We start from the raw sequence: 1,153,433 nt of genomic DNA, 5'->3' as shown, positions 1-1,153,433 counted from the left end.
TTCCAACATGCCTTGCCTGACGGTAAACTCAGGGAATCATTCATACACTTCCCAGATTCAGAGCTCTCCCCTTACCATGCTAAATAAGAATGACCTAAAGTCAAACATTCCAAAAAGTTTCTCTCTAGTGTTAAGGGTCAGGGTTGACTTGGAGGTCTAGGGACACTATTTTTCAGATTGTTTTAAGGACTGACTGGCTAATGGGTAGAGGAAGCCTGGCCATGACTGTCAGACACACAGAGCCAAATTTCATACAGTGAAGAGGGGACAGAGAATGAGAAGGAGGCAGCCCCACATACTTCTTACTTAGAGCCATGGCCAGCTTGTCCTCTCTGGGGCTGGATGTGGATATCCTGGTTGGCTTCTAATTCAGTTCCAAGACGAGGCCATCTCAAATACTGTAGATGAGGCTTTTGCCTGAACAAGGAGGACCAACATTATGGGTTTCAGTTTTTCAGATTATCGATGATCTAGGAGCCTGTGGATCTGAACTGTTCCAGATGGCCCTTTAAAAGAAAGACGATCCTTCCTGGACTCATGGCCAGCTAAGGAGCTAGGGACAGGCCATGGAAACACACTCCCATCTCTGCCCAGAGCTTTGAAGCCTCTATGCAAAGCAGCTGCTCTCCCGCACTACTCCGTGTAGGTTTAGCCGTGTCCCGTCGTGTAGCTGCACACTTGTCCTTGACCCAGTCCTGGTCTGTATGTGTCTGAAATTGCACTCTTACAGACCAGCTAGTGCACAAGACACCCTGACAGGCCAGATGGCCAAACACAATAGGGGAGGCTGAGGGTGTGCGCATGGTGCTTTTGTAGACACAGACAAGGCCAATGAACTAAATCTGGGGAGCCCACGAAGTGTGGCAGATTCTGGGCATGATGGAATCAACAGGAACACAAATAATTCAAAAGGTGCCCTGCTGGGAGCTCCAAAGTTGCTGCTGCTTCTATTGCTGCTGCTGCTCCTTCTCCTTTTTCCCCAAAGCTTCTAATAGAAGGCTCCTTGACTTTACCCAAATTCCTGGAAGCCAAGGGCATACTTCCTAAGGTGATGGCCAGTGGCTGGGCAGAGGGAGAAAGACATGGAAGCCCAAGGACTCAGATGCTTTGGCTGGGCCACTTCTAGATCATTTATGGAAGCAGGTAGTTTGGCGGTAACTAACCAAATAGCCACGAATTACTTAGTTGTTCAACCAGATAAATCCCTGGGTAGGTATGGGGCTCCCCCAGGACTTTTTGAGAGGCTGGGGGAGGGGCACTGACATTGTGCAACGCTCAGCCCGTGTGTCACATGTCAGCACAGAGACCCCTGACATCTGGGGGCAGAAAATACCAGTGTGACCTGAGCAAGGAGAAGACTCTGCAGGGGCTTCTGAGAACCAGGAGCAGAGCTCCCTTCCAGCAGCGCCCAGGCAGGCACGGAATCGATGGGGGGCTCTCAGATACGCAGAACTTCCCCGGGAAAGGCAATTCCAGAAGAAGGCAGGCCTGATTAATGCGCTTGCAGGCTTTGAGAAGATTAATGTGTGGACAAGGGGAAACCAATGAATGTAATTTATTTAGACTTTCCAAAAGGCTCCACACTAACGGCTATTTTTAAAAGTCACCGTGCAATCTGGGTTTTAAAGGACTAGCTTTTGGAGGTCAATGCCAACGAAGACACCCACATTTTCCTGCTGCCACTGCCACAAAATGTGGATGACATGTGACTTGTACCCAGTGTAGTGGTTTCTGAGCAAATTCCCACCACTTCTCGCCCCTCAAGCAATGAACTCCCACTCTCTCCCTTCTGAAGACCCAGCGTGTTCCTCTCTCACCTAACACTTCCTACCTTGTGTGTCATTTTATGTGTGTAGTGCATTCCCTAATAGATTGGAACCCACCAGGACAGGGACAGTGTCTTAGCCATGATTGTATCCTATCCAGTACTCTGACCAGGATTCCCTGACTCTAAGTCAGAGAACACAGGTGACTTCAGACCCAGGAATCTTAACCACTACAGTTTACTCCTGGGAATATTGCACAAGTATCTCTGGTTCGGCCTGGCCTCCTCTGCAGCTGTCACCCCCCACTCCCATCACACCCGGCTGCTCTCCCCGTGCCCCGCGCTTGGTTATGGCACCACCTGGAAGTGCGACTTCTCTTCCTCCCCACTGCACCTGCCTTAGCTTGGGCCCTCATGCTGCACCTGTATTACAACACCTCGCCACGGGTCAAATCCTTCCAAGGCCCCAGGCCAGGTGGAGGGCTCCTCACATCCCCTCCTGCTTTCCCCTCCAGCCTCATCCTTTGTGCCTCCCTTTGTCCTGCCTGCCCTGATCTAGAGCCACTGCCAGATGGGAGCCCCTGCAGGTGCTTCATAGCTATTGCTAACACTCCTATTATCTCCCACTCTTTCCCTCACTTCTTCCAGCTTCTTCCTGTAGTGAAATCCTGCTTGTCCTTTATATCTCAAGTGCTGTCTCCTCTGAGAAAATTTTTTTTGAATCCTCAGTCTGGATTTATTGCTTTTCCTATGTGCTCATTCATTCATTCCACAAATACTTTGTGAGCAGCTACTATGTGGCAGGTGTTGTGTTAGCCAAGGGTGATATAATGGTGACCAAGACGGACATAGTCTCTGTTCTCACAGAGCTCAGCATCTAAGGAGGGTCACAGACAATTTTACAAGGAACTGTAAAATAGATAGTAAGCATTAAAATAAATGCTCCCTTCTGCCACGGGGCCTTTGCATATGCTATTCACCCACTCCCCTCCCCAGAACTCTCTCTCCCCTTTGTCTAGCACTCCTTCAGATTTAAACTCAATTAGTTGCTAAATCAAATCCCCCACCTTTATGCTTTTTTTCCACGTGATGCACTTCTCTGTCAAAGCATTTAATACAATTATAATTTCATATTTATTTGTATCATAACCGATTAATGACTATTAACTCCTCTAGACTGTAAGCTTCATAAATTCAAGGCCATGTCCATTCTGCTCACCTGGATAAACCTGGAATAAGCGAAACTCAACAGGTATTAGTTGTATGAAGAAGCGCTAGGGAAATAAATAGAAGTACCCAACCTGGTTTAACTGGGGGTTAGACAAAGCTGCCCAGAAGGTGTGGTAAATTGGAGACCTTGAAGGGAGTATAGAAATTAGGCCATGAGTAAGTGGGCAGCAAAAGTGTTTCCGGGCAGCAAAAGTGTTTCCAGGCAGCAAAGACAGCTTTGGGAAGACTGTAGCTAGATGGCCTGATGCTTGGAAGCACAGGTTTCTAAAGTTAGGGTGCTTATTCCTGAAGGGGTGCATAAAATAATCCATGATGAAGCAGGAAGAAAGAATGGTCACCTATTATGCTGAATTTTTAACAGAATAAGAAATTAAGTTCTATTATTATCTAATAAACAGGCTGAAACCAGCAACTCCCTTAGTGTCAGAGGGTCACATGCCGTGGGAAGTACATGATGTATTCTGGAAGCAGAACGGCCATGCCCTAATGTGCAGCTCATAATGTGTCTATTACATGAACTCAAAGATTATATTGCTTAGTCTAAACCTACATAGTATACACTGCAGTTTAAAGAGGTTTCTGCAAAGAAGCCACAGATTGAAAGTATGTAAGTAGAAGTGAGCAAGAATTTTCTTTTGACCACTAACTTTCTTACACTGTACACAAAAATTAACTCAAAATAGATTAAAGACTTGAATGTAAGGCCCAAGGGCATAAATCTCCTAGAAGAAAATACGAGTGGTAAGCTATTTGACATTGATCTTGGCAATGAATTTTTGGATCTGACTTCAAAAGCAAAAATAAACAAGTGGGACCATGTCAAACTAAAAAGCTTCTGCATGGCAAAGGAAACCATCCACAAAATGAAAAGACAACTTACTGGATGGGAGACAATAATGATATATTGATGATATATTCAAGATCCAAAATATACAACAACTCATGAAACACAATCGCAAAAAACAAACAATCCAATTAAAAAATGGGCAGAGGATCTGAATAGACATTTTTCCAAAGAAGACATACAGATGGCCAATAGGCACATGAAAAGATGGGATGCTCAAAATCACTCATCATCAGAGAAATGCAAATTAAAACCACAATGAGATATCAGATTATACTGGTTAGAATGGCTATTAATAAAAAAACCCTAAGAAAGCATTGAAGATGTGGATAAAAGGATACCCTTGTATGTCATTAGTGGGAATGTAAGTTGCTGCAACCACTTGGAAAACAGTATGAAGATTCCTCAAAATATTAAAAGTAGAACACCTTATGATCCAACAATTCCTTTTCTGGGTATTTATCCAAAGAAAACAAAAACAATTTACAAAGATATATGTACCCCTATGTTCATCATAGCATTACTTACAATAGCCAAAATATGGAAACAACCTAAGTGCCCATCAGCGGGTGAATGGATGAAGAAGATGTGGTGTTTATATATAATGGAATACTATATGGCCATAAAGAAGAATGAAATCTTGACAATGTGGATGGATCTTAAAGGAATTCTGCTAAGTGAAATAAATCAAAGACAAATACCGTATGATTTTATTTATATGTGGAATCTAAAAAAACAAAACTAGTGAACAAGCAAAATAAAACAAAACAAAATCATAGATACAAAGAACAGAATGGTGGTTGCCAGAGGGGAGGCATGTTGGAAAATGGATAAAATAGATGAAGAAGGTCAAAAGGTGCAAACTTCCAGCTGTAAAATAAATAAGCCATGGGGATGTAATGTACAGCATGGTGACTACAGTCAGTAATATTCTTGAGTATACTTGGAACTTACCAAGAGAGAAAATCCTAAAAGCTAACTTTGTATGATGATGAATGGTAACTAGACTTGTGATCATTTTGCAATATATACAAATATCGGATCATTATGTTGTACACCTGGAACCGATATAATGTCATCTGTCGAGTATACCTCAATTAAATTTTTTTAAGATTTATTTATTTGTGTGTGAGAGAGAGAGAGGACAAATGGGAGAGGGAGAGAGAATCTCAAGCAGACTCTGCTGTGAGCGCAGAACCCAGTGTAGGGCTCGATCCCACGACCCTGAGATCATGACCTGAGCTGAAACCAAGAGTCTGATGCTTAACCAACTGTGCCATCCAGGTGCCCCTATACCTCAGTTAAACATTTTTTTAAAAGAATTTGCTTCTGAACTGACACTACCTCATACAAGTTCTTTGTCAGCCACATTATGAGATAAAAACAATTATTTAATCAGACCTGACAAGAAGTGTGCCAAAAGAATACAAAATTATCACCACGGCTTTTTGAGATATGTATTTGCGACCTCTGTTGTCAGTGTCAACTCTTACCCTATTTACAGTTCTCCTTGTCTCGATATATTAGTTAATGGTGGTAATATATGTCTGCAATTTATAAATTAATATACAAGTCTTGGAGTGTGTGCGTGTGTGTATGAATCTGGAAGGTTTTTGCTTATTTATCTGTTGTATTCTAATTCTGGTGAACAACCAAGACTTTGGAAACTGTTTCATTTAAGAAGGAAAGGTCAATATAGTAGAACTGGAGAGTAAGGGAGGACGGTGTTGAGAAATTGGACTGGAGAGGAAAATAGGGAACAAATGTCTATATGGTATTTACCATACTATCTATAATTATTTATTTTGGGGGTTCCTGACCTGATGTATGGGGTTAAATTATATTCAATAACTTATGTGTATGAGTATTTTGTGGAGATGATTCATAACCTTCTTACAATTCTCTAAAGGTTTATATCTTAGTGAATGTTAAGCACTATTGATTTAGTTAATGGTCTGCCCTCCCCCGCTAAACTGTGCTCTGTTGTCAAAGACTCTCCTCTTTAGGATCATCATCATGATAGATATGAAACAGGGCCTCAATAATTATTAAATGAATCAGTAACTTACCGAATGCTTTCTCTTCCAGCAATGTAAGACAAAGCAACCAGAAAACCACATGCAGCTCAACGTTGATTCTTTCATGAAAAGAGAATTTTATACATTCTATTCGACATACACTTACATGACACCAACTGTGTGCAGATAGAGTCTAAGTCTTCTAGCGATGTAAACTCATTCAGTCCTCGTAATACATCTAGGAGGAAGGTACTGTCCCTGTCCTATTTTGGGGATGGCAAAGCTGGGATACAGAGAGGTTAAGTGGCCTGCCAAGGGTATACAGCTGGTAAGTGGCAGAGGCAGGGATCAAACCCAGACAATCTGTCTGCAGAGTCTGTGCTTGTGACCATTATCCCCTGGCATGACCTGCATGTCAGCCCACATGATGAAAGGGTCAGTGTCATCAGAAGATGCTCAGTGTAACCTGACAGCAAAGACACCTGCCGTAACCTCCCTCACAACTTGGCAAAGAATGCCCTTCAAAAGCAAAATAGGGAAAAGCAGAGTTAGATCTAAAGGGCTTGAATTCATACAGCTACAAATGTAAGTCTTGAGTGGATAGCTCTGCTTTTTAAGACAGCAAAGTGCTCACAAAGGTGTGAGATTTCACTGTGAAAATCCTCAGACATACCCAGAAGTGTAGAGAAAAATGCAATGAGCTTCCATTTATCTGTTACCCAGCCCCAACAATTATCAATACATGACCAATCATGTTTCATCCATACTCTCACCCGTTCCCCCATTTTATTCTTTTTAAGTAAATTCCTCATACGTGATTTCACAATGGGACTTTAAAATACCGTATTACTCACTTAGGAACTGTCTAAGATTGAAATCAGGGAACCCGAGTTTGAGTCTTGCCTCTATAATTTTCCAGCTGTCCTTGGGCAGTAACTTCTCTGAGCCTCAGTTGCAACTTCTGTAAATTATGGATGATAAGCAAAACAAAGGCAAAAATAAACTATTAGGACTTCATCAAGATAAAAAGCCTTTGCACAGCAAAGGAAGCAGTAGACAAAACTGAAAGACAGCCAATAGAGTGGGAGGAGATATTTGCAAATGTCTTATCAGATAAAGGGCTAGTATCCAAAATCTATAAAGAACTTATCAAACTGGAACAAATAATCCAGGCAAGAAATGGGCAGAAGACTTGAACAGACATTTCTCCTAAGAAGACGTACAAATGGCCAACAGACACATGAAAAAGTGCTTCACATCACTCGGCATCAGGGAAATACAAATCAAAACCACAATGAGATACCACCTCACACTAATGGCTAAAATTAATAAGTCTGGTAACAAAAGATGTTAGCGAGGATGTGGAGAAGGAGGAACCTGCCTACACTGTCGGTGGGAATGTAAGCTGGTGCAGCCACTCTAGAAAACAGTGTGGAGGTTCCTCAAAAAGTTGAAAATAGAGCTACCCTACGACCCAGCAATTACACTACTAGAGATTTACCCCAAAGATACAAATTGTACTGATCTGAAGGGCACCTGCACCCCAATATTTATAGCAGCAATGTCCACAATAGCCAAACTATGCAAAGAGTTCAGATGTCCATCAACAGATGAATGGATAAAGAAGAGGTGGTATATACATACAATGGAATACTACTCAGCCATCAAAAAAATGAAATCCTGCCATTTGCAACGACATGGTTGGAACTAGAGGGTATTATGCTAAGTGAAATAAGTCAATCAGAGAAAGAATTATCATATGATCTCACTCATGTGAAATTTAAGAAACAAAACAGAGGATCATAGTAGAAGGGAGGGGAAAATAAAACAAGATGAAATCAGAGAGGGAGACAAACAATATGAGACTCTTAATCATGGAAAACAAACAGAGGATTGCGGGAGGGGGTGGGGGAGTGGGGAGATGGGATAATTGGATGATGGACATTAAGGAGGGCACAGGATGTAATGAGTATTGGGTATTATATAAGACTGATGAATCACTGAACTCTACCTCCAAAACTAATCCAATACATGTTAATTAATTGAATTTAAAGAAAAAAATTAAAAAAATAAAAATAAAAAAATAAAGTTTGGGTAAAACAGTGAATAAACAACAACAACAAAAATTATAGATAATAATGCCTGTTTCACCATATGGTTTTGAGGATTAGAGAAGTCAACATGTGTGAGTAATTTTTCAACTGTAAGCTTCCTGATTGAACCTCAGGCTAACTCTGGTTTCCTCTTGCTATACCACAAGGAGTGTGATGGTTAATTTTAAGTGTCAGCTGGACAAGACTACAGTATCCGATATTTTGGCCAACACCAGTCTAGAGAAGGAGGAACCTGCCTACACTGTCGGTGGGAATGTAAGCTGGTGCAGCCACTCTAGAAAACAGTGTGGAGGTTCCTCAAAAAGTTGAAAATAGAGCTACCCTACGACCCAGCAATTACACTACTAGAGATTTACCCCAAAGATACAAATTGTACTGATCTGAAGGGCACCTGCACCCCAATATTTATAGCAGCAATGTCCACAATAGCCAAACTATGCATTTTTGTAAACGTATTTTTCAAATGTGATTAACATTCACTGTCAATTGGCTTTGAATAAAGCAGATTACCCTCTGTAATTGGGTGAGCCCCACCCAATCAGTTGAAGATCTTCAGAGCAAAAATTGATGTTTCCCGAAAAGAAAAACATTCTGCCTCCAGACTGTAGCATGGAGACGCTGCCTGAGTTTTCTGCCTTTGGACTCAAGACTGCAACATCAACTCTTACTCAAATTTTCAGCCTGCCAGTTGCCTTAATTTGGACTTGCCAGCCACATAGTCCTGTCTGGCTTCAAACTGGGATAAACCAATGGGTCTCAGCAGCAGGTGATTGGCGGGTGAAGGGCGACAGGGGTCGGGGTATTTATTTCCATGGCTCTCTCCTGGTAGCTGCTGTACGTCTCTACCTCAGTGGTCCTCTCCCCACTGCCCAGGTTCAGTACTGCTTCCTTCGGTCGCCTCCAGATGATGGGGTGATGATGCGCTCCCTGCATTGTTCGCAGCCCTGAGCGCTCTCTCTTGTGGTTCCTCACACTGCCCACGCCTTAGCAGTCTCTTTATTAAGCTCTCCTGAGTTCCCCAGTGTGAGTGCTCCATCTGTTTCCTTATGGGACTCCAAGTGATACAGATGCCAGAGAAAGCAATCTAACAGAGACTCCATGCTAGGTATGTGGATTAAACATTTCACTAAGAATTCTATTACGAAAACTTCAAGTGCTCATCAGTATCCCTTTTCCCAAGTCCCCAAACTGTCATGTTCTAAGCTGTCCCGCTCTCTGGGAGACTCCACTAACGCAGGCTTCCTCCACGTCTCCATCCTCTTCCCTTACAAAGGCTTCCCCAGCTGGGGGCTGGACTCACTGAGGTCCCTCAAGTCTGCCCCTTGACCTTCGATGGTATCTGAGCAGGGGGGAAGCCAACGTCTCCCCTTTCCCATAGTATCACTTCATCTCCTTCCTTCCACAACACCCACTCCTCTTTCCTGTCCTCTGAGCCTTGCTCGCTCTGGCAACCACTAACCCACAGCCTCTGAAGCCAGCTCAGTCAAGGCCCATGGTTCCCCCATCTGCCCTAATGATCTGTATGGACCCACCTCACAGGCGCATGCAAAATACTTTGGTTATTTAAATTACTATTGTCACTTTTCTTTCAGCTGTGGTGGATTCACCACCTCAGCCCTTTCTGCGGCTCTGCACTTAATTTCCACCCAGAGTTCATTGGATAGGCTTTCATTTCCTCCACGAGTCTCCCAGTGGGCTCCCCACCTCTGCCCCGTAAATACTTACAACTGCACTCCAAATATTAGCGGTATGTTTTAAAAAACACGTCCAATTTTACCAGGAATCTAATATTATATTCAAAGCCAGTGACGGCCTTTCCTTCCTTGGCAGCTTACTTTGGAAGCAGGAAAACAACCTTTCTTGTTTTTACATATATTTATAAAAAAAGAAATAAAAATAAAACTTGACCTCTATTTACCAATGCACAGAGCATGGAAATTTCGCTTTAAATAATTAAAAACACTGATAAACTACAAAGCAGCCCTTCTCCCCTGCTATAGCAAGAGATGTCCATTTTAATGAGGCATTGATATGAGATAGCCATTCTGATGCTTCCCCTGATTCCATTAAAATAGGATTATGTATGGGTGGCTGTGTGTAACCATAAGAACAAACTCAAAGACCAAAAAGTACAAAAGCCGTTTGAAAGCTAATTAAAATGGCCTTCCGGATTCAGGGGCAGGGATAAAGTAAACACCATCTCCCTGCCAACTACCCTCTCTGTCACGAACATACAGTGTGTAGTCAGCCAGCCTTTCTGCTTTTGGAGTTCATAACTCAGCTGGTTAATGGCCCGTGGACGTGAATATTACCCACCCCGGAGTCATCAGTCAGCTGGGACCTCATTGACATCCCTCGTCACCCAAAACCCCGTTAGAGGCCATGGCGCCTGGCAATGGGGGACCTTCCCCAGACAAATCCATCCAGCTTATGCAGGGAGGAGAGGATTTGTACTCAGTAGTGAGATGTAGCCTGGGACAAAGCTGAGAGTCTCTGGGAGTCAGGCCTCTTGGGGACCACAGCCGAGATCTGGGCATCTGGGCCAGCCTGACCCCGCCCTGGGCCTCACTGCCCACCCAGAAGAGGAGACAGCAACTGAAAGGCCCACACGATTCACAGCTTCTAAGAGGAAAGTGGCTTTCTATTGTCCTTGTTAGTCACTAGCCTCCCTACCATGGGAACCTCTTAAGTACCGTAGGCGAGGAGAAAGCAATCTGCCCAAATTTGCCTCTTCTGACACATTTCACGACCCTGCTCTCTACACCTTTCCTTCCTTCACTCCACCGTTCCCCCCAAACCCACTCAGAGGGGAAGGAAAAAAGTTTTACATGGAAATGTTGGTCTTTCATATTTTGTCTCTGGAATTAAACAGCAAGGCTGTGTGGAAGCACATCCACTGAGATGTTCACTACTTACTAGGTTGTGTTCACATACCTAGGGAAGGAACTAGGCTCCAGGGTCAGGTAGACCTGGTTGCTATTTTTTCCTGGATGACTCCGGGATGATATTTGATCTCTCTGGGTCCACAGTTCCTCATCGGTCAATAGGAACAATTGTAAGGCCTGATAAAGGGACAGTTATGAGGATAACGATAGTTAATGAATGTAAAGGAACTTTGGGTAGAACTTGCCATGTATCGGGTCTTCAAGACACCGTGCTATCTGCCCAAATCATTACAGGAGCACAGAATTCACATTTTCTTGGGAACCAGCAGTTAAGGCTCATTCTGTATGTAGAAATCATGACAATTACCAAGGGGGAAACCCTAGCCTGGGAACTTTGAGGGACAGTCAGAGTAGTTGCACCAAAATACTAGGCTTCCAACAACTCTCATGAGAATTAAATTCTTCCCCCACGTTTCCTTTCTCCCAGCTGCACTGGGAGCCAATCCGTTCTTTTAAATGGACCAGAAGCTCAGATGAGGACATGATCCTGTTTCTGGGTCTAGCTATGACACTTCTCACCAACTCTGCAGGACTTAATTTGGGTCTTCTGGTTCCATTCTTCCTCCCATTACAGTCTATTCTTCTTGCAAAAGTGAGAGGAATTTTCTTAAAAATACATCAGGCAGCATCACTCCTCTGCTCACAATCTCCCAAGGGCTCCTCAACTCATTCAGGGTAAAATCCCAATTCTTCATGGTGCCCAGTAAGGTGCTCTATGACATGTCCTTTCTCCCACCCCATCTCTACTGTCTCTTCAAGCTCATCTACTCCAGGCATACTGCCATCAAACACACTAAACATATGTCAGCCACAGGACCTTTGCACTTGCTTCCCTTGACCTGAAAAGTTTTTTTTTCCTTCTAGAAGTCTAAATGACTTGCTCTGTAATGTCTTTTAAGACTTTTTAAACATGACCTCATCAGTGAGGTCATCCCTAACTACCTAAAAAATAAAATAGTTTGCACCCTTACTTCTATACCTGCTTTATTTTTCTTCATAGTACACATCATCATCCAACATACTATGCACTTTTAAATAAATAGACATTAATCTAGAGCAGTTTCAGGTACACAGAAAAATTGTGCAGAAAGTGCAGAGAGTTCCATATGCCCCTCCCCACCCAGTGTCCCTATTACTAACATCTTGCATTAATATGGTACATCCATTACAATTGATGAACCAATACTGATACATTATGATTAACTGAAGTCCACAGTTTACATTAGGGTTCACTCTGTTGTGCAGTTCTTCGGATTTTGACAAATACATAATGTCAGGTATCTACCATGACAGTATCATACAGAATAGTTCCAGTGCCCTAAAAACCTTGGGCTCCACTCACTTTTTCTCCTTCCCTGAAAACCCCTGGCAAACACGGATCTTTTTACTGACCCCCTCGTTTTGCCTTTTTCAGAATGTCCTATAGTTGGAATCCTACAGTAGTTAGCCTTTTCAGACCGGCTTCTTTCATTTGGCAATACGCATTTCACTTCCTCCCCTCCTGTCTTTTGCAGCTTAATTGTTCATTTCTTTTTTTTTTTTATCACTGAATAATATTCCATCATATGAAGGTATCACAGTTTATTTACCCATTCGCCTGTGGAAGGATGTAATGGTTGCTTCCAATTTTTGGCAATTATTAACAAAGCTGCTATGAACATTCATCTGCTGATTTTTATGTGGATATAAGCTTCCAACTCATTTGGGTAAATGCTAAGAAGCGCGATTAGTGGATCATGTCGTAAGAATATGATTAGCTGTGTAAGACACCGCCGAACTCTAAGTTGCTGTATCATTTTGCATTCCCACCAGCAATGAATGAGAATTCCTATCGCTCCCCATCCTCACCAGCATTGGGTATTGTTAGCGTTTGAGTTCTTAGCATTCTGATAGGTGTGGAATCTTGTTGTTGTTTTAATTTGCAGTTCCCTAACTCATATAGGATGTTGAACATGCCTTTACATTTTTATCCTAGTTCATCAGCCCTACGGTACCTTTAAGTGTTTGCTAAACAAATGAACGCCTTCATCTTAAGAAGAGCAGGTTTTAGGATTTTTAGTTTTCAGTCTCACCTCATGTCCAAGATAACCCCCAATGTCTTGTGGAGTCTGGGCTTCCAGCCACAGATCATCGCAGACTGACATCGTGAGGCTAAACACAGCTCCAGAAAGGGCAGGGTGACAAAGGCATGTTCTTGTATCTTGGGGACTATAGTGAGCTGAATAATAACCCCCTAAAGGAGCCCACATCCTCATCCCCAGAACCTGTGAGTATGTTGCCTTACACGATAGAAGGGATTTTGCAGGTGTGATTAAATTAAGCCTCGTGAGGTGGGGAGAGCAGCCTGACTCAGCCAGGTGGGTTCAATATAATCACAAGCGTCCTTATAAGAGGGAAGCAGGAGGGTCAGACTCCGGAAGAGGGTTTTGTGATGATGGAAGCAGTAGTTGGAGTCTTGCAGAAACAAGCCAAAAAATATTGGCAGCCTCTAGAAGCTGGAAAAGGCAAACAAATGGATGCTCCCCGAGAGCCTCCAGAAGGAACACAGCCTTGCTGGCTCATTTTCAACTCCCGACCTCCAGAACTGTAAGAGAATACATTTATATTGCTGTAAGCCACTAAGTTAGTAGTAATTTGTTTCAATAGCGATAGTAAACAAGGAGCAACAGCATATAAGAAAATATGAAAATGTATGTGGAATGCTAGAATTGAGACTAATCTCTCTGAAGGACTAATTGCAAAGACAAGGAAAAGCCTGCGTCCCAGCAGTGTGCTCAGAAGGCAGGGAGAAATAAGGGGTCAGTGCCCTGGAGCCCAGTCCACCAGTGGTGCAGAGAAGGAAGCATTCTGTTCCCATAGATGGTGTGTTGGTTATCTCTCTGTGCCCAGAGCCTGGTGAAGCATCAGGCACGGAGTTGGTGGTCAGCAAGTGTGTGCGGGATGACTGGTGTGGCGTGGAAGGGAGTGGAGGAGAGAACTGGGACAGAGGCAGAGGTCCTCCTAGAAACTGCAGAGATTTGCGTATCGGCAGCTGTCAGGGTGCTGAGGCTCCTCCTTGAAGAGGGAAGGAAATGGTACTTCGAAGATGGTCAGAGGAGGTGGTCGCTGGGGTCCATTTCCAGTAGTTTCTAAGCTGCCTCTACCCTGGGCTACAGACCTACCTGAGCTCACTTCAGCCCTGATGGGCACAGCTACCTGAGCTTCATTTGCATAATCAAGGACCAGGTGGGCTGCATAGGTCGATTTCAAAGACAAGAAACCTGGTCTGTCTCCCCTTCTTTTATCTGTGTCTGTGATCTCTGTTTTGCCCACAGTGGGCATTTACACCTGCACCCCTATTCACTGCTTTCCCTAAGAAATCCAATCGAACCAAGTATTTGATGGTTTTTAATAATATTGGTAAAGATGAATCCCGCTGTGCAACACGTGGTCTCCACCACCCACCTTAGTCTTCCTCTGTTTTATTTTCCTCTTTCCCTTCTCCAAGACAAAATAAAAACATAAATCACTTTCTTATGCAGAATAATCTTGGCTCTTTCTCCAAAACCTTGTCACCATAGAATAGCTATGCTTCAGAAGAATTGACTACAAGTGAGCTTATCAAGGGATTTTTCTCAAAAAGGCAATTCTCTTCCTAAGATAAATTCTTGTCCTAGCTAGTAAGTGGATGACATTTCCCCCATCTCATTGTGCCTCGGAACTGTAGCTGAGGACAGTAGGCATCTGTCACACAGACCCTCTCCTGGCCTGGACCCCAGGTGCTCATGGGTGAGTTTGGCCATAAAAGAGCAAATCAAATCTCAGCTTTTTCATCATCATCTCCACGGCACTCTGAGAACTCAAGATGCCGCCATATTGGATCCGGCAGCTCTGCGCTGGTGGGAGACAGAGGCTTCGGAAGTGCTCCAGGACAACTCCCTTGCTTGGCTATCTAGGCCTTCACATCATATCCCAGCTTGTGGTGGCTGCGGTGGTGAGCGAGGTGGAGAATGCACGCCCAAGTGTTGCTTTTGGAGTTGGCCCAATCTGGTGTCCTCCAATTAACAGGCAAAGGAAAACTAAGTGCCACTGTGTAGCCAGGATAACTAATGCACAGAATTCACACGAGACCCCCTCACCTCAGGGTGTCTTGGATGCTCCGAGAGGAAGTTGAGCACTAAAAAGATTAACTGCCATGGGTTCTCAGCAGGGCTGACCTATCAGGGGCCTCTCTGTCAGATTTCTGTAACAAATGGGAAATAATCCATGAAACAAAACACGTGCTTTGTGAATTTGTCTTCCACGGCACATAGCAGTGTGACTTGCCTTGCTCAAGGTTATTTAAGAATAACTTCAAAGTGTGGAGGAAAGCGAGCTTGGCTGACCCTCCTTCTTTCTTCACTGTTCTCCAGTCTCTCTCTCTCCTTTCTCTCTGAGGGACACGAGTATGGAGACAGTGGTTCTTCTGGCTAATTCAGGAAAGGACAGAGACAGTTCCATCTCTAAACATGAGAATCTTCGAATTTCCATAACAATGTCCTCATCCCTTCACATTGCCCAGATCTCCCAGGTGACTCAGTTTTGATACATGTGAGCTGAGATCTTGGTGCCTACGGATAAGCGAGGCTGAAGCTACTTCTGTTAGGCTAGACCTCCTGTTCCCTTAAATCCAGATCGAGCCAGTGGCTTTACAGCTTGCTCAATCCTATCATCTTTTTCCAGAGTTGAGGTGGAGCCCTTTCTCCATCTGCTCCACACCCTTGTGTTTTCATCAATATCCTTCTCAGCTCTTTAAGATGTAAATAGATGAGCCACAAATTGGGGAAGATAAGAAATACACTGGAAGGGACTTGACGGTTCAGTGCTGTTGCAAGCTTTACTTGGTGTCAATACTAATTAGTTTCATCCAATGATCTGCATGGGAAGAAGCATAGAGGACAATAAAGTTGTGCTCATGGTTATAATTCTTGTACTTGAGTTCATAGGTACCAGCAGCGTCAGTGGAGACCCTTTTGTGCCCTTTTCTGCCAGTGCTCAGGGCCATTTAAGCAATTCCCCTGTGCAGCATTGCCTCCAAATAGAGGTCACCCAGGGGCGGCAGCACCCTCCGACCTCATGCCATCTTCCTCCCCCCCCCCCCCCCCACAACTGCTGCTTTCTCCCTGGCACACAGGAATGGGGCTCTGATAGGCTTCTCAAAGCCTGGATGTTTGGGCATCCGTATCCTTTCTTTCCCCTAAAGCTGATTTTCGAGTATTTTCTGGACCATCCGCTCCACCTGCCTTCTCTTCTTTCCATCAAACTTCTGTGGGTTTTCTGTTCTGTGGGTCTGTGGTATTTTTAACCAGCTCCCAATATCTGTAGTTTCCCCTCATACTGTGCATCATTTAATTTTTAATATTTTTATTTTTATTTATTTTTTTTAGAGAGAGAAAGAATGTGTGCCGGGGGCGGGGGGCAGAGGGAGAGGATCTTAAGCAGGTTCCCGATGCAGGGCTCAATCTCATGACCCTGAGATCATGACCTGAGCTGAAATCTAGGGTCAGACACTTACCTGACTGAGCCACCCAGGTGCCCCTAATATTTTTTGTTCTTATTTCTCTGCCTTACACACACGTGCACACAGAAAGCCTATACCCAGTACTTCATCTCTTAGAGTTCCTTTTACCTACACAGTTACGCACTCCCCATCTCACTTTCTACTCCCTGTGATGAGAACCTTAGACTTACAAGGGCCACAGTCTTTTATATCAAGTAAAATTAGCTATTATCTGTTGATCTGTGTAATCCCTGAACTAGAGATGAGGACCTTGGGAGTCAGAACGTTTGAGAAACCTGTCTAGCAGGCGATGAAGCTGGGACTTACGTCAAGGTCTTTTTGACTCTAGAACGTGTTGTCTTCATCCATGGCCTGGTTCTGGTACTGAGTATTTGAAATCAGTACTGACACTAACATCTGATTGCTATACTACTCCCCGTGTATTTCCAGACTCCCCATACTTTATATCATACCTGTATGTTTGGAAGCATTGAGGTGGGGGGAATCCTTGTGCATTCCATTCCAGCTTGACTTTGCCAGCTCCAGGTGTCCTGGGCTTAATCCCACCCAACAATCCCCCCAGGCCATGCTCCCATCACCAAATCTCCTATCCTTTCATTCTCAGGCCAGATGAAGCAATTTCCTTTATTTCTAGACCCTAGGACCCTTATTTAGGATCATTCTAGCAGCCACTTTGAAATTGTTTATAAGTGGCAGTGTTTCTCCTTGACCAACAAAGTTAAAATTTGAACATGACCTTCCCAAACTTCCCATCCTGAAAGTGAGGAAAACTTACGGGCTGAAAATAATTAATAGGATTTATAATGGCTCATGCATGCCAAATTCCTTTTGTGATTAAAGTAGATAGTTTTGAAATGAATAACAAAATTCACTAAATACACATCCCATCTGAATAACATCCAAAGATGTTTTTGTTTTAGGGTTTCACTGGTTTTCTCAGTTTGTATATAGGGGCAAAAGAGCAATTTGTTTTCAACCTGTCTTTCTGTGAATTGATGTAGAGGTCTGTGCATCAAAGAGGCAAAAGTATCTGGAGCTGGTACTGAATAGATGTGAACTCCAGACTGAGGGCAATTAGTATTTCAAGAAAGTACCAGGTTGACGAAGGCTCTCTTTATACTGATGTCTGTCTGCTCTCAGAATAACTTCTAATCTAGATTGTTTGGATGAATTTAATATTATTAGAATGTTTTCAAAATGTTCTTAGCTATTCTCACATGTTCCAAATGAGCCTTGTCATTACACCTCTGATTTCTAAAAAATAGTCCCATCAGAATGTTGATTGGGTTTTTAATAAATGGATACACTAAATTGGGAAGAATAAACATTTTTTTACAGTATTCAGCCTTATTATCTAGAAGTATGTGTATGTTTGCATCTTTAAAACATTTTTAAAATCAGTCTTTTATTTCAATCATTTTAAACAGGCAGCAATCTTCCAAATTTGAACAAGTATCATTTAAAGAAAATTGAAGACAAATTTGACAAATAACAGCTAATACTAAAACATGGTGCTTTGTACGGACAGACATTGTTGCAACCACTTCACATATAGTATTTGGTTCAACCCACACAGTAACGTCAGAAATTAGAAATCATTAATGTCCGCATTGTAGAAGTGAGACATGGGAGGCAGAGGGAGGTTAAGAAATTTGTCTGATGTCACACAGTTACTAACGAAGAGGTATTGGCAGGATTCGAACACAGGGAACGTGGTTGTTATTCCTTCTCTGTGGGGAGCAATGAAAGGGAGAGGATAGTGCAAGAGGGGAAAAATTTTTGTTCAAGGAAATCCTCTCGCTGTAGAAATCCAGAGTTGTCTCCACCTTTTTAAAACTTCAACTTATAAGTGGTGAGCGTATTTCGCTGTTTTACCTCCCAAATTATAATAATTTCCTGCTTTTACCGCTGCCATTTTATGCCTTCTATTTTCTTAAGATTTGTTTTATTCTTACTATTCTCTTGTTTCCCCTCCAAATAAGAACCTTGTTTGCATCCATGAGTTTTCCTATTAGCAGAGCTTTGGCTGCTTTCCATTAGATGTCCTAGGTGACCGACACAATTTCCCCTTGTTTTGTAATCATAGTTTTAATCTTCTGCTTGATTCAACAGTAGTCTAAGAATGTTTTATTTTATCTTAACTAATCAGGAGTTTAGGTTAGTTTCCTTAAACTTTTACTATTTGGGGTAAAAGAAGATGTGACCAGAAAATAACACTTAGTAAGGATACCAATAGCGAACCTGTACGGAGTGGTTATTATGTGCCAGCCCCTATAATAAGCTCTGTAGAAACTCATTTACTCCTCACAATACCCACAGAAGTTAGCTATTAATATTCACATTTTACAGATTAAGGAACCAAGGTTAATAAGCCAGAATGTGACCCCAGAGTTTCTGCATTGTATTTTCAATCCTCATAATAATTTTCACTCATTTGAATTTGTCAGTGTTATTAGGCTTGGATAGCTCCCCATGGGGCCTCTCCTCATTGTCCTCTTACTGCTGTAGTGTCTCCATCACACTGAGCTGCAAGAAGGCAGAGAGGTCTGGCCCGTTGCGTCTTCTGCATCCAGCACAGTGACCAGGAGCAGGGAGGACATTAGTTGCCCTGAGGGGTAGAGGAGTCTAGGAGATGCCTTTATGGGTGGGATCCTGCCATGTATGCAGGAAGGAAGAGAACAGAGCTGCTTTGTGAGAATGAGTTGGAAAGTTCCAAAAATTCCACCTCCTTCAAATGTCTCCCAGACTCCTTTGCCACTGTGTTTGAAAATTTCCACTGTAGTGCCTTTTGTTAGAAGTACTGGTTCTAGAAGGCTAAAGTTGAACTGCATTCGTGTTTTTTGGCATAGAGAACCTATTAGCACACATTATTATAATGACACAGATACAAACAATTACAAATAGGTGTCTTTTACATTTGCAGAGCATTTTGACTTATAAATGATGTAAGTTCCTCGAGGGTTTGAACTGTCTTTAGATATATTTTTGGTGTTTTGCATCCCAGCAAATTTCCTGAACATAACAAGTGCTCAATAAAAGTATGTTGAGTAAATGAATGACTTTCAAACATGTTATCTCCTTAAATGCTCACCTACAATTCCAAATCCAGGAGAGACCCTGACTGCAAACCTCCAATGTCATTTACTGCAAGGAATGGGCTGTTGAGAACCAGAGAGGCGATGACCCAAGAGGTCTGATGGGTATGCATGTTCACTCACAAGCTGGGGCTGGCAGGAATAAACTTGGTGAAGAGGAAGGACAATGCTGGATTTACCCAAAATAGCCCCAAATAGGTGCTGAGATACCTCTTCTGAATCCTGCCGATTCAGCAAGGGGTTAATGGGAGCTCTCAAGCAAGCTAGATAATTAACGGGATTAAATCTCTACCTGTCAATTAAGCCAATATATTTGAGTATAATGCTATTTAATTCCGTACCAGGAACAGTGCAATAAATCAAAGTTTACAGATGTCTTCAGCAAGCCCTTGATGGATGAAACACTGTAACTCAGAGGTGCATAGAAAATCTCAAATAAGATAACCTCCCATGTGATTAATATAGCTGTCTGCATTGGCATTGGCTCCAGAAGGTTCTAATCCAAACATGTTTAACATCACATACTTTATTGTGACAGATTTAGACACCTGAACTAACTAACCAGGCAAATGGTGCTTAATTATACTGACTCATTATGGACCTCAGCAATAAAGCTGGGACACAGAATTATGTGTTAATTCCCATCTCACACAGTCACATACAACACAAGCAGCCCAGTGTCCAGAGGGCTTTACAGGTCTGGTGCACAAAGCACAGGATAGAGGAGCAATCTGATTCCTCCAAAGGACACTTTCCTTCTCTCTCTGTTCAGTGGCGCTTGTCCGTATGCATTGTTCAGACGGGCCAGCAAATGCGGATCACTGATCACAGGAGGAAAGAGGCAATGTCTCTATGAACATCTCCCCACTTAAGAACCAAAGAATTGAGATTCAAGTCTTTTTGCATACGCAAAGGACGGTACCTACAGAATACACGTGCATGACTGGAACTCTCATTTAAGAGGCCCAACCAACTACCTATCGACCTCATGACCTTCAAACAGACACACAGATTTTTACATTATCAGAAGTGAGCTCAAAACTCCCAGATACAAAATTCAACACTTTCAGTAGGATCAAGTTGTTTGACTCCATCTGTGCTAATGTCACAGTGGAACCATGGGGAGTGGGTCTGTGCCATTGCTTGCTGATTGACTGAAAGATCGATAAAGTGTGCCAAATGTGTAAAGACGGTGTTGGACAGAAATGAAGCGTAACAGTAGTCTCTACTCTCAAAACCTACCACATTTACTTGGAAAGAGCAGCTTAACACATACTGGGGAGTACAATTACGGTGTTGGCTATACATGAAATAAGAATTCACTGAAGAGAGACCCACCTAGGCTGAGTTAGCAGGAAAGCCTTCATGAGGAAGGTGAGTTTGAGACAAACGTTCAAGGGCTTTGGACAGCCAGAGAAGATGGAGTAGAACATTCAAGATGGGAGAAGCGACACAAAAGTATGGAAGCAGGAGTTGACATATTGGGTGAGCAAGGCGGTGAAGGGAGCTATTTAAAGAGTGCCGGCTGCCTAGGAGAGGTGGATGGGATTAGCATAACAAAAACACCTCTGGAAAAACACCCAGAGACGTCTGAACTGAAGACCAATGATGAGAGAGACATTAAACATAATTGTATAAAGATGTGACAACATGAGGAGGATTTTAAGAAACTTCATCGGGCAGAGGCCTATGCATTGTGGACTGGAGAAAAACGAGATGAGTTGGAGGAAGCAGATGAGAGGTTATTGCAAAATCGATGAATAAAATCGTAGCACCTCAAGCATCTGTAACACAGTAACGTTGGTAGTGCTAGAAGAACTAAGACAAAAGGAATCAACTCAGCAGAACCAGAAGGGAGGAAATGCCCCAGAATGTCTATTTCTTTGACCGTAGATTAGAAATAGAGCTAATGTCTGTGATAGACTCCCCAACATCCATTCTGTTCAAACACTCATCGTCCATTTTATCCAAACACTCATCATCTTACACCTGCTTGCATGGTTCTAAGTCAATCCTGACAATTCTGTCCTTCTCACTAGTGATGGTTTCAGGATTGGGCAGATGAGCTTCTGGCCTGTGAGAAATAGTTCCTCTCTTTAAGTGAGAAACACAGGATGAGATGATCTATCTTCTCCCTTTGAACATTGCCCCATGGGCATGTGATGTCTGGAACGGCTACACTGCCTATCAGCTTTGGAAAATAATCTGAATCCTTGACAATATAACTGAGCTGCTGAATGAGCTAACCCTGAACCCCACAAGATCTCCAGACTTTTGATAATGTGAGATAATTCATGTCCTTACTGTTGCAACTAGTTTAGGTTGGGGGCTTTTGCTATTTGTAGCCAGAAACATCCTAACCAATCCATAGTTGTATCTTCTCAATAGAAAGTCTTTGTAACACACTATACGATGAAAAGGTAGGGAAGAAAGGAGGGGGGAGTAATAATTCAAAAGTTATAACACAATTTAAGCTGAAACTTGTTTTTAAGTTTATTTCATGAGTCTATTGCTAAACAAAACAAAAATTTTAAATTATGGCCCAAGAGACTGAAACTCTTCTTCAGATTTGCCAAAATTGTTTTTTTTTTCTATTTCCATCAATAAAAATGCCACCAACTCAAATGGGGATTAGTGTCTTCCTCCTTACCTTACATGAACAGTTGTTAATGATGGCAATAGATATTCCTTAAGAATGTTGCGGAACAGTGGCTGGACATTTAACTTCTAGTATGTTGTGTGATTCCAGTTTGTTCGGAGCATTGACAAAAGCTATAGTCAGCTAAAAGCACGCAGTGTACCAGTTAGGATAAGCTAGATGATGCTGTAGGAACAGCACCAATATCTCAGGGGCTTAACAATAAATGGTTCGCTTTGGATCTGGAAAACTCTCCAGGCAGCTGTTCTCCAAGTGGTAGCTCAATGGTACCAGGTACTTTGCCCTTGTGACCTTCTCAACACAGGATTCCACGATTACCATGGCAGGAGAAAAGAGGGCTGGAGGTTCTCACCCCAGCAAGTAAACATTCAGCCCTGGTAGGACACCCTACTTGCAGCCCATTGGCCAACAGTCATTATGCATGGTCAGCCTAACGGCAAGGATTATGGGGACGCACAGCCCATCCTCATGTCCTAGGTACTGGTGAGCGCCAGAGTCTCTGCCACACAGACTGACATGTTGTAAACTCCTGAAGGGCATTACCCAGTCCTGCTGGTTAGAGTCTGATGAGAAATGCAAAACCTTAAAGGGTCGTTAAATAAAATAAACATAAATTGGCAATCAGAACCACTCAAACAAGTGGGTTCTTGGCGGACTTGCAAAAAACTGCCTTTCCATTAAGTCCCCTAGCTTGAACTATTGTCCACCTTGACCATTGTCTTCCCTGTGGCTCCTAATTCCTTGAGCTCAGTACCTTGTAAGGAATATAGAATCAGGGAAATAATAAAGTTAAGACAGAACTGGATCTACTATGAGTAGGGGGGAGATTGGGAATAAATATCCAAGGACATCAGATGTCCCAGAATTTAAAAAGCTGTACGACGTGGAAAATGTCCTAGTCTAGGCAGGCACTGCTCCAGATTCTCCCACTGACAAACTGTAAAACACTGTCCATTGCTTTATGAATGGATGTAATATAATGTGGTAGATTCCTCACCAAATTGCTCAGTATTTGGAGAAAAGGAGCTGCTCAGAAAAAGTCAGCTTCTAGTCCAATGGGCTTCACACTAGCCAGCAAGCTTCTCTAACCAAATTCTTGCAACACAGCCCTCAAAAGTATCATTTCCACTTGGTATTTACCAGCATCACATTTTACCTAAATCTTTGCATTTCCCTGGCAATCTTTCCTTTACATTGTTAATAAAAATATAGAATAATCTCAGCTCTCTGAGAGTTGGAAGATTTCACTTTTTAAAAAAAGATTTTGTCAGAGCACAAGCAAGGGGAGCAGCAGGCAGAGGGAGAAGCAGGCTCCCTGCTGAGCAAGGATCCCGGTGCCGGGCTGCATCCCAGTATCATGACCTGAACTGAAGGCAGACGCTTAACCGACTGAGCCACCCAGGCATCCCTGGGAGATTTCGCTTTTGATGCTCCCACTAGAGTCCAAGGGAGATGTTGCTCAGCTAGGAGTGTGTGAATGGGCAGTATGGGAAAGGTAGGGGAGATTTCTCTGCCCATCCTCACACCGCATTTCCACCTCTGATCTCTTTTTGCTTTTCTTACTAGCTCCTCCTCCCCAAGGGTTGGTTGATCAGAGAATAGGACATTCATTGAGTGCATATTGGCAGAGGTTAAGATCTCTGCATCTACAGTCAGTAACCTGGGCTCCACTTTCTCTCCTGATTCTTGGGGGCTTAGCCCACCATCAATGAAGTGAAAAGTGGGCGGAAAGAGACCGAGAGTGATCTCTTCTCCCACTGCAAGCAGCTAGTGTCTGCAGAACAGGAAGTAGACCGAAAAACTCCCGAGACAAACTCCAAGAGGCAACGATTCCATATTTAAGGGAAGCTCACCTGCTGGCTATGTCACAAGGATCTAAAGTTCCCTGGCACTTAATAGATGCTCACTAAACATTTTTGAACAAATAACTGAGTAGATTAATTGGGTTTGCATCTGGTAATTGTTTTTCTTTCACAATTGAAACAGGCCTTCTGTGAATCCCAGCAGCTCTCCAACTTGCTTTGAGGCCCGGGGCAAGTTAGTGAGCCTCTCTGAGATTAGTCTTCTCATTTATCAAATGGAAATTATAATGATAGTAATAATACCCCACAGTGTTGAGAGGACCGAGTGAGATGAAGTATATAAAATGCCTGATAACCATAATAATAATAATTCTATGATAATAATGATAATAAACCTTAAATGCTCTCTCCATCCTCTTTCCATAATTAGTGGATTTGACTGAAGCATTTATTTGGTAACTCATTTCAAAGTTCCCAGTAACAGCAGAGCACAATTACTATACCAGCAACTGTGAGATTTCCCCAAGGCCCTTTGTCACTAGAATTTCAGTGCTATAATGATAGTCACCTATATATAGTCATCTGGTAAACTGAGTCAGCTGCCATCTCCAAGCCATATTTTCCAGTTTGGGGCCCTCTCTGTAATTATTTTTATTATTTTCTTATATATTCAGTTTGTTCCTTACCATATACTAAAAGTAGTGTGCTTTATAAAGTGCTCTGAATTTTGCTTTTTTCACCTAACCATGCACCCGAGGCCTCTTCTATATTAAAACATACGGACTTACTAGGTACTCGCCTGCTTGCTTATTTCTTTTCCTTCCTTTTTCATTCTTGTCTTTCCTTCCTTCCCTTCCTTTCTTTCTTCTGCATAGGATTCCACTGATGGGTGTACCATGGTTTAATTAACCAAATACGCTATTGTAAACACTTAGGCTGTTTCCAAACTTTTGTTATTACTAATAATCCTGCAATGAAGAATTTCATACTTACATATTTCCTGTGTGTGGAGATGGTAAATTCTCAGAAGTGGTTTTGCTAGCCCAAAGGGTGAGTGGACTTAGCGTTTTGATAGATATTGCCAATGTGGTCTTTACACGAGTCCTGCTGTTTTCCACTCCCAGTAGTAATGTCTAAAAGGGTGAAACAAGCATGCTTGAACCAATTTAACAAAGGATAGGTGAAGATAAATAATGAAAGCAAGCAGAACTGTGGGTAAAGAGCCCCAGGAGTGGTGGTGCCCTCAGGGACTCGGGAGCCTAGCTACTTCTCTTTCTCTGAGAGACAAAACTAGCTTCGAGAATCAAAAGAAATAAAGCTCCATGGGATTTGCACATGGTGCAAATACTTCTGTGGAGCAAAAAATGAAGAATCAGTGGAGAGCCGTGCTTCGTGGCCTGCAAGTTCCACTTCCCCTGCCCTTGAACACCTTCTTCTCTTTCTCTTAGGGCTTTGCTCCAGTCCCCGCACCAGTGGGACTTGGTGAGCAAGTGGGCTCAACCTGGATTGCATCTCGACACACACCAGTTTGTGAATGAATGATGCGTGGTTTTTAATGCCTGAGTGTGGAGTTCAGGTGAGCCCCAGGAGAACTCCCCTCTCCCTCCCCACCCTGATAACTTCCTCAGTGAAAGAGAATGGGGTGGTCCTTGGCCAGCTTGCCCTGGCCGCAATCCAGAGTGAGCAGCCAGCTGGCGGACGGTTGGAACTGACGAGGGCATCTGGAGTTAGCACGGGGCTCCGCTGGATGACCAGTGTCAGGGCATTTCTTCAAAATCTGAGCCTGCCCGGGGGAATATTTGAAAATAAATCTTTCCCATTTGGCTTGACTGAGGGCCAGGGGCTGTATCCGGTGTTAGGGTACAGTGGTGACTGCTCCAACAAGAAAACCAATGGAGTTAATTGTGAAAGAGTGTGTTTCTTTGGGACTACGGGGTCCAGGGTGGGCTGTCCTGGAGGGAGGGGCAGCTCTGTTCCATCCACTTCCTCCCTGCTTGCTGTCCCACCATGCTGCCAAGCACTGGGTCTTGATGGCCAAAGCTGAGTGATCTCACCCACCTCCCTGCAGAAATTTAGGAAAAGTAATTTTCTTTTAAGCAACTGTCGCAAATTGGGGGGGGGGGCGCAGATTGCGGTCTCTGCACCCACCTTAGCCAATTACTCCCCAATCCCTTCTTGGTAGTTCCACACCAAGGGTCAGAGCTACTGGTCCAAGAATGTCAGGAAGCCAGAGGACCTGGGGGGCAGGTACACTCCCATAAATGTGGAGTTTAGCATCCACGATGACCTCCTATTTTCAATGTGCCAGTGAAAACAGAACGTAAAATACAGACTTAAAACTCAGTACAGAGATGCACGATTGATAGAAGAAGGAGCTGTCGTAGAGAAGGAGTTAAAACACACAAGCTGCGACACCGGGAACGACTCTAGAATCCTCTTTCCTGCAGGCCTTCAAAACGTGATCATTTCTGCCTGGAAACCAGAAGCCGGGAAAGGAGAACCCTTGAACTCCCTCTAGATTTATGATTCTTATTATTACAGCCCCTAACAGGCTTGTCATCTCCCCCCTCCCCACACCAAGAAGGGGGGAGGAATCAACTTAAAAAATAGTCTTTGTAAAGAGAAATGCTATCTGAGGGGAAAAAATCAATTCCTAGATAATTCTCCTTTCATGTTAAGGGATTCTGTTCCTTTCCTTTTTCTGACTTAGACTATTTGCATGGAAAGGGAATCACAGATCAGCTCCTTTGCTGGAGCCATTTCTCTGGCTGTTCATAGTCTTGTCTGCTCTGTGACATGACAATCAGTCACTGTGGAGATGACTACATGTGTCAAGAATAGAGAATTTCATAATTTCAGGGGCAGGATGACTGCTCCATCCTTGGCTGATGGTTTCTGTGATCATTTCGGCTTCTCTGCTGCTCTTGTAAGAGCAGGAAAGATCTGTTGAAAAGAATTCTGCTGGCTAATCTTTTAAAAAACTTATTTTCTTACTCTGGACTCCCAGAGTGGTACCCAGCCAAAGTCGCTGTCACTTTTTGTGGCAATTCCAGATGTCAGCAAAAGACTGTCCCCTGGCTTTGTGTCTTGCGGAAAACAAGACGAGGAAATGCGTTCAGGAACAAAACATCATAGTGTCCCAGGGGCTGTGAGTTAGCGGGCATCTGGCAGAAGCCTAGAAGGTACCTCATTTCAAGGCTCTGGGTAGATCTCTGTCTCTCCCAAAACACATTTCTCAATCAGATGAAATTTCATAATTAGCAATTTCTTCCTTGGATACCTGCTGAAAGGCAAATGCTGCCTTTGAGCTCCTGCCCCCCCACCCAATTACCTGGAAAGTCTACAAAGAGTAGGGACTCTAGGGAGGTGGAATGGATAGGGAAATGCATGAAGCACAGGAAGAGGGAGAAGGGGGAAGCCGAGCGTGCAGGAACCAGCATCCCTTTCTTAGAGTTTTTCCTAAAGGCAAGAAGAACAAATGGCAGAAGCTGATGGCACCCGCCCATCTCTCCTCTGCGCGCCTGAGGTCACCTGTGCAGCTCACTGGGAAGTTCCCATACAGGATGATGGCTAAGCCCGTCAAGCACCCGTTTCTCCTGCGGATTTTCTCCCGCCTCATACTAGGAGCACACAAAGCTTACTTGTGCGGAGGCCAGAAGTGCCCCAGAGTTAAAGCCCGGGAGCAAACCTCAAGTCAGTAAGACAGAGTTGGATGAACCAAACCCTGGCTTCCTAATGCCTGAAGTCTTACTCATGGCTGCATCGCTATTCATTGTCAGCCTTCATTGGAATGCTTTATTTTCTTTGATAAATGCAGGGTTTTTTCCCCAGCTTTGTTTTTAGATGCTTACTTGTTTGGGCAGTGAGGTCTCACTTTGGACTGAACTTTCTCATGCTTAATCTCAGGTGATGTAAGTATATTTGTGAAGTTTGAATAAAATTCCGATACTCATTTTCAGTTAAGCATGAAGAAAAAATGTTTAAAAACAAAATTGTTCATTTTGTGATAAATGATCAATTCCAAGAAAAAACACTTGGGTGTTCCTCAAGTCTGAGGACCCCATGGGCCCAAGTGCCATTTGCCCATGGTGCCAATCCTCTCATTAAAGCACCTGCATTGGCTTTCCCTCCACCCATCCCACTTTTCCACTTGCTCACCATGGTTCCTGAGATCACTTCCTGAATAAAGTACTTGTACCCAATTCCTCACTCAAGTTGTGCTTTGGATGGAACTTAAACCACGACAGCATGTCTTCTCAAACCATAGAAACTCATTCATATCCCAGCATGCCACCCACCAGCCTACATCTCACCCTCACAAGTCCCTGCAGAGGAACATCTGTGCCAGACACACCCTTTCCCTGCTGTTCCCTGATGACCCTCTGGACCCACGTCCACATCTTTCATCACACTCTTGGCTTTCTTGGAAGAACGTTTCCTAGCCTTTCTTCCTAACTCCTTCCAGAATCCATGACACCAGCCCTTGACGTGTCTGACAAAGTGATTTGCCACACGTTGTAAATTCCTGATGGGTTCATGTTGTCTACTTTTCCTTGTGACCATTTCTCTGTTTAATTACCTCATTAGATATAAGTCTATGCCAATGATCCTACTAGTAGTTGCAAGAAAGAAATCCACCCTTGGCTTAACCTGATGACCAATGGCCCCTCTGTACCCTCAAATGACAGAGACACCTTCACAGATAAGCATGATTAAGACGAGGGGATCATGCAAAGGGGGTGCATGACTCTGTGAGAGGAGGCACTAGTGGGCTCTTATTTTCTATCTTAACGAACAACTGTAAATTTCACAGTCTTGCAGAACAAATAGAACTGTGACTTAGGCTTCAAAATTTATGTAATTGATTACTTGGATTTTTGACAGTTCTATCATGCTTTCAACAAATACCCCTTTCCTCCCTAGGAAGCTGGTCATATGGTGGTGGGAGGGGGTGGTTCGGGGAGCTCTGATTTTTTTCCTTTCTTTCAACTGCAAGGCAATTACTGCCTAAATCATTTGTTTGGCACTTAGCAGAAGCCACCTTGCATTTTTAATTCCTTCTTCTACTCACAAAAGCCCAGCTTCCCCAGGAAGAGATCTTGCCTTGTACTTCTCCTAGGATCTGATAACTGCCAAGCATCTAAAAATAGAAAAATAAAATTTTCTCATTATTGATGAGTATGTTGACACTTTTCTGAAATGTATTATAAAATTGCCTTCTTGAAGAGAGATGCCCGCAGAACTGGATCTCAGCAATGGCACCATGTCCTAAGACGGTTCTACCCTGAGTTTTGATTTTCTGCCTTCTTCCTCAGCATCAGGCCATGAGCCAGCTCTCCCACCCCAGAGCACCCATCTCAGGCACCTCCCCCTTTCTGCACTACAGGCCCCTTCCCAGTTCCCAGATTATAATCTGCAGCAATTTAGGAATCCAGTGTCCCAGGTGGGATTTGGCATGGAGGAGAGAAGGCACCAGGCATCTGCCCTTTGCTCAGCAGCTCTGTATGTCCATACAGATGGGCACATCCAGTGCTTGCAGCTCATTCCCTTCCTGTTTTCAGGCTGGGGCTGTCAGCCGCAGAAAGCCAACATTCCCGTGTACACGGGGTCTTGGACAAGTGTGAGCAGTGCCTGGTCAATGTTAAGTAACACAGACAAAGGAATCATTGATGCCCTAAAAGCCAGCATGAAAACCTCCTGTACATAGCTGTGACTCATGCAATTCCACTCCCAGCCTTGGTTTCTAGAACTGGAAAAATAGACGAGATCTCACGTTCTCAGAATTCGGAAACACTTGTGAACAGCATCAGCGTTGCCCACACAGCATAACCTTCCTCAGCGCTCCCCTCTGTCAACTTTGCTTTGGCCTGTGGCCTGAAAACCTTGCCCCTTGCAGGCAACCTCAGGCGGACACCTGGATCCGCCATGGAAACTAACTGCCACCCGTGTCCTCCTCAAGGTGATATAATAGTGTTAAAATGTACATTCCAGTGGGAAACAATAACAGCAACATAAAATGCATTTTAAAAATGTTCACTAGGCGTGCTTGGGTGATGCATTGGTTGAGTGTTCAACTCTTGGTTTTGGCTCAGCTTATGATCTCAGGGTCGTGGGAGAGCCCTGCATCAGGCTCCACACTCAACGTGAAGTCTGCTTGAGATTCTCTTTCCCTCTCCTTCTGCCCCTTTGCTCATGTTCTCTCTTTCTAAAATAAATCTCCAAAAAAAATTGTTTGCTATTTGTCTTTTCACAATATTTGTTTTAGGCAACCTGCCACTGCACGCCAATAAAGAGACCGATCTAACTGAACAAATGATCGCGTTTGTAATACAAGATCTTGGAAAATTTGAGTTAGATCATTGGCAGACATGGGGCTTCTCAGTTTTAATGGTCGTAGTCATCACAACACTGGATACACACGTCCCCTCCTGCAGCATTGAATCCCTACCGGAAAAGCTTGCTCTGGTAGAAAGAGGACCGAGCAGCAGCTTTTGTCTACTTTGATGGAAAATCCCGGAAAGTTCCATTTTCATGGCTATTTTGAGTGTTGTGATGCCCGATCAGATAACCAGAGGAGTCTGTGCTGCTTGTGTGCTGGTAGTGAGTGTCAGTGGAAAGTTTCTGCAGTTGAATCAAGCCAGCTAAAGAATGTTCCATGTCAATAATGGCTCAGCTGTTGTTGGAAAATAGCAGTGAAACCAGAAATTCTTGGAAAAAAAATCGCTAGCTTTTTGGTAGTCAAAAAGGCCATGTATGCAGGTGTAATGAATTCAGTATTACACCAAGGTTTACCTGGAGGTCCCATGACTACAAGGCTAGCCAACAAGCAATATGTATACACTTTGTATAGACAAAGATGAGGCCAACCACATCTCATGACCTGTGTAGGTTCCAGGGTAGGTGTTTCTTTTTTTTTTTTTTAAGATTTTATTTATTTGACAGAGACAGAGACAGCCAGCGAGAGAGGGAACACAAGCAGGGGGAGTGGGAGAGGAAGAAGCAGGCTCATAGCGGAAGAGCCTGATGTGGGGCTCGATCCCATAACGCCAGGATCACGCCCTGAGCTGAAGGCAGATGCTTAACCGCTGTGCCACCCAGGCGCCCCAGGGTAGGTGTTTCTTATTTGCATTTTATAAATGCATCTCAGAAGATTAAAACAATCTGCCTAACGTCATCCAGCTAGTAATTGGGGCCAACATTAAAGCCCATGATTTTTCCACCAAAACCACTACAGCTTCTGAAGAAGAGGGCTATTCAGAAATGAATCTTCTGGTGATGCAAATTCTTCTCCTGGGGTGATATTCAAAATACAGAGCCAAGTGTATGCCAGGGCGTTGACCAATTGGAAGGAAAGGTCTGTCCGCGAAATATCTGCCCCTCCAAATCAGCCATGAATGAGACTCAGAAAAGTGCATGGAAAGTCATTGTTATCAAAATATTTTACTTCAAATAATGTTTTTGATGCTAAATGTAGGTTACATAAAATTATAAAATATTTAAAAGTATAAAGGAAAAAATAAAAATTTCATGTAATTCACACACACACACACACACACACACACCCGCAGTAGGTAGGATCTTGCCTTTTTCACTTATAAACATGTTTTCATGTCATTAAGAAAATCTCTGGTGACTTCATATTGATAGCTGTTTACTATTTAATTTTAGAGGTAACTGATTGAATCCTCTTATTGCAAATTTCAAGGATTTCAAAGTTTCCACTTATATAAATAATGTGTTGGTAAATATCTTTGTGCCCCTGAATTTCTGTTTGCCTCTAAGTTTATGTCCTCGGGGAAATTCCTAGAACAGTTACTGGTAAAGATGATCACAGAACCACCTTCCATTCAAGAGAGCTACCACCAATACCAATAATTATCATCCTCATTATTATGGTTATTACCTTTATGTGATCTCTCACCTGGGACCCCAGCACATTGTATCCTGTCCCTGCCGGCTCCCTCTTCCTGGTTCCCCCACTGCTGTTAGGATAAGATTTGGTCCCCTTAATGTAGTTTACAAGACCACGCGTGAGCTAACCTTGTCTTGCCCTCTCTGTCTCATCTCTTGCTATTTTACCCTTAACTTCATGTCCTAGCAACATTATACTACTTGCCATTTCCTGAATATACAGGAAGGTCTCCAAGATTTTGTGTATGTGGTTTTCTTGCCTGAGCCACTTTCTTCACCACCAGCCCCCAAATTTCCCCCTTCGTTCTTGCTAATCTCTCCAATTTATGCTTTGATATTTTCTTTAGTAAAGAAGCCGAGCCACCCCACTGCACCCCATCCCAGGACTGGGCTACCCGCCCCTCCTAATGCCCCATTGCACTGTAGTGTCCATCCTATCACTCGTCACCCTGCAGTGTAACTGACTGTCTTCCCCATCAGACACTAAGCTCTGTGAGAACAGGGACTGTGTCATGCGGGCTGTTTTATCCTCAGTGCTTTTAGCAGGTCTGACCTCTGGTAGGCAGGGAAGAGATATTTGCTGAGTGAACAGAACACAATCTGTGTGTAACGTTTTGGTTTGCTGCTCTGATTGAATGAAAAAGTACTCAAGAGCTGAAAGCTGTGGACCCTGAGGAGGTGCCATTTTTTTGAAGGATTTTTTTCTGATTAGAAAATAATGCACCTCAGCAGAAATGGCAAGAAAGTCAAACCAAATGTGTAAGGCTCTGGTTAGTGAGAAGGCACGGAGAGAGGAGGGAAGTGCATCCATCTGTCATCGCACAGTAAGTTTCGATGGTAGGTCTAAATGCTAAGTTCAAATAGGAAATTCCCATTCTCATGGATTGGCAGTGCAGGAATGGATGGATAATTCCTACTTTCAAAAGCCCACAATATGGAGATCATCATCCCATCGTGGCCTGAGGATCCCCCCCCCCAAAAAAAAGCCGTGTCCAGGGAGGTGGCCTCTCACACTTGGCATACCTGCTTTCCAGATACAAAAAGGAAATGTCTTCTCATGTGTATCCAACACTTACTTACAGATCAGCTACCAGAATGAGCTACCAGATTCCAGCACTTTCTAGAATCTTCAGAGGAGATGGGCTTGCGGTGACTCAACCCTCCATGATCTGCCATCTCTTCTCACTCTTGAGCTGATGTGTCAGTGCAAATACTCCAGGGCTGGCCAGCCTCCAAGCTATCAGAAAGCTGGACAGCACAGTGGAAGAATACAGAATTGGACATCAAGTGACCTGAATTCTGGTCCAAGGTTTGTAAGTTCCTTGACTGTGTCTATTTCTGTATGTGTCTGTTTCCTCACCTGGAAATAGAGGTGTTCGGGAGTAGGGCCCTCCTAAGATCACCTTTTAACTCACAGGTTTTTCTAATTTGACTCCTACACAGCCCTGTGCTTGGCATTGTTGGGAATCATTTAAATATACAACATGATTTCAGTCCCTAGACAAATTTGTAGGGGGAGAGAAGACAATCTGGAGTGGTTCACACATTCTTCCATCTCAGTAAAGGCCAAATAAAGGGTTATTATCACACCGTTGGAGATAAAGGAAAGGCTTCGGGGATGGACGGAATTTGAGCCTGTCCTTAAAGTAAGCCACTTAGCAAAGGCCCTTGGCAAGAAACAGTGCCTGCTGTAAGCCACAGCCAAAGGATAGTCCTTATGTAATAAAATTTACCCTCTACCAGGATCCTAGAGGATCCCTAAGAGGGTGGGTGCTCAGTAAATCTTGTGGGACGCACTGAGACAGGCGTACTCAGGTCCAGTCTATGCTTTACCACCATACTTGGCTGTAATACCTTAACCAGAGAATGGGTTTCTGTGACACCACTATGAATACTTTTAAAATTTGTTCTAGCTCAGCATCGTGTGGCATGTCTATATTTCCGAGAGGTGTTGCCATTAGTCCACGAAAATGGAGTCTTCATCTCTGACCCTTCACCTGAAGGAAAGAGGGGTTGAGAACAAAAGCTGGGCAGGCCCTGAGTCAGGATTAGACCCCCTGGCCCCTCCGCGACTTGTACCTCCCCCACCTCTCTCCCCATCTGGGCCTCCTGTTATCCAAATGAGTCATCTGCTTGCCGCATCTGGTAGGTTAGCTGCTCCGTGAACCACGGAGCTTCGAAGGCTGGGAAATTTTCCAGTGGTTCACCGTGTACACCTATCACATGACATTGTGCTTCCCCTCCTGTGTTCACTTTGGATTTTAAAAGGGAAAAGAACGGGTAGGGGGGTGGGCACATAGAAATGGAAGAAAAGGGAAACAAGGAAAGAAAGGGGGCAGAAGCGGTGTTCTGGAATTGTTTCTCTGGCTTGGAAGTAGGGGACGGACATGAAGCCAGTGGAGGACCATCCCTGTGCCACTCCAGCTGGCCCCGTGTCCCACTGAAGGCTTCAAGCCTCCACTGTGCACACGGTCACTGGAGAAGCAGCAGGGTAATCTGGAAATCGTGCAGTGTGGATTCACTTTCTTAACTGCATTTTTCATATGCTATTAAAATGAATTTGGACTTGACCTTATTAAACAACAGGGAATTCTCACAGGTTCTTAGTCAAGGGAAATACTTGAATACAGCAGCTTACATTTTGTATCTGCCAGAATCATGGCAGGAAACAAAGGGCACATTCCAAAGGGGTGTTTGAAGAAAGCTCACCAAAGAGTCGATGTTCGATGATGTGGGTGGGTGTAGGGAATCCAGCAAAGGAGAACACAGGAGACCTGGCAGGGCCACCGCAACTGCTTCGAGCTCTAGCTTTGGGAGACAGACAGCGGCCTGCCAGAAGCTGCGGGTAGAGGATCACAGTGTGGCTGGAAGGGAGGGAGCTGGTGAGATAGCTCTGATCTCCCTTCCCTCTCACCTTCTAGTCCTGCATGAAAGCCTCCCATTGGCTGAACACACTGAGGTCCACTGAGAGAGCAAGAGACCCCTGCACACTGTCCCTTCAAGCCAGCTTCCCAGCATCACAACAGGGTGGGGATGTGAGGTGCTGGGTCCGCAGAGGCAAACAGAGCACACCTCGCCTACTAGTCTATTATGACATCCAGAGATAGACATCTGTAGATAAGATCTATTTTGTAATCTCATTTGGTCCTCACAACAATCCTATAGGGTTTTCTCATTTTTCAAACAAGGTCAGTTTGGCTCTCGGAGATCAAATCATTGACCCAACCAGAAAAGGTGGCAAAGTGAGGGCATCAATCCAGGTTTTGACTCTTTGAGATGTCACTCCCTGCCTGTCTTTTCTCATATCCTACTGTCCCCCTTCTCTTCCCCTACCCAGGATTGACCTGTGCTTCTTGTTTAATTCAAACCTACTTGGGGCGCCTGGGTGGCTCAGTCGTTAAGCATCTGCCTTCGGCTCAGGGCGTGATCCCGGCGTTCTGGGATCGAGCCCCATGTCGGGCTCCTCCGCTATGAGCCTGCTTCTTCCTCTCCCACTCCCCCTGCTTGTGTCCCCTCTCTTGCTGGCTGTCTCTCCATCAAACAAATAAATAAAATCTTAAAAAAAAAATAATTCAAACCTACTTGAACGAGGTCACTGCATCGATCCCACGGCTTCTGATTGCCGAGAGCCCTGGGTGGCGTTCGACACCACAGAACGCGGCAACTCTTTGTGTTGCTCTGAGGTGTTGGTCCCTGAGTTCCAGCGTCTGTTTTCTTAAGATCAATAGGAGATTCCTTTGGATGGCAACCTCCACCAGCACTCAGCACATCCTACCTCTCTGCAAATGATCAGTAAATACTGCCGGAGTTTAGATAAGCAGCATGGGAAGGCAGTCAGGACACTGCGTGGGAGTGAACGGTCATGTGTCGGGCAGGGTTCAGGGCAGGACTTGAACCGCTCTCGCCGAAGGGGACTGACTACCAGGAATCAGGCACTCTCATAATTATTGGGTGGGCGGAAGGAAGGGGCCACCCTCGGGCGATTGGTTTCAAGATCGAATTACTCTAGCTGTGTCCACAGGTCAGGGAGCTGTGCCGGTAGGCTTGGCACAGTAGATTATTCTGAGGTGTTTTAGATTGAGGGCTTTTCTTCCAGCCTGTGAGATCTGACGGGGCCTTCAAGATCAGCCTTGGAAGGGAAGTACTGTCAAAGAATCTGTAACAGGAGGGAGTGTGTGGAGAGGAAAGGCAACTGGCCTTTCCCTGGAGCCAGCAGGGGTGTGGAGGGGTGAGGCCGGCACGCCTGGTGCTTTTAGGAATATGAACCCGAGTCTCTTCAGCACCATCAGCTCATTAAATTTCCCTCTGGAGCCCTCTGCTCCCCTCACCAGCCAAACACAGCCCAGCGGGGTTTTCTGTCTTGGGCCTTTCTTGAGCAACAGGGCCCCCTCGTGGTGTAGCAAAAACACCGTGTTTTCTGCAGTGTCGCAGCAGATTAGCTCAGTTTGAACTCAACTTTTAGATGGAAAAAAACATAAATCTAAACGCGACAGTGAGCAAGTTGGAGCTGGAGCTCATAACACTCAGCTCACGGTAACTGGGGCAGTCTCCACCTCTCCTCCTGATGTGCCAGGCTGACGTTAGCTCGTCATGACTTCCACAGTGGTTTTCAGCGGGGGCTGTGCTGCCCCCCAAAAGCACATTTAGCAAAGCCTGGAGACACTTGATTGTCACTACTCAGGAGAGGGTGCTACTGACATCCAGCGGGGAGAGACCAAGGACGCTGCTTAAACACCCTACAGTGCACAGGGCAAGAAAGAAGCATCCAGTCAAAATGCCAATAGTCCCTCAGTGGAGAAATTCTGCCTTGAAAGAGGACGGTTTTCCCCCTCAGGATGTCACCAGGCTCAAACCCTCTGCATTGCTTACAGTCCTCCTCAAACCCGGGACACCGAGAGAAATGCAAAAAGAAAAGGGTTAAAACCCACGAACTTCACAGCCTTAGGATGGTAGGACGGCTATCATTTAAACAAAAAAAGGGGGGGGGCAGAGACAAGCGTTGGTGAGGACACTGGTGGGAATGTAAATGGCGCAGCCGCTGTGGAAAACGGATATGGTGTTTCCTCCGAAAGTGAAGCATAGAATCACAGGCTACGATCCAGGAATCAGCAGACACCCCAACGCACTGAAAGCAGGGACTCAAGCAGATCCTTGTGCAACCACTGTTTGTGAAAGCATTACTCACGATGACCCAACGGGGGATACAACCCAAATGTCCATCAACAGGGGAACAGGTAAACAAGATGGGATCTACGCAGACAGTGGCATCTCATCCAGCTGTAGGAAGTCACGAAATTCTGAGATCCACTATTGCAGATGAAATCTGAAACAGTAGGTGAACCAAGCCAGACACAAAAGGAGATATTGTGGGAACCCCCCTCATATGAGGCACCAGGAATAGGCAGATTCATAAACACAGAAAGTGGAACAGTGTTTGCAGGGGCTGAGAGCTAGAGGAATAGGGAGTTCTTATTTAATGGGTACGGAGTTTCTGTTTGGGAAGATGAGATAGTTCTGGAAATGGATAGTGGCATCGCTCACGCAACATGGTGAGTGTACTTAATGCCACTGAGTTGTACACTTGAAAATGTTGAAATAGGAACTTTTATATAATGCATATTTTATCACACACCCCCAACTTGGGGTTCACAGCTCTTCTCGCTCAAACGGCAGCCGAGGTCAGCAGGGCCTCGTGCTTGCTAAGACCCTCAGCTTGCCCCACAAAGGCCCGAGCGTGTGTTTGCCAGGACCTCTGCCAGGACACGACATACTAGCTGAGGATTTGCTGCACGTGGCTTTGATTGCCCGGGGCTCAGACTGGATTTCCTCGGACCGGGGACAGCTGGCAGCCATGAGGCCACCCCTTCAGTCACGAGGAGGACATCACAAGTCTGCAATGGACTGCACGAGGGAGCTTCCTGGAAGGCCTCTTGGCTTCTGTTGCGGATTCAGTGGGACTGTCTTTCTGTGGGGAAGAAGATAAGAGACGGGGCTGGAATGAGGACGGTGCCAAGTCCTTCTGGCTGCCCCACTGATTCTCTGCTGCACCCGTGGGAGGTCAGCTCTGCTCAAGACAAAGCTGCTTCGCCTCCCTTAGTCCATTTCATGGGGGCATCCCACACTTTGTGCGTGTGCGTGCGTGCACACCTGGGTGGTTTAGTTACCATCGTCCTCTGAGTTAGCGATCTCAGTCTTCAGAACACAGGGAGGAAGAATCCAAGGCTGTTGGTTCAATTCCAATTACAAACCAGTTAACATTACACAGTGAAAACTGCTTTGGGTCTCAGCACCCTGATCTCAGCTGGCCAGCTGCCACAGGGAGATCAGTAAAGGAACAGGGATGAGTCCACACAGGCTGTCTACACCCAGCCTTGCCCCAGCCCTGCAGGAAACGGAAGCCTTTGTACAGCAGTGAGTAGTGCTGAGGGATATCGGTAACTGGCAGAGGGCACACGCTGATTCTCGCCCAGAGGAAGCTGCAGACCCCAGGGATACCCTGTTAGTGAATCTCATCCCTTTCAGCAACTGAGTTAACTTCAGGATTCTCTTTTTGAAGTTGCAGGCAGGATATGCTCTGTATACCCCCAACCTTTTCCCAATAACCCTTTGGGTTCCCCATTGAGAGGAGTCCGTAGCCAGTGAGGGTGGTAGCTGGGCGAATGTGGGTCCTCAGCTGCCAGGACTGGGGATATCGATATATCCAGCCCCTGCAGAATCCGCAGGCCATCAGGCCACTCTCCTGGTGGAGACCTTGACCACCAGTGCTGGCACAGTGGTGGGATTCTCCGCAGACCCCCAAAGAAAAGCACTGAGTATAGGGTCACAAAAGCCATGATTCTCTAAAGCCTAGATGGTAGGGGTGAGGCCACACCCTGGTGCATCCATCAAGCATGTCCCTGTCCATTGCCTACTTGTGCAAAGTTTATGGCAATATGAGAAACAACAAATCTCTTGAATCTCTTTACTATACCTCTCCACCCAAAATTCAGTGTAATAATTCCCATCCCTGTGTTGTGTTCACGTTATTCTCCCTGAACAGGTGGCTTTCCCCTTCTCACTCATTTATTCGATTTCTCCTAGTTTCTACCCATCTTTGTCCATCCTGTTATTTAAGCAAGTTAACTTTAAGCAAGCCATCATATGCAACGGGTTTCTTCTGGAGCCGATTATCTGCAACCCCAAACTCTGCCGCCAGGTGGCGGTAGCATGCTGCGCTTTGCTCTCCCGGGTCCCACCGGGAACTAACGTTTGGTGGGAACCCACCATGGGTCAGGCACTCACTTTACCCTACAATGACCCTGGGTATTACCATCCCCATTTTACAGATGAGGAGATTGAAATTCTGAGAGGCTAAATAACCGGCCCAAGATCGCGCCACTCATCAAAAGTAGCGCGGGAGTTTTGAGCCCAGGTCTGCCTGCTTTAAAAGCCCACGGTATTTACATTGAGTCGTTCCCTCCAGGCAGAGTTTCCTGGACAAGCTCCTACTACAGGCGGCCTTTCTTCTCATCGTATGTGCTGCACGCTTAGCAGTACAGGCAAGGCTCGCTCTGTTCCCGTCTGGCGGGCGCCTGGGAACTAGATGGCCACTTCCAGACTACGTGGGACCCCGGAAAAGGGTTCAACGCCTTGTAGGGGCTTGACTGGCGTGACTTTCAGAGTGGCTGGGGGCAGTGCTTACTAAACTTTAACTCTAGGGGGTGGGGCTGCCAGTGCTCCCGGGGGCACAGCCTGGGGGAGGGACGCTATATCAGCTGAAGGGAAGGGAAATGGGAGAACCCAAGAGCAGAGGGAGGCGTGGCTCGTAAGAGCCCGCCCCGGATGCATAGGAAAGAGCAAGGCTTCTGGTCGGTATCCTGGGCCCTAAGGACAGGGCGAGTGCGGCCTCCTCTCATTCCCATGCCGGTGATCCTCTCAGGCTGAGGCTCCCTTTTTACTTCCCAGGGTCCTTCCCACCAGGAATGATCCCGACCTAGTACCACTGATTCAAATGCTCCCCATCCCCAGAGGAGGGGCAGAGGCCGTCAGCACCCTAGGGGCTCCTGCCAGGAGGCTGGTGTGGGACGCTCTTCACAAAATATCTGGGTGATAACAAAAGCAGAAGAGCAGATGGAGCCAAGAGCCAAGTTCTGAGCAGAGCGTAAAAATGCAGGAGGTGGAAGGGGAAGCTTACAGGCTTGGACGCAAAGGGCAAGAAGCAGAAAGAGAACACAGCGATGGAACCAGGAATCCGCGGTGGAAGAGGCAGGAGCAGGGTGCTAGTGGGAAATAAGGAGAGACCCACCTTCCAGGAGGTGCTGTCGGCCTCACCTCCCTCTAATGTGGCTCCGGGGGGACTGTTGACGGGGAGGGTCAGCGAAGCACAGGAGACGTGTTGGACCCCACAAATGGAAAACGAGGGTCTGGAGGTTGGCTTCTAACAGCAGCCTCCGATCCTAGGAAGAAACTCTCAGAGCGGGCCCCCCCAGATGTCAGGGCCCCCAAATCCTACCTGAGACAACCCATAGCTCACGGTGTGCTTTCATTTAAAGTGGTACGTGATGTGGGGCGGCAATCCCACCAAATGATGCTGCTGTGGTTGGACTGGGATTTAGCTGGAATTTGATGGCGGTGTAAATAGCAACTTCTTTCTTTCTTTCTTTTTTTTTTTTTTTAAGATTTATTGATTTATTTGAGAGGGAGAGAGAGAAGGAGAAGCAGGTTCCCCACTGAGGGTGGGGCCCGATGCCAGGACTCGAACCCAGGACTCTGAGATCATGACCTGAGCCAAAACCGGGAAGCCAAGGGGAAGGCACTAGAAAGGAGAATACAAACATCAAACAGGACAGATGAATGCCAGCTTGCTCCCACCTTCTGCCACCATTGCTGTCAGCAAAGGGGACAGCCCTCCGTGACCCCCAAAACCCACCAGCCAGAGCGTCCCGCTCCTGCAGCTCCTTTAGCAGTCAAACCACCCCGTTGGCAGAGAATATTTACCCCCCCCCCAAGAAGAATCTCTGATAAGAACCCATATTGTTTGAGCAGCCAAACCATCTTTCTAATATCATTTCAATATTTTTAGGAAGTGGAGAAAATCAACTGTGCCTCGCAGCCCTGTGTTACTGTGGGGCTATGTTTGGCCCACAGGCTCCAGAGTCTGGGTGTGGCTGCCGTCTGCCTGTCTCCTGACAACTCACGAAGCCCTTGCCCATGTGGAGTCTTGCTTGCGGCTCACAGCAGTGGTGGAGTAAACTGAGGCCGAGGGACCGGAGGTGACTCACCCCAAGCCACGGAGCCAATGGGTGAGTTGGGACTTGAACCCAGCTCCTTTAATTCCAAATATCACCCCCACCTCATTTTCTCCTCCTCCTTTTTTTTTTTTTTTAATAGGTTGGGGACAAGTGATACAAAATAAGATCAATCTGGGGAGTTTTTAAAATGCTAAAATTTTCATTCACAGATTGTCCTATATTCTGTGACGATTTCCTTCCTGCTTTTTTTGGCACTGAAATGTCCTTTCTTTACAAAATGATGCTGATTGTGGATGGTAGATTAACACTTTTTTAATTCAAGCCCTACTTGTCATGATTTAAAAATGACAGCCCTATGTTAGCCTCCAAAATTTATATTGGGCACTTCTCTGGTGTTTGACATCTGAGAGCCCGGGGACAGTAGCCTGCGGTACACAGTGGTCTCAGACTGCCAGGAGCTTTCAACAGCTGGGAACCCTGCCAAGCCCAAGGCTTCAGACTGTCCCCGCTCTAGTCCATGTCAGGGACGCTGCTGCTTTGCTGAGGGAGTGACAGCCCTTCTGCTCCGTGACTGCTGCCGATCTTAGCCCCGTCACCACCTCGTGGGTGTCAGTGGGGATGGGAGAGACTCCACTCAGGTCAAACAGGTGGGGGATTCCTCCAGGGGCTGGAGAGGCTTGCTGTCTCTTGCGAGAGAAAAAGACCTTGCCATATGTCTTGAGTAACTTTGTTATTTCAAATATTATGTTATGCAAAATGGATTCAGTGCTGCACCATTCGGAAGAGAGGTTTGCGAACTGCTAGATCTCAGCTGTGTACTAGCTTGGGCCGTAACCTTCCAATGCCTCCTCTATGCCTGCACGTTAAAATGCAAAATTGTAAACTTGGGTCAAGCCCATGCACAGGCTGGCCCCATTGCCCTTTCCAGGAAACCCGAGCCCCCCTGCCCGAGCCCCCCCCATACCACAGTATTCATGGAAGCCATTCTATTCTCCAGCACCCCCCACATTCTGCCCCATTTCACCCCTCACCTGTCATCACAAAATTTTTATTTTTTTAGAGAGGGAGGGAGAGAGATGGGGGAGGAGTAGAGGAAGAGAGAGAATCTTAAGTAGGCTCCAAGCCCAGTGTGGAGCCCAACGCAGGGCTTAATCTCATGACCCTGAGAGCATGACCTGAGCCGAGACCAAGAGTCAGACACTTAACTGACCGAGCCACCCAGGCACCCCCAAACTTTTCTTTAAAGTAAGCTTTAGGGGCAACAGGGTGGCTCAGTCATTAAGTGTCTGCCTTTGGCTCAGGTCATGGTCCCAGCGTTCTGGGATCCAGCCCTGCATCGGGCTCCCTGCTCAGCGGGAAGCCTGCTTCTCCCTCTCCCACTCCCCCTGCTTGTGTTCTCTCTCGTTGCCTCTCTCTGTCAAATAAATAAATAAATAAATAAAATTTTTTTTAAAAAAATAAAGTAAGCTTTACACCCAATGTGGGGCTTGAATCCACGACGCCACAATCAAGGGTCCCATGCTCAACCGACAAGCCCGCCAGGCCCCTCTGCCTTCACGATTTTATGCTGAGTGGGGAGAGTGGATGGAACTGCGGCTCAGTTCCCCATTATCCGAGGAAGTCTGCCGTATTCGCGATGTGCTTAACATCTCCCGATTGTGATGCTTGCTATCCAAACTGTTGTCTGTCTTTTTTTTTTTTTTTAATGACTAAAGCTCCATCAAACTACCCCCAATCAGAAGTCAGCATTTCCAGGGACCATTACTAAGAGAGCTGAAGAGAGAATATTTGTGAATGGAATATGACGTGATTTGCTTTATGTCTGATATAAAAGCTGGATGTTGTGTGGGTTCCAGAACTCCCGGGCAATCCACTCTGTCCCTTAATGAGTGACACATGCTCATCGAACCTTGGGGTTTTGTGGGCAACGCCCTTGGCTGAAGTCCCTCCCACTGAGAAGGAGACAGGAGCTGTGCATCTTATATGGCTCCTTGGTCAGAAGATTTCACCTTCCTGAGTCCTTTTGTGCAGTGCCACCCCCCCACCCCCACCCAGGAGGACTGTGTTGGAAGGATGTCTGTCCTCTAGACTCTTGGTGATCACCAAGAAGTGATTACCTTGAAGACAAGGCTCTTCAGAACCACTAACCTGCTCACCCAAGCTCTGATGCCTCACTGGACCCATCTGGTCCCCCCTATAGCCAGAGCACCGTCCTTGCTGAACGGTCAAAGCCACCAAGCTCTGTCTTTGGTTTATACCTACTGTGACTGGCCCACCACTTCCTCCTGTGGCCAGGGCAATGGCCTCACCAGCCCCACGGCTAGGGGAGCACACTTCCCGCCTCCCACCTCTGCTTGAGAACGTGCTGTCCGCCAAAGCTGGCCCACCGCTGTCTTACTTGAGGGTGGAGAGACCCCAGTGGGGATCTTGTTTTTCCTATCTCAGGCAGATGGAAGAATAGACCTTGAAATGCTATGTCCCCCAGGACTAGACCTGACTTGGGAGTCAAAACAACATTGTCTGTCGTTCTGAGAACCTCAGAATGTTGTCCCATGTTTTCAATGTCTCCCATAGGAAAACATGAGCCAGGGCCTCTCCGTAGGGAGCCGAGGGAGCAATCAACTCCATCCACCTGAAATGGGCTTCCTCAACCCCACACATAGCAGCTGAGCTGAGGTATCTCTCCTCCATAGAAGTGTGTACAGATGTCCCTTTCTGATACCCACTCCCCGTGATGTGGCATAGAGAACAATGTCCTCTAAAACTACACTCAAGGTTAAGGGCGCAGGACTCCAAGATGCCAAGTAAGTCTGCCCAAGATTTCTGGCACCGACTGGAAGCTTGGGCTTTTCCCAAAATCATCCTCAGTTTTGATCATTCACTAGAATGACTCACAGAACTCAGCAAGTGCTGTTTTTATGCTTACAGTCTTTTTTTCATAGCACAGAGAAACAAAGCAGAGCCAACCAGAGAAAGATACACAGGGCAAAATCTGGGAGAGTCCCAAATGGGAAGCTCTTGTGTCTTCAGGGACACGTTACCCTCCTGTCATCAATGTGTGACAATATGGAGTCTTGCCAGCAAGCTCACCCAGGCTCCAGTGGCCATGGTTTCTCTCCTGCAGGCATGACTGATTGAATCTGTTGCTGGTGGTGGCCCCGAGCTCCAACCCTCTACTTGCATGGCTGGTCTCTTTGCAGGGCTGGCCTCACCCTGATTCACCCGGTTAGTGTAAACTATCCAGTGAGACCCAAGGGGCCACCATAAATAACAAGACATGCCTATCACTCAAGAAACGCCAAGGATTTTAGCAGGTACCTCCCAGGAGCCTGGACAAAGGCCAGACCTCCGTGTGGGTAAAGCGAGAGCTCCACTACGCGCATCTCCGGGACATAACAAAGTCTCCTAGGGTTGTTCGATCTAACGTTCCACAATGTCTCATAGACCAATGGCATAACACTAAGCACAGGTCAGAAAAGTCATCACACTGAGCATAGTCCAAAGTCATGTGGCCAAAGTGTGAGGCTCTTTTCATCTGTCTCAAATCAGGGGTAAATTAGAGTGTTGAATAGGATATCTTCATTGCACTCCCTATGCCCTAGTGGAAAACTTCCAAAAATAGAATTTCTCTCAGCTGAGCTTTTGAGAGCTGTTGAGTCAATTTACACTCCCCAAACCATTGGAGAGCCCGTATTTTATGCTATGGCTAAGCGTCAAACCATGTGTCTTAAGAGTCTGCCCAGTGAGGTATGGGAATGACATCCTCGGATGAAGGTAGAAAAACTAATAAGGATACGTGCCTACCTACAGACACTCTCCCCACCCCCATTGTGACAAACTTTGGAGTAACCCTAGCACCTGAATGGATTAAAAATATATCTCACTTTCTAAAATGTATGGGTATATATCAAATTAGCAGCATTCTTTCTGCCAAAAGAACTTTCCAGGTCTATTTTTAAGTGTAACACTTTGGCAAGTAAAGGTATTCGAAAGTCTGAAGCTCAAGGAAACCTTGCAACTGTGAATAAAGTAACTTTTTAAAAAGTTTCAGCAATCAAAACAATATATTTTAATGAATCTCTGAAAGTATCACTATGCATTTGACAGTGGGGAGACATAGTTACCGTTGAATCCATTTTTAAACAATTGTGTCTATTCCCTGCCATGTCTGATGCTCATTTAATTGGAACCCATTGATTGTGTACAGTCTAAATGGCCCATGGAAAATGGTGTGCAAGTGTCACCACAGAACAGGCTTTGTCAAGCTGGAATCAGAAGACCTCGGTCTGCCTCACCAAATCTGTTCTTTGGGGAAGTTTCTATCAACTTTACTGATTAGATCAGCATCCTCTCCTTTTAAGGGTAGAGAAGAGCTGATCCATGTAGTAACATGACTTTCAAGAGTAGATATCATGCAGTCAATGACAAGAAAAACTGGCAAAAACTAACACCCTTCTACGAAGCAGAATTTATCAAGATAATAACTGCTCGGGGACCCCTACAAAAGCCAAGGGCCAAAATCATCACTTCACCCTTCTTCCCTGTGCAGACGGCTTCACAGCAAGGTGGCCACAGTACCCTCCTGACAACTTGTCTTGTCCTAAGTCTTCATCAGCAGCAGACTTACCTTTTTGTCTTAAGCTTCCCACAGTCAAGAAAAGAAACGCTCAGGCCACACTGCTTTATGGCAAATCAAGAAGCAATGTGCACCAAAGGAGTCTTTCTGGACCCCGCACTGCTTTTGTGTTTCTGTGATAACAGAAACATTGCTAAACGTCATGGTGCCACTTTCCAAACCACTCTGGGCATGTCATCGGCAAAGTGCAAGATTCTTTTTATAAATGATCCTCAGTTCACTTTGTGTGAATATTTACGTATATCTGGGCTTGGTTACCTTGGAAAAGGGTAATTATGTGTATTCAACATTCCATAGGACCCAGCACTGTGCCTTATGCCAAGCAGGTGCAAAATAAATGATTCATTAAATCGTGGAGGGGTTTTAAATCAGCACATTATAGACTCCCCCCCCCCCCGGGGGCGGACTTGCTAAGAGAATTTCTTGTGATGTTAGAGTTTGGATATGTATGAGAAATACTACTGATGCAATGCACCTGAACTCCATCTAAGAGTAATTTTGAAGGAGATCAAAGGAGATTTGTAATGGTGGAAGAAATGAAATCGTTTGAATTCCACTTGGCAGTTCCGGAAATACAAGTTACTCACAGAGTAAGGATAGCCCTAGAAGGTTCTAGTCCAACACACCCTAGCACAAGTCAGTGGATTCTGGTTTCAGGGTGAATCCAGAACAGCTATAGCCCCAAGCCCGTAAATTATCATGTACCTATCAGTTTCTGTGCATGCTCCAATTTTTTTTTTTCTATTATGATCAGCCATTGCTGAAAATTGTTGCCGGTAGCCTAGAGAAGAAATAATATCTTCATGGTTCACAGTTTACAAAACACTTTCACGTACATTATCTCATCAGATCCCTTCTAATAGCCAGGTAAAGTAGATACTCTTTTCAGAAAAGGATGGTTTAGAAATGTTGCACCTTGCCCAAGCTGGATGGGAAAACTGTGTCTCAAAACCAGGATTTCAACTTCGGAGCTAGCTCTCCCCACTGTGCCATGGCTTTAGATCACCTGACCCTAAGAAAAATACTTAAATGGATCAAAAGGACAACGTGGACACAAACCCAATTTGACTAAAAATTATCTTGCATGTTAGTCATTTCAGTGGGTTGTAGGGTTGTTTTGTACCCTTTACTGCATGTTTAGGGAATTCTGTCCAGTTTTCCAAGTTCTTTGGGGGAGGGTTCAATCCTTTTATTCTTATAATTCATTCTCAATCAGTGCTTCTGGTCTGCCTCATTTGTAGCTGCAAGATAGTGGAACAAACAAAATCCAACCACAGAGGACGTATTAGATCAACCTCGGTATGTTGGCTTCTCTGCTAGAATTTGGAGAACCTCTCTCCCTTTTCTGTTCAGTCGCCTGTGACACTCTGGAAGCTAAGTTCCCATGCCCTTCTGGTCTCTGTGTCCCCCTTGGCCCACCAGGCTCGGGCAGGAGTCCAGGGGCCGTGTGACCACGGGAGTGACAAACCCTCGGCTCGGAAATGCACCTCCTCACTGACGAATGGGGAAGCAGCCCCTCGGCAGCGTGTGTCACTAACACCAAATATTAAGTGCCACACCGTGATGTGCTACTATAAAAATTAAATTATAAAACTGAGAAAAATCCACCCTCTTTACTAACTTCGACTGTAGATCAAGGCAATCTTTTTATCCTAATCAAGATTTCATATACTTTTCCTTTGCTCCTCTCCTACCCCCACCCTACTGTATGTATGTATTGCACGCACACACACCCACACACGCACACACACACACATGCATGCACTCATTTCGGAGGTCCAGTCCTCACATGACAAGAAGGATGTAAGATGAGAAAAGCGGAGGGGGGTGGGTGGTAGAGGAAAAGAAACAAGCTAGCTAGATCGACATGCCTCCGAGTCTCGGGGGGCCTGGCTAATGTTCGTGCAGCTTGGAGACTGCCTAGTCATTTAACGAAACACAGGGAGGAGAGAGATGCATTTGCTATTCTAAAAAGCCCCAAGTCAGTGAATGCAAATGTGCCCTATTCAAGAAAACCAAATTAAAGGAGCTGCTGGGAATTCTCTGCATAGTTAAGCAGAACAATTTTTCCCCCTTTAAGGCCATGTTTACCCTTCAGAAATCACATACCCTTAAGCACAGAGACCTAGAAATGCATCATTTTCAGGAAGGATGTGTTGCATTCGCCCAGACTTGTCCTTCAGAGGAAGAAAGGAAAAATCCATCATGGCCCTGGACATCTTCTGCCGCGCTGCAAAGAGAGAGAATGGGCCCCAGGGCTCCCATCTGACTCGGAGGTGACAGGTGTCTGGGGCGGTCAGAACCTTGGCCTTGCCCTAGCCTACGGACACACTCCAGCGTGAAGACAGGTCCAGAGATTGTAGACCAGGGGAGCGCCTTCCAAAGCCAGAGACAAGAAATAGGCAAATAAACAGGTATGTGGAGAGCTCGCACCCCAGTTCCTGAAATTTGTCACTGGGTCACTTGCAATGATTGATTCGAGATGCATATGCTTTGCTTAAATGGCTAAGAGAACTTTCTTCCAATTGTTCTGTCGTCATCTCCAACCAGCTCATGTTGGTTTCAGGTTATGGAAATGTACTCAACCTAGGCCAAAGCTCAGAGGGGCTGATGGGAGGACTCAGAGATCTATCTCATAAGGAAGAACAAAAACAAACCCAGTGTGGGCAGGGGCATCTCTGCCTCTCTCTGGGTCTCTGTGGGTCTGTGTCTCTCTATCTCTCCATCACTGTGTCTGTGTCTCTTCTCTTGCAAGCGTTTTTCCTCTTGCTTTCTCCACATCGTCTTCTCTGGTAGGAAGGTCCTTCCCACAAGTTCCCGGAGGACTTGTCTGCAGTGCAGGCAACCAGCAAAGACTGATACCAGTTCTGATTCTCAATTCCAGACTCCTAGCAAATAGAAATTTGTGAGCACAAAGAACATACCCCTTGTCTTTATGGAACTGCAATTGATAGAAGAGGACCCTACCAAAAATAGGCACGGAAATTTCGAAGTTACTAAGTGAGAGGAAGTCATATGCAGAAGTACAGATTGCTGGGGTGGAGAAGAATGGTTGGGGGAGGCTAGACACTGAATGTTTGTGTTTCCCAGAATTCACGTGTTGAAACTTAATCCCCAAGGTGAGGGTATTTGGTGGTGGGGCCTTTGGGAGGTGCTTAGGTTATGAGGGTGAAGTCCTCAGGAATGGGATTGGTGTTCTTATAAAAGAGACCCCAGAGAGCTCCCCTTGCCCCCTTCCACCATGTGAGGATACAGCAAGAGGGCATCTATGAACCAGAAAGTGAGCTCTCACGAGACACAGGATCTGCCGGCACCTAGGACCCGGACTTCCCAGCCTCTAGAGCCGTGAGAAGTGAATCTCTGTTGCATATAAGCCACCGAGTCTATGGTTTTGTTATAGCAGCCAGAATGGACTATGACAGGGGGGATTGCATAGATTGGGGGTACCAGAAATTTCTATCCTGAGGGAGTGACATTTAAGCCAAAAAAAAAAAAAAAAAGTAGGAATTAGCCATTCGAGGGGAAGGGGACGAGGGGACGAAGAACATTCCAGGCCAGGGAACCACATGAACAAAGCCCCAGGGGCATGGAAGAGCTGAGCTTATCTGAGGACCTTAAATGCCAGTGTGGCCAGAGATGAATGAGGTAGAGCGTAAATTGGAATGAACTACAGAGATCTCAGAGGCTCCGCCATGCTAGGGCTCACGGCCACGTTATGAGATTTTACAGGAAGTACAGTGGGAAGCAATGAAAGAATTTTCAGCAGAGGCATCACTGTCCTGTTTGTTTTAAAAGACCGTTCTGGTGACAGCATGAACTGGTAACTGGAAAGCAGCAGTGGAAGCAGGGAGGCCAGCTAGGAGCCCATTTGAAGGGTCCAGAGGAGAAACTATGCTGGCTTGTTAGGTCAAGGTAATGCCAATAGAGACAGAAGAGAAGGATTTGGGATAAATTTGGGAAATAGAAATGACAGGTGTTGGGGATGTATTTTATATGTGTGGGGTGGGGGGCAGCTGACATAAAGGGTAGAACTAAGAATGCTCCCCCAGACTTCTCATCTGAGCACCTGGGTGAATGCAGGTGCCGGTACTGAGACCAGAGGCCCTGGAGCAGGAGCAGATGGGGCAGGAGGGGAAACCATTCTGTTTTGGACACATTGTACTTCAGCTGCCTCCCAGACATCAAAGTACATTTGAAGAGTAGGTAATTGTGTATATGTATATAATGGTACCCATGAATCAAGAGAAAGATCTGACCAAGAACGGTAGATGTGAGAGCCATCAGGATCAAGAGGGTTTTTAAATCATGGGAATGGGTGAGGTCACCCAAGGACAGAGTGCAGAGTGAAATGAGAACAGGGCCTAGGACCAAGTCTGGATAACTCCAACATCAGGAGCTTAGGGAGAGGAAAATCAACTAGGAAGTCTGAGGGGAAATAGCTGGAAAGGAATGAGGAAAACTGGGCAAGCTGGCTGTCACAGAGCAAGGAAGGAGAGGGGATTGTCTCCCCTCTTCTACCCAGTGCCCCAGAAGGTGTTAATTAGCTATTATACATAGCTAATGATGATTCTATCCTGTTTTCCTTCCAGCCCCTTCCTGTTTTACAACTATTCCAAGTAACCTTTTTACTCTAAATTATAAGCGTCCAGTCAGCCTTCTATTCACCTTTTCATCCATCCATCCATCCATCCATCCATCCATCCATCATCCATCCATCATCCATCCATCCAAATGCAACTTCCCACTAAGGTGCGGGGCACACAAGAGTCCACAAGGAGGAGCCCTCAGTCCTCTTTGCTTTCACGGTTCCTTTTCCTTCTCCACCGGTTTTTGTTTTCTGGCTCTGAAGGAATTGTGCAAAATTTGCTGCACGTACATATAATGATATCCATTCTGGTAGTTGGTCTTGGGAAAGTGCCTCAGATCTCAGTTTAATTATATGGAGTTAGTAGTAGTAATAATAGCATTAATAGTAACACCGTGATTGGAACAATCTTCCTTTTAATGAAGACAAGGAATATTTCAGCGTCCATGTTTCCCTCACTGTGTTTTCATACAGTCTAGATTGCTTCTAATGCGTTTGTGCCCACTTTCCCTCCGTTCACTCAGTTTCTTTCGACAGTTCCTTTTATTTTCAGCCTGTCAGCGTGAAAAACCGTCACGTAGTCATGTGGTAAAGGCCAGCATTGTACCTTCACAAGGGCTGAGAGGCTCTTTCCTGTTGTGCTGCCTCATTCTCTCCCCCCAGCAGAGGCCCATCCTGGTTCAGCCAGCATCCCTGCCCGGCGGCCGGTGCCCTCGCTAACTTCCGCCACCACTAGAACCACACGTGTTCCCATTTTAGTGGGTCCCATCTTCCTGCCACCACCCAAGTTTGCCTTATTATCATGCCTCCATCAGCTCTAGAACGGTGGCGGCTTTCTCCCAAGCTCCCCCACGTGGAGTCACCCATGCCTTAAGGACCCTTTGTGACACAGATGATGCCCTAAGGCACTACCAGCCTATCATCAAATCTTCGACGGTGTCAGCATTTGCTTTTTGCCAGTTTTCTTCTTTCTCTGTCCAGACTGTTTCGAGGCAGCTTGCAGACGGGGCTCTCCCTGGGGCTCTCAGCCTCTCCACTCACTGCCACTTGGCTCGTTCCAACGAGGCCAAGTCCAGCCTGGAGTTTCCCGCACGGAAGCCCTCCTGGGTCTTTCTTTAGGACAGCATATCACATAGCATTCGGCTCTTTTACATTCTCTTTTCCCTAAACTCTGAGCCAGCCCCATCAGCCGGTTGCCTCACACCCATTTGGGAAGCAGGTAGGGGCGTAAATCCTTAGAAAAATAGATAGACTCCATCAGCTTGTGTTTGCCGAGGCGGGTGATGAATTAGGGGGATTAAATTTCCCGCAAGTGAGAGCCGTTAACACTGTAATGGCTCCTCCAAAAAGAGGTTTTTGAGTGTCTTTCCCTGGGGGTCTTTCAAAATAAAATGAACCTGCTTCAGATGACTTAGGGGCCCAGACTGGATGACTCGTCAAAATTCCTTCCAGTGCTGAGTTTCCATTTGTCACTCCCAGACTCTGCCTATGATTTCGGAAGGAAATCATGAGCGTTACACTGGGATGGACTGCACCTGCCCTCCCCACCTGTGTTTTCTGTGGCCCCAGTCTTATTGATGGAGTGAGGGAACTTCTTGGAAATCCATCAAAAAACATATCTGAAGTGTGCTCTGGGGGCACATATGAAATCTAGAAATCTGGTGTCCTTTCCTTTCTGTCTCCGAGTAATAATTAGGCATCCATTCCCACACTTGGCCATGTCTTGGATTTGCCAGTCTGATGGTTTTCTTTGCCCATGTTCATCTTACCGAGTTTTGAGTGAATGGGCCCTTCTCCAAGCCAATGAAAGTCTCCTGAGAAATAGCTTAAAATGTGGAATTCTTCACTTAATAGGTTAACTGTGAGCCCGGATGTGTACTCCTGTGAAGCCTTTTAAATTTAAAGGCCAAAGAGGATTGATTCTCGCCATCTTGCTCTGCCCAGGTGCCTTGTTTGGACTCACTGGGTAGCTCTTACCCCAACAATTCACTTGCTCTACACACATGCCTGAGCACCTATTATGCGCTGCGCCCAGGGCTAGGGAGACTTCCAAAGACACAGCACAGTGAGCCTGGCTGCCTTCCAAAAACACAGCACATCCTGCAGCAGAGGACGATGGAGAGAGCAGGGAAGAGGAGGAGAGCCTGGACTCTGGAGCCAGACCCACCCGAGCGTCTAACCAACCCCAGCGACAGCACTCCACAGCTGTGTGACTTTGCCGAATCTGCTGGTACCTTGATCTTAGACTTGCCAGCCTCCAGAACTATGAGAAATAAATGCTTGTTGTTTAATTTTTTAAAAGTCCTGCTAAGTCTTGGTTTCTCACTCTGAAATGGGACTAAATGTAAGATTACTGCAAGGGTTAGGTGAGCAAATGAACGTGAAGTGTTCAACCAGTATAACCCGTGTGCAGAGCCCATCAAACATGTAAGGACTACTCCCAGCCCCTGAAATTAGCTGGGCTGTTTGATTGAAGGCATGTCTCAGCCCAGGGCTATACTCAGAAGAAATACAAATTCTCCCACAGAAGGTTTTCAAAGGTAATATATGCCTTCCCTGAAAGTGTCTCAAGGAGGCAGAGAGAGAATTGTGTTACACAATTGAGGGACAGCTGGGCTCCCCAACAAGGATCATTATACCTCTCCCCCAAATCCCACCCCTCATCCGCGACCACCTCTTTACGTTCCATAATCTTCCTTACCCTCTCCCAGTCTCCTGGCTCTCATGCGCTCCTTCTTACTCCCAAACCACCCCGAGTACACCCCCATTCCACCTTCCTGACACCAAAAAACCTCCTCCTGGAGCATCCTGAGTTGGGTTCAAGCCATGCCAAGCATTTATTGGCGTCTCTAAGGACTGCGGAAGCTGTTAGCTCAAGGGAAGTGATTTTTCCCACTTATGTTAAACAAAACTGGATTTTAAAGAGAAAATCTCTAGGAGAATCTGAAAGGATGGAGGAGAAAGAAGGAGAAAGAGGAAGGCAAAGGTTTCCCCCTGCTTTGCAAGACAGAACAGGCACTTGTCCTTCCAAAGCATGGAGGGAATAACGATACATCCATCCTGGGAGGAAAGCAGGCTCACCAGCCACGCTGAGATGTGAGTGGCAGGCATTTCACAGGCTCCACAGAGCCTCTGGTTACTCCCCACCATCACTTCGAGAGCAGGGAGTTCTGCAGAAACTCTGAGAATGCAGTGAAAACCCCTCATCTCTCCCCGGGAACCCAGGAGAACGTGCACATTCCCCACCTAGGAAAAAAGCCCAGAAGACACGTGTGTATGGTGGGACCACCAGTCATCCAGCTCCACTCTCCCAGGCCAAGCTGGCTTCCCCTAGGTCACACCCTGTCTCCAAAGAGGAACAAGGCATTAAAAGATCTGAATTCAAAACAAAGTTGGTATGCATTGAACAGCTGCCCAAAGCCCCTCAAGGGGCCCCAAAGCCTCATGTGGCTCGGGGTGTGATCCGGCCACTGTGACAGCGGGTATCTGGAGACACACTTCACAACAGCTCTTTCACACATTAACAGAGCCTTCTCCGTTCACCTTGGCTCTGCATTTAATCGGATGCATGTTAAGGCAGATGGATGGTAAAGAGAGACTGAAATTCACTGAGTACATTCCATGTGCCCGGAGCTTTACTATGGGATTCTACTGAATTCTTGTTATAATAGGTAGGTGCTATTCTTCCCTTTTATAGATGAAAAACTGAAGCTGCAGGGTTTTGGCCAACTTGCATGAGGTCACAACCCCTACTAAGAAGCAGAGTCAGGATTTGACGCCAGATACACCTGATTCCAAAATAGCTACTTTTCCTGTAACTCCACATGGGTTCCCTTCCTTCAGTGTTTTACGTTAAAATGAAAGCCCCTTCAGTTGTACGGATCAACTTACATGTTCGCAAATTAGAGCTTGATGAAGACACCCTCAAAAGAATCATTTTCGCAGAAACTAATCACACATGCCGAGCTCTATTAAAATCATCAATCCACCCATGACTCCGAACAGACAATGGACTGTGCCCTTTCCATCCTTGGATTTACTTATTTCCTGGGCGTGTTCAGAATGGACAAATGACCATGATATCTGGCATGCAGATCAAATAGTATTTCTCTGCAAATGGAGGAGGAAATTCTCTTTTTGAGAACATTAGGGTCCGGGTCTCAGCCCAACACAGGTTCCGCTCCAAGCGGTTAAGATCATTCAGGATAGTCAGAATACCCAAATCACGCTGAACAATTAGGCTTTCAGTGCTACCGTTCACCATTGCAGGAGCCAAAAACAAACCTGTGTAATTTTTTTTTCCAGAAAATGTAGAGTCAAACAGCAAATGAACCTAATTCCTTCCCTTCGAAAGCACATTGCCCAAATGGGCTCCCTTTGTTCACCCAGTTAATGAACTCCCCTCTCACTGCCAGGTGAAAGACCAAAAGGAAGAAAAAAAAATCTTTGATTAAAAAGAAGAAGAGGAGTCCCTTAATCATTACCCACCTAGTCTGGAAAGTCTGCTGAGTGTCTGAGGGGGCTCTATTAACACTTTCTTACTACTGAACTGGCACCTGGCTTTTTTGTTCTTACAATCTAATTTGACCTTCCCAAATGACATCTGGGTCTCTAAGGAGATGGGGTGTGGTGTCTCAGAAGAATTAAGGGAAGTCATGGGCTTCTGAATCTTTGTTCTTTTATCATTTCTCTGCCTCTCAGAAGTAGGAGCAAGAGGTCTGACCTGACTTGCGAAGCAGCTGGGCAGAGAGAAACCTACAAAAATGAAGCAAGGCGTGAACACTTTGAATACTCAAGGAGATGGGAAGGGGAAAGCCAAGCCCAAGTGTTCTCTCTGGCACACAGCCTCACAGTACGTCCCTGGAAGTCTTGTGTCTGTAGCTGGTTCACCCTGGATTGCCCTTTGGCCAGGTGATCCCCCCTGAGATCCCTGCTAGGGAAAAAGTGGTTTCAGCGGCTTCCCACACAGTGAATAGCACAGGATGGCCTCATTCCCCAAGACAACGACCGTTGTTGCTTGCTGTTCAGCTTAAAGCTCCTGTGAAACCCACTTGTGAGGCTCTGCCAAGGACTGGGGCTGCCCCCCTTCCGGCCCCCATATTGCTATCTGGTGCGTTGTTGACTTTGTATTAATGACAAAAATAAAATTGTAGGTTGAGGACACTCTTTGAAAACTTGGGTTGGAAAACACATTACTAGCCATGTAGGCGGCCATTAAGAATCCTAACCAGATGGGGAGCAGAGAAAGCACAGCAGTGAAGCCCCTCTCCCACTCTCTCAGCTGCTTGGAGTGGCAAAGCGCACAACAGGTGGAATTATATATTGTGCAAACGCTGCGTGCCAGAGACTTCAGGCACCTGTAATTAGCGGCAGAGGGGAGTTGGCCCGGATTTATAGATTTCCCTATAATGAGATCATTACTTTCTACACTGATCCAATTCCGTGGAAAGAGTTTCTTTGTAATCTCTTTGCGACTTTCTAAAAGTTTATGCAATGCAGGAGGCAAGGAGCTTATGGACGTAAAACTTGGACTCTGGCAGGAGATACTCAAGGACCCCCAAGAACGGTCCGAAAACTCGGGAGCTCTGGATTTAGACTGGCCTCCTGCGGTGTGAAGGTGTCTCAGGTTGCGATGTTGTACCTCAGTTTCCCCATCTGTAAATCGGAGAGAAGACCACTAGTGGATCCCATAGGACTATTGAAAGGATGAGAATTTTAAGAGATTAAAAACACGCCGCAGACATACAGCACACATGCAATTTGTAAGGTTCCCTTAATCTGAGACCACCGAGGCCCATCAATTAAACTCACTTAGGTAACATTTACCGAACCTCTGCTGTGGGGGCCAGGAAGCAATCTGGGTGCCGCGGGTGATGCAGGCGTGAATAGAACAGCTAAGTCCCTGTCCTTAAGAAGCTTACATGCTCATCAGAGGAGACAGAAAATAAACTATAATAGAATGTAATGTAACGTAATATGTAATAATGTCAGGTACTGACAGGCAGGCTTTAAAAATAAAGAGTAAGGGGCTGGAGGGGGATGCGGTGGGGAGGGTGCTATTTTAGGGTGGCCAGACACAGTCTCTCTCACAATTTGGCACTGAAGCAGAAACCTGAATGAATGGGAGCACCGCGGACGCTTGAGAAAGGAGCACTCTAAGCCAGGGGGAGCGCGGAATGCAAAACTCACCCATTGCTCCGTATCACGGTCAGAAAAGAGACAAAGGTTTGCCTCTTCACATAGAGGCTGAGCAGGTGAGCTCCAGGGAGAGGCGGAGACCCCGCCGACTCCAGAAGCCCTCGCATCCAGACAAGGAGCAGGTGAAGACGTGGGAGGGCTGGCCGCAGTCCGGGGGACTCCAGCAAGTAGGTGACGACCCGCGACTGTGTGAAGAGGTCAGCTGGAGCAGCCTTCCGTGGTTTTCTGAGACCCATCTTTCTCTGACTGTGAAGATCCTTCTATTTTTTTATTTTTTTAATGGGGGTTGAATTGTGTGTGCCCGTGAGCACGCAGCGGGAGGCTTTGTCACCGGCCTGACTTACACAAAGCAAGACCGGTCCCCAACTCCACGACGGCTGGAAGGGGGCGGCCAGGCGAGCCGAGCGAGGCTCCTGATCTTTTAGCCACCAAGTGCCCATTACCCTCTCACTAAATATTATTTTTGCAAGGGCTTTAGCGAAATTACAAGCCACTTCGCAGTCTGAATACAGCCCACTGTAGTGCGTATATTATTCTCAGCCATAAAATGTTTTGAGGTTTCCTGGAATGGGAATGGGTATAAAATTACAGTCCATTATTATTATATATTTCTTTTCATTACTCTTTGTTATATTTCTTAGGTCTCACCAAAATAATTCTCGCTCTGCTGACTGTTTACAACCTCCCGATGTACGTGGATGGTCCCCAAGTTCCCCCCAGAACATCATTTCTGGAGGTCTTCTTATTCAGCTCTTTTAATCTCTCTTCATAAATCCAGCTGTCCTCCTCCATCACTCCCGTTGCTTTTCCCCCAACTTTCACCCCATTTGTCTGTACCTGGCTGGTAATTAGGGGCTCAGGGTTGAGCACGGCTTTCCAGGTGGGGTCTCGGCAGGGTCGTCTGTTACGCCAAGCGTTGCCTAGCAGACCTATCTCTCTCTCCTCCTGGGCCCCACATTTCACCCCAGACAGGATAACACAAAGGGAGCACAAAGGAGAACAACACAAATATTACCCCGACCCAGAAAATGGGTCCTGGGAGGAAGATTACAAAGCTGGGCCCTGTTCTATTCAGAGCCCAGAAGCAGTCCCCGGAAGACGGTATAAAGAGAGCAGGGATTCATTTCCTCCTTCATCTTCAGTAACAAGAGAGCAGGTTTTACTCCACAGTGGAGACATTTTGTCTTAAATGTTATTAAAACCTACACGGGGCTGAGCTTTCTGGGGTTTCTCTCCTTCCAGAAGTCACTAGAAGGTTCCTCTTGAGTGAGATGAGTCACAGGGAGGAGCGTCCTGTCCTGGGAGCCTCCTGAGGGCACAAGTCAGCATGCTCCTCCTCTCTTCTCCACACTCTGTCCCTTCTCCCCAGGCTCCTTCCTCTCCCCAGTCACAGGGCAGTTTCCTAGCGGCTCAGGGACCGTGACCTGGGACCAATGCATTTTCTTATCGGCACTTTTAGGTTTAGAGAAGGGGAGAAAACCACATGGGCAGACAGCTTGCATGAGCTCACATGAGTGGGTCACACCTCTCTGGCAATTTTGTCAGCACACCCCCGCCCTGGAGAACACATGTCATAGAGTAGGGATCTGACGGGGGCTGGGAAGATGGCCTCAAGCAGTGGATTAGAACATGTTTTTGTTGTTGGTGGTGGCTGGTTGGTTTTTTAGAGAGAGAGAGAGAGAGCATGCATGTGTGTGCAAGTGGTGGGGGGCAAAGTGAGAGGGAAAGAGAGAATCTCAGGCAGAACCCCTGCTGACCATGAAGCCCGACGTGGGGCTCTATCTCATGACCCTGAGGTCATGACCGGAACCGAAATCCAGAGTCTGACGCTTAACTAACTGAGCCACCCAGGCACCCTAGAATGTGTTTTTAAACCGGACTGCCTTGGGCATGTGGCCTCATTCTCCTGTCGGCTGTGTGCTTTAGGGCAGGCAACCTAATCAACCTGGCCTCGGTTTCCTCATATGTAAGACAGGAGCATCTCACTGGGGGTTTGTGAAATGGAAGGGAGAGGGGCATAAGGAAGACTCCTGATACTTAACAGGCATTTATTCAATGTTAGTGTTTCTTCCCTGGGAGGGAACCCTGTAATAGGGGGCTGGCTGTGGTAGAACTCAAGACATTTCATGCTGACAAAATTTCTGTAATTATCTCTACTTAGGGGAAGTTAGTGTTTGGAGGGGAAAAAATTCCAAGAATACAGTTAGTCAATGCATTAGCAAGACAACCTAGTTCATAACCTAGCTTTGATCTGCAGTTTAGAGGAAGGAGTTTCCAAATACTTGAGGGATCATTTTTCCCCCTTGATGTGATGTTGGAATTTAACTCCCATTAACCGTTAGAGATATAATGAGTTGGCATCCAGGGGAAACATACCCTCTAGTGCTCAATGAACACAAAATAAAACATTTCCTTTTATCTTCCACATCCACCAGAGTAATCTGAATGATGATATTCATATTCATGATGCGTAAGACCTTCCCTCAGCTCCGTATTGTCGCTAAGACTCCTACGGAATGCCAATAAGCATGCTGAGATCTTTTTTGATGATATCGTGGTCTGGAAGGTGCCACCGCAGATGGATCATGGGGTTCCAGGTCAACAGAAAGTAAGAACATTCCACAGTAACTGTGTCTTTCCAGTCGAACCAATGGATGTTGGTGGCCTTGAAGTAAGCAGTCACTTCCGAATAGAGCATAAATGGCCTTTAATAGAGCAGGGCCCCTCTACCACCTGATGGGATGAAAACAGGGCTGTGGCAATAATGAAGACCATTCTAGTCTCCCAAGCATGAGGTTCTGCAGTTTTCCCAGCTAGGACTAGAAAAGGCAGACTTGGGAGTTTGAAAAGGACCCAGGGCTAGGGAGGAAGGCTGTCAGGCTGTGCTCTTGTCTCATATTGAACATGAGAAAATCTGCAGTGAAGCTGACTCTCTCCCTCATTGTCTCTGTAGCTCTTTCATGTCTTTATTTTCCCCACCTTAGCACAGAGCACGTGCTAAGTGGCTAACAGTTTTGAAGCCTTCATTGTGCGCCAGGCCCCGTGTTAAGCATTTTACATCGTATCATCTTACCTGTTTCTCATTACAAGTCTAGGAGAGAAAAAGATGGTATTATCATTACCTTTTTATAGATGAAGAAACTGAGGTCCATTTAGAGAATTCTAAAAACTTGTTCAAGGTCACCCAGTAAGTGTCAGAGCTGAGACTTCAATCCAGGTCTGTATGATGCCAGAATCATCTGTGGTCAGAGCTACACACTCAGGTACTCAGCGAAATGTTTGCTGAACAGCACTGGAGTCAGTAATGGGGCCGGCATGTGCCAAGGCTGTGTGCCCTTTACGCGTAAGTCTGGATACAAACAGTAGTTCCAGTATGGGATAAGTCTGGTAGAGGTGTATAACGTTCTGTAAGGGGCCATATGGTTAACGTATTTTAGGCTTTATTATAACTACTCAACTTCGCTGCTGCAGCAGGGCCGAGGTGCAATAAAACTTTATTGACAAAAACAGGCAGTGAATGGATCTGCATGGCCCCCCCATCTGGGATTTGCCAACTCTTGGTCTTGCCAACAAAACCAATGGCTACATTAAGTTGGGAGACAGGTAGACACCAAAGAAGATGAAGCAGAATTTGAAGCTATCTCTTTCAGGATCCCAGAAGGAAACATATAACACACTCAAAGAGTTAATTAAATAGAGTTTTATGGAAGGACTGCCCACAGAGATGTGCACCGAGATAAGAGAACCAATGAAAGATGGTGAAATGTCCAGGGACCAGCAACACTGGGAAGCTGTTGCCAACCCTAGGCCTAAAGGGACAGAGGAAGAACATTATTACTGGAACATGGCATGAGCTATAGTCATGGGAAAGGAGCCCTCTGTCAGGGATTGTGGCTCTAGATAGAAAGATGGAGCCCTTGCTTGAAACATGGCCTAAGGGACGAGGGGCAAGGGGAATAAAGACCCAACCTCTCTCTCTTCCTTCTCTCTGATCTCCTGGCCTTCTACTTGCCAAACTCAACTGGAAACCAGTGAGCAAGGGAGCCTGGGTGATGTGTTCCAGTTGCAGCACAGTTCCCAGGGCCCAAAGCAGGACAGAAGAGTAGAAAAGGGACCTGGAAGGATAATGGAGCATGACCACCACGGTTTTCTATGATAAAGTTAAGCGCTGTTCTTCCACTGAGATGCTAACTAGTTTTCATCAGTCAACCAATATTCTTCTAAACTTCCCTGTCTCCATATCTTTTTGGGTCAAGAAACTGGGAAAGGGTATTTTCTGGACAGACTAGTAGTGTCCTACAGAACGTAGCTCTTTTTGGGGAATAACCTTGCAGTTCCCTCTCCAGATTTGTTGGAAAAGGTCCCTACATGTACAGTTGCCCTGTGTCCCATCTGCTGAGTGCAAATGTGAAACCAGGTAAAAACCAAACAACACATACTGGATCAATGAATACCAAGGGAGAGTTAAGAACATGATGAAAAAAGAAGATGCTGGAAGGTTGTGATCTCTGGGTTTTTTTTTTTTTTCTTGATATTTTTCTGTATTTTCCTTTTATTCTATGGTAAACAGGAAAAAAAAAAACCACCCCGAAAAATAAAGAAGGAAGGAGAAGAAAGAGAGGGAGATCTGGTCTAATCACACCCTTTATTGTTCAGAAAACTGTCAAGGTTTACCACTCCGGACTCTCCCAAGGATGTATTACTGCTACCTACATAGAGTCACTAATCCATTCATTCATTCATTTCAGAAGTATTTATTGAGCATCTACTATGAACCAATTAGAATGCTAAGCACTAGGTTTCCAGTGCTGAAAAAGATTAGCACAGCCCTGCTTATATGGAGGCACCTGAAAAAGATGAATAAGGAGCAGGGTCCTTGCCCTCGGGATCGCCCCAATTTAGATACATTGAGGGCCCAAGAGAGTAAGTGCTATGAGCCTGGTAGGCAGAGGAAGCTATAAGCACCCAAAAGGGGCACTTACCCCAGTCAGGATTAATGGAAAACCCCTGGAGGATATAATGCCTGAACTTCTATTGGGAGATACACAAAATTTATGCAGAAGAATAAGGATGGCAAGCAGTCCAAGCAGAAGGACCGGCACAGGCAAAATGATGCAAAAAGTGGGGGTGGATGGTTCTAGAACAGTGCTGTCCCACAGAACTTTCTGTGATGATGGAAATGTTTTATGAATCTCTTCAAAATGACAGCTACAGTCGCCAGTTTCTTTTGAGTGGCTAATCTGACTAAAGAAAGAAATATTTCATGTTATTTCATTTTAAATACTTTGAACTTAAATAGCCACATAGTCCTGGTAGCTACCAAGTCGGATGGACGATGCAGTTCTAGAAGAAAAGGTTGGGGTAGGTAGTGGTTCACAGCAAGAGGGCCATCAACTGGACCATGTTCGACGGGCAATGGGAAGCCACTGAAGAGTGTTAGTCTGGAAATGACCCATGGTCGCAGTTGTGTTCATGGCAAACTGCAGCGTGTGGAGGATGAAACACAGGGTGCTACAGAAGCTCTAGATGGGGCCCCCACTCAGGATGAGGGAGGGGAGAGCATCACAGAAGAGGAGGCCGCTCCTGGGCAGACCTGAAGCCGTGAACAGATATTTGCCAGGCCGCCCTAAAGGCTCCAGAGACCTCGACAGATGCAAAGCGACAAAGGTCGTCATGCTCATGCTCAAGGAGTCCCAGGCCATTCTCTTAACCCAGGTTCTGCTGCAAGTGGCGGTGGGCTTCAGATGAGGCTGGGAAGATGGGGTGTGGAAGGCCCTGGAAGGAAGTTTGGGCTTTTTCCTGTGAAGAGATAGGGATCAATGAAGGCTCTTAAGCAAAGAGGCAGATCTTAGGTGTGACCTTGAATTAACTATCAACATGTCTGAACTTCAACTGCATGTTTGGGGAGCTGCGAAGCGCTGATAATGAGGCCCCCCCTGCATGGGTCTGCATGAAGGGGGGGCAGCTTTCCCGCAGCAGAGGAGCTGCCCGGCCTCCGCCCGCCCCCCAGCTGCCCCATCACCACGTGACATCTCAGGGTGTGTTGCGGCTTCCCCCTTCTCAGCTGTCACTGCCACAGGCTTGACGCTGAGCCATCTGGAAACTCCTTTTCAAATCCACTCCCCCCCATAACACCCCTACACTGTTCCAGGAAATTATGGGTGTTGGAGGCGTGGAGGAGGAAACCAAAGCTGACTCTGGAGGAACGACAAAAAGCATCTTTATTGTTAGAGGGTCTGTTAATAAAGAAATGCCAAAACTTTTCTTGGTAACAAAAACCCAGGCCGCCTCCTTGGTGCCTCATGGGAAACAAAGTTGGTGTTAATTCTGAGTTGTTTTGATTTTGCACCAACAAACTGCCTTCCCTCGCCCCTTCCCCCAAATCCAAGCTCGAGTGAATGGGGTAGGCTTGTTAGAGGTGGAATCTCCCAGGTCCACGTTCGAAGTATGATTATTCTCCAGCCGGAGACCAGGGAAGTGGCTCTACTTGGCGAGGGCATGATGCAATGTCCAGCAATCAGAGCCGTGCTCGTAAGGCTGCTTGCAAAAACTACACTTGAAAAAACAAAAAACACCTGTTGCCACATCCCTGAAAACTTTGGAAAGCCTTCTGTGTAGGAAGGAGCTTTCCCTGTGTCAGAGAGGTGGACAGCAACACCAAAGCTTCCCTGCCATGGAGCTGCTCAGACCACGCTCCTTGTTACTGTGTGCCGAGTTCTTTCTTTCAGAGCGTTCTGTCGTGGCTGAAAAAAAAAAAGCTGGGGGATCTGAAGCATCCTGGAGGAAACCTGGTCCTGGATAAACAGCTGCCCCGTGATCTGACCCTTGTGAGGTTGTGCTGTGGGTGTGAGGCCAGAGCTTGGAAAGCCCCCTGGTCGGTTCTTCTTCTCTGTCTGTTAGAACTTGTTGAAGTACCGTCAGAGCAAGATGAAAGAGAGAGTACCGTCTGCTAAAGGCTTTGCAGATACGTAGTCTGCAAGGAAACTAAGCCCTGGGACAATGTGCTCTCCAGAGCGGGAAAGAGCACATCCAGATCCTGGCTCAGCCAAGGAGCCCAGGAGCACCTTGTTCCATTTCTCTGAACTTTGGAGTTCCTTTCTGTGTCTGTAAAATGAGAAGAAAATGATCTACTCTCATCAGGGTGTGACAAAGTCACCTATGACATGGTGTAATGTAAAACATCTGGCAAAATGCCTGGCACAGAGCTGCTGTTCAATACTTATCAATTATCTTAAAGATAATTGCCATATAATAAAGTAATTTATTCATTTGGCAGGTATATATTGAGTGCTGCTATGTGCCAGGCATTGTTTTAGTTGCTGGAGGAACAAACCAAGCCCTTGGTTTTCTGGAGTCTACTATCTAGTGGAGGACACAGAAATTAAAAGTAAATCTATAAAAAGATAGCTAATATCATGTTAGCTAATGGTAAAATAGAGAAAATAAAGCAGGATACATCCTGAAGGAATGTCAGAGGATGTTATTTCAGAGATGGTGGTCAGGAAAGGTCTCTCTGAGGAAGTAATTTAAGCACAGAAGTTAATGAAATGAGCGAGATTGCCATAGATAAAGCTGGAGGACGAGTCTTCCAGGCAGAAAGAACAGCAAGTGCAAAGGCCCTGGGGCAGGAATGTGCTCAGCATACTGCAGGAACAGCAAAGAACTCAGTGTGGCTGGAGAGCAGGTTCACAGGGAAGAGCGGTGGGTGAGTGGAAGAGAAGTACCAAGGACTGGGTCATAAGCTGGAGTGTTTTGAGAAGTGCTGGTAGTTTCGTGTGTGTTTATCGTGTCTCTCTGCTGAAACTGAAAAACTCTTGGGTCTGTGGAGCAGAGCAGTTATGACTCTGGTCTCTAGTATCAGATGGATCTGGGTGTTAGCCAGGCTCACAACTTTATATCACTTTGAAAAGGTCTCTTAATCTCTCTAAGCCCCAATTTCCTCCTCTGTAAAATGGAGATAGTAATAGTGCCTGCCCCACTGGATTTTTATGAAGATTAAGTGAGATAATTTTAGTAAAGTGCCCGGCATTAAGTGCTCCATATGTTAGCTATTATTATTGAGGGCAGCAGAACCATTCCCTTCACTTTTCCTTTATCAATCAACAGATACATATTAAGCTCTTACCTTTGCAAGCTTCGTGATCTATAATCCCGTACCTCCCACGTGTGTGTTGAGCACATAACTTGACTCTTAATTAATTTTTATAGCCTTACAAGACAGCAATAACTTCCTAACCTAGCAGTCAGCTGACTGATAACTCTATGCAGAACCCAAGAACCAGAAAGAAAATAAAATATGTCTTGGAATTCCCAAAACACCTGTCAGAAGGATTAGGCACTAAAGCTGTACACTTGAATCACGGAGAGCTCTTCATTCCTTACACGCTTTTAAACTCAATCACATGCTCAGTCAGTCAGGTGTCTCAGGTTACAGAGGGTTGGAAGGGATGGTGGCCAGAGGCCAACACGCTGAATGTACAGAGAGCAAATTACCTAAGACAATTAAAACTAAAAAGCGGAAAGAATTCAAACTATTCACTCACTCCTTTATTTATTCAATAATTCATTCACTTAACAAAGATTTAGGGCTGACTGTTGTAAGTGAGGCACTGTTGTTGGGAGCTGGGTACACAAATGTACCGAGAACATTATCCTTGCCCTCACGGGGCTTAGTGCTGGGCTAGGGTGAGTACCAGACAGCAGAGGGCGCTGGAGGAGCACCGATCAGTCTTGGGGCGTCAGAGACCACTTCCTGGAGGAAATGGGGGGCCATTTAGTATCAGGACGCTCAGGCCCTGGTTCATCCAGTGACTCGGTACGAATCATCACACTGCAACAATGGATGCTAGAAACCATGATGCTGCGTGCACGAGATAAGGGTAACCAATGTTCACTGTGTTACATTTGATAAGGTGGGGAATTACAGGAAGACATCTGTTCAAAATTATTTCAGTACAATTTTCAGTTCGCTTTCAGTTCTAAAGTTCACATTACCTGGAAATCTTGGCTTAATTACCAGGTTGAAATCTCGCCCGTGTGGTGGTAACATTTATTTCCCCGGTGATAGTAGTTCTCTGAGGAATTATTGTTAGGCTGTAGTTGTCAGACAATGTATGAGGCATACTATATGATATCTTGTATTGTTCATAAGTATTAAATTAAATATCTACTTTGGTCTTTTTTTTTTTTTTAACTATCTGGTTATAGGGAAAATTCAGGAGGAAGCATTCTTAACTACAGAAGTCCTATGAAAGCTTGGTACTACCAAGCTTGGTACTTGGTACGATTTTGAATCAGTTAACTTGACTATGATTCATAACTAAGTAATGGCCAGTTGTCCACTTGTTTGGTTTACTCAGAAATACATGCCGTCGATATTCAACGCAATGCTGTTTGTTGGAGCAGAAGTTTGAGAACAATCTAAAGGACCAACAACAGAGGACTGGTTAAATTAAAGATGGCAGATCCATAAATGGACTATTATGCGGTTGCTAAAAAAAGAACAAGATCATGCTAATATGGAACATTCTCCAAGATATATTGTTAAGGAAAAAAAATAGCATCTAAACTTTCTTTTTTTTAACCTATTTTGTAATAAATGGGAGGATGCACAAAACATTAGTGACAATGGTAGTCTCAAAGTAGGGATGCTGGGTGACTGGCGTTTAGGAGAGGAAAGCAAATTATTTTACACTGGTAAATTTTTATGTATTACAAATTCAAAAACAAATCTGCAAACAAAATTTTAAATGAAGAAAAATTAAAAAAAAAAAAAAGTATCACCAATCCCAAAGGGCACATGTTGGGGCAAGATGGTGGTACAAACTGAGCAGGGGTCAAGTGAGGGCTGCCTCCTTCTTGTCCTGGCACTGTCATTTGGGGTGTGATCAGCGGTCATAAGCCAGCTGTCTGCGGAGAGAATCTGTCTCAAAAATGGGTGTGATCCATGCTTTAAAAATGTGGATTCAAAGTCTTCGAGTACATGTTTCTCCAAAGAAGACATACAAGTGGCCAATAAGCACATGAAAAGATGTTCAACATCACTAATCATTAGGGAGATGCAAATCAAAACCATAATGAGACACTGCCTCACATCCTCTACGATTGCTACATTAAACAAACAAAACCCCAGAAAATCACAAGCGTTGGGGAGATAAATGGAGAAAAGGAACTCTTGTGCACTGTTGCTGGAAATACAAAATGGTGTGGTTGCTGTGGAAACAGTATGATATTCCTCAAAAAACTAAATAGAGAATGACCATGATCCAGTGGAATGATCTAGCAATAAGTGGGTAGGGACCCAAAAGTATTCAAAACAGAGTCTCAAAGAGATATTTGTGCACCCAGGTTCACAGCATGATTCCCAATAGCCAGAAGGTGAGAGCAACCCAAATGTCCATCAGTGGATAATTGGATAAACAAAATATGGTAGATACATACAATGGAATATTATCCAGCCTTCAAGAGGAAGGAAATTCTGACACAGGGATGAACCTGGAGGATATTATGCTCAGTGAAATAAGCCAGTCACAAAGAGACAAGGACTGTATGATTCTACTTAAATGAAGTACCTAACAGTCAAATTTATAGAGCCAAAAAAATAGGATGGTTGCTAAGGGCTGGGGGTAGAGAAGAATAGGGAGTTATTGTTCAATGGATACTGAGTTTCAGTTTCGCAGATGAAAAGAGCTCTGGGGGTGGATGATGGTGATGGTTGTACAACCATGTAAATGTATTTAATACCACTGGACTGTACACTTAGAAAGGATTAAAATGGTGAATTTTATGTTATATGTACTTCAATTAAAAATTTTTGTAAAAGATTTTATTTATATATTCGAGAGATCGAGAGCGAGTGAGCGAGAGAGCACGAGCAGGGGGAGGGGCAGGCAGAGGGACAAGCAGGCTTCCCACTGAGCAGGGAGCCCAACACGGGGCTCCATCCCAGGACCCTGAGATCATGACCTGAGCTGAAGGCAGCCGCTTAACCAACTGAGCCACCCAGGAGCCCCTAAAAAAAAATTTTTTTTTTAAAGATTTTATTTATTTATTCGATAGAGACAGAGACAGCCAGCGAGAGAGGGAACACAAGCAGGGGGAGTGGGAGAGGAAGAAGCAGGCTCATAGCGGAGGAGCCTGATGTGGGGCTCGATCCCAGAACGCCGGGATCACGCCCTGAGCCGAAGGCAGACGCTTAACCGCTGTGCCACCCAGGCGCCCCCTAAAAAATTTTTTTAATGTGAATTTGAATGTATCCAGACAGACTTTCTAATTCCTCAACAAAATTCTTATGTTTTGCAGCCCGTTTCACACATTTCCCTGAAAAATCAGTTTGGCACATGGTGCTTACCTGCCTGGCCCCACATGCATTGAAATTTGTGAGCCCTAGAAAATATATTTAACCTTCTTAACCCTCACATTTTCTCGCAGGAATAATAATCCCTATCTACCTTACATCACGGACGAAGGGGCAGATGAGTTACGTGCGGAAGCTGAAATTGTCAGACACGGTGATGTATTGTCGCCCCCCCCCTCCCCCGCCCCGGAACAGATCAAAGCATGTTTCAGTACATGGGTTAGCGACAGCTTCACACGCGCTTAATACCTGAGTTGGGCAAAAGGTGACAGAACCAGCGTAGGGAAATTGAAATTAAATGATCCCATGGGTTTGTTTTTTCCCTTAAAATCTTCTCAGTCATTCGGGTTGGGCGGGGAGAGGGGGAAGCACGGGATGTAACTTTGAGACATGTCACACCATGTAGAAAACTTGGTTCTCTGCTATCATTTTTACCAGAAGTGGTATAACAGTGTCTTTTCCTCAAAGATTTTCAGCCTCAATTCAATAATACAATTTTAACGAATATCAATTTATTTATTTTTTTACATGTTTTTTATTTATTTTTATTTTTTTAAGAATTTTGTATTATGTTATGTTAGTCACTATACAGTACACAAATATCAGTTTAAACAGAAATGAAGGAGGCAACTGCAAGCCCCCTAGGTCGTAGGTTGTCAAGGACACAGGATTCCTGCCATTCGAGAGCCGGCCCACAGCCCCAGGCACTAAGGACTGGCGCTTAGTGGCACTTAGGCCCTTCAGGTGATGATTCTTAGTAGTTTCTCCCATGGCAGGTAACACTTTCAACCCCTTTCCTGTTTGTGTGTAGGAGTTCCCTAAAGGGACGCCTGGGTGTCTCAGTCAGTTAAGCATCTGCCTTCTGTGCAGGCCCTGATCCAAGGGTCCTGAGATCAAGTCCCTCGTGGAGTTCCTCATGGAGTCCCTGTTCAGTGGGGAGCCTGCTTCTCCCTCTGCCTGCCACCCCCCCCCCCGCTTGTGCTCTCTCTCTGACAAATAAATTTTTTTAAAAAGTCCTAAAAAAAAAAAGAGTTCCCTAAAAAGGAGCTGTCCCTCCCTCCCTCCATTCCTTTTTTTTCTTTCCTCCTATCTTCCCTCTTTCCTACCATCCAACCATTACTAACTGAACATCTGCTCCAAGCCAGACATATCTAGATGTAGAAGATAAGACAATGTCCTCGACCTTTGCCACTAACATTCTGGTAGGGAAGATTGCCTTCCTAGCCCAAACCCCAAAACTCTATGTGTCTTCATGTAGTGCTCTGAAAAAGAAAATCTGTCCTTGAGTAATGTCCTTGAAGAAGCTAGCGCGCATATATCTATCAGTATGCTGGGGCATTGCTTGAATCTGACCTCTGAGACAAGCAACAGAAATATCTTGACTTTATAAATAATACCTTAAGTATATTTATAGTGTGTCTTTCCAGGACACAGCTCCAAGCACCTCGAGATTTATGTGATATAGAGAGAAGAAAATCATCCTTGTGTGGTACATATGGAAAATAGGTTTTTAAAAAAAAATCAAGTGACAAATCTCTGTAGGATTATCAACTTGAGGACACTTGTCAAGCAGTATCCCACAGGAGTCCTCTTACTTAATTTTTTTGTCAACGACTTGGTTAAGTGGATTTTATAAATGATTCAAAATATGTCTGAGTGGCTGCAACTAGAAGCAAAAATAGTTTTTAAAACAACCTTGACAGTGTTTCCTGCTGACAAACAAGGGGGCAGAGATGATGAACGTTCCCAAAGTGATAGGTCCTCCTTCACCAGGGAAGAGGGTTGTACGAAGGTTGAACACATTGAGCCCGGCTGCTGTCTAAGAAATTCTATTCATTCAAGGATGCTACTAGAATTTTGAACCCAGGGGAAAAAGTGGACAAAGTCTGGGAGATGAAGCTTTGCCTATACCGCATAACTTTGGTTTTATGATGAAACAATGAAAACACTGTTGTTGAAATGACCCCTAAAAACCTCCTGGGGTGTCCCAGTTGTTGATTTGGCCTCTAAGCTCCAAATTCACTCTTCATGGCTTTGCACGTGGGGCTGGAGCTGGATCCTGTGGACATCTGTCCTCTGCCAGGTGACCCGTTGTGGAGTTTTGTCACAGGGGTGCTATGGGAACAGAGTGGGAGGGCATGGTTTGTCTTTCTGGTTCTGGAGTTGTCCCCTCTCTTGTTGTTCCTGCAGCCCCAAGGGATACCCCGTGGCCCTCATCTCAGTGAAGTCAGCAGTATCCTTACAGATAGTTACTAGAGGGTTCTGCCAGAGCCCCAGCCAGCTTCCTAGAAAGTGCAATACCCCCAAGCAGTTTCCTGATGAGTTGGCCAGTGACCCAGCTGGACCCCAGAAGGTGGCTCACAGGGAGTTCGATCAGCTGCTCTCTGAACCTCTCTGCTAGCCAGAGGCCCATAACCACACCCGTTTCAGTAAGGCCTGAATCTCAGTTTGGCTCTCAGGAAGGTCCTCTTCTAAATTTGTTCCTTCCTTGGGTTTTCTGCCTTGGTCCTAGGTAATAGCTGCTCCTTGTATCTGCTATTTGTATAATTTTGGGAGTTTCTTAACTCTTTATAGTAATGAATTCTCTGTGACTGTTTGTGATGCTTTATATTAAACTTTCCCCATTCATGACTGCGTGATTTCCGTTTCCTGACTAGACCTTGATGAATATACACATACCCAACAGAAATGTGTGTGTAAGAGTTCACTAGAAGCTATGTACAACTAATTCCATAGTAGCACTATTCGTAATAGCCAAAATGCCCATTACCAGCAGAAAAGAGAAATAATTTGTGGTATATTCACGGAAAGGAATGCTGGAGAATGATGAGAATAAATGAGCTACAAATACATGCAACAACAAAACAAACAGAAACAGAATGTTGAGTGAAAGAAGCAGAAACAAAAGAAAATATGCTGTATGGTTCCATTTATGTGAAGTCCCAAAACAGGCAAAGCAAATTCTGGTGCTAGAAAGTGAGAAACATGGTTATTCCTAGAGGAGATTAGTGATGGGGAGGGGGGAGCAAGGAGCTTCTGGGATGCTGGTAATATTCTGTTTCTTGGCCGGAGTCTTCGTTATATAGATCTTCCTTTATGCAAATTACTGCGTGGTGCATCCTTGATGTTGACATTTTTGATGTTTAAAAATTAGTCATGCTGAAAATATGTAATATTTAATAAAAATATTTAATAAAAATATACATATTTATCGAATTTATGAGGTATAAATTATTTGACTCAAATAATAAAGCAAAGCTCATTCATTCAACAAAAATATATGTACATAGTATTTATCAGTCAGTGTATATGATGGTAAGGATCAAGAGATGAATTAGTTATTCTTGGTTCTATCCACAAAGGGGCACGGTCTACAGGGGAGACAGACGTGAAAATGACAACTACAATACAACATGCTTCGTGGATTCGCTCAGGTGGTATGGATGGAGTGCTACAGATAGAATGGTGCATTGAAACGCTACACACAGAAAGGTGGTGTCTGAGAAGGAAACTTCCCTCCACACAGTGCAGTAGTATCTACTCGCTCTACCGTCCTCCACCGCCATAAAAGGATGAGTAGGAGGTGACCAATAGAAAGGTGGTATTCTGAGTGGGCAGAACGGCCTGTGTAGAGATGCGAATTTTGAAAGTCACTGTACACTTAGAAAACAGAGAGCGTTTAATGTGGCAAGAGTCTGAGTAGCACTGGGAAGAATGGCAGGAGATGAAACTACAGAGGTAAACTGAGGCTTGATTGTGACATGCTTGTCCACCTTCTACAAGTGTGCATTTTACACAAGGAGCCAAGAAGTGCTGCGTAGCTAGTCTTCAGAGATGCCCTCCTGGCCCACACCCAAGCAATGCCTTTGTTACTCCTCTCCCACAGTGAATCTGGGTTGGCCAATGAAACCAATAGAATTTGGTACAAGTGACACTGTGTGACTTCTGAGGCCACTGTGGCTTCTGCTTTGATTTCTTGAAAAACTTGTTCTAGGGGTGTCAGTCATCATATAAGAAGTCGAGCTAGCCTGAGTCCACAGTATGGAGAGGGCTGTTTCTCAACCCAGTCAGTTTCCAAGTGACTCCAACCTCAACTGACATCTGACCACAACTGCATCAGAAACCCCATTGGAGAATGGACTAGCTGTGTGTTGAACGCGTAGAACATAGAGAACTCTAAGAATGAATTTTTTTGGATCTACACTGTATTTTGAATCATTACACTTCAGGGTGGCTTATTACACAGTACTAGACAACTGAAACAGACATTTTGGAATAGCAGTGTGACATAGAGAGTTTGAGTTTTTAGAAACACAATCCGGAGACAGCATGGAGGATGGCTTGAAGAAGGCAGAGGTTGAAGGTACCAAGACATGTTCAGAGGCTTTTACAGGAGGGTATGTGGATGGAGAGGCTGGCATTTAGAGATACTTGTGAGGCATACTTGACAGGATGTAGAGGTCAAATAACTGTGCGGTAGGAAGAAGAGGAAGACTGTGAAAATCTTTCAGGTTTCTGCCCAGAGAGAATAGGTGGTGGATATGTCCTTAAGAGAAATAAGGGCCTATCGGGGCGCCTGGGTGGCTCAGTCAGTTAAGCTACTGCCTTTGGCTCAAGTCATGATCTCAGGGTCCTGGGATTGAGCCCTGCATCGGGCTCCCTGCCCAGCAGTGAGTTTGCTTCTCCCTCTCCCACTGTCCCTCTCCCTGCTCATGCTCTCTCTCTCAAATAAATAAATAAATAAATAAATAAATAAATAAATAATTAAAAAAAAAGAAATAAGGGCCTATATGGAAGGGTAGATGAGCTGAGTATGTGGTTAAGCTGAAGGGTTTGCAAGGATATATTGCTGAAGAAATTAAATAAGCAGTTGTAGAGTTTTACTTAAGACACACAGGAAATTGGGGCTGTACATGTACATATATACACACATGGCTCACAGTTACATATAATGATGGTTGAAGTTACAGAGATGAGATCAGCAATAGAAAGGGTTTAGGGCAGTAAGAGATGGGACAAATAATGGAACTTCAGTAGACTTGGGGCAGAGGTGGAAAAGTCCATAAACAAAACAAAGCAATACAGAAAAAATAAGACTGAGAAGTAGAAAGAGAAACAGGAGACTCGAATCTTATAAGCGGATGGACAAGAGAATGTCAAGAGGATGGAGCTTTCACTGTCAAAAGCCACTGCAAGATAAAGTAAGGTGAGAATGTGGTGTGTGGTTTTGACAATTAAGAGGTCATTAGGAGTCTGAATGAGACTACTTTCAATAATCTGGCTTTGATCAGAGTAAAAAGCAAAGACTATGAATTTAGATTGCTCTTTAAAGATACCTGGTGGCCAAATGAAAAACAAAGATAAATTTGTTTGAGCAGGATCATAGGCTATGAGGAAGCAAGAGACTAAGGGCAGGTTGGCTGGCACAAAGTCCATGCACCAATAGGAGGGGTGGGATAGAGAAGTCTCCAGAGTTACCTGTTTTATAGGCATCTTTTCTTCAAACTGTGGTCTGCAGACCAGTAGCATCAGCGTCACCTGAGAATATTCTAGAAAGGCAGAATCACGGGACACACCACGGTTGTAGTAAATCATAACCTGCATTTAAACAAGATCCACAGAACCAGGGAAGATAGGCATTACTGTTTTCATCTTTACCTAGGATGAGACTCAGGCTCGAAGAAGTTGCCTGACATAGCAGAGCTGATTAGGGACTGAGCCAAGATTCTGTCCCAGAGTTTAATGTTCTTTTAGAGAGGTAGATAAGCAAGTTCACATGGATTTCTACTTTCACTCAATTCAGAATTGTTTCAGATGGTAACACCTCCGACAATCAATCACAGGTCTGTAGTTCTAGTGCCGTCAGCTGTGAGATTGTTTTTACAGCGATGGACGATGGACGAATCCCTTTCTAAGCGCTCGGCTGCCTCGCAAGAAACCACGTTGACAGCGTTGGAACTTCACTTCCCAGCAAGCCCAGCGGCCCCTTTCCGCGCGAGGCATGACGGGCACCTCGGCCAGCTCTCCTCTCTGGCGGAAGAACCTCGAGGCGGGACTCCACACAGCCTTACGTGAGGGCGCGCAGCATCCTGGGATGTGTAGTCTGGCTCCGACCGGGACGCCCCCTCGGATGAATGGGGCCCAGGCTGACTGCGAACTACAGCTCCTCGGCCGGCTGCGTTGGTGGCGGCCGCGGGGGAAGGGGAGCCGGCGGCGGCGCCGAAGGAGAGCCCCGCTACGGCACGGTGGGCATGTGCTGTGCCGCGGCGGACGCAGCAGCCCGGCTTCCTGGGGTGGCCGTATAAGCGGGCGCGTCTTCTACGCGCTCGCTCTCCTTTCCCCGCTCCGGCCATGCGCCCGGCTTTCGCGGTGGGCCTGGTGTTCGCAGGCTGCTGCAGTAATGTGATCTTCCTAGAGCTCCTGGCCCGGTGAGTGACCTTCGCGGGCCGCACCTCCGCTCGCAGCGCGCGGGGGCCGGGGTAGGACAGCCTTGGGACCTGGCGGCGACGCTTGCTCCTTGGTCTTGCGCGCTGCCCGCTATCCCGCCCACCAGTTTGCATCCCTCTGAGGGGAGCGCCGGGGGTGCTGCTGTCCTCACCCCTTTTCCACACACTGGGGGATTGAAGCCTGCAGAGTTTTTCTCGTGACGGTCCAAGGTCGGCGGAACCCAGGGCCCCTCCAGCTCCTCTCGCGATCCTGTTAATGCCACACATTTGACTTGCGCAAAGCTCCCTGACTCCTAATGCAGTCGGATTTTGTACTCGCAGCAAAGAAAGTTTCATTAAGGTGGCCTCCAAAGCGTTTGTTTTATCGGCCTTAGAGATGGTTATGAGTACTTGACCCAAACAGACCTCCCAGTGATGTAGTCGAATGGATTCTTACTCAGAAGCCCGGTCCACTTGACCAGAGAGAGGAATTCCAGCTTTTAAGATGTTAAACCGTTTTTAGATTGAGAAGCAGGCATTTCGAGGCGTAACTTTATAAATTAAGAATGATTAGGACGCTTTCCCAAAGGGAAACTAGGTTAGCTTTATTTGAGGTGGCACTCAAATAATGTTGAGTAATGTGCAAAGTTCAGTGGATAGAAGATGTGGTTAGAGAAAAGACAACAGGTAGACCAGAAAAGTCTCAGGGCTAAAAATCTCAAGTCTTGATTCGGTCCTCCTTTTCATTGAGCCGCTCTGGGCCTCTCCCTTTTCTGGCTGAAAAATGAACTATGTGTGGCATCCTGTAGTGCGGTATATCTGAGTCTACCCATCTCCACTGACCATCAGGGCAATCTTGTGTACCAGATAGGTCAGGAGTTATCATCTATTTAACTGAAAGTGAAACAGGTCCCAAATTAGATGGTCTTTACTACTTGTAGGTGGCAGAGCCAGAACTAGAATCCAAGATACCTGTACCCTAGTCCAGTACCTTTTGCAACCTCCCTGTTACTTTTGAACTTACGCAGCGCACAGAATTTTGGTCCGTGCCTCACCTGGAGCCTATTATTTTGTTTTCATGATCCCATTGATTAGTCATTCTGAAGCAACCCGTTTACTTAAGGCGTGGGTTGATTTTTGCTATTACAGAGCTTGAAATCTTACGCAGAAAGTGTTGATGAAGATCTGTCACTTATTTTGGGAGTAGGTGGAGAGAGGTTTAAAAATTTAAAAAATGTATCCAGTTGTCAGTCTGGTATACTTCAAAGGAAGGTCACTTTGGAAATTGATTTAAAAATGTTTAAAAAGTGAGACAATCAGGTCAGCTATGGAAATGAAGGTTAGAGAATTATATACTATATTATAAATATATGTATAAATATAATAAATACTTGTGTCGAAGATGCCAGTAAATTAAATCCTGCCAAAGGCCTATGACGTCATAATATGCTGGCACCTGAAGGCCCTCATTACTAAGTGTGAGCTCTTGGCTAAATTTATCTCCTGAGTCTGTTGTTTGAATTGTAAAAGGCTGGTGGTTGCTCTACCGGCCTCACAGGGTTTTGAAGGGTTCATGAAATGCACATGCGAAGCAGGTGAAGTACACTGACTTCTCTCTAACAACTTCGGTTTCAGTACGGGTAAACCTTGTTTTATGAGCCACTCCTGAACAGTGGTGGATAAATCTAACTTCACGGAATGTTTCTGTGAATTGTAGAAGCTTCTATTTAGAACGCTTCCAAGAATTTATACATAAATCCTCGTTATTTATCTTTTTTGTAAATCTGTTTTTTTGCATACAGCAGTGGGTTTTCATAAATCGGTGAGGGGTACATTTATTAATTTCATGAGTGGTGTATGCCAGACCGAATAGCAGCTTTTTCCTGATTTGCTTGGGCAGCTCACAACTTACCCTGTTAAAGATCAATAAAATAAGAGCAGGGACTAGATGGTCTTGAAGGTTCTTTGTAGATTCGGCCTCCTCATAAGTTTTGACTTTATCTTGGGACATCACAGTGGAAAGCTCATAAATTTTTATAGAGCAGGAACTGGGCTCTTATATGGCTTCCTTGGAACCATTATGTGCCCTCGTAAGTGCCAGGTATAGAACACTAAGTATAAATGGAAATGCTAGAGTGACTTGGAGGGAGAAGGAAACATCTTTATCCATTTTCCCCAAATTGGAAAACAAATAGATGTTTCTTCTTTTTGATTTTTGTATCTATCATTGGGACTAGAATAAAATAAAAAGCACCCTGCAGTGTGCAGAACAGACGCGAAGCCATGAATGGATGCCTTGATCTCTGTCCTGAAAGAGCTTGCAAACAGGGTGTGCCCACATGAGCTAACTAGCCAAGGTAGTGCGTGTCTTACGTCAGGAAAACAACCTGAAACATTTTCTTTTTCCTGTTTTATTTTACAATCAAGTGCATCATGTTGACCCAAGTAAGGAAGTTTCCTAAATCTGGAAGAAGAAATGCAAAAGGCATACACTTCTTTCTCTTCAGAGTTGCTTGTCTTTGAAGTAAGAATTTGAATGCTTGCCAAAGAGAATTCGAAGTAAGAGAAACTGCAGTTTGGTGATTATAATTTCTAAGGAGTAAAGTTCAAGAAAACAAAGGATTTAGGGAAAAAGATCCAAGTTTTTACACTGAAGTTTTAAAATGAATTATTCAAGTTAAAACAAATCGTTCCATTGGTAGCCATACAACAGTGTGTTCCCCAAAAAGCGAAGTTGATTTTTTAAAAATTTAACTATTGAGTGCATTAGGGAGATTTTAAAATCCTATGGAAATGGAGACAAAGTAGAATAGGGTTCTCAAGGGATGGGGGAGGGGGCAATGGAGAGGGACACTAATGGGTATGAGATTTCTTTGGGAGGTACCCTAAAATGGTAATAGCTACACAACTCTCTAGTAAAAACCACTGGATTGTAGACAGTACTATAAGGGAGCCTGCAGACATCACTTATTTGCCCTGTGGCTCTGGGAGGCTTCCTTGAGTCACTGCCATGCGGCCCTCAGTATCTTCAGCAATGAAATGGGCATGATAATAACTACCTCTGTAAAATAAAGATAAAAATTGTTATGCCTTTTTAAAAATCCTGTGAGGAATACACTTGTCAAGGGAATCATTTTTAGAAATGGTTTCTTTTTATCTTTCATACACTGTTTTAGGTCATGTTTACTTCAGATGAGGCACCCTCACATACATTCAGCCGTTTGAGTGCGGGCCTGAGACTGTGCCCAGACAGCGGGGCACGAAGATGATTTGGACACGGTTGGTCCTCTGACCTTCCCTGTGTGGCGCTGGGTTCTTACTGCTTCCTACTCCCATGGTTGCCTCCCTCATTACATGGTCATCTCCTTAAGGGCTCAGGGATCAGGACTCCTTCCCATCCGGAGCTCCCCAGCACCGGGCTTTACATGTAATGGGTTCTCCGCAGTTCTTTAATTGAATTGGCCTAATCCTTTGGTAAAGAGAAAATGGGTGGGAAGCAGGGAAGTTTGATGAACCCCAGTTGGGCTAAGTCTTGTGCTTGGCACTTTACATTTTCTCATTGAATCCTTACTACAAAATTAAAAATTTATCACTTGCACTTTTATAGGTGAGAAAAATTGGTCAAGATAAATGTCTTTAAAAGGATGACTGTCCTTTAATTGAAGACCTTCCAGTGTGCGAGATCCTAACATTCAGTCTTTGCCTTTTTCCCCTCTGTGGCACACTATTAAGCGCTTTTCAGGGACTGGCCTGTTTACTCTGCAATAAACCGGTGAGACAGGCACTAATACCGTTCCCGTTTTAAAGATAAGGAAACAAGACTTAGATAGGGTAATGAACCTCCACGCCAGGGAACTGCATCCTGCCTGTCCGTGTGTGATCGTAACCACGGTTGTGAACCTTGGCTGCCTCTCAGCCCTGTGACAGCACGTGGGAATCACCTGCACATCTGACGTAGGTGCTTACACACACTCCCACACACATCTTCCAGCACTTTCCCCAGACCTACACTAGCGGTTCTCAGCTCTGGCTTTTCAAGTACAGGTTCCAGGGCCCTACCCCACAGCAGTCCGAGCAGAGCTGGGAGGGGGAGGCTCTTCAGGCACGTGGGTTTCTAAAGAGCGGCCCAGTCAGAGTTGAGAAGCACCGTGCCAGGAACTAGTTAGGGCGAAAGTACCTTCTCCTGTCACTCATAATTAGGCTAATGGTTTTAATTAGCTCTTTGAGGTCAGTGCCTTACGCGATTGTTTATGGCTTCTTGCAATGTTTATCCCTGTATCCCTGGAACATAAATGCTAAAAGAAATTTGAACATGAAGCGGGAGTTTTCGAGAACACCTTCATAGGCAGGAGAGCCCGAGAGGAGCCAGAGTGGTGTTGCAGATGGTAAGCCTAGCTCTGCACGAGAGTGGCTTATGTTCAGAGTTATCTATTTTACGCCTCATGGGTGTATTTAAGAACTTGAATACTTGACATTACTATTTAATAATAATACCACAAGTAGAGAACGGGGTTGTTTTTAATAAATAGCATTATATTAAATGTGATAGTACATTTATAATATAGTAATAATCCCTCTAATCATTAGCCTCTGGTAAATAAATATCCTTGATCAAGATGAGAAGACAGAATATGAAGGCTGAGAAATCTGGAAGCTTCAGGGAAACAAAGACAGCTATCACTTTGTACTCCTTCCAGTGGCTGAGCAGAACCCGATGGAGGACAAACTCAGAACCACAAACATTTTAAGTAACCAGTTTTCGCAGAGTGGTTCAAGAGGGAGGTCAGAGGGACTTTTTCTGCCTTACGGTTATATTCCTAACCGTCACTGTGGAAGATTCCCCAACCCTTACGTGGATTGCGGAAGAGATTCGATTCAGTTCCACCCTTTGTGGAGTATCTAATACGCTCGTGTTCAGGGCGGTGGGCAGTGTTCTTCAGCCTTTTCTCCTTATTGCTCCTTATCTCTCCCTACCCCTGCCAAAGACCCTTTGTCTGTCGACACTTTTTTCCTAATCACCCCTCCACAGATACATTATATACTGGTTCATGTGCTGCACGTCTGTCTGTGTTCGATAACTTTGAAAAAGAGTACGAATCTCCTCACCCCATGAACCAGTCATTGCCCCCGTAGGGGACCTTCTCTAAGGTGATGTCCCCGTCACCAACAATGGGTGCGTGTCTCCTATTGACAATAGTCTTGGTGGTCAGGAGGCTAGGTAAGCATTCCAGGAGACCCGAGCATATTTCTGTGCTGGGGGTTTGCTGCTGAAGCTGACTAGGATTCTGACTAAAGCCCTTTCGATGAAGTGAGTATCCCAAGAATCTACGACCCACTTCCCACAGTTTACTAGAAAAGTTGTATCGTAGTTCTGAGAATGAGTGTTATCAGAATTCTTACTCATGGCCTGCTACACCTAGGGAACAGTGAAATCAGCAAGCTTGACATTCTCTGCCAGCTCTGTTGATCGTCGTGTGTGATCCATGGGATATGAAATCTGAGATGAAGGACAGTGAGTAATAGAAATCGGTCCCCCGGTTATTTCGAACTATCAATATAGCAAGTCTTGGTGCCCTTTATTTCAGTTTTTTGTACCTGATTTGCCTTTTTGTTTTTTACTATACAGGAAGCATCCAGGATGCGGGAACATTGTGACATTTGCACAATTTTTATTTATTGCTGTGGAAGGCTTCCTCTTTGAAGCCGATTTGGGAAGGAAGCGGCCAGCTATCCCAATAAGGTATGGCACATTGAAATCTCTAAGCCCCCCCCCCCCTTTTTTTTTTAAGTTCAGGAGTTTTCTGGTCCCTAGATAGAAGGAAGAGTATGAGACATCCTTTTATAAGATGTTTCAAAGATATAAGTAGAATAATGTATTTCATTTTCTGATTTTAATATATTGTGAAACTCCAGGGAGCCTATTTTTAGAATAAAATTCCCACCGCAACACAAAATAGTTGTGATGGAGACAACAACGTGTATATGTGTGTAATGTATGGTTGGTTAAAGGCTTAGTGTGACCACAATGTTTTTTAATAGTTATGTATGCTAGCCTCATGTTGGTAAAGTTATCAAATACACTAAGAGTGGTATTGTTCCTTTTTAAAAATGAGTGGGTTTGGGGAATAAACAGAAGTGGTGCTTATGCAGCTTCATGATACACTAAATGCCACTGAATTGTTCACTTTAAAATGGCTGCTTTTATGTTACGCGCACTTCCTCTCAATTAAAAGGACGTGAATGGCCAGCTAAGGCAAAATTGTTGATTCTAGACCTCGACCCATTAGTCCAGATTTGCATAACTGTACTCAGGGGACCAAATAGAAAACAAGACAGTTCTTCTAATAGCGTATTGAAAATTCATCATTCTTGTTGGGAGGGACTGGAAATAAAAGTGTAACGCATCCAGTTGTGAGTGTGGAGTAAGGTACGTCGTGTAATCCCATTGATAGGAATTTTCCTGCTGTGAACGTATCCAGGGACTGGCTAAGGCTCATGGTGGTTGGTGTTCTATTGCCACATTCCCGAGTAGCCCGCTATAGGAAATGTGGTTGAATTTTGTTAATATCGTGCTTTTAAATTTCCCTACGTGATGCTAAGTATTCTGAGTCGGTGGTTTTTCATTGGCTTCAGTATCTACATAAAACTTTCCATTCCCTAGACCAGCATTTACATCATGGTAGGAGCCCCCACATTTTTTTTTTTAAATCACTCTATTGTTTTATTTTCTCTTATTTTCAAATTTTTATTTAAATTTTAGTCAACGTACAGTGTAATATTGGTTTCAGGAGTAGAGTCAGTGATTCATCACTTGCATGAAACACCCGGTGTCATCACAAGTGCCCTCCTTAATACCCATCACCCATCCACACATCCCCCACTCATCTCCCTTCGACACCCCTCAGTTTGTTCTCTATTGTTAAGAGTCTCCTCTGGTTTGTTTCCCTCTTTCCTTTCCCCCCCCTTTCCCATATGTTCATCTGTTTTGTTTTATTAAATTCCATGTATGAGTGAGATCATATAATATTTGTATTTCTTCGACTGACTTAATTCACTCAGTATAATACACCAGCTCCGTCCACGTGGTTGCAAATGGTAAGATTTCATTCTTTTGGATGGCTGAGTAATATTCCAGTGTGTGTGTGTGTGTGTGTGTGTGTGTGTGTACCACATCTTCTTTATTATTTATAAGTCGGTGGACATTTGGGCTCTCTCATGGTTTGGCTGTTGTTGATAATGCTGCTGTAAACATTGGGTGCATGTACTGCTTCAAATGTGGATTTATTTATCCTTTGGGTAAATACCTTTAGTGCAATTGCTGGATAGTAGGGTAGTTCTATTTTTAAGTTTTTGAGGAACCTCCATACTGTTCTCCAGAGTGGCTGCACCAGTTTGCACTTCCACCAACAGTGCAAGAGGCTTCCCTTTCTCCACATCCTCTCCAACACCTGTTGTTTCTTGCATTGTTAATTTTAGCCATTCTGACAGGTGTGAGATGGTATCTCATCGCGGTTTTGATTGGTATTTCCCTGATTGAGTGATGGTGAGCATCTTCTCATGTGTCTGTTGGCCATTTGGATGTCTTCTTTGGAAAAGTGTCTATTCATGTCTTCTGCCCATTTCTTAACTGGATTATTTGGGGTTTTTTTTGTGCGTTGAGTTTGATAAGTTCTTTATAGATTTGGAATACTAAGTCTTTATCAGATATGTCACTTGCAAATATCTTCTCCCATTCTGTGGGTTGCCTTTTAGTTTTGCTGAATGTTTCCTTTGCTGTGCAGAAGCGTTTTATCTTGATGAAGTCCCAGTAGTTCATTTTTGCTTTTGTTTCCCTTGCGTCCAGCGATGTGTCTAGTAAGAAGTTGCTGTGGCCAACATCAGAGAGGTTGCTGCCTATGTTCTCCTCTAGATTTTGATGTTTTCCTGTCTCACATTTAGGTCTTTTGTCCACTTGGAATTTATTTTTGTGTATGGTGTAAGAAAGTGGTCCAGTTTCATGCTTTTGCATATTGCTGTCCAGTTTTCCCAACATCATTTGTGGAAGAGACTGTCTTTTTTTCCATTGGATAGTCTTTCCTGCTTTGTCAAAGATTAGTTGACCATAGAGTTGTGGATCCATTTCTGGGTTCTCTGTTCCATTGATCTATGTGTCCCGAATAGCCCAAGGAATCCTGAAAAAAGAGAAACAAAACTGGAGGCATCACAATTCCAGATTTCAGGCTATTTTACAAAACCGTGGTCATCAAGACAGTATGATGAGAACAAGGATCCCCCACATTTTTTATTCCTCTGACCCTCCCCCCTCCAATTTTCTGTTTCCATTCAGGCTGCCACTAGCGCAGTTCAGCAATGCATTCACTCTCACCATGAACTTTTATAATGGTGTCCTAGCTGGCTGGCGTCTTGCCTCCTACCCCTCCGTCCCTGTATTTCGACTTCCTACCATTGTATTGTGACATCCCCCCTCACGGGCTCTCAGGGGTCACCAGTAGGTTCAGAGGGAAGCCCAGCTCCCTAACCTGCCCTTTGAGGCTCCCCGGGATCTTGCCCTAAGAGTCATACCTCCATGTGTGTCCTATAGAGCTGGCTGTCTTAGTTTCTATCTGTGAAGCTGAGTCTAAATCTTGACATCATAGGGATGTCATTTATCCCCAGGAGCAATTTCTAGGCCAAGGTGTGTAGACAGCAATGTGGAATAGTTGGAATTCATTGTCCTGAAAGGCCTCGATGAGCTCTATCTCCAAATGGCATTGTTTTAAGATAAGACTAAGAAAATTTGGCAAGAAACCTTGCGAAGTCACCAACAGTATTTTAGAAACCGTGAAATAGCTGTTCTCAGTGTTAAAATAAAAAAAAAAATCAGCTGAGTAAATTTGAAGATCTAATTGGTTTTATTAAATGATTCATGAATCAGGCAGTATCCCGTCTAGCAAGAAGAGGGGAGCTCCACTGAGCTAAAGAAGGGAAAGGCTTTTAAAGGCAGAGGGCATTAAAAAAAGAAGAAAGGAATTTATTAGCAAGATATGCACTGTTTAGGCAAGGTTGCCTCGAAAGGAGAGGAGAAGGGTGGGGTGGGGGGGCGTGTATCAGAAAATTCCCTAGTATTGACCAGCGGATTCTATGTTGAGTGGTTAAAGGTGACATTCCGGGGAGAGGGGATTGGTTGAAATTGCACTTGGGTGAGGAATTAAGTCTTGGTTTGCTGACTTGGGTCCTTAACCTAAGTGGCACCATTTTGGGTATGAGATTTTCTTTTGAACAATTACCCCCTTTTGATCAGACTCTCAGCTTAACTGGGAGAGGTGATGAACATTGAAGGCCTTAGCATCCCTCTTGTTACTGCTCTGAAGTTCTTGAAGTTTTTGTTGTTCCTTCGTGTGGTATCCATAGGTCATGACCTTTTGCCTAACCTCTGTGATATTCATAGGCCGCAGCCTCAGAGTCACACTCCTTAGGTGGGTTATTTTCTTTGTTCCTTAGATGTTCCAATCCTAGGGGGTCATTTGCTTGATGTATTGTTACATGTATTTCAAGCTTTCGAAAGAGTACAACGTACCAGGAAGATTATCATTACATAAGTAGGATAAATCCAATATTTGGAGTGCGGTTTAGACCCATGGTCCCCAAGACCCAAACCAATCAAAATCAAATAAGTCAAAGAAAGACCCGGTGGAAGGAGTCACCTTTTTAAGCCAAGCGACTTGTTCTGTGATCTTACGTGGGTTTCAGCATCCCGACAAGTGTCAGGAACAGGCTTAGCAGGGGGTGTTGGCCACAGCAGACACCTCCTTCCTCAGCTAATAGATGGTTAAGAGCTATTCCGTTATCAAGGACAACTTTGGCTAGAGAGTTCAAGGATATTTGTTGGGCTGCTATTGCTTAACAGGTTTTTGCAGTAATTTTAAGAATTAAGGAGTTCTTGATCCTAGCCTCATTTACATTTATTCCTAATCAGGGAAATAGGCACCTGTGGAAAGGAGTGAATTCTGAATCATGAATGTCTTCCAGTAGGCCCTTTAAGAAAAAAAAATTTATTTTAGGGTGGCGTGCAGAGGGAGAGGGATAGAAAGAATCTCAGGCCGACTCCCCACTGAGTGTGGAGCCTAATGTGGGACTCGATCTCAGATCCTGAGCCAAAATTAAGAGTTCAACTTTGCTTAACTGACTGAGCCATCCAGGTGCCCCTGGTAGGCCCTTTTTAACTCAACAATGTAAATTTAGGGGAGTTGACCAATGAGATGTCTTATTTCTGTCTGTGAAAAGTTAGGGGCACAGTTAGGTGGTTTTCTATCCTGAAATAAAAGGTTGTTTCAATTTCAGAGGTTGCCATGTTACAAGGACATTAGGATGACAGAAGTCTGGCAGTGAGGGGCTATTTTTGCAGAAGCAGAATGGACTTTATCTGCATGTGCCACAGTCTTACAAGTACAATATAAAGGCTTAGTGTTACTTTTTTTGACAATGTTTTTCATGTAATTTACATATCACATAAGCCTAATTCATTTAACAAGTCCTTCGGAATATGTTAGGTCAAAAAGACTTCACTTAGAATTTGGTTTTAGGAAGTTAGTCAAAAATATTTTTTTAAGGGGTGCCTGGGTGGTACAGCGGTTAAGCGTCTGCCTTCGGCTCAGGGCGTGATCCTGGCGTTATGGGATCGAGCCCCACATCAGGCTCCTCCGCTATGAGCCTGCTGCTTCCTCTTCCACTCCCCCTGCTTGTGTTCCCTCTCTCGCTGGCTGTCTCTATCTCTGTCGAATAAATAAATAAAATCTTTAAAAAAAATTTTTTTTTAAAGATGTTATTTCTTAGTGCAGGAGCAGAAGGAAGGGCAGAGGGAAAAAGGAGAAGCAGACTCCCCACTGAGCAGGGGGCCTGATGCAGAGCTCAGTCCCAGGACCCAGGGATCAGGGCTTGAGCCGAAGGTAGCCACTTAACTGCCTGAGCCACACAGGCACCCCAGTCAAAAATCTTTTTAGGGTGCCTGGGTGGCTTAGTCGGTTAAGGGTCTGCCTTCAGCTCATGTCATGATCCCAGGGTTCTGGGATCAAGTCCCACATAGGGCCCCCTGCTCAACAGAGAGTCTGCTTCTCACTCTCCCTCTGCTGCTCCCCCTGCTTGTGTTCTCTCTCTCTCTCTCTCTGTCAAATAAATAAATAAAACTTTAAAAAAAATTTTTAAGAGGTTTTAAAGGATTTGCCTAGATAGGATCACAGATTACTACAAAATCTAATTATTTTAAAAGTAAAAGAGATTTTTACAGTCTTACCCAAATGACACCAAAAGCCCAAGAAAACTTTGTCCTTTAGCAGAGAGAAAACCAAATTCTAATTTTGCACAAGCTTTTGATATTAAAACCCATTTTTAAAAATAAATTGAATCTTAACCAGCTTGACTTGAAAGTTCCTGTTTAAAGATTATTTTTCCACAAACCTACAAGTTTTTTCCCTTACATTCCAATTTTGTCCTATGTTTTTTCCCTTTAAACAACCAGACTCATTTTAGGACAAAATTACTTTTTCTTCCCTTCACAAAAAATGTATTGAAAGAGGACTGTGGCTACCTCCATTTTGACCTCAGACTTTCTAGTTGGGTTCTTCTTTTCAGCTTGTCTCTTGGCTCAGGCTGAAGACCCTGTGGGCAAAGCATCCCATGATGGGAACCGAAACTACACCTTAAGCAATAGGGACTGCCCTGAGCCAGCGAGGTCCCGCCCATGATTGACTTCAAGACAGTGGTTCATTTTTTTTTTTTTAAAGATTTTATTTATTTATTCGACAGAGATAGAGACAGCCAGTGAGAGAGGGAACACAAGCAGGGGGAGTGGGAGAGGAAGAAGCAGGCTCATAGCGGAGGAGCCCGATGCGGGGCTCGATCCCACAACGCTGGGATCGCGCCCTGAGCCGAAGGCAGACGCTTAACTGCTGTGCCACCCAGGCGCCCCGACAGTGGTTAATTTGACTTTCACTGCCCACCTGTACATATCCGCCCACCTTTGCTCCACATTTTCTTGTATATAAACCTGGAAGTATTTTCTGGGTCTCCCAGATGCTAGTCCTCTGTCTTCTGGGTGTTGGCCTCACTGAAATAAATTCCTTGTTTCTCCACCACTCCTTTCTCTGACTTTGGATTTTGTGAGCGGCCAGTGGCCAGATCTGGTCAGTTTGGGGACCCCCCCCCCGAGCCAGGTGTTCTTGCGCCCCTGTGCCCCGGCTACACCATCTCCATTTCTCACACCTTTTTCTCCTGAAAACACTTCCTACTTTCCTGCCATATGGAGATCTTTTCCTTATTATTTTTAGTGGCTTTAATTAGATATGCTTGAGTTCTTAACCCTGAGAAACCTTATTTTCTAGTAAAAACTAAGAAGTAAGCAATTGTGAGCTGTTGGTTTTACCAGGATTTTTTTGAATTTGAATTTTAGGAACGCATTTCAAAAACTTTAAAAGCATATGCCTTTTTAAATTTGTCAATGAGTATTTTTTTTTTAAGATTTTATTTATTTATTTGACAGAGAGACAGCCAGCTAGAGAGGGAACACAAGCAGGGGGAGTGGGAGAGGAAGAAGCAGGCTCCCAGCAGAGGAGCCTGATGCGGGGCTTGATCCCAGAACACCGGGATCATGCCCTGAGCCGAAGGCAGACGCTTAACGACTGAGCCACCCAGGTGCCCCTGTCAATGAGTATTAACATATCCAAGTATCTTTTAGTTTCTCTGGAATAAGAGGCCAAAAGTAGACGAACTTAGGTTTAGTAGTTAATGTTTTAGTATCTTGTCTTTTTTGGAAATGATCTAGATTTTTTCAAAGTTTTTATTTTACTTCCACTTAGTTAACATACAGTGTTATTTTAGTTTTACTTGTGTGATATAGTGATTCAGCACTTGGATACGTCATCCTGTGCTCATCGTGACAAGTGCACTCCTTATGCCCTATCACCGAGGTCACTCATCCTCCCACCCCCACCCCTCTGGTAACCATTAGTTTGTTCTCTATAGTGAAGAGTCTGTTTCTTGGTTTGTCTCTTTTTCTTTTTCCCCTTGCTCATTTATTTTGTTTCTTAAATTCCACATATGAGTGAAATCATATGGTATTTCTTTCTCTGACTTACTTCACTTTGCGTTATACTCTCTAGCTCCATCCATGTCATTGCAAATGGCAAGACGTCATTCTTTATGGCTGAATAATATTCTGTTGTATATATATATATATATATATATGTATACACCACATCTTCTTTATCCATTCATCAGTCAGTGGACGCTTGGGCTGCTTCCATATCTTAGCTATTGTAAATAATGCTGCTTTAAACATCAGGGTGCATGTAACTGTTTGAATTAGTGTTTTTTGTATTCTTTGGGTAAATACCCAGTAATGTGATTACTGGATCATAGGGTAATTCTGTTTTTAACTTTTTGAGGAACCTCCAGACTGTTTTTCACAGTGGCTGCACCAGTTTGCGTTCCCCAACCGTGCAAGAGGGTTCCTTTTTCTCTACATGCTCACCAACACCTGTTGTTTCTCATGTTGTTGATTTTAGCCTTTCTGACAGGTGGGAGGTGGTACCTCATTGTAGTTTTGATTTGCATTTCCCGATGATCAGTGATAATGAGCATCTTTTCATTGTCTCTTGGCCATCTGTATGTCTTCTTTGGGAAAATGTTCATGTCCTCTGCCCATTTTTAAATTGGATTATTTGTTTTTTTGGGTGTCGAGTTTTATGAGTTCTTTATGTATTGGAATACTAACCCTTTATCAGATATCTCAGTTGCTAATATCTTCTCTCATTCCATAGGCTGCCTTTTAGTTTTGTTGATTGTTTCCTTTGCTGTGCAGAAGCTTTTTATTTTAATGTAGTCCCAATAGTTTATTTTTGCTTTTGTTTCCCTTACCTCAGGGAACCTGTCTAGAAAAAGTTGTACAGCCAATGTCAGAGAAGTTACTGCCTGTGCTCTCTTTTAGGATTTTTAGGTTTCATATGTCACATTTTGGTCCTTAATCCATTTTGAATTTATTTTTGCATATGGTTTAAGAAAGTGGTCTAGTTTCATTCTTTTGCATGTTGCTGTCCAGTTTTCCCAACACCATTTGTTGAAGAGACTGTCTTTCCCGTTGGATGTCTTTCCTGCTTTGTCAAATATTAATTGACCATATTAATTGTGGGTTTATTTCTGGATTTTCTATTCTGTTCCATTGATCTATGTGTCTCTTTTGTGCCAGTACAATACTGTTTTGATTACTACAGCTTTGTAATATAATTTGAAGTCTGGAATTGTGATGCCTGCAGCTTTACCCCCACCCCCAAATTTGTCTTGACTATTTGGGGTCTTCTGTGGTTCCATAAAAATTTCAGGATTGGTTGTTGTAGTTTTTGGAAAATGTTCATGTTATTTTAATAAGTATTGCATTGAAGGTGTAGATTGCTTTGGGTAGTACAGACATTTTAATAATATATGTTTTTCCAATCCATGAGCATGGACTGTCTTTCTGTTTCTTCGTATCGTCTTCAAATTTCTTTCATTAGTGTTTTCTAGTTTTCACAGTACAGGTCTTTCACCGCTTCGATTAGGTTTATCCCTAGGTATCTTATTACTTTTATTGCAATTGTAAGTGGAATTGTTTTCTTAATTTCTCTTTCTGTTGCTGCTTCATTATTGGTGTATAGAAATGCAACAGATTTCTGTACGTCGATTTTGTATCCTGCGACTTCACTGAATTCGTGTGTCAGTTCTAGCAGTTTTTTTATAGTCTTTAGGGTAGTCTGTAGGGTGTGGTGGTCTTTAGGGTTTTCTATACGTAGTATCATGTCACCTGCAAATAGTGAAAGTTCTACTTCCTCCTTACCAATTAGGATGCCTTGTATTTCTTTTTGTTGTCTGATTGCTATGGCTAGGACTTATAATACTATGTTGAATAAAAGTGTTGAGAGTAGACATTCTTTTTTTTTTTAAAGATTTTATTTATTTATTTATTTGACAGAGATAGAGACAGCCAGCGAGAGAGGGAACACAAGCAGGGGGAGTGGGAGAGGAAGAAGCAGGCTCCTAGCGGAGGAGCCCGATGTGGGGCTCGATCCCATAATGCCAGGATCACGCCCTGAGCTGAAGGCAGACGCTTAACGACTGCGCCACCCAGGCGCCCCTAGAGTAGACATTCTTGTTTTGTTCCTGACCTTAGGGGAAAAGCTCTGTTTTTCCCAATTAAGGATCATGTTAGCTGTGGGTTTTTTATAGATGGTCTTTATTATGTTGAGCTATGTTTCCTCTAAACCTACTTTGTTGAGGGTTTTTTAATTATGAATGGATGTTGTACTTTGACAAATGCTTTTTCTATCCATTGAAATGATCATATGGTTCTCATCCTTTCTCTTATTGATGTGATGTGTCACGATTGATTTGCAAATATTGAACTACCCTTGCAACCCAGGAATAAATCCTACTTGATCTTGGTGAATGATTTTTTAAATTTATTGTTGGATTTGGTCTGCTAGTTTTTGTTGAGGATTTCTGCATCTGTGTTCATTAGAGATATTGGCGTGTGATTTTTTTTTTTTTGTGGTATCTTTGTCTGGTTTTGGTATCAGGGTAATACTGTCCTCATAGAATGCATTTGGAACTTTTCCTTCCTTTACTGTTTTATGGAATAGTTTGAGAAGAGTAGGTGTTAACTCTTCTTTAAATGTGTGGTGGAATTCGTGAAGCCATCTGGTTCTGGACTTTGTTGGGAGTTTTTTGATTACTGACTCAGTTTCTTTGCTGACACTGGTCTGTTCAAGTTTTTCTATTCCTGTTCCAGTTTTCGTAATTTATAGGTTTCTAGGAATTTATCCATTTCTTCTAGGTTGTCCAATTTGTTGGCGTATAGTTTTTCATAATATTCTCTTATAATTGTTTGTATTTCTGTGGTGGTGATTGTTATTTCTCCTCTTATTTGTGATTTTATTTATTCGGTTCCTTTCTCTTTTTGATAAGTCTGGCTAGAGATTTATCAATTTATTGTTTCAAAGAACCAGCTTTTGGCTTCATCGATTTGTTCTTTCATCTTTTTAGTTTCTATATCATTTGTTTCTGCTCTAATCTTTATTGTTTCCCTCCTTCTGCTGGCTTTAGACTTCATTTGTTCTTTTTTTCAGCTCCTTTAGGTGCAAGGGAAGCTTGTTCATTTGAGATTTCTTTTGCTTCTTGAGGCAGGCCTGTATTGCTATAAGCTTCCCTCTTGAAACTGCTTTTGTTGCATACCAAACGTTTTAAACCATTGTGTTTTCATTTGCACTTGTTTTTGTGTACTTTTTAGTTTCCTTCTCTCTCTCTCTCTCTTTCTTTCTTTCTTTTTTTTTTTTTTTGAGTTTCTTTATTTGAGAGAGAGGGCATGCAACAGAGAGAGCATGAGCAGGGAGAAGGAGAAGCAGACTTCCAGCTGAGCAGGGAGCCTAACATGGGACTCGATCCCAGGACTCTGAGATCATGACCTGAGCTGAAGGCAGACGCTTAACCAATTGAGCCACCCAGGCACCCTTTAATTTCTTCTATTTCCTAATTGACTCATTCATTGTTTAGTAGCATGGTATTGAACAGCCATGTATTTGCGATCTTTACAGATTTTTCCTTGTAGTTGACTTACAGTATCATAGCATTATGGTAAGAAAAGATGCATGATATGACTTCAATCTTTTTTAATTTAAGGCTTGTTTTGTGGCCTAATATGTGATCCATTCTGGAGAATGTTCCATGGGCACTTAAAAAGAACATGTATCCTCTGTTTTAGGATGGAATGTTCTGGATACATCTGTTAAATCCATCTGTTCCAGTGTGTCATTGAAAGACATTGTTTCCTTGTTGATTTTCTGTTTAGATGATCTGTCTATTGATGTAACTGGGGTGTTAAAGTCCCCTACTATTACTGTATTATCAGTTAGTTCCTTTATATTTGCTATCAACTGTTTTATGTATTTGGGTTCTCCCATGTTGGGTGCATAAATATTTACAGTTGTTATGTCTTCTTGTTGGATTGTCTCTATTATTTATTATTATTATTTATTATTATTTAGTGTCTTTGTCTCTTGTTATAGTCTTTTATTTATTTTTTACAGTCTTTGTTTTAAAGTCTAGTTTGTGCGATTTAAGTGTTATTACTCCAGCTTTCTTTTGACATCCATTTGCATAAATGTTTCTCCATCCCGTCACTTCAATCTGTGGATGTCTTTAGGTCTAAAATGAGCCTCTTGTAGGCAGCATAAATGATGGGTCTGTTTTTATATCCATTTTGTCAACCTGTCTTTTGAGTGGAGTGTTTAGTCCATTTAAATTCAGAGTAATTATTGATATGTATTTATTGCTCTTTTATTACTTGTTTTCTGGTTGTTTCTGAAGATTTTCTCTGATCCTTGTCTTTATTTCATGGTTTGCTGGTTTTCTTTAGTGATAATTTGGATTTCTTTCTCTTTATTCTTTGTGTATTTATTAGTGGATTTTGATTTGTGGTTATTATTAGGTTTGTATATATAACATTTTCCGCATATAGCAGTCCATATTAAGTTGATGGTTGTTTAAATTTGAAGTTATTCTTTAGTCCTCTCCTCCCCACATTTTAGGTACATGGTGTCATATTTCATATCCTTTTATTTTGTGTTTCTTGACTGATGTTTTACAAAAATATTAGTTTTTACTGCCTTTGTGTTTCCTACCTTCATATAGTCATTTTTGGTCTTTCCTTTCCACTCAGAGTCCCCATTAATATTTTTTTGCAGGGCTGGTTTAGTGGTCACAAACTCCTTTATTTTTTGTTCATCTGAGAAACTCTCTCTCTCCTTCTATTCTGAGTGATAGTCTTACTGGATAGAGTATTCTTGGCTGCAGATTTTTCCCATTCAGTACTTTGAATATACCATGCTGCTGCTTTCTGGCTTGCAAGTTTCTGCTGAAAAGTCCTCTGATAGCCTTATGGGGTTTCCCTTCTATGTAACTGTCCCCTCTTGTCTTACTGCTTTTAAATTTTTTCTTTATCTTTGTTTTGCCATTTTAATTACAGTATGTGTTGGTGTGGATCTCCTTTTGTTGATGTTGTTGGGGAATTTCTGTGCCTCCTGGATCTGGATATCTGTTTCCTTCTTCAGATTAGAGAACTTTTCAGTTATTATCTGTGCAAATAAATTTTCTGCCCCCTTTTTTGTCTCTTTGTGGAACTCCTATAATGCAAATGTTATTACATTTGATGGAGTCACTGAGTTCCCTAAGTCTGTTCTCATTTTGCATAATTCTTTTGTCTTTTATTCAGCTTGATTACTTTCCATTACTCTATCCTCTAGGTCATTAATTCATTCCTCTGCTTCTTCCAGCCTGCTGTTCATTGCATCAAGCATGTTTCTCATTTGATTTATTGAGCCCTTTATCTCTGCTGTGTTGTTATCTCTTCAAGGGTCTCACTTATGTCCTCCAATCTTTTCCTCAAGTCCACTGGGTATCTTTATGATCATTACTTTAAATTCTCTATCAGGCATGTTACTTTTATCTGTTTCACATAGATCTCTGTCCATGGCCTTTTTCTGTTCTGTCATTTGGGTCAGATTCCTCTGCCTTCTCATTTTATCTAAGTCTCTGTGTGTTAGGAAAGTCAGCTACATCTCCTGTTCTTGAGGGTAATGGCCTTATGAAGAAGAGGTCCTGTGGTGCCCTGTAGTGTCCCCTGTTACCCAGGCCCTGCCACTTCAGGGAGTATCTGATGTATGCGGCATGTGGTCTGTTGTCGTGTCCTGGCCACTTTATCCTTCAGGCCAGTCGTCTACAGAGGCTTTCTTTGCCTCGTGTGGGCAGTGTTTGGTGTCTGGCCCGAATGTGGTGCATTTTAACAAGCTGTGCTCTGGTCTGCCTGTGAAGTGAGACCTTTCACCACTGCTGCTGGAACCAAGGCCCTGCAAAACTCCCAGTTCAGGAGGTGTGCTGTGGGCAGGGGTTTGGGCTGGTCTTCTGGGGGAGGGGACCTGCCTTGTTGGGTCTGAGGTAAGCATGACTGGGAGGGGCAGTTCCAGCAGTGTAAGCAGTTTAGGTGGCAAGTGTCAGTGCTGGGCTAGTTCCTGGAGGTGGTTCTGTGTTTATGCTAAGGAGCAGGGGAGGGAAGTGGCTCCGCCAGTTCCTTTGTTGTTCCTGGAGGGGTCTCTCTGTGAGCTGTCTGTCTGGGACAGGTCTGAGATGAGCAGCTAACCTCTTCACTGTGTGCCCCAAGCACTCCTCAAATCACTGTTTCTGTGCTGTCTGTTGTCGGACTGTCTGCCCTGCCTTCTCTCCAAGAGCAGCCCCAGTGCCTTGGGGCACTATCTGAACCAAACCCACTGACCTTCAGAACTCCAGACTTTAAGCCCCACTGGTTGCAAGAACTCACAAAATTCAGCCCCTCTCATTTTCCAAGCCAATTGCTATGGGGATTTGTTTTCTTTGTGGGTCCCACGTGTATTAGTCTGTCTCTCACCCTTCTCTGCAACAGCAGCTCCTGGAGTCCTTTCCCAAACCACACATCCACACTTCCTACCTTCTTCGATGTGGCCTCTTCCCTCCCTTTAGTTGTGGAGTCTGTTCTGCTAGTCTTCAGGTCGATTTCTGGGGTATTTAGGATGATTTGATAGTTATCTAGTATGAGGTGAGCCTAGGGTCCTCCTACTACTAAAAATGATCTAGATATTTAATGAATTTAACTTAATTCATTATTTAACCTAACTCAGCAAAACTTTAAGGTTTTAGGTTACTAAAAAAAAATTGGGAAAGCTATTTAAGTAGACATAAATATTGTTGAAAAGTTCATTTATAAACTTTTATCTTGTCTATATCTAATTTACTTGTCCTTAATAACTGTGTTTAGATGACCTATAAAAACTGTATTAAGCATTAGACAAAGTCAGCCATTATCCTAAGCTATTAATTTTTGTTGACAGATCTTGTAAAGGACAACATGAACTTATTTGGGGGCTAGTAAACTGAAGTAGAATACAGGTTTTATATTTAGTGTTGGTAACTCTAAAGACATGTCTGTTTTAATTAAGCCATCAACCTTAAACTAGCTTTTATATCAAATATTTTTTTCAAACCATGTGACCTTGAAAAATATTTGGTTAGTTTTTTCTTTTTGAGAGTTTTAGAATGCCTAATCCTTACAAGTGCTTGCCTTCAAAACAACTAGAGCTCTTTTACAAATTAATTGTAGCAATACCACCCAGAAGTGGAAAATACCACAGAATTACAACACATAAATATAGACCCACATGAACATATGGACAGAGAGCCCTTATAGCTTCAGGTTTTAAATTACTGCCATGAGGTAGGTACAGAATTTACCAGTTATAGTTATAAAAGTTAAATCTCAGTTGTTTTTCTTTTTTTTTTTTAAAGATTTTATTTATTTATTTGATAGAGATAGAGACAGCCAGCAAGAGAGGGAACAGAAGCAGGGGGAGTGGGAGAGGAAGAAGCAGGCTCATAGTGGAAGAGCCTGATGTGGGGCTCGATCCCATAACGCCGGGATCACGCCCTGAGCCGAAGGCAGATGCTTAACCGCTGCGCCACCCAGGCGCCCCCTCAGTTGTTTTTCTGGTAGATGGAATAAGGTTATCAGTCTAGATGGCTAAAGCTTTTTTAGTATTTGTGAAGATACTTAAGATTTGAATTTTTCCTTGGTAAGTCAAGGTCCCATGCCCTCTCCCCCTTATGTTTTTTCTTGATAAGAATTGCCACTCTGAAATTTCTATTTTAAAGAGATGGACTAGAAAGGACTTTCTAGAGAAGAGCAGTGGAATGTCGAACATTTACATCTTGAAGACACAGGGAAAGAATGCAAGCTAGAAGGACTCTTGTGCCCTTAAAGTCAGAATTTTTATACTTACAAGTCTTTTGAGATAGGGGAGGTTGGGGGGATTGGTAAAAAGGATTGGTAGTCTTTGAATTGTTTTTGGAATTACACCTCTGATCCTGTAGAGACTAGATTTGTGAGACAGGGATAGCTATTTTTAATTTCTTTAAGAATGTCTTCCTTCAGGGTGCCTGTGGTAGGTAGAGTATACAGCTCTTGACCTCGGGGTTGTGAGTTTGAGTCCCATGTGAGGTGTAGTGATTACTTAAAAAAAAAAAAGTCTTCTTTCTCTCTGGGTTCATATAGCTTAGGGGAGAAGGCCTTAAAAAAAATTCCTATCAGGCTCTGAATACCAGTTTCCAATTTGACCAAATTCCTGATGATAAAATTATTAAATTCTTTCAAATAAAAAAAAATCCTTTCAAATATTTTCTCAGGGCAAACAGTAAATAATTCTGGCAGTATTAAATAATGGATCCAAGAGGTGCCCTCAAAGAGGGTGTAAAAGATACGCTCCTCAGAGGATTTAGAGTCACTCCCAATGATCGCCAAAGAAAGAACCAACAACCTGCCTACCCCAGACAGGCAGAAAGCCAAGCCAAGTTCTTAGGATATGTGGACTGGATTTGTGATGCAGGATTTCTTTTCCTTTAGTGCCCATGGCTCTTGGTTATGCTGCTTCAAAGAATGAAGAAGTAGACCAGCTGAAGAGTGGTGGACAGCAAAGCATAGTTTATTAAGTGATAGTACAAGGCTCCCGAAGAGGGAGGTGGACCCAAGAGGTTTGCTGCCAGAGTTTCTAAGGCTGGGGCTTTTTATGAAAATGTTGGCGGGTTGCTTTAATCTGATTAACCCTCCATGTGCCTGTCACCCTGTCAGGTTTTTGTCCACACGCTCACCTACCTATTGGGTAGTTGTTCCCTTAGGAAAGGGTGGAGGGCTCCTTCCAGAGTGGTGTATAATCCTTTTAAGGGTAGTTTCCTCTTAGGGCAGGGGTGGGAGTGAGGGGGCTTGGGGCCTTGTCCCTGCCTGCCTTTCTTCCGAGTAGCTTTCATTATTTGTAAAGGAAGGGACAATGTGAAGTTTTATTTTCCTCTCTCATCTGGGCTCAGGAAGTAACATATTTACAAAGACTCTTGAGGATCCTCTCCAGGCTTAAGAAATTATTCAGCTTTTGGACTTCAGTTTGGCGTTTGACCAAGGAGTGAAGCCTCAACTGGTCTTATTCTAAAAATAACTGTTTATCTCTTGAGAGTGAAAGGCCGTTCATAAGAGGCTGGCTAGGATGTGTATGCAGGGGACGGAGGGGAACAGCAGTCATGTCGGTTCTACAGTCTTGTTTTAGGCCCCTTTTCTCACTTTCATTGGCTGTTTACCGTGAGTCTTTCAGTGAGACTCTTCTGGAATTTCGAACCTTTTGGAGGCTTCTGCTTGCCATTTAAAACTGACATCCCATTCTATCAGTAAATTCCCTAGTATTGACCAGGAAATTCTATATCGACTGGTGAAAGATGACATTCCCGGGTGGGGGGCAGGTTGGTTGAAATTGCACTTGGGTGAGGAATTACGTCTTGGTTTGCTGACTTGCGTCCGTAACCTCAGCGGCACCACTGTGGATCTGTGGGTTTCTTTGGAACAGCAGTAATTTTGCATGTCTGTAATACTGTGTCCTGTTTGAGGCTCCTCAGACTTGACTGACTGTGGTAATTTAGCCCCGGCGTGGCTGCTGGTTAGGGCATGTCGGTCCATATCCAACCCGCAATATCAGGCGGGTTCTTGTCAAGGAAGGTAACTGGAATCTCAGTGCTGTCATTCTTCAGATGTGCCAAGGTGAAAATGTGGGGATCTGTGCCCAAAGACTTTCAACGTTTCCTGAAGGTTGTAGAACCGCTTATTTTCCCTTGCCCTGCATTCTTTAGCTATTTACTTCAGAGATTTTTCTCATTTTGAATGTATTAGTTTGAATCATGTGAAATTGCTGCTTTTCAACTCTTTTGATTGACCTACCAAAAAGATGGCAGTTTTATAGGGATTAACCTAATATATATGAAAGGCATTTAAAATATTTTCTAGATAAAAATGGGACATACAAGTGCAAAATTATTTAATTCGTTTATTCATAGTTGTTCATTTATATTTATCCTTTCCTCTAAGTTATTAGGGTTACTGTATTTTATTTTTTAGTTTTTGCTTTTATTATTATTTTAAAGACCTATAAACTGTTGAAAACAGGGGCCCTGATTTTAAATACAAATCTGTAGCTGTCACATAATATCCTCAATTCAGAGGTCACCAGTTCAGAATGTGAGATAATTTTAACAGTTGCTAGATTGAAAGTCACCCTTAATTTAGCACATCTTTTCTTTAGAAAGGAATTGTGAAAATTAATAGTAGAAACAAGTATATAGAGGAAATGGTTGGGAGAATTAACGATTACATACAAAGATGTGATAATGATAATAAATATTATCCATTCACTGAAAAACCTATTGATGTCTATCAGACACCGTTTTTTGTTTTTGTTATTTTTTTATAATAATTTTTTATGTTATGTTAGTCACCATACAGTATATCCTTAGTTTTTGATGTAGTGTTCCATGATTCATTGTTTGCGTATAACACCCAGTGCACCATGCAATACGTGCCCTCCTTAATACCCATCACCGGCCTATCCCAGTCCCTCACCACCCGCCCCTCTGAAGCCCTCAGTTTGTTTCCCAGAGTCCATAGTCTCTCGTGGTTCATTCCCCCTTCTGTTTACCCCCCTTCATTCTTCCCTTCCTTCTTCTACCGATCTTCCTATTTCTTATGTTCCATAAATGGGTGAAACCATATGGTAATTGTCTTTCTCTGCTTGACTTATTTCACTTAGTATAATCTCCTCCAGTCCCATCCATGTTGCTGCAAATGTTGTGTAATCGTTCTTTCTGATGGCTGAGTAATATTCCATTGTATATATGGACCACATCTTAATCCAGTCATCTGTTGAAGGGCATCTCAGCTCCTTCCACAATTTAGCAATTGTGGACAATGCTGCTTTGAACATTGAGGTGCATATGGCCCTTCTCTTCACTACGTCTGTATCTTTGGGGTAAATACCCAGTAGTGCAATGGCTGGATCATAGGGCAACTCAATTTTTAACTTTTTGAGGGCCCTCCATACTGTTTTCCAAAGAGGCTGTACCAACTCGCATTCCCACCAACAGTGTAAGATGGATCCCCTTTCTCCACATCCTCTCCAACATTTGTTGTTTCCTGCCTTGTCAATTTTTGCCCTTCTAACTGGTGTAAGGTGGTATCTCAATGTGGTTTTGATTTGAATTTCCCTGATGGCTAACGATTTTGAACATTTTTTCATGTGTCTGTATGCCATTTGTATGTCTTCATTGGAAAAGTGTCTGTTCATATCTGCCCATTTTTTTGATTTATTTGTTTCTCGTGTATTGAATTTGAGAAGTTCTTTGTAGATGTTGGATACTAGTCTCTTATCTGTAGTGTCATTTGCAAATATCCTCTCCCTTTCTGTGGGCTGCCTCTTAGTTTTTTTGACTGTTTCCTTGGCTGTGCAGAAGCTTTTTATCTTGATGAAGTCCCACAAGTTCATTTGTTCTTTTGTTCCTCTTGCCTTTAGAGATGTGTCATGAAAAAGGTTGCTGTGGCCGATGTCGTAGAGGTTGCTGCCTATGAGAACATAGGCAGAGAGATTCCTGTCTCACATCGAGGTCTTTCATCCATTTGGAGTTTATCTTTGTGTATGGTGTGAGAGAGTGGTCAAGTTTCATTCTTTTGCATATAGCTGTCCAATTTTCTCAGCACCATTTATTGAAGAGACTGTCATTTTTCCACTGCATGTTTTTTCCTGCTTTGTCAAAGATTAGTTGCCCAAAGAGCCGAGGGTCCATTTCTGGGTTTTGTATTCTGTTCCATTGGTCTGTGTGTCTGTTTTTGTGTCAGTACTATGCTGTCTTTGTGATCACAGCTTCGTAGTATAGCTTGAAATCCGGCAACGTGATGCCCCCACATCCTCTCCAACATTTGTTGTGTCCTGCCTTGCCAGTTGTTGCCATTCTAACTGGCATAAGGTGATTCCTTTTTAACAATTCCTTGGCGATTCTGGGCCTTTTCTGGTTTCACACAAATTTGAGGGCTGTTTGTTCCAGTTCTTTGAAAAATGTCATTGGTATTTCGATCAGGATGGCATTGAAAGTGTAGATTGCTCTGGGTAGCATAGACATTTTAACTATGTTTATTCTTCCGATCCATGAGCATGGAATATTTTTCCATCTTTTTGTGTCATCTTCAATGTCTTTCAAGAGTGATTTGTAGTTTCTAGAACATAGATCCTTTACGTCTCTGGTTAAGTTAATTCTGAGATAACGTATGATTTTTGGTGCTATTGTAAATGAAATGGATTCCCTAATTTCTCTTTCTTCAGTCTCATTGTTCGTGTATAGAAATACCACTGATTTCTGAGCATTGATTTTGTATCCCGCCACGTTACTGAATTGCTCTATATGTTCTAGTAGTTTGGGGGTGGAGTCTTTTGGGTTTTCCATATAGAGTATCATGTCATCTGCGAAGAGAGACAGTTTGACTTCTTCTTTGCCGATTTGGAGACCTTTTATCCCTTTTTGTTGTCTGATTACTGTTGCAAGGACTTCTAGTACTATGTTGAATAAGTGGGCATCCTTGTCGTGTTCCTGATCTTACGGGAAAGGCTTTCAATTTTCCCCATTGAGAATGATATTTGCTGTAGGCTTTTCATAGATGGCTTTTATGAAATTGAGGAATGTACCCTCTATCCCTACACTCTGAAGGGTTTTAATCGGGAAAGGATGCTGTATTTTGTCAAATGCTTTTTCTGCATCAGTTGAGAGGATCCATATGGTTCTTGACTCTTTTCTTGTTGATATGATCTATTACACTGATTGATTTGTGAATGTTGAACCACCTTGCATCCCATCCCAGGGATGAATCCCACTTGGTCTTGATGGATAATCCTTTTAATGTACTGTTGGATCCTATTAGCCAGGATCTTGTTGAGAATTTTGGCATCCAAATTCATCAGGGATATCAGTCTGTAATTCTCCTTTTAGATGGGGTCTTTGCCTGGTTTGGGGATCAAGGTAATAGTGGCCTCATAGAATGAGTTTGGTAGTTTTTCTTCTGTTTCTATTTTTTGAAACAGCTTCAGGAGAATAGGTATTATTTCTTCTTTGAATGTTTGGTAGAATTCCCTGGGGAATCCGTCAGGCCCTGGACTCTTGTTTTTGGGAAGGTTTTTGATCATTGCTTCAATCTTCATAAATAATCAGTCTGTTGAAATGGGTATTAAGGAGGGCACGTATTGCATGGTGCACTGGGTGTTATACGCAAGTAATGAATCATGGAACTTTACATCAAAAACTAGGGATGTACTGTATGGTGACTGACATAATAAAAAAATATTATTATAAAAAAATAATCAATTTCTTCCTGTTTAGTCTTGGTAGTTTATAGGTTTCCAGGAAGGCATCCATTTTTTCCAGTTTGTTTAATTTATTGGCATAAAGTTGTTGATAAAAGTTTCTAATAATCCTTCCTATTTCATTGGTGTTGGTCGCGATCTCTCCCTTTTCATTCATAATTTTATTAATTTGGATTCTTTCTCTATTCTTTTGAATAAGTCTGGCCAGTGGCTTATCGATCTTATTTATTCTTTCAAGGAACCAGCTTCTAGTTCTTTGATCTGCTCTACTGTGCTCCTGGTTTCTAATTCATTGATCTCTGCTCTAATCTTGATCACCTGCCTTCTCGTGCGTGGATTAGGCCTGTTCTTCTGTTCCAGCTCCAGCTTCTTGAGGTGAGAATATAAAAACTGCATTTTAGATTTTTCTATTCTTTTGAGTGAGGCTTGGATGGCTATGTATTTTCCCCTTAGGACTACCTTTACAGTGTCCCATAGGTTTTGGACCGATGTGTTTTCATTCTCGTTGGTCTCCATAAATTGTTTAAATTGATTTTTAATTTCCTGGTTTGCTCAATCATTCTTGAGCTGGATGGTTCTTAGTTTACAAGTGTTTGAGTTTCTTCCAAATTTTTCCTTGTGATTGAGTTCCAGTTTCAAAGCATTGTGGTCTGAGAATATGCAGGGAATAATCTCAGTCTTTTGGTATCTGTTGAGACCTCTTTTGTGACCCAGTATATGGTCTATTCTGGAGAAAGTTCCATGTGTATTCGAAAAGAATGAGTATTCTGTTGTTCTGGGGTGTAGTGTTTTATATATATCTATGAGGTCCATCTGGTCCAGTATGTCATTCAAAGCCCTTGTTTCTTTGTTGATTTTCTGCTTACGTGATCTATTGCTGAGAGCGAAGTGTTGAGGTCCCCTACTATTAACGTATTATTATCTATATGTCTCTTTATTCTGGTTAAGAGTTGGCTGTGTATCTAGCTGCTCCCCTGTTAGGGGCATAGATATTTATAATTGTCATATCCACTTGTTGGATACATCCTTTAGGAATAATATAGTGTCCTTCTGTATCTCTAACAACAGTCTTTAGTTTAAAATCTAATCTGTCTGATATGAGATTTGCTACCCCAGCTTTCTTTTGAGGTCCATTGGCATGAAAAATGGTTTTCCATCCCTTCATTTTCAGTCTGGATATATCTTTAGGTTCAAAATGAGTCTCTTGTAGACAGCAAATGGATGGGTTGTCTTTTTTATCCAATCTGCCACCCTGTGGCGTTTTATGGGAGCATTTAGGCCATTCACGTTGAGAGTGATTATTGAGAGAGATGATTTTAATGATGTCATGTTGCCTGTGAAGTCTTTGTTTCTATAGATTGTAAATTTCTGTTCTGTATCACTCTTGGGGCCTTTTTACTTTTATAGAACCTCCCCCTTAATATCTCATGTAGGGCTGGATTGGTGGTTACGAATTCCTTCAGTTTCTGCCAATCCTGGAAAGTCCTTATCTCCATCAATTCTGAATGACAGCCTTGCTGGATAAAGGATCCTTGGCTGCATGTTCTTCTCAGATAGAGCTTTGAAAATACCCTGCCAACCCTTTCTAGCCTGCCAGGTCTCTGGAGACAGGTCTGACATTATTCTGATATTTTTCCCACTGTACGTAAGGATTTTCTTCCCCCTGGCTGCTTTCAATACTGTATCCTTGGATCTAATATTTGCAAATTGCACTATGACGTGACATGGTGTAGGTCTGTTCTCATTGACCTTGGGAGGGGTCCTCTCTGCCTCTTGGACACGAATGCTTGTTTCCTTTGCCAGATTAGGGAAGTTCTCAGCTACATTTTGTTCAGATATCTCTTCTAGACCTCTCTCTTTCTCTACCCCCTCAGGGATGCCGATGATTCTGACATTGGAATATTTTATTGAGTCAGTAATCTCCCATATTCTACATTCTTGAGATTGGATTTTTTTGAGCCAAGTTTCTGTTTTCAATTTCTCTCTACCATCCCATCCTCTAATTCACTAATTCATTCTTCTGCCTCATTCACCCTGGCAGTCAGCATCTAGTTTTGACTGCATTTGATTCATAGCATTTTTAATTTCTGCCAGATTCGCTCTCATTTCTGCCCTTAGAGATTCTATATTCTCGTTAATTTTTTCATTAATATTTTTTTTCAAGTCTACACATCATCTTGACCATTGTTACTCTGAACTCCATTTCTGACAGTTTGGTTATATCCATATCCATCAGTTCTGTGGCAGAGGCCACTGACTCATTATCTTTTCTTTGCTGGGGGGGATTTCTCCTTCTCGTCATTCTGATGAGGAGAGGTTGCGGGATTGCCCAGAGCCCAAATTATTGACCAGGACCCAGGCAGTGTGCACTTGTTTTATAGGGACCTTAGGGATGTGGGCTTCTTGATTTTTCAGCCTGCCTTCTGGGGGAGGGGCCTGCTGCACTTGATACTCAGGCAACCTGGGTAGAGTCGCCCTGTCCCCTGCAAGGGGGGATGGGGATGGGCACAATGTGAACCACTAATTCCGGGCTTTTATTCCCTGGTGGCTTTCCCTGGTGGTTTTCTGTGATACTTCTGAGAGTCAGAGCAGCAGTGGCCGTATCCTAGCCTCTGTCTCAGAACAGAGAGGTCACAGTCCGCTCTCCACCGAGCTCTCTTGATCACCTTAACTCTGTTTCTGTCGGTGCTGCCAAAAACCCTGCAGTGTCCCGGGCTGTGCACCCCCCAGCTGGTCTCCCAGCCCTCACTTCCAGGGCTGGCACGTCTCTGCCCTTTGTGCTTCTAACACCTCCAGCCGCCCCCGAGCTCCCTGTTTCACTGTGGTTCGCATGTGCTCCAGAGCGCTGTTTTTCTGTCTGGTCTCGCATGTGCTCCCGAGCTCCCAGTCTCAGTCCGGTTCCAATGAGCGCTCCAGAGCTCCGCTTTTCGGTCTGGTTGCGCGCACTCCCAGGCTCAGTCTGCTCTCTCGAGGGTGCTAGTCCCCAAGTCCCCCCGCTCCCCCGTGCAGGTGGCTACCGCTTCCGGCGCCCAAACGTGGCGGCTCTCTCCCCCTTCCGTTTGTCTTATGTCTGTGCGCGGTTTCACGGCTCCCCGCTTCGTACCTCAATACTCAGCGCTGGAGATGTTCATTTGTAGAGATCCAGATGTATCTTCCTGCGTCTCAGGCTGATTCCGTGGTTGTTTAGGCTGGTCTGGTACCTATCCAGCTCGACTCAGGGGACCGGCCGAAAAAGGGGTCCCCTACTCCTCAGCCATCTTTTCCTCTCCTCTGTTTTTTTATTGTTTTTTTAAAGATTTTATTTATTTGAAAGAGAGCATGGGCATGAGTGCACAAGCAAGGGGAGCGGGAGAGGGAGAGAGAGAAGCAGACTCCCTCCTGAGCAAGGAGTCCGACATGGGGCTCGATCCCAAGACTCCAGGATCTCATGCCTGAGCCGAAGGCAGACGCTTAAACGACTGAGCCACCCAGGCGCCCCCTCAGATAATGTTTTTTGAAGCCTACTTTTAAATTGCTTGAAAAATACTAAGAGTATACTGGAAAAAGATTAAAAATAGTGTTTCTTAAAACATATTCTATAATTCATACTTTTTCCACGTAAGTCTGGCTTTGGATGTATTTTTCTATGTGCTTAGTATTGACTTTATGTTGTAGTAGTGATACACTCTTTTAATCTAGAGGAACTAAAACAAAATACTTTTCTAAGCAAAAATATTTCCTCCTGTACGTGATGTTCTTGAAATAGTGGATTTTGTGTGACGTGCTGTGATCTCTGCATTTCAGGTACTACGCTGTGATGGTCACCATGTTCTTCACCGTCAGCGTGGTGAACAACTATGCCCTGAATCTCAACATCGCCATGCCCCTGCATATGATATTTAGATCTGTAAGTGCTGCCGGCTTGTGTGTGTTCCTCTGGGAAATCTAAGTGGGTCGATGGAACACTTGACAGCAGTAGAAAGGTCTTATAACAAGTAAAGTCTAGTGTGTAAGAATAGGTCTCCTGGATGCGTGAGCAAAGGCTGGCTTTCATCTGTGCAGTAAGGCAGAGTGTGACGGTTGACTTTCATCCCTCTGAAGTCTTATGGTTGATCAATATAAAAGGAGCTAAAATTTCCTTGGGAAACAGATTTTATGTTTAATTTCCCTCATCTGGTTGATTTTATATTCAGACTTGCTATGACTGTTATTTAACTTAATTTCTCATCACTTTTGGTTTCTTTCATAAAATTACATTTACTTCTAGTACATAAAATTGATACTTCCCTTTTCTGATTTTTTTTTAAAGCAAGAAACTTTTGAGACCATTAAGTAAAGGGAAATTCTTTTTTTAAAAAATATTTATTTTAGACAGAGCATGCACACGCACAGGTACAGTGAGGAGCAGAGGGAGAGAATCTCAAGGAGACTCCCCGCTGAGTGTGAAGCCTGATGCAGGGCTTGATCTCATGACCTGGGCCGAAACCAAGAGTGGGACGCTTAACCAACTGAGCCACCCAGGCGCTCTAAAGGGAAATTCTTAAAGATTTATCTATCTATCTATCTATCTATCTATCTATCTATCTATCTATCATCTATCATTTATCTATCTAAGAGAGAGAGCATGAGCTGGGGGGTGGGGGCAGAAGCAGAGGGAGAAGCAGACTCTGTGGAGCAGGGAGCCCGACGTGGTACTCGATCCCAGGACCCTGAGATCATGACCTGAGCCGAAGGCAGACGCTTCACTGACTGAGCCACCCAGGCGCCCCAAAGAAGGGAAATTCTTGATGAAGGTGGGGTTTCTCCCAGAGCAGCAGAGGTTTTTTTTCTTCCTCTCACGAGCAGGAAAGACTTCAGGGGGAATGTAGTTAGGATTGCAGGAGAATGCAAAATTGGAGACCATTGGAATGATAACATTTCTGCGTAGTTTGAGATTTCTGGGAGATTAAAGTGCTATCGTCGAAGGGACTTTTCAGAGCTGATTATAATTACAAAGATGACTTTCAAAGTAGTGAGCATATAATAGACTTTCCATAAACTCTTGCTGATTGAGCGCCAGCTTTCCAGAGAAGAGAAAGATCCCAGCATGCCTTCTTTCATTAATTAATTTGCTTGTTGGCGAAAGCTCTCATAAATTAGATGGAAAATTTAACAAAATTAAGTCTATAATATCTGCTAGCTTTAGTTTTAGCTCTGACCAATATTTAGAGAATTGATCATTTTCATTCTCGTTGTTGTCTTCAGAAGGTTTTATTAATTTACTTAACAGATTTATATAGTTTGTACTTTTTGCCATTATAAGAACAAGTGAAACTTACTAATTATTCATCGTAACGTCCTCCTTTCTGGCTCTTTTTCCTGTTTGTCCGTGTTCTTATTTATCTTGAATTATTTGCTGGTGCACTAAAACTCTGTTACGGTTGTCTCCTCTTACAGGGGTCTCTAATTGCCAACATGATCCTAGGAATTATCATTTTGAAGAAAAGGTAAACGATACACTTTCGTATTTTATGTATAGAAGGATCTCCTGAGCCCCATCCATGCGCTGGGCTCCTTTTCTCTAGTGGTGATAAGTTTGCTCTTGATCATCCGGCTGGTTTCTGGGTTCTGTCTGTGACGGTGCGTGTATCCCGAGGCAGTGGACCAGGGAGGGGCCCCGCCCCCAGCCCTCCGTGGCTTTGGAGCAGCATGTTCTCTGTGTAGAACAAAGTAGCCCTTGTCATCATTGGCTCTTTACTGCCATAGTAACCCCCAAAGCCAGTTGGTCTAGAACTTCGCTGTCCCATGTGGTCTCCACCAGCTACGTGGGACTCTTTACGTTTAAGTTACTTAAAATAAATATTTAGTTTCTCACATTTTAAGTGCTTAGTAGCCACACGTGGCTAGTGGCAACCATGTTGGAGAACCCAGATATGGAACATTTGCAACTTCACGGAGGTTCTTGGACAGCGCTGTCAAAGAAGGTGTTTATCGGTACAACGCGATGGACTAACGATACCCATAGTTAGAAAGGAAATTCCTAACAAAGACCCAAAGGGCCAAGAGATGAAATGAAAACTTTCAGGACTGTTCTCTGTGGCTGTCACCAGTGCCTCTGTCTGGGATACGGTTGGGAAATACCAGAAATACCTGGGATACTTTCTCAAAGTATTTGTCTCCCACCTTCCTTCTGAGCCTTACCCTCCTTGCCCCAGGGAGGAAGGGCACTGGGGAGAGTCCGCACATTCAGTCTGGAGCATTTCTCAGGGGAAGTGCACCCTCACTGTTAAGATCACAGTCGTACAAGCTCGCGCCAGCTTTTCTCTGTATTCAGTATCTAGCCCCAGTGTTAGAACTCTACACCAGCTTAGAAAGTGCTGTCAATTAAAAGTGTGTGAACCTAGAGTTTTTAAGTAGTAAGGGCTGTGCCCGAGGAAGGACAGTTGTCCTGTCCTGCTAGGCTCCTTATCATGAACCCGTTATCTTTGGAGGCTTATGGATTCCCCAGATAAGTACAGCTGTAGTTGATTTCTTTTCCAGGTCTCTCCACGTAAGCGTTCATATGTAATGGGTGGGTTTGTTACATCGAAGTGATTGCCGCACTTCTCGGTAGTGTAGACTTGACGTTGGGACAGACCTGCAGGCCTTCTAACCTTTGATTTTGCTCATAATAGGGCTACAAAAGAACATATTTTAAAAGGACTGTATTCTCCTGATAGTGCTCCAAAATGTCAGGGGCCTTTCTTAAACATCTGTGTTTCCCTGGAGAACTTGTTTTGGATCTGTCATCTTGAATCTATCCAAGGAAGCCTTTTTGACTCTCCTTGGTGTGTATCACCCAGAGAGCAGAAATTTCCCTAAGGTGTCCATCTAAGATCAGGAATTAGTAAGTTATTATCTCCTTTTGTGTTATCTTGAGTAGAGCCCCTTAGGTTCATAGTGTGTTCCTCATTCTGGAATTTGAAGACCAAGTCTATGCTTACTTTAACCTGCCCTTTGTTAATTTTTAGGCCCGAATTACAAACTCTCCCTGTCTTAATCTTTCCAGACTGAAGAGTTCCCTTACTTTTTCTATCTGCCTCTGCGGGGCCTGTTACTCACCCTGCCTCTCTCCGCCGGCGGGATGCTCTTGGCCCCTGATCTGCTGCTTAGCCAGTCCTGTTGGCCTTTTATGAGGTCATGTGACCAGAACTGTAGAAAGTATTTGACTAGAAAACCTCGGATGGTTCATCCTGTAATTTTAATTCCTTTTCACTCTTGCCTGAGGCCTTCCGCTTTATCAGTGAGAGCCCGAGAGGGATGTTAACATGATGTTGTTTTAGTTAATATGAAACGCCACTGTTCTTACTGCCAGTAGTCCTGTTATAGCCAACTGTGCCGACATTTAAAAACATTTAAGTCATTCAGAGGTGTTAAAAAAAAAAAAAGTCCTCTCCTGACAATGGACAGTTGATTTGTGTGTGTGTGTGTGCACTGAATCCTGCTACTTGTCCCGATACTCCGTTCTTCCTCTTGCGTGGGGTGTCTCTGACACTCAGGTTTGGGCCCTTAAAGACCGGAAGAGCCCCAGGCGGCCGTTAAGATGTGTCTGGCTTTCACTGGGACTGGAGCATAATGGAGTGTCATGTCTGGTCTATGTCTTTTTTTGTTTTTGCTTTCCGGTGAAACAATCTCTCGGTCCACCAACTAACTGAAACTATTTTAAGCAACACGAAGGCTGTTTAGTCATCAGGCAGCATCCTGGTGCTTTTTCACGCCAGACGTCCACGTGTGACCCCCTCAGCTGTATTTTGGTGGTTTGTGCTGTGACGCAACATCTGGCCGCACACAGCATGTGGAAGTTCGTATCCGTGCTTTTCCCTTCCTGAGGTGCTCTTGTGCTTGTTTTTGCAGATACAGCGTGTTCAAATATACCTCCATCGCCCTGGTGTCTGTGGGGATATTTATTTGCACTTTCATGTCAGCAAAGCAGGTGGTAAGAATCGCTTCCACAAATCATTTCTATTCAGTACTTGCCATGGGGGGCCCGGTGTTTTTTTATTGATGCAGTACGTCTACAGGTTTGTGCAATAGAAGGATCGGGTCTCTGCAAGAGAAGAGCACAGGGGAATGGGTAACACAGACCGTTCCTTTGTGCCCAGGCACCTTGCTTGTGGTTCTGGTCTCTCTACCTGGTCTTTTTCTTTCTTCCCTAGACTTCCCAGTCCAGCTCGGGTGAGAATGACGGATTCCAGGCGTTTTTAAGGTGGCTACTAGGCAAGTACAGTAATTACAAGAAAGCTCGTTGCCTCTGCAGTTCTGTTTGCGGAGTTTTGTCCTGAGGGACAGGTTTCTTGGCAAGAAACTCTGGCTAAAGAGATTATGCCACAGAAGAGAGACGCACCTGGGATCCCCCGTCTCTGAACTTTGGGGTTCAGAACATGAAAACATGAAAGTGTCCCTGCTCAGGGAGGTGTGTTCCACAACAGCGATCCACGATCTCCTTGGCTGCCGCTGGTATAGAAAGAAACGAGCACGTCCGGTCGCCAGTCACTCTCTCTGGGAGCGAGTGCTTAGAGTGTCCTCCATTCCTTCATGATCTGTCTCCTGCGTAGAAGCAGTAAATTTCCAAGGGACTCATTTTGAAATCTTAGATTCATTTTCTTCGTAAGTTAGCTCTTCCATAATGAGTGTTCCCAAACCTGACTGATCATCGGAGTCTCCTAGGGAATTTTTAAAAATGAGTATCTCTTTGTGGAATTAATTAGACAGCTCCTCTAGAGCTTTGGCCTCATGTTGGAGGATGTGGAGGTGAAACTCTTTCCAAGTGCGGTCAGCGGCAGCAGTAACAGATTGAGACTGAGCAGAAGAGAAACAGCAATGAAAGAACTCGGTTCTCCCTGCTGCTTGGCTTTGAAACTTTATCCCTTTAGGTGGTTCTCCTTCACATAGAAAAATCTTTATGAGCTGTTAGAAAACCCTTTATCCAATAAGAAAAATTTGCAGAGGATATGAACATATAATTCGTGGGGAAAAATTAATGTCTGATTATTGTATGTTCAGCCTCAGTACTCTTGGAATCAGAGAGATGCAAATTGAAACCAAAATGCAGTACCTTTTTATTTTTGGAGTCTTAAAATGGCAAGATAGTAAACAATTATGCTCATTGCTGCTGAGGGTGCCATAAGACAACCATTTTTGTATAGACTGTTTATGGTAGAAATTAACACAGCCTTTCTGGAAAAATCTATGTAGTGAGTTTTAAAAATGTCTACAACTTTTGACTCCGTAATTTCATTTAGGAAAGTTTATCCTAAGGATAATCCTAAGGGAAATCATCAACATTTTGTTTAAAGATTTATGTACAAGGATGTACACTGATTTTAGTGGTGAAATAATTGGAAGTAATCTAATCATTCTCATGTTGTAAGACATTTAATATGGTCCTGCCACGTGATGGAGCCATGAATTTTAATGAATGAAGAAATTTTAATGAATGACTTGAAGGAAAATCCAAGAAAAAGATTATGAAAAAAGCAAGATGTACAATTGTATATTCATTACGATCCTATTTTAGTATAAAATATATACATATAGAGAGTAAACTGTCAAAGAGTAGGTAGTGATACTGTGGTTGATTTTTATTTCTTTTAAAAATTTTGTACACGTTCTGCACCTGGCTTGTAATAAATGTAGAACAGTCAGTGTTCTTTAGGAAAATACCTGGAAATGAGCAAATCTAGTATCTTGTAACCTGATTTTTTTTTTTTTTTTTTTTTTTTAGGTATTGGGGCACTGACGTTTGCACTTCTGATGTCAGCGAGGATGGGTATTTTCCAGGAAACCCTATACAAACAATTTGGGAAACACTCCAAGGAGGCTTTGTTTTATAATGTAAGCAGTTTCTTGAACCTGAGGAAGATACAAAGCACTAAGTTGTAATCTGTTATTTCAAATGAAATATGCATTGTTTTCTGATGTAGTTGAAGGACCAAGTATTTTTAATAGGCTACTACTGTGTATTCTGAGCCACGGTTCTCTACATGAGGTGATCGTGAACAGTCAGTGTGAACCTAGCGTGTCTGCTAACCAGGAACAACGTCTGGGGATGAGGACCTTCGCCCTCCTTGTTCCCAGAGATGAAATCAAGTTAAATCCAGTATGGAAACTTGGAGCAGGAAAATAAGTTTCAGAAACAACATGCCGAGGGGGACATTGGCAGGCAGGCAGGCAGGCATTTGGGGGGGGGAATGAGGGGTGAGAGCAGTCCCTCTGGGGAGCTCTCTATACCCAACAAGAGAGCTTCATTAGCTAATTCTGTGTGTTTCTGCTTTTTTTGGAAACTGCCGAGCCAGAGCCACCTCCTGTAACTGCTCTTCCTCCAACCTCTCTCCCGTGGAGAGAACATCCGAAGCACAGCCCCTCAAGGTTCCAGATGCTAGAGATGCCTTCAGGGCTGGCTTTTTGTACCGAAGTTGCAGACAATCGGGTTGAGATATTTAACCGGAGCTGGAGTATATGGCCGGGAATTTTAAAAAAGAAGGAACGGTTTATCTGGTTCACACCTTTCTTTTAGAGCAGTAGCTGGCCCAGAGTAGCTGGCCCGTAACATCAGCTGCGATTCCATCCCGTGGTGCTGGGGGGTTGTCATCAGGCGCGTTCACCTGCACTTACCTGTCCTTTCCTCTTCATCCTCTTTTCATTCTTGGCTTCATTTCATTACCCTTGACCTCGTATTGTCCTCAGATTTCTTTTTCCCATGAGTTCCTAAACTCCCTGAAATCCGCCTTTGCCTTCTTGGTAGTTTTTAAGTCCTTTACATTTGCTAAGCCATTTTCAAAAGCAGCAAAATGTAGCAAATCCTATGGGCCCAATGACTGTGAGTTTAAACTTTCCCTTTGTTGCGGGAAGGATGCTGGCTCCATTGTTTCTGTCGAGTGTGTGGTGATCATGGGACTCCACTCCGTAAGGGCAAGAGCTGCCGTGTGGGGTCGGTCGCACGCTGGACAGTGTCAACGTGGTCCGAAGCCCTGCATACGTTTAACCTAACAAGTCCAAATTGCTTTTCTTGATCCTGCTTGTCGAACAACTTGTAAAACTGGAAGTCATTGTAAAGCTGCTCTACGTATCCCGTAATGTGTCTGTCAATTTACGTGGAATCTTTCTTCCCGTAGCATGCCCTTCCACTTCCTGGCTTCATCTTCCTGGCTTCCGATATCTATGACCACGCCGTTCTGTTCAATAAGTCTGGTGAGTTTGGGTTATCCGGTGGAATTGCCTGACAGGTTCTGAGGCCAGCTCTCAGTTTTGCTGTTGACTTGACCGCTGCTTTTTTCATGATCTTATCCAAATCACCGTCCTATCGGAAGCGATCCCCGTTCCGCGCCCCGGGGATCTAGTGCTGTCCGTCAGCAGTTGCAGCGACAAAAGCTTTTATAGGTGCTTCTCAGTTATCTGCAAACGATGTAAGAGAGTATCTCAATTTTTCCCTTTCGCTTTGGAATCGGTGTGTTTGCGCTTGCGCGTGGGGCATTTGGATGTTTGGAGAATGCAAAAGCAACACACTGCAGAGGGGGGGCCGTGCGCACCTGGGCAGCCATGCAGCTCTGTCTGCTCGGGCTCGTCCTCTGCTGGTGCGGGAGGCAGCCCCGCTCGCACGCCCCGTCCTAGCTCGTTTGGAGCGAGGGGGAAATAAACACCATGAGGGGGCTTTTTTCCAAGGTGTCCAGGGTAGGTAGGCAGCAGGAATAAGCAAAATAGTTCAGAGGTCCACAGGGTAAGTTAGCAATTACTTGTTAAAGGGGCTGTTTAGTCAACTAGCTAAAAATTGCCAATTAACTTGAATTACTTACCTGATGCAATTATCAACTAAAAGACATAGTGGTTACACAGACCAGTGAACACACAGGAACAAAGAAACGTGTAAAATTAAGGCTTTACGTTGCTCACATCTAAAAGGGCGAGTGTATTTTGCGGAACGGCGGTATGTGGCCTGTAAGCCTGCCGGCCGTCAGGACCTGCGCTGGGAAGTGGTGAATGCTTTCTGTTGGAGTCCGTGGTGTGGACTGTCCCCTTTACCCACCAAAAATGTGTAGTGAAGGTCATGTGTGTCGGAAGGTTTTTAAGGCTCTCAATTATTCAGTCATTTCTGACTTTTTTTTTTTTGGAAGGTACAATTGACACATTTTTGACACAAAGATTTTTAAGGTCTCTTGAGAGTCCCCGCGTAGAGAAGGGCTACTGACATAAACATATTAGATTCCTTGGGACTGATTTTTGATTTAATTACTAGAACGCTGCTTCTAAAAGTCACGGAGATGGGTATTTATATAAAATCTTTTTTAGAATCTGCCTTCAACGTCTTCAGAATCATCCCTGAGTTAAGTGTATGCTTTTTTTTTTTTGGTCTTGCTTGCCTTGGGTTATCTCAGATGAACCTGTTCTCCTTGAGTTTGTTAAGAGAACTGAATACCCACCTGAATATTTTGAGTCCTACTGATTGACTCTTGCCCAGCAAATTGATACAATGGATCTGAGGTTATTCAACAGTAATAATACTTGTTAACTCTCTTTTCATTTCAGTACACGCTGACTACAGCAGACAATAGAGTACCAGATTATGGGGATTTCCCCCTAGTCCAGACAGTTATATTACCTTTATATATATGGCTTTTTATTTTTTGCAAAAGAAAAGTAACGTTCATTTACTAACCGGATCTCACTGTCACTGTTAGAATTTCCTAAGTTATACTGTATAATTCAACCCCCCGAACAACCTTAGGAATTCTTAAAAACTGATCTTTGAGGATTTGTGTCCTTACTCTCTTTGATCTCGAATATTTTATTTCCTCCCTAATATTTAACCATACAAGCCTCATTTTATAAAACTAACATAAGAATGTATATAAAGGAAGGAACGTTACAGTTCCATTGTCTTAGACATCAGCTAATTTCATTTTACCAGTTCTTTCCAGATACTGTTTACATATATTCTTACATAGTTGTCATCCTTGTATAATTTTATACTTTTTCACTTGCCGCCTTTTTTAAGTGAGTCTGTATAATCTTCATGATTCTTTTTAAATCAAATGTGTCCTGCCTCATTTAGTGAACATTCCTTTGCTTACACAGCCATTGCTCTAAGATTAGCCATTGAGATTGATTCGATTTTTCCTCATTATAAATAGTACTCCCATCAATGGAGAATATTTTTCTTCTTTTGAATTAATGAGGATTAATTCCTTAGAATGAATATAAATACTTGTATTGCCCCTTAATGTAAGCATTATGAAATTGATTTAAAAAACCCAAACAACACACCAGTTGGTACTACTACCAACCCAGTGGCTGCCAATTCCACTACCACGTTTCCAGATTAGGATTTTTTAAGTTTTTAATTGCTGTTTTCATAGAGTATAAAAAGTAGAGCCTTGTTTAGCTTTGAATTCTTCAACTGGGATTGAAGATATTTCCAAATGGCATTTAGTTGTCTTTACTCTTGTGTCAATTATCAGTTAAGACCATGTCATTTTTAACTTCTGTCTGTGTCCGTTTCTTTGTTAAGTGGGGTCCTATTCAGGTGGATGGTGAAGAGTTTACTTTACAGCTTAAGTAAATAATTTAAGAGATCAATGTAATGACTCTTGAGACCGATGCAGCCTAGAATCAAGGCAAGTAAAGTGCTGTCCGTACGGTCCAGATCTACTTGCAAGGGAAGTAACGTTGAGGCCTCTAATTATGTTCAGTCTCCATTAAGCTGTCAAAAATATGACTGTCTCCCCTCTTCATGTTTGCAGAGTTATATCAAGTCCCAGTCGTTGGTGTGGCCGTGCCCATCATGTGGTTCTACCTCCTCATGAACGTCATCACTCAGTATCCTTTGTGCTCCTCTGCCGTGGGGTCTGCTCCGTGATATTTTGACATAGGAATGTTCATTCTTCTCATGGCACGGTGCCCTGAGTTTCGTTTCTGCCTTCATCTCTTCTGTGCTTCCGGAGCCAGAGCTGCCCACCCCGTTAGTGCCTTCGTGGGGGGCCAGAGAGATGTTAGTGCTGCCGGAGGCCAGTAAGTCACTGGGCAGCATGAATTGCTCTGGGCGGAGGTGTAGAAATCAATGGGTGACTATTAGTATGTGACACGAACGCTCTGTGATTTCTACTGGAGTTTTTCAGTAGCCTAGGCTATGTCACAAGCTGCCACCAAATTCTGCAAGAAATTTCAAAGTAACTAAAACCTAATTTTTTAAATGTTTCTTTTGAACGACCTTAAGTACGTTATAAAAATCATTAAGGCTTTGAAACCATGAAACAGATCGAGATTGGTCTCATTCCTCTGATATAATAGACTTGCCCGCAGAGTTCCTTTTTAGATGAGGAGGTGAGCCCTGGGTCCTGTAAAGGAGGTTTGCTGATCTTTATTGCAAGTGTTACCTACCTTCTGTCACTACTTGAGAGGGAACCCTCACCGGAAACCGTGTGAAGAATTCAGAACAAGGGTAATGGGAGGCCTGCCGGCGGTTTCAAGTTAGGGTCCACAAATGAATGGCAGGACATTCATTCTGCAGGGTCTTCTACTAAGGAAGAGCCTCAGAGCAGCCATAACCCACCCCCATGTTTTCTGGTTCTTCGAATATGAACATTTAAACCAAGAGTGTTGCCAGAATGTTCTCCCTGGGGTTCTCTCTGTAGTCTACCGAAAACCACCTTAACCCCACCACTCCAGGTACGTGTGCATCCGGGGCGTCTTCATTCTCACCACAGAATGCGCCTCCCTTACCGTCACCCTTGTCGTGACTCTCCGCAAGTTTGTCAGCCTCATCTTTTCCATCTTGTACTTCCAGAACCCTTTCACTCTGTGGCACTGGCTGGGTACCTTGTTTGTCTTCATTGGGACCCTGATGTACACAGAAGTGTGGAACAATCTAGGGAGCACAAAAAGCCAGCTTCAGAAGGACAAGAAAAACTGAGGTCGGTCTGGAGCAGCGAGAGCAGTGTCCTAACGCGCCAGGGTCTGGTGAAGGTCTGGCCGCCATTTCACGTTCGTTAGTGCTTAAGTATTGAACCAACCATGTACCCGAGAATCCTCAGAAGGGGGGATGTCTCAGATTCCTTAAGGCTATACAGACCCACGTTTGTGGACTCTAAATGGAAACCCCTCAACCATGAAATAGGAACAAGAACTGTTCTCTGCTGTCGAACAGCCCGTTCGTTTGTTACTTGTTTTGTTTACCAAAATATTTAGTACTGTTACTTGCTTATCGAATTCTGAGTCCCCACAGCTACTAGTTTTATATCCGTGGTCTCAGACAAGCTGATCTCTTCTTGCCATTCTGATGATTCTCTTCCACACGGTCATTATCATCCTGTGGTCTCGCCCCTTTTTTCTCCTCCCCCCCCCTCCCCCACCCCAACAGCACGGTCAGCCAGTGAGGTGTTCCAGGCATCATCATCAGGAAACAACTGAGTGGCCCTGTGAACCGAGACCCCGGTGACATCGGGACTGGAAAAGCTGCGGTTGTCCCTGTGAGCCGAGCCGTTGTTGCACTGGAGCATGACTGGTGGGAATCCTTTCCCGCATCTTGCTTTGGTTTTGTTTTCCTGTGCAGAAGTCGTCTGCTGTCTGTGCTTAGAACAGCCCTTCAGCGCATCCCCGTGGCACCGAGTTCCTAAGACCGAAAGATCGTGTATGACTCGGTTCTCCCCCCGTCTTCTACGAGAAGCCCTTCAGCCCGGAGCGGAGACGGGGCTGCGGCGTGGCCGGGAGCGGCTGGCTCTCGTCGGGGCCGGCGCGCGCGGGGCTGGCTCCCAGTGGGAGCGTGAGGTGTTCGGAGGGCGTCTTCGCCGGGGGTGCGGCTGCCTGTCCGTCTGAGAGTCCCGGTCGGTCGGGCTGCGGTGGAGGCTCGTCCGCGCTGGGTGTGCTGCGTGAATCGGGTGCGGTCACCACGGAAATGGAGGTGGTTCTTCTTTCCTGTGAGGTATCTTGGGGTTCTTGACGGGTGGTTACAGGTGGTGGGGACGGAGTGTGTGTGACTCTGTGGAGACATGATGCCCCTTGCGGCCGATCGTTTCGGAGGCGGGCTTTTCCTCCCGGCGTGATTTTGAGGAGGAGGAACGTGTCAGCACGGCGCGTGTAGGGGTGTGTACGCGCCTTCGCGTAGCTTCGGTGGTAATGTGGGAGGCGAAAAGAGCACGAAAGTCTGTTCTTGTATTTCCTCGTTCTTCGCTCAGCCGCGGGCCTTCATGAACCTCACACCAGTCCATGCTCTTCCCCCTTCTGCACGCAAAGGCCTTTTTTCTTTGGGCACAGGTCGCGTTCTTCAGTTGTGGGTCCCTTGCGGGCGCTTCTCCAGCTGTCGCTCTGTGGCTGCGGCCGTCCTCTCACGGGGCCTGACAGACGTGTCCGGGAACCGCTGGGTCGCTCTGGGGAAGTAACTTAAGCTGCCTCATTGTTTCTCCATGTCCGTCGCGGGGTTGCCGGACTAATCTGTTCTGGACGCGGACAGCTTTCCGGAGCCGGTCATCCGTCTCCCGTAAAAGATGCCGAGGTTGCTGTGAACCCGTTCATGGAATCAGAAGGCATTTTCTTTGACATAGGAGAGTTCCGCAGACTGGTGGTGCTATAAATAGCACGTGTTAAATATCCTCTTAAAAACAAAAGCTACTTTTTTATTCAATCACTTAATGGAAGAACCTGTCCCTAGGGGCGGTCGGATTGCTATGTATCCGGGGTCTTAACAGGCTTACATAACGTACTGTCATCCTTTGGATGTTGATGGAAGTTCTTAGTAATTTCAACGTGTCGGTTATACAGACAGCATTTAACTGGGTCTGTGAGGTTTTAGATTCTGGTTTTAGAAAGTCCATGTTCCTCTCAGTCTGAACACCTCTACTGGTTTTATTAACAGGAGGTGAAATATGGACAGATGATGGCACTTAAACAAAAAATGAACCTGTGTGAGACCAGAATGTCTGAAATGCCCTGTGAGTTGATTTTCTCTCTAGTGGCCAGATGTAAGAAAATATGTCTAATGGACACTAGTACTTTCACAAACTTTTTTTTGGACCATTTATTTCCATAGGATAAATGATTTTTCAATCCAGGTTGAAACTAATTTTAACTTTTATTAAAGAGGCAAATAAACTGTTTTGTAGAGGACCAGAAACCATGCAACTGAAGGAAAATGTCTATTAAAATGCTTCTTCTCTTTCTCTGGGTCAAGACTAGGTAACTGCGTACCCCAGAGATAGACTTTGTTTACAAGAGATTGGCGTTTAAGACAGCCAAAACTCTGCCCTTAGAGCAAAGATCAAATAAATAGCAGAGGACACTTGCCAGAAAGTATACTGTGTGTGTACATACCTGTGTTCCCACTTAACAGCTTGACTGATGTCCTAAAGTGACAGGAGAAAATGGTGGCTATTTGAATTATTAATGTAATACTTACATAGCCTTTACCACGATTCTGTTGTCACATTATACGTGCTCTTTTTCATTTTTTTTCTTGATCTTTTTTATTTTCCTTTTCATCTAAAACAATCGTTAACGTACTTGGTAAGTGTCAAGTTTTAAAGTATTTAGACACAATCTAGTTTTTCCCCCCTTCTTCCTGCCCAGTGATCCAATTATGAAATACTATAGTACCTTATTCTTGGAAGATTACATGACATTTTTAAAGGATTCTAATAACTTGGGGTCATTTCTCGAGCACCTTTTCTTCCTTCTGCCCTATTTTGTTTCCCTCCTGAGCCCCACCTCCTGTGTCCTCACTGCAGTCTCTGTTCACTTGTGTACTTTTCCACTGAAAATTTGTAGAGTTTCCCACACCTGTAATCTTGTATCTGTTTATGCCTCTATTCTCTGGGGCCTCTCAGATGTTTTTGTGGATTTTTATAAGGTATTATATCTGTGTAGCACGTATTTTGTTAGACATTGTTATAAGCGTCGATACTTGGAGTGTGAGAAGATCTGGCCCATATGTGAATATACATATAGATAAGTATGAACAGGAGGGTTAACGTAAAAATGTTTATATATTTCGTTACCTGAACCTGGGGCTGAGCAGCTTAACCACCCTGTCCTTGTTTGCTCTTGTCACCCCACCTTGAGCTCACTTTACTCAGCAGTGCCAGACGCCTGTGGAGAGGGGAGGTGGAAAGCCTCAGGCATTATTCAAAGCCAGTGATTTAGCTCTGGGCTGGTGGACCAACTGGCATGCCAGAGTGAAGGGGAGGAAGAAATTTTCCTGTCCAAGTTTCTTCCAACTGGACTAGGAATTAAATTTACATGAGACAGATTAACAGGAGGAAAAAAAAATCAAAGTTTTATTTTGTGCACCCGGAGTCCCAGTAATGAAACTGAAACCTAAAGAAGACCAAAGCAGGCATTTTTAAAATATACATTTTAGACAGTAAACCTGTCAGGAATGGACAGGATAAAGAAAACAGCTGTTTGGGAGCTTTAGTGAGGAATTCAGGCTGTGGTAGTAGATTAGTAAAAATTTAACAAGCTTTGTTTCTACAGCTTTCTTAGTGCAGGGAGGGTACCTTTCACATGGGAGATTGATTTTCTTCTTTCAGGAGGATGGAGAAGGGTCTGAGTGTCCTTGTACCTGCTGTTCTCCACATAGTTTCAATTTAAAAGAATGCGTATGCCGTTGTGGTACATTCTGGATGGCCTGCTCTTGGCCCCTGCAGTTCCCTCCTATGAAACTTCCCTGGAAGGGTCACCCATTAAAAATGACAGATTATTCCATTGCAGTGAACCAGTCTGGGTTCTGACGATAGGTCGGTTGAGTTAAACTCATTTCAGAAGGTGGTGATGTGTTCTCAGAGTTAGTCCAATGGTTCAAATCAGGAATGAATAAGCCATTTCCGTGGAAACAAAAGCAATGGTTAATGATCGGATCAAATTATAAACCAGTTTCTGAGGGTAGCCAGTCAAATGGATTTCTGGACGTCAGGCCGTGGCAATCTGATGTATTTTCTTGGTTTGTAATTCGAGTTTCTGTGGTGATCTTCTGGAGTAGCCCGTAGAGCAACGGGCATAGAGACTGAGTTGTTGTGATTTCTCTGAAGTAGTTTATATGCAGTTTGTAGGGCTTCAGGAAAGAGAGCAGTTTTTAGTTATCAAGCCAAGTAAAAAGGATGGGGGAGAAAAAACCAAAAATGTTAGGGGAGTTGTAGCCAGGCATTGGAGAAAACCAGAAGAAATCAGGATTTTGTCTAGTTTATAATGAAATGTATTATAATATAGTATTCAAACAGTTTTTCTCTCTAGAATCACCCTCATTTTTACCAAAGATAGCCCATTGAGACTGGTTTGCGAAATAAGTCTAAGTGCAGCAAGGATAGTGATTGATCTTACAGACTCTTTTTATAAGGACTCTCAAGGTTGGAAGCCAAGCCAAATACTTGCCACAGACTTTACCTGTAACACCTGTAGATTTGGATTCTTTCTCAAGGTCCCAAAAGTATCCTGAGGTTCTTAGACCTGCCAGGAAGTGACCTTCTCTCTCCACATGGTCAGTCAGTCTGCTGGGAATGCTGTCAACAAGATATTAGGCTATTTTTCCAAGGGGCTTTATTGGTTCCCTATAGTCCACCTTAGTTCATTAAGCTCTCTGGTAATTGAGTTTATGCAGGCCTCCCTCAAATATGACATTCCAGTCAAAGCCTTGGTACCACACCCAGTGTTTCCAGTTGTGCCCTGTTACTCTTGTTGAACTTATGCAAGTAAATATATTATGAAAATCTAAGAATAGAGTTTTTTTGAATTCTGATCAGGTAAAGAGAAATGTTTTATTCACAGAGGTATATTTTATCAAATTGCTGTAAGTTACAGTTAATTTCTTTAAATCTGGAAAAACAATGTTTCAACAAAAGAAAGTCATAAAAATTATAATCATCCTCAATTCATTCAGTCCCATGTTGTTTTGCTTAAATCTAATTCTTGCATTAGTTCTGGAAATTCTTACCGAGTTCAGTTGCTTACTCAGATTTCTTTCCAGGAGTCTCAGTGCAGATGAAACCCCTTTGCAGGAGGGTTTGTAAAAGCATAACTGTTGGGAAATAACAAAAGACTTAAAAGTGGCTGTGGTTAAAGATCTAATTAGAGTTCACGACAATGCAGTTGACAAGGAAATTGGGTTATTCCTGAGACACACACCACTTCAAGGTAACCTACTAGGACATACCTGATTTCTGAGAGTTTCATATCGTTTTTAATGACATTTCTATATAAATATAATCTGAGAGGGTTCAGTATCATTCAGTTGGCACAGCATCCCTTGTTAACAAGCCTAATTAATGTAATCTTTTTATCAGGAGACAAATATTTTGAACTATGCCATGGGCCCTCTGGAATATTAGATTATGATGAAAAGACTTTTTAGAATTTGATTTTGGAAAGTTTGTCAATAACCTTCAAAATGTTTGAACATTTTATTAAATAGGATCGCTGATCATTTGGAAATATTTAACCAAAGTGACAAAGATTTTAAAGGCAAATACTGAGGGTTATGTAATTGTGAGCAAAACTTGGCTCTTTTAATATTGAAGACTCAGTTTTCCTGAATGATCAAAGATCTGGTGAAGGCATAGAATCTTAGATTATTGGTTTGCTTTTCATAAACAAAACTAATGTTAAAACTTAATCTTAGCCATTACTGACCATATAGAAAACTTTTTTTCTATAAACCTAAAACTTTTTTACATTCAGATTTTGTTCTACGTTTTCCCTCAACAAAAATGTCTTTCCATTCCTCATACCTTTCTCTTACTGAAAGCATTTTCCTTGTATACAGAGTTGTTTCCTGTAGTTGGGGTAGCTTTAACCCATTTAATTTGAATTCTGAAGTAGAAAAACCCTGATCTCCCCTTCGGTGTGGACACAGTGAATGTCTGTCTACATCGACAGCAAGCAGCTTCTGCACCACAGAGGATGGAGGGACCCCCAGAGAGAACAGCAAAAGAGACCTGGTAACAACTGGGAACCCCCAGCCCAGCACTGTAAAGGGCAGTGGGAGGGCTAGAATTGAGTGACTGAACATATCTATCTGTCCTGGGGTGCGGATAAAATGCTAATTGCCCTTTTAAGCAAAGGCTTTTTAAGGATCTGACTCTCTACCATGCAGTAGGGGGCCTGCTGGAACCCGCTTGGGTCGGAGAGGCGGCAGCGTGCCCCTGTTTACCCTCCTCCACCTTGATGCAGATAGGGGTAGGATCCAGGCTCCCGGGCCTGTCACCAAGGTGACACGGGGCAAAGCCTCCCGGGACACTCCAGATGACTTGGCCGGGTGGCCCCTGTACGTATCGCTGGGGGACTTTCTGCCCAGGCCTCCTGTGGCTCCAGCGGTCTTACCAGTATGTCCCTTGCAGAAGAAGTCCCAGGAGCCCCCAGCTGTCCTGCTGGAGTGCTCTCTGCAGAGCCCTAGGATCCCCAGTCCACACACCTGCTCCAGCTCCGCAGTCTACGCCAGACATCCTTCCACGAGACCGTTTCTTCACACCTAGAAAGGAGGTGGCTGTTCCACCTACCTCACAGAAATAAGCACAAACCAAATGAAGAACGTGCTCTAAACAGAAGCCCGAAACTTCAGGAAAAGAACCAAATGAAATGGAGACCAACAAACAATCTACCCGACAGACACAGGCTAGATGAACTCAGAACTCCAGCAAAGAGCCAGAGTGAAAGAAGGAGGGAGAGGAGTGGATCAGTGATCTGGAAGACCGGCTGATGGAAAGCCTAGAACCTGAAGAGCAAAAGACATTTTTAATGAGGAGGGTTACGAGTTCTCTGGGACAACATCCAGCATACTGACATTCACATTTTAGGGCTCCCAGAGAGAAAGGGGCAAAAACTTATCTAAACTGGGGAAGGAAACATCCATCCCGGTCTGGGGGGTACAGAGAGCCCCAAACAAGATGAACCAAAGGCGGTCCACAACAAGACACATAATTAAAATGTCAGAGAATCTTAAAAGGAGCCGGCGAGAAGCAACTAGTTATGCATGTACAAGGAAACCCCCATAAGGCTATAGTATTTTTCAGCCGAAAGTCTGCAGGCCAGAAAGGAGAGGCATGACACAAAGTGCTGAAAAGAAAAGAAAAAAAACAACATAACCGAGAGCACTTTACTGAGCAAGACGGTCATTCAGAATTGGAGAGAGAAGGAATTTCCCAAACCAAAGGTAAAGGAGTTTATTGCCACTAAACTGGTCTTACAAGAAATGTTACAAGGAATTCTTTAAGTGGAAAAGGAAAAAAATTCACAAGTAAAAGCAAATAATCACTTCAAAGGTAATAAGATTAAAAGACAAAAGTAGTAAAATCAATATAGTTATATCTAAATAGGGACTCAAAAAGATGTAAAATATATATATAAAATATGGAGAGGGTGTAAAACTGAAGTTCTTTTGAACTTAAGCAACAATCAATACAGACTTACATACTTAGGATGTTATATATGAGCCTCGTGGTAATCAATCACAGACCAGAAATCTATAACAGATACACAAAAATAAAAAGGAAGCCACACACCATGCTAAAGAAAATCATCAATTACAAAACTATAACCAGAAATCAATGAACAAAATGGCCCTAAATACATGCTTATTAGTAATTAATTACCCTAAATATAAATGCTCCAATCAAAAGACATAGGGTTCCCTTTCCCTCTCTCATAAAGTCTTTAAAAAAAAAAGGGGGGGGGCACCTGGGTGGCTCAGTCACTTAAGTATCTGCCTTCAGCTCAGGTCATGGTCTCAGGGTCTGCAGAGTCTGTCCCTCTCCTTCCCCCTTGCGCTCTCTCTTAAAGGACATGGGGTATAAAACCACCAGACCCATCTATACGCTGCCTACAAGAGACTTACTTCAGACCACTTACAGAGTAAAAGTGAAGGGATGGAAAAAGATATTTCAAGTAAATGAAAGGGAAAAAAATGGGGTAGCAATATGAACATAAAATAGACTTTAAAAGAAAGGCATTATATAATGATAATGGGATCAATCTAATAAGAGGATATAACTATAAATATCCATTTATCCACCATTGGAGCACCTAAATCCATAAAGCAAATATTAATAGAGGGAGAAATTGACAATAATAGCAGGGACTTTAACATCCCACTTACATCAATAGATAGATCATCCAGACAGAAAATAACAGAGACGTTGATGGATTTTACAAGTACATACAGAACATTCCAGCCAAAAACAACAGAATACACATTGTTTTTAAGTACACCTAAACATTCTCCAGAATGGATCACATGTTAGGCCACCAAAGTAGTCTCAACAAATTTAAGATTGAAATCCTATCAAGCATCTTTTCTGACCACAAAACTAGAAATTATAAGAATGGAAAAAAAAAAAAACCACATAAGCACATGAAGCCTAAACATGTTACTAATTAACCAGTGGGTCAATGAAGAAATGAAAAATGAAATGAGAAAATGGAGACATAATAGTCCAAAATCTTTGGGACACAATGAAAACATTTCTAAGAGGGAAGTTTTATGGCACTAGAGGCCTACCTCAAGAGAAAATATGTAAAGGAACTAGAAAAAAACGTTAACAAAGCCCAAAGTTGGAAATAATGAGTGGAAATAAGCAAAACTGAGAGTAAAAAAAAAATACAAAAGATCAAGGAAACCAAGAGCTGGTTCTTTAAAAAGATAAACATAATTCATAAATCAAGAAAAAGACTGAAATTAAAATCAGAAATAAAGAATAAACAACTGACATCACAAAATTACAAAGGATTTTAAGAGACTATATGCCAACAAATGGATAAATTCCTCAAAGTATACAGTCTTCCAAAAGTGGATCAGGAAGAAATTGAAAATCTGAACAGAGCAGTTACTAGTAATGAAATGGAATGGGTAATCAAAAAATTCTCAAAAGTCTAGGAACTGATGCTTCTCAGATGAGTTCTGCCAAACATTTAAAGAAGAGTTAAGGGACACCTGAATGGCTTGGTCAATTAAGTGTCCAAATCTTGGTTTCAGCTCAGGTCATGATCTTGGGATAGTGAGGTCAAGCCCTGCATTGGGCTTCCCCCAAACCCCGCAGTGGGGAGTCTGCTTCGCTCCCTCTCCCTTTAAATAACTCCTAAAAAAAATAAGTAAATAAAGAAGAGTTAATTCCTGTTTTCCTCAAACTATTCCAAAAAATAGAAGTGGAAGGAAAGCGTCCAAATTCATTTTACAAGGCCAGCATTACCCTCATACCCAAATTAGACAAAGACAGTGTAAGAAAATTACAGGCTAATGTCCCTGATAAACACAGATTCAGAAATCCTCAAGAAAATATTAACAAACTGAATCCAACAATACATTAAAAGCAGCATTCGTTATCATGTGTGATTTATTTCAGGGATGCAAGTATGGTTCAGTATTTGCAAATCGACCAACGTGATACATTACGTCAACAAAATGAAGGATAGGGGCACCTGGGTGGCTCAGTCAGTTTAGTGTCCCACCTCTTGACTTTGCCTCAGGTCATGATCGGGGTCCTGCGATCGAGCACTGTGTTGGGCTTCATGCTCAGCAGTGAGTCTGTGTGGGGATTCTCTCTCTCTTCCTCTGCCCCTCCCACTGCTAGCATTCTCTCTCTCAAATTAAAAAAAAAAAAAGGATAAAAACCATATATGACCATCTCCAGAGATGCAGAAAAAGCATTTGACAAGATTTAACAAAGTGGGTTTAGAGGAAACCTATCTCAGCATAACAAAGGCCATCATGACAAACACATACTCAATGAGGAAAACTTTCAGTTACCAGCTTTTCCTGTACGATCTGAAACAAGACAAGGATGTCAATCTACTCTAGCCACTTTTACTCAACATAGTGCTGGAAGGCGTAGCCACAGCAATCAGATAAGACATAAAAGGCATCCAAATTGGTAAGGAAGAAGTAAAACTTTTCACTATTTGCGGAAGACAATACTATATACAGAAAACCCTAAAGACTTCACCAAAAAACTATTAGAACTGATAAATGAATTCAGTAATGTCTCAGGATATTAAATCAATACACAGAAATCTTTCATTTCTGTACACTAAAAATAGCAGAAAGAGAAATTAAGAAAACAATCCTATTTATAACTGTACCAAAAGGACTAAAATACCTAGGATTACACCCAACTGAGGAGGTGAAAGATTGGTACTCTGATGAAAAAAATTAAAGATGACATAACAAATGGAAAGATATCCCATGCTCATAGAATGGAAGAGCCACTATTGTTAAAATGTCCATACTACCTCAAGCAATATATTGATTTAATGCAATCCTCATCAAAATACCAGTAGCATTTTTCACAGAACTAGAACAAATAATAGTAAAAAACTGTATGGAACCACACAAAACCCCGAATAGCCCCAGCAATCTTGAGAAAAAACAATACGGCTGGCGGTATCACAATCCCAGATTCCAAGATACACTACAAAGCGGTAGTAATCAAAGCAGTGTGCTACTGACACAAAAGCAGATCCTAGATCACTGGACCAGAATAGAGAGGCCAGAAATAAACCCATGCTCATGTGGTCAGAACAGAGGAGGCAAGGATATACAATGGGACAATGACAGTCTCTACAGTAAATGGTGTTGGGAAAACGGGACAGGTACATACAAAAGAATTAAACTAGAGCACTTTCTTATACCACACACAAAAATAAACTCAAAGTGGTTTGGAGTCTTAATTATGAGACCCAAAGCAGTAAAACTCCTTAAAACGTAGACAGTAATCTCTTGATGTTGAATTTAGCAACATTTTTCTAGATCTTTCTCCTCAGGCAAAGGAAACAAAAGCAAAATTAAACTATTGGACTACACCAAAATACAAAGCTTTTGTACAGTGAAGGAAACCATCAACAAAACAAAATCAGCCTACTGGAATGGGAGAAGATATTTACAAATGATATACCTGATAAGGGATTAATATCCAAAATATATAAAGAGCTTATTATTTAACACTACACCCTCCCCAAATAATCTGATTTAGGAACAGGCAGAGGACCTGAACAGACATTTTTCCAAAGAAGACATTCAGATGGCCAACAGACCTACGAAAAGATGCTCGCCACCACTAATCATCAGGAAATTGCAAATCAAAACTGCAATGAGATACCACCTTACACTTGCCAGAATGGCTAAAATCAAAAAGACAAGAAATAAAAAGTGTTAGTGAAGATGTGGAGAAAAGGGAACTCTCATGCACTGTTGGTGGGAATGTAAATTGTTGCAGCCACTGTGGAAAACAGTGACAATCTCTTAGAGGAAATGGATCAGTAAAACCAAGAGTACGCACTGATTTTTTACGAAGCGTAGCTAAGCCCAAGGAAACTAGTTTGTCAATATTTTCTCCTGCTAAGCTAAATTTAGAAAGAAAGCTTCTCCCCACTCTCATCCCATCGAACTCTGTAGACAGAGGTTCTGGGAGGCTGATGTAAGAAATCTTACCTTCCGCCAGCTGTCAGATGTCCTAAGATCTCAAAGCTGCAGAATCTTTACGGCAAATACCCAGTGGAAGTTTATCCTGCCAACGATGCCAATTCAAGAGGAGGAAGATATTTTCTTCTGTCGAAGATTCTTCTAGCTGGACTAAGAAATTTATAGGAGACAGATGAACAGGAAAAAAACACCATTTTATTTTGTGCACACAGAGACCCAATAATGAAACTGAGAAATAAATGAGCGAGGCAGGCAGTTTTTATACAATTCAAACAAAGAGATAATAAATCTGTGAGAAATTGACAGGATAAAGAAAATAGATACTTGGGAGCTGTAGTAGGGAATTCTTAGTGGAATTTGGGCTGAGGTAGTAGGTTAGTAAAAAAGTAACAAGGTTTGTTTCTACAGATTTCTTGGCTTCCAAGTCCCTATCTCCGGTAATAAGGATCTTTTTAGTTCTTAGTGTAGGGAGACTACCTTTCATTTGGGGATTTATTTTCTGCTTTCAGGAGGACAGAGGAGGGTGTGAGTGTCCTTGTACCTGCGGTCCCCCAAGTAGCTTCAATTCAAAAGCATGAGGTTGCCATTGTGGTACATCATGGGGCCTGCCCTTGGCCCCTGCAAGGGAACACGGCAAAGACCTGGGCAGAAGCACAAATGCCCAGTGAGAAGATCCCTACCACAGAGATCAGAAATCAAGACCCTACATTTGTTGTCGTTTGTTTCTCTTCTGCTTGGAGTCAATAGAATTAGGAGTAACTCTGCCCTTAGACAAAGTGTTTTGGTCTCAATAGCTTTACTCTGAAAAACAGGAGATCTTACCTGTGACCGTGCATTCTTGCGTTGAAACAACTGTCAATAAAATCCGTTACTATATTATTACTGATTGATGTTTCAAAGTGAGTATAAACAATATTTGTGAGTAAAAAGTAGTCATAAGCGTCGGGGTATGTTCCGTACGTACCAAGCTAGGGTGGAGACTTTGTGGTGTGCTCTCTTTCCAGCAGCTTCTTGCCAGTAGACACTGCAGAGAAGGGAAGGACCGGGGATCGCATCTTCGTTGTTTCTGTAGCCCCAGCCCCAGCCCAGTGTCTGACTCGTGTTAAGGGAATAAGTGAACGCTTGCCAAGGTTTCTCATTCCATCAAGTTTCCGAGAAAACTTTTATTGATTCCTGATACCTGTTCCCGCTCTTCATTAGCTGGTTGGCAAGAAAGCAACCAAGAGGAAACCTTTCTGAGACCCATTTTAAGATTTCTAACATTTCTAAGGAGGAATGGAGGACATGCACAAGGGATTGCTCTCCGATCGTGGGTGGCGCTGGGGGGTGGGGGGAGAGCATTCTGTACTGTGTCATTTGGTGATCAATGCAAGGAGAGGCCTCTCAGGGTAGCATTAAAGGTTCTCCAGCTTTTGAAGCAGACTGCCCGGGGTGAAGCGTACATCTTCCAGGCTGGTACTGGCTGATGCCTGGAGCTCCTTGTCTCTGTCTATTCTCAGTACCATTTGGAGACACCTCCCCTGGGCTTTACCTACTTAAACGGCTAACCATTCTACCAAATATCCTCAATTTGAACCAAGTATGGCCGCCTGCAAGGGTACCAGAGATTGGCGGGAGGGGCAGGCTTGGTCTACATTTAAAAGACATAAGATCCATCCATACCTTTTAAGAAAAAAAGGTGGTACTAATTTGTTGGCCTTCTGAATTATTTCTGTCTTTTGAGATGGGAGAAGGTGCTGCTGAACCAGGGAGAGCAGCAGGGTGGTTCCCCAGCACAAGGAACATGTCCACGCGCCACTGGCCATCCCGGGCCACTTCCATGCCGGTCCTGCCATCCAGGGAATGGCCCCATCCTCCCAGACGCAGGATGGTGTTTCAAGTGGGATTTCTGAACCGCTTCTGCAGAGGACGGGTGGGAAGGGACTGCGGGGATTTGATTTACCCGGGCTCTCAGCTCCTCACTCAGTCTCATGCTCTAAGAACGAAGCTGGGGGAGGAGAGGCTGCACAGCCGCAGGGAGCGGGGAACAGCTAAGAGACATTAGTTCATAGTCCGGTTTTGAGCTTGTCAATATCAAACGCCGGCTTCCAGCCTTCTGAGTGATCTGAGCACAGAGTTAGGGAGGAAAGGGAAATTTTGCAGAATAAAATGTTTTGCCAAACTGAATGGGTCTTTTTTACCATGATTTCTTATAAAGAGTCATTTTCTACCTTCCGAAACAACTTACCAGACACCTGTTTTTTATCTTGAATTTGTACGTTGTTTCTTAATAAAAGTGATAAATTTCTTGCAGGTGTTTCCCATCACCATTACCTTTCAAGTGCTTGTGTGCTGTTTCATAAGCTCTCCAATTTTTGCCGTGTCTAGTGGTAGTGGTACATTTGACTACAAACGATCGTAAGCAACCTGTCTTCCTAATGCCTTGCAGCTGGGTCGGTCATAAACCACTTCGCAGGTCAGGTCCGTGTCTACTTTAGAAATTTAAGGAAGATCAGTCTACTTTTGGAGGTTTTAGAGGCTCATGGCAGCAAGTTGCCGTAGGCACTCTCTCAAATCCTCTTTAATAGGAACACATGGATTTTTGTAAGGCTGCAATGGCCAGTTCTCTTTATCGCCAATCTGTTGCTTTTAAATAAATCTTAACCTGAAAGCGACTTTCCAAGCAGTTGGCCATACCTAATCTATTTTTAACGTTATTCAGGAGCCCCCCGCTCCAGAACATGGAAAGAAAAAACAAACGGGAGAATTTTGCATTAAATATAGCATGAATAAAATTCATCTCTTTAAAAATCACAGCACAACTGTATCAGAAGGAGGGGGCTTGATGTTCCCAACTGGCCCTGAGCCTAGGATGCAATGCTGGCCCGGCCTGGGCTGCTTCTGAAGCCCCTTCATGCTCAAGCCATACAGGCATACAGGATGGGGAATTCTAACACAGGAGGAACTGCAAGCCTACCGAAAGTAACGAACCCGCTGGGAGACGAAATCATGGTTTAGTTCAATGCCTTAGCAAATTACGTATCTTACCCGTGGAGCCGTCTTCTACAGCAGAGCGTGTAATCCCGGGGCCAGCAGCGAAGTGCGATGGCAGAGAGCACAGCCGTGTCTTGGCCTGAGATTTCTCTCATTCCTAAGGGCTCAAGCACATAGGTGGATGTCAGGAAAGTTCCAATGTCTTTGTCCCTGTCTTCTGTGGGGCGTTCGAGCAACCATCAAAAAAAGCACAGATCAATGAATTGAGTGTGTATTAATGTTAAAACTTCTTAAAAGAGAAAGCCCATCTGGCCAGACAAGTATCTCTGAATAGTCAAAGCTTTTCAGTGATGTTCTTTATCTGCAAATTAACTTAATAAAATCATCCCATCATTAAAATTAAGTTATGTTCATGTCTGATTGTTTCTTAATCAGCACGTCAAGAATTTCACATCTGGCTTCATTATTGCACGCGACTCTGGTTCACAGATGTGTTTTGAAGCTATGGGAGCTTCTGATGATAATTATTGGAGTTTTATTATTTCCTGTAATAGCTTCAAATGAAGTTTACTGCATGAACATATCCCTTTCATGAAGGCCACACATCTGTGTCAATTTCCCAGAGTCTTTAACATGGTTGTAAGAATGGATTTCATGCCAGCATTTAATGGAGGGACACGGTACTGAGAGTATACATATATTTACCATGTGTCAGGCACTTCGCTCCGCCTCACCCTCATGACAAATCATGGAAGTTAGAAAAGTACCCTAGTTTCACAGGTTAGGAAACTGAGGCACAGAGGAGCTAATACCTCAGTTAATCGTGTTGGAGCTGGGATTTGAACCCATGAAGACTGATTCCAGAATCGATGCTCTTAATCACAGCACTATGCCTACCCTAAAATCTTACTAAGAGATCTCTCTATGCTGAAAGTCAGCAATTAGTCTTGAATTGGTTTTCTCGCAATGATGTCGGAACATGTGTCTTTGAATTCAGAGCTTATTCTCTACCTTTCCTCTGAGAGCTTATGATCTGTAATGCAAGCAAGAAAATAAAAACCTGGGGCGCCTGGGTGGCGCAGTCGTTAAGCGTCTGCCTTCGGCTCAGGGCGTGATCCCGGCGTTCTGGGATCGAGCCCCACATCAGGCTTCTCCCGCTGGGAGCCTGCTTCTTCCTCTCCCACTCCCCCTGCTTGTGTTCCCTCTCTCGCTGGCTGTCTCTCTGTCAAATAAATAAATAGAATCTTAAAAAAAAAAACAAAACGAAAGAAAATAAAAACCAGACAGTTGGTAGCAAAACAGCACTCTGAAATGGTTCTGGTTCTTAAATGTTCACATCAGAATATACCCAGTATTCCTGGTATCTGAATCACGTGGCTTTCAGGTTAATCAATAATATCAAAATTGCAATATGGAAACTTAGGTAATTAAATCACAAAGCCTTTATCAACAATTTGCTTTAGTAGCTATAATTTACAGAATGTTTAATGTACGCATTAACCATTCTTCTAGTTTCTCCAAGTCCTGTCTCAGGAAGCATTTAAATTATGTTATCTACCTGGATACATGCCATCCCTGAATTATACTTCGATAATAAACCTTCAACCATTATACAAGGATCATTGCAAGAGTTTTCATTTTCAGTGATTCACTGTCTTTGGCACAAATGCAGTTTAATATGCTATCCATTATCTGCTGGATTGTCTAATATCCCCCTTTCGCACAAGAAATCAATGTTACAGTATTGCTCAAATTTTGAGTCTAGAAAACATTGGTCTCTGCAGAAATGTTCGCATATGTAATTTTATCAGAAAATCAAAATCCGACTGTCATCCTTTTTGTACAAATATTATCAGGATTAACTGCGTGTAATAGAGACCCAAACCACAGTAAACTTAACCTAATGGCTTATTTAGGCACATTGGGGCTAGTTCGGTCCCTCGAAGTCCTCAACGAAAGCAAGGAACCTGCCGTACGACGGTGCACCTGCAAAAGCGTGCCTGTCTGCCCACTGTGGCCAGAGTCGGTTACAAGCCTCTCATTTCTGCCTCCCGCATCACCAAGTACATGTTGTTGGGGAATCTATCCCCCAACACTGCTGGCGAATATTCTGGGGAATATAGATTCCAAGACTCCCCAACCTTTTATTACAGTGGGGAGATTAGAATTAGAGGGGCAATCCAGCACAGTCAGCCCCGTGGCTGGACTATTAAAGAATAATATTTAAGGTCCAAACAATGGAGTGAAGCACATGCTTGTGCCTACCATGATGCCGTCTCATCCAAACGCACCACCAAGGTCAACTGCAATTCCCTTTGAGATCCTGCAACCTGAAACTAAAATTTAAGCCAACCATCACATGTCTTGTGTAAAATGAAAAGGGGGAGGGGCTGGTCACTGATCATAAAATTAATTTGCTAATGTTAATGCACTAATAATACATTCCTAACAATGCAAGGAGCGAAACAGGCAGGCTTGTGACGGTCTTCATTTTCGCAGCTGTTTTTGAGCACATAGTTGGCGTCTCCAGCTTTCTTGTTCTGATTGTCGTGCTATGTTCCCTCTGCCCTCTGCCCGCTCCCTGGCTTCTCAAGGGTCTTTAGCTTGTGGAATGACCCAGACCTTCAATCCTGAAGTGCGGGGAGCCTGTTCTTGCTGTACCGGTGGGGTTGTCTTCCATTAACTTGAACCTCTGGACGTTAAATACCAGGAAAGGTTCGGAGGGAGTGCCCTGACTTGCAAACATTTCTTCTCCTTCCGGTATGGCCGGACCCTTGTTTCCCCTTCATAATCAGGACCCAAATTCCCCCGAATGATGGCCGCAATCCTTTTCTTTGCCTATTGCTCCAGTGACATAAGCCACAAATGACCAGGGGACAGTCTCAACTTCTTCCCCACCCGAATCTCTGTAGTATCCTTTGGAGTCTCAGACTTCTAGACCAGCAGCCCTTAAAAGTTGTGGGACACAACAAACAAACGTTTTGCAAGTGGGTTTTGCGAGGGGTAAGGGTGTGAATCTACTTCACATCTCTCCCAATTCTTGGTCCTGTGTTTTCTCCCTGGGTGTAAAAAGGGACCGTGTGTGTATAGGTCGTTGTTCCAGCAGAGATGGCATCTTGCAGGCCCTCAAGTTTTAGTTGCTTCTTCAGTGCGTCAAGACTGAACCAGGATGTGTCCGCTTACCTAGAAGCTTCTCTTCCGGCTGCCACACAAGAGGCCCGTCTCAGGTGTTGGTTACGGCTCTAGGCCAACTTGAGTGACTGCGTTGTCCTGGCTCCGTCCGTCTGTCTCCGGCATCTTCGTCAAACACTGCTTAGACACATGCAAATGAACACACACATTTGCAGGGTTTCTGGTGTGAATCCCGAAAGCTACATTTTCTCTGTTTCTCTTGAAGGCTCCCCGCCCCCCGCCCCCCACTCTCTTTCTTTGGTGGGCGCATTTTAAACGTGTTAAATCTAGGAAAAGATGTCATCAAAGGGAGAAAAACAGGTGGGGAAGAAAGAGATGAAAACACTCTTTGACAGTTCACTTCTGTTTTGCAGCTGCGAGGAGAACCGCAGATCTGAATTGCGTTATCTCCCACACCAGGCTAATTAATTCCCCTTTTAAAACAAAACAAAAAATGTCTCCTTCCTTCAATCAGTGTCAACAGCCAATTACAATCTTTCATCACCCAGTGTAATAACACAAATGTTATCAAGGAAGAAAACAGTTGGACTGACAAGATTAGCGATTCACTCCTTCTTTCTTAATCTTGTAATCACACGGGATGCGGCAGTTTACGATAATATACACCCAAGTTTGCCAGTAAATTACCCCATAAAGGCCACGTGTAAATTCCCCATCATGTCATGTCTACTTTTGGCACAGAAGCACGTGTCTTCCTGTAGGAGACATGGGATAAATTAAGATCGACTCCTTAGAGAGCTTTTCCCTCAACCATTAACCACTGCCGAAGGCTGTTAATTATGTAAAGCGGGGCAGACTTGCTAGAATATATAACCAGAGATGGCATTTAGGGGCAAGAGAAAACGGAGGCAGCTGACAGTGACAGAAGGTATTTTGCCAGTGATAAGATCAGCACTTTGCTGGCATGTGCTGGAAGACAAAAGGCTTCTTGCCTTGTTGCGATCAAATATTTGTTGATATGATTTGGGTTTTCTCCCTGACATCTTTGGAAGGCCTGACTTGGTTATCAGGGCTGAAAAACCACACTCCCTACAACTCTAGCAGTTGTGAGTGTAATGGGTATGAATTTTAAACCACAAACTGGTTTGTGAAAGCAATGTCATGTAGAATTGATAGAAAGAAACTGACTTAAGGAACTGATTCCCAGCCCCCACCCTGTCGGGTTGGTGGGGGTCTCATTCTCCATGTTGGCTATGGCTACCCCATCTCCCTGGAGTTGAACAAAGACCCAGGAAGCATATGTGATGTTTAGAGAATGAATGGGGGTTCTCATTTCTGTTCGTCCTTGGGTGTTGGGGTTCCTGAAGCCTGGTGACCCTGCAGCTCCAGAGCGTGCCCTGGTGACACTGTCTTGGTTTCCCCTTGGCTGTGTTGCTGTCAGTATTTCCCTGGTCCAAATGCCCGGCTTACCTCGGGTGGGGGCGGACCGGGCCTGGGCAAGTAACTGAAACCACGCAAAGGCTTTAGCGAAGGAAAAGAATGGGGAGGCAGAGGCAGAGGGGGCTTGGTTCAGAGACTTCTGTGTGCCTGGTATTCTCCTAACTCCCAAGAGGACTCACCCCGACCCCCACTTCAGTCAGAGCAGGGTGCAGCTGCTGCCCAGAGTGGTCTGGGGGCCCCTCGGCTTCTGCTGCTACATCCATACTTGACTCTGACCCCTGAAGGAGGCTTTCTCCTTCCTGGGAGCTATAGGAATTTTAGATCTTTTCTGAGAGCCATCACACTTCGTTCAGATCCCCCTCTGTTGAGGAAACTGGAGTACATTTCCTACTTTCCCAAAGTCCTCCTCATTTCTGCCAGGAGAACCTGTGACCTCTAACCGAAAAGCCCGGGAAGGCACAAAGAAGCAGACCCCACAACTAGCCGCCACTGAGAGTCACACTCTTGCCACATAGGATCAGATCTGAGCAGGGTGAAAGAAACCTCAAAATGGAGTCGGTATTGCTAAGAGAGTGATTTGAAATGGAGCCATTAAGGAAGCAGAGCTTATGCACATCCCACCTGAAAGATAAACTTTAAAATAAAGATCGCTGCCAAACCACAAACATCCCAGAGCACCAGTGGCGAGGCTGCCACGTCAAGAAATGAACTTTTTTCTTCTACTTAGAAACCGACTTTTTGCTTAGTGATAGCCCTTAGCAACCAACCACGTGCCGATAAGAATAGCTTCGGCTTGTCAACACCAATCACAATTCTTGAAAACAATTTACGTGGCTTTACTGGAAGTCTCCTCTTTGCCTCTGTAAGCCCGCCTCATCTCTCCCTGCTTTTGGAACAGATTTCTGATTCCTGCTCCTCTGTGTCTCCCAGACTGCAAATCTCAGACCCCAGATAAAAGCCTTTCTTTGGTTTGCCTTCCGGTCTTGCTGCGTTCCTTGTTCAACAGCAGTCAACTGCGTAATACGACAAGATCAGAATATCTCTTAATGAAAACATATGTTCCAAATCTCCAAATCATCCTTAAGTAGCCAAAACACAAGCACCGTAGATAATTTATGGAAGCCGTTGCGGAGCTCGGCATGCTTAGTGCCTCGTGTTTGACAACCTCCCACCAGAAGGGAATGGAAATACATCTATTTCAAATCAAAGATGCACACACCCTGCATGCAGAGTTCATTTCGCACAACGAAGGCATAAATTCCGCAAAAACCCTTTGTCGTGGCAGCCCGCGGGCGTTCAAAGGCTGGCCAAGAGCCTCTGCCATTTCCCGGACCCGGGATGCCTGCGGCGGATGTGGCTGGCCTGGCCCACCACCTGCCTGTCTGCAAGCAGAAAGAGAGGAGGATAAATGAAATTTTCGAATACACGATCAATGACAAGTGGTTGATAATGGGCTATCAAGGATTAAGAATTTTTACTGTTTTTTAAGTGCATTTTCTAATTAATTGTTGAGTGCCACAATTCACAAGGGCAGTGCTAAAGTACAGCAATACAAAGCTAAGAAAAAACTGGGTACTAATTTTAAGGTGTTTGCAGTCTCATGCAGTAGTCATACGTACCGGTGATTCCCACCACCCAAAGGCAGCTACCGAAAACTACTGGGATATTTCTTTCCAGTGTTCTCTATGCCTGCATATCATATACCAAAATTAGCATCACACTGCATATTCAGTTCTGTGTTCTGTGTTATTTACTTAACACTGTTTTGTATGTGTTTTTCATATTCTTTGGAAACATGAGCTTTAATGACATCATGACATTCTTCTGTGGATGTCCCATAACTATTTGAGCAAATTCATTATTGTGAAACACTTTGCATTTATGTTTCCAAAGTTACTTATCCATAGTGACTGCATGAACATCCTTGTATATAAACCCACCTGTGGACAGTTTTAGATTCTTAAAGATATATGGCCAAATTTTTGTGGATCTATACTTCACATAATTCATTAAGCAGATATCTTATAAACAAGCTACTATGTGTCAGGTATGGTGGTCCAGGACAAGGAACACATTGGTGAGCAAAATCAACAGTGTCTCGCTCCTTAGAGAATTCATAACCCACTGAAAGAGAGTTTAGATATAACCTGAGAAGTGAAAACAAGAATCTTTGTAGATTTAATGTTACATTTCATGCAGAATTAAGAGCTTTGGGGAGGGAAAAACTAAGAGCAAAAGGCAAATTTTTGCAAATAACTTAGGCAAATAATTCTAACAAATGTTAAAATTTTCTAAGCATCGTAACAGCTGTCAAGTTGCCCATAAATGATGCAATTACCCATAACTTATGTGTTCAGTCAGTTAAGGTTATAGAGGAATATTAGAAATTGGTTTAGTCCCAAATGGTACTCAGTGGGAAAAACAAAAAATAATTTTATTTCTACAACTTAAAAATGAAAATGAATAACTCACGTGTCAAGTGAGTTGTCTATTTTTCCAAAAAGTTATCTAGGAAAAACTGCCAAAAATGCTAGGAATGGGAAAATTTAAGAGGCAGAGTCTACCAGGAATTTCTGTATAACGTGATGGGTTGAGCTGACATGGATAGAGCCGCCTCTTGTTCCAAACAAGATATTTGAGGGGGGAAGTAACAAGGAAGGGAAGGAGGGAGGAAAAAGGAAAGGAGAAGAAGTAGGGTACAAATGAGAACATATTTGTAATATATATAACTGATAATGGATTAATATCCAGCATTTATAAAGAACTCTTAAAATCAGTAAGGAAAAGACAAACAACTGAAAAGAAGAACAGATGATATGAATAGTATTTCACAGAATTAAAAATACCCAATGGCCCCTAGACACGAAAGGATGGTCAATCTCATTCCTAATTAGGGTAATACATCCTAAAAGTAGAGTGATAGATCATGTTACTGACTGACACTGAAAAGTCAGAAAATAGCAAGTGTGGACAAGGGGTATATCAACAGGAACTGCAAATTGGTATAGCCGACTTGGAAGATAATTTGGCATGACCTTTTAAAGCTGAAAACGTGTCTATACTGGGACCAGAAATCACTCCTGGCTATACCTATAGAGAAACAGAATGCCTTTCCTTGCCTTTGCTGTTCTTTTTCTTTATCTGGCTTTCTCAGTCACATACTGATTGGGATTTTAAGCACTTGCCCCAATTACAAGCAAGTGGAGTTATTATTTAGGTAAAATTAGTGGCCCAAGCAAAATCTTTATTTAGCAGAACTTATGGTTAGATCAAGGGTTTTGCTCACAATTGGACGCCTGGGTGGCTCAGTCAGTTAAGCATCTGCTTTCGGCTCAGGTCATGATCCCAGGGTCCTGGGATCAAGCCCTGCATTGGGCTCCCTGCTCAGTGGGGAGGCTGCTTCTCACTATCCCTCTGCTGCTCCCCCTGCTTGTGCTCTTTCTGTCAAATAAATAAAATCTAAAAAAAAAAAAGAAAAAAAATTGCCACAATTTACAAGTACTGCAATTTCAGGGAATATTAGAGATTTTATTTATTTATTTGACAGAGAGAGAGAAGGAGCAGGGGGAGGAGCAGAGGGAGAGGGACAAGTAGACTCCGTGCTGAGCTTGGACCCCAATGTGGGCCTCAATCCCGTGATCCTGAGATCATGACCTGAGTAGAAACTAAGAGTCGGATGCTCAACTGACCGAGCCACCCAGGTGCCCCTCAGGAAATGCTAGATTGGATCTCTACACCTAATCTTAAAGTTCCAGTAAATAAAGAACTTAAATATTCCACAGTGCGCATTTGGTAGGAATTACTATTTCCTATAGGAGTTAGAGAATTTGAGATATGCATTAGGATAATAGAATTTTCAAGAGAACCTTATAAACTAGGGTGAAATTAGATTTGGGGCTTTAGTGTCTAGGATTCTAATTTAACATGCTATGGAATTCACCTCATCAAATTGCTGCACTAATCTCTCATGCCAACAACTGCTTGGGTTCATAAAAAACTGGGAGCTTTTCACATGTTAATAAATACGAGAAAATATAAAACCACAAACCTTTCTCTTCCTCCTTAAATGCAAGCAAGTGGTACGTGACCTTAGCTGAGCCATTGTGAATTGATGGAGGCATTCTAATTAGTGGATCAAATTGCTCTCATTTTTCACAGTTCTTGTTCAACAAAACTTGCTGCATATGCTTTTTGAAAAGGCAGTGATACCGTAGATTCTGGCTGGTGCTAGGCTGATTATTATACTAAGGACTTGTTCTGTATGTGTCAATTTCATCTTCTTTGTAAACAACTTCATTATCAACAGTTTGGGATTGGAGTGCTTTCATTAATCAGATACTTTAGGTTTTTATGCATGACCACTTTTCAGAAAAGTCTGAAAACAATACCATAGAATGCCTACGCATTTGGAGATCAAAGCAGCATATATTCAACTATGCAGTGTCTCTCCAACACTGTTATGAGAAATCTTTAAGGAGTTTAATGGGGTTTGGGAGAAGAGGATGTAGACAGTTTGATTCATGTCAAGCCAGGGAATTTTATCCTGCTGACTATGCCAACTGTCGAGGAGGAAGAAGTTCCTCTGCCCTTCAAGGTCCTTCCAGCTGGACTAAGAATCAGATTGACATGAGACAGATTAATAGGTGAAAATCAAATTTAATTTCTTAAGTATGGGCAATCCACACAGACATGTGATTCCAAAGGCAGTCAGGCAGAATGAGGTATATAGGGCATCCTGAACTAAGGAGAAGGGGTTGGGATCTGAGACTTTAAAGGCAAGGAATGCAATACATACACAGAAAGATGATAAAGAATGTTTGGTAAACACAGGTTTGCTGGGCCACTCAGAAACAATGGGACATAGAGGACTTCGACCACACCGGCCTTGTTATGTCCCTCCCTGTCTGCCACACCTAGTTCATATGACAATGTCCTTCTCTATCTGAAGCTCTCTTTCTGAAGCAGATCCTTTATCTAAATGATTTTTAGGCAGCTGAGGGAGAACTAAAGAGTTTTTCCTGAATCGGCTGGGGTTTAATTGCTTTTAATTTAAAAATACTCTTCATGCCAAAGTGGTCTATCTTGGGGTAGCCTTTTCTTGGCCCCTACAGGAGCAGATTATTCCCTAGGTACCCTCACATGCCTTCTCCCCCACCAGGGATTCTGCTTTACCCCTCCACTGTGAGAAAGGGCCCTGACCACAGAACAGTTGCTATTCACTGGCTTCCCGTCATGCCCTGGTTTTCGCTTTTCCCCCCATTCTCTTTTAGTCTTCAGGTTGTTTTAGTAAGGAGATAAATATGATGTGTATGTATAAATATATTATAAATATAAATATATATATTATATACAGAGATATGTCCTGTTTTTGTGGGTTTTTCCAGATCTATTTTTATTATTTTATTTTCTATTTATATTCTTATCCTGTTTTACAACTTATTTAATCTTTGGATATTTTGCCTTTTAAGATTTATCACTGCATGTTTTAATGTAACACTTTAAAAACACTTATTCTGAAATTTTATTTAAAAATTATTCTTTTAGGGATGCCTGGGTAGCTCAGTCATTTAAGCATCTAACTCTTGGTTTCAGCTCAGGTCAGGGTTGTGACCTGATCTCAGGGTTGTGAGACTGAGCCCTGCATCAGGCTCTGCACTAAGTGCAGAGTCTGTCTGAGATTCTTTCCCTCTCCCTCTCCTTCCCCTTCTGTCCCTCCTCCCACTGCCACATGTGTGCACACTCTAAAATAAATAAATAAAATCTTTAGGGATGCCTGGGTAGCTCAGTCATTGAGCATCTGCCTTCGGCTCATGTCATGGTTCCAGGGTTCTGGGATCGAGTCCCGCATTGGGCTCCTTGCTCAGCAGGGAGCCTTCTGCTCCCCCTGCTTGTGCTCTCTTGCTCGCTCACTCTCTGACAAATGAATAAATACAATCTTTAAAAAAAAAACTTTAAAAATTGTTCTTTTAATATCTCAAATGCTTTTCATTTAACAAGTCCAATATGGAAATTTGTCCACTATGGTATTTCTTATTTACTCTTCTTTTCCATTTGAGTTTTTATTTAATCTTGATTTCCTGGTTTTGAAATTCTTGTTCTTAAACTTTTAAGTATCTCACTAATTCAATTTTATATCCTTCTATATTTAAATTATTTTAGTACATTGTGTGAATAGAAATGGAAAAATTGACCCCACATGACCCACATGTAGAGTGATTATATAAATTAGTATCTACACTAGGATGCTTTTGAAAAGGAAAGTGTGCCCATTTATAATTTTGCTGGGACAACAGGCAAAGAGTGGGACAGCCCCAAACTAACTGGGACACTAGATCACTGAACCCACAGGACCAATTTTTAGGTGTTCCCTTACCCTAGCACTCCCAGGCACCATGAAACAGAGTAGTATAAGAGATCTTCCAAAATGGTTTTGCTAAAAATACTAATAAAAGTGAAAATAGCTATGTTTACAGAACATTTATCATTTGACAGATACTTTATGTAGACAATTCTGGAGGGAACAGAGTGCAAACTTCCCCTGAGGGAAGACGCAGCCTCTTTCCAAACCAAGACGGTACAGCTATTCAGTCTGCCCTTCCCATGCAGGGTGGGTGTTTGTGCGCAAACACGGTAGGCCCGGATGTCCTTGCCAACAACGTGCTACCACATCGTGCGCCACCACACCAGAGGGCAAGGTCAGAGGGAGGGTCTACTGGCAAGGATTTCTCAATAGCCCCAGCTGATTTGGCCAAAAAAAACAAAAACAAAACAAACAAAACACCCAAAAAACAAAAAACCCAAACATAACCATAGGGAAATGACATTAGAGGGGACCTGGGCATGCTGTCCTCTTGCTCTCTACCTTCCTCTAATCATATATTCTTATGTTTATTTGTGGTTTAACTCTTTTCTCCTATTGAAAAAAAGGAGTTTTCTGGTACATGCAATTCCTTCATTATGAGGAACCTGGAAAAGATGGATAATGCAAGAGTTAGCCCTAGCAGGGCTTCTTCATAAAATGGGAGAGCCCTATCTCTGACGGAACCCTAACTGCACAGCTGGGGCCCACTTAGATTGCCAGAAGTGTAGAGGGATCCATTCTATCTCCCCAAACAGACCTTGCCTGCCTCTGAGGAAAAGCTGGTCTCTTAAAATAATTATCACCACCATGTTTTATTGAATCTAAGATATTACAAATTGTAATATATAGCATCATTTTATATTCCACCAAGAAAGAAAAATAATGCTGCCAATTCAACTATGGCATGCCATCAATTTTAAAATGTGCCTTGATTTAAAGACATTAAAATGCAAAGAATGTGCCTCCTAGAATCAATATGTTTTTCCTTCGGTTTTCCATCACCTGATTATTAATTTTCTTTGAAGACCCGCCACAGGGGATTGGGGACTTGAGGCTGGAGACCTGCAGGCTACTGTACAGCCTGATTCATTACATCCCTTCACCCTGCCCCCACACCACTCCCAGTTCTGTGAAGTGAGATCTCCACCAGTCCCTCCATGACTGAGCCTGGCAGTTGAAGAAACAGAGTTGAGTAAATTGCCTAAGGTCAGGATGGCTTCACAGGTGAATTCTACCAAACGTTTAAAGAAGAGTAAATACCTTTTCTTCTAAAATTATTCCAAAAAAATAGAAAAGGTAGGAAAGCTTCCAAATTCATTCTATGAGGCCAGTATTACCCTGATACCAAAACCAGACAAAGACTCCACAAAAAAAGAAAACTACAGGCTGATATCTCTGAATCTAAACATAGATACAAAAATCCTCAAAAAAATATTAGTGAACTCAATCCAACAATACATTTAAAAAAATCATTCACCATAATCAAGTGGGATTTATCCCAGGGTTGCAACGGTGGTTCAATATTCACAAATCAATCAGCATGCTACATCACATTAACAAGAAAAAGGATAAAAACCATATGATCATCTCAATAGATGCAGAGAAAACAGCTGACAAGTTACAACATCCATTCATGATAGAAACTCTCAACAAAGTAGCTTAGAGGAAACATATCTCAACATAATAAAGGCCACATGTGACAAACCCACAGCTGACATCATTACATGGTGAAAACTGAGAGCTTTTCCCTAAGGTCAGGAACAAGACAAGGACGTGCACTCTCACCACTTTTATTCAGCATAGTACTGCAAGTCCTAACCACAGTGATCAGACAACAAAAAGAGAAGTCATCTAGATTGGTAAGGAAGAAGTGAACGTTTCACTACTTGCAGATGACATGATACTATACATAGAAAACCCTAAGAACTTTACCAAAAAACTACTAGAATAAATGAATTCAGTGAAGTAGGATACAAAATTAATATACATAAATCTATTGCATTTCTATACAGTAATAATGAAATAGCAAAAATTAAGAAAACAATCCCAATTACATTTGAACCAAAAATAATAAAATACCTAAGAATAAACAAGGAGGTGGAAGACCTGTACTCCCAAAACTAGAAAACATTGGTGAAAGAAATTGAAAATGACACAGACAATTGGATATTCCACATTCATGATTTTTAAGAATATTGTTAAAATGTCCATACTACCCAAAGCAATATACAGATTTAATGCAATCTCTACCAAAATACCAATAACATTTTTCACAGAACTAGAACAAATAATAGTAAAATTTGTATGGAAACACAAAAGACACCAATTAGCCAAAGCAATCTTGAGAAAGGAGAACAAAGCTGGAGGTATCATAATCCCAAATTTCAAGATATCCTACAAATCTGTAGTAATCAAAAACAGTACGGTACTGGCACAAAAACAGACACATAGATCAATGGAACAGAAAGTCTACAAATAAACCCATGCTTTTATGGTCAATTCATCTACGACCATGGAGGCAAGAATATGCAATGGGGAAAAGACAGTCTCTTTAACAAATAGTGTTGGGAAAAGTGGACAGCTACATGCAAAAGAATGAAACTGGACCACTTGCTTACACCATACACAAAAAGAAACTCAAGATGATTACAGAGGGCGCCTGGGTGGCTCAGCCTGTTAAGCGTCTGCCTTCGGCTCAGGTCATGATCCCAGGGTCCTGGGATTGAGCCCCGCATCGGGCTCCCTGCTCAGCAGGGAGTCTGCTTCTCCCCCTCCCTCTGCCCCTCCCTGCTTGTGCATGTGCTCTTTCTCTCAAATAAATAATAAATAAAATCTTTTAAAAAATGGATTATCAATCTAAGCATGAGACCTGAAACCATTAAACTCCTAGAAGAAAATATAGGCAGTGATCTCTTTGACATTAGCCAGAGAAACATTTTTCTACAAATGTCTCCTTAGGCAAGGGAAACAAAAGCAAAATTAAACTATTAAGACTCCACCAAAATAAAAAGCTTTTGCACAGTGAAGGAAACAATTAACAACATAAAAAGGCAACCTAGTGAATGGGAGAAGATACTTTCAAATGATGTATCTGACAAGGGGTAAATATTCAAAATATATAAAGAATTTATACAACTCAACACCAAAAAGACAACCTGCTTAAAAATGGGCAGAGGACCTGAATAGACATTTTTCCAAGGAACACATACGGATGGCCAACAGACACATGAAAAGATGCTCAACATCACTAATCATTAGGGAAATGCAAATCAAAATTGCAACGAGATATCACTTTACACCTGCCAGAAAGGCTAGAATCAAAAAGACAAGAAATACAAGTATTGGCGAGGATGTGGAGAAAAAGGAACCTACATGCACTGTTCGTGGGAACGCAAACTGGTGCGGCCACTGCGGAAAACAGTATGGAGGCTCCTCAGAAAGTTAAAAATAGAATCACCATATGATCTAGTAATTCCGCTACTCGGTATTTACTCAAAGAAAATGAAAACACTAAGTCAAAAAGACACATGCAACGTGTTTACTACAGCATTATTTACAATAGCCAAGCCACGGGAGGAGCCCAAGTGTCCATCGGTAGTGAAGGGATAAAGCAAATGTGGTGTATACACAATGGAATATTAGTCATAAAAAGAATGAGATTTTGCAATTCTCCAATAACATGGATGGATCTAGAGGGTATAATGCTAAGTGAAATAAGTCAGAGAAGGATAAATACCATATGATTTCCCTCATGTGGAATTTAAGAAACAAAGGAACAAAGAAAAAAAGAGACAAACAAAAAAACCAGACTCAAATACAGAGAACAAACTGGTGGTTGCCGGAGCGGAGCTGGGTCAGGCGATGGTGAAATAAATAAAGGAGATTAAAAGTGCACTTATCATGAGGAGCACTGAGAAATGTACAGAACTGGTGAATAATTATATTGTACACCTGAAACTAATGTAACACTGTATGTTAATTATAATTCAGTAAAAATATCGACTAAGGTCAGACTCCGAGCAAACGGCTGAATCAGCATTTGAACTCAGGAATTCTGACCGTAGTCTCACATTGCTATGCTATGGTGCCTTCCTAGTACTTAGAGCCTCTAAAAAAGTTGCTTTTGTTTGAGGGGGAGGGTGGCATGCAGGGATGGTGATTGGCTATTACACAGTCGACGCTGGAGGCCGTTACAAGAAATGGCTGTGTCAAACTCAAGACGATTTCATGCCTGTAAGGTGAAGAGCATGTGGTCCACGTTTACATGGTGCCCCCCCCACTTTGGGAGAACTAGGAACGAAAAGTCTCTGAAGTCTCACTCTACAGAAAAGCTGTACTGTTCCTGGGTAACCATTTGACTTCATCTTAAGGTCATTGTGAATCTCGAAACTGCTTCCTTCTTTACTGTGACCAACCAGGAAGCCTACTTTTGTGGCCACCTCTTAGAATTAGGGCTTGCCCTTGATATAGTAACCAGTCTTTTTTCTCTTTGCCCTAATATCCTTACTTTTTCATGTTCTGTCCACTTGAATTGCATGTACCCAAACTTCACGTCCTCAAACCTTTTTGGAACTCGGTGGTGTATGATACAGACATACATCTTCATGAGCTCTTGAAAATTTAATGCCTTCTAGAAATTGAAATGTAGGTTAATATGATGGCATATGAGCAACTACCTATCCTAACTTCCCATTCAATGAATTCTGAAAGATGCCCCCCCCTTAGAAAATCCAAACAAAACAACAATAACTAAAGTTAATTGGCCCTAGGAATAAAATCTAAATGTCAGCCCATATGCCCAAGTCCTGTTCTTATCCACTGAACGCGGCATCCTAGGAGAGCAGAAAGAAAAGAACAGAGAATATACCCTGGGTATAGAATAAATGTTAGAAAAATGTTAACAAGTTCAGTCACCTGTCACCTCTCATTTCTTCTACTGGAATACAGAAATCAAGCAGATTTCTTCCATTACTATGCACAACCATTTCTGAAATATTCTCCTTCCCTCACTTTCCCTTTGTGCCTTTAGATTAAGAACGTGACAGTGAGAAAATCATCATACACAACAATTGGTCATAAATACTGAAACTCCTGAAAAATCCAGAAAGAAATAAAAGAACCTAAATACTTAATATAAGGCCAAAGCAGCTCTTGAAGATTTATTTGGCAAAAAGAGGGGTAAGTTCCTATAAACTGAGTCCTAATTAAATTTATAATTACAGAGATGGGAAAGGATGGGGGAGGGGAATAAAAACATTTTAAACTCTATGATTACATAACAGAGTAGAGAAAAATATACCTTCCAAATCGCTAAAAGTGAAAAGAGCAAAATACGTAGCCAAAGACAAAAGCCAATAAGAGACACAGAAAAAAAAAAGTCTCAAACTCATCATAAAACATAAACCAAAGTGACGTAAGTAGGACCGAACTCATCGGTATTGAAAAGAAAATTATTTTGCTTCATAATTGAAGGAAAAGGCAGAGACTCTGAATGAGTTAAAGAACGTCCAACTGTATGCTTCTTACAACAGTGAAGCCAACATCAAATTACATAGAAAAAACATAAGAGAATAAAATGAATCAGGCAAATAAAAGCAAGAGGTGGTGCTGATACTATCAAAGGAAAGTTCAAAACAAAAAGGATTCAATGAAACAGAAAGGAGCCTTGCGCATCGAATAAGCCAAAATCCATAATTATAAATCGTTCTGAGCATCTATGCGTTGATTTACATACCCTCAACATTTATGTAGCAAATAACTAACTAGTATATAAGAAGAAAGAGATACACAAGTGCAGTGACGTACTAAAATGCCAGTGTCATCTGTGACAGAGCAAGTTGATAAAGAGGTCATATCCAGGTAGCTTAAATAATGTAAGTAGTAAAACTGAATGAGTAAATGTAGCAAAATTTTATACCACAGGCTTCCTTTTCAATTCCATGGATGATTTTTTAAAATTGAGCACATGCCAGGGCATAAAAAACAGGAATAAAGTTTACAAAATATAATGACATAAAACATATTTTCATTTCTTCATTATAATTCATTGAAACTAGAACTTAGAAGAAAAAAAAAACCTCTCAAAATAACTGTCAGGCCAATAAAACTCCAAACTGTGACGATAAACCCTTTAGAATTGCACTGTTCCATACAAGAGCCACTAGATACATGTGATTATTTATTCTAAATTAACTAAAACTAAAAATTCAGTTCCTTAATCACACTTTAGTCTTTAACCACATCTTAGTCACACCACAGCCACAGGGAGCTTGTGGCTGCCACCCTGGACAACGTAGATATTTCTATGTGTTTCCATCATCATAGAAAGCTCCAATGAACAACGTGACTTTTAGAAAATAGGATTATGATAATAAATGGGGACCAAATAGTTAATACCCAGTAGATATAGCTCTCACAAGAATGTAAGAGAAAACACTAACATTCCAGGATAAAAATGTAACAAAGACATGAATTAATAATTCATAAGAAGAAAATGTTAACCAAAAATAAGCCTATGAACATTAAACATAATAACATCGCTTTGCAACTCTCAAATTAGCAGTGATAAAAAATTATACTTTATACTGATTAGAGTGTGGTGAGTCACTCATAAACTGATGAAGGTAAATAATGAAAACTTTTGACAAAATCATTCTAGAAAGCCCCCACTCATTAGTCATTCTAGAAACCCCCAGTCCAGGAGCAGTGGTTCTGACACCTGGATATACACTGGAATCACTTGGGGGCCTTTAAGAAATACAATGTCTGAGCCTCCATACCCACAGATCCTTATTTCACCGGCCTGAGATGGAGCCTGGGCAGGGGTACTTTTCAAGCTTATGGAGAGTCCGATGCGCAGACCATGTTGAGAAGCATTAGTCTAGAGTTACAGAGATAGAGCTTCAGGGTCTGGGGCACAATAGAAACCTCATGTGAGTGTGGGGCTTTAAGAGCAGGGGCACTGAGGCCAACTGTTCGGCCTCCCATATAGAGCTACACCAGGCAGCCAGTCCCCGGAGTTCCCCATGTGCCCACGTGGAGGGAACTCATCAGGGAAAGAAGACTGTGTGGAGGTTAAAGCAGAGAGGGGCTCAGACAGTCCCCTGGCCCCAGAATGACACAAGGGAGAAGTTAGCTCATTATGTACTTTCATGAAGAGAACCGAAGTTACATAAACAAGAGGGTCGGCATACCTGGAGCGGCCAGAATGCTGGGGACGCAGCAGCAGCTGTATCGTGGAGCCTGGACAGTAGACAAGAAGGAAGGCTTTCATGTTAACGCAGAAAACAGATGCGCCCCCCCTCCACCCCCCACTCCATGTCTTGAAACTCTGTAACCCTCTGGAAGTTGGATGCAGTCCCAGGTGAAAAAGCAAGTGAGGAAAGATGGGATTGATTGAGACTGTCCTGAATTGACTGAGATTAAGATAAAGTTTCTTGCACTTTGGATTTGAGCTTAAAATTAAGAGTTTAAGGTCTGAGGTATTCTTACTTGCTACACATTCATGACCTATGTACTCACTGCAAGAATCCCAGACAGTGCTCCTGTTGTCATCCTGCTTTTACAGATGGTAATGCTTTGATTCAATTGAAAATAATTTGCATTTCTAACACTTTTTGCTTTACATACTTTGATATTATAGGACTCAATTCATAAGGGCTCATGACTGTTATATCTTAGTAATGAGATGCACCTGGTTTAACGTAAAGGGTGTTTTATGTATCATTTAATGATTTTTGTCCTGACTTCTTAGATTATATTATATATTCAACTTGTGTTATTTGTGTGATGTTACTTTTGATGCTTCTATAAGCATTTCTTTTATGTACCACTAATTTTTTTTTTTTTTTTTTTTTTTTTACAGTCAGCAGGTAATCCAGGAAGGGAAGGAGGGAGGGAAGAAAGGGAAGCAACAGAAACTCAATTGTTTGAATATTATAATTAATATGATTAAATTAATACATACCTCAATTTTTTGTACCCTACGGAGAAAACCCCTTCTTTTCTGTACTCACTAATGGTAAAATTCATAGTAAACTGGGAATTAAATGAAACATTTTTTTCTAAAGAAGTTTATCTGCCAAAAATCTATAGCAAATCTCACATCTATGAGTAAAGGATTATACGTATTTTTTTAAAAATCAGAAGTGAGATTAGAATGTCCACTATCAATTTCTTCTATTCAACATTATGTTGGAGGTTCTCTCCAGGGCAGTTTTTTGAAAGAAAAAACATGAGAATGAAAAAAGAGAATAATAACAGGAATAGAAAGAGGAAAAAATGGCATTTTTGATATTACCTGGATGGAAATCCTGAAATAATCTACAAGTATATTATTAGAATAAGTACCCATGATTTCTATATTCTAGTCGCAGAAAATATAATCAAAGAATATTCCATTTATAAGAACCAAAAAAAAAGTACCTAGGAATAAATCTCAATCTTGCTAACGATCCGTACGCTCTTTACGAGAAAATTATACAACTTAAAGAAAACCTACACAAACAGAGCATGTTTACAGACAGAGGTATCCAATATCATAAAGAAGACAAGCCTCCTCAAATTTATGAATTCAGTGCAATTTTAATCAACTGCAAGCAAGGGCATTTGTAGGGTTTGAAAAACAAATAATTCTAAAATTACTTGGAAAAGCAAATGGCAAAGAAGAGCCAAGATAATTTTAAAGAATATGGAAGTACACAACTTGTCCTACTATGTTGTAAGTCTTATTACAAATATGTTAAATGCTAACTAATGAATCATTGGACACTACATCAAAAACTAATGATGTACTGTATGTTGGCTAATTGAATTAAAATTTAAAAAATATTGGCAATAACATAAGTAAAGGGCACATGGTCAAGGTAACTATTGTTATGTGGCAAGTACACGTACCTCGCTTTAAGGAGCTGATGGAATGGAGAGCAGACTCTGGATTAGGAATGGAGAGACCTGGATTCAAATCCTGACAGTGCTGATCATTTGTTAAGCAATAAAAATTATTTTTCTTTCAAAAACAAAACAAATATATAGTAAATAAAAGAGTGAGTTAGAGGAAAGAGCCCAGAAAGAGCCCCAAGCATTTATGAAAACAATTTATGAAAGAAATGGATTTATGGATTAGAGAGAAAAAGGGATGGGACAACTGGAAAAAAATTCATTCCTACCTCATGTCATATACAAAAATCCAAAAAAGCAAAATTAAAAAACAAAATTTTTTTGTTTGAATTTAGAAGAATATCTAGGAGATTTTATTTATGACTAGGGGATAGGGAGGGAATTCATAAGACATAAAAATAAAAGGTACCGGTCATAAAAAAAAACACTGACAAATTTAGCCATATTAAAAACTTTTATTCATTCAAAGATACAATTTTAATAAAAAGTGTAAAGACAAGACACAGCCTTGGAAAATACATCTGTAATACACATAGTTAACAATGAATTAACTACCAGAATTCTGAAATAAATCCCACAAATTGATAAGAAAAATAGAGTAATCCAACATAAAACTAGGCGAAACATATAAATAGGCAATTCACAGAAGAGCCATACGTGCCAATAAACTTATAAAAAATGTTCAACTTTACTAATTGGAGAAATTCAAATTAAATACAAAAATGAATTTATATTAGCAGCCATTGGATTAGCAATTAAAAAGATTGTCAATTCCAACCCCAAGATGCAGGAAAATGGGGACTTTCTTAGATGTTGGTGAAGGCATATTAGAGTAACCGATGTGGGACTATCTGGTTAAGTTAAAGATTTGCATAAACACAGCAGTTCAACGCCTGGACATGAATGTTTTTGGTTTTTTTTTTAGACAAGAATGTTTTTAGCTGCATACTTTGTAATAGAAAAAAAAGGAAGCAAATTCAGCATTCATCAACAGGGAAATCGTTAAACTGTGGATAGTCTTACTGTGAGATATTACATGATAGTGAAAAAATTAAAACTAAAACAACACTATCTACATGGATTAATTCCACACACGTAATGTGGAGAACAAAGTTAATTGCTGAATATATACAGTATAATATGAAGTTTAAATCATGAACAAAAGTATATACTGTTCAGGATAAATACGTATGTACAGAAGTCTTTCTCAAGTTGAGGAAATCCTCCTCTGTTCCCAGATTTTTTTTTTTAAGATTTTATTTATTCATTTGACAGAGAGACAGCCAGCAAGAGAGGGAACACAAGCAGGGGGAGTGGGAGAGGAAGAAGCATGCTCCCAGCGGAGAGCAGGGAGCCCGATGTGGGGCTCGATGTCAGGACTCTGGGATCACGCCCTGAGCCGAAGGCAGACGCTTAACGACTGAGCCACCCAGGCGCCCCTGTTCCCAGAATTTTATCATGAGAAGGTGCTGGACTTTGTCAAATACTTTTTCTGCATCACCTGATGTGATCATTGATTTTTCTTATTTAGCCCGTTATTAGAGTGGATTACATTGGCTGCTTTCAACTACTGAACCAAGCTTGCATTCCTGGGATAAACCCCACTTGGTCCTAGTGTGTAATTCTTTTTATGTATTGAATTTTATTTGTTAATATTTGTTAAGGATTTTTGCAGCTATTCATAAGCGATATTAGTTTGCAGTTTTCTTTCTTTGTATGGCCTGTCTGATTTGGTATCAGGATAACATTAGCCTCATAAAATAAGCTGGAAACCTACCTTCCTTTTCTCTTTTCTGGAAGAGACTGTATAGCATTGGTATGAATTCTTCTGTAAACCTTTGGTGGAATTCTCCAATGAAAGCATCTGGGCCTGGAGGTTTCTTTTTCAAAATTCAATTATCAATTCAATTCAGCTTAATTCTTCAGTTTCTTTAATATATTTATGGGGTTACTCAAATAATCTATCCCATAGTGTGTGAGCTGTGTTTTATTTTGAGGTATTGGTCCATTTACGTTGTGAAATATTTGTCTGTAGAGTTGTTTGGAGTATTTTCTTACTGCCCTTTGATGTCTGTAGAGTCTGTGGTCTCATCCCATTTCACTTCCAATATTGGTAATTTATGTCTTCTCTTTTTTGTCAGTTTTACAAGAGAGGGGTTGGCAATTTTACCGATCTTTTTGAAGGACCACCTTTTTGTTTAATTTTTCTCTATTGTTTTTCTGTTTTCATTTTCAATGATTTCTGTTCTTATCTTCATTATTTGCTCCTGCTTACTTTGGGTTTATTTTGCTCTTTTTCTAGATTCTTGAGGTAGGAGCTTCTTGATTTAAAAATCCTCTGCTTTTCTAACGTATGCAGTTAGTGCCATACATTTCCCTTTCAGCACTGACTTGGCTGCATCTCACAAATTGATGTGGTGTATTTCACTTTCATTTAGTTTGATGTATTTTTAAATTTCCTTGAGAGTTTCTCATAGACCCATGGGTTATATAGGAGTAGGCCGCTTGTTTCCAGATGTCTAGAGATTTTTCTGTTATCTTCTCATTATTCTAGTTTGGTTCTATTCAATGTGGTCAGAGAACATACATTGTATGATTTCATCTCTGTAAATTTGTTAAAGTTTCTCTCCTCATATGTAATACACCTCTCTGTCTCTGGTAAAAATTTCCGCGCTGAAGCCTACTTTATGTGATGCTAATCACCACTCCTGCTTTCTTTTGACTAACGTTTGCATGATATATGCAAACATGTTTCTATCCTTTTACTTTTGGCCAGCCTGCCTTGTTAAATTTCAAGTGAGTTTCTTGTAGATAGCATATAATTGGGTCACATTTTAAAATCTACTCTGCCAACATCTGCCTTAATTGGTGTATTTAGACCATTTACTCTAATGTTAATTGCTATTACATAAGGGCTTAAGGCTGATTTTGGTTTTTTACTTTTCAGTTCTTTGTTTTCTTTTTCCTGCCTTCTCATGTGTCACTGAAATGTTTTTAAAACTCTATTTTTATTTATCTATAGTATTTCTTGTATCTCACAAAGTAGCCTTGTTAGTAGTGTTCTAGGTATTACATTACTCATAGGATTTATCACACAGTCTACCAGTGTTAACATTTTAACAGTTCGAGAGAAATGTAGAAAGCTTACCTCCCTTTAAGTCTTTTCATTCCTGCATAATTGCCTTAAATTATACATAATTTCTACACATATTGAGAATCACAGTAGATGATATCATTTTTCCTCAATCATCAAATCTAAGAAATTCAAGATGAAAAAGAACTTCTTTTATATTAATCCATATTTTTACTTTATTGTTCCTTTTCCTTCCTGTTGTTCCAAATTTCCTTCTTTTATCATTTTCATTCTGTTTCAAAAATGTTCCTTAGCCATTCCTTTAGGATATAGGTCTGCTGGCAACATAGTCTCTTTGTTTTCCTTCCACCTGAGAATGTCTTGATTTCCCCTTCCTGCCTAAAGGACACTTTCAATGAATACAGAATTCTAGATTAACAGGTTTTTTTTTTTTTCTTTTAGCACTTGAAAATGTTGATCTACTTCCATGGTTTCTGGTGGTACCATGATTTCTGATAAGAAATCCACTATCATTTGGTTTGTTATTTCCCATAATTACGATGTTTTCTCTTTCATTGCTTTAGGATATTTTTCTTTGTCCTTAGTTTTCAAAAGTTTGATTATGCTATGTCTTGTTGAAAATTTATTTGTGTTTATCCCTGTCTGGGTTTCATCATCTTCTTGAATTTATAGATTTTTGGTTTTTGCCAAATTTGGGGAATTTTCAGTCATTATTTGTTTGAATACTTTTTCAGTTGCATACTCTTTTTTGCTTTCCTGGATCACTAATGACATAAACATTAGATTTTTCATATAGTCCTACATGTCTCTAGAGATCATTTTGTCTTTCAGTCTATTTTCTTTCTGTTGTTCAGATTGGGTAATTTCAAGCTCTGTCTTCAAGCTCTTTGGCTTTTCCCCCTGTCCTATCCATTTTACTATTGAGTCCATCCAGTGAGTTGTTCAGGTATAAAATTTCCATTTGGTTCTTCTTTACATCTTCTATTTATTTGCTAAATTTTTTCTTTTCTTTTTTTTGGGCTGAGATTGTCTGCCTTTTTCATTTTTTTCAATTGTGTTTATAATTGCTTCTTGAAGCAGTTTTATGATAGCTGCTTTAAAATCCATCAGATCACTCCAGCATCTGTTTCACCTTGGCATTGGCATATGTTGATTATCTTTTCTCATTCAAGGTGAAGTTTTCCTGATTCTTGATGAGTTTTGTTTTTCTTTTTTTTAACTGTATCTTGGACATTTGGGAGAGTATATTGTGAAAGTCTGGGTCTTATTTAAATCTTCTTAGCGTACCTTCTCTGACACCATGCTAGTGGGGAAGGGGACACTGACTCATTCTTGCCAGGTAGAAGTGGAAATCTAAACCCTCCACTTGGCCTCTCTCGACACTTGGGGTAGGAAAAGGCGGAATGATGCCTTACTGATACTGGGTGGGGTAGAAGTTTAGGGTCCCCACTAGGCCTTCACCAACATCATCTTGGCTCAGATGTTGATTATCTTTTCTTATTCAAATTGAAGTTTTCCTGATTCTTGATGAATTCATTCTTTCTTTCTTTTCTCTTTCTTTTCTTTTCTTTCTTTTTCACCTATATCTTGAACATTTGGGGTAGTATGTTATGAGAATATGGATCTTATTTAAATTTTCTGTTCCCCACATGGCCTCCACTGACACTGGAAGAAGGCAGGTCAGTGGTGAAAGTCCTGGATCTCCACAAGACCTTCTCTGACACCACCCTGATGGGAAGGGAAAGAAGTGCCTCATTACTGTCGGGTAGGGAATGGAAGTCCAGGTCCCTACGTAGCCTTCAATGACACTGTGGGAGGGGGTTCTCATTAATATTGGGGAGCGTTGCAGATCCTGGCTCTCCACAAGAACTTCTCTGACACTATCCCTGCAGGGAGGAGGAAGGAAACCTCATTATAGCCAGAAAAGTCTTTGCTGACAGTGTAGGGAAAAAACGTAGGGCCACAGTTTCACCTATGGTGTTTGACTAAAGTAAGGCAGTTATTGTCTAAAAGTTTTCTGTCTTGCTAGGCTGCCCCTTTCCTAGTCCTTTAGCTAGAGAGAGCAGGCTTTCTGCTGAGATCTGTGGTCTTTACTGTTAATGTTTTGGGATTATAGCTTTCAAGCACCCAGTTTAGGATATTTGAGCTAAAAAAGAAACGCAGGGAACTCACCTCGGTGTTGTTACTCAGGTCCCAAGGTCCCCAGCTGGCTTGCCTTCTTCCTTCCACTTCTCAATCTTATGTTTGTTTTAGATACAATTTCTAGGATTTGACTGTATTTCGTGGAAGAAATAGGAAGAAGTGCATCTGCTCCATGTTGTCTGAAATTGGAACTCTTATTTTTATATCTTCTGGTGTTTCTAAAATATTTCATAATAACTTTTTAAAAGATTAGTTGATGCTGGTGAATGTTAAAGTATCCCACTCTCAGCCTCCTCACTGGTCTAGAGAGAACCAACTCTCTTTTCCTGCTCAGCCTTGTCCTTTTCTTCAGGTTCCCCCCTTCCATCCCCTCCCACCAGCCCCAAGAAAAGAACTTTAAGCAGCTTCTGTTGAGAACAGGGCTAGTGGCAGACAGAAGCCAATAGCAAATCAGGTAACATCCAAATTTGATCATGAGAAAAAGGGTTATTAAAGGGGGTTTTAATATTTTTAAAAGGGAAGTCATTACAGGGTTTTGGTATTTTAAATATTTAACAATTAGTACAGTACTACATGAAGGCTCTTGCTCCCATGAATCATCCTGCACAGAGGATTCAGAGAAGAGACCATCTACCAATCCAAAGAGATGTGTCTCAATATTTCAAGAACCAGGATAGTCTTACTGGCACATATCAGCTGAATACCAGCCTTACCTGTAACTACCCAATGTTTTTTTCTGCCAATAGTAGACAGTGAAGCTATAAAGATGAAGAAAGTTGTTTAGAAATATTTCTAAGACAAGCAGTACATAATCAGAGTCAGGAAAGGGTGAACTAAAAGAAATATCTGATAATTCCTATTCCTTCATATTGCTAAAGCAACTCAAAAACCATGAAAAAATACATTAATTAATTCCCTTTGAGAGATGCAGTTGAGATCCTGCTGGTCACAAGTTAAATGGAAATCTACAAGCCTTTCATAAGCAGAAGAACAAAATATTTCAATCCCCTAGGGTACACACTAATGTTATAAATGGATGCACTGAAATTTCAAAAGCAGAATCCCAGTTGGATATATCCAGAAATCACTATGCACACAGCAATGCAGAGATCTTGGGAGAGTTTGCCATCTGATATTTCAGAGCAGGAAGCAGCTGGAAAAATCATTAAGAGATACAAGAAAAACTGAAATTGCATTTCTAAAAGCTAAGAATAATTTACATTCAAAAAAGACACTATTCGAGAATCACAAAAGAAATTGATTGAGAGAATTAAGGCATATAGAACATTCTTTTGTAGGTAGTTGGTTGAGTGGGCGACAGGATCCATAAACAGGTAAGACAAAGGGATGGGACATGATCAGAACAAGTTTTGTGTGTTAAGACCAAATGTCAACTACTGGTCTACTTGCGGCCCTGAGGGATTGGAGGGAGGATGAGTTTGGTGTTGAAACCTGGGTGGCTGATGACCGAGACCGTGTGTCTTCTGTGTTGGACAGACCCTCTGTCACATGGAAGTGACTGTTCACATAGCTCTGTAAAAGATTAAGAAAAAAAAAAAGAGTACATAGAGTTAACCTCTTGGTACACAAGAGATTTGTTTACAAAGAAAATAAACATTGCAATACTGTAAGCCCCAGAATATCATTTAGAATTAATTCATAACAAACTAAATGGAACAAAAGACACCACAACAAGAAAAATAGGGGATGAGTTTCAAAATACATCATGTGCAGATTTGGATAAGCCTTAGGTTGTTTAGACTTGCCCCATGATCAGAGGGTTGCAACCCCAAGTAATTCCCATGTTACTTTTCTATCCTGCTCATACCCTCTGTAACAATGCCTGGGACCATACCTAACCAGACTTAGCACAGACATACACACAGACGTGCGCCCATATATATCCTAAAGTCCTTCCTAGAAAAGCCTCACCCACTGTGCTCTAAGGTTGGTCTGTTCATCAAGGATGAAGACACCAAGGATGGACGATGGAGCTAGGTTCCACTGGGGGCTGTGGGAGGCAAGAAGAGTTTGAAAGATAGAAACTGAAGGGAGAGCGTGGTGGCCGCAGAGGAAGCCGAATTCTCACTGGGGAGAAGCAGTATAGCAGGATTGAGAAAGTGAGGCAGAGGAGTCTACAGAGAAGGAGAAAAATGGAGTGACCTATACCATCAGATCAGGAAGACGCCATCTATCGGGCAAACAGAAGCAATCCGAACCACTGAAGGGAAAATGGGCCTTTTTAAGGTATATTCAGAGCAAGAAGGGCACAGTCCCTGAGATGATGATATGTTAACAGAGGACGAAAAAAAAAAAAAAAAGAGAGAGAGAGAGAGATAATAGAGAGACAAAAGACAGAAGAGGAAAACGTCCTCCTTGTTTGCTGCTGCTGCTGCTGTTTTTCCCCCCATACCACTGAGATGCTTTTTCAACTGGATAGAGTAACGAAAACATCTTAAGAGAAGTAAGGCTCTGAAGAAGAAAGGAGACAGTGGAAGAGCAGACCTCCTTTCTAAATCAGATCAAGTTTCCACACTCAGGCAAGCTGTATCCCGGGGTGCCGGAGTGACTACAGAAGTGCTCTCAGAGTTTGGTCTTGGAGAGTTCATTGTCGGTGAGAAAAGTACTGGAAACAAATAATACTGCAGTTTTTAACATGGGAACAAAGATTTACAAACCAGTGCACTTAACCTCAAACTTAGCAAATTCAAGTTTGTGAAAGAAATAGTTTATCCATTTATAAAACATCATAGTGAGTGGTGAGTGTTGAAAGGAGTTCGCAAATTATGTCAAATTAATTATTTCAAATTACCTTCATTTCCCTTTTACTTGGGCAGGGGTCAACAAATTTATAGCCCATAGGCCAGATATGGTCTGCAGTATGTTTCAGTAAATAAAGTTATTGGACCCCAGGCTATGACCATTAATTTACATATTGTCTATGGCTGCTCTCACACCACAATGGGAGGGTTGAGTCATTGCAGAAGGGTCTAACCCTTTACAGAAAACTTGCTGACCTCTGAGAAAACACCACTGATATAGTCTTGTCTCGATTCCTGCAGGGCACGCATCGAAGTTTCTCACATAAAGACACTACAGAGATGTGAGGAGGAATCACACGGCAAGTAGACTCTCCCTGGAACTGAGTCTCCAAAGACTTGTCACAGGACACGACTCTTGGCCAAGTCCTGGAGCCTATCCTTGGCAGGGACCATGACAAAGGCCTAGGTGGCATGCTTGCTGGTTTTACAGAAACTTAGAAAACTGTAAATATGGAGGATGAGTCAACACCCAGGATGATCGGATTAAACTAGAATGTGGGGCTGAAACCAAAATAATAAAAAGAGGAAAATAAAAGTTGCCTTCATGTAAGAAGAAAATCAAGGGCCTATGTGTTAGATGACGGGAACCTGGTTTGGCAGTTCGTGTGCAAAAGACAGGTCTGCTTAACTGACCCGGAGCCGGTCGTGTGATCTTTGCTAAGAAAACCACCCCTGAGAGACACCGGCAAGACGGCAGCCTAGGAAGCTCCGGGCCCTTGCTCCCCTGTGCAAACACTGAACAGTGAGACTAACTCAAATAACCTGGTAGGAGCTCTGGAAACCAGCGGAAGAGCCTAGCGACCATGCGAATGCCCAACCAAGAAAAAGGCACATTAAAAACAGTAGGAAATGTCAAGGCTTTTTCCCCTCACCTCTGCCATCTAGAGAGAGTAGAGCAATGTGCTAACCCGCCTGGGGGCTGCCGGATAGGTGTCTGTGTGCCCTAACTCGGGTTTCAGAGGGCCACAAGTGGCACAGCAGGGACCCACACGGCCGAAGCTGCAGGAAGCAGTGGGCACGGCTAGCGAGGACCCAGAGCCAAGGCATTACTAACTGGAGAGGACAAATGAACGTCTTCATAAGGCCCCAGGAAGCTGGGGGAAGACTGTTACGTTAGTGGGGACTTTAAAAAGCGGCTGTGTATGCTGGGGAATTGGGAAAAAGCGGACGCACAGGTCCAGGAGAAGTACATGCCCAGAGAAGGACTGGAAAGACCTTAAGCCTTCACACTGGACTGATCCGGCGCTCAGGACAAGCCCCGCACCCGGGGCAGCCTGCGCGCTTGGAGACGTGGCTGCTTTTTCAAATGCTCCGTTTTCAACAAAACATCACGTGCAGGGGCGCCTGGGTGGCACAGCGGTTAAGCGTCTGCCTTCAGCTCAGGGCGTGATCCCGGCGTTATGGGATCGAGCCCCACATCAGGCTCCTCCGCTGTGAGCCTGCTTCTTCCTCTCCCACTCCCCCTGCTTGTGTTCCCTCTCTCGCTGGCTGTCTCTATCCTGTCGAATAAATAAATAAATAATCTTAAAAAAAAAAAATCACGTGGCACATAAAGAAACAGGAAAACATGGCCCATTCAAAGGAACAAAATCAATCTCCAGAAACCACCCCTGCAGAAAACTACCGCAGTCTTCTGCTTATGTGTATCCAAATGTATAATCGTAATACCTAGTAGGTATCTAGCCCCTGACTTCTTTCTTACACCATGCTCCATCCTGTTGGTTCTAGATTGTTATACCATATATTACAATATACATATATAATATATAATATGGTGGTATAGGAGGTTGCTGTATTATTATAGGACAGATGCCGTTCTCAAGGCTCGGACATTATCTGATTTGCCCGACACTATGCAGTCAGACAACAGTAGAAATGGAGCCAGAACCAGGTCTTCTGATTTCGAATCCAATATTCATTTCATGGGTAATAGCCCCACTTCCTCTCTGATCAGACTGTTTGGAATGCAGTTTTTGCCTCTAAGTATCCCATTGAAGGAAGGGTACAAAAGGACAGAAAATAAAATGGGAAAGGTCTGGAAACACTGTCGTATGGGACACCAGAAACATGATGGGCCTTGGTGACATTTGGTCCAAGGCTCCTGGAGTTTTGTCCTCAGGCCCCGGAGTGGCAGGTCAGAGTCTTAAGGGGTTCCTAGAACACAACCTGTGAGATGACAAGAAAGTGTCTACTTCAGAATCTGGGATGACTTCCTGGAACTTTGGTCTTGGGACTCTAATCCTTACTGTCTGTGTCCACCCTCACAAGTAAAATCCTTGAAAATACCTTATCTCAGCCTGCTGTCCTGAGCGTCAGTTCAGCTGGAGAGAGAGTCCTCCACGCTTGAGTTGGTTAGAAGCTGCCTGTTTAGGAACCCTGCCTTCTGGACATGCCAACCACTGTGTCCTCTTGTCCCTGGCAAACTAACAAGTCTTTATTCTCTTTCTGGTTCCCCCGGTCACCTGAGCATGCAGGGGGTCCTCATGTCCCCTCTGGGCTCAGGCAGAATTTCGCCACCTACCCAGGCTACAAATGGTGGCTCCCTGCTAGCCTGCAGGTCCGACAGAATCCTCCAGGTTACTCGTTGTTCTAGTCATTGCTCACAGAACCTCACCATCTATTCCAACACAGGGTTACTTTCTCCCTTTCTCACTTCACTTCTAGCCCTTCAGTCTCTCCAACACCGTTCAGGGACTTTACTCGCGGTCATTTGTGAACACTGCTACTATGCCCAGAAACAAAAATGCAGCGCCCCTCTTGTTGGGGCCTGGAGATACGCATCCACTTGTATGCTGAGGAGCAAGGGGCACGAAGGGGGTGACGTGCCTAGGCTGGGCCAGATCCTTTAAATCTAAAACCGATGGGATTCTGCGAGACTCCCAGAACAGAAGATGGGCCAGAAATCTGAAACCTTGCACACTTCCCTTCACCCTCACTGAATGGAGCCCAAGTCATCAGGGACCCCGTGCAGAGAGCACCTGCCGGACCCCAGAAGACCCCTGCAGGCAGAGTGGCTCAGTGGGCAAAACAGCAGCCTATTCTAAGCCCATTCTAAGGGGCCCACGTAAGTGACCTTGGGGCACATTCCCGACCTTTCTGAACTTTGTTTCTCATCTCTAAACAATGGAAGACGAAAAAAACCCACCCAACCTCAGAGGAGGGATTCTAACTTACAACGTTCATTTAATTAAACAAAATCAGGAAACAATGGGAAATAGATGTAATAAGATTGACATTTCTACGAGAACTGTATGTAAAATGACACATACCTGTTAGGGCCCGATCTGCCTCGCCATCACTGACTCCTGATCCCGGGCGGGAATAAATGCTGCCCTCTGGAGGCTGAAAGGACATTTCTTTTGACCACGGATAAGAATGAAATACTGTAGAATAGTTCCTGGTAAGGTGGGAATCCTTGTCACTGAAAAATGAAAAGTGAATGAGACCGTTGAGATGAAAAGCTACCAAGCGCCATATAGTCTACGCCTGTGACTCCACTGGGTCACCTTTCCAGAGTCATGTCAGCGGCTTGGGCACGTCGCTGTTGAGCCCAAGTGTTCAGTGGTTTCTGCGGCAGGAGTTACATAGCACCGGGCATTGGACAAGCTGTACCTATGAGCACAAGCCTCTCCTCCAATCGACAAAACACAGCTGAACGCCTACGACGAGCAAAGCATCGTGATGGATACTGGAGCGCACGCAAAGTGAGTGAGGCACAGATACGAATTCCTAGGACTTGAGAATCGAGTGCAATTTACATATGGCAGTTCCTGCTATTTCTAGACAGACGATATGAAAGCGTGTTAGGACCACACACGGGCATACCCAGAGAGAGTTTTTGGGACTGTGATTTTGTTCCCCTTTTAGGATAAGGCTGGGGTGTGATTAGGGCGCCCGACCTCCCTTTGGTTCGCCCAGTGCACTTTCCGCCACCTGGTTACTCTCCTTTGGGATTCACCTGCTTCTCGGCTTCCTCCCAGGGAGGCAGCTCCACGGAGCGGAAGGGAGAGGCTCATTCTGCAGAGCGCTGTGGAGGAAGTGAGCTTTGTTGCTTTGTTCACAGCCGGATTAAACATTATTTCTTAATTTTTAAGTTTATTTATTAATTAACTTTTCTCCTGTCATTCGTAAACGGTCTTTTCCTCATTTACCTTCGGCCGGGTCTGTCTTCCAGTTTGCCCTAGCAGTCTGTGTGAACTATTTACAGATTGAATGTTGACTCTTTTGCTATATTTTAAATAGCCTGCTGTTTTTCCTTTTACATTTGTTTTGGACCTAGAGAAACTTAGGATGTTTATATAGTCAAAATGTACTCACCTTCCCCTCTGTGATTTTTCTTAGTTCTCCAAAAATATTTCATTAACATTTTAAGCAACTTACTAGGGTTGACCCTTGAACCATGTGAGGGAGGGTTAGGCGTGCTGACCCTCCCTGCAGCCAAAAATCCACATGTAACTTTTGACTCCACGAAAACTTAACTACTCCCAGCTTATTGGTGACTGGGAGCCTTACCGAGAACGTAAACACTTGATTGACACACATCTTGTATGTTACATGTATTAGATACTGTATTCTTACTCTTGCAATAAAGGAACATAGAGTAAAGGCTACTAAGAAAATCATAAGAGAAAATACATTGATGGTACAGTAGTACATTGTACTGCAAATAAGCCATAAATAAATGGACCCATGCCATTCCAACCTGTTGTTCAAGGGTCAACTGTCTACACATATAATTAAAACTAAGTTCTATTATACAAAGAGCTTATAATAAAAAGCAGCAATCCAAGCCCTGCCTCTCCCCAAACCACTTTCACTCTCCTGAGAGGCAACCATCTTTAACCACGTCTGTTTTTAGATATTCTGACAATAATCGGATTTGTAAATGTTTTAAACCAATCTTTGGTAGATACGGATGTCTGCTATAATCAGAAAGGATTCAGCTCACTTAGTAACACTCCCCCTGGGTTTTCTCCCCCGAAGAGCTCTAGCACTGTTTCCAGTTCCCCCACCTGTCAGATCTACGTCTTCACATATAGGATTTCGATCCTGCATTTCTTGTTCCGTCAACAACAGATGATGTCAACTGTGTCATTAGAGCTCTACTTTTCACTGCCAGTGTTAATTACAGTGAGTTTTGTCATCAGAGTGTTGTCTTTTCATGATTTAGCCCAAGATTAATCTCAAATGTTGAAAATTAAGAGGTAATTGTTTACTGCAGAGCCTGGTGGTCGGCCGTGACTATACTTTCTTCTCTGTAGTTCCGATACGATGACTACTGTCTCAGCACAGAAGTACATTTCTGGGATCAAATGTCAAATTCAGGTTGACCTCCACGTGTTCACACTCCACATTTACCTTAAGTTCATATCTTGGCAGTAGCAAAGGCTGATGCAAATTGGGGCTATTCAGGGCTAAGCTTGTCATTTAATGAGGGTGTCTCTGTCTACCAGGATGATATTATGACTGTAGCAGAGATGAAAAGGGTAGAAGCAAGTTTTAATGAGGTGTCCCCAGGAGTTCAAGGCCCCATTACTGGGAAACACAGTCCAGTTAGCTCTCTGGGCTTGTCCTTGACCCAGGAGGAAATGTAGTGGGTGATGTAGGCATACTGAGGGGACACGTCCAGTGTGAGGACATTCATGCTGTGTTATGTCTGAATGGCAAGCAGAGGCTGCAGTACTTGCTTGGTAGTCTGTGGCTGGAATCCAGAATCAGCTCTCCTGGAAAGCTCCCACACTGGGCATGGACACCTACCTTCCGCTCAACCTATCAGCTACAGCTGGGGCTAGATGGCACCAACGTTCCCAGGCAGAGACAGTCCAGGATGCAACAATCTCCCTGCAGCTAGGGTTCTGCTTAGAAGATGTGAGTACCTGTAGGGGGCGCCTGGGCGGCTCAGTCAGTTAAGTGTCTACCTTCAGCTCAGGTCATGATCCCAGGGTCCTGGGATCTAGCCCTGTGTCAGGCTTCCTGCTCAGTGGGGAGTCTGCTGCTCCTGCTCAGTGGGGAGTCTGCTGCTCCCCCCCCCTTGCTCTCTTTCTCTCTCTTAAATAAATAAATAAATAAATAAATAAATAAATAAATAAATAAAATCTTTAAAAAAAGGTTTTGTGTACTTATTATCAACGGATAGAAAAACTGAATTGCTCGTTGGAAGGAGGGGATCCCTCTTACCAGGCTGGACTGGGTTCTTGGGTTTGTCTTTTTTTGTTAGACAACAATTTTTGGAATCCCTTCACAGAATATTAGCCTCCCTTCAGGGAGACTACCTTGATCCTAGAAGCCTCTTACTCCCACATAAGGTAACTGAACTTGTCTAAGAAGCATTTCCTAAAGAACTGAGACCAATATGGCCAACTTCTGGATTTCTCAGTGACTGAACAGCTCTTTCCTCTTGCAGTGGGCAAGTGCCACTAGCAACCCTGCTTAGGAGCTTCTCTCCCGAAGTATACTAGACTGACACTTGTTCTGCTAAATACAACGTAAGATGCATTTAGGTTTTATGGGCCAGATCTTCTATTCCAAACTATGGAAGTATAAAGTTTTCTTCCTTAAGTAAAACAACAACGACAACAACAACAACAACACAATAATCCATAGATCTTGTGACCAAATGTCTAAACTAATACCAATACAGTATGTTGAAGGGAGCACAGAAAGAAAATAGCAAGAAAAAGGTCACTGGGTTTTTAATACATATCTTATTAGTTTGTTAAGGTTGGTGTAACAGAGTGAACTGAGTGGCTGAAATTTAATGTCTCACAGTCCTGGAGTCTACAAGTCCAAGATCAAGGTGTCAGCAGGGTTGGTTCCTTCGGAAGGCTGTGACAGAGAAGCTATTCTAGGCCTCTCCTCTAGCTTCTGGGGTTGCTGGCAGCCTGGTTCTCCTTGGCTTCTACGTCACCCCAAGCCCTCTTCCGGTGCGTGAGTCTGTGTCCAAATTTCCCCTTTTTATGTGGACACCAATCGTGTTGGTTTAGGGGTCTACCTTACAATCTTACTCCAGTACGACCTATCTTAACCAATTAACATCTGCAACAACCTTATTTCCAAATAAGGTCACATTCTGAGGGGATAGGACTCCAGCATGTGAATTTGGCAGGGGGTGGAGTAGGGAGGGGGACACAACTCAACCTATAACACATGTTTTGCTCTCTTATTTTTGAAAAAGAGTAGGTCTAGGGGCACCTGGGTGGCTCAGTCTGTTAGGCTCTGCCTTTGGCTCAGGTCATGATCCCAGGGTCCTGAGACTGAGTTCCGCATCAGGCTCCCGGCTCAGCGGGAAACCTGCTTCTCCCTCTACCTGCCACTCCCCCTGCTTGTGCTGTCAAATGAAATGAAATGAAATGAAATGAAATGAAATGAAATGAAATGAAATGAAATAAAATAAAATAAAGAAAAAGTAGGTCTTCATTTAAAACACACACCCAAAAAAGCGGGGGGGGGGGTCACAGAGCAAGGGCTTTCAACAATTGCTTTTCCTTTCTATCAAAGAAAGTATTAAATGAAAATGCTTTGAAAAACACATATAAAAAAGTGGTGGCGTTGAAAGACACTCCTATGTTACCACCTGTGAATGGTACGACTTGAGGGTCGGTCTGACCCACCCTTTTCACCATGGGGACAGATGATGTGTAAGCCTGGTTAAGCATTCTTTTTCTCTCTCTGTTATGGTCTGAATGTGTCTACTCTTCTTCCTTCAATTAATATCGAATATTAATACTAATTAGAATACTAACAAGAGTACTAGGGTCTCTAGTAGCTAGTGAAATGTGTAGGCTTGAAGGAACCACTTGGAAGGGATGGTTATTTTACATCATCAAGTTTATGGGAGGAAATCCAAGTGTTACAGCAATAAAACTCAGAAATAAAGGAAAACATCACTCATTTTTTAAACTCTCATTCTTATCATGAACATGCCCTCAAAAAATATCCCTTTGCTGTGACAGACTTTTAAAAAATAACTTTTTAAAGTTACATTAACCCTTCAAAAATTATTAAATGTTCACCTTGAAAATATGGGAGAAGAACAAAGAAATAAAAATTGGTCATAATCTCATCACTACAAGATAATAACTGATAACTATTTTGGTGTACTTTCAGTATTTTTTTCTATAAATACATACACACGAGTACTTTTAAACCTAATTACGTTGGATATACATATGTATCGCAATTTCCACACATTATTGTATTATAGGCATTGATTTGTATTTAACTCCTTATAACTTTAACATTTGCTTTAACATGTAGAGTGACGTGAGAAACTTAATTGTATCTAAAGAGCCGATTTTTTCCATTTATTAAATATTTCATCAAACCATCAAAGATTCTTAATGGGTTTTTTTAGAATATAAAAATAAAATATTTATCCTGTGAAGACACTTTAGAAGTTACAAAAAAAAAGGATAACGGAGAAAATAAAAATAACTGATATTTCTAGAGACATCTCCCCTATTAATATTCTAGGGCGCTTCATTCCAGTCCCAGTTCTTGTCTATTACGTTGCCATGTATTCAGACACTGCAGAGACTCTGCCAAACCCACACAACCTCTTCTGAAGAATTCTCTACTTGGTTCTCTGTCACTGGTCTGGCCACAGATAAGTGGATAAAGGATGGGTGCTTGATATAGGTGCAACCAGTCCACAGACCTTCCTGTTTCCTATGAGGGCTCTGGCTACAGATCTCCATTCAAGAGTGGCACCCCTCGTAGATGGTCATTGACCCGACCAGGCAGATCTGTGCTTGGGAAGTTTAGATTCAAGACCTGTGTATGGAGGGATGGTCAACTGTAGAAGGAAACACAGCGCAAGCAGAAACGGAATGTAGTAGAATGCCTGCAAGGGCCAAGCACTAAATTCAGTGGTGGAGTGCTAGCTGTGGTCTGTATGTGGTCTTCAGCTTAACACATACTCAGCTTTTGAACCACACTTTGACATAGTAAGCACTGGAACCCTGAAATGCCCTTTTGTATATTAGACACCAGACGGTAAACATTTAGAAACACAGCGCTATGCTAATCAGAGATGTTAATTGCAGATTACAAACACCAGCTCTGGCTCATTTTAATACCCGAAAGGGAGTTACTGAAAAGGTATTGTGTAGATTATAGACTAATGGAAAACTGAAGAATCAGACCTGAAGACTGGGCAGGAACCAAGGTAAGCTAGGTGCCAAGAACACAGCCAAGTCTCAATATGGGAAGAGACTGGGAGATCAGCACTGCTTACTCTCCACAATGGATTCTTGATCTTCCACTACCGGTTTCTTGATCAATCTCTAACTGCCCTTGCGTCCTTGTGTCACCCCCCTCAAGACTCAAAATCCCAGAGAGAAGACTTTAATTGTATGAACCCAGGCTATATGCCTGTGTCCTCCCTAGAGGGCCAGGATCTACTCCCTTCAAATTCCATGGTGGAAGGTGGGACCCCGTTCCCCAGTTTTAGGATTTCTCTGAAGCTTAGGGAGGAGTGCCGTGATCTTAACTAATCAGCAGAAAATAACTGACTTTATTCAACAAAACTCAACTCACCTCTTCTCAGAATACAGTCCAATGGGAGCTTTAAAATAATCTTCACAAAGCTCAAAACTTTTCTGTAGTTCTAAAGCTGCAAAATTATGTAGACCATTGATAATAGGTGCTGGCACTGGACCCCTGAAATCAGAAAAACAAAAAACAAAGAGCTTTGGGGGCGCCTGGGTGGCACAGTGGTTAAGCGTCTGCCTTCAGCTCAGGGCGTGATCCCGGCGTTATGGGATTGGGCCCCACATCAGGCTCCTCCATTATGAGCCTGCTTCTTCCTCTCCCACTCCCCCTGCTTGTGTTCCCTCTCTTGCTGGCTGTCTCTATCTCTGTCAAATAAATAAATAAAATCTTAAAAAAAAAAAAAAACAAAGAGCTTTGTAATGATACCAAGCATATACACAGGTAATACCTAAATACTGACCGATGTACCCACGTAAGGGTAAATGCCAATAAAATCTATTTGGAATAATGTAATATATCCCCTCAAACATTCACTCCAGAGCTTGTCTTAAAACACTAGCATTATTACATTTTAAGTTGTAGATTAGGCGAATTTGTATTGTTTTGAATCTTCCTTCTCCATTAAGTCGCTAATACAGGCAAATTATCTTCCCGCTGATTAGCATGTATTCTATTATAAACCCTAGTCCATTTGTTATGTGAGTCCAGCAAAATATCCACCGCTATAAAAATTGAAATATTTTTGAATTTTGTTTCTAATCCAATGCTTTGAAATGATACCAGAATAAAATAATTCTAAAAATTCTAATATTATATTCTCAACTGAACTCCGGTGTAAAATATTCTTTTTTCATTTCTACTAGCCTGTTTCCCCAGAGTGACTTGGAAGAATGGTTAACCGTTTTAGTGAAAGAAATCCTGTTCCTATTCACCTCAGACCTGCTGAATAGAGCTGCTGTGTGCAAAGTCGCCCAATCGCATATAAATGCACGCAAATTCGAAGCATCTATCTGTCCTGGTATGACCCATTTGGAGATCATATTTAAAACTGCTTCGTTTCTCTGTCGCCAGCGTTTTAACAAGCCTGGCTCTGCTGCTGGTCGGAGGTCACACAGACCCCAGCTCTGCTGCTGTGGAAGACACTGCCTACCTCCCGGCCATCACCTTCCTGGCCCTTCAGAATTCTCTGGATACCACAGCCTATCTTCTGAATCAGACTAACCAAAGATAGCCTATCAATATGGACAAAATTCATCACACTTTTTGGATAGGTAACAAATAGACAAAACTTGGTTTCATTTAAATTGGTTGAAGATTTTCAACAGATAGCTTAAAATTACAGACAATAAAAAGAACTGAAATTGAAAAAAAAATTTAAATGGGTTCTTTATTCTGCTTCCTTGAATCACTGCATTCTAAAAAGCTTTTTAAAATGCTATAATTAAGGTCTTGTCATGTTCTTACTTCCTGAAAACAGGGACTTCACTTTATTGCTCAAATTTTCTAAAATGTGACATAGGAAAGAGAATTCAGAATATCAAAGCCTGTAACATTAATGAGAAAATAAAATGCAAACATTCTATAGCTATCGTATGACCTAGCTGTTCATCTTGAGTAAATATTAAAGCCTAAATGTGCCTCTCGATAAGCAATAATTAATAGTAATTATTATAGCCACTAACATCACGAAACCTTTACTATGCAAAAGGAATAAAACCTTTCATATTAAGAATAGAGAATTCATAGATTAATAAAGATACGATTCCCACCCTCATGGAATTTACAGTTCAAGATGGAAAAGAGGCATTAAAAAAAATGACTCTGCACATAATTAATTACTATTGTTTTGAGAGTCATGACAGACAAGAGCAAGATATTCAATAGGATATTGTTAACCTTCAGTCATGAACAGCTTTGGTGAAGGCTGATATATATATATTCAAATTCCACCAGAAATATCATTCTTCATAGTCTTCAAAGAATGCAAAAAAAAAAAAAAAAGCCACCAGTTTCTAGTAGCTATGAACACATTGTATCTTTTAAAAATATATATAAATGAAAGGAAAATACAACTTCGAGAACTAGGTTTACTATTGAGTCACTGGGTCCACTTTAGCACAGAGGTCCCTGTCTACGTCGCTGATTTAGGATTCGTTTGGTATATCTGGATACTAGAGAATCAATCTAAAGATACCCAGGTTTAAATAAATGTGATTTATCACTACCTTTGAAACAGGAGTGTGTGATGAGGAGGTATCCTTCCCATCAAGGCCTGCCGGGCTGTCTCATATTGTCTCTCTAGAGAATCTCTTTCCTAGGCAAGAAATATGATCAGAAAATTATACTGATGTTAAAAATATGCCCGATGGTGAAAGCAGCTATAATCATTACCTTCTTATTAGAGATTGCTAAATATGTGGAAAGAAAAATGGGGGAAAGGCCTAAAAAAACAACTGGTATTGGTTTAGTGGAAAGAAAAAAAAACTTCGTAAATGAAATATTTTTATGAAGACCACAATTTAATATGTCAACTTTGACATCTAAATAATGTGGCAATTCCTTATTAATGTTTATATATATATTTTATCTTTCCAGTGAGATTCTCTCTCAAGGATATATATTATTGTCTTTTTGTCTTCCCAGATCTTTGCACACAGAGTAGTCAACTGATTGATTATATCCAACAATGTTTCAGTACGACCCGGAAATATCTCCCACTTTTCACCAGCATGTCACCATCACTACATACTTAGTAAACATTTGATGGGGTTACAAAGACATAAAAGACACAGACACTGCCTTCGAAAGGTTTATAATCTGGTGGCAAAAGGGGATTTAAAAAGACAGAGAAAAAACCAACATAGCACATGCTGCTTTATAAAGAGTACAATGTGTGTCTATTCACTGGTTATGTAAAGAAGTGCGATCTGTTGAGCAACTGTCCAAGTGCTGCATTTCCTCCCTTTAAGCAAAGCTGACATAAAAAATTCTCAGTTTACAGAAAAGATAAATCAGCAAGTGCTTATTTTTTTTTTTACCTAAAAGACTCATTTATAAAGGGATTTATAATAACATTTATTTAAACAGCAATCTTTGCTTGCAGTAATTGAATCTGAAATAAACCTCTTTTGATTTTAATGTCACTACCAGGTTCGTCTATGAGTTGATATTCAGTTAAAACCACATAAGAAATGACGACAAACAAGTATGCCAGGGGAAGAACACACACGAAGCTACGGTTGTGAGCCCACAACCCCAGCTGACCACTTGTCTTAGCCTTGGGAGCTAGCATAGTTTCAAGTGGTTGCATGTGTTTCGGGGAAATTTTTCAAGAATCAATTTTTAGAGGTTAAGTTGATGTGATTCTAGAGACATTTTTGCATTACAGAACCAATCCGCAGGAGGGGCTCTGCTCTGTGGTGACGCCAAGGTTGGCGCAGTGAACATCCTGGGAAACAAGCGGCATCCTGGAGACCAGAAGCCCCTTCGGTCACTCCTGTGTTCCCCTGTACACAGCACACACACCTGAGCATGAGCGGGAGCTCAATCTTTAATGTACAACAGTGTAAATCTGGGGAGATGATATAAAGCGTGAATAATGTATGATCTGGAATAGAATTTGCTGTCAACGGTTGCTAGCTTGGGAGATTCTGGGTCAAGCTTTTGAAATTGTTCCTTAGACACCATGACACACGAGAGCTAATATGTAAACTCACTGAACACAGGCTCTCGGGTGTCTATTTGGTCGCCAAGACCATTTAACCGTGTTCCTGACCATTAGCTCTGTGATTGTGTCTAAGCAGGACAAGGAGAAAATATCTGTCAGGCTGGAGGGATGGGGTCTGTAATGGGACAAGAAAGGAAGAAAGAAACTCTATTTAAATCTCATCATTTAAAACTGTTTAAATAACTCCATAAATACACCTAAATTATTTCATATTACTACAAAACTACTATATATTGATGAACTCTGCTGTCCTATCCACTCTCAGGGTAATGTGTTGTTATTTTTCCTCAGTTACTAGATAGCAGTACATCTATTTTCTATTGTGATTTTACTATATGCCACCTTTTTTCGTTTTAATCATTTGCCTCTGAGTTTTGTCATTCAGCATTTGAGAAACATTTACATGGTTTTATGCATGTCTAATTCATCATTTAAAAATTCTTCATGGGGGCGCCTGGGTGGCACAGCGGTTAAGCGTCTGCCTTCGGCTCAGGTCGTGATCCCGGCGTTATGGGATCGAGCCCCACATCAGGCTCTTCCGCTATGAGCCTGCTTCTTCCTCTCCCGCTCTCCCTGCTTGTGTTCCCTCTCTCGCTGGCTGTCTCTATCTCTGTCGAATAAATAAATAAAATCTTTAAAAAAAATAAAATAATAAATAAAAATTCTTCATGAATATATCAATTTATTTTTGTCTCTATGGATGGACACGTCGATTGTTTACAGGTTTTTGCTTTTACACATAACTGCATTGAGTTTGCTGCACAAATCCCCGATTGCACACATGCTGGAGCTTCTTTAGAGTATAAGCCCAGAGACGGAACTGCTGGCTAATGAACGAGTTAATGTGTATTCGGTTTCTTAGATGACCAAATTGCTCTCCAGAGTACCTGTGCTTGCAGGAGGTATGAGGGTGCCATATTCCCCCACACAAAGTTCAGGTGACATACTGGGAGAAGACAGGTGCAAAGGATCAGTAAACATAATACATAACACGCAGCTATAAGTCAGTAGAAAAAAGACAACTGATAAATGGATAAAGGATGTTCACAAGCAGTTTGCAGAAGAAATAACCCAAATGTCCGAGAAACATATGAGAAGATGCTCACATGCATTACTCATCAGGGAACAGACAACTTAAGCTGATGATGAGATAACCCCTTTCACACATCAGACTGACCAAAATTAGGAAGCTGATGATACCAAGCATCTTTATTTTTTTCTATATTGGTCCTTGATTTCAATTATATCATGACTGGGAAGATGACAGTAATCGTGAAAGCGTAGTCTGGGTCTTTCAGAATTCCCACACAAAAATAGTTCAAGCAAGCAAATAGCAAAATAAAAAACATATCGAAACATCACCAAGAAAACTAGGTGAACAGATATCCCCTCAAATCCTAAAATACAGGTGATAATAGTGACACCACCACACGGCACCGGTGTGTATGTGAGAGGAAGGCAAAGGAAGCAACAGGGGGACTAACAGACCTGAGAACAGGAGAACCTCAGCATAGTTAAAAAGTACTCATTGGGAAGAAAAGCAGCATAATTGGGCACCACAAGCACCCAACAGGAATCCAGGGGGACTTGTTCCTACCCCAATAGTGGGTAAGAATAAGGGGTCCACAGTAAGTTCTGAAACTGACCCACTGTGGCTCTCCTCTAAGACAAGGCCCCACACTAAAGAAAAGCTGGTGGGAGTGGAATCAGAATTAATTAGGACAGAGTCAACAGAGACAAAGAGAAAGTCTAGACCAAAGCGGTGGAGGGGAACAGCCCGGAAACCCCCAAAAGAAAACTGCTGTATATTTCAATACAATTCAAAAGAACCATGCTTTCTTATAAAAGTTTGAAAAAACTAATTTCACATAAAAATGAGAAATTTCCTAGTAAAACCCCAAAGCTATTATTTTTTAAGAAGAGAAAAAGGAGAATAACTCCTTTACACACAGCGAAACTGTGCTCATAAAACAGATAAAATCTGTCATCTACTATTTCAAAATTAACCAAAGACATCAAGGAAATAGCACAAAGCATTAAGGAACAAATAAATTACAATTTTTTTTTCCCAGAGGGAGAGAGCACATGAGTTGGGGGAGGAGCAGAGAGAGACGGAGAGAATCTCAAGCAGGCTCCATGCCTAGTGCAGAGCCCCACAGGGGGCTCGATCTCACAACCCTGAAATCATGACCTGAGCTGAAATCAAGAGTTGGATGCTTGACCAACTGAGCCACTCAGGCGCCCCAATAAATTACAATTTTTAAAACTCCTAAGTGAGGTGGCAGAACTCAGGAAAGAATTAGAAATACAAGGGGGAAAAAAGTCACTTCAGAAATGAAAACTAAGCCAGAAGGAAGAGAAGAGTGAATAAAATCAATAAATAACGCCTTCAGGGGAACAGAAAGTGAATGGAGGAAATTTTTTAAACTCAAAAAGAAAGAAAGAGGTAACAAAATTTGAGAGACAATGACAAATATTTTAGATGGACAAAGAAGATCCAACAGGCAAACAACAGAGCCCTTGATTAAGAAACCAAAACAAGCAAACAGGATAGGTCACAAAAACTGCAATTCGAGTCTCAAGTATGACAGACTGTCATCAGCAGGCAAGAACTCAGGAAATGCTGCCCCCGTAGCCCTTCTTGGATCTGGTAGAGAATATGTCTAGACAACAAAACTACTAGACGTTGGTCTGAGACCTAATGATGAGCATCAAGTATGTACATATTTGAGAACTAAGACAAAATGAGAGTTAAAAGGGAGCGAGCATATGACTATGGGTTGAGAGTGTAGCAGTAACACAGTCGCAAATAACCTGGGCTGGGGGTGGGTGGAAAACATGTACAAACAAAATTTTTAACTGTTCTGTGTTTCTACTGGGCACTAGTCGTACTGGTATTGTTACTGTTTTCAGAGACTCTTCTGTACGCGATCTGAATAAAACACATGAGTTTAGTGACACTGTACTTCCGTCATCTCCCATGTCTTTCAGAATCAGCATGCTCAGTGTGAAAGACAGAGAGCAAGACAGCTACTCAAGTTGACATGGGTCATATTGACACAGGAGCCACCCTGAAGAGGCTCTCACTGGCCGAAGGTAGGACAACTGAGTTTCAATAAGGTTACAAAAATGCAGTGGGTAGATACCATTCAATACACACAAATCAAGAACATAATGATCATAAATGATATTTAAAAATTCATTGGTCACTGTCAGAGAATAGGAAACCATTATCTTGAGAAAAGCACTTAGACGGCAGACCCTATATGATCTGTGCCACCTGGTAGCCAGGTGGTAGATGAGAAGAGCGTCTCTTTAGAGTATTACGCCAGCTAATAAATCCGGTGAAGGCTGTGCCCTGAAAAATACATCTGAGTAGAAGAAAGCACTTTTCTTTCGGAGTCAAAATTGACATCGCTAAGCTGTGTGATCTTGGACAAGCTCCCTGAGCTGAGCGTCCTCACAGTATTTTTTTTTTTTCTAAAGATTTTATTTATTTATTTGACAGAGAGAGAGACAGCCAGAGAGAGAGGGAACACAAGCAGGGGGAGTGGGAGAGGAAGAAGCAGGCTCATAGCAGAGGAGCCTGATGTGGGGCTCGATCCCGTAACGCCGGGATCACGCCCTGAGCCGAAGGCAGACGGCTAACCGCTGTGCCACCCAGGCGCCCCGAGCGTCCTCACAGTATTGAAAGGAAGTGGTGCTTAGTGGATGTAGGTGCCCAATATTTTGTCACCACAGATCCACCTTCTCACTGGCCTTCACACATTCATGTACTTCATGGGAATGGACTGGACTAATCTCATACACACACACACACACACACACACACACACACACACACACACACTTGCTAAAGTGGCTTTGAATGAATCGGCCATTCAGCAATTTTTCTGGAGAATGGGCTTTCAGTAAGCTGTCTGCCCCAGGACTGAGGGTGTCCTCTGCGGAAGCCAGAAGACCTGGCTGAAGAAACAGATAAAACTGAAGTTCAAGTGAAGGTTGAAAATCAAGCTTCTTCTGGAAAGCAAGGATGTAGTCATAGTTCCAGAGCAGAAAATCTTCACTAAGCCATCATAGCCTTCATGCATGCCTTCCAGGGAGCCAACCATGCAAAAGGGAGTTGCTACCAGTAAGGGAAACTAAAATATAGTGATATCTGACAAACAGGTAAGGCTGATCAAAATTATATTTACAGTTCTCCAGAAATCTTTCAGAGATGTTCAGATTAATAAGCTCTTGGAGTCGTTCAGAAAAGTAAGTACCATTTAAGCTAAGAAGAGAGAAGAAATCAAACGAGGATTGTATAAGCAAGGAATGAGGAAATACACGGAATATTTTATTACTATTTATACTCATATTAAATTATGGTCATATTCGTGGAAAGCATTTAATATTGATAAACTATTAGAGTCACAAGCAAGAAAAGTGATGTTAGCAGATGTTTTTCCAGATTTGAAGAACAAAGAATAATACCCTTGGACATTTCTTCCTAACAGAGACAAGACTTATGGGTCCCGGTGACCCCAAAGATGAGAAACAAAACACAGCTGTCGGTATATTAGGTGTCGGTAACCCTGAGGACATCGCTATGTTCCTTTAGCCCATTATCTACTCAAAGAAAGAAGGTGGTGGTAGAAGGGCTAGAGATACACTGACCTCATCCACTGATGAGAGGAGACCAGAGGCGTCTCTACCAGACTATTCCATTCAATAAGGGCAGAGATCAGCTCCACTTCGTTCTAGTGTCCAGAACAGGGTTCAGTAAGCAAATACCTGATTATGTACTGAAAAGCAAATCTAATCCTTATACATGGTAGGAATTCCAACAAATTCAAGATGTGTGAGAAGAAGGGAAGATGAATGAGTGAGAAGAAAGGAAGGGAAAGAGTTAGGGAAGGAAAGGGGAGGGAAGGGGAGCCTTCTGCATATGGGAATGGACAGGACGGCTATGACAGCAAAGACTCTTCCCAGGATTGCTAAACTAGCAATGACAGAATGAACGCATCCTCTAACAAACCATCACACAGAGTATTGACACTACTTTCCCACACAGCCACACCTCCCGTAGCTCATTATTTCCCTTTTCCCAGATTTATATCCAGGGGGACAGGAAGCTAAGTCTTAGCCCTTAGCAAGCTCTCACCCTAACGTGGTCTACTGCTGTGGTCTGGATTCCTCACTCTCTTCAAATCCTTCAGATTGATCATGAAATTGCACCTCTGTCTGGTTTTGGTTTCAGGATCACCCTTGGACTAAAACCCTAGAGACTGCCCTTGATTTTTCAAGCTGCAGGAAATTCTACTCAACCCAAGAGGTTAAGTAGCTCATGGAGGCTTGTCCAGCTAACGAAGAGACAAATGGCGCTCATTCCTCCGCACCAGGGGCCCTCCTAAACCCTCAAGTGCCAGCAACCCTGGCGTCCTTTTCAACCTTTACCACCTCCTTCCCTCTCCCGAGATAAGCACTCTCCTGACTGATATGGTAACCACTTCTTTGTTATACTTGTATCACCTAAACACACATCCCTAAGTATATGGTTTAATATTGCCAATTTTTAAATTATATTTAATAGAATCATATAGTGTGTATTCTTTAGAGTCAGGAATTCTTCGGTTCAAAGGAATGTTGGAGAGAGACGTCCACGGAGCAAAGTTTGTTCATTTTCATTACTGTACATATTTCACTACGTTGAGTATTCAAAATTTTACTTGGCCAGTCTACTGCTAGTGGACACTTGAGTTTCCAGTTTAGGACCACCATACACAAGGCTACTGCGAACATTCTTGCACATTCCTTTTGGTGCACATGGCCACACAATTCCATTGGAATCCCCCTGTTGAGGCATAGCTATGTGTATGCTCGACTTTAATGGATAACATCCACCTATTTCCTAAAGTGTACAAATTGAACCTCCCACCAGTTGTCTCATAAGAATTTCCACCGTTCCACATCTTAACAGTCGGCTCAGAATTTTAGCGCTTCTAGTGTATGCACAGCGGTATCTCACTGTGGCTATAATTTGCATTTCCTGATAACGACGTTGACTATCTCTTCACGTGATTATTGGCCATCTGGATATTATCCTTTGTAAAGAGGTTTTTCTGGGAGTTATTTTTTTCTTCATAATTTATAAAAGTTCTTTAGATATTCTAAATAAAAGCATTTTGTTAGTTTCATTTATTGCAAATATCGATCCCCCTCTGTGTGGCTTATCTTTTTTCTTCTTTAATACTGTTTTTTTTTCAAACCGACATGTTACTAATTTTAATGTTCCTCAATGTTTTAAACTTTTCCTGTGTCATTAGTGCTTTTTGTATTACATTTAAGGAATCTATACCTGCGTCAAAGTCATAAAAGTCTTCCTTTACATTATCTTCTAGAAGGATTCTTGCTTTGTCTTTCACATTTGTATAGATAATCCACCTTAAATTGTGTAATCACATCTTGACATACGTAGTTAGAAACTATGCACAAGGAAAGGGTGGGATATTTGACTATAGGGATGAGACAGAAAGACCTCACGTGCACAGGGAGTTTGGGGTAGATTTGAGCAGAGAGGAAGAACACCATCTTCAACTAGGTGGGAAGGCACCCCAGAGAAACAGAACCCAAAAAGCCTAGATGATGGAAATTTCCACCTATCCATTACTGTCAAATGGCTCTCTTGATAGTTTCTAAAGGTAAGCATAAATACATGAAATCTACAGTGAAGACACCAAAAAAAGCACAAAAATTTCTACTTTTTTGGGGGGGAATAATTTAAGATACAGGTTTCGACAGAGGAAGTTGCAATTCCTTTCTTCAATCTGCTAAAAGGTTTCAAAAATACATGGAAATTTATGTTAGGAAAAGTGAAATGAGCAAAATAACATCTTCTCCAAAGGGTTGCCGTGAAAGGTACACGAGATAATTTACATGAAAGCCCTTTCCAAATTACAAATGTTGTGTAAAGGCTATTTGTGTTCTCTAACATAACATGATAACGTCTCTCTAAAGCTTCTGCTGTCATGTTGCTCATTTTTGCATTGTTAACAACTACGTGAAAGGTTAATAACCTAAAATCTGAAAGGTACTTAAAATTTAAAAATAGTACTGAATCCATCATCTTTAAGAGGAAATGAGGCACTAAAAATAACCTCACGCACACTCCACCCCACATATATGACAGCAGCAGCTTAGTGTTTTGCCCCTATTTCTGAAGAACGCATCTGTTAGTTGTTGGGGGATTTGATCTGCCTCTCTGTGAAACTGTCGTTACATTGTAGCTCTACGAGCGCTGACCCGTGAAGACACCAGAACCTCAAGGCTGCAAGGAGTTTGAGCATTGCTACCACCAGGGATCAGTCACTGCTAACACTCTAACAGGGGACCCAAGAGATGTTCTAGACAAGGCTATGGATGCCCTGGATCATGGGGCTGAACAGTGTCTCAGGGAGGTGACTGCAGGGAAGGAGAGACCTGGGGAAAATTCATGAGACTACTTTTTGACCACAAGTGGCCTGCAATACCCATGCCCCTTCCCTGTCTACCACCACCAAGGTGGCCCCTGATACCATCACACTGCCTTTTTATCATACCCTTCCCTCTCCAGTTTCTCCAAACTCTTCATTAATCTTATACTGAAATGTTGGTTATGAATTATAGCGAAGAACACATTGTGTGTATCTGGGTTTTTTTCCCCCTCATCTCTGTTCCTCTTATCCTTTGTTCTCGCTCCTAAATATCTGAGTGCCCTTGACCAGACAAAAGCTGTCCTTAATTAAGCCTGGAGGTTCTCTAACAGGTAAAATTCAGATTGGTCTTGTTTAAATAAATCATGAATACCCACTAACGGGCAGAGGGATGTGTGTGAGGTTGTGCGGCAGGACGGCAGAAGTGGGATGTGAGGGGTTCTGGGTGTCAGGACACAGACTTCATCATGAAGGAATAAATGTGGCTGAGGATTTGTTCTTGAGTTTACGCTATGGACATGCCATATCCTGAGGACGTAAAGAAGAACCTATATTTGCAAGTCGAAGCCCCAACAAGCATAACGCCATACTACCCAAGGACAGGATAACAAGTATAGAGAGAAAGAGGTAGACTGACCCGTAAAGAACTGAGGTTTCCCAGGATGGAAAGACAGAGGCTGAGAGGCTCCTCGTGGAGAGGGAGCCCCATAGGGGTCGGTATTAGGCAAGGGTACTGGTAGCAAAGGATATGGAGAATACCACCACCACTGGCTCAGAGTGGAACTCAGGCTCTTAGACTAGGGGCATCTCCATGGTAACCGTGGTGGTCTGGAGGCCAGGGGCTCTCCCCCAATCTTCCAGGATGCTGTAGCCCTCAGGGTTCTTGAACTTGATCCAAAGAATGGGAGTGAGCCCAACTCCTCATGACTGATATTTGACTTCCCACAGATCCTGGTGGATGGCAACAATTCCAGAATTGATTTATTTTGGATAAATCAATATGATGTTTCCTGCGCTTAAGTATCATGGTACAAATTCATATTATTTATAAATGTTTACAGCGCACTCACCCTCTGTTCCTCCTGAGCCCTGATCTGTACCCATGCCTTTTGCCCTTCCACAGGTGCCCGGACAAGCAGTCTCACATGATCTCTGTGCAATGGCTTGAAAAGTTCAGCTGGGCCAATTAGATACTCTCGCCTCCCACCATATGAATGACAGAAACAGAGAGAAGTGGCCAGGAATTGTGAGCACAGAGCCAAGAGGCCATGGAGAGTCAGGGCTGGCGTGCATGAGAATGAGCTCAAATTATGCGGGAGGGAAGGCTGTGTGAGTGGAGGAGGCTGGCCAGGAGAGAGAGGACAACAGAACACTCGAGAATTAGGAGCAGAGAGGAGAGGACCTTGATGCCTCTGGAAGGGAGAGGAGCTCTATCACCTCACTCGTTCATTCCGGCACCTGGCAGTTCCTGTGGGTCTCGACTTCATCCCTGTTCGTGATGCACTGTGAGTCCACTCGTTACATTTCTTCTATGGAACTACCTCTTCCTTAAGCTCACTTGAACGGGCATCTGTTTCTTGCACCTTGAATCCTGGCATCCTAGGACTTAATCCGAGTAGATTGCAGAGCTATGCCTGGATATACTGCAGCCCAAGGCTTTTCATCTGAAGTCACCAGTCTGGTTCTTTCGACCACTGCCTACGGTTCTGACTTTAGAGCATGACGTGATTATGTGCTGACAGCAGCCTCGCCTTAAGGAAACAACCAACTGGGAGCTAACAACCAAAAGGCAAGTCCTGTCGAATCTGTGGCAACGGCCGTGGCCGTGAGTTAGGCCTCTTCATATTCCCAGATCATCCTATGAAACCATTACAAAGGGAAAACGAGCACAACCTAATCTGTATGCAGAGCCAACTCTGCGCTCAGTATGCTCGCACAGACCGATTTTTCTGGGTGGTCCAAGAACTGGATGCGGACCAAGTCATAGGACTGGCTTGAGTGCTGTGAAGTTATAGAACAGAACCTCTGGGTGGACCCGCTTTGAAGGCTCAGCACAAGGACGCTCAACGCTTTACGCCAACAAAAAAGCCAGTTTTCTCTTGAAATACCTATTTTACCACCTTAGGTCTGTTAAGTCCTTTTGCAGTCTTGCTAAGGAGCCAAGTGTCTGAGTTTTGACTAAGGGTAACCGGGGAAGTTACTCACAAAAGTTACACTGAATATTCTTTGTAGAACCCGCGTCTATTCCTACGGGCGTAGAAAGAGGCTAAAGATTTGTCGTCAGCTTATACCAAAGAAGAGTTTTGGCAAAACTTAAGTCTCAAAATACCAAATCCCCTTTCGGTCTGAGCCCTGCGAGGCTCAGCTGCAGCTCCGCCCCTCCCCCCCTCCTTACCACTGGGGTTTTTTTGGCTGAAAGTTTGGCCCATAATTTCACAAAGTAGTTTCTGTCTGTAGAATCCAGGAAATCACACGAATTCAAAGTGGAGAGCTTGTTAGAAGGCTCTTCGGATTTCAGTGGCAGGATCTTAATACCTGGTAGGGGAAAAACCAAAGTTTACTAAAAAACAGGCATGAAATAGGATAAGGGAACTTTCTGAAGTGAGGGACATGCTTTGTACCTGGACTGTCCCAAACACAGCAAATGAAATCCTTAAAGTCTGTGCATTTCAACTTGAGAGTAAGATAATTAAAAACATGTTTTAGGGGTGCCTGGGTGGCTCATTTGGTTAAGTGTCTGCCTTCGGCTCGGGTCATGATCTCAGGGTCCTGGGATCGAGCCCTGCATTGGACTCCCTGCTCAGGGGGGAGCCTGCTTCTCCCTCTGCCTGCCGCTCTGCCTGACATTCTGCCTACTTGTGCTCTAATAAACTCTTTAAAAAAATAAAATAAAAGTATGTCTTAGAAAACAAGGTAATAATTACTATTGATTACAATAAAATCAGGCCACAGCACCTAGGAGATGTGTCCCGGGAATATACTTGGTGCTCATGAACACAGGCTTATAAAGAGAACTAAAGTAAATCTTGGCACATACAATACCTTCCAGATACTTAAAAGTCACACTGATAATTACTTTCCGCTTGACAAAATTCTCCTAAAAGGCTAGAAAGAAAATAAAACATGCAATGCTGAGAAGAAACTTTAAAAAATAATGGAATGGATGATGAGGTCACTGTTTGACAGAATTTATTCATAAATAATGCTGAAAGTTTCCTTTAAAACATTAGAATGTCCAGAGACCTAGAATATAAAGAATCTAAATTTCTATTACTGCTCAGCCATAGAGAGCCCTGGTGTAAGTAAGTGCTTTTGGATATATACAACCATCAATGGAATATTGCTTTAAAACTGCTAAAATAAAAAATTTAAAAATGCCAAAATAAATGATTTCCACATGTCCCACCAGTCAATATGGCTGACCGAGCAGAGATGGGAAGCTCTCCTCACCCAAAGACAAGAAAACACTAGATAATATATAATAGAAATTTGTTTTGCATACATAAAGCTGAGAAACGAGGAAAGAAAAATTTCCAGGTGCTGGGAGTGAAGTTTCCAAGTCAGAAGAGTGGGAATCGATGCCAAGAAGTCCGAGTGCTTCTGGGGGCTGAGGTTTCTGGACTGAGAGGGGCCAGGCCCTGTGTTCTTGATGCAGAAGCCCTGGGCTCTTTGATAAGGTGAGAAGCCGCAAAGGGGGAGGAGGGTCTGGAAATCTCAGCTCACAGACTGAGGAACTGTGCCTGGACACAGAGTCTCGCCTGGACTGAGGGTGGAAACACCTGTGGGAAATCGGGCCTCTGATCCTGTGTTGCGTGCTGGTATGGAAACCGAACCCAAACTCCCACCAGATTGTGTGGCAATCCCAGGCCAGTAAGATTAGGAAAAAACTTGTAGGCAAGTCAAAGTATTTAATCATGTCAGAAAGTCTAAAGCTCTACAACCCGACACCTGCCTTGAGAGACAGAGACTCAGAAGATACAACAAATGAGCGAGTCCAAACCCGAAGAATTCCAGGCAACAGAGCAATCTGAGGAGCACTGAGGTAACAACAGTTGTAACAGTCACAGAGATAATTAGGGTTAGTCGCATGTGGAAACCTTCTTTGTTAAATCTTCATGATGGAAAAGCCATTCAGTCCATACTTGTTGAGCACCTGCTATGTGCCAGCCGGGGCTCTGGATGCTGGAGATACGGCAGTAGATAAAAAGTCCTGAGCTGTGGGAATCACATTCTCATGATGGAGACAGACAGACAACACATCAGATGCCGTAGGCAGCGATATGTGCACTGAAGCAACGGGAAGCCAGATAAGGGGACAGAGCGAGAGAGGGCATGATGGCCAGAGGAGTCCTCTCTAAGGGGATGACATCCCGACAGGCAACTAAAATCACAAGAAAAGCTTTCAAATATCTGGGACAAAAGCATTAACATGCAGAAGAAGGTGCCTTGTGGAAGGACCCGGAAGCACGCTTAACTGAATTACAGTAAAGAATGGACATGGCTGAAGCAAGGAGGGAAAGGGGTGAGATGGAGACGATGAAGCCTGTGCTCAAGAAAAAGAGAGAGAACGCTTGTCCTCCTGATGGGACTCTAAGAACCGAGAGCATCGTGAAAAAGACGAGATGAATTTGAGAAAAGTTAAGAGAAAAATTGAAGAAATAGAAGCTATATTCATTGAGAGAATTTCCACAAAAATTTCCAGTCTATGTGTCAGGGTTCCTTTTTCTACCTTTCTGAGACATAAGCAATTTGCACCATGGTGTGAACAACTCAAGTTCAATCTGATGATACAATGGAGGTATAATGCCAACAATTTTATGTCTTTATGGTTTCTCAACAATAAAACATTTTGGGTAAAGATAATGCGTTTACATTACTATTAAACTACCTTGAAATGCCACCACTTTAATGCCTTGGACTCCTATAAGGAAGAGTTTCATACAGTTCTTAAAGCAGTCTCTAATGTCTTACTACATCAACAGACAAGGGATCCTGCTTCCCAATTAAAAAAAATATACATATATACATACAATTACCACGGTTATTTTTTTTTTTTTTTATTTGACAGAGATAGAGACAGCCAGCGAGAGAGGGAACACAAGCAGGGGGAGCGGGAGAGGAAGAAGCAGGCTCATAGCTGAAGAGCCTGATGTGGGGCTTGATCCCGGATCGCCGGGATCACGCCCTGAGCTGAAGGCAGGCGCTTAACCGCTGTGCCACCCAGGCGCCCCAATTACCACGGTTATAATACCCTGCAAAAAAAGTTTCTTAACATAATCTTATTCAAAGTATCTAAAGACAACCTTGAGGCAACATTAAAAAATACATATAAATTACAGTCCACAAAACGACCAAGTTCTTCAGTATACAGGCTAGTTAAATTTATTTAAACACCCACAATGAAGCACAAATGAATTTAATGATGCATGATAGATTTTAAAGTTATTTTATGGACTCGTATCATTATTAAATGCAAGAAAATATAAATGAATTACCTGGAACAAGGGGAAGTACAGCTCAAATTAATTCTAAGTAGCTTAGACCTTTTATTTCGACTTCTATCCCTTTGCAGTCAAGTGAATTAAAATAATTTGCATAAAACATTTGAAAAGCAGCAGCATAGAATCCAGCCTAAGTAACAAATGCAGTACGAGCCACGTACCTAAGAATAAAACACGTTGAGCATGTATTTACTAGCATACCATCACACGGACAAAACAAGGCCTCTTCCTGCACAGAGGAGGAAATACAAAATGTTGATCTGACACTACTGGCACGCAGCCACAGAGTCACGTCAGCAACTAGTAATAAAATTAGAATTTGGGAATCAGACTGTGAATATTTTGAGAAATAAAAATCCCTACTTTAATAACCAATTTTTCTACATTGATAAGCTTAGTATTTATATGGCAAAGCAAGCAAGTCGTTTTCCTGTTCGAAACTGTGAGACCAAACACTTGTAAATATACATTTTTTAACATTTAAATAAAACCCTGGGGAAAGAATGAATCAACTGGAATTTGTCTCTCTTTGAAAACCAGTTGGAAATACATGACTTGGAAACAGGCTTTAATTTTCAAACAAAAGTTCTCAGATAACCGGATGGTTTCAGAATCGTTCATTTTCTCCCCCCATTCAAATGGGGTTTAAAAAAACACCCACATGTTTATTCAGGTAATAGTTTTGTTTGTTTGTTTGTTTTAGCTAAAGGGAGTAATTTGTCCCTGCCATGATTAAACCCATAGACATATAAAATAAATACTTGTAAAATCTCTGTAAAGGAGCCAATACTGAAATATGTAACCATAAAAAAGGCCAAAACCAAATTAATACACAATAATCTGTGATACAGTATTTATTTTTAATGAGAATTACATAATTTTAGTGGAAAATTAAAGGAAAGCTCAGTTCATTGGGAAGTATTATTACAAAAACCTATTTCTCTAGGACAGAATAAAATCTTGAAAGTCTTGTCTATCTGTGCTTCCAAGTAAGGAAAAAAAGCAACTAAAATTTCACACATTATCCATAACAATTTTCCACAGCAAAATAAGCTTTCATAGTGGAAAGCTACCAAGTCCAAGGAAACAGAGTAATAATGTTCATGTCATACATGATAAAATGAATACACTTATTAAATCACTCTAACAGTAAAGTGCTCTATTCTTGAGTTTTCAGTCAAAGGAATAATCAGCTACTTAAATAGAGAACAGAGTCTATATCAGGACAAAGGAAAGCATGCGAATGTATATTCTCACACAGACAGAATGAGGCACAAAAAAAAAATGTTTCTTTCCATTGAACTTCACACTGAAACCTTCTCAGTACAGCTGAACTAATGGGCTCAATATTGGTACCTGCACTTAGAATGTCCTAATTAGAACATACAACAGGGGTGCCTGGTTGGCTTAGTCGGTAGAACATGTAACTCTTGATCTCAGGGTTGTGAGTTCGAGCCCCACACTGGGTGTAGAGCTTATTTAAAAATAGATACATAAATAAACTTAAAAATAAAATAAAGCATATAACAATAGTACCCTGAATTTCTTCTTTTTTTTTTTTAATGGATGAGTTTATCATGAAGTAGTTAATTGACACTTTGAAGGAGATAAGATATAGGACAGGCAAATTTCAAGACTGGAAACTTGATACATAAGATCTGCATATGTACAACACTTGGGCAAGAGAACGGAGAAGCAAGAAATAGGAAAGAAACGTTCAGGGAGTTTGGATACACATGAAAGCCTTCTTCTCCTTTAAAGAGTATGTTTGATAATGAGCCTGGTGATGAGACTTCCACCCAATCCCACACTCCCACCTCCGGCAAGCGCAAGGGGCTTCCTAAGGGCTCATCCTTCCAGAACAGCTTTTTCAAAGATGTTACTTCATTGGTCAATTCCTCTAGGAAAGACTTTTCTTTTGGGGGGGGGGGTGTCTTTTTTCACTTTTCCTTTTCTGTGAAAACTGAGCGTCTTTAGGATTGGGTAGCTTGTAGAAGTCGGTCTTGGTCTCTCCCCACCGCAAAAGGAAAACAGAACGCCCACTATCCGGTAGTCGATTTCTCAGTTAAAGAACTTGACAGCACTTACTATCTAAACAATTTGAAATGCAGACTATAAATAGCTTTGACTTTATCAATAAAGAAATACCAATAGTAAAAACAATAGCTAGCATTTATTGAGCATGTACTATGTGCCAGGTGCCATGACAAGCCTTTCGTGTGTGTATCACAAGTAAACGTCATATTAACCCTAGAGCTGACGTTTCCCCAACTCCCTCGTCCAAGCCGCGACGCCGCGCGTGAATGCCCATGAAACAATCTCTTGAACTCAGTAACATGTTGTTCAGCCACAACTCCTTCCAACATTACTCTAATTCTGTTTAAGCTCCTTAATTCGATCAAGGTTGTGAAAGCTTTTAAAAGGATTTTCAGAGAAGACCATCCTATTTGCCAAATATTTCTACCTAGTTTGAACAGTTGTTAAATCCAATTAATGATAAAATGCTACGTTTAAATTTTTTTTTTTGCTGCTTACACTAACACTCATATACACACTTCCTGTGTGCCAGACACTGTCTTTCAATTTATTGACTCAAACTCATTTACTCCTCACAGTAATCTTGAGGTAGGTTATTGTCTCTACGTGAGAACTCTGTAACTTGCCCAAGGTCACACAGCTAGACTGTACTAGTACTGGAATTTCCAGTGATTATTTTGACTGTTAGTGTTATTTGAAATTATGAATTTCTCAGGTTACAAACTTAAAAAAAAAAAAAAAGCTCCGGCTTTTGCTAATCGTGCCCGCACTCTCGTAATCACCTCGGAGATGAAAGATTGGCTGGTCTGACATTATTTACCTATCATCAACACAAAGAAATAGTGAGGCTCTTCTTATCCTCTTTTCTGAACGCCTGGTCAATTAAAAAAAAAAAAAGCGATTTCTAGAATTATGTCTTTCAGATTGAACTAAGCACTTAATTAAATTCCTTTATGATCATATTGCGCTAGACACTATATGAATAGCGTAATTATCGAAAGTGGAATTTGGAGGATATTTATGTTAACAAGATGATTTCAGGGTTGTCATGGAGCAAAAGGAAAGCGAGTCAGCTAAGTACTTAGTGCTGAAAACACTACAGATCAAGATACTTTTCGAAGTGGTTTTTTTTTTCCTCTACATAAGAACTTATTTTTATGCCTAAGAATTTTAGACATATCTTCTCTGGAGCCCTAATACTGACAAAGAGCATAAGTGCCAATCCATCGGATCCTCACTATTGTCCCAGAGAGGAATTCAGCATAAATCATGTCAACCCATCGCATTTCACACGAAGCCGCCAGGGCAGGGACACATCCAGTAAGCAGGCCTCTAGGAACAGCACCAGAGCAAAGCTCCAGAGAGCTCAGCGCAGGGGTTTTCAAACTGCAGGCTGCAAACTCAACTGTGGAACCCATTTAGTAGGTTATAACCAGCACTTTTAAAAATTAGGATTAAGCAGAACAGAAAACATCAGGGTGTCTCACTGTAGTAAGGTGGTTTTCTATTTCTGTCTCCTACGTGCGTCTGTGTGTAGGTCATGATATTGTAAAATGTATTCCTAGTTATGGATTTTGGGTCTGCAAGTTTGAAAGCCACTGTTCTAATGAGTCCTAAGTGATGCGATTTTCTGGTACTGAGCTCTATTTTCAATAAAATAGACTGCTGGATTCTTCATAAGTAGGCCAGGAGAGCCAGCGGTAATAAATGGGTCATATCATAAAAGGAACGTTAAATTTTATCCAGCCCAACTAATCGCCCGGCATACGGAGGCTTCTTGTAAGATTCCCAGTACAGAGCCTGTTTGTTCCTTTGTACATGACTTCCAACTTTTAGAAAGTTCCTCACTAAGCCAAATTGAAATAGAGCATAAGGCTGCCCTTTCACAGGACAGATTTTCATACATGTGAATTTGATTCTATGTAACCTCTTCCAAATAAACACAGGTCCGTTGTAGAAAACTTGGAAAATACTAAAAAGCATAAATGAGAAAAATTATTCATAACCCGACAACCCAGAACTCACAACTGGAACCATACTGGCTCTACCTCCTTAGCCTGTTTTCTCCTTAATACGTAACAAATATTTTCCTCTTCCCTATATTCTTCTACAACGTGATTGTCATGGCAACATAGCATTCTAGCAGATGGCTATACCATAACTTTTCCATAACTTATTTTTAAAACCCCCTTGGGTTGGCTATATTATTTCCAGATTTTATTATAAAGATATTAATGGGAACATCCTTCTATGTCGAATACTTGTGATAAGCGTAGATTAGAATTACTAGGTTAAAGATAGGCAAAGTTTAAAGGCTCTGACAAGTATTGTACAACTGTCCCCCCAAAAGTTGTGCCAGCTTACTTTCTCAATGATGGCACAGAAAGTGTGTTTACCCTTAACTTCACCAAGAATAGGCATTAATTTGCTTTCCATCTTTGCCAGTTTGGTACCCCCACAATCTAATCCATTTTAGCTTATAGAAGTAGTGAAAGCTAAATCCTTTTTGACCTATATTTTGGTCATTTTTCTCTCCTCTTTTGTGAATTACCTGATCATGTCCTTTGTCCAATTCTCTTTTGAGGCTTGAAAATAACCGATTTAGCTCTTTAAATATTTGAAGAAGGCTCTTATGCCCAGTGGAACTATTATCTCTGTTGATTTCAATACTAGCTGCCAGACTTCCTTTAAAAAGCTAAAGATCATATTAGCTAATAGAGGGACTAAAGCCTGCGATGTTTTTTGCTTTCCCATAAGATCGCTTTGCTGAGGAATACAGCAAATGGAAGTGATATGAACTTTGTAAACATAGATGGAAAATGACAATTCTTATAAAGCTAAACAGCAGAAGTTCCTATTACACCGAGAAAATCAATAATAGCAGTAAAATCCTCCCACCACAGAGGAGTCAATGATCTTTGCTACTCCCTTCCTTGGACTACAAACAAAATTTTGCCCAGTTGCACTGAACCTAGGACATTTTTATCAAAACACAAACTTTATACCATCACGAACCCCCAGGAAGGGAGAGAGAGCTTCCTCTAAGTCAAACAAACGGATTACTTACTTCCCTTTAAAGCCCTAATAAAAATGCAACCCCGAATGCCTTAAGGAGCCTCAGAACCAGTTGAAAGAGGAGGAAACCAAGTATTTTTTTAAAGTTCTCACCTAAGTGAGATATCGGCACCTCTGAAATGCCCCATTCACAGCTCATAAAACAAGGGGTGGTTATCCTTATTTTCTTCCTTTCCTTCACATCTGTCCTTCCCCCCTCACCGCGTCCAATCCAGATGCTTTCTGAATCTGTCCATTCCTGCCACAGTGCCTTATTTCAGGCCCTTACCATCTTGCTAGGACTATTGCAATAGCTTCCCAACCATCCTTCCTACCCCCTGTACTACCTTAAATTCATCCTCCATACCAACTCTAGACACGTGCCTCTAATAAAAATTTATTCAATGGCTCCCCATTGTTAGAAGATCAAGTTTCCAAACTCATTGTTAGCACAGCACAAAACGCCCTTTGGATCTACTGATACCTACGGCTCTCCTGACATTTGGGTCCTTAGAAGAAATGCTGTGTCTGCTCATACTGCCGCACTTCAGTATATGCAGTTCCCTCTTCGAAGAAACCTTCCCTCTCTCCCATCATTCTGATGTTGCAACCTGGATGACTTGGCTGAAAGAGGACCTCCTCTTGGAAGTGTTTTCTGATCAATTCTCCTATCCCAGGCTGGATTCAGTGCCCTTCCTTGGTATCCTTAGGACATTCTGGAAAAGTTAGTAAATGGGTTTGCCTATTTGATGTTACACCTGGCCCAGGGTGCTCTAGGGCTTCCAGCTGCCCAGTCACATGGTGTGGTAATGAACTGTCTTACCGGGCTCCCTGGATAAAAGAGAGAGCTCCTGGCGTGTCCTCATCATCTCGCTACGTACGTCTAGCAACCAGCACAGTGCCTGGCACATAGGAGACACTCAATTGCTGCTAGCTGGATGACTGAACTAACTCCATAAAAGTTATGATGTGTTAAAAAAGATTCACCTTATTACCGTCATCTTTGACAAACCAGATAAATCAAAGGGTAATTACTGGCATAACATAGGCTCTTCATTTTACAAGAGGATTCCTGCATCCTGGATTTTAAAAATGTCCATTTCTTTTACTGAACTTGAAATAACATTTGCCATACATACAATTTCACGGACGCATACCTTTCGTATATGATAAAAATCCATTTATACAGGCATTTAGTCCTCAGCTTCTGATACTGCTATATAAATAGTAAGCATTCAATAAATACCTGTAACTTTTTAAGAGCCAAATCTTGGGTTGGCTGCTTTGCTCACAATTGCTGCCTTCCGGGAATGCGGTCGCCGTATACTCGAGGAGGGGGCCCAATGGTTACGTGTATGGGATCCTGTCCCTGGCCAGAGTAGATTAGTTTAAGAATGAGCACTTGACCCAAGCCAGGCCAATCAGTATCTTTCCCCCAATTTTTTTTTTTTATTTTAGGATTAAGGAACATATAAATTAATCCCTTTCTAGTAGTGGCAACTGCCAGATGTAAAACCAGATGTTAAGACTTGAGAGGTATTGGTGGCCATGTTCCCTGCCATGTGCAGAAACTTCTATGTAGTCCCTCTGAACCAAAGAGAAAGAGCCACCATGGAGAAAGAAACAGAGAAATGACCAGAGTCCAGTTGATGACAGAAGATACTGGGGATGATGAGAGTCTGGGTTATGTTCACTAACTGGTCCCCTGTCTGAGGCTCTGCTGCACCTTTGCCCTCCCCACAGTTTGAGCGTGGGAGATAGCCCACTCCCTTCTTGTAGATTCCCGGAAGCGGGCTCAGGTTGGACCCCGGTAACTTGCCAGCAAAGGAAATCCTGATGGCGTGAATCGATAAAGGAAAACTGATTCCCCTCAATCTTCTCCCCACTAAGCCTTTTCACTCGTTCAGCCAGGTGGTTTGGCAAAATGAAGGCATGGGCTAATTTACATTAGGCCCCTATTCAGAGAGAGAAGGAAGGTATTCACTTTGAAATACATTTTGAGCAAAAGTAAGTTTCAGGTCATACGTGCCAACGCAAATCCCAAGCACTCATCAATCACAGCGTCACGTGTGCAAGGAACTTATCCTCTGCCCTTCAAAAGACTCCCATGAATTAACTGTGGGTCTGGAACCTTTGTGGGAGTGACCAAGACCCAGAAACTGCAAAGGCTCCTTTCTCAGAGTTCTCCTTCTGGATCCCTCGATAAGGCGAGAGGTGTGCGAGAATTTTCTCATCTAGAAGTGAGTTTTCCTAATGAATTCAACAAAAACAATGGCAACGTGACAGTGCTTCAGCCAGATTTCGAACGCATACAAAATACATACAAGTCGAGACACAGAGGATCCCTGCTGACACCAATCTTTCAGACCAGCTCTAGAGCTGGCAGCGGGAGCTCTGCTTGCTGGTGTCTCCCCCTCGAGGGGCTGCTCCTCCAGGCTACAATGGCAAACCACAAGAATGTGCACAGACTAGCTGCCTTCTAAGAACCCAATGGCTGGTGCCCACCCCTCCCCATGCTTACGTGGGGTGGCAGAAGGAAGCTGGTATATAGACTCATAGGGCCCTGGCCATCGCTTTCCTTTCTGTGACAGCACTGCCTCCAAGGGGCACAGACGTTAAAGACCCGGTGCTCCAGGGGGGCCTTAAACCTTGGTGCTCTGACTGCCCCTAGCTCGCAGTCTTCCTTTCCAGCTGCCCCGCGCCTCAGCAGACACCTGATTCTGGGGTGTGGCAGAGCTTTTGGCTTTTGGCGCTCCGCCGTGGTTCCGGCTGTGTTTGTCTCTGGCTTGCTGCCTGGAAGCACTGTCCCTTTGGACAGAGCTCTCTCTGCTCTGACTGGTCCCCTTCCGGGCTTGGGTCTCTCTGACAGGCTGCTGGGTGGAGACCTGCTCTGGGGAATCCAAAGCAGTCTCTCTCTTCTGAAATCTTCCCCTTTTATGAGCCTCTTCTCTTCTCCTCAGATGCTCCCTAGGAGCAGAATCATCTGGTCTTGACTCCGCAGAGGACACCTCACTCTGGGGAGGTCTCCTGTGCAGGGGCTGACCCTCCTGAGTTGGGTGATCGCCACTGAGGGTAGCTTTATTTTCTTGAGACAATCTTCCAGAATTCTCTCTTTTCAAGGATGGTCCTTTTTTGGACACAGCTACCTTCTGAACCAGGTCATCTGAGGGACAGTTGGCACGGGCCTTTTTTCTGGAAGAATGTACCTTTTCCTGTTTCCCTTCTTGTAACTGGGGATCCTTAGGCAATGGCTCAGCGTGGGGTGGCTCAAGAATTTCTGGTGCGTGGACTTTTCTCTGGTTCCCCTGAGGACTCTGAGGCGGGCTGAGGTTAGGGTGATCGGGTACCTTTGGGGGAGTCAGCTTACTCTGGGATTCTGGCTGCAAGGCTGTCTGATGGCTTCTAGGCTGTGCCTTTTTCAGATGCCCTGGTCCTTTAGTTGTCTCTCTTTGGATAGGGAGTTTTTTTTTCCTAGCTCCTGTCTGCTGCACCGGCTCTTGGTTTTGGGGTAAGGCCCGCATATCTGAAATCTTCTTGCTGGAGGAGTGGCCTGCTTTTGGAGCTTGCCTTTCCTTTGCAGGCCTCGAATCATGGCGAGGCCCTGTATTCTGAGGCAGCTGCTGTTCAGAGAAGGGAGTGGGAATTTGTGGGCGCTTAACCACCTGAGCCTCCTCTTCCTGGGGCAGATCGGGGGCGGGCTGTGGCATGGGCTCCTGGATGGGGGGACTGATAAGAGGGAGTTTCACTTCCCTGACCTTTTCTTCCTGGACTTCCTGAGGACTGTGGTCCAGATGGGGGCTCAGATTTTGTGGTGGTTTGGAATGGGGAGGGCTGATGGGAGGAAGTTTACTGGGGTCTCCTTCCTGAGCTAGTGGAGGTCTGGGGGAGGGAGTCACAGTTTGATCTGAGGCTGTTCCTAAAGCTTCCTCCTTGCTGGGTGAGAGGAGTTTGGGCGTGGGCCTCCGACTCTGGAGTGGAGCGAGGACTTGAGGCTGGGGCAGCCTGGTGGGAGCCAGGCGACTTCTGGGAAGCAAAGTCATTGGGTCTTTCCTGTCCTGGGTCTGTTTGAGATCTGTTGAATCCCGAGGATGTGGCAATTCTGGGTAAGGAGTGCTAACCCGAACAAATTCGGCTTTGGGGGTTCCCTCCTCTAGAGGTTGTTGAGAATCTTCTGGAGATGGTCCCGGTGTTTTGGCCCCATTAGGGCGGGAAGGATCTCTTGGAGGCTCCAAGTGGGTACTGTTGGGTGGCAGATCAGCTGACTCAGTTTCCTCATCTTGGGTTCTCTGGGGGCTGAGGGATGTTGGGCCAGACTCCTGCGGAGCCTCAGATGGGGGAGGACCAGTGGAGGTTACCTTGGCCTCCCCTGATTCCTCATCCTGGTCTGGCTGAGGGCTGTGAGCTGGAGGTGGGTCAGGGTGCTGAAAAGGCCCTTGGGAAGGAACGGTGGAAGGCTGCCCTATTTTACCTGCTTTCGCCTCAGATGTCTGGGACTCATTTTCAGGGAGGTCTGTCGTTATTATTTTTGAAGAAAGATCTGATAGTTGAACGTCCCCTTCCTTCTGGTTTGGGGATAAGTCTTGGGCCTGCTGGGAAATACCGAATGCTGATGAGTTGGGCTGTGGAGGAGGCTCAGCATTGACATGGCTACTGGGAGAAAGTTCTTGATGGGTTGCTCCCTCCTGAGTCAGCTCTTGGTTCTGGGAGGGGACTAGGTTCTGATGTTCGGGGACCGGTGCAGGAATCTGTATTCCAGAGAGATGCTCTGTTATCTGGCCATCTGCTTGCAGTTTCGCCAAGCGCCTTGGGGATGGGACCAGGTGTGCTGGCACCCCAGAGGGGGTCTTCTTGCTAGAGGGAGCTCCTGCTTTAATATAAAAAGAAGTTAGCAAAAAACATCTTAACACATACTATGTAACTAAGTAACTTTAGAAATAACAAAAAAATACCTTTTCCTTTCCTGATGCACACAGGCCCTTGAAAAGAATAAAATTACACACAGAGAAGAACTGTAACCACTCCTTCCCCTTGGGGACACTAGGTGCCTAAACTGTCTTATTTAGTAGAATGTGAAACAATCTTAGTCAACTGAAACCATGAACTTCAGTAAATAATCATACAGAGACTTATTCACAGAACCAAAATGTACATCCATGTCTGAGTGTGGCAAGAACAATTTTTAAGTGAATGAGATTTGAAATTTCCACAGCTTAGAGAGGTCAGTGCTGCTTTTGATGGTAGAAACTAGAGGATGGACACCTAAGACCGGGGAAGTCCCACTTGTTTAATGACAGTCCCCTTCAAGAAACTGGGAGCTCTATGAGGAATAATCAGCTTATCAAGGGAAGGGAAGGTACGGGAAATTCAACAGGCACTCACTAAGTCAGTAGGGAATGGAAGGAGGCAAAGAACGGATCCCACGGAAGCATGAGGTGCCATGGCTCAGAAGAGCTGCTCCTAAGGATCCCTCCCCCACCCCACCCCCCGGGTCTCTTTCTCTTTTCCCTCCGAGTCTACCCTGGTTTCAGCAATGGCTCTCAGAGGCCACTAGCACGTTAATGCTGCAGAGGGGGACACGTCCTTCGATCACCATGGAGCAAATTCTCCGTCTGATTCTGGTCTCGTGGACCAACCATGGACACAATCAACTTGACAGGCACTTGTTTATGAGAAAGGCCCACACATACTCTGGTGGCCCATATAATATCTTAATCTAGTCCTAAGGACATGGCTCTGAAATGCTGTGGTCACGGATGGCACACCAGTGTGGAAGAGCCTTGAAGAAACTAGTCTCAGCCCACTTTGGGGGAGACCTGATGCTCAGAGACTGCAAACCAAGTCAGACCTCCCAGGTGACCCCAGGGTGGTCCATCCCAGAAGCGAACCAGGCTCCTGGCCACTACTGTCCGTTCTCCACAAAGCAGCATGAGCTTGGGCTACTCTGAGTCTTCCCTGAACCTCCCTGTCTGGACAGGTACCCTGTGCCTCCAGCTGAACCAGACGTCTCTGGGGAGAGGGTGGGGAGGCATGGGGACGAGGAAAAGCTTGTCCCCTGGTGGGGTTTCTGAGGGAATGGCCCTGCTCATCATTCCTATCTCCCTAGTTCGTGACAGTTACAAATACAAATTTAGTCAAGAAACAAGGTTAAATTAAAATATAAGAACAGTAAAAAGGTCTAGAATAGGCAAATTCATAGAGACAAAAAGCAGATTAGAGGTGACCAGGGGCTAAAGGGGAGTTCTTGCTTAATGGGAGTAGAGTTTCTTTGTGGGAGGGATGAAAAGTTTTGGAAACAAGTAGTAGGAATGGTTATGCAACACTCTGAATGTAGTTAATTCCATTAACTACAATGGCATGTAGTTAACGCCATTAAGTTGTACGCTTAAAATGGCTAAAATGGCTAATTTTATGTTTTTTTTTTAATCATACAAAAAAAGAAATTTAAAAAAATAGAAAGGCATAAGAACAGTGAAACCCAATGCTGAAGGCTCTTTCTATTTGTAAACCCCTGGTTTCTTAGAATCAGACACACAAAGATTTTTTCCCCACTTTTAGAATTCAACAACTTATCATTTGGCAAATGATATCCTGCCCTTTATTAGAGATAAAGGCACCACGTGGGGACAGTTAATTGCTCCATTTCTCCCTATTTGACTCATCATCACCATCATCATTTTCCTCTATCATTAGTCAGATCTAAATAATGATTTGCAAATATAATTTTATTTTATGATTTCTATAGCAGGAACTCAGGGTGGTAGTTGGACCAGCTTTTTAAAAGCTTTCTTGGGAGCACCAGATAAGTATTCCAGAAGTAGGCTGTAAGAAACACATGGAGGGTAAGGACATCCCTTACACTGAGTTGCGAATAGAGTGAGTTTTTTTCTTATTTCATAAAAACTGCATTGTTTGCTCAGGATTTTTTTAGTCTTTATGCTTTAGAAATGAATACGACCTGCATTGCTATAGGGAAAAAAAAAATAAGATCATCCGTACCATGGTTGATAAACATTTTTAATTATTGGTACATCTCAGTATTTTGAGGTTTTATAATCACTCGGTACCTAAAGTTATTATTTCGTATGTGCATTTAATGGAAATTCAATTAGTTTCTCCTCTGGTAAAGGTTTGCGTTTCTGGGTGCAGGCTGATGGGGCTGCTATACTCAGCTGACAGACTTCAGGCTTACTTTTATGACTTTGTTCTACTTTCATCATTAAGAGTAGAAATTAAAAACTCATTCTCAGTTACAAATTAGCAACATGAAATTACTAAAGATAAAGCTATGTATTATTACTTTAAATATCTAGGAGTTCTTCTCAGTTGGCATTGGTACAGGATTCCTGCTTCTGTGAAAACAATGCCATTGGCCACCAGGTTTCGGTTCATACTGGAGCCTACCTTACAGGCAGTCTAATCTAATGGGGAAATCCTCAGCAAATTCTAGAATGTTCCATAATATGTCACTGCCTTTGTTTTTTAGAAGTGGAAGTTCAAAGTGATTTCTCTAATCAAATTAGTGATTATCGGTGAAATTTGGAATAAAAAACTAAGGCTTCCTATTTCCAGCTCAATTTTTTAATTGCTCAGACTGTCTTTCATAGACTCTTAAATATTTTTTACTTCAATTTCTTACCTTGGACAGCTCCATTAAAGGTTCAAACTATTCCGCTATGCTGAAATTACACTGGCCTTCTCTTCTAGGGGTCTCATTTATATTTACATATGTAAGATAAGTCTTTATGTAAACATACCTGAACTACAGAACTTAAAATCAGAGGGAGCCCAGCTCAGAGTGGAAGCAAAAATTTAAGAGCCAGGCAGGCCTGGGGCGGTGACCCTGCTGGGGCTCTGGTCCCTTTCCGGGGAGTCATGACGCTCATTTTGAGGTGGTTATGGGTGGGCCCTGCTCGCCTGCAGTGAACCTGTGAACATCTGGGCCTGCCCTCCTTGGCATACACTTCACCGCCCTGAAACACCAAGAGGCCACTGGCTCTTGAGTGGCCCTAGGGCCCACAAGCCCCTCGAGATCCTTTAAAAGCTTTATTAGTAAGGACTATGCTCGTTAGAATTTTTAAATACTCACTTGAATCATGTCTGGCCTCCGCAAAGCCTCATGGGCAAGTTTATCCTGAAACCGTCAACTGAAGACAGTAACGTCCTCCACAGATTGACTACTTAAATAAAATGAGGTGGTTTGGCTTCTTAAGGAAACGCATTATTTTCCCAAACACTAAACCTGCCAGGAAAATGGGGGTCTACGGAGGCCAGTGAATTGATGTATTAATTATAAACCCTCCCCTCTCCTTTTTAAAGCTGAGGCTCTATTAGTCAATAACTGGATGACCCAGTTTCAGTTATTCGATGTATCTGAGAGGGATAACCCTTTAACAAATTCTATAACTCATACTTTCCATTAAGTAGACAGGCCTAACCTAATGGGTCCAAATAAATGAAGCTTTATTATACCCTTTAAAACGGGGGTCTGTTTTCCCAGGCACACATTATCTGGTCTATTAATTTGCCAAATGGCAACTGCACCCAATAGTCAGCGTCCTCACGGTCACAGAATGTGGAAGGATGGAGAGCTGGAGCCCGGCTGGCTTAGAGGCAGCGTCCTCCTCAAGCGCCATAGCTAAGGACTGACAAACATGCTTCTCTCCCTTCCTCAGACCTGGTCAGGCTCGGGGGACTGACTCACGCTCATCTAACTCCACAAGGGGCTGATTTAAAAGCCAGAACGCCCACTTACTAATTTACAGCGGGAGACGGGCCTGGCTCAGGGATCAGAGCAGGCTGTGCTAACGTAGGAGAGCGCCCCCCACGGGACAGCTCCGCCCGGGGGACCGAATTAGAGATCAGAAGTTGCTGGGTTAGCAAAGACTGAAAGCAAAGAGTCAGATTTCCTCACGAGAGACTTCCACCCAGCTACCAAAGCCTCGTGAGATACACTGCGCAGCCTGCCAGGCACGGCTTTCTAAGGACGGATGCCTGACGTGGGGGACGGGAGCAGTGCTGGATAAACACACGGGCACGCTCCTCACGGAATGTCCCTCCCGTGTAGACTGGGCACAGTCCTCCAGTCCTCCATGAACACCTGTGTGCGCACAGGGCACACTGTCTTCCGGTCGTCTGCAGGCAGTAAGTCATACCCTGGTCACCTGTCTCCTAGAAGACACACATGGGACAGGCTCACTCCGATATCTGTGGGCTGTGAACCAGTTTCACACTGACCTCGTTCCAGAATTCCAAGGGTGCCTGACCTGAAAAAAGTGCAAAAGGGCACCAGCAGTTTGAAATCTGGCAAAATCGTGGCTGGGCCTGCCTCAACCTAGCCAGGATCCAACCCGGCCGGCGAACTCCTAATTGGGCCAAGAGTCACAAAGGCTGAAGCACACGAACACGCAGCGAGCCAGGGTCTCACGGCAACATTTTACAACATGCACTATGTGAAAGCACTTCAGCCCACTGGGGGCTGGGGGGGGGGGCTTCTTTTTCGTCATTAGGGTGGTAAAAATACACAACATAAAGTTTGCCATCTTAGCCATTTTTAAGTGTACAGTTCAGTTGTGCTATGTATAGTCACATGGTGTGCCACGAAGCCCACCAAGCCCACGGTTCTTTTCGTCGTGTAATCGTGAAACTCTGTAGTTGTTAAGCAACAACACTCCGTTCCTCTCCCTCCCCCAGCCTCTGGCAACCATTCCATTCTTCGCTCCTTATGAATTTGACTACTCTAGGTTCCTCATAGAAGAGGCATCAGAACAGTATTTGTGTTTTTGTGCCTGGCTTCTTTCCCTTAGCAGAATGTTCTCAAGGCTCATCCACGTTGTAGCGTGTGTCGGAATTCCCTTCCTGTTTAGGGCTGAATAATGTTCCATTGTATTTACAAACCACATTTAGTTTATTCATTTGTTTGTTGACGAACATTCGGGTTGCTTCCAGCTCTCAGCTACTGTGAATCGTGCTGCATTCACTGGTGTTCAAGCATCTATGCAGGTCCCTGCTTTCAGTTCTTCTGGGTAGAGACCCTGAGGTAGAATTGCTAGATCACATGGTAATTCTACTTCTAATTTTCTGAGGAATATTATATTGTTTTCTACCGGAGCTCTACCGTTTTACCTTCCCAGGTGGATTTGGGGTGAGGTGGATTGGGGAGAACCTTCTCAACCTATCTCAAAATACTCATGTACCCAAATTCTAAGTTAGGGCTTTAGAATTCCTGGATTCCAAGGAGATGCACTGCTCTGCAGCCTATGTCGTTTGCTGCACATGCCCCATGAGGCATTAACTCTTCATTAATGGAGGACATAAACTCCATCTAGCAAGACAGTCAACTGAAGCTCCGAACAGTGAAGCAGCTTGCCCAAGGGAGCGGGAGGGCCACAGCCTGGCTCACACCCTCTGACCGTGCTCTTCCACTATCCTCTTTAGTACCCATTTGGAGGACTGTGGCAATGCAAAGAACAGGAGAAAGAAATCTATTGGATTAAAACAGTGCTACATACAAACCTGCCGAGCAGAACGCCACCTCAGCTCCCTAAGGGAGCCAGACTTCTGGAAGGCTGAGTTCTGAACCGGGAGGCTGGCCTTTATTTACCGTAAACCTCCAAGGAGGCACTGGCCAGCATGTCCCTGAAAGACAGTCCTGTGAGTGCCACTAAGGCCACCCAGACAAGGAGAGGGACGGGTCCAGGGGGCTGATTCACGCAGCTCATTTGTGGGGACCATCACACCGGAGGAAGGAGGGGGATTAAAGAGTTAGAACCAGCTTGAGCCTGGTCGATGAGTACCCAAGTAGCAATTCACAGACTTGTTTTCCTGGCACGAAAGGGAGATGGTAGTACCTGCAATTGGAGCCAGATTCTTGGATGTTTCCTCAGACAGTCCGAGGTATTCTCTGATGAGATGACTCAGCTTTTGGTAGGCAACCTCCAGATCATCTACAGTAAATGAGAGAAGGTACTTTAAAGAAACAGAATCATACCAAAATACAATTCGCAACCGTAGGTGATAATTGTTTGAGCTACATCTAATGTTATGACTATTGTGGTAGGCAGAATTCTAAGACCCTAATGACCCTTCACCCTCACGTAACTGCCTCTCTTCAGTGTGGGCAGAACCTGTGAACGGGAGGGGGTGTTACTCCTGTGATTATGTCACATTAAATGGCGAAAGGGATTTTTGCAAATGTAATGAAGGTCACTCATCAGTTGCGTTTGGGCCACTCAGAAGGGAGACTACCCAGGTGGGCCTTACACTTGATCGCCTGAGCCCCATAAAGGAAGAGAGTTTTCCGGTAGCACAAGAGGAAAGCAGAGACTTGAAGCATGAGGAGAATGCGATATGCGGTCACCAGCTTGAAGACAGAAGGGCCCCATGCACAGGACCCGGGAGCAGCCTCTAGGACAGAGGGCAACCCCTGGCAGAGAGCCAACAAAAGAAGCAGGGAGACCCCACTCCTACAACCACAAGGAACTGCAGTCAGCCAACAGTTAAGAATGTACATTAGAGCAGATTTCCCCCCGGTGCCCTTAGGCTTCAAAAGTAAAACTTCACTGAAAGTTACAGACCTGCATTGATGATTGCATCAAAATATCCTGGAAATTTCTGATTGGTTTCAACATAAAGGTCCACTCTGGAGACAGCAAATTCAATCTCTACCCGACTGAATAATCCTTTTCTCCGCAAATATCCCTCATATTTTTCTTTGTTCATGGGCACCACCAGGATATATCGAGGCTCAAAATAAGAAAATTTCAAACTTCTTACACCCTGTTTGTTAAAGAAAAGGTAATAAATTAGAAACAGAGACACAACTTCGAAATCATGTTGGAGACCTCTGACAACATCGGGGTAATAAGTAGTCTTGTATTAAAAGATTTATTTAGCTAAGTAGCTATTATTTTCCTGTAAATATCTCCAAGTTGGATTACTTCCCTTTGTTCATCAAATACTGTTACTGGAAATAAAAGAACTACCTGGTTATCTGCTAACCAATTACTCTAATTAACAAGATGGTTAAAAAAGAAAATTGCTGGGGGCGCCTGGGCGGCTCAGTCAGTGAGGCGTCTGACTCTTGATGTCGGCTCAGGTCATGATCTCAGGGTCATGAGATCGAGCCCAGTGTCAGGCTCCACACTGGGCATGGGGCCCGCTTGAGATTCTCTCTCCCTCTCCCTCTCTCCCCACTCACGCTCTCTAAAAATTAAAAAAAAAAAAAATTGTTAGATACCAACAGGTACATTCACAGTAGTGCTGCATCTTTAGTACTGACAATTTCTTTTTTTTTCTTTTCTCAGATTTTATTTTTAAGCAATCTCTATACCCAATGTGGGGCTCGACCTTATAATGCGGAGATCAAGAGTTGCGTGCTCTACAGACCCAGGCAGCCAGGCGCCCCACTGAGAATTTCAAGTCTACATTTCAAAAAGCACCCTTGCAGCTCTAGGAGATAAAAGATGTTACCAGAGAATTAAGGCTCCTCTGCTACCCCTCTGTCATTTCCTTGGGACTAGTCCTATTCCTAAACCAGCGACCTGGTGGGCTGGTTCCTATTACATCTCCCAGCTTCTACCCAGAGCAAGGGACAGCCAGGCTCTGGACAGCCTGCTGCCAGGAGCTCAGGCCGAGAAGCAGGGCTGGGTGGCGGTCTGCGGATCAGGAGGGCTGGCTGGTGACTGCCTGCGGCGCCCCAGCAACCGCAGACCGCGAGCAAATCCCAGAACTGCTCCACGAGCACCAAGTTCCTCATCGCTGAAACGCAAGAGCCCTTCCAAATGAACTCTAAAGCTCCTTCCACCTCGATCCCACCATCAGTAGTTTAGCTCAACATTCAAAATCTTTGTGTTAAACGTTTGGGGGGAGGGGGCAGGGATGAAATATGGGATCTTTTAAAAAATAATTTCTAAAACTGTCAATGACTAGAGCAGTTTGGAAAAATGCTTTCACTTGGGAGAATCAGGGACATCAGGCCTGGTTTATAGTCAACCTCTAGGAAATGAGTGGGAGAAAGTTCTCGGGGAGGAAGAAGAAGAAGACAGGAACCAGCCCTCAGAGAACCAGTGGACAGGAAAAAAGTTAAGCACCAGGAGCTGGAGAGTCTGTGCCTTGTCTGAGAAAGATATTTTTTGGGAAAAGGCCCCTTTTTTTTGCTTATTAGCGTAGAAACGCAGAAAACCTCCTTAGAGAAGGAAATGCAATCAATTGCAGAGAGATGAGAATTGCAGGATTTTGAAGTTAGAAAGATGACAGAGCTGGAAGAAATGTGACCAGTTTCACTGAAGTGAGGCAACACTCCGATCTAAGAAGCCAAAAAGGAATCAGTCTCCTGCTCGGCCCAGTTAGACAGGAGACAGTTTTAAAGAAGTTTCAGAGTCAACAGTAAAGGAATATCCAACCAGTCCAAATTTTCTTTTCTGTAAGTTTGATCTAACAGAATCATTTTTCTAACTTCTTTTTCTGACTACAAAACTGTTAGACCGCTCAGTGAAGCTACCTTAAAAACACGATCAATTGTCTTTAGAGATTTCACATACTTAATAAAGCTATATATTTTTGAAACAAATAAGTAGGATAGTCATGGTTTTGCTCTGGATCTGCATTGGAGAGAAACTTCTGCATATTCTAATTATAGAAGATCACTGGGGGAGATGGGATATGGGGGCAGAGAGGGATATCTCCTAAAATCTCCAAGTCTAAATTGCTCAAAGCAATGGCAACCAGCGAGCAAGGGGAGTCAATGACAGCACAGACCACAGGCCTCCCCTGAAAAATCAGAGAACAAGGCTGCCGCACTGAGCTGCCAGGCAGGTCCCCAGGGGCCAGCGCGCCAGCTCCACTGCCTGTGAGAAGGACCTTTACCTAATATCACTTTATATAAAGAGAGACCATGCCCTAAAAGAAAGGGGATAATTTAGTGAGGAAATTAACTTAGAAAGTAAATCCTGAGGAGCACTTTCTTTTCCTAGTATATGAGCGACCAATGTCTTGTATAGTAACTCCTGTCGTTGAATTGTTCATGTCTGCCCCCCCATAGGAACTAGAAGCTTCCCCCTGTGCCTGGCAGTGTGCCACCTGCATTCATAGCTCCCTCCTCAACCCCAAATATATATACACACACGCACACACATACACACACACACACACACACACACACAGAGACTCACACAAACACACACACGCATTAAAAATAAATTGATTGAATGAAAAAACACTTACTTCTATTTCCATGTGAATACAGCTTGCTAAGCCGTCTCTTGCGATACCTTCTATGGTGTCCCTGTTTAATCCATAACTGTGATTACCATAATTAAATGTTAGAATGAATTTCCCCTGAAATTTGAGAAGTACAGAGATTTTCATATAACAGCTGCCATAATGAAATTTAATGTAAATAAAATTATTTGATGTCTTACTTTTATATTTTCCCATAAAACTTACAAATATAATAAGGCTGATGACGGGTTTATGAAACTTAGTATCAAAATGTGGTAGAGAAATTTATTCAGAAATCTCAGCTGGCCAAAAAAATGAAGTTTTTGGAGATCTGGTAATCGGCTGACAAAACACGTGAGGAGAGCGAAGGCACGGAAGCTTCTGGGAGAACAGATTGTTTTGCTTATTTACCCGCTTCCTTGCCAAACCTGCAGCATCAACTGGCATCACTGAGAAAGCCAAACTGATAGCTCGCCCTTTGCCTCGGCCATGTTGGCTATGCTGGCAGACCAGGTACCCCAGAAAAAGCGCCCATTCTCGAAAGCCTTGCTTTCCAAGATAAGCCTGAAGGCCATGAATTACAGGGACATCCGAAAACCTTTGCATCCTGAGATAAGCCATGAAAAACAGACCCAATTCTATTTTTCCTTATAAAACCCAGCTTTTTATTGACACTGCCCCAAGTGTTTTTCCACAGAATTGCTGTGTGCCCTATCGTCACTGGAGGTTTAAATACTGCCTTCTATCTACGTTCTGGAAGCCCAGTTCTTCCCAAAGCTGTACTCCCTTGCAAAATGGTCCAAGTAAAATATGCCTCTCAAAATTGACCTTTGCTTTGACAATGTTATATTTATTAAGCTACTAGGTCTCATCTACACTGGAAAGCTGATGACAAAAGAAGGAATAAAAATACGGACGGTCTTGGCAACTGGGGCTCCTCATGCAGGGGATTTTGAAAGAAATGATGAAATGAAAACTTGCACCGCTGAATCCCATCGGAGGGCGGCATCATCATTAAGAACAGTGGCTGTCAGGAGTCCTTTATGCTACCTCTGCCTGCTGGCCCCAGACGTTCTGGAGATTTGGGAACGGGGGACAGGCTATTTGTTGGGGGAGGGGGCGTGTTGGAAGTCCATGAGACACGGAATATCTGTTGTGGTGGCGTGGGTCTCTAGTGAACGTGTCTGCTGTGAGTGATGAGGAAAAGCCACACACCTCATAATCCAAAGAAGTGTATTTCATGCATTCGAAAAGTTCAAAACTCAACAATAAATATCCTAATATTTTACGCCTTCAATGCCATACCTTCTTTGTTCTTTGTAGCAAATACTAGGACATCTACTCTTCAGATCTATATTGCATCTGTATAAGTAGATAAGATACTGAATCTCCCATCAGGTATATACTTTATCTTGTTTACTGTGACTCATCCTGTTTTCAAAATGGATTTTTTTTTTTTTGGAGGTAGGGGAGGGGCAGAGGGCAAGAAAGAATCTTAAGCAGGCTCCATGCCCAGTGTGGAGCCTGACACAGAGCTCAATCTCACAACCCAGAGATCATGACCTAAGTCGAAATCAGAGTTGAACATTTAACCAAGCCAACCATGTAGGCGCCCCTCAAAATGTACTCTTGACTCATGTTTCAGATATATACTATGCATTTGTTTACTTGCGTGTACAAGGGCCTCCCTCTGTGGATCCCAAAAATATTTTCTGGAAGACTGCAGAGCTGGGAGGAATGTGGCATTGTACTTTTATATATAACACAGGATTTGTTAACTTTTTTTTTTTTTTTTTTGAGAATTGAGATTAAGTGGTCCTCCAGCTTTTGGCTGGGGATATACTCCTTTCACGTCTTCCTGGCTTGCAGATTTCTTAGTAAACAGCAATAATCATATTTCAGAAGCCTCCAGGTCTGTGATCTTATTTCCATAAGAGACGAAAAATATCTTCAGGGAAGTGACTGCATTTATGTCCTTAAAAAAGGTTCGTGTGTCTGTAGGCATGCGGTGGGGTGGTGATGAGGGGGTGGAGGAGTGGATGGTTGTGACTGTCCACAGGAGGTGTCCAGGGCCTGGGTATGCCAGGGTAGTCTGACAAGGTGGGGTGGCAGGCTGTCTGGGTGGGTGTTCCGGGGAGGGGGGTTGTATATACAGAAGGCTGAGTGTGTTGGTGTGACTGGCAAAGCTGACAATGTGTCATGAATTATAACCTCTAGGTCTGCCTCTTCGTGAAACAGTCTCAAGCTTGCTTTAAGGAAAGGAGCTCAGAAGCAACATTCAAGTTGAAGAAAATGACATTATACTGAAGTAATATACATTAGCAAAAGCAGTAAAAACTAGTCCTACTCTTTTTTTGTAGAGGGAGTCAAACTGTAGAACCAAATATGGTGTTAAGTACAGCGATTTCTTAGACTAGGAATTGAACCAGACTTAGTTACTACCAGTACGATAAGGTATGGAACGTCAGGGGAGCATATGGGATACTGAGAACAGATGAACCGAACCAAGAAAAAATGCCTCAGACTCTAACAAGAGAAATTAACATGAAATTTGGGAACTAGCTATCTTTCAACCCAAAGTGTCCTAAAGGAATCCTTCTTACTAATATCAAGATAATGCTTCTTATCTTTATTAAGGCTTTTAGGAATATAAAATCCCAAAGTACTCTTGATACATTCAAATGAACTACCAAAACACAGCCCTAGGAGAAAAGATTATCAAGAATCTCCAAGATGTTCTTTTGACAAGGTTAGAGGGGAAACAGCCTAGGGATTACAGGACTCTCTCACTTGGGTTTCTCTGTGAATGCAAGAGAAAACATGCACTGTGTATAAAGTTGGCCATTCAAAATTAAGCTCGTAGAAACTGCAGATCCCATGCTTAACTGTATGACAGTTACCTGCACTGCTGTATAACGTGGAAGGTTAAGGCTATGTATGTGTCCGGGACACGCCAACTGAATGAGACACACCATGATGGAATGATGCCTAGGGCCACAACAGTTAGAAAGCACCAGTGATGGGGCACCTGGCTGGCTCTGTCGGTGGAGCACCCAACTCTTGGTTTCAGCTCAGGTCATGAACTCGGGGTCCTGAGATTGAGCCCCACATCAGGCTCTGCACCCAGCATGGAGTCTGTTTGTCCCTCTCCCTCTGCTCCTCCCCCTGCTCACTCTCTCTCCCTCTGTCTCTCTCATAAATAAAATCTTAAAAAAGAAGAAGAAGAAAGCACCAGTGATAGCAAACAGGAGTGCTTTCTGGACAGAACACTCAAACACCAAGGGAGACTCAATCCATAAGCTTCGCACGTCAGACCTGGTCTGTGAGAACTGCCTGTCTTGAGTAAAGTCTGATTAATAACAGCGGCACGTGATAAACACGGATCACGAGAACTCTTGGTACTTCCATTTTCTTAAAACGTCTATTCATTCAGCTTTACTGAAAATTCATAATATTCTCTCCAAGATCCTAAAATAAAGCTGCGTGTCAGCAAGGATGTATACATGGCTTAAGGAAAAAACCACCCAAGAAGAACATTTCTCTCGCAACAAACACAACATTTTTTTCTCTTTGTTATCACTAGCTCCTAATACTGCTACCAGAGAGCGTGGATTCCTTGTGTAATGCAAACAAAGGAGAACGTTCTTACCATGTTTAGCATTTCGTCAAACACTTCCTGAGAGATAAAATGATAATCGACTCGATCCCCTTCTCCAAAGTAAGGCGGTCTTGTGGTGTGGCAGGCCCTGAAAACACAGTAGGTAACTGGTCTACTTCCAGCAGCTTGAGATTCAAAATGGAAAAGGTAAAAGTAGGTTTTGAAGAAGCTGAAACTGATCCATGAGTCATGAACTAAGAAGTACCATCGTTGTGAAAACGCTGTGGCTTTGAGGTGCTAGACTACATTCAGCTGCTATACTCTACCGGGATTATACCAATTCGGGATTATCCACACCGAATCTCGACACACTGCTGTTGATCACCTCTGAGCCACCTCCCCCGCTGTCACACGCGACTACTTCAGTTCATTACTCATGTATTTCCACCCCAGAGTTTTCGTGTCCTCTCTGCTCTGTGGGCATTTCCCCACGCCCCTCCTCATCCCTCACCTGGCTGGCCCACCTGTCTTCCAGGACTCAAGTTAAGTGACCCCACTCTCCTCCTCCTTGCCCAAAAAGCCCCTCTTGACCCGCTACCGCTGATTATGCACCTCTTCTTTACATGCTCATAGCCTCAGTGCCTACCATTGATTGCATCCCAGTGCCTTGCTCAGGACCTCATCTCCCCAGCGCTGCCAGTGCTTATCAACACCAGGCATGAGCCTCCCATGGGAAACCATGAATGGAGTTCTCAGCTCAACCAGAGAGGCCCTTGCGGATCACTGTCTGCGATGACACCCCCTCCCCTCCCCACACCCCCACTTACTCTATATCACCAAAACTACCTTGCTTTATTCACATATCTGGTTTCTCCCTGTCTTCCCCAGCAGGACATAGGACTCTTGAGGAGAGGACTTTATCTTGTTCATCTTACTTGCGATTGCATTCCCCACGCCTGGCCCCCATGTAGGCAGTCGCTAGTTATCCGTAACATGAACCAGTAAATGACAACTGTGAGGGGGATAACAGGCGTGACCAACTCCATTTGGTGGAGGACAATGAACATGGCTAGTCTAAGGCCACACAGCAGACCGGTGTCAGTCCCAGAAATAGCCAATGGGGCCCCAACTAGCCCACGACTCTCGATTTCATACCATTCTGACTTCCTAGTGTTAAGTTCTGGAAATGCAATGCAAACTGATCTTTGTGTTTCCTGTGGTTTTAAAGGAGAAGATGAGAACAGCTAGAGACATCTGACATGTTATTTCATTCCTTCCTCACAAAAAACCATGAGGCGAGTATTGCCGTTTCCCTTTTCCAGATGATGAAACTGAGGCAGAGCAACTAAGAAAGGTGACTAAGTAGCAAAGCCAGGACGCCTCCGCGTCAGGTCCTTTACTGTCGCACCAAGAGCGTAGAGTCGCAACCTCGAAAGCCTCTCCGTTAGAGTCCAGTTTTTATAATTCATACCGCTGTTCCCCTTCCATTATCATCAGGAATTAATTAGACTAGTAAATTTTAAGGTCTTAACATTACATTTAAATTACAGACCCAGGAAGGAGAGTATATTCTAAGAAAAGACTGTCAAAACACTGTGCTATTTGTTTTGTTGTGTGAATACACTGGCATTTCTTCACACACCTTGGCAGGGCCCTGGGACCCTCTGTCTACTGGTGTCCTTGACAGGTGGGAAAGATAAATGGGCGACTTGGCATCCTGTGGTGTACGCCCTTAGCCTAGCCTTTACGCGGGGGGCTGGATTTGCATTTTTCAACAAAGGAATTGAGCAGCAGGAATTTTTTCAGAATTTCTAAAAGGAAGACAAAGGAAAGAAGTAATTTGAAGCTTCTAGGCAGGTAAATAAAGAGAAGGCTTCAGTGAGGTGGAGAATGAGGATGACAGCCTGTATCCACTGCAGAACCTTCTATTATGAAGGACCTAAGATGACCCGTGGGTTTTTGAATCCTGTCATCCAATTCCCACATGCAGAAATGTTCACTATGGAGCATGATGCCCAAATGCAAACATCTTCAAAAGGAAATACTGCACGGTGAAAGCAGGGTTTCACTAAACTCAGCAAAAAAATGACGCCAAATTTTAGACAAAGAAACCAGCTTGGGCCATTATCTGCGGTGTCCTTCTCCCCGGTCTCAAGATGATTCCATTTGTAATAAGCTTTCCACGAGTTTATATATTTACTAATTAATTTACTAGTTAAGTCATGGTGGATTAGTTAAGTCATGGTTTGCAATGGGAGCCACACCAGAGAAGTGAGTGAGAGATGAACGCCAGACTACAACACGGGGCCTGAGAGTCTGAGAGTGAGCTTAGACATTCGAAAGGCCCGTTCCTGGGCCAGCTGTCCTGGAGGATCCTAACCGAGTCCTTGGAGAAGAGATGATCAGGCAGGGAAGGAATCCGTAAGGTCAGACCAAACAATGGAAGGGCAACATATTCAGGGAAATAGGAAGAAGAGATGTCTGAGAAGAGCTAGCAGTAGAAATCTTTTCAGTTTGATTCAGAAGCATGCAGGTTTAGAAGCTCAGTTCTGGACCAGATTCCCTCAGGAAATAACAAACTTTTTGTTCCTGCAAATATTTAGGCAGAGGTTTGGCTGTGAGCACATCTAAATTCAAGCACGTGTTGGGATGAGCACTGAGTGTTATACGCAACTAATGAACCGTTGACCATTACATCCAAAACTAATGATGTACTGTATGCTGGCTGACTGAACATAATAAAAAAAATTCAATCACATGGGGAAAAAAATAAATAAAAATAAAATAAATAAAAAATAAATTCATGCACATGATAGCACGCCATATTGGTCAGTAAGCGAACTCTTTCAAAGGCTAGCCCCAAAAGCCCAGGTCTTCCTAGGGCATTCGGTAGGAAAATTAAATTGGTCCTAACCCTCAATGCAAATAGTTGTCAATTAACTGCTGGGCCTTTAAAGAGATTCAACACATAAGATTCCAGCACCAGGTCTGAGTATCCCATTCCAGGAAGCCACTGTCCTGTCCACTTTCCAGTAATGACACCCTGCTTTCTAACTCATGCCATCGTGAGCAGTGACTGTACCCCAGCTGGTCCCCCTGTCTCCAGTCTTCCCTCCCCCACCCTCTGCCGAGCAGCCCACAGGGCGCACTTTCTGGAACACAGCCGTCACAGGAGTGCTTACAAATCCCTTATGCTCAGACTCCTGTCTATGTCTCTGGTCTTATCTTCTGCCATCTCCCTGCACACTTCAAGTACTCCAGGCTGTCCTTGCACCTCATCAAACGTGCCTGTCCTCCTTCCCGCTCAAGTTCCTCATCCCACGTGTCTCCCACATCTTCTATCCCAGAGGCTCTTTACTCCCCTCATCACAGCACCCATCAAACTATCCTGTTAGCCAGCACTGACCTGCCTGAATCCCATACTAGATGGTAAGCTCCCAGGACAAGCCCCACATCTGTTCTACAGTCCTCGCTAGCACGTGGCCAGTGCTCAGTGAACACTGATGAGATGAATAAAGGAACCGCTTTACTGGTTTGTCGCATCTGGATAACAGACATTAGATTAGGCAGCATTAAGGTAGGTGGAGCTCATCTATCTCTTTTAGCTCAAGAGCTGTGGTCTTTTACTTTACTGTACTATCATACTACAAGTAAAGATGTTTAGTTGTCAATATCAAGAAAAAGGTTACAAAAATAGAGACTGCTGTAAAATGGAGATCTCAGAAAGAAGAATCAAGTTTTTCTTTCATGACTATTCAGATCACCCTCAAGGCCTTAAATCTGGAAGGCGGACAGGTATACTGGCATTGTTTTATGTTTCTCTCCTTAGTCATTACTCTGCTGGCGAGCCACTGATTTGTGGGGTAATATTAAGGTTGGAAATAGATTTTGAAGGCAATAAATTCCTACCTCCACGTAGAACGAATACAGGTAAAGAAAGAACCACCAACCTATTTCTTAAAACCAAGAACAAATAGAAAAATCAAAACCTAAAACAAGAACAATGTCTCAGCCATCCCAATACTTGTTCGACCACTATGTTATGCTTTTAATACAGATATAACTGGATATACAACTTAGTGTGTGAGAAGTCCATCGAATGTCTCAGTTGTGGGTCAACGTCATTTAAAAAAGAAGAGAGAATACCAGGAGAAAATGAAACAGATGGGAAAGACAAGATGCAAGCAAATGGCAGAGAAAGTGCCTTTGTAAATACTTGTATGTTTCATGATGAAACTGTTTTCATGCCTTTTTTCCCCCACTTAATTAAAAATCAATAAAAATTATTTTGGATAAAGAATTAAAAAATCCAAACTAGACCAATGACTGGTCTCTGAGGACGTGCTTTGGTTTTATCATTTGTTTTAATTAGAAAGTTGCTGCCTGGCTGTCTCTATCTCTGTCAAATAAATAAATAAAATCTTTAAAAAAAAGAAAAAGAAAGTTGCTACATATAAAGTAGTACTTTCTTAGCTTCTCCACAGATGAAATTACTAGCTATCTAATATCTTTTTTTTATCCAATGATATGATCTTTGATCCACGCATTGATGGAATTTTTAGAATAATGTGCCAGTGAGCAAGTCCTGATCTCTGCTTCCATGAGGATGCCATTGACCGGAGGGACAATGCTTCGGAGCCTGCAAGGGTGAGCGAGTGTGCACTTGGTAGCAAGGCAGTGAGGGAGCGTCTTTCCACACTTGCCATTAATTCCATCCGGAGAAGAAAGAAAGCAGTGGCAGCAGTAACACTGTAGGCACGAAGCTAGTTTTAAGGTTTTGTTTTGCTGCCTTATGCCTCCACATAAACTATACACGACACTAATTAATTAATCTGAATTCCCCCACTAGATTACAAATTTCATTAAGGCAAGGACATTATCAATCTTGTTCTCACTGTATCTTCAGGGCTTAGCACATGGGAGGAATTCAACAAATATTTATTGAACGAATTGGTAAACAAATGAATGAATCCATCCATCTCTCCATATATCCATCAGTGGCAGTTGTGGGGAATCACCTTTGTTTCTTATCACAGTGATTTCCCACGAAATGTGGCATATAATACCCTTAATTCATTCATCCCGTCCTCTCACTCAATCTGTCACTGGGTTAAGAAGTATTTCTTATGTAGGTATTAAGTGGCTGGTCATCTGCTGAACACCGAGAACTGGATGGTGAGCAAAGCTGACATTGGTCCATACCCTCCTTGGGCTTAGATGAGTAGGGAAAACAAACATTAAATAAATCAATCACAAGCGAGGTGGATAAGCATTCTAATAGAGGGAAAGCAGGATTTAATAAAAATGAATGACTGGAAGGCCCATCCAGGTGAGGAGAGAGAGGCAGACTGGATCACGATTTTGGTGATGAGTTGTTAAACACCTCTGAGAACACACCTGATCCCACGTGCCTCTGTAACGTGGATCACAAACACATATGAAGGACCTGGCTCTCAACCTTTACAACATAATTAAAAGGAATTCTAATCAGAGAAAGCGTTGGTTCCTGGCATTCTGGTTTGCTAAAAGGTTCCGGGTTTACATATTGGCACAATAGTCGGAATACACCTCTCTGTCCGACTTTGACCTTCGAAATTCATTGCGTTCCACTTATCTTTTAAAACAGGTTCCGCACCCCTATATACAAGCATAATGGCACTCTATACTTTTTTATTCTAATGTTAGGTTTTAATTTATTTTTGTTACTTCAGGGTGCTTAAAATATATTAGTAAATAAATCATTCTATATATTTGAATCCCAGAGTTGTTCGAATGAGGGATGTAATTTTAGATATCTAAATAAATGGACCTGTTTCAAATAGTATTTACATTGTTTGAACATGTATAGCTTAAGGGAAGGAAAGGCATTAGAAAATAATTTGCATTTATTTTTCTCGCTGTCCGAAATATCTTCGCAGTCCCCTCCTCCGGTCACCGACAGACATTACTAATCTAGAAGTAATTGCTTCGCCCTAGGTAAAAATTAAGAGGAAACCAGTTTAAAAGACCACAGTGAGGACTCTAACTCTGACTTCCAGAAACCTTTAAAAAGTCTGTAAGTCCGACTGAAGATTTTTTTTTGAATGGTCCTCATTTTTTTTGACAGTCTCCTTGGTTTCAACTGGACAGTGAGGGAATCACACAGCAAAACGTTTGCTCCAGAAAACTGGAGTGCAGTGAATGCTAGCCCAAGGGAAGGGGAAGGGCTTCGAAGGAAAGGAAAGAGGAAAGAGGAAAGAGGAAAGAGGAAAAAGGAAAGAGGAAAGGAAAGGAAAGGAAAGGAAAGGAAAGGAAAGGAAAGGAAAGGAAAGGAAAGGCGTCTGCTGTGACTTCTCTTTCCTTCCTCCTGAAATATGCCTCAGAGGACGACGCCCCGTGTGGAGATGAGGAAGCGAGGTACAGTCGGCATGAGCTCACTGGAGGCGAGGAGAGGTGCTCCCGGGTCCTCCGAGCACCATGCCCGCCCCTCGTCACCGCGCCCGTCCGTGCTGTCGCATCCCGTGGCCACCACGCTTCACTATAAACACGTGGGTTTTCAACCCTCGGAGAGTGATGTCAGCTGTCAGTGAATGGAAGGCAACATTGGGAGGATTAAAGTGCAACACAATGCAGGGTATCTATCACCGTGTGACGAATGGCAGAGAAGCCGACGAGCCTTTTCTGTACCTTGTTGAGCTTGCTTCAGATGGACAGCCGCAAGGAGCCACAGCCGACATTTCTACAGCCTTCCCGGCCAATGAGCACTTACCCGTATCTGAAGTACGTGCTGTACTGTCTGCAGAGGCGGTGGGCGAGTTCTCGCTTCCCGCAGGCTTCAGGCCCGGCTAGCACCAGCATGGGGTACGGGGCGTCCAGGCGGGGAAGAGTGCTGCAACACAGGGCAGGCGGCGACGGCTCTAGTCACAGTCCCACCTAAGTCAGTGGCTGAGCACCTGCCACCCACAGGCCCTGGAGAGGAGGCTGGTCCTACCTTCCCGGGCAAGTTGCTGATGAGAGGCCAAAAATAATATTCAAAGAGTAGATAACAAGTCCAGTCCAAATGTATGTAAATTTACTTTAACGACATTTGTAAAAGGAAAAATATGGTAAGATGTGTTAGTTCTTGGTTGATAAAGTATTTCCCCAAGAACTTCAAAACGAAAGAAGGAAGAGAGCATTCCGAGAGGTAAGCTTTAACATCCATACCCACTGAAGTAGAACACAGACAGGCAATGAAAATGGTAATAATTAAAATTTACCTGAGCAATCACTATGTGCCAGGCACCATTCTAGGGGTCTGACGGGCATGACCTCATTTAATGACCACAGGAAGCAGATGAAGGTGTTTCTATCATTATCTATCATTATCCCCACTGCATACACAGAAAGGTCTAATAACTTGCTCAAAGGAACAGCTAAGAGCTAATATAGGAACCTAGGCATGGCTTCTGGGCCTGAAAGACTGGACTGAGGAGTGAAAACATGCTGGCTCAAGTGTGTGAATTCTACTCGTGCTACAACTACAGAAATACAGAATAAAAGATATTTTAAAAATCCATGCTAAGGTATAGACTCTGTGAAGAAGAATGGAGGTGGTGGTGGCATCCACAGAAAAACCAGAAAAAGGAGCAAAAGCCCACGGATAACATGTATAAGAAAACCAGATGAGAAAGTATCCCCATGAACCATAAACCCAGAAGCCTTGCACAGTGCTGGAATGTGTGTAGGGGGGAAGCAATGGGGCAGCAGCTGACAGACCCGAGGACAAGGGAACCCCGGCAGAGCCAAGGGGTAGCCGCTGGAAAGCAAGCAGGCTGAAACTGTACACGAGCGGAACTCTGTGGGTCAATATTCATAACAGCTGGATTTGTAATAACCTCCAAATGGAACCGGCTCAGAAGTCTTTCAAGAGATGAATAAACTAATTGTGGTGCATCCATACAAGGAATACTATTCGGCAATAAAAAGGAAGGAACCGTTGCTATTTCCAACAACTTGGATGCATCTCCAGGGAATAAGGCTAAGTTAAAAAAAAAAAAAGCCAATCCGCAAAGGTTATACACTATAGGATTCCATTTGTATAATATTCTTGAAATGGCAACACTGTAGAGATGAGCCTAGACCACCGGTTGCCAGGGATTAGGGGAGCTGAAGAGAAAGGCGATGGCTGTGGCTCTAAAGGGAAGTGCAGGGATCCTTGTGGCAGAACTCTTCTGTAGTGGTGCTCACAGGACCTACACGTGTGACACAACTGCACAGAACTAACCGCACACATGAGTGCATGCAAAGCTGGTGAAATCTGAGCAGGTTGGTGGGTTGTATCAGAGTCAATTTCCCGGTTTTGATATTCTACTATAGTTAGGCAAGGTATCACCACTGGAGGAAACATCTAGAATTTCTCTGTCTTATCTCTTACAACTGCATGTGAATCTAAAATTAACCTCAAAGTTAGACGCAACTAATGAATCCTTGAACACTACGCCAAAAACTAATGATGTACTATATGTGGGTTAATTGAATTTAAATACAAATTTAAAAATAAAACAAAATTACCTGAAAGTAAAGTTTTTTAAATGACTAAAGAGAAAAAAATTGAAAGTGACAAATATTGAATATAGGCAAAGGAGATCATCTTTCTGAAGGAGAAAACCAAAGCAAAAGAACAGAACAAATATTAAAGACTGTAATTCAAGAAAACTTTCCTAAAATGAAAAAACAAAACCATGCATTGAAAGAATACACAGCATACCTGAGAGTATTAGCCCAGATTGACTAATATTAAGACACAGTCTAGTAAAATGACTGGACTTTAAAGAAAAAAAAAAATCATTCAGCTAGAAAAAGAGAACACATGACTTATAAGGGAAAGAAAACTGTCTATCAGATTTTGATAGGTGTTTTGCACCCCCCCAAAAAGAGAGTAACATCTTTTATATATTCAAGGAAAAAAGTGTGAGCAATGGATTTCAAATATAACAAAAATGACTTTCAAGTACAAAGGACAGAGACTTTTACCAACATGCAGGAGTTCAAGGGATACTGATCCCATAGGCCATCCTCAGGAGTCTACTAGGAGTCCACACCCAGTTAACTCAGGAGACATCAATACAAGGCTGGTGGTGAGCCATAAACGTGCAGTTATCCATAGAACTAAGACCAAATGACAGCAAAGGAGAAAGTACGGTGTGTGATGGATACACGTTCTGACAATATAAATCCAGTACACTATTTTTAAGGTGGGTGATTGACACTTACATAAAATACATACAATAGGCAAATTCACAGGGATAGGAAGGAGATACGAAGTCTCCAGGGGCGAGGAGTAGTGGGCGGTGGGCAGTTACTGCTTAGGGTTACAGCTTTTGTTTTGGGGGCGGGGGATGAAAAATTTTGGAAGCAGGTGGTGCTGATGGTTGCCACAACAGTGGAAATGTAATTAATGCCACTCAACCGTACACTCTAAAATGGTTAAAATGGCAAATTTTATGTTATATATACTTTATCACATAAAAAATGGTGGGGGGCGATGGGAAGAACATAGGCGAAATAAGATTTCAGTGTTTTCGGTAATCATGTCGGTGGTAGTATTAGCACTGATACTGTTGTGCTGCAATATGGGATTTTAAAAAATTATGGGATATTCGAAATCCATCTTCCTCTGTGTCTTTGATGTGGGAGGAAGGGAGGACACAGATATAATAGAAAGGAAGATAAGTAAAAGCTCAACTATCGTCTTGAAATTGAATTTTAAGTATCAATATGAATTCAGGAGATACTTTATCATCTACCTATAAAGAGATATAGATCTATCCATAGACTAGATATAAGCAGATTGAATAAATGTAGATAGAGATATATAAATAAACAGGAGAGACAGAATAGACCAAGGGGAGGATGGATGGATGGATGGATGGATGGATGGAAGGAAGGAAGGAAGGAAGGAAGGAAGGAAGGAAATACATTCCTAGCTGTGTCCACTAAAAAGCCTAACAACAATGACCAACTCAGTCAAAGGATAACCTCTAGCACCCAGATTGTGACTGGGAAGTACCATTTCTCACTAAAACAAACCAGGGCTTCTTGGAGAAGTAGTTGATTCCAGACTTTGCACAGGGCTTGTAGAAGATGAACCTGGAGGACCTTGTCATACAGGAGAGCGAGAAAGCTATCCATGACGACCAGGCCAGAGTCAAGATTCCGCCATGTAATTTTAGTATTGTATGATCACCTTAGTCGCACCAGGGGAAGGGACAGTGCTCCCCAATAATGCAGCATAAGAGTGCCAACGTCAAGGGTTAGTTAGGGTTCCCTACTGGCCCAGCCTGGGAAGGGCAATGGTAGGCTTGCCCCTGTCTCCATGAGTTTCTCTAACGAACACTGCTCCATTCTGAAGCGTCTGGGCTGTTTGGCCATTTTGCTCTTGTCTACTCGAGAGCCACAAATGATGATGAAATACGTGTTTTTCAGACAGTGCTGTAAATTTCTTTGATACATATTTTTATATAAATGTACCCTAAAGCATGAAACAACTAGCAATCTCATAAACTAGGAAAGAAATACAATGAGGACATAAATGCCCTTCTTTTAAATCAAATGTGCTTTTCCAGATGTATGCAAATAAATGATAAATCATTTCACCCAAAGGGCGGCCATAAATATATAAAACTGTCAATGTCTATATTATTAAATTACATGTAAAAAATCATGTCCTGGATGCAAAAGAAAACATTGTGCTCCCTATGGGAAACCAACCATGTGAAGTACAGAAGCAAATACCACATAAAGAAGGGAAGCCATTTATAACGAAGAGATTCTACAAGTATTTTTAAAATGGCTTTGGGTATTGATAGAATTTCTGCAATATACTTATAGCATAAACGGCCATCTGCTCCAACAGATTGTTTAAAAAGAAACGGAGAAACTGTGGTGAATCTGTCTTTGAACTTAGAAGTGAGAGACTCTGTTCATGTGCTCAACTAAGCTGGGTGACTCATGGGCTCGGTGCGATCAGTGTAAAGACTATTTCAGGGTTCCCTCGGGCTAGCTGGGCTTCCTTCTAAGGACTCTCTCATAATCTGCATTCATGCTCTCTGGCAGGGCTATTGAGCATTCACTCACCGCTAAGGAAAGATTTACAGTGGACAGAAATCATCACAATTCTCTGTTAATGAGGCAAAGGTCTGTGGTTCTGTCCTACAGCAGGGAAGTTGCACTGTCCTATGTCACCGGCTAGCTGCCGTTTAAGGGACCGGATGAAAAGGGGGACGATGAACCCACTCATCTCCACACCTGGGAAACCACCAATGAGTGAACCCCACACGCAAGCATGGGACGATAATCGCTAACACTGCGACAGCCAAATGAAGACCCTTGTCTCAGGGAAGGAGAGGAAGGGCTGAGTCACAAAACAGAGGGCTAGTGCCAACGAGGAGGTCGCCCCATGCTTGCCAGCCTGAGTTCTACCCTGGGGATCCCTCACGAATACCTGTCAAAGATCCTCTGTGGCTGCATCACGCTGTTGACGACATGGGTCAGGTGATCCTGGGCTGCGACCACTTCTGGGGGAGGGTCGTATTTATTCACAGCCGTAACCTATTCCCGAATGAGAAACGCAAGAGGAAGACATGTGTCATTTCTTAAAAGAAGACAAGTCTTAGATTTTCTTTAGTGAAACATTTTAGACAGGCAACCAGGTATGGAAAATAATTTAACGCATGCTCACGGACCTTGTGCTCAGTCTCTGTGTCTGCTCTAACTGTCCTAAAACATAAATAAGGATGATTATCTTAAAATATGGAGCTGGAGTCCCTGGGTCCCCTACTTCGTTATGCTCCCTGGTTTGGGAGGGAAGAAGCAAACACAAAACCTCTAACGCCCAAGATTACTTTGAATAAACATTCCCACCTTGCGTATGAGAGGAAGGAATAAAATACACAGCTCTAGATTCTAGGTCGTTGATACCATGGGGATGTGTACCTCATGCCGGCTCACCAGGAGCTATTCCAATGATCTCAAATTCTACCCAAATCTCCTCCTCTTTCAGCAGAGCTTCCTGTGTCCAAAGATAGGGGATCTTTCCCTCGTGACCTAGAATTCTCTATCCGCGTGTCCTTGTCACCCCTCTACATACATGATCCTCGTGTACCACACCTTTACTTAATGCAGGCTTTTGAATTGCCTTCCCTTCACAAAACGTTAAAGAGAAAGAAATCTAGCAAGTGCCTCTGAGTTTGAGAATAACAACACACTGACATCTGTAACTATTTTTAACCACGATTTCCAAAACGCACGTATGAAATGGAATATCTGCCCCTCTACATACTTATACCTGTTTTCATGCTCATCTCAAATTTGCATCTAGTGTAAGAAATCCCCATTAGTGGAGATTTCAGCTGTCACCAGTCACTAAAGCAAGACAAAGTACCACCCCTGGTATGGTGGCAGGGAGGCAGGAGCTAGCGTGTCAGGTCCGGTTATTCTGGAACTGTGTGTCCAGGGGGATCATGATTTTAAAGGGCAGAATTAAGGGTTTAAAATACCAGGAGAATGATTTGAGTACCTTTTGATTATATGTAGAATGACATAATAAATTTCATTATTAAATGAATGTTTAGAGCACCACAGAACCACACACCCTCCAACTATGATAGTGACCCAAGCTAACAGACTGCCATCATGCTGCCGCCCGTACCCATGGAGCATGGCTTCCGTCCCCACTGCCAGCCTGTTGACTGTGCAAGAGCAGTGCCTTTGCTGCATTCGTGCCGATGCTCAGCTTTGCAGGGGGTTAAACCACAGAGTAACGAAACACTCCCTAAATAAGTAGTTAATTCCCATATTGTCACATGTGCCATTTATTGATTACATTGGTCCTGTGGCAGGCAGCAAAGCCTTTGAGCACAGTCACTCACAAACACATGGAATAATATGATTACATACCTTCTCTTCCACTTTAAGTTTCTTCTGATCTAATTCTGTTAATCGTAGGAGCATAAAAATCACGAAGAACCAATACTCAGATTTTTCCTATTTAAAATAGCAAGAGGAATATTCAGTTGCCTTCCTCTCCCACATGAGCAAGCACTAGCATGCTACTCTCACCAGTAGGTGTTCCAGCTTCTACCCTGTCCACACACACACGCGCACACACACACGCACATCCCCTCAAGGTGTCTGCAGTTTCATGCTTACCAGTCCCTTCATATGAACTCCCATGCAGACTGTGCCTTGCAGCTTACAAAGCTCTTTAGATGTGTGATCTAACCGGGGATGTACTGTATGATGACTAACATAATATAATAAAAAATCATTATTAAAAAAAAAATAGATGTGTGATCTTGTTAATCTCCCTGTGACATAAGCAGGACGGGTACGATTATCTTCATTTCCAAAGAGAAACTAACTAAGCCTCAGAATGGCGAAGCATTTCACCTAAGATTCCGTGGCCGGTGATTCAAATCCTATCTTCTAACTCCAAAGAGTTTCATTACCGTAAATAATGAACATTATTTCCGACGACTCTGTCATTTGTTTAGTATTATTTTGTATTAGTTTGAATTTGTACTGTTTTGAATTTATCCTACAATAATAAATAATATTCATTTATAGAACAAATTCCTTATTACTCCCAGCCATCTGTTATGTTAGGATTATCTGGCTTTTAGAAATATAATTAAAGTTTTGTATTAAGAAGCAACATCTTTGAAGAGAAAGGTATTAGTGGGTGATGCATTTCATGGAGAGGAATGCACACGAAATGAATATACAAAGGTATCTTTTTTGTCCTTTGACGTGCGAGTTGGGGGGGTTGTGTATATAAGTGAGTTAATGTGTGGGAAAGGATTTGCAGTATTTGTTTGTGCTCAAGTGCAAACACTCCCCATGGCTCTAAAACTGGGGGTTGACGGCCGCATCGTAAGCCCTGCTCTTTTCTTATCAGAGATGCTTTTAAGTTGTTGGCCACTATCCCCATACCGAGGACTGGATTTTTTAATCTTGGGTTTTTTTGTGGTTTTTTTTGTTTTTTTTGCTTTTGCTTTTTCTTTCTTTTGCTTGTCCAGACATGTTCAGGAGACACACACCAAAAAAAGTACTCAGAGATACATTTAAATTCAAGAGTCTCCGCAAGGGAAGGGAAGGGTATAGGTAGCAAAGTGGAATGAAGGACAAATGGAAAAAGAGGGAGGGACAGAAGCCCGGAGAGAGGATCATCCATCAACGGTAGGAAAGAGAGAGGCTTGAAACACAGTGGATTTTTGAATACCAGAGGTGAAGAATCCACAGGAAATAGAGTCCTACTTTCCATAATTGTTTTACGCCACCACCAACCTCACAACTATATCTAGACAAATTACTATAGGTATCTGACCGAGACCTTCTTTCCCCTATTATACAACAGGAACCAGAGTCTGTCTCCACCTCCAGCATCGCACGTTCTAGAATGGAAAAGGACGATGCTCCGGTCTCAGTGCTGTGTCATGTGATCTTTATTACCCTCCACGATGAGTCACATGTGACCACCCGGAGGCGGGAACTCCCGCGCTCCACTCAGCCCTGCACAGCTGCTCCATTGCCTAAACCTCCTAATTGTTTCCTTAGAGATGGAGAAAGAAGCTAAACACAGGTATTCACATCCCCGATGCTCCTTATCAAAGGTACTTCTTGAAGAATTCCAAGAAGGTCCTTACTCCCTGTCCCCACATAAATCTCTCTCACCTGAATTGGATTTGTTAGAAGATTGAGAACCCGGAGGAGAGGTAGATTTTCAATGTATTCTATTTCACCCAGCTCAGCAATCTGTTTAATCAAAGAAACAAAGTATTATCAATAGACTGTACAACCAATAATATAAAACACTGTAAGGGGAGCGAGTATGGATCCTCTAACTTCAGCTTATTTTAGAAACTGCTCTGTTGCATACCCAGCCTTCTAATGAGTATTCCAAATGCAGAACAAGGGGAGTACTGCGTACCCCTGCAGGAAATGTGAACACACACAGCCACATTTTCTTTTTTCCTCTCTGGCTAAAGAACAGTGAGCTGTTCCTCATCTCAGCCGTATTTATTTTAAGGCAGAAATAACTTAGTATGCAGAATCAGAGAAATAGGACCAAAAAATGCATGTGGGGGTTCCCTGGTTCTCCTCACCCTTAATCCTTCCTAGCCCTCCGGTTCCCCAGTCTCCCTCCCCAACACTGCCCCTGCTAGCCTGGCTATTTGTGACCTGTGAAGACTTCTTACTACGTGTGCATGTCTAGCTCTATTGTTTTTTCACTAAGAGATAATTATTTTAAGGAAAGATAAGAACGGAAATGATAACGACACATTTCTTGACATGGGTGTTCATCTTAAGATTTTTTTGTTTAAACTGCATACCTCTGTTTTATACTCTTTTCTGTGTAGGTTGTGTTTCACAACTTTAAAAAAGTGAGGGTTAAAAAGACTGCTTGCAGTTCCTTAATTCAACCAAGGAGAGAGCTTGGGTTGCAGAAATGCCTGCATTTCCCACTAAAGACAAACAGTTTTACTTAAATTTCCTGTAGTTAGCATAATCGTAATTTTATTTCAAATGAGGATATTAAACTTTCGCAAAAAAAAATTAATCATCACTTTTTCATTTCTATTTCTCCCCGGGTCATTTCTGTGTGTGTCGTGAAAGAAAGCTTTACAAAGGTAGTCACCAATAATTTGTCAGTTATCCAAGCGCAAAGTTCAGCTAAACTCAAACTACTCCCATAGCTGAGTCAGGGGAAGAATATATACACCGTGTTCAAGGGATGCCATTTTCAAAGACATAATAAAAAAGGTAAATTCTGAGTCACCGTATAGAGCCTGCGTTAGTTCTATATGCTTATTAATAAGCACGAATTTGCTGACAGCCATGCTATGCTTTAGACACAGCTCTTCCCACACAATGACTAGATCTGTTAGAGGGACATTTCGATCCTCTGCAAGATAAAAGGATCATGTTTTAAACATTGTGTGATTCGGAAAGGTGGAAAAGTCAACTTGGTTCACGCTGCTCAGTCAGAACGGTGGATCGATTTTCCTCTAGCATACAGCTCCTGTGCTTGGACCCGGCACGGATATGAGAAGGGGAGGTTTTCCTGCGGTGAACATGTCTCACCACCAGGTCCTGGCCGCGTGCACTGGCGCGCACTGCTGGGGAGGGCGGAAGCTGGCATGTTCTTCCTAAAGGGCGAGCTGATGTGTTACGTGTGCATAGGCTATGAACCAGCTACCCCACCGCAAGAAGTTTACACCGAACGCCGGCATCAGAGTGGCAAACATTACATACAGGAAACGTTCAGCCTAACATTTTTAGTAACAGTTTAAAAATTTCTAAATTCCAAAAAACCCCAACACTATGTGATTGAGTCATAGCCCAGTCCCATAATAGGAACGCTTTAGAAGATGGTCACACCAATGGTAACTGACATGGAAAGATCTTGAAATGTTGCAAACAACATGAATAGCCCGATCACGGACTATCAGCTGGGTCTGTGTCAGCTGGGATCACCTGGTCTTTTGAGAGTCACTTGAGAGGGATCCAGCTCCCTTCCTTACTAGTCCTTCCAAAGGTAGGAAGAGGTTGTAAAGGGCAGAGCAAAGCAAGTATGGGGTAGCCCGGCTTCCAGATCCCACGCCTGCTGAATTAGCCACATTCCGCAGATACTGGCTGTCCCACATGTGCCCTCCCTCCCTCTCCGAAGGCCTCACCCCAAAGCAGACCCACTCTCCTGTCTTCTTCCCAGATGCCAAACCCAAGGCTGTGTGCATCACAGACCATTACAGTAGGTGTAGGGGTACAGCACCCCAAATGACTTAAAGTGAGACATTGCAGAAGGGTTCTATTCTTGAAGGAATGTCAGCCGTCTGCTGCTAAGAATGTCACAGCAGCACAGCTGATCCCGATTCCAGGATGCCCCTCTCCTCAAACGTCCTCTGCCCCCGTGGGTTACTCCCGACCCCAAGCCGCTTATCAACTTCAAATTCCTAGGGGGAACAGTTGACTCTCTTTTTGCCATTTCCTCTTGGGCTATGCTCTTCAAACCCCAGCATCCACACCTAAAGCAGCCTGTGAAGGCTTTTTCTTTGATTGATTGATTGGCTGATTGATTTGTGAAATGACGACACTAAAAGAAAGAAAACATTGTTCTCTAAGTAACTCCCCAACCAATGTCTTGCTTCTAGAAGAAAGGACTGAGGTTATAACAGACTTAACATTTTAACTCTGATAAGTTTTAAATGCTAGAAATGACATCCGCTCCAACAAGGACGATAGAGAGTGATAAGGGCCCCCGAATCACCCGCTGATGGGAAACATTTCCAAAGGAACTGCAAAGAGATGCTGAAATGACCGTGTGAGGGTACAGCAACGTGCCAGCAGCTACACCAAGTAAATAACACTGTGAAACTGCTACTGATAAAACATCAAATTCATCATAGGAGGAGCAACAGCGAAGTTATGTTTCTGTTAAATGACAAATTTTCCATCCCTGACACGGTAGTCTCAGTAGGACTGGGGAGCTCTCTGAGGAAATCTTTGGAAGGCACAAAGAACGTTTCAAAGTACTGCCGGTTGCTCCCCAGCCTGCCCAGGGGGGAGCCAGGGAATTTTGTTATTGTTATGGACTCAATTGCTCCCAAAGGATTCCCTGCTTTGGGACACACGGCCACTTTTTCTTTAATGGAGTCTCATGAACATTTGAAAACGATTAACTCCTTTACTCACTTCATGATATTCCCCCCTTTTTTTTTTCCTTAAAAATTTTCAAATGTAACTTGAAGTGAATGTCTCTTGAAATGGAAGAGAACGATGTATTTATTCCTAGGTCTTTCTAGAGCAGCGGTATCCACTATGGTAGTTACTAGCCACGTGTGGCTGCTTAACATTTGGAATATGGCTAGGATGAACTGAAATGTACTTAAGTATAAAATACACACCCGATGTCAAAAACTCAGTCCCGGCAAGAGGTTATAAAGCGCCTCATCAATGATGTTTTGTGCAGATTACATGCTGACACGACGATATTTTGGATGTACTGGGCTAAACATAAGATATTACTACAATTACTTTTACCTGTTTCTTTTTACTTTTTTATTGTGGCTACTAGAAAACTTAAAATTGCACATATGGCTCACATTGATGGCTTGCATTACATTTCTACCAGAAAGCACTCTTCCAGAGCGTTACACTATATGCTTTTCTGAAGGAAGGGTCATTAGCATTTCATTTACTGTATTATCCTTCAGCATTGAGAACACTGAGTCTGGATGCAAACCATCCTGTATTTGCATCCTGGCTCTGCTATTTGCTAGACGTAGAACTTTGGGCATGTTACACTTAAACTTTCTGTGTCCCAGTTTCTTCATCTGTAAAATATGACAATAGTAGGGATATAATGAGAATTAAGTGGGACAACAGATGTGAAGTGCTTAGAACAGTGCCTTGTACACAGGCAACAAATGTCTCCAGACGATCTTATGACTGCAATTATTACTAATGTTACCATTAAACATTATTCCTTTTCCTGAATTCTGAGATGCATTCAGTTGGGATTCGATGAATGCACTCGACCTTTCCAACACTTCGTGGCTATACCTGAGAACCATTTTCACGGCGATTTCATGAAAGGACACAAAAACCGTATGAAACAGAGATTGTGCTGACTTCATTAGGCACGTGGCACAGGGAACAAAAGTTAAATGAACTTTAGAAGTTGACAAAACAATTTAATATACAAATTAAGTAAAAATAAGGATGAACAGTTTTGTCTGTGATTAAAAGTCTACTTTTCCCCAGACCTAAAGATGGCCTTTTCTTGATGTTTAGACAAACAGGTGATGCAAATTCATTGGTGAAAGAGTCATCGGACATAAGCACCATGACACCTGAACAGAGAAATGTCGCCACCGCGCCACAGCTCACCACCGGTAAGACCAATGTCTCTTTCAGGGCCTCCAAAGTTTGCATTTTCAACAGTCAACTTCCTTATGAAGTCTTTCCCAAAAATGGGATAGAGAACTCAGTAAGAATACAATTGTTTTGTAGACATTACTGCTTAAGTATTCAGATATACTGTGATTAGGAGCACAAATGCTTCACTGAAAATAAAGTATAATTAAGAGTGAATGCCAATTTATATAATTTGTGAAACAAAGTGTGTATTAAGCCAGATATGGAAATTGGAGTCAGTGCAATCCCCAACTCCTACAAATTAGGAACATACGCTATTGTTACCAACAGAATATAGGAACTCACTCCCTGTACCTCTTCTGCTTTCATGATAGGCATGGGCCACGCCAGCCTGAGGCTCTTCTCATGTCTCCCATTTCCCTGCTCTGACATTTCAGACACTCTCAAGGTCACCTTTCTACACAAAATTTTACACGAACACATCTCCTTCAGAAAGTCACGTCAGGGGCGCCTGGGTGGCACAGCGGTTAAGCGTCTGCCTTCGGCTCAGGGCGTGATCCCGGCGTTATGGGATCGAGCCCCACATCAGGCTCCTCCGCTATGAGCCTGCTTCTTCCTCTCCCGCTCCCCCTGCTTGTGTTCCCTCTCTCGCTGGCTGTCTCTATCTCTGTCAAATAAATAAATAAAAATCTTTAAAAAAAAAAAGAAAAAAAGAAAGTCACGTCCACTTGGTTGCAATTTAAACCCTTAAAACAATGTAATTAGGAATCATCAGATTTTTAAAAATTAAGGATCATATTAATTATAAACAAACAAACAAAACAGTCCTTCTGCAACGACTGTTCCAGGAGATTTTGTGGAATAACTTTCTAAGCTGGCATTTCACGTGACAGCCCTTGAGAAACCAATAATGGGTCCTAATATGTCCTCTTATGCAGACACTGAAACCAGGACAGATGACGTGTGATGTTACCTTATTATCCTCCAGGTTGATCACTTCCAGGAAGTCATGGTTCTCTAAGCCCTGGAGGCTGCTGATCTGATTATGGGACAGATCCACGATCTGCAAGGCTCTTAGGTCCTCCAAACCCGTGATCTTCTCAATCTGGTTATTGCTCTACAATTGGTAAAATACATCCAAAGTCTTAAAAGCTTCTAGTAGGAAAAAGTACAAGGCCAAGTTTTCATTCTGGATACTGCCCAAATCTTCTAATATCAGCAAGCCATTCTTGTTGCCCTGCCCCCTCCCATTTCCACCAATCGCCTCCCTAAACACATATACATACACCCCAGAAAGAAATCCCAGTTGTTCAGCTGAAAGATTCAGAACGTCATATTTTCACTAAAGGTCACGCAAGATGAATGTTCGAATCAGTCGGACAGAGGCTAGTGTAAGCTTTTAACATTGTTTACCTAAAGCCTAATGACAGCATAACTCCATGTTTATCTTCAGAAACTACATTTAATGCAGTTCTTTCGTTGCCATCATGTTAAACCACTTGAATAGTGTAATTCCCACATGTACCTGGTTTTCAGGAATGATCTTAGATCATTCCATAAACAGCAAATCACTTCATATCACAAGGGCCATGGTAGTCTGATCCATGGCATGAATTATTCATGTTCTTGTGCAGGTCCCTCCTCTTGAATCTAGGCCAGACCTACGACTTGCCTTAAGCAAAAGAATATGGCAGAAGTGTGCCAGTTCCAAGTCTAAGAATTAAGAAGGCCTGGCAGCTTCCCTCCTTGTGTCCTGGAACCCTGAGGTGCCATGTAAGGACTCTAGCTACTCTGTTGGGAGAGGATTTATGGAGCGGTCACATGGAGAAGAAGAGGCCACATGGAAAGGGGCCCTGACGCTAAGACAGAGGAAAAATCCAGCCATTCCAGCACCCTCACTGAGGTCAGCCCCCAGCCAGTCTGCCAGCAGAATGAGGCAAGAGCAGCAGGTGAACCGCCCTGCTGAACCCAGCTCAGATTGCAGAACTGCTAGCTAATAACATGGTTAGCGTGTAAAATTTCTCCATGCCACCCACTCGGGGTGGCTTATTATTCAATAGTAGAACACGGAGTTCTTCAATAACTCACACAGAAGCATCTTCTCAGACAATGAGCATAAAACAAAGATTCAGAGATCCTCTTTCCCATCCCCCATGGACCCATAACAACATATTACGGTGGCAACAATAATCTGCATTTTCTTGTGCGTCTTCCAACATACAACAGCTTGGGTTTCTTAGCCTTGAAGTGTAAGAACATGCCGCAGTAAAGTTACACTTTTAGTTGAAGTTGGGAATCATAAAGACAATTTTGAGGTTTCAATTAATGACATAAAATGCCTATCTTTAAACTTTTAATACTTTTAATAAGCACTTCACTGAAAAATTAAATTATAGCATGCTCTTCCATCTACAATATTTTTCCTGATATATGTTTCCTGGTACATTTTAATAGCAAGAGCTCATTTTCATCCAATCTTTCATAAGATTTCACTTCAATAATGAGCAAGATTTGCAGTCATTAGTTTAATTCTATGGCTTTTTAAAATATATTAATAGAATGTTGATAATCTACAAAGCTGGGTGATAATACATGGGGACTCATTAAACTACTCCCTTTTTTTAATGTATGTTTGAACAATTCCATAATCAGAAGGGAAAAATACTCATAACCCCCATTTGCTTAAGTTAAGTCAAATTTCCTACTATTCAGAGTTCAAAAAAGTTCTAAAAAGTGTAATAGAAAAAGAAAAAACTGCACTACAGTTAACATAATATCCATACTAATTTAATTTCTTGAAATAAGACTTCAATATCCTATTTAAAATATGCCAACATATAACATTTATATACAATACAGTTCTTCCCAAAGGACTTTGAAGTGCTAGAACTGTGGAAGATAGACTGTAATAAATCTTTACAGCGTCTCTGATGGCTCTGATGGCTTTCAAAGTGGGAGCTGCTTAAGCCTAGAGTGAGGCATAGAAACGTTTAATTAGCTAGCCTATGGTCATAAAGCAGAATGGGGAAATATTCAGAATCACAGCATTTCTGAGTTGAAAGTCATCTAGTCAAACCCTTTATCCGATGCTGAAAAATGGATACGTTGCCCCTCAAAGTGGACGTCCAGTATCAGCATGAATAGTTCTGCTTTTTTTTTCTTTTTTGTAAAATCGTGATTGGCAGGGAAAAGGGGGCCTTTAGAGAGAAGCTATTTTCTTAAACAGATGAAATGAGAAATAGTCTTTATCTCCCCAATTTGGAAAGGAAGAAATAAATGGCTCTTATTAAGATAAAACGAATTTTAAAGTGTGGAATGCACTGTCCTTACTTGCCCAGAGAAGTGGTTGACAGAACAGCCCATGAGTGACCCACATTATCCCCTTACATTTATTGTAAAAGCTGATGGCAGAGAATTAACTGGTTTGTATAGCGAATTATTCTCTTTTCTCTACAAAAATGTGAAATGAATTATTTGCAGTAGTAAAGCAATTGGTTTTCTAATTCCACAAATTAAAACCTAAAAGCGTTAACTGTTCAAACAAATGTGTATCACTTTATCTTATACATTTCATTAACATTTGTGAAAGAAACCCTTACCATTCTCGAAAATTTTAAGGGGAAATGAATGATGGCATGGTCGGTATTTTCTGATTCATCTTGGGTAATGGGGGCAGGGACTGGGAACAATCCCCGATTTATTTGTAGAAAAAAATAAGTCTTTAATGCTTTTTCTAAAAGCTGCTTGAGATGGAACTGTCAACATGGATTACTTGTTTAGTTATTGAAATAAACTCTTAGGATAAAAGTGCTATGTGTTAATCATCTTAATCATGAGTTCAGTTCTTCTCCCCCTAAGCACACCCCCATATCTCTTTCCACGTACCATGCTCCACTTAGTTAATGGGAATGTCAATACGAAGTGATGTAAAGAAAAGGATAAGGTTCTAACAAGGTACCAACTGAGTAGTACATACTGCCAGTTCTCTAAATTACCATAATTTTTAGAATGTGACTTTTTAAAATAATTTTTAAATTAGCCAACCAACTTAACAAATCCATTTTCTTTTATGCTTTGCTAACACGTCTCAGTGGGCAGAAAACAGGAGTCCTCAGGGCCATTACTAGACCTCTCCATGCCTCCCGTCCATCCTTGGTACTGCAACCAGTACTCTGACCTCACCTAACTCGCCGTGAGGGAGCGAAGTCTCTTGGAAAAGCACTTTGAGCTCCAAGCTCAGGGAAAGAAAAATTAACACTAGCCAACCTTCAGCTATCTGTAGTTAAATAAGACAGGGATAGTATATTATAAATGTCATAAATCTGCAGATAACCCAAGATGTCATTTCAAATAGCAGTTCAACACTCTCCTGTGGGATAGTTCACATAAGAAATTAATAAGCTATCAGCCTCGTGGCTTAAAATCCTCCCTGCCCACCTTGTGACAGATATAATTAAAAAACAGCAAAGCCATCCAAGGGTAAGACGTAGGAGAAAGGAGGAAAGGAAGAAGAATCCTGAATAATCCACAAACTGTATTATCAGCTTTTAAATTAGTGAGCTGTACTGTTATTTCAAAAACACTCTATATATCTTTGGAACTATTGTAATTCTGCTGACTTTTTAATAAATCATCTGCATGTTTATTCACAGTCACAACACACGTCATAGAACTTAAGAAAAGTTCTCTATGGGAAAAAAATTTAGAAATTTCAAGTTTCTGATTGGAATTGTTTCTTTATTCTCAGCACCAATTCTGGTTTTCTAGAGTGGGAAACTAGCATATATGAATATAAAATTCAGTGCCCAGAGAACATCTTATGGTTCATTTGAGAACAATAAAGGGTAAACAGCAATAAATATTATGCTTAAATATGCTTAAATGTTATTTCATCAGTGAGACATTATGAAATGTATTTTTAATAGTTGTTAAAAGTATTCCTTTCTTTCTCGGTGTAAAATGTCAATCTTTTAAAAAATTGAATTTGGATGCCAATAGAAAATCACTTTACTGCAGCATGAAATATCATTCCTACACACATAGGGCACCAAAAGGAGCAAACAAAACAGAAAACAGTAACTTTCATGGAGAAATCAGCTCTTCGTCAACTTGAAAAATCCTGATTATCATTCATACACTTGCTAAAACATTAACTAGTACTTTCCATCGAGAATAAGTTTTGGTTAGACTCACCAGACAAAGGATTTTGATTGGCAGCATGCCTAAGCCGTTAATTGACGTGATCTTGTTCTTGGCCAGACTCAGGTGTGTTAGGGCACTACACAGCTCTAGCCCTCCGACCTCCTCTATCTCGTTGCCTATGCACCATGACTATGTTCAAGGAAAATGTCGTGAGAAACATTTTGAAGAGGGGCACCCAGGCGGCTCAGTCGGTGAAGTGTCCGACTCTTGATTTCGGGTCTGGTCATGATCTCAGGGTTGTGAGACCAAGCCCCAAGTCTGCTTGTCCCTCTCCCTCCACCCCCTCTTGCATGCGCACACTGTCTCTCTCTCAAATAAAAATCTTAAGACAAATTTTTTTTGAAGAAAAAAAGAATCAGTGTCAGATCACCATTAGAAGAATCAGATAACAGCATTAATAAAGCACTAACACGTGCCCAATACAGGATGAACACTAAATCCTGAAACATATTTTTTTCATTATAGAAGTTAATACTGGCACTGCTTACATTTTTTTAAAGACATAGCTTTTGAGTATGCCCAGTTGCATTTTGCATTCATAGGTGACTCCTTTAATCAGTGAGGAGAAACATTTCAGGGTGCTTCGAAGCTGCCTCCTTGGCAGTGTTTTCCCTTGGTTCCTTAACGGTCTCCACAAGAAACTCACGTGCTTTCCCACAGGCGGGACTTCGGAATACAGGGTCACCGTGCAGGCAACACGTGCCAAGGTTTATCGCCTGGGGGATGTCACCTGTGGCAAAGAGGTGGTAAAGAACCAATACCCTGATAGAGAGAGGAATGGCCTTTTCTGTCTACACTGGTTTCTCTTCTCCCTTTAAAATAAATGAGGCCTAAACTCCGTCTTCGTTTCCTCATATTGAGTTTCTAGTCGTTTTAAAATTTAAATTTCTTCTGTGTTTCATCCTTGCAGTCACCTAAAATTGCAGTCCCAACGTCACCAATTCTATTTCCCTCTCTCTGGTCTTGCTTTCTTTGGCAAATTTTTGGGATTTAATATCATTTGCCCACCACAGGTCAGTTTTTCCTCCCTAGTAGCTGAAGACATCGAGGTTCTCTCGGCCACTTGTAATCTTCAGGGCATCCAATCAATCAGCAAGAGTTGGCATTTTTTGCTTTAAAACACTTCTTTAATTATTCCCTTCCTTTCCGTTCACTCCCCTGCCAACTTAATTCAGCTTTGGCACCGATGGGTACCCCTAACATCCATTTCCTCCTGCCTCAAATCACCTGACACACTGTAGTCAGGTTAATTTTTTCAAAATATTGATTGGATATCATGTTTCAATCAAAAAATTCTCACAGGGCGAATTCCAAATTCCTCACTCCTGCATCTGAAGCCCCTGACTTTAAGCAAAGCCTACGTCTCCGGTTTCATCTCCATTATAACCCAGTGAGAATGCCCTAATTCTGCCAGGTCAGTCTTCTCAGCAGTTCTGGAATGTACCAAGGACTTTCTTACATATTAGCAGTGTATCTTTTTTCATATTGCTTTCCTACCCTTCCTAAACCCTACCCATTCCTCAGGACTTAATTTCAAATTCCATTTCTTTTCTTTAACATTTCCGTTAAACCAACTTCTTACTTCTTTTTCAAAGATAACCTCATGGTCTTATTCCTGTTGCTCTTAATTACTTAAGTACATATAAACAATAGGCTGGGGGCAGATCTGCAACAGAAATAGATGAAGGATTACTGTCTAGAATACATAGAGAATGACGATAACTTAATAAAGAATAAAGACAGAACCACCCAATAGAAAAGGAGAAAGAATACATGGAGAAAATTCCCACAAGAGCAAGTGCAAGTGGCCAACAAACATATGGAAAGACTCCATCACCCTTAATCAGGACAATGCAAATCAAGACGCCATTCCTCACCTATCAGTTTAGCAAGCATTTTAAAGGTTCTGAAAAATGGATTGTTTCATATGACTGAGGCTTCTTTATGCTGGAGCCACTTTGGAAGCAACTTGGCAGGGCCTACTGTAACTGTAAATTTGTCACAGCAACATCAGTTCTTGAGATCTACTCTGGACAGACCATTTCTTCCTCGCAGCCTTTTCCGGTCAACTTCCAACCCCCCACCTATCTCCTTCCATTAATCGTAAAATCAAAGAATTTTTTAAAGGGGAGGGATGGGGTCATTAATTTATCACGAAAACAGGTATTTTCCCTCATAATTCTTTGTAGTTCTCCTAACTCCACTAACAACTCGTTACGTGACTTAACTTCTCTGCTCAGATTTTTCACCTGTCAAGTGGGAATAACAGCAGGTTGCCATGAAAACTGAGTTTGATCATGGAAAAAAAAATCATCGGAATGAGGTTCACGAACCATAAAGTTCCTCACAATTATAAGGCAGCTATCATTACCACATTGCAAGCACGTGAGGCCAAGGGATCACATCCACTCCCCGCTGGCCAACAAGCACAAAATGGAAGCTTGAAGGCCAGCATCTATTCCGAAAAGATGTAGGCCACAGAAAGAGGTAAATTAGGAAACTAGAAGCAATGAGGAGAAAATATTGCCAAATGAACCAGACATTCCTAAATTGTCTTCATTGGTTCCAGATTTGATCCTTGGGCTGAAGCATAGTTTCGCTTGTCATCAAATATGCATTTTCAACTGTGCTGCTATAAAGCTTCCTGCCAGAAGAGCTCTACAAAGAAACCTTTACACTCACAAACGCCATGCTCTTTCTGCTTCCATTTCCTCGGGGCTGTTTAAATAATCATTCTCGAACGAGAACGAAGACCAGATCTTTGCAGATATGGATTGTAACGAAGTACATGAAACATGGGAAACAGAGATTAAACTCCCACACAGCTACAGATGAACTAAAATGTCCTTGGAGTGGCAATCTTTGGCAAGAAAAATTAGGCAAGGGAAACTTCAAATGGCTGTCTGTCTCAGTTTAGCAGAGGAAGCAATAGTCTTTAAGTCCTATGTCGGGGGCACTAGTGTCCTGGTAGTTCTGCTCCAACCGAAATGAAGATACTCATGGGGAAGAGTAGAACAAATGCTTGTGGGAGCTGAGTCAGGAAGCCTTCCCAGGGGAAGGGGGCAAGAATCAGAAAACGACGAAACAGGAATCCTGAAACTGTCAAGAGCTAGTGGGTGGGAATTGAAAAGGCAAGCTTGTTTATGGTGTATGCAGTAATTTTCCAAGACATCAGAGGCTAACCCCAGTTTTCTCGGTATATCCTGGCTCACTCTCCAGCTTTGACTAATACAGCAGGTCAGGTTTCATGAAATTAGCATTGCAAGGGCCCAAAGGAGGAGGAATACGGATGCCTCACTGCAAAGCTAGTCCTGGCTTCCGAAGCTACCTCTGTGGTCACTCACAGCCCTGGGGGCAAAGGCTTGAGGATCTGACTGCACATCTCTGCTGAGAAATAAGTTCATTTCAGAAAAATTGTCTATTTCCTAACTCTTCACCCCCCGCCTTAAATTTCGAGGAATTTCAACACTATAATCAGGTTCCTGAGTGAAGAGTACTTTTTATAGTAGCTTAACACCTCCCCTACCCCCTACCCCACCCCCCCCCGCCCCCCGCCACCTCCATACTCCCAAGGTCACATCATCTGTGACCACCAGCAGTGATAATGGTCAATATGGAGGACTGGTCCATACAGAGCTCTGAGTTCTCAGCTCGCTTTCAGGAATACCTTTATCTCCCTAACCTCTCATTTTCTTATTTTAAGAAACTGCACGAAATGTTACTTGTCCTTCCTCTGAACATTATTCTTTTGCGTTCTTTCATATAGGTTTGGGACTTTCCAATAAGAAGAAATACAATCTAAGTCACTAAGCCATTACAATGAATTAGCTTCCTGGGTTAACCCTCTTAGGTACGTTTTAATTTTCAAAGGCCACTATCAGAAGAAGGAGACTCAAAGAACTTAAAATCATCATACTGCATTCCAGCTCTGAAGTTTTACATTTCTGCGAATAAACTTTTCCCTTGGAATTTTAGATCCTCAGAAACGAAGCGAAGGAACCCAAAGGCCCATAAGCGTAATTTTACAGTGAGGGAAAAGCCCCGTGACATATTTTTACATTTTGGTGATGCTGTCAGCACTTTGCAGAGCTTGCCATGAATTATTCACTAGTTCAGTATTCGCTCTTATTCATTTGTCTGCAATCATAAAATATGCTTCGGGTGTATAGAAAACAGTTACTGAGAAATAAGTAGGAAATCCATCACAATTCTCTTAGTAGAGAGAACCGCAATGATAGCTTTAATCAAAACCAATCCTGAAAGATCTAGATCACCTTACCAGTGAAAAATGTTCTTCGCTATAGGAGTGAATCTCTAAGAAATGAAACACACATACACTTTAAATGGCTAGGTGATGAAAGTAGTAATTGCTCAATGAATTGCAGCATGGGGAAAACAATGGAATTGGTTGAACTAATCTCAGTTCAACCACTGACCAAATGATCTTGGACAAGTTACTGAGCCTCCCTGGGTCTTAGGCTCCTCTTCCATAAAAGAAGAGTTAGTAGTAGATAATCTCTAAAATTCTGTGAATCACTTTTTAGAAACTCCACGATTCTATAATCATAAAACAAATTCCAATGAACAATCAACCTGTCAATATTTACAGGCAAAGAATACACAGCATTCTTTCTTAAGAAATACTTGACTTATCCTTGACAAAGTTTATCAGCTTGTGATTTAGGATGATTATCAATTGATCATCAATTATCCACAAATGGAATGACAAAATAGCATAAGATAAACTAAAAACTTGATTTCTCATAGTTAACCAGTCCATTTTGAGGCACTAATATAATCTACAATCACAATGTCAGCATTACCAGGTTGATTAACTGACTTGTGTTTATTTTAAAGAAGTGCTTTTTAATGTTGATAATTACAATTTTATTTTATTTTAAATAGAAGTGCACTTGATCCCCTCAAATAGAAAAGACACACTCGCCCACTAAGGAAAGCCTGAACAAATATAAAAAGCAAAAAAAGATAACAACCAAACCCCTAAAAAGGACACACGGAAATGGCATCAGATTAGGAAAGCATGCCCTGCAAGGTAGAACAGAGAGGGCTGGCTAGCTTAAAGCTGGGGATCTTCAAGTGCACTCCTCAGACCAGCAATCAGCATCACCTGCAAACTTGTTGAAAATGCAGTCTCAGGTTCCACCCCGGAACCACTCCCCCGGAAGTTCTAAGGGTGGAGGCCAGCAAGAGATGTTTCAACAAACCTGCCAGGGGATTCTGATACAAGCTCAAGTTTGAAATTTGGTAAATAACTATTTTCAAAGAAATGAATAATTTTTAGATTTAAAACATTTTTAATGGACACAGGTACAGCATTTGCCCATACCTCGCCTATCTAATGAACACTCTTGAAATGACCCCCACTTCCAGCCCAAGAAGAAGAGGAGCAGTAACTTACATCTACCCCTGCACGTCCCTCCTGTTGCACCCAATGCCTCCCGCTTGGAGATGACCACTATGCTGAATTGCCCACTTCCTCTTCCCTTTCCCTTTTGGTGTGATACTAAAATTATATTTAGTTTTATTAACTAGCATTCCTACTGCTGCATGGAGATATATTTCATTCATTTTCACTACTGTATGATATGCTATTATGAGTATAACGTAATTTGTGTTTTCTCTTATCAATGAGCATATGGTCTATTTCAATTTTTTGCTATGACAAGCAGTGTTGCTACGAGCATTCTTCTACAAGCCTCCAGATACACGAATGCTAAACTTCCCATATGTAGTAATAAAAGTGCTCGGCCACAGGGAATTTGAATGTTCAGCTTTATAAAAGAGCATAAAATTGCTCTCCAAAGTGGTTGAACTAATTTCATACCCAAAGGAAGAAAAAAAGACATCCTCTTGACCTACACGCTCTCCAACACTTGGTATTATAGATTTCTTAAATTTTGTCAATTGAATGGATGTAATATAGTATCTCGTGTGGTCTTGGGTTGCATTTCTCCGAATACAAATGAGGCTGACATCTAGTTATATGTTTATTAGCCTTATCTGACTCATTTTCTGTAAAACTCTTTCTATTTTCTCCCGTCTTCCTATCTGGGAACATGGAATATATTTCTCTTTGGTTCGGTCTTTAATGCTCTTCAATAAAGTTTTATTATATTCCTCCCACAGGTCTTATCGTTAATAAGATCCATTTTTATTGCTCTCGTAAATGGGGGTCTCTGTTTTAAGTTGTGCTTTCTAATTGCTTGTTTGTGATGTAGAAAAATGCAACTGATTTCTGTTTATTGAAGTCATATCCAACTACTTTGCTAAACTCCCAAAACTATCATTTCTAGTAGTTTATTGCAAGTTATGTTTGATATTCCCTATGGATAATATCATTTGCAAAAAAAAAAAAAAGACTTTTATCTTCTACTTTCAATCTTTATACTTTCAATTTTTTTTTCCTCTTATTTTATAGTGCTGGCTAAAACCTCCAAAACAATGATGGATAGAAGGGGCAACGGTAGAGATCTTTATCTTGTTCCCAATTTTAAAGAATGCTTAGAACATGTCCCCAGTTAGGAAAAATTCTGCTTCAAATATTTTTATAGACCTTATCAAGTTGAGGAAATTCCCTATTACTAGCTTACTCATAGTTTTTATTGTAAATTAGATTTTATTAAATTCTATCTATTGAGTTTCTAAACCTACTGCTCATATGGTTTATTTCTCTTAATCTATTAACATAGTTAAAGACATGTATTGACTCTCTGATATTAAACTATCCTTATAGTCATGAGATAAACTAAACTTGGTCATGGTGTATTATCTTTTTTCAAACAATCAGATTCAGGTTGCCAATAGCTGTTTAGGATTTTTACATCTAGATCATGAGTGAAAAGTGTCTGTCATTTTCCTTTCTCTTATTGTTCCTTATCTGCTTTGGGATATCAAAATAGTCTCATTAGAATGGATTGTGAATATGCCTTCTATTCTTAATCTTTGAAAGATTTTGTTCATTATTGGAAGATCTGTTCTTAGCAGTTTGGATCTGGTGGGGTTTTTCTTTAATATGAGTATTTTAATTTAATTAACTTTATATGAACTGCATTTATAATTACAGGACTACTCAGGGTTTCTATTTCCAAATCAGCATTTTGGTGCATATTTTTCTGGGAATTTATCCATTTCATCTAAGTTTTCAAATGTACTGGCATAAAAAAATGTTGCTTAAAAATTCTTTTTTATTGCAAAGTTTTTTAGTCTTTTCAAAAATCTTATCTAATAACATAATTATACACAGTATGTGACACTCTTGAACAAGAGGCATATTCAGTACTGTTTAAAAACCAGCGTACTATCTTTTGAAAATGGTAAGCTAAGAAGTTATTTAAGAGTTTATGAAGGGTAGCTTGTTTTGGCTACTCGTGTTTGCAGTTTAAAGACACAGGTGAGGAATGCCGCCATGTTACATTTGAATTATGTGTCTATGTCCTGAATTGCAACTGGGGCTGCTAACGTGTACTACTTTTAGTTTGCCATCGGAGCATCTCATTCGGATCATTTTCTCATTAGGCTGCATTTAGGAGAGAGAACTTGATTGCTTCGAGCGCACCATCTAAATGTCCACTAAGGGCACATTTTCACACACCGGTTCTAAAGAGCGTGGCGCTATGTTCAAAGTCTCCCATCATATTGGTTTTCTCCCCAATAAAATATGTCTTCAAGACAATAGACCTTCTGTTCTCCCCACATCTCAGTCTCATTACAGGTGTAGTGTTCTAACTGCTGCCCTGTCCCTGGAATGAGGCACCCAAGGGCAATCAATTCATTCCCCACTCTGCCCTGAAGAATCCCCAGGTGGGTAGAGAGGTACTGAGAAAGACAAGATGCTGCTCCCTTATCACCCAGAAAACATCAGTCTCTGGTGTAAAGAGACTCAAGCTCATTAAACTCACAGATCCCCAATTAACCCGTTAGGCTCCCGAAGCTGGAGCGTGCGGACTTCAAGGTAAATGCTCTGCGTGGGAGCCTGACTCCTGCAGTAGGTATGTTTCTGAAGCTGGTTACTCATCAAAAGGCGTAGGTTTTGCTTTTTTGAGAAAACGAAAGTACATTTTAAATATGCCAGAGAAGCTTGCTATTTAAAGGGAGGTTACTATAGGGGCGCCTGGGTGGCACAGCGGTTAAGCGTCTGCCTTCGGCTCAGGGCGTGATCCTGGCGTTATGGGATCGAGCCCCACATCAGGCTCCTCCGCTATGAGCCTGCTTCTTCCTCTCCCGCTCCCCCTGCTTGTGTTCCCTCTCTCGCTGGCTGTCTCTATCCTGTCGAATAAATAAATAAAATCTTTAAAAAAAAAAAAAAAAAAAAGGGAGGTTACTATAATTTCTTTTATAAAATTAAAAAATAAATCATTTATTCTCCTTTGGTCATATCTGGATTTCCAGATACTGACTTAAGGGCACAAGTTTAAGTAAATTTGAAGAGAGGAGTCAATTAAAACAGAACTTACCTGGTTCTAGAATTAAAAATAAGCCTATGTTTATCAGAAGAATGATGGTCTCATGTAGCTTTCTCAGGTGTAAGAGGCTCTTCGCAAGCTCTGACTTACAATCTTACTCCTTGGTAAATAAAATCTCTTTCTTCATTTTGTGAATATCAATTCTTCATCATTCAAATTAGTCACACATCTCCAGTAAACTGCTGATCTGGTACCACTCCAAGTTATCCAGTACACACTTAGTAAGGGGCCTATTACCCAAACTTCCCCTTTACTCATTCAAAGGATACTGTCCAAAATGAGTTTAGTGAGAGCCTGATATGCCGACAAATCACCCATTTCAGAAATTTGATTGTAGGAAAAATCCACCTTCTGATGAGAAAAAGAGAACAACAGTCAAAGTTTATTTTTCATTCACTTAACCACAATAATTCCTTGCACGAGAAAGTCTTTCTGGCTGTGGGGTTAGAATTCATTACTGAAAATACGCCAAGGCCAACTCAGCTACCCGTATCCACTCCTGTTCTGCCTGGACCCTTGTCTGTTCAGTCTGAGCGAGACTGGGGATGAGGCCTCTGCCCTCCGGCCGTGCGGACACCCCCTCCACCTGAACGCTTTCCATTCCTGCCCTTCCTCCTTCTGTTTCCGGCAATCACTTCAGACTTTCTTCGTCTTCCCGCAGAATTCACCTCAATTCTGCTCTTACCACCATTTCTTTCATTTTCTCTCCTCTCCTTTCATTCACTTAGTTCACGTGCTCATCTCTTCTCTGCCTTTTCTCCTCTCTCTCAATATATTCTTCCGCGTCACCTCCCGAGTGCCAGAAAAATCTTTCTTATTCATCCCTCAGGCTACATCTCATCCACTTCACACCCTTTCTCAAAACAGACTATTCTAGGAAACCCTTTTCAGCAACAACATCAGTTGTTCTTACTCAAAAATAGGAGACCAAAGAAAAACAACATTCAATAACTTCAAATATTCACCCAGGAGCAAAAGATGAACAAAAAATATTAAAAAAAAAAAAACAAACTTTTTTAAAACACTGCATTGATAACTTGCTGGGCACATATAATAATTTTCTGGAAAACTATCAAACAATGATCTAATGAGCACTATTCTTATTTCTTGTGCCCTTTAAAACAGTAATTCCACCCCAAAAATATTTTATCAATGTAGTAAATACTAAAAACTTTAAATACTAAAACTTTAAATACTGAATATTAAAAAACATATTGAAAACTCAAGCGGAAAGATAAGAAAACGGATTACAAGACAGCAACAGGACCACACTGTCAGTAAAGCCAAGTGTGTGAACCATGTGAACCAACAGTAATGTGCAAACAAAATACTGTTAATCCAAAATAAACCAAACAATGGAACACAAACCTGGACGTCTATATAAACCGCAACTATGGCAAACACAGACCATGGCTGACCTAAGAAGTCAGTCGGGCATGACGGAATGAGGTTTCATACTCACTTTTGTCTTCTATGTAATAATATGCCCCAGAAGTCTACACAGTGATCTAGGCTTACTTATAATTGACACTTTTTCATCAACACCTCTCATTCTTGTGCCACAGCTGTGTCTGCTCCTCTCTGTCTAACTCTACCCCTCTCTGGGCCACATGCCCATCCTGTGCCCTCTGGGCCCTGTGATACCAGCTTTGTTGAGAGCACGGAAGGGTTCTGATGGTGCTCTGACTTCCCCTGGGAGTTTCACTGGACCTGAAGCCTTGCAGGGAGTCCCATCCATCAAATGAATCTGCTGGGCCTACTAAGAGCAGAGCATTCTGGGAAATACAAAGCATGGATAAGAACGAGCCCCTGTGCTTTAGGAAATGTAGGCCTTCTCTGGCTGGTGGCACAAGGCTCACAGATAATAAGGGAACAGGATGCACGGCTTTTCGAGAGGGTGGGATGGTGTACACAGTCCGGGTTTACTGCGAAGACACAGGCTGTGCTGGGCAGACACTGGGTTCCAGCTCAGCCCTGCTACCTTCCAGCAGAGATGACATAATGTCATTTGCCCTTTCTATACTCTGGAGTCATCATCTGTGAAACCAGACCGTCCCAGCTGCCTCACAGATTTACGGGGAGAACTGCTTAAGATAATGCACTAAAGGGGTGCGTGGGTGGCTCAGTCATTAAGCGTCTGCCTTCGGCTCAGGGCGTGATGCCAGAGTCCTGGGATCGAGCCCCACATCAGGCTCCTCCGCTAGGAGCCTGCTTCTTCCTCTCCCACTCCCCCTCCTGTGTTTCCTCTCTCGCTGGCTGTCTCTCTGTCAAATAAATAAAGAAAATCTTAAAAAAAAAAAAAAAAAGATAATGCACTGAAAACACCAGCGGTCCTGGGTCACTGCCCCCAGGCTGACGCAGAGTTCCCACGGGCTTGGAGCAGATTATCAGGGGTGGTTTGGCACTTTGCAGGCACTTCTCTACAGTGACCGATATATTTGCTCTTAACTTTCTGGGAATTCGGAACCTTAAAGATGGGGTATCTGCGTTGTTTTTGTTCATTGGTGAAGCCTTCTTGGGGGAGGGGAAGGGGAGGGTGAATGGAAGAAATCCCAAGGAAGTTCTTCCCAGGGAAGGGGTCATACGGTTGCCACTACTCATTTCCCTGGGGCTTAGGACAAAGCAGAATGGGACAGCAACTGGGAGAAAGGAAACAGCTCCGCCAGTACAATCCCTCATCACCTGGAGACCACGTGGCCCCATACCATGTACAAACAGGCACCTCGTGTGGCTTATCTGGGCAAAGGCATGTCGCCTTGGCAATAAGTATAATTTCAAAGGAGAAAACATTTCATCCCACTACTAAGAAAAAAATGGGGTGAACAGAAGGAAAATTAAGAAGGGCATCTCACTAGCAGTATGGGTGATGTCAGATTCTTGATTTCAAACAAACTTTCTCATTTGTGTGAACCCCAATAGAATACGTGGGATCTAAGTTCATTTGGTTTGTAAACAAAACAAAATAGACACAAGGCAATAACTGATGTCCAATCCTAAAAATATGTAATGAAACATATTAGTGACCAGAACACTAATCCCAAGCTCACACCAACGGTTCCCAAATTTGTCAGCACTCCAGAGCCACCTGCGGGTCTTTTAAAAATTCCACGCCCGGGCCTTACCTGGACCACTTGAATCAGACTCTCTGGCAGTGAGACCCAGGCGTGAGTAGTTTTTGAAAGTCCCCAGGGGACTGCAATGTGCAGAAGAGTCTGGGAACCACGAATCTATAACCTCGCTGCTCCGGTGTGGCCTGTGGACCACCAGCAGTGGCATCCCCTGGGAAGCTGTTAGAAATCAGTCTCAGGGGGCGCCTGGGTGGCACAGCGGTTAAGCGTCTGCCTTCGGCTCAGGGCGTGATCCCGGCGTTATGGGATCGAGCCCCACATCAGGCTCCTCCGCTGGGAGCCTGCTTCTTCCTCTCCCACTCCCCCTGCTTGTGTTCCCTCTCTCGCTGGCTGTCTCTGTCTCTGTCAAGTAAATAAATAAAATCTTTAAAAAAAAGAAATCAGTCTCAGGCCTGACTTCAGACCTCCTGGGCCACACCCCTATTTTCCCAAGAACCCCAGGTGATCTGCACGCACATTAAAGCACGAGACGCAGCCCAGAGCGAGCTGCTCCACCGACTACTGCTCACAGCGTTTAGTTCTGCGCCAAATGCAAAAGCAACTTCAGAGAAGCAAGATCGGAAACCATTGTTGAGGAAAAAGAAGGTAAAGGTTGGATAAATGAGGAGGGCAAAATTTGAGCCCCCAAAGAAATTTTTACAGGTTTTCCAGGTATAAAATTGTTGTACACTAAAAATATGTAAATAATAGCTAGTATTCAGCTGTGGGAGAGGAGGATGTTAGTTCCTCAGTCTGAACACTATTAGCAAAGCTTCCTAAAAAGATTATCTGCAGACAGACCATCTTCCTTTTTCACAAATGATACCCAAATTCCTTTTCATTTCGTTTCAGACATTTGTACTATGTGCTCCCATATCTTAGGCTGTCTGAATTCTCTATTTGAACACTGTTTTGCATGTTAATGTACTTTGCGGGCCAGCTCATGAATGGATGTATTGATCAAGTCTACCTTGAGATTTTTGGGCGGCTTGAAATTGAAGAATGTCGTCAGTTTATTGTGAGAAGCATTAAGTTCTAGAAGGTAAGGCATATAACTCACACAAGACAGATCTGGGGGGAGAAACAAATACAGAAGAAGGTAAGCCAATAAAATCAAAATTAGACAAAGTCATTAAAAACAGCTTATGTTACATCAGAGCATTTTCTCATTATGCCAGTTGCAAGCACTTCTTGATTATTCCAAGCAAGTGAAATGAATAAAAATAGGAATGCATGAAACACAGTATGGAGAACTCTCCATGAGCTCCTAACTTCACCTTCTTCCCCACGGCTACCCCTTCACTTCCATCCCTTTTCAAGCAACTGGTGCCCCCTCCAGGTCCCAGCTCACTCTCCCAAGAGCCTCAAAAAAAAAAAAAAAAAAAAAACCACCCCCAAAAAACAACCTCCCCCCCAAAAAAACCCAGCCTTGGAGGAAAGGACGAGAAACTAAAGCCATAGATAATCCCCTTGATAATTAGCCCCTAAGTGACTGAATTAAGTCTTTTCAGAAAGACTCAAAATGCCACTATTAGAGAAGTTTCTTTGTTATAAATTAAATTTTGTTTTAGTTCGCCTTAGTCCTAAATCTCATTAATTATTTGAAGTGATTTAAATTATTGCTATTATTTTACTTCGGCTCTGGATTGGTTCAGAAATAGGTCTGAGTTTTGCACTTTATCCCAAGCAAATATTCTAAACCTCGAATACTAAGGACAGGACGGCTGTGCTCTAACGACAGTACGCATAGAACATAAAAATGGTGAAGTACCATGCTGCCTTCCTCTGCCCCTTTGCAGGAGAGGCACACTGCGGGGCAGCAGGATAAATTAGACTTGGGAAGAATCTTAGGAAGAGGATTTACAGTCCTGTCTCCAGCAGGAACTCAAATCTCCACCTGAAAACAGTAATCATAATAGCTTCGCCCTCTCTTTCCATTCTAGGTCACAGAACCAGCTATTACGCACGCTTCCCAACCCAAGAGGAAGGCCCGTAGTCAGAGAATGGAGCCTCCATACCCGCAGCCAAGAGGACCACTGTGACCTGTCCCCAGTGGCAGACACACCCAGCCTAGGAGAAGGGATCAAGGCCAGCAGCTGGGACCTTCCCTGGAGTACATGGAGTAGGCACCCTGAGCATCCCTCTCCGCTCACCTCCCCCCATCTTTCCTTCTCACAATCCCACCAAATTCGGTATCATTTCTCTGGTCTAAATCACACCCTTCCTTAGCCTGTCTTTATGGAATTGTTCTAGGGCGGACAATACACGGGGACTTTAACACGTTGGTGGGACTTAATGAGTGAATCAAGGAAGGCCGCCTGGAAAAGGAAACCTAAGGTGAAATTATCATGACTTTACAAGTCTTGCCTATTTGTCCTTTCTGAGCGCAGCTCCGTCTATCAGTCAGTCAACTCGACTAACGACGACTGGCCCCCATGCCTCCTTGGAGCTGATCTTTCTGTGGGCAGGTAAGTGCTGTACCATGGAGCTGTCTTGAAGCAGAAGCAGCTGCTACCACTGAGATGGAGCTAAGGAAATGGCGAGTACATCCCAACCTTGCAGATGACCAATCCTTTCAAATCACTCGGACAGAGAAAAAAAAATACATGGTCTATGTTGCTGGGCTTCTAACTATGACCGGCCCACTAATCCCTACTTGGTGCAGTGACCTGCAGGTCCACCAGATGGCAGGAGCTCCTCGCGTCTACAAGGGTGGTTCTCAAAGTGTGGCCCCGGATCGGGCACATCCGCTTCCCAGGGGACCTAATTAGAAATGCAAATTCTCAAGTCCCACCCCAGAGCTACAGAATCCGAAACTCTGAGGGTGGGGCACAGCCGGCAGGGTTTTAACAGGCCCCCCAGGTGAGTCTGATGCAAGTTGAAATCTGGTCTACGTCAGAACGTGAATAAAGCTGACTTCACACACACACACACACACACACACACACACACACACGAACGAAAGAAAAGAGAAAGAAAAATATACCGTGCGTTACACGTAGTTCTCAAACATTGGATGAACTAAGAAAATGGGCCCTAAGAGATCAAAGAATACTGATTGAGGAAAACTCCATTCGCAACTGTGGCGTCCCAGCTCAAGCTGCCAGGATATGAGGCCGCCACCCAGCACTGCTGCCTCCTCCCATCACCGGGCAGTTCCGTATCCAGGGGAGGAAACCAACCTGGGAGTGGTGGCGTGCGGGGCAGCTCCTGCCAGGGACACAGAAAAACCCCTTCCGATGATAGGGTATCTGGGATTTGCTTTAAAATAACCCTGGCGGGGGCACCTGCCTGACTCAGTTCTAAGTGTCTGCCTTCGGCTCAGGGGCTCAGGTCATGCTTTCCCGGTCTGGGGGATCGATCTCCCTGCTCAGCGGGGAGTCTGCTTCTCCCTCGCCTTCTGCCCCTCCCCCTGCTTGGGCTTGCTTTAAAATCTTTAAAATAACCCTGGGGAAGTTGGGCAGGGAGGTTATAGGTGAAACCAGATGGGCCATGGGCCGATAAATGTTGAACCTGAATGTTCATTACAATAGTCTCTTGTGCACATGTTTTAATCTTCCATAAAAAAAGAAAGATTTATAAAACTAAAAAAAAAAAAATTACAGCATTAGAGGAATAAACTATGCTGGAATATTTCTTAGCCACTGAAAAGCAAGGCTGGGTTTTAATTATTGCTCTCATAGGAGGGGAAGAAATCAGAAAGGAGCCAGAGAAAACCGTATCAGCAACATTTCACCGTCATAAAAAAGACAGGCTCAAGAAGCCCGTGGAAAGATGATCAGCAAAGAGAGCAGGTCGGAAATAACTGCTGACTTCCTCCAAGTCTAAAGAAGAGAAATTGGACACTTGAATTTCAAATAAGATCAGAAAATTAGCAACAAGAATCAAGCTTTGAAGACAATGTGACTAATTTCATTAAATGTAGGCAGGATGTCACAACAAATACATTACAGAGAACTACAAATGGTGGAGTGGAAAGAATCCGCTACCTGTAGAGAGACAGGAAAAAAAGGAGGAAAAATAATGTGTGAATCCCTGGCACTCAAGTAAGAGGAAAAGAAGTAGCTGGCCAGACTTAAAATGTAGACACAGAAGCAAAATAAAGAAAAGCATCCAGGAAAAAGGAAAAAAAGGGGGGGGAAGGGAGGACCAATTCATCTGTACTGAATAAACTAATAGGGAGAAAGACAGGGAATCATCAAATTTTCCGGAAGCATTAAAGAAGTACTGAGCCGTGTCTTACAAAGAAAAAACCAAGCAAACATTCCATGGGACACTCTTCAACACCACGGAGCACATTTTAACCACAGCGTAATGCTGCGTGTTTGCTGACTTGACGCATCACCCACGGTGCCTTTTTTACACGCGAAGTAGAGCGTCGGTATGCGAATGGATCCACAGTAGCGCTTATGTCAAGTCTGGTAGTATTAACCCGTATTACATACTGCAAAGCTTACATTGTGAAATAGCTGAGTGAATGGTCCATCAATCTACTAGAACGAGAATTACATACCTTCGATTTTATTTACTGAAAGATCCAACTTCTGTAGGTGAACATATTCACAGAGAATGCTAATGTCAATTAAATCACAACCCTGAGAAAATAAAAGGTAGAAAGACTTTAATGCCGCTTTCACAGGTTAGTACTCAGCCATCTCCTGACACCTGGAAATAAGTTGACAGAAAGAAATCCAGAATTTCTGGAAGTATAGGAAGTATAGTATACTTACAGTGGACTCTACTTACAATAAAAGTATAATAAAAAGTAGACTTACTTATAGTAAAAGTATAGCAGTTACGTGAGAACTAAATCTGAAGCCTACTACTAACAGGATCTCAAAGCAGACGACAAACCTATTTTAAAAAAATGCATTCCTCTGAAGAAGAAAATAGCTTGGAAAATTAGTGCCATTAGCAAGAACAAATACAACATGAAAAGGCAAATTAAAGCAGTGCATGGTAGACCTTTAAAGCAGAGTTTTGTTATTTAAAAAGAAGAAGAAAGAAGAAAACTCCACATAATAGCAGTAATGCCAAAGCCTTTCTCTAGTAGAAGAAAAGGGAGATGCCTAGAATTTAAATGAAATGCTAAAGAGATCTCAGGCGTCATCAGGAGATCCTTAATGACACTGTCACCTACACTTTCACATCGAAAAAGGGTCCTGTTCAAAGCTCCTTCACAGTAATCTCATCTCATCAGGTAAAACTGAGATCCATAGCGTGGACTATTCCCAATTTGGAGATGAGGAAGAGGAGGGACAGAGAGGGATGAAAATAACCTAAAATCACACGGCAAATCAGCAACGGAGAACCAGATCCAAGTCTCCTGTATCCTTCTCCAAGATTCTTTCCATGAAATCTTGCTTCTAGAGAACTTTGGGATGGGGTGGAGGGGAATTTGGTCCCTTGGAACAGACTCTTATCACTGGTTTATGATGCAATGTCAGAACTGGAAAAAGCCAACCAATGAAGTATCACGATGAGCAAGTTCTCAAATAAAATGATGATAAGAATGTTTAACGAAGGCCGCAAGAATAGGGTAATAAATAGGAAAGAAACCCTTCCATGTACGAGGCATTGTGCATGAGGAGAAACAGTGCAATGATGGGGTAGAGCTGTACTGTGCCCTTAAGAAACTTAGGACTTTGGTAGGAGAGAGGCTATGTACATAAGTAATAAGTAAAAGTAAAAAATAACGTGTAAACATAAGATATAAGGGGGGGAAATCACCAAACCAGGCAACCCTAAGAAAGTGTACGCAGTAAGACAGGTTATAAAGGCAAAGTAATTCAATATGTATCTCAAATGTAAGGAGGTCAGGGGCTAGGTAAGTTAAGCATCAGTCCATCTAGCTGAAATAAGATTTAAAGGTTTTTTTTTTTTTTTTTTTTTTTCAGATCAATTTAAGGCACAGCACTCCATACGTAAGCAGAAGATTGATTGAAATGGACTTGTGCGGGGATGTATTGGATGCTGGAATTATCCACCATTCCAATGCCTAACATAGGGCAGTGCACACTGGATGCTCCCTGTAAGTTACTGCTTAACTGGCTGAGTCATCCATAAAATGTTATAAAGTGAAAACGGTAAAAGATCACAGCTTTAATATGCTGTCCTCAAAGGATACGCCATGGAACCAGCATGGGTGAAAAGAGCTTAACGTTTCTTGGATAGTTTACCAGCTCAAATCCAAGATGGACCAAGATCATGAGTCATACATGCTTCGCTTGCTGTGAGTTATATATACCTTAGCCAAATTATAGAACAAGAGCAAAAATTCAGCGTGCTTTTTTTCACCTACGTATCTGTGTTTACTGTGTGGATCTCCAAGGAATATTTAATACTTTTACAGTATAAGGAAGCAAAAAGTTAATTTTTCTAGGATACAGAGAAAAGGAAGAAAGAATCTGAAATGCGATGAGTACTTTGCTCTTACAGCTTCCCTTAAAAAGTGAAGCCAAGATTATGTGTTAGTATTGATATCTTGAAAACTGATGAACAACACGTTTTTTTAATAATGGGGATCTTTTAGAAAGTGAGCTGTGGCTCAAAGCTACTTATTTCTTGACATACTTGGGGAGGAGGGAGTCAATACTAAAATACTTTGTTCCCTTGGATTTAGATACTAATTTTAGTCCTGGCACTGATCAGAGAGAAAATTCTCAAAGAGTTTTTGATTGGTTTCAGAGAGTCAAATTCAACTTCTGGAAAGAAAGCATTGATTACTATAATATAGACTAAAGATGAAAGAAACAGACTGATGGGAATGAAAACAAAGGAATTCAGGGGCCAATTACTGGACTGCCCAGAGGTCTTTGATGCCTCACTTAACATAAATAACTCTTATCACCAGTCTCCATCAAATGAAAGACTCTGAGATCTGGGGCCACCACGAAAGCTATGAGTGGCAGAAAAAACAGATACAGTCCAACCACTATCGAGATGTAGCCTAGTCAGCCCATAGTGATCTTGTCATACTCACTGATAAAGCTAGATTGAGATAGACCTGCTCAGTCCCGGAGCCTGAGCGCCCCAACTGGTGAAGGGCGTTGGCCACGACCTCCTCTCTCAGGACTCCATCAAATTCCTCCTGGAAAACAAACAAACAACATAAACAAACAAAAAACCCAAATAGGTGGACAAAGGACTCCCATTAGAAAAGAAATGGTCCAGGGGCACCTGGGGGGCTCAGTGGGTTAATTGTTGACTCTTGATTTCGGTTCAGGTCATGATCTCCAGGTCATGACATCAAGCCCCATATCAGGTTCCACACTCAGTGGGGAGTCTGTTTGAGGCTCTGTCTCTCCCTCTCCCTCTGCCCTGACCCCTGCTCTAGCTCGCTCATGCTCTCTCTCTCAAATGAACAAATCTTAAAAAAGAAGGAAGGAAGGAAGGAGGGAAGGAGGGAGGGAGGGAAGGAGGGAGGGAAGGAAGGAAGGAAAAGAAAGCAAGGAAAGAAAGCAGGCAAAGAAAGCAGGCAAACCAAGCAAAAGAAAGCAGAAGAAACAGTCCACCTCCTCATAGCCAGCACTTGGTATATTACATACTCAGGAGCTGACCCTTCTAGAATTTTTCAGCTCTAAAGAAAATTCTGTGTTGAAGACACATACATAGGACATATAATCAAGTATCTATCAAATCGGTGTTTTTATTTCCACTGAATTTTGGGGGGTCCCTTGCATTAGGTATTCAAAGTGAAATCAACGCAACAGCAGTGGAGGCATCACCATCAGTGGTGAGAGCTACACTGATTGTTTCTCTGTTCCAGGAACTCAGAGCTCTCAACGAACAACTCATCGAATCCTCCCGACCACCCTGGGGTAGGTACTCTTAGATCCATTCAACAGATGAAGAAACTAAGGCTTACAGGGATTAACTTGCCTGAAACCACATAGCTAGTAAGTGACAGAAACAGAATACACAAACTTGAATCTGTCTGAACCCAGGGCAATTCTAACCACTACACCAGACTGCTAGCCTCCACCCAAAAGAATGGTCACACCCAGATTAAGGCAATTACTTTGCTAAATCTGGTATTCTTTTTTTTTTTTTAAAGATTTTATTTATTTATTTGACAGAGATAGAGACAGCCAGCGAGAGAGGGAACACAGGCAGGGGGAGTGGGAGAGGAAGAAGCAGGCTCATAGCGGAGGAGCCTGATGTGGGGCCCGATCCCATAACACTGGGATCACGCCCTGAGCCGAAGTCAGACGCTTAACCGCTGTGCCACCCAGGCGCCCCTAAATCTGGTATTCTTGCTGGAAAAAAATTAGGTTCTCGGTTTGCTTCCTACTAGCTACTTTTACCGGATTCATACAATTTACAAGATTTATTAAAAGGGTAATGATCACTGCTGTAAGAAGGCTGGCCTTTGGTCTGCAGAAAGCCACGAGCCAGTGAGGAGTCAACATGCCCTCTCCCCAAAAATAACAAACAGAAGAGACAACAGGTAGATCCATGTGAGGTTTGTCCTGCCTTCAACTCTAGGATGACCCACACATTAACACGAACCTCAGCACGAGGACGCGAAATCCAGTAACCCCATCAGTCACACCAATATAACTAACCATGACTAGCATGTGGACAGTGATGGCGAAATACTCTTCCCAGTTCTATATTAATTCAGGAACCAACAGTGCGGCTCCGGCTGCTGGTACTGAGGCTGTAAGTGCATAGGCTTGTGCTACTAGGAAGTTTCTCTGTGCGCCCCGCGCCCCCCCCCCACTAGCCCAGGGAAGCAAATATCGCTCATGGATCGAGTGGAGACAGGGCACACGCTGTGGGGCTGGACAGGCTTGGCCTGAAGCCCAGACCTGCCATTTTGAGTTTATGACTTTGGGGAGATAACGTTTTCTCTGAACCTCACATTCTTCATCTGTAAATAGGAAATGTTATTACCTTTCCTTAATGTTTTAGGGAGAATGAAAAAAAAAAGTGTATACAAAGCTTAGTGCCTTGCCTAGAACCACAGCAAGTGTTCCCAATAAATGACAGTTGTTTCCACTAATTGATGGAGTTGGAAATTCCGCATCGTAATGTTTCATTCTTCCATACCAATCAACCTGTTTACAAATGGAGCAAAGACACTCACTTTTCTAAATATAATTCCAACCTCTTATACAAGACCTGGGAAGGATTCGAGGTAGGGGTATTACCTTCCCTCCAAAACTTTCCATCGAAACCTCTGAAGTTTACCTGACCCACCCCCTCTATTTCCTGGATGTGAGAAGATATGGCACCCGACTGATAGTAGGTAAATGTTTTTCAACACAGCCACTGTGACGGAGGCCGGCACAACGGTCAGCATTTCCCAGATGCCCAAGGCAAGCCTCCCCACGGCAACCCCCTCACACCTCCGGTGAGGTTCTTACCATGTATCAGAATCATGCCTTTCCCTTCTGATTTTCGGTCATTTTCATACCTTTACAAGCCCTGCTTAATCTCTGGTGGCTTCAGAGCCCAAGGATGGCCCTTCCATAACCCCCCCCATTCCCATGCGCATGCGCACGCGCACACATTTCTTCCTCAACTGCAGACACTTTAAATTGATCTCTACTCAGCTTCAGCCACTCACCTCCGTGGCCACGCCCTTAGCCGAGTCGTCATGCTGAACTGTTCCACCTGAGAAACCTCAGACCCTAGAATTCTCCTCTGTGATCCTACCACCTTTCAACCCCTACTGACCCTGTTCTGTGATGACAACAAAATCTCCAGCCTGTTCATCCTTTCCTTTCTCAGAGTCCATCTGTCCCCTCTCACCGCCTTCCCTGCTTGGTATCCCCTGGGCCATTCCAAGGTCTCTCTAGCCTTAAGTCTCTGACTCCTCCTCCCCCGACGCAAACTACCGCACACACCCAAACCTGAATCAAGTTCACAATCAACTACCGCGCTGAGGCAGGGATTGTGTCGTGCTCACCATTCATTTGGGATAAAAATCTTTGTAGCAGGCCAGCCAGTATGCTAGGCTCAGCGGCTAGAACTATGAATAAGACATGGTGCCTATCCTCAAGGGATTTACAATTCAGTCTGGGAGACAGACAAGTACACAAGCAATTTCAGTAGATGGATAAATATTACAAGTAAGCAGGGTGCTTTGACGATAAGCAGGGCGTCCATTTTATGTCAGTTCTAGGGGGAATTAGGAGGTTGGCAAAGACTTGCTGGGGGAGAACTCAGTGAAGTTGAAACACAAGTAACAGTTATTCGGGCAAAGGAGAAGAGGACCAGGAAGGGTACTGCAGACAAAAGGACAACAGGTACAAAATTCCAAAGGCAAAGGTGAGCAAGCCCACTGGGGAAAGTAGAGTTCAAAAGAGCTAAAGCATAAAGTAGGAGGGGGAACACGGTGCCTGGTACACGGTAGGCGCTCAAACACGGCCGAGTCAATTAGAAAGTGCTCCTGCCCTTGAGCTGCTGAGTGGACTGGGAGGGGCCCCACAACCATGCATCCTGGTACCGCTCCACGGTGAACTGTTAGCCGGGCGGCTGCTGTTCCAGTCCCTCGTTCTTCCTCAGCTGCCTTTCTGCTCCTACCTTGGCTGCCAGACCTTCATCCTCTCCTCAAGCCTCAGGTGCCTCCACTCCTTTGTCCTCACTCTCAGCAAATGCATTGCTCCTCCACTTCCCAGGCAAAGTAGAAGCGATCAGACGTCAACCCTGTCCGTGTTCCGCACCTGTCCGGATGCCCTTCATTCAGGTCTCAGAGGCAGACTGCTTCTTTTCCACACTCAGGGCCCCCACTTCCTGGTTCCTCAGACACCTAGCTTAGGAACCATCTTTGCCTGGGATTTCAGCCAGTCACTCTCCGCCATCATTCTGCACCCTGTCAGTTCTCCAGCGGTACAAGTCTGAGTCCCTTCGGTCCCACATGTTCTCGAGCTACAGCTAAGGTTTCCCTAAATAACTGAGCTACTGCAGAGCTGCTTTTCCATCCTTTAGTGCCCCCCTGCTCACCTCCCATTCACTCTTCAACACACTTCAGTTAGGTTTCTGCCTTTGCCACATCACAAAACCACATGGGCCAAGGTCTCCAAGCACCCTCAAATGGGCAAAGCTAATGAGCACTTTTTAGGGCCCTTCTCATTTAACCTACTGACAGCACAACTCATTTCCACGTTCTTGACTCTTTCTTGCCTTGGCTTCCCCTCACATAGCCCTTCTTTCTTCCCCTCCTTCACTTACCATTCTTCTGATTCCTCTTCATCTGCTGGACCCCCTGGGTTCTTCCCTTGGCCCTCCTCTTCTCTTCCTGGATGATCCCAGGCCCCTCCCCTGATTTCCAGAGTCATGTGATTCATATATCTGACCCTTTCGTGTACAGCTGCACCTGTCCAATTCTCTGTGGTGAATGGCCTTAATATGTCCCCAGGCCAACAAGCCAGAGACCTAGCGATCATCCTAGACTTCCAATATTTACTTAGTAACTGTCCCATCTTAAATATTTTAAATGTCTTGTCTTTAGCTTCCTGTCCATTCCCACTTCCACTGCCTTAATCCAGACTCTTGTCTCCTCTGTAGACATTGCTAGAGTCTTCTCATTGATCTCTCTGTCTCCAGTCTTACCTAATCCTCTAATCTAACCCCAGTGGGCCATCAGGGCAGTTCCCCACTGCGTGGAGACCCCAGTGCACGGTCTGTAGAACAGCGTAAAACCCTCCACACTCTGGCCCCCACCTCAGCTGCTTTCTCTGCTCTCACCTATAAGCCATCAGTAGGAACAGCTGCCGTGTGCCTGCCCGCACACCCCCTCTCCACCCAGACAAGGGTCTGCCTCCCTCGAAGTCCGCCATGATCCTTCCTCGTAGTCTGCCCTATAATCCAGCTGTCATCTGCATACACCTGTGTATAATGCTTCAGATGCTCAATAGCTGTGATTTACTCACATCCTTATCTGACCTTGAGCGCAGGGGACACCTATGTCCTCAACCACGTTCTTATCTTCTTCTATCATTACTATAGCTATTATGCATTACCTCTATAACTTTTAGGAACCTACTCTGTATCAGACACTATATCAAGAACTTCAACAGACTTTCTTATCCAATTTGATGTTTATAACTATCCCATGAGTAGACATTATTACCCACATTAAGTTACTGGCAGAGTAGTTTCCCTGCACCAGACACATGTCATGGGCCTGTAGGTAGTCAGAGTGTGGCTCCCACATAGCAGTCATTCAATGAATGTTTGCTCAAAGTCAGCAAAATTAACCAAATCACTTAATGAGCTGTAGTTAGCAGATAAAAAACATGTGCGTTATTACTTCTATCGGTAACAGTAAAAATAATATATTACGCTAAGCATTTTATGTATAGGGTCTCATCTAATTCTCACAACTCTCCTATGAGATAGGTATCATTCGAATTCCCAGATTACAGAGGAGACATGGAAGTGAAATAACTTGCTCAAATCTCAAAACTAACCACAGCCAATATTCTGAACAGCTGGTCTGTTCTACCTTCCTTAAGTTCACCAGGGGCTTCTGAGACTAATAACATGATAGGCACTCAATACCCACTGTGACCACAATAGCATTATAAACCTTAGCCAGGCTAGGAGGACACTGAATCTCTGAACGTGAAAGAATAAATCTTTCCTTTTAAAAGTTTTCGGCTTATTCAGCATATTAAAACTTACTAGATACCCTAAAAAGCTAAAATAGGATGTAAGAACACAAAACAAATATTAATATTTAGAACATAAGTGGAAGAAAAAATAAACTTTTACACACAGCCTACAAGCCAGGGATAACCCCTTATGGTTTGTTAATGACATACTGAAGACAGATTAATACCAGCACTAATGAAGCCCATAGCCCAAGAGCGTGCGTTAATTAGAATAATAAAGTAAACTGGTGATTCATCTGTGAATTCCTTTGGGGTGGAAGCTGGTAGAAACCATACAAACACCCCAAAGTTGTAAAAACACTGCTGCAGTTTTGCATCTGCCACTGTTAAGGGTAGGAAAGAAAATCAACAAAAGACAAATAACATAAGTAATAATTTTCTATCGTCCACTTTAAGAAAAACTAATGTGTAACTAGCCTGTATAGGAGGTAGAAGAAGAGGAAAGTCAAAATGGGAGAGCAGGGTAGAAAAATGGGCCAAATATTGAAAATGGACAAAAGAATGTTACGAAAGAAGGGAACCTAAGTGGGAAACGTAGGTGGTTAATGGTAGAATCAGAGGAACATAAAACAGTGCAAATTACAGACAGGTGAATATGAAGAAACAGGACAAATGAGGAAAGGAGTGAAAGAGAACAGGAATAACAAAGGAAAACATATTTGGCCTCAAGGAGGAGAGCGGACTAGGAAAATGAGCAAAGATGCAGAGCAGGGAAGCCAGAATATCACAGAAGGGGGGTACTGGAAACATTCTATTTCTCTGTATTACATCTACTTCAGAGAAGATTTTGCAGCAGTTTATACGACGAAGGAAGAGGAAAGGGGAGAGAAAACCCTAGAGAAAAACTATTAAAATGAAGAAAAATATTCATTCTGAGTTTCCTGGCAGCCAAGACAAAGAGGAAAATCCAACAGTTTATTGAAAGGCAGCAAATCAACTTATGTTTTTGAAGGAAAGCAAACAATACATTAGAAGCCAAGGGAAGGAAGTGATAAAGAGGTAGAAAGGGACCCAGACCACCCCCACCCCCACCAAAACAACAACAAAAAGGAACAACCAGGCAGTGGGGTAAAAAGAACACGATGAGGATTAGTGTAGAAGAGAAGTGGAATTGGGTGATGTTTAGAAGAGGTATTGTAGACAAGAGAATTTATAGTAATGTGAAGACAAAGCCACACCTCAGGCAATACAGTTGGGAAGATACAAGCCATTCTCCACCTCCGAAAACACTACCACAGTGAGCCAGCTGTTTGAACACTGTCAGGGGATGTGTGTGTTGCTTGTATAATGCATTATATACCCCTGGCAGAAGTAATACTTTCAAGTCACTTGGTCTTTGAGTTAGCCCTTATCAGATTATTTCAGGAGAGTAATTTTTTTTTCCTCGAGAAAGGAGGATGAAGGCACTGGAAGTGGGGGAGAGTGTTGGAGTACTTCACAATCACGGAAAAAGGTGCAGGTGATGCCAAAGCCGAACTCTGCCCGTTCACAATACCGTCGAAGCACAATTTTTAAAAGCTAAAGCTGTAACTCCCCATACAAATAGGTGGAAACTTTTTCATCAGGACGCTGTGTAACTTGACTCTTAAGACACCAAATGTGAGAGTGACAAAAAAAAAAAAAAAAGGAGATACTTGGAAATACGGCAGGCAAAGGGTGAGGAAACGGGAAGAAAGGAGCAGGAGCCTAGGAACGGTCAGGGAGAGGTGCTCCCGGCGGCGAGAGCCCGGGGGCTCTTGGGGGTGCGGTGCGTGAGGAAGCGGCCGCCGAAGTAGGGGGGTCCGACGGCTGGAGAAGGGAGCGAGGGGGTGGGGGGGAAGGCACACCTCCAAATTCAGCATCTCGGACTCTGAGGACTCCTCGGATTCCACTTCTCCCTCGCCCTCGTCTTCCTCTCCGTCCGCGTCCGACTCCTGAGAGCGGTGAATGAGCTGCTGGAGCAGGTAGGAGGAGGCTTTGTGGAAAGTACCTTTCGGTCGCTGCCCCATGGGGAAAGAAGACCAGCAAGACTGACGCTCTTTTTCTGAGTGCGGCAGTATCCACTGGGCTCCAGTTCGTGAACTGCTCTGGAGAGAAGACATTAACCACTGGGGATCGCTCCCGGCGGTCGCCATCGTGTTTACCGGCGTTGCCTAGGAGACTGACGCTTGGGGAGGAGGCGCCGCAAGGGATTCTGGGCTGCAATCTCCGCCCCTCCGCGCGCCTTGGGTTACTGTCTGAGCCACCGCGGGCTCTCGACTTTTTCTTTCTCTTCGTCTGACTCGTCTGGGTGGTTTTTGTTTTGTTTTTCCCCTCTCTTTCAGTTCTTTCAATCACTGGCTTTCTTTTCACTTGTCTTTCTCATTTTTACCTGTCTTCGCATCCCTTTTGTCTCCAACTGGTTTCTCCCGACCTGGAGGTCCCTCTTGGAGATTTTGCATCCCACCCTAACCAACATCACCTGTGAGCCTCCTACATTCACCTGCTTTATTCAGAGGACCTTGACGCAGAGTGGTACTTTGAAAGTGTTAGATATCTCTAATGCTCGCTGTCGGAAAGCTAGTTAACACTGAAACTAAGCGGACCGCGCGGTGTTAGGAGACCACAGAGAAACTACCCGACTACGACTGAGAGCTGATTTGCAATTAATTTACATTCCCCCTCCCCCCAAATGATAAGCCATGTCCTTGGGGAGCAAAACGGGCAGTGGTCTAACAATCCAAACAGAAAAACAAAACCAAAAAACCCAAAAACGATTGTCAGATTGACACCGTATCTGAAAGCCTCCGAAAAGCTATTAGCATCCCATAAATAATTGTATTAGTCAAGTGACCTGCATTGGTAATTATTTTTATCTTGTTGCATAGGTTCTCTGTGCAGTTTCATAAAATACTCTTGCAAGATTACAAAGCATGATTTTATGCTAGTGTGATTTGATGTTACCCAAATCCCATAGCCTTGAGCTCCATAAAGTAGACTATGGAAAAGCAGAATGAAAATTATAGTAACTATTATTGCCATAGTGATGACAATAGACATCCTTGCAGGGAAGTTGCTCTCATCCTCCTGGTCTCACAGGCTCTTTTCTCCATGCTTCAGTGATAGCAGTTGCAAATACAAAATGATCCTGTCAATGGCTGTCAGGGGAGAAGAAGAAAAAATCCTTATGGACACCATCCATTGACTATTATCTTTCTCAGTGCTTGAGGGACCGTTAAAACTGACATAAAGCTTTCAGAATTACCTTCCTTTATTATCTTGCTAGTCATAAATGTAAAGGCCACAATGAAAGTATCTGTTTTTGCTTGGCTCATCTTGCTGCTTGCTTATTTCTTTTTCCAGTGGGTAGAGACTCTTCCAAGGGGTTTTTCCTCATCATCACACCCATAGGACCTGGCCCTTGCTAACTGACATAGGAAAGAAGGGGGCAGAAAGTCTGAAAATGGACTCCCAATGTGGTTTTGGTTTCTTAACATAACTTAATCGGTATTTCTAGCAAAGCAAGATTTGCCAATGTCCGTCTATTGAGGACAGTGTCTTAAGACAGAGTTAGTTAGGACCTGTCAAGGAATAATTGTCAAAAAGTTAAAAACATGATTCTCATACAAAAATGGAATAAAACACTTGTGAGAGATTTTATTCAACTTATTCATGAATGAGAAAACCAGTAAGATGGTAACAGAGTATTCATAGTCCATAAAGAAAGGCAACCTGAAATAAGTTCACTAAGTTAAAGGAAAAAATCTGGTTGATACCCTACAGGACATTAAACTATAGCCTCTGGAGTTATGTATTTCCTTTTTAAAAAAAAAAAATTAATTAATTAATTTGAGAGAGCCAGCATGCGTGAGCAGGGACAGGGGCAGAGGGAAAGGGAGAGAAGCAGACTCCCCACTGAGAGCAGAGCCAGACACAGGCTCAGTTCCACCACCCTGAGATCATGTCCTGAGCCGAAATCAAAAGTCCGACCCTTGGGGCGCCTGGGTGGCACAGTTGTTAAGCGTCTGCCTTCGGCTCAGGGTGTGATCCTGGCGTTATGGGATCGAGCCCCACATCAGGCTCCTCCACTATGAGCCTGCTTCTTCCTCTCCCACTCCCCCTGCTTGTGTTCCCTCTCTCGCTGGCTGTCTCTATCTTTGTCAAATAAATAAATAAAATCTTAAAAAAAAAAAAAAGTCCGATCCTTAACCAACAGACCCACCCAGGCGCCCCTGGAGTTATGTATTTCTAAGTGCTTTCTTTTCACCTTCACATTTAACCCGTGTCTATCCCCATTTGACAGATAAGGTAACTGAGGCCCAGGAAGTTAAATAACTGGCCCAAATTCGAGTGGTGGCGCTGAAATCCAAACCCAGAATGACCAATTTCACAGTCTGCCTTCAACTACCGTTTTTGCAGATCGAAAACGTGAGTCAAGATAAAGGTACACGAGAGGTCTCAGGAGAGAACACATGTATCAGTTAATGTTCTTAAGTAGAAATAAGAGAATTCACTCAGAGAATGACCCTTTCATATAGAATCATAGCATGTCAGAACTAGAAAGTACTTAAAAGCTTATGTTACCGAATTTTCCCTTTTATAGGAGAAGAAACTGATGGTCCACCAGAGACAATAACTTGCCCCAAATCACCTGACTGGTTAGCAGCTCAGCAGGGATTAAGAGTTTGGACCTCTTGTTGCTCAATCTTTGCTCTTGCTAGTTCACCAAAATGCTCCTGAGGCTGGAATCGTATGAAAAGAATACTTTGGGATTCTGGGCATCAAAATAGAAGGCATTGCCTCCATAAAAGTTATGTTACCAGGCAGGGAAGATAATTAGGCACAGGGAGAAGAAGAGGGGAGGGAATGTTTTGTCTAAACTCTTACTAGCATAAAACATCACCAATTGCTTCCATTTATGTCCAGCTTACTGTAAACAAGGCTTACCCTAAGTGCCACCTACATACCTCAATGAGTTATTCCAATTGCTCTCTGAAATAGGAATTGATATTCCCATTTTACAAAGGGGAAGAATGCTGCTCCAAAATGCTAAGCAAATTGCCCAGTCACACCGTTTGTGTCCATACCAAAATTCCAACTCGAGGCTTACTGGCTCCAAAGCCTCTGATCTTAACCATTAGTACTCTGTCTTCTCCAGAAGTACTTCCTGAGAAAGTAATTGTGAGGCACAAAGAGCATGGCCCTGGTGAGATCCTGAAAACGTGGTGTATGCGTGTGCATGCATGTGTTGGGGGCCAGGCAGGAGGACCTCAGGATTCTGGGACCAGGGAAATAGAGTTAGGGTGGTCTGGCAGTGGGATATGATAATCCAGGAGAGCAGGGGTTTCTGGAATAGCCCTGGACCCTTTCCACTGTGGATGAGGGGAAGGAGAAAGTGGAATAGTATCACCGTGAGGCTGAGAGCACCTCTCTTGAGAGGACAAACAGAATAGGCTACTGGGAGGGGAGGGTCAAAGGGGTCAAGAGCTGTAGTTTGAAAGAAGGTGCTAGTTACCAGCTTTAGTGACTAGGTAGCTTGGCCTCTGTAATATTATTTATCTTTAGTCTTGACTTTTTGTGTGGAACAGGGGTCTCCCCCAATCCAGAGCCAGCACTCTAATGTAATTGACAATGAAAAGAAAAGGCAGGGACCAACCCTCTATTTCCTGGATTTGGGGAGAGTATCTTCCCAGGAGTTTGGACCTTGGGTAAAGCAAGGAATGTGTGCCTCTGTCCCCTTCATGTACCCCTGCCCCAATTTTGTGCAAGGAAAAACAGGTGGGACAATGCTTCACAGGTATGTTGAGATGGCAGCACCTTGAACTTGTGTTTTATATGGAATATTTAAATTTTTACAGAATATCATGAAATGGGAGTAAAGATAGGCCATAGAAGGCACCACTGATAAAATAATAACAATGAAAACATAACCACTACTAATGTCTGTGGGTACTTACTATGTGCCAGGCACCCTTATAAGTAATTTACATATATTAATTCATTTTATCCTTATAAGGGCCCTACAAAATAGAGATTAAAATTATTATAGATGAGCAATTTAGGCATAGAGAGGTGATAACCCACTCAACTTTGTCACACAGTGGCAAAGCAAGGTCTCAAATGGAGAGAGCTTGGTTTCCCAGCTCATATCCTTAATCAAAACACTGTACTTCATGGGGCGCCTGGCTGGTTCAGTTGGAAGAGCGTGTGACTCTTGATCTCAGGGTTGTGAGTTCAAGCCCCATATTGGGTGTAGAGATCACTCAAATAAATAAACTGAAGAAACAGAACAAAAAACTGTACTTCCATTCGACCACTTTAGTAAAAGCTGATGAGGTTGTTATGGACTGAATTTTTGTGTCCCCCTCTCCCCAAATTCCTATGTTGAAATCTAATGCCCACTGTGATGGTATAAGGAGGTGGGGCCTCCCGGGAGTGATTAGGTCATAAGAGTGGAATTCTCCTGAATGGGTTTACAGCAGGCCAGAGAGCTAGATCCCTCTTTCTGCCCTGGGAGGATACAAAGGGAAGGGGACAGTTTGCAAGCTGGAAGTTCTTCCCCAGAACCTGAACCTGGCACCAAGATCTTGGACTTCCAGCCTCCAGAACTGGGAGAAGTAAATTTCTGTTGTCTGTAAATCACCCAGTTTACAGTGTTCTGTTATAGCAGCCCAAACTGACTAAAAGAGGGGAGACCCTTACAGTTGAGATGATTTAATCCACTAACATCATACCTTGTTTGCTTTGTTATCCCTTTTTCTGAAGAAGAGATGATTCTTCATAAGCAAGTTCATTGTCTAATAACAGCCTAGTGGGACTATAGACATTAAGCAAATAGTTATACAAATAATCATTTAATTTCAACTGCCATAAAGGCTAACAAGGGAAAATATAAGAGCCATGAGAACATAACCTAGGGCCTTGATACAATAGGGTGTGGGAGGATCCTTCAAACAGTCTGTTAAGACAGACACTTTGAGCCTCACAATTATTATCAAACAGGTTGGGGAAAGACAATGCAACAAATGAGGGACTTCATTTGTTATCTGTGCAGAAATCAATTGCATCCAGATTATGGTGGGAGTAATTAATTGGGCTGGTAGAGCCTGGTAAAGTCCAGGCAGGACTTGACTGAGCCAAATAATATGTGTTCTAAGTAGGGGCGCCTGGATGGCTCTGTTGGTTAAGCATCTATCTGCCTTGGGCCCAGGTCATGATCCCAGGGTCCTGGGATCGAGCCCCGAGGTGGGCTCCCTGCTCAGCGGAAGTCTGCTTCTCCCTCTGCTCCTTCCCCTGCTCATGCTCTCTCTCTTTCTCTCTCTCTCAAATAAATAAATAAGTAAAATCTTTTAAAAATATGTGTTCTCAGTAGATATCAAAGGGATTTTGGGGGGTGCCCCACTAATGGGTACTCTGTATCAAATACTGGTATTGAGATCAAAGATAAAAATTGCCGTCTAGGAGGAGGTCATCTCAAAAGCTCACAGGCAAAGGCAGAAAAATCAAGCCAATGAAAAACTGTTTGAAAAGGAATTGCAAGCATCAGGTCATGAATAAAATCTGAACAGAGGACCAGGCAAGGATCACCGAGAATTTCTAGCTCAGATTACCTTCGCAGACAGAGCGGTGGATTTCATCAGAGCAGTCACAGCCACTTAAGATCAAAATGATCAAAATGTGAAAATGACGAGAAGGGACAGTATGAAATCTTTTGGAAGAAGACACGAGGACTTGAGGATGGTATTCTAGGGACGCTCAGAACAAGATCAAAGGAGGCCAAGAGGAAGTCAGGAAGGAATCAACTCAGGAGGTAGTAGAAAGGAAAGAGAGTTGAGGGACCTGAGGTTTAATAACCAAAGCGTCTTAATGGCGCTGAATAATAAAACAGAAGACAGGTGAATGAACTGGGCAAGAAATCCCGCCATGGGCCATACACTGCAAAACTCGCAATACACCTCATCTAGTTAAGAACCAGTTTGAAACAGCGGTGCTCTGTGAAAAAGCAAATCAGGCAGGCTCTGATGGAAAGAGCAGGAAAAACCCAGGTAACCGATATCACTGACCCATCTCACAACCTATGGAGGAGGGGCCAGTCTCAGGCACTGGATACAAAACAGGTAAACTCTTTGGGATACATGAGTGGCTCAGTCGGTTAAGCGTCTGCCTTTGGATCAGGTCATGATCACATCAGGCTCCTTGCTCAGCAGGGAGCCTGCTTCTCCCTCTGCCTGCTTCTCTCCCTGCTTGTGCTCTCTCTCTCTCTGACAAATAAGATCTTAAAAAAAAAAAAAAGGGGGGCGCCTGGGTGGCACAGCGGTTAAGCGTCTGCCTTCAGCTCAGGGCGTGATCCCGGCGTTATGGGATCGAGCCCCACATCAGGCTCTTCCACTATGAGCCTGCTTCTTCCTCTCCCACTCCCCCTGCTTGTGTTCCCTCTCTCGCTGGCTGTCTCTCTCTCTGTCGAATAAATAAATAAATAAAATCTTAAAAAAAAAAAAAAAGGTAAACTCTTGATCTTTTGAGTCAAGAGATTTGCATTATGGTTGGGCAGCAGCATACAGAGGTTTTAAAAAGGAATTAAAAGCATACAAGACAAGGTAAGTTCCACCTGGCAGGTCTGGACCCAGAGGGTTTCAGGCCCTCAGGGAGGCACTGAGCAGGAGGCAGGTGCAAACCCCTCCAGGTAGATACAGCAGGCCAGTCCACGGGAGTTCCCGGTGGAGATGCATCTGTGTTCCCAGACAGGGAGGCTCAGAAGCTTCGTGAATGAGGTCAGAAGTGAACAAGGCCTTCAAGGAGAAGGAGACACACAGGAGGAGGAGAGGGGGGAGTCAAGCAACGGGAAGTGGCATAAATCGAGGCAAGGAGGCTGGCCTGGATGTTTTCTAGGAAGAGGCTCTCAGAAGTAATGGATATAGAAATAAAGCCTGCTCCCAGGAAGTTGGGAAGAAGGGAGGGTGCTGCCTTCCTCGAAGAAGAGGGGCGTGCGTGAAGGAGAAGATGAAATTCCCTCGTGTCAAAATATCTTAGAATCTAGGGGATGACAGTAAAGAAAAAGCGAAGAGATGGGCCTCGTAAGAGGTTCTGACAGCCACGAGGAGAAGGCAGGAGCCATAAAATTCTTGTAAGGGACGAAGTCCCTTACACGCAGATGATGCTTTCCCATGCGAGTAAGAGGGGGCTCTGTTGGTCTCTGACATACCGTATATTTTAGGCACTGAACACAATTCACATCTACACCTTGTGGCCAGACTTCGTCAGTTACCTTTCTCCACAGAGGGTCCCTCCCTTCCTTGCAAAGGCGCTTGTACATAAGCTCTATAAAACGTGCTTTATGAACATGTATCGACTGCTCAAAAGCTTAGCTCTGTGGTGATTATACCGAATACAGCTGCTGCTTCATTCCTCCTGAGTGAGCTGACAGCTGTGCAGATGAGTGTTCAGAATTAGCAGGATGCCTGTCCCAGAAAGGAGTCCCCCTGGACCCTGAAGCTGCCCAAGAAATCCAAAGACACAAACCAGAATTCACGAATTCAAAGGATCCAACAGGGCTCCTTTAGAGTTAGACTTGGGATCTAATCCAAGCCAATCCTAATGCCTGCCTCCCAAGGTTACAGGTGGAGTTCGGTCAGAGGAATGTAAACCTAGAGGCTTCAGTGTGGAGATGGCAAATACAGCCGCGGATTCTTCTCGTCCCTGTACGCACACCTCTTGCAATGTGACTTGAGCCCCTCCCGTGAAGAGGTGGGGCCCATTTCTCCACTCTGCGTGAGACTCGCTTGGTCCACAGAACAGTCCCAAATGTGACAACAGCAGACACCTGGAAATGCTTGGGCACTGGGCTATTCTTTCTTGCTGCTCCTAAGAAGACCACATCACCCTGTGAAGAAGCTAGGACCAGCCAGCGGGATGATGAGAGGCAGTGAGTGGGTCTGGTTCCCTGGGCTTTGGCCAGCTGCCTCCCATTACCAGGCACATCAGTGAAGCCAGCCTAGCTCGTCCAACACCAGCCGACCTGCCAACCGACCCAAGATTTCTGAGGGAACCCAGCAAAAACCAGACGAGAAGAACTGTTCAGTCAGCCTAAAGAAGCATGAGCTAAATAAATGGTTGTTTTAAGCCACTAAGATCTGGGATGGTCTGAAAGGCAGCAAAAGTGAATTCATACATATAGTGTCTGGACTGCCTACAGTCTCACCTCACTGGTTAGTGACACACTGATGTTAGAATCTTTATCTTCTGACTCATTCAAGATATTCTTCTTTTCTTTTTTCTTTTCAAGATTTTATTTATTTGTCAGAGAGAGAGAGAGAGAGAGCACAAGCAGGGGGAGCAGCAGGCAGAGGCAGAGGGAGAAGCAGGCTCCCCGCTGAGCAGAGAGCCCAATGTGGGCTGGATCCCAAGATCCCGGGATCATGATCTGAGCCGAAGGCAGACGCTTAAACAGCTGAGCCATCCAGGCGCCCCTCAAGTGATGATTTTCCTATTGGCCTTTGCTACTGTCAGTATTAGGTTCCATCATAAATAAATCTTTGCTGCCATAAAGGCCAAAAAAGAAGCTGCAAATCTTTCCAACAATGCAAGTATATTAGTCAGGATTTTCCAAAGAAACAGAACCAAGAGGAGATAATAGGAGATAAATTTATGCAAAATAAGAAATTGACTTACATGATTACGGAGGCTAGAAGTCCCAAGATTTGACGTTGGCAAGCTGGAGACCTGAGAGAGCCCATGGTGTAAGTTCTGGGCCAAGAGCAGAGGAAGACAGATGTCTGAGCTCAGCAGTCAGACAAGCAGAGTTCCCTCTTACTTGGCCTTTTTGTTCTATTCAGGTCTTCAATTTTTTTTTTAAAGATTTTATTTATTTATTTTGAGAGAGAGAGTGAGGGAGAGAGATTACAAGCAGGGAGAAGTGTGGAGGGAGAAGCAGACACCCCACTGAGCAGGGATCCTGACGTAGCACTCTATCCCAGGACCCTGGGATCATGACCTGAGCTAAAGGCAGACGCTTCACTGACTGTGCCACCCAGGTGCCCAAGGTCTTCAATTTTGATCGCAGGAGGCCCCCCCTATATTAGGGAGGGCAGTTTGCTTTACTCAGTCTACTGATTCAAATGTTAATCTCACTCAGAAACCCTCTCACAAATGCACCCAGAATAATGTTTGACTGAATGTGTGGGCACCTTGCGGCCCAGTCAGGTTGACGCATAAAATTAACCATCACAGGAGGTAACACTTATAAGTGGTTTCTAAGTAAGGGACAGAAACAAAGTCCTCTGGGGGCACCTGGGTGGCTCAGTCGTTAAGCGTCTGCCTTCGGCTCAGGGCGTGATCCCAGGGTCCTGGGATCGAGCCCCACATCGGGCTCCTCCGCTGGAAGCCTGCTTCTTCCTCTCCCACTCCTGCTGCCTGTGTTCCCTCTCTCACCGGCTGTCTCTCTCTCTGTCAAATAAATAAATAAAATCTTTAAAAAAAAAAAAAAGAAAAAAAAAGAAACAAAGTCCTCTGGGATCTGTGAAAGGGAAAGAACAAATCTCACACCTTTTCCCGTCAGTGCACCAGTGGCCTCGTCCAGCCGAGGGAGCATTCTCGCGTTCCTTAGGTCTGAGATGATGCAAGCCACTGAGAGTATTAACAAGTCCAGGGGGTACACAGGAATAATAGTAATAATAATGATGATTAAAAACTGGAAAGAGCCACACTTACCTGAGAAATACAAGTAGACAAGAGATAGCCCTAGAATTTTATTCCCTTCAAATGAAACATTCCATATTCAAAAGTGGGAAGAGGATGATAAGGAGAGAAATCATACCTGGAGTCATGTCACAGGGCCTTTTCAGAGTCACAGGACACTGGCAACGTACATATCTGGAGAACAAAAATCAATAACCATCAGAAAAATAGGACAGGATCCTTCCCTTTGGCCTCTTACTGCCCTTAGATACCCAGGTGAGCAAATCTGTGTTTGAATTATTTATCTGCTTTGTAAAGAGTCTTGCAGATACAAACAGCTCTGAATATGCACAGTATTTTCATGATAAATAAATAGAGGCTTAGGCTATTTTTCTAAGTTCATTAATTATTGAGGTCCCCTCAAGCAGCTCTTACTCCGTCTTGTTTCGATTTTTGTTCCTGACCAAATCAAGTTACTAAAGAGTCCATCTTGATTGGGAATTCATTCAGGAAGTGATTCATGGCTTTTATAAAATTCCTTTGCATAAAAATCATGTTGGAGAAACTTGATTTTGACTATTTCGGTTCTGAGTTGTTCTTCATTCTACAGCTTTTTAAAAATGTGGCAAAATACACATAAAATTCACCATCATAACCATGTATAAGTGTACATGCAATTCAATGACATTAAGTATATTCACATCGCTGTGCAACTGTCACCACCATCCAACCCCAGAATTCTTTTCATTGTGCAAAACTGACTCTATACCCATCAAACAATAACTCCCCATTTGCCCTTCGCCCCTGGAAACCACCATTCTATCTTCTGTCTCTATGAATTTCACGAGTTCGTGTACTTCACGGAAGTAGAATCATAGAATATATGTCTTTTGGTGACCGGCTTATTTCATTTAGCATAACATCCTCAAGGTTTATCCATGTTGTAGCATGTGTAAAAATTTTCTTCTCAAGTCTGAATAATATTCCATTATATATATATATATATACATATATATGTATATATATATATATACCACATTATGCTTATCCATTTATCTATCAGTGGACAGTTGGGTTACTTCCATCTTTTGGCTGTTATGAATAATGCTGCTATGAACGTGGATGTGTGGAAACCCTGCTTTCATTTCTTTTGTGTATATACCTAGAAGAGGAATCACTGGATCAGATGATAATTCTATTTTTAAATTTTTAATGAACTGCCATACTGTTTTCTATAGCAGCTGCACCATTTTACGTTCCTACTAACAGTGCATAAGAGCTTCTATTTCTCCACATCCTTGCTAACACTTGCTACTTTCTGGTTTTTGTTTGTTTGTTTTGCTTTGTTTTTGGATAACAGTCATCCCAGTGGGTGTGAAGTTATATCTCCTTGTAGTTTGGGTTTGCATTTCTCTAATGGTTAGTGATGTTACACATCTTTCCATGTGTTTATTGGCCATTTGTAGATCTTCTTTGGGGAAAGTTCTATCAGTCCTTTGCCTATTTTAAAATCAGGTTGCTTGGGTTTTGTTGTTGAGTTGTAGAAGTTCTTTATATATGCTGGATACTAATCTTTTTATCAGATATATGATCTGCAAATATTTCACTCATTCCATGGGTTGTGTTTTCACTCTATTGATTATGTTCTTTGAGGCACTGTTTTAAATTTTTATTTAGTCCAGTTTATGAATTTGTACTTCTGTTGCCTGTGCCTTTGGTACCACATCTGAGAAATGACTGTCACAGTCAATGTCCAGAAGATTTTCTCCTATGTCTTTTTGTGACAGTTTTATAAACTTACCTCTTATGCTTAGGTCCCGATCCATTTTGAGTTAACTTCTACATATGGTGTAAGGCAAGGTCCAACTTCATTCTTTTGCATGTGGACATCCAGTTTCCTCAACATTATTTGTTGAAAAGAACCTCCTATTTTTTTGAACATTTAAAATTATCTAAAGAAACAAGGATTGTCTCTTCAGGCAGGGAGTATTACCACTGTACAAGACGGGACTAATTATAGGGCAGGCATTACCAAGCATATGACCAGTACTAATTTAATAATCTGTGAGGCATAGGCACTGGTTAGTCTCCATTTCTTCCCTCCCCCCTCTGTTCCCTTCTAGTCTCTGTATCCCTGGAAGGGCTGACTGCTGCAGATGATATCATCTGGCTCCTTTGCATTTTGCCTTTGAATTGATTTTGGCCAATGGGAGGACAGGTGAGAGAATGGTCAGAGTTTCCCTTGCACCTCCTGCATTCCTCTGTGACTATTGTTCCTGTCTGGAGGCCCCCTTCCATAGCTTCAGTTCTCATTGGGCTCAGTTAGAGTACTGTTTGCTTCCCTTGATCCTTCAGGTCCTGCTTCAGCTGGGCCTTGGTATCTCAACATCCTTTGGTGGTTTCTTTAACTCTACCCATAGTCTCTTTATTAACTTCTCTTCAGAAGCCTAAGCAACTAGGCCTAATATTTCCTGCCGAGTCCCTCACAGATATGAATGGTGAGTGAACATGAAGACGGCCTTTTAAAAAAATATTTATTTATTTATTTGAGAGAGAAAGAGAGAGCACACATGCATGCACACAGAGGGAAGGGGCAGAAGGAGAGTCTTAAGCAGACTCTGGGCTTGGCATAGAGCCTGACCTGGGGCTTGATCTCAAGATCCTGAGCCAAAACCAAGAGTTAGTTGGTTGCCCAACCAACTGTGCCACCAAGGCACTCTGAAGACAGCTTTTTTTAAGGAGCTAGTGAAGCTAATCAGTCTAGTGAGATATTCACCATGGTATTTACAACCTGTTTAGAAGTTGAATGTTGAGCGAGAGAGGCCAGGAGTCCTCTCTCTTGCTCTTTTCTTTTCCTTTCTTTTTTTTGGATGCAAGATAAGTCTAGGGCTATACCACCCTGAACGTGCCCAGTTTCATCTGGATGCAAGGGAATTAGGGAGGAAGGAAAGGGAAATTATGGAGTTTGTTAGTTTTTTTTTTTAAGTTAAGATTTCAAAGGGAAAACAAGGCAAAAGACCAACGCGCCTGCCAAGTATCAAGATAGCTATTATAAGCAGACTAGTAGTAGGATTTTATACTACTAGCAAATTAGAGCAGCCAGAAGGGTTTCTCCAGTCTCCTCAAACACAGTCAGGAAGTTAAACGTTGTTTATATACCACTCAGCCATGAAGATACGTTTACTATTTGGGCATAAGAAGTAAACCCAGGGCTGAATTACATTAAGCCATAATTTATTTCAGAAGTTAATGAGGGAGCTGGCTTGAATCTGGAAGTACCCAAGTATTCTGTTTCTTTTAATCTTGATCCTTTTGTCACATCTCAAAGGAATTGTCTCTTCTCTTGGCTTATTTCTCTTCTATGCATTTGAACCTAACTAAAGGGCAAACTCAGTCCACATCCAGACCTGCCTCACTTACTAAACTAATCTGTGTCTGGAAAGGACCTCTGTCATGTAGCTGGACTTAAATGGAATCATTCTGTATACTACACCCAGAATGTTGTACCCTAGGGGTGAATCCTGGGAACGGTACACTTCCTACACCTTCTGGCTATCCCCATGCTGATTCAGTCCATAAGAAAATGCTTCTGTGCTTATAAATATCCCCAACTACCTCCTGGCAGCAGCTTTCAGAATGGCAGGCTTATACCACAGAAGGAAATAATCCAGTACACTACCTGTGGGATGTTTATAAACTCAACCTCTTCTGATGATGACAACATCACAATTTAGAAGGTTCCATGGCTAATTCCTAATCCTCTGCCATCTCAAAAATTACCCTTTACCTTAAAATTTAAAAGAAGTAAATGGATATGGATCACAGTTAAAAATAGAGAGAGAGATCTTCTCCATGTCCAATCAGCTCTTACTTATTCAAATAATGACTAGGAGTCTGGGACAGAGGGCTTCCAAATTTGATTCATAGCTCCCCATTCAACCATTTCTCAAAGAAACTGCCAAGTCTTCTTAGATAAATCCTAAACAATATTTTATATTTTCATTATGCTTGTTTTTAAAAATGAAAGTAAAAAGACAAAGTATTTTTCACCCTGGCAATAAACCTGCACAGGCAGAGAATTAGATGTCAGAATCTTTAGTAGCAGCCACATTATTTAGCTGACGAATTAATATGAATTTGTGGAAGAGGAGGTAGGATTTAAAGTCAAAGCTGAATAACAATTAGGTCTTACAGTCATTAAAATTCTACTTTCAGCTGCTACTAATTTTCTTTCTGACCACAAAAGACATTAGTTTTTCTGAGTAAGGAGGAAAAAGATCTATGTTTTACAACACTACCCACTGAAGAGGCTGCCACTGTAGGAAGAGGTTGCCATTTAAACTGCAAAGACAGGAATAGATGAACAGAAGAGGGGAAGATTAGGGAAGAAAAGAATGCACTGGGGTGCATGTGAGGACCTTGAAAGCATGAGCAAATTCAGTGGTAGGAAAACAGATGAGGGAGTGTAAGAAGAAACAGCAGAGGCCAGCATCTGGACCTCTGCCTCGACACAGGGGGCAGAGAGCACTGGACACCAGGTGTCCATTATTGCGAAAAAGATCAGGTGCTTTGAAAGGGAAGGTTGGGGGTGTCATGCAAGGCCAAAGACAAGTCAATGTGACTCCAAACGACAGTGCCGCCATTGGTTTTAACCCTTTAGCAAATTTTCATCATTGAGATATTGGTTGGTATTTGGAACTCACTTGGGGGGAAAGCACTTAGATTCACAGCATGATTATGCCATACCTCCCTCTCCCACCCCAAACGAATGTTGGTCTACTATCAGCATCACGGAGTATCCACCCACCTGATTCCTGGTTAGAGGCAATTAATATAGAATCTGAATGCATATCTCTATGAAGCAGGTCCCTCCATGTATTAACTGAGAGCTAAAGAGCACCGACCTTTTGATTATGTGATAAACTGTGGAATCTGAGCTGTAGACTGTTAAGACTACAATTCTGAGCCCAACCATTCAAAAACTGAATCATCAAAGGTGAGGAAACATTGCAGCATGAGAAACATGTGGAAATTCAAAATAGGAAGGAGGCCCTCATTGCCAAACCTCAAGACTGTAGAGCAAATCTGATAAACACACAGCCCCTGGAGAAGAGCAGCAAATCAAAGAAGGGGGAAAAAAGGCTAATTTCATATGTTTTGAGCTACTCTTACTAGAATGGAGGAACACGAATTCTCTCTCAAAGAGCAGCAGTTAAAAAGACAGCTACCAAGAGAGGTTGAGATAAGAAAGGAATGACTCAGCAAGAAGATGACAGCCCTTGAAACCTGAAATGTGGGTCAGAGCCTCAGCCCTTCTTAGCCTTCCTAATGGCTCCTCCGAGGACCATTCTGTTAACTTCTCAGCCATCCCTTAAAGATGAAAATGAACATCCAATGACCTCATCACAGCACTAAAAGGGGTCACATTTTAGTTAGCAAATGGCAGGCTCTCTTTAGAATTTACATACTAAACAGAAGCTTCTAGGTTTCTGGAATTTCCCTTCGGGGAGACAAAGTAAATAAGAAAAGGTGCCTGTGATAACACATTGTCTAGTGGGAGAAACTGAACTAAGTACAGATGATTCCTAAAGATGGGTGACTTTTGTAATACAAGCTGAGAGATGCTAATGATGGAGCAGGACCACTGCTAAGGGACAGCAGAGGAAGCTTGGCTAACAGAGCCCATTTGGAACCCATTGTTCCATTGTAGAGGGTTCCATTTGGAACTCTTTCTCCTCATCGTAGGCTAGGGAACAAGTGCAGGATCGAGTCCTAGTGAAGAGGGAAAGGGCATGCCAATGTTTTCCCTTTTGTTTGGGCCCCTTAATTTGCTAGACTGGCTCTAGGTGCCTCCTGTCCTCGATATCTATGAAAAATACCTTATTGTACTTATTTCCTCAGAAGACTCTGTGGCATTGTAAATTATTTCATATGTTTCCCCTGGAAACAACTCTAGGATGTCAATCCTCCAGCAAATTAATAAACAGTTGGCCTACCTGGTGTTGCTACCATTTCTAATACAGATGAAGGGATTTCATAATAAAGGCACCTGGTATGTGACAGGCACTATGCTGGTTTTTTTTTTTTTTTTCCTCTTTCTTAATATTTGCAACAGTAGGAACTATTATACCATTTTGTAAGCCAGAAGACAAGAATTAGGGGGTTAGGTGACTTGCCTAAGAGTACATGAGCCAATAGGTAGGTGGTCCAGCAAAAAACCAAAACAGAATGTAAACCCAGGTCTTCTTGATGTAGGAAACAAAGGCAAAGGAAAAGTTAGATTTCCTTCCTACTTACAGCCCACTCACAGGTCCTTAAAACAGGCAGCGTGACATCCCTCTTAGAACTCAGCTCCCTTGATGTTAATACTTTGCTAAGGGCAAAAGGCAATCTTAGCTCAACCCTAGGATCTTGTAAGTCTACTTTAACATATAAAGATTCCTTTGGAAACTTCCTTTATCTCTACCCCTCCCCCCTCCTAGATATATGTTGGCCATCAGCCTTTAAGATTATGACCCACCAATAGACATCTGAAGGGTCTCATGACTGAGTTTTTATTAATCAGTAATAAGTGACCTTTTCCTAACAATAACTAGCCCCTTAAGGATCCTGGAAACCTTGCTCCCCAAAATACCTGGGAGGCTTGTGCTATTCCAAACCCCCTCCCAACTTGAAAGTATATAATGGGGCCACTCCTCAGGACCCCCATGGGTGCAGCTCTTTCTGCCCATGGGTCCTGTCCCTGTGCTTCAAAAAGAACCCCCTTTTTGCACCAAAGACATCTCGAGAATTCTTTCTTGGCTGTTGGCTGCAAGACATCTTTCTAACATCTTTCCTGTATCATTCTGATCCCAAAGCCTATATGCTCTTTCTATCATATTCTGTGCATCCCCCTTTCACCGGTACCGGTGAAATCTCTTAGAAGAAAAAAGCTGAGGTTTCGCCAGTTTAACAAGTAGAATTAAAACACTGGGTCATGAAAGAGCCAGGCTGGAGCACTGTCACTAACATCTTAGACCTAACATCTATTACCCCCAACCTCCACTCCACCCCTCCTTCCTTGCAGACCCTGGACCTCCTCAGGAACTCTGCCTACAAGCAGACAGGTGCTGCTTCCTGGAGCCTGGCCCCGCCCAGTGAAGGCCCTGCTGTGGCCTTGACTGATTTCAGTCAAGCAAAGCGCCCCATTCCTTGCTGGCCCTTGGCTTAGGATGTTCGCATGGAACTCATCTGGCCAGTGGTACGTCTCCACTGAAGGAGCTTCTGGGAAGGGTTCCCACTTAAAAAAAAAAAAAATTTCAGAGGCAGAGATGGTCTCTTCTTGCATGGTTTGGGGACACCCCCACATAAGCCTCTTGGAACTGGGTCAGCATAAAATCATCAGCCTTTGTAGTCAGGGACAGAGGGAGGCTGTTTTCTGAAAAATGGCCGCCTTCGGCCCAGGTCAGGGACCGTCTTGGGTCTTTCATTATTTGCTTTCATCATGGGAATCATTCTTGGATGTTTCCAATGGTTAACTGGTTATTTGAGTTAGTTTGCCTTTTTTTTTTTTTTTTAAAGAATCTGGAGCAGTTAATCACTTCACATTCATTTCTTTTGTAATTTAGAGAGCTTTCTCTGTGAAATGCAGAGCAATTTCACAGAAGCCATAGGAAACTTCTCTCCCCATGGTCCCTTATAAGATCAAACAGGTATCTGTCAACAAAGGGCAGTCGTCCCTGCTAGAGCTCTTTAATGTGATAATGAGATAATGCCGGTCTCTGATTTCTCCTGGGCTTCTCAAGGGTCTGCAGACTGCACCCCACCTGCACCTCTTCTCCCAATTCATCCCCTCTCAGCATCCTCCTCCCACCTCTCTCTTAAATGCAAATGAATTTCTCGATATCTTCTCTGTTCTGTACACTCCTTAACCCTTTCTCTTTACGACTGTATGCTTACAGGGCACCCCAGATCTTTATTTTCTACATTCAGTTCAACCAAGGCTTATGGAGCCTTTCCTACTAGGAGCAAAGCGCTGTGGTAAACAAAAGTGCAGGACAGAAACCTGTCCCGGGGGGCGCCTTGGTGGCGCAGTCGTTAAGCATCTGCCTTCGGCTCAGGGCGTGATCCCAGCATTCTGGGATCGAGCCCCACATCAGGCTTCTCCGCTGGGAGCCTGCTTCTTCCTCTCCCACTCCCCCTGCTGTGTTCCCTCTCTCGCTGGCTGTCTCTCTCTGTCAAATAAATAAATAAGATCTTGAAAGAAAGAAAGAAAGAAAGAAAGAAAGAAAGAAAGAAAGAAAGAAAGAAAGAAAGAAAGAAAGAAACCTGTCCCGGCTCCCACTTAGTTTAGACTCTAGTGGGAGAACTAAGTCTGGGTAAAGTAAGCAGAAACTACACATTAGGCTCCCATTTTTGACCAGCGGCTGCAGAAAGGGCAGGTGGGACCGGGGGAAAGAGCAGACAGGAGGCACTGGGTAAAAGAGAGCTCGTCAGCTCGGCCTGCCTCACATTCAGTGTGCGGGGCAGCTACAGGACTGATTACAGATGAAAGATGCTTCACCCGCATCTTCCACCTCACCCTTTCTGTGATCTTTCTTACCCTGCCTGTTGACCCTTTCTGTGCCTCTCTACCTTCCCTCTCAAATGAGGAGTTCTCTTCAACTACTTTAAAAAAAAATGGACTGTTACGATTGCCATTACCTTTAGCTCCTTTTTTTCCTAAGTTGGATATTTTCTGGCATCTTCTGAGACCGGGTGTGAGGCAGAGTCAGCTCCAAGATGTCAAGTAAGGTCCCATCCCTCAGCCTGTGGGGACAAGACGTCAGTAGGAGAGGAAGGACTAAGGCGTTCCAGGGTAACGGGCAGCTGGCTTAGCCCCCTTCTATGCATCATGTTCCCTGCCCGGCTTCACTGCTGTGCTCGGTGGGACAGGATGAGGGGAGGTTGGTAGGCAGGTCCAATGACCCGCGTGCCTCCATCAGAATGTGAGACGGTCTTGGCGCATCATGTGGGCTGCCTCTGTATAACTTGTTCCGTGCGAAAGCTAAGGAACCCCATGAAGTACCACAATTTGTAGGGTTGGCCTCTGTCCTTGTGTTACTCAGAACGAAAAGTACCATTAGTACTGAAAAGTAGGATTTCTTACTGGTCACACCTAACTAGCTGTTCCTGGTAACATGTATGTGAACGAGATACTTAGCTTCTTTTATCTCCAGTTTTCTCATTGAAGGCTGGGAGCAATGAACACATTGCCCAGGCTCGGCGTGAGGATGACATGGGCCAATGCAGATTTAGCCCCTGCCACAGTACGCAGCACAGTGACAGCCCCCTGTGAGTGGTAGTTCTCATCCGCCCCCCCAAAGCCCTTTCCATAAACATTTACTTGAGATTCTACTTTGGCCTTAGTACAAAATACTATTTGTGAACTGAGTCCTGTGGCCAACCTTTCAACAAGAGGAGATACCACAGAATTTTGAAGAAATATCTAGCAAATTCATCGGTCAAAAATTTTGAAGTAAAGAAAAATCATCTATTTTGAAAATCAGGTGATGTGGATGAGCAGCTTAGCAAGGATGAAGTCCCCCTGGTTCAGAAGAGGCGGTGAGACACTCTCAGATAAGGTGGCCCCTTGTGGCTGCTGAGCCCTTGAAATGTGGTCGGTGTGAAATCAGATGTACTGTGAGCATAAACAGACACTGGATTTTGAAGACTTCATACAAAAAAAAAAAAAACCCACCTCAAAACTTTAAATATTAATTATATGTTGAAATGGATTAATATTTTGGACATATTGGGTTACAGAAGATATTTTATTAAAATATGATGAGATTTTATTAAAATCAACTTCACCTGTTTCTTTTTACCTTGTTTAATGTGGCTGTTAGCAATTATTTAATTACTTGTGGCTCACATTAGACGTTTACTTGGATGCGGATGAGGCAGTAAGTGGTTTTGGCGACAAGCCACCCTGTGGGGGTCTTTTATTTGACTTAGTAAGTTTGGGTGACCAGACTGTAGGAGATGTTATTCACTTTGGCCTGGCTTAATAAACACGTCAGCACAGAGAGAGTTAAGTGTGGTTTGTACTCTTCTACTACCCTTCACTGCTGAACTTAACCACAGCTTGTTTTACTCTGCTTTAAAAAAAGTACTTTCTCTCATTCTGTTGCAAAAAGCATCCAAGGTCTTCTTTCCAGATGCTGCTTCTTTTGTCTCTGTCTCCCGATGCATCAATTAAGAAGACTTTGATGACCGGAGTTTCCTCTGTCAGAGCTCAGTGCTCACCAACTAATTAACTCTCCAAAGAAAGCTGAGCTCTTTGCTTTCTCACTCCCTCGATGTCTCCACTTCCGCTTCCTGCTACGGCCAGGAAAGCAAGGCTGGGAGCTCACTCTCTGGGGCTGCAGGGCCTCCGGCTGGAGTTCTTGCTTTTGTTTTTCCAGGTGGAAGAGATTTTCCCTGACAAACGGCACATTTATTTCATTACTTCATCCTCTCACACAGAGACATGACTTGGTCAAAAATAAGGTTCAAGCCATTTTGCCGCTGACCAAATATTTTCTTTGTTGACAGTACTTAAACAACAACAACAATAACAAAACAACCACATTTGAATAGGTTAGAACAGTCTTTAAATGGATTGCCAGACTTCCCCGCCCCCATTTCATTTCTGGTATGCTAGAACAGTTATTTTACAGTTGGCTTCAACATTTCAGTTCTCATGTCAAGGGGAATGATGTCCTATTTTCTCTCAAGTTCATTTTCTTCCAAGTTCAACGCCTGCCCCACAGACAACCCCAAGGTGGATGTGTGTGAAGGAACGCCTCGACTCCCTCCACATGGTCCTGTCCTCATAAATCAGTCAGTGGCACTACAGTCCTCCTAGTCAGCAGGATCAAAACACTGACGTGTAGTCCAACTCCTCTCTCCCTCTTCCTCTTCACTCACAGACATTTGCCACATCAACATATAGTTTCATTGCTCGTCTTCATCCCCTCTTCTCTGTTCTGTTGCCATTTTCCTACTGCAGTCCTCCCTAGCTTCTTCCTCAGGGGCCCGTGGCAGCTTCTTAGGCTGCTTCCTGTCTCTCATTTCTCTCAGTAGATGTGTCCAAGTTCATCTTCCTGTAGACACTCTGATCAAGTCACTTCTTAGAACATAACCTGGTTCCCCATGACTTACAGACTGAAGTTGGACACCTCAAATCACTTCTTGTCAAAGTGGATATAAATAAACATAAAACAACTGAGAAGCAGAATCCCCCAGATAAAAAAATTTCCTGCCAGCCAAAGCTCTGTATCGCCTGTCCCCAAAATACCTTCCCATGGCTCTTCTTCTGACTCGTGGTTCCTACAAAACTGGACCACTGAATGTTCCCAAGATCCAAGTCCAATTCTTTTATTTTTTTTTATAATTTATTTGCAAAAGAGAGAGAGAGAGAGAGAGAGGAGGGCAGAGGGAAAGATTTTTAAGCAGACTCCTTGTTAAGCCTGGAGCCCATATGGGGCTCTACTCGGGGCTCAATCTCAGGACCCTGAGATCACGACCTGAGCCCATATCAAGAGTCAGACGCATGACTGACTGAGCCACCCAGGTGCCCTGCAAGCCCAATGTTTAACTCAAGAAGCTGGTGCTCTTACCTTCACCCAAGGCTCTCTTTTCCCCTGCCTAAAAATATAGTCCTACAAATCCCTTGTAGTTTGCTGGGGCCGCCATAACGAAGCACCACAAACTGGGGGGCTTAGAACGATATAAACGTATTGCCTTGCAGTCCTGGAGGCCAGTGAGAAATCAAGGTGTCAGCAGGACCACGCCCGCTCTGAAGGCATGAGGGAAGGATCTGTTCCAGGCCTCTCTGACAGCTTCTAGTTTCTTGGCTTGGAGCAGCGTAATTCCAATCTTTATCTGGCATCTCTGAGTGTGTGTGTGTGTGTGTGCGCGCGTGCATATGTATCTAAGTTTCCCTTTTTTATAAGGATGTCATTCACATTGGATTAGGGCTCACCCTACTCCAGTCTAACTTTATCTTAACCAATTATATCTACAATGACCCTATTTCCAAATAAAGTCACAATTCTGTAGTACTAGGGTTAGGACTTCAACAAACGAATTTTGAGGGAACACAACTCACTCCACAATACCATCCTTATGGCCAAGCTCAAATGTCACCTCCTTCTGGAAACATCCCAGACCTGCTCTCCTTCTCCCTGCCCCAAACACGTTAGGATCACTCTCCCTCTCTTCACCACCTCTGGCCTAAGTAACCCCTATGACTTTTCTGCATTTTATGACCCAAGCACTGGCTTTGCATCTGGTTCAAGCATTGAGTTGTCACCAGGCTGCTTTTTGAAAGGAACGTTGACCCTGCCTACAGAAACTCTTAACTTGTACACCCATCCCTCATCCTAGAAGATGGAGAAGAAGCTAAATGCTTCGGAGGGCTCTCCTTGGCCCTTGAAACCTGCTGCGTGTGATAAGGAGATGTCCCAGTGGCAGTTCCGTGCCAGGACAGTTGTCCCCAGAACAAGAGCTGCAGTTCTGAAGACACCTCTGTGGACTCCTTCACCTCCAATGGCTAGAGGCTGTGCTTCCAATTGCAACCATGGAAAGAAGTGAAGTTGCTTTGAGCCATCCCCACCCCTGCCAGCAGCTCTCCCTTCCAGAGCAGTTAATCTGCTATTTAAGATGCAGATCTTGATTTCTTTTCGCAGCTTGCTCAGCCACATTTGGAGGTTTTGATTAGGAGACAGCACCCTGTGTGCAAGAATTGGGTCGGGTCACATCATTTAATAAAGCTATCATGACTGATGTGAGCACGACACGCAAAAGGGAACAGGAGTCATACAGCTGTACTCCTTGTGGCATGAAATCGTGCAGCTTCCACTTGGGTAGGGACCTTTCTGATGTCACAGGGTGAGGGAGTAAGTCATAATTATGTAGATCCCAATTACCTTCCAGCAAACCCACTGGCGGGTCTTCATTAACATCACAGCAGGCTTTAATTCCGGCGTAAGACTGATCACCTTCAGCTGCCCGACATCCAGCCTGCAGAATATGGAATTAAGCAGGGACTTTGGTGAAAAGAACAAGTGCCATTTCTCTACCTTGTCTCAGACTCGATTTTGATTAGTAAATGCATGTCCTCCTTTCATGATATTGCTTGGATGTGTGCTTGCTGGTTCCACACATTTGACCTCACTACCCAAAGCTCATGGCATGAAATGTGAGAACCTAGTAGTGATTAGGGACCTGGGATATCATGGATCATCTGAGTTTTCAGCAGAAGGCAGTACAACTCCAAGTCAGATTTCTTCCAGAACCTTTTACAACTAAGGTGGCCCACTGATTGGAACATGAACCTTTGCCAGGACCAAATTAGATTTAGAGCCATGACATCTTACTGTTTTTTTCTGGAAACACTGAGATAATGAGGGGGAGAGGTTTAGGGACAAAAGGAATCTGCTAGGAACTTGGATGTTTCCATCCATATCACATCGTAGAGGTTGATCCCTGGTCAATGTGCAGGATGCCTTATGATCAGTGAGTTGACTCCTGTTCTGGATCACCCAGGAACTTGTCTCAGCAAGGATGTCTATGAGCCACAACCATCTCCTCCGTCTTCCACTGGAGTAAACCAGGGAAGCTGTCTCCTGATGTTAGCTGAGATAAAACAGCCTTGCTTTAGCGGACTATGCTGCAAACAATAGACAGTGAGATCTACTTCTCTCCATTAAGGAGGGAGATAGGCTTTCTCATACTCATCTTCTGGGATTGGTTACCCATAGACTTTTTATTTTATTTTTTTTCTCTCTGTAATAAGGAATGTTCTTCAGTTAAATCAGGTAGGGGCGCCTGGGCGGCTCAGTCAGTTAAGCACCAGCCTTTGGCTCAGGTCATGACTTTGGGGTCCTGGGGTTGAGCCCCGAGTTGGACTCCCTGCTCAGTGGGGAGTCTGCTTCTCCCTCTCCCTCTGCCTCCCTCTTTGTGCTATCTCGCTCACGTGCGCATGTGCACTCTCTCTCTCAAATAAATAAAGCCTTAAAAAAAAATCAGGTAATGTTTAGCCCCTGACAAAAGCACAGATTTGGGAGGGATAATCCAGGCCAGTGATTCTCTAACCAGAATTAGCTAGTGGGCTGAAGAAAAGGAAGATATTGTCAGGTCTCACTATAGGGGTAGGATGTCAACATCTCCAGTGATGGGGAGTGGAATTTTTTTCTTAAGCTGCCATGAAGCTTAATTTTAATTCTAGCAACTCTTCTAATTCTTCTGCATGGTTTCTGGCCTCTGTTATTTTTTATCTTAGCTTGTTTATGGATGCATCATAATTCTAGACTACTTCAGATTCTTTCTGGAAAACAGATGGTAGTGATAATGGTGGGTGTGAAATTATAAGTAAATTTGAACACAGAGGTCATCTGGAAAAATCCTGTACTCACTAGAGAAGGAAACCACAGTCATCATCTGTGATAAATGGCCATTGATCTCTGGTTGAAAGTTTTTAATGACAGCAATGAACCACTTCAAAATGTGACTTATTCCACTATAGGCTTCTCTCGTATAAAGTTCTCCCTCATATTGAAACAAAAGTAGCTTCCCGGTAACATTTCTCTACTGATCTTAATTCTTTCCTTTGATTATTTTAAAAGATTTTTGCCTCTCAGCATTTATTAGTTACTGTTGCTGCATGACAAATTATCCCCAAACTTAGCAGCTTACACAACAGACACAGATGGTGTGAGATACACAGCTTCTGAGAGTCAGAAATCCAAGAGCAAATTACCTGGATGATTCTAGCTCGGGGGTTCTCTTGAAGCAATGACTGAGATGTCAGCTGGTGGGGCTACCTTCATCTGAAGGCTTGCCTCAAGCTGGAGGATTGGCTTTCAAGGTGACCCAACCACATGGTTGCTGGTGGGAGGTTTCAGTTCCTTGCCACGTGGCTCTCTCCATAGGGCTGCTCAAGCGGCCTCATGACAAAGCAGCTGGCTACCCCCAGAGCAAATCATCTAAGAGAGTAAGGAGAAGCATCAGTCTACTTAGTACCTATATGGTCACCACCGTCATTCCTGCCATATGCTACTCAGTAGAATTAAGTTGCTAACTGCAGCCCAACTTAAGGGGTGCAAAATTAAGCTCTGTCTCTTTAAAACAAATAATCTCTATTGATATTCTCTATTTGGTGGGACATTATTCTTATGCTTCCATTTAATTCTTTAGATATGGTTTCCTTTAGTTCTTTAAACATATTTATAATAACCAACTGAAAGTCTTTATATAGTAAGCCCAACATCTAGGCTTCTTCAGGGATGATTTCTATTGACTGTTTCCTTTCCTGTGTATGGGCCATACTGCTGTTTCTTTGTGTGTCTCATAATTTTTATTGAAAATTAGACATTAAAAAATTTTACTGAGATATGTCACATACTAACCATAGTAATTCACACTTTTAAACTGTACAATGCAGTAGATTTTTAGTATATTCACAAGGTTGTATAACCATCACCACTATCTAATTCCAGAACATTATCACCACCCCAAAAAGGAAGTCCATACCCATTGAAAACTCGACATTTGAAATAATATAATGTGGCAGTTCTGGAAATCAGATTACCTTCCTCCCCCAGGGTTCTTTTTACTGTCCTTATTTCATTTTGTTTGTTTGTTTTGGGGGACGAGGAGGGAGGAGCAGAGAGAGAGCGAGAGAAAATCTTAAGCAGGCTCCATGCTGAGTGCAGAGCCCGACACAGAGCTCAGTCTCACAATCCTGAGATCACGACCTGAGCCGAAATCAAGAGTTAGACACTCAACTGACTGAGCCACCCAGGCCCCCAGTTGTTGTTTTGTTATTGTTGGTTTGGTTTGTAACTTTCCTGGACAGATATGGATATGTATTCCCTGTCATGTGTGAAAGACTGTGTTCAGTTAACTTAATGGTCAGATAATGACTGAACAGAAATTTCCATAAATGATTTGAACCAATTAGTCTCCAGCCTTTCCCAAGAGGCACTGCGTGTGTGGGTATGTGTGTGTGTGCATGTATGCATATGTGCTGGGCCACACTTCCAACACTCCTGAAGTATACAACTTCCTGCTTGTTTAAATTCTCAAGGTCAGCCAGTGATGAGAAGTTGTGAAGTTCGGTCCCTCTTATGTCTTTCCGGAGTGTTCTGAGAGTCCTGCACATGTGTGTGTGGACTTCCAGATCCTGTGATAATGTTGGAACTTTTCAAAGCCCCCTATGAACAACTCATTTCTGAGAACTCCCTCTTAAATTTTTGGCCAGGCTCTTGTTGGCCCCAACTGGTGTCCAGCCTCAGACACTCAATGCAAAACAATTGCTGTTTATTGTTTTTGACAAATGCCCTAGGGATTAGGTTCCCCCCTCCCTCCCTGCTCCCACTGAGCTCTGAATCAGGTCAAATAATGACAATGTCCTATGAATCGGGCTTTCCACGGAGCTGTAAGACAGGTAAAATAATGACAACTCTATGCAAAAGGGGCTTTTTGAGGGCCTCCAAACTCAATCCACCCCTCCAATGGTCGTAAGCCTGCTCATTCTCACAGCTACCATGATTTTGAAGCTGCTGGTTTTCACGACGGCAGAGCCAGGGTGAGGAGCACTGGAATAGAGCAAGTTAAAAATGCTATGACATTTGCTGTTCGTATGGAGATTTAACAGTTTTTCTTGAATACGTGCTCTTTGGGTTGTTGGAAGCTTTGGTTAATTTCCAGTGTTTGGAAGTGTTGCTTTTGACGATTTTTACAAGTATTCTTACTGCTTTTATGGAAGAATAAATCTTCAGGAGTTCTTAACTCCACCATTTTGGAAGTCTCCAAGGTCCACCTCTCGAAGGGAAGAGTACCAGAGAATCTGTGGACATATTTAAAACCACCGCACAGCATCTGTCCTCAAAACTCAAATCCAAACTCTCACCTGCCAACCTGGCACAGAGGGGCCATTAGCAGTTATGAGATGTGGCAGCAGAATTCAAGGGTGAGGAGGCCTGTCCTTTTGGTGAATACGTTTCTTAGAGTTGAAACAGATGCTTTCCCAGTGTAGCTTATCTTCTCTTTGACCTCTTGGAAAGCTTGTTTCCTCTGTAACCACCTGCCAGCCTTGAAAGGTAGGGAGGCATCTACATTCAAAGAAGCCTGCTGGAGCTCTCCTGATACAAAGATAATCCAAGGGCAGCCCAGGTATTCATCTGTGATAAGAAGATCTGCCAGCCTCTCGGGACCTTCTCTCTGATCAGCTTTCCTGGTGAGGTCACTCACTGTGCCTGGTAGCTCTTCTTCTTGCCTGGATGCTGCCCTCTGATTGGCAGCCATGTTCTCACTTTTGGCCAACCCCTCTGGCACTTTTTATGTAGTCCATGGTGTCCTGATAAGAGGTTTTAATACTGTCTTTTATGCTGTCTTGAACACTAACAAGAGACAAGTCTCTTCGCTATTGGACAAATAAGGACGTAACCATGGCTTCCATGGGAGTATTTTCAAATTATAACTTAGGCCTGTACAATTGGCTCCTAAGTAGCTGCCCTCCCAGTGGCCATTTATACATGGTGCTCAGAGTAAGAGCTAATCGGTAGAAACTCCACCCTCGTGGCTGAGCCATGTTTCCAGAAATGAACAGCCAACACTGTTTCCAACTCTTTCACAGTGAAGGGCCTTCCCGAGGAGAGCCAGGATAGCTATTCGCAGGAGCCACACAGCCTTGGTTTGCCTCACGTCTAGGTATCAGAATGGCATTACGGGGGTTCTTTTTTGTTTATTATTATAAGCCCAGTTTTCTGTGGAGAAGGAAGCTGAGAGATTTTCACTTTGCAATACACTTACAGGGAGGAACGAGCCCACATAGTAGAGGAGTGGAAGGAGAATAACCAGTATGTACATGCTAGACCTTGCCTTCTTGGTGACCCGGAATTAAGAAGTCAGTTAAGCGTCTGCCTTCGGCTGAGGTCATGATCCCAGGGTCCTGGGACTGAGCCCCGCATCGGGCTCCCTGCTCAGTAGGGAACCTGCTTCTTCCTCTCCCGCTCCCCCTGCTTGTGCTCTCTCTCTGTCAAACAAATAAATAAAATCTTAAAAAAAAAAGATATGTGACAGATTAAAGATGGCTAAAAATTCTTTGATATGCCTCCTATTGAGAGCTGGGATCTATTACAAGCCCATTACCTTTTGACCTTTGGAGTACGGCAAAAGTGATGCAAAGCTAGTCTCAGGGCTAGCGTTCCAATGCACTGGCAGCTTCCATCTGGGTGTCTTAGTGTCCCAAGCCACCATGAAGAAGTGCAGCTACCCTGCTGGAGAGCCCACATGTGGAGACTCTGAGACAACGCAGGGCGGGAAGAGGACCCTCAGAGCCATTCCTGCCAACGTGCTGGTCATGTGAGTAAAACCATCTTGAATGCTCCAGAACACTGGTCATGTGAGTAAAACCATCTTGAATGCTCCAGAACAGCCCAGCCGCCAACTCAACACCACAGGGTGACACTGGTAGATGCCACATGGAACAGAATTGCCCAGCTAATCTCTGTTCAAATTCTGGATTCAAAGCCCATGAGATAGAATAAAATGATTAGTTTCAACTATGAGATCGGGTTAGTGTGTTACACAGCAGCATGTAACCGGAACTGGGAGCCAGTGCCCTTCTTTGAGAGTATGCCTTAGGCTAAGCAAAGGACTAGCGCCAGACCCTGACTTTTCCGCAGCTGCATCTAGATGGGGCCCTCACAGACCTTCTTAGGGTGCCAGGACTAAGGGGCCTGCCCTGTGCAGCACCGGGTGGGGTTCCTAGTTGCTTGTCAGTGTGCAAGCTGGCCATGCTGAAGTAGGAGCCTCTCGGCATACAGCGTGTCTTGTGCTTATGATTAGCAAATAAATATCTAGAAGAGAAACTGTTGAGTCACCAACATGTCCATTCCTAAGCTTTTTGATACATACTGCCAAGTTGTGTTCTGAAAAGTTCCTACCAATTTCTAGTTCCTTCTACAGTCTGTGAAGAGTACTGGATCTTTGCCCCCTCAGTAACATGAGCTATTATCAACTGTGGTGGTAACTGTATTATCATCCTTTTGCCTGACCTCACTTTGCTCCTCGTGGTATCCATTGCGCCTGGCAGAGTGTCTGGAACAAAATAGGTACACAATAAAGATATTTTGACTGAATAAAAGCTCAAAAGGCTGCAAAGTCTATTCCTCCAACCCAAAGCCCTCTCCTGTCTACTCTTTTTTCTCTAGATGTCCCACGGTTGCTTCAAATTTATCCACTCACTCCTTCGCCTCCAACCCTGCTTCTCCTCTCCCACATGGTGTTCCTGGTCTCACTGACTGGCATCTCACCCCCTCAGGTAACCTACCCAGAAACCTGGGAGCCTTCCTTTGCTCCTTTACCACTTCCTCGCACCTCCTCCCAGCCAACCAATGATCATGTCCTGCAATTCTATTCATTCTTCACCCCTACATTCATTCTAAAAATATTTCTTGATCATCTAGTATGTTCCAGGGACTGGTCTGGGTGTTGGAAATCCAGAGAACAAAAGATATAAATACCTCAGCGCTCATAAAATGTGTATTTTAGATGGCAAAGAAAAAAAAATTAACAACTAAATTCTATGGGATGTCAGATGGTGATCAATGCTGTGGAGAAAAATCAAGCAGAGAAGGGTGACAGGGCATGGGAGAGGAATTGTTGTGTTAAACAGGTAGTCAATGAAAGACTCACTTAGATAAAATCCAAGCAGAGACCAGAAGGAAGTGAGGGAGCCATCACACTCCTTACCTCCCGAATCTATCCACTTCTGTCCATCTCCACAGCCACTGCCCTAGCTCAAGCTACCACCGTCTTTCTCCTGAATTATTACTAGTCTCCCTGCCATCCACCTTCTAATTTATTAACCATCTTCCTCCAGGGTGATATTTCTCAAGTCAAAACCTGATCCCAATTCTCTTGCTTAAAACCCCTAGTGATCACCCTAAACTCCTTGAGGTAAAAACTAAAAATTCATTCATATCTCCTATAAGCCCCCAAGACCTTCTCCAACTTTTCGTCCCCCAAGTGGCCCTTGACAGCCATAGCTACTTTTAGTTCCTTCGATAAGCATGGTGCTGAACTTTAAAAAACCTTCTTAAGATCTTTTCTCATTCCATAAAGAGAATAGCAGGCCTCTTTTTGTTGTTGCTGTTGATTCGTTTTTATTTGGAGATGCATTTCAGAGAGCCTGGCTCCTTTAAAAGAGGCATTCATTCAGAAATGTAGGTTTTGGGGCAGGATGAAACATTCTAATCAGTAAGGTGAGAGCTGGTCATGCAAATGAAGGATGTCTGTAGCTTAACTAAGTCAGGGGCTGCAGCTCTACATTATTAAAAAGCTATGGGCTGCTGGCATGGCCCTGGATATCAATAGCATAAGGTAGATGGTGTGATAAGAGTACAAAGCTCTGTACCCTTGGAGAGGGAGCCAGTTTGCAGCAGCAACAGGGGATTAGGTCTGGGGGCTCTGTGTACCAGTTCATGGAGGCTCTGGACCAGACTTCGTGACTGTGGCTGAGTGGGGTAGAGTGCTCAGGGGGTTGGAGAAGTGCCACATGACTGGGGCTGGGCCTGGCTTTGTTTTGGGGGGACCTAGTCAGTGCCTTTGTGCTCTGAGGCAGGCTGGGACTGACGAATTCAAGTTGTAGGTTCCACAGTCGTGTGGACCACTCACTGCAAAGCCATGTCCACAACTAGGAAGAAGACCATTAGTAGATGTCCTAATGTGTGGCCTTAGAGGAACGGACACTCTATCCGAAGGGTGGGAGGTTAATGGGGGGCAGGATAGCCCAAGGATGAGAGGGGTCAGACATGGGTGGTGAGATGTGTTCAAGATATGCGCTTGGCTGATAAGACTTTATAGGCTCTTCCACCTTTTCACGAATGAATTTCAAAATAAGTAAAGCCAGTACCTACAGCTGTGGAACCAACTCCAGGACCCAGATCCCCCCTAATTAACACAGAACTCTGTCTCCAGGTCTGACTAAACAGTGAGTCTGATCCTGCTGACAAAACATTGTGTGTTTGCCTTGGAATGAATGTTCCAGTAACAGTGGTGGTCAGAAAGCAGGGACAGAGGGGGAATTCACTGAGCTTTCAGAGTGTGTTGAAAGATGACTTTCATTCTTGCTAATGAGGTTGCTAATAAGTGTTGTCTGTGGCCTGCTTACTTCGTCACATGCTACCTGCTAGCAAAGTTGTGGGGAACAGGTAGACTGCTCCTCTTTACTTCTTACGGGGGAAGGCTACTGACGTTTACCAAAGGAACCTGGCAAATATCAATGTCACACTGGCTTAGATCCATGCTATGGTCTGAATGGTTGTGTTCTCCCAAAGTTTGTATGTTAAGGGGTGCCTGGGTGGCTCAGTTGTTAAGTGTCTGCTCAGGTCATGATCCCAGGGTCCTGGGATCGAGCCCCGCATTGGGCTGCCTGCTCAGCGGGAAGCCTGCTTCTCCCTCTCCCAATCCCCCTGCTGGTGTTCCCTCTCTTGCTGCCTGTCAAATAAATACATAAAATCTTAAAAAAAAAAAAAGTTTATATGTTAAAATCCTAACCCCCTATGTGATGGTGTTAGGAGGTGAGGCCTTTGGGATGCATTTAGGTCATGAGGGTGGAGCTCTCATGAATGGGATTAGTGCCCTTAAAAAAGAGACCCCAGACGGGCGCCTGGGTGGCTCTGGTGGTGAAGCCTCTGCCTGCAGCTCAGGTCGTGATCCCAGGGTCCTCGCATTGAGCCCTGTATCAGGCTCCCTGCTTCTCCCTCTCCCTCTGCCTCTCCCCCAGCTCATGCTCTCTCTCTTTCTCTCAAATAAATAAATAAAATCTTAAAAAAGAGAGAGAGAGAGACCCCAGAGAGCTTCCTGACTCCTTCCACCACGTGTGGACATGGTGAGAAGTTGCCATCTGTGAACCAGAAAGCGGGCTCTCTCACTAGACACCAAATCCGCCAGTGCATTGATCTTGGACTTCCCAGAACTGTGGGAAATACATTTCTATTGCTTATAACCTACCTAGTTTTTGGTATTTTATTATAGGCCAGAATGGACTAAGACAGTCAGTCCCCAGTGTGGGGGGGGGATGTGGGGCAAATTACATAGAGAGCTCTGAGTAGGGTCTGGGGCAGTGTGCAACCATCTCAGGGACTGTTGGGGCAGGACCTGTGCCATGACTAACTGTATCTAGGAACATGGGAATAAAAATTCGAGCAAATGATAATAGTTAATAAACCTGCAAAACTTAAGAATTTCTATAGCCTCTGTGAAAACACTTTAATGCTTCCTATCTTGCAGATGAGTGAACTGTAGCTCTTTAAGTATCAAAAGATCTAGCACCTCGTGCTTTATAAGTATCTTAAAATTAGCTGAGTTAACAGCATTTCAGTGTTATGTTTCCTCGTTTTAAAATTGCAACTTCACATCTCCTTCACAACCATAACATTTACTTCCATTGGGACACCAGAGAAATACAAAGAACTCTGAGCTGTTGAAGAAGATGGTAGAAAAACAGGAAATTGATTTCTCTGCCAGTCTTTTTCATGTTTTTGTGAGTGGACCTAGGTTATCAGAAGATAAAAACTCAATTCTAGGGACTGGTATTGAATGGCTCTGTGATGGAAAGCTTCCAAAGTAAAAAGGGTTGGTCCAGTGAGATGATTAGACCTCAGAGAAAATTCAGGAGCTGAGATGTGTGGCCTCTTGGTTAGGTATTTTCAAGCTTTAAAACAGATAATTGTAATGCTCTATTTTTCTCTGTATGTAGTGGGTGTCTCTAGAAGTTTTCCTATGAATACTCAGAAATACTGAACTAAGGCCTGTGTAGATGGCCCACTAATACCAGAAGTATCAGGAGTTCGAGGAAGGAGGCAGAAACATTAAAAGACATAAATAAAGTGGGGGGCTCAGGGTCACTCCTTGAGTGAACAACACATTGGTTGCTTCTATCTCTAACATAAATGTGCTGACCGAGCACTTGATACTGGGAAAGCACCATCTCTTCTCCCTTGGGTCTCTAAATTTGGCTTCTGTTCCCATCACTCCACTCAAACAGTTTTCTTTGATGCTAATAATTTCATCCTTTTAAAAAAAAGTCCCTTGCTCTTTCTGCTCTCATCAAGGTCAGTCTCTTTTTTGTACATATTGGTCAGGACAAGCGAGGTTATGCTGCTGGAACAAACAACCCCCGAATTTCAGCAGCTCACAACACAGATTCATTTCATTCTTACATCACATGTCTGCTGCACGTCAGCTGGGGCTCTGCTCTGCGTTGTCCCCCTTCTGGCACCCGAGCACACTGAACGGTCGCTGTCTGGCACATTGCTGATGTTGTGGCAGGGGAGGGCAGTGAGCTCTGGAGGGTTGCACACGGTAATTAAATGCTTTGGGAAATGGCACACTTCTACCCACAACTCATTGGCCACCTAGTCTCATCGTTCCACTGAAACACAAAGGAGCCAGGAAGGAAATACAATCCTACTATATTCCTGGAAGGTGGAGAGCATGAAATCAGGTATGTTGCCCTGTTCTTTCCATGCGAACATGTCATGTCTTTGAAGGCAGGGCCTTGCCTTCTACTACTCTACTTGGTAGCTTACCAGCGTGGGGCACATGTAGGCTCCCAAATGCAGGGTCCCTGGGATTGGCAGTCAAGAGATCTGGATGCTGGTCCCACCTCAGTCACTAGGTGTCCCCGCTCTCTTCTCTTGGAGCTTCTTACTTGATCACTCAGAAAAGTGAAATGCTGGGGACGAATGCTCTCCGAAGTTTGATCCCGCTCTTATGAATCCACAACAGATATGTTAGTGGGAAATTGACGTCATCGCTCCACCCCAAATTAGAATAAAAAGGACATCCCCCCCCCCTCAGCAACCTTACAGGAAGATTATTTGGGGACTCCTCCTGAAGCCCAGGCTCCCTTTACCCCCCAGGTGTCTGGTTAATAAACTTCCTGTTTCAGGGCAGAAAAAGAAGAAAGGGAGGGGATGGGAGAGAGTCATTTGGGAAACTCCCTTAAGCAGGCTAGTGTCTTGGGGCGCCTGGGTGGCACAGCGGTTAAGCCTCTGCCTTGGGCTCAGGGCGTGATCCCGGCGTTATGGGATTGAGCCCCACGTCAGGCTCCTCCGCTAGGAGCCTGCTTCTTCCTCTCCCACTCCTCCTGCTTGTGTTCCCTCTCTCGCTGGCTGTCTCTATCTCTGTTGAATAAATAAATAAAATCTTAAAAAAAAAAAAAAAAAAAAGCAGGCTAGTGTCTTGAAAGGTCCGGGACCTCCCGGTGGTGGAAAGGAAAACACACTTTGGCATCTGGAGCAAAGAAGCTCCTGTCCCACCTGGAGTGTTGGTCCCCAAAGCTGGGAAGAGACAGGCTGGGGGTTCCAGGCAGCTCGGACCTGCGCCTAGCTCACAGTGCCCCCAGCAGGCAGGACCTTGCATGGGGGTGACTGTGGGGCATGCCTGTGGAGGCCGGACACTGTGGCCGGGAAGCCCCTTCTGGATGAAGCCTGGAGACCCGAGACAGGACTTCCACATCTGGGGCAGCAGAGGGCGTCCGGAGCAGGGGTGGTGAAGCGCTGAGGACTCACAGATGATGATTCAGTCTTCGCCGCCATTTTCCGGCCGTGCTTTAGCAGTGGAACGCTGACACCCCCCACAGGAAGGGCAGCCTCTTCCCTACCTCCCTACCAGGAAACCACAAAAATTACTGCTGTTAAGGCGTTTGCTGAGAATAGTAAGTGGGAGCTCAGAGCCAGATTTGATTTAGAGGAAAAAAAAAAGCCATTTTTCTCACCTCAGTTTCATAGATCAATTTATGAACTTCGTTTACAGATCCCTGATCTGACCTTGCTCAGCACAGGCAGGAAGGGTAACAGCAAACTCAAGCTCTGGGGCAGGAGGCCACTCTGTCTGTTAAGGCCTGGTCCCTAACGGGTCCTGGAGCCTTCAGAGATTAATGAGATGCGCATAAAACATGGGCAGGCAGTGAGATGCAAACTCACTACCAGCTAAAGTGGAAGCAGACACTGGAGGGCAGGGGTCCTGTGCTGGAGAGGGGGCTCGAACAATGCGGTGCTGCTGTATGGCGGCTTCAGGCTTCAAGCACAAGCAGCATCCTGGACCCCACCCGGCAGATCTCAGGCCTTTCTGACAAGGAGCCCTGTCAAGGTGGCTGAGCTCCTATGCCACATCCACAGAGTAGGTTTTCTAGATATTGGGTCAGCAGCTCCTCAAAGAAACAGACAAAATAATATTAGAGTACTATTCATAATGCATATGTCATATTTGTTATAGGGCAGGTGCTGAATACCTCTTTTACTTTATACAGCAACTGTGGGATAGGAGTTGTTATTATTATTATTATCATCCCATTTCACAGATGAGGAAACTGAAGCTTAGGGCATTTAATGTTTATACAACAGCAAACCACTTCCATAAGGCTGAAGTGACATTCTGAGCCAGGGTACAGAGGATTCTTGTTTTTAATTTTTTCCCAAGATTTTATTAAATTCAAGTTCAATTCCAGTTACCATATAGTGTATTATTAGTGTCAGGGGAAGAATTTAGTGATTCATCAGTTGCATATAACACCCGGCGCTCACGACATCAAGTGTCCTCCTTAATGCCCATCACCCAGTTACCCCATTCCCCCCACCCGGGGTACAGAGGATTCTAAAACCTGAGTATTTAGTCCCCACTCCCCCAGTGCTCCAGCCGTTGGTCCAGGTATGGGTCATCGTCAACCTCCAGCTGGCTGCGCCCAGCCCCTGGACCGAAGGTTCTTGCGTCCAAGAATTTTGTAGATAGTTGGCCACAGGGAGCTGAGGAGCAGAGGAGAGTAGGAAAGGCAGTCTTAAATTCAGTCTGGGAGTGGCTCCCTCTGGGGGCTGGAAGAGGACACAGCAGATGAGAATGTCACCCGGAGCCCAGATATAGCATGTGAGGGTCTCTCCTTTGCCCCAAGGGATAAGAGAGGGGTGCCAAGTCTGAACTCTGGCGTCGGCATTGTCTGGCCACGTCGTAATGTGAGCCTTGGTTTCTTCTGCAAAGTAGGGATTTATTGAGGATCCAATGGAATAATGTGGTAAAGCATTCAGCACAGCATCTGACACATATTAAGTGTTCAGTAAGTGATATCTAAAATAACATACTAGCAATCATAAAAATAACAGCAAAAGCCAGGTGCTGTTTTCCTGATCGCTTGCAGTAAATACACTTGTGAAAAAAAGCTCGGCCTGGCAGGTAAGTTTGGAATGAAGAGATGGCCAGTTTTTCTCCCCTTCTGGGATGTATTGCAGTCAGCAGGAATGTGAGGCCACATTTCTAAAAGGGACTGAATATAATGGGAGCTGCACTCACCCAACAGCCCCTAACCTCTTTTTTTTTTCATGTGTATGTACACACACAAGCTGTATATACATTAAAAAAAAAAATACAAGTGCAGCTTTTACAGGTCCCCCTGCATTCCCAGGCTCCCAGGGGCTCCCACTCCAGGTGTGTGACTGTCCCAGCAATATTTTTAATTACAGACACGAGTCTTTGGCAGGGATGTCGAAGCGACCGCTCAGCCCAGGCACCTTTCCTCAGACTCACACCTAGCCCCATTAGCAGAACCTTCTCTTGTGTTTGCCTCTGAGTTCCCTTTTAGAGAGGCTTCCAGCTTGATTCCAGTGGCTTTTGCATCTCATTACACTCGTGATAATTAGCTATATCTCATTACAGCCCAGCCCAGCTGGAAAAGGATTAGCTGTTTTCAGGTGTAAAGCCGGGGTGGGCCTCTTACTCCACCTCTTCAAAATTCCAGGCAGGCTGCCTGCCTCAGCCAAATTAGGACAACTCCTTCCAGCTGTGCACACTCCATTACAACTTCCATTTCAGGCAAAGACTCTGCTGTATTCCACATCTGGTCACACGCTTATTAATTATGCGCTTCTTAGAACAACCAGGCCTAATTAGGACAGAGCCGAGACCTTTGCTGAGCCAAGTCTTTCTTTGTTTTCTTCTCCTTGGTACCTCATTACCCTCCCTCCAAATTAGGCCCAATTTGTTTTACGTCCCTGCCCCATTAAGACAATTGCTCTCAGGTGTGTGTGTATTTCGGCACAAACTCTGCTTTTCAAGCACAATCTGGTTGATTGGGACACTCCTTGTTTTCCTATCACCTCCTGCTCCAAGGACAGCCTCTTTCCCGGGCTTCTCATCACATTTTGCCTTCAGTGGAGTGGAGACCGGCTAGGGCTCATCGAAGCCTAATAGCTTCTGTTGTTTACGGTGAAATTTCTGTGCCCCGGTGCTGGGAGGCAGCCACAGCTCTGCTCCAGGGTGAGAATCCGGAACCCAATGGCCTCAGGCCGTTCATGGAACCTGGGAGGCAGGAATCCTGTTCCATCAACAAATGGTAAAGGGGGAACTTCCAGGCTCTGGCTAGCCAGGGAGGGCACAGTGAACAGTGAGATACAGTCCCGAACTTCCAGAAGGGCAAAGCTCAAAAGAAAGCAGCAGTTAGGCTGAAGATGTCAGTCCTCAATCCCAGGAGATGTCTTCCTAGATGAAAGGGTGGTCTTGGTGGACTGAGTGGTAAATAAAAACCCTGGGGAGGGCGAGATCGGGGTGGAAGTTGGGTAACTCTTTGTCAGACTGGAAGTATAAGCTCCATGTCCTAAGAGACTGCTTCTCTTGCTTGTCGCTACAGAAATCCCATATCACCTGAGCTGTGTAACAGGCAATTATATCTTCGTGACCAAATGAATGCAGTAGCACTAAGACATTCATGGATATGACTTGACAGGAAGATCATTGGGTTTGGTTGCCAATTCAATTTGGCTATATTTGAGTTTTTCTCCCCAAGTATTTGAAACAAATTAATGATGGTCAGGCTGAGAAAATATTCAGGCAAGAATGAAGCCCTGGAAAGGGGCTGGGCTTCTGTGAATGAAGTCCTTCCATCTGTATCGATTCGACCATCCACTGAATAGTACACTGGCTGTCCTTGACCTGTTAAAAAAATGAGTGATGCGCCATCCTACAAAGAAATCTGGGCCTTGAATGTCTTGGACAGAGAGGCACAGATCACTTTTTCTGCGCAGAACTGACATTTTTCAATCCTATCATTATTATAAGCAAAGCAGGGATTCTACTTTTCTAAACGCTCCCCCGCAGCAGCCCATCTGCCATTTTCCTGCTGGTTCTCAGTGTTCTTGGCATTCTACTCACTCCAAATCCATGTCCCTCTCCACATCCAATAAAACTATCTTAAGCACTCAACAATTCCACCCCTAGATCTTCTGGTATCCTTGTAACCACCCCAGGGTTCTATACCTAGAGAGGAAGGAAAGAGAAGAAAAGGCACAGAAGCTATGCTGGGAAGCCATGGCCACCAACCAAGAGGAGGCCTCCAAACCGAAGGGGTTGGCTCGAAGTTCCCTCATCTCCCTTCTCTCACCCCCACTTCTTGGGTAGACTACTTTCCTACAATGTTGTTTCTACGGTTTTCTCCTACGTGGATTCAACTTCTTTCCGACCAGGACTCTGAAGCACATAGATTTACAGTATTCCTTCCAGAACCCTCTGGAAGACCATCTTTCAGTTGCCTGCTGAATTCCCACCGTAGGTCCTGATTTCTAACTCAGCCCCGAGCGTACACCCTTTAGGGTTTTGCTTAGAATCCAGTGTCCATACTCTGTCTTAAAGGGAGATAATGAGGTGTCCTCCCTCACTGTCTAGTATCTGCCCCTATGCCTAGCAGCATTTGGCACACATTAGGCCCTCAGGGAATGTTTGCTGAATAAGGAACACAAGAAAAACAACACACAACATTTCAGCTTCTCAAAACATTTTTTAATTTTCTGCTTTTCCCACCAAGACCAAAGCTGTACAAATAGGTATACAATTTTGGACCATCACAATGTGAGGCAAGGTCGTGTATGGTCAAGTGTCCTTCCTGTTCTCCTCTCCACGTGTTTCCAAGGTGTGTTCTGGTCACTGCCTTGCTTTCTCCTGTGACTTATCAACCATGGGTAGCAGGAGTGCTTGGAGACTTGGGGGGCTGTGGCAGGGTCCAATGTGCCAGGAGAGGTGAGCACCCGGAACACTTTAGAAATGGCCTCAGCTGGTGGGTGCACAGAGGTTGAATGTCACGCTGTCCCATCTTCCGTGCACTCAGCTGAGTGGACCAGGGCAACTTCCTAAGGCGAGAAAGACCTAGGGGCTTATATCGAGAGCAAGTAAGCATCTAAGAATCACTCACATCCAAACAATGTTTAACTGAGAATAAAAGTTTACTACCCATTATTTTCTCTTGGAAAGTAGACATTAAAAAATCAAGAAGAGGGTTTCATTGCCTTTCATTCTTCCATTTTTGTGATTAATTTGAAGGCTTTTGGTTTGGATGCAGCAGAAGTAAAGACAAAAAGGCAATACACCGACTATAAACTGTGTACGAGCTACCGCACACAAAACTCAGCCAGGGACTGAGGTGAAAGGATCCTTCGCCCTAGCCCCAGAGGTCCTGTTTTGGTTAGGAAAACTTATTGAAAATTACAGCCACCCGAGAAGTCACTAATTTGATGTTGGCAACAGAGACAGAAAGCACTGCACATATGCTTATTTCACTGAATTGGAAACTGACAGGGTCAAGGGAGTAAAAATCTACTGTTTGTGTAAGAGAAGCCTATGAAGTGTTTTAGGAAGGGACTAAAACTGACAGAGCAGTCTGCTTTCCAAAGATTGCTGGGTAGTTGTAATTTGTGCATTCATTTTTCCAGAGTCCAATTTGATACAACCTTCCTCCCATCCCACCCTAGTCACTCAACCCTTTGGAGCTGACTGCATTAGAGTAGACGTTAAATCTAAACATTCTGTACTGCAAACCCCCTTTAGAGTTTAGAGGAGAAGCCCAAAGTAAAGAGACAAAACAACAACAACAACAAAATCCTCACGTCTTCTCTCCACTAAAGCATCAGTGTGGAGAAAAGCAAGTCTGCTCCGAATATACCAAATAACATACCAGAGAAAGAAGCAAGTATGACTGAGTAAACAAAAATGGCGCCCCCCATCCCCCCACCCCCAGCAGTGTGCCTGATTAAACTGTAGTTATTTTCTTATCCTTGGTGGCTTGCTTGATGGCAGCCTGCTCGCAAATGATCTCCTTGAGCCGCTGCAGCCTCATGTTCTGGGTGGTCTGGTCTCCCACCCCGGTCTGACTGCGGTGCAGCAAGGTCAGGGCGTGGATGTACTCTAGCTCCGTGTACTTCACACCCTGGTCTACCACCAGGTTCAGGAGTTCGTCGGCCGTGTTGTATAACATCTCGTAATACTGCCTGAGGAAGCAAGAGGGGACACTGTTCACCATCTCCATTGTCAGCCATTTCTGTGGTTTCAGTGGGAACGAACAGGCTGTTCATAAATTACTTATTCCATAAGCATTTGTCGACCACTGGACATTGTTCTAGGTCCTATGAATATAATTGGGAACAAGACAAACATGATCTCTGTCTTCTTGGAGCTCACTGCAGCTTTCTTCATGAGAATAAGTTTAAATGAAGACTCAGGGAGACCTCACATCTTTCAGGGTCTTCGTTCATTTGAGATTTGCCCTAATGTTATATTTACCTAGGAGGTTCCAAAGAAAAAGAAGTAGGGGCAGAACCAGGAGGGAGAGAATCATCTGGCAGGCACTGCAAAAGCTGTTTTTGTCTTATCAATCCCTCATTCATTTACTTATTTGTTGGAGGCTCTGTGAAATGTGTGGTTTTCTCCTCCGTAAGGTGGGCTAATAATAGTACCTACCTCTTAGGGTTATTGGAAGAATCAATTCATCCATATAAAGCACTTGGAGTGGTGCCCGACAAACATACATGCTCCGTAAGTATTAGCTATTATTATTTGAAATAACAATTATGTATTCTAGTCATGATAATAATGTAACTATGTAATGATGAACAAGGCATGACCTCTCTCCTCAAATAGCTCAGAGATCAGTTGGAAAGATAATGAAATAGGGAAATAATGATTGTGTTTCTGTTGACAAAGTTCTTTTCCACGTATTGTGTCATTTAACCCTCACTCCACCTAGGGAGCTACTAGTCACTTTTTTCAGATAAGGAAACTGAAGCACAGCCAAGTTACAGGACTTGTTTAGTGTCCCAAAGAAGTGAGGGGCTGTGGCAGGGTATGCACCCAAGTTTCTGACTCTCAGTCCAATGCTCCTTCCTCATGGATACAGATAAGAACAATGCTCCATGTGCCATGAAGGAAGTATAAATGTTATAAATTTATAGCAGAGGAAGGAGAAATCCCACCATGCGGAGGGGAAGGTGAAGAATCAAGGAAGACTTCATATGGGGTACAATATTGTCAGGCAGGGCTTCAAGGAAGGAAATTCTAGACTAGGGGGAAAGAGAAGAGCGAAGCAGACTCCTCCTGGGAAGAGGAATCTGGTTGGTCTGGGGACTGTAGCTGAACAGCAGAGTTGTGGGAAAAGGCAGTTGAGGCCAGAAGGCGGACTGTTTGACATCAGGTTAGCTAAATTAATAAAGAACCTTGGACTTATAAAGGACTTCCTTCCCTCACCCCCCAAGGTTCTGTTGAGAACAGAAGCACCATCCAGGTTGTGCTTCTGGAAGATTAAGGTGACAGTGGTACACAGAACGGTCTGGGAGGGGAGTAGCTATAATTCTGCAAAAAGCTGCAGACTTGAGATCCATTTGGCTGCAAGGCCATTGGCCTAGGTGGAGGAGAGAAGAGTAGTACATGTAAGAGAAACATGCATTACAGTGAGTCTCTAATGCAGAGCCAAGATGGGGGAGGTGGGAGTCAGGAACGAAGAAGGCAGCCACTTGCCCTTCTTAAAACCAATATTATGCCACCATTATCCCTCACGGAGTCTACACTGAGGCTCAGACTTGCATGTTTACTACAAATTACCCAGGAGGTAAAGTTGAGTATGGGCTCTGAGCCGAGCGATGGTATCACAGCTGGTTAGGCAAAGAACAGAAGAAACCTTCCCAGGCACAGTTTACTCCCTTCTGTCTTCCTGACAGGAAAGGCAGCTTGCCCTGGCGGGGCAGACCAAGGCAGAGAGCCCAAAGCAACTCCAGAGATGAAGGGATCTTGCAGATCTACCAGGATCACTGGACTTGAGTCTTGAATTTGTTTCTTGTTCATCAGGAACATCTTCATAAAAAGAACACCCTCTGGAAGAAGTAAGCTATCCTTGTAGTGAGGAATATATTCTGGGAGCTCATAATTTCAAGAGTATTTTATAAATTGTTGTTACAATGGGAATATGGTCAGTAAGGGCATTGGTGTCTTTTCACATGGCTAGTTCCTTTTCCTGCTCCGCTAAACCTCCTTTTCTAATTAACATACTCTTAAAAAAAAATACACTTTCACAAATAGTGTCTAAATTGTGGCAGGAATAAGAAGTTCTCATCTTATATTGGCAAGTTTATGAATGACGCCAGGCAGCAAAAGGGTCAACATCCTGTGTAGAGGGTCCTCTCGGGGCTAGTTTTCTGTAAATGAGTGTTCACTTTAACTTCCTGGAACCACATATTTAGAAATCACTGGTCAAAGGTAACCTTGACTGTAGACAGAGGTATTTCTAATAGAAGAGGCAAATTAACTCCAGCCTGCAGACTTCTGGGAGCCCAGTATCAGATACGGTCAGGAACTTTTCTGAAGCTTCATGTTCAGCATAAAACCCATGTGAACTACCCATACTCCACAATACATCTGTTGTAACTTAAAAATACAAATTTTAAGAAAAACTTGATGCTGTAGGAAGATGCATCATATTCACCTGATGGCTCTGCGTGTCCCTTGGCACACCATGACTTCCTCTTTTTTTTTTTTTAAATTTTTTTAAAGATTTTATTTATTTATTCGACAGAGATAGAGACAGCCAGCAAGAGAGGGAACACAAGCAGGGGGAGTGGGAGAGGAAGAAGCAGGCTCACAGCAGAAGAGCCTGACGTGGGGCTTGATCCCATAATGCCAGGATCACGCCCTGAGCCGAAGGCAGACGCTTAACTGCTGTGCCACCCAGGCGCCCCCATGACTTCCTCTCTGATATCAGCCCCTGTTTTGAGAAATGAGGCCCTGCATCATCTAATTTGGTTTCCCTTGGATGCACAGGTGAGGGAGAGAGCTGCCCATTTCGGGAACTACCTAAGAACACCTTTTAAAACTTGCTCGAAAAGAACACATATTCAAATCTAGACTTACCAAATGGAATGAGAGAGAATTTGGGGCTCATGATTCTTTCGAAGCTAGAAGGGACATGATGGCTGCAGTTCTTCAGCTAGAAAGTGCCTGGGGGGCTTATGAAAAGTGCAGATTCCTCAGGACCCACCCCAGCTACTGTGATTCCCAAAGGTCCCGGACCAGCTGGGACTCTGAATCTCTCTGGTATGGGAAGAGTTACAGAACCATTCCCATCTCCTTGAGCCAAGGAACTAAAAGCATTAGGGAAGGAGACAGAAGCAATAAGTGGATGGTGATGCTTTTCACTGAGATTAAACCAAAAGAATTGGGTTTCTTTGTATTATGATGTTGATATTTTCATCATTTATCTTAAGAAGTAACATTGAGCCCATCTAACCAGATGAAATTGGATTTCTTTTGAAAAATCTGATGAATCGTTTCCAGGGATACTGGCTGGTTTTCTGCAGAGGCCACTGTTACAGGCTGGCAGCAAACAACAAAACAAAGATGCCCGGATTTCTAGTCCTGGATCCTCCAAGTGTGATAAGTGATAAAGGGTGAGCCACTTAAGTCCTTAATGTTTCAATATCCTCTGTGCAATGAAGACCTTTGTAAATCCCAGAATGACACTCTGAAGTGGCCTCAGAGACTAAAAGAGTCCTCAAGAGCCTCAGATGAACAGTGTCCCAGAATTGCAAAGCTGGGTTATGAAACAAAATCGACAGGTAACTGATGGGGTATTTTCTGTAGTTAGGGAAAAAAAGTACCCATAACCACGATGATATATTAGGTTATAAAGAAACATAAATATTTAAAGATGGAATGAAATTCATTCATCTTGCAGAATAGTACCCAGTAGCAAAGACGACACTAAATCAGCAGAGCAACAGTTGCAATTGGAAAGGGAAAGGGTGCTACAAGGTGCCCCACGGAGAAAATAGGAAAATGCCCCAGACCGTACAATTAGAATGGGCTTCCATGATAAACACTGACACGCGAAAATGAAATCATGTAACCCGATTGGGATAAATAATTTATCGGCACTTATTGATGCTCTTATCGTCAAGCATTACAACAGCGGCCATGGCTCCCAGGCAGCACGTTTTGTATGAGATAGCACTTAGCTGCCGGGATGGGATCAGTGAACACACATTTGATTCAGGCCATTGCTGGCTCATGACTTGTACGGCAAGTCTCTTCAAAGCCCGTAACATTCGGAGGCCAACTGCCAGACGTAGACCAAAGATCCTATTCTGGAAACCAGAGTTCCAGGTCACCCTGATGGGTGGAGCAGTCTATGAGGAGGGGAGGTGGTTTCCTCCCCGTGGTTTCTCTTTCTTTTTGCTGTGCACCTTTGCACAACAGTTCCCAAAGTGGCCCGAGTGGAAAGGGAGGCAGGTGGAGGGATAGGAGAGCAGTGGGGTGATGTCACCTAGACTGGTCTCCTGCACCCAGCCCAGAATACGACAATGTTCATACTTTGCTCTGGTGCAGACAGATTATTTTTCTCATACCTTCCTCATGTTCCCCTTTTCAATGGGCTATTCTTCCCTGTGTTTTTTTCTTCTTATTTTAACGGTATTGAACTGCAACTCTTTCTCCCCATTGATTGCACTGGCAAATATTTACCCAAGGGAGGCTATGAAGGGCATGTTGGTAAGCTGCACAGGGCTCCTTTTTAAAGTTTTCAAATGGAGTTTATTTTATCTTTCTCTGATTGGGGAATTAATACACATGTCATATAGACTATATGGACTCAACACAAAGATTAAGCAGAAAAAAAGATTACTCCTATAAAGTCCGTCACAAAGACATACCACATTTTTGCATTTCCTTCTAGTTTTTGTTTTCCATATGTGATGCTCTACCAATTTCTCTATTACAGTTGAAATACTTGGGTTGATAATATTGGACATTTTGTTTCCAATTTTACTTATTTATTTATATTTTAAAAATATTTTATTTATTTTGAGAGAGAGAGAGCGAGCGCATGAGTGAGGGAGAGGCGCAAAGGGAGAGGGAGAAGCAGGCTCCCCGCTGAGCAGGGAGCCTGTATGGACATAGGGCTCAATCCCAGGACCTCGGGATCATGACCTGAGCCGAAGGCAGATGATTCACCGACGGAGCCACCCAGGTGACCCTTCGTTTCCAATTTTAAACACCTTCTTTCCTGAGGATAGATTTCCAAAGCAGATTTAGTCAAGGTAAGTGTAGTATTTAGGACTTTGGCAAATGCTGCCAAACTGCTTTCTAAAAAAGTTGCATCAATTTATCGTCCTACCAACAACATATGACAGCACCTACCTCCTCATATTCTTGTAACATACATGAAGCTAAATCATTTTTCACCTACTTATTGGTTTTTAATGTACATAGGTCTGTACGTACGTTTAAGCAAATTGTTGATACCTTTGTATATCGTGAGTACGAGTGCTCTTCGTACTTAGGAGCTCTTCCGAAATTTCCATGAACAAGAAGGAACATTCTAGTCTCTCATCCATGTTCTACCTCCCACTCTGCCATACTCCTCATAAAAGTTATCACTGCATCTCTGAAAGCTATTGCAAACAGTTTCAGCTCTCTTCTTTGTCAATTGAGGAAAGCAAGCCCCAGTAAAACCAGCCATTCCCACACAGCAACTGTCATTCGTGGACCCGCAGGCGGTCCCGAGAGTCTGGGGGGGGTGGAAAGGGGGTGCTAACTGGGGGCTGTCCACAGTCCCTGGGGGAAGCCTTTGCCATCTGCCTCTCTTTACGGGGTGGGGTCTAGAGCTAAATCCCTGAACGAAAACTGTATTTTCCATGGCTACCTAGTTATGTCTTAGGCTGGGTATGAGAATTGGTTCTTAACTGAGGTACCATTGATAATAACGTCTAAATTTTAGGTGCACTGGCATATTCAACCCTTTGACGTGACCGCTGCAATCATCCACGCTGCACAGATGAGCAAACTGAGCTATCTGTCTAAGGCCTTTGAACCCTGAACTCATTCCAAAGCCACCATTAATATGGACACAATGGAAGTGCTAAAAAGCAAAAGTACTAATTGCAAAGAAAAGTTGTATGGCAAATTTTAGTCACAATTCAGGTAATAGGGACAAAATAAAATTCACACACTAACTCAGCTCTCTGCCTTCCACTGTAATGGAACAAGCCAGAATTTCGGATATTCAAAATTCGTTTACCCACTCTGTAGTTCTATTTGAACAGCACTGGATTTGATCTGGGAAGTCAGCCCTCTAAAACAAATAATGAAGTCATGCTGCCGAGTCAGCATTCAAAAGTTACAGAAATGAGTTTTGGCTTTTTCATTCTGTCACCTATTTCTTGCTTTTTGCCCCTCTGAATGGGTAATGGACAAAGTGACCTTTCTTTCCAAAAGTTGGCTGCCCTTCTGATTACTTTCTTGAGGAAGAGGGATAATTAAGTAATGTAATGGTGAAGCCTTTCTCATCTAGTCCTTCCTGAGATAATGAAAGTAATAATGTCAACAAGAGAACTGGGCTCTGAAGTGGACTTCTTAAATTTAAGTTTTGAAGGAGGAAAATGTGACCTGAATGTAACTTAGTATTGACAGTAGCCCCCCACCTTCTTTTTAGCCAATAGTTGCAGCATTTTGAGAACTTTAATAAAAAACCCAGTAGTAGATGGGTCACTAAATTGTTGGGTAGAACATTCAACTCTTGTTTTTCTCTGTTCACTCAGTGGCATACATGGTAATAAGCAGGGAAATGGAGAAAGAGAAAAGAAAGGAACTGAATAATCCATAAACTAGATAATCATCCCATAAATAATTAAGAGGTAGTTAGAGCAGAAAGACTTAGAGAGAAGTAAATACTCAAGAGATCAACTCAGCTCAGATTCTGGTTAAGTCTTTCACTCCCCGCTAACTAGTTGTGTGACCTCGGACAAAGGCTGTCGGCTCTTTGGACTTCTGCTTCCCATACGGAAAACAAAGAGGTCAGAGCAGATGCTACTTAAGCATTTCTGGATTTTAAAACCTTTATAGCATCCTCCGCTTGCTCCTTTAAAACCATGGGCTTCCATCGGAATTAGCTGATGCTGATTTTCCCTGAACCCAGTAGGCGAGACGCTGCAGTGACTGATTTGGGGACATTCTGAGCAAGTGTGTACTTTCCAGACCAATAATAAAATGGATGGTAATCCTGTGTGTCAGAAGAATAAATTAGTTTATTAAAAAATATAATATAATTGCTCTCATTTGTCTTCCCCTTCAAAGAGCTTCGAGTTTATTACAGACATGATTGAAAATTCTAATTTGAAATCGTGGAAGTTATTTCCATTTTGGGAATGAGAAAACTCAGGTAGAGAAGAGCTAAATAATTTTCAGAGAGCTAGTGGCAGAATTAGATTTATGTTCTATAGGGATAGTTTCAAACATTCCAGGTTTCTGTTCTGATCAGGGCATTCCAGAAGATAAGTGCGGTCTTTAGAAAAGACCGTGTAGAAATTCCCGCAGCTGGTGGCAGTAGAAAATCGTTCAAGAGGTAGTCAGAGCGTGAGAATCTGCTGCACTAAGGCTTGCACGGGCTTGACAGGTCATCTACCTACATTTTCTTCATGCACACTGCCTTCATCGACAGCACCACACTTAAACCGCAGTTACGTGCTGGCCGCGTCCTGAAAACCAGCACCCTTCAGTAGTACTTGGGGGGGGGGGGTAATCTCTCCCAAGGAGATGTTAAAAGCTAAAGTTGGCTGTGTTCATCCTTCTCGGGAACGTACCCTGGTATTTTTGATAGCAACCCCCAGAGCCTTGCTTTGTATCAGAAAACACAATCACTCAAAACAAAGGAATTCCTTGGAGATCCATCGCTTTTGAGCTGATGACCCTCTCCCAAGCTCACTTATAGTCCCTGAAATGGGAAGAAAATTTCTTCTTGTTCCCTCAGCTAGAAATCTTGCTCCCCACCTTCGCAACACCTTCTAAATTTATAATATCTGTGGCTGAAATTTCTTCCTCAACAACTTAAGGATTCATATGTCACTCTCTGCTCCATCAGATAATTTTTTAAATTAAGTTTTCTACAGCGGGGCTAGAGGAAGATCTGCATTTTAAATTCAGTACAATTAAAACTGGGTCTCTTTGGTCTGGCACTGCCTTCGGTCAAACCCCATTTGTGTGAATAATTATTCAGTCCATTAAGAAGTCTGCTCAACTCCTTCTCCCATTTTGAAGGTTTTAATAAATATTGATCAGGCACATTTCTGTTTGCACTTGCCAAAGCAATTCTGATGGATTCATCTTCTGATGTTATCAAATAATGAAATATGAAAGAGTGAATAGAATTACCCTCTTGTTCTGTGATTTTTTATTTAGGTCCTTCATTTTACTTTCATAATTGTGTTTGTCTCATACTCCTGTAAACGCTCTTTTGATTATCAAAAGGTGAATCCAGGTTAAGGAGAGTTATGCTGTGCTGAATATCACTTTAGAGAGTTTTTTCAATTAAAAAAAATAATTTATCGAATACCGTAGGTTGATAAAAGGAGATGGTATTAGGTACTTTGGGGATCTCAAAGCTACATACTGTTTACCAATTAGCACAAGGTCCTTATACCGTATATTATCTGTATTTCCCAGATTGGCCAACCAACTGGGAAACAGCTGCTGACATACGCAGCACAAAAATAATTCAGAGGCCCTATGGCTTTTTCAGTTTTAAGCATTTATCAACTTTTCAATAAATAATGCAAAGGATTTCTTCAAAGGAAAATCTAGTATTATTATCACTAGTATTTAGGAAGCTCTAATAACATCTTAAAAGTTAATACAGTAGTGCCCCCTTATCCACAGTCTTGCTATCTGCGGTTTCAGTTACCGGTGGTCAACAATGGGCCACAAGCAGATGACTCTCCTCTTGACGTATCACTAATAGCAGCCTCATGCTACGTCACACACCTACGTCATCCACCTCACTTCATCTCATCACATGGGCATTTCATCATCTCCCCTCATCACAAGAAGGATGAGTACAAGGTATTCTGAGGAAGACCACATAACTTTTCTTACAGTAGATTGTTATAATTGTTCTGTTTGTTATTAGTTCCTGTTATTGATCTCTTACTGTGCCTAATTTACAAATTAAACTTTGCCAAAGGTATTATGTATCGGAAAAAGATAGTATATACAGGGTTGAGCGCTATCCGTGGTTTCAGGCATCCGTGGTGGAGTCTTGGAAGTTATTCCTTGCACATAAGGGGGGACTACTGTGTAACAGAAAATTACAGAGGTACAGTCAGTCCTTGGCTTCAAGAAGTTTCTTTTAGCTACACTTAAAAAAATACAACTCAGACCCAGATCAAAGGTATCTAGGACACTAGGTAAATACTTCAAAGTAAAATAAATCTGGGCTTGCCAGCCTGCCCATTACGTTCCTCTCTCTTGGTATGTGGGAAAGAAGAGAGGAGCTGGAGGGTGCTAGACAAGGAACAGAAGCCAAGCATAGGATTCTGCCCCTGACGACCAGTTAGTGATGCGATGGAGCTGGCGTTGGGTTTCCATATTTATAATATGGAGATCCTTCTCTACCTGTAAGTGTTTGGGGAGAAAGGTCAGTGAGAACAGGCATGGACTACATGGCTTCGATGGAAAAACCTGCCATCAGAATATTAAGCCAATGAGGCCAAGGTAATGGATTTATTCCGGGAGCTGCCAGTTAGTTCTGTTCTTTAGCCATTGACTCTGCTCCTAGCCAGCTACCTCACATGTGTGTTTAGACAAGGTTTAGACAAGGCTGAATGGAGAGTTCACTGCACGCCATTATCACTGCTGGGGAGCCCAGATGCAAGAACTGCTATTCAGCCATCAGTTGGCAAAGTTACTCAAACCCTTACTAATGATTTTTGGTCCTAGTTAGGGACCCCAGCACGCTTCTCAGTATTGTTATGGGGGATTTCTCTACTTTGCTGAGACAAAACAAAACAAAACAAAAAAAAAACAAACAAACCAAAAAACCAAAAACCCACAAACAAACAAACAAACAAAACCTCCGTATCTTTTAGGACTGAAGGGCCAGAAAGAAAAAACAGGTTTGGCAGAGGAATAAAAAAATCAGCAGATTATTTGAAAAGCGTGAGCATATGCAAATCAGCAGGTCCCAATGGCAAATAGTCCAGGGCGTTATTTACTAAACCCTCAGGTTATTTACAGAAGCGAGAAAACCTAAATAAACCAAAGCTACAAAATGGGCCACCTGAGATTCAAGGACATGTGACTCAGAACGGTTGTCAATTAGAAAAATGATAGACTAAATCGGAAAGAGCTAATGGAAATATGTACACTATCCAGCAGGGTTTAATTAAAAACCCAAATACTCTGACAAATGTGACGGATAGCCTTGGGTAGCAATGTGAATTTGGTGGATGAAAAGACCACTGTGGCTGATACATGTTTGGATGTCAGTGAACCATTTTATACGGTGCCTCAAAAAAAAACCCCCCCCAAAAAACAAAAAAAAAACCCTAGCAAAATGAATTTATTTTGAATGGCTACCCCTGATGGACACAGGCTGAAGAACAAACAAAGGGTAATGATACAGGCAAATCAACAGATTCAGAAAGCATCTAGTGAATGCTGAGGACAGTGGCTTATAATGGATCTCACTTAATACCTTAATTAACGTGAGAGCACAGGCAAGTGCCACAAAGGGCAAATGTTACTAAATGGGGAAGGGCGTGAACAGCAACAAAGAAAGAGAAAGAATGTAAAGGGCTCCAGAGAATTCAGAGTTAGGGGCAGAAAAACAACGAAATGAGACACATGTTGGAAAAACCCAAGTGAATCTCTCTGGAAGAAATTCTACCTTTCTGTATTTCATAGTGGGGAGAAACCTTAGAACAGCACTGGTAAAAATGGTTCATGAGGTTATGTGTGGGGAGGAAGGTGGCGGGGTGGGGAGGAAGGTGGCGGGGTGGGGGGGAAGGGCATGGAACCAGAGAATTTTCTTACTACCTAAAAAAAAAAAAAGTACCAGTTATAGGGCAAGGAGGTGACGATAACCCCTCCTTTGTTATGCTTCATGGTTCTGTATTGCTTTATACTCTAAGCCAATTGAAAGAAAATCGGAAAAGAGCATCACATGGGATTAAAGGAACAGAAGGCTGGAGGAAAATAGAGGATTAGAAGAAATTCAGTTCAATGTTTGCTCCAATGTCAGCTTATCAATGAGTGAGGTTTTCCCTGACCACCTTCTCAAAAATACCTGCCCCCCTTATCAGGCTTTGTCCTTTGAGCTTCACTTCTGTCTAGGATCGATCTTCATCTAAACATAAATATATATTAAAAATGTTTTCTGGGCACCATTACATTTTTATATTATACATATTTAAAAAAATGTACGTACATATAAAATTAGAGACACAGCATCTTTTAGTGTTTAAGATGATGGACTCAGGAGCCAGCGACCTACGTTCGAATCCTAGTTCCATCTCTTACTATTTCTACGCTCTTGGGCAATTTACTAATCTCTCTGTGACTTCTTTCCTTCATGTGAGAAAGGAAATAGTAATATTGGGCTGTTACAAGGATCAAATGATGAGGAAGAGTGGCTGGAACGGAGTAAGTGTTGTTTAAGTGTTTACTACATAAATGTCTGCCGCCCCCTTCCAGAACACAGGGGCTGTGACAGCAGGGTGGGATTCTGTCTCACTCCTTGTTACCCCCTGGCCCGAGAATAAGACATCTAGTGGGTGTGGAATCAATGAAAAAGAATGAATGAATGAGAGAGCCAACAGTCATTAAGTGACAGAGGACAAAGTAAAAAGCAGCCTGTGATTCTTCAACGCTGAGCGGGGAGCAACTATGAATAAAATAGTTGCTTCGTGCAAAAGGCAGAGAGGTCTTCTGACACAGCTCTGGGAGGGAGACGTGGAGCACCTCTGTGTGGGACAAGTGGCTGCAGATAAAAAAGGGGAGGACAGAGGGAAGAGACCCATTTCGGCTAATGGTGTGCAATCTTCCATCTTTTGTTTCATTCTCTGGTGGAATTAGACACAAATCCCACAACTTTTACCTGAGGCGTATGACCTTGGACATTTCTTGGTTTGTCTGAACTTCCAGTATCTTCATTTATACATGGGGTAAGTAATATAACATCACAAGTTAAGTTTGAGGATTAAATCAAATGGCATGGTAGGACACGTGCCGTGTAAAAACGGGAGCAACAGCAGCTAACTTTACTGAACACTTACTACCTACTCTGTACCGGCCCTGTAGATGGTATGTCTTTGGATCCTCAGGACTGTCTGAGGTACCATATTCTCCTCACTGAAATGTTTTTTTTTACTAATCCTTTCCCTGTGCCTCAGAAGAGGGGTTTCTTTTCTTTCTTTTTCTAAGATAAACCGTATGCCTTTGATCCCAACGCCTTTAGGACCCTGCTAGGGTTTGGTTTGGTTTTGAACGCCTGTATCTAGTATCTACCCCTTTCCCTGGTTCTTTTATGTCTGCCTTCAAACATCCTTATGTTTCTCCTCTTTTGAAAACAAAAAACAAAACAAAAAAACAAATCCAAACAACAATCCCCAAGTCCTCCATGCAATTCTTCTGTCCACTCTCTCTCTCGTTTTTTCTCCTTTTCATTGTTCAGTTTCTTGAACAAATCATTTGTATTCACTGTTTCTCCTTCTAAAGCGTCCATTTTGTCTGAAACTACATTTAAAAAAGTCACCAATGAGATCCTAGTAGATCAGCACAATGGCTTTTACTTAGTACTCTTCCCCTTGATGATTTTCCATCCTGAACTCAACTCTCTTTGAGCCACGTTACTAGATCCTTCTCCAGCTCCCTCAGAGTCTTCCATTTCTTCCCTGGCTCCTCCTCTGTCTGTTTGCGGCAAGCATTCCTCACAGGCAGGCCTTGGCCCTTCCTTCTCCTCTCTCTGCTTCCCAAAGTCTTACCTGTACATGAGATGTTTTTCCTCAAGATCTGGTCTCTCAACAGCTCATAGCTTCATTTTCATGGATTTCCAGACATTTCTACCACATGCCCTTCTCAGGTGCCTAACTTCCAAAGTTTGCAAAACCTCAAAATATCAATGTCACTTTTGACTCTTGTCTGATTGTCACCATGTCTATCAGTGTAACATCTGTTATGCTCCTTGCTTATTTCCAGTCTCATTACTGCAGATCGGAGTCTCTTCTCAGTAGGCCATGACAACTATCTCCTATTGGAGTCTCTCGCGCTTACTCACTCGCCCAGACTAATCTCTGGTTCCAACCAGATCAGATTACTATTCTGAAAAATACAAACAAACCAGCCCAAAACAAACAAGCAAGCAAGCAAACAAACAAACAAACAAACAAATCTTGTGTGTTCACTGGGTCAACAGGACCAGGTCCCCCAACTTGAAACACTGACATCCGAGGTGGCCCCCATTCCACCTTTTCTTCCAACTTCCCCTGGCATCAACCTTCTACTTAAGCCAAACTGAGCTGGTCAATGTCCCTAGAACATACTTTGCCCTTTTTGGCACTGGACTTGTGTCTCAAAGCCTAAATACCCCTCACGATTGATGAAATCTCTCTCCACCGTGCAGCTTCTCCCTGAACAACTTCTTCCTTCTCTGTTAGCTGCATGGGTCCCCATTTAACGTGTGACTTTCCGAGCAGTATCTGCTTTTGCAAGAGGTTATTAAGATTCTTTATGAACTGGTGATACAATAAAAAAAGTTACTAGGGTCTAACAGGAGGATATGATAGTACCTGCCACACAGGGTGTTAGGAGGATTTATTGAGCTAATACCTGTAAAGTGCTTAAAACAGTGCCTGGAACCTAATATACAAGTGTTCGTTAAATGAGCGAAATACAAGGTACAAAAACGCCTATAGTACAAAGCCTCGTTTCCCACTCCTGTCTCCTAGCTATCCACCCTGTTTCCCTTCCTAGAGACCATCACCGTTACTAGTTTTCTGGGTATCCTTCCAAATACACTTTACACATACACCAGCGTGGTTTTGTGTGTGTGTGTGCACGTACGTGCACATAGATTTAAAGAGAAATGGTGTTTACATGCTCTTCTGCACTTGGCTTTTCCCACTTAACAATATATCTTGGAGATGGTTCCACTTCAGTACATATCGACCTGCCTCATTCTTCTTAATGGCTGCAGAGGACTCAATTGTTTGGAGGTATCATAATATATATTTATTATCTTCTCCCAGAATGCAGGCTTCCTGATGACAAAGACGATGTCTTACGACTCTCCGTAGCTTCCTCAGCGCTTATATAGTGCCTTTCAAAACCATTCTTTGTCTATTTGCTCAACAAACATTTGAGCATCAATTACGCATCAGGTAGTCTCTAATAGGTTCCGGGGCTGCCGAAGTGAGTAAAACTCTGCTCTCTGGAGAGGACAGTAGCCACGTGATTACAGCAGTATGACAGCAGCTGTAATAAAGGTACACATGAGACTCCCCAAGATCGCAGACGGGGGGACTGTACACTTCTTAGAGCAGTCAGGGCAGGCTGTTTGGAGGTGGCGTCGTCGGTGGAGGGGCAAACATGAGGGGAAGAAAGTGCTTCATGCAATGGAATGTGTGAACTGGTTAGGGAAGTGGGAAGAATAGGTCATTTGGGGGGGAGGGGGTTTCAGATGGTTTAGTCCTCACTGGGGCGCAAGGGATTTGTGGAGGGGGAGGGAGGGGCAGGAGGTCAACAAGGTAAGCTGGGGCCAGGTGAACACGGACCTTGTGTGTCATGCCACAGACCTTGGACCTTCATGGGAAGGTAGAATGAGGGGACGAGGGTGAGACTGACTTAGAGTTGTTAACCTTTTATCTTGTCTATGTTGTTACAACTAAACGATCATCTATCATTACCAGCATTTTTTATTTTAAAGATTTATTTATTTGAGAGAGAGCGAGTGAGTGTAAACACAAGTAGGGGGAGGGGCAGAGGGAGAGAATCCTCAAGCAGACTCCCTGCTGAGTGCAGGGCCCCATGTGGGGCTCGATCCCATGACCCATGAGTTCTCAACTGAGCAGAAACCAGGAGTCAGACGCTTAACCGACTGAGCCACCCAGGCACCCTTATTGCCAGGATATAATAAAAAAAAGGCATTTTAATACTCCTCAAGTAGGAAGGTAATTCTTTCAGAACAAAAAATTACGTTTTCTTTGATGAGAAACTCACTATGTGATCATTATTTTTCTCATTGTCCTAAAGTGAGGACACTTTTGCTTCAGTGTACACGTGGCACTGGGGAGCCAGCGCTGCCGTTGATGGGAAGGCATCTCAAGACAGACGGTTTGAGAAACAAGTTAGACATGAGGACAGCTGGGTTGTAGGAAGATCTCTCGGGCTGCAGGGTATAGGCGGCCCCTCTGAGAAGCAAGGGAGCTTCCGAATGTCGATTACCCAGCTTCTCCCTGGTTTGCTCAATTTCTCCTGGTCAGACCGTATCAGTGTTCTAGGGGTCCTCACCACGTCCCCAAGCATGTAGCTGCACAAAATCGGCCTCACAGACAGAGCTGGATGCCAACACCTCAGGAGAAAAACACAGCCTGTTGTCACCTCTAGTGCCTTCTGTTCAGCTCAACACTGACATGGGACCACGACAACACACTCAGCCAGCCAGATGGAGAAGAGGCAGAGAGGGAAGGGCGGGCGGCAGCAGGAACAGAAGACCGCAGGAGGGACACCTTTTACGAAAAGGTACCTTCTATCTCTACTCCTCCACCGGGCTGCTCGAAGAAACGAGGCAGGGAGGACTAAGATGTATGTGGTCATAGATAAAATTCTAAATTAGGAGTGCGACCATCACCTTATTTCATCTCTCGACAACCGCACACAACAGGGTTGATAACCTTAGCCTGGCAGATAAAGAGAGAATCTGAGAGAAAGGTCACAAGTCTTCATGGACTGACACGGGATTCCAAGCCTGGTCCGTGGGAGTCTCTCCTACGGTCCTGGGGATGCTGGGAGCACTGGTAACTCAGAGCGTCCTATGGCAGAGGAAGAATTTACACCAGATTCTTCGCTTCCAATCGGGATTTGAGTCTGGGGAGGGGGTCTGGAGGGATATGAGGTATAACAGGATATAATTAACCACGGGGAAATTCATTCTGAGGGTCTGCAGAGAACATCCCGCGTGGAGGGACAGAATAGCAATTTTTTAAAAACTGGCCCTTTCCGTATAAAAGATGAATGCGAGACTGTTCAACAACGCCGTTCTCCTAAGTCTATAAATAAAGAGAGCGGTGTTTGATGGGGAAAATATATATAGCATTTGCATTCTTTTTGTAGGAAGAAAAAAGTATCAGATTTGAAAAACCTCCCAGAAAGGGCACCTCATGAGAGGAAGGTCTTTGAGCGCGGTTAATACCTCTATTTAAATGCTAATGATAATCTATAGCTCCGGACCACACAAAAACGAAAGTTTTTCAAAGACCGTAAAATGAATTTAAGATGAAAACTTAATTTCCTGAATAAAAGATTTTTTATTTCGGCAAAGAAGCGAATACATGGAATTGCACGAGAGGAAAACCCTGCTGACCAGGGCACAAATCAGCGGGCAAAAACACAGCGGGCCAGGCTAATGGCAGGGCCAGGGGGCTGCCCTGTCACAAATCGGGGTCTCCCCTCCAAAGACTTTCCTTTGGAGCTCAGCGTTTGCCCCAGATTGTACCTGATGGAGGGTGCGGCTTCCCAGCCTGACCCCCGTACCGGCCGCTGTGCAGGGAGCGCTGGTGTTTGGAAGGAAAGCTGGAGCCCCAGGCAAGGAGGAGGCACAAGGCCAGAGGGTCACTGGACCCAGAAGAGGGAGGAGGACAGAGTGCACAGCACGGGGCTCCTGGGAGGTTTAGTGCTGCTTTATTTCCCATGGGAACCAACACACATGAATGCAGTGACCGAGGCCGGGAGGTAGCCGGAAAACGTCTGTTGTGTAATCCGAATACCGCAGAGCCTGCAAGGCCACGCGCTCCTTGTGGCTGCGCAGGGACAGCCACTCAGAAGAGTGACATTCAACACAATCAGGAAGTACCTGGGGGCGGGGGTAATGACTACGAAGGGGGCGCACAAGGAGGCCTCTGGGCTGTTTTGTTCTTTTTTTTTTTTTTTTAAAGATTTTATTAATTCATTTGGGAGCCCACGCAGGAGCCTGCGAAGAGGCAGAAGCAGGCTTCCCGCTGAGCAGGGAGCCTGAGGTGGGACTCGATCCCAGCGTCCTGGGATCATGACTTGAGCCGAAGGCAGGCGTTTAACGCTTAACGACTGAGCCACCCAGGCGCCCCAATGGATACGTATTTTTAACTCAGCCTTGCATCCTAACATTACAACAAACGCTGATTTTATGAACTTTGAAAACATTACGGGGGTAAAAGAAGCTAGTCACAAAAGACCATGTGTTCTGTGATTCTGTTGAAATGGACTAGCCAGAAGAGGCAAATCCACAGAGATGGAAAGGAGATGAGTGGCTGCCGGGGAGGCAGTCGGGAAACGAGGAGTGCCTGCTAATGGATACAGGGTTTCCTTCTGGGGTGATGAAAATGCTCTCAAATTATCTGGTGATGATGGCTGCCTAACCCTAGACCATACAAAAAACCCCAAATGAACCGCACACTTTAAAAGGGTTAATGTTTATGGTATGTAAATTATATCTCAAGCTGTTATAAAAATGCTAATTTTATGAACTACAGCCCTGACTTCTTTAACTATACCGACAATGTACACCCACAGCCAGTAGTGTGAAGACTGATCCATTAATCAAGACATGTGCTGCAGCTCAATGTTTGCCTGGGACATCTGCAGAAAAGATTTTGTCTGCTGACAGATATGGAAACATTGTCACCAGCTCCCATTTCCCCCAAGTTCCCCTGAAATGTACTGAAGCCATTTCTCAGGGCTCCATACTGTCGCAGGTCCTCCCGTGACCCCTCCTCCAACGTCTTTGCCCAGAATGCCTTTGAACTCCCTCTGTTTGTGTATGCTATTCTCAAGAAACGTTTATGACAACTAATAATGAATAACCCCTGCTGGAAAAATAGGTTAGAATTGGGAACAGTTTTCTGCACATGATTACGGGGTAACAGAAATATAACTGAGCTGAAGATTCATAATTGATTATATTAAGTGTTGTTAAGGGGAACAATTAATATTTATTTAACGCTATGTGCCAGATGCCTTCCTGGTCTCATCTCCTGGATTTCATCCTCACGGCCGGAGCTCACAAAGGCTAAATACCTAAGGTCACCTGGTTGGTTAACAACAGCCTGGCCGAATTTTGCCTGCATGATAATACACGACCCTCCATCATTCCAGAAAAACTCTGAAATGGGATGTGAGAAAATAGTTTATACTCAGGAGCAAGCCTGGGGAGACAAAAATGTTTATTCATAATGGAAAGACCCACTGAGATCCTATTTGGGACAGCCCTGTGTAAAGTGCTATGCAAGTACACCTATCTGGCAAAAACATATTATTATTAATCTTATTATTATTATTTTAGCCTGGGTGTTGGATGGGGGAAAATTAGAAGCTGGGGTGCAGACAACTCCTCACTGTTTGTTGTGCTAGCTTATGCTAAGTCAAAGCAAAAGAGACTTGTTGCAATGATCTGCTCTCCACAGCTGCCCTTCGGGTCTTTATTCATTGTAATGAGGGACTTTGCAAGGGTGAGTGGAGGCTGTGTCAGAGAGGAAGGTGCAGGGCAGGATGGCCTGTGATCCTGGAAACTTGAACCCAGTGTTTCACACATATTGACGGTTGCAGGGAAGAGCGGAAGGACGTATTCCATTCCCTTCACGTTTGCAACCTTCAGAATCAGTGTCTCGTAATTTCCGGTGCTTTCAAAAATTGAATGAACCTCCACGAGCTTCACATATGGTCTCGTGGGCTCTGGCAGCAAGCAGGATGTGGTCTACTGGTTATTCGGTGGCCCCGGGGAAATGCTGCTCTCGTGACATGAGGAGCCGTGGAGGAAACTCAACGAGAGGAAGATGGCACAGGGGATTGCCTGGGGTTACCCGTGAGTCAGGAGAGTTACGAGCAAGGCCCACTCTGCCCGGACCCCCAAGTTGCTGGTCTAGTCACTAGACTCCAGGCAGCTGGCAGTGTCCTTCCCAATGCAGGTTTATACCTCCGCTGAGAATCTGCTTTACTGGGAAACATTTCCAGTGTTTTCGAAGAGAAACATTTCAAGTGCAGTGGTGAAACACACATTGGTTTGTGACCCAACTGTTTCTGCAAATGTTTTCTCAGGCTGGGGGTGGGGGGCGGGGGGTTAACATGTTTGTAATTATAAACCATTTGAGCAGCAGACCTGCAGGGATGTTTCAGGAATACTTGCTTGGGGGGAAAAATCGCAATGCTATCAAGTGCAGCCAGGATGTCACTGAGAAAATGCCTCTGTGTTCCTTTATACTCCCTGTGACAGTGTAGACGTGACATCTCATGTGCATCTATTCCAGTCCTTGCCCTGTCACTAGCTATCGAGCGATCGCGATCATAGCACTTGATGCCACCGTACCTCAGTCTCCCTATCTGGAAGCATACACAGGTTAGACGATAATAGATGGTATCTGAACGCCATCCCAGCCCACGAGGGAGGCTGAAGTGGGAGGAGGGGCGGCATCACTGTTATTATTTCCATTTTCTAGGAAACGAAATTTATGCTTTGGAGAGATGAGCCCCCAGGTCATCCAGCTCATCAACAGGAGAGCTTCCAATTTGTATCTCCTAAGCCCCAACGCCTGTAACTTTTCAATCACACCACACAGGCTCGTGACCATTTTCCTGGCTTCCTGGGTGCCTCTGTACTGAACCACAGTGTGCCTGGCCATAGATGGCCTACATTTATTATTTGCCCTCTTAACTTTCATTTCTTCCCCACCATGCATTGTGTCACTCAATCTGCGCTGGAAAAAAAAATGTGCTTTTGACAAGAGCACTGAGCACCCCGGGAACGCAGGAGCTGCAGCTTGATTTCAGTGCATATTCAACTGAAAGTAAGAGTGGCTCCATTGTAATAAAAAAGCTTTATTGTGCTTTGTAATGAAGACACAAAGCACTTAGTTGAAATCATATCTTTTAAGCTAATCTGCTTTATACTCTACTGCAGAGATGCAGATATGAGGGGATTCAAAGGGAATTCTACAAAACGATTCCCTCGCAGTAGCCATACCTCTGAGTGGGAACCTCGGCTTTGCCCCGGAGACTACCTCTTGGGTCAGTGTTTCTCATCTTTTCTCTTTTCCTCACCGTGTTTACGGCAGGCACTCTCTGATCTTTCTCGATGCTTATTCTACTTGGGAGGACTGACAGGCTTCCCCAAAAGCTCCATTACACATTACATGATCTCTCTCAATCATCCCACCTACCGCTATACACACACACACACACACACACACACACACACACACACACAGTCACATGTGCACACCAGAACAGGAGATCACTCGCTCAGTGGGAGGAGAGGAAATGAGGATTTGCAAGCCTTTAAATAAAGATTATAACTGTTGTTGGGCTGTACGAAGATACAGAGTAATTAAAAAGCTCTTCAAAGAATGGAATAAGTACATTAAATCCAGTTAAATAATTTTTCAGAAACACTGCAAGACACCCTGCTTGCCGTTTCATTCTCTTACAATGAACCGAAGGAAGAATATCTCATTCTCCAAATGGAACTTTATGGAGTTTCAATAAGCCCCCTCAGCACTTATCTGAATCTTTAATTAGTTCTATAATATACTGATGATATCAAGCCTAATTAAATTTATATAGATAAGGAGCAATGAAATTCTAACCAAGTGAGCTGGAAAGCATATATTAAATAGTAAATTTAATGGTTCAAGCTGATAACTACAATTTTCTATCAAAAAATTAAATTCAATTTACATGTTGTATTCAAATTGATTTTGAGTGTGCAAATTATTGGAAAAATCTCTTGAATATATCAGTAAAATTGCTAATCCAGTCTGTTTAAATATCAGTTATTAATGTCTGCATTTGCAAATAAGCCACACACATTTGCATTTTTACTGCATATAGTAAAAAATTATCTAAACCTTATGCCATTTTATTAAGAACACTAAGTGATTTTTCTTTTAGCTTCATGCATAAATTAAGGAGCCAAAGAAATGACTATTGGATCTAAAGAAGAGAGAGTCAGCAATTCAATATATAGCAAGGCAAAGATGATACATATTTTTTGCTGACTAAAGCAGTTCACGTTACTCTTTGGGAACGGCAATTGTGATGGGAAAATCCTTCCTTATTTAGAATTCACTGGAATGGAACCATACACAAGGATCTGATGCCATAATCACAGGGAGAGGTAGACATACACACATTTGGTGGTGTTTGCCATCAGTTTTGGGAGGGGGAGGGAAATGCATTGTTATGCTTCTCAGAGAGTAAAGGTACACACCAGATGATCCCATTTCAGCCAAGAAATACGCTTGCGAAGCACCAGTAAATACTCACTTGATTAGTCAAAGAGAAGGCCCAACCACCTATATACCATGTTAGGTGATCCATACTACTGCCACTCTTGTTTTCACGGGTGGCTGGCTACCATTTAGAAGCATCGGCATCGAACATGCATCTTTGCTGACGTACAAGAACACTGAGGATGTTACAAATATTGTTAATTGAGCTTCAGTGACCTCAGAATTAAGTGCATAGTTGTAAAAATTTGTGCAATGATTACTTGGGACCAGCCATTATCTGCTTTCCCCAAAACATACCTTATTACTCCTGGATTCCACTGGTTAGAAAGCTATCTTTGAAATGACCAAGTATTTATTAAACATCTATTATATGTCCTGTGCTTGCATTACGGAAGATACTAATAATATGCCAATGATGTCAGAGAACAGAAAAATGCGTGTTGAGTAGTTGAACATTCCAGAAAAGGGGTAGTAGGCAGTGCGACACATTTTGAAGAATGGGAAGTTTAAGAATAAGAACAGGCAGAATGAAGGCTTGGAGTCACATGAAAGGAGCACTGTGAGATCAGCGGGAACAGAAGTTTCTGGAATAAACAATGAGAGAAGAAGCTGGCTAGTTAAGAAAGGAGAATAGGATAGTTTTTATTCAAGCCTATAAAGTTTGGGCTGGATAATTTATAATAAAGTTGCTGTAAGGATTGAGCAACAAATTAATTTAAGGGAAACAGTATCACAAAGGATGGCTGACACTGGAAAGATGTAAATACCAGCTGAAGGATTGTTGCTTTATTCCAAATGTGGGAGGGCAGTGATGGTGGAAACATCAGGCAGTGGAACTTAGAACCTTCCGGAGGAAGAAAGTGTCAAAAAGTCCGCGTTTAACTGGATGTTAGTGGTTAACAAGACTGACGAATGAGCCACAGAGGGTGTTAGAAATTTCTATAATGTAAAATCTAAGGTTAGGGAACTAAGGTGCAGCTCTGGCAGACCTTGAGCCTATTTTTACAGAGAACCAAAACCGGAGTGAATGAACCTGTTAGTCTGTGACTCATATCTGAAAACTTAGAGGAAGAATTGCTTGCACCTGAAAGAGACGACGAAAGAGAATCGGAAGCCAACGATTATCCAGATTTCCCTCCTGAATGGAGAATGCTCTTAAGTTTAGAAATGGGAACTTGCTTTATGAGAGAATAAGATGAACTCTTTTCCAATGTAAACTCTTCGACAAAGTGAAAGCCTGTGCATTCGGACATTGTCGTCCCCTTCCCCCACCCCCGCGGCTGTTCGTTTTGTTGGGGCGGCGAAGCACAAAAGTCTGAATAGCTGGGGAGTGGTGGTCGGCTCTGAATGGGGAACTAAGATGAAGGGCAGCGAACAAGGAAACGCTCAGGCCTGGCAAGATTATATCATTTCGGCATTAGTATGATGGCCTGTCCTCATCCCTAACTTTTGTTCAGAATGTTCCAAGGATGAGAGAGCAAATACAGAGGGTCAAAGAAAAGGGACAGGGACTCTTACAGCACCTTTGGAAAATTTAGTAAAATCATGGACTGCCTTGCCAGAAAACAATAAAACTGACATCAACACACAGATTTCGCATATAGTTTTGCGGTTTATGGACCCCCTGAAGCTCCGTTATGCACTCCATGTGAGGATTACACGGATTAGACTCTAAATATCACACACAGACCCCCCCATACATACAAATAGTTAAATCTTCATAGAGAGACTCCTCTTTTCTACACCAGGCTTGTGAGTGAGTGTGTGTGTGAGTGTGTGTGTGTGCGCGCGCACACCTATCTACTAATCAAGCTGCTCTCAGCTCTCTTTCACCCACTTGTAATTCTGACTAATCAGGATCTCTGTTCAGACCAGATGGAAGCAGGAGAGTGGGGCAATCTAAGGTGGGTGGATCTTTCCATGTTGCAGCCAGGAAATGGCAGCAGAAACCTCCGAATCACCATACGTAGGAATACAGGTTTTGGGATTTACTGGTACAGACACACACAGGCGTATCTTTACATGGGCACTTTGAGTGCTTTGAGACGCTGTGTAAGCAAATGTTCATTCACCTTCATTCTCGGGGCCCTCACCCAGAGCCAGTCAAGCTCGAGGGCCGTGTTGGTTCGAACTTACAGCCCAGGGAGCTGACAAGAGCCCCTCGTTATTCCAGTGATGGCAAGCAGCCTGCGGCGTGCCTGCTCCGCTTGGTATAGGCCTTCTCCCTCTACTACCTGCAAAGATGAGGGCACGGGGGCCATGGAGGGCAGCGAAGGAACATAAGGCAAGAAACAGGAAAAGAAGTATAACAGAGATGAGAATAAACTAGAAGGAAGAGATGGGGAGAGCCGAGGAATCAGAAGGAAGTACTAGAGAATAATGTTTTGCAAGTGACTTCTCAAAAATAGATGAATTTACCCACCTATTCAGCTCAGCACTCTACGACGATTTAAAAGACACGTAAGACAAACCAGAGAGGCCAACGACTTCTGAACAGCTGACTCCGTACGCTCCAAAGGGCGTCAGTGTAAACTTAGGCGCCGAGAGTATCAACACAGCACTTGGGGAAAATAGTTTTATTCTGCAACGTGTTGGAGGCCCTGGAATTAATAAAGGCTTAAATCTTTTTATGTGTTCACTGGCTCACCACAGGGGAGTCTCAGGCTGCTGCAACTCGGGGCTGCATGTTGAAACCCTAAACCCGCCGTGCGAGAGCTCAGCAATGCCCATCGGCCCGGGGCAGACGACTCTCAGCTCCATGAGTTCAGACAGTCCCGTCTGCCAGATATGCGGATTCTTACATAATCCACACTGACTCCTGAGCCTGGTGCTTCCCAGACCTGCCTCAGAGACCGTGATGTCTGTCCCACCACATGGGCCACAGAGGGGGAAGGAGGCAGATGCCGCACCGGATTTTGTTCTCGTCTTGACCTTTCAGAGGGAAGTAGTGGAAAGACAAGCTACCTATTTCATATTTTCGTTCCGTTATGCAGAGCGCTAGGCATTTTGAAACGAACTCCCTACGTTCAGAATCAGTTGGTCAGTAGTAAGATGCTGAGGATGACTATTTTATAACTGGAAGGCTGGCATGAGAAACACGTGCTTTTGCAAGAACTTCTGTGCTACGGTTGGGGAATAACCACTCGGAAAAAGTCCCAGAAAGTCTGCAGTTTATCGTGTCATGGCATTCTGCTCAACGGACTGTGGGAGCTAGAACAACTGCTCCGAGGGCATGCAGAAGAGAAACAGAGGAGAAGCTAGCAAGTGATGTCTCCACTCAGGACTGAAAAAGCCCACGAGGAGGAATGGGGACAGCTCACTTCTAAATCGTGCCTAAAACATTCAAGTCAAAGCGCATGAAGCCACGGATGCTAGAGCCACGGGAAGACTCCTGGGTCCCACTGTCTTCGTGAAGGATGTGAAGGGTGCAAAGCCTAACACTGGGCCCTCATCTTGACGGATGGGTGTTGGAACTAACTGAGATGATACGATTGAACTCTCTGAGTCTCTCTGCTAGAGAAATTCAATTATTACTGAATTATAATCCTCTAGCGTATTTTATCCATCATCTCATGCTTTTTGATTATCTGAGCCTGATTTCTTTTTATAATTCAAAGTGTTTCAGTGAAGAAATAAAGTTACCATGGTCTCCTTCTGTGAGGAATCCATTCCACTGAAATTCCCTTCAACGGAGCTCCGTAGGATTCAGCTCAGGGCGCTGTGGGAGCAGCTTGCAGTCTTTGATTGAGAAAACTTGGTCAAAAGCACAGATATCTTCACCCTTTGGTCTTTACCCTTGCTGCTTTTCATCTCTCCTCGTTACTATATTCATGCTTCAAATGAGAATCAAATTCTTCTGCCTTGCCTAATCTGACTCACTTTTCCATCATGTTGGCTGACTATCAAACACATAAAAAGTGGGGAACCAAGAGCTACACCCCTCTTGCATGTTACCTAGGAAGAGTTAGCAACTGCTGACATTCTCCTTATATTTTTACCATTTGCAGTTTTATTTAAGCCCTGAAACCACCCTAAAATTTAAGCAAAGCACCTCCATTTTTAGAAATAAGGAAAGCACAGAAAGGTTTGGGAACTACTGGAGGTCACACAGCTACTAGTAAGTGGGAGGGTTGGGATCTAAATCCGATTTGCATTTTGCTTCCACTTTGCCAAGTTGCAAAACAAGGAAGTTTTGAGAAGAGGCACAGAATCCTTCTCCCTATATACAATCCGTATATTATCACAAAGCTATAGATTATCTAAAGAGAGGAAGGATCTTTTAGGACCTGTGAATTAAACAAAGCTATTTAATCGAAGAAAAAAATTTACTTAGCAGTTCTGAGGATCCCGATTTGATACACAGCCAGAAAGAAGAAACCTGTATTTCCAAATCTCAAGGGAGAATTCCTGAACAAGGTCACTAGACAGTCGCTGTGGTCTTTCTCCTTCTGCATTATGTCTATAATTGAACTACAGAGACAACAACTTTTCCTTGGTAGGTTTATTGGTATGAAATCTTCTCAATTAAGAGAGCGATGAGGTAACAGTTGTCATGCCTATTAGGTTCATGCTAGAGTACAGGTCGCCATTTCCAGGGACCTTCCGCCAAGTCAAGTCAGTTGAGGAGCTGTAAGAAGGCAGCGTTCCATTTCTGTTGCCAGTGTCTGGTTTAGCGGAGGGTGTGTGATACAATTTGGGCCAGTAAGACATGAGAGGAAGTCTGTTAGCGAGACTGTTGGAAAATGTTTCCTTGAGACAAAACGAAAGCACAGGGAGAGAAACTGTCTTTTTCCACTGGATGTTTCTGTGATGTTTGGAAGTGTAGGAGCCAGCCTGGGACCACAGAGGGGGCTGAGGAGCATGAAGCCAACAGACCTTGAGGAAGGAACAGCAAAGAGCGGGCAAGATATAACACATACACAATGGAGTATTATTCAGCCATAAAAAAGAACAAAATCTCACCATCTGCAATAACATGGATGGAGCTAGAGAGGATAATGCTAAGTGAAATAAGTCAGTCAGAGAAAGAAAAATACCATACGATTTCACTCATACATGGAACTTAAGAACAAAGCAAATGAACAAAGGGAAACAAAGGAGAGAGACAAACCAAGAAACAGACTCTAGAGAACCAACTGATGGTTACCAGAGGGGAGGTGGGTGGGGGGATGCATGACATAAGTGACGGGGATTAAGGAGTGCACTTGTCACGATGAGTACTGAGTTATGTATAGAGTTGCTGAATGTTTTAAGTGTTTTAAGTCACTAAGTCCCTTACCTCTACTGTATGGAGCCAAAAGTATCCTAATAGATACACCTGGTGTGAAAGACAAAAGTACAGCTCACCTGCAATACGTCTCTCCTCTTTCTAGTATTTTATTACTTCTGTGTTAAAATGCTGCCCTCTATAATTTAAATAATTAACTACCTAGACCACTATGTTTACTTCCACTCATCTCCTATCTGCCCCCACTTTTTAAGAGGAAGCTATTAATGACCCTTTTGTAAACTTTTCTTCCTCTCTCTATGGTCCACACGCCACCTTCCACTGGGCCCCTGGCTTCCATTTTCTCTTGACTGCATTTTTACTTTTTCCTGTGTTATCCTACAAATACAACTGGGTCTCTCATGCTTTGCTGCATGACAACTGATGAAAACCACAGAGGGCATTTACATCATTGTACGCACCACGTTTGGCTCGGTGCCAGACCAGGTATTGTGTAAGGAGTACATCTCCCTCTCTATCATACAGTCACAACTGTTGGGCCTCTTCCAGAGCATGCTTCTGGAAGTCTGCTTTGTATTCAGACCATGAATTTCTTGTACAGTTTTTTTTCCCATCAAGTTTTCAGATTGGCTTTTCTTTTTCTTGCGTGTTTATATTTATCATAGTTTAAGGTTTTTTGTTTTTTTTTAATTCTTAATCATACCATCCATCTTCTTGAGTCTTTCCGTTCCCAGAGCCCTCTCCCCGGGGGTGCTGTATCCTTTCACCACAATCTGGACTGTTTCTTCTTCAAGCCCGCTTCAGGGCTTCCCTTTCGTTGTTTCTCTGAGTGGGATCAAGCATGTTTTCTAGACATCATGTTTTCTAATTTTTTGGTTTATTTACTTGCTTTGCTTGAATACATCCTTAGTTAGTTCCCCAGGAAGAAGGGCATGAGAAGTAAACTCTCTGAATCCTCAAAATTCTAACAGCGTCTTCATCTCGCCCTCAGCATGGCGGATACACCCTTCGGATACACGTTTCTAGGTTGGAATCATTCCTGCTCAGAGCTGAGCAGGTATCAGTTCATTACTTCCTAGCTCTCAGTGCTATTGATCACAAGTCTGACGCTGGCTGACTTGTTTTTCTCCCTCTCTCGCTGAAGCTTTTAGAAACTTAACTTTCAGCATTCTGATAATTCACGAGACTATTTTTTTCATTCACCGCACTGGGCAGCCAGTAGACTCTTCTAGTGTAAAGACATGTGCTCTTAGTTTTAGAAAAGCGTTTCTACCGATTTCGGCAGCACTTTCCCTTCCCTTTCTTTTCTCATCTCTTCTCCTGCGACTCCGATTAGTGGGATGCTAGGCCTCTAAACAGGTTGGATCATGTTCCTTAGAAGCCTCTCCTCTTGGTGGGAGAGAGTTCTGCCTGTGAGTGTTATGTGGGTGGTACTGAAAGTGCGAACAGGTATGTTTGTTTCTCTTGAGGGTTAGTGGGTGGGGTGCCAACTGTCAGGGGGGAAACCTCTTTCTCTGATGGCACATGAAGAGGGTTTGTTCTGGGGCTGCAAGAGCCACCACAACAGATGCCCTGACTTTCCCCAAATATTTCCCAAGACGGCTCTTTCAGGAATAAATTCTGGATGCCGGCATTTTTAAATGGGTGAATAAAACAGTGCTATAATGACATTTTCATATTTATAAAATTTTCATTAATCCCTCTGTTTTCAGTTTCTCTTGGCATTCCCATTTTTAACTGTGGATTATGAACCTGGAGCTTCTCCAAAGTATCCCGTCTGTATCCCGTCTTCTTTCCATCTTCCAGAGACTGTTGACCACTTTCATTCACTGGTAAATCCCCTCCTAGTCTTTCTCAGCTGTGGATTGAGTCTTGTTTATTTCTCTGCAAAAGTACAGTCGTAAGGGCTGCCTTCTTGAATTCTACATATTATTTAAACATCACAAGCTTTGAAAAATATTGGAGATGATGCAAAATGTTTTAACATTTAACGTACGGCACTGAAATTCAGCGTGTGGTCAGGGAGAGCACAGCATTGCTTATTGTGGGCACCTAAGCAGGCACACGGCGAGGAGGAAGTGGACGAAGCTGTCCATTGGGCTTGGAGCAGCTTCAAATTGCTATCAACTCCCGAGAAACAAGTAAAGAAGAGAGATGCTGGGCCCTAATGTGCTGACTCTTAAAGATGCAGGATTCCTGGAGTCCCCAGGTGGAGTCTCACTGAGAGGCCCAGCTGCTTCCGCAGGGAGCGAGGTGACTATCACACTCTCTCCACCAGCGAAGCCACCCAGCTCCGGGCTGGGCTGGTCCCAGCTGGCGCCATCGCTACGAGGGTGGTAACGAGCAGTGGCAGTAAAGGGTGTCAGATGGCTCGGAGCCTGGGGTGGGGAACAGCTTCTGCACCTTGATGTGGCATGGAGAGGTGCCAATCAGTCCCATTAGGAGCAGGAAGACAGTGGCAGAGGCAACAGCTTGTGCGTGATGGTGATGACAGCAGCCATAGTGACGACAGGCTGGCAGCTGCCACTGATACCAGAGTGGCAGCCACTGGACAGTGACAGCAGCTACAACTGCCGGAGAAAGTGGTGACAGGCTTACGGTGACACTCACCTACCACTTTGTTATGACAGACTGCACATCACTTTCAATATACAGAATACTGCTTTCTAGGTAACGTGGTTGTAAGAAAAGACCGCATGATGCTTAAAGATGCCTATAACAAGGTGGCCTCCTTCTAACACCAAGGTCAGAGAACCTTCTAGAGACTTTGTCACCATCTCTGTATCACTGATTTTGCATTTCAGCTTGCAAGGGGTTCATCTGTTTCTAAAAGGGCCAGCATTTCTAGAAGGGCTGTACTCTCTGTTGTCATCAGGTGGCAATAACGAGTCATAATTTATAATCCCAGATGGCTTGGGTTACTAGGGAGTTCAGACATTTAGAATTTTAAATTATGACTTTGTAACTCATCTCACTGTCTGCTTATTAAAACAGGCTAAGCTGAGAGATTCACGAACAAATGAAAACTCAGCAAAGAAAAATCTTTCTTGCACATACAAAACAAAAGAAGTCCTTACATCTCTTTAGCTATTCTTAACTTAATGGATCCATAATGGAGTCTCAGATCCTTTCTCTTTCATTAGATGCATCTATTTTAACTTTGGGGTTGCTTTTTCTTGAACAGCTTTCTGCAGCATCGCTCCTTTCCTGTAATAAGAAAGGCTTCCTCCAGCTGGGATGAAGTGTTTGTCAGATTTTGAACTAGTAATACCTATCTCTACCCTCCCAAGTGCAATTTTCTCTTTGTCTAGCTGGAAGTTCTGTAGTCCTAATTAGCGCCATAATCAACTCTTAATAATGATTTTTAAAAAAATCATCAGGAGTGCTAAAAGCATTCCCTTACTTCCAGAGGCAGTGTCTGTCCTCAACCACAGACAGTGATTCCCTTTTGAGGCGGGAGAGGGAGAGAGGGAAGGGAGGAGGAAAGGAAGGAGAGAGAGAGAGAGAAAAAGAGAAGAGAGGGGGCAGGGAAGGAGGAAGGGGAAGAGAGAGCCGTTCCCTGTCATTCTTTACCACAAGTCTCAATTTTAGTTCTTATTCATTTTTTAAAAACAGCTTTATTGAGGTGTAATTCACATACCATATAATTCACCCACTTCAAGTATACAATTCAATGGCTTTTATCATCTTTATAGATAATGTGCAACCATCACCACAGCTGAATTTAGAACACTTTCATCACCTCAAAAAAAAAACCCTGTACCTTTCGGCTACCACGCCACTGTCCCCCCTGCTCCCTACCCAGCCCTGGGCGACTACTAACCTACTTTCTGTTTCTATGGATTTCTCTATTCTGGACTTTTATATGAATGGGATCATATAGTATATATTCTTTTGTGACTGTCTTTTTTCACCGAGCATAGTGTTTTTAGGATTCACTCATGTATTTCAATCTTTTATAGCCCAATAATGATGCATTGTGTGGACAGACCACATTTGTTTATCCATTCATCCAGGGATGGACATATGGGTTGTTTCCACCTTGTGGTTATTATACATAACAATGCTATTTATGTACATGTTTCTGTGTGGACATATGTTTTCATTTCTTTTGGGTAGATACCCAGGAGTGAATCTTATGAGGTTTTAATATTCTTTCTTGTCTTTTTTTTTTTTTTTAAGATTTTATTTATTTATTTGACAGAGAGAGAGAGAGCCAGCGAGAGAGGGAACACAAGCAGTGGGAGTGGGAGAGGAAGAAGCAGGCTTCCAAGGGAGGAGCCCGATGTGGGGCTCGATCCCAGAATGCCGGGATCATGCCCTGAGCCAAAGGCAGACGCTTAACAACTGAGCCACCCAGGTGCTCCTAATACCCTTCCTTATCTTAATCCTCTCCCTCTTAATTGTTATCACACTGTATCGTTCTCATTACTGAGCCCACCCTGCTCCACCATGTATAAGCAGGAACCGGATCTTCATCTTTGAAGTTCCAGTAATGGTTAGCTCTCAAGTATGTTCAGTAACCATTTGATGTATGAATGGATGACCTCTTGCCAATCTGTCATAACCACCTCGAGTAACTGACTTCTTTAGGAAATGCTTCAGATATTGAAATAGTTTAAATTATATGCTTTTGTGCTTATACGTGGCTTTATTCACCGAGGAAATTAGTGGTAAGGAGCTCCCAATGATCCATGGTTTCAAAGATGTATAAGAGCCTAAGAAGAGGCTGTTTTAAAAGGTCCACCAAGGTGCTAATGTGAAACAGAAGCTTAATGTACAATGAACACAGGAGCTATCAAGCCACGTATTTGGGATAATGAGACTATGTTATCCCTGAACATAAGAAAATAACCCATTGGATGATCGTGTCTTGGTCTGTTCCGATGATCAAACTAAGGAAACCATCCCAGTAGGCAGCCTACGTTTGAGTTCTCTTTCCTCCCTCCTAACAGCTTAGAAAAACCACTTTGGGGTCTAAGGGTCCACTTCTCATGTCCACTCACTACAGACGGCGAGGTAGATGAGAATGTTCTTTCAAGGCGACAGCAGATGTCTAAATCAGACTAGATTCCCCTCAGGGAGAAAGTAAGAATCTGAAGGTTTCTGTAAGTGACCCCAACACTAAACCTCCGTTCTCCTTCAAATTGGTCACAGATACCCAGACTCTCCCTGTCTACCCAGCATTTTAAGGGTGTTTCTCTAAGCTACTATCGCGAACTCGGGCTCAGGAAAAGAACCCACTGACCCAGTGGAAAAACGTTCATTGGAGGCGGAAGATTAGTACCCGAGTTAGCATTTAACAAGCCAGTGACAACATGGGCAACCTCCCATCCTGGGCAACCGCACTGTGTCTACTGGTACGGGAGTCCGGCCACCCTCCAAACTGGGGCGGACCTAAGATCTCCTGGTTCTCCTGCGAAGCATCTGACTTCTGGCTCCTTAGCAGCAGGAGTCTCCCCGCTCCAGTCTCTCCCTCTCACATAATCACAGTTCTTATATTTTGTTTTGACTTAGAGTTTAGTAGAATTCAGATGGTAATTGTGTTATCATTTCTACTTTAATTTGCTTAAGAAAAAAAGATTCAAATTGATGTGGGCAGAGCAGATATTTATAGCTAAGAGAGAACATGGCAATATCAATATCAAAAGCTAGTAAAACGAATCGTCTTTCTGTATTTACTTAATAACAAGGATATGAGTGTGTGCAGATAGTGAACAGAAGTCATAATTATCACATAGTAATTTCTGTTTGTAAAGAAGTGTCTAGCAGCAATATTATTCTAGTTTTAGAGAAGGCAAACATTATGGGGAGTGGGGTTAACAAGACACCCCTAGACTTGTAAAAGAAACAGGAGGGAGGGGTTCAAATCATACAAAGATGATGTTCCTTTTCCCAAGATTGCCCACCACCGCCCGAGGACAGCACTGCTTCCAGTGGGAATGTGAACACTGGTAAAGTTGACATCAGCCTACAGGAGGCCCTGAGTCCTGAGGAGTGGGGTGTGGAAGGGGGAGTCCTGACCAAGGAGTCAGGAAATCTGAGTTCTAGTCCTACCAGAATCCCTCCCTGGCCAGTTTCTCCAACTCCCTGAGCCGGTTTCCTGCCTGTTAAAGGAAGGGGACAGATGACACCACCTCAAAGTCCTCGCTAATGAAGACTTCCTAGGTTTCTATGAAGAAAGTATGTAATAAGTAATCTGAGAGCCAACTGGGACTCTTCTTAACCAAATTCTAAACCCATTTCTGCCTTCTACTGCTTCCTGCTTTTGCCAATCTCAAGGAAACTATAGTTAGTTTAGCCAGGTCAGTTTTTGTTCTTTCTCTCCTCAAACTCCTCCCACCCCCCTCCCCACTCACTGGTTTTCAGAGAGGGCATGGGGAGGGAGCTGGGCCTGCTTTCCTTTCCTCCTTAGTGCACCAGAGAAGAGCTAATTAATTTACATTCGTGGAAACCTTCCCCCTCACAGGCGGGCTATAAATACAGAAATGCAGATTACTATTATTTCTGGTAATCCAGCGTCTATTGGTAATCAAAGTGACAGAGGACAAGTGAATATATTATTTTCAAAAGGCTTTTCTCTTAACCCTTTGATAACAGTCACCTTGGAACTTTATTTCTGTAGGAGCCCCTTAAACACTTGAGACACCCAGCTCTCACATTCAGGGCTACAAAACAATTCTTCCTCTTCCTCCTTTCCAACTAAATTGGGACCTAAATGGTACAACACACTGTAGTAACGAAGCCCCTGATTTTCTTAAAGGTAGAGTTTAAGGAGAGCAGCTGCATCCAAAAATGAGACTTTGGAAACTTCTCTATCTTTAATTGCTTTTGGTTCCGGAGAAAGTGACCTTTTCTCTGTCTATAATATCCTCCTCTTTCTAATCTCCCCTCTCTCAAAGTACCGCTCAAAACTGCATTTTTTCTCTATTTCAACCCACTCTGAATAGTGTCCTAACAGCACTTCCATCTAGCTCTTTCCATAAAATAATTGTTAAGTGTCCATCTCCTTTGGCGCATAATAAACTCAGTACTTTACCGCCTGTGCCACTCACTCAGTAAATTTTATTCATTCAGCACACTGTTACTGGGTGTAGTAATTGTATCTTGTTTTTGTTTTTCCAGGATCCATCCCACTTCTCTTGGTAACAGAAGCTTTCCTTTTCTCTGGAATACTTTCTGTGACGTCCGGGTCGGACCCATGAACCCTTCATAACAGGTGTGGACACGTGATGTGGACTGTCCCATCAGAACGTCCCTACTTCCCGGCCACAGCAACTGGCTTGTAGATGGACGGCGCTGGCAGAGTCCCTACATGAAATCTGCCCTATGGATTTTAGAAGCGAGAGGGTTTCTTTCTCTAACATTTCCGGCTACAAGTCTGACACTAGTTTGGGGCTACTATTTTGGCTACACGGGGAGATAGGCTATATCATAATAAAGCCAAGCAGATGCAAACAGAAGCAAGAGTCTGATGGATAAACAAACAAACAAACAAACAAACAAACAAACAAAAAGACTGAGTCCTGTTGATACGGTTAGAACCCTTGCACAAGGGGCGCCTGGGTGGCTCAGTCGTTAAGCGTCTGCCTTCGGCTCAGGGCGTGATCCTGGCGTTATGGGATCGAGCCCCATATCAGGCTCCTCCGCTGGGAGCCTGCTTCTTCCTCTCCCACTCCCCCTGCTTGTGTTCCCTCTCTCGCTGGCTGTCTCTCTCTCTGTCAAATAAATAAATAAAATCTTTAAAAAAAAAAAAAAAAAAAGAACCCTTGCACAAAACTATGCCTAAAACCAATCACCCCTTGAATATCCCAGTTTCATGATTCAACAAATTCTCTTTTTTGGCATAAGCTAGTTTGGATTTGGTTTCTGCACCTTGCAATTGAAGTAACTCTGACAAATACGCTGGATGCCTATTGTACCTGGCACTGAACATTTAATCTGCAGTCTGAAGTTTCGATGTAGTGGTAGCTAAATCCCCAAGGTAACCCCTATGAGCCATGCCTTCCATTATTCATGCCTTTATGTGGTCCCCTCCTACACTAAATGTGGGCTAGCCCAGTGACTTGCTTTAACTAATATAATGTAGCAGAAGGGATACTGTGCTAGCCCTGTGTCCAAGCCGTAAAAAAGCCCTGGAAGCTTCTACTTTCATGCTTTTGGGAGCCCTAGGTCACCATGTAAGAAGTATGACTACTGTGATGGAGAAACCACATGGAAGAGTTGTGTGGAAGGTAGACTCTCTGAGACTAAATGAAGAGAGAAAGAGAGGAAGCTAGTCATCCCAACATCCCAGCTGAGCCCAGGCTTCCAGAAATCCCCACCAGTCACATGTAGACAAGGCAGCTTGGATGTTCCAGGTCAAGCTGCCATCATCTTACAGCCATGGGAGACATCCCAAGGCAATGCAGCAGGAGAACTGCCCAGCTGAGCCCCAGCCCATCTGCTAAATCACTAGAACTAATGTCATGGTGGTTGTACCTGGTACTAAGTTTGGGGGTGATTCATTATATAGCAATAGATAATGGAAACAAATGTATAGAACTGATAATTAAGTTTTCTCAGCTACGGGAGCCAAGCCTCAGGGCATGCAAACCAGCCAATTTTGCTTTCTCTTTAAAAAATTAAAATATCTTGATGGATATTTAAGTATACACTACAGAATTAGCCAAGATAAAGAGATACTGTATAACTTCATATAAAAACTTGAATAGCAATGAGTAATAACCAAATCAAAGGTGACATTAAAACTTGAATAGTAATGAGTAATAATGTCAAACTGAGCTTTGCTGAGGACTGAAAGAATTAAAAGCTAAAATTTACTATTCACTAGATTTTACCATGTATATGTACATAACAAAGTTGTAAGTTGCAGAGAAGGAATTATTAAAAGGATGCTGGATAATTCATAGGTGAGCCAAGGAGAAAGGAGAATCAGACTTGGAAAGTGAGCAGGAATAAACAAAGCATCGGACTGGCTGGTATAGGTTGGGTTCCCATACAGGAAGCAAGACTGGACGTGGTGTTTTTATGATGGAAGATGGGCTCTGCCTCCCTCCAAGGCCATGCTGTGGAGAATTCTCTAAACACAGGAGGAGATTTAGAAGCTAACTGGTCAAAAAAAAATGATGAATGTCAATCACTCCTTTCATTTTTCTTTTAAAATGACTAGGTTTGGGGCACCTGGTGGCTCAGTCGGTTGGGAGTCTGACCCTTGATTTTGGCTCCAGTGGTGGGATCGAGCCCCACGTTGGGATCTGCACCTGCTTGGGATTCTCTCTCCCTTTGCTCCTCCCCTCCTACTCGTGCTTGTTCTCTCTAAATAAATAAATGAAATCTTTAAAATGACTGGGTTTTCTACTGATAGAACAAAAACACATATCTTCTTGCTTTCCCTCCTTTCTGAATATGTAAAATTCATTGAAAAACTGTAATTGCTTCTTACAAGCTGTTTAAGACAATTTCATTTCATTAGTCATCGTTATTACCACCGCATGTTGGTGTTCTGATACTTGGGGAATTAGGGTTTGCACTTGACAGTGACCCTCCTCTCCCTGTGCTGTCTGGTCTTGCCTTCCTCCCTGACCTGGGCACTCTCTAATGCTACTGCGTGCCAGCTCTCAGAGGTCCTCCACCCCTTCCTGCCTCTGTTGGGCCCAACAGTAACTGTGATCATTCCTAGACAGGCATTAGGTGCTGTGCCAAAATCCTTTCTCATAATCTTTTTGGCCTCCTTTTGTTTATTCCTGCAGACCTACAAAACAACATCTCCTTTCAATTTCTTGCAGGGAAGATAAAAAATTGTTACCCCTCCTTGAAGCCCTTTCAACGAAGAACACCCCGTCATCACCATCTAATAGAGTCTATAAAATCACTGAGGCTGTGGTATATCTTCTTGAAATACTAACGCATTACATTGTCATGAGCTGTGTAGAACGATAGCTAAAATGCAGGCAGATCTGCCTTTGAATCATGATTCTGTCGGTTGCTAGTTGGGTAGACTGTGGGTTACTTAATCTCTCAGACTCAATTTTCCCATTTGTAAAATGAAAATGCTAATACCTAAGCACCCTGGGTTATTATAAGGATTGCATAAGATAATGTGTGTACATCACATAAGTAGATAACAATAATAAAATGAAATAAGTTTTTAAGCAGTTTGTTGTGACTACCTCACCTTACTTACATGTGGAAAACTGAAATGCTATGACAGAATTATAGTGCTTTAAAAACTCCACGATGCAGCATGGGAAGAAAATAAGGGGTTACAGTTGAAATCAGAGATTCTGGCTTAAACTGAAATACCATACTGCCACCAGTTTTTAACAGACAGAATACAGTAAAATAGACATAATGTTAAAACTACACTAAACACAGTAGTATTCTTTGACGATGGATGGGATCTTTCACTCTCAGGGGCAAACGTCATGAACACGAATGATCATTGCAATGAAAAAGCTCTGAAGTCCCAGGAAGTATGATTTTCCATACAGGAGAATTATCCAATAGACAGCCGATTAATAAATAAGATAAATAATGAGACAACCAATTCTTACTGCTCTTCTCTTTGATTCTAAATATAAATAAACGATAGTTTGAAGAGAGAGATTAATATTGGAGAGGGAAACACTTATTGTTCTAAGTAAGGGATGGCTTGATCCAGGAGATTTAGCAAACCTTTGAAGTTAGGATTTATGATGGCTCACTGGTCATGAATGGACAAGACAGATTCGACAGAATAGAAAAACTTAATATTATAGGAGTTAAAAAGAGATATGAACACGTATAGTTCACATTTTTAGGGGTGGCCAGCCTTAGAGCTAACAGTAAGATACCTACCTGTGATAATATGTCATGCTGGCCACGATATAGTCCTCACTACTTATGTCTGCTTGGGGAAGGACCTTTTATAAGACAGTTGTCAAAAGGAAGGCCCGATGGAAGAAAGGAACCCCAGGAAAGGAGCTGCAGATTTTATTGGAAACTTTTCTTTTTTCTTTTCTTCTTCTTCTCCTTTTTTAATTTAAAAAAAGGAAAAGAGCTATTAGAGGCTCTTTGGCTTCAGGGCCCGTAATTTAAACAGATGCTATTGGTGAGAAGGAAGCTCAGAATGCCCGAGAGCACATTCTTTCCCTCTGCACCGCAAACAGTAAATATTTAAGGCTCATTAGAGAAACTGGCAAATAGCTAATAGCCAATAGCTACAAAACTTAACTAAGGCAATCAGCTCCCTGGCAGACATATGCTTCCCTTGTTCAAATGTTAGTTATGTGTCATTATCATTTCAATACTTTCATCCCCGGAGAACTAGGAAACCAAGAAAAGAAAAAGCGAAAATTTCTGAAAACTGAAAAATAAAAATGCTCCTATGCTATATAATTAAAGTTAACAAAAGAAACAGACCCACTGCCACGTACGCGGAGCGGGGAGAAGCTGAAACTTCAGATGACTGATTTATCACAGCAAGTAATTACTTTATGTTTTTCACAAACATTTGAAACCTATTATTACTTTCACAGCAGCACACATCAACAGAAGACTGTCACCTAAGGGAGAAGTGGGGGAACTGGGCTGTAATTAATTTCTGCTCGAACATATCCATGAAGCCTTTAATGTTGTCCATAAAATGCTCCAGCCTCTAAAAATCCAACTGCTCCCTCCTCTGTCCCCAGTACCCCCAAAATGTTTCATCACTGTCTTTGTGAAAGAGACTGCCGCAAGGAGGAGATGGGGTACCACTGCTTGCAGGACAGTGGAGCCACGGATCCACTCCTTCCCCTGACCCAGGTATAGAGAGAGAGAGAGAGAGAGAGAGAGAGAGGGGGAAAGAGTGAGAGAGAGAGAGAGAAGTCGATCAAGAGCTGGCCTCTTCTACCCCCACTCGTTCTCTCTCCTCATTAGACTCCATTTGCAATTGAACAAAATCGGAGGTGGGTAATTCTTTGGAGGAATTTATACGTGTAGATGCCAGGCAATGGAAATCATTACAGCCGCAACCGCAACCGCAGCCTAGATCTTTAAAGGTTAGAACACAAAGATTAACAGTGCCTCCAGGAAAAAGTGAAATGGCTGATCTGAATAAAACCTTTCCATCAACTGGAAAACCACGGCATGGCAAAGGAGTTGAAGAGCTACAGCAGATGTGACATTTATATTTTTAAGTACCTACATGTTTATTTTTTGAATTACCGTTTAGAGCCTTATAGGACCTTTATAGGTCATGCAAAAGCAGCAGTCAGCTTCTGTCTGTCTTACTCTCCAGGAGGTGTGGTGAGCAAGCGCCACAACCACCAGCTTGACTGGAAGAAACCGGCCTCGGCTCCTTCTGTCTTCGTTCATAGACACACACGCATTAACTTGTCCATCCAGTCATCAGATGTTAAAAATGCCTGTGATGTACTGTGTATCTGAGAAACCTTTACAGTACCTTTATGGATTTAGATTGAAGTGAATTTGCTTCCTTTCAAAAACCTTTCCTGTGATAGTGTCTTCTGAGAGCTGGTGGTCGAGGTGGCGCTCTGGACCTCTGAGCCCCATCTCTGGCTCTACCTTGTGCAACTCTGGGTGAGGCATATCTTGAGCTGATCTTCCACTCAGAGCCTTATTTTTAAATAAGGAAACTTCAGCTAAGACAGCTGAAGTGACTTGCCCAAGTTTACGCCACAATCACAGACTGAATCTGTTTATTGGCCATCTACCACATCAGTGAAGTACCAGTTAGTTCACTCCCAAACTTCCAAGAACACACACCGTCTGGGCACCTGGGTGACATCGGTTAAGTGTCTGCCTTCGGCTCGGGTCCTGATCTCAGGGTCTTGGGATCAAGTCCCGCATCCGGCTCCCCGCTCAGTGGGGAGTCTCCTTCTCCCTGAGCCTCTGCTCCTTCTGCTCTGCCTACGTGCACTCTCTCTCTCTCTGTCAAATAAATAAAATCTTAAAAAAAAAAAAATCGTCGTCATTATCATCATCATCTTCATGGTGACTGCCCTGAGGGGTGATGCTAATGGCTCGCTTAGTCCAGAAAAGGGCTCTCAGGCAAGTTTTACTTTTACTGCCTGCAGCAGGAGGAAGAAGGAATCTGGGGGACTAAAGGAGAATAAGGGGCTGAGAAAGAAATGGCCTATTGTGAGTCTCAAAGAACACAGGGTAGGCCAGTATTTCCCCGAGTGTCCAAGAGCTACCCGCATCAGGCTCTCCTGGGCACTTGCTAAGTAAACTGCAGATTCCTGCTCTCCATGCCCCACCCCCCTGCCCCAGCCTTCGAGATTTGAGTTTTTAGGGTTGGAGTCAAAGAATCCACTTAAAAGAAGTCCCCTACAAAATTCTTGTACCGTCTTGCCTCTGAGAAGCACTTGGTTAATCTGCTCGGTGCTTTAAGAGTACAGAGAGATGTACTTGGGATCCGTGATAGAGTTTACCCATGACACGATCATGTGCTAGTTCCAATTTGTGGTATGGTTCTGAGAGAGAGTTCTTTTTTTTTTTTTTTTTTTTTTAAAGATTTATTTTAGAGAGGGAGTGTGCGAGCGAGCATACGTGTTGGGGGGAGAGGGAGAAGGAGAGAATCTCAAGCAGACTCCCCACTGAGCACAGAGCCTGACGAAATAGTGGAGCTCCACCTCGCGGCCCTGAGATCATGACCTGAGCTGAAGTCGAGAGTCTGACACTTAACCGACTGAGCCATTCAGGTGCCCCATGAGAGAGTGTTCTTGAATGTCAAGTCCTATTGCTCCAGGACAGTTACTTGGAAGGGGGACAGACCAATAACGCAGTACTGAGTCCCGAATGGCTAAGCAAAACCAGTCCTCCCCCACGCGTTCCAGCGCAGAAGGGGTTTGCAGAGCCCTCTACAGTGAAACCGCTAATTAAAGCTAATTAAAAGTGCCAGAGACCAGAGCTTGATGGAAATCAAGCGGGAAAGAGAACCAGAAAAAATAAAGGAAAAGAAACCGTTTGAGAGCTAAGAGCCTAATTGAAAAATGAAATCATAGTTTAATTAAACAAAGCAAACAGAGACCCAATATTTACCAAATGAGAACCCTGATTTCACATGGCTAAGAACATACAGAGACTCTGGTGTTGGACTGACCTAAGTTTGAATCCAAAAACTCTTATTATGTAAACTGAGAATCTGCTTAGCCTCTTTAAGCTTTAGTTTTGTTCATCTAGAAAATGAGCTCATAATAGTTACATATAGAGTTTCAGGGAGGATTCAGTGAACCAGTACAGGCAAAGTACTTCTTACGGTTCATCTATGTACTGAGTTCAATGATGTAATAGCAATAATACTCGCTCTTATATCATCACTGCAAGAAAGAAATTTGGGCCTGAAGTCGGTTGTCTTCTAGAAGCTGTCCTTGTTTCAGTGAAAGCAGTGTGGAGTCAGAGGTCTGGAAGGCTAGGCACATGTTTACTTCTTGGTATGTACTTCCATTGAGCTAAGGATGCTCTCTGAAGCATACATGGGAATTCATATTTATCAGACACCCTGAAACGCAAATCATATTCATAAACATCTCAGATTGCTGTTACAGAGCCATGAGGAGAAAAAACCCCACCCAGAAACCAAAACCAAAACACAGTTATGGTAACTAGTCATAAGAATTGTCTAATGAGAAAGGCGCTGGGGAGGAAGTCAGGCCTTGATATGGCTGAAATGGGGCTGGAGCTCTGCTTTCATAGCTATAGCATACGCCCCTGTTTCCTCCGTTTAAGCCCCCAAATTAAACACTGATTCTTCATTTAGAAAACAAGAACGGTCAGCGTCCAGCCTCAAGTTTTTCAGTAAGAATTCTAATAAAGTCAGTAAATGACCATTTTTGGGCTTGAGTCAAGAACAAGCTTCATATCTTCTTAGTACATATCTTTTTAGCACAATCATTTCCTGGCAGAAAAATGGCCTCGCTGGGAGAATTAATTTAATTTCCTAAGTGTGACGACTGCAAAGGTAGTGCAGGGTATATAAACAGCACAATTTGATGAGAGATTTTGGGCAAGTCACTTCTGATTTCCAGTCCTTGGGATCTTTATTGGAAATAATACCGCCTGCCATCTATGCTAATCTCTGAATCATTCCAATTCTAGCACATGTGCTACAAAGGGAAGACTACAACTATCAGCCAATAATCTTGAGGAACCCTAAATTATACATTGACATTCTATGTGTACAAGGTACGGTGACATTAATTGAGCATAATCAAAAGAATTCTTACTTAATCGAAGCCTCATACATAAGATATGACCAATCAAACATCACCACGGGCAGGTATTTTTTTTGAGAGCTTTATAAATACTCATTTTTGGGGGTACTCTATGGGTGATAAAGAGCCCTCATTAAACAATTAATTAGAGATAACTTAATTGCTAGAAGGTATGGAACCTTCTATGAGTGCAATAAAAGTAAATCAGTAGAAAAAGGGATGGTCAGAAACAGCGTAGCAAGGTCAAGTGAAGTTTAATTAGGGAGATGTAATATTATTTAAGTCTACTTATACAAATTTTTAAAGAAAATCTTCTCAGAGATCAAGCCATACAAATTTTGTTTTATTATTAAATTTTACTAATGGGTATATTTCCTCTTACCAGGCAGCAAAAGCTATTTAACCCATCATATTTCCCAATTTACTCTGGCCCCCAGGAAAGTCAGGGCTAGCTTTGTATCACCATTAAATTCAAGACATATAACAGAATTTCTAGAGTGTACCACCATTAAAAGAATTTTGGTAGCAGACTAATCTCTCCTATAAAATTTATCACAAATCCACATGATTAATAATCCTGAGTCGAAAATTGAGAGTTTTATAGGTAAAGGTTTGAAAAGGGATAGGTTATTCCAGAACTGGAGAGGCAGCTAAGACCAATGGCAGAATAAAGGTGGGGAAAAAATAAGCAGAGAAGAGAATATGAAAGATATATACATATGTAATTTTTCAGAAACAAAACTGCTCTCTGGCAATCAGATAACGTTCTATTTAATAGGTGGGGGCACTGCATACTTTCAGCCAAATCACCTCCAAAGCCTTCTTCAGAGGCAGTACCACCACTCTTGATTCCCGGGAGTGATGGGGATTTAGGGGACCAGAGATATTCATCTGTCTGGATGTCTGTGGGTGTTTCCAGTAGATGGCAGCATGTCATTGCTAATTCCTGTCAGGCTACACCCTGGTCAGTCCAAGGAGAAAAACCCATACCTTTCCTGCAGAAAACCAAATGGCTGTTCCTGGTACAAGAGGTTTGTGGGAAGGACGTCGGCCTAAACAGCCGCCTTGGAAGAAAATTCAACATTCTCAGCCATGCCAGAGATCCTGGCTTTAGATACAGCACAAGGTCAAGGACAAAGCAGGGGTCCGAAGTGATATATATTCAGCTTCTGGGCTGAATCTAGTCACTGAGTCTGTCACCTGGAGGAAGACACCTGAACAGTTTGTCTCAAAGAGGAGTCAGAGAGGTTAAAGTGGGAAGATACTTCAATTTACTGGGAAGAAGGTGCTACGTCAATTCATGGGGAAAGGACCATTTCTGTGCAGGCAGCACGTTCATGACCTGTCCTTTTCTGCTCTTGTCCTCAGGGCCATCCCTTCCCTATCACCTTCTCATGCCCTTTATGTGCTGGCGTTCCCCAGGGCGCGGTCCTCTGTCCACAGTGCTGATTTCCTCAAATGGTTTCAAACTACAGGCCTAGGCTGATGACTCCCCACACCCGTCTGTTCAGTGCATCTCCTCCCACCCCCAGCTTCTAGCTCACATGTCCGGTTACATGTTAGACATCTCCACTTGGAAATCTCACAAGCAGTTTACACGCGTCACATCCACTGATGATCTCCATCAAACCTCCCTCTCCCTCCTCCTGGAGGCTTATCTTTAAAAAAAAAAAAAAACAAAAACAACCAACTAATCAGCTTTACTCAATGATTTCTGAATTGGGCAACATCCCATCTAGCAAATGGAAGGGTGCTCCTGGGGTCCACTTGGATACCCATGTCAGAAAGTGCCCTGATTCCTTCTTTATTCTCAAGGTTCTGTCACTCCCTAAATCCTGCCAACTTTAGCTCCTATGTACCTCTCAACTCCGTGTCCTCCATCTCCCCCAACGCAGGCGTGGTTCAGGCCCTACACTCTCTTGACAATCACCTTTCACTTGGTCTGCAAGGCCTGCGGTTTTATCGTCCTTCTATCCATTTCCCACCTCCCTGCCCAAGTAATCTACTTAGAATACAGATCTGACCATCTTGCTCTTCCGTTGACTCCACTTACCCTATAGGATAAAGTCCGAACACCTTAACATTTTCCCCCTTCCTCAGGCATCCGCCTCAGTCACCCTGAACTTCCCTCTCTGTTCCAAATGGTTCCCTCCCCACCCTGGATAACTCTGCTTCAGAATAATATGAAGCATCCCCTCCTCCGAAAATTCTGCCTTGTTTCTCCTACCTCCCTGATGGATTGGGGAAACTCAAAAAGTCAGATATTTCCAATACAAAGTCCCCCCAGAGATGTAAGTATAAAACATGGGCTACTTATTTCCTGTGACAGGAAGCTTTCAAGCTTTAAAGTTCAACCTCTTTTTTTAACAGCCTTATTGAGATATAATTCACATACCATACAATTCACTCATGTAAAGTGTACATTTTCTATGTTCTTTTGTATATTCACAGGGTTGTACATCCATCAGCACAATATATTTTAAAACATTTTCATTATCCCCAAAGGAAACCCATGTTCCCATTTTCTGCTGACCCTCCAGCTCTAAGTAACTGCTACTCTATTTTCTGTCTCTAGAACTTTGCCTACTTTGGACATTTCATATGAATGGAGTCATATACTATATGTTCTTTCACGACCAGCTTCTTTCATTTAATGTAATGTTTCCGAGGTTCATGCACGTTGTTATTATGGATGGGTACTTTTCTTTTTTATGGCTGAAAAATACCCATTGTGTGGGTTTATCACATTTTATTTCTCTATTGGTTGATGGATATATCTGGGTTATTTCCACTTTTTGGCGGTTATGAAAACTTGTATACAGATCTTTGTGTAGATCTGTTTTCATTTCTCTTGGGTAATACCTAGAAGAGGAACTGCCTGGTCATAGGGCAAGTCTATGGTAAGTCTAATTTTGAGGACCTGATGAACTGCTTTCCAAAGCAGCTGTGCCATTTTACATTCTGGCCAGCAACGGATGAGGGTTCCGGTTTCTCCACATCCTCTCTAACACTTGTTGGAATTGGACTGTCTGTCTTTTGGATGACAGCGATCCTAGTGGGTGTAATGTGATGATCTCATTGTGGTTTTGATTTGCATTTCCCTAATAACATCTTTTCATGTGTGTAACGAGCATCTTTTCATGTGTGCATTAGCCATCTATATATCTTCTTTGGAGAAATGGTCTTTTATATATCACACCAGGAACACACTAATTGCATTTTTGTTTGTTATGAATGCATCAGACCCTACCACAGAACTGAGCGGTGAGAAGCCTGTTCCCAAAGCTTGTTTCTGCACTAGGTAAGCTGTGTAGAGAAGATTAAGGAGTGCAAACCAAAGCATTTCAGCTCTCTTGTCAGGTCTACCAGTGCCCCAATTCTCTGTCCTGAGCTAATTTAATCTACCAGCACCACTGACAGAGATAAAGACACTCTCCTCTTAAAACACTTGCTTCTGGGACACAGAGCTCTCTCCTGCTATCTTCCCTGCTCCTTCTCAGGTTCATTTGCTGGTTTGTCCTCAGCACGCCAACATCTCAACAGTAGAGTACCTACCCAAGGCCCAATTCTTCGATGGCTTCTCTTTTTTCTCTGCTTCTGTTCTCAATAAGATCTCATCTCTCACTCCATCGCATGGCTTTAAATCCCATCTACACGCTGATGATTCCCAAACTCCTATTTCCAGCCCAGACCGCTTTCCTGAATACAGATTTGTACATTCAGCTCTCTCTTCATGATTTCTATTCAGATGTCTAGTGTGCATCTCAAACTTAGTATTTCCAAACCCAAACTCTTGATACTCCCTTTCTATCTGCCCTATGGCTACCTCCCCAGACGCCAACTCTCTTTCCCAGTGTATGGCTCATTTTCATTTCAGTAAATCAAAACTCCATCCTTTGAACTGCTCAGAACAAAAACCTTGGAGTTACTGGTTTACTTCCAATCCCTCAGCAAATCCTGTCAGCTCTACTTGTAAAATATACTCTAATCTGACCACTTCTCATCTTCTGCAGTGCCGCCATCTTGGTCTGAATCACTACCATCTTTCACCTAGGTTATTGCAGTAGTTTCCTGTCAGCTCCTTCTGCTTTTGCTCTTGCCTGCAACCTCCCCTCCCCAAATGTCTACTTACAACATAGTACCCAGGAATGACTCTTTTACAATGTAAGTCACATTATGGCAGTCTTCTGTTCCAAACCATCTGATAGCTTCCTACCTCACTTCAAGTAAAAGCCAATGTTATTCTAAGTCTTCAAGATCTGAGCTTCTTAGATGAAACCTATGACCTCATCTCTGACCCTTCCCTTTGCTCATTTACTTCAGCCACACATACTGGCCTCTCTGCTGTTCTTTAAATGCCAAGCGTACTTCTCCCTCTGGCTCTTTCCTCTTGCATGTCTTTTCCTGGTATGCTCTTCCCCTAGATATTCACATGGTTTGTTCCTGGTCTTCCTTTAGGTCTTTCCTCAAATGTTACCATATCATTAAGGGCTTCCATGACCACTCTAAAACTGTGGGTTACCTTCGTTATCCCCTGGCATACTCTCTTCCCCTTCCCATGCCTGATTTTTCACCATAGCATATATTACCATCTGAGATACTGTATATTTTACTTATTTAGTAGTCTGTCTTAATTGCTTGAATTACAATACTGTAAATTCCATAAGGGCAGGACCTAAAGAGAATACACACTCGATAAATATCAGTTGAATGAATGAATGAATGAGTAAAAGGGTGAGGAAGCTTTCTTATGTGTTAGAACTTCTCTCCTTAACACTTCCTGATTCTAAGCTTTCATTTCCTTATCTTTGTCGGATTTAAGTATGAGAGATGCCAGTCTGAAGAAAATCAAAATGAGAAAAAAAATTGAGAAGTGATGAAGCCTTGAAGAAGGGAAGCTAGAACTAGAAGTGGCAGGAGAGATGGAGGAGAAAGAGAACTGTAATGGGAGAGACAGATACAAGAGGGAAAATGTGGGGAGAGCGGGAAGAACTAGGAAGAAAACTCTGGACTCATCTACTTGAATAATGGCTTCCCTTACACTACAAAGATTGTCAGATCCACTTTGGGGACTTCAGTGCCCAGCCAGACTTCTCCCATGATGCAGTGCCTGGACTCCTGAGTTGTTTCAGAGACTCAGTTCTGGAGAAATGCATGGAAGCACAGGAGAAGATGATTTCTGATGAAAGGAACTGAAAAAGCACACTCATGAAGCCCTTCCATTTTCTAGTTAATCTGCAGTCATTTTCCAGGACAAAGTATCATCTTGAGTCTGAAAACATACAGTGGGGTCAAAAGGGTCAAAACCACAGCAGAGATCATTATCACGGGGGACAGGGTTTCTCTAATTCTGGTGATTATACAGGTGATGCTGATCCTTTGCTCACCTGAGATTTATCCTCCTATTGGAGATGAGAGTAAAGGTGTGTAGAAAAAGAGATCGACAGCAGTGTCGCAAGTAGAAGATTCAACATAAACGGAATCACTCCTGATTCCTCTGTATTACAGAAAGGGTGTTGTATTTTCCACTGGCCAGGGAGGCTATGGAGGTGAAAAACTACGAGAGCCTTGCAACTTCTTGTTAAGTAAGTTTTCTGACACAGGGCAACTAGTGATTAATTACTGTGTTAGAAGATAACATTCCTATCGAGATTTGCTGGAAATACAGATGCTGCCCATGCTTGATTAGACACTGCTTAAGGAACGCTGAGGCACACTGCTGCAGTCTATTATTTCTGGCTATTTTGGTATCACTGTTATATTTATTTTACATAGCTTCAAATTCAGTGGAATTGATGGAGCCCATTTCATGAAACCCGTCACTACTAAAAACAGGAACAGAAAAAAATAAGGCCATAAAGTGTGTCTATGCATGTTGTATGTATGAGAGCAAGAGCAAATGAAGGAGAAAGAAACAATGAATAGTAGGGAATATATGGTTCCTTTTGGAAAATGCTTTCTGCTCTAGGGAGATGCTGTTCCTTGTAAGCCCGTGAGAACACTGACCCATGTCAGCGAGTTAAAACTTTAAGGGCATTAAAGACAGATGAAACTTTGTCATTATCCAAGCCCTTCACCAACACCAAGAGAAGTCTTGATTGGATACTTATCCATTCATCCAATACCATGATGAGCACTTACTCTGGTCCAGGCACTGAGAAAACAGAAAGAGTCTCGGTGTCTTGGGACATACAGGTCTAATAAGGAGAGGTCTTCTGAGGGGCACCTGGGTGGCTCAGTTGGTTAAGCGGCCGACTCTTGGTTTCGGCTCAGGTCATAATCTCAGGGTCATGAGATCGAGCCCCACATCGGGCTCCTGCCTCAGTGAGGAGTCTGCTTGGGATTCTCTCTCTCTTTCCCTCTGTCCCTCCCTGCTGTACGAGCGCTCTCTCTAAAATAAATGAATAAATCTTAAAAAAAAAAGGGGGGGGGAGGTCTTCTAAACCAAGATTGGATGGACAGAATCATCCAATGTTACATATTTATGCTGCCTATTTCCTTTCATAATCCATTAAGAGTAAAGAGCAATAGTAGCAGTACCTCCCCCACGCAGTCACATTTCAGCCCACGCCCACTGACTTGGACATCATTCACAAATCCAACTATGAAAGGCATGGCTCACTTGCCATTCAATTATTTCCTGAAGAAACACTGTTGGCACACAGCCCACTGATGCCAACCTCAATACCGCCCAGTCAGCATTTCATTATTGAGATGCTAGTTTTTTTAGTATGTGTTCAGGCCCCATACTGTCTGCCAAAACCTGTTAATTTACTTATTTCAGCTAAATAAAAAAAATCATTTAAAAAAGGATGATTGAATTTAAGAATTATATTCCTCAGAGAATTAGTAATGCTTTTCTGTATCCCTCAGGCCTCCATGTTCTTAACTTCCCCTTGTCAATGTTATTATGAATAGACTAATTCAATAATGAGATCATTCCCCATAAGAGCCACCAAATAAATGCAGCATTCAGTCACACCTGGCTTCCCTAATCTGAGCATAGAAGGCTTTCTACCAAATTTAGCCTAAAATAGGGAATTTAATGAACATACAACACACCCACACATGCACAAAGGAAGAACAAGACTGGGAAGGAGGACAGAGAAACAGAGGAACAGGGTAGCAATGGAACGAATGGAGGGATATATTAGAGAAGAAAAGTTAAAAATGAAGATATGTGGTTATATGCTTTCAAAACAAAGATCCTATCATATATATCTTGATAACTGTCAACCTAATGTAATTTTCATCATTTCCTGAAATGTCTTAAAAATTGTTTCAAATTTTCTGGAACTTTTTGAGGAATCCAAAAATCAAATGAAATGATACAGATGTTAGGCAGGAGAATTCTGGACGACTAAAAACAAATGACAAATGACTTCCTAGCCATAAAGGCGTTTATGAAATAATTCACCTATGTACAAACAGCAATAAAACACCAAGATACCATAATCATCGTCTATCCTCTTCAAAACTGTTTTGGCTTTCATTGAAGTACCAAAGGTCTGATGATTTAAGTAAGGTATACAGTGTTGAGACCACATGAAGAGAGAATAAAACCACCTCTCAAATTTGAAAAAGTGCATTATAAAGAAACATTAAACACTGAGATCAGCAAACTAGGAAAGAGAAAGAGCGCTCTTTAAAAAAAGAGCCTTCAAGGACACGAATGGTGAGCATGGTTGATGACGAGTAACCACTGCCCCCACAGTGAAAACAAGAAGAGAAGAGGAGTTCAACTGGGAAAGAGAGAAGAGATGAGGAAAAGATTCACGGAAACATACACTCAACACATGTTATTTATGAGAGAAAAAAGGGGAAAAAATGCTAATGTTTACAAATTTGCAAATGATTAAATAATGTCTAATTTATACCATGGAATCTTTTTTCAGGTATTAAAAGTAATATAGTGGACTCTTGAACAACATGGGAAGGTAGGGGTGCCAACCTCCCACACAGTCACAAATCTGTATATAACTTCTGACTCCCCAAAACTTAACTATGAATAGCTTACTGTTGGCCAGATGCGGTAATGATAACACCGACAGCTGACGAATACACGTTTTGTATGTTATATGTATTATACACTGTACTCTCGCAAGAAAGTAAGCTAGAGAAAAGAAGATGTTGTTAAGAAAATAAGGAAGAGAAAATACATTAATAGTGATGTTCAAAAAAAATCTGCATAGACGCGGACCTGCACCATTCAAACCCATGTTATTCAAGGATCAACTGTACTTTCAAGGAGTTATTAGTGGCTTTGGGAAAAGTATGTTTTCCAAGAACGTTACTGATATGGGAAAATGCAATTAAACAAATATAAAATTACATTAACACAGTTCCAATTTTGTACAAAGAGAAATTAAATGCATGCATAGTATGAAAACTCACTTCTATCCATGGCACAGGTACAAGGCCAGGAGAAGTTACACCAGATGTCCTAGTCTCCAGATGAATGGCTTATGAGTCATGTTTATTGATTTTTTTGTATTTTATGCGACATATGCAACGAGCAAATATTGCTTTTAGAACAAGAAAGTTACTGAAGTTTTGAAGTAAGAAGAACTTAGGTTAGAGAACAGGAAAACTCTCTGCCTAAGGGAGGTTAAATAGCCAATAGAATTGTAGAGAATTACCTTCTCTACGATGAATGAACATCTAATTGTTTCATTTTTTTCTTAAATTAACTTCTTAAGTACCAAGAATCCATTTTTCTAAGTGATTTTGATAGACAATGGGATCTCGGCTTTGGCTTTGTCCTACCTTGCGAAGTCCAGGTCTGCCTCCCGCGACATGGTGATGTTGGTCAGATTCTGCTGCAGGACAAAGATGTTCCTACACATCTTCTTGATGCCGGACTCACTGATGCGCCTGAAGTACTGGGCACCATTAATGAGGATGCAGGAGATCAGGTGACCCAGGCCTGGGGGGCAGCACAGATCAGTGGGGGGAAAAGAGAAGACAGATTAGTACCACCTTGCACGAACTTACACATGAATTTGGAAGGATTTCTCTCTTCACTTCCTCCACAAATTTATATGACCAAAGAAAACATCTCTCTGAGGGCTGCTGCACCCACCGATCCTACACTAGTTTTGGTGTATTTATACATTGTCCTAATAGTTACAAATGGAGCTCCAGCACCGCCATATATATACTTCAAGCCACCATGTCAAGGGCTTAGAAGATATGCCAGGTTGTTATAAACTACTGAAGGGCATTGGAACCCTTATTTTTCTGTGCAGAGGTTCTAGAAGCAGACAACACATGGAAATACAATGATCTGTTTGGTTTCTTCTTCCTCCCACACACACACAAAAAAGACAGGGGTGTACCTTTGGCTCAAAAGTTGATTTGGAACCTGATTAGCAAAAATATGGCGGTAAGAAATTGATGCATGTGGGTTACCATTCTTCACAGCTTCCCCTGGAACTAGCTTGTCACAAGCAGCTCACTATCCTCATGATGTCCCTCTTCTAAAGTCATAGTGCCTCCTTGGTGAAGGTTCAGGGGGAGCTCAGGGCACCTCTTCAGGTTCCATGACTCCCTCTGTCTGCAAAATGAGTTTCCCTTGACTGGGATGAAGGGACAGAAGGGAGAGGAGGAGAATTCTCTCTTGCCTCAGCTACACTCGTGCAGTGTTGCTTCCAGACCACAAACTCACTTGTACATGCAACTACTTGAAAGGGAAGTAAAAGGCTTTTTACTCAAAGAAAAAGAAACACACACATGGATTTTATATCTAAAGCCACAGACTGACGAGAAAAATCTCTGTAGGTCAAGTTTGTGTGTGATTTTACTGAGCCCATAACTCTGGGTTTAATTTTGTTCTGCCATGGTAACATGCAATCGGCCGAAGTGGAGGCAATGAGGGGGTGCAGTGTTCGTAGAGAACAGTAAATAATAATAAATATATTAAATAAGTAAATTTAGGGGCGCCTGGGTGGCTCAGTTGGTTAAGAGTCCTTCTCTTGATCTCAGCTCAGGTCTTGATCTTAGGGTTGGGAGTTCAAGCCCCGTGTTGAGCTCCACGCTGGGCATGGAGCCCACTTAAAAAAAAAGTAAATTTATATGATAAATACACATAATAAATTATAATAATAAGTAAAAATAAAACCCAGTAGAAGTTGTCTGTTTTATATTATTACTATACACTGGCAACTTCAAGTAATATCTGTGATAAAATGCTCCTTTCTGCCACACCGAAGAAGACTGAGACCCTGTCACCCCCATTCCCCACCCTTGGGAAATTCTGATTTATGCCTTTTGAATTTAGAAAGTGATATCACAGAGAAATAGCTAGAGCGTTTTAAACAGAAGGCCTCCAATTTATGATGTCTTCATCTCTATTCCGCGTCAGTGTTACACCCATATTTCAAAAAGATGTTGCTACTCATCAGGATTAGACGTTAAGAAATGTGTGGGCAAAATGGGAGGGGAAGTCTGGGAGCTGTGAATGTTGATACACAAGAAGAGCCATAGTCAAGAGCAAGGAGGAAACTGTAGTGAGCAAGGAGTGACTTCTCAGATGGGCACTATGGTTCCAAGCTCCAGAGGACTGTTGTGGCCCCCAAATTCTCAGTATCATGGAGAGAACAGCTAACCTTTTCATCACTAATACTTTTTGGCTCAAGTCTCTTAGGGATAGTTCCTTTCAGAACATATCTCCATCTTTATGACATAATTTAATGGGAAAATAGGATTTTCAGTTTTTTGGTCCAAATTTGCTGGGACATAACTGTTTCATAAAGCAAGCAATGGCCAAGCATTTCTTTCCAATCTCCAGGTTCTACAATCCTTTGCACAATGCACTTTCTTAATTGTTTTAAATAACATTGGCTTAATTCTGACAGACACCATAGATACTTCTGGCACCCAGGCCTACATACAAATAAACCAAAATAAGAAAGAAGGGAATATAGTGTGAAGACCTAAAAGTCCTCCCCATGGGAGGAATTCAGCATGAAAAATTATTTGGCTTGTATCGCATACCTCAAAATGTTGAAGGTAACTATCTTTAGATGGAACTGTCTTTCATGTCCTTTCTTGCCTGCCTGCCCCACGGCATTTATGGATGCGGCCTTCCTAAAATCTCCGCTGATCAGAGGTTTCTGTTCTTTTCAGACAATGGTGCACTCTTTGAGAGAAAACGTCCCTTTCCACTGATAATTTTGGTCAATGAGAGGTCTTTTTTGGAGTCCTCTTCTCATTCTATGGGCGCTTCTTTTTCTTTTATGAGCTTCTCTTGAGCTAACTCATGGTCCACTCTACATGTTTACCCAACTCTCATGAGTGGCATGTCAGGGAGGCAGCCAGGCTGCCATCTGCCTTATGCTGGATTAAATCTTATCAAGCAGGAGCAGATGGCAGCCATATTGTTGTCTACCTAGCCATATGCAGAGAGATTAGGTATTGCAGCTTTAATCCAAAAACAAAAAACCAAACCAAACCAAAACTCAAACAACTACAAATTGTAAACTTCAATAGTAGAGGAAAAACAAAAAAAACCCCCAAAACCCCTTCACCCTTCCTTCCTCCCCCAGTCCTAGGGACACAGGCAGGGTCTGACCTTCAAATATATACTGGAACTTGTGCTGCTGAAGGCTGGCACTCATGGCCTCTTCGATGGCGCTGATGTCTTTGTTGAGCTTGACCACCAGAGGGTCATAATCCATACTTTCCACATTAGCCACTATGGCATAGTTCCCCTCCTTTGCAAGGGGGATGAGATAGTGGAAACAGTGAACCCTGAAAAAGGTAAAGATGCAGAGAGCAGTTAGTAATACATTTTCTTGATGAAAACAATAATCTTCTTGGGACAGACCACCCAAATATTTAAGGCAGGAGTGGCCCTATAAATATTTACGTCCCCCTCTGCTTGTTCACTGGAAAGCCATCTAAAGAAGAAGTGAGTGCTCTGGAGGAAGTCGGCTGCTGTGATCCTCGCTTGCTTAATCCAAACATTGGGGGTGAAGAATAAATGAGCTCTAACATTCCCTTCAAAGACCGGATTATATGCCTAGTGTGAAAAGCATTCTATCTTTCAACAGATACAGCTGTAGCAAAAATGAGAGGCGCAGGTCACAGAGCTCGAAAGAGTTGGCTTTGGAACGAGACTACTTTGGTTTCAGTTCCCAATCCCAACATCTGCTGGCTGTGTGACTTGAGGCGAGTTACTTTCTCTACGTTTCGGTTTCCTTATCTGTGCACCTGGGATGACAACGCTTACCTCATCAGGCGCTCTGGGGAGCTCCTGAACATCAAGCACGCGGCACAGGCCCGACACCGAGCAAGTGCTCAGCAGGTGCCGGCTATCATCACCATTACTACAATTGATCTGTTACTTAAAACACTAAAATACATTTACTTATTTATTTAAAAATAAAATTGTCCGGGGCCTTGGGAATGTGAGACATGATTTGTGCCCTGAAAGACTCCACAGCTTAGTGGGGCAGACCAAGGGAAAAAAAAAAGACCAAAAGAAGGCAGTGTCTCCCTCAGAAGCCCATGTACCAGAGCACCATGGAGTCTGCCAGGGGGTGTCAGGAAAGGTTCACAACATAGAGTGACACTTAAATAAGATGATCGGAGTAAGCTTGAGGAAGGAGGACATTGCTGTGTTGACATGGCCCGAGTCATTCTGACCATGCATACTTCCTAGGTTCTTTTTCGGAGTTATTGGTAACTGCCAAAGACGTCTGAGATGGGGAAGGATTGGCTACTCCATAACCTTGGTGTAAAGTCATAACAAAAATAAGTCTCAGTCCAAATAATTCTACCACACATACAGGCATTTCTAAAAAACGAAAACAAAATCCTCCATCCACTGGCAGACACAGCTCACACAGGCTGTACCATAAACTCAGCGAAGTCTTAATTATTGTTTTTAGTGCTCTGTCTGATTGTGCCACGGAAATTCACTAGAGGTAGACAGGAAGACATTCAGAGTCAAAACTCTGTTACCCTTATAGTCTGCATGAGGTAATAGGAAATATTCCTAACAAAAGGCTGCAAAAGCCCTGGGCATTATCCCTAATGATGTATCTTCAGGCTTGACCATCATCTTTCTTTTTTTAAGTAAGGTTCATGGAGAAATAATTTATAAACAGTAAAATTCACCCAGTGTACAGTTCTATGAGCTTTGACAAATCCACACAGTTGTATAACCATCACTATAATCAAGTTATAGGACAACAGCATCACCCCCAGAATGCCCGTGAGCCCCCTTGCAGTCAACCTCTACCCCCACCCCAAGGATCTGGCAACCACTGATCTATAGATGCTTCCTATAGTTTTGTCTTGTCCGGAGTACCATATAAATGGAATCATAGAATATGTGGCTTTTGGAGTTTGGCTTCTTTCGCTCTGCTTAAAGCATTTGTGATTTATTCATGTTGTGTTTGTTCCTTGTTACTGCTGAGCACATTCCCGCTCTATGGAGATACTACAATGGAACCATTCACCAGTTGACATCTGGGTTGTTTCTAGTTTTGGGTGATTATAAATAAAGCTGCTTCATGTATAGGTTTTTGTGTAAATATAAATTTTCATTTGTCATGGGTAAATACTAGAAGTGGAATTGATGGGTCATATAGTAAGTACTTTTTAATTTTATGAGAAAACTGTCAAACTGTTTTCCAAAGGAGCTATGCCATTTTGTTTTCCTATCTGCAACGTACAAGAGTTCTGGTTGCTCCGCATCCTCACCAGCACTTACTGTTGTCAGTTTTTTTTAAAGGTTTTTTTTAAAATTCATTTTTAGAGAGAGAGAGAGAGCGAGGGGAGAAGCTGAGGGGGAAGGAGAGGTATAAACAGACTCCAAGCTGAGCATGGAGCCTGATGCAGGGCTCGATCTCATGACCCTGAGATCACAATCTGAGCGGAAATCAAGAGTTGGATGCTTAACTGACTGAGCCACACAGGTGCCCCCAAACCGTAAGACATCTTAAGCACACATCATGATTTGACTTGATACACATATATCTTATGGAAAGATTCCCCCAATCTGTTAATTAACACATCCGTCACATATTTATCCTTTTTTTAAAAAATGAGAACATTTAAGTTCTATTCTTAGCATCTCAGCAAATTTCAGTGATATGATATAGTGTTACCAACCGGTCACCATGTTTTACATTAGATTCTGAGGCCTTACTCAAATCTTAAAGCTCAAAGTTTGTACCCTTATCAACCTCTGTTTCTCTCAACCACCAGCAACTACTTTTCTATTCTGTGTTTCTATGATTTTTACTATTTTTTTAATATTCTGCATATAAGTAATATCATGTAGTTTTCCTTTGTCAGACTGACTTCGCTTAGCACAAAGCCTTCAAGTGTTGCTTGTCTTTTCATCTTAGTGATGTCTTTTAAAGAATGGTTTTTAATTTTGATGAACTTCAATTTATCAGATTTTTCTTTTATGGATGGTGTTCTTGGGGTCATATGTAAGAAATCTTGGCTGAAATGAAGTCACAAAGATTTTTTTCTCTAAGTTTTCTCATAGAAGTTTTATAGTTTTAGGTTTTATATTTAGATTGATGATCGATTTTCTTAAATCTTCTTTTTTTTTAAGATTTTATTTATTTGTTTGAGAGAAAGAGGCAGTAGAGAGGGGCAGACTCTTTGCTGAGCAGGGAGCCTGACTCAGAGCTTGATCCAGGACCCTGAGATCATGACCTGAGCTGAAGGCAGACACTTATCCGACTGAGCCACCCAGGTGCCCTGATCCATTTTGAGCTAAGTTTTGTATAGGATGTGTTATATTCTTACAACCTGCTTATGCAGGGGTATCTAAAGATCTTGACTACCAGCTCTTTTTCATTATGGGTGATCATCTAACAGCTGCATCAATTAATGACTAATTTTGCCAATAAAAATTCATACTGGCATTCCTGTGCTAATTGGCAAGGTGTACACTGTTAATCAAGATACCGGTAACTGCGCTGGTGGCAGCCCCCTCTGCAATGTGACCTTTCTGATATGAAAACTGACTAATCCTGGAGTGGGATTCACGACTAGGGAAACTGATTGCTACTGCGGTTGAAATTTAAACTGAGTAGCTCTTAGCTGAAAATAAAATCAAGCCATCAATGCTGAAGTATTTTCACAGTAAATTACAGATGACATAACTCCAGACAATGGGAAGACCATGTACAAAGGCATGAGGGTGTGAATGAAGACTGGTTTTCAGGAATGACAAGTGGTTCCTTTTGGTACACAGATCACGTGTGAAGACAGAGGTGTGAGGTGAGCTTGGGGAGATGGGCAGGAGGCAGGTCATCATCAGCTTTGGAGGCCATCTACGGACTCTGGATTTTTTTTTTATTTTATACTTTTAAAAAAATTTTTTTTATCATATTATGTTAGTCACCATACAGTACATCCCTGGTTTCTGATGTAAAGTTCGATGATTCATTAGTTGCGTATAACACCCAGTGCACCATGCAATACGTGCCCTCCTCACTACCCATCACCAGCCTATCCCATTCCCCCACTCCCCTCCCCTCTGAAGCCCTCAGTTTGTTTCTCAGAGTCCATAGTCTCTCATGCTTCATTCCCCCTTCTGATTACCCCCCCCCCTTTCTTTATCCCTTTCTTCTCCTACCGATCTTTGCGGACTCTGGATTTTATCTGAGAAGCCACAGAAAGCCCTAGGAGGATCTTAAGAGGTGAAATGATAGAATCAGATACGAGCTTTGGCATGATCACTCTGGCACAGTATAAAGGGTGGACTGATGGTGAAGAATGGAGCAATTCAAAGTAGAGAGACTACTTGGGACATTCTCAGGAGTTGGAGGCGAGAGCTTATGAGATCCTGACGTGAGCGGCACAGAAGAGAAGGAAGACTGCTTTAAGGTACTGTCTTCCTCTCCCAAAATGGTGAGAGATGAAAAAGAAATTAAAAAAGTCACTGGCAAATGTCAAATTCAAAAAGTGTTTTCTTTTCTTCAGATTCTGGCATGTTGTTGCTGACCTTAACACGACTTTGGCGTTAAGGGTTTCTGCAAATATTGCTGATTACACAGGTACTGTCTTCCTCTCCCAAAATGGTGAGAGATGAAAAAGAAATTAAAAAAGTCACTGGCAAATGTCAAATTCAAAAAGTGTTTTCTTTTCTTCAGATTCTGGCATGTTGTTGCTGACCTTAACACGACTTTGGCGTTAAGGGTTTCTGCAAATATTGCTGATTACACAGCAAAAAATGGGTGATTTTCAGAAAGTGCACACTTCGGATCCCAACGGTGACAGGCGGTTGCTGTGGAACCCACTTAGAGCCCTCCCGATGGTGAGAGAAATCAGCTGATAAAGGTGACATTCCTGGCATCTTGGACTCAAATGGTAACTTAATTTTCTTCTTCTAAAGTTCAAATAGGGAAAAAAAAAAAAAAACAACCCTCAACAGTTTTTAATGGTCTCACCATGTCTTTCATCTCTTGGGAGTGTCATTTGCCTTATGCTTCAAATGTGCAAAGGGGTTACACGTTGGTGACCTACAGTGACATGGGTAAAATGTCAAATACTCTTTGGATTGGTCCTTCGACATAGAACCTACTGGATTTGAGAACACTTTCTGGTTTGAACTTTAACAACGTCACAGAAAAATATGGGCTACGGATATGATGGTGTTTCGATGAATAAGATAAATTTTTGTCATTTGAAGTTGTTCTGGACTTCTTGCTAGCATTTCCCACTACTTTTTCCCCATTCCTTTCTTTGTCTGTCTGTGCCATCTTATTCCAGTGGCTTCTGGGATAAAAGCACCAGAGACAGTACCTAACCAGCCACTTCTTCATGGCACCTGCTCCTAAATGACAGGGCCTAAGTTCTAATGCTCTTTTATGGCAGGATGGGAATAAAACAACCACTAGGAGATTATGGTGACAAGGATGCTTGTCCTCGTCAAGGAGGCCACGCAAGCCTCCGTACTTACCTACACGTAGCGGATCACTGGGTGAAAACAGTCTCCAAGCCCATTTATTTCCTTTATAGAGCAACAGGTTTTGTTTGGACAGACGGCACTTATTTTGTCCGGGGTTGATTTCAAACCAGCTAATTCTCAAGAAGAATTCAGGTTTTTATTGAGCACCTACACTGGAGCAGGACCGTTCCAGGTTCTGGGGCCAGAGGAGTAAACAAGGCACGCCTGATTCCTGCCTTCCAGGGGCCAACAGTCTCCTCCACCATCCCCCACTGCGGACACGGGGTGCACGGCACTCTCCTGCCTTTAGCATTATTATAGTACGGTGCACTGATAGGCTAGTGATGCGCTTTGTTCATTTTGCATTATCAACCGTACGAACACACACACACACACACGTGCTTGTTACTGTGCCAAGGAATGAATGAAGTATGTCAATATTCATTTCCCGAGCCATCCATGGAGGTCTCCGCCTCGTTTTATCTACCATACTTTAAAGGGAACAAAGACAGTACGCAGCATATTCATAAGAAAGCAACCTGAATGTTCAAACCGCGTGATATGAGAAGGTGAGGGAATTTAATTTAGAAACAATAAACATGTTTGGTGCTTTTAGCAAAAGTCAAGGGAAGAAAATTCTGCATCCAGGACTCTAAAACTCAGTCAGAGCTCTTTGTTACTCATTCTTACCACGACCTTCTTCTGTTTTTAAATGATTCTTGAAGGAGATACAGCAATGGGTGTTATCACAGTGAATGGTTTTTCCTGAAGTTAATAAATAATGACTAAAGTACATTGAGCATTAAGAACAGTACTGTCATGACATACACAAATAAAAAGGGCAGAATAGAGGTTAAGGATTTAAAAGACTTACTCAAACGTGCTGAAAATCTCCCATTGGGAATTAACTACACTACAAGAGGCTACTTCTGAATGTGGAACACTCTGTGTTCCCAACACAATCAATAGCGTAAATTCCAGGAGCTGTGATAGTAATTAATTTGATGTTCCTTTGCTTTTCTGTGCAACCCGGGTAACAGAGGCATCAGAATGTTACCGATTTTCGTTTTTGTTTCTGTCTATTGCATTTATCTATTCAGAGAAACCACCTGATTTATTTCACTGTCAGCTTGTAAGTAAATAGAAAACAAATCTAAAAATTATCGTAAAACAAATCAGAACACACAGAGGAAGAGGCTTTCTTTCTGGACAGCGCATGTAAGAAATATGGTCAGAAACGAGGCTGGGTAAAATATTTCAAACCTGCAATACTTCTTCTCGTACTGCACTCACAAGGTGCTCACAAGCAATTAAGAAATAACGCATTGGACAAGATAATGAAGAATGAAAAGAACACGAGGCATTCACGAGAAACGACATCCACAATACATTACCAATTACGCTTTGCCTGAGCTCACCTGAAAGATACCCAAGCTCTAACTGGAGTCCAGACATATGAACCAAAATCCCATTTACATTTTTAAAACCTCAATGTAGTAAAGACTCCAAACGAAACAACAAAATGCTCTATGAACTCTAATAATGGCTCATGGTAATACAGAAGATGTGTTACTAGACACTTTCTGATCTCGAATTTTCTGATCGTGAAGTTCCGAAAGTCTGTATCTGTCTGACATTGCTACCTAGAGGTCTAGTAAGCACCACAAACGAACTGTCTCCAAGATGGAAGTCTTGATTTTCACCCCTCTCCCAAGCGTTCTCCTCCCTCAGACTTTCTCCCCCCAGTTAATTGCCCTGGCACCCACAGAGTTACGGTGGCCCCAAAGCTGGTAGTTTTCCCCGAGCATTTTCTTTCGCTGCCACCAGCCCCTGCACCCAATCCAACTGGTTACACCTTTCATCAGCTCTACCTTGGGAACACACCTCGAACCAACGCTTCTCTCGCCTCTGCCACTCTGGTGCTCACAACTGGTCTCAATGGTCACTAGGCTTCCGTTCATCTGCCTTCTTACAATTCCTTTTCCAAACAACAGCTAAAGTGCTCTTATAAAAATGAAAATGAGGAGCGTCTGGGTGGCTCAGTTGGTTAAGCATCTGCCTTCGACGCAGGTCATGATCCCAGGGTCCTGGGATGGAGCCCAGCATCGGGCAGCTAAGCAGGGAGTCTGCATCTCCCTCTCCCTCTGCCTGCCGCTCCCCCTGCTTGTGCTCTCTTTCTCTCTGTCAAATAAATGAATAAAATCTTAAAAAAAATGAATAAGAATGAATGAATGAATGAAGGGATGAAGCTCTCTCCCTTGCTTAAAAACTTTCTATGTCTTCTCGATGCCCTTAGAATGAAATCCGAACCAGTCACTTGGTCTGCAGGACACGATAACATGCCAGGCTTTGCGAGCACACACGGTCAAGTCCCAGCCTGCCTCTTCCCATATCCTTGCACGCCTCACCTCCTTGTTCACAGTGCTCCAGGCACCCTGACTCTTCATTCCTCAACACTGCTAAGCTCGACTGTCTCGGGACCTTGGAATGTTGCCCTCTCTGAAATTCTCTTCTCCTAGGTCTTTGTACACACGGTTCCTTTTTGCTACCATGTTACATTTTCTTTGACCACACTATCTAAAAACCAAAAAAGCCGATACCCCTTTGTAGTCAACCCCAGCTACTCTTTGCCATGTCCAGAATGACAGCACTAGCCACGTGTGGCTATGGAGCACTTGACATGTGACCAGTCTGAATTTCAATGTGCTGTAAGTGTAAAATATGCATTTTTTTAATTAAAGATTTTATTTATTTATTTGACAGAGAGAGACACAGCGAGAGAGGGAACACAAGCAGGGGGAGTGGGAGAGGGAGAAGCAGGCTTCCCGCTGAGCAGGGAGCCCGATGAGGGGCTCGATCTCAGAACGCTAGGATGATGACAGAGCCGAAGGCAGACGTTTAACGACTGAGCCACCCAGGCACCCCTAAAATATGCAGATTTGAAAGGCTTAGTACACAAAAAATGCAAAATAGCTCATCAATGATTTTTACATTAGTTACATGCTAAAATGATAATATTTTGGCTATACTGGGTTAGATAAAATATATCATAATTATGAGTGATTTTTTCATTGCTGTATCCCAATTCCTAGCGCACTGCCTGGTACAAAGAGGGCACTCAGTAAATGTTTATTAAGTGAACAAATGATTGAAAACTTCCCAGTCTTTTCTTTCTACCATTTCCATAGGTGTGATAAGAGAGGCCACCAAAGCTAAGAATGTTCTACACTGCTGGGGAAGGAACAAGAGTCCAAGAGTATGGCATCTTTGCAACTGTTGTCCTGAATTATTTAACGTAATCTCTTCTTGGGTCTTAAGTTCTTGGGTCAAGGCTCTTGCATCTGTGTATCCCCTTACTGATTAGCAGAGGACGTTCGTAAAAATGTCAGTAACAATAAAGTCATCATAATCACAAAACTACCACACTTTGACCATTTATTTTGTGGCAGGCACTGTACTAATTATTATTTCATTTACAAACTCTGTAAGTTAGGAATTATTGTTTTATTTTTACGATGAGAAGGCAGGATCAGTGAAGGTGGATTAACTGACTTAGGGTGGCCTAGCTAGCTGGTAGAGACATTCAAATCCAGATCATTCTGTTGTCACAGGCCATGCAAACTCTGAATCACCATATTTATGACACAGTGCGTGCTGAAAACCTTTTACAGGGGTTGATTAACACTAAAAATCACACTCAGTGTAAAAAAGGACATCAGTAATAAGAATCAAAAGTTACAGTGTTACTCTCCAGAAAGAAGCAAGTGATAGATGACTCACGGTGCATTTCAAGTGCAGTCTTGGGCTGGGGCTGTGTCATACCTGACTTCCAGATGCAGGACCAGCAAGCAGCGGTCAGCCATATCCTGGAAAGATCTGGCAAGTTCACTCAGCGTCTGCATGATCTGCTCTGACACTGGGGGCAGATCCACGTTCACGTGGCCCTCCTGGGCAGGAGACAGCACTGAAAGGAAGAGAAGAAAACACCAGTCACTGGACTGGATGCCTACAGATTTGTCTGAAATGACATCTTATTTTGTGGTTCATCATGTTTTTACCAATTTGGTTAACGCTGGTGTGGGCAGCATTAGACGTCCACGACACGAAAGACTAATTCTGTACTTGATTCAACACCGATTGTCTTCAACCCATTCATAGATTAATAGAACAGAACCCCAGCGTTGGAAGTGACCGTAATCGGCATCCGGCCTAACCATGTGCTCGAGGCTTGTGTCTCTAGTACATCTTCTAGCGGCCGTTGTGCGCCTGCTTGTACACTCACACAAATGTTTGTGAAAGCAAACTCAATAGCTTTGAAGGCAGCCTGTTCCATCTCTGAAAGAGGTGACCGTCTATATCTACTGATATCTGTTGCCATTAGTTTCTAATCACTGGCTCTGATTCTAGTAAATTTGCCATCATTCTCACATGTGTTAGCACTTCAAGTATTGAAGATATCATGTCTTCTGGCTTCCTTGAAGTCTTCCCTTTTCCAGGCTAACTATCCCCAGTTTTTCAGCTATTCTTTATATAATCAGAGTGAATTATTTTACAAATCTCATAATTTGCCAACAAACCATTGCAACTGTTCTTTTTCTCCCTTGAAATGGGGCACTCAGGACCAAACATCATAAATACTCCAGAGTAGGTCTAGAGAGAATTACCAACTCCCTGTTCTAGATGCTATTCTGCTTGCACGTAAGCCTGCAGTGTTCTTGGGGGGGGGGGTAGGAAGAGGGTGCTGTCTTCTACTTTAACTCCCATAGAGCTCACAGTCAGCTAAAAGCCCCAAAAGGTCTTTTTGGAAAATTTGATAGAGCTACCTTCTGTATCTCTATCAAGTAAATGATTAAATATTTAAGGTACTTGGATATTTTCTTCAGGAAAATACTGAATAGCAAAAATGTGAACTATATTTATGTCTAGACTTTGGCTGCATACCCAGTTCCCCACAATTTCTCAAAGATCACCAAAAATTACTTTGGCAATGTCATTCGAACGTTCTTTAAGTACTCTAGAGTTTCCAAGACTGGCTTTGAATCCTGTTTCCACTTATTATGTGACCAAGAGCTAAATACTTAAATAATGCCTGCCTCAGTTTCTCACTGTGAGATGGAGATAACACTACCTACAACATAGGGTTTGGGGGGGGCATTAAATAGGTTAATGTGGGTAAAACACATAGAATAATAGTATATCAACCTCACTTAATATCCATCTTGAGATTCCGTTATCAGTATTTTTTGCTTTTCCACCTGAGAATTCTGTCAGAGGATGTGGTGTGTCTTTTGGAAGAAGGGCACTTAGGGTACGTGAGATCTGGCAAAGCCTCACTGACTAGCTCAGGAGGGGTTCGCCTTACAGGGTAGAGAGTCACAGGTGGCTGCAGCAGGGTCTACAGCCATAGGCTTTCAGAGCTGCATCTGTTTCTGGACTTTGCTAAGCCCAGAGAAGGGCCCAGAAAGACAGTTCAGCCTTATAAGGCCAAGTTCTCCTCTGGGAAACCAGACTTAAATAAATTAAGATTTATGGCAAAGATTAAACAGCAACAACAACAACAACAACAACAACAACAACAACAACAAACAAATTCAGGCCAAGGGAACTATTTGTAAGGAAGAATGAAATGTAACGATGTTGATTTAAAATTCCTACCAGCCTTCGCATCCTTTCAAGACGCTCACTAACTCCACCCGCAGGAGAGTGGCTACGTGGCATGGTGCCCCTGCTCCATGGTTAACATTGCCTGGCTTGTAGGACTGCAAGGCCAGATCACTGCCATCATAATGTTTTCATCTGGCAGGCTGATGAAAGCAACTATAAGTAACGCTATTCTAATATTTCAAAGCATGTTAGGGCTTTTGAGCCCTGGACTCTGCTGTTGAACGACACTAACTGTGGTCTGAGAGCTCTCTATGTGCCAATGATAAGGGGCAGGAATCAGACCCCAAAGAGATCAGACTCAGTGACTTAAGGTCCAAAGTTCTGCCAATCTCCTAAACTCTAGCAAAGACATTCTGGACAAATTCTACCGAGAAAGTTAAATAAAAAAAAAAAATCCAAGTAGACTAAGTTAATGGAAGATAAACACTCAAGATAAAACTTGGAATGAGTGAGGTAAAAGTAGTTTAGAAAAGCAGCACATTGCACATTTCGCTCAACTGTAATCTACAACAAAAACGTAACATTTTAGTAAAGCAACATGAAAAATCATGTCCAGAGTTCTATTGAAAAGCAGGCCTGTGAATTCCTGAGGCCTCGCTGAAATTTACAAAGTTTTCTTAACAAGAAGGAATATACTGAGCAAAAAAGAGTTGAGCACGGCAAGCCAATACAACACAAAACAATGAACTCTCTCTTGAATGTCAAATGGAAACCTACAAAAAATGCAATGCTGACAGAATTGGCCTGGAATATAGTCGAGATAGGAGGTTAATGGACACACACATGTGCAGATACCCTTTTAGAGGCTACGTGGTTGTATATCTCAGGGATTCCTCTTCATATCGGCAAAGCTTACATATATTGGACTCGAAAAATGTTAGTACTTGATCATTTTATTAAGATACACACTTTGAGCTGTTTTGCCAATACTAGAGATGGGTCACATGAGATCCTTCATAATATCCTGTTCCTCCTATAACCACTGTATAAAAGCAGGCATCTTTGAGACTCCAGGCTAACTAACTGTGGCACCGGAAACTGTGGCTTTCTGTACTAAATTGACTGTCTCGATGAGGATGCTGAAGCTTCCTCTCCAGGGCAGGCACTGCTTGTTAGGTGAACCAACACATATGTCCAGTTCTCCCTTGCTCACTCTGCTATAGACTCCAGAAAGCTAAATGTTTGCATTTCCAGCCTTGCTTGTAGCGAGAGGAGGCCACGTGTCCCCATCTGCCCAATGACCTTTTAAATAGATTCTTCCATGGCCACTTGATCTAACCCTGGCTAGTTCCACAACTCATCTTTTGAAAGGTAAACAAAAGTATGAATTGTTGCCGCTAAAATTTTCTGGATTTTAATCTCCAAAATGCCCTGTCACTTGTCCATTCTTCCCTAGTGCTTGGCTAGCTCCTTTCCCCCTTCTCAGCAATTTTCTCCAAATCACGCTGCTTAGTCCTTCCTACTCACTTGTCACTCCTGTCTTAAGGACCTCAGATTCTCATTAAGACTTCAAAGGAATTGTCAACACTTGCTTTCTCTGTAGTCTTTGCCTTCTATGTACTTTGCCACGTGCCATAATCCTTCTGCCTTCACCTTCTTATTCCAGCCTCATTCTGATCATCACCAATGATATCTTAACCGCCAAATCCAGTGGGTGCTTTACCATCCTAATGTCAGGCCCTCTAATACATTCAACATGACTGGCCATTTCCCTCTCAAAATTCCATTTTCTTTTCGCTTAGATGGCACCCTACTTCTCTGGGTGTCCTTTTATCTCTCTGACATTGATTTCATCATTTCTTCCCCTGGATCCTCTTCTTCTAGCCCACCCGTAAGTGCTGGGGTTCCCAGGACTTCTTTCTCTATTGGTCTCCCTTACTTGTCATTCTGTATGTTCTCTTTGAGTGAGCTCATCCATTTTCATGGTTTTTGCTATTATCTAGGGATTGAGGACTCCTCAACTTCATTTGATCAACTGTGCAAGCCAGCCTTACCTGTAGATCCCACAGGCATCTCAAACGCAATGTGTTCTAAACTAAACTCATTATCTGTCTTCAGCATCTGCTCTTTATCCTGAATCCCTTCTGCGTCTGCGGTGCAGCAATCTAGGAATCTCAGCCGCAAACTCGAGAGTAATTTTTGAGCCTCTCTACTCCCTCCCTCTCCTTGGCAAGGACTAATTTCTGCCAATTTCATTTTCTAAATGTCTCTTAATATCTTTTGGCTTTTCTGTATCTGCTGTGACTTTCTTGGTTTCGCCCTCATCTCCGGCATGAACTACCGCAAGAGGCGGCCTCGTGCCTGGCCCCCACCTTAATTCAATCCTCCGTATTTAGCTCATTAAATGAGTTAGAGAAGCAGAGTTATTTATCAAAAACACAAATGAGACTTTGTTAATTTCTCGTAAAAATAACATCAGTGTTTCCCATTGCTTATGCGCTGAAGTCCAAGCTCCTTAGCAAGGCTTTCCACGATTTTTGGTTTCTATCCAACACTTCAGTTTTTCTCCATTTCTCACCATTTTCTCCTTCCTCTCCAACTTCTCTCCTTTCCCTCCCTGGCCCATTAATCTGACACCTTTTTAAAACAGAGTCCCTAAACAGTCTGCTGTTTCAGGATTCTATACCTTGGGTGGTTCTTAATCCTCTTTCTAAACTATTCATGCTTTCTGGCTCAGGAGTGTTTCCTGATTCTCCAGGCCGGGTCACTGGCTCCTCCGGGTATTTTTTTTTTTTTTTTCCACACAACAGTAGTTACCATATTCCACTGTCATCTGTTTATCAGTATGTCTTCCTACAGATCATTAACTCCTTCAGGGCAGGGATTATCTATATATCTATATCCGTCTATACCCGTTGGAGCTCAGGAGCTCAATCAATGCTTTTTTATTAAACAGAACAAATGATTTAATTGACCAATGGGACAGGACAAATAATTCACATAATAACAGACTGATGAAAATCAGGAAAGAGAAGGCACAGCTTGCCATTTACAACTGTAACTTTTTCCTTGGTTTGTTGAGTACATTCTGGGGACAGAGTGGGGGATACAGAAGTAGCTCATGATAGATGGTTTTCTGGGCTATTCAGGAATCTTGCAGAAGTACAGTCTAAAGGAATTCTGGTCAATCTCTATGGCCCAAGCACTTTCCCTGTTAATTGTGTTGCCTTTAGAAGCCACTCTAATTTCATGAGTCCACCTTGTGGCAGCCAAGCCTTGGGGGTCCTCTCTTTTCCACGGACATAAAAATCCCTGGCATATCAAATAACCAGTATCTTTCAAGGAAAGCCAACATACTGTCATGGAGAAGCAATCAGTCTAGGACATTAGGATGTCTCAAGTGGTTCCACATCCTAATATTAACGAGACTGAAATGTGTTTAAGTCTTAAAATTAGTCAAAATTGGACTCATTCAGACCCAGAAGAGCATCTGTTTTCAAGGATGCAGCTGCTACACTTGCAATGGCAACTTACTGTGACTTCTTTAATTGATTCATATGAGGATGTCCTTGTGCATCTGCAATATTATCTAAAATTGTTACAATATTAGCTTAGACTGGTATCAGCTGTCATCAAAGTGATAAATTGAAAAGGGAAAGCTGTTTATCACAGCAGGAAAAAAGAGGTTAACTCCGTGAATTCAAACTTTTCAGAAGATGGAAAAAAGACAATGAAGAATGATCCCATGAGATTTTCTCACTTGAAAACATTTTAGAAGATCAAATTTTGGTACAATCATTATTTCTGACTCTTCTTGCTATTTGTACAGAGAAATGACAGGCACCACATAATGATGTCTGCTTGAACCCAGGATAAATTTATTTAATTTCCAATCTTCAGTTTTCCTATTTAGAAAATTGGGGTAATAGCATCTTCCTAACTCCCAGAGCAGTGTGTTATTAGGTTCTGCAAATAATTTCGAGATCCTTTGATGTTGTTACCTGGCTGACATTTTTTAAAAATAAAAATAGGAATGCTGATTAGGCCTGTGACATTAAGAACTCGAGGGGCTTACAGAGACCGAGGGGGCTGGGGCAGGAGGTCCTCCCCCTAACTCTCTCTTCTCCCTACATGCCTGTGGGATGTGCTACTATAGAGCCTAACACTGGGGAAGGATTGAAGGGTGTCAGACACTCTAAGGCTGTGGTTCCAAGTTGGAACCGGCTGCTCTGTCCTCGGTCTTCTCAATTTCTCTGGACTACCAGCCCTACCTTTTATTCATGCTCTGGCATTACCTGCAAACCTATACAAGCTAACCGGCCCTGACCCCAGTGCTTTGTACATAGTAGTCACCTTTTAAGTGTTTGTTAAATAAATCACTTATCTATTTATGAAATCGACTGGCTTCTGGAAGCAGAGGTGATCTTTACATGCTAAAGGCTCTACTATCTTCATAGCATCGAATTTGAATTTTTTAAAGACTTTATTTATTTATTTGACAGAGAGAGAGTGTGTGCACAAGCAGGCACAGTGGGAGGCGGAGGGAGAGGGAGAAGCAGACTCCCCTGCTGAGTAGGGAACCTGACTTGGGGCTTGATCCCTGGACCCTGGGATCATGACCTAAGCCGGAGGCAGACACTTAATTGACTGAGCCCCAAATTTGAATTTTCTTAGAAGTGTCCTTTCCTTTTTATCTGTCAATTACTCCAGACTAACGTTTCATGGTGACTCTTTTTGATCATTCTTTCTTTTTCCCGAGACATATTTTTAACCCCTTGCTATTCTCTGCCAGCAGTCCTAGCTTTTGGCACTGTCATTTACTTATTTAGCAAGTCATTTATTTTGTCACTCTCTTCCCACTCATCCCATAATCCAGCACCTAGTCTACGGTTCTTTTGATACGTTTCCATATAAGGACTGGCCTTACATAAGAAACACGTCTGGTAGGTTCTATTCATTTGGCTTCCTATTTCAGAAGCAGTTGTTCTTCTGCCCCTAAATAATACCAAGTTCTTTTCAGTCCAGAGTTCCCTAGAAATTTGGGGTTTGAACTAGTGAAATCACTTGATTTTGAAAACCAGGATGCTGACTCAGATTGTTCCTTGACCTAAGGAATTACGAGGCAAAGGATGAGGACATACTGGACATTATTCCGATTAGACCTTGTACAGGCATATTGAGTACAGCCAGCTCTGGAAATAGAGCCCCCTCTAGGAGGCCTAGCACCCACCCGATCCTCTTAGAGCTAATGGCTGTGTGGCAAGAATGCCAAGCCTTTTCACCGCTGCTTCTGGAAGGAAGCTCTCTTTTGTCGACTCTTACAGGGAAAAACGACAAACGGAAGGGATTAAAAAAAAAAAAAGTCATTACCAGGAAGGACAAAAGAGATTAGGAATGGAGGAAATGGAGCACAAAGTGCATGTGTCTTATTTATATTTGCCTTTTTTAGGGTCTAATCAACTAATTGATAGTATGATTTAAAAAATGTTTCCAGTGGGTACAGGAGGCAAGGACCTACTTTCTTTTCTGTGCTACCGTCTGCTATATAAATGTTTTCCCTGTTAGTCACAGACTTATGGGCAATATAACTTCGTGTCCTTTGGAACATCCCTCTCTCACCCCCCCACCCTCTCCTCCGAAATGTCTTATATTACCCTAAGTGCAGGCAGTGATGCTCGGGGGGAGAAAAGGTGTGCTTGTCCCACTCACTGTCCAGCCTAATGACATGGATGTTCAATAACATGTTTTATTTTAAGGCAAAAAAGCCCCCAAAAAACTAAAGACCTAAGATCAAACCTTTATAGAGAACTTAGTTTTAAGGATGCTGCTTAAGAGTAATTTTCATCTCTCTGAAACCGCACTCTTTCCTGCTGCTTCCCAGAGGAACAGAACTTATTCTCTCACTTTTTATTACCTCTAGAGCACAGTTCTTAACAACTGTCAGCCTCATTGTCCTCACGTGTCCCCTCCGAGAGTTGTTGTGAGGACCAAATGGGGAGCACGGCCCCTCCCGCGGTGCCTGCCACAAGGCTGGAACCATCCTTTGAACTCCAGTGACACTAGGCCTCCCTCTTCCTTTTTCAGTCTTGGCACGGCTCACCTCATGCTGTAGAGAGTCCCCGGTAGCTTGTGAGGGCTGTGAGAACAAAAGCCATAACCCACTCTTCCTGGCATCTCTCACAGTCTAGCTCTTCCTTACGCTCAGCAGTAATGCCTGTTGCATTCTATCTGCAGGTTAAGGACAAATCAAAGAATTTCGTATCTTTTTCTTTTCATTATAGCGCCACAGTGTCTTTAACCGCATGTCTTCCAAATAGCTTATTAGCTTGGAACATTATTCTGTTTCAGGGTGAGAAACTGAACCTCCAGAAAGGCCATGAGAGAAATGGAAGAGTTATTCCAAATATTGACCTATATAGAGAAAACAAGGGAGATCCGTGTAAGGCTCACGGTGAAGGGCAAAACAAAAATAAGAACCAAGATGAAAAAAAAGAAAAAAAGGACTGTTGTTCCCTTAGGCTACCCCAGGATGAGAGCCAACAGGATAAACGGCACACTCCAGCGCCGTAGAGGGAAGATTACACCCAGTTACTCACGCAACAGTGCTTGACGGCCACAAGCCCGAGCAAGCCCCGGGTCCTCCAAGACCGTGAGCTTTAGACTCGACTTCCACGCAGCGTAAGCCGGTGCAGACACACTGGTTTTTACACTTGTGAGTGACAATACCGATCTCAGTCCCCTTCGGTCCTGGGGAGAAGCATTAAGATTGATTTTTCCTTTATTCCGAATAATCCTCCCCGAGGCCTGGTAAAAACCTAATCATCTACTGAAAAGGCGTGTGGTGTGGCCAATTCAGCTCCTGCCGGATATGAAAGAGAAATGCAGGAAAAGCTAATGAACAGCTCCTGTCCTTGTGCTGAAAGGCACTATTGTGGGACCCTATTAGATTTCCGTGGACTTTGCAAGCCTTTTGTGTTTCTGTAAAACCCTGCATCGAAAAGCATCTTAAGGTGTTAACAAATACTTAGCCAGATATTTTACGTGAATAAGCGACACAGATTTAAGTTTCAAGAGAATTTCGGAGGCAAAAATATTATGTGGCAAAGAGATAACATTTATTCATGTGTCAACAGGATCCTTCCAGCTTTAGGATTTGTAAATCTTCCAAAGAGCCTTCAGGGATGGCTCGTTCACCGTGTAAATTCGAAACATTAGGTCCATTTGCAAACGGTGAGGGTGAACCACGCAGAAATAAAGCACGCTTCCCGACAGGACACGGCACACTGCTCCCACACACCGAGACAGAGCTGAGGGAGTTCAGCGGAAAGCCCTGTCTGGGGTCGCTCTTGCACGGGACTTCTCCCAGGGGCCTTTTCTCCCCCCATGACTTTCCTCTCCATGCAGCTGTATCGTTCATACATTTGGACTTGAGGGAGAAAATAGTCATCACCTCCTTGACCTAGAGCAGGACAACTTTCACTTTTATCTCCGTATCGCCACAGAGGGTCATCATACCTACACCTCACGGGAGTCTGATGGCTCGATGAGAAAACACACAAAGGCTCAGAACAGTGTTTGACACATAAGCCCTTAATATGTGGCCACTACTATTACCATCACAACTACTATTATTTATTCAATAATGATGAACTGAAGGAATAAAAAGCAAACCCCAGGATCCCTCCCCTCCACCCACCGCTTTGACCAGGCTTTGGAACAATCAGACTGGCTTTATACAGGGAACGGCAAAACGTGATGAGCTATTATTAGTGTAGAACAGAACAGGCAGAGTCCTAGAAGCCTCAGTCCCTCTGATCCTATTGCTGGGAGGACACCAGACAACTGACTTATCAGGAAGCCAGAGCTGACCCTGCCACCGAGCACACAGACCAGCGCCGAGACTAGCTGTGTCGCTGGTGACCGTTCCCTCGGAAGCATGTTGGAAGTAAGATACAGAGAGGATGAGCTTGCTGACACACGGTGCAGGATCTGCAGGGGTAAATCTGGCCGAGAGAATTTCTCCTCAATGAGGACAAGGGGGGCCACTTCTCCAGTGGGCAGCAAAGATAACAGTTAACGAAGTGCCTCCCCTCTCACCTCGCTCGTGTCCGGTATCGCCTCCACAGGCTGAAATGGATGAGCGGGCCACGCACACTGACTAATGCCTTATGAAGGCTGATAATATACAGCCATATTTCCGTCTTTATACATTAGTAACACATGAATACTGTTCTCGCACGCATTCCAGCCTTGCCACAGAAGCCCTAGGATAATTAACAGTCATATAGATGCTTCCAGAATCAACTGTCCTAAATATCTAAAGATTCATAATCTGTTTGCCAGTTAAGGGTAAGTTACGGAGAGAAGCAATCATTTATCTACCAAGTGATTATATAATCTGAGGATACGCATTAACCTCACGCAAAATCTAAGTAACTTTCTTTCCCTAAGTAAAATAACATGAGTGTTCTCATAATAATTATGAACCCCACTTTTTCTACCATTATAGATAACATTTCTCTTGGATTGACCACGTTTAGACTCAGAAAGTGGTGGCTACATGCTGACTTGACCACATACTAACTGAATAACCTTGGGCAAAATTGCAAAGACTTTTGAACTGGGGTGATATCAGTTTCAGCCTCAGAGGGTCATCGAAAGGACTCAGGGTACAGACAGCAAATCATCTAGAACAATGCATGGCATATAGTAAGTGCTCAGTAAATCTCAGTTACTATCGCCAGACCCCTTGCTGGGAACCCTGGAAGACTGGGACGCCTAGACTCATCTCCTTACTCCTCAAAACACCTTGCAAAATACTGGAGAGCTGTGGGCTTAGTTGTTCACGCAGCTAATGGACAAAAAGAAACCGATGTATTAAGACATTTACATGCATAAACTCCTGACATTCCGACCTTAAGATAAGGAATCACAAGAGTAAGAGAACACTACAGAATTCTGGCAATGTTCGAAGCAGTGGAGGCAAACAGGAGCAAACGGGCCTAGAAGTGACAGGTTTAAATTTTACCTTTTCACCTACAAAGCGAGGAGAAGGGCTTTCTCTTGAGTTGTCGACTCAATAAAAGAGGTGGCATTTCAGGCAGGCTCGAGGAAGTGGAGCTTGGCGGGAAAGCAAGGAAGGACACTGGGAAGCAGCTTGGAAGGAGATACAGCAGTGTTTCTCACGTTATTTTGAGGGAGGAATGACAGGGATGTTTCTTTTCAAGGGAAAGATGTCTGTAGTGCTCGGTTCTTGAGCGAAGTGAACTTAGGCGTTATCTTTGGAATGCCAAAGGAAATTCCACAAAGCTGGAAAACTGCGCTTTTGAGAGATCAGGTCTGCCTTACACAGGGCTTGGAAGGCTGGATTTGTATTCTGAATCAGCATTTACTACACAGTCACAAATTCCTTTCCCGTGGCCAAAGGCTCCATGAGGAGACAGGAGACGAAATGCACATGGGTGTGTGTCCACGTGGTACAGCTAAAGTGAGAGGTGATCAGGAATGGATCGAGCCCTAACATGCTGACCTGAAGCGATCAAAACTGTTATTTTCACCTGAAGAGCCAGACACCGTGTAATAAATTATTTCCATATGCACATAAAGACACTGACAAGTCAGCTCTTCTAGTGAGGCTTAAAACAGCTGAACTGGGCTTCTTTTGGAAAGATGTTTTTTATATTTACTACCAGAGGGAGACTTGGCATTTTATTTTTTCTTGGGAATATGTTTCCCTTGATATTACCCTAGACTACATCTATTGTAGACAGTGAGCTGAGAAAATACACTTGTGCCCTGGTCCGTGGTCAACTTGGCATCATCCCCAGGCCTTTTTCTGGAAGCTCAGGAACTAACTGTATTTTCCAACTGCTTGCCGGCAGGGTTTTGGGTTTAGATCCTGCCAGCAAGAGACACTCCCAAAAGATGTGGAAGGCAAAGAGAGAGGGAAGGCGGGCTCCTCGTCTCGGAGCGGCAGGAAGACGCTCAGGCAAATAAGAGGGCTGCAGCTGCTTGCAGGGGAGCTGGGCGACAGCTGCTTCCTCCCAGCAGGTGGTGAGACCTCTGGTGCCTTCCCTCTACGTCCTGCAAGCCGGCAGCTACTTTCCTTGCTCTTTGCTTCCTTCCAACTGTTTTCTAAGCTTTTAAAGCCCTTTTAAAAACACCCAATTCCTTGTGTTAAATTCCCTCTTGCTTGAAATACCTGAAATGGGTTCTGTTTTCCCGACTGAGTCTAGCTGAAGAAATACAACCTTCTATGCACGAGATATTCCTGAGAACATCTGGAGCGGGATGAAGAGTCGCTAAGAATCCATCCCTGGGCTCCCCTTTCATGGAAGCTTGTGACCTCTAAGACCAGCATGTGCAGAACGTGCTCAGCAGAGCTGCTAGTCTCCCCATCTCCGTTCTCTTGGTTTCCCCCAGTTCCCTTGGTCAGAAAAGCTCCACTTGTATTTGTTACCTATTAAGATTTGGCAGTAAAAATCTGCTGAAAGAGCCATTTACGAACTGCCCTTGAAGAGGAGGGATTTGGTCACAAGCAAACCACCTCCCATTGCACTCCAGCCTCCGGATACCAGGAAAGTCTATATAAATATTTACTTGGAAACAAGTGACCAGCTTTCTCTTTATTATTTTAGCCACATGAATTCTAGTATCTTTTTTAAAAAAATGTATTTACTGAGTACTGAACAAATTATAAATTGTTCTCATTTTGAACAACACCTGCCAAGACTCCCTTGCAAGGTAGATCCGACCTTTCCTTTGGAAAATGTTTCACAGAACCAATAAGCTGTCCAGTTTTTCAGAAAAGCGTACCATGGGCTTCTCTACTATTTTCTAACGGAATCCCAGATTAAAGACGCAGACTTCCACAAAGCTGACTTCTTAGAGAGGTCACTCCATTTGGAGCTGCTTTCAACAATCACATAAAAAACTTCAGGTTAATACTGAATGTTTTTTTTAAAGAGAAAGAGAGTATGCACACGTGCATGCATGTGCCCATGAATGGGGAGCGGGGAAGGGCAGAGGGACAGAGAGAGAGAGAATCTTAAGCAGGCTCCACGTCCAGCATGGAGCCCCCGTGTGGGGCTCGATCTCACCAACCTGAGATTATGATCTGAGCCGAAATCAAGAGTCAGACGCTTAACCAAAAGAGCCACCCAGGTACCCCAACACTGAATTCATCTTCCAAAACAACTCCAAGTTTGTGAGCATACTAAACATGTAACAACTTCCAGGCTCCACCGTTTGGATCACTGGCCCTTAGACAGGTTACATAACGTCATGAAATTTAGAAGGAACCACCTAGTGACCCCTAAAAGTTTGGATCTCTTTGTTCTCAGGTTCATTCATCAGAATGTTTAGTTTTAAAAAGTGGGTAGTCATCAATTTTTACATCTTTCTCTGCTGGACTAAGTAGAATTTTATTTTCAGAGAAACAGTAAGATGACATTGGTAAATCTTGGTTTGATAAGACACAAGCTAAACTAAAAGTATATTCACGTTCATTTGGACATTAAACATATACATTGAGATTATAGCAAAACTTCGTCTCCGTCCACGAAATTTATGGATACAAGCACAGTGTTCCCTCCACTACACATCCTGTTCAGTCTCTTCTGGGGGCCCTTGGGCAGTGAGGACCCTTTTCTTTTCCTCTTGTGAACCCACGCTGGCTCCTGCCTCTCCCCACATTCCTCTCTGGGTGCCAATAATCATGTTGGTTCTTGGGACCATGGCCAAACTTTGGTCTACAGTTTCTAGAATTTCTTCAGATTTCATTGTTTTGAGAATACGAACATATGCCGTAATCTGGTGTTAAGTCATCTTTTCCATGTTCTACATTTTCTCAAATTCAGCAAATATCCTGAATACCCCAAGATAATCTATTTGAATTCTACTTTAAAACAGCCACAGGGCATCTGATGTTTTCCTCACATTTGTTTCTTACTATGACTTGTCTTCTACCTTTTCATCTGAAAAATAGTCCTCTTTCTAAATAAAACAGAAACAAAAGTAGAGTGGTTCTGCCTTCTACTAGTATAACCTTTACCATTTTGCCAATTGTGGACCCATCCATTTCCTGTTCTTTGTCTAAATACAGCTAAAGTTTATTATCTTCAGCATCTCTAATGACCATCAGGTGATTCTGGGTATTTGCCACCCTGACACTTTACCTAAGGCTCCCCTTACATCTTCTGTGCTTACTCTGCATTCATTCTTTCATTCTTTTTTTTTTTTTTTAAGGTTTTATTTATTTGACAAAGAGAGACAGCCAGCGAGAGAGGGAACACAAGCAGGGGGAGTGGGAGAGGAAGAAGCAGGCTCCCAGGGGAGGAGCCTGCTTGATCCCAGAACGCCGGGATCACGCCCTGAGCCGAAGGCAGACCTTAATGACTGAGCCACCCAGGCGCCCCTCATTCTTTCATTCTTGTGTCCTTCTATGTGCGGGCTCATCAGAGAGCTCTCTGGAGGCGAGACCGTAGTGTGGTGATTAAAAGTCCAGACTGGGGGGCGCCTGGGTGGCACAGTGGTTAAGCGTCTGCCTTCGGCTCAGGGCGTGATCCCGGCGATCTGGGATCGAGCCCCACATCAGGCTCTTCTGCTATGAGCCTGCTTCTTCCTCTCCCACTCCCCCTGCTTGTGTTCCCTCTCTCGCTGGCTGTCTCTATCTGTCGAATAAATAAAAATAAAATCTTTATAAAAGTCCAGACTGGAAGCAAACTGGGTAAGTTCAAATTCTGGCTCCCCCACTGACTGCTTAATAGCTATGTGCCCTTGGGTAAGTTATTTTACCTCTCTGTACCTCAGTTTCCCAGTATGCAAAAGTAGAGATAATCATGGCATTTGCTTCATGGGAGTATTGTAAAGACTAAATGAGAGAGAGTGTGTGTTTAATAATATACCCTAGCATAGATTGTGTTTGATATTATTTCTTGTTGAAATGATTAAGCCTTTTATGGTGCAAATTTTATGCTGTATCATTTCCCACAAATATGAACTACATTCTCTTTGATAGGTTCTAACCATGGGATCACAGCAACATTTTTTCTAAATGTCTGCAAATTTTAACTTTGTGGAAATGATACATCCCACCATGCCTGGTGTTTACTTTGCTATGTCAACTCCAATATGATATGGTAACATTCTCCAAAGACTATTATAATTTTCACTTTCCCACTGAATTCTTCCTTTTGGTCAGAACTGCATACAGAATATTCAGTCTCCACGTTTTTTCCCTCTTGGGAAGAAAAGTCATTCAAAAGACAACTCGAGAACTTATTCTACTTTAGCTGAATTAACTTTTGGAAACGACTTAAAACCTCCCATCACTGCTGCCACCAGGTCAGTTTCATCATCATATCAAGAAAGCACCACTCAGAGCCTATAGTTCACTGAGCGGTCTGTAGTATACTTTCATGACAGTATCAATTACTTCTACAGAACCCAAAATAAACATACAGCATTGTCTACAGAGTTTTAATTTCCTTCAGTATTACAAATGTTCCATTTTGTACTCTGCCATTATTTTAGGTGAAAGCATCGTATATGTAACAAAGATGTTGATAAGTAATTAGCAAAATCAGTAGTACAGTTAATTCTCAATAAAATTTGTACAGGATTTTGTATTTTATTTTTTTTCAAGCTCTCATAGTTTAATTTTAGTTTTTGGCATCATCCTCTTTCTCCATGAAACCACTCACAAGAACTATTATTAAGTTGAGTTACTTTAGGGGCATTCAGATGCTTACTGCCCAGCGTGGGCATTACCTCCGAGTCCTTCTTGGCTATTTATCTTGTAATTATTATAACATGTTTATAATTCCATATGCTAACCCATAAGCAGGATTCCTGGTTCGCTCCATCTCCCAACGTGGGACAAATGCCGGGTGGGAAACAAATGACATTTGAATGAGTCCATTTTGCTACTTCTAGACTAATACCTAAGGTTAGATTTGTGGATTAGAGATCAAATACCGTTAATATAATTGTCTCTATACTGAAAAGAATGTCTATGAATCAGTCAACTGAGTATATTTCCCAAGGAGAATTTTTTTTACAATAATGTTCTAGTTCAACTACAAAATTTGGATAGTTTCCTTTATTTGCTCATATTTATGTCTGAGCTGCACTACACATCTGTGATGTGCAGGTACCGTTTCATTTTAATGAGTGTCATTTCAGCATATGGCGCTATTGGCAGAGCTAATTCCTTATCCCAGCACAGGGCCTGGCACAGGCACAGTCCACCGGTTGCACAGACAAGGAATCTGGGAAGGCTTTTGATGTCTGTATCCTGCACTGCCTATATCGAATTAGGAATGAATGTCTGCTGATCATTCTTCCCTAATATCTCTGAAACCATCCCCACTGCCTCCACCTTGGTGCGGTCCTCCACCAATTCATCACCCGTGTTAGCGTAGCAGGTTTCTAACTAAACTCTTTGCCTCAAGAATTACTCCTCTCCGATGTATCCTTCTAGAGTCCTGCTGAAGGAATCACTCCAAAACACCATCTGATCATGTTTCTCTTATGTCTAAAAATCTTTCGAGGGCTTGACCTTACCTTTCAAATAACATCTCAACTGGTCCTTGCCCCCATCTCCAACTTCACTGCTTGCTGCTCCCTACCGTGAACCTTATGTTCCAGCCCCACTGGACATATGAATTACCCTGAACTCACCCTCTTTTCTTTCACTTCATAGCTTTTTCTTCTTCCCTTCCCTTTTTGGTTTCTCTTCCATAAAATGCCCTTCTATCCTCTCTTTGCCTGGTGAATTACTCTTTATCTTTAAGATCCAGATCAGCCGCCTCCTTCTCCAGAAAGTCTTCTCTGATACTTATATTCTCCTTAAAACATGCTTCCTGCATTCCTGTTGTATGTTGTGCTTACTCCATAGTTGCCCAATCACAATATGGTGTAATTACTTTCATGCCTGTCTTTTCCATGTCCTAGAAATCCCCTGCAGGCAGAAGGTGGGTCTTGCTTACTCATGGCCCTGAGGCCAAGCACATAGCTGGTACTGTGTTATTTGTTAAGCCGAGCTGATCCACAAATATTTACTGAAGGAGTATCTTCTCTGATGGCCTCATGAGACAGTGCTGCACTCATCTAGCTTAATTTCTATTGGATAAATTCAACAGAACACGTGATTTATGAATTCCTCTCTATGCCTATAACCAGTGTGGCTCTCCAGCCGATTGACCATGTGTCTTTTTGTCTCCTCAGTAGGGGATGTCTACTGGAGAAGATGAACGGAGAGGAAAGCAGCTGGCCAAGCTGGGAAGTAGAACAGGACAGTCAGAGGACAAAGGCAAAAACAGAGGAAAGCCGAATTGACTTTTCTAGTACCACTTTCAGCACTTCCTCATTCTCTGCAACTCACAGAAAATTACCCCAAAAACCCCTTCAGACAGTAAAAATCTCTGTTTCTGCATTTGGAGTGTTCATCTGAGTTGCTTTATTTAAACATAAAGACATGAAAATAATGCTCCCTCCACACGTCCTACCACAGTATGCTTTCCAACATGCTTTGAACTTAATGAAGCAATTCTGGTATTTCAAAGTTTGTTAAAATGTCGCATCTGTTTTTATTAGATAAGGAAGCAACTTGAATGATAAGGAAGAGAAGTAAAGGACTTTCTAATCCAGGAAAGAGGAAGCATGCCCAAGAATCGCCCAAACAGATTTTCAGAAAGAAAGAAACAAAGCCACTCACATGAACAGCTGGTAAAAACTGCCAAATGAGAAAGTAGAAATCATCGTTAGACTGGACAGACGAATCATTGACAGTGAGGGGTGCTGCAAGAATGTATGAGAAGGAAAAAGCTGAGTAACATTTCTTTTCAGTTTAACGAAAAGTCATGTGGCTCCCAGATCACTGTCCCAGTTCTGCCACTGGCTAAGCCGACATCATACTTCAATGCTTCAGTTTTTCCATCTGTGAAATGGGAATAAAGATGCTAGCTTTATTATTATTTTTTATTTCGTAATTATTTATTTATTTAGATAAGTGTGGACCATGGCTGTGGGGATTAACCAAAGGATGACTACAGTCGGAGTATACAGATACATAGTGCGAGAGCGTTTCTGCCAGGGATGCGACAGGAAAGAGGGAAGGGAAGTAAATACAAAATGGATGGTATGACGTCTTGGGTAAGCCTGGAGCGCTTGTTTCAGTGAAGAGAGGAGAGATGCCCAATGAAGCTTGGAAAGGGATGTCAACCCATCTGAGATGAGCTGTGATTAGCGGGCCTGACTACGTCCCCCCATCAGCTCAGTAAACACTAATGATGAAGAGAGTGCAGACTGCCACCGGTGATAGAGAGCCAGCTAAACACTCTATTAGTTTTTCATTTTGTGAATTAATGTCCTTCATGGAGTGTGGACAGTAACCAGTAATGAAATGGCTCCTTAGAACTGCCTGGGGTACTCCTCTCTGCCTCTGCAAGAAGGCATAAATTTCACGTGGAAATCAGCACTTTTAAGGAGGCAATAACTCCTTTAAAAGAAGTTTGTTTTCAATTAGTTTCTACACACATCCTGCTTTAAGAAAATTTGCCTCCTTTCAACCAACCTTCCATCCTCCCCTATAAAGATTAAAGAAAAAAGAGGCCAATCGGTCTTCCGTAAGCTTTTAGAGATAAATAGATCACTCCGATTTACCTAAGAGCGCACATATAAGCTGGGAATATTTAAGAAAACCCACAACTCTGAAGCCCTATTAGTCTTCCATAACAATAAAGTGAAATCAATCTCTTCTTAGTCAAGTCTTGCACATTAAGCCCGATGATTAGGTTTCCTCCATTCACCAAGGCCCTGTGAACCTTATCTACCCTGCAGAACTAGAAAGTCAGGCCCGGGCCTCTGAGACACATAATCGTGTTTCATCTTCCTGGGTTTAAAACCGCTATAGCTCACGAAGGACTATGTGGTGAGGGCGGAGGTTCTCTTTCCAGCCTTTAACCAGCCTCTCTGTGAGTTTTTCAACTAGAAGACATTTCTTGAAAGCGAAGGGTCTGGGGAAGGTCCCTGGAACCTTGTCGTGGTGGGTGTGTGCGCTCTGTGGTCGACAATCCTGACCCAGTGAAGCGTATACTCGTACAACAAAACTGAGTAAAAGCCTGAGAGGAAAATATAGTTGTTTCTTCCACTTAGTTGGTTTTCTTTTTAATATAAAAAGTTAATTTCAGGGAGATTGCATACTGACATAAACAACTAGATGAGGAGCCAGGAGGTCCAAGTTCCATGACTGGTTCTTTTGCTGATTGTCTAAAAAGGGCTTTGGATTTATTTTCTTCTCTGAGATTTATATACTTCTTATTTTCCTAAGAACTTGAAGTTCCTTCTCATATATTACTTTATATATTAGTCTTACAGATTTTCATTAAAAAGATATATTACATACATAATAAAAACCTCCTAAAATATATACCACTATTTCTAAACTAACATTCTTAACATTCATCCCTTCAAGTCGAACCTACGGCTTTGTTCTTTTCTCCACAATCTTCAATATTTCCTCGATAACTGAGTTAAAGCAGAAACCCCTGCACTGATCTGACCTGGCGTCTATATTCATGTTCGATGTAGATAATGGTCCCACTAGGCTATAAGGCCCCAAGTGACCTGGGCCTTGTATCTTCTATTCACCACTGAATCAGCTTGCCTATCCCAGTCCTGGGCACAGAGCAGGTTCAATGAGTGAAGTGACAGAATGAATGAAAGACACATAACCTTGTTTGCTTGGTGTCAATTTCATCCTCCTCTTTCCCTTCATGGGAGCTCTCATCTCTTCCTTTTTTGTTGTTTAGTATTATGGATTCCTCTCTAATAATTTAAGTATAAAACCAGTCCTTTCCTCAAATCCTTGACAGCAGTCATCCCACAGTTTGGAGCCCACGATATTTATTATTTGTCCCCCTCCTTTTTTTTTGCACCCCTTACTTGTCAGACAACCCTCCTGAGCTCTGGCATTTGTTTTGCCCCTGGACTGTCTCTAGTCTGAAAAGAAGTTCCTAAAAGCTCACAATTCCTGTGTTCTCCTATGGAGTGTATTTTGTAGTTTATCGTATCACAACAGTACTTAAGTGAAGTTGATGATTTTTCTTGTTGCAATTTCAATTAGCATTTATAAAAACCTAGAGTATACTCTAAAATGTCCTCTAAAACTAAAAGGCATTGGTTTAAAAAAAAAAAATCTGAGCTTTTCAAAGGGCTGAGCCCTTTAAATATGGCAGTCAGTCCCCTACAAAAAAATGGGAGCCCCATGCCAGCCTTTCTGTGATAGCTGATAGAGAGTGAGTACAACCTCAGGGAGTGACCAGCTGGGGCCACAGGGTGCTGCTTGCCTCCCCCTGGGAGCTGGTTCCTTGTTTTTCTAATGCCTGCCACCCTAGCATCTCAGAGCCATCCCTACACGGACAGCATGTGAAAACATATTGAAATCCTCCTCAGATCACAATACATCTGTTCTAAGAGGCTGGATGAGAGATGCCAGGGGAACATTAACTCAGAATTTCCTAACTCAAGTGCAATTAAAATCTCAGCCACAGTGAAGAATTAATGTAGCCCTTTGCATTTTAAATACATATTTTAATTAAATGACACCCATCTGCAGACTATGAGACTGCATTTTTACTGAGGATTTCAAATGATATAATCTGTTCCTATGAAGCATAAATGGCTTGGTTCATGTTTCCAGAAACCTCAGAAGAATTATATAGATCTGGCATCAGCACATGTGGTGACACTCAATTTTGCTTAAATTTAAATCTGTTTAACTTGCATGGTAAGTGTTGTTTGTGTGGTAAGATTTAGATTGTGTATAAAAGTGACAGAAAATAAGAGCACAGCCCTTTAAATGTCTTGGATCATTTCTGCAGCGAATCTGTCCCAGGGAACGCCAGGGTCAAGGGCAGTGCATCCCTGCCCTGGCTAGAGCTCTGTGGCCAAGGTGATAAGCTTTTAACTCATTTCGCCTAATGAAAAGCTTCCTCTAAGGTGAAAGATATGCTAATGGGCCTAACGACTGAAAAACAGACAGGGCAGCTACCTGAGCACGGCACAATTCCATGCCCCGGGAATGACTTCGGCACAATTCCATGCCCCGGGAATGACTTCGGGCTGGTGTCAACTTTCAGGAGACCGAACTACCCTCACAGGGAGTAGACAGCAAATGCTTCCCTTTCTCTTCAGTGCGGTTATTCAGTATCTCTGCTCTGTGTGGCTGTTTCACCTGTATTTCGACATTAACCATGGTCTACAAGATAAGCCCCTGAGAGGGCAGGATGGGACCCGGATTCTGGACCTGGCTGCGGCACCCCCTGATGTGGAGAGTCAGACGTCTGGCTCTCAGTTTTCCTGTCCTCCCACCTGGCTGGTGTGCAATCAATGCCAGCTGTTACTGCAGGTGAGAGTCAGGTCTGGGACTCACACCGTCCCAAGTTCTGGTCCTGGCTTTGCCACTTACTACCTGCATGATTTTATGGAAGTTGCTCCATCTTTTGAACCTTACTTTTGTCAACTAAAAATTGAGATAAGATGATGCTTATTGCATTAGTTTCCTATCGCTGCTCTGACCGATTACTACAGATGCAGTAGTTTAGAACAACACACATTTATTGTCTTACAGTTCTGGAGATTCGAAGTCTGATACGGGTCTCACTGGGCTAAAATAAAACTGAGGTGTCAGAGGCTGTGGGTGACTTCATTTCTTGGTCAGTGCTAGCTCCTAGAGGCTGTCCACATTCTGTGGTTTGTGGCCCCATCCTCCATCTTTAAAGCCAACAACGGAAGGGTGAGTCCTCAAAGGGCATCACTCTGACCTCTCATCTGTCTCCCCTTCACTTTTAAGAACGCTTGTAGTGACACTCGGCCCACCTGGATTATGCAGGATAATTTTCCTATCGCAAACTGAGCTGAGTAGCAATTTTAATCCCCGTTTGCTGAACATATTCTGGGGGCTAAGACATCAACACCTTTTGGGGGCTACATTCTGCCTACGTACTTACCTTCAAAGCATTATAATAATTAGAGATAATGTTCTAAAACTCCCAGTTTAGTGTCATGTGCATAGTAAGTTCTCAGTAAATGGCAGTGTTCGTCATTGGAGCTGCCTAGTTTGACTAAGGTCCTGCCAATCTTGGAAGCTCTGTTATCTTATAAGACAGTGAAATGTTTCGCTAATAGCTTTATGTTTTGATCATAAAGAAGTAGGTTCCAAGTTCTGATCATATATTTGTAAACATTTGTTAATGGCCAGAATATTGTAATAGCATAATATCTGACTTTCTAGTTAATCTGTTGGTAGAAATTTAAGGCAAGTTAAATCTTCTGCTGTGATTATTATCCTCCTAGGGGGATTTGCCTCAAAAACTCTGTCAGATAGCTTGTGGAAATATCTTAAGAGTGAACTGCTTATATTATTACTTAGGGGGGTATACTCTTGTAGCTCTAAATATTAAACACGCTTGAATTATTTTACCAGTTTTCCTCATGTGTATTTATTTATGCATGCACATATAATATAAAGGCTTAATATTTCATTATATCTAAAGCTTAGTAAATTGTCAAGGTTCTACAATTTCTTATGGAAGTAGCTGAGAAGCAGAACCCAGTTCTGTCTACTCTGTGTTAGACATCCCGTTGGTTGTAGTAATCTGATAGTCATTAAGAAACCAGAAAACATCTTGACTAAGATAGTGTGTCCATAAGCAAGGCCAAATATAGGGAGGCCACCTGAGATCTTATTAAATATTAGATAGGAGAGTGCTTATTAAATATTAGATAGGAGAGCTCTTATTATCTCATCCAAACATGAGCAAATAAATTATGCTGGTATGATTTGGGGTTGGTGGGCAGTACTGGGAATGAGGACAGACTACAGTTAACTCTTGTCATCAGTTTCACAGGAGAAACTGAAGGTCCAGATTCCAACAGACATTTGGAAAGTCTGTTTTTGTCTAGTTCCTGGATGTCAGGAAGACTGGAACTTTAGGGACAACGGGCTCTTCCTTGACAGGGTCTACCGAACGTTTTCATGCAGGACTGTAAATTATTCATTACAACTGATCATGAATTTAGAAGTGAAGACCCAGGGAGGACTTCTACTGTAATTGCTTTTTAGTTCACTTTTTAATTGTAATCAAAGCTAGAGATGCCAATAAAGTCATTTTTATAAGCTTTTCCAGGAGGTAAACACTTTTAACTCTTCCAGTTAATTTCCACGGTTCTCAGCCTTCCATAGTTAAGGAATTTGTCCGCTTTGCTGCTCCTTGATTTTCCACTTCTCGGTGTTTGTTGCCCTCCCACCAGCAAGATGAGGACTTAGCTCCCTCCACGTATGTGACTCTTCCCACTGCTTTCTTCCTACCCTTGCGTCTTAACTTTGGTGAGACCTATATGTCATGTTGATGTTTTTCTAAGTGCCCCTGACATCTGAGGCTGTGTGGTATTTAGTTTCCCCCCACTGGACCACACATTTGTTTCCTCTGGTGCTAATAATAGCTTTGTTACTTAGTCGTTTGCTTAGTTTCTTATGTATGCAGGGATCATTCAGCCCCAAACACTTCCCTGATCAAACAATTTCTTCTCTCCATAAATCCAAACACACCGGGTATTCTGTCAGGATCATCCTCCTGAACAGGTCTTCTGAGACCTTCTGAACGTCGCATCTCTGGGCCACTTACTCCCTATGCCTGTCGCATAGCCGCCCTCCTTGGCATCTCCTGTCATTACCACGCTCAAGTTCTTTCTCTGTGTTAACAATCTCCGTTTCTTCTCATCAGGTCTTCCTATTTTTATGTAAACTCTTTAAGTTTTTGTTCTTCCCTCACACCGAACTGACAATTTGGTTAGGTACAGGATTTGAGGTTGGAAATAATTTTTCTTAGAACCGAAATGGTATTTTTCTACTGTCTTCCAGCTACCAGTGTTACTTCTGACGAGTCATTGCTTTTCTGCTTCTTGATTTTTTCTAGAAACCACTCCCCTAGCCCCCCCCCCCCTTTTTTTCCTGGACGGTGTAGGGTTTTCTCTTTATTCTGAGGGTTCTGCAGTTTTGTGATGACTGCTTTGGTAGGAGGAACCTCATCCATTAAGAGACTCTGGTCTCACTCAATTTGAAAATCAATGTTTTTTGCTTTGGGAGGTTTTCTTCATTTTTCTTTGATGTTTCTCTTTATTTCTCTCCTCTCTCTGTGGCCCTATTATTCAGCTGTTGGACATACTGGACTGCTCCTTGGGTCCTTTTTATTTTTGCCTACTTTTTATTTGTCTTTATGTTGTCCTTTTTGGGGGGATATTTCTTCAATTCTACCTTCTAATTTCTGGTTAGGGACTGTAATTTTCACAAGTTCTTTTGTGTTCTCTGAATGTTCCTTTTATATAGGATACTACTTTGTTGTGGATGCAGTATCTTCTCTTCCTTCTTCTTCTGGGATACTAACTCTAAGGGGTGTTTTAATGTGCTTCCCCCCACCCCCGGATAATCCTTGTTTCCTCTGAGTTATGTTTTCTGTTTATTTTGGTCTCTGTGTTTCATATTATCTGGTTTCCTCAAATGTCTCCTGTCACTGGCTATCTGATCATATTTAAGTGGGACTAACTGAAGTTTTGTGTCTATGGAGATAGTACTTGTGGACTGCGGTCATCATGGTAGTTGATGTGGTTGGTCTGTTTCATCGGGGAACTACAGTCGTCAGTGTTTTTGGGTTTTGTTCTTGTTTTTCTTCTCTTGGGCCACTCAGATTCTTCAAAGACTTTCCAGTCTCTTGTCTGAAGTTATATACCTGGCTGCCAGCCACTCGGGGAAGGAGGCAGGTCTCAGCAGTCATTAATGTGAACTGTGAATTAGCTGCCCTAATTTCAAGATGGTAGCCCCACATTCAACTATGACTTATGTCTCGCAGTCCAAGGAATCTCTATTTTACCATTTTTAGAAAACAAACCGCCAGTGCTCTGTCATGATTTGATAGGCGCAGTGCCACAGCTATGTCAAAGAGGGGAGAGAATCTGAGAGTGAATGTCTTACAAACAGCTTCCAACAAGTCTTCCTGTCTTCAGCCCCATCTTCATTCTTTCTTTCAGAGGTAGTTAGCTATGCCAATTTTTTTTTTTTAAACGTAAGTTGTATAACTTCTTACTCACTACGGGTTCAGAAATTAGCTTTCTTGGATTTTCTCTTCTCCTGTTGTCTTTGTTCCTGTAGACAGGAATTTTATTTTCCCCTTTGCTTTGTATCAGTGTGGTTAATGGAGGAAGGACAGATAAATTTGTATGTTCATGCATTACTTTTTTTTTTCCAATTATTTAAGGTTCATACTAAGTGACAATTATTAACTTTATCATTGGTTGGACCTGGGGTGTATTTTACTCAGAATGGCGTTCTTCCTCTTCCCCCAATCTATAGATCCATCAAATTTGCTGAATGTCCCTCCTAAATTCTAATTCTATGCCAGTGTCTTCCTTGGCAAACTGCATGCCTGGGTGCATCAAAGCGATATTTTATGTAAGAAACAGGCAGACCTCAGGCATCACAATTGATCACTGTTATCCTTCCTACCTCAATGTCTTGAGAAGAAATCTGCTAGGAACAACATAAAAAATAGACGTGGCAGCTTGCCTCTTCACAGCCTCTGAGTCCCTGGACATGAAAGACTCATAGCTAAGTCTACGAGTTGAGTTCAACACTAATCTCCAGTTGCGGCGTCAAGTCTAGAAGGTGCTCTGGTTAGAGTAGAAGGTGGAGAGCTTAGAACTCTGCTTGCCAGAAACCATTGCTCTATGGCCAAAAAATTGGGGTGCCTAAATCGACAATTTATTAGTCTATGGAGTAAACTTAGAATTGTTTTCTGAGGAGGAGTTTGACTCGGTCTATAGCTTCTCTTTTAGCCCAACTCCAGACAGGCTTTTTTCATTGGCTTTCACAAATGTTTACTGGGTCTATGCCACAATATTACCCTAGTGAGAGAGGCTATTCGTGTCTATACTATAGCACTAAATACAGTCCTATCACATTATCTTAGACATACACTCAGGGTAAGTAAATGTTAGAAATAAAAACTAGAAAGTTATTGGTATTGTAGGGGTAGTAGGTGGGGAAGAAAGTTCTCTCTCAGACTGCTGCATAGGGGATTGTGTTCTTGGAGTCATCCAGATAGAAATATATACTTCTCCACCAGAATAATAATATTAATGGAGGTTAAGGTCAATTTTTTGGTCCATTTATGCTAATTGAAACAATCCACATTTTTTCAGCCCCTTCTATGTACTGGTACTATATTAGTTAGTATAAACAGGAAAGGAGCCAAGTCCATACTTCCAAAATGCTTACAATCTGTTTGATAAGGCTGATATAGAAACAGATAAATGGCAGGATACAGTGTGTAAAGTGCTAGAGATAGCTCTTGGGTATGAGAGAGCTCAGATGAAGGTTACTTAACTCAGTCTGAAAGGACCCACAAAAATTTGCTGTAAGTGGTGATGCTTAAGCTGAATTTTAAAAGAGGAATGGGTGAAGGAGAATGGGAAGAGGTAGGAGAATGGGCATTAAGTGTGGGGGAGACAGCTTGAATAAAGATAAGGGGCTGAGAAATGGCATGACATTGCAGGAAGACTAAGGGCAGTTTGGTGTGGACACAGACTGTGATACAGAGATACAGATTGTGATGAACATTCTAGGTCATGTTAAGGATCTTGGACCTTGCCCACAGGATGAAGAGAAGCCACTGTAGCAAGTTGTATGGTCAGATTTGCCTTTAGATAGATCACTCTGGTATAGCAGTTGTGTAATAGGAGGAGAAGAATGGAAGCAGGCTACTGAGAGGATTCGGGTGAGAAACAATGGAGGTGTAAATTAGGGCAATGGCAGTAGGGATGAAGAAGAAATGACAGATGTCGAAATATTTAGGAAGTAAAATCAGCAGATCTTCACAGCAACTATCAAAAACAGGCATTATTATTGTACCTAATTTAGAGATGAGATAATTGAAACTCATAGAAATTAAAAATCATGTCGCATATCCCATAACCAGAAATAACAATGTTTCTATGGGAGAAGTGCATTCAGACTTTTAAAAAAGAACTTCTGGGGGCACCTGGGTGGCACAGCGGTTAAGCGTCTGCCTTCGGCTCAGGGTGTGATCCCGGCGTTATGGGTTTGAGCCCCACATCAGGCTCCTTCGCTATGAGCCTGCTTCTTCCTCTCCCACTCCCCCTGCTTGTGTTCCCTCTCTCGCTGGCTGTCTCTGTCTCTGTCGAATAAATAAATAAAATCTTTAAAAAAAAAAAAAAAAGAACTTCTGGATCGCAACACATCAGTTGGTGAGTGAATATTTGTGCCAAAACAGGTACTGAAGGAAAGATTAAGGAAAGACCAGTCAAAGTAAAAGGTCAGAAGGAACATTTTCAGTAAGTAAAATCCACATTTAGCAAGGGATAAAATAGGTATGTAATTAAATATATTGCTTTAAATAAGGGCATTAGAGGCTAAAAATACTATGAAAATCCAAAGGTAATTGTACTGTTTCATCTTAGGAGAAATTCTTAATGGAGATAAATAGATGACTTGAAGGGAACCTTCCTATGCTCTGTGAGATAATTGTGTTACTGTCAGTGCTTGAAATGAAAGGAAGAAGAAAGGCAATGGGAGTACCTGCAGATGTAAGACAAAGGGCCAGCTCATCTGCAGACACAGATTTACCAGGTGGTTCAGCAAATAGAAAGGTAGCAGATTTCCGGCTCTTACTCAAGTGCTTTGCTAATTTAATTTAATGTGATGAAATATTTACTGAGTACCCGCTATGCTCAAGGAGCTATGCCTGAACCAGTTCTATTATTGATACCGATAATTATACCAGCCTTGTCAATACCTGTATCAGCATGAGGAACTCACCGGGCCCTGTGTAGCACACCCAGGTTGGCTGTGGTTTCTACACAGTGCTTTGGTTCACAATCCGAGCCGATGTGGAGTGTTGATGAGGGAAAGCAGTCTTAGTGCGAGCTCATTTGGCAGTGGTGGCCGGGTTGTTAACTAATTCACATAACTAATTCAGTGTGGAAAGTAGGAAATTAAGTGAATTGCAACATGGGTAATTGACCCCTAATGAATTCAAGCTAAATAGCTATTTTCACTATTCTTGTTTCTCAGTATATTACTGGGATGCATTTTTCAACCATTTAGATGTTTCAAATGGCTCTGCTAAAACTAAAAGAAGCTCTGTGATAATGAAGCCTTCTTGTAGTTTCATGGTGTATGTGAAACCTTAAGTGATCCTCGGTAAAAGACTGGTACACAAAGAAAGTCAGGGAATAATCAATTAACCAAATAGTCGCTGCAGAAAATATCATATTAGCACTTAAAAATCTTAATCTCCTAATGGAAAGACCAGAGTGGCTTGAACTCTTTGCACTCTTTTATTTAAAAAAAAATTTTTTTTTATTATGTTCAGTTAGCCAGCATATAGTACATCGGAAGTTTTCGAGACTAAAGTTATACTTTGCCATCAGGATTTTATTGAAGACTGAAGACTATAGTGAATAAAAATCGAGTACTTTAAAGTTATGGTAGATATTTTAAATTAATGCATATATGCATTTATTTATTTTTAAAATTTCTCTCTATATAGCATTTATGAAGTGTAGGTATCCTGTACACCATCCTAAGGATATTCAGGACTACTCAGACATTTAACAGTCTATAGTTATTCTGCTTTTAAAAAATAAAAGTTTATAAGACATCTAACTAAAAAAAAATTCATATGCACAATCAACTCAATGAGACATGTTATAATTCCCAATGAGAAAGAGAATGCAGTTGAACACAGACAGGAGCCCTTGATGCCAAAAGGACTCTGGGCTTGGATGGCCTGTCATTTTTGTTACAGTTTTTACTAAAACCACCATACAGCAGCTTCTTCATTCCTATGTCTCCTGACACACTCAAGTGCACGTTTACAGAGAAAGTCACTTAATGAGAGCTGAGGTTTAACCTGAAGTTTTGCTTGCTCTGAACCTGAATAAATACCCCCTTACCCTATGCCTGCCTGAGTTCTATGACCATATGGCTTTTGGGAAGCTGTGAAATGTAAGGGCTCAAAGCCTAATTTCAAAATGCAACGCACCAAAGACCCCGTGACAGTGAAATTAAACTCAGGCAGAATGGCCTGGTTAATAAGAGGTAGGACAGGAGAAGGGGGGAGACAACTGGACACAGACCTGGGCATTTCACACTGAGTACCACTCTGGGAAAATAATGGCAGCAAAATGAAAGAGTCAGAAATAAAATATCTTCAGGATGACCAAGAATGGGGGAAACAAGCTTTAAAGAGAAGCAGCAGCAGGGAAAAAACCCTACCACCGACGAGCGATCACTGCTTGCTAGGCACTGCGTCAGGTGTTATGCATACGTGAGCTGACTTGATCCCATGAGCAACTGGTCACATAAACAATCCCACGGATGATAGTGAAAGTGCCTTGTCCAAGGCCAAGCTCATGCTTGTCTGTCGAGTTACCCTGGTGCTGAGGAACAGTAGTAAGGCAGGCGTAAAACATCAGATGTAGGTCTTGCCTCAATATTCCATGGGTAGGGCAGGGTCAAGAGAAGAGAAAATCTGGGTAGCGTGTTGAAGAGAAGCAGTGCTCCCACTTGTTTGTAGGCGGAGTTTCCGGCCACTGGTGGTGCGTGTGGCAGCCATCTGTCCGTCAGTGACCCATGCTCTGCTTCCCGGAGCGAGGCAGATACGGCAGCATATGCAACAGTCTTCTGTGGGGGCGTTTCTCTAGCACACTTCCAAGATTTCTGTGAAAAGCCCCAAGGCTGCTGGCTTGAGAAATGTGGTAATTGGGCTGTGGTACCTTTAAACAAATAGCACGAAGGAGTTTTCCTCACGCTCCCTCTTTCAGAAGCAGGCATGACAGAAGCTCCGAACATCTCTCTCTGAGTAAAGTTTGAGCAAATATTTTTCTTCATAAAGCTGACCCTAAAGGATGGCCTTCATGATTCCTGTATGAAGAGAGACTCTGATGCTACTTCTTGTTTTGATGCTTACAATAGTAATCCATAAATCTTGAAATTAATATTTTGGTAAGGATTTCTCTTGTGCTTTCGCAGTATCCTGGTATCACTCTTTAAAAGACTGTACCGTAAAAAGTCAAAGCCTTGTCATCGCAGTCCTTGAGTGAAGTTCTATATTGCCCTAAAAACTGTGAAAGAGACTCTCTTGGAAGAAATGGACAGGTCCTCACTAGACCCACAGAGTTTCCAACGAAGGAAGAGGACATGTGACCACTTTATTCTGATCCTTTGTTCAGCCTGCCTCACCTAAATCTCCCAGAGATTCCTCACTAGAAAGAGAAGATGCTTAGTTTGAGTAGAAAACAGCCCTATTACATGACAGTGTCCAACACAGAATCTGGAGTAAAAGGTAAACAACTAAAACACTGTATTACAGATCAGTTCCAAAGCTTGGAGAAAGTAGATGCTTCTTTTAAAAATAGTTCACTAAGAACCACAGAGAACTGAATATTTTTCAGACTTAGAACATTAAGATTCTCAATAATGAGCTATATAGAGAAAGCGATATTGTTTGAATTTGCATTTCTCCCCGAGGTATTAGGCTAATGACTTTATCATTTTCCTTTCAGGAAGTTGCTCACATGAAGACGATCTTTATATAGAGAGACCCACTTACGTAGCTTATCACCACCTTTACTGAGGTTCCATAATATAATAATTCTGATAATACCTTGGCTTGTCTTCTAACAACATCAGGCTTCATAATACCTCATCTTTGCCATATGCTGTGTGTTTGAGAAGAATGAGGCTCCAAAGAGATACAGAATACACATATTATAAAATAAAAAGAATAAAAAGAGGAAACCCTCAATTGCAATTAAAATGCAGTAGTCCTCCACGACATGTCCCAACGCTAGTTAATACAGACATTTCCAATAACTTTAATCTTTAAGTGGCGATTGTCAAAAAAAAAAAAAATCAAGTTTGCGTTTCTTAAAAGACAAGAGGGAAGAAAATGACTTGTCATATCTGACTGGTTCGGAAATATAAAATCCAATTCTGAAGAAGCAGAGATAAGGAAAGTGCAGCGGAAGTGCCATCAGCTTAGCAAACACTAAATAATGAACAATGCAGAGACTGTCCAGCATGATAAAATACTCTATTAGAGGGACTGTTTTTAAATGAGTGATAATTGGGGCCCATCCACAGTGAAAGGTTATTGAATTTTTATCTGTAGCAAGAAGCTTTTGACAGACTTGCTGAAAAGTCACCTACAAATAGTACCTCCTTTAGATGAATTTGACCAAAGGGGTTTTCCAGCATGTGACATCTTTCTGACATTTACAGGATTTTTGCTTCCTTGAAGAATCTGATCAGATATTCTTACTTTCTAGAAAGACACTTAGGTTTTTCATCAGTCGTACAGAAAAGTCCTCATTATTCTTCCTTTCATAAAAATTGGATTAAGTTGTTAGTTAAGGATTCCAGTCAAATCCACCCAGGATTCAATGAGCAGAGCTCACAGACGTCAGTACACAGAATTAACTGCTGTTAGTAAACAACACTGTGCCTTGGAAACCTACACCTGATATGTACCTGTATCTCCTATGAAGGAGGAGGTCTTTTACATTTTTATTCTATGATTTATAATACTGGACATACATTTAGAGTATTGAATTTAAGAAAAGTAAGAGAACCTTTCCCTAAATAAATGACTACAGAATTGGGTTCCAAAATAGATGCTCATTGCGGATTGGGGTGGGGAGGGGGTACAGCTTTGAAGCTTCAGCTTCTTAAAATGGGTGGAGTGTCAAGATCACTTACCCCCACGTCCCCATTTATATATTTTATTTATTTATTACTATTATTATTTTTAAATTTAAGTAGACTCTACACCCAGCATGGAGCCCAATGTGGGGCTTGAACTCACGACACTGAGATCCAGACCTGAGATGAGATCAAGAGTCAGAGGCTCAAACGACTGAGCCACCCGGGCGCTCCGACCCACGCGCCCTTTTAAAGCTCACCCGGTGCCATTCGCGCCGGGAGCGCAGCATCACATTCATCTTGTTGTAATTTTGGGAGGCAGCTAAGAGGAGCATTACCCCCGTGCGGAAACAGAGGCACTGAGTTGTGGTTTCTGAGGCACACCAGTAACAGGTGATTATGTTGCTTTCCTAGACACTGTGGTCTGCACTCTGACAAAGATTCTGTCACTGTCCCATTTTGACCTTGGGCAAAATGGTCAAATTTCTGTTTCATGATCATGCTTTGTAAAACTGAGAGAATGAAGGCTGGCCTGTCGACTACAGCTTGAGGCAGGGATAAGGGATTAAGAATTAATGATTACAAAGGACCTTGAAAGTATGAAATGCAGTCTAAACACTGAGTCCATTATCAGCACGGTGACGCCCTTTGGGACTGTTGCCTGCACACACGATTTGCACAGAGCGCCCCACTGCCACACTTTACTGGGGCTGGCAGTCTGGAAAGGGTCCTTATGCACTACTGATTAATAAGTAAGCTGTCTGAAAAAGCCTATCCAGTTTACATTTAGAGCATTTTTCTAAATTCAATCTCCACCGATGGTGATTTCTTCCATTAAATCTGGGCCAGCCCTCTACCCTCTTCGTTTTCCCTGTCAGGATTCGTCTCTCCTACCCGCTGCACTTTGCGGCATCCCTCGACTTAGTTTCATGGCTGAAGAAATTAAAAGACACTCTCTTTTTCTAGCGAGGCGTTCATTAAGTCATGGTTAGTGGGCTTATTTCAAGTTTTAAAGCACCCAACTATCTCAGGGCTTCTCTAGATAAGAGCTTAGATTTAATAGTACAATCCATGCCTTCAGGTACAATCTTTCACTCGATTCTCATTGTAAGAGGCTTCTGCATTTGGCAGCTAAATCACTCCCCTTAGATTTTTTGCTCAACTCCTACTGCCCTAAGCATGGTGTTGGCTCAGGTAATCCTGCAGCTGCACTGTTCTCTGCAGTCTGACTCCTCAGCACGCCATTTTAGAGCCCTCTCGTTTCCCAACATCTTCTGGCTTCCCCACTTTCCTCAAGATTTTCAATTTTATTTCTTCTTCCTGTTGCCATTTTATAGTTTTGTTTGAAGACACAATTGTTCAGTTGGAAGCTCCCAGCCACCATACTTAAGAATCCATGATATTTCCATATTTTAATAAAATATTTCCCTTCTGGATACAAACGGCGTTTTCAGAGAAACAGCCCCATAATTCTTTATGGACAGGTACTTAGAGCTCCACAATTACACTGAAATGCCCACAGCACTAGGCTTCCGTAGCTTCACAATTGATAATCACCTCTTTGCCGAGGGAGGTTGGGCACTGCTTTCTAATCAGTCCTCAGGACAGGGCAATGAACTCTACAGATGACCAGCTGACTGACAGGAAGGGCACTGTTTTCGGTTCTGTCTTTAAATAACAACTGAGCCTTCTTTTCATAGTTTTGAAGAATAAAAAGGGTATCTTTCGGCGATTCAACTTTGGCTTCTCAGATGGGCACTTGTAGACAGAGGTGACTCTCAGATGCAGGTCCATTCTCAGACACATTCCCATGACCTCTGAAACACTGGGGAACTCTGTGCAGTGAGAGCCATGACTGACTAGAACTGATTCAGGAGCACAGATGTTAGAGTTTGAAAAGCAACCACAGGACTTGAGATCACAGAGAAGCCCAAAGGGGCGAGAGGAAGGTCAACACCCAGCACTAAGGGAGGAGAGCGATGAGAGAGAGAGCTCTCGTGAGAGAGTTGAGAGTAGGAACCCCAGGAACCCCATACTGAGTCCCCGTGCTGTGTAGCACACACTGCTAACAACTCCCAAGTTCATCATCTCACTTAATGGTTACAGCACGCTGATGAGATTGTGTCATTGTTCCTATTTAACAGGTAAAGAGACCTGTTTAGCTCGGAAAGGCTAAATAACTTCCCTACGGTGACACAGTAACTTGCCTCACGTGTCTCTAAGTGGATCTGACTTCAAAGTCACATATGTGCTATAGGCCTCCTAGACGAGGAGAAGTATGGGAGACAGTCTATAGCTTAAAAGAGCATCACAGATGTTCAGGGAGAGGCAAAAACAGTCCTGCTTTAGGAGCCGTGTGAGGGCACTCAATGAGAGGAGAGGGAAAAAACAGGGCAGAAAGGTTTAAGAAGAGGACTAACCATTGTGAATCAGTATTTAAAAATGTACTCAAAGCAAAGCAACATGGGTCAGCCTGAAGCTGGGACGATAATCAGCAATGATAGTGCATAACGCACCAGTATGGAGAAGGAGCTAGAGGGGTCCAGATGGTCTTCCTTGTAAAACGAGAGAACCCCCAGCATCTCTACTGTTCGTAACAACAGGGTTTCAAGAGAGTCCTAGGAATCAGGTGAATACCCTAAGCACAGGAACTTTCCACGCAATTCCTTCCTAAGATGAATTTCAATCAGTTTATAAATAACAGAGTACAATTAAGACTGAAAAGGAACAAAATGGAATCATCATAAGACTATCATTTGGTGTTTTTTACTCCTACAAAACATATGATTAGTTGTGAAATTGGGTACAACACGGAAACATACTTGGACATTATTCTAAAAAGTGATAAAAGCTCATACAAAAGTAGAAGTAGCGTCAATTAAATAAGATCAAAATAAATTTAGACTTGGACAGTGCACAGGAAACTCATGACGGAGTTATAAGACCAATGGTAATTTAATTTTTTCAGTAAAAAGCATGATCATGAGGGGCACCTGGTGGCTCAGCCGGTTAAGCAGCCAACTCCTGATTTCGGCTCGGGTCACAATCTCACAGTTGTGGGTTCAAGCCCCACATCGGGCTCCACGCTCAGCGTGCTGTCTGCTTGAGATGCTCTCTCTGTCACTCTCCCTGCTCACATATTCTTTCTCTCTCAAAATCAATAAATAAAATCTTTAAAAAAGAAAAAAAAAAGCACGCTTACGAAATTAACCAAGGCAGTGAACGTGGACGGTATCACCAACAGAGGAAGGAGGATGGAAAGAGTGAAGCCACAGAAGGAGATTCAAGAAAATGACAACTAATAAGACCAAAAACTGACGATGGCTTGGAAAGCCTAACCTCGGAAAGATGATCAGAGCAACTGAACATGTAGAGTCGTGCTAAGCAATGCCTGACGGGGAGCTGTCTGATAACAGTCTACAAATATTTGAAACTTGTAAATACTGCAGCAAGAGAGGAATTACCATGTGTGGAGTTTTAATTAAAAATAATCAGATGAAATTATGACAGGGAAAACTCTGGCTTAATAGTTTGACAAATGTAAAGCTGAAACAGGACAGTGTCCCATGAGCTCTTGCCTAGGGACATTTTTATTCACACTTGTGTCAAGGCAGAAAAACATACAGCAGTAGGTATGTGTGTGTGGAGGGGTCTGCATTTTATCTTTCATTTACCAGTAAGGCAGAAAAAGCCCTTGACAGTGAGCTCTAGCATGGGAGAATTCATATTCCGTCTTCTAGAAAACGATAAATTATAGTAGGCAACGCATAAAGGCCTCCCGGTATGCCACAAAACCATGGACGTGAGGGATGGGAGCATACAGACACCTGGAGCTTTTCCATCCTTAATTTCAGTTATACAATTGACTTGTACACAATTCCGCATTCATTTGATCGGTTTGGCGATTGCAGCCTTTTGTATTAAGGGAGACAAGGATTCCTTGTGCCCTTCTCATTTGGCTGGCTTGAGAAGGGTAAGAAGAATGTTTTTTATTTTTACCCAAATTTGAGACACAGTTTGACTAGCTCTAAAAAACTGCGAAGCAGAAGTGGGCTGTTGTCCTGACTCTGGCACAGACTCAAAGTATAACATTTTGTGCCCGGTGCTCTTGTCCAGAAAATGGGAAGCTATGTTAATCCCAAGCTTTTGAGAATAGAAGAGCTGGCAAAATAACTACAAATAATTTCCCCAATAGAGATATGAAGAGAAATTAAAGAAGACACTAGGGGGGCTCTCAATCTGTGGTTCTCCATCCTGGCTATTTGTTGAATCACCTGGGGAGATGATCAAAAGCACAGTGGTCTGGGCCTCCCCCCGCCACCCCGCCGAGGAGCGGGGAAAGCTCCACAGGTGATTCTAATAGAAGCCAAGGTTGCGAACCAATCCTTTAAAACAGTGGTTCTCAGCCTCTGATCTGATTGGCTCAGGGATGCCCAGGACACATGTTGGAACAATGAAATGGAAATGACAGTGGGGCCCAGCATCAGGATTATAAAAGCTCCCAATTGATTACCATTGGTGGGTAGCCAACTTTGAAAACTGCTACTCTGCATTTCCCAGGAAGCAAGTCTCACTCATATACAGGCTTGGAGTCAACACTGCATGTTGACTTTTTTAGGAAAGAAAATTCAGATAGCTCTTTTCATCTCAGCATGGCTTTGTCTGAAATACGGTTGCGTACGTTTATTCAGGAGTGTTTGGCACATATGGCAACTAAGAAGTAGCTGTAGGCCCTAATCTGGTGGCTCAGGGTAGGAAAAAACAGCTCCTCCCACACAGAGACTCTCAAGACCCATAAGATTATAGAATCCAAATCAACTGTATAACTGTTTAAGGTAGACAACTACTTTCTTTAGCAGCTATTCAACTTGTCCAAACACTGGGCTTATAAGAGATGCATTCATCCTGTTAAAAAATAGTCACTAGAAGGATAAAACACACAAAGCCATTTGTGGTGGAAAAGTGGAAAGTCGTTCCAGAATTCAGAAGGAACTGTCTGGAGAGGGCTACATGAATTGGAGGCAAAGAAATCAATCCCGGAACATCATCAGTGATAAGTCACATTGATAGGAGTTATTCCTGAAACAATTTGATGAGAATAGCCTTTATCTCTGTGGTTTTCCTTCCCAAAACCCATAAGCCCAATCTAATCATGGAAAGAGATTAGGTAAACCCATATTGAAGGACAATTCTGCAAAATACCCAACCAGTTTTCCTCCAAATAGTCAAGGTCATCAAAGAGAAAGTAAGTCTAGGAAGCTGTCACAGCCTAGATGAACTTAAAGAGATATAATGACTAAATACATTATGATATCCTAGATGGGATCCTGGAACAGAAAAAGGACATTGGGTAGAAATGAAGAAAATTCTAATAAAGACATTAGTTAATAGTAAGGTGTCAATATTGGTTCATTAGTAGTGATGAATGTACCATATTAATATAAGATGTTAACAGTACGGGGACACTGAGGGTGATATGCATGGAAACTCTGTACCATTTCTGCAACTTACTCTGAATCTACAACTATTCCAAAATAAAAATTCTAATAAAATCAATCCCTGGACCCCCACGATGGACATATTAGCATTTGACAATGAACTGAGGTGCGGAATTCTATTAGAGTCTTTGCGAACCATGAGGAAGGTGCACAGTCACTGGAGAAGTGTCAGTATCGCAGCCCAGTTTGAAACAAGCAAAAAGGAAACCACAGTCATTTTATATTGATGCGAACATTTCTAAAAATGATTGAACAAATCAAATAATCAACCAAATTGCAACAGAAATCATCTGATGGTGTGCACATTTGCCAATTATATGAAATTACATTCCTGCAATAGTAAAACATCTGTCCTGGCCTGACTGTGTGGGGAGAAATCAAAGATTCTGAACAAATTATATAAATATAGCATAGGACAGTGTTTCCCAAAAGTCGTTCCACGGAAGCAAAGTCCTGTGAGATGTTCTTCGGAGAGAGAATTCACTGCTAAGTTTGGGAAACACTGCATTGCTGTCAATGTGGCTAGCATGACTGAGGAGCTGAATTTTTAGTTTTATTTAATTTAAATTTAAATAACCACCCAAGGGTAGTGGCTACTGTACAGGAGAGCGCAGTGTCTAGAATTTATTATACAACATGGCAACAAGACAGGTGGAGTTTCTAAGTTAGCAAATACTTGTAGAACAAAAACAGAGTGACAAATGTGAGAAATGTGCTATTCTCAACGATGATGAAATCTGAAAGGGATATGTGCACTAATCCTGTAAATCTAAGGAATAGAAATCCTGGTTATACACTGGCAATGATGATGAGAAATGATCACAGGTTAAATGTTGGCATTAAAGCGCTTGCATTAAAACATATGATGACCCTCCTGGGCGGTTTAATAGAAATACGGCATGAATGGCCCTGCCAGCCCCGCCAGTACTGACACTTGGTTCTGGTCAAGACAGCGATGTAGTGGAGAGAAAACTAAACTGGGAATCTGAAGACTTGCTTCCATCCCAGCTCAGGCACAGACATGCAGTGTGGCCATTCTGAAGCCTTAATTTCCTCATGTGCAAAATAACAGAGTTGGACTAGATGATTTCTAAGATCACGAGCCATAATTCCATTTCAAGAAAGCAGTATAATTTGCACACGCATATTCATGGCAGCACTCTTCACAATAGCCAAGAAGTGGAAACAACCCAAATGTCCACTGCAGACCGACAGATTAAAAAAAGGTGGTAGATACACACAATGCAATATTATTCAGCCATAAAAAAGAAGGAAATCCTGTCACATGTTACAACATGGATGAACCTTGAAGACATTATGCTAAATGAAATAAGCCAGTTGCTAGAAGATAAATACTGTTTGAGTCCACATATATAAGGGTATCTAAAGTCAAACTCCTAGAAAGAGGAAGTAGAAAGTGGTTACCCAGCACTGAAATGGAGAATTATTCAACGGGTATAGAGTTTCAGTTGTGCAAGATGAAAAAGTTCTAGAGACCTGCTGCACAATATTTAATACTACACTACTGTACACTCAAAAATGGTTAAGATGGGGGCGCCTGAGTGGCTCAGTTGGTTAGGCATCTGATTCTTGGTTTTGGCTCAGGTCATGATCCCATGGGTTGTGGGATGGAGCCCCCCCTGCTTTGGGCTCCATACTCAGAATGGAGTCAGCTTGAAGATTCTTTCTCTCTAACCCTATCCCCACTGGTGCATGCTCTCTCTCTCTTTCAAATAAATAAATCTTAAAAAAATGGTTAAGATGGTATATTTAATATTATGTATTTTTTTACAATAAAAAACAGATAAATAATTGTAAAACTAATACTACAATTCCTGAACCAACTCCAGAAACCAAAATTATGACATTTACTCACGCTGGAGGTTAGAGGGATGTTTTAACCTTTCGGTTGTTCAGCGTGGAAAAGACGAGGGTATTATATTTTATTGCTTATCATCCACGCACGTGGGCTCAGCAAGAAATTCAGCCATGGGAACTATGAGTAGAGGTGGGTAGCCTGGGTCAAAGGAACCTACGGTAGGGCCCACATTCACAAACAGCTAAGTTCACCAACCAAGAGAGTGTGAGTGAACTTGGGCCTGCTCTGGGCTCCTAATTCTGCCATGTTTGAAGTTGCCCTTGAGTCAGAGACTGGGATTTTCAGGCCAGAAGTCTTTAATACCTAGAGATGGGCAGATAGCGGCCAGGGAAGTATTTTCAGATACACGTAGTATTTTATGGAGAAAATATTCAACATCTAATTTCTGAAGAATAGGCAGAAGAGGGTTAGACTGAAGCAAAGGGACTTTTCAAAAAAAAGAAAGAAAAAAAAAAATGACCTCCCAGATGGTAAGGTTAAAGAGTTGAATATGTAATCAAGGAAGTTTTAGGATCTCTAATCCTAGAGATTTTTTACAGAATCCAAGACAGAGAGGAGGCCCCCTGAGGAAGCAATGCAGACAAAATAAGCCCTTGAGCCCCTCCAGTTCTCCATAGCCTGTTTTTAAAAGCCACACATCTCTAAAACAAAAGGATACACTACAAAAGAAAACCATTAATGTTCAAACTGAATACACTCCAACAATTTTTATGTAGGTCACATTTGCTGAGAATTTTCTGAACCGGAGCAGTTCATCTCAGAGTCTTTGTTTAGGATTCTTACACATAGCAGATAGGACAAAGGGCAGATGTTATCTTGAGTCTGTACTACAAGGTTGAACTTGTGATCCATGGGGGAAAATATGTATAAACCGAGATCCTGAACTCCCAATGCTAAATATGATCCTGCTCAACTTCTTTGCACTGAAACCATGTTCTGAACATAAAAGGAGTTCTAAAACAGGGAGTGGGAGACAGAGACTGGGTTGCAGATGGGGAGAAAAGCAGAGGCAGAAAACAGGCTTATACAAAGAGAATCAGGGAGAGCCCATGAGAGAAGGGCAAGCTAGGTCATCCAAGGCCTTTCTGGAACTGCTTCTGGAGCTCTTGGAAAAATGCTTTTTTTGTCTGGGATCAAATAATCCTGGGGCTGCTGGTGGCCAAGTGGCCAAGGATGTTGCCATACAGAAAGTGCTTGACTGAGATGGAAAGCAATAAAGAGAAAATACCAAGAGACAGAGGAAGGGAGACAGAAAGGTAGGGAGAGAGAGAGAGAGAGTGCACAAGAGAGCACGGGCAGGTGTATAAGCATGTCTGTGACAGGATGCTATCTTGTAAACCTGGATCCAGCCATACCTGAAGCCTTCGGTGTACCAGTTTTATGCATCAATGCATTATTTTTCCTTTAATTTGTCTCCTTCTTTCAATGGAAAGAATTCTAAGTAGAATAGGTATGAGGAAGATGAGGGTGGTGGGGGATACCAGAAAAAAAGGAGCAGGAACCAAGGACTGCAGTAGGATGAAAGTAAGAGCAGTGCCTCTGATGTAGTCAGGACCTCTCTGAGGCGAGGAGACCCTTTTAAGTGCAAAGAGACAGAATGACATTTAAACAAACACTAAAAGACACAGCAAAATCACCTTTGAAGAAATGGTCAGCTTTCACCTCTTGGACAAATGGGCAACCATGCCCTGCCACGGAAGTGCAGTACTCTCTTCTGCGTGACATGAGATGTCCTGATGGATGACAGGCCTGCTGTAATGTTTGGAGAGATCTTCTCCTACGAAAATCATTTCCTGCAAATTTCCTCTACTCCATCAACATTAATAGCTTCGTCATGATAGCAAAGCCACGTATTTACCAAATAGTTAATAGAATGTGGAGCAAGAAATAAGCCTAAAATCTTCTTTTCTGGATTTCTTCCCATCCTGCTGAGTATCCCTGAGTGCTAGATAAAAGGCTGCCATTTTCTTCATGTTACCTACTCTCCAGATTTGGAAACACTTTTGCTGAGGTAATCATTTGGTTCACTTTTCAAAGGAATAATAAAGAGCAATCCCTTATTCCCTTTCTAGAGTCACACGGACATGGGGCAATCAAAGTAACCCATTATCAGAGAATTCCCTGCTTTGCTCAAATTATAAACATCAACGGGCATCTCTCCTGGGAATTCAAAGAACCGCTGAGTGTGGGTGAGCCAGGCTTGTTGTTAGCAGAATGAACCAGGTTCGCTCAATGCTTTGTTTTAGCAAAGACAACATAAGTAGTGATTACAGTTCACTTGGGTTTTGTACTGATCGTCAAGATGCTGGCAGTCACTTAAACCACTCACTGGGTGGAATGATCGCCCAGAAAAGAACTGAGAGAGTTCAACTTACATTATAAAATGCAACTGAACACAGGAGACAAAGTATTAACGGGTGTGGTAGAAGAGATCTTTGTCAGAATAACAGAGATGATTAAAGGCAAGAATTAGACATCAAGTGTATGGGGCACTCTCAGTGACATGAACACAACAGGTAAATCGTGCAATTACAAAGTTGAGCATAACTCAGAGAACATCTTTCTCTTTCTGAAAACAGCTGATGTCAGGTTACCCTGTGTGAATCACTCAGGGGCTTGCTGTAGAGGTTATGGACTGTTTTGCTTTGCAAAACCCTTTTCAAATGGACAGAAGAGAAATCTGGAATGCTGAGCCACTGTTAATAAGAGACTGCATTATTATTTTTTTTAAGAGACTGCATTATTAAATATTAGATGTTGTAGCCTACCAAACAAGAGGACCCCTTCCAAATGTCACTAGTCAACTGACCCCAAGCAGCCCTGCATTTGTAGGGGTCAAAGGAAACTGGGGAAAGAAGCGTGTGATCCTTTTACAGAACTGATTATTTGGCAATTAGCAAAAGGGAAGTTAGCTCTGACTTTCATTTTTGGTGGAGTGAGGTGGGGCTGGGAGAAAAACTGGATAATTTAGACTACTGCTTGTGACAGACTGCCTGATACTCACAGGACTAGAAAGTTGAGGGCCTTTTAAGGGTATCTCCTGACGCGGATCTGCTCAGACCCCACACTGAGCCCAAACCATCCTATCCCCCAAACTATCCTTACAGACGCTGAGACCACGTATATGTAATTTTAGACTCAGATAAAAAGTAATGTTAAATAATTAGCATAAAAATAAAAGTATAAATGAAAAGCAGTATTTCAAGAAGACTTCTAAAGCAGAGATATAACCTTGCTCAAAAGCCCCCTTCCTTCTGTTCGTTTTCCCCCACCCACCACTGAGCTTCAGGGTAGGTACGTAAGTAGCACAAGGGGGGTTCAGCAGTGAGCACTGAAGGGATTCTGAGCCTCCAGGGGCACGTATTTCAGGGAAGAATTTACCCCTGTGAGCTTCATCCCCACCTCTTCCATCTCGAGCTGGAAGCCGTGGTTAACCAAAGCATGACTTTTCAAGAGACAATGATAATAAATAACTTACTCTGAAGTTCACAGTCCAAACAATGAGGGCTTTTCCCTTCTAATTATCTCCTAACAGTTAACTCTAATATTAAGTTCAAAGCTGATTCTGGTTCTTTCATGTTATTGCTGTTATTTTACTTTTTCCTGCTGTTTATTTATGCATTCCAATCTGTCAGCATAAACATTTTTTAATAAGCTTTATTCCTTCTTCCTATCGTTGTTTCTTTGCTTCTATTTTAACGACCTAACACATACTTCTGAACTCATGCTTTTAAAGTGCCCTAAAGCATTTATTTTATCGCTAGTGAATAGAGTGTATGTGCCCTAAAGTTTTCAAAACTATTTTTCTCGGAGTCATTGGTCCTCAATAGAAAAAAATTTCCCATTTTTATTTCATATCCTATGCCTTCCATTCCTTGAATTCTGTAAGTTATCTCTCAGCCATCCCTTTTCGGGAATCACTGCTTTTCTCATAGTCTCTATTTTCTAGCACCTTCAGTCACTTCTATTATTCTCTTGTTAGAAACCCTTTCATTAGCTTTACGGCCGTTAGAGTGAAAACAGCAGCCGTGTGCTCAGCTCTGAGGCAGTTTCTATCCTTGAGAAGTTGTAAGGAGGACAAAGGTACTGTTTTCTGCTCTGGAGACACAGTGGTGCGTTCTCCCAGGATTTTATGTTTTGAAGGTTTAATATCAAGCTATGTGAACGTGAACCTTGTTTGGCTTTCCATGCTCCGCACAGGAAGCCGAGATTACTTTCTTTAGCAGAATCACAAAGTATGAGAGGTGCAGCCAAAGCAGAATTCTTGCACAGGTCTAGCACGGCCCTTCTGACAACTTGGACGTGTATACACACCTGCGTTTCAAAGGAAACTACTCAGTCTAGTTCCTTCCACTGTCCCCACAACCGCCGCCATCATAGATACTTACTCTGGGATGTAGAAAGATTGGAGAAAGCCGACTTTGTTCGACCGGCTAGCCACTCCAGGCTTTCATGCATGTTGGCCAAAGCTTTGAGGTCACTGACATCACGGAGGATGTCTTGCGGAGGGATTAACTTATCACCGAGGTTCCCAATAAGAACTTCCGACTCCTTGCCAAAGGCTGCCCTGAGAAACAAAGCAGAAACATACTTCACCTACAGCACGGAAAAGAGAGGCGTGGGCAATACTGTTTCAGGCAGGGCTAGCACATGGTTGTTATCTGGCAGTATTTCGTAGCATGCTATCTTTCCTAGGTTTACTGTTGTGAGAAAACTATCATATACCTGCTTAAAATTATTCCAGCAGGAGAAACATTGTTCTTAGAAGAATGAAGTTTCCCTGATGTTCATACTTTCAACAGGAACCAGCATGGGCCTCACCTGGAGAGTGATGGTCCCTGGGGATGGCTTTGATGCACGCCCTCTTGTGGGGTTTTTTCTTGCCTCTTCTGCTATGGACGTTGCCCAACAGCTTAGGGCGTGAAAAATGCACATGTTTTGAAGGTTATTGTAATAAATAAAACCACCAGGTTAATCGGCTGGAAAATTTTGTTAAATGTTCAAAAGCAAAGAGGGTTCAGTCTCTTTAAGAGAGCAGATTATAGTTGAGGTCGATGACAGGCCTCACTCATTCACTCACTGACTTGGTGTAAAAGGGACCCGAAGCAAACTACAGGCTAAGTTAAGGTATGTACTATTCGAAAAGAGAGACCAATAAAAATCAATGCTGGATACCTTTACTGACTGGAAAAATACAGTCAGGTGGTCTTTGCACAAAGCCCAGTATGTTCATAATGTTCGGGGGGGGGGGAGGGCTGAAAAATCAGATTCTGTGGGGTAACAGGAGGAGGGAGTCGGAAGTGCCCCTAGAGACCATATGGTGCCTCCACTGCCCAGAGGCAGAAACGGAGACTCAGAGAGTGAACCGTGGTGCCCACATGACACACGAGTGGCAGAGCTGGGACTCTAATTCCCACAGCGCCCTTTCTTTCAGAAAGACAGAGGGCTGAAATGACAGAAGACGCCTGAGGATGCTGGGGAGAAAAATCCTGTCTTTTAGGGAAAGTCCCACGCAGGTGGGGACGCAGAGCCACTGCCAGTGAAGGTTGGAACAGGCACCTGGAGAGTTCTCTGTAAGTCCCAAAGCTTTTTAAAACTCAGAACACCTTAAGTGAGCAGAAGCAAAGGCTTTAGTTAATAGCTTCCAAGCCAGCGGTGATCAGTAACAGGGGACACGGAGTCAGGACGATGCTACACAGCGGTGTGTAGTGCCCCGCACGATGTCAGATGCTCCATGTGGAAAGAAACAACTGCTGTGAATGAAAAGCTTATTAAAAAATGTTTATGCTACCAAGGAGTGACTCACCACGAGGCTTCTTATTTCAACGGAGGGTTACGTTGTTTTAAGGGAAAGTCATACTTGATTGACTGAGTTGGGTAAGCGGTGGTCACGGAGCCAAGAGAGACTGAGCGCAGGAACCGGAGTGTGCATACAAACCTTACTTAGGGGACTCGTAACGGGTCTTGGGGTGGGACCCAAAAGTCTGCATCTCCAACTAGTTTCAGGCTACTGTCTGGGAAGCACGCTTTCTTTGCATACTCAGAGTTAGAGCACAGGCTTCAAAGTCACACAAACCTGGTGCTGAATCCTAACTCTGCCATTTACTGTGGGACTCGGTTTCACTTTTCTGAGCATCGTCTGCTAGGGGTGAGAGTGCTGACCTCAGATGAAGTGATGTAAACATTGCAGGGGACCTGAGAAACCTTTACTGGGGCGCCTGGGTGGCTCAGTCGGTTAAGCCTCTGTCTTTAGCTCAGGTCATGATCCCAGGGTCCTGGGATCGAGTCCTGCATCAGGCTCCCTGCTTACTGGGGAGTCTGCTTCCCCCTTTACGCCTCCTCCCTGCTTGTGCTCTCTCTCCCTCTCTCAAATAAATAAATTCTTTAAAAAACAAACCAACCATTACTGGGACAATTTCAATAATTCCAAAAGTAGAGAGAAGGGTACCATAATCCCCCACGGGTGAGCCTTCTTTTATCTGTCTTTATCCATGCCCCATCCCACTTGGAGGATTTTGAAACAATCATTCAGGTGATATGAGGTGCATGACCCAGTGCGTGGAACTTGGTGAAAGCTAACAAGCTATAGTTATGATCACTCTACAGTCTGTTGAGATGGCAGGTTTATTTGGCGTCAACCTGGAGTAATGCTATGATGAATTAATTGAAGTAGATGAGTGATCAGAAGTCAGTCAATTAGATCTCAAGGACCAGTTTTACAAATGGAACCTTGTAACATCATAGCAAATGTCACCATGTCTCAGAGTCCAGACTTCCCAGAATCTTCAAGAGGTAAATTACTGTGATAGAAACCACCAGTTGCCTGGCCAGTACCCATCCTCCCATGCCTTCTTAGGCAAAGGACCCTGGGATTGTTGGGGTCAGCCTTGTGTTTAACTTCAAAACAAAACAAAACAAAAAAACCCACTCAATTTCCCAGCCCTTCTTGCAGATGTGGCGGTCAATGAGCTATAAACCAAAATCAGTAAGTGGGCTTCCAAGAAAGCCCTTTTAAGCAGTCTCAGCTGGCAGGGGCCTCTTTTGCCCCTTGCCTTTTTGGAACGCTAGAGTGCTTCCTCAAACATCAGGTGACCTTGAGTATGAAAATAATGCTGAGAATACTGGAGTCAAAGATTAGGAGGGCCTGGGTGCCCCAGTGCCAGCATGGAGCTGCCATGCATTCCCAGACAATGCGCTTCTGGGCTTCATGTCACAGGAGGGACAATAAAACCCTATTTGTTTCAGCCACTGCGATTCGAAGTTTCTGCTACCAGCAGCTAAATGCAATTTCTAACTGACACAATGATCGAATTAGCATAAATGATGTCACCCTCAGAAAACTTTCCCTGAATTTAGATATCCCTAAAATCAAGTTACTGGGAAAAGCAAAACAATGTCTCCTCCTTGATTTGTGCCCAGCAGACAGTTCTAGCATCTTCTCTGTGGCTGTCATTCAGTCAAGCTGTAAATATTTCGTTTTCTTAATGTGTCCTTATATATCAACTCTCCCAGCCCCTTAATCATCTTTGATAGATATAACACAAAAAATGCCTCTGAGCCGAGTGGTTAAAACGCAACAGGGGAGGCAAACAGCTTTGAAAAACAGGCTCCGAGGCGTTTTCATGCATGTAGGTGTAACCCTGGGTGGAATGTGACAATCAAGACAAATGTATTTATGTAGAAGTCTAATCTGCTTGTGTGGGGGTCTCTGGGCCTCGGGCATGTCTGCGGTGTGCTTTCAGCCCTGGATGCCTATCCCATCTCCCTTTGGCTCACTCAGATTTGCTTAACCTCCTGCGACGGGAGAGCAACAGACTGAGGAAAATACAAACTGCCTCATGTTGAATACATAGTACACATCTCATTTGACAGGAATCCATAATCACCCCCTAACAACCTGGAGAGAGCACAGAAACCATGACATCGGGAATAAGTGATTGACAGCTATAACCATTTCACACAAAAAAATCATTCCTTCGAGGATTTGTGTGTGTCAAAGAGCTTGGTGGACGGTTTTTATGTGTTACAACAATCCTGAAGGGATGGCTTTAGCTGCTCGACTACAGATCTTTTTCTAAACCTTCTAATTTCTTAAATAAATTATGGTATATCCACACTATGGAAAACTATGCAGGCATTAGAAATTACATTGGAGAAAACACTTGATACCATAGAAAAATGTTGGCTATGGCTTATTTTTAGCCATGATCCCCAGCTGAGTAAAATAAGCTGTTATAAAACTGTATGTACTGTATGATATTTAAAAAGAAAACGATTATATGTCTATCTAAACTAAAAAAGACTGGATGTCTACATACCAGAAAGCTAACTGGACCTGGACCATGCCCGGTGCTTCTCTGTATTTTCCACATTCTCTCCCCCAAGACTGTGTTTACTTTTTAATTAAAAACAAAACTTGGAAACCCTACCGCCAATGAGAAAATCTTTCGAAGGGACACGTCAAGAATTGTGGCAGGGAAAGTTGGAGGACGTGGACGTTAGAGTTACTTAAGCCGAACTGGGAGGCCATGGGCGGCTGGCTGGTCTGACGGCTGGTTCGGACCGAGGCTCCGGGCCTGCTCGAGATGCGGACACTGTCTACAACTGAGGATCTCGCTGCCACAGTGACGACCACCCAGCATCTGGGCCAATACTGTTTCCTCTTTCTAGATCTGAATTTCTATTTACCCTTCATCTTCGGCTCCTTCTGCGAGCCCATTAATGAAGGAAGACATCACATGTATTTGGCTGAAGTGGGCAGCAGAACCATCATTACCCTGAGAAGGTGGAGTAACAGAAATTTGGAAGTAAGAGGCACTCGTTCATGGCCCACAGATCATCGGACAGAGCCGGGGACAGGAATCAGAACTCAAAGCCTGTGTGTTCTCGCTACCGAGGCCCGCGTGAGGAGCCGCCTTCATCAGCGGTAGGCCGACAGGCTCACGGAGACGCCTATGAAACTACGGAAGTGTCAAACCTGTGAGGCTTAATTTTAGCACACAATTATAATCTTTAAAGAGCTTGATCTGACAAGAATTCATTTAAGACATTTTTGCCAAGAGTGTAAAACCCGTTTAATTTAATTTTACCACACAATTATAATCTTGAAGGAGATCTATCCGATGAGAACTCATTTAAAGGAATTTTGCCAAAGATGCTGAAAATTGTCTCCGTTTAGTCTTTAAATAGTTCTGTTATCAGCTGAAATCTTAGAAAGAACAAAAAAAAAGAAAAAGAAAAAACCCCAAAAAGCCCCCAAAACCTGCATCTTCAGCAGACTAAATGCACTTACAAAAGAAACATCACAAAGAGTTTCAAAATGATTGATCTGCAGATCTGGGCTCTGTTTGGTCACATGACGCATACACGCCAACTCACTGCTTACTCTCCCCGTAAATCTCCCCCAGTCTTCCCTGTGGCTTCCTATCGCCCAGGAGCCTCGGAAACCTACAGAAGCGCACTCCTCTCCGATTTGGGACAGAGCAGGGAAGAGCGAGGACTGGCTCCAAGAGGAACCGGACTCCCACACACTTCTTGCCTCTTGGAAAGGGCAGTGTTGTACCCACGCCGTCCCAGCCTTTTAAAGTACGGAACTGCTTGCCTTGCCTGAAATGTCTACTAGCACCACTGTCGGATTTCCTCAAGGTCTTACAATCACGATAGCCCACTCAACAATGTTTCTGGCCAGGAAGCTTCTTTTACAGCCAAAGAAGTGTAAGGCAGGGCTGATGTTCCTGGAATGCCCTTCTCGTTGCATACCCCATCCCCAGGGAGGAGCTGGCCTGAGAGGGGTGCCATGGCCTATGCAGGATTCAGCTAAGGGCCCAGCTAGAAGACAACACTTACGAGGCTGGAGTGCTGGAGGGCCTGACTCAGTGCTTCCCCCCCTCCCATAACAAGAAAATACAGGCCTGGGAACTAAGGAATAAAAGCAGGAATGGTCCCTTGTCTCATGATTACAAACACCTACAGAGGTTCTACTCTTGCCCCCTCCCCCAGCTTTGGGCTAGGTGGGGTTTCAGGTATTCAGGAAGGAATGTCTCCCCCGGAAGCTACAACTTTAATGACTGCATTAAAACTGGTGGCAGAGGGGCGCCCGGTGGCTCAGTCGGTTGGACGTCTGCCTTTGGCTCAGGTCATGATCCCAGGGTCCTGGGATGGAGCCCCGCATCGAGCTCTCTGTTCAGCGGGGAGCCTGCTTCTCCCTCTCCCGTTCCCCCTGCTTGTGCTCTCTCTTTGTCAAATAAATAAATAAAAAATCTTAAAAAAAAACCCAAACAAACCCAAACTGGTAGCAGAGACTGTCAACTGGCCTTTTGGGATTCTCACCACTGAACCAACAGGCCGAGAGGGCCAACTGTGATGCCAAGGGGGAAGTGGTTGCTTGTACCCTGTAAGGGCAGGCAGACTGCATCAGGTTCACTGGGACCCATCCTCGTGTTTCCACATCCATAGTGAAATTAAGGGAAAACCCAGGGCAACCTGATAAAGGCAGGAATGCTAAGAACTCAGCTCTTCTAGGAACAAGGTTCAACACGTACAGGTGGCGACTCTGACGAGCTGAGGTGCTGGCGGAGGGCAAGAGCGCCCGGTGGGATGGGCGGGCAGAAGAAGGAAGGAGGCAATACCGCCCGCTGCCTGTGAGCGATCGGGCGTATCTATGCAGGTACCAGTCAACGGTTTCTTTTTGCACTTTCCCTACTACTTCTTATTTGTAGTAAAATCTACATAACATGAAACTGACCATTTTCACTATTTTTAAGTATACGGTTCCAACGGCATTACGTACGTTCACAATGTGCGATCATCATCACTATCCCTTTCCAGAATTTTTCCATCATCCCAAACAGACTCTGTGCCCATGAAACAGCAGCTTTCCATTCCCTCTTGCCCCCCCAGTCCCTGATAACCATTAGTCGAGTTTGTGCTTAGGAATTTGTCTGTTCTGAATATTTCATAGACATGGAATCATACAATATGTGTCCTTCTGTGTCTGGCTTATTACACGTTTTCAAGGTTCACCCATGGCGTAGTATCAGAGTCTCATTCCTTTCTTAAGGCTGAATAATATTTTACTGTTACGTACATGCCACATATTGTTTATGTACATCTGTTAATTGGCTGGTGGGCATTTAGGTTGATTTTAGCTTTCGGCTGCTGTCCATACTGCTTCCATCATGCTGGTGTACGAGCACCTGCGTCTCTGCTTCCGATTCTTTTGGGTACAGAGAAGTGGAATTGCTGGGGCATATGGTAACTCTGTTTTACTTTCTAAGGAACTACCAAACTGTTTTCCACAGTGGCTGCACCATTTTACATTCCTACCAGCAATGCACAGGGGTTCCAATTATTCCACATCCTTGCCAAAATTTACTATTTTCTGGTTTTAAAAATTTTAATTAAATTTTTTAAATAATAGCCATCCTAATGTATCTATTCCACTATTTTATATGAGGAGCTGGTAATGATCAACTTTGCAATTTTTCTTTTCTTCTTCTTCTTTTTTTTTTTTTTTTTTTAAGAGAGGGAGAGAGAGGATCGTAAGCAGGCTCCACATCCAGTGCAGAGCCTGACGCAGGGCTTGATTTCACCACCTTGATATCACGACCTGAGCTGAAATCAAGAATCGGACGCTTAACTGACTGAGCCACTCAGGTGCCCTGAACTTTCCAATTTCATTCAGAGGTCACCAGCTATGAGGAGTCACATCTGAGACATGACCACGGAAGACACTGGAAATCCTAGACTTGAGATGAATACAATAAGTGATGAGCCAGACTCTCCCTTGTTGGGGAGAGAGGGATGGTGAATAGCACCTGGTATTAAGCCGAAGTATCAAGTTCTAAAATATGGGCATAAGGGTGAGAATGGATACAGAGTAACAAAAGGCATAAAACTCTAAAAGTCCTAGGCCTGTCTGCCCTAAGAGCCACTCCTCACCTTGCCCTTGCTCTGATCTGTACTAGGGGGCCGGGGGGAGGCAGGGGCTGACCCTTGCAGGCTGTTTTCCAGGTTCCCAGCTGGGCACTGACACTGGGAGGGCCTAGGTGGGGGGGGGGCACTGAGGGCAAAGGGAAAGGAGACGGCAGGGCATTTATCCCCCACCCTCTCTGCCTTTTGGGTGATGTCTCCAGCAACAGGTGCATCTCCTTGGTTCCAGCTCCTACCAAGCTGTGGTCTAATGAATTCCTCTCTCCTTTGGCATTCCAGCTAGTGGCTGGTAGTGGCTTCTTGCTGTTGCTAATCTATGGGTTATCTTAATGTTCCTGTTCGATAGATTCTCATTAAAATGTATAACCAATTCCCTGCATTAAATTCTCTCGGAGGTAAACAGTTGATGTCGTTTCTATTTTCCATGTTAGACCTTAATTTATATGTTAGATCTAATAACAATGTCTGGCCATATTCAGTGTTACTGGGGATTGAGTCAATTATTTGGCATGGGAATTAATTAGTCCTGTTGTAAAGGCAGAGAAACTGAGACATGTTAAGGTGACCTGTAGACATCACTTAGCCATTATCTGTCAGAGCCTAAACTGATGAAGGTTATAAAAAGGTCAGGTCACCTACCTAGATTCCTAATAATACCGACTGATTCTATTGAGATGTGACAATGACACATCCATTTATCACTTCTGCTTTTTACAACTGCTCAATCTTCAACCCTTTCAAAACTTAATTTGTCTGTGTCAAAAATAATGGGGGTAGTACCATTCTGATGGGTTCTTTAATCAGGTTTTCAAAAACTGTTTTTCTAAAATGATCTTGGCTAAACCCTCATAAATAAGAATAAAATAGGCCAGTTATCTTGATTACAATATTATTTCTTTCCTCCTAGAAACTGCTAAAACTCATGACTAAGTCTATCCTTCACTCGTTTTCATGCATGTGCATTTCATCACACACTCCCATGTGAACAGCTATTTTTCACATTTAATAAGTAATTGCTCCTCTTTAGAAATTTGTCTCTGTCAATAATCAAAATCAAGGTTTTTTTTCATTTGCTTTCTTTGCCTGCTGTTCCTCCGCCATGTAAAAACTTGCAGTGCTCTGGCCTGGCTAGATGAGGCTGAGCCCACAATTCTGTGCAGACTGGGAATGAGTCTGGGAGGGGTCCCAGGGTGTTCTCTGCGATCACGGTGAATATATAAAATATCAGCAATTTCTCCTACCTGGTCCTGCTTGGGGCTTAGAACAATATTAATTTATTGTTCTTTTTTCCTGGGTGCAGGGAAATTGTAGTTTCTGGGTTTCTACTCACAGATGACAGCCAGAAAAATTAATCATGACCATCATGGGGGTAGGGGTTTGACCATCAGCTCTTTCTCTTGTTTCTTTAAATCAGCCGACTCACCATGACAGGGACAAAACACTCGCCTCATGGATTTATGCTATTCTGGTCCTGAGAGGGATCTTGATGGTTAGTGTAAACCAGTGGTTCTCACTCTGGCAATACATTAAAAGCTGAACTAGAAAAGCGTAAACAAAATTCCCCATGCCAAACTCCATCTGTAAAAATTGATGTAACCGGTTGTGGGTGGGACTCAGGCATGGGCATTTTTAAAAATAATGGCTTTATTGTGATATATTTCCTATGTCATAAAATTTGCCCATTTAATATGTACAGTTCAATAGTTTTCAGTACAATCACAGTTATGTGACCAAACCACAATTTAGAACATTTTCTTTTTCTTTTTTTAAATATTTTATTTATTTATTTGACAGAGAGAGACAGCCAGCGAGAGAGGGAACACAAGCAGGGGGAGTGGGAGAGGAAGAAGCAGGCTCCCAGCAGAGGAGCCTGATGTGGGGCTCGATCCCAGGACTCCAGGATCCCGCCCTGAGCTGAAGGCAGACGCTTAACGACTGAGCCACCCAGGCGCCCCTAGAACATTTTCATTACCTCAAAAAGAAACCCTGTACCCATTAGACTTCACACTTATTCCTGAACCCTACCCTCCAGCCCTAAGTAAATGCTAATCTACTTTCTGCTCTACAGATCTCCCTATTTTGGACATTCATCTACAATTATACTCATATAAACGGAATCACACAATATGTCATCTTTTGTGACTGGTTTCTTTTATTTAACATGCTTTCAAGGTTCATCCGTTCAAGCCTATAGTAGTACTTCACTTCTTTTATTACCAAATAATATCCCAATGTATGGATATACCACATTTTATTTAACCATTCATCAGTTGAGGGACATTAGGATTGGTTTCCATTTCTAGGCTATTATGAGTTTTGCTGCTATGAACTTTCATGTATAAATCTTTGCGTTGGTATGTGTTTTCATTTCTCTCAGGTATATATACCTATGAGTGCAACTAGTGGGTCGCAGGTTAACTATCTTTAACCTTTCAAGGAACTGCCACATTGTTTTCCAAAATGGAAAATTTCCATTTTCCATTTTCTACTAGCATATGTGGATTCCAATTTCTCTACAACCTTGCCAACTCTTGCTATTATCTCTTTTTAAAAATTTCAGTCACCTTAGTGGACATGAAGAAGTGTATACATATATTTTTAAGAGAGAGAGCATGTGTGCACAAGCAGTGGGGGGAGGGGCAGAGGGAGAAGGAGAGAGAAAATCTTAAGCAGACTCCATGCCCAGTGCAGAACCTGACATGGAAGCTCAATCTCACAACCCATGAGATCAAGACCTGAGCCGAAATGAAGAGTTGGACGCTTAATCAACTGTGCCATCCAGGCACCCCGAAGAAGTATTTATCTCATTGTGGTTTTGATTTGCATTTCCTTGATGGCTAACAATATTTAGCATCTTTTCACATGTGTTTATTGACTGTTTTATGTCTTCTTCAGAGAAATGTCATTTCTGACCCTTTGTTCATTTGTCTTTTTATTATTGAGTCGTCCATTCTTTACCAGATAAATACTAGGGATCCATGCCATTACCCAGTCTCTGTCCTAGATCCTGTGGGGATCTAGAGGGGCAAAAGCCACAAGAATGATTTCCTAGTCTGCTGATATGCCGTAACCCAGAGTTTGAAAAACATGGTGTTAAAGCCTGCCTCGCTCTGTGAATGGGTTCCTTGAGGGTCTCCCAAAGATGGTGAACGTTGACCAAGCGTTTTATAGAGAAACTAAAGCACACAGAGGACGACGTGCCCATTCGCACACTGTAGCAAAGGTGGGAACAGAGCCAGCTTCTGTCCTTAGTATACCAATCAGGGCCACTGCCACCACTGTCCCTCACAAGTTACAGCAGCTTTAGGGTTGCCCAGGGATTCCACAGGCCTCAGTCTTGCTGCCTCAAAGAATTAGACTGTCTTGAGCATTCCACTCTCACGTAGTGCTAAAGGAAGGGAGACATACATACATCTGTCAAATCTCAGAGTACAGTCCTTAATAATAACAGGCACCCTTCTATTTTTAAAAACCAAGTCTAATCCCAGGAGTCCTTAAAAGTGAAGAACCCTCCTTGCCTCTGGTCAGGGAGAGAGATGTGATGATGGAAGAAGGTCAGAGAGATGCTATGTAGTTGTCTTTGAAGGTGGAGGAAGGAGACGAAGAAATGAGGGCAGCCTCTAAAAGCTGGAAACGGCGAGGAAATGGATTCTTTCTTAGAACCTCCAGAAAGGAGAGCAGCCCTGCCGACACCTTGACTGTAGCTCCTTGAGGCCCGTGTTAGACTTCTAACCTATAGAACTGTAGGAGAACGAATCTGTGTTGTTTTAAGCCACTAAGTTTCTGATAATCTGTTATGGTAGCAACAACAACAACAAATGAATATATCTGGTAATGATGTGCGTGTGTAGGAGAGAATGCCCTTGTTGTCGGGAGATGCACACTCATGTGTTTAAGAATGAAAGGTCACCATGTCGGTAGCCTACTTTTGATGGTTTGGCAAGAGACAAGTATGTGCATTTATTTGGTGAGAACAGAGTGGGTATGGCAAGATATTAGTAGTCAGTAAATCTAAACCGAGGTATACATGCATTCATTGGACTGTTATTTCAATTTTTCTGTGAATTTATCATTAAAAAAAAGTTTAAGTTAAAAAAAAAAGAAGCGAGGAATAGAGAATTGTTGTGCTTTTCAAAATCACTGCCCAAAACAGTTCCTGGGATAGCAGTAGCCCAAGAATCACTTTTTAAGTTTCTTCCCAGCACACTGAGTTTCTGAGAATGAAGGCTGAGTACAAGGTATAACATAACATGTACGATGACACTTTAATGCGCCAAATTAAAAACTTGAACAATATTGCGAAAGCAATCAGAACTCTCACAAACTGTCTTTGCCACTCTCGTTTCAGATCCGGAGAGAGAAAATTTAGAATGACAGTCAGTTATGTTTTGACATGTTTAATCCACGCAGGCATGAATGCATAATTTCTTCTGTCAGTCCATCTTTCTGTCCTTGTATAAGAATTCTGGAATAGTTTATGTGTTGTATTCTTATGGGTGAGCACAGAAAAACTATTATGCTCAAATAACCTTCTTCTCGAAGAAAAGGGCCTAGAGCCACCCGGGTGATGGCAGGGCAAAGACAGCATTCTGCTAACGGCTATTTTACCTCTACCCGGGTTCCCTGTCCAAAAGAGAGACACGGGGGCGCCTGGGTGGCACAGCGGTTAAGCGTCTGCCTTCGGCTCAGGGAGTGATCCCGGCGTTATGGGATCGAGCCCCACATCGGGCTCCTCTGCTGTGAGCCTGCTTCTTCCTCTCCCACTCCCCCTGCTTGTGTTCCCTCTCTCGCTGGCTGTCTCTATCTCTGTCGAATAAATAAATAAAATCTAAAAAAAAAAAACAAAAACAAAAACCAAACAAACAAACAAACAAAAAAACAAAAGAGAGACATGAAAGAATCACTTTTTTCATCCTGAATGGCCTGGTAGCAAAACACCAGGGTTCAAATAGCGAGTCTCCAATTAGAGGCCAAGATTCTAATCACAGGTCAATATAAGTGACTGGGTGTTAAGTCCAAACACACAATGGGAGATTCATTATGTTAAAACACAACACAACACAACAAGACTCTGTTTCTATTTGACTCAGAACTGCATAGGTCATGTGACAAACAATTCTTTAAATTTTTTCTACAATTATAGTTTCATCATTTTCTTCACCGGCAACATGACGTTTCTTCTTTTGCCTGTATTACTAACGATATATTCTATACGTTAAACAGTTAGCTTTTTTATTTCTGGCTCATTTCTAATCACTAATGTCAAATTACAACTCAGACGGTAGGCAAACAGCCAAGTATCTTCACCCTGCTATGGAATGAAATGTATTCCCCACTCCTGAAATTCATGTGGTGAGGTCCTAAACCCCAAAGTGATGGTATTAAGAGGTGGGATCTTTGGGAGGTAATTAAGTTATGAAAGTGCAAGTCTCATGATGGGTTAATACCCTTATACAAAGGGGTGCCTGGGTGGCTCAATCGGTTAAGTGGCTGCCTTCAGTTCAGGTCATGATCTCAAGGTCATGGGATCGAGTCCCATGTTGGACTCTCCACTAAGCAGCAAATCTGCTTCTCCCTCTGCCTCTGTGATCGCTTTTGCTCTCTCAAATGAATTAACAAAATCTTTAAAAAAAAAAGACCCTTACACAAAGGGACATGAAAGAGAGCTCTCTTTCTCTTTCTGACATGTGAGGATATAGAGCTTATGCAAGCCAGGAGGAGAGCTCTTATCAGGAACCGAATTGGCCGACACCTCGATCTTGGACTTCACAGCTTCTAGGGCTGTGAGAAAGAAATTTCTGTTGTTTAAGCCACCCAGTCTATGGTGTTTCGTTATAGCAGCCTGAGCTGACTAATACATACCCATGCTCTAAGACTCCTTCTATGCTACCCTTTCTATTACTGTTTATCAAGTAATACATGAGTACAGACATACATTCATGCCACAAATATTCACTGAGCAACCACTGTGTGACTCATGCTAGGTCTGGCATTCAATACCCAAATTCTAGAGCAATGATACTAGGTAAGTACTCTGGTCATTAACCCTATGCCTTTGATATCAAGTGTCGAATCCTAACTTGATTGGGACTTGATTTAAAAGCCCTTCAGGTACCCTGTGCTTTTACGACAACGTTTTTCTGGAAAACAATGGTCACTGAAGAACTGACCAAATCTTCTTGTAATATCCGCTTAATAATTGAAGGTTGTGATTCGGAGACATCAAATGAATGATGAATGTTTGCAAAAAATATGCCATAAACGTAAACATACTAAAACCAGAACCCTGAGTAGTAGCTAAAACATAGTAAAATTATACTAAAATTCTACAAAACAGACAGAATGTACTAGGTGTATGATTACAAAAGGGCTCCATCTACTCTAAAATGTAAACACCCAACATAAAAATACAACTCTACTGGACATTAAACATTAAACACACACATACACACACACACACACACACACACACACACACACACATCGCAGTGTGTAAGTTCTAGAATTAAAGATTGTCATTTACAGAGGAGGGACAGAGGTGCAAAGAAGTGAGGGGAGCTGGCTAAAGACACGGAAAATTAGGGGCAGGGTGAGGCAGAAGCCCAAAGCTCAGTCTCAGGGTTTTCTCCACATTTTGTACTCCCTTTCGGAACCAAGTAGATGAGTACACTGATGTATCAGTGGGTAAGGAGAGAATTCCATGGAAACTGATACTAGGTTAGGGCACCTGGGTGGCTCAGTGGGTTAAGCCTCTGACTCTTGGTTTTGGCTCACTCAGGTCATGATCTCAGGGTCATGAGATCTAGACCCGTGTTGGGCTCCTCACTCAGCAGGGAGTCTGCTTGAGATTCTCTTTCTCTTTCCCTCTCCCCCTCTGCTCGTTCCCTGCTCTCGCACGCACCCATGCTCGCTCACTCTCTCTCTCTCTCTCTCAAATTAACAAATCTTAAAAAAAAAATTGATACTAGGTTACAACAAGCAAAGAGCTAATTGCAAACAGCTAATTGTGAATAGTACATTATTTTAAGCTGAGGGCACCTGCTCAGAGTTTTGATACAGAATCCACTTGGAATAAAATTGCATCGAAGTGCTCTGATAGCGTGGGACATGCTTTCTTTAGCCAAGCTACTCAAATAAGCCTGGCTACTAAGTTTTCTTTGTAGGATGTTGTCAAGCAACACTGGATATAAACAATAAGGTACAAGTTCGTTCTATAGGTGCTAGGACTTCTGAGGTATACAATTTTTCACTGTGAGCGATCGTAAGTTAACGCATTTATACAAATAGCCATAGTTTTCCATAAAAAACATTTATTAAGCTTCAAAACAGATTATCAAATGTAGGATTAAAATAGCCAATAATTATAAGTTGAACACATACTTTGGTTTTTCAACTACCAAGAATGACTGCAGATTTAAAAGTCAAAATTCGTATATCACTGAGCCTCTCACTGGAGTATTCCAGCTCACTGATCATTCTGATTATTTCTCAAATTATAATACAATCTCCTTTTGAATAATCTAAATCTACTCAGAGCAGAGACACTAAACAACTGATCTCAAGCAAAGGCAATGACTCCCAAACTAAGCAACTAAGTGGCCTGTCCTCAAGGTAGCTTTCTCGACAGAGAAGGGGAAGGAACTGATGAACGGGTGAGGTGCAGGGGTTATAGGAAGAAGACAAAGAAAGAGATGGGAGCCTCTGGGACTAAGCGAGATAATACAGAGAAGAGTAGATGCTTTGCATAAAATTGGCAGAAAAGTGAAGATGGCTTAAGATTAAGACTTTTTTGCAGGGGATAAAAAAATGTTAGAATGACTATGTATTTGCAGAGAATTAATGAACTGGCAGTGAACAGTAACAGGGTTTCAGGATATGTGGAATTTTTTTTGGGGGGGGGACAAAAAATTAAAACCTATGTAATAATTACTCATGGTTAAATAACTTATAATGCTGAGCAGTAACTCTTGTACGACCTCTACTCACCCTTAGCCTTGAGCCCCTGAAAAAAACACCCACAGCTTCCAAAAACAATCTATTTCTGTTCCTAATTCTTCCAGTGGCTACATCCACATGGCAACTGCTACTTGTTGATGTATTAATTTTAGATATTTTGATTCTGAATGCCCTTCTTCCCTCCTCCCAGTTATATCCAATTCCCCTTCCTCATGTAGTTATATTATTATTTGTAGTTTATCTATTGGTCTTTCAGATTTTTATACATGTCTTTACCTCTAACAGACTCCCCACACTATAAATTGCTTATTTAGTTACCCTCCTAGACTCTGAGCTCCTAAGGCAGGAGCGACGCAGGGAGGGGGGCAGAGTTTTGGGGAGGAAGTGCTGGTACCTTCCAAGTGGAACAGGCCCGGGGTGAGAGGTGGGGAGACAGGAGGCAGGGGTGGGATGAGCAGAGGGCATTCCAGGTAAAGGAATGGGCATGGCAAACTCATAGAGGGAAGAAAGAGCATGGTAGATGGGGAACGGGAAAAAGTTCAATAGGGAAAAAAAGACGTGGGTGAGAAGGGTCTTCACCTCTGGCAGGGACATCAGCCTGCAGTAGACAGCAGCCATCAAGAGAGACAAGAGCTCGGACAACACAACAGGAGGCACAGGGCTTCCCGGCGGTGGTTTTGACTGTCTCATTGCTGGCTGTTGTCTTACGAACACCTCTTCCTGCTCCAGCCCAGGCTAGGTAACAGGTACCCCTCCCTCCACAATGGCACAGAACATCATTCTCAGCCTCCTTCTGAAGGGCTGAGTGGGACTAAATTAGGGAGATCATTATCTTTTCTTTGATTAAGATTCCAAATGAGAGAAAGAAGAATGGTGTTAAATGACGTAAAATCTAAGTTTAAAAAGCTAAATAATTCCATGATCTGAAATGATACAAAAACCACAATGTAGAAAACACTCTTACCGGTGACTTTTTAATAATACTATTGAATAATTATAATCCTCCAATAACTGTCTAAATAGATTAGCATTTATGCAATATATAGGAGAGATTGTAAGGTTTTCTCATTTACTGCCAATCTTATCCTAAAAAGAGTGATATCATTTTAATGTAATAACAAAGTGCCTAATGCAATCATCTTGAACAGTAATTGATATGTTTTGTAGCGGAGTCTCCGGTTAATTACCTGTCTTTTTTGTTTAATTTTGAGATTTAAGTCTGCTTCTCATCTAGTCTTGCCTGGCAGTGCCCTACATCCATCTAGGACCTTCATCTTGTTTAATCGAGGGGGAAAAAGCATTTTAGCAAAGCATTTTCTACCCTTGTACTTACTTAATATATTCATATTTTCTGATTCATCTTTCCTTTTATAATTATATTTTTAAAGTCATATTAAGCCTGCAGAGATAGTGGAATATATGTCTCCATTCTAATGAACATTTTGTTCACGCAAGCTAGCCTATTTTTCCGGCACTGGATCTTTTACTTTTTTCTTCAAATTCATCTAAAGATTCTTCAATAGCTGTAGTTATTGGTAACCTTTTTTTAAAATAAAGATTTTATTTATTTATTTGAGAGAGTGCGCAAGAGAGCAGGAGCAGGGGGAGGGGCAGAGGGAGAAGCAGACACCCCGCTGAGCAGGAGGATGGACCCTGAGCCAAAGGCAGACACTTAACCGACTGAGCCACACAGACAACACCCCCCCCCCTTTTTTAAAGTAGGCTCCACACCCAGTGCGGAGCCCAATGTGGGCCTTGGACTCAACCCTGAGATCAAGACCTGAGCTAAGATCAAGAGTCATACGCTTAACCGACTGAGCCGCCCAGGTGCCCCATTATTGGGACCCTTTTAACAGCTGTTGCTTATACTGTTTGGAGAACTTTTTAAATTTCAAAATGGAATTTTTAAGAAAATTATTTATGCTCTACTTTATTCATACCATGTTTCATCTAAACATATTTCTAAGCCCACTAGATTTCTGCCTTGTCTAATCTGAGCTGGTTGAAGAAACCAAACATGTGTAAAGACCCACCAAAGGCAAAACCGAAATAAAGCAGACTAATTAATGGCCATGCCAAGGACTAGAAGCTGGGCCTGGGAGCTTCCAAAAGGAACATGTTCCTACATGTGTAACTTTTAGAGAGGCCACTGAAGGCATTTACTTCCAATTAAGACACTGGCTCACCATTCTTTACATTTTATTCTTTTCATTTGAAGAGTGGGTGATTCTTCCTATTTTTAAATTCAGTTTCATTCATCCAACATTTACTGAGGATCTATGATGTACTATTAGGATTTCACAGAAGGAAGGTGAATGTGCAAAACTTTCTGCTTTCACTCTCTTTTTGTCATTAACCATTTAATACAGAACTCATACCAAATAAAATCTCAGGAATGGCCTTGCTCTTTGAAAATAATATTTTGCCGTTATTTAATCACACTGAGTTCCTAATGTCATAAGACAACAACAAGCAGCCTTAATAAACACAGCACTCACTTGATTCTCCAGATAAAATGAAAAGTCATCTTCTAAAAAAACCTCTAAAAATAGCTAAAATATCCCTACTCTCTCTTCCCTATTCAGGACTGCATTACACTCTATCCGAAACCTACATAATTTCTTTTATATCATCTTTTTATTTTCACCCCCTTTGTGTCATCTTTCTTTTTCCAACAATGATTCTTTTTCTTTTTTCTTTTCTTTGATTAGGCAAACATGAAACTCAGAGATTTCATAACAATGTAATACAGTGAATACTAATAATTGCAAACTAAATCTAGACACCTATATGACAAATGTCTGACATTAGCATAAAATGATTAGAAAACCAGTCAAGATTATAATGATTTCAATGAAATGAAGGAATAACTCCAAAGTCCAGAACTGTAAATTTCTGATCTATTTTTAGGCTGCTGGATCATGGTGGGTAGTTCTTAGAGGTAGACCACCTGGGCTCCAATTTTAGCTTTCACTCAGTAGGTCTGTGAATCTGGGGAAGTTACTTAATTTCTCCACCCCTCTGTTTTCTCACCTGAATGGGAGTAACATACCTGGAAACTCATAATGTGGCTGTATAGTGCCAGGCACCATCAACTCTGATTGTTGTAATTGCTGAAACAGATTGAACGATTTTTTATTGCTCATCTTTCTGCCTGCTATAATTCAAGACCAATTTGTAGGTTTATATATTCTTTGACATCTATCACCTGAAAAGTCTGGTCCTGGTCTCACCAATCATATCTGTCTACTTAAGGATTTTCAAACGTGGCTCTAGAGAAATGATTCTTATTTTTGAAATCCTGGGTCACTGAGTGAAATGGGGGCCACAGATTTTTGGGGACAGCCCAATACAGATGGCCTCCCCAACTCTTAGACAATCCCTCCTCACCCCTGTTACTTGTCCTAACACCTTACCTCTTCTGTTAATTACATCTCCAGAAAGCGGGACTGCTTTTATCAGTGGATATTCATGATCTCAAAAGGATAAATATATACATATATATGACTGGTGCAAAGACAATGGGCTAGAAAGCCTGCTTTCAGCTTCTTGGGGGAACAAAAGGATATTTGCTATTTTTCCTTTTTCTATTAAAGCCTTGGCTTGACCTATTTTTTCCCCCTCTATTCAAAGTTAAGCCTGGAAATAACACACTTTATTTTTTAGTTAAGAAACTAGAATAGGAAAGGGCCTCATTTAGTAATGAAGGGAACATAACCTTTATTCAATGCAAAGGGCACTGGATTCTATATTCATCCGTGCGCCAAATAGCCCTCTGAGCTTTAAAAACTAATTATAGGAGGGGAGTGTGACTTTTCAGTCTTTTTGGCTCCTGCCATGCTCTATAGTACTCTAATGTGCTAGACCAAGGCTCTGTCAACTCTGCCACATTGGAATATCAATAAAAGGTGTTCTCTCCTACTTACCTTCGCTTTCAACGTCTAATCAGTAGAGAGAACATGAAAGATTAAGAGGAAAGAATCACAAACAAAATGAAACAGATTGAAAAATTATTTTTCTATTGTTAAAGTAAATATAATTTGCCTTCAAACTATGTCTACATGCAAAAGCATGGACGAATCTCTAGGGCATAATGTTCAGCAAAATACACCCCATACTATGATTAAACTTACATAAATTTTGGGGGCATTCAAATCTGATCGACGGTGATCAAAGTCAGAATAGTGGTTACCTTGAGGGCAGGCCATCCGGGTGCTAGGAAAGTTCTATATTTTGATCTGGGAGGTGATTCCTTGGGTATAATCATATGTAACATTTCACTGAGTTATATACCTAAGGTTACACGCAACTTCATGTCTATTGTAACTCACTAAAAATTTTTAAAAATGTATGTGTAAGTTGTTTTGCCTTCAAATTTAAGATGGAAGATGATACGACTCGTGAGCAGAGCAGGAATAAGAAAGCCAGGGCCCTAATCTAGCTTTTCTGTATCCGAAGCATGAGGTGACACACAGACATGCAGCTCTTCGGATTGGCATTCTCTTTTCTGGAATAGGGCTAGAAGCCCATCCCTTTAAGCTACTGGATATACTAATAAAACTAATTGAAAATCTCTTTGCAAGCACAGAAGACAATTAAAGAGTTACATAATAATAAGCCAAGGAAACAGGAAGATTTACATTCATTTAAAGTAACCTGAAAAGTTGGGAAAAAATAATTTATCTTCTTTATTAGACTTGCTTCTAATAAAACTATTCAGGTTATAGATATGATTAAATGGATACACTTAAAGAGAAAAGCAGAACAGAATATCCAAGAACTGTAGGAACAATTTAAAAAGGTGTAATATATGGACAATGGGAATACCAGAAGGGGAAGAAAGAGAAAAAGGAACAGAAGAAATATTTGAAGAAATAATGACTGTGAATTTCCCAAAACCAATGACAGACATCAAATCACAGACCTAGGAAGCTCAGAGAATACCAAGCATGAAACACACAGATAACACACACACCCTTATACCCAGGCATATAATATTCAAATGGCACAAAATCAAAAAGAAAGAATAAAATCTTGAAAGAAGCCTGAGGCAAAAAAATGACCTTACCTATGAAGAACAAAGGTAAAAGTTACATTAGACTTCTCTTCAAAAACCAAGGAAGCAAGAATAATGGAGTGAAATATTTAAAGTATTAAAAGAAGACAATCACCAAACTAGAATTTTGTATCCTACAAAATTATTTTTCAAAAGTGAAGGAGAAATAAAGACTTTTTCTGGCAAACAAAAATTGAGGAAATTTGGGAGCTCCCCACTACTTGCTAGATAGGATGCTGCCCAAATTTTGAATCACTTAATAAAGCCAATTAAATAAATGGGGGGAATTTGTCAGTAGTGAACCTGCCTTACAGAAGATGTTAAAAGACGTTCTTTAGGGCCAAAGAAAATAATTTAGTTCAGAAATCTGGATCTATATTAGGCAAAGAAGAGCATTAGAGGAGGAATAATAAAATCTTTTATTTCTCTAACTCGCAATTGATCTATCAGATAACAATTTGTTCAAAATAATATTAGCAACATTATACACAGTGACTGATTACAGCTTATGGATAAAGGAAATACATGAATGACAGCAATGTTATAAGGAATAGAAGGGGGCGTTAGGAATACTTTGTTACAAGGTACTTGCATTCTCTGTTTTATTGGTCCAGTGCTAAGTGGACTTGAATTAGTTATAAATGTGTATTAGAAACTCAAGGGAAACCACTAAAAAAGGTAAAAGAAAAGTATAATTTATATGCTAAGGGAGGGGAGAAAGTGGAATCATACAAAATATTCAATTAAAATCAGAAAGCAGAAAAGCGTGACCCATAAAAGAAAAAATACAGTAAGTTGGACTTCATTAAAATGTAAAATGTCTGTTCTACAAAAGAAGCTGTGAAAAGAATGAAAAGATAAGGCACAGACTGGGAGAAAATCTTTGCAAAACACGTATCAGATAAAGGACAGTATCCAAAACATACAAAGAACTCTTAAAACTCAACAATAAGAAAATACAACCCAATTAAAAAACGAGCAGTCTCTCAATGAAAATACATATACAAATATCAAATAAGCACATGAAAAGATGCTGTTCAACATCATATGCCATTAGGGAAATACAAATGAAAACAACGAGGTATCACTACACACCTGTTAGAATGTACCAGCTCCAGAACCTCGGCGCCAAATGCTAGAGAGGATGTGGAGCAACAGGGACTCTTATTCCTTGCTGGCGGGAACGCAAACTAGAACCACTTTGGAAAATGGTGACAATTCCTTACAAAATGACAGATACTCTCACTACACGGTCTAGCAGTCGTATTCTGTAGTATTTACCCAAATGAATCAAATACTTACATCCACATAAAAACCTATACACAAGTGTTTATATAGCACCTTTATCATTGCCAGAACTTGGAGGCAATCAAAATGTCCTTCAACTGGTGAATGGAGAAACAAAGGACAGGACATCCATACGATGGAGCAATAGTCAGGGATTAAAAACACAGAGTCATCAGGCCACAAAAAGACATGGAGGAATCTTAACTGTGTATCGTTAAGCACAAGAAGCAATCTGAAAAGGCTACACATGATTCCAACTCTTAACGATATTCTGGAAAAGGCAAAACTATGGAGATGGTAAAAAAAAATGAGCAGTTGGCAGGGCTTTGGGGAAAGGAAGGCAGGGATGAATATGAGGAACGCCCAACAGTTTTAGGGCAGTGCAACTATGACTCTGAATGCGACTGAGACGATACATCCGTTTTATATTTGTCAAGACCCATAGAATGTACAACAGGAAGAGTAAATCCTAATGTAAATTATAGACTTCAGTTGAAAACAATGTATCAGTATCAGCTCATCAAGCATAACATACGTACCACACGTACTGCAGGCTGTAAAAACAGGAAACTGAAGGTGGTGGGTAAGGGTATACATGGGAACTCTATACTTTTGGCTCAATGCTTTCTGTAAACTAAAACTCCTCCCCCCCAAATAAAGTCTATTAATCTAAAAAGTATACTATATACAATAGTTAAATTACAGGTGAATTTTTGAGTCTCATGATTTTGACAGTTTTAAATGGTACTGTAACAAATTTTCATAATAAAAGGTTGGTAAAAATGGGGCACCATCATTCATGCATGAATAACAGGTAACTTTGTGAGCAGTAAAAACCTATTTGTCTGCAGCTGCAAACCCACATTCTGAGGAAAAGATGAGCCCACAGTTCTATGATGAGTTCAAAGTCAAATAGTGGCCATTACTTCCTGTATTCTTTTTCTGGTCTTTACTTCTTTAAAGTGCTTTGATTTTTATTTTTACTCTTTATTCATTCACTTGGATAGGCAAAAAACAGTAAGAATAAACCTAATTTTAATGTGACAAAGTATTACTTCATTTTCCCCCCTACTTTACACAGCTCTACAGTGATAGAAGTGGCAATATTTCACTGTGGCATGCCAGCCGTGTGAAAGTGAGTAGCTTCATTGAATGAGGCCACAGTGTCATGGCTACGTAAATAATTTAAGTTGTACAAAGGTAAGCTGAGTGATAAAGTTGAGACCTTACTCTTCTTAAAGTAAGTAGGAAACAATCAGGGATAATACAATGTATTTGAACAAACCATGAGAAGCTCATTTATATTTCCAGAAAGTTCAACGAACGGTTCTAGGAACTGAAGAGCATGCTAAGAACAATTTTAAAAGACTCTGCATGGGCAAGAACTTTACGTCGTTAACGGTCATCTTTCCAAGGTACGGCACATAATAAATAATGATGAATAAATAAATGCATTCATGAGTAAATTACATGCTTCCTTCCCCTCAGAGGGAAAAAGGACCTACAAATTAAAAGATATTTTAACTTGATTTAACAATTCTCCAAATTTCATTCACATCAATCCCTTCTAAAATTTTGAGTACAAGACATATTGCCATGGGAAATGAGGTGTGTTATTATAGAAACAGACTTTACTAAGTTCAGTTCATTGCTGCTTGATATTTAGAATTGCCCCAAATTTCATGTAAGGAAGAGTTAGTGAAACAGATGTTTTTACTCCCAATGTTTAATACAAATAAATCTGTTACCTTATGAAATCTTCTTCCTCTTCTCTCTTCGGCCTCAGCTGTTTGGGTTGAGCCATGTTAATCCAGTTTGGTAGAGATTTCAAGAGTCTGCTGATATCATCATCTTTTGCCCAAGATGCACTGATGACAAGTTTCTCTTCTGACTGGACAATGCCCCTGAACACAATCAGTGGAAAAGAGATACTTCAGCACGTTGCCTGGTATCAGTTGCATTTTTCATCTACCTTTGCTGTAGGGAAAAAAATACCATAGCCACCTCTCTTATTAACATAATCCATTATCTAAGTTGGGAGTCGTGACATCCATTAACAGGTCACGTTACTGGGAAACCATTTCTAGATTTTGTTCTTAGTTTCTTCACTGCTGAGTAATTGTGAAAGGTCATAATAATACTAATTCGTCACCCTTATCATAGTTAATCCCTTAGGATAAATAAAAACCTATAGTAGGTTTTGGGTGGGAATCTTTCAAGAAAGACGTTGAACAAGTAAGAATGTTATGAAGTAACAACGTAAATGGTATCGTCAAGGTGACGAAGTGTTACAAAAGGTTGTTCTCTGACTCCTTGGCTTACACCACCAATTAGTTCTACGTGAAGGTACTTTTTCAACTACGGACACCCCTCTATTCAAAGTAAATCTACCATCATAGAGAAACCTTCTGCCCCTCATGTCAGGCACGAAAAGTCTTTGATTATTGCTCGCTCCAGTGGGCTTTGACTGGTGACCTAGAGTGACAGGCTTCAAGTCCTTTAATAGGGCCCATGGGTTAGCTATTAACACTGCGCTTACCAGAAAGTACCTGTAAATTTATCTTAAATGTTCAATTTCAACTAAATTAAAAAGCTTCTCCTTCTGATCAACGTTTCTGTCACTATAACTAATTTCAATGGTCTAAAAATCATCAGCAACTCTACGTGACAGGAATGACATTTATTTATGAAGGGAGTGCTACTTAGCTGGCTACCCCCTCTCAAGGTGACCCAGACTCCAGGAGGTTCCCTCCACCCCCGGCAGGAATTTATGTTGGTGTCAGAATCATAACTAGGGGACATTTTGCATTTCTTAATATACAACATATGTACGGCGGGTATGCATGATAAAAGCTCTTTAAGGAACAATTTAATGTTTGTCAACAAAAGAAGCTGAAGCCTAAAAACTTTGACTCATGACAATCTAACTCGAAGTAATAGGATTTCAGGTTGTAGGGAGCAGTATCGTTCTGGTTCTCTAAAAATAAGCTAGAATTACTAAGAGAACCATAGCTGACTTCTAGCATTCTTCGAACTCACTATAAGCGGAAGTTTTCTAACAGTAACTAAGGTCAGCAATACAGATATGAGACTACAGAACCTTCTTTCTTTGGGTCTCTCAAATTACTCTCCCTGGTACCTTCTATTCTCTTTTTTCTCTTATTTTCTTGCATCTTTTCTGCGGTATTTATGGATTAGTCCCACAATCTTTTACCCATACATATGTGGGGTGCTGGGTACCATCTCACACTCATGACGTCATATGCCAGGTGGGCCCTCGATGTTCTTTGGCCTTCCTTTTACCTGCCTCTGCTCAACTTCCCCTCCCATCCTCTCAATGCTATTTTTTAAACCTTCGCCCTTTATCTCCTCATTGCTTCTCCCCTATATTCTTCCTATCTGACACAGAAAGGAAGGTTCTTAATTACACACTTTCAAACATTCCACTTCTATCCCCCACAGAAATATCTTCAAATCTGACTCATCCTCATTCACTTCCAGTTAATCCCTCTACCTAGGCTCTTAGGAATCCTCCCTACTGCCCCCCAAATCCCCTTTTCCATATCTAGTATCTCCCTCAACATATTCCCCAACCCCGTTATTTATTTATTTTTTTAAAGAATGAATCAATCCCTTCCTTGATCCAGCATTTCTCTCCAGTTAAGCTCCTCCCTACCCTTCACAGACACTGTCACCTGGTCAGTGGCTTCACTCACTGACTTCTCTTTCTCACCTTGCACTCATTTTATCAATTTATGACTCTCTCTCCAGGATCTACTCTAGGATTTAACCCACCTATTGCTTTTTTGAAAAGTTAAAAGTCTTCAATTATTGTATTTTTTCCTTTCTAGATTTTCTCTTTAGCTCTTTTAGAAATCTACTGGCTTTCCTCCTCCAAAATGACCTGCCCTTGAATTATGGATTCTTTTCTTTACCTTTTTGAATATTTTAAAAGCAGCAATTTTAAAGTTCCTTTCATGTGGCTTTACATTTTTTGGTAGTTCGCTGGATGTCAAATGTCCTTTTAGCTGCGTTTTCCTTCTTTTCTCATGTGCTCTGCTATTGGTCGGTAAGCTCCACGCAGTGGGACTTGCCCTCTGTGGGAATCCTACATTTGCCCTGAGTTTTAAAGATATCACTATTAGGTGGTTTGCATTCCCCTCTTCTGGATCATATAGGTTTCACTAGTTCCAAGTAAGGTTTAAAGTTTTTTTTTCTTTCCTTTTTTTGGCTTAAAACATTCTCTCCCAACACGGGAAGTGCAAATTGAGGTCCTTACTTGCACCTGTGTGGGATTCTGATTTCTTCTAGAGGCCACTCTTCTATCTTCAAGTTGGGTGGTTCATTCCTATGTCTAGAGCTTTCCTGGTTCCACTCAAAGGTGGAAAAGTCCCTTGTGTAACTTCTGCACAGATAAAACTCCCTGCCATGCAGGTGTTCAAATGCCAGCCCCTACTTGGGTCTGAACTCCACCATGATCTGAATGTATGTGTCTGTCCAAATCTCACATGTTGGAATCCTACTACCAATGTTACAGTGTTAGGAAGTGGGGCCTTTAGGATGTGATTAGGTCATAAGGGTAGAACCTTCATGAGTGGGATTAGTGCCCTTATAAAGGAATCCCACAGAGCTCCCTAGCCCCTTTCACCATGTGATAAAGCAAGAGAAGTCTCCGACTTGGAAGAGGGCCTCACCTGACCCTTCTGGCATCCTAATCTTGAACGTCCACCCTCCAGAATGGTGAGAAATAAATTTCTATTGTTTATAAGTCATCCTATCTGTGCCACTTTGTTACACCAGCTCAAACAGACAAAGACAACTGCTATATGAAGTCCTGATACTTTTGTGGGCCACTCAACTTCAGTATTTGCTTACTGCTATGGCTTTTAGGTCTTCTTCCATTTGACTCTTCTGGAGAATCGTTTTTCTTCCTTTTGAAATTGGCTACATATTTAATTTTTTTTAAAGATTTTATGCATTTATTTGACAGAGATAGAGAGAGCCAGCGAGAGAGGGAACACAAGCAGGGGGAGTGGGAGAGGAAGAAGCAGGCTCACAGCGGAGAAGCCTGATGTGGGGCTGGATCCCAGAACTCCAGGATCACGCCCTGAGCTGAAGGCAGACGCTTAACGACTGCACCACCCAGGCACCCCTACATATTTAATTTTTTAAAAAAGTTACATATATATGTGTGTGTGTGTATATATATAAAGATTTTATTTGAGAGAAAGCATGCGACAGAGCATGAGTTGGGGGGAGGGGCAGTGGGAGAGAGAGCGGCAGACTCCCCACTGAGCAGGGAGCCCGACTCAGGGCTCTGTCCCAGGACCCCGAGATCATGACCTGAGCTGAAGGCAGATGCTTAACCAACTGAGCCACCCAGGTGCCCCTAAAGTTACATATTTTTAACTGGACTTTGTATGTGTTAGGAGTAGGAAAAGGGTTTCCTAAATCTATCAACTCCACACTTTTGACTGAAGTCAAAATTCAGTCTTAAATCAACTGCAGTCAGCGTTCTAGAACCACCATTTCTGTGAAACTGTTCCACTGACCCATGGGTGTATTTTATTCTTCACACTCTTTGATTATTCTAAAGCACCTGACACATAACTCCCTGAAATATTGCTCCTTGGGTTTCCACATCATCATCTTCTCCTGGTTCTACTCCTGCTATCCTAATCTCTTTCTCAGACAAACTGATGGCTCGTTTCCTCTACCCATTTTCTCAATATTGGTATTCCACTCTGCATTTCTCACTCGGGAAATTTCATCTTCTTGCCAGACTCAACTGACCTATATTCTGATAACTCTCAAATTGATATCTTCATGGCTGTCTTCTCGTCTGAGTCTTGGACCTGCACATCCAAAGGCTTCCTGAAGAGTTCTATTTGAAAGTCCTACCAGCATTTCAAATGAAAATGAGTCAAAGGAACTTACTTATTATTCACCTTTCCCTCTCCCGCTAAATATCTAGTATTCCTTGTTTTGGTCAACAGTCCAACCATCCATCCTGTTATTCAGTCACAAGTAAGAGTCTTAGTCATGAACTAAGAGTCATCCTATTCACCCACTGTCACAACATCCTGCCAATTCGACCTCCTTAGTATCTTACTACTCTGCTGTTTTCCTGTTTAGTCCAGTGCCATTAACCTTTACTTAGATCCTCATTATTTGTCACTTGGATTTGGCAGTAACTGGGCATCTTGCTTGGAACTTCTAGACCATTAGTCCAACTTACCACACTAGTTGGAAGAGTTATTTCCCTAAAACTGTTCAAATACAGTCATGTTGTTCTCCTTAGAACTCCACTGATTCCTAATTCTAAGACCAAGTCCAGAGTTAGCAAGGTAAGAATGAACATCCATGTTTTCAGCTTCATCTCCTGCTATTGTTTTCCTCCTCTGTCTGTGTTCACTATTCCCAGCCAAACCCTTGCCTGTGTTGGCTAAACACCCTATACATAATTAGTAGTCTAGAGCTTTTTCAATGGGGGAGGGTACTGTTTCCTACTTCTGTATATTGTCTCTGTCTGGAAAGCCTTTTCCTCATCCTCCTTGTTTGATTCTACTGATTAAGCTTTACTTCCATTCCTCCCTTAGGACAGCTGAGTCCTCTTCTTCTGTGCCACCTCACCCTTGTGTCAGAGATGTCCAACCTTGACGGCACATTGGAATCACATGGGGAGCTTTTAAAAACCTAGATACCAAGTTCACACCCAAGACCAAGTAAATCAATCTCTGGGAGGGAAACTCAGGCATTCGAGTTTTCACAAGTCTCCCAGGTGATTCCACTGTGCATTCAAAGGTGAGACTCACCACCTTACACACACTTCCACTCTCACTGGTCCTGCTGCACTTCTTTACAAGTTGGGATCTCACACTGGATGAGGAGTTCTTTGAGGGTAGAGTGAATTTCTCTTTGGTTTTTGTGTCCCCAGTGTCTAGTACAATAGCTGGTATTTGGAAAATAAATAACTGAACTGGAACTAAAAATAAGCTCTCTTCAGTTATAGGAGTCTAGGTAACTTATTAAACTAAAACCATCTTAGTGGTTTTCCTTTACTTCTTCTCTTTACTAAATGACTTAGGTGAGCTCTCAAGTCATTTGATATTTTAGTCAAATTAGAGATCACTCTGCCAGGCTCTCACCATACCTCTCTGAATTCAGCACAAATCAGAATCAGGATTACAGGTGTGTCTCCCTCTGAAAAAACGCCAACATAAAAAAAGTCCTGACCCACAAAACAAATAAATTACGGAATGATTACTGACATACTTCCCCCTTCTACTCCACTTGTTTCTTGGTGGCACGTTCTTGCAAAGTTTCCTCAAAGTCTCACCTTCTCTGTGAAGGATTTGTTGACTATGTCAGCCTACAATAATCTCTCCCTTTGGAAAGCAAATGAACAAAACCCCTCCTTTATACTGATCACTTAGACTTCAAAATTAGAACTTTATCCTATGTACTGGGTTGCATAAACTATCACCAATGGGTCAAATCTGCCCCATCAGCTGAGTTGGTATGTCCTGTAAGCTATGAACAGGGCTGACATTTTAAAATGCTTTTAAAAAAAAAAAATCAAAAGAAGAATATTTTGTGAGATGTGATATAAAGTGTAAATTTTAGCATCTGTATCTAGAAAGAACTTTGGCTGGGTGGTTCAGTTCCTCCTAGACCCATACCACAGGTGAAATTCTGCTCCACAGAGTTAGAACCTGAATTAGCTTTCCAGCATCTAAATCTTTGAGCCCATGGATGCTGCCCTAGGATTTAGGAAATAGCCTGGGTGTGTAGATGTGAGATGGTATTGTACATTTTAGACATCTAGAATTTTTCATTTTAGCACTAGCTGAAATGAAAAAAAAATAGCTGAGTGAAATACTACCTTAAAAGTACCCACATTGTTCACTTACAATATATTTTTTAAAGACTGGCTTAATTCAATAATATTTTATTACTGGCTTCACTAATATTCATAGATCCTATTTTAGTAAAAAAACAGTAATCAAAATGAACTAAGATGCTACCTATATACTTCCCTCAACAATAAATTATTAATTCATACTGGAATGAAGATCAATCCTGAATGTCATGCCAAGCATTCTAATTTGAAATATCGGCATTGATTAGCAATGTACAATTACCCTAAAGGGAATTTTTCATTCAAATGGCAAAGTCTCCATCCTCACCAACTGCATTTATTAGTTTATCATTTTGTGATATGCTGAACTGTGTGGGCTACAAAATTCTAGGACATATCCAAACAGCCTCAAAAAAGAAGAGCTAAATTTCCAACAATTATTCCACAAGAGGAGTAGGGTTAATCACCACTACCAGAACCATAATCTACTAATTAATTCACAGCTCAATGGGCCACAGACAGAGCCATCTGTGTAACTATTTGTACCCGTTCCCAGGAGGAGGAGGAAACTAGGTATACCTCTTGGAGCAGGTGATAAGGCTGCCATGAGAAGGGTCTACCCTCTAGACACAGCTGAGTGAATTTCATTCAGAAAACATCTGCTGGTGCTGACTGGTTCTGGTGTGCCCTGCTTCCGCCCCAGAGCAGTTGGGAAGTGCGAGTGTGCCTGGTCCCCGGACACAGCTGGGGTGCGGACTCTTTCATTAGGTAAACAACCAGGGGCAGGTGGGGCTAATTGGATTCAACTGTTTGGTGACAGCCAGGGCATGATGTTTACTTTCCGGGACTGAATCTTTCAGATGCTTCAAAAACTAGGAGCCAAGATAGACAGATGAACCCCAGACACGGATGGTTCAGAGGAAGCTACTGTAGTGGGTTTTCAACTGTGAATGACTGGACCTACAGCAGGCCAAACCGCCGAGCAACGTCCACGGACACAGTGACAATGACAATGAGGGCTGCAAAAGTAAGAGGTAGCGCGAGGCTGCTCATTGAAACAAACACAAAAACAAAACCCCCAAATCCCTTAAGATAAGATGGAGCAGAGTAAGTAGGAGAAGAGCAGAGAAACATTAGGCTCTTTTTGTATCACCCTCAGGCTGGTCAAAGAGCTTGATGACGGTCTAGATTTTTACCTAAGAATCACAGCTTCAGAAACATCGGATTACTCTGGAGATGACGCACGGGAAACAGTTCAAGAGGACCCGTGGAAAAGGATCTGAAATTTGAGAGTTTGTATAAGGTACCTCTTGGGCATAATTTAATAACAACCTTTAAATAGACACGTTCTCATAAGAACGGTTACACTAACTGATATTTAAAAAACAAGAAGGAAAGAATTGTAACTGAGGACCACAAATTAATATAAAATTTGTCGTTAAGTGTCAATCTTCAGATTCTTATTACAAGCAAACTGAAGATCTTTATGGAAAGACATCAGACCAGGTAACTGCCCTGTTTCAACCCTAAATGCATGCCTTCTTATTGCACTTAGAATAAAACTCATATTCCCTGGCCTTGAGGTCCTTTGTCAATGGTCCTTAATTCTGGCACACATTAAAACACTTGGGGGGGGGGAAGCATTTTAAAAGTGTATCAATTACACATTCTGAAGTGGGGCTCACGTTGATTCTAACACGTAGCGAGAAATAACCCGAATGATCTGCCCCTTGCACCTGTCCATCCTTACTCAATATGCACTTCTCCCTCCTTCTCTCTCCCTCTGTTCCAGTTACACTAAGCTTAATGCACTTAAGCTTTGAGCCTCTTGCCATCTTCATACCTCTCCCTCCTCTGCCTGGAATGTTCTTCCCATATTGCCATATGGCTCCATCTCAACTTTCAGAATTTAGCTCAAACATCAGGTCCTCTCTGAGGTCTTTCCTGATGCTGTCCCTCACCTTGAGCCTTTTTTTTTTTTTAACCACATCACCCTTATTCCTGAGAAATTTATTATTTGTTACTTGATTGTATTCTGTGTCCCTCATTAGGGTGTCAAGTCCGTGAAGGCAGGATGCCTAGTGTATTCACTTTTATACTCTTCCATCTAGAATAACGCTGGCCCCAGAAGTGCTTCATAACTAACTGCGGAATAAATAATGATGAGTGAATGACAGCAGTGAAGCACAAAGCACCAGGGAAATAACAGAGGTTACAAAAATAGCTTTCTTTTGCCATCGTATTAGTGAATAACAATATTATCAATGAATTAATTTAAAAATAAATAATAAATACCAGCAGCAATAACTATCAGCTGACAGCATTTAGTAGGCATTGATCTCAACACTTCACATGTATTAACTCTTGCAATCCTGGTAACAATCCTGTGTGCTAAGCACGGCAATTTTTCCCATTTGATAGACGAAATACCAAGGCCTGCTCAGGGTCGGAGAGGCTGAGGAGGGCAGAGCCGGACCTGAGTCTGTACCAACTGCTCTGGACTCCGTGGTCCTGTGAGAACGTGTCTGAACCATCTGCAACATTCAGGTTCCCTGTTCCCTCTTTAATTGCACTGCCTCTTCTCTGGGCTTTCGAGCCACACACGCTTGGCCTGAAGCCACACAACCACCCCCGCGCCCTGTGACCCTAGCCAGGTTCTGGACCTTTCTGCACCTCCGTTTTCTTACTGGTGAGCTCGAGGGAGTCTTGTCTTCAGGACAGTTGGAGCTGAAGAGATAGGTTAATGACTGACAGTCCCCTGCACAGTGGCTGAGTGCTTTTCTGACTGTGACCCCATTCCAGTCCAGGTCGTTATTACTTTTCTGTGACCCCATTCCAGTCCAGGTCGTTATTACTTTGTAGCGAAGTTACAAGAGACTCCATCTGATACTGTGGTCGGCTGAGTTGCGGGGGAGAAATTAAGACTGGCTGCTTGCTATGGAATCTGTGGGACCTGTGGCTGCGTGGGCAGCACCTGTGTCAGCTGACGTGCACTCGAAAGGTGGAGGGAAGCTACTCATTTGATCAATAAACATGGGGGAGAGGCCTCTACATGGACATCATGCTAAAAGCTGGAGATGAGTATGTGGGAAAAGACACGAGAATTTCCTTCTAGATTTTCAAAGTTTAGATCAGTAACACCCATGAGAATCACTTTTGGGACATTTTAAACTACTCTTGCCCAGCCCCAAGGCTCAGTGGGCCCAGTGCGGGAAATCCAGGATGGGTGCTTTGAAATCTCCCCAAATAAGTCCGATGTGAATCCACAGCTAAAAAACAATGTTTTGGGGAGAGAATGACATGTAAACCAATAATTGATCAGATCATGCATATGAAAAAAATTTTTAAATTGCAATAAAATGGGATGCCAGAATAGAGTTATGCATAATAAATTATAGGAGCAAATAAAAACTCTCATTTGCTGAGTGCTCTCTATGAACCAGACAGTGTACATATTTTATAAGTGTTCTTTTGTATCTCCTCAATATTTAATAAAAATGAATATATCAGTGCCATGTAAGCCAAGGGGGTAAGGGATAGAACATAGTTTCAAGAGGCAACCAGAACACAGGCTTGCATGGAGCTTGCAGAGAGTTGCCTTGGCTATTTTTCTGATTCTTTTTTTTTTTCCTTTTTTAAGATTTTATTTATTTATTTATTTATTTATTTGAGAGAGAGAGAAAGAGAGAGAGAGAGACCATGCACATATGAGTCGGGGGAGGGGGAGAGGGAAAGAGAATCTTGGGCAGATTCTGCACTGAGTGCAGGCCTGATGGGGGGGCGTGGAGGGGAACGACTTGATTTCATGACCCCGAGATCACGACCTGAGCTGAAACCAAAAGTCAGACCTCAACCAACTGCACAACCCAGCGCCCCTCCGTGGCTCTTCAGAGGTTCAAAGTTAGTTTAGACTTTTGGTTTGGCTCAGGTTGTGATCTCAGGGTCCTGGGATTGAGTCCTGTGTTGGGCTCCGCGCTGAATGGATAGTTTGTTTAAGATTCTCTCTCCCCATCTCCCTCTGCCCCCCCCCCGCCCTCCCCCTTGCTCACGTGCTCTCTTTCTCAAATAAATAAATAAATCTAAAAAAAAAACTTAGTTTAGGTTTTGCAACTTTTCATCTTTGATGCTATTGATCCTTTTTGGGCTTTAGAGCCAGACAGACTTAGCTTCTGGCGCATGTCCTCCCACTCCCACTCGCAACCCCTGTCACCTTAGCTGGGTTACGAACTTGGCAAGGCAAGCTCAACTATCAACCAGGCTCTCATTCCTGCAGGATTCTGGCCTCTGGCTACTCAGGAAACCCTAGGGCTTCAAGACCCATCACAGGTCCTGGTCTCTCGTTCCTGCTATTTTACACAATGAGGCCACTGAGATCTTAGAACACTGCTTTGATCGTGGAGAAGGCAGGTCATCCTCCTTAGCAAAACCCACGATAGTATTCCCTCACTTCATATGGGAAGTTTTCAGAACCTATTCTGCCCATTCCTACCCAGCCACACTGTCTACACAGTCATTTTGATTTCTCAACCTCTCCCCCGCACATCGCATCTACACATGCTACCCCACTGCTTGCTCACCCTGTTCGGTCCGTTAGGAATTTCCTTATTCATTCAGCAAACACACCGAGGGCCAATGAGTTGCCTAGCCCTGGACAGACGTGGTTTCTGTCATCAGCAATGGCAAGTTTATCCCCATGTCACTCTTTCTTCATGCTCTGGCATGAGTGTTTGGTCCTCTCTGAACCCTGAGGATGGTTATACTTTCTCCTAATAAAGACATGCTGGTGTTTTCTATCAGTTGAGACACAAAGATTAGAAGATGTTTTATTTGTATTCTCTACCAGGCCCAACCAGTGCAGAAAGACCACAAAAAAAATTAATGGACTGATGCTGATTTGGAAGAGGCAGAAACTTTAAAAAACTGTGGTTTCCAATCTTTTAATGACTATTTTGGGACACCTAAGCTGCTGGTAGTACCCCAGGACAGAGAGGACGAGCAGAGGCAGCGACGCACTCAGCGTGGAAGTAGCAGGCTAATGGACCAACTGCCTGATTGCTAATGCAGCACAGTGGAGAATCCACAGCTGAATTTGCCTCTAAGCCCCAAGGGGTGTGACTAATTAAGGAAAAGACTTCTAGTCCTCATTACCCTTTTAGGAAACCTCTCTTGATCCAAAGCATGTAACATGACATCATTAGACAGTACAGTCTTTCTCTCCAGAGTGAGGTGCTCACGGAAAGGTGAGACGTTCCTGACCTTCCCTCAGATCTCTTAACTCCCAATGGATGCTCCGGTTCTCGTGGTAAACTTAGAAAACAAGCCAGCTCTCAGCAGAGGGCATTGTGAGCTTGTGGATTTGATCATTTCTCTAAAAGATATCTGCTGAGAAAGAATCAGATTGCAATGTTTCCCTGCTCCCCTTCCTCCTTCCCCAATGTTATATCATTTTGGATCATTTGAATTGTATATGGCTTTCTATTTAAGTCAGTCATTTGCTGGCAGCAAAACTAGAACATTTCCTGTTTTTCCTCTCACTGTAATCAGGATTTGGCTGTCCAAATTAGGACTGCCCTAATTACTCCCCAGCAGGTGCCAGTCTGGGGGAGGGCAATAAACGGGAAGGGAGAAAGTAAGGACACTCTGCATCCTCAGAGCCATACAATAAGAAAACACTTTCTAGCTTGAAAAACCTGATTAAGAAATAGGCAACAGGCTCCGTGGGGTTATATATGGTTGTGTGTGTGTGTGTGTGTGTGTGTGTGTGTGTGTGTGTGTGCGCGCGCGCGCGCGCGAAGGAGAGTGTGTGTTGTTTTATAACGGCCATATAAACGATTTTCTATTTTTTCTCCTTCAAAGCTTCACAGAATTACTTTTCCCATCCCTGAGATAATTCATCCCAGGCCTACAATTCAGCAACTGTGGTAGATCGCTACAGATATTACCTTGAGTATGAAATGATCTGATAATGGACACCAATAAGTGGACACCATTGCAGACAGTTGGGCCAGGAGGGATACCACGGTGGTATGGACTCCTGGGGGAAAGAATCAAGATAACTCTTCATGACTACAATACATCAGGAGCCAAACCAAAAGCAATAGCTGTGTTCCAAGAAGAAGTAATAGAACGGGATACAGTTGCGTTGTTTGGACAAAATGGCGAAATGTAAATGACAGAGAAAGAATTCAATCCCTAGAAGGACAGACCACAGCAAACAAAACTCTCCATGTTCCTGTCTAGAGCCAGTCACTCCCCCTGTGTATTACATCCCGCTCCTACTCACTCGCCAAAACCCAATTTCAGCAATTTGCCCCTTTCTCTCCTACATCAGCAATCTTCCCTTTCTCCTAAGTAATACCCTTCAAATACAAACACACAGATTTCTTCTATTTAAAAGAACATATAAAATGACAAAAGACCCTTCGTGTGACCTCATCTCTCCAGCTACAACCTCATTTCTCTGTCCCTCATGGCAGCAAAACTCACTGTATGGGTTTCACCTATACTTACAAGCTCCCCGCTCTCTGTTTCTTCCTTCGGCCCAGGTCCGTACAGGTTTCGGTCCTACTGGTCCACAAAAACCGCTCCGGTGATGGTCACCAATGCCCTCTGTGTGGTCAAACCTGTCCCTGCATCAGTTCGAACGCTGACCCGATGCTGACCCTCCCTCCACCCTGCTACTTGGTCTCCGGACACCGCACTCTGAATCTGCCCCCTACTTCACTGACTGCTGCTTCTTGCTGCCTTTGCTGGTTTCTTCTCGTCTGGCAAACTTCTTCAAGTCCACAGTCCTCTTCTGTCATGTTTACACTCACTCCCGTGAGGTTTCATCTCACCATGGTTTATTTATTTATTTATTCTCTCGCCATGGTTTTAAATACTGTTTACACATACTATTTGTATGTCGATGGCCAGACCCCTCTCCTTTGGATGCCTGCTCCCTACCTCCATGTGGATGCCTCAGAGACCCCCCCCCCCGCTGCCCCAAATTTAAGTCCTCACCTGCTTGCTCTGCGGCGTCCTTCCTCTCAATAGCTGGCAAGTCCATCTTTTCATCACTCAAATGAAAAATCCCAGGAGTCACCTTCGACACCTTTCTTTCTCTTACACTCAAACTAATCAGACAGGGAATTTCAAAAATATTCAGAATTCAACCGGTCCTCACCATTGCTGCTGCCACCAAGCAGTATGAGCGGTCTTCGTCCTCACCCGGATCACCACAACAACCCTTAACTGCGCTCCCCGCTGCCACCCTTGACCCCTACAGCTGACTCTCAATAGGGTGTAAGTCAGATCATGCTGCCCCCAGGCACGATTCCTACAGCGGCTCCCCACTTCACTCGGAGTAGAAGCCAGCATCCCTACTGTGACCTACAAGGCCCTGCCTGGTCTGGCCCTCTGATCTCTTTGGGACGTCCTCCTAATACCCTCTTTGCTCACTTTACCCCAACCACACTGGCCTCCAGGCTGTGGCTCCTGAAAATTGTCATGCAGAGCCCTGCCTTAGGGCCTTTGCCTTCTTCAGGGTACTCTTTCCAGATACTTTAGCTAACTCCCCAAATTCCTTTGAGCCTCTTCTCAAACCTCGACTTGAGTGGCCCTCTGGAACACCCTATGTAAAACGGCAGGCTCCTTGTCCTATTCTCTAGTCTATCCGCCCTATGCCATTCCCTCCCCCACCCCACAGTACTTATTATTTTAAAATTCTTTGTGTTTATGCATTCTATTTATTGTCTGTCTTCTCTCTTCCATCTCCAACAGAATGTAAACTCCATGAAAGCAACATCTTGTCTTTTGGTTCATCGCTGTACCTACTAACTGTTACACAAGTACTCTATAAACACCTGCTGACTGAATGAAAGCCTAGAAACCAGTATGTAGTTTTAGGGATGGGGAAACCGACTGTGTCAACAGTTACTGAAATCAAAGAATATTTCAACAGGTTTAATACATTTAGGCAAGGACCTTGGGGCACAGAAGTAATTCAGAGCAGAGAATCACGGAACCATTCCCGATAATCTTAGACGTATCCTGGCAAACAGTGAAAAATGCCCGAGAGCAAAGATGTTCATAAAAGAAAAGAAAGTAAATGACAGAAATCGGGTGAGTTTGGAGTTACAGGCAAAATTCTAGAACAGATTACTCAAGATGGTTTGTGAACAATTGGGAAGTGGTCCTCACGCGGAGCCAGGAAGACCTCCCTACGCACAAGTCACATGCCTTCGTTCCTATCTTAAATCGGGACTCATTGCTTTGACAGAAGAAATGGTAAATCTGTCTCAAGGTCAAGAGTCCTGGTTTCCAGGGGTAATTTGTAAGCTGCCCAAGATGAGCGAGAGCTCTTAACAAAGGTTCAGCAGAGCAGGGAACAGTGGGTCCTGAAAGTGGAAGGATACCTCGTGCTGTCGTTTGCACGTCAGTATGTGCTCACCCTGGGGAGACCTGAGGGAGGGGGACTGCATTACAAAGATTAGGACTGGACAGACACCAGCAAGAAATCTAACAAGTCTCTTACAGGGGCAGATGGTAAAGTACAGGGGGTCCTATCATGAATGGTGGTAAAGTTCATCTTTGTCATTAGAATCACAGCTAATCATTTTGGGGGACACTTACTAGTTTGTTAAGAACAGTTCTAGAAGACTAACATTTTCAAAACAACCCTACAAGAGAAGATCTATTATTATCCCTTTTTGCAGATGAGAAAGTTAAGGCACAGGGCGGCTGAGTAACTGTTCAAGGTCATATAACTAATAGGGGGTAAAGCGGGCATTCAAATGTAGGTTCCAGAGTCTGCTCTTGAGGCACAGTTTAGAAAACCCCATGAACTCCTGAGGTACTGAGTAATACAGGAATGAGAATCTCAAAGGAAGTCTCGAGAGGTATGCCCCCCAAATTCTCAACTTAGCCCTGTCCTGTTGAACATTTTTTTTCAAATAACATACATAAAGAAACTAAAAGATTGCTTATAAAATCAAGAATGACAAGGAATTTGGGGAAGAGCTAAGATTTCCTGATGACAGAATGAGGATTCAAAAATATCTCAAAAGACTGAAATGATGAGCTAAAAATAACATTAAATTTAATGGGTAAATGTGAGATCTTGAATTCAAGTGAAAAAAATTCTCTACAAATACAGCATAGAAAAGACAGGGCTCATTTCAACCAGTATTTCTTCATATATTTCCTTACCCCCTAGAGCCAACCAGTGGCCACGTCCTACAAATCTGCCTCCTAGTGTCTCCTGATCCGTCCCTTCCCCACCACCTCCTCTGCCTCTTCTCCAATTCAGGAACTCGTTGCCTCTCTTCCTCTCCCTCCCCCTCCACACTCTCGCCTTTCCCGTCCATCATACACAAAGCTCAGAAAAGTCTCCCTGCTGCACAAGTCTGTGCCTGAACTTCCCACTGATTCTTCCTCAGTGGTTCCCCACCACCGATCTTACAAGGCCAAGTTCCATGAGCCTGGTATTCAAGATCCTCCACTGTGGCTCAGCCTGCCTTTCCCAAACCCAAACATTCATCATTTGTTCTTTCTTTTCTGACTCTTCCCACCTCCTTGACATTGCTCTTGTTCCTTCTGCCAGCTCCTTTAGCCCAAATCCTGTCTAACTCCTCCTCACCCTTCACAAGGCCAACTTCCTACCCTTCACGGAGGCGCTCGCTCCTGTCCTCAAGTCGTTTCTTCCTCCTAGAGCCTGCCCACCTATCTTATATTTTCCATCACAAATTGACACTGTGGACATACGTGTCTTGGTCTCTGATTTCCTTTTCTAGTCTCCACCGAGAAGGCAAACTCATTAAAGGTATAATCTCTGACTGACTGACTGCTTTATCCTCACATCCTCACATCGCCTCGGATCTGGTAAATGCTCAACAGGCCTCTGACAAAAGCGAAGACAGGATGTAACAGGAAGCACCGAGTGCAGCACGGCGTCCTACACAAGGAGGTAATGGTGTTGCTGAACACTCAGGCGACTCTACTCGTGCTTCTCCTGCGTCCCCGCAATGGCCTTTATCTGTCAGCCTCCCTACAACCCATCCGTCTTTCGAAGGCCAGCACACATCTCACCTATGAAATCTGTTCTGACTCGTCTCCCCTTCTTTTTCTCTCTCATCTCTCATTCCTTCTGCTCTTTTGTCACATATTGTGCAAGTAGCACCTGATTACGTACTGTACTTTCGTACCTATGCTTAATTATATATCACATAAAATCTAGTATTTTATTATATACTCTTTTCTTCCCTAATTGTTTCAGGTCTTGTCAACCAGACCATAATTTGTTCCTATTATTAGCTTATTACCAGAAGTGCTATGATCTTTTCCACAGCTCAGTGAGATTTCTGAGCCCAGAGAAAAGAAATCGGAGGGAAAGCTAAAGGTTTTCAAGTTCATAACAACGGTTTTGCAGTTCTGCGGATGCCGGAAACAGGTGTAACTGTCCTGTCATGCCAGGAGGAAGGCTAGAGATTAAGCATCTGGAGAAGCACATTTTAAGAACTAAAAAGAAATCATATTGCAGGTTATTAAGGGATCCTAAGAATTTGACATTGCTTTCCTTTAAAGACCTTTTAGGATCACAAGATGAACTAACCACGATCTGGCATTTCCTCGAAGACAAATCTTAATGATTCTAGGCCTTCCTGGAAATCCAGGCTGACACCTTGTCTATGCCACTCAATGGCAGTCCTGAGTGGCTCTGTCCCTTGGTCCCTGGCATCCCCTCCGTTGGTGTGACAACACTTGCATCTAGGGGGCTATTTTTGTGCCACGTGCTCTCGTCAAGCCCCTTGACAAATGCAAAACTGGTCCTTTTCTAGAATGGTGGAAAAACAGTATCCCCTAGCAGGGCACTGGTCAGGCTGGCGACCGAAGCTCTACCTGCAGGCCGCGGCACAGGTGTCCTTGTACTCCTGGAGCTTCACGCACACCATGTTGAGGAACTGATCCGAGTACGCGCTCAGGTCATGCATCAGGTTCATGAGGTCCTGCACCGTCTTCTCCACAATGATCGTGCTCTGCGAGAGGACACACAAATTCATGAGTTGTTTTTTTTTTAACTCAAGTCGTGTATAGGACAAGGAAGGAAAACTGAAAGGATGCCATCATTTAAGACATGGGGTTTCCTGGGGGGATGCAACACTGACAAATATCGATTAAAAACAATCAAATAGGTCTCTTACATGACGCCAGTCTTCCAAAGGCCTGAGAAAGTACTTTCTATGGGAGGACGCACGACAGGGGTTTACGGATTGGTTTCATGGAATTCTTAGCATCCATGAGATATGGCTGCGGCTTTTAAGAAAGAAAATGCATATTCGGTTGGAGACTGGGTTACTGCCTCCAGGACTGTACTTTAAGTTTAGGGACCTAGGAAAGGCAGCTCAAGGAAAATGCCCCCCAGGATCCGTTTTACAAGTGTCAAAACCATGCACCTTTTCAGAACAACAGCTAACATTTCTATTGGGCCTCACAGCTCGTAGCAGGTTTTCACGCTCACAGCACAGGTCTCTTAGTTGGGACTCACATTCATCACGGTACTCACGAACATTCTTACAAGTGCAGCGTGCAGGGCTAGGCACGCTACAGACTTCAGCTCATTCCATCCTCTCAGCGTGCCTACCTGTCAGGTGAGTCCCACAATCATCCCCAGTTTCAAGATGAAGGAACAGCCTCAGAAAAGGACGTAAGCAGAGCAAGGACTGCAGGCTTCGCTCTTTTAACTACACCACTCTGCCTCGGAGCTAGCCCGGAGTTCCCTTGCCTGTAGCCCCACCATTTTCTCATTAGATCAGAGTATTTCCTATTGTTGCTGCTGTCACAGAAGCACTGTCCAAAGGGACTCAGCCATATTTTAAAAACAGAATTAGAGAAATATCCCACGGAAACAATAATAAGCCCGTCTTGCACCTAGGGCCTGATCGTACAGTGCAGCAGATCACCGTTCTATCTGCAAAGAGCCATATTCAATCAACTCTAAATCTTGGATTAAGACAAGACTGGGTTGTTGAAACCATTAGTTCATGCCTCTTTCAAAAGGAGCAGAATTATACTGGAGTAAATATTAATCACATGTCTAGCATCTTGGAATCCTTTGATCAATAACCAGTTTGTTGAAGATGGACTTATTTACATAGAATTACAGAAACTATGGAAGACTTGGCCATAAAAGTAAACAAAAAAAATCTTTTTTTCCTACGCTGACAGTGACCTGTGGGAAAAAATCAAAGGCCTTTTATTCTGCTTAAATGCAGACTATGGGGGTACAGGGTCTTGGTTAATTTTTTTTTCATTCTAAAAATAAAAAGAACGGATGAAACCGTACGGCTTTTCTCGACACAATGGAGGATCAGCTTGAGTTAAGCGTCCCACGTGCGTGCTTATTCAGGACTATTTAGCCGTGGAGGTTTCTTACCTTCTGTCCTGCTTCCCCACTACCTCCCCCCTCCTGAAGTAAAATAATCAGAAGGTGAAAAGGAAGGAACCGTTAGATTCTGTTAGGCAAACCTCATAGGAAACCAAATTACAGTCTCTGTAGAATCCCCACAAGTTCAACTTCCTTTTCTGTATTGATTTTCAGAATAAAGCTCTGCAGCTTCAACTCGATCCATAATCCCGCTCCTCTGTATTCGTGTGTGAGTGACAGGAATCGATTCTGCTTGGCTACATGTCCCCACGCTGCTCAGAAGAATCTACGACCCTCATCCTGACTCCGAACACGGGCTATCCTGTAACATGTGGACAGCAATTAACAAAGGAGAGTGGAGTTCGGCCGTCCTACCAAAGCCCCCTCAAAATCTAAACCACCACAGGGAAGAGGAGCACAGGGAGATTGCTCGGGGTTTACTGAGAGAAAGGGCTTGGTTCCATTTCCAATTAAGCTATTGATAATTAACTCTGGGCAGGTCTGGGTAACCTCTTCCTTTCTTATGACTCAATTTAGTCTTTTAATAACCAGGGATGCTTTGGTGGCTCCTCGACTGGCCTTCATCGCTCTGGGATTCCATCAGGGGGCTGGTGCTTTTACACAGAGGGGAAGATGTCTAATTGTTCTCAGGTCATCTCAGGTGTGTTTGGTCTTCCGGATTAGATGATCAAGTTCTCAAAAAAGCAAGAATGGCATTCTTCATTTCCTTTTGCCCATCTCCCATCATTCCCCTCCCCCAGTGGTTCACGATTTCTCAGGACCTTTAGGACAATGCAACTAATAAGAGAAGTAGTACTAATAATGTTAGCACACATAAATAAACCTCTCCTAGTGTCACATATGTCAGGGATGCTAGACACTGGCCTCTCTGCATCCTGCAGTCTCGCTGGGTGGGTTCAGGGTGGTCTGTGTTTATTCCTGTGATTGTCAGAGGGGAAGGGGAAAATGCAAGCATATGGGAACATCCCCTGGAGATAAAGGCTTTGGGGGAAGTACCTACAGGGAATGATCAGAATGCCATAGTTTAATTCTAATGATCGTGCTCAACAAAAAGCCTGTGTGATGCTCTATGATTACATACAATTTTCCAGCTATTTGGTTGGTTTACCTTGTCATGGTAGCACTCTGGATAATCAATCACTACATTCTCTTCAAGGAAAATGACACTGTAGTTTGCCAAATGATGGGTATTTTTACAGGGGGAAAAAGTTCCCATTTTCCAAGAATTTATTACAATTTCCAAATCAGTGGCTCTGACAGATAAGTGTTGCAAATCTCGAATTTCTAACAAGGTCAATTCTGTTTTTATTTATTTGATCTCTTTGGCATCTCAAATGATGTATTGACTCGTTATTAATTTTGGGATTTGCCAATGTTGAATATAATGATTTTATAATAAGTAAAACCCTGATTATATTCATTATAATTTCTACTAAACATATCACAAGTGATTGATATTTGTTTAGAAACAACTCAATTCTCATTTCTTGCAACTTATTACCAGGTAATAAAGTCTGGGCATGACATGAAAAATGAGAAAAGGAAAAAAAAAATCCCAAGATAGTGGATGCAATAAAAAAGCCATTGCTATGAAAAATAACTCAAGTTTCTTACAGAGATGCACCAGCAGGCTAAAATAGGAAGACGGTGTATAAGGACCAGCTCTTTGGTTCTGCGCTTTAAAAAAATTTTAACGAATGAAGATGATTGGACCTTTAAGACCTTGTCCATGGTTTGCCAAAATGGGGCTCTGCAGCCTGATACTAATAGTAAAATTATAGAAAATGGACTCTGAGTTCAAGTAATTTGGAAAATGCTGAGTTAAAGGAAATTGAAGTGGTTTCTTCACTGGAGGACTTTGGAAACTTTTACTATGCTAATGTCATTGTGAATCTGAAAGAGGCAAAGGTTGTATTCAATCTTTCCCTAATTATTTAAGAAAACATTTTTCATAGCACAGCATAGATCTTTTCACATCTTCTGGAACGGTGTTTCCAGAACATGGTTTGGGAATGACTCCCTAGTTTCCCGGTCATACTGATGAGGACCCTATGCCCAGTGACATGCTTGAGGACTCACAGGGAGTCCAGCAAGAACAGTATGAGAATCTGAGCCTCTTCCTCCGAGGTCCGCATCCTTTTCTACATGCCCAGCCTTTTAAGTTCTGGTCCCTTCCCACCTCTCTAACCTTCTCTCCAGCTCCACTGAGCGTTCTAACCCTATGCTCCAATCACACTCAACCACTAGTTATGCCTTGACTGCATCAAGCTACTTCCTGCCTGTGTGTCTTTGAGCTTCCTAATCTCTGGGCCTGGAATGCCCTTCCTAGCACATGTCTGTCATCCTTGAAAAGTCAGCTCACAGGCTACCTGCTCTGATTTAAATGCCCCCACCCCCCAGTGCTGCCAGAACACCCTAGGTACAATTAGCCCAAGCCCTCAGTGGAGTACGGTACCCACTGGTTCACCCGACTCTCTCTTTCGCTAGACCATCAATTCCTTTGAGCAGTGACTACACCTTCATATCTCTACTACCTAGTAGCAACTATATGCTGGCTAACTGAACATCAAAAAAAAAAGTGTCTGGCATATTGTAGGTGTTCAAGAAATGGTTACTAATGAAAACGCACGGCACATTCAGAACCATGAAAAGACAGATTTAGAGCAGAACTATGATGCAAAATAGTGAGTCAAAAGCCTCACGTGTGACGTGGAATCAGACCCAGAGCCTCTTTATTACTATATTACTGTATCTTAATTCCCATGGTTCTAATGACTGAACACTTATTGTGACTACAGACTTTAGACTTTTCTACAAAACTCTTCTGAATTTCACCTGACTATATGATTTTCTGCAATGTCAACCCATGACACATACAGCTAAATGTGCTAATTTTAAAGTTTTAAGAAATATAAATAAATTCACAATTCAGGAAAAACAAAACCAAAAACCTCGAGTTTGGAGAATGCAGTCTCTGTATGTGTGCCCTTTTAGTCCCCGGAGCCGGGATGGTTCAGAGATGCTACAAAGAACCCAAGGTTCTTGAAAACTGCTTTAGGAGGCATTTGAGAGAAAACAGTCAATTCAGACGCACCCCCATACTACCACACCCCCACACTACCACACACACACCAGCAACTGTGGAAGGAGGGGGTTTCACAAATGTTAGATGAGGACAATAATCTGTTTATTGGGACATATTCAATTACAAGTCAGTAAAGCCTGTCATACCATACCATCCTTCCAATTATTATCCGCTCTACATGCTAGCTTGCTGTGAACAATAATAGCTCCAGTTATGACAGTAATGCTGGAAGTGAAAAGGAAGTCTGCTTTTCATTTTTTAATCTATATTTTGATTTCTGTGATGTTTAAAATGTTCTGAATGGGTCTGCTCCTTTAATAAGCTATCTGGTAAAAGTCTATGCATCCAGGAGCTGGCACCTGAGAAAATGCCCTTCTACTCCCTTCCCCATCATCCTCCACCTCACCAGCAGAGGGATCTGTTAAAAACTTCTATCTCCTACAGAAATGAGTGCTTATGTCCATCAAAAGCCATGAACACAAGAAGTCATAGCAGTTTTACTTATAATAGCAAAAAAAAAAAAAAAAGGGCGATTGTCCCGTGCGTCAGTAGCTGAAGGAGCAGATGCTGTGTGGTATAGTCACACAACGGAATACTACAGAGCAATGAAAAAGGATGAGCCCCTACTGCACGTGACAACATGGATGGATCTCACACACCGTGTGCTGAGTAAAGCATTAAGACACAAAGGGAAACAACTGTTATTACCGTAGTTCAAAAACAAGCAGAAGTCGTCTCTGGTGGTAGAAGTCGGAAGAGTGGCCGTCCTGGAAGGGGGTGGGTCCTGACTGAGAAGGTGAGAACCTTCCAGGTGTTGGAAACATCTTGATGGGACAGCTGTTCCATGAGTAAACACATTACACATTTGTAAAAACACAGTTTTTACAAATATGTAAAAACTCTTCACACTTAAGATTTGTACGCTCTATAGAGTTTGTAAGTTTAATGTCAAAAGAAAACATTTGAAGTGATATCTGATTATGTCTCTTACCAACTTAAAGCTCTTGAATGCACGAGGCCCTGCATTCTTCAGATAACCCGCAAGGCCCTTCATGACAGGCTTCTGTCTACTCCTCCAGCCTCATCGGCTACCATTGCCCCTTGCTTCTCTGAGACCCGGCTACCTGGGGCTTCTTCAGTTCTTCGTTCCCATTTCAGGGCCCTGCACTTGCCTCTAAAGTTCTGTCCCCCATCTTCCTTTCTTAGAGTACTTTTCCTTATCTTTCAGATCTCAGCTAAAACCTCCTTTCTGTAGAAAAACTCTTCCCGACCCCCATTAGGTCCTCTGGTTAAAAACATCTAGAACAGCTCTCTCCTGTGCCTTTGGTTCTACTTCTCTGGAGAACTCCGATGGATATACCTTTGCTAGGGAAGGGGGAGATCGTGACTGGGAGGGACATCTGGTTGGTGGTTATGTACATGCATTTTAGACGTCAGTCGTAAACAATTCTGTCCAACCATTACACAAATGAAGAGGTACCCTTCCACAACTTGTCCGAGTACCATCTGTAAGTGCGTAAGTACTCGAGTACAGTGGTTTCCACTCACGGGGTATGTATGCACTGTGAAGATGTAGCAGTATTGCTGGCAACACTACTACAGACCACTGGATGCCAACTGTTGGGAAGGATCAGAAGCTGTCTGGGGACAGGGCAGGGGACTTAACTATTAAAGAGATACATATTTATTACGTACGTATTTCCTCTGGGCCAAATATTAGGCTCACTGCAGAAGATCAAAAGCCAGCTGAGACAAGGTCCCACCCTCCAGCAGTCTTAGATGTTAGTAGGAGGAGACCAACGAGTTCACAAAGACAATAAAGTCCCACAGGTGCTATCCTGGGCAACTGTATATTGTAAGCAGAGGCAGAGAGAAGGTAAGTTAACTGCACTGGGGTGGGGTTGGGGAGTGGTGGGAAAGAGGAAGTTATCACCGAATTGATTTCTGAAGGATCAATAGTGACTTACAGATTGACAAAACTGGGGGAAAGACACTGCAGTTAGAGCAGCATGAATGTGAAACAGCGTAGGATTTAGGGACGCGCAAGTGGTTCTTCACAGCTGTGATGAAGGGTACGTGTGCATGCGTGTGTGTGTGTGTGTGTGTGTGTGTATAGATCGGGGAGGCTGTGACAAGATGTCAGAGCTAGATGCTGGAGGTCCTTGCATAACAAATACATACTTGATACCTAAATATTTGGAATATCCCTCTTTTACCCTCTCCAAGCAAGAAAGTACAACGAAGTAATCCTGATGTCACTGATTAGATGATCCACTCCGAGTGTAGGAAGGTGATTTCCAAAGGTTCTACTCTTGAGAAAAGACAGACTTCTAGAGCCAACAGGGAAATACATTCTGAAGCTCCATTTGGCAGGCTGAAGAGAATTATAGTTTATAAATAGGCTTAAACAAAGAAAATATGAGGTCAAATTTTGGGCAACCAGCAATGGTCTATCTCTTTCTAATTCACATAAGTGATTATAAAATTTACCTGCCAGTTAATAACTTGGCAAATGTATACCATGTAAACTACGGATAATGTTTTCTTTTTTTTTTTTTTTTTTTTTTTTTTATTTTAATGATTTTTTATTATATTATGTTAGTCACCATACAGTACATCCCCGGTTTCCGATGCAAGGCTCGATGATTCATTAGTTGTGTATAACACCCAGTGCACCATGCAATACGTGCCCTCCTTACCACCCATCACCGGTCTATCCCATTCCCCCACCCCCCTCCCCTCTGAAGTCCTCAGTTTGTTTCTCATAGTCCATAGTCTCTCATGTTTCATTCCCCCTTCTGATTACCCCCCCTTTCTTTATCCCTTTCTTCCCCTACCGATCATCCTAGTTCTTATGTTCCATAGATGAGAGAAATCATATGATAGTTGTCTTTCTCTGCTTGACTTATTTCACTTAGCATTATCTCCTCCAGTGCTGTCCATGTTGTAGCAAATGTTGAGAACTCGTTCTTTCTGATAGCTGAGTAATATTCCATTGTATATATGGACCACAACTTCTTAATCCAGTCATCTGTTGAAGGGCATCTCGGCTCCTTCCACAATTTAGCTATTGTGGACATTGCTGCTATAAACATTGGGGTGCATATGGCCCTTCTCTTCACTACGTCTGTATCTTTGGGGTAAATACCCAGTAGTGCAATGGCTGGATCATAGGGTAGCTCAATTTTTAACTTTTTAAGGGACCTCCACACTGTTTTCCAGAGTGGCTGTACCAACTTGCATTCCCACCAACAATGTAGGAGGGATCCCCTTTCTCCACATCCTCTCCAACAATTGCTGTTTCTTGCCTTGTCTATTTTTGCCATTCTAACTGGCGTAAGGTGGTATCTCAGTGTGGTTTTGATTTGAATTTCCTTGATGGCTAATGATTTTGAACATTTTTTCATGTGTCTGTTAGCCATTTGTATGTCTTCATTGGAAAAGTGTCTGTTCATATCTTCTGCCCATTTTTTGATTTGTTTATTTGTTTCTCGTGTATTGAGTTTGAGAAGTTCTTTGTAGATCTTGGATACCAGTCCTTTATCTGTAGTGTCATTTGCAAATATATTCTCCCATTCCGTGGGCTGCCTCTTAGTTTTTCTGACTGTTTCCTTGGATGTGCAGAAACTTTTAATCTTGATGAAGTCCCATAAGTTCATTTTATCTTTTGTTTCTCTTGCCTTTGGGGATGTGTCATGAAAAAGGTTGCTTTGGCCGATGTCGTAGAGGTTGTTGCCTATGTTCTCCTCTAGAATTTTGATGGATTCCTGTCTCACATCGAGGTCTTTCATCCATTTGGAGTTTATTTTTGTGTATGGTGTGAGATAGTGGTCTAGTTTCATTCTCTTGCATGTAGCTGTCCAATTTTCCCAGCACCATTTATTGAAGAGACTGTCTTTTTCCCACCGGATGTTTTTTCCTGCTTTATCAAATATTAGTTGCCCAAAGAGCCGAGGGTCCATTTCTGGGCTCTCTATTCTGTTCCATTGGTCTATGTGTCTGTTTTTGTGCCAGTACCATGCTGTCTTTGTGATCACAGCTTTGTAGTACAGCTCGAAATCCGGCATTGTGATGCCCCCAGCTTTGTTTTTCCTTTTCAACAGTTCCTTGGAGATTCGGGGCCTTTTCTGTTTCCATACAAATTTAAGGACTGTTTGTTCCAGTTCTTTGAAAAATGTCCTTGGTATTTTGATCGGGATAGCATTGAAAGTGTAGATTGCTCTGGGTAGCATGGACATTTTAACTATGTTAATTCTTCCGATCCATGAGCATGGAATATCTTTCCATCTTTTTATGTCTTCCTCAATGTCTTTCAAGAGTGATATATAGTTTCTAGAATATAGGTCCTTTACGTCTCTGGTTAAGTTAATTCCAAGGTAACGTATGGTTTTTGGTGCTATTGTAAATGGGATGGATTCCCTAATTTCTCTTTCTTCGGTCTCGTTATTCGTGTATAGAAATGCAACTGATTTCTGAGCATTTATTTTGTATCCTGCCACGTTACTGAATTGCTCTATAACTTCTAATAGTTTGGGAGTGGCTTCTTTTGGGTTTTCCATATAGAGTATCATGTCGTCTGCAAAGAGAGACATTTTGACTTCTTCTTTGCCAATTTGAATACCTTTGATCCCTTTTTGTCATCTGATTGCTGTTGCAAGGACTTCTAGTACTATGTTGAATAATAGTGGCGAGAGTGGGCATCCTTGTCGAGTTCCTGATCTTAAGGGAAAGGCTTCCAGCTTTTCCCCATTGAGAATAATATTTGCAGTAGGCTTTTCATAGATGGCTTTTATGAGATTGAGAAATGTACCTTCTATTCCTACACTCTGAAGGGTTTTAATCAGGAAAGGATGCTGTATTTTGTCAAATGCTTTTTCTGCATCGATTGAGAGGATCATATGGTTCCTGAGTCTTTTCTTGTTGATATGATGTATCACGCTGATTGATTTGCGAATATTGAACCACGCTTGCATCCCAGGTATGAATCCCACTTGATCGTGATGGATAATCCTTTTAATGAACTGTTGGATTCTATTAGCAAGTATCTTGTTGAGGATTTTGGCGTCCATATTCATTAGGGAAATCGGTCTGTAATTCTCCTTTTTAAGGGGGTCTTTGCCTGGTTTGGGGATCAAGGTAATATTGGCCTCATAAAATGAGTTTGGTAGCTTCCTTCTGTTTCTATTTTTTGAAATAGCTTTAGGAGAATAGGTATTATTTCTTCTTTGAATGTTTGGTAGAATTCCCCAGGAAAACCGTCCGGGCCTGGAGTTTTGTTATTTGGAAGGTTGTTTATCACTGACTCAATTTCTTCATAATTAATTGGCCTGTTTAAGGAATCAATTTCTTCCGGTTTCAATCTTGGTAGTTTATAGGTTTCCAGGAAGGATTCCATCTCTTCCAGATTGCTTAGTTTATTGGCATATAGCTGTTGATAAAAATTTCTAATAATCCTTCCAATTTCAATGGTGCTCGTCGTGACCTCTCCTTTTTCATTCATAATTTTAATAATCTGGGTCCTTTCTCTTTTCTTTTGGATAAGTCTTGCCAGTGGTCTGTCAATTTTATTGATTCTCTCAAAGAACCAGCTTCTAGTCCTGTTGATCTGCTCTACTGTACTTCTGGTTTCTGCTTGATTGATTTCAGCTCTAATTTTGGTCAACTGCTTCCTCATGTGTGGATTAGGCCTGTCCCTCTGTTGCTGTTCCAGCTTCTTGAGGTGAGAATATAAAAACTGCATTTTAGATTTTTCTCTTCTTTTGAGTGAGGCTTGGATGGCTATGTATTTCCCCCTTAGGACTGCCTTTGCAGTATCCCATAGGTTTTGGACTGTTGTATTTTCATTCTCATTGGTCTCCATAAATTGTTTAATTTGATTTTTGATTTCCTGGTTTATCGAGTCATTCCTGAGCAGTATGGTTCTTAGTCTCCAAGTGTTTGAGTTTCTTCCAAATTTTTCCTTGTGGTTGAGTTCCAATTTCAGAGCGTTGTGGTCTGAGAATATGCAGGGGATAATTTCAATCTTTTGGTATCGGTTGAGACCTGTTCTGTGTCCCAGAACATGGTCTATTCTTGAGAATGTTCCATGGGCATTAGAATAGAATGAGTATTCTTTGGTTCTGGGGTGTAGTGTTCTATATATATCTATGAGGTCCAACTCGTCGAGTATGGCATTCAAAGCCTTTGATTCTTTGCTTAGTCTTTGCCAGGGTGTTCTGTCTATTTCTGATAGTGGAGTGTTGAGGTCCCCTACTATTAATGTATTTTTATTTATATGTCTCTTTATTCTGGTTAAGAGTTGGCTTGTGTATCTTGCTGCTCCCCTGTTGGGGGCATATATATTTATAATTGTCATATCCACTTGTTGAATACTTCCCTTAAGAATAATATAGTGCCCTTCTGTGTCTCTAACTATAGTCTGTAGTTTAAAATCCAGTTTATCTGATATGAGAATTGCTACCCCAGCTTTCTTTTGAGGTCCATTTGCGTGAAAGATGGTACTCCATCCCCTTACTCTCAGTCTGAATGCATCTTTGGGCTTGAAATGAGTCTCTTGTAGACAGCAAATGGATGGGTCATTTCTTTTTATCCAATCTGCAACCCTGTGGCGCTTTATGGGATGGTTTAAACCATTTACATTAAGACTGATTACTGAGAGATATGATTTTAATGTTGCCATGTTGCCAGTAAAGTCTTTGTTTGTATTGGCTGTGACTTTCTGTTCTGTATCACTCTTGGGGCCTTTTTACTTTTATAGAACCCCCCGTAATATCTCCTGTAGGGCTGGTTTCGTGGTTACAAAATTGGTTAGTGACTGGCGATTCTGAAATGTCTTTATTTCTCCATCAATTCTGAATGACAGCCTTGCTGGATAAAGGATCCTTGGCTGCATGTTTTTCTCTGACAGAGCTTTAAATATGCTCCCCCAACCCTTTCTCTCATTCCAGGTCTGTGTAGACAGGTCTGACGTAATTCTGATGCTTTTGCCTTGGTACGTGAGAAATTTCTTTGCCCTGGCCGCTTTTAATAATGTATCCTTGCATCTAATATTTGCGAAATGCACTATGACGTGACGTGGCGTAGGTTTGTCATGGTTGAGCTTGGGAGGGGTCCTCTCTGCCTCTTGGACACGAATGTTTGTTTCCCTTGCTAGATTAGGGAAGTTTTCAGCTACAATTTGTTCAAATATCTCTTCTAGACCTCTGTTTTTCTCCACCCCCTCGGGGATGCCGATGATTCTAACATTGGATCGTTTCATTGAGTCAGTAATCTCCCGTAACCTACATTCGTGGGCGTGGATTTTTTTAAGACCATCTTCTATTTTCATTTTTTCCTCTATTAACCCATCCTCCAATTCACTAACCCGTTCCTCTGCTTCTGCGACCCTGGCTGTCAGAGCCTCTAGTTTTGCCTGCATTTGGCTCATAGAATTTTTAATTTCTGTCAGATTCGCTCTCATTTCTGTCCTTAGGGATTCTATATTCTCAGTAACCTTTTCGTTAATAGTTTTTTCAATTCTACTCATCATTTTGACCATCGTTACTCTGAATTCCATTTCTGATAATTTGGTTACATCCATATCCATTATTTCTGTGGCAGAGGCCACAGACTCACTGTCTTTTCTTTGCTGGGGGGGGCTTCTCCTTCTTGTCATTCTGATGAAGAGAGGTTGCGGGGTTTCCAGAGCCCAAATTATTGACTGGGTCCCAGGCCGTGCCCCTTGTTTTATAGGGATCTTAGGGATGTGGGCTTCTTCTTTAAAGATTTTATTTATTTATTTATGTGGCAGCCAACCAGCGAGAGAGGGAACAGAAGCAGGGGAGTGGGAGAGGAAGAAGCAGGCTCCCAGCGGAGGAGCCCGATGAGGGACTCCTTTCCGGAACGCCGGGATCACGCCCTGAGCCGAAGGCAGGCGCTCAATGACTGCGCCACCCAGGCGCCCGGGTTGTGGGCTTCTTGATTTTTCAGCCTGCCTTCTGTGTTCTGGGGGAGGGGCCTGCCGCGCCGATACTCAGGCAGCCATGTTTGGGTAGAGTCTCCGCGTCCCCTGTGAGGGGGGATGGGGATGGGCACTCTCTGAGCCGGTATTTCCAGGCTTTTGTTCTCTGGCGGCTTTCCCTGGTGGTTTGCTGTGCCTCTTCTGAGAGTCAGAGCAGCAGCGGCCAAATTTCAGCCTCTGTCACAGAAGAGAAGGATTGCGGCCCGTTCTCTACTAATGTTCTGGCCACTTTAACTCTGTTTCTGTTGGTGCTGCTCAACCCTGCAGCGTCCCGGGATGTGCGCCCCACACCCGGCGTCCCAGCCCTCACTTCCAGGGCCGGCGCGTCTCTGTCCTTTGTGTTTCTAATGCCGCCAGCCGCCCGCCGCCCCGTGCGCTCCCGGATCTCCCGGATCTCCCGGTCTCAGTCTGGATCCAGTGAGCGCACCGGGATTCCGGTGATCCGCGAGATGCCTGGTGGCGCGCGCACCCGGCTCACGGTCTCAGTCTGCTGTTTTGCGGGTGCCGACCGTGAGCCCCGCCCGCTCTCCCGTGCAAGTGGCTACCGCTTCCCGGTGCCCAAACGCGGCGGCTCCCTCCCCCTTCCGTTTATCTTCCGATATCTGTGCACAGTTTCATGGCTCCCCGCTTCGTACCTCAATACTCAGCGCTGGAGATGTTCATTTGTAGAGATCCAGATGCGTCTTCCTGCGTCTCAGGCTGGTTCCGTGGTTGTTCAGGATGGTCTGGTACCTATCCAGCTCGACTCGTGGGACCGGCTGAAAACGGTGTCTCCTACTCCTCCGCCATCTTAACTCCTCCCCACGGATAATGTTTTCTTAACATTTTGGCTAGAGGAACACTTGTGCTTGAATAAACTCTGTGCCTAACATATCTTATAAGCACAGCTGGCTCTTCATGAGGTTTATTTAGGGGCTTGTGATTTCATACTCAAAACAATGTAGCAGCAAAGGGGAAAGAAGTATGCAACAGTTGTGCTTGATTAGACTGCGAGATCCCAGGGGGTATCTTTGTTTCCTTACATGCTTCAGATCAATATGACTGTATGTCCACGTTATCAATTCCCCTGGATAGGTCACGGAACCCAGGGAGTGGAAATATATCAACGAAGAGGTGAACATTGGCACCTCTAAGAGATATCGTCAACTCTAGCCCCCCAACACACACACACACTTCCAAAGCACCTTAAGGTTGCTATTCAGCAAAATACACAGTGCTACAGAAGACACAGAAGTTTAACAACCACAGCAGCTATAGCATTTCTCTTGTGCCAAGCAATGCTCTCGGAACAAGTGATATTCCAAGAGAAGATGCCAGTTAAGTGCAAAAAAACCCACAAAAAACAAAAAACAAAAAAACACTGTGGGGGAATAGCAGTGAAAAGGTGGGAAAGACTGAAGTGGGATCTGGAAGATGGGTGAGGTTCAGGATACTGGGGAGGAAGAAGCAAGGCATTTCAGACCAGGGAAAAGCTGGTCCTGTGTAGCAAACAGGAGACAAGTGTGGCTGGAGGGGGAGATTCCTAAGGAGGAACAGGGGGAGAAAGGGTTGCCTGGCCAGGGGGAGCCCACCTGTGGAAGGAAGGTCTGGATAGCAGGCTGAGGGCTTCCTCCTGTGGGGACAGAAGCAGGGCAGTGGGCGAGCAGGTGGATGGAGCTCCGAAACCCAACCCTAGAGCCGGAAGCAACCTTTGCTATCCACAGTCTAATTCTCTGGCTTTAAAAAAGAAAACCAAAACAAATATTAAAGGGCCTGTCAAAGGTATATAGCTAGCTCACTTTCAAATCTAGAATCCAGGTCTCTGAGCTCCCTGTGGCCAAAGCTGATGATTAGAGCACCAAATGGAATAAATTATTGTAGTTGACGATTTTTATTGAAAAACATGAAAAATCAATACGGGGAGAAAGTCAGAAAAAAACTCATTTGTCACCCTTTGAGGTGACTATTGAATCAGATTCTTCTTTGAAAACTGATAAAGGGAAGAATTATGCATTTACTCTGTCTTTTCTGTAGGAACCATATCTATTTTAGGATTATCAAACAGGGAAAGCTCTCCTTTAATGAAGAATGCCAACTAGGAAATGATAGAAGAAATAACAGAATTAGAAAATAATTTTATAGCCTCTAATAAAACAATTGATACAGGTAAAGATTAGAAAGTACAGGGTAAGTGAACGTTTTTGTAGTGGCAAAGATACACCCCCGCAGATTACTTTCTGGTCACACGAGGAAAACCATAATTGCACGATGGAGGGACCAGATGGTCACAGCTCTGATCCAGGGGTCAACCTTCACATCACTAATGTGAGGAAGCCAGCTCTTCCAGGTCTGCAGATGTGACGGAACATGAAATCTAACATTATCTATTATATATTCTTACTAACACTGTTTAACTTCAATCTAATCACACTTTTAGATCTAACATCGAGTAAGAGGAAACAGAGGAAGCTACGAGACGTATACAGAACATGGGATATTGTAGAGCACAGGTGGCTGGGTCTGTCTGATACATTAGCGTTGGGGGAAAAAAAGGACTGTTCTAGATTAAGAGAGCCACATCACCATTACAGTCCTGGATGGAATCCTAGTTTGGACAAAGTAGTTGTGAAGAACATTTTTGCAAAATGCAGAAAATTTCAAATTTCTAGGTATTAGAAGATATTAGGAACTTACTGCTCATGCTCATAACTGTGACAACTAATTGTGATGATGAAGAAAATGCTCTTACTGTGTAGAGAAGTAATACTAAAGTATTTCGGTACAAAATAGCTTGAAGCCTTGCTTCAAACATGAGAAAACCAGATGAGATATATGAAGCACTAGCTCTCAGATGCTGGAAAAGGAAAGTAGCTGAGGTGAGCCCTGCGAATACCCCAGCTGGAGTCTCCAGACCACAGTGCAGGAAAGGGGGGACCCGTACAGAGCCTGGGAGTCGTATTGAGTGGAGGAGACAGGATCTGGAGCTTTGGAAGGTTAAGGCAAGTAGGGCTTTGTGCGGTGAAATACTTGAGGGGAGGGAGGTGCAGAGAGAGCAAGGGAGTGGGAGAGATCGAGATCTTTCTGGAGGTCTTTAGAAGAGTCTCCTCAAATCTTTGGCTGAGTACTGATCTGTGCCTGCGGGGCAGGAATTACAAATGCTGGTGAAAGAACTACCTGGAAAAGGCAGGTCGAATTCCCAGACTCCACACAGGGCCAGGAATGGTTCCCATTAGCTAGAGTGGATGAGCCACGTCATAGACACGGCATCGGGTTGAGTCCTCAGGAAGGTACTAGCTGGGTCAGATTAGCCTGAGACTAAAGGTAGCCCTGGACTTGTCTCACAAAGCCTGGAAGCAAACCTCAAAATGATCAGTGTCATTCTATCCCTAAGGTGTGTCCTAAAACAAAGCTCAGTAATATTTAAAGCACTATAACAAAAATCCAGCACCCAAAGATGTAAAAATAAATAAATAAATCACCACGTCCGGCATTCAACAAAAGGTGACCTGGCATGCAAAGACGTGGGAGAATACACAAGGAAAAGGAAAAGCAGTTGAGAACAGTCCCAGAAACGACACAGATGAGAGAGTTAGTAGACAAGGAGGTTAGAACCGCCATGATAAATATGCTCCGATGTTCAAGAACAGAAAGCAAAATGTGAACGTGACAAGGAGAGGAATGGAAGACACAGCCATAGAAACTATCCAAATAAAACACAGAGGAAAAAAATGACAATGATGAAACAGAGAGTCAGTGAACTGTCCGTGGGACAATATCAAACAACCTAACATACGTAACTAAAGTTCCCAAAGGAGGTAGAAGATGGAAAAAAATATAATGGCCGAACCTTTTCCACACCTGATGAAAACTATATGCCCACAGATGGAAGAAGCTCAACAAACCTCGAACGGACGATGACAAAGACTACAGCACGACACGTTATCGCCAAACAGTGAGATTAACAGAAAAGAATCTTAAAAACAGCAAGAAAAAAGGAAATGAAGTCTGAAAGGAAAAATGAAGAATTCAGGCCTTTCGACACTCTCTTCAATGTTCTCTCTAGTGCCCCCCACTAGGCCCAGTCCTGGGGAAGGTGGTGTGAGATGGAGGGGGGACCAGGCTGACGGGGGTGGGTGGGCGATGCGGGCCACCACAGCAAGCAGACGGCCCAGGGCCCCGGCAGGAGTTTAGGGTGGCTTGGCCAGCAGTGACGGGGGGAGAAGAAGATCCAAGAAAGAAAAGAACAGGGGTAAAGACCAAAAAAGGGAGGAAAACAAAGTATGCAAAAAGCCAAGAAAGAAGAGTTTCAAGGAAAAGGGGTCGTGTAAGGGCCTCTGAATTTTATGAACAGACAAAACACTCACAAAATCCTCCATGGAGAAGGAAGAACCCCCAGTGTTAGACGGACTCCAGGTAACAGTGAGCCCTGGAATTTCATGTCCCAGTTGTGTATTTCTAAATATTCTCTTTCTGCTTAAAGGGCCCATATTATTCCATGCTCTACTAATTATATACATGTTAAAAAATACCAAAAAACAAAAACCCATCCTTCATTCTTTTCCTTAGCCCAACCAACACAAATTGTTTTTTTTTAAAAAGGTAATTTGTGGGGCGCCTGAGTGGCTCAGTCAGTTAAGAGTCAGCCTTCAGCTCAGGTCATGATCCCAGCGTCCTGGGATCGAGCCCCGCATGGGCCTGCTTGCTCAGGGGGAGCGTGCTTCTTCCTCTCCCTCTGCCTGCTGCTCCCTGCTCCTGGTGCTCTCTCTTCCTGTCAAATAAATAAATAAAATCTTAAAAAAAAATTAAAAAGTTAATTTACACAAAGAAAAATTTAATAACAAGAAGCAGCATAAAAGTAAAAAGGCATGAAAAAGAACAAATATAGATGAACTTACATGAAACATATATTCAAAGATAACCAAATTCTAGCCCCTAGTTGACTTGACTGATGAAGGTAAAATACTCAAGTACCCTTGTTTCCTTTCCTTTTTTTTTTTTTGTTTCCTTTCTCTTATTTTAGATATACCCGTAAAAGTAAACACCATTTATAGAATATAAACACGAATGTGAGAACAAACTACCTACCTGTCTATCTGTGAATCTATGCAATATTTACTGAACCCCTACTATGGGCCAGACATCACCAGTATGCTACATTCTGGGAATAAAACAATTATAAAGAAAGTGTGTCATATGTAGGTCTAAGAGCTTTATAGACATTACCTCATTTAACTCCTTATAAATTCTATTTAACTATAAGATGGGTATTATCCCCATTTTATAGATGAGGAAACTGAAATACTAAGAGATCACAGGGTTGTCCAAAGACACGCAACTAGAAGACTGTAGCTTCAGTCAGGATATGAACCCAGGCAGCCTGAACCTTTTACTGCTTCTAGTAAAAACAGAAACAGTGAATGACGAGTTAATCCTTCCAGGCAGTCCACGATGCCAGGTGCAGCCTGGTCAAGGTGAATAAGGACTGACTACGGAAGGATGTCACCATGACCTTCAGATGACGGTTTCAGTGCTGCCGCTGGTGGAACCAGAACCAGATTTATGGGAAGCTGTGAAGGCAGCATGTGGTGAGGGGACAGAGACGCTCGTCTGAGACATCTGTCAGTGAAAGTAACTCAGCAAGCAGACAGGACAGAGTCAGGGTAGGAAATGGAGACTGAACTCTCCTGCTGGTCACTAAGCTATTCCGTATGACCAGCCTTCTAGAGGCAGAGGCCGCTCCAATGCCAGCAGCTCAGCCAAGAGACTCTTCAGTGACAGTCTTGAGGCAGCAAGGGCTCTAGGCTCTATCTGTTCACAGTTTCCGATACCTGGACTCTTCAGTTCACCCAGAATGGGTATCTTCTGCGGAAGCACCGTACTACGGACCTAAGGCTGCCATGTAGGCTCAGGCTAATAACCCGAACTATCTTAAAGTTAGCTTTCTGAAATTATGTTTTTGCATAATTTTCCATGCCCTGCTAACATCACCATAGCGATTTCTAACACCCCTCTTCCTGAGAACTCAGAGTACTTCGCAAATATCTCAATCAATATCCCAACAGATTGTGAGAAAGTAGAGCAGTCATTATCATCCCTATTTTTTAGCAAGTCTAACACTTAAAGCAGTTTCAAGGAACAAGTATAACACTTACGAAGATGTTTTTAAAGAACTCCAGAACATCAAGCTGCCACCAAAGGTGGTCTTAAGTGTTAGCATTTCTTGATATTTCTCAAATTCTCATTCCCCTCTGACTCATTTCCGTCATGTCACAAAGCGTCTGCATTCACAGAAACCCTTCTCTTGAGGTAGAAGTATTATTCAAGCATTTTATGTGATTATTTTGTCCTTTTAAAGATTTCGCATCCTTAGCCACTCCATTTAGTGCCAACAAACAAAGCTGGAAATTCACAGAGCAGGACCTTTACGTTTCTCCTTTTCGCAGGCAAAGGCAAGGGCTCTCCGGCAGGAGGCTCAGTGACCCACAGGGGGGCACGAGTCATTAGGGAAGAGTTACGAATATATAAATCAACGTGTCAGAGGAGGAAGTCCGGCCGGCCCAGCGGGAGACGCATACTATGCACACATTTGTTCCACTCCGTGCGGGCTCACCTGTCTTCAGTGGCTCATTCCATCTAACAATCAATTATGCTGACAAGTTTCCCTACACACTGTTTCAGCCTCAGTTACTCATGTACCTCAGAGGTGAGATCCGGAGCCCTCTTAGGAGAAGAATGAGCAGGGAGCTTGGCTTGCAGGAAAATGGAACATATGGAACTGTTTGGGGGAGACAGCATTCGAGCAAGCGTGCAAGCATGCACACACAAGGGAAAATTTGTTCAAGGGTAGAGACAGAACTCAGATATGCCTCATCCTGGGAGAGACAATAAAATTGGTGAAGAGCGAATACATTTTTTAAATGCAGGTCTTGTTTTTGACAAAACTGGCTGTTGCAAACCCAGCATTCCAGCCCATTCTAGGAATAAAGTTAATGGCTCCATACGATCGCTGCATGTTGAGCAAACCAGCATGCACCATGGGGCAAAAGTCAAATGACTAGGACACAGGAGACCTGGACTCTGAATATGGTTTTCACACTAACTCTGAGATATTGAACAAGTTATTCTTCTTCATTCGCAAGGAGTGTAACATTCTTCGTGAACCACGGTGACATCTCCAGACTGCCCACCAACTTGGCCTTTAACTCATTTTCCCAAGATTAGGAGATGAGTCATTTGCCATTTATTCTTCCTGGATTTTCATCATCAAAGCACATTACCGATGAAGAGAGAGACCTCTGTGAGATCAGAAATTACCACAACAGATCCTGATGAACTAAACTCAACGACATCCCGCTGAAGTTTGTATGAAAGGAACGATAAGAGAACCACCCACATACTGCCCACGGAAGCAGCCTTGCTCCTGAATCCAAGAACGGTTAGTGGTTAAAAAATCCGAATACTGAAGCTTTGATGTATTTCCTTCTAAGACAATCTCTTCACACAGCAAACACCCACGCCACTAGGAAGGATATAGCCAACACATGTACAATAACTTCCAGACTTTAGGATTTCACCAACCAGGAAAAATAAATGAACCAACACAGATTCAGCTCTTTATTTTGCGAAGTTATGATGCTTAAAATAAGACAAAACAAAAACAGATCACTTATAATACCACTGTTTTTTTTTATAAAAGTATGATAAAAACATGAATATTTTAACACTAAGAAAATGGAGGAGAGTATCAGAAAAAAGTCCTTCCCAAGAAAGTCACCTGGGAAACACACACACACACACACACACACGCACACACACATCCCCACTACACTGACCTTAGTGTTCCCACTTCCTGTGCATCCCATGTTAGGCTGGCTGGCCCGGGTTGGACTGGACTGGGGACCACTGCACTAGGATGGAGGGGTTAGGGATCACTAACAGAGTACATGCTTTCCAGATCACTATGCCTAATGAGACACAAATGCCAAAGGACAATGTTCAACCGCTGTGATTGTGCTCAACTTTGGGGTGGGGTGGGGTGGGATCTGATTTTAGTGGGAAGTCATCATTCTGCCAAACCGGGGCTTCATATTTATTCTAGAGTCTCTTATTAGACCAGGGATGAGAACATGAGACAGGCTCGTATGTTTTTAAAGCAAGAGAAATTAAGTACACAAAAATTCAGCTGTCACAATGTTATCTTTGGATTTTAAGTATAAATTTGTTTAAAACACAAAATTAATAAAAAACTCAAAAGTATTAAATGGAATAATAAAATTGTTCAAAGTCTCTTCCTGTCGGTAACTTAGAAGGCACTTTAAGAGCATGCGGATACAATTTGGAAAGAAAACTCTAATGATTCATAAAATTACCACAGTTCCCATGTAACTGAAAACAATAGAGCCTACTGCAAAATACAGACAGAGCATTCAATTCATTTTAATGGTTTCTCATTTTTTCTTTTAAACTCTCTGCTCCTTTTATCACTAAGATTTTTTTTTAAATGAAAAGTAGAGTGTCCCTGCTGCCCATTTTCTTCTTGTATTGTTTCCCTTTTGTTCTAAAAATGAGGGTAAAATTAAGTGCTTAGATCACTAGAGATTTCCAGATGGTCAGACAAATGGGTCCTGAGGCTCCCGGGCTTGCGTTTTTCATAGACACAGAGAGACATCTCTCACTCGGTCTCCATGGCTCTTGTTTAATACAAATTTGATTTAGCCTAAGTACCCTCAGTGTGTGACAACCACATTTCTGCCTAGAATGAGGATCTAAATTGGCTTAATTGCTTCAATCAAAATGGGAATTTTCTATGTATTTCTAAAGCATCCCTTTATTTTCCAAGTACCTATATTTGCAATAAAACAGAAAAGGTTTATCTTACATATATTTGAATCTTTGCAGATTATTTGGAAATGTGACATTTTTCTTTTTATTTGTTGTCTCCCTTCCTGCTCATATCCCCTCCTCTGGTTTAATTTCTTAACCCTTTCCCTGGTTCCCTAGAGCTACTGTTCCTGTGTCACCACCCTGAGGCCAGACCTTCTTTTCCTTCTTTTCATGTGTTTCTTTTGCTATCCTAGAATACAGAACTTCAATTCTCTACCACACAGCAAGTCTGCAGGTCGGAGCTGGGTAAGAGCTGGAAGTGTAGATTTTGGCAAGTAAGTAAGCGTATGTTGCCTACTGCACGCCATGCATTATTCCAGGTGCTCTTAAACTGTTAACTCATTTATTTAAGATGCAGATACAATTCTCTCCACTTGCCAGATGATAAAACTGAGGCATACAAAGTTGGGGAACAAGCCTGAGCTCACACAGTAACGTGAATGGTGTGGTCTGAGGAAAAGCCCGTCGGTCTGGCTCCAGAGTCCTCGCTTTTAAGAAGAATGAAGAGAAGGAGGAGGGAGAAAACATGGGGACAAAGAGAGAATTAATGACTGATTCACTGAGGAGGAGCGGGATGGAGGGAAGGGCGGCCTAGGAGTAGCCATGGATCTACTGTAAAAATCTGGGCTTGGCATTCATGAGGGCTCTGGGCAAAGAAAAGGAGGGCAGGCATGGTCACACTGGAGGAAGAGTCTTGTCACCTTGAAGATAAATGGTAATTGATGTGGCTACAGGTCATTAGTGATGGTCATATTGGCAGCAGAAGAAGAGAGTCATGTGACTGGCAATGTGCTGGGAAATGTCTGACCACTGGCTCTCCAGGGAGACGGGGGAGTCCCGATTCGTAGTGTTTGCCGGTTTCCATATGGATACACTCCCAGCATGGCCGATTTCACTACCAATGTGATGTCATTGAACTTCGAGCTGGGGAGAGATGCCCAGTAACACCCAGAATAATAGAGTATTTCTGGCATTAGCTCCATAGATGCAAAAACCCAAGAACATAGATAATAGTAAAATGTGGTAAAATAATCAAGAAGTGATGAGTTTGAGTATTTATTCCCTTTGTTTTTAGTATTTCAGGACTTCCTTTTTGTTTAAAAAGTTTTTTAAAAGATTATTTATTTGAGAGAGAGAGAGCAAGCGAGAGAGAGAGAGCACACGAGCAGGGGGAGGGGCAGAGGGAGAGGGAGAAGCTGACTCCCCAGCGAGCAGAGCACCTGATGTGGGACTCGATCCCAGGACCCTGGGATCACGACCTGAGCTGAAGGCAGACGCTTAACAGACTGAGCCACCTAGGTGCCCTAGAACTTACTTTTTAATAATGGCTATGTTTAATAGCTGGATTACAACATTTCTGAAAATATCACAACCAGCTCTTAGAAGCCTGTAGGAGCCAGCAGCCACAAACCACTGGGGGTGACTCACCGAATACATCTACTCTCAGATAAGTGGATGGGAAGGGGTCTGGAGACTTGAACCTCATAAAGTCCCAGATTCGCCACAACAAGGAAACAAATGCAGGAAGGGGGAGACAAACAAAAGTGACAGAGCTAATGAAAAACAGAATATCCACTCTAATCTGAGGAACAAAGAAAGAGGTCCAGTGTGAAAAAGAGAATTTGAGAAGGTAAGTCTGGAGAAGGCCCGAGTCTGTGTTCTCGAAGATGCTACAGACCATGAGTGGTAAACCAAAGAGCTCTGCGGAATGGTGCCACCCATCCTCATGCTCCCTAAGTGAGGTCTTGCATCTTCATTCTCTGTTTTATGTACACTCTTTATTTCCGGATATGGACAGGGGTCAAGCCGGAGACAGAGGACATTTCGTGAACCGGCAAGCTTTAGGTGAACATTAACGATAAACTGTGCAAAAAGAACGTAAGATCGGGAACTCGACAAATACTGTTTGTACGCCCATCTAGATAATGCATGGAGGAAAATGTTCACGCAAAGCTCTGAACCACGTAGAAGAAAAGCTCAACTATCACAGGGAGCTGGCAATCTGTGGAGAAAGCCAGTCTGTCTCACTCAGCGAGGCTTCCCCCGAGTCAAGCGCAATCATATTCAGTAAATGTATTTTTCACTAAATGAATTTCCATTATATCTGTTCCATAAGGAAACTGTCTTTGAAATTTTTGTCACTTGAATACAAAGGGACACTGTGTGTCTATGACTGAGAACTATTTTTTTTATGGAAAACTTTCTGCCTTTTTCTTTGTTGCTCAAGATTCTAGTAATATTTGAGAATTCATGAGCTCACAAAGGAATGCACATTTAAAATTTCTGACCTCTAGCTCTTCATAAAACCTTACTAGGTGCAGCACGATACAGAATTTTTATGTATATAGCACTCATCAAATGCTTGTTGAATTCAAAGATTAGTGCAAGATTCATCTCATTACTCCAAACTGCCAAATAATGGACTATTTTGCTAATTGACACCTGAACATATAATTATAACTGGCAACCCTACACAGCAGAGCACCTTAGGTCAAAAAATCAGCTAGCTTCCAGATCCCAAGTGGCAGAGTGTGGATTGAATTGGAAGTTAGTTAACAAAGTTCTCACTTTTATAATTGCAAAGAGGAAGCACAGCTGCAAGCCTCAGGATGGCTTTGGTAAAGCCAATACTGAGATTGCGGTCCTTTCGGTTTTATTGAATATTGTGTTCCTGCTCCCCTGGTCTCCCCTCACTTGAGCGGTAAGGATTTCCTGCCATAAAACTCTGGCTGATGTGGTACAACTTGGATACAGAAAACTATAATGTCTAATGAAGAATAATGTCTAACCTTTGTCAACTTCTTTTTTCCAGAACAATCGCTTGGTGAATATTCTTGAGCATTTACTATAAGCATCTACTACAGTGCTAAGGAGATGTAAATACAGAAGTAGGGGTGGAGGGAACTGAGCTTCATTAAATACTTTCTGTGTGCCTGGGATTATGCCAAGCACTGCCACACGTGTCATCTCATTTAGTCCTCACATAACTCATCCGACAGAGAAGACAGGGAGCTTCAGAAAAGTTAAAGTCCCTGTCCAGGATAACACGGTAGGCGGTGAGGCCCGGAGCTGCCCTCAGACTGACCCTACTCCAAACGCATGCTCTTTCCACTATTTCCCTTGGCAACTTTAATCCCAAATTCTCAGGCCAGGTGGGGCATTAGAGACGAGAGTCTAGTTTTGGTCTTCTTGGAGAGGCTACAAAAGATGTACACACAGAAATTCAGCTGCCCACATATGGTATATATGTGTGCTTTTCATCATGGCCTGAGATACTCTCGAAGGTTTTATAAACAAGTTACAATCTGAGTTGGGGCCTTCAGGGAAGGTGGGTAGAAAAGATGGACCTTAATGGCATGGGGAGGTAGAAAAGAAAGGGGACAGGTATTTCACATTCCTCCAGCTACCTGAGAGGAGAGGCAGGGCAGGGTCTTCTGAGTAAAGACACAGTTAGCAGGACAGAACGATATACCTAGGGGAGAATTTACTTCTGGGTAAGGAAAACAGATTTAACAAACACATCTATTCTCTCTTGCTCCCCAAATATCTGAAGTGACAGATAAGAGATTATTTTTGTCCAAGACATAAACCTGTAAGGATTTAGAAGAACGGGGAGGCGGGGGGAGACAAAGGGAACACAACTCTGGAAGCTGGAAAGCCCATCAGAGTGGTCAATGGCTCTAAAAGACTCAAGAGAGTGCAATCCTGGGTCAGAAAGTGGAAGGCTGAAAAGCAAACCAATCTCTACTGTGAATTGCTGACAGCTCTAGGCACATCTGGATGTGGGGGCAAAAAGGGAAAGGATGGTTATGTAAGGATCAGTTGAAAGTATTTAGGAGGTAGTCAGTTTCTCAGCTCCCTTCCCCCACTGGAAAACGGGGTGGTCTTACCTCCACCCTGGTAAAAACCTGAAGGCTTATTCTTTGTAAAACAGAGGATCTCTGGACTAGGAGACAGGATAAACAATTAAGAATGGGGAAAAAAACAACAGGAGAATTAAGTGAATTTATGCATATCGGAAGCCAAGAACCCCCCAGCCCTCTCTCCCATCCTCTTCCCATTTGGGTTTCCGGGATGCTGGCAGGGAGGCCTTCAATCTCCAGAGAGCAGATCAGAAAATCCTTCTCTGCGGAGCCTGGTCCAAGAATGACCTAACGATACTCACATTGGAGGTTTCCCAAACAAATAGCCCAATCAAATCTTCATGGTTCTGTGACCTCAGCCCAAGCCAGGAAATGAGATCAGAAAAATAAATAAAAGCTAAAGAACTCTTGCCTTTAATATTTGAAAAATAGGATCTCTTTGAACCAAACTCCATCTAGAATTATTCCAAAAGACAGTTTAAAGTATTATTATTTACCTACAAGAGCAAATCCTTCTGATTTTTTTACCTTCTGTGTTCTTGGCAATTATTTGATTACCAAATTGATGAAATAACCTCAAATTCATGCTGGTTTAAATGAGAAGGCCATTAACACACATGCTTTAAAGATCCCTCGGAATCATATGGTGAGATAACTCACTGAGTGCTGTGCACACGCTATCATCTTCCTTTAATTAAGTTAATCAATACACATTTGCTCACGGTTCTAGCGAGAGGACCTGGTGTCTTTCAATATGCACACCTACCTCTGAGGCTTCTAAAAATTAGTCTTTGGGAGGTTTAAGTAAGTGATTAGAGTTTTCCACTGTTACCCTACAGGTCATACCATGTATCACATTTAAGTGGATGTGGCAGGATAATCTTCTGAGACACTAAATTGTGGTCTGCCACAGGAAATGCAGGGGGGCAGGTGGGAGGGGGGAGATGGACTCAAAAGAGATTCTTCTCCTTCCCTGCTCCCACTTGGAAAAAAAGAACCAAATTTTTGTTTCTCCAGGGAAAGGATTAAGAGCTTCCTTTTGCCTCAAGGAGCTCCCCAAAAGAAAATCTACCACCCAGGTCTCTGGGAAAGGAAGAAGCTGGACAGCAGGCGGTCTGCATGCTTCAAAAGGATGATAGCAGTGATTGTGATGATGGCAACACCGAGCTTCTCCTGAGTGCTGACCATGTGTTAGGAAGTGTGCATAGTAATTTGCAAGTTAGAAATTTACACGTTAATTTACTTAATTCTTGCAACAGCCCTGTGAAGAAGGTACTGTTATTGCTATTTTGTTTCAGAGAGAGAGTGAGAGACAGAGATCGAACAAGCATGGGAGGAGGAGCAGAGAGAGGATCCCAAGCAGACCCCCGCCCTCCCTCCCCATGAGCATAGAGCCCGATGCGGGGCTCAATTTAGGACCCTGACATCATGACTTGAGTTGAAATCAAGAGTCAGATGCTTAACTGACTGCACCACCTAAATGACCCTGTTATTGCCATTTTACATATACAATAATTCTTCACTATTCACGTTCATTCCTCAGACCATGATTTCTCAAATAAAATCAGGTGGTTTACTTATTTCAAAATAATATTTAATAAAACAAAATTCCAGTACAACCACACATGTTATATAATTTCTTATACTCCCATCTTTGATTTTTCTAAAATATATTCAAATATGGGAAAAAGTGAATAAAGACACAAACGTTCACCTAACACAGAAATTCACTTAAAGTAGTTCATATACTTAAATGTAAATGCAAAGCTATAAAAATCCTATTAAAAACATAGGGGAGAAACAGGCTCCTGCTGAGCAGGGAGCCCATTGCGGGGCTTGATTCCAGGACCCTGAGATCATGACCTGAGCCGAAGGCAGACACTTAACCAGCTAAGCCACACAGTAATCAGAGAGGGAGACAACCCATGAGGGACTCTTAACTCACTGAGGGAAACAAACTGAGGGCTGCTGGAGGGGAGGCTGGGTAGAGGGATGGGGTAATTAGGTGATGGGCATTAAGGAGGGCACGTGATGTGATGAACACTGATTATTATATGCAACTGATGGATTACTGAACTCTACATCTGAAACTAATGATATACTGTATACTGGCTAACTGAATTAAAATAAAAAAATACATAGGGAAAAATCAACGTGAATTTTGGTTTGTGATATAGATACACATCAAAAACTTAAACCCTGAGAAAAATAATGTGGAGTTCATGAGATTTTGCCATTTGCAACAACATGGATGAACCTAAAGGGTATTATGCTAAGTGAAATAAGTCCAAGAAAGACACATACCATACGATTTCACTCATATGTGGAATCTAAAAGCAAAACAAACAAAAAGCAGAAACAGACCCATACACACAGACAACTGGTGGCTGCCACTTGTTTTATTAAAGAGGGGAGGGAAGTTGGAAGATGGGCAAAATGGGTGATGGGGTGGTGACATACAGGCTTCCAGGTACGGAATGAATAAGTCATGGGGACAGAAGGCACAGCATAGGGAAGACAGTCAATGATACTGTGATGGCACTGTATGGTGACAGATGGTAGCTATACTTGCGGTGAATACAGCATAAGGTGTAGACTTATCGAATTACTATGTTGTATACCTGAAACTAATGTAATGTTGTGTGGCAACTATACTTCAATTAAAAGTGAGTAAATAAATAAGTTCATACTTTCCTGCCTTTGGAATAGGATCCACAGATCTTAATGTAACCACAGATCTTAATGTAACCTCATAATGACTCATTACAAATTAATGATTCACCATTATTAACATCGACCTTTCTGTTTAGCAATAAGCCATGCCTTTAAAGGCTATCACGGCAGGTAGAGCAGTTTGCAACCCACTCAAATGGCTCCAGACCAGCATGTTATTTTATGATTTTATATAGTTTTTCTTATAGAGACTAGCAGCTATTAAACCTCAGTGCTTTGAATAAAAAGTAGCAGATTCATTATTGTCAATTTCTGTAATTGCTAATCTGCTGCTTAAAATCTTGTGAACCAAAAAATCAGACACACTTTTCTAGAATAGGCTTTGACTAAGGGTCTGTGGGTAAAGCATATGGGCTCTGGTACCTAGGTTTATTAGGACCACTATTTATGAAACTCAGAAGCTTTCAATTTTGCTTATGCTAATCAACTTTTGGCATTTATTTTCTTAATCCAGCAGAGGCAGTAAAATCAAAGGACATCTCTAGCCTCTCGAACAACCAGGTGTGCAAAAGCCAGGTGTGCAAAAAGTACTATGAATATTTTGATGAATGAGAGCGGATTCATGATATAGATGTATTTTTCATATCCCTGTGTTAAAATTCAAATTTATTGAAAGGGAAGTCCAGTCTAACTCATTTCTATGTACCTCAGAGCACCTAGTATGGTGCCCTATACACAGTTAGCTATCGATTATTATTTATTTCTTGAGATAACCATTGCCTTATGAAAGAGGTGACAGTTGAGCTGGTAACATTTAGATATTTGAAAATGGGTGGAAAGGCATCCCAGTAGAGAAAAGTGAAGGAATAAGAACATAAAAGAATGTTCTCAGCATGTCAAGGGAACAGGGAATAGCTGAGTTTGGCTGAGGTGCTTGAATTATTTCTAGTGATACATAGAGAAAAAAATGTATACATGCTGACACCATGTATGGCTTACATACAATGCATTTAGGTAGATGATGAGATTGTATGTATGTGGAGGCTCTTGTAAAAGTTTAAGTTGCTTGCACAGGGTATTAGTACTCTTTCAGGACATAAGATTTTTTTTTTTGAGAGGGACAGAAAGAACATGTGCCCAGCAGAGCCTGATGCAGGACTCGATCTCATGACCCTGAGATCATGACCTGAGCCAAGATCAAGAGTCCGGTGTTCAATGGACTGAGTCACCCAGGTGTGCCCCTCAGGACCTAAAGAATTTAAATTTCATGCCTAAAACTTGGAAATAAAAGAGGAAAAATAGAAATAACATCCATTAAGCACTTATGTGTCTTGACTATATAGTAGATAATTTACTATTTGATCTTCAGTTCACCAACATTTCTCTGAAATATTACTTTCCTTAGTATGAAACCCAAACTATTAGACTTTAAGATATTTATCCCAAGTCACACGGCAGCTTATATGGGGGGGAGGAGTTTCACTTTTTAATTTGTTTTGCAGGGTTCCTTCTTCCCTCTCACAAACGGTCAAACACCTCTCCAGAGACCCCAACATTTTTCACTGTAAGTGGTCCTTTTTAGGAAGGAGGAATTGGTGGCTCGTTTCCTTTCTTCCTCAGAACCTCTAGTTTGATGGTCTCTCCTGCTCCGTTAGCTTGACCGCAGGATGCAGCACCATGGAAAGCGAGGCTGAGCGAGGGGCCGTCAGCTGGCCCACGTCAACCGGGCTCCGTGACCAGCTGTTCCCCAAGCACTGCGATGCTGAGGCCTATTTTTGACTCACGCAGTTTACAGCTTAGAGTAGGGCTCCTCTCAAGGACATATGGGCACTGGCCGATAGGCTTTGCAGTTTTTCAAAGGGGAAAACATATCTATGGCGTGGCTGGGCCGTCAGAATTGTGTCTAAAAAGCCAGCATAGTATAGCTTGGACTACGTGAAACTGCCAATATTTGACCTTGTTCGACCTCTAAAAGGAGCCACTTTATAACTTTACAGAAGCGTTCCAGACAGGTTCTAAGGAATCTGCAGATGGCTTCTGGCTCTGCTTTCTAGATGACGATACAACTACTTGTTACAGAATTTCCTGCATCTTAAAAAGCTTTAGCAGACAAAACAATGACAACTACACTTCAGAACGCTCGGAGCATTTTCCAGCCCGCGCCTTGTTTTAGCTTCAGATTTGGCTTCCGAATCCGGTACACTGAACACACACAAGAATTCCCTGCTTTCTCAACTCTTAAAGCTCCAAGACGAACCTCTTATGTTAGGTCATTTGTTCTATCTCGAGAAAGATTTTGTGACTTCGCTCTCTTAAAAAAAACCCAACCACACTGTCCTGACTGATCAAGGATGACACGAAGGCGGCTCTCCGCTCCTCTTCGTCAATCTGATTTCCTTCCAGTGCTAATGACTGTAAGCCACTACCCTGTGAATAAACCCATTTAGGTCTCCTAACGCCAGCTGCAAGTAGGAAATTGAAGCAAATGGGAAGGCAGGCGCGGCGGCAGTTTCAGTGTGGGAACCCAGATCCAAGAGCCGCTCATCCATTAACCAAACAGCAGCACTTGCAACCCCAGCGGGAACCAGGGGCTCCCTGCTGAGAAACAGAAATTAACTTTGTGAGGAGATAATTTGTCTTTAGATGGTTGTCATATTCAGAAAAGCTCTCTCAGGATGAGGTGGTGGGAAGAGTGGAAGGGAAGCTCCTGACAATACAGCCACATATAAAACAAAAGCTTATCGGGGAGCCAGGTGGCACGGAAGACTGATGTTCTGCCATGCTACCTCTGGGACATGTGCTTGAAACGGAGCAGGCGCTGTGGTGACTTCTAATGGCTGCTTGGAAAGACGAAGACTGCACAAACAACGGTGGCGGACTAAGCTCAAGCAGAAAGGACCAATGAGACAAGTGGACTATGGTATTGGAAAAACAAACTGGTGCCAATGAGTGGGGTTTTGCAAGGTTTTGGGGAGAAGAGTCAAATGGCCAGAGGGTACCAAAGATGGCGGCAGAGAGCCCTGCTGGGGTGGAAGGCTGTCACAGAGGAAGCAATTAGAATTTGAAATGCACCCTGGGATCGGAGAGCAAGCGGCAACAAGATGCCACTTGCTGTTCCAAACAGATGAAGCAGAAGAGATGCCTAAGAAGGTGACACTGTTTTGATTTATTTGCAAAGAGTTTAATACTACAGGGTTTGGATTAACTGCCATGGGGGCAGAGCCCAGGAAAACTCTGGGGTCTGTGAACTGAAAAGAGCCCCATTTAATTTCAGAATCAACATTTCTTGAGCACCTGTAAGATGCCAAATCCCTACCCTCAAGGAGTTTCTAAGATGTATTCCATGAGGCACTTAGAGCATCTTCATCAGAGCACCTGGCAGATAAAAGATGTCTGTTTAGTCTCAGGGGATTAGAAGGCAATCATCCAGGTAGATCAAGTGCAGGTATTACTTTCAAAAACGTTCTACTTCTCTCTTGCATTTCTGGCTTGAGATAAGAACCTACCAAGCAAGGACCTTGAATCCAGAGGCCTTGAATGCAGGAAGGAAGCAGGTAGGTTTCATACCTGAACTGGCCACTGCCCTGCCAGTTCCAACCGATGGTTGGTCCTCCTTGCGAACCAAAGTGACACCTGTGAGGTACTACAGTACAAAAGAAAGAGCAGATATAAAAAACCATGTATGTGTTTATTTAATAGACCTTTCCTGAGCACCTCTACATGGCAGACAGGCCACTAAGGACAAGCATACGCAGTGAGACTACAGTCTCTCCAGCCTCAAGTGATTCCCACACTTGTGGGTGACAGAGGAGAAGATAAGCAATTACAAAAGAGGTGATGTCACACGTTGGTAAGGGGCAGGGCCAGGGATAAGGCCTGGGCAGTATGTCCCAGGTGCTTAGCCAACTTCAGTCCCTACTAGACCACACACATATGTTCCCATTAAGACTGCACAGAACTTGCACTCATAATGTATTCTTTTATGCATTACTTATTTATTCCCCATACTGATGCTGTAAGGGTCAAATCAGTATTACAGTTGACCTTGGAACAGTACGGGTTTGAACTATGTGGATCCACTTATACGTGGATTTTTTAAAATATGGTACAGTACCGTAAATGTATTTTCCTCTTCCATATGATGTTCTTAACATTTTCGTTTCTCTAGCTTACTTTAATGTAAGAATACATTATATAATATACAACACGTAAGATATGTTAATTAGTTGTTTATGTTACATGTAAGGCTTCCTGTGAACAGTAGGCTGTCAGTAGTTATGTTTTGGGAGAGTCAAAACTTTACGTGGATTTGCTGCACAGGGGGCAGGTCAGCGCCCTTGACCCCGCACTGCTCAAGGGTCAACTGTATAGGCTCAAGGAAGTTTGGCTTCCTGTGCAAGGCCATGCAGCTAGTGCGTAGCAGGGGGTGGATCCATCCCCATGTCTAATTTCAAAGGCCTTGCCCTTTTTAAAAAAGATTTTATTTTCTTATTTATTTGAGAGAAAGGGGGGGAGGAAGCAAGTGTGGGGGGAGGAACAGAGGAAGAGGAACAAGCAGACTCCACGCTGAGCAAGGAGCCCCACTTCAGGTTCGATCTCACGACCCTGAGATCATGACCTGAGCCAAAATCAAGAGACAGACGCTTAACCAACTGGGCCACCCGGGTGCCCCAAAGGCCATGCTTTTTTAACTATACAGGCCGGCCTCTTAAAATCAATATTCACTTAGGGTTTCACTTTACCAAGTGCTTTGTCATGTCCCAGGTCATTTAATCTTCCAGACAAGGCTATAAGGTAAATATCTCAGATTACGGGTAAGGAAATTGAGGCTCAGTGGTGTTAAGGGATAGTATCCACTTACAGGGCTAAAAAGTGGTAAAGCTAAAGGCTTACAACCGGGTGCCAGACTCTGAATTGAAGCTTGTCCCACTACCGTATACAGATGTAATAATCGTTCACCAACGTTCTCAAGTGTGAAGGGGAAAGCAAGGTTAACTAGTTTGACTTGCAGATGAAACACAGTGATGTCTACTTTCCTATCACTGGTTGCTTCTACCCTTTCCCCAAAGAAAAAGGTAGACATTATGCTTTTTAGAATCGTTCATCATTCTATGTCAAGAGTATTATTATGTCACTGTTTCGGCACTTAGCGCAGAGAACATTAATTTGGAGATTTGAAGGTTATAGGCTAAACTATGGATCTCAAGGCCCTACACTCAAAACCATGTACCTCCAAATGCAATTGTGCTGGTATCTTGAGAACAGAGATCAAGAAGCAATCCTGTACACCCAGCAAGGGAGGACATACGGACATGGGAAGTCTTATATCTTCTTTTCATAACTTATTGGACGGGAGAGATCTTTCCACTGTAGTAGAGAGTAGCAATTAAAATTCACAGGTGAAACTAAGTTGGTTTTCTGGTTCAGATTATTAGATCATTCCAGAAAGGGTAATGAGTTAAGAGGGGTTGAGAAAGGAGTAGGAAGTGGCAAAATTACTCTCTATTAATAATGCCTGGGAAAAGCTCGCAACACATGAGGAGCAACTGTCCAGTTCTCTTGGGGGCTAAAAACAGCTGGTTTGGCAGTACCCTAGGAATGGGGGGGGGGCATTTACAATACCATGGTCAGCTGGAGGGTAGTGCTGTGTTACCTACTTCCTGCAAATAAGACATGGGGCCACTAGTGACTCACAAAAAATAGGGGCCCTATGCCACATGAGTCTCTAGCTGATGGTCTAGATCATAGGGCTCCTTCTTTAATTAATGCCAAAAGACAAGTTCTTTTTTTTTTTTTTAAATTGGTTTCTAGGCAGTAAAGAGATAGTGGGGAGGATACCCCCCAAAAGAAGTGGCTGAGAGGGACTATTTGAAGGTAGGGATGGGGTGAGTTTAAGAGGCTCCAAAGTTTAAAGTGCTTCGGGGCCCCACAGAGTCTCTCAATTTTGCTGATGGCTGTGCTTGTGTTTTAAAATAAAATATCTGCTGAGTGGATTAAAAGAGTGAATTGAATTCCTGAGGCTCCGATTACCTTTCCCTTTGCCAGTTTTTATCGGCAACGATCAGTAAGACTGTCAGGTCTGATGTAAACTTCTTCCCTCTTGCCCTCTTTTTAGCTTCAGAGCATATGAAGTACAGGATTAATTTTTTTTTCTCTTTTGAACAGTTGAGCCTAGGAGGAGAATGAGCTAGAAAGATACCCAGTAACCAGGATACCAATAAGAGAGGGCATGCACATGTGAGGGGATGCTGTGCTCAGGGTCTTCGAGGCCCTTCCCTGCAACAGTCCCCGGGGCCCCCACAACCCTGTGTCTCACAGCTCCACCCCCACTCACCCTGAGAACCAGGAAGCCAGATGGTCAGTGTCTGGAGAGGCAAGTGTACAATGACACCACTAGTCTGTCATCGTGAGTCCTCTCCCCAGAGTCAAATGGGACGGACTGTTTCACGCACACCCTCTCCCAGGAGCGCTGCCCCTCTCCGATGAGGCTGCTGCTTACCAGCTCCGGGGGAGGGCTGCTGCTTCTGTGCGCAGCCCATCTCGAGGGTTCGACACTCTACCACCACAGGGCAAACGTAAACACAGTGTACCCACCAGGGACTGTGAACTGCCAGAACCTGCTAACCAGGGCCTCTGGGCTCACAGACAAGCCAGGGAGGGAACACACCTGGAGTGGAGCTCTCGAAGAGGCGGAAGGAGCAAAGCTGGGGTAGGGAACCGTGCAGTACAGATGACATTCAGCCAACATGAGCCGATGGTTCATCTGAGGTGAAACCTGACCTGAAGCAGGAATGGTCTCTAGAGCAGGATCTCTGTGCCCCCAGAGACGAATATGAACATGAGCCCATGGGAGGGGCTGAATAAACACTTGCTGAACTGGACCAAACGGATTCGAGATGTCAGAGTGACAACACTTGTGAATGGTTTGCGGGGCCTCGAGGGTGTCTAAGCCTCGTGCTAAGCAACTCAGATGTTAAGGCAAAGAAAGATTTTCTTTTCCCGTAAAACAGAGGTGACGATTACCAAAACAACAGATGAGATCTCGCCAGTAACGAGGTTAAGGAGTGGATGGCCAAAGAACCCAGCCAGCTCTACGAAGCAGGTGTCCTGCTGGTGACTAAGCACCTAGTTAGCTTCGTGTCATGCTGAAGAACGGCACTGTTCCCAAGAAGACTGAGGCCACCGCGACTGCCTAACACCTGGCCAGACTGCGCTTAATGTCAGGCTAGAACCGTCTACTGGATTCTGAGAGGAGCGAAAAGACAGGTTAATTGACTAAACCTAGCTTCCACGAACTTAGCCCTCCTCAGAGCTCCTCGGCCTAGAAGGGGGGGCACTTCAAAGCCAAGACACTGATAGTCTTGTGTTTACTTATTATTATGTTTTGTGTTCTTAACAAATTATCAGCCCGATAAGAGAGGGCACTGTGACAGGGCTCCACAAATACAAACTTGTTTGGGGCGAACTGATGTGAGGCAAGGGTGTGAAGTGACAGATGTTGCTGCCCCTCTCTCTTAGAGACAATACTTTTATCAAAGACGACTCCGTGAGTTTTGCTTACTCCCTCATCTCCAGCCTGACTGGAGTCAGGAAGATGCTGTGATTATTTATTCATTTTTTAAAATGGGAGGGACTGCATTTTAGAAAGACTTGATTAAATTGCCATCATTTTTTGGGTTATGAGCATTTAGAAAAGCAAATGTGATCTAAGAGGTCTCAAATTCACGAAGGTGCTCTGTTAATTTTCTTTCCTTATAGGATTAGTAGACTAAGTCATCTGCAGGTCTTCATGTATCTTGAGGGCTATCCTTATGGTACAAATATGGGGTAGATGACAGCTCATGGAGTCAAGTATTATCAGGCAGTGGAGAAACTATATACTAAGAAAGGGCTGTTACTGGGTTCTTTAAACCTGAAAGGACATTCACAGTAGACTATAGTCCTTGGAAATAACCTATACAACAATTTTATTGACAATTTTGGATAAGGACATATAAGATTTATTAGATTTCAAAACCCAGACAGCTGAGACTACTGCAATCAGTACTGCATGATAAAGCCAGGGTTCAGCATTATCCTGATAAGCAGGAAATCAGAATTATGGAATTTAAGAGCAACAAATACTTTTCCCTTAAATTCTAAACTACTGGCTTTGTCAAGAGCATAAAAAAAAAGAAAAAGGCTGGGGATTTTAATTTCTCAAAAATCAATAGGATTTAGAATTTGATCAGGTTTAGAAAAATAACAGCAACGACCAAAACTTCTGGCCTGAATTACCAATAGTAGAATATTCTATCAAATGTAGATCACTGTCCTATCAATGGAGATCAAAGCAACTGGAATTACCCTTTAGAAGTTCATTTCTCTCTCTGTTTCTCTTAGTATGCTACGCCCCACCACGCAGTCCTTCTTTCTCGTGACACCACTACCCACAGATGCTCACTCTTGGTTCCCTTGTATCATTCAAGAACAGTTCAAACATCACCTCCTGAGAGTCCTTCCCTCACCACTGATGGAAAACAAGCCACTTCCTTCCGAAACACTTTCCGGCATAACAGACATTCCTGTTTTATTGCCCTTATAACAGTTTGGACTACTCGATATCATCTTCTTTATTTACTCATTTTCTGGTTTCTTTTTCCACCACTAGACTGTAAGCTCCATGAAAACTCTGACCCTGCCTCTTATTGCCTGCTGTTTTCCCACTGCCTAGCATGGTGCCCGAAGTGGGAGAGGGGCTCCAGAAGTATTTGCTGAATGAAAAGTTAAATGTCTGTGCTTGGCAGACCACAGCCGCCTGTGTTCAGTGTTAGGTCTCTCACTGGTAGAGGGCAATATAGATTATCCAGAGGGCGGTAATTAGGATGGGAAACTTTCTCGTGAGGAAGAGATGAATAAACTGGGAATGTTCCATTTAAAGAAGAAAAGGCTACTGGGAAACATGATAATTATTTTGAAGAAACGGAAGCAAACTTGTTTTGCTAATATTCCAGGTGGCAAAACTAGAAGTAATGGATAAGGTACAGAGAAACAGATTTTTGGTTCAATTACAAGGAAGAACTTTGTTTAAAAAAGAAAAAACAAAAACAAAAAGCACAGGAGTCCAGCGATGGAGTGGACTGCTTTGGGAGTGCCAAGTTTCCTGCTAAGGTGGGTATTCGGCAAAGGCTGGAGGGCCATCTGCCAGAGGTGAAATAAAACAGATTCCAACAGGTGGGGCAAGTGGGGAGGTGACCTAGGTAACCTCTAAGGCCTTTCAATTCTAAACATTACATGATTCTGAAGTCTGTTCATATACGAGTGTGATACCTCTCAAACATCGTGTGCTACTCTTCTGAAAACAAATTCATTGGGAGACAGTGTATACTGTGTCCCCTTCTGGAATGTGGTACTGTAAAAATACCTGTTTAAGGTTAAAGTAGTTTTTTCCCAGCTCATTTTTACCTTGAAACTGGTTCTCATGCGGTATCATTAACATCCCATTGAACTGGATCCTGTGGAACGCATTTTCGGAAACGTTAGCCTATGCTATGGGAAGAATATTCTTTTTTCCTTAAAATGCCTTAAGTGCAAAGATGCTAGAACTTCTAATTCTGGTCAGTGACAAAGCTTTAGGCTGAAAACATGGGAGTTCTGCAGGACCCAGAGAAAATGTAAAACATTTTTGCAATTTTATAAAGACAAGTAATTTACATATCACAGGAATTGGTAGTGTTTTGTTGGTTTAGAAGAACACAAACAGATCAAAGAAATTGACATTCTATTGAAAAATAGTTCCTGAACATATTTATATTATATGAGTTGTTTCTTTGAACACAATGCCCATGAATAACTCACATATCTTTAGTTGCACAATATTGAAAACATTAATATTTCATATGCTGAAGTGCTGAGAGATGAACATTCATAGGAAGTATATTGTCAGACCTGACCAAAACCAAGAAAATAAAATGTAGTTTTTAGGGAAAGAAACTCTCATCTTTTGTTTCACAGTGTGTTAATTTGGTGAGAATGCAAAAGATTGCAATGATTCATTCAGTCAACAAATACTGGAGTACCTACTATGTGCTAGGCATTAGAGAGGCAAGGGTGAGTAAATCAAGACACTGTACGTGCTTCCAGGAAGCTCATTATTTAGAAAAGGAGGCGAACAATTAAATTAGCCACTATAATACACTGTGATAAGGGTACTGATGTGCTGGAGCTGGCCCCTATTGGCTCAGAAGAGTGAACTGTTCCATTTTTAAGACTCGGTGAACCACAGACATTATTAAATGCACATATTATTATGATTATTATCCATGCTCCTGAGGTCATTTAGTCTACTGTATCTGTATGGTGAGAATTCTATATAATGGTGTGATACTGTGCACCTCTTCTCAGCATTCAGTACCGTGCTGTAAGATTAAAATTGGCCATGGTAGGAGTAGTTACACCACAGAGATTCGCAAACACTATAAACCAGGGTTTGATTTATTGACCTCCTCCCCTGCCCCCTGCTCTTTTCCCCCAGACAGCAGGTTGTTGAACATTTACCAGAACACCCCTGGATTACAAACTACTTTCAAGGCCCTAAGCTTCAGGTTAAAATAGATGAGATCTTCATTGAAGGGTTAAAGCTACCCAATAAAATTTTTGTACCCTGGTATTCTTGGCTTCTGAAAGGCTCTCCCACATCAAAAAATGTCTTTACTTCTGACTAAACATATTTTCACTCAAGAAACATATATTACAAATACGATATGCAAGACTTGAAGGGGTCAAGAAAATGCCACGTAAGTAAGCCTTTGAAGACAGCGATCAGACCAATTAGAAACTACGTTATACAGGATACTTCATTCTATGTAGATAAAATTATCTTCAACCGCTGTCCCTTAAGAAACGTGTTGATGAGCCAGCTTCACTGGTGTTAAAAATGTGGAAACTGGGAACATTTCAGCATGATGTCCCTTGAGAATACCAAATCCTTCCTCGCAAGTTTAAAATTTTCACATGGGAACATTTAGATGGGAAGGAGACTATCCATTATAGCGATCCTGCTGTTGACTCTCTAATCTTCCTGAAGCTGTGTACTCTGGCAAAAAGGGCCATTTCTGATTTCTTCCCTTTGCTATGTGATATGTTGTTAGGATTTCAAATTAGGATCATATGCATATGAACCTTCCAGGAACAGCCTATCTCCCAGCGTGGGGCTCCTGAGTTCCAAGATACTCTGATAGAGTTGTGGGAAATTAGAAGCGAATACTGTTTACGGAGGACCTCCTAGTGGGTAAGTCTTATTCACCCATATTCTCCCACTTTCTACGGGAGGCATGACAAGCGCTGTTACTGTAAATTTTACGAATAAATACACAAGTGATGAGACCCACTAAAGACCACGTTGTGACGATGTGGGTTTTAAAGTCCATGTGAAAATCCAGCTCAAAATTCAGCAATCTTACCATGATACCAGGGGTCAGTGGTCTCACCACGGTCTGTGAGCCAAATCTGCCTGCTACCTATTTTTGTAAATGAAGTTTAATTGGAACAGTCACGTGCATTCATTAACGTACCTTCCCATTAAAAAGGCAGAACTGAATAGTTGCAAAAGAGACCGTGTGACCTACAAAGGCTAAAATATTTACCATCTGGGCCTTTCAGAAAAAGTTTGCTGACCCTCACATTGCAGTTGAGTGGTCCTAAACTTCCATCAGCAACATGAGCGACTCTTTCAGTCTAATATGTAGTGGGGCAATCTACAGATACTGGGTACTGAGAAGGGGCTCGCTAGGCCCTGACCACCACCAGGGCGATGCACGTCACCCACAGAGAACCACAGCTCAGCTAAGGGTAGGCAAGGGGCTATGCTTACAAGGTATTCAGCTAACATCGGGTTGATGGCCTATGATTTCCATTATCGGCATTTTGAGGTTGACAAGAAGCTGCAGGAAACGAACTGAGTAGAAGACAGAACTGAAGTCTCTAAAGATGAACTGAAAGCCTAAGGTAATGAAGCAGGCAGCTGACAGGGCTGGAAATGGATTTGATGAAATTCCAGGCTCAGCTTACTTCTTGCATTGTCTTTCCTCCAATTTCCTCTCATTCTATCCTTTCTCCTTTGCTTGACTGAAGCTCAGCTATGGGGATATAAAATAAGCATCATGTTTTATTATTTTTTGCTATAAATTAAAATTTTCCCCAGTGTGTGTGTGTGTGTGTGCGTGTGTGCACGCATGTACATGTAGGTGCACGTGCATGTGTGTATATGGGGGGAGTGAGGAGTTGAAAGCAGTCATCAGAGAATTCATTGCAAAGTCTCTTGGTTTATTATGGTGAACAAATGCCTGCCTTTTACGTTCTTTTAAATCCTCTAAGACTGACAAGTTTAGCCAGTCAACCAGAGACACTTCATTTCCCCCCGAAAAACAAGAGTGCCCGCCCCATCAGCACTCTGACACCACTGCGGCAGAGACCAGATTACTGTGACCTGTGTTCATGACATGATTCTAAAATGAACCTTTAATCTGTTAAAGTAAGCGGAGCCTCCTTTAACTCACTGCATGGCAACAAGAAGTGTAGCGTTTTGTTTCAACCAAGCTCCCAAGTGGTATCAAGACAGATGTGATCTGCCGGGTGAGAGGAAAATGGCATGGCTGGGACAGGTGGCAGGAGCTGTGTGCTGGAAAGCTGCCACACGAGAAGTGTTTCTGTCAGGGAGAAAGCCCACCAAGCCCCACGAAAAGGTTTTCTGACTTTTCTGGGAGAACCAGATTCCAGATGGTTCGGGTGGAGTCTAACCCATAGATGTCCCACTCAGTACCATGGCTAGAGGTTCTGTTACCAACCCCGCTGTCTCTGCTAGTTGGCCATACCTCTGCTAGTTGGCCCCACTCAATACATTTCCACTGAATGGAATGTTCCCTCACCTCTCGCAGACGGCGCAGGACACAGGATGTGAGTGAACGCCGCGACTGCACTCTTGCACTAGGGAAACCACATAAAGCATGAGCCCACCTAGTCAGAGGAGGCCTCCATATCATCTTCCTAAATAGATAACAGCTTATTCACTCAATTTCATAGAAAGAGAAAACATACAGCATTACAAACCGAAGTTCCCATGATGTCGAACTTACACACTTACACACACCAATCTCAATTTCAAGACATACGCTTGGACTTCCAGGTTTGAGTTAAGGAAAAGCCCTTTTAAATCAAAAACAACAAAAAAATCCGTATGAGAAAGATCAAAATCTATCACAATCAAAGTAGAAAATTTAGTGTGTGTTTTCAAGTAAAATGTAGACATTTTCGGGAGGTAGTGTAGACCGTCTTTTCAGTCAGGAATGGCCTTATGAAGGGGATTTTAGGTTTGGTTATAAAACTGGGGTGAAATCTGAGGGAAAGGATAAAGCAATGCTGTTCCCTTTATGGAAGCATGGCACAGACGTATGGCCAAGGACAGGGAAAGAAGACAGAGCAGGAAAGACTGCGTATGTCAGACTGGTAAGAACAAAATGTGTGGTGGAGTAAACACTCAGGGAAATTAAATTGGGTAAAAAAGTAAAAACAGAGTATGTATAGTTTGAGGTGCTTTTAAAGAGTGGGAAGATGGGCAACTGTGTGATTTTCCTGAAAGGACTGTGGGGGGGGAAATGGTGGTAATTTATACTCATCTGAAGAAGTAGGTATGAATAATTACCTTTGGGTAGAAAGAGAATGGGCCTGACAGGAGTGAGAGCTATAGCAGAAAAGGCCTCGCCTGGTATGGAGACAACATTCCTGGTCTCAACAAATGCCATCTTTCTAGCCGACGAATTAAAAACCTGCGTCCATCGTAGACCCTGGCTTTCCATACCCAACGGAAGCAGTGGCCATGTGATTCTACGGCCTGACCCGTTTCATGACCACTCTTGCATTTCCCACTGCCTATTTCAGGTTTTCACCTTCAAGAAAAAAATGTCTTTTATTGTGAAATATAACCCACATATTTCACAGGAACATACATATGAAAAGATTTATGATAATATATATTTATGTTAATCATGAAGCAAACACCAACGTGGTAAGGAGACACAACCTTCCAGCATTCCAAGTACTCCCCGCCCCAGGCAAAACCTTCTCTCTTCTCACCTGCGGTAACCTTTGTACTACTCCTTTTTCTGTTATTCCATATGATCTTACCACTTGGATATGTGTCCCTCAACTATAAAGTATAATTTGCTTCTTATGAATGGAATCATATTTTACATATTCTTTTGTATCTTGCTTCTTGTTTTGAATGTTATTTGGTTAGATTCATCCTGATGATGTAGGGTCGTTCACTTCCGTTGCTGTATGGAATTCCATCGCAGCGATACAGACTATGTATGTGCTATGCTATTTCGTGCCTCTGTATTTTGTTCACGTCTCTTCCTCTACTTTGAATATGTCCCACCTTTCTGGACTTAGCTGAAGTATCATCTCCTTTCAGAAACCTTTCTTGAATGACCAGTCCCCGTCCCGAACTCCCAATGTGCCGAGTACAAATGTGGACAGATCATGGCAGGCCCAACACCAATTAGTTGATATGTCTGCCACTCTCTTCTCAACAATAAACTTGACAGAAGGACTCAGGTCGTTTTCATCTCTGTGGCTCCCTATCTTACACCATGCTGTGTTTTGAGTATACAAAGTATCCAGGCTGGAGACTTAGATAACTTTCAAGTTTCATACTCGAAACCTCAAAGAAATAAAGTACACGTGACCTGTATCAACAGACAGATTTAAAAGCTAAACGTGCTATGCTGGCCTGAGGTTCACAAGTTTGGATTTCCATCTTCCCACATAGTACCTGTCGCTGTAAGATGTGGGTCCTGAGTGCACAAGCCCTCCATGGCTGATATCCTACAGCTCAATATTCTTACATCATTACCACCTTTGGTCTTCACTCTTTGATCACCAGCTCACATGCCCATTCCTCGGCTGCCGGCAGACGGGCAAATGCTAAACAACCTCGCCGAGGAAAATACAGTGAAAATGAATTTATTAAGAGTGTACATTCTTCACCGGAGCACAATCTTCAAAGCAATATGCTGCACTGTCATTATCTCATTACAGTAATTTCAACACTTGCTCCTGTTAACTTATTAAAAAACATTTTAAATCATTTTCTTCATTGCAGGCACAACAAACTCTCTCATTACCCAAATATGGATTGGTGCCAAATGATATGGCAAGGGATGTGATCAAAGAAACGCACACAGGCAGGAAAGAATCAGGGTTCGGAGACAGAGATGCCTATAACAATATGTAACTGTAAACCACTGCTTGCCAAACAGGAAGCGGGTTTTCAAGTCGTTGTCACTTTATGCCACAACAGCACTACGACACGATGCTTCTCACCTTCTTTTACGTCCTCTAGAAAGCAAAGATATCTTGTTTCTTGGACTGCATTTTTGTCTTGCACCGTATCTTGGTAGGGCACAAATAAACCTTTACCCGCTTTATATACATGCCTGACATTGTAAAACCATCTCTCGTAAACATTTGGATGAAAACCTTCAAGTTTAAAAAATACATCATTTCAAACACATTGTCTAAAGCAGGGGTTGGCAAACGTGTGGCCTGCCAGCCACATCCAGCTGCTGCACTGTTTTTTGTTAAGTAAAGTTTTATTGGAACACGGCCATGCTCATTCACTGACACACTATCCATGGTTGCTTTTCCACCACGATGGCCCAACTGTTCAGAGGCCATATGGCTCGCACAAGCGCATGGAAATATTTGCTCTCTGGCCCTTTACAGAGAAAGCTTGTTGGCCCGTGGGGTACAGCCTTCTATTCAAAGGACAGCTCACGGACCAGCAGCTTCAGCATGACTGGAGGGCTGGTTCAAAATGTAGAAACTTGGGACCCAACCAGACTGACAGACTCCAAATATGCACTGGAAAAGGACTCCCCTGGTGATGAATGTGCATATTAAAATTTTAGAAGCACGGGTCTAAGGAACACAGCACTAGAGATAAATAAAAGGACACAAACGAGGAGGGCCTACTACTAGACTGACAATATTTTATTACTGGACAATAGTGGAGAGGGTTGCTTGCAAAGATTTGCACAAAGACGAAGAACAAAAAAGAGGTAGATTGAAAATTACAGAGAGCATTAAGATTGTATATGAAGGGGAGAGATTTCTAGCATCCATTTATAACCCTACAGAGGATGGGACATGCGGAAGCTACTTTACCCCAGACGGCTAGAGGTTTTTGGTAAAAGAAACATTACTGCTGAAAGCAGGTCTAAGCCCGGTATCACTCTCCCCAGTGCAAAAACAACAGGTAAATAAGAAACAAATTTGCCCATTTCAACCAAGTCCATTTGGTTGTCATATTCATTTCCTTTTTAAATACTCCATTTTCCCTGTGTAACAGGAAAATTGTTTTTCCAATAAGGCAAATGGGTTATGATTTGCTCCCTGAAATAAACACATTACAAGGCCCACTCTAAAACTCTGTTTTATTATGTGTTATTTGTGTTCCATTTGTAACAGGCTACATGCTGTCATTTGGGGCTTGCTTTATCCAACACCGGAAGGCCCTGACGGAGATGAATACTGTTTCCTCTCAAGGCTACAAAGCCTGACCTATCATTAGGTTTATATTTCCGATCGTCACGTTTTCTAAGTTCCTAGGTTGGCAAGTTTCACTATATCCAAACTAGACCCTCCAAAGAGAAAAATAACAGTATCTGAAGAAGCACGAGAACCATTTTGTGACCTTCCTTCCACCCACTGGACAGCGCAATTCAGCCCTGTGAAAAACACGTTAGAATCCAAGTTCTCATTGGGAAAACGGCTTCATGAGTAGAAAAAGGATGTCAGGCAGTGATTTGAGAGGAAAAGTTATTGCTCCTGTGATGACAACTTGTAGCTGCTCAGAGACTGTCACCTTCTGCTCCCAAACACACCCTGAGCTGGGCACGCCGGACCCACCAGGTAGAAAATACATTCAGGAAAAGGCAATCCTTTGTTTAAGAGCTTTCAGACTGGACCGTCTTTGATTTCAGAGGTGACAAACTGACTTCTCTCACAGAAAATGGATTTTTTTTTTACCACCCCCCACTCTTCGAATTAGATCTGACAAAGAAGGAATGTGGCTGATACTTGATGGTCTTCCTTCAGAACATCAGGGAATGTTACAGCTGGAAGGACATTCTGAAGAGGACCAGCATCCTTTGTTCAGAGATGAGAAATGCTGGCCCAGAGAGGGGAAGGGCACTGCCCAAAGTTTTGTCACGGGTGGATAGCAGATCATCGACATATGCAATCCTGGAGGACAGTTTCCTCTTTTCTTTTAAATTTTGCATTTTAAAAAAGATTTATTTATTTATTTATTTATTTATTTATTTATTTAAGAGTGAGAGAGAGAGTGAGCACAAGTAGGGGGAGCAGCAGGTAGAGGGAGAGGCAAAAGCAGACTCCCCGCTGAGCAGGGAGCCTGAGGTGGGACTCGATCCCAGGACCCTGGGATCATGACCTGACTGAGCCACCCAGGAGCCCCTAAATTTGCACCTCCTCATGCTCAGTCCAGTGCCCGGTACAAGCAGGCATTCAGAACTTGTTTGTTCAGCTGCAAAGAGATCCCTGAATTCTAGTCCAAAGTTTCTTCCATTGTACCATGCTTGTTCATGTTGAACAATGGATTAATCTCTCTTTTATCTTCCAAAAGAATCAGAAGTCATATTTCAAATTATGCTTTTACACAGGTATAATTAAATCTTTAAAAGGTGGGATGGCAAAGAAATTAGAGGCTAGAGCATAACAGACATTTTACAACCTGCAGATGGGAACAGCAGGCAGCCCACCCTACTCCGCCCCCCTCCCCCCACAGTATAACGGCAATTATATTCCAGGGTGAATAATATAATTATCTAAATGAAACCAGGAAGGAAAAAAAAAAGGATGCAACATAAAAGGATTAGCTGCTCAAGGACTTGTGGCTGGGGGAGGGAGGAGGATGGATCTAGGCTGACAATTTCATAAAGTAGCCATCAATTATTTAAATCACTGTGACTTTTCAGACAGCATTCTGGACAGCAAGGGAAAAAACAGTCTAAAACTTTGAAAACCATAAATTAGGAGAGAGATGCTTGTTATTTGGTTTTGGAGTGAAACGTGCTCTGCCTTTAGAGAGAGGAGCGAAATAGAAAGCAAAGTCACCCCAAGCAGGAGGGGGTGCAAGATGTTACTTTTTTTTGGCAGTTCAGCAGAACAAAATAGTTTCCTTATAGGACAAGCGGCAGGGCTGCTAAAATCCAATGTAAATAAATTACTCAGTACATGAAAGGGTAGCAGGCTTTCAACAATACTGCAGGTAGGACAGAAAGTGAACTGGGTCAGCAAAAGAGGGGCCTGGATGCTACTACTGGAACTGTCATTTATCAGATATGTCACCTTAGAGCAGACACTTAACTAGCTAAGCTTGACTCCAGTCACAGAGCTGGGTTAAAATCCTAGCTCAACAGTTCTTTGGAAGTCTATGATTGAAAATACCAACACTAACTGGGGAAAATGTATACCTCACCATGCCCAATCTTCTTCTAAACAAAGTGAGAACGTACACAGAATATTTGTTTCATGTATATAAGTTCGGTTACAACGTTCCTTGTCTACGAAGTTTTATGTCTGTTATATAAGCAAACCAGCATGTGCCTCTGTGCTCAGGAGCTGAAAGGAGTAAGGAGGTAGAATTAAAATAAATCTAAAATCTGGGCCAATACTTTAAATATTTGTATTTGCTAAGCTGGCTTGACAGCGATTGGCTATTTCTACCCAGATACAAGGTCTGCAGTTGGGTTAGAACTCAGGAGGTCAATCTGGTCCATAGTTTCATGAGCCAATTAGCTTGGTTTTCCCTAGATACAGTTAGTTGGGCAAAAGCAAAAATAGCTTTCGATCCAGTCACTTATGATTTTCTCTGTAAAACTACTCCATAAAAAAAGCAGACATTATAAATATATAACTAGTCACATAAATATTTAACTAACGCGTTTTAGACAAATATATGAACTACAGCAAGATTTTAAAAAATATAGTTACCCAGGGATTAATTAAAAACACCAACTAAATTGTAACATTACAAATTACAACTTAGCTCTGAATTCTTTTGTCTTTCACTTAAAGGGAGATCTTTAATTTTCTCTTATTTATGTTCTGTACATCAAAAAGTTTCTGATCACTGGCAGCTTACAAATTTCTTGTCATGCTGGGTGTTGGAGAAAGTTCTCTCTTCACTTAAAGTTTGGTCCCTCTGTCTATACTCCTTCCACCCTTTTAATTCCTCTACAAACAAAGAGGACTTACTAACCAAATCAAGCCTCCGAGCTTGTGCTGTATTTTGCTATTATCAGGCCGCTGGACATTCGGGAGGCATGTACGCGAACCACCTCTTGTCCATTCCACCTCCCAGGCTGTACACTCGTTTTTCCTCTGGATCCACCTACTTCACCACTGACTGGTACACAAATCAGGCTCCAGATTGCCCAGCTGACCCTGCCATCCAACATTTAGAGGTGTGCAAGCAGAAAACAAGAGGCCCCTTAACAGACCCCTGGCATCTCTCCTTGGACGTTTAGCACAAACGCTCTTCTTCAAAGACACAAGCTTAGCTCTTGACAAAACAAGGGTTCATTCCCATGTGGCTAGTTCCTTTGGGTTTAGTTCCTTCTATAAGAAATTCCTAGAGGAGGAACCCCAAGTCCAATTTAACTTATTGTTGGTACTGAATGACTTGGTCAAATAATTTTATTTGCTCTTTTGGCCTATAAATTTCATGTTTCCAGAGAACAAAAAAATCCCTAGTCATTTTATCCCCCCTTCTAATGGGCAGGAGCTGGTTTTTCACCCTTACATGGAATCTCTCTCCTACCATTTGAGTTTGAAGAAGACAAAGGATTAAGTTCTGAAGGTGTCTGTCACTAGTGAATTCCTAGGACTATCTCTGCAGACAGAAAATTTTTATGCCACTGGACTCACTGTCTTTCCTGTGGCTGTAGCAGCAGGTCCTTGGGGGGGGCGGCGGTTGGAGGGAGAGTGTTTTTCCTGGAAAGGAATGCTAAGTATTTTTTTAAAAATAAAACCTAAGAGTAAGTTTTAAAATAGTACTTAAGAGTAAATTTAAGTATTTTTACTTTTGCCTTTTTCTTATATTCAAGTTTACTCATCATGTTTATACTTTTATTAAAGCACTTACCACTGTGATATATTTGCTTATTTATGTCTGTCCTCAGCACTTTTGCAACCCCATGTATCCTCACAACTTCTAGAAACAGCGAAAAACAATATCCAACAGTTCTGAAAACTTAGGATCACACGCACACCTACAGGTGGATGTCGACAGCAGCTTTATCCATAGCCATCCTAAATGGAAGCAAGCAGGATGTGCTTTAATAGGTGAATGGAGAAATAAACTGGTACATCTGTACCGCACCCATATCCGTGACCCATACCATGGGGTATCATTCAGTGATGAAAAGAAACGAGGTTCTTCTGTGCTTTTCTCAAGCCCAGCTGTCAAGCCACGAAAAGCTATGAATGAACCCTATGCATATTGCTAACTGAAGACTCCAGTCTGAAAAAAGCTAACTACTGCATGATTTTAATTACGTGAATTCTGGAAAAGGCAAAACTGTAGTTACCATAAAAAGATTAGTGACTGCCAGAGATGTAGGCAAAGGGGAGACGGGTTGAAAAGACCACGTACAGAGATTTCTGGAGTGAGGGAGAGGGGTGATAAAAGCCATTTTGTGTGATGCTGTCATGGCACCCATATGATGTTACATATTTGTCAAAACCCATGGAACTTTAAAGCACAGAGAATGAACCTTAATGTATGCAAATTAAAAAAATCATTTAAGGAGGTTAAGGGATCCCAGGATGGAGTGCAGAATGTGACAAAACATCTAACTGTATTACGAAATGTGTAAAACAATCTTGAAAGGAGTAGGAGAAAAGGGCGCTGAACCAAGCAATTTCAGAAATCAGTAAGTAAAACTAAAGGCAAAAGAAATTGTTTGTAAGAACAACGCATGAATTGATAAAGCTGCTTCCCGTAAGGGCACAAGTTAATAATTCTGACAGTGCTACACATGTTTGCTGGGCTAGAATGGTCAAGCAAGTGGGTGGCGGATGGTGGGGGCTAGAAATGTTTTACTGTTGGAGAAGAAAGTTACAGATAAATAAGGCTAGAACGATCCATACAGTAATACATTAGAGTTGGAGACATCAGTATGAACTCATTTTCAGCTTAGTATGTAAATACCCGTAGGGGTTCCTGAGTGGCTCTGTCTGTTGAGTGTCCAGTTTGGCTCAGGTTGTGATCTCGGGTTTGTGGGACCGAGCCCTGCGCTGGGCTCTGGCGCTCCGCAGGGAGTCAGCTTGAGATTCTTTCTCCTTCTCCCTCTGCCCCTCCCCCCCCAAATAAATAAATCAATTTTCTAAAAAATATGTAAATACAAGTAGCTACATGTGTAAATATGTATGGATGAGAATACATACGAGGGTTAGTACAAACGCAGATATTTCTTTTCTCTACCAGCTGAGAGGACCCAGAAGTAACGATGCTTAAGTACAACAGTCTTACCAGGCCCCCAGATGGTGGTCACCGATACTATTCTCCAATAACAGGAACTGGGGCTCCTCGGGGAAAATGGCGGATTCTAGGACTGGGGCAGAAAACGTACAGATGGAGCTTGGAGTATCTTGTGCCAGAAAACAAGGAATGCTTAAAAAAAAAAAGGTCACAAAGATGGGGACACAGGAGACACGGGTGCCAACTGAAAGAGATCCCAATGGTCAACGCTGGAACAATCTGAGCAAGAAAAATAAAGCAGTATTGCATTATAAACCTGCTGTCTCCAATAAAAATCCATGAGTCCATACTGACATAAATTAGCGACTAAAGAAATCTAAAACTAGGAGACAAGAGACACATCTCTCATGCAGAAGCATTCCAAATAACTTACACAAATACTCTACCCTCCAGGGAGTGGGGCATAACTCCCTACTCCCTGAGTGTATGGGCTGCACAGCGACTTCCTTCCATAGCATATGGAAAGGAGGGAGGAACAGTAACTTTCTCGTGGAGAAACCTGACGAACACTGCCTCAGCCAGGCGCTCAAGGTTAACTTTGACAGTGATACATCTTGTTGATAGCACGTCTATCTGATATGATCTGGTGAGAGTGACACTTGACCTGTGGGATCTTCCTCCCCAAAACACATATCCTTCTTGTCAAATCATAAGAAAAACATCAGACAAACCCATATTGCTGGACTTTCTACACCATACCTACCCATCGTCAAGGCCACTAAAAAAAGGGAAAGTCTGAGAACATGCTACATCCAAGAGGAACCCAAGAAGGTAAGACAACTAAATATAATGTGCTATCCTGGATGGGATACTGGTACAGAAGAGAGACAGGAGGTAAAAACCAAGGCACATTAATAAGAATGTATCAATACTGTTTGGTTAAATGTAGCAAATGCACCAGACCAATATAAGATACTAATAACAGGGGAAACGAGGTATGGAGTGTAGGAGAACTCTGTAATATCTTGGCAACTTTTCTGTAAACCTCAAACTTTTTGAAATAAAAAGCTTTTTTAAAAAACCAAATACTTAATGCTACCTTCCTTGGTAAACAACACAGCTTTGCTTCTACAGAGCATATCCCTAACTAGGTAAGCCAGAGGCCACCCTTTAACATAACTGTTGGCAATATCCATTTTACTCATTCACCAAATGAACACTTACTATGTGTCAGAGAATCCTTTTGGCTCTAAACCTCAAGCCCTGAGAAGATGGATGAAAAGGAGATACTTCTTGTTCGAGAGGGAAGAAATGAACTGATAGCTCGGCCCTCTCTACACAGGCAGGCTCTTCATTCTGGCAAAGCCTTGGAAGCCAGGGGCAAATGTGGCATGCAAGGTCACCAGAGCACTTCTGTGAGCACCTGATAGGCAGCCTTGACCTTGGAATGACCAAGGGGAGAACAAATTAAAACATGCTTTGTGGAATCAAAAGGAAGAAGCAATTAAGCTCCTGTGGCTGAAACGGGGCAAGAAGTCATACATGTCCAGTGAAGAGAGGCAGAGAGAGCCTTTCATTTAAGTGCAGTCATCTGAATTTGACTTTGTAGCGATTTGCAAGTGAATATACTCAGGGTATTCTGGGCTCCGAAGATATGACCATCCATCATGGGAATAGCCGTAACTATGGAGGGAAGAGAAGCAGATAAAAATGAGGAAGAAAAAGAAAGGGAAACCAGAAGCCTAGATGAATTTTTTTTTCCTTCTCAAAGGAAAATGCACAATCCAAAAGGACATGATGACAAAGATAACCTGTTAATGAGCTAGCTGCGTGTTGCCTTTTCCCCAAAGCAGGACTTTAACTGACAGAGCTCCTGCGTGTCTAAAAAGGTAACACACGAGAAATATACAGCTTAATCTTTAAACACACATGAACATGCTACAACCAATGGCTGCTCCTGTGGACAGAGGTGATGAAGAATGCCATCCAGTCACTCCCTGTCTGCGCGGGCTTGAAGAAAAACCTGACAGAGCACAATACTTGTCCCAGAGAGTCAGCCTGTTCGACCAATTACGACGAGCAATCAAAAGAATGACTTCAAATGCTGAGCTGAGCGAAATGTGGGGGCAGCCAGGAGGTCACTACCTGAGGCTTCGGTCTGGAGAGCAACACTCAGAGGAAACTTTGTCTTCCCTTCTGGGCTGGACTCCTAGATCCCCGCCTTGGATGGCCTCTCTGACCCCAGGTTTGCTACCCTCTCATCCTGTCCGTGAACCGCCAAAGCCCACTCTCCCTTATCAGTCATTCATCCATTAGGCAAGATCGAATCAGACAGGAGCCAATGAGCCCCTTCACAAGAACCTTTCATGACTGCACCTCTTCCCACTTTAAACATAAACTGTTCTGCTCCAAGTTCAAGACCTTCTTAAGAGTTTTGTGCCTCCTGTCAACCTGATTTCTCACTCCCCATTCATCCCTTCATTCAGGTGGTCTAACCTCATTGTCTCGTGAACATACCTTTTGTGTCTCTACTTATGTTACATCCCTTGTTTGGGTTACTTTCTCCTCCATCATCTCTATTTCTACACAGCCTGTGATGCCCAGTTCGGGACCCACAGCTCGCCTAAAGTCTCCCGAATTTCCTAGCCCTCGGTGCTCTCAACTCTCAGACCACAAGCCTTCCGGAGCTCCACGCTCAGTGCTAAATTACAAGCTCTCCCCCACTGCTGTCGGGTCTGCAGGCATGAGGAATTTCGATTCCCTAACTACACCGGAAGCTGTGACACGGGATCCCCGCACTTCCTTTTCTAGTGATGGCATCAAGCAGGTGTTTCATCAAGAGTTATCATTTAGTGGTATCCAGAATTTCAACAGTAGAAATTATTCAACTGCATGAGCTATATCACTCATCACAGTCGATGTGTCAGATTTTTACCAGCCCATCTTACAGCGTCTAAGGGAACACAAACACGTGCAAGTTTGTGAGTAGGACAGGATGGTCGAAAAGCCAGAGTTTTGTTTGAACGGTTACTCTTGAAGGCCCAATTACCTTTCAAGCTCAGATACTCTGCTTTCTCCCTCCTCATTTTCTCCCTAGAACATCTTCAAGGCAGAGCCGCAACATTCAGACAGGGCAAAAATGACTTAGGATAAGAACCTCAACGATTCCCCAAGAGCGGCAGTTCTGTCTACACTCATCTGCTCCTATCGGTAATCACCAGATCAGCAACTGTGCTGCTCCCAAGAATGATAACTATCATTTGCCTGGGCTGTTGAGCCAGCCTTTTTCTCCTGGTATCTCTTGATGGGATGTTCTTCTTCTTCTCTAGCATTTAAGGAAAAGAAATACATCTGAAGATGCCTTTGTTAGCAAGTAAAGTCAAATATACGTTGGGCAAAGGCAGCTCTCTACAGATCTGAGCAACAGCCTGTTAATGTAGTTTGGTCCCTGTCAGCAGACCTGCCATAAGTCATCACCTTCTCTTCTGCTTACACACCAGGAGTGGGCAGAGGCAAGATCAAAGCAAACAGCAGCCAGTCAACGTCTCAAATACCCCAAATGAGCCCTGTTTCATGGGGCAGCCCAAGTGACGAATGAGACGGCAATCCGTGGGCCTACCTTGACTTAGAAAAGACATTCTTAATCATCGTTTAAAACCCAGGGCTTATCCCTATATTGATGTCACTCTGAAACAACCTCGTGCTCGGACAAGTTTCTTAGTACCAAGCAAAGCTGGTAAGCAAGTGTCACTAAGTGTAATTACTGTCTCAGTCAGCAGTCCCTCATGACTTCTCTATCCATGTGGATAAAGCCTTCCTTCCAGCCCGCTTTTTTAAAACTGACCTCATACCCCAGATATAATAAATTCTTGAAAAGTTGAATCTGAATTAAAAGCTGTTCCAAACACATTAAGAGGGATGATAGATTATTGAAAAAAACATTTGTAATCATAACTGACTTGTAGAAATAAACCCGGAAATTGTTAATAATTCTTATAGCATGCATAGGGCTGGTTGCAAAGATTTTCTACACACATACAAAAAAAAAAATCTTCATCTTTAGCTGCTCTCTCTCCTTGCTTTGCAGAAAGCTATTTATAGAAGTCTAGTTAAGGAGGAACTTTCTAAGAAAACCATCTCCTTCAGAGATAAGACTATAAAGATATTTGTAAAAAGTCAAGTTGACCATATTACATGCCTGTTGTCTGCATCTAAAACTCACCTCTCATTTGCTGACTTTTCCATCAATAGTTATGACGACAAATTCCCTCGTAGTATCATATCAACAAAGCCAGTACTTACAGATTAATCAATTAAGCATAAGCTGGTCCATTCACTGTTCCAGGACACTATTTAAAGGAAAGCTCTTAGAAACTGAGTACTTTTAGCAATTGAACAAAGCAACGACCTTCCCACTTAATTTATTTCTCTTTATGTTCAGATTTTTCTAAGATACTGAAAGCCTGTGAATGACACCACGGTGAAGTGCTTAGGGAGAGACTGGGAATTCACTTCTGGGACGGCTGAAGAATTAAAACGACCGGGTTTGGTTAAGCTATGAAACACATACAGCATAAAGAGTTAACTGCAGAATCTGGATGGTGAGGGTGTGGGTGTTTGATCGCACAAGTTTTTTCAGCCTTTTCAGGAATTTAAAATATTCATGATACACTGTGGAAAAAATATTGCCAGGTTCTTACACGGGTTGTCTAATCATGCATAAGACACACTGTTGGTAAGAACTCCTGAAGCTTTTCACTTAATAGGAAACATTTTTCATTCCTGTAGGTTTTTTCTTAACACCATTCCCTTTAATGCTAACGGATTTTTCTGAATGCACTGATCAGATGCGCATGTGGACCGATAATAGTAAGTTAAGCATCACCAAGTCAAGATGGAGAGCCGTTCCCAGAGCCCTGCTGAATACATGAGCCCGTACGCACTTCTCACCTTAGTTTTATGAGGTAGCTTGAGCATTCTTCCCACTTTACAGATGAGGGAAGGGAGGGGTGCCAGGGAAGAGAAGCGGCTTGGGCTCATCTAAAGTCACTGAGCTGACAAGGAGACTAGATCCACATTTTAGATGCTTTTCCCACATGCCATGATAAAATTTACATTAGTCATGTTCCCGAATGGCTATGAAGCAACACAACAAAAAGTCCACAAAAAGAGAATGTATTAAGCTAGTAACAGAATTAATACTACAAAAATAACACAGATACGACAACAGGAAGGCACAAATGACTGTTCTAAGATCCCGTAAGTCCCCATTGGTACGGAAAGATTTCACTCGCTCGGCTGTCTCCGAAGTGAACAGGTGAGTGTTGAAAGCCACAGTGACAACATAAACAACCAAAGACAAGAATAAAGGCCTCTTCTGCTCCATCTTCCAGGCCAAAGTCTGGTGCGGTTACTAGTGGCTGGTTATCTGAAGCCCCCACTTGACATAAAGAGACCAAATAATATTGCTAGTGAATAAAATAATAAGAGTAAAATCCGAAGAAAATCAACACTACCAACTGTGGTCAATTATTATGTCTTTCAGTCTAGATAGACAATGAAGAATCAGATTAGACCCCACAGCATTCTGGTTCTGAGGCTTATTTTAACACAGTGTGACCATTAGCACCACCTCTCAGAGCGAATGGGGGGGAAAATCAATTGATCAGCTCTCTTTTCAACTTAATGATTTTCATGAGGACTTCCAGCAGACCTTAAATGGCACTAATCTATTTACGCTAATAAAAGCTGAATCTATTCCGGACCCCAGAGTGGATGGTAACAACTGGCCGTGATGTACCTATCACTCAAAAGCAATATTCTTCAAATTAACATAATTTGATACGATGAAGACGCTTTGCTATTGCTTCTGGCTGCACTTCCTTGGGAAACCAGCAAGGGGTTACTGGCAGTACCTTGGCTTTGGGCATCAGTGTAATTATCTCTAGCAAATCACTCTACCACAGGCAGCTGTGTCTACCCGCCTTTGGCGAGACTCACTCGGAGCTCCAGCAATCACTCAGCCTACCACCAACTGTCATTGGGAAACTTGTTGACACCAGGATCTAGACCATCCCGGCCCATCGCCCGAATAGCACTACTTCTACACTGCTTCCCGTCAGAGGGTTTTCAAGGAACATATAGCAAATTAAATACACTGCAATCCATGTAACTTGTTTCTAATGATCAGCTATAGTGGGTTGAACAGTGTTACCCCCCAGATTCTACACAGAACCTCAGAATGTGATCTTACTTGATAATAGGGTCTTTGCAGATGTAATTACAGTCAGGACTGAGATGGGACCAGGCTGGATTAGGGTGGGCCCTAAATTCTAAGAAGACTATCCTTCTAAGACCCAGAAAAGGACACCTGGAGACACAGGGAAGAAAGCCATGTCAGGATGGAGGCAGAGACCAGAGTTATGCTGCCAGAAGCCAAGAAACGCCAGGCCCACCAGAAGCTGGAAGAGGCAAGGGAGGGTCCTCCTCTAGACCCTCTGGAGGGTATGTGGCCCCTGGCTTCCAGAACTGTGACAGAGTATGTTTCTGCTTTTTAAAGCCAACAAGGTGTGGTCATTTGTTACAGTGGCCCTAGGAAATGGACACACTAGCTTTAATGGTAATGAACACTGGCTGCTACTTCTGCTGCTGACAAAGTGGACAAAATCCAGGAAAAAGAGAAAGAGGTTAAATAGTAGCATCACTTGCTGTCACGCTATGGTAGGGGGAGACAGGAAACAGAGGTTACTAGGTGGGTGCTGGAGTACAGAGGACAGGAGCGGGTAAACACAAATCAGTGAGGACAGGAGACGCAGGGGTTTCTGAAATCTAGACAGACGGCAGGTGGAGGGGTCAGCAGAAGTCAGAAGTCTGTAAAGGCGAGAGTGAATCAACGCTAAAATCCACACGTATGTGACATGGGGGTAGGGAAGGAGACACGTTTCCTAAACATTACTCCACCTAATCATTAGAAATAATTCCTGTGTTCCTATGACACCTCTTTTATTATTCTCGTTTTACAGAGGAGGAAAAAAATGGTCCAGAGAAATTAACAATTTGGTCCCGGCCACAAAGTTATCAGATGAAATGGCTGCGATGTAAAATCATTTGTATCTGATTCCAAGGCTTATGTATCAAAATTGGTTCAAAGTATCAAAGGCAGCCCTCTGTCATAAGCCTGCCTGAATTCAAGCATGTCGCAACTGTAATTTTGGATACACTTCCTCTCAGGGCAATAATTGATTCTAGGGAATTGAAAGATCCAGACCAGTGGCACTAATTCTGGCCGCATGCTGGGATCATCTGAACATCTTACAGAGAGCACTGATGCCCAGGCCCCACTCCTGATCAACTGAACTGAATCTCTGGGATGCGACCTGGGGAGTTGGTGTTTTCAGAAAACACCTGGGTGAGTCTAACGGGTATCGCTACCACTGCCCTACATGCAGAGGTAAGGGCGGCAAGGGCAGCGGGCCGAGAAAGAGATGGGCATGGTGTTAGCTGGCAACTCTAGCCACGTCACATCTCAGAAGTAGTCTGACAAATACTGGGGCACTGAAGAAAATGAAAAAAATGCTTTAAATGTTTCAAGAATGCCTACATTTTTATTTGCACAGCTTATGCTTTTTTCCCTCCAATGATGCGGGAATTTGAGCCTAAGCATTAGGAAAGCTGCCTCTCCCTCTCATTCTTGCACGAGCCAGAAAATGTAGGCTCATCCTGTGTTTGGAAAGAACTCTGTAAAATTCAGCAATGTGCTAGACTAGGAAGCAGCTTCTGCTGCCACTGCAAATATTGTTTTTACAATTTCTGGGCCTGCATGAAACAAAGCTGGATAGTTTTCTTTTCTTTCTTTCTTTTTTTTTTGAAGTGACTTCTCTTGTTCACTGCCATGCTAAGAGCTCACAGCGTCAGATCCCATTTGCTAACCTCCAGCTGGGCACGGTGGTGTGATATATCGCAATACTTCTAAAACTTCAGTCTCTACCAAAATTACGGGGGGGGGGGGCGGGGAGCTGGGTTAGAACAATGATTCTTTTTTTTTTTTTTTTAAAGATTTTTTATTTATTTATTCGACAGAGATAGAGACAGCCAGCGAGAGAGGGAACACAAGCAGGGGGAGTGGGAGAGGAAGAAGCAGGCTCATAGCAGAAGAGCCTGATGTGGGGCTCGATCCCATAACGCCGGGATCACGCCCTGAGCCGAAGGCAGACGCCCAACCGCTGTGCCACCCAGGCGCCCCTAGAACAATGATTCTTGCAGGAATTTGCACTTCTTACCTGCTCAGGTGATGCTGACACTGACAAACCACGGACCACACTCCGTGTTGCACTGGTACGAAGTAGTACTTCCCAAACTCTGAATGTGCCTGGAAATCACACGCTGATACTATACAGATGCAGAGTCTGACTCGGAGTGCTGGGGTTCCTTCCAACAGACCACTCTCTACATAGCAAGGGTGTAGCCTATTCCATTGGGGGTGGGGGAGAAAACTTTCCTTGCACCTTTGTTCACATGGTCGGATGCCCATTCAGCAGCTTAACAGGTAAAGGACAAAACCCTTGAGCGTTAGCCTCCTAACCCTTTTTTTGGGTGGAGACACTAAGGGAGAAATGAATTAAATGACCTCCCCCAAAAGTGAGTGGGTGTTTCCTCATGTCTAAGGAATAAAAACTTTGTAGATTCCTATAGATGTATAAAGGTAGTTGAAAGGATATCCACTTCAACTGACCATTTCCATAGCTCCATGTCCAGAATGCCAGAATGCTCATTTCCCTCCTCCTAAGAGATTTCCTTAATTTGCATCAGCATGCTTTGCCTTGAAGCAGGTGGAAGCCATTTTGAAAACAAAAGGGGGGGAGGGGATGGCAACAGAGGACTGAGACAATAAGACCTTAAGGTATATTCAATCCTGCGTTCGTGTAGATAGCATCAGAGGAATAAGAACGCTACCATTTTATTTTAAGCATTGCCAACAATCTTAAACCCACAGCCATGAATCCTGGGGGGAAAACATGCACACACGTGTCCTTGTACTAAGGAAGCCATCATTAATTCATTCACTTTCAATCACACAACCATTCATCCATTTATTTAATACTGAGTGCCTCCTCTATAGTAGACACTCTTTAAGGAGCTGAGGATTTGGGAGACAACCCCCTGCGAGAAATATTCAAGCTCTTTCATCTATTGGAAAGTGCCTTGGGCACCAAGGTGAGATGATTGCTTCTGTGCTTCACTTCTTTCTCTCGGAGGCAATATAAAGGAGTAAGAAATTTAGGGCAGTGTGTCCCTAACTACAGTGAGAGCCCACCCCCCCATCTGTTGTACATTGATACTGTTATAAAATACATCAGAAATCGATTCATTAAAAAAATTACAACCACAAAGATATACAAAGCACCAGTCCCGCCCCCCCCCACCTTTGGTTAGTTTCAACAGGCAATGTCAAATTCTTTAAAAGGAGGGAGGGCGTCTAAATGCTTACTCTCAAATTCTGTCCATCTCACAGCAGACTGGTAAAAAATAGCTTGCAGACAAACATACTCCTCAGGCTACATTTTGAGTGGAACTCATTTAGACACTGGACTCCAGGGTGAGGTTGCCCGGGTTTGAATTATAGCTCCAGTACTTGCCAGCTATGTGACTGTGGGCAAGTTGTTTAATTTCACTATTTCTCAGTTTCCTCCCTGTAATAAGAACGCCGCCCTCACAAAGCTGTTGGCAATACAAAACACAAGTCAACACAGACCAAACAATCAGAATCGTGTCTGGCTTGTAGTAAATGCTATTAAAAGTGTTAGCTGCTATCATTACTACTATCTACTAATAGGAATACAATTGTTACTATTATTACTATCAGTATGATGTGTATCATTTGGGGCCGATACCTGCACAGTTGTTTCACCTATAAGATGGTGTTTGTCATCTCCTCCTTCCTATTTACTTCCTTCCCTTCTGTGGATTCTGTGCCTAGACAGTGAAATTATGGATTCGAAAGCATGTTTTCACCCATGGAAATGCCCCCTTGTAACAGACTGTCTATACTGCCCAGATGCCATTTCAGAGAGGTGAGGGCAGAGCGCCCTGGGCTTCTCTGCACATCATCAAACAGATCAAAGCAGCGCTGAGACAGCTGTCCCCCCCCCCCCCCCCCCCCGAGAATCCAGTTGTGTGGATGCTCTGTGACAAGGGCGCTGCCTCAGGGCAAAGGGGCGATCCTTTCTTCTCGGAGACCCAACGACAGGCCAGCAGTGGGAATGACTTTAAAGGACATTTTTTAAACTTCAAGTAATTGACTATTGCATCTTTTATACATATATGTATTTCTCTAAGCTCCCTTCTTAACAGTGATTCTCGGCAAAAATTTTTGAGAATTGCTTATTTTTTCTTCAGATCAGTCACCTACAATTAGCTGGGAATAAAAATGTTACGGTGGCCAAAAAAAATGTTAAGTTAACATTTAAGGAACATTGAAACTTGACCATGGAAAATTATGTTTGAAAACAACTCTCAATGATTATAAAGCGAGAGAATGTCTCAAGATGTGAGAGGAAAAGAACCATCTCATTACTATTTCAATCTCATTACTCTGAGAATATTAAATGTATTGAGATGGTCTAACTAATTTGCAGTCTCAGAAAATAAAAATTTTTTGAAGAAAAAAAGGGCAACAAAATAAATAAGAAAGCAGGTGTTTTGGTTGTGACAACAAATTTGGAGATTAATAAACTGAATGACCTTAGTTTAAAGATTTACTCACACAGAATTCTATCTTGACTCGCTCAAAGAGAAGACAGGTGAAGTTGGTGTTCTCATCTATCCCTCAGAATGGAGTAATCGATTTAGACAACAGGAGGCATAGTAACATTGTGGCTGGTGTTGAGGCTGGGAGTGATTTAATAAGACGGCAGTAGGCTGCCTGAGGTGTCATTTAGCTGGCAAAGTGTGGCCCTGACATGGGCCAGATTCTAGTCAACTAGTTATGAGTTTTCTTGTGCTTTTGCTCCTCAAGCTGAAAATTATCACAGACAATGAGCCAGCACCTTTAGTACACAGATTCGCTCTACAGACCACTGCTGCCTTTGTTTTCTCTGGAATTCAGTACACTAAGCATATTAGGGTTGCTTGGCACAGCAGGGAGCATGACACTGCGGGCACACAAATACTGAAAGGTTTCCTGAATGAGAGGAAGTTAATGATATGTTCAGACCAGAGCTAGATACAAACAAGGTTTTGTCACTCTCTATTTCTGGTCTTCCCATGCCAGCTCTGCAGTTATTTCTGACTCTCAAAACTTATCCACTGTGTCTATCCATCCACCCATCCGCCTATTCATGCATGTATGCATTCGTTCAATAAATTATTTATCAAACACCTCCCTGCTGCCTGGTACTGTACTATGCTTTTGGAACTTGCATTCTGTTGGGGAAAGACAGGTAATGAACAAGTTAGAAAATCCACAAACTAATAAATATGGTGATGGTGTTAAGATGAAAGAAGAACTGAAGTGTTCAAACAGGACTAACTGGAGAGATCTTTTCAGGATCCAGAGAGAAAAAGAGAACTCCATGCAGATGATTCAAATGAGGAAACATTAATGCAGAGATGGAATTACAGATATGGGCAGAACTGAAAGAAGCAACGAAGGATGGTGAGGTACCCAGAGACTAGGAAGAGCCGAACGCTGGCATCAAGGGGAAGGGGGAGAAATGACGTCACCAGAGCCCAGTGAGGGCTGGAGCTCAGGAGCAGGTGTCACCTGGCAGGACCTGTGGTTACAGAGGGAGGGATGCACCCACAGCCAGAACAACGATCCAGAGTGGAGAGGGAGGAGATAAGAAACAGCCCTAATCTCTTTCTTCTCTTACCTCTTCCAATCTGCTGCTAGCGCTGCCTGTTGGCAGGACAGGATCTTAAGTCACCTGGCAAGGGAGCTTTGGTGATGCTGTCCAGGGAGTTCGGCTTCAGTGTTGGACTGGACTGGGGTGTCGGAGGGAGGGAAGAATGTAGAATAATCAGGGAAGGGGACCTATTTAGGTAGGATAGTCAGGAAAAGCTGCCCTGCGGAGATGACATCTGATCTGAGCCTCTGCGAGAAGAAGGCCCCAGCCATGCAAAGAGCCAACGATAGAGTGATCCAGCGGACGGACAAGTGAGCGCGTGCCTTTGCCTCTCTCCCTTCCCCGCAGCGCGTACTCGGTACAGATCCCTCACAAGGAGCACATCTCGCACAGACCCAGATGATCCAAATGAACCCTTTCCTCGACGCCATGCTATCATTCAAGCTCTGGGAGAGGCGAATGCCTCTATTCTGCTTTCTCAATACCACAGAAGGTTTGCTCATAAAAAAGAACTGCTGTAACTAGAGCACTTGCCTGTGAAAGGCCTAGCATTTGTATTAACTCTAAGGTACAAAGAAGGAAAAACCAAGGAACACACATATCAAGGCAGGTAAGGGCAAGCAACTAAAGTAACTATAACTCTTTTCCACGCACACAATTTTTCTTTGACGAGCTCAAGCCTTCCACACTTTGAGATATCCTCGTATCGTGCACCTTATGTAAAAATATACTATTGTGCCCATCATTCTCTCAAAGAAGAAACACGATAAAGATACAGTAACAGTGTAATAGAAGTTAATGTACATATATAATTTAAACTCATACTAATGTTCTTTTAGTTTTAGATTTACCTCCAAGTCACTGACTAACGTGGATATAAAATAAATATCTCAAGCCTATAAATCCAAATATCTACTAACAAATTACTTCATTTCTGTTGCCTGGAAACCATTTCTTTATATAATCAAAGTAAAATTTTCAGTAGTAACAAGATCTTGGATTAAATGATCTGACTTTCAAAGGCCAGTTTGCTCGTGGGTTCAAATTCACTGTGAGCGAGCCACGCTCTTTACACAAGTCTGTTCTAAAATGGCACCACAAGGGTTTCCTTGTTGGTAGCTGAGGTTTGGCACAATAACTTCCTTCCCTAAAGTCCCTCATACTCCTGGTACATTCGCCAGCGGAATAAGAATTCCCTTCAGAGACAAGTTCCAGGCAAATAATGAGGAGTTGCCTGCATGTTAATGAGACCCACCATCTTCCACATGCAAAGCCAACCACTTTTTCCTTAAAGATCTGAAGGAATTTCCATTATCTCTACATTAGTTCTAAATTTCCCCAGTGCCAGTTTAATTTATTTCCTCTTGTTTTGTCTCTGATGAATATGGAAACAGATGGTAATTCTTCTTTCTGTAATTTGTGCCTCTTGCCAAGTCAATGAAAAGTGCTGATAAAAAGAGTAAGTTCGAAGTGTATTATTACCTGTAGGAGAGGCCGCTGCACTCCCATCACCTTCATGGTGTCCGCATTAGCTAGGATCTTCAAGGGGTCAGATGTTTTGGTGACTCCTTCAATCTCCTTGTTGATCTCTGCCAAGACCTGATTGAGGAAGATGTTTTTGATGTACACAGTGAGGAAGTCTCGAAGAGGGCACTGTTTGGCTGGGCCAAGTCCCAGGGCATGCTCGATCTCTTGAATAAATCTGGAGGCCAAAGAAGAAAATGGTTCTCAAAGATCTCAGAAAAATAGTTCTGGAAATATCACAAAACCCATACGGGTATTTCTAGCCGCCTCTCTTTCCGTGGAGAGATGAGGAGAGATTCCCAGAATTCTTAATGAGAACAGGCCATCACTTTATTATTCATCTCTATATTAGTTGTTTCTATTTTTCTAAGTTATTTCACTAATGGAATAAAAATAGGACAAAATAGAAAACATGACTTCCAAACTAGGGAAAAAATGGAAGACATCAAAAGATACTTCCTTCAAGAAGGAAAGAAGAATATAAGAAGCAAAGGAAGCCATGATGAACAGAAAACAAATTGCAATGTAAATTTAAAAGCACACCCCCAAATACTGCATATTTCTCACTGAGATCTTTATATATATAGAAAGAAATGTTTTTTAAAAAAGGGAGATTTGTATTTCCCTGATGATTAGTGATGTTGAGCATCTTTTCATGTGTCTGTTGGTCATCTGCGTGTCTTTGCAGAAGTGTTTATTCAGGTCCTCTGCCCATTTAATAGGATTGTTTGTTTTTTTGATGCTGAGTTGTATAGGTTCTCTATACATTTTGGATACTAACCTTTTATTGGATACATCATTTGCAAACATCTTCTCCCATTCAGTAGGCCGGGTTTTTTTTCTTAAGAGTTTCCTTTGCTGTGCAAAAGCCTTTTATTTTTATATAATCCCAATAGTTTACTTTGCTTTTGTTTCCCTTGCCTCAGGAGACGTTTCTAAAAAAATGTTGCTACAGCCGATGTCAGAGAAATTACTGCCTGTGTCCTCTTTTAGGATTTTTATGGTTTCAGGTGTCATGTTTAGGTCTTTAATCCTTTTTATTTTTTAAAGATTTTATTTATTTATTTGACAGAGATAGAGACAGCCAGCAAGAGAGGGAACACAAGCAGGGGGAGTGGGAGAGGAAGAAGCAGGCTCATAGCGGAGGAGCCCGATGTGGGGCTCGATCCCATAACGCCGGGATCACACCCTGAGCCGAAGGCAGACGCTTAACCGCTATGCCACCCAGGCGCCCCAGTTCTTTAATCCATTTTGAGTTTATTTTTGTGTATGGTGTTAGAAAGTAGTCCAGTTTCATTCTTTTACATGAAACCACAATGATATATCACCTCACACCTGTTAGAATGGCTAAAATCAAGAAGAAAAGAAACAACAAGTGCTGTCAAGGATGTGAAGAAAAAGGAACACTTGTGCACTGTTGGTGGGAATGTAAATTGTACAGCCGCTCTGAAAAACAGTGTGGAGTTTCTTCACAAAATTCAAAACAGTGATACCATACGATCAATAATCCCCCTCCTGGGTTTTTTACTCGGGAAAATGAAAACACTAACTCAAAAAGATATATGTACCCCTATGTTTATTGCAGCATTATTTATAATAGTCAAGACATGGAAGCAACCCAAGTGTCTGTCAACAGACAAATGGGTAAAGAAAATGTTCTATATGTATACAATGGAATATTTTTTAAAGAAGATTTTATTTATTTATTTGAGAGAGAGAGTGAGCGAGAGATAGCATGAGCGGGGGGGAGAGGCAGAAGGAGAGGAAGAAGCAGACTCCCCTGTAGGGAGCTCACAGGGCTCAATCCCCAGGACCCCAAGATCATGACCTGAGCCAAAGGCAGACACTTAACCACCTGAGCCACCCAGATGCCCTTATATATAGGATGGAAAATTACACGGCCATTAAAGGAGGATGAGATCATGCCATGTGAGACAACATGCATGGGCCTGGAAGGTATGATGCTAAGTGAAATAAGTCAGACTGAGAAAGATAAATACCATATGATCCACTCATAAATGGAATCTAAAGAAGATGAATAAACAAATCAGAATGGGAACTAAAAATACAGAGCACAAACTGATGGTTGCTGGGGAGGTGGGGGAGCGGGCAATTGGGGGGAGGTGCAAAATACGCGAAGGGGAGAGGGAAATACACGCCTCCAGTTATGGAATGAGTAAGTCACAGGAATAAAAAACAGAGTGTAAGGAATACAGTCAATGATACTGCGATAGTGATATAATGGGACAGACAGTAGCTGAACTTGTGGTGAGCACAGTATAATGTATAAACTTGTCAAATCGCTAAGTTGTACACCTGAAACTAATGTGACATTGTGTGTCAACTATACTCAAATTAAAGAAAAGGGCAGAGGAGAGACAGAGAATAAATGATACTCTTTTAATTCATGATGATAAGTCGGGAGGTAAAGAAAGGGAATAGGAGGGGCGCCTGGGTGGCACAGTGGTTAAGCGCCTGCCTTCGGCTCAGGGCGTGATCCCGGCGTTCTGGGATCGAGCCCCACATCGGGCTCCTCCGCTATGAGCCTGCTTCTTCCTCTCCCACTCCCCCTGCTTGTGTTCCCTCTCTCGCTGGCTGTCTCTATCTCTGTCAAATAAATAAATAAAATCTTTAAGAAAAAAAAAGAAAGGGAATAGGAAGGGAGGTGAGGACAAAGGAGAACTTCAACCTGATTTGTAATGATCTGTTTCCTTTATGGAGAACACTTAAAGCATAGAGAGCAGAATGTTAGTAACTGTCCAAACTCACAGACGAGGATGCAGATGTTTGTTCTTCTTTGTACTTTTTTATACCGGCACTTCCTGCTTTGCACGGTTTTAATGCACAGATTTAAGTTACTATCTCTTAGTTAATAATACCAGTCCCCCCAAAACAAAGTTTACATTCCAGTTACTACGTATATTAACTGTGAGTAATGGCATAAAATGAAAACTTTGCTGCTATGTCTTCAGTCCAGAAAACTCTCTGTAAATAACCGATGTTTAGCACGATCAATGGATCAATCATGCCACTTCTTTCAAAGTCTGACAGTGGCTGATAACTGCACATCTGTTATTCAGTTCATGTTCAGGCAGCAAAGCGTGTAGTTGTGTTGTTTCCTTGACTCCCAGTGATAAGCCCACGTGGCATTTTACAAAAATGGATAATTAAAAGAGGGAACTGGCCGAAAAAGAAGTACAGACAAAACTAACAGTGATAACACTGGGGTGAAGTCTGAAAGGAATGTAAGTGGGTTTACAGAAGAAACAGCTGGGAACGTTGACACTGCCCCCCTTCAAGAGGCAAGCCCAACCAGAGGGAAGGTGAACTTATCCACGTCACCAAGGAAAGTCTTTGCGGTGAAAGGGATGAGGGCATCCCAGAGGAAGTGAGGTGGCTCAAACTGCACACTAAAGGAACTCTTGAAGATATTTCATGAAACTGAAAATCAAAGAATAAAATGCTGGCAGATCCACACTTAAAGCAAGTATGATATTTCACCAACAGCTAGAAAAGATGCTCACTGTGTATCGTAAGTACGTGACGAAAAGAAGGCGGCAAGCACTGTTCAAACTACTCTGATGAAGATTTTAACAAATTAAACACTTTATTTCTTCATGTTTCTAATGTCACAGAGTGCTAAGTACGTATTAGTCTTCTTAGTTTTTCAGTTTTGGACATATTTATAACTGACAGCAAGGGAGTTTTTCATGTTTTGGCAAAAACTTGCTAAAGTTGAGAAACAACTGTGATTTTCCCCAGTGATTAAGATTGCTTTGCATGATGATTTTTACATTTCCAGAATGCTATGCAAAGCAAGGACTGAGCTGTATTTTAAGTTTTCTTCAAAAAAAAAAATGTAGAAGGGAAATGAAATGAAATCAAATCAAATGAAATAAAGACAAAAACTGAATGATTAACTGGGAAGATATATTTGCAACTTTTATCACAGATGAGTTAGGAAAAAACCAAACAATTTAGTAGGAAAAAATGATCAAAGGACAAGAAAAGACAATTTACAGTAAAAAGAATACAATGGCCATTAAACACAAGAAAAAATTCTTAACTCTGGTCATAATGAAAAAAATGAAAAGTAAAGTATATCGAGTTGCCATTTTTTATATCCATGTGCTGACCAGATTCCAAAAATTTGAAAACACTCCTTTGACATAAGTGTGGGAAGAAGCATTCTCATGCATTGCTGATGGGAATGAAAAATGGTACGACCCTTATGAAGAGCAAGTCAGCATCATCATTCAAAATTACAAATGCATTTCCTTTTGACCCAGAAATCCCACACTTGTGGGAAATTCTTCTGACAGCTGTATCTAAATATGATTACACAGCTCAGTGTAGCATTGTTTTTACAGCAAACACAAAACAACTAAAAAAATCCATCATTTAGGGATTAATCAAAGCAACTGTGGTGTATCTACAAATTGGAATACTGTCCCTAACCTCAACCCCCAAATGTGGAAACTTTCGATGCACTAACGTGAACAGATCTCCAAGATAAATTCTTCAGTGAGAAATGCAAGCTGCAGATCAATGTGTATTCGGTGGTACTCATCACACTGACCTTTCTGTAAAAATTATATATCCTCATTTGTTTACTTTCTTATAAAGACACCCTGGGAAGACTCACAAAAAAACTAATCAAAGGGAGTTCCTGCAGTAAGAAGGGATGGGGTAGGGTCTGGAAGAGAAGTGGAAATTCGACTTTTCAATTATAACTTTTAATAATCATCTTTGATTTTTCTGAAGATCAAATTGGCTTTATTCCACATTTTATGAATCAGACAGCACCCCAGCTAGCAAACAGAAAAGAGCTCTTATAATCACTGGAATTTTAAAGACTGTGAATATATTAGCTACTCAAATAAAATTAAATTAGAAATTATAAAAAATTACCTACACATACCAAAGAATGTATTTCATAAATTGCTTTCTAATTAGACCACATTTAAAGTTTGGTGTATAAATGTTCTTTAAGTTTAACTGTTTGACCTAATAAAGAGCTTCCTTTACTTAATAAATAAATACATCATGGTTAATCTTGCATATCAGCAGCTTAACACTCCATTAACCTTTGGGTCTGGGTGTGTGTGTATGTGCCTGCGCGTGTTTGCGTGTGTGTGCACACTTGTGAGGTGAGGTGGAGGGAAGGGAGGGCTTATACATATAGGATTATCATGATGACAAAGTAAGCTAAAGAATGTAGGAAAGAAAGCAGACATTGAAAAGCCAAGAGAAACCTCAATGAGGCTTCTTAACTGACTTCATCAACATGAAAAGGGAGTAAAGGTGTGACCACCAAACAAGATATAATAAATCTTTAAGAAGGGAGTGAGTGGAAGAAGGTGGGGAAAAATCAATAAAGGGGGATAGTTAACCATAATTTAAAAATCTCCAAATCCCACATGCTGCAACTTTGATCCTTTCTGAAGCATCTCTCAGCGAAATCTCTGCCCCTCCAAGATGTATCTTGTTCTCCTTAGTCTGCCTCTAAAAGAAAACCACTGTGTTTAATTTGCTTATGAGTAACCACACCAAAGACCTTTTCATTTTATAATTTTCTAATACTATGGGACTCAATCGATTATCGGAATCCTTCCTTATTCTTTTCAGTGGAACTTCAAAAAAGAGTTTTCTGAGAAGTACTTCCTACATTTTCAAATTCATTATCATTTGTTAGAAACATATTTTTACTAGTTAACCTGATCCTAAACAGTGGCAGAAGGCTCTAAATAATCCACATTTTCTTTTTTATAGTCCTTTATTTGCCTTTGGTGTCCCCAAAATATGAAACCACTCTGAGCTGTGCCAATGGAGGGGCGGGGCTCCCATCACTTTCACCTGCATGACTTCTTCCCAATACAAATCTCTTATTCCCTACAGCACGCGCATCAGTCTAGAAGGACACATCCAGGTTGACGTTGTCAATTCTAACTCGAGGGGACCCATTCAACACATGTCCAACTCTGCGTTCGGAGCTGTGAGGGCCCCCACTGTGCAGAAAGCATGAAACATGTGCGAGAAAAGGAAAGAAAGAGAAAGAATTCGGCTGTCTGATCAGCCCGTTTTTATTCTCACCAAAAAGGAAAAATACGTGAAATGGGAAAACTAAGCAGCCAGAAGGTAAATGAGACTCAGAGTCGCTGTCAAGAGGAGTAACTAAGGGAAGCAGAGGGGCCCCAGCAGAACACTTAAGAGTAGGTATTCCTGAGACTGAATCTTGACTAGACAGCGTTGGGTGGGTTATTTAGCCTCTTTTGATCTTTCTGTTGTATTCTGTAAAATGATCTGATAACACAGACGATCGTTTTGATGATTCAAGGAGGAAATAAAAGTTAAGCACTCAGCACAGAGGTTGGCATATAGTAACTGCTGGGTAAATGGTAGCGACTATTTTTGTGATTATCAGGACATGAACCCTGCCCGATGAGGTTGGAGAGTAGAGACAAGTGGGACATATTTGATGTGTTTGGTTTTTTTTTTTTTCATCTTGCTCCTTCCTTTTCCAATGCTTGCCCACAGTTGGCAATTTGGACCACTAGATTAATACTACATTTCAGGAACAAAGTGCTGTAGGAATGACCAAAAGCCCCATGTGGCCAGGGGTCAAGTGTAAATCATCCACTTCTGTATCCTCAGAGCCTTGTGCTACTTACTCTATGGCTAGCACATAGTAGGCTCTCAGGAAATATTTGGTAAAGGGAGTAGTGAATAAAATTAACAGGTCCCTTAATTTCAACCCACAGTTCCTGAAACTAAGGTACAACCTCTGTGACAAATAATGTCCTCCTCTCAAGAATTGGGACTAGAGGTCCAAATAAAATATTTTAAAAAGAAAGAAAAATTATCCCATATCTCCACCACCCCAATGTTAACAGTTGCCTCTTATTGAAAGAATGTTCTTGAGTCCTTGACCACATTCCCAGCATTGTTTTTTTATTTTGTACAATATGGTTATTCACATGACTATATTCTGTTCTTTTTCAGAGTATTATAAACTCATTCCACCACATTAATGAACAAACATTATCAAACCAAACATCTGTTAGGGAGTATTAATGCCACCATCTGGTTTTATTATAGATAATCCTACAGTGAACATCTTCATTTTTGCTTCTGTTGAATTATTCCCCCAAGTTATCAGCAGTCGCTCCTCATCATTTTTCATGGGCGACTCTACATTTTATTTCCCCCAGATTCCCACTATGTACTGCATGGCTCGCTTCACCAAGGAAGTACTTGAAAACTGATCTGTTGAATGCGAGACAGGAGAGGAAGAGTCAACGGTGTGCAGGCAAATCATCAAAAGGCTCAGTTTTTCCAACAATGCTCCTAATCAGCTCTATGGAAGTAAGAAAGCACTGAATTTTTAACAGTGGAAAGAATCTCATTAGGAAAGAAAACACTTCAAAGTTAAGCTGGAACACAGATGGAACCCTGTCAGAAGGGTATTATCTAATCTGGTGAAGTGCTTTCCCACTAGGGATTCCCATCCTGGGAACGATGAGAAGGCAAACACAAAGCCCAGGTACTTCTGTGTGTATGGAAAGGAAGAGAAGGGGACTCAAAGAAAAGGAGCCACATAATGCCACACACAGAGCATCTCAGCACAGGATTCTGAGGAACCTTATTCAGATCAGCCTCCTAATCCTAAGGCTGTGAAGTAGGATAAACCAAAAAATGAACGTAGGCAATAGATTCTCATGGCACCTGAATGTCTAAAGCATGGATCTCATTTCCTAAATTCTAAACTGCTATTCATAAATATTTAACCAAGGTTTTCTTTTCAGAATACCATCAACGACCTCCTAAAACATGTCCCTAGTCTGTACCTATAGTATAAACTTGCTCTTTCTTACAGCAAGTGTGTGGCCTTTGGGATGCATACAGGAGCACAATACCTATAGGCGACCTAGCATTTTCAAAATTTTTATCTTGATTTGATTTCTATCCAGGGAAATCATAAACTAATTAAAATTTCACTCAAGCTTCCCAAGCTCTGTGGATAACCCAGTATCCTCACCACAAATTCTGTTTCATTGTGAAGCTTCATTTCTTTCATTTTATCTCAGCCAAGAATTATGGCTGCTACCAGCTGGAGATACCCTTGAACATGGAGGGCCTATATTATATTTTAGAAGTTGCAATGGGAGCAATGGTATTTATTCATTTGAATAAAAATAGTTACTCATAGTAAATATGTATTCCTAACATTCACACCCTAGTGAGTTTTAAAAATTCTGTGGCCAACATTTTCGGCAATGGGACAAGCTGATATGTACGTCCTGATAAGAGAGCACAGTACAGCATCACTTCTGATATTCTTGCCAAAAATGCATAACTTGAACCAAGTCATAGGGAAGCATCATCTTTCCATAAAACCAAAGCACAAAATCAGAGGTGGAAATTTCAGAAAATTGACATTCATCTGGCTTTTGGTGCACAGGAAATTCGGTCATGTCTCTCCCATGAACAGTATGTCAGTTTATTGCTAATTACATTTTTAATGTATACATTTGTATATAGTCTGTATCATACAATATACAATATATTAATTCTTTTCCCTTTGATACTTCCTAACTTTGCTGTATATTATCACATGTGTGTTTTGGCATCTTTGGCTGCATAATGCACATAAAACATTCATCTGAAAGGCTTGAGGATTTTTCTGCTAGTCCCAAGTATTGGAACCAGTAGAAATGTGTAGAGGGACTTATCCCGCTGACCACCTACATTCTTCAGCATCCCTCAGCATTATCAGTTCTACTAATGTACCTTCCAAACTAGACTCTCTGCAGAGATACACCAGGCTTGCCTCCACCAAGAAGTTCTGAATCTCTTCCACTAGAAAATAGCTTTAAAGCCATTTAAAAAAATCCGAACCATCTTCTTCCCTTCATTTTAGTCCAAGGTTTCGATGTGAAAAGTTGCATGATATTTGCAGGCCTGCAGAGGGTCTGTGAAAGTAGTCAAGCATACTCAAAGGTAAGTCCCCATGGCACCATACTGACTGTGCGATACCCTACTGTCCCATGTCATAATGCCATGTGACACAGATATTTATAAATGCATAAATTAAAAACTCAGTTAGCAATCAATAGTGACGCACCATTCATGACAGAGACATGGAATGAGTTACTTGTGCTTTAAAAGTGATAATTCTGAATTTGAATTTCCTGAAATCTGCACCTTGGATTTTGTGTTTTGGTTTTAGGCACAAATGCAAACAAAAGCAGTAACAACAACCTTACCGCATGAATGACACAGGCATGACAAAGAGAAAATAAAACTACAGTTCCCCCCAAACACAGTAAATAGAATCTTCTGACACAGAGAGAACGGAACGCTGAGGGCCAAATGCAGAACTTTTCTGCAGAAATCTGGGTCCGTGGGAAATGACACCAAGCAGCGCTGATAACAGAGTCCTGCATACTGATGACACTTTGCTGCACTTGCCTCTAAGAGAAATAGTAGACTTTTACAAGAGCACAGCATACTCAAAAATCCCTGCCACGCTTGATTTGTATGAAAAACAGCAATGTATGTAACCTGTAAAAAAATCCATTCCCAGGCATGAGCCTATCCTTGCACAAAGAACTGTAACCGGTTAGATGGGGTACACCAAGGTAAATGGGCCTTCGGAATCAAACCCGAGTTGAGGCCACGCAAAAGGCCAGAAATAGCTCAGTGTGCACAAAGAAGCTGCCTGGCAAGCATGGCTCCTTTAAGACATGTTTCTTATGCAATCACATATTCTCAGATGTGACATTTAAGGCACAGAACGAACTAAGACAATCTGGCGGAGGGGGAGAGAGAACGAGGAAGGAAGGAAGGAAGGAAGGAAGGAAGGAAGGAAGGAAGGAAGATAGAGGAAGGAAAGGAAGGGAAGGAAGGAGGGAAAGGGAAGGGAAGGGAAGGGAAGAGAAGAGAAGAGAAAGGAAGGGAAGGGAAGGGAAGGGAAGGGAAGGGAAGGGAAAGGAAGGAGGGGAGGGGAGGGGAAGGGAGGGGAAGGGAGGGGAAGGGAGGGGAAGGGAAGGGAAGGGAAGGGAAGGGAAGAGAAGAGAAGAGAAAGGAAGGGAAGGGAAGGGAAGGGAAGGGAAAGGAAGGAGGGGAGGGGAGGGGAAGGGAGGGGAAGGGAAGGGAAGGGAGGGGAAGGGAAAGGAAGGAGGGGAGGGGAGGGGAAGGGAGGGGAGGGGAAGGGAAGGGAAGAGAAGGGAACGGAAGGGAAGGGAAGGGAAGGGAAGGGAAGGGAAGGGAAGGGAGGAAGGAAGGAAGGAAAGGGGGAAGGAGGGAAGGGAAGGGGAAAGAAGGAAGGAAGAACAGGAGAAAGAGAGAGAAAGAGAGAAAGATAAAGAGAGAAAGAAAGGAAGGGAAGGAAGGAAAGGAAGAAAGGAAGAGAGAAAGAAAACCCTCACAGGAATTGACTGGAGATACATTCAACCTACTTGGATTATCTGACTCAAAAAAAGATCATTTAGAAATGATTTACAGGGGACTCATTCAGAAACAGCAGCAACAGGCATATTTCAGACCATAAATCAGTGGAACATGAAAACCGAAGAAAAATCCATAAAGGTTAATGCACTTTGGAGCGCATTTGCCTCTTAATTCATGGGAGTAAGTCATCGGCACATCAGGAAGAGGCTCCCCCAACAGTCTGTAATTGTTCATGCTGAGTGTAACCACTATCTGTGCCTTTTGTATATAAAGATTTTCTGGGTAAAAGTGCAAAATAAGCTCATCATTGCAGAGCCCAATCATGTCCTCAGCCCATACCCCTAGGAGACAATTTGCTGAACTAATGAAATAAAAAGGGATTTGGGCGCACTTATTTGTAATGAATAAAATTCATGCCTAGCACTAGAGGAAAAAAAGAGGTAAAAATCATTAAGTAAAGGGAGAAAAGAATATTATCTGCAAAATTTGAACTCCGCAGGCTTGTAAACAAATTTAACTTTAAAAAATTGTACCGTGAGTACACTGCAAGTGATTTGCGGCTGCATTTAAGTGTTCCCTCCAGACTGAAAAGCACTTTAGGTAAAATGAAGTAAGCCTCTTTAAAATGACAGCTGTTTAAATTTTTTAAGCATATAATTTGGAAATTGAAGTAATTCAAACTCTAACCCTTAATATCAGGCAATCTTCTTTTTCAATGAAAAAAAATGCATATAAATAAATCAGTAAGGGCTACTGATCTAAGACCCCGAGGCAAAATGATAACCCCGCTTTTCCAACAGGCCTGGAATTCTGTTTTTAATCCCCTCTACTTATTTATAGTCAAGAAACTTCTCCTTTGTGTGTATATATATATTTTACAAAAGATAAGGCTGTCTGAAAAATTTTCAAGGAAAACAGCAACTTATTACAAAATGTCTATCCTATCACCTGGAAACTTACGTGTCATCTATTAAACATGTTATATTTCAGGGGTTCCGTATCAGTTTGGCCTTAGATATTCTAATGCAAGACACAGGGGAATCTGGCAACTCTTTTACCTATTGCTGTCAGTAGGAGCTCTATTAATAACAGCTTACATCCATTCAGCTCTTACCACGTCCTGATTGAAGAGCTTTATATGGATTCTTTTATGCAATGACTCTATGAGGTCTGCACTACTGCTGTCTGCATTTTACGTACAATGAAACCGAGCAAGTGAAAAAAATATTAGCAGCTGACAGTTACATTGTGCTTATAATATGTCCGAACTGTTTGAAGCAATCACCACGCTTTGCTTCACTTATTCCTTACAAGGCTACAAAGAGTCCTTCTATAATTGCTATTTGGAAGAAGAAATGAAGGCACATAAAGATTAAGGACTTTCCCAAGGTCACACAGCTACTAAGTGATGGGGCCAAAATTTGGACTTGGGCGTTTTGGCTCCAGAGGCCATGCAGCACTTAACCTGCACTCTATACGATGTACTCTTCTAACACTGCTGTGTCCCAAATGTTCACCTTTAGGGTTAGGACCCTTGAAGGGAGCTGGTAAGGGGATGAGCATGAAGAGAAGTCCATGTGAAAAGCCCTAGAATGTGCTGATACAGTGGAAGCTTGGGTGGATTGAGAGAACCTAAAGGTTACTAAATACAAATATTTGGATATACATACCAAAGACCAAATTAAGTCTTATCTCCAGCCCTGACTTCCTCCCCCAAGATCCTGATCTGTATTTTTAATCTGTTAGATATTTCAACTGGATGTCCTTTTGACAATTCAAACTATCTCTAGAATGGAACTCTTCAGAGCTGCCCTGCCACTCTTATTTCATTTCTCTCCCTCTATTCTCTATTTTTGTACCATCCTCGTTCCGGTTACCCTGGCGCAAACTTAATCATTTTTCACTTCTTCCTTTCTTATTTTCAGCCTTGCTGCTCCGGAAAGCAGCTTCCAGAATCAGAGGCATTCTCTTTATATGCTCTCTTATGGTCATGCATTTAGTCCTGTGTTCATTTCTTCGTTTATTTAAGCAAGTATCTGTGGAGTGCCTACCTTATGCCAGGTAGTGTTCTAGGTCCTAAAGCATCCACAGTGAAAGACTCATGCCCTGGGGGCTATCGCTGACCCAGCTAGGACAGGAACGGTGCCACCTCAAGTAGTTTCGTGCTGGCGCCTGGACAGACATTCCTGTGTCTCCATTTGTAACATTCAGCACCATAATTCAGGCTTTTATTAGGCGATGTAGATGGATGGACAGAACTTAATATAAGGCCATTTCTTTTCTAGGCCTTCCTAAAACAATTTCCCAACTGGTGTCTCCATCTTTCGTCCCTTCTTCATGCAGTTGATCTAATGTATAGTTGTTACAGTAGTCTCACTAAGGCACAGAGTATCTAAGTGCTTGCAGCTTCGTCAGAGTGCCCTACTCCCTTTTGCCTCCCCAGGTCTTTGCCCATGCTGGTCCATCTGCTAGAACACTCCCCTCTGGATCCTTTTCCCCCACAGTCCCCTGGCCTACAGCCACTAGCTCGGATACTACCTCTTCCAGGAGGCCTTGTCCTTTGAGGCTATGCTGAATGCCCTTTCACTTTGCCCCCACGGTACTGTAGGTCCACAGAATATTCCTGCTGAGGTGTCTGTATTTCCTGCTAGTTTCTAAGCATCTTGAGGAGAGGGAATGTGTCTTGTTTATTGCAGTCAGTGTTTGGTGCCCAGGAGGTATCAAGAAATAAGTCCAATGTATTTGTACTTCTACTCACCAGCAAGCTTTGCTTTCTGTGTATTCTTTGCATTAAAAAAAAAAAAAATTTCATGCCTTTTCTCATGATGTCTATGTGGTCTACTTTTACTGTAATCCATTTTCTAAACTGTGGCATATAAGCTAGAGTGGAGGCTTGAGAAGCTGTCATTTTTGCTACAACCTTCCTTCAAGGGCCAATTCAAAGCTCACTCACTCAGAAAGTTTTCCCTGATCTCTGTATTACTTTTTTAAAGCAATCTCTATGCCCAGTGTGGGGCTTGAACTCACCATCCTGAGATCAAGAGCTGCGTGCTCTACTGACTGAACCAGCCAGGCCCTCCCCCACCCCCAATCTCTTTCACCTACTTTATTAATTTGAAATAGTTTACTTCATTATATAGTATTAGCACATTTTTCCCTATTTATTTTCTCTCTCCTACTAGAATTAAGCTCCTTCAGAGTAGCAACTGTGCTTTGTACATTTCTGAATCATACTTGAAGCACTTAACCCTATGTCAAGTACAGTGGACACAGTTAATGTTTTAAGATACGGAAAGATTATGTTTCTAACGCAACTTACTTGGGCTTTAACTTGAAGGCCAGTGCTTTTTTTTTTTTCTCTTAAAATTTTATTTATTTTGAGAGAAAGAGTACGCGTAGGGGGAGGGGCAGAGAGAGAGAGAATCTCAAGCTGACTCCACACTGAGTGTGGAGTCTGACATGGGGTTCAGTCTCACAACTGTGAGATCATGACCTGAGTTGAAATCAAGAGTTGGATGCTTAACCAACTGAGCAATCCAGGCGCCTCTAAGGGCCAGTGCTTTTTAAAAGGATTACAACACAGAGATTATTATAAGGCTATGTTCTGGGGAATAAATATGGCTAGCCAAAAAAGATTAAAAAAAAAAAAAGAACAGATAAAGTGAAAGAAAAAAAGAGAAGATTGTGAAGATAAATGATGCATGCATTATGTTAAATTATCATTTTTTAAGGCATTTTAAGGCAACCTGTTAGCAAATCAAAACCTGCTCATATCCCTGGTAACAGGAAATTTAGTGAATCTGGCCTAATTTAGTGAATACCGCTTGGGCACCACTGACAGAGGTCAGAGACTGAAAGCATTTCACGTGTCAAAAACATGAACTGTGAGCCTGCTGCGATAAAATTACACTATCTCTTTGCTGGGAGAGACAGGCTGGCCACTTGGTTCTCTCCTTTGCTGTTCCTGAAAAGGATGATTTCATTACATTTAATAAATGAATGCTTTGGAAAACTCAGTTTGAATTATCTCTAATGAGCCTATTTGGCAGCTAAGCTTGTTCTTGAACTTAGCTTATGATGATTTCTTATCTCACTCTTGTTGTTTATTATCACTTGATTAACTGCCACCCTGAATGCAAAGTGCTCTAAGAAAAAGTACCTGGAAAACAGTGAACGAACCCCTAGTCAATGATTTGGATATCTACAGATACAGACATCTCTTGTTCCCTAAACTTTTTTACTTTTATCTCCTTTGTTCACATATTTGATTATTTCAAAGAAGCCACAATGGTCTTCTCATTGGTTCCCTTTTCTGCATCCACACTTTCCCAGACCTGTATCTATAATGATCTTGCAACAATACTCACAAAGTTATTTTCCATAATGGCTCAAAGTTCTCCACAAATTTACCTCCTACAGAGCTCTTTCCTATTTGAAAGAGATTTTCTGCTTTCTGGAGTCTCCTTTTGGCCATCTATTGTCCTATCACACTCTCGAGAGTTTCAACATTACACAATGGGTTGGAGTAACAGCAATTTAACCCTGATCACTTTGAAGCCGTCTCAGCTCCCATTATATTACAGTCCTACTCTCCCTCCAGCAGCCTCAGACCCATGTCCTTCTTTATAGTTAACTTCATAAATAGGTCCACTTACCAGAAAGGAATTAAAGACTTTATAATTCCTACCATTCTGTTTCATTCAAGTTTTTATATCCTCTGGAAGGCTAAATCAGTGTTAAAAATTCTGCTAAGAAATCTGAGCAGCAGAAAAGCATAGATAATTACATTTGTACGTGGAATAATACAGAAAAAAAATAGCCTCCTGTCTAGCTGATTACTTGTAGGTGACTATCTATCAGTCATACAGGCATTAAAATGATGGAATACAAAACATTTCCAAAGAAAAACTAGACCCTATTGAAGAATTTCGATTACAATATAACTGATATTCCTCTAGATTCTGTTGATGACAAATACCTAAAACACACAGAAGACAAAACAACTGTCCACCAGTCAGTGTTTGCAATCAGGACACTCTGCTCATGGGTTTACACTCTTGGGCTGACTGTTGCTACTAACTACAGCTGAATATGCAAGAGACAGAAAAAGCCTACAGAAGTAATTCAAACATAAAAAAAAAAAAGAAAAGTCCAATGTAATCTTGGCTTCATCTGAGAAGTGTTTCTGCTTTTCAAAGCAATAGGGGGGAAAGGTAAAGGAATATATGCTTTATCATAGCATACATAGTAAGTAATCTTTTTTTTTTTTTTAGTAAGTACATCTTAATGGGAAAAATTATTTCAGAAAACTATTTGGTCTCATATAAAACCTGTGAAAAAATTTCTAGCTCATCAGACTGACAGCCAGTTTTTTTCTGAGTTTATTTTCAATATGGTAGTATACACAAAACTGCTCATTTTTATGAGGTCAACAATGTACAATTATGGCCACAGGGATGACAGCCACAGGCACAAGAGTTAGTTTTGCATTTAGCAACCATATATTCAGGTTTTACTGTGCACCGTCCTACTTATTAATACCCTTAAGTGTTTTTATGTCATTTTCCCCACATGCACATTTTGTTTGATCAGCTATATATGTAACAAGCTCCTTTTTCACTGTATTCTCTCTTCTTTTCAAAAGTATGCAGCTGGGGCTCCTGGGTGGCTCAGTCCTTAGGTGTCTGCCTTCGGCTCCTGCCCTGATCCCAGGCTCCTGGGATCGAGCCCCATGCTGGGCTCCCCGCTCAGCGGGAAGTCTGCTTCTCCCTCTCCCACTCCTCCTGCTTGTGTTCCCCCCCTCTCTCTCTCTGTCAAATAAATAAATAAATAAATAAAATCTTAAAAAAAAAAAGTATGCAGCAGCATACCTTTTAATCTTTGTTTTTGACAAATTTTTGGCAATAATCATTCATATAAGTTCCCAGCAACAACCTGAAATATGATGGTAAAATCTCCCAAACATTTAACTAATTAATTAATTCAACTAACATTTACTGACCATGTATAAGCCATGCCCTACCAGTTAGGGATGCCAAGTCCTATAAGTCAAGAGGAAAGAGATGATCTCTCTTATCTACAGCACATGTTAGCACTTACAAAGAACTTTCATGTACTTGACCCTCACTCCGCTTTGGGGGCTGTTTTGACAGTGATAATTATTTCTGTTTTACAAATGAAGAAATTGCAGTTCAGACAAGATAAGTAACTTGCTGAAGGTCACACTGCTATCAAGTTTTAAGACTGTGTCTTGGGGGTGCCTGGGTGGCTCAGTCATTAAGCATCTGCCTTCGGCTCAGGGCATGATCCTGGAGTCCTAGGATCGAGCCCCACATCGGGCTCCTCCGCTGGGAGCCTGCTTCTTCCTCTCCCACTCCCCCCTGCTTGTGCTCCCTCTCTCACTGCCTGTCTCTCTGTCAAATAAGTAAATAAAATCTTTAAAAAAAAATTATAAGACTGTGTCTTGAACCTAGATCTGGCTCCTAATTAGTTCACCATTCTTTCCTCTGTACCATATCCCAAACTGGCAGAGTGAGCCCATATGCACAGAAATTCAGAAGAAAGCAAAATAAATGGTCACAGATTCAATGATTATAGAAAATTTCCCAATGTGCTCATTTCCAAAGATGGAAAGGCATATTTTTCATAACTAAGTTTTAGATATTTTGGTAGTTCAAAAAAACATCGGGAAAGTCAAATGCATATGACGATGTTGGAAAAATGAGTGGGCAAAATGCATGCATAAAAAAGAGTGACACGTCAGCCCTTCCTTACTGGTGTGTCTGCCTCTACAGGAAGGATCACAGAGTGTATGACCTGACACCAATGCCATACACAGGCCCGAGCAGCTGGGAGATCTGGAATTTTATAAGACTTAATCACAATGTTAGGCCAAGCACCAAATCTGCATCTTTTGCCTCTTAGTTCAACATTCTATTCTTCAATGACAAAAGTGAAAGAGTAATTAGACTACGTGGGTTTCTCTTTAACCTGGTTGGCCATTTCTTCTAACAGCACAATTACCCTGCTAATGAGATTACATTTGGTTTAACTAGAGGATTATTTCACAGCACAGCCCTGCTGACTCCAGTTCCCAGAGGCCCCATCGTTCTGTAGATGCGCCCATCTAACATTCGTTTGTCTTAATGAAAGCCAGACGTAAAAATTGGGCCTGCGCAGTTGTGAAAAACACAAGAGCTTTTGTTTATATTGAAAAAGAGCCTCATTTAGTCCATCTGAATCTTCCTAATACCCAGTGAAATATTTATTAATGAGTATCAGCACAGCAAGCCAGACAGTCTTATCTGCATTAATTTAAACCATAAATAATTGAAGGTAGATTTCGTTCCTTAAGTCACGGATTCAGAAAAAATCTGCAATTGCATGCTGAAGAAAAAGAGACCATTAGCAAAGTAAAATGTATTAGAAGTTGAGGGTGGTAGATATTTTGCCTACCCTTGGACTACATGGATCATTCCTCAGCATAGAATTCAATATCCTGCTTTTAGTTACTTTTGTAGAGGTGACAGGACGGGACAGTGGGTTTTCTAATTTCTATCAGTCAGGATGGTAAGGAGCTTATCTATGCTATCCATCATGTTGGACCAAAAACGAGGTGAGTGTATCTGGGTATCTATGCATTCACTCACCCAACTAACATTAGCGTGCTAACTATCCGTCAGGTACCGCTCGGTAAGAATAAAAAACAGACAAAACACAGTACTTGCTCTTAAGAGAGCTCAGGCTAAAGCCACGCTGAATCCAAACCACAATCCACGCCCTATTAGTGGTCATGACGCAAATTAAAAAGTTGCAGTCAGCACTGAGAGAGACACGGGGGTGGAAGGGGACTGAACGGGACAGAAATATCAGCTGTATTAGATATATTAGTGGCAAATACTGATTTGTGTAATCTTCATTATATATAAGTAGACGTGTGTGTATCTATCTGTGTGTATGTATGCATGTAAGTATTTGTGTGTGTGTTTAATATACACATACAGAAGTGTGCCAGATCCTGGTATCAGATCTAATTTTACTGTTGAAAGAGTAAGTATGCAAGTGACTGATCCGGAAAGGAAAGAATGAAACTCTAGACAGGCTGACAGCACTAATGGTACAGACTGCTAGGTAATTTGTTTACATACCTTATCCCCCGACATGACTTAAATTCTTTGAGGGTAGGATACTGGTCAGCTTTATCAGGGCCCTCCCCTCAGCGCCTAGCACAAGCTCAATGCAAGTCTCCTGCATAAAGTGTAAGGCAGCTTTGAAAATGGCCATGATGTACACCAGCTACCTGAGGGCTACGTTCAGCTGAGCCTATGTGAGGAAAACGTGCATTCGTTTGCTCTTGGCCAGTGTTTATGGTCATTTATACTTTCATCTTCGCCGTCCATGACAATTAGAGCTCACTTCACTTGTGCAAGCTTTAATCACCTCACAATTCAAAGTCTCTACCTTTAGGAAGTATTGAGAAATTACAAAGAATATTGCCACTAAGACAAATGGTGCCTCTTGTTGGCTGGGCATACACTGGTGTAGCGGGAGGGAAGTAGGCTGTTGATTATTCATGAAGAACGAGTATAACACACTCAACCAACAAGAGAACATCAGCATGAGGGGATGCTAGTAAATAATGTCTAGCTCGCAGCCAACAAGAAGAAAATCACTGCCAAATACAGTTCATGCCTCTCATCTCATTGCTTCCCTTGGAAATGAGCACAGGGGTAAATAGTATTGTTAAGAAAGTGATAATGAGTGAAGAGAGAGTCACCTTCCTGCTCTCAAGTCACCCCAGCCCCACATGCCAAGTCTTCATCCTCCACCCTCACTGAGGTACGGTATCTGGTGCGTGTCTACCACACAGGTTGTGGTTCTTGGCCATTGGCGAGCGACAGTTCTTGTTTACATCTGAAGAAACATGGGCTTGATCAACTTTGACAAAAAGGCCAAGGCATTCTATTTCCCAAGGTAATTTATGTAAGTTTCAATACTGGAAAGGAACAAAAGCATATGATGCTCTTAAAATTTGTGTATCTTGCTCTCTGACTTGAGAAGTTACCCATGCTTGACACTCTGTAGAACTGTTACCAGAGAATAGAAGACACCTGCCTGTGAGCTGTCTACACTGGGAAAGTTTAATCAGACGTTAACACTGTCGGTTACTTGGGCCACCAAAACCTTTTGGAAAGCAATGACCAGGGGATGTTGGTGAAATGTTTTCATGAACAAACTTCTTCTGACTATTGTTTTAAGACTGTCTAAACTTTTGAAACAAAAGATAGAAAACCGTATCATCAGAGGATTGAAAATTCGGTGCAAGAAGATTACTTAATAGGATGACTATTACTTAATACTCTCTTATGAGGAAAATAAAAGGAACATTATTAAAGCGAATCAGCACAACTTTTCTTCTTCGAGTTGTGACTTTTTCATTCATGGCATCAAAAAGACAAAGTGATTACTTTGGATCTTGGGAGGGAGCAGCAAGAGCCCCCCCCCCTTTGGTCAACTCTCTAGGAGAAGGGGTTGAGGGGTTGTCATAAAAATGCAGAAAGAATCATAATAATTGGAAACTGGATCTTTGAAGGATATATTTATTTTCAAATGCACAAGCTATCTATACATCTACCTACCTAACCTAAATACGATTTTAAGAGACTCTCAAAGGGATGAAAAAAATAATAGTCATAATGTTTCCAATTTGTCTTCAGAATGAGTCACTTTCATATCCATTACCTAATTTAATGCCACCAACATCTTACAATGCTACACTGGGACTGTTATCTGGGGGAAATAATGTGTTTGACTGCAAGTATAAATTTAGAGAGGGAGGAAAGAATACAGGATGGGTGGATGGATGGAGATAAAGTACACTGCAAAAGCTATAGCTAGCCTATTCGCTAGTTTCTTGATATTTAATCTGTTCCTTTGGATGTGCATTATTCCCTTTAAATTACTTTAATGGGATCAAGTAAAGTGAAAAGGCAAAAGAATCATCTCCAAACAAGTCCCATCTCTATGACTGGTCTAGAATTCTGGTCTAAACCCTCTTCTTCTAGATTATTCTGTGTCTTGACTGGTTTTTCTCATTCACACCTGTCATTTCACCACCAGATTCATCTACACCAAATATCTCTTTTGCAGTGCTATTCCATTTTTTAAACACCTTCAATGGCTTCTACTTTCATCACATGAAGCTAAAATTCCCTCTCCCAGGGTCTGGCTCCATTTCTTTCCCACGCTTCTGCGGGAGGCTCATTTGTTAGCGTTCATACACATTATCGGACTTTCCCAACTTGCAAACACTAAATGCTGGGGGCCTTTACCAGGCAAAGGAACCTGGCAACACGGAGTGTCTTGATGGTGATGACAAAAATACTTCAAGTGTGCTCTGGGTCTCTGAATGTGCTGGTCTCTCTGCCTGGGCTGCTCTCCCTCCAGTCATGCCACTCACCCTGTCCCTGCGCCCACGTACGTCGTTCATCTCCTGAAGATGTTCAAGCGGGGCCTGACATCGAAAATAGCTCTCTAATCATTATCTCCTTTAATTGCCTCTTTTACTTTGTAGAACTCATCATCATCTAATGCCATATTTACTTGCTTATTTTCCACTGTAAAGCCCGTGAAGACAGGGATGTAGGCTGGTTCACAGCTGTACACCTAGGACCTAGAAAAGTACATAACACATGGCAGCAGCTCTAGAGACACTTCATGAATAAATATAAGCTTGCTGGACTCCTGTCTACTTCTCTCTGGGAACTCCAAGGACTGGGAACTCCAGGAGGTTATGAGTGTCACCAAACCAATGAGCAATGAATGGAAGCAATGTCTGTTTCTACTGATTCTCCCCCACCACATCCATCCTGGAGTTGTCTGGAGAAGACTAAAGCTCCAGAGCCTAGTTCTGCTCCCAAATGGTCATATTTAACCCATCCAATGTGCCCCCTGACCTCCGGTGATGCCAGGTGGTAACATCGGAATCAGTGAAAGAAAAAGAATACGCTTATGCAACACAGACCTAGACCTTGTCCCCTTTCTCTGATGCCTCATTAAGACTATCATTTGATGATCACACCTGAAAAGTAAGAAACAAGTATGAGTCTAATGACATTACTTGGGCAGAATAGCTTAAATTATTTTTTGAATTATCACCAGTAGCACATTCTTGCATGTTCAAATCCTGCAGCTCTCAATCTGGCCCCCTGTAAAAAGTAACATATGCTCACAATAAATCTTTAAAATGGCTCTATTAATAGAGTGGCTGCAGTGACAGTTTTATAAATGGGCCCCATCTTTATGCAAACTGTGTTTTATTAGATTGCATTATAATGATTTGTAATAAGAATACAGAGATGGGTTCTGAAAGAAGGAACTCCAAACGTTCCCAAGGCGGTCAGGGGTTTCGGAGCCCATGAATTCTGTGTGGCAGACTGTGCATTCCGGGAACAACAGACATCATCAGATTAGTTTTGCTACAGTTGTATGCTTCTCTGCCTGCTTTTTCCAATCAGATAATAACAGTCTAATAACTGGCTTTGTGTCTGTCAATCCAATTACTTCCTATTTGGGATGTGCTGACACTCCATTAAATCAGCAGACAGATGGCAGGGTCTTTCATTACCCTCCGACTGAATAATTAGCTTCCTGGGCACATAACTAGGGAAGGAGCCCATCTATAAAGTCAGGTGTCTTCCAAACAGAACCAAAGACACAGATCACTAAAAATAATCTTGTTAGCCTAACGTTATGTCAATGCCATGCCTGTAATAGGCAAAGCCGTCTAGTTATCCTTCAGTCAACTGGGACGCCTTTTTCTGGGCAGTCTTATCAGGAGGAGTGGCCCTCTGGCCTCATTTCCACTAGAGTCCTCTCCCCCATAAGTCTGACTGGTAGCTGCTCCAGGAAAAACACAACCGTAGTCTGGGATCCAAATCATGTCAACTTGGGGAAGTAAAACTGTTCTTTCATCTGACCTGATCACACTAAAAAAGGAAAGGCGCACCCCACTCATTAAATAAACCGCCATAGAAAAAGTTAGGTAGAATTTAACCAGAAACGTTTAAGACTAGAGGACTAGATGCCTATAGTAAATTAAAGTGCAATTATAAGAATTTTAATAAAATTATCTTATGACTATAAGTCTTCATGGGATGTATACAATACAGTTAAGGAAAGGAGAATTTAAGAGAAAGCACCGTCGTGTGTCTTCCATATTTCCCACTCTATTTACCATATTCAAGTGCATTGAACAGGTGTTCCATCAACTCTCTGTGAATCACCTTAGAAACGCTTTACGTAAGTTATTAAAATCATGATGCTAACTGTTAAAGGGAAAAATTGTGATATAGTTGTTGAAATTAGTGCCCCCAAATATAATGAGAGTTTACTTCTAAGAAATGACATGGTTGGCAAGAGATCCTTTTCTATTCCTCTGCCCTCCTTGAGTAGCTTTGTCACAAATGTCTCAACATCGTGGTTCAATTCTAATAAGACATTTGGCATTTCATCTTTCAATGGCCAGAATCTCAGATGGAAAAGATTAATTAATATGGAGACAGCATGCTGATATGAAAAGAATATGGCCTGAGAAGGGAAAGAACTAGATCCCAACCTGCCTGCCCTTCTCAGTTTACTCACTAGATGAACTTCACAGATCCTTTGGTCACAGCTCTCCCGTTTCATGACTCACTATGGGGTGCTGGCATGATTTGGCCCAACTTCTCAGCTTTCCTCGTTGCTAAGAGTAGTTCCCTTGGGGCCCTAAAAGGGACCTGGAGTATCACTGCTATCTCATTATGAATATTGATGCTCAAAGGCCACAAAGACTAATAAACTCCCAGCTGCAGGGAACAGAGGGTCAACATACTAGAACAGTGCTAAAGCAAGGATGCATTAGTGTGTCGAAGCACTAAAGCAGATAACTTTATAGCCCTTTAATGAGGATTACATTTTCTCATGGTAGTGGTTAAAGGGAGAGAAAAACAAAACAAAACAAAAAACCAGGCCCGTTAACCATGGTTCTTTCTTTTCTAAGGGTCTTCATTTCTTACTTGTTGAGGGTACTAGTTATAATTCAACAATAGTTATATGTGAACTTGGTTGTGTAAAGCCTGATTCTTTGACCACCCAGTCTCTTGATTCCACAACTAAGAAAGCACCAGAGTGCTTACCTGGGGGAGGCTCAGTCAGTGGAGCCACAGAATGGGGCTCTAGTCGAGGAGCAAGCGACCCGTGGCAGCGGTCTGGACACGTCTGGGCTGCTGTCCACAGGAAACTGACATAATAATGGAAGGAACCCTTGGGCTCAAAGAATTGAAACCTGAATGAACTGAATTGAAGGGTAATGACTCTCAGGTGCTATGAGAAGAGATGGAGCAGCCTGGTAACTGAAGTTCAGAATCAGGAAAAACTTGATTTAATTTTGAGATTGACCAATCATTGAACATGAAGTAAGAATTCCAAAGCAGAAGAGGCAGGCTCTACAGCCGGGCTTGCTAAGGAGGCCAAGGAGTTTCCGTGTCACTGGGACAGATGACAAGGGGCTAGGCTGCCTGTGGCTTTCTGAAGTAATTCACCATTTCAAATGGGAGGGAGACATAGAGCCCATGACTCATCTGGACAGCAAAGATGAAAATACCACCCTAATTACCGAAGTCACCTGAGTGTGTATGACGTCAGATCTTTAAAGAGTCAATTTTCCAACTCAGAGTCAACCCATTAGAAGCCCTCTAAGGAGTCAAAGTCAATTACAGAAACCGGAAAACAGGGAAGGGAAAAGCCCACTCTGGAGCAAATGATGGGCCAGATAATGGTTTCCCATACTCAAGGACCTCAAATCTCATTTCTCAATCAGTCTCCTGCTGTATCAGGAGAACCAAGAAGGGAAAGGATGTACAAGATGCAAGGGAGAGATTTTCATTGTGGTGAGGAGGGCAGAGCTGCAAATCCCCTAGCAGTTGCGTGTTTGAGACCCCCAGTTCGAGAGTTATGTAAGGTACCTGAGAAATGCAGTCAAGCTCAACCGAGTACTACTGCCTTTGTTAGAGTCTCTTTAAATCACTAGAATTAAAATCGTCAGCGAAGATGATAAAATGGGCTTCCCGCTCAAGCTCCTCTTTGAGGATTTCAAGGCCCCACTTTTATTAGACTTCTTCATTTGTCAATTGAACATGTTGTGCTTGCTTTCCTAGTTACGGAGTATTTTCAGAGGTAAAGAAGAAAAAGGGTGGAGTGTGGGGTGGGGGAGAGGATGCCTCAAAAAAGGGAAATGAATGTGTGCCTTCCCCTTTCTTGTACAGTCCTGCTGATGCTCCAAGTCGAGAAGAACACGCAAAATCCGCTCACACCACCCGAAGCTGACTTCCTTTTGGTACCTCCTCTTGAAAAACTATAAATGCATACCACTTGTAGACACTTTTTTCAGGGCATCAAAATTGTCTCCGTTTTTACAGTTCCAATTCGGAATAAAAATGCATCTTCTACAATAGCTCCACTTACAGCTTCATCATAGCACGGTAATTTAGAATTTTGCTCCTGTGAACAATTTTCTTCTACATCAGTTTTTTTCTTTTCATTTCCCATATTTTTTAAAAATGAAGATGCCTTGGTTGTAAATAATCACTTTCAATGGACAATGCAGAAAGTACCTGTCGGGGGATTTTAAATGATGAAATATTATGGGTTGTTTAATTTTGATCTGAGTAGAAGCAAACGTAAAAGCACTCAAGAGAACATCCCAAACCATGAGAGAGACAAAACGAATGGCAACACAGTCGCTAAACCAGTGTCCTTAACCTGAGCTCCGTCAATTGCCTGATACTGTGTGTAAAACTCCGTGGGTCTGGGCATTCGAGTATTTCTCCGGGATCCATGGGTGTCACCAGATCCTCAAAGGTAGTGGTACACCCTCCCCCCCTGCAAATACCCTAAACCACACAAAATTCCTCTGAATAGTCTCATCTGAATGTGAAAAAACAATGTTCCATTCAGTTTCTGTATGTCATACATAATAATAAAAGTAAAGGAGGCAACGATAGAGGGAAGTTTTACGTCGAGCCACAGGTGTTTGATTTCTAAAGCTTAGGTAACATCTTTATTTCACAAAGATTAAAAACATAAAGAAACATGACCTGTTTTAGATAATACAGCTTGTAGTGGGAAGACTGTGAATCAACCGCTCTACATTCTCATCTGTATTCTGCTACCACCTTGCTGCTCAAGCTGGAGCAAGCTAATTAACTTCTCTGGACCCTAGTTCAGAAGCGTTGAACGTAGTTTACACATCTAGAACGTACTTTACTCGTTTGCTATCACTGAGATTTTGTTTTGAAATATTTTTACTAATTCGACTGCATTTATTAAATCATCAATTTCTCCTTTAATAAATCAATTCAAGGGGCGCCTGGGTGGCTCAGTCGTTAAGCGTCTGCCTTCGGCTCAGGGCACGATCCCAGGATCCTGGGATCGAGCTCCACATTGGGCTCCTTGCTCCGTGGGGAGTCTACTCCCTCTCCCACTCCCCCGCTTGTGTTCCTTCTCTCGCTGTCTCACTCTCTGTCAAATAAATAAATAAAATCTTAAAAAAAAAATAAATAAAAATCAATTCAAGTTTATATAACTGCCAAAAGAACTGCTGGTCAGTTCTTCTTCTACCTATTTGTCCAACCATCAAACCAATAAATAATAAGTTCCTAGACATGTGTGAGGCCACATTCTGGGAACCAAGGATGCATAACTGGATTAGGCAGACCCAGCCCCCACAGTCGGTGTGCTATACCTTGAGCTGATATAACTCCAGCCAGAACAGAAATAAACCTATCTGTAATTTTGCGACCAAATCGTAAGCACATCCATACTCATGAGTATACCAAGACGAAATCATGAAGCTTATCACCAGCTTCACAGATTCTAGGAAGTGGGAATCCTGGACAGTCAGCTGCTAGTGAGATCAGCTGTCAGATTTCTCCTAGTTCGAAAACATTAGGATCTCACCTCTCTACGTGGGCAAGACGGCTCCACAGTTCAATACAAGTCCCTGATATCCAGCCCTAATAATAATACTTCAATGATTACAACACTCCCCCATCTCCCCAACCCACATAAATGTCTTCTTTCACTAAAACCTAATTATGTCTATAACTAAAGTAGATATTTATACTGATAATTCAATTTCTGTAATGTACCTCTTCGTCCATGCTTCAGAGAGTTGAGTTTAAATGCCTTTTTTGATTACTAATTATTTTCTAAGTGAGTTTAATGCTTGTGAAAGCTACGGGGACCACACGCCTAAGGACGTATGTTCTGTTTGACAAGTGGATTCCACAGAGCCCCCAGCAGTGTGCCGCATGAACCTCTCTCTACCTGCAAAGCTCATTCTAGCAAAGGCTTGATCTGTGAAGCTGAAGAATGTTTCAGTCATGAGACCCTCCCCTCAGTTACTGGCTAGTTGTAAATCTTAAAGAAGAGCAGAACCTAGCTCTAGCGATAGGGGATGCATCACATGAAGAATTTGCCTAACCGTTTATTTCAGGTGGAATGCTCGTAGCCACACACGGAATTAAAAACTATGTGAAATCGGGCAAATATGTGAACTTGTGATGAAAGCAAATAGCTTCGACGTGTTTTCTACCAATCATGTCTCAGTTCTATCGCTTTGGTGCAACGTGAAGCTTTGCGGTTATCACCCCCAGAGTTCCAGGAAATCGAGTCACGGCTTTGCGTCATTTGCTTCAGCCTACTCAGCGCTCAGTAACGTGTAAGTGCCCCCAGTGGGGTGGGCAAAGGCTCCTTAGCAGCTTAAGGCTTTAGGACTATCAAGCGGTCTCAGGTAAAGACATCTCTCAGACTTTTCCAGTGAAAATCAATTCATCAAATGCCTTTCCTGTCTACATTCTTATTGCATGCTCTGCTGCTCCTAAAAAAGCTGGTCTCTCTTCCAGCTGGGGTAACTGCAGCTCACTCAGCAACCACGGATTCATTGACCACATTGCGGACTGTGCAGTAGGCTGACTGTCATTTCTGCTGGGAAGATCACGTTGTGTTAGTTATGTGCTCATTAGTTACCGGGCTGGAGGCAGCTTCTGACTCCCTTAGGAACTGCCTAACACCAATGGCGTCAGGTTTGTTACACGAGAATATATATTTCATCTAATTATGTGGTCAAGGGGCTGGTGATCTTGCTCTCCAGAAAAAAAGGGCGAGTCCTTGGACACTTTACACTAGGTGATCAATAGCATGACTGCAGCTAAGATGAACAGCTGGGAACTAAATCAGTATAATACGGCTGGGATGGTTAAAATGGACAACTCACATATAAAGTCACTCTCAACTTTAAACAAGTGTGTTCTTAGAAAATGAAATGAAAAGGACAAAGTCTTCTTCTGTCATCTCCCACTGTCAATACCACAGTAACATTCTGCCTCTGAAATAAAGAAGACTTAGACTGATTAGTAAACCTGCAGTTATTATAATGGTAACATGATCCTGTAAGCTACCTAAGTAACTAAGGTACGGAGTTTTGCAGTTTGATCAAGGGTATATACATCTAGGTCAACACTAGGCCTATAACCTAAGACCTTCCAATCCCATTTTGATCTTCTTTCCAATACATTGCATTGTTTTGTTTTAACATCAAACGGTAATCTTATATTGTTAGTGTAACAGACTATAAAATTATATTAGGAAGCTTCCTGGAAGTTACCAATTGAACAAGTTAAATGCAGCAAAAGGAAAATACATGCCATTTTGTAGTGGGGGAGGAGAGGCACAGAACCGAATAAAGGGCAGCAAAATACAAGGTGGCACAAAATGAAGAGTTCCTGCATAACCTTAAGCCTGAGGAAAATTTTCCAGAACTTTCCAGATACAGAATTTCCTTCCTTCCTTCAATTTTTTCCTTCCTTCCTTGTTACATACTGGCTTTATTAAGATACAATTGACGTACAATTCACCCATTTAAAGTGATTTTTAGTATAGTCACAGAGTTGTGTAGCCATCACCAGAATCCACTTTAGGACATTTTCATCACCCCCCAAAGAAGCTCTAAGCCCATGCGCAGTGACTCTCCATTTCTCCCACAACTCTACCCCATCTTTGGCCTTAGGGCACCAATAATCTTCGTATTTCTACACATTTGTCAGTTCTGATTTTTTCATGTAGATGGAATCATACAAATAGGTAGTCTCCGTGACTGGCTTCTTACATTTGGCATAATGTCTCCAAGGTCATCGTATTTATAGCATGCAGGTGTACTTTATCCTTTTTGATGAAAGAATAACAAGCCATTGGATGGATTTACCACATTTTATTTACCCATTCATCGGTTGGCAGATGACCCTTGCTTTTGAAATGCCAAAATCCTTCCTCTGGGCTCTTCCTCAACTTGTAATTCACTGCTATGACTATTTTTATTTTTCACTCATAATGGAGGTGTGTTTTTTAGCTGAGGAAATGAGCACAATCCAAATATGAATGGAAAACCAGATTAAAGATAACTGAAAGGTCACGAATTAGTAGGAATAATAATCAAAGTAATGTAAGCCATGAATGAAATACCAAAAGAAGGTGGTGTGGATCTTAGGAACTAGGTGATGTGTAACCTAGGAAGACAGGGGTGTAGCTACAATGGCATCACCACAGAGCAGTGACTCAGCAGAAACAGTGGCTTTCTTCGTGCCTTCCTTGTGACTTCTCACTACTTCATTAGAATAAGGCAGTGACCCTGCCAGAGTTAATAACCTGCCACTTCCCATGTCTTACGCATCTTCGAACCTCCCCAAAAGCCTAGAAGAGCATCTGGCTGAACTAGAGTTAACAAATATTTATTAAACAAGCACATAATCCAGCTTCAGGGTTTCCTGTGAAAATGCCAGGATCTGTTGTTGCACTGGGATCTCACAGCAGACTTTCTAAGGGACAAGCTCTTTGAGGTCACTGCTGAGTGTGAACATACTCGATTCTCGGAATTGTACTTCAAATGACTGAATTGGTTAGTGCTGAATAAACACCAGAACACAACTACTCATCAGTTGACAGGGCTTTGTTGAGGACCCACTGTGTGGCAGGCACTGCTCTAGACACTGGTGACCCAAGAGACAAAGCTGCTGACAAACACAGCTGGCATTCTAGCAAGGGGAGACGGACACAAAACGGACACGTATCCACCAGTGATGGCTGCTATGAAGCAAAATAAAGGAGACGAGGGAATGGCAAGTGAAGAGTGGCTGCTCTTCAAAAAGGAAAAGGAAACGCCAGGAAAACCTTGGAGAAGGTGACATTTGAACAGAGACCAGAATAAAGTCAAGAGGTGATGCAGGAACTGTGAAGCTCCTGAGGAAGAACGGATTTTTAGTATTCGAAAAACATCCATGAGGCCAGTGTGGGTGAAGCAGGAAGGAGGAGAGAGCAATGAGAGGAAACACCAGAAAAATCACTGGGGGGCCGGTCATGAGGACTTAATCTACCATGGCGAAGAATTTGAATTTCCCCCGATGGTCATGATCTACTCTGTGTTTTAATAGGATCACTCTGACTGCCCTGTGGACAACCGAGTAAATGGGTGGCCAAAGCAGTAAGAGTTTCAGAGAGTAGGCTATGGCGACAATGCAGATGAGAGATTGTGGTGGCCTGGATCAGGGTGGGAGCAGTGTAGACGGTGCAGAGTAGATTCTCTATACAGTCTGAAGGTAGAGCACACAAGATTTCTCACAGACCTACTGTGTGTAGAGTATAGAAGAAAGACAGGAGTCAACATGACATGGAGAGTTTGGTCTGAGCAAACAGTGGGATGGAGCTGGCACTGACAGAAAGGAGCAAAGACAACAGGAAGAACAGGTTTTAAAAGAAATTAAGAGTTTTGTTTTGGACCAATTTAGATGAAAATGCTCATTTGACATCTAAGTGGAGAGATCAAGTGAACAGTTGGATAGATGAGTCTAGAAACTGAGAGACTGGCAGTACAGATACAAATTTTGAAAATATTGGTACACAGCTGGTATTTAAAGTCATGAGACTAGGAAGTGCATCTCCTAGAAAAGAGGAGAGGTCCCCAAAGATTGAGCTCTAAAATGCTCTAATCTAGAAATAGAAAAGACAAGGAGGTACCAGCAAAGGAGAAGCCACAGCATCAAGGGAGGGGGAGAACCAATGACGAATTTAGTAACGCCAGTGCTTAGAATATATATTTTTCCCTCTCAGAAATTCCCTAGAATGTATCATATAATGGCAAAGAACACGAGCATTAGGAAGAACTATCTAGGTTATGCTACTAGCTGTGTGACCTGGAACAAGCTGTCAACTTCTATAAGCCTGGCGTTCTGTCTATAAAACAATGCCTCCTACATGTTGAGGGATTAAATGACCCAACCCATAAAAAGTGCCCAATACAGTATATGACAGAAAATGCTCAATAAATGTTACTTATCATTATTGTTATTCATGAATCCTTCCTCTTTTATATCTAAAGTACTTTCCATCTATATATCGATCATTTGGGATTTATTTACAACCTTGAAGTATAATAGTAACTACTTCTGTGTTTGTGTTTTATATTATCAACTAAAGGGGAGTTTCTTCTCTGTTTGCCTGGATGCATAGAAGGAAAATTTTAATATCATGCACTGTATGTTCCTTGAAGATACAGAAGCCCAAGAGTTCTAGGAGCCAGGATGATGAAGTCATCACTGTTGGAGCTCATGCGGCCTTCTGTTTTTGGATTTCTGGGGCAGGGAAAGGGAAGTGGTGCAGTACTGAATAAGGTCAGCAACATATAAAATAGCACCGAGTGCAGACCTTCCATGTGGCCTTACGCCTGAGAGAAAATGCTTTTCTAGACCTAGTGTTCCAAAATTCTCAGGTACTCAATATGCTCTGAGAACTATCACTATATTTCTGAAATGGGTGCTGGTCTAGAAAGTTCTCTGACACCTTCATTTTGATGAACTAAAATGAAGCCTCTGGGACCTTAACAACATGGACACTTTTTGGTGGATGGCGTACCCGGTCTCCTTCTCAGAGAAGAATCCGTAACCCCTACAAGCGTAGACTGAAACGAGTTTTCCGGCTGCATGACCCTGTCCTTGCACTACATGGTTTGCAACAGTGTCAAGAGGCACTTGGCCAAAGTGGGAGCCCTGGGTCATGCTACAGGAGCATTACAAGAGGACTCACAGATTCTTCCTGCTGACGTCCCAGAACTGCTCTGGTTTCTGTTCTATTAAAGGTACTGGATTCTATGAGACACTCTATTATCCTTCTAAATTTTCCTTTTTTTTTTTTTTTTTTTTGGCTTTTTTTTGTATTGGATTCTTTTACTTACAAAAAGCCCTGAACAAACCAACTAAAAAAACTTCTTCACTGATATATCTGGTATTCTGGACAGAGGGGGAGCCTTGAAGAAGACTTTTTAAAGTGTTTCTAAAATAAAGCCAAAACACAGAACACGTGCCCATTCCCTTCCTCCATCTCTTCCTTAGCCTCTTGGTTTGCTGCCTGGAGAAACTGGCATTCTCAGGTGCTGAGGATGGACGGAGCCAGGCAGTTTTGAGAAAATAAGTACATGCTTCGGGAAGAAGGAAGGAATATGGGGTGGCTTTTGCTCAAGTCATCCCAGTTCCTCCCTCTGCTACCAGTCTATCCCTGTATTACTCTGTAAACAAGAGACGAAAGTCCTCAATCATGATACGGTGTCATAAGCCACACACATATGGAAAGGAAAAAATCTGGTGGGAAAATATCATTTCTCTAGAAGTGCCAAAGAAAAAACAGTTTATGAAAAAGCGGAGACTTGATCAAGTGCTTGTATTGTTTTTTATATTTCAAAGGGGCATCACAACGGATAACTGAAAAAAGTATGAGCTGGATTTCATCACAACACTTCTCACGCCAAATGCGTAAATATTTTCCACCCCCACATCAATTCTCCGACACTCTGGACACCAACTGGATGCCCAGTGATTCAATTCAGTTCTGACACTAACTACCTAGAGTGTTAGTGTGAGACACCACAAGTTAGGGGCCCAGGCCCACAAGACCGCGTCCACTACAAACACCAATCACGAGCCCCAGGCCTCTCCCATATCTGTTATAAATCAGGGTTCCCACAACTTCTTCCTCAGGTTTGATCATCTGCTAGCACAACTCACAAAACTCAGGGAAAACAGTTCGCTTACGATTATCAGTTTACTATAAAGAAATAAATGAACGGCCAAATGAAGAGTACACAGAGTTGAGAACCAGAAAGGTCCCAAGCACATGAGCTTCTGTCCCAGTGAAGTTGGGGTGCACTGCTTTTCTGACACGTGGATGTGTTCACCAACCTGGAGGCTCTCTAAATCCTGCTGTCTAGGAGGTCTTATGGAAGTCTCATTATGTAGGCAATGATTGATTAAATCACTGGCCATGGGTGATTAGATTAATTTCCAGTGTCTCTCCCCTCTGAGGAGTCTGAGGGATGGGGCATGGCGGGGGGGGGGGGGGTCAAAGTTCCAATCTCTAATCCTGCTTTGGTCTTTCTGGTGACCAGACCCCACCCTGAAGCTATCCAGGGTACCCAGTCACTAGTCATCTCGTTACCATTCAAAAGATACTCTATCACTCCAGAGATGCCAAGTGTTTTAGGAGCTGTGTGTCAGGAACCAGGGACAAAAACCAAATATTTCTTATTGTATCGCAATATGAAATAATTCTTTAATTCTAAAAATTGTGTCCTTAGCCTAATAGGCATAAATGTCACAGTTTTAAGGTACCACTTCAATAATAATGGCACTTTTGGGCTGATCAATACAGGTCCTTTCCGCGGATCTCCTCTTGTTACGAGGTGATGAGATGGCAGATGGCTAACTAGGGCTGGAGATAGGATAACTGGTGATTTAATTTAGCGAAGTTAGTTGCTCCTATGGGAACTGAACTCACGACACCGGTCTCACTCAAACTGTGCTCCAATTAACTACAATATACTATTCTGGGGTCACGGAGCGGCTGCTCGCTGCCTGGAGTAGCACAGCTGTTCAGAGTAAAACCCAGCAGCTAAGCAGTTAACTGCATGTGGGAAGGAAAAAAACCCATTTTTAAAAAATGCCTTCTTTTTTTAAAAGTTAGCCTGATTGCAGCTGTGATTCTTGAACAGCTTGTTCTGAACCACATGGCCTTACCAGCCTCCCAATCTTCCCACTATGTTCCATGCTCAACTGGCTTTCAACAGCTTTCCCGAAGCAACTCTTCAGCATACTAAACTTGGGATTCTTTAACACCAAGTAACACTCTTCTCTCTTTAATGGGATAATTTAGCCTTCTGACTTTCACAGCAGATGCATTTAAGACTTAGTGATGTCATTTAATTACAGACTCTGAAGAAATCTGAAAGCATCATTATAACTAGCCTGTGCTGTCAGCTCTCTGATGGAGCCCACCAGCAATGCATGTGTAAGAGCAGGCTCCAGGGAGGAAGAAAGAAGAGAAAAAGGCACACAGGTCAAGGCCTGTGCTCCATCACCTGAATACTGATGTCCAACCTTCTCCATCTATCATCTAGTCAAATGCAGATAAAACCCGGAAAGGCAAAGACCGAGAGTCCAAATTAGCAGGCAAATGAATGATCAGGTCAATATACCTACAGAACAATCATTAAGGTGTATTTTCTCAGCTAGAGTGATCAAATTAAGATATCAAAGGTACATTTTTCTGTCCTCTTAATGGTCTCTTGAAGTCTTAACCACTAGAGTTCAATAGCTACTATGTGCCATTACAAGCACTTGCACGTGACCTCTTTGCCTAGTAAGAGAAAGATGATAAAGATTAAGAGAAAAAAATATGAGCAAAGGAAAGCTTGTGTGTTAATCAAACAAGAAAGTGCTTTAAGAAAAAAGATTAAATGGTGTAATTTAAAATTTTATTGATTTGAATTCTTAACATAATAATTATTAATATTACCATTGAAAATGGAAGGATAGATAAAATCAATGTTTGAAACCGATAATTACTATTCTTTAAGAACATAAGAATGGGGATGTGAAGAATGTATCATATTTATAAGTTGTCCCAAAAAAACAAATCAAAACACATAAAAAATAAATAGGCATTTCATCAACTGTGTAAAAATATTTTCTCTTGGTACTCACTGCCATCAACTACGGGTCAGAACAATGGAATTGTATAGGAGAGTTTAGCAAAATGTGAAAGCATCCCCAACCACGAACATGTATTACTGGTACATCGTAAGCAAAAGAAGAACTAAGTTATCTTTGTTTGTCATAATCTGAGCTTCCTCCCTTGCAAATAATTTACAATTTTTAGAAATACCTAAAAGCAATGATCCCATACACGAACTCCGCGCACAGTTCACTGAGTGCCTACTTTATTACACTACTGAAGTGTAAGAGTTCAAGAGCACAAACATGGGCGAGCAATTTGGTGTGGTGAATGAGATGAACATTCTGGCCTTTTGCCACCAGGAATCAAATAAAATTCATTGTTCATAAAAGCAGTTATGTCCGGGGGGAACTGCAAGTAGGATGACGGCCGGGGCCATAACTGATATGATGTCACACATAGCAGTGCTTCACATGTGAGCATCAAAGGCCACCTGGGTATGTGACTATGATCCACTCTTCCAACAATCAACCACAGCCAAGCCCTGGTCTCTGGATATCTCCAGCAAGAGCTGGTCTTCGCAACCTATACAGCAACAGAGACTTAAGGATGCCAAGAAAACATGGATGCTCCAAGGCCCCTACCACTGGGAAGGAACTGAAGAAGTAAAGTTTTCAAGGGGATACAATGGCTCATATCCGTAAGTAGAGGATATGAGTTACAGAAGGTTCTTTTAAAAGTCATTTATTGAACACTATGAACTACATGAATCACTATACACACTTCATTATGAACCTTCATCATACTCCCATGAGATACACATCCCTGTTTTAAAGATGAAGCACAGATATAGAGAACTTGCCCATTGTCACTAGGCAAATAAAAATGGCACAGTTGTGTTTGCAACCCTAGTCTGTCCTGGCGCTTGGGTCTTTCCACTCTGTTACCTTGCCTTCCGATGGCTTGAGCCAGTGACCAGGGCCGATCAACCGATACGTGGCCTTGAAACAGGAAGTCAGGTCTGTGAAGACCTGTCTTCTCGTATATGCCGCAAAACATTGCCAGCCTTTGATATCAGGCCCTTTCCTTCCATGCACAGTGTCACTGTAGCTAGGTACCCAGGTAGTGGCAACATTTAATGCAAGGGCAGTAATTCCTGGTATTCATTTCACCAGATTTTATCTACAAGAGAAAGGGTTTCAGGGGACCCATTAGAAGTGTGATTTGCCCCAGGCCCCACTTCTGCTGTGGATGATGCTGTGAAGAAGTTTCCCATGTTGGGATCATTTTTCTGCCCTGATTTGAGCCTTATCCTTTGACAGCTTTCAGCCTGCCTGATCTGAGTCTCATGTGTTCAAGCAGATGATTGCAAAAGAGGCTCCTTGCCTAGTGAGATAGACAGGCAGGGAGCATCAGATAATTTCTCATTGAATTCTGCATCACTTCGATTAATGTTAATGCCCTCAAGGCCCCAAGGACGGGTGCATTTGTGTGATTTGCAATAATCCAACAATTTTATGAAACCAAGAAGGGATATTTGCTTATTTGTAAGCCCAGAGGCCCAGGTATCTAGTTTGTATCCCAGAATGATTGCATGCCCTCAGAGGTTACATTTATTTTAGCAAACCTAGATATGTATAAATATAACATTTCCTAATGCAGCATTTTGACAAATGACTAGCAATGTCTGCATCGATGACTTCCTCTGAGCTAAAGAAGCTACCATGTTCTCTACAAAGGCTTAAAAGACACTGAACACAGACAATATTGCAACCCTTGACAGCATCTTGGTACTGACCCAACTCGATTGTATTCATCCCCAAAGACAAATTAGTAGAACGACTCATACATACTAGGATTACAAAGAAATGATTTTTTTTTAAGCCGTAAGGGAATGATTAAAATTAGAAGAGGTGGATTCCAACACAACAAAAGATTTTTTTGCGTTGTCACTTGTTAAGTGGCATGTCTGGAAAAATATTATTTGTGTTTTGTAGCTGGCCAAACTAAAAATAAGTTAGACAACTTGCCCAAAGGCATAACAGCTGTGAATGAGCCAAGAACACAAGTGGGAGTTGAGGTCCTGAGCCCCTACCTCTCCACTGACCACAGTGAGTTACTGCGGAGCCCCGCATGGGAGACTCACAGAGGTGCAGAAGGCCCAACCCAAGGCAACTTCTCTGGAGACGCATCAAGCTCTCCCACATGCTTCAGGTACAGGGGTGGCTGGGCTTCAATCATCTGGCAAAACCCTAACACTGGTTTTAGAATCAACAGATTTTTAGAATTAGAAAGGGTCTGTGCATTCACTGATATTCCAACTCCTGAATTTTGCAGATAAAGAAACAAACCCGGAAAGACTAAGGTGCTGAAGGAAACACAACTAGTAAGTGGCAGAGCCAGATCCCAAAACTCAGGTCTACCAATTCCTAACTCACTGCTCTGTTACCATCACCACCGAGTGCACAAACCATCTTTAGACTTCAGAACTGACAGAAAGCCACTTTATTTTTATAGTGAATCCAGGAACCCCAAGAAGTCTATTTTAATCGAGTTGAATGACCCCTGTAGGCTACCAACAAATGAACCAGATAATCTAAAACAGCTTTCTCCACAGACTGTTTTAGATTTTACATGTAGAGAGGTTTTTTGTTGTTGTTGTTTTCTGCTTCTTGAAACTCTCTATTTCCCTTTTATAGGAAGACATACTATCTAATAGTTGTCATTTTCTCTTGAACCAAAGTGTTGGAAGGAACAGAGGTGGAATGTTCCATTTTCTTGTCAGTGTTGCTGACGCATCGGCCAGTGTCTCATTCTCCCAAAGACTAATAAACATCTGCTCAGTTTTGTGATGTCCTATGTGGAGTCACCGTGAAGCAGGCCTATTATAATCAGAGAAACTTCTAGGAGACCAAGTAATCACTTGGCATTTTAGGAGACAAAATTTAATCATTCTTAGTTTTAAAAAATACTCACATGCTAACAGGGACGCTGGCAGCCATAGAAGTTCTCCATTTAGGTCTCCCTTTCAGAGAATGTGCTATGGGGAGCAAAAGTGATTGCCAGCCTCAACGCACCACACCTTTGAATCTCCTCTGTGGCCATACCAGGCCACAGACAGAGCACGGCAGGCATACTTGAACTGGGCCACTGCAGCCCAATGTGGGATTCTTTATGACGCTCCTATGCTCCAAAATGAAAAAAAGACATTGCTCTGTGGGAATTAGTCACAATTATTCTGGTAGACTCCTGGTAAATCTGGGACAGTTGCTAAGTCCAAGCAAGACACTGTCTCTATTAACATAAAAGGGCAGTTTAAAAATATATACGCATAGGAAGAAACCTGTTTAATGACAAGCTCTTAAAACCAATTTTTGAGCTCCCAAGCCCATCACATTTCTGAGGCTGCTAATATCACGAATGCTTCCCTTTTCCACATTTACACAGCGTAGCTTTTTTAAATTCTTAAAAAGCAATTATAGGAAGGAGAAATTATTTCAAATATGAAGAAAATGAAGGATGTGGGGGGGGGAAGGTTGTTAACTGTAAATGTTAAGGCAGTTAGGGTACTGCTTGATGACTAGAAATAAAAACATTGCTAGTTGTAAAAAACCGTCCGTGACCATTAGTTCTGTGCTAAGATCACTCGTCAAAAAAAAGCCGATCCCTCCAGCATCCAATGCCTGCTCTTCCAACCTACCAGAACACACTGCTCTTCTCCCCAGTAAATCATCACGGTAAGTCCTCTGACCTGGACATCAAGAAATCACTAACTGAAATTTCCCCAATGATCCAAAGGCCCACTGAGTTCTGAAACATTCCAAGGAACAGAGTTGCTAAGTTATTCGTTTCTTCTCTTTTCCCCCTCACTTTTTGCTTTTTATAGTACCATAAATCCATGCTTCTCATCTAGCAATACAGCAAAAATAAGAGTTAGTGGTATTGAGAAAGCCATTTAAAAAAACCCTCATTTTTATAGACAGGGAAATAAAATGCATAGTATTTAAACCTCTCACTTATACAATGAAGATGGCAAGTAGATATAAATTTTACAGTATTTAAAAGCAAAACCCTGTGGCCTACCCAAACAAAATTACCTTTCTAATACAACTTTGCAATGGAAATTTCAACTCCAAAGGTAATTTTGCCTCCAAGGTACTTACTGATATATGAATTACATTCACAAAGATGAATCAATAGAATTTGTTTGATAGCTTCATCATCCCTCCATTATATCAAATCTTCTAAGGCATCATAAGGATGTTTGAATTGCCTATTTGAAGATACAGAGGAGGCCAAATCCTATCATACCTATTACAGAATAGAGCCTGACCATGAAATCTTAATTAACACTGTAACAATTTACTTAAAAGTCTCTGACGCAGCCCATGTGAGGCGAAATCAGAAGGGAAATGCTGTTAGCATTTTAGGAGAATTAAACTGAAAGAAAAAAACGACACGGCAGAGGCCACATTACAGACTAATAAGGGATTCGATAAGGCAATTATTGCTTGGGTATTGTTTCTGCTACGTGACGGAATGAAAAGGCAAACAGCTCTGAAACTTTGGTTAGATTATAACTTTCCAAATCAATAACGGTGGGAAGACAGTAAGTGGTCCACAACCTTCCGACTTTCTCCATAATAAAGAAAAAATAAATTTTTCTCTCTAAAAATAATGGAGAAGTCTTACATGAGATAATAGACCAAGTCCTTCTTAAAGTTAATAAGGGAATCACAGGAACTTGGTTTCCATTTTTTTTTCCTCATTAATTACCCTCCTTGAATCAGAAACAAGAGATAGAACAGGATGAAAGGCAACTTGGGTGAAAACTCTTACTCTCCACACTTAGGACCTTTCCTTTGTCTTAATCACAGAACAGTGTCAGGAAGAATGCCTACAATTCCCATCAATCAAGTATACTTTTATAAACCTTTCAGGGGTACTTTTTTTTTTTTTAATGAAGGATAAAGTAAAGGGTAATGTTAGTAAATACCTAGGCTGCAGATAGCACAGAGGTGTGAGAGAGATGTAGTTCCAGGGAGAACATAAAATCACTCGGTTAAGGTATGCGCCAAGACAATCTTCACAATGAATCAAGATAACAGAAGGTGTTACATGTGATACGTACTAGTTATATGCTAGAGACTAAAAACTTCATGTATATGAACATGCTTAATCCTTACAACAATCCTTTAAAGGAGGTACTGTTATTGTCATCTCCCTACACCAGATGAGGAAACTGAAAACCGGCTTAGTGACTTTCTCAAGGTCACACAACTAAAAAATGACCAGGCCAGGATATGAACCTAGACAGGATGGTTTCTAGAGTCTGCATTCTCAACCACGTGCCACTCTCTCTCATCTATACTACTCATCTGCTTCTTACCATAATTCCAAATCAGGCCATCCCTGATTCTGTCAATAATCATAGTACTGCCTTGTTCTTTAAAATGACATTCACTACGAACGCGAAGGCATTCTTCAGCTCTCGAGTAGCAACTTCTCACATGACCCTCTGTAGGAAGTATTTTTACTATATGCTGTGCTCCAAAAAGAGACCCTCAGGTTGTATGACTCAGAGCTAAGTATATAATCCACTAATGAGGTTCCCTGATACCTTCCGAAGATAGATCTATGAAACCAAAGTTAATTGACAAAAAAGCTATACATGTATTCTCAACAGAAAAAGCAGAGGCCTAGAAGAAAGAACAAAGTGTACACGGTTTTTAATCTCAGTAGAAATTCTGGTAAATACTATGTTCAAAGAATTCTCCTTGATAGGGAAAAAGAATCATTAAAGATCCCAGCAAAAACATTTTAACTCTATAATTTAAGCAGACTAAATATAAAGAAATCAATAGCAGAAGATGATTATAAAATAACGTCTCAAAATATAAATTAAGTAATTTTCTTGACCCTCAAGTGGTCCTATATTGACAACAAAATTAAAGCTTGTGGCCTTCTTGTTACAAGACAACTTTGTTTCATATTTTTAATATGGTAGTGAACTACACTTAAGCATTCTTACATACAAAGCAATTAAGAGGACATCAGTAAAGCAGGGAACAAGCTTGTGGCCTGTAACTTGCAATAAAGAAATACAGAAAATCGTACTTTGTTAAGAACACCCACCCGAAGACCTAAAGCAGGTTTCTGAACTTAATCCGAATTATTTGGCATACGAATAGGCTTACTCTGAGCCGAATGTTAGCTCTTGAACATTTGATAACTCTTAAAAAATAATATGTTGATGATTTAAGAGGATACAAATCAAATATGATTTATATTTGTCATAATTTACACATGATCTTAAAAATTAAAGACAAGAAAAATGAATCCTGTCCACATTCACAACGGAACTCAACTCCTCATTCATACTTTGTAGCCCTTTATTCACAAAGAGGTCAATTAGCCTTTTTGACGGTCCCTTTTTCCACATAAAGACATTGGACTTGGGGGTAGCACATGCCTAAATGTCTGCAACGAGACACAAGATGTTCAATTAACTCCTGAGAAATGACGGAATAAATTTATAGAAGACTGCAACTAAGGTACACATCATGTCGGTGCAGTTAGCATTTGGGAAAGAAGAGTAGCCTGTACGATGGATACCACGTTGTTGTTTACTGAACAACAACATAGAGACACCACCGTTTATATTCCTTGCACCAAAAGGTGAAATGAGAAAACAGACCATACAATCAGTAAAGAGACAGTGAACAAAAGAAACCAAAAAACTCAATTTCCTCAGGTGACTAACCTCTTCCTTAAAATCATACTTGCAGTTTGAAGTCTCCACTTCTTTGAGCTGTCCAGCAGGGCCAGAATTAGATCTCTACTTTATTTTGCCTTATTTCTTTAAGAGTGCTTTAAAAAAATTTTTTTTTTTGTTTTTGAGCGAGAGAGCACACACATGTGTGCACGCTAGTGGAGCAGAGGGAGGGGCAGGGGGAGAGGGAGAGACCTTAAGCAGACTCCACACTGAACACGGAGCCCCATGTGGGGCTCAATCTCATGACTTTGAAATCATGACCTGAGCTGAAATCAAGAGTTGGACACTCAACCGAGTGAGCCACCCAGGAGTTCCAAGAGTGCTTTTTATCCACAGAATATCCATAAATATCTAAAAACCCTTAAGTCCACTAAGACTATAATCAAGGAGAAGATGTATTTCCTTCAAGAGAACTGATGATGTGGTTTTCTTCTAGCATTAAGTCCAATTTTATACTTCCTAGGAATCCTTTTCTGAAGTGCCAGGAATACCAAACTTGAGTTGCTCTTTTATAGATACTAGAATATCCCAATTGGTCTATAGCCATGACCTACCTGTATTGAGGGCCCCATACAAAACCTAGTATCTCCTATGTATACGGACTTAGGATACTCAACAGAAAAATAAATGAACGAGTTTGTGGAATTATGGGTGGCTCATGGGAGACATGGACAGGGAAAAAGATCTCATATTTTCTTGGATATTTTGGCCTTAAATGTGTCACCTCTCTATTGTATCAAACCCACAGAGAAGTATATGGAGAGTATGTCCAGAGAACATTAGGGTAACTCTACATATATTCCAGGCGCATCTGCTATATGTTTGACAGAGAAAATTAGTCTTCCTGTCTAACTTTATTAAAGATAATAAAGGCAAGAGTGCAAGGACAGTGCTACACTGTGTACACAGACTATAAAAGCCACATGTTTACCGATCACACTGTGGGTCTGTCCACTTGACTACATTACCGAACAGCCAAACAAGTGGCCTGAGGCCATTTTGCCACGATGCAGGCTAAGAATGATCAATGTACACTCTTCCAATTTACATGAAAGCTTCACACATGGAGGCTGTGCATTTCATCCAAATTGATTTCTATTCCTTTTCCCTGAAGGGAAGGCATACTGCAGATTGAAGAGACAAAGAAACTCTGGTAGGTGGCACTACATAGTAAAGAGTTGAGAAGAAAAATGGAATTCCTCACTTCTAACATGACAAACTAAGGGAAATACACCATGTAAAAGACTGTCTATCTTTTTTAAAAATTGCCATAATTATGACTCTGGGAAGAGTTAAATCCTCTTAAAACCCGCAGACCTGGAGCCCTGACATAAAAGTGATGCTCTGTCTTACTGCCGTTTGTCTGAGTCACTGCTGGAGGTAACAGACTTCAGTCAGGTTAGCCATATTCTCATCATTATCCACTATACTCAATTCATGGGGGGGGGGCAAGTTGAGTGGAGGATTAGAATCTTCAGGAAAAATACCACAAACTTGACATTATGAGTTATCTGTAAGCCTCAGTGATTCTTGAAATTGGCCTAGGGATGAGCTTCATACAGCCCATTTAGTTCACCTAAAAACATCTAATCCACTAAACCCAGTGGAAATATGAACTCAGAACTCATGTCCATAAGTTAAGGATCATATACTATAATATGCACAAATAGAGCAAGAAGTTAGGCTTGAACTAAGTGGATCTGTAAAATTTCTTTTTTATAAGAAATCAAGTTAAATGCCTTCAAGTTCCTATGCTTAATATCCACAGACAAATGCCACTGATTATCGGTAATAACTTGAGTTAAACAGCAATGGTATGAGAATAATAATAATAACCTCAACTGGAGCTAATATTCATTGAATGCTTGCTATGTGCTAGGCTCTGTCTCAGCTAATTTTATATATATTACTTTATTATATCTTTGTCTTCTTTTGTCAACATCTTTATTCGATGTCATGCTACTTCCTATCGGAACATCTTTAAACCTCCACAAACATTAGGAGTTCACAGCTGGTAAGGAGGCTGTATTCATTTAGAAAGCAAGTGAAGCATTATAGTAACACATATGGAATTGACTAAGCATACACTTTCTGCTCATGCCTGAGAATAATTTAAGGTATCAGTCTAGATCTTCAGGGATGTTGATGGTCTGCACTCTTGTACCCTTTCCAACTCTGCCTTGGGGCTGGGTTAGCTCACTGGATAGAGAACCATACAATTGAGGTCCAGAATATGGCTTAATCAGCTTTCTGATACCAGTTTATTTCACAGAGAGCATAATCACTCAGCATCACACATTGTATCCTTAATCCCAGCTACGTGTTTTGAAAATATATCTTTGTGAGGAGACCAGATGTAACAGGGAGTGGCTTCATAGAAACTCAGCCCTATTATTAGGATGATGGGTGTGGGGAGATTAAAACCACCGCAACCGTAACACAGAACAAATCTCAGACACGTTCTCGGCCGGTAGTGGACAGCAGACCTCTGTTCACAGACACCAGCGATCAGCTATGCGTGCCCATATAGGCTGGAAGGGCTGCAGAGAGAGTGTGGTGCAGGAGTAGGGGGGCGGGGGAGTGCAGAGCAGGGTTAGTAGGCTGGTATCTGTATGAGTACATAAGAGCAAGGAAAGGAAAGCCAGTGCCTCCGAGAATTTATGTTATCAGCTTACTGCTAACATTTCAACTTTCAAATTGTGGAAGTTAATTAGAACCCACAAGAAAGTATCCAGAGATTTTAGCTGCCGTGGAAGGTAGCACATTTTGGGCATATGATCTGCTCTGGTAAGTAGCATCTCGCAGGCAGTCAGCGAGGGAGCTCAAAAAGCAAAAATAAAACAAAACCTAACAATTGTACAGACTCTCAAGGCTCTGCTCCAAACCCACTTAGCGTGTTAGGTTTTTTCTCGGGGTGCATGCTGACAGGGGGATAGAAGTCGAACAGGAGCAGGAATCTGTACTTTTAAGAAAATCTCCAGCGAATTCCTACTTTGCTATGCTCGGAAACTACCACCCTAGAGACATTAGTTTTGAGAACCTGGGAGGTGAAAAAGATCACATTTCTGCATTTGACTTGACTAGCCATGTCTCTAAACAGGAAACAGAAACTTAGTGGATCACCTGTTAAAAAATATAGTTTTCAGCCAGAAAGTTCCGGCAAGCCTTCTTGTGGCCCTCAGCGGGTGTTTATGAGGTCTAGGTATGTACTGGGTAAAGAGGACATGTGATAAAAGCAAGCAGAGGGCAGGGTGCCTGGGTGGCTCAGTCGGTTGAGTGATGACTTTTGGTTTCAGTACAGACTGAGATCTCTGGCTCATGGGATCGAGCCCTGCATCCGGCGCTGCACTTGGCGGGGACTGATTCAGATTCGCTCTCTCCCTCTGCCCCTCCTGCTCATGTTTCCTCTAAAATAAATAACTAAATTTTTTAAAAAACAAAAACAAACCCCAAGCAGAGGGCAACACAAGAATGCCCAGAGTCCTACAGATGACTGTGAACAGGCTTCCCCATTTACACTCACTGCACCCCTATGAGGAAAGTATTATTTCTAAGCCCATTTTACAGATGAGAAAATTCAAGGTTAGAAAAGTCTAGTGATTTGCACAAAGTCACTCAGATAATAAGGCGGGAAGCAGTGCTCTAAAGGGAAAGGAGCTGCAGCCCAGAAGTCAGGAGAATGTGGAGTTTCAGCTCAGGCTTACTCTAGCGTCTGGGCCTCAAATGCCTTTGCATGTAAAGTAAAGAGACCATTCGTAAGGTCTCTTAAAGTTTTAACAATTTATGATTTTAAGCTATCACAAGGAGGGTTTCTGCTTAGTTTCTTTCCTCTTATACTTCATTGCCATGTTATAATGATCTTCAGCAAAAAGAGGCATTAAAATTTTAGGTGAGATACTACTGCAGGAGTTATCCAAGTTTAAAGTTTACATATAGGAGAATAAATAATTTTAATTAAGGCACTGCAGTTTCTGCTTTAGGAAAAATGGCGGTGGGGGCAGTGCTCGTGGTTTGAGTTCGGCAGCGTGGAAGATTCTTTGTGTTTCTAAATGTCTAAGTTGCAACAATAAGTGGTATCCTCCATGAGACCAGGTGTTAGAGACTGCTGTGTGAGATGTTATGAAATATTACTAGGGCTGCAGTAACAACTCTGTCTGGAAAATGCATGCCCGGCATAGCCTGGGATGCAGAACACATACCAAGCAGGAACACATAAATGTGCATACGGCTGTATAATTGTTGAACTTGTGCCTCATATATTCATAGTTAATTCTGGCAAACGATTTCAGTTACGGGAAGGGGGAAGATGGGGAGGGGGTGACTTCTCCTGTCCTTCAACTTCCCAGAAATGTATTAGAAATGACAGCCTATGATTGCTGCAGACAGTATCTAATTAACTGTCATTATAAAACACATGTCAGAGCCTGGGGCCTATGAGGGATCTGATGTCTAATTTTTCTCCTGAATAATAAGAGTCTCCTTTGAAACAAGCTGGTGAATGAATTTTGTTGTCTCATTAATCAACTGATTTCAATCTGACCCCCTATTTCCCCTCCCATACCTTACTCTTTCCTGTTGCATCCCCTTCCCCTAACTACTTTGGAACTCACATTTTAGACAAGTGATGGATAGAAAACAGCGTCCTGTCATCTTCCGCCCAGGCAATCTCAATAAAGAGCTACTGCAGAAATATGATATGGAAATGGGAGCTGTTTGTAAAACCTATTAACTCAATAATGAAACAATTATTCCTAAACAACCATGAAAATTACTTACAAGCCTTATTTTCTCTCATTTTCCCCTACCATGGATTGAGATTCTATTTTCATTCCTATTAATTAGAACAAAGAATTTAATTCTTTTCTCCTTCTATTATGCAAAAACAAGCACGGTTATTAGGGAGCTATCTAGTTTCCAATTAATTTTATTTAGGGATGAGTTGCAGAGACAGAATCATTACTGATGTCTCCTAACTAGGGAGTTAAGACGAAATGGGGCCTGAGTCAACACAGAAAGTCAGTAATTTCCCTCAGTTCGTCTTTCCATTCACAAGATTACTCATCAGCGTCCCCCAAAACAGATCCATGACAGTTTGCAACTAAGCAAGGAACATTTGCAAATGAGGCTGAATGAAACAAGAAAAAAGGCTGTCAGTTGACAGAAGTTGTGTTAAGATCCTGCATATAAGACATGCATGGTAACGCCCAGTCACCTCCACCAGTAGTGGTATAATGTACATCCGTGTAGGATTTTCTGGAAGTAGGGGCCACATTCTGTAGCCGTTTAGTCTGTGTTGCTGATAATGACTAAACAGTGGTTTTCAAACTGCACATCATAACCAACACGGAATGGATTGATATATGATGGAATAGGACAGAACACAAAGTATCAGAGTATACTGTATGCGGTCATGTATGTTTCTATATGTCTGTCCATAAATATATATATGTATGCATACTTGCACACTGTTGGTTATGGCAAAACTTCTGAAAACCCTTGGACTAAAACAAAGGAATTGGTCAACAGATACTCATTAAACACACATATGACCCCAAAGCAAACTGAATTAACATACTGCTTGTCAGCTACTTAATGTAGTTCAGACTCTACTGTATAATTGTTGAACTTAGACATACTGCTCCCATCTTCCATCCATGAGGAGTCATGAGACAGTGTGAGAATGATCCTAGAGCCAAAGCTCTAAAGATAACCCTATGACTGACTGGTGAAGTCAGTTGCAACTTCCGTTGAAGAAGTAACTGTGATCTGGGATGCGGGTAAATGTTGAGAAAGCTCCATGATGTGTATTATGGAAATGTAAAATAAGCCATAATATTTTATCTAAGTGATCAGAGCGGATAATTATGTTCAATTTTTAAAATGGTATGATCTTAACTCCAGAGTCAGAAGCAGTCACTTAATTATGACACATTCAAGAGCCAATAAAATCCAGGAATCTGTGCATACATTAAATGATATTTACATCTGTCCATGAGAGTACTGATAAATAATTACCATACTGAAAATCCCATTCTGGGATTTCTTACATTAGCTCCACTTGCAATATCTGTCCAGAGGCTTCTGTGGCTCAGGCCTTAGATGGTAAAACTGGACCACAGGTTTAACAAAGCTAATGGACTTTGTGAAGTGGGTTGCTATACACAGGGTCAGCTCAGGACAAAATTGTACATTTGTCTCTACATCAATTTCTGGATCCAGCCAGTATTTACCGAGTGATAACAACGTATCAGGCATAGTACTAGTTACTGCGGATATGTGCATAAAGGCATGTTTTTTGTTTTCAAAAACCGTACCATCTACTAAGAGGAAAACACACGAGTGCATTGACTAGTAGCGATTCCGCGACACAGATATAGTCAGAGTCCAGTGGGAAGGAAAGGAAGGCGAAACTAGTTCTCAGGAGAGGCTCATCAGAGTACAGCAGGTACTGAAGCTGGAGGAGAAGAGGACAGAGAACATTCGGGGATGAGAGAGGAACAGATGTAAAGTAGAGCAAAGTGAAAGAAGAACCTGCAGACGGAGGGTTGGGTCTTCACTGGAGAGTTCTGACTACACCCAGAAAGAGGGGAAAGGGGGTAGGTAAGGTAACAAAATAACTGGCCAGGTGAGTTTTATAAACACTGCTCTGGGGAGAAAGACTATACTCAAGAAGTTCATTTATAAGTTACTATCAATCTCTCAACTTAGGGTTTCTCTCCTCAAAATTATGCAATCTAGGTTTCTCAGCACTTAAGGATTTAATACCCCTAGGTTACTTCCCACTTAGACTTTATCCTAAGTGCCTTAGCTGAGACCACTTTTTTTTTTTAAATTTTTTATTATGTTATGTTAGTCAACACACAGTACATCATTAGTTTTTGATGTAGTGTTCCATGATTCATTGTGAGACCACCTTTTAAAAAGGAAATGAGTGTGCCTCAAGATTTCCCTCCTTTCCTTTATGCTGGGGTCAAATACATTTGATTGGAGAATATGTATTTCCAATAGTCACTACAATTCTATATAACCGAAGCACTGTGTAAGATACCATAAATAAGACGCCTACTTCGTAGATGAAGGAAAATTTACATCTGGTGCATGGCTGATATTTCTCGTCCTTGACGCCCAGCCTAAATGTCACGCACCCCAGGCAGCATACCCTAACTCTCCCGGCTAGATGTACTTCTACCCCTCTTTGAACGGCCGTGGCATTTTATTTAAACTTCTTCATGTAACAGCATTTTATTTATTTTTTTAAAGTATTTCATTTATTCATTTGAGAGAGGGACAGAGTACAGTGGGGGCGTGGGGACAGAAGGAGAGGGAGAAGCAGACTCCCCACTGAGCAGGGAGCCCGATGTGGGGGCTCGATCCCAGACCTGGAGATGATGACCTGAGCTGAAGGCAGATGCTTAACCGACTGAGCCACCCAGGCGCCCCTGTAACAGCATTTTATTTAAACTTCTTAATGTACGTGTTACAGCACTTTTCATTCCTTGTCTCTTTTACAGGGTTATTAGCTCCTTAAGGAAGCACTAGCAGGGCACAGGCTTTTGAGGAAGACAAACCTGAGTAGGAACTTCAATTCTGCCCTAGGTAGCTGTGTAAGCTTGGGTAAGTAACTTCTTGGAGCCTCAAATTCCTCACCTAGAGAATAGATGCAATTACCAACCACCGTTCAAGGTTGTTTGCAAGCTTAACTGAAGTATCTAGGACAGTGCCTGATACATAGTTTGGGCTCAGAAACTGCTATTCTGTCCCCTCTTCCCTTGACAAGGGATCATCCATCTTTATCTCTCAGAATTGCGCAGGAAGAAGTGCCACACATTGAAGATATGCAAGAAATACTTGATGGTCGAGCAGATAAATGAATGAAAACAATACATTAACTCGGGAAATCTCCAGTAGCAGAGTTCAGGTGCATGAGAAGACTCATGGGAGAAAGACTTTTGGACATCGGAGTGTCCTTGGAACCCCTCACATGAAAGCATGAAGATGACAGTCTCATGACCTTATGGGAGCCCTACTGTTAGGGCTACTGAGAGTGAAGAGTCAGTCACGTAATTTTGTGGATTTCTTGGGAGCTGTGAAATATGTTGCTGATTAGATGTAAAGTCACTCTAAATTATTACAGTCCAACTGCCTACTGGAAGTGATTTATGAGTTCCAGGCTTACCATTGCTCCCGCCCCAACCACCTCTGTGGTTCTGGACGCCGTCAACAACAACTTCTATACCTCTGGCTGAGACCTGGTACTTTAGAGGCAGTCAGTTTCCCACAGGGCCCAGGCATGATGCTTTTGTATGTAAAAGGTGCTAATCATTCGGGATTTTCATCAGTAATTCATCAATGTAAGACCTCTTGTTTACAAGTTGCTGGAGAAGATGCATTTGGGCTATCTTTAGCAATACAGATATGCCACAGGACAGAATTTTCTACTAGGTCACAACTAAGAAAATTTTTAAAAGAACTGCCTCCCATAATACCTTCTATATATAATGATACACTGTTCCATAAAAGGCAAAGTAAAATATGCTGATGGAAAGAAGACAAGTAACACTATTTTCGAGATATGAAGCTATTGGGTCCTGTGTTCTTTTTCAGTTTGGGAACTTACTCAAGATCTTCCCCCACCACCAAGCTTCCATGCCTCCCCTAAACATACTGACATTGTGACTGACATATTTTATCACCAAGTGATGGAAGCTGCTTGAGTTGAATTCTTAAACATACATAATTCTACAAAGAAAACTTTTAAAAATAAAAAGTAAGTTCTCGGGGTGCCAGGGTGCCTCAGTCAGTTAAGCATCTGACTCTTGGTATCAGTTCAGGTCTTGATCTCAGGGTCATGAGTTCAAGCCCTCCACTGGGCTCCCCACTGGGCATGGAGCCTACTTAAAAGATAAATAAATAAAAAAGGAAGTTCTAACTGCTGCTTCACTTACAGATTATACTTGCTCTTAACCCTAGTCCTAGATCAGAATCCCCCTTGGTAACTCATCCTGAATTCATTTCTTCAAATCAAATTTATGTGAAAGCTTGTCAGTGGCACCAAAACTTATTTCATGGCAGCTTAAAATAAAAATCTATTCAATTATTTTCAAGTTGCACTGGGAAAACATTCCATGGCTATTCTTTAATTCATGCTGTTCGAGACAATGTCCAAGAGGCTTTAGATGGTAGGGTTCTCTCCTTTGTTTACACAGGAAAAGAGCAGAAAGTTACAGGCTACTGGTACACTGAGAATAGTTTAAATTGCCTCTAACAAGTTACCCTGATCAGTCATTGCCTTTCCAAATTATGTGGGAAGAAGACAGAAACCCTCCCCCTTCTCCACTCAAAGTTATTTTTAGAGCAGTCTACACTAGCGGTCGGTACTGCCCCAGCCACCTGCATGGCTCTCACAGAGCATGCTCCCCTGAGAGGGACAGGTGATCTCTTGGTAGTTAGTGCTCATCCGCTCCGGGTCTCCACGTCATCTGACACTATCACCATCATCTGCCGCCTCACTCGGGAAGGAAACACATGGCTATTCTACCATTCCTTGAATACTTGCCCCTTCTTTTGCCACTCACTGTTCTTCTTTGATCTCTTCAGCTTCATTTCTTCCATCTACCCTTAAATATCAGTCACCGACTTCTATTTTTTTTTTACTTTGCATACCCACACTCAGTACCATTACTGTAGCAGCTTCAAAGTATCTTCTATGCCAATGACTAAATACCAAATTCAGGACTAGTGCCTCAGACACAAAATTTCAACGGCCTGCTGTACGTTACCACAAGCACGATGTAGAGGAAGCTTCAATTCAACATGTATAGCACGATCACCAGCTCCTCTCTCAATCCAGAACCTTGCTCTTCCTCCTGGATTCCACATATTCTGGTTAATGGCACTCCCATTTGCCCAGTTACTCAGTTTAAATGTCATGACCTCTAATATGACATCCTCTCTTCTATGTTCCCATAACTTGCTCTTTATATTTTTCCATAGCACATATTACAAAATGTTGAAATTATCCATTTCCTGATCTGACTTCTTCACCAGACCATGGCTCCCTGAGACAAGAAGCCTTGCCTTTTTCTTCTTGTACACAGTTCAGTGCCTAGATTCTGATCTAGAACTAGGGTTAAATGGTAGGCAATCAAAAAGTGTTTGTTGAATTCAACTGAACATCTGTCCTAAATTCAGCACCAAATTTTAGGGGATTCGTTAGTGTTACATGTAGCTAGCAGATATTACCTTCCTGTGCATCCAATACAAATGTGCGATGGTAACTAGGAATCCCTCTCAAAAAACACTGCAGTATTTCCATTTTGCCAACTAAGGTTCATTACCTAACCTTGGTGATAGTTTGAACTAGATGCTTTACATATGGCATTTGATTTTTCTTCTTTAGCCCTATATGGCAGACACCACTGAGAGCCCCATTTTATAAATAAAGGCCTAATTCTCAGATGATTGGCAATTTACCTGAAAAGGCATGCTTTAAACCCATTTCTATCTGGAGCCAAAGCTAAAGCTATTGAGATAAGAAAAGAAAAGTTTTTGATGTGGATTAGGGAGAATGAACAAAGAATAAATTGCAAAAAAAAAAATATTTTAAAGAAAGAAATTAATTTTAAACTACATGAAGGAAAAAGAACCAAGCTCTCTGAATAGATGCAAGGATACATGCAAATGAAAGGGGACAGTTATGTAAATAAGAGTTCTCAGCTCATCACAACACAAGTGGGAGAAATTTTCAAAAATATCTAGTGGGAGGAAGAGTGGGAGGGAAGGGGAAACGTACAGAGGAAGGGGAAAATGTGTGAAACTGAGAGAAGATGAAAAGAATGAAAGAGAAAAGATCCAGCTCTTTGGGAATCTTATTTTTACTCTAACGATAATGATTTGCAAGCTTGAGAAAACCTCTAAATATACTAGGTACCATGAGTGATCTGGGTGATCTGACATTAAATAAATACTTCAGAGAAGGTATTAAAAGGTAAACTGCACTTGTTGGGACTTTTGAGGATCACTGTCAAGTACTAACTCCCCCCTCTCCCTTCTAGAATAGGTGATAAGGAGTTTCAGAATGACAGAGAAGGTTTTCCTTAACGGGTGAAAATTCATCCTTCGTGTGGGGATGGCATCAGTTGGTGGTTTAGTAAAATGTTGATCATTATATTCTAAAATTTTTTCCCAATTACAATTTGATATTAAAATAACTCTGTTAAATTTTAGCCAGCCCAAATTCCATTGAGTTAAATATTTTCCAACCACCATTCTAATAAAATGTCACTATTATTATTTTAGAAGGCATATTACATCAGAATTTAATTTAAACAGCAAGTGAGTTGCTTTCCTTTAAAGAATTACACTGTTTCCTGTGTTAAGCAAATAATAATTAACAGAAGTACATACAGTTATAATTAGCAGGGAATTTAATTAAACAAATATGCCAACATAACCAGATGCATGACAAAGTAATTGTAATATGCCTTGCCAATGTATTCTTTCCCACTTCACAGTTCTTACATAGTAATTATAAAGCTATCTCTTTCTTTTTTATAAGCACAGAAGTTCTAAATATGAGCCTCCTAAAAGCAAGTAAAAGAAAGCAAGTAGAAGAAATCTTACTGAAGAGGAAGCATTGATAACGCAATTATTTCACTCAGAACTCCTGGTAAAAGCTCAATTGAATTGGATTCTTTAACTCTGCCTGAACTTTATTAGATTTCATTCTACTTCAGTTTTATGAGGTTGAATCTTTAAGCTGGGCAGAAAACTATGTTTGTTTGTTTATTTATTTATTTATATTTATCTCTGTGTGTGTATATGTGTGTATATATATACAAATATATATATATATGTATATATCTAGTTTTCTTTTAAAGCCTGAATGCCACTTTGTGTCCCAAAGGAGTCTCAAAAGAGAATAGGGAAATGAATTACAAAAGGGAGAGTAACTATAAGTCACAGGGAAAGTTTTTTAAAAAATTTTTAAAAAGATTTTATTTATTTAGTTGTCAGAGAGAGAGAGAGCATAAGCAGGGGGAGCTGCAGGCAGAGGGAGAAGCAGGCTCCTCACCAAACAAGAAGCCCGATGTGGGGACTCCTGGGATCATGACCTGAGCCAAAGGCTGACACTTAACAACTCAGCCACCCAGGCACCGCCACAGGTAGTTTAAAGTGTGTATGCTTATTTAACACTGAGGAAATTAAAATGATGGGTTAATCTGGTAGTTTCTTTATAGGAAAGACTGTAATACAAAGGAAGGTGAATAATGCAGAAAAAAGAAAAATTTTATTAGATCATTTCCAGAATAAATCCAAGTATAAACTTTACCACAATGCTATGTTATACAAAGAACTTAAAATACATTCCTTTTTTTTTAAATTAAGATTTTTTATTTTTAAGTAATCTCTACACCCAAGATCAAGAGTCGCATGCTCCTACCAACTAAGCCAGCCAGGTGCCCAAAGTACATTCTCTTCTTAGACTTACCTTATACTTACAAAAAAACATGATACTTTTAGTGATTAAGAAACAAATGATCTGCTCACGGTAAAACAAAACAAAACAAAAAAACACATCCAGAAGCATATATACAACTTCTAATTCCCAAGCCTACCATGGTTAGAAGTTAACCATTAAGCCATTAACCTTGGGTTTTCAAAATGAGAACCAGCCATTTTCAAATCCTATCTACACTGCAAAGCTATTCAGCTTTTAAATTTTTACCTAGGAAAGGTTACATGTAAACGAGTGATAAATTCAATCAAAAGGCAGGTGGGTTATGACTATATCTGCTAGAGATCACTTCCATTTAAATATTAAGACCTAAAAAAATAAATATTAAGACCTGAAATCAAGGGGAAAAAAACAGAGATTCTGATTAGATACAACACCCAGTTAAATGAAAGTACAAACTCTCCTGAAGCAACAGGATATGCTCATTTTATAGGAAAACAAAACAAAAGCCTATGTTCATAAATAATATAAGATAAAGATACCAAGCAATAGGGGCACCTGAGTGGCTCCGTCAGTTAAGCGTCTGCCTTCAGCTCAGGTCATGATCCCAAGGTCCTGGGATCCAGCCCCGCATAGGGCTCCCTGCTTCTCCCTCTCCCACTCCCCCTGCTTGTGTTCCCTCTCTTGCTGTCTCTCTGTCAAATAAATAAATAAAAATCTTTGGGGGAAAAAAAAAAGATAGCAGACAATAGCCTGAAGTTCCACCTACCTCTGTGTAAGACTTCATAGGTTATCAAAAGTTTTCACACATTTAGCTTATCTGATGGTCACAACTACAGATACCTAGTGATTATCTGTATTTAATTATGCAGGAATTGAGACCTGGGGAGGATAAATGTCCTACCCAAGATCACCTACCCAATAAATGGCACAACCAGGATCAAAACCAAAACTTTGAATTTTGAATTTACTGTCTTTCCTACCACCTTGCAGATTCACACAAAGAAGAAAGGTCTCTATATATGTATAATAGATTCCAACGCTCTCCAGATTAGCACAAACTCCTTAGCTAATAGCAAGTAATTTACCAAGCGACACTTGAAACTACTAACTTTCTCATTATTTCAAATATTATGCAAAAGAACACTGAATGCAACTGTACATATCTGAGATACAAAGTTTCTTTCCTGACTCCCTCACAGGAAATCAGTCCTCTAAGTCTAGGAAGTTTTTGAACTGAGAGTCTCAAACCAAACAACCTCTAGTGGCATGTCTGCCTCAGCAAAATGCTGTACTCTTGGACCAAATCATCTCGGCCCAGAGCGTGCTGGAGCTCTCCCAAGAGGGATCAATCGATTTGTCCCCAACTTAGAGACACCATAATGAAACATCCAGGAGGCTTCTTGCACTAGAAGAGAAAAGAGGGCTTCACATCTTCACTGCATGAAAAGAGTATCTCTTCTCTTTTTTAATGGCAGGAGTATCAGAAGGATATATTTTTTTTTTCAGTTGTGACCTTCTGGAGACGTTTTTGAGAAAGGATGCCAATCCTAGTAAAAAACACCTTGACATCTGTTCAACGTTTGAAGACTACGTAGAAATTGTGGGATGCAGAAAGATGAGCAGAAGTGAAAGTGGGGAGGTAAAATAAAATAAATACTTATTAAGTTGAATCAACTGTTTGCCTGGCCCTCCGCTCATTCATGTAGCCACAGTCCCTCATTTAATCTTCACATGTGAACTATCGGGAAATCAGTATTGTCATCATTAATGTGAGAGACATGGGCAAAAGTCACAAGGTTAAAAAATTCTACTGATCCACGATAGTTATGTTTTTATGGCTATAAAAAATAAAATAAAATAAAAAACAACCTAAGAAACTTTGAAGTACTTTTGAGAGGTCCCATAATTGGTAAATCCTGGGACTGTGAGGGCCACTAAAAGCAGATATGTCCACAGCAGAAATCTGTCAAACTGCTTTCAGAGAACATTTTCTCCATAGTCCTTTCCCCAAGATTTGTTCTTAATAAAAGGGTTCTAATTTCCCTCTCTTAAAAGTGTGTGGTGTTGAGATGTTCTTTTTTTTTTTTTTTTTCTTCTTTGTTATCATTGTTTTGCTGAATACTCAGGTAACTTTTCTGGAAAACATTAAAATGCAAGCAGCCTGTATAAAAGCAACAGCAGTTGCTCCCATTTATTAAGTACTATTCTAAAAGTTGCATATTAATGCATTTAATCCTTCCAATAACCCAATGAAGTCATTTTACAAATGAGCAAATGGGCACCAAGAGGTTAAAGAATCTGCCTACTGTTACACTGCTAGCAAGTTAAGGGAACCAGTCGTCTAACTCCCTTTTTTGGGATTTTAAAACTGTACTCTTTACCACTTAGTTCATTCAATAAACCAATCAACATAACTGAACATTTTTCTTGTTGCTAGGGACTGTGCTAGGTGAAGGGGATCCAGAGAGGAAAGGCATGGTATTCAGTCCTTAGAACAGACACATAATAAGACTGAACAAACTATACTCCAAACTTTCATTTGCTAGAGACGGGTGACTTACAGACAACCATTTATACTTGGTACTCAGTCCTGTTTTAAATAAACCTAATCACCATTCATAAGTTTCTGTGTGGTCCCCAGATTAGCAGCACCAACTCCACCTGGAAACTTGTTAGAAATGCAGATGTCCATAGTTCTATGTGGACACGCCACCTTTGGCCAGGGAGACATCCTGACTTTATATACTGATGTCCAGAAAACAATTATGTTAAATGTCCTCCCACAGTATAAAAGCAATACATGTTCACTGCATAACACAATGAAATGTACAAAGGAAATAACCACTGTTAATGTTTTGGCGCATTTTCTTACTAGAGACTACATAGTTAAGATCACATTGTATATACCATTCTAATACTACTTTATTCCCTTCTTACATCCTAGACCCTTTTAAGTATCATTAAAAACACTTGGTAAAGGGATGCCTGGGTGGCTCCGTCAGTTAAGGGTTCGCCTTTGGTTCAGGTCATGATCCCAGGACCCTGATCAAGTCCAGTATCGGGCTCCTTGCTCAGAGGGGAGTCTGCTTCTCCCTCTGGCTGCTGCTCCCCCTGCTAAATCTCTCTCTCTCTCTTTCTCCCCCTCTGACAAATAAACACAATCTTAAAAAAAATTGGTAAATATCATTTTAGTTATAACACTACATCATATGGATGTAACACAATACCATTCCCCTATCGCTAGTTTGTTTCCAGTTTTCTGCTGTTACAAACAAGCTGCTGCGAACATATTTGTGCAAAAATATTTACTCACATATCAGTGTACTACCTGGATACAAATATCTATAAGTGAAAAACACTAAGTTTAAATATTTCCATACTTAGTGGTTGTATCAATCAACGATCCCTCTGGCAGAATATAAGACTACCTGTTGGTTTACCATTTGACAAAGGTAAGGAAATGGTTTAAAGTTGTTTTTTTGTTTCTAATAATGTTAATATTCACCAGCCATTTATGACATTTTTGCACATATAGGCTCTCACTTGTTGATTTTTACTATTTAACTGAAGCCATATGAAATTGCCCTTTTATAGGTAAAATACAGTTGCGAGTCAGCAATTTCATATTGTTCAAATCCAACAGGTTAACTTTCAGGATTTGAAATTTTAGCACTTAAATTGAAAATTCTATCACTGTATATTGGGACATAGGACATATATACATGAAAACAAGAAAAAAAAATCCTGTCAATTATTTCAGTATCATCTTCGGAACCACTCAGAGCTCTGCCTCCTCCTACCACCAAGTACCCGATGGGATTATAAAATTTATCATCCCATCTCAATATTTTCCCTTAACAGCATGTCAGTTCCTAGAGTGAAAAGGAAGAAGGGAGGGAGGGCTATCAAATCACTGGGAATCTGTCCCCTTCCAATCTCAGAATCCCGTGTCTTCCAAAACAAGTCTCCGTTCCTCTTCCATATGTACCTAATGTTACCCCACACCTGTGCTTTTTCTTTCCTGTTCCAAAGATGCAGAAAGAGATGTCCACACATGAGAGCGATGAACTCAAGGAGGCAGTGAAGAGTACTTTGTGTGCCTTTTGCTCACTGCTTTTTTTTTTTTTTTCTCTTTTGAGAGAGAGACAAGGCAAGTGGGGAGGGGCAGAGGGAGAAGGAGAGAGAATCTTAAACAGGCTCCACGCTCAGCATAGAACCTGACACAGGGCTCAATCTCACGGAGAGATCATGACCTGAGCCAGATCGAGAGTGACGCTTAACCGACGGAGGCACCCAGGTGCCCCTTTTGCTTGCTGGTTCTTGGCAAGCCACTTCAGTGAAGTTTCATGTGAGGAGAGAGAAGAAAAGCCTTCTGAAAGGAACCCAAAATGTCCACTCTATCAGCCTCTTCGGTATAGGTAAAAATCACCGTGCCCAGGTGAAAATGTGTGCTTACTGATTAGTATTGCTGGTAAGCCATATAAAGGGAGGTAGTTAGATGTGAACCAAGTCAGACAGAGAATACACTTACCAGCTATCACCTCAATCAACAAAGTTGATTTCACACTGAAAAGGAAGTCAAATACCAGTCAAGCAATATGGTGGGGTGGGAAGAGCAGTCAACTTCTCTTCCTCTTTTCGGCAATCTGGGGTCTAGCCCTAGCTCTTTCACGGAGACTAGGTATGGGACTTTCACGGAGGTGAGAGCCAATCTATGTATCACTTCACTCTTTGGTTAAAAAACAAACAAAAAAGATAGTTCAGAAGTGCTCTAAAGTCTCTTTCCAGTCCTCAATTCTATGAAGACATTGACAACTGGATAATACTACAGGCAGCCCCTTTTTCTTTCAACTCTGGCAAGAGTACATTCTGTCAAGGGAGTTTCAGAGCAAATCTTTCAAAGTAGGCTCTTAAGCACCCTTAAACTCTCACATATGCTAGAAAATACAAGGGTTTTTATGAGTTTCATGAGTCTATTTCAGATGCTTTAGAAGAAATAGTGTTATCCAAGCTAATTAATTCATTTCATCTGTGTGGCGCTATGCAATTGTTGGGATTTTTCCAAAAATGCTCCTTAGGGTATCTTCTGCTTACATTTTTTTGTTCAAAATTTCAGAGGTAAACATCAACAGAAAATGCTAATCTTCCTTTAAGACTTCTTAATTAGGGGAGGTTGAAGCCCCATATCTGTTGTTAATACTAAATTCTTAATTTATTGGTTTGTTTGCTCTCTCTCTCTGATCATTGATAGGCTGATAAATGCAAATTTTGGTACGGGGTTGTGAATGGACTGTCTTGTTTTTGCCATCAAGGTGTAAAGGTGGGTATTACAGGTCAAATAATGATAATGGAAAATCCAAGAGATGATAAATATATATCTACATATGAGATATAGATGATAAATATATAAATAAAAATAAATAAATATGATGATAAATATATATCTACATATGAGATATAGATCCATGTTTACTCTGTTATAATTTTGTTGTATCAGCTATTGCTTACCAATAAGGAGACCATTTCCTAGGCCATATAAATTTTTGTTACAGAGAACTTTCTGTTGTCTGGAAAAAAGACTTCTTTTAAATCAGCCTGATCAGACATTAGACATGCTATGTTAATTCTTACTTCTTTCTTTCGGAAAGAAGATTTTGTAGTATAATGGAGGTGATGGAGGAATGAAAGCCAGGAGACCTAGCAGGTCTTGGTCTTGACCTACCAGTCAAGGTCTTTCCTAAATGAGGCCTAGGATGGCGCAAGGTCAAATCAGCTGGGCAGAACGGAAGTCACTGGAGCAGCAGAGAGAAAGCACAGGTGTGGGTATAGCATCAGGTAGAGAGGCCGGGGGAGGGGAGACTTGTCCTGGAAGACACCGGATTCTGAGATTCAAAGGGGATAGGTTTCCAGTGATTGGAGAGCCCTCCCTCTGGTCTTCACCCTTACTCTAGGAACTGACATTCTGCTAAGGGAAAATATTACAATAGTGTATGTCCTTCCTTATCCTACCCCGTCACTAAAACAGTATTTTGAAAAAATCTCTTTGTTAAGAAAACACTACTCAAGCATAGTTACTGTCCAAAAATACTACGCCAAAATGCTACTCTCTTCACTAAAAAACACCAGCCGAGAAAGGACAAGGCTTCCCAAATGTCACTGTTGTACAAATCTGACTCAATACCATTTGCTGTGTCCACGGGGTCTACGAAGAGTCTCACTACATGGAACTGAGCATCACAACAGGATGGGTAAAAACGAGGTTATCTCCTGGTGATTTTTCCTGTAAGGGACTTGCCTTGCCCTCCCGTTTTCATCTTTCATCAGACTGGTGCTGACTTGGAGGCAATGATTAATTTTAACCTGTACTCTGCTTTTCATTTTTTCTCTATTTCTTGTGCCTTCTTTTCTTATGCTAGAGGCTACCTCTAGACCAAACTGGAAAGCAGGTGAAGGGTACCACCACCCATGTACTTTACTTTTCTTCTACTGGACTCCTTCTTGAACCTTGACCCCACCTCCCACCCACCCCCCCAACATTCAAGGACTGGAACCCTTTTTCCTTACTCCTTTCCCTCCCTTGTTCCATCAGGACTCTGACTCAGCACGGTGCTTCTCTTGGCTTGCTGGCATGGAGGAAAGGGGTCAACAATGAGTGCTTCTAGGCTATACGTATCTGCTAACTTCATGTGTGGTACAACCCAGGGGCGATAAGAGAGAGATTCTGGAGTCATGCCAGCAAGGTCCGAATCCTGGCTCTGCCATTTACTAATTGTGTAACCATGACACAGGTATGCAATCCTGATAGGCCTAAATTTCTTCATCTGTAAAATGAGGAAGGTCACAGGATTTTTGTATTTTATAAGATAATACATGTAAAGCCACTTCAGATCTGTGCCTGGGATACAGTATATATGCACGGAAGCTTAGATATTACTTTATTACATCATTTTTCTTATTAATCATCTTCATTGATTAGCTTCTCCCAGATCCGTTAGAATTTTAAATTCAGAAAAATAGTGTCCTCATCTAATATCCCACAAAAAAGAAGAATTACGTGGTTATATAAATTTGGGAAGTACTGGTATAAATAAATGATTTTTTTTATTATGGGACTTTTTAGGATCTTTACTATCTTAAGGAGTTATTAATTACTAAAAAGGGAGTTAGGTGTAGTGTTTTCCGATCTTATTCTTATTTACCTATGGAACTATGCCCCTGCCTAGAACATCTCTTAACATTTTGCAAAATAGAATTCTACAGAACCAATTTAGGGCAAAATGACTTAACCTAGTAGATTTTAATGGCGCAGTTTCAGGCACTGTTATAAGCTGGAGGGAGGGAATCTTTGGCATGGGAAGCAATCCCTGAATCTCACAGAATTTCACCATATTTAAAACTGCCTAGCCTATCAAGTTACCCCTGACCGTTCTTCATATTCTTCTCCACCCTCCAGAAATGCCTGGAAATTTCAACATTTCTTCCTTAAGTACTTCCAACTTCCAAAGCACTTTAATTCTTGATTTTTCCTTAAGAACAATGTGATCTTTATACTCTATAATCTAAAGATTGAAAAGGCACAATGTATCACAGAAAAAAAAATACTATATACTTCAGTTATGTTATTAAACTTCAAAGATTAAGAATCCCTTGGGTAACCAGGCACGAAAAAGCTTAATGCTACTTCATACATACACACACCTCACACACATCCACCCACACTTTTCAAGGTATAACTATATACCATGCTCCTGTTCTACTTATGAAAAGTCTATATACAGACACAAAATAGGGGTGGAAAAGATGATTATGTGTTCGTCTCCAATGACCTCACTGCATTTGCACATATTTCACTACCAAAACTCTTTTATCCTAAGTGTTCCTGCTGGTTTGCATGTCTGTCTCCCTAGACAGCAGGATACGCCCCTTGGGGACAGAATCCTCATCTTTTCATCTTTGTGTCCCTAGAGTCATAGGCATTCAATAAATATCCATTCAATTCAATGAATAAATTATGCATTGATTTAATTATTTTACACTAGCTTCTTGACTTTCCTTCTGGGTCAGTCATAAGCAGTAGCATTTTAAAGATGTTTCCTAAAGAGTCCAGCAATTTAGAATTCCCTGGCTGAACAGAAAATAAAAGCAATCATGAAAATGATCCTTTCTGACCTCTCCAGATAAGCAAGCGGAATCTGGATCCAGTAGGCCTGAGTTCCAATCCTGCTTCACAACTTACTTGCTGTGTCAACTCAAGCAAGTTATTCACATTTTTTAAAGACCCAGTGTCCTTGTCTGTTTGAAAATGGGGATAACAGTACCATATTAGTCAGGGTTCTCCAGAGAAACAGAACCAATAGGATATGATAACTCTTAGAAGAATAGCGGTATCTTGTTAGTACGGCATCAAGAATTCTCTTAGTGATGACTCCACAGTCTCAGGAAAAGAGCTGTCTGCTGATACTGTTCTCTCACATCTCAACCAGGGCATTTCCAAAGCTGAAGCACCCTTTTGATACTCCTTTAAACATCTAAATCACAAAGCAAACAGCATCTACATCTTAAAAAATGAGACTCTTCATATTTTCTTCCTAAAACTACTTTTCCCTCCTGTCTTCTTTAACTCAGCAGAAAAATCCTCAGCAATTTAACTAGAGCCATAAAATGCAACTTATGTTCAATGGCTTACATTCAACATTACATCATTTCCCCATTATAATCACATTTTAAAGTAGGAGCCACTACTTTCACATGTAGGAAGAGGGTCTTGGCAGGAAGAGTGGTCTCATCTGTATAAGGGCAGGATGTCGGTATCTGCTTATCCATTTACAAACAGAAAACAAAATCTCAACCAACCAATTGCACAGACAGATTTAGCAATAACATACAATGAAGCTAGGCGATATGTTAAGTCATTTAAATACCTATTTTTTAAAAAGATTTATTTATTTGAGAGAGAGAGAGGTGAGGAGCAGAGGGAGAAAGAGAGAGAATCCCAAGCAGATTCCCTGCTGAGCACAGAGCCTGACATGGGACTCGATCCCACAACCCTGACCCTGAGGTTCATGACCTGAGCCTAAACCAAGAGTCGGCGCTCAACTGACTGAGCCACCCAGGAGTCCCTTTAATACGTACTTTTAAAGCACAGCCAGACAATCGTGATCATGCCCATTTCCCCCCTTTCCTCCTGGAAGCACGAGTTTAGTACTTCCATGTAGCTCCGAGAGTCACCATCTTTGACTACAGTCACAGTGACTGCCCTAAATAATCACACTCAAATATTTAATACTCATTTTAGTCAATATTTTTACGTAACTTTACAGTATTTTTGATATGTGCTTTTTAAGAATTTCTTCCCATTTTCTGCTTCCTTGGTTGCACAATATTAGAGAAAAAGGAACCACATCATTTTTCCCACTTCCCAAAAAGGAAATACTTTCTGAATCCTGTCATTTCCATAAAATTTTCTTTCCCGTGCTTAGAGCAAAAGATTCTTGGTCCCCAGATGGTCTTGCATGAAACATTTTTTGTGTTTGTGCATCATGGTATTTTTAAATGGAGAGGGTCCAAAGCTTTCACCACATTCTCAATGGGGGGTAGGACAAAAAAACAAAAAAAGCAAAGAACTACCAATGCCATCAAAGTTTATTACATTAAAACAGAGTCACAGACTGGCTACGTTGTAGAAGGACTTTAGAAATAATCTTAGAGACAATAAAGCTCAATACCTTCATTTGATAGTTGGAGCAGTGGAAGCTCAGAGAGGTTAAGTCAATTTGAAATAACTTTTTTTTTCAAAAAGTGACATTTTCAAACTAAAAACAAAGTGTCGGTGGAGGTTTCCTTAGCTATTTAAACATCCCCACCCTCCCCCTTAACTTGTAACCTAGGTACTTACAGAAAACAAGCAAGAAGTGTCATCAAGATGGTAATTATGGGTGATTTATTTTCTGTAATGGGGTAATACTGTTTTTATAATGAAAATGATAATTATGAAAATTATATGGAAATATGAAAAAATATGATGTGTAAGAGGAAAAGCAGAATACAAATTAGTACATGTGGTATTGTATGAATATATATGCAGGAGGAAAATGACTGGAGGCTATGGAACTAAAAAAAGGCTGTTATGTTGTAAAAGAATGATAATTTTTTTCTTCATCCACATATTTCACCGGTATCGACACTGTTTTCTCTATGACTTCATGGCGCAGGGAGCCACCATGCAGACTTCGGGGAAATCAGCTTTGAGGATGAAGGGGCACCACAGAGAAGGGGGGGCAAGATATTCAGAGAAAACTTTCCAGCTTGAGTCAAGACATGAAGAAATTACAAACGGGGACATCTAAGGAAAAAACCTAAGAAGTTCAGCGCTTGCGGACACTCGATTGTGAGGGTAAGAGAGAAGACCCATATTGTGCCTACGCACAGAACCTAACCCACAGTAATCAGTCAGCGAGTGGAATTTAGTGTTGCTGTTACTATACTGAAACACCTTTTAAAAATTCTACACAGAAGGCTTACTGACCGTTTCCTATGGCTTTCCAACCTTGTGAAGAACTTTCTACAGCATCTAGGAGGCCTTGTGGTAACAAAGCTGGGGAATGGAGGATTTGTTAGCACCTGTTTTCTGGTGGTCTTTGGTCTGATTCTCAGCAGCGGAATTATATTTGAAATAGACTATGTTTATCGAGGAAGGCGTGTGGGAGAAACACAGGGTTGGTCTTTATGCCAAGATTTTCTTTTTCTATAGGAAAATGATCATTATCAATAAACATTTACTAATCACCAACTAAAATACGCTGCTTATAAATCTATGGGAAATGTGAACTATTCTTGTTAACTGCAAGAACATGTATGTAGAGAAAAAGAAATCAATTCGGTTTCTCTGAGCAGCTTTAGACCTGATCTTAGAAAGAATATGCAGTAGGCCCTTTAAATTCTAAGAGAGAGAGAAAAATAGACAAATTTAATAATTATTAACTTATTAGGCATGGGATATTTTATCATATTTGTTGGCAAAAAGTAAAACCAAGTTGAATTTTAAAGTGTTACTATGTATCTTTCATAGTACATTACCTCACATAACCAATCAATAATGTCCAGTCACGACAGCTGGACATTTTATCGTGGTAAAGAACTATAGTTGGGGTGCCTGGGTGACTCAGTCAGTTAAGTGTCTGCCTTGGGGTCTGGTCATGATCCCGGGGTCCTGGGATCGAGCACCATGTTGGGCTCCCTGCTCGGTGGGGAGCCTGCTTCTCCCTCTCCCCCTGCTTGTGATCTCTCAAATAAAGTAAAATCTTAAAAAAAAAAAAAAAAAAAAAGAACTATAGTAGTTTGTAGTAGTATCTCTTGGTCCTCCTTCCTCCAACATTCCTGAAGTGCGGGTATTCTCTAAGGTGTCAATACTGAATAAACTCCCTAGTCCATTTTGACTATTGTCATGGCTTCAACTACCACCCCAACACCACAAACTCCCTGACAATATACCTCCCCCCGCGACCCACGTGAGCTCCTGAGAGGTAGTCCTAATCAATGCACTCCTCCTGGGTATCTCTCTCATCAGGACCAAATGCCCCAGGGTCAAACCTAAACTTACCATCTTTGCCCTGAAGCCTGCTGCTGCTCTTACAGTCTCGATTTCAGAGAAAGGCACTGCCACATACCCACCTGCCCAAGGCAGAGCTGGAGAGGCCTCCTGGCCTCCTGATCTCCTTCACCTCCTGCAGACGGTCTGAGACCTGTCAATTCTGCTGATGAGACCCCTCACTCCAGCCTTACTCAAACAACCGTAGTTCAAGACCCCATCATTTCTCAACCCAAATGTTATACCACACTGTTCTCATTCCCTTTGATTTTGCCCAGTTCAGAATATTCTCTATACCACTGACACTGCCGTGGGAATTGGAGCCGTGGGGATTCAGTGAGTTAGGACATATGAAGGGCGTAGATACTGTCTGGCACATTGTTAGGAACGATACCATTTCCTCCTCCCTTTCCTCCACCTTCTACGTTCCTACCATTCTTTGACTTCACTTCCTTCAAAGTCCCCCAACTCAGAAAGTCCAAACTTACCAGCCTTCCACGTAACAGGCCCCAGGCTCTCCCCGCAGCCCATCTCTCCAGCCTCATGCTCACCACGCCTCCACATACACCCAGCACTCTGGGTTCAGGGAGTGACTTGTAGCTCTGCAAATGTGTGAGCATCTTTCCAATGTTATGCTCTCTGTGTGTTCAATTTCTCAGGTTAGGATGTCATTCCTTCCTTGTTCACCTGCCATCCTCCAAGATTTAACATGAATAATTGCTATGGTCTGAATGCTTGTGCTCCCCCTGCCCCCGTTCATATATTGAAATCCCAGCCCCCAAAGGTGATGGTATTAGTAGATGGGGCCTTTGGGGGGTGATTAGGTCATGAAAGTGAAGCCCTCAGAAATGGGATTAATGCTCTTGTGAAAGATCCCAGAGTTCTTTCTCCCCTTTCCCCCTGGGGTAGTGAGGATATAACAAGAAGTCCACAACCTGGAAGAAAGTGCTCCCACAGATGCTGGCACCCTGATCTAGGATTCCCACCCTCCAGAACTGCGAGAAATTAATTTCTGTTGTTTATAAGCTGCCCAGTCTGGTATTTTCTTACAGCAGCCTGAATGGATGAAGACAAAGGTATACCGATCACCGAGGCTTCCCGGACCTTCCATGTGGAGGTCATGTAATTCCTCCTGCACATCTCTGCAGCACTAATAACATATCAATGTCTGATACGTACAGTGAGATATCTCATTTCTAGAGTTTTTGGTTGTTTTTTAGGTGGAATCTAAGATCAGCCCCGATTGTATGTTTCCTTACTTAAAAACATCAAGTATCTTCCATGTGTCATATTCTTGGGTGTGCCGGTGATCCAACAATGAATATTTTCCAGCCCCTGCTTCAGTGAGATCAGTGTAAGACAGGAGATTTTTAAAAATAAATAGATACAATGAAGACTACAGAATTGGTGTTGGGAGAGAAGAGTTATTTCAGCTTCTTGGTTCACATTCCTAATAGATGAAAGATTGCTATATTTATAAATTTAGGCTGAAAAGATTCAGAACACACAAATAAAGCACATTCTAAAGAGATTAAGCTCTTTGATCTTTGAAAGAGATGGTCAACACAGTGGAGAAAAACATCAAGAGTATTCCACAGGATAAAAGGAATGGTGTCAGAGTAGCAGGAGAGACCACATCACAGACAAAGGAAGCAGGCTTCTCCTAGGCAGGGAAACACTAACAAAACACGGGGCCAGATGCAGGCAATGATGTGGGATAGTGTCTGACAGAGCCAGAGGAGAGTTCAAAAGTTGAGACAAATTGGAAAACCCAGACCCTGGTGAAAGACTTGCAAACTTTGCTAGGGGCAGCAAAGCATGGCCTACTGTAGCTCCCCTTCCACGACGACAGCCCATGAAGTTAATATTTATTTACTGAGCAATGCTGTCTGTGACTTCTCTCAGTCTTCCTCCCCTGGACAAAAACCAAACAAACTTTGATGGCTATGGACTGAATGTCTGTGTCCCCCTCAAATTCATATATTAAAACCTAGCTCCTGATGTCATGGTATCAGGAAGTGGGGCTTTTGGGAGGTGATGAGGTCATAAGGGTACAGCTAATGAATGGGTTAGTGCCCCTGTAAAAGAGACTAATGAATGGGTTAGTGCCCATGTAAAAGAGACCCCAGGAAACTCCCTTGCCCCTTCTGCCATGTGAAGATTCAATAAGAAGAAAGCCATCTATGAACCAGGAAGGGGGCTCTCACCAGACACTGAATCTGCTGATGCTTTGATCTTGGACTTTCCAGGCTCCAGAACAGTGAGGAATCAATGTCTGTTGTTTCAGCCACTTAATCTATCATATTTTGTTATAGCAGCCCAAATGAACTATGACAGCTTCTCTTTGTTTCTCCCCTCTAATGCTCCTATGGCCTTCTGTACTCACTCTTTTTTGCTCTTCAACAGTGATCGTACTTGTAACTACTTGTTTTAATAGCCACTTTTCCCACTGTAGGCATCGTAAGAGTATAGACTACGTCCATCCATCTTGACAGCCCTACTGTTGGCACAGAGCTGGACACAGAGTAAGTGCCCCACACATATTCTGAAGGAAGGAACAAAAGAATGCACACAGCAAAGAATGAACAAATGAAAAACAACATCCCAGAAAGATGGGTGCCATTAGTCCCATTCTATGATGAGAATATCCCCACTCTGCAAAGTGAGCTGACTGGACCAAACTCACAGGGACCATGAGGGGCAAAGCCAATCGTGAACCCAGAACTACTCAGGCTCCCCCATCCATGCTCTTGCCTCTTAGTTCCACAGCTTCCCTTCGATCGCAGTGCAGTAAGAGCAAGCAGCGGGAAAAACTAAATGCATAAGTGTTGCAGAGACATAGGTGAGTCCCCAGGAAAAGGAAGACTGACTGGCAAAAGAGATTTTAGATGCTGGTCCTAGAGAAAATAAATTAGCTCAGCAACTATAATAGAGCAGCTATTCCAAATGAAGGGAATGGTACGTAAGAGGATAGTTTTAGGGGCTCCTGAAAGTCACTAAAATAGAAAATTAGTTGCATTTCACACCTGCATTTTAAGCCAACATGCAAAAGCCAGTATGACAGAAAGAGCTGTCCATGAAACTGGTTTTGATGGAAACGAAGAACAAAGCCTAACAAGCACTCAAACCAAGATGGCGTTTACTCACTTACGTCACCCACCTAACTTTTGCTTTCCTGCTTCAATTCAGTCCATGAAAACCAATTATACTTGAATGAAATGGAAACCAAGCAGTTCCTTAGAAGATGTAACACCCTCTTACATGCTGACAAACCAAATTTGGGTGGAGGCAAAGCAGCAAGGAAATGTCAAACTATTTTGGGCAGTGTGTTTTCTTGGGTCTTTCCCTTACTAACCCGTCCCACCCCAGATATCTGACTAATTGGAACTCTGGATTTCAAGCAGAAGTCTTGAGCTGTAATTTGTTACATCTGCTTTAAAATGTGACTGGAATCTCAAACGATTTAATTGTAACATTTGGGACTGGTGAACACTAGTGCAATTACACATAACTACCAGAAGAAATGCTAATAAATGTCGCTTTGTTGGGAAAGGAAAAAGACAGGATCCAACTTTATGCAACCAATTAAAGGTGCTTCTGTTACCATCAAATACACTGGCCTTCCAAATATTTTAATGGTCTTCAATGAAACAAGAAACTCAAAGGATTCAGTAACCCGGTCAGGGATCAATTACTTTCTCTGTGATGGTTCTCCTTCATGCTAATCCACGTGGGGATATAAAATACAAATGACTTCTCCAGGTAATTTGACTTGCATTTCAAGAATATTTGCATTTTCCAAAAATGGGTTTTCTCAAAGTTTTTCCATGGAAAAAGCTCAAAATAAGTCTGTAATGCCCTCACCCATCAGCTACTCATCTCGCATGTCCCACGCTATCTTACTTTAAAACTGGCCTCCCCCCAGAATGATGCACCATACGCATTTCTGCTTTCTATTATATTCATTCCAGAAGAAACCAGTTATCTACCAATGGTCCTCTGAATCTCTATCCAGGAAAGCACATATAAAGCCAAAATGGCCTAAAACTTTCTGAGAAACTGGTGTTCAATGGACACATTGGAAAAAGTGTTTTAAGCCAATGATTATTTTTTTTTAAGATTTTATTTATTTATTTAGCAAGAGCATATGAGAAAAGGAGAGGGGCAGAAGGTGAGGGAAGGAGCGAATCCTCAAGCTGACCCCCTGATGAGCATGGAGCCCAGTGTGGGGCTCAATCCCAGGACCCCAATATCATGACCTGAGCCAAAATCAAGAGTTGGACACTTAACCACTGAGCCACCCAGGTTCCCCAAGCCAATGATTCTTAAATATACCAGCATCTATGCTTGAAATACAAATTTCCATTAACATGGATAATGACAGCGCACTATGAAGAGCATACAGATTCCATACTCTTGGGGACAATGGGAGGCAGATGCAGTAGAGAAACAGAAGCCCACGTGATCTGAACCCCCAGATAATTCTAACGTATACCCCCTTCTCTGCAGATGAGGAGAAAAATCCCAGCATTAAGCCTCGGAGCTTTCCTTCACATCACGTAAATTTCCAGAGATCTCATTTTGGTCTCAGAGGCCCATCTGTTTAGTTTTCATGGCAACAAAATCCAGTGGCCAAGTAAAAGCCAATTAACCTTTAGGAAGGCCAAACAGGAGGGCAAAAGTATGTTCCATAAGTAGCTAGGATTCTTCGTCTTACACTGAACCTCAAGGTGGTGTAAAAAGGGGAGCATATCAGTGAGGAAAAAGAATCTACCACTGATCTGATGTTAAAATCCTAGTTCAGCCTGGATCTGCTCCGTGCTTAAAGTAGGGAATTTTAGACATAATATTATCCCTTTGAAGTCTGACCAGATCAGAACCACTTATGGCATAGACTGAACAGAACTCAAAAAATCAATTCACATTTTTAGAATTCTTCAGGCTGATTAATACATAAACCCTTTTAATATAGGCTCCCATCCATCAGGATTCAGAGACAGGGATAAAATTATAAAGTAGGTCATCTGGGGGAAATCTCTCTCCTTTTCCTCACCCCTTTGGACTTCACTGAATTCTATCAGCTAGGGCAGGGGTTCCTAAAAGAAAGAAGAGCACGACACTAGACTCTTCTGATTTTAATTTCCAAGTAGTGAAGATTCCCTGTTACTACCACAGTGAATCATCTTTACTGATATAAGGATGGAAGTGTTTCCTATCTATGAGAACAGAGATCATACCTAAAGCCAACTGTCCTGGCTCTTCAGCCTATATGTCATGTTGCCCATTAGATGTCTAGCAAAAACACTGAAGCTTAGTACCCTTGTGCAGAAAATGGCTAACACAGCAAGCCTGAGGCTGCTATCTTAAGAACGGCCTGCTTGCAAAGTTGGCCCTTGGCTAGTATTTGGAAAGCGTTCTCACGTTTCTCTAACTGATAAGGGTGGTTACTATGCCTGCGTTGTTTGTTGTATAAACTATGTGGTTTATGCCAAACACTGGGCTTTCCTTCTTGGAGTCTGAAATTTTGGTATATGCTAGACAGAGGATACCTATGTGACCAAGTGACCAGTCCCTGACCTTGGGTGCTGAATCTCTCAACACATTGCTGCATTTTTGTTTCTGGGAGAGGGGTATACTCTGTGTGACCCCCTCCCCCATATGGGAGGGAGACAGCATAAGGGAGCCAGTATATGAATTCCTACAGACCTCACCTGTGCTTTTTTCCCCTTACCAGCCGAATATATAACCTTAGTGACTACACCACTGTAATAAATCTTAGCCACGGGTACAACTACATGCTGAGTCCTTCTAGTGATTCTTCAAACATAGGAGTGACCTTGGAGACCCTCCAATGAACTATGAAATGACTTTCCAGTCTGGGGCTTTCCAATTGGAACTTCCCGATCACGTGGTTTCTCCCATCACAGCGGCTCATTCATTGGTAGGTTTCATATTCTGTCTCTTGAAGCTCGTCCTAGTTTATACACAAAATGTATTAATGAAGAAGAGTCATTGTAGACCTCTAGGATCAATCTAAGGTCTTCCCTCAAAACTACGTAATTTTAAACAAGTAACCTTCTCAAGAAAATATCTCAAGAAAATATCCTCTGGTTGATTGACTAATTGAAATTATTAATTCTGCTAGTAGACATCTAAGGCCAGGTATAAAGATGTTAGCTTAATAACTGATTAGTAAAAAGTATTTTGGCTATTTTCTTGGTTTTTAAATATTTTTTATAAGTAATCTCTATACCCAAGGGTGGGGCCTGAACTCAAGACCCTGAGCTCAAGAGTCGTATGCTCTACTGACTGAGCCAGCCAGGAGCCTCCTAATAAAAAGTATTTTGTTTCCCAGAGTCCATAGTCTCTCGTGGTTCATTCCTCCCCCGCCCCTTGTGTTTACCCCTCCTTCATTCTGAGGGCTTCAGAGGGGAGGGGGATGGGGGATTGGGATAGACCAGTGATGGGTATTAAGGAGGGCACATATTGCATGGAGCACTGGGTGTTATATGCAAATAATGTATCATGGAACACTACATCAAAAACTAAGGATGTACTGTATGGTGACTGATATAACATAATAAAAAATTATTATAAAAAAAAAAACAACAACAGTATTGAGGAGGGACACAAGCTTTGCAGTGCCTCAGCTCATACTACTACAGTTCCCAGATCTGCAAATAATGGGGTTGGCCTAGCACAAAAAGAAGGTTTAAGGGAAATACCCCTAGGAAGAGAAAAGCTACTGGTCTCCTAGCCTCTGAGCATGGATTCTTCTTTTTCAGTGTGAGAACAGGGAGCAAAAAGTTAATGAGCAATTCTAAATCTAAAAGACTAAAATTTCAATCAGGAAGTAGATGTTGCAATTATGTGGTGATGACTGATAGGTGAAAAAATAATAAACATTTTCCCTAGTTGCTGGTTTTTCTTATTGAGTCATACAGATTTTAGACACTACCTCAGAATAGGAACAGTTATGTTGAATTGTGGGTAGGCAGGAGCCACAGAGAGGCTAACGTAGGCTGCATGCTCAGCGAGGACCAAATCGCTCAAACCACCTTTTTGAGCAGAGCAATTCAGTACATAAAGGTCAAAAGATACACCATTATCACGTTACCAACAGACATTTCAATGTATGTGAACTTCAAAACCAATTCACAAATTATCAAATATCTTAAATATCTCGCCTTTTATCTTCAAAATACAGAATCTTCTACACTGACAGAATGGACTATGGGAAATTCTTCAAAGAAAAGTTGGATTTAAATGATATTTGAAAGAAATACGGGAGGAGGACTCAAGAAAAACATGAAGAATTTGCCACTGAAATTTACAGTCGAAACATGATGCTTTTGCACTTTCCTGGGACAAACATCAACTTTCTGATATCACTATGTTATTATGCCTGGTGGTCTTCAGGGATGGGAGGAAGAACAGCATCCAGGTAAAGTGAACCAAGCCAACACGGCACCACCATTTAGAAATGAAGAGGCTCTCTTTGCAACTTTTTATACTTCTCAGATTACCTCAATCAATACCCTGGTTTAGGATAAAAGTCAGCAGGATGTTACTTACCATTTATTCTTTCTACTAAGTATCTAGACTTTATTTTATATAGCTATCTTCATTCTATAGTCAGTGCTCTGGGTGTGTTCATTGCAATGCATTCCAACATTATATAAACATAAAAAATAATAGGTCTTAATTCACAGCAATAATAGCATTTCAGGAAACGGGATTATTAGCAAGTTGGAGTTCACCTGACTTAAAGACTCAACGGAAAGAAGACCTTCAGAGTGACAAAGTGCTACTGCACAATTCACTCCATGCATCTAATTTGTGTCACTTCTACCACAGATGATGTAGATGCTTTCCTAAGTGCTGCTTGAAAGAACCTATCTTTTGTCTTGACATCCCTGAGTCCTAACTTTCCCCTGGTGTGGCTGCACTCGGGTAACCACCTTCTTCTGAACCTCCAACTCTCTCAACCTATTTTCTTCCCTCCTTCTCTTTGGCTCCTTTGTCTTGGCTCTCTCCAAAGTGCGTCATTGAGTCCCTCTTTAGAAAAGAGAAAATTCTGGGCTGACTTCTAGGAACCATGGTAGATGCTGCTGTCAGTCTGGCAGATGAATGAGGAATCATGGGAAAGACGGGCTGCATCTCCGCAACTGTGAGATTTTTTAGCCACAGATGAAAAGGTTTCTGCATTCTGTTTGAACTCCCTCTGTATGAACCTGTGTGTATTGTTACAATCTTCTTTTGCTGAAGTGTCTTCTTCAAAAATGAGCACTGAATTACAGAGCTACCAGAGAACCTTATGAATCTCAACACTGAATGCAAGGCCTATTTTTACTGCAAAGCAAAATCTCTGGCACCAAGTACCTCCCCTCAGTCGCACATGCGCAGAGATGCACCATGCATGGCTCAGCGGGTCAGAAACATACTCACTCACTAGCGACTCTGGTATTGAGAAAATGAATGCTGAGTAAACCACGCCTCAGGAATCCATGCCTAAGGAATCCACGCCTAAATTAGCCTGGGTACAATATTTTGAATTTAAAAACTGGAATATTTCTTCATTTATAATAAGGCTTTACGGTAATACATAACTAGCAAAAAGAACTGAAGCTCTCTATGTAACTTGGAACTGGCAATTATCCTCACTAAAAAAGAAGAGCTTTAGTATGTTTAAAACCAAATTGTGGAAAATCAACCCACGTAGGATTTTTCTAGATGGATTAAAAAGCTAAAGAAAAAAATTAAAATAAATAAAGGCTGTGAGTTGGAACGGCCACTTCAAAAAAAAAACCCAAAAAACAAAAAACAGAAAACCCAAGGCAACATGAAATGTGAGAAACATTTTCTTAGTATTTGCTACCTTACCATGAATTGTAGAGCAATGGTATGCCTTTAGGAAGGCTGAAATAATGTTCTTAAAATAGCTTTTCCCACCCTAGTATAACAGTTAGAAATTTTCTATTAGCATAACTGGAAAACATGGAAAAGTAAGAAATAGGGGCGCCTGGGTGGCCCACTGGTTAAGTGTCTGCCTTCGGCTCAGGACGTGATCCTGGCGTTCTGGGATCGAGCCCCACATCGGGCTCCTCTGCTGGGAGCCTGCTTCTTCCTCTCCCACTTACCCTGCTTGTGTTCCCTCTCTCACTGGATGTCTCTCTCTCTCTGACAAATAAATAAATAAATAAATCTTTAAAAAAAAAAGAAAAAAAAGAAAGAAATATATTTATTCAACAAACATTTACTGAAGGGATACCCTCTGGCAGGCACTAGACACAAAATATACAATGGTAAAAAAGGCCACCATGAGTTCTTTCTCAGAAAACTTCCATTCTAGAGGGAGAGACAATAAAAAAATCAAGTAAACAGATCAATAAAACAACTGCATACTGTGATAAGGACCTCAAATCTAACCCCCCAAAAAACCCCTAAAAAACAACAGCCAAAAATTAAAGGGAGGCAATGGTTCTAAAACAAACCACAATGAATATGTTGGTGTATTTTATCACAGTCCTTATAAAATGCGTAAGTACTTGTTTTCATAGTGTAATCCTATGTCACTTTATATACAGTATCTTTCATTTAAAGTTCTCTCCGGAATATTGTCTATATTGCAATATATTAGTAACGAATAGAAGAGTAATAACAGTTTTCATTGTTAAATATGCTAACACTGAACAGAGCACTGTGTATAAGACACAGTGCTAACGTCAGCTCATTTAATCTTCATAACAAGCCTGTAAGATAGGTACTTCTACTATTCTCATTTTATAGATAGAGAAAACCTAGAAAGTTTAAGTAACTTATTGAAGATTATATAGTTAATTTAAAGCATAGCTAAGATTCAACCCGGGTGGTTGGACTTGCATTGAAGTTCTTGTCACGAAACTAAACTATTCCTGCCTTAATGGTTGCATAATATTCCATCACTCTTATTTGGTACTTGGTACACAAACTTTTTATAGGATAAAAATGAAAACAACAAAGACAGAACATATGGAGTGACATGGAAGCAACACATTTTTTTTTTTTAAAGCAGAGAAGCAGGAAAAAAGCTTCCTTTGCAATTTCTAAATAAAATGGGTCTAGGGAGAAGAGGGAAAAATGTGCTTTCATAAATTATCCCCTTGGCAAATTTCTAAACATATCTAATCCAGAAGTGATTATGTATTTAGAATAACTTTTTTTTTTTAAGTAAAGGAACAAATGCTTATTATGTACTATTTTCACCATGAAAGCATCAGCTAGAACCTTCCAAACATTTGGGATTATGGGCAGTAAGCAGCAGAGAATTCAGCCACCAGATGTGTCCAGGCTTAGCTGTATTTGTAATGCATTGGCCTCAGTGAATCTAAAGGGTACACAGAATCTTCTGAGGGCCCTGACACATCTCACAAAAATGCTGGACCCGTCACCAATCAGGAGTGGTCTTACTTGCTGGAAGTTCTACATATAGAAAGGATTCCTGTATGCGAGCCAAACCGGCGGGGCAATAACCTAAGACCATTTATAATATTAAAGATAAAGAACGTAACTCTCGCCCAAGGTCTAGTTCTATCTGCGCCTCCTCATCTCACTTTTCAATGCCTTTGGGTATATGTTTTATTCACTACTCCCCATCCCCACACCGTAGCATCACCATCATCAATTAGATTTGAGTTCATTGAGTCAAGACCATGCTTCAAACATTTCCTATTCCCCTAGAAAGTCCTTTTTATTAAGCCTCAAGTAAACATTAAGATATAATAAATGAGTTAAGAGCTTGTGCTTTGAAATCAGACTGTCCCGGGCTCAAATCTTGGCCCCCCCATCAGTCACTTCTGTACTATGAACTTGGAGCAGGGGCATCTCCTATAACGCTTCATACACAGAAGGTGTTCAATACACAGCTTCCCATTGTATTTCTGCATATCTACATTTTCTGTGTATATTTAACAAGATCTAATTCTCTCCTCCATTTTTTTTTTTTTTTTTTTTTTGCCTCTAGGAAATATGTACCTGGCAGATGTTTACCAGCTACATATCAGCAGTGAATGAAATGACGTTGGTACATAATTTGGTTGTAAAGTTTATAAAGTGCTTGGAGCTGACAGAAATAGTGCAAATGAAGACTGTAAATGGACATAAAACATGAAATATCTCTCTCACTAACCTAGTTTTTCTCCCTAGATTTATCTCTCCCAAACTAGGGATTCTTCTGTTTTTTTGGGGTTTTTTGTTGTTGTTGTTGTTTTGTTTTTTCTCCCTTCCCCTGAGAGGAAGACACACCGACCTCATTTGCAGAAAGCAGCAACAGGATGGGTCTGATTTATTTAGGATTTCTAGCAGCAGGGCACAAAAATGTCAAAGTAGCTCCAAACCAAAGATGAGGCTAATTCACTTACGAGGGCCCAGTAAGTGGACGGTAATCCCCATCAATTATGGCCACAAAGAACAAGGTCCAACGTATGGGCCACACTGGCAGCCATGAGATTCTGAGTTATTTCATATTCTGTTTTGTTTTGTTTTTTAAAAGAATGGCATCGAATTTCCAAAAAGATCCTCTTTCTGGGAAAAATCCATCCACTGTCTTCATGTGGAGCTTTGATACATGTCATGTCACGGTGCTTCTAAGTGGGCTTCTGCCAGTGGGCCAAACACTGATGGCGTGAAACAGGTCCCGACAATGGCACAGCTGCTAATGGGGACACTGAAATCAATGCCTATTCTTCCCATGCCATCATGCAAAGCCCCTTTGACTGCTTTAAAACAAATACAGCTTAATTTTATTTCCTGCCTGGCTTTGTATAATTCTGACATGTCCTCAGTCAAACACGACCCAGTCCTTCAATCAGGCCCTATTTTTCTGGAGATGGGAAAACAAGAGGAAGCAAAAGTAATTATTGAAAACTCATAAGCAGCAGCTTTAGCCTAATTACCTTGACTTTCTTTTTTAATTTTTCCATCGATTGTCTCTTGTTAATATACAAGTATTGATTGAGCTGGTAGAGCCTGGTGCCGCTATGATAAGAACAGATGCCACTGGGAAGTGAAATGTAATTAGGAGACCCGATGTTCTGTTCTTCCTTTTTCAGAAGCACACATGTACGGCACAGACTTTGGTTTGAGACCCTCTTAAGAATCACCAGCAGCATCACATAGCAAGAATCCTTGTTAAATTCCTTTGCTGTCTGGTGTGCCTTGGCCACCAGGGGGCAGCTGGGAAAAAGAAAAACAACCCCTTTTCCTTTGTTCCTCTTTTGATGTTAAAATACGTTGCCCCTATTTTCAGCACACATTCTATTAGAACTCCCAGGTCAACAACCCCAAGGGGATGAGCAACCCAGGAATGAAGGTGACATCCTTTTGAGTTGCACATGTTGTCTTTTAAATGCTGTTGTATTTAAAGTTTCAACTGGAAAATAACTAAGCAATATTGGGTGAGCGGCCCTGAATACTAATGTATCATTGACAATTCCTGATTCCTCTGTCAGGCAAAAAAGTGAAGTTTTCTCTCTGTAAAATATAAAACTCATTTAAAAAATAACTATTTCTAAGGGACTTTCAACTTTTCAATTTCTCATGTATCTACATTTTCTAGAACGTTAATAATATGTTGTAGGTTGAGAGGCTTAAATTGCTATTAAGGTGCACCTCACTATCAGTAGACACAATTTAGTAATGTTCTGTGGGAATCAGTTTTCTAGGAGCCAAGAAAACCTTGGCAAACCTGGGTGTCACGATGCATTCTGTTTTATCTCTTTAAGCAACTCTGAGAGGAAATCAGGCAGGAGCAGTTACCGATGGTAAAAGTAATCACAAATACAGAAAGGAGGAATTCTCAAAGAATAAACCCTGTTTGCAAATTCTATTACATATTCCAGAAAGAAAGAAGCATTCTTAAGGACTGGTGGCAGTCATACAAACCAAGTTGGTGGCGCAAAACCCAAGAAGCACGGGGATAGTGACAGGAGAAGGAAGCCAACAGACATGCAGGGGAAAAATGAATGCAAGAATCATTAGACTATAGAAGAGCTTAAAGACTGGTATTCAGCAGAAACGGTACACAGGGCAGTGGGAGCAGAAGTAGCAGAAACAGTTTAGAACCTATCAAATGTATTCTGATGACAACAAAGGTACATCAACTATGAAATGCCAAGTCTGCAGACTTTGGGGGGCAGTTAGTGAAAGGGCAAATGGATTTCTGTGAAAATAACTTCATCAGTCCCTGAGGGCATCATTGTAATCAGCTAGCAACAGACATAAACATATCATCAATCCAGATCAGCAAATGGCAAACAATTCACTGGAAGGTACTGAGAAACAGCCATACTATAATCTATACAATAGTGTATAACCATAAAAGTACATAATCTGTGTTTAAAAAGACAAAGGTGGGAAGGGAGATAGAGAAACTTGCTGGGAGGCAACCACAGGAGACAAAGGGAAAGGGAGATGAAAAAGAAAAACATAGGGTAATCTTTCAGAAATTGAACTATAGCTCTTAGTGACATCCTAGACCTGGTAAAACCGAAAGACCTAAGGATTTGTTGTCACACGACTTGAATTGAAATCCTAGCTCTGCTATTTACTATGTATGTGACTGTTTCAACCAGGATTATTTCAGCTACAAATAATAGGAAACTGACTGAAGGTCATAAAGAGTTTCATTCTAAGAAACAGAAACCACTCTAGTTATTTTAAACAGAAAGAGATTTAATGTAAGAAATTTGGTGCTTATAGTATCATGTGAAGAGCTGGTAGAGCTGGGTCAAACCTGCGTTTCCAGGAATGATTCCAAAATAACACCAAAGAACTGATTCACCAGAGAACTATGACACCTGTCGCTATCAAGAAAGTGAGGGATTAGGCTATAATGACCTCTGGGTAGTCCTGAAACTAGCCAGTGACTTTTAACATTGTTGCAAAAATCCCAACATCTCCATACTTGCTTCCAGAACACAGCCAAATCATAAGAAAACAGCTTTCACCTCAGTTCCCCCTTACAAATATCATATGAATGCATCTTAGAGGAAGAACCTAATTTATCCCCTAATTTCTGCTGCAAGGGACACCAGGATACATAGTCATGGAAGGCAAAGAGCTTGGGATATTTTCTGAATGCCAAACCACCAGATTCACGAGTAGCTCAAACAACAGTGATAGACAGCAGCATTCATGACAAGAATTCCAAAGGCAAGGCAGTTTCAGAACTGGTTAATTCAGCGACGCTACAATATCATCCAGCACTCAGAGTCTTTCCATTTTTCTGTTCTGTGAGCATCAGAGGCTTGTCCCTTTTTGTTTGCAAAATGGCTGCCACGGTTCCAGGTAACTCATGTACCTTTGACATTGTTGACAGAAACAAACAGGCCTATTTCTTTGTATTATCTTTCAGTCAGAGAAATCCTTACCCCAAATGCCTCAGTAGACCTTCTCTAGACTTGCTGACCAGAATTGTATTGTTTATTTGTGGCCTAGCCCATCACTGGCAAAAGAAACAACATTAGCATGGCTGGTCTAGACATATCATGCTGCACCCTGAGGGCAAGAGAAAGACCCTTCCGTGGGCACAGCACCTTGCAGAGAGTGTCACCAGAACAAAATTAGTATTTGACAGTTAGGAAGATGAGGGGGTGGGTACCGGGTGGTAGGCAATCAACAGGTGAAGCAAGTTGCTTGAAACCCACTCTCAGTGTCTTACTTTCCTCAATCATACCTTGAGGATGCTAATATCTCCCCACTCAGCTAAGAGGAGCATCATTCTATGGCAACCTAGGCCTATAATCTCACAGGACCATCATTCCTGGAAGATCACGTGAAGTGACTATATATAAAGACCTGTGCGGACAATGTGAGAGATCATCATTACTACTGTCAAGGGGAGTGAGGAAGGAGACTTCTGTTCTCATGAAGTACCACCCTCTCCAAATAGTGTTAATTGAAAGGGCAAATAACTGTCTTGAGGGAAAGCAATTTGCTGAGATGTGTGTTTCTGAAGCGTTTTACATTGTCATATGGACAAGAAGGCTAGAATCTATCCGAAGAAAGACGACCAGTAAACTATGAAGCTTCCCAACAGCTGGAAAGTCTCCAGAGAACTTTTTTGTTTTTAACAGAGACTATCTGGACCAGTGTCACTATGTTGATGAAGCAACCGCATTTACGATGCATGTTAGCCACTATTCCAGCAGGTAATAACGGATAGGGATTACCATTAATGCACATGCTAATATCCATGGAGGATCTGCATATAAAATGTGCAGATAATTGCAAATTTCATAATCCTGGGTTTTCAAATGTCCTAAGCTTACCTGTTGCTTTCACGGTATAAGCTAATGCATATCAATTCCTCCTGCCAAGTTCAAACTTTTCCTTGTACACTCAGTGGAATTTCATTTCATACAGGCATGTGAAGGTAGTTAGGATGACTGCCTATTAATATGCTTGTAGTATCTTTCTGCTTGCCAAAGTTAATTCGCTGAATCAAATTACATTATAATACAAAATAGCATTATAGAATTGATCTCATAAATTGATGTTGAAACTTTTCAAAGGAATTTCCCCTAATATTCTCATTTATTTACTCTCCATTTCGCTACATTGGAATCCTATACCTTCAAATACATTGAGCCATTATATAGGACTCTCAGCTCCAAGGTAACATTAATGATGCAATTATACAAAATGGCTATATCTGGAATTTTGTCATCCAGATATTATGAAAAGGTTGGGAAAAGCTTTGACTTGTAGAATAGTACCCTTTTAAAAAGATAATAAAGAAGTTATACAGAAGGCTAATTTGTTATTATGGTAGCTTTGTAATAGGTACACTTGGCCAGCCTAAACTCCATGTCCTTGAACTCTCTCCCCTGCGTGTTTCCAGTTAGGATGGGCTACAAAAGACATTCATGAGATGTGAAGGATGGATGTCAACCAGGAAACACTGTGTTCTACAGATTCAAGGGGTTGGGGTCTTAATGCTGTTGCTGGTTCAACTCCTTGGCCTGGGGCTACTCCACCTTCCCCTGATCCTCCTGGAGCCTCTTGGACTCCTATGCCAAGTATGTTTTAGCTCCGTGATGAGGGGGCCAACACCTCCTATAGGACACTCATATGGTCAGGGCTGGAGATGGTGAGAAGTGACGCAAGTTCCAGCTCATTCTCAAGGGTTCTAGCTCATGCTGGCTCTCCCTCCCTCAGGTTCTACATGAGCTGTGAAAACACTGTTTAACCAGAGTCCATGATCGCACAAGGCCAAGTCCCTGTAACAAATTTTTTATTATGAGTTTTTATATTATATACACACAAACCTACATGTGCTTCTGCTTTTCTAACTGAACACCAGTTTTTAAAAAAGATTTATTTGAGAGACAAAGAGAGTGCAATGTGTGTATGTGGGGGGCGCAAAGGGAGAGAGAGAATCCCAAGCAGACTCCCTGCTGAGCACACAGAGCCCAAAGTGCAGGGCTTGATCCCAGGACAGCAAGATCATGACCCGAGCCAAAATCCAGAATCAGACACTGAACAAACTGAACCACCCAGGTGCCCCTGAACACCAGTTTTTAATACCATAATTAATTTGATGGAATATCATTCCCTGGCATATTGCCCATAAAAATCTTTATTTTGAAGAGAAATGACCAAAAGTAAGTTTTTAAAGTTCCTACAATCCAGTAATTGACAGATGTATGAATCATCAAGACATGGTCAGCCTTCTTAAAGAGGCAAGAAAGATTCCTTCACATTTAAGAGAGATTTCCATTTGAAAAGGTTCAAAACTAAGTTTTAGCATTAAAAACTAAACTTCATAATCCAGTCATCTGTTGAAGGGCATCTCGGCTCCTTCCACAATTTAGCTATTGTGGACATTGCTGCTATGAACATTGGGGTGCATATGGCCCTTCTCTTCACTACGTCTGTATCTTTGGGGAAAATACCCAGTACTGCAATTGCTGGATCATAGGGTAGCTCAATTTTTAACTTTTTAAGTGACCTCCACACTGTTTTCCAAAGTGGCTGTACCAACTTGCACTCCCACCAACAGTGTAAGAGGGATCCCCTTTCTCCACATCCTCTCCAACATTTGTTTCCTGCCTTGTCAATTTTTCCCATTCTATCTGGCGTAAAGTGGTATCTCAAGGTGGTTTTGATTTGAATTTCCCTGATGGCTGATGATTTTGAACATTTTTTCATGTGTCTGTTAGCCATTTGTACGGTTCACTGGAAAAGTGTCTGTTCATATCTTCTGCCCATTTTTTGATTTGATTATTTGTTTCCCGTGAATTGAGTTTGAGAAGTTCTTTGTAGATCTTGGATACTAGACTTTTCTCTGTAGTGTCATTTGCAAATATCTTCTCCCATTCCGTGGGCTGCCTCTTAGTTTTTTGGACTGTTTCCTTCAACAGATGACTGGATTAAGAAGATGTGGTCCATATATACAATGGAATATTACTCAGCCATCAGAAAGAACAATTACACAACATTTGCAGCAACGTGGACGGGACTGGAGGAGATTATGCTAAGTGAAATAAGTCAAGCAGAGAAAGACAATTATCATATGGTTTCACTCATTTATGGAACATAGAAATAGAAAGATCGGTAGGAGAAGGAAGGGAAGAATGAAGGGGGGTAAACAGAAGGGCTAATGAACCATGAGAGACTGTGGACTCTGGGAAACAAACTGAGGTCTTCAGAGGGGCGGGGGGTGGGGGATTGGGATAGGCCGGTGATGGGTATTAAGGGCACATATTGCAGAGTGCACTGGGTGTTATAAGCAAATAATGAATCATGGGACACTGCATCGAAAACTGGGGATGTACTCTATGGTGACTAATATAACAAAATAAAAGTTATATTAAAAAAAAGCTAAACTTCAATCATCTGCTAAATTTTGCTTTCAAAACTTCTTATTCTCCTATCGTTCTAGAAAACTTTGCCATTGCTGTAGTTGAATTTTTGACTTTTCAAAACACATATATTAGAGAAAATTATAAAATGAAAGTAACAAAGAGAATGTGAAGTATCCAGATCTCTGTATAAGGGGAGGGTAGTAGCTGCATCTATTGGTCAAAAGCATTAAGAAGAGGAGTCTTCTAAAGAATATTAATTATTATTATGGTAAATATGCATATTATGGTTCTGCAATGAAAGTACACTGAAAGTGGGACGCCTGAGTGGCTGACACTTGATTTGACTCAGGTCATGATCTCAGGGTGTTAGACTGAACCCCATGATTGCCTCTAAGCTTAGCAGGGAGTCTGTTTGGGATTCTCTCCCTCTGTCCCTCCCTGGCTCACTCTCTCTCTCTCTCTCTCAAATAATCTTTAAAAAAAAAAAAGAAAAGAAAAGAAAAGAAAAGTCCACTGAAAGTATGAGCTTGCTTTATGAGTTTTAGATGTAACATTTTACCTCAACAACATACAGGGAAGACTCTATGAGTACCTCTCTTCTACTAATGAGGAAACTAAGACGAGAGAGATAATTTTCCTAGGATCACCTAACAGGAAAGGGGCAGGCCAAGGCATTGCTCCTACTCTTGTGTTCCTACTCTCATGCTACAACTTTTAAAATTTAAACAAAATGTTTAGAAATTGAGATACTGCTTATAATACTCCATTACTCAACAGAAATGCCTCTGTCTTCTCTCAGTGCCCCCACTCATATTCCCTAACCAAACCATCTAGGTGTAACCAGGGTTCTCTATCAGAATGTAAGCTTCCTGAGGCCAGGTCCATACTTCTTCATGACACTTCCAGATACTTCACAGTAACAAGCATACAGTCACGGTTTTTGTGAATCAATACTTTGTGGTATTTAAGTGCCAACTGGTATAAGCCTCTTAATGCCACATACTGTATCTTCTATTTCTAATTCTTTACAAACAACAGGTACTCAATAAAGCCCTATTCATTTTAATAGTCAGCTGGCTTTCTGATCTGGCAACACAAAGCCGAAAACAGATATAAGACCCAGATTTTTTTCCCAGAAAAGATCTATGAGAATGATATGTAGACCCATTCACCAAATGGCTTAACTCTACAACAGAGGCCAGGGGGAGGGCAGGGGTCCTCCTGAAGCTTAAAGGTCATTTCAGAACAGATCTGAGAAAGTATTATAAAGAGGGGTACCTATGGGGCCCAGTCAATTAAGCGTCCGACTCTTGATCTTAGCTCAGGTCTTCATCTCAGGGTCATGAGTCCAAGCCCTGCATGGGGCTCCCACACTGGGCGTGGAGCCTACTTAAAAAAAAAAAAAAAAAGAAAAGAAAAGAAAAGAAAAGAAAAGAAAAGAAAAGAAAGTACTATAAACAATGGGTAGAAGATGTATAGAACTTATTGTTATTCACGGAAGCAATGTAGATTCAAAATAATAAAGACTGTAAAAGAGTTTTGAAAAATTAAAAGTACACATTCATTATGAAAAAGATAAGACAGGTTGATGTCATGAAGTTCAATGTTGTCCTTTCACAAAATGCCTTTTGTTGCCGTGTTAGAAAAAGCATCGTCCTACACTATGGTAGGTATTCTTAAAAGACTGTAGAGGGAGGAATATTTGGTTTCAGGCCACCACACATAATTTGCATTTATATTACACTTTATAGTTTAGATTGCACTTTTGGATCTCAGGTTTTGTTTCAGTCTCCATTTGGGCCAGCTAGTTTCATTCTTTTCCATAGCTATGAACTTTCAAAACAAGCAATCTATTTTATTAAAAGTTCTACATATATAAAGGAAAACTAGAGCATATTCATTTCAGTTCCTGGGGAAAAATTAAAATGGAGTGGAAGTCACAACATAACTTGGAGTTAGAAGGGAGCTTACAGACATGCTGGTTGATATGGTACCGCTCCTGCAGCATCCCTGGACATGTCAGTAACATTATCTTCAAATCAGAAGAAGCCAATAGTTGAGACAATTTCTAATAGTTACTATTTGCAAAAAGATTTTATACTGAATTACTATGATGTACACCTGTAACTAATAGGATATTATATGTCAATTATTCTTCAAAAAAAGAGATAACTTCCTAATTAAAAAAAAAAGAATTTAAGTCGTGTTCTTTGAAAATGATGTTCTCAAAACACCAAAAATACATTTCCAAAATTATCTATGCAAACAGGTCATGATGACTGGAAAAGCTCAGCTTTTGCAGACATGCAGAGTCTGCTAGTTAATCTCTAAAGAAAGCTTTGTGGCAGCAAGCTCAAATACCAAGAAGTTATCAGTTTGTCATTCCATTATCCACACCTTCAAGTATAAAACTCATTCTGCTCAAAGAATTTTTGTCTTTTAAAATGTTACACTAAGCGCTATGTTGCTTCCCGGCAATGCTAACCACAAAGGTAATGATGCTGTACATTTAATTTTTCCAGCGTTCATGTGTCTGCCAGCATTATAGATGAGTCATTAACAGTCTCAAATAGATTGACGTTGTTGTTTGCTACTGCTGAGAAATCTCATTTCTTTCAAGACAGCAGGAGACAATTTGGGTTTAATAATTTAGGGGCACCAGAAAGCAGGCAAAGTTAAAAAGAATCTAAAAGGATATTGGTCCAACTTTCTAGGATATTTATTTTGTCACTGAACTCAAAAGCTAAATGGTGTGTTTCATGAAAAGGTCCAGGAAGGGAAGACAGACTCTACCCCACAGGAAACATGGGAGTTTTCTCTGACGAGAAAGTAAAAAACCTCATCTTTACTTTATATAAGGGAAGAGAAGAGCAATTTGCGACAGGTCTCAGGATGTCCCACACATCACCATCAGCCACAAGCGACCTTCGAATGTACAAACACTCTTGTTAAATGATATCCAAGCAACCAGAAACCTGAAGCTACTTAGCTCCACACTGACTTTGGAAGTCAAACAGCATGAGAAGTATCTACACAGTCTAGAACTTGTGAGGCAAAACTCTTCCTTCTAAGTGATTCAGGGGAAAAAAAATAATAAAATAAAATAATCAGAAGCTTCATAAGGTAGAACATTTACACAAGAAAAGGAATGTCAGAAAAAAAAAAAAGTTTAGAGATGAGAGAAGAGCTCACAGCCAGTTTAGCTGAAGCATAGATACTTGTGGAAGAGTAAGGGGAATGGATTAAAAATGCTGGCAGGGACCTATTATCAAGTGCCTAGAATTTCGTGATCATTGTATTCAATTCCAGTCAACGAGAAGCCATAAAAGGTTTGAAAGGGTGGAGAAAATAATGGAACTGTGACTGAGAAGTAACATAGCACCACTGTATAGGACATGATACAGCCCAGCAAGTGGGCTACTGTCATTGTTTATGTGCAGCCAGCACAAGATTAACGACTGTGGAAAGATTAGAATAACAAACTAAGGAGCAATTCCTAAAATGGAATCTATAGGATTTAAATAATAGCCGGTAGTGACAAACAGGAAGATAAAACTGAAGATACCTATGATGCTTATGGCACAGGTGGCTGAAGAAAACAGAAGCTAGAAAAACTAATTCCAGCAAGATAATAAGTTCTTCTTTGGACATGAGAACCAAAGGTAAATGGAGGTAAAGATGTCCAGAAAGCAGCTTGTTATGAGGATTCTGGGTTTTCGTCCAGAGTACAGGGTGATATTACATAATAAATATAATGGTAAGTCAAGGAAATAAGATCACCGATTGAGATTTTATCAACTAGAATACGTACCTAAGTTAATAATTTGGGCTGAAGCAATATTTTAGGAATAGGAAGGAGGAAGAGAGGGCAAAACAGGACAGCGAAAATGAGCAGTCAGAAAGGCAGGAGACAAATACAGTGTAACTGTTTCAACCACGAATTCATGAGCTTGAGGAAAAGGTTTTCACCTATTTTGAAAGAACCAGTAAGTCAAGGAGGATACAAACTGGGGAGAAAACCTGTTGGATTTAACACTTAGGGGGTTATTACAATCATCATTAGGACCAGTGGTTTTCAACCCTGCCAGCACATCAGAATCTTCTGGAAAGATTACTTTAAATTATCAGTGGAGATACTCATCACTGCCAATTAAATCAGAACTTGTCCAGGGGGTGCCCAGGCATATGTAGTTTTTAAAAGCTGCCCAGATGATAACAGAATGCAGGGAGGGTTGAAAACCACTGTCCTAGACAGAATGATGGAAGCAACAACACAAACAAAGAAGAAGAAAGAGGAGGAAGGGGGAGAAGTAGATTAGAGTTAGCAGGTGGTGGAGAAGAAGGACACAGTCTACTCTGGATACACTTGGTATAAAAAAAAAGAGGTCAGTATCTTGAGGAGATCTCAGGTCAGGAAGAGGTTTCCTTAGGATAAGGAGAGAATGAATATGTTTGCAGGTAGAAAGAAATGAGGAGGTGTCGAGAGATCAAGTACCTTCTGGGAATGAAGAGAGGGTGAGGGTGGGAAGGGAATAACGGAACAAGATTCTGGAAAATTTGGGAGAGGATACAATCGAAAGCACAAATGAGGAAGTGAGCTTGACATGGCTGAAGAAGATTTACTCCTTAGGAGAAGGAATACAGGAAGAGAAGAGAAACTTTTGAGGTAGAGTCTAACAGAAGTACGCTAAGGGGATCCTCTTCAGATGATCTCAACAGGCAAATAAATAAATGAAGATTTGGGGTTTCAAGAAATGCAAGGACCACACATCTGAAAAGGTAGAGAACCTAGGATCCCATTTAACTGAGGAAGGTAAATGAACTTCTCATGTAATTCATCAGATTTCTTAGGAGAACAGACCGGGAGGAGGACTAGAGTAGCAAAGAGGACTCCGATAAACTTGTGAGTTGTCTGGTGGTGGTTTCTAAACAATATGGCTTAAGAGCAGAAATCAGGGGGCGCCTGGATGGCACAGCGGTTAAGCGTCTGCCTTCAGCTCAGGGCGTGATCCCGGTGTTATGGGATCGAGCCCCACATCAGGCTCTTCTGCTATGAGCCTGCTTCTTCCTCCCCCCTCCCCCTGCTTGTGTTTCCTCTCTCGCTGGCTGTCTCTATCTCTGTCGAATAAATAAATAAAATCTTTCAAAAAAAAAAAAAAAAAAAGAGCAGAAATCAGGATGAGAAGGACCCACACAGCCTAGAGCTTTTATGGCAAAGGCCTTCCTTCCAAAGGGTTTCAGAAGAAATTAACAGGACTGCCTGAACTAGATTCAACTCACATCTACATTATGTCTGAAGAAAGTTAAGTTCTGATCGAAGTTTTAAGTTAGTAATGGCCTTAAAACAGTACTAACACTAAAATTTACTTTAAGCCTCAAGAAATACTGACAATGAACTGTGAGTTACAATTTGTGAAGTCCTTACAATTTCAAAAAGTTGCATGAAATCAATACAGAAAAATAAGAATGTTGAGGAATTCCTGGATTTCTGGAAAACACACCAGAAACTAGAAAAATAAACTCTAAATAAATTTTTTTTCCAATAAATGGAGTCTAACAGAAACAATCAGAGATCACTTAAAGTTTCAACCTCATCTCCATGTTGCAAAGAAAAAGTGAATTATCATGAGCAAGTGAACTTTGAAGACTGCATTTACATTCTGCCAGGTCCTATTTAAAAAAAAAAAAATGGAAAACCAATTTATGACCCATCACCATCTCCCTGCTTAATGTGATAATGACTGCACAGGCTTAAAAGGTTTAATTTTAAATTCTTTCTAGTACTTGGGATGTTCCCATCAATAATTTGAGTTTTTAAGTGTCACCAACTCTCACCCTGGGCTGCTAAGGGAAGCTGGCGCAGTCACACAAGGAACCTCTCCTGTGGATAACAAACAACGTACCTGTACAAATTTGATCTGCCAAAGGCGCTACTGTCTAGTGCTCGGTAAATGGTTTGTATAAAAATCCATATATTGAGTTGAGCAGAAATGAAATAAAGTCTGAGCAGTGACAGAATGTCAATTACGGAGTTGGTAAAATAGCCCCTTTAAAAAGTTGTTAACTTCGGCACTTTCTTGATTCTGAGGATTTTATTTAAATATCATATTCTCTGTCTCAAGCCACATTTTGAAAAACAGCACCAACTATTTGGTGGAGAGGAGAAAAGTTATTCTTTTAGGTGATTATCTTCTTGGGACTTTATCAAAAGTACAGTTAAAATTTGCATTTTAAATTGCACCTGCAGGACAAGCTTGGAAGAGAGGTCAAATAAGCAACAGTCCCCTTGTTTATCTAAATAACAACAGCTTATGTCTTGGTCATCTGCATAGTATCTTGAAGAATGAGAAGTGAAGGACAGTCGCAACAGATCACTCCAACATATCTACAGAGATGTGGTGGGTTCTAAACACTGAAAAGGACTTCGTCATAGACATCAAAAAAAAAAAAAAATCACGCTTAGGGGGCACCTGGTCTGACTCAGTCAGAGGAGCATGTGACTCTTAATCTTGGGGTCATGAGTTCGAGCTCCCAAAGGGAGAACACCCAGGTATGTGGCTTAATAATATATAAATTAACATTTGAAATACAAGTTCTGACTTTCAGAATACTTTGGCATAATTAACTTACAGCATCCCTGTGAGGTACATAAAGCAAGCTTTTTTAAAAATACCATCCTAGGCAACAGAGGCTCAGAGAAGTTAAATAACTTGCCCAGAAGCAACTGTCTAGATTAAATGTTGGGGCCAGGATTCCAAGTGAGGTCTCATCATGCCAAATTCCATGCTAGTCCACTGTACCGGTGAGTGAGTGAGTGTTTTATTTGGCTGTACAAACTACTATCTCTCTCTTTATTCTTTCTCTATGCTGTTTTGCAAATTAAGTAGTCCAAGCAGTTAGTATTTGTTCCCCATCGTATCCCAGCAGTAAGGAGAATGTGTTCAGTTTGCACCTAACTACTTTACCAAGAGTGCAAGAATCAAGGGCATTCTTTATTATGTCCCACAGAAAAGAAATCAAAAGCTGTAAGAAGGGGAATGAGGTGTCATTGCTTAACGGAAAGGATTTCAGTTTAGGAAGAGGAAAAAGTTCTAGAAATGGGTGATGGCTGCACAACAGTGTGAATATCCTTAACATCCTGGAACTGTACACTTCAAAATGGTGAAATTGGCAAATTTGATGTTAGATATATTTTATCACAATAGAAAGCAATAACCCCCCCCCCTTTTAAAATCACACTAAAACTTCAAAATTTTGCTGTAGGAAAGATAAATTATTACAGGGTAAAATCTACTGTTTTTGATTATCTATGTTAAATACTCTGCTGTTCTATTTAAATGTGATCTGTATTTTAAATAAAATCTAAAGTAAAAAGAAAAAAAAAACCTAAATCCCATTTTCCATTTGAGCAACTAGATTCACTTTATAATGATTATCAAGTGAGTCTTATAAAGTCAAACGAAATCTAACAGAGAAGAGTAGAATATTTAATCTTACTAAAAGCTTATGTCTTTTATAGCTTTAAACATGAAATGACTAAAGCTCACCAAAATAGTGTATATCTATTAGTGTGAGTTAATCCATACAAAACAGGAAAAAAAAAATAAAGCTCATAATTCTAGATTGTTTAATATTCAATATTGGTATTTTTGGACACTTTTTCCAAAATGCTTTGGATTGTCAGCTCCCTGAGCATAAAGACTTGTCTTACTCTTTGCTGTATGTTCAGAATTTAACAAAGAACAGAAGGAAGGGAGGGAAGGCAGAGAGGGGAGAGAAGGAAGACAAATGGCTTTATAAACACATCCAAACAAGCATCCAGAAAACTTGGGATCTGCCAAATCTGAAATAGTTGGTAGTTGAACAAGCTGACTTGATTATTATCAAAAAGCGATTTTTTTCTAGAGCTGTGCTCAGCAGATATGGCAGTACCATTAATAATATTTTGCCAATCTATCATCTGTTTGAAAGGAATAATGGGAATTTAGAACATTTCAGTAAAGTTTCATCATAGGCAATTAATCCTAAGACTCTATACTTACAGATCCTGCTGACTAACCTCTAGGATTTCCCCTATAAGGTCCTTGTCCAGGTAGAGAATATAATTTCAAATCCATTTAACAAGATTCCCATTATTGTCACCAGTAATTATTGCCTTTTTTCCAATCATCTCATTTGTCAGAAAGGAGGTCAGTAAAAAGTGACCTTCGCTGCCTTTGAGATCTAGAGAGTGATTTCTCTTTCCTTTTTTTGTTTGTAAAACCTTCCTTGCTTTGTGGTTGTTAGAAACAGTAGCAATATTAGAATAACAGAAAATCAAATCCATGCTATTATTTGAATAAAGCATACATCATTTATTCCTTTCACCTAAATCTAAGAAAAGCAATGACAGTTGCCAATTATTATTCATCTGAATGCTACAGTATTTAATTTCTAGAGGTCAATTACTTTATATCTTACTCTGGGAGGTTTCCAGATTAAGATTTAATTAGTCTTATTCTTTTGACCAAGAGACTAAGTTATTTTAGACCTAGAAAAGGAAGTTTTCTTAGCTTCTGTGGTAAGGGGAGAATCTAGCTCCTGAATTCATAGGAGTGTTTAAAAAAGGAGAATAATAGAAGTTGATTTGAACTATTTCAATTAAAAAAATACCATAAAAATATGACTGTGAAGCTTAGAAAGACTTTTAAAATCTAATATTAAATAAAAATGTACAGCTAAAAATAAAGTAACATCAGGAAAGCTTGAGAAAACTCTTACTATGCCCCCAAGGACCCAAGAAGATCTCCTATAGGTAAGCGCTCTCTTCCAGTCATGCCAAATATCGTTTCAACAGGAAATGCAGTGAGTTCTTTTCATTACTCCCTGGTGAATGGACAGTACTGCCTCCCTCTTCTAAGTAAGTATGTACCTGGCAGTATCTTTTATGTATTTCTCTTTTCCCCCATTCCTTCACATAGCAGTCTGCAAGATTTGCACTGTAGGCCAACATGAGTCCAAATCCATGGATTAGTGATGAATAAGCAAGTAGTACTGCTATATAACTATTACACAAATATGAGTGCAATTACGGTCTTTTCAAAAATATGAGATTTTTTTTTAATGGCCTAAGTATACATTTACTCAACAGAGATTAACCAAGTCAGCTGTTGATCATTCCCACATTTCTTCTTACAGCCTGCCCAAATTTATATTTAGCAAATAAGGGGTTTTGTGGGGGTTTTTGTATTTGTCGTCTGTAACTTTTCCTGAAGCTAATTCTAAAGAAAAACAAAGGGAGAAAATTCATCAATAATGAACATTATCTGAGAATCTACAGGGTTTATGCAACAGAACCTTGTTCTTGTCATCCAAATAGTCAAAGGGCTGTTTTGTGGAGGGATCAGACTACTTCCTTAAAAACCCAAAGGCGAGAACTGGAATGGACAGGTGAGGATGCAAGGAGACAGAGCATTTTGCACTAAAAGAAGGCTTTCTAATGGGCAATTTCACTGAATGATGAAATGAGTTTTCTCAAAAGGTGGAGATATTGGAATGGATAAAATTCAAGACAGAGAACTATTATAGAAAAGATCATACGTTGGAGGATGGTTGGATTAGAAAACCCGAAGTGTTCTTAGTAAAATGATCCATACATGGAAGTCATTCTTTTCTACTTGTTGTTAGCTAACAAATAAGTGGGTTAAGAGCCCAAGAGGAGTTTACAGAATAGAAAAACTTTACATCATGTTCCGGGGGAACATTATGTAGATTACAAATAGCTAGAAGGCAATTAAGTAGTAATTGTTACTTGTCTTAACAACAAATTACCAGCATATACAACCATTCTCCAAAGGAAGGATAGAAAAACGCAGCCTAAATCTGACAAGAGTAAGCACTCTTCAGTTGATTCAATATAGTCAAAAAGGTTGGAGCCATTCTCTAACTCCCAATGCTATCTACAGTTCCGAAATGAAAAGCTGTCTTCAGTAAACACTATGTGACAACATCAACGGAAAGTCTCAGTAAGAATTTCCCCAGCACACCCTGTCACAGAACCAAGCCTTTCAAGACAACTCCCTAGCAAATCGTTATTTTCGGGAAAGAACAGCTCTGCTTCTCGCTGCTGAAGGTTCCCAAAGCCACTGAGGAGAGGTCTGGCTCTCCCCATAACTCTCCCTTCCTCCACCTGATGCACTACCATAAATTTTTAACATAACGTTTTAAGGTCTAATGAAAAAGTTATAAGTATTGACTTTAGCTACAGCTCCTTCTCACTCAGAGATGCTCCGCCAATTACCAAGAAAAGTGGCATTTTGGGGCAAAGGAAGAATCAGACAGTCGTGTGCTTTTATCAAGTTAATAAACTGCCAAGTGACAATTATTTAAAAGAACTTCAACAAAGATCGTAAAATGAAAAAAAGAAATTCACCTATAATTAACTTCAGGCATAAAAGTTAATGCTTAATCCTTCCAACGTAAATAATTTAAGAGGAGGTATGTGCAAGAGAAAGTGATAAACACTTTAAGAGATAAAAACAACAATCTCTTTATGATTTTTCCTTGAACAAACTTGTTAAATTATTTACATTGAAAAGATCTTGCTGTAATCTGACACACAGTAAATGCAGTAAGTGCATATGATAAATATGACTATCTCATTTAAGTGTCACAAAACCTTATTTGTCTCAATTTACAAGTAAAACAATTGAGCCTCCAGGACTTTGCGTTACTTAGCGAAGTCACAAGCTGGTAATGGCAGAACTGGCAGTTAAAAGCACTTCTGTTTTATACTGTCTACCATGCTTATAATCTCTTCAGTCTAGGGCCCTCCTCCTGCTTACAGGGAGTCTAAAATATCATGAGGGAATTAAAACGAACTGGAATCAGATGCAGAGTTGGGGGGGGGGGTCATAGAACCACAACAAGGGTTTGAGAATGGGTGACAAGGAGGGACAGTGGGAGGGGGAAGCAGGGAAGTATTAACAGAGAAGAGAGCATCTGAATTGGCCCTTAATTGACTGCTAAGATTTCAACAGGTGAAGAAGGACAGAATGGCATTTCAAACAGCAAGGAATTTGAAGAGGATGAGGAAATGAAAACATGTGGAATCTCTGGGCTTCCTGGAGCCCCGTGAAGAGGTGCTGTGGTGAGGCTCACAGTCCGATTAGAATATCAAGTCCTAGTCAAGGAACTGGACTTCAGGTGGCAGGCAAAGAGGATTCATTAAAAGCTTCTGAACAGGGAGAGTGCATATCACATCTCAACAGGAGCCAGAATAACGTCGTGTGGGCCCAGTGAGTCACTGACTCCACAAATGTACACGAGCCCACCATGTTTCCAGAGCATTTGCTAAGTACTGATGAATCTCTCTTTGACACACTCTCATTTGGTTGCTATGACATCACTTTCCGGGTTCTCTGACCCTTCCTTATAGTCTCCTTGGCTGTGAGGGCTCCTTACATGTTTGACCTCCACACACTGGAGCACGCCAGGGGTCAGCACTCAGACCTTTCCTCTTCCTCGAAGATTCTCACTCTAGGAGATCTCATTCATCCCCCTGGGTTTAATACCATTAATTTCGATGACTATCGAATGCATCTCTGCAGTTTAGACCTCGCTCAACTCTAGGCTCCCCTTGAATGCCAACTAGACAACTCAAACCTAACAAGGCCAAAATCGACTGGGTTTCTCCTTCCACATCTGCTCCTGTCAGGTCTTCTCCGTCTTAGTAGACGGCAACTCCGTTTCACCAAATGTAGAAGACAAGCCCCTTCAAGGTATGCTTTAGTCTTCTCTTTCACATCCCACGTGCAGCCTACTATCAACTTGACCTTTCAAGCACAGCCCGGTGCAAGTCATGACCCCCCGTCATCCACATCAGAGGACGGCCAACAATAGCCCAGGGGCCAAATCTGACCTATCAATAAAGTATTTTTGAAACACGACCATTTGAGTTCATTTACGTGTTATCTGTCTTGCTTCCGTGCTACGATGGCACATGTGAGTGGTGGTAAGAAGACCATATGACCTGCAAAGCCTAAATTTTTACTCTCTGGCACATTACAAAAACGTTATTTGCTAACCCCTTGTCTGGATTATTACAGTCGCTTTCAAAGTCTTCTCCCTGCTTCTGTCCCTCCACTTCCCTACATACCATTCCCCACACAGCAACTGACAAAAATTTAAAGCTATGCTGACCAATATGTTAGCCACTAGCCACACGTTACTATTCAAGTTAAAATCCTGTTAAATAAAAAATTCAGTTCCTTAGGTGCATTAGCCCTAGTTCAAGTGCACAACAGCCACAAGTGGCTGCTGGCTACCTTACTAGACACTGTAGATTCTAGAACATTTCCAACATCACATAAAATTAATTCTGTCGCTCAGCACTGCTTTAAAATCTACCATCATCTCCCTTCACCTCTGAAGGCTCCATTAACTTCCTCTTTTATTCAGTGTCAAAGTCTTTGCTAAGGCCTATTATCTGATCATCCCCTGTCCCCAGTTCCCCACACACTCTCTGGCCTCACCTCCTTTCACTTCTCCTTATCATTGTGTTCTAATCCTACAGGTCCCCCCACAGAGCCCTCCACACACTATGCAAACACACTCCAAATGCTAAGGGTTTCAGGCACTGCACTTGCTGTTCCTTCTACCTAAACATCTGTCTCCAGGTGTGTGGATGAATCATTTCCTCACTTCCCTGAGTCTCTGCTCGGATAACACCTTCACAGAGAGCCCTTTCCTGACTGGCTCATCACTTCACTTTACCTGTCTTCACGGCACTTGTCATCACCTGAACTATTCCATCTCTATATTATTATTCACTAATAAAACAGATATGACATTATCAATATCTGTGTTTCCCCACCAGAGCATAAGCTCTGTCTGCTTTGTTCTCTGACAGATCCTCAGAGCCTTATGTCAGCTACAAAGTGGGTACTCAATAAATATTTGCTGAATGAATGAGTGACTAAGAATACCTTGCGGAAGAGGCTCCAGATGAATGAAGATGTATGAGGCTCTGTTTTGAAGTCTACCTTGCTAACCTATCTTCCAGATGTGGGTTTAAAATGTTGTCTTTTACTCCCCACCAAAGCTCAGTCTGAGATCTTTCCGTTGACTGTGGAGTAACTGATGAAGTGAAAATTTTTCAACAGCTCCAATTGAGTCCTTTCTGTCTCAAGTTATTGGACAAGACAGGGTGTAAGACTGGAAATACCAGCTTGGAAAAACCAGCCCTGATCTAACCGCCCAAGGCCTGAGACCAAATTTACCAGCCCGAGGGCAACTTTGCCATTGCCAGAGCTGCCAGCCTGAGGTGACTTACTCATCCTGATAACAGGATTTCGTAGTCACATAATTTAGATTGACATGCCCAGCAATTACATGTAAGATTTTTTGTTTATATAACTCAGGGCTTCACATTTAATGTTGAGTAAGTCTTCATGGAAAAAAAGTTAAACTTCTTTAGTAACTTAAGATATTATTCACCATCAAGTCAAGAGGTGCTGTCATATTGCTGCCTAGGGGGAGACGCTATTTCTCTTAGACAGTGTTCTCTTTCTCCACCCCGAAGACTCCACTGAGGATTTAATGAAGAAAACACACAGGAGGCAGAACGGTTAACGCAACAGCTCAAGGTTGGGGGAAACTGCCAGGAGGTCAGCTGGTACCAGGGGTAGCAAGGCTGACTTTGATACAGATCACCTGACCTCTTTTCTGCCCTTCTGAATACTTCGTATTTTTCCCAAACCAGCTCCTTTAATGGGTAACAGAGGGGTAGCACAAATATATGCACCCATCTGACAGCTTTCATTTGGCAAATTTGTAACATATGCATTCCAAAGCAGGTAAATAATTTAAGATTACTAATGTAAATGGAGAAGTAACATTTAACTTATAAATAATACTCATAAAGAAAGGAATTTTTCTCCTCTGAGGCATACGAATAAAAGCAAATCCATGGGATGATCACTGACCTAGGAAAAGGTTAAAAGCAGCTTAAATAATAAATGCAGAGGTAGAATTCCAACTGACATAAATTTATTTTTCTTGCTATTGCAACCATATGGCAATAATCCAATCTGAGAAGCTGAATTTACGTGGTAAGGGCATAACTCAAAGCCTACTTGTTTAAAAATTCAACAATTTAGGGCAGTTTGGAGTAGTGATATTATACACCACTTTGCATTTTGAATGGCTGGGAAATTTTACATTGATTTTCACCGAAGACGCTTAAATGAACACTCTAGTAAAAATTAATGGATTATTCTCCCTTTCCCGATGACCTTTAAAATGCCTAGAATTTAAGCTGAAGTGCCTAACGGTTATCACTCCTGCTTACTGCACCAGTTATATTATACCAAAGACTGAAAGTTTCAATAATGTTTCCAAATTGGCTACTGATAGACACATGTAATTGCCCAAAGCCCAGCTTAACAATAGCCAGTTTGCCTTTCCTTGTAAAAAGGATACATTTCTTCTTTAACATTTCTCAGTCTGCAGAATCTTGATTATTTTCTACAGAGGAAAGAAATTAACTATTTTTCTCCATTTAAAGAGCCTCTGATTTCCCCTGAACCCTAGGTAAATGCAAGAGCAACAGCAATTTAATGAACTCAGGTAAAGCACCTGAATATGTGTAGCCAGAGAAACTGGTCTTCTCTAGTGTTGGATCTTTAACTTTCAAAATCCAAGAGCCTTATCCGTAGATTTCCAACATTTCGCTGTAATGAAACAATGGTTTTAAGGCAAGTCCTAAATGTGGTAATAGGTAAGGTCTGTTTAGCAAGAAATCTTTTTCTCTTTTCTTTTCTCCCTTCCTTCCTTCCTTCCTTCCTTCCTTCCTTCCTTCCTTCCTTCCTTCCTTCCTTCCTTTCCTTCCCTCCCTCCCTCCCTCCCTCCTTTCCTTCCTTCCTTCGAGAGACAGAGCTCACAAGCACGAGCCAGGGGGACAAACAGACGGAGAGGGAGAGATACTCTCAAGCAGGCTCCATGCCCAGCACGGAGCCTGAAGCAAGCTTGAACCCACAGCCCTGAGATCATGACCTGAGCGGAAATCAAGAGTCAGACACTAAACCAACTGAGCCACCCAGGTGCCCCTGTTTAGCAAGAAATCTGAAAGTTACATTTTATATCGTGAGTTCTGACCTCTTCTTGTCAGAACGTGGGCATGCCAGCACTTACACGCAGTTGCCAACCGCCTCGGATGCGTCACTTCACCTATGTGCCTTCCTTCAAAGTCAGTACATTCAAACTCGACTCTGTCAAGAACTGTGAAGGGTCTGAGTTTTTACCCGACTTGCAAGCTAACAAGTTAGTCTGCCACAGTTTTGAGAATGCTGGCAGGAAAAAAAAAAAAAAAAAAACACAACCCAAAACAAAAAACAATCAGTCCCCTGGGTCAGAGACAAAGGACATTTTTTTTTTAAGATCTTATTTATTCATTTGACAGAGAGAGAGAGAGAGAGAGACAGCCAGCGAGAGAGGGAACAGAAGCAGGGGGAGTGGGAGAGGAAGAAGCAGGCTCCCAGCAGAGGAGCCCGACGCGGAGCTCAATCCCAGCACCCTGGGATCATGCCGAATGGAAGGCAGACGCTTAACGACGGAGCCACCCAGGCACCCCAGAGACAAAGGACATTTTACTACTTGCAACAATAATAGTAGCCAGAGTACCATCAATTCCTTGCTCTGGTTCCTTGAGACCTACTTCCCGCAGAGCCCCATGACATGGGTCAGGTAATGAATGACACTTTATGAATGACATTTATAATGGGCTGTAAGCAAAGCTGCTCAATCTTCGCTCCCTATAGCAAGACAGTATTTTTATGATACTGGATGGCAAAGAAACCTGTCCTTTGCTCCAGAAAGGAGACATTTTTTCTCGCTGCAAGGCTGTTCACCGAACCACCACCAACGAGATGGCAGTTCACAGCAAAAGTCGACAGTGTCGTGCTCTTCTGTTCACAAGACATGAAGAAACACAAGAAACCCATGGAAAACTGTCTCCCAGCCAACATCTTCTTACCATGTCCATACCTGTCCAGTGCTTCCATGTAAGAGAGACCCCTGACTCACTAGGCGGTCACGAAAAAGACCTGGTGCTTTTGGTTGACTACAAAGGTTCTAAAACTTCATCTTACATTCAGCGTTACATTACATCTTCATTTTTATTTCCCTGAATCTTACAATAACCTATGTCTACTGTGAAAAAATCTGGTCCTGACATAGTAACAATATCAGGAATAGGAATGAGACTTCTTGATGTCCAAATATATATATTTTTTTGCCACACCACACTGCCTCCATATGAGAGGAAATTCTCTATCTTATTAATGGTTCCAATTATCAGTTTTGATTCCTGGCTCTTTCCCTAAGGATACCCTATGAATTCCAAATAGGTAACACTCAGAATGTATGCTTGATGATGTTTCAAAGTAATTTTCTTTATAATAAGCTCCTAAGAGTATGGAAGATCGTAAACTGCAAGGTGATGTCACTGCTGATAAATGGACAAAATGCCGAATGTTTTTCTTAGTCGTAATGAAAAAAAAAAAATGGAAATGAACAGCCACATTTTCTCATCTTCACCCAAAACCAAAGCCAGTCCATTAATTTAGTGACAAAAAGAAGGAGGTCTCTGAATTTCAAGTTCTCCATTTCTCCCTTAATTGGACAGAGATAGTAAATGCAAGGACAAGTCTACCAGAGGCAAAGGAATAGAGCAAAATGACAACTGTAACATCAAACTTGGTTACATATTTACTGTAGGAAAACTGAAGGGTCCTATTTACTACTAAGAAGTTCTATTTTAGCCCCAAATTATTTCTCCTTAAAATTAACAGATACATGTAAGCCATGAATAACACTCCTCCATTTTTGAGGTGGCTCATTTCAAAAAGCAGTCAAGTCAATCTCAAGTTATCTGTCCCCTTGCTGGAATGTTAATTTTTCTCTGTCTCCAAGTGGTCTACGTTCTGCTTATCTACCATGGAAACATTAATGTTTGCTAAACACCACAGCTGGGCTGCTGTCAGTATCAGCAAGTTAGGCAAATTATTGTTCTGTCTCTCTTAAAAGTTTTGGGTTTTTTTTCTCTGATATTTTAACAGTAAAGAACTGAGGAAGGAAAACCTACTACACTGTCAGAAATTTCTAGAAACTTTACAGCATGAGATATCCCCTAAGTAACTATTTCTTTTTGTTTTACATGAGTAAGAAAATAACTTCAAAAAACATTCTAAGGTTGACCGGTTTGCTTGTGAAAGTTGTGAAAATGAAACCTCACTTGAAACGGAGTTGGGAGGCTCTGAGGGGAGCTCTCATACACTACCACCTGTTGTCAACTGTAGACCCCCAACAGGCACACATGTCCTTTGCATTCTTCAATGAGAAGAACCTTAAGAGGAAAAAAGATTTCCTCCTTGGCCAGCAAAAGCTCCAGTCAATGAGAAGCCATCACTACTCAGCAGAAGAGAAGCCACCACTCCTGGTCTCCTCCAATGGACTCTTAATCAAGGCAACCCCTTTCCAATCACTCCTTTGCTTTACGCAAGCAAGCTCCTCTCCTTTTTTCTCCAGATTTGCCTATGGTTTCTCACAGTGTGCATGTCTCTAACTGCAATTCCTCTGCTATTCTTGAATAAACCCATTTTGCTGGTGAATTAACTGTTAGATTTTTAAGGTCAAAAAAATCAGAAGGGGGAATGAAGCATGAGAGACTATGGACTCTGAGAAACAAACTGAGGGCTTCAGAGGGGAGGGGGGTGGGGGAATGGGATAGGCTGGTGATGGGTAGTAAGGAGGGCACGTATTGCATGGTGCACTGGGTGTTATACGCAACTAATGAATCATCGAACTTTACATCAGAAACCAGGGATGTACTGTATGGTGACTAACATAATATGATAAAAAAAAATTTTTTTTTAAATGGTGCTTCCTTATTGGTGGTGCTTTGAAGGCAACACTCATGAAACAATAACCTCCAGATTTAATTATAATTCTGAAGTATTTTTATTATATTTTCACTATCATTTAGTAGCAAAATAGGTGTTATACACATTTTTACAGATAAGGAAACTAAGGCTCAGAGATCTTAAGTAGCCCAAGACTCAGAACACAACCCTTTTATTGGTAATGTACTCTCTCAAAATCCCATGTTTAACCTTATTTCAGGGATAGATTCACTTATTCAAGAAATAATGAAAGACTACTCTAAGCATAAGCTAGGAACTGGGGATACACTGAGAATAGAGGCACAATCTTTGCCCCAAGAGGCCACGGTTCAGTGGGGGTGATGGTGGGAGACACATTACACAATTGTACACAATCTATTATAATGCAGTAGGGAAAAGGCCCTTAATTCTGGACTGCCTTGCAACGCATCAATTCATCCATCCATCCATGTAGGGACAGAGAGAGAGGGAGAGAGACAGAATCTTTTTATTTTTTTTAAGATTTTATTTGTTTATTTGAGAGAGAGAGCTTGAGAGAGAGATTGCCAGCAAAGAGGTAGGTAGAGGGAGAAGCAGACTTCCCGCTGAGCAGTGAGCCTGATGCAGGACTTGATCACAGGACCCAGGGTGAGCTCTGGGGGTCACCACCAGATAATCCTGCTTATTGCAGGGTCCTGTGATCAAGTCCTGAGCTGAAGGCAGACACTTAACTGACTGAGCCACCCAGATGCCCGAGAAAGACAGAATCTTAAGCAGGCTCCATGCTCAGGGCAGAGCCGGAAGTGGGCTTGATCTCATGATCCTGAGATGATGACCTGAGCCAAAATCAAGAGTCGGATGGATACTTAACCGACTGAGCCACCCAGGCTCCTATTTTATTAAATATAAAAATATTTATTTCTTGAAAGGGGGGCAGCACTGCTTCTAAGTTTCTGTCAATTCAATTTAATGAGAAATCATCAAAATCCACTTCAGAGAAATGTTATACACACACACACACACACACACACAAAAACACACACACTTATAGTTTTACAGTATTTTTGTTACTATACCTTATTAAAAATCATTTTTTAAACTGTCTTTACAATGCTAAGCCTCAAGCTGTGCACACAGTGAAGAATAAAGCAGCTGGACACAAGTCTGAAAGCACGCTGCAACTAAGATTATAACGAACTGGATGAAGGCTAATGGCAGACTGAACGGAAGTCAGAGTTCAAGCAACTCAAATCCACAGCTTCCTGGAAAATAAATTATTTTTAGCCTACAAGGTCTTCCTGCTTTCAGTTTCTTTACCTTTTAATATACCTGGAGTGCCTACCACCATATTATTTTTCTGAAAATTTCCTCTACATGTCATGTTTTGACAAGAAAATCTTCAATGGCTCCAAACAGACTGGAAGATGACTCTTTAGTCTTGCATTAAGGGCCCACCACAAAACCAGTCCTATTTTCCCCAAAATGAGCCTTTACCCTGACAAAACTGGTCCATTTGCTGTCCCCAGAACATGCCCGCTCTCATGAAAACATTCTCACTATTCTCTTTCTTGGAGAATCATTATCCTTCCTTCACGGTTATGTTCACTGAACATTTACTAGGTGATAATGTCTGTTTTATTTAGTCCTCACTATACTCCTGTGAAGAATGAATTATTATTCCAATTTCAGATTTCAGAATACTGAAGCTTAGAGAGGTGAAGGGTCTACAGTGACAGAGCCAGCAAGAGGGCAAGCTAGGATTTGAATTAAGGTCTCTATTTCTAGGGCCCAAACTCTCGACCACTGGAGTGCAATAAGCAGGATTATCTGGTGGTGACCCCCAGAGCTCACTCAGTGTTGCCTGGACAACAAACTAGGCTAGAGCAGGTGAACACCTTTTTCCCAGCAGAAGGGACTATTCTCAGGGTCAGTTATCCACAGCACTGGCAGCTTCGTCCTTCAGAAGAGGAGACTGGGACTTCCCGTGGGTCTGAAAGCATCTAGGTACTAAGCAGCTGACATTCCCAGACAACTTCTGTAGGCACCTGGGACACCAAGTTGAACTGCTTGGATCTAAGCAGCCCAAGGATTCCCTCAATGACAAGGATGCTTTCTCATTCTTGCCGGATGGTAAGGCAGAATATCAGGGGAATTCAAACCCACCCTGCAGGCTCAGCAGAGCAGAAGCCCCAGTGTACTTCTCTGTGGGAAGATGGAGAATGGGGGGAACTGTGCCTTCTTCTGTCTTGCTGACTTAGCTGTGTCAGTTCTTCTTTTTCCTAGTAAAATCTATTCCGTAACTCATGCTGGGTGAGGTTGTGCGGTCAGTCTTTGCCTTGAGACCAGGATGGAACCTAATGGACAAAACCACCAACCATGGTGCCTTTGGGCATACATCTTACCCACTCTTTCAGGGTTGAGCTAAAATCCCATTTCTTCTATGGAAAAGTTCCTGATTCTCCTTAGTGAAGGGAGATCCTTGAGCCTCTAAACTACAGCAAAGGCTATCCTTTGGCATCTCAACAAAGCATATCTTTGCTATATACCATTAGTATTTAAGGCATCTTTTCCACAAATACTCATTTAGATTCCATTGAAATTTTAAGCTTTCCAAACGTAAGGGAGGGACCCCTCTATATTTAGCACCTTCAACAGACTGGGTGGCACCCCTGTACACACAGGCATTTAAGATAAATTTGCTGGCTGTATGTGTACAAGAATTTTGTTCTTCAGAGGGCTACATTTCATCCACTCATCACACATATATGAGCACCTAGTATATCCTGAGCCCTGTGTTGGGCACTGGGTTTACAATAACACTGTCCTGACACAAGGAATTCCTAACATAACAGAAAGATGGATATATGTTATTATAATAAAATCACACAGAACTATGGAGGGGAGTGGAGAGATGACCATGGAGAGCTTCACAGATGGGGGTGTGGGGAAGAAGGGGGCACACACGGACAGAACACTCACAATTCTGTTGGGCCTTAGAGAATGAACCAGACTAAAAAGGAGAAAACTTCTTTCTACAACAGAATGAAAGAAATATACCAACTCTTTAGTTATTAAATGAATAATGCTAATTTAAAAGGAGATGATTCCTATCACTTATAAAATTATAAAGCTCACTTAATTTTCGAAAGTTCTTTTACCAGTTATTCACCTCGAGTTCTACAGAAAAGGGCAACCTTACTGATTTCATTCTTTGGCATTAGCCACCTGAAAGAGTAAGAAAGAGTAGTGAACCTTTCAGAAGTTCTAACAATTCCTCTTTGTCTGGGCCTCTTTTTCTTTCTTCTTCTTCTTCTTCTTTTTTTAAACAGATAAATCTGAATACATGGGAAATATCAAATAGAATTACTTGCTTTCAAACCTAAAAAAAACTTAAAATGAATTAAAAAATAATTTATTGTTTATTTATATCTGAGTCTAAGGAACACAGATCTGGTGTGAAATATTGTCAAATGAAGAAATCTACTTTTAAAGAACATTTTCTAAAACAAATGTAAGCAAAAAACAAAAAAACCTCTTTAATTACACAAAAATACTTTAGAAGACAGCTCTAATCACGGGGTATTTTTATATTTCATGGCAAGAGACCAGATCTATATTAAAAATTACTTCAAGTCTTCAGGTCTAACAGGCAAGGCCAGATGTGAAAGATGCATATTTCCACGACGATGAGGGAGGACTTCTCTCACAGATCCTTCCAAAGCGGTGCTCTCCTCTCTCAAAATTCTCTAAGCCCATGTTTATAAAAAGGTTGTATTCGCAGAAGAGCCTCTTCCATACACAGGTTTTCCCGCTCTCTAACAAGCCCTTGCAACCACTTGTTCAATTCGCTCCTTCCGCCATACTGAAAGCCTCTTAAAGGTGGATTCCCATGCCAACTTTCTCATGGCTCTGTCTCCAGCACTTAGCAGTGCTCTGCACACAGGAAGGATTCAAAAAATATCTGCTGAATAAATCAATGAATGAATGGAATGCTTCAAGAAAAAGACTATTTGTTAAGGATCAATGCTAAGACAAACCTCTCTGAAGGTAGTAGTCTAACACTGTCTTTGAGAACCTACCTATATTTTTAAGAAAAAAAAATCCTGATTGGGATACGGTATGCCTTCTATGTAACTCTAAACCTAATTGCTAATTGCTTTACCTATAAATGGCGATCCCGATTTGAACAGAAATAATATGGCTATTTGACAGTAACTTCCCTATGAAGAAATACGCTTTCTAGAGTAAGACTAAGAGTTGCCACAAGAAGTAACCTGCCCAGTTTCATGTGTCTATACCACAAATATCCCTCTGCCCCAAATAAAATAATTAAAGGCTCTGGCACCCTGGTACTCTTCTCACCTCTCCTCCCTGCTCCAAATGCCCCTAATAGTGAAGAGAAGACAAACAAGCAATGTCTGGTGAAACAACACACAAAATGAAGGGGCCATCTTTGAATTCATTGCGGTTAATTAGGACAGAAAGTCCCTAAGCAGCAGCATAGGAATTAAGAGAAAAATAGAGAAGAAGAACAGGAATAGGCCAAAGAAATTTTTAAGACCCTAAATTCACTCAAAGTATAGGGGCCTTTATGTTTAAGACTCTAAATTATTCTTTTACTTTTAATCTTTAACCTGGGATCTCTCCCATTGGTTGAAATCCCAATATTTCTGCTCCACTGTTTCCCCCCAGTCACTGGAAAACATTAAAGATTTTCATGGCTACTGCAGGGTCAGCAGGGAAACGAGTCACGGACTAGATCCGTTTTTGTCATCTACAGTCAGGCGAAGAAAGATCACTTCCAACTGGGAGCGTTCGGTGCCAGCAGCAAGAAATAAGAGGACAATGAGACCCCTGAAGTCTCCAAATAACTGGCCTGGCATTCGAAAGCCTGGAATGCTCAGTACAAAGCTACCCACAACTGCTATCCTCTGCCTTCTAGCTTTCCTCTATTTACACAACCTGGCAAGAAACTCGCTTTTTTTGTGAAAATTATGATGCTTTTGAGAAAAGATAAGACAAACATGGAGAAAACACATTAATGGAATCAGGTTTATTAAAAAAAAAAAAAAAAAGAATAGGTGTGTCTGTTGAGCTTCATTACATGGAAGAGAAAAATGAGGCCCAGAGGTAGGATGTCTTTCTCAAACTCATACAGTGACAGAATAGAGGCTCGGTATTATTTATTCCTTTGCAGTCCGGTAGCATTTTCACATTATGACAGTGATTATGATATGAATGGGAAGGCAGCTAGAGCTACATTCCAAAGATGAGGAACTTTAATCCTGGCTGAACCTCAGACAAGTCACTTCACCACTAAATCCTTCATTTCCACTCTGTTAAAATGGGGATGATGCTCACTAACGTACTGGCTTGTTTTCTAAAATGACACCATATATGGGGATGTACAACAGACTACAGAACAGAAACATCCAAGGTGATCCATCCACCAGCATTCTTCCAGCGGCACCAGCAAGACAATCTATTGTCTCATACAACAGTAAGTCCCAAAGGTGGCGAGGGCTGCAGGAGTGGTAAAATCAAGGCTCTTGCTCCAATTGTCTGTGATTCTCTTGGCTCCTCACTCCTTCATGGTCAGCTCATCTTCAGGTTATCTTCCTTTAAAACTGCAAAGGAGAGAATACCTCTCTTCCAATTCTGGAATAAAAATCCTTCCTTTCAGTCTGATTGGGCCAGAAAATAATTTGGACTTCCATCTTCTTTAGTAGTTAAGCTCCCTTAAGAGCACCTCAACGAGGGGTGCCTGGGTGGCTCAGTCGTTAAGCGTCTGCCTTTGGCTCAGGGCGTGATCCCAGGGTTCTGGGCATCAGGCTCCCTGCTCTGCTGGGAGCCTGCTCCTTCCTCTCCCACTCCCCCTGCTTGTGTTCCCTCTCTTGCTGTGTCTCTCTATCTGTCAAATAAATAAATAGAATCTTTTAAAAAAAAAAAGAGAGCACCTCAACGAGCACAGTGTTAGGAGAACTCAAGGGCTAGTACAACGGCACTGAGTATCAGCAAGCAGAGCCCAGGCCAGCGGAGTCTGTGTTCTTCAAAATGCACGGGGTCTTGTCAGTATCTAGTGGAGTCCATTTTCCCTATAAACATCCATGAATTGCTTAATACAATGTACTTCTCTGAGACACTCAAAAGTGATCACGTGTATCTTATCTGTGGGTTTCAGTTTGTGCATCCTTCTTCAAAAATCCATGAAACTCTCTACTTTGAGTTTCACTAAATCCATTTCTCTCTCATTTCAGCCTGAACATTGCAATCCAGCTCCACAGGTAGCAAATTGAAATGTTTAGTGGCCCACTGCAGACAGATTGAATCTGAAAAGAATACGGCAATAGGAAGAAGCAAGGCATCAATATCATATAGTAACGCTCTTGCCAACGACAGTGACGATGTAGGTGAATGATTGAGCATTTGTTAAACTTCTCCCATTGTGAATGTAACCTATTATTTTCCTGGTTGTGCAATGAAATGCCTCAATCACCAAAAGAACAAGTCGGTAAAAAATGATACGGCTTATTTTCTACTGCTGTTGTCTACGGGGATGGCGTGGCATCCACTGGACTCCACTTGACCAATAGTGTGCTTAATGTATCCCTGTCTGGCGTTCATTCTGCAAAATGTTTCATAGGCTGGTGGTGACGCCTTTTCCTTTTCTTTCTTCTCCTTCTCCTCCTTTGATTTTTGTTGTTGCTAAAAACCTGACAGGGCTGAATTTTAAGGCTAACATGACATGGTTACCTGATTTAGGATTACTTATAAAAAAGAAAATAAAAAACACGTGGTAATAGCATCAAAGTAAAACAAAGAAAACAGAAATGAGGAGCAGCTGCCCTGAAATATGCTTCTTTGACTGCCCAGTAAAAATAGTTGAGGTTAGACAACAGGTCTCATATAGTAGCATTTCATACCTGCAACTAGTGATCTATATCCCAACTGGTTTCCTCGTCCAAATCATCTCAGCACTGAGAAATCCCCATAGACAATATGAGCCACAGCAGCTGCACTGACCCAGGGGTGTGAGCGAGAGGGGAGTCACAGGCGGGCCCCTAGGAGATCAGACGCAGAGGAGATGAGCATCTTCCCAAGGTCGACTCCAACCTGAGACAGGAGCTTCAACCTCACCTATGTGGTTTCTGCTGCGCTTCCTCCCAAGTGCTATGAACTGAATGCTATGTCCCCCTAAACGTATGTTGAAGTCCCAATGTGATGGTACTTGGAAGTGGGGACCTTAGGAAGTAATTAGGTCATGAAGGTTGAGCCTTCATGAATGAGATGAGTGCCATCAGGAGTCATGAGAGAGATGACCTCTCTAGGCCATGTGAAGATACAGCAAGAGAGTGGGCGCCTGCAGATCAGGAAACAGGTCCTCACCAGACACAGACCTGCTGGCGCCTTGATCTTGGGACTTCCAGCCTCCAGAACTGTCAGATGCAAATTGCTGTTGTCTGACACCCAGTCTATGGTATTTTCATTACAGCAGCTTCAACAGACTAAAATACTACACATTGTGTCCTCGATGCCCGACTGCTACTCCATGCATTGTTTTATTAAATTCATAAGGTCTCCTGTGGCTGATACAAATTTGTCAGCATTCATAGGCGAGGTACTGGGAATCGAAAAGTAAATGTTCTTGTTCACCTGCCATTTGATGCTAAGAAATCAATGGTGACCAATTTAAGTGTAGCATGATGAGATGTCTGTAACAGTAACAACAATCATACTTACGGTCCCTAATACCTGCAGCATTTACCATGGGCAAAGTAGGTACTGGTCTAAGTGCTTCACTCACGCAAATCCTATCAAGTAAGTTCGACTGCTAAACCCATTTTACAGATGAGGAAACAGAGACAGAGAGAACTTCGTCATCTGCCCAAGGTTCCACAGCTAGGAAGAGAGTGGCACCAAGGCCATTGAGCTACAGAGCCACAGCTCTTCACCACGACACTAGGATCTCACACTGCCCTGAAAAGGGAATAGAAAACCAATGATGGGGCGCCTGGGTGGTTCAGTCAGTTAAGGGCCTGCCTTCAGCTCAGATCATGATCCCAGGGTCCTGGGATTATAAACCCCTGGGATTAAGCTCCCGCTGAGCAGGAAGCCTGCTTCTCCCTCTCCCACTCCCTCTGCTGGTGCTCCCTCTCTCGCTGTGTCTCTCTCTGTCTAATAAATATACAAAATCTAAAAAGAAAAAAGAAAAGAAAAGAAAACCAATGATGGTAGTGATGACTCCATCAAAGGAAATCTTAAAAATAATGCTAAGTGCACCGAGCCAATGAAGAATGTCCTCCCCCAGCTCCTAGTCTGGGATTTGGCCTAACACAGACTAAATATGATTCTTCCCCCTCCCTGGGGCCACGTGTAATCAAAACCTTAATCTGATGAGAAACAGGAGGACTATACGAACCACTTGGCAGGTGCCAACTCTAACCTGCTAGGGCAGAGCCCAGCGACAAGCTGCTGCTGACCATCAGTTTGCAAAAGGTTTCACTGGAGCTGATTAGGATGTGGGAAACTGTCTTGCCTCTTTTTTTTAATCTTTTTTTTTTTTTCCTCTTGATGTCACCTCCCGCCTTCGATTCCTTCAGAAAATCTATATATTTCTCTAGCACCCCCACCAAAGTCAACCTTGGCAGACAGAGCCTGATTATAATTGGCTGTCCTTTGCTATTACACAGACTACACTATTAAAGAGGCAACTGCTTACCAGAATCGCATTTTGAAGATAGCGCCCATTAAGAATCTTCCTGTTGTTTCTGAGGGGAAGCAGTCATTTGCGCTACCAAATCAGACTACACATATCACATGTAATTTCTTTTGAAGAACATAGCTAAGCCCAATACTACAAAATGACTGCTTTGAAAAAAAAGCAAGTGAGTGATGAGCAAACCTAGAGGTTCTAACATTATTAAAGGCTGACATTTGGAAAAGTATTCTCATAAAGGGAGTGACCTGGGAGACGGTATAGTAGTGGAACTATGGGGTAAAGAGGCCACACAGAACAAGGTTTAATTACCATTCCTGGTGCTTACTGGCTGTGTAATATTGAGCAACTTACTGACACTCATTTTTTTCATCTTTAAATTGGAAATACGACAATGCCAGAGGTTGCCGTAGCGCATTTGAGAGGATATCAAGTACCCAGCACAGTGCCTGCCATGAAATAGAAACTTCTCTCCCACCAGAATTCAAGCTCCATGATGGCAGACATTCTTTCTTTGTTCTCCAGAACAGAACAAATGCTCAGTATTTCAGGAATAAATGAAGCAACACACTGGCTGCCTTTCTCCTAGAAACAATGTCAATTAAAGTCAGATCCTCTTTTTCAGTGATGCAGAAATTCTTTTATTAGGACTCAGTAAGTTACCTAATCCTTTCAATCAATATGAACCAGAATATTTGTTCTTTCCCAAACTCAACATCAACAACACAATTAGAGTTTGTGATTACACATGCCTCAAACTCATCATTCATTTCAGTTTGCAAGTCACTTATGAAGAATTCCTTTTCCTATAATGACCACATATTCTTTTTTGTTTTCTTTTTCCTACAATTCTTATAAATCAGGAGATTCTGCTGCATTCTAATAGGAGAACTAGGGGGTCTCTAAGTCAGAAGCAGGATTTACCTTGGTGGACAGCTGGGTGGCCTTGTCCCCAAACTTCTCTGAGTCTGAGGGTTTTTATTAGGTTCTATCTTGAGGATTTCAAAAAAGCACTTTATAAATAACATGAACTATAAAGCGCCATGAAAAATTCAAGTATCGTTTTTATTATTCCATTATCTAAGTAATTGTCCATTGTCACTTAAGATAACCAGAATTTCAGATTTTCAAAATTTCAAATCCTTGTATCTGTCAGAAACAAAAATGGTAACATATTTTTCAGAAATAAGCATTTGAGGGGCGCCTGGGTGGCTCAGTCATTAAATGTCTGCCTTCGGCTCAGGGCCTGATACCAGGGTCCTGGGATGGAGCCCCGCATCGGGCTCCCTGCTCTGCTGGGAGCCTGCTTCTCTCTCTCCCAATCCCCCTGCTTGTGTTCCCTCTCTCACTGGCTGTCTCTCTCTCTGTCAAATAAATAAAATCTTAAAAAAAAAAAAAAAAAAGAAAGAAAGAAGCATTTGAGAGGTGAGAAAAAAAATTACAAATTTCTATAATCTACTTTGTTTTTTAAAAAGATTTTATTTATTTATTTATTTGCCAGAGAGAGAGAGAGAGTAGGAGAGCACAAGCAGTGGGAGTGGCAGACAGAGGGAAAGGGAGAAGCAGGCTCACCACTAGAGCAGGTAGCCCAACATGGGGCTGGATCCCAGGGTCCTGGGATCGCGACCTGAGCCGAAGGCAGACACTTAACCAACTGAGCCACCCAGGTGTCCCTTCTATAATCTACTTTAAAATAGGAAAGTGTAAATCAAATTAATTGATATTTTATTGTCAACTTTATTTTTCTCTGTTTCTATTTAACAATTTTTTGGGGGGTCGTTTTATTACCTAATCACTGGTGTAAGTTGATTTCTATCATTTTACCAGCAAAGGCTTCAATGTAAATCCTTCAAAGCAACTGATAATTAATTATACGCTAAATGAGTCTAGCCTTCGATTTTACTTTGGTTTAAAAAAAAAAAAACAAAACATGTAGGTAAAGGCCAGTGGGTATGTACACATAAAGTAGTGTAAGAACACACTTGAGATATGAAAGCAGTCCCTCTGTGATGGACTCAGTGTTTGTGTCCCACCAGAATTCACATGATGACGCTCTAACCTCCAGGGGATGGTATTTGGAGGGGGGGGGTCTTAGGGTGGTAATTAAGTTTAGAGAAGGTCATGGGGGTGGAGCCTCCTGATGGAATTAGGGCTCTTTTAAGAAGAGGAAGAGACATCAATGCTTCCTCTCTCCACCCTGTGAGGACAAGATGAGAAGGTGGCCATCTGTAAACCAAGAAAAGGGAACTCACCAGAACCTGAGTGTGCTGGCACCCTGGTGACCTTGGACTACCAGCCTCCACAAGGGTGAGAAATAAATTTGTTGCTTAAGCAGCCCTTTCTAGGGACAAGGCCACCCCCTTCATATCCATATTAATTGGGGCTGAGCTACAGCAGGTGCACAAACTGCCAGGTGCAATCTCTTTTGAGAAGCAAATTACTCAAGTAAAGGCACCTCCCCTCCGAGCAGCTCCGGTCCCTGCCCTCCACAATAGGGATGCTAATGAGAGCTTCCCATCTCTGCAGGCCGCTGGCAGCTAGGAGGCTGGCAGGCTTTTCTTCCTCAACCTGAGAAGGAAATCTGCAAGGAATGGAAATTTCTGTGGTCCTTATCCCTATTTTGAATTTGAAAAATGTGGCTTCTATCAGCAAACAAAGAAAAATAATTCAGGCAGCTCTTTGGCAGATAGTCTTTGTGTCCACATATATTTAGAAAGCTCTCTTTTCTTTCCTTTTTTTTTTTTTTCCTACTCTGTGGTCGTTTTTTTTTTTTTAACTTTCTATAGTAAAGAAGCAGTGATTACTGCAGAAGCTGTTAAAGGATCTCTTGATTTCATCCTCATTTCATTATTCTCGAAATCCCCATCCTCCTTGCAGCTCACGCTGGGTGGACACACTGAGGATAAACACCCAGCCCCGTGCTGTCCGTACAGGAGCCACAAGCCACATGCAGCTGTTAAACACTTCCAATGTGGCTTGTCCAAACTGAGATGTGCTCCAAGTATAAAATACATATTGGGTTTCTAAGATTTAATATGAAAATCAGAATGTAAACTATCTTATCATTTCTGTATTATTTACAAGCTGAAATTGTGGAAAATTAATACCATGAAATCTCATTTAGAAAGGAGGCCGGCAGGGGATGCACTCACGCCCTACCATTCATCAATTGCAGACCCAACAGGAAGAGAAGCGCCTTAGGCAAAGACACTTCTTTACTATCTCAGCAGGAAGAAGAAGGGCTTTCCTTTGCCCTAGCAACAGCTTAGCCAATGAGAGATAGGCACAACTCCGAGGAAAAAACAACTGTACTTGGAACTCCCAGTTTACTCCAATAAATACTTCTTTATTTTTTAAAGATTTTATTTATTTATTTGACAGAGAGACAGACAGCTAGCGAGAGAGGGAACACAGGCAGGGGGAGTGGGAGAGGAAGGAGCAGGCTCCCAGCAAAGCAGGGAGCCCGATGAGGGGCTCGAAGGCCCTGAGCCGAAGGCAGACGCTTAACGACTGAGCCACCCAGGAGCCCCTTTTCTTTATTTTTTTTTTAAATGTGACTCATAAATGTCTTTGGGAGAGTGCTGATCTATACATTTATTAGTCAATCAAAAGTTATGTCCAGTGTTGACTTAGGAGTTTGTACATGTGTATAAATATAAATACAAATACACATATGTCTGTCTGTCACCACTGCAGTAGGCATTTGTAAACTGATACACCAAATTTGTAAATTCTTGCAAAGGAGAAGGAAGGTACCATGCTGGAAACAATTTAACTAGATGTGTTCATCATAATAATTTAATAATATTGAGGCAAATGGAACTAAGAAAATAAAAAGGTATACACGTGTAATTTTTCACACACACGAACCTGCATGCTTACATACACATGGTGATCAGACAAGTGACACTTTAAACTAGTTGGGAGGGAAATTAGCGGAAAGGCCAAGTGAATACTACACTTTTATCTTAAAAAAAGCTTTCATCATTTCTAAAACTATAAATGCAGCGGAACTTCTGGCTAAATGCTGTCTCATAGAAAATATAATACACAAATCACATGTGTAATTGGCAGAGCAAAGCCCCAGTGGAAGCAAGCTCTTTAAGAGTACCTAAAACAATTTGATTGTTAGCTTTTGATCTGGTTGATCTTGTTTAATTGTGTTAATATTCAATTTCATTAAAATCTTTAAGGTAATATGCTTCAACTCAACTCCAAATCAGATTATCCCATTACAGACCACAAATTATGCAATCCTATTATATTCTGCACAGATCTTTTTGAAGGTGTGTAAGAGCTATCTGAATAATGGAAAATTTCTGAAGTCTAGGACTACATTTTAATTTTAATTACTCAGAAAAATTCAACTTGGAAAATTACCACCTTCTAGGTGTTTTTTAACCTTTGGTGGAATACCACTTGCAAGTTTTAGATACTGGTTATTTTCACTGATATACATCTCCACATTTGTATTCTCAAATCTCCTGCTTATCTGGTCCTTTCTGTTTTGTTCACCAGGTAAGAATATGCTATAAGATAACTGCTATTTTTAATAAACATATATAATGTAAACATCCCAGTAGCAGTCTTTCCAAAATACTTGCCTATGGATGTAAGACATTTGCCTCAGAGCTGCTGCCACTGTTAAAAATATTCTACTTCAGGAAATGCCTTAAAAAAAATTAAATGATGACATATCTTTGTCTAGTAAAGATTTTTTGGACCATAAATCATTTAAACCTCAGTCTAATGCATGAAGAAGTAAACAAATTGGGTACTTTCATCTCATGTTACAAAAATATGTGTACATACATTCACAAAAAATACATGTAAGTATATATAAAAATATATAGTAATATATAAAGTAATTGTACTTAATTCTTGGGTCCTTAAATTTGCTCTAAGGTAATTCCAAAGGAAGATTAAAAAAAAAATGTTTGGAAGGGAAGGAAAAATAAAGTAAGATAAAAACAGGGAGGCAAACCATAAGACTCGTAACTATAGGAAACAAACTGAGGGTTGTTGGAGGGGAGGTAGGAGGGGATGGGGTAATGGGGTGATGGGCATTAAGGAGGGCACTTGATATAATGAGCACTGGGTATCATATGCAACTGATGAATCACTGAATTCTACCCCTGAAACTAATAATATACTATATGTTAATTATACTGAATTTAAATAAAAAAATTAAAAATAAAATAAAAAAGAGGCAGAGGAAAAAACTGGAGCATTGGTGGAATTTTTTATATCAAAAAAATATTTAATGGTGAGCCTGGGTAGCTCAGTCAGTTAAGCATCTGCCTTTGGCTAAGGTCATGATATCGGGGTCCTGGGATCCAGCCCTACCTCAGGATTCCCTGATCAGCAGGGACTCTGCTTCCTTCTCCCTCAGCCCCTTCTTGTGCTCTCTTTCTTGCTCACTCTCTAAATAAATAATATCTTTAAAAATAAATAAATACATATTTTTACGGATAAAATTCAATTAGATGATCAAATCTGTAATATTCAGTAAAAAATTTAAAAAATCAGTCCTTCTATATTTCCAACATGTCAACTAAAAAATCAGTTGCAGAGACATGTTTACTCTACTTTCTTCTACATTCCTAGCTTAGAATCCTAGAATTATAGTCCACTTCCTTTTATGTAAATGTAGAGAGAAAGCTGTCCAAAGTCATCAAGGTAGAAAATGGAGTCTCCTGTCAGGTGGTTATGCCTCTTCCACACTAATCCACAGCTGGAGCTCCCCCTTCTTTTTAAATTCAAATAGGCCTGGTATTCTCATTCTCAAATTCACAATGTTTATTTTGTGTGGATTTTTTCTCCAGACTACATTTAACCAAATTAAGTTACTTAGTCCCTTGAGGAAACTATAAGAACTCAATTGTCCCTCTACCATCATGAATTCCACATAGTGATGGCAGTAATATTCCCTTATACTGAGTATCCTGGACACTAATGGGTTCTTTCTTTTTACGACCAGCGCTGTGGCTTCTCTCCCCAAATCCACAATCTCTATTAGCTTGCAGAGGTTTCCTTCTGAAATTACAACTACCTCTAACTGCCCTCTTATAATTAAACTTAAATTCATATTAAGCCTAGGATTTGAATTTGATCAAGTTAAATTTTCTGAAAACAGATACTATTAAGGTAGTATTTAATAGCAGAGAAGGGCTCTGTTTTTTTTCCCTTTATTAACTAACAAACTATAACAGAGAGTGGTCCCTGCAATGTTCCTTGGACCACATTAGATAACTAAGCCTCTGTATAAAAAACAATTACCAAGCCAACCTACTTCAGGCAACAAAATGTACACTGAGTAAAATAAATGACTGTGGATTGTCCATTGTTACTTGTTATAATACTATCTGACATACACCCTTTGACTACGACCTATTAGCAAACCAACAGACTACAGGCTCAAAATCACAAATTCCAAGGTTGAGTATTTGACCATGCGTCTCCCCAGATGACCCCTTTATTAATGAATAAATGGAAACAATTTCCTGCACTTTTGGAATTTGTCAAAACTCACAGAGTACATCAGAGACAAATCCAGGAAAAGAGTCCACAACCAGTATCTTTCAATTTCTTTTGTTCACACACAAAGTCAAGATGACTTCGATATAAAGAACTTGAATCAACATCATACAGAATTCATTTAGTACAGCTTCTCTAAATTGTATCTTTTGAAGAAAAAAAAATTGTCTCTCCAGACAAGAGTAAATTTAAAGAGGGGGTTAACACATAACTTTGGAAAATACAGCCTGCTCTATCAATCTTTCTGGCACTCTGTACTTCAGCACATTATAGTTCAGAAAAGTCCTGGAGTGAAAAAAATCTATTATATTTTATTTAACCAAGGGCTTACCACCCCCCGCCCCCGCCCTGCTAAATGCTATCTTTTCCCTTACTGGCCAAGACTCTAGTTACATTTCCTGGGGCATGAGTGTCTCATGGAACATAGTTTGGCAAATGCTGGCTTATTGAGAAGTATATAGGATTGAAAGACAAATGAACATAGTGTCAGACTAAATTTAAGGAATCTTCTGAATGACTGTAGCAAGCTTTTTAGCTATTCTGGACCTCAGTTTTCCTAAAAATAAGAGTCTTAATATAGATCCCACAACCAATAATGCAAAATCAATTGCTCTAGTACATTTTCCCACTGCAGCGGCAAATAATAAACTTTACTCAGTAAGCCAAAATCAAACATTTAGAGAATATGCAACGTTTTAGACTCTGCTGGAGCTCCTAGAGATGGCCCTTGCGAGAAGGAGCTCACAGTAGTAAAGAAGACACACTCTCGGATAAATCACTACAGAAAATGATTCAGCCTATTCATTGATTCAGCATAACAAGGGTCTGGCTAACCAAACTCTACAGAGGAGTGGAACTGAGGGGTGATCATCAATTTGCTCGAGGGGTAAGGTGAAGGACATCCCAAACACACAGAAGAGTTTAAGAATATGAAACTTTCAACAGTCTAAGTAAATGTAAACATATCCCTTTGTAAATACAGTTCACACTAGTCTCTTTAAAGTGTGTTGTAATTTCATACTTGCAAACATTTATATCATATCAGTGCAGTTCTAAAAACGCGAATGTTGATACTAATTAATAGTAACAGTACTTTTCAAAAGCTACCTCGAGGTTAGTGTGTAGTTTTTTTTTTTAAAGATTTTATTTATTCATTTGACACAGAGAGACAGCCAGCGAGAGAGGGAACACAAGCAGGGGGAGTGGGAGAGGAAGAAGCAGGCTCCCAGCAGAGAAGCCTGATGTGGGGCTTGATCCCAGAACTCCGGGATCACGCCCTGAGCTGAAGGCAGACGCTTAATGACTGAGCCACCCAGGCGCCCCAGTGCATAGTTTTATAAGAAATAATATATGCATGCCATCAAAATGGTAAAGCACATGCCTACTCTTATTGACTAATTTATTATCAGGACCCTACTTATTTATTTTTTGGTAAAGATTTTATTTATTTATATGACAGAGAGTGAGAGAGAGCACACGCAAGCAGGGGGAGAAGCAGGGCAGGCAGAGGGAGAGGGAGAAGCAGGCTCCCCACTGAGCAGGGAGCCCAATGTGGGGCTCAATCCCAGGTCCCTGGGATCATGATTGGAGCCGAAGACAGATGCTTAACTGACTGAGTCACCCAGGTGCCCCTATAAGGACTCTATTTTTAATTTCCATATTACAGACACATGACAACAATATATAAATTTACCATCAGCCTCCAAACTTTAAAGTTCTATGCAAAATCTAAATGAATGGCCTCAAAAACCACTGAGAGTGAAAAATAATAGGCAACGTACTTTACAGAAATAAAAAACCAGACATGAGATCCTGGTATGGACTAGCATGCCCGCTAAATGTTGGTAGCTATTTCTATAAGTTTAAGAGATATAGAATCTACAGGGCTAAAAAATAAAGTGGTACAATATCCTCATGCATCTTCTTTAAGCTTAATAGTCTCAACTCAAAAATGAAATCACTACTTAAAACTATATACAACAAATAAAAAAAAAATAGCCGAAGGCTTTTTTTTTTTTCATGGAAAGGCATCGATTGCGGGGGGGAGATGATAGGGGAATAAAATCGAAGGCCACAAATATAAAATCCATTTAATCTTTTTTTCCTCATGGAGCATTTGAGCTTTTTTAAATGAAGCACCAACTTATTTGTGGGTTTTTGGTTTTTTTGTGTTTTTTGTTGTTGTTGTAGATCTTAAAACTGAACACAAATCCAGTTAGCACAGGACGCTTTTAAAACAGCTGATTTCCATTTTACACCACGGCTGGGTATATTAGGGGAAAAGAATGTGGGCTCCTGAGTTACACAGCTCTGAGTTTTCAACCATACTGTAGCACTGATTACATGTGTGACCTTGTGTAAGATTTTTTATGTTTTATGGGAAAAAAATGTCGTATGGGAAAAAATGTCATATGGAACTAAAATGTCTTATAGAAAACAATGAGAGTAATAGTATTTACTTCACAGAAGAACTGTAACAGTTAAATAAAATTATGTGTTAAAGTGCCTTCCTCTTCCTTAAGCATTAAAATAAGCCATCATCTCCCCATTTTTCTTCCAGTTCACTTTTTTTTTTAAGATTTATTTATTCATTTACTTGAGAGAGAGAGCGAGAGAGAGAGCATGTGCGTGCACACAAGCAGGGAGAGGAGCAGAGGGAAAGGGACAGGGAGACTCCCCAGTGAGCATGGAGCCTGGCATGGGGCCCAATCTCAGGACCCTGAGATCATGACCTGGGCTGAAATCAAGAGCTGGAGTCTTTTTTTTTTAAGATTTTATTTATTAAGACATAGACACAGTGAGAGAGGGAACACAAGCAGGACGAGTGGGAGAGGGAGAATCAAGCTGCCCCCTGAGTAGGGAGCCTGATGAGGGGGTCTATCCCAAGACCCCGGGATTATGACCTGAGCCAAAGGCAGATGCTTAAGGACTAAGCCACCCAGGCACCCCAAGAGTAGGTACTCTTAACTGACGGGGCCACCCAGGTGTCCCTTCCAGTCTGCTTCTCTGAATGAGAACAAAGATAAACAAAAACACAAGCAAAGACAATGACAAAAGATAAGGAAGAAGTCTAGTAAAGACCAAGTCTTTATCATTCAGCCCTAAGGGCACATTAGAACTGCCACTGGGAGCTTTCAGATTCTAGCCTCCCAGGTCCCAGGCTCTCACCTGTAGCATCAGAATGAGGAGGGATGCGGCCCAGAAACGTGGCCTGTTCTTAATGTTCCCTAGGTACTAATCCAGACCAATGCTGAGTACAAATTTCCCAAAGCAGTAAACACACACAGTTGGTGCTTAATAAATCTCTATTAAATGGATACATTGCATGCGACTGATTGACACAGCCATTTGTGGTATCATTTAAAAAGGAAAAAAGAATCCAGTAAGAATGCTCTGGGTGGGCATGGGACACTGAAAAGACTTCCTGCCTTCAGGGTCTAAAAAGGGAGGCTGACATGTAAACAAATAAAATTGTGACAAATATAATAGAAACACAGTAAAAAGGAGAGGGGGGATTAATGTGCTGTTCAAAAGCAGTTAATTTCAAGAACTCAGTACATTATGTCACTTCGGTGTCAACTACAACAACAATAAAAAACCCAAGAGATTATGAAGAAAAAAAGACCAAAATTTAAGGGGGACTATCAATTTGTTCTACATTTACAATGTCATGCTTTAAATGCTCCATGATCAGTACCACATCTTGTTTTTTAATGTCTCGAGAAATAGTTCAAATAACCTCTGAAACGTGGAGAATACACCAACCAGGTTTACAGGTTAATCTTCATATAAGACAATATTATTTCAAGCAATCCTTACTACTGCCACATTTCAGTATAATAAATGAAATAAATGAAATAAATGAAAAGTCCTTTGGCTTTTATTTTAACAGGATTCGATGCATGCAAACATAGCTCTTCAGATAAGCATAATTCAGATACTTCTAGAATTGCCCGTCAAACTTGTAAAATGTGGAGACACTTAATGGACGTCATTGATACTGATAACTAGAAAAGTTACTGTCATTATCAGTTTAACTACTACCAACAAAGACTTAAGCTGTTAATAGGTTGGTTTTGAACCACCCATTAAATAATATCGGAAAGAAGCTCAACTCTTGCCAGTAAAATGTTGACTCTTACTACCCACAAACTATACTTTCTTATCTAAAAACAAACAAAAAGAAAATATATCTTCAACTGCTTCTCTCCCAAATACTATCGAAGCAGAGACAAGCAAGCTAGGTGTGGTGAAGACACAACTCTATTCCTTCTGGTTGCAAGGAGAGAAGTGAAAATAATATTCAAAAAAATTTTTTTTAGGATTTTATTTATTTATTTGAGAGAGAGAGAGAGAGAGAGAGAGAGAGACCAAGACAGAACATGAGCTAGGGGTGGGGAGAGGGAGAAGCAGATTCTCAACTGAGCCACCCAGGCACCCCTAATATTCAAATTCTTGAAGTAAGCCATGTTCTCACCTTCTGAGCATTTACAGTGGTCCTCAAAATTGAACACATATCAGTATCACCTGTAAGGATTTGCAAAAATGCAAATTGGAGGGCCTGACCTTCAGTGTTTCTGATGTCACAGGTCTGGGTGGGACTGAGAGTTTGCATTTCTAACAACTTCCGGGGAATGAGATGGTACTGGGGCAGCGGTCACCCTGTGAGAACCACTTACCTTTTCTTTTCAGCCTTGAACAACCCAACATGATCTGGCCACACCCACTGAAACTTTCCTCAACAATAATCTCTTCTCTAAAGCCTTCCCTGAAACCCTATCTGTGCTTTCCTATCCTGATTCTTCCTTCTTCTAATAAAAAAAAAAAAAAAAAAAAAAAAAAAAAAAAACCCAAAAAACAAACAAAAAACCACTTTTCTTATAGCCCTTCTCTTTTAGGGGTTACTGAGACAGAGTTCAGTGTGACTTTCTTTACAGACACAGCATTACACACATTTTTTACCGATTTCAATGCACGTGACTGTGAAGACAGTATCACACTGCCTGGGTTTGAATCACGGCTCCGTGACTTCCTGTGTGATGAGGGCCACGTTACTTCAAGTCTCTGAACCTCAATTTCCCCCTCCAAAACAACAAAGACTTCAACGGGGTTGGTTGTGCAAAGTAAAAATAGTGCATGTGAAGTGGTTAGCACGTCGTCTGACACGTGACAAATGCTTAACAAATGTGATTAATTCATTGATGATATTATTAAGAAATACTGATACTAAGAAGAGAGGGATGATAAGTTGCTGCTGGAAAACCCTTGAAGAAAAGAGGATCTTTAGAGCTTCCTTTTGCTCTTCCCACACAACCCCTCATCCTCCCACACTCCTCTCTCTCTTCTCAGCACTGGGAGCAGCTCTCCCGCCATAGCCCCTCATCCCCTGAAAATGTCCACTTGTGCAAAGTTCATCTCCTCCCCCTTGTTGGTCAGGAGCACCTCTCAGCTGAGCCCATCGCTGTCGGCAGCGGTGCTGAAACCACCAGAGACACTGGCAGATCAAACCAGAGCCATTTCAAGGGACACCGACACAGCAGCCAAGTTCATCGGGACTGGGGCTGCCATGGTTAGGGGCAACTGGCTCTGGGGCTGGAATTGGGACTGAGTTTGGGAGTCTCATCATTGGTGATGCCAGCAACCCCTCTCTGAAGCAATGGTTTTTCTCCTACACCATTCTGGGCTTTGCCCTCCCAAGGGCCATGGGGCTCTTTTGCCTGACGGTGGCCTTTCTCACCCTCTTCGCCATGTGACAGAGCCATGTCCACTTCCCACAGGTCTTCCTCCCTTGTCTCATCTGCCCTGTACGTTCCTTTTAGTGTATCTCCCTACTCAGCCCTGGCAAAGTGGTTGGCTCAGGGTTTGACAGAAGGAAGACAAATACTGTGTTAGTAAGAAGAAGAAAAAAAGAGGATCTTTATAAAGTTCTGCTATGAGATGAATTTTAAAAAGTGATTTTTTTTTTTCCTCTTAAGAAAATTGGGAGTGGGGCGCCTGGGTGGCTCAGTGGTTAAGCGTCTGCCTTTGGCTCAGGGTGTGATCCCGGGGTCCTGGCATTGAGCCCCACATCGGGCTCCTCCACTGGGAGCCTGCTTCTTCCTCTCCCACTCCCCCTGCTTGTGTTCCCTCTCCCACTGGCTGTCTCTTTCTCTCTGTCAAATAAATAAATAAAATCTTAAAAAAAAGAAAAAAAGAAAATTGGGAGTAAAAGTCTTTATTACTTCACAGCTCTCAGGACTGGACTGGTGTGTGAAGACTGGGCCACGGGACTGCTCAGTGTCCCTGACTTTATTGGGCTAGATTTAAGAGATGGGAGAGCTGCTGGGTGAACACTCCAGAAGGAAGCTTCAAATGGTCAGGGAAAGGATTTTCAGCATGGTCACAAACATTCACTCCACCCTGAGAATTATTTACCAAGATATGGCTGGAAGTGTGGGCTATTTTACTTGGAGATCAAAACAAAGTTTCATGACTGGATTTCTTAACTATTTGACCTATACAGCAATAAATGTGGAGATGAGAAGGACTAGATTGCATATGGGAGAAACTATAAAGATGGATAGTAATAAACAGCAATATAATAAGAACAGTAATAAAGAGTATTATGACAAAAATATGTAAGGAAAGAGGTCATTTCAATAATTTCAGACTGTACACAGAATATTGCAAATGTCTGCCTGGTAGAGGAGATACCATGGTTTAATTCCAAAAGAACTGGCATCCTTTAGTTTCTCAAGTACTCGGAGTGTAATATAAATGTCAAAACTTTCACCCAGGAACCAATGAACCATCTCCTGACAAAGAAAAATGGGCCTGAACCAGGAGGCTATGTCTTCTGAAATGTTTAAAATGACAGACAAGCTAAATTACATTTGAAGGTTTTATTTTTCTAAGGCAGACAAATGACATTTTTACTAATACTGAACGATAATTTACTTGTTTAAAAAAATATATTGAGGCCATGTTCTTCCAGTTTCAGAGCTTCCCATACCACTTATAACAGAGAACACTAATGACTAATAAAATTGGGCACCATTTCTTTTCTTATCCATCCCAAAGGAGCAGTAATCATCACTATACTCTCATTTCAAATGTAAAGTAAAATCACTAATCCACTGGGACTCCAAGTAGAAAGCTGCAAGGTATTGTTTTATTGCTGTCACTCTTTTCAAGACATATTTTCATCTTGTGGAAGACTTCATTTTAGTTAATTAAAGGTTATGTTGATCAAAGGAAAAATGCATATAGAAATATACACCATATAATGCCTATTCTATATATTGTGTGCCTACACACAGAATTCTATTTTCAGCTGGCTTCCCAAGAAGGCCAGCTCTTTCAGAGTTAATCATGCTAATAAAATTTACTACCTTCTTCTTGGCTTTGGTGAAGATCCCTATAAAATTACACGATGACCTCAGGACATTTCTATTTGCATTATGGGGTGTCTCCATCATGATTCTAACTCTGAGTTCAATGGCATGTATAGTGATGCTAAATAGTTCTACTCTAGACCAACTATGTTAAGAGTGCTTCAAGGCAAATATGTCCTCTAAGCTTACTTTTAAAAATAAGTTTTACATATGTCTGTACATACACACAGTTCCTAGATTCATACACTAGTATGATAAGATTTAATACAAATATTTATGTGAAATAAATACCCTTATCCAATAGGTTTTTTTTTTCTTTAAGTCACATTTTCTGGCAACTGATTAATAACCAGGCAAGCTAAAATAATGCACAACTGCTTGAACTTAATTTAAGGCCAGACTGAAGAATTTAACTAGCCTGGAGGAAAGTTAGTACTTGTATTAACAATCAGGTCATGAGGTGTGGGGAACAAAGGTGTTAAGAGGCACTAGACAGGGACAAATGTCATCACAGAAATTTAGAATTAAAATACATGAAACAGGTAAGGATATTACAGAAAGCCAAACATTCAACTTAGTACCATTAACTTAGTACCAAATATTAACCTTAGTACAATTGTTTGCCTACAGATTTATCAAAACTGTGGTAGCCCTGTCAAGTGTCAGTTTGTGCTAGCTGGTTAGATGGAAACCATACTCTGCTGACTGTACATAGCTGGGCGTACAGAGGAGACCAAGTAACTGCCACTATCACTGAGTACACCTACTCCACATATGGTCTCCGTTGATGGGGTCAGCCCAGAGACCTAGTTTTACAGCATGACTGCATCCTCCCAAGCTGGAGCTGAGGGGACCAAGGGTAGGCGTCTTACCCAATGGCAGCCAGTGAAAGGCTGGCTAGAAGCCAAGATCATATTCTTACTCCTAGAAAGCTAAAAACTAAAATGGGGTAAAGAAAAAAGCAAATGAAGCATCATGGTGTGTAAGTCCAATTTTTAAAAGATCCCAAACTGTGAGAGCATAAAACTGTAAGGAGGGCAAAGTGTGAAAGTTAGCTGGGTCATTTTCTGGAAGATGAGGATTTGTGGGCCAGTTATCATTCACATTGTTTTCTCCTTCTCGGCTTTGTAATGTCTGCTACCATTGCTGTGATTCTCTTGCATTTTTCTTAACTCCCAAGTACATCACATACACGCCATAACACTTCCAATAATCTGAACGAGTCTCTATTTGCAAAGAAACGATCCAACTAAAAGACTGAGCAAAAGTTTTGCCAAGGGATTTGAAAATCAAGTTAAATCTGCAAGTAAGCTGTCATCTCCATAACCCATTCTTCTCCATTTGACCAAACTTCCATCAGAGAGAAGAATAAAAATGGCTGTAATGGCCTCACAACCACCATTCTTAACAATTTAATAATTCGAAACTACTTCATTACCCACTTGTCTTTCTCTGGTCTCTCCTCCCCACCCCATACACCCTTTCAAGGACTTCATTTATGGTTGACAAATCACAGTGATTGCCAGGTGTTTGAGAAATGAAAAAGTCATCTTCATCAAAATGGGGCACGGTATTTGTAATTACAGATAGTCAGAAGAGCAGAAAAATTTTAAGAATATAAAGATTTTTCACTGGTATCATTAATGATATAAAAGTTCAAATTCCACCTTGTTCATTATCAAACAACATATTCCATTCATAAACAATTCCTAGACTTCAGCTATAAGGTTCTATATCTCCTATTTTACTTCCTCCTCTCCACCCACTTCATCAACCCTTCCCTTGCCAAGGTTCAAAATAATCTCCCAGTCAGGTAGAAGTGATTTCATGCCAGACCTGCTTTTATCTTTCTCCTATATGTATAACTATTCACTCAACCCAAGAGGTAAATAGGATTCACTTAATCTCTATCCTCCAAATCTTTTCAGACTACGTATATCTTTCCTTCAAGGAGAAGCCATACAGCTTCCTATTCACCCTATTAACTGAATCTTCCTATTTCTGTTCAAAATTGGATTATAAAATACTCAGACACACACGTAAGCACAAAGAATAATGAGTACTCATGCAGCTACTACCCGGTTAAGAAAAACAAAAACGAAAACAAAAACATTGGAGTTAAAGTCTGGAGTGTAGTCCTCTCCAGTCAGATTCTTTTTCCCTATACTGACTTCAATGTTTATCATTTTGAACTAGGGGTCTTTATCTTTTATACATGTATGGACTACTAAAGAATACACAGAGATACATTACAGTTTCTCATATTTTTAAACTTTACATAAATGCCATCATACTATATTGTTCTTCAAACATGAAATTGATTCATGTTGAGGTCCACAGTTCCTGTTCAATTATTTTTTACTGCTGGATAGTCTGGGTAGCTTTTCATTGTTGTAACATATCACAATGTATTTTTCAATCCTTCTCTCGATTAACAGAACATTTCCAGCTTTTAACTATACTTAGCAATGCAGGTTGTACTGCATTGCTAAGTCATCTATCTTTTTTTCTCTCTGTTTGCTCTTAATGTATCAGCTTTGACTCCGGTGTTCTATAGCTGTATTTTGCTGCATTAAGGTATGGGTCTCTTTTATCTCTCCTGCTTGGAATTCGTTATGCTTCTGAGATGCAAGGGTTCATGTCATATTTATCAATTCTGGAAATTTCTCAATTTCTACATCCTCAGATATTGCCTCTTTCACATTCTATTATCTTCTTTTGAAACTTCGTTTATATGTGTGCTGGAACTTCATGTCTTACCTGTTCCATTTAGCTACTGCTGCATTAAAAAAAAAAAAAATCATTCCAAAACTTAGTAACAACTGCCATTCTGTGGGTAAAGAATTCTTTTTTTTTTTTTTAAGGTTCATTTATTTATTTCAGAGAGGGAGGGAGAGAGAGAAAGAGAGAATAAGCAGCAGGGGAAGAGGGAGAGGGAGAGAGAATCTTAAGCAGACTCCATGGTAAGCATGGAGCCAGCCATGGGTCTTAATCTCATGACCCTGAGGATCATGAGCTGAGCCAAAATCAAGAGTTGGACACTTAACCAACTGTGCCACCCAGGCGTCCCTGTGGGTCAACAATTCTAATAGGGCAGAGCACGGATGGACTGTTTGTTCCATGATGCCTGAGACCTCAAAAGGGAACAATCAAAGTGACTAGGAGTGATCTGAAGAGCTGGGACTGGACTCTCTGTCTTGTTCGGTATTCCTCAAAACACTGTAGCCTCAGGTAACTGGATTCCCTTAATGTCAGCACAGCGTTTCAAGAAAATCATTCCAGCAAAAAAGACAGAAACTGTATAGCCTTGTATGACTTAGCGTCAAAAATTACATAATATTATCTACACCATACTCTTGGTTCAGTCACAAATCCACCCAGTTTCAAGGGCATGGACTCTATCTCAAGACAGGAGGAGCATCAAAGGACTGGCGGTCCTCTGTACAAGTATCACTATAGCCTACATATTTTAACTCCTCTTCCACACTTCTTAAATATTTTGCCTTTATGCATTGTCTTTTAATTATTTCTTCAGATTTGTTTAGTAGCTTGTTAATTCTCTTGTGTGTCTAATCTGACATCTAAGCCATGAACTAAATTCTTAAAATTTTCACTAGTAGAAATCTTGATTCTCTGTCAAGACCACCTAGACTTTTTATTTTTGACAGCATCTTATTCTTTGATGTTTTTGATGCAAATTTTATTTTTTAAATGTTTCAAACATACCCATTTTTATATTCTGTAACTAGTAATACCATTTCTAAAATTACTGGGAACTAATTCAACTGTGTTTTGTTTCTGCTTGGCTCCAGCCCATGGTTACATATCCCCTCTGTATTTCTATAATTTCAGGTTGTGAACTCATGTTTTAGGCAATCTTATCCATGGGAAGAATCAAGGCCTAAATTTATGGCATATTCTTCTGGAAAAGAATTGTTGGCTTTGCCAGGACAAATTTCCTTGTCATCTCTCTTTGCTGATAAGTGGATTTTTTTTCTATTCTACTTTTTTACTGAAGTTACAACCCTTCAAAAAGTCTATGCTTCATAAGGTGGTTTTAATTCTAAAATCCCCTCTTGTACAGGCCCAAGGTCCTGCCTCCAGTAGTGATGCAGCTGTTAAAACTCAAACCTCTGAGTTACTGAGACTGACAAATGCCCCCAAGCAGCTGTGGTATCAGTATCAGCTTACTGCTCTGGTTTTTAGTTTTTTCTTTATTTTCATCCCCAGGAGACCTCTTACTAACAAGGTCAGCAATACATTTAAAAGAAGTTTATTACATTACATCCAGTATTTCTAACCGCTTTGTACTGGGAAATTTTCCAGACTTTTTAGCTCTCAACTTTGCCAGAAATCAACATCCCTTCCTTTTATTTTTATGTGGTCATTTCTAATATTTTTTCTTCCCCATTTCCTTTAACCTAGGACCCACACATGTCTCATATCATGCACAATCACTCTACTTCATCATAGCCAATCATTAAGAAGTTGAGGCAATTTGGTATTTTTCAAATTACCAATTCTTAAAGTTGAAAATCAAATATTAATATGGTAATTTTGTACTAACATTCTTTGTTTTTTTAAGTATATCAAGTTCGTAATAGTATAGGTAAACCATTACTTTTTCATCTTTTGCAAAGTTATGAGAGTGCATTAAAGCCCAAAGAATAAAGTTTTCTGGCATTTTAAGTATATTTTAAATGAATTAATTTTAATTCAGTAAATTATGACAGATTAATGCTTTATCTTTCATTTGTAAAACACTGTATCAGAGTTTACATGCAGTCCTGCCAAAGGCAGAAGAATGATATGACATCTAGATGCATCTTTTCTGAGCTAGGAGCAGTCTCATCCAGGGTCGTCCTCTGTGTGCTAAGTAGCATCTGTTAGTTCAAGTTTGTTAGAACGGAGGTGTCTCGGCTAATTAGATAAACCGCACGTGTTATATTGGCAGAATAATACGTCTTTAAAATAGCAAATCTGATTTCGTGACTTTCTAAAATGATCCAGGACAGCTTGCTAAACACATATAAAGAAACCTGGGAGCACATTGTGACCATTTGCTTAATATGCTGTTTTAATAATAATTATTTAAAAAGGTGGGCCAATTTCTATTTTCTAGATATTTTATTTTATATCCTTATATTCTGGATGTGTAGATGTATAGGTAAATATTCACCAGCTTTTCATACTTTGGTGTTAATATATACTACCTGATTTTTTCCCCATATGACTGATGTATCATAAGAGTGACAGCTCTTTTAACAAAATTGGCAAAATTGCTTTTCTTGATTCAAGAATGCCTAACCTTTCATGAGTGCCCCCAAAACTTGGTAAGAGAGACAGTGTGCTGTGCAGAGACAATAAAGCTGTATTAGAGGCAGGGCTTACAAATGAGGATTCTACTGAAAATTATTCTAACCTTAAACAATATTTAATCATCAGTGAAAGAATAATTATCACCATGTGTTTCTGCTTGATTCAAAAGCTAAAGATATTAGATATAATGGCTCAGATGAGCAAATTATAAACCGCTCATTCTTGTATTGCCGGCCTTTTGACAGTTTAATATATATGTTAGAGCCTGAGCCCTAAGAGATGAGCCAATACTGCATATGAAATCGGCACACTGTGAGTTAAATTAACAAGTCAGAAGTAGAATAAACTGCAAACTGGATACTGATCAGTTATGCCCCAAGCAGAGCAATCAAGGAGCCCTATCTTTGAAAGTATGCCTGTTGACCGGAAAGAATGAGAAACAACACTCACAGTGATTTTACTCCTTCTAATGTGTCTGATAACACTAACAAAATGTGTCAGCTGGAATGAGCCATGTAATATCAACAAACAGGGAAGGAGAAGTGAGGCCCCACAAAGAAAGACAGGAGTAAAAGGAGAGGAGAGATGACATTCGAGAGTCACGGTGCTCACAAAATCAAGGTGGGAAGGGCAGTCTTTCAATCAGGTCCTCACCCTAGTCCCCCCTTTCACAGAATGGCAAAGTCTTTGAAAGATCAGGACACCAACTTGTTTAAAGAAAAGCACTGCATGGTGTTTGGCACAGAAGGGAAACCCATACATCTCTTTGCCATGTGTGGACCAGCTCCTTTCCTTCAAAAGCACGCATTGGTGCTTGAGAATATAATGTGCTCTGGGACCCAGCAGGCATAGCTTTTGAGTCCATCTGACCAAGAGCCTCAGCCCCTATGAGGTGGTAAAAGGGTCTGATGGTAAACACTACTTAACATCTGGTACGGAACTAGCAGGTAATGAAATTATAATGTGTGCATGAGAAAGGTGGCCTTTGAAATTGCCCAGGCTCTGCTCCTCTTCCATAAAGCCACGTGTGGCTACCTGTGTGTTTCTTTAGTAAATGTTACAATATGAACCTGGTATGCGAATTCTCAGAAATGGGGCAAAATGGTTGGTTTGTGGTTTGTTAAAATGTGGGCTCTACCTCTTTATGTCTCAAGTTCCTCATCTTAAAACAAGAATAATAACCACAACTATCTCATAGGTTATAAGTTTTAATTATAAGGATTAAATCAATTAATATATGTCAAGTGTTGAAAACTGTGCTAGATTTGTAACGTTCCATATTTAACTATTCTAATAGCATGGCTGTTATCATGCTTAACAGACCTACTTGTTTTCCTGACTTCTGTATCATTTATCCAACTTGTAAATTTTTAAATTTCTTCTGACCTTCCATTTCAGCCATTTTGATATAACATTCTTCCTCTACAGTAAGTGAAAAGGTATTTGTTACATGTGCATATATTTCTTTAATTTTTATTTTCTTAAGATTTATTTATTTACTTGTTTGAGAGAGAGAGAGAGAGAGAGAGAACGGGGAGGAGAGGAAGAGAGAGAAAATCATAAGCAGACTCTGTGCTGAGCGTGGAGCCTGACATGGCGCTCGATCTCAGGACCCTGAGATCAAGACCTGGGCCAAAACCAAGAGTTGGATGCTGAACTCACTACACCACCCAGGCGCCCCTACATGAGCATATTTTCAAATGAACACCAAAGAAAGGGCAAGTGTTAAGAGCTGATCTGACAGAAAAAAACCCAGCCCAATGAAAATGTCTAATAGAATACCTCTAAAATGGTAACAAGAGGTATTAAGTCAAAATTTCACATGGTAGCAAAATTTCATTAGATATTAATCAAATTTTTATTTACACAGATTATATAGATTCTCTCCATTAAACATAATTGAATATCGTACACAGCATACCACTGCTTTTGAATAAAGTTATACACCTGTATGATTCTTCCCAAGTACTAAATTCCTTTTTTTTTTTTTAATGTTTTATCTTGAAAAAATTGTACACTTAAACCAGAGTTGCAAGGACTGTATGGAGTTCTGTATACCCTTCACCCACTTCCCCTTACTTACATGGTGTCATTAATAAAACTAAGTTACCACTGGTACAATACTGTTAACTCTACTACACACTCTATTCTGATTTCCCCAGCTTTCCCACTAATGTCGTTTTTCTGTTTCAGGGTCTAATCCTTGATGCCACCTTGAATTTAGATGTCATGTCTTCGTCTCCTCCAGTCTATGACAATTCCTCAGTCTTTGTCTTTCATCATTTCAAAACTTCTGAAGAGGACTCACCAGTTATTTTGTTCCTTTGATGTTTTCTCAGGATTTAGACTGTGGTTATGGATTTTTGTGAAGAATACCACAGAGGTGACGTGCCTTTCTCATCTTATCACATCAGGGGATACATGATATCAAGAGGTCTTATTACTGGTGATGTAAACTTTGATCACAGGCAAGGTGGTGTCTATCAGGTTTCTCCACTGTAAAGTTATCCTTTTTCCCTTTCCAGAGCTTTTGTCACAATGTCCAGCCCACACTCTAAGGCCAGGGAATTACGTTCTGCCTCCTGGGAGGAGGAGCACCACGCATCTGTGGACTGATGCTAAAACCTCCATAGTAATTAATAAATATTTTGGGAGAGATATTTTGAGGCTATACAAACATCCCGGTTCTGTAATTTGGATGTTTTCCAAAGCCATTTTTACATATACCATTTCCTTTGACCATCCTAAGAATCCTTTACTTAATGAATAAACTGAAAATGATGGACACGGCTCACTATCATTAAAGCCTAAAGCAGATTCCCAAGTTCATGCTATAATCGTAAACCCACGTGGCATTGCTAATTTTGTTGCTCAACACCAGCTACTGGAAGACTGCAGTGTCCAAACAGCAACGGGGGCATAAATAGGCATGCACACTCATTGGGATCAACTCACCCTACTGAAGACAAAATCTGAATAATAGAAAATAAGGAAGGGGGGTGGGCGAGGAGACAATCAAGTGTTTGATGCTTGAGCTGTGTATGCACATCATTGCCAACCCCTTCTAAATCTAGAGTATAGTTTAATGACCTCAGAATGTCTATTTGGCTCTTTTCCCATAAAATAAACCGACTCTGGACTACCTAATCAGTTCTTCACTGATGTCTGAATCCCAATGGGGACTACAGTTTAGGTTCAAGTCTAAAATACAGTTTGAGATAAATCTATTTTCTAACTGTTGAATCATACTTCATTCTTTGTTAAAAATTTCAGTAGTTATCTTTAGTTAATACCATTTATACCTGAAACTCCGTAACATTTAAATTCTAAAAAAGAAAGCCTAAATGGAATATTTTGTACACTTTCAGAAAATGCTTATAAAGCATTTCCATATATATTTCTTCCTGCAATCCTTTCAAGCACATTATCAGATAAGCAGGAAAAAATGAGCTGTTTCTCTTTTACAGATGAGACTTCTAGGGTTTTAAGTAGTTTACCTATTGATGAGGGTACAGAAGGCAAGCTGAGGACAAAGCAGAAACAAAGCAGACACCCCCCACCCCCACCCCATGGGATGTAGGTGACAATCCTCAGGCACTGCTGGCTGCCCTAAAGCTAAGGAAAGAAAAAGAAATAGTTAACCTATAGAGACCACAATCCTGCAAGACTTGAGTCTCCCTCAGTTTACAAATGTCTTAGCAGTCTACAAGAACAGGTTATCAATAACCTAGCTTCTAGTAGGAAATGTAGATACAATTAAATGTCCTTATAATCTGCAGCCTCCAGGAAGTTCCCAACTATCTTAATGTTAATGCCTTCCTAGAGGGAAAAACAACCTTCACTTGACAATGGCGAGGCCTCTGGTATCCTGTGAGTCGTCTTTAACATATGAAAGTATTTTCTCAACCTCCCTTTTTCCTTACCTCCCGGAACCCCATAGCATATAATCAGGCACCCCTCACAACCCGGGGCAGCAGCTCCTTCTCCCCATGGGTCCTGTCCCTGTGCTTTAATAAACCACCACTTTTGCACCAAAGGCATCTCAAGAATTCTTTCTTGGTCATCAGCTCTGGACTCCACCGCACTGAACCTCACCTATAGCCCGCAACCTCATCACTATGACCAACTATCTAATAACTGTTAGGGTCAGGACTTAGAACTAGATAGAAATACATTATACTATATACCTACATTTGGACTAAGCTGGTGGATATTTACTCTTTTTATTTGTATCTGAATTTGCCTGAGCATACTCGGATGTATCAGGTCATTTCTTTTCAACAAAATGCATTCTTGGATACTACACTGGAACTATTGACACTTTTTCAAATCACATTTTTTTTTCACAGCATAGAACATATGCTTATCTGATGAAAACATTAGAAATACAGAGAAAATTAAAAACTGGAGAGGAAAAAATACCCAGGGATAACTCTGTTTATTATTTGTTATATTACCTCCTAGTAGTATTTGACATAGTTAAGATCACGGTGTGTCTATAATTTCATATCCACTTGAAACATACATACTTCTCTTTACTAGCAAAAGCTTTCCATGCACAAAATTTTAACATACCGCTAATAAAAATAGCAAACAGCTCTAGGATGTTTAATGCCAGTCACTGTTCTAAGTATTTCACACATATGATTTCATTTAGTCTTCATCTCAGGCCTATGGGGTGGGTATTATTATCTCCATTTACAGAGTAAGAAACTGACTTCATGGCCATATTATGGTACACCATCTGAAAATACCATAACTTACTTAGCCTTCCCACTATATCTTGATTTTTGAGGTTGTTTACAATGTATAAAGCTGTAACTGGCATAGGTAATGTTCAGTTCTAACTCTGCATGTGTTTTTAACATAAATGTGTGCTCATTTGGCTGAAACTGTGAATTACGTAATGTAAGAAGTAAACCACCACCATCTTTATTAGCCATTGCTGGAGTGAAATGGTACCAAAGGGTAATAGAAAGTAAGGCTATTTTCAAATGTCTTGAATGGCCTATAACAAGGACTGTTAAGTCTCACGGCCAGGAACCCAGTGAATCACATTTCTGCCTGAAGAATAGTCATTATAGGTGATGTCACCTTCCCTCCATGACCATTACACTTGGTGGTATGGCTTAGGTCAAGGAAATGGTGACGGGGCAGGCAAAGCAAAAGCACTCAGTAAGGTCAGTCAATACACAGTCAGCTGGATCAGAAAAATCGCCTGGGTTAACCATTTTGGTCTGGCAGACCACATTGCCTTTCAGTTTTATTTATTTATTTATTCACTTATTTTTTTTAAAAAAGATTTTATTTATTTATTTGACAGAGAGAGAGACAGCCAGCAAGAGAGGGAATACAAGCAAGGGCAGTGGGAGAGGAAGAAGCAGGCTCCCAGCAGAGAAGCCCGATGTGGGGCTTGATCCCAGGACTCTGGGATCACGCGCTGGGCCGAAGGCAGAGGCTTAACGACTGAGCCACCCAGGTGCCCCTGCCTTTCAGTTTTAAAACCAAATAAGAACACTCCAGAAGTCCTTCTGAAATGTTTCTCTATGCTGCAGTGGGAAGACTGAGGTCCAAAAAACGAACAAAACTGAAAGGGAGCTGAGGCCCAGGGACTGGGGAAACTGGCTTCCCTACTGACAGTTTGGAATTGTTTGTAGGAATAAGTAGGTGTCCCGTTTTGTTATAAATAGGGACTTTTCTCACTACAGATACAGAGAGAACACTTCTTTTTTAACTTAAAAAACAATTCCCCTTTGAAGCAAGCCTCCATCATTCAAAAACGATATCAGGCGCCAGAATGCCCTTTACCTGCTTTATTTACATGAGAAACACGACAGAAAGAGCCTTTATGCTCTCTACCATCTAATTTCTCTAAGCTATGGCCATTGATTCTTTGTAAGTTTATTTATTCAAAACAACAGCACAAACAATTCTTTTTTCTTGGGTCAGCAGCTTACTGAATTAACATCAATCATCAAAGGAGACGGGGCTGAAAGGAAGATGGAAGCCCATTTTCTCAGAGATTGATTTTTTTTTTAAGCCAAAACACACAGGCATAAGCAGGAGGCTATTTACCATTGAAAAGGTTCAACTTGAAAGTCACAGCCAAAAACTGGGTGCTCACAGCACACATCAGTTCCCTTGAAATCTTAAGGAAGTTTCTTTCCCCCCAATCACTTAAATTTCTTTTTTGATGGCCTGGAGAATTTGATTACTTCGCTATATAAAGCCCACCTGAATAGCTTAAAACAAGAGGGGGGCGGGTTCCAAAGGAGAGAGAAGTAGATCAATGTTGGTGTTTATTATAATGATTTTCTAATGGCCTTCTCTACTCCCTTTACTTACTTTGATGTATTTAAAGTGGGAAAAGTTCATCAAAGACCTCTGTGATTAGAGTCTTAAATGTATTTAAACAACTACTTTTGGCATGTTTGAAAGGTGATTTGCTTCATAGGTCCCAGCAAAATTATTCTTTGAAAACCTTGATCTGCTTCTTGCTCGGAATTCTGCTCAATTATTTTTCCTTGCAAGGTGGGGGTGGAGGGTTCTTGCCTGAAAATGAAGTCAGAGGGGTCAGTATTCCTGAGACTGCTCTAAGAACTGCAAAAAGTAATTGGTTTATATCCATTTTACATCCTGTCGTGTCAGGGGAATGTGTTTCCTTCCTATGGCTTTTCTGGAGATTTATGTAAGGTGAGGAATGCATTAGACCCAGCATACATAAACTACTAGACTCCTAGTTCAGTAGAATGTGCCATAGTGTTTATTTCAGATATTTTTAAACGTTTGCCATGTTGTTAAATCAACTTCTGGAGAAAATGTGAGATTTTCAGTCTAGAGTACAAGTAAATGGAGGAAGACCAAAAAGAAAGAAAAAAGAAAAAAGTCCCATAAGCCTGAGTCGCCTGGCAGGACGACCCGTGTTATCACTGTTTTTTCTCACATTGAGACAAAATTTACTTCAGTTAAGACTCTGATATCAAAGCTATCAATCACCCTCTTGTCTGAGAAGGAAGCAGGAGCATCCACTCGTTCCCCAGACGTAAAACAAAGATTTTTAGCCTCTAATTCACAGGGATTGTTGAGGAGTAAAGGTGGTTTCTTAGGAGGAAGAGATAAATTCATTAAATAAAATCAATAAAAACCACGAAGGACTTTCACCACTTTTTTTTTAAAAAAACAAAACACCCACTACTTAACAATGAGATACTGTGATCTGTTAACTATTCTAAACTTTCATTTCTATTTTCTTCCATACTTAGATCACATGCAAATGAGCAAACTAATGCTGTCCTGCATATATTATCACCTCTGGCCATTTCTGAGTCATCTTTTAGCTCCAACATTCTACCGAATGTTGCGCACTGAGAAAATATAAAATCTAGGAGAAAAAAAAAGACCTACCCCCAAATAATGACTGGCAATGTCAACCAATTATAAAGCACAACAGTTCCTATAATGTCTCTACCATTCCATGGGGAGAAGATGGGATTCAAGCAAAGCTAAAACAAAACGAGACTCCCCAGGGCCAGCCCTTGGATACGCGACAGCGGCTTCAACAGGGGCTCCTAACACATCAGGTGCAAGGTTCTGCTCTGAGTGGCTCTGGGGTGGAGATCCCCAGTGAGAACACATCTCAGAGCCCTCAGAGCGTGGACACAGGGATAACTGATCACCATCCCTTATGAGAAGGTGTAATTAAAGACAACATTATTAATAAAAAATGTTTTGAGAGAAGGTAAGAAAAGGAATGAATTGGGAACAAAGGTGGCAAAAGGTAAAAAAAAAATAAGTCTTTGTAAAATTCTGAAAATAAAATTTCCTCAGATTTTTGAAATGGTGCATTTGTGTTGATTTCTCTCGAAATGAACAATTTATGGAAGAGAAGCATCAGACTTATGGAATAAGAGGTTGAAAATATGTCCTGCTTTTCCAACTTTGGGAATGTTGACAAAAAACACTCCAAGGCAAGGGCCTAACTGATTAGTTTGTGATGAGCCTGAACTAAAGAGAAGTGCTGAGATCAGTTGAACAAAGAAAGAATAACAAGAGAAATACAAAAATAAAACACCTGAAAGAAGTAACGGAGATCAACCAGGCAGGAAGAAAGAGGACAGGAGCCATCAAGAGCTGGTGTGGTGACACAAAGTGGAAATTTAAAAGGGGAAAAAAAACAAAAGGAGAAGGACACCAGGTGTGTGATTAAATTTATGACCTCCAAAAAAAATTAAATAGTTTCAAAATAAACATAACCTTGAGAAATCAGTTACTTTAATAAAGGGGTCAGCATGAGGGAAACAGTTGGGAGTAAATTGATTTAAATTATTTCCCTTTGAGTGAACACACAGTGTAATAAGCTGTGAAGAGCGTAATTCTGTACTTACATTGTGTTTTGCAAGCAAAGTGGGAAATTGAGAATTACTGAACCTGCTGAAGTTCTTATCCAAATGAATGTTTCAATTAGTTAACTAAGATTTCCCTGTTTTAGAACTGGAATTAGTTTATGGAATAAAGCACTCCATCTATGGTGCTGCAAAAAGGCGCTGCAAATTTGTTATACATGAGATTAAATCTAACCGAAGAAAATTTTGTATTTGTAACACACGGCAACATTATTTAGATAAGAAAAAAAATATATGTATATATGCGCCCACGCACACATATATACATACATATATATACATTTACATACACACACATATAAAAATTTTACTAAAATATATTTCCATATCATAAAGTTCACCCTTTTTAAAATGTTATTCTGAATCTGGAGAAAATAGAGCCTTATTAAAAACGGTCAATGAAAGTTTAAGAGTACAATTACAGAAACGCATTTTAATCCAGTATACTGTTAAACACATTACTGGACCTGAAATAAACATTCTGATCAACTAAGGGATACAGGCTTTGTAAAACACACCTATGGACCAATGAAGGAAACTTAAACTGTATAAAATCTTTTGTGAACACTAACAACAACAACAAACCAGAGCATTCTATTCCGATGAAGGGTTTAAGAGGGACTGCTTTTTTGGGTTGCTCAAAACCCAAGGAACGGAGTTTTCATTTACCTTTTTAATTGTCAAGGTGTTGAATACAGTTCTTTGCACATAGTGAGCATTTTAAAAATATTTGCTAAATTAAAGAATGAAGGAGACTGGAATGTAGAAGGAAAGCAAACGCCAAAGTAAAACAATAACAACAACAACAAACAAACAAAAAAACTCAGAAAAGCAAACTCTAAAATACAAACTTACAATTCCAAATTGAAGCTTTGGAATTTTATTATGGTTCACTCAAATGATGTTCTTTTTTTCTTTTTTTAATGCACGTAGTACATTTGACACATGAGAAATTCTGCCACACATCCCTTGTGGGGAGATCAGTATGGCCGTGACAAAGATGGAAGTGTCTAAAGATGAAATCATGGATCAAATCAAGCACAGTAAGTCACCTGGATAGGGCCGTTTGACCCATGGATTTGGTAGAAGGTTTGTGCAATCGTAAAATCGAGGGGATTTGTCATTAGCTCCTAGAAACAGCAACATGTCTTAACCATAACAAAGATGTCAACAAGAATATTTTAATTCTTTTTTCTAGAACTTAAAAATGTGAGACAAGAAAAACACTAAGAGTTACCAAACCAGTTAGTTTTATTTCATGCACAGGAAATAGGGAGGTCAAACAAAACAGAATAATATTCTACAGAGATCACATAGATATTATCAGTATAAACAAGTATGTCAGAATAAAGGAGGCGAGAACGTGGAGCCCTGGAGATTCATCACTTTGTTCTCATTTTTTCTCCCCCCCCCCTTTCTCCCTCTCTCTCGATTACACACACACACACACACACACACACACACACACACACACTTACTGTATTTGTGTATCCCCAAAATGATAGTTGTATATGACTTTTTGAAAAGCACTCTGTAATATATACAATAAGTACCTCCTACTGGAAATAAAAGGTCTTTTCATGAATGAAAATTATCAGGAAAATAGCTCCAGAGTATACATACTTGGCTCTTACACAGACATACAGCATCCTATTAATTAGTACATTGACTTGGTGAAAGAGAGAAAAGACTGCCTTGGAAGAAAAAAGGAGAGGGTGGTGGTTAATAAAATGCCTTACGGGGAATTCATGAATCTCAGAAAGTACAGCACTCTCCTCCCCACTTTATCTACTCAGAACCCATCTGGAATAATGTACTCACTCCTGGTCCCGACACACGAAAGGCGCAATACTCTACTAGAAAAGAACCAAAGGCAGGCAATCAAACCACCAGGAAAAAAACAACTGTTGAAGAACTAAGGTCACTTAGTCTGCACATAAGGCAAATGTGACTAATTTATTTAATGGCTGTCATAAAGGGATTAGTTCTACTCTATGGTGCTTTCCAAAATAGTGTTTTACTCATTTAAAAAATAAAACTTGAACACATTCTCCATGTAACATGCTGTGCTAGATGAGCCGGAATATACAAAGGCAATCAGACAAAAATCCTGTTCTCATAGAGTATACAGTCTAGAAAGGAAATTAAGGCATCGCGTTAGAGTATGCTTGCCATCTAGCATCTGTAACAGTGCATGGTATAGAATGGGCACTCCGTAAATTCTTGTCTCGAATGAGTGAATGATGCAACTCTCACCCCGCTGATCCTGCAACTCCCTGCCTGACTGAGCTGTATCAGCTGATGTGGCTGCCTCATGTTCTTCACCAAAGCTGCAGGCTCATAGGCAACCTTCCCAAAGAGAGATGAGCCATTCTTTTTCTTCTTATTTTTTTTTTAAATTTATTTATTTATGAGAGAGAGAAAGAGCACACAAACGGGAGGGGCAGGGCAAGGGAGAGGGAATCTCAAGCAGACTCCACACTGAGCAGGGAACCTGATGAGGGGCTCGATCTCACTACCCTGGGATCAAGACCTGAGCCAAAACCAAGAGTCAGACGCTTAACCAACTGCAGCACCCAGGTACCCTGAGATGAGCCACTCTTTAGTCATGATACAAGTACAGATAATACATAAGGCAGAAATGATCACCTGCCAGAGAAGAGACCCCAAAAGTGCCATGTGAATTTATAAGTTGAAGAAATTAAAAGTAAAAATTATAAGAAGGCAGATTTTATCTCAATCTAATAATTGAAGATGCCCAACCAAGAAACAAGTACTGAACTCCCTGCTCCCCAAATCAAAATTGTGCCTTCTGAAGCCTCTCATCAGAGGGTTACTTTACACTGTTCCCCACTCGATTATCTGGAAATACAGTCTGGGGCTATTCATTTTACAGGGCCATCAGGAATACAGTCTGCTCTAAATCATGGAGTCTGCAAAGTCAAATGATTTGTCTACACCAGAAAGAGATAACTAATAAATCAGCCTGCAAAATCTTTCAAAGCCAACTCTTACCTGATCAAGAACCACAGCTTTACACACAGCCTATAGAGTATTTCTATAACATACTCCCTGGTTTATATGAATAACCTGGGGTTTTCTAAGGTGATATCACACATTCTTAAATAGAACTATGAAGACAAAAAGTCTTCAGAGATTGGTCACTATTACATACATATATATACTGGTCTAGTTGCTACTAAAGGAATTTTATTTAGAGAACCACTGGGTTGTATAAACAGATCAATGTGCATTCTCCTATCATATGATAAACAATAAAATTATGACTTTAGCAAATGCCTTTGAGAGAAATGAGAAAACCCTTTGATACCTATTTTTAAAAAATGTTAAGTTTATAGTTGATGCCTCCATTTGGTGACGAAACTGCTTATCATTTGCTGATAACAAAACACAATCACCAAATCATCTGTCTATGACTCTATTACCAGAAAGGTAAACCTCAGCATATCCTTCCACCAAGTATTTATTTCTACATAAATAAGCAATAAAATTTAATAATCTCAACTTTAAAGACTGAAAAATAAAAATGCAATATAAAAGAAACACTAAGCACTTTGTGCTTATGGAGGTATTTATACCTCTACTTTGCAATACCTAACTTCATTGAGCACTCTTCCTTTAAAGATGTTCTGAGTGATTTAATTTCAAAGAAAAGCCCTAGCAATGTATCATGTGGCAACTACGCATGGCCAGGGAGACTCAAAATGGAGGCACACTGGAGCTGGTAGTAAATGTCTCAAGCTAACAGTACAATGAAAGCCTTGACTGTGTAAGCATTTTCATGAACTTATAATTTAAAGCAGAACTATCAGACTGGCAGCCTATGAACCAAAGCCAGAGTGCTAACATATGTGATAGGAGACCATGCTATCTAATTTTTAAAAGTTAGATGACAATTGAATGCATGAGGATTTTATACAATAATCAAAGTCATCTGACTTTTTGCTTGTTTTTCAAATTTAGACCATCTGGCACCACTGGGATTATCTTCTCAATGATAGTGATTAGCTGGACCTGACATAGGCTAGCCCCTCCAGTTTGGCTACGTCTCCATTTATGCCAAAGTCACTCATTTACGTTATCAGTCAAGCTCCTACAGGCACGTAAGTTTGTGACCTTTTATTTCAAGGAACAAATGTCTAATGAAGGGAAATAAAAGCAAAGATAATACAAAGATAATCAGAACAATCTCAATATAATCAGGTACACATTTATATACACAGAGTTTTGAACATTCAGGAATGTTAACTCTTTCTGGATTTCAACCATGAAACAGAATGGCCCTATTGACCAATGCCCACAGTGAGATATTTCATTTGTTCACTTCATTGTGGATATTTCACTTATGGATAGCTGACAGTTAGGGTCATCTTGAAAAGCTCCAAAATGATAAACTGACAATGAAGGAACTGTGAAACAGTGTCCTCCTCTGCCCACCTACCACTGCCCCCACCCCGCCCCCCGCCGAAAATCCAAGGATTTTCCAAGGAATACTAACCTAACATGTATTTATCACAAGAAATCATGTGTTGTATAGTTTTAAGAACACTTCCTTACTCCGAATTGCTAATTTGGAGTTGATATAATCTTCCAAAATGTTGCTAATATGACTGAGTCTTTTCCTTCCCCCAGCCTCATTACATTCAGATGTTGGTCCTAAGCATAATGTTAAGCATTGTAATTCTGCCTCTATTAGATTCAGGTATATAAATGGCATCCCAGTGAGCGTGGTGAATTTTGATCATTATTTCTCCACTCAAGTTGTGTTCATCTTCCCGCTGAAAGGATGATCACGGAGTTTTACCACAAGCCCAAGGGACCCATTATTTATTATATTACAATTTATGGTGTGGAGTAAATAAATAGCATTAAAGTGCTAAATTCATTCACAGAGACGAACTGTACTCATAAACTGGAGAAATTCTTTAAATCAAGCCTATGCTGCTAATAGGCTCTTCATAAAAATGCAGAAAACATCCATTGTAATATGGCAGCAATAAAAGGAGGCAGCTGGGTTAACACACAGAAATATTAGAAGGCAAACATTCTAGGCAAGGCACACAAATGGTGTATAACCAAATCATGAGGTTAAACACACAACCTCACTTACTAATCTGTCATTTCCATGTAAGTGGACTGTAAAAATTCACACCTTAAAAATAATATAATTATCATAATAGCAGAGTTCAAAATAAACTAAGTGTATCAATGTGTGAAGAATTCAGCAGCCCCAACCCCTCTCAAGATGTGCCTTAATTAACCATGCATTTTGTCTTAATCAGTGTGTCTTCTGTTAAAAGGCCATTTGGTAGGGAATGTGTGTGCATTTGTCTTTCGTATTATATATAATCCACTCCCATTTCCATCTCTGATTTCTAGGGTCTCCCACAATTGCTTTTGGTATGGCTTTTGACTATAAAAGATTTTCTAGCCACCAATCCAAAGGGATTTTCTTTCCCCATCCTTCATATGACTTTTAATCATTTAAGGCAACCTACAATTCTGCATTTTTTTCCTTGGCAGATTTAAACCCAGCAGTGCTTGAGAGTGACACATTCCTTGCCGCCCTTGGACTTCACTACAGAGAGTCGCCACCGTGGGTCTCAAGCGTCAGGCCCCATACTACCCTAGCATCTGTTCCTCCTTACCAAGTGCTGTGCCAACACCACCCTTGTGACTGAGTATTTTTAACAATAGCAATGATAATGAATTTTCTGTGTCAATCACAACATTCACTGAGTGTTTTAAGGTGGCACAATACAGAAATAAAGAACCAGGAAAATGAGTATTAACAAAGTATCATGGTAATTATTTAAAACCATACTTAAGAGGATAACCATAGAAACTATAATCAACATATAAAAGGGGGCAAGGAGAAAGGCATGGCTGTGATGTCTTTGTTTTTGAGATTCCTCTCTTAACTAATCAGAGATAATCAGAAGCAGTGTATCAAATACAGAATGGAAGCTAAGGCAGAGCCAGGTGCACAGAACGAAGTCAGAAGTCTGGGGGCAAGGGAGAATTTCCAAATGAAAGCATCTGAGGGAACAGCAAGACAAGACAACAATGTGTGGGGTTAGACCAAGTAACAATCCAAGTCAGGGCACACATAGGAACAATGAATGGAACTTTTCAAAATGGGAATAAATGAAGAACAAGGAAAAAAAATACACAAGAGAAGAGGAAGAAGAGACAAAGATGACAGTCAACACAGAGTCCAGAAGAGCTAACAGGGAATCTGGGAAGAGAAAAAAAAAATTAAATCTAGGTATCACCGTAACCAACTTCACGAGCCACACCAGTGTTTCAGGGATTTGCAGTAAAATTATTTGCTTCTTCCCAGCATCCCCCGTAACTTCATTTGATTCTAAAGGCTGTGCCAACAGGCCAAGTGTACAAACAGCTTCTAACTTCCCTCCCAGGGATTCCCTTTAAAAGGGATTCCTTTATGGGGAATCAACACGTAAAAGGCAGAGTAAGGAAGAGGGAGTCTAGGGCCAGGCAGATAATCGGTTCTGTTTCCATACCAGCCTCTCCAAAATCATGTCCTGTGAGGACTAGTGAGGGGGAAGTGGCGGTAGGTCCTGGTGGGTAAGGTGTAATAAGCACAGTTTGGGATTTCCAGAAGGTACGTGTAAAATTTCAGAGCGCTGACTTTACATAAGGGAGCATATTTCCTGAAAATGCGTTTGTAAAAGCTGATTAAGTGATCTATTCATTTGTTCAACGTTCTTCATTTTGCAAATACATACATAGCAACAACTATTTGCTAGGCTGGAGGATAGCAGTCCTCAGAGAGGTACGTCCTCAGGTGATTCACTATATAATGAGGGTGATGGATAGCCTAGCAACATCTGACAGAGCTGTTCCCTCTTCTTAAAACACCTCCTTCCCTTGGTTTCCTAAAAACCACCTTCTCTTGGTCTTTTGCTTCCTGTCTGTTCCTTCCTGAACACGTCAAGAGCTCTGTCTTCCTAACTTGCACAATGGAGGTCCCGGGCCTCAGAGGTCTTTTCTTTACCTGTGTTCCCTCCCAAGTGGATTTTATCCTGTCTCAGTGCCTTTCACAGCACTGGAATGTTGGTGACTTTCAAATTATATCTGTGGTCTTCCATGCTGAACAGTACAGTAGCTCTAACCACATGCAACTCTCCCATTTTTAATGTAAATTCATTAAAATTAAGAAAAACAAGAAACCAGTCCCTCAGTTGCACTGCAGCCACATCTTAAGTGCTTAACTGCCACATGGCTAGATGGCTGTCATATAGGACAATGAAGTTATGAAACATGGAAAAAGTTCTGACAATGCTGGTTTAGTTCTCACTTCCAAACTGTAGAGTCTTGTATCCAACTACTTACTCAACAGATAAACTTGGCTAATCTAACAGACTTCTCAAATTTCCACAACTAGCTCTTCCTGCAGTCTTCACCCTCTTTGGAAATCCTATCTTCATTCTTCTTGTTGCTTAGGGCAAAAACCTTTGAGATCTGCTTGACTCCTCTCTTTGTCACACTCCTATTCAAACATTGGCCAGTCCTCTAGTACATTCAGAGTGTGACCACCCCCCCCCCCATCTCTGCTGCTGCCAACCTAGCTCAGGTCATCATTTCTAACCTAAATTATTGCATTGGCTTTCTACTCTCTGCTACTACTTTTGAACCCCTATGGTATAGTCTTCATATGGCAGCCAAAACAATCCTTAAAAGAGTTAAATCAGGTTACGACATTCCTCTTTTCAAAACTCTCCAATAGTTTCCCTGACCTCACCCAGAGTAAAACCCCAAATGGTTACCACCATCTAAAAGGCCTCGGGGGGCGGGGGGGAGGATGGGTTATATAGGTGATGGGGATTAAGAAGCGCGCTTGTTGGGATGAACACTGGGGGTTGTACTGAAGTGCTGAATCACTATATCGTACACCTGAACTAATACTACATTGTAGGTTAACTGGAAATGAAATAAAAACATAAAAACTCTTTCCTCTGCCTGGAATGCTTCTCTCCTAGGTATCTCATGGTTTGCTCCCTAATTTCATTCAAGATTCCCCAGCTTCGCCGTGGTCTTCCCTCCCCCCACTTCACGATGGCTCCCCCAGCGCTGGTGCAAGAGTCCGGCCCCACACTCAGGCAGCCTCATCACCCACACACCTGAGCTGGGATGCCAGACGACTCCTCTTCCTTACCCACCGCTAGAAACATCCTTGTCCATCTCCTGGCACCACTGCAGGCTCTGCAAGCACCAAAGACAACTTGTTCTGCCCCTCATCGCTCCCCTCCAGACGTGGCCTCGAGGAAGGGAGCATGTGTGTTGATGCACTGGTAGTGCCAGCGCAGAAGAGAAAGGTGAATGCCATCTTATCAAAAGAAAGGGGGTGCACCCAACACGCCTCAGTAACAAGGAAGGGAAAGAAGGCTGAGTAGGGTACAAAGAGAGAGGCAAAAAGGGGAGAGCAATCCTGTTGTGCCTACAAGAGGGATCCCGTGTACTCCCCGCCACACGCAGACCGTCATCACCAGAACTGCCGTCCCACCCAGGCCACATCTCGCTCCTCACACCAGTGGCCCCTGGAAACTCTGCCCCTCACCACCTACCTCTCTCAAGTAAGAACCTCTGCCCTGGTCTTTGGTAACCACAAGTAGGGCATGATGAGGGTAATGTCCTTATTCTCTAAAATAAGAAGGTTGGACTGGATGATCTCTAAGGTCCCTTTTATTTACCAAGTTCCAATATGGCATATGAGCTTCTGACCCTGCCACCAGGTTTCAGCTGGAAGAGAAGCCAACTCTAAATCCATTTCCAGACACATGCTAAGTCTTAGTTACATTTGAGAAAGCTACAGTAAGACACTAGAGATATATTGTGGATAACACTGTTTTGCAGAGGTTTGCACCAAATAAGATTATTTCTGTGAGAAAATGCATTCTGAGTTCCAAACAACTAACTAATAAATGAACCAGACACATGAACTATAATCTATTCACAAGTATGAAACGATACTATTATGATGCTACTGGGTACCCTGTTATAGAAAAGCTTCAGAAAACAGGCAGTTTATCAAATGACCATGAACATGACCTAAAGATGCCCACAGACTATTATACAATGTAGGTATACATTTTTATTCGACTTCCATGCATTTCTGGAACACATTTATGAGAAAAGCAAGGCTGTCTTATAACTTATTTTCTATTCATACATTTAATGGTTTTTTATTCCCCTGCCTAGATTTATTGTACTTCTTTTGACATTAAAAACAACAACAACATTTAGGATATAACCTATGCAGGGCTTCTGTAGTGCATCAGATTTTAACAGTGAGTCACTATGTTCATTTGTGGAGCACAGAGTAGGGAAGCTCCCCAGTGCCTAAGACACACATGGTTATTTAGGTAAAACACCCTAAACATTATGATGGAAGACAGCAGGTGAGCAAGCCACAAAGTAAAAAAGGAACAGACATTTTGCGGGAAAAGGGCAAAAAACATTTGATTGTAAAGGCTATTTCTAGTTTATTTGATTATAAAGACTATTTATGTAGTTATTTGTACCAAATACACTGGTTCTTAGAAGTTCCAAGTATTTGAAGTGGAAAACTTCTGATCACGTATCATCTGAGATGGAGTCTGGTGTCATAGAAGAGTCGGGAGACATGGATTGTTTTAGGCTCTGCTTCTATTTCTATCATCCTAGGTAAGTCACAAAGCTTTTCTATGCTAGCTTCAAAGTCCTCTCAAGCTGAATGTAGGGGCTGGACTAGGAGATTGCGCATCTTTTCATAGTCTCATGAATACAAATCTATAGGTTGAGCCTAAGTGTGAGCGGTGGGGAAGCAGTCTGTTTCTCTCTCATAGGCTGCTACTCGGCTGGGAGGAAAACCAGCTTCAGGAAATGATGAGATGGAATCCTTAATGGATGTCTGGCAAAGCTGGGCTGTCTGCCCACGATCACTCCCAGTGCTGTCCGGCAAGCGGATGGGGACAAATGGCCATGCCATCAGTTCTCTTCAGTGTGTTCTAAAGAACACTAACTCCAAAATCCACTCCTTGAACAACATGTTTATTATTCAGATAACCTTAAAAAATGTTACACACACTATGTGCCTCTGGAAAGTCACAGGGAGCCTTGTGTATTAAAGGCTCTGAAAAGTTCTGCGATAACGAGTTGCTTATCTTACTATCAGGCAAACAAAAAGTATATTACAGTTTTCATGGTACTAAAAAGAATTTACTAAAACAGAGTTTCTTGGGAACAAGGAAGCGTGTCTTAATTCACCTTTCTGGCCCCGGCCCTGAGCACAGTATCTGATGCATAACTGTGTTCACATTTTTTGAAAAACTGAGTGACTGAACCTGGAAAAACCTAGAATCTGGAAGTATGGCTGATGTTCTTCTTAGGTCTTATATAGCTAAAGTGAACAGTAAAATGTATCAGCAAAGTGCAAATGTAAAAGTAAAGTGTGCAACAACAAAACGATAGCTTTTCAAGGGGACAAAAGAGTAAATTCAAGCCAGTATGTTCCATGGAATACTCTCCTCGAGCAGAAGGAGGAAAACTAGAAACAAAATATACTGCACGGGGCTTATGAAAGTATTATGTTTCACAGGAGCTCAATCAACATTAGCTGATGTTTCCCAGCAGTGCCCATAACTTATTTATCTACCCACTCATGTTCTCAATGCCTCAATTTCCCTGTCTATAAAACAAACAAATATTTACTGTAAAATGAAACAGCAATCCATACTCTCGGAGGAGCTGGGAGGCTTACTTTATGTTACAGGAGCATTTGGAAAAAGGCAGATGATGGATGGAGTGTCAATCATCATCACCATCATCACAACTGCTATTGCGGTGAACAGGTTAGAAAGGCAGCATGCCAACTCTCCCGGCTTCTGTGTCTGCTGTCATGGGAGATGTGTCCTTTTTATACAACCACACACGGCTCGGTTTCTTAGCGTATGGCGGAAAAGATGAGAATTGATTGCTAAGGCAATAAAAGTGAATGTAGCTAAGTTCCAGTGATTCACATTAATAAAGAGTTCCTTTTTTAATCTGTGACAAATATTTCTGCCCACAAAGTATTAAGAAATTAAATTATTTACTAGGGAGAGCCAAGATAGAACAGAACAGTTAAAAAGAAAACAAAACAAGGTACAGGTCGGGGCTTTGAACACAGAGTTGGGAGAGAGAAAAAATGTTTGATTAGAATCTTGACTGTATACCACAGGTTCCTAATCCATCAGTTTGTAAATTACTTGAGAACAGGGACGGCGGCAATCACTCTTACATCCCTAGTGACTGGCATAGTGTCTGGGATACATTAGGCACTAAGGAGAGGTTGAAGGAATGAGAATGCATGAATACTGGAGCCTTAGTGTTTCATCAAGTAATAATGAAAACATAACCAGATACACAAAGGCTGACACTAATGATTCAGTTGTTTGTAAAATGCTTTCAAGGAAAATTTAAAATGTTTCTACCCTCATTAGCATAAGCTTTAAAAGTCGGAGAAGATGGGGAAAAAAAAAAACCCAGCATCTGTATACCCTATATAACGTCCACCAGCTTACTGTATGACATGGCTATCAATCTGTATACCAGTCACCCCAATCCATTCTGGAGAAAAATCATTGCTTCCAACATAACACACTAAAACAAATTTATAAATGTTAATAAAATTTTTAAAAGGTCAGGTCACTACTTCCTGTAACATATGTCAGGGGGAACCTAAAACATCTCAGTATCAGGTCATTGGCAGGACAGCTATGACATTAAAAAATGGAGAAAATGGAATTTTTTCTCTTTTAAAATTAGTTAACCAACACATCCGTTTGTTTCCCCCTTGGCTGCCCGGTATGCAGCAAATACTGTAACAGGGGAAATTTATTGAAACATACCATTAAATCAATATGGCAGAGCACTCTACTTTATAAGGGGCTGTAAAAGTCATGCATGTGGGAAAGCTGAAGGAAACAAACTGACACTGAAAATAAGAACAAAAATGTTTTTAAGAAGTAAATGGATTCCTCGAATTTACAAATTTAATAGATCAGGCAGCAAAACCAGGGTCTTGAAATGTGCCTTATAATCCTTCCTTCCTAGGCTAAAATTAGAGGATAGCCTTCTTATTCAAGAATTTAGCATGAAAATGACAAACAAAAGTGAGGGTTCTGGCTGAATTATCAGAAATTACTTGGAAGAAGGTAATAAAACTGGATTTATAGAAAAGAGTCATACCAGGATTTTATTTAGTAACAAATGGAGATGCTATTTTTTTTGTACATCATCCATGGAGATTCAGGGGGCAGGGAAATATGTTGTCAAATAATTCTGCTGGAGAATAAAGTGTGTTCTGAATATCCGAGAAGCAAACAGTGAAAATACAGTCTGTGTAGGTCATACTGACATTGTGAATATATTAAAAATTATATATCTTTATATATATGAAATAAATACATAAAAGATATATTTACTGTAAAACCTGGGGTTTCTAAGAGTTGACCATAAATACATACATAACCCAATTATCTAAATTTATAGAATATACTAGAAAGATGGCTTTTGGAAGTCTTAGAACACTTCAGTTCTACAACTGAAAGGAGTCTTAGAGATCAACTAGTCTAATCTCCACAATGGCATCATTAACTTAAATGTTTACAGTATTTATAAAGCATATTTATACATATATATTTGATCCTCATAACCATCATGGGCAATACAGGAAGTTAACTGATTGACCCAAGACTACCCAGCTGACCGTGTGCAAGTCAAAAGGGGAGAAGGACGTCTAAGTAAACAAGCTCTTCACTTAAATTAAGAATGGGAAAGGAATCCACAGAAAATAAAATCAATCACTATAATAAAGATATAAGTGCCCATAAGTAAAAATAACAAGCAACTAAAAAAATCACTTTACAACCTGCATGACAATGCACGTGCCACAGAAAAGGAAACAAATGAACTATACCAGGTTGCTACTGAAGATAAAGAGCACTGCATTGCTATTTAATACAGCAGAGCCCCCATCACTGTACAATGACAATGGCTTAAGTATCTGTTACAGTCAAAATGCACGGGCTTACAAAAAGGAGAAACGAAAAACAGAGATACCATGAAAATCACCTTGAACTTGGCCTGCAGGCTGTTTCTTTGTATTTTTGTATGTGATTCTGTTTTGGTTTTGTTTTTTTTTTTATCACCATTATCTAAAAAAGGAAAAATCCCCACGTTGCATGGCAGCTGAGCCTACAGAGACCCATTTTGTCACAGGCCATTAGTGTTCATCATTACATAGCTTAATGCAGTTGTCTGTTCCCTTTAGTGAACTCTGCATAGATTTATCTTCAGCTAATGCAGCAGAGGCTAAGGGAAACTACAAAGGTCTCTGGGTTTGTTTGCCTTTATGGGAAAGCATTTTGAAATCATTCTGGGCCAAAGGACCCTACAGAGCTGGAGAAGGTAATATGTGCTTCTCCCCTCACACGGGCTCTAACAGGCAATGTTTACTCGCAGGGAAAAAGACCTGGGCACTTAGAGGCACCTTTGCTCAGAGGTGGAGAACTCTTATCTTGGCGCTGTAGCTCAGAGATCAAGAGCAAAAGTTTTTTCACAGACACACATGTATGTGCATACCCTGAACTTCACAGCCCTATTTGAGGCTCTGAAACTTCACTCATGCATTCAACAAACATAAATTGAAGGTCTACTCTGTCAGGTACCATTCTAAGTAATAGGGAAAGAACAGTGAACCAAACAGACAAAAACTCCCACCCTTACGCAACTTATGTTCTTAGTGGGGGAGGTGGAGGGAGACAGTCAGAAAGACAGATACAAGATGAAGTATGCAAATGGTGACAAGGGAAACAGGGCCACGGAAACAGGCACGTTACAATTCTAAATAGGATGGCCACAGAAAGCTTTACTAGGACAGTAACATTTGAGAAGTGCCTTAAAAGTGTTAAGGTAGTGACTCACAGGGATAGCTGATGGAAGAACAAGAGTGTTGTTCAAAGGTTCAAGGAGAAGTTCAAGGAGAACAGTGCGGCTGGAGCAAAGTGATCTAGAGAGAGAGCTCTAGAAAATGCACTAAGTAACAGCTGGTAGGGGCAGATCATGTTGGGCCTTCTAAGTCACTATAAAGAATTCTGGTTTTGCCTCTGCATGAACTGTTATTGGAAAATTTTGAGCCTCAAAGTTTATATGACACAAGTTAACAGTGAAACAGGATCGCTATGGCTAAAAGGGAGGAGAGCAACAGATCACGCATGAGACTAGTTAGGAGCATAATTCAATTATCCAGGCAAGAAATGATGGTGGCAGAGACCAGGATAGTTATTATGAAGGCGATGCGTAATGGTCCGATTCCGGGGTTTACTTTTGGAAAAGTCAAAAGGATGTGCTGATGGATTGCTTCTGGGGTGTGAGAAGAAGGGCAGACTCCTAGGCTTTTGGTCTGAGCAACTGGAACCATGATGCTGCTTTCTACGGAACTGGGGAACCCTATAAAAGGCAGCAGTTGGTGAACAGACGGTGTGGAACACTGAGATCTTGGTTTTGGACATTTTAAATGTGAGACTCCCATGTGACAAAGAAGCACAAGTGTCAGGTTAGCCAAAAGACATAGGCTTTCCGGCTGCAGTCCACCGCGGCAGTCCGGGCTGGAGATACAAATCTGGGAGTCATTGGCTTGAGGTGGGTTTTAAAGTCCTAAGATGGGCTGAGCCCACCAGGAAAGTGAGGGTGGCCGAGAACTAAACCCTGGGCACTCCAGGCTGAGAGGTCAGGTGGGTAAGGGGGACACTCATGAGGAGGAAAGCGAGCAGAGTGCGTTCTCCTGGGGGCCAAGTGAAGAGAAGCTCTGAGGAGGAGTGGCCGGAAGCCGCATCCAGTACTGCAGCTTTAATGATGTGTGGAAGGAGCTGGTCACAAGAACAGGGACACTCTGTGCTGACTAGCAGGAGAAGTGGAGACCAGGAAAGAATGCACAGAAAAGGGGAACTGGGGCTTCTATCTGTTTTCTGCCATCCCTTTCTCTGTTTCAATTTCTCCGGTGAGGGAAAAACAAGAGGAAATTAGCCTTATTCCTTACACATGTTATATTTATGAAAACTGACCAAGCCTATAATATGTTTTGAGGTCTTAGGAAAAAGCACAGGGACTCTCACTCCCAGCAGAGCCCACTAATCCATTTATCCCGTCACCTGTTGCCATCTGTCTACTACCGCTCTGAGTGCATCCTTTCCAGGCCAATGACATTCTGACATTCTTCTGGAGCTCTCAGTACAGCAGACGCTCTGCTACTTTCCCCCCGTTGTCTTATACATGGACTTATTTATATATTTTGAAGGTGAAAAGGCACGGGACAAAGAAAGGGATTGTCATATATGCTCTCTTTTGCTAAAAACTGTGCAGAACTATTATCCTCAACTAAGTAATGCTCTTGAAAGTGACATCCAAGGATAATGATTGAGTAAACAAGTCCGAAGCTGCAAAAATGAACGACATATCGAGGTATGATTAAATGCTGCACTCAAAACTGCTCTACTCAAAGCTCCCAGAGACACATAATCGCTCCAGCTAATAATTTCTCTTCTTCTTGATTTCTCTGCGGCTTTTAATAACTCTCTCCTCCTTTAAACCCTATTGCATCGTTTCCATAACTGGCTTTACTTCTATGTCCTTTGCTGTCTCATCACTTCTCTCGTCCTCTTTACATGGCGTGTTCCAAGATTAAATTGACCTCAGCCTTCAACTCTATTCAAGGCTTAAAAATCCCCTCTATGCATAAACTACAGGGATTAAGAGCTTGGATTTAAACATCATCAAGATTTCCACTAAATCTCACTGTAACAATTACTAGTTGTGTGACCTATGGCAAACTATAAAAATCTTTTCTGTACCAGTTTCCTCATCTGTAAAATGTGGATATTAATACTACCTGCTTTACGGCGTTCTGCGAAGGTTTAATGAACTAATCCACGTAAGGCTCAACATCAAAACTGGCACGTATTAAGCATGCAAAAAATGCTGAATATTAGTGTGACTCCCAAATATAAATTCCTAGCTCTGGCCTCTCTTTATTTCAAGCTCATTTTCTCCTGCCTACTAGAATTAGTCATTTGAATCCCTCAAACTTTCTGTGAACCAAAACCAAAATAATTTAGGATATGCAGATTAAAGAAAATCTACTGTTGAATCATTAGTAAGTCAATTACAGCAAATTATTCAATAAATGTTAGCCTAAGAGAGCGATGAATAAAATGGCATTTCAGTATTGGAAACTTAACTTGAAATAAAGAGTGTCTAGAAAGTATTTAGCCTATGCCTCCTATAATGCTGTCCTTTTCCATCTTCTTTGCCTCACCAGCCTGCATCTGGTCAAATTTCATTCTTACAATTTTTACTAATAAAACAGTATGTTTATTCATTCAATCATCCTCTCCCACCCTAAACAAAAGTTACTGGTCTAGAAAATGTCTTAGGAAACTTTATAACTCCGTGATTCTAAGGCACTTTCCTCCTAAAAAAAAAAAAAAAAAAAAAACCTTTTATTATTAATTTATTTTCAATAACAAATCATTTCCTTTCAAATATTGTATCCTGGGGCGCCTGGGTAGCTCAGTCCATTAAGCAGGCGACTCTTGATTTTGGCTCAGGTCATAATCTCAGGGTTGTGGGATGGAGCCCCCGTGTCAGGCTCTGTGCTCAGCTGGGAGTCTGCTTGAGATTCTCTCTCTCCCTCTCTCTTCCTCTCCCTCTCCCTCTGCCCCCACTCCCACTTGCATGCTCTCTCTCTCTCTCATATAAATAAATAAAATCTTTGAAAAATATATTTTATCCTATTATCCTAAGAGTTGTTAGGAAGGTAGTACTAACAGAGAACACTGAGCACCGACCCATAATTGTCCTGTTCTCACCTAGTTCTCTCCCTCCGAAGTATGTTCTTACACCAAACTCCTGCTGGATACGTAGCTCACTGCTTATTTTTAATGGAATACTCTATTTGTTGTCAAAACCCAAACTGGCCAATAATCTGTTTTGAAATATAGATTCTCACTGCCATCAAACTTCTTTTATTTCACAAATACTTAGCCCTTCACCATAAACACTTGATAAAATACAACCACAGGGCCAGTAAAATGTGTATTTTACAATTTCTGTGTGTGCTTCCTATATACTTTATAGCTATAAACTTTTTACTTTTGCCCAGAAGAAGGACTATCACTACAGCACAGGGTTTAGAGGCAGTCGCTAAAACGCACAGAATTCCTCCTGGATTGCTCCGTGATGTGTATATGGTTCATGATAATTTTGCATTTCTTTCCCTCCAATGGCAGTTTGTTTTTTTAATTCAAGCAGAGTTGACATACAATATTATATTAGTTTCAGGTGTACAACAGAGTGATGTGACAATTCTGTACATCATACAGTGCTCACCACACTAAGCGTGGTCACCATCTGTCACCACACAAAGTTAGCATTATTGACTATATTCTCTATGCTATACTTTTCACCCCCATGACACATTTTATAACTGGAAGCTTACACCTCTCGAAGTGGGAATTCCCAGCGCCGTACTCTTCCGTACACAGCTGCGCTGCTGGCGTGGAGCAACAGAGACCCAGGAGAGCATGCAAGTGAGGGCCGCTGGCCCTCAATACCCCTCCCTTTCAGCTATCTCAACTGCCCTCCCCTTCCCTGAAAATGCCCTGGCTGGCTTGAGTGGTGTGCTGGCGAGCAAACTTAAAGTCAGACAAAGAGGAGTTCAAATCTTAAATTCACCATATGGAACTGTGTTCAATGACTTTGAGCAAATAATTTTATCTCTTTCTCAGATTCCTGATTTTTTAAATTAAATGACTGTTCTGAAAATTAAGATAAGTCAAGACATGAAAAGTCAGTGGTGTACAACGAGCACTTAATGAACAGCCGTTCGCAAGCACAGCCTGGCCCATCTACACTTTTCATTAATCCCTGCACTCCAAGGGCACCTGGGCAGCTCGGTTCGTTGAGTGTCTGCCTCCGGCTCAGGTCGTGATCCCAGTGTCCTAGGATCAAGCCCCACATCAGGCTCTCTGCTCAGCGGGGAGCCTGCTTCTCCCTCTCCCTCTGCCTGCCACGCTTTCTGTCTCTCTCTCAAATATATAAATAAAATCTTTAAAAATAAATAAATAAATAAATAAATAAACAAATAAACAAACAAACCCTGCACTCCATTTTAATGAGGTGTTTGTTGTGTATCCCCATGGAATCGAAGTGGCATTGGGGTCTCCCCATGAAGTAATCAGAAAGAAAAAAGTTAAGAGAAGAATGGGGGTGGGGGGAGGAAAACCCCAAATTACACTCTAAGGTTTAATACTCTTCAGATTGGATGCTTTTAAAATTTGCAGGGTTCCACTAGACCCATTCGGTGGGGAATATATACTTTTCCACGTCTGATAGAGATCAACATAAAACAAAACCAACAGGCATTCAAGTACTGCCTGCCTGCTATCAAGAGGGCTTTCACCCGATGCGGCAGAAATGCGACCCGAGGGACAGACATTTTTACCAGCATTCTTCCTCCCCTTCCATTTATTCTTTTTAAAAATTACTGCAGTCAACACATGCAGCTGTCGCTCTACACCTCAACATTTCCCTTCACCCTAGCTCCCAGACAGTTTTCCCATCCTCACCTCCACCTGGAAAATACTCAATAAAGAAATGAGTGGAAACAAATGAGTCATTCTGCAGTCTACTGATTAAGCCCCATTAAATCAGGGTCACAGTGGATGCGCTTTGGGGGGAAGGGAAGCAATCAATTCAAGGCTGCAAAAAAAAAAAAAAAAAATAATGAAAACACACTGAGAAGTTTCAGTCCTTTTTACCTTGTTATTAACATTCAGGCCGTGAGTCCTGAACATACGCCCGAGGGCCCTAACAAACCCTACCACCAGGAAAAGGAAAGCATATTATTAACTATGTTACACTGAAGGTTGGTGGCAGACGGGTGCTAGCTTCTGCTTCTTGAGTTTTAGAGAAATGGATGCCGGTAAAGGAGACATTCAGAGTGGAAGACAGTTCAGTCAGATCTTACTTACCTCTGGAAAAATCCATGTCACTGAATGCTGCTAAAAAAGTCAATTGCTGTCTCTGTCTGAAGTAAAGCAAGGAGGGTTTTTCAGGATCCCAAGTCACAGAAAGATGATGTAACAGCAAGAGCAGGAACGTGATGGCTGGCACGTGACAGCTGGCCTTTCTGAAGCGTAGCACCACAGAAGTCACTGAGACCACGTGATCCTAACAGGCTGCCAACCTCAGGGTGTTTAGGAACCACCTGGAGAACCTGTTTAAAATACTGTTCCCGTATGCTGTGCCCAGAGTTCTGACAGCAGGTCCAAAGTAAGGACCAGGAATCCACATTTTTATAAGTTCTTCTGCTGACTTAATACAGGTGGTTCTTGGAACACATGCCCACAAACACTGTCAAAGTATAAGATAGAACCAAAATAAGCAATAATTTTGATTTGTGGGGGGAAAAAAAGGAGAAAGAGGTTCAAGTAACAAAACCAGTCTTCTCTCCCTGGAACCAGGCTAGATGACAAGGCCCTTTGAGCATCCTCAGGAGATACTCACTTTGGGAATAAACGAGTGAGTGTTCTCATTGTCGAGTACCTATGTAATCCTCAACAACTCTACGAAATGGCTACTACCATTATATCATCATGAGAAAGATAAAGAAACCAAGATGAAACAACCTGCCAAATGTAACACAATCCAAAAATTGTGGAGCTAAGTCTACCTTACCCAACAGTCTACCTGCTCCTGTCCACTATGGATACTCAATTGTAAATGATTTGAAGGCATTTTTCCTAAGAGGGGACACCACAGCTGCTTCTGTCCTGGAGAAACTAGCCCAACTAATGGCATTTTCTCCTATTCATCTTAACCACAAAAACAGCTTCCCTGAATTCTGGAACTCCTTACCTGGACACAGGACAGATTAAAGTAATTTTTAGGGGTGCTTGGGTGGCTCAGTGAATTGAGTGACAGCCTTCGGCTCGGGTTGTGGTCCCAGAGTCCTGGGATCGAACCCCATGTCAAGTCCCGCACTGAGCCCTGCATTGGGCTCCCCGCTCAGCGGAGAGTCTGCTTCTCCCTCTACCCCTCCCCTTGCTTGTGCTCTCTCTCAAATAAATAAATAACCTTTAAAATCTTTAAAGTAATTTTTAAACCACTAGAATTCCGTAAGACCCTAGAAATATACTGGGAGGGGAGAGGCCCATAACACCTGGTTGTACTTTCAAGCCAAAGTCAAGGAAGAGCATGGGCTTAGTGACCAACAAGTTCATACCAGCACAATTTGGTGCTGGTAATATGGAATCACTGAACTTGACAGTCAAGGACTTAAGACTCTCATAAGTACTCACAGATGTATGTGGATCTTTCTCTCTCTCTTCCTTCCACCCCTATCCCTTACTGCCTTTGCATAGGATATCATCTCTGATAGGAAATTTCCTCCCCCACTCCTAAGTATAATTCACCCTGCAGGTCTTAGTATAGACATTTCTTATATTATTAGAAGGACTTCCCTGACCCTTAAAGGCTGTCTCTACTGTATTCTCCCATTCTTTGTGGCATTTAACTGCTTTCTTGGGGAATGCTTATCCTCCGCACTAGCCTGTAAACACATGAGGGCTGGGAGTGTTATTCATGTCTATTTTACTCCCTATTGGCTTGCACAGGATCAAACACATGTATTGGTCTCCCTGTAGCAATATGAGGTGGCTAAAAGCAAAGAGCGTTACTTGATTTCTTCTGAAAGCACAGACCAATGCAGACCATTAAAAGATGAATAAAGGAAACCCACATCTCTTGGTTCTAAATTTTTCCATGTAGCCTCAGTAACCAGTTCAATTATCTTCCAACACTGATTCCGTACTCAACCAAGGCATGATCCACACTGATTTGTAAAACAGTACTGCAACTCTTGTTAGATGAGAAACTCAAAAAACACACTTTTCCAAAATAATATGCTCAGGAAATTGAAGGTCATTTCTACTTAAACTACACTTTATACTAAAAGTATAATGACCCTCTTTAGTGAAAAGTGTATTTTCAAATCTGGAAGTCACTAAAATTCAATTCTGTCAAGGCGGTTGGGATAGATTAACAGAAATTCCAATGATGTTTAAGATCCATGCTAGAAAAATACTCTTACTTAACAAAACTCTACTCTCAGTAACAAAACCCTAAGAACTTAACAGCTATAAATGGCAGTCTCTTGTTGGCGGTGAATGTTAATTACGAGCAAAAAGAAACGGAGGTCATCAATTCTCTTTTGCTGGACTTAAGTTAAAAAGAAGCGAGAAGTGATCGGCAACTATCATCATGTAGGTGGCATGACTTTTTTCTTTTTGTTTTTATTTTTGAAAGCATGCCTCAGTTCCCAGAAGAACTACCATTTTATCTTACTACACTAAGAACAATAACAACAACAACAACAAAAATATCTGCCGCTTCCGATGATCTCTCTGGCTGTCTTCTTATCTTCACGGGACATATTAGATTAGATGAATGCGTTTTTTCCCCTATGTGTCATTTATTCTTTGAAATGCTCTTCTGAATTCTTCTCATTTCAAGTCCGCGAATCAGATGTTCTTCCCTACCCTCAGGAGTTAATTCCTAAGTCTGAATGTCAAAAATAAAATACAGGCAAGGATCACACAAAACACTGGAAGAAGTCACTACAGACCTGTATCGCATCGTTTTGTAGTATTGTAGTTGGTGTCAACTTCTTGGGCCATGTCCTATATTCAAGCCTGACTCAATTCGTTCAAGTCACTGCAACCCCTGTTATTTGGGGGGCTGTTTCTGCTGAAGATGGAAACATTTCCATGCAAGTAGCTGCCTCTCTCTTTATTCTGTTAGGTTCACCACAGCGCTCACTTAGAGTTAATTTATTTAATGTAAATGTGTCTGTGATGGGTAATTTTATCTGTATGCTACCGCCACTTCATTTGCAACATTATTCTAATTAATGGGTCATTCATCATTTTACTAAAGCTGTTTTATATTTGAGGAGGCTACAGTCACCTTCGTAGTAGCTACAGAATTGGAAAATAATTCTCACTACTCCAGGCACATACTTTGGATACGTTACAAGACAAAATTCATTTTCCATTTCTCCCCATCTCCAATTTTGCTAATGTCTTTGCATAGGCAGAAAAGAACATAGCATTCTCTATTTATTAATATGAAAGCCCCCCAAATGACAGCTTTGCCATTAAAGCTTAAAATTCAGCCCTTAATTATTTATGAAGTGTAAGCAATCTTTCCCTAAGTCCTTCCATACTAAAAATACAATGGTGGAGGCACAGATCCTGTTACTTTACTGTGAATGAGCCCAGAGCAACGGGAAAGGGAAAGAAAGAGTCACTCAGGCCAGGCCTGAGGTAAAAGGACAGGGGCAGACATTCCACACACACACACGTCCCCGTTCAGTTTGCTCTACCTATGACCAGCAGCCCCCAAATGCTAACGCCTCTGGGATCGTCTAAAAATGGCGATCCATTCAACTATCCATTTTCAGTTTCTATGACAACAACCTCTACAAACATCATTTATCAGGACCTTACTGTTTCAAGTACAAGTTTAAGTAATCTATGTACATTGGCTCATCTTCTACCAATCCCAACAAAGTCCGTGGCATTATTCCCATTCTACAGATGAAGAAACTGAGACTTCTGGAAGTTCAGTGGCTAAAATGGGAATGGAGTCTAGACTGGTTTGACTCCAACACCTGAATGCTGATAGCATTTCTTCAGGGCTAAACCAACTTCCACAGAGCTCTCAGCAACCTAATGAATTTAAGGCACTCCTTTAAATTCTTAAGGCATATTCTTTAATGCAGAATTGATTTTTATAAACCCTTATTCACGCATGCATAGAACCAGTCCTGGAATGACAGGGATGGCCCAGTGCACTAGCCGATTTCTTATTAAGGAAAAACTCCATATATTAGAAACCCTATTTTATGAGTCCCAAAGGGGAAAAAATACATGATAGCTAGGAGGAAACTCATTTCTTCCCATGACTGCCTGTATCTTTCCCGACAAGGTTTCTTTATTATAATTAGACTTCCTCACCTCCTGTTCCTCCAGCCCTGAATTCTCTGCTGTCCTGGGCACTCTCACACCATGCAAGTATAAAGGCAAAGAGCTATGGACAGAGAGCACACCATTCTCACACATTTCTATTGTTCTCACTTCAATTTCTGCTGTGCAGTTCAGAAACAGTAGTTGTTTGGAAAGTGACAACAAGAAGGTTCATAAAGTCAGGCTTCCTCTTTCTTATCTGTTCAAAGAGAGGAAAATGGAGCTACACAGGGAAGAAAATGCAGGCTATACAGGGAAAAGTATTTGCTAAGCTTTAGAGAGTTTACAAGGAATAAGAAGATGTTTGCAGAGCTGAAGACCTGGAGAAAAAAAAAAAGATTAGAGAAGATATTTACCCTGTTAACCTGCTAGAAAGAAGTGAATGTTCTAAGAGGTAAATGTGTTGCTATTGAAGGGGTTCAGAACAAGTCTCGCTAAAATTTGCCACTTTGGCATGTGGACTATTTTGAGCTGAAGGCAATCAAAACCCAGCAGATTTAAGAAAAACTTTTATCCCTCCCTTAAACTATTTAAAAGAATCTAGGTAGGGGTTCTTGACCAGAAACAGAGCTATTACCAAGAGCTAACTTTTTACCTGACCTCTCTGTGTAGCGCGATAAACATCTAATTACCAAACATCTGCTCTTACCATCCTGTGACTCACCCTCCTTCCCCGTGATATCCCTAACCCCTTCCTTAGCTCAAGATGGCATATAAGCCTCAAGTGCCCAGCTTTCCCTTGGGTCTCATATTCATGTGGGGTCCCATATGTATATAATTGAATTTTTCTCCAGTAATCTGTTTTATGTTAATTTATTAGACCAGCTAAATAGCCTGGATGGGTAGAGGGAAATTTCCTCCTCCCCAATACTGTGTGTGTGAGCAAATGCAAAACAGTGCAAAAACTGTACAGTACAGTTTTGCATACCCTTCAAAAATTACTTTGAGATACTCCTTTGTAAATAAAAAGGTATCCTGGTACAGCGGGTATTTTCAGCTGTAATAGGCAAATACATTGAGAACTATTTCATGATAGTAAAGTGCAGAGGTTTGCCTTGGCCTTTAGGGAAAAAAACTTCTGAAAGCTGAGTTATGCTTTTGGATTCCAAGCCAATTCAATGTAACAGAAAATATAATATCTACCTACAAATATAAAAATTATTAACACTAATAATGTTCTCCTTCCCTTCTGAAGTTTCATTAGAACACACCCTCAGGCCCATCAAAATCTATAGGAAAATACTACATATGGAAGTAAATATATAAGTTCAGGTCTCAAAACCCTTAAAGGACACAATCTCACAGTTACTCACTAATGTTGCTCTCTTCCTAAAATTTTCCCTAATTAGAAAACAGTAAGTATTGCCATTGTTATTTATAGTTTTGAATTCCTATAATTTCTTTGTCCTGGAGATTTTTACTCTGTTTTTCTTCTTTTCTACCAGGAAAAAGTGGTGTTAACATTTAAGTCCAAAAAGGGTCTACTTAAATACAGTGTCTGGCCTATGAATTTTTAGGATATTGCTACAAAAGCATTAAAGCTATTTTTATTTTTAGATCTCTAAGTAAAAAATGAACATTACGAATGAGAGTTTGGAGAACGGAAATAGTCAAAATTCCATAAAACAGTAAAAACAGCCAATTGCTCCGAGGCTGAAAAACCAAGGTAGCCACACAAGGCCCTGGGGCTGCTTTCTGTCCTCAGCTGCCCTGCTATATCCAATTCTCTCTTCCTAAGTAGGTCTCCTCCTTGAACTGAGACTCATTCTTTCCCCCACTGTACCCCCTTCTCTCTGGATCCATGTCACACCTTTCTTTCTTCTTTACTTGGCTTCCTTTGGCCATTCACCACTCCTTCTTTTTAGTCCATTCTGTTAAATGGCTTAAATGGAACCAACATGTTTTAACCATTCTTGCGTTTAACAAATAAAGCACTAAAATCTCTATGTTATGTTAGATTAAATATCTTATATTTCTCTAAGAACAAAAAAAGAAAAGGGGAAGAAAACATTTTACCAGAATGTGGCCTTCAATTTATTTTTGGATAATCTAGAGGAAAAATGCTCTTCCCCACCTCCTACTTATCTTCATTGAAAACATACTATACTTCTAAAGCTATCTGCGACAGTAATCACAATTCACGTTTTTTTCACAGATCAATTTTTAAAACTACATCCTTATATCGTAAGCACTTATAGGCTGGGAGCTTTTCATCTGCAGTGAGAATATTTACTGTAGATATCACATGAGAAATGGCAGTTAGAAGCCATCAACATCATAGCCAAATTACCTGGAACAGGAAATCAACCCGCTTTTCTGTTTATTTCTAAGCTAATAATGAGAATCAATCTACCAAGCACTACCTGCCTCCTAGAATTTTGAAGTTACACAGTGAGGTCCTTGTGTGCAATTCCGATATCAGAAAGAAGTCCTCAGAATAATATTTAAAATCATCCTATTCAATGAACAAGCAATCTCTATCTTCATATTATGGTTTAATGCTATGAGGCTAATTCATACTATAAGTGATCCAAAGCCTATTTCTACTAGAGTCAACAATCCTTTTCTTATGATAATGCAATAATTTTTCAGACTAATGAATCATGATGTTTTCCTGAAAATGTTCAATTTCAAAATAAATATAGAATCTGTAGTGCTAAAAGATGATAGGTGTTTGGGTTGTTCTTTTTTTTTTTTTCATTTTGTTTTGATTTTTAATTTTTGGAAGATGTATCATCCTTTTCCTCTAGATTTATTCAAGTTTGAATGAAAAGTTCCTGCTTCAATTCAGAGCTTTGATCTTCTTGGCTATGATGTCTTTCTTGGCCTAGACTCTAATGAGACCAAGTCTCTACGCATGCTGTCAATCTTCTACATCAAATGCTCGAGTGAGGAGAAAGCAACTTTTTTACTACAGAACGCTGAGGCCCCTCTTTGGGGAGAAAAAGGAGGAAACGTGGTGTAACATTCCTTTCAGTTTTTCTTCTTTCTCACATGGGGAGAATATGTACTTTGGACATAGTCAAAGAACCTTTTGTGGTCATAATAATTAAATCAGTAAAGGAACTCCCTTCCCCCTTTATTTTATCTTTATTTATAAGCTAAGATGAACTTTGTGTTGCAGGGTAAAATAACCAGGAAAATAAGACTGTATCTGCTGGCTTTTCTCTCTCTCTCTGAATTTCTTCCACTACGGTTATTTTACAGATTAGAGTTAATCCCCCCAAACAGTGACTATCCAGCAGAGTAGGTTATTGATTGTATCTTACAATAAGAATACTACCCCCAATTTGGGCTTCAACACTTTATGAGAAGTCGGCCAGAATTCCTAGTATAAAGTCGTAACATATGATTCATTTCCCTGTTTCAGGGCATAATTACTGTAGTAAAGGACCTTGAAATGGCCACTCCATTAGTTTTAAGTGGTACTAATTAGGATTTATAATTTAGATTCTATGTAATACATAGAAACAACCACAGACTGTGTGAAGTTCTGGCTCTTTCTATAAGAAAACACCAATTTGAAGATTAAAAATACGATTAAGTAGTCTTAAAGGACACAGTTTTCATTTGAGAAAGGAAATAAGCAACCTCAAGTTGCTGCCAGTGGGAGGAACAACTGAGCTTAAAGCTCCATTTCACAAATTAAATTCTGGCTGCATTTTTTAACACCAAAGACTTTTTTTTTCCTTCAGAGTGCCAAAAATACATTCCAGAGCCAATGTTCTCAAGTGAAAACATACAGTATTTAGACAAGCAGTAATTCCCTAGTAATGTTTCCACATAATCATTTCACACACGATTGCTAATCATGCCATGTGAGAGAAACCTCTAAACAAGGGAACATATATATGGCCGTAAAATTAAATTATCAAACTGATAATGAAAGTAAAAATGGTCAAATAAAAGACCACATTCTAAGCTCCTTCAGAGTATTAATAAATTCTGTTTTGGATAGCTTTGGGTATTTATAAAATGGGTGGAAATCTGGAACATAACCTAATCTTAGAAATAGAAACACTTTCTTTCTCTTATTCCTGAAATATGTAGCTAAGAAATTGTTTCCCAAAGTAGTGATATAATATTCAATAGGTTCCCATTCTGTCACTTATCGTGATAACTTCCAATGACTAAGCTCTTTAAGAATTATTTATTGAGGTTCATGCCAACAGTGTCACCACCAACCACACTCGCCCCCTTAGTCCCCTCGCAAGCCACTGATGGGCAGCGAGAGAGAGAACTCTGAACTACACCAGCTTCCGGGTGCGTTCTCTTGCCGAGAAGCAAGGCATGGCATTCAAACCAATTCCATTTTTCTCCTCTTGCTCAAAAGGAAAGACACAGATGGTGGTGATTGAAAGCATTAGTGAGGTTTACACAGAGGAAAGCCAAGAGAAACACTCGGAACAGGCACACCATGCCCTCCCTTCTTCAGAAACACAAATGAGCATGGAAGAAGTCAAAGATATGTATAATCTTTCGTGGTAAAAAAGAAGTAATGCTTCACACATGGCAGGATCTGGCAGGGTATGTTACAGAGGCAGCTCTTGAAATGCTTAGCTATCAAATTAATTCCAGTTGGCTGGGATGTGAACCCTGTCACATATATTGAAAACTAGATGAAACATAACTAAATGTAATGATAAAGAGCAATGAAAGTGCTGCTGGAAAAATAATCATGAAGCTTCAGGCTTGTTTAATGATTTTGTCAATATCTGGAGAAGAGGAATTCCATGGAACCAGAAGAAATCCCAGGGGGATTTTGCAAACATTAGGAAGAAATTATGCGGAGGGTTTGCAATGCTAGTACTTTAAAAAGGGGAGGGGGCATTATTTTATAATCATAAGCTCAAGAAAATGCTAAACTAAATTTTAAAGCTTAAAATGATTTTTTCCTTTACGAGTCGTATGCGGAGAGCACGCTACAAAAAAAGTCTACTGAAGATTCACTGCGATCCACCATAGAGAAGAAATCATTTCTCTTTCTTCTTAATATTTAAGGCACTTGACGGAAAAGCACAGGTCTATTAGAAGAAATGAGTAAGAAAAAAAACACTACAAACATGTCCATTGTTTACCTTTTATAAATTGTTTCTGGCATGGTTTCCCTATGACTTCAGTTTTTAACTGCTCCTCAAACAAAATATTTAATCAGCTGTCTCACATTGTTTTTAGAAAAGCACAAACACTAAATGAACAAATAAGTGAATTTTAAAAATTAATGAAATTTCTGAATCAAAGTGCTAATCATTTACTCAGACCACCCAAATAAATACATAGATGTGTCCATTCTTCTTCACAAAAGATTAAGGTTTAGCAAGATGGCACTAACAAATGGCCTGGGTAAGTCAGGACTCTTTTCCCTCTCCTTTTAGGGTCCCTACTATTATCATCCTGCTCTAAATAAAAAAACAAGGAATATATCATATATAGGGAGATATGCGTTTAAGGCCAATTCATAAGTGTCATAAAGACTAAATATTTGAAAATGTTATACTTATCATAATTCATTGAAAAAAAGAAGGGCCCTCAATGGCAGAAGTCATTTGAGAAATAATGTAAAACCACAAAATATAGGGAAATGCATTCTTTTTAGATGATAACTCCAAGAGAGAATGTTTATAAAGAAGATGTTCCTGCAGGTAGCATAGTTCTTGAAAGTTTTCATTTCATATCATACGAAGACCCAAAGCTAATATGGAAATCATAGCGTACTAATCTAGAAATATTCAAGTGCTACTTCTTTCTTGCAATGGAGACATCCCTTATCTCTGTAGAGAAATTTACCTTTAAATAAATTATATTTTAAATCTATTTTGAAAATTTACCTTGGGTAAATTTATAACATGAAAATCCTTACATTATGCAAATAAGTATGCCCAAATCGCCCAGTTAAATTCACAAAGTTTTTTTCTGAATCAGCCCAACTGTTTTTAGATAATTATCTTTTAGAAGTAAGACTAAGAGAAGAGCATAGTGATTAGAGTAGACCACCGTGAGAAAGTACTCTGAGGTTCTCATCTTGACCTGGCCTGCGATGTCTCTGGGACCCAGAGCTGGTCAGATTGTGTCTTTCATCTGAAAAATTTTTAAGAGAAAAATGATTTATTCTAATCCAGCCGGAGAATTATGTTTATGAAACACTTCCAGAATGTCCTACTGAAGTGATATTCCTGACTCAACCAGGCCAGTTAGAGTCACCATGAAAGAGGCCTAGAGCTTGAGAAACCTCGTATTTTCAGGGTTTTGAATGAAGAGTAGAAGGTAAGAGCTAGGGCTCTGGAGTCCTTCTGCGTGGCTTGAACCCTGGCCCCCCCATTTACAATAGTGTGATCTTGGTCAAGCCACTATGACTCTCTATGCCTCCTGTGAGGTTCTCTATGCCCCCTGAGCTAGAAAATGGAGATAATAATATACCTAATACATAGAGTTGCAGTGAAGACTGAATTACATAGTAGATGCTAAGCGTCAAAAAACATAGCTGGGTATTTCACTAGGGCTCAATAACTTTAGTTTTATTGTTATTTACTTGAGTTGATGGAGACCTTTACAATATATAAGCAGACTGTAAAAGTGAGACCCAGAATGTACACTTAAGACAATTCTATCCTGCATTATCCCAACATTCCTGGAATTCAGAATGCTGCAACACTATTACTTATACTCATGCACATAATCTAAAACACAAGGAGTCATTATGTATGCTCATTACTATTTCTCCTTACAAGCAGGAAATAATATTAATGTTGTAGAAATTCATTGTTTGCATGGCATCAAACTTCTGGCAGCAAACTGGATGTGAGCAATGCAAGCACAACATCTAGGACTGCATCAGTCACCTGCCTCCTTAAGGCTTTGGTGATAGTTTTCCTGGAGTTTGCTGTGATAATGAGTCTAGACAGCCTTGATCCATTAAGGACCATGCCTGCTGTCTTAATGCATTCCCTCAAGTAATTCAATCATGTTTATTTGGGAGAGACTCTGAGTTATCTTAGGGACATTCAAATACCAGGTTTCTTGAGATATGTTAATATATTTAAATTATAGAGGGGCCTCCTGATTGCATTAGAAATGCATCCATCCTCCCGTTCTTGTCTTTGCAGAGGGCATGCCACAGGCTTTGTCACAACCAAATGCAAACTTCTCCTAGGTTGGGACTGCTAATTATATTTGAAGAGCAACTCGTTTCTTTCTCAGTAGTTATTCACCATCCACCAAACAAAATAGTATCTGAAATATGTGTGGCACACATAAATGTACTTCATCCAACTCCCAGGGAAATACATACGTGGATGCATCCCAAAAGTAGGTTTGGTAGAGAGTCTCAAAGACGGAGAAGAAACTAACAGGAAGAATCAACAGACATTTCAGAAATATCAGGCCTGGAAGAAAAAACCATCTCCTCCCTAGCAGTACAGTTCACATAAATTGCTAGAAAGATTTCAAACTGTCAGCAGAGGCCTCCTTCCTGTCCCCAATCCAAACTACGAATAAAACTTACTGCAGAAGCGCCAAAGCCAATGACAGAATTCCTCTAACATTTACATCTGTAATGGTTTTTCTTCTCGAGAGAAGAGAAAATATGGGGAAATGAGATTTTTGACAGGCTTTGTGATGTTTAGAAAGGTAGAAGTATGTTTGCAAACTTCAAACCTGAGTGACTTGTTCTAGCACCTTCTCTGACAGGCAACATTAAACAAATGTCTCGCAAAGGAGGTTCCTCTAGTGTGTGCGCTTGGGCTTGAGGAGGGGAGGAGAGGAGGAGTTTCATGTGCTGTCACGGGAAATTAACGGTCTACCTTACGGTGGTTTACAGACTATCATTTTTAATCAGACACAGACAACCCTTCCGCTAACACTGCCTTCAAGAGAGCAAAATAAGCCACTTTCTAGTAAGAATTGGTTCTCCTTAAGTAACTGTACAGCAAAACACATCTGGAAATTTATCTTCGTAATTTATTTCTTTGGATACCAAAAGCAACCCCGAGAAGGAAGACTAGATACAAATCTGCTTAGGTGGCAATGACCCTAAGGCACACGGGAGCACAAAACCAGAACCATGAATCGTGTATGGTCACCCAACAACCAGCTGTCTCTCCTCATTATCATGGTTCTGACGGTGAGAATCCTAAGACATGGCTCTCGATGAAAAGCTGACATTATTAATTTACTCACCCAACATTTATTGAGAACCTAGTGTGTGCCAGACATCAGCAAAGTTCCGGGTATGCGAAGCGAATCAAAAAATGGTCACTAACATCTTCTTTATGAGGAAGACACATGAGAATAAACAGAGAATAATTATGTGTCAGGTCAGCAAGGGCACAGAGGAAAGGGGAGGAATAAGAGAGGTGTCAGACGGTACCCCAGAAAAGATGCTGCTGAAGGGATGAGTAGAAATAGTTTAGGATGGCAAAATACTACAGGAAGGATGTAAGAAAATGAAGGAAATGAGGTTTAAAAGACAGTTCTACAATTCTGTTTCTCTCAACCACTTACTCACTGGAAAGAATCTGAGAGTCTAGATGTGAGAGGAACCACAAAATGGAAGTGGCCTGGACCCCCTAAATCGCCTTGTAGTACATCCCATGAAGAACCCTGGACAGGCTCTTATCATGCCTGGGCTCCCGTCCAACATGGTGCAGAAAGCACAGGATTTAGTCAGAAGCCACAGGCTGATGTCCTGCCTCCAACACTGTGCTGCCTCAAAGAAGGAACTGAATGTTCGAGCCTTCACACTATTGCCCAGGGCTGTTATGCTGATGGAATAAGACAATGTACTTGCAAGTTGCTGTTTTATCGTTAGCTATTTAATGCTATTACATAATTTATATAACTCAAGTAAATGCACAATCACAGTAATAAAGTTATTATTTATGTTCTAGTAGATCATGGCTTTGTATGCTGACCTCTCCCTTTAGAACTTTGTAATTATAAAATAAAAATAGCCTCGTTCCAATAAATTCAGAAAATATAGGAAAGTATAACAAAGAAAATAATCTCACATTTATTTCTAGCTATATATGTACTCATAAATAAAGATATAGATGTATATATTTTGATCAAAATGTAGTCCTGCTATATTTTTGTTTTGCAACCAGCTCTTTACTCAGTTTAGTCAATGTATGCTTCTATGTTAATAAAAATATATCTACGATACAATTTTCAGTGGCTGGACAATGTTGTATGCATAGAACATAATATACGCAACCGATATCCTCTAGACAGACGGCGCGATATATGAATATAGATCTTAGCTAAACATTCCCTGTGATCTGTCCCTTTCAGTCTTTTAATCCTTCCCTTTACCCCATCCTCCCACCCGCATACCTCTGTTATCCTTTTGCTTTGTTTCTTTGCCAGAACATTTGTATTTGATCTTGAGGATTTTCTGAAAGTCCTCAACTCTGCATCATCGGATTCAATATTATATTAAGCTTCACTTTATTGTACAATTGTTCAATGACTTAACCTATAAACTCTATCTCCACTACAAAGGCGTGAGCACATCCGGCTCACACCTTTCATCCAGGAATCCCATTCTTGTCCTTCACAAATACTCTCTCCTCATGCCTGCCTCCAACTCCCAAGCAAACATCTTGAGTTTGAATATAATCCAATTTGTTTTTCATTCCTAATCTTCTACCTTCTTCCAAAACATCACTATTAATTGCAGATGTTTTCTCCTAATAGGGACATTATTTTCCTACTCTAATATTTTCACTGAGTGTGGGTATATATTTTTATATGTTACGTATTTATTTATTTGAGAGAGAGAGAGCATGAGCAAGGGGAGGAGCAGAGGGAGAGAGACAAGCAGACTCCGTGCAGAGCTCGGAGCCGACGCTGGGCTCGATCCCAGGACCCAGAGATCATGACCTGAGTTGAAATCAAGAGTCCGACGCTCAACCGACGAAGCCACCCAGAAGGCCCTCTTTTCATGTGAGACATAAGTATGAGAAGAGTGACTCTGGATGTCTGGAAGCAGGGGAAATCAAAGGTGTATAGGTGGACTCCTGGATTCCTGTGGTGTGGATCAGTGTCTCTCAGGAAGGGAACGCAGGAGGTGAAGAGGCAGATGCAAATTAGCACAGAAGGAGGGAGCTATGTGCCCAGGAGGAGGGGCGGGAACGAAAAGATTTAGGCAAGAAGACCATCAGTTCAGTTTTAGAACTGAACCTGCTTCCTGGACCTTTCGAGAGACTTCCAGTTTGGAGATAACACCTTGAAAATAAGAGCGAAGGCTACTGAATGGGTGGAGATAATGGCGGAGTACGCAGAAAACAGTCCAAGACAGGCTCTGTGGAGGCCTTGCGTGGAGGGAGCACGCGGAGAGAACAGAACCTTAACAAGCCAGAGACGGCAATGACAGAGAAGGGAGGGAAAAGTCCAAGCATGAAAGCATGATCAGCTGCCTAGAAGGCTGGCAGAACCGGGTAACATGAGATGGAAAACTACCCTTCAGATCTGACAATTAGATGGTGAGTGGTCAGTAGACGACAGAGTGAATGGGAGGACAGGGAAGGAAGAGCAGGAATCCTGTCCAGCAGCTTGGCAGGAAGGAAAAGAGGAGTTTAAGTGGCTAGGTGGGAGTGGGAGGGTGGAATATGCGAGCTTAAGAAAAGAGATTTTACAAAGGACAGAGATGGAGCATATTTGTACGTCCCAGGGAAGGAACTAGCAGATCAGAAAAGACTGAAGACCCAGGAGAGACCAGATTAAACAACAAGAACGAGATCCCAGAGGAGACTGAGGGGAACAGGATTCACTAGAGGAGGAACAGCCTCTGAAAAAGGAAAGAGCACACGAAATGGCCTTTTTTGTCATGGATTTTTTTTTCTGAAATTACCACAGTACCTAGTTAGGAACAAAAGCTCCATGAAGGCAAGGACCGTGTCTGGCACAGAGTAATCACCTGAATATTTGTTGGAAACCATGAATAAATGGATGAAAAATCATTAACAGAAAAACATGACTAACTTGAAGGATTTCCCCCCAAAATTCAGGTTTTTGTTAAGTACACTCAATTCCTATTGAATGTAGGAGTTGCAGCTTGAAAAAAAAAAAGTCAATCAAAAGCACGTAAAAAAGAAAATGTAATGAATTAAGGCATATAGAACAGAAGGACTTCCAAATTTCAGAGAAGTATGTTGGTTCCTTTTCACTCTTCAGGGAAATCCTCATTTCAATTTTCTTGAAAGCTTCAAAATAAGAAAAAACACTGTAGATTCACTCAGTTGCATTTCTGAGCACTGATGCACATTTATCAAACCTGCTCAGCATTTATAATTTCATTTTAAAGAAAGGATAGAGTGGTCTCTTTTCATATAATTTTGCTTTTCTTATTCCCACTCCTATATTTAAATTTTTTCCCCAGAATACTCTGGGGGACGCCTGGCTGGCTCAGTCGGTTAAGCTGCCTTTGGCTCAGGTCATGATAACAGGGTCCTGGGATCCAGTCTCGCATCGGGCTTCTTGCTCTGCAGGAAGCCTGCTTCTCCCTTGGCCTCTGCATGCTGCTACCCCTGCTTGTGTCCTCACACTCTCTCTCTCTCTCTCTGACAAATAAATGAAACTTTTAAAAAGTTTTTCCACTATATCTCCCACAGATTTTTGCAAAAAGCAGAAGTAAATACGCAAACATCATACTGATGGCTTTGCTGGTGCTGGCACCGAGCACACTGGGCAGGGTGAGAGAGCTGGGGCCAGCAGGGCATTGCTGCCGACAGGGAGATGTAGTCACCACTGGAGAGGCTGCAGTTGTAGGAAAACCCAGAAAATAAAGTGGCTATAACACATGTGACTGCACAGAATATATATTCCATAACCAAGCAGCTGAAGTGAAGGCAGAGAATAAATGCAATTAACAATAGGTTCAAGACGGTATAAAGAGTTCAAACTACAAATGTTTTTTTAATTTGCAAGAATTAAAATGCAAGATTCTAAAGACCTACTGAAAGAATATTTCATGTCCACCAAGTTTATCTTGCGCTTTTAAAACTGGCCCACCCACTTAACCATAATTTGCTCATTTACTCAAAACATTTACTCCCTTCTTACAATGGAGCAGAAGCACGTGTTTACATACCTACTCACTAAAATTATGTTAGTGCCTCCAATCTAGCCCATGCCTACTCACTGCTTCCTGTGATACTCCCACATCCCGCTGGTTCTTAGTTAATCCTTCATGTAACACTTCTCCCCGCCCCCCCCCCCCCCCCCGGCTGAATTTGTTGTTTCTAAACACTAGCCTACATATTGATGTTTGCCTAAAAATGTCAATTTAAGTTGTCAATTATCTGTCCTTGAAAAAAAGGATGGTTCTTAATTTCAAGGTAGTTTTTTGGGTTTTTTGTTTGTTTGTTTGTTTGTTTTTTTAGTAGGCTCCACACTCAGCATGGAGCCCAGCATGGGGCTTGAACTCATGACCCTGAGATCAAAACCTGAGCTGAGATCAAGAGTTGGCTGCTGGGGCGCCTGGGTGGCATAGCGGTTAAGCATCTGCCTTCGGCTCAGGGCGTGATCCCGGCGTTCTGGGATCGAGCCCTACATCAGGCTCCTCTGCTATGAGCCTGCTTCCTCTCCCACTCCCCCTGCTTGTGTTCCCTCTCTCGCTGGCTGTCTCTATCTCTGTCAAATAAATAAATAAAATCTTCAAAAAAAAAAAAAAGAGTTGGCTGCTACACCAACTGAGCCACCCAGGTGCCCCAAGGTAATATCATTTTTACTTTTCTTGGTGTTCTAATTCATTCTCGTTAACAAAATTGGCAACCTATTTTTTCATTGATTCGAAAATCTCAAGTCTAGGAAATACAGAGTCAATTAATTTTAGCTTCCCTGGTGTTTACTTCCAAGGCTGTAGGACACAGTCTATTTTCCTCATCTAGTTAATCTGACTCTGGGCACCCTTGCTCACTGCCTGGCTAGACCACAGAAGTGCCTCTAGGATCTCTTACTTACCTGAGAGGCTCCTTGGCCCCCACATGATACGAAATCAAAAGATTTCTTGAAAAGTTGTTTTGAAGAAGTTTAAATTATAAGCAGTATTTAAGACCATAAGATCCTAATCAGTTCTCATTTATTCCAAAATAATGATCGAATATTGTGTTCTTATAACTGCAGATTTCAGGGGTATACAGATACAAGGGCAAACATAAAAGAACAAATGACTGCTGTTACTACCAGTGTGAGTGAATAACACAGACGTAATGTTGCACAAAAGCCACCAGACACCAAAGAGGACATACTGTATGATTTCATTTATATGAAGTTCAAGCACAGGCAATACTAATTTACGTACAATGACAGAAATTCTACTGATGGTTACTTCTTATGAAAAGGTATTGACTGTCAATATGAGAAAGTCTTCTTCGGCATTGAAAATGAGCTGCACGATGTTCTCCATTTTGATCTGGGCCATGATTATACTTGTGTATACATATGCAAAAAATCATACAAATATATGAATATACATACAAGTACATAAGTAAAGAGTTGTACATGTTAATGTATGTATATTATATTGTAATAAACATGAAAAACAGATTAGCTTTTAAATTATTCATAGATTCTGAATTCAGAGAATCCAACTAAGATACTTCCATATTCTTTCACTAAAGAGTGATATCCTGGGATTTTCCTGACATTACACTGCTTTCTTCCTGCTATGTATCAAATACTTTCTCACCTAGTCATGATGCGGTAGCTCACAGGAATAGGCTTTAGAGGGTGCTCCTTGAGTTTAAAAATAGTAACCACCAAATAATTACTCTTCCTCCACAAGTGCAGAAAACTACTTGAGGACATTGAAAACTCCAGTATCTATTGCAACTGCACAACAGAAAGACACAGATCCAGCATTTCCAAGGTCAAAACCACCACTCTTGCCAAAAAATGAAATTAAGGTCATTAAAAACTAGAAATTCTCTTGTGATACTTCCACCTGTATTCCTTGTATCTGCTGTTCCTGCTTCTTTTGCTGTATCAAAGACCTTTCCTTTCTCACTTATGAAATAACCAAGTTTCTAGAAAATAGTGTTGCTTAGTTTGAGGTTTTTTTGCCAGTTTTTAACTACAAAAAGAAGATAAAAAGGGTTTTTGCCCATGAAATGGAAAATATTTCAGTTGAAGTACTACATATTAAAAAAGAAAACCCGTAGTAGGCAATATTAATGATTAAATGTTCAAATGACAATTACTAAAAGTAAAAAATGACCAAGAAGAGCCCTTGGTGTTATACAGAAGCCCTTGAAACAAAGTAAACGAAGCCAAAATAAGAGAACGAAATGAATAGGAGTGTGTGTGTGTGTGTGTGTGTGTGTGTGACAGAGAGAGAGAGAGAGAGAGAGGAGAGAGAGAGAGAGAGAGAGTTTTCTGAGGGGTATGCAAGAGGAATAGCAAAATAATTTTCCAATTCATACAGCGAAACAACGTATAGCCAACACCCAAAGGAACAGAAGTAATACGTAAGAGACCGTGTTTTTCCTGTAGGTATTCCTACAATATTTTTAATACCAAATTACATTATCAATTTAGGTTTCAAAATCAGATGTAAACGGGCCTGTGGCTGGTCACAAGCATATTTCAATGAATGCTGAATAGGCATATTTTGGCTATTGCAGTCCAAGACAAATACATGTCCAGAAGACACAAAAAGCAGCACACAAATTATGTAAACATTTTGCACTGAAAAAAACCTTCTCTGCTTTTATACATAAGCTAATGTTAACTAATAATTATAAATTTAATAATAGAAAAAACACCAAAAATATCAGCATATTTAGGTCAAAATCAGCAGCAGTCGTGATGATTGTAGGTTTATTTGAAAATACAGTTTCAGACCCATATTAGCTTTTAGCAGAAGAAAGCCAGGTTTCTTTTTGCCTTAAATATCACTAAGAGTTAACTTATACTCACATGAACGATTACTGGCACAGGAAAAAAAAAATGAGAAAAATACAAAGAGGAGAAGAGAAATAAAAAGGAAGGAGGAGAGAAGGAACTCCCTTGTAGGGAAGGGTGGGGTTCCTGTAACAAGTGTTCTACATACAACTGTAACATGAATTTCTCTCTTACCCTGTGTCGGGAAGAAGAAAGTCAAAGCTGAAGGACTCAGAAGTCTACTATAAGTCCTTGGCTTACTCAACGACAATCATCAGCATTACACTGAAATATGAAAAAGTAACCCAGATGAGCAAGACCGGAAGAAACCTATCTACACGGAGCTCAGAAGTTGCACGGTAGATCAGAAATCACAGTATGTGAAGTCCTTGATCTCAGGAGTACAGACCTGACAGTTGAGCACGCAGTTAACTGCATCTCCCGGAAGGATACTGCCTCCCAAGGAAAGGTTTCCTAGTTTTGCCAAATTCATTAGAAAATTCTCATTACATAGAGTAGAATCTCTTTAACACCCAACCAACCAATGAGGTGTGTTTTTTTTGCACATAATAAAAAAAAATAAATTCATTCATTAAAAAAAAAAATGTCAACCAACTAGTTCTAATCCAGATTTGTGAAACAACAAAAAACAAAGCTATTTTATCTCTTTTAAGTGAAAGACATTCATACGTGTGAAAACAGGTGTCAAATATTCTGTTTTTCTTCTGTGTTTCACTGACATTTCCACTTTTTCTCCTCATAAGGAACGGCCTATACTTTCCTCCTAACTGGACTGGAATGCCTGACTTCTCTTAACGTTGTCATTGAAACATGCATTGATATTTGGGTTGGAGCCTTGGTCGTCCCTCCATTTCAGTTGGTAACATAAAATTGCCAGTTAGTCGCAATCAGTGTTCAGCCATATATCACGTAACACAGTTTGAAAATATGAAAGTAGAAGAAAAGCTCTGAAAAATGAATTTTAATCTCTGAAAGTTAATTTGAGGATTAAAAGCCTTTAACGTTCCTTACATTCAAAAGCAGTTCCTCAGATGGGGGGTTTGAAATCTAAAATGTACCACTACGCAGTGCTTCTCAGACCTTCCCTAGGTCAGACAGTCTGAAAACAGAGCACTATTTTTCATAACTCTGAGGACAAGGGGAAAAAAAAGGTATGTTTCATAAAAATGCAATAGGGTAGCCACATTTCCTCCCGTGCATGAATAATGTATCATCTACAATGTTATTTGCTAGACTGTCTAATCACCAGCATCTTTCAAAATGTCTATATAAGCTTTAGCTCATTAAGAACAAACACGTATCTGTATAAAAATATCACATACCTGTGAACACGCAGAATAATATCCTGCCAAATACCAATACACACATCAAACTGACACAGGTATCCTACTTTTGTGCATTTCTCAAAAGAAAATATGTTGGGAAACGAAATACAGAAGAATTATTTCAGCTTGTGACGTTCGTGCTTACTCTAAATAATCAAGCTTAAATCCCTCTTTCAAAACACACATACACACACACTATATATATATATATATAATCAAGGAATGATCCAGGGACAATCGCACACTTTCTAAATAAAAGTGAAAAAAAAAAAACCTGGCAGAAACAGAAGAGGCTAAATAAAAAAGCTTTTAAAGCAAGTCTTCTTCTATTAGAAATGGTTTTATAATCTTGGAAGGGGCTTCTGTGATTCATGAAAGAATGATAAAGCAAAAGTACTTCATATAACCATAAGCTTTCAATGTAGTAATAAGAGACAGAAAAGGTGAAAGGACAAAGTATCTAGGCTTCCAATAAATAACTCCTAAAAACAAAGTACAAAGCTAAGCTACAAGAGTAGTACTACAGGATCAGTGCTGTAAAAAGAAAGGAAATATAAAGTTCACCTTTATATTTCTGTACTGCATCCTCTAACAAACACTTTTTAGTTACAACAGAAGCAAAAAGAAACCAAAATACAAAAAAACAAAACAAAAACCACCCACTATTATACCACTTCTGGGTATGAAAGAAAGACTGGCCTATTTCGATATCATTACTAAAGAAAAAAAATAATTTTCCTTTATACTTTTATTGGTATCTGAAGAAAAAAAAAAAAAAAACCATTCACTTCACCAGACACGTGCTAAACACCCTTTGTGACCCATTAATTCTTTCAGCAAGTATTTATCGTGTGTCCCGATCATGTAGAAGATACATCTAAAGGGCTCTCCTCCCTTCATTGTGTAAGTAATGTTAGGAAAGGAGGCGAGAAAAAAAAAGACCAGGAAGGGCAGAGCTCTAGGTTGGTACAGGAATGCAGATTTGGAGTTCTGAATACCTCAAATGGTCTTACCGTTGCCAAAAAGTTGGAAAGATCTTTTGTGCAAGGCCAGGTTTAGACTAATATATACAAAATTCATAAGGAGTTTAGTGATTACCCAGAGTTATTTTCTATAAGAAAAAGATTAGATTTGTTGGCAAAGTTTATTACGAAACCCCCAAGGGCCTCTGCAAAGCAGCCCACCAAACCATACTACTTCTTTAGTTGAAAACAACCTATAGTTCAGCCACAACTGCTCTGCAAAAGCTCTCGGATATCTACAATGTCACACGGAATAAATCTTTAATAACATATGTTGATAAGCTAATGGCCTAATAACATTTGCTCATTATCTTTGGATAATATAATCAAAGTGGACTACATATTTAAGATTTATTTTCCATTTCAGGAGACACAACTGTCAGGAGGGACAGAGATTTTTTCACTATACCAAACACTTGTGCTAATGGCTTCACCCTTAAAAACAGGGCTTCCTGAGTGCCCCACATCCAGTAAGATAAATCTCAGAAAATAGTTTTTGCTGGTAGTCATTGTATCAGGCTCTCTCTAAGCCTTCAGAACCTTTGGAAGTTTCAGATCTAGTCCCAAAAGCTTCTAATCAATGAAATATAATGCCCTCCTTGTTGTTTCGACAAAAGAGAGAAGTTTCGACCTCGACTACCCATGTACGAAACTCCTCACTTATCTGCCCCAGCATGCACTGCACGCCTGCAACACGCACCCCTTTTCACATCAGTGGGTTCACTGCTCCTTCAATGTCTCCTTTTCCTTTTCACCTACCGTTACCTCCGCCCAGGTCATTCAACCCCAGAAATTCACACAGCTGCCTCCAGAACTTCGTTTCCAGTCTGACCAAATGTCATTTTCTCAGAAAGCTCTACCGACTGAGTTCTAAATAAAATTGTGCCCCTGCCTGCACCAGTCACTATTCAAATTCCTCACTTTCATCCCTTGTTCTTCCTAAAACTATCACCACCCGATACTGTTTTCCATGTGTATTAGTTTGCTTTTTTATTGTCTGATTTTTCCAGCAGACTAAATTCCACAAGGGTAGAGACTTAGATGGAGAGGAGTTGGCACGAAGTAAGTGCTCAATAAATTTTATTAAATGGATGAACAAATGGATTTTTATTATGCTTAATTAAAACAATGTATTTTATATGCCTTTGATCCACCAGTATTGTCAATGTGATAAGTACTATAATTAATAAAACAAAAAATGTAAAACGCAAGTGTTAATCACAATTGTCATTTACTTTGGAATATCATCCTTAGAAACAATACCTACTCTGTTAATGGCATAATCAGTTTTGGTGCCTTTCATTGTTTGAGGTTTGGTTTCAACCACTTCCTGACCTCTTAACGTCATTCACAATCACAGGGATTTCACAGCCAGGCCCTGGCGACCCCTTAACCAATTCCCTACACTGCTGCTAAGCGGCAGTTGCTACATCTGACAAGATTAACTTTTAGAGGTTACTCTTCTCTGTAACAGAGACAAACACAATTACATGTTATGATTACGATTACTTGTTCTACTGCCGTTTGCCTTAAAAAAGGCACATAGCCAACCACAGACATTCTGACCACCACCATAGCTCCAACTGCCAAGAAGTTTTATCTCCCTGACTAATCTAAATGCCAACCTATTCCTTACTGACCAATGAATATTTCATTTTTTGTTCTACCCAGAAAGCTTTTAATTGCTGTCTGATTTTAATGAAGTGTGGCTGATAATAAATAGTGAAAAACGCTCACAGCCCGGATATTCAATATTCGAGTTGTGTTCAACAGAGGAAGCATCAGTGACATTTTTGCAACTTTAAATACCATCATCATCCACTATGGCTCCAGCCTCTTACCTCTGCCAAGTCACCCCAACTGCAAACATCTGTTCTTCAATTGTCTCGTAAGAAATGTACTTTATATATGCAAAGTGATCATTACCCTAAAGAGCCAAATGTCTTTTAAAAGCTAGTTGAAGCAAATAAGTAAAAGAAACACATTGTCATTTGGACTTTTAAATTTTAAAATGTGAGGCCTTTGGAGTCCTTAAATATTATAAAAGCATTTCCCAGTCAGAAAATCACAAACTTGAGAGGTAGAGAGCAAAATCCAGACCAACCAGCTCCTTGATTTTATAGATATGGAAAACTAAGACACAAAGGAATTTGGCCAACACCAAAAATTAAAATGTGGTCACCCGTACCCATCCCCCACCCTTAGCCCACATTCAGTGGCCTATCTCTCTACCATGAAATACATACACAAAACTCCTTCCCATTTAAACACTGGCTCCAGTGCTAAAAGAATGATTTAAAAAAATCACTTAATAAATTGATTTCCTGAGTTTGTTCGAATTGCAAAATTGAATATACATTTTCTGCAATTGATAATTGAGTTTAAATGAGATCCTAAGAGTGGGACCATAATCCAGAAAGGCTGGTGTCCCTATAAAAAGAAGAAGAGGCCATTTCAGGACACAGTGAGAACGCTTCCTTGGACTCAGGTGTCCTTATTCATGACCTGTCCTAGCTCTCAAGACTAGGAATTTTTTGTTTCTCAGTAATGGGCTACATCAAATCCCACTACTTCTCTTTGATGAAACCTTTGAAACCGAAAGCCTCCAGTTGTAAGAGGGTTGAATGTATAGAGTCAAAGGTGTAACTTTGTTTTCAATAGCAACACTCCCCACCAATTTGCTTTATTGAACCAGTATGTATGCAATCACTATGCAATCACAAATGCATGCAATAAGTAAATAAATGAGAGATTAATAAAGCTTGAGAGTGTTTTTAAATACTTTAGTTAGATGCTGTAAGCATTTAGGTTTGTAAAGGAATAATTTTGGTTGTCACTCAGTTTTTGCTATATGAAGGAACCGTACTAACAATCTAAGGAACCATATATTCTCTGTTGGGGGTTTTTAGAGAATAAGGAATAGTGATAAATAAAAAAACAAAGGGAGAAATACATTCTCCAATCCTTCCCGTAAAATGCCACAAATAGCAGCCACAAGGTAATTTCAAATTTCCAGAAATGATTACATTATATATTAATTAGAACTAAAAAGATCTACTCTGTCAAACTGTGATTGATACCTCAACAAAATGTATTTTGTTGATAAAATTTACCATGATGTAACTATTCAAAAATAATTCATGTAAAAAAAAAAATCCAAATGCATGTCTGATCTAGACAAAAGAAAGGAAATATTGTCATTCAAATTTCACCATTAACATATTTTCTTTGCGTTTCCCCAAATCGAAGGCCTATAAAATAATTTATTAGAGTGAATCCATCTATTCCTCTTGACTGTTTCCAGAGAAAGGTAAAAAGAGGCAACTATGTCCGTGAGGGGGGAACAAGTTATTAGGCCTATCATTTTCCGGGTCTCTATTTTGGTTAAAGTATTTCAGAATCTACCTAGGTGTAAGTAGAAACCTCTTCATTTCAATATGTTCTGTTCACTTACAACCAGAGGTAGCAAAACTGATTAGATACACTCTTACCATCAAAAGCTTACATGAAGGCTTAAGTTTCACACAATGTCTTGTTAGGCTAAGAATCAAGCAAGCAAGATAATACTATAGACCTCATTCTTCTAAAACATCATTCTCTGAGACACTTTTCTGATTTCTTACCCAGAAAGAGAAAATCGTAAGGAAAAGCATTAAATAAACAAGTCAAGGGACCAGCAGAGTTAACGGGTAGTGAACAGACTGGAGGTCCGTGTATTTGCCCTCGACACCCTGTGAGATTTCCTAGTGAAGAAAACTGTAGTACTTAGGGGAAAAGTACAAAAATAAACTTGCAAGGTTGCCAGATCTGGGACCTTGTACAATGATTTTATGGGAGGACTGTAAAAACGACAGCTAAGAATATACAACACAGCGTAACAAGATTCTGCTGTGTGGTGTTCTTAAACAGGGTGGTTCCGAGTTTGCAGTAGAGAAACCTTTTATGCAGCAAAGAACACATGGCCCGCTAAATATCAAAAATGATAAAAAGGAAATTTCTAATAAATGAGGTATACACGAGCCACCTGCAGCATTTCAGGAAGACAGAATACAAGTATCATTAGATGTAGGGGAAAAGGAGCAAAGGGAAATAAAAAACTCCCTTCCCACGGAAAAGATCTCAGTTCCCTGAGAGCGTAAAAAAAAAAAAGGACCGTGTTTAAATGGGTGATGAAAGCCAACTTGTGGGAAGTTCCTTCTGAGCTAGCGTTTGGGGACTCAGGAGGGGAAGACGACGAGTCACCGCATCCATCCGAGCAGAAGCAAAGGAGGAGGAGAAGTGCGGGGTGAAGGTTATGCGATGGCTCACTACTGTGCAGCTGGGCGCAGGGAAGGCTGCAGTCATCTATGGCCTCCTCCGTCCTCGCCCGTCATTGGTGTTTTGGGGCTTCTCGGTTTTTGCTGCCCACGCAGCTAACAAGGGAGCACCTTTAGTAAGGATTTGATGTTATTTTTTCGTTGCCCCAGAACCTCGCATAGAATCAGAGTCCAATACATAATCAGTGAGTAAAACTGGACAAAGGAACCTGGATCTGAACCTGATTTGTTGCAGTTTTCACTCTAAATTTCAAATCCTGTGCTTTAATTCCCCATGTTTCCATTTTTCTATGCTAACTCTCCCACTAGGTTATACTGTCTTGTAACTAATAATGTGCTAAATCACATTCACTTTGAGCTAGCATAGAGATAAAATGAGGGGCATTCCAAAAGATGGAAAATAGATGTATACAAATTTTATTTAAATAATCCCGTAAAAATAAGAGTGACTATTTCTAAAGAAGAGTGCACACCGAACTTAGAGAAGGGAAAACATGCACCGTAAGCGTTCAATATATACTTGTCGATCATGAATAAATGAATGGCTACGGGAGAAATGAGAAAATTTTAAATAAGAGTAAAAATGAAATGCACAAGTATGATAATGCACACTGACTCTCCTCATTACCAAAACTAAACTTCCAAACTTTAGAAGAAATAATAAATCCAAAACAACAAACACTGAAGTGTAAAAACAAAAATTAAAAACAAACAAACAAAAAACAACTATAAGATCTTAATCATTTGAAGTTCCATAAGCCCATTATGAGGTTTCAGCTGAGACTTTATAATGGGTTTGAGAAGCAAGGTTACAATTTGAGCCAAGGGCTAATTTAAAGTCTGTAATGACCACCTGCTTAGAAAGGAATTAACTTACCTTGCAGGCTACATAATATTCTTGTGACTGCCTTTAAAAGTTACACAGAGAATGAATGTAAACTGTATCATGCAACAAAACTTTCACCCGTTCTAGTCAATAATAACATTCAGAATGAAAGTAGAGACCAATCAAGTGAGGAAAACTAGTAGGAGTATTATCAAGCCTTAAAATAACTCTCTTGTAAAGAAGGATAAATGCTAAAAAAATAATTGCTAAGAACTACGTTAAACTGTACCCATACATTAGCAAAAAATGCATTTTATTAACTGTGAAATAAGGGTAACTTTTCTTCCCCAATCTCCTAACTTCACATTTATAAAGGGGAAAAAAAAGTTTATAGAGAAAAAAATCTCCTGAAAAGTGGTTGACTGACACCGCAGCTAAAAAACTTCCAAAGGTCTTCTGCTTTGGAACAAACATAAGCATAAGGATTATATTTATCCATGCCATGGCGTAACTTAGCAGTAAATTATGGAGTTAAATCCAGGTTAGAAGATGCCTATAATGATTAAGGTATTTTCCCATTTTCCCAACAATTAGCAACTCTAAGTAGAAATCAATTTAATTGAAGACGAGAGTGAATACTAAACCAATTACCAAAGTCAGGTGTAATAAATATGAGCACTGTTACTTAATCTAGAAATTCTAGATGTTGTAATTTATGTACCTATATAGAAAATCAACTAAATTTATAGAGGAATAGTCTTAATTCTCTTAATTCCATGATTCCTAAATTACATGATCTATTTTTGCAAATGTCTGCTACAACAGATTTTTTCAAAAGATTAATAATGCTTCTTTAAAAATTTCTAGTCATTGAACGAAACGATTTTTGTTGTTTAATTTAAACATTTGTGTTTCTGCATTTAAAACTAATTGGGTGAAGTAATCCAGTACAATTTTTAAATCTGGTTGCTTTGTAAGAGATCTAAATTGAACTAGTTCCAATGATTTCAATTTAAGTCTTGGTTAATGAGAAGGTAGGATAAGGATAATTCCAGTAATGAACTGCTTATATTTTAGAAAAGTATATACAATATTTATCTGGACAATTCAGCAGCACTTGCTTAACTGTTATTTCAAATGCCTCAAATATTATAGAAATTACCTGAGAAAGTTAATGTGATGATCTGAGGTACTTAACTTTTAATGAACCCAAGAGTTTCTGGTCCACTATATGAAAAAAGCAAATATACATACTGGTTCATTGCAGAGAAAACATACAATTAATATTATACTGGATATCTATGTCCAAAGAGTACCCTTTTTTATTATGGTCAACAACACTTAACCTATAATTCACCATCTTAATCTCTTTTAGGCATACAGTACAGTAATGCTAACTATATGTACATTGTTGTGTAACCAGGTCTCTAGAAATTTTTCATCTTGCAAAAGCAAAACTTTAGATCCACTGAAGAATAACTCCTTTTTACTCTCTTCCCAAGAAGTTCCTTTTTAAAGGTATTTAGGGCTTACTAGTTTTAAAAATGCAATTATCACAGATTTTTATTTTTTTATAATCATAGTTCCACAATAAGCTGAACAATACAATAGATTTCATTCTAGTCAGCATCGAGTTGTCCTCTAATATATAAAGCCATATGCATAACTGCTATAATGTCTTTCAGTTTTTATAGGTCATATTTGTTTCAAGACTTGCCAATCCTTAGAGGATATCTGAGTCATTAATGTAAATTAGGGAGCTAGTTCATGGGTCTGCCATTCTGTCCTTTATGTAAAGGGCCTAAATGTCAACATCTTAGGCTTTGTAGGCCATACGGTTTCTCTTGCAAATATTCAACTCTGCAACATTGTAGCACACAGCAGCTATGCACAATACATAAATAGACGAGCATGACTGTGTCAACAAAAACTTACTAAAAAAAAAGAAAAACAGGTGACAGACTAGATTTCTCCCGTGGGCCATAAGTTACCACTCCCTGAAATGAAGAAGGGAATGGAGGGACAATGACAGAGAGAGGGAGAGGGGCAGGGACAGGGAGTAGGAAACAAAATTATAAAAAAAGTATTTACAGAGTATTACTGCAGAGAACAAACAGGTACTTAGCAGAGTTGACATTGTTTGTTTTACTGACAAACTTTGATAGTGAAGCCGTGGAAAATGGAACAAGTTTTTGTTTTGTTTTGTTTGTTTGTTTATTTAGGACTTGTTTCAATGCTGACTGACCTACTGATATTCAGTACATCAGCAAATAATGAAAATACTGACTTGCAGTAAGTACATAGGATTTCACTTACCTTAGTAATGGGTGGAATATGACAGTAATATTTCTGGCTCCAGGTTTGCAGACAAATTTGGTTCCTCCACCTTCAATTAAGTTGTCATCAGGACCCCCTTTCAGGAAAAAGAAGAGAGATTTAGTTTATTAGAACTTCTACAAAAAAATAAAACAAGGCTATTGAGATGAATGTTATGTTATCACAAGAAGGACTATCACTGAAAAAAGTTGCCTTCAAATCTATACAATTATTTTGAATGACTGGATCCAGTCAGTCTTCCTCATTACGTAAACTAGAGCAGCATTTTCACTCTGGAAGGAGAAGGCTGAAGCTCAGTAAAAATAATGTTTTTAAAGAAACAGTGTAGGGCAAACCCAGTTAAACTTCGAGACAGACAATCACCAGTGTCTATCTTAGACAGAACAGCATGTGAAAACTTTCCCAAAGCGGAAGTAGCATTCAAGGCTGTCCAGGGCTGTAAAGGTTAGAGCAAAGACCCATATAAACCTACCTGACCACACTCCATCAAATCTAAGACCCCACTAATTTCAAGATACACTACTAAGTAACACTATAAGTTTTTAAAAAATCCTTCTGATGAAACTATACAATGCTTTCTCATTACCTAGGTTTTATTTCCTCATTGAAAAGTTCCTTATAGTTAAAATATATACATGTAGTGATATAATTTATAAGTAAATATTTAAGATTTTTAAGGCTTTAAGACTTTTAAAATAAATAGATGATTGCCATAAATCTCTCACACACATTTAACACAGAAATATAATAAATTAAGATGTTCTTAAAACTACGTAACTTTCAGAATCCAGCTTTTCTTAATGACTCAGAGTTGTCAATACCCTTGTTTTCTAAATGGTATCACTAAGCGGGTTTCTTAAAGGAGCGCATCCAGTATTTTATTCTAGCTGCTGACACTAATTCTGCAAGGTTTAATATTGGTATGTACTTGATGCTATCAGAAGGTTTAAAGAGAAGGTGTTCCTATACCAACCAAGACTCATAATCTTGGGGCGCCTGGGTGGCACAGCGGTTAAGCGTCTGCCTTCGGCTCAGGGCGTGATCCCATCTTTCTGGGATCGAGCCCCACATCAGGCTCCTCCGCTATGAGCCTGCTTCTTCCTCTCCCACTCCCCCTGCTTGTGTTCCCTCTCTCGCTGGCTGTCTCTGTCTCTGTCGAATAAATAAATAAAATCTTTAAAAAAAAAAAAAAGACTCATAATCTTTTCTCAAACGATCTTAAGAGGTTCATTAACTGAAACATTGAAGGCTCACTGCATGAGGACTGTGCACTCAGCTCACACATACGGAGGCAAAAACTACTCATTCTGTCAGACAGAAGATAACATCCTAATTTCAGAGGCTTTACAATGTGAAAAAATGTGTATCTTAGGATGTTGGGGAGAAATGCTCCTCCTTCCACACACATTACTCACATTACCTATTATGAGAATGAAAATTAATGTAATCCCTGGCCTCTGTCTTTTCCCCACGCCAAGTGAAGTGAAATAATTCCCTTGGTAAAACTGAGAACACAAAGCTGAGCACGCATGTTTGGGTAACCTCCTTATTCCACTTTAGAAACCAGAACGCCCGCAGATGGTAAGTGCTGTCTCGCCAAGTTGAACAATAAAGGTCTTGCTTTGTCAGAGAAGGATGAAGTGGTCTAGTCCCTTCTGTAAGTGGGTGAGTAAATTAGCCTAATTTTGATTTAGCAAACTCAGTTGGCTCTCATAGTAGACTACATCTTCCAGGCTGGCTTATGTCAGTATAAACGTTGGTATTTCACCTTCCATCTACTTTACTTATGTTATTTCTTAATAGTTCCAGAAATCTGACAGTAAAGATAGATGCTATATCCCGGGCTTCCTCAAAATCCTAACAATCTACACTTAAATACTTCTTTTAATTCAACATTTTCTTTCTAATTATAGCTCTTTGCATGATACCAAACACAACTAAATCTCATTTGATTTATTATCTATCTTAATGGTCTCTAAGGTATCTTGGAGATTGACTGATAAAAACACGTGAAGCCTCAGAAATCCATACCCTGGATCATCAAGACTTCCCAGAGGCATCAGAGTCTAGACAAACCCCATTTGGATCAGTTGTTTCCACCAACTAATCACAGCATGGCTTTTCTTAAGAAAAACAGAAAATATAATGACATGTACAGCTCTTGATTCAAAATCATGAGCTATTTTTTCTCATTTGAAAAACAAATGCATCTTGTATTACTATATTTGCACCAGAGATATTAGTGTTCTGCTAAGTCAGTGGTTTTGCAAAAGGAGAGCATCGAGACTACCATAAACACTACTCCCTTCACAAAAGCCTCCTCCAAAGGTCATGGGATGGTTCCAAACAAACAGAACAAACAGATCTTCTTTAGCAACACTTCTCTAAGATCATAACATGAAGTCAGTACTGAATTACCAAGGAGACGTGTGTATATGCGTAGAAAATAAACCAGTTATATTCTGCACTCCAGGCGCAACGTAAATAACTGCCTATGAAATACGTCAACACGACAATATAATGCATTCATTTACGGAATACGAGCATTTCTTGTAAGGACAAACATTAGACTCCATGGTCTCCAGTGATTTCTAAAAATGTGTAGGTTCTATGATTTTAGATACTCAATAACTATATACAGACCTGGTGAACCTAGCTCCAGTCCAACTAGTAGCTTCGTGCACACCAAATACAAGGACTGCGTGCCCTGCTGTGTCCGGCTCCACGCCGGGCTTCCATCTGGAGGGCCCTGCCCCCTCCTACCATTTCTTTAGGCACCAGGCCTAGCCTTAAACTGTTGAGTGGTCCTCTCCCAATGTCCACATTTCTGTTAGCAGTGACTTTATATAAAATAACCGTAACATAGGTCACTTGTGTTGTCGCTTGCTTTCTAATGCTTACGTAACATTTTTCCGCCTGGAAAGGAACATCCTGGAAAGTGGTTCTAAAAGCGTACATTTGCTGAATGAAGGAAGAAATGGAGACCTACCTCAGTAGAATGTCACCGGAACTAGATGAGAAAGTATATGTGCAAGCCCTTTGGGAAGTGTCAAAAACCTAACACACATAAGCAAACCTCTCTGTATCCCCAGAGCCTTACGGGTAGCAGGTGCACTTAACAAGCATTCGTTGATGGCAATCATATAGGAAACACAGATAACAAAAGATACAATACCAAAAATAAGGCCCACGGGCCAAGAGAAATGTCAGTGAGAGGAAGATCTGGCTGTGAAAATGAAGGATGAGGGTTAGCATCCGGCTGGAAACTAAACAATAGTCGCATTTGTTCCCTGTTAGCGCCAGAAAGATGACTACTGTTTTACAGAGTGGGGTTAAACTAAATAAAAAGTAAACTTTAGACAGGAATATGTCAACCCCCAACCAAAATCTGTCCTGCAGGAGCCTCATATACGCTTCCAGGCCCATCGCAAACGCCATCAACACTGCATCTGATGTGATTTCCTCTTCACTGCAAGTCCAAATCCAGCTTGCCCAATTACCAATAACAGCACCAACCCCATGAAAATATTCTTGAAAATACACAGGTCAGAACCAAAAGTAAAGACTGTGGCCAAAGATCATACGGTCCGAGTGTCGAATCCTCTGAGATTTAGTCTAGCATTTCAACGTTCTGAGTGAGAAACAAAACTCGCCTCTCCTCATCTGCCTTCCCGCAATCAAGTAATCTGGGAGCTGCTGTCAGGAGCGTTCCGAGGGAACATGTTCCATCCCAGAAAGAGCATGCAAGGGCCAGAGCATCTCCTTCACCTTCATTCATTATGCTTACAGTCTAATCTCAGCTGTCAGAGGCCGGGAGATAGACACCAGAGAAAATGCTGAATGATGATGGATGGTTGGAAAGAAAAGGAAACTGACAGTAGTATTACAAGTAGAATATATCTTGCGCAGAAAGGAGAGGAAATGCCCCAGCCATATTTCAGTTTCTAACAATGAGGACAATGGTTTGATAGGCTCTTGCAGACACCTGGCGAGAGGCACAGAGGCCACCCAGTGACTGCTGGGATGACAGCATCTCAGGGCTCACAACCTAGGAGAATTTCTTGGAGAATTCATTTACATAGAAGTCATTAGCTCCTCAATTTATTTCTTCCTTGATTCTTCCCAACTGGAATTTGATGTCATTTGCAATGAATACAGTCATTTTAATAAAACAGAAAAAGAAAACCACAGCCTGAGAAATGGAAACAAACGTCCTTGCCGACGGGTCTAGGGGACAGTGGGAAAAATCACTAAGATCGGTGTCAGACCCCAGACTGCTACTAGAAGTGTGACAGAATTATTTAACTTTTCTGAGCCTTAGTGTTCCGTTTATAAAATACAAACTGAAATTAAGTCTTTCAAAGACTTGTGGTGATAAACGTACTCCTGGGGACTCAGTACACTGTTTGACACCTAGTGTACCTCAAATAAATGGTCTACTTTTCTCATTAGAACGACCAAGCAGTTAAGGATCTACTGATCACACACACACAAAACATCACTGACACATAAACTAAAACACAAAAGAACCAATTTACACACTGTTACTCTTGCTATGTTAGGCAGCACTCTAAGAGTCAATATTATTAACAGGAGCAATTAGAATATGGCTGTCTTATTTGGAGGGATTATTGCAGAGAAAGTTTAGAAAATTGCTAAGAACACATACAGCAGGACAGAATAAAACTAACCAATATTAAATGTATAGATAAAAAGATTATGAATTGTCTGTGCCAAGTGCTTAGATGAAGACAGTATAGAGTCTGATGGTCAACTGGGCTAAGCCACAGAAAGCAGCATACCTTATCTGACATGTTTAATATGGCCTGGATTTCAACTTGGCCCTTCCACATAGAAAAGAATCACAGTGAAGATGATTTTTTTTTTTTTACAGCAAATACTTTGCTTCATAAACACTTTCGAAGGATTATGAAAATACATTCTGATTGCATCAATAAATTGGGTCTTTAATTGGCTCTAAGAGCCTGCTGAATGATCTAAGAATTCCCTGAATTCACAGCTGTCACCCTGTTCTTAAAGATTAAGTTCTCTAGCAAGTACCCATTCAAAAGCACAGATTATCATTAGGACTTAATGCTGGGCTGCTGCTACCAACCAGCCTGTGACTAGGGACTATCCATGAGCTTGGGGTTTGGTACTAGATTAGGGGGAAAAGAGAAGTACAATACTTATTCTTACCCTCGAATAACTTACTATTACAGTCAAGTTAAGCAAATCAAGATTGGTGGTAATGGGGTGCCTGGGTGGCACAGTGGTTAAGCGTCTGCCTTCAGCTCAGGGCGTGATCCTGGCGTTATGGGATCGAGCCCCACGTCAGGGTCTTCCGCTATGAGCCTGCTTCTTCCTCTCCCACTCCCCCTGCTTATGTTCCCTCTCTCGCTGGCTGTCTCTATTTCTGTCGAATAAATAAATAAAATCTTAAAAAAAAAAAAAAGATTGGTGGTAACATTCAACTTCTCATGGTAAGTTGCTGTCGGACCTGCGAAGGAAATCTTGGCAATAAACCCCTTGAGGGAAAGGATCACCTTTTGGACTCAACTTGCACCAAGTCTCTAATTACTAACAATATAATTTTGTTCATGGATGTATCGGCTGTGCTTAGAATAGTTTCTGGTACATGATAAGCATTCAGTAAGTATTTGTTGAATGAATGTATGAATAAACAAATGAACAAACAGAAAAAATGATAATGTCTCTTTTAGATCGAGTGAATTCTAAGTACAAACCACCTAGGAACAAACAGCAGTTGTGTTCTGCATAAAGTATACTAAGTAAAGAATGCATGTCTCAGTAAAATGCTGAAAAATTATAATAAGATATTATTTGTAGAAAACAATCTCCCAATTAGAAACAAATTAGTTATCCCCACCATTAGAGGAATAAATGCCTTGTCTATGTTTCTCTGCTCAATGATATTTTATTCCTGGGTAGCTCTAATATTGTACTGTGTAGATAATTAAGACAGGTGTCAAGTATGCAGGAAGAAGGTCAAGAGGCGGAAAGGGGACTCACATTTATTAAACACCTACCGGGAATCTGACACCGGGCTGGACCCTTAATGTAAAATATCTCACTTAATCCTAGTAATAGCCCTGTAATATTATTACCCAACACAGAGACGAAGAAATGGAGGCTCATGGGTGTGGGAGGAGGAGTACAGAGTCTTGCTCAAAATCAAAATCACACATGGCAGGTTCAGTATTTAAACTATTTTTTTTCCCAACTATATATACACTATAATACGCTTAATATCACTTTATGTTCTAAGAAACTCACGGGTTGAAAAAAATGACACAGATGATGGGTGACCCATGAAAATTCTAAAACAGGGAGCAGGAAACTCTGATTTTATGGTGGTCTGATGCATAAAATGCCTTCTCCATGGAATCCACACTAAATACAACAGTTGGTTATCCAAGTCAAGGCACAAAAAGCCTCTTTGATCAAAAATGTAAGTGAAGCCTGACAAAAACAACATTTTGTAGATAAAACCATCATATAAACAATGATTCTGGGGGGAAACATTTAATGGTCCAACTGAGGCCAGAAAGAACAATTTCCTCTCTAATATAGTCCCAGCAGCAAGAACCAGAACTAACTTTACTTTTCCCCATCTTGCCTGACTAGCCAGTACAGGGTATAATGACCCCTTCAACTCCAAACTACTGGTTAGGGCTCCTTGGAGGCCCAGGAACATACAGGTAGGAAGACAAGAAAGGGTCCAGCCCTTTCTTCAGGGAGGGAACTTTGGAGAGTTTGCCTGTATCAATACCCAAAATACTGACAGAAGCCCATTTTTTTTTCTGCTTCCCTTTTTAAGAGAATTCCAGTAACTCTCCCTTGCTTTGTCTTTTACTGTTACATCTGATGGATTTCTTGATAATCCTTCCATACTGCCTGGGGCCCAGGGGAGATGAAATTCCTGCAATTTGTAGCAGCACCGTATTTTACGGAATACTCTAGAGCAGAAGTACGAGTGGAGAAGAAAGACTCTGAGAGTTGGAGTTAAGGATTTACCAGCTGATTGTAGCAAAGGAACAAGGAGAAAAGGAGTCAAAGTTTCCTTTGAAAGTCAGGTGATTGACCATAGATGGGTCAAGGCTTAATAAGAAATAAATGAGACTTGGAAAAGACTCGACTGACTGACGATAAGCAATGCAAGCTGACATGTGGGGGTTTCTCTCAGATCAGAGTATTAATGGCTGAAGTCAGAGTGAGAGAGACTGAAAAGGAACGGAGGCTGTAGTTACAATCAGAAATGGGGTAGAGCAAAACAAGTTTGATGTTTGGTAGTAAAGAATTAGGGAACAGCAAAGTCTGGAGGTGGGGTAAGAATGAGAAAGGAAAAAAATAAAGGAAAGCCCAAGGACCTCCATCCTGAGGAAAAAGGGGAAGGTCCTTTGGGTCCCTTTCTAGTGTCACTCCTAGGTATAAAGCAAAATGTACTGGAAGAGGATCTAATTTAGAGACTGCCTAATGATGGGTTATTGTGAGACTAACAGTCCATGTTTTGAAGTATAAGGAGGAGTACAGCAGATGAACGTGCAGCACCTTATGTCCTTTGGAATTTCAATGTGAGCAGCCTGCGAGGAAGCAAATACCTCATCTGAGTTCTGCTTCAAGTAAAACCCCCTCTCCCAGATGTTTGGCTAAAGACCATGAAATAATTCTTTTTTGGTAACCTAACAATGTTGCTTCACCATGAAATAATTTTTACAAAGAAACAGAAATAAAAATCATATTCTTTTATAGTTCAAAAATTGAATACGTTCTAGCTCCAAATAACAAGTGAATTTTATAATAATCTATTATTCTGGGGTGGTGTCTTGCCTTACCAGAACAAAACAAGAAAGAAAACTCATTAATTATCTTCCTAACAATAAATTCAACGGTGTTTTGGAGGATGGAATGACAAGGAACCAAAAAAATAAAAAATAAAAGAAAGAAAAAGAAAAGAAAGAAAGAAATAACAAATATAAGGTTAATAATAGCTCACTCTAAGCCATCAGTAAAATGTGTTCACCTGGAGCTCTTCCATGAGCATAAGTCAAAGGCGGCTCCATTAGTAACAGTACTGACGGTTTCTCTAATGGAGTCTGAAATGGCATGCTCCACGAAGAGCAAAATGTAAGATATGAGCCAATTACCAGAGGATCCACAGTCACCGCATGCATATTTTTAAATGGTTGATCAATAAGGCACAAGGGAACTTTAATTGACCATTTTTGAGAAGCATTCCTATCCTAGTGACATTATCCTCCAACTCACTTTATTTTAAGGCTACATAAGGCGACTGCATTGATTCTTTCTTCTCCTTCCCCTGTTTAACTGAGTCCCCAGTTTTAATCATCTTGAATCTACTAAATAGGTTTTAGTGGCAAGCCGGGTGTATCTAGCTCAAAGATCCTCCTGTGTGTAAGCTGGAGTCCTCATCCTTACTTATCATGTGTCTGATTTCTGTCACTTAGCATGTCTTCAATGTGCATCCGTGTTGTGGCACTTATCAGTCCTTCACTTCTTTTTAAGGCTGATTAATATTCCAGTGTACGTATATGCCACAGTTCATCTATTCACCAACTGATGAACATTTGGGTATTTCCACTCTGGGCTACTATGAACAACGCTACTAAGAGCATCCACGTACAAGTTCTGTGTGGACACGGGTTTCCAATTCTCCTCAATATATACCTAGAATTTGAACAGTTCGATCATATGGTAACTCTATGTTTAACATTTTGAGGAACTGGCAGACTGTTTTCCAAACAGTCTATACCCTAATGCTCATTGTTGTTATTTTCTTTAATAAACTAATTATTTAGAAGAAAACCTATGTGTGTGGGTGGCATGGGGGGGGGTGATGAGCAGCGCACAGAGGAAGTAGGAATAGTTTGTTCTCCAGAAAAACCCTTTCATACCAGCCCGAGATCTCCCCCTGCCTCTTGTAGGGGCGGCCCTGCCTGTTTTGAAGGATCATTGAGGAAGCATTTCTAGTGTAACAAGTGATGGCAGGGCAGAAGCCTCTGGAAATTGGTACAACTGGGAAATGCTCTGCGCTGTCTGTGGTGTTTCAACTAAGTGTCTGTGCTGGTTCATCAACCATGATTAAAACCGACAATGAAGATTCTCTCCTCACTCAAGTTTCGGATTGCCGAAGATTTCACTGTTTGCTCAATAGTTCTTGTTAAAATAAAGCCAAGAGTGATATGAAGGATGACAGAATGCAGGGACGCTCTCTAATCAGATGAGCCCATCTCAGTGCTGACCTAACATGTATGTCTGACTAGTCAGGAGTCTTCCGATGATGTCCTGCCAGCTGAGTGGTGGATTTATGGTGCAGATAAGCATCAAGCTGAAAACAGACTGAGCCCATCAATCTTATTTTGCCTGTGAAATGGTCTACGATGGAGGCCAGGCCACCGGAAATGACGGATACACAGATACACTAGTTCATACAGAAGAAATGGTGTTGTTAAATGCTGTCATTGTCTCCATGCTCAGAGATGTGCTTAAATCTAAGAATGCCCAGAGGTAGAAAGGAATTATTTTGAAGGACTTGATGTGACAGGTAGAAAGTACAATAACCCAAAATGACTATAAGAAGACAGATAAAGGTCTCCTTAAAGACAAATTTAGAGTCAAAATACAAGTTGCAAAACATGGTAGCATTTAGCTTACCGACAAAGATAATCAGTGCTGGCATCCAAACAGAAACAGCATTATTTCATGGCTCATTGGAAGCATCTGGATGACTAAGGCACAGGTGGCTTTAAATAACTTTCCCAGCAAACCCACAGTCACTCTTTAGGTTTAATCAGCAACAGTCAACTTTCCAGCCACTCTAGGCAACAACTCTTGGAATATTCTCATAGAATTAAAATCGGTCTTCCAAGCCAGCTAAGCATGAGCCATGACATGATCAACACTCAAAATTACAGCTGGCAGGGGTTTCTTTTTTCTGTTTCTACATAAATAGAGCATAACATAGGACTGTGCATGCCCTATGTTCAGCAAAAAATTGATTTAAAAAAATAGTGTTTTAATCTATCCAGACAGACTGCCCATCCCCTGCAGCTCTCCGATGTCTAATACATTTTTTTTTAACCCAAACCAAACCAAAAAGTAGTGAATTTTTCCAATCTTATTTCCTCCACATTTATCTGGCATGCTTATACCTTGCACTTCTTCTCAAAAACTTTATTCTCCATTTTATCAGTCATGACTGTTAAAAAGTACATAACCTTCAACGTTAACATTTTACATACTACTTAACCCCATAATTCCAGTTCTTGGCATTTCCTCCCATCCCCAATAAAAAAAAACACCATCATGGGTGAACTTAAGATTTGGAAACAAGAATGTTTATCATAGGACAGTATCTTAACCTTTTAAAAAGTCACTTAAAATGCAAAATAACAGGGAATTGATTACAAGCCTACACACATCTCAACATATACATAAGTGATACAAACACGTATGTTTGTATGTATGTATATATAACTGGAATATGACACAGCCGTTAAAAATATATAGACACCACACGAAGATAAGAAAAAGACTTAACAAGCAGGAGTCATTATGGCAAAAAAGTTATTAATTAAAATATTATTAGATAAGCCAATATTATGTGTCTCACAAGTGTAATACTGAATGTCTTTGCTGATTTGATTCTTTTGTTTTCCAACTCTGTTGAATCTAGTTCTTGGATCCTTTTTTTAATATGTATCGTGTATCATATTTATTTACATATGTATTTGTGCATGTGTGTGTTATTTAAGTTCACATTCCTTAGAAATTTATCTGTAGCAATTCTTGGAGGACTGGTTTAAAGGTAGGTACCATCAGAATACATTAGCCATTGCTTCTGCTAGTTGACCTAAAGAACTACCAACCTGGAACCCATTTTAAACTAAAGTCTCACTTTAAAATTTTCTCACAAGAACCAGAGGATGTTTATTTTGGCAATAAACCTGGTTTTTCTAGGGATTTTTCCTGCTTTCAGCCTATGCCAAGGTGACCAATTTTCTTTCAGTCCCTTACAGGAGGTGGGAAGATTTGGGGGAAAGGGATGGTGTTTCTAGATGATCCCTGTACTCTATGTGGAGTTTGGGGGTAACATTCTATTAGACTCCCCAGGTTGGGTAGGTTCTGGGCTTTGTTCCTATACTGTGCCTTGCAAGTTCACTTGGGTTTGGCAAATATCTTCAAGGTAAAGACTGCTTAGGAAGTGCTTTCCTCAATATCTCTCTGCAGTCCTTTTTTTTTTTTTTTTTTTTTTTTTTTTTTTTGCTTCCAATAATCCTAACTTTCTTGCTAGCCCACCAAAGCTATTTATCACATTTTTAAATGTTTCACCCAACACTTCAAATTTTTGCATGGGAAGATCAACCAAGATACCAGTCATACTGCTGAAAGAGAAGTCTCCATGCAAAGTACTCTTTACAGAACAGTCTGCAAACAATTTCCCCTCTGAATTAAATTATTCCGGTGCAAGCATCTTTGGATTGTATTCGGATATCCTTATTGCTGTTTGTTGCTTGTTTTTAATCAATTCTTATAGTTATCCTAACATAATCATTACAAATACAAAAAAATAAACATTATAAAAATAATATAGCTTTTGCCTTAAATGTTATCAGTTAATTTGATATAGTGAAATAAAAGATATACAATAAAATGCAGTGTGATATAGATTATAATCAAATGTTAAGAATTGAAGTTCTCTTTCTAACTTTGATATCAAGTAATTTTCTGGCAACAAGAAAGTTGCTTAACCTCTCTGAGGCTTCTATTATATTTTTTATCAATAGAATAAAGAGAATAAACCAGATAGTATACTCTTAAGAAACCTTCCCATCTATATATTTTTATTTCCTAGATCATAAAATGTCCTTTGGAATATATTCTACTGATAGGTTTTATTTACATATCTGATATTGTATAACATAATATAGTAGCACCTTTATCAAGTAGAAATTTATGCCAATTATTATAATCATTGAGATACCATATGCAATAATTCTAATGGGATTTTAAATGGGAATGAACTGCATTTTTGCTTTGGGATATTAGTTATGCTTCAGGAAAAAATAATTAGTATCATTTGGGGCTGACATTTTTATACCATCTAATTATGATTATCTATGCTCTCTTTCTTTTATGGGAGGCATCTTAGATCCTGCCTTGATTATCACAAGAATTCCCCAATGCTGAGAAATCAAATGGGCAAAATTCATGCCGTGTCTGTGTAATTTTAACCTGAAATGTTTCTTAATAATTCACCCCAAACCAGGTATCAAAACTGTATACAAATCACTATAATCAATAGCTTTCAAAATAGCAATTCTGACAGAAATGTATTTAATAGGAAAACACTATCTAATTTAATTCAATCTAATGATTAGGAACTCAGCATCTTGGTGCCTAGGAGTGGACTCATGATGATATAAACCTAACTAATAGACATAGTCCATGACCTCAAGAAGTTCATGTTTTGATTGCGGTATAAAAAGGAACACACCAAGAGTTAGAGACAAAGCTATTATGACATACAGCAAGATAATTAAAATACAGCATTGCACAAGATAAAAGTACTACTCTTTAGTTTGAAAACCAACTTACATAAGCATAATAAAATTCATGGAAGACATAGGAAGTTACAGTTGTTTGGCAGAGAAAATATGACATTGATCCTCTACAAAGATTGACAAAAGTAACATGTAATACAGAACTCCTAATATCAGCGTAATTGGTATTACTGGTACCATCAGGTCAATTCTCCATTGGGCTGAGAAAACACAGTGATTCAATCACATAACAAAGGAGTTACTTATCAACATCTTCTAAATACATCATATAAAATTCTTGCTATAACTTTCTTCCTGGAAAAGTACATGTCTTTTGTATTTCTTCAAAGATCAGTGAATTTGCTTTTAAATGTTGTTTTTCAAAAGCCTAAAATATAGACAAGGCTTTTATTAAGATAAAATGCACAAAAGAATGACTTGTCAATTTAGCTGAGGAGGGACCAGAGAGGGGCAGAGGTTACTAACAAAAAGGCTCAGAAGATACTAGACAAAGCAACTTAGTATAAAGTAATGGTCCATGGACATAGCTTCAGTGTAAACATTTCTTTTTAAATCTGAACAATCAAGCACCACTCCAAATATAGAGATCTAAGGGGAGATAGAACAGAAAGATGGGAGGCAGATTAAATTCAAATACATTCAACAAGTATTTATTAAGTGCCAATCCTGTGCAGGTTCCGCATGAGGTCCCGGCAGTAGTAGGAGCAACATCAACCTTCGGCTGCTCATGTCTGCAACCCTGGAGTCATCGTCACTCTTCTGTTTTGTTTATATCTCTCACCCCATCCACCAGCAAATCCTAGCAGTTCAACCTTCAAAACACAGAGTCCAAGTACTTCTCAGGGCCCTCACTGCAAACAACCTTCTAAGCCACTACCATCTCTCTCCTGATCTCTGGTCTTTTGACTGATCTCCCTGCCCCCCTTTCAGGGGATTCTCAACATACAAGACAGAGTAATCCTGCTAAAATACAAGTAAGGATAATCCAGTTACTCCCCTCTCTAGGATGCTCTGCTTCCTATCTCATTTGGAGTAAAATCGGAACTCCTTGCAATGACCTAGACAGAAGAGTCCGTGCGATCTGTCCCTGTAATTTTCTGGTTTATCTCCTACTTCTCCTTCCCTGTCTCACTCTGCTCTTCTGTGAACACACCACACACACATCTGCTTTGTGGCCTCTGTTCCTCCTGTTCCCTCCACTTATCAATACTCTTCCCCCACGGTCTATGTGGCCTCCTCCCTTACCTCCTTCAAGTCTCCACTCAACTATGTCCTTCTCAGTAAACCCTTCCCTGGTATGCAAAATGAGCATACAATAAGAGATAAATAAAATCATTTAAATAATAAATTTAGTCAGTAGAAAGCATGTATTTCTATATACCAGCAACTGCAAGTCTATAAAAAACTAAGTTTCTGAAATCTGGCCATGATGATATAATTCTGAGGAAGTCATTACACAGGGAATACCCACTAAAACCACATACATACACACAAAACACTGAAACCATGTGTATATAAATGTTTGAGCTAGCTTTTTGCTCCTATCACTCTATTCTGGGTGTTTTCCCAAGTCATTAAATATGCTTTAAGAATATAAGTATTAAAGATTGCATAATATTATAGGGAAGCACCAAACATTCGCCATTCAACAATTATTAGCAAGCCAGCTGTATGCCCCCTGTCCTTGTGGAATTGACCACATTGTACTGAGATAAGACATGAAGCGATCATAGAAATACGTAATTACAAATTGTCTTCTGTGTTATCAGACTGGAACAGACTGGCAGGACAGACCATGATACCTCTCTATATATTTAGCAATAATCCCCATAGTATCTATTAGGGACTAATTTACCCCACCCCAAAGACAGACAAAACTTCTCTGAGGGAGTGACATTCATACAGAGCCTAAAGGATGAGAAGGAGGTGGTCTGTAAAGAGTAGAGGCAGGAGTGTTCTTAGGCAAAGGGAAGAGCATGTGTGAAGGTCCTGAGGCAGTAAAGAGCAAGGCCCACTGGAGGCACTGAAAAAAGTTCAGTGTTAGAAGGCTAGTGAGGAAGAAGAGTTAACTGGCAGGGGAACTAGGCAGAGCCAGGTCACAAGGGCCTGGGAGGTCATGTTGGAGGAAACAGGCTTTTTTTATCCTAAACATAACAGAAGCTGGGAAAGATCTGGAGAAGGGAGTGATAGGATTTAATGTGAATATAAGAAGATCATATTTTGAAGACGCAGAGTAATCTCTAACACAACCCTCTCCCTAATTTTTATCCTGACGAAGTCTTCCTTCAAAATGCCTCATGAATCTTCTTCAAAGCAAAGTCTCTGGACTGCCTCCTTCAATTCTCTCTGCCAAGCAGCACACAGAGTCTGCAGCTTCTGGGACCACTACCAACCAAGCTAAGGGTGACACAACCTCTGGCCACTATGCCCAAAGCCTACCATGTCTCTCATTCCTGTGTCACTGGCCAATCAATCTCCTTAGATAGTAACTAGCCATTACTGTCCCCTCATAATATCCTGAATTTCCTTGCTGCTGATTCAGATCCTACCTGTCTCTAATCTCCAAAACCCCTATTTATTGTCCCCCGGTTTTCTCCCATTAACATCATTTCTCCACAGGCCTCTGAAGTGTTGGTTATTTCCCCATGCATTGGCAGGAGAACTGAAAATCTAGACTGGGTGGCATCCCAAAGCAGCTTCCAGACCACTGTACCTCTGGCATTTGAATAATAAGATACATTTTTAAAAATTCTAAGTCTTCAGGGCCCATCCCATTGTGCTGTGTCATCCTATTTTTCGTTACCACTTACTAACTTCCACTCCTGATTCACAATCCAGTATCTAGCATGATGACCTCAACATTCATGTTTACGGCCCAGACACAGAGATCTCTAAGAGCTTTGACATTCTCATCACCAATGACCTCCTTCATTCTCCCTCGGCCCCTATGGTCAACACAGATATGCACTATCCAGCATATAGTCTCTAGCTATCAGTCACTTCATGGTCTGCCTCAGCCACAGAAAGCCTTTTCTCTGCAGGCCCACAGCCAGTGACTAAGCTAGGCAGAATATTAAGTCCCAGCTATTTCAACTGAATGCAAGACAATTCTGATGGGTAAGATCTACTCTTCTGATCTCTGCTGGGCTGGCTGAGGCTCTAAGGAGCCCCCCGTCCAATCTGACTTTTCTTTCTGCTAAACCCTACTCCCACCCCACCTGTTTTCATAGGTGGTGACTCCCAAAAGATACCTTACATATTACTGACTCTGTCTCAGCATCTGCTTCTGGAGAACCCAACCTGTAACAGCCACTCACTCCCTCAGAGCCAACCTGGACTTACTACCATCTGTTACTGTTCTAACTACACATTTACCACTCTCCTCACACCATCTTGACTCTATCATGTAGACTTCCAGTCTACAGGCCCTTTACCTTTCTCCCATTTCATCACCTTTCAAGATTTTTCATTTTCCTTCTCATCCAACAAAGACCTCATGATGTGTAAAATAAAGAGCACCCTTGCCAATAGCATCACTCACCCTTCTGTCCTTCACATCATACCAATCTGATAAAAGCCAACCACAGTGAAGCCTGAATACCTGCCTTCTGTGGGTTTTCACCAACCACTACTGTAGAGAATCACCAAAATGAAATGGCTAACCAAAATGAGCCCTTTAGCACTGTCCAGCAAGTCAACTACATTTCTCTAGAAAATTAATCTCCCACTCTCTACAGCAATCCTCCACTCTCAAAGCTTCACCACATGACTTTCTCCTTAACTCTAACAGATGACCTTACAGAGAAAATTACTTATATTTTACAGAGAAAACAGACACACAACTTGGACATTCTTCATCTTCCCATATGGAGAAAAACAAATGTTTCTACATCTGTACCCACTCTAGTCTTCTTCCAAGCATTTCAAACAGAGTTCCCCCAATCTAAAGCTAATACCTAAGAGTCTTAGAACACTTCTGAGCTTATTACATGAATGAAAATTCAGCCCCACTCAAAGTAACCCAAGGGAATTGATAGCACACATTAAACTCTGACATAAATTCAGTATTATTTAACAAGGTGTGACAACAAAGAAGATAAGTTTCATATACCGAATTTATTTGTTCAAAATTTACTACCCTATTGTTTATGAAACTAACAAATTTCTAAATTTTAAAATTTAAAAAGAATGAAAAATACATATTAAGAGAGTATAAAATATATACCATGAGAGAGAGAGAGGGAGAGCAAGGGAGAGAGAGATATCTGGTCAGATCTAAAAATTGTAAGATGTTTATTACATATTCATATAATACAGTCAGCTGACTCAGCCTAGAGAAAGTATCTTTGTCCTATGACATAAAACTCAATGAAAGCTGTATCTCTACAAGAAGGAACTATTAAAGCCAAATCTTCTATTTATTGAAGATTCTACTTCCAAATAATTTCCTGATGAATAATCCTTCAGACATGCAGGTAACACAGTAATTGTTCTTCACCTTCGGTAAAGTCACAAAAGCCTTTTTTTTTTTTTTTTGAAAGATTTTATTTATTTATTTGACAGAGATAGAGACAGCCAGAGAGAGAGGGAACACAAGCAGGGGGAGTGGGAGAGGAAGAAGCAGGCTCATAGCGGAGGAGCCTGATGTGGGGCTCAATCCCGTAACACCGGGATCATGCCCTGAGCCGAAGGCAGACGCTTAACCGCTGTGCCACCCAGGCGCCCCTACAAAAGCCTTTTGGAATCTGATCTGAACTGTGGATCTTCTCCCCAGAAAAGTGCACATATACACGAGGACAAAATTTTACAAATAATTTCAGGAGTATACAGACAGCCTTAAGACCGGAGACCCCGGGTTTAGCAGAGTTACTAGAGTTTCTAGAGTCAGAAAGATCTGGATTCACATTCCGGCTTCACCACTTCCTCTTTGTGTCTCTCCTTGGCCAAGGCATTTAAAATATTCCAATCTCTGTTTACTTGTCTATAAAAAGAATAATGCTCTTCTATGCCCTCAAAAAATTATAAACAAAAGTATGTGTGTGAGGGTTTTTGTAAAATTTTTGTAAAGCACAGTATAAATGATAGTTATTATAACATGGAAACAGCTATGTGTTTTGCTAATCCCCACTAGGAAGAAGCTCTAAGAGTCAAATCCTCAGAGGAAAGCAGATTCAAGTCATTGTTTTATTCTCAGGCATAAAAAACAACAGGGTAGAAGCAATGAGAAATGTTTAGGTTGGAGGAATGGGAATGTGGGGAGGAATATGATTATCGCCTTCAGATATGTAAAGTACTACCTTATAAAAAGGAGTTAAGTTGTATTCTGTGGTCCTAGGGGCAGTATTAGGACAAAGAGGTTGGAACTTTCAAAAAGGCGGATTTGGCTTTCTAAAAGGGCATATTTACCAAGGACTGGAAGAACACGAAAAAGCAATGACTATTTTAGGAGACAGTTTCTTCCTTGTTAACTGAAAGTCTTTGTTTGTTTTTTCCTAGGACAAGACGGTTATCCATTTCTTAAAGGAGTTATAAAGCAATGATTGGAAAGTAAGAATCGGTCCCAACAGTGAGATTCTGGCATTTCACAAAAATGTCCTGGGATTAAATCCATAAATATAATTAAGTTAAAGCCCATCACCCAGGATTCTGTAAGAGTTAACATCCCTATAGAATTCACTATTTTATTCTGTCACAGTTATGTAGGATCATAAAAAAGGAATTAAACTTATAACATGTCTAATTATATCTAGTTATGTCTAGTCATATCAAGAATAAAAGGAAATACTGCACACATTAAAGAGCCAATGATTACAAAGCAATGTGAACACTGGTTGGTTGGTTGGTTGGTTTTTTTTAAAGGCTGAGAGTACGAAACAATAAAGCATCATTTGGATCTCTCATTGTACAGGTAAAGTTTTCAACGGACTATAACCAGTGCTGTGCTGGTCAATGTCTAATAGCCAGCTCTCTGTGGGGGGCAGAAGCCCTGATTTATAGCATTGGCTGATTTCTGTGGGGTAACTACTCCCATCAAGGCCAATTTTAAGCTACCAACATGGTATCCCTGAACACACAGTTGGGTGGAAAAGTTCAGAATCATCTCCAGAAAACCACCGTGAGACTGCTCTGGCCTACCTTTGAGTCTAAAACTAACCTCATGATTCTTATTATGTAACTTCACTGCGACCCTACTCCCTCCCCCCCAAAAGTATGCAAAGTAATGATACCTCTTCCTTACATACAGGATTTTTCCATTTTGGCTATAACTATGTTTTACACATAGAAATCGGTATTTATGTCTCAATATGAGAGCTGCAGTTTATAGGAAAATATTCCTCTATTAAGATTTCTCCTCAGCTGACTTCCACATACTCCCTGTGCTTATCACACGGAGGGACAACAGAGCAATTGCTATAGTCCTATTATGAATTAGTAATATCAGAAAATTATTAGTTTCCAACTTGTTGCAGGCACAGCATACATGTAATTAGAATATGCTAAATTCACAAAAGCCAAAAATCATTTAGTATAAATATCTGAATCAAAATCTTGAACAACTACAAGTTCAATTTAAGTACATGAAATAATATGAAGGAGTTCTGTATTTTTATATTGGATTTCATATAACAAAAATGATTTCTTTCCTCTGCCACCTCCTTTTAGTGGATGAGCCTTATATAGAGGCAAAATATATCATTAGAGTTCCTAACATTTTCATGGGGCTCAGGACAATATTACACAATTGTCAGAACTGTGATATTCAGGTATGCAGGAATAAGATGACATCATGTCTGGAAACTGCTTTAAAATACTTCAGCAAAGAATGAAAAAGAAAAAGAAAATAGGAGATGAAGCAAATAAAATCATAATAACTACTGACTGTGGATGATGATTGTGATGTTTGAATGAATGTGATGCTTGATGAATGCGATGTTTGTTTGCAATTCTTCCCCCACCCCCAAAAATCAACAAAGCTTCCAGAAATACACTAGTTATATTTAACACAGAAAACATTTATTAATTTTCTGTGGATCTACCAAAGACCTTAGTAAACATCCTCCTAAACCCTGTTTCGGAATGCCTGAATACTACGTACATATTTATTGTTATTAAGGACAAAAGTGTGGACAGGACTCTCAATTCCAAAGTAGTTATATAAAGCCGTAAGGCCTTTCTGGGGTTCTTCCTTTGACCTTGCAGAGGTATCTCTCACAGCATTCATAATATTAATTGTCCTCCTATTAAAGGAAACTCCCTCAAGGTAAATACCCACTGTTAGTCATTTTAGATTTATTTTGCTGAGTACCGGCCTGGCAAATAGCACACACTCAGTAAGCCACGATTTAGGCAAACTAGAAGGCTTGACAGCACAGCACTCAATGGAGATCAGAAGCATTGAGTTTAACAAGAAATGCTTAGAGGGTGGCATCCAATAGTCTCCAAAGGCCCTAACTAAAGAAATAATCTGACTTAACATATGCTTACAGTACTCCTGCCAATCATAAGGCAGGCTGGAAGCAAAGCATCACAACTGGGTACAAGTTAGTCACAAAGTTTCACATTCTGGGCCCAGGACTGCCCTGCCAAGCCACTCTCATGGACCTTGTACTTTAATATTTTATGACATCTTTATGTGCACTGCATTTTGAAACAGTCAAATGTATTTTTTTCTTTCTCCCCAGGGTCTGTGACCATCTCGAAGGCAGGGTCTTTTTGCCTCCTACTTAGGTATAATGCCTAAAGCTCTAACATAGTGTTCAACTGATGAACACAATAAATATAAAACTTAGTTCTGAGAAAGCAGAAAGAAACTGCCCGCAAACTTAAATGAGGTAATCAAACAAATTGTTTAGATATCTTTGAGGAATATAAGATTCACCCTCCTGGCTTTTCCAAGAGAAAATAAATTTCCATGCCTATCCTCCACTTATCCAACCAAAAAATAGTCCCAAATTCAGATTAAATTGTTCTACATTAAAGTAAAGATCCAGAATGTAGCTTCAAACAAAATCCCAGGAAAATTCTGCTGTAAAACTTTGAACATCCTCAAGTTGAAGCATATTCTATTAAAAATACCTTATTAAAAAAAAAAATCAAAGAAAAATTTTCTTATTCCACTCGTAAGTAAAAAAAAAGTCAATAAAGGACTTAAAATTACTTAATGGTATCAATTTTTGCTTGCTTTTTCTTCCCCACATCTTCAGAGTCATGCTTGTTTGCCTTCCCAAAATCTATTTTATACATGAGGTGTATATAGTTTTACACAATGGTCCATTTTATATCACTCTGTGAACAAGAAATGATCATACGTTCCGAGCATGAAGCAGGTTCACAAGCACCCATGCGAAATTTGCCCATTATAATAATTCACATTTCCACTGCTAAATGCTTCTGATGAGAAGTCTATAAAGTGATTATAGTCTTCTGATCTTCTTAAAGCACAACAGAGAAGGAAATATTAGAATGATCACAGAATGCTTGTGGTAACACAATTTCACTCTGATCTCTTTCATGTGCAACTCCACGGAGATCTCGAAGGCTCTTCTTGGCACACTATAATTATTTATTTACTCAATTGCTGAGCCTGATGCCATGATATGGATTTAAATATTGTCATGCAGATGATGCTTAGGTACGATGTCCTTCTAAGGCTGCTTTATCTATTTTTACTCCCGAAACTATCTTGTCTTAGATCCAACACCATATGCATTGAAATAAGTTGTTCTTCAATGTTTCAAAACCTGATTTATTAGTTGTTCACATTCCATCTGCCTCTGAAAACTGCAATGTTTTACTTTCACTGGCTGCACAAAAGGTTGAGGCTCGATTTCCCTTCACTTTATCATTTGATCAGCATATCTGACACATGTGTTAAGTTCTCCTTTCAACTATATAAACCACTTAAAATTCATGCACTTTTTTTTTTTTTTTTTAAGATCAGGTCAGTACAGCAGGAGCTTGACTAATGCATTTGTCATCTTCCATATTTACTAATGTTTCAAAAACCCAGTCCAAAAAACTGTCCTTGCTACTGTAAAGCACAACGAGGGCGGGCTGAAACCCAGGCTTGCCCAAACTGGAAAACAACCATTAGCAAATACATAGTACGTGATCCACAGCTAGGAAAAAGATGGAACAATGCTAGGGTTTGAAAATAACTACAACAAGGAATAATAACAGATGGAATTATGGGGGGGGGGACTTTTTAGGGAGAAGAGAGAGAAGACAGTCTGGAAGAGGCAAGGAAGACACCTATCACATGTCTGTATGGCACACAAAGAGCCACTATTTACAACAGCGGCTAGGGAAGCAGGCTCTCAAGGTGCTAATAGGCTTTAGTTCTAATTGCTCTCAGAAAAAGGTTAAAAGAACATTCAGTAAAGATGTCTGGGATATAAGAGATCTGCAACGATGAGGCGGGTAAATTCAGACAGAGGACAGGGGCTGGGGGGGGTAATGGAGATGAAGCAAGCAGTACTGGGGACAAGGGGCCTCATAATGTTGGGTAAGTGGAGAACCATACACTCTTGGTGGTAACTGATGTGGCTGAGATACAGGGCATGATGACATGGAACAGGGGAACAGGCTGTATATGTGAGCCCGTAAGAGTTGTGGAGAAATGAGCACCATGAAATTGCTAAGAATATACATTGTTCTAGAACTCTCATATTTACTCTTTGGATGATGGTTTGGAAGCTACCTTCTTAAAATGGTCTTAGTCAAGGAACAATTCTCAATCTTCATCCTCTCACTGGATTGAGCAGTATCAACTGACAAAATCAACTGTTCCTTTCTTTTTTTTTTTTTTTAAGATTTTATTTATTTATTTGTCAGAGAGAAAGAGCACACGCAGAGAGAGGAGCAGGCAGAGGGAGAAGCAGGCTTCCCGCTGAGCAAGGAGCCCAATGGAGGACTCAGTCCCAGTACTCTGGGATCATGATCTGAGCTGAAGGCAGACACTTAACTGACTGAGCCACCCAGGCATCCCTCAGCCTTTCCTTTCTTAAAACAATTTCTTCACTTAGCTTCCAGGACTCAATACTATAATCTCTTGATTCTCCACCTTATTCTCTTCTCTAGTCAGTCCTTCTCCGTTTTCTTGCTGATTCTTCCTCACTTTCCTGACATTTTATCATTTAAGCATCCCCGTGCTCAATCCTTGAACCCTTGCTCTGTCCTAGAGACAAGCCACAGAAGAGTCTAGTTAAATATCATCTACATAGGAATGATGCCTCAATTCACATCTCCAGGTAAGACCTCTCTCCTGAACTCCAGACTTGGATGTCCAGCTGACTACTCAAGATCTCCACTGGAATTCTAGTAGGCATGACTCTAATTTAATATGCTCAACAACACATTCTGATCCACCTCCCATTCCCTACTTGTTCCACCTATAGTCTTCCTTTTATCAGTAAAAAGGGACAATGTACTGACTCGTGCTACACTGTAGATGAACCTGAAAAACATTATGCTAAGCGACCGAAACCAGACACAAAAGGCCGCATACAGTTTCATTTATATGAAATATCCAGAATAGGCAAATCAATAGACAGAAAATAGGTTAGTAGTTGCCAGGGGCTGGGGAAGGAGGGATGGAGAGTGACTGTTAGAGACAGATTTCTTTTGGGGGTGATAAAATCTTCTGGTATTAAGTAGGGGTGGTGATCACACAACTCCGCGAACACACTAAAAATCATTACACTGTACACTATAAAATGGTGAATATTGTGGTATGTGAATTTTACCTTGACAACATTTAAAATTAAAGTAATAAAAGATTATAGAAACTTTGTTTTGTTTGCCCTTGTATCTCAAGCACCTATAACAACATTTGATAACAGTGGCGACTCAAAAAATATTTGCTGAATAATTGATAAATTAGTCTCTAAAGTTCATACATATATACACACCTACTATTGTGTACATGTTCTATGATTCCCACTTCTTCATACATCATTATTTAATGATGTATGTATGATTATTTAATGATGTATGAAAGAGGAGCAGAGATAAGACCAGAAGTCCACTGTTCTATCTTGAAATCAGCCATAAAAATTAAAATAAATATGAAAAAAGCTGAATAAGAAGTACTGTGTTCAGAACTCTCTCGAGATAAATTTAGGTATTTGCATAACACTGCATTTAAGCTTAAAAATTAAATTTGTAATTTAAATTTTGGTAGAGCACAAAGGGCAAATTCTAAATCAACTCAGAGACAGGTATCTTTAAAAGCATTTCTGTATGGTACAGTGACAGAAAATAAAAGGTCTAAGATACAGTGCTCTACCCTCAAGGAATTTATAAACTACATGGGTAGAAAATAAATACCCAAGTCCTAAAATTTCCAAAGTTAAAAGATTAGCAAGTATGGGCTGCACAAAGTGACATCCTTCCCCCCAAAAATACATACAGAAGGGCTGGGAGGAACAACCAGACAAACACTACCTCAGCCAGATGATCAAGGTTAACGTCAACAGAAATAAGTCATCTTGAGAAACTGCGCCTTTGATATGAAGTGTTGTGAACTACATTTGCCCTCTGTGGTCTTCCTCTTCAAAAACACACAACTCCAGGCTAATTATAAGAGAAACATCAGGTAAATTCTACAAAATTCCTAAGAGTACTCTTGAAAATTTTCAGGCTCATCATATAAACTCTAACCAAAAATGTCCTAATGAGCCACCACTGCTAAATTTAAGAAAGAGGTATCCTAAAGGTGCTCATAGAAGGAAAAGAGGTAAAACTAAGAAAATCTGAAAAAAGAAATGAACCATACCTAATAATAGTGCATCACATTGGTTCATTAATTTTAACAATAAATCATAATGATATGAGACTATAATAATGTAGGAAACTGGATCTGAGCTAATGTGAAATCCTGCACTATCTTTGCAAATTCTCTACAAATCTACATCTATTTAAAAATAAAAATCTATTAAGCCACCTGTTTAGTTTTAAAAAAAAAAAAAAAGACCAGCAAGTAAAAGGATAAAATTATGTACGATTTTAATTTGGGAGCAACTGAAAAAAAATCACATGTCTAATATTCTTAATACTTTTCATCTGGCAGTTTTTCTTTCTACGTGGCAGAGAACTTATCATTAACTGGGGTGGTAGGAGATATTCAATAACTGTTTTCATTTAGATGACCCTAACTTCACAGTGTATCTTAAAATCTAAGGAACCGTATCTCTTCACACACCACACACACAGGAACCATATCCCTTCTCACACACACACACACACACACACACACACCCCTTCGCTTTCAACACCATAGGAAGGCAGCTCATTTTCCACTCCCCATCGGCAGGCAAAGAAATCACTCCTAAGAGCACAGGTTTCCCAGGTGTGCTGCTGCCTGGGGTGCTCGTGCCAAGCCAAGAACACACCTGTCAAGAAGAAAGGCCCAGCTGAAGCTGAAATATCTGCCTAGATTTCACCCAGCCGTATCCTATTCCTCAACCTGTTCACTCCTAATCTCTTTTGGATGGGCTTCTCCTTTCTCATCATGGCAGTGTTGTTTTGTCTGAAATTCAATCACAAATGAATTGGACTTTAGGAAATATTCCCATTCTAGTTCTGTAGTCACGTCAGAAACCCTAGACCCCATGTTAATTTTGTTACAGCTTTTAGTTCTCACATTTCAATGGAAAATCACTCTTCCCTCGAGAATGCCACTGATATTGGCAAGAAAGCACAGAGGCTGCCACACAACTCAATCGCCAATAACAACCGGGGAAACTCAACCCTCAGCAGACATTAGTAATCATGGGAAAACAGCCAGAACTTTAATCACAATTCTTTCAAAAACAGCCAGGGATTTCGAAATGCTGTTATTCTAGGATATGACCCTAATACAGTGCTTAATCAAAGCCCCTGCCAGTACAAGAATAACCTGCAGACTTTAGTAAAAACCAATTTCATAAAAGTCAGTGTGTTAGCATCATGCTGGACTCAACTTAGCAAAATCCTAAAAAGTGTACATATGTACACATTCTACAGATAACATGTGATACCATATAGCAGTTCTATATTCAGAACCATGTGTTTACACAAACACACATACACACGTGCACGCATCCACACAGACACTGCCATTTAGACATGCAGCCACACAATTAAGGTTAGATAGTCAACCAAAGTACTGAAAAATGTGAACCTGTCTAACTGGTGACCAGCTGGGTGGGCAGGTGCAGGATCTGGATTAGACTGCCTCCATGTCCCAAAGATGATCTGGAGGCTTTCTTCAAAATAGAAATTTGGGATAAAGTGTTTTTGGTGCCAAGCCTCTGCTAGCAATAGACACAAGTCCCAGATGTTCAGGAAGCCATGAAGCTTGACTTAACTCCACCATCAGCTCTATTTTTGGACCATGTCCTGGCGAAACGGCAAAGGCCATGGTCGTACCTTAAGATACAGCAGCTGCCACAGCGGCTGGCGTAGCTGAAGAGGGCTCAGTCAAGCTGTCCTCTGTCCTGAAGTAGAAGGAAAGAAAAGCGGAGAACTGCTAGGCCATCTTCTCTGCTATGCTCTCACTTGACAGGGCTGTTCTCTTCTCCCTAAGTAGGAGAACTGAGGAAAGTGGCAGAGGGCAGAGGGCAACGGAGACCGACAGGCAGTTTTAAAATCTTTTATATATTTATAAAGATGATTTCCATCAGGGAATAGATATAATATGTAATGACGGGATAAACAGTAATTCAGAATGATTTACAGCCTATTAGAATTGAAGGGGATGGGTTCACTCTTAATTCTTAAAAAAATATATATGCCTCTATACACACACACACACACACACACACACACAGATATACACACACATACATAACTCCCAACATTTCCACAGATGGCTTTATAGCACCAAATATTTCCACCAGATCTTTCTGCTTATAAAAAGAAATGCCTCTGAATAGAAGTAATGTGACTATGAGTGAATGTTCCAGGCCAATGACACCAAGAAACATCAATTAAGTAAAAAGCTAATCAGATTTTTTACCCTGGAAAACACCAGCCCAATCACAGAGAGGTCTATGAAAAGAAAAAAAAGAGTGAAAAGAATATGGCAAAGATACTATTTCTTAGTAGTTGTTGTTATTTTGAAGTAGCCTATAAACAAGAAAGAGAGTGGGCAAGGGAGTCTGTATCCGTCTCATTTCCCTGCACTGTTGACAGGACAATCTTTAAGAGATTATCCCCAGGAGAGGTGATACAGAGCAAACCTGCCTTCAAATGTATATTGACAATATTTGATTGTGTACTTTCTTGGCATAATTTGTATGCAGTTGATGCTTCTATAGAAGTTAAGAAAAAGGCTGCTCCTCCAATGTCTTTCTATCTGACTAGACAGAGGTTTGAAATATTAAGAAAATTATCCAACAATGCTTTATAAGCTAGAACCCTTTACTGGTTAGAAACACAGATGCATTTTTGCCCCACAACATTCCGTCGGGGAACAAAGGGATAAGATAGCAAAGGTGTAAAGTTTCTTATTTTCTTCTGAATAGGACAATTTTGTTGTTTTTAATTCTGGAATTATGAATTCTTTGAACATCAGAAAGACCCATACAGAAATGAAAATGCTGAAATATTTTCTAAATGATTTTCTAATTGTCTGCCTTTTTGGAAAAGGTGCAACACTGATTCTCTCCATTACTGCAAATAATAGAGGGTACTCCATACCTAGCTGACTGGGAAAGGAGAAAACTATGCAACCTCCCTTCCCTGGAGAAGAAAACAGGTCTACATAAATAATAACACCTTATAATAACACAGTACTTAATGTCCAAGTTGCTTTTGCAATCACACTCTCATCTGAGTCTCATGGTGCTGAAGTAAGTAAACCAAGTGCTATAAAGCAACCGACGGGGGGAAAAAAATCAAGATATCAAAAGGGGAAGCACCTTGCCTAAGATCTTGATAGATGGTTAGTACTTTAAAACAAATGGAAAATGTTAGGATTGCAAGGAACATTCAAACATTTCAAAAGTCAAAGGATCTGTCTAGCTTCCAATATCTGCTCTATAATTCACTTGTAGTATGCTATTTAGGGGAAATAAAGTCAAGTTGGACATGAATCTGTACTCCGTAGAGTAAGAATCATACCACTTCCCCCGCAACAATCTAATCCCAGATACCAAAATAAATGAAATAATAAAAGAGGCTTTGGAAACAAAACATTCCAAGAATTTCAAGAAAAAGAAAATCTGTGCTCATCAATCTCAGAAACAACCAATGTTCAGGATGAGCTCGTAGCAGATGTGGAAGTTAACGTGAGAAAGGCTGATCTGGTATGTGCCGTCAAAGCCACAACAATGCTCCATATTCAGTGAAATACAGTACGCGAAGATTACACAGCATGGTCATCATCTGTCAAACAGCAATTAGACAGCAAGTCTCATCTGAGCTAAGGGAGGGCCAAAGGGAAGCATGAGAAAGGGTCAGGACAACGTGGAAGAACAAGAGAGGAATAAGAGGAGAAAGAATGTAGCAGAACAGAGGTAAAGAGAATAGAACATAGTAGCATCCAGCAAGAACAATAGGACAAAAAGATAAAACACAGCTCTCTACCCATCTTGGAATTTCTGCTTTCTCTCAAACCAGGAAATGTTAGCGAGCCTCTTCATTTGCACATGGGGTCACGTCCTCAATTGAGAGATAAGGCTTTACAAGAGTGCTGACCAACGGAAATATCTGAGTCACATGTCATTTAGATTTTTCCAGTAGCCACATTGAAAAATAAAAGAAAACCAGTGAAATTAATTTCATTAATATTTTAACTTAACCCAATACATTCAAAATGTCATTTAAACATGTAAACACATTTAAAAATTGACATGTTCTATATTCTATTTTTATATCGTCTTTGAAATCCAGTTTGCATTTTATACTTGGAGCACAACTCAATCCAGATGTTAACTTTTCACCAAAAAAACCTGATCTGTATTCAGGCTTCATAAAATCTCCAACTGAAAAAGTAGATTTCACATACCCAAGCTATTCTAGATACAATTAAAAGTTTTCAGTAACTGAATCAGTATTGGTTTTTAAATTAATTAAAATTCAATAAAATTTAAAATTCTGACCTTCAGTTGCATCAGCCACACTTCAAGAGCTCAGGAGCCTTATATAACTCATGCTACTATGCTGGACAGCACAACCATATAGAAGTTGTACAGTCTCCAGAACATCAAACATCATTTTGCCTATACAGGCACAGCTTTTAAAAGGACAAATAGAGACCAACAAAGTCCAAATACTGAATAAGTGATCTGTTCACTAACAGTGATTAGACTGGAAGAGTGTGGCAAAGACTTAGTTGTAGCCAATAATCACTCTGCCTGATTCTTAGCTGAGCAATTTGAAATTCAGATCGTATTTCTGGCCCTCTTTCATAGTAAGGTGCGACTCTATGACTAAGTTTGGCTTAGGATGGGATAGAGGCGGAAGTGTTGTGTTGTAGATTCTTAGAGTACCCTTAAAAACCAGCTGGACAAGCCCTTTGTCCCCTTTCAAATAGAATTCAGTGGCTGTAATTGCCATCATCTTGGACCATGGTTCTGCCACAGAAGGAGCTGGAACTCATGCCAGGATCATGATTGAAGGAACCCAACCATACAACGACTCTGTGGAACAAGACCAGAATACCCACCTGAACTACATAATTCCTGACTTCTAAGTAAGGGGGGAAATGTCTACTTTGTAGAAAAATGACTACCTCATAGAAGCCATTGTTGTTTTGGCTCTTCATTACTTACACAGAACCTAAGCCACATTGATAGAGTGGGTATTCTAGTGGACATCAATTCACCAAACTTGATCTGCATGATCTGAAAGGCTGAAAGGATATTCCACATATGCTGAAGAAGATACACAACCTGAAAATCTGGCTGACTACAAATTCATATCTCACCCCCACCCCCTCAGTTTCTTCCTTTCAAAAGAACTCTGATTTTGTTCTTCTGGACAGCAGCATGCTGAATGGAAGGCTGACCCCAGTGCCCTTAACAGAGCTAGATTTAGGCAAGGGTCTGTAATTCCTGCCAGTGAGATATGGCATCTTCTGAGAAAGACTCTCTTGTTTTATACAGGAAATCCAAAGAAGAGGTGGGCCTTTGTTGCCGGTTTGTTGCCTCTAGAGTTCTTGTGTGGACATGACAGCCAGGAAGCTAAGGTGCTTGGGTGACTGGCGCCATCTTGGAGACAATGTGAAGATGAAGTCCACACTTGGAAAAGGGAAGACCCCGTGAGAATAGCAGAGAAAGCCGGAAGCCCTCTGTACTAAACCAGAAGCCTACCTTCTGAAGCATGGAGGAGCTTCATGCTGCGCTAATCGGGAAGACCAGTTATTAATGGGAAGAGGTGTGATTCTTCCCATTACATAGCCAAAGGTATATAAAATGACATAAGAATTTCCCCACAGAAGCATCCCATTTTTTTCCCAAGCTATAAAACAAACAAAAAACATGAAATTATGAACAAAAAATTCAACACTGAGTTAGGGGAACAAAGGGATTGATGACAAAGGATGGAATTTAATAGCAGGAAAATCTGATTTTAAGTAGTTCTATTCATTTTGCAAATACGAACAATTTAATACATATTTTCCCTACCTTAAAAACAAAGTTAAAAAAATAAAATAAATTGAGAAAATAAAAAAATTAAATAAAACAAAGTTAATGTTGCCTATTTTCATCTTCTCTCCAAAACAAGGCAGCACATTAGGAAATAAAACAGCAAACTCTCAAAAAATTTCTCATAAATCCATGGTAAAATTTCTTTTTGCAATGTAAAATAAAAAAACCAAAGAGCATTTCTGCTATTGCAGTTAAAGGACAAGAAAGAAATCCAGATTAGGTCAAGGACTGGGATACCCAACAAATGGAGTAGCTACACTGTGGGATAAGAGAAAAGAAATAGCACCGGGGTAAAAAGGGGAGATGGAAGACACATGAAGAAAACTGTGGGGTGAGAGCAAAGCTGGAGCAAGGCAAGGTTGGAGTGGGGGAAGTGACTAAGGCCACTTGGAAGCCACACTCATCAGCTACGACAAAGACAGGCAGACAGAAGTGCTAGAATCTGGGCTTCAACTCTTCAGGAGCCAGAGAGGACAGAGGTCTGATGGGGATGGGGAGGAATATGGGCAATCCCCAAATCCAGGACTCTCCATTAATTCCTTAGAAAAAAATCAAAGAGTTGAGAAGTTTGGTGAGAAGATACAGGAAGTGGGAGATAAGAGGAATGAATTTATTGTTGGTATTAGGTGTGCTTTAGAATTTGAAAGACCAAAGTTCAAGAAACAAAGTTCAGGGTGCCTGGGTGGCTCACTTGAGCCTCTGCTTTCGGCTTGGGTCATGATCCCAGAGTCCTGGGATGGAGCCCCGCATCAGGCTCCCTGCTCGGCAGGGAGTCTGCCTCTTTCCCTCCTTCTCACTCATGATCTCTCTCATTAATTCTGTCTCTCAAATAATATGTATTTTTTTAAAGTTCACATTTGCTAGAACAAAGGGAGAAAACCTTCAAGTGGAAACATTTTCTCATTTTTTTCCAACCTTATCTCTTAAAACCAGCTTTTATTTTCTTCCCATCTAGATTTTACTTCCTGTCTCTCTCATCTACAAAGCCTCACACAAAGCCTCCTTTTTCGTGTAAGGAAAGCACCATTTCACCTGCATCAAACTGGTTCCCCTTTAAGGTCTGGCAACTGTTAGATACTAAAATTCCTCTCTCAGATTAGGCAGGGATAGTTTTGCTTCCATGACGCCCAGATTAGTTAATAGGAGTACGTTTGGTTTGAGGATAGTCTCTTCACCACTATGCCCCAATTCTACTTGTTGGGAGAATATGACTTATTTTTATCTAGCATACCACAAGGCCTCACAGGATTTTTTTTTGATAAATGCATTTTAAATTATTATTAAATTTTACTACGTCTTTATGTAACCACATAAAATGTGGATTCTGACAGGAAATTAGAATGCATTTATTCTTGTTTCAATATTTTATAATTAATTTTAATATTTAATAATCGAAGCGGGTTTCTTTTTGCTTGCTTAATAAATTCTTTTGTATATTGTTTTTAAGATGTATATTTTACTACATTTGCTCAAATATGCTTGCTCTTCTATTATAGAAACACACTGTCACAAGCATTTTGGAAAAGTGAGGTGCAGGACTTGTGACAACTGATGTAACAAAAAACAAACAAACAAAAAGGACTGTCTTTTAAAGCCAGTCTTTTGAGGTATGGAAAACACAAAAGTGAAAAGTCTAAAACCAGGAGGGATCTTCATAATTCAAGAGCTTCCATCCATAAAGATCTCCTATGATTATTTACTTGATAGACATGACAAGCGGACTTCATCAGCTATTCTCGATCCCGACTCCCAAAGACAAACCGATTCCCATTTTATAATTACATACACATTACTAATTCAGGGAGCAAGAGGGCCTCTGGCTTAAAGACTTCTAGCTGGATTATCTCAGGCTCTGAAGGTTATGCCCTCTAGGTAAGGATTAGCAGAGTTAATTTCAGATCGCGAACTGGAGATACCAAGACTAATGAGGAAATGTCCGAGTCTACAACCAGAGCAATAAAGCAGCATCTTCAATCCTGTCTTGACCAATCTCTCCTTGCCCAGATGTTATTCATTTTGTTTCACTTGTAGAAACAAAACAGCACCACAATACTTACCTAACGCACAGAAGTGCTGACTATACACAGTATTCTCTCCTTTCTTTCTCATCAAATGAAGCCTGAGAAGAGTTACTAACACCGAAATGGAAGAGTTTCCTGATTTTTTGAAAATTGAAGCCCTTTGATTAATATCTATCAGTTTGGTTGTTGGATGGATCTTTCAAGGGCTCTCCAGATAATTCCAGGTGTGAACATTTCTGTGTGCAATATAGTGGCCAAAAGGAATCCTTTCCAAAGGCTTCTAAGGCTGCAAGGAACTCAAGTCCAGACCTTGCCATACTTTTGTTTGGCTAAAGAATAATCACAGATTGGTGAATTTTAGAGGTCTGAATGGGAAAAATTACAAAAACTGGTTAGTCCCAACAGAGTCAAATGACACTCTCAGGAGCACAGCACATAGCGCTGCCCCATGTCTGCATGTCTGTATCCACCTTGTTGCCACTGCGTGGGGCAAAAATGAACCAATTTTCAAACCTACATTCATTCAATCTCCCAAACAAGTGTCACCTTTTATATTGCAATGAGCTGCACATTCTGTCCAGAAGGGTACAAACCTTAGAGAAATCACTTCTGCAAACTAACTGTTCAATAAGCCCCTTAGCAAATTCATATCAGCAACTTAGTTCCAGAAGGTGTATTTTTTACCAAATATATACAGTGTTAAAAATGAAGGAAAATAAGCAGTGTTGCTAGGAAATAAGATGATTGTACATCTCTCTATATATATGTTTATATATATGGAATATATCCATTAATAATATACCCATTAATTAAAGTGGAATTACACCAAAATAGCTGAAAAGGGAGCAAAAAAGTGCTAGGCCTTCATTACATTTTTTATTCGACACTGATATATAATAAATAGAGGATAATGGCAAAAAGACAACCTCTGTTACTATTTTACTTAATGGCTAATAAATTATAATGTTCCCAGACAACCATAAATAAGCACACCAATAAGACTAAAACAAATGGCATTTTGTTTGCTTTTAGGATGCTATTTAATATTTTCAAAGGGTGGGGTGGGGAGGGCCAGGTGAGGAAGGAAAACGAAAAGGAAATCATTCATTTTGTGTACATGGTATTTAATTTCTTGTCTGGATTGAGCGGAGAATCTGGGTCTCATGAATCTAAATGCTGCCACATGGCTCAGTCCCTAATGATTGGTCTATTACACTATAGTTGGATTTATTTGAACAATTAAATGACTTGTCCAAAACAGAAGGCATTCCTGCCTTCCAGTAGATAAAATACACAAATTCCCTGAGGGGATGAATATAGGGCAGGAATACAAAGAAGTGTGTCTAACAATGGTAAAAATGTCAGGAAACAGAAAATGTCAAATCCCCAAGGGAAAAACAAACTCAAACTTTGGTGAGAGCTCAGGCACCACTTTTTTTGTGATGAAATTATAGTCTACAGTCTCCCCTAAGGGAACAAAATGCTCGAACTAATCAAAGTGTAGTGTTTGCTGGATTTTCTTTTTTCAAAGTTCAAAACAGAAGCAATAGCAACAACATAGCTTTCATGTCATTGTTGGCAGGAAATTTAACTCTTCTCAGGGTAACTTTTCGTTGGAAAAAAATGAACCAGAAATAAGAGTTGCACATTCTGAGTTCTTCTTTCTGATTCCAATTTCCTGCCTGGGCCGCTGGAAGCTAAAGCAATCCGGAGGACAAATTTAACTGTTAATTACATATTCAAGTCATCATCTGATTTTGCTGGTGGGTTCAGACAATGATGGCAAAACTTGGGCATTTTACTTGGTGATTTTTGTTCGGTCTGACAAGCAAACACCTTGTAAAAGACAAAGGATTTTAATAAAATTGGCTGTGTCTTCCCCACCCTTCCAAGGCCAGTCAAGTTTTCTATGTGAGCACTGAAGTTTCACTTAGTTCTGGGCTCAGACGTCCAGTTTTCACTATGAAATTCAAAGGCAATGCCATCTTCATTCAGTTTCCAAAGAACAATTAACAACGCCTAATAGAGGCAACTGGTCTTTATTCCTCCGGTTTTGATTTTGCAATCGTAAGTGCCTGGCTTGATAAAAATTAGATGAAACAAATATTAAATATTTAACTCTCATGGAATTCCACCAACCTCTTCTTAGATACAAAGGCCTTTTCCAGCTTTTCCACCATTTCCAGTTATATTTTGATATTCTATCAATTCCTTGTCAGGATGATGTATTTTCACTGCAGCATAGGTGGGGTGAGGCATACAAAGAGCTGATACAAATTGTCCCTCAGCACAAGGAGCCCATAATGGAGCTGAGGTCAAGGCTGACTGCACGCACACAACTAGATGGACAACAGCATGTCACGGACTAAGTACTAAGAGTTTGTCAAGCGTGTTTCAGAATTTCTAATGAGAAAACTTCTCAGAGAGGCCTTCTCCATCCACCCCATCTCAAATTTCAACCTTCCCTCATGCCTCCTTTCTTGCTTTAGTTTTCCTCCTTAGCCCTTACCATTATCACAATATTATATGAGATTTCTTATCTTGCTTATCATCCATCTCTTCTAAGTTCCATAATGACAGGGATTTTTGTCCATTTTCTTCAATGCTACATCCCACTGCTCAGCGTACTGCCCAGGCAACTCTTCATTAAATGAATGAATGAATGAGTGAGTGAGACAACCCAAAGGAACAGAGATCAGAAATATTAACTACCATGGTTCACATTTCACTTTTTTAAAAATTAATTTCCCTACACAATAGCCTCTTTTACAAATAAGGGATCTGAAATTGAATAAAGTTGTTTAAAGCTACACAGATAATAGGTAACTGATGAGGATTTGCACAAAACTCTTTATAAGCACCACACTGACTCCTCTTCAAAGAGGAAATGAGACTTGAATCGTTGAGTTGGATCTTTGTGTGAGAAGGATTGAAGGTAACAGAAACAGTCTAAGAAAACACAGATATGAAAACTCAGGAAGATCAAATACAGAATGGCAAACCCCCAAGATTTATGTGGAGATTTATGTTAAGAAAGAGAAATTAGAGGTCGACTCTGGAGGGCCTTGAACTCCAGGGCCTGTACTCTTACAAAGGACAACTTTCAAACCTTATTTTTCTTAAACAGTAGAAGTTTCCTTCATTGTTAGAGAGCTTATATTAGGTTAATAAAAAGTCTGAGAGAAAATTCTGAAGAAGATAGGTTAATAGAAAATGAAAATAGACTAAAAACAAAGGCCTAAAAAACAATGGCACAAGTGGGAAAAATAAGAAATGACAGGTTTGAAAAGTCCTGTCAAAGAAAAAAACAAAAGAAGTTGGTGACAGATTAGGCAAAGATAATGGTCAGAGAGGACTCGCAGTTTTGGATTCTAACTACATTGTGAATGCTGCTATCTTGAGAGAACAGGGAAATTTAAGAAGAAAGGGGTTTTGAGGGGAGATAATGACTATGATTTTAAGTCAATATGCTCCCCTCCACACCTCCATCCGTCCCTTACATGGGGAGGCCCCCAAGGTTCTGTTCTCCAATTCTTTGCTCTTCTTGCTCCCTCCCTGAATGATCAAAGGCACCATCATGGTATCAAGTCCCACCTGAATGCTAGTAAAACCCTGCTAATAGAGCCCTGACCTCTCTCCCAAACTCCAGATTTCACCTGACTATCTCAGACATTTCAACTTCAACAATCCCAACACCTCGTCTCTACAACTGGGCTTCCTCTACCAAAACTGGACCCTCTCCCACCCAAGTTCCCATGCCACCAGTCATTTCAACACTCCTTCCTATCCTTCACATCTTTTCCTTCCCACACCCAATCATCACAGAGACTGAAGAAAGAGTTTCAATTTTACTTTACACCTTTCTGCACTGCTTGAACCTCTACATGACTTAAAATCTATAAACAGAAAATAACCAGTGTTGGTGGAGCTGCGGAGAAACTGGAATCCATGCACACTAACAGTGGGAATGAAAAATGGAAAACAGTATGGCAATTACATAAAAAATTAAAACGAGAATTACCATACAATCCAGTAATTACACTTCTGGGTCTATTTCCAAAGGAAGTGAAAGCAGGATCTCCAAGAGCCATCCACACACCCGTACTCACAGCAGCATTCTCCACAGCATCCATATACTATTACTTATAGCGCCCAAACAGAAAGCAACTCAAACACCTATCAGAAGAATGAATGAATGCATAAACAAAATATGGTATTACATATAATGCAGCCTTAAAAAGGAAGAAAGTTTTCACTCTCCCTCTCAAAAAAAAAAAAAAAAAAAAAGGAGGGGGATCACCTGGGTGGCTCAGTTGATTATGTGACCAACTCTTGATTTTGGCTCATCAGGTCATGATCTCAGAGTTGTGAGATCAAGCCCCATATCGGGCTTTGCGCTGGGTGTGGAGCCTGCTTAAGATTCTCTCACTTCCTCCCTGCTCCTCCCTGCCCCCCCACCAAGGAAGAAAGTTCTGACACCTGCTACAACATGAACAAACCCTGAGGACATTATGTCAAGTGAAATACACCAGTCACAAAAAGACAAATACTATGATTCCACTTACATGAGGTAACCGGACTAGTTACATTCATAGAGACAGAAACTAGAATGGCTGGTTGCCAGGGACTAGAGGAGGGGGCAATGGGGTGTTACTGTTTAATAAGTATAGCATTTCAGTTGGAGGGACGAAAAATTTTGCAGACGGATGGTGGTGAATAAACCTAATAACACTGTTCGGCACACTGATTAGGATAGTAAATTTTATGTGTGTATTACCACAATTAAAAATAAATTAAAAATTTTAAGGTCAATGAACCAACTAAGAAACCCTAACTACATAATAAAGGTAAACAGACAAATAGATGTGCTTAAACAAACAAACAAGAGTACGTGGGCACCAAAAGATACTCATACTGTGTCCGTCCCCATTTCTTATCAAAAGAAACGATGCACCACAAGAATAAACAAATCATTTACTCTTGTCAGATACTACATTTTAATTTCCAAGACAAAGAGCCAATAGATAATACTCTATGTTTAAATATCCTTTCACTGTGAATCAACTTTAAATGAACCTCTTTATGGATGACTAGAGACCTAAAACTCAAGTATCAGTATACCATTAATATTTTAATTGAATCCATGAATATTCATAGGCATTAATTTCTTTAAAGAACATAGTAAGATAACTGAATTATTCCAATATGCAAATTTCAGCCCTGACAGGACATCTTACCTTCATCTACATTACAAAAACCAAGGCATTTTGGGCCCATTCATTATTTATGTAATCCTAGGGTTTTTCAGGTTAACAAGAGCTATTGAGCATAAGCAGCAACTTCACAGATGGGGGCAGAGTAGCTGTGTTGTTCCAAAGTCATTCTGCCCCAGCCATGTGAAAGAATTGTATTTTATTTTCTCATGATTCCAAACTAATTTCAACACCACCCCCAACACCTGTTCTTCACTACAAGCCCAAGAGAATTAGGAAAATGCAATGTTATTAAAGATTTGTTTCTCTGCGTTTTCTTTCAGTGCCCTGGGACGCTCCAGGTCTAACATTGCAAAACATTTTGAGAACTTGGACAGCTATGCCAACTGTTTGATAAAACTAATTGTGCATTACTTCAATTTCCAATTATAAATAAATTTACGCAAATTGACGGACAGTCCCTCATAGTGAAGCAACACATTCTGATGCAAAGGCACAAATAACCTATTGATTCAAGGAACTATGCAAAATACATCACCCCGTCAGGTTATATGTATTTTAAATGGTGATAAGAAATAAAATGGCTACAAATTCTATGAGATATTCTAATTCTCACTGATTTTGAGATGCAAAGATATATCCTAGGTTCAAAAGCCTTGTGTCTGGAAAACAAAATGCTGGAATTTTAATTGCCCAATAAATAATTAGCAATCTGGGAACCACACTGAAGGTTGTGTATCATCACGTAAGGTAAAACGATTCCTTTCTATAGACTAAGGACAGAAAGGTAAATCATGAAAATCCCACTAAATATCTGATGAGATGTGAAACTGGTTTTGAAGGGAGAAATGTGGCCAAATGCAGGATACAGAACCATGACTTGCTTTTCTTGGAATCCCATGTGACAACCCCATGACTTATATATTATCATTTCAAAAAATTAAGGCAATAGTATAAGAATAACAATTTCAAATGTATACTGAGTTGGAAAAAATTTACATCTACCTATTGAGGGGTTATGAAAGGAACACCTGCACAATTTTCAAACTCTAGAATCTCTATCGTGCTCCATAATTTGTCTCCAGTTATGAACACTTAACTTGTGCAACATCATTGTGCTGGCATCTTACAACGCAATGTACTTGGAAATAAGCAGGCAGATCCATCTTGGATTCTTTTTTTATTTTAATGGGTTTTTTTTGGGGGGGGTGGGAGGTAGGTCAGAAGAATTGCATATGCAAAACAAAACTATCAGTTTCATTCAGTCAACAAATATATATTGAGTATATAAGGCCTGGGGAAAATAACAAATTTGAACTCTATAATTCGATTACTAAAACATGGACGAAAACTGATAATAATTGGTAGACAGAGAACTCCATTCTCTCTACTTCTACAGGCAACACATCCAGACTGAGAACACAAAGATGCAAGATTCCTGAGCAGGAACAAGGAGATCTAGGTTCTTTTTCTGACTCTGCAACTTAACTTGTTGTGCAATCTCAAGTCCTTTAACTTTTGGGGCCACAGTTATCCCTTCTGTAAAACACACTAGACATTTTCCAAGAGATCTTCTAACTTTATAGTAATTATTGGAATAAATGTGGCAACAGTTATTTTAGGAAGAGCTATTACCAGGAAGAGAATGAAAAATGTTTACAATGGTGGTCCAGGAATTTACAAGGCTGCATTTTTATAGGTCAAAATTTTTTGATGGAAAAAAAATTTCTTTTTCATAGAGAAAAATACTATTAAATTGAAGGGGAGGATGCCTGGGTGGCTCATTCAGTTAAATATCTGCCTTCAGGTCAGGTCATGATCTCAGGGTCCTGGGACGGAGCCCCATGTCAGGCTCTATGCTCAGGAGGGAGTCTGTTTCTCCCTCTCCTTCTGTGCAAGTGCACGCTCTCTCTCTCTCTCTCTCACAAGAAATAAATTTTTAAAAAATCTTTAAATTGAAGGGGAAAGAAGATAAATACAAGTTTGTCACTTCATCATATATTTGCTAGCTTCCTAAAGTCTATGAATGCAGTAAGTAAGGCAAGTGGAGGTAACATATTTTGCTTTTCTAATCCAAAATATTATCCCAACTTTAACAAAGGTGGATCCCAGCTCCACCATTTGTATAATTTATTCTTTTTGATTATTTCTATCTTTAAACATTGTAAGAGAGACCGCCAAGTCCAGCTTCTGTGCCTACAGGTAGGAACATCTTCTTCAATTTTTTGAGAAATGAAAATATATATTCAAGCTTAAGCATATGTTCTTCTCTCTCCCTCATGCAGCACTCATATGCATATAGTGAATAAGAGAATTAAAAAGAAAACATACAAATTAAGTTAATTTAATCTTAGCATCTTTTTTTATAAGCAGAAATAAATAACCGTAATCACTATCACAGGAATTAGGTGTTATAAGATTGGTATACAATTCCAATGCTTTCACAAATGCCGAATTAATAATGATCAGAACTATGGGTATTTTAAAGGTCATCTTATCATTTGTCATCACTGAAGTTAAATAGCTGAATTAATTTGCCCTATATCACAAGGTCTTCTATCAAGACTTGCTGCATTATACAAGGACTGTAAGGGTTCAAAGGCGTCATGGTTACCTCTCCAAGAGCACACTGTAGTCCAATAACCTGTCTCCATGCTGGTACCCGGAGGTCCCATTTCTCACTTCTGGATTCCTTTTCTACTGAGACTGCATGAGATTACCTCTAGCATTATCTGGATGGTGCCTGGGACCCCCCTTAAGGAACCATCTTCATAGATCTGGGATTATTGGGATCCCCTCCTTTGCTCATTTTGACTCTGCTGGGTGTTATTAAATTGGCCAATGTAAGAGAATGTTTTAAATAATTCAAGCTCAACTAACAGATGCCCCCATAAATGGGTTAAATAAGTTTTTTTTTTTTTTTTAAACAGGCATAGTAATACACTACATAATGGTAATTTGACTGTGACGGAGACAGCAGATTAAAATGAAAGAGACAAGCCAACCAATCACTTTCTTAAGGTGTGATCTGCCAATTATCTCAACCAACACAGATCCTAATATTATCATTCTAGGCCATATGTGTAATTCTCAGGCAAAAAATAAATCTTTTAACAAGTCTGTAAGAGCTGTTGGCACCCATTCATGCCAGCCTGCACTAACATCTTGAGAATTTTGTCTATTCCAAAAAATATATAATGAGGAGGGAGTCGAAGAGGTGGGAGAGAAACTAGCCATAAACGTGATTTAGTTATAGGTTCAAAAAAGATGTAAAGGCCCAAGCAATTCTTTTTAAATCTGCTGATAGATAATAACAAAAATGCTGGCAGTGCTCCCCACTCGTGAGCTGAAGAAGTATGCGGAGGTCCAGAACATTTTCAATATTCACTGTGCCCATCTGTCAGCAACACAGTCACCGAACAGAACGAGCAATTACCAAAGCCCTTTTCAGATATAATCTGTCAACCACATCTAGTTCTCCTGCCAAAAGAAATCAGAACTGAAGAATGCAAAAACAGACTGGCCTTATGGGACCAAGGAGGGGTTCATTTGAGATGAACCTGGAGGTGAAGAAAGGAAACAGGAAAATTAGAGGACTGTTAGGAGCACTCACTAGAATATATTTGAGCTGAATACTGGGCATCAAAAAAGCATGAAAGGAGAGAGGCACCACTAGGATATAAACCCACTTTGCTCTACTGCACTTACTACAACTTTAAATTCAAGAAATTGGCTACTCATTCCTAGAATTGGTTCCCTCTGGACAGGAACGTACTGGACTGACCCCTCTACAGCCATCCCATTCTCATACCATACCACCAAAACAGAAGTTTTAAATAAAGGAAACGGTTTCAATTCCTCAAAAACTTATGAAAACTTCTCAACATCTAAAGCAGTATTGTATGTGCTATGACTTTATCTATTTTTTTTTTTTAAGGTGGAGAGAGCTCTTTCAAAGTTAATGCTCTACTACAAACCAGTGGCTCCCCTGTCCACTTTGTGAGTGTGCCCAGAGCCTAAAAGAAACTAACATGCCCTGAAGAATGCAGTGTACCCAATGGATCAGAATCAAGAGAGGTAACATTAGGTGTACATAACTTGGTGTAAGGTGACAAAGACTTGAAGAAGGGGGAAGCAGTGCGATTAGGAGCCACTAGAGGTAAATCCAAAAGAAAGAGCAAATGACAAGATGTGAAAGTTCTAGGGGATCTAGTTCTAGAAAGACCTAGGGGATGAAAGAAATGTGGTACCTCCAAAAGTACATGAGATGGATACATACTGACTTCCTCTGGGGAGGGGGGATCACTTTAAAACATTTTTAGCTGAGAATTAAGTACATCTCTTTCTTTTCAACAAATGTGTATAATCAAATATAATCAAATATAATTATTTGATTATTGGTGAGTGCTTCACTGATACAGGTAACATAAGAGCACACTTATTTTCATGAATAGTATCTATTTCCTGAATAATACCATCTTTAGTACAATATTCCTTCCAAAAAGTTGGTTCTAACAGATTTGTCATCACCACTGGAGAAAAAGGACAATATTTTAACTCTTAAGAGTTTCCAAATCTTCACCAAATAGCATCTCTGCAGGTGACATCTTTTCAGATGCATTTGGGTGGAAAGGGCAGAGGCAAAGCTGTAATGAAAAAAAGATGAAGAAAAGGAGAGCAGCCAGCATGAGATCAAAGTACAACAATATTAACAAGAGTGAGGATATTTACATTTCAGAGAAGCAATGGCGGTGCTGACCAGGAGCTTCATCTTTCATACATGTGAAGAACAGACACCTCAGGATAAAGGCAGTCATCAGCGGCAGCAGCCCTCTAGACAAACTGACTGACTGACGTACACACACAGCTCTGACCTTAACTGTTCTTGAGAAAAAATTTCCACCATACTTATACTAAAATCACAGCAATTGGTAAATATTTTTATTCAGTGTCTATTAAGTGAGAGATACAACAAGGTAATTTAAAAAATGTCTACTCTCAAGAAGCTTATGATCTGATTTAAAAGCTTGTAATCTAGATTCATTCTAATCTCTCCCTAAATACCTAAAGAAGTGTGTGTGTGTGTGTGTGTATTGGTACATGTATATACACTTAAATGATACATATGTATATAGATATACACGCACACACACACACACACACATGCCTACCTCTGGTTCCATTCAAGAGCCAGAGCTACTTCTTCTATACTTTCTACTTATTCCTGTCAGATACTGGTTATAAATAATAATGTATAATTATAAGAACAGCAACTTATTAGGACTCTTACCTACTAACCAATAATACTAAGACATACCTTGAGAACACAAAATGTTTTATATATGCTAAATAATAACTGGAAAAAATTATAACATAACCAAAAGTTATTTAATTTTTTACAAGGCTGAAGAATCTTTCTTTATAAACGAAATAACATCTTCAACATCTTTACTTTGTGCTTAACACAGGAACATGCAATCCTTCCAGCTTCCATCAAACCCCAGGCTGGCAATTAAAGGCTCTAAGTCCGTGAAGTCCTGCACACTGTCCTTTGGGGTGCATCACCACAAGCTTCCTGGGTCCCTGATCCCCCACGGTTGGAGTTGCCTCTTGTGAGGTCCTTCACCGGACCCAAAGTAGAAGAGTGGAGGTGAAGACTTGCCAGAGGCTGAGGAGACTGGAGCACCATTGTACTGTAGCTGAATCTGGTCCTTCCTCCATTCTTAGAAGTAGTTCTAAGGCTTCTCTGGATTGATGCCCAAAATACCTGGGTTGCTACTTGTCTATGTCAATAATTAGTCAATTCACCTCTCCAGCTCTGTCATTCTATAAAAATGGAGTTCCTTTCAGCCCTAATATTCTTTGTAAAGTGATGAGTATCATATACATCATAGACTAGTATCCGATTTTTTTTTTATTAATCAGAAACTTCAAAGTCACCATGTTAACTATATTCAAGATCTAACTGTTCATGTATTACCACAGCTATATATGACCACACTCTTTTGTTCCAGAACTGGTATAGTTTCAGATTATCTATATATATAGTAAGTGCTTTATCATATGGTCATATCCTTAAATGTTATCTTAGAATCTGGCTAGGGCTTCCTGGTAAGTGGAAGATATCTAATTGAAAAATTTAAAAATAGACTCTTTCCCAGTTTCCTCCTTCCCTCCGGCACCCTGAGGCCGAGCTGCTCCTCCATCTCAGGCTAACCAAGGGCACTGTTCCACAGTGGACCCCTCTGTCTTTTTGTCTCAACATCTCCATCACTACTGGCCCACCTTACAATTCAAGCTGCTCAACCCTCTCACATCTATATTAAAAAAAAAAAAAAAAAAAGAGTCATCCTTTATTCCTTCCTCTTCACACCAAAATTCTAGAAGTTGTTGTCCACAGTCACCATTCCCAGCTCCTCAGCTCCCATTCGCTCTCTAAACAGACTTCTGCTCCCAGCAGCTACCTACAAAGCTTACCCCAAGGGCATCAGGGACATGTTTCCAGCCCTCTCCTGCTGGAAAAAAAACCCCAAAAAACCGAAAGAAAAAACCCCGCTCCAAAACCAGAACCAAAACCAAAACCAAACCAAAACCCCCCACAAATCCTCTATTTTTATAGCGGGGAAGTGAATTTATTAAATTGTAAAATTTCTAGTAGTTATGAGTAGGAAACCGAGTCATAAGTCTTAAGTCACTATAGATCATATTCAAATACCAGTATTCTTGGATTATTAATGAGCAATCAAAATCACAGTTTCAGCAAAATGCCATTTAGAGATGTCCCAAAAGCTTCCCCAGAATCCCAGCAGCTCTTCAAGTCAGTAACCTAACTTCCCTAAAGTTTATTATTTTATTTCACTGAAGTGATTTCTGTTATGCCAGAAGGAATTCCTTTTATATATCTTTTTGTTTGTACTTCCTTTATTCTTCTATAACCTTTCAAATGCTAGAAATCTTTCATATACACACACACAATCAATTTTTTGCTCATGTTGTTCAAAGTAAAATGATTATCCAAGCAACCTGATTGTTTATTATTCTTGATTTATTGCTATTTTATACTGAGTAAGCTTTTATAAGTTTTTTCCGACGCTTATTGATTTTTCAGTTCCAGTCTTCTTTTCCAGGCAGGTCATGTTTTAGCCTGCTCAATTATTCAGTGCTATGATTCTGATGTACTATTTACACTGCTACAAATTTGGAGAAATTCAGACAGCATTCTAGACAAGAATTTAGCCTGGAACGATACAGAAACAAAAGAAAATAGACTGGAATACTGCGTCAAAGTACCTCCAAGCACAAACAAGTAAGACCATTCAAATAACTGCCTAGTTTCTTTTAACATCTGCTGACATTTAAATTCTTCCTTCATAACCAATACTGCCTTTTCCATTGGAGTCTCTCCACCATCTTCTAGTTGATTTCCACCCACTGAGTCAGTAAAACAGGAAATCTCCACATCTACTTTCTCAGTGAATTCTGATTTTTCATTAACCTTCCTTCTAAAGGATTCATTTTTATTAGTGTGTGCACTCTCACTAGCTCCCTTCTGTCTGATGACATTTGGTCTGTATGGACCACCAAAGGGGTTTATCTGGTCACCATTCTGACTCACCCTTGTCTCTCCTATGAACTGAGAGCCACACAAGCAATCAGTGACTCATCACTTTAATATTATTCCTTAATTGTTTATGGATTTAAGTTGTATGTTTCACAAAACTATAAGTTACAATAAAGGCCGAGTTCTTAAACGATTCTTAAGTCCAGTGTCTAGGAGGGAAAGGACACCCAGGACACACAATAGGATAATGGCTGGAAAGCATGGAGACACCAACACTTAAATTAGCGTCTCTAATCAGTTTCAAAATAAACTGCTTCTTACACCATTAGTTATCATTGTTTTATTTCTTTTAAATGCCTATATAAAGTGGCTTATGCTGGGGCGCCTGGGTAGCGCAGTCGTTAAAGCGTCTGCCTTCGGCTCAGGGCGTGATCCTGGCGTACCGGGATCGAGTCCCACATCAGGCTCCTCCGCTGGGAGCCTGCTTCTTCCTCTCCCACTCCCCCTGCTGTGTTCCCTCTCTCGCTGGCTGTCTCTCTGTCACATAAATAAATAAAATCTTTAAAAAAAAAAAAAAAAAAAAAAAAAAAAAAAAAAAAAAAATAAAGTGGCTTATGCTGGGCAATTGTACTTTGTATATTAACAAGCATACATCACCCTAAGCAGTGCGTTATGTTGATTTTAGCTGCCTGCTACATCTTATACCCAGCCTCTAGATGGAGTCAGTCACTTCACTTTCTGTAACATGAAAGCCACATGTCAGAACAGTATTGAGAAGTGGCACAGAGTCCTGGTTTTGACCCCTTCCTACATGTGTGACCATGGATATACAAACTCTATGTACTCCAGCTGCATGCCTGACATGGGCCACACTTCTCAAAATATAGCACAAGTACCATCTTCCTCTGAGTAGATACTATAAAATGTAGATTCTTGGGCCCACATAGCAGACTTGCCAAATCAAAGTATCTCTGAGCCAGAAACCAGGAATCTGTATTTTTACTAAGAATCACCTGGGGTTCTAAAATTGAGAAGCACTATGCAAAGTAGCAACCTGTGCTGAAAAGGCCAATGAAGCAAGTCAGAAAACCCGATTGTTAATCATGTCTCTGCCACCAAATCTGCCTTGTACACTAAGGGTGGGGGTGGGGGTGGGGGAGACTTCTTTAGGTTTCACTCTCCATAACTATAAAAAAACATGACTGACCTGGATGATCATTAACTGCTAAGGCTGTAAAACCTCAGATTCCTGATACCCAGTTTGAAGAGACATGGCAACCCTTATTTCCCACAATATTAGAAGTCTGCAGAGGCTCTAAATACATGAGGTCATCAACATTCATACAGCACCATCTATTATACATTATATGGTGATACCATTAAATTGACTTTTATATACCAAATTTGAACTGACAAATATTTCCAGTTAATCCAAGGAAGCCTTTCCTGCCCGCTCACAATTCAATTTCAGCAGCACTGCCATCTTGGTACAGAAGCAGTTAGGCAACTATTCCATATTATATGGCATTTGGGCATTATCTTATAAAAATTAGTGGTGAACAGAAAAATGAGTGTGCGCACTGATGATAAGCACAGGTCTCATAAATATATTCTAGCTGAGACACAGATATGAAACATGAGGTGTGCAAAAGTACAGAATCTCTAGCAGCTACCACACCCTCACTGAGAGAACACTCGAAACCAGAAGATTCAATTATGAGGGAAAAGAGTAATATTAATCTTCATGCGTGAAATGCAAAAGACTGTGTCAAAAATTGAAGAATTATTAGGTATTTTATAACTTCTTTTGGCTCTCTGGGAGCAAAACTCAAGGTCTTACCATAATATTTATGTGTGTGTGTACATATACATACATATACATACACATATATACACACACATATGTGAAACATAATCCACATACACTTTGGGGTTCTTTCTCCACTATTGGGTCTTCTTCACTGTTTATTCTCTTGAAACATTGCGTTAATGCATGTTTAATTGTAAAATTATACATCTCTACTCTGCTTTAAAAACCATTTGCTTTCTTTTCTAGTTGAAAATAACTACCTGCTGGTACCTGATATCAAACTTCACTTACTTCTCTGAAAGTTATGTCAAGTTACACATTCCCTCTTATGTTCAAACCTTAAGCTGTTCTCTTATCATTTATGTCCTTTAGACATATCTAGCATCTTTGCTGTCCCCTTCATTCAAGTCCTGTAGAGTGACTGAAACTCTCTCCTTACTTTCAGTTGTACCAAGTACTATACAGTTCCCTGCATGATTACACTTCTTTTCCTTTATCACCTCACAATTTATTCCGCCATCTTTCTAGTTACTGAGCTCTTTTTAATTAACATTTTGGCCTTTTTAAAGAAAAAATGTGGTTAATTATTCTTAGTTCTTTCTCAAGGGAGTTCCAAAATCATAAAGTTGCTATGTTACTATTCTTAGACTACCATCTTCTCCCCCATCTTGAAAACTGGCTCTCTCAAATTTGTTTCCCCAGTACTTTTTTCTCCTAGCTACAAAATATATCGCTAGGGATGCCAGGCTTCTAAATGTGAATCATACCGTCAGTTAATCTATTCATACCACACACTCAACATCCTTCTAACTCAGATTGTACCTGTTCTTCTAAATCAATCCTTCAATGAGTATCTTGTAAAACAAAATTGTTTTAAAGACACTAACTGGTTCAAAAATTATTATGGTCTGCATATTTCTATACTATGAGTCCTGTCCTTTCTTAGATGCAGAAAGAATTAATCACTCTTTTCTTTGCATTCCCCAACATCTATCTCTACCATTGTACTTACTATGCTTTTTGTGTTGTTATTTGTATAATTTGTTTTGGAAAGCCCACCCATCCTACTAATCTCTAAGGTGGTGCCCTATAAGAGGACACCCACCAAAATTCCTTGCACATAAACAGTATTCAATAAAAATTAGTTGAATCAGTGAGGTCACACATAAAGCAAAATCGAAGCAGAAGTCAAATGATTTCCCCATCTTTATATTTGGATAATTTCCAAATGGACTGAAAATTTTAATGTAAAAAAATTAAACTAAAAGTAATGGAACAAATAATGAGAAAATTCCTCATATTATAACCTCAGCCAGTAGAAGTCTTTTATAACTGTGTCACAAGGAATCCATAAAAGAAAAGCTTGTTATACTTAACAACATAAAAATCAAACATTTCTCATGGCAAAAACTATGGTAAGGAAAGTCAAAAGATAAATAGGAAAAACCTGGAAATTCAGATCTCCAAGTGCTCAATTACCTGTTAAAGAATTCCTACAAATCAACAAAAAAAGGGGGGAAAAATAAGCCAGTTAAAAATTACTCATAAATAGGTCGCAAAAAAGGAAATACAAGAAGTTCTAAAGTATATAATAAAAGGTGAACACCAAGAGAAAAATATAAATTCCAACTAAAACAAAACACGGTTTTTTTGTTACCCATCAGAACGTCAATGAGTCAAGAGCTTGGTAATATAACGTGCTGATAAGAATGCAAAGAAACAGTTTCAAACACAGTTTGGTGAAATTATAAACTGGCACTACCACTATGGTGGGCAGGAATGGCAGGGTCCACCCAAATCACAAATGTCTGTAGATTCCACCTCCAGGAATGTATCTTTCAGATATATTAACATACACGTGAAAGAACATTTATATTGCAGCTCCGCTTATGGTAAGAAAAAAATCAGAAACAAGTTGAACGCCCATTAACAAAGGAGTAGTTCTCTAACGTATTAGGTATATCAATACAATGAAATACTCTCATCATAAAAAGGAATGATACAGCAAATGATACAGCTAATGACAACAACCATGTTCCCAACAGTATTTATAATGTGCCATTACTGTAAAACAAGAGAAAAAGGAATATACATGTATTTGCTTATTTATGCAAAAACCATCCCCGAAATGGACCATAAGCAACTAATGCTATCCGCTGTCTGTGGGAAAGATGACAGGATGGCTGGAATACAGGGGCTGCAGAGAGGTGTTTACTACAGACACATTTCAACTTCTTAATCCTGAGTTATAAGAATGCATCACGTATTTACACTGACTTTTCAAAATTAGTCAAATCAAAGCCTTTTTTAAGGTAGCACAGTATATCAAAATTTTACAAGAAAGAAAAAAAGCCAAATGACTTTATTCTCATATCAGCACTTTTACAGAATAGCCAAACGTGTGAAACCTTTCTGTTTTTCTTCATACTGTATGTGATTCTGTATAGCTGCCTGGTTTGTTATTTAAGATATTCTAAATCTTTATTATAATATTATTATATCCACAAAAACATCATCCTCCAGTATAACAAGATTATCTATGCCTAACCATAACATCTTTTAAATATAGTTTATTGAAAGCATTTACAATGACAGTCATCCTTCATTCTTTCCACAAATATTTATTGAGCACCTCTTAGGTGAAACACATTGTCGAAGGCACAAAGGATAAAAAAGAGAAGAAAATGAGCATAGTCCTGCCCTGACAGAGCTAATATTCTAGTGGGGAGTAGACCCAGTAACTTAGTTTAAATATGCATCTTTAATCAATGCACACTGATCATGAATCATGAATAAATGATGTTTCTTGGTTAAAAAAAAAAACACCTTAATTCAGAGGATTCATTTACAATGGGTTAAGAATTTACTCACCACAGAGAAAACTTGAGTTTGATTGAATCCTAATCCTACTGAAGCACTTACTACATGCCAAGCCACGCTGGACGTGTACTCTCGTCTATCATGTTCACAACCATCTTAGAAGATAGGTACCATTATTATTTCCACTATACAGATGAGAAAACTGAGGCTTGGAGGGGTTAAATACTATCTAACTCTAAAGCTCATGAAGTAACCACTCTCTTACACTGCCTCTTGTGTGTCTCCAATTTCTGGTTTCTGACTTCAGGGAGATTATAAAGTACAGATGAGTTTCAAGTCTGGCCCTTGGCCCTCTCACTCCAAACCCAAAATATCATTCCTGGCATTAGGCTATAAATCTAAAATTCATGAAAATGTGGCTAAATTAAAATCATGCTAAGAAAATGGAATCTATTATCTTCACTTCATTTAGGCCAACGCATTTACATACCTTCGTGATACTGAACTCGTGTTCTTTTAAAACATTATATCACATACGCATAACCCCCACTGAACTGTCCCTATTAGAAACTAACATTATTGCCTGGTAACTTTGACATCCTTTAAACATGCAGAGAACTTTATCTACATCTTGTGCTACAGTTATTTGAAAACAAGAGTTATCGCAGTCCTCACTTCCATGCAGCTGCAAACACTGAGACGTTCTCAAAGCGTGGCCCTGAAATGCCAGCACCAGCAGCTCCTCAGAATGAACTGACAGGCAAATTCCCAGGCCCACCCAAACTAGAGTTGCCAGATCTAGCAAAAACAGAACAAAAAGCAAGATGCCTGGTTCAATTGAAATTTCTGAGACACAATGGACTTCTTTTATAGGGTAAGTACAAGAGCCCCCCTTGTCTAAGGTTTTACTTCTCCTGGTTTAGGTACCCACAGCCAACCGAGGCCCAAAAATATTAAATGGAAAATTCCAGAAATAAACAATTCCTATGATTTAAGCTGTACACTGTTCTGAGTAGCCTGATGAAATCTCGCGCCATCCCACACCATCCAGCCCCAGATTCATCCCTTTGTCCAGCACATCCGTGCTGTATATGCTACCAGCCTGTCAGTCCATATCATAGGTACATATCCACAGGAAGATACAGTATATATAGGGTTCCAGACTATCCACAGTTTCAGCCATCCACTGGGGGTCTTGGAACGTATTTCCTGCAGATAAGGTGGGGGGACAACTGTACATTCCAAATATTGCATAAGACATACTTTAGAAAGTCAAATTTAACTAGGTCACTCTCCACCAGAATCAAAACCCAGTCAAAAACCCTGAAGGTGAATCCCAGCAATCAGCTTTAACAGGTCCTCAAGGTTATTCTGATGCATGCCTGAAGTTTGAGAACCACGGGCTTAGCCCCAGCTCCCTCCCTCAGACTCGCAGCCTTCCAACCTAGTCCCTGTCTGAGTTAAATCCTTTGAGTGAGGAACATCTATAATAGCCGACCTATGTACTGAATTCTGTCTATGTGCCAGGTACTGTTGTAAGTATTCTCCATGGATTTTCTCTTTTAATCCCCAAAACAACCCCACTGAGGTAACTACTATTGTTAACTATTATTTCATGGAGAAGAAAACTCAGAATAAAAAAGATTAAGCCCAGGATCCGGCTTGCTTCCCTACCAACTCTGCCACGCATGCCCAATCCACGAGATTAGCTTCCCTTTGGCTCCTCATTAGCTATGGTTCCCAATCCATTTTGCTGTGGTTATGAATGGGAAAAGTCCTTCCCAAGGCCACTAACTGAGATTCTTATTCAAACTAAAATGGGCACCCAAAACCACTATTCACCAAGTTAGAGGTTTCTACTGCAATTCTCCACTCACCAGATTAGAACCCTGGGTTATCTAGAGTCGGCAGGGTGAAGCTTGAGTTTACCTTGAACACTACAAATTCAGATTGCTGCACATGGTCTTAGCAACCTGAGCTCATAGGTTTTGACCTGCAGTCCCAGAACAACCTGTAGCTATCCCCAAGGTTAGGACATATCAATTTATATTGGTTTCCTCTTTGTCCTCACAATTACACGTCAAAGGCCTTATATACAACAGACCTTGAAAAAAGAGTAAATGAATAGTGAAAATCTTAGCCTACCTCCTACTGGTCAGTCACCACAATTCAGCATTTTGACTGTTCCTAACCTTCAAAATTGATCATTAGAAGTTGGTTTAGTAAGGTATAGTTAGTTATATGACATAAACTGACTAAACCATCTAATTTAACTGCTCACTTAAGTGGAGAAAGAGGGAAAAAGTTAAGAACTTGATTTCACCAGCAACTGAGTAGGCAAAATACAAGAATTCCTACGAAGCAGATCATGTTTCCATAAAGCTCAATTTGACTCATACCCATGTCAACAAAAATAAATTCTCAGCACCTTCATTTTTTCTCTAGAGTAACTCCCATTCTACAGAATCATGCCCAATAGAGTAACTAACTCAGCAGGAAAACTCATATGGACAAAGTGGCTGATGTCAAAGACAGCGGTCTCAATGTGTAATGCATTCAATTTCCGGCAATTTTGCCCCAACAAATTTCCATCATCGCCCAAATTTGCATTCATGTTGAAAGTGTAAGCAAGTATATTTAAACCGCAATGTTTTAAGGCCCTGATTTGCAAGGTCTTCATCTAGTATTGGGTTGTCTCATATTTTCCAACTCATGCCACTTAGTTTTACCAAATCCATTTCCATGAAAACAGACAGGAAAGACAGACCATGTACCAGACACCTCCCACTCACACCACACATAACTAGGCTACAGCTGGTGCACATTCAACTCAACTGGTAACAGGTGTTTGGAGGAAATGCTCTAACAGATAAGTGCACTTGTCTTTAGGCTCTTAAAAATAACTAGAGCATCTTAATTCTTCTATACAAACAAACCCATGTGACCCAGGCAACAGTAGAAAAGAGGAAATCAAGTGACCTATAACGATAGGGAAGCAATGGAGAAATAAAACTGGAAACCTCACAGCCAACAGCAGCTGCAGGGCAATGAAACTCAATGCCTACAGATGTTCAAGAGAGAGCTAATTCGCCCAATTTTGAAAATCTTTTTAAAAACATACACTTCTTGAGGCTTCAGAAAAAAGCCCATTTAATTCTAGAAACTGTAATAATTAAAAAACACCCTTCCTTCTAACACCTCAGTCTCTTTCAATTTCATATGCCAATAAAAATGGCCATGAAAAATGACCACTAATGGCAGAGTATGACAACCCACCAGTACAAATCAAACAAATGAAATTTAATACTCAATGTCCCAAATGCTGACCACAAATAGTCCTCCGTGGCCTGAAACAGCCATTTGAATCGTTGTTGTTTTTTTTAAGTGGCACTGAAATGACCAAAATAATTTCATCTTCTTTTCATGACTTCATGAGTCACCGGCCTGTCCCTGCAGACCAGTACATTCCTGATGAGTCTTTCTATTATTAAAATTAATGAGTACTCGGTTTGGCCACAGGAGGGCTAGCAATACAAAAATGTGATGACTAACTCGGGGACTAAAAATTAAAAGCTCTTATTAAGAGGCACAAGGATTACTAAGGACATATTAAGATCCTTTTATTTTAGATTTCAGAAGTAACAAGGTCCCAGTATGATACACGAGCCCCATAATGCATTAGCTGTATCATTAGACACTACAATGACTCAGTGCCCTCAATCCTTCTTTCAATTTGTTGCCGTAGTACAAAACAAGGATATTTCAGCTGTGCTTATCTGAAACTAATTGCAATTTTCCAGCTCTTCACACACTTGTGAAAACAGCTATGGCTAAACTAAAGCTAATATTTTTCCTAGGTAAGAAAGAACTCTATTTGTCAGGGGTATGCCATGACTGCTGAAGCAATGAGACCTAATAAAAATGACACGTCTGGAAGTGCCAGATGAATGGGATTTGAGAGAACCATGCGAACCAGAAGCACAAGGCTACAATTTCAGGACGCAGAGGAACCCAGTAAAGCAGAACCCAAGAGTCAGAGAAGCACTGGGAGTCTAATCCAGAGGTCAGGCGTGGCCCAGGGAAACTTGCCTTGCTGCCTTCTCTATCACGGCAGCAGAAACCAACCCCTGGGCCTGCGCAGCCTGGAGCAGGCAAGCAGAACTGACTGAGAGCAGAAGTACCCTTCACAGAAGTTCAACTACTTTTTTAACACTAAAAAGCAAATGAACAAACACAAAGAGAGTTACCACTCCAACTAATGAGGAATGGCCAAGGCAGTCCAGTCTTAATGAGTCAAGGAATGAATGGCATTTAAAACTGATGGCAACCAAGTGTACATTATTTCTAGGGTTTCCAGGGCCCTTTCCTGCACTGTACAAATGGCAGCCAAGTAGGGAAGAATGGCTTCTTAGAAAGCCATCCTTGAGGGAGGGGAAAAAAAAAAAAAAAAGACGACTTAATTAATTAAGGGGTATAGGAAAATACTGGTTTAAGAAGATATAGAGGAACCTAATCACCTCTGGCACAAAACTGGGTTTGTACCATTTATACTATTTCCAATGGTGATTTTCACCTGATTTGCAAAGACAGAGAGTGTTGACAGGCTATCCAAGGCCAATCTGACCTCACTTACCATGACAGAGACTGAAATGCCAGACTCTGGCTTTCATCAACCTTATCTGCACAGAGGAGTTGTCAAGTGATCAGACATAAGCCATAAGCCAAGGTGATCTGAAACGGCTTTCCTTTTTCTGACAACAGAAAAGGGGACAAACCAACACATCCTATCCCTTACCCTTTTGCCTCAAACATGAATGTAATGACTGCCCTGCAGCAGCCATCTTAGGACCACCAGAGAAAAGCCAAAAGAATTATACAGAATTAGCTCTGATCTCACTGAGTTTTTGAACCAACTGCCTATCTTCAGACTTTTTATGCAAATAATAATAAACTCCTATTATCATTGGGTTTCCTGTTACTTACAACTGAATGCTTTCCTAACTGATACAAGTGCCATTTTGTTGTTCCTTAAAATTCAATCCCTATAGAAGATGCAGCCCCATCACGTACCTCAATGTAAAGAGATATCTCTGAGTGGTAGGACTACAGGAAATCTTTACTTTCTTCATTTACTCACATGTGTTCTCTAAATTATTATTATTCCATGAAGTTTTATTTGGTTAAGGAGAAATTACAAACGAATATTCATTTGACACCAATATGGCCATGTAAGATAGTTTAACATAAAAGGTCAAAAAAAAATGGAGAGTTATACCATGATTCTAGAAGGTAAGCTCTGAAAAAGAAGCCCATTCTCGGCTTATAAATCTATAAATTCAATATATTCCCATTAAAAAAAAAAAGATGAGATGTGTAATGGAACTTGACATGCTAATTCTAAATTTCATCTGGAAAAACAAATAACAGCCAATAATATTTTTTAAAGTAAAAAAAAATTAGAAAGTACTTGTCCTATTGGTTTCTAAGGACAACAGCACCTAGCACTGAACTGGAACAGATACAGGTAAATAGCTAAATTATAATTTCTAGAGAGCCCAGAATCATACCCATGTACCTAAGGTACAGTGGACATCTAAGGGAAGTATGAGTCTTTTACTAGTCACTGTACTTTTACTCGTATGGTTCTGGTTCTGCCTATGTTCATACATGACTTCATTTCTAAGACACAGTGAAGGGGAGCTGACCCAAACTGAGATTTTTAGACTGAAGAGCAAAAGAATCAGTCTCTTTCTGGGTAGGTGAAAAGCCAGGAACCATTTATAAAAAGATGGTCATGGTGAGAATAATGAAGCCAATATGTACAGACAAGATGATGAGAAATGGAGAGAAAGAAGAGAAAAAAAATGAAAACCTGATGGCATTTGAGTCCCTGGTCATAGTTGTTTTCCCAGGGAAGGTTTATTTAAAAAAAATGCCAAAGACCAAGAAGCTATAAAGGAAGAAAAAGACAATATTAATTACACAAGATCTTAGACTTTTGCATAATGATAGATACTACAAACAAGGTTTAAAAAATGAATGACAAACTGGGAGAAAATAATTTTGCCATATTTAACAACAAAGGCTTTCCAGAAGAATATATACAAATCAATAAGAAGTACAGAAAATTGGTCAAGGGATAAGAATTTGACAATTTGGAAAGAAGAAAATAGAAACACATTTCAAATGTAAACCAAAGTTGGGGGATAATTGGTTGAACTGCTTAAAATCAGAGAAGCATTTTACAGAATTACTACATATTCTCATAAATTTCTCCTCATATGCCCTTCAGTCTTAAAACAGTAAAGAGGGCTAATGCGGTCAGTCATATGGAATTCCCCAGAGGTCCCCTGGCTGGGTACAGAGTTTCCTTCTTCTGCCCTTCATGCTTCTCTTAGAGGCCACCGGGTATCGTTCTCCTTCTGAGCAACTGAAAGCTTATTAGATGATTTGAAGAAGTATCAACAGCATTAACTCTCAGACATCTTAAATGATCAGGATTCCATTAAATACAATTTGCATCTTTTCTCTCTCTGGTGAATACATCTATGTCTGTGGGGACTATCAGAAAAACATAAACATAATTCCTTTAAAACTGAAAAAAGAGAATAGGAAAGAGATTTAAAGAGTATGTGTAACATTTGTTTATAGTTTCCAAAATTATTGTTCTAACATTAGAAGCAGGGAGGTGTTAGCTTAAACACATTTTTCCCATTAAAATAGTTAATTTCTACAGACTCACCCAAAAATGCCTCAGGTATTTTATGAACTTAAAAGAAACTATTATTCATACACTTAACTGAAGAAATTGGTTATTATGAAGTTATAACTAAAAAATGAATATAAAATAAAATAGGCAATAACTCTTAATTTCAAGTTACACCTGAACTCTAAGAAGCCACAATTCCAGCACTGTTATTAGATTTCCCTTTCACACATTTCCTGGGAATCACATTTATAACAGATTCCAGGACAAAAATGTTTTTACTAAAAAAAGAAAGAAGAGAACCAAAATGTCAGCTAACACTTCCTTTCAGGAAGCATCTCACTGTGGGTGTTTTAACAGGCTTTGATCAAGGAATAAAAAACAGATGAATTAACAAACATAAGACATAGGTCAGAAACAACGCGTGAGGGGAAAACACTTATCATACTAATTCCCCATGCTTGTGCTCTTTTAAGTACAATGAAAAATGGACTGCTGGATTTGGGCAGTTAGTATCAGGAGAATTTTCTTTACTATTCAGAGCTCCATAAGGATCATGCATGTTTTATGCACCACACACCTGTTTCTCAACATCCTGACAGGTTCTAAGGGTATGAATCTAGTAACTATCTACGTGAAATAAAATTCTATTTTTTTTAAAAAAGCTCATGAAAATGGAAGGCTTTGATTTTAAAACTGAATCACTAACACTGGGCTCATGAAATCCATAGGCCATTTATAGAATGCATATGGCATGTATCAATTAACTGGCAGAGAATCAATATGCAACTTCAGATTTTTGTTTGTTTTACTTGGGGAGGACGAGAGGAGGCCAGGTGGTATTTAAAAGAGTGTGATACCTACAACATTCTACACAAAGGGGTTGAATAAAGGCTCTATTATTGATGTTGAAGGGATGGGCATCTCCTGGTCCAACACACCAGTTAACTGCTCTAGGTTAGCTGCTGTTTTCTGAAGAGCTCAATGGCCAACATGATGCTGAGGTGAGAGGCACTGAAGACTCCGAAGAAAGCCCACCCTCTACCTAACAACGTAATTTCTCTCTCTGACTTAACTCCATTCACACTCACTCACTGCTGAAATCCATGAGAGCAGAAAGGGTCAACAAAAGACCTGGGCAGGTAACCCAACCCAGTCTTTGTATATGGGGAAGGTTCCCTTGCTTGCTTGGCTTCTTCTCCTTTCACTTCTACTTCACTGTGGGTTACCTAGAGATCAAGTCCTTAGTTCTCTGCTGTTGAATCCACCCACTGTTTCAGCATTTCATTCATCGTTTCCACCAATACCCACCAAAAACACTCCATTAGGGTCTTCTTTTCCTCACATCTAGCCCAATTAATTCCTCCCAAAGCAGTCCTAAGACTCCTTCTGTAGGTCTCGGGCATCTAAGCAGAAATGCTTATCTGAAACACCAAAATGCATCCTTACCATGGTACTTATTTTGTTTCTTTAAAAACTGGATACGGTATGTTCCATGAAACCTGAGTTGGAACCTGACTCCTTTTTCTCTCTGGCCAGTGTGGGAGTCACGAATTTGGCAGTGACACAGGAACTGAAGATGGAGGGGAACAATAAGGAACTGGACAATGAAATCAAGCTCATCTTAACAAAATGAGATGGAAAAAGTGGGGCAAGAAATCTCCTCTCAAATTAAGAAGAATTAACTCTAGATATGTATGGAAATTCCATTTAGGATAAGAATCAGCGACAGGAAACAGCCAGAAGGGACTATTTGTACTGAAATACAAGCCATTAACTTGAGCCAAGCTAACAGCAAATGACTGCAGTGGCAACTGCTGGCTGCAGATAATTAGTTTAGAACCTATTTTAACATGAATATTTTATCATGCAGCACAAAACTCGTTATGGAGAAGAATTAGAGAGCCAGGACGTCTGAAGGCTCTGGAGAGGTGATCTGTCAGCTCCCAATAAAGAGCCTTCGAGGAGAAAGCAGGTTTAGTGATTCAGCAAGACTGGATTTCATTAAAGTTACAGCAATCCATTAGGAACCTATCTGGTGACAAAGAGTACAGGTACCACGCCACACTGCAACAATGGCACTGTGGGCAGCAACTGAAGGAGAAATGAAGTCAGTGAAAAGTCCCCTCGAGTGGTTCCAATTTCTCAGTGATGCACACACGCCGTTTCTATCAGAAACAACCTACTGTGCCCAGCCAACTCTGCCCTCAAAGCACAACTACCTTATGTGCTTCTGTACAGAAGGTGAAACATTCAAAATCTTGAAAATTAAAAAACTGCATTTTGAGTGTGTGTTATCATAGTTAGCAACCACTGGTGACAGTCTGATGTGCATTACCTATTTATCCTCAGAATTACCCTATGAGGTAGGTACCCTTATTTTGTAGATGATCCAAGAGGTAAGCGATGCTAGAGTAAACTTGTCTAAACTCATGCAGCTGAAGGAGCAAAGACAAAATTTAAATTTAAATCCGGCAGTCTGACTCTAAAGTCTGGGTTCTTTCTACATGTATTTCAAGTGACCCTAGGGCTTCTGAATATAAACCTGCTTCATAGAAAAACAAAGTTCATGTTTGTAAATATTATTTAAGAAATAAAATAAAATGGGGGCGCCTGGGTGGCACAGCGGTTAAGCGTCTGCCTTCGGCTCAGGGCGTGATCCCAGCGTTATGGGATTGAGCCCCGCATCAGGCTCCTCCGCTATGAGCCTGCTTCTTCCTCTCCCACTCCCCCTGCTTGTGTTCCCTCTCTCGCTGGCTGTCTCTATTTGTGTTAAATAAATAAATAAAATCTTAAAAAAAAAAAAAAAAGAAATAAAATAAAATGAAATAAAATAAAAATAGGGTTATGTAGGTATTACTGGGGGAAAAAAAAACTACTATTGTGAAGAAATAAATGTACCTAAAAAAAATAAATTATAGGTTGTCTTTGAGGATGAGACATGAAGTATCTTGCCTGGGAAAACAGTTAACACGTAGGTAATGTATTACCTTCTTCTTAACCACTACACACTCGGCGACCAGCAAAGAAAAAAGATATTTTAATTATTGCTAGTTTTTCCATCTATTTACTCTCTACACAGAATAGCTAAATCTCCACAGCTCCCTAGGCTGATGGGGAACTCAATAAATATTTGTTCATTGTTATTTAGATAAATAACTTGCCCAGGCCATTCTGTGTTAAAGGAATTAATCCATACCCCAGGGGCATTACAGGCTAGATTCAATTTTCCAATAACTTCTAATCCACTGCTTGCCCAAATATTTTCCATCTATAGCAATGTCTTGGAGGTTTCTATACATTCTATGACATACTACCATACCTAAGGGGAACTAGAAGACGAAGAATCTTATGTTTGTTAATCTACTTTTTTAAATTGAAGTATAATTAACATACAGTGTTACATTACTTTTTAGGTGTATAATGTAACGATTCAACAATTCTATACATTTCTCAGTGCTCATCAAGGTAAGTGTACTCTTAATCCCCCTTTATTTACCCAAACCCCACCACCCCCTCCCCTCTGGCAACCACCAGTTTGTTCTCAGTTAATCCATCTTTTGATCCCATAAACATTGACTGCATGTAAGTTGCAAGGCACAGGGTGATTAAAAAATTAGTAAGATAGGATTCTTGCCCCTAAGGATCTCACAGTGAAGTTGGGGAAACAAATGCATAAATAAAAAACTGTAAGACAATGTGACGGTTGTTAATATATAAGGAACTACTAAAACAGGAAAGAAGACATTAAACTCTAAGAGGTGAGATAGGGCTCCAGTGATGAAAAGTGACATACAGAATGCTAGCCTGTAGCATGACAGGCAGGCCCGGGACAAGAGCATATACAAGTACAGTAATGAAGACAAAATGACCATGGAGACCAAACCTAAAACCTGAAATGCCCTCTGTAATTAGGATTCTGATTCATGGTAATTTTATCAGAGATAAGTCTACGTGGTTGTATTCTGAAGCACAGATCAGACAGAGTGTCAGATATCACCCTGGCCCTGGATGAAGGCTGAAGGACAGAAGCAATGAACTTCTCTTCCAGAGATCAATTTATTTTGAAATTGACAAAAATTAGTAATTCCATTTTTGGTGCAGCCAACTTAGGAACCTAGAATTTAAACATATTTCAAGATTCTTCTTACTCAAACCTTATTAACAATAAAGACTTCTAGAGAATAGTATTTAACTGCTGAAAGCTAAAGCTTAGAATTTGATCACCCTATGGTGATACAGTCTATGAGGTTTTACAGCTTTCAGGAATAGGCCTGGGCCGCATTCCTATAGATAATAACACTAACATGGGATAAAGCATGACTTCAGAAAAGCTGACATTCAGATATCTAAATTTATATAACAGATATACTGAAGTTCTTCAATATACAACTGAATTTTCACTTTCAAGACAGCTCCCCTTTGAACAGTGCATTTCCTAAGGAATTTACACCATAAGATTTAAAATTTGTATTATATATATTTTATAAAATAGGAATATTTATAGGTCTACATAAAATCTACTTATTAGGTAAAACAAAGCTTCAGCACCAAAAAACAGGCATGGGTGGGGACAGGAGGCACTGGTGGTGAGTGCTACCCCAGCTTTCAATTTCCCAGCAGCAAAATAAACCCTGTGATCACCTCTCACCTGGCTGGGAACATGGAAAATCAAACTGGGTCCTACTGACTTCCCCTGGCTGTCATCCCTCATTCCTGGTTCCTATTATCTACTCAATTTCTATAAAAGAAAATTTGGGTCTGGTAAAGTGAGAAAGATACTTAAAGGCAGAAAGTCATATTTGAGATGGACTTTGAAAGATAGACTTTATTTAGAGTGGATGCAAAGTAAGTTTAGAAGGGAGAAAGGATTGTAGGGAGAACTCACAGCACATGCAAAGGCACGAGAGGTGGCAAGGAGAAAGAGCCCGAAGAGCAAGCAATTCAGGGAATGGACCGGGAGGAAGAAGTAGAAGGCATAATGAAGTCTTGAAAAGGAAGGCAACATATTTAGAATATTATTTGAGGATGACTCAATACATTCCATAAAAGCCAGAGATAAGGAATTTCTTTAGTAGAAGGCAGACATAATCCAAGAGTGAGGTAGCAAAAGGTCTGAATTAATTGGGACAGTGGAAATGAGAAAAAATAAATTACAGACCCACTGTGACTGAACAATATCTTTCACATGTACATCATACTATATAAAACACTTTATATCCATTATCATATTTGATTCTCATAATAATCTTGTAAAGTAAGTAGAGTGTGTAACACAGTCCCTACCTTATCAATAAAGAATCAGTGCCCAAGACCTGTCCAACACCGCCTGCCCACTAGTAAATGGCAAGGGGAGTATGAGGGCTCAGTGCATGTCAACCCAAGAATCCTTCAACTATACAAAGAAAGCAAATAGATATACATGAGGAAGGGTAAGTTCTGTTCCTTCCTTTGTTATCTCAAACATATTTTGTTCAAAGACTTATTAATTTTTGAAGAAGGGAAACACAACATAATAATAAGATGTGCCTTGATTTCATAAATGTCTAAATATGGACAGAATATGTTTTATTATCAAGAAAATATGGTGTTTAGTACTTTGCATGCACCAGACACTGTGCCAGGTGCTATGAACACCGTGGTGGATACATTCATGGGGTCTGATGGGGCTGACTGTGTGGATTAGATGCCTATGATCGGTTCCATCACCAGTCCCAACTGGAGATATCCCTCCCTCCAAGCCCATTCCAAGTCACTATGGAGTCTCAGCAAAAACTATTCAATTTGCCATATGCTCCTGGGGTGATTGTGGTAGAAAAGAGGTAATTCCTAGTGTATCTGGCTTCTGAAATGACTTCAAATAACAATAATTATGCCTCAATTTCCCTAACATGTGGGTATCAATAAACTACCGCCAGATAAAAGTCTCAGATGTGTCCTAAACGGTAAACAAGAAGTACCTTTTTGTTTTTACATGACAACAGTAACACAGACATCTTCAATGATTTCTGCCCTATTAAAACACCTGCTTCGAAGCGAAGCTAAAACATTTCAGATGCAATGTAAAACAATGCTAGCTGACACATAAACCAATAACTCTGTCTGGGGCTTAGAAAAGCATTTTTATGAGTACCTGAAAACCAGGTTCAATGGAGCCTTTTTTTTTTTTTCATTTCTGAAATCAAAGATTCTTAATGATATAAAACAAATGCAGTATCATGAAGTCAGAATGCAACTAGTTTTATTACTTTTTATATTCCATCAAAATGCCAAATGCCATTTACAATACCATTATTCCTGAACCATGCAAACATGCTTAAATTCATTATTGTTACATTTAAAGATGTCCAAAATGATCTAACTCTATCTTCTCATAAAGACTCAATAAAATAAAAAAATTAATTTTCCTCTCCACTCCACAAGCCAGGAATGGATACGCCGCTCCCCGCTGTTAACGAGGTAATAGAAACACGACTGCTAAAGCACTAAATGCACTCACTTAATGAATTTTTTTTTTCTTGGTAATTACTATAACAACAGTAACTCATCCCCAACTTCAAGATCTTAACACAAGCACATTATTTCCACTTCCATATTTAGTTTGCTTACCTCGTGGACAAATTCAAATGAATGAAAATCAGCTAGATTACAGGTGGTAAGGACCCCAAAAGAAACACCATATGGAGATCCATATGCTCTGGCACTTTATCAGCATGTGACAGAATCCTGGAAGAGATCTTCAGAATAACTGACATCCTCTCTGTATCAATTCTCTGTCCTGGTGCTCTAGAACAGTCCCATTTTCAACCTTATGCTAACGTTGTCTAGGTCTAACTACGGAATGCAGTAAACCAAAACGCACAGCAGTTACTTTCCTCCTTCCAAAAAAGTAAACAGAGCAATTTCAAAACAACGAAAATTACAAAAATATTATCTCCCTATATTCTAGCCCAGAAAAAATTACAAGATGAAACTTTCTTTCTGAACAAAAACCTGGGGGGGGGGGGAAACAAATATCAAAGCAGTGAGTAGCAGCAGTGCAGTTTATGGCGGCCGTGAATCTGAAAAAGGTCGGCAAAATGGAAGCACCTCTCACCTAGCAAGGGGCACACGGCCACCGACTCACGTATTAGGAAACATGCTTTGCATCACACTTTTCATTAGAAGATTATCAGAAACCGCCTCTCTGAGGGGTCATTTATCAGTCATGGTTCACCCACGGGATCAGTACCAGCAGGAGATAAAGGTGAAGACATTACAAGGCAGTAATGGGGGGTGGAATGGCTCAAGCCTGAAACCCACAGGGCAGGCTCTCAGAGGAGAGGTGCTACCTCTCAGGCCCGAACTGAAGTTGTTGTCCACAGACAGAATTGCTTCTTCAAAGAAGTGGCAGCTCTGCTTTTAAGGCCTTTCTCTGGAGCAATCGGGCCCACCCACATTATCTAGGATCTCCCACACTTAAAGTCAACTGATTATTGACTTTAATCATAGCCCCAAAATACCTTCATAGCAACAGCTAGATTAGTGTTTTATTGAATTAAGTAGGAACTGTAGCCTAATCAAGTCAACACCTCAAAAAGTTCATCACAGGTAATAATATGGAAGCTAGCACCATTTCCTAATTTGTAGGGTTAGGGGACAGTGGACAACATTCAACCAGTTCTATCTCAGCTAAATTTGAATGCTTATGCTTTTTTAATTTCATAAAAATGGATGCTACAATATAAAAAGCCTTATATTAATGACATTGTTGATAGTAATAACAGGAAGGCCATTACTCTTGAACAAAGCTGATGTCATTAAATACTAGAAATTGCTCAGAGAGAGGTTTCACAGTCTCAACCAAGGAGCTCTGTTTCTTTAAAAACCTTTATTACTTGCATTCATGCTGGAAAGATAACTGTTACTGTAAATGACAACTATAACTGTATAACAAAACAAGCATCATCAGGGTGCGGTACTGAATATAGCTGAACACAGTATGTTATGGAAGGGCTGGGCTGCAGTCAAGATCTTGCAGAGAGAGTATCTACTGTGTGTCTGGCATTCTGCTTGATGCTGACATCAGAGGGGAACAAGGGAGACATGGTACCTGCCCACAGAGAGCTTATTCAACCAATATAAATCGTTTACTACATAACATTTCTTCCCTACCACTGTAAGGCTGTTTAACACCTTAATGAAAGTGACAAGAGTTTCCTAACAAAAACTATGGCTTCGATTCAAAATGAAGGAGCATCCTACAACACGCTTCACAAAAATTTTGATTTCTAAGAAAAAAATCAGTTGAGAAACGAAATTCATTGGTTTACTCTTATGGTTAATATTAAGTACTAGGCATATATATATATATATATATATACACACACACACATACACATTTCAAATTTAAAACCGTCAGGGACAGGGTGCCTGGATGGCTCAGTCGGCTAAGTGTCTGCCTTCCATTCAGGTCATGATCCCGGGGTGCTGGGATGGAGCCCCACATTGGGCTCCCTGCTCAGCGGGGTGTCTGCTTCTCCCTCTGCCCCTCCCCCTACTCAGGCGCTTGTGCGCACGCTCTCTCTCTCAAATAAATAAAATCTTAAAAAAAAAAAATTAAGCTGTCAGGGAACAGAAATGACAAAGAGAAATGTGTTTTGATAAACAATGTACCATATGATCAAAGCCACATCAGTGGGCAGAAAAGGTTAGACTATTATGTAATGGAAATGCAGGGTGAAAACTGTGGCCCAGACTTTCACCTGCCAATGTTTCTTGTGTTGTCCTTAGTTAAAATGTATGTGTAGGGGCGCCTGGGTGGCACAGCGGTTAAGCGACTGCCTTCGGCTCAGGGCGTAATCCCGGCGTTATGGGATCAAGCCCCACATCAGGCTCCTCCGCTATGAGCCTGCTTCTTCCTCTCCCACTCCCCCTGCTTATGTTCCCTCTCTCGCTGGCTGTCTCTTATCTCTGTCGAATAAATAAATAAAATATTAAAAAAAAGTATGTGTAAATAGAAGCAGAGTAATGTTCTTGGACAGATGAAAGTACAACACAAAAGGAGACTGATAAGTGAATAGATGTCAACTTAGAGGATGTTTTATAGTATCAAACAAAGGTTCTGTTCTTTACTCATCTCTGGTCAGCCTTTGATTTTTCCACAATGTGGGTGAAAAATACAGCCAAATGCCTATCAAGTTCATGTATGCCATGAGAGTGGGAAGACAAGATAAACAATTAAGATTCTAGAAGATCATGACCATCTAGAGCTGTCTACGCACCCAAGCTAAGATGAAGAAAATTTAAAAGAATAAAGATAAAGGTTTATAATAAAGCAGAAAAATCAGCCATGTAAGAACACAAAAGTATCTAGAAAAGGCAAACTTATAGGGACAGGAAAGGTGCCAGAGGATGGGAGTAAGGAAAGAGAATGACTATAAAGGCGCTCTACTAGGGAACTTTTGGGGATGAGGAAAATGTTCTAGCTATCAGCTGTGGTGACAGTTACATGACTGTATACATTTGTCAAAACTCATCAAACTGTCCTCCTAAAAAGAGTGAATTTTACTTTATGTAAATTAAATCTCAATAAACTTGATCTTAAAAATAAAATGAACAAATCTAGCTTTAAAACAGCACCAGTGAAGACGCCTTAGAAGTCCATATGAATGAACAGAGTAACTAGTGATAAGATATATCTAGAGTAATATTAGATTAACAGTGTACAGTTTCTAGAACAAGAGAAGTAAATCATTCAGTTCTCCTCTGGACAGGTCATATCCTACCTGTAATGAGTATCCATTTTCTAAGAGCGCTTTGAACCAACTGAAACTATCAAGAATATCAATCAGAATGTCAAGAACACGGGAGATCCAGAAATACAAACTAGGACCCAAGTGTTTTCATCTGGAAAAGAAGAGGCTCAGTGGGAAGATGCTGGCCACCTTCATGTATCTCAAGGGGGGCTGCCATGGGAGGCTGTGATAAGCTGGTTCTCTGAAGCTAGATGGGGCCAAACTAGGACCGGGAGGCTTAAGCATTGATGAAGACTGGAAAACTAGCAGGAGAAGTAATGCAGAGTGAATTCAAGTATTAGGAGAATGGTCAAACTAGATGGCATTTTAAATCCTTTCACATTGAAAATAGTTCGAGTGAATGATGAAAAGAATCTGAACTGGGAACCTCTAGCAAACTTGGAAAGACAAGAAAAGTATTTGAATGTAAAATCTAAATGTTTTTGGGGCTGTAACAATGTGAAGAAATCAGAGAAAGGGAAGTGAAATCAAGTTATAATATTCAATAGGAAAGAAGAACCCAATGGCTCTCTGGTATCAAGTGCTGTTCTAGGTAGTCCATACACATTGAATCCTCAGAATAAATGACTGAAATGGGCATTACTACAAGTCCACTTTTAGAAAAGAGGACATTAAGGGTCAGAAAGGTTCTACAACTAGTTCAACCTCTAAAAATTGGTGGAGCTAGGATTCTTACTTGGATTTGATTCAAAAGCCCATACTGCGTCCACTGAACACCAATGTGATTCCCAGTGGTAAGATTTAGTTATCTGGAAAATTAACTTTAGAGAGACACTTTGTTTCTTAATGATACTAACAAATGAGGCATTGCTATACTTCTTCTCCATAAAGCAAGAGTCTTGAACCTAACATTTTGGAGGGATAAAATATCTCATTTAGGAGTATATGGCAGAGAAGATAACTACCATGCAAGCAAAAAAAAAAAAAAAAAAAAGTTTAAGTAACCTTCTTATCCTTTGCAAATTTTCAACCACCAAGCATATCCACAGATCCCTTGGCTTTTAAAAAGCCAAAGTGAAATGGAATTAAAAAACAAAATATTCAGAACAAAAGGTGAAGAGTTATCCTCCTACTCATTCAAGCCTTATCTATTATTTTATGTATGAGATACAAAGCTCTGAAGCATGCTGACCAGGAAAAAAGAAGGAAGGAAATCTACAAATGGAAGATAACAAGGTTTTTCCACAGCCAATCAACCCAGCACATCAATATCCTGTTGCTTTAGAAACAAAACATAAAAGGTTACTGCTTTAATTCCCTTGATTTGGCTAAACCTCAAATTTGACAAAATACCATCTAACAAACTTATTAGCATGGTCTTGGAGAACAAGAATAGAGGAAAGGGGAAAAAATGACAGTGTTGAGGTTCTGAAATTTCAGATAAAATGCAGAAGAAAAAGGCATTAGACACTGTGAGGTGACCTAATTTAATTTGTTCTAGGAGTTGATAAAAATGGGTTCTGAAGTCCTTGATCCTGACTGACAAAGAAAAGACAATTTCAAAACAAAGGTATCAGAACCACACGGAGAAGTCAGGTAAATCAGCTTCCTACTGGGAAAACAAATGAATGACGGAAGTTACTATAAAAGTCACTTTACCAGCAGGAATTGTACTAGATTTCAATTTAACTTGATCTTTAAATGATTAGACGACTAGAAGGAAGACAGATAAAACATTAGTCCTCCACATGCTGAGATTATCAAGATTTAAAAATTTATTTTAGATCTGAGAAAAAAATCAAAGCACAAATTCCTGGTAAAAATTTATCTTAAACATGTATTTTTCAGTCTATTTGAGTCTAATTTTCAAGTTAGGTTGCAAGCAGAGATGATGGGAAATCTTTTGTTCTCTTCAGGAAATATATGCTGAGTTCTTAACACTTTCATTTTCCCAAAGCACCATTACGTGGTGCTAAAAGCCAGGCAAAAAATATATGTATATAATAATAATCAAAATGTAGCCCCTGGCCTTTACTATTTAACTTCGTTCAGAAAGGTATAATTCAAAATTTTCTAAGTAATGTTATTTCTTGGAGAAATAAGATAAACCTAATTTCATTTATAGGCTAACTAAAGACTGAGGGTCCATTTATCATTTCTAAAATGCTAGCCAGCAGATAAGATTAGTTTCTGTCACTCACAGCACTGTCAAGATGACTCAATATGATTGCAAAGTCGATTTTTATGGCCATATTTGAACAAATAATAAATGTTCCCATGGAGGCTTCAGTTTGAAGATCTCCACGAATTTGACTGATACAGAGGATAAACGACAGGCACACTTCCACCAGTAAGTTCATTTGATAATCTCATACTACTGTTTTCTAAAGAAGACCCAGAAGAAGCCACTAAAATTATTAAAACCTGATAAAAGCTGTATAGAAATAAAGCTTAAAGAAACTGCGATTATTGTAGCTGAAGAAAAGACAGCATAAGGATAACCTAATAATAGTTATTAAATATATGAAAGTTTATTGTCTGAAGGATGGGTCAAGCTCAACAACTCGAGCAAAAAATGGAATTAAAGAATCAGGTAAAATGAAGAAAGGAACTTTCCCACAGTATAACCATTAGATATATCTTTTAAAGATTTATTTATTTATCTGAGAGAGAGAGAGAAAGCGCACGTGCATGCGTGCAGACACACACACACACACACACACGTGTGTGTGTGCACCCATGAAAAGGGGGAGAGGCAGAGGGAAAGAATCCTGAAGAAGACTACCCACTGAGCGGGGCTCAATCTCACAACCCTGAGATCATGACCTGAGACAAAACCAAGAGTCAGACGCTTAATGGACTACAGCACCCAGGCGCCCCTAAATATTCAAAGTATAAAAATACTCCTCTGAAACTCAACACTAGGAAATATCAACTGAACAACAGCTTGGGTGAGGTCAATAGAATTAATTAAATTATATCTGGATACTCGATGTAATCTATTGAAATTCCTAAGAAATAATGAAATAAATAGAAATAGTAAATTAAATAGAAACATAAAGATCTGTCTCAGAGAAAAATCTTAGGCTGTAGAGAGATTATATTGGGATACTCAATTTACATGCAAAGGGAGTTTTGGAAGAGTTATAAAAAACCTGATTGCCTTCTTAAAACATTACCAAAGAGAACTAAATATCAAAAACTAAACTGCAAAGCCAACCAAGAGTTCAGGGACAAATCTAAAAAACTCAAGTTTCCCAAAACACTCAAGCTATGATATTTGCGGTCTAATGAAAATGAGCAAAAATTTATTTTGACAACTGTGGTCATCTTATAGCTCTCAACTGACATAACACCAGTCTAAATACACTTATTAATAACTTTTAATCTCTAATTTTAATTCTGAATCCATCAACAAGCTTGAAAAGAACAATTCAAATTTTCCTTAATACAAAGAAAAATAAAACTGGTACTGATACACAAATATAAAGTTAATGCCTAGTTAATTTAGTTAATTCACTACATCAGGTTGAAACTATTTCAAATCATTTTGTGAATACCTTTAAATAGGCATTCTCTTTATATCATCAAGAAGACAAGAGATAACAAGTGTTAGCAAGGATGCGGAGACGAGAGAACACCTGTACACCATTGGTGGCAATGTAGATTAGTGTAGATGCTATGGAAAGCAGTATGGAGATTCCTCAAAAAATTAAATTAGAACTATCATATGATCCAACAATTCCACTTCTGGGTATATATCCAAAGGAAATGAAAACAAGGTATCAATGAGATACCTGCATTCCCATGTTTATTACAGCATTATTCACAAAGACCGAAATATGGAAAGAACCTGTGTCCACCAATGGATGAAAGGCTAATGATGGGGTATGTATATACACAATGAAATACCATTCAACTGGGAGAGAGAAAGACATTCTGCCATTTGTGAAACATGAGTGGACCCTAAGGGTATTATGCTAAGTGAGATAAACCAGACAGAAAAAAAGAATATTATATAATATCATTTATATGTAGAATCTAAAAAAGCTGAACTTGTAAAAACATTGTGTAGAATGGTGGTTACCAAGGGCTAGGGTGATGGGAAAATTGGAAGATGTTGTTCGAGGGTACAAACTTGCCAACTAGTAGATAAATAAGTCCTGGAGACCTAATGCACAGTATAATGGTTACAGTCAACAATGATGTATTATAAACTTCAAAGGTGCTAAGAGCCTAGATGTTAATTGTTCTCACCACAAAAAAAGAAATTATAATTATGTGATGTGATAGAGGTATTAGCTAATACCACAATGGTGATCACATGACAACATATAAATATATCAAATCAACATGTTAAACACTTTAAATTTAATGTTATATGTCAATGACATCACAATTTAGAGGAAAAAATGGGCATTCTCTACATGATCTATTATCTCAAAACAATTTTTAAAATAAGCTTATAAAATGGAGTTACACTGTATGCTTAAAAAAAAAAGGCAGAATCAAGAATCAAAAGTGCATAACCACCAGAAGAGAATTAAGTCTCTGCCTCTGTCACTGGTAAGGTAACCCCTTATATAGTGTTGTGACAAACTTCTTTCCCCCCAAATTACTCCCGACACTGCCTAGATTTTTTTTTTTTTACTTTATCATACTGCTGAAATATCCACCAAGTAAAGACTACAGAGAAGTTCACACAAAAGATTTTTCTTTAAAATACAAATGTTTCTCCAAGTATTTGAGTCCCTTCCCAATCTCCTCTTGTGATTGAGTTCAAGTTTCAAAGCACTGTGGTCTGAAAATATGCAGGGAATGATCCCAATCTTTTGGTATCAGTCGAGACCTGATTTGTGACCCAGTATGTGACCTATCCTGGAGAATGTTCCATGTGAAATTGAGGAGAATGTGTGTTCTGTTGTGTTAGGATGAAATGCTCTGAATATATCTGTAAAAAGAAATAAAAAATAAAAATATCAACCATGACCCCAGCGAAATATACACTAGACAAATCAGAAGAGATCAGAAACCAAAGAAAAGGAAAAAAAGGGAAAAAAGAGAAAATATAATCAAACAGATAGACCAGGGTGACACACTTGGTCCTGGGTGTATTTCGGTCTGTTTGTTAGGAGACACCTGATCCCAAAATTGTAAAGAAAGAAAAACACATGTATATGTATACATACAGACACACACATACACACACACACACAAAAGGGGAACACTCTTACACTGTTGGTGGGAATGCAAGCTGGTATAGCCACTCTGGAAAACAGTATGGAGGTTCCTCAAGAAGTTAAAAATAGAGCTACCCTAGGACCCAGCAATTGCACTACTAGGTATTTACCCCGAAGATACAAATGTAATGATGTGAAGAGGCACATGCACCCCAATGTTTATACCAGCAATGTCCATAATAGCCAAACTATGGAAAGAGCCAAGATTTCCATTAACAGATGAAGGGATAAAGAAGATTTGGAATCTGTATATACAAAGAAATATTAGCCATCAGAAAGGATGAATATTTACCATTTACATCGACATGGATGGAACTGGAGGGTATTATGCTGAGCAAAATAAGTCAATCAGAGAAAGACAATTATCATATGGTTTCACTCATATGAGGAATATAAGAAACAGTGCAGAGGATCATAGAGGAAGGGAGGGAAAATGGAATGGGAAGTAATTAGAGAGGGAGACAAACCATGAGAGAATCTTCACTGTAGGAAACAAACTGAGGATTGCTGGAGGGGAGGTGGGTTGGGGGGATGGGGCAACTGGGTGATGGGCATTAAGGAGGGCACATGATGTGATGAGTACTGGGTGTTGTATGCAGCTGATCAATCACTGAACTCTACATCTGAAACTAATGATATACCATATGTTGACTAATTGAATTTATAAATAAAATAAATAAATAAATAAATAAATAAATAAATAAATAAATAAAGTGCAAACATTCTGTGTGAATGATTCACACCTAAAAGCAGCTACTTATGGGGCACCATGCATTGTTATTCCCAGGTGTTTATTACCAACACCTTTCAAAGATACCAGGGAGATGCTGACCAGTGCTAAAGAATGGAGTAGGTAACAGTGACAGACATTCAAACACAGAAAATTAATCTAGGTGCATTTGGCAGAGATTTTCGGAGATGGCATACCTAACTTAGGCTTCCTGTGTAGTGTTCATATTCTCAAATTATTTGAAAAAATAGGGAGAATCATTTCCAATAAGACAAAAAGTAGATGAAGACTATAATTAGCTTAATTCTACCTAATTATTTCATATAGACATAAAAATTCAGAAGATGGACCACGAGTTTCTGTATTACCTATTGTAATATGAAATCTTTCATGTTCCTAATTGTATTAAAAATACATTTGTTAGTACTGTCAGAAAAAGAAAAATAACTAGCAAGAAGTGCTTTCATTATGTAAAAACACCCCACACATCAAGGGATTCCAAATTTCAAAACAAAATTGTTTTTAAAAAGTTTTCTGATGAGAAGTAAATAGAGAATAAATCAACATATTTCTGCAAGAAAGCCTTTCTCTGCTTTCCAAAAGGAAGCTATTAGCTGTGCAAGTGAAACTGGCAAAGTCTATCAGGTCAATACACAGTTCCATAATACACAAATTGATAACTGCTGGCAGGAATCTTTCAGAATAAGAGACCCAAAGCTTTTGAACAAGGAAGAAATGGCAATTTACCAGAAAAACCACACACATACACATATACAATGAGCTATGCATTAGCAAATGAAAGCCACAGATTTGGAAATTATGTTTGTAAATTTGAAAGTAAATATAAAGGCAACTTAGCAATTTAGCAACTGGTTATAAAAATGAAGCCATGCATGGAAAACTTATTAATGTTCTTTTAATAGTTTTCTGAGGTAATAAGAACTATGATGGGGTAATCAGTTGGAGTTACACTGGTTTTTAATATGTTTTCTTTTCCTGGGCACCAAGCAGCATATATTTCTAAGAAATTTCCATTAGGGGCTCACTGACAAATGTGACGGAAACAGTATTCTAGGGCTGGAGTTTGAAGAAAAAGAAATCCAATGGCAACATTTAGATGGTATGTGGTTTACCACAGATTACATAATGACAAAAAGTGGCCATCAGGAATAAAATTGCAGCTCCTGTAAGCAATTGCATTAGTGAGGCAGGTGGTACAGAAGTGATAACAAGTAATGGCAATAGGTATAACAAAAAATGCCTCCTGTTTATCTAATGCCTTCCTTCGAAAGTACTCAAAACTACCAACGAGAAATAGCTAACCATTCCTCCCAGGTTTTGGAGGTTGCTGGTGGTGATTTTTTTTCACATAGCTGAATTATAGAATGCTTATCAAAGAATCATAAAGCAAGAAGGGATTCTGAGAGAGTATCTACAGGGAACCCATTACCTCAGAGCAGATGTTCCCCTACAGCAACCTCCTTAGAACTTTCTGGGAGAAAATCTACAAATTCTCAGATCTAAGGATTCATAAGTATTATGGAGCAATGAACGTCTTCCAGAGAGACAACTAAATATTCAGGTTATATTCCATCATGGAATCTGGGGAAAGTTTTCATGCTTACAAAAACATATTATAAGTTCCTTTCCTACCTTTGAAAACTGCTAAGTCACACAAAAAAGAAAAAACTCCAAATTATGAAAATCATTACAAACTACACAGATGTTATGGTTAGCTTTTAGAGAGAACCTATGCCTGAGACAAATGGCTTTTCTTGTTCCTGATTAACAGGTACGGAAATAGCCTGTCTTCACTTACTCAGCAAGGAGCAGAAGGCAACTGAGATCCAGAACTCTGTGAAGTCACAGTTTTGCCAAAGAAAGCTGGTTCCTGAGTTCATAATTTGAGTTCATTTTAAAGTTCACACATTGGCAGTTATGCAAAATGGAAAAATACAGCCCAAGAGGTAAAGTGAAGGACAAATGAGATACAGTAGAGATAGCTATTTGCATCAGATAGTAGCTTACGACAATAAAGAAAAAATTCTCTTATCTAATCAAAGCATCACAGTGCTTGAAGCAGAACAGAAGGAAGAAGGACACTATCCCCATTTCTGTGCAGGGGGTAGGATATTCTGCCCCTGTCTTCTGTCCCACCCTTTATAAGATGATGAAGTGTGTTTGAGTGTAAATCTAAAATGGTTCTTTCTAGATGTAACAGAGTAAAGCAGAATCTTAAGCATACCACAGGTACGAAGTACCAAGATAAAAGATAAAGACAAATAAGTACCCATTTCTGAAACAGAGCAATATCGGTTTATTTAAAAAATGTACAGCATAAAGAATGGTAAAAGAAGAAAAAAAGATACACATGCAGCAATTTCACTGAGATGGGTATGCCAATGTGACCCTTCCCTCAGACACACATGATGTATCCCTAAAGAGGATTTAAGCTCCTTGAGAGCATGGACACAAATTTAAAATATAGAATAAATTCAATCCTAGAAGAAAAAGAAATAGGACTACAGGTAAAAGATTTTAAAGAAAGAGAAGGAGATTTTTGTCAAGCTATGGATGAAGAGAAAACTGTTTAACAGCAAATGAAGGTAACCAACCCTACTCCAGCCTGAACATTCTGACAAAAATGATGGTTCTCCCATCAAGGATGGTCCATCCATTCTGGAAAGGCAGCAACAGGGAATTCTGAGAATTCAGTCCGCGGTAAGTAAAAGAATGGCCTGACTTCCCAGCTCATGGACCGTGGTACAAAAGGAAGTGAATCTGGATTAGAGAAATGTAGGTTTGAGGCTTAGGTCTGCCGCTTACTAGTTATATGACCTTAGACGAGTTACCCAACCTCTGAAACCAGTTACCTCATTTATCAAAATAAAAATACTCTTAGGGCCTCATGTATCTCTCAATCACAATAAATAATGTGAAAAAAGCAGGGGTTCTTGTAACTGTTGCTACCAGAAAAGGGAAACATTTATAAAAGAAAACAAAGTGAACTACTGTGTATGAGCTATTGTGACCGACATATAAAACTGTTTACAACTGCATCTTTTTTTTTTTTAAAGATTTTATTTATTTATTTGACAGAGATAGAGACAGCCAGCGAGAGAGGGAACACAAGCAGGGGGAGTGGAAGAGGAACAAGCAGGCTCATAGCAGAGGATCCTGATGTGGGGCTCGATCCCATAACGCCGGGATCACGCCCTGAGCCGAAGGCAGACGCTTAACCGCTGTGCCACCCAGGCGCCCCTACAACTGCATCTTTAATACAGTTCATAATTATCCTTGACTACTGATACATCTTAAATATGGACTATATTTCCACAGATGGTTTGATAAAAATAAACTGAAGAGTGCTGTACCACCATTATTTTGGTGGAAGACAACCTTAAAATTCGACATATTAGACTACTTTCAGAGGAATGTAGAGAAAAATCCAACATGGCTTTCTGCTAGATTGGACTGCTAAGCATGCAGCCAATGATCACGGTAGCTGATTCACATGGGAACAAAGAATCCAACTGTAGAGACAGTTTCCTCTGGCAAAATATCTGAATAGAGTATAGGTGATATTCTATTTCCACAGGTAGTGTGGACTTAAAAAGATAAAGTGTGGTACAAGAAGTAAAGGGGCAGCAACATAATTGGCGGAAAAGAAAAGGATTTGATTTCCTCAGGCTTTCAGGATATAGCACATTTCACGTAAACCAACAAGGCAGACACTGCTGATATTGACCCTCGAATCTCCAGTCCCTCCTTCCCAGCTCATGGATGACTGAATCATACTAGTTTCCCGAGTCTTCCTCACAGCTAGTCCTGGCCAATGAAGTGTAAGAGGAAGTCGGTGTGGGCAGCTTCCAGAGAGAGGAGCACGTCCCACTTTGCCCCTGTCCACTCACTGCTAATATGTAGATAAGATTGCAAGAGTTCAAGTATCCACCTTGGACAAAGAGATCTTAGGAATGATGGAACATTAAGAAGAAAGAGCCCAGGTCCTCAAGGACGTCATGGATCAAGGCCACATGCCAGGACCTGACTACCAGACTTGCATGTGGAAAAAGAATGACATTCCGTCTTGTTTACCCCACTGTTGAGTCCCTGGTGTTCGCAACTACACCTACCCCTACAGCCGAGTTAAAGATGTTTGGCAGCAAGTCTTCCACCCAAATAGAGAGAGTCTTAAAATAAATTGACAGGAGGAAAGAAACAAGCTCAGATAAAACACGTAAGAGGGGAGACAATAGGTGTGACTGGGCAAAGTACAAAGAGGAAGACTGGACCCAGGAATATTTTTGCTGAAATGAGAAGTCTGGTTAGAAACAACATTGATGACCCTACTAGTCTAATGCTCATGACCAGAGCGTGGTTAAAGTAATCCTCCACGTGGATGAGTATGATGTCTTAAGAATCACTAAAGCTTTGGGGTTGTGAACAGAATGAGAAAGACGAAGACAGTGGGACGGAGAGGTGGAAGGAGGGAAATATAGTTACTCTAAGTAAGGAATACAGCAGCCATTTCTTTTTGGTTGCCCTACTTAATCCTCACAGTAACCCAACAAATCCCTACTATTACAGATCAGGGTAATATGGCTGGAAAAAGCTTAGTAATTCAAAAAACCAGTAAGTGGAGAAGCAAGAATCCTAATTCAGGTCTCTGTCTCAAAAGCCCACACTCTTCCCACTACAGGCTGCTGCTGCCTCAAAGGAAAACTTACTGGGCTCAGAATAGAAGCGAAGTAAAACACCCAGTCTGGCATAACAGACAAGAGAAATAAACGTGATAGCACTCTATTAATCTGAGCCATCAGAAAAGAAAGAGATAATGTGATAGTAACAGAAATCTTGGAAGAAAATAAGCATGTTCATTCAGGTTAGAACAGCAACACAATGTATGCTGGCAATACCTGAACATGCACCCACTAGTCCTAGAAGAAAGGAAATGACAACAGGCTTCAAAAATACAACTCCAGGGCTAGAGTCTACAGACGAAAATAAAAATCTGTAAGGCAAAATTTTTAATCAGATAAAAGAACTGATACTATTGTAAAAACATGCACGAAACTGGTTTCCATAAAGTACTACCAGAGTCCTGATGCCCATGCTGTTATTAGTTTGAATGCAAATCCTACAATCCTCTCAGACAATGTTGGCGTAAACTTTGGTAACATCCTTGCTTTCCCCAATGCTTCCGCTATCCTAAGTGAAGTTAGGATTCACAATGGCAATGGTCATTTAGATATGACTGTAAGCATCAAGGTATGAGGAATTTTTTAAAAAACTCAGACAGACCTTCATCATCATTTTCTGGCATCATGTTAACAAGTCACAGAAGCAAGACAGCTGCTACGTGGTGAAAAGACAAAATCACCAGACCAGGAGTCAGAAAGACTTGTATGCAAGGCCCAGCTTGTATGTATGGGTAGTGTGACTCTGGATGAGTCACTTACCTACTTAGAACTTCATTAGTGGAGTCAGAATGACACTTACCTCTCAAAATAAAAAAGCCACATCAAAAGTCAGGCACACAAAGACATTAGGTTTTACAGTCAATTCTCAAAATACAGTGTTTGAGTTTAACTGATGCACAAAAAGTTTGTTTATGAAAAATAAAATATACTTGTTTCGCATGCTCAAGCTGAGATATTACATAATGTGACCCCATCTCATCTCCAGATAAGGACTCCCACGCCTTTGTAACTCGTAACAAGCACAAGAACTCAAATGTGTGTTAACACATCTGCACAAGTACCACTGAGGAGTGAGTGACCATTTGGGGTAACGTCGGCTCTGCACATAAAATCTATCCCATCTGCCCCCTAGTTTCTCAGTTTATGTCCCCGAAGATAGTATATTTTCAATGAAGCAGTCTTCAGCTGGATACGAGTAACCCAATACGCCCAAAGACGAAGATACTGTTTATGTCTGCTGACTTGAAATCACAAGAAAAGCCATCTTCAAAGTCTGTTCTTCCTTCCTTTGTTTGAGTCAGCCTGACTGACTTGGAATGCTGATGCAGCACGACTTGCGTGTATGTGTATGTGAGCGTATATACATGTTAATGTAATTCAATAGTACTAGGTTAAAGTACAGAGAAAACATTTCTCAGCCCTTGATTAAGGCCTGCATTAAACCATCAGACCCCATCACAAGCCTTGCTGATGAGTAGCTATTTGGACACACACAGAGCTGTGATTTCCATCCACTTTACTAATCAGCAAGTTCAGATTTGCTGCTAATGTGACATTGATGAACAGGAATGATGCTAATGTGACAGTGATGAACAGAAATGACAGCTCAGGGTTGATTAAAATTAGCTAAGGTTCTTCAGCCCAGGACCAAAATGGAAGGGCTCTGAAAACAGCTACAGCCAAACATGCATCTCTGAAACAGAAAGGAAACACCAAAAACATATGTTTACTGATTACACATAAATTTGAGCAAATATACACTGCAATGTGACATCGTTTAAAATGTAGGCAGTCATTATTCAAATCCCACACTAAATCAAAAATGGCAATAAACACGGATACACAGAAGCCAAGTGCCAAGCAAAGCACAATGTCAAAAGGTAGAGGATATGATTTGATTATGAAAACACTGGGCATACTAGAAACACAAAGCAAGTGCTTATCAGAGCTGAAATAGAATTCTCTGCTCTACGATAACGTAGGAAGAGCGTTCTCATCTGCCATGTGGACTTCTCGCATTTGTCACTGTGAGAGGCTGGGAGCTCGAGATCTTCTTCACAGTCTACGGAAAATCACCTCCCCTTCCTCACCTCCCCTTTCCTCTCCATCTACTTCTGCACCATCGTGGCCAAGTTGGTATATTACTACGTGGGGAAACAGGAGAATCACTGAACTGGGTTTGTAAGCGTCGAAAGGTACTCCTGGCAAAACTAAAGCTGGGAACCAGCTGCGGCACTACCATAGCTTGGCATGGCAAGAAGCTACCATCAATAACCCACACTGATCCACACTGTACAGGCTACCCTCGGGGCTAGAGGAAAACAGAATACAAATGTGTTTGGGGTTTTTTTCATTTTTGGGTTATTTTTTTAAGTAAAAGTCCATTCATACATGCTGCCGCTGTTAAATTCTAAATAAAGTGACCAGATTCTCATGTTGACAGCATTGAATTTAACTCCCAGAGACAGATTTACTCAAAACATAACAGTGAGTCGTTCTAAAAGGGTTGGTATCCACAAGCTACAGTGTCCTGCCACAGGTCTTCATCCTAGCACTGGAGATCAAGACCTACTTCAGTATAAATATTCATGTATATGAGGTACTATAAGATATAAGTGTATTCTATGCCAAAAATACCGGCTTTGGAATGTTACCAAGTTTTAATTCAGGTTTTGTATAATGCTAATATATTGCTCTCAGCTGAAATACTCTACTGATAAACACTAAACAGAAACGGTTAAGTGGCCTTCTAAGAATCCAAAAATCTATAAATAGACCAGACACATTTTACAAGCATTTCTGAAAGGAGGTAACAAAGGAGATCAAAGAATAAGATACACTGCTCAGAGCTTCTGTAATCAGATATTGAAAGTCAATCAACACAGGCAAATCTTCAATTACTGTATTCCCAGTGGCAATCATTGGCAGGGCTGTTTCTGGGTCATACTCCATCCATGTAATTTTCACCCTGAAATCTCAGGGAATAGACTATTTTCAAAGAGAATCTCTCATTCTGAACTCTAACATCTATAGGAAGCTTACTCTCTTTTTAGTAAATAGTCTTTCCTCATGCATAATTGTCTAAATTATCCTTTATTAGAATTCCTTCGCAAAAGTAAATTTTCTGAAATTATCTGAATTACCTTATTGCTTCTAAATAAGTCAATTACAGGAGCCTCTAAACAAATTTATATGGGAGTAAATAATTCATTGTGTGTGTGTGCAGGCTCACTAAAGTTCAAAATCTAAATGGTTTCCAAACTTACGAATAAATGTGGCCAATTTAAAACTTGGCCACACCAAAGTCTTACTTCTAAAAGCAAAGGGTATCAAAAGCAGGCTTTCTCTTAGGTCAATGGTTTCTTCTAGCATTGCTCTTTGTTTTGTGACATTAACTTACCATCACAACATCATGTATGAAAAGCACTCAGGTAAATAAATCACCTAGGCACCACCTCTTGGTTACTCTGCCCCTCTCTGTTCACACAGTGGGAAAATGCAATTGATATTTATTTCCTAAGAGATTTTTCACTTAAGCAATTTATCCTAACTCTTCTCATTCTGAGCTCATCCCTTCTTGTATTTGTCTAAAATACTTAATTCTGATCAGCCATATACTAATGAATACGGTTAGTAAGTCAAGTTCAGGCTAACGGAGAAAGAAAAAGTTCAGGAACTTCTGGAAGGAAGTGGGCTCCCCAAAATTATAAACAGTAAATGCCAGGTACTTGTGGGTCTGCTGGGCCTCTGTTTCCCAAAACCGATTTCTAAAAAGTATCCAATTAAAAATTAAATAATGAACTATCACATTATTATTAGACAGATTCACTGAAAAGAAGTGGTACAACTGAATTCTCAACTTTAAGAAGGATTTATGTTCCTAAGGACTACTAGATTTTTCACATAAAAAGAATTTTTTCCATGTGTTCTTTTTTTTTTCTTACTGAGTTTGATAGACCTGCTCCCCAGCCTTGCCTGGGCCTCCGAGGACTGGCAGTGCCATGGGCCCTGACTGCAGCCAAGTTCTCCTTGGTTTCATCACAATGTTCCTTTGTCTCCCCTCCAGTTTTCGCCTACTTGTCAACATTTCACAAATGAATATAAATTCAGTTAATGAATCTGTAGTTAGAAGCCGAGTAGACTATACGCTAAGTCTAAAACACTAAATATGAAATAGTTTATTATATTAAAACTAATTTAAAAAGCATGGACACTCTCCAACATGGATGGTTAGTTTCCATATAGCACAGAAGGCAGCTTCTGTGGTTCAGGAGCTAAACCTAGGAAAGGCCACATGCATTCATCTACAGCCAACAAAATAAAGATATCTTCTCATCCAAAGAAAGCATCAGCTATACTTTAAAAGCTATGAATAATATTGGGTACTGTAATATTAATTTTAATTAAAATCTCTTCCTCACTAGAAGTGTTGTTTTGCTACAGAAAATATGTGCATTAAGAGATCTGTGGTTGTATACATATACCAAGAGGTGTCTATTACTCCGTCCATGTTTAATGTTCAGTCTCTACTAGGTCCTGCCTCCCTGAATCTTGCCATTATGTCTCATAAATGTCTTACAGAGCTTTAACCAGGAAAAAAAGGGTTAGGGTAAGCCCCTCCACCATGCTTATGGTTCTGCAATTAATAGACCAAAGCACCTGACATCATTTGTTCCTTCCTCACAGATGTCTTGGAATGGAAAGCGAATCGACTCCCACCCTTTGCTTCCTTTTACCTTTGACAAAGCTGCATATGTACAAAACCTCTAGCCTTTCTTTGTCACCATTTCTGACTTCTTTTTATTCTCAAAACCCCCAGCTCCTTCCATTTGTACCCAACTAGAGTGACTTAGAAATCATACCACCAACTTTCTTGGATTAATCAAAAGTATACTGAGTAAATTTGCCTGTACTTTAATTTCTCTTTAGGAAATTTGTATTTGAAGAGGGATAAATGTACCTCTGTTTAAAAAATATATTTAGTTGATGGGAAAAGAAAATGGTCAGGTGTTCAAATAACTTACCTCCTTTCTAGGCTATGGTACCACACCACTCCCATGTTTTAACTGCCACTTCTTAGCAGCGTAGCATAGATTGAGAGTGTGAGCTCTAGAATCTGATAGCAGCTCTTGCCCCTACCTTATTCTTGCAGGCTATGTGAGCTTGGGCATATTACTCAACTGCTCTGGACGTCATTTTCCCCATGTATTCCTACACTTCCTAGAGGATTAAATGAAATAATGCATGTATGTGGTTGACACGTTGTACTCTCCCAATAAACGCTAGTAGAGAGGTTGAAATGTTTCTCTCTCCAGTTACAAAGGAGGCTCCAGGCTGCTGTTCCTGATCATCCCTGCTTATTTCATTTGCAAGGACCAAATAATTCTCCAAATTGAAAAATGATGACCTAGACATGCCTATGAATCTCCAGATGCAAGTGGTATTTTAAACACGATTTCTCTAATCGTCTTTTTGTTCTGAATAATCATGCCTCATAAGCAATGATGCCACATGAGAAATGAACACGGACATATAACTCATCAAAAGGTAACATAATAGGGATTAGAATCAGAAAGGCACAGGTTTGAATCCCTGGTCCACAATTTACTAATTGAGTTATTTGATCTTTCTGATGCTCAGTGCCCCATCTACAAAATGGGATAATACTTATACCTCGCAGATTTATTACCACCATCAAATGAAGTAATACGAGCGAAGTACCTGGCACAAAATAAGGACTCAAATGTAAGCTCCCTTCCTCGATAAGCATAACGAACTTAAATTAAACCCCTTTCCCAGCAAAGTTGCTTTTTAACCCCAAGGGAACAGGGATATCTGGATGCTAGGGATTTATTTGTGGAAATCTGTTCTTAATATTGGTCTAGTTACATAAACAAGTGATATGAACTAATTACACTGGGGTCTTACTTTTTGAAATAAAGGCACACCATACACCATAAACATAATAAAAAGCAAAATAATAAGGAGAAGAGGATAACAAGGGAACAGCTGGTATGAACTGTGCACATCATTCAAAGAGGCAATGGGGCCAATAGAGTTTTTCAATAAAAGCAAAGAGAACACTAGGTGGTAACGAAATGGATACTTTAGATCTTGGGAAGCAAAACATATTCACTCCTCTTTGGGATGCCAGGGGAGACTTGGATAACATCTCCTGTCTTAATGAGCTATCCCCCATTCCCAGCTGTTCAGAACAATGACAGAGTTCACTGCAGCAGAGAACCCACATACAAAAACTCCACAGTCCCTAGAGCCAGAGGTGCAGGGCAAATGCTAAATCATACATCTGTTGGTGTTTGGATGTATAAATGAACAGGGATTTAAAACAAAACAAAACAAAACAAAACCCACCTTGCACATCCGGGATCTTTCGTCTCCAATAACTGTCAAACCTATGTATATTTTCGAATCCCTTTCCCTTTTGTTCAACAGATGTGTTGGCTCTGAGCACTTTTTATAAAAATTAATTCCCTTTATTTTTTAGACTAGTTTTAGGTTTACAGAAAATTGAATAGTGTAGAGAGTACCCACATATCCTCTCAATCTGAGTACTTTAAAGGGTCCTAGCTCATTTAAGATATTAAATGGTCATGCAGATTTTGAATAAACCAATAAATTAAGTGACCAAAGAATAGACTTTGAAACCCTAGTCCCTATTTAGGTTTGCTTAAACCAAATGATGGTAACAACAATCTGAATACGATACTATGGTCAGCCACTAAAAAACCCCAAACAAACAAAAAATGTGTAGCTGGTAGTTATCCGGGGCATCACTAAAGCCAAACGCAAAATCATAGTAACTGATAAAATATTAAAGCACATTTGTAACAATGAGAATTCTCACAGCCCATTAACGACGTTAGTATTTCCTTTTCCTTTTTTTTTTTTTTTAAAGATTTTATTTATTTATTTGACAGAGAGAGACAGCCAGCGAGAGAGGGAACACAAGCAGGGGGAGTGGGAGAGGAAGAACCAGGCTCTTAGTGGAGGAGCCTGACGTGGGGCTCGATCCCAGAACGCTGGGATCACGCCCTGAGCCGAAGGCAGACACTTAACCACTGCGCTACCCAGGCGCCCCAGTATTTCCTTTTCCTTAACCTCCATATTTGCTGAGACCATAAGAAAACATTTCATAATGGATCAATCTCCAATCTAAAGAACTCTGAATGTTCCTGAAACCAAGGCTCACAGTCTGTGTTCATTAGACAGCTTCTTTTAACTAAGAAGTGCTCCCTTCTGTTTTTAATAAGATGAGGTGGTCTACTGGGTCATGCAAACACATTAAGCAAAAGATTATCAGGTAAGTCATTGCTACGGCTAGAAAATAATTAACTGGGTAATAGTGCAGAGGTTCTCAAAGTGTGGTACCTAGTAATGCAAATCCTTGGGCCTCACTCCTGACCTAACAATGCATCAGAAATTGAGGGGGGGGGGGCGAGGAGTGTTTTAAGAAGCCCTCCAGATCATTCTGATGCAAATAAAGTTCAAGAATGACTGATATATTCAAGGATGTCTGACCATGAAAAATAAGTGAAAATAAACAGTAAGTGCAACCCCTACCATCTTTTTTTGCCAAAACTAGGAAAGAATTTTGATTATTTTTAGAACAATGTTACATTTCATTTGGGAATTTTGATGACTGGTTTTTGCTGGGCTTCTTACAGTAGTCAACTGAATAGAATACTTTCAGCTGCTGCCATTTTTTTCAACTGGGGGCAAGTCACATTTTTCATTGCGTCACAAAAATCAACTAAAGCCTTTTATTTCATCCATATACAATTTTTCCCTTCTGTACATTTTGAAAGCAATTCTAACCAGGGTTTTTGACTACATTTTTCTCTTTAGTTTTACAGTGACTTTCTAGCGTTCCCAAACTATACTCCAGCACACTGCCTACATCTCATTTCTCTGCCTACGGCTCAGGATGTAATACAACAGACATACCACAGGAATATCCTGGGCTCAGACAAATCAGGCAAAGGTCAATGTTTGTAGGCTCAAGCCCTTAAACAACATAAAAAACCCAACTACTGCATGACTTATATAGATACACATATATATTTATGAATATATATACACATTATATATAGTCATTTCAAACGAACTGCAGATACAAGAAAAATCCAACTAATGGGAGTGGTATTACAATTAGTGTCTCTGAAATTTTGCTCCCTTTTCTACTGTCATCTATTTCCCACGAAGTCTCTGTAGTAAAATTATATTCTTACTGCTAATCCCCTCTGATGTGCCCAGAGAAGTGAAACGCCTTTGAGAATCGATTTGCAAAACTAGATAGTCATGATATATCTGTTTGCTGAAGGAAGCTCTATCCTGGTAAAGTTCTCTCCTGAGAAACAGAATATAGGATCAATGGGAAAACTTTTATAGAATCTTAGATCACGAATTTAAAAAATAAAATTCTCCTCAAATCAATTCGGTCTTTCTTCTTAGACCAGTGAGTAACTGGTTTACTTCAAATTACTGATTCTGTATCACAAATTCCTAACCTGACATCAACTTGGATAAAGGAGGAGTGGTCAACATTTATAAATGGGATTAACTTATTTCAGCAAATTGGAAAGAAAAAGGTTGGGTATTTCTGTCAAACTGATTTATGCTTTTGGTCTACACCATCCCAAAGAAATAAGAATTTCTCAACAGCTTGGGTAACAATATTGTATTGGTCTCTGAAGTGAAGAAAGAGCCAATTATCGGGAAAAGAAAATAATGCACCAAACATACGTCTCCTCTGGCAGAAGACGCTAAAGACACTGAAACCTTAGCAGCATTATAGGACTCATCTGCTAAGGTTTAAGGAAGTTAGTTCTTCAGGAACAAAAGGCAAATAACTTCCTCTCTAACTTGGGAATATTAGCTCAGAGAAAATATTGATAGGAAAGCAGGAATCTGGGGCGCCTGGGTGGCTCAGTCGTTAAGCGTCTGCCTTCAGCTCAGGGCAGTTCTGGGATCCCGGCGTTCTGGGATCGAGCCCCACATCAGGCTCCTCCACTATGAGCCTGCTTCTTCCTCTCCCACTCCCCCTGCTTGTGTTCTCTCTCTCACTGGCTGTCTCTCTCTCTGTCAAATAAATAAATAAAATCTGAAAGAAAGGAAGGAAGGAAGGAAGGAAGGAAGGAAGGAAGGAAGGAAGGAAGAAAGGAGGGAGGGAGGGAGGGAGGGAGGGAGGGAGGGAGGGAGGAAGGAAGGAAGGAAGGAAGGAAGGAAGGAAGGAAGGAAGGAAGGAATCCCTTTAGGAAAGGCCTTTTTAATCTGGGATCCATGGATAGAATTCAAGGAATGCATGACCGTGGATGGGGAAAAAGCTTATCTTTATATTACTAACTGTTAAGTGAAATTAAGCATTCCCTTCCATTATGATCACAGGCAACAACGACAATAGTTATCAACATACTTGCAACTCTGTCACAATAGAAATCAACAATACTTTCATATCCTATTACAGTTGTTCTAAGTATCTCAAAATGATGCTCACAATTGCTTTGAAAATATAGTATCATCAGACTTGCCACCAGATCTTGTTATTATAACTGTACTTCAACATAGTTGGTTCCTTTTGTACTCCTGTGCATTTTTAATCCATTTAACATTATTCTGAGAAGGCGAAAGGTTCATGATTCAAAAACTGTTAAGAACCCTACTTTAGAAAGAAAGTAGTACGGAGAAAAGGAAATACTCCCAAACAGTCCCAGAAACTCTAGCGAAAACCCCATCACAAAGAATTTTCTACGAAAAACATAGGCACATTGTTCTCTTCTGAAATCCACAAACATGTCAGGAAGCAACACCAGCTTACTATTCTCAATTGGAAACTACAACAAAAGGTCCAGATGTTTTATTTGGTCTCAATAGGAATAATTTCCAGCCTTCAGTTTGACCGTGGAAAGATTAACTGAATAGCAGTGGCTATTCTGGGAAAAGGAAAAGGCAGCTCAGTGATAACTCAGCAAACACATCATCAGGAGCCACATTTTCCTCAGTCCAAGACAGTAGCAAAGGTACCACTGATAGGACACTATGAGGCATTCCAAGAACCGATAGGCCTTATAGTATCAAAGCAGTAACTAGCAAATAACCTATGGTGGATAATTCAAATGGCTAAATGTCACACTTAAAAGATGGAATAGGTCAAAAGCTCTCCGTATAGAAAAGATTTCAAATGCCCTGACAACAGAATAACTTTGTGCAATTCCAGACAGGAGATGAAAACAATCACAAACCAACATCTTTGTAATTATCAGATACGCTTTAATGGTTCAATCTCTGTACATAGTGGATATTCCTGAAATAATGATTTATAAGTCAGATATACTTTCAATGTGCTAAGAAAGAGTGCATCATTGAAAGGAATTCTACAGTAAGATTTGAGTTGTCTGGGACCATGCTTTGAAAAACCATATCAGTAGACCATGATTTCAACATTACATGGATCTACCCAAACTAATTTATAGGGAACTATTAACCATAAGTACATACAAATCCTCATGGAATTCAATATGTAGTGTCTGCTTGAACAGAGGTATGCGCTACCTAACTAGTCCTCTCACCTCTATACTATGAGATTCTAAACTTGAAACTTTTCTTCCTGGTATGATCTTTTATTCAAAGCTATCCCCAAAGTGGGTAATCTCAAGCAATCAATACGTAAGAAGCTGGGCCTATTATAGTCATTAGCTGGAAATGTAACTAAGGGTAAATAACAATGATCACTATGATGCAGCTCTGCATGTATTTATTTATGGCATCAGGAGAAAGCAAACACAAAGTGGAGAGTAGAACCCTGTGGGCTACCTGATTTGGTTCAGGAAGGAAATGTCGCAGATGCCCTTCACATGGGATAGTTTCTGAAAAGAGTTCAAAACAAACCAGTTGGCCATGGCTTTCCAATGGCCATGTCATTGATCCTTGGGCAGACAGGCTTCAATTTCATGCTCGTCACCCCTATAATGAAACAACTTAAAATCATGTGTGTGCAAGGGTTACAAAGGGCTATTTCTAAGACAGATTCCATGCACTTAAAATGCTCTACAGCTGAAAAGAAACACTTTTTCCTTCTCTGAACAAAGAATTTTCTATTTTCTATACAACTGTGCTATAAACCATCCCAATTCTTTAAAAATCTGAACACACAATTATGATTCAGTTGAAAACAAAGAATGTGCCACTATAATTGTGCCCAATGAGCCCAAAATATTAAACTTTTATTTTCAAGTATGGCTTTCATCACTCCCTCCTCTAATGCGGTATATATGATAATATATTATTTGTTATTCAGAAGAGGAAGAGTTCCATACAAAATGAATGACTTCAATTGCCTTATAAATAAAACATGGATAAATGTCTTGGCAAAATAAATTAAAGGAGCATTTGTATTTGATCACTTCATCATATTACTGTCTTTATCTACAAGCAGAAGCTGTTGTTGCCTATTTCCTGAAATTCATTACGTGTAAAGTCCATAATGGAGAAAAATTGCTACTAAGTTATGGCTGAAACTCAAACAAATCACACATATTATGCACCGCAGAGACTCAAAACACATTAACAGCACAAAACTCAGAAAAGATAATGGTGGCTCACACCTGTAGTTTGGGATTAGTATGTTTGTTTTAGAAGGGCTTTTGCTAGCTTGACAATGTTAAAAAATTAACACATTACTCAAGGTTGGTATTAAACTCTATTGTCTTTTCTTAAAATTTACTAAAATGGCTGAAGAGGACAAATATTAGTCTTAATGAAATGCCTTTGCTGATTTTAATTTAATGAACAGAAGTTAGGAGATAAACAATTTAAATCCATTTTTAAGGAAAGCTGAATCCATACCACTGTTATATTGTTAAAGTTATAAATACATATGAAACAGAACTGGAATAAATCATAAACAATAAAGAGTATTTATTACTGTGCGGGTATAATCCTAGGTTATCTTTCATTTTTCCCCTATTATTAATTAAAATGCATTGGGGGCATACAAATTTCAAAAACTACAGAAATAAGAAACACTTATTGTTTAAGAGAATGCATTTTTAAACAGAGATGGCTAAAACTATTTCAGTGAGAAAACTGTAGTGGGAAAAAAACACCTTTTTTCTCATGGGCTATGGTAGAGTGATTTACAAACCTAAAATCTTAATTACAGCCATCATTTAAGATTAGGTAAAATGAAAATCATCCAATTTCTAAGGATTTCAAGTTTTCAAGAAGTGTTTCCCGTAGTGTAAACAGCTCTAGAAGAATATTAAAGTAACGATAGTAAGTATATTCAATGCAATAAAAGTTAAAGCCTGATTCATACAAATGCCACTCTGCAAATTTATAAACACTATCATTTCCACTAGCCAATATTAAATTGGCTCAGTTTACCATCCAAATCATGTAATTTGCACATAATAGCCCTGAAGGGTCAACACTCCACATAACATCCTTTCATTTATTTTACGCATCACCCACAGTAGTCATCCTGCACTGGAAGCTTACTTCACATCATACTGGGATTATCTGAAACACACAACACACTTGGTTGATTCTTATGGCCAAGTGGGGAAAGGCATAAATGGAACTCAAAAACTTCACTTTTTTACTGAGCTTGTTGTGGGGAGGGAAAGAGGGAAGAGGAAGGTGGGAGAGAGAGAGAGAGAGAATGATAAAGAAAGGAGAGAAGTAAAATAAGACCAGAGGCATGAAGGTAGAGCTTTAGGAAGTGAAAGAGAGGAGAATTCGCAAGGACAGAAAAAAGATCTCCCATAATTTAAATAAACTAATAATTTACAATATGACTCCAACAGCCATTTCATTTTTTGTTGGAATATATATTTCATCTTTCAAAATCTTTTACACCAAATGTCTACATTTGTATAATAATTTTGTAAGCATTTCACACCTCAGTAAAAGTGAGGGTCCTAACATGCAATTCCTTCACACTCAGACATTACAGAGTTCCTTCTATGGGCTAGATTTTGTGCTTGTCCCTAAAAATGTGAAAGTGAATAGAGTACCCCTACTGAGTGAGACAGACAGACAAAGAATAATTAAAAAAACAAAACAAAACAAAAAAACGAGCACTGTAGTCAGTACATTAAAGAGACATGCACAGGTCTTATGGTACATCCAAAAGAAGCTTATAAAAAAAAGGCAGAAACATACCTATAAATACAGAGAACAAACTGGTGGTTTGCCAGAGGGGAGGGGGCCCGGGGGGACAGATAAAATGGCTAAAGGGGAGTGGGAGGCACAGGCTCCCAGTGATGGAATGAATAAGTCATGGGATAAAAGGTTCGGCATAGGGAAAACAGTCAATGGTGTTTAATAGCGTTGTATGCTGATAGATGGTAGCTACACGTGTGGTGAGCACAACAAAATGCAGAGTTTTCAAATCACTATGTAGTACACTTGAAACTAATGTAACATGTTTGTCAACTATACTTCAGTTAAGAAAAAAAGAGGCTTGTATCAGGTAAGGACTTCAGTCTTTCTGCCATATTTGCTGCAATATTATTCAATTTATTCTTTTAGCTTTTAATTCTGTTTCAATTACAAAGTTTTTACATTTTTATGCAGCAACACTAAATTATCCTTTCCTTCAGTTCTTTTAAGTCTTGGCATATTCAAACACTTAATATTTACTTTTACCTTCTAATTTTTTATGTTTTGTTACATTTACTCTTTCAACCACCTGTAATTAGTTTTGTACGATATTTCACGAATTAGATTTTTTTCCAAATTATTCTAATACTGCTCATTGACTATATACCTGTTCTACACTGGATTATCACATAAAGTTCTTAAAGAAAATAGGAGGTCTATTCATTCTCATTGGTCTAGTGGTCTGTTTTGCAGTAAGAACTTCACCTGAAAACTGGTTCCTAATGCCCCAGGTTGGCAGACGTGACTTCCTATAAATGCCCAACCTCTCTCAACTATTCACAATTCTCATTTGGAGACTAGCCAGGGTGTAGCCAACTTCTGCCAAACTTTTTTTTGTTGTTTATTTTCCATGAGGAAGTCTATATGGATTCCTCTCTGGTTTGGCTTTTGTACCTTCTGATTATTTTTTTAGAAACTTCTCTCAGTTTGATAGGTAAACACATACCTGTTTTTTATGTATTTTATTAACATGTTTGTACTGAATACATAATTTTCATTTATAACATAAGTACTCTAATACTCTCATAATCATTTAAATTAATATCTAATACTTCCTAAAATTTTGATGAAATATGCACTTAACTACAATTTCTTTATTGTGAAGCATTTGGGTAGTTGTCACCATTTCATTCGTGCAATGAATATATATATATTTTTTAATAAAATAAAACATAACATAAAATTTGCCATTTAACCATTTTTATTTATTTATTTATCTGTTTATTTACTTACTTACTTACTTATTTTAAAGTAGGCTCCCTACCCAGCGTGAAGCCCAATGCAGGGCTCAAAGTCACGACCATAAGATCAAGACCTGAGACTGTAGTTCGTAAGATCAAGAGTCAGACACTTAACCAACTGAGCCACCCAGGAGCCCCTAACCATTTTTAAGTGTACCGTTTAGTGGCATTAAAGTACATTCACAATGCTAGGCAACCATCACCGCCATCTATCTCCAGAACTTTGTCATTTCAGTGTGTAGAACTACAAGGACTGTGTGAAGTTCTCACTTAGTCATTCTTGTCCAATATCAATCCCTTTATGGTTAGAGTATATCTCCTATTCCTTAGTTTGCGAGAAGGATTATGTAACTAGATAAATGCATTTGGAGTAGAAAGAACAGATTTAGGTGGATATTTCTGTAAATTGTAGTTAGTGACTGACTCATGTCATAAATGGGCAGGTTCACACACTAGCAGAACAAAAGCTAAACAAGTCACCTTGAAGGCAATGACCTGAAGCAAAAATATCCTAAATGATTATTTTCTACTGTGAATGGTTCAAATTCTATAAAAAATAAACAGGTAAGTTGGCAGGAAACACAGAGTTACCATACCTTCTAACCTTTCAACTTCTTGGTATATACATAAGCAAAATGAAGCTTATATCCACACAAAATCTTACACATGAGTGTTTAATGCAGCCTTATTCATAATAGCCAAAAAGTGGAAATAACCCAAATGTGGAAATAGCCCCAAAAGTGAAAATAAACCAAATGTCCACCAACTAGTGAGTGGATAAATAAAATGGCTACACAATGGAATATTATTCAGCAAGGTAAAGCCATGAAGGACTGATACTTGCTAAAATATAGATGAACCTTGAAAACATAAGTGGAAAAAAAAACAGTTACAAAATGCCACCTACTGTATGATTCCATTTATATGAAATGTCCAGAAAAGAAAATTTTATAGAGAAGGAAAGTAGATTAGTGACTGCCAAGGTCTAGGGAAAATGGGAGGAAATGAATAGTACTGTACAGGACTTCTTTTGGGGATGATAAAAATTTTCTAATATTGATGGTGGTGATGGTCATGCAACTCTGAATATCCTAAAAACCACTGCACTGTATACTTTAAATGGGTAAATTGCATGGTCATGTGAATTTCCATAAAGCTAGATTTTAAAAAGTTAAAAAAAAAAACAGAAAAAAAAAAAAACCCTGCCCCAAACTTTCTAGTGTTTATACAGTTGCAGAGATTGTCATATGACCCACACTTGAGGCTGTATTTTAAACAGCGATGCATCAAATTCCTTCCAGTACTTTAGGGGCACCTGGGTCCCTCAGTCAGTTAAGTGGGTCTGACTCGTTTCGGCTCAGGCCATGATCTCATGGGTCATGAGATGGAGTCCTGCACCCACACTCAGCAGGGAGTCTGCTTGGGATTCTTTCCCTCTGCCCCTCCCCCCATGCACATTTTCTCTTTCTCTCTCTCTCAAATAAATAAATCTTTAAAAAAAAATTTTTAAAAATTAAAAAAAAATTCCTTCCAGTACTTTTAAAAGCATTGCCATTGAGTAATGATTCAATTCAAAGATGTACTGATGAGATGTCAATTAACATCAAAGACAGATTTTCTATTCAGATTGATGAAGCCACAGTTACTGACAATAGGGCTCTTCAATGGCACGTTTTCATTACCTTGATAATGATTTTAAAGTGTAAGAAGACATGGTGTTGGTAAGTTCTTTAAGAAAGTGGCTGTACTGGAACATCTATTTTTGCTACAGTAAAAAACTGGGTTGGTGACAAATAAATGCCATTGGAAAATTCAGTGTCCTGTGCTACTGGTGGACCGAACTTCAAGGTCATTAGATGAAAAGATGTACAGGCCACCTGAAGAAAGTACGCTCTGCAGTTCTTGCAGTACACTGCACTGTGCATCAATATGAACTGGTTGCAAAAAAAGTCCACTTCTTCATTACTTTCACAGTATAATAATTAAAACCAACAACAGTAGAAGGCCATTATCACCAAAAAATAAGCAACCAGTAATCAAAGTCAACCACCTTGTAAAAACACATACAGGACACCTGGGTGGCTCAGTTGTTTGCATCTGAGCTTTGGCTCGGGTCATGAGCCTGGAGTCCCAGGATCGAGCCCCACATCGTGCTCCCTGCTCAGTGGAGAGCCTGCTTCTCCCTCTGCCCCTCAAACCCACTGTGGTCTCTCTCTTTCTCTCTCAAATAAATAAATAAATAAATAAATAAATAAAATCTTAAAAAAAAAAAAAGGCATGAACAAGAACAACATCCTCTAAAAAATTTCTTTTGACATTAATATAAGAACTAGAGCTTAATACTTGGCTTATCAATCTGAGCCTGATTAATAAATACATAATAAATAGTGGCAACAGAAAGTTCAGAATATCCTTAGTCTAATGCATGAGACAAAAATTTCCTTATATGCAGAGAATTCAGTACAGCAAACCAAATACTGGATCAAAAATAATCCATACCGGGGCGCCTGGGTGGCACAGCGGTTAAGCGTCTGCCTTCGGCTCAGGGCGTGATCCCGGCGTTCCGAGATCGAGTACCACATCAGGCTCCTCTGCTATGAGCCTGCTTCTTCCTCTCCCACTCCCCCTGCTTGTGTTCCCTCTCTCGCTGGCTGTCTCTATCTTTGCCGAATAAATAAATAAAATCTTAAAAAATAATAATAATAATCCATACCGCCACAGGACCCCAACTTTTCTCATTTTAGTGCCTCGTTCCTAGTGTCCCTAAGTCTAAGCTCTGAGAGTTTCCCTGCTTATTTAACCAACTCAAAAATGGTAACATATTTTTAGTTACACGCTTTTGTATTTTTATTATTCTCCTTTTAACAACTTTGACGCTTCTTGTTGCCTCCACGGACAGTCTCCAAATCTAGATTAGGTGGCCTCTCGTCAATAATTTACATACTGAAGAGGTTATCTGATGCTGCACAGAGCACCTCTTTGTCCAATTTTCTAAAACATTCATTCCAGAGGTAGATTAATCAGAAATTACCTGGAGGAATTTGTATTTGCTGTCAATACAGAGATGTGCCTAAGAGTTGAAATGAGAGCAAAATTAAACAAACTGAGTTACATAATAGTAACAAAATATTATCACTATCATTAATACATGTAAATCACCTAGAACAATGTCTGGAGATAACACTCAAAAATGTTAGGTATCACACTACATACATTAACAAGCATGATGTAGGCCCAGCCAGCCACAAATGTGTAGAAAAATACCATTCAATGGAACCACCAATTTTGTCCTCTGCCCAATTACCTTCCAGCAATTTGGACAGCAGATACAGCTCACATACATCTAGCAATTTCCTGACTCCAGATAATAATCAAGAACTGAAAGTAAACAAAAAAGGCCTCTCAGGGGACAAGATGGATGTTAAAAATTTCATAAGCCTTACTACTCACCTCAGGTCTATTTACTTTTACTTTACACAGAGCAATACATTGTTATATCCAATTTCTATGTCTAAGAGATAGAATGAAAACAAGATTAGAAGAAAGTAAGTTAAAAGCAGAGGAAAATGCCTGAAAGTAAGGAAACAAAGACATAAGAAATAAATAAAAATTAAATTAAAAAGCAGAACCTAGGAAACAAACAGGATGCGGGCTGATGTGAGTCAAGGACAAGCAGACCTAAACGTTACTATAGTATACTGTCTCAAATTCCTAACAGTGACTCCAAGTTGTCAATAGAAAGTTGTGTTCTGTTTAAAATATTCTTTTCAAGACAATGAGAAACAAGTAAAATATCTCAAACTTTTTTCTAGAAAATGGATAAAATATTTAAAAATAAAAATAACATTAGGCATAGAGCTAAAATTTTCAGATACTTAATCTTCAATTCTAAGTGCTTCCCTAAATAAAATATGTATTTGCACACTGCAATTTAGAATTATAAGATGGTTCTTACCCACCAAACCCTATGAACTAAAACGTCACAACTTGTGCATTTCCAGAAGGATCCTAATACAGGCACTACAGCTTCTGCTGTGATCTGTACTACCCGGTCCATAATGAACCTAACAAACTATCATGACAATACTAATTAGTCATTTGCAACCCTGTGGGTCCCATTATCACCACCCACAGTACATTACTGAAAATCACGGTAATGGTGTGATTTGTATTTAATGTATGCCCTTAAAACAATTTCATTGCTTATATGTCTCCAGTGTTTAGCTTTCTTAATAAATGATCTCTTACAGTCTTTCATTTCATCCCCACAGCAACTCCACAAGGAAGATTGTGCCATCACCTTTTAGAGACAAGCAAATCACATCGTTCAGAGGTAAGCAGTTAGGTAACGTACCTGAGGTTACCAGACTCTAGGTGTAGGAGCTAAGGTTCAACGCCAGGTGTGTTAGAGCCTTGCAGAGGAATGTTCATAGCAGCAATATTCAAAACAGCCAAATAAATAAATGGAAGCAACCCAAATGTCCATCAACCCAAATGAATGGATAAGCAAAATGTGGTATCTCCATGTAACGGAAGGCTACTCATCAAAGAAAGTAAAGAATTACTAATATATACAACATGAATGAACCTCAAAATATGACACGAACTGAAAGAAGCCAGATACAAAAGACCACAGAACTGCAGAAGTCTATTTATATGAAATATCCCAAAAAGCTAATCTATAAAGACAGAAAGTAGATTAGTGATTGTCTGCAGCTGGGGCAGGAACTCACTGTGAATGACCCAAGGGATCCTTATCGGGCTGACAAATATGTACTAAAACTGGTTTGTGCTAATGTTTGAAGAACTCAGTGAAGTCACTAAAATTCACTGAATTGTACCCTTAAAATGGGTGAGTTCTGTTATTTTAATGATACCTTAATAAGGTTGTTAAAAGTAAAACAGGTGTTTTTGACTCCAAACCATGCTATTTCACAAGGAAAGAAAAAAAGGCATAAGATGCCAAGGATGAAGCCGTAAGTGCGGAATCCTTTTTCTTTAGGATTTATCTATGGCGGATGGGGGGGGGAGCAAGCATGCGTGAGCATGAGCAGAAGGGGCGGAGGGAAAGAGAATCTCAAGCAGACTCTGCAACCAGCACGGAGCCCAGTGCTAGGCTCGATCTCAGGACCCTGCGATCACAACCTGAGTCACAACCAAGACTAGGACACTTCACTGACTGCGCCACCCAGGCACCCCGAGTGTGGAATAATTTTTAATGAACTTACAGGGTCAGCAACAAACGTCTCATAGTTTTGAAAGATACACCCTTCTTCAAAAAGAGAGAAAATACTATCTTGAATATTAACAATTTAAATGTTTGCTTGCAAATAACAGAAAACACATACAAATTGCTTTTAAAACAGAGGCTTATTTCTCTCTGCAATCTGAAAGTACACAGTCCAGGGCTGGATTGCTGACTCCGTGCACATCAGGGACTGGGGCTCCTCCTTGCTCTACAACATTAGCGCTTGGCCTCCAACCTAAAGATAGCCTCACAGCCATGGCTGGCTATTGAAATTCCAGGCTGAGACGGGAGGAAAGAGGAGCTATAAAAGGTTAGCTTGCAGCTGAGTCAGGCCTCTTAAGGAATTTTCTCAAAGCCCTACCCAACCACCTCAGGTTATAATTCATTGGTTGGGCTTAACTGCAAAGGACACTGGAAAATTTATTTATTTAAGCTGTGAATATTACCACCTCGAATCCAATCAGAAGGTGGAATAAAAAAGAAAAGAGAGAGGTAGGTAAATAGACACTGACTAAGCAAATGACAATTTCTATTGGATTTCCTTCAAAATTATTCAGGACCAAAAATAGTCAAAAGAAAGTCTAGACTAGAAACTCAACACTAATGTACAGTTAAACAAACACCTATGATAAAGATAGTGTAGGTGTGTATTTTATTATTTTCAAGAATGTAGTATGCCTTGAAGCATCTAAAATGACTCTCATTTTCAATTCAAAATTAGAGTCTGATTTTCTATTGGGATAACAGTTTGGAAACTAGTCCTTCATCCTTCTCCTAAACATTCCTCCATCTCCAGTCTGTAACTGATGGATAAAACCCAAATGAAGGAGACTTGTACAAACACCCAATTACATAGCCTGGCAATTGTTAATTTGTTACTATAGCTACACGTTTTATGTCATTTGATGGGAATATGTCTTTTCAAATTGCTCTAGGCCCAGGGGAAAAGGTATAAGGTTGATGATCTCTTAATGCACATGCATAATTCTATTAGGTTTGATCTCCAGGGGAAAGAAGATAATTCCTAAGTGCTACGGTGTAAAAGAGGCAACAGACACAGCTGGTCAGAGACAACAGGGCTATCCTGACTAGCATCACCATTCTTCATTTTATTGCAAGGTTTTTAAAGTAGTGGTTCTCAAAATGTGTTTCCTGGACCAGCAGTATCAAGCACCATGTAAAAACATGTCAGAAATGCGAATTCTCAGACCCCACCCTAGACCTACTAAATCAGAAACTCAGGAAATGGAGTCCAGCAGTCTGTGTTTTATCAATACCCTCCAAGTAATCTCACGTGCTCTAAAATTGGAGAACAATGTCTCGGGATATACACATCATATTTCACATCTTTCACCGAAAAGGTTTTCAAGGACAAATAAGAAATGTCATTATACATTCAGCTAAGTGCCTTTATGGCCATAGATTAAAACAACCGTATATTTGTTGATTTTTGATTTTAAGAGGAAGGACTTACAATGCCCTAGTTTATATTTTATACCTCACCACTAGCTGCTGGTGATCGAAAAAAAGTCAACTGGTCATGCTACAATTCTTCCAGCCATACTCAGCTATGGTACTCAGCCAGGAGTTAATTCTTCGTGGAGGTCTTGAGGAATAGAACACAAAACTGATCACCACGCTTTCTACAGAAATACCACATGTTGGACCATGGATTATTGCTAAACAAGATAACTACGCCCTGTTTGCACAGCAAATGTGTTTTATCTTGACAGCACATCTCAACAGACTGAGATGCTCATTTTCGGGTCTGCCGTGGTACAACCTACAGTAAGTTACTGAACACCTGTTCCTCCTTTCTAAAAAATTACAGTGGATGCCCATTCACAATCTATTCAGAAGACATACTAAGATGATCACAGTCTATAAAACAGACTAATTTTTAGAAGAAAAATTAGAGTCAAGTTGCTAATTAGTAACTAAAGATTTAAAGCATTAACTAAAAGACTTAATTAAATTTTGGAATTTCATGTTGATAGGAAAATTTTTTAGACTGCTAAGTAAGATTAATTGACCATATAAGCGTAAATTAATTTCTAGGCTCTCTACTCTGTTCCGTTGATCTCTGTGTCTGTGTTTGTGCCACGACCACACTGTTTTGATTTGCACAGCTTGGTAAGATATCTTGAAATCTGGAGTTGTGATGCCTCCAGCTTTGTTCATCTTTCTCAAGTCTGTACTTTGGTTATATCCAGGGACTTTCGTAGTTCCATACAAATTTTAGGATTATTTGTTCTAGTTCTGTGAAAAATGCTATTGGTATTTTGATAGGGATTGCACTGAATCTGTAGACTGCTTTGGGTAGTATGGGCATTTTAACAATATTAATTCCCCTAATCCACAAGCATGGAATTTCTTTGTGTCCTCTTCAATTTCTTAATGTTTTATAGCTTTCAGATGATAGGTCTTTCACCTCCTTGGTTAAGTTTACTCCTAGGTATTTTATTCTTTTTGGTACAATTGTAAATGAAATTGTTTCTTAAATTCTCTTTCTGCTACTTCATTACCAAAGAAGACAAGAACATACAATGGTAAAAGACCATCTCTTCAACAAATCGTGTTTGTTGGGAAAACTGGACAGCTACATACAAAAGAATGAGACCAGATGACTTTCTTACACCATACACAAAAATAAACTCAAAGTGAATTAAAGACCTAAATGTAAAACATGAAACTGTAAAAATCCTAAAAGAGAACACAGGCAGTAATTTCTTTGACATTGGCCATAGCAACATTTTTCCAGCTATGTCCCCTAAGGCAAGACAAATAAGAGCAAAAATAAACTATTGGGACTACATCTAAATAAAAAGCTTCTGCACAGTGAAAAAAACCATCAACAAAACAAAAAGGCCACCTATTAAATGGGAGAAAATATTTGTAAATGATATATCCAATAAGGAGTTAATATGCAAAATATATAAAGAACTTATGCAACTCAACACCAAAAAAGGCAAACAATCAGATTGAAAAACGGGCAGAGAACCTGAATAGACATTGCTCCAAAGAAGACTTACAGATGGCCAATCGACACATGAAAAGATGCTCAACATCCCTAATCATTAGGGAAATGCAAATCAAACCCAAGAGATATTGCCTTACACCTGCCAGAATGGCTAAAATGAAAGAGACAAGAAATGTAACAAGTGGCAGTGAGGATGTGGAGAAAAAGAAATCCTAATACATTGCTACTGGGAATGAAAAACTGGTACAGCCACTGTGGAAAACAATTTGCAGGCTCCTCAAAAAATTAAAAATGGAAACAGACTACTAAGTAAGTTGAACTGTTCTTCAGACTAACTGAGGATGTTAATTTTTCCTTTATTTTTCTCTAAGCTGGGAAACAAAGTTTGTAAGAACTGTGAGACACTAGAGAAGATTACCCAAGGTAAACTGCAATTTCTACTTAGGAATCTTTTTTAAAAGTCTATCCATCCATCTGAAACAAATCATACCACCCAAAACATTGCAAGTTTAATGGCTTTAAAATTATTTTTAGAAAAATATTATCCCCCCCCCAAATTAAATCTAAGGGTCAGACTAGGGAGGAAAAAAAAAAAAGAATACATTTACATCAAGAACATATAAAGAATATCTAGCAAAAATAGACAACCTAATAAAAAGTAGCAAAGGGGTAAATGATTAAATGGTGTTAGACTCTAATTCAATAAAAAAATTACAAGGGTCAAATAAATGTAGAAAAGATGCTAAACTGGCTAAATCGGGTATGCACTCAAATTTTTTTTTTTTGGGAGAGAGAGAGAACACACATGTGCATGAGTGGTGGCAGGAGGGGCAAAGGGAGGGGGTGAGAGACTCTTACGCAGGTTCCACACCCAGCACGGAGCCCCACATGGGGCTCCATCTCACAACCCTGAGATCGTGACCTGACCCAAAATCAAGTTGCATGCTTTATCAACTGAGTCACCGAGGCACCCCTGCACTCAAAATTCTTAAAAAATGGATAATGTGCAGTGGTGTCAAGGATATAAAGAAGTAGATGCTTTCATAGACTTTTGGAGAGAGTGTAAAATGGTAAAATTTTTTTGAAATGTAATTTGATAATCTACTCAAATTCAAATTTTCGTATTCCAGTTTTGAACAGGCTTATCCTCTTAACCAAGAATTCCTCTTCTAGACACCTATTTTAAGGGAGTATTCACAAATGTTCATGAAAGTGTTCAGGGCAAGATTTCAGAAAGAGCGATATTTGGAAAATGTGTATAAGTGAAATCATGTAATACTATATAAGTGCATAGAGCAAGAACTGGAAGGATGCACACCAGATTCCTTACAATGGATAGTCTGGGCAGACAAACAAAAAAGAATGAGAAGTTGAAAGATTTTACTTAACTTTTAAAAAAATTCAAACACGAACAATAATTTCATGTATAAAATTCAAAAAAACACAGAAGTATACAGAGGAACAGTTGAAAGAAAAAATCTTATACACTTACATACTTACAGTGATCACTGCGTAAGATATAGAGCTGTCCAATCAGTATATTGTACACTTGAAACTAATGTAACAACATGCATCAATTCTACTTCAATTAAAAAAAAATCTTATATAAATCTCGAAATATCAAACAAAACAATAAACTTGTGTCTCCCTGGTTGAAGCTTTCAGGGGAGGACTAGGCATCTTGATGAGCCCATTCAACCTTTTCAGGCCTGTAAGTATACTAGAGGATAAGCTCAGTTTTCAAACCACTAGACTATATGAACTCAGAAGATACTTCCTAGTCCCACAGGAGAATATAATGTTTTTGAGGCATTTAAAATTTCAGTTACATACATGAGAGTACATTTGGATTTTAGACCACTGCCATGGAGTTTGACCTTCAACTTAAATCAATCCTAGGTCAATATTAAGAAATGTATCTTCCTAGCCATTTAAATACTCTAAGACAACCTGTCAGCCCACTGCCAAATATAATACAACTACCAAATAAGCCACCTGCTATGGAAAAAAAGAGTATTTTTGAAAATATTTCTTCAGGATGTCTCCCATTTTAAAGAAACTCTAGTTGAGGAACACCATTTGGAAGTATTTGTACATTCACCGAACACACAAGGAAGGGGACTGTTCACTCATCCTGTCCTAAATGCCTCCTAGGGGCAATGACTGCACAGTGAGTAAGCAGGAGACCTCAGCAGTGGTTAACGGCAATTAAGTTGAACACAACCACAGAATCATAGTAATTTAAGACTCCCAGAGAGAAATGTGGGAAGTCATCCAAGCCACTAATCATTTATAACATTTTTTATATTATTTAAGAGAAACCGGCTATAGAACATCAAGCTTTTGTTCTTATACTATCAAGCTTTTGTTTTTATACCATCAAGCAATTAGAAAGAAATTTGAAAACATTAATGTGATGAGCAATAGCACTTAGTGCTTAGAAGAACCAGAGGAAGTGTGGGGTCCTCTCAAGAACCTGGGAGGACTTGCAATCACCTGGGCCTCAAAGAAGGTTCACATAAGAGATAGAGAGAAATCCTTGGTGTTTTACTTAAAAAAAAAAAATTCATGGCTCTAGTTCATTTCATGTCATCGGAACAAGTTATTTCCATTAAGGATGAGATGCCATTAGTCAGTCAAATATTGTTTTTCACTGACCATTATTAGTACAATGCTGTAGAAGTCCTACAATCCTAACTCAGGTACTGCAGTCAAGAGCAAACTATTAAACCACTAAAAAAAATCTTTGCTGGTGATGTTTCGAAAAGATAGCTTTAATATTTATAGATATACTTTAGATATATTGGGCCCACAAAGGTATAGTTATCAACAGCAAACATTTGATTATGGTTACTAGGAATCACTGCGGTTTTTAAAAAGCTGATGGTGGAAGATTTTTACACTTATAAACCTTATAAACCTTAACTGTCCACTTGTCTGCCCTCTCCCTAACTTACTGAAGATACTCCTCAAGTTCCATGAGGAATGAGGTGGTCAACCAAGGCTCAGTCTTGAGCTTCTCTTTGTATTTATTCTGACTTTAAAAGCTCAACGACCCTAGGGTTTCTATCTACCACACAGATGATTTACGAATTTCAACCCCTGAGCTGAATCTCTCCCAATTCATTCCTTGGAACCCCAAGGTGTCAACCTTTCATTTCACTGGCCTACACTAACCATCAGCTCATAAAAATTGGATTTCTCAAATTACATTGATCAGGATCCTAAAAAAAAAAAGGCTTCTTTGTTCCTATACTATTTCTGCTAGAATAAGACATGCTTATCAAATCAAGTATTTTAATGAGAAATGGGATTAAAGAATAGAGGGTTTCAGGCATTCAATAAGAATGTAATTTTCCCAGTACAAATTTCAATAAGAATTAAATATTTACCTGTATGCTTAATAGTTAAATATCTGTATCTATACAGCAAGATATGATCATAGAAACACACAAGTCAACCACTATCAAAGACTATGTTATACTTAAAAGTAAAAACTATCTTTTCCAAACATCACCAGCAAAGATTTTTCAATAGCCTATGCCCAAGTCCATCATCCACCATGATATAAACTGAGCACACAGCAAAGCAAACAAAGCAGAAATGTTGCCAATATTACAGCCGACACGCTCACCCCACCACTGGGAATTTCAGGCTGGAATAAGGTTATTAACAATTGTGAGCCTCTTAAAACAAATCAAGTTCCTTAATTAATTATTTGATGAACTGAGCTATATCAAACTGTAGTTTTTAAAAACCTAACATTAAAGGAGGGGGGGGGAAAGCCATAGAATATGTTTGGTTTTTCCACTCCGCTAAACAATAACCTTGCTTTCCTTAAAAAGATTCATATTTAATTAAAATGCCTCTCCTGATTAATTTTCCCAATTTTGATTAATTCAATTATTTCTGTCTTTGATACTTTGAAATAAATATTTGAATATAGGTATGTCCACACTTATTACAAACCGATATCATTTCATGTGCTTTTGTTGGAGTTTTATTGTTTTCTTCTATAGGTAGTAATATTGCTTTCACAGTTAGGAACTGTGTTTATATATGCACTTGTGAATGTATGCATGTTTACATGTAATAATAGCATTTTACTACTACCATTATAATAGTAAATTTACTATATTTACTAATATAAGCATATTATTGTTCCTAAAAACAGCATTATTACTATTATTGCTATTATTTGCTATTATGAAAACTAGGCACCTTCTTTCCCCTTCTGCCACAAATCTGCATACAACGCTGGAGGCAGACTCCCTGAAAGGCATCCACACACCACCCCTGTACCCCACCATACACGCACATACAGTTATGAATTCTTCACTCATCTGCTTAGACTCCCCATGTGTGGATCTGGAAACACAGAAACATTTTCCAACAAAGAAAACACCGATAAACATAACCCTATAAATTCTTTCAGCAAACATTTATTAGATACCAAAAAAAGCATATAATCATCAACATCTAAAAACATGAAGATCAGCATTTGAGGCTGATGGCTACAAATCTGACAGGATCAAGTCTTAAGCCCCTGATTGGCAGTTTTTCCTCCTCCTTTCCCGAAGATTAAACTGCAGCCAATTTTCATCCAGCCGGTGATAGATACTCTTCACCAACAAAGGAAGGAAGATTAAGCAAGACTGACAAATAAAGCTGAGAATCCATAGTGGGATTGCAAGAATGATGGACTAGATCAATGAATCCTGCTCCTAAATCAGAGATGCTTTGGGGAGAAAAATGCAACGACAGAAATCACTGATTACAGAGTCACCATATGGTCTCTTCCATTCATGGTGAGCACAGTCCAAAAACTGCTTATAAATCTGTTTTTTAAAATAACCCCCAAGATTCTAACAAAAGCTCTGACCCTTTATATAAATAGAGAAGATCCACGCTGGCAGAGCATGAGAAAAGCCAAATTCAAAACGCCACCACCACCCCAGGCCTAGGCAGGGCTCGTCACCTGCATTCCATCTTAGTACTGGACTCAAACATCTCCCTGATGCAGTCCATAAATGTACACACTGACAGCTTCAGATGTGCCCAGCACCATCGTGAGTGCAAAAAAGCCGGGCAGTGAAGAAAACGCTGGATAACTCAGAAGTACTGACAAGGTCCCTTTACTTAAAAATCTTAGAATCTAATTGGTAAAGAAGAAAAAGAGAAGCATCTCACCCTGGCAGAGTGCACAAACACAAAAGATCCATTGCTCCTCGAGTTCTCAATTGAAATTAGATGTCTAAATTAAGAAAAGAGGGGGTGAAAAATATTTTCCTGAACAAATGAATTTTCATTATGTTGTATTTCCTTGGGGAGCACCAATTATGCTGATGACAGAATACACGGCTTTACAGGAGGCCTGGGGTTGCATTACTTCTTATCTTAGGCACCTAAGCTTGTCAAAGGTCACTTATCATTAAGCGGTAATCTATGTCTTGAGATAACTCGCTACCTAGATTATGTCTCAATTGATTTAAAATAATTAAAAACACCCCCCAGTAAAGAAACAAAATAAATAGACTGAAAATAGCAAACCACCATTTAGGAAAAAAGGTTCCTTTTCTAATGAAAGAAAATGTTGGCTTCTCTCCAAAGCATATAAATACTTTAAATATTTGCTCAGCAATTGAATATGTAAACAAAATTTATTAGAGAAAAACTGAATAATAAGTAATAATGCAGGAAACAAAAAATATCACTGTGCTTCTAAAACATATTCCAAGCAAACATTGATAACAGATACTTTGCATAGCAAATAGGCCACTAAAGAATCAGACATTTCAGGTTCTTACATTTTCAGATTTCTTGTTCTTTCCTTTCTCTGAATTTCCCATTGCCTTAATGGCAATCTCAGAATTAAAATCAAAAGACAATTTTTTTTTTACATATAAATTTCACACTCCCCCACCCCGCTTTGCTGTCAAGTGTCTGACCCTGGTTTGATAATCTCATTTCCTGAGAATCAAAAAGCTGGAAATTTAAGCTTCCTAGAGTGTTAATTGCAGCCCTGCTCCATTGCTAATCAAAAAATTGGATGTTTTGCATGAAAATGCTTCTCTAATTAATTCTCAGTCATAAATCGCCCTGGTTTTAATAACCCCTCCTTGATTGGATAGCCTTTGAAGAGACAGTGCAGCTAATCCGCTAAACTAGAAAAAACACACGCAGAGGAAATAATAAGTGGGCTTACAAGGTATGAACTAGATGATTGCATTAATACTGTCAAACTTAAAAAAGTGAGTCTCCTTTCCGGGCTTTTCATGCCTCACCCCACACCCCAGTAAAATAAACCATGAAACTAGGAATCATGAACAAAGTCAACTGTCACAGAGGTCATGCATCAGAAGTCAAATCTTTTCACCCTCCTTCCGTAAAACAGCTATTCCTCTCATTTTTTAAAAAGAGGCTTCCCTTGGCATTTTTTCCCCTAGAAACTAGAGATCCAACAATGTCCACTTGTCACATTGTCTATTTTAATAAGACAGGGTTTTTGCTTCCCTCCTTCCCTCTGCTTCTGACTGACAAGATATTATCATACATATCTCTAAGAGGTGCTGAACTGGATTTTCATTATCCAAAATGTCAAGATTCGTTTTTGTCATCACAGAACACAGCTGGTCTACACCAGCAGCCCTTTGATTAATTCAAATGGAACAAGTCACCTATACATAACTTCATTTTCCCTAGACTGGGTCTTGCATTCTGCAAATTTTAATTTACAGCTTGTCAGTATAAGATACCATTTGCTGCCATGGCGGCACTCAAAGAAAAAAAGCAAGTCTTAATTAGCAGCACTTTGCATTAATCCTATGATTACTAATAAGGCAACAATTGGGAATTTTTAGCTTCAGAGCAGGACTTATTTAGAATTCACTCACTACCTATTTAGTAATACTGTACAAACTTTCAGAAGATGCTAGAACAATACAGATGCACAATGATGAGCATATTTAACAAATACTATTTTTAACACATAAATTAATAAAAATGTGGCTTTCCAGTTGACCTGTGAAATAGTTATGTCTCCTTTCTCTAAATTCATGAAGGTAGGTATAAAAAAAGTTATGCTAAACGAAATGACAGAGTAACAGGCTTGGACTAATGATTACAACAAGAGAAAAAGGACTGGAGGTTGATTCTGACTTGGATATAGAATGCTCGAACCCACAGGTCTATAGCCTTCTACCATCAATAAGATTACATTAAAAAATTCACAAGCCACCACGAGATACCACTGTACACCCACTAGAACATCTGAAATTAGAAAGACTAACAATACCAAGTGTTGGCATATACTGCTGGTGGAAATATAAAATGATACTCTCGCTTTAAAAAACTAGCAGTTTCTTAAAAAGTTGAACATACACCTACCACAGGACCCGCAACTCCACTCCTAAGTATTCCCAAGAGAAATGAAAATTTACGTGCCACACCAAGACTTGTACACGAATGTTTACAGCAGCGTTATTCACAATAACCAAAACCTGGAAACAACCCAAACACACATCAACAGCTAGAAGGATAAATAATGAGGTACAGTGTATCTCTGTTGTGGTATATCCATACAACAGAGTACCACGCAGCAATAAGAAAGGAACGAATTACTGACAGATGCAGTGACATGGATAAATGTCAAAGTCTTTATGTTCTCAAAGAAGCCAGTCACAAAACTGTATACTACATGAGTCCAGTTATATAAAATTTAGAAATTGCAAGCTAAACTATTGGGACAAATCATGTCAGTAGTTACCTAAAGCTGGGAACGGAGAGAGAAATGGTCTACAAAAGGGCACAAGGAAACTTGAGTGGTGAAAATGCTCGGTATCACAACAGGTAAACACATCTATCAAAACTCAACGAATTGCTCATTTTAAGTGAATGTGGCTTATTGTATGTAAATTACCTCAATAAAAGAGAAAAATGCACAAGCTATTCCAAATGTAAGTGATTCTGCAAACCCTATATAATAAACTCCATGATATCAATTGTTCAACTCTAACATTTATAAGTTGTGTGACTTTAATCAAGTTACTTAACCTCTATGAGCCATGGTTTTCTCAGCCGTAAAAAATAAGCTATTTGCCTTATTTAGCCCTCCTTCACAAAATGATTATGAGAGTCACGTGATAATTATGTACGTACTCCAAAAAAATGACATCTCAGTAACTTCACTCTTCTCTCTCAGATATTAGTTTCCCTTAACTTCCTTCCTAATTTAATCTGTGATATATTCATGTCTCACCTCAAGTATTACTAACATATTGGAAAAAGTACTAAGCTTGAAAAGACCTAAACTTCTACCTAGTTCACCATTTGGTTAATGTGTAATATTGTACTTCTTCTCATTTGCAAAAAGCATGAATATTTATTGGGTGCTTACTATAGATGCCAGACACTGTAGGAGGAAATTGAGATGTAAGGTAAACTCAAACACGGTGCCTGTCAGCTTGGAACTTAGGATAAATACTGAACATACATTTTACACAAACAATGAGAAAAACTGAGTAATTATAAGCAGGCCGTGTGCTACAAATGAGGAAGCTGACCTAGTTGGGCAGGGTAGAGAGGGATTAAAACAAAACAAAACAAAAAAAGTTTCCTCAAGGAAGTAAGAGTTGAGAGAATAAAAGAAGACGCTCCATGTAAAATTTTTTACAATACTGATTGACACATAGTAAGTACTTAATAAGCATTATTTAAAAATCATACAAGGCAGAGAACTACCTTAAAATTGACAACTACTTATCAAGGAGAAAGGGAAGGTGGGGTGAGCCAATTCCAGATATAGGGAGCAGCACACAAGGAGGCGGCAAGGCCTGAATGGGGATGGCATGTCCTGAGAAGCCCAACACGGCTGTGGTCAGAAAGGAGGCCGCGAAAGAGGCTGTGTGCAATTGGTGCCCAAATCAGGCAGAACATTATTAGGTGTATGAAGGGACATGGTACTTGATACTAAGAGATGGTTAAGGAAAAAAAAAAAAAATCACTGAATATTTTTAAGTCACTCTGGTTCCAATATAACGAATGGTCTGGAAGGACTCGAGGTGGAGGTATGACCAAACAAGAGGTGATGGCAATTAGGACCTGGGTGGAGGCGAAGTCGCTTTTAAAAAAATAAAGAATCGATGGGCTTGTAACAGTAGAGGGGTTAGGAGGCAGTAGTATCACTAGGATCTGGGAATAGATGAATCGCATACAGAAAAGGAGGATGACTTCCAGGTTTAGCAACTGGTAAGTGGACAATGCCATTTAATGAAATCAAATACACTGCAAGAGGCGAGGGTTTTGGGGTGGTGGGGAGAAGGGGAGATTGTGAGTTTGATTTGGACATGTTCAGGGTCGGGTGCTCGAGAGACAGCCCAGCGAGGTAGTAGACTCCGTACTGCTTTGCCTCAGAAGGCTATCATGATGGCGACCATTTTGTACTGTTGTATATATAAATTATTATAAATGTTTTTAAACTGTCATTTCCTACTGTAAAGTCTACAAAACCACAGAAACACTATTAGACCACCATCCTTTCTCAAAGTCCCTCTCAGCTTCCAAATCAAAGTCATAGACAACTGAAAGGCAGGAAGGAAGACTGACAGCTAGAATAAATTTGGTTCTTTTCCTTGCTTACAGGAAGAACTATTCTAGCAACTTCTACCCGTTAGTCTGAGGAAGTATTTGAGAATCTGAAAGGGGCAATCATGGAGTATCAAGACTGGGTCGCATATTAGTATTCTATTGACGTGTAACAAATTACCACAAGTTTAGCAGCTTAAAATGATACAAATTTATTACGTCACAATTTCTGTGGGTCAGAAGTCCAGGCCTGGGTTAGCGGGATCCTATGCTCAGGGTCTCACTAAAATCTAAAATCAAGGTCAACCAGGGCTGCAACCTTATCTGAGGCTCCAGGTCCTCTTCCTAGCTCATTCGGGTTGTTGGCAGAATTCACTTCCTTTTGGTTGTAGGACTGAGCTGTGTGTTCTGGCCGGCTGTTGAACTGGCTCTTGACTCCCAGAAACCAGCTATGGGTACCTGCCACATAGCATGCTCTTCCCACAAGAATTACTTCCTCAAGGCCAGCATCTGCTAGTGATTCTTGTCTCTTAAGAACTCACATGGTTAGGTTAGGCCCACAAAGTATAATTTCCCTTTTGAATTACTTAAAGACAATCAGTAGGGACTTTAATACATCTGGAAAATCCCATGACAGTTGCCTTATAATGTAACCTAATCGTGGGAATGATACTCCATCATATTCACAGATCCAGCCCACACACAGGAAGAGGAATTATAAAGGTTGCAGGTGATTGGGATCCTTTTAGGGTTCTGCCCACCACCAGTAGGAATATCAGTAAGATACATGTAATAAAGATATAATTCAAAATAGAAAACCATTGACCAAAAAGTGGCAAAGAGGAAAGAGAGGAGATATCTTTATATTCCACCTCAAAAGTTCTAACAAATTAGTAAGTGATTTTTCGCAAGAAAGGCCACCTGAGAATTCTGGGTAAAAATGTATATACACCATCAGGCCTTCCTAGGAAGAACACAAGGTCACTTCTCTATAAAGAGCTGTACCATAAATTAGTGAATTGGGATATAGCTTGCACACTAAATAATTGTATCCAGAAACGACTGCCAGATTGAGGGGAGGAGAAGAGCAGCACAATTAGGGAGAGCGCAGAGATTCTTTTTAAAAATGAAAACAACAGGGGCGCCTGGGTGGCTCAGTTGGTTAAGTGTCTGCCTTCGGCTCAGGTCATGATCCCAGGGTCCTAGGATTGAGTCCCGCATCTGGCTCCTGAGCAGGGAGCCTGCATCTCCCTCTGCTAGTCTCTCTCTCTCTCCGACAAATAAGTAAATAAAATCTTTAAAAAATAAAAATAAAAAATGAAAACAACAAGGTGCGTGGGTGGTGCAGACGGTTAAGCATCTGACTCTTGGTTTCAGCTTGGGTCGTGATCTCGGGGTCGTGAGATGGAGCCCTGTCATTAGGCTCCGTGCTCAGCACAGAGTCTGCTTGAGATTCTCTCTCCCTCTCTGCCTCTTGCTCGTGTTCTCTGTCTCTCTCTCTCTCTCTCTCTCAAATAAATAAATCTTAAAAACAACAAAAAGCAAAACAAAAACGAGAACCGTAAGGCAGACTACACATCCACCAGAATGGCAAAAACTTAAGAGGCTGATAAAATCACATTGTAGTGAGAACGTGGAACTGAAATTCTCAAGCAACTTCTCATTATTTCTGTAATTGTAAAATGCCTATTAGTATCTTCTAAAGCTAAACGTATGACTGTCTCATGATCCAGCAATTCCACTCCTAGATATGTCCCTAAAAGAAATTAGTGTTTCTGTACAAAATGGCTTATAGCAGGTTTGTCATAGCCCCAAAGTAGAAATGATAAATATCTATAAACAGGAGAATGAATAAATTGTCCTCTAATCATACAACAAAATATATAGCAAGAAAAACAAACTGATACATATGATAACATGAATGAATCTCACAGACATCATGCTGAGCAAAAGCAGCTCGATACACGAGATGTTATATGAGTCTATCTACACAGATTTAAAGAACAGGCAAAACATAAGTGACAGCATTATGAATCAGAGGAGTGGCTACCCTGAGGGGATGGTACTGACTACGAAGCAGATGAGAAAGCCTTCTAGGGGCTAGTTACAGGTGTGTATCTACACGCAAAAACTTGGCTCTATATTTAAGGTAAGCACAGTTATACACTTTATTGTAGGTATATTCTACTTAAATAAAAAGAGAATAAAATGGTGAGAATAATAAAAAAAATAAGGTAGAAAAAAGGAAGAGCAGAAAGGATTCAGTTCATAGGGAACTAAAGCTCATATGCTAGAGACAATCTCTGTTTATATAACATATATTCTAAAAGTTATTGAGACAGCTACAAATTTCAAAGTGTCAACAAATAATTATGGCTAAAATCCCAGCAAACATCATCTAAAACCAACCTAATTGTTCCCCTTGGGCATTATATTTGTCCAAAAATGTCCTAGAAGTGAAGGTATAAAAAAGAACCATACTACCATTTAGGTAACAAAGGATTTCAATTTCTTAGGAAATAAGTCCAAATTCTGCATCTGAGGAAACTCCACCTATTGAGTTCATCAGAGTAAACAGTTTAGAAATGATCAGAGACAACCATTCAATTTAGATGCTAAAGAATTCTTACGGCACAAGATCTTCTCTTGGGAAATTCTTTTTAAATGATTCAATAAGGCATTCAAGAGGAGTCAGGATTACTGATTCCCAGTAAGAGTCATAGAATCTAGAAAGGAGAGATAATCATAGATGAGTGGTGTATCCCATCCCATCAACAGCCTCACTTTTACCTGTCCTCCTCCTGCAACCATGCTGTGGGGAATGACGGCCATACACAGTTAATTGCTCACCTTCCAAGCCAAGTCAAAAATTTCCCTTTCAGATTAGCTGCCATCTTTTTAAAACTAGTTTCAGTCACACACCTTTTATTGTTTTTAAGAATTTATGTTGTTTTCAAAAGATCATTTCTATTTATGATACGCATCTGAGATCTCTGCTAGCTCTAAGGCTTTTTAGGTTAAGAGTTGTTAGCAAATTACAAGTTAGAGTATAACTCCTTTCTCTTGTTTTTTGTTTTTACTAGTAGCCAGGAAGTGACTTCAGAATGAAGGTAAGGGGCAGGCAAGACAACGGTGTTTGTAAAACATCGCCAAATGATCAGATGTAAGGTAGTTAATTCAGAAAGAGAAGGAATGACCTTTCCATTTAACCTCCTATTTTGCCATATACTAATCATCCTCAATTATTTACAGAGTAAAATGCAGTTAGTGGCATTGAATATCAAACTGATTTCAAAGAGAAATGGCCACTTTCATTATTGCCATGAGTATTTACCTCTGGGTGGATGTAAGTGGTAAGAACAGGTCACTAAAGAGTCACTAAGTGCTGCCCACCCAGACCACCTCAGTGGATGCCACTTAACATCACTTGATTGCAATGATCACCGATGAAAGCACAATTTGTCAACACTCCAGAAGAACTTTTGTCAAAGAAGAGAACAGGGGGATAAAAGGACTTTCTAAGGACCATTCTGGGAGATTTTACTGGAATATATTTGAACATTAGCATGCCTATTCATCCACTAATTTAAAAAAGAGTAAGCGTCTCCTATGTGTGAATGGTGCCAGGTGCTGGGGGGGGGGGCACCCCAGATAAATTAGCAATAGTTAACATTTAATCAGTACTTAATTCGTGCCAGGCACAGTTCTCAACACTTTATATGTGTTAACACATTTCATCCTCACCACAGCCCTATGACATAAGTATATTCACTCTATAGAAAGTGAAACTGACACACAAAGGAGTCAGTTTGCCCAAAGTCACCCAAGCAGTAAGCCCGACTGCAGACACCATGCTCTGAACCTCTAACTAGTCCTCAGACTCCGATCTTTAGGAACAGACCAAGTACTGAGAATCAAGAACCCAGAGCTCTGGACCGGCTGAGAGTCATAGAAATCATTTAACTTCTCTCTACTAACTGAGAAAACTAGTTAAGTGACTTGGCACAAAATCACAAAGCGAGACATTAAGAAGATGAATGGTAGCTTGATTTTAGTAATAAAAATACAGACCCACCCAGGAGCAAAAAGTAAAGAATTCATATTCTTCAAAGAGTTTAAAATGAGCACTCAAATTAATAGATCAACCAAAACCTAAAAAGGAGAAAGTAGTATTTGCAATCTAAAAAGAGAAGCAGGAGGAGGGAAGCTCCAACACTGGACTTAGGAAGGGGAACAGTGATGAGCAATCAAACACTGCTGAATGCCTTAAATATGAGGGAGTCGATAACAGATTCGGTCAGATTAGATGTGGTTAGATTAGGCTGGATAGATTTAAGCAAAACTAAAAGAGAAACCCTGAAAATAAGTTAAAAAAAAAAAAGCTATCTTTACCCCTAACACTCCATAAAAACTACCCTCTTCTTATATTTCCTATCTTAAATAAAATCATTACCTACCCAAGTCACCAGATTAGAAAACTGGGAATCAGCCAAAACGCCTATCTTTGCTCAAACTCCACAAAGAAGGAGTCATCATGTTCATCTGACTCTTCCTCGAAACTGGCATTTGGATCTACTCCCCCCTCCACCCTCTCTGCTGTCACCTCCTAAAAAGCTGGCATGATCTTATAAGCTCTCACCTGAAATAACAACATAACTTGCCTCACTATACTCAATTTATCCCCTACAGAACCCCTGGGATACTTTTTCTAGAATGCAGATTTCATTATGTCACTCTCCTGCTTTAAGCCCCTGGAGGACAAAAACCATGTCTTCTCGCTGTTATACCAGGTCCTCTGAGACCTGCCCACCTGTCTCCCTCTTCTAAGTCCTATCTTTCCTAATATTCTCTGCTTCAACCCCCAAATACCTACTATCCTATGAAGCTCTCACATATCGCGGTGTCGTTTCCATCTTCTCCCTACTTGCAGTGAGTGCTCTTTCCTGGGGCAGTGTGGCTAACTCACCTTTCCAACTGCAATATAGAGATTCCTTCTTTGTAACACCTTCTATGACTCTGCCTGGCAACATTCAGTGTTTTCTCCTCCATGCTTCCAGACGTATTTACAACATTCATTAAAACTGTGTCTGCTTGCAAGTCTTGTCTTCCATGACACCTAGAACTCTCCTATATGCGGATTTTCCAGGAACAGGCCTAGAATATAGGTAGCCTAGAAATGTTGCCTATAAGCTGTCACCTCTGATCTGTCAATTGATACAACAACCCTAAGAAATACGCAGGGTAAGTGTTGCTAACTTCATTATACAGATGAGCAATCTAGGGCTCAGAAAGGTAACGTGACTTGCCTAGTAAAAGCAGGATGAGTAATAGGTACTCCTTCCACTAAACCACCGTGCTCCCCAAGCTACTCGTAGCACAAACAGCTGCACCAATATTCCACATATGAACATCACTAACCAACTGAACAGGGATATGTAAATTAGTTAACTGGTGCTGAAATCAGACGTTAATGTGCAAACAAACAGGGACTTATTTGAGCTAAGTGGGCATGAATATGCAAATGAACTGGCTGCAATTCAGTAGATGTCATCACAATTCTAGGAATGAACATCCTATATTATGACTATTACAATATTCATGTAGCATTCATACATACTATCATATATTACTGTAATATGGGCTTTTTGAGTTTAAAATTGTGGTGAAGCCAAAAGTAACTTGATGCATATTTTCATCCACACAATTACAAGCTGGAAATCAGATGTGAGCACACAGAACTCTTCAATCTCCATACACAACCAAGCTGCCATTTGCAGTCCAAGCTGAACAAGGTACTCTGTAATTAGGTAAGGCTAGTCCTTCATGATCCGGTCCCTGCCAGTATCTCCAGCCAAATCTACCTTGCACATCCTAAATACACTACAATAGTTGCATTTAAAATAGTTGTTTTTCCTACAAAAAAATTAATCAAGGGGCATAGCTATACCATTTGAATACCCCTCAGAAAATCCAGTACAGTGATTGCATTTAGCTTATACTCAGGTGTAACATGACTTTTATTTTCCTATCATCACCAGGACACCATTGGTTCTATCAATTCTTAACCTCTTGTTATCATGAACAATGGCCCAAGCCATTCTCAACAGCTTTGGTGTCCCTTCTATTATCTCTGGTTCCTGAAAGTAACAAATTATAATCAGTAGTGGTCTGTATACATAAACTGAGTTCCTTAATAGAAAAAGTTAGGGACACCTGGGTGACGCAGTCAGATGAACGTCTGACTCTTGGTTTTGGCTCAGGTCATGATCTCAGGGTCATGGGATCGAGCTCTGTGTCAGGCTCCGAGCTCAGTGCAGAGTCTACTTGAGACTCTCCTCTCCCTCTGCTCCCACTCCCCAGTGTTTTCTCTCTCTCGAATATTTTTTTTAAAAAAGTTATATCCTTCTAACTCATGTTATGAAACAAGAAAAGACTATATGCTCACACTTCCATACATTTATCCCTGCCATGTCCACTGCCTGAAATGCCCACCCCTCTTTTATCTGCAAAGCTTCTCTTCATCTTTCATAAGCAGCTTGAAACACCTATGAAAGCCTCCCTGCCTTCCCAGCACTGTATACACATCTTAGTTACAGATCTACACAACTCCATCATAATGTGTATCACCGTGCTGTGATCACTTGTTTGCATGTTGAATTAATCAGGATATAAGCAGAGCTTCAAGTAGCAGAGAACCAAAATACCATGGACTTGAACAAGACACTTTATTCCTATCTCACAGAGAAGTCTGGGATGGTACAGTGGCTCTGGTCATCAGAGGTCCGACGCTGCACAATATCCAGCTCAAGCGGCTTCTATCTCACCATTGCTCCACCATCTCGTCCGCACGGTCTCAGATGGCTCCCCACCACACGTCATTCATCCTGTGTGAGAACACGTTCACACACACTGGGCTGGGAAAAAAGGGACAGCCTGTTCCGTCCCTTTAAATATAAGACCTGAAGTTATACACATCACTTTCATGTACATTCTACTGGTTAGAATTAAATTACATGTTCATGGCTGGCTAGAAAACACAGGACACAAAAGTAGACTAGCTGCTGACCTCACCGGGCACTGGGTTCTGACGGGCGAGATGAGGCTGAGGGAGCGGGGGGCGGGGAAGTTGGCAGGGAGCACTCCTGCTCCTGGAGCTGACTGCTCAGGAACTATTTTAGGGACAGTTGGAGTTCAGTAGTAATGCACTGCTGTGGCATGAACCTGGCATTGCAGTGGAATGGTGCAGGCCAAGAACCAATCTAGCTCTCGCAGAACACTCCAAATTTCCCGAAGACTTTCCTGTAGGAGCATTACACTACAGATGGTTGTGTCTCTGGGGACTTAAGAGGCCTTTTACAAATTATTATATTTGTACTTCCTATGAAATGTATAATATCTGGATGTATAGACCATTTTAGTACAGTTTTAAAAATACAACAGCATCTCCATCGCTTAGCTTAAGAAATAGAACAGTACTATTATCCTTGAAGCCTTGAGCTCCTCTCTGATTATCCCCTCCTCTATCCTTTCCAGAGGTGATCTCTTTCCTGAATTTTCTGTTCATGCTCCCTACCTTACCTTCTCCACATTTTCATCACATAAAGATACACACCTCACCATATTACTCAGTCCTGACTGCTTCTGACCTGCACACAGATGGCATTCGACCATATATCATCTTTTGTGATTGCTTCTGAGAGTCGACCAAGTTACTATACAGTACAGCTCATTCGTTTTCATTGCTACATAGTACTCTACTGCACGGCTAGGCTGTGATTTATAAATCCATTCTCCTGTCCATGGTATTTGAGTTACTTCCACGTTTTTGTTATTCAAACAACACTACTATGAACTCAAGTGTCAATCAGTTTTGCTTTTCACGTTTCAGTTCTCAACGCACCCAAAATTTAGTTTCCTAAATGATGAGTTTCAAATTCAACATCTTTTTTGTTTATGGTTCATCAGTTGTCTGACCACCCATTATTGACTCCCTGTCCCAGCCCTACAAATCTATAATGTCATCTGTCTCCTTACCAATGTTCCTTTGTAGAGCGCTCTGCTTCGTTTTGTCATGGTGCCTCAGGTGCTCCATAGAAGAGAGGAGCAGATGGAGGAGGGGTCTGGGCAGGTGGGGCTCTGAGTCCCAGACCCCATTTAGTCAAGCCACCTCCACCTCAATCTGCTTTCTATACTCAACTCTGAAATAAAACATACAGAAAGCAGGTTCTAGGACTAAAATAATGAACTCAAAAAGTACTAGATTAGGGTGTCTGGGTGGCTCAGTCGGTTAAGCATCTGCCTTCAGCTCAGGTCATGATCTAAGGGGATTGAGCCCCAAGTCTGGCTCCCTGCTCAGCGGGGAGCCTGCTTCTCCCTCTCCCTCTGCCCTTCCCCCACTCATGTTCTCTCTCAAATAAATGAAGTCTTAAAAAAAAAAAGGACTAGATTATGAACTCCAAAGCACTTGCTACCATTAAAATCTACTGTTTTATTTTCTAGACCTCATACTACATGCATGCGTATGTCAATTTCTTCTGAATTTTGGTAATAGATCACTTCAGATAAGGTCATCTCGAACTAGTAATATTCCTGAAAGGACTCAACCCTCATTCTGAAAACATAAAACTATCTTATGAATTGTGTCTTATCAGGACAATGATCAAGTTGTTCTCTGGCATTCTCATCAATCTAAAAATTACTTTCCCCACATTCCCCATGAATGTTTCTGATCTTCTCTATTTTCTAAAACAGCTCAAGTCAGAATTAGTTGCATCATATAAACTACTAAATTTGGCAAAAATATTACGAAATTAATGTGGGCCAAATGGTTTAAAAAATACAGGCTTCAGAGGGGAGAGGGGTGGGGGAATGGGATAGCCTGGTGATGGGTAGTAAGGAGGGCACGTATTGCATGGTGCACTGGGTGTTATACGCAACTAATGAATCATTGAACTTTACATCAAAAACCAGGGATGTACTGTATGGTGACTAACATAATATAATAAAAAAATATTTAAAAAATATGACAGTAACTTCTGTCATATTTAAAAATGTCATTTTTTAAAAAAAAGTTAACTTACTTTTAAATTGTTCTGATACATGCTAGAAATTTGTAATTTTTTTCAAATTTTTTATTTAAAAAAAACTTTTAACTCAAGTAGTATATAAAGAGAAATGCCTATGTATCACTTTTCAATCTCACTTAAGAGTATTCACTCTTTTCCCATATCTGCATGTGTGAATGATTAATGGGCAGAACAAAGGTTTCTTAAAATAAGGTAATAGGTCATCAACTAGTTCTGCATCATGACCAGGGATCATTTCTCGAGAGTGAGGTTCATAGGCTTTCCTAAGGCTTTGTGATAGCTGTTTTGCACTCTCGGGATCCAACTGTCCGTCCCATGACCTCCAGGCTCCTCCACATGGCTCGGATACCAATGGTTTGTTTGACTTTGTTTGAACTACAATTCTTCAGAAAATAAACCCATGTCATAAATTAAATCCAGAAACAAAGAACAGTTTTAAATAAAATAAATATCTACATTGCAAAGATTATGGCAAAGAGGTGATACACTTAGTGACAACCTTGGCATGAGAATACTTTTATTTCCTAAATGATCTGAAATAATGCATTAGTCTGTTCATGACCTCAGGAAAATATATTTATTACTTACTAGTTCTTAGGAACATATAAAGAAATTAACATTTATAAAAATTCTATTATAATTTCATTATAAGACAAATCTTACATATGAGGAAGTTAAGATCAGTCTTTTAAAAAAGGAAGAATATAAATATATAAAAGGAAGGGGAATCAATTTTATACACTATTTTAGAATCTAAAACAGAAGAGATAACTACGAAAGATTAAGGTTATTTTGAAATAATTATATGCAATTTTAAGAAGAAAAAATGTATTTTTTCATGTCCCCTGCATATTGCTACATAGTTATTAACAAAGTCATTATGTAAAATTTAAGACTACAAAGAATTTTCTAATCGTATTTCAAGATATAAAGCTTTACAAGTGCTCTTATATTTGAGGCTGTGGAACAAATGTGAAGGATGAGTATAAAATTGCTGTACCTCACTCCAGCCAAAATGTCCCTGAAAATGTGCACATAAATGAAATCTTGCTTTAAATGCTCCATTACAGAAAAGTTTGCTATTTGAGAGACTCCTATTATAAATCCTTTTGTAAAAAAGGATAATCAACTCATGGCTAATGTATTTCAAATATCACTCTACCTTAAGGCGAGGTACCCCCAAACAGATTAATTACATATGATATCATTAAGTATTCACAACCTCAGTCACCAACAACCCATTAGAGAGAAAACCTCAGAAAATTCAGGTCAGGTCAGTATAAGAGCCCAGTTTTCCTGATGCCAATACTTCCATATTTACCATGTAAAGCAAATCCTCTTAGAGAAGTTAATTCTCAAGTGGTTGGAGATTTACAGAATATTTTAATATCAGGGCTATAGAAATGCCACTCATTAGACTAATGGGAATAAAATAGCACTCTAAAGGTAATATTATTGAGTATAAACAGAAGTACTAAGTAGCCCCAAGACAGAAAAGAAACTGTAATCAAAACTGAGTATACATTTCTACTTGGATCAATGACAATTAATGTGCTCTACCCATTTGAGTTTTATTATCTTAAAAATGAACGAAGAAGATAAATCACAGGACTTCTACTCTGCTTATCAAACCTCCCACTAGGCTTTTTCAAATGAGTAGGCCTGTACCTGCAAATAAGGAGATACGGAGGATAGAGGCCTCCTCCAACCTATACTTTTTGAGTGCTTAATTCAAGCCAAGCATTGTCCCAGGCACTGGAATGCACTAATGAGTAAGACTTGCATTTTGGGAATTCAGAAGCAAGTGCAGAAACTTACCAAGTGAGGAAGACAGGTAGAAATTAAGTATCATGAGAAAAATTAAAAAAACATGTGATAAAGAATGATAGGATGGTGGTGGGGAGTGGGCAGGATGCTGAAAGAGGTCAGGAAACAATAACAAGATGTGGGCAGGAGACCTAGATCTGGAAGTCACCTGCACCTAGGCGCTAAGCAAAACTCAGTCTGGGCTGAGATAGCTGAGGAGAGTCCACAGAGTAAGCACAGCTAAGGTCCCAGGACCAAACCTTGAGACACCCCAATATATGCAGGAAAAAAGGAACACGGCTGGCCGGAGGATCAAGTGAGATGAACACGGGGAAGAAAACACTGAATCTGCCAAGATGGGGATCACTGGTGACCTTGAGAGGAGCCAACTCAGGGGAACAGTGAGACTGGAGGGGTGGAGAAAACAAGAGAGAAAGAAGTGGGTGCAGTTCTTCCAATTTCACCATGTTCAATTTTTTAAAGCACCATTTTAATTTAAATAAATTACAACTACTCTAATTTTCCCAGAGTTTTAATATCAAATTTGTATAGTCACAACATCCCCCCTAAAGTAGTCAGAACTCATAACAGCTCTATTTTTCAAATGAGAAAACCACGGCACAGTGGGACTGAGTAACCTAAGAGCTTATTTTGGTCACGAGCAGCACTATTTTGAGTTTTTTTTTTAAACCCCTAGTGAGATAACGTGTTCGTCAGTTGCCCTATTTCCCAAAGAATCCCACGTTAAACCTGAGAAGCCGTACTCAAGCTAAGTGTTTGTTAAAACTACTACATTTCTAACCTGTAGCACGGCTGTCTAAGCAGTACAATGAAGCAGTGGAGAGGCTCAAAGCAACGGGAAGTCTCTGATGAACAGAGACACACAAGTTAGATCTCCACCTGTTACCGCGCACACTTTGAAACGGCACCCCCACCTCCTGGGCCCAATTGCCAACAGCAGACTATATAATGAGCCATCTGTACCTGAACGGAGCCAACTGAGATGGGTTGATGATACCAAAGAAATCTCATTTTTACATTCTTTTTTCCCCTTGTGCGTTGTTGGGTTGAGTCACATTTTTAATTGCATGATGAATGGGAAATGTTGGCAGAAACTGAACTTTTATAAAATTTGAGCTTTTTAATGTTACTTTGATGGTCTTCCTGGTGGATTTTCTTTGCCGCAGAAAGAAAAGTTGACCTCTGAACCAAACCACTGGGAAGCGAAACCTGCAGCTATGTGGTGGTGAGAGGAGAGACAAAAATCTTCTGCCGGCCTCTTAGGGATTTGACTGAACTATTCAATTATACCTTTTCAAGGATAAACTGAAATGCAGATCTCACTGTGGTCCTTGGACCAGTCAGATGAATAGAATAACTGAAAAAGGCTGGCCATTTTTTAATGGAAAATAGGTGTGATTTTCCCCTTTTCCTGCTGAGCTGTTAAAAGCATTCATCAGAGACACTTTAACTTCTCAATGAAATACCATCAAACTTTTACAAAAACTCATCAGCTGAGCTATTCTCTCACCATGCATGTGATCTGTCAGCTCAGCTAAATTATTTTTTAATGATCATTATGAACATGATATGTTTGCTGACTACTTTCCTCCCTGTAACCGGAGATAAATGCTCCTATTTTGCTGAACACTGTTAAGTAAAACATACTCTCGCACATAGTTCCATATTTCAATCAACTTTCAACTTTCTGAAAAATGAGAAAGTTCCTAGTTTGATGATAGAGATTCTTCAGTTAACCACCCTCACAGAATAAACTTCCTCCGTAACAGAGCTGGATTTAAAACATGTTTTTCAATTTTATACAGCAGTACTGTCCTAGGCCAGACAGCTCAGTGGCAACATTCCTACTTAATGAAGCTATGTACGACTGGAGAGAACAAAAACAGATCGACACACAGACTCTACTTCTCCCTAAACTTAAAAACTAATAGAACCTATGGAGCCGATACTGGCTCTCAGTGGCCGCATCTCCCCTTGGGGCCCTTCCTAGCTCTCCGCAGTAAGCTCTCTAGCCCACGTTCGACGTCAACTGTCCTCATTTGTTCTGTCGCTGAGTCAGTCAGTATTTACTGAATATTTACCATACTAGGCACTGTGCTAAGGATAGGAAATAAAATTGTATTTCTCTCCTGAACTTCAAGTTTCGTGGTAGGCTCAAACAAGTTAGCACTGATCCACAATACAGTGTGGAAAGTCCTCAGAAAGGGAATGTCAAAGATGTGGTAGGAGGACACAGCACGGGCCACAACCTGAGAGAGGAAATGGGGGGACAGTCATCAGACTTAAGTGACAACTAAATTTAAGTTGGAAAGCGGAGAAGGATTTAGCTAAAGAGACAAAGAGAAGGAGTACAAAAACTGAAGTGATAGGACTAGTGAGAACAATGAGAACAACAGGGCTAGAGGAGGAGGAAGACATAATACTTCCTATTCAGTCAGCAGTTCTCTAAACACTGCTCATTGCTTACCTCAACGTGGCTTTCACAACAGCCTCGTGAGGTGGGTACTGTTATTTCTGTCTCCACTTAGGGGTAGGTAAACCGAGGCACAGAGGTTGCAAAACTAGTAAATGGGGAGCTAGATTGTGTCAGCAATCTGGGCCCAGAACCCTCGCCTCTTCATTGCTTTGCTCCAGGGTCTCTCCAGAAATCATGGACCACTGGGGCCACAGCTGCAAAAGCCATTGTGCATGGCTGAGAGTGCAAAGCACTCGCTATTCTCACTAACAAAAAAGAAGAAAGAGTCTACCATCAGTCATCTGTCTTGGTTGACTAATTATGCTCGAATGTGAATGAACGACAGGTTGTGCTGCTGTCCTGTTAATTATGTGGTCTACCTTTTCATCACTACGTGTCAAACAAAAGGCTTCCTTGTGGTGGGGATGTTGGTACAAAGGGAGGCTGCGTGTGTGTCGGAGCAGAGGGTATGCAGGACGTCTCTGCTCTTTCTCCACTCAACTTTGCTATGAGGCTAAAACTGCTCTAAAGAATTAAGTGTATTGATGAATAAAAAGTGAAATGATCTAAAAGAAAAAAAGAAAGGCTTGCTTTGTCCCCATTAAAGAAATTTCATGTACTACGAACCAAGTAGAGAGAAATTATGGAGGTAAATTTAAAGTTTCTTGAAGTCGACTCAACGATTACAATAAGGGCGTGGAATATGGAGGATCGCTCTAGCCCTACGCGATCAACTACAGCCCCTGAGCGGCAGTTCAGGTACAATCAGTCCAATGGAAATGTGTGCTCTGTTACCACCATTTCCTTCCAAGCTTCTCAGTCCAGCCTATACCCCCGGGAGGCAGCTGCTTGCTAGAGCCTGGGTCACCTTCCGCCTTCACTCCTTGACTTGTTCCAATCCTAACTATCCCCTGTACCCATGTACTTCGGGACTCCAAGATGCACACTTCATGCTTCCAACAATGGAGAGCAAAAGGCTAATTTCCTTTTCCTTATATTCTCAAACATATGTCTAGGCATTTAGTTCCGGTAACTATACCCATGAGCTGTGGAATTATTACTGCGGTATAGGCATGAGAGAGAAGAGCAGCCTCTTTGGGAAAATTTATAGGTATTTAGATTAACAATGGAGATGGAGGTAGAAATGGCTAGGTGGTAGTCCTTAAATCCAGAAAGGCTGGCTGGTTACTGCATAATGTTTGGAAACATGATAAATCTTGAAAACTAAATATTTAATTGTGCAGTCTGCTCACTGCAAAATATTTCAAGTGCCTCTAATGCATCCCCCAAAATGGAAGTGTTCTTATGCGTCCCTCGTACAGGAAGCCCACAGTTTTAAAATAATTTAAATCATCACTCCCTTCTCTCAACTCCTCGAGCATCTTCATGCACATCATTTACTTAGTCGTTAGCACTGACTTCCTGATACTATTACTGATATTCATGCCTTACTTTCATAGCTGGATCTTAAGGCTTCATCTTCCCTTTCCTTCTACTCAACCTCCATCCCCTCCGATGCCTAGGACGGCAGGCACTTAGCAGGACTTCATAAATCTTTCTTAATTGATTGCATTTACCATGATTAGCATCCTTGTCACAGAAGAAAATGTTATTGGATTTTTAATTTAATTACATTTGCTTACGATTTATTTTCTCAAGTATTTTCTCCTACAGATTACAACTGTTTAGTAACCACATATGGCTATCGAATATCCTGTATATCAAAGCTAGCTTGATTACAACATCTCACTTAGAGGCATCTTTCTTCCTTTTAAATAACAACAGAAGTTGCATTTGCCCTTTCCCCAATCCCAGGTACTCCTGCTACATTCCAGAACGTATGGAAAGCACCGATTAAGTATAACAGTGACAGTCACAGAAGACTGGCATTCCCCGAGACTATGACTGGACTCGTATCTGCCATGTTTAAGCACCAAGAGACTGATCTCCTATCTTTTTGCTTTGAGTTCTCACTTGAACAGTAGCAGGTCTATAAATCCTGTGGCCAAGGCAATAGTTTTAGCTACTTGGCAGCAGACGCTGGGAAGTAATAGACGAAACAGATGATCAAGTCTCTAAATCTTTGCTATCTTGAAAGAATCCTGTGAGGGCAAACCGCAAATTCACATGCGTGAAACACTTCAGATCTTCCTCCAGAAACTCATTTTTCCAGAGAAGTTCAACCACCTACCTTGAAGTTCTCCGCTGCGACTGTAGAGCTCCCGACGCTGCTCTCGCAAATAGGCACTCATACTGATGGCGTGGGAGGAGGACTCGAACCTGTAATGAAACGCAGGGTAAACCAAAAGGCAGTGTCCAGCCACGTATTCCAAAAGTATTCGCCTCTAGTCTGTGGGGTGCTCCTTACTGTTCCACGACCCAAACATTCTGGCTCTTCCATGCCAGGGCCAGAGCGGGCTGCCACAGACCGTGATTTATGAACAATATTCCTGGCTAACTCTCCTGCACAACAGCCTTTGGATCATTTGCTCTTTCATTTCAGCTGATAAACTCTCATCTGTCGCACTTTCTTCTGCCTCCAGACCCTTAGCCAGGACCCCTATGCACACGCAGTAAGAGTACCCTGCAGAGTCATTCCAATCGTGCTACTATCCAGTTCACACAGCACGAGTGACTGCCAGCCGCCGCCGCAGAAATACCGGCTCCGCGGGGCGGCCATCTTGCTCCTCTAACTCCCCCGGTGAGGGAACTAGTACAGAAGGCATTCTAGCAGCGCTGCGGAATACACCAAAGAAGCAAGGTGTCTATGGTCTCTCCTGAAAAGTCCTCAAAAGCATTACAGTTTCGAAACGGTTTCTGATTGGCCACCTACGACATGAAATACTCTCAAAGCAAACAGGCGACAAAGGGTGTGTTCACACCACCCCAGGAATCGCTTCAGAGGTCAGCAACACGGAGGACAGGTGCATGATATAGAACAGGTTTCTAAAGGCGAAAACAATAACTCAGGAGTGAAAAAAAGAAAAAAGAAAAAAAATCACAGTCGTAAAAGACATTTGCAGGGAAGAGGGTGAAAAACAGGTAAATTGAAGACCGTATCAAGAGTAAATCCTTTGCCGTGTTAAGAAATTCCATTTCAGACCTGTGATTTTCAAAGTCAGAGGAATGGGGCTGACAGGAGGAATCCTCCTAAGAATACTTGCCACTAAGTGGTAAACAGCAGCATCACGAAAGAGCAACAGTGATAATGGCATAGGTTTCTGGCAACAAAATAAAAGGAACGCCACCACTTTCTTAATTACGCCTTCTTTCTCCATTCTTTGACAAGGAAGATGAATGTCAGTCAGAGGGAGACACCTGGGTTTCTTGATCCTCTCTCTGCACCCTGCCAAGAACTGAGAGGGCCCTCACAGCCAGAAGGAAGGCAAAGTGCGCAGTCCTTCAAAAGTGCCACCTGCCAGTCAAGGGCAGGAAAGAAGGCGCTGACCTCCAAAAAGCATGCTGACAGCTATTGATCAGAAATGGCAAGGGAAAAAGAAATAAACTCTTGAGCAAAGAATAGAGAGGCACACATGATACAATGAGAACTTAAACGCACTTAATTAACCTTGGCTAGGGGCAATTAAAGAGAGTAATAAAGTCCTTCATAAAAACAGATTATAGCTCACCCAAATCTTAATCCTTTATGACCTGATGTATTTTTGCTACTCAGGAACCCTCTGTATGTTTGCCACAACTCATAGATTGGTATAATTTCATAGTAAAAGAGGCACTAGAGAGGATACGGTCTTGCCTCCTTATTTTATAGCCAAAGGCACAGAGGCCCACGATGACGGGAGACCTGTCCTGACTCGCACAGTTCATTAATGGTAGAACCAAGACCAGAAGCAGGCAAATCTGGAAGAATGGTCTAATTCTGTGTGGGTGAGGAGTTGTTATTACTGTGCAATAATAATAAATTTTTGACAATGACTTAAGTTCATTTATTCAGTTCTAATAATTTATATGTTTTTCAGTACCACAATTCAGGACTGGCTAAATGTGGAAAAATGTATATGTGGTCTGAGGTTGAAAGTTAAGGGTGATGGTTGAGAGCATGAAATCTAAATACCCTGAAACCTACTTTCTGTAACACACCTAGATTTACAACAGTGAGTTGAGCTAGGAAGAGAAAGAGAGAGAGAAGAGAAAGCACGCCAGATAGCAAGCAAACAAACAAGCGAGCAAAGCAAAGGCCTAAGGATTAGGCACCATCTCAGGCCATCTTAGTTAACCACCCTTTTTCTTCCACCATCTTCCCTGTTTACTGGCAAAGCCCCCCTTCTATCCGGGCATTCAGCTTCTTTGCTCCCTATTCAAACAGCTGTGTGCTGAGGAAAAGTGGTTCCTCTCCAGCCCAAGACTGTCACCAGAGATGACCCCTGACTATTTCAAGACAATCACCATGGCCTGCCAGTGACTGGTTTAGGAATGGGCTAAGACCCAATCCTAAAACCGGAGGAAAACTTGCAGAGGGGCTTTGTCACTGGCAGAAAAGATTAATAAATGGATAACAATGATTAATTTTAAAAAGAGATCTGAAATGGTTTAGCCACTTTGTAAGACAGTAAAGCTAAACATAATCTTACCATATGATCTAGTAATCATTCTTTCAGGTGTTTATCCAAATGAACAGGAAACTTATATCTACACAACACCTGCACATTTATAGCAGCTTTATTCACAATGGCCAGAAATTGGAAGTAACCAAGATGTCTTTCAACAGTTGAGTGGAAAAAACAAGGTACATGCACACAATGGAATATTATTTAGCAATACAAAGAGATGAGCTATCAAGCCACAAAAAGCACGAAGAACCTTAAATGCATATTGCTAAGTGAAAGAAGCCAATCTGAAAAGGCTACATCCTGTATGATCCCAACTGTAAGACGTTCTGGAAAAGATAAAATATAGAGACAGTGATTATCAGGGGCTCAGGGGGTGGGGAAAAGAGGGAGGAATAAGTGGAAAACAGGATGTTGAGGACAGCGAAAATATTCTGTATGATAACGTGACGGTGCTACATGACATTACACATTTATCAAGACCCACAGAATGTACAACACAAAGAGTGAACCCTAAGGTAAACAATGGACTTTAGTTAATAATGATCAATATCGGTTCATCCATCAGTTGTAACAAAGGTACCACATGAATGAATCCAAGATGTTAACGTAAGTAGAAATTCTGAGGAAAGGGGACATAAGAGAACTCTTTGTCTTGTCAGCTTGATTTTTCTGCAAACTGAAAATTGGTATAAAAAAGTCTACTAATTAAAAAAAAAAATTTGCAGGAAGAATCCCACCCTTCCCTTGGCATCACCATTATACTGCAGTGGGACCAAAGGCAGAGAGACGAGAGGGTTGGGTCCTTGAGGATATTGCACTGTCAAATGACGGACTCCTCTACATTCCTCCTCACTGTGTGAGGTAAGAACCTTCCAGTGGGGTCCTATGTTACCTGTGGACTAAGGCATTTTTACTAATAGTGCGTCTACCCTCTGAACAAAATGGGAAAACATAAAAAAAGAAAGCGCTCAATACACAGAACGCATTTTATTCCATTGCAGGCACACTCAATCTCCTCTCCTCTAGACCACAAGATGAATGCACTATCGAAACTTTCCGTAATGATTAAGAACTCTATGAATCTATGATATAAACAAATCTCAACAATGAATCAATAAAAGATACTGGAGCTTCAACTATTCAAAAATAATGAATTCAAAATACAGAGATAATACTTCTGTAGTCACTTTATATGCTTAGACTTACAGGTACAACTGCTTAACCAGTTAACTCCCGACTCCTCAGAAGAATACACAGATCCACCAAGACTTAATCCTGCTTCTACCAATTACTAGCTGGGTGAACTTACATAAGTTACTTAACCTCGCTGTGTCTCAAGTTTTTATGTGCAAAAAAGGATTAAAAATAAAACCCTGACCCATAAGGTTGTAATGAGTAAATGAGACAATCCATGAAAATGGCTTCGTGCTTTTGCTAGTATTTAGTGAGGATTCAGTGTTAGCCACTACTCCTGCTACCAAAATTTGACATCATCTAAATTAAATTACGTTTGAGATTGAGAAACTCATCTCCTCACAGTGCCTGGTAGATAGAAAGCACTCAGTGGTAGCTGCTGCTGTTCGCTATCCAGTATTAACTATTAGCTGTTACCAAATGACATACACTTAGGAACATGGCCTGGTAGTGTCAACTAAGACAGTAATTAGAAAAAAAGAATTTCCAGATTGTTCCTTCATTAAACCAAATAAAATCCAATGTGTCAACTTTAAGGTTATTTCTTGGCACTTGGGGTTTTTTCAAAAGCTGACATATTTCATTTCATATAAAAGTTCCCAGAAACAACTGGCAAGTCTCATTTCCCTTCATTTTATATAAAATGCCACAGAAATAAATTCCAAAAATCTTTAATAAAAGTCCTAGATAGTCCACTAACCGTATTACAAAATAGCCATTTCCCCTTACAGAAAACAAATGTATACAAAATAAAAAATAAATTCACTTCCTATAAGTTATTTCCAACCAGCTGTAACTGGGTGGAGCACTGGCTGCCAATACAGCAGAAAGCAGTCCTACTTGGATCAAACATTTCTTGACACCTGCTATCTTACCATCAGGGAGATACTTACTTAAAAAGAGAATTTTTGGGCCTTTGAGGTTTCTTCTTGGCAAAAAAGGCTGCAAAATCTCGTCCAGTGCTGGCATAACTTAGTTGAGCTGATGGTTCAGAGGCCGTACGAGTGTTTTTCATATCCAGGTACTCAGTCAACAGCATCTGTAGAATCAGATAAACAGTTTAATACACACATTTACGATGTGCTACTAAGAAAACCAATTTAAAATGATGAAAACCTAATTCTAAAACCTCATCCTTGACATTCAGAAGTATATTAACCTAGCTATTCATATTTCTAGTTGTAGATCTGAGGAAAGATTCAGTATAGCCAGAAAGTCATCTATTTGCCATCTACACCTAAAACTGAGAATAGGATGTTAGGCATTTGAACGTGGAGGTAAAGGGGAACATTTTTAGTGAGGGTCTGCTATGTGCCAGGTACTGTGCCAAGTGAGTTAATCAACATTTCTAATCCTCATAACTGCCAATTACAACAACGTCAGCAGCAATGCCATAATATTTACTGAGGGATTACCATGCTGTAGGCAAGGGGCTAATTTAGATGCATTATCTTATTTAAAGCACAACATTTGATCAAATGAATTCTCAGATTACAGATAAGGAAGTGGTTTAGGGATTGCAGAATGAACCCTGGGGGACTCATTCTGGTGACCATGCCACACCCCTCACTCTATAGCAAAGGGGATTAAGCAACTGCAACAAACCTGTTAAGAGCCATTGCAGGCTAAGAGGTGCTAACCTACAAATGATTTCTAGGCCCACTGCTCATCTTGACAGCTTCAAAGCAAGAAAACCAACAGCTTGAAAACCAACAGCTTTTTAAAGCACTATTGCCAATGGATAATGCTTACAAAATCAACCCACTTTACAGCCTCAGAGGGTGGGACTTGGGCTAGAATCAACTGTTGCATTTTTTTTAAAGATTTTATTTATTTACTTATTTTAGAGAGAGAGAGAGCATGCACACATGTGTGCAAACAGGGGTGGGAGGAGGTGGAGGGGGAGGGAGAGAATCTCAAGCAGGCTGAGCTTGGAGCCTGACACAGGGCTTGATCTCATAACCCTAAGATCATGACCTAAGCCAAAATCAAGAGTCAGGCACTAAACCACCTGAGCTACCCAGGCACCCCAGCTTTGTATTTCTAATACAAGTGCTTTAAAAAGTTCCCACTATTGTGAAAGAAAGTAGCAGATCTGGAAGAGAAATCACCATGGTTCCTAAAAATATCCAACCTGGGATTAAAGCATATCAACTCATTTCTGTAATCACTTGCCACATTTAAAATTTTAAGATAACCAAGTGTTATAGTACAAGTAAGCAAGCAATTCTACCCAAGAATGAAATAAAAGCTTTGCAGAGACTCAGATCCCAGTAACTATTCCTTCCTGTCTGCAGGTGTATATTAACTCATTTGCTTATTCAGTCAATAAAGATTTTAAGACCATATTATCATCAAAAAGCATTTATATGAAGCACTCTGTGAGCATGATGTTGCCCCAAGTTTTAAAGCCAATTATGTCTGTTATGAGCACATATGCATTACTAAATATTTATCAAAGATCAGACATGTTTCGAAAATGATCTTAACATAATCATCCAATTTATGAAGCTAGAGTTACTATCTAGATTTTAGGTATGAAGAAATAGATTTAAAGGTTTAAGAAACTAGCCTATATGCATGTGTGGGTACAGGGATTCATGGGAAATCTCTGTACCTTCCCCTCGATTTTGCTGTGAACCTATGTATGTGGTCTTAAGGGAAAAAAAAAAATGAAACTAGCTTAAAGTCTTATAATTACAGAACAACTGACCAGGATTTCAACCCTGGAGCCTCGCTCATCCTGACACTCTACTCTTACTGAAAGCATAAAAACTCCCCATGAGAATGGCTATGGGTGGCAGTAGATAGACTTATTTAGTTTTCTGTACAAAGGAGATTTCACTGGGAAGCTATAAAATATATTAACAGATTGGTCAGTGGGGTTTTTTGTATGTTTACGAGGCTATCAGAATATTATTCAGCACAGGGATAAAGTAATATATTGACAAATACTATCTCTGCTAATACATCATCCAAACTGCCCAAGAGTCCAGGAGAATATTAAATTGGGCCTCGACTTTAGTAACAACTCAACTGAGGGACTTGATGACTTTGTACGTTTGGCACTCAATGACTTGGTAGATCTACTGATGACGCTAATCAAGTTTGTGGGACTTTGTGGTCAAGAGAAGGCTAGCAAACCAGAATGAATTTCAAATTGAAAGACGCAGAACGACGTCTACAAAGGATGTGTTTCACTCAAGTGTTGGTTTTAACACCAATCAATACGATAGTAATATGTTTCTACCAAAGTCGTGAAGATACATTAAACCAGTAATTCTTCCGAGGTACTTCTTATCCTAGAATTCAGTGGTTGGCCTTGTACAGTAAAATACTGACTGATCAGGGCCTACCTGACGAGCATCCTTAAAGTATCACTATTCTTTTTCTCCAAGTCAGGAAAGTCCTCTTAAATATCACCTCTCACTTTGTTATCTATTCTTATACACTGGCTTCTCCCCTTCTTTTGACAAACATGTACTATTTCTACCTTCTTAACCAAAATCTTGCTTTGGTCCATACTCTCTATAATCTTCTTTCCCGTTTGTCCTTAGGTTCCAAACTTACAAAGCAGCCTTCACATGTATTTCTGTTACCATGATGTAGTTTAGTCCCGATTTCTCTCCCACACTCCAGTCCCACCTATGTGACTGCACACTTGATATACTCACACATTTCTCTGATAAAATCAACCCTAAATTCTGAGACCTAAATCCTTTTCCCATAAAATGGGTAATTCCTTCTGTCTTCTTTCTGTGAGTGGTTTCTTACTCTTACCGGCTTCCAGGTTTAAAACTTCAGGGGGCGCCTGGGTGGCACAGCAGTTAGGCATCTGTCTTCGGCTCAGGGCGTGATCCCGGCGTTATGGGATCGAGCCCCACATCAGGCTCCTCCGCTATGAGCCTGCTTCTTCCTCTCCCACTACCCCTGCTTGTGTTCCCTCTCTCACTGGCTGCCTATCTCTGTCAAATAAATAAATAAAATCTTTAAAAAAATAAATAAATAAAATAAAACTTCAGAATGGTCTTTAGCTACCTTCCCTCACCTCTGTATCCACTCAGGAGATAGCAGCCCCAGCATCAGTCACTCTGTCTCAACTCTCTACTAGTTTGTCCCTACACATTTGTCTGACAGCCACCAACTTAGCTCAACACATGCAGTTTCTCTCACTATCTGCCTCTTGTCTCTTCTTCTTCTAGTCCCTCCCATACACCACGGACAGAGTGGTTTTCCTAAAACACTGTGGCCAATGTCATCTTAAGGCTATTTTGTCATCTGAATCAATCTGACCTCAGTATCTTTTTTTTTATTTATTTTATTTATTTATTTGACAGAGAGAGAGACAGCCAGAGAAGAGGGGGAACCAGTAGGGGGAGTGGGAAAGGAAGAAGCAGGCTCCCAGCAGAGGAGCCCGATGCGGGGCTCGATCCCAGGACCCTGGGATCATGCCCTGGGCCGAAGGCAGACGCTTAATAACTGAGCCACCCAGGCGCCCCTGTGAGCCACCCAGGCGCCCCCTGACCTCAGTATCTATTCCAGAGCATATGTTAGGCTCCTCAGCATGAACCCAGCACTCGATCAGAATCAACTACTTACCTCTTCCCTGAACATGCATGCCTGAGCCCTCTCATTTTTGGAAGGCCTGACCTAGATTACCCTCCTTCCTCGATACCCTAACAAACCCATCCCAAAAAGAGTTCCAATGTTTTCTCTCCAATGACTCCTTCCCAAGACACTCTAGGCCAGCTGTCCCCTTTTCTGAGCACTACAGTACCCATTTGACACATCGTTAAACAAGTGTTCATCAAAAATTGCCTGATATGATGACTTCTCACTTAAGGAAAAGACACCTAACTACCCCAATTTTTATAGTTCTTTACTTCCATCACAGAGCCATGAAACATACCAGAAAATCAAATATATATACAGTGAATCACTGAATTTTACAAAATGTGGTAAGAAGCCTCGATGCATACGTTTTTAATACACGTTAGAAATAGTCTCTAAAACAGAATGAACCCTGTAAATGACTCCTCAGCACAAAAATCTATAATACAAGTAAAATTAAAATGGAATAGCTATGAGTTTAATCATAGGCTTTGCCATGTTTGTTTCCTTCACTGTATTTGCCTCTTTTTCCTAATACCATTTACCACCAGCTGGAAAATACTGCATTAAAACAGGCAAAGTTTTATTTTGACACCAAATTGTAAAACGTGCTTTTTAAATATCTCGAAGAACAAAAAAGCTCCTTTTTCTAAGATGCTTGAAATTCATCTGAATTAGGTGAAATCTTCTACTAACAAATCTTGACACAAACATCAGACACCTGTTATTAAAACATAACCATGTAATTTCTTGGCGATTCCACATCATTGTGGATAACGTACTGCATCTTCCAAATTGTACATAAACATCCTAAACCATTACCTATGAGTTCAAATTTCCATTTTTATGAAAGGAAATAAGCCACACACATTGTCTTTTGCCTGGGGAAAATCACCCAAGACTGGAACTCTGGGGTAAGGGGACATTATATATGATAACAAACACATCTTACACATAGAAAACCTACAGAAGATTATCCCATGTTCTTGCTGACTCTAAATTCCTTCATATCTTTTCTCTTAAGACAGGGAATTCCTGTAATAAAAGTCAAAGTTTATGGGTGTTTTAATCTAAGTTCAAAGGTATTATTTTGTAAAACCAAAGACAAGAATTATGAAAACATGGTTGGAAAGCACCAGAATATCTATATATCCCAGTGATATTATGATTCACTATATCTTTTGAGTACCTAGTATGTTGGATGGTTCTGCGGTAGAAGCCAAGAAGTATGATGCTTTAAAGAACATACAAACTGGGGTGATCAGGCATCTCTTCTGCTGTAATATTTGATTAGCAGTTGCTAAGATGACAGTCAGAAATCTCACGATGTATAAAGCAGGGCCAAGATTTTGAGATTTAGAACGTGCTTAGCATGGTAGCATCATTCTAAATGAATCCCTCATTTACCATTCAACCTTCATTATTTAAAATATTGCTTGTGGCTGCTTACGTCATACACCCGGCATTTCCTAAAAATAAATATGGAATTTACCAGCTTACAGTGAACACATCTCCTGTCTTCAGCTTCTACATTAATCCAGGTAGAAACATCCAGATCCTTCCAGGTACTTAATATTGTAAATCCCTTTCAGTAGCTTCCCAGCTTAGAAAATCCTCACTTCATCTAAAAAGTGTTCCCCAACTACACACTGGACTCTGGTCACCATGCTTGTAACCCTGGAGATTCCACTCTGTCAGCCAGAGTCTACTCCACTGGGGAGACAGCCAAACCCCCAATTAGGCCATCAGGTTCTCTTTCCCAGGAATGTGTTAGTGGGATACAGTCTGATGGTCAATGGAGATGAAGAGATGTAAATTCTTTAGGGCAACCTTCTCGCACTGTGTGGATGAAAAACCAATTTGCAGAGAGAGAATAAAGGAATGAACTAGATGACCAGACAGAGAGAAACAGGAGACCCACAGGAGAGAGAATTAAAGGTTGCAACCTAAGTTTTCCATAATTTACAGGTCTCAAATCCAGGTGCTAAAAATGTCTTAAATCTTCTACTCTTTGGTTCCACAATATATCCTTTTGGCCTTTAATACATTTTCCCTATTTTTTTTTCTTATGATAGCTTGAATGGGTCTTTGTTTCTTCACTAAGATACTTATGGATAAATGAATATACACTAACATGTATCTAATGACATATCACAAATACTATTTTTTACACAACACTGGTATCTCATAATAAGAGGAGATTATACAGATTCCAATCTGTGCACTAAGAAACCAATTCTCCTCACTACTAACTTCAAATGTTCCATGATTTTAGAGCAAAGCCATACTATACTTGTCCCACATTATGCATCTCAAAATTAGATGACTTATGACAGGAGCAATAATAAGGTGGAAAGAAATCACCATGAGCTCACAACATGAACTAAGACTCTACTTCTCTTGAGCGATATCTTCAATGTGCCTATATTAAATACTATACTTTTCAATATTTTACTTTTCAAACGCAGATGTCCAGGAGTTTTTGTTACAGGCACAGCAAAGTAGCTTCCACTGGACTAACCCTTATACTTATAATAATTATAAAAGCTAAAAAAACTCAGACCAGAAAAAAAATAATTTGAAGGCCATGGAGAGAAACCAAATTAGGCAGAAACTGGTAGCTATGATCCCTGAAAGCACACAAGTTGAGGTCCTCTGGCTTCTTCCTAGAGGGAACTTCCTACTTTCCATGGGGCAAGGGTAGAACCCAAGCAGAAACTATAGTCTCAGTGGATGGAGGAGACAAGGCTAGATCCAGGGACACCAGGATGTCCAGAATTTGAGAAGAGAAATTCAAAGAAGGGGAGGAGCAAAATCAGTATAATATGCCCCTCAAACCGTTACCTTGATTCCAAAAAATATTAAAACAGAAACTGAAACAGTATTTTAAAAATTAGGACCATTTAAAATTATCAAAAACCATCAGATTACCCCCACGTATGTTGCTAGTGAATGAAATGTTAATGACCAAAAACAAAAAAAACAAAAAACCCCACAACAGAAAAATCTAGCTTTTCAATATAGCACTTTCATTTCCCCATTGTATAAGGACTAAAATATTCTGCAGTAAGGAAACTAAAAGAAAAATAAACAGTCGTTTTGAAAATGGAATGGCTGCCTGCTTAATTATACTCATTATCAACAGTAATTGTGTAATTAAAACCACTATTAGTATGATCTTGTGAATAGTTCCTTAGTGTTTAAAGTAAAACAAACCAAAAAATTCAACGAGCACACATGTGTTTTCTGGTCCTGTACCAAATACCTGATTAGGAAAAACCTAGACTATGTTTACCTCCCTGACTACCCCAACAGATGTGTTCTTAACAAAGAAAACCCAGCTAATATCTTCCAAAAAAGAGTTTTCATTTTTTTAATTAAACATATTTAATATCTAAAATATGCAAAGTATTGTGCTGGATATAAAAACAAGACTCAAAAATAAATCCTTCCTTAATATCAAAACAAATGAATTTTACTATACATGTAAAATTTTTTAAGTGTTAAAATTTTTAAAAGAGTTAAAAGCCAAATCAATCAATCAGTCCTTCCCCTCATATGCTTATCTCTTGATAGACACACACATGAATAACTATAATATGAGGAAAAGCAGTAAGCATCAGGACAAAGAAATTGCTATGAGTGCTTATTACCAAAGGACAAAACTACTTCTAATTGGAACAGTGAAACAAGGTTTCAAGATCATGGCACACGTAAGACATAAATAAAATCTTAAAACGTATAAAAGTCAAAAACCAAAATAGTGGAAGGAACAGAACAAATCAAGAAATGGTGCTGGGGAAATTCAGAGTACCTTTAGTGAAGAGCAAATAGTTCAGGTAAGAGCAAAATGAAGAGTGAGAGGTAGACCTGGAAAGGTGGTAAATGGACAAACTTCTCAGGACCTTTTTAACACCAGGCTCAGGTATTGAAGCCAATATAAAATTAGACGGCAATAAAGGGTTGTGAATAGGTCAGTAAAATGGTGATAAAAATACTTAAAGTACAGGGGTGCCTGGGTGGCTCAGTCGTTAAACATCTGCCTTCAGCTCAGGGCATGATCCTGGCGTTCTGGGATGCAGTCCCGCATCAGGCTCTTCGCTGGGAGCCTGCTTCTTCCTCTCCCACTCCCCCTGCTTGTGTTCCCTCTCTCGCTGGCTCTCGCTATCTCTATCAAATAAACAAACAAAATCTTTAAAAAAAAAAATACTTTAAGTACATTAATCTAGCAGCATAGAAATAATAGATTAGAAAGGAATGGGCTTTGGGGCAAATGAATGATTAAGGAAATAATGATTAAGGAAGCACTTAACACATGAAGAGAAAACCTACACCAAAATAGTTAAAAAAAAAAAAAAAAAAGAAAGAAAGAAAGAAAAGAAAAGAAAAAAGAAAAAGAGAAGGGCCCCTGGGTGGCACAGTCAGTGAAATGTCCGACTTTTCTTTTGGCTCAGGTCATGACCTCAGGGTCTTGAGATCAAAGTCAGGGGTCCCGGCTCTGAGTTCAGCAAAGAGTCTGCTAAAGTTTCTCTCTTCCTCTCCCTCTGACCCTCCCTGTGCACACACTCTCTAAAAATAAGTAAATAAATAAATAAATAAAACTTTAAAAGAAAAAGAGGTTAACTAAAGTAGTGGGAATGAGATTGTACAATTAGGGATACCTCTGAGAGTCAATGCACAGGGGAAAAAATGAACAAAATTTAGCCAGTTATTCTGCAAAGGAAAGACGGGGAGAAATACCAAGAGAATAACCAAAGAATAACCAAAAGACTGCTCATCTGAGAAAGGAAAATCCTGCAGTTTCATGAACAATAACCAGGAATGCAGGAAGAGTCGGGTTCATAGAGACAATAAATTTAGTTTGAAATATACTCCCTTGTGAAGCATATGAATATTCATATTCATGTGTACCCTCAAATGCACAATTGTGAAAGGGGAAATGATGTTGATGGAATGTCCATGATTTATACATTAATTAACTTGCATTAGGACTATTAAGTGTATTTCTATACGGTCTCTGAAGGACACTTTGAAGGACATATGTATGCCCTGGAATATTTGTAATGTGATTTTTATCCCATACTATTTTCTAAAACAGCTTTGTTGCGGTATAATATATTTACCATGAAATTCACCCATTGTAGTGGGTTTACTGATTTTTAAGTAAATGTATACAGTGTAACCATCATCACAATCATTCTAGAACACTTGTGATACCTCAAAATTTCCCTTATGATGTTAGCTACAGCTTTTCCATAGAACCTTTCATCAGGTTGAGATAGTTCCTTTCCAGTCCTTGTTTGCTAAAGGTTTTTGTTTTTTAATCATCATTGGATGTCAAGTGCTTTCCTGTATCTATTGAGATGATTAAGTGGGTTTGGTCCTTTATTCCATTAATAATTGTGTATTAACACTGATTTTTTTTAATAAATCCCACTTAATCATGGTGTATAATACAGTTTTATATTGATAGATCCAATCTGCTAGTATTTTGTTCTAGAATTTTGCATCTATGTTCATGAGGGATATTGCTTCATACTCTCCAGTGATATCTTTCCCTTTATATCAGGCTGATACAGCCTTACAGGATATACTAGAAAATGTTCTTTCATATCTCTAGTTTCTAAATGAGTTTGCAAAGGATTGGTATTATTTCTTCTTTAAATGTTTGACGGCACATCGGTGTGGCTTCTGTATCTGTAGGAAACTGGTTTTTCTTTTATCTCCCACACCCCAGCTCCCTCCCCTCCGGCAACCCTGTTTGCCAGCCCCCCAGCACCCCCGCCTTTCTGGCAACCATCAGCTTGTTCTCTGTACCTATAGGTGTTTCTGTTTATTTTTAGGAAAATTTGTAATTACTAATTTGTTAGAGGACAATTCAGATTTTCTACTTCTTGAATCAGTTTTGGTATATTGTGCCTTTCTACGATTTCTCCATTTAAGTTGCCTAATTGGTTGGCATAAAGTTGTTCATAATATTCCTGTATAGGCTTTTTAAATCTCTTTAAGGTGTGTGGTAATGTCTCTTCTTTCATTCCTGATTTTGGTATCTTTTTAATTGATCAGTCTAGCTAAAGATTTATCAGTTTTGATCTTTTCAAAGAATCCGCTTTCGGTTTCATTTGTCCCTCTGATTTTTTTCAATTGTCCCTCTGATTTTTACTTCATTGATTTTCACTTTAGTCTTTATCATTTCCTACCTCTGCTTGTTTTGGGTTCTTTTTAACCTTTTTTTTTTTTTTTTTTAAGCTCTTAGGGTACAAAGGGATATGATTGATTTTAGGTCTTTTTCCTTTTGTCCATGGTGTATTTAGAAGTTAGTTGTTTTACTTCTAAATATTTGAGATTATAATTTCCCTCCTGTTGTTCAATTTTGTTGTGGCTAGAGAACATACTCATTCCATGATTCAGTGTGTGGTCGAACATGTCACTGTGCAATCGTCTCTGTTCCGATGGTGTGGGGTAGAGTGTACCTTATCCATCAGTTTCACTCAAGATGCTTATTGTTCAAGCCTTATGTTTTCTGTCTAGCTGTTCTATTAGTTATTGGAAAAAAGCATTGAAATCTCTAACTTTAACCACTGAATTCTCCACTTCTTTCAATTTTGTCAGTTTTTCCTCCATATAGTTTGGACCCTATAATATTTTGATGGTTTTTTTTTTTTAAAGATTTTATTTATGTGACAGAGAGACAGCCAGCGAGAGAGGGAACACAGCAGAGGGAGTCGGAGAGGAAGAAGCAGGCTCCCAGCGGAGGAACCCGATGTGGGACTCGATCCCCAAACGCCAGGATCACGCCCTGAGCCAAAGGCAGACGCTTAACGACTGCGCTACCCAGGCGCCCCTGATGGTTATTTTTAATTCACTCAGAGAAAACAGAAGACAAAAGAAACCATGCCACGGTAGGACACAGAAGTGGTCTCAATGCCCCAACGCACATTTTTAATTCAGTATATTCTCTGCCCATTTCATTTAAACATATTTTAAAGTTCATCCTACCTATTTCTATCACTTACTCCCTTTTTCTCAAACTTGACTACAAAGTTCCATGATTTTCTTACACTATTACAAAGTAAAACTTCAGCTACTGGTTCAGCTTTAGTCTGTACAAAGACTAAGATGTTTCATCACACTATGTTAATGATCCCTTTTCTCATTACAGGGCCTTTCTCAGTCTCCTCGCTTTCAAAGATGTCTCCTCTATTTAACATTCTTGCTCCTTTGGAAATACTCCATCTCCACAGTCTCCAACTCTGAATCCCCCTCTCTGACCATAATATTCTATCTCCTCCCAACTAATACATAACCTTTTCCTTCTCAGCTTAGGCTCAAATTTGGGAAAGACTGGTCTGTACATTAAAATCACCTCGAGAACAATTTTAAAATAAAGATTAATGTGCCCCACCTTAGAAATGCAAAATGAGAGGTGATATGGAAATGCAGGAAATGTGTGCTTGAAGTGGGCTCTACAACTCACTGGTTATACAAACTTCACAGCTTGCTTCATCTCGCTAAGCCTTGTTTCCCTCATCTGTGAAATAAGGATAACAGAATCTACTCCCGAGAATTAATATGAGAATGAAAGAAAAAATACATAAAATGCTTATATTATTATTATTATTATTATTATTATTATTATAAGACTGTTATTATCTCTGGGGATGAGGCTCAGAAGATCTGCTGTGGTTTTTTTTTTTTTAACGCATCCCAAGAGCCATGTAACTAAGACATTATCTATCTCCCTGTGCCTTAGAACTTTGGTTTTCTCAATGGTAAAACAGAAGGAATAATATCATCACCTGCCCCAAGGAACTATCATCAGGATTCAATGAGTTAATGCTATCAATCCCTTAGAATATCGCCTGGAGCACAGCAAACACTTTATCAGCATCATTAAATAAACAAAATTATCTCTACATCCTCATCATCTTCCCACTGCTATCACTCTTCTCTTTCTTCTTTCCTCCTCCCCTTCTCTCTATAATAAAACCTCAAAGGCTAAGTCTAGGTTTCTACTAATACTCATTCTCTAAACTTCTGGAACACTTTCTCTCATTTCAGTGAGTCTGACTACCATGTCGTCCAATCCAACTGTTCTGAATGCTGAATATCCTTCCTCTTATTCTTGTTCTCTTCCATTTTAGTTACTTCTACATTTTAGATGATTCCCAAATCTCCCTCTACCAGCACACTTTCTCCCAAGTTCTACAGATGCACTGCCATCACTTGCAAGAGCTTCTGTCTGGTTTCCACACCTTATTACAGTAAGGAGATGAAAACAGCACACCAGACATGAACAGAGTGCCAAGGCATGGGGTTAACAAGAAGCCTGACCAAAGACACTCTTTATCACCACCATTCTTGAAAAGGAGGGAAGGAGGGAAGAAGGTTAGTTCCCCTTAGCTCCCTTGTTGTTAATACCATTATCACTTTACTGATCTCCCAGGATGAAAACCTACAATTAGCTCTGACTCTTCTCAGTCTGGTTGCCCAAATCACCTGCCAAGTCCTACAGATTTTACACTATGCATCTCATGTCCATTTCCTCTTCTAAATATTTTCATCCCTACACTCATCCTGTTAGATTTGGTCCTCATTATCTTTTTCATCAAGTATTACAGTAGCCTTGCAATTGGTCATTCCGCCCCAAACACCTCACGACCATCTATCCCACAGCTAATGCAGAACCCAATGTCCTCATTCTTCTCAAATCCTTCAATGGCTTCCCCCTTCGCGGCAAAATAAACCCCATCTCCTCACTATTACTCAGCACCTTCCACAGCCCCCAACTGACCTCTGTAGCCCAGGTTCCCATTAATTGTTTTTACACAGTTATTATTTGGTTAAACTAGATTTTGTCCTGTTCCTTATGTAAGTCCCAAGGTTTTCTTGTCATGTCTGAGTTTATCCTTTTTTTTTTTTAACCCCTACTTATTACTACCTTTTCCATCTATCAAGCATGGGAGAATGGATCAAGAAAGTGAATCTAAGTATAACTTGATTGATTTTATTATTTTTTTAACTTAATTGATTTTAATGAACTACAGGTGCTCCATTCAGATATGCCCAGAAGAGATATGTCAACCCCAGGTATGAGGAAGCAGAGGTAGGTAAACAGCTTTGAAGTTTTATCTTCTCATGGAGGTGTAATCTCATCCTCTTCTTTAAAAGTTCTTTTTGTAGTGGTCTTTTAATGTCACTTACCCTTAATCTTAAGATGACAGGTAGCTGCCTCTATCTTCACGTTAGATGTAAATGTGTGACCCCTGCTGGTGGGTAGGACAGACCTTCCTTACCCTCTTTTCTACCTTGAGGTCAATATCCCAGGAGTAAGCTGACATCCAAATTGAGACTATCAGACAACCAGTGAGCTTATCTCCAAAAGATACTGGCTCTTTTTCTGGTTTTCATATACTTACCATACTCATTTTCGATCAACACTAGACACTGATCATTCCACAGAGGGAAACATGTGCAAACTGTAAACGCTTCTGATGATCTAGCTCATATTTTACCATTACATGTGTACATATGTGTATATATGTATATACGCACGCACACAGATATTTATTCATATTGACACAGATTTATATATACCGAGAAAAAAAACATGAGGAAGCATGCTGTGTGGACATGTCATAGGTCTCTGCCTTCTGAGAGGTTACCACCTATCTTAACTGTTAACTAGGATATCACTCTCATTAAAACCCATGCAGCCATTTGTGTCGCTCAAGGATTTATCTTACAGTTATCCCCCTTTTCTCCTGCCTCTTAGTTCAGGCCATGCCTTCCCTTTGCATCTCTGTTAACATCTAGCAGAGTGTCTTGAACGAAGTAGGTGCTCTCTAGTAGGTCACCTAAATTCAAAGTAAGATGCTCTAAAGGGCAGCTATGTATTGATGCTTTACATTTGCAGATGAGCTCCTTGGAGGAGAACTACAGCCCCCATGATGAAACTTAAGGCTTTCTGAGGTACATTAATCTACTCACATCACAGGAATACCATTTATTAAATTTCCGCTCCAATGAGATAAGTGCTACCCTAATGACCTGAAAGAGTTAATGCATCTTGGAAAAAACCCAAATTGCTCTCTGGAGACAGTTTATTCAATTAAGTGGCTCCGACCCAGAATTTTCAATTAGCAGTTCAGTTACTCCAGACTCCTTCATATTGGTTATCTGTAATCTGTGAACATTGACACACCTATAAGAAACAATGTTTGCTTATAGTTCATTCAAAATAGAATCTTTAGGATTTAACAAGTGCAGATTCAGGGTTCCATTAACATTTATTTTGTACCTACTGAGTACCAGAAATGGTGTTAAGTATCTTATTAGGATTTGAGGGGAATATTCTGAAGAGTGGAGGATAATGGGGCTTGGAGAAACTGAATATACAAAGCTTGAGGACACAAAGACAAATAAAATGGTTCCTTCTTTATGGAATCCACAAAGATCTCACTGAATTCATCTAAGGCTTTTCAGAATCTGGTTTCAGGCTATCTAATCACATCTTACACTCTCCTTATGAATTATGTATATGGTAAATTCAGTAAGGTACTCACTGTTGTGAATACGTGCATATTATGCTTATCTCAAATGATCTTCCCAAATATCTAAACCCTCACCTTCCTTCAAGGACCAGTTCAGCTCCTATTAAACACACAAAATCTTCCCTGACCAACCTATCTTAAGTCATCCTTTCCATTCCTGCAGGATCCACAGATGGTTACCTGGACTTGGTAATTAATCATATACTGTTGTTTACTGAACTTTTCCTGAATTTGTCTCTTAAACTCCCAATGTGACTTGATGAGAAGGCACTTTGTCTAATATTTCCCTGTATTACCATAAATTCATGTCACACTGAAATACCTTAACTAAAATCCTTCATAATCAAAGGAACAACTTAATATCACTCATTTCTAGACTTTGTCAACTCCTACATCTGTAAGAAAGATTCTGTCTATGATGTAAGCAAACTTCTTCTAACTGAAGGTGATGAAATACATAGACATCCCTTAGGCAAGGCACTAACCTGATGACATATACCTGTCGATGGCTTGTTTAGACAAAAAATAATCCTACTTTATCAGTTTTGTTTCTAGGGAAAAAATTTCCACAACTATAACAAAATCTGTGATTTTTATACATTATTTCTACTGAAAGTGTTCTATGTTAATTCAAAACATGGGATTAAATGATTTCATTTATCTAGTACACTTGAGATTAGCCCATAATCTGAAAGGTTAACCAAATTAACTGCACTGCTGGTTTACCATAAATATAAAAAGTCCAGGGTTCAAAAATAGAGACCTACTTTATTGATATTTATGGCATTAACTTTTAATTCTTTTAGACTGGATTTCCTACTTTACTTTTTCTCAACTATTTCTTTTATTTTGATCTTTTATTTGAAAGCAATATATGCTCATGAACACAGAAACATGTAAACATATACAGAAACGTGTAAAGATTTGAGTCCTTTAATAGTACTGGCATATGCAATATATTTTATTGATTTCCCTTTGTTGATAGTTCATCATAATCTTCTCTTGTCATTCCTCTCAATGATAATAAGCACAGTGTTCTGCACAAATAAAGGACCTAATAAATGCATTATGTCCATCCAGAGAACCCAATTCTATCAGCAAGTGAAAAAAAACCTGCCAGATTGGCAGCATATGGTCCAATAAGATCCTTTTGGCTCTCAATTATTTAGGCCCCATCTTCCATACATCAGAGCACATCTCAATTTGTAAACGGTACTACACCTGCCTGCTCCATCAGATTTAACTCCTCCCTTCCGCCCCTAGGATCTAAGCGCAATGTCTGAACAGATGACGCCAACACGTTTAGAAACTAAGTTGCATACTGGAATCATTTCTCTCTGCAAAATCCACATCTGTTCGTTTCCACTCTCAGAAAGATGACCACGCCCAGCAGAGGGATGTAATAAAATGCAGTGCGGGAGGATGGCTAACCTGACTCCTTAGCACTCGAGAGTGAATGTTTGTCAACACAACTTCGGCACTTCAGAGGGAGGGGGAAGCTGAGCTTCGCCCTCCTGGTTATGGAAACTGCCACAGCTCCACCTAACTATCCTTGGCCCTATTCTCACTGGGTAACGAGCCCACACCAGAAAAGCAAGTCATCGAAAAGAAAAAGACAGCATGCTGTTTAAATACCAACCGTGTTAACTCGGAAGCAATACAGTACGATTCATGTACCTCATGTTCTCTGCTAATTGCTTAAGACATCCTGCCATGGAGGAGACAGCAACAGTAGCCAGGACCTAGTCGTCTTTAAATGCCAGCTCTTAATAACAAACTCCAAAAAGGTCTTAATTGCGTTTACCAGGAGCTCATGAACTTTAAAAGTTGTTAATCAGATTTCCATGTAAATGGAATGACGATTAAAGGTTAAGTACAGGTTTCTGAAATTTCAGAAGTTGAGAATATATTGCCCTTCATAGGGAAAAAAAAAACTCTCAGCCTTGACAGGAACCAAACATCTTAATTAAACATGCAGAAGTACCATGCTTATTTTTATGTGAAGTTCTATTTTCAAATGTCAAAGTTAATCATGCACTCGACTAAAAATGTGCACTATTCACTCCGCCAGAGAAGAATTGCCTCAGTATTCTCTTCTGAGACAACATCTGCAGGTCTCCGAAAACTTCGCATGGCCCCTCAGACCCGATCCCTGCCTATGCGACATGGAAACCTGAGAATCACAGTGAAATGCCTTCCACACAGAGATCTTAATTGCTCTCCATCTGAGGAGTAATCTAAAGCCACACGTTTTCAATCAAGTCTGCTTCATATTTATGTGGCTCAGGAGAAATGCGAGATGCTTCCTCCATAAATTTGTTGCACCTGTGTCCCTGGAGTGACATGTTGACAAATGAACATGACATCTCCTCAAACTCCAATAAGAATTTATGATTCTTGGAAAGAACATATTTGATCAATTATGGTGTCATCACAGCTGAAAGCGAAGCCGTGTCTTTGGAGTGTACTTCACAAAATTTGCGAGTGCTTGTAGTCTTCAACAGGATGAATGACAGACCCCAACCCCCCGAGTCAGGTCCTCCTGCTCCCATACTCCAGCTCAGATTCTCCAGCTCGAGAGGAGCTAGGCAAACAGCCACTGAGGAGAATGACGACGAAGATGAACAGCTATGTAGTGCCCTAGACAAAATCACCATAGAGCTTGAAATTGGAAAATATTTGTAGTGTAACATCTAGCTCATAAAAATAATTATTCTTTAAGCTGGTTACCTACTCGTGGAAGGAAAAAAAAAAGATCCCTTCTGCAGCCCTATGTTTCTGCTTTTGTCCCTGATTATACTTCTACTTCTCCCTTCTTTTATTCCTTCTAAGAGTCTGAGCAAATTTCAGTGTTTGCTCAATACAAAGTGCCTACAGCACACTTTAACAGGGAAGCATAGGTTCTTACTGTTCCTACCAAAGCTACAACTGCTGTTAGAATTATTTCTAGTAATTGTGCTGGCGTGATTACATTTGGCCACAGAGCAAACCCAAGCTCTTGTGTTTTAAAGAAATCCAGAAGTGAAAAAGTAATACAATATAATAATTAGCTCATTTAAGGTGAAAAGAGAGGAAGCAGGGAAGAATTTTGAAGTGGTTCTTTTTGGAAAATGCTTCTGCTGAACTGTGAGGTCCTCTGAATACCGTCTGTGCTTCTCAAGGGCTGCCACCACAATGGCCTCTACCAACTTTCAACTAGAAGGGGCTCCCTCTTCCTAAGGACAGAGTGTGAATGTTATGTTTAATCCAATCCACCACGTGTCGGTAAAGCTTTTAATAAGCAATCTGATCGAGAAAACGATCCCAGTCAATATGGCAAGCTCTAAAGGGCTGAAAGACGGATGTGCTGAGAAACCACGCTTGCTTCTTGCTAGTGTGTCTGTACGTGCAATCAATGCCAACTGAATAAATGATTTTTATGCAGATGAAACCCATAAGAGTTTGGGGCGCTTGGGTGGCTCAGTCAGTTGTGTCATGATCTTGGAGCCCTGAGTCGGGCTCCCTGCAGAGCGGAGAGTCTGCTTCTCCCTCTCTCTCTCTGTCCCTCCCCTGCTTATGCGCGCATGTCTGCTATCTCAAATAAATAATATCTTAAAAAAAAAAAAAAAAAAGAAACCCACAAGCATGTCCTCACCAGTACCCTGGTTCTCCTAAAGTACCCAACAAGATAATCAGGGCAGGGCTTCAATAAAGACAGAACACAAAATTCTGAGGAACTGGTCTTTAAAAACAACCTCTTATCAACCATTATCACCACAATATCCACCATGGGCTTCTAATGAGACTGACCTACCCAATGTCTCACAAAATTCAACAACCTCATTCCAATACCTGTGCCTTTATTCATAGAGTTTGACTAATTTGAACAACTGGCTCATTTCCTTCTGCTACAAATTCAATCACCTTTCAAGAGCCAGCACAAGTATCAGCTTTACACGAATGTTTCTATTCATTTATCAAGCATTTACCGAATATAACGCACCGTGCTGGGTACAGCACATCCAAAGATGCAGGAGACGGTGTTTTCCCCGAAGGAGGTCTAAGGATTGCTCAATGGTCTTCCATTCCTTTGAACCACAGCACTTAGTTTCTCTGCTAGCTGATATAAATGATGCTGTAAATAAAATTAACCTTAAACACATTACAATATCACAGCAAAAGTATACATTCAAAAGTAGCACTTGAACAGATATTTCAGCCACTGCCTCGGCTCTTATCTCGGTTCTCCATATTCTCTGGCCCGTTGCTGTAATTTTCTTTCTGAGCATAATCAGTATTTATAAGTGCCTTCTGTAGGGTAGGCACTAACCTAAGCACCTTGATTTGTCACTGAGCTGCTATGCGCAGTGACCCAGTTCTCCAAATCACCTATTGTGTCCTTTATGCTGGGCTCTGTGGTAACTGATCCCATACTGGCAACAGCTGCAGCCCCCAACAGAAAGCTCTGAGAACCTGGGAAGGTACATCTACCAGCGGGTACGAGAGGGTTATCTGCACCATTCTGAGCAGCTTGCAGAGCTCAATCCACGGTGTCTCCTGACTTCTCTCATACTGAGACACTGATTAGATTGTCTTGAATCTACTTTTCTCTTATTGCCCATTCTACCAGAGTAGCCCCATCTGAAGTTTCTCTCTCCCTCCTCAAGGTGTTCAATTATACGATCACATCAATGTAAACTAAGATGCCCACACAGCTTATACATTCCTGATAGTGATGGACTTTCGCACAGTGAAGATATAATAATTAGTGCCTATTTTGTTGGCCTTGATAGTACAACTATTCTTTCTTCTGGACCTACACAGCCATTACCTAAACATTTTCTAGCCACATGTTGACCCCTCAGAATCTGGTGACCCATATGAATACAGTGATTCTAGGATTCAGTTACAGTAACTCACAAGCAGAAATTAGAATCGGATACAGTTGCTTTCATTTCCTTTGCATTTACTTTCAACTGGACAACATGTATTTACCTTTAAATAATAGCTTCCATGGATAAAGGAGAATACACCTAGATTGAATGCAGAATGTAGCATAGCAACCAAAGACAATTCTGGTTTAGTGCAACACGGAAGGAAAAAGACAGCTAACATAATTAATTTCATATAATATATATTCTCAGAGAGTGAAGCTATTAGAATCAATAATCCTTAAATTAATAAGTAACATAGTTAAATAATATAAACTTATGATTTGGGACATGATGGACCGGGGAATAGCTACCTGCATCACACTGATGTTTCATGGAATTCTGTTTCTTTTGCTGCCGGAAACACTGCTAGGACCACAGACAGATCATTCCATTTTTAAGTCAAAATAGCAGGAAGTTAAAACTCAGAAATCTACAGAATGCCAATTATGTGGTTTTAAAGGTGCAGTCAGCACCTTTCTATCCAATCGCTAGCTCAGCCTCCTCCATTGATACCGTTTCCTATATAGATCCACGACCTAAGTTTCAGATCCATCAACTCTGAAACAGCTTTCCAAGAAACCTAGACTTCTCATAATAAAAAGGTTCTACAGAAAATAAAGACTATTATTTGTTTCTCATGTGTCATGATACTTAAAATCAATGGAATCAGTGGTATTCGTGAGCTTTGTCACAGACGGGCTCAAAGTTGGCAAGATCATCATTCTATTAAATAATCGTCACATGCTGACACTTGTAGCAGAGAAAAGTTTCGTTTTGTAACCTTCGGCCTAACGATGAACCAAAGCAAATCTTCTCAATGAATGAAGGTAGTACTGGAGAAATAATTAAAATATAACACAAAACATAAAAGCAGTGTTATTCTAGTGTGGCTAAAATTTCCTTCTAGAAGTGAATTAAAGAAAACATCTCCTAAACTATTAGAAACTGAATCTTCAGAATGTTTTCAGTCCAGTTATGTGTGAACAGGGGTAAAAATGTAATAGCAGCCTGTCTCTAGTTTTCTTTAAGACTGACATTTAAAAGCGGCCTGAACCACACAATTTAGAACTTAATCATATATTGTCTTGAAATGTCAGCGCTGTTAAAAATAATATTAGTTTGATCTCTCCTAGGAAGCAATCTAAGAACAAGCACCATCTTATACTTTTTCTTTATCTCCTGCATTATAGAGGTTGCTCAATTCCAATGACATGAATAAGGCACTTTTTATTTAAAAAGAATATCAGCCTGCCCTCAAAATAAAGTTGTGCATTTAACATAGAACATGTAACTCAGAACCATGTGTGTTACATATTGTGAAGAAAACTTTCTAAAGCAAAGAATACCCTGTTTGCAAAAACAGATAATTAACCAAGAAGATGTCTAGTAGAGAATACTCTCTTTGATACATGTTTAGAAGGTTACTAACCTTCACATTTATAATTAATTTTCCTTAGAAAAATCTTATTAAAATAAATATAACAGGAAAAAAAACAATTAAGAGATTCTCTGGATGCTTTATCAGTAGCCCAAAAGTTAATCACTAATTTTAGAGAAATGACTTTTTAATTAACAGAAAATGTAACGTTTGAAATTTTCAATACAGACTTTCAACTTTAAAAGTATTAAAAATCTGTATGGTATTATCTAAGAGATAATACCTATGAGAAAAGGTTAAGATTTCATTTGACGACACCTTGATAGCAATAGAAAGCAATGCAATCTCCAATAGAAGTAAGCATTAGTGTTCCACGCTATCAATTATCACCAAGAATTTTCACTATGGAACTTTCTACTATATTGCACAGAATCTGGTCAGCCAGTGTCATTAAAATCACTGAGCATTATTGTAAGAAGAAGAACTCTATCTCTGCTTTCATATAAAATGATTTCTAGAACCCTGCTGTATTATTTATAATTCACAGTGATTTTTATATTCTCACAGCCTACTACAGACTTTCCTTAGTGATTTATGTTAGGCTCTTTTAAAGCTTTGTTCCTATTTATGGTTTATTCTCCTCCCAGAAAAGGTAACAATCCATTCCATGTATGTGTGTCACGATAAACTTAGAGTGACAGAGGGTGGACACACGTGGACTTTACATAATGGAAAGGAGACCGATGAATAGCTGGCCCTTATAAGGTACTTTTCACATGGATGAAAAACACATTTGGACTACAGAATTCAACCACTCTCCCAAGACAGAATTTTAAAAGGACATATATTTCAAATGTCCATATAGTGCTCATTTTGCTCAGAGTAAACAGAAAGGCTAGTAGTTCACACATGTAACATTTTGTTGGCTGTTCTGTCATTATTGCTAAGAACATGTTTCCACAGTGTACATTTGTTAGACTGTCAGCCGCTGTCAATAACCCATAATGGTGGAGAGTCAAAACCATCTTGTTAAAAATAGCGTTTAGAAGGAAAAGAACCATGGTCCACACTCAGGAGCATGCAAGACAGGCAGAGAGCTGAAGCTTGGGTGGGGTGTGGAGGTGGCAGCGGCTGCTGTGGCTGTCAAGACGACCCTTGATGCTACTTCAGACTGGATGCCTGGGCTGTGATGCTGGGCTGCCTCTTTGGTCAACAGCGTTCTCCTCAGACACAACATTTACGGCTTCTGGTCACTGTGAATGATACTTCCTGATCTTTCTTAGGCCCCAGGGCACATGCTTCCTCGTATTTTAACGTATCTAAAATAGTTATAACAGCTCTCAAAATAATTATCAACAGTTGTTTTACACAACAGATGTACACATGTAGGTACTTTTCCTTTTTCTTCCTGATCTTGTATTTCTTAGTATCTTAGCATAAAGGACCCTGTTGTAAGGTCTGCTTCTAATTGAAGCTTTATTCCTCTTCCCTCCTCTCTGCTTTTCTCCCCTCACCCCTTTTTATGTCTTCAGTTGTTCTTCATATACTTCTTTTTCAGGGGGAACGCTGGGTTGTTCAACGCATCAAATGCGTCGGACTGATTATCAGACCCTCACCTCCTCTCAGTAGGGGAAAGACTTAAAAGCAACAGAGCAATGTGAATACAATTAACACGACAGAATTGTACACTTTACAATGGTTAAGATGGTACATTTTAGGTTATGTGTCTTTTAATGATTACAGTTTAAAAACAAAAGAAGAGCATGGCACACAGTCTCTCTGGAGTCATCCTGTTACACGGTTATGTCGTCTCAGCTCATAATTGTTGACCTCCTTCCATCACATCAATCAGCTATAGGCTAAGTACATCTACCCCTAGTGACATACTGTTAACTGGCATCTGGAGACCCTAACTGAAGAAACATCAGAACTGGGGGTCCATTTCATCCCTCACACAGCAGTTCACTGATGGGCACCCACCAACTCAAACCCCCCAATAGATTCCTGTAACTCTTTCTCTGTCTCAAGGTTTTTAAATAAAATATGTCTGGGCATGAGGGAGAATATACAAACAGAAAAAAAAAGAAAAAGAAAAATGTTCAATACTATGAGTCTATCAAATGAAGAAAGAAAAATTCTGGTCAAGAATGCAAGAAAGAAAATTAATAAGTAAAATGTCAGCAAGTTACCTGAGTGAATAAATATTTACATTAATCTATGTTGAACATATACATTTATAATCCCCTTTAAAGCCAATGAAAGTAAGATTAATAGAGGATCTTGACCTAAGTTGCAAGTCAATACAAAGTCTGTAAGTAGAAATGAGAAACAAACATCATATTTTCAAGCTAAAATGGTAACTTGGTATTAGACTCTAGTACCCCATATAGGCTTTCCCATATACCCACTAAAATATCCACGAGTACGAAAGAACACAAAAAAACAACTCACGGTGCTCCAACTCTGGCCCACACCCAACTATTGCCAAAATCATTTAAGAACTTGCACAAAATACAAGGCTGATGGAATGGGGTTTAAAACCTACACCTTTTCGGTTTACACTTAATGGTTTAACCGTGGCACCCCTGGAAGCAAAATTAGTCTGCTTGCCTGGAAGGAGGTACAAAAAGCCCTCCCTCCTCTTCCACTGTCCATATTCCCCAAATCAAACAACACTGAGTACCATTCACTATTACACAGACACTGACTTGGGGCGGCTGGCCCTCCTGCTACCACCTTGCAGGAGCACGTCTTGTCCCACATCCATTAGAAAGAGCACTTCACGGGAAGCAAGCTGCTAGCAAGTAGGAGAGGCCTAGCATCTGGCTCTGCCAAATAAAATCCTCTTATGTAAAAGACTAGAGATAAGGACAAAAATAATCATGGAAAATGCACTTCTGTTTATTTTCACAGGCCATCTATTCTCTAGTATCAGGGAGTCAAGCAGAAACAAAGGTTGAAGATTCCATCTCCAGGAAAGATTTGCATTATATAAAAACCAGGAACTGAGCTGCAGACAGACACATGACACTGATTTTTAGCAGTAAAACCCAGAAAATGATTTCATTAGCACCCGAACGTTTCAGTAATAAGCTCAAAGGCAGTCTTCATATTCCAACAGTCGGCAGAGTCTAGGAGCATTTCTTCTCCTTGGAGAATAAGTAAATGGGAAAAAAAAAAAAAAGAAAAAGTGAGCAAGAGAAATTTCAAGAAACTAGAAACGAGAAAACGTCAATAAATTCTGGCATCTTCAGGAGCACGTAAGAAGAACACACGGTCTCTTGTAACAATAAAAAGAAATCTGTGAAAACAGGCTGAAAGGAAAAGACACCAGGATAAAAAAAAAAATGGACAAAGGAAAAATAAGAAGAATTACAAGGAAAACAGAAATGCCGTAACAAAAGAGAAACCTACAATAAGTTCAACAGGTTAATAATTTATAGTCCATAAAGTTAAATCAGAGGTGCAAAAACAAATTCGAGAAGTATTACCAAATGTAGATGGAAATAACAACAAGGCCTGAAAAGACTGAGAACAGATGATGGCCGTCAAGATTTAAGAACAGGGATTCAACCCAAGAATTCTAGAACCAAGACTTTTTTAAAAAAGTATGTTTACAATGTACACACACACACACATCATGAATTATATTTTCTTTCAGAGGGGGAAAAATATCATGTATAAAACAAAAGAATCTACCACAGTTGTTGGGGGAATGAAATGACCCTTATCTAGTTCGATCTCATTTGTGATGCAAATGAAAATAATCAGGCAGAATCTAAGGAACTTCTAAAAAGAACAAAAATGAGGACAGCTTTATACTCCAACACTATATGATAGAAGACTATTAAACACTGTCTACAGATTTTTAATAGAAAAGAGAGGGTCTAAAAAAAAGATTATCTTCAAATTTACAAAAGCTCAGAGAACCTAACTTGAGAGACTTCAGAGAGTAAGGAACCAGTGTTCTCGGGAGTACATTGGTTTCTCGGGGCTGTGCGAACAAAGTACCACCAACAGGGTGGCTTAAAACCACAGACATTCTTCTCCCAGTTCTGAATAAATCAAGTATGAAGTCAAGGTGCTGGCGAGTTCATAGCTCTCTGAAGGCTCCGATACTCCTTCGCCACCGCCCAGTTTCCGGGGGTGACTTGTAGGGACATCACTTCAATCTCTGCCTCCAATGACACGTGGCATCCTCCCTGACTTTTTTCTCTGTGTCCAAGTTTTCCTTTTAAAAGGACATTAGTATATATTTTTTAAGATCTTATTTATTTGTTAGAGAGAGAAGAGAGAGCACAAATAGGGGAACAGCAGGCAGAGGGAGAAGCAAGCTCTCTGCTGAGTAACGAGCCCGATGCGGGACTCCATCCTATGACTCTGGGATCATGACCTGAGCCGAAGGCAGACGCTTAAACAACCGAGCCACCCAGGTGCCCCAGGACATGAATCTTTAGCTCAGGGCCCACCCTAATACAGTATGACTTCATTTTAACCAGATTACATCTGCAAAGACCTTATTTCCAAATAAGGTCGCATTCACAGGTACCAGCAGTAGGACTAGAACATGTCTTTTTGGGGTACACAATTCTACCCACTATATCCTGGAAGGGGGGATGGGGAGGGAGGGGCTCAGGTGCTCTAGGCTACCAAAGACGAATCAAAATTAGGATTGAAAACATAAGGAAGTCATGACACAAAGGACTGGTGGGCTTTCCCAGCCCTAAGGTTAAGAACAGAACTGGACTGAGTGTAGCAGCACACAGTGAGTATGGTGGGCAGAGAACACTCCCCTGATGTGTGCCTTCCCTCTTCTGCCCTTTACCTACCATCACTTATTTTGACTCACAGTCAAAATGTTTCAATTAGACACTTGAAACAATAGCAGTTTTACTCTCTCTACTATTAATAATGGCTCAACTCTTTTAAGCACATTTGGGACAATATTCCAGGAGAACTACAAAATAGAAAGTATATTGTTCTCTCTAAAAAAGAATAGCTACATAGAGCAACATAATAGCCCTCCCCTTTTTTTTTGCCTAGAAACTTGAGAAATAATTTCAGATCTTTGAAACTCATACTGAATTACTTGAATCATTAGGTTTTTTTAAACGAACTCTTCACTCATCTAGGTCCTATGACTACGCCTGTATTTTATACATGCTTAAAAACAATCAGGATATGAACTCAACTATGCTTTAAAAAATCAAAAGTAAATAAATACAAATGAAAGTTAAAAATTATCCCAGGGATATAGGGTTCTGGGTGATTTTCAAATTTTATACTTTATATACTTTCTCTTTCTAAACATGTCTATAATGAATACACAACTACATTTAAAAGCAGAGTAAAAAGGCCTATATAAAATTTAAAGTGCATAGAATTTTACATTCCCAATAGGATGACAATTTTATGATTTTTAATGAAGCAAAAATTTAGAGAAAGAAATTCACTAAAATGTAAACAACAGTTATTTCTAGGTGCTGGGAACATGGAAAAATTAACTTTTTTCTATTTTTGTGTATTTCCCAAATTTTCTGTAATGAGCATGCTTTATTCTTGTAACAGGAAATAATAAGAAGAAAGTGGGAAGGAGGCTTGCCTAGTGCACTCTGCTGGAAGAACAGACTGAATCCATCTTCCTTTCCCATCTGTGAGAGCTCTGTATATACTCTGGTTGGGGATAAAGCAAGCAGAAATCTCTGATTGCCTAAAACACTGTGTAATAGCAAGGAATCAGCGTTGATGCTTTCATGCCTCAATATGCTTTAGAAAATTATATATCTTCTAGAACATAATAGTGTAGAGCCAAAATACATCTGAATATAAAAAATGATGAAATGCTTACTTGACTTGGCCAGACTCACTTAAAAATGGGAACCAGAAGCTGCCAAAGCAAACCAGAAACTCTTTTTTCTCCTTTACTCTTTGACTCATGGTTAAAATTCCAACATTAAAACTACCAAAATGTTCCTGGGACTTCAAAGAGCTAAATCAATTTATGTAAATGTAAAGGTAACCTCAGGAGGATAGGTGGAAAGTATCAGAAACATGGAACTTTAGAAAGTTACATAGTAACAATGGGGTGCCTGGGTGGCGCAGTGGTTTAAGTGTCCAACTCTTGGTTTCAGCTCAGGTCCTGTCTCATAGGTTGCGGGATTGCTTTGTGCTCAGCATGGAGTCGGCTTGTGTTTCTCTCTCCCTCTGCTCCCCAGCCCCCCACACTCTCTCTAATAATAAATAAATAAATAATTTTTTTAAAAAAAGTATTTCTCAGGACGCCTGGGTGGCTCAGTTGGTTAAGCATCTGCCATCGGCTCAGGTCATGATCCCAGGGTCCTGGGATCAAGTCCCGCATCAGGCTCTCTGCTCAGCGGGAAGCCTGCTTCTCCCTCTGCCTGTCCCCTCCCCCTGCTTGTGTGCCCTCTCTCTGACAAATAAATAAATAAAATCTTAAAAAAAACCAAGTTATTTAAAAAAGCATTTCTTAAGAAAGAAAAGGAAAGGAAAGGAAAGGAAAGGAAAGGAAAGGAAAGAAAAGAAAAGAAAAGAAAAGAAAAGAAAAGAAAAGAAAAGGTTAGTTACATAGTAACACTACTGAGGTTGGGTTCTAGGCTGATTCCCATCACCAGAACTTGAGGTTTACCTCTTCACAGTTTATTGCTCCATATTCTCAAAACAGTCCCAAATGAAGAATATCATCACTGTTTATCTGGGGAAAAGTCGGGGTGGTCCCTATTCCTCTCAGCTTCTACTGCGCTCAGAGATCTAATCCCGGGCTTCTGAAATTATCTGTGAGGCTGGATCAGTTTTGATACTAATGTAAAACACAAAAAGTAAAAATTCAAAGACACTAAGATAAAAATCAAAGCCCAATTCATTTTTATTATTCAGACATAAAATTACTTCATCCAATCACTAAGAGTTTCTAAATGCTTAATCTCGTTTCTATCTTTATTTAGTCCAGGACAGGTAATAGTGAGCATGCCTTGAGTAGCACTGGTCTGGTCAAGCTAGAAGCAAGCATATTCACCAGCTAACAGTGAACAAACTGGAGAAGAAGCCACCTGCATTTTACAGATAAACCTGTATTAAAAGCTGGGAATAACCATTCAAAATATCATCAAATCACCAGAGAGAAATTTACAGCACGAAGAACAGAGCACAAATACAAAAGCCTATCTCCCGATCCTAAAAAACTGGACAAAGTCCCCTTTTAAATAAGAAAATCATTTTATTGCCAGTTCTTGGTTGTCATTTTATTGGGCTGAGGGAAGAGAAGGGTTGGTCCAGCTTCAACGGTCTCAGGCACAGGCAGACAGAATGCGGATGTCAGAGAAAGAATGTGTGCTGCGTTCACACTCACAACAGAGAGGGAAAGCAGTGGCAGTAAGAGCAAGGGCTCTGCCTGAGATGTTACTGGCCAAGAAACCAGAGGCCTTCCTTACCAGTCTCATTAGAAAGTCATCACCTGGGGAGCGTAAAAACCATGCATCACTGTCCAGGCCTCTGCGGCAGGGCCTGAGCATACGGAGTTGGTTTAACTCCCCACAAGGATTCTAATGCGCGGCCTCGGCTGAGAACCACTGAGGTAGTGCAACAGAGCCCCAGCACAGAAATTAAGCCCTTGGGTTCTAAGACTGGCCCTAACAGATTTTAGTTGTGTTGCCCCGTAACAAGTCCCTTTATAGTCCAAAGCCTTACTCCACACAAATGCTAGGGAAAGCGTACATACAACATTTTCCTACCTCATGGGGGTTTTGGAACCTTGGACGTGTGTTCACTGTAAAGCACTCTACACTTGTTCTAGCAATCCTTTTCAAATACAATATTTACTAAGAGAGCGATTTCAGGGACTCTTAATAAATCTGCAGATCAGAAACCTATGACTGCATATGCACACTTGAGTACATTGTATAATGAGTTCAGGAAAATTTCAATTTGTCAGAATGTAAGTTGAAAACTTTGAGAAATGCTGTCATTTAGAATCAAGGAGATGGCAGGAGAAACCTGGCAATCAATAAACATGATTCAGAAACATGAAAAAAATATATGCACACAGGAAATCATATTTATGTCCCCAAAGTTGTGCCCAGGTTTTAAAAATCTGTTCTATTTAAAATAAGATGTTTATATGCAGTTAATCTCTAGGCAAATAGACATGATTCAAAAGAGCCTCCCAAAAGGGCGAGTCTGAGATCTCATCCAGTCGTGTGACTTTAAAATACAATCTATCTGCTAAGATCTCTTAATCTATCAGCCCAGACCTCTCTAGTGAGCACCCAGATGCAGACATCCCCCCGGACAGCTCTGTGTCTCATGTCTCACAACCACCACAAACTTAACATGGCCGAATAAAGCCCATTCTCCTCTCCCTTTCCCCAATCTTAACATGGCTCTTTCACAACATTCAGGACTCAATTCAAACGTCATCTCCTCAACAAGAGCTCGCTGACCACCCTAGCCTGAAGAAGACACCTCCAGAACAAATCACACCGTGCAGGATGTTCCTTCATATTCTCTTTTTCGTAAGAACTCATCCGGAAGGAAATTATCGTATGTGTGTATGAGTTCATTGTCTCCATCTCTGGGACTCCATGCTGTTCACTGCTGTAGCCCCAACATGTAAAACAATATCTGGTACAGAGACAGTCCTTGATAAATATTACTCTCCAACTAACCTTGTTTGCATCCAAATAGAGGCATTTAGAAGGAAGGAAATTCAAGAAGATTAATAGCAAAGGAATAAACAACCCACAGATGGCCAGGCTGTTTTAAAGGTTTTTCTCTCTTTCATTCCTGAGACTCCATGTACACCATATAAAGACAATCACTCTGATGCAGTAAAGTCCTCCAGGCTCCACTTGCTACTTTCTGCTTTGATCCTTCCCTTCTGGTCTCCTTGGTCCATTATGCTAACTCTCACCCAGAATCTCCCTTGTCCCTTCAGATTAAAAATTCTTTTGGTCACCAGCTTGACTCTATAATTTGGCTTTTCCTGAAGACAACACTCAGATTGAACCACTGGCCAACCACAGATGGTGAGTGAGCTTACCCTCTACTCTGATGCACACCTGGTTCTCAGCATACCTTTCTGACCAGGATACCAGTACACTCAGGTCTCCTGGGAACAAGAGAATAGGAATTTATCGCAATTCCCTGAACCACATAGTTTCTGGGGTCTGTCATTTGTCCCTGGTCCTGGCACAACGGTCAAAATAAAGGAAATACTCCATCACAACCATCCTTTATTCTCTTGCTGCCAATACTTCTCGTAAAGGTCAAGCTTTCTGTGCACAGAAGATAACACCTCACTTAACTACCACCTTCCACTTTGTGGGACCATTTTCCAACTGACCTTTCTGGGCATAGAACTTTGAGAGATAAGGATGAAGCCGCAGGGCCCACAGTAGTAGGCTTGGTTCCGGTCCCTCATTGCAGCCAGGAAGATGGGGGAATTTTCCTGAACGCCACTCATACCACCCACCAACACCCCCACGGGGGGGCAAGCCAACAGGCATGCAACTGAGTCTGCACAGCAGCTGAGACAAACACTCATCCAGGGTATCTGCTGGATTCTGCACCTATAACCACAGGAAGGTCATGGAGAAGGTTTTGATATTGGTGTTTCTACCACCAGAATCAAGTGACAAGACTCAGGTGCAACTAAGATGCACTTCGCAGAACAAGCCCTTACCTACAGGGCTTTCTGATTCCACCCAAGCCTACACAGCTGCTCTGCGGTCAAGAAAGTGGAGTCGGGCCCACATTCAGCTTTCCACATGAGAGTTTATACCAAAAGGCAGGTGGGTTAATGTTCATCTTCCCCCTTGTGCTGGGCCTCTCCTGTTAGAATTTCCTGCAAACCCATCCTTCTGCACCTACCACTACTTGCACTTCTTACACGTCTAGCCTGGACAAATGCATAACCTCTGGGAGGTTATCTGAGGACAAGAGCTGTGGCACCACCCCCACAAGGAAATGAATGGTTTTCAAACTAACTCCATGCTTCCTTCCACAACAACTATAACTTCTCACTCCACCACTTGCACAAATCCCCCATCCCCACAGACATGCACTTCCTCTTATAGATTATGTTATCATGATACTCCTCCCTGATCAATGGTGCTCGCCCTTATCTTTCCCTGGTCAACCTTATCAACCTTCACTACAAGCTTCCTACCGGACTGCCATCATCTCAAACGCCAATGGGTTTGAAACCATTCATCTTCTCTTTATTAGAAACGGTACCACCCTTCTTTTAGTTACACAAAGCCTGGTCAGCTTGGATTTATTCCTTTCCTCAATAGTCAGCCAATCTTCATGTCCCTCAAATGCCTTCTCCTTATATCAAAATGTATTTACTCCAACCCCCTCCATGTTTCACTTCGTTCACTAACCCTTCCATCATAAACCCCTCCTTATCTACTAAGTTCTCTCCTTTAGCTTTATAAATAGGTTCAAATCCCACCACTCTCAAGCTCCCCTGCGTCCCTTCGCCATCCCCACCACACTGAGGAATCCCTCCTATTTCCAGAGCACTTCAGCACTGTGCCAGCATTTTAGCACATCCAGTTGTCACAATTTATGTGACTGACCACCCACTAGTGAGGGCTCTTCAAAGAAGAGGATCCAGCTTTTTCAAATTCAAATCTCCACAGTATAATAAATTTCAATAAATGTTTACTAAGTGAATAAATTCTCCCTATAAATCCTTTCTAATAATTGTCCCTTTCTATTCTCACTGTCCTTACAAAAGGATCTTTTTAATTGGCCTCGAGTCTTAGCCCCTCCAGTTCATCATGAAAACTACATCCCAACACGTCCTTCCTAAGACAGCAATTGCATATCGATTCCACAGTTTAAAATATATATATATATATACAAGACACACACACAAAAAAACAAACAACAAAAAATCGCCAATGGATCCCACTGCTCATGGCCGGACTCGTCAGCAGGCTGATGGTCAGTACCAGATCTGCAAGACCACGTGGGCGGAATTTCTCCCCCAGCTTTCTAAGATGGCTCACAAGAGAAGAACTCAGCCAGCGGAGCTGCACTCTTCCTGCGCTCTGCTGCGGGCCTCTCATCTCAGGAATATCCATTAGTGAGTACACCATGTGCGCACACATGCACACATGTATCCAAACACACACAGAGGCTCAGCAGTGTTAGTCAGGATTAGCCCCACTGTGCCATTCACAGGCCCGATCCCTCCGAGGATGGATTAGCGCTTTATAGGGAATGATAAATGCCTCTTTAAGATGTTAGAAACTCTTGCTCCATAAAATATAAAACTGACAATCTTTAGCTGGTATTTCTAGGCCCTCGGTGATCAGCCCCAACCTGCTGGCCGGGGTTCTCGCTCATGCATGTCTTAGATGAATAGCCTCCGTGCCAGCTCACGTAGTGTAGTCCCTCCCCTGACACACTCCTCGTCCTCTCCTGACTCTGCCTTTTCTGGCACCGGTTCCCCTCTGTAACACCACCTCCATCCTGAAGCATTTTCCAGCCATTCCGTAATTTCTCCTTTCCTTTAACTCCCCCAGTACTTGGAGTCCATAACACTGGTTTGGCACTCACCGCTCTAGCTATTAAAGTTACAACTTTTGAAATAGAAGATTTCAACCAAAATCTCCCAGCAGTACTAAAATAGCTCCAGTCAAATCATCAACATTGAGGACCAAATGTAGCATAAGAAGTTAATCCTAAAGCCAAAGGTGCCTGAAAGGAAGAGGGAATTGAATGGGCAGCCAGAAGTAGAGATAAAGGTAGGAAGAATAACAAAGTGAGCGCCTTCACAAAAGTACCGAGTTGATTCTAGTACTTTCTTCTGCGTCCCTTAATATGTCACCCAGGAACAGTGAGACTCAGTAAAAGCATGAAGAGAAATAAGATAGTCCTTGTAGTTTTCAGGAACTACAATTACTTTTTTTTCTTTTTTAAGTTTAAAAGGTAGTTGGTGTTACCCATTTAAGACCCTGGCTTGGGAATAGTTGAAGCGTGGGGGGGGGGGGGGGGGGGGAGTGTGTAGGACACGGTAGCCAGCAAGTGATTATTCAATGGAATCAGTAAACTTTTTTTTTAAATGAACACATTTAATTAAAAGGAAAAAATAAATAAAGAGGCTGTAACTCATGAGAAGCATTGTGCTAACCTGCTTTTGGTTTCCTTGAGCTGTCTGAACTAAGTGATAGATGGAAGAGTTACCCACTGAGTTATAGTCACCCTGATTATTTTATTGTTCAAAATCTCTACACACTCCACAATTCACTAGTGAGGCAGATCCAGGGGAAACACAGGAAGGGTTACCTGAGCTAGGAGACTAAGAGTCTCCTACTACATCTTTGCTTCTTTTGTGTTATAGACTTTATGTCTCTTAATAAATTGTGATTCTTTCACAAGTGTCAGACCATTGATAAATCTTTTTTGGTCCCAGGTAATCATATGTCAGTAGTTAGAAGACAGCTTTGTGTAGCATCATTAATGTCATACAGACAGACAGACAGACAGACACACACACACACACACACACACACACTCAGAAGTAAAAACAATCCTGGAATCCAAATCTCCTGACACATTTACTGTTTTATGTTCTATAAGCTCGTCAACAAAAATACTGAAGAACTGACCCAGTGTTACATGTAAATAATAGGAAATCAAAAAGTTTTCAGATGAGGAAGACATGAAGAAAGTAATTCAATATACCAATAAGCATAAAAGGTCAGGGACAAAGTCACTTTTGCTCATTATGACAATTCTGAGTGCCCAACACAGTGCCTTGCAGATGGCAGGGATTTCATAAATGAATTTGCAAGTGAACATTCAGAGATGAAAATCTGGCTGTTGTATTTAAGGTAAAGGCTGGCAGCAAAGAGCCCAGTTAGCAGGTGGTAGCAACAGCACACAGAGCATAGCCACTGGACCACTTCATCAAAACCTCTTGGACGCCTCCTAAAAATGCAGTCATCCAGGCTCTTCATAGGCCAAATGTATTAGACTGTCTGGGCTTGGGACCCAAGAATCTCGACTATCTACAAGCATTCCATGGTGACTCTTCTGGCCATCAAGACTTGAGATCCCGAGTGTATGAGAAAATACAGCACTGGAGGCAAGGGAAAGAGAAAGCAACTGCATAGAAATCAAAATTTAAATCTAAAGAACATAGGGCATTAGAGACAGAAGAGACAGAACATGGGCAATGGGGGAAAAAAAACATGGAAAAGTTAGTTATAAACTAATGTAAGAGCCATTTAAATATAAATGTACAAACATTAAAGAACCAGGTCTGAGGAGCCCTGGGATGAAGGATTAATTCCATTAGTGTGCAAGAGGCCAGGAGTACCATAAGAGACATCATTAGAATAATTAAATAATTAACACACATAGGATTAAAATTCCTCTTGGGGAAAATGATAATGAACAAGAAACACCTAACGTAGTTTCACAAATGACTCTTCAAATATCTACAGACAAAGACAGATCTGAACTAAATATGGAGGAAAGTGTAAAGTATCTTGTTACAGTCAGCTAAAACTTATAAAAGAGTCAGAGGTAGCAAATTAATTCATGCTACTCAAATATGTCAGACATGAGAAGATGAGCTTTTAAAATCACCAAGTGGAGGGGAAGACGGGGAAAAGAAAAATGCTGCTAAAAATGGAGTGGGGGATGGAATTAATGAAGACTAAACCAGCTCAGAAACTGAACTAATTCCTTTTAATATGTCTTTGACAAGAAAAATGAAGAAGACATATTTGTATAATTAGAGAGAATGAAGACTTTGCAGAAATAGCGACTGACAAAAAGCAGATGGGGAACACTTGACAAAACTGAACTCAGACCAATCAGCAGTCCTGGATGATGAGAAGCTAAGCCTCTTAAGGGAATTCACTCACATACTTGAGGAGTCTTTTACAATCATTATGGAAAGATCACAGAAAAATGGGGAAACAGAAGATTTGAAGGGGGAAAAAATTAGACAACGAAACATCCTATCAATCTTAAAATGGTTACAAAAAAAGATTATGGAAAACGTTAGTGGTAAAACCAGTGACATTTTCTCCCATGCAGACTGTGGGCTCCATGAGGCCAGAGACATCCCTCTTCACTGTGTGACATTAGCACCAAGTTTAGAGCAACCAGCAAGGGATCACCAGGTAGCTGAATGTGTATAAAGAGAATGAACTAGAAAGTGAATGGTACCAAAATTTCCCCTTTCTTCTGAGCAGAAAATTGCATCACAGAGGAGGTTATAGCCAATTTTTTTTTCTCTTCTGTATGGAATAATAGGAAAAGGTAGAATATGTGAACATCTGGTAGCCAATTAAATCACAAACCATGATCAGAATAAAGCCCTAAACACTCTACAAATATAAATAGAGTAAATTTGAGAAACTATAAAATAAAAGCAAAAGAAGTACAATATATACCATAAATTTGAGCAAATATTCTCAGTACTTTATAAGGAAATCCTCTAAGGTATTTGGAGAACACACTAAGCTTAAAGAGAAGCCAAAAGTAAATAGAAATCCAAAAATCTACCTTTACTATGATCATTATAATTCAATGAATCATGGAAATGTCTCACACACACATTCCAACCCAAACCCCCATGCAACGTCAAACACCAAATACTCTTTTCAATTAATTTATCCTCAATTTATAAACAGGGCAGAGGGGCACATTTATACAAAGGCATAAGCTTTCAGGAGGTTGACGCTAAGCTAATGGGAAAAGATCTCAAACAAACAGAAGCAAAAAGACTAAATGCTACATTCCCCACAAGTTAAATTAAAAGGGGGAAGACTCCATCTTTGGGCATCTTTAGGTATCTCTTCGTGTATAGTGCATTCCATGCAATACATATTAATAACTACACACTGATTAAGCCAAATTGAAAGCCACTGAATTCACATACAGGAAAGGTATAGGACACTTAGGGAGGATGCTTTCCTCACAGGTCAGTCCTAACTGTCTGATCAGGTCCTCTACGGCCTTAAGGACTAAGCTAGCAGACAATCCCTTAAGATACGAGTGATGTTAGGCTTTTGTTTTTGACCACATCGCCTTCTCTCAGGAAAAAGGAGATGAAGAAGAATAGGAAAAGTGTATCAGCCCTGATTGCTGAGAAAGGGGGTTTCATCACTGAGGAGTCTTTATGCCAAAAGAAGAGCAAAGGAGAAAACAGACCCAAAGGTACTATCATTTATATGAATACTGACAGCTCTGGCCTACAAAGGATAGAGTCAAATTCAAGACCTCACTCAGAGGGCCGAGCTCCGGGGCGCTGGATGGGCAAGCACAGATGTGCCAGCTGAGAGAGTAGAGAGGGAGTACAAGGACGGACGGACCACTCTAGGTCTGACCCATGTCATATCCAGTTTGTCTAGATGCCAAGAAAAAAAAAATCTTTCAAAAACAATCAAGCTGATGTAAGAGCACCGATCTCTTGAAATAACTGGCAAGAATAAATTCTATCTCCTTAAACAAAGTGGAACAAAACAGATGTAAAAAAAGTGCTGCTTAAAAAAATTCAAACACCCTTATTCTACCCCTAGGAATAAAAGATTGACAAGAACAAATTAAGAGATTGTTTCTATATGTTCACTGTTGTGAATAATGCTGCAACTGAAGTGTCAATCAACAAATGAATGGATGATTAAGATGTGGGGTGTGTGTACCTACATACATATACATACACACACTATATATAGTGTGTGTGTGTGTGTGTGTGTGTGTGTGTGTATACACACATACAGTGGAATATCATTCAGCCATGAGAAAAAGGAAATCCTGCCATTCGCAACAACATGGGTAGACTTTGTGGGCATTATGTGAAAGGAATACATGGAATCTTATACATGGAATCTTTAAAGAAAAAAGTCAAACTCATAAAAAGGAGAGTAAAAAAGTGGTTGCAAAGGGCTAGAGGGGATTAAGGAAATAAGGAGAGGCTGGTAAAAGGGCCCAAACTTTTAGCCATAGACAAATAAGGTCGGAGGATCTAATATTTTAAAAAAAAAAATAAGTGCTAATTGACCAAAAAAAAAAAAAATCTAACCAAGGACTTGACTCAAAGGAAAGAAAAAAACTCAGGCACTTTAGTGTCAAAAGAAGCAGTGTAGTTATTCACTTATTCATTGAACGCAATCCAGGTAGAACAAGAAGCAATGGCAGAAAATTTTAACTCATCCAGATACTTCCGGAAATTAACAAATTTCCAAATAATGAAGCATTTTTTCCAAAAATGGATGTCCATGGAACATCTAAAACTCAAGTGACAGAAATAGAGAAACATGTGACTAGGAGAGAGCATCCTATAATAAATGCGTTTTGAGTGTCATTTGACAGCTATCGTTAGCACAATATTACCTAATTTGTCTGGTAACCTAGACCGCTCAGAATTTAAAGAACAGGAAAGAAAAAGACATCTCAACAGGCAAAATTTACTTAGGTTACAAAATCCATAGTTAAGAGCTCAAGCACTTGATGCCAGTGATGTTCTCTTGATTACATATTCTACATGCAATTCTAGCGACCTTGGTTCCTGCCTTCCAAGCTTATGCCACAGTAGTTGGGCAGCTTAGAAGGCATGAGGAGCTTGTCTGAGGCAGACATAATAAGCGTCTAGATAGGATAACCTACCACCACACGGCCAGGGGAAAAAGACAAATGGCCTGAAAAGCAGACAAGTGAGACAGAAAGAAATAGAAGTCTGGGGCCAGTTCGAAGTGCGGGCAACACTGTATGGGCCTGTGGAGGTGACACATAACAACACACTCAATAAAGGGTAGTGTGCAGAGTTCAAATGAAGCATCAGTTCACCGGGTTCAAAATGACGGCCCTTCAAATCATCAAGATAAGTCTCAATGTCCTCAGGATTTTGTGGCAAAAAGACGTGAAAAGAGCTCAGAGCACATAACCCCCCAATATGCCATTCTGGCATACTATGAGTTAAAGCCACTTGAAAAAACAGCAAATACCAGAAAAACAGTCTGACCTTCCTCCTTCTTAAGAGCAGGAGATGAAATTCCTCCATAAAAGATGTCCTTTCTAGACCAGAAGGAAAGTAACATTCTTACCATCAAGGACAAGAAGCTGGGAGTCAAAGAACTATACACAAATAGGTCTTGTTAAAATAATGCTCATCTTCCTAATTTAGCCTCCTCACATAGCTCAGTCACTTGTCCACGGTTGCCTTTGTTCAACTTAACATAACAAAGCAAGTAGGTTTCGCAGTGTCTTTGAGCCTTTCTTTATGAGGGGCCCCATGTCACATAAAACTTACATGAAATACATTTGTATGCCTTTCTCCTGTTAGTCGTCTTTGCTCATTTTCAAACCCAGCCAGGGACCACCTTAAGAAGGCGAAGGAAAACTTTTTCCATTCCTACAGACCTAATTTGAGAAATATATTTTATAAACTTTTCCACTTAAAAATGTTAGAATACAACCTTTGGTACTTAAAGGAATGAGATTTTGCTTTCTGAAATATTAAGCTGCATTGAAAATCAGATTTCTAGACAGTGTGAAAGAAATTAGACATTACCAATCTTTTTAGAGAAAATATGATACAATAGTTAAGAGTTTACTTACAATAAAGCAATCAGTCTCCATCAGAACTAAGACTGCCATTTAAGAAAAAAAGCAGTAAGGATAAAGCTTTAATTACAAAAACAAAGAGCCATATGGATTTGGCTATTATGACAGCACAATCCCGAGGTCTGTGAAATGCAACTCATTTCAGTCCTGGCACACAAGCCTTAAAAAATGGTTAAACAAACTCAAAGTATCTTTGAAGCATCAATGGTGCACTGGGTTTCCGATTTTTTTCTGTACTGAATTAAAAGTTAATAGATGTTGCAGGCAGTTCCTCTGCATTCCTTAATCTGCAACCCCCCAAACTCTAGGAAATAAAAGCAACCCCTACCATCGCTTTGCAGTTTGGAGGGACAGCAAAATGACATGGTGGGGGAGCTTTGAAGTTTGTTAATAATAGAAAGAGAAATATACCATGAATGCCAGAGGGGGGAGCTCAGAGCAAAGGGAAAGATCATGTTTATAATGGGCAAGAAAGAGAAATTCTGAAAACCTCCTGAGCTTTCACACAATATCCTTTTTTCTCTTTTTTCAGTGTTCTCTTTTGAACGATGGGTTCCAATACCCTTTGAAATAAACAATCCTCCCCACCACCACCACCACCATTTTTTTCCTAGGTAGAGGGGAAATAAATAAAAGTACTGCCGACGGTAACCAGTTTAAACACTGGGCAGGTGTCTGAAACCTCTGCTTTAGGGAAGTCTCCAGCACACAGCCTCCCCTCTCTAATCAGTTTTGTTTGCAAATGAACCTGCACAGAAGGACTGGCATCTAATGATGCTGGAGGCACAGTGAAGGAATTAGCCCAAGACAATCATTATTTTAAAGAGGTGTTTGGCTTCCTCCACATTCCTTTATATGTTTACTTCTAAAGACAAAATGGAATTTTAATAGGCTCTTTCCATAATTAAAGAGACTATCTTTGTGTACTCACTGCCCTTTTCACCACTAAGTAAATGAAATGACTTTACCAAAGAAAGGAGCCACTGGCCATTATCTTCTAGAAACAACTTCCAAGTACAGAACAGGTTTGCAGAGATAGCCAGGGTCAACCAAGCACCCTTCTTCCAGCTCTGAATTGTTAGCATTCCTTTTAACTGGGCTTTCAATGCTGAACAATTTTGTCAGTGACCAGAGACACGAAATTGGCATTAAAATAGGTACAATCAAATGATAAGGTTTTTGATTCTATAGGAAAAGTTAAGGTTCCCAAATCAGTACAGAAAGGAAATCTTTATAAGGAAACAGCATCCCTTTGTATCTGTTAGCTAATGCCACAATACTGAGTAACAAACCACATTAAAAACTCAACAACGTACAACAATAAACATTTCTTTCTTGATTGTGCCAGTTATTTGGGATTTGGCAAAAGACCAAATCCAAACACACAAGTGCATTTCAAGCCTTTGCTAGTGGCATTATCTGCTAATGCCACTGGTCACGGTAATGACACGTCTGAGGCCAGTGTCAACGGAAGGAGGAAGTATACTCTCTCAGAGACAGGGGTGGGGTGGTGGAGTTAGAGAATGACTCTTTGCTGAACAGTCTACCACGTCCTCAGACACAGGCTGCTAGAGTTTTTATTGTTGTTTACCCACACCTGGTATCCTGCTGTTAATGGAATACAAAGGTCTCCTCACTCCATCATCTTGATGAAAGAGACCTAGTTTTATAAGCTTTTCATTTAGAGGACCACTAGAAAATAAGAACAGAGGGGGGAAAAAACCTTTAGAATTGAACTATATTGTATTTCTGAGTATAAATGGACATGATTAGGAATTTTATTAGCACCTCGCTAATCTGTTGACTAATAAATTGTCTACCTTACATCAGCATCAACACTGTTTTATACAATATTAGCTTTACATAGCCTTCTAGGCAGCAAAATTACAAAGAACAGAGAAGGCAGAAAAGATCCTGCCAAGGTTTCCAACTTGGATAATGTAAGCAATAGTGGTGGCACTGGCAGAAACCAGAAAAGAGTGGAAAGCCCTTAACAGATTTATAGCAATTATTATCAAATCTTTACAGTAAATAACATTATAAGATAATTTTAAAAGCCTCTGATTGTACACATACATTTAAGAGTTAACGTGTGAACCACATAACCAGTTAAATCCTACTGGGAACAAGATGTGGGATGGAGACAGACTGGTACTGGTGTGTGTGTGTATGTGTTGAACGTATGTATCTATGTATGCACGCACAGACATATAACAAAACGTGATTGGGACAGGCCAATGAACCCCAGGTTCAGATTCCACCGACAACTACTGAATGCCTACTTCGTGACCCACATAGTATCTCACAAAAGCCACAATGTGAGGAATTACTCTTATCCATGTTTTATAAATGAGTCAAGTGACAGCCTTGGTGAAGTTCTGTTATTTAAACAAGATGACTCAGGGCACCTGGGTGGTTCAGTTAGTTATGCGTCTGCCTTCAGCTCAGGTCATGATCCTGTCGTCCTGGGATCCAGTCCGGAGCCCAGTGTCAGGCTCCTTGCTAAGCGGGGGAGTCTGCTTCTCCCTCTCCCTATGCCCCTCCCCCCACTCACACACTCTCCTCTCTTGCTCTCACTCTCCCTGTCTCTCGAATAAATAAATCTTTAGATAAAATAAAATAAAATAAAATAAAATAAAATAAAATAAAATAAAAACAAGATTACTCAAGTTAGTCACAGAGCCAGACTCCGAACATAAATCTTCTAAATAAAAGCCTATTTTCCCCCTTCTACCACCCCATGCTAATCCCTAAAAATGCCTTTATTTCTTACTTTAGCCAATAGGCAGATTCTTTCATATTTTCCCAATCTCAATGCCTAACACTACATGAATGGAGTAAACCAGAAACACAACTATTATCTTAACAGCCTATGATGCCCCCTAGATGTCCCATAGATATCAACACATATAACCAGAGTTCGGGAATCTGTTAAACCTCTTACTCTAATACCATGTATCAATCAGTTGGTGACAAGTTACAAAAAGAAGAAAATCTCAATACTTTCAAGTAATGTCTTCATATTCTGCTTCCTGGAATGAGTTTTAACTGAAGTAATTGAACTGTTTCCCATAAAGCCTTATAAAATAAAGACTTTGTCAAAAGGAAGTGAAATATATACTCTTCGTATTCAAAGGCTCTAGATTTCTACCCACAGTCTATAGTTTTTGCACAGTAATTCTCAACTTCATTAAGGGTCCAGTCTATAAACCTATCCTTCATGGCACACAACTCCACTTAACATGCAAATGGGGCTCAAGAACACTGCCTCAGATACACGGTAATCTATGCTTACTTACGCTATGCTACATTTAATTTATACATATATTATTCCGAAGAGCAGAGTAGAGAGGAAAGACTGATAAAATGGATTCCTCCATCCACAAGGGTGATTAGGAAAGAAAAGAATACTAGTAAATAGATAGCAAGCCTCCATTAACTTGTCTCACTTTTAGATAATTAGTTGTGAATTTTTTAAGGCAAGTGACTCACAAGGGAGGGTACAAATTTATTGTCTTCTACAATCTAATAATCTTGGCAGCTATGAAAGTTATCTATTTATTGATGGGCAACTGTAATTTATCTTCCCTGGGTAAAATGCAGTTATTTAAATGTTTTTCTCCTTTTATGAACACTGGCCTCAGCAGTAAACATGTAAATGACTTCACAAGAACAAAAACACTCATTAAATGTCAATAAAGCCCAAAGTAAAGCTATAAACTGTCAGAAAATGCTATACGAGGTCAGCGAGGTCAGCAATGGACCACCAAGCTGAGAGAGAGGAGTGAATTCAAGATGACTGTGATGCTAAGAGCTGGGCAGGGAAATCAGGACCAGGATTCTAGCTGTTGCTCTGCCAATAAGTCTCTGTGTGACCTTTAGAGAGTCACCTGATCTCTGTGAGCATAATTTTTCTCATTAAAAAACAGAAGAGTTGGGGGGCGCCTGGGTGGTACAGCGGTTAAGCGTCTGCCTTCGGCTCAGGGCGTGATCCCGGCATTCTGGGATCGAGCCCCACATCAGGCTCTTCCGCTATGAGCCTGCTTCTTCCTCTCCCACTCCCCCTGCTTGTGTTCCCTCTCTCGCTGGCTATCTCTATCTCTGTTGAATAAATAAATAAAATCTTTAAAAAAAAAAAAAAAAAACAGAAGAGTTGGATTATATTCATTGCTTCATTCAGGAACATTAACTGAGCACCTACTATTCTACAGCACTGACCTATGTGGAGTGGACACAGCAGTGACCAAAACAGACAAGGTACCTGATCTCAGGGACCTTCCATTCCAGTGGGCAGATGGATCCATCAGAAACCCTCCAGCTCTAAAATTCTATGACCATTCATAGCTTCAGGGCATAACTCATTCTAGTATACATGATGTTCCCAAATGCAGGAAACAAATGGTAAACTTATTTTTAACAGTACATTAGTTACAGTTCAAACAATATGCCCAATATGGTGGGAATAGAGCATGGTCCAGCCAATCTGGCAGTCTGGCATTTCCTCAAAAAGTTAAACAGAGTCAAAAGTCCATTCCTAGGTATACTCAAATTCTACATACATCTTTATGTAAAAACTTGTACATGAATGTTCACAGCAACATTATTCATAATAGCCAAAACTGGAAACAATCCAGATGTAAATCAACTTACAAATGGATAAATCAAATGTCCACACAAAGGAATATTATTGGGAAATAAAAAGGAATGGTGTACTGATACATGCAATAAAATGGATGAACCTTAAAAACATGATGCTAAGTGAAAGAAGTTAGTTACAAAGAATATATATTATACCATTCCATTTACATGAAATGTTCAACATAGGTAAATCCACAGAGAGAAAGGAGACCGATGGTGGCCAAAAGGCTGAGAAGGAGGAATGGGAGGGAACTGCTAATGGAACTGCCAAGGACCAGGATCCTTTTTGGGGTGATGAACATGGTCTGGGACTAGGTAGTGATGAGGGATGCACAATCTTGTGAATACACTAAAAACTATTGAATTGTACACTTCAAAATGATGAATTCTATAAGACGTGGATTCTATCTCAATTTTCTTAATCTTGAAAATTAAACCAATTACGGAAAAATACTGATCCCAATATGTAATAAAATTGAAGTGGCATACTGAAATACAAAATAGATGATTTGCTAGTGAAATATTTACAATATTCAGATTAAGATTTCAAAGTAAATTTTACACTTGGCTCATTATTTTAGGTCCAAGGCAAACACTGTTCAAGTCAATTAAAAGATATGAAAAGCCATGTTTCTATCAGTTCTCTCTCTAATATTCTATTATAAGTCTTCATTGTTCCAGTACACTTGCACCTAAATCAATATACTCCCTATTTCTCCTTCCTCATTGTTCTTCTAACCCATATTATTAATTACCTCAATCCCTATTCTCAAATCATATCTCTCTTGGTTAATACCTTCCCTGCCTCTCCAGCCTTTCTAAGGCATCAATATTTCTACCATCCCCCTTTAATCAGCTTTTGACTCATAACAAATTAGCATTCTTAGATATATACATTCATAAGGTCTCTTTTGATTAGCGCAAAAGAGCAAGAGATTAAACACAAAAGTGCAGAAAAAGTGAGGATACTCACTGAAAGCAATTTTACCAAAATTAACTTTAAATCCTGATATAACCCAATTCAAAACTAAATATACACAATAAGCACCATTTAATGCTGGTGGAATAAAACAAGTGGAGTAATAAGAAAACGCACCAATGTAGAATGTAGCTGAAGAAACCTGGAAATTGTTAGACAAGTCACAAGCCACAACAACTGGATCTGCTTCCTGACCTGTAAATTCTACAGCAGCAACTTCTGAACATTAAGTTTGTGCATATTTAGCCAAACATATAGAAGCTCCAGGGATTTTTAACAGGAACTACGTGAGGGCCTGCATAATAAATATAATAAAATATTAGCATGGAGTGATGGCCATCTGTTCTGAGATTGTTGCTTCTTCCTGATCATTCTATGGCATGTGCTCCAGGTCATGGCACATGCTTATGGCCGCTGGAATGACAAATGGCATTTAGGTGTCCATGAAAAACAGCATCAACGATCAAAGAAATGTTAGTAATCCTCTAAGAAGCCCAAGAAGGGAAGAACTCCTTAGAGCTCAGTCTGGTTGGGCCTGACCAGAAACTTACACATGGTAGAGAAATTTACATTCTACTACACAAGACTACAGACAGGATAGCTGCTCCTCACATCAGACCAAGTGAATAAAACTGGAAAATTTTAAATCAGGACATTCTCCATGCTGAGGTTTAATAATCCGTAGATATACAAATCACTGTCAAGTGTGATCCAGCAATTCTGAGAGCTGAATTTTAAGCTTCCATTAGGCTGGAGCACTTTTACCATGATCCTATCAGTCATAAGTTGAGAAGCTAAATACCCTATTTCTCAAACTCTTGAAAGCATCACAGACTGAAAGCAAATAATTTGCAAACACAAGGCAGTTATGTGTCTCATCCTTTTCTGTAATAAAAAAAATTGATTTTATCCTCAAAATCTACCAATTGATTTTTCTCCTCCTTTTAATCAGGATTATTAAAAAGTAGTATAATTGCCCTATGTGGGAATTCAATCTGAAAGGAGGAACAGCAGAACAGTGGACCCCCATTGGTGTGTGTGTGTGTGTGTGTGTGTGTGTGTGTGTGTGTACTGCCCTCACTCCCACCCTCCAGAAACAAAGTAAGAAAATTTCTGGACACAGCCTTCTGAATTTTAATCTTTACCATGGCAATCCATGGAAAGGATGGAGAGCCCCCAAAGGCAAGATGTTGATTTACAGAGTTCAGTAGTTCAACCTTCCTATGCCACCCCCATGTTCTCCAGCACCCCAATGCACATGTAACCACTAGATGGCAAAATTAGGATGGAGAGTAACAGATACAAACTAATCCAAGATACAAAATGCTCGGTTTTCCTTTTGGAGTTGATGTTAAAATTCCTCCTCTACCAAAAATTAAAGCAAAAGTCTATTTTGATTCTTCTTCCTGTTTTGTGAACAGATGATTAATCACAGAGTTTGGCATGCCATAAGATAATCGTTTCTAGGGGCGCCTGGGTGGCTCAGTCGTTGAGCGTCTGCCTTCGGCTCAGGGCATGATCCCAGAGTTCTGGGATCGAGCCCCACATCAGGCTCCTCCGCTGGGAGCCTGCTTCTTCCTCTCCCACTCCTCCTGCTTGTGTTCCCTCTCTCGCTGGCTGTCTCTCTGTTAAATAAATAAATAAATGAAATCTTAAAAAAAAAAAAAGATAATTGTTTCTAAATTCCATCAAAATGTCAGGGTTGTTGATGAAAATGCACAGAGGTGAGAAAAATGCCTAAAGTTTAGCATATAGAGAACAAAAAAAAACAGTAACCTAGTGGAGGTATACATCACCCTACTGAGGGGAGCATTCAGTGGATTAGCATGGCCTGGAAAGTTGGACAGAAAAACAATTACTCCTTATCCCACCCAAAATGTTGCCTAGCTCATGAGACATCTGATATACAATCCAAGTGAATGACCCACAAGAATAGATAAACTTGAAAGAATAAAAGAACTCATCTAATTACCCCTGATGTACCTCAAGGAGCATACACATTCAGGAGGATGGAAAGTGACAGCAGGATGCAGAGGTTTCTTTAGAATGTGTGGGCATCAAGTAGACTTTAGAGTCATCTTTTCAAAAGGAACCCAATCACTCATTAGCACAAAAGGCAGAGACCCACACGGTGGATCACACTGTCGATATACACTGTTCAATTCCCTGTGTTGCCATAAGAGAGGAAACGTCTGAAGTTCACCAGGAAGCTGACATCAAAAGATGTTCATGAAACAATCAAGAGAGAGTCAATCTGGACTGAACTACATGAGTGAGAATATTCCATAATAAGAACTTCTGTACGACATAATGATGCTGATGATGGCATTTGTTTAAAGCAAAAAAGCCCCACACACAATTAACAATTCTTTCTTCACCATGTATATACACAAATACTATCTTTACAGCTGCCCTTGGCAAGGCAAGGATAGCAAGACAAAGCAACAGTTTTCACAACTTCAATAATGTATTTCCGAAACAAAGGCAAAGGAACCAAGTATTTATCATTTTCCACAGGAAAATTAGCAGAAAATTGAGTCATGTAAATAAACTTACCATAAACATCCAACAGATACTATTATTATCCCACACTTCATGAGCAACAGTTATTTGCATGTAATTAATTTGCTTATTTCTGGTGCCTCAGACAATATAATATGTTTATCAGCTTGGTTTCTCAACAATAAGTGTTTAACTCTTCCTTTTATATTTATAAGAAAATATTTGTCTTGCTCTTTACTTGACAGACTCAGAGCCATCTGCAGGCATAACACACAGATCTGCTTCTGTGGCGATTGCAGACATAACCCCCAATGGGGCATGACGTCACCAACTTAGGGTGGGCGTGACATCACCAACTTTAGGGTGAACACAGAATTAGCCATGGTTGAATTCAGCAACAACTCTTCTACCCAGGCAAGTACATTGACCAGTGATACAACCTGTAGCAAAGGCATCACTGCCAGACAGAGAAAACATCTCATGGCTGGGATGGAGGCAATCAGCACGAAACCCACTTTCTAAGCCCTCTGCTCCTCTGAAAGGGCAATGCCACGCCAACTTCCCCCCATCCCCTGCAGCTTTCATGGCTGCTCAGCTCACTATCTCAGAGCCCCACTCTGCAGACCCAGACCCGCAATCCAGGAAGCACATCCCCTCGCCCACACAGCACCCTGACAATGTCTTGCCCCTCTCCTGAGCTCTGGCCCTGGAAAAACAGCATGGTTTCCTCCACCACAGTTGCTGCCACCATTGACTTAGTTTGCGGCGGTGAGAATTCCCCTAACCTTGTCTACCCACTGAACAATGTAGAGGGAGCCCTGTACGCAGAGAATTTTGGTAGTTATTTGCCAAGTCATGGGTTAAAGATGGTGAGTGTCCCACATACTGATCCCTCCCACTTATTCTTTTCTTACTCTAAAGTTAGCTTCTCTCTCACAGAATATAAGAAATGAGCCAACTGATCACATTTTTTATAGATCTACCAACCATATTCGTCCTGCTAAATCTCATGTCAAATATACAATATCCTAAGAGACTAAAACTGATTTTACGTATAAATATTTCTCGCATGCCTTTGTATGGGTGATACATGTAGAGTATAGGGTTATGTGAATAAATAACAAATACGCACAATAACAACATTGTTTATTCAATAATTAGTGAGTGCATACTATGTCCAAGAACAGTGCCAGGTACAGGGTATATATGGACAATGAGGTCATTACAAGGTTCTCATTTTTTTTAGTTTAAAACGTAACGGGGGTGGGGGGACGCCTGGGTGGCTCAGTTGGCTAAGTGTCTGCCTTCAGCTCAGGACAAGATCCCAGCGTGCTGGGATCGAGGTCCGCACTGGGCTCCCTGCTCAGCAAGGAGTCTGCTTCTCCTTCTGCCTCTACCTCTCCCCTCTGTTCATGCTATCTCTCTCTCTCTAATAAATAAAATCTTTTAAAAAATAAAAAATAAAATGAAACGTAACAGGCAAGAACCTGACCAATGTGTAACATGCACACACACACACACACACACGCACGCACACACACGCAGTTCCCAAATGAGCAAAATGATATGAAGGTAAGATAAAGAGCGCTATGGGAAAACGTGGCCTTAAAGAAGGCAAGAAGAAAAGGTGGGATAAAATATCTAAAGCCAGTATTAATTTTACCTGTGGTTTCACTCTTCTGTATTATGAAGTCTCCAGAACAATTCTAGAATTAATCTCTAGAAGGATTCTCACTTCAAAGAAAATTATTTAGCTCATCCTTGGGTTACTCCATTAATTCTATTACCCTAATGATATTTTCAAAATAAGACTAATTAGTTCCTTTCTTCTTAAAAAAAAAAAAAAGCATTTCCCACAATTTCTTTAGTAAGATAAAGCTTCACATACTTCCCTAAAATTGTAACTATAGATTTTTTTCTATTATTAAAAAGAATGAGATTCCTAGTTTTTTTTAATTGCTCCATAAATCCCCAAGGGATTTTTCACCAATGCCCATTTTAATCAACTCTAAGTTGAATGTCATTCTGAACTGGGTCGTTTTGAAAAGCTGCATGAGCCAGTAAAACATATAACCTGTATAACCTCCACGTTAAGAAAATGCGGTTCTAAAATCAGTCCTATGCAGTCTGACTACAATTTCACTGGCTTCCAACTCATGTCAGCACCCATTATGTAAGGCAAGCTACAGAAAACACAGAACTCTCATATTAGGTGCTCTTTTTACTATGCAGTGCAAGCTACATAAGCTCCCTTTCATTACATAACATGAGCTATAGGGAACACAGAACTCTTATATTAACTGTCCTTTTTAGTGTACAATGCAAGCTATAGAAGTACCCTTTTTACATGCAAGACTAGCTTATAGGAAACACAGAACTCTAAGAGCAACCTTAAACACAGAAGTGTTCACATCACCCTCAGATAATGGTGACCTGGTTGTCTCAGGAGAGCAAATAGCTTCCCTGAGCAAGTTTTTAAAAATAATTTCAGATCAGAGCTTCTGTTTTATCTTGTTTCCAGTTTGCCTACATCACCGTAATTCCCTCGGCCTACTTTGATGAAGAAAGGTTTATGTAGCCGTTTGGCCTGGCCTACTTGCAGTGCTCAGAGGCCACAGGCAAAAATGATAGGTTAGAAAGCATCAATCAGGACCTTAGCACCAAGTGAGGGACAAAAAGGGCTTGGGGGTGGAGGACAAATTTTTAAATGCCTTTAAGTAATGCTATCGGGTAAAAGATAAAGATTGCCTTGGGCACCTGGGTGGCTCAGTCGGTTAACTGTCTGCCTTTGGCTCAGGTCAGGATCCCACGGTCCTGGGATTGAGTCCTGTATTGGGCTCCCCGCTCACCCGGGAGTCGCTTCTCTGTCTTTCCCCTCCCCACTGCCGACCCTACACACACACACACACACACACACACACACACACACACGCAAAAGATCTCCTACAGGAGTTACACATAGTACTTATTTTTCTTCCTTCTGCCTAATATTATAGGTGGCCATTTACATGTCCATCTCAGTAAATTAAAAGTTGCTTGAGGGCAAGGATATTTCTTGATTTCACATTTCTAAAACATCCTGAAAAAAAAAAAAAAACTCAATAAAGAATATAATTGCCCTTTAAAAACAAATTACGTAGGGGAAAAAAAGGAGTAAGTAGTTCGGGGATTAAAAGAAATTTTAAGTACCATATCCATCGGCCTTCACTTCAGCTCTCTAGTTGAAAGTAACAGAAAACTCAAAATAGCTTAAATTAAAAAGGGAGTTTAACTTATGAATTTAGAGGTCTATTACACAACTCAAAGACAAAAATGTAGCCAGAACTACGAAAAGCAATAGGGAAATGGAAGTAGACAAGATCCCTCATAGTGAGTTCTCTCTCTCCATCATTCTGATTCTTTCTGCATGTCTAATTTCCCCTATACCTTCTGTGACAAGCTTTCCCTATTACTCCACATAACAGAAGATAGCTTTGCTAAAGCTTCCTTGGCTTCTAGTCTCCTCACATTAGATCAGCAAGGCCATAATTGTCTTTTCTTTTTTTAAGATTTTATTTATTTCTTAATTTGAGAGAAAGCACGGGCGTGTGTACACACATAAGCAGGGGTGGAGGGGGTGGAGAGAGGGAGGGAGGATCTCAAGCAGACTCCTCACTAAGCACTGAGCTCCACTGAGCCAAAATCAAGAGTCGGACACTCAACCCACTGAGCCACCCAGGTGCCCTGTGAACTGTCATCTTCCAGTCCCAAATTCAAATTCCAAGATGGGGAATCTGTGTGGCCCTGTTTGGTTCAGGCATCCATCCCTGCTCTGACAGACTGTGGCCAGATAGGCAGGATCAAGGCACAATCAGGACTTTGAGGTACCCATTTCTGTGGGAAGAGGGTAGCACTGTGCATCAGACACAGTCTTCCTTGCAACATTATAGAAGGCTCTACAGTTTGCTAACAACCATCACACTCTTTAATTCACACCACAGCCCTGCAAGAAAGGAATGCTAGAACTCACAAGAAAACAGGGACTGTGGATAGTTCAAGGACCTTCCCAGGGTTTCTCAGTTACTAATACAGGGATAAAAATCCACATCCAGGGACGCCTGGGTGGCTCAGCCATTAAGCATCTGCCTTCGGCTCAGGTCATGATCCCGGGGTCCTGGGATCGACCCCTGCATCGGGCTCCTTGCTCGGCGGGAAGCCTGCTTCTCCCTCTCACACTCCCCTTGCTGTGTTCCCTCTCTCGCTGTCTCTGTCAAATAAATAAATAAAATCTTTAAAAAAAAAAAAATCCACATCCAGTACTTCCCACCAACTCCCACCACCCAAATCTAACAGTGAAAGGGAAAAGAACAACGCTCTTTCAAAAAGTCAAAGTTGGGAATTCACAAACTCTGAAAGAAGTGTCGGACAACATCACAAAAGTGGAAAACAAGACGCTTAATTGGAGGTGGGGGGACAGGGTTGTTAAGGGGGGCAATACGAGATACAACAAATTCTCTGATGTGAATAAATCTTTACACAGATCATTTCCAAGTCATAAAACAGTTTACCTGCCTAAGCCGAGCCCAAAGAACTTTCTTCTCCCTCCATGAAATTCTTTTGGCATCTATCATCTATAACACTGCTTCTTACCATGCAATCATGTGGGGAATATAGTTAAAATATAGATACTGATTTAGTAAGTGCCACAGACAGACTTTATGATGGCCCTCACGATCCCCACTTCCTGACAGCCATACTTTTGTGTAATTCCCTCCCCCTGGGCCTGGAGAGGAACTTGTGACTTGCTAATATAGCGAAGATGATGGGATGTCACATGAGGTTATATAAGACTTTGTCTTGCTAGTAAACTCTCGCTCTCTCCCCACTACCATCCCTGTTAGTCTCCACCGTTAGCTGGCTCTGAAGCAGCAACCTATCAGGAATCCTGGAGCAGCAAGGAAATGAATTTGGACAATAATCGAAGAAGCCTGGAAGCAAATTCTCTCCAGTCAAACCTCAGAGGAAGGCTGAAGCCCTGGCCTGCAGGCTGGTGAGAGACCATGATGAACCCGAACCAGCCAAGCAGCCCAAACGCCCGACCCACAGAAGCTGTGAGATCATAAACATGTGTGCTGCTTTCAGCCAATAAGTCTGTGGTAATTTATAAGACAACCACAAAAACTAATAAGGTAGGTCTAGACTGGGGCCTGAGATCTGAGCCTCCCACTTTGAACAGCACTACTACTCATCTGACACCAACACGTTCTGCCTTCTATTTGGACTCACCTTTCAAGTTGTTCTTGTCCCCATCAGACTACAGTCTCTTCATAATACAAAGCATGATACTCCCTGGCTCCCAGGACGGTATTCAATAAATACATAAGCGTTGGCTCTCTTCATGTCATTGCTACCTTCCTGGTCTCTCACTTCACTGAGATACCAGTTTATCCTTTTAAATCAGCTTCACAGCAAAACACCACTGTCAGGTGGTAAATTTCTTCACGGTTGGTTCTCAAAAATTACTTCTTAATTCTTCCCACGATGAGTGCTAAGTTAGAGTTGGAGAACTTCAAACTTGCATCTGTAAAGAAGCCCTTAATCTGTTCCCTGCCCTGAACTTCCTTTCCTTCCTTGACATTTTCCCAGCCCTACTGACCATACAACAGCTCATTTGCTCTGTACTGTTATCCCATAATCACCAACATTCTCACTACATGATTCATCTGATGTCCCTCAAATTGAAACCACCTTGTTATTTCTTGAAATCATTTCTCCGCTCTACCCTCTTTACCTCTACCTAGACACCCTGCTACTTGAAATAACACTGATATTCAGAGGAGCCGGCTGTATTACATTCCTTGAATTCACTCATACCAGAAAGATCATATTGAACCACTTAATCACTTCTAAACACAGCCAAGGATGACCTTTTCCTAACATCGAAAATATCAGTTGTCCTTACAATATTGTCCCATAAATGTCCATTTCTTTTCTTTTTTAATTTAAATTCTAAAAGCTTATCATGTATGAGGGCTTTTATCTAATCCTATATCCTATATAAGAGCTGCTATAAAACAGCTGGCCAATCAATTACGATGGTCTCTCAGTCCCAGAGTATATTCACCAGCACTACCGTTCTCAAGTCATCTTATATCTGACAATATTTATGATAATCCCAAAAGCAGTTATAGGTAATGGTATACATAATGATTTCAAACAGGTTAAAAAATATATATAGAATCCAGGGAGTGATAGCTATAGCAGAACCTTAGGACACAGGTCATGTATATTCAGAAAAAATTTTACCAGAGATCTTGTTATGGTCCCTTGAAGATTGTGGCCCCTACCCTCACCGAGAATCAATGTACTGACCCATTTTTTTCTCACCAGTACATCCCCAACCTATGCACATTTCAGATATTCTTCTTAGTAATTTCTAACACATTGTTTTCCATGAACGCTGTGACTTTAATGGCATAGTACCTTAGCAGTGGGACATGAAAGCAAGAAACTGATTATTCAGTGTTCTCTAGGAACCAACACACAACCTTAGCAAGCCCAAGAGCTAACTGGCCAACTTTATGATCCAAGCTATTTTTCCATTCCTTTCACATACAGATGAAGCAAAAGATACCACGGCAATCAATGCTAAATTTCTGGTCACTAATGGAACATATCCCAAAAAAAAAAAGTTGAGTTTGGGATCCTACAAGATCACAGCCTACAGCTTATATATGCTAAAGCACTGAGCCGAGAAAGAAACCAATACATGAATTCTGTACTAATTAGTTGTCCCTTATCCTGGACTTGATGATAGATGACATTTTCTTCACAAGGTGGGTGAAACTGATAAAACTATTTCTTTCTATGACTAAGAAGAGATAAAAGGGAGGAGAAAAGTTAGAAAACAATTATTTAGAAACTGTTTTCCAGTAAAAACAGAAAAAAAATTAGTTATTAACAGTATGGACTTAGGGGCACCTGGGTGGCTCAGTCAGTTAAGCGTCCGAGTCTTGATTTTGGCTCAGGTCATAATCTCAGGGTTGTGAGACAGAGCTCCATGCTAGGTGTGGAGCCTGCTTAAGATTCTCTTTCTCCATCTCCCTCTACCCCTCCCACGTTAAAAAAAAACACAAACAAACAAACAATATGGCCTGAACTCAAAATCAGAAATTCATCTATCAATTGATGCCAGTAATAAGAAAACCATGCAAAAACTTTAAGTGTATTAAAAAGCTGACGTTTCACTGCACAAATTTTAAAATCTTTAGTTTTTATTTCAAAGAAGTTAATGATAGTTATTCACTCTAAAATGAAATTTAAATGAAGGTAAAATCACATGGAGCCCAAAGGTACTGATGAGATGGAGTAAGAGAATTCCTGCAAGCAATGGCAGATAGGACTGATGGGATCATATTGTTAATGTCAAGAGTGAAGAGGCAGAAAAAAGGAGGTAACTATGGCCCAGGAATTCCCACTTGTCTTCAATCTTTGGCTCTTTTCTGTCCATAAATGATGTCCAATCTAGCTTGGACTCACAGTCATTACATTTTTTTCTGCTCTTAACTAGAAACTACATTTTCTTACCCCATCAACCTTGTGATCATAAAACCTTTTAACACCCTAAGTGTTAGAAAGGTTTTTAGTTGACATGCAGTCAGAACTTCCATCTTCACATCCCAGCCCCTCTTTGAATCTTTCCCCTGACAGGAGACTCCCTAGCTCTGGAAACACTGTATTCCAGTATTAGGTAGCTCTATTATTGGTAAGTTCTTTTACTCAGCAGAAATGTGTCTTAATTCCAGTTACTTAGCCAGAGTTCTGTCCGCTATAAAACAGAATTAAAAGAATTACTTACCCATACGGGAACTGTTCAAATATTTAAAAGGAAATTACGATGTCTCCACCAAATCTTTCATTTGCAGCCCTGTGAATCCCTTCCTTTATAGTGCATGTTCTGTGTGCTTTTCTTCAATCCCAGCTTCCAAAGCATAAAAATCACATATTCACATAGACCTCATCATTCACACTATCTAAATTCAAGTGAACTCTCAGTGCTGCCAGACAATGCCTTCAGTCATCTGCCTTTTATTTCTTTGCCCGTACAAAGATATCGCAAATGCTCTTCATTCTCTGTAATAGCCTTACATTATCACCTCCAACACTGTAGGACCTTCACCACACACAGGGTACTGGCCACACAGCCCGTTATCCTTCTCTACTCCAACATTGGCTTACCCTGCCTCCCTTCACCCCTCCTTTACAAAACCTAACCCTGCCATCCTTTCTGGGACTTCTGGAATTATTTTCCTCAATTATATCCTCTCAAATACCTGGGAAGGGAGGAGTTCTGAGGGACTACTAATGTTTATTGACCCTGAGTTAGGTATTTTGCACACCCTTTGTACACATTGTTAACATTCAATCATTCCAACTTTTTGATGGCTTTCCCATAAGGTCTCTCCAATGTTGAATAAAGTTGTTCTTTTTAAAATTAAGGTACATTATTTATGCATCTACTATATGCAAAGTACTGTGGTTGGCAGTGGTACAAAGATGAATAAATCACCCATTACTCCTTCACTCCAAGGATCTTAAGAGTTAGAAAGAGAAACAGCCATATATGCAAATAATAAAATGTTTTTAACAAGGGAGGAAAGAGAGAAGATATGAATAAAGTAGTCCCTCTCGTGTTTCTGAATCAGAACCCTGTTGCTGTGGTGCCACTTAGAAATTCCAACCTGTTCACATGGATGATGGTCAAGTACTATTCCAAGTTCAACGCGCAAGGCTAAATCAAATGCTTTGATCCATCTTTCCTTTTAAGCTATTGCCCTATTTCTCTTCTTCAACTCACTGACCTTCTGAATGTGTTTTACTCTAATTTTTTCACACCATATACTGCTTACCTCCTACAATTTAAATCTCACTTCTAAAAATCACAACTCCATCCTTAGAGAATATTAATGAGCTGATTACTAAATTAAAAAGTCTTGTTATTTTTTATTTAACAAGACCACACTCTCGCCCTCTCTGTAACACGTGACAATGCTGACAACACTAACTTGTGTTTGTTCTAATGATTCTTCAACTTACACATTTGGACCAAATTTTATTTCTCATATCTCACATAAATGGAAGCACGCACCAAAGCATTTATGAGATTTTTTTTTTTAAATCCTTCTGCAGAAAAATTTTCTACTCTCACCACATCGATGATCATTTTTGGGTAGCTGCCCTTCTCTCTCCCCCACCCTTCCCTCTCTCTCTCTCTCTCTCTCTCTCTCTATATATATATATATATATATATGTATTTTTTTATATACATACAAATGCAAAAATAGAAAATAATGTAATGGACAAAAAAATGCTAATATTTTACCTTACTTGTGTCATGTCTTTATTTTTTAAGAAGCAAAATGATATAAATATAGCTAAAGACCCACTCTCCCGTCTCTTCCCATTTTAATGCTTTGATTATACATACATAATAAGAAACAGTACATACTATTGACCTGTATGCTTTAAATACACATTTTATACACACACACACACACACACACACACAAACTTATGAAAAAATGATCAACATCATTAATCATCAGGGAAACTCAAACCAAAACCACAATGAGATACCGCTTCGCACCCACGAGACTGTTTAAAATTAGAAAGATGGCCAGTAAGGACATGGAGGAACTGAAACCACCACATGCTCTTGGTGAGGCTGTAAAAGGATACAGCCATTTTAGCAAACAGTTTGGTGGTTCCAACTTAGTTGAACTATATATACACAGTTACATATAATCCAGCAATTCTACTCCAATGTATACATCCCCCAAAAATGAACACACATGTCCACACAAAAACATGTACACGAATATTCATAGCAGCATTATTCATACTATGTAGAAAGCAGAAACAACCCAAATGTCCACCAATTGATGAATGGATAAATCAAATGTGGTATATTCACACAAAGGAAAATTATCTGGCAATGATGAATAAAGGACTGATACATGCTACATCATGTATCAACACTGAAAACATGATCTAGCTGAAAGCAAGCGGTCACACAGGAGCACATACAATATAATTTCATTTACACAAAATGTCCCGATTAGCCAAATATAGGGAGACAGAAAGAATGGTAGCCTAGGGCTAGAGAGGATGAGAGACTTGGGGATGGGGTAAAGCAGCTAAGGGTTTCTTCTAGGGATAATGAAAATGTCCTAAAATTGATTGAGGTGATAGATGCACAACTCTTGAATAGTCTGAAATCTATTGTATGCTTTCAATAGGCAAATTGGGTGACATGTGAATTATATCTCAATAAAGCTGGGTTTTTTACCCATTTAAAACATGGCATACATTATGTTATAACCATATAATATACACTGCATATATCTTATTACACATATTATATACTCTTCCACAGCATATTAATTCAGTACTACATTTCTGAGATTCATCCCCATGGAGAACTAGTGTATTCTAACTGCTCCAGGGCATGGGGGGACAATCATGCTGCACTGATCAGGACCCCTACTTTTTTTTTTTCTTCTATTTGAAGTAGTGCTACCAAGAACATCCTTGTTCATGTTCCTTTTACGTGAGTGACAACTTTCTAGGCTAACACCTGAGAGGAGAATGGCTGAGTTACGGAACGTGCACATCCTCAACTGTCCCAGATATGTCCGGATTGCCCGCTAAAAATATCAGAGAATTTACTCCCATCAGTGATAGGCAAGAGTTCCTGTTTCTTCTCATCCTTGCCAACACTTGGTGTTAGCAAGCTGATTAGGTTTTGCCAATCAACAGGTGTAAAATGGAATCTCACCAGGGGGTTACTTTCCATTTCTCTGATGACTAGTGATGGGGAGCGGCTTTCATCATAATTGGCCACTCAGTCTTCCTCTGTGAAATGCCTAGTCATCTCCTTTGCCTGTTTTCTACTCCGTTGTTTGGTTTTTTTCTTACTGATTTGTATGACTTTTTCCAAACTCTTGATACCTACCTTTAATTCTTTAGAAGAGCTGCAAGTATGTACTCCCAGTCTGTGGCCTGTCTTTTCATTTTCTTTTTAATGCCTTTTGTTATATTGAAGATTTCTATGTTAATGTATTCCAAAATGTCAGTCTTTTCTTCTAGGGCTTATAATTTTTATGTCTTAAAGAATTCTTCCCTATCACAATGTCATGGAAAACTGCACTGTGTGTTCTCTTATGAAATTTTTAGAGTTTTGCGTTCCACATTTAGACCTATAACTCATCTGGGACTTAGATTTTTGTGTGGGGTTAAGTGGAGATTTAATCTTATTTTTTCCATATAGATAGCTCTAGGTCCATTTATTGTTATTCATCAAATCCATCCTTACCCCACTAATCAGTAACTCCTACATTACCTTTCAAATCTGTATTAGCTATTTTATAATCACTAAGGTAATCACTGATTCAGGCTAGAATCCAATCTGGAGGCAAGAAGTAAGGTTAAGAAAGAGGATAAACAAATGGTCTCTAATTATCATTCTATAGATTGCTTATTATAAAGGAGATCTGTCCCCTTACAATGAAAAGAATAACTGGAGAAATCTGAATATGGGCTGCATATTAAATAATATTGTATCAATATTGTGTGTAATAACAGTACTGAATTCGGCCATGTAAAAGAATGCTTTACTTGTAAGAAGATAAAGGCTAAGATATTTAGGGATAAAATGCCTTGATGTGTGATATAAATACACACATACTTCTATACTTTTCTGGGTAGGTATATACATATTATATAGAATATGTACACACATACAGAGAAGTTAAATAAATCTGGCAAAATTTTAAGAACTGGCAAATTGAGGTAACAGTTCTATTAATGTTTATTGTACTGTTCTTTCAATACTTGTTGGAGTTTAAATTTAAAAAAAAAAAAGCTGGAGGTAAAAGTTATACTGCCTCTCGTAACTTCTATCTTGAACTACTACTGCCTTTTGCAATTTCATCTTTGACCCCCACTGTCATTTTGATATTGACCTAAAATAAGTATCTTTTCCCCAATATAGCCTCCCTTTCTAATTTTCCAATTTCTATTAAGTTGCTTTAGCATCACTTTCCCTATTAGACTCAAAATCCTGTACTCAACTTGTAGGACACTACAAGGTTATTAATAAAAACTATAATATTCATTGAGACCAATTTGGCTTATTTTTACAATTATGGTTTAAAAATTATTTTACCTACATAGACCAGTGAGCAGAGAAAGAATACGTAACTCTGAAGAACTAAACTGATAAATCCATAACAGAGACAAGGTAAATCAAAGGAGGATTTTCAAAGAAAGCGGATCCAAAGACATTCTTCATCAGAGAGATTGCATGCAAGCTTGTTCCAACACCAGACCTCTTGGAACAAGAAGCCATTCAACTGACAAGACATCTTGGAGTCGCAGGGTACAGCTGATACGGCATCAGGATCTTCTATTAACCCAAGGTTCTGGGATGAGTCATCAATACACAAAGCAGACCTCCAAAACTGCCAGAGGAAGTGCTGATGCCCCCCAGCAACTGTGTGTGCACCCCAGCATTGTGCAGTATTCCCAGATTCCATGAACTCCCAGGACCATTAAGCAAACTGTTTGACTCCGTGAGAATTTGACCACTCCTGGCTCAATGCAGAATCTTTCATCAACCTACTTTTAATTAGCATTTATTGAGTGCCCATTATATGCCATAAACACCATTCCAGGTGCCAAGAAATCAAACATGAATTTGATTTCCCTGGGCCCAGGAAGGTCATAATGAAAATGGCTACATAAACATGCAAGTCCCTCGGTGTGCCAAGTTTGAGGAACAAATGTATACAATATACAGACCAGGAAGTGAACAATTCTTTTCAAGGAGCAGTTTATCTGAACAGGAACATAGAAGGTTGACTAGAATTTCGCCAGGTGGACCACAGAGACAGGGTGCACAAGCGAGAAGTAGCAGGTCCACAAGCAAAGACGCCTGAGGAGCAGGACATTTTCTGACCTGCTGTGCGCATTGTGGGGACACAAAGGTTAGGAGATGAGAGGGGAGTACACAAAAGAGGGAAAGTTCTTGGCTGCCACACTAACAAGTGTGTAAAAAGCAAAACTGAAAGGTTTTACGCAAGAGACACAATGTGACGCTGTGGGTGCAGAAGGTGTGTGGGCGTGTGTGTGCGCTTGTATGTCAGAAACGACACTGTGATTAATAAATCTATTTAAAGGAAATAGCACTTACTAAACACAAAAATGTGCCTGACATTATCTCATTTAAGCCTCTCAACAGCCTTATGATATCTATATTAATTCCCTCATTTTGCAGTCCAGAAATATAAGGCAAAAAGAGGCGAAGAATTTCCCACGGCCACACAGCTGGTGGATGGCAAAGCGCCATTTCTCTCTCCTGTTTCATTAGTACCTATTGACTCTTGCTTCATTCACTCTCTCATAATGATTACTCCAGACTCCCCTCTATGTGATCCATATGGATGCCAGATTCAACATCCTAACACACTGCTTTAGCATGTTACTTCTCCGCTCAGATAATCTCAATGACCCCTTATTACCTATACGTAAATATCCAAATTCCGTAATTCAGACTCTATCTTCCACACTCCCAAACTGGAGTCCTCAGAAAACAGCCTCTGAGACAGAGTTTAGCATGCAGGATGTGTATTTAGGAGTACTCTTGGGATCAACACTCACAGCTTCTTTTCAGAGAAGAGAAAGAGGATGAAGGGAAACATCAAGCCACAGTCAAGGCCCAACAAGAGCATCAGCTGACACCATGGGGAGCATGGAGCTACAATGGCCCTTCAGAGTTGTGAAGGCCTCACCTTCATGCTCTTTCATTGATCGACATGTGCAAACCCAAAAATCAGCACCTTGGGCAGTCTCTGAAGGGGCTGATAACCAGAGTCCTGGCCACCAAGATCTCTGATCCAATCGCAATGCAAATATGAATGGTCCCCTATTCAAAACTCTTGAAAGACTACTGCCTTTCCAACAAAGTCCAAATTCATTAAGCACAGCCCACAAGGACCCATGAGGTTTATAAAAAATTAAGCCACTCGTGGGGTGCCTAGGTGGCTCAGTCAGCTGAGCATCCGGCTCTTAGTTTTGGCTCAGGTCATGGTCTCAGGGTTATGAGATCGAGCCCCATGTCAGTTCCAGGCTCAGCGAAGAGTCTGCTTAAGATTCTGTCCCTCTACCTCTCCCCTCCCCTTCTCCCCTCCTGCCCCTTTCCCCACTCACATAAGAGCACATATGCGCACATAAATAAAATCTTAAAAAAAAGAAAAAAGTCGGTCACTTGCACAATATCCCAGAGTCAGCCAAGATGGCTAAACAAATCAAGCAGCAATCTGACACCAAAGTCACTTCTAATGTCTAAAATCTCACCAATACAATGCCATTGCAAGGGTATGGAAGGGGATTCAAGCTAGAGATAACTAAAGAAAGACCATCTACAGCAACATTTTCTTAAGGGCACTTTTACCATTTTACTAAGTCCCAACAAAACATGACTATTAAATGAGTTAAGAATGCTCCCTAATAACTCCTCTAGATTTAAGCACTGCACAAAATAACAAGGAATTTGGTTTTGAAACAACCAAATTACCAGTTTCAGCATGACCTCCGTCGGAGCCTATAAATCAGAAGAAAATTCAATGAGCTGTGCAAAAGGAAAATCACTGAACTCGACAGAAGGAATCATTCTAATGTGGGCCTTCGGTAGATGGAGCTCTCCCCTCTGAATTGGTGCTGAACCACATGGAGCAGGAAAATCTGAAGAGCTAGAAATACAGTCAGTCAGACAAAGGTTCTGAACATTTGCACTGATTAAAATGCCAATCACCCTTCTCCTAAGAGCACTGGCATTAACCCTGGTGTACCAGCCACATTTCAACTCTTATTATTAAACATGAACTGAGCACCAACAATGCCTTCAGCACCTGTAAGAAAGAGACCAAGCTCTTCCCTGGTAGTCTGCCATCAACCAGTGTTTTGAGAAAGTCAGCAGAATGACTATAAACAACTCCTGGATTTTATTTTCATCGGGGAGAAAAAGAAACCCTCAAAGTTTATCTCTCCCCTTAAATTTTAATATGATTCAAGGGTTTATTTACAGGAAAATGTTATGATTGTTACCTTTTTCTCATGCTTGCTGCTGTCACATGAATTAGGCTTATGACCAGGCTCTGTTTTAATTAACTCAGGATATTGGTTCTACATGTTGGCTTGGGATTAACATACAATTTTGAGGTTGCAGAATTGGGCTACCCTTAGACAAATGCTAAAAAGCTATATCCCTGGATGTCATTACCACAAATAAAGATGAAAATATTAAAATATCCAAATACAAATAGAAGTATATCTACTCCTCCACATGTCCCACCACAATATGATACTTTTTATCAGCTAACAAAGGCCAGCCCACCAAATACTGGCCCCAAAAAAAGGTGAATTTTGTGTGGAAGCAGCCCAAGTGTCCATCAACAGATGAATGAATAAAGAACATGTGATACGCACGCGCACGCACACACACACACACACAGAGGACTATTATTCAGCCATAAAAATGAATGAAATCTTCCCATTTACAACAACGTGTATGGATCTAGAAAGTATAATGTTAAGTGAAATAAGCCAGTTGGAAAAAAGACAAATACTACATGGTTTCACTCATATGTGGAATTTAAGAAACAAACAAAGGGGAAAAAAGATACACAAACCAAAAAACAGAATCTTAACTATAGAGAGAACAAACTGACGGTTACCAGAGGCAGGGTGTGTGGAGGAGATGGGTGAAATAGGTGAAGGGGATTAACAGTACACTTATCTTGATGAGCACTGAGTAATGCATGGAATTGTTGAATCACTATATTGTATACCTGAAATTAATACAACACTGTATGTTAACTATGCTGGATTTAAAAGTTTAAAATATTTCTTTTTTTTAAAGCTGAATTCTAAAGGTATTAATCAGGAATTCTGCATACTCTAGAAACTCTTACAAGGCTTAAAGTTTAGATTGTCCACTACAGACCAGGACTAACCTTGGCCCAGCAGTCAAGTAACAACCCCCCAAAAGCAATATACTCTTATAGACTAGCTCACTAAAGGACAGGTTATTATTAGTCCATGATCCACTTAAATGGTTAGGTTCCCACCTCATCCTTTCACAGGTCACACTTAGAAGTAAACTACACTAGAGAGGAACAAAACACTTGCAATTCAACATCAAGGGGAAAAAACCTGCTTTGTTATCATGATTTACCCATACCTTTTAAAAAAAGACAGACGACAGCAGATGAGAACATACATTCAAGTAATTCAGTATAAATGACACTGCATGAGTTCCAAATAAACTATCACGTTCCACTTGACTTTGGGACATAGCTTTCCCTGAGCTGGCATACTTTTGTGACCTTGAAGGTAAATTTCTCCTAATCTCACTGTAATTTGTACCTAAAGATGCCTTCACTGGGCTGTTTGATGTTGGGATTTTTATTCAAACAACTTTCTTGAGAATGTCAATATGTGTTTAGATGGAACGTAAAGACCAAGAAATTGTTCTATTTTTGCTGATGCTGAGTCCTGAAAATATTAAATCTACAGATACAAAATCTGTGATAAGATCTAGTTAGAATTCTGCAAGTGTAAGAATGTGCTAAATGCACTGGTAGAGGTCAGAAAAAGCACAGAAAAAGGGAAATGTCTTTATAATGCATAAATGACTAAGAATATTTCTATGTAATAAGAACTCTCTAGTTTATTTCTAATGACATTTCAGAGACTACTAAAGACAACGCTATGGTGGGTAAAGGGATTCAGTGAGGATCTAGGATCTACAGATGGTAGGAAGATGCTTCAACTTCCTTGTATTTGGTCAACACTTCTATAATCAACTACCTCAGGCCCTTTCCTTTGTATCCAAAAATGACTCTACAGATGTAAGACAGGATGAAGTGTAACAATTTTTTTTTTTTTACAAAAGTGGATGAGTTGACACATTATTCTGCCAAGTTCTTTTTGATATAAAAGATGGATATCTTTAAGATGGCTGACCATAACAATTATTTTTATATATTTTAAAATTTATAATATGTAGCCAAAAAATAGAAAAGTAAATGACCCAAAGATCAATATTATCTGTAAATTTAGCCTTTTAAGATCATAGTTGCATCCAATAGAGTGCTGGTCCTAAGCTTTAGTAAGATGAGAGATGGTGACCTAGCATAATTAAAATGGTCTAGACCTACTGACACTAATGTAGATTTCAAACCAATTTTAGTACCATCTTTTGGAGAACTTAAATGTATTTATTCAAACAGAATACAAAATAAAGACAGCAGACAGATGCCCACATATGCACATTATGAACGCATGTACAGCCACACACAGAGAAGACATTCCTCAGTCTTAACATTCTTTTGATACTTCCACACAAAACTCTAATTTCCCTAATAGAATGCTTTATACTCAAATACAATGCTTTCTTTTCTCCCTCTTCTGATATCCTGTAAGATGGATAAGTCCTGATAAGGAGACTCTGGGCTACCTTGAAACACATGCTAGACACATTATTATGATCCCTATGGGTTAACTGTGTGGTGCTCATGGACATAAAGCCATTTCAAAAGTACACGCACTGCGTCTTGGCTCAGCAGGATGGGCCGTCTGGAGGTAGGGGGAAAAATGAAAAGGCAGCAAGGCCCAGGTAAAATACAATTTCATTTCTTAGCCTGGAAAAGAGACTCCCTACAAATCCATATGCTTAGTCCTTATGTCTTTATTTGTTAAACAAGGCTAATAATTCTGAATATTCTCTCAAGATCATACACATAAGCCAATTAATAACAATTAAGAGCAAGAAAAATGCACAATTCTTTTAAAATGTTAACTGACAGCAGGTTTCCCTACAAGTAAGGTCCAGTGATTTCTAGTTCTTTCATTCAACTCTCCTCTCTAGCCCAGTAAGGTTAACTAACCCAGAGCCTGGAAGACCAAAGTATTTCCAACAGGCTAAATCTAACATTCTTCGGGACACCAGATCCCTGGGGTAATTAAAATATATAGAAAAGAAAGAAGGAATTAATTGAAGGATCACAGCCTGCCAAATATCTGGATAAGGCTAGTTGTTACTGTGTTCCACAGTAAGAAAAGTTGAGCAGGGGTCAGGGCGAGGATAGAAGAAAGTCATGCCCGCTGCTCTGAGCTAGTGATCTTGGAAGGTAATAACGGAAATGCTCAGAGAAACAAAAGCAAATCAACTCCTCTGGCCTTTTCTGGAAATATTTGGAACATCAACAAAGAAATTTAGCCTCCAGCACATTCTGCCTCTCATAGCTGGTGATACTCCACATGATTGCTTTGAGAAGATCGGGGTGGTGGCGGGGCGGGGGAGCACTATGCTTAGCTGCAATGTGAGCACAGACATTACACATATGTCTCTCCTCTCATTTAGGCAGCATGCAGGTTTTGTAAGAGGGATGAATTGAGACAGTAAACCTAATACAGCCAAAATTCTAGTATTTTTAGACTATCAAAATGGTAGCTTTGTAGTAGGAAAACAAAACCTCAATAAAGTGGCAATAAAGCCTGATCATTCTGTTATTGTATTTTAGCTAAACATTTATAAATCTGCTCGTTTATTGTACGATCCCTCATGAGCAATGCACAGCCTATGAGTAAAAATGATGATGATTTATCTATATACTAACCTACTGGGAGGTTTATCTGATTTTGATTACACTTCTCTTTTCATGCAGTCACTCCAGATAGCTCTGGCAAGAGAAAAGTTTATATAAGATGGTCATAACACAGGCTACCTCTGGTGCTTCAAAAGGTCTTCTAGTCTTATAAAGTGTTAAATAATAAAACATGTAAAAGCAAATGAGAAGAATCATGGATACCTGTTCAATTATCTTCTCCTAGCCCCAACAGTCCCCAAATCCATGGCTAGTGTCAGTACTCTATGAAAATACATAGAATTCACATATGATAGACCGAAAAGAATGTAGGCAGCAATCTAGTATTCCAGTAGAATATATAAACATTGGCGTCAGACTAATTGAGATTCAAATCCAAGCAAACAAGTCCTTTGGCAAAATCACGTAGTGAGACACGTAGACAGCGCTGTAATGTAGGGGAAACAAGATTATCACAGAACTCAAGACAAAAGAAATCCCAAGGAAGAGTAGCTGCCAACTCCACCCCCACCACCATAACTACCAGCACTATGTCATCACCACCACCTCAAACCTCACCACCAAGACCACCCACCACAATACTACCATCACCTACATCAGCGTCACCAATTCCACCTTCCTCACCACCTTCATCAACGTCATCATTTCACTGGTTTTGGAGTCAGGTTTGGGTTTAACTTCTGGCTAACCTCAAATAAATTATTTGATCATTTTTAGCCTCAGGTTTCTCATCTGAGCAAACTAAAATGAGCAATGGTCTTGGTTTGGCATAATTACTGAGAGGACAAAAAAAGATTAAAGGAGACCAGGATACATTTCTAAATCTAGGTATTCAATACAGACTATTTCAAACCTAAATTCTACTTCCTGTGTTTGTTCTAGTTTCATCATAAAAGTATCTTTGCATCAACCAAGGAAAAATGCTCCATAGTTTGGCAATTCTGGCACTATAAACATGTTGTTTAAACTGATCTAACTCTAATAATTTATAGCAATCCTTTTCCGTTAGCTGGAGACTTCATCTTACAAACATCTTGTCTTGCCGCAGGCTGGTATTCTTTCATAGTTCAATTTTCAAATAATTTATATTTTAATATAGCCAATATCCCCTTCCTTTAACATTAAAGCACAGTGACTTTAACCTTTATACCCAGTCCCAGACTTGATTATTTGAATTGCTTTTACTGTTGTGAATCTGTTAAAGAGGAAATCATTGTGGGGCACCTGGGTGGCTCAGTGGGTTAAGTGTCTGACTCCTGATTTCGGCTAAGGCCATAATCTCAGGGTTGTGAGATCAGGCCCTGTGTTGGGCTCTGTGCTCAGCAGGGAGTCTGCTTGAGATTCATTCTCTCTCTCTCTCTTTTTCCCTCTGCCCCTCCCCCTCCACACACGTATGCTCTCTCTCTCTCTCAAATAAATAAATAAATCTTTAAAAAAGAGAAAATCATTCTGATACCTGTTAAATGGTAAGGAAGACTTCATTCAAGTCTATTGCAATAGAGTTACTACAACAGGGGAGAGAAATAGAGCTCAACTCTGAATATAGCCGAGAGAGCTGGGGATTTATAGATGACAAGCAGAGTGAGGGGGTCAGTGGACGAAAAACTACTAGAAGGAAACACCAAGGGTAGGATAATTCTCGCTAAACACAGGTCAAGGACTTAGATAACAAGTCCTTAGGGATGAGGACTTTGGATCAGTTATCAAGAGTCATCAAAAATCAAGGGAGAGGAGATTCTCCCTAAACTGACTTAGGATTATTGCTAAAACGGAACCCAGTAAGAACAAACACAGAAGCCCAAGGTCAAGGCCTAGGCAAGAAGATGGCTAGAAGAACCTTATTAAAGTTTACTCACGGATGGGGTCTTTGTCAATCCAAGAGTAACAAATCCCTAAATGAGGGCAAAGAGTAGCCATCCTAATAAAGAACATGAGGCTCACTATATACATTCTGGGACATTTACACCATCAGCAATGGACTGTTGCCTGTCACTCTCTGTCAAAGTTCAGCGTTATAATACCACTTTACACTAAGCATAGTATATTTAATAAACCACAGTTACATTCATTTTTATCAATTGATACTGTCAATAAAAATGACTATTGCCTAAATACTTGCTGTATAAGCAGATATAAACTAAAGTGAACTATGAGAACTACATTTTAATTTTATGCTAGAATTCCAATAATCTTTCTTTCCCTAAAGTTCCTTCTAGCTATGAGAATTCATCTTTTATATTTTATCAATATAGCAAAGAAATTACAAGAAGAGAAAAAAGGGTCAAAAGAAATTTCAAAAAACACTATCCTTTACATTTAAATTAAAAATAGAAAATTAGAAAAATTAGAAAATTAGAAAATCATTAAGGGTAAAACTATGATTTTAATGTTTTAAAGCAATAGAGACTCAATATGTAGTATAATGGACAAAAGTTAGGTTGTATTAATCCATAATACTCACAAATTCTAAGCACTGGAACACACGCAGTAATATTTTATAAGTATTTTTCAAACCATTATCTTGAAAACTTACTGGAGTTCTGTGAAGTATTCCACAGTAGCCCATGAAGAACAGACTGGTTTAAGAAAATGTCATGGGGGCAGTTTCGTTCCAAGATGGCGGGAGACCTAAAGTTCGTCTGGTCCCAGGAATTCAGCTAGAGAGCTACCAAACCATTCTGAATACCTATGAACGCAACTGGAGAATGAATAAAAGAGTAGCAGAAAGTCTATGAACAGAAAAGCGACCACTTTCTGCAAGGAGGAGAAAAGATGGCAGAGGAGCAGGGGTCCCGTTTTTCATCTGGCCCCCTGAGTCGAGCTGAATACCTACCAGACCATCCTGAAAACCCACGGAATCAGCCTGAGACGCAGGAAGATACATCTGGATCTCTACAAATGAACACCTCCAGCGCTGAGTATTGAGGTACGAAGCAGGGAGCCGTGAATCCGCGCACAGATATCGCACAGATATCGGAAGATAAACAGAAGGGGGAGGGAGCCGAGGAGCTCGGGCGCCGGGAAGCAGCAGCCACTTGCGCTGGGGAGGAGGCCGGACTCGCGGACCGGCACACGCGAGAGAGCGGACTGAGACCGTGAGCCCGGAACGCGCGTGCGACCAGACTGAAACGGAGCTCCAGAGCGCACACTCGAACTAGACTGAAACTGAGAGCTCGGGCGCGCGTGCGCGACCAGACTGAAAACCAGTGCTCAGGAGCACACGGGAACCACAGTGAAACAGGGAGCTCGGGAGCGGGCGCGGGAACCAGGGCGGCTGGCGGTGTTGGAAGCACAAATGACAGAGACGAGCCAGCCCTGGGAGCAAGGACTGGGAGAAAGGCTGTGGGACGCACAGCCCAGGACACTGCGGGGTTTTTAGCAGCACCGACGGAAACAGAGTTAAAGAGTCCAAGAGAGCTCAGTGGAGCTCAGACTGTAATCTCTCTGTTCTGAGACAGAGGCTAGGATACAGCCACTGCGGCTCTAACTCTCAGAAGAGTCACAGAAAACTGCCAGGGAAAGCCACCAGAGAACAAAAACCCAGAAATACCAGCTCACATTGTACCCATCCCCTACCCCCCTTGCAGGGGACAGGGCGACTCTACCCAGGTTGCCTGAGTATCAGCACGGCAGGCCCCTCCCCCAGAAGGCAGGCTGAAAAATCAAGAAGCCCACATCCCTAAGGTCCCTATAAAACAAGTGCACACTGCCTGGGTCCTGGTCAATAATTTGGGCTCTGGGCATCCCCGCAACCTCTCCTCATCAGAATGACGAGGAGGAGAAATCCCCCCAGCAAAGAAAAGATAATGAGTCTGTGGCCTCTGCCACAGAACTGATGGATATGGATATAACCAAATTATCAGAAATGGAGTTCAGAGTAACAATGGTCAAGATGATGTGTAGGCTTGAAAAAAATATTAACGAAAATTAATGAGAATATAGAATCTTTAAGGGCAGAAATAAGAGCGAATCTGGCAGAAATTTAAAATGCTATGAATCAAATGCAGTCTAAACTAGACGCTCTAACAGCCAGGGTAAATGAGGCAGAAGAACAAATTAGTGAATTGGAGGATGGGATGGTAGAAGAGAAAGTTGAAAAAGAAACTTGGCTCAAAAAAATACAATCTCAAGAATGTAGATTACGGGAGATTACTGACTCAATGAAATGTTCCACTGTCAGAATCATTGGCATCCCTGAGGGGGTAGAGAAAGAGAGAGGTCTAGAAGAGATATTTGAACAAATTGTAGCTGAGAACTTCCCTAATCTGGCAAAGGAAACAAGCATTCGTGTCCAAGAGGCAGAGAGAACCCCTCCCAAGTTCAATGAGAACAGACCTACACCACGTCACGTCATAGTGCATTTTGCAAATATTAGATCCAAGGATAGAGTATTGAAGGCGGTCAGGGGGAAGAAAATTCTTGCGTACAGCAGGAAAAATATCAGAATAACGTCAGACCTGTCTACAGAGACCTGGCAGGCTAAGAAGGGTTGGCAGGGTATTTTCAAAGCTCTATCAGACAAGAACATGCAGCCAAGGATCCTTTATCCAGCAAGGCTATCATTCAGAATTGATGGAGTAAGGACCTTCCAGGATTGGCAGAAACTGAAGGAATTCGTAACCACCAAACCAGCCCTACATGAGATATTAAGGGGGGTTCTATAAAAGTAAAAAGGCCCCAAGAGTGATACAGAACAGAAATTTACAATCTACAGAAACAAAGACTTCACAGGCAACATGACATCATTAAAATCATATCTCTCAATAATCACTCTCAATGTGAATGGCCTAAATGCTCCCATAAAATGATTCAGGGTTGCAGACTGCATAAAAAGACATGACCCATCCATTTCCGGTCTACAAGAGACTCATTTTGAACCTAAAGATACATCCAGACTGAAAGTGAAGGGATAGAAAACCATCTTTCATGCCAAAGGACCTCAGAAAGCTGGGGTAGCAACTCTCATATGAGACAGATTAGATTTACAGAAGGACATTATATATCTTAAAGGATGTATCCAACAAGTGGATATGACAATTATAAATATCTATGCCCCCAACAGGAGAGCAGCTAGATACACAAGCCAACTCTTAACCAGAATAAAGAGACATATAGATAATAATACGTTAATCTAGGGGACCTCAACACTCCACTCTCAGCAACAGACAGATCACCTAAGCAAAAAAATCAACAAAGAAACAAGAGCTTTGAATGACATACTGGACCAGATGGACCTCATAGATATATATAAGACACTACACCCCAGAACAACAGAATACTCATTCTTTTCAAATGCACATGGAACTTTCTCCAGAATAGACCATATACTAGGTCACAAAACAGGTCTCAACCGATAACAAAAGACTGAGATTATTCCCTGCATATTCTCAGACCACAGTGCTTTCAAATTGGAATTCAATCACAAGGAAAAATTTGGAAGAAACTCAAACACTTGGAAACTAAGAACCATCCTGCTCAAGAATGATTGGGTAAACCAGGAAATTAAAAATCAGTTTAAACAATTTTTGGAGACCAATGAGAATGAAAACACATTGCTCCAAAACCTATGGGACACTGCAAAGGCAGTCCTAAGGGGAAAAGACATAGCCATCCATGCCTCACTCAAAAGAATAGAAAAATCTAAAATGCAGTTTTTATATTCTCACCTCAAGAACCTGGAGCTGGAACAGAAGAACAGGCCTAACCCACACATGAGAAGGCAGGTGATCAAGATTAGAGCAGAGATCAATACATTAGAAACCAGGAGCATAGGAGAACACATCAACAAAACTAGAAGCTGGTTCTTTGAAAGAATAAATAATATGATCGATAAGCCACTGGCCAGACTTATTCAAAAGAATAGATAAAGGACCCAAAATAAAAAAATTATGAATGAAAGGGGAGAGATCACAACCAACACCAATGAAATAGGAAGGATCATTAGAAACTTTTATTAACAGCTTTAAGTCAATAAATTAAACAACCTGGAAGAAATGGAAGCCTTCCTGGAAACCTATCAACTACCAAGACTGAAACAGGAAGAAACTGATTATTTAAACAGACCGATTAATTATGAAGAGATTGAAGCAGTGATCAAAAACCTCCCCAAAAACAAGAGTCCAGGGCCTGACGGATTCCCCGGGGAATTCTACCAAACATTCAAAGAAGAAATTATACCTATTCTCCTGAAGCTGTTTCACAAAATAGAAACAGAAGGAAAACTACCAAACTCATTCTATGAGGCCAGTATTAACTTGATCCCCAAATCAGGCAAAGACCCCATCAAAAAGGAGAATTACACACCGATATCCCTGATGAATATGGATGCCAAAATTCTCAACAAGATCCTAGCTAATAGGATCCAACAGTACATTAAAAGGATTATCCATCAAGACCAAGTGGGATTCATCCCTGGGATGCAAGGGTGTTTCAAAATTCGCAAATCGATCAGTGTGACAGATCATATTAACAAGAAAAGACTCAAGAACCATATGATCCTCTCAATAGATGCAGAAAAAGCATTTGACAAAATATAGCATCCTTTCCTGATTAAAACCCTTCAGAGTGTAGGGATAGAGGGTACATTCCTCAATTTCATAAAAACCATCTACGAAAAGCCTACAGCAAATATCATTCTCAACGGGGAAAAGCTGAAAGCCTTTCCCTTAAGATCAGGAACATGACAAGGATGTCCACTCTTGCCATTATTACTCAACATAGGACTAGAAGTCCTTGCAACAGCAATCAGACAACAAAAAGGGATAAAAGGTATCCAAATTGGCAAAGAAGTCAAACTGTCTCTCTTCACAGATGACATGATACTCTATGTAGAAAACCCAAAAGACTCCACCCCCAAACTACTAGAAGTTACAGAGCAATTCAGTAATGTGGCAGGATACAAAATCAATGCTCAGAAATCAGTTGCATTTCTATACACGAACAATGAGACTGAAGAAAGAGAAATTAGGGAATCCATTCCATTTACAGTAGTACCAAAAATCATACGTTATCTCGGAATTAACGTAACCAGACACGTAAAGGATCTATATTCTAGAAACTACAAATCACTCTTGAAAGACACTGAAGAAGACACAAAAAGATGGAAAAATATTCCATGCTCATGGAGCGGAAGAATAAACATAGTTAAAATGTCAATGCTACCCAGAGCAATCTACACTTTCAATGCCATTTCAATCAAAATACCAATGACATTTTTCAAAGAACTGGAACAAACAGCCCTTAAATTTGTGTGGGATCAGAAAAGGCCCAGAATCACCAAGGAATTGCTGAAAAGGAAAAACAAACCTGGGGGCATCACATTGCTGGATTTCAAGCTATACTACAAAGCTGTGATCACAAAGACAGCATGGTACTGGCACAAAAACAGACACATAGACCAATGGAACAGAAGAGAGAACCCAGAAATGGACCCTCGGCTCTTCGGGCAACTAATCTTTGATAAAGCAGGAAAAAACATCCAGTGGAAAAAAGACAGTCTCTTCAATAAATGGGGCTGGGAAAATTGGACAGCTACATGCAAAAGAATGAAATTTGACCACTCTCTCACACCATACGCAAAGATAAATTCCAAATGGATGAAAGACCTCGATGTGAGACAGGAATCCATCAAAATCACAGAGGAGAACATAGGTTGCAACCTCTCTGACATCGGCCACAGCAACTTTTTTCATGACACATCTCCAAAGGCAAGAGAAACAAAAGAAAAAATGGACTTGTGGGACTTCATCAAGATGAAAAACTTCTGCACAGCCAAGGAAACAGTCAAAAAAACTAAGAGGCAGCCCATGGAATGGGATAAGATATTTGCAAATGACACTACAGATAAAAGACTAGTATCCAAGATCTACAAAGAACTTCTTAAACTTAATACATGTGAACAAATAATCAAATCAAAAAATGGGCAGAAGATATGAATAGACACTTTCCCAATGAAGACATACAAATGGCTAAGAGACACATGAAAAAATGTTCAAAATCGTTAGCCATCAGGGAAATTCAAATCAAAACCACCTTGAGATACCACCTCACGCCAGTTAGAATGGCAAAAATTGATAAGGCAGGAAAAAACAAATGTTGGAGAGGATGTAGAGAAAGGGGATCCCTCTTACACTGCTGGTGGGAATGCAAGTTGGTACAGCCCCTTTGCAAAACAGTGTGGAGGTTCCTTAAAAAGTTAAAAATTGAGCTACCCTATGATCCAGCAATTGTACTACTGGGTATTTACCCCAAAGATACAGACGTAGTGAAGAGAAGGGCCATATGCACCCCAGTGTTCATAGCAGCATTGTCCACAATAGCTAAATTGTGGAAGGAGCTGAGATGCCCTTCAACAGATGACTGGATTAAGAAGATGTGGTCCATATATACAATGGAATATTACTCAGCCATCAGAAAGAACGATTACCCAACATTTGCAGCAACATGGATGGGACTGGAGGAGATTATGCTAAGTGAAATAAGTCAAGCAGAGAAAGACAATTATCATATGGTTTCACTCATTTATGGAACATAAGAAATAGGAAGATCGGTAGGAGAAGGAAGGGAAGAATGAAGGGGGGGTAAACAGAAGGGGGAATGAACCATGAGAGACTGTGGACTCTGGGAAACAAACTGAGGGCTTCAGAGGGGCGGGGGGTGGGGGACTGGGATAGGCCAATGATAGGTATTAAGGAGGGCACGTATTGCATGGTGCACTGGGTGTTATATGCAAATAATGAATCATGGAACATTGCATCAAAAACTGGTGATGTACTGTATGGTGACTAATATAACAAAATAAAAATTATAAAAAAAAGAAAGAAAGAAAGAAAATGTCATGGGATTTGGAATCAGAGTCTACCCTGAATTTTAGTTTACTTTCTCCTGGGTCACCATGTGGCTTTGTGTAAATTACTCTGTGCCTTAGTTTCTTCATCTGTGATGTAGAAATAAAAGGAAATGAGGCACATGAAAGAGCTTCGCAAGCAGTAAATCACTATGTAAGTACTAACTACACTGAGAACACCAAAGCAGACTCATGCTTGAGATGTTTTTGTAAATTATGGACATATTTTATCTTTAAGATCATATACATCTTGCTGGCAACCCAGCATCTTGCCCATAGTAGACTCAAATATCTGCTAAGTGAGGTGGATGGATGGGTAGATGGGTGGGTAGAATTTCATTCTCTTGCTAGCACTAAATTATAATCCCATTACCACCGTATGGTGGCACATTTGCCCTGAAAGGCAAAGAAAAAAAAATCACATTCGGAAAACAAGAAGTTATACTATCAGTATTTGTTGCTAATTCTTATGTTATCTGACCATAATCTGGAGAGAGAATCCACAAAAAGGAAAAATCAAATCATCTTTTCTTAAAATAATTTCCACAACCTCTCTATCTCGACTCAAATATTTATTATTGGTTTTAGGATGATTATTCCAGATCTTTTTCTTCCTCCTTGATATTTAATATGGATCATTGACTATATACTAACATGAAACTATAAATTTTGGCTTACTGAAATTTGCTCTACATACACCATCAAAACTTTACTACTAAATCAATGTGGTATGATTTTAATATAAAGTTTCCATAGCCCCAAAAGCACTGTAAATTCTGCCTTAGGCAAAGGAACGATAATACTTATAACTTTTTATTTCCTTGAATATTTTATTCAATAAATACTTCTATCTGCTAAGCACTAAGAATACAGCTGTGAGTCTTTCACAAATGGTGCAGGGGAACCAAGATACCCACATGCAAAAAAAAAAATAAAGCTGTACCCTTACCTAACATCATATAAAAAAAATAAAAATAGATTAAAGACTGAAATGTATGACCTAAATATATAAAACCCTTAGAAGAAAACATAGGGCAACGGTTTCATGCCACTGAATTTAGCAGTAATTTCCTGAGTATGACACCAAAAGCACAGGCAGCAAAAAAGTAGACAAAATGACTTCATGAAAACTTTAAAATTATGTGCATCAAAAGACAGTAAAAAGGCAAAAAACAGTAAAAAGGCAACCACAGAATGGGAAAAATATTTGCAAATCATACATCGGATAAGGGATTAATATCCTGAATATAAAGAGAAGTCCTAAAACTTAACCAAAAAAATTACCAGATTTAAAAATGGGAAAAGGACTTAATAGAAATTTCTCTAAAGAAGATATATAAATAGCCAAGAAGCACATGGGAAGATGCTCAACATCATTAATCATGAGGGAAATGCAGATCAAAATTATAATGAGATACCACCTCATGATCATTAAGATGACTACCATTCAAAAAAAGCCAAAAACCAAAGAAAAACAACAAAAAAGAACAAATACCACGTGCTGGTAACGACATGGAGCAATCGGAACCCTTGTGCACTGTTGGTAAGAATGTAAAATGGCACAGCCACTACCAAAACATTAAAAATAATATTGTCATATGATCCAACAATTCCACTCCTGGGTATTTACTCAAAAGAATGTGGCTGCCTTTTGGTTTTGTTGACTGTCTCCTCCGTCGTGCAAAAGCTTTTTATCTTTATGAAGTCCCAATAGTTCATTTTTGTCCTTGCTTCCCTTGCATTTGGCGATGTGTCTAGGAAAAAGTTGCTGCGGCTAAAGTCGAAGAGGTTGCTGCCTGTGTTCTCCTCAAGGATTTTGATGAATTCCTGTCTTATATTTAGACCTTTCAACCATTTTGAGTCTATTTTTGTGTATGGTTTAAGGAAATGAATGGTCCAGTTTCATTCTGCATGTAGCTGTCCAATTTTCCCAACACCATTTGTTGAAGAGACTGTCTTTTTTCCATTGGATATTCTTCCCTGCTTTGTCAAAGATTAGTTGACCATAGAGTTGAGAGTCCATTTCTGAGTTCTTTTATTTTTTTTAAAGATTTTTTATTTATTTATTCCACAGAGATAGAGACAGCCAGCGAGAGAGGGAACACAAGCAGGGGGAGTGGGAGAGGAAGAAGCAGGCTCATAGCAGAGGAGCCTGATGTGGGGCTCGATCCCATAATGCCGGGATCACGCCCTGAGCCGAAGGCAGACGCTTAACCGCTGTGCCACCCAGGCGCCCCCATTTCTGAGTTCTTGACAGAATGGGAGAAGATATTTGCAAATGACATATCAGATAAAAGGCAAGTATCCAAAATCTAAAGAACTTATCAAACTCAACACCCAAGGAACAAAATAATCCAATCAAGAAATGGGCAGAAGACATGAATGGACATTTCTGAAAAGAAGACATCCAAATGGCCAACAGACATGAAAAAGTGCTCAACATCACTCAGCATCAGGGAAATAAAAATCAAAACCACAATGAGATACCACCTCACACTAGTCAGAATGGCTAAAATTAACAAGTAAGGAAATGACAGATGTTGGCAAGGATGTGGAGAAAAAAAAAACTCTCCTACACTGTTGGTGGGAGTGCAAGCTGGTACAGCCACTCTGGAAAACAGTATGGAGGTTCCTCAAAAAGTTGAAAATAGAGCTACCCTACGACCCAGCAAATGCACTACTGGGTATTTACCCCAAAGATACAAATGTAGTAATCCAAAAGAGCACTTGCACCCCAATGTTTATACCAGCAATGTCCAGAGTAGCCAAACTATGGAAAGAGCCAAGATGTCCATCAACAGATAAATAGACAAAGACGTGGTATATATATATACAATGGAATATTATGCAGCTATCAAAAAAATGAAATCTTGCCACTTGCAACAATGTGGATGGAACTAGAGGACATTATGCTAAGCGAAATAAGTCAATCAGAGAAAGACAAGTATCATATGGTCTCACTGGTATGTGTAATTTGAGAAACAAGGCAGAGGATCATAGGGGAAGAGAGGAAAAAATGAAACAAGAAGAAACCAGAGAGGGAGACAACCCATAAGAGACTCTTAATCTCAGGAAACAAACTTCAGGCTGCTGGAGTGGAGGGGGGTGGGAGGGATGGGGTGGCTGGGTGATGGACATTGGGGAGGGTATGTGTTGTGGTGAGTGCTGTGTATTGTATAAGACTGATGAATCACAGACCTGTACCCCTGAAACAAATAATACATTATACGTTAATAATAAAAAATAAAAATAAAATAAAATATAACAGACAAACATAAACAAAAAAAAGAAAGAAAGTGGGGTCATAAAGAAACATTTGTGCACTTGAGACCATAGCAGTATTATTCAGAGCAGCTAAAACATGGAAGCAACCCCAGGGCCCACTGACGAATCAGAGACAAGCAAAATGTGGTATATTCATACGATGGAATATTATTATAATGTTTTAAGATGGTAAATGTTAGGTGTATTTTACCACAATTTTAAAAATTGGGGGAACCAAAAAGAATATAGCTGTGCACAGGACCCAGTCCAGCTAAGGTAAGAACAGGCAATACAGGATACAAACTTCTAGGGCAGCAAAGTACAGAGGGCATTAGGGAAGTTCCACGTGGAGGTACCAAATCCTCCCTCATAGGTTCAGTAACTGCCTTCCAGAAAGCTTGACATCAAAGTTGAGAAGTGAATGATAAATGAGAGTGACCCAAGGAAGGAGAGGTGAGAAATGGTATCTTAGGCAAAGGGTACAGTAAGTGTGAAAGTTTGGAGCCAAGGAAGAATAGGACCACATCAAGAACTACAACTGATCCTTGAACACGGCTTTGAACTGCACAGATTTTTTTTTCCCCTCGATAATTACAGTACTATAAATATATTTTCCTTATGATTTTCTTAACATTTTCTTTTCTCCAGCTTACTTTATTGTAAGAATACAGCAAGTAACATATGCAACATATAAAATATGTATAAACTGGATGTTTATGCTGTCAGTAGGGCTTCTAGTCAACAGCAGGCTATTAGTAGTTACATTTTTAGCAAATCTAAAGTTATACACGGCCTTTGAACTGCACGTCGGCCCCTCTAACCCCCACGTCATTCAAGGGTTACCTGTAAAGTGAGATGTAAAACTGCCAGGGCCAGAGACTCAAGAAAGGCCTTGTATGCCATGTCGAGGAGTCTGGACTTAACCATCAGAGTCTAGATATTAATGAGGGATTCATCATTTAGAAAGATGAACCACTGCAATGTGAAGAGTAACTAAGAACAGGGTTAGAAGTTCAGTTAGTAGAGGGTACAGTGACCTGGGAGGAGAGAATGATGCCCTTAACTAAAGCTGTAGCCTTCGGGTGGAGGGATGGGAATAAGAGGATTTTAAAGATGTAAGGGGTGGAACTGTTAGACTTTGGTGAGTGATGGGGGACAGTTTTGACTTGGAGCATCTGGAATGGTAACATTCCAAAGTCACGAAGGTAGAAAACACACCCAACACTGGGTTAAACGAAAAGGCAGGACCCAGTAAATAATGTTGGCATCACTCTAGTGGCCAACCACTGTAATAGGCCAAATTCTTTTCTGCTAACAATGACAACCCACAGAGAAGTTCAGAACTGGCATTCTGGGTCAAATGTGTTACCCAGCCAGGAGTCTTTCCACAAATACCATAGGCTCACAGTAATTAGGGGGAAAGGATACTGAAGGACAAGAATAGAGAACACAGCACTTTAAAAACCCCAAACAGCTCCCGACCTCACAAGGTAAGAAATGCTAAAGGATGGGGCGCCTGGGTGGCACAGCAGTTAAGCGTCTACCTTCGGCTCAGGGCGTGATCCCGGCGTTACGGGATCGAGCCCCACATCAGGCTCTTCCGCTGTGAGCCTGCTTCTTCCTCTCCCACTCCCCCTGCTTGTGTTCCCTCTCTCGCTGGCTGTCTCTATCTCTGTCAAATAAATAAATAAAATCTTTAAAAAAAAAAAAAAAAAAGACATGCTAAAGGATGGTGGGTGGGTGGGTGTGTGTGCATGCGTGTGTGTGTGTGTGTGTTCTATCCTACAAATAAAGATATTTCTCCCCTTGTTCCAATAAATATTAGAGTCTTGCTATTTAAATTGTGGTCCAAGTGGTTCTGGCATCACCAGAAAACTATCTAGCCCCGCCCACAACTACTGGATAAAAGTCTGCATTTTAAGAGCAACAAGTGATTCATGTTCATGTTAAAGTTTGGGAAGCACTGAATTAGAGGACCTGTCCACAGCTTACCTCCCTAAACCTCAAATGAACATGACAGCATTGCTGTCCCCATAGCTGTTTGAAGGAGTAACTCAACAGCCTTCAAAATCTGCAACATACACAGCAATACACACTGATACTTAATGGCAATTAGCAAGTCAGAAAGTAACTTAAGTATTTCTTGTACTCAGTACACCACAATGCTTAGGCAAAACTAATATAATTATGACTTATTCTTGTTTTAAATACCTTCCAGAGGAAAAAAAGTCATTTCCACTTTATTTAGTAGAGCAATAGATAACTTCCATACCTATAACTCATCCTGGATTTTCTGGTTTCCCAAAGGGCTTTGCAAAGACCTTAATTATATACTAGTCTGGGACAACTATTTCATTAGCTAATTTTCTGCCCGCCCCCTTCTGTCAGGTGAAAATGTGTTACCACAGTTCCTAGTGATAGTGATTTGCCTTAAAAGGGGTAATTAATATTCCAGTTTGAAAATAAACACATCTATTAAAAGTGCTGCATTCAGGAATAGATTAAAAAGTTGAAGAAGCTAAACTTATGTCAAAATTTAGAAGAAAAAAAAAACAAAAAGCCATGCAAATGTCACTGCATATGTTATTTAATACGTTTAGTTATTTTTAAAAATCATCAATGAAAAGACTGATCATTTATCCTCTAATTATTAAAGAACATAAAACTGTCCATGTTACAAAAGACCAAATTTTAGGACAACTAAGATCACTGGGAAGTTAATGTACTGAATGTGAGAGAAGACAGTTCCCTAAATTTGGCTCAGTATTAATACAAAAGCCACTACGAAGAGGCTCACTCTTTTCAGAACGTCCAATAAAAAGACATGTGCACTATGGCAGCAAGGAACAATACTATAGCAGATGATGACAGTAACTGGGGTTCTTAGGCACCCCCAGAATAATATTAAAAATCATAGCAACTCTTCCAGGTGGCTGAAAGAACACTTGAAAGACCTTTTTGTAACTTTCACTGCTTCCTGCAGAACTTGGTTATGACACAGTTTCAGAACCTGACGTCAACTACGACCCTATGGCTACAGAGAGCTCCTCATGCCACCACTCTGAGGTCTTGCATCTTTTCACCTTCTGTGTCCTGTTTTCACAGTATATTTCACACCCTGCATCTGTTCTTTCTTTTTCTCTATCACGATTTTACCTAGTACCCACTCATCCACCCATCGATACACACCACCCGTCTCGATATTTATCCTCCCATTATGTAGTTTATTAACCCCCCGTGTAAAACAAAACAGGGGAACAAGACCTTTCAGAGGGGTGATGGGACAGAAGGTGGGCCCAAGACAAATTTTAGACAGCTGTTATGGCCAACAAGCACTAAAGCTGGGAGAAAGTGGCCAAAAGTAATTCCTCAAAGAGATCTGGCTTTGGTTCCTAAAATGATGGAATGAGAACGAAAAAAATGATAAACCCTAAACTAGATCCAATGACCTGACATTAACATGCTGCTGTAAAAAAGAAAAGCAAAAATTCCTAGGAAGAAAATGGAGGGGAGAGCATCGGAACACACCATCTTCAGTCATCAGGTGACTCCTAAATCACTGGTTATCTACAAATATTAGGAAGCCACTTATTAAATGGCTGTCCCCAAACTAACCAGTGCCAAGTGAGCAGAGGGGCAGAGTAAGCAATGCATCAAACCTGGGATACAGATGGACCTACAGCAGGTGATTGATAAATATCTACTAACTAAATACTCTTACCACCTGTTAACTGTTCTATTGGATTATATGTCAAATAATCAAGAAAATCTTCAGTCTCTATTGTCTAGGTCCAGGGTCTTCAAGTAGCTGGATTTACACATTTTAGAATCCAGTCTAATCCGAGGTCTCATCATCTCATGTCAGATCAACCACAGCGGCCTTCTACTAACTGGTTTTCTGCCTCCAGTCTCTCCAGTTCTCTCTAGGCTGCTCAGATGTCTTTAGTGCCACCAACCTCTGCATCCACAACCCCGACTGCCTGGAGTATCAACTCAAAGTGCATATAAAAGCACTGAGCACCATCCCTAACACAGACAGTAATCAGTAAGTGTCACTGTACTATGAAACCTTAGCTGACATTAAAAAATCTGGCCCCTACGTAACCTCACAAATTTGAAGGGTGACTACGCCTGAATAAGGCTCCTCTCCTCCAAAGTGGGATACTACCTGCCACCACAACATGCCCCATGCTAGCATCCATTTTCCCTGCAGGGAATACATGCTGCTCCCACCCTCCTCTTTTTCCCCACTCGTAACTCAATCCTAGTCTTTTCATCCAAGCTCTCTACCCAGCTCTAATCCCATTTCCGTAAAAGGGCCCAATGTCGCTCCTATGAGGTCCAACATTGCATTTTGTCTACAGCATTCAAGAGGTGTGCATCTCTTTCTGTGAACATTTCAGCATGAAACTCATTATGTCCGTAATTCGAGCTACACCGATCTATCTCTTGTCTATACGACAGAATCTTGCCCTCAGCTGAATGTAATGAACAAGCGAAGGGGGAGCTTCAGAGATCCTGCTAGTGTGTTATTTCTCGACCTGGGTGTTGATTACATGGGTATGTTTTAGTTTGTGAAAATGTTTATTTTGTAAAAAATACACTCTTATGATGTGTACACATTCTCCTCTACATGAAAAAGGCAAAATAAACAGGTGGAGGAGGTGAAAGAGAAGGGGAAGAGAAAAAGTTAAGATCCACAAACTGTACAAAGAAAAAATTCATTCTCACCTACCAGCCTGGCAGCCATGGTGGTAGCTCCAGGCTCTACTTACCTTCAAGAGTATTACAAATGTTTACCTTTAGAGGCTCAAACACTATTAATCACTTTCACCCTTTTAACAAGGTATAGTCTGGCTGAAATAAAAATAGTAACTATAAACTAAAAATGTCAACATTTCACAGGATAATAGCAACATAATTTACAGAAATGCCAGGAGGACCAGCTAATTTACATGAGTAAAGCACTTTGGAAATGTAAATGGTATACACATTCTAAATGATGATGGTAATGATGGTTGAGTTATCAGTATTTTAACCTTTATAAATGTAATTAAAAAATAAGCAGTTAAATACTGCTTTACATTCTCTAATCAGTTTAGAGATACTAATTAAGCTACAGGTCACCCTCAGAAATACATGTAAATAATTCCATTTAGAGAAAATGGAAATCAGGTCACCACGTTAGGCTCACATTGAAAGAACTGAAGAGATCCAGTTCTCCTTGGTGCTCACACCTTCAACTGAGAATGTGGAACATACTGACATGAACAAAGGAGAACAAGAAAAACTCAATGCTCTTGCTTGGCTTTTGGCCCCTGCTGTAAACTTTGCTTAAAAAAAGGTGTGGGGGTGGGGGAGCTACTGGGGAACGTCTGGAGAGGAAATTTAAGTGAAATGAAGACCAGGCCCCACTCTGCTGTAGGCTACACCAGAAGCTCAACAGAAATGACCAAAGCAAATGCAGAGAACTAGTGTGAACTACACAGAAGGGTTTACATGTGAGTATACAAAGCCACTGAGTTCCCGGATTGAAAGGAACTGCTTCAACTAGGAAAATGCTGATACAGCCCTACTTCCTCATAGAGCCATGTATGCACTCTTCTCCTTGACCCTTCATTGAAATTTGCTAAAAATGGCACCCAAGCTTAAGTATGAATTCGAGTGAGGGGACGGTTTGACACATGTGAAATAAATCGTAACCCGGGAGGTTGTAGCCCATTATGGCCTCCTGTGTGTGATATTCAGGTCCCTCTACTGGAAGATTCTTGAGATTTTATGTGCAGAAGTTCTGGCCTGGAGGGCCTGCCTAGTAGTCTCTACACATTTTTTTTATTTTTCCAACTGCAATAAGCATATGAAGCTTAATATATGAGCAAAATATCATAACAAAGAGCAGCAGACAAAGCCATAAAATGTTTAGATAAATTCTGAAAAACAATGGAGATAATACATCACAGTGGTTAAGTATTTAACTGGAATTAGACAAAGAGGAGTGTGAATCTCGATCTCACCACTTAATAGTGGAGCAAGAGACTAGACTTCTTTAAATCTTGCTTTTGTCACCTAAAACCCAGAGTAATGTCATTATCAATGTGGGGATTAAACGGAATAATGTATGTGAAGTCCTAAGTTTAAGCAGAGTGGCGTGTGGTAAATACTCCGTAAACGTGAGCTGTAATTTATAAATGTTTTAATTATTAACGGAGAGATTAGTAGAGAGAACAAGAGGATGGGGTATCTGCACCAGCGGAATGGCAAACACAACGGCTCAGAGGTAAAAGGAGGGGGGGTTATGAATACTGAGAGATAAATGGAATAATAGAGGGCAGACGTGACAACAACAGGAAAAGATAGCAAGATAAGGATCAAAACAGAAATTCTTTAAGAAATTACTGAGCGCCTGCTCAGAGATGACACAGTATTAGTTTATAGATTAAAAAAAAAACAAAGAAGTCGTCCTCAATGCTAATAGATCAAGAGCTATTAATTCAGCTGCAGAGCCTGCGACTTTAGATGACAGGTAGGAAGGGGAAAAAAAACAAACAGCAGAGGGTATGTCCAGGCTTGGAGAAGATGGCAAGCCTGGCTCTGCTTGTGATAGAGCCTGGCTGGTTCAAAGGCTGTTATGAATCAAGGCTTGAGATGGATGAAGCCATGATGGTTGTGACAAATAGCAAAGCTGCAAGTCAAACAAATACTCTAGGTTTGCAAATGGACTGGTCGATAAAATGCACATAAAAGTGAACTTCAGCGCCTTGGTTAGTTTGTATTTCTTTGTTCTTTGAAAGATGGGCAGTAAAGTTTCAGTCCTGCCACACCCACATGAACGGAAGCTAACTACAGCTCTTCCATTGAAGAGCGATGGTAACTTTGAAAAAGTCACTCCACTACGCTGATTTTCCCAGTTCTTGCTGTAAAAGAGGCGGCACACTATCCAGGAAAGCCAGTCAGCCAAGGAATCAAGGCTCCCGGGAGGAAGCATGTTTCCCAGTGAGATTTTAGGCTAACTAAATGAATAGAAGGAAATAAAGGCAGAGATGCACTAGAACAAGGTTCTAGGTTTACACGCTGGGCTGCTCTTGGCATCCAACTTGCTGTGGAACCTCTTGGGTGCCTCCCTAATGTAAGTCACTACAGGGGAGCCTGGGTGGCTCAGTCGCTTAAGCGTCCAACTCCTGGTTTCGGCTCAGGTTGTGATCTTAGGGTCATCAGATCGAGCCCCAAGCCAGGCTCTGTGCTCAGTGCGGCGTCTACTTGTCCCTCTTCCTCTGCTCCTCCCCGCCATGCACACACTCTCGGTCTAAAATAAATAAAATCTTTGGCGGGGGAGTCACTACAGTAATCACTTCAATCATTCTTTTTAAAATCTCCCTATTTAATAGTAGTTAAGACAATAAACATCGACATCAGACCAGGATCCAAAGCCTGGTTCTACTGCTTACCAATCATGCGGACGCAGTCCACATGTGGGCATGGGAATATTACCTCCAAGCTCTCTGAAATGTTGTGAGGATTGAAAAAAAGAACATATTTAAGGCTTGGCCTGGGTCACAGTCATTAGCTTAAGGGAGTATGAGCGCTTAAGTTTCTTGAAGTAACACCAGTATTTCCTTTTTACACCCTAGTGTCTAAAATTCCATGGTTCTCCTGCACATCGGAATCACCAGGAAGGCTTGTTAAGACACAGATCACAGAACCCCATCCTCCCGGAGTTTCTCCGTCAGTGCGTCTGAGACAGAGCCCTAGAATTGGTACTTCTAACTGGTTCAGAAGTGATGCTGATGATGCCTGTCTTGGGACCACACTGTAACCACTGGTCTGTCTAAAGTCATTCCTGACACCCCTGTCCATCCTGAGAACTTTTCATGCCAAGACAAAGGAACAAACCTCTTCCAGAAGGAGTCAGAAAAGGCTAGTATTAAGAAAACAATTGTTGGCCATGTACATATGCAATAAAGGAAAAAACGACAGCATCGGCTGATTTGAGCTAACCAGCCCTACAGGGAAAGTATGGGGTGCCCCCCCATATCCCCAACACTCTTTTTCATGAAATACTAGCGCGGGTTTATTCTGTACAAATCCCAAGTGATTCAGGTCAGATTAAACCCCCACAGAAATGTAGACAGAATGAACAGATGGCTTTTTCCTTTCTAAATACTGTGTGTCTGTGTGTGTGTGTGTGTGTGTGTGTGTGTAATTTTTCTTTTTTTTTTTTTTTTACTTGAGCAGTAAAACTCACTGCCTTCAGAGTCATATGGGGCCTAAGTATGAATAATCTCAGAGCATTCCAAACCACCACAGTTCTGGGATCCTGTTCACTTGCCCTTTTAATACTGTGAACTATTCATACCCTATTGGAACCCAGTAGGTCATGAATGGAGATAACAGGAGACAGAAAATGAAAAGCATTATGGATCTAGAAGATGAGGGTTCTCCCAAGCTCTTCTGGTTGCCTCCAGTTTCTGTTTTCAAGAAAAGGGCTCTGCTCTCCATGGCATATGTTTTCCCACCCCTCTGATTAATGACCCCCAGAAGATGAACAACAACACGTACTAGAATGGAGTTTCTGTGTAGGTAGAGGAAAATTATAACACTATTTTATATTAAAAATGCAAACTTTCTTTAAACTGAACCCTTTAAGTGCCCCCATTTTGCTTTAGGAATTTCACCTTTACCCTTCCACAAGTAAATGGATTTATCATCATCTCAATTACTACCAGGTTTAAAAAAAAAAAAAAAGGCAAAAGTACTGCTATTTGACCAGCAACAATATAAAGACTTGGTGACCATGACAAAATTATACTAATTACCACAGACTAGCTGGACATCTTCAAATTGAGACTCTCTGAAGTAATTTACTATGATAAACTGACTGAATTACAGCAATTTTAATTTCATATTCTTGTAGTTCCTTTTCTTCCCCTGTAACTTTGCTTGTCTTTAAAAAGGACACTGTGAGGCACTTTGGGTAGGAGCTTTTTTTATGCTACATTTGTAACATTCTCCTGAAGCTTGAAATTAAAATTTCTTTTTCCTACCAACTTAGTCCCTTCCCATTTGGCAAACATCTTTTTTGATTCTTGCATCTCTAATGGAGCTGAAAATTAATATGACTTTTTTGCTTAATTTTTTGATTATGCAAAAGAATCATCAATGATGTTAGCATGGTTCTTTCTGCATAGTAGGGAGGTGTGATAAAAACCTTACACTTCTATAGCACCTCATCTCCCGAAGACCATAGAACACTTGGAAGACTATACTCAGAAGGAACATCTCCACAGCACTCACTTGCAGCTGCCCCTCAGGTGAAATGCGTGCTCTGATTAAATGGCATTTACTCAAAAGAATTACATAATACGAGCCCTGATGATTCTAAAGAAAGACTTAACACCTTTAAAGAAGGTAATTACACACAAAAGATATCCCTGAAAGAAGTGGATTTGATTTACAGCAAGTACAGTTCATTTATAGCAAGATATGCAGGAAAACTTTAATAAGGATAAGAAAATGAAAATGAAAAATCAAAATGTAAAATCTCTCCTTTTTTTTTCCCCAAAGAACTAAGAACAATTTTGGATAGTCTCATTTTGACTTACCCTATTATCAAATTTGTCACCATTCTTCTAAATGTGTTGTCACGCCCGCACTAAAAACGATGCCAATGAGTGAGCCCCGGTTAGCTAGGAACGATACTGTGATCATCTCCATTATTAATGGTTTCTCTTGCCAACATTATTCACGCCCCTTATCTGGAAGCCTGAGCTAATCGGCCTGGCCAAAGAAATCCTGGAAATGATTTAACTACGTCCAGTTTAAGAGAAAGAGGATGAAATGGTCTGGGAACATAGCAAATCTTCAGTTTTATGATTCCTCTGCTACATGATTTTTAAATCTACAAAGTTCGTCCCATTTACAAGGCATTTAAAATTCAATCTTAAATCAATCAGTATCTATTGGGTATCAACTACTCATTCATTCAAGAAATACTAGGTACGTACTGCACCTAAGCTGTGTCAAATTCTGGGGCGGGGGTGGGTGGAGAGGGGGACGATGATTAATAAACAATGTCTCTTCTCTCAAAATATGGGCTGAAAAAGGAATTAAAAACTGCAAATGCAAAAGCACTGCGACAACGGTCTTCCAGAGGACTTTTATCTGCCTGAGAAGGAAAGATGTGGATGTGGAAGAAAAAGAAATAACTATGAGATATGTCAAAGGAGCAGTGAAAACAAGAAGCGCAATGAGTACTGCAAAGGAAATCATGGGTGCTTCCTGGATAAGACAGAGCTGATGGAGCACAGCAGAGAAGGTATTCAGGCCTGGGGGCAAAGATGGTGGGAAAGGTGCGTAGTGTAAAGCAAAATACTGGTGCAAGGAAGGACAGAGTCCAACTTCAAGGGCAGGCAGACTAATTTAACCAGAGCATTTCTATAGGAAAAGAGGGAAGAGGAGGCTCACCCCAACTGTGGAGGCATCTGAATGCCATGCTAAGAAAATAATCTTATCCAACAAACCAGTTTATTACAGGGAAGCAGACCATTTATTTAGTTTGTATTTTCAATTTACTTCTTTGATGATGCAAGGAAACTGGTCCACACAAAGCTTGTGGCACTGATCATGCCACAGCACAGGGTGTCCGGCTGCTCTTCAAGAGCCCTTTCCCAGGCAAGAACTTAAAATTATCACATTTCGGGGTGCCTGGGTGGCTCAGTCGGTAAAGCGTCTGCCTTGGGCTCAGGTCATAATCCCAGAGTCCTGGGCTCCCTGCTCAGTGGGGAGCCTGCTTCTCCCTCTCCCTCCACTCCCCCCCCCCCCCCGCTCGTGCTCTTTCACACGTACGCTCACTCTCCCTCTCAAATAAATAAAATCTTTTAAAAAAATTTTTTTTAAATAAAATGATCACATTTCTACAGGACACAAGAAGAATCTGTGGTCATCTGCCTGCCGAATATCCTTTTTCTTTACAGTAAAATCGGAAGGGGGGGCGAGGGGGAGGGAGGCTGAACTTGGCTTTCATGCCGACCACTCTCCTATTCCCACAGCACCCCAGGGAGGCCAGCTGGCAACCCTATCAGATTATTAGGTATCTCTGAAGAACACCTTGACACTCTCACACCAGCCCACTCTAGCAAGTTTATCTGCCTTCAGTAAGGGACCCTAGCGACCCAACCTGTGCTGCATCCCGCACAGAGGAGTAGTTCTATAGAACCGGGTCAGCCTCAGGGCAATGAATCTCAACCGAACCCTATGCCAATCAGCAGAGCATCTAAAATGTGCTTACGTGGAGAAAAACAAGAGATGGTATTTCTAATCACAGCGGGTGAACAGATCATCAGCAAGGACCCAGAATCAGAAAAGAAATGAGAAAGCCTGCAGGGATATTCAGTCTATTTCCCTAGTGATACACATTCAATTCCATCAGGATCAAATGCCCAAGGAAATTCAACCCCATTTTCCTAGGGGACTATCCTGTAGCCCAAGAGTTCTCACCGTGGAAGGAGTTCCTGATGTTCGGTTTACAGTTTGCGTTTCTTATTTCTTTCTGCTGTGCTCACCCTGACTGGTGTGGAAAGTAAATAATTCCTTTATTTCTTATTTGAATTTTTAAAAATTGTAAAGTCTCACCTTCATTGTTCCCCAGTCTACCTTTTACATTTGTATTTCCAATCAAAAGCACCTGAGCGACATGATCGGTTATTATTTCATATTCCTTTTTCCCAGAATAGCAGGCGCTGCTCTATTTATTGCTCCCTTGATAAACACAGTTGACAATAAACAAGAACTTAATTTTACGTTGCAGCTATCTGTGAAATAGCTCGAGTAACCCCTCCAACGTGCTCTGTCCTAAAGCACTGCCAACTACTGAGGACTTGTAACTCTGTTGTGAGTGACTAACTGTAAAATGACGATATTCAGGACCATCCGCTCTCCAAAAAGGTTATCGTCTCTTTGCTCATTCCTAAACATGCCAGTTCTTCTAAAAATCCCTGGAACTCGTCTCTTCTGAAGTCCTTAATCGCTGCAGATGCTCTGCTTGGGACCTCCACCCATGTGTCTGTCGTTGTGGCACACTTGTGTCCAACACGGCATCTGGGATGCCGCCTCACCAGAACCGGGTATGCAGGGATGATCGGCCCCAGCTCCGAGCAGAGATGAGGCTCTGTGCAGCACAGCCGAAAATAGTGCTGGCCTTTTCCATTGCCATATCACGTTGCTAACACATATCTAACGTACTGTCATTTATCACCCCCGTGAGACTGGCTATTTCGTGCTGAGCTTTCGTCAGCTGTAGTATGCTTGGCGGCAGCCCTCGTTTTCCTCAGATGGAATCCTATCCGAAGTGGTGAATTTTGTTGTCATTGTTCACTTTATATTTTCAAAATCCTTCCAAACTTGGAGGGAGTGAAACAAAAAAAGGTTCATACCCCTCACTAGTGTGACAACTCTTTGGCAATACCAACAAAGACTTCCGGGAAGCCCAGAACTACTAAAAAATAATCACTGTAGCTCTGAATGCTATAACACTGGTTATATAATCTTATTAAGGATTAAAAAATTTAAGGGATTTTCAAGAAAATTCCCGTGTGAAGGGCCCATCATCTTTTTCAGTGCCTCACTGTATTACTGACAGAGATTTGACAGCAAAAATTTATTCTGTCCATCCTTCTACAAGCAGGTAATACATACATAAAACACAGATAGGTGAAAACAATACTCTTAAAAAGTTTAAAATGGATATCTGAAGAACACATTTTCTTAAGATACTTCGAGTTAAGAAGGACTTCTTCAGGACAATCTATCATTTTTGTGCCTTCCGATTAACCCCATTCCCTGGAGTTCTGATGGATGTAAGACAAAAGAAACAGGACAGGATACCGAGAAACTCTTGGTGTCCACCCTCACGACCCGGTTCTCGGTCATGGTATTGGCCAGGCTGGCAAACACAGGGGTCATGAGAGAAAGAAATATCAAGTCACGTCAACTCCAAGGTCTTTGCCTTGTGGCTGGCCAAATATACTTTTTGCCCTGCTGAAGACTCTGCGTCTTCACTTCCTTCCAGGCTCACTTCTGGGCCTGTTAACACAAGCTTTTATTCGCTCTCCAAGCTATCTGTCCACATCCCCAAGGGACTCGCCAGCTTCTGAAAGCTACCACCCCTGACCTGAACAGCATGTGGGTCCCGCTCAACAATTTGCCCTCTTATCACCTGCAGACAATGAAAAAATGCAGAAGCAAAAGAAAGGCAAGATGTGGCATCACTGAGAGAAACTCCAGTCTCCAGGGACTGTGTAATATGCTGCTTGTGGCAACTATGGAGAGCTAACTGAGCCGATGACCTGTGTAAGGAAAGTCCTCGCTTCACTTCTGTACTCTTGAGTTTCTGAGCTGGTCCACTTTCCTGCCTCGGCTGGTATCCCCAGGCAGATTAGATGATCCCTAAATTTTTATCTCCTTCCCTAATCTCTCCGTGGGTTTTGTGTTCAATCTCTAATCCCCTGGGGTAACACAATTCTATAGGGATATTCTGCCAATACCTCAAATGTAACAGGCACAAAAGCACCATCTTCCCCATCCTAATCCCCAACCACCCAAGTACAAGTCGATGCTAAAAGGTTTTTTTGAAAAATCACTCTTCTTTTAAAATCTCTTTCGTCTTTGTTCTCTTTTCAGTGGCCCTGCCCTCATCTCGCCTTACCATCCCACACTGATTGAGCTTAACCTCTAACTGGGATCTCTCCATCCATTTCCTTCTCCATCAATCCATTTTGCACACCGTTTCCAGATAAATCATCCTAAAAATATTAATCTCACCATTTTATTTATTTTTTTATCAGAAAAGCATAATCTCTACCATCAGCTAGGAAGTAATTATGCCCCCCGAAAAATCAACCTAAATTTGAGGAAGCTTCTAGACCCAAGTCACAGGACAATAATAAATAGCAAGTGACACCACGGAAAAGCAATCAACAGAAGCCAGAATATGGAAAATTCTACAGGACAAATGACCTGGTTTCTTCATTGAATAAATTTCAAGTGGTAGAAAGAAAATGAGAGATTTCACTTACAGATTGATGGAATTTTAAGAAACGTACCAATCACATTGCAATATTTAAACCTTATTTGGATTCTGATTCGAACAAACTGCAAAAAATACACAATTACAACATTTGAGACAGCTCGAAATGTGAACACTGACTGGATTATTTGGTTATAAGAAAATTATGTTTTTAGGTATGTTTATGTTTTTTTTCAAAGGAGTCCTTATCTTTTAGAACCCATACTCCAATACAGATGAAACAGAATCACCTCTAGGATTTTTTTCAAAATAGTAAAAGAAAGGGAAATGGACAGTGGTAGAAAAAAAACAATACTGGGCGCCTGGGCGAATCTGTCAGTTAAGTGTCCGACTCGATTTCAGCTCAGGTTGTGATCTTGGGGTTCCGAGATCGAGTCCCAGTTTGGGAGTCTGTGCTCAGCAGGGGATCTACTTGAAATTCTCACTCCCCCTCTGCCCTTTCCTCTCTCTCAAATAAATAAATCAAACTTGAAAAAAAAATAAAACAATATTACTAAGAACTGATAACTCCTGACACTGGTGAAATTGGATGATGGGGGTTCATTATACATTTCTATGTATTTCTGAACATGTTTGAAATTTTTCACAGTAACAAAATAAAAAACTATAATGTTAGCCCACTGCCAAAAAGAGCAAGTCCAAACTGCCCAATCTCTTATTCAATCTTCCGGTCACCCAAAATTATTCAATTTTGCTTTGATAACACTTTCCAAAGAACCAACCAACCAACCAGAAACCTCCATTCTCCCCAGGTCTCTAACATACTAGTTGCATTATGCATTCAACCCCAACCCAACTGAAATGTGCAAGTGTCACCTTGACCATGAACTCAACTACTTTAACCCATTCTGACCTTCTCCTTCTCTGGTCTCCTCTATCACTGGTGTTCACAATGAAAATTTTCTCATGGGATCATAAACTGCTCTGTAATTGTCCTTGATCAATGTTTTTGTCTTAACTCCCCACAAAGTTATGCTTTCTTAAATTCCTTTTAATGAACATATTTAAAAAGGAAGAAATACTTTTTCCCCTCAGTTAAAAAAAAATTCTATTAACATAAATTTAGAAAACTCATACAAGTAACGAATGGAGATGGAGGGCAACATACAAACTCCCCATTCTTAATAGTGAAAAACATTCTGATACTATTGCTTCCAATCCTAAACACAGTCTTGAATGAAATAATGTATTTGTCCAATTCTCAACTATTAAAGTCAAAAATAGGAATTACCTGCTAGCTGTCCTAGGGCTGCTACTCTAAATAAAGTTATCCAAAATCTGTGAATGGAGATGGGTGACAGCACAATCATTTAGTTTTTCTTTTCCCTTTAGAGTGTGTCTATACAAAAGCATTTTCCCCCATCTGTAGGGAGTTTCAACATCTTATCATTTGCTATCTATCATGGAACAGAGACACTCTTAAACATGAGACAGTGACCTATCTTTCAAAGTTAAACTAAATTCACTAATTATAAACTTCTCTTACTCCTTAAGATTGTCTTTAATAGCTTTGGTTTTAATATAACCAAACCTCTCACACTCGCTAATCTTGGCTCTCAACTGGGAATGTGCATTAGAATCAACTGGAATCCTATTGAAACAGGCTTTCCAGAAGTGGGGCTCACAGGGAATTCTGGTTGGAATCCTCACCACTTACTACACGGCCTCCCGGTTCCTAGCAGGCCCCTGGCCTCCACCCAGGTGCACCACACCCTGATAAGCACACCGTCTTCATAGGGACCCTTACGGCATCAGTAGCAGTACAAGCCTGATGGGCAAGGGACTTGTAACTCTCCAACCTCTAAAATCTCCGACAAAACCAGAGAGGGAAATAAGCTTTGGAAGTGGTAGGCTGCCATTTCTCCCACCAGACCAAGATCCAAGCAGACCCTGTCTGGGTAACAAGGAATTTAAGGAGAGCAGACTTTCCACCAGATCTACTTATTCCAGAGTATCTGCTGCTAAGCTACTATATTAGAGAGTTTGGCCTAATGTATTAAGATGTCCATGACATTTACCTCACTGGGCATGAGACACCTTAGCACTTGACACATTTTTACCAGAAGCCAGAGATCTCCTTGGCGGCCCATCAGTTCCTGCTTTAAGCATTAAGGGTGAGCCCTTATGCTATGGAAACTGGCTCCAATTTCGACGAAGATTTCTAATTTAACTTTCTAACGTAAACTCAGTTCTGTTCACCGGGCAGCAAGACACGACAAAACTTCTAGGAGCAAAAGCACCTTTCTGGAGATGCAATGGCATGGCTGGCAATGACTTTACTATACCACCCAAAATAGAAACTAGCAAAAAGTTTCGTAAGGCTGAGAAATGAAGAAAAACTATTTCTGCAAGGATAATCTGACAAGTTATCTGGCTTGGAATACTGAAAAAAGCAGGTTTTACTTTAAGGTCTGGAATCCTCAGCTAACAAAATATCAAATGAAACCAAACCTAAGAATAACCTAGTTTCAGACCTAGATTCAAAATAGGAATTGCATTTGTCTCCTTGAAAAACTCCTCCAGGTCATGGATCAGTACCAATAAGATTTGTGCATTTTCTTACCTGACAGTAAACTTCAAGTTCTCTTTGTATGAGGTTAATTTTATCACTATTTAAACATTTATGTGGCAGTTGGCAAAAGTAAAATGACTTTACTGTCTGTGTTGATCTCCAGAAAGAGAGATCAAGGCACGAACACATGGAGTGACTTGTTCTGGGTGTCACTGTCAGTGGTAAACAGTGTAATGAGAACCCACTGCCTCCACCTACCTAGAGAGCACTGCTTAGCACACCAAGGGGTTACACTTTCAGCCAATAAGAGCTAAACGGGCAGTTAGTTTTGCAAGGAGATATGAAAGAAGGAGATCTTTTTTTTAGCACCCTAACACCTGTTCAAAGTGATCCTCTCGCTTACTGTCGGGCAGAATTCCACAGGAAACAGAATATTTTGTTTCAATGCACCTCAGTCTTATGCACTTGAAAATGTGCAGCCAACAGTATGACAGGCATGTCACCAAGTAGGTGACATTTTGGAAGGTGCTGCCGCTGCTCTGAAGGGCAAAAACATGTATTGCTATTATCACAGTTTCAAAAAGAGTGTAAAACTGCAAAAGGAGTGCAGCGGTGTGTGGTCACGGGGCTGACACCAGGAGGAAACTGTGACACCCTGTTACTAGGATGACTGCAGCTTTGTCTCCTCACAACGTTGTCTCCACACACAAACATGCTGAGACAAATGAGCCTTTCAACTGCAGGATGGATTCTGCCTGCCAGGGAAAGCCCAGGTTCCAGGGGAGGAAAGCTGCTGAAGTCTTTAAAAGATCAAAAATTATTTTCTTTTCCAAGATTTAATAAACAAAAGAGCACTGCAATTTGTCAGCAAGAAATATTTTCCATTCAAAGAAACACCGAAACCCAAACTCTACGTATGGAACTCCATTCACCATGTAACGCCATCACCTCCGCTCAGGCTGGTGCGTGCTTAACCGCGGGGGTCTACTCTTCCTCTCCCCCTTATTTCATTCTCCAGGAAGGATTTTAACCCAGAGAGCATGTGAAAACTAAATTGGCCTAGGCAAAACGCTACACGAAACTTAAACCAAGAGTCTTTTTTAAACCTTCCATGTTGGTTTAGAAAACAAACAAACACCACATTCTCCCATGTTACTACTCCTGCCAAATCTCCAACAGTGAATTTAGTGGAGAGACATACACTGCAGGCTCCTACTCATTTCACCAGTGAGCTCTCTATCACGTGTTCATCTTTATTCCCTAATACCTCACACATAGCTGGCCCAATAGCTTAATACGTTAAACCATCGTTAAAACACCGGTCACACTGGAAACCAGATTCCTGAGTCAACTGCATGGTGTTATAGATTTTCCAAGACTCCCGAAAGGTTTACAAATCCTTCGCTCCCTTGTATTCCTTTACCATGTCCCATGAAAGCCTGTCTTGTTTATTTCACTATTAGACAATACTCAAGTACAATCACCCACAATCACCCATTTGCCTACAGAACAGTTTCCCTGCATTAGTCTCGAGCCGCTCTACTCAGTTCTTTTCAATGCCAGCACACTAACCCTACTTCATCGCATCACACCCCGATCAAAATCCCCAGTGGTCCAATATTACTGAAAACAAAGGTCCCCAAACTTCAGCACGCATACAAATCACCTGAAGGGCTTGTTAAAACACAGATCATACTAGACTGCATCCCTAGAGTTTATGATTTCGTAAGTAGAAGGTAGGGATAAAAATCTGCACTTTTAATATGTTCTCAGGGAACACTGGCCCAAAGCAATGGTTCCCAATTAGAGAGCCCTAAATAAATAGAACAAAATCACCTTAGAAACAAACAACAAAAAAAACAAAAACAAAACAAAAACACAAAAAAAAACCACCAAAACCAGAAACAACAGAATCCAGTCCTTATCCGCAGTGATTCTCATTCGGAAGGTCTAGGACGGGGCTAGGAACCAAGCCCTGGGTAAATTAAATGCACACCCTGGCTCAGAAACCATCAGTCTGAAAATCAGTCACAAATTATGTAGCACTAAAGGCCTTCAACAAGCTGTGCCCACACCTACCTAGCCAGAAGAAGCGGTCACTTATAGCACAACCATTCTTCTTCTCACTTACCTCTGAAGACCCTTTTCTATTCCTCTGGGCCATGAAATACAGTCTCATTTGCCGTTCCAACTACCTGGAGAGCCACTGCCATCGCCTCCACTCCTGTGACTCCAGGAATCAGCTCATCATCAACCCCAAAACCCTTTTTTGATCCATTCCACATGTTTCAGCACAATTTGATGACACACTGTGCCAACTGCCTTCTTATGTTTAGCGGCATCAGTTCATTTGTGTGTCTGCCACTGCATACCCAGTTTATTGATGGCTGTATAGCCTATTATTACTCAGTAACCTGTGACCGGAAGGAATTTTTGAAGGAACTAGAAAATACAGAGAACTAAAAACAATTTAAAAGCTGCAGAATAATTTGTATTATATAATAACAATTTAAAATATTTAAATGAACTTCTTATTCAAAAATGCTTCATTCTCAAATCTGTGGGTTAATAAAGACAGGTAGAATAGACAGTTAAGAAACAACCACAGATTAATTCAAGTCATGAATAAGGTCATTCTTCCAACGTATGTCTACGAAAACAAAAGATGGGGGCAGCAAAGTAGATACGTAATAGGAGGAGAAAAATGGACTAAAAGAAGGAAGCAATGAACACAGTCATACCTCGATCTCAAGCCAATTAAACACAATAAATGAAATGACATGATATTTCTATGTTAGACACCTCACCTTATATTACTAGATCAGTTTTAGTTTTATATTCTTTATCTGTCAAATAGCTTATGCCAATGATACATGAACACATTAACATCAGATAGTAACAGTATTTCGAGTGTATGATTTGGGTACTACCAGTTTACTGAGAGCTATAACACGCACAACTGAGACCTCTTATGTCTTAGACACATCTTGGGGGGTGAAAGCAGTGGGGAACAGGAAGTAACCGCTAATGGACACAAGGTTTCTTTCTAGAGTGCTGAATATATTCTCAAATTAAATCATGGTGATGGTTGTACAACTCCATAAATTTACTAAAAACCACTGAACTCTAGACTTTAAATGCATGAATCTTATGCCATGTAAATTATCTCACTAAAGCTGTTTAAGTAGGCAAAACAACTCATATCATAATATGAAGGTAAGATCCCCACATCACTTCATTTGAAACCACATGTATGAAAGGTATAAGTCATTTCATAAAGCCACAAACATATATTTTAAATCATCTTTACATTTCAGCTGTTCCTGTCTGATAGAACTTAAAGTTCCTCAGTATATTACAAACATTTCTAATACAAGTTGGTGGGTTTTGTTTTCAAAACTGTGGGAATTGTGTATGTTGGACAAATTCAAACTAAGCAGAGCTAAGTAAAGCATATCTTGCTTTGTTCATAACCATAATTAATTCTTCATGATAGTATTATAAATACGATCCGAATAGACTTAAAAGTTGTTTTCAACTTACAACATTAGTCTAAGTTGGTCAAATATCAGAGATCATAAGAACTTATAAAGTATTTCATAACCTTGCAAAAACAGGTTTAGATAATCTGTAAATATTTTCTAGGGCTTGATATATTCAACTCTGAAATGCCATAAGTACTATGATAAAAATTATTCCATATGATAATACTATGTATTCTAATAGTATCCAACCTGTTTACATAATACAAATTACTAGTATTCCATACTCCCTCTCTCTTTCTATTCATATACTTTTAATCTACCTATATTTATCTCTCTATCCATCTATCTATCTATTGAGAGAGAAAGAGAGAGCATTCAAGTGGGGATGGGGGAGGGGGGCAGAGGGAGAGAGAAAATCTTAAGCAGGCTCCTCGCCCAGCACAGAGCTTGACATGCAGCTCGACCTCAACCCTGAGATCATGACCTGAGCCAAAATTGAGTCAGACACTTAACCAACTGAGCCACCCAGGCACCCCAAATTGTGTATTTATATTTAAAGAGGATCTCTTAAACCTAAAATGACAAACCCAAAAAGATAGGGGTATGTTCTTCAAAATGCCACCGAGAAGTTAGTGGGCGTTTTTATCACTGGTTCATTCTAAGCGCTGTGTCTTTTTTCCCTCTGGCTATCTTTTCCTTTTTACCTTTGGCTATCTTTAAGACTTTTTTCTTTGGTTTTCAGCAACCTGATGATGATGTGTCTAGGTATTGGTTTTCTTCGTGTTCATGTTGCTTAGGATTTGTTGAGCTTCTTGGATCTGTGGGTTTATGGTTTTCAACAAATTTAGAAACTTTTGGTCATGATTTCTTCCAATAATTTTCTGCCCCAATAACTCTCTCCCCTCTCCTCTGTACCTGCAAGGGAACTACAAAAAGTTAAACTGCAGGATACTGCCCCGTTATAGACAATATGGTTTTGTTCATTTTTCTTTGCCGTCAGCTTTCTCCCTGTGCTTCATTTTGGACTGTTCCAATTGCTTCATCTTCAAGTTCTCTGATATTTTCTTCTAAAGCAGACAATCTGCAGCCAAAGCCACCTGGTAAATTTTTCACTTCAGATATTAATTTTTATTAATTTTCTTAAATCCCCATTAGAGTCACATTTTTCTGCTTTTTCACAAACATAAATGTATGCTGGACACTGCAGATGCTTCACCACTGAAAATGCGGACTGTCTTACTTTAGGGTGAGTTTTGCTCCGGCAGACAGCTAATGTGCGAGTGGATCAGGCTGATGCTGTAGAGACTCAGTTATGCAAGACCTAGAGTAACCCCTACCCTACAGCCAGAACAGTCCTCTTCCTATAACATAAGCTTTCTGAGGCCACATCTGAAAGCTCAGGATGCTCAGCAAGTTCACCCCATTCTGGCGACTCTGAACTCCAACATTTCCAAGCACCTGGCCACGTCTGGAACTGCCATTCAACATACGGTCCCACGGTGGCCATATTCTGCCAAGCCTTGTGGTGTGTCTGCGTAGCTTCGTATTTGACCAAAGGCTCAATGGCGCTCTTTTCATATTGATGGGGCACCTCCTCTGTGCAACTCCCTCTTCTCCACCTCCACCATCCTGACGCACAGATCCCAGCTGCGTCCACAACCCCAAACTCTCATCTCTGCTTCCTCTGCTTAGGGAGCCTGCTGCTGTCTGCCTCGATTTCACTTCCGCATGCCGTAGTATGGCAGATGTCCCCCAAGAGGAAGCTGGGATGAATGCGGGATTCACTTCATGTGTTCTCTGCTCTCAACTGAATGTGCTGACTCCCTGAGTCCATCCGGCTTTAGAGTTGGTAACTTCAGGTAACTTACATCAGCAGGTAACTTCATCATGGCTAGAACCAAAAGTCCCTCATTCTAACTGTTTTTGAAATGATTTTAAAGTCTACTATCTTATTTCATCCTTAAAATAAACACGGGACATGTTTGTGGGAAAAGCACATATTTCCATGATATTAGTAAATCAAGATATAAAACGTTAAAGAACTAGTTTCTAAGCAATAAAGATATTTTATTCAATACACAAATATTCATCAAGCTCCTACTATGGACACATAGTAATAGATAAAGCAGCAAAAAGGAACTCAGGGAATGTAGTTGCAACCTATATTCCTTTCACTGAGCCGTCAATAAAGCACACAGACTGCACCAAAAAAATGTCTAATGAATGAGTAACCAAGGATCCATCATTCAATCCAACAGAAGCATCCCTTATACTCTTAAAAATGACTACAATTTACATTCATGATTTATTTTTTCCTGCAAATACTCCTATTTTCCATGCAAGTAATTTCATTCCTACACAGTTATATTTTTCAATTTCCTACATATACTTAATTTTTTTCATATTAGTAGGTACTATCTAACCACATCACTTCTACTTAGCTATGTCAAATTTGCTTCAGCTAACTCTTAATCGTATTTCCAATTCTCATCTGGCCAAATCAAATATATTTTCCTAGCACATGGAGAGAAAATATAATAAAATTTCTAAATACCATCTCTGCCTCATCATACCAAACAGTGATATCATTTCTCCAATCTTCAACAAATCAAAGTGATACATTCATACCTTACGGTTATTTTCATCCCTCAAAACAAGTTCTTGACCTGTCATTTACCCCAATATACGCAAGAGATGACTGTAGGAAAACAGTCATAAAACTGTTTATAAAATACTGTTTAAGGACATCTTAATATTGATTACCTTAATATATGACTAATTCTAGCGCAGCCAAGTATGTTACAACAGAAAACCAAATACTGCACATCCTTGATTGCTACATACTGAGAATCTCCTAATTTTAAAGCATGGCAAAAAAAGGTAAAAGGTGTTTTTTGAAGATCATAACATCAGCAGCATCACCTTTAAAAAGCAACATGCTTTCTCACTGTTTATGAGTAAGGGAATATTTTAGGTCGCAGATTTTTCATTCCATCCTGTTATTCCAAATCAAGATGGCACCGTTATCTGTAAAAGCACCTCACCTGCAGAACATCTTGGATCTTCACCCACACGTCCGCCATATCGTACAATTTGACGTCTTCCTGCTGAGTCAGCGGGGCCACAACAGTGTCCTGCAGATATCCTAGGACCACGGAGTGTGCAGTGGCGACAGCATTAAACTTGTCAAATAGCAACTCCAGCAGTTCTAGAAGTAACCTGATGAAAAAAACGAGAATATTTACACCCACACACGCACGCACATGAAGATGGCTTAACTTACAGCCACCTGCATGAAAACCATCAACCATGGGAACAGCGCATCAGATCTCCACAGACTGATTTCCAACAGCTGTATGATCGAAGCAACTTTTGAAGTCTGTTTTAAACCTCAGTCTCCTCTGCTATAAAATGGAAATGATGCGAGAATGTAAAACCAGTTGTAACGTCCCAGACCAGCAGTAGCAGCTCACGTTTCCTTTTTATCATACTTCAGCGATCAACACACTACTACTCTATATTCACCTGGGCAGTTTCTCCCAGAAATTCAGGAAATTTTTCAGACAACAGTTCTGATGTTACACAGAACATGCTATTTCCCAGCAATAAATTGGGCACTTTGGTAAGGATGCTAATCCTTTTAGTTATGGAAGGCTCTGCCTACCATTCAGATGTATGGCCTAAGTTGTCTGCAAAAAAATCACACACCTGCCAAGCAATCTGACTTTCTCCACAGGGAGCAGCTTAGGCATCTGCATTCTCTCATTTTTCATAGTGAGAGATGCTAGACACATATTATTACATCAATTTTATATACTCAAGGACACAAAATGAGGTTGCAAGGCAGCTGAGCCTAGAACAAAAGTCGATTTCCATGTCGGTGCATTTAACCGCGTACCTCTTGCTATAGCTCTGGAATGTAGATGTGGACTCCGAGATAGCTCGAAGCTTTATGTCAGGAATGCCATGTACTTCCTCTATCACTGAGCCACGCAGCTTCACTGATCACCTAGGCTTGGAATCATTCTTTCCTCCTCTGAACCTGTATTTTATCCCACTTGTAAGGTACTTACATGTGGCTCATATATGTGACTCAATAAATGCGGGTCATGGGTATTTACATAGAGATGTTTTCCTCCCTTCTTCAGTATTAGTCTTTCAATGTGGGAAACTGCTTCATACATCTCCGTATACTTAGGACCCTTTAAAACAGTGATCAGCAAATATTTGCTGAATTTAATGTGTATACCATGAATGAGTCTAAAAATTCTGGAATGTGACCTTTATTGTATATTGTGGGCTGTCAGTTCAGAGTTCCTAAGCAGACTTACAAACCAACCTGAAAAGTAGAAAAGGAAAGCAAAAGGGCTTGTCAGCAATGTCAATTAACAAGATTTTACTACCATAAATAAGAGATTATAACTACAATTTCATCAAAATGTATAGCCTATTATCTATTCCTATGGCTACTTTACTGCCCAATTACTATAATTAATGTGCCAGTGTGACAGCCAATAACTACCTTATGATAAAACCCTAATATCTGTTTGACATTTTAATTTAGGTGAGACAGAATCAATAAAAATTTATGTAGTACTCCCAGTTTAGAACATACATAATCCAGAAATTAAACATTGTATTTGTAAATAGAAGCCATTCTACCTTTGCAATCATGGGGTTTTTTTTTTTAATCTTTTAAAGATCAAATCATATTTATACTCACATATACCTAAAACAAATCTTTTCATCTATATTACAGGAGAAATTCTCAAGTATCAGCAGAGGGTACGGAGAAGATGTGTCTAACATAACAGCCAAAATAGTTAATTCAGCATAAAGGAATGACCTGTATAAAACTGGTATCTGGCATCATACAGAGTAAATTCCTGATTAAGTGAAGGCTCTACTTTTCAAATAAAGATTTAAGTTAAGTATATAAGCCTATGGTTTACAAATATCAATCCACAGACCACAGGGCATTTTTCAGGGATAGACAGCAAAATAAGAAAATAGGAACATATATCAACTTTTCACAAAAGTAAATTCATTTGGTATTTTTGGTACTCTCTTGATAGGAAAATCTCATTTTCTGTTATGATGGCAATTACATTACCAAATGTCCTTCCTTAACAAAATTAAAAATAACCTTATGCTATCCACTAACAGTTCTTGAAATCTTATTGATCCAGGACATTCAGAAGCCTGAGGCACACTGGTGTCCAACTGCCCAATGGCATGAAGTTCAGGTACAGGCCTGCAAACCATCAAGGAAGCAGAAAACACTGGAAAAGAAGCAGCTCCTGTGAATGGAGGGGTGCTGCTGTCTGGTCTTCTCCAGGGCCACCAAGCTCCATGACTGCACACCCTGCCTGCCACTCAAGGACAAGAGCAGTTCAGCCACCAGGGGCAGTGCTCTACTTAGAAAAGAGACCGAGCAGGGAATTGAGATTTATGATGAGGTTTAAGTGGTAACTATTAACATCACGGAAACAGCAATCCTTTGATAAAATGTTGACACTGCCGGCTTCCCGCGGTCCTGAACAATCAAGGCCAAGACAGACCTATTGTTGTATGGCCATCATAGCCATAAGAGAGGCCACACAGGGAAGAAAGAAGGGAGAAGAAACAAGCCAGAAGTGGAGAGATTCTAGTTGCAGCTCTACCTACATTTGAAACATCGACCCATTTCAAAGACAGGGACGCTCTCCTCTGCCTTACCACAGCACAAGCATGGCAATATTAATAAAACCCACAGTTCTTATAGAAAAATTAAAGACTTTCATGCAGCAAATGACACCATCAAGAAAGTGAAAAGACAACCCACAAAATGGGTGAAAAAATCTGAAAATCATTTATCTGGAGAATTTGTATCTAGCATATCTAAAGATGTCTTACAACTCACAATAAAAAGATGAATAACCAAATTTTAAGATGGATAAAGGTTTTGAAAATATTTCTCCAAAGAAGATATATCAATAACCAACAGGCAAACAAAAGATATGCAACATCACTGACTATCAGAGAAATGCAAGTCAAAACCACAAGATACCATTTCAGCCCACTGAGATAGCTTATATTCAAATAGGCAAGCAATAAAAAGTGTTGTTGAGGATGTAGAGAGAACTTGGAACTCTCACTACAGTACTGGTGGGAATGTAAAATGGTACAGCTGCTCTGGAAACTAGTTCAAAAACATGAAACATACAGTTACCACGTGAACCCAGGAATTCCATTCCTAGGTATATCCCCAAGAGAAATGAAAACATACATGTGCACAGAAACTTGTACACAGATGCTCACGGCAGCATTATTCCCTATGAGTAAAATATTACTAATAGTAAAGCCGTAAAAATGGAAATAATCCAAATGTCCATCAACTCATCAATGGACAAACAAAATGCTGTATATTCATACAACAGATTATTATTTGTCGATCAAAGGGAATGAAGTCCTGGGACGAGCTACAACATGAATGAACCTTGAAAATGTGGTCGGTAAGAAAAGCCACAAAAGACTACATATTCTATGATTCTATTTATATAAAATACCCAGAATAGGCAAATTATAAAGAAAGAAAACATATCCGTAGTTACTTAAGTGGGTGGGAATTGACTACTAATGTATATGGGGTTTATTTTTTGGGCGGGGGGGGTGGAATGTTCTGGAACTAGACAGTGGTGGTGGTTGCACAACCCTGTGGATACAGTAAAAACCACTGAATTGTATGCTTCCAATGGATGAACTGTGTAGTATGTGAATTATACCTCAATATATCTATTTAAAAAGAACCCAACAGCTATGGCACTGAGGGAGGACAGCAGGGCCCAACACCTTCACTGCAGTGAAAACATATAAAACAGTGAAAAAGGAAACTGATGTCTCAAAAAGTGAAGCATTACAAAAGTGGATTCTTTGGGAGTCTTCCTACAAGAAGACATTAGTTTTTCTCTTTTGGTCGACTTGTTTTTGGTTTGTTCTTCCCACTAATGTAAGTAACCTGTAAGAAATCAAGATTCACGTGCCTTCCCAACATCGATAATTCCTGCTATTTTTTCATGAAAAAAGAAAATCTCAACTTCTCCAAGTGTTCCCATCTATAAAAACAAAATATTAATTAATACTGGCTCTAGGGGTCTCACTGAACTGCTGGAAGGAGCACAGCAGAAAATGGACAGAACCACATAGAGGGAAGAGAGTTCAGGCCCCCTCTGTCTGGATTCTGGCTTGAGCAACTCTGAAAATGATGGTTATCTTTCCTGAGAGTGAGAGCATTCAAGTGAAGACAGAAATTTGGAAGGAGAGATGTTGGGTTTACATCTGGTTACGTTTAAGGTGTTATTTATTTAAGTACTTGGATATGCAAATCTGAAGCTCAGGGGAGAGACTGACACCGGAAATTTCTTAAAATGATAAATATTTGAGAGGAGATCACTCAGGGTTATATGCAGAGTATGTAAAGCAAGCAAGGTCCACAGCCAACACTTCCCAAAATAGCAGCATTGAGAAGATGGTTAGGAAGCAGCTTGGGAAGAAGAATGAAGCCAGGAAACAAAACTGTAAGAGAAAAAGGAGAAAAGAATATCCACAGTCAAGGCTACGCCGAGGTCAGAGAAGGTAAAGACGGAGAATCGTACAACTCACAGGTCCCAGTGACCTTGGCAAGAGGATCTCAGAGCAGCACTGGAAGCTGACCCCTCCGCAGTGGGATGAGGAGTGAATGGCTAATGAGGAAAAAGAAACCAAAGTCAAAACACACGCTTTGCAAAGGCACACCATTCCTTACCAACATATGCACTCCTTAAAAAAGAAAAAGTCAGACGACTCTCTCCTGAAGCATCAGAGCATAAGAGAGATCGGGAATCACTCACATAAATAGGACATAAATCCACACTAGTCTGGCCCAAATTAGAGCCACCAGAAATCAGCTGAAACAAGATGAATATTCATAGACACTCTCCAATTGCCCACACGATACTAGATCGAGAAACAAGCGTCTGCCCAGCTGCAGACATACTCAGGGTCACCCAAACACACAAAGCCCCACTCAAGTTATTCCCCACTCCCACCACAAAATTTAAATAAATAAAAGAAATAAAACATTCCATTGCAGTTAACTCAGTCGCTTAAATCATTTTAGGCTCAAGGTTTTCACTGCTGATCTAAAAGACAAAAGAGCAGACAGAATCCATCAAGTACCATAGACTCCTTACACAGAACTCCACAAAAGGCCTCATGGACAAAGAAGCCTAAGAACCTCAGAGATTACAATTTCAACTAGTTGCCATTTCTACCGTTCTGAAAAAAGGAACACACATTCTCTCTCTCACATGAACCACAGAAACAGAGGCCATTTCTAAAGCCACAAAACAGTATGCACTAACAGCAATACAACATCACCGCTGGTAAAGGGAAATAGGAATCCTGGGATGGCCGGACAGTATAAATGCCACTGAGAACCACAGACTGGACGCCGGCTCTCTGCTGCGTATCCCTGGGGCCTTCAAGACATCATAAGGACGTTCCAAATCGCAGGTTCCTCAAACACAAACTTCTTCAATTACAGTTTCCTAGTCACAGATGGTGAGAAATACATGCAAAAATGTATGTAAGAGTATACTAAAAAAGCCGACCTAGAACAACAGTAAATTGTTTTCTGTACCTTTAACAGTTACCATCTGCAAGGGGAAGGGTGGGAGGGGGATGCTCTAGGTGTCTGCATGGCCCAGCTGCATCTCTGTCCTTCCTTCAGCTCCATTAGTAAGATACACCAGCTTCCTCCGTAAGATATACCAGCATCATTCCAGTAAAACTCCTGCTTCAGTGTAGTTGCACCTGGGGTCTGTCACTGATAACTGAAGGAGGCCTAACTCACAAAGAGCCGATTCCTTCATTCCTCTGGGATTCTATACTCCCTCCAAAAATAGACACTCACAATGGACACTGAGCATAGTGACAAAATAGTGACATGCATGGCCTCCTGGGCCAGAAAGTAAGAGCAGAGGCCTTGGTTTGTGTCTCCCTGTAACTACAAGTCCCCTCCAACACAAGGCCCAATGCCCAGAATGGAGAAAACAGTCAAATGTCATGGGTGCCTGAGTTTATGAGTCAAAGAATGAGCAAGGTAGGGTGGCGGCAGTATTAGAAGTCTAGGATCAGAGACACTGACCTGGGGTCCTCAGCGTGGGGCTGATGGCTAAAGCTGGTATAATGTAAGAGAGCTCTGAAAGAGGAGGGCTGAAGTAAGAGAGGAAAGAGGATGATGACAACAGCGACGAGGACTCTAACAAAGACCGCTACGCCAAACAGAGCCACACCGATCACATGGCAGGCATTCTGTGAGGTGCTTTACTTGGGTTATTTCATTCAAACCTTTGGACAACCCTATGAGGAAGGTACTGCTTTTATCCTCACATCACAGACAATGCAACTACAACACAGATAAGGTTCACACAAAGTCCTCAATTTTAGAGGATGTTCCTTTTAAGGGGTATTAGAAAAAAAGGAAGTCGTTTTCAAAAAGAGGCCAGGGGCGCCTGGGTGGCTTAGCTGGTTAAGCCTCCAACTCCTGATTTTGGCTCGGGTCATGATCTCAGGGTGGTGAGATGGAGCCCCACGTTGAGCCCCCTCACTCAACAGAAAATCTGCTTCCGATTCTCTCTCCCTCTCCTTCCGTGCACTCTCTAATAAATAAATCTGAAAGAAAGGGGGGGGGGAGGAAAGAAATAAGGAAGGAAGGGAGGGAGGGAGGGAGGGAGGGAGGGAGGGAGGGAGGAAGGAAGAGCAAAGAGATTATCAGTACCGTACAATGCCAAGGAAACCAAGGCTGGAAAAAGTGTCAACAGAACTGTCTATATGGACTCTACCTTCTCACTGTAAACTAGTTTTTTACCCCTGGTATTCTACTAAAACAACTCTTGCAAAAGTCTACAACAACATTTTGCTCCATCTCTCGGACACTCTTCGGCCCTTATTTAAATCAGTGCAGCACTCCCTTCTACTGACTACTCACTCCCCCTCGAAACACTGCCTCCCACTGGCCCACAACCCAATACTCTTCTGCTTTCCTTCCACCTCTCTGGTGGCTCCTTCTCAGGAACCTCTTCCTCAGACCATTCCTGGAGTCCCGTGAACTCTTCTCAATCCTCATACTCTCTCTGGGTGAGCTCACTCAGCACGGTCTTCAACGTTCCACCCACAAATGACTCCTACATGCATCTTCTGGCTGGACCACTCTCCTGAGCTCTTGACCTCAAATCCCATAGGTCTTACATAGAACTCGTCCTCTCGCTCCCCCAACCTACTCCTCCATGGTCCCTACACGCATGAATGGTATCACTCGCCCCAGCAAATCACCCCCACCTCCCCTCTCCACTCAAACCCAATCTATCAGTCACTTCTTTACTATCTTCTCAGATGGACTGCTTGCCTCCACTGCCATGGTTACTCTGCTAATGCAGACCATATCATTTACTAAAACAGCCCTCCGCTGTCTGCTTTCCTCCAGTCCTTACCTCTCCCTCTCTACACTGTATACTCAATGAGGGCAAAGAACTGTGTCCAATTCACCACTCTACTCCAGTATTTGTCAAGGTGTTCCACATATGATAGGCAGTAAATATGTGTTGAAAGAATGAAAAAAAATGAGTCCAACAGATGGGAGAGATAGAGGCCTGGTTATCGATAACAAGGTGAGGAAATACATTACCTATTATAATCACCTGGTTTTAGAAGCCCATAATAAATATTTCACATATAACTATCCACTCAAAAAGATAACCTTACCAACCTTAACATGAGAATCAAAAGTATAGTTCAAGCTGAAAGACAGATGCACTCAGAGCTAGCTTTAATAATACTATAATAAAATCTATTTTGTATAAAAAGAACAAACACAGGAGTGTCAAGTTAAAGAAAGTATTTGTTCTTTAAACATACATCCAATTACCTGGCAGGTTTTGGAAACAGCCCTCTTATAAGTAAAATGTTACTTATTTCCCAGATCCTCTACTAACTTTCCACTTGCAGCTACCCCTGTCTGTCTCATCGTCAAGAAACATAAGAAGAAAATGTTAAGGAACCATTACAAGGGGACAAGGAGTGTCTATGGTGTAAAGCTGTATCATCAAGCTGTGGAAAATGTTCAATATTTAAGGTGAGATACGACTATCCGAATCTAAATTTAACATCCAGGGAACCTTGAATTAGTCATTTGGCTGGAAAATCCATGTTTGCAGCCAAGGAGCTGCCTTACTTGGTCATGAAGCAAAGACACACACCCGAGGTAGAAAATCAGTTCCGTTCTACTACTTCTTATCTGCTGAAACTTTAATATCAAGGTTCTGCATTTTCCCACTGATAGATAAAGGCAAAAACCACAGACTATTTATTTCCCTACCACTATGCTCTAAGAGATAAGAAAACATTGACCTCCGAGCTTGGGTCTTCTGTGAAAAATTAAAGGAAATTGGTCATCAATTATTTCCTATCAAAATGGTCTTAGTTTTACATGTCTCCAGCTCACATACACGGTTTCCTAATAAGCCTGGCTGAGCTAGTATTTTTCATTTCAAACAGGACAGAGATCTCATTTAATCTTCAGGGTTATCGAATACCTACTTTTAAAGGGATAGAGATAAGTTTTGCCACTTATTAATGACAATCTTCATGTAAAAAGAAGTTACTATTTGAGAAATGCTGACTAATTCTCCATCTGCACGATGAAAAGAGCAGGAAAAAACTATTAGCAACATAGAAAGAAACAGAGCAAAAATAAAAAGCACACTGCACTGGGACCTGGCGCTGGGAGCTTTCTTCCTGTGTCACTTCCCCACTTGTAAGTCAGCCTCTCATGCTCAGTGCCCTGAATTCCCAGTAGAAGACCCCAGTGAATTAATTCTAACGTATGGCAAACTAGTGACTAAAATTAGGAAACAAACCCAGGCCACCTTCAATTAAAGCATCAGCATCATTCTTTGAAAAGCCTTTCCCAGGATAACCTCCTCAAGAGAAGGTGCTGGGAATACTGGAAGCCGCTTGGAGAAGAGCGAAGCCAGAGCACGATCTCACATCATACAGAAAAGTCAACTCGAGGTGGGTAAAGACTCGACCGCGGACCTGAAACCACAAAACACTTAGAAGAAAACAGAGGTAAGATCCTTGACATTAGCCTCGGCAATGATTTTTTGGATTTGACACCAAAAGCAAAGGCAGCAGGGGTAAAAACAAATGAGTGGGACTACATCAAACTGAAAAGCTTCAGCACAGCAAAGGAAACCACCAACAAAATGAGAAGCAACCCACAGAATGGAACAAAATATCTCCCAAATGATAAGAGGCATCTGGGTGGCTCAGTCAGTTAAGCATCTGACTTCGGCTCAGATCACAATCTCGGGGTCCAGGGATCGAGCCCCAAGTTGGGATCCCCACTCAGCAAGGAGTCTGCTTCTCCCTCTCCGTCTGCCTCTCCACCCACTCGTGCACATGGACGAGCTCTCTAATGAATAAAATCTTAAAAAATAAATATTTGCAAATGATATATCTGATAGTATGTAATGTATATAAAGAGCTCATACAACTCTGTAACAACAAAAAGACACATACACACGATCCAATTTAAAAATAGGCAGAGAACTAAATAAGACATGTTTCCAAAGAAGATATACAAATGACCAAAGGTAAATAAAATGGTGCTCAGCATCACTCATCATCAGGGAAATGGAAATCAAAACCAAAATGAGCTACCACCTCACACCTGTTAGAATGCCTACCATCAAACAACAACAAAAAATACAAACACTGGCAAGAATCCTTGTGCCCTGTTTGTTGGTAATGTTAATTGACGGAGCCCCTATGAAAAAGAGTATGGGGGTTCCTCAACAAATTCAAAATGTTTGTTACAACATTGCTCACAACAGCTAAATGGGAAAACAACCTAAGTGTCCATCGACTGACAAATGGAAAAAGAAGATGTGGTATGTGTGTATTTGAACGCATATACATACACGCATGTATACATAACTACAATGGAATATGATTTAGCCATGAGAAAGAGGGACATCCTGTCATTTGTGGCAACATGGATGAAATCTGAGGGTATCAAGATAAGGGAAATAAGTCCAGCAAATACTGTATGTTCTCACATACCTGGAATCTAAAAAAGCCAAACTCAAAGAAACAGATTAGAATGGTGGTTGCCAGGGGTTGGGGGAGGAGAAAATGGGGAGCTGGTCAAACAGTACAAACTTGCAGCTATAAGATGAGTAAGTTCTGGGTAGCTAATGTGTAGCATGGTGACTATAGTTAATACCATATTATAGACTTAAAAGTTAAGATCTAAGAGTAGATCTTAAGTTCTCACCACAGAAATGGTAATTAATAGATGTGATGTAGTTGTTAGCTAATGCTATGGCAATTATCATTTTTGCAATATATAAGGGTGTCCAATCAACATGTTCTCCACCTCAAATTTATGCAATGTTGTATGTTAATTATACCTCACTGAAGCTAGGGGGAAAACGCCTCTCCCCGCTTCCAAAATAATATTTCATCATAGTGGAACATTAGAAAAATTATCCATAAATCCACTTTTCAGAGATAACTAAAGATGTTAGGTATGTATTTTTAGTACGAGAATGTGCCAGGTCCCTAGGGGGAACTGCTTAGGTATCTAAGTCATCAGTTTAATTCTCAGGTGAGCTAATTAAGATCCATTTACTCTGTGGCTGCTGATCGCACTTCTTAAGTGTCCAGCTATCTCTGAGAGGCCTGTCATTGACACAATGGGGGGTTTGGGTGAGAGAATGGATATGTCAGTGCAAATACTGCCTTTCTCCAGGGGAAAAACAAAATCAGGCCCAGGAAAGGAATTAGGAGCGTCATCTTTATAGAAGACAGAAGGCAAACTCCCTGATGGAAAGAGACTACTTCTACTCTTAATTCCACCACCACCAAGCTCTGTGAACTAATTATTTTGGCTTTCACATTTCCCTGAGTAAATCTGGGATTAATAACACCCCTACCTGTGATGAGGCCAATAGTGAGCCTTGCTCAGGTGAGATACCAGATGACAAACTGCTTTGCAAAGCATATATGCTACAAAAGTAGAAAACTCTGTGATGTCTGTGATGGTATAAAGAGTGTTCTCAAACTTTGACATGCATGAGAATTACCTAAGGCAGAAACCCCCGCAGGCCCTGCACCCAGAGATTCCAATTTAATCACCCCTCCAGTTCTAACTTTCAAATGGCATTGGTGCTGCTGATATTTAGACCCCGCTCCTGTAAGCGGTGCAGAGATGTTTGGTTTTTTTTTTAAGTTCACTTCCTCTTATTAAAAAATTATCTTCTTAACGTATTTTTCTTATTCATTCATTAAACTTCTTGGGCATTTAGTATGTGTCCAGCCCTAGATCAGGCTGCAAACACAAAGTTAGGCCCCCTATGACAAACTCATACTCCAGTCTGATTACAGACTGTGATAATGAAATAGGCCAGGAGTTAGAAGAGACCCTAAGGTATGAAATACAGCTTAAGATACACACGATGATGCTTTAATCCCATCTGCAATGACCCTAAACATCAGCAAGGGAAGACTGTCACTTGACCAAGTTTTTTGTGTTTTTCCAGTGGAAGACCTAATGTCAGTTTGAATATGGAATACCAACAAGTGCACAGAAAATAAGACCTAAGGCAGCTCCCACGTTCTGCCAAATAGAAAAGAGGACCAAGATGTAGCACGAAGCCTCACACCTAAATGTTATCAGTAATCCATGAAATAGATTTTATCTGCCAGTCCTTTAACTCGTATGATCTCTAATTCAAACCCGCAATACCATGCAAAACAAGAGAATTCAAAAGCCGGTTTTGTTGTTGCTATTGTTTTTACCCTGACGAATGTAAATAAAGATTTAAGCAATCTAATACTAAGACCTGTCCCATTTAGCCAGACACCCTTTCCCTGAAGACTATAACCCAAAAACAATAACACAATTAGAAAGACAGCTGTCCAATTTCATGCTTACAAGAGAATAAAGAACATTACTAACATTACTAATTCACATGATATGTTATGAAGCTATTACCAATTTATTTACTAAGTCTTACTAGAACATACATAGATTTGAAACCAGTACTACCTTCCATGGTAATAAATTTTATGTTTTAGTTAACAATTGGTATATTAAGTCCCACATGTAAAGAATTAACTCCTTTCATTTGTTCTAAAAATATTGCAATAAAGCTGCAGGGGATATGTTCTAGTTGAAGAATAGTGGAATTTCTTCTGTATGTCGTTGGTTCATCCTATTCATACCCTTCAGTATTTAACAGTTGAGCATATTTAAAGCATGTTCTCACTGATATATGTAATCAAAAGTAGAAATTTAATCAAACGATATCATAATCACTGAAGTTAAATTTACTTGCTTCCCGCTTGCTTTGATTCGAATTAACTACTCATCTAAATTACATCAAGGCCCTCCCTGATTCCAAGCATGTCCAGGTGCTACATGCAGTGCCTGGGAATGGCTACAAGAAGCCACAAGGACAAATGCTTGACCTTGCTTCAAAGCTGCTCTTAAATGACTTTTCCGTCCAATAAAATGACCAATCCCACAAAATCCTACATTTCAGAGACTTAGAAGAAGAGTATCTAATAGAAAAAGAAAAAAATGAAAGGAAATGCTACTTATTTGAAAAAGACTCATATGCCTGACTCTAGCCACAGGTCTAAAAAAACCCATGAGAACTGTTTCATTTATTTGTCTTTTCATAAACACTGCATTTGTACTACAAAACTAATCTTGGGGACTGAGCCTTTAGACTTCCTCATAGACAGAACCACTTTGTAAGAATGCCCTATTATATCAGTATGCCCTCATTCCAAGTTCTGGACTCCGGGTTTCAAAAATATTCTTAAAGCTTATTTTTTCAACTTTTAGAGCAGTAACTCAATGATTTCTGCAAACCTACCAATCAGGGGGGGAGGCAGGAAAGTTTTAGGAACTGAGGCAAATACCAACCTTGAAAACAACCCATGACTATAAAGGAAATGATTCAGTGTTAGAATTATTCAGCAAGCATTCAGCTACCACTGACAATCAATTACATGGAAGATTCATAGGAGACAGAAATGAAAGGGCATACAGCCCGTTAGAATACAGTTCAGTAAGTGTTACATCTGTTTAAAAATGGTGTGGCCACTCCTTCAGATTCCATGCATCAAAAACATAAACATTAAAAATAAGACTATATAAATACTGGAAAAAAATTGAGAGATTTTATTTACAAAGAGTAGAGAAAACCTAAGTTTGACACAAAACTCAAAAGCTAAGAAAAAAAGCTTGATAAATACAGCCTCATAAAAACAAAAACTATAATATATAATAACAATGCCTACATGGCCAGACACCTTAACAAAGTTTCCCATCCAAGTACTAACCAGGCCCGACCCTGCGTAGCTTCTGAGATCAAATCAGATCAAGCGCGTTCAGAGTGGTATGACCGTACACCATGAAGTCAAAAGAGAAAAAATAAGGGGAAATTATAAAATAAATCCCAAGAAACTAATTTTCTTCATAAATAAAAAGTTCCTACAAATCAATAAAAAAAAATTACCAGAAAAGCAGACAGTTCACTGAAAAGGAAATAAACATTGTTTGAACCCTGTATTATTGAAAATCTCAGATTTTAAAAAGGAAAAAGAATAGGATAAATAAACCACCCTGCATCTATTACCCTGCTTCCGTAAGTATCATTTATGGCTAACAGTATTTTATCTACATCTCCACCCACTCTCAAGCCAAATTATTTTGAAGTAATACCCGGGTATCATAACAAATTATTTTTTTTTAACACAAATTAAAAGTTTAACCTCACTCATATTAACAAGAAAAAAAATGCAAATCAAAACCCCCCTGGAAATACCATTTTTCCCTATTAGACTGGCAAAGATAAAAATGTTTGCTAATACAATCTGTTGGCAAGGGAACATAGAAATTCTCAAACGTCAGTGATGACATGAAAACCGGTATTAGGAAAAGCACACTTGGCAGTAATCATCAAAATCTTACCAACCACAGAGGGCAGCACAAACTCTGGAAATGGTCTATCGAGAACCTAGCTGCTTTCCTTCTCCCATCTTCTATGTGGATATCAAGCTAACTGCACCACAAGAAGCATAAATGGTAGGTGCTCTCAAAGTGATAACAACCATTATAAAATGTAGCAGCTACCTCACTTTGTTTAAAAACATACACACAAGGAACACTGCAATGCCCACGTACCCAGACCAGATCAGGTGTTCACGGTTATACGCTCTCAGGGCACACTTTGTTCTTACTCTACGGCACTTAACACAGTCTGTAATAATAGACTTATTGAAAAGTTCTTTGATTAATGCCTTTCTTGCCCTCTGGACTTTAAATTCTGTAAGACAGGGACTAGGTCTTATTTCTTTGGCGTTTCAGCCCAGTGTCTGATCCATGGTAGATATCAACATATGTAGAATTCATTCTTTCATTTAACAGATATTGGGTCAGGTGGGCACTGTGCTACATTCCGGAGATAGGGTGCTGGGCAAGGCAGACTCATTCTCTCTCAAGGCTTCCATTCTACGAGCAGTTAGAAGATAGCCAAACACACACACACACACACACACACACACACACACACACACACACAAACATCATAGAAGGTAATCTAATGGTCAAGATCCTCTTGGTCTCCAAACAGGTATTAATTACCTTTGTCCACACTGATACCCCCAATAGGCATTTTCATTTTCAATGATTTCTTCTAATTAAAATAACTTTAGTACTTTAATTCTTAAATAATTTATTTTTCAGTAGAACTTAATAACAGTTACAAAACAGAGAGGGAGGAAAAATCTACAACATTATCCAAACACAACTACCTTTAGCATTAAAACCTATTTCCACAAATCTTTAATATCCCAGGAGGCACAGAACATGTAATGTTCTCTGCTTTTTAGATCAGACACTTAATCTTCCTTCATTCCTAACCAAGATGAAGAAACATGGCAAAATTATCTCTTTCCAAAAGGAAAAAGGGTTTCCATAGCAGCCATGGCTTCGACTCATTCAATCCCTTCTGCCCTCTTCAAGACCAGCAATTTTACCAAAACAGAGCAGCCCTCCACCACCTCCCCCTGCAACGATCTGCTGTCTCCACGTTTAAACAGGCCCATTTTCAAACAGATGGAAGAGGCGCCTCACACGTGCCAATCACTGTCTTTTCTCACATCTTTCTCTCCTCCGTATTTTTGATGTTGCACCTTGTGAGGATTTTATTTCTTTTACCTCTTCCTCATGCTTTTCCTATGTGTTAATTATTAAAGAACTTCTTCCAGCTTCTTGGAAACAAAAATGCTATGAAATGCTCATGAGCTAGCTAGATTTTGGGAAAGAAATGGTAATTAGGCAGCAGGAGATGAAGAAACTGGTAATATGCTGCCCAGACAGCAGACCACATGAGCCATCTGAAACTGAAGACACTGCCTGTCTTTCCGAGGAAATCATGGGTAGAAGGAGGTTCTGGGAGATTCGCAAAGCACATGTTGCTCTAATGTTTATACCGAGTTGGCAACAGTATTTGAATATTTTTCTTTAACAGTAAGCAGAGGTTTATAGACACTTCATAGATTATGAATGAACAGAAAAGACTATCTCTCCTATAAACAGACAACAGATAGTTGGCAACGGGGGTGGGGGTGTGGGAGGGGTTCCGGTGTCAAAAAATAAGTGGGTCACCAAAGTGATTTTTAAAAACTGGCTGGGGAAGTATTCTGGCTCTGCAGGAAGTGAAGCATGACAGACAATTCACTAGCCTGGTTCCTTCTTTCCTAGCAAAATAGCACACCACATTAATTCTCTTTACATAAAGACAAATGAAAACAGGCCTGCAATGCATCACAACCAGAATATATTTAATAAGATGATGTTGAACAATGAAACTTTTAAGGAAAGTTACAGTACCGGTATCTAGCCTCAGAATAGCATTTATATGCTAATGATTTGGAAGAGGTTATTTCACTGGGGGCTGAGGGAAAGAATATGCATATTGGGGGGAAAAAAGGATTTACATGGTTTTTTTTTGTCTACACTCCAACTTTAAGAAAAACAGGTTCTTATACTTTAGCATAAGATTCCTTGAATGGTAAATAATATGAAGTATTATGACTTGACTTCTTTCTAAAATAAATGCCACTAACACATCCCAGTACAGTTTGATGAACACAAAATACCAAGCAAGCTTCAAGGGATAATCTGACAATATCCCATCTAAAATGTTCAGCCTCTAGAAGCAACAATGCCAATCACTTTTGAATGACATTTCCAAGGTCATTAATTTGTGAGTTTTAAGGCATTTGAAACCGCGGAGCCACCAGACTAGCTCAAAATTATCGGTCATTTGGAATCCCAGCCCAAGACTTTAATCTTTGATCTTCAAGGAAAGAGGCTCACCCCAAATATTTGCTTTCTCTGGACTTTTTTATCTCTATAGTTTGAGCCCAATTTTTCAGATTTGTACATTTTATAAAATGGGATCATGTTATACACATGAAACCAAGACAAGCAGTTTGTTGGCTTGCCGACGCCCAATATATCCCGCTTACAAAAGCTCTAAATACCGACAACAACAAAAAAACTTAAAGTGTGGGGGGGACCCTTCTGCTAACTCATTCCTCATAAACATTTATTATTTCCTGGGGCAGTATGCTGAATTTCTACTTCTACAGCTGTAATTTCCACTTGTGAATTCTGCAAGGGGCTTAGAGAATGGAAGAGGAAGGGGTCAAAATCCTATGAAAGACACATTGCTTTTAAGGGTACTGTAATGAGATTTGCAGAAAAGTTATTGATCTGTGCCCTTTCGTTTTATTTCCAATATACACTATAGTCATGTTATTTCCCTATGAAAGTTCAGTGTATTCATCCAGGGACTTGCAGCAACAGGGCAAATAGCAAGCCAGAATTTTGGAGTGTTCATTAGTAAGGAGGCAAAAGGTCGTCACAGAAATCCAGGCACCAGGCAAAGAAAGAAGAAAAGCAAAGTTCAATTTAGAACCATTCCCCAGCCTCTCTGGATCATGATGCGAGTGATCAAAGAACATGGAAGTTCAGGAAGGAAGCAAGAATAAATAAACGCGTGTGTTCATATATCACGTAGGCATGTAATAGCTTTAACTGGAGCTAGTCTACGAAACTCTAATCATATGACCTCACCTAGTGCAAGCAATCCTCTAAGATAGGGATTATTTTCCTCAGATTAAAGAGCTGGCATTCAAAATCAGGTCTGCTTGACTCTAAAATCCATCAAAACACGTGCTTGGAAATGGTCTATGGCAGGAAGATGGGTGGAAGATGGTTTCCTCACCAACTGTACCTTTTTTTTTTTTAAGACTTATTTATTAGAGAGAGAAAGAGACCGAGAAAGAGTGAGGGTGGGGGACAGGGGGAGAGAACCCTCGAGCAGACTCCCCTGTGAGTGCAGAGTCCAACGCAGGCCTCGATTCCATGACCCATGAGATCACGACCTGAGCTGAAACCAAGAGCCAGACACTCAACCGACTGAGCCACCCAGGCGCCCCATACCAGTTGCACTTTTGAATGAAGTTTCCAAGGGAGTTAATTTTTGAAGAGTTTTAAAGTATAATCAAAATCAATGTTGGGGCACCTGGGTGGCACAGTCATTAAGCATCTGCCATCGGCTCAGGGTGTGATCCCAGCATTCTGGGATCGAGCCGCACATAGGGCTTCTCCTCTAGGAGCCTGCTTCTTCCTCTCCCACTCCCCCTGCTTGTGTTTCCTCTCTTGCTGGCTGTCTCTCTCTCTCTGTCAAATAAATAAATAAATAAAATCTTAAAAAAACCCACAATGTTATTTAGATATATCAAAGAATATAGAAAATATAAATAGAACACATTAATTTTTCCAAAACATTTGAAGTCTGAAGAATTCTAATCTAAGTGAGCTATTCTTTCTCCTTAGTTATTTGCTTTAAAACAAAAAACAAAACAAAAAAAATCCTCTTAAGTCCTATGTACAAACAGTAGAATTTCCTTAACAATAGGTCCACGAGATTATGATCCCTTCTACATACTGTCTGGTACCTCCTAGGAACTACATTATTTGAGCAACTGCGAAGACCTGCTCTATTTTGCCCTCTGCTCTCACATGAAATTATAGTTTTCACTGGTCTCTTCCCACCCACCCCCCCAACTGTGACAAATCCCTGCCCTGGTAAACAGGGGGGTGGTGCGTAGCAGCAGAGAAGGGGGTGGAAGGGAACAGAGACCTGTGCAGAGTATACCTTGGATTTTCTAGAAAAGCCTCAATTTCAAATATCTTGTCCCACAGTCAAGTGGTATTAATCTATTACGCCCTGAACTCTGGTTTGGCAGACATGATCTCTCAGTGTATGAGTCAAGACAGAGTTAGGACTATAGTACAACTTCATTTTCCCCTCATAAAACAAGGATTATGAAATCCAAATCCTATTAGCTATTTTAAGTAGATACAGGAATTCCTGAAACCTACCTGCCTTATTGGCAAATATCACCACACATTAAAGAAGAAAGCACAGGACACAGGCAAGACCATAGAGATGCATTCAACTCCAAGGCCAGCCACTTTTTCTGTGACCTTGCACTAATTATTAGTTTCTGAGCCCCAGTTTCCCTAACCGTAAAATGTAGATACTAATAAGTAGCTCATAAAGTGGTGGTGAGAATTAAATGAGATAATATACACAAATGCCTTGAATTATGCTTAGTACTTAATATTCAATAACTACATTTTTTCATTAGAGTATGAACAATACGCTTTAAAACTTCTCAATTGCATCAAAAACCAGCTGAATTATGCCTATTCACCTATTTTCACCAATCTGAGTTTGTATGGGCTCTAGCAGCCTGAGTTCAAGAAATAACATCAACCGAAGTTTTTCACCTATCCCCCATCCTAGCAAAGGCAGAATTCTCAAAACAATAAACTGCACACCCATTTACCTTGGCTGGTTCTCCACAGTGAGGTTCTCTCCTCTCTGATAGCCACTGTCTGCCACCTGGGTTGTAGACCTCTTCACAATTTGCTGTAGCTCCTGCTCCAGGCGTTCTTTGATGGCCTTAACGGTCTCTGGAATCTTCTTCAGTTTGGCCAGTCCCTTGATGAGGATGCCCATAAAAAGGGTGCTGTTCTCCTCTGGATCCGATTCCAAATCCTCCTTGATATCCTGCAGGTTTATCTCCCTTGCTGTAAAAATAAAAAAGAAAAGAGAAAAAAAGAAAAGAAAAAGGTTCCATTACAAGATTCAAAAACAGAATGGGTTGAATAAATGGGATCACAGCTTTGATTACTCCCTTAAAGAAATTAGAGAAGACTTTTCAAGTAAATTGGTAGTTAAATTATACTCACATAGTGACTAAGAATCATAAGGTAACAGTTATATTCCTCAAATCATACCGATCAGTTAAAACAAGAGGTGGAAGCCATTAAAAACAAGCAAATCTCCACAGAAAGCTTTCCATGGACTGCCACTTCTACAATGAGCCAGTCAGTTCATGACATTTATTAAGCATTCGCTGTTGATAAAATGCCATTCTTGGGTGCTGCAGGAGAATTCTAAAGACCCAGACCATAGTTTCAAAACTCTTATTTAATGGTTGGAAAAGATAAGTAACTGGATAAAGAGATAAGATAATAAGGTAAATTAGTTAAAACAAATGACAAGATATGAAGAAAAATGAAGAACAATATGTGCAAAGTGAGACAAGACTCTGAGGAAAATAGTAATGAAGGCTCTTCATCAACACAAAAGAACCACCTTCTACTTTTCTTTAAACATAGGTCTACCATAACACACTCTCCTAAAAAACCTGTCTGGCTAATCCACGTTGGTTTTCTGAGAAATAATTTTATAGTTCAAAAGTCTCTGTAGATCTGTAGACTACGTGTCATCACAACCACCTGGGTTTGGAATGGAAGAAGAGAGCCCAGCACAGTGGTTCTTACCCCAGTGACGAGCTGGGGAGAGGGAGGGATGGGGATCTGAGACCTCTGTTATCTACTGAAAACCAGAGGCCTTCCCTTCAAACTAATACACATACATACAAATATGTCCTCCAAAATACCCAAAAATAATTCTCTCATTTCAAAAATGGTTGGATTAAGATAGAATAAAGCAAAAGTGAGTAAGAGCCAGAAGATGGACCCTAATAATAAAGTCTTCCCCATCCTTCCCTCTCCTCTAGTCTTCGAAACGACTGGCAGGTCTTTACATGATATCCTGAGAGAACGCATGCATTCTTCTTTAGTAGATTCAAGCTCAATGATACTATGAGGACGTCCACTCCAAGTTGTTCAGCACCACGGGAATGCACTGCAATCTATTTATTAGGGAAGAATGAAAATAGCCCACTATATGGAGTAAATCCTTGTAACCACTGCATGAAGTCTCCAAAACCCCTGCTTCAGATGATAATGCACGCTCTTCTCAATCCCTTTTCTTTTTGTTCCCAACTCATACAATGCACTTAAATATGAACCAAAAGCATTTAAGGATATGCAGGATGTAGTAACTTCAACAAGCCTGTTCTTCATTGAAGAAGTCCTAGACAGAAGCACATCAAGAATGACCAAATTCCTAGGATTTTCTTTGCAACATAGAAGACATTTGATGATGTGGTATTTCATTTAAAAAACTTTAATACTAGTAAAGTGGGAGTAGAACCAAGGTGGCTTAAGCCCCTGAAGGTGACAATTTTAACGGCAAATCAAAAAAAAGAAAGAGAGAGAGAGAGAGAGAGAGAGAGAAAGAAAGAAAGAAAGAAAGAAAGAAAGAAAGAAAGAAAGAAAGAAAGGCATTGATATTTCCAAATGTGATGTTCCAAGAATAGACATTTTAGTTTCTGGTGTTGTTTTATACATTAAGTAGACCCCTCGGGCCACAGAATTCCTCCATCCTGCAAAACCAATCCCAGCAGCAAGAAGAGAGAAATACTTAGCAGCCAAAGAGCCATCTAAATGCAGCATGTTGGGGAAGGGGGGCAATGAAGCACAACTATAAGCAGAGCTTCAGGCAGGGAAAAAGGTAATAGAAATTTAGCTGAGAGAAAATGATCTTCACGAAACAGCACATATGAGTCACAAACAGACACAAGCAACAGGCCACCTGTGTGCCGCAAGCTCCTGCCGCCAAGAGTGATTGGTGAGGAGGTAAATGTAGTTTAAGTCCATGAGCCCCTAGACAGTGTGGCATATAGCTACTTATATGTGCACTAATGTGATAGAGAACCTATTAAAAAATAACAAATAAGCAAGGTATGAATAATAAAATGCCACAGCCCCAAATGGCACATTTGTTTAGAACCTCATCTTTCTGTTTGTCTCCTGAAATCTCCTAGAGCATAAACACTGAACAGATCCAATATTAATTAATTTATATTATCTATTTCACTTACATCAGCTGAAAATTAAAAGGCAATTTTAAAGGATAATATAATCAACCATGAAGACTAGTCCAATAATCACAAAAACCCTGTGAGGTCAGATAGAATTCTTGGTGCTTTATGGAAAAAATCTTGTACAAAAATAATGTAGCTGAAATTCAGTAAGGGCCTCACACCACAATTAGAACAAAATGTACATACTTAGAAACAACTGAACATCGAATCATTCCCTTGTATCTATCGTGATATAGTACTCACCGGGCAGGTTTTAGAATACTTTATAAGAAATACTCTACTCTCTCCCCCAGTTCTCTCTGATCTTTTTGCTCTGAAGATACTGACCAAGTTGATGAGGCTGTGGATCATCTGTGCCCAAGCAAATCCGGAAGGCAAGCTGAGGACAAAGCAGAAGCTGACACCCTGCAACCCCCTCCCCCCTGGGATGTATACCACATTCCTCAGGCACTCCTGGCTGCCCTAAAGGACAAAGAAACAGTTAACCTATAGATACCACAATCTTGCAAGACTTGAGTCTCCCTCAATTTACAAATGTCTTAGCAGTTTACAAGAACAAAGCTATCAGTAATCTAGCTTCCTGAAGGGAATGTATGTAGACACAATTAAACTTCCTACTACCTACAGCCCACTGACAAGTCCTTGAAACAGGCACAGTGACATTCCTCTAGGAACTCAGTTGCCTCGATTTAATACTTTTTAAGGGCAAAAGGCAATCCTAGCCTGAGCACCCCCTCCCCCAGGATCCTGTCTACTTTAACATATAAAAATTCCTTTGGAAACTTCCTTCATCTCTAACCCACCCCACCCCACACCCCCCACCCCCGCAAGATACGCGTTGGCAATCATCCCCCAAGCATATGGCCCACTGATATACATCTGAAGGGTCTCATGACTAAGGCTTTATTAGACAGTAATAAATGACCTTTTCCCAACAATAGCTAGCCCCCTCAAGGTCCTGGAAACCTTGCTTCCAAAATTCCTTAGAGACTTACGCTATCCCTTATCCCCTCCCAACTTGAGGGTATATAATGGGCCGTTCCTCATGACTTCGGAGCAGCTCTTTCTGCCTACGGGTCCTGTCATCGTGCTTTAATAAACCACCATTTTGCACCAAAGACGGCTCAAGAATTCCTTCTCGGTCGTCGGCTCCGAACTCCACCCCACTGAACCTCACCTGTATCCCACAACTTCATCAAAGTGAGGATTTCTTGAACCTGTTCTTGAAGACCCTCACTGGCAGGACAGTGCTAAATATTAAGACTTTCATGTTCTTCTCCATTATTACTACTAAAATCCTATTGGTCCCAACTGTTCCTTATTACACGCACAGACAGAGAAGGATGGCGGAAGATAGGGATGTGTAGGTATGCATGCCTAGGTGGATATAAATTATGTCTGTGGTTTGAGGCTAAGCATGGATTCATGACGGTTTAACTAAGACACTTTGGGACTCATGAAACTAGATGGTATCTCCAGTCCTTTCAAGCTCCACAATTCCATAATCCTATCAACTTAGAGTAAATCTGTACATCTGTGGTTCCATATCCTACAGTTAATTATGTATACTTAGATTATAGATATCCCATTTAAAAAAATAACAGATAAAGTGAATAATCCATTTAAGCAGGTAAGTGTTCTATAAAAGAAAACTACCTTTTGTTTCCCAGTGAGTACAGGAAGCAACATAGACCACTCCATAACGGCTTTCTTTTCTTGGTACATTTGGTAACAACATATTAGTTACACACACCATGGCTATATACACACGCTGATGAGGGAGCAGAAGGCTGGCTGAAGACAAAGCATAAGCTGACACTCTGCAACCTCCCCTCACCCCCACTCCTGAGTGGGATCTGTGAAGTTCTTCCAGGAAGTTCCCAACCATCTTCATGTTAATGCCTTGCTAGAGGGAAAAACAACTTTAACTTGACAATGGCAAGGCCTCCCCTACCCTGTAAGCCTTCTTTAACATATGAAAATCCTTTTGAAACCTCCCCTTCTCCTTACCTCTTCCAACCCCAAAGTATATATAATCAGCCAGCCCTCACAAGCCAGGGCAGCAGCTCTTTCTGCCCACGGGGCCCATCCCCATGCTTTAATAAACCACATTTTGCACCAAAGACCTCTCAAGAATTCTTTCTTGGTCTTCGGCTCCGGACTCCACCCCACCCCACCCCACTGAACCTCACCTATGTTCCAGAACCACATCAACGTCATCAAATCTGCACAAGAACTCTGGTGATACACTTTAACTTTGTATTGAATAAGTTTTTATTATTTCACTTAACATTTATATATGTTAATTAAATTGTAAGAGACAATGGTAGTGTTTACCATAGAAACTCTGGTAAATGTCATGCTTTATACTATGCACGGTAACTAAAGTATGTAAATATGATATATCTGATTTCGACCTACACACATAACTTCATTTACATGCTGTATTCAAGAATACTACGTCTATATAACAGAACTGTGCCACTATTGAACAGAATTCAATATTAAAAGAAGACTTCAAAAAAAAATCACCAACCCTAATTAGCCCAATAAAATACATGTCCACAACGCTGCCCCCACAGATGGGAATCTGGCCTCAGAAGAGTGACAATACTCTCAAGTAGAAAATAAGAAAGTTACCGCTCAACAATAATTCTGTGTTTCCGGTCAAAATGGCACTATGTATTCATAGTTGAGATACACAATCTCAAAACACAGTTATACACAAAATATAAACCAAGAAGACACGAAGAAATAGTCTGGTTCAAAATCGAGAATAACACCTCTGTGGACAAGAAATAGAAAAAAGGAGTGGAGCCAGAGTACGTGTGCAGAAGCAGGCAGCAGCAGGCAAGGTGTGGCCCATAGGGTGTTACAGAGACTTCACATGCACCACTGGCCAAATGAGATGACAAAATCCTTCACTGAGGGCTACAAGCACAGGACCAAATCAAGCTCTAGACCTGTGTATGCTTCTAGCCTCAACAAATCCTTACCTTCCATTCATGTCCCAGTGGAGATACCTGGTCAACTATTTACCTTAAATACCATTCGTTTCACCAATGAAAAATTACCTCTAACATCTTTTATTCTAATTAATGCACCCACTGGTACAGTCTCTGAAGCACTGGTTGCCCCTGGAGTATAGAATCTTGATTAGGGTCTTTCAAATGTTAACTAACTACCCCTGAAGTGTGGATTCCTGATTAAGGTACTTCAAAAATGTTAACTAAGCACCCCTAAGGTGCAGATTAAATTACTTTAAAGGAAACTACAGACAATATAACACCCTACTCCTGAAAGGAGGCTGCCAAAAGCTATTGCCAACTGTGCTACTAGGGGCTATCATTTACATAAAGCTGGGGGTTTATCTCAGCACAGGAATAGTTTCAACTCAGAAGTGGAGAATGAAAGCACAATGAACATGCACTACGGTCTGTCCATAAGTGCAAGTGGGCTAAGGGGGAAATGATGGTATGTTTCAGGGGGAAGGTAGAGTGGAGGGTAGACTATCACAGTAAAAACAAACAAAACTGACACCTGTTCAGTTTCCCTTGCTCAGCACTTAATGTACAGTATCACTTTTAGAGCAAGGAGGATGCACCTTTGAAAGTCAAGGAGTAGCTACCAGTGGAGAAGTGACTACTAAAAATTTTAAGAGGGCTACAGGATAAGAGAAGATACAAGGAACAGATGAACAAATTGATTGTTTATATTAATATTCAATAATACGTGTTAGGCTTTGTAAGTTCAATTTCCTAAAGAGATAGTACGATGTAGTAAAAAGAGCTGGGCATCATACAAATTTAGAACTGATTATCAACTCTACCACATACTAACTGGGTAAATCTCTCTCAAGTCATTAATTCCTGCTGGACCCCAATGTTTCCATCTCTGAAATGGAAATCATACTATCTACACAACTGTGTATATTAAATGAGCTAATATGATATCAAAACACAAAAACAAACAGCCAAGAAAGTAAAAAAATATATATATATACTTTTAAAACTTCTAACTTTAGGAACTCCTGGATTGCTAGAGACAATGGTGGTTGCTTAGGTCCCCATTTCTCCTTATTTCCTCCAAAAACAACATAGAACAACTGAAAAACAAACAAAACTCGTACAAATCATACCCTCAGGATAACCTGGAAGATAGAAATTGCCCAAAATTCACAACAACTGTAAATAAAAATAAGAAAAAACACCTAATCTCAGTAAGGGATCTCCCAGGCTCCTGCCCCATCCCTGCTCTGCCACAAGGCTTTGTTGCAAGCAAAAGCAGGCTGTTGAAGAACCACAAACAGACAAGGGGGTTAGGGACGATCCTAAGATTGATCTAAAACTCTCTCTAAAGAAGACTATGTCCATCCTGAGTTTCAAAATACTTAAAAAGTATCCAAAGAGATGAGAGCATGGACTAGAGGGAAGAGAGTTTAAAAGCAGACAATTTGCTGGAGCAGTATTTGAGACCTCCAGCTTCAATGGGAGAAATATGACAAAAGGAAGAGAGAAATGCCCTTTGGCTACTGGATAGTGAAGGGAGAAAGAAGCATAAAGGGAAAATTCAGGATCCCACGAGAGTCAAAATTCTGAGAACAACCTTCTCCTACCACCAAAACAAATAATCCACTCAAATATTTGGATTTTAGTATGCTGACAGAAGAGGGAGCCAATGAGCTAGGAATTCTACAAAACACCCCAAACCCATTAAAAGAGAACAGAAAAAAATGAACAAATTTGTATGAAGGTATGGGGGGAGGGGGAGGATCAGAAAATCCAACACACATTAACAGAGGAAAATTCCCTGCAACAAAACTACCATGAAGCACAAGCAAATTAGCTGACAACACTCCAGATGGAAGAAATATATTCAAACAAGAACTTGGGGATGCAAAAAGCTACCTTGAGTCAGAAATCCCAAAACTAAGAATAGACATGGACAAATAAAAGTGTGAGAAGAAAATGGACTAAACTGAGAAGAGATATGGAAGAAAAAGACTATTATTTCACACAGGAAGAATAAATTATAAAATACCCCAGAGAAAACAGATTCAAATGAGTATTTATAAAGGATATTAAGGAAATTCAGGGAACCAAAATAGAGAATAAAAGGAATATAAAAAAAGAAGTGCAAAGACCAAAGAGAAAGTAGTAGAAATGGAAGACAGGCAAAGAAAAAGGTAACATATCAGAAGAAAAAACAAACAATAGATGACTTAAAATTATAAAGAAAAAAAACTCTTGAATCTATAAAATGAAAGAACCCATTGGGTATCTGGGAAAATTAGCCATCCAACAAACAAACTCCGGGGCATATCCCACTAAAACTGTTAAGTTCCTAAGTTAAAAAGTCATCAAGGTCTACAGGATCACAACTTACAAGGGCAAACAAGGCAAACTGGTGCAGCCACTCTGGAAAACAGTATGGAGATTCCTCAAAAAGTTAAAAATAGAACTACCCTATAGCCCAGCAATTGCACTATTAGGTATTTATCCAAAGGATACAAAAATAGTGATTCAGAGGGGCACATACACCCAATGTTCATAGCAGAAATGTCTACAATTGCCAAAAAATGAAAGAGCCCAGACGTCCATCAACAGATGAATGGATAAGGAAGATGTGTTTGTGTGGACACACACACACACACACACACACACACGAATATTACTCTGCCATCAAAAAGAATGAAATCTTGCCATTTGCAATGACGTGGATGAAACTAAAGGATATTATGCTAAGCAAAATAAGTCAGAGAAAGACAAATACCTTATGATTTCACTCCTATGTGGAATTTAAGAAACAAAACAGATGAACACAGGAGAAAGGAAGGAAAAATAAAATAAGACCAAATCAGAGAGACAGGCAAACCGTAAGAGAATTTTTTTTTTTTTAAGATTTTATTTACTCATTTGAGAGAGAGTGAGCAGGCACAAACAGAGGGAGTGGCAGAGGGAGAGGAAGAAGCAGGCTCCCCACTGGCCAGGGAGCCCGACATGCAGCTCAGTTTCTGGACCCCAGGATCATGACCTGAGCTGAAGGCAGACACTTAATGGACTGAGCCACCCAGGCACCCCAAGAGACTCTTAACTACAGGAAACAAACTGAGGGTTGCTGGAGGGGAGGTGGGTAGCTCATGGGCTAACTGGGTAATGGGCATTAAGGAGGACACTTGTTATAATGAGCACTGGGTGCTATATGCAACTGATGAATCACTGAACTCCACCAGGAATCTAATAATACACTATATGTTAACCAACTTGAATGTAAATTAAAAATAATTTTTAATTAAAAAAATAAAAGAATTTTCATAAAATAAAGGAAGACAATAATGAAATAGCATTTTATAGAAATAGAAAAAGAAAATAAGTAAAAATTGTAAACTAACGAATTTATACCTATCTAAGCTGTCCTTTAAGTACCAAGGCTATAGGAAAAGAAAAGAAAAAAGAAAAAAAGAAGCACCTACTAAAGGAATTCTTCATCCATGAGCCCTTTATCTTAAAGAATCTTTTGATAAGCCAAGAGATGAGTGGAAAAACTTCAGCAAAAAAGACTGATGATGAGCATTTAAAATATTTAAGTGTAGATTTAAGACAAAAACAAAAGTGGCAGGTGTGGATGGAAGACAGCTAAGACAAGTACATTGTAAAAAATAAAAAGTAAAAAATAACACAACTAAAAACTGGCAGAAAAGAAAGGAAAATGAAGTCATGTTGTTACTTAGGCAAAAGATGAGGATTAAAGGATATCCACAAAAACAGAAATGTGAGAGTGAAAGATTAAAGCTTTATTAAAAAGGGACTAAGAGCATTTTTCTAAGTTTTTAAATATATTAAAAAGACAATTGCTAGGGGGAAAAAAAAACACGTCCTAAAAAAATTTTGTTTAAATTAAGGAGCAAAGAATTAATATCTCAGAGAAAAAGAAACATAGCAAATACACATATTTATAAAATACTATGATAGAGCTGAAACAAAACATTAGTCTTATCAATATACATCAATGGATCCTACTCACCTATTATAAAAGGATTTTCAATTTGAGTCACAAAGCAAGGCCCAACAATATGCTATACACAGATCTCAAAACTAGTAATTTAGAAAGGCTAGAAATATAGAATGAACAATAGATGCCGGTCAAAAAGCATTAACCATGATGACGAAGGACATCTTTTAATACCACATGCCACAATTCACAGTAAGGCTACAACACTTACAAGTATTTATACACCAAATTAAATGGCAGCCACCATTTTGAAACAGAAACTACAAGTGAGGCAGAGACACAGGGGAAAACCCACTAATAGAAAACCTGAATACATCACACAAAAAAAAGATCGAAGACCTAAACAATAATTAAATAAGTCAGATCTTATGGATATATATCAACTCTACACCTGATAACCAAGACTGTACCTTTAACTCAAGTACCCATGGGACATTCACAAACACTGATCATGTACTGTCAGAAAGAAAATGTAAGTTCCATGAAGTAAAAGTATTACCAGCAATGCTCTCTGAATTCAATGCAAAAAAGCTAGAAAGGATTAAGAAAACAGAACAAACACAAAGACCCTTTTATCTTTGAGTATAAAATTCTTCTATTAAAAACACTGGATCAAGGGGTGTCTAGGTGGCTCAATGGGTTAAGCGTCTGCCTTCAGCTCAGGTCATGATCCCTGCGTCCATCAGTCTCCCTGCTCAGTAGGGAGTCTGCTTCTCCTTCTTCCTCTCCCTCTGCCCCTTCCCACCCCTCCCATGTGCTTTCTCTCTCTCTCTAATAAATAAATAAAATCTTTAAAAACACTGGATCTTCATCCAAATATAAACTGAAATGAGATAATATTTTTAAAATGATAATGGGAACATTAAATATCAAGGTCTATGGGATGCATTTAAAGTGTTGAGAAAAATTCCTGTCATTTAACATTTTTATTAGTAAAAATGAAGGAATTAAAATATGACTTCAATGTCTAGATCAGAAGAAAAAATAAACCAGAAGAAAGCACAAAAAAGGAAATAAAGATAAAAGCAGAAAATGAGGTAGAGAACAGAAAAACAGCCCTAATCAAGAATCAAAACACTGGTTATTTCTTGAAAATTAAAAACAAAAAATAAAAACCCTAACACAACAGACAAACGACCAGCTACTTTGATCAAGAAAAGGGAAATAGTGCAAATAAAAAGACAAAAAGAAAATTTCAAAATAAGAAAATACTTACCTCTGTATAAATACAATTGAAAAATTAAATGAAATCAATAATTTCCTAGAAAAACACACATTATTAAAATTGATCCCAATAGAGACAGAAGGCTTAAAGAGAACAATTTACGCAGGAAAAAAGAGAAAAAATTAATAAAAAGCAAAAACATGAAAAAGTATCAGATCCAAATGTTTTCGCAGGGAAATTGCCTAACCTTCAAACATGAGAGAACCCCAATGCTCCATAAATTGTTCTAGAGCACTGAAACTGAACAAAAACTTCCCAATTCCTTTTATGAAGCAAGTTATTATATTGAAGCCAAAATCTGATATGATTTAGACTGTAGGCTAGTATCATTTATAAACATCGATGCAAAAATTCTAAGTAAAATATTAGCAAACAGGATTCACCACCACATTGAGAAAGTAACACACCATCATCAAGAGGCATTTATTTTAGGAAATGAAAAATTGGTTCAATATTAGTAAGTCCATTGATGTACAGCACAGTAAGAGATTTAAAGTTAAAATAGAAAAAAGTGGATGAAAGACAATGACAATTCACAAAAAAATTAAAATGGGCTTTAAAATTTCCTTGTGGAAAATTGTTCAAACTGACTCATAATAAGAGAAATGCAAATTAAACAATACTGTGATACTATTTTCACCTATCAAATGGGCATAAATAAAAAAAGTATAACGACACATTATTTGGCAAGGCTGTGGGGAAAACAAGCACTCTCACACACTCATGGTACAATGTAAGCTGGTACAACTCTTCTGGAGTATTTGCCAATACCAAAAAAATACGTATGGGCTTCTCTTTGAGCTATCCCTCTTCTCGATGTTTATCCTAATGATACACCTCCAACAATATGAAAATACATATGCAGAACATTATTCATTACATCACTATTTATAAAGGCAAAATATGGTAAACAACCTATATACCCATACATAAGAGAGTAGCAGAAATAATGAATCAACATAATGGAGAATTATGCAAGTGTTAAAAAAACAATGCATAATCTATATAAACTAAAATGGAGTGATTTCCAGGATATAAAGTGAAAACAGGAAAATATAGGAGAGTATCTAAAGTAAAATTCCCCTTCATGGAAGAGAGGTATAAGATAGATAGATAGATAGATAGATTATAGATTATAGATTATAGATTATAGATTATAGATTATAGATTATAGATATGCGCTTATTTTTTAACACAGGAAGAATAAACCAGAAACTGATGAAATTGATTAACTATATGGGATGGGTGAAAAAAAGAAAAATGATTAGCATCCACTTACCTCTCTTACACACAGCAATAATAAAGAAATGGCCTAATAAAAACCTGGCAAACAATATACAATTTACAAGAGACCCAAATGGTTCACATATATGGAAAGATTCTCAACACCACTAGAAACCTCAGAAATGCAAACTAAAATTTAAAAAATATAAAAATAAAAACACAGAGCCTGTCAGATTTGTGAAAATCCATTTGCAAAAATTAAGTCTAACAAAGCCAATTTTAAGTGCAAGAAATAGAGAAACAAAAGCTCTGGCATAGTTCACAGAAATCTGCATTGATACAATCCCTCTAAAAAGCTATCTGGCAGGGGCGGCTGGGTGGATCAATCAGTTAAATGTCTGACTCTTGATTTTGGCTCAGGTCATGATCTCAGGGTCATGAGATCAAACCCCGAGTTGGACTCCACTTAAGATTCTCTCTCTTTCCCTCTCTCTTTCTCTCCCTTTGCCCCCCCCACCCTGCTCTCTTGCTTATAATAATAAATAAATAAATAAATAAATAAATAAATAAATAAAGCTAACTTGACAAGTGAAGTTTAAAGTGCACAACATTCCTATGCATATACAACACACAAGGCACCCCAGGAGTAGGGCTTCCTCGCTTTGGAGGGATCGAAGCACAGAAAGAAAACAAAAGTACTTATCTAGCACGGCAAGGATAAATGGAGGTGGCTACATGTAGCTAAGATAACCTGCCTAGAAATTCCCACTGCCCCAAACCCAATTGGCTACCCCAAAGGCTGAAGGGTTCAGTATCTCAGATATATCTACAACCCATTCCCAAGAGATCAGCGGCTGGGAAACTCTGTCCCACAGAAATATGTACAAAAATACTCACTGCTATAAGGTTCCTAATCATGAAAAACTGCAAACTTATAACTTGTCTACCTATAGAAGAATGGATAAATTGTGATTATATAGGAAAATACTATACAGTAGTTAAAGCTAATAAACTAGAGCTAGATTGTAACATAAGAAAATCCAAAAAATACAATGTTGAGCTCAAAACCCAAGTAGTAGAATGATACATATCATACCAAACAATTGTAAGTAAATTAATTAAATTATATCATTAAAATCAAGTAAATATGTAAATTAAGCTATACAATTTACTTACACCCTAAAATACTCAAAATAATATACTTTGTATATATAAACAAACATATACAATATTATAACATTTACATACAGATATATACACATAAATATGCAAACTATATGTATTGGTTCTATATTTACAAAAACACAACATATATACATACAAACACACAGTAAAAGTATGAAAACATACAAGAAAAAGACATGGAACAATTTCAAAATAGTAGTTACCTCTAGGGTAGAAGAGAGAGGAAAGGAATTGAGGAAAAATTCATGCATTCATAGGGGGCTTCAATTGTACCTGTAAATTTTTTTTAAAAGAATCTGAATCAAATATGGAAAAACGTGTAAGATTTATCAATCTAGGGGGAAGTACATGACGACGGTTATATTCATCTCCAACATATGAATATAATATTCACATTTAATAATGTATTTTAATTAACAAACTTTGGCCTTGCCTTATTTTTACATTTATAAATATCTGAACTATTTATTCTATTTTGCCTCCCTTGTATGTAGTCCTCAGCTCTACTTATGATTAATCACAGAAATCAGCCAAGATATTTAATAGCAAATGAAGGGTACTTTAGGAACAATTGATTTAAAATGTCAAGGGAGGCCCCAACCTCAGAACAGTACCTCAAAGGCATCATATTGTTTTTGGAGAACTTTCACTATTCTAGACATGTGAGCTGCAAGAAGAAACATTTCATCTCCTTCTATGTTAGGATTCATAGCTCCCACTCCATGTAGAGAGAATTTAAATATCAAATCCTAAATTTTTAAGAAAAGTATCAAGTCCCAGAACAAGACTTTATGAAATATAAGCACATGAGAAAATAACAGCAAAAGAAAAAAAATCATTTAATTTGTGCTCTCTTTAGGTTTTATTGCTTAAACTATGCTGGTACCAAAAAGAAAGGAAGTAAGAAGTCCAGTTTCGTGATAGTTACATTCACAGCAATCCCAGCAGGAGCATGCATAAAATGAATAAAGAAGCCACAAATGAAATGCTTGTGTACCCCGGGAGTAATTGCTCAGTCAAAACGTTCCAAAGGCAGTTTGCCAAATGAAAGGACATACTGGGAATCCAAAAGCTTAAACCAACATTTTACTACAATTATTGGCTTTTCTCCACACTTCTCCCATCCTTTTACCTAAGTTATAGTTGAATTACTACATCTAAATTAGACATTAGTTTCCTGTACATTACAAAATACTATGACTGATGAGAAATAGGAGAAAGGCTTGAAAAATACATTCTACTTATTTAGAGTGAGAACAGCATGAGGCTACCTTCCAACAATTACCATCTGGTGAACCTGGACCGATCACTCGACCTCTGTGGATGGATTATATTTATAAAGTGAGTTTTAAAAATAATACCTGATTAACTAGAGTGTATAAGTAATCTTTCATATATTTACTACACAAACTGCCTATTCATGTTTGTGCCTATTCTTTAATATTTTATATTTGCATATTTTTGCTTATTAGCTTGTTTTATTGATTTATAGGGGTTCTTTATATATTCTGGATACTTAACCTCTGTTGGATAAATGCCAATATTTCCACATATGTGGACTCTTCTGTAAATTGCCCATCATTTGTCCAGTTCTTTAAAATGCCATTTCTTTTCTTCACTAATGTGCAGGAAAGCTAAATGGATGCTAATCATTTTTCTCTTAATGGGTTTTTTGCTTCTGCCAACCTGTGCCTTGATTTTACATTTTGTAATTAAATATTTTTTAATTGGATGATGCATACACATCTATAGTTCTATACTTTTATAACTTAAGTATTTAATAGACTGAAAGAGGATGGATATAAAAATAATCATCATGATAATGCCAATGGTACCTGCCATAACTACCTCATAGGACTGCTGCCATCAGTTGAATGATGGAACACGTTTTGCAAACCATAACATGTAAACTATAATAGAAAATCTCACCAAAAAGTCACTGACACCTCTACCTGTAAAGAAGACATTTGAAAAATTACTCATTTGCAAACCATCGAAATTCTTGTTTAATTAATAATAATCTGAAAGTCCTCGGGAATCACCTCCAACCTAAATTTATGGCACCCCAATGAGAGATCTATTCTATCCAGGGATTCCCTATTGGAACTTCCTCTATAAAAATGTCAGTTCTAATGGATTACACCCTCCATCCTACTATTTCACAAGACGAGTGAGGAGTTTTAAAAGCCTATGTTAAATTCCCTGCTGAAAATGAATATTACTTTCAAGACTGACTTTTAGGGCACTTCACAAATACACTCTTAGGACGTACTGTTCATTAAGAATAAGAAAATATCTGCCCTTTATTTATAGTGTATTTCATCACCCTCACACTTTTATACGTACTTAGTAACATTTTATGCAGTTCTCTACATAACTGACATCTTCCTCATTTACACAACCCCCTTTAATAATATGACCCAGATTAATTAATATAGTCTTTAAGACTGGAATTGCAATGATTTAAAAAGACTTCACACATAATTTCAAGAAAGTCAAAATTTTATATATTGGCTCCTCAAGATAAATCAAGTCAGAAAATAGGCAGTGCAGAATGTGGTAAGCAGAGTGACGGTCCCCATAAGATATCCATGTCCTAATCCCCAGACTCTGTGAACATGTCACATGGCAGAGGAGACTTGCAGATGTGATGAAGGTTAAGGACCCTGAACTGGGCACGGTATTCTGAATTAGTCAGGTGGAATCAAACTAATCATAGGAGTCCTTAAAAGAGGAAGGAGGAGGCAGAAGGGTGGGTCAGAGAGAGGACCCGAGAAGGATGTGACACACTGTCGCTGGTTTTGAAGAGAGAAGAAGAAGGCAACAATCTGGGGAAGTAGCAGCCCCTCCCTCCCCCGGAGCTGCAAAAGGCAAGGAAATGAACTCTCCTGTAGAGCCTCCAGAAGGAACAGAGCCATGCCAACACCTTGATTTTAGCCCAGTGAGACCCATACTGGACTTCTAACCTACAAAACTGTAAGATGATAAATTTACGTTGTCATAATTTTTTGTAACAACAAGAGAAAACTAATACCCAGAACATACCTAGCTTTTTTGCAGGAAAACAAACTTGTTAGAAGAGCATATTCTGGAACATAGCTCCTTACTTAAAATCACGGCTCTACTCCTTGTCAGCTGTGTCAACTTAAACCCATGATTAACCCCCTATGCCCTGGTTTTCTCAACTGTAAAATGGAGCTATGAGAATAGTACCTACCTACAAGGATTGCTAAAGGACTGAGCTAATTCATGCAGAGTCCTTAAAATATTGTTTTACATAGGGTAGGCACTAAACACATCTAAACTACTGCATTTCAATCAGTAATATTTCAACCATCTTCTCTTTCGGTCATCCACAGAAAAATCACGAGATCAACAGCCTTAAACAGTCAAAGAAATGAGCTCTTCTAAAAAGAAAGGTTTGTAGCTTATGATGGTCCCAGCTCTACTCAACTACACGCAGCTCTTCAAGAGTCATCCCCAATAATGAAGGAAAAGACTGCCAAAGGCAAAGTGTCACCATGAACTCCACGAAGTGAGAAATGCTAACTACAGGGCCTGACAGAAAAAGTGCCCATCAAAGAGTAAGCTGTCTTATTAAAAATAATGGATGTAGCAAAATTAGTTTCTACTGAAATTTGCCATAATTGGCATTTTTTCAAATTACTTGGTATTTACACAGTGCTTTTCATTCGCAAAACGCCTGCCCTATCATTTCTTCATAAACAATTAAAATTTTTATTTCACTTGGCCATTGACTCGGCAACATTTACTTAAATTGCTATAACCAGGCTAAGCCGTGATGGTTCACACTATAAAAACATGAATATAACAATTGATAATTTCTCCTAGAGAAGGAGGTAAATTACAAATCAAAAGTATAAATATATATTGTGTTTCATAATTTCACACTCTACAACAGCTCAAAGCAGTGTCAAAACTCAAAGAATAGCAACACTACTATGTCAGCAAGAGGAAGAAAGCAAACTTTTTCGCTCCAGGAAGAGGCTGGAATACAAACCTTGTAAAGTATAATAAACATAAATGTTTGGAGTTTTCTGTTTTGTTTCGTTTTTTTTGAATCATTAAGTAGACTAACAGTAAAATCTATTACAAAAGAATTTCCACACTTTTCCTACAGTAAAAGCAATAACCTCAAGATTCCAAGCCTAAGTAACCCTAAAACTTAATTAAATGATATTTTAAAAGGTAATTAAGTATGACCCAGCAACAATATATAGTCAGGTTCTCAAAAGAAACACTTTCAATTAGTTACACAAATGTATTGATTGACTCCAAATTATTTTTCTACCTTTCCATCTTTTCATTATTTCAAGCTCTACAGGACTATAGAACTAGAAAAGAACTATAAGAACTAATTTATACCTGCAAAGCCAACGATAATCGACATTACTCATTCCTTAAAAAGTACTGAGGACTTTAGCTGTGACACGAAGGCACCAGTGGGACATCGCAAAAAAACACCCCATCTCCTTCTCCTCAACCCAGAGCTGCAAGAGTTGAAGGCTCTTTGCAGAGGCCCAAGACAATCTGAGCCAAGCTCAGCTGAACCCTCTGACAGGGCAGGTCTGAGCCATTCCAGAAGAAATCCCCTAAATTTGCGTTCAGATTCAAAGCATACCCTCCCTCTCCAACTTTAAATATAGGCCAAATGGCTCTTATTCAACAGAATTATGTAGCCCAAGAAGAAATATGGCTAGTTTGTGGATATGACCTCAAAGTACAGTGTGTGTGTGTGTGTGTGTGTGTGTGTGAGAGTGTGTGAGCCCGCGCTCGCGCGCGCATGCGTGTACCCACATGCCGGCATATGTAGAAGTGGGGAAGGCACTGGAAGATACCAGGTATCCGTTTAGAGGACACACGATCTACAGACACACTCAGAAGCTCCCAAGGACCAGAGAGAGCATGTAACATGTGCAGCAGCTGGGTAAAAGCTGACAGAAACAACAGAGGTTGGGGGCAGGGGTGGGGGGGAGACACAGGACTCCATGCATGGAAAAGCATTCAAATTCAACTTCAGAAAAACAAACAGTGCTGGTCAAATAAAGCGTAACCACATCTGCATTCAGGAGACAGGCCAGATTCGGCTGGCAGTTTTCAAAGCTGACAATGCAACAGGCCCAAACAGTCATCTTCTATCTTACTCCCTCGGAGGGTGGCAAAGAGCTCATCAGAGGCTCCAACGCACTAACCTCAGGACCTCCCAGCCCTGGCACCCCAGATTTCCCCGGGTCTTTGCCGAGGAACTACAACATTATGAAAAGAAGGTGAGTGGCTAAAGAATTAAATACTTACCACTTGAGCTTCCAGGAGTAGAATATTGAGAGGTATCTAGGAATTTTCGAGGAGTAGGAAGGTTTGTAACATCAATCAGAGGAACAGGAGAAGCGTCTTTTATAAGGGAGCTGAAAGGGAAAGATAGGTAGTTAACACTTTCTCCAAAAACAACTGAAGTCCCACTACCTGCCCATCCCTTCGCACTTTTGTTTTGCCATGAGCCCTCTGTACACTGTGACTTCAAGTGTCCTCCAAGTGTATTTCCAGTGGTGATTGTACAGAGAGGGGTACAAAGATGTACTCTAAGGGTTCCAAGTATTCAAATTTTTGTCTTTTTATTTTAATGCCAGCTAAGTCTAAAAACATTAGCATAAATTACTCTGGAGCATCTGGATGACTACCTTACCACCAAATTATGCCACACAATTTCAGCACCCTCCTCTGTTCCAATATCAAAATTGATTTATCAGCAAAAAAAGATCAAATGTCACCATATCATGATAACTGAACGAAGGTTTAAGTAGTTAAGCCTTGTTTAACTTATGTTTTTCAAGCTGGGGTTTTTGATATATTCTGGGAGTTCACTACATTTAGTTTTCTTTAAAAGAGGTTCATAAATTTCATCAAGTTGAGAATCATGACAATAAAAGATGATTTAAGGAACTCAAACAGGTTAATTCAGTATTTGATTACCCATTTCACCTTTTCCATAAAGGCCTTAGCATCTCATCTTAATGATTAACTTTAGCGTCTCCAGAATAAACACATTAATTTTAAATGACACAAAGACTATAAAAAACAATTAAATTTTCAAGTTAATTCGCATTTATAGCCATCTGTTAAGAGAAAGAAGTAGGCAATTCGAAGGCAAGTAAAACCTATGCTCTACTCTCAAGAAAGTGAATCATCTACGGGGCGCCTGGCTGGCTCAGTCGGAAGAGCATCCGACTCTTGATCTCGGGGCCATAAGTTTGAGCCTCGTGTTGGGTGTGAGATTACTAAAAAAAATTTAAAAACTTAAAAAAGAAACAAAAAATCACCTAATCACACTGCATCTAAAACAGAAAAGCTTCTCTAAGTTCCAAGGGTAGAGAGGTCAAAGCCATTGTTGTCACCTCTTTCTAGTTCCATCAACATCATCAGTGGTAGCGGCTGACCACAGACGTGATTCTCACAGTGGGTTGTAAAGGGAGGGCAAGCAGAGTGGGGGAAACAGGGACAAGATGTACACCTTAAGGAAAGATTTCTCCAAATGGGAAAGATGTGTGCATTTTGAACATCTGCATCCACACATCCCACAGTGACATATCCCCATCTCCCTTCCCCCACTCCTTCTGGATCCACAGAGCTAGGTATGTGTATGTTTTTAATCTATGCATGTTCTTTCAGAAAACTGAAAAACAAACTTTAGGTTAAAGGCAAAATCATCATTTAAGGTTTATTTTTTATCAGGTGTTAATAACATGTGACCTACTGTCCCAGGCCTTGAGGATAATGGACAGTTATTAAGGTTCCCCTTCTCATTTACTACAGGGAAGAAGGAACCATGACTCCAACAAGTCTGCACCATCTAAGTATCTCGCACAGGGCTCAGTGCTGAGGATCCAAGTACGACTATGATATGAGCGAAACCAAACTTAGCCTATTTCCAACTGCTGGAATCACTTGCAGACTCATGCGAAACCTCAAGTATAAGACATTAAAGTAACAAAAGTAACACTTACCTGGAATTAACCTGACAGAGTTTCCCTAATTCTTTTCATCCAATATAAGGCTGTTTAGTTTCTATTTACCCATAAACTATCTTAAGAAACAGAGCTTCAAATCAACTGATTTGTCACAATAGTTTGTCTATTTATAAAAGTACTTAGATCAGAGTCATCTTTTACATACTGACTACCGCTCTCATCTCCAGTTTTCCCTTGACTACCTCACCTCATCCTCTGACCTGCATGCTACTCACAACCGCAAATCTAGCCCCACACACCCCTCGAGCATGGATTCACAACCCCAAAGAGACAGAGCATCACAGATGTTTAAAGTGCTGCGACTCATGATTAAGAAAAAGTGCATTTCAATTCTAAATGCAAGGAAAAATATATAATACGTTTCATAAATATTTCCATAACAAAAATGGAGAAGTTATTTTTAAAGCATTGATAAACGAAGGTATCAATTAACAGGACAGTTCAGGTGTCGAGCTGCAATACAGCCTGTCATGCCAATAAATGAAGTCATACAGTGAGTACACATTTGTGTGCAGTGATATGGGTATGTTTGTGAGTGTCATACACACTTGTATAAACACAGATGTGCGCAAGCTTCACTTTAGATTTAAAACCTACAATTATTTTCTCAATGTTAACCTAAAAATATGTTTCAGTTAAATACAGGGTGATAAATGTCTTGGCATTTTAACTTTGAAAAACATAACCTACTGACTTTATTATCAGAGCCAGAAGGGCCCTTACACACCATCAATAAACTTCTAGAAAGTCAATTTACTGCAAGACTATTTTCATAGACTCATCTCTCTAAAATTTTCCCCTGGGCTTCAATTTTCTCCTTTGTGAACACTAACCCAAAGGCAAGTAACTCTGGAAATGACTTTTGGTTTTTCTCTTGTTCCTTTATGAAAGGACTTAGTCTCAAGAGTTCAAGAGAAAGTGGGCACACCCACTCATTGAGTCACGACAGACATGAAGCTCAACAGAAAGGTAGGCGCTATTACAGAATACTGCATTTAAATAGTGTGTACCTCTGTGTCCATTTCTGAAGAAATAAAGCTGAGCACCTATGAGTACCTCCAAAGGGTTCTGAATATCTCTAGGAACTATTTTTGGAAGCAAAAAATAAAATCAAAATTAGACTGTTCTTATCAAGTTTGTAATTAGTTTGAATGCTCTGAACTGCTTTATTTTGAAAGAAATATTGGTACAAGTTACTGTTCTTTTTAAATATATATGATTACAAATTTTTATTTTAAATCCATTTGGAGTCATTCATAGCTAAGTTGTAAAAGACAGCTGACGTACATAAAATACTTTCTGGCATAAGATAGTCCAAAATTACTAATTGCTTATTGTGATTGAACGTGGTTTGCTATTTACTAATCACAGTGTGGCAGACAGGAAAGCTGTAAAGCAAATTATAACAAAAACAACCCCTACCACCATAACCCTAAGGGCTTTTTGGCCATTAACTATCCATCAATCTAGTAAGGATCTACCTCTATGCATCTGACATAGCCATGAAAGGTTTGGGTTTTGTGGGGTTTTTGTAAAGAAGGGTTAGAAGTACTAACAGCTTATTAAACATTTGCTTTTTAATTAGAACTCATTTCCGTTCCTTCACTTAATAATATGTCCTAAAATCACAGGGGCAGCTCCCTTGGCTGACTTTATTGTCAAACTAAAACTTGACAGAGGTAAGTTGAACTTTAAGTTGTCAATCTAGTAATGAATAGATTCACCTCTCTAACCCCAACAGCTGGCACAGTACCTGGCAAAGAGCAAACATTCATAAAAGTTTGTTAAATCAAACTGAGCTGAGAAATAGCTGTCAAAGATCATATGCCCTTCGTAAGAAAATTTAACTGAATAATGAAACAGGAATGGCTGGCAAAGTAATTCTCTATAGTTCTAAGATCAGCCTGAACATACAGAAAGAAAAATGAATGATTCAAAGGGTATAAAAGTCAAAAACAGTCATGGTCTCAAATGACAGATCAAGAATGAAGACATGTAATACAAAATAAAGTGAAACTAAAATCTAGGCCAAGAGGCAAAAAGAAAAGAAAAAGAACTGAAAGATAAAAAGAAAATGGATATAAAAAGAAGAAAAACTTTAGAAGACAAAATAGGGAATAAATAACACAATGGGGTCAAGCACGCTCTTTACGCCCCCACGAATATGGACACCAAAATCCATGGGGCTGAAATTTTCTCCTCCATGAGCCAAAGGGCATCCAAGGAAACAAGGTCAAATCAAGTATTAACCCAGGATGCATGAAGTAAAAGGATAAACTTAAAATAACTTTTTATTGATTTTATCAACTTATAAAGGTACTGTAGGTTTTTAAAAAATATTAAAAAGATAAAAATAACCTATTAATTATAGTGTAGTGCCTTTCAAAACATTTAACAGAAAAGAGTCTGTCTGTCCATCCATCCTTACCCCCTACACATACACACACTCATACATACAAAAATGTACACACTGCCTTTTTCAACATATTTGGATCATCCTATACAGAATTTTAAATCCTAGGTTTTCATTTCAGCAGTAAGCATTTTGCCATTTCATTAAAAATAATCTTCGGGGTGGCTCAGTCGGTTAAGCCTTCGACTCTTGGTTTCAGCTCAGGTTGTGATCTCAGGATTGTAAGACTGAGCCCTCCGTCTGGCTCCACGCTTAGTGTGGGGTCTGCCTAGAGTTTCTCCCCCCTCTCCCTCTGCCCCCCCATCCCCCATCTCTAAAATAAAATAAATCTTCTAAAAAAACAAAAATAAAAATAATCTTCAAAAGCATCAATAATTGTATTACTATTAAAGTAATAACACATGCTCATGATGAATATGATGAATACATTCACAGTCCTAAGTCCTTCTTTCCTATTTCCCACTCACCATTTCCATTTCTGGTACTGGTAGGTAATTCCTTTTATCAGTGTCAGCACTATCCTTCCAAGACTATAAACACACAAACATTTATGTCTACATGTAAAGGATACATAAATACATATCCTCTCAATTCTTACACAAATAGGTTCATCCTGCATATACTGTTTCTCAATTGGCTTTTTCTGCACCCAAGAATATACCTTAGAACTCTCCCTATCAGCACAAAGAGATCTTTCTCTTCACTTAAGAATTACATAGCATGGATAGCATGGATACGTCATAACTCATTTAAAAACAAACATCTAAGTTTTATATTTTTGTTGCTCTTACCAACAACGCTCCAATGAATATCCTATTACATATATTTTTATGATTTAGTACTATATTTGTAGGATATGGGCCTACAAAGCCTCCTCCACACACATTCTCTTCATTTTTTCCTAATGCTAGTTAAGTTTTATGTGATTTTTAAACTGAATTAGTATTTTTTTGTATATAATAACAGGTAAGCATCTAAATTTACTTTCTTTAGCCAAATCTCTCAACACCAATTTCTAAATAGACCTCATTCCCTCTACTTACTTGGATTATTGTTTAAAAATATTGAAGTCCCATATATCCTGCATCTGTTTCTAAATTCTGTTTTGCTATACCAATCTGATTTTCTATTTGCATACCTGTACTGTTTTGCTTAGTTTTAAAATATATTTTAATTTTGGATAAGAAAGGCTTTATTATCACCCTTCAATTTTTTTAAAAATAATTCTTATTCATTTATTCTTCTATGTGAACTACAGATCTGACAATTTCAAAAAACCCAACTGGGCTATAACTGGGACTTACCTCTTTAAGAACACGGAAGGTCTCCCCATTTATTTAGGTCTTGTTTCATATCCCCCAAATACCATTTTTATTATTTTTTCCATGTAGTCCTGTAACTCTCCCTTATTACATCTACTAGTTGTCTGTTTCTACTTCAAAAATATCTGTTCTTGGGGCACCTGGGTCACTCAGTCAGTTAAACGTCTGCCTTCGGTTCAGGTTATGATCTCAGGTCCTGGGATTGAGCCCCACATCAGGCTCCCTGCTCAGCAGGGAGTCTGCTTATCCCTCTCCCTCTGCCCCTCCCCTCACTCATGCTGTGTGCCCCCCCCTCGCAAATAAAATCTTAAAAAAAAACAAAACCAAAATCTGTTCTTTATACATATGTGCCTTCATGTGATTTTTTGTTTTCTCCCACAGTAGAAATTTGTTGGGTGTTATGTGTTTGTTTTTAGATACCAACAATTGAAACAGTCTTTGTATTTGGAAAGACCCTCCATTGTCTGGGTCAAAGCAAAAAAGAGGGCCCAACTCCCTACTGTAAAAGTTGAAGGAGGTCAGACACGTCTCAGGCTCAACAAACTGGATGCTTCCACCAAGGACTCTGAATCTTGAGGGAATAAGGACGGATGTAGGGACGTTTAGCAATCACTGAAAAATCCAGCAACTGCAGGCATGGTGAGAATAGGGCAACAACCCAACCAGATCCTTCCCTGGGGCTTGTCGATGATGTGTGCTCAGCTGCTTCATCTCCCCTGGTCCCTCCTGGGTTTTAGAGCCAGATTTTACAGCTTTCCTTCCATTAGATTCTATGACCTACCTTACCACTTTCCACTTAATTCCTTTCCTTGTTTGAGTTATCAGGATTGATTTCTGCTATTTGCAAGCTAGAACTCTGGCTAATAGATCATCCTTTGTACTAGAGAATATTTTATTTGCTTCTCCCCTAATGATTTACAACATAGAAATCTTTAAATATACATATCTAGGTTAATAAACATGAAATTAAACATTTTCTCCCATTATTCAAATCCAGAATAGCTTCCGACTCATCTTATATAAGAATTCAGCATTCCTTTTTATCTCCTGCCTATCCAAATTTCCCAGTCTCAAACTTAATGTGCAGATATAATCCTGTTTATTATGGAGTATTCTTTGACCACATAGGCCTTTTTCAAAAATAACTTCAGCTTAAATTTTTGATCTTATAAAAATATGTCAGTTACTTAAATGCAAACTTACATATTTAATGGTGTGCTGTCCTTACAGTAGTTTCAAACTACCTACAACTTTATTGTTCTCTAGTTGCTGATTTTGGTTTGTATCATCTTCGAGTATTTTTCTCAGAAAAAAACACTACTTCTTTTTGTTGTTAATTTATATCTGAGAATGTCTCTCTGCTGCCCATGCTTATCAGTGTCCATTTGGCTGGGTATAGAAATCTTTGGTACCAACTCTTCCCCATTCAACACTCCGTAGACTCTGTGCTGCTGTCTTCTGGCATTTTGTGTTCAGCAAATCTGGTGATCCTGATTTTTGCTCCTGTTTATCAGGCCTAGGTTTAACTGTGTAAAAGAGAAAACTCAAAATAGCAGTGGCCTGAGTACAATAAAAATTTTCCTTCCTCTTACATAAAAGATGAAATCCATTCCCTCCATTCAGGGATATACAGGAGGATCCATGCTATTAAAGAGTTTAGGACGTGCCTTCCATCCTCAACGTCACCTAGTATCCAAGATGGCTTGATGGCACCAACCCGTGTCCTTGACAGGAAGTAAAGGAAGGTGACTGAAGGGTAAAAGAGTGAGCATACCAGTTTGGCTGGCACCTGAAAAAAGAATTTTCCTATGATCCCTGATTCAAAGGCTTGCAAGCCAACGTCTCACCTATTAGATATGTAGCAGGATGGGAAATATAGCCTGTTAGCTGCTAGGAACAAAACAGGGGTTGTCATTAAAAATGAGGAAGGAGCAAATGGATATCAGGTGGACAAATAACTCTCTCTGGCATAGGAGATAACAATTTTTCTTCCTACAGAAATTTTTTAAAATTCATAAAGATTTCCTGATCCCATCTAAGACTGTTTTTTTCATTAATTTTACCTTAAATCCTTTTGATTTGCAGACCAAGGTCTTTTGGTTTTGTTCTGGTGTTTTTTTTTTTAAGTAGGCTTCTTTATCTACACTGTAATTATTGCCTCTATTTCTCTCTGTATTCATTTGCTAGGGCTGCCATAATAAGGTACCCCAGACAGTGGCTTAAACAACAGAAATTTATTTTCTCACAGTTCAGGAGGCCAGAAGTCAAGATCCAGATGCTGAGAAGGTTGGTTTCTTCTGAGAACTCTCTCCTTATGTTGCAGATGGTATCTTAGCACTTTGTCTTCACGGGCTCTTCCCTCCCAGCAAGTCTGTATCCAAATTTCCTCTTAGCTAGACACTAGTCATACTGGGAGTAGGACACACCCCAATGAACTCAATTTAACTTCCTTACCTCTTAAAAGACCTTATCTCCAAACTTAGTCACAGTCTGAGGTACTGGCAGTTAGGACTTTCATACCCAAATTTTAGGGGGACACAATTCAGCCTGAAACATTATCTTGTTAGCTTTGTTCTACAGAATAACTAAAATCACTGTTCTCCAACTTTCACATCTTCTATCTTTCTATCGTCTTGTCTTTTTCCTCTATTTTTTTTAAATTTATTTATTTATTTATTTATTTGACAGAGGGAGACAGCCAGCGAGAGAGGGAACACAAGCAGGAGGAGTGGGAGAGGAAGAAGCAGGCTCCCGGCAGAGTAGGGAGCCTGATGTGGGGCTCGATCCCAGGACCCTGGCATCATGCCCTGGGCTGAAGGCAGACGCTTAACGACTGAGCCACCCAGGCGCCCCTGTCTTTTTCCTCTTTACGATAAGGAAACTTCCCTCCCTTTCACTGATTCAATTTTTCTCTCTAATGCTTTAAACAAAGATTGAATTTCTCTTTATTTCATTTGTTCTTAGATTTTCCTCATGTTTTAGTTAGTTCTTTTTGCATCTCTACCAATTCCATTCTTTTGGCTCCCCATTGACCTTTCACAGCAGCTATATGCTTGCTGCATACATCCACAAAATCTCACTTAAATTCAACAATAAGCACGTATTTTGGTGGTTGGCTGATCCAGGCTAGGCAGCTCAACTGCTCTTAGCTCAGTTCCATGTGGCTCTCATCCTCCTCTGGACCTAACACCATCCTGACAACAGTCTTTACACAAGAGGGCATGCTCCCTGCCACAGGCACATTTTGAGCCCCTCCTTGTGTCACATGCCAACAGTAAGCAAAAGTAAGACCGCCCCCCAAAAAAAACCCCAAAACAAATCAAATATCAGGAAATATACCTCTCCCACTATAGCGGAAGAAGGAATAATAATTTTGAATAATCTATTACATCATCCTGCATCTTCTGAAGACCTCAAGCTTAAGCATCTTAAATTTTCCTGTTTTCATTTTTTCATGAAAAAAATTGTTTTTTCAAATAAATGCTCTGAGACTTCAAGGTAATCCTCATTTTCCATTATGTTATAGAGTATTTTCACAGGACCCAGAGTGCTTTTGGTTGTTTTTTTTTAATCCTTACATGGGAAGCAATCTATTCAGACCTGCTATTTACCACCACACACTGGCCCCCACCCAAAACTGCTCTCCACTAAGGAACTAACATTCTATCCAGATCCAGTGTTGAAGTTAAGTCTCAGATACATAACCCTCAGCTCAATTTGTGTGCCCAGCAGAAGATTTTCTAGTGCCCATATGCAGAAAAGAGATAGAAACTTCTCTTTCTGTCAGGGTCTCAGACTAAATTGAAGCATCATGCAATTTTTGTCTGAACAGGATAGGACTCCAAAGACTTCATTCCCAGCATGCACTGCTTCCAGTGCTCCTCTTGGCTGTAGCTGGATGAAAAAGTATGAGCACGTGCATTTTGCCAGATACTGCTAAAACTACCTTCTCAAAAGACTGGCTATTTTAAAGGAATGTTGGAAAGACCAGGACATGCACAGCTATCTGACACATGTTAATAATGTCAGTATTCTACTGTCTCAACTGTCTTAAGATCTAGTCTTACTCCCTACCAGGTCTAGACTAACCTAATGAATTTCTTGAGTCCACACCCAGGCCCTTAACTATAGGCCTATGCTATGATCAGCCCACGGATAAAAGAAAAGTGTTCTCTCTGAAGCTCTCCTGAACTCTTCCAGAAAGAAGATTGTCTAAAGCTGAACACAACCCTAAGTAACAAAGAATCTTTTAACTTCAGTTCAGACACTTGTATTTCTTCATTATGCTGACTGTACTGTACAATTTAAGGATCTTTTTCTCTTCCTTCTGAGGTATACCAGAGCATCTCTGATCCAGTATAAGGGCCCACAGTAAATGTTTCTTATCTTTACATAAAAGGATCATAATAAATGTGCAACGAAAGAATGACGAAACTTTGGATGTCACCCTTTAAGAACATTCAGACCACGGAGTATTTGCTATTATAAAACTGTCTAATAGTTTTGGGGACAATATGTTAAAAAGTGTGTAAAAAAAAAAAAAAGGCAAGAGGTAAATAAATGACAACGGTATTCTGGGAAACAAATAATATTCCTTAAAATTCTCCACTGCCACAAGACACTGCAGTCAAGAGCCTCTTTAACCAACCTCACTCTCCCTTTCTCCTTGTTACGCTGCACAACGCGGCTCGTGGATTTGATGTACAGGTGTCGATGCAGCTCATCTATGAGAACCAAGTGGAGGTTCATCTTCTTGCTGTGAAGCTCCAACCTAAGGTCACTCAGTCCTTCCACCTGGAGCAGGGGGCCCTCCAAGGACTCAACTGCTGACACCTGAAAAGGAAAAGAAAAAAAAAAAAAGATCAAGTAGGACAACTACATAACCGAGCCATATTAGAAATAGCAGACTACTTTTATTCGAGACCTTCTTTTAAGAGACTTTGAGACTTTAAATAGGAGACTTTATTTTATAAAAATATATGACCGTATTTTTAAAAGATATGGTCAAAAGAGAGTTCACGAAAACCTTATCAACATACATCAGACTTTGAAGAGTATAATGTGGATAGGCCTAGTCCTGCCTTTGAAGGGTCTAACATCAAAAGAGAAATAATGCTGAAGAAAACAATCTTGATGGCCACGAAGGCATCTAGAGCACTGCAAAGCTGTACTTATTATTTATTCCCACACACATTGCCTATTAACAGACACAAGTTAAATGACCTTCTCAATTAAATTGTATCATTCATATTCTCACAAGAAGTCCACATACGAATGACTTAAACCAGCTTTTAATCAAACTTCGCTTTTTAAGACTAAATAAAAGCACACTACATAAATTTTTAAATAATTCTCATGGTGATCATGAGTCAAGAGCTTGGTGAGCCTAAGTCTACATGCATGTCTACATATAGTTAGATATGTATCTCTTTTGCTCTTTCTTATATACACATACACAGAGGGAAATGCACGTTTTACATGAATGCTACAAGAGGAAAATAGCAGTCATCACCTCTCCTTGCCCTGATCCAGTTCAACACCAATTTCTAAATAGAAATTTCAATATAAGAAATGGAATATGAATGGTGAATAGGAGATAAACCATGAAGAGGGAAATGCTCCTGGTGTAGAGTGCAATTTGGGAGATTTTAAGACAAAAAAGACTGGATGAATAAAAATAGCATAGGAATGCCTGCAACAAACGAAGATGAGGAATTCTGGGAACCTGGAACAGCTCACTCTGAAACCAAAGCAATAACTAAAAAGGAAAAAAAATCATGTATTACATAATCCCATTTATCCATGTATATAAAGATTATATTTGTCTTTCTATAAAGATAATTGTTTTATTAAAGTAGGTTCCACACCCAGCGTGGAGCCCAACATGGGGCTTGAACTCACAACCCTGAGATCAACACATGAGCCGAGATTAAGAGCTGGACACTCAACTGACTGAGCTACCCAGGCACCCCAAGATCTCTAGGTACTATTACTTAGGAAAAAAATAAAAGGAAGAGAGAAACACAAAGAATGTAATAATACTATTCATAGTAGTAGTAGTAGTAGTAGTAGTAGTAGTAGTAATTGAAAAGAGAGGACTACCAGCTGAACTCAGAAGGGAAAGAGCCCTACCAAGCTCCACAAGGGGATTCCTGTGCTATGACCATTCCCTACTTAGGTTATACCTGTAAATATTCTTAAAAGGTACAGATAAAGGCAATAACTAATAATACTTCAGGGTAAAAACAATAAATGTAATTGGGGATATAAACATGCTCCTAAAAAGTGCGGCATGTATATAAAAGCAATAGATAATAAAAGCCACGAAACATACACAATCCAGAGTGTTGATCACAGACCCACACCAGTATACACAGTCACTTGGGAGCACATGAACAGTGAATACAGAAAGCCAGGAGCTGCCAAATACAAACTGGCCCAAGATGGGAGGAAAATGCAATGGCTTACCCACAAACACATCACTTGTTTTGCGATGTGCTATAATCAAATGTCGGTAGCAAGTAAGTTTCCTTAAGTTAACCAAGAAAGAATCAAGGCGTGAAAAAGTGACAAGCCCTGGGCCAGCTCTGCCCCCTGCAGCCTGCCAGTTCATTTTCATGCTGACTTGCAACTGCCCCTGGGACAAGAGCCCCTGGGCCTTATGTGAGCTGCCAACGACTCCAAATGGAAAAGCAGCCTCACAAAATGACCAGTGTGTCCCCAAGGAGGAAAAACAACAACAAATTCATTTACACTTATGCTCTAAAATGGATTTTAACTCGGGTCTCTAACAGAGAAAAGAGGATGCATTAACCTTTAGTGACATCGAGATCCAGAAAATGAAAAATAATTTGGTAAGCCACTGGCCCATCATGTAGCCTTATCCCTTAAGGTAATTAAATCCAGCTGAGATATTTAAGCTTAAAAACCACCCACTGCACAACCACACTCAATTTGTTTGTAGGAATTTGCATGAAGATTTTTAACCCAAACAGTTCATGTTCAAAATACAAAATTAGAGGATAATGTCAACTTTCAAAGCCACTTTTTTTTTTTAATGTAGGTAAAGCACTTACCACAGTGCCTGGCACATAGTGAGTGCTCACTGAAATTAGATTTTGAACAGAATCTATTTAGTCTGTGGATAAAGAAACCTCACAAGGTGTTACTAACATTTCTAATGCTACATTTTCAGTAAAGTGTTGTTTGTTCATAGAACCATTATAACCATTTAGATGTAAAACTTTCTAATATGTTTTCTGGACCCAAAATACAAGTACAATTAATTTATATAATCAAGAGTAGTCTCAGAATTTCAAAGACTTGAAAACCTTATCACGAGAAGACAGCACAGTCTTCTTTTTATATGAAAATACAGTGCTCTAACTTTCTGGCCTTCATTTATTAAAAGCTGTAATTATGAAAGCTAGGTCATTGTACTCCCCTACTCTAATCTTACTAAGTGGTACTAAAACAGATTTTAAGAAAATAGTTGTCAGAAGAAGACATACAGATGGCCAACAGACACATGAAAAGATGCTCAATGTCACTCATCATCAGGGAATACAAATCAAAACCACAATGAGGTATCATCTCACACCAGTCAGAATGGCTAAAATTATCAACTCAGGAAATGACAGATGTTGGTGAGGATTCGGAAAAGGGGAACCCTCTTACACTGTTGGGGGGAAGCAAAGTGGTACAGCCATTCTGGAAAACAGTATGGAGGTTCCACAAAAAGTTGAAAATAGAGCTACCCTAAAACTCAGCAATTGCACTACTAGGTATTTATCCAAAGGATACAAAAACAGTGATTTGAAGGGGGCACCTGCACCCAAATGTTTATAGCAGAAATGTCCACAATTGCCAAAACATGGAAAGAGCCGAGATGTCCATTGACAGATGAATGGATAAAGAAGATATGGTGTATATATACTATGGAATATTACTCAGCCATCGAAAGAATGAAATCTTGCCATTTGCAATGACATGGGAGGAACGAGAGGGTATTATGCTAAGCAAAATAAGTCAGAGAGAGACAAATACCATATGATTTCACACATGTGGAATTTATGAAACAAAACAGATGAAGATAGGGGAAGGGAAGGAAAAATAAAATAAGATAAAAACAGAGAGGGAGGCAAACCAGAAAAAGATACTCTTAACTACAGGGAACACACTGAGGGTTGCTGGAGTGGAGGTGGGTAGGGAATGGGGTAACTGGGTGATGGACACTGAGGAGGGCACTTGATGTAATGAGCACTGGGTGTTTCATGCAACTGATGAATCACTAAATTCTACCCCTGAAACTAATAATATGCTATGTTAACTAAATTGAATTTAAATAAAAATTTTTAAAAAGAGTGGCACCAATATGCTACGACATGGGAACATTCTGCTAAGTGAAATAAGCCAGACACAAAAGTACGTATATTGTATGATTCCACTTACAGGATGTACCTAGAATAGGCAAATTCACAGAGACAGAAAGTAGAATAGTGGTTTCTGGAAGCTGGGGGCAGGCAAGAAAATGGGAGTTACTGTTTCATGGGTACAGAGTTGCAGTTTGGGAAGATGAAAAAGTTCTGGAGATAGATGGTAGTGATGGCTGCACAATATAAACGTACTTAATGCCACTGCATTGTACACATCAAAATGTTTAAAATGGGGCTCCTGGCCAGCTCAGTCAGCGCAGCACGCGACTCTCGATGTTGGGCTTGTGAGTTCCAGCCCCACACTGGGTGCAGAGATTGCTTAAAAAAATAAAATCCTTAAAAAAATAGAATAGCTGTCAGGGTAACATGATCTCTAGAGCATCAGTTTATAGAAACTGGACAGTTATCTGATTTCAAGCAGCTTATACCACAAAGCTTACACATAAGCAAAACTTGGTGAGGCAGAAAACAGTCAACCCAACCAACCACCACTGATGGTCGCATTGTTGTGTGTTTGGGGGAGGGGGAAACAGGGGGAGAAAGGACCTGGTTTCCAGGCATTTACTAACACTTAGGCTTTATTAGAAATCATTAAATATCCTTGGGGCACCTGGCTGGCTCAGTCGGTAGAGCATGCAATTCGATCTCAGGGTTCTAAGTTCAAGCCCCACATTGGGCATAGAGATTACTTAAAGTCTTAAAAAAAAAAGAAAAATCATTAAATATCCACCCACATTTAGATATACATAACTGCTGGTAAAAATACAACTAACAAGTTGTTGTGTTTTTTTTAATGCGGTCATTTTATGATTCATTTCAGTATTTTCCAAATTTAATATCTACAGAGCACTTTTTAAATACCACTGATGAAACATTAACAAGAACTCAAGAGATGCAGTTGGATTAAAGTAGACAGCAACAAAATGGTCTAAAATGGTCTCAGAGGTGAGCTGCTATTAAAGTGGGTTTTTAAGTGTGACATACGACATCAAATATATATTATTACACAACAAGACATATCAGATGAAAAATCAAATAGACAACAATAGAGCAGTTTATTGGTAAACGCTGTCTCTACCTCTATCACAGAAGAATAACACACATTCATGCCCCGAATGATCTCTAGTATGACCTTCTAGAATTCTCAGATAGGCCAAATCATCTCTTAAAGGTAGATTAGTATATAATGAGCCAATTAAATGATTTGGAAGTCTTCTTACACATATTTTTCTAAAATAAAATTAGGGGGGTGAGGGAAATACTACAGGCAGGTAATGTTTTCATACAACTCCTATTACCACCCAATTGAATTTTAGTATTCTACTCACCACAGCTGGAAACTGCTTAGATAACAGAACTCCATTCTAGACTTGAAAACCATTTCCTTTACGATTATGAAAATAAGCTAGCATTTACAAAATGTTTTAATACATGATACTGGACAGGACAGCATGCTTTGCTACTAGAAAACTATCTGTTGAAGAAAATGGAAATACCTAAAAATGTTTCCAAAACTATGTGAAAGGTACAGTTAAAATGCACATAATCAGAAATTGTCTGGTATTTCAAAAAAGTTTACCTTGAGCTGAGAGCTAAGTTTACAACAAAGGCCATCTTTGTGATTATGAACTATAGTGCCCTTAAATTTTCTTTCCCAAATGTCTATTTCTCAATTTCATTCTAGTTTAAAGTATGAAAATTATTATTTCACAGCTAAGTGTCTGTCTTCTGCTAATCTCACTCAAGTTGATTAGGTAAAAAGATCTAGTTTTGTGCTTTAACATGAACTAATGGAAATGTTTTGGAGGAATACCAAAGTTGGCATTCTCAACAGCTGTTTCACTGAAGAGATAGTAGAAAAGAAACTACTGATCTTTTATTTTTTTTTATTATTATTATTATTATTATTATTATTATTATTATTATTATTATTATTATTTTAGCTGGGGGACGGGAGAGACACCATGATAATTGACATTAGCAACCTTTTCTAGCTAAACCATCTGCTAGCTAAGGAAAATGCTTACTTTGGCAATCACATTCCCCTAAAGAAAGCAAATGTGTTGCCACCGTTGGGTCCAAAACAAATATTTCCTTCAGGACTCCAATAATTACATGGTTCCAAAATGCTTTATCACTTTTCAATAGGTCTGTATGTCTCCCTAAAGGAAGTGTTTTCCTAGGGAGACGACATAACCATTCTAAAAATGTTGCCTTGGCTCAACTTACAGATGCAGTAACAGTAAAAAGATATGAAATTAGGCTATTCCAGAGCACGGATACCATCTCCCTTCCTATACATAAGTAAGACAACATAAGTCAAACTTTTGGAACAGTCTCAACTAAGAATACCAGAAATCTTTGGCTATGAACAAAAGAAGCGGGCCTTGGAATCTGACATTGACTTAGTGCCCAGGTCACTAGGCAGCTGCCACCCGAGCCCCCAAACTGCTAGAAGGCAACCTCTGGTGGCTTCAGGTCCTGTTCCTCAAGACAGTCCCCCACCCAGAAATGTCCATATTCAGGCTCAGGGAGTCCTAGATGGACATAAGAAGTCTCCCTCTGATCGCAGAATGAGCCATACCCACCTTTACACACGCACTGAAGATGTTTATCACCAAGAATCCCAGATCCATCACTTACCACACATTTCCATTTTGGTACACCACATTGCCCAAAGCAGAAATTTGGCTATCAGACAGGAATTTCTAAAAAACCAAAAACCAACAAAACAAAACAAAACACCCTAACAACTAAACGCAGCTTTAAACCCTCCCCAAAACAAAAACACAGTATCTTTCATGTATTAGTTTGAAACCTGAACCATCGGAAACTGTTTTTACAAATAAAAAATGACCCAATATTGGTTGTTTCATATGATTCAATCTATTAGTTTTAGGAAATCTAAAAGCTTTCATGCATCGAGGACATTACAGTGCTGTCTGTAGAACACTGTGGCCTTTATAATAGAACCCTATGTATTTGACCGCATCACAAATCTAGGAAAAATTTAACGAGTGTTTTACACACACACACAAACATAAAACCAAAAACATGTGACACCAAAGGATTTTGTTGAACAAAATCCTGTTAAATATACACTTAGAGCAACCTCCACTCGACCTGTGTTTAAAACAGGACACCAGCCCCCACAGGGGACATGCACAGAGGGTGGTTTAGACTGCTCTTCATACAAAATGGCTGGGGGAAAGGGGAGGAGAGGAAAGTTGGGAGGCAGAGTGTGGCGCATACATAGCAGAATGCAGGAATCCATTCAAGGCCCAGGGCTAGAGTAGAGGTTTAGGGGAGTCTTGGGGGATCTACAGGAAAAACAGAATCCCTGATCCCAGCTTTCCTGGAGAAGATGTGCCTCCCTACAGTTCTGTTTTGCCACTGACTGCAGGCCTCCGGGCTACTGACAGCTTGGAACTTAGGACAGGCTTCCCAAGAAAGCTTCATCACGGGCCGGGGCCAAGGCCAAGAGCCTGGAGCAAGAACACTTTTTTCCACCCTAATGCCTCAGCCTGCTGCCAATCCACAGTGGCAATCAAAATCAGGCAATCAAAAATGCCCATTCTTAGAGTCAGTCTGCTAAGAGAATATTGATCAGCCCCATTCAGGTGCCCCTGCTCCCTCTGGAAACCCAATACCTATAATGCAGACTCAGCATGCTCTCACCATTAAAAACAGGATGCTGTCTACTTCCATTCTCCTTTCATTACTGCCAGCGTTATTACATGTTTTTATTTAATAAACCTTCATCAGTTCAAATGAAGGGCTGTTATTAGTTGTGCTAACAACCAAATGATAATGCTCCAGAGAGGTATCAGTGCTTGTTGGTGCATTAGCAAAGAGAGGAGAAGGGCTGAGGTCAAGCGTGTGTCAATGTAAATGAGGCGATATTAGGTAGTAAAGGCTTAATGCAATAGACTGCCGGGGAGCTAATGGAATTTACAGGATAAAGCAAATGAGATGAAGTTATTGATAAGTGAATAAACGCAGGGGGGCCTGCAAGATAAAGCGCTGTCAAAGAAAAGCCCCTTTCCTTGTGAATTTCTTCTTCAAAGTATCTTTCAATCTATCTTAGAAAACAAAACTCACGAGAGATCAAATGTGACTGCAGGTTTCAACACGGAGCTCAACCCACCACTGCTGTGAGACACAGGCTTGTTCGGAGAGCATACCGTTTACCGAAGCTATTCTTAAGTCTTCTGGGGGCCTTCCCCCTCTTTTTTGGTTTTGGTTTTTTCCTACACATCAGGGCGTTCCACCACAAATAATTCCTGTAACTTAAGCAAAAATCTTTGGTTTTATCCTCTTGGAAAGTAGGAGTGGCAGGTCTTGTAAGATATTCCATCAGTCCAAGCCTCACAGAAGGGCAGTATCTGAGAAATGAAATACTGTACTTACTATGTAAGAGACCTTCAAAGGCTGTCAGGACTGGGGTCCCACCCTAACTTCACAGGTTTAAAAAAAAGGCCCAGAAATGTTTCTTAACCTTTGTTTTTCTTCCAAATTATAAAAATACATGATCAAGAAAACGTGAAAACCACAAAATCACAAAGGAAAAAAATGGTCCACATTCCCACTAATCAGGTAAAATGTATTTTAACCTGATTCCTTCCAACTGTTTTTCCACACAAAGTTTTTAAAAAGTATTGTTATTTTTAAATATGCTTTTTCCATTTGGCCATATATTGGAAACATCTGCCCATTACCCGATACATTTTTAGCATTCATACCCATAAAATGAATATTCCACAAATGACTTAAACCATTTCCCCATACAAAGTAATTGCTATTCTTTTATTTTCACATATCTTCCTGTGAGAAAAAATATATACAATGATAATTATCATATAATTAAAATTCTTAACTCTTTCCTTAACATTCTAGAAGTAGAATTCCAAGTCCAAAATAATGCACATAAATTTAGGGCCTCTAATACATATTGCCAAATTAAGGGCCTTATTTGTTCTAAATGGACTTATAACAGATCAGTTCATAATTACTTCCTGATGAAATTAAACTATACCTAGCACCTAAGAGACAGTTAAGAATTTTAATTGCTTATGGAAAAAATCACACACACATATACACACACACACAAATCCTTCATTGTTCCTAATCTTATGGTCCCTATGGTCCCTCTACTTCTCAATTCCCATCAGTGCTCCATAAAGACGGCATTAAGTCCTAGGTTTCTATTCCAAAATATAAGAGAAAAGACCACTAAGGAAAGATATCCTCATTTGATAAGTGTCCCAAAGTCACTTCTTATCATCTTATTTGTTATTCTGGGACAAGAAATAGTTACGGAGTTGGTAAAGGAGGTCTCTGGCAGTCAATGCAGGCTCACACTTAAATCAAAATAATTACGCCCACTCTCCAAGACCCCCAAATCCATTAGAAATGCTCAGCACTTACGCAGCTCTTAACTAATATTAGCTATTAAAATTCCACAAAGGAATGTGAGAGGAATATGGCTTTTTGCATCTTCAGAGCTAGGAACAAGTCATTAATATTGGGATGAATCAAAGAGAAGACAGACTCCAACAAACGCCTCCTATCTTGCCAAGCCAAGCAAAAGCTACTGATCCGCCGGCTCCGATCACCGTCAAGTTGACATAGAGTGCTCCCATCAACAAGGTGCGTCGTCACCTGCAGCAATTTATACATACGTAGGGTCCCCATCTGGCCACAGACTGACCAATCAGAAGCAAGTCCATATGTGAGTCTGAAATCCAGACTATGACGGAGGAGGTCAGCAAAGGACTTGTGTGTTATTCTTGCCTGAGTTTATTCCTCCTACAGACTAAAGTGTATAATGTGCGTGCGCACACAGGTAATCTGATTAAAACAACAGGTATGCATTAGTGATGGGAGCTCCAGGAGAGAAAGGCTGCTCAGTATAAACAAGTCTCAGATGACTGCTTTTTCTCTTACCTGGCACTGTGTGAGAGTAATGAGACTTAGACTTTTTTAAATTTGTATATTGCCTTATGTTTTTACAAAGCACTGTACCCTTACAAAATTTCATTTTTATTCTCACAGCCATTCTATAATCTAGACAGGCTATGTGTAAATCCATCCTACAAAACAGGGAGAGAAAGTGATTTGTCTAAGCTCACAGAACTGGTGAGATGTTGAGTCAGGGCTAGAATTAAGAACGTCTGGCTTCTAAATCCATATTGTTTGCACTGTACCACAATGTACCTAGCCCTGACTTGCCAATAAGTCCATTTGTGCCCCAATTTCAACCCATGAAATCCCAGCGATGTCAGATAAGAAACCACAGTAAGAATGCAGGAATTAGAGCACCAAGGAGAGCCCTCGAGAGTTCAAGTCAGCCCAAACATGGAAAGCATCTGATTTAACCATTCAACAACGTTCCCATTTACCAAATCATCATGCCATAATACCGGAGTAAGGGCCAAACACTCGTCAGTTCTATCCAAAATCCGCAACGGAGGATGGCAACAGAACAACGTCAAACTACAACATGTCTACATAAATCTGAGTATCAACCTCGGTGTGATGTTTGTCGTATGCAAATACGTTGTTTCTAACTCCTTAGTGTTGGTGTTAGATGAAGTTAAGGACAATTAGTTTTACTCTGTTGAATAGCACAGACAGGATATACCCTAAATCTATGGCTTCAAACTTATCTGTACATTGGAATCACCTGGAGAATGTCAAATTACTGAAGTTAGTGTCCCACCACCACAGATTTCAATGTCATCAGTGTAGGGTGTGACCTGGGCTTTAGAATTCTTGAAGGAGTCCCTAATGCACACAGTTTAGGAATCACTGACCTACAGCCAAGCGAGCCAATTGAAAATTGCTGAACCTTATGAGGTTGAGTGCAATCTAACAGAATTTCTATGTGTTTTAAAATAAAACAGGCAAAGAAGAACAGATAAAAGAGCAAACTAAAAGGGAAAGAAAGCTATTACCATAACCTGGTGCCTATCGGCGTGGCTTTTAGAAACTCTAGCCTTCAAAAACAAATATAAATAAAAAGAGCATTGAACACCAAAAAAATAGTTTACAAGCCCTGTACTTTTACTCTCCAGGAGAAAAATGAAGCTGCCACACTTAAGGCCACTCATTTAATTTTAGACAAACACCAAGGTTTCTCATTTAATAACTTTATTTTCAGCTCTTCCTAAACCTTTTTGAAAAGATTGGATATAGGTGTTTGAGGAATGAAGGGTGGTCTCAAAGCAGCTAGAGCTGACCACCTTATTTAAACAGCCAACCATAACAACCCACCCCATTCCCAATATTCCTGGTCTCCATTTCTTGTCATGCTCATCACAATACGAGACACTACTTGTTCATCCGTGTCTCCTTATTAGCATGGAAGCTCCTTCTAGGTTAAGGCCACATTCAGATACGTATACCAACAATGCAGGTGATCAACAATGGCATCATCCCATTCTTTGTAAGTCTATCAAAACATGTGCCCAACTCTTTGCTGTTATTAGTATAGAATATTGGCACTGGTCTTTCAAATCAATATACTACACGAGAAACAGATGTACTTAATGGTGGCTATTTCACTATTGATCACGGATATATTTTTATCATGTGTAGAGAAATCTATATGGAATATTGAAACATTTTTGCAGTCACTTACCACTTTCAGGTTAAGTCCAATAAGTTCACTAGAATGTTCCAGCTCTCGATATTTATAGAGCTTTCACCTCAATACCATTTCCACAGTCATAATGAGAAAAAACAGTCCTGTGAGATCTCAGAAACTCTCAGGCCAGATGAAAAGGATGTGCACTTTGGCCCCCTTTCTCTTTCTTGTACATTAATCATATGATAGTAGATGCATGATCACCCTTTCCCTGCCCACAGTCTGAGAAAAGAATTCGTCTATTTGCTAATGACACAGTTTTAATGGCAGCAAAAGGAACAATCTCACTGCTCCACTCCTACACACTCAGAGAAAGAATAGCTTAACATCAACGACTTTATAACACTCAAATCAACATTATTGATAGTTTACTGATGAACTGCATTGCTTATAATTAGACAGTAGGTACCCTATGAACATATGCTTAAAGTAGGCCAAAAAGGTGATGGACAAAGAATCTGAAAATTGGTCCATGTCTAATCCCAAATATATGGCAAAGAACTTTGGGGTCCTGATCACCTTCTGTGCATGTGTTAGATCAGACTAGACGTGTTTTTGGAGAAAAATCATATCTCTGCCTACAGGAACTCCTTTATACAAAGTGTGGGGTAGTCCTTCATTCAGATAGATGTCCATTTGAGGGAAGAAGGAATCAAAAATGCTTAACCTAGCCAGCCCTACTTCAACTCTACCAGCTCAAAACAAGTCCACCTCTGACCAGTTTTCGAAATAACATGGGAGCAATCACCATATCCTTCTTACAGTATCAGCTCAAGTAATCAATTCATTATAAACAACATTTCTAAGCACTTACTGTATGTACTGTGCAGACTTTACATAAATAGCTTAGTATCTCATTTAATCCCTTCAACAACCCTTGGGAGTACACGTAATTCTCAACTCCGACTTTCGGCAAATCAAATTGAATAATTAGCCCCAAGTCATCCAGCTAGTAAAAGTCAAAGCCAGGATTCAAGCATAGGTCCATCTGACCCACACTAAGACCCATGCTGACCTTCACGACCTTGATTGTTATCCAACAAACGCAAAGGATCTTGTGAGCTGAAAATACTACAAATATATTTTTATTATAGGAACTTAGAAAACTATGAAACTAAGAAGCTGCCTTAGTCCCTCTATGCGAGATGTGGCCACATTTTCACCGTGTAAGTGATGTATTTCCACCATACCATTCTCTCAAGGCATCTCAGGAGTCTCTGGGAAGAAGGCAACTACATAAACACTAGTTATTATTATTATAATAATCCTTACCTCACTATACAGCTAAGACTTTTTAAAAATATATAAATAAATGATTAAGAGATACTCAAAATCTCTACCATCTCAGGAAGACTTAGAAATGAACAAATTTGGCGACAGGCCCTATGACTGTCAGCTAAAGTGCTTCAAAACTGCTCGCACTGGCTTAGTTTCCACTGATTGAATGCAATTACGAATGGACTTCTATGGGTTGATAAATCAGAACCTGTGTAAGTGGTTTTCAAAGCTCATCTGTGCAGTCTTAGTCTGATGCAGACTTCCATATAAATTTTCCTTTAAAAAAGTTCATAAAAATATTAACTATCATAAAATACCTTCCTGGTTAGCTCATGCCACTGGGAAGAAGCTGCTATTCTTATATTAATAATTCTTCCCAGAATTAATCAGTCATTGTACATTAGAACCAGCAGCTGGAGTGTTTTGAGTGATAATGAAACCTGTAACAAGGCATCTTCAGCCGTCTTTTCAAGACAATAAGGGAATTAAAATTTCAATTTAAATGCAGAGGTTTGAAACACGCTTCACTGGCAAAATTACTTCAATTAATGTGAGTGGAATACAAAGGACAGACTGCAGAAATGTGATGCAGCAACCAGAAATTATGTCATTAATGTGCTTGCATCAACCCAGCACAATGACTGCAAAGGTCTAATTTAAACCGTACATATCACAAAGCTACAGGCTACAATATTAATCAAGTCTCTGATTTCAACGTGATGGATACAGGCTTCTTGTTGGACCACTTTTAGCTTTTCATAAGCTAACAGCAGCTGTTTACCTTGAAGAAGGAAACAAAAGGCCATGCCTATTTGCAGACATTCCCTGTCATGACAATTTAATTATTTTATGCAATACTCAGGTTATCATATCAAAAGAAGAAATAAATATCCCATCTAGAAGCCAAGTCTATAGCTATCAGACCAGTGTGAGGGTAAAGCAGGAACTGCAGGAGCTGACAAGAGCCATGGGTCACCACTGATTTATTTACTCTGCATTTATGAACCTGAGTAGGGATTAAATTACTGGCCATCTGCACCTGCCTTACAATAGAAATGCAAAATCTTTTGATAAACAAATCCAAGGAAATCGGAGAGTTTTGAAAGACTGGAGTTTTTGTCTTCACTTTGCTCTGATGTCTTTTAGCAAAGATTTTTCATTTGGACCCTTGAGATGCCTTAAGTAGATTTTACTTCTAATAGCACATAACCATGGGGAAAGGAAATATGATTATTTTTTCATAGGAAGTCCAGTGAAGGAGCAATTATAGACCTTACTATTCACTCATATACAAAGGGCCAAATTGAAGGAAATTTCCAACCTTTTAAGCACACATTAAATCCTACCTTCAGGAAATCGTCATTGTATATTAGGATATGTCAACTCCTCAGACCATGCAAAGCAATCACCTCGTCTGGAAAACAGGGATCATATCAGAAACCTCTCTCACAGGGTTATTACAAGAATTAAATGTGTTAACAAGTGTAACAGACTTAAAATAGTAGCAGAACATAATGAAAACTCAAGACATATTAGCTGTTATTATAATTATTGTTTGTTGTTCATTTAAATACTGCAAAAAGGAAAGGTTGGAAACTAGAGACACTTGCCATTAAAACAAACACTGAAACCAGAGAAAAATCAGACCAGAGCCACTAGAGAGGAAACACCCTATCCTCTGTTTAGTGATCTTAAAGTCTTTCCCATAGTTAACCCATTTGGCTAATGATCAGTGAACCCTGACTAGATAAGGCGCACTACGCTAAGAACAGGGCAGATAAAAATAAATAAGATAGAGCCCTTGCCCTCAATGACCTACCATTCAAACAAAAGCAACTGTATTACAAGGAAGTACATGCAGCTTATGGAAACAAACAAACAAAAAAAGCACCTACTCAGGCTAAATACTCTTACCACAATAAAAACAATACCTCTTTTTTTTTTTTTTTTTAAAGAGAAAAGCATCTAATCACCTGGGACATTCAGAGAGCTAATGAAATTTGAGCCAAGCCTTAAAGAATAAATCATCATTTTCCAGGCAGACAGCATTGGGATTAGGTTCAGGGAAATGCGATCAATTAAACAACATCTATCACATCCCTACATCAACAACAAAGAACTAGAAGTTGTTACTAATAAAAAGCCACTGCTTTAAAAAATACGATAGCCAGAAATAAGATATATTTAATACCTCTAAGCAATAACTTACTAAGCATTATTATTTAGAACATAAATGAAGACATCAATAAATGAGACCCATTCACTGAAAAGATTCAATACTACACAGATGAAATTCTTATACTAAATCAATCTCATGACACTTTTTGAGGAACGTGACAAGCTGATACTCAAATTCATATGGAAGAGTGACGGGCCAAGAATAGCACAGATAATTCTGAAAAGCAAAATGAGGTGATGTCTCCACCTGCTATCATCAAGATATATCATAAAATAATAGTAATTAAAACAGCATGGTTTCAGTGTTGATACAGACAAGACCAATTGAACAAACGAAGAGCTCAGGGACAGACCCATACATACACGAAAACTTCGTATGTGACCAAGATGGCATTAGAAGTCAGGAGGAAATAAATTCAGCAAATGGTCTGAGCCACGTGGCTATTCATACAGAAGATATAATTAGATCCCTAGTTCATATCATATATGGAAACAGATTCCAAACAGATTAAAGAACACAGTAGATTCTCTATGACACTGGGATAGAAAAAAAATTTCTTGAAATATAAATTGGATATGGGGGGGGCGCCTGGGTAGCGCAGTCGTTAAAGCGTCTGCCTTCGGCTCAGGGCGTGATCCCGGCGTACCGGGATCGAGTCCCACATCAGGCTCCTCCGCTGTGAGCCTGCTTCTTCCTCTCCCACTCCCCCTGCTGTGTTCCCTCTCTCGCTGGCTGTCTCTCTGTCACATAAATAAATAAAATCTTTAAAAAAATAAAAAATAAAAAATAAATTGGATATGGGGCACCTGGATGGCTCAGTCAGTTAAGCATCTGACTCTTGATTTCTGCTCGTCATGATCTCAGGGTTGTGAGATCAGGCCCCGGGGTGGGCTCCACACTGGGCATGGAGCCTGCTTAAGATTCTCTCTCCCTCTCCCTCAACCCCTCCTCCATCCATTCATGCTCTCTCTCTCTCTCAAAAAAATGAAGACTACTGAAAATAAAATTAAATGGTTATTTCTTTTAAAAAATGGATAAAGGAAAAAAACTGTATGGCATTTAATTTTAATACTTCTTTGTAACAAAGGGCTTCATAAACAAAGTAAAAAGATACACCACCAACTAGGAGAAGATATTTCAAATACATCTGACAAAAGATTAGTATCCAGAATATATAAACAACAACAAATGGGGGGGGGAAAGGAACTTCTGGGAAACGTAGCTCATACACTCACCTCTTTCTGGAGGTAACTGCTCTTCTTTCCCACCCCATTCCCCAGACCCCCACTCCCCTAACCACGTAATTTTAGTTAGAATTGACAATCATAGTACTCAAGCTGGCCCAACCTACACCCTACTTCCCATATTTTTTAATTAAAAAATTTTCCTCCGGGGGCGCCTGGGTGGCACAGCGGTTAAGCGTCTGCCTTCGGCTTAGGGCGTGATCCCGGCGATCTGGGATTGAGCCCCACATCAGGCTCTTCTTCTGGGAGCCTGCTTCTTCCTCTCCCACTCCCCCTGCTTGTGTTCCCTCTCTCGCTGGCTGTCTCTATCTCTATCGAATAAATAAATTAAAAAAAAAAATTTTTTTTTTAATTTTTCCTCTGAAAGCTGGGAAGATGAAGGCTACAGCCCACACCCCTTCTTCTCTCCCAAACCCCCAAACCCCACCCACATGTGGAGGAAACAGTCTACAGGAGAACACTGAAGACAACAGGCAAAAGGAACATATAGGTGGCATCCCACATATACTCCTGTCCTTTCAGCTGACTGCTTAAGTGAACTGCTTACAGTTCACTCCTATCAGACAACCAGGTTTTAATATATGATAGAATATCATAGCATATCTCACGTCTTGGTTACCAAATTTCCTTAAAAGCTTCTTATGAAGGACTTATGGCAAAATTCTTCTTGAAAATCTCAACTGGAACCACTTGGAGGATTTACCCTGCTTCTCCCACCAAGTCCTCTCAGTGTTTTTTCCAGTATTACAGCCAATCTAACTTGGTGAAACAAAGACAAGACATTTCCATCCTTGTGGAAACAAGACTCCAAACGCAGTCATCTGCTACTGAGGGCCTCTGTAGTCCCCAGACATCTCTGAATCAGATGGCAGTGGGGGTGCCACAGGCCCTGAGAAAATGAGTCTCAATAAGTAACGAGATGTATATTATTTTTTATTCGTCTTCTTGACACTCAGCCACATGCACCAACAGTTGCAACATTCTCTGAATTTTCATTTCTAATTCAAAAAGTAACAGAATGGGGGCTGCCCGCTGCCTCAGTTGGTAGAGCATGTGTCTCTTGATCTCAGGGCTTTGAGTTCAAGCACCATGCTGGGTGTACAGCTTACGTTAAAAAAAAAAAAAAAGGGTAACAGAATGGACTCCGAGACTAAAGGCCAGGGTGTGGAGTACTCTGGCTTAACAAAGTCCCTTCCAGAATTACTGCTCCAGAATTATTTTCTTTCTCCTCAATTTAAACGGGGGGGGGGGGGGGGGAAGCCCTCACGTAACAATCTCTTCAAAGAATTTGTGGAACATCAAGTTTGTCAATCTCCTAAAGCTGTCTCTCATGCAGATTTCATTCTTTAAAATGGGATTCACTGGGGGGGCCCTGGCTGGCTCAGTCAGTGGAGCACAGGACTCTTGATTTCAAGGTTGTGAGTTCAAGCCCCACGTTGGGCATGGAGCCTCCTTAAAAAGAAAAATCAGTAAAAAAATAAAAAATAAAATAAAATGGGATTCATTAGTCATCTTCCTCTGAGATTCACACACCACTCATGACCATGCCAACATAATTTAGGTACCGGTTTTGGGGTTTTTTTACCATTATAGGACTTGCCATTGTTCCAAAGGCAGACAATACATAAATAATCGCCTACCATTTCAAACACTGGAATTAGGAAGAGAACGAGTCAGCCTCCACCAGCAAGGGCAGTTTGTAATGTGCGCCATGAAAGGCAGCATTCAGGGAACAAGGGCGAGGGGCTGTTCTCTCACCAGCATGTCGGTGGCACTGAGATAGTGCTTGCTCGCCATGCACTGTTCCAGCTTTTGAGGCACTTGCTTGATGTTCTCAATTTCATCCAGCAGGTTCAGGACATGCTTATGTTCAATGCCTTCAATCCACAATTTCCGCAGCTCATCCCTTTTGCAGTGCAACAGCATCTTGCACGAAAGCAGATTCTCTTTTACCTACAATAGAACAGATTCGACCTTAAGTCAGCCCAAAGTCTTGCCATCCTAAACCTGTAATCTTGTTAGTCGTCTTCATCAGTGTCACTAGAAGTTAACAGGCCCGAATAATCCCCCCTCCTGCTTATTCCCATGGTTGGGTCGGCTTGCAAAATTCTAATCCTGGTTCTGACACTGACTCACTTGGATGGGTCTCCACCTCTGTGTGTATTTGGCTCTCCTGAGAAATGAGAAAACTACTCCTACCCTACCTTTGAGTGAATCTAGCAAAAGTGACTTAGGACACAGAACCCTCTGAAAACGTTAAAATACCTACCCACTGATGTTAAAATATCTAAAAGAGAATGACTGATAGAGTCCATGTGATTATTCCTTGCCCGTTCTTCTCTGCATGTTTCTTCTTCAGCTGATAGGTCACTCAGACCATCCTACTTCTATAACTCAGCCGAAGTGTGGAGCCAAGGAGCTGCGCAGTCATCTCAACTGACACGAAAATAAGCCCACTTTCCAGAAAAGAGTAGACACGTCCAGAGATAATCTCAAAATAAGAGGAACTGGGACATACCAAGGACCTTTAAATATTAAATAAGACAATCTCAAACATTCTCCAGATCTGCAGTTCACTGACCAGTACGGTACAGCTCGACAAAATAGGAGGACAACGAGCAGGGAGGGGTCGTCACAACGTGAGGGGCACATTTTCATATTCATAATGAAGACTGGACGATTTTTAGAACGTGAAAAACAATCACGACCTTTCACAATTCACAGAGCTACTCTCATATACTTTAGACATTCCTTATATGTATTTTTATTTAAATTAGAATTCAGTATTTGTTTACAGTTTTTTGTTTTATTTTTGTTTTATTTATTTTTTTAGAGAGCGAGAAAGGCGGGGGGGGGGGGGTGGCAGGGGAGAGGGACAGCAAGAATCTTAAGCAGGCTCCCTGCCCAAATTGCCCAAGGTGGGGCTCGATCTCACTACCCTGAGATCATGACATGAGCCAAAATCAAGAGTAGGATGCTTAACCAACTGAGCCACCCAGGCACAACCCCACAACTTTTTTTTTTTTTTTTTTAAAGAGAGAGAGAGAGAGTAGTTAGTTTGTGTTTTGTTTTAGGTAAAAATTCTGAATACATGTCAGGTATACCATTTGATGAATTTTAGCAAATGCAAGACATCTATATAATCCAAACCATCAAATACAGGACATTTCCACCACCCTAGGAAGTCTCCCATGTTTCTGACCACTGAAAATCTGTCTTCTACAAGACTTGGGGTGGTGGTGCACATACTTACAAAATGATGCTTCTGGTGATTATGAAACTCAATTTCAACAGTTTTCCAACACACATGGAAAACACAAAGATAGAATGCTAAGATCAGAACGTTTCTTGAGAAAGCATCTAGTCTATTGCTATAACTTTAGGGCAATACCTAATCCTACTTTTAAGAAACTCTCCAATGTAAAAAGAACCCTAAATAAGGAGATTTTTGTAATCTCTCCTGATAAGCACAGTGGAATGATTACTAGCTTTTGGGGGAGTCACAGACCCCTTTGAAAATCTACTGAAGATGGTCCTAATGACCTCCACTCCTTCCTGAACTCTCAAAGTGATTAAAAAAAAATTCTCCTAAGCATATAAAGCATCTAAGAAAAGAGAACAGAGAGAAGGGAATGGCATATAAGAGAAGACAACAAAACCTTTGAAGTTGGCAAGAAGGCAGAACATGGATAGTTTAGGAGAGGACAGCAATCTGAAAGTCTTAGCATGAAGTGGGGTTTGCTAGCACTGACAAGGGGGCACCAAGAGCACTGAAGGCGGGAGTACAGGGCTCACACCTTCCATAAGGCGTATTTGGAGCCCGGACTCCTCATCAAACCACACAGATGGGAAATTCCCTCCCGCCAAACATTGGCCAAATAGGTTTATGACCTGAAGACGAGAAAGGATCCGGGCTGAGGGGAGGGTGTGAGGCACTGGGCAGCAAACACAAGAATGAAATCAAAGTGGGGATATGGAACAGGAAAATCCTCAGCCCCCATCGGCCCCTCAGCCTCCTGCTTGGGTTGCCTCTAAATATTCAGCTTGACTTTTAGCTCCCACACAGGAAATTCAGGGTTTTCCCTGGGAAAGGTGACCAGGCATAAAGACCTAGAATTAGTGACATCTGAGGTTTCACCAAGGAAACTGCTAGGTCCCTGCCCACTCATCACTAGACAAGGCCCACAACATGCTCTGAGCTCCCAATCAGCTTTGTGCTGCCTCCCTCTTACATTCAGATAGGAAACCAAGGAAAGCCTGGAATATGCAAAGTCAGGCATCAAAACAAACAAAAAGAAAAAAGTGCTTGGGGGGAGGAGGAAGTGGGACAAACCTTATGCAGGAAACAGAAATTTTTTAAAACTATAATTAACATCCCTTAGGAAAAATAGGAGAAGGCACTACATCAATGAAACAAGAATAGGATGCTATAAAAAAAAAAATTGAGAATCAAAACAACTCTTGGAAATTAAAATATGATAGAAAAAAAAAAATCCAATATAAAGGCTAGAAGCTACCCTTGAGGAAATCTCCAGAGAATAAAACAAAAACAAGAGACAGAAGATAAAAGAAAATGAGGGAATTGATCCAAGAAGTCCACTATTTGCCAAATAGGAGTTCCAGGGGAAGAAAAATGAGACAAATGGAGTGGAGGAAAATACCAATAAAATAATAAAAGAAAATGTCCCAGAAGACATGTGTTTTTAGATTGAAGAAGTACACCAAGTGTTCAAAAAATGGAGTGAGAAAAGGCCCAAGCCAGGGCACATTATCCTGACATGTGAGAACACAGGGATAAAGAGACAATCTTAAAAGCTTTCAAGGGGGGTGGGGGCGGGACAAAATCTGTACAAAGAGCTGTGAATCAGAATGCATCAGACTTTTCTCAACAGCAACACTAAAAGCTACAAGACAAAGGAATAATACAGCTTCAAAATCCTAAGAGAGAATTATTTCCCAGAAAAACTATCAATCAAGTGTGAGGGAAGAATAAAGACATTTTCAGACATATAAGCTCTCAAATACATAAATAAATAAATAAACCTTACATGCACCATATTTCAGCAAGCTAGTGAAGAACGCGCTCCATCAACAGAAGAGAAAAACAGAAGACGGGAAACACAGGATCCAGGAAAGGGGAAAACCAATGCAGGAGAAAGGCAACAGGAATATTCAATCAGTAATTGCAAGGGAAACAGCAGCAACACAATTGCAGAAGCACCAATAGTACACTGGATGGCTTAGAGGTAAATATTTACGTAGTTTTAATAAAATAAATACTACCTATTTAACCAAAAACTGGGATACAACCAGAGGGAAAGAGGCTGGGGGAAGAAGAGGAAGTGGGGTAGGGCAAAGAGTGGGAGGTGGACTTAAATCCCCATCTTCCATAGCTGGAGGCCTGTACACCATGTCTAAAACAGAAAAATCAAGAATAGTATAAGCACTTTACTAAGACTAACAGTCAGTGCCTTTGAAGTTTTGCAGTTGGGACTCAGGAAGGATGAGGTAGGGAAGTACTGGTTTTTGTCATCACTTACGATTTGACTTTTTAATTTTTAACTGAAGTATAGTTGACATGTAGTATTGGTTTCAGGTATACGACACAGTGATAGGACAATCATATACATTATAAAACACTCACCATGATTAAGTGTAGTCATCATCTGTCACCACACAAAGTTGTTACAATGTTATTGACTATATTCCCCATGCTCTACTCTTCAGCCCTACAACCTGTGTATCTCTTAACGCCCATTACTGGACTTTTTAAACATATTCTTCAAGGCTATTATTCCCAGATCCTCTTGGAAGTTCTTGGTCTCTGGGCTAGGAACTCCAGCTATTAAATCCATTCTCTCTTAAATCTCGGTTAAAATCTGTTAGAATTTGATTTCTGATATTCTACTCTTCTCGCCTTGGTTCTGTGATTCTCAGATTTTTCTTTTGTTTGATGGTTACTATGGAAATTGTTCAAAACAAATTTTACGTCATGCAACCACCCAACTAGGCTCTTGATCAAGAGAAAGAGAGATAAACTTACTGAGTGTCAGTAAAGCTTGGCATATACCTTTCTGATTGGAAAAAAGACCATTATGGGATTTCACACTAGGATATATACCATGTAGTCAGCCCACTTCTCCTTTTTGCCTACTACACGGAGGAAAACTGAAAAGGAAGGTAGTATTTGTGTCTGTATTTAGGGCTGGGGGAGATGGCATCAGGCTGTGTGGAAAATGAACATCACGAAAATTATTCCCAAACTAAGTTATTAGCCGAAGCTGCAGACATAAGAAGCTACAAGAACTTTTAATATTAGATTGCCCTGAGGCTTCAACTTTTTGATTAGAAAGTTACTGTTATGAAGAAATGTTATTTTAAAACTTGGGTGGCAGGGGGGAAATACTACTCAGCAATAAAAGAGAAGAAATATGAAGAATCTCGAACATTCTGCTGAACAGATGAAGCCAGGTACAAAAAAGTACATACTGAAGTTCTAAAACATGCAAAAATAAAAAATAATCTATAGCAACGGGATTCAAATCAGTAGTTGTTTGGAGCAGGATGTGGAGGGGGTAGGGGGGAAGAGAGGGAAACGCAGAATTTTAACTCCAACGAAGCAGGAGGGAACTCTCTGGGGTGGATGGGAATACATTAGAGGATATACACATTTGCCACAATTCACTGAACTGTATTCTAAAATACTGCATTCTACTGCAGGTAAATTACAGCTCGATAACTTTTCTACACAGGGAAGAGAGAAACCGCACTGTAGCCATCAATGAATACCAACATCTAAAATGTGAGAACGGTACCAAGTTACATCTAAACTTTCATTTCTCGATGTGGTGACAGCATTTGAATTCCATTCTATTGAATTCATCAGGATCATTAAGATTGAAAACTTATGTTACTGTTTGTTCCTGAAATAAATCCAGAGAGTCAAGCTATTCAAATCAAAACATCGAAACCCAAGTATAGAAATCCTTCCTCAAACACAAGTTTCCTCTGCTTCCTTAGACTTCTAGTAACTTCACAGTTGCTTCTCATCACCTGTGCGGCCACAGCAAGAATTTCAGATTCAATATACAAGATTCTCCAGCCACTCTAATTAGAGCCTATTAGAAAAAGAGAAAATAAGGGTAACAGGCCCCAAGAGGTTGTGAATGGGCATGTGAGAGGATACAGACAGCAAAGAAACAGAGCTATCTGCAACCTCACCTTGGGGAAGATAAAGAGAGGAAAACTACCTAGGGCCCCTGAGTAACAACGTGGTTGCATTTGTGAGAAGAGGAACAGAGATATATGGAAGAGAGGCTGATGCATACAGGCCTCACATCATCAAATTCAATGCTCTTCTGATTTTGTTCAAGATAATGGGGGGAGGGAATGGCTTTGGGTGTGCATAGTATCTATAACAAAGCACGACAAATACGCGAGCGCCCCACTGAAACTGCACACTAGAAACAGTCCACAAATATGCACCATAAGCAAGGGATGGTAAATGAAAATTAATGTAACAGTCGACGTTATTCTTAATTCTAAAAGTACAAAATTTATTTTCTCTTCTGTAGTTAAAAATAAATCTACATATAAACGTGTCCATGGGTATTCTCCTGACATGTGTCCAACCAACCCGTTTTTTTCCATAGTCTGATACAAAGTGCCTGGAAGGAATGATGTGCAGAAACACTACTCAGCGTTCTGTTTTAAAGCCCTTTAGAACTACGATCACTTTTACCCTCAAACTTTTATGCCCATGCTTTTGTTCTCTTGGTTTTGGTTTTGGTTTTTGGTTTGGTTTTGTTTTTTTAGCTGCCATTCTGAGGTCTTGAATTGTCTGAAAGGCTCCACTGAACCCTTTCCAAGGGAAATACTTTTCCTTTAAGTTGCAGAGTCTGGATACAGTTAAACTTAATGGAAACATCACCTCATAGTTCTTGTGACTGCCTTCATGCACTCTACTGCCTAGATTTTAAATTATGCTATCTCATTATTGCCCACTGTTTAGCATGGCCCTTTCTAGGCTTTTCTCCCTTTCTCATAGAAGCAGCCAGGATTTTTCCACCTTACATTTGGGCTGTAAATAATTTCCTACCACATCCATGTTGCTCTACTACCAAGTGACATTTTTTTGTATTAGGGTTATTCTTTGTTCTTATTCTGTCTCTCAAGGTATACTTTCATATAAAAGCCAAATAATTATTTTAAATGCTAAGTAATGAATGTTGCGCTACTCAATGATTAAGCCCTTAACAACTTTATTTGAATAATCACATATGGTTGTTTCTAATTACAGGCAAGAAAAATGAGTTAAGAGCTTGATCTAGTACCAATGGGGCAGCTGAAACTGGGGTGAAATGTAAAGTGTGCACATTCACAACAGAGACAAGTATGTTTTCCCTTCAGCCTACCAGCTCCTGGGATAAACGTGAGACAGATACTTAGTGTCTTTAAAGAAATCTGATATCCTCTCATCCCCCCCTACAGCACAGAGCAAACAGTCAAATTCAAAGACCAGCAAGTATCACTTGTGCCACCCAAGTTCCCAGCTTGTACCCATTCGTATCTATCTATTTTGGTGCTGCTGTAACAGTCATTATCAGAAGACTGGCAGAACCTACGGATTCTGAGGTTTTCCAGTGCAGTAACATGGCATTCTGACTGATACCAATATGTATTCAACAGTAATAGATAGCCTAAGTATTCTGATTATCCACATTACTTGACCTGATCAATCATACATACTCTTTACTTACACGTATTTTTTTTTAATCTAGAAAAAATTCCCAGTAGACTTGACTATTTGGGAAAAGAGTCAACTCTATCGTCTCATTAACCTCAAGGACTTAGAGTCTACCAATATAAATCCATATATGAAACTATTATCATAATGGGAAATGTCAACAGTTCTGTTCTTAAACTTTAAGAGCATGAATATGAACATCTTCATCTGCGTTGGTCCCCACTAAAATCTGCTCAGTATGGCAGCTACAGTAGCCCTTTTAAAATGCCATTCTTGTGTTCAAAAGTTTATTACAACAGATTCCCACCATACTAAAGAGTTATGAACCAAGTCCTTACGGTCACCAAAACCCCCCATGACCTGACCCACCACACTGCATCTCGACCACCCACTCTCTGTCTCTCTAGCCCCTCTCCCTTCTCCCCATCCCATTTTGCTCCAGCCCCACGGGCCGCCTCGCTGCTTCCCCCAAATTCCTATCATGTTCTTGCTTCACGACCTTTCTGTACCTGCCATTCCTTCTTCCTAAGGAGCTTCTCTTGATTCTCCCTCACTTCCTTCAAGTGTTGGCTCAAACGTCACCTCAGTCAAGCCTTCCCTGACCAATCCATTTAAACAGCAACTCGCAATTCTCCCTTCCTTGCTTTTGGTTTTGAAAGCATAGCACTTCTTACCATCTGTTATAACACACTGTCCTAATTTATAGCGGGTTTGCCTTGACTAGAATGTAAACCAGAATGTAAACTCTGGCCAGGAATTTGTTTTATTCACTTCTCTTCCCCAGAGCCTAGAGCAATGCTCGGCACGAAACAGACATTTCACACGGAGACTCAATCCGTGTCGTAAATATCACCTACTTTGTTTCTCTGTCTCCTCCCACAGCAGGTCAGTTCCATGAGGACAGGGACAGGTGTTTTCCATGGGTATAACCCCAGCAATGAAAACAGAACCAGGCATACGGCTCACACTCCACAGACATTTGTTGAATGAATCCTCATTACATTCTTTTGGCAGACAGCAGAAAGAAAATTTCAACTCACATCTGCACATTCTATCTTGCTGGATGTGAAATAATATAGCCCCATAATGATTCAATCATCCCCACTTTTATTTTAAAATATGCATAACTATACACACCTATATTTTGTATATAATCCAAAGTGCAATTAAAAACCAAAAATGACAGGGAAAGATTAGTAAGAAAACATCAGTGTTTCCTTGGTGACAAGAAATGGACTTTCACAGTACAAAACTGTCAAATTATACAATAAAAACAAATTTCACTTTCATTTTCCCCCAACATTTTTCTTCTCCCATTTATCAATTATTAGAGGCTATTTTGAAAGGAGCTTTAGCCCGTTCTCTTCCCAATATTGAACTAATTCATAATAGAATTAGGTGACATTTACTTTGACAACAGTCTGATGTAATAAACACAAAGTTTTCTTTTTGTTTTCTTCTGCTCAAAATCCCAGCACACTTAAAAATGAGGATGGTGAACAGACCGTGGCTGCTAAAACAAATGTGAAATGATGGAAGAGGAGACTCTTCATCAACACCAGCCAACACTCTCTGGGCAAAGAGGCTATCAACTCCAAGTGCTAGGGACTCAAGGCAGAAACCACTACAGGCTTCCCTTGACATCTGGACAAAGTCCTTTCAGCCAAGCAGACTAATCAGAAAACAGAAATACCAAACCTTCACCCTTACAGTGATTACCCGGGGCAAAGCCAGAAGGTCAGCAGCACTAGACATTCATTTTCTGACTCCTCTTGAGCTTAGTATATTGGGTCAAGATGGACTACAGTTTACTTTAAACTGATCTATAGCTTTACCTAGTTTCACAGATAAATCCACAGGATGAACTCACCATTTGTAAAGGCGAAGAATTATAGTATTCCTTTTGAAAATGCCCAGTTAATTTTACAATGTAAAGAGAGGCTATCAAATTGCCTCAAAAAGGTTCAGAGCTTGCTGATTCTCAAATGGTACTCTTAGAGGCTGAAATTCATATGTTGACAGCATTTTCCAAAGAATAACTTAAGTATCTGCTTAGAAAAATGTAAGGTGAGGTCTAGAAGACAGACAAGAGAACATGTGGGAAAGCTGTAAGCATAGCTGTTACCAGGCAGGTGCAGTCCAGGGAAGTACCGAACCGATCGATAGCACAGGCAGCACATTTCAAATGGTCTGTGCAGCCCCGTGGCCACAGAGGTGCTGGAGGGGCAGGTGCAGAGTTGTAAGGAGAGGACCAAGCATGAGGCTCTGCATCTCTCACCCCAACACCACACAAGAGGCAACTAATAGGTCAGGGTTCCACAAGATAGCTCGTTTTAAGAAGGGCGGTTACTGCCTGAAAGAGGTCTGAAAACCAGCAGCAAGGAGCTTAGAGTTAGGAAGACCAGCGTTCAAATCCTAAATATGTTGAGTGAGGAACTGGCAAAGAAGCAGTGCTAAGTGGTAGCACTTACTGTTAGCAGAGTGGTACGAAAAGGAATTAAAGGAGTGACCCTCAAAACACACAGCCAGAGCCCCCAGAACTATGATGCGATGGCCCCCAACGGTCAGTTCATCCCTTGGCCAAATACAAAAATACCCTTTAGGAACCCACTTTGTCCTTTAGGCAGTAAAGACATGGCAGCCAGGAACCAAGAGCTTTTCAAGGACCTACTACTACAAAGGGAGGTGGGCAGGGAGAGGAAGGGGGCAAGAATTAGAAAGAGAGGAAGAAACAAAGAACAAGAAATCACTGCAAAATACAGGAAAATGACAAAACAGAAGTTACTGGATGCTTGTCATGACTAAGGAAGAGTATTCAAGAATTTCGGTATTCATAAATACACGTTTCAATAATTTGTAAGTTGGGTTTCCCTGTCAAAATCATACTAGAATGTCTAATTACTGCACAGAAGTCACAACCAACTTCAAACGAGGGGACATACTTAAAGCTGAAATTTTAACAGTGTTTCAACTGCTACAGCAATACACACACACACAATGTGTGACAGGAGCATATTAAATACACTGGATACACAGAAATGGGAGCCTCTAACTGTAAGAGGCCCTGGAGTCTTAGAACAGCCCCCCCTTTCATGTCCCCACACTGGGGGCACCTCCCCCCTGTCCTTTCACACTGCAACGAGAAGTAGCAGCAGAAGCCAAGGGTAAGACACAGGGAGGAGGCAAGCCCATGATGCCCTCTGTGATCCTCTTCAGCCAGGCTTTCCAGACACTGCAAAACTCCCAGAAAGTGTCATTATGAGTCCCTCCTAAGGCCAGTCACCACTATCACGGCACCTCTACACGCTATAACTCCTGGCCTAACAGCAGGGGCAACAATCACAAGAGGAACAGGAGGCCCACCTGCTTTATTTTATTTCGGGAGGTGGTAATGCGCTCTGTGATGCTCTGGTATGTGCGAATGGCTGTCGTCAATTCTGTGTAGTGCTGCACAATCAACTCATCCAGGTCACGGTCGCACTTCTCATAGGCTTCTTCCAGGCGCCCCTTCTCATTCTCTCGGTCTTCCACATCATCACTGGTAGACAGAGTCCTGGTGAAGACAGAGACTGTATCAAGCTCAATCAAACTTAAAAGCAAACAAGTAAAACAGGAGTTAATACACGAGCACATGCACCTCACTCGGTCGGAAATGAAACAAGTTACTAACAGAAAACATGAAGCCACCTTCCTAGTAAATTTCAAGAGCCCATCTAAGTGGATTTGTTGGTTGCTTATCCAAGGAGACTTTCCCTCCACTCCTTGGCACCCGAATCTTAGATAGCGGGCAGTGTGAACTCTGCGACAGTCTGGGCAGGTCCTGATTTGCTTGAGTGAATCCCAGGAATTCCATTCACCGTATCAGTGACAAGGCTGACCAATGAGACCTAAAGACTTCTAGGAGTAATTTTCTTGCAAGATTAACAGGAAGGAGGATATTGTTTTGTTTTGTTTTTTTTTCCAGACACTGGATATTGTTAAACAAAGCTACAATACTCAAATATTTCACCCACCGTACAACCATGGAAGGGAAAGCCAAAAGAAATGCCAAGCTACTGCACTGATATCATTGCGTCCCCAAAGCAGCCAGCCCTACTGCTGCTTTCCCTCCGGACTTCTCGTTAGGGGAGATAATAAATATCCATTGTTTAAGTCACCCTCAGATGGTCTTTTACATAAAGCTAAAAAGTGTACTAACTGATAAAATTACTTATACACTGAGGAACTGCATTCCAAATAGCTCATTTAAATGAACTAAATTTGGCACAGAGCCCCCAGCGGCCTGGAAATAAGGTCACATCAATTCTAAAATATGTTACAACAGCAATAGTAAAAGCTATACTACAAGACAATCCCTCCTTTTACTATTCATCCAACAGCACCAACAAGATTGATATGAGTCAACAATAACCAGGGAATGAGACAGATACACTTAAAAGTCTTTCAATAACTTAGTTTGATACATTGGCCACAGATCTTTGTTTCTTTTATTATCTTTTTTGGATAATTCTTTTTTTTAGTGCTCTAATCAGTAACAAAGAAACCTTCTCTTATCTGTTGGCTGCAGTAATTTAGAGTTTCATTAAATTCCCTCAGATTTGTCAGCTTATATACATTCAGCATAGCTTATTTCATTTATCTTTAATTTAGGGAGGGGGTAGTTTAGGCTTCCAATGATGGATGCAATCAATTATAAGTCCATCATTACAACTGCTTTCAGAGATGGTATATCAGTGAATCAATCACATATCTACTTCCAGATATTCACAAGGAAAATACTGCATAACAGTTTTTTCCCCAACTGTCATTTAGAGCAAAAGATCTTAATTCATGAGCCACATAATATATAAAACTTCTTTCTCAATTTAGAGGGAGATTCAGCAGGCCAGTCTTTGACATCAATCTAATCTCTAAAAAGAATTTCGTAAATGTGTTAGGCGTGCCAAGAGACCAGTTCTAGCAGGAAATGGTGGGGAAAGAGGTGGGGGGACAGGACAAGAAATATAATGAAGGAAAATGAAAAGCCTCTAGGGGTTGTGGGGCACTCAGGAAAGCAACACACTAGGAACCCCAAGACTTGAAGGAAGGCCTTTATCATGCTAGATCCTGTGTCTTCCTCTGTCAACTGGTGATCCTACATCAGACTACCTACCTCCAAGATTACTTTCAGGTAGAAAACACTGCACAAGTATTTAGCTAATGAAATAAATCAGAGTGGAGAACCTAGGAGGAATATGACTTCAATGGAGCTACCAATATCACCTGTAATATTTGGGTACGGGGAGCCAAGCATGCCTTCCTATTGTTTCTATGATACATAACTTTGCTCTTTAAATCTGAAACCTTCCAGGCTGTTAATCTAAAGTAAAGCACAATCAGAAAATGCCTTCAATTTATCAACTGTCCCAAAGGGAAGAGTTTCTAGGTATTTACCTCTGATTTCCCCTTCTAACAGCAAATAGCCATGGATTTGTCAAAGCTATCCCGGATCAGTTTGCCACCTTTACAGTGCTTTGATATCCTCTCCACCACCATTTGTGGAAGGAAACATGCCAAACATTTCACGTTGTTTACATTAACTAGGAGAATTACCATTAAAGAAAATGTCAGGCCCAGAGAGGACACCTTCTCCGGCATCAGCTGTCACTGTAACACGTTACTGCCGCATCAGGAGTTATTTATGAAACATAAAGGGTTACTAAAATGAAGATTAGAAGGTAAATTGGGCCTATAGGGGGTTTTAGCTCCTATTTTTCATTTTTAGAGAAAATATTTGTATAAGGGAAGAGCCTATGCCAGGTTTGTGCCCCTTTAATTTCATCTGCTTAATGTAAACTGAGCTGAATGACAGTTTGCCTTCAGTTGGAAATAGAGAACAAAACCACCGAAGTTTTTTTTTAATTAGAGAAAAGGACGGCAACGAGGTTACTAATAACAATAATAGCCATGAATGTTTAGAGAGGCTTCCCCCAGCTGCCAGAAACCAGCAGTGCTGTGCACTTTATAGAATGTGCGCTGAATCCTCCCGACAGCCCTTCCGAGTGGTCCTGTTATCATCCTCCCTCTACGTTTGAATCCTGACTCCACCACTTAGTACCTATATGACCTTGGTCATGGCATCTCTTTTTTTTTTTTTAAGATTTTATTTATTTATTTATCTGAGAGAGACAGAGCACGAGCAGAAAGAGGGAGAAGCAGACTCCCCACTGAGCAGGGAGCGTGATGTGGGGCTTGATCCCAGGACCCTGAGATCATGACCTGGGCCGAAGGCAGATGCTTAACCGACGGAACCACCCAGACGCCCCCATCTCCTTTTGCTCATCTACAAAATGTAGAGAATAAAGATACCTTCCTTACAGGGCCATTGGTGAAAATTAAAGGAGAGCCAACAAGGCCTGGGAAATCATCAACACTCAACGAATGGTGGTGGTTGTTGCTGGCTATCGTTGTCACAGTAGTAGCAGTCAGAGCAGCAAGGGCAATAGCGGTGTTCTACAATGTCATGCAGAGGACATCCTTTGGAGACAAAGATTCAAATTCTATCACCCCCAAAACGCTAGATCATTTGGCGCTAGGCATGAGATTTAACCTCTCTGACTCACCTTACTCCTCAACATCAAGAATTGTAGAGAGTCTGAGATTTTTATCCTATTCACAAGCTAACAAGTTAGTCTGCCAGAGTTTCATGGACAGTGCTAGAAGACACAAAACTCATGGGTCAAAAACAAAGGACTTTGTTACTCACGACACAGCATGGAGCAGGGGCACCAGCGTATCTGCAGTAGCACCCCCCCACCCCGGCCCCAAGTCCTATGAGGGTTAGGCAACTGGACCCAACTTTATGCCTGGACACACTGTGAGTGACTAGAGAGGAACCTGAATGTGGGAAAACTCCATCTTTTATACTGGACAGTACGCATGCCTGCCCGTTTTCTACAGGGAGAGATCATCTCTAGATTCCAAACATCCAAATACACATCCTTGACAAGACCGTCTAAAACAAAGGGCACTCGGCGCTTTGTTCAGAAGACCTTCAGAAAGAGCACTCCGAAGGAGAATGGCCTCCCAACAATAATGAACCACAATTCCCTGAACCCTTTAGAGACTGCATGGTGTCAAACAATAGTAGACAGTATCCCTGACCTGTTTTCTTTTCTGCAAAATAAGACCAGAAATGCAATGTCTCCCACAATAAATATTTGCACCATAAATGAACGATACACCATAAAAGCAGACTGGAAGTCTACGGAGAAAAGTATCCATGTCTGCTACCAAAACACAGCAAACTTCAATGTGGAATTATCTTACTTTAAGCCAGTCACTTGACCTGAACTGAGAACGGGGTAGAAGAGAACACCTGTCATCTAGCTCACCTTGCCAGCCAGGTCAGAGACCTCTCCCGAGCCATCTAATAAGCCTCTGTGAAATGGAAAGCTCACCAGTTTGCAAAGCCATTCACTGCAATTTTGAGCAGCTCTCCTTGTTACGAAGCCTTTCATCAGGCTCTTTATAATTTCTACCCATTGATCCAAGTTCCACCTTTCTTAGGTTACATGACTCTATTCCCTCTTCCATACAATTTCTCTTTAAATGGTAAAGGGCTTCAGTACTTCTTTCTCAGGTTAAACATCTCTAACTGCTTCAACTGTTTCTCCCACAACATGGCTCCCACGTAGTCCACCATGCTTGTGGATTTCCCTTCCAAAACAGCTAACACTCACATAGAACTTACTGTATGCCCAATGTTAATCTAAATGGCTTATGCATAATAATTCATTGATTCCTGACAACCCTAGGAGGTAGCTACCATTATTACCCCCCCCCCCTTATTACAGACAGGAAACGGAGTTGTGTATTGGAGGCACAGAACTCTTAAGCAGCAGAGCCAGGTCTCAAACCTGAGCAGTCTGGCCCTGAAAAGCTTCCCCCATCCTGTGTAGTACTAGAACTGAACACAACACACTCCTGATATGGTCTGACCAGTCCAAACAGGAAGAGGTTTTTATATTCTATGATACAAGCACTATATTCTTAATAATCAGGCCTAAAACTACATCGCATTTTTATAAATACTGAGTCCAACAATCATCCAAGATCGCCTGGACAGTAAGTGCTGACAAGCCAGCTCTGGCTCATCTACTTGGGAAATTTTCAAACTAAATACAGAAATGTACATGCATCCTTGTGTCTTACACCTGAGAAAGGGAAGATAAAAGTGAAGCACGGGATATTCATTAGTGTCCATTATATGCCAGGGAATGCAGTGGTTACTTTGGACACATCATCTAAGATAATACTTAAAGTCTGGTGAGATGGAATCAGAGGAACAGAGAGGTAAGGTAACTTTCACCCCCACACACAGCTAACATGGGAACTGCCCTTGAAGCTAAGCATACCTGACTTCAAAGTCAAGGCCTTTTCCACTACGCATGTTATGAACTCCTATTTCTTGTGCCTTCAGCTCCTGATCAAGCTACAGCTCACATGTGAAGAGAAGAGTGGATGGGTTGAGACGTAGACAGTACTAAAAAAGCTGCTAAGTGCTCTAAGAGTCTTGAATCTGAAGCATGAGCACAGCAGAAATGATTTGAAGTTGCCACCCCAAGGTGCTTTCATGTTACTGACTCATTTAGATTTTTTCTCCATTCCTATCTCAAAACCATTAAGATTTACAAACTATTGCCAAGTTCAGGGAGGAAAATAAAAACATACACTAAATTCTAGTTAAGCCAGACACAGAGACATTTCTGGATCACCAAGAATTTTTCACTAAGACAGCCCTGGCATTTTACATGATGAATTACATCTCTAACCATGACTAATTAATCCCCAGGAAGGAATTTATTTACGTAAAAGGCTAAAAGGACCATGGTGCACACGTCAAGCTACTGTTAACAGCATCTAGTAGGCACACATGCTATATGGTTCTAGTGAATTCACAGCCAGCAGCTCCAAGAGAGCCTTCCACACAAGCGTTAAACCCGAGGTAAGTAGCTGCAGATCTGAAACTGAATTTGCCACTTTCCTTTTTTTATACCAGCTTCTGTATTTCAGTCTAGCCGGTCAAGTGTTTTGAAAGGAAAATAACTAGTCACCATCACTGACTCCTTCTATGGAGCAATTTTGCCTTCACTTTGGACTTAATAGAGTAATGGAGTCCAGACAGGGGGAAAGCACACGGAAGTCGATATTACTCTTAAAGAAGACAAAAGTAAGATCAAATAAAAGAAAAAGCACACCTATGAAAATAAGGTTAGCCACCCAAAGGTAACCTTCAGTCGAAGACAAAATGAGCGGATGCAAGAAAAACACAAATCCAAAACACTGTCGATTTGGAATGTATCATAAGTTTCTGACTCCTCTCATCATATGTGTCAACCATGAGGTGTCTGCCACTTTCAAGCTCTTTAACCTCGAGCAAGTCACTTAGCTTCCGTGTCTGTTTCTTTCCTTGCCAAGCAGACAAGATAGTAAGAGTACCTGCCTCACCAGGCAGCTGTGATTGGCGACGTTATGTGACTGTGCTTGGTAAAATACAAAGCGCCACTGATGTGTGGGCTGACACATTATTAGGAACCAAATAAATCATCTGTGAATCACAATATTGTTAGCCCAAAGCCTCCCCCATTCGAAAGTTCCTGAAGATATTTATTCACGAATTGAGGTCAGACCTTTTCTTTATATTCTTAACGGTGCCTGGCACATTAAAAGTGCCCCGGAAAAGCTAAATAATGAGCAGCAGCAAGAGGCAGGCTCTGAAGAGGTCATGGAGGGCAGTTCTCTGCCGTAAAAAACAATTGCTACTAAATTAGCTCACACAAAGAAATGCCTGCTCAAAAATCACTAGGAAAGGACAAATAATAGTTAACAGCAACCCTATTTAGTTCATTTAGTCATTCAACAAATAGTTATTAGACACCTAGTACTTGGCAGGCGGGTTCTAAGCAGCTAGAGATACAGCTGGGAATAAAAGCAACCTCTCCCCTCAGGAAGCTTACATTCTGGTGAGGGAAGCAGGAAATACAAGAGAAATAAACAACACATGCAGGCCAGGAAGAAACAGGTATGGAAAAAAAACAGAAGCCAGAGAGGAGGAGAGAAGTGTATAACACAAGGAGGCCAGAGAAAACCTCTCAGATAAAGATGGCATTTGAAAAGAGTTTTCTAGAAAATGAGGGGGAGAGAGGTGGCACTATCTGGGGAAACAGATTCCAGAAAGAACAGAAGATGCACAGGCCCTGAAGCAGGGTATGTTTGGCCTGCTCATGGTACAAGGGATGGCAAGAAAGTCAATGTGGCTTCAGAGAAGCAAGAGAGGGGACAGTGATAGATCAGGTAAGAAGCTGGGAGCCTGACCAGGTACAGCTTTGTGGACTTTTACTCTAAAAGTGTTCTTTGATGCCACCTGGGGGTTAGCACCCAGGCAAAGAATAACAGCTTTCAGGGCACCTGCCTGGCTCAGTCGGAAAAGCATGCAATTTTTTTTTTTTTAATGATTTTGTGTACTTGAGGGAATTCTTTTTTTTTTATAATTTTTTTTAAAGATTTTATTTATTTATTTGACAGAGATAGAGACAGCCAGCGAGAGAGGGAACACAAGCAGGGGCAGTGGGAGAGGAAGAAGCAGGCTCTTGGCGGAGAAGCCTGATGTGGGGCTCGATCCCATAACACCGGGATCACTCCCTGAGCTGAAGGCAGACGCTTAACGCCTGCGCCACCCAGGCACCCCAAGCATGCAATTCTTGATCTCAGGGTAGTGAGTTCAAACCCCACGTTGAATGTAGAGAAATAATAGAAAAATAAAAACTTAAAAAAAAAAAAAGAATGACAGCTTTCAATCAGTATTTAATAATGAATACTGAATGGCAAATATTCAACAATACTTCAAGTTTCATTTTACATCTATCCAACCACTTCCTAAAAAAGATCAGAGACCATTTGTACAAAAATGTAGATAATAACAAATGAGAAAGTGAAACTAGTTAAGGAGCTACAGGACAAAACGATGCCATACAAATGTAAACACAGGTAAGCTGGGCATGTGGGCAGACACAGTGAATAGGAAATGAGCCCTCAATCTAACTGTGAGGTTCCTAGCCATACAAAAAGGGAAATGTAGCCAGTTAAATCATTCTCATTATCAAAAAGATGGATTCCAGTTCCTCTGTTGAAGAAGCAAACTTTAAGCTACTCCTAAATTCTAAAAGAAATGCTTCACTTAAAACAATAAGGACGACAATATACAAGATAGTGAATAAGGTCCTCAACCACCTTCTAAAAAACAATAAATTTTACATGGTTATTTCTTTTAAGTTCCTTCCAGAACAGAACATTAAAACACAACTTAGACCAAGAGATTGTGACTCTGAACATAGTCCAAGCATGAAGCTTTCCAATGATCCATTCTAATCTAAGAATGGAATTTGTGGAATGTATAGGATGAAATGGATCAAACCATGCTTCATTAATTTCCTCCTCGCAGCAAGCCCTTTGATAGTTCAAGCTGCCCAGACAGCAGTTCTTTGAAGATCATCGACAGTACAAGTTTGGTATTAGAGGGTTAGAAGGGGACTGTTACATATCATAAGCCAGAAAAGCATGTAGAAAGGTTGCCAGCCAATTGTGAAAAATTAACAACCTGCCCAGGGCTCTAGCCTGAGCCTCAAGATCACCTATAGGTAATGACTGTCACTCTGGAGCCATTCTAGGGTATTTTAACAAAGTCATAAGTCTCCAGAGTACCACCTGTTATAGACTAAATTGAGACACACCCTCCTACCACTACCAAATTTCTATTGAAGCACTAAGCCCCAGTGTGACTATTTGGAGATTAGGGTCTCTAAAGGAGGTCATATGAAATACAACTGGTGTCCTTATAAGCAGAGAAAGAGACACGAAAGAGCCCTCTCTCTCCACACACTCACAGAGGAAAGGCCATTTAAGGACACAGCAAGAAGGTGGCCATCTACAAGCCAGGAAGAGAGGCCTTGCCAGAAACCAAGCCGGACTGGTACCTTGATCTTGGACTTCCAGCCTCCAGAATGGTGAGAAAACAGATTTCTGTTTAAGCCACCCAACCTGTGGTGTTTCGTTACAGCAGCTCGAGCAGACTTATACACCACCCTATAAAACACAGGCAGTATTATTTTGCTTGGCTAAAATCTCAAGGCAGACGTTATCGGTCACACCCCTTAGCCAGAGCAACATAGATTCTCAGCAAATCCTCAAGAATTAACTGCCTAATACAGCCTCAGATAACTAAACTAATTAACCTGCTATAAGAAATATTTAATGTAATACACCTGAATTTTGGTGACACCTCCAGAACAATTAGCATCTGAAAACAGTTAATTCACTTAATTGTCTACTAAGGGCATTCCTTGTTGGTATCCAGTGACCTCTCCTCCAGGAATAATAAAGATTAACAAAACAATTAACGTAAATCTCTTCAAACAACTCAGAAAACCTAATTACAAGTAAGGTCCCACATATCCAAAAATCCTTATCAGGAAACTACAGCTCTACAAAGCTCAATATACAGGAGGAATCAAATCTCAGTGATACCCTTTCTGGGAAATACCCAGGATAGGCCTCTTACAGAAACCTGAGGTCCCCAAGCCCCTGCACTTTTTACTCATCAGGCATCTGAACCCCTCAACCAGTACCACCTTCTCTCATTAGGGCAATTCTAATGAATTTTTTTAGTCACATAATGGAAAGAGCACCAGACAAGGGGTCCTCTTTATTTACAAAATATTCTAACACATTATCATTAGGCAAAAATTGAGTATTTTTAAACCCAAATACACAAGGGTTAACTAGTTTCAGACCCTCACTCCAAGTAGGAAAAAAGCTACTAGCTCACTGAACTCTAAAATACTCCTTTCTGTTACTGATCCCAACACAGGAACAAAACATCTAGAGCATACATGATTCTTGAAAATATGGATCCATTTTCTTTACTAAACTGCTTTTAGATTACACTATCAGATCTACATAGCCCTTATTTCAAAGTGTGAGAGACAGATTTTCTTTTCCTTTAAAGCATGGAACAGCCAACCTAAGAAATGCCTGACAGTAACAGGTCAGCAGGGAAACTAAAGACAGGTGAACAAGTCTAGGGGTACCTGAGTGGCTCAGTCGTTATGTGTCTACCTTTGGTTCAGGTCATGATCCCAGGATCCTGGCTCCCTGCTCAGGGGGGGAGTCTGCCCCCCCCCCACCTCCTGCTCATGCATGCATGCACCCGTGCACATACTTTCGCTCAAATACTTTTTTAAAAAGACAGTTCTAGATATGAGTATAAATCCAAACTAAAGGAAGGAAAAGAGATCACTAAGAATATAAACACTAACAAGTTGAGAAGGATCTTCAAAGCCTTTTCTACTAAGCAGAGCACTTTGTATATGATGATTCATCTACAAATGCTTCTAATGAATTATTTAAAAAAATGAGACCCTCATAATTCTGAGTTTGCATGGAAAAAAACACACATTAAATGAGATGTGTATCACTATATAATCACATAAGATATGGCTTCACTCAAAGCATAACTGAATCTACATTACACTTTTTAATCCGATTTTATTATATTCAATTATACACTGCGACTGCTTGTTTCTTAATTATGTCTTATTAGATCCCACAAAATTCAAGATAATCCCGTCCCAATTGATAACAATCCATGATGACAAGTCCCTCTGAAAAACTTTTCTGATGCATAAAAACAACATCCCTTAATTCACTACAAAGATTCATTTAATATCAAGTGACAGTAAACAATTTCTGCTTTAAAGTCAATTGAAAATTCACTGGTGTCTTGCTTCAGACAGCACTTAGGGCCAATTACTACACCCAACACATGCAGCTATTCAATATTTCAATTAACTCAGTCATACAAAATACTTCTGGGGACCAAAAGCTCTGAGTCTTGTAACCAACAGAGAAGGCCATTATCTAAAATTAAGTAAAATCAGCCTCACTGAGCATAAAACTGAGTCCAGGATTGACAGAGTCAATTTAAAACCTACCCCCTACCCTTCCTTAACTGAGGCTACCTCTTTTCCCATTTCCATTTGAAGGTCCACATCCTCCTTAAAGCCTTCTCCACAGTGATCTTAGTTTTCATCTCCAGGGGAATGTTTTAGTTACTACAACACATTTGTTCATATTAAAGGTGTAGGCTACTCCCTAATGTGGAGCTTCCAGTGAGTTCCTCAGAAATCTCATTTTAGAAGACAATAGTAGGTGTTGCATGGTACTAGGCTATCTTGGAAATTCTAGATTACACAAATTGAAGCAAGTTTCTTAACTGCAGACATCCAGGAGACTTTACTATGTTCATGTGCCGGGTGTCCCGGGAGGGAGGGCAGAAGCTGGGTGGACAAGACGTGAAGATTACGCAGTATTTCTTAGATTTATTCATCTATAGACCCTTGTAATTCAAGACGAAAGTCCCAACACATAAAGGACTGGCTACTAAAAAGACCAGAACTCATTTCATGGCTTGAAAGCAGTTAAGTATGTAAGTAGCAGCAGAGTGGAAGACTATAGAGGGAGCAGAGCTCAGCACTGCAGACTGCAAAATGCAAGCACAGCCTGGAAATCTCCAAATGCAAGCAAAAACAAAAAGCACAACAAAACCACCACCAACAAAAACAATCTAAATGCTGTGCTGCCCAAAGAAAACCAATCACGGGCTATACGAGAGCTCAGGCTACACGGAGCAATACTACCACAGGCAAACAGACAAACAAAAAAAACTGTATTTAAAAAAAAATACATGAACAGATGCGAAATAGTTCCAAAGCATTTCTAGTAGTTCTGAAGGAAAAGTCCCTGGAAAAAATACCATATGAAGTGAAAGCGTTTTGCTGTTTAATTTAAATACTCTGCAAAACACCGCAAAACGTGGAAGGCCATTAGGGCCAAGATACCTAGCTCACTTTCGAGCCTTTATACAGCATATCTGATTACCTTCTTCTCCCTCCTGTGCATATGCAACTGATGAAATCTGACCAATGAAAATGAATCTTTAAACATATTTTTCAAAATATGAGGCACTGACAGACTTCTGCTTCTGGTCTAGATGAAATAACTGGGACTGGATTTGCCCGAGCATCTGAAAGTAACAACAACCCCCCGAAAAAATGATTTCGAAACCTTAAACATTAAGGAGTTTGCAGGGCAGGTGATGGAGAGGAAAGAACTACAGAGCACTCTGGAGACTGTAGAAGGGCTCCCTTCAAGCTTCAGCTCAATATCATCAGTGAGAGCCTGTGAGAAAACTACTCAAGGCCAGAAAAAGAACCACCAGTAAGGATCAGTGGGTGCAATTATCTGAAATCACACACAGCCAGAGGAGAAAATCTCATGGTTCACAGAGCATTGGGTGGAGTACTCAGAAGGATTTTGCCATAGTAGGGAAACAAAATTGGCCCTAAACCAAATGCTGCTCTGCCCCCAGGAGCAAAATTTAAAATAAGACCTGAAAGGATCACAGCTTCCAAGTAACTTAACCAAATCCTAAAACAAAATTCAGGAATATTTCCAAGAAAACAAAGACATCCGCTATCAGTACCCAATAAGGTAAAATTACAAAATCTAGTATCCAAAACGTATGAAAGGCATGTAAAAAAAAGGGGGGACAGATATTAATCAACTGAAACTAACCCAAAAATGACACAAGAAGACAAAATTAGTAAACAAGAACATTAAAATTATTATTAATGCCTGTATTTCATAGTCTCAAGAAGCTACAGGAAAGACTAAATGTGCAAGGAGAGCTATTAAAGATTTTTTCTTAAAAGACCAAATCAGGGGCGCCTGGGTGGCACAGTCGTTAAGCGTCTGCCTTCGGCTCAGGGCGTGATCCCAGCGTTCTGGGATCGAGCCCCACATCAGGCTCCTCAGCTAGGAGCCTACTTCTTCCTCTCCCACTCCCCCTACTTGTGTTCCCTCTCTTGCTGGCTGTCTCTGTCAAATAAATAAATAAAATCCCTAAAAAAAAAAAAAAAAAAAGACCAAATCAAACTTCCAGAGCTCAAAACTACAATCTAATAAAAATTACATTACATAGGATTAACAACAGATTGGAAACTGCAGAAAAGATGAATGAATTTGAAGACATGGTAATAATAGACTAGAGGGAAAAACATCAGCATTCAGTGAGGTGTGGGACTTGAAGTGCCTAAAATACTTAGATAAATCTGACCAACAATATGTAAGACTTACACATTGAAATCTATTTAAAAACTGCTGAAAGAAATTAAAGAATTAAATGAAGAGATACATCTGCTCAGGGATAAGACGACTCAATATGGCTAAGATGTCAATTCTCCCATATTAATCTGTACATTCAGAGCAATGCCAACCAAAATCCCAGAAGGTTTTACTGTAGAAATTTACTAGCTAATTCAAAAACTGATAGGGGAAAAAAATAAGATAAAACTGATGCGGAATTAAATGCAAAGGACCTAGAATAAGCAAAATAACTTTTTTTTTTTTAAGTAGGCTTGGGGCCTGAACTCACAACACTGAGGTCAAGACCTGAGCCAAAATCAAGAGTCGGATGCTCAACTGACTGAATCACCCCAGCGCCCCATCCAAAACAACTTTTAAAAAGTAGGGTACAGGTGGAGAGGATACACTGTCTTCAAGACTTATAAAAGCAACAATCAAGACTGTGTGGGACTGTCATCAAGATAAACAGATGAGTGAAACAGACTAGAGAATCAAGAAATAGACCCACATCCCTCAACTGATTTTTGACAGATATGCAAAAGAAACTCAGCGAAGCAAGCATAATCTGTTTAATGAATGGTGTTGGAACACAGGATACCCCTGCACAAAAAAATGAACTGGAAAAAAAAGGACAGGGATGCTGTAAGTGTTCATCTCTATCTTACGTGGGTGGTGGTTGCACAGGTAAAAATTCATCAAGCCAGGGGCGCCTGGGTGGCACAGCGGTTGGGCGTCTGCCTTCGGCTCAGGGCGTGATCCCGGCGTTATGGGATCGAGCCCCGCCATCAGGCTCTTCTGCTGTGAGCCTGCTTCTTCCTCTCCTACTCCCCCTGCTTGTGTTCCCTCTCTCGCTGGCTGTCTCTATCTCTGTCAAATAAATAAATAAAATCTTTAAAAAAAAAAAAATTCATCAAGCCATATACTTAATATACGTGCACTTTACTATATGTACGTATACCTCAAAAATGCAGACAAAGTCAGCATATAAATTAGCATATAGAGGGACTCCTGGCTGGCTTAGTCAATAGAGCATGCAACTCTTGAACTTGGAGTTGTGAGTTCAAGCCCCACACTGGGGGTACAGATTACTTAAAAATAAGTTGGCATATAGACGAAGCTCCTGTATTTATTTAAAAAATAATATTTTTTGTTTGAAATTTAAAAATTTCTATCTATCCACCCAACATCTCATACACACACACACACACACACATACACTCAGAGACACAGCAATGTCTGGAATTAGATTCAGTTAATACCAATGACAGTAACTTACAAAGGATAAAGTTTGGAATAATCACATCTCCCTGCATTTCCATTGTTTGAATTCTTTATAATGAATGTGTATTATTTTTATAACAGTAATTTTTTTAAAACTGGAAGCAAAGTTATTAATAGCGTTTAATTCTGGGTAAAGAGAATATGAGAGTTTATATTTTCTTCTCTGTAATTTTCTCTTAATTAAAAAAAAATTTTTTTAAAAATATTTACATAACTCCAAAGACTATATAGCAACATGAAAAAATTTTTGTTATGCTAAAAAAAATGTTGTTATAATTACAACTATTAAACTTACGTACACACCTAGACAAGATCCACACAAAAACCTCAACAAGGAAAATAGGTAATATTTGGGAAATGAGATTGTTTGACTGGTTTCTTTTTTATGACTTTTTTTTTAACAAGTTTTTGTGACACAAAAATGGGGAAGATGCAATGACAAGGTGCACAGGAAGACAATGAAATGCATGGAATGTTGCTGAGGATGCCACATATGTACAACAATGGAGAAGAGAGATTATCTTTTCCATAAATGGTGCCGGAACAACTGAACATCCACCTGCAAAAAAAATGACTCTAGACACAGATCTCGTAGCCTTCACAAAAATTAACTTGAACTGGATAACAGTCCTAAGTACAAGACAAAATATGAAACTCCCAGAAGTTACCACTGGAGGAAATTTAGATGATCTTGGGCATGGCACAGACTTTTTAGATTACAACGCCAAAGACATGACCCATGACAGAAATCCTTGATGATTCATTAAAAGTACAAACTTCTGCTCTGGGAAGGACTCAGTCGAGAGAATGAGAAGACAAGCCACAGACTGGGAGAAAATATTTGCAAAACGTATATATCCACATACATCCAGCTATAACATACAACTAAATGACAGGGAGACAAATACTCCCCTCTTACTCACAACGGACTTTAACAAAGACAATCATCAAAAGCATCCAGTTTCTGGCCAGGGCTTGGGAAACCAGGTGAGCGAATACACCACTTGTGGGAGCGAAAATGACCATCTTTCTGGAGGACATTTTGACTCTGTCAAAGTCCAAAATGTGAAGATACCCGGACGCAGCTATTCCCCTGCCACTGCTGTGATTTTATACCACAAATCTACTCCCTGACATACAGGAATGCTCACTGCAATATATTTTAAACAGAAGATTAAAAAAGAAGAAGAAGAAAAAAGAACTTAAGTGTTATAAAAGGGGGGGAGAGGGACTACCAGTGAAATAGATTATGGTGTATCCATATGACAGAATGCTACATAGCCACTAAAAAGATTGAGGTAGATTAGTATGTGCTGCTAGAAAAGATTTCCAAAATAAAGAAAAACAAGCAAATGAATAAAGGGTCCAAAATACACATAGTATGATCCCATTTGTTTAAATAATGTAGAATTTTAACGAATATTTCTTAAGTATATACAAATTCATAAGTATTATATGTTAATATATTAAAGAACATATATTCTTATTTAAAGATTATACATCCACACATACTTAAATATAGTTTTCTATTTCTCCAAAGGAACCAAAGGACACTTCACAGAGGTACACCAGGAAAGAGATGAACAGAGTGAAAAGTCTTCATTTTTTATTTTGTTCCTCTTGAAATATTTGAATTTTCTAAATACATAACTAAATTTTAAAAATTATATATGCGATTTTAGGAAATCACATATATGATTTTTTTTTAATGGCAAAAAGGGTTATGTAGACAAAGAGATCCTAGGCCTTTCAATTTGCTGGTTTATAACCTTTCTGTCTTTGACCTAATAAATGTTTTATACTTTGTTTATATTTCATGTTTTACATGCACACGTAAGCATACATCTATTTAAATCTAGCTCTTGTGGCTGACTCAAAAATTATCAATAATTACCATCTTAATTCAGCTACACAAGATTTCTCGGGTACAAAGTGAACATTCTGACGACTGGAATCAAACATTCAAGCCAAACCAGAAAGGATATCTCTGACAGAAAATTAACATCATATCCTGGTTGCTATCCGGTGAATATTACAATCAAGTTTCTAACCAGAGAAGAAGCAGATCCTGAAAAGAAATGAACATCTGTGTGTGTTCTCTAAGCCAAACTGTGTTAGCCCTTCCCATACGCTCTTAATTTTCCCCCCAAACCATAAATCATATTATTATCCCGTTTTACAAAGGAGGGACTAGACACAGTGGTCTGAAGCAACTGGTCCAAGGTAACTCTACATGGGTAACACAATCCAGTAAGTGTCTACTAACTATACCTCAACTCCCTCCAAACACTATGACCATACCGATCCACTGTTAAGTAGTGGCTTGAAAAAAACCTGACTCTATCACCCAACATTACACCTCTCTGCCTCAAAGTCTTCAGGAAATCCCAACATTAAAAATTACACATGAGGTTAGAAACTAAGACGTGGGTTCCCAAGATACTCATTCTTCATGTTTAGCAGGAAAAAAGGGGGAATTATTTTGCCCCTTCTATCAACACATGCTGTCAGATGTCCCAGGACCTCGAGGAGAAAAAAAAAGTGTTTAGTCTCCAGACAGCCTAGCGGTAATTTTCAAACAGTACTGCATTCCCAGTGCCAAGATGCCCCAGGGTACAAAGAAAGCAGAAACCCGAAAAACCATAATGAGACAGGCTCAGATGAAGAGAAGAGGTGTTACTGGAAACAACACTAACCACCTAACACAACTTCGGGGACTCTGCTCCAAACAGAGTGACCACGTTCCTTTCTGCCACAAACTGTGTCATGGACCTCAAAGCTGTTTGTTCAAAGCCCTGATCAAAGCCTGGACCCCTTCAACAAAGCTTGCTTTGAATTAAATATGGGGCTGACCAAAACACTCTCTGAGGAGGAAGGGAATTTAACAGGTGTCTACAATAAAGGATTTTCTAAGTTTTTGAAATTCCAACTTCTGTGAAGACATGAAAGTTGATGAAAACGTGAGCCTTCAACTGCCTTCAATCCTCCTTGACATCTGTAACCAGAGTCTGTCTACAAAAGCTCTGCTCTGAGGTTTCAATAAGGTCGCCTAAAGTCACAGCCAAAGTTTGTCTTCCCAATTAAATGGTCTATTAAAGGCCAACTTATAAAGAGAAGAGAGTCAACATTTAATTGGAAAGCAAATCACCTAACAGTAAGTGGTAGACACATTTCCCAATTAAAAACCTGACAAGAACTCACAAAAATAAAACAGCATCTCCAAAATGCCATCTTGCTTATTCCCCATTTAGAAAGGCTGCCTGCTCCGATTTCACACCAAACAAAAGGTTAGGGGGGAAAAATCAATAGAAAAGTAGGAAAATGCTGTGTGTGCACGCACACGTGTAAAACTGTCCAAATTTACATCAGCAGGTGATCGCAACTCTGTCCACCCAATTAGCTCCATTTTAAAGGGCCAGTGGCAAGACTTCAAACCAAAAGCTGCTTCAAACCAAAGCCTCTGACAGACTCGGTCCCAAGCACTGTCCATCTCCTCATCAAAGCCCCACTTCCCAGCCTGAGGACCTCTTCTGCAATACCCCGGGAGTCCACCCTTTGAAACATCCGGTAGTCCGATAATATTTTTATTCAATACTTTTTAAAAGGGTTAAGAATTTCATTTATGAGTCTCAAGGTACTTAAATACCCATCCACCAAACGTAACATTTTCACTACAGTACACTAGACTTCTTGAAACTGTTTTTTATTTTTAAATGCTTTAAAGTGATGGACGCTCACAGTAGCAAAATAGTTATTATTTAACTGTTTGGTACCACAGCTGGAAATAGTGACGAGATTTGGCTAGTCCCCATGTCTATACTTACTGTGTCCTTAGGTCGAACCCTGATCTACCTGTTGTTTTCTTATCTAGTGTTAAAAGACGACTAACAATAAATGCTGTTTCCAGTCACAGAAGTAGCTTTAAATATATATGATGTGTTATGCTAGTACATAATAAGGTACAGAAATGACTTTTAAAAAAGATTTATTTATTTGAGAGAAAGAGCACACGCTCGTGTGCACAGGCGTGTGCACACGTGGGGTGGGGGGGGGGAGAATCCCAAGCAGATTCCCCACTGAGCACAGACTCACAACCCTGAGATTACAACCTGAGCCAAAACCAAGAGTCGGACGCTTAACTGAGCCACCCAGGCGCCCCTAGAAATGACTTTTTTAAGGTATCTGAGCAAAAGAACCAAGAGAGAATTTTTAATATTCACTATTCAAAAAAGAAAACAACAGCTCAATGATACAAAAAGATAAATAAAGCTAAATTAATCAAACTTTTCAAAGTATTATCACTGACAAGTCAGTTATTTTAGGGTGACAAAATGACAGGTCCAAGGAAACATAAAAGAGAACTGGCATGTATCAGATATATCTTCAAGGAGGCTCAGATTTTATAAACATGAGCCTAAAATGGATTCCGGAAAGTTCTGGTCTTTGAGAGAGAATCTGAAAAGATGTTAAAGAGAAGAGGTAATCCACGTTTTACATGAAGAATTAATCATGAAGACAATGTTGCAAGAAGGGGTAACACAAAGAATACAAACTGAACAGAGAGACAAAGCAGCAACTTCAGAGTCAGAGAACAATTTACTAACAAGAAATATACATTCCCCATTCTTTTTTTCCCTCAGTTTTAGTGACTATAACTGACATATAACACCATAGTCGTTTGAAGTGTACAACATGGTTTAATATATTGTGTATATTGCAAAATGATTACAATAGGTGAGTTAACATGCACCCATCTCACATAGTTACAATTTCTTTTTCTTGTAATGAGAACATTTAAGATCTACTCTCTGAGCAACTACATTTCCCATTCTATTCCCCTCTGAAGTACTCTCCCCTGCTTCTCTCCACCCAAACACCGAAGTAATACTACCATTCTCCTCTCATTAACTGCCACTGTTCATGAAATTTAAACCACTGCAAAAATTTAAACCACTGTTCAAAAGCACATCAGGGAGGAAACAAGGAGAGAGAGCCGGCAACGCTCTCACGCCAACCCCACAATTTTCCTGTGACTCAAAGAAATATTGAAATATAAACATTAACACTCAAGAAGCAACAACATACAGTCTTAAATAAGGTCGTACGTAACCATGAACTCTAATCCTTACTAAACTTGCCCAGGACGCTAGACCTGGACACTCCATTATACCATGCTAGTTAACAGATGTAATAAAGGTATTATTCAAGTGGTCTGAGGTGATCAAGGAAAAGGAAGAAAAATGAAAAACATTAACGCACAAGAGAATTCAGCATAAAAATTGTGTAGGCCTAAATCATGGTGATACATGAAGGCAATACAGATGAGCCTAACTAAGAGAAGAATGAATAACCACAAAATCATATTCCACACCACCCAGTGGGAGAGTCCCCCTGAAGAACAAAGGAACAGTCAACCAAAGGCAATGTGTTTCTGAATCAGCATCAGTTAAAAACAAAACAAAAGGAAAAAAAACTTTAGTTTGGTTTTGGTTTTTATGCTTTTTTCAAATGTAGGGCATTTAGAACTAATATAATTGGCATTTAAAGAAAACTGATACACACTGGAAAAGAAATGGGTAAAGCCTACAGAATCATAAATGCACAGCTGAAATGGTACATTTATATACAGCTATTACCTTCCCTAACCCCCACTCCACTTCCCCACTCCTTCTTCTGGATTCCCATATTTCACTCGTCTGTTTCCAGTCTTACGTCATAGTTTTTACATCCATATTTTATCCCTCAAGTGAATTCTCAAGGGTAACATCATGTCTGATTCGTCTTTGCAGAACTCAAGGCATCCACTCCTTTGTTCAACAAGTATTTAAGTATGTATTAAGTCCCAGGCACCAAATACAAACTGGCACTAAATACATAGCTGAAGTGAGTGTTGACTATAAGGCAGAAAAAATAAACAAGTTCAAAAAGGAATCCAAATAAATTCATATATTGTAGCTCCACAAAGGATTAAGATGGGATGCTACCAATATTCTAGTTGGGAGTTTTAGTATCATGAAACAAACATCTACGCTGCCTGTATTGTCACAAGAATGTGGGTCCACACTAGACAAGCGTTCCCTTTGCATGGCCTACCAAATTTATTAAGCATTTCCACACAGAGAAGAATTATCATCTTAGTTCTTAAAAAAAAAAAAAGTAATGATTTCATAACCTTAAACTAGAGGCCCCTAAATAACACCCAAGAGATGGGTATTTATCAGTCCATGAATGATAGACTGCTTCAAAATTCAATCTATTCATACCTTCAAGCCCTTACAATACCCCTACCAGGTACTGTTGAGGCTGGGTTTTAAAAAATCATCAGGAGATTGCAGGGGCACTCCTAGAATTCAACTAGAAGTTTAGCATGGGGGGGGGGGGGTTAGGAGGAGGGAGCTTTACTTTATGAAAAATACCTGAGTTGAAATTCAAATGTCAACAACGTAAAAACGTGTTATAATACATTTTATTCAGGTTGTTATCACTTCCTGTATCATCCTTAATGATGTCTGAAAGGATTCCCCTACTTTTAATGTATTTCACATTTTTAAAAAAGGAGCCCCTAAAAGGTCCACTACTCCCACTCCCACCATACATATTCTGGGAAAATAACGTGCATAGAAGATAATTCGAAAGTTGTTTTGTTTTGAAGGAACAGACCGGGATAGGGAGGCAGAACAAAAATCGAAAACGACTGTATGCCTTCCAATCCACAGCTCTTCTACAAGCTCACTACAGGCTCTTGTATTGGAGGCTGTGGCCATTCACAGGTGGTTGGAGGTGTCCGAAGTGTGAGAACACAACCTGCAACTCGTGACAGTAGTCCCCGGACTTCAGGGCCTTACACCCAGAAATCCAGGAAACAAGGCGCCTTCCCCAAGTGGGCGCTGCTGAAGGCAATCCGTAAGTAAACGCTGTATGAATAAATGGACACACCTGGCTTTCTCTACCAAGCCCCAAACAGCGTGCTTCTAGGGCCCAGGGACCCTAATGGAAAGCTCAGGTCCTAAAGAAAAGATAGCGAGGCGGGGCTCCTCCCTCTAGCCCAACCCCAGAGAAAAAGGGGGAACTGCGGGGGCCCTTGGGAGGGGCTGGGGGGGAGGCAAGGAGGAAGGGGGAGGGGTCGGCAAGGTGGAACCCAGCTAACCCTTCTCCCTTCCGAAGCGGAGGTCGAGCCTCTGCCCGCTGCCCCCAGTCCCCTGACCCTGCCTCCTGCCTCCCTCACCTGATCACAGAGATGAGAAGCCCCGAGGGGTCTTTGCTTTTGCTGACTGTGCTTCTGTATTTCCCACCAGCTGCTTCTGCCGCCATCTTGGTAGCGGGCGGAGGGGGAGAACCGGTGGGCAAGAAGGGCCAAAGCGAACGTAAACTCTGTAATTGACCTCGCTGGGCAGTAACCAATGGAAGAAGAGAAGTTCAGAGACGCGGAACTGGACAGTCCAATCGCTGAAGTAAGGAGGCGGGACTGAGGCCGCAAGTTTCAAGGTCCCGCACGCGCTCTAAGCACTCTGGGAATTGTAGTTTTCTACCTGGGAGCACAGGCAAATTAAACCAGTGGCAACTTGGTTAAGTGTCCTAATGACTGTCTGATTTGTATTTATTCTGATCTGGTGTGGGTTCCCCCGCCCCCGTTTCCTTGTTTTTAGATTTTTATCATGTTTTTAATCAAATTTATCTTACAATGCCAAAAAGTGTATATAGGGGCGTGTATTTATATGGGGGGTGGGGAATAATGTCTATGAGTAAAATTTTACTTTAAACACAAATGGTTTAAAAAAATTTAATACTTCGTCGGGGTTTCATAGGTAGCAAAGCAGCTCCCTCGTCGCGATCTCTTGAAAGTCAGCCCTTGACACACACAAAAAAGAAAATTTTAAATTGATAAATAAATAAAAATTCAATAAAATGTGAAAACAAGACACGGAAATGCTGCTTATTCTCTAAAACTAGATGTTTCTACATGCGTTTTATGGTGAGTTCAGTTATCTTCCAGTGTGGCTGTATCTCCAGTTAATCCTAAAAAAAATACCTGCAAAAACATGCAAATTGGATATTGACATAAAGACCAAAAAGCAAAACTCACCAAATTGCAGATTTTTTTCTTCCCAAGCTAAATAAAATATACATAGTAATAATTTTACTTGTGCTTTATTAATATGTTTACTGGTAAGTTTTTAATTTCTTGCATTTGACTCTACTGCCTTAGTCATTAATTCAGAACATGAAATAAATAAGAAACAAAGATTAGTGTGTGTATGAAAAGCATAAATCAAGGAAGAAGAAAATAAATATGAAATAGGAGGAAGGATACTGCTTAGTAGCAGTAAAGATTTAAAGAAATTCAGAGATGAAGAGAACGCACATTCAGAGGTTCTGGAGTTGTAGAGTAGCAGACACAGAATACATCAATTACTTTTACTGAAACAACATAGAAGTATTAAATTGTAGGACACCCATATATGAAACTGTAACATATAGCCACTGGAAATCATAATTTTAATGGCTTTTAATGAAAGTGAGATATTCATGGTATAAGTACAAAAAGCAGGCTATAAAGTTCAATGACTTACATACAGAGAGAAAAGTAATTGGCCCTAGTGGCTAAGAATGCAAGCAGTAGGAAAAAACCATGATCATTGCAGTTAATGCAGGAAAAAAATCTTTTGACAAAATCCAACACCCTTTTCACAATGAAACATTCAGAAAACTAGAAATGGAAGGGAACTTCTTCAACACAATAAAGAATATTTATTTAAAAACACATACTTACGTCATACTCAATGGTGAAAAGCTGAAAGCTATCCAGCTATGATCAGGCACAGGACAAGGACACCCATTTTCGTCACTTCTATTCAACATAGTACTGGAAATTAGGCAAGAAAAAGAATAAAAGACTTCTAAATTGGAAAAGAAATGAAACGATCTCTGTTTGTAGACAATATGATTTGGCATATGGAAATCCTAAAGACTTTTTAAAAAAATGATTAGAGCTGATAAATTAACTCAAGAGGGTTGCAGGATGTAATATCAGGACAAATCAGTAGTGTTTTTATACACTAGCAATGAACAATCCAAAAGAAACTTAACAGGGGCGCCTGGGTGGCACAGCGGTTAAGCGTCTGCCTCCGGCTCAGGGCGTGATCCCAGCGTTATGGGATCGAGCCCCACATCAGGCTCCTCCGCTGTGAGCCTGCTTCTTCCTCTCCCACTCCCCCTGCCTGTGTTCCCTCTCTCGCTGGCTGTCTCTCTCTGTCAAATAAAATAAAATCTTTAAAAAAAAAAATTAAAAAAAAATAAATAAAAAAAGAAAAGAAACTTAACAAAACAATTCCATTTACAATAGCATCAAAAAGAATAAAACACTTAGGAATAAATTTAACCAAGGAGGTGAAAGACTTCTACACTGAAAGCTACAAAACATTGGTGAAGTAAATTAAAGAACTAAATAAATGGAAAGACTTCCTGTGTCCATGAACTGGAAGACAATATGGTTAAGCTATCAATGTTCCCTAAAGCTATCTACAAACTCAATGCAATTCTTATGAAAATGACAGTGGCCTTTTTTGCCAAATTGAAAAAACTGATCCTAAAATTCATATAGAATTGCAAGGAGCCCCAAATAGTCAAAGCAATCATTAAAAACAATGAATTTGGAGAACTGAGTCTTCTTGATTTCAAATTTGCTAAAAAGCTATAGTAATCAAAAGTATGGCACTTACATAAACACACAGATAAGTGGAATATTATGGAGTGTCCAGAAATGAATCCATATATCTATGATCAATTGATTTCCATTCAAGGGAAAAAGAAAAGTCTCTTCAACAATGATTCAGGGAAAACTGGATATACATGTGCAAAAGAATGAGTTGGATCCTGGCTTAGTCCGCTCAAGTGCTATAACTAAATACCGCAGTCTGGGTAGCTTATAAACAACAGAAATTTATTTCTTCCAGTTCTGGAGGCTTGGAGTCCAACACCAAGGTGCCAGCATAGTCCTATTCCAGTGAAGGCCCACCTCCTGGTTCATGGCCAGCACCTTCATACTGTGCCTTCACTACTGGAAGGGACTAGGGACCTCTCTGAAGTCTCTTATAAGAACACTAATCCCTAATCACCTCCAAAAGACACTATCTCCTATTACTCTTGCCTTTGGGGATTAGGAATCAACATATTAATTTGCAGGTCAGGGAGAATACATTCAGATCTCACAGCATTTTACAAAATTTAACTCAAAATTTATCTCTTATATATCTCTATAAGAGATAAAATTCTTAGAAGAAAAAATGAGGTAAATCCTCATGACCTTAGGTTTGGCAATGGATTCTTAATATATCACACCAAAACCATGAACAACAAAGGGAAAAATAGATGACTTGGGTTTCACCAAAATTAGAAACTTTTGTGTATAAAAGGACACAATCAAGAAAGTAAAAAAAAAAAAAAGACACCCCACAGGATGTGAAAAAATATATGCAAATCATATATATGGTTTGGGTCTCGTATCCGGCATATGGAAAGAATTCTTACGACTCAACCGCAAAAGACAGAAACTCCAATTAAAAACTGGGCAATGGACTTGAATAGACATTTCTCCAAGGGAAATACACAAATGGCCAACAAACACATGAAAAGATGCTCAACAACAGTAGTCACCAGGGAAATGCAAATCAAAACCACAGTGAGATATCACTTCACACCCACTAGTATGGTTATAATTTTAAATAACAGAAAATAAATGTTGGCAAGAATGTGGAGAACTGGAATACTGCTGGTGGGAATGTAAAATGGTGCAGCCCATATAGTTTTGTGGTTCCTCAAAAAGTTAAAATTACCACATAACCCAGAAATTTGACCCATAGGTATATATCAAAGAGAATTGAAAACAAGTGCTCAAAAAACTTGTACACAAATGTTCATAGCACCACTGCTCACAATAGCCAAAAGGTGGGAACAACCCAAATGTCTGTCAGTGGATGAATGTGGAATAATATGTGATATACGATTGAGATATAAACAAAATGTAACATATCCATATAGTGGAATATACTTCAGCCAAAAAGAGGGAATAGAATACTGATATGTGCTACAACATTGATGAATGTTGGAAACATTATATTAAGTGAAAGAAGCTAGACACAAAAGGCTACAAATTGTATGATTCTGTTTTTATAAAACACCCAAAATAGGCAAATTCGCACAGATGGAAAGCAGATGTCGGGGTTAAAGGCAGGACACCCCAAGTGGACCACTTTAGCATAAAGATTATTTTGAGTTAAAAAGCAAGCAAAGCCCTGAAGATTCAGGAAAATCTCTTTACCTCCCCCTCAACTGTCTTAAAAGAATTTAGATCTCAGATCTGCTCCAGGTCCATAGATAACTACCTTGCAATATTAACTAGGTATGGTAGACAGGGAGGGACCTAGCAAGGCCCGTTTGATCAAAGTCTTCTATGTCCCGTTGTTTTTGCATGCCCCAGCAAACATCTGTTTATCAAACATACAGTCTTATTTATCTACCTATAAATTGCATTCCTTCCCTTTGAAGGCCCAGACCTCGATCCCTTTCTCCTTATTTCAGGATGACAGATATACCTTTTTCTGCCAGACTGCCTTCAGAATCTCGTGTCCATGTGCATTCCCCGTGCATATGAAACTAAATTTTATTTTCTCCTGTTAGTCTGTGCCATGTTAATTTGATTCGTAGTCCAGCTGGAAGGACCTTGAAGAGCAGAAGAAATTCTTTTTCCCCAACATAGATTAGTGATTCCCTGGGGTTAGGGGGAGGTGGGAATGGAGAATGACTGCTTTATAGACACAGGATTTCCTTTTGGGAAGATGGGAATATTCTGGAACTTGATAGTAATGATGTTTCCACAATTTTATGAATGTATTAAAATCCACTGAATGATACACTTTAAAATGGTTAAAATAGTAAATATTATGTTATGTGTATTTGAATGCAATAAAAAAAATTTCAAATGCGGGTTGTGCAGTAGGACCACCTAGATTCGATCCCAGCTCTTCACTTACTGGCTAGGTTAGCTCAGGCAAGTTACTTAACTTTTCTGTGCCTCAGTTTCCTTATCTGTAAAGCAGGTGATAATAAGGGAGTCCTTTAGAGAGAGTGATTTGGAGACTGTGTGAGATATGCACAATCAGCACTTGGCAAATATCAGCTATTATCACTAAAGTAAGATACTAGTTTTGTTTAAAATACACCTCTGTGGGTATTATGAAGTTGTTTTAAGGAGCAAGAATACAGACTTTTTTTCCATTTTTTAACACCTTTCTGTGTTTTCCAAATTTTCTATGTATAGGTTGCCTTTCTAAACAGAAATAAACAAAAGAACTTCTTTTAAAAGCAAGACTTGGATAAGAACTAAAACCGTGGCTACTTTTATCACAAACTGGAAAAGCAATTATGTAAACATTAAATCAACACACCCCAATTAAACCTTAATTCAATGAACTGCTTTTGCTTCTCTATTCCATCCCCTTTATATCCTACTCGCAGAAACTTTACCCATTACACCTTTCATCTTCAGGTGACAGGCATATCCTTTCACACTGCCTCTATTCTAGGTCACCTTCTAAACTAACCCCGAACTTCCACTAAACTGTGAACAATAGAAAAAAAATCAAGGGAGGGCTTAGTGGGTCTGTCCTTTTGTAACCTTCAGCCTTCAACCACAGACTCCCAAACTCACCAGGCTACTTGGAACCAGATTAAATGTATGAAGGCCTAAGGGACTGATTATAGACATTGCTATGTGGAGGCCTAACGTGCTGTACGGGGAAGTAAAAGAAAAGGTAATGACTATAAATCACAGCATCTACTCAATGCCCAAAGAATAAAAGCATAAGGGCTGCCAACGTTTCAATGGGAAATAAGCAAGGAGGGCTAGGATGGCTATAGCAGTCTTCATGGAACAGGTAGGTTATAATTAAGCCAAACCAAAAAAAAAAAAAAGTAGAGACTTAAATACCAGAAAAGGAAGAAAAGGGCCTTCTGGACAGGTGGAGGTACAAAGTGCAAACATGTATCCTATGTTAAAAAACTAATTTGAATGGAATAAAGGATTCAGGGAGAAGAAATGGTGTCATAGGGGAAAAGATCCATGGAGATCCGTTCAGAAAGGACCTTGAACCCCATGGCCAGGCATTGGATATGTTTATGCAGCGAGGGTGAGAAGCAGTGTATGCTCAGGTCTTGTTTTATGTTGTCTATTATATTGTAAACCAGGGCGGATTGTTTCTTATTATTACATTTGTAAATATACCCGGAGGCTTTTAAAGCCACGGGAACATCCAATTAAATTAAAACGCTTTGACCTCTTTGGATGAGAGGCTCTATATAAATCCAAGGTATTGATATTCTTATTATTGCGGATAAATGAAATGTGTGAATAAGGCTACCTCAGCAGCAGATTCATAAAAAAGTGCCAGGCCCAGGTGACTGCAGGATGCCCGGCGCACACCCAGCAGATTTTATAAAGAGTGTCTCATAACGTCAGCCATGTGGGCAGAATTCTGGAAAGAGAGCTATTTCACGTCCTCTTCAACGTTGCCTGCTTACAAGAGTCAGCTCACTGAAGATACAAAAAATGTGCTTTAGGCATGGCTGAGGAAATCAAGGCACAGCCTATAGACTAAAACTGGAGGAAAAAAGTTAATGATGCTTCCATTGTGGAAAAAACAATGGTTTTATTCAGGATTTCAACTTACCAGCTTTTTCAATTACTTCTGTTTACATTAATCTTAGAGAAATATAAGCTTGATTTGATATATACACACATTGTATTCTATTTGGAGGGAGATGTTATAAGTAGATCACAGGAGGCTGTACAATGTCTCACCTATTGATTTTGTTTGCCACATTCTTGGTACCTGGTGCAGCCTATGTCGTCTAAAAGCAGAAGTGGGGTTTAATCTTCATGTGGCTTTTGAGTTGGAGGTTGGCCAAGAACAGTCTTTTCAATAATAAAGGGCAACGTTCTTGAAAGGAGAGTGTCCTGTGTTTCTGTGGGACAGCAGCCTGACTGCTGGTAGTGAAGGCAGCAACTGTCCCCCAGCTTCCCTCCCAGATTCCAACATCCAACAAGCACCAAGTGCATAACGTGCCCCAGGGACCACGCATAGCTAAATACCTTCTGGAACTCTCCACCCAGATTTTCAACCTGGCCTCCAAGTGAACTCACTCTTCATACCCCGTTCTATCCCTACTGCCTACTTCCCATGTGTTTCCTGTTTCAACAAATGGCTCACAAATCTGTTGAGTGAAAAGTCATCCTATGCAATGAGACCAAATATTTAAAAATCCTATATTTGATAAGAACCTTGTATGCAGAAAATAAAGAAGTCTTACAATCCAGCGACAAAAAGACAAATAATCCAATGTTTTAAATGAGCAAAGGATCTGAGTAGACGTTTCTCCAAAGGAGATATACAAGTGGGCAACCAGCACATGAAAAGATGCTAAACATCATTGGTCCTTAAGGAGATGCAAACCCAAACCACAATGAGATACTACTTTACACCCACTAGAATGGCTCTAATTTTTTGAAAAGGAAAATAACAACTGTTGGCAAGGATGTGGATAAATGGAAACCTAGTGCATCACCTTGTGAGAATCTAAAATGGTGCAGCTGCAGTGGAAAACAGCTTCGTGTTTCCTCAAAAGGTTAAACCTAAAATTACCATATGACCCAGCAATTCTCCATCTATACAAAAGAATTGAAAACAAGTGTTCAAATAAAAATTTGTACACAAATGTTTATAGCAGTACTATTCACAATATCCAAAGGTGGAAAGAACCCTAATGTCCATCAGTGGGTAGATGGGTAAACAAAATGTGGTATATCCATTCAGCGGATTATTATTCAGCCATAAAAAGGAATGAAGTACTGATCAATTTTACAACATAGATGAATCTCAAAAACTTTATGCTAAGTGAAAGAAGCCAGACACAAAAGGTCCCATATTGTGTGATTCCTTTTCTATGAAATATCCAGAAAAGATACATCCAAAGAGAGAGAAACTAGATTAGTGGTTGTCAGGTGAACATAGAGAGTGACTGCTTTATGGGTACAAGGTTTCCTTTGGAGGTGATAGAAATGTTCTGGACCTTGATAGTGTTGCACACCATTGTAAATATAGTAAATGCCACTGAATTGTACACTATTACACATAGATAATAGTTATATAGATCACAATATATAATATATGGTTATATATTAATTTATAATATATATTTTATGATTTTATAATAATATAAAGTTATAATATATCCATATAATGAAAGAGAAAAAGGAAGAGAGAGACCAAGCAAGTTCTATCAATTTGACCTGCACGATGCTTCTTAATTCCATACCTGTGTGACTTCTTTCTCTTATATCGCCCTCGTTCTGATCTACCCACACTAGTCAAAATCCGCCAGTTCAAATGTGTTGTACACGGTGTTTGTGGCCTTTGCCAACTTGAAGCTGTTCTGTGAGGTTTGCTTATCAACTAATGACTCAGGGGTCCAACTGTGCAGCACTTTGTGCCTTCTAGATGGTAAAAGTTTTTTCTTATGCGTTATATCTAATTTACCACTGTCTGAGTGGAAAGTAAGACTTTGCATACATTTTATGAGTTGTAATATTTCTTCACATGAATCTCTCCCATACCCCACTCCCAATACAGGGAATCTGATCCTTTTACTCCTGCTTTAGGAACCTCCGAGGACTCTCATTGCCCACAGCGTTGTTTTTCAAACTGTTTACTAGAGAAGCAGCTCCAAACAATCTTTTCAGCTTCCTTATTGATTACTCCCCATTATATCTGACTCTCTAGCCATGTCCCAAATACACCAGGTATTCTTATATTTTCCTTTGTTCTACATGCTTTTGCTCAACCTACAAAGTCTCTGAGCCCCAGATGCCATAACTTAAATATGGGCTTAAAACGTGGCTACCTATCTTCAGGCTTGTTGAGAAACTCAGAGATAGTAAGATACGTATGTAGGACACTCAGCATGTGGTTATTTTTAAGAAAGAATGTCTTTCCATTTACCTGGTTAAAATTCTGCTTGCCCTTTAAGGCCAAAGGTCAGTAGCTCACCTAAACACTCACGCACCACATGCAAGCACACACCACAATTCCCTTAATTCTCCATTAGGGATAGTTATAGCAAGACGATATGATTGTTATAGAGGCTGTGTCGGTTTCCTTTAGGCTTGTTCATTTGTAAACTTGAGTGCAAAAACATTGTTGTATTCATTTTCATGCCCTCAGCACCTTCCACAGAGCAGGATCTCAGAATTTGTTGAACTGAAACATCCTCTACACCCCTTTAATATATAACGGGCTAAGTAAGACCAACTCTTCCAAAAATACTTAAAGGAGAATTAACCAGAGTGCCTGGTAAACATCACCACAGTCATCCAACTAGTAAGTGATTTAAACACAGTAATTCCTCCAGCAATTTAAAAAAGAGTTTATCATTTTAGTTGAATTAATTCAAATTTAAGTCGCCTTTTGGGAACAATAACAAAAATAGAAGTCATCTTTGCTAGATTTATAGATTATAATCTCATCTTACTATATAAAATCATGAGGAATGTTAAAATAGAATCAGAAACATCATTTCATATCTGTAATTTTTCATACTGTCTGGACTAAAATCCTGTAATGTGTTGTCTACGTGTTTCATGTATATAAGTAAAACTGTAGGCAACACAAAGATCGATGTGTTTGTTCTGTAAAAATGCTTACAGATGTTCATGGTTGAATTAAATATTCAAAAGGCAAAAGCTTGTGCATTTTAATTTAAATAATTATTTGATAATATTTCTGTCCTTAATTGGCTCATCAGTTGTTTAAAAAACAAAAGACACTTGTGCCAGACAATTAAACCATGGAGTTGTCTATTCCAAGATTTCAAGGATTAATGTCACCAGAAGTTCAATCACCCTGAAATCACACTTCCCATTGCAATGGGATCTATAGCAAGCCCATCATTTATCTTCAACTGTTCTAAGAGAATCTTCAACCATCTACTGAGAAAAATTTGTTATGACAAGGCCCTCTGATATCTGGAGACTGGAAGGCATCACAGGGGAACCTGATTCACAAATGGGATCGATTATTCTGCATGGATTGAACAGCTGTTGAACAGAAATTATCAAGTTGAATCGATTCAGCCAATAGGTGAAAACCAGATACTTACATGGTGTAACTTGACTAGCTCTCCGAAACAAACTTTCCTCTGTTTGTCCTATTTCATAAAAACCCTTGTGTGTTTTTATGTGTATGTGGAGGGAGTGAGAACATATTCAGATTTATTAACATTTTATAGATACATATTTTCGCCAACGGATGGATGAGTACATGTGTACAAAGAGAAACATTAAAGATATTCATAGCAGCATGAGTCATAATATCCCCAAATTGGGCAGTACAAGAAAACGCCCAACAGTGGAATGTAGAAACAGTATCAGAGTCATGCAACAGAATACCCTAGAGCAGGGGAAAAGAAGCCAATTTCAGCTACACACAACAACATGAATGAATCTCAGAAACATAAAATGGAATAAGCAAAGACAGACACAAAATCATGCCCACTGTGTAGTCTCCCCTATGCAAAGTTCAAAAACAAGCATAATAAACTCTACTGTTATAAGTCAAAATTGTGGTTACCTTCTAGGTAAGAGGCACAGGGTAGCAACTGGAGGGGAGAGGGACCAGTAGTATTCTCTTTCTTGATAAGGTGGTGGTTACATAAATAATCAACTTTATTTTATACCTCATTTCTATTTCATTTTTTAGATTCTTTTTACTAACTTTTCTGAAAGTGACAGCAATGTATTGTCAAACCTACTGTTCACTTTTCTGAATCGACCATGTAGACTGAATTTATATGTACTCTAAGTATATTACACTTACATATGCATTATATCCCCTTGTAAGAATACAGAAGCTGATGACATAATCATCTGGGTTGGGGCACATGGGTGGCACAGTCAGTTAAGTGTCTTCCAACTCACGGTTTCAGCTCAGGTCATGGTCTCAGGGTTGAGAAATAGAGCCCTTCGTCCAACTCTGGGCTCACCATAGAGTCTGCTTGGGTTTCTCTCTCCCTCTCCCTCTCCCTCTGGCCCTCCTCCTCCCTGCACCCCCCCTCCTCAATCTCTCTCTCTCCCTCTCTCAAAAGAAATAAATAAATCTTTAAAATATATATATAATCATCCAGGTTGCCTCTTCAGAAGGAACTGGGCAGCCAGACCATAGGGGTGTATTTTAAAATTTTTAACCCATATGAATGTGTTATCTGTTCAAACAATAATAATTTAAATACATTATTCCAGGCTTTATCTGACATACATAGTTCTGGAAGAATTTAATAGTTTCGAGATTCTGGCTTTTAGTTCCTGTGGTTTACGTTTGTCACCCATATCTTACGCTACACCATGCTCACACTGGTGTCTTGCTAAGGCGATGACAGTCACTTGACTACTACCACCGATTTGAAAAATTCAATGGCATTTTGCTCTTCCCATTTCCAGTCGTTTTCCAGAATTTTGTGTCCATGTTCCATTTTAGCCTCCAAAATTTTCTCCTAAGATTTCACTGGCAATTCTGATACAGGTTTTTCAGGGTTCCCGCACACAGTTCGTTCACCTTTATACATTCTTAAACTTGTAAAAGTTTAATTAAATGATTGCTCAAAACCTCATCAAATTCTTCGGTTATGTAAATAATTGCTCAGAAGCACCACTTTGATAAACACTTGTGTGCACTAAGTAAACGCAAAATAGATGACATTTGTTTAACTTTACAGGTTTGTGAAATTTTCACACTTAATTTCAAAAATATTAAGTAAATAAATGCTCAGCTATGCACACAATTCTTAAGAAACAGTCATTACCACCTGCTACCTATTCAGTGCCAACATTTGTAAATTAATAAATATGGTTTTCACCTGAGCACTGAATGCTGGGTTCTTTGGCTGGAGTGATCATGTAGAAAATGCGTTCTTCTTTGCGGAAACATAAATAAGATTTTTATATATTATACATAAGTGTGAGTATAATGAAAAGCAAAATGCAGAGAATTATGGGAAAAGGTAGCAAACGGACTTACCACCTTAAATAGTAAGAATGCTAAATCCTAAACCTATGAGTGGACTTAACAAAATAGTAGAAGTTCTAAAATAATGTTTAACGATAATCTCAGTTAACAGATGGGAAAACTGAAATAGACACAGAGTGATCTGGAATGTGTCTATTCAAGGTTTCCATTCTTCTGATCCAGGAGTGATATTTTAGAAGTTAAGAATAATATGACACAGAGACTGACCAAGTAAAACCCACGTCTCAACCTTGGAACATGGAGATCATTTGCATGCCAGGAATTAAGACTTTAGGTGGTGCCGTGTGAGAGGTGTGAGGAAGGGAGCACATCATGGGGGCTTCGGGCAATAGCTATTTACCAACAATAAACAGCATTTCGGTATTACCATCATTGTGCATGCTGGTGCATATCAGCAGAATACCAGCCCAGTTCTAATCCCAGTAACAATATCCTGATCTTCCCAATGACAAATGCCATTATATATATATATATATATATATATATATATATATATATATATATATTCAATGTTCTAGAGTTTCTAAATATGTTATCCCCAGTTCCTCCCTAATCTTTCTAGGTAGAGATGATTATTCCAGATTCTACCAAGAAGAACCATGAGACAGACGAATGATTTTCAATTTCTGCATTCAATCAAAGTGACTTTTTGGATGTAAGAACAAAATGCAATCCATGAACCTTAATGGGATCCAAGATTTTGAAAAAGCAGTAACCAATTATAGCAGACGTTTTTGAGACAATTCTTGAATTTTAAATATAGACTGTATATTAATCCTTTTTCTTAGGTGTCATGATAGTGTTGTGTTTACATAGGAAAATGTTCTTGTTTTTAGGAAACGTGTGTTGAAATATTTATGGATGAAAAATCATGGTTTCTTTACTGTTTTTCCAAATGCTTTAGAAAAAATATTCTACGTGTGTAAACAGATAAAGCAAATGTGGCCAGATGTTTGCAATTGGTAAACCTAAGAATATGGTTTTTCTTTCAATTTCTCTGTAAGTTTGAACATTTAAAAAAGACGATGTTGAGGGATAAAAGAAAAAGTATAAAACGTGTACATGGAAAAAGCATATTTGTTGAGTATTTAATACATACATAGCAATGAACCAGACATGGAGAGAACATAAAGAAAACGTGAAAATACTGCTGACCTTGAAGTAACACACCAGCAGTTTGGGAAATAACACAAACGTGGTTCATGCCTGCAATCTGACGTTACTACATGGTTTTAGAAACAAAGTGTTTCAAGAATAACACCTTCAGTCAATGGCATCAGGAGGATGTTGAATGGTGTTATCTAGAAAGTACCTACAGGTTAGCTCAGAGCAGGATCTTTAGCTCCCGAACAGGAAGTAAAACTTCCTATCGACTGGGGATGAGTCAGCTCTGTGATCCATCACCACCAGACAGGGAAAAAGGCATGTGCCAAAGTAAAAGCAGAGACCAAAGGGACCCAAGTGTGCGGTGCCCTCCGAGTGGAATGAGAGAGACTAGAGTACCACGCAGCCGTTTTTGTTAATGAGGCAGTCAGGCAACAAGCAAGTAATTCATACAATACATGGCAGAGAGGCAAGCCTTCCATAAAAAATGTGTAATAAGGATCAGTCCTTAGAGGTGATGCTTTGACAGGCAAGTGCATTTGCATTTGCAGCAAAAACAACCTGGAACACAGAGAAGAGGGCGCAAACCAGACCAGAACCATTCTCTTCAACACCTTGGTTAAGGGGTTTTGCCAGGGTGTTAGAAGATTCACTTTAGAGGTTGCTTAACATAGGTGCCTAGAGAAAAATAAGCTATTTTCCTTACAGAGTGTGCTTGGCCTTTCTCAACAAATATTTTCTGCCAGTTTCATAAAGTTCTGAGACAAGGAATTTGTCTAAGTATTATTATATTTAGATACCCGGACCCAACAAACCCCATACCATTAAGTCTAGATGCCCCTATCCTGAATAGGCAGGAGCTAAGTGGCCCTCTGCAAAATCCGATTTTCATAGTCTTATGTCTGTCTGGTATTTTACACTAACGTGGGGGGGGGGGGCTGCCAAGAGTAGAGGTCTTAGAGATGAGAAGCTGAGAATGGGAGTGGGAGAAGTAAAATTGAGGGTTGGGGGCGCACGGTATCAGGAAACTCAGGAGGTGATGTGAGATTATGCAGGAAGGAAGGGTTTGCTGAATAAGGATTATGAGTCACACAGGAATGAGTGACTGTGGGAAGTAAATCCCCCCAACACACGTGCTCACAGCCTCACACGCACACATGCACGCATGCTCACACACACAGTTTTCAAAAAAATCTGCAGGCCATGAACATTCTCCGCTCCCCGGAAAATCAGAATTGTTCTTCCTACAATAGGAAGTGCTCCCGGGCTGAACTCTCCTTCACAGCCATCAACTCCACCTTCTCTATCCTTCTCTATCACTAAAATAAAAAAAAAAAAACAAACATAAGCATCAGCCTGCAGCAAATTCTAAAAGGCCTTCGGCATATCGCATTGGTTTTGCATCAAATTTATTGCTGAGTTTCGCTGGCTTCTCCTGATCTGGTTTATTGCTGATTTTAATCTTGTTTGCTTTAGGCTTCTGAGCCCCACTGCAAAATACCTAATATACTCTTTGTAGCTAGACACTGTATAAATAAAATGTATTATATTCCCATTATAACCACACTAGATCATCCACATTACGTAGCACCCATAGGTGGCCTACATTTTTAATTATTTTCCCCAAAACGCTAAATTACTACAATGAATTTAGAAACGCCTCTACTTCTCATCAGAGTAAGTAATTGAATACTCCATTATGATAATAAACCATTTTTCGTCGTAAGTGCTCATTCCCAGAGGGCTTTGCTCTGTGCCGTAAGGCTGCAGGCAGGGGCTTTGGAAGGGCAACATGCACTCAGATAATAACGTTTGTGATTTTGCCTTAGATCTTAAACCACTTTCACTCTAACAAACCCTCCCAGTATTCTGTTGCAAAATGTATCAGGGAGCTCCACTTTCTGGGTAGAAAAGCAATTCCTGGTACAAGGAGGGTACCCTTCTCATGGGACATGTTTTTAGGTGGAAAGAAGGGAGGTCAGAGAGCCCTTCCTGTATCTCCTGTTTCTCAAGTACCTTCAGCTGAAAATAATCGCTATGCCAAAGTGGCTTATTTTGGGGTGATGTGTCCTGAACTCTTCCAGTAGGAGGAGTGGGTGTGATGATGTTGGAGGCCTGCAAAGGAACCTTCCCGAACAGATTGATCACCCATGACAAGCCACAGGGGTAAAAAATCACTCTTCAGTCCTAGGCTTCACATTAGAAACTCTTGAAAATAAAAATAATGACGAAGGGGCGGAGAATGACTAGCAACTGATCAGCTCTCCCTTCAAAAGCCTGCAAGAATTCCTGATCCCCTAACAACAGATTCCTCCCCTAGCTGTTAGAGCCCTGTACTAAACGGCCCCAGACTGCTGTTCCCACCTGACCTCTTGACGACTTCCCCATTTATCTTAGCTCTGAGTCTTCTGCTCATCGAGCCACCGCAAAAGTTCATTCTAGCTAGAAATACTTCATCTCAACGCATCTTTTCTAAGGGGGGGCTCTTTACCCAATCTGGGCGTGGGAACCCTTGACAGCAAATGCCACTAAAGCCCAATGACTTCCTCTGTCTATCCCTGGCAATCCCTAAAGGGTTTTCATAACAGAAGGGTTAATTGCCCATCTGCCAGTGGGAAATTTATATACGGTAACTAACTGTGGATCTTCAGCATAAACCCAGCTATAATTGATATACACTGTCATTCTCTTGCACTTCCTCCTTTTACACTACAGGACAATGTGTGCTGTATATTCAGCATAAAGGGAAGGACCCGTCCCCTGGCGTGTGTGGGGTGAGGGTGGGGGGGCCTCAGGTGGGGGGTGCCAGGAATGTTAGAAGCCACAAGGCAAACACTGAGCTTCTTTCTGAATCTTGTCCTTTGCACCATGCAGCCATTATTGTTAAAGCACACAAGAGACTGGCAAATAATCGGTAGAACGTTTGACAAATCAGCCTCTCTTCCGCAGGAAATCATACAGATTCAAGACTTAAAGACAACTCTTTCACAGGAAAATGCAAAGGGGCAGGAGGGACCTTCTGCAATGCTAGTGATGTTCTATTTCTTCATCCGGGTGATAGCTACCTAGCGGTGCTCATTCTGTGGAAATTCATGCAGCTGCGTACTTAGGAGTTGTGTACTTTTCTATATGTGAGCTATATTTCAATTAAAAAGCTCATTAAAGTATTAAAGAAAATTGAATATATTAAGTGTATGCGCTAGCAGAAATTTTAAAGGAATTTTAATTAACTATGTAAATGGCTAAATATTAATCAGTCAGTTTAAAATTTATTGTTCAAAATTTGCTAATTCTGTAAAATAGAATAAGATTTATAAACTGAATTTTAAAACTCTGGGAAAATATCATTCATCCATAAAAAGGAATAAAGTACTGATCCACGCTACCGTGTGGACGATTCTCCTGAACACGCTGAGGGAAAGAAGCCAGACAGACACAAGGTTGCAGATTGTAGGATTCCATGTACATAAAATGTCCAGAACAGACAAATCCACAGAGACAGAATGCAGATTGGTGGTTGCCAGGGCCTGGGGGCGGGGAAATGAGGAAACACTGCTTAATAGTAATCTGGGTAATCTGAGTTTAATTAGATTAGGGTTGCCAGATTTAACAAATAAAAACACAGGGCATCCAATTAAATTTGAATCACAGATAAAGAACACGTTTTTTAAGTCTAAGTATATGCCATACATTGTTTGGCATATACTTATTTTTTTTTAAAGATTTTAAAAAGGTATTTACCTGAGACAGAGAGAGAAAGACCACGAGCAGGGGTGAGGGGCAGAGGGAGAGAGAGAAGGAGAAGCAGGGTCCCCGCTAAGCAGGGAACCCTACGTGGGGCTCGATCTCAGGACCCTGAGATCATGACCTGAGCCAAAGGCAGAACCAACTAAGCCACCCAAGCACCCTTGGAATATACTTAGACTAAAAAAAATTATTTCATCTGACATCAAATGTAACCGAAAACCCTGTGTTTTATCTGGCACTCCTACGTTAGGGGTATGCGTGTGTTCGGGAGAAAGACACTGAGGCTCAGGGAAGACCTGGTGTTCCTCCAGTTTGCTCGGTCTTACATGGTGAAACAGGCGCTCTGTTCATTTTGCCCCAAGATGCTGTGAAAAGGTGAAATCATGGCCTAAAAAAATATGGAGTTTTCTTGATTCCTGTCTTTCCTGATCCTGCCATCCTGCCTCTGTCTTTTCTGCTTTATGGGCAAACAGATTTCTAATTAACTTCTTCTGTCCCTTATATCGGCAATCACCCTCGTGGTTTATGTCTCCGATGAACCTGTCCCTTCCTGCCTGTTTTCTTATCCTGCCCCTGAGGTTTAATTCTGTTCAAGAGTCTTCTCAAAACAAGTAGAAAGTAAATGAGGGCTGTCAGCTTACCTCAAGCTGGACCGGGCGTGGGGAGGGAGGCAGGAAAACATGAAGCAAAGGAGAAGAAAAAATAATGTTTTACTTTCCCCTTTGTGCTATCTCACAGAACGTGGGACCAGCTGTGCCTATGTATATTTACCTTAGATATAAGCTTTGTGTAAATGGGCTGAGTCTCTTGACCTCAGGTTTTTCAACCATAAATACAAATAATCCGAACCCAAGACCGCAAGTAAGAGAAAAGGGTGTGCGAGTACTTTAGAAAATGCTAGGGCTAGGAAAGTTATGTTATTTATCTTTATTTATAGAGAGTTATGGGAGATATTTCAGTATGTGTTTTTTCCTCCTGGAAAACCACAGCTAAAAACAGGCTTCGATCTCTTTTAAAAGAAATGTTGTCAATATAGTCTCTCCACCTGCACCTAATCCCAGCAACTAGTCAGAGGCGTTACAAACAGGGATAAAGAAGCTTACCTGAAGCAGGCCGAGTGCCACCTCCATCGTAAATCACCCGCACCCTCCAGTTGCCCTGGGTTAAGCCCCTCCATTGGAGAGCCGGTGATGGTCAGAGAAGCAGACTCTTCTTTTTTTTTTTTTAAGATTTTATTTATTTATTTAAGAGAGAGAGAGAATGAGCAGGTGGGAGAGGGAGAAGCAGGCTTCCCGCTGAGCAGGGAGCCCAACACGGGACTCTATCCCAGGACCCCGGGATCATGACCTGAGCCGAAGGCAGACGCTTAACCGACTGAACCACCCAGGCGCCCCCAGAAGCAAATTCTTTAAAGCCACACTGGAGTCTCTAAGAAATGTCAATGCTTCAGATGCCTCAAAGGAAACGTTCTGGAGCTAAACACCAGGAAACATCTATCAAAACACAAAAGAAGTGACAAATTACTTTATAATATGCAGAAAAATATGCATTTGAATGATCATCTCTTAAGACTTTTTGGGGGGAATAGCACATTTATAGATGTTATGCAGGAGGATGGGTGACTGCTTTATTCTTCTATTAAATCTTCCCAGAAAAAGGAAACTTTAGAGACTCAAAAGGTGCTCGCAAATCATTTCTTACAGTTTCTCTCTTTATCTCTCTGGCTTTCTCTGACTTCTGCTCTCAACAGACATGATAACCCTGATGTCCCATCCATCACCCCTGTTGGGCCTCAGTTGCGATTTTTTGGTTTTGTTGTTTCTAAAACATTCTTCTTGTGGTCTCATCTTTTCAGCTCCTCAGAGACAGCTAAGTGTTTTCTAGCCGTTTATATTCTTATATCCCTGGCAGTTAATGTAGTGTCGTAAATCCAAGTTACAGGGGTCCCCTTCCTCTTATGAAAGGGGATGTGCCTCTCAGGAGCCCTTCTTGGAGGCCTTGCAGGGCTATTTAACACATTTGTCAGCCTTTGTGGCTAGCAAAGGACTAGAGCATAGGTCTCTAAGGGGGGAAGGCAGGGGAGATGTGATATTCCAGGGATTGGGTAAAATGGTCCATTGGTGTATGAGGGAAAATAACAAAACATCTATTTATTTCTCTTTTTAAAAAGGAAAGGGTCTAAACTTTTAATACTTATTCTATGGATTGACCCTGCCATCCTCACTTGGTCCATTCGGGCATCCTTCACCAGTGTTCTGCCAAGTGAACTGGCAAGAGTGGGGGGTTCTACAGTGAGTTGAGATTGATGGTGACCCCCATTCTCATTCACTGTATCTGATGGAATTGTGAAATGGTGTAATTTGCATGCATACAGTTACATGATCTTACAGATTTTCTTGTGTGGGTTTAATCCACTAAAGGAAGAAGTAGTTTTAAAATATTCCTACAGAGAGACCATGAATTGAATTGAATTTTAATAATGTCAGAGCAAAGGAACAACAAGAAATTGGCAAAGCTGACATAGTGCCTTCTCCTGGCATGGCCTCTATGTCAGCCACCTTGTGGGTAAAAACAGCGATGATCTAACAAGGCCGATGTATTTCTCTTGTTTGGTAAGTTTGTTTCCATTGAAAATAGGAAGTTTTATATCAGGGGCGCCTGGGTGGCACAGCGGTTAAGCGTCTGCCTTCGGCTCAGGGCATGATCCCGGCGTTGTGGGATCAAGCCCCACATCAGGCTCCTCCGCCATGAGCCTGCTTCTTCCTCTCCCACTCCCCCTGCCTGTGTTCCCTCTCTCGCTGGCTGTCTCTATCTCTGTCAAATAAATAAATAAAATATTTTTAAAAAAAGAAAGAAAGTTTTATATCAAATAAATGGAACAAAATCTATTTTAAAATACTGTGTATTTTGGGATGCCTGGATGGCTCAGTCGGTTGAAGCATTCTGCCTTCAGCTCAGGTCATGATCCCAGGGTTCAGGGACCAAGTCCTACATTGGGCTCCTTGCTCAGTGTGGAGCCTGCTTCTCCCTCTGCCTGCTGCTCCCCATGCTTGTGCTCTCTCTCTCTATGACAAATAAATAAATAAGACCTTAAAAAAAGATTAAAAAACCTGTTTATTTTCCTTGATTTTATAACATATTAGAGTAGTGCCTGCTATTTTGCGATTGTAAACTCAAAGAATTGCTCCTGATAGGTATACACAACCACGGAAGTTTGGCAACGACCAGATGAAAGTCAGTGGGCTTCTGGAACTGGCTCATACAGGCTCATGAGAGGGGACTGTTAACATTTTAGGAATTTCTCAAGTCATACGTTAAACACCGATATTATTAAAAATTTACTTTGATACATTTCCAATCGTATACATTTTTTTAAAAACTGAGGGAGTAATTATTTGAAACTTTTCATTTCCTAATTATTTTACTACTATTATTTTACTATCTGCTCTTGAGGTTATTTACGTCTCTTTTATCTGTACGGTGGCATATTAGTTACCTATTGCTGCGTAACAAATTACCCCAAAATCGAGCAGCTCAAAATAACAACATGCCTTAGCTCACCAAAGTTCTAAATCAAGAATCTGAGAGTAGCCTAGCTGGGTAGCTCTCAGGGTTTCTCACGAGATTGCAGTCAAGACGTCTCAAGGCTTGACTGAGGCGGAGGCTTTGCTTCCAAACAAATGTTAAGCAACATGGCTGTTGGCTGGAGGCCCAAGTTCCTTGCTGCATGGGCGTCTCTATCAGGCTGCTCACAGCATGGCAGCTTGTCCCTAAGTGAATGATGAGGAAAAAAAGAAAGAGAGATAGCAAAGCTGCAATGTCTTTTATAGCCTGACCTTGGGAGTAACTTACCATCACTTTTACCATATTTTATCAGTTACACAAACCAATGCTGGAACAATGATCATTTGACGTTGACCATGGTAGAAGTATTTGTACCACAGTAATCAACAAATGCTACAAATCAAGTGGTTTTTGTTATTGTTTGTGGGTTATTTTGTTTGGTTGGTTGGAGAGTCAGTTGTTAAACACTTGCCAGAATATTCTAGGTTAAAGTACGTACCGTGCTTAATTTGGCAAGGCAATGGGGGAAGGAGCAGGTAACCCATAGGTAGGAGCATGTGGCAGGGAGAATTAGTTGGAACTTATTTAGGACCACATGAGGGTTAAAGAATCAAGATGGAGGTGGCAAACCAAGATTGAGGTGACAGGAGATGGGATCAAGTGAGTGGCTGGTCTCTCACTGGTTTGGAAGGAGAGCACAGTGGTCTGCAGATCATTGCATGCTCATTACAAATGTCTAGGACATGGAAAGACGAGACAAATGCTTACCAAGTATGATGTGGTTTGCATCCAAGGCTTTGACTCCCTAAGGGGCTGATAGACTGCATCTGAATTTTGACTTTGATTTGACTTTGAGCTCATATCAATGCCCTAATCTGAGACTGAAACAATAGTCACTTAAAACTGAGAAAGCAAGAATTTGAAGCAATGGTTAAATAAACAAGCAGAGAGGCATGGTAGAGGAACAAGAGACAATGGGGATGGTCTTCTGGATACTAAAAGGCTCTTGATCAAGAGTGAGCAAGATAATGATATTAGTGATGAGAATTGAATCTGTCCTATGAGAAGAGATCTCTTTCCATCTCTGTTCATTCTAGATAATGAATGTAGGTTTGTTTCATTCTCAACTTAACTATTCAAAATTCAATTCTCTAAGTACTTCTTTAAGGTCTGCTGCGCACCACAGAATGGGCTGAGCTCCTGGGAATAGAGGTTGGGCTTGGAGGTGAGAGAACTATATTCAAATCTCTAACATCTATATGATGTTATAGACTTTTGGGTCTAATTTAAACATTTAAGGAATCTCCAATTTTTTTTCTGATAAAAAATAAGGATTTTGCAATTTAAAATTTGTAGGTTTTTTTTTTTTACTGCAGACACAGACATAACATAAAATGTACCACTTTAACCATTTTTAAAAATTTACAATGAAGTGGCATTAAGTAAATTCACGATGTTGTGCAAACATCACCAGTATTTTCAGGACTTTTTCATCACCTCAGACAGAAATTTGTATCCATTAAGCAATAATTCTCCAAGGGATGTTGGAACTTTCAGTATTTTGTTTGCTTTTTTTTTTTCTTTTTCTTAACACCATCCAAGTCCAGACCATTATGCATTAAATATGGAAGCATAAATTCATTAGCCAGTATTAGTGAACATGTCATGGATTAAAATGTTTTAAACCCAAATAAAACAAGGTTTTAACTTACACCATATAACTGCTGATAAATTAAAATTGAAAATTCAAAGATCAATGAAAAAATGTGTTGGTTGACTAATTACAGAACTGGGGAATAACTGAATGTAACCTGCCCAGCAGCAAAGACAGTTCCTTCAAATACACACTTAATGAGGGAATTACATGGATTGAAGTAAGAATCATAACTGTATCTTTTAGCACTTGGCCTTCAAACGATGAATGGAACTCGGAATTACTCCACTTTGACTTGCGTATCTCTTCCCATATAATATTTTTTGTATATATAAAAGCATTATAAGTATGTAAATAAAATATATTAAATATATATTGTTATTAATTTTTTTTGAGAGAGAGAGAGTGAAGGGGGGGCAGAGGGAGAGAGAGAATCTTAAGCAGTCTCCACACTCAGAGTGGAGCCCAACACAGGGCTCAATCTCATGGCCCTGAAATCATGACCTGAGCCAAAATCAGAGTCAGATGCTTAACTGATTGAGCCACCCAGGTGCCCCTATTTTTATTAATTGTATGTTGTATATTGTATTTATATTTAATAGAAATGTTCTAGAGAATCCAGTGGTCTGCTTCCCTACCTCACCCCCACTGTCTAGACTTGACAGCTAGACCTATTTTCTGTTCACTCTTAGGAATCATACCATGGGAGGAGGGTTGGGAGTACAGGTGTGCAGTTTAGGAGAGTGGGAAATAATACACCTCAATTCAGTATTCTTTAGTTTTGAATTTTGCCAGAAGCAGTGCTTAAGACAAGTATTCAAGTACAAGTAGTTTCATCTGGAGGGGCAGGAAAGAAGCTCCATAAGGGAGTGGGGAAGTGAGACAGGGATGGGAAGGCAGCCAATAGGGCATGCATTATCAAGCTAACTTCCACTTGAGTGACTGCAGCTTAATCCCATAAGCAGCTCTGGTAAATGTTACAGAACACACAGGTGCATCATCCAAGCCAAGGGTGGAAGGAGCTGGGTATTGAAGAAGAAAAATAATTTTCCCTGTACCATTCTGAGCTCTAAGCTAAGACCTCTGTAATAAAAGACGGATTAACAAGAGAAAAACAAACAGAAGTTCATTAAGATGTCTGCCTCATACATGCATGAGAGATATTCAGGGAAAAATGTGTAACTCTCTGAAATGGCTTAGAATTCAGGCTTAAATATGCTGGTAATAGGGTCAGGGGAGGGCCAATGATTTTTAAGGAAGATGAATGGATCATTAGAAGAATATATGGAAGGTATGTTAGTTCATGACAAAATATGTCTGGTGTGGAGTTGACTTCTGGTCTCCTCTCCTGTGATAAGAGTCAATCTTCCTTGGTTGATGAAACTCCTAGGGAGGAGATGTATGACAATTGAGTTCCTTTTGGAGGCTGTGTCTTTAGGCAGATAAAGGGAGGTCAGATAAATCTCTCCTTGCATTTGCTGTTTCTCAAGTGTTTGCAGCTCAAAATAATATATTAAAATGGCATATTTTGGGGTGCCATATCCTGAACTCCTACAGTCCTATTTTGGGGTGGTATACTCTGCAATTTTCCAGTATTCATACATAATTTCCAGTAGTCATTGTTTGAGGGCTATTCCCATGGGTGGATAAAAAAATAGCACAAAACGAAAGGCTGCATTTGAATTCATGTAAGAAGTTGGGGAGGCAGACCACAGACTGTGGGAACTTGAAACATGATGAGCAGTTAAAATTTTATTCTTGGTATCAAGAATTTTATTCAAGAATTTACTCTTGAATTATTGGAGAGCATTTCCATTCAGCATAGGGATGAAAGCATTTTCAGCATGGGAGTATCATCTGGCTAGGTTCTAGTTAAGATTGCTCTGGCTGCTCTGAGAAGAGCAAATTGCAGGACAACAAGAGTTGAAACAGAAACCAGTTAGAAGCTGATGGACTGATTGATTATTGGAAGTGATTTCAAATTACTAATTGGAGCAAGAGATGATGGGGGCTCAGGTTCGGGTGATGGCAACAGGGATTGAGAATCGTGGCAGGAGTCAAGATACATTTTGAGAGTAGAATTAGCAGCACTGCAAGTAAAGAGTGAGAGAAAGAGGAAAAGTAAATGCTGGCTCTCAGGTTTTCGACTTGAACAACTGGGTGGCTGCCAGTGCTTCGCTAATTCTGGAAAGGCTGGGGAGGCACACGTTTGGCGGTAGAAATCAGGAATTCTGTTTTGAATGTGTTATGCTTGAGATGTCAGTTAGACACACAAATGAAGCTGTTAAGTAGGCAGTTGGAGCTACAAGTCTAGATTTTAAAGAATTCTGGCTTGAGATATAAATTTAGGCCTTAATAACATCAATTTAGGTGACAAATATAGAGATAACATTTAAAGCCAGGAGACCAAACTTACAGTTTTTAAATAGTTGCAGAAGACATTTCTGCCTGTGTCAGATATCTGCTGTCTGTCCTTCCAGACCTACCCTCCTCCTGTTTCTACACTGCTTTCTGCCCCCAGGGGCTTGGTAAGTGTGGAGGGAGCCATCCATGGTCTCCCTTGCCCTCTGAGTCCAGGTTGAGGGCCACCCATGGGGGACCTTCCCTCTACCCCCAGGAGATGAGAGGGAGGAAAGATGATGAGGTCCTTTGGTGGCCTCCTTACAGGGTCACCTCAACCAAAGGCCACTGCTACTCTCTCAGGATGGCTTTTTCCACTTAATTCTCTCTTTTGGATTCCAGTTACCTCTTCCCGTTTTTTCCCCCTCAGGCTGGGGCATGGGTTGAGTAACAGCTCCGCTCCAGCCTCTGGCAATCTGCTATGCCCTCGGGATCCCCTCCAACCAGCTCATACCTTTGCAAATAGTCCATTTATTGAACATTCCTCAAATGATCCCAAGCCCAATATGCTATGTGCTTCCTCTTGGGACCCTGAATAATATACCCCCTTTCTCCTCTTAAAAATCACTCCCAAACAATAATGAAAACAACAAACAGAAGCACAAACTCCACCTTGTCATGTGTAACCCCAACTCACACTATGTGAAGGTAGAAAAGGGGTGAAGAATGATGAACGACTTCGCAAAGCTTGGGAAAGCATCAGATTGTTTGGAAGGAAGGGGTGCAAAGGGGTAAAACAGGAAAAGGCTTGCTAGCAGTACACATGTCCCTACCTCCACCTCAAATCCAGGGCAGGTAGTCTCACCCACTTCAGCAAGAGATAAGAGATTTCTTTTCTGGAGAAGTTAAACCAGAGTCCAGATTGGAGCAGGAAGTGGAGGCTCCAGGAGGAATATTTCCAAGAAATAAAAATTAGATTGGATCCACTTCCTGACAAGTTTGACTATGAAGAAAATTCTGTGCAGTGGCATTTTACATTTCTCTGTGATTATACAGGAAAGCTTAACTATCTATTCAAAGAATATTAAGCAAATGAAAAAATGAGTATATTTTTAACTCCAGGTAAAACAAAAATTTACACAAGAAAATAATTGTAATTATGGCACATCAGTTGGCTCAGCAGTGAACAGTATTTATATATTCATTATACTGAAAACAGATTTAACATGTTATGATGTTGGGAAGAAGGGGAAATACCTATTAACTTAAAAATGCACATACCTTATGTCCCAGGCATTCCCCCTAAAATAATTAATACTGTGTATTTGCATGCACTCGAGGATATTTATGACAATGTTGTTTAAAACAGCAAAAGGTTGAAAATGACCTAAAGGACAATAGCATTAAATCAGTAGTATTCCAAAAATGGAATAATATTCAGCCACCAAAAGAATGAGTTGGTGCCATATATACTGACACTGAAAAAAATCTCCAAGGTATATGGTGAAGTGACATAAGCAAGATCCAGAGTATTATGCAAACTTTATGTAAAGGTGTGTTTGTGTTTGTACACAGCTAGAATACTTCTAGAAGGAGATCCAAGACACCAGTAATGCTGGTTGCCTTCATGAAGGGAAGCGAAACTGGTGGCCAGGGCACGGTGTGGGAGGGGGATGGTTTGGGATAGTGAAAGACAGTGGTGTTTTGTTAAAAAAACCCTTGGTGGGGCATCTGGGTGGCTCAGTCGGTGAAGCCTCTGACTTCGGCTCAGGTCATGATCTCAGGGTCCTGGGATCGAGCCCCGTGTCAGGTTCCCTGCTGAGTGGGGAGTCTGCTTCTCCCTCTGTACTTCCCCCCACTTATGTGCTCTCTCTCTCTCTCTCTCTCTCAAATAAATAAAATCTTTAAAAAAAAAAAAAAGCCCTTGGCACTGTGTGACTTTTTAAAAAGTATGTGTATAAAAAGCAGAAACAGACCCATAGATACAGAAAACAAATCGATAGTTTGTTTTCAAACAGAGGGGAAGGGGGTGTAGGGATAGGCAAAATAGGTGAAGGGGAGTGGGAGGTATAGGTTTCCAGTTATGGAATGAAGACATCATGGGGGTGAAAGTAGAGCACAGGGAATACAGTCAGTGATACCGTAAGAGTGCTGTAGGGTGACAGAGGGTAGCTACACTTGTGAGCATAGCGTAAAGTATAGAGTTGTCAAATCACTACACTGTACACCTGAAACTAATGTAACATTGTGTGTTAACTTTATTTCAATAAAGAAGAAATTCTAAAAATCATTTTTAAAAAATGAACTCATAGAAACAGAATGGATTGGTGGTTGTCAGAGGTGGGGTGGGGCAGGGGTGGGCAAAAGGTACAAACTTCCAGTTTTAAGACACATACGTTGTTGAGATGTAATGTACAGCATGGTGACTACACATACAACTATATAGTATGTTTGGAAGCTGCTAAGAGAGTAGATCTCAAAAGTTCTCCTCACAAGAAAAAAAATTTATAATATGTGTGGTGATGGAGATTAACTTATTGTGTTGATCATTTTGCAATATATGCATATACCAAATCATTATGTTGTGCACCTAAAACTAATACAGTGTTATATGTCAATTATATCTCAATTAAAAAAAAGAAGCCAAAAAACTAAGAATTAAAAAAATTAAAAGTGTGTGTATATACAGTCAATCCCACCAAAGGAATTCACAAAGCTCTTTGGCAGTCATACTTTTTGTTTGTTTTAAATTAATTTATTTTAGAGAGAGAGAGAGGGATCGTGCATGAGCAAGGGGAGGGAGATAGGGAGAAGGAGAGAAGTGGACTCCCCGCTGAGCGTGGAGCCCTATGCTGAGTGTGGAGCCCTATGCTGAGCTAGACCCCAGGACCCTGATATCATGACCTGAGCCAAAATCAAGAGCTGGATGCTTAACCGCCTGAGCCACCCAGACGGCCCCTGGCAGTAGTATGATTTTAAATGCTGATTTCAAATCTGGTCAAATTTCTGAACTTCCTTATCAACCCTAGTAGTTTTAATTTCCTTGAACATTCGAATTAAACAGTAATTTGTGACAAATAAAGGCGGTTACCTTACTTTCCCCCAATATTTATGACTTATTTCTTTGTCTTCAGGCTCAAAGCTCCAGTGCAATGTAGAAGAGCGGAGCTGATGCAGACACCCATCCTGGTATCAGCTAGAATATTCCTAATGTTCCCTCCCTCTCCCCCTCCCCCACCCGGAAGTGGTACTGCTTGCTTTGAATTTATGGCAGAGATCATTTATCAGGTTAAGAGTGTTTTCTTCCTTTCCTATGTTAGTTTAAGGTTTGTAATGTTACTCAGAAATAGGAATTGAATTTGAGCAGATTTTTAAAGTATATATTGGTGTTGATTTCCCTATTTGTTAATATAGAAAATTACTTGAAAAAGATTTTCTGCATTGCGATATCCTTAAATTCATGGGATTAAATGACACTTGGCTATGGTGTGGGTTTGTGAGATTACATACTCACAGGTCATCATTTTATAATACATTAGTTAGGATATTTATTTGTATTTAAGGTTATATATACATATATATATTTATGGTTCTATCATGGATATATTCCATCTATGACCACATAACAAGTTGGGATGCTTTCCATCTTTTTCTATTCCTGGAATAATATATATAAGAATTATCTGTTTCTTGGGGCGCCTGGGTGGCACAGCGGTTAAACGTCTGCCTTCGGCTCAGGGCGTGATCCCGGCGTTATGGGATCGAGCCCCACATCAGGCTCCTCCGCTATGAGCCTGCTTCTTCCTCTCCCACTCCCCCTGCTTGTGTTCCCTCTCTCGCTGGCTGTCTCTATCTCTGTCGAATAAATAAATAAAATCTCAAAAAAAAAAAAAGAATTATCTGTTTCTTGAAAGTTTGATAGTACCTGCCTATAAATTTTCTGGGACTGAGCCTTTCAAGGCTAGATCTTTGATTACCTATTCAATTACTTCTGTAGTTACTGAATAATTCAGTTTTCTACCTCTTATTTCTCCTTAAGTCAATATGGAGATTTATATTTTTCTGGAATATCAACCATTTAATCTATACTTTCAAACATAATGGTATAAAATTTACATAATCTTGTGGAGTTAAAAAAGAACACCACTGCTGGACCTTTAGTCTGTTTGCTTTCTTTTTTCTAAGGTTTATTATTTTTGCATTTTCTCATTTATCTTTGTAAGAACTGCCAAACTGCTTATTTTGCTGCTCTTTTAAAATAATTCATTTTTGTTTATATTGATCAAGTCTACTGTATTTATATTCTGTTTCATTAATTGTTTTTATTTTTATAATATTTCCCTTTTACTCTCGTGTACTTTTCAAAGGCTTTTGCAATGAACGACTAGTTCACTTTTTAAAATCTTATTTTCTAATAAATACATTTAAGGTTATAAGTTTTCTTTCTTTTTTTTTCTAAAGATTTTATTTATTTATTTGACAGAGATAGAGACAGCCAGCGAGAGAGGGAACACAAGCAGGGGGAGTGGGAGAGGAAGAAGCAGGCTCCCAGCAGAGGAGCCTGATGTGGGGCTCGATCCCAGAACGCTGGGATCACGCCCTGAGCTGAAGGCAGACTCTTAACGACTGAGCCACCCAGGCACCCCTAAGGTTATAAGTTTTCTTGGGCACACCCCACAGGTTTTGACATGTGGGGATACTGTGGCCATTCACCTCTCAATAATTTGTAATTTCAGCACTGATGTTATTTGTAAACCAAGAATTATTAGAAGTCTGTTTTAAATATCTATGTTATATTTTAGGGGGACTTGAATTTCCTTTTTGACATCAGAAAAGGCACAACAATGTAAATATACTTAACACTACTGAACTGTACGTTTAAAAATAGTTAAGGTGGTAAATTTTATGGTATGCATATTTTATCACAATTCTTAAAAAATTTAATACACACACACACACACACACACACACACACACACACGCAAAGAGACCAGTTGATTTCTGGGTGGGTTCAGAGTAGTCACACGATGGAGGCAGAGAATTAGAGCGATGGCATCATCAGAAGGACTTTGGCCATCCTTGCTGACCTTGAAGATGGAGAAAGGGGCCCTGAGCTGAGAAACACAGCTGCTTGTAGAAGCTGGAAAAGGCAGGAAAACAGATTCTCCTCTGGATCCTCCAGAAAGTTCTGCCAACACCTTGATTTTAACAGTTAATTAAGCCTGAAGTTCATAGGAGGTATTGCATTATTAGCTCCTTTCTATATTTGATATAAAACTAATATAAACATAGTGATCTGTATGGCCTGGGATATAAGCCATAGATGAAGTCTTCCTTTAAGATACTCAAAGTCTTTTATCCTCTTGCCATCCTTTTTTCACAGCCGTAGTACAGACAGCATCATCTAAGGTTCTCAGTGAGAAAATGGAGGTGGAAGGAAGTTAGGATCCTAGACCTCAGGATCTCAGTGGTGGACGAGGGGGTAGAATTTACTAGATCAGGGCTATCTCCACCATCCTAAGTGAGCTCTCTCTAGAATCCACTCTACCCAGCCAGGATTGGAACACTAAGCCCTTGGCACCCAGTCCCAGAGAGGCCCAAAGAGTAAGAGTGTGGGAAATATTAACCTGGAACACTATTAAAACTTTCACCTGCAGTGATTAGAATGGTGATGGAGAGAAAGGACACAGCCCACAGGCTCTTTGCCCTCTCAAGGGCTTAAGGGAATTTCATTCCTGGAAATGTGTACAGAGCCTTTGCCACTGTGTCCCAGATGTGTTCCACTTGCTTATCCTTTGAACTTTAGATTGCATTAGAAGAGCTAACATTTGCTTGTGTGGAGGGAGGCTGAGCCTCTTCTCTACCCTTCTCCCTGGCCATTTGAGAAAGGTCCGAGACAGAATGATTCCTTTAATAAATGGGTACGGTGCTGCATCTTGCCAACGATATTTTGATCAATCTTTTCTTTTACTATTTTTAAAACAGAATTCAAAGTGGTTTTCAGATTTGGTACAATTTCCCTGACCTATGACTGTCCAAGTTCATGGATCAGTGCAGGACTCTCTGGCCTATATGGTGGGGAAACTGAGGCAGGGAGTTGGGGAGTGATGGAGTCCAAGTTGCTCAAGATTAGAAAGGGGATTTGAAAACCCATGACAGCATTATGAGTTGATGAGAAACTCAACCAGAGAATTTCCAATTTTTCCTCCTCTTCCCCTCAATGATTCCTCAGCATCTTAGAATAATTATCTCCTAGGCTTCAACTGTAGCTCTCTTTCTACAAAGCAGAAAATGAGGGTGAAAATGAACACCACATGTTTAAAGCTGAAGGAATGCTTTCTCTCCTACCCTGCCTCCCCAAATCGTCTAAATCATTTCTGCAGTCTCTGAGTCCTGCAAAAAGCTTAAAATCTCCTTTAAATGGTTTCCATTTTTGGTGTTAAAACACTATTCCGAATGTGAGTTCTGTGGGCAAAAATATTTGCACACAATAATTTTTATTAGGACTTTTACAACGTATAATCTTTACAAATGACTTTCTTCTGCAATCTTCCTTAGAAAGTAGTTTACTTAAGAAGGCAGTTTATGAAACCTGTAAGTTGTTAAAAAGTTACTAAGGAAAATCATTTATGTGCAAAATAAAATATTGATCAAACGGTTATAACTTGAAGTGAGCTCTCACATAAAAGAAAAATAAAATGCAAAGATGTAAAGGCACTCAAGTGAAGAAAGATCTAGAAATAGAATTAATTACTAAGAGGTTTTTTTGAAAGGGCTGAAACGCCTTACCTGGTCATAATCTCCTCTTGTTCCTGCTCCATGCAAAGAATCGATGAAAAGACCTAAAACTTGGGGCACCTGGGTGGCACAGCGGTTAAGCGTCTGCCTTCGGCTCAGGGCGTGATCCTGGCGTTATGGGATCGAGCCCCACATCAGGCTCCTCCGCTATGAGCCTGCTTCTTCCTCTCCCACTCCCCCTGCTTGTGTTCCCTCTCTCGCTGGCTGTCTCTATCTCTGTCAAATAAATAAATAAAATCTTTAAAAAAAAAAAAAAGAAAGAAAAGACCTAAAACTTAGAAGGAACTACTTCAGCAGAAGCTGTTAGAAAGGGGAGTCACTGAAATGCCTCTTTAAGCGAAAGCAATAGCCAGGAATTGATGGAAACTATGAAAACAACGTTTTACCCTGAGGCAGTGAGTCTACAGAGCCCGGACACAAACCATCTGATATATTGTCTGACTTCAAAACAGGGATTAAAGAGGGGCGCCTGGGTGGCTCAGACGTGAAGACTCTGCCTTTGGCTCAGGGCGTGATCCCGGCGTTCTGGGATCGAGCCCCACATCAGGCTCCTCCACTATGAGCCTGCTTCTTCCTCTCCCACTCCCCCTGCTTGTGTTCCCTCTCTCGCTGCCTGTCTCTCTCTCCATCAAATAAATAAATAAGAATTCTTAAAAAAAAAAACAGGGATTAAAGAGAAATTTAAAAAAGATATTTTAAAATCAAGTCTGGGGATAAGAAACTATGCTATGGATGATCAGGTTTAGAATTTTCAAGAAATGAACTGAGTTTTACATTATACCAGGGTTTTTCCCCAAGTATTGCCCATAGATGAGCGCACCTGCAAAGGGCTCTAGAGATGGAATGGAAGTTTTGCCAATATCCAAACCTTTCCTCTTGCACCTGAACGTGCCAGGAGACGACATTCCCCTTCCCAATTTACAGTTAGGCATGACCTCTTGATTGAGTTGAGCCCTGGACTTATTAGAGCACTGTACTAAAAACTCCCAGATCCTCCATAGCCCCATGTTCTCCGTCTCCCTTCAGTTCCTGGTTGGAGACGGCTTTTCCACCCAGAGGACTCAAAGTCCCTAGAAGATGACAGAACCATGAAATGTAAGGAGTCAGAGTCTTGGAATCTCTGCATGGAGAGCAGCCAATCCATTTGGATTGGGACACAAGCAAGAAATGCACCTTTTCTTGTGTTAAGCAGCTGAAGATTGGAGGTTATTTGTTACAGCAGATAAACTACCTTAATTAAGACAGTGCTTAGTTGGGGCGCCTGGGTGGTTCAGCTGTTAAGTGTCTGCCTTTAGCTCAGGTCATGATCCTAGGGTCCTGGGATCGAGCCCCACATCGGGCTCCCTGCTCGGCAGGAAGCCCGCTTCTCCCTCTCCCACTCCCCTAGCTTGTGTTCCCTCTCTCGCTGTCTCTCTCTGTCAAATAAATAAATAAAAATCTAAAAAAAAAAAAAAGACAGTGCTTATTAACATTACAGATTCCTTGTTCCATTCCAAGAGGTATTGAATCAGAAACTCTTGGAATAGGATCCAGGACGCTGAAATTCTTAAGCTCTCCAAGTAATTGTATGCACATTGAAGTTTGAGAAGCGCTGCTTGAGACTCAGATTCCTTTAAAAGTTATCCATGTAGATATTAAAATGAACCCTTTCTTAAAGGTGTTAAGTCAAATTATTTGAAAGAGTTTTAAATCTGTTCATATAGAGCAATGCTTTAGAAACTATCAGAAATGATCCATCTTATTTTTAACGCCATACACATAGCTTAAGTCATATAGGTCTGAGTGTACAACGTATAACAAATATTAAGCACTCATTATGTGCCAGGAACTGCAGTGGATGCTGGAGTTACATGATCAACAGAACAGTCCCATCTCCTCCTATGGGTACAGATAACTCTAATACGTTGTGGTAAGTGGAAATACCTGGTGCTCTGAGAGCATATGAAAAATATCTAACCCAGATATGGTGGATTCAGAAAAGACATCTCAACTTAAGCATGAGGGATGAGTAGGAATTAGTCTGATGAAAGGGAGGAGGAAAACATTTTTCCAAATAGACAAACTAAGTAGCATGCGCTAAGACGGAAGAGTGAGAGAAAGAATGTGACACGGTGTTGAGGATGGGCATGAAGAGACTTGGGTCTAGGGAACAAAGCATGGGCCAGGGCAGAAGGCAGTGGCAATCAATTTCAGGAACTTGGAAATCATCTTGAGGGGAATGAGGTGCCATTGCCTTCAATAGAAATACACTTTAATGCCTTTAAAGGGAAATGCACTTTATCAGATTTGCTTATAAAATTATCCTGGTTGCATTGTGCAGAATGGATTGGATGGGCCATGACGGGAGGAAACCAATTAATAGACTGGTCTGTACAGAGTTCCTGGTAATAAGCTAACTAATTTATTCATTCAACTAAGGTTTATTGATCCCCATCTAAGGGGCTTGGGATACCATGGTGACAAGGCAGGTATGATTTATCCTCATGAACTTTAAAGTTGAAAGAGAGAGGGAGAGACAGAGATTGAGACTCAATGCGTAATAAAATGATAGTGACGCAGAGTAGCCATGGTAAGGGTGGCGGAAATACTGGTAATTGAGGAAATGTAGGAGTGGAGGAAGGAGAAGCCCAAGATAATGCTCTGGTTTCTGGCATGATGAATGGTACCACCATTCATGGAAATAAAGAGGACAAGAGTAAGATCAGGTTGAAAGGAGAGAATGTGTTTAATTTTGGCCTTAGCACTACCTGATTTTGAGACTTATAAAGATATGGTAATCAAGACCGTGTGGTATTGGCATAAAGATAGATCAATGAAACAGATTAGAGAGTACAGAAATAGATGCACACATATATGGTCAATTGATTTTCAACAAAAGCACAAAAGCAATCCAATGGAGTAAAGCTAGTCTTTTTTTTTTTTTTTTTTAAGATTTTATGTATTTATTTGACAGAGAGAGAGAGAGCACAAGCAGGGGGAACTGCAGGCAGAGGGAGAAGCAGTCTCCCCACTGAGCAAGGAGCCCAATGCTGGGCTCGATCCCAGAACCCTGGGATCATGACCTGAACCGAAGGCAGACACTTAATCTACTGAGCCACCCAGGTGCCCCTAACCTAGTCTTCAACAAATGATTTTGTGACGGTTGAACAACTACATGCAAAAATAATCCTTTGATCTATATCTTATACCAGATAAAATATAAACTCATGGGGCGCCTGGGTGGCTCAGTCGTTAAGCGTCTGCCTTCGGCTCAGGGCGTGATCCCTGGGATTGAGCCCCACATCAGGCTCTGCTGCTGGGAGCCTGCTTCTTCCTCTCCCACTCCCCCTGCTTGTGCTCCCTCTCTCGCTGCTGTCTCTCTCTGTCAAATAAATAAATAAAATCTTTTTTTAAAAAAGTTTAAAAAAATAAATAAACTCAGGATGTATTTTAGATCAAGCTGTACCTTCTAAAGCTAAAACTCTAGAAGAAAATATCGGTGGCCTTAGACAAAGATTTCGTAGATATGATACCAAAAACACAAACCATAAAAGAAAAAAGATGGATACATGGGATTTCATCAAAATTAAGAACTTTGAAAGAGAGAACGTCATTAAAATTAAGAACTTCATTAAGAGAATGAAAAATCACAGACTGGGAGAAAATATTTGAAAATTACATATCTGGTAAAGAACTTAGATCCAAAATATATAAAGAATTCTCAAAGTTCAACAATAAGAAAAGAAACAATTATATTAAAAAATGGGCAAAAGATTTGAGAAGTTGCTTTACCAAGGCAGATAAATAGATGACAATGACATGAAAAAATGTTCAACAACCTTTGTCATTAGAGAGATACAAATTAAAACTATAATGAGATGCCACTGCCCACCCATTGGAATGGCTAAAATTTAAAGAAAAGTGGGGACACCTGGGTGGCTCAGTCGGTTAAGCAGCTGCCTTTGGCTCAGGTCATGATCCCAGGGTCTTGGGATCGATCCCCGCACCGGGATCCCTGCTCAGCAAAGAGCCTGCTTCTCCCTCTCCCTCTGCCTGCTACTCTGCCTACTTGTGCTCTTTCTCTATCTCTCTGTCAAATAAATAAATAAAGTATTTTTTAAAAAAAGAAAAATGAATACATATGTCTATATAAAGATAAATCTGCATTGCAGATTTATTTGTAACAGCCCTAAACTGGAAACAACACAAATGTTCAACAACAGGTAAATGAGTAAACACACTGTAGTATAGCTAGACAATGGAATACGACACAGCGAAGGAATGAACTATCGATACATGCAATATCGATGAATCTCAAAAGTGTGATGACTGAAAAAAGTCATGAAAAAGGGTATATGCCGTATGCCTTAATTGATTAAAAATTCTAGAAAATCCAAAAGAATTTATAGGGACAAAAAGCCAATCAGTAATTGCCTGTGGACTGATTATCTTGACCATTATCTTGACTGTGGTGATAGTTTCAAGGGTATGTATATATAAAAGTTTTAAGGTTTTCAAATTGTATACTTTAAATATGTGTAGTTTCTTGTCTATCAACTATACCTCAATAAAACTGCTAAAAGTACTTAAAAAAAAAAAAAAAGAAACCTATGTGGGTGGACCTCACCCAGTTTGTTAAAGGCCTAAGTAGATAAAAGGCTAAGAATGAATTTTCTCTCTCCTTGCCTTCAAACTGGGACATCAGTCTTCTCTGCCTTCAGACTTGGACTCAGACTATAAGTTATACCATTGCCTTTCCTGGGTCTCCAGCTTGGGACTACAGATCTTAGACTTTCCAGCTTCTGTAAGTGCAAGAGTGAATTCCTTAAGCAAATATATATGTATATATACACACACACATATGTATGTATATGTATGTGTATCTATGTAAATACATTACATAGAGAGAGAGAATTATATATGTGATATAGAAGTCTATAAATTCAGGGATGCCTGGGTGGCTCAGTCGTTAAGCGTCTGCCTTTGGCTCAGGGCGTGATCCCGGTGTTCTGGGATCAAGCCCCGCATCAGGCTTCTCCGCTGGAAGCCTACTTCTTCCTCTCCCACTCCCCCTGCTTGTGTTCCCTCTCTCGCTGGCTGTCTCTCTCTGTCAAATAAATAAATAAAATCTTTAAAAAAAAAGAATTCTATAAATTTATATCTATCTAAATATCATATTTATATATTTTTATATGTTACTTGTTAGATTATATACATAATTTTATATAGAGATGGATTACAGAATAGAGAATAGGAGATATGTATGTATCTCCCTTATTATATAGAGATATATGTGTATATGTATATACACGTAGATATAGATAGATATGTAGATACGCAGATATTTCCCATTAGTTCTGTTTCTCTGGAGAACCCAGACTGATACAGAAGCAGAGAATGTGGACAGTTAGATCAGTCAATGAATGCTCCTCAGCCAGGTGGTAGGATCGGACAGCCAAGGAGACCAGAGGAAGATAAAGCAAGGAAGACAGAGGAATGGAGCGGCGGGGTATGGGGGAAATAGGAGGTGGGGCTGGGAAGTAGAGGTGTCCAAGTGCAAACTAACAGGTACAGAGGGGATAATGAGTGAATGAAATAGTCATCAGGAGGAGAACCTTAAATGAAAACTTTCAGAAAAAGACTTCCAGATGATGACAAGATCTAGGGACGTGGAAGTAAATGGCTGAGAAAAAGAGGAAGTGATGTTTATTGGCATTGTGTGAAACAAGGAGCTGATTGGCCAGCGAGCTGAGTCATTCCTGTGTTCTTGGTGAGAGGAAGATTCCAAAGAACTCAGGCTGGCTGACAGCAACATCTCCCGCTTGCAGGTTTTGCTACTTTAAATGATTCGGTACCTCTGTAGAAACACAGAAAATGATCATGAAAAATATCATGCTGAAATATTTTGGTCAGAAAAACTGTGTATTTAGTGTTCTAGATGGTCTAGCCCTTTCTTGTCCTTTCATGGTGTTCAGCCTTGAAAGCTATAGGACTTAGAAAAAATCTTATTAAAAAAGTTCCTTTCCTGTGATTGATCTTCCCTAATCCCTCACCTGGCAGCTCTGCTTTAGCCATTGACTTGAGTTAGTTATGACTGGATGGGCCCTATAAAATGAGGGCATTGGATTAGATCAGCGAGAGGTTCTGGACCTTTTTTTTTTTTATTTTTTTTTTTATTGTTGACCCCTTTAGAAATTTGATGAAAATATCAGTTCTTTTGCCAGGAAAATGAATGTTGCACATATCCACACAATTCTTCATTCAGCTTAAAGGCGGTTCGTAGACTGTCACTTAATATAACCTGAATTTGATTACCATGGGTATCTTTTCAATTCTACAATATTAAGACGACAGTTACACTATAACATCAGTTGGCTAAAAAAATTTTTTTTAATTTTATTACAATCCTTTCCCCTAAAGCTGTCCCTGAGATCTCTTTCTGTACTTGGTGAGGTCTAGAACTACCGTCTATATTTCTCTCTGATTGTGGCCTGATATTTCTCTCCTGCGCGACCCTTCCCTGTCAGATCACCTGAGAGTCATGTTATTCACCCCAACAGATTTTATTTAAAAAGGATCAGTCTCTTCTGCTGAAACAGCTGAGCCTGACATCCTGTTTGTTGACTGGCAACAGCCCAACCCTGCAGCTGAGGTGGCGGAAGGGACATCAGAGACTCTTCCTGTCTCTCGCCGGTTCACTCTGAACGGGGAATACGAGTTGGAGAGACGAGTCTGGCCCAGAAGGGAGTTGAGGGGACTGTGAGCTGATGGCGAGGTCTCTGCTGTACAAATTTGTGCTCGTGGTCCCAAGTGGGCTTGGAAATGGCAAGCCTAGGAATAGACGATGGAGCGAAATGGGGAAAAGAGAAAAGAAAAAAAGTCCTTCCCAAGCAAGCAAGCAAGCAAGCAACAAACATACACCGTTAAAAAAGTAGAGATAGACTTCATTTTTTATTCTTCTTAAATTAAGATTAGTCACCAACACAGTAGCTTTCTCTTTCTGTGAAAAGGTCACTAACTGTTTGTCCAAGAGAGCAGTAGGAGATCTGTCTGCTTAGTAGCCAGAGAAAATGCAAATTCTAATCCATTTTAGAAAATGGGCTCTGTAGCTGAGGGTATGTCCTCCAGCTCTTCCTCTTAGGCAGAAAGTTGCCTTGGTTCTGTTTCTCTCTATGCCTTCTCCTCTCTAGCAATTCATTTTCATTCTCTCTCTACCTCTAACTCTATCAAATCCCAAGAATGGTGATATAAAAAGTATATACAGTTTATTTGCCTATTACTTTGATTTTATCAATGGATTTGAAATTATTCACAATAAAGACTGAAATACTAAAAACCACTAAAAGACAGCAAAAGAAGAAGAGCCAAGCAATAGATGGGTAATAGCTGTGTCCTAAAAATCTCAAGCTAAGCAAAACTACTTCACTCAATCCCCAAACATAGTTCTGAGTTCCCTGGAAGCCAAGGTAAAAAATATAATGACAGAGGTAGTCTTCATTAGCTATTAAATTAAATATATCAGCTTTAAAATTTTTTTCCTATCATTAAATTCTCAAGTAAATTTACCTGTCATGCAGATATTCAACTAATATGGTGGATTTAAATATCTTCAATTTTATTTGAGATACAGGGACATTTTTATATGGGAAGTTCTCAAATATATTCTTGATAAGTGTCAAGGGGAGGATATTAAGTCACATGCTTGTTAAGGTTTTCTCAGAGGTAGCTTAAGGAAGTCTATCCTAAAGGTGTTATTTGCTACTCTTTGAGTTGGCATGAAGATAAAACTTAGACTAGAAGAGAATTTAGGCTAGAGGAATGCATCTTTAGCTATTCATCTTAGAAAATTCTTTTCAATTATCAGTTGTCTCAGGCGGGTAATTAACAGACAATGAATGGCAGGTAATTTAAGACCTAAAGCATAGATCTTCTACGCTGCTGATAGAAGAAGACTCATGCACTATAGGCATTTGGTGAGCAGAGCTGAGGTTTTATTATGAAAACTAAGAGGCTTGATTAATATTCTTGCCTAGGTGGAAAGATTTTCCATTTGTACCCTGGGTAGTTTTCAGACGCATACGCAAACAGTGCCAAGATTTTTTTCAGGAAACAGCTTTGGATAACTAAACTATCTCTTGATAACCAAATTAAATAACAAAGTTGTTTAGTCTGAAAACTGGAGCATATCTACCCATAGTGACTATTTAGAATTTGGCACAATTTTAGGCTTTTTTCTTTTTAATAGTCAATGGGATTACTTGCGTTAGGATGACTGCTAAAGAGAATAAAACTTCGCCAACATCAAAGGAAAGGATGCACACATTCCTGTTTGCAATGGAGAGAGAGAATGCCTCCAGCTCATTCAAACGTGGTGCCAATATGTTAGTATGAGTTCCAGGGAATGGAAAAGGAGTTATACAATTGCAACAAAGAGTGCACGGGACCTCTCATTTCTGCTTCTCGGGACTCACTTAAAGGCACTGCTGAAGTTAGAAAGAGTAGAATCAGATTTACATTATTCATTTCAGTAAGGACGAAAGGGGACGTGGTACAAGCTATAAAAAGCAGAAGACTCATAGTGTCAGCATGGTTGTTAAAGCAAAAGGAAATTTGTATTACAGTTTCCCTCATTATACAAAAAAAAAAAAAAAAGATTTCCTTTAGATTCAAAGTCCACTTAAGTATCCTGTCCTATGATTTAGCTTTTGAGAACAAAGAATTCCTTTGCTCTGTATTCAGTTTCTTTTCCCCCTCTAGGAATGTGATTATCTTGTAAATTAGTAAATAGCCAGGCAGAATGGAGATGTGCAGAAGAATTTAGTAAAGAAAGACACTTCTTTGAGTTCAGGATTTAGAAAACTAATCCAACCAACGTTGGCACTGTGCAATGAACAGAGGAGTATAATCAGTAGAACCAGAGGTCCAAATAAACAATAAATAACAACAAGATGTCTAGATCTTAAAATAGACTTTAAGTCAAATTCAGTTACAAGAGACAAAGAAGGTCATTATATAATAATAAAGGAGTCAATTCATCAAGAGGATATCACAATTATAAATATATATGCACCCAACACCAGAGAACCTAAACACAGTAAGTAAATATAAACAGATCTGGAGGGAGAACTAGACAATGGTACAATAACGGTAGAGGACTTCAGGACCCCACTTTCAACAGTGGGCAGATCATCCAGACAGAAAAATCAATAAAGAAGCATTCGACTTGAAGTACCCCTTAGACCAAATGGACCTACCAGACATATCCAGAACATGCTACCCAGGAGCAACAGAATACACATTCTTCTCAAGTGCGTAGGAAACATTCTCCAGGATAGATCATATGTTGAGCCACAAAAAAAGCCTTAGCAAATGTAAGAAGGGTGAAATCTCATCAAGTAGCTTTTCAAACCACCATGGTTTTGAAACTAGAAATCAGAAACAGGAGGAAAACTGGAAAATGCACAAATGTGTGGAAACTAAACAAAACTCCTGAACAACCAACGGGCCAAAGAAGAAACCAAAATGGAAACCAAAACATATCTTGAAACAAATGAAAATGGAGATACAAAACATCAAAATTTATGAGATGCAGCAAAAACAATTCTAAGAAGGTAGTTTATTGTGCTGAACTTCTACAGTACGAAAAAAGAAATATTTCAAATATACAACCTAACTTTACACCTTAAGGAACTGGAAAAAAGACAAACTAAGTCCAGAGAAAAGATCAGTGAAATGCATTGCTTGTTTTTGAAAAAATAAACAAAACTGACAAACTGTTACCTACACTTACCAAGAAAAAAAGGATACTTCAACATCCATAAATCAATAAATGTGATATACTACACTAACAGAATGAAATATCTGATCATATGATCATCTCAATAGATACAGAAAAAGCATTTGACAAAATTCAACATTCTTTCATGATAAAAACTCTCAAGAAACTGGATATAGAAGAACACTTCTCCTTTCACCACTCCTGTTCAACTTTGTACTGGAAGTCCTAGCCAGGGCACTTAGCCAAGAAAAAGAAGTAAAAGACATACAAATTAGAAAAGAAGAAGTAAAATTGTCTCTAACTGATGATATGATCTTATATATAGAAAACACTAAAGATTCCACCCAAAAACTATTAGAACTAATTAACAGATTCAGTAAAGTTGCAGTATACAAAATCAACACACAAAAATCAGTTGCATTTCAACATACTAACAATGAAGTCCCTAAAAAAGAGGTTTAAAAATCCCGTTTACAAGGGCACCTGGGTGGCACAGTCGGTTAAGCATCCAACTCGGGGTTTTGACTCAGGTCATGATCTCAGGGTCGTGAGATTGAGCCCCACATCCGGCTCTGGAGTCTGCTTGCATTCTCTCTCCCTCTCTCTCTACTCCTGCTCATCCCCTGCTCCCTCATTCTCTCTCAAAAATAAATAAATCTTTTTTAAAAATCTCATTTACAATAGCATCAAAAATAATAAAATACTAAGGAAAAAATGTAACCAAGGAGGTGAAAGATCTGTATGCTGAAAACTATGAGACATTGAGGAAAGAAATTGAAAAAGTCATAAATTCCCACGTTCATGGATTAAAAGGTTTAGTCTTGTTAAAACGTCCATACTGTCCAAAGCCGTCTATGGATTCAAACCAATCCCTATCAAAATTCTCATGGCATTTCTCACAGACATAGAAAGAACAATCCTAATGTTCATACGGAACTGCAGAAGTCCCCTAACAGCCAAAGCAATGCTGACAAAGAACAAAGCTGGAAGCGTTACATTCCTGATTTCAAACTTTATTACAAAAATATAGTAATAATAAAGTATGATAGTGGCATAAAAACAGACACATAAACCAGTGGAACAGAAACAAGAATCCAGAAATTAACCCATACATATACGATCAACTAATATTTCGCAAGGTGTCAAGAAAATTCAACAAGGGAAATGATAGTCTCTTCAATAAATTACACCAGGGAAGAATGAAGAATGAAGAAGAATGAAATTGGACCCCTATCTTACACCACTCACAAAACTAACTTGAAATGGATTAAAGACTTAAAGGTAAAACCTGAAACTGCAAACTTTCTAGAAGAAAACATAGGGCAAAAGTTCCTTCACATTGATCTTGGCAATAATTTTTTGGGTACGACACCAAAAAGACAAACAACAAAAGTGAAAATGAACAAGTGGGACTACATCAAACTAAAAAGCTCTGCACAGCAAAGGAAACAATGAGCAAAATAAGAAGGCAGCCTATGGAATGGGAGAAAATATTTGCAAGCCATCTATCTGATAAGGGATTAATGTTCAAAATATATAAGGAATTCATACAACAGCAAAAAAACAAAAAAACCCAAACAGTATGATTTTAGAATGAATAAAGAACATAAATAGGTATTTTCTCCAAAGAAGACATACAAATGGTCAACAGGTACATGAAAAGATGCTCAAATCACTCATCATAAGGGAATCACAACTCAAAACCATAATGAGATATTACCTCACACCTGTTAGAATGACTATTATCAAAAAGACGAGATAACAAGTGTTGGAAAGAATGCAGAAAAGGGAACCCTTGTGCACTGTTGGTGGGAACGTAAATTGGTACAGTTACAAAATAAAACATGGAGGTTTGGAGGTATGGAGGTTCCTTAAAAATTTAAAAATAGAGCTACCTTATGATTCACCCTGCTTCTGGTATAGATGGACAGTAAATAACATCACTATGTTGAAGCAATATCTGCATGTTTACTGCAGCATTATTCACAATAGCCAAGACATGGGAACAATGTGTGTCCATCAATGGATAAAAAAGGGACATGTGAGAATATGTATATAATATTATTCAACCACAAAAAGGAAACCCTACCTTTTGTGACAACATGAATGGACCTTGTGGTTATTATGCTAAATGAACTAAGTCAGGCAGAGAAAGACAAATACTGTATGACCTTACTTTACAATCTCACTTTTTACTTTTTTTTTTTTTTTAGATATATGGAATCTAGAAAAGCTGAACTCAAAGAAATTTCAGAGTAGAATGGTGGTTGTCAGGAGCTGGACGGTGAGGGAAATGGGGAGATGTTGGTCAAAGGGTACAAACTTCCAGCTATAAGATGATTAAGTTCTGAGGATTTAATGTACAGCATGGTGACTGTAATTAATAGTATTTTATTATATACTTGAAAGTTGTTAAGAGAGTAGATCTTAAAAGTTATCACTAGGGGTACCTGGCTGACTTACTCAGTGGAACGAGTGACTCTTGATCTCAGGGTTGTGAGATGAAGCCCCACATGGGGTGTAGAGATGATTTAAAAATAAAATCTTTTAAAAAGACATCCCCACACAAGTAATTATGTGAGGGGACAAAGGGGTTAACTAACCTTACTGTGGTAATCGTTTCATAATATGCATGGTTTTGGGCTCCTGCCTGAATGCCAGAACGATAAGATAATAAATCGGTGTTGTTCTAAGTCACCAAGGCTGTGGTCATTCGTTACAGCAGCAACATAATACTAACCCCATGGGCAAAGCGGATGAAATGTATCATCGTCATCATGTGTTGATATAAAAGGCCATCTTAGGCTTGGCGGGAATTGAAGTAGAACAGTTGCGGGGAGTGGATAAGGTGTGATCTTGGCAATTGCCAGGTAGAGAGGTCACTCCCCACTCCTGTCCCTTAGCGGTTTGCATTCAGAAGGAAGAGCCAGTAGAACCACTTGGAGAAAATGTATTCAACTCTCTCCCCTTCCCCTGAGTGTGAACGACAAAGATAACGTGTGGTAGACCATTCCTCCGGCCTAAGCCAGACTGCGGAACAGGACACATGAGTCCCTGGGAGAAGGCACACCATGAAAGAGGGGGAAATCCAGGCTGGACACTCCAACTTAGCACGAGCAATTTGGCTGTCAGAGGAAAGTGTTGGTTTGCAGCAGAGTCCGTGGACTAAAACTTCTCCTCACCCAGCCTTCCTGGCACTCTGAGACCTCCGTGGTGAAAATGGCTGTACATTCAAAGAGCTGTGCCCCTCTGAGACCCAGATGGTAGGGTGGCTGGCTGCCTTTCCATTGGACCCGATGGCAGGGGGCAGAGAAGGAAACTCCAGGCCAGTGGGAGGACCAACAGTTCCCATTGTTATTGACTGGCTGGCTGGCCCCAAGGATAAATGAATTCTCCCTCTCCTGGCTGCCAGCAGCTGGCGAGCCCTGAGGGGGCCTCCCTGGAGAAACGGTGGGGTTCTTAAGGAGGTCTAGTAAGGGCAACTCAGGGGTCTGGTGATGTGGGGTCTTAAAGAAAATTCAAGCATCTTACGTTTTGTCCTAAGCTGTGGGTTTTGGACATAGGTGTTAGTTAAGGCAGCATTTTTGTCCTACATTTGCATTGAGAACTAAGAAATGACCACATGTGAGTTCTGGGACTGGTGTGCCTAAAAGATAGAGATGATACAGTGTCCGTCGACAGAGATGTTTAAAATGACAACCTTTCCTAGAGAGACTGTTCCTGTCTTATCAAGGCAGATTCAGTTGGACAAGCCACCTGTAAATGTCAGAGAGGGAGTCCCTGTGGCACGAGGAAGGTGGCAAGGCCGCTCACAGCTAGGACTTGTTAGTATAAGGGCTTGTCTCTGAGAAAGGACAGAGAGGCCAATCAGTCCTAAAAGGGAAAGGCAGCGGGAGGGCTTAGGGGAGGGGCTCAGGGACTCTACTGTATGCTGTAAGCCAGCTCTCCAGCCCGGCTGTCGCCACCATGCCCAACACCCACTCCCCAGGGATGAAGCTTTAGTGTCCGTTGATAATTGGAAGTATCAGGGTGGCCTCAAGGGTGAAATCCTGGGCTTTCTGCCAATAGGCACCTGGCAGAGTTTTGCGGTCGGGGAAATAATGGGGAAAGCAAAAGGACTGTGAACGTATTTGCACGGTGAGTTTGTGGAGCAAACGGTCACACAATTGATATGAACGATGCTGTTTCCCGAAGCATTCAGCATGCAGGGAGACAATCTCACCGTTTCCCTCCTGCTCAGACAATGCGCGGCCTTGTTGTCTACAACCGCAAGCAGGGGCGTCTGAGAAGAGGCTGGGAAATACTCGCAGAACCCCTTCATGGCCATCCTTTGCAAACGGTTCTCTAGACAAGCATCGCTGGCTTTGTCTGACATTTGCCAGATCCCTACAGTAGTAACCAGTACCTGCATCCCCAGCAGCTGGGAAAGGAATAAGATTTAATAGGTTCAGACTGATAAGGCGGTCCGAGCTGGCTGACTTTGTTTTGCAGCAAGATTAGATACCCTTACAGGAGCTGTGAACGTGTAAATACGTGCTAAACGTGCCACCGGAAGCGTGGTAGACACAGCCCTGGGCTTCCCAGAGGTGTGAGGGGGAAGACGTCTCCTTGGTGTGCAGCTGTCGAGCATGTTAACACCCTCGGTCTCTGTGGATGAAATACTGTCATCCTAGTGGCTCCGAAGCCTCTCTGCGTTCTTGAATATTCCGTCGTATTCAGAGAAAATGATCCATGGTGATTTTAAGAGGGAGAGATCAGCGGAAGAGGTCAGGTTGGAAAAATTAACTGCTCCAAGCTGCTGGGACTCGTGTTAAGGAGACAAAGCGTATTTAGGTGAAAACAAAGATGCACTTCGGGATGGAGGGAATGCTTAGAGCAGGTTGGTAAAGAGACTCGAAAAATCTTTTCGGGTAGGAAAATGACCACACTGGAGCTTCCATGGTGTGAGAGATCTCTTCGCAGCAGCCCTGAGGTCAGTCCAGGACTCCGGGTCCAATTAAAGAACTCGGGAACATTCATTTGCATGAAATGAAGTGAAAGAAGTAGAATAGGAGGGAGAGGGTGGAGGGGAAGGGAATTGGTGGTAGAAAAGGCCTAGAAGAAGAGTAGGGTTTCTGTCCATTTCCTCTAAAACAACTTCCAGCGGCTCACTGATATAATTAACAAGTCAACGCAGCCTGGGATCTCTATTGTCCATCCCGGATGGGGTGCTTTACCTGATCCCCAATCACCTGGCTAGGTGGGTGCTTTCCAGCCACAGGAGAGGGAGCAGCTTGCAGCAGGGACCAATGAATCCAAAGTTTTGGGAAGCTTCTCCTCTCGAGTTCTCTGGTGGCCCCAGATTTGCAGGAACATGACAGGGCTCATCCTGTCGTCTGGTGGTGGAGACAGAGCCTCAGATCTAATCAGGCCACTTGCAACTCAGGGGGTCAAGCCACAAGTCTCAGGAGGGAAGCCAAAGGTGTCTGTTAGCAATGGAACCTTCAGAAAAGACATAAGACGCTAATAGTAGGTCGTCTAGAGAATATGGACAGCTTGTCCCAGGTGCTGGTGACAAATGAGAGATATGGAAATAATTCTTTGTTCAAGTGTAACATAGAGCCACCAACCCCAGCCCCTTTTGATTTTAGTTTCCTTTAAAGTCTAGATCCCATCTCAGTAAGAGCTGGATGCTATATTTGGTTGGTTGATGGGCTGAGACCCATCAATTTCAATATCCCTAGATTACGGCAAAATCATTTAGAGGCCCCTCTGACTGATGGGCTATTCTTTTTCCCTTCCATCATCACAGCATGTCGACTGTGTGTTTGCCATAATTAACTAACTTAATGTTAATAGCAAACTTCAATGATGTATATCGGCCCTCAAACTCACTAAGATCTTAGGAGGAAAAAAAAGACTAATTTTTTTTTTTCTGACTTAACACAATCCCCTGGGGAAATCAGAAGCTAAGGAAATTTCCAGCGATGAAATTAAAAACGATTCCCTCAGCGGATTAAGTCAAATAATAGGGAACACTAGTGACTGTAACTTAACTGTAAGGGACTTTTTAGTGTCATTTTGGAGTTGGCAGTGCTGGAACACAATAGGCCTTCAATAAATGTTGAAAAATAAAAAGGATGGGGTGTGGGGAGAGATTGAGAGAATGAGGAATGGATTGGGAGGAGGTGGGAGGAGGAAGAGAGGGATTGATGACTCAAGTTTAGTTCTGATTTTTGAGGAAGCCAATGAAAAGAGAGACTGAAAATATATATAATTAAGTCTGCTGGAAAAGTATTTAATTGCCTCCAAAAACTTTTAACATGTCAATAGTTACACTGACACATAACTTACAATCAAGGGGATCCTGTAAAAATGTTATATGGTGGGAGGAGTCTCCAACATTGCTTGCAGTTATGATATTGAACATCCTCTGGAATGGAAACAAGTAGGTGTATCTGAGTCAGGTAAAGATAATACCAACAGGAGGTGCCTGGGTGGCTCAGTGGGTTAAGCGTCTGCCTTTGACTCAGGTAATGGTCTCAGGGTCCTGGGATGGAACCCCACATTGGGCTCTCTGGTCAGCAGGGAGGCTGCTTCTCCCTCTCCCTCTGCCTGCCGCTCCCCGTGCTTGTGTTCTCTCTCCCTCTCTCTCAAATAAATAAAATCTTAAAAAGAAAAGAAAAGATAATACCAACAATGGGACACCTGGGTGGTGCAGTCAGTTGAGTGTCTAACTCTTGGTTTCAGCTCAGGTCATGATCTTGGGGATCATGAGATCAAGCCCCGCATCAGGCTCTGCACTCAGCATGGAGTAGGCTTGAGACTCTCTCATCCTCTTCCTCTGCCCCTCCTCCATCTCTAAAATAAATAAATCTTAAAAAAAGATAATGCCAACAAGGAAAGGTGTTCTCTTGAAACTTGGGTTAAAATGAGAAAATAATGGTACCCTCTATTCTCAACCTCTTAAAAATACTATATATATATATAGCTTTTAATTAAAAGATTCAGGTGTGGAAGTGAGCACTCACTTGAGACCCTTTCTGGTGATTAAATTAAAGCTGTCTATAACACTGGAGAAACCTGTCTTTACAATTTGAAAGCTGAATATTAGCATAATGTTGACAGGTGATTTGTCCTAGTCTATAGTATTTTAGTTTGGGGCTCAGCGTTAGGATTATATCTACCTTCATCACTCTGGCAGAATTTCTAAGTGAAAGATGTGACCTTAATCCATGGATATTAATCAAAACCCAATTAAATAACAAATGATTAATGATGACAATCTCAAACTCCTCTTTTGAACTCATTTGAAGAAAAGACTGAAAAAAACATAAAAGTGGAAGTTGGACCAAAGGAAGAGGAAGGTGGGATGAAGGAAATCATAAGAAAGGCCTTGAGAGGCCATCAAAAGCGAAAGAAATCCCAAGAAAAGTCCTGAAATCTTATGTCCAGAGCCATTTGCCTCTACCCCCTCCGCTGCTCTAGCCCCATCTTCCACATAAAACAGACTCCACCCTCCACAGTGTAGGGACCTGAATATTCCAAAGGGGCAGGGAGTGAACACCAGGGCTCATTGAACTTAACCTGCTTCCCACACCAATAAGGTACCAGCAGGAGCTTCTAGTTTTCTTTCTCAGCCCCACCTTTCTCTTGCTAGTTCTAGGGTATATATACTTAGCCACATTATCTCTCCTTTTATTCTGGACCAGCCAAAGTTCTTTCTCACTCTTCTTCTCTTTCTTAATTTTTAAGGGTGTATAGTCTATCATGCCTTAGCCCGTTTGTTGTGCATTATACCTTGAGTATAAAGCAATAAATCAAGATTTTGTTGTTGTTGTCACAAGTGACCGAAAACTAACTCCAACTGACTAGCACAAAAACAAATGAATAGGTTCTCATGATGGAAAAATCTAGAACTTCGGGTATGGCTGGGTCTAGGGTCTTGAACCACGTCAAATCATTAGCACTCAGTTTTCTTCTCTCTCATCTTTATTTATATCAAGAAGATGGTCCCCACCTGGGAGCTCCCAGCAGCTTCAAGCATCTATCATCTGTATATGAATAACTAGAAATATCTTCAAGAGCTTATCTTTCCTTATAATTTCAGTAAAAGTGATGGGGTTGCATTGCATTACCTGGCTTGGATTGCATACCCATCATTGAACTCATCAATGTAGTCAGCAAAATTCAGTATGCTGACTTGCCATGCTGGGTCACATGCCGACTTCCGGACCTGTGGGCATGGTCAATCCTACGGAACTATACAGACCGGAAGTGGTGCTGTGACCAGAAGAAGGGCAAAAGCAATCAATGTCCACCACATATTCTTCCTTCTCTTTTTGTTTTTCTCCACTTACCTGAAAACATAAGAAGGTCCTTTTATTTGCTTTTCAGGAACCACTTCTTCTACCTTCAGTTTCAACTGGAAAATAAATTTCTCAGTTAGTTATCCGCCTAAATGGTGTGGTTCACATTCTCTGCCCTCCTTTCCCTTCCCTCTGAGCTTTCAAACTAAGTGAAAATATTCCTCTCAGCATTTGCTCTCTGCTTTCAAGGCACTTCTAGCTGACTTGCCTCTGCTCAGGTAATTTCTCTTTTCTGATTCTGCTTTCCTCCACATCATATTCCCTCATCCTACACCATACTGGGGCCTGCTTCCCTTTGCCCATTTCTACTAGCATCTTTGAGCTTCCAGGTCAAAGGGCCTTAGCCTGCTAAACAATGCTGACCTTAAGAAATAGCAACATAATTGTGTGTTAAACTATTGACCAGAAAGAGGTAGTTTTTAAAAACTCCACAGAAAATTGGGGGATGGTGGGTAATTTACAGTAATGAGCGATGGTAAAAATAGTAAAACTATTGTGCATGGGTAAATATAAGGAATGATTTTGCTTTGCATTCTGTTCTAGGGGTTAGTAGTTTGGTAGTATGGCAAGTATCCTGGGAGGTTACAGAGAATATCCTGAATTTATAGATCGGGCTTTCTTTCCTTCACAAAATGTGGATTCCTACATTGCAAATTTGAATGTCTACAGAAGCCTGGTGGGTTGACCTAAATGGGAACAGAACTGGGTCTCAGACAGTAGAGACTGATGGGTACAGAGGTCGTGAACTGGAGCATGCATGACCCGTTGTATGGTGGTGTGTAGTTCTTAGAAGCACGCAGTCTGATACCAGACAGCCTGAATACAAATCCTGGTTCTACCATCTCTTAGCTCTGTGATCAGGTCTAAATATCTGACCTCTCTGTGCCTCTGTTTTCCATCTGTAAAATGGGCAAATCCCTGGGGCATCTGGGTGGCTTAGTCAGTTAAGTGGCTGATTTTGGCTCAGATCATGATCTCAGGGTCCTGGGCTCGAGTCCCATGTCAGGCTCTGCACTCAGGAGGGAGTCTGCTTGTCCCTCTGCCTCGCACCCCCTCTCGTGCTGTCTCTCTCAAATAAATAAAATCTTTTAAAAAAATGGGCAACTCACTGAATCTGCCTTGTAAGATCATTGTGAGTACTGAGTTAATATATGTAAAGCACGTACAGTGGTTTCTGGCACATAATAAGCACCACGTAAATGTTGACAATTATTATTTTCAAATCCAGCCCATTATTTCCACACAGGAATGTTCTCTGTCTTGTGAGATCTTCTAATAATTCAAGACAAGCTAGAAATGCAGTTTATCGTGGTTAAGTTCCCTGACCCCGTATGTTCGATCTACTTGAAAAAATATTTCAAAACACAGAAGGCTGTATTGGTTAGGAATGCATTCAGTTGCAAGTTACCGAAAACCCAACTTACAATGGCTTAAACAAATGGCTGCATTTTTTGCCACATAAAAAGATGTCCGACAGAATCTCTTTGGAAAACTGCTCAGCAGCGCATATCCTATGACCCAGCAATTCCACTCTTGGGTGTATACCCACCAGAAATGTGTACATGTGTTTATCATCAGACTGTTTATGAATGTTCATTGATAATAACCAAAAACTGAATAGTATATAAATGCTCAACAGTAGAATAGATAAATTATGGTGTATGGACACGTGGGATACCATACAGTAACAAAAACAAATGAATCAAAACACATACCAATATGGAAGGAGCTCACAAACACAATATTGAGTGAAGCCAGATGCAGAATTATACACACTGTCCAATTCCATGTATGTAAAGTACAAAGTTGGGCCAAATTCATCAATGGTATTAGAAGCAGGAAGAGGGTTACCCTTGTGGAGGTAAAGAGTGAAAGAAGATATGGGGGTGGAGGGGGACACTGGGGTGCTGGTTATGTTCTATTTCTTGATCTGAGTTCTGCTTCCAAGGATGTATGCAGTTTGTGAGGTGTTTTTGAGCTGTACATTTATGGTTGGTGTCTTTTTTATATGTATATTACACGTCAATAAAAATACTTCAAAAGAAGAGGAAATGTAGAGGTGAGTGGTTGCTGTATTGATTCTAGGACCTAAGCCTTTGTTCATTTGTACTGTCCATCCTCAGCTTGTTGGCCTTCATCCTTAAGCCCGTCAGCTCATGTGATGACCACCCCCGCACTCTGTGCCTCACGTTCACCTTCGTGGCCTGAGGAAGAGGCCATCACCCTTTTATATCAGAAAATCAAAAATTATTTCCCAGACCCCCCTCTCACCCTAGCCCACAGCCATTCACTTCCATCACAAAGGCCAAAACTGGGTCGTGTGGTCACTCCTAGTGGAAAGAGAGACCCCCTCCCCCATAGTGAAAGACGCCAAGGAAGAAGACATTTGGGAAAGGTGTTTTTGTAATCAATCAACAGCATCTTCCATACTTCCAGGCCAAAGAAGATACATTTGTAAGTCAGATGTAATTGTTGCTACTTGTCCGGATCCCCATGTAAGAGTGTTTTCCTGTGTGTGTGTTCCTGGGTATAATTTATCATATTGAATTTAAGAGGTGTTTTTGAGATTAACACAGCTGATCACAGAACTGTCTGACCTGAGAAGTCAGGCCTACTCACAATGATAAGTTAGAGAGGAGAATGGACGTAAGGGTGATCCAGAGTGATAGGATGCTTTTGACACGAATTGTGAAACTTTTTTTTTTACTTAAATAAACAATGAAATGTAGAATTACTCTTCTACAAATATCTGTACTAGTCAGATCTCAGACTCTCAGGGCTAATTTGGTGCATAAGTAAAAGCAGGCTTATTCTTAATTTGAACACTGTCTGAACACCCCTTCTGAAAATTCTGAGCCCTTGGTAATCTCGAATACATTTTTTGTCTTTATGAATTGACCTTTTCTAGATATCTCATGTAAGTAGAATCAAACGATATTTGTCCTTTCGTCTCCGGCTTATTTCACTTAGCATAATGTTTTCGAGGTTTGTCCCTGTTTTAGCATGTGTTGGGAGGTCACTTTTTATGGTTGAATAATATTACGTTTATAGATATACCACATTGGGTTTATCCTTTCGCCCACCATTGGACGTTTGAGTTACTTCCACCATTTGACTACTGTAAATAATGCTGCAATGAACATTGGTGTGTAAGTATCTGTTTGAGTCCCTGTCCTCAAGTCTTTGGGGTATACACCTAGGAGTAGGATTGCTGGGTCATACAGTAATTCTATGTTTAGCTTTTTGAAGAACAGCCAGACTATTTTCCACAGCTGTTGCACCATTTGATATTCCCATCAGCGACGGATGGGCGTTCCAATTTCTCCAAGGATATGTTCTTTAACTGAATTTCCACCACGAATGGGCACATTCCACATCTGTGCACCGTCATTTCACATTTCTGGTTTCTGGGAGAGAGAATGCCATTGGCCCAGCTTGGGTTGGATCAGAGGCTTGCCCCCAAAATCGGCTGGCAATCCGGGGAGGAGGAGGAGGGAATCACGTGACACAGATGTAGTCGAGTGTTGGGGAGGGGGTGGGATTGTGTGAGCTGAGCACTCAACCCAGGATGTTTGTACAATGCCAGGTTTCCTCTTTTCTGAAATTGGGATAATAATACTCAGTACAAAGCCCCTGTGAGGATTAAATAAGATAATGCATAGAAAGTTTTCAGTAATTGCCTAGCACTCAATAAATACAGGTTAGAAGCAACAGCAGCTGCCGTCTGAGGGTGGAGGAAAAGGATGCTTTGTGGGCAAGCACCGCTATCCTCGGTCAAGCGTCAAGTGTGCATAGCTTTCCCATCGCAAAGGAAACCCTCTGTTGTAGATTTATAAGCCTGGAGTTTATCCAAAGCAATTTTTGAGCCTACTTCTATTTTCAGCCTATATCGCCTTCAGCAGCAACATGTTTCATTTCTTTACTACCTGCTTTGTCCAGCAGTCATTTGTTGTATTTGTCCTAACAGTCCCCCACCCCCTGTTCCGAGGTCCTGTGACAGCTTCACGGTTCTGCCGCGGGAGCCCCGGGGACCTTCGCCGCAAGGACCTGTTTGCATTTCTGACTTTGAGTGAACGCGAGTGTTTGTACAGGCACCAGGCTTTCTTTGGGTTGCTTTCCAAATCACGTATTTCCTTTGCATATTTTCACAGGCAAGCTTACAGCCTTTTTAGCTTTATTGAAGCGTCAGAGTGAAATCACTTCTGTACAGCGTTCACGTAAGTTGCTGCCTATGAGAAGGACAAAGCTAAGTGGCTGCTTTGTGACTGGCTAGGTGCCACCACTAGGTGCTCGTCACCCAGCACAGGCCATGCAAACTCGTGCCGCAATAAAACGACAAATTATCTTACCTGCCTTTGGAGTTACTCTGATCACAAAGGAAAATTCATGACTGCAAGAGTCTACTGATTCAGAAGTTAGTGAACACATGCATTTTTTAAGCTCCTTTTTTCTTTTATGATTAGAGGTGCAATTAGGAGCATCTGAAAAGAGCTTTTTCTCTACGTAAAACTACAGAGAGCCAACTGATGCTCTTCCTCGGGCCCCACCAACTGAGTTAATCACATTAACCCAAGCTCTGAGAGCTGCTACTGCGATGTGATCCATCCGAGACAACGGCGTCTCTTCCCCACATACAGTCACTCCCAATTATCTGCACAAATGCAGGGGTGCGGTGGTGCAGATAATTCAAAACAGCAAACATTCCAAATGCCATTTCTGCTTGGCTTGAGAATACATTATGCAAATTTTGACAGCAAATTTACCTTCTTTATTACATTTTGCTTGGATTTATATTAAAAAATTATTTGCATTCTCTGAGTGTGTGGGGGGAGGGATGGGAGGGGGATAGGAATGGCATTCCTGGAGTTCAAGCGAAAGAAGTGGCAGTGAAAGAAGCTTTAGAAATCATAATGCAACTACTCCTTCATTTTTTTAGAGAAAGCAGCCAAGGCCCAGAGAGGCGATGTGACTTACGTGAGATCCCCAAGTAAACTGGTAGCCGAGGAGGCGCCAGAAGTGGCTCTCTCGCTTTTTCATTCCAAGGGGAGAAACACACAGGATTATATCAGAAGCCCGACTGAGTGTTCCAGCTTTTTCAGGATAAACTCAAACACATGAACCATCTTGTTAGTGCTTCTAAAGGGTGAAGCTATCTGCACTCCTGCTTCTGGAGGGACAAAACTTCCAGAACAAGGTTGGATCAGGAGTTTCTGACTCTGTGTGGCCTAGACACTGTCTGTTTTCCCGAGGCAGCTAATAGCCCCGGAGCTCTCTGAGCCTTCTCACCACGTGCTGTCGGGATTTGAATTGCTTGACATCCGCCAAGGGCTCTCAAGGAGAGTCACCTGTGTTCTGTGTGAGTCGGGAGTAGGGAATTGTGGGGAGACCACAAACACTGGAATTAGCAGATCCGTGCCTTGGGGAGTGTTGGAAGGGAGAGTGTGTATAAACACGGTGCTTTGAATCAGGACTCTAGCTACCTGTGCCAATCTGATGAGCTGGGACCTGGCCACCGGTGAGTAAGTTGACCTTGAAATAACAGCTAAAGAGCAAACACAAAGCAGATAGGCAGGCCTCCGCCTCTGGCTAACTTTCCTACGAAGTTTAGCAGTGAGGTTCAAGAAGAGACATTGGCAAGATCAGCCAGCCAGCAAACATGAGCACAGGGGCCTCTGGGGAGCTGGGTGGCTGGAGGGGACAGTAATGAGCTCTGCTGGGTTGCCCTACGCCACGTCAACTTCCAATCCGACTAGCTGCTCTGCCAAGGGTCAATCGCAGCTAAAGGCTCTTTGTAGCTTGGAGCCAGCTGGCAGTAGTTCCTTGAGCTTTCCTGTGTAGGCAGGTGTTCTCAGGACCTTGGGTTCTCCTGCAGCAATTCAGTAGAAGGTGCTAGAGCACCTGGAGGTGCTCAAAGGCTGACACGGCATTGGAGGCTGGCTTCAAATGGGAATGGAAGCCAAAGATGGAGGAGATGGTCTTTGCAGGGAAACAGGCAGGGTTTGCTTGGAGCTTCTAGTCTGGCAAGCTTGCTCTATCAATATCACTTACGTGTCCTGCACACCCTTATTTTCTGCCAACAACGAAGACAAACATTTACATTTGAATGCAGAGTAATGTTTGAAGCTAGTTAATGGGTTAAACTCCTCCCTTTTAATCAGAGATTGATTTTATTAATGTTTATTCTTCTGGGATTCTTCTATTTATTCTTCTTTTTCTCCGCGTATAGTGACATCTGCCTAGGGCTGCTAGGGTTATCAATAATAGCAATGTTATAATATAGCAGGTTACTAACAATAATACAACATAACCATACAACTTTAGTTAATGGAGAGTTAACATTGATGGAATAGTTAGTATAGAATTTCCCATTTAATTCCCACAACAGCCATGTAAATTAGATAAGAGCATTTTATGGTCTCCAGGTCTTCAGGGAGCTTACGCAAGGACCCAGTAGGACAGAAACTTGAACCCAGGTCTTATAATTTTCTTCTGCTGGTTCTATGGGTCTCCCTCCAAATACCTGGGAGGAAAGATTTGATGGCAAAGTGAGAGCTATGAGCTGGACCCCAGGGCTCGGCGGGATGTTCCGAGCACGGTGGGCAGAGCATTGCTGCATTGAACACACTGCTCTAGATTACACCTGCCATTTGGATTGAGAACCTTCTATTACCAGCTCATAGAGGACACGCAATAGGTAGTTGTCTACAGAGGGTAATTTGAAGATCATTAGAAAGAACTGGAGATACAAATTCTTAGGCCCTCTCCAGATCTACTGAATCAGAAACTCCGAGGGTAGGCACAGCAATCGATATTTTAATAGGTCCTTCAGGTAGCTCTGATGTTCACTAACATTTGAGAACCACTGGCTAAGACGAGGGGTCGGCAAATTTTTATTGATCTGTATATCTGTAAAGGATCAGATAATAAATATCTTAGGCTTTGACAGCTACGCAATCTCTATCGAGATCACTCAACTCCGCCGTTGTTGTGAAAACAGCCACAAAGAACATGTAAATAAACGGATGAGGCTGTATTTTAGTAAAACTTCATTTAGACTAATCAGAGCTCACTTGGTTATTAACATTAATGCATACCAGCGTGAGTATAGCTGTAGAATAAATTGCTGAGAGTAAAATTGCTTTTTCAAAGTATAATGCAGTATTTTATGAAACTTTAAGAAGTCTTATTTTTATTTTCTGATGACTCATCTCAAGCCTAAGATACCTAGCTTTTCAGTATTACAAACACACCTAAGTGGGTTGTTTCCCCCTTTTTCTTTTACTGAATTATACTCCTTTTTATATTTTATCAGTATATATTCTTATATCAGTATATATATATTTTATATATATTTATATCAGTATGTATCTTTTATATTGGTATTTATATCAGTATAAATACATACTGATATATTTAACAGTGTACATTCTTTTTTATATTTTATCAGTTAGCTTTGCTGCCTAACAGACTACCCCAAAGCTGAGTGACTTAAAACAGCAACCATTTATTGTTGTTCATGATTCTATAGTTCAGCTGGATGATTCAGCTCACCTGGGCCAGGCTCGGCTGATCTTCACCGGGCTTGGTTACGTGTCTGTGGTCAGCCAGTGGATTAGCTGGAGGCTTCCTCATCTAGGATGGCCTCACTCACACACCTGAAGGTTAGCAGGTGATGATGATGGTGACTCAGACACATGTCTCTCATGGGAACAAGCCCAGGCTTATTCACATGGTAGCTGGGCAGCCCTCTAAGAGATCTAGGGAAAGGCCACAAGTCTTGAGGCCAATGCTCAGAACCGGTACAAAGTCACCTCCACCATGTTCTATTCATGATGCAATTCACAAGGTCAGCCCAGATTCAAGTGGTGGAGACCTAGACAAGTCCTCTTGATGAAAGGAGCTGCAAAGGCACGTTGCAAAGTAGTGTGGATTCAGGAAGGAGAAGAATTGTGGCTATTTTTGCAATCTACTGCAGAGAGGCTTTTAATTTTCATATTTGACTTTTAGAAAGTTCTGAAAAAGACTGCATTGATCATGAAGCTAGCAGAGTCCTGCATGACATTTTGGGTTTCTCTATCCCCGCTGATACATCTGGGAAAAAATTATGTTGAACTTTAGGCCTTATGAGACCTTAATTACCTACCCAGGGCTGTGAGGAAAGACCCAGTGAGGTGGGATTATTTTAGTCTCATCTAATGATCTGTGAAGCTAGAACTATTTTGGAATCATTGTCCATTCCCCTGTCTCCTCTCCCTCTCTGTCTCTCTTGCTGAGATATAATACGCATGCAGTAAAATTTACCCTTTTTATGCAGTTCTATGAGTTTCGACAAAAGCATATCATTGTTCAACCCAAAGCACAATGAAGATACAGACTTATTCCATCCCTTCAAACCGCCCTCCCCCCCAACCAGCACCTGTAAAGTCAAGCCCACACTCTACTCCCAGGTCCTGGCAACCTCTGATCTATCTCCTGTCCCAATAGTTTTACCTTTTCCAGAATGTCGTAGCAGTAAAATCCTACATTATGTAATCTTGTGGTTCTGGTTTCTTTCCCTTAGCATAATTCCTTTAAGATTTATCCATTTTGTAGCATGGAGTGTGCTCTCTCGTACTGCTGAATAGTATTCTATCTGTGTTCTTTTAAATTACTCTTCAGGAAATTAACTTAGGGCAAGTTCAGAGATAGGTTCTATTCACCCAAATATGTTTTTTTCTACTCCAAACCTTATGGAATTAGCATAAGAGCAGGAAAGAAGGAGCCCATGCAGGGGAAGAAAAGTCTTTATTTAGCCCCTTGACATGCTAGTTACTTTTCATACTTTTCTCCTTCCAGTGGTTTCTCTCCTTTGAAGTTTTTAATAAGTGCTTTTTAAAGCTAGGAGCAATTTTAAAGATCACCTAATATGACCCCATTGTTATTTAAAAGTAAATGTTTACTTTTTATCAAATTATCACAGGCAGGTAATTTTTAAAAATCGAGGAGCACTGAAAAACATAACTAGAAGTCATAGCCCCAAGGCCCACCATTTCCTGGTTCCCCACAGGCCACTCCGCTGTTTTCAATCCTTTTGTTTCTTCCATCTGGTTTTTACCTCCATTTCTCTAGATTGTGATCTCATACTGATGTTTGAGTTATCCTTTCGGGTGTTTTCTATTGACTGTTATGTCAGATGAAGAATTAGTTTTCTTATGCCCTCTTTCCCCTCCCTCCAGACTCGTTATGTACTCATATCACAGCTGAGGGTTAAACTGACATTTGTACTTACATGACGTTATTTTGACTGTGCAAACTTTGTCCACTGGTATACCAAGTAGTCCGCTATGATTGTTTTCCTTCTTGGACTTTTTCCTCTGGTGTTAACGATCGCCTCGTATTTTTCATTCCCTGTTTTCTTTGTAAATATTTAATTTTTCATCCAACAACCTTTCAATACAATTTTCCATGGTGACACATTCATCGGTGATCAATCAGTTCCTTCTTTTCCCTAGAACCTTCCATTTTCTTGCTCCTGTGTTGACTGGTTGCTCTCTGGGCTTGCTGCTCTCATTCTAAGAATTCTCTTTATCTTTCTCTCTTGTATTAGACCCCTGATGACTTGCGTCTGTTTTAATCCTTTTTATGGGGTGCATTCTCTAGTAGCTTCCAAAGAATGATTAATGAAATGTAAAAATGTTAGGTCCTTTTCTACCTGAAGATGTCTTTACCCTCACAGTTGATAGTTTGGCCAAATGCAGATAGAACATAATTTTCCTTCAGAATTTTAAAGACATTTCTGCACTGTCTTCTAATTTCCAATAATGCTGTTGAGAAATCCAGTGCCATTGTGATTCCTGATCTTTTGTATATAATTAAAAAAAACAACAACCTCTTAAAGGTGTAGGCTCTTTATTCCCAACGTATTGAAATTTTACAGTGTTACCCTTGGATGTGGGTCTTTTTGATTCTTTGTAGCTACATTCTGGAGGTTCTTTCAATCTGGAGATCTATGTCCTACAATTTTCTTGTATTATTTCTTTGATGATTCCCTCCGTGTGCCTTCCTTTGTTCTCTCTTTCTGGTACGTCTATTAATGAGATGTTGGATCTCTTGGTTTGAGCCTCTAATTTTCTCCATCATTTCTCCTTTGATTTACCTCCTTGTCTTTTTGTTATGCTCTCTGAGACATTTCTTAAACTCTTTTTTTCTACCCATTTATTGGAAAAAAAACATTAAAAATGATTTGCTGTAATATTTTAAATTTTGAAGAATTCCTTTTTTCTGATTATTCTTTTTATAGTTCCTTCTCCCCCATGGGTTTATTATTTTCATTATTTCTAAGAATATAAATAATATTTATTTTTTGAAAATAATTTTTTCTACCTACATTGTCTCTGTTTCTTTGTTGTTCCTTCTCCCCATGTGTGTGTGTGCATGTGTGTGTGTGTTTTAGTATCTTTCATTTTGGAGGATTTTCTCAAATGTCAAGAGATCCTTGGTTGTCAGTTCATATTTTAGAAGGAGCTATTAAAGAGCTGATTGGAAATTCCATCTGTGGAGCTGAGCTTTTGGCTTCGTTGTAAATTAGTGGAGTAGTGAGCGGATTGATTTTTATTGGTGGAATTCATATCTGTATCTCTAGGTATTTTCTCTGGGACATTCAGTTATTCCAGAGAAGAATTCTGCAATTTATTTTACTTCCTTTGGGTGGAGGGTGGTGGGGAAAGAGGAAGGCCATGGCAGTAAATCTGGTTCTCAGTGTTTTGGCAGCTAAGCATAGCAGAGGAGGGGGGGGACTTGCTGTTCATTTTACACATAATTTACTTTTTTTAATCTAGTGCTTATTCCCTGCCTTCCACTGGGCTGGTGACCCTGAGTTTGAAGCCATTCTGCTTTAATTCCTACTTGGTCCTGGAAATGAGAGAGATACACATGTGGCTGCTCAGGATAGGGTGAGGCTCTGAGGGGTTCTTTGTTCCTTATATAGACTTTTAATCAATCTCCCCATTTTTAGCCACTTTCCTCACTCCTGCATTCTATGGTAGTAAGTGTCTTAAAAATCCTATTGTTAACCAACTAAACAGGCTTTCTCCGTGCTGCCAAATCATTTAAACTCCTTCATTTATTTTCAATATAGTATATTTGGAGGTTATAAATATTTCCTAATTTCATGGATTATGGAATTTGTGTTTTGCTTCTCTTATTCCTTGTTGGTTTTTGGTGATTTCTTAGAAGAAAAAGGGGCAGGAAAAGACTCCGCTGTTATCTTAAAATTGGAAATCTCTAATAGCACATTTTAATTTTGATGCATATTCTCAAATTGTCCTCCATAGAGTTTGCACCAATCTATACATAACTATATAAAAGTGTCTTTCCTATATCATCACCATCTTAATATGTTAACTTTTAAAAAAGGATTTTATTTATTTTATTTTTATTTTTATTTTTTGAGAGAGAGAGTGAGAATGGGGAGAGGGGCACAGAGAGGGAGCGAATCTCAAGCAGACCCTGGGTGCTGAGCATGGAGACCCATGCAGGGCTGGATCTCATGATCCTGAGATCATGTGACCTGAGCTGAAATCAAGAGTCTATTGCTTAACCAGCTGAGTCACCCAGACACCCCAATATGTTAACTTTAATCTTGGTCGATCTTTGTGAAAACTGAAGACGGCACAATTTTAACTGTATCTTTTGTAAAGGGCAATAGGACCTCATTTATTCTAAATGTAGTTGTTCAGTAAATACATGCCTTTGCATACAGATGTGTAGATAAATTACTGTAAATTCCTCTTTGGAAAATATCTCAAAGTGTTCACTTTTCTGACAGTAGATTGTCAGGAGAGTTGTATTTATAGGAGAGAAATTGCACATGAGTAAGCTTGTTTATATGTAACGAAGGGCCTGGGGAAGTGGAATTTGAAGAACTCTGGACCCTGTCACATTATTCCCTAGTTTGCCCTCTTAGAGTTTCATCCAGGGAGGCAAGTATAGGTGATGAAAAGGGGTGGGGACACTTATCCTACATTATGCTTTCTTCTCAGGTTCCTGACTTCTGAGCTCTTGGTTTTACACCGTATGTTTCCTCTAAGCTGTTCAAGGTGGTCTATTATCTCTTTCACTGTGAACATTTCATAAACTGCACAATAGACCCACCATTAGACACTAGGCTAAAGGGAAATATTTGGCACAGAAACGAATCCAAATCTCTGGCCTGCTCTCACTGAGGGTTGTGGAAGGTGTTTAGCTGAGAAAGATCTGATTAGGAAGTTATCTATCCTCATGCTTAAGAAATGTGAAGGGATTGGATTTTCCATTTGATGGTCAATTCTCCTCCACCGGGGTCCTTGTCTATCTGGAAAGATAAAAGACACTATTGGAAGGTATATAAGAGAGAGTTGGCTCATTTTAACAAACTTAGTACACCAAGTTGTGAAAACAGTTTGCCATTACTTGGAAGAACTGCTTCTTTCCCCTTTGTTAAACTTTTAGGACAATTTTTATACCTAATTCCCAATTCCTAGCTCGTATCTGTGGCTTGGTTGGGTAGGTAATCTCAGTTTGGGGAGAGGTTAAGGGAGTAAACAAAGAGGATTCCTGTTTAGTGTGGCATATTAGCCACATAAACGTCCTGGCACCATCTCTTACTTATTTTTTTTTTTTTTTGAGCTTTAATGACTATACTGTCTTTTAAGGGTTATTCTCCTCAAAAATTTAAATGGGTCTTTAACATTCTGAAAAATTTATAAAACAAACATGGTTTTATGGTTCTGAATCTACTTCACTGCATTTCATCACCCTCATAAAAAGGCAAAATGGAAATAGACCTCCTAGTTCCTTGGTATTAGAGGAAAAAACACGACACACTTTGCTAGACTTTTCTAGGTGGAGTATAGACAGGGATCTATGCCTTACATTTCAGTGAAGTTTCTAAGCATAATTTTTGACTTCCCTAGTGAATGCCTAACACCTGTGTGCCTCCAATGCCACACTGTATTTCTACCTTATTTAAGAGACACCCAGCAATTCCATCAATAAGGTTTTTTTTGTTGTCACTTGACAAGGGAACAATACGCTGACAGACTAAGCCCACAATAGCTTCTATCAATCAAGCACTTTGGGAAATCAGAAATGACAATGAAACCCACTGCATTAAATAACCCAGGGTGCTGGGAATTAATCAGAAATCTGGTGTTGTTGAAAATAAATGAGTTTTTAATAAATTAGATTTGAGAATTACTTACAAGCTGTGGATTATGGGTCTGTGCAGAGGCAGCTTCTGATTCATCGGGAAATCTGCAGGGGGTAACTGCTGCGAAAGTAGACAGGAAAATATGCTCATTCCCCTGGAGAAAAGGAAAAGGAGGTTGGTTGCCCAAAGATGTGCCAGCTTCTCCTCTCCTGCCCATTCCCACGCCGGCCAGGCCAGATCTTCACTTGAAGCCCCTACGTTCTCTGTGTTGACATTGATATCCAACAAAGAAACATCTTTCCTACTTAGCGCTCTTACATGAAACATCTGCTTTTCATCTTAGATTTAAATTACCTGGAGTTTCAGAGTAAATTATTTAAAATATGATGACACTCAACTTCATAATTAAATGAATTGATTTGGTTTGGGAGACATTCAGTTAATGATCTACAACAGGCAGCAAGATCTGGCCTGCCATAAACCCTAACAATCGATTAGATTGAACTCAAGACAATACAGCAATTTGTTATGGAGTGCCTACTATGTGCAAGATCCTATGCTGTATATTAGGGATATAAAATTGCCAAAGATCTCCCAAGGATCTTAGAATCTTATGAGGAAGTTGGATCTGAATACAAAGCAAGGTGTCCTAAGTGCTCAGCTGAAGTTACAAATTCCTGCAGAATGGCAGAGGAGGGACAGGAAATTCTAGGTTGAGTTGTTTGAGAAGACTTCACAGGTAAGAGGGCGTTTGGAGAGGATGCTGGATGACTAATCTAATTACAACAGATGAGGGAAGGGTTAAGGCATTCCAAGCAGGTGGAACAGTATGAGCAAACACTAAGATATAATCTTGAAAATGCAGGATAAATACAGTTAACAACACTATATTATAAGCTTGAAATTTGCTAAGAGCATGAATCTTCAGTGTTTTCACCACACACACAAAAAGGAAGGGAAAGGAAAGGAAATGGTAAATATTGATGGATATGTTAGTTAGCTTGATTGTATTTATTATTTCACAATGTATACATATATCAAAACATCAAGGCATACATCTTAAATATATACAATTTTTATTTGTCAATTATATCTCAATAAAGATGGAGGGGAAAGAAATTGTGGGTTATTTTTGAAAATTGTAATTAATTTGTTCATTCAACAAGCATTGAATGCCTACTCTAGCTCAGCTTCTGTATAACGAAGCTGAAGTGTAAGGTTGAGGGAGGACTATAGCAGGAGATAAGGCAAGGAAACGTTTGGGAATAGAGATCGAAGGACCAAGAGTTCACGTAAAATATTTATTTTTATTTTGTTTAATGTTGTTTTCATAAATGGGGTTATACTGAGCCTATTTCTCTGCCACTGTTATTGGGAAGAAATTAAATATTATTGAGGGTCAGAAATAGAATTTCTAGGGCATTCTACAATATACCTGACAAGTATTCCACAAAAGAGAATTTCTAAATCTTTATTCTTGACTTTTGTCCTGAGTTCCAGACTCTTCAGATTTCAATTGATTGCCGGGCATCATTTCTTTCTTCTTCTTCTTCTTTTTTTTTTCTTTCTTTCTTCTTCTTTTTTTTTTTTTTTTAGTATCTCTGCAGGAAGTCTGATTTTATTTTTTGTTTCAAGTTTTTATTTACATTGGTTTCAGGAGTAGGATTTAGTGATTTAGCTCATTACAAGTGCCCTCCTAAATACCAATCACCCGTCTAGCCCATCCCCTGCCCACCTCCCTCCAGCAACTCTCAATTTGTTCTCTATAGTTGAGAGTCTCTCATGGAACACCTGGGTGGGTCAATTGGTTGAGAGTCCAACTCTTTATCCTAGCTTAGGTCTTGATCTCAGGGTTGTGAGTTCAAACCCTGCATTGGTTTCTGCGCTGGGTCTGGAGTCCACTTAAAAAAAGGGGGGGGGGGGAGAGAAGAGTCTCTTATGGTTTGTCTCCCTCTCTTTTCCCCCCTTCCTCTATGTTCATCTGTTTTGTTTCTTAATTCCACATATGGTACTTGTCTTTCTCTGACTTGTTTCACTTAGTGTAATATACTCTAGCTCCATCCATGTCATTGCAAATGGCAAGATTTCATTCTTTTTGATGGCTGGGTAATATTCCATTGTATGTATACACCACAGTTCCTTGATCCATTCATCAGTTGATGGACATTCGGGCTTTCTCCATAATTTGGCTATTGTTGATAATGCTTCTATAAACATTGGGGTGCGTATGTCTCTTCAAATCAGTATTTTTGTATCCTTTGGGTAAATACCTAGTAGTGCCATTGCTGGATTATAAGGTGGTTCTGTTTTTAACTTTCTGAGAACCATCCATACTGTTTTCCAGAGTGGCTGCACCAGTTTGCATTCCCACCAAGAGTGGAAGAGGGTTCCCCTTTTCCCACAGCCTCACCAACACCTGTTGTACCCTGTGTTATTAATTTTAGCCAGCCTGACAGGTGTGAGTTAATATCTCACTGTAGTTTTGATTTGTATTTCCCTGATGATGAATGATGTTGAGCATCTTTTCTTGTGTCTGTTGTCCATCTGTATGTCTTTTTTGGAAAAATGTCTATTCATGTCTCCTGTCCATTTCTTAACTGGATTATTTGTGTTTTGGGTGTCGAGTTTGATAAGTTCTTTATAGATTTTGGATACTAACCCTTTATCAGATATGTCATTCACAAGGCATCATTTTTATGTAAAATTTAATATGCCTCGTTCATGCCTCCTCAGCCCTGTCCTTGACCCTGGCCCACCTTGACTTCTCTCTCCCTTCCCTGCCCCTGAATTTCTCTATTTCTCTTACCTTATTATATAAGCTGTCACTCTAAATTTCTTCCTCCACTACATCGTTAGATTGTTGAACTCAAGACAAGGATGTGGCTCCTCTTAAACCCTCCTGTGTAGAGTCCCGTGTAGAGCTTGTCTACCTTTATCTTGGGGGAGAAATAGGAACTTTCTCTTCCAAAGCAAATCTATTCTGCAGGACTCACCCCAATTTGTATCACCTTAGTTATTCCCAAACCACTCAATTTTTTTAGCCATTTCCTCACTATATAGTAAGTTATTTGAGGGCAGGGACCACGTTTATTTGTGTTGATATGCCTCCTGGTGTCCCATTATTTGTAGAAAGAACTTAACACTCAGTAGGAGACCAATGGCTACTGTTGATGTTTTTGCTCTCACTGTTAATTGTGTCTGGAGTGAACCATGTCTCAGCTTGGGCACCATCTGAGTTTACCAGACAAACTTCAACATGAGAACGAAGTTTGGAACTGTAATATTCAAGATGGATTCCTGTTGTGTCAGGGCTCCCCACTGGGAAAATTGCTTTCAGTTCAGCCAGTTTTTAACTGCTCTGTCAGCTGACATGAATATGCAAAGGAAAAAAAGGCCACCGACAGATCACAGGGTGGCTTGGTGATTAGGCATTAACAGACAATCAAAGTTTGGACAGACCGAGTCTTCAAGTGCCGCAGGTATCAAGAAAATGTACTCAATCGTTCTGATTTCATTGAAATGGCTGTTAGACAAGACTGAAAAATACTTGATTATAACTATCCCTTTGTGGGTCTTCTCCACATTCATTTGGAAGAGGTATGGCAGCTCGTAAAGAACAGCGACTTCCTTGCAAGCCAGAGGGCTTAATGAAGAATTAAAGATATTGCAACCTTGTAGCTGAAATAATAGAAAGAAAATTGAATTATTCTTCCCATATTAAATGCATATATTTCTGAGCGTTTCTGCCAAAATGCCTTTGCTAATCCGTGGCGTGAAATACACTTTGTTTTCACATGGGTGCATTAAACAAAGCTGGGGCTCTACCACAACTGCTTAGGAGGGAACAAAAACCATCAGGATGAAAAAGCACGCTCGACGTATGGTTCTATCAGCTCTAAATTGTATCACAGCTGCTTCTGGTACCATTAGACGGAACACTGGGCAATTTATAGAAGTCATTTTTAACAATTTGATTGTTGGTATATATCTGCCGAATTGATTGGTTGCGGAGACAGATCTTTATTTTTGTAATAGCAATAACATCCTTCGCAGATTACTGCTCAATTTATTCCTGATGCTAACATTACCAACCAGCATCTATCAATTTATATTGGAAAAATATGTTCTTATTTCTTAATTATCTGTTTAATTGTAGGGAGACTAGAGTCCCGTGATGCCCTGATTTGCCAGCACTGGGGAGGCTGCCAGAGTCAATGAGAGTCTCTCGGTTTGGCTTCTAGAGAGCTCTGGGCAACCTCATGGTATTAACAACATTTAGCCCTGTGTATAATAAGGCGCTCATGCCCTGAATCTCAGCCGGTAGCACAGCCTGCTCTTTGGCGCCCCAGCTGAAGTCTCTGCAAGCCAGCAAATGACTTCTCCCATTGACCTACTTTCCTGCTGCTCTAATTTTGCCAGCTCTCCTGTCAGGAATCCTGGGGGTGACACCCTCCATGGGGTCTCACTTGGGCCTCTTTGGAGAGTGACTGATGGGAGGGCAGGACTGGCCAAATTTTGTGGCAGCTCCCTGGGGTAAATTATGGGCCTCATTTTTGACCAGTGGGTTCGGATTGGTAAAAATGGAAATTAAATACATTTTGCTGGTTTCGTCTTCACCCCAGCCACCACTACCACTCAATATAAACGTATATCTATGTAATCAATGTGCATTAGAAAGCAACAACTGTGACTAAGTCATATTTGCCTGCTCTTTTATTTTGAGGTTTCCTTTATTTTTTTATTCATTGTATTAATTATGGTAAAATAGATGTAACATAAAATTTACCATTTCAGCCATTTTAAGTGTATCATTCAGTGACATTAAGTACACACACATTACTCTGCAATTGTCACCACCATACATCTCCAAAACATTTTCGTCTTCACCAACTGAAACTCTGTATCTATTAGACAATAATTCTCCATCTCCCAATCTCTGCCCCCCAGGCCCTGACAAACTCCAACCTACTTTCTATCTATAAATGTGACTGCTCTAGGTCCCCTGTATAAGGGGAATCCTACAATATCCACTCTCTAGTGTTTGGCTTCTTTTATTTAGCATAATATCTTCAAGGTTCATCCATGTTGTAGAACATATCAGAATTTATTTCCTTTTTAGGGTCGAATAATATCCCATTGTATGGGTAGACCATATTTTGTATGGGTAGACCATATTTTTCTCATATCCATCAATGGACATTTGGGTTGTTTCTGCTTTTTGGCTACTGTGATTTTTTTATGGTGGTATGTGGTCACCATGAGGTTTACATAGAACATCATTCCATTTTAAGTTGGTTTTTTATTAATAACATGAGTGTACACATATCTGCTTGAGTCCCTGTTTTTAATTCTTTTGGTCTTTGCTTACTCTTGAGAAGTACTGCTCATCTTCTTCACCACATGACCACATATCCCAACTTCATCTTCTTGTGATTCACAGTTCCTGCCAAAGCCTTTCATTGTTGCTACCTGAATTTCACCTCTTCTCATTCTCTGCCTTCCCTGCATCCTCTTCTTCAGCTCACAGACTGTGATTTATTTCCCAAACCTCCTTTCCACCATCAGTCTGCTATGGAAGAGGCAGAAGCCCAGAGCTGAATTCTCAGAAGAGGAATACTCCTATCTCTTCTCACTGATGCCCAATGGTCAGGGTGGGCCCCAGTCCCAAGCCTTCCACAGCCAGAAGTGGTAATTCCTGATTTCTCCCTGGCAGCCGATGTGAATGCATGAAAATCATCCCTGATTTTGAGACCCTGGCAGAAGATAAAGGCTAAGCATAAGCCCCGTGGTCAAAGACCAAAAGCCAGAACTGTGATAATGGCCTCAGTAACTTTGAACTCCATCAATACTGTGTCAGGAGGAGGCAGTCTTTGTCCCAAGTGGGATCCAAGATCAAATAAAGACAGCCCTCTCTCTCTGGTAAGGAGGAAAGTTTGGTTGGGGCCAGAAGCCCTCTCAGGGGTTATAATCACTCTTTTCTAAATCACTCTGGTGTTTTATTGTTCTTTTCATCACAATCATCACCATTATTTTAGATCATTACCATTTCTTGCATGCTTACTATCTACAAAGTAAATGATAAGAAATTTACTTGAATTTTTTCTCTTTGTATATTTTTAACCTCACTGTTGATTGGAGGCAGAATACTCTTTGGAACCAGACTTCCAAGTTCCAATCCCACTAACTAATGGCTTGAACCTCTCTATCCCTCACTTTGCTCATACAAGAGGGGACAATAGCAGTATCTTGAAGAGTTGTCAGGATGGAATGAGATCATCCTTGGAGAGCATTAGAATCATACCTAGCACAGAGTCAGTACTTGGCTAAGTTAGTTCTTACTCCTCCATCTTAAAGAAAAAGAAACTAAGGCAAAGCAGGTTAAGAAACTTGCCTGAGGCCACACATTCTGGGTCAGCTTTGTAGATGCTTACTCTGCTGTCCTTGAAGGAGGAAATAGAAAAAGCTGTATTTCAGCCTGTTATATACATTACAAATGTGTGCCCACCCCAAGATCTATTTTGTGTTACCCAGCCTACCTCTACTTCAAGTTGCAAAGAGAAGATAACACAGAGTTAAATAAAATTCCTGCCTCTAATTTTAACTGACCTAAGGCAAGTAGATATCTGAAAGGCTGATATATTGATATCTTCCATGTACAAACACACAGAGAGCATGGAGATTCCTTATCTCACCCTCTGCTAAATATCTATTCTCAACATTCCCAGTCACTGGAAAGCGGACTATTAATCCTTTCTCCTATCTCACCACCCTCATCACTCTCCGCAAATTGGTACATGAGAGATAGTGAGTGGAGATGGCAATTCACAGAGCCAGAAATGATCTCCACAGGTATTCCTTCTGCGGAAAGCTGCCCATTCCCCAAGAAGAAGGACCAGATGAGTCCTGCTCAAGTGCATTTCAAAGTCATCACAGCGAAACTCTTTTAAAATCTGGATCTTTTCAACATTACGTTTAATAGACTTAGCATTTAATTTTCTTGGACTTGACTCACATCAGAAGCAGTTTGATTTTACTCTCCCTCTCGTCAAACCTCTTGCTGTGGTTGATACTGACTGGTTATTTGCAAGTGGGCGTGGCCCATCTGACCACAGGAAAGCAATAGGGCTGGAGTCTGAATGCAGTTTCTTGTTTTAAGATATATTTATTTAGTTGAGAGAGAGAGCGAGAGCAGCAGGGAGGGGCAGAAGGTAAGGGAGAGAGAATCTCAAGCAGATTACTTGCTGAATACAGAGCCCATGGGCGGGGGGCGGGGGGGAGACTTGATCTCATGACCCTGAGTGTCTGAATGCAGACAGTTGGGGCTTTTGTCTTTTTTTTTTTTTATTAATTTATTTATTTGAGAGAGAGAGAGAGCAGCAGGGAGGGGCAGAGGGTGAGGAAGAGAGAGTCTCAAGCAGACTCCATGCTGAGAGCAGAGCCCAACACCGGGCTCTATCTCACGACCCTGAGATCATGACCCAAGCCAAAACCAAGAGTTGGAGGCTTAACCGACTGTGGTAGTGAGGCGCCCCTGAATGCAGTTTTAAATTGAAACATCATTCTGCCTCAGTTGTGATGGGTCCCTGGACATAGATGTGAATTCAACTTTGAAAGGTGATACCAGGTAATATAGACATGGCGGAATGCAGGTGAACAAAAGAGTTGGTTAACGAAAGACTGGTGGGCAGATGGCTAGATTTTATTTTATTTTTCTTGCAGAAAACAAGGTGCTAGACGAGAGGGTGAAGTGTAAAGTTTCTTTTAATGTCCACGTTTTCTGATTCTATAGGCAAGAGATGGAGTGTGTGTATTGGGGAAAAGATTATGTCTAGGTCAGGGGTTTGTAAACATTTTCTGTAAAGGGACAAGTAGTAAATATTTTAGGTTTGCAGACCATGTGGTCTCTGTCACAAGCTCTGCCATTATAGCAGCAAAGCAGCCACAGACAAGATATAAACGAATAGTCATGGCTGTGTTCTAATAAAACTCTGTTTACAAAAACACGTTGTGGGCTGATTCAGTCTATGGGCCAGAGTTGGTCAGCCCCTGTACTAGGCTCTTTGCCAGGCACTTTTATACATCATCTCAATTGCTCAGACTGAATGTAAGATGTAGGCCAGTGATGCAAACCTAGTTAAGTTAATGAACAAGGGTAAAGAGAGTTTTCTCATGCATCAAGTGAAGAACAGTAGACTTCCACAAGAACATCCAATGCTAGAAAAAAGTAAAGGAGGAATATCATCAGAGTTCTAAGAGAAAGAAGGTGTGACCTGCGAACATTACATGACCCAAGACACATTCCTGTAAAAAGCTACAGCAGACTCTTTCACATATGAAGTAACTCAAAGAATACAGACTCATGAGCATTTCTGAAAAAACTGCAGATAACAAAATTTCACATTGAGGTAAATCAAAATAAAGAACCCAAGAATGGACATTCCATGATCAAAGGACTGGTAGAAAGCATTAAATACCTTTGAATAGAGAGTCAAACTAAAGCCAAAGCCAAATTCCAAGGAACTATGGGAATTACATGTACAGAAATTAAAATGACAGCTACAGATGGAGACAATGTAAAAACAACCATACAGCAAACACGATCAGGACGTGGGCAAAGGGAGCTGGGAGGAATTGAGAGAGCACTCATGTCTAACAGAGAAATATGTGATGACTCTACCTGCCTAATAGTTTTCATATTCTCATCTTAGCTTTGAAGGGATCTTTCAGAAAATGGTTTCTACGGCAGGTGAAGGACATAATCATTTGAAGGTCAACAGTGCTTCTGTTTCACGTACATTAAAACCAAGCAAAATGAAGTTTAATTCTTTTAACTTAAAATAGCATCTGTAGTGTGAGCTCATTTAAAAAAATGTATTTCCCTCTATTTCTAGGTCCATGTTTGCATTTTAAAAAGATACCTTGGGTAACAAAAAGCGTTTGTGTTATCCTAAATAAAGAATAGAAATTTGGGATGGAGGGATTTGAGCTGTTTCTAAATTTCTTTTCTGCTCTTTTTTTTTTTTTTTTACATTTCCATTAATTGAATTTACATCCTGAGCAAGTAAAAATTTTTATAAAATGATGAAGTGGTTTTCATAAAGAAAGGAATGAAAAAGAAAAGAGAATCAAACATGTTAGCAGTAGTTAACTTTTGGTGAGGATACAAAAAAGATGGACTATTTCATTTGTTCATTTATATATTAATCAAAGAAACCAACAAATAAATTTGTAAAAACATAGGATATATTGTCATAGAAGCCACAGAACGAACATTTTCAAGGACATAATGGTCAACAGTGCCTACTCTAAAGAGAAGTTAAATAAGATCAAGACAAATATTACCAATAGGAAAGTCACAGTTGACCTTAATGAAACCAATTTCAAGGGAATGACAGAAGCAGAAGCCAGAGAAGTAAGTGAATGTGGAGGGAGTAGGAAGCGAAGAAGTGGAGATTCTGAGTCTAGGTAACTCTTTCCAAAATAAGTCATTCTTCCTCCAAAACACCTTTTAGGAGATGCTATTTCCTCTATCCTTAGGAGAAATTGAGGTTTATGGTCCTTAGCCGAGGTCACATGGCTGGTAATTTCTGAGCCAGTGTCCAAACCCAAGTCTGTCTGATTCTAAGCCTATTCTCTTTCACTGTACCATGATTTGTGTGAAATTGTGGTTGAAAGTTTTGGTTGGATGATAGGACTATCCTGGCCATACCGAATGGACTAGAGTGGACACTCAGTGGACAGTACCGATTGGACCGGAGTTGACCAGTCCTAAATGAGCCTAAATCTTCTGGGACTTTTTATTAGAGCTACAAGACACAGTACTTTGTGTTTTTTTAAGGCACTTGAACTGAGGACAATTAAAATGGGTCGAGGTAGCCATGTTTGTCCTTGTGCACATAAAGAGACAGAGAAAGCTGGTTAAGAGAGACAGCTAGTTGGAAGAAGGCAGAGACGGAGATGGAGATGGGGGTGGGGAGATGTCATGCAGGGAAAGGGAAAGTGAAAGGCCATGCGGTTCTAGAAAGGGAAAGGGACAGAACGAAGTAGAGAGAAGCTGCTTTGACTCATCTGGTTTTCCAGTGCTGGTTCTGGCGAAGTCCAGCGGCACTTTTTTGATTGAGCTTGTTATTTCTATTCCTGCCAACCCATTAGTCTTGATTAGGGTAGGAAGGTAAGAATTTAGTCACATCAGAGGAAGACTGATGGAGGGGTGAGAGCTGAAGGGTGACCTGACATCGCCAAGGCGCTGGGCCTGCTACTCACCAATGGATTGTTGGATGGACTGCTTACCCATCAGAGTGTTCCAATTATACTGAATAAAAAGAAGTCTCCTGAGAAACATAGCCCCGATCCCGCTTCCCAAATACTTTCCTCCCTCTCTGACTGGGCCAAGAGAATCTCAGAGCATGAAACTTTTACAAAAGGATATAACAGGAAGCATCTGTAACCTAAAGGCCAGTCATGAGCTCTTGAAGCCCTCCTGAACTTGCATTGAACCCTCCTTTCTTGAGAGGAACAGGGAGGATTCCCAGCCTGCTGTGAATGTGTGAGCCATACCCTAGTGCTTCTCGGTCTTTGAGGACTGTGGTGTTCCCAAGTCCCCTTACTGCTCCATAGTGGGGTTTGGAGAACATAAGTTTTCCCATATTTACTCAGTCCCAGTCCTTCAGGCAGCAGCTGGAGGAGGAGAGCATTTATTCATTTCATTTATAAGGAAGAGTTCACTTCATTTATAGTGAAGAGTTGGCATTAGAGAGACTCACGACATTCATTCATTCATTCATTGTTCATCATCGTCATTCTCCTGCAAAGTCTCATGTACTTAATCCATTGGTAAATAGGTGAAGATAATAAGATCCTGAGTTAAACTACTATAAGTCATTTGGCATTATTCGGATTCAAGGTGATAGCTGTTAACCGAGCTGTGGGCTTCATAAGTTGCTTGATAGGGATCCACTAGCATCAGTACTTGAAGGTGATGTCCTCACAAGGCATGGGCCGCTCTACAGGAGACTGGAGGCGCCATCCTCTTTCCAGACGTTTGGAGTAGCTCCATTTGTCAGATCGTCTCTCGCAAGGACCCAGTGGTTGTGGAACTTTCCAGCGGGGAACTGATAATTCAATGCAGTAGAGGAACTTCGGTTCTCAGATGTGGTGTGATGCAGATGCTCTTCCCTGATGCATTTTATACCCTCATGTATCACTTGCTGCACATGAGATCGTGTCCTCTGTTTAACGAGCATCTAGTGTCCGAGCCAATGTGCGCGACTTGGCTGATGCCAACTTAAACGCTACGATGCATTACAAAGTGCTTCGTGCCACCCCAGGTCGTATGCCCTCCATCACGGCTTAGGTGGATGGGATGCAACATAACAGGATGTGGCAAAGCTGGGTGATGTATAAAGCAGCGTTACGTGTCCTGCCTGCAAAGCAGTGTTCTCAGTGGGAGCCGCACATCACAGCAGAAAGCCCTGCTCTCATCCGATCCTGCGTCTGTCTGTGGAAGGGGGAAGCTGGCTCGCCCAGGCTCTCAACACCTTAGAAACTACTGTTCAGTTCTGAGTGCATTTTACCCAATTCTAGCAGCAATTGCTTTCAAAGAATCAGCCTGAAGCCAACCTAAAGCTACCTCAGGGGAGCTAGGAGCCTGGAATTGCATATCCGTGGTTAGAAATTAGGCATGTGTGAGATCTTGGCATTTGCCTTGACTTTTGAAGGCTGTTATGGGGGCAAACTTTCGATATAGCTCCTGCAGGTGTTTCCCAGCTTTGCATTTCACTCTGAATATGATCAAGTGGGTGATACCAAAGAGTCTACTCTTGGTAACAGCAAGACCACCGTTAGCCTAGAAGTTGCCTTTTTGTAAATTAGAAAAAGGCACAGCTTTTGCTACCGGGTGTCTGGAAGACTGCTCATTCTGACAATAGCTGCTTGCTATCCAGGGCCCCAATACCCCCCACCCGCTCGCTCTTAGTCAGTTGAAAGGAACTCTAACCTGTCTCCTCCTTGGTCAAGTTACCCTTGTTTCGTGCCCATTGGCATTGCCCATGCCTATGTCTCTGCAGAGCCCACTTCAGAGAAAACTTACACGAAGGGGATGTTTAAAATTCCAAGCTGTTCCAGAACATCCGCTGGCTGATGCAGGACCAAAGTACACCAATATATGCCCACAACAGTGAAGACAATGTTGTGGGTTCTCACTGAATACGAGATACTGAATCATGATTATTAAATGAGGTGTTAGTCTTTCTACATAATCAGCTTTCCTAACCACAAAAGTGGTGTTTATTAAAGAAAAATTAAAACGTACAGAAAATATAAAGTAGAGAATTAAAATCACCTATAATCCTACCATTCAGACATAATACTATCTGTTTTGGTATATTTTCTTACAATTTTTGTTATAAGTATACAATTTTTGTTATAAGTTATATATATGATACATATTACCATGTACAATATATTATGCATAATAATTACATGACATAATATTACATTATGGCAAAAATATAACACATATAACATATTATTACATATAAATATAGTATATATAATTTTGTGCCCTTTCTTTTTCCATTTATTTTAATATTATTAACATTCCCCCATGATTTACTTTGGATAAGTTACTAAGTCGGGGGTATTTGTAAATCATTCTATCTATCTATCTATCTATCTATCTATCTATTTACCTATCTTCACACCACAAGGATGCTGTCTGGCTTTGACATCTTAGCAAGCTCACAGGCCAGGAAAGAAGAGTCCATCATCTTTCCCTGAGAGGTACCCAGGTTCGTTAGAGGAACTAATCCAGAGCCACTGAGGGCTGGCTCCTTCCACTTCATTCACCAAGTCACTGGAACAATACGTACTTCCACCCTCAAGCCTCGCTTCCTACCTCTGTGAGAGGAAGTTAAAAATTACCTTCAGGATTCCTGAGGTCCTGTTGCGAGGAGCACAAGACAGCCAGGATGCGTTCCCAGACTTCCTCACACCTACTGCTCCCCATTCCTGGCTCTCCCCAGAAGCAGGCTTTTTTTCATATGTTCGCTTCTTCTGGAGCCTGGGGAAGGAGTTCTCAGGCGAGTACAGGGATGGGAGCGGAAGTGAAGGATGACAGACAGAGGGAAAATATTACAGAAGCCTCATACTCTGCTCCATTTCTTAGATTCTTCCTTAATTCCGAAGACTTTTCTCAGGAGACGTTGGGAATAAAATGTAAACTTGCCCTTCAAACCAGTTCGATGCAGTAGCCACCAGCCACATGTGGCTATTTAAATTTAAATGAATTAAGGGGCACCTGGGTGGCTCAGTCAGTTAAGCGTCTGCCTTTGGCTCAGGTCATGATTCCAGGGTCCTGGGATCGAGCCCCACATCGGGCTCCCCGGTCAGTGGGGAGCCTGCTTCTCCCTCTCCCTCTGCCTGCCACTCCCCCTACTTGTGCTAAGGAATAAAAAAAATCTTTAAAAATTTTTTAATGAATTAAAATGGAATACAATGAAAAACTTAGTTCCTCAGTCTCATTAGTCACATTTTGAGTGCTTACTAGCAACATGTGTCTATACAGATCATTTCCACGATCTCAGAAAGTTCTGTGGATAGCTCTGCTCTAGACGATGCCTCATTGGAGTAGAGTAAATGCATACCCCTGGCATTCTGGAGCCTTCCCCAGAACTTTCTCAGGGAAGAAATTTCTTTGAAGACTCTTGTTTTCTTTGAAAAGCTCATGTGACTTTTTCATTTCTAAAATAGAATGCATGCACACTTGCTTTAATGTAAGAACATGATTTTAAATACTGAACATGGAATCAAAAGGACAAATCAAAATGGTGTTAGATTTTCCCTGTTCCTTTTTCATATTGCAGCTGGAGGAACACGCCTGTGGGGCCTGGAGGGTATTGCTCTCCACTGCCTGTCACCACGGCAAACCTCTCACAGAATTTTCCCCACATACCCAGTGAGATACTGTAAAACACAGGGAACATTTAGGGTCATTTCAGAAGGTCTTTCTCATGCTTTAACGATGCTGTTGACAACCTGGCTGGCTGAGAAGGTGCAGACTGAACTTGTTGACCAGATAGAAGATTCCTTGTCTGATCCCTGAGGTCTAACATTCTCTCTGAGGATGCCGTTCCCAGGGAGATCACTTCAAGCCCAGCACTGAGGTTTGTTGCCTTAGGCCAGAGGTTTTCAAAATCACTTGAAGAGGTTATTAAACATGTAAATTCCCAGATAAACAAGAGGCTGGAGTAATTATATTACATGTGGTCCCTGAGCAATGATAGTTACTGAGCACCTACTGTGTTGGGTATCATAGCAGGCAATGGAAATATAAGGCAAGTAGTCATTAACTTCTGGAATCCTAAGATTAGAAGCAACCTCCAAAGCATATACAATCCACACCTAAGCCTTAAGTGGCTTCAGTTATAATCTCTAGTCTGACCCTCCTTCCTGCGTGTGAGATTGGGGTTATCTGTTCATGATCTGGTCTGTATTTTTTTTTTTCAAAAGTAGTGCTTTCATTTAGCGAAGGGTGCTTAATGATTTCCAACAAAGAAGATGTCCGGAATGAGAAGAAGAAAAATGGAAATTTGTGCAGAGCATGGAAGGGGACTGGGCTGGGATTTGTGGCCTCTTTGCTGTTCTCAAGGCTTCCAGGGAATTAGATCGAATGTCTGGGTCGTCTCCTGCTCTAGAACCTAAAATGTCAAAATATGTGCTCTGTTCAGTTCCTCATTCTGTAGCTGAGGCTTTCTTTCTTCTTTATGCTCAGGAGAGATGGAAACAGCAAATGTCTATCCTGGGGGGGGAAATTTCTCTAATGTTGAAAATCTCCATTAATGTCTTATGCAGATTTATGGCCCAGACTAAATCTCTGTTTTCTCACCATCCCCGTAGGTACTGTTTTCCAACTCAATCACTCTTGTTTGTTTCTGGAACATTTCCAACTAATCCATGCCCATTCTAGGGTAAACGGGATATGACAAAATAAGGTCTTAACCGGAGCTACAGGGTTGGATTCCATCAAAACTGCACCAAGGCCAATTTCAATTCCAATTTCTACTGGCCCATTGGTTTTTCTCTAACCTGGGGCCTAACACCTGTTGTGTGCGTGTGTATGTGTTGTGTTGTGTTGTTTTGTTTTGTTTCACCCCTGATCAGACCCCACTGTTAAGATTCTCTCAGTATTCAACTGTTGCAGATATATCATATATAGGAGTTGTTATTGCAAATATTTGTTTCAATTAATTAGCAATGGCCTTATGATGAAGCCTGATTGCATTTTCCATTGTAACCATGTGGTAGCTCTAGCCCCTGGGCGACGCACAGCCCAGCAACAATCCTTAACGATCCTCTTAATTACACAGTTGGGGTACCCATTCTGTCTAAAAAATCTGCTTCGTAATTACAAAATCACCAGCCCAGCCAGCCGTGTTGACCCATCCATCGCTTGCATTCCACTGTGTCCTTAAAATGTGTGCTGTCTTCTCTCCAGATCACCGGGAGGCTCCAGAAACTGGGGAGTGCGGAGTGCAGCTGCTCCTGTAATAAATGTCTGCCTCTCTGCCCAGGGCTGCTCCACTGCTGGGCTTCTTCCTTTACCTCCTGCCATCTTTTCCTCCACCAAAGCCTCAAACGCACAAGGGAATTCATTTCTCGTTTCAAATCCATCTACGAAAAGCTAGTTGTCGTCATTTAGCATAAGCCTGGAAAAGTTCATCTTGGCCTCTCAGGTTGACTGGCTTGGTTCCTTGGTTGCAGAAGCTGTTGTTGAAATTGCTACTTAACTTGCTCCTGTTTACTAACCAGGCTTGTAACATCAGCTCCCAAATCAGTGTGCGTCCCCTTATTATTGTGCGTATTGCACTGAATTGTGATGACCTGTGGACATGTTGGTCTCCTCCATGTACAGGGAGCTCTGGGATGCTAGCATCGAGCACAGTGACTGGCCCATCGCAAGCACTCAGTGCATTTTGTGGTTAAGTGTTAGCAATGAAAAAGCTGGCAAGGTCTTAATTTCTCTGCTATGTCACCTTTTTTCATTTTGAAGTCTCCTGTTGGTAAATTTGTCCTGACCGCAATATACATGAGGAAATCTTGGGACCTGGGTAATATATGTGCATCTTGAGGGGCTGGTTAGTGGAGTTCCTTTTTGATATTAGGGAAGTGCTGTTTGGCTGTGTGATAAGAATTCCTAACGTCCTGGATATTCTCCATATGCTCTTCCCTTACACCATCCCGGCAATCATACCCTGTCTTCAGACTGTGAAAATACCAGAGCTCCAGGTATCCTTTGGGAACTGGTGGCACCTAGAGTCATGGGTCTTGTAGATTCTGAAAATCTGTGTCTCAGTCACCACCTCTTATGAAAACCCTGCCTTCTCGAGCAGTGGAGCCTGGCTAGGTGCTTGTCCTCATGTTGCGAGGAACATGATTTGAATTAAAAGGGAAGTTTTGGAACAACGGGAATGCTCATTCATTGCTGGTGGGAATGCGAAATGGTACAGTCACTCTAGAAGACAGTTTGGCATTTTCCTGCAAAGCTAAGCAGAGTCTTTCCATATGATCCAGGAATCATGTCCTAGGTATTAACCCAATTAATTTGAAAAGTTATGTTCACACAAAAACTTACACATAAGTGTTTATTGCACCTTTTCAAAAAAGATTTTGCTTGTAAGTAATCTTTACACCCAACACGGGGCTCAAACTTATAACCCCGAGATCAAGAGTTGCATGTTCTACTGACTCAGCCAACCAGGCGCCCCTGTTTATAGCACCTTTATTTAGAATCACCAAGTGTTCAAAGGAACTGAGATGTCCCTCAACAGGTGGACGGACAAACAAACTGTGGTACATCCCTACCATGGAAAATTATTTGGTGACAAAAAGAAATCAGCTATCAAGCCACAAAAATACATGAAGAAACTTTAAAGCCCCTCAGTAGAAGAAGCCGATCTAAAAATCCACATATTGTATGATTTCAATTACATGACATTCTGGAAAAGGCAAAACTATACAGCCAGTAAAACGATCAGCGGTTTCTAGGTTCAGTTAGAGGAGGAGAGGGATGAAAGAGAGAAAAGACAGAGAGAGAATCTTAAAAAGGACAGGGGATTTTTCAAGGCAGTGACATAATTTTGTATGATACTGTAACAGATATGTGACATTATACACTTCTCAAAACACAAAGAATGTAACAACACAAAGAGTGAATCTCGATGTACGTAAACTTAAAAAAATTATTTAGGGGGTTGAAGGGTCCCGGGAAGGAATGCAGACTATGATAAGAGAATCTAAATGTATGCGACTTTCTCCCTGAAGGGGACAGGGGAAAAGACGCTGACCTAAGTGATTTTGGAAATCAGTCGCGTCTGTAAGACTGAAGATGAAAGGCACTGCCCACCAGCGCTGTGTTTATCAGGTGTTCGCCACAGGGCTGTAGGTTAACAGTTCTGATACTGCTCTCTGTGTATATTGGAAACGAACATTCATGGGTATTGGAATTAGGTAAATGAATGGCAAATGGTGCAAACCAGGTTTCTCACTGATGAGGTGGAAATTTACAGATCAGCAAAGGGGAGAAACCTAGAATGGTCCATGCGGTAATGGATTAGAGTTGGAGACCTCAGTATGAATTCATGTGTAGCCTAGTATAGATACAGATGACTACATATGGAAATGTGTATTTTTGCATATGGGCATGTGTGTGCACACGTGTATATATGTGTGTATATGTATACACACACATATTTTTGTTCTGTTAGCTGAGAGGGTCTAAGAGAAACAACACCCCAGTAGCAACAAACACACTTAGCACCCAGATTTTGGTTTCTAATATCATTCTTCAGTGAAAGGAACCCAGGCCCTTGAAGAAATGGCAGGTTCTAGAACTAGGGCTAATGTGACAAAATAAATATATATTTGATGTTTGGTCTCTCTTCACAATTCCAGGCACAGAACTCCTAAAATCCTTGGAACGTCCTGAGTGATAGGGTGAGAAGCACAACTTTTGTACTTCATGGTGAGGCCCTTTAAACCGTACTTGAGTTTATGCTAATGAAGTGACTTTTGGAGGATGGGGGCTGGTTGCCAGAGGAACCAACCATGTGATTAGAGAGTTGGAACTTTCAGCCCTACCTCTATTTCCAGAGAAGGGAAAGGGGCAAGAGATTGAGTTAATCACCAGTGGCCAGTGATTTAATCAATTATGCTTATGTAATGGAATCTTTATAAAAACCCCGAACAAGGGAGTTCAGAGAGTCTGTGTTGTTGAACATATCCAAGGTGCTAGGGGACGACATGCCCCAAGAAGGCATGGAGGCTCCACATACCTTCTTCCTTCTTTGCCCTCTGCATCTCTTCCATTCAGATGTCCCTGCGCTGTATCCCTTATAATAAATCAGTAATGGTAAATAAGTGTTTCTCTGAATTCTGTGAGCTATTCTAGCGAATTATTGAACCCAAGGAAGGAGTTGTGGGACCCTTCAATTTGTAGCCAAGTCAGACAGAAGTGTAGATGACCTGGGGACCTGCTGCTCATGGTTGAAAACTGAAGTCAGGGGCAGTCTTGTGGGACTGAACCCTTAAGCTGTGGGGTCCATGATAACTGCAGATAGTTAGTGTCACAATTGCTTCAAGTAAAGGAGAACTACACACATTTGGCATCAGAAGTGTTATGTGGGTAGAGGAAATACTTTTTCTTTTAGCAAGAAATGCACAGAATCAGCCTTGATCCCCTTGGAGGGCCAGAAATTAAGAAAGCGCACACACAAAACTAAAACAAAACAAACTGATGGGGACGCATCCATGGAGTACAGGAGCCACCTGCCAAGCTCCCAATGGCCAAAGCTGGCACAGTCTGAACAATGAGATAGATAAAGGAGTGTTGGGTTATAACCCAAAGCAGAAAATAAATATCCATGAGCCCATCCCGACATAATGAATGATTGAAAAAAATAATAAATGGTGGAGAAAAGAGAAATCTGCCATGCAGAAAAATTCCAAATAATTTATGTAGATACTCCACCTTCAAGGAGGGGAAGCATAATTCCACAATCTGTAAGTGTCACACGTAGGGACTTCATTCTAGAGTACATCATGGAAAGGGGGAAAAATAACTGTGTGGTGCAGAAAGCTGACAAACACTTCCCCAGCCCGGTGATCAAGGTCAGCATCAATAGCCATAAATCATGTTGAAAGTATGTACCCTTGATATGACACGATAAAAATGGTACTTTACCCCTGTGGTTTTCCTTCCAGTAATCCATAACCCAGTCTTATCACGAGAAAAACATCAGACAAACTCCAATAGAGTAGCATCCTGTAAAATACCTGACTAGTACTCCTCAAAACTGTCTGGGACATCAAAAACAAAGTCTGAGAAGCTGTCATAGCTAAAATGAACCTAGGAAACATGGTGACTGAATGTAATATGGTATCCTAGATGGGATTGGGGGGGGGGAGGGAGAGGACATTAAGAAAAAACTCAGGAGATCTGAAAAAAACTATGGAGTTTAGTCAATAGTAAGGCATCACTATTGGTCCATTAACCATAATGGATGTGCTATACTAATTTAAGATGTTAATAACAGGGGAACCTGGGGGCGTGGTATATGGAAACTCTTTGTGTTATCTTTCAGATTTTTCTAGAACTCCAAAACTGTCCTAAAACATAGACTATTTAAAAAGACAGGATGAGCTCTGTGGTCATCAGTTCTTCCATCCTGGTCCCTTCCTCTCCTGTCTCCACATTCTGGGAGACGCACAGCTCTTCTGCTTTGCCCTCGTTTACATTTGGCTAGGATGGCAGGGCAATGCTGGCTATACTGTTCATGCCTCTGTGCTCGCCCCTTACCCTTTCTCTGTGCTTCTAGAAGTTGCCCGCCATGAATTGCACCAACTAGTCTCCCTTGCCCTCTGACTTCTGCTGGGTTCTGCAAAAAAAAGGCATGGCAGGAGATCAGAAAGTGGAAGGAAACAAATAAACAAATCATAAAATGGGCAGAAGATATGAACAGACACTTTTCCAATGAAGACATACAAATGGCTAACAGACACATGAAAAAATGTTCAAAATCATTAGCCATCAGGGAAATTCAAATCAAAACCACACTGAGATACCACCTTACGCCAGTTAGAATGGCAAAAATTGACAAGGCAAGAAACAACAATTGCTGGAGAGGATGTGGAGAAAGGGGATCCCTCCTACATTGTTGGTGGGAATGCAAGTTGGTACAACCACTCTGGAAAACAGTGTGGAGGTCCCTTAAAAAGTTAAAAGTTGAGCTACCCTATGATCCAGCCATTGCACTACTGGGTATTTACCCCAAAGATACAGACGTAGTGAAGAGAAGGGCCATATGCACCCAATGTTCATAGCAGCAATGTCCACAATAGCTAAATCGTGGAAGGAGCCGAGATGCCCTGCAACAGATGACTGGATTAAGAAGTTGTGGTCCATATATACAATGGAATATTACTCAGCTATCAGAAAGAACGAGTTCTCAACATTTGCTGCAACATGGACGGCACTGGAGGAGATAATGCTAAGCGAAATAAGTCAAGCAGAGAAAGACAATTATCATATGATTTCTCTCATCTATGGAACATAAGAACTAGGAAGATCAGTAGGAGAAGAAAGGGATAAAGAAAGGGGGGGTAATCAGAAGGGGGAATGAAGCATGAGAGACTATGGACTCTGAGAAATAAACTGAGGGCTTCAGAGGGGAGGGGGGTGGGGGAATGGGATAGGCTGGTGATGGGTAGTAAGGAGGGCACGTATCGCATGGTGCACTGGGTGTTATACGCAACTAATGAATCATCGAACTTTACATCAGAAACCAGGGATGTACTGTACAGTGACTAACATAATATAATAAAAAAATTAAAAAAAAAATAAAAAGACAGGATGAGCTCTGTGGTCATCAGGTCTTCCATCCTGGTCCCTTCCTCTCCTGTCTCCACATTCTGGGAGACGCACAGCTCTTCTGCTTTGCCCTCGTTTACATTTGGCTAGGATGGCAGGGCAATGCTGGCTATACTGTTCATGCCTCTGCGCTCGCCCCTTACCCTTTCTCTGTGCTTCTAGAAGTTGCCCGCCATGAATTGCACCAACTAGTCTCCCTTGCCCTCTGACTTCTGCTGGGTTCTGCAAAAAGAAGGCATTGCAGGAGATCAGAAAGTGGAAGGAGAGAGAAGCTGAGGTATTTATTCCCCTGGTGTCCCTCCTGCTTGGCTGTGAGCTGACAGTGACTGTGTTGTACTCTCTGAGGCCAGAGCTCTGTCTGGGTGGCCCTCTCAACAGCTCTCCCTCTGTGTTTCCCTAACCGTTCCCTCCTCTTGTTCCTTCAGATCTAGCTCCTTACAGGTGCTGCTGCTAACCAGATATTTTACCATTACTCACTGGTTTCTTTTAACCCTGCCCATGGTGTTGTAAGTAGCCCCATTCGTTAAACTCATCCCTATGTCCGCACTCGAATGTGCCACCCAGATCCCGCCCTGATCCTGCTGACACTTGGGGCTTCAAGGCCCTGATTATCACCACTGTTCCCGTATGTGCTCGATCCACCCCTGGGCACCCCCCACCCCGCCAGCCTGTAACCCACATGCTGCTCTAAGAGAACAAGAGAAACTTGCCTCCCACTGGCGCTCGGAAGTCCACCCTAACTGCTCCCGAGTCTGCAGACCAGATTGAAGCAGGAGGATGAGAGATTTAGTCAACGTCATCTACGTCAAGTAATGGTGAGTCACACTGTCACGACCTAGTGAGGGTCTTCATTTGCAACATGGGGGTGTTGCCACAGGCAAACCTTATTTCTTGCTGTAAGAACTGCCAGTGACGATGAAAGTGAAGTCATTAATAAAACTAAAGAAACATGTAATAACATTGTTTAATCTTTTCTCCTCGTTACAAAAGTAATATCACTTCTATGGTGTTAAATTTTTTATAAGCATGTGTTCATATATTAATATTGTAATTAAAGGGCTCTAAAAAGATAAAAATAAAATATATGCTTAGTATTAAACATTCCAAAAATATTTTAAAAGTCTAAAGGAGCAAATAAATATGACCCGCAAGGTTGGGACAACAAAACGGCATGTCGAGAGAGCATGAGACTTCCCAGTTAAAATACAGGCGCCATCCCTTGTAGCTGTACCCTTGAACAAGTCACTGAGCTCCTCAGAGTCTCATTTGTCACAGCTGTAAAGAAGGGACACTAATACTTCCCTAAGAGTATTGTGGCAAGAATTAGCGCTAATATAAGCGTGGCCTTCCCTACAGAGCCTCATGCAGCGTTTGTCTGAGGAGGGACAGAGCTGGGTTTGACTCTGCTGGTCACAAGCTGTTTGACCCTGAGAAAGTTAGCTAACCTCGCCGAGTCTGTAAAACAGGGAGACAGAAATGATTGCTCTTCTCTAGAGTTAAACAGCGTAATTCATGATAAAGAGCTTCTCAGTACAGCAAAGAGGCCGCAGAGAGCACCTGCACTGCAGCCTCTGTCTTGTCTTCCTCCTGCTTATCTTTATACTCTCATCATCATCAACGCCACTGCCTTTATCTCAGGAAAGGAAATCAATCCCAAAGTGACCCACCAGGTCTGATCTTACAAATAAGGTATTTACATACTCAGTGAGGGGGGTAAATTGGGGCTGCTCACTATCCCCAGAAATGTGCCTTCAGAGATGTATTTTAGTTCAAGCCTGTTGAAAGGCAATAAGGGGAATGTGGGAGCTCATTGGTCATGGGCTTTGGGAAGTGCTGCTTCCTAGGGTATGGGGGCTGGGGCCCTCCCCACCCCTACATTCCCAGACTGATCAAACCTGGTAAGAACAAACAGTAGCAATAACCTTACGCTGGAGAAGGGAAAAAAAAGAAGTAATGTGGTGAGAGAGAGGGAAGGGGGAACTGGGAGTAGGAGGTGAGAAGGAGGGGTGAGAGAGCAGGATGTGAGGAGAAGCTGTCTTTTCTAACTTGTCTCAGCAATGGGGGAGGTTTGCCAGTTTTTTATTTCATTTGTGTTTGTGTGCTTGCTGAAAAATCCCCTGTACTGTTTTCTATGAGCCAGGCACTGTTCTATGCACTATGCAAATATTAAATTTGTTGTAAACATACAAATTTACAAGTATACTCTTTTGATTATGTGGAGTCCTAGGAGTCTTGGACTTGGTTTAAAGCAGCAGGTACACCAGTTCTGTCTCACTGTCCTCTCTCTGTTCTGGGGTTTGGTTCATTGGCATTTGTGCACCTAGCTATATACCTCTCATTCATTAATTCTTCCAAGAAAGATTTACTGCACACCTGTTAAGCCAAGGAAACAGCTCACATTGACCTTCTGGAGCTTATATTCCAGTGGTAAGAGACATAACAAAGAAAAATTCATTATAAATAATTCTTCCAGGGAACCCAGAGTTTCAGGATGAGTAAGTCCATCAGATAGTCTTTCTGAAAGCAGGTTTTGATGCATGAGAAGATGGCCCAAACCCGTTGGGGAATAGGGTTATATGGGGACATGCTAACGAGAGGAAGACCCAGATGGGGTGATCAGAGGTCCAGGCTGTTCGCAATATCACATCTTTGGCTGGGTCCCAGCGTGGAGCTCTGGCATCGCTAGCTAACCAGGCTGTTCCCCACAATCTCCAAGAATGAGGGTAGTGCTGAGCCCAACGGCTGGCCAGGCGGCTTCAGAACTCCCTTATCTCTTTATCTCCTGCGGGGACTGTTTCAATAAGGCAGAGGGGAAGCGGAGATGATAGATTTTCTTAGGAAAATCATATTAAAGTTCAATTTGTTAAATCAGCCTCCTGATCTTATCAATGGTGGGCACTCATTCTAGCAGCAGAACCAGGAGGTGATAAATTCTTTAGGCTGAGCCCGCAGATGGTTATCCTAATGGAGGACAAAATCAATGGAGGAGTCATCTAAGGAATGTACTCAGGGCTTATATAATACCGGGCTGGTAATATTGCTTGATCAGATTACAATCATTATTTTCCCCTGGTGTGTGTGTCATTTCAATAACAAAGCTTTCGATATTGTTGGAATTTCCTTCTTCTGGTGAGAACAGCAGAAACACCTGTTACCTATGTTCTTGTTTTCAACAGCAAAATTCAGAGTCTCTACTGTGCCAAAACATTTCCTGGAAATTTTTGGGAACAAGGCCGGGAAGGGAGGTTTTAATGCTGCTAGCAATGAGCACAAACCCATAGGATGTAAGTGCTTCTCAGAGAGCCTTCAGTGCTGAGGAAAGCAGCCTGACAGCCTGAGGGGCCACTGGGGAAGCAGCTGCCTTTGGGGAGACTTTATAGGCAGATGGGATAAGGGGTTACACCAGCGAATGCCTTAGGAAACGGCCTAGGGACTGGCATTTACCCCGTTTATCCAGTCACCCAGTAAGTGCCGAGTGCATTCTGTGTGCCACGACCTGTGTGAAACACAGATTAGCGGGTGCCTGGGCAAGTCATTCCCTCACTCGAGGAGCTTGGATCTGGGGCAGGGTGCGCCATATCTGCCCCTGCCCAAGGCCTAAGAATGGTCTTTACAGTTTTTTTAATGGTTGCAAGGGGGTGGGGGTAATATTTCAGGACAGGTGAAAATGATAAGACATGCAAATTTCAATGTCCATAAATTAAGCGTTATTGGAACACGGCCCCGCTCATACCTCTCTATTATTGTCTATGGTTGACTACTCACTGTAGTAGCAGAGTCGAGTACCTGTGTCGGAGACCTTATGGTCTGTGAAGCCCAAAATGTTTGTTATCTGGCCCCTTATTTATTGGTTTGTTTGTTTAGTATTTATTTACTTAATCTGGCCCTTTAAAGAAAAAGTTTGCCGACCACGATCAAGAGGGTACAGGCAAGTAAGAAAGAAGAAGGTGCCTCACAGCACTGATAAGACATACAGGGTGGGTCGTACAGTGGGGTCCCTTCCCTTTAGGACCAGGACTCGGTACGTACCACAGACATCTGCACGACAGGTGTCCACACAGCTAAGCAGAGAGTAGAAGGAAGCTTGGGCCCCTGGCCGTGATCCACTCTGTCAGAGTGGTATCTCCTGCTGCTGGCTACTCAGACCCCCTGGCTGGCCTTGCAGCCTCTGCTGGAGCCCGTGCCTCCTGGGCCAGGAAGAACACCATTCTGGGAGTTTGAAAGGCCTGGGTTCCCTGTATTAGTCAGGGTTCTCCAGGGAAACACACTCAGAAATAATGGTTAGCCAAGTATCTGGGCACCCTGTAATCCAGTCAAGTTGACATATAAAATTAACCTTCACAGTCCTGACTGCCCCTGGTAAGCTATTTATCTTTTCAGGCTATAAAAACTGCCCTTTCTAACTCATACACTAGTGGTGAGGATGAAACTCACATCAAGCTTCACAAAAGAGCAGAGCGCCATGTAACTATGACATGATTACTATTATTTCTATCAGAGGCCCTTCTCCTTTCTTCTACAGCACCGGAGACTTTTCAGAATGTTAACCGCCCATCAGCAGCTTGCCAAGAACCCGATCTGTGTGTAGTTATCACTTAGCAGTGGGAGTTTGCCTCCGTGGATTGGATGGGTTTGCTTGGCCCCAGGATGTGTCTTGTTACTCACCGGCATTTTCTTACCTCTTTGTTAATCAGTCCGATTCTGACCACTAAGAAACCGTAAATATCCATGAAAAACTATAGGAGATCCGTGTTTCTGACAAAAACAGCTAATCCTTTGACCAGGACATTTTTTTGAAATTAAAAAAATAAAAATAAAAACGAAGCTGCGGGAACTTCCTGAGCCCCCGGCCCACGCTGTTTTCTGAAAAAAAGGAGTTTGTTTGGGTGACCGATGGCAAACCTCTTCACATCTTGCTTTCCTGGGACCATTGAAAAGACACTTTTCCTGTTTCCGAGGAACTGATCTTTGATTGTATGTGCTGCTTGTGCAATATCTGGGGAGAACAAAATATCCTGCTGCTTTTGAATATCTGCTAAGTATCTCACCCTGATAGAAGATAGCATTCGTCAAAGGGAGTTCTAAATAAGCAGGGGAAGGACGAGGGAGCAAAGCAGGGGCGGGGGGGAGAGAGAAGTGAGCCATCTCAGGATGCCATCCCTACTCTGGGCTGTCAGAGAAGAGGCAGGCGCGCAGAGAAATGATAGCAACAGGGGATCGTCAACATCTGGAATTCACTGCTCATCACTGCTTGGTTCAGTCTAGGTGAAAATGTTATGAAAAAAATCTCTTCTACTTAAATCCATTCATTTTCACAACAGCTGGGAGAGGCACCAAGTAAAACCAATTCCATTCTGCAGATATGGGAAATGTGCCTAGTGTCCTACGACAGTGGGGCTGGAGAGAGAACCCAGAAACGTCCATTCCCCTTCCTTTGCCAGTTCGTCCCTCCACCCCTGATGACATTCCCTTCTCCAGGGTAATTATGAACAGTCGTTCTGAGTCCTGCCATTTGAAGAAAGAAATCGTTTTAAAAATTGAAACTCTCAAACTCTGGAGTCAATCCTTTGAGTTTCCTTCTTGTTTTACACACCGAAAAGCAGAAACGCTCACTATTCTTAAAGAGAAGCAGAGGTCAACGGCAGGAGTTAAACCCACAGTCACAGATCTGTCGTTTTGAAGATTTTCCCACCATTGCCGTATTTGGAATTTGCAGTAAGCAACGCGTCTCAAGTCAATTGCTTCACATGTCTTTCATGATTCCTATTCCTGAGGATTTGACAACCTAACAGTATGTTTCCCCCATCACAAAAGTCAGCTTGATACCCTTGTTTCTCCTTTAATAGATAAAGGCCCTGTGATAGAGAAATGGTAAATGGCTTTTCTTGTGGTCTTATCAAAGTCAATAGAAGAGTCAGCAATTGAACATACAACTCTGGCACTCCTCTATTTAGAATTACTAACGAATACACCCAGTCAGGTCTTGGGCTGACTGGACTGTAAGAAGGCAGAGAGGAATAATAAACTGGGACAACACATTCACTGGGGGATCTGGGTGGCATATCACAGCATCCATCAGCAGTCTTTTTAAAATTAATTAAAGTAATTGATTGATTGATTTGAGCAAGTGTGTGAGAAAGCACACATGCCAGAGGGGGACGGGGCAAAGGGAGAGGGAGAGAGAATCTCAAGCAGACTCCCCACTTAGTGTGGAACCCGACACAGGCCTTGATCTCAAGACCCTGAGATCATGACCGGAGCAGGTCAAGAGTCAGATGCAACCCACAGAGCCACCCAGGCACTCCCCGTCAGCAATCTTAAGACAGATGCTGATAATCCCAGCAAAAAAAAAAAGAAGAAAAAGAAATTAGATGAGGGAAGAGAATCTAGTAGTCAAGAGTCCCTACTGCCTCTAGCCCCTCACCAGCCCTGTGGCAGGAAGCTCGTTACACGCATCCAACAGGCTCTGGAAGATGCAAGACATAAGCTGAGCGAGGGAAGCTCAACTCTTCCTGCTGCTGGTGTCTGCACAACCCCTAACTCTGTACCAAGGCGGTGTCCACTAGCAACAGGGAGCCCAGGCATGGCATCAAGTGTTGGTTTTACAAGGAAAGGACCCGAGTCAGAGTAAGATGTTGTCCTCTCTGTCTCTAAGGAACCTGTGCTTGCAGAGCTCTGATTGGTTTAACTCAAAGCTACCCTGGAGTATGGTAAGCAGCAAAAGGCAAATTCAACACACCTTCAATTATGTTATGAGAGCTGAGCCGTGCCAGGGCACCCCTCTCCTCCGGGCTCTACCAAGGGCTCTTGAGTTAGCTGCTCTTCTCAGCAACTGGAGCCTGGATCCCCAAAGCAAGGTAATAGATGCTTATGAAATGGAATGACCCTAAAAATGAGACTCAGATCCACAGAGGAAGTCTTACCGCTCCTGGGGAGTGGGTGTCCTTCTCCAGTTCTACACTATAGCATTTGAAGCTTGGTCTATGTGAGGAGACCCAGGGACAGGAATGAAGCTCCAGGCTCTCAGAGCTCCAGCTAGGATGCTGGTGCTTGGAGAAGGTCCAAACTGAATCAGGTCTGGAGGTCTGACCTGCTTTTCTCAGTGATGCCCTTTTGAGCCGTGAACACCTAGAGAGCTGAGTACACAGCTGAAACTGAGCCCATCGGTAGGCCTGATCTGTCAGGATTATCTTGACTTCAGAAGATAAGTTCCTATATCTATTCAGGCATAAGACTTTCCCATTTATTCTTTCAACAGACATTTTTGTGGAGCACTCTGGGCCAGGCATCGCATCAGAAACTGCAGATACAAAAAGGTTAATATGTGGACCTTTTCCTTGAGGAAATCACGGTGGGCTTTACAGTAGTATTTCCTGGAATCGTTATGTCAACCACAGTGTTGAGTGGGGCAAAGCTAGGGTAGAGGAATAAGGAGAATTAGGGACTAGTCTCAAGCCCAAATGACCTTGACTATTTGACATGAACTCTAGGGTTTCTGCTGAGGCAAGAGCCCTGCTCTGACCTCAGACTTTTTGGCGAGGGCCTTGATATCCTATCTGGCATTTGTTAAAAAAACAAAAACAAAAACAAAAAACAAACAAACAAAAACCCCTCCTATCTAATGTCGGGCTCTAACAAGGATGAATTTCTTGCCATTTTTTATACCTCCAAGCATCTCAGCATCGTAGAAATTTCTGCTGACATGTCTCATCCATTGGGCTGGACCTCTACATATTTATGCCACCCTTGACTGAGCCTGAATTTGCTATAGATCTTTGGACTTGGGTATTGCCTTCCTTCCGTCTTTTCTTGTTTCCATCCTTCTTTTCTTATTGGGACTAAGACCACAAGCTGCCATCCTATGAGGACCACCCAGAAAGCAAAATTAATACCTCATCGCCAGACCTACTTATTTGTAGCTTCTTCCTTTTCATCTCAGCTTGCAGCTGAGAACCCAGCATGCCTTCAGGACAGTCCCTGATTATTATGACACTGTCCAGATTAAATCTTTCCCCAGGAAGACCTCATCCTCTATGTCATCTGTTCCATGCCCCCTTCTTTGTGCTGCCATTGTGGATTCTTGTGTGTGTGCTGAGGAGGATGACAGCCTGAAATTATGCTGCTGCTTTTGGACATTGGATAGGATGATGATTCCAAACCCAAGTGTGAAGTAGTTGACCCTTGATGATCAGCCAAAGGGCCTCTTTTGACCTCCTCCTGCAGATTAGTTTGGATCAGCTTCAACCCCAGAGTTAAACTGGTGCTCTGGGACAACAGACCTGGGTTCTAATGCCAGCTCTGCCTTCCTCTGTGACTTTGGACATGTTACTTAGCTCTCCAAGCCTCAGTTTCTCTGTCTGTAAAGCAGGGCTAATGCCCTCCCACAGAGGAGGATCCGAGGATTTAAATGAGATGGTGTGTTAGAGCATTGGCTTAGGGCTTGGGAAGAATTCAAAACACTGCAACTATTATTACTTTCTATTGTGATGCTTATTTCTTTGGCTCTCCCTAAATGATGTCTTAAAAGAGACCCAATCCTATATTTGCAATGACAGTGCTAAAACATGACTCAGGATAGCCTGGAGGAAGAGCACAGAAAATTACAAGTGAAACGGAAGAGCAAGGTGACAGAGAGAGGAAGCGAGGCTCAAGGTCATGTCCTATCCCTGGGACAAAATGTGCTCTTTGCTTTTTTGTTTTATGTTCATTTCTAGGATGTCTCTTTCTCCTTTTCATTATGGATATTTTTAATATACACAAAAACGAGAGCATGCTCTAATCAACTATCCGTGTACTTACTTATCCTCCAGCCTCAATGATTATTTGCCAACCATGTGAAACTTGCTTTTGGTGCCTTAATTTCTTCCATATATAGTAATTAACGACCAATGTCTATTTCCCTCCTTGCTAACAGGAATGGATAGGGATGATCCTGAGGAACTTGCCATTCTTCCACTCCCAAAATACTTTCCAGATAGCCATGAAACACATCATGTCATCATTTCAAGTACAATAGACTTGTGAAAATGTTGAAATTTTCCAATCTGGCTTCCCCATCCCCAAACTTGCCCACAAAATCCAAGACATAACCTTATAACATGTAAAGGAACGTAACTTCCTTTTATCCCTGAACTCCTGTCATATTATGCAGTATGAAACAATTCGAGATTAAAGTGACAAATTAACTGTTAACTGCTAAATATTTAATGTCAAGAAAAGCTGTTTAAAACCCATAAAAATTCAGGCAATAAATCTGAATAGTATAGAGGGGAAATGTTATATTAACTTAGATTTTGCAGCACCTTAATATTGTCTTATATTAGACGCTTGCCAATTGGAGAACACACAACACATTTACTGCATAAATTTATGAACATGTTCTGGTAACCCCATCCATTTTCTCTGTATTGTTTTCTCTTGGCATTTATAGCAACTTCAGTTTGTCACTGCACAAGGATAAGTGATTTTTAAATTTTTTCTTCTGGCTTTGGCTCTTGTTTAGTGGAGTACATTCAAGGCTACCTCACCTTTTTCCTATCACCCTGGAAAAATCAGGTCAATTTTTAAAAATGAAAGTGATAGAAACCAAGGCAGGACTACAGAGGGGATAGAACCCAAGGATGGGATGCGCTCACTTTCAACCTCCTAATAACTCACCCTCAGAATTCAAATTGCTACTCTTAATATATTCTACCGAGGTTGCTAGTACTTGCTGCAAAACAATTGTCCAGAGATATAGAGTTAATGAAGTAATAATGAGGTGAAAATGCCTATGAGTTATAGAATGTTCCTTGGTTTAAAGTGGTAATAAATGAATATGAACCAAATGAGAGCTTCTTGGTCTTTGCTCATGCTGTCTTCCCTACCTAGAATGCTTAATCCTCTTCTTCTTTGCCTATCTATAAGGATGCCATGTGGGGCTACACAGGTTGTGCACTGCATATCTCCAGGGGCTCCATTCACACAGACCCCCGTGTGATTAGTATTCTTGCCCATCATGCTCCACTCTGGGATGCTTTCCTGACCCCTTCAGTCCTCAGGTTTCTCTCCCTTCACTGGACACTCAAAGATGCTACGAGAGGTACCTCAGACAGGTGCCTCTGGTCCTGATGTCATGAGAGGACCATGCGCCCCCCCCACCCCCCGAATAAGAATTCTCACCAGGGAACCCTGAAGACCTGAGGTGGTAGTCAAGAGTGAACCAAGAAGGGAGCTCTAACGCCACAAGTAAAACCCAGTCACCTCAGTGATGTTAAACTACCCACAGAAAACCACAGCAAGGATTCTTGGGCCAAGATAGCCTCAGCCATTGCCACAGGGAAACCAAAATGGGTGTTCAGATGCAACCGGCTCCTTCATCTGAAAGGAGATCAGCTCATGGTCCAGCCTGAGGTCAAGGTGAGTATCTCAGAATACTGCTGCCAGAATTCCCTACCGAGGAGCCAGGACAGAGCTAGTCATATGCATTTCTTCTAGCCTCCAGTTCCACCCTCTGAGCCATCAGAACTGGGCTTCATTGAGCTGCAACTCATTCTTACCTTGCTTCAAATAAGAGCCCGGAACCTTTTTGTATGAACATTATTCAGACTCCCAGCCCAACTCCTGCTGCAGACCATGACCTGACCAGTTAGCCATGTCCTCTAAGCCTGGCCGGTGTGCGTCCCCATTGCTGCTTCTGTCCCATGATCCAGGGCCATTAGGCAGCCCAGAACAAGGCATGTTACCTGTGATATGTGTTCAACATAGTGCCCCCCTGGATGAGGACACAGGCCAGGTTGCTTTGGTCTTTCTATCTCCAGGGGCCAGCACAACGATGAACACACTGTGGGTATTCGAAAAGCGTTTGTTAATAGTGCCATGCATGTAAAGTGAGCAGTTTTAAATTTCTTAGAGTAATAACAGGATCATAGCTCTCGTATCATCTATTTTTTATTGCCTTGTGTTGACATGCCTCTGGTTAGTTACCCAAACCTATTTCCATGGTGAACGTGGCAGGAATATGTGATTATGGGTCTGTAACTTTCTCTTCCTTTTGAAAAACCTATGTGATCACCAGGACTATAACTTTATCTCCTTTTATAAATTATTTCTAAATATTATCTTGAAACGGATCTGTCATTGCCAATGGCCTTCTAGAGTTGGCTTCTCTTACCATGTCGTTGACTATTGTGTGGAAAGTTCTTATAAATGTTCCAGGAAGGAGAACTAGGACAGGGAATTCTTAAAGGTCAGAATGAGGAAGAGAGAGGTAACATTTCTGTGCCAGGATATACTTATATAACTTCATTTAATCGTCTCAATCCCATTTTACAGAATAGAAAAATTAAGACTCAGAGAGATAGGTAACTTCATAAGATAGGGTGGCTCTTAAAAGAAGGACTTAACTCTAATGCAGGAATATCTGACTCCAGGGTCCAGGCTCCTTTCACTACACATGCTTCAGAACAAGTTGGGTTGGGAAGATAACTCAACAATGAAGCTGTTGAAGAGGAAATGGATAAGAAAAATGACACCCTACACAGATGACTTGTGTGGTGATAAAGAAAGACAAAGGGAGATAACAGATAATATCTGCTGTTGATCTTTATCCAGAAGCAAGGCAAGGATCATATTTGTCCTGGTTACCATTGTCTACCCTCTGCTTAGCACATGCCTGGCTCCTAATTTGTGCTTTTTTTTTTTTTAAAGATTTATTTGGGGGGGAGGGGCAGAGGGAGAAAATCTTTCTTTCTTTCTTTCTTTCTTTCTTTCTTTCTTTCTTTCTTTCTTTTTTTAAAGATTTTATTTATTTATTTGCAGAGAGAGAGACAGACAGAAAGACAGGGAACACAAGCAGGGGTAGTGGGAGAGGAAGAAGCAGGCTCCCAGCGGAGGAGCCCTATGTGGGGCTCGATCCCAGGACCCTGGGATCACGCCCTGAGCTGAAGGCAGAAGCTTAACGACTGAGCCACCCAGGAACCCCAGGGAGAAAATCTTTCATGCACACTCCCCGCTGAGTGAGGAGCCCAACTCCAGACTTGGGCTCAATTCCACCACCCATGAGATCATGACCTGAGCCAAAACCAAGAGTCGAATGCTTAACTGACACTGCCACCCAGGGGCCCCTAATTTGTGTTTTAATTTGTCAAATAAGTTTCTAGTCTCTGACATGAGGCTTTGTTTGTTTGTTTTGCAATTAAATCTCAGGAAGAAAAATCAAATGCACCTTTACTGGTTTTAGCCACTATGCTTATAGGTTGTTTCATGAATGTGCAATCAGAAGTGACTCAGAGTTTACCCTAAGTCTTTCCCGGAAGGCAATTTAGCAAAGTGGTTTTGAGCCGTTGGGCTCGGAAAATCAGGGACCATCTAATATGATAGTCACTAGCTGCGTGTGGCCATTGAATTTCAAATTAATTAAAATTAAATTTAGTTAAAAATGTAGTTCCTGCATTGCACTAACCACATTTCAAGTCTCAGTAGCTACATGTGGCTAGTGGCTACCACATTGGGAAGTACAGATAGAAAACATTCCCATCATCACAGAAAGTTCTATAGGATAGCACTGGATTAGAACACAGCCCTTGGTGTCAGACAGACTAAGGCTGAATCCTAGTTTCGTGATCCTATAGCTGTGTAACCATGGACAAATAATTAATTGACATTTATAATGGAAATAATAATAGTACCTGTCTTAGTGTAAGTGTCCCAGAAAACAGAATCTAAAACAGAGGGCTATGTACAAATCCTTTGCTGGGAAGTGCCACTGAAGAGAACAGGAATCAAGGATGGGGTGAGTCAAGAATGAAAGAGGGAGAGCCCATACATGGTATCTGTTTGAATGGCCATCATCTATAAGCAATTAAGTACTTGACTCTTCGAGACTATCTGCAAAGCCATATAAAGCACAACTCAAATTCAATTTTCTGGGGAATGGAAAGGGATGGGAAATGTTCATCTCTGGGTTCTTACCCCCTTTGCTTCCCTTCTGGGGGGGTGATTCAGATATTCATTTCTTTTTTTTTTTTTTACTTTTATTTATTTATTTGACAGAGAGAGAGACAGACAGCGAGAGAGGGAACACAAGCAGGGGGAGTGGGAGAGGAAGAAGCAGGCTCCCAGCAGAGGAGCCTGATGTGGGGCTTGATCCCGGGACTCTGGGATCAAGGCCTGGGCTGAAGGCAGATGCTTAATGACCGAGCCACCCAGGCGCCCCTCAGATATTCATTTCTGAACAAGCTAAGATTTGGTTGCCCTTCCCTCGCCAAACAAGGATCACTGCAATTCCCATTCACCAGTCACTAAGAGATGCTCGCGTTGAATCCCTTCGGTTCTAGATAAATCCCTCCCTGCGTGAGTTGTATCTCAGGAGCTCCTTGTGGTAATCAAGGGTCCGTTACTCTTGCCAGTATAGACGTTCCCTTCTTAGTCTCCTTGTGCTTCAGAATGAGGATCCACAAAAGATCAGCTGGTAGTGACAGCTTCAAGGTCAGTGACTAAATCCCCTGGCTCCATTCCTCCCTGTTCCATGTTGGGGAGATAGCACCATACATCTTCGTTTGACTCTGTACGTGCATTATATCCTGCAGCAAAAAAAAAAAAAAAAAAAAAAAAGGGACAATCCAGCAGGGTGCTAATCCTGAGATGAAGTCTTTTTGGGGATGGCCCTCAGTAAACTGTTCACTTAGGCTGGTTGCTTCTGAATAACAGGGTACATCGTCAGACCAGAGGATCTTGTGGCCATGTGTCCATTATTGCTCCTTATTTGCCATAACATAAGACTCTGTCTTCTAAGGTAATGTCGTGTTGTATATCATGCTAATAGATGAGGGATTCTGTAGTTCAGTAATAGTGGCTCTGCTGGGGGCACTGTGGGCTGGAAAGGCAAACTCAAATCTGGATTAAGTTTTAATTCTGTTACAGGCAAATTTCTGCACCCTCTGGGATAGAAGAGTCTGATATAATCAACCTACCACCAATTGTCTGGCCGGTGTCCTTGAGGAATGGGGCTATATCGAGGGCTCGTGGTCAGTCTTTGATGTTGGTCTGTTGAGCATCCAGAAATGACATTAGCCTTGAAGAGAGGGGACCGATGCCATTGGACCCGTGGAGAGTCTCCATGGCTGCCGCCAAAGTCACTCTGGTTTAGATCCATTGTGCCCCCACTGGAGTGGCTTATGAGAGAGGCTGGCTAACATTCATAGGATGAGTCATCCTGTCTACCCACTTGGCTGATTAGAGCCTCCTCTGCAGAGGAGGAATCAGGTATCCTCTGTTGGGCATCAGTGTGAGACACAAAGATCTGCCTGCTTTTTTCTCATTCCCACAGGTCCAGCACATGTCTTTTCCCCAGATTTATCTGTCTTATATCTTCCAATCTCATTCCTTTCAAGTCCCTGACCAACCAGCCAAAGCATTCACCACTGTCCAGACATCTGTGTTTATCCACACCTCAGGCTACTTTTCCTTTCACAGAAAATGGAACAATTAAGTACCCTACTTCTCACAGCTCCATCTACCAGGAAAATTTCCCTTTAGCACTGACTTACAGAATGAGTTTTTAGCCAGCACCAATATATAATACCAACTCATCTAGGAACCAGACGCAAATTCTTTATTTGCGTCCCTCTATTAGTTGGCTATAGAGACACTCTCCTCCCACCATAAAGCCATTGTTACAAGTTGAGGATAGATGTTGGTGCAAAAAAGGTAAGTGACTTGGGGACTGGGCCAATCGATCCTACAATTTGCTTATGCATTCTGGACCTGCTCTGACAGGATCCCAAATGTATTGTTAGGTATGCATAGGAACTACTTCTGTGCCCAACTGACTTTATGTCTTAGTGGTTCTGATAACGGTGAGCTCAGAATGGTCAGTTTAGTTTTCATAGACTTTGACATCCCAGGTATTAGAGATCTCTACTAGAGCCCAGGACACACCAGGAACTATTTCTTAAAAAAAGAAAGAAAGAAAGAAAGAAAGAAAGAAAGAAAGAAAGAAAGAAAGAAAGAAAAGAAAAAGAGTAATTGTCTGATTCAGAAAGGTATGGCCAACTCCAGAAACCTGCTATAATCCGCATGTTAGGGCTTGCCAGAAGCTTCAGACACCATTCTTACCTCAAGGTAACTCCCCAGCACTAGCGGATCTGCTAGGTCATGTGGTCCCAGCAACAGGCCAGTTTGCTCTAAAGCCTGGACCCCTTGCTGAATTGTTTTTGTGTTCTGGATCCCACTTGAAAATGGAAGCCTTTCTAGTCACCTGATAAACTGGTTAGAATACAAATTTCAAGTAAGTGTAAGCTGCTTCCAAAATCCAAAAGGCTCATCAAACACCGTGCCTCTTTGATAAGAGGCGCAAGGTACAAACACTTGTCCTCTACCTTAGTATAGGTACCAAAGCCATCCCAGACTTTATGGCCTTCTAAAAATGTCATCACCAACTACATATCTTTAGGAAACATAGAGGAACATGCCAAAGGACACCACAGGGATGCCATTAGCAAAATCCAATCTGCAGGAAAAATGACCTATTTCCTTTAACAAATAAATTGCAAGAAAAAAAAAAACCCAGAGAGATGGAAGGGGGACTGGTAAACTAGAAGCAACTTTAAAAACATATCAACCAGGGCACCTGGGTGGCTCAGATGGTTAAGCATCCGACTCTTGATTTTGGCTCAGGTCATGATCTCAGGGTCATGGGATCAAGCTCCACATTGGGCTCCACATTTAACAAGGAGTCTGCTTGAGAGTCTCTCCCTCTGCCTTTGCCACTTGTGTTCTTTCTCTCTCTCAAATAAATAAATAAATAAATAAATAAATAAATAAATCTTACTTGGAGAAATGTCTGTTCATGGCTTCTTCCCAAATCTTGACTGGATTATTTATTTTTGGGGTGTTGAGTTTGGTAAGTTCTTTATAGATCTTGGATACCAGTCCTTTATCTAATAAGACATTTGCAAACATCTTCTCCCATTCTGTAGGTTGTCTTTTGGTTTTGTCAACTGTTTCCTTTGCTGTGCAAAAGCTTTTTTTTTTTTTTAAGATTTTATTTATTTATTCAACAGAGATAGAGACAGCCAGCGAGAAAGGGAACACAAGCAGGGGGAGTGGGAGAGGAAGAAGCAGGCTTAAAGCGGAGGAGCCTGATGTGGGGCTCGATCCGATAACGCCGGGATCAGGCCCTGAGCCGAAGGCAGACGCTTAACCGCTGTGCCACCCAGGCACCTCTGTGCAAAAGCTTTTTATCTTGATGAAGTCCCAGTAGTTCATTTTTGCTTTTATTTCTCTTGCCTTTTGAGACATGTCTAGGAAGAAGTTGCTGCAGCCGAGGTCGAAGAGGTTGCTGCTTGTGTACATGAAAAAATCTCAACAGCACTTGGCATCAGGGAAATACAAATCAAAACCACAGTGAGATACGACCCCACACCAGTCAGAATGGCTAAAATTAGCAAGTCAGGAAAACAACAAATGTTGACGAGGCTGCAGAGAAAGGGGAACCCTCTTACACTGTTGGTGGGAATGCAAGCTAGTACAGCCACTCTGGAAAAAAGTGTGGAGGTTCCTCAAGAAGTTTTTTTTTTTAATAATATTTATTTTGTTATATTAGTCACCATACAGTACATCCCCAGTTCTTGATGCAATGTTGCATGATTCATTACTTGCATATAACACCCAGTGCACCATGCAATATGTGCCCTCCTTAATACCCATCACCGGCCTATCCCAATCCCCCACTCCCCTCCCTTCTGAAGCCCTCAGTTTGTTTCCCAGAGTCCATAGTCTCTGATGGTTCATTCCCCCTTCTGTTTAGTCATTAGCAAATAATCACACTAGAAATGCTTGCAGCTTGAGTCTGTAGAATTTATCTCCACAAACTGGCTCGCTTACAAGAACATCCAGGATACTTGCCACCCCATTCTCATCACATCCCATTAGCAGCATGTCATTAATGCTCTGGTGGAATGTCAAGACAATCAAGTCCCTACAGACTCGATTGGGGCCAGGAACAGGAAACTTAGCATAGCCCTGGGGCAAGACAGTGAATGCACTTCTATCCCTCTCATGTAAAATCAAACTGGTTCTGATCCTTCCTGTACTGATCTGGGTGGGGAAGAAGGCATCTGCCAGATCAATAGCCACATACGAAGAGCTACAGGCTGTGTGGATTTGCTTTAGTTAAAGATACCACAGCTAGAATGGCAGCTGCTCACTGGGGCTACCACGTGATTAAGGTTTATGGTTATCACCCACCATGATTGATCTTGGATTTTTTGTTTTTGTTTTTCAGCATCGAGATAGGTGAATTCAATGGCAATATTATGGGAACCACTACCCCTGCATCTTTTAAACATCTGATTGCAGCACTAATCTCTGTGACTTTTGAGATGCACAACTGCTTTACCGTCTTGGTCAGAAAGGTAGGGGAGGGGAGAAATGAAACTGTTCTTTCACAGTGGCATTTATTCTAGAGCTCAGAAGACTAACAAGAGGATTCTTCTAACTTTTGAGTTTATCCATCCCAGTGACATACTTGGACTTTCTCAGAGCAACCCATGCTGAGCATGAGCAGAGAAGCTCTGGGGCAGGAAATATGGGACTGAGGGCAGATATCAACAGGTTGCATCTGTATGGAGCTGACTGGAGTCTATACAGGACTGGTCACTGTAGCATTGGCTTGACTCGTGGATCAGTGAGATTCAGAGAATTTAAAGTAGTGTAAAGGGAGTGTCCTCTACTATCAAATCCATGCCGAAAGATTATTGAGAGGATTAAATAAGAAAGCCATATAATGTTGCATTGTGTATTACATACTTAAGTACTCCAAAATTCTTTGCTACTCTGTCATTACTGTCATCATCATTATTATTTCCCTGAGGAGTAGACCTTTTATTTAGGGAAAGAGCAAGGTGCAGAAAGCTTGGATTATTATACAACCACCTCCCATCATCTCTGGGATCTTCTTCTTAAGGAATTCATCTGCTTGCTGGGCCCCATAAGGCATGCAAACATAATTAAAACTACAGTAGCAATTGCTATTTTGCCTCTTCCACCAGGACCTTTCTGATAATAATGAGTTATTATTTTTTTCAGTTATCTTTCCTCTCATTATTAATTAATGTTTTACTGAGTAGCCGTGCTGGATACTTCTCATTCCTTAAAATCTCTTTTCAGAGGCCTGTTGTGATTTCATTATGGCACCTGGATTCTGAGCTCCCCTTATTCTGAATCTTGCTGACTATATTATCAGGTTCACAAAACTTGCTTCCATGAAGTGTAATATCCTACTAAGTTGCAAACTAGTCCAGAGGGGAAAAATGAGAAGAATGAAATATAATCAATTTAAAAGAAAGCAATAAATGGAAACAAAAATATACATATGTATACTTGTAGAATAGAGAGGAATAGTAAAAAGATGAGGTGGTAGATATAAATCTAAATAAATCAGTAATTGCTTAATAAAAATGGACTAATACTTTAGCTAAAACAAAGATCTTTCAAGCTAGATTTAAAAGATCCAAGTACATGTTATTTATGGAAAAAAAACCTAAAACATGAGACTATAGAAAGATTAGGAATAAAAGGATAGAACTTCTGATTCCAGGCAAATGGGATAACTGAGATCAAATGTATTCTCCCATCTGAAACAAACAAAAGCAGACAAAATATTTGAAACAATGTTTTTCAGGAATCTGGAACTTGGCAATGAAGAACAGTGATCATTAGAAAATAGGAAATAAATGAGGTGAACCACACCATTGCCCCAGCTTAATGTCTCGAGAGTTTCTAGGTCACTGGAAGGAAGAAAGAACACACCAGAGACTGGTGAACTCCCTGAATTAAGGAAGCAAGGCTAAGAGTCCAAGATGAGATAGGTGGCTAGAGCTTGCAGGAGAGTGCTGGAAAGAAAGGGCTGAAAAGACAGATAACTCTCGAGATCTGCAGAGGGTCCTTGGATATTCAACAGAGTACTGATCAATGCATGCGTGTGAGGAAACTATCTGAGATGAGGAAAAAAACATTTGTAGGCTTTCACACATGGTTAGGAACAGTACCTGTTCCCACCAGTCAGACTAGAAACCTAATTCACAGATAACTGGATAGAGAACTTAAAAGGGCCTTGCCTCAGTAGTGAGGAATAATTAGTCCTAGACTAAATACTGCTCTGGTCCTAACTAACAAAACTTAAAGAAAGAGCAGAAAGGATCAAATGATTTCTAAGCAATCTAACTATATCCCAGAACAAAGATTAAAACTATTTATAGGAAAACAAAACTATTTAGCACCCAGAAAGGTAAAATTCACAATGACTGGCATCCAATTAAACAGTACCAAACCTGGAAATAAGCAGGAAACTATGACCCAGAAAGTGGAGTAAAATCTGTTCATTGAAATTGACTAAGAACTGACAAATATTAGAATTAGCAAAGATATTAAAACTATATTTTCATAGAGTTAAAAAGGTAAATAGAGGGGCACCTGCATGGCTCAGTCAGTTAAGGATCTGACTCATTATTCCAGCTCAGGTCATGATCTCAGGGTTATGAGATCCAGCTCCAAGTCTGCGTCTGCTCTGAACACAGAGCCTTCTCAAGATTATCTCTCTCCCTCTCCCTCTGCCCCTCTCCCTGCCACTCTAGCGATCGCATGCGCTCTCTCTCTTTCTTTCTCTCTCAAAATGAATTAAAAATAAAAAAGTAAATAGAGATATGTAAGACATTAAAAAAACAAATGGATGGCACCTGGGTGGCTCAGTCAGTTGAACATTGGACTTTTGATCTCGGTTCAGGTCGTGATCTCAGGGTGATGAGATGCAGTCCCAAGTCCACGCTGAGCATGGAGCCTGCTTAAGATTCTCTCTCTCCCTCTCCTTCTGCTCCTTCCCCCTGCTCTCTCTCTTGCATGCACGTTCACACTCTCTCTTTCCTAAAAAAACAAACAAACCCCCAAAAAACCACGAAAACACAAAAAAACAAATAGAACTTCCAGATCTGAAAGTTACAATGTCTGAGATGAAAAACATGCTGGATGGGTTAGCAGCTGATTATACATTGCAGAAGAAAAGATTAGTGAACTTGAAGACTAATAATAATAAATGCTATTTAAAATGAAACACAGAGAAAAAAAAATTTTTTTAATGAAAAGAGCTTCAGTGACCTGTGAGACAAATTCAGGTGGAAATGACAAATAAGAAGGAAAGCTCTATTGATATACACAACATGAAAGAATTTAAAAATAAATATGTGAAAGGAGTCATATAAAAAAAGAGAGCATAAGGAATGATTCCATTTATATAAAATTCTAGGGAAAGGAAATTAATCTATAGTGACAGAAAAAAGGTCAGTCATTGCCTAGGAACTGTTAGGAAAGGCTGCAGGGAAAATCAAGGGAAAACTGAAAGAGGCATATGGGAACTTTCAAAGGTGATGCTTATGTACATTATTGTGCCACACAAAGATACCAGGCAAACACTGACTGAAATAAATATGCCTTAGCTATGCTAATATTGGGTGAAAATGATCGTTAGTACACAAAAACATTGTTAGTGGTAAAGATCACTTCTTAATGATATAATTACAATTACCAAAAAGATAGAGTAAACTTAATACATACTTAATAATATCATCCCACTCTCATCTATGGAACATAGGAACTAGGAAGATCGGTAGGGGAAGAAAGGGATAAAGAAAGGGGGGGTAATCAGAAGGGGGAATGAAGCATGAGAGACTATGGACTATGAGAAACAAACTGAGGGCCTCAGAGGGGAGGAGGGTGGGGGAATGGGATAGACTGGTGATGGGTAGTAAGGAGGGCACGTATAACATGGTGCACTGGGTGTTATAAGCAACTAATGAGTCATTGAACTTTACATCAGAAACCAGGGATGTACTGTATGGTGACTAACATATATAATAAAAAAACATTAAAAAATAATATCATCCCAAGATATATAAAGCAAAAATGGACAAAACAAAAATGACAAACAGATAAATCCACAATCTTAGCAAGAGATTTGAACCACCTTTCTCAAAAATTCATTTAAAAAGCAGACAAAAATCAGTAAGAATATGGAAGATTAGAACAGTTAACAATTTAACAAACTTTGCCTAATAGCACCCAGTAGCACAACACCCAACATCTTTAGTATGTTGATGCCTTTCAAGGACCCATAGAAAATTTACAAAAACTCTCCATGTGCTAGGGTAGAAAAGAAACCTCCACACATTTCAGAGTATTGATTCATATAGAACAGTGTTGCAAGTTGGGTTCTCCAGAAGCATGTCCCACCAGAATGGCAAGGAAGTTGAGATACTCATATACCACCTCCTATCGGTGATTGGTTGAAGTCTGCTCCCTGGATTTGAGAGAACCAGAGAAAGCTCTCAGGCAAAGAAAGGCAGGGCAGGCGGTGCAAGTTTGGATCAATGCTCATTGAAGAGGTAAGGGAGAGGGAATAACCATATCTGCCACCACAGAAGGGAGGTGGAATAAGGAGTGTGGTGATGAAAAATAAATGGGTGACCTTTTCCAAAGATATCCCAACTCTTGGCCTCTATTCCCCATAATAAATTTGCCTTCTCTTATGTTGCCTAGAGGTGGGTGGTGAGCCAGTGCTGGCCAGAATGTTTTCACCACCTTTTTTGGCAGGTCCCATGTCAATGGTCTAGCAGTGCAGTTTAGAATGTAGACGTATTTTGCACCTTTCCTCATGAGTTGGGGAGCCTGAGCCCCAATTCTGAGACAGGAAGAGTCCTATTTTTGTATCTTATTACAAATCCTTATAATTCCTTGCCCTTCCCATCTTCTCTTGAGGCAATGGGCAAATCCCTACTCTTTGAAACCCAGAATCCAATGAAAACATATATATGTTGGCAAATAGGGCATTAATTATAGGACTGGGAGGGAAATAGTAGTTTCAAAATCTTTGGAAAGTAATAGAGATTTAGTGATATTTGAAGCATATGGCACAAGTTCTTTTGTTATTTCTCAAAGGGTGGAACAAATTTTAGTGAGAAAGGAAATCTTCTAAACATTGGAGTTGATGGTAGTCTGTATCCTGTAATACAACCATCTGTGCAGCAGCTCTCTTGCCCCCGGAAGCTCAAGTCCTACGCACCGTCCTCCCACCTCCCCAGCAAATAGTTCAGAGAAACTTTTCATCTCAAGTCCAAAACCAAAAAGTTGGAGAGATCATATTCACAATCTGTTCAAACATCAACAGAGCAGAACAACTCAATCTTCCAGAACTGCTGGGCAAAAACAAAGCTGCCACCTCCAACTGAGAGCTCACACCACTTCCATCCAAAGAAAGGCCTCACTGTCCTAGCTCTTGGGGTTGGGTAGTTGATTCTTTCTCTGCAATTTGTCTCTCAGAGACATCACTCTGTTCCCAATTCCTGCTTTCTTAGATAAGGTTTCCATATGGTTTATCTGAACTATAGTCTTCTGGAAGATTTCCTTGCCTCCCACCACTATCTCACCAACACTATGTACCCTGTGTTATCTGTAGCCAGGATAAGCCATTTAAAATATCACTTTCATTATTTCACTGTCTTATTTAGTATCTCACTCCAGGGCAAATTTTTTATCTAAGGCCCATCCTGGCTTTCACGGGTTGGCTCTTCTTTATCTGTCTAGAATACCCTGTCCCTAATTTTTAATGTGTATCCTATGTCCTCCCTTATCTGGTGTGTTGCCCAGACTCATGCTTTTTCTTGCTCTCATGTGCACATGCTCTCACTATTTCTTTCCTACCCACCACTAACATCCCAATGCTACTAAATGAGATGATAGGTGTAGAAGAATCTACCACTCTACCTGACGTAATCAATCTTCACATGTTGCTCTCCTTCCCACAAACAGTACTGAATACTATTTTGGGTACCCCAGTCATGTGAAGCCCTCCACCTCAGAGCAATGAGGCAGAAAGGGGAATTGGGTCCAAACTTTAATGAACAGGGGCTTCCGAACCAATCAGTCTAAGATCTCCCACCTGTTACTCTTTCATTCCATTGTAATTTCCTTTATAGTGTTTTCGTCATTTGAAACTACTTGTTGACAGTCTATGCCTCTCCAATAGGTTGTGATCTCCACCACAACAGTGCCCTGTCTTTCTGGTTCCCCACTTTACTTCCTGCACCTGTGCCTGGCACATAGCAGGTGTTCAAGAAACAGTAGTTAAGAGGTGCCTGGGGGGCTCAGTTGGTTAAGCATCTGACTCTTGGTTTTGGCCCAGGTCATGATCTCTGGGTAGGGAGACAGAGCTTTGGGTGGGGAGGTAGAAACCCCCTCTGCCCCCATCAGGCTCCCCACTCAGCGGGGAGTCTGCTTCCTCTCTCCCTCTCCCTCTGCCCATCCCCCCTGCTTGTGCACACTCTCTATCTCTCTCTCTGAAATAAATAAATAATTCAAAAAAAAAGAGAGAGAAAGAAATGGTAGTTGAATCAATGAATGAGTCTATTTCATGAAGCTGCCTTTTATTAGGTTGGCTAACACTGATTTCTCACTCTCCTGACTGATCACTTAGTACCTCGGATTGGACCCTTGGTTGGATTGAGTGTGGCAGCTCACTGAAGTTGTCTGCGCTTATTCGATCCATGTATCTCTTATTTCCCAACCTCAACATACTTTGTTTCAAAGCATTTTTTAAAAATTGTTAAGTAATCTCTACGCACCAAAAGAGCCAGTCAAGCCCCCCAGATATACTTTCTGTTGTTTCTTCTTGGTAGGAATTTAAGCTTGGTGATTAAGATCACCAGTTTTGATTGAGATCATCTAGTTTTTAGAACTAGATTTTAATTCCCTTTTTTAGCTGAATGATTTTGAATAAATTACTCAACCTTTCTGAAGTAGAACAAGGTAAAAACAGTAATTTTCTTGGAGGATTGGTAGAATTCAATGAGAAATTGCATGTAAAGCATTGGTAGAGAGCTTTGGATGTAGTGAATACTCGTTAAGTGCCAGATACTTTTAATTTAAAAAAATACATACAGAAGATATAATGTATATTATTTATATTATAATGTATACATTATAAAAATATAATGTATGTTTAAATAAATATTATTATGTATATATTATTAAAATATATTTTCAAAAAGAAAATAACATAATGACCATGTGCCTACTACTCAGAAATAACAACTAGCATTTCATCATTTTTTCAGATTTTTTAGAACACGTTACAGATAAACGTAGATGAGTCCTTGGTGCTAGATGTTTTTATGACTATGATTATGGTTATCATTTCCACCTGGAAATGCTCCTTGAGGATAATAATCATGTCATGTATTTTTTCCATTCCAACCCTTCTTGAACAAATGTTGCTATAGGTACCTAGGAATACTCACTGAATTAAATTGAGATGAGAGTTTATTCACACTGTAGAAATCTGAATTAAAGAGGATAAGAGGCTTCATGATTGTCAGATCCAGGAAAAATCTACATTGTTTCTAGATCATGTATAAAAGATTTTATTAAGTTTATCAACCCTGTAACAAAGCTGAAGATAAATTCTCTCCCTGTAAGATCTCAAAGAAACACTACAACCTGAAAAGGAACCAAATAGGGGAATGGGACTCACATTCCACTCCACCTAGAAAGCCTTTGAAAGCAGCATCCAGCCAGCTAATAGGAGTCAGAAAGGCTTCCAGCAGGGAAGAGATGATTAAGAAGACACTGGTCTGTTCAAGGCAGTTTCCTTTTGTGAACCAAATGAGAGGTGCTTGGTGGCCTCAAGCCTGGACGGCTGTACTGAACAAACCCAGCACCAAAGCAGGAGTCTGAAGATGCATCCAGGTCTAAGTCAAGCTGTCACCAATTCACTCCATAACAAGTCCCTTGGTCCCCTTTGAGCTCAGGCTCCTCACTTTCCTAATGAATTGGTAGGAACAGTTGAGCTCTCGGGTCCCTGTAAAAATTCTAAATATTGTGATATTCTAAGCCCCATCTGTTTCTGAACGAGTCTGGCTCCGCCACGGTTTAATGTTGTATTAGTTATCTCTTTCCATGTAACAAGATACCCCAATACTTTGTAGCTTAAAACAACGAACGTTTATCGTTTCAGTTTCCATGTATCAGGAATCCCAGGATGACTCCCCTAGGTGCCCAGCTGAGGGCCTTTCTCAAGGCTACAGTCAAGGTCTTGGCAGGGGGTGCAGTTAGCTCAAGGCTGGATAGAGGGGTAATCTGTGTCTAAGCTCACTCAGGGGACAGCTGGCAGGTCTCAGGTCCTCACTGGCTGGTGGCAAAGACATCATTTTTTTTTTTTTTGCCATGTGGGCTTCTCTGTAGGGCTATTCAAAACATGGCCAGTAGTTATCCTCTGAGGGAAAGAGAGAGAGAGAGGGAAGGAGAGGGATGGGAGAGAAGAAGGAGGGGTAGAGAGAAGAGAGAACAAAGAGAGGGAGTGCCCAAGATGGAAACCACAGTCTTTTTTCTAAAGTCTCAGAAGTAACATCCTTCACTTCTACCCTATTCTCCTTAGGAGTGAGTGAGTAAGTTCACCCCACATTCCACTGGAGGGGATTAACGAAGGCATGTAAATCAGAAGGTGGGGATCATTGGGGCCGCCTCAGAGGATGCCCACCACAAAAGTAGAAATGGAAACGAGGTTAGATGGAGATACAGGACCAGCTGGAATTTATCTGGTGGAGCCAGTGATGAAGATACAGGTAGGATGACCAACTCATCCCAGCTTGCTTGAGACTCCCTCGTTTTTAGCAGTGCCAATCCTGAGTCCCAGGAAACCCCTCGGTTCCTGGCACATGGGGACATTTGGTCACCCTATGGGTGTTCTGGCAATTGCTAGTTCTCCATTCCAGGGTGTGCTCTGTCAGTACAGAGGAGCTGCTCTCTCTCTCACAGTAGCTCTACACAGACAGAGCCAATATTAACCCACGGGACAGGGTCTGCACTGAAATGGGCCATGCATGACTTATCATAATGAGAGATGTTCCTAATTTGGCAGCGTGGGCCTTCCCTGGGAAGACCTTCTTGCTGAATGGTATACAGTTTATTGTGTCATGCAGGGCATTGTTGCTAATGCCACTTTGGCTGGCACTGGGGCTGGTGGATGTTGGCATATCACCCTCCAGCAAGGGCACCATGCCATCGTGACAGATGGATTCGTGTGCTGGCATGTTGTGGAATCAACAGGTCCATTGAGTGCAAAAGTGACAGGCTAGAAAGGGATTTCAGAAACTCGGAACTCAGACTAAGCCCCAGGAGACTTAGGGATATTGTCAAGGCAGCACTAGGAGATGAGTTTCCTGAGAATGGAATGAAGCAGACCAACGTCCTCTGAAAGGCTTTGCAAAAGAATTTGGCATCAAAGAAAAGTTCTACCCACCCTTGGTTTTTTCTTTCTTAGTGGCAACAAATACCCAAATAGAAGATCATCTCCTTCCCCCCAACACAACAAATCAGAGCAAAACAGAGACAGAAAAAGAGGAAGAGAGCCTCTGAATCTAATTGAACTTTCAATCCCTCTCTGCTTTGCCTATTTCTTTGTGCCAATATGGCTAAACCAGGTGACGAGTTAATAGAAAAATCCTACGGTGAAATCTCCTTGAAGAAACACTTTTGCTAAAAATAATAAGTTATCTCGTACATTATTACAATTTTTTAGCTGAGAGTCAGTCTCAGCCCACAGAATGTAATTCAATTTACCATTGTGACTCTTATTCCCTGCATTTTCCTTAGAAACCTTGGGAAATATACTCTCAGTGAAGAGGAATAGCAGGCATAGAAAAGGAACGATTTTAGTTGCAATGCAATGTTTTTCTCAGCAATCAGAAAAGCGGGACAAAGGGAGAATCACGCAAGCAGTGCACCAGACTGACGCGGATATGCTAATCATCTCGGCGGTTCAGATACTTGGATTCTCCCAATATCTGTCTGTATCAGACTTTCTTTGGGCTGCTATGGGGAAAGGAGACAGAGATTATAGATAGAAAGCACTAGAAGTTGTAAGACTGGGAAGGGGATCACAGCATCTCAGCCATGGTGTTACAATTTCTCAGGGTCTGCTAATTGTTCTCTCTAAGCCTTTCTTATCTAAATCCTACCTTGCAGAGGATGTAGGGAAGGTGTTATGAGCCCCACTCTATCCAGGAGGAAAGGGATGACGAGATTTTGTTCACATGTCTAAACTCCATGGATGCCTTGCCCTTAGATCCGGAATCCCTCACTAAAACATGGCCCAATGAGGGCCGAACCACATACCATTCAGGGCGTGAGTACCCATAACCCAGCACTCGATGCCCATTAAACAACCCCTTTCACACAGTGTGACAAAGGAAAAGATGCCATTTTCTTTTTTTTAAATAGATTTTAATGTTATTTTAGACCAAATGTGCACAACAGAGATAGCATTTGACTTAAGGGTCAGAAAACATAGGTGTGAGTCTAAGGCCACGATTCAATTATTATCGGGCTTTCTTTTCTTGAGGTATAATTGACATATAAGTTTAAATTAGTTTCAGATGTACAACATTATTATTCAATATATGTATGTATTTCAAAATGATCCCCCAATAAGTCTAGTTAAGATCTGTCACCATACACAGTTACGATTTTTTTCTTATGATGAGGACTTTTTTTTGTATGTAGATCTGTATTTTTTTTTATTTTATTAAGGTTTTTAAAAAAATTCCAGTACAGCTAACATACAATGTTCTATTAGTTTCAGGTGTGTGATATAGTGATTCAACAATTCTATGCATTAGTATACATTCTATACATTACTGTTTAATCCCCATCACCTATTTCCCCCACCACTCCCACCTCCCCCCGGTAAACATCAGTTTGTTTTCTATAGCTAAGAATCTGTTTCTTTGTCTTTCTTTCTCTCTGTCTTTTTTCCTTTGCTCATTTGTTTTGCTTCTTAAATTCCACATATGAGTGGAATCTTATGGTATTTGTCTTTTTCTGATGGACTTATTTCACTTAGCATAATACTCTCTAGATCCATCCATGTTGTTGTAAATGGCAAGATCTCATTCTTTTTCATGGCTGATTAATAGTCCATTGTATTTATATACCATAACTTCTTTATCCATTCATCTATTGATGGACAGTTGGGTTGCTTCCATAATTTGGCTCTTATAAATAATGCGGCAATAAACATTGGGGTGTATGTACCCCTTTCAATTAGTGTTTTCATATTCTTTGGGTAAATACCCAGTAGTGCAATTACTGGATCGTAGGGTAATTCTGTTTCTAACTTTTCAAGGAATCTCCATGCTGTTTTTCACAGTGCTGCACCACTTCACATTCCCACCAGCAGTACACAAGCGTTCCTTTCCCATGATGAGGACTTTTAGGATCTACTCCCTTGGGAACTTTCAAATATGCAATGCAGTATTATTGCCTACCATCACTATGTTGTCCATCATATTCCTGGGAGTTATTTATTTAACAGCTGGAATTTTATAGCTTTTGACCTCCAAAATGTCATTCTAAATCCCCCTCTCTTGTAAGAAAATTGGGTGCCGAGGAAGTTCTTGGAAAGGATGCAAAGTGAGGAAGCTGGGAGGAGTTCTAAATTGTTCCATGGGAAATAGGAAGCTGGAGAGGGGGGTGCTGAGCTCCAAATAGCTGGAAAGTCTGCTCAATGGGAAAGGGCAGGCCACAGTGTCCTAAGAGGAATTTAGAGGAAATTTTATAAAATTTTACTGACTGAACTGTACTATAGATCTTTCCTCTGTCTTATCACAAAATCTGTTATAACTTACACAACTTGCCAGTGCTCTTGGAGTTTGAGTTATTACAGATGGGTTTGTTCGTTGTGCTATTTGGGGAGATGGGGAGGGTGCAGTAAGGTGCTGAGGTGTTGCAATGACCCAGTAGATGGGCACTGGGCATGAGCATAGATGCTGCCCACACAGAGAAGATCGACCTCGGCCCCCCTCGGCCCCCCTTGGCCACCCTAACGCAGCTCAGGAACTTGAGACATTAGACATGGTCAGAAGTGATGCCACGGAGTCACATAGGAAATAAGAGAACATATTTATTTATTTCAGAGAGTCAGTAGGGTGGAGAAGACGGCTGGGTATTCTAGCTCAGGAGCAGCAATAAATAGGACAGCATTCTGAAGATCTGTCATTAGAACACCTTCCCCTGATTGACCCTAGGTAGGGAATAGCAGAACAACATACCAAGAATAGAGAACAGCATATCAAGAGCCCTTCCAGTCCAGGCTACTTTTTCCTATTTTCTCTTCTATTTGCATAAAGGAAAATAAGGAAACTTACCAGTACTCATTCAATTATTTGTTTGGCCACCTCTGGCCCAGAATCTAGGAACTAAGGCTTCCACCACCCAGGCTTAAAAACAGCAGATGGTATTAACCTGTACTTTAAAACCAAGCAAGTCAAACATATTAGCAACAGAAGCTTGAAATAAGAGTCTCTGCACCAATCTCTTACTGAGAAAATAAGCTGTTGCAGTTGCTGGCAATTAATCAATTTGGGATTTCGTGTGGGATTCAGAGGCACCTATGCTTTCCCTAGGCTGGTAGCACACTGCATTTATTCTGAGCAGAAATTCCGTTGTCTGTCAGTCCTCTGCCACAGCTGAACTAGACTTGAGGGGATGCCCAGAAAAGAAAACGTGTTGTTGGCATTGGGGTGGGTGACGCCACTATTCCCCTGCCCAGAGCCTGGTGCTAGCTCTGAGTGGTGGAGAAAAACAGAGCTCCGCAATCCAGGGAAACATCTGCGCCTACTGCAGCAAAACCCTGTACTCATTCCCTCTGCTTTTTGACTCATTGCAGGAATCTCATTATGAACTCATTTCATCTCTCCGGGGAGCAAGCTGATGGAAGACACTGTTAAAATTGTATTTCAGTGTCTTGAACCTATTTAAAGCAGACTGCTGGGAGGTTATTATCCTTCCTGTCGTTAAAAGTGGAAACAATGCTAACAATAATAATATTTTTATCGAGCACTCAAACCACAAATATTTATTGAATAAGTATTGTGTCTACCTAGCACTGAATCAGGCACTACCCAAGCTTCAAAGCAGCTTGGTCCCTTGCCCCTGTCTCGGGAAATTTACAACAGAGTTGGAAGACAAGATCTATAAAATATTTTCAGTACAGTTGAGCTGTATAGTGGAGAGATTCAGCCCACAGACACAGAAGATCTGGATTCTAGCTTTGGTCCCACAATTTACTTGCTGTGTGACATGGAGCGAGCTCTGTGGACCTCAGTGTCCTTATTGATAAGAGTGAGAGGTTCATCCTACACTATATATTTGCCAAATATTTATTGAACATGTGGGTGTCAGGCATCACACTGGGGTTATAGAAATAAAATAATCCACATTTTAATGCGAGTAGCAGATAAATCAATAAATAATCACAATATTCTTTGCAAGGTAATATGACAGAGATTCATTCATTCCATGTATTTTTTCATGTATTCACTTAGCATCTACTACGTGCCATGTCCTCTTTAGGTGTTTTGGGAAACATCAGTGAACAAAATGGACAAACGTTCCCTACCTTCATGGAGTTTACATTCTAGCAGGGAGGAGATGGAGAATCAATAATCAGTAAAAATAAATAATTGTACACCCAAAGATGGTAAGTATGAGGAAGACAAAATGAAAGCAGGCTCGGTTGGATCGGGATTGAGGGGAGGATAGGTTGTGGGGAGCTGAGAAGGTGATTTTTTTTTTTTTTTTGAGAACAGACTTGAAGAAAATGAGGGAGTTAATTATGCAAATACCTGAGGAAGGAGAGTTCTAGGCAGAATTTCCAGCACAGGTGGTATTTGAGAGGTGGTGAGGAGGCCAGCATGGGTGGTGCAGGGCTGCTGAGCAGAGGAGGAGGCGAGGGCAGAGGGATGCAGGAGGGCTGGCAGGGGAAGGGGGCAAACTGTGTTGGATCCTATGAGATCCTGGAAGAATATTTACTTTTAACTCTTCATGAAGTAGGAGCTTCTGGAGGGTTCAGAGTAAAGGAAGATATTCTCTTAACTGACAGACCGAACGGCAGCAGAACCTGACAACTCCACAACCCCAGGGATCTTGAACCATAGCCTAAGGGCAGTGGAGTCTTGCAAGCATTGCCATGACATTTCACTACTTGAATTTTAGAGGGTTACCTCTGGTAGCTGTGTAGAGAGTGGGCTGGAACATGAAGCCTGGGGGATAAAAAGAAGACTCCCCCCCCCAGCTTCATTGAGATATAACTGACATATCACATTGTATAAATTTGAGTGTATCACTTGCTGACCCGATACACTTGTATGTTGCACAAGTGTAATATACACCTCCATCATGTAACATGATTACCATTTCTTCTTTGTGGTGGGAACACGTAAGATTTACTCTCTTAGCAAAGTTCAAGTATATAATACAATATTATTAACTCTAATCACCACTCTGTACATTAAATCCTCAGAACTTACTAGTCTTGTAACTGGAGGTTTGTTCTCTTTGACTAACATTTCCCCATCCTCCCCCGACATCCCCCCCGCCTCCAGCCCTGGTAACCACCACTCTACTCTCTTTTTAAAAGAAGCCTCTTTTCTATGAGAAACAAACTGAGGGCCTCAGAGGGGAGGGGGGTGGGGGAGTGGGATAGGCCGGTGATGGGTAGTAAGGAGGGCACGTATTGCATGGTGCACTGGGTGTTATACACAACTAATGAATCATCGAGCCTTACATCGGAAACCGGGGATGTACTGTATGGTGACTAACATAATATAATAAAAAATCATTAAAAAAAAAAAAAAGAAGCCTCTTTTAATGCTTCAGGAGAGAAGCCAGAAAGACAGAACCTAAGTACTAGAGATGGAGAAGGAAAACCAAATCAAAATGTTTTTAAGGTGACAGAATTAAAAAGACTATCACCAGTTGTCTTTGGAGAGAATGGGCGAGGCTGGCCACCAGATTCCGGGCTGGGGAATGGGATAGATGGTGGTATCAGTCTCCGAGAAAGCACCATACACAGTTCAGGCTCCCATAGGGTAGGGTGAGGTGGGAGAAGACATGCTCAGTTTCAGACTTGTTGAATGTGAAGTGAGTGTGGCCACAGTGATGGAGATGTTCAGTAGGTAGTCCTGATAGACATTACCGGTGCTTATCAACATCAGCCTCTGCTCTCCTTCCAGGCTCACAGAGGGCTTCACAGTCCCCCTCGCAGTGGGGCAGGACCAAGGGATTTATTCTGTCTGATGAGTTGTGAATGAAAGTGATGTGTGCCATTTCTGGCACTATTTGCATATTCATTCAACACTTCTTCATTGGGCACCTGCTAGCGTGCTTGCAGCAGTGAACAAAACGGACCACGTGCTTGTATGGATCTGATACTCTAGGGTGCGTAGGGGAGGTGAATGGACAAAACATTTTTTTCACCACATGTTATTTCTGAAGCTGGAATGCACCATATAATTGATGGTATGTCATGCTTAATTGGCAACACTTTTTCTTCTAGTAGTATATAAAATAATAGCATGTCTTACAATTGATGACATCTTAAATTTGATGAAATATGGGTGCAGGTCATCACAGTCACAAATAATATAAAAAAATGATGCCAAAAGTTCTGATATACTATAATAAAGTGTCAGGGGGTGTGGGAGACCAGAGGTAGTGTAAGTAGCTGAGTTCTCCTCTATCACTGTGGGAAATCAATAGATAATGTTTAGGATGGAAATAGGCTATGCATGTCACTTAAAATGTTGAGATAAATATTAAGAGAATTAGAAGAATGGAGAGTAGCTACTTCCTTGACTGGGGTGGAGAAGGGTCAGGCAGGAGACTGCGGTTTGCCAGTAAAAGCCTTTCCATACCTTTTTATTTTTTAACCATGTCATGTATTTCTTTGATGAAAATATAAACTAATTAAAAGCAAACCACTGTCCATCTTAGGTTGTGTTCCCTAAAAGCAGAGGCTGCTAGGGACTCAGGTGCCCGGGACTTGCTGGGCTCTTCAGGAAAGCTCTGTGACGAAGCAAGAACATCAGGACAGGGAGGAGGAAGGAGCCGGACGAGGAAGGGGCATTAGCTACCGTCTCACCTTGGTGGATCAACGCAGAGCTCTGGGTCATAAGTTCTACAGAATTGTCCCACCTTGAGGTAGGACTGCATCAGTCGGTCAGTGGCTGATCCCTGGGTGGGGTGTAACTTCCCAGGCACATCTGGGTGTGGATGTTTTGTCAATCGCGGACATAGGCATAAGTCATTAGATCAGGCCTTACAGCATCTGGGGGATGGGCACGCTAGCTGGGTGGGGCCTCAATGGCGTTTACACTAGCATGGCATAGATCTCAAGGATATATGCACAATCTGTAGTAGTCAGGGTTCTTTGGGTTGCAAGTGACAGAAAGCCACTCCTAACTAACCTAAGGGAAAACAAGGCAGGGAAGGATTTTATTGTCTCTTAAAAATCAGGCTTGGCTACATCCAGAGCTCCATTTATCTCTCCCTCTCTCAGACAAGCTCTTTGGATGTGGTGATGATGCTGCTAACATCCCACGGTCGAAGACTGCCATCCCGCTGGTGAAGCAATCCCTGTGGGAAGAGAAGGCTTCCTACAGTTTTGGCAGAAGAGTACCAGGGAGGTTGCTGATTGGCCCCCCGAGTCGTATCCTTGAACCAATCGCTGCAGGGCTGAGGTGGGGAGAGGCGGGGCAAGGGCAGAGGACTCTGTGGTGAGAGGCAGGGGCAGCCTGTCTCAACCACAGGGAAATGGTCTCCCCCAGAAAAGAAGAGTTCTACAAACAGAAGGAGAAAAAGGGATGTTAGGTGGGCAAAACCCCAGCACCCGTCCACGACCACCCATTTTCCTAGCTTTTCTCATTCTCAGAGAGGAGGAGATTCCATCCCTTCATTCGCTCTCTTCACTCTCGCTCGGGAGTAATACCAACTGTCCTAAACTTAGCTGCCATCTTTAAGAAGCCCAGGGGCCGATGTGAAATGATATTTGTGACTCCACTTAGTTCATCTCAATTCTGCTTTAAGCACAGGAAGTCTAGGGCGAAGACAGGGCTTGTGCAAGGTCAGAAGAGAAGGGAACATTTTCTTGACCCAGTGGTAAGACGATAAATTCCGTAGCTCTGAGGTCTTGAATCAGGATGTTATGACCTTTTCAGTCTTCAAGTTGTGTGCTCTGCCAACCTGGTTATTCACAAGAGTTCCGAGGAGCCCAGAGGCTTTCATGAAATAGAGGATGCCATTTCAGAAAAGAACACACAGTTCACCTCTTCCACAATGGATTATATTTTTCCCATTCACATGAATATTTCTCAGCTCAGAATCCCTAAGCTGCTGTTAGCAAAGGAACGTTATCGCTTGTACCAAAATTAGATTGTGATTTAAACTTTAAACATTGAACTGGCCGGAAATCTTGCACCTCCAAACCTACCTCTGTCTCGAGTCTGGGCCTTATGGGACATATAGGAAAGAGTCAAAATTGAGTCTTAATAAAGTCTTGAAAATTGCACACCAGGGCAATAGTTAATATTGAAAATCAAAATGAAGGGGAAATGCCAAAAAATGTAAGATGACAGTTTCTAGCTGAGAAAGGCGGGAAACCCACCAAGGAGATTTAAACCATAGGAACAGCAGTGTGGGCCTCTGACCGCCTGCAGCAGAATCACCGGGAAAATGTATTGAAAAGGCAGATGCGGGGGCCCACCCCAAACTTAATGTGAGTCACAATATCTGGGGATGGGACCAGGTATTTATTCATACACGTTTAAGAAGCGTCCCAGGTGATTCTGGTGCACATCAGTGTGCCGCTCCAACCAGAAAGCCACCAGCGATAGAACTGTGTCTTTGGCACCAAGAGTGCCGGGCAGTTCAATTTTAAGGCTGCTTTGGAGAGCTAAGCCTTTGTAAGGACAGATAAAGAAATTAGCAATGCAATCACGTTATTCTTCGTAATATGTTCACTTTGTAGAAAGAGGCCAAGAAATGCTTAGCACGACATAGCTATTTTTAAAGAGAATGTACTATTTGATCAGGAAACCCCTACCTCACATTTCAAAGGATGAAAGCAATGAAAGGATTGAGGGGACTTAAAAACTTATTTCTTTGAAAAGTATGTTTAAAGTATCACTTGAGGATTTCAAACCTTCTGCTATAGCCAGCATCACAATGTTTTGTGTATAACCGTGTTAGAGCTATTACAGAACAGCTCCGTCTCAGAGTAATGCCAAATCAAAGACACGTTCCCAGGGAAAATGCTACCTGTTCCCCCAGGGTCACCCTGCCGAGGTCCTGCAGAAGTGGGCTCCCCGCTGTGAGGCCAATGCCAGAGGGACACACGAGTAGGCAGGTCCCTCCCCTCCCTCCGCCATGAACTTCTGCTGGCTTTTCTGCAGCTGAGTGGGCTTTGTTTGCATTTCGTGCGGGTTTTTCATTTCTCACTCAGCTTCGCACGCTTTTGCAGTCTGAATTCTCTTTGGGTACATTCCAGCTAGTGTGAAAAGAGAGCTTCTGGGCTCCTTTTTATTTCTGATGCTGTCCCTTCTGCCCCACCTGGGAGATTGGTTTCTGCACATGGAACAATTGGCACCCTCAGGGACAGCGAGCTGGGCGTCCTGTAGAGTGGACAAAGCACAGCAGAGGTAAAGGACAGCACTTTCGAGCTTACGAGCCTGTCTTCCACACTGCCGTCAGTTCAAGGGACTACGGAGAAAATACTCTGGGACAAGAGGGAGTTGGGTGTTACGGATCAAATGAACAAGAAATCGGGTGACTTGCCTTGTTTACTTAGTAAACTAAGTTTATGAACTCGATGCATTATATTCTGAACCCTCCTTTTAGTCACCCTGTTAGCAGTAGCTACTTGGAGGTACTAACTCCTCTGCTTACTGGGGCCAAACCCTAAGTCCATCTCCAGCTACTCCTACCCTTGGCCTGCCATCTCGCCAAATCAAGCCTGTAACTATCAGAGAAACTTGGTACTTGTCAGCAATTCTATGGAAATATATCCCCATTTTTGGATATACAACTGAGAAGACATATCTACTGATGATGGTATGGTTTAAAAGTTTTATTCTTAAAAATAAAAAAAAAGAAGCTTCATCCTCATGTTCAAATGAAAGAAATATCATTTGAATATCGTGCTCTCTTAGAAATCTTAGAAGGCTGCTAGTTCTGCTTAGAGTTGATATTCATCAATAATCCGGGACCGCATGGACCCCAAGTGTCCAGATGCTTGACAACCAGACCTGCCCCTGCTTGGGAAAGGGAAGGAAGCCCAAGGGACCTACCCGTCACTGTCCCATTCTCCCAAATCTACAAAGGGGCCAAGCAGCCCAGAAACACGCCAGGGGCATGGCAGGACATACCCTTTTAACTTTTCACCTTGAAGTCAAAAAGGAATTCTCTTGCTTATTTACTAGTTGGTTGGTTTGTTTTAGACTTTTAGAAATTATAAAATGTGTTTCTATTCTTTTCAAATAATATTAGAGTATATACAGTGAAAAACTAAAGTCCCGCATTCATTATCTCTCATTCCATTCTCCTCCTCAAAAATAACCAACTTGATAAGTTTATTGTTCTAGACATTGGTTTCTGTTTTTCTAGACATTCACAGTGTATATAATTATATATTTACATATATATTTATTGATATCTGTGCTTTTTACAAAATTCTTGAGTTGGGGAAAGCACTGGTATTTTCTAATTCTTTTCATACTTCTGATGACACAGATGAACAAGTATACGAAACTTGTCCACAAAACCTGGTAACTCTAAGTGCAAATTGCATAGGACTTTCTAGAGAGTTGCTGGGTTGTCACTGACCAAAAGCTTAATACGTGACCCATGGGAATATTTATGTCATTATCCAAAAATACTCCTTTTCAAAAAATTGGGTGGATCCTTTTAGAATTCTTCATAAACCATGACAATGTTTCAACTATTCCTGGTAAAGAGGAACAAATACGTAGAAAAATATTATATTGTTACTAACATTGTCTTATTAGTTGGGAAAAGAGGTGGCAAGAGAACATATTTATTTTGATCCTATTTTTTCGGAGGAAAGTTACTTTTTATCCCTAAGATATATACCAAAATATGATTTTTCACTTTGTTCTTTATATTTTTTGAACTATCCAAACATCGCAGTGACCACGTGTTGCCTTTTCATTGTGTCATGAGAGAAGGATCAAAGTATAAGTTGCCCTCGGGGGCCCGAAATCCCATGCAACCAAGAGTTCAGCAGGAGCCTGCACAGCCCCCAGGCCTAAGCAGGTTTGCTCTGAATTCCCAACTCCATCACCTCAGGGGGTCCCCAGCCTCCTGCTGCCATTTTCTCCAGGCTGACACTGACCTCTGTCTCTGGCTCTGGTGTCCTCCATGTTGCCTTTCTCTGCCCCACCTCAGCTCCCATGCAAACTCAGCATCATTGCTATTTTCCACAGCAACGTAGTGTTTGGTTGGTTTGGGGGGGACTTTTCGGAAGCTGTGTAGTTCACGGAGAAGGGACACATCATAGGACATGGAGCTTTCCTCCATCCCTGACTACACTCTTTCTTCACCCAGGTCCCAACCCACATCTCACTTGTTTCATTTCCTTCTCCCTTCTCCATTCGGGAGCAAAACATGTCTGTCCTTGTCTTACACCAAATGTGTTTTCGGCCTTCTCTGAAGCCTTGACATCAGTCAGTGTTCTTGCCTACATCATGGAGTGGAGTTTTTCCAACAAGAGAGGCTTTTCCCCTCCGAATAAAGTTGCTACCAGCAGCTAAGAACCTATATTTTAATTCATTTTGATAAATATAGATAGACCACTAAATCCTAGGTTAGAATCAAAAGATTATGTAATAATTTCAAACTTCCATCCCTCCAAGAAGTTTTGCTTTGATCAGAACTCCTAGAATGATACCCCCCTGTTTACCCATATTTACCCCAGATGGCTCTCTGTTATTATATTAGCAGTTACTGAAGGGTGAGCTACTTGAGACACCTGGTGCTGGATAGGAGAAACCCCTGGGGACCTGGTAAGAGAAGAGAATGTCCCCATGACCTGGGAAGCCAGCCCATCTGCAAAGCCCATTCCTGAGGTAATACCACCTGACACAAAACACTCTTGGATGTGATATGCCCAGATTCTGTCATGAGCAAGTCAGGCTTGCCAGGGTTAGTCAGTGGTCAGGCACCGGGGCTGCCATCACACAAAAAGTACTAGGGTAGGTATATAGGGCTGACAGGATAGGTCTGTAGGGCGAGTCCCTATCCCAGAGCAAAGATGGGCCAGAAGAAAGCAGGGAAGCTCAGTTCCTGGGCACCAGGCAGAATACAGAGCTACACTCCACTCCTGAGGGAGGGGTGAGGAGAATAGACGGGTGCGGGAGCCCAGCCTTTCGTACTAAGCCAGAACGGGGAGGCAGTAACAGTCACAGGGTGGGCACTCTTGGGGAGCCAAGGTTTGGGATTGGCCTGGATGAGACTGTCTCAGTCTAGTAGTCTTTCCAGGCTCTGGATTCCAAATGGAGAAGTGTAAACATTCCAATTACTATGGCTGTTGCAACAAAACTACCCTATAACTTTACGGCTTGAAGCAATACAATACCCATTTTGCTTGCAGATCTGATTTGGGCAGGGCTCAGCAGGGAGAGCTCATCTCTGCTCACGCAGCATAAGCTGGGATCCGCTGAAGCCTCATTCACCCGCTCACTCACATGTCTGGCGGTGATACTAGCCGGAAGTGGGGACCTTAGCAGGTACTGTCAGCTGGAACACATGGCCTCTCCATGTGACCTGGGCTAGGTTGCATGGGTTGGTATCTTGAGAAAGAGAGAGCCAAGCAGAAACTATATTGCTCTGGATGACCTAGCCTCAGAAGTCCTATAGTGTCCCTTCCTCCTCATTCTACTCATGGAGGCCATTGCAAAATCCCAGCCAGGTTCAAGGGGGGGGGGTATAGACCCCAATTCTTAACAGGGAATGGCAAAGCTCCAGAAAAAGAGCACTTGGAACTTGAAATATTGGAAACATCACTGTGGCTATTTGGGGGAAATTTAATCTGTCATAGTCATAATACAAAATCAGGGCTGTGACACTGATACACGTCCTCTCCCAGGCAGGTGAGCTGCGGCACTGGGGCCCACTTCAGCCTGAGAGGGGATGGTGACTAGGGGTGGCAGAAGGTGAGGCCTGAGTACCCCGTCCTAGCTCTGGAAGGCTGGGGATGGTGGAACAGAAGAAATGAACTGAAGAAGAAGGGCGGAAGCTGACAAGAATTCATCCTTCTGCCGTTCGCGGCTCCATTAACCATTTCACATTCTGGTGGAAGGCTGGCCTGTCTTGCAGGGATTTTGTTACAATCGAATCACTCTCTCGGAACACACAGGCGGTAGAGTCACAAAGATGGTACCAAGAGGAGATGGATAAGGTTCATCACAGCTCCAGATTAACTATAAATTCCTAATGTGTTTAGGTAAGACACATCTCTACCTCTCAGCAGACAAAAAGGCAAACACAATGATCCGTGAACGAAAGAAACAGAGATGCTGTCCAAGTGAAATGAGCCTCTATATGTCACCTTCCTTACCTTGTGTTTTTGTAGCTGTACCTTCAGACTTCCAGATTGCTGCCTGAGGTTTACTGATGGTTTCTTTCAGGGATCATTAAAAGTGATTTGTGGGCTGGCAAGGCTTGTATTTTCCATGCTCGGGATTCAGTTGACAGCATGTAACTTGGGAAGGGGTATCTGGAGGACTGCTTTCCCATCCAGGAAATCTCCTGCTTGGGGAAGTCAAAGAGGGCTTCAACAGTCCATTGGCGGTTGATGATGTGGGGCTTGAGCCGGAGGAAACGGCTCCCGGGACTCAGGGTGAGGGTGGGGTGAGGGTACAGGAGGTTGCCGCCTCTGTTCCCTCCTGTCACGCTGCCCTGGTGAACGGGGCCTTGGGAACGCAGGGCTTCAAGCAGCCTACATTCCAGGGCCCTTGAGACCAGAGCTAATGCGCCGTGCAGGAGAGCTCAGCCTCACATGACTAGACTGCTCAAGAAGGCTTTTGCGTATTTTCCTTTGCTTGCTTCTCAGTGGCCCTCCTGGGCCCCCCATTTTTTCTTAGGGGGTGTTTCTATTTACAGGTGAATAATGCCTTTGGACTTTGCAGATGCATGCACTCAGTAATTTACCGTGGAGGAGTGTGTGCATGTCAGACATCAAGACGTTCTCTTTTAAGACCCTGCCCTTCCTCTGGGCCAGCTCTCCATCCTGGGATGTATACATCCTGCTTGCCCACCCTCAGAGAAAAGGTCCTTCCCTGGGCATTCTCCAAGGGCAGAGCCAGGATGCCCACCCGTCCGGTTGTTTTCTCTTTCTCCCCATACCCCATAATTTTAATCAGCATAAATGCTTTGCACGGCACCCGCTTAGTCCTCAAACTGTCACCGGTCCTAGTATTTGTGTATGAGACTTGATACTCGTTAACAGAAATCAATCCCATTGCACTGTGTGGATGAGTCCTGCCCAGGTCAGGGTCTCACCCAGAGAAACGGTCCAGGGACAAAAATGTAAAGCAGATCTAATCTCCACTGGTGTGAGTGTCAGTTTTCTCTGTCAACACGGTTAGCCTCTAAGTTGGCCAGTTATTCAATCACAGACTCATCAAGATGTGCTTTGGGGGTATTTCTGTAGACGTGGGTAACGTCTAAAATCAGTTGACTAATTAAAGGATATTATCTTCGATGATGTGGGTGATCATTCCAACCAATCGGTTGAAAGGCCTTAATCGGAAAACTGAGGTTTCCCTGAGGAAGAAGAAATTCTGCTCAAGACCACAGCATCAGCTTTTGCCCCAGGGATTCCAGCTTGCTGGCCACCCTACAGATTTTAGGTTTGCCGGCCCACACAGAAGCCAAGTCCCTGAAATATCTATACCTATGAATCATCTATCTATCAATCATCTATCAATATCTATCTATCTATCATCTATCTATCTATCTATCTATCTATCTATCTATCTATCTATCTATCTATCATCTATCTATCTATCTATCTATCTATCATCTTCTGTCTATCAAATCTCCTGCTATTTCTGTTTCCCTGGAGAACCCTGACTGATACAACTGACATCTACTGAAAGACAATGAAGTGGAGCCAATTTGTCCACAGAAACATGCTTTGAATTTCCCTGTCTCCCTTGTCACTTGGATCTTCAGTCCCTGATACCCTCATGTTCTGCAGCTCCCCTCCCCCCCCAGCACCATCCTCATGCCTCCTCTGCCCGGGGTGGAGGTAGAGAAAAAGGGAAAGGCAACAGCCATGTGGACGAGCCACACGTGTATGTTGTTGGGCTAAAGTGAGGCTTTCTTTATTCTCTTCAATATTTCCAAACCACTTTTAAATTTAAATAATTAAAGAATTCTCCTGAAATCTTCATAATAACCTACAAGGCTATTTTTATGCTACCCATAGAAGTTAGAGTAGGTAGGTGTTATTCCTTTCTAGAGATGAGAAAACAAACAAACAAAAAAAATAGAGAAATTAAAAGTTAGGTCTAGGGGCACCTGGGTGGCTCAGTCGGTTAAGTGTCTGCCTTTGGCTCAGGTCATGACCCCAGGGTTTTGGGATCGAGCCCTGTGTGGGCCTCCCTGCTCAGCATGGAGTCTGTTTCTCTCCTTCCCTCTGCCCCTCCACCCACTTGTGCTCTCTCTTTTTCTCTCTCTCTCTCAAATCAATAAATAAAATCTTAAAAAAAAAAAAAGGTCCAGGTCCCACTCTAGATATCGCTTTATTGACCACAAAACTGGGTTTAGAACCTAAGAATTTGGTTCTGCATTATGATGCCAGCACTTTATAAACAAGAATGTGCTTAGTTCACATTAATTAATCATTTAACAGACATGCGTCAAAGACTGGGGGTTCCAGATGGGCTGAATAAAAAGTTGAGTGGGACACAATCCCCACCTTTGGGTCCAAGGGAGGAGAGGGGTGCTGTGATACAGACAGGTACCCCCTGGTTTCTCACCACACTTAGGAGAAGGGCAGTCTGTGGAGGGGACTTCCTTGAGCGAGATCTCCTGCCTACCTTCCTTGCCTTCCTCGTGGAATGTGGTTGGCACAGCCTGCCCCAAATCTAGCGGCTGTAATGTGTCAGGAATCCCGTATGTGAACTCCTACCGTCTTATGCGAGGTCTGCATGCAGAGCGGCCAGAGGTAATAAAGTTCCTGCAGAAGCACACGCAGGCTGTCTCTGTGGTCAGGAGAATTGCACCGTGCGTCCCCCGAGGGGGGAGGAAACCAGCCTTGGAAGGAAGTCCAGGAGAAGAGTGACCTCAGGGCAGTCGGGGAAAGAGAACTTCCAAACTGCAATGAACATCAGGGACTCTCCCTACCCAGAGCCACCACTGTCCCTGCTTCTCTTCCTATTAGTTTTGTAATTATTCAAAAGATAATTAAAAGCAGAGAAAATGATTTTCAAAAGAAACGAGGAGGGGATAAAAAGCAGGATTCTATAAGGCAAGACATGGTTTGAAGAAAGAATCGAGAAAGACTCAAATGAGATAACAGCAATTATAAAAAATTGGGAACACATTTGAGAGATGGACAACTAAAAATAGATATAAAACAATTTAAAGTAAAAAATCATAATTAATAGTACAAAAAATCATGATTAACATAAGGCAAAATTATAATTAATTATGCTTTTTAAAGATTGATAATTAACAAGCAGAGATAAATAGTTTTGTTTAAAACGATAATTAGTTAAAATAATATTTTAGAAATGATGGGTGTACCAATAGGAAAAGGACTAAAGACACGAATTCACATATGAAGAAACCCAAATGACAATATGCATATGCAAAAATGTTCAACCTCACCAATACATTTAATACAATAAATGTAAATTAAAGCCATGAGCTATTGATTTTCTATTTATCAAGTTGGTAATGGCTTGAAAAAATGATGCTATTCACTGTAGTCAAGGATACAGAAAACAACCTCTTCATGACAGGTGGAACTGTGAGTTGTTTCAGATTCGGAGGTTGGCAAGACACACAAGAACTTGGAAAAAACACATAATTTTTTTTACTTTCAATTTTTTTATTGTGGTAAAATACATGGAAACTTGACCATCTTAATCATTTTTAAGTGTACAGTTCAGTGGCTGTAATTAAATACATTCATATTGTTGTACAACCATCACCACTATCCGTCTCCAGAACCCTTCTCATCCTGCAAAACGGAAGCTCTATACCCATTAAATAATAACTCACCATTTCGCCCTCCCTCCAGCCATCCCCCCTCCCATTCTACTTCCTGTCTCTGTGGGTTTAACTCCTCTAGGAACCTCATATATGTGGAATCATACAATTATTTGTTTCAGTATACATACTCTTTTGCCCAGTGATTTCAATGCCAGGGTTTTATCCTAGAGAGATAATCACAAATAGGCACAATGAGTTAGCTATAAGAATCTTTGTCAAAGCATTGTTAATAGTGTTTTTAAAATTAGCAGGGGGTGGGGGGGGTGCCTGTGTGGCTCATTCTGTTGAGTGTCCAACTCTTGGTTTTGGATCAAGTCATGATCTCATGGGTCATAAGACTGAGTCCCATGTTGGGTTCTGTGCTCAGCGGGGAGTCTGCTTGGCATTCTCTCCCTCTGCCCCTTCCCCCTCCCTCCGTCCCCACTCCTCTTTCTCTAAAATGAATAAATCTTTAAAATTGGGGGGGGAAGTCCCTTTGGCCCGATAGTAGGAAATTTGATAAATAAAGATTTATTACAAAAGGAATACTATACAATCATTAAAAACATTGTTATAAAAGAATATTTATTGTCATGGAAAAGAGAATCTCAATGTATTAAGCCTGCAGCAAGCTAAAGAAAAGTGCACAGCATATGATCCTGTTGGTTTTGGAGAAAAAAAATATGTGCATATATTCTTACTCCATTAGCACTAGTTATTTATAAATAATGGTTATTTATGGGTGATTTAATTTTCAATTCATTGTTTATCTACGTTACTACAGTAAACCCATGTTATTTTTAATAAGTGAAAGAAACTCAAGAAAGATTAAAGAAAATAAGATAACAGGTTAAAAATAAGAATTCTGAATTAAGAATTTAAAAATAAAGTCAATCAAAGTAATTTAAATATCTAAAACATATACAAACAAAATATAATATTAAAGGCTTAGAATTATAATTAATAAGATATTGTAAATCAGGCAGAATAAAATTAACCCCAGCGGAATTACATAAAATCACCATTTATTGAGCTCTCGGTGGATGCTGTTTGTGCTAGGTGCTTTAAATATATATAAATACATTAAAATGGGGTAATAGGGTAAAAAAATTTAAATGAATCAATGGATAATAGAGGAAAAAGGAAGAAACATCTGAGAAGGGCAAGCTTCATCCTTAGAGCAGACTAGCTGGGACATCCATTCCTCCTTGAAAAACTCCTTCCTCACCACCTAGTCTTGAGAGCAAACGACTCTTCCTTACTGCTAGTCAGCAGGTGTCAAGAAACAATACATTGAAATGTTTCCTCAGGCTCCAACCTACTCTATATGGTTTCTGTCCCTGATCAGGGCCCCAAGAGATCCCACTAGTTCCTAATCCAGTCCCTACCTCTTACCCTATTAATCAAAAGGACCGAACAACTCTGTGCCACCCTAAAAGTTGGGGGAATTAATGTAACTTGATACACAGAAGATGAAACAATTTATTAGCTGGTGTGTTTTAGTAGCAACTTACAGAAGACAAGACTCAGATTTGTTTGTTCACTTAATTTACAAGTCTAGGAGGACCTCTGGCTTCAGGTAAGACTTGATTCAGAGCCAAGAGATGTGACCAGGGCTCAGTTTCTCTGTCTTCCGTTCTTCTTGGCTCTGCTCTTTCTGGGTTAACTCCATTTTCGGGCATCTTTCTTTTGGGATCAACAAGGCTACAGCCTCCTTCTCATATTGTGGGAGTCTATTCCAGTAGCTTCCTCAACTTTTTCTCCTAGAATCACCAGGGGAATCTGCTGACGGGCTGAAGCCACTGAGGAACGTTTTTGCCACCACTTGCTGGAGCTGAGGGTGGGGACAGTCTCCTCCAAAAACTGGTGGCTGAGAAAGGAAAAGAGTGAGTTTGTGAATAGAAAATTAGATTAATGGCAGGAGAGAAGAGAAGCAAATGTCAGGGGAGAAAAAATAAATGTCCAGCCCAGCAATTCTTTGATTTTTAGATCCCCTTTGATCTGGGGATGATTTTATTGTGCAGGTGATGTTTGAACTGGCATTTCAGGGAAGTTTGTGATCTGAGAGCCTTTCTCGATTGAAGTAACAGCATGGAGAATGGCCCAGAGTTAGGAAAAGTACCAGACTACTTAGAAATGGGGAAAAGTTTAGTGAGATGGTAACCACGGGTAGACAGAGAGAAGTATTGGCCAGGATCAGATCCTGCCTGATTAGTAACCCAGAGGCAGAGTGCAGACACAGTTTACTTAGATTTACTTCTCTCAGCGATCAGGCTCTAGAGCCTGTATGAGGTGCACCAACCCGTGTGGATTGCACCTTAAATGCATTTCAATAACCTGATGTTTAACAACCAGCTTGAGAAAAAAATAAAAGAGCTCTGATTTGTAGTGTTTGCCTTCCATTGTGGTGGAACTATTCCCACCCCAGTCAAATCCAAGCTACTGAGGTGATATCAGTAAATACAGAGTTAGGATATCACCGAATGTGGAATAGCTCTCATGAGTTAGTGGGATCTCGCTCTACCCATCCCTGCTTTAAATTCCTCACCTGGTGACTGCCTGGGACATATCTGTTTCACTGCTTCCTCTTTTTTCCATCTTCTGATGTTCTCAGTCTCACCGAGGAAGACTATAATAGATTCAGAATGTTCTTGTTAATTATGAAGTATTCTGGATCCCAGCTTTTCCATAAAGGATTCACTCATCCCCTAAGACAGTTTCTATCAAACACATCTTTCTCTCTTTAAATTGACTTTCTAAAATTTACTTATGTCTTACATAGAGTCGAGTGCAAAAATTGTAAGCATCCATCTCAGTGAATTTTTAAAAACCAAGACACCCACTCTGCAACTATAAAACTATTTCCAGCGTGCCAGAAGAGTTCATCATGCCCCCTCCCAGTCAACCCCACTCAAAAAGGTAACACCTGCTCCGATATCTACCACTCGATTAGTTGTGCCCATTCTTGAACACCATGTGAATGGCCTCATGCGGTATGTATTCTTCTTCTTCTCTCCTCCTCCTCCTCCTCCTCCTCCTCCTCCTCCTCCTCCTCCTCCTCCTCCCTCTTCTTCTTTTTCTTCTTCTTCTTCTTTTAAAGATTTTATTTATTTATTTGACAGAGAGGCAGCGAGAGAGGGAACACAAGCAGGGGGAGTGGGAGAGGGAGAAGCAGGCTTCCCGCTGAGCAGGGAGCCCAATGAAGGGCTCCAACCCAGGACCCTGGGATCATGACCTGAGCCAAAGGCAGACACTTAATGACTGAGCCATCCAGGCGCCCTGGTATGTATTCTTTTGAGCCTCACTTCTTTTGCTTGATGCCACTTCTATGCTATCCAGCCATGTTGTAGAAGATGGCAATAATTTATTCTTTTTCGCAGCAGCGTAACATTCCGTTGTGTAAATACACCACAATTCATTTCTCCATTCTAAAGTTGCCGGACATTTGGAGCTCTCGTGAATAAAGCTGCAGGGAATATTCCTGTAGGTGTTTTTTGATAAGCATTCATTTCTGTTGCATATATTCACAGGAGTGGAATTGCTGGGTCATTAGCTAGTGAATGATTAGCAAATGAATTGATGAAGCTTCCAATATTCCCATGGGGAAGGTATAGTGGTTCATGCCAGGCCTGAGCCACGTCTGTGCTGGACGTGCTGTTGCCACCTCACAGCTGTGCACTGTCCTTCCCCACCTCTGTTTGATAATGTGTTTGCCATGGGTCCAGTGGCCACTGCAGTGTCACAGGCTTCAGAGCCCTGGCATATAGGGCTCATGAGGGCAGTTTCTCATGATAGAGCAGCACGAGGTGGTAGTAAAGGACTAGACTACATTGCTGGAGATCAGGGGCGCCTGGGTGGCTCAGTTAGTTCAGTGTCTGCCTTCGGCTCACATCATGATCCCAGGGTCCTGGGATCGAGTTCTGTGTTGGGCTCCCTGCTCATCTGTACCTCCCTGTGCTCTCTCTTGCTCTCTCTCAAATAAATGAATAAAATCTTTTTAAAAAATAAAAATAAAAAATAAAAAACCAAATTGCTGGAGATCTGGGATTTCCCCAGGTTCTGATGAAATGAGGCTGTGTGGTCTTGGGCAACACACAGCCTTTCTGGTTGTCAGCTCCTTCACCTATGAAATAAAGAGAAGATTAAATAGTTGTCAAGGTCACCTCCACTTGGCAGTCCCATGATTCCTCATAAAAGAGTTGTATTACCCAGATTCTTGTTCTAGAGTGAGGATTGGGATTCACTGGGCTTTGGAACATGTGAGTAAAACAGACTTTCAGGGGAGTTGAGACGCTCACAAAGTGCTCTCCTTGGGGCCCCTCTGAGCTGGGGCAAAAGTGGAACGAAACAGGGCAACACCCTTAGGTGAGGACCAGTTGTGTGGAATGTATACTTCGGGACATCTCTACACTATTAGCATCAATAAACAGGCATTTCTCTGCCTGTCCAACATGGAAGGAGAAGTGCTCATGTAACCTTGATGCATTTCAAGCATTTGTTATTTGTAAGGAAAGAGGCTAACAGCCTGTATTCCAGAAATCTCTCAAGATCCATGACAGGTAGATATTGCAAAAGGTTTAGGAGAATGTCCCTGTGCTCTCGAATAAAAATGGTTTGAAAATTCATCAAGGCCAGAGGAGCTATTGAGGAGAGATGACAGATGGAATGTTTGTGCCTGTTTGAGGATCAGAGGAGAAATGAGCCTCTTCTGACCTGGGCTCTGTTGTCAGAGATGATCACTCCAAATCAGACGCAGAGGAAATCCAAGGCCCCTGAGACTCTCGCAGGGCTTGAAGGTGGATGAGACAGGAGCCAGGCTGGGTGGGCCTCTCACTCTCTGGGCAGACTTTCCCTTAGACTGTGGCATCCCTTCTTCCATGCCCTGATACCAACACTCTGTATTTCAGCCACTGTATTCTGATGAATATAGGATGAGGAGAAAAGAAATGATGTGTCAGGGGAAAAAAACATAAAAATGAAAAAATACATCAGAAGAATGTCTAGGAAATGGCAGAGAATGGCCTTTTTGGAAACCTGCTATACATTTGTTGAGGCTTTACTGTACGATAATCTTTACGCCAGAGGTACGAGGAAATCGTCTTGGTGCTTTGCCAATTTATAACCCATGTGTAAAATTTATTTTAGCTATGTGGTGTTGAGTGATGTCTGTTAAGTAGAATGGTCACCAGAGCCATCCTGTGACGACGACGGAGCACAGCTTATGCAATTCACTGTGAATGAGAAATTAGCAGCAAAGGCTACTATTGAGTGGAAGTCAAGGATAGAGGGAGGGGTTCCTGAGACATGGGAGCATGTGGGCTCATGAGTTTACTAGATGCATGGGCAGCACAGGGCGGTCAGTCTCACTTGACCAGGGATGGGATACTAAAGGGACACCATGGGATTTGTGCCATTACTGTGGATAATTCCCAAGACACAGAGAGATAGTGTCATACAGGACTTGTGAATGCCTTGTAATTATTGCTGACTTGTCTCATGTTATTTTGGGTTTCTAATCTCAAGTATGCTGCCCCAAATTCTTATATTCAAAATATGTCATATAAGCACACTTGTGCATACACACACACACACACACACACACAGGCACACACACACACACACACACAACTACTGTTTTAGGGCCTCATTGTTTTTATATGATCCTACATATAATAATTGGCAGGGAAAGCTTTAAGGCTAATGTCCTACTCCAGCTTTTTGAGGAAGCCTTAGTCCATATTTTCAGAATGTTTTTATATTGATTGTCTATACCATCTAAGAGCACTTTTCGATGATTTTAATTGGTTTGCTATAACTATGGCAACTATGTGTCCTAGATTTTCTAGGATGATCTTGATTTCAAGGACTGATTTAATTGTCTCTATAAGTACGCAAATAATAGTCAGAGCATGAGCTCCAATTTTTAGCTCAGAAAACATGATCATTCTATCTGTCTTCTCCTTCAGGACAGGTCCTAGAATCTGAGTGCTCTTCCTCTGCAGCTGAAATGCTACTCAGAAACGCTGGGGGAAGGCTATGGTGAACAACAGAGTCATTCGTGTTTCTGGTTGGGGACCGAGAACAGGTCTCTCTCCTTCCTGATACCTCATTATGCCAGATCATGTGCTTTCTCTTTTTACCCTCCTTCTCACACACTTCTTCCTACACTCCCAAGCAGCATTTCGCAGACGGTCAAGTGATGTATGAAGGAAAGTGGTAGAGGAGGGATCACCAGGATTTTGCTTCTGCAACTTTTTGTTTAGGGTTGGAATTGAAAAATCAGAGTCTGTAGTGCAAACCTTCTTCCTAACTTGAGACTTTGGGAATTTTTGTTTGAGTGATTTGGAAGCCTAGGTGTATTCCCCCCTTCCCCAACAAGGGATAGGAGGGAATTTGGGATGATTGGAATTTTGACAGCAAAAACATTTATTTATTTGTTTGTTTTCTTTATTTGCAGCATTCATTCCAAAGGTTTGACCTGGTGGGAAAGAAAGAGGCTGCTCAGGGGGAAGGAGTGGGAAGGTAATATTGCTGGATGGCCAAGCGAAGAGTTATGAACAATCAAAGTACAGTTCAGTTCTCTGCTCTGCGTCAGTATAAACTATTACTGGTCTCCTGTGTGAAGACTGAAGGAAGTATTATGTTGTATTATGGTTGTAGAGATTTAGGTAGGCGTTCTATGATTACAAAGATCCTTTGGTAAGCCTGGCTGTACCCCAGAACACAAGAAACATGGAACACTTGGGCTTTAGGAAGACTAGGAGCCTTGAAAGATTCAGCCCTTGTAAAAAACCAAAGTATGAAAGCCTTCCTGAATCCTAGGGGACTCTGGAGTTGTGGGTCTTCCCCCATCATGCTATTTGTAGGACTAAGGTAATTCTGGAAGGTCTGATTTATTCTGGTGTCTCTTTTGATTGGCTTATTTTTCAGTACCTCGGGGCTTCTCAGAGTTTCCTTTTTTCCTTCTTTTTCTTTAAAAAAAACCCTATTTTAGATTTTATTGAATGATAAAACATTTCTGTCAGGTTTGATAGCTATAAATTCTTTTTTACAGTATAACTCAAATTTTATTAAGATTTATATCTGCATACAGAAATAAATGAAATATTTTTTTACAGTAGTTATCTCTAACTTGTGGAATTGTAAGTTGTTTTAATTTTACTGTTAATATCTTCCTTCTTTTTACATTTTTATGTGATATCTTTTTATAATTTTTAAAATAATTTTCAATAGGTAAAAAGAAAAGTGAAAATATAGCCTTTAGGAAATTAGATACATTTATTTTTTTAATTTTTTTTAAAGATTTTTTATTTATTTATTCGACAGAGATAGAGACAGCCAGTGAGAGAGGGAACACAAGCAGGGGGAGTGGGAGAGGAAGAAGCAGGCTCATAGCAGAGGAGCCTGATTTGGGGCTCGATCCCATAATGCCGGGATCACGCCCTGAGCCAAAGGCAGACACTTAACCACTGTGCCACCCAGATGCCCCTATTTTTTTAATTTTTTTAAAAAGATTTTATTTATTTATTTATTTGAAAGAGAGAGAGAGGGTGAGAGAGCACAAGCAGCAGGAGCAGCAGACAGAGGGAAAGGGAGAAGCAGGCTCCCCGTGGAGCAGAATGCCCAATGCAGAACTCGATCCCAGGGCCCTGGGATCATGACCTGAGCCAAAGGCAGACGCTTAACAGATTGAACCACCCAGGTGCCCAGATTAGATACATTTAAACACTCCAGAACCCATGCCTAAAGTTGAAAACACTTATTTTACGTACTCTGGAAGTTTGTGTTCTGCAGATCATTCTTTATTCAAGTTAAAAATTGATAAATAATTTAAATTCCTAGTAAATGGCAAACAAAATTGCATAGGAGACAGTTTCTTATATTTGGATTTCTTTGGATCTAAGTTGAAGAGGTTGTATTATTCTTTTTTTTATTTATTTAAATTTTAGTTAGTTAACACACAGTGCAATTTTGGTTTCAGGAGTAGAATTCCATGATTCATTACTTACATAAAACACCCAGTGCTCATCACAACAAGTGCCCTCTTTAATACCGATCCCCCATCTAGCCCATCCCCCACCCACCTCCCTCCGTCACCCCTCGATTTGTTCTCTGCCTTTAAGAGTCTCCTATGGTTTGCTTCCCTCTCTCCTTTTTTCTTTTTCCCCCTTCCCATATGTTCATCTCTTTTGTTTCTCAAATTCCACATATGAGTGAGATCATATAATTGTCTTTCTCTGACTGACTTATTTCACTTAGCGTAATACACTCTAGCTCCATCCATGTGGTTGCAAATGGCAAGATTTCATTCTTTTGGATGGCTGAATAGTATTCCATTGTATATATGTACCACACCTTCTTTACCCATTCATCAGTTGACGGACATTTGGGCTCTCTCATAGTTTGGTTATTGTTGATAATGCTGCTATAAACATCGGATGCAAGTACCCCTTCAAATCTGCATTTTTGTATCCTTTGGGTAAATACCTTGTGGTGCAATTGCTGGATCATAGGGTAATTCTATTTTTAACTTCGTGAGAAACCTCCATACTATTCTCCAGAGGGGCTGCTCCAGTTTGGACTTCCACCAGCCGTGCAGAGTTTCTCCTTTCTCTGCATCCTTGCTAACACATGTTGTTTCTTGTGTTGTTAATTTTGATAGCTATAA

At 41.0% G+C, this 1,153,433-nt stretch overlaps 3 protein-coding genes and 1 pseudogene across 7 annotated transcripts; 2 read left to right on the top strand and 2 right to left on the bottom strand.

Annotated features, from left to right (window-relative positions):
- Positions 1-74,017: 74,017 nt before the first annotated feature.
- On the top strand, positions 74,018-159,394 carry SLC35B4 (solute carrier family 35 member B4). Of its 4 annotated transcripts, none has more exons than XM_044388442.3 (11): positions 74,018-74,355; positions 79,979-80,092; positions 104,433-104,535; positions 106,065-106,114; positions 108,501-108,582; positions 108,803-108,863; positions 110,371-110,480; positions 111,761-111,836; positions 114,383-114,458; positions 115,308-115,552; positions 158,135-159,394. In XM_044388442.3, exons 1-10 carry the CDS (start codon positions 74,279-74,281, stop codon positions 115,549-115,551), a joined length of 993 nt encoding a protein of 330 aa, XP_044244377.1. In that variant the 5' UTR covers positions 74,018-74,278; the 3' UTR covers position 115,552; positions 158,135-159,394. The 4 variants fall into 4 exon arrangements, 3 of the variants coding, with proteins under 3 accessions (XP_044244377.1, XP_044244375.1, XP_026367070.1); XM_044388440.3 differs by lacking the exon at positions 158,135-159,394 and adding an exon at positions 115,999-123,108; XR_008956474.1 differs by lacking the exon at positions 158,135-159,394 and adding an exon at positions 145,968-149,311 and having other exon boundaries at positions 74,019-74,355; positions 115,308-116,559.
- Positions 153,915-260,352, bottom strand: LRGUK (leucine rich repeats and guanylate kinase domain containing). Of its 2 annotated transcripts, XM_057304556.1 has the most exons (20): positions 257,116-260,352; positions 249,646-249,753; positions 247,177-247,258; positions 243,634-243,734; positions 239,826-239,907; positions 231,065-231,189; positions 226,845-226,988; positions 221,669-221,749; positions 219,893-219,979; positions 218,439-218,545; positions 213,723-213,842; positions 207,026-207,122; positions 203,380-203,493; positions 200,733-200,934; positions 200,007-200,102; positions 180,963-181,102; positions 169,612-169,700; positions 167,432-167,554; positions 161,164-161,315; positions 153,915-156,605 (listed from the first exon to the last, which is right to left on the bottom strand). In XM_057304556.1, exons 1-20 carry the CDS (start codon positions 257,401-257,403, stop codon positions 156,475-156,477), a joined length of 2,469 nt encoding a protein of 822 aa, XP_057160539.1. In that variant the 5' UTR covers positions 257,404-260,352; the 3' UTR covers positions 153,915-156,474. The 2 variants fall into 2 exon arrangements, with proteins under 2 accessions (XP_057160539.1, XP_057160540.1); XM_057304557.1 differs by lacking the exons at positions 153,915-156,605; positions 161,164-161,315; positions 167,432-167,554; positions 169,612-169,700; positions 180,963-181,102 and adding an exon at positions 190,691-194,026.
- A 35,385-nt stretch (positions 260,353-295,737) lies between these two features.
- On the bottom strand, positions 295,738-1,018,463 carry EXOC4 (exocyst complex component 4). Its single transcript, XM_026511236.4, has 18 exons — positions 1,018,315-1,018,463; positions 996,930-997,119; positions 986,579-986,773; positions 968,685-968,869; positions 958,572-958,681; positions 940,157-940,400; positions 921,175-921,349; positions 820,947-821,092; positions 816,483-816,571; positions 691,891-691,987; positions 506,515-506,734; positions 443,618-443,754; positions 426,627-426,782; positions 403,037-403,215; positions 359,708-359,849; positions 350,537-350,715; positions 347,731-347,890; positions 295,738-297,240 (listed from the first exon to the last, which is right to left on the bottom strand). Exons 1-18 carry the CDS (start codon positions 1,018,398-1,018,400, stop codon positions 297,003-297,005), a joined length of 2,928 nt encoding a protein of 975 aa, XP_026367021.1. The 5' UTR covers positions 1,018,401-1,018,463; the 3' UTR covers positions 295,738-297,002.
- On the top strand, positions 628,306-628,690 carry LOC123001676 (ATP synthase F(0) complex subunit C2, mitochondrial-like; annotated as a pseudogene).
- Positions 1,018,464-1,153,433: the final 134,970 nt, after the last annotated feature.

Source organism: Ursus arctos, unplaced genomic scaffold (assembly GCF_023065955.2).
Source record: "Ursus arctos isolate Adak ecotype North America unplaced genomic scaffold, UrsArc2.0 scaffold_3, whole genome shotgun sequence".
NCBI lineage: Eukaryota > Metazoa > Chordata > Mammalia > Carnivora > Ursidae > Ursus > Ursus arctos.
This window is presented reverse-complemented; position numbering and strand designations above follow the sequence as displayed.

Coding starts and splice junctions, on each gene's coding strand:
- EXOC4 (XM_026511236.4), bottom strand. CDS start 1,018,400: ATGGCGGCAGAAGCAGCTGGTGGGAAATACAGAAGCACAGTCAGCAAA. Junction 997,120..1,018,314: donor CTTCTCATCTCTGTGATCAG/GTGAGGGAGGCA, acceptor TGTCTTCACCAG/GACTCTGTCTACCAGTGATG. Junction 297,241..347,730: donor GCAGACCTGGACTTCGCAAG/GTAGGACAAAGC, acceptor TTGCTTCCTCAG/GCAGTATTACGAGATGTTAT.
- SLC35B4 (XM_044388442.3), top strand. CDS start 74,279: ATGCGCCCGGCTTTCGCGGTGGGCCTGGTGTTCGCAGGCTGCTGCAGT. Junction 74,356..79,978: donor TTCCTAGAGCTCCTGGCCCG/GTGAGTGACCTT, acceptor TTTACTATACAG/GAAGCATCCAGGATGCGGGA. Junction 110,481..111,760: donor AGGAGGCTTTGTTTTATAAT/GTAAGCAGTTTC, acceptor TTCTTCCCGTAG/CATGCCCTTCCACTTCCTGG.
- LRGUK (XM_057304557.1), bottom strand. CDS start 257,403: ATGGCGACCGCCGGGAGCGATCCCCAGTGGTTAATGTCTTCTCTCCAG. Junction 249,754..257,115: donor CCGAGATGCTGAATTTGGAG/GTGTGCCTTCCC, acceptor TTTGTTTTCCAG/GAGGAATTTGATGGAGTCCT. Junction 207,123..213,722: donor AGCACGTACTTCAGATACGG/GTAAGTGCTCAT, acceptor CTGTGTTTTCAG/GGCCTGCCACACCACAAGAC.